The following is a 1,153,433-nucleotide window of genomic DNA, read 5'->3' as shown; positions in this document are numbered from 1 at the left end:
ACTTTCTGTTCAGTTTCTTACAGTTTCACATTTATCTCCCTTATGCTTATAATGATTTTTTTGCCATTTTTAAAAGACAACCATTCTGAATTTTGAAGAATATGTTTGGCAGTTGTTGTTTCACAATTCTTCCACTGGTGAAAAATATAAAGACAAGGACTAACTGCTGGCTGAAAACCAGCAGGTTATATGGTAATTGTGACAGATGTTCTGTTTGTAAACACTGGGGGAAAATAGCCTGACAACATACCAGATCCAAACACTAATGTACACTCAGGCTCTACCATACATGGAACCTTTCCATTTTCCAAAAAGCCACAACTTTTAACTAAAAGAACTTGCAGTTGACAATAAATTAAGATGAAATTCTATTTATATTTACGGAATAAAAATATTTTCATATACTGCACCATGATTGGCACAATATTACCACATTGATCAGATCACATCAGTAATAGCGACTATTTTTCTGCTTTATTTAATTGTATTACCTGCAGCTATTAACCATCTGAACAGACTTTTAGGAAATTGCATGGCATTCTTCAGAATGCCAAAGTTGTTTGTGGCGAAGAGCAACTCAGATGTGTGCTCTGATTCTTAACCTAACGGTGAAGATACCATCAAAAGTTAGACGAAATGGTGAAGTGTACCAGGCACTTCAGCATTCTTTGGCTAAACATACCAGGCGCAGATTCATGAAAGGTGGAAGGACTGAAAGTCTTTCACTCTGGCAGCTTCCAGCCAGAATTGCCAGAACTTGGTCCACATGTAGTGCCGCATGACTTATCTTTGGAATCTATCAGCTTGGTCAAAAATTACTGCTGGCCAACTCCATATTGGGTGCCATGAGCATTGTTTCCAACTAAGTGGAGAATTTACAGCATTTCTCCTTTGCTGCTTGCATGGATTAAACTTCTTAATAACAGTTTCTTAAATTCCATCAGAAATATGGTTACAGGCATGGCCTGATAGAACTCAATGGTATGTGCACCTTGTCATACAGCATGGAAACAGATCTTTGTCCCTTGCAACCACCTCCCCCCCACCCATGTCTGCACCAACAACAAACCACCTATTATATTAGCTTATATTACAGATGTGCGATTTCATTTTCCCCTTGTTACCACCAACTTCCCACAGAATCTACTCATCTACTCACCAGGAGCAATTTACTGTACCAACTAGTTTTCCAACTAAAGTGTCTTTAGAATGTGTAATAGTAATTCAGAGGAAACGCATGTGGTCAAATCACAAACAAGAGGAAATCTGAGCAACACACACAAAATGCTGGAGGAACTCAGCAAGCCAGGCAGCATCTATGGGAAAGAGTACAGTTGACATTTCAGGCCGGAACCCTTCGGCAATCCTGCCCAAACACCAGCTGTACTTTATTCCATAGATGCTGCCTGGCCTGCAGAGTTCCTCCAGCATTTTGTGTGTGAAACACACATAGTCATAGAGGAGGCCATGTTGGTACCAGAAGCATAGAGACACTTGCAGACTACACCCTGCTCATCCTTAGACTGTACTCATCATTGATGTATTTCAGTGTATGATTGGATGTACATTTGACAAATAAACCTAATCTTTCTCTATTAGTAAATGAGAACCTCACATTAAATGTGTATAACTTAATGGTAAGTTCAATATTTTCTATTAATGGGAATAAAATGGAGTAACTGCAGTTAATTATTCTATCATTACAGCTACAATTATTGGCACAGCTATCACAATCAAGTCATGTTTCAGCACAGTAGTTTACGATTTCTAATATAAAAATAAAAAATAAAAGAATAGTATGCATCAAGACTTAAGGCACCTGAAATTTAGTAGCCAACGATTTCTAAACCAATTTCAAATGATCTCTTCATAACTGGCTGCTGCAAGAAGAATTTATTCATCTTCATATTCCTTTTTCATACTTACTGTCCGGTAAAAACATCAAAAAAGTCTAAAACCAAGAAGAAATGTCATATTAAATAACATGCATGTGCTATTAATAGAATTTCATTTTATTCTTAAATTTGCCTCAAAGCATGTGCCACCAGGCTCAAGGACAGCTTCTACTCCACTATTATATGGCTATTAAATAGTTCCCCAGTATGATAGGATGACCTAACAATATGCCTCATTATAATCTTGCACCTTGCACTGCACCTGAACTGCACTTTCTCTGTAGCTCACTTCACACCCTGCTGAGTATCCCCAGCACTTTCTGTTTTACTTCATATGTCCAGTATCTCTAATTTTTAAATTTTCAATAGAAGCTTCGTCTGTCCATACTGTATACATTATAATCGCCTGTAAACTCTGCAAGAGTACTTATGTAGAATAGAAAGATCAGGAGTGCTTTGTCAAATAAAGTGTTATGTAAATGCAATACTAAATTGAATATGAAAAATTCCACGTATAAATCAGTATATTCAGTTTATTTTCTTATGTTTCTCCAAAAGATTGGAAAAAAATCAAATAAACACTAAAAATATTGGCATACATCTTGTTGTAAATTGAAAATACCAAATGTAAATTATAAGGTGACAGACTCTTAACACGGTAATGTAAAACAGCAAAATTTCCAATTCTATTTCACCCAGTAAAATCTATTTTATTTTGTAAAAATGCCCCGTGTTCCTCTTTAAAGACACAACTCATTCAACCAAAGCAATTTCGTTGATACAAATTCATTGTGTACCTTTTAAAAATTGGAATTTAAAAGGTAATATTTTGCAGATATACATGGTAGCAAATCCCTGTAAAATACTATGTATTCAAAAAAAACATAGAAATCATTTGCTTTTTGATTTTATAAAACAAATAAAGAAACCCAAAAGTACACAGATTTTCAACTATATAGACCTATTCCTCCTACCACAATTGTTTAGTTATGCACAGATCAATAAAATGCTTCCTAGAATTATATTCAATGAATCATTAAAATTAAAAAGAGTGCAACTTGTAAGCATTCAAAAGTGTAATTGAATTTGACAAATAATCGGAATGGTAAAATTATATTCCCATTCTAAAATATAAAAGTATTTTTGATTTGCACTGGTAGATCAGAATTTTTGCTGCATGGTATAAAAATAATTTTATTAATTGCAAGAAATGGCATGAAATCACATTAATTGCTTAATAAACATACATTTAAAGTATGATAATGTACCTGAAACAACATGGAATTTTGTTTTTTGAGTCTTGATAATGCTCAATATGCAATGACTGTATACAATGAACTGTAGAGGAGCATTTGTTGAAATACATTTTCGTATATAATCACACAGATGAACAATTTTGGCCACTGTATAAATGAGTTCTAAATACAAGTCAAGACTGCTTCATGCATAACCTATATAAATGTATATGGGCATCATGTAAAAATGCTTTTGATTGATAGTTGTTGCAGCTACCGTACGGATCACCAATTATCACTAATTTGTGAATTCTAGCAAAAACCAGAATTCCGATAACAAGTCAGTGTAACTGGAAATACAGTTACTATCAATGACTCATCTTTTAAAAGTGAACAGCAAGAAAATGACAGAAAAGGAAATTCTATAGCTTTTTGTTGGTTAATGTTATTACACAAATTTGAAATTTAAAAAAATATGTACTTAATAAATGCTATTGAACAGTAAATGGCACAGTAAAGCATATGAAATACACGTGTAACAGATCCCCTCCCAACCAGAAAAATAATCAAGAATATTCAACTTGTGTACAATAAAAAGATTAGAAAGATCAGGCTGGGTTAAATTTAGCCAGTATCTATTTTTTAGACCCCCTTAATATGGTGCCTCTCCAATAAAACATTGAGGTACACAGACAAAATCATTTTTTAATATTAGCATAGAACATATTTTACTGACATTAGCAGAAGATGGCAGTAGTCACAACAAAATACAAATGTCAATATACATATTATACCAATTGGAAGAAAAAGGATCATGTTGATTTGCATTGTTTAAGAAAGTCTTGATAATATTAGATGATCATTAAATAATCTGAATGTATATTAAGCAAAAATAATTTGACAGCATACATCAAAACAGAATTCTTTCAACAAAGCCACACAAACAATTTAAAAACTTAAGTTCAATTTCATGAAGATTTTCTTAATATAAATTCTCAAAACAAAGAATGTGATCGAGTCAGTAATGATATTTTAATATACTCTATTATGTTAGGTCAGTACATTCAAAAGGTCATCAAATAATGGAAAATAAAAAATGAAAAGTTTCATGCAGAGAGGAACCAGAAAATGATCCCTGGATCAGAAGGCTGAGTAACATAGAAAGATCAGATATTCTAAAATTCATTATACTTTTTCTTGAAGACAGAGAGGACAGTTTACAGTAGTATAAAGATATTAGATGATAAGGAAAAAGATAAACTCATTTGGGTAAAAACAAACATTTGAATTTTTAATGAGTTGAAAAGAACTATGTTTTTGTAATTTGTGTGTTCATGAAATTCAAACTTTAAAATATAAATGTTTTGAGACAGGATTATAAAACACAGGCAAAGAGAACAGTACAGCAAATCATAATCCATTGTGTAATTGTAAGGCACATAATCACAGTGGCAACTTTAGATTAGAAAAACAGCTATTCTAATATATTAATAGCAGAAAATGTATATTTTACATATTTTGTTAACTCTTGGTATACAACTAGATGTCATTAGAACTGACCTGTGGAAACATTGCACTTATCCCATCTAATCAAGTAATGAGACAGTATTCTGCAGAAATCATTAATTCTGCAGCATACAGTAGTCCAGTGTTTTTACTAAAATCTTAAAGTTTTCATCTTGGGCTCTTAACCCTAATTTATTCATGATAAATTTCAGAATTTCTTGCACTCATAAGATAATATTTTCTCTATAAAGTTATACCTTGTGTGAACAGATGTAACTAAATTTTTGGCAGCACATTTTTCTTAATGATATGGACCAGGTGTTCAATGCAATAACTAAACTGTCCTTAATAATGCCAAAGTTAAATGATAAAATTTTAAACTTGTATAGATTCTCCCTGGGGTTCTTTACTTCACTGAAATACGGACAATATTTTATTGAATTAGGCATGAAATAGATAATTTAACCTGAGAAGTACATTACTGTAAGGAAGCATTTTTTTTGGTCCCAATTATTTTAGTTTTTTTGTTATACGAGATGGACTTTTAAGCTTTAAAAATTTCATAATTTTTTCCACAAAATTAAATTAAATATATTTTTACCATTGGTCTTTGTTGAATCAGTAGGTTTGACATATTTACTTAACTTTTAATGTGCTTGTAAATATTGCAACTCAATAATGTGCACAGTATATTCTTCAACATAGATCATGCAGCAATCAGACTGTTACATAATCATCTTAATTGAATTCTGATTGTTCTTATCTCCATTGGGTTCAGTTCTATTTTGCTAGTATTATATGGATCTTGTGGCGTATGCATCAAAGTCAAGGTCGATGGAGTCAGGCGTTGAATGTTAACTTCTCTAAAGAGATTGTGCAAGAGAATCTGAAAAACAATGTTTTAGATTTAATTGAGTAGAAATGGAGTTTTATATCATTGTAGTCTTTTAACACACCTCCCTCAGAAACAGGAATTCTACATAGAAGATATTTTCGATATTTATGTATTCCAATTCTTTAACCATCAGAGGAATGATAATCTTCAAAAATTCATTTCTGTACGGAAGTTGCTTTCAATAAAGAACTCAACCATTCTAAGTGTAGAAAATTAACTCACTTCATTATACCTCCTACTCAATTACAGGCCGAAACTCTCTGGTCTGGCATTCCTTCCCTATCAACCCTGCAGCATGTTTTTAATCTGTAGTACAGATCTGTGCTAATTAATTCTGACTAAGAATTAACTGAAATCTAAAATGAACTATGATTTGTTTTAATCTATAAATAATTAACATATCAGTACAACATAAGCAATCTCAATTGACAGAGATCTCGACTTGTACAGAAATTTTGGGTTACGGGTGGTTCTCAGAACCCGTATGTAACCTGGCACAGGAAATAATCAAGGGGCAATTTCACTGGTCTGGAATTTTCTGTGATCTGGTACCAGTGAATTTCCACCTGTGATTGATACACACATGTTCAAAACAAGATCACCTACCTTGCCTTTTGAAGTAGAACAAAACAGTCCAGTGTTTTGGTTTAAAAATCTACAATCAAAACCCTTTCTGTGAATGATCAGGGCTACTTCATCTGATGGGCTCCACTCATCCTGAAATGAAAAAAATAATTTTTAAATGATTCAATTTACACATTTTATGTGATAACATGAATATTTTATAGGCAGTACAAACTTCAAATGAAGAAATCAACAGAATTTCTATTTCTAGAGTATACTTGGAAATTGCAGCTCAGTTAGTCTAACACAGTGGTTCCCAACGTGGGGCGTACGCCCCACAGGGGGGTAATTTGATTTTTAAGGGGGGCAATTCGAGAATGAGTTATTAACAGTGAATTTTTTCTAGTAAGTCTGTGTGAGTATGAGTGTGTGTGCGAGTTAATACATATGTGTATATACAGTATGCATACATAAAAACACTTGTGTATGTACATGTGTAATTGCGTATGTACTGTATACATAGTGTATCACCATCATTACAACCTTCAAATGGCTTTCATAATTAAATTAATGAATTGACTGATGTAGGAAGGAACGAATGAACAAGTCCAAATGCGTAAGAAACTCATACGAGGTCGCGCCAAAGCTGCTTTTTGCAGTAGCTTTCGGTTCTTGGTGGTGTGAAGGTGTGTACATTGCGTCATCTCTTTTAAACGGTGTATCTGTCTTTGTATGCTGTAGAAACGAATCGGCATCGCTTTATTTATTTATCTATCTATCTATCTATCTATCTATCTATTTATTTATTAATTATTATTATTATTATTATTATTTTAATATCACTTAATGTTCTTTTTTTTACAATTTCTTAGTAATTTCTTCCTCAGTACTTTAACAGTCCTTTGGTTCTTTTATTTTTCTCTTTCATGAATGCCATGTTCTTTGGAAGCTTGTTTAAACCAAGTTAATGGTCTTTTAGGCTTCCTCCAGGTGAATAGGAGTTCATTTTTTGAATAATAAGAATTATATATCACCACAGGGGGCATCAGGATTTTAGAGGTGATTAGGTGGGGCATGGCCAAAAAAAGGTTGAGAACCACTGGTCTAACATAAGCTTTTCGGAAAATGTTTGAGTTCATTATTATGGAAGTAATAATAAAGCAGGGAAAAATATAATCAACACGTCTTAAGAGCTTTTTGAAGATATTATAAGCAAGTACGAAGAACAGGACCCAATCGATGTAATACATTTGGAATTTGATATAGTTGTATGATGTGACATAAAAGCTTGAAACTGGTATGGACATAAGAATAATCAAGATAGAGCAAATAAGGGATAGCAATAAAAAGGTCAGCAAATTGGAAAGCTGTAACCATAGAGGTGGACATCAGAAGGTGCTGGTTAGTTGATACTTCTTAGGATATTATTGCCACGTTTATACTTATTTAAATAGTCAAAGACTGAAATGTTATGCTCCTTCAAGATCTGCGTACTTAAAAATGAAAAACCACGTGAGCAGTGTTAAAAGCATATACAATGTTGACCTAAATGGCAAGAGTAAGGAAGTGTTGTCATTATTTTCCTGAACTTTTGAGAGACAGACCACATCTAAAGCAGTAAATTGAGATTTTGGTCTCCATACTTGAAGAAGGATACACATTCTTTCAAGGGAGGTAACTGAAGTTCACAAGATTAATCTCTGGGAAGAAGAAAGATCCTCTGGAAGTTAGATGGATGAGATGTCATCTCAGTGTAATAGACAAGATTCTCTGCAGACGTGGGCCTCCGTACCTCCCTCTGCAAATGGATTCTTGACTTCCTCATTGGGAGGCCATAGTCAGTGCAGATCAGAAAATACACTTCCTCCTCACTGAAATCAAAATTGGCGCACCTCAAGGAAATATGCTTAGCCGGGTTCTCTACTCTCTCTACACCCATGACTCTCTGGCTAGGCGCAGCTCAAATGCCATCTATAAATTTGCTGATGACACAACTGGTGGCATACAGGAATGAGATCAACTGTTTGAGTGGTATTGCAACAACAACCCTGCACTCAATGTCGGTAACACCAAGGAATTGATCGAGAACTTCAGGAAGGGGAAGTTGAGGAAACACAGACCAGTCTTCATCGAGGGATCAGCAGCTGAAAGGATGAGCACTGAGTTTCAAATTCTTGGCAGTCAACATCTCTGAAGATCTACCCTGGGACCAACATAATGATGCAATTACAAAGAAGGCATGGCACTGGCTATATTTCATTAGGAGTTTGAGAAGATCTGGTACAGCATGTCATCAAAGACTTTAGTGAGGCTCTAAAGATGTACCATTCTAACTGGTTGCATCACCATCTAGCATGCAAGGGCCACCACACAGGATTGGAAAAAGCTGTAGAGTAAGCTCATTCAACTCCATCATGGGCACTTGCTTCACCAGCATTGAAGACTTCTTCAAAAGATGGTGCCTCAAAAAGGCAACATTGATCATTAAGGACCACCATCAATCAGGATGTGTTCTCTTCTTATTACTATCATCAAGGAGGAAGTACAGGAGTTTGAAGCCACACACTCAACATTTTAGGAACATTTCTACCCCTCCACCAACAGATTATATATAAATTTATTATTGGGGGACTTCTGGTAAGATGGCGACTGCTTAGCTGCTTCGAACTTTTGCTCCGTCATTCTTCCTATCTTTGCACTACATGACTCCATTCTTAAACCTTAGTTAGGTATTTTATTGGGTTTCTTTTACTTGCCTGCAAACACATCTATCTTATAATGTCTAGCAAAAGTGCTAAAACCGGGAAAAAAGAAATTTCTACGACTTTGCCGGTTGACATTCTCGCTGCGTTGGAACAGCATCGACAAGATATTTTAAAGGAATTTAGAACTTATTTCAACCAGCTGGATGCCAAATTGGATCGGATCAACGCGAGAGTGGACGAACATGCTGAACATTTATCTCGCATCGACTCAACTTCTGAAGATTTAAAACGCCATGTTCTTTATCTCGAGACTCTATGCTCCAGCCTAGAGGAAAAGAATTGTAAACTTTTTTCCAAAATGCTGGATCTTGAAAACCGTAGCAGACGTTGTAATCTACGAATTTTTGGTTTGCCAGAGGCCACCGAACAGGGCTCTCCCGTGGAATTTTTTTCTGATTTTCTCTGTGAGATTTTTGGGAAAGAATTTCTTCCAACTCCACCTGAGCTTGAAAGGGCACACAGGATCTACGTTCCCCGTGCAAATCTGGGTTCCCGCCCATGGCCGGTAATTTTGTGCTTTCATCAATACCAGGTGAAAAACCGTTTGATGATGGAGGCACGCCGCAGAGGTACTTTTGCGTTTCAAAATACAGTCATTCGTTTTGTGGAGGATTTTGCCCCCCAGGTTCTGAAGATGCGTGCTGAGTTTAAAAGTGTAATGAAAGTGCTTTTTGATCGTGGTCTTAGACCCTCCCTTCGAAACCCAGCCGATCTTCGAATTACGCTTGCTACTGGAGAATATAAGTGGTTTAAATCAGTGAAGGATGTTGAGGCATTTGTTGGAAGTCTTCCGGCCAGCTCGTCTCCTTAGGAATCCGGTCTGACCTTCTAAAATGGTGGATAAGTACTTCTCATAGTAAAGCTATTTTTTTCCGGACTCAGACTTTTCTTGAATAATTCAGACATTATTTATTGAAATTCTAAGGGCTGTAGACAATCTCTCCCTGGACTTGGTGCGTTTTTTCTAAATAGATAATCCGAGCTTAATGTTCCCCTGCGGACGTTTAGATTGTACGTGTGTAATCCATTTTATTCTTGTATAACTTTATCTATAGAGATCTACAAGCGACTTTAACTTGTTTTGGAGGTTTGGAGTTTTTATTGAAGGCCTCCCTGTTGGTTGATTTATAGTTTAAGTTTTGCTCCTTTTTTTTCTGTAAATGGTTGATAAGTACTCTCTTCGAATCTACAATTTCCCCCTTTTCTCCCTCCCCTTTTTTTTTTCTTTTAATCTTTTATAATTTTTCGCGGGTAGGTTAGTTTTGGTTTTCTTTTGATTTTCTTTGTATTAAGTCTTATACTTCTGTTGAAGTTGTTCCTATTTGTAATTATGTTTTCTAGTGCATAAACTAGCTACCATTTGCTATAGTATTTATACGGAACTGTTGTTAACGAAACAGAACTGGAAGTCATACTTGGGTTAATTTTTTTGGTAGAGCTAGCTGCTTTTTTTGGTAGCCGTCTAGTTTTGGGTTGCGAGGGTGGAGCGGATTCTCCAGTTCCAACACTACTCACTGTTTCTTTTGCTTTCCTTTGTTACTCAGGACATGCTTCTGTTTTGATTCTACGAATCTATGTTTACATTTTTGTTCCCAGACTGTTATTGTACTGCTTGACTTTTTATATGCCTGCTGCCTTCTACACACTAACAATTGATTATGGTTAACACACTTAAATTTGTGAGCTGGAATGTAAAGGGATTGAATCACCCTGTTAAAAGAAGGAAGGTCTTCTCACATATTAAACAACTCAAAGCTGACATTGCTTTCCTTCAAGAAACTCATATTCGTTGTTTTGATAACTCCCGGCTTTTGTCAAAGTGAGCGGGTCAGCATTTTCATTCATCCTTTGCCGCCAAAGCTAGGGGGGTCTCCATCCTTATTAATTCAAATATTCCTTTTGAACTCCATAATAAGATATCTGATACAAATGGCCATTTTATTATTGTTTCTGGTAAACTATATAATACTAAAGTTGTACTAGCAAACCTGTATGCCCCCAATTTCGATGATGTTAATTTTTTTGAACGTTTTTTCTCCTCACTACCAGACTTAAACTCATACTCTCTTATACTGGGTGGTGATTTCAATTGTTGGTTAGATCCCAATTTGGATCGATCGTCCTCTGTTACTAGACCACCTACTAAATCTGCCTTAGCTATTCAATCGTTTCTCTCTAATTATGGTATCTCTGATATATGGCGTTTCCTTCATCCTACTGAGAGAGATTATTCTTTTTTTTCACATGTTCACCATACCTTTACTAGAATTGACTACTTCTTACTCGATAATCAACTCATTCCATTTGTCTATTCTTGTGATTATCAGAGTATACTGATTTCTGACCATGCCCCAATTACTCTGTCTTTAAATTTTCCTGGTCTCCCTCAGAGGAATAAACACTGGCGGTTTGATTCGACTTTATTATCGGATGATGATTTTCTAAAATTTATTAAGGATCAGATAACCTTTTATTTTAACACCAATACATCACCTGAAGTGTCATCCCAGATTGTCTGGGATGCCATGAAAGCATACTTGAGGGGCCAAATAATCTCCTATACAGCAAATCTTAATAGAAAGTCCCGTGCAGATCGATTAGACCTCATTAATCAGATTAAAGATTTGGATCAACTGTATGCTCAAACTAAGAACCCTGAACTATACAAGAAGCGTGTAGAACTTCAAGCTAAATTTAACCTCCTGTCTACTCAACCTGTCGAACGCCAACTTCTTGAAAGTAAGAGTCGCTTTTATATCCATGGCGACAAATCTGGTAAATTTCTAGCCAATCAGTTGAGGCGTTCCAAAACCAAACAACATATTACAAAGATCCGGAAGGAGAATGGTGACCTTACATCGGATCACCTAGAAATCAATGACGCATTTAAAAATTTCTACTCTCGACTTTATTCCTCTGAATCTTTGAATGACAATATCTCTGTTGACCATTTTTTAAATAATCTGAATATTCCTTCGCTTTCATCTGATTTTAAAACCAAACTTAATGCGCCTATATCATCAGAAGAAATATCTTTTGCAATTTCTGCATTGTCTTCAGGGAAATCTCCTGGACCTGATGGGTTCCCCGTAGAATTTTATAAATCATTCTCTTCGCTTCTCTCTCCTCAGTTACTCTCAGTATTATCTGACTCGTTTAGGTGTGGCCAATTGCCACCCTCCTTTAATGAGGCATCTATTATTCTTTTATTAAAAAAGGGTAAAGACCCAACAGAGTGTTCCTCGTATAGGCCGATTTCTTTGCTTAATGTTGATGTTAAAATCTTGGCCAAAGCCTTGGCTTATAGATTAGAAACTGTTATTCCCTCTATTATTTCCGATGATCAAACTGGTTTTATTAAAAACCGTCTCCCTTTTTTTAACATGCGACACCTATTTACCATTTTATATTCACCTCCAACTGGGATTCCTGAATGTGTTATTTCCCGCGATGCGGAGAAAGCATTTGATCGTATAGAGTGGAACTACCTTTTTGCAGTCTTAGAAAAATTTGACTTCGGTCAAAGTTTTATCTCTTGGATCAAATTGCTGTATTTGTGTCCTACTACCTCCGTTTTAACTAATTTTCAGAAATCCCAGTTATTTAACCTCAAATGTGGCACCCGTCAGGGATGCCCTTTAAGTCCCTTTCTCTTTGATTTGGCTATAGAACCCTTGGCGATAGCATTTCGGTATTGTCCTGAACTGACCGGGATTTGGAGAGGGGGTGTTGAGCATAAAGTTTCTCTTTATGCCAATGACTTATTACTTTTTCTTTCAAATCCGTCTACATCCCTACCTCCAATGTTTTCACTTCTTGACCAGTTTAGCCAGCTCTCTGGATATAAACTTAATTTACATAAGAGCGAACTTTTCCCAATTAATAAAGAAGCACAAGAATTAACATTTCGTGATCTCCCTTTTACAGTAGTTCATAATCAATTTACTTATCTTGGGATTACAGTCACAAAGAAGTTTAAAGATCTCTTTCGTGAAAATTTTGCCAATCTTTCATATGCTATAAAACAGAGTCTGGTACAATGGTCACCTCTTTCTATGTCTTTGGTAGGTCGTATTAATGTTGTTAAAATGTATGTTCTCCCTAAACTTTTATATTTATTTCAATCAATCCCAATTTTTATTCCTAAATCTTTTTTTGATTCCTTAGACTCTATTATTTTGTCATAAGAATAAGCGCTCTAGAATTAATAAAGGTTATCTCCAAAAATCTAAAAAGGAGGGTGGCATGGCTTTACCTAACTTTCGTTTATATTATTGGGCAGCCAATATACGTTGTGCTACCTTTTGGTCTTTTTTTCATGGCCAACCTGAGTGCCCTAATTGGGTGGCAATGGAGTTGAGCTCACTAAAGAATTATCTATCTCTGCACTTCTTGGCTCTGTACTCCCTAGTAGTTTGTCCAGATTAATAGTTAATCCCCTTGTTAGACACACTCTGCATATATGGGCTCAGTTTAGGAAATTTTATGGTTTCCATGGTTTTTCCTTTTCTAGCCCTATCTTACATAATCACCTTTTTTTTACCTACTACGTATGACTCAGCATTCCATGATTGGTATAGGAAGGGCATTAGACATTTTGAAGATCTTTTTATTGATAATCGCTTCACTTCTTTTCAACAGCTCTCTGCTAAGTTCAATCTGCCCAATGCTCATTTTTTTAGATATCTCCAAATTAGACACTTTATTACTCCTTTAATTCCTAACTTCCCTGAAATGCCTGAGAAAAATGTTATGGACTTATTTCTTTCTATTAATCCACTAGGTAAAGGTTTAATATCATTTATTCGTGATAAATTAGCAGCCTTACGACGTGCCCCTGTGGATAAAATTAAAATGGCATGGGAGCATGATTTAAATACCTCCTTATCTGATGAGACTTGGGACTCGATTCTCAAATCGGTTAATTCAACCTCTCTTTGTGCTCGCCATTGCCTTTTACAGCTTAAGATTGTTCATAGAGCCCATATGTCTAAATCTAAACTATCTCGATTTTACCCTAACATCAGTCCACTTTGTGATAAATGCAAAAGGGGCGAGGCCTCTCTCATTCATATGTACTGGCTTTGTCCTAGCTTGGAGAAATTTTGGAAAGATGTCTTCATAACGTTATCGCATATTCTGAATCACCACCTAGAACCTAGCCCTTTAATTGCTTTGTTCGGTTTCTGGGGTGAGACAGATTTACGTCTGAGTTTGACTAAGTGTCGAATATTATCTTTTGCCTCTCTCCTGGCTAGACGTTTAATCCTCCTTAGATGGAGAGATGTTGCCCCGCCCATGCATGCTCAATGGCTTAACGATATTATGGCCTGCTTGGACCTCGAAAAAATTAATTATTCAGTTCTTAATTCGGATTTAAAGTTCCATAAGGTCTGGGGACCTTTTATTGAGTACTTTCATAACCTTCCTCTTGACTAAGGTTTTTTTTCGGTCCCTTGCTTTCAGCTCCTTTTTTTTGTTGGTAGTAGGCATTAATATCTTCTGTTGCTAAGTGTATTTACAGTTTTGGGGGTTTGATTGTCCTGATTTATATTCTCTATATTGTGTTGTGGTTGGTCTGGAGTTTTTTTTTTGTTGCGGGGCTTGGGGAGGATACCAATTTTACATGTCTTCAATTTGGGTGCTTTCTCAATTATCTTTCTCTGTATCATATTATTATTGTATGTTTATTTTTGCACTGTATTAATGTTCATTTTGATCTGGGTTTTTTATCTGTAGCTATGTAGAAGATGTATTAAAAAAACTAATTAAAAAAAATTATTGTTGTAATTTATAGTATTTTTTATGTATTGCACTGCAATGCTGTCACACAACAAATGGCATATTTCAGTGATATTAAACCTGATTCTATTTTGTCTTAACAATGTAGATCCTGCAAGAGTATATTTCCAGGAGGTGGACTACAGAACTAGTAATCTCAAGAAACAAAAAGGAATTTTTTTGCAGATTGTGCATCTTCCAAATTCTCTACTCCAGAGAGCTGTTTATCCCAATTATTCTGTTATACCAACGGACCCTAAGTGTAAATTTCTATGATTTCTACTCATTCCCAACTGTCTAACCTAGTCGCCATGGTATTTCTGCAGCTTTCTAACAGGTCTATTATTCTTGCATTTCTGATTTTACTGTTCTTGCCGGAGGAAACACCCACACATTCTGATCCTTCCTTAGGGTATGGTTTTCATCTCATCTCAGTTTAAGGATCATAATGTATGTTGTACCACAGATATAAACATTATCAAAATCAACCAAGCAATAGATTCATAGGTTCATAGAGTTTTGCTGCACAGGAGTAGGCCTTTCAGCCCAAATCGACAATGCTGACCAAATACTTATCTATCCCAATTCCAATTTGCCAGGTTTGGTCCATATCCCCCTCATACTTTTCCTACTCTAGCTATGTTTCTTTGAATTTTATATGATCTCTGTGCACACCATTGGTTATAGGTCTCCAATCTGAAAAGCAACCCTCCACTACTACTCTCTCTCTGCTATCACCAAGTCAACTTTGTATCCAAATTGCTATCTCTCTCTGAATCTTGCATATTCTAACCTTCTGGACCAGCCTACCATGTGACTTGTCAAAGGTCTTGCTAAAGTCTATCTTGATAATACTCATTGTCCTGTTTTGATCAATCTTCTTGATTGCCCGCTTAAAAAAAGTTACTAGATTAATACCCAACAATATTACGTTCTGCTCTGCCTCAACAAAATTCTTCATTTCCTTTGGACCTTTGAATAAAAATATTTTCCTGGGATTCTTTTCTCCATGACCAATTGTCTTTTTAAACCTCTCCACACTTGTAGTGCTACTATGACACTATAATTTCCTTTAGGATCAAAAAAGTACCTATCTATACCTTACCCTCAACATGATTAAGAATTACAATCAGAAGATCATTAAGATCACTTTGATTATTCATTTAGCTGGCATTGCCTTATCTATCTCTGCTCTTTACCACCAAGCCAGAACTTCCCAAAAGCTTTACTCTGTAATACCCTTACAAAGTAGATTTTACAGATTTCATCCTTATTTTGCCATTTGCCATTCTTGAGATACTCTTTTCCATATGACTTACCCCCTTCTCCCAAATGCTAACCCTGGCTTCAATGCCAGCTGGTAACGTAAATGATTCTCTCTCCTATAGTATTGGCTTCTCTTTAAATTTGTAATCATAATCTCCTTCCTCATGAATCACTCAATCTATTTCTGTGTTGTTGCAGATTACTACTCAGTCTCCTTTTCCTCTCCAAAATCTTTGAATGCATTTGTCTCCTAAATTAGCACCTGACTTTCCTACAAATTAATTCTTAAACCTCTTTACCTGATTCCCATTGCTATCAGAAAATAAGTAACTAGAGAATTCTATTTTCACTTTGCTATATTGAAGGTGCTATAAAAATCCAAGTTGTTAACAATTTCTACAATAAGTTTTTATGAAGTATACAGTACTGTGCAAAATTCTTAGGCATATATACAGTATATACCTTGGGTGCCTAAGACTTTTGCACAATACTGTATATTACGTCTTACCAGTCATCAAATAACACTTAATATTACTGAGCTAATACAAAGCTAAGTGCTCTTATTTCTGTTTCCCAACCATCTTCCTATTTTAATCAATATACAGTACTATGCAAAAGTCTTAGGTACCCTAGCTATATATATATGTGCTTAAGGCTTTTGCATAGAACTTAATGCCATGTACAACAGAATCTTGAAACTTATTAATGCTTGGAATAACATCAAACATCAAGGTCTTACCTTTCCCTGTATTGTTCTAAGGTTAACTATTTGCATATCACATGGCATGGATGAAGAAAGAGGATTGAATAAGTTCAAGAGTGGAGGGATTCCATCAACCTTTAGGTTCACAGCCATTGGAATGACTGGTTGATTCAGGAAAGATGATGTCTTGTGGCTCAACAAAGAGGGATAACTCATTGCCTTATTAGCTTCATCCTGGTTAAAAAAAAGATCCACAATTCAGAAAAAAAGGTACGTCTCTCACTATATTCGCAGCAAGAAGAGTAAAACCTAAGTAATTAAAAATATCTAAAGAACATTTATCTGGAATTTTATGGGGAGTTATTTGGTGGGACAGTAGCAGAATACCCAGTGAAATTGTGTAAACATCTAGAAAGCTGATTACTCAATTTTTCATCAAAGGATTTATCAGTTTCAGTATCAGTCAGCAAAAAGCACCACTACTGACCCAACAGGTCAAATTTGAAAAACACTACCACCAGAATGGTAGGAAATGAAAAAGAGAGATTAAAAGATATTTGATCTCTGTCCTGCAAAAATTAAAAATTTAACTTTCGTAGCTCTAGAGTCTTTCGTAGATACCCTTCACACATTATACAGTGTTACCAATGTGTTAATGGAACAGATTGACCAGCTGAAAATCGGGCAAACATGAGGTCAGCGGCAGGTAAAAATTAAGATGAGGTGCCATGAACATTTTCATCTGTGTAATGATACAGACTGCAAAAGGTGTAGAGGTGTTTGAAGTCATTTTCATACAGAAGTGACAAGTGGATGATTCTATTGCACTCTCTATTAGCCGGTCTTTGGTCAATTCAATTCATTCTCTACAAAATACAGAAAGGGCTGAGTCAATGAGTCCAGAGAGAAAAGTCCTTTAAGTGCCATTAAGATGAATGTATCGGTGGATGCCCCTGCATTTGTCTGGATTCTTCTATGCATTAGCATTTCAGACACAGGGAGGATGCAAAAGAAATAATCACATGATGTTAAGAAGTATGGCACTGTGAGATTCAATTTCACTTTCCCCTTTCCCCCTCTTCCTGAACATTACAGCCTGCAACATTCACCTCCAAATCTTTTCTACGGTGCTCAATTCTTGCTGCTGCCTGTAAGGAGTTTGTACATTCTCCCAGTGATAGCTGGGAGTTCTGGTTTCCTCCTACATTCTAAAGAAGTACAGGTTAGTAGGTTATTTGGTCATGTGTGTAATTGGGCAGTGCAAGCTTGTTGGGCCGGTAGGGCCTGTTAACGCGTTGTATCTCTAAATCTAAACCAAAATCTGTGGAGCTTCCCAACTCTTGAATGTACTGAGTGTAGCAAAAGCAGCTCTATGAATAGTTTATCCTTCCAGACCTGCAGTAACCCATCCATGGAAATACCTAATAACCCATCTTGGGCCTTTTCCTCTCTGTACAATTATTCATCACCAGTGCTCATAGTCAAAAAAGAAAATAATTTACATTTATATACCGCATTTCACAACACCAGAATATTTCAGGAAAACCTAAAATCAGTGAATTCATCCTGAAGTGCAGTCACTGTTTTAAAGATCATACATTGCAAATCCCAACAGCTTTAAGATATAGTGGCTCTGGTTCTTCTACTTTTCAGATAAACATCCGCTAGTGCACTGGAAAAATTCTAATGTACCTTTTCAAGTAGTAAAATTTGTTTTTTTAAAAATTCACCACCCTATCCAACGACAGCCTTGAATTACTACCTATACTGCAGCACTCCCTCAATACTTCATTCAAGTAGTCTGAATCACTTGCTTAAGTCTCCAGAGAGGGATACGAATCGATAGCTTTCTAACAAGTTTTATCACAATTGTCAAATGACAAATTGTGGGCCTAAAATTACAGTTGTCAAATTGTGGGATTGGAACGTAGCTCTAACCTGCTTTCAATTAACATCCCAACACTGTTAACTATTTTGAATGTTTCAGACAAAGGTTTGTTTCATTCCTGGCACCCTGAGTGACTATGATCTTGCAATGGAAGTAAAGAATTACAGATCCGGTTTAAAGACATCATACTGATATTTTCTAAAATACATAGTTCTGAGGAAGGGTTGCTGACCCAAAAGATTGATTGTTTTCTCTTTCTACAGATGCTGCTTGACTATCTGAATTCTTCCATTTCTATGTTTATTTCAAATTCTAGCAACTGTAGTTTTGTTTGTTCCCATTCAAAGGTTGGCAGTGTGCTCTTCCTGGTTAGACAATTCAATTGTTTTCTCCTTTCTATGGCCTTCACAGCACTGGGTTCAGGTCGCTCACAACCATAACTGATACTAGCACTGATTAAAACAAAAATAAAAATGTCCTATATGTTTTCAATTCACACACATCTTATGATTACCAAAAAAATTATAAAGAAAAATTAACTTAAAATTTATGCTTTAAAACATTCCATTAGAATTCTTTTTAAGTTTCAATTAGAAAGTACTTTGTATAATGTACATCTTTTAAATAATCAGGAAAACAATATGGAGGTTGCATATCTAATCTTACCGAATTTGTTTCAATTCTTTTTTCCAATAAAAGTCTGAATAGATTGGCTGTAACTTTATTATCCTTAAGACCTTGTCCTAGGCCTCGATTGTCATCTTGCATCAGTCTGCGATCCATTATGACTTCCAGCTGACCTATTACAGTAACATACAGATCTGACTATTCTCTAATTACACTTGCACGTTGGGTGTAATTGGAATCACTGAACTTAGAGAACACCAGAAATATATTAAGCAGCTTAGCAAAACTATCTGGCAGCATCACCATAAATTAAATATAAAATTAGACAAAAATTATGCATTTTTAATGGATTATATATAGGATTCCTACAAAAGAATGCAATCTACATTACATTTCAAAGTGGACTATTTATATATTTAAACAGCATTAATTATTTACAGCATTTTTTTACAAGTCTCTTTAGACCCCCGTTTAAATTTGTCAGTACCCTCTGATGAGCAAAAAAACACACAAAAGAGGATTTTGGAGAGAATGACCCAGGGTCACAAAAGGGTCAAGAAATTAAGGTCCTCAAATAGGAGAAAGTTGATTTCAGTATCATTTGATCTGGTAAAGGTAGACTGGGAGCAGCTACTTGCCAGTAAGTCTGCATCCAACAAGTGAGAGACATTGAACAGTAAATAATGAATGTTCCCTTTATGATTAAAGGTAAGGTTAGCAACTCCAAGGATGCCTAGATGTAAGTGATACTAAGGATTGGTCAAAGAAGAAAAAAATGGAAGCATATGGCATGTATAGAGTGATCAAAGTGAAGAAGATTCTCAGGAGAATAGAAAATACAGGGGAATACTTTAAAAAAAAAAGAAAATAGGAGGGTAAAGCAGGAACACAAAATAGACTAGATTAGGAAAAACCCCAAAGCATTTTATTACAGATAAACCCTATTATCGTGGTGGTTGTGGCCTTATAAAATGCTCTGTATTGCGATTCTGTGTAATGTGAAGCTGCACTATCTGTGCATACTTCAAGAACCAAAATAAAATTACCTAGTTTTATTTTTTAATTTAACTGCTCTGGGAGGCAAAAGAGGAGATTGCTGGGGGCATTGACAGAGTTCTTTTAATTCTTCACTGGACAGAGGTGAGGTGCCAGATCACTGGAGGGGAGGAGAGGAAATATAGTAGCTTTATTCAAGAAAGGCAGCAGGGATAAGCCACATGAGTAAAGTGATAGGGAAGTTATTGAGGAAAAAAATCTGAGAGACAGAATTTATCTACACTTAAAAAAGCAGGAGATTAATCAAAGACGGGCAGCATTGTTGGGAAATGCTGTCTGACCAATATTTGAATGTACTGATGAGAGCAGTACTGTTGACATAGTCTACATGGAATTTAGTAAGGCCTTTAACAGTGCTCCATTTGAAAACAGACCCAAAATCTTAAAACCTATAGAACACAAAGTAAGTTGGCAAACTGGATCCAAAATTGGCTTGGTATTACGCTGCAGAGAGCGATGGTGAAGTGTTGTTTTTATGATTGGAAGTTGTGACCTGTCATCTTTTGTAAGGAATAATATGGGATGCTTACATTTTGTTAAATAGGACCCAAGAGATATTGAGGGACAGTGATTTTGGTGTACTGGATGAGAGTTCCCTGAAAGGAACAGGAAAAATGGCAGCAAAAGTGAAAAAGCATAGGGGATGCCTGCTTCCATTAGCTGGGGTTGAAATATAGAGCAGGGAAGTATTACATTAGGGAGTAGAATTGTTACTTTTCTTGTAATTTAACTTTCCTATAACTTGATTGTATTTTATATAATCAGCTATATTGGTATAATTGTTCAGTAATTGTGGTATAACTGCTTCTGTATTTTTCTAGAACCTTCTTGGTTTTTCTGCAACAAATGCCATGCCACTGGAACCTAGTTATTTTATAGAGTAATTGCTATCACTGAAATGTTGTTATTTCTTTTAGTCGGAGCTGGTTTTTGTAGAGGATGTCCCTCATCTTCGTTTGTTCTTTGCTCTTGTAACAATTGATAAAATGGCCATAAACAACAAGTTTTATGCCTCATTGTTGATTTCAGAAAAATCTCTGGAGTGCAAAAACACCAGGATCTGTCAGGGGTTATGGTAAAAGTTTATAAAACTCTGCTTAGATCACATTTAGAGAGATGTGAACAATTCTGGTCAGTGGACAATTAAAAGCACATAACTGCAATAGAAAGGATGCAAAGCAGGTTGATCAGGATGTTATCTGGGATAGAGCATTTTAGTTATGAAGAGAGACTAAATAGGCTGTGATTGTTGAAGCAGAGAAAGGTGAGAGAGGTAGACAAAATTATGATACGTATAGATACTATACATAGTAGGAAACTTTTGCCACTGTTGAAATAAGAGGACATGAGTTGAGAGTCAGGGGGCAAAAGTTTAGGGGTAACACGAGGGGGAACTTTACTCAGATAGTGGTAGCTGTGTGGAACGAGCTTCCAGTAGAAGTGGTAGAGGTAGGTTTGATATTGTCATTTAAAGTAAAATTGGGTAGATATATGGACAGGAAAGGAATGGAGGGTTATAGGCTGAGTGCAGGTCGGTGGGACTAGGTGAGAGTAAGTGTTCGGCATGGACTAGAAGGGCCGAGATGGCCTGTTTCCGTGCTGTAATTGTTATATGGTTATATAACGCATATTTTTCACAATAAAATATCTAAAATTAGGGGCAGTAGATTTAGAGAAGGCAGTAAAAGGTATGAAGGGATTTGAAGAAGAAATCTCAAATCCAGAGGGTGCTATGACTCTCAAGCATTTTGCTTGAGTAGGTCGTGAAGACGGGTACTTTCACAACATTTAGAAGGTATCCCTCTGAGGCACAGAAGGCTACACGTTGGTAAATGGTAATGGAATGGATGGATTCTTCATGGTCAGCAAAAACATTGTGGGCTGGAGAGCCTTTCCGGTGCTATATAACTCCATTTCTGTATCTCATTTACTGAACTCTCTGATTAATATCCAGATACTCAAACTTCCTCATGACTATTAACTTCTGTTTATTTAGTTATTTCCCAATGTGTCTTCAAATTTCTCCTTTCACTTCCTATCCATTACAGGATCTTCTCTTGATGGATCCTGTTAAGATGGTTAATCATTTATTATTTTTCATCTCTCTCCATAATGATTCTATCTTTGTCTTCTCTATAAACGCATCACTTTCTTTTATTAGAAATGACGCAATTTAAATTAAGTACTACTACTCCATCTTTTCTACAATTAATTCAATGTTTATTTCTCATTCTAAATTTATGTGTCTCAGAAATTATTTTAATTCTTCCTCTCTCTCTAAAATCTCTCGTTTGCTTTTTATATCACACTTAATTTTCTTCATAGAAGAACTTTAAGGGTTTGAAAGTTATACAATTGGGCTCAAAAAGGGGTAAGGGTATGGGACAAAAGTGGAAGGAAGTGCAGTTAGCATCTGTTATTTGTACTGAGCATCTTGCCTTCTATGCTGTAAGTATCAATTCACATGCAACACTCTGCTCCAAACTCTTCCTTGTTTGGCTCTTCATTTAGAGGTAAAAATATGTAAATAATACAAACCACTCTTCAGACTAGCGACTCCCAAGGACTGAGCAGAAAGCAGGGTCAACCGAACATCACTGTCCTGTATGTACGCGGTTGTTGTAAGAGGGTAAAAATTTGCTTGAAGAGGCAGTTTGCTCAAAGTCTGCCTAGCCTGCATCTGAGGTAGAAAATTAAACAGTCAGTTTTGATAGCCTATTCATTTCAGTTCACACCTTTCACTAATAATATATTAAAAACAATATGAAAAAGTAATTCCTTCATGTGTATTTTTGGCATGTGCATCTAGAAGAAGTGGCCAGTTCATAGATAATGCATCAAAGGTTTATTTAACTGACCACTGAAAACCTACAATTTTTCACAAAATAAAAACTGAATTTCTATTGCAGCTGAAGCAAAATGAGGTTTTGTTTGTTTTTATTGATTATGTATGCAGTCTAGGAAAATGGAAACAAGAGAGCATTCCTGGAGTTAAAGAAAATAATCCAGCCTATTATCAGCATTTCAATCATCAGAAAAGTAATGAAAGGTATTGCTGACAGTTCCCTCCATTGGGTATACCATCCAATGCATTGATTTTGCCAGGATCAACCTACTCATGATGCTTCTACATCCCTGTTTAAAAATGGACAAAATAATTAAATTCCTGCGGTCGATTGAATATGATTGCCTTTGATAATAACACAAAATTTGTTCATATGTGGAATCAAAGGAGTTTCTGCAAATTTGAAGTTAGTGAGAATCGAGGCAATAATACGCCATTGAATGGAGTAAAACCTAGAATGAAGGAAGATGGTTCTGATCGCTTGCAGCTCCAGAACACTGCTGAATGGATTCTACAAAATCACATCCTACATTCAAACATCATGGGCTGCAGCATCAATAATCTTCTGACTACTTTATTCTCATAAATAATGCGTTCAGAATTCATTCAGAACTACCCGGAGCATGCCCAGATACAACAAGGTTGGCTAATATTCAGGCACGGGCTAAGTAAACTTCAACCTACACAGTGCAATGCAATGGCAAAAACCCACAAGGGTGAGCTTGGCCAAGACCATTTCAGATTCAGAATCAAGTTTATTATCCCTGACATACAAGATGTCGTGACATTTGTTGTTTTTTGTGGCAGGAGTACGGTTCAATAGATAAAATACACCATAAATTACAATATTAACTATGTATAAAAATTAAATCATGTAAAAATAGAGAAAAGATAGTGAGGTAGTGTTCATGGATTCATTATCCATTCAGAAAGCTGATGGCAGAGCGGATAAAGCTGTTCCTAGAATGTTCAGCGTGACTTTTGACTTCCAGCTGTCTCAAATGTCTCAAATTCCCCATCAAATTGACTTTTGACTTCCAGCTGTCTCACATGTCTCAAATTCCCCATTAGACAAAATTTATGCTATAAACTTAACTGGATCGCCTTCGAAAATAATGCATGACAAAATATTAGGTGATTCTCTATCCTCTTGGCAGATACCTTCAAGAAGAAGTGATATAAACTCCTGATTGGGTAGAATATTGTTAATTTTAGTCAATCTATTTTACTATTTTTAGTCAATCTGCTACAATTCACTATGGGCCAAAGGAATTTTTAAACTAACAGGTTGCATAGAATCTGTACAAAAATTATATTCTTTTGCAAATAATGCTAACCAAAGGACATACTTTGCATTACCCGTTTCCTTAATGGGGCCTTTACAGTCTGATAGTCTACTAAGTTTCTGCAAAGTTAGAAATAACTTACAGATTCTGATATACACAAGACACTTCCACATCAAAACTAACTTTGGCACAGCTTTTATTTAAGAAAAGACATAGGAGCAATATCAGGCTATTTGGCCCATTGAGTCTGCTTCCATCATGGCTGATTTATTTTCCCTTTCAACCCCATTCTCCTGCCTTCTCCCCATAACCTTTGACACCTTTACTAAACAAGAACCTACCTACCTCTGCTTTAAATATATCTAATGACTTGGTCTCCACAACCCTCTCAGGCAACAAATTTCACAGATTCACCATCTTCTGCTGAAAGAAATTCCTCCTCATTTCTGTTCTAAAGGGATAGCCTTCTATTCTAAGGCTGTGCTATCTTGTCCCAGACTCTCCCACTATTGAAAACATCCTCTCCAAGTGCAGTCTATCTAGGCCTCTGGAGGGCTGTGGAGGCCAGGTTATTAGGTGTATTTGAAAAGGTGGAAGATAAATACTTGTAAGAATAGGAAATTTAGAGCCATGGAGAAATGGCACAGAAGAGAAGAAAATTTATCTTAAAAATATTAAAAGCAGAGCAGGCTTAAGGGGCCAATTGACCTACTCTCGTTCTTATTTTCTTCTGTCATTATGTTTCATGCGCCTAGCTTCAGAAATATTTGGAAAGTTAGAATTCAGTCATATTTCCTGTCTTTTTTTTTTACAAATTAATATATGGAGTTCACTCAAGAATTTATCAACCAAGAATCAAATTTGTTTTTATTCTGTGACAATCTGCAGCATAAACCACTTTCCCCAATTTTAGACCATAACACCATAAGATATAGAAGCAGAAGTAGGCCATTCGGCCCATCGAGTCTACTCTGCCATTCAATCATGGGCTGATCCAATTCTTCCAGTCATCCCCACTCCCCTGCTTTCACCCCATACCCCTTGATGCCCTGGCTAATCTATCTATCTCTGCCTTAAATACACCCAATGACTTAGCCACCATAGCCGCTTGTGGCAACAAATTCCACAGATTTACCACCCTCTGACTAAAATAATTTCTCCACATCTCAGTTCTAAATGGACATCCTTTCATCCTGAAGTCGTGCCCTCTTATCCTAGAATCCCCTACAATGGGAAATAACTTTGCCTTTTAACATTCGGAATGTTTCTATGAGATCCCCTCATTCTCGTGAACTCCAGGGAATACAGCCCAAGAGCTGCCAGATGTTCCTCATACAGTAACCCTTGCATTCCTGGAACCATTCTTGTGAATCTTCTCTGAACCCTCCCCAACGTCAGTATATCATTTCTAAAATAAGGAGACCAAAACTGCACAATAATACTCCAAGTGTGGTCTCACAAGTGCCTTATGGAGCCTCAACATCACATCCCTGCTCTTATATTCTATACCTCTAAAAATGAATGCCAACATTGCATTCACCTTCTTCACCACCTATGACAATTAAAGAGGTGGAAGTACTGGCGCTTTTAAGAAATTTAAAAGTGGATAAATCTCCGGGTCCTGACCGGATATTCCCCAGGACCTTGAGGGAAGTTTGTGTAGAGATAGCAGGAGCTCTGACGGAGATCTTTCAGATGTCATTAGAAACAGGGATTGTGCCGGAGGATTGGCGTATTGCTCATGTGGTTCCATTGTTTAAAAAGGGTTCTAGAAGTAAGCCTGGCAATTATAGACCTGTCAGTTTGACATCAGTGGTGGGTAAATTAATGGAAAGTATTCTTAGAGATAGTATTTATAATTATCTGGATAGACAGGATCTGATTAGGAGTAGCCAGCATGGATTTGTGCGTGGAAGGTCATGTTTGACAAACCTTATTGAATTTTTTGAAGTAGTTACGAGGAATGTTGACGAGGGTAAGGCAGTGGATGTAGTCTATATGGACTTCAGCAAGGCCTTTGACAAAGTTCCACATGGAAGGTTAGTTAAGAAGGTTCAGTCGTTAGGTATTAATGCTGGAGTAATAAAATGGATTCAACAGTGGCTAGATGGGAGATGCCAGAGAGTAGTGGTGGATAATTGTTTATCGGGATGGAGGCCGGTGACTAGCGGGGTGCCTCAGGGATCTGTTTTGGGCCCAATGTTGTTTGTAATATACATAAATGATCTGGATGATGGGGTGGTAAATTGGATTAGTAAGTATGCTGATGATACTAAGGTAGGAGGTGTTGTGGATAATGAGGTGGGTTTTCAAAGCTTGCAGGGAGATTTATGCCGGTTAGAAGAATGGGCTGAACGTTGGCAGATGGAGTTTAATGCTGAGAAGTGTGAGGTTCTACATTTTGGCAGGAATAATCCAAATAGAACATACAGGGTAAATGGTAGGGCATTGAGGAATGCAGTGGAACAGAGAGATCTAGGAATAACAGTGCATAGTTCCCTGAAGGTGGAGTCTCATGTAGATAGGGTGGTGAAGAAGGCTTTTGGAACGCTGGCCTTTATAAATCAGAGCATTGAGTACAGAAGTTGGGATGTAATGTTAAAATTGTACAAGGCATTGGTAAGGCCAAATTTGGAATATTGTGTACAGTTCTGGTCACCGAATTATAGGAAAGATATCAATAAATTAGAGAGAGTGCAGAGACGATTTACTAGGATGTTACCTGGGTTTCAGCACTTAAGTTACAGAGAAAGGTTGAACAAGTTAGGTCTCTATTCATTGGAGCGTAGAAGGTTGAGGGGGGATTTGATCGAGGTATTTAAAATGTTGAGAGGGATAGATAGAGTTGACGTGAATAGGCTGTTTCCATTGAGAGTAGGGGAGATTCAAACGAGAGGACATGATTTGAGAGTTAGGGGGCAAAAGTTTAAGGGAAACACGAGGGGGTATTTCTTTACTCAGAGAGTGATAGCTGTGTGGAATGAGCTTCCTGTAGAAGTAGTAGAGGCCAGTTCAGTTGTGTCATTTAAGGTAAAATTGGATAGGTATATGGATAGGAAAGGAGTGGAGGGTTATGGGCTGAGTGCGGGTAGGTGGGACTAGGTGAGATTAAGAGTTCGGCACGGACTAGGAGGGCCGGAATGGCCTGTTTCCGTGCTGTGATTGTTATATGTTATATGGTTATGGACTCAATCTGGAGGTTAACCTTTAGGATATCTTGCACAAGGACTCCCAAGTCCCTCTGCATCTCTGCATTTTGAATTCTCTCCCTATCTAAATAATAGTCTGCCCGTTTATTTCTTCCACCAAAGTGCATGACCTTATACTTTCCAATTTGTATTTCATTTGCCACTTCTTTGCCCATTCCCCTAAACTATCTAAGTCTCTCTGCAGGCTCTCTGTTTCCTCAACACTACCCACTCCTCCACCTATCTTTATATATCATTTCGAAAAAGTTAGTTTGTTTTCCATTCAATCTAATACAGACAAAAAGACTCCATTATTGCCTCAGTTTACTATATGTTTCTTCTCCTTCTAATAGAATGGGATTCATATATTTTAGTATGGATCCAAATATACTTAATAATGCAGTGCAAAGTGTAATAATCCATCTCTTGAGTGCCTAATCTTGTATGTACAACTGGGGGGGGGGGGGGTGGAAAAGAACAGAAAGAAAAATTCAGGTTAATTCCCACAAGAAAAAAGAAAATTGAAGCCAAAAACTGAGTGGTGATCATCTAAGTGATAATTAAGAGTTTATCAAGCAATTGGCACAGTGCAGAAAGATTTAAAAGAGACAGAAAAAAAGGATTAATTGAATGACTTAAAGAATAAAAAAAAGTGCATGGAAGGAACAACCAAAGTAGGGAGGAGGGGCTGCAGTGATGACAATGATCATGCATGTGATTCTTCTGTATTTTAGATGGGGACTAATGAGAACAATCCTTGGCAACTTGCAAAAAAAATCTGTAAACTAGTCCAAATAAACTGTACAAATCAGGGTCAACTGCATTGTGCAGACTAAGTTGCACCCAGAATTAAAATTAGAGCAATTTATATGGGGATTTAAGTTACAATTAGGGTTAACAAGTGAAAAGAAGGAGCACAAAAGCTACAACTATCACCAACTACCGTGCCCTTTTGGACTATCATATACTCTAACTTACATAACCTTACATCATTTCATTCTTTTACAATTTCTTATGTGTGATATTTCTATAGTGTTTCATATGGCAACAGTTGTATTACTTAGTTTCAATAGAAAGTTTGAGATCTACCTAGTTTTACCCAACCCAGACCATTTCAAGTTGGACACAATGCAGAAATCGTTTCTAACTCTTAGAACACACATCAGGATTCTGACAGAATTCTCCCCACTTGCCTGAAAGACCAAAAACACTCAAGAACCACAACACCATACAAGAAAAGCCGTCCACTTGATGAATGCTTCACCCTAAATATTCATTTTATCATTGACACACCATGAGTGCAGGCTGTACTATCTACAGGTAAAAATACCATTACTTCCAAACCATCTCTAATTCGTCCTTCAAGCTTTGCAAACTCTATCAACAGAATGGCAAATAAATATTTAGGAATACCATGAGGTAATTCACAGCTATATTGCTCTCCCTAGAGGGTAATGCCATGCAGCAGAGCTCCTCTGCTCAGTTGCTGCTGTTGCTGGTTATGTGCTAATGTTGCACTGCAGAGAAGGGAGTATTTTCACTACATAGCTGTCTTGGTTGTGTATTTGGCAGAGTGTACTAATTGTGAGACCTTAGTGTTAACTTGGAATAGTGTTAAGTGTAACATGTGAAGTGATAGATATGATTGTTACCTATGAATTCCATTTGGCTAGTGTGTCTGGCTGTGTAATGCTTTCAGCAATGTCCGAAACTAGTAGTGCAATTGGTGGGACATGATATTTGAAAACACAATTTGTTTGAGGTCCTTTCCTTGCAGCACTTTGTTGTTTTTTGTGTAAGCTATTGGGGCTTGATTCCTGGCACTACGTACAACAGTTATGTCGCCTCACTGCTTAGAAGACCTCAGAATATCATTTGCACAGAGAGCAACTCTTCTCTACTTCCTTCATTAATACTTTTGACTGTAGCTTTGTAAAAAACATTCAAGCTCTCTTGTTCCTACATCTTTGATCAGAATAAGTTTCAAGCATGTGCTCTGCTCTTATGCAGGATATAGGTCAAAGGGTCAATACCTGAGTTGTATTACTCTGTGAATCGGCAGGTATTAAATGGGCAACAGTCATAGAACAATGCAACATCAATACAGGCCCTTTGGCCCAACAAGTCCTTTCTAAGCAAGCTAGCCCAAATTTCCTGTGTTTGACCTGTATATCTCTAAGCCCCACCCTTCCATGTCCCTACCTAAATGCTTCTTAAATGACACTACTGTAACTACCTCAATCATTTCTTCTGGCAGTTTGATCCATGTACTCACCACCCTCTGCATGAAAAAAAGTTGCCTAACAGATTTCTCCTAACTTTATGTGTGAAATACAATGCAAATTCCAGTAGCTCCAGATCTGATTCCTGTACAATGGCAATGACCACTTCAAACTTGTTAAAGGCAAGTTGGGCAGCATGGTAGTATCGCAATCAGTGTAATGCTATTACAGCACCAGCGATCAGGGTTCAATTCTTGTCACTGCTGTAAGGAGTTTGCATGTTTCCCTCAAGAGAGCATGGACTTCCTCCCATGTTCCAAAGATGTATGGGTTAGTAGGTTAATTAGTTACATGGGTATAATTAGGTGGCATACACCTGTTGGGCCGGAAGGCTCTGTTACCATCTTTAAAAAATCCTAAGCACATACAATACTCTTTTTTTTCTATCTGTTTGCTAGGCTTTGCTCTCCATATGCTTGCATTTTATCTATAAACAGAAAAAAGTTGGAACTACAATAAAGTTCTGGTATCATCTATAGAAAAAGGAAGTGAGATTAATGCTTCAAGTTCATTAATAGGAAAACTTGTTTATACTTAAATGCAAATTCATAGTAGATGGAAATCTAATCTACTTCCCACACTTCTGATGAAGGATCCCGGACATGAAACGTTAACTGCTTCTCCTTCCACAGATGCTGCCCCACTGGCTGAAGCTTTCCAGCACTTTCTGCTCTTTTTTCAAAAACCCATTGTCCTATTTCTTTTTAAAGTGATATTTTAGGTAGAGAGATAAGTAAAGTTGTTTTTTTTTCCTGGCATTTGTCAACAGGTCCAGCGCAATACAAGAATGAATTGGCTCTCAATCCCTGGAGTCAGATTTGCAATCAGTTGATGTGTTACAAAAAACAATGCAGGCAAAGCTCAGCAGGTGAAGCAGCATTTGTGAGGCAGAAGGTGTAAGTCAACATTTTCAGTCTAAACCCTGCATCTAGACTTAGAGGGAAGGGAAAATATTATCAGTATGTAGCACTACAAGGGTGGTAGTGAGATACAGGCAGGTAGGGACCAGGTGAGGAGGGGATGAAGGCTGGATGGAACCAGTTGTGGGGAGGAGATGGCAAAGGTGAACAAAGGGAGAAGGAAACTAAGTAGACAGGTGAGTGCGTGTGGGAGAACACCCGGGGTGTGGGTTACCTGAAATTGGAAAAGTCAGTGTTCATATCTTTGGATTGTAAGCTACCCAAGCAGAATCTGAGATGATGTTCTTCCTCTGAGCTCCTCCAGAGTTCTGTTTTTTTTTGCTCAAGATTCCAGCATCTGCAGTCTCTTTTGTCTTCAGGCTGATGTGTACCTTAACTTCTCATCCCAAGGTCCCAACAGAAAAATTATGAATCTTAACTCTTGGATCAATTAATCAACACCTTTGACATCTCCAAACAATCCGTGCAATATCTTGGTCCCAATAACTTAAATGTGCATTCTGGTTTCAGTTCAAACTAATCTACATATTATGGCTATTGAGTTGCCAGGGAGGTGGCCAAATATGAAAGCAGTGCTATTCCATGGACCACCATACTACTCACAGTAGGTCCAGGTAATACTTCTACTTTCCACAGTGTGTATTCATGATCTGAAAGACTGGTAAACCCAGACTCAAAAGAAAATTTCATAAAGGATATGGGAAAGGAAAAATAAAATAGCAGAATCAAATAATTTATACTCTTTATTCAAAGAGTTACTGCAGGTGAGATGATTTATAGCAATCTGCGATTCTTCTAAATTGTGATTTAGCTTACAACAAATTAAATTCTTGTTGTAATTAATTATTTTCCAGTATAGGACAATAGGCTCAGACTAGAATCAAGCTCAACAAAAATAAAAATTTGCCTTATTTTTTACCTTGGTCATTGGCCTTATCCAATGTTATTTGTTTAGCCATGTGCTACTTCTTCAGTTGTCAGTTTATTTACAGTTGAGTTTTTGCTTTTCAAACCATTATCTGGTGTTCCAGATTTTCTAAGTTATCAGGCATGGGCCAAAAGAATGTAAAAGAAAACCAGGATACCACACTTGCATTATATGATAAATTGCCTTATTTGCTGAAAATTAAATAATTCAACAATGTGTTGCACTGTTGTCTTTCTATCATTGTTGCATATGGAAATATTATTCATGACTTACATCATTCATCAGCATTTTCTAAATCTACACAAACTCCAAGTGAAAACTAAAGTGGGTAAAAACAATTGCTCATTTCAATGACATTAGACCACAAGTTCCACCAACAGTTTACACTTATAAAGAAATTGAAAGACAGGCAGAAGAAAACGTAAATAAATTCCACCATGTCAATTCCAGAATCAGACCAAGTGATATTTAAGGTTAACTATTACAATAATGCCCTTAAAAACTGGTTCAGTTTTGCATATATTTCAAATAAAATAAGTACCTGGAAATCATTCAGGTCAGTGTAGAATTCATTGTTGCTTTTGACATCTGTAGTCAGCCTCATAGCAATTTCTTGATTCATTTCATGCCTGATATCAACAATATTAGAGATTTCCAGTGATAGCCCTTCAACCCCTGTGTTCAAAAAAAGTAAGCAGAATTAAATATATTTCTTTTCCAGAAAACTGTGTTTGTGACTTTCTATTGCTTGACTGTAGTTTATTCATTATAGACACAAAATTGTTCCTTATAGATGCAATCTTACATGCATACATACTTGCTATATTACCCTTTAGAAGACATTGTTATTTTTAGCATTTAATGAAAAGCTTAATAATTATGAAGACAATTTTTTCCAAGAGTTACAGAAACATATATGCAGAGTTTTACTCTCTATGTAAATATACAAGTGCACTTTCAAAGCATCTGGGACAAGTGGCTTTTCAGTTCATCATGTACACTATGATTTATCCAGTAATTCCTAATTTTCAAGAGGCACAAGTCTGTAGATGCTGGAATTTTGACAATAAACAATCTGCATGAAGAACTCATTGAGTCCAAATGTAGGTTTTCAACCTGAAACATCAGCAATTTCTTTCTTCCCATAGATGCTGCTTGATTTGTTGAGCTCTTCCAGCATATTGTGTTACTTCCACTCTTCATTTCTTTTTTTCAAAGCATTTTACAATAATAGGGATAACTGGATGTCACAGTAGTGTAGTGGTTAGCATAACACTTTACAGTGCAGGTGAACTAGGTTCAATTCACACTGCTACCTGTAAGGAGTTTGTACGCTCTCCCCATGACCATGTGGGCATCCTCCAGACACTCTGGCTTCCTCCCACAGTCCAAAGACATACCAGTTGGTAGGTTAATTGGTCATTGTAAATTGTCCTGGATTGGGCTAGGATTAAATCAGGGGATTCCTGGGTAGCATGGCTCAAAGGGCCAGAAAACCTATTCCTCTCTGTACTGTATCTCAATTAATATAAAATAAATTATGCTTTACTGTATACATAATCATTTTATATTTGCACTGGTTGCAAAAATTAGAAAATCTATATAGGAGAAGATCTTGGGATTTGGCATCAAGGCATTTCCAATCAACCCAATGCAGACTAATCAAAGCCTGCTTGACTCTTTCTGAGTAAAGGACAATGTGCAAAACCTCAGTTGCACCACACTTAAGAGCATGGTTTACAGTTCTGGTCACCACTCTACAGGAGCATGCAGTAAGTAATAGAGAGAATGCAGAAGAGATTTCCCAGGATGTTGCTGGATTGAAGAAAGATTAGATAGGTTGGCTTTATTCTCACTGCAATGTAGAAGGTAGAGGAGTGACCTTATGGAGATTTATAGAATTTTAATTGACTCAGGCAGGATAAATAGTCAGAATCTTTTTCCCAGGGCAGGAGAGTCCAGAAGTGGACTGAGGAGAAATTTAAGAGACATCTTCAAGGAGCAGTGCCTTAGGAAGGCAGCATCCATCATTAAGGAACCCACCACCCTGGACATGCCCTTTTTACACTGTTACTATTGGGAAGGAGATATAAAAGCCAAAAAGCATACACTTAGCGATTCAGTTTTTTTCCTCTATGTTTATTTATCATGTAGTTCATTGTACTGCTGCCATAAGGTTAAGAAATTTCATGACATATGCCGGTGATAATAAATCTGATTCTGATTCTGAGATCTCAAGGTTAAGTTCTTTCACAAAGATGATAGTGAATATCTGGAATGAGGTACTGGAGGAGGCAGTGGAAGCAGATACAATTACAGCATTTAGAAGGCATTTAGTCGGGTACTTGGAAAGAAATAGCATGGAAGAATCCAGGCCTCATGCAGCCACATGGGATTAGTGTAGATAAGCAATGTGGTAGGCATGAATAAGTTGGATTGACGAGACCCATTTCTGTGCTGTATTTTTCTACGATTCTATAAGGTTATGAAAACAAACATCCCGGGAAATACCTGAAGAGAAAAAGCAGGATTCAGCAACAAGAGACAATATTAAGGAATTAAGAATTTTTAAATGCAAGTTTGTTAGGTTGCACAGATCAGGTGGATGATTGCCAAGACAAATAATTGCCAAATGCATCTGAGATCCAACTGGTTTTCTGCATCAAGGCAGCAGCTGTTGGTGGGATTTTTGGCAAAGAGAAGCCATTTGAAAGGGTGGAATATCCAGATGGCCTGCAAAATTTAAAAGGAGCTCTGGGATTTAATATGATGGTCAGTGGAAAGCGCATTACTGAGACAGAAAGGGGGAAAGACACGCTCATTTTCAGATACTGTGTCAGAGTTACTCATGAAAAAAGTTATAATTAATACCAAGGTCCAGTTTTCTTCAGATGGTTGATAGTGCTGCAAGAAATTATTTAGTTGGTGCCTGGGGATTCAATCGTAGTAGCATAGTGTTGATTTGGTATGATTTAGTGTAGCGTGTGAAGAAATATAATATTTTTATCATATTGCAGACAAGATTATCTACCACATTTTCTATTTCTAAACAGCTGTGCAACGGTCTGTATTTCTCATTACTAGTGTTTTTCCTAATGCATTTTTTCATTTATTTGCTTATGTGATGTGAAAGTTGCTGGCAATGCCAGCAATTATTCATTCATGTTCGATGATGAACCGAGGAGCAGTTTGCATTGACAGATCAGGATAAAGAACTATAGATTTGCTTCCCTGAGGAATAAGGGGGAGCCCATGGGGTAGTTTCATAGTTGTCTAAACTCATGCAACCTATTGTTTTTAAATTTCAGATTGATTTAATTATTATAATCTAAATTCCTTGGCTGTCAGAACACGCAAACTCACGTCTCTGGATTATGTTCTGCAAGTATAATGATTCCAATTCAGTAATTTTATTATATGGTACTGGGCCTAATTGTGATTTTTTTTTTGAGGACAAGAGAATGCTTTGTTTCCTTTGGGTGGAACTCAAGCTCCTTCACAGATTTTCAAGAGGGCATGAAGTACTCCTATTGCACTATTTTAAAAGAAGAAGCTTAAATGGAGAGAGAGCTCATCAACAGGAGATGCTGCTATCACAGTGGAGTGTATACACTGGAAGAATGATCATATAGTGGAGTTCAGAATAGAATGTCTCTTCTGGGAATTTTACTTAGGCTCTGCCCAATGAAACCAAATGAATACTAAGAGCTATAATTCTAGGAATGCTGGCCTGGGACTTTAGTTTGCTCTTTTTTCCAGTGAATCTGGAAGACGATACACAGCCTGCTTTGGTAATATCTTTCAGTTCCTTAAGGGACCTGTTATAGGTTGTGTAGGTGTCGGATGAATAAAGGAGGGCAGAGATAACTGTTGCTCAGTAGCCAATGAGCCATGTGCCAAGTCTGAGATCTTTATCTTCAAATATCCTCAATTCAGTCAAAGTAAGGCTGTACTGGCACAATGAAGACGATTGAGAATTTCATAAAACCTTAAGAATTGGGAACAGACTTAGACTATTCAGCTCATTGAGTCTTCTCCACCATTCCATCATGCCTGATTCACTATCCCTCTTAACACCATTCTCTTCCCTTCTCCCTGTGAGCTTTGATGCTCTTACTAATCAAGAACCTATCCCGAATCAACACCGTATACTGGGAAAAGAAGAAGAATTCTTCGTTTAGATATTGAATTCTAATTACCAGTGAGAAAGTATTTTCTAATTTTAAGTAACAATTCTCGGAAAACATGCAAGTTACCTTTCTGTAATTATGCATTCAAAATCTGCTTCAAATTAGCCCGTGTCATTTTCAATAAAATTACATTACAACTTTTTAACCTAAAAGATTCTTTGTTACTGTAATTATAATGAAGAATGTATAGCATGTCAGATTATCCTGCTTTTGCTGAAAATAATTTAATTCATCTTTCTGACACAAGACAATAAAGAATTTGCAAGACATCACAAGTCACTTAACTTAATCTGAGTATTTTTAGAAAATATATTTATCAATACAAGTATAAATATAACAAAATTATGTTTGTTCCTACCATACACATTGCTAAGCCGCACAGAATGTGTGAAGTGCTGGTAGATGCACATGACCTCTGAGAAAAGTGGACCACGCAATATTCTCAAAATAGGAGGCTCTGAAGAAGTATATGGCTATAAGAGGAAGTTCAAGTAATTCCTGTTAGTAAATTCCAAGGTGTTTCTAAAATATAGTCCAAAACATATCAGAATTTTGAAAAAAACATTTTATTTAATGCTATCCAAACATATTTATTCTACACTGGAACTTAATGGAGGACTGTAAAATAATAGTAACAGAATAGCATGAAAAATACTTGGAAGAATTATTCAAAGACAGGAGGAATCAATACTGATAATATTTATTTTCCAGCAGCTATCATCTTCTAACTTGACATCCAATACGTTAATAAAATTAGAGCATGCAAATAAAATAAGTGATTAAGACTCTTGAATTCAAGACACAACTTTTAAACTATTTATTATAAATGCATACAACATTTAGACTTTTCATTAGTATGGGTATGGAAGGTTTTTTTTTGCCTGGGAGGCTTATTCAACCAAAGAAAAATAACAATCAAATCCTGAACAGGCAGATCTTTTAACCCCAGATAGCCCTTCTGAATATTTAAAAGGTCGCCGATGCCATGGATCTTTGAGCTACTTTTAAATGATCAGAGACATATAAACCAATACAAAAGGCATATGTTCAAAGTAGCAAAGTGAGTTAAGTTACCTCAGAGAAATAATTCAAAACCTTTATAAACTAATATTGCATAAATCATACATGGATTATTACCAGTAAACATTAACTCTGAATACAAGACATGGATTTGTAAAAATGCTTAATTGGTCAGGCAGCATCTTTGAAGAGAAATGTATTTAATGTGTGAGTTGGATAAGCAGAAATTAAGAACAAGCAGCGTCAGAGATGGAATAAGCGGGAAAGTCAACTGGAAGTAGCAATATAAGAAAATACCAAATAGAAATCTAGAAACACATCTTTGTAGAAGGCATTTCTAGTTTTGATAATAAAATTAATAGCTTTGGATCTGAAAGAACTCTTTATTTTTAATCTTTCTGTAGTCATTGACACTTAAACTAAATCCCTTACCAATTATATGTTTAGCTCATTATTGCCTTTTTACTTTTTATACAATCACACTTTTTCTTACTTATTCTCTTTCTTCTCTCCCTGTCTGATAGGATACCAAAGTCATCCAAAAGACAAATTAGCAATCCTGTATTTCATTGATATGGTATGTGGGTGTTCCCATTAAACAAAGTTTTTGGAGCAATATTACTGCCAGCTCGTTTGCAATTTTTTAAAGAAAAAACACCCGGTGGTATCACATACATTGAGCATTATGTTGGGATCAGGAGGATTGCAGAGCCAAGGTGAGACTAAACCTCTTTGGTGTTCATCAGATTCTGGGTGAATCAATACCAATATCAATACCAATCCAGATCACAGCAACTGTCACTGTTCAGAATGGATACAGAACCAGGATGCAACATCTGTAAGTATGCCAGGGGCTAAACCAGTCTAACCATGGCAGATTCTAGTCTATATCCAGCTGCCATCCAGGGATAATGTATAGCATTTAAACAAAGGACTGCAATGATGGCTACATCTTTCATTTTAGACTAGGGTACAGCTATGCAAGATAGTGGTCTATTGCTACACTAGCTACAATCTCAAAAAGCTCTTTTAAAGAACTGGTGCACACAAAATAGGCTACATGGTTCACTGAATCACCAAGCCTACAATGTAAATTTCCAGACAAAGCTGATGCTAGAAGATACAATGGTTGTTCAGAGTATTCATGGAGTATCTATGTTTGGATTCCTGATGTGGGGGACAAAGTATTTTCCTGCTGAAGGGAAGATATGACCAGTAGCTTCTTAAAAGGAATGATTTTTTTGCTGAGTGGCTGGAGTATTGCCTTCAGAGCTCACCTCTTAAAAAGAAAGAATATATTTTGCCAGCTGAACTGCCTACAAGTGTGTTGTCACGTGTCGGAATTAGTAACTAACAGATCTAGTATCATATTTTCTTTTACCAGTTATATCATCCCATAAGACCATAAGACATATGAGCAGAATTAGTCCATTCGGCCCATCGAGTCTGCTCTACTATTCTATCATAGCTGATTTATTATCCATCTCAATCACATTCTGCTGCCTTCTCCTCATAACGTTTGATGCCCTGACTAATCAAGAACCTATCAACCTCCACTTTAAATATACTCAATGACTTGACCTCCACAGCCATCAGTGGCAATGAATTACACAGATTCACCACCTTCTAGCTAAAGAAATTCCTCCCCATTTCTGTTCTAAATCGATATCCTCTATTCTGAGGCTGTGCCTTATGGTCCTAGACTCACCCACAATAGGAAACATCCTCCACACATACATTCTGTCTAAGCCATTCAATATTCACTAAGTTTCAGTGAGATTCCTCCCCCCCACCAATTCTTCTAAACTCCAGCAAGTACAGGCCAAGACCCACCAAATGTCCCTCATATGTTAACACTTTCATTCCCAGAATCATTCTTGTGAAGCTCCTCTGGAGCCTCTCCAATGCCTGCATATCTTTTCTTATATAAGGGGCCCCCAAAATTGTTCACAATACTCCAAATGCAGCCTGACCAATGTCTTATAAAGTCTCCACATTGCATTCTTGCTTTTATATTCGAGTCCTTTCAAAATTAAGTTAACATTGCATTTGCCCTACAAGTTAACCATTAGGGAAGCTGCATGCTCCCAAGTCCCTTTGCACCTCTGATTTTTGAATTTCCTCCCCATTTACAAAATAGTCTATGCTTTTATTTCTTCTATCAAAGTGCATGACCATACATTTCCCAACACAATATTCCATCTGCCACTTCTTTCCCCATTCTCCCAATCTGTCTCAGTCCTTCTGCAGACTCTCTGTTTCTTCAGCACCACCTGCTCCCCCATCTATCTTCTTATCATCCACAAACTTGGTCATAAGACCATCAATTCCATCATTCAAAACATTGACATACAGTATAACATGAAAATAAGGGATCCCAACATCAACCCCTGCAGAACACCACTAGTCACTGCTATGCAACCAAAAAAGGCCCATATATTTCCACTCTTTGCTTCCTGCCAGTCAGCCAGTCCAGTATCCATTATATTTTTTGTAATACCTTGGGCTCTCATCTTGTTCAGCAGCCTCATGAGTGGCGTCTTGTCAAAGGCCTTCTGAAAATCCAAGTAAACAACATCCACTGACCCTCCTTCGTCTGTCCTGTTTGTTATTTCCTCAAAGAATTACAACCAATTTGTCAGAATAGATTTCCCCTTACCAAACCATGCTGTCTTTGGCTTATTTTATCATGTGCCTCCAAGTACCCCAAAATCTCATCCTTAATAATGGACTTCAACATCTTTCCAAACACTGAAATCAGACCAGCTAGCCTATAATTTATTTTTTCTCTGCCTCCCTCCCTTCTTAAAGAGTGGGGTGACATTTACAATTTTCCAGTCCTCCAGAATCATTGCAGCATCTAGTGATACTTGAAGGATCATAACTAATGCCTCACAATCTCTTCAGATACCTTTTTCAGAACCCTGGGATACAGTCCATCTGGTCCAAGTGACTCATCTACCTTCAGACCTTTCAGCTTCCCAGGCACCTTCTCCTTTGTAATTGCAACTACACTCACTCCTACACTGACACTCTTGAATTTCTGGCATACTGCTAGGCATTTCCACAGTAAAAACTGATGCAAAGTACCTATTAAGTTCATCTGCCATTCTTTTGTCCCCATTACAACCTCCAGCATCATTTTCCAGCAGTCTGATATCCACTCTCTTTTGCTCTTTATATACAGTATATGAAAAAACTTCTTGTATCCTCTCTTATATTATTGTCTATCTTACCTTCACATTTCATCTTTTCTCCTCTTACGGCTTTTTAAAAAATTTCCAAAAGTACTCGCAAATTTTTACAGATGTACTGTGGAGAGCATTCTAACTGTTTGCATCACTGACTGGGATGAAGGGCCACTGTGCAGGATCAGAAAAAGCTGCAGGAAGTTGTAAACCCAGCCAGCTCCATTATGGGCAGCAGCCTCCCCAGCATCTAGGATGCCTTCAAAAGGTGATGCCTCACAAAGACAACATCCATCATTAAGTACCCCCATCATTGAGGACATGCCCTCTTCTCATTGTTACTATTGAGGAGATGGTACAGGAGCTTGAAGACACACACTCAATGTTTCAGTAACAGCTTCTTCCTGTCCACCATCAGATTTCTGAATGGACAATGAACCCATGAACTTTATATTCATGTATTTTTTCTTTGTTTCCCTTTCTTTTTGCACTACTTATTTAATTTACTTTTTATATAAATTATTGTCACTAATAATTTTTATTACTATGTATTTCAATGTACTGCTGCTGCAAAACAACAAATTTTGTCATGACATACAGTATGCTGGTGATATTAAATCTGATTCTGGTTTTTAAAAGCTTCCCAATCCTCTAACTTGCCACTAATTTTTGCTATAATATATGCCCTCTGTTTTGCTTTTATGCTGTATTTGACTTCCCGTCAGCCACGGTTGCCTCATCCTCCCCTTTAGGATACTTCTCCATCTTTGGGATGTATCTATCCTGTGCCTTATGAATTTTCTCAAGAAGCACCAGCCATTGCTATTCTGCCGTATAGTGTCCCTTTTTAATCAACTTTAGCTAACTCCTCTCTCATGCCTCTGTAACTCCCTTTTCTCCACTGGAATACTAATACATCTGACTTCGGCTTCTCCCTTTCAAACTGCAGGGTGAATTCCATTATATTATGATCATTGCCTCCTAAGGGTTCCCTTACCTTAAACACCCTAATCAGATCTGGTTCATTGTACACCACCCAAACCAGAATTGCCTTTCTTCTGGTGGTCTCAACCACAAGCTGCTCTAAAAAGCCCTAACAGAGGCATTCTACAAACTCCCCCTCTTGGTATCTAGCACCAACCTGATTTTCCCAATCTACCTGCATATTGAAATCCTTCATGACATTGCCCTTTTTACATCTCCTGTTATAATCTGTATCTCATATCCTGCCTACTATTCAGAGGCCTGTATATAACTCCCATCAGGGTCTTTATACCCATGCATTTTCTTAACTCTACCCACAAGAATTCTACATCTTCTAACCCTGTGCCACTTCAAACCGTCTTTTCAACAGCATGGGTATCCTTAGATATGAAGCTCACAACTATGATCTTCTTTCAGCCACAACTCAGAGAGGCCCACAATGTCATACCCGCCTGTCTCTAACTGCACTACAAGATCATCTACCCTATCCCATATACTACCTGTATTCAAATATAACATATTCAGTCCTGTATTCATCACCCTTTTGATTTTGCTCCCATGTTACACATCAACTCATCCCACTGACTGCCAGTTTGCCTATCATCTGCCTATCCTTCCTCAAAATTTCATCACACTCTGCAACAGCTTGTATACCAATTGCCCCATGCTCAGCCCTATCACGCAGGTTCCTATCATCCTGCCAAATTAGTTTAAGCCCTCCCCAACAGCTCTAGCAAACCTGCCTGCAAGGATACTGGTCGCCCTCAGGTTCAAGTGTAACCCGTCTTTTTTGTGCAGGTCATACATTCACGAGAAGAAATCCCAAAGATCCAGAAATTTGAAACCCAGCCCACTGCACCAATTCCTCAGCCATGCATTCATCTGTAAAATTATCCTAATCTTACTCTCACTAATGCATGGCAGAGGAAACAATTAATTGATTACTATACAATGGATTCCAGTTAATTAGACCATTGGATTACTATCTCTTACTATCTTTCCCTTCAATTAGTCCTGACGAAGGGTCTCGGCCCAAAATGTTGACAGCGCTTCTCCCTATAGATGCTGCCTGGCCTGCTGCGTTCCACCAGCATTTTGTGTGTGTTGCTTGAATTCCCAGCATCTGCAGATTTCCTCGTGTTTGCCTTTCAAATTCACTACTGCGAAGCCTCTGCCAGTGATGCCTACACTGAAGAAGTTTAAATCTTCTCTTCGATGGGAGTTCAGTGAAACTCTCTCTCGCTGCTCCCCATCTATAATTTATTCGGCCCTTCAACTTTTCAATCATATTTTGACCCAGACCCTCTTACTATCTTTCCTTTCAGTTAGTCCTGACGAAGGGTCTCGGCCCGAAACATCGACAGCGCTTCTCCCTATAGATGCTGCCTGGCCAGCTGCGTACCACCAGCATTTTGTGTGTGTTGCTTGAATTCCCAGCATCTGCAGACTTCCTCGTGTAGACCATTGGATTATTGGGGCAGCTGCTTATTTGGGACAACTTTTAAAGAACGAAAACTAATTGAGAAAATAGCCTGGACTCCTTTAGCTTATTTGGGACATTATGTCACTTAATTGCGACAAGAGACTGGTGTCAAACAATTTCTAACTAACATCAGCTGTGTGTACACCGTTTGGCCATTAGACACTACACTTGCGAGAACAGTTTTTAAATAATGTCACTTGCATATGTTTCTGCTCAAAAATTAGGAGTGATAGTTGGTGAGTATTGAACAGTAAGATAATTCAGAACTGTTTTGCTCACTGCGGTTTCAAGCATTCAGGCTTGGAGTTGCCAGAAATGGCTCAGCTGAGGTAATGGTGCAGAAGTGAAACGATTTTACTATTTCAACAAGTTAGGAACTACGAAGAATTTGGAGGTGTCTACAATTGTCTTGAATGTTACAATGAAAACAAAAATTTGGAGCATGCAATTATCAAAAGCGTTGTTTGAAAGCAAACTATTATCTGCACTAGGAGTCCACATTGATTATGTTCACTTACAGCCAATCATAAGAATACGGCTTGAGTTCCTCTGTCGATATCTATTAGGAACTAATAGTTTTGATAGTGTTCTAATTTGTTCTGTATATCACTTAAGTACATAACTTTTACTCAGTTAAACAATAGTGTTGTGATGTGTATGGGCAATGTCGGAACCCAAGTGTGGACAAAAGACATACTCCAGTGTAGAGAAGGCGGCCAGAATTTGTTCGGAAGAATTCCAACAGATCATCATTGGCTCAGCTGAGTGACACAGTGCTCAAAACCGGCACCCTGCGATTAGTGTTAATCAGGCGTCAGCTTAAGTTATACAAGTAACATGGAATCCCTGAGCTCATCAAAATAAACGTCACAAGTTTAAATAGAAGGCACCAGGAGACTGTGTTACAAAGATCGAGTCACTGCAGAAAAACACAAGGAACTCTAAACAATTAATGACTCTCCAGCTCCCCAAACAGGCCTGAAGAGCTCATTACAGATAGTTTCCCTTTTTTTTCCTTTTTAACTATTTCTATTTCCAACTATTAACTATTGGCTAATTAGGGTAGCCGCTTATTGGGCCAAAATGTACTGGTCCTGATGTGTCGCAATTAACTAAAATCCATTGCATTTGATAATATTATAAATTATGTGCTTAAAAGAGACAGTTTGATGTATTAAGTCTGTGCTGACTCCCAGGATCCTCTCACATCATCATGTGTCATGATTATTGATTGACTGATTGTCATGTCTATGGCCACTGTTGTTCCTTCTTGTTGGGATATATCAGTTGGAAACCCTACCCCCTTTTAAAGACTTTACCCTTTTGTACTTTCCTTGACACCTTCTGTATGTCCATTGACATAAGCCCTATACTGTATATCTGACATGATGATTTCTCAAACCAACTACATTTCAGATATTCAAAGATTCACATTGAAAAAAGTATTCACATTCAATAAAGTATTTTTGTTTTACCTGAGCTTCTCCATTCGGCAAGAAGAGATAGGCTCCACTTTTATCTTGATTATTTGTGGTGCCATACCACCAGAACTGGATACTTATATGATGCTCTCTCTTTTCTTCCTTGGTGATTACTTTCTAATATGAAGAATGGAATTTGGATATATTATCTGTATAAATATTTCTAAAATATGATTGCTTTTTCTTTATTCCATTAGGAGTTTCAAGTACATATAACTATTTAAAACAGGCTTTGGAGCTAAAAGGGAAATATTCACAACTGAACCAGCAGCTGCTGAAATTCAGCATCTTAATAGTACGTGGGTTAATGTCTTAACAATTAAGAAAAATTACAGGGTGAATGCTCATTTCTAATTGCATTTTAGAAGGTGGAAGTATGACAACTTGTTGATTTGTTGTAATTCAACAAAGGAAGATACCCCCTAGGTACTGAGAACTAGACAGCTCCAAGTTCTTTTCCTTGTATGTTGCCAAGTAAGGAGATTAAACAAGTGTGCAAAGGAAGCATCCAGACAGTGGCATTAGTAAAGGTCTGCTTTCCTTAAGGTAACAGAAATATTGGTGGCATCAATAAATAAACCTTAAGAGATTAATTGCAGTTTACTCTCATTAATTGCAGTTGCACCATCACTGAGGTGAGTGCTACAAGAACACCAGTGAAGTGAGTTAATTTATCCTGGATAGTATCAAACAATTTGAGTGTATTTGGAGCTGCAATGATTTAGATAAATGAAGAGCACTCCACAAAAATTCCAGTGAGGCTTTTATCTAGTGGAAAGGCTTTGGGTGTAGGAGATTATGCAGGAGTTAAGCACTTGCTGTATAATACCTTGCATCTAAAGTACTCTTGTAGGCACTGCATTTATGTAGCTGGACAAGGGAAGTTTTGATAAACCACATTTTTCAGGATGCTGCAAGAGCCAATTTTAGCAATGGAAATGCCATTAAATAGCTAAAGAAGGTGATTAGAGATGGTTATTGTATGGTTGATCTGCAGCATGAGTATAGCCTGGTATCTATCAAACCATGCCTAAATGAGGTTTTAGAGCAGATATTGACTTAGATACCAATCAAAGTATAAAGAATTCTTTACTCTGTTAAATGACTTGAGTACCACGATACGAACTTGCTCTGAGAATAGCATTTCAGTAAAATCCATTGTACAGTTTTTAACTGGATTTCAACATATCTTTTGGTCAAAGCAGTAAATTTGTGACTGTAAGTACACAAGTGAAAAAATGTTAGTTAAGCTGTCCTGTTTTTAATGGGGCTAGACCACGTACACAGTACATAGTAAAACACGGTAAGTCCTAGGACATACAGCAAAGACTGGCTTGCAAAGCTTCCACGTGTTTGTCAGCCATGGTTCTTCCGGTATAACCTCTGCCTCTAGGTCTATTAGTGGTTAGTAGGTTCAAGAGCCAATTTAATACATTCAGTACAAAAGTCTAGACTGTCGAATCAATGTGCTACTTCCATATACTATACTTTATTAAGAACAGAATTATCCATGGGATCCTGGCTAATATTTATCTGTCAACCAGCCTTCTTACAATATATGAAATTCAGAATACTGCAGATTCCAGAAATATGAAAGAAGAAGATTGCTGACTGAAATATTAAGTCTGTTTAATTCAGCACAAATCCTGCCTAACCTGCCATTTATTTCCAGCACATACTGCTCTTATTTTAATATTATATAAATCTGGTAGTTATTACAATGCGGTTTGTGGAATTTTGCTCTCTGCAAATTGGCTGCTATATAGATTCCATCACTACATAACTATGCCAAAAACCATACTGGTATATCATCACTAGAAAAAAACCCAGCTTCATCAAAGTGGTGGGAATAAAAATTGCTGGGCACGTTCTGTAGGTCAGGCAGTAAGCGCTCTGACAAATGGTCACCCTGATCAGAGATGTTAATTATGTTTCTCACTCCATGAGTGTTACCAGCCTTACTGAGTATCACTAGCATACTTATTTTTTTATATTTCAGTTGCCCGGCATTTATATATTTTGTTTATCTTGTTTGACTTCTGTTTGAAAATCTGATTGACATAAAAGTTAATGAAGTAACATTTAACCATTATTGGGTAACTAATTCATTTGGCTGTCATTTAATGAATTATAGACGAGACAAAAGAAACAGTTTAAGAACCTTTACCTCCAAAAATCCTTTTGTCCCTGAAAACCAAGCTTTCAAATTTGCATTTTCAATAGTGATGTCACCAGCAGAGCTTTCCAACACACTGATCTTGAAGGGATCAAAGGTTATTGTATCTCTTCTATTTGTGTATATGGTATAATCTGCTAGTTTGGTTTTGATATCTTGAGTTTTCACTAACTGGTAGACTCCCAATCCTAGAGCTGATATCTTTGCCATAAAGGAAACCTGTTGGTTGAATAAAAAGAAAATATATCAATAAGAAGCCTAAAGTTTTGCTTCATTTTATCAATGCACTTTAATATAAATTACACTAATGTAATCGTTAAGGTATTTAACAAGCAGACAGAATAGATGAACTTGAAATTACTGAAGCATAACCTGCTTCAATAATGTCCATCAGAATCAACCATCTTTACTTGGTCTGGCCCTTAATGTGATTTCAAGACCTACCATGTGAGTGACTTTTAACAAGAAAACAATGAGGCCTTCTTGGCAGCAGTAAACAACAAATCTTGCTTGCTGATGATAGTCACATGTCGTGAACAAATACATTTAAAAAGAAACAACAACCAGTACTTTACCTCTATTTCTTTCCTAGTATTTTCTACTTTGCTTCAGATTTCCATCACTCATAAAACACTTACTAGCAGCGTAAGATAATCTACCTACTAAGAACAACTCCAGACACCTCCTTGAAAGATTGCAGACTGTTTTTAAGAAGTGTAGACTATATTGAGCATTGCTAGTTAATCATATTATTAGTCCTGTTTTAGGGCCTGTGATCAATGAATAGTGCAACCAGTGCTGTTTGCCAAAGTTTAGCATTGTGATAATTCTATGCTGTCTGCATCAACAGCAACATCGCAAGTAATTGCATTGCCAGCTCCAGGAAACAGTGGAGAATGGTAGTGCATGGGGAAAAAAAGGAGTCTTTAAATTTTTCCACTTACAATTTGCGGTTTTGGCAGAGGAAATAATATTAGATGTAGTCTAGCCAAAAAGACTACAAAGCCTTCTGGACAAACTCTTTGGAACTAACTGTTTTCTCTCTTTCCTACTTTTGACAAATGGCATTTAGTCTTAAATATTAACTCTGTTTCTCAGGATGCCATTTGACCAGCTGAGTGTTATCAACATATTCTGTTTCTCTGTCAGATTTCCAGCATGTGACTTTTGTTGTTGATTTTGAAGGGTGTTTTGGTTAAGCTCCAAAAGCGTGGATACAGTATCACAAGAAGTTAATGATTTTAATGAATAGTCAAGGGATCATGAGCACATCTTCATATTTCACATCCCACCAGGTGCACGTCTTCAATATTGCTCCAACATGAGGAAATCTGCAGATGCTGGAAATTCAAGCAACACACACAAAATGCTGGTGGAACGCAGCAGGCCAGGCAGCATTTATAGGAAGAAGCACTGTCGACGTTTCGGGCCAGTCCTGATGAAGGGTCTCGGCCCGAAATGTCGACAGTGCTTCTTCCTATAGATGCTGCCTGGCCTGCTGCGTTCAATATTGCTTAATGTTTTGTATTTCTTTTGTGTACTGACCTTCACAATCAATCAGGAGCACTGATCTAACATCCAAAATCTTGTAGCCTACGGATCAAGACCATGCCAGATTACAGCTTCAGACATATAGCAAGGAAACACACCCTTCAGCTCACCTCATCTATGCCAACCTAGGGACTCTCTGGTCTAGCTGCATTTGCCTGCATTTGAACCATCTCCCTCTAAATCTTTCCTATCCATGTAGCTGTCGAAATGCTGTTTAAACATTGTAATTGTACCTGCCCCTACTACTTCCTCTGGCAGCTTGTTCCACATACCCAAACTCTGTGAGAAAATCTTTCTCCTACCATTACAATCTTACAGCACCATTAAATTTGGTGTTAATCCAAAATTTACTAATCATAAACACATGATGAAGGGTCTCAGCCCGAAATGTTGGGTCTTTGTTCCTCTCAACAGAAGCTGCCTGACCTGCTGTGTTCCTCCACCTTTTTGTGTGTGGTACAACTTATTAATCAAGCCATCTACATATGACAGATAACAGGGGACTGCTTTTTGTGGCACACCATTGGTAACAGGCTTTCAATTTTAAAACACTGTACCATCATTCTGATTCCTTCAAATTTGCTAGACTATCTGGATCAAATGAATCTCACCTTTCAGATTAGCCTACAATGCAGAACCTTGTCAAAAACAGAAACCTTGCCAAAGTCCACATGGACCACATCTACCACCCTGTTGTCAAAATTAGTCTTGGTCAACTCTTCAAAATAAAAAACTCTAACAAATTCATGTGACACAATTCCCATGCACAAAGTCCTACTGACTCTCCCTAATCAGTCCGTCTTTCCAAATGCACATAGATCCTGTCTTTTAGAATCCCATGAGTAACTTAAGCGTGATCCAGTATTGATGGCCAATGTCTCAGTTTCCATTGGAAAATGGAAACTTTCATGCAAAATGTCATGGAAATTCAGACAGTTATCATTATGGCACAGGACACTAAACAAGTTTACTTGTGTCACAGCAGTGAAGCAATTCATCTTCTAACAGACTATTAGGATTACTGAAGCAATGCCCTGCAAAAGCAATATCCCTTACAGGATAGAACACGATAATCAAAGGCAATAGCAGCTAACTGGGGACAGCCTTGACTGCATCAGCTTGCCCACTTGAAGATAACAGCATTTGTCATCAGTGGCACAGCCACTGCCAAGGTATGAACAGCTGTAGAGCTGAAAAAGTAGAAGACAACAATGCTCTTATCCCTAATCCATCTTATAAAATTTGCACACATTCTACAATATATTCTGATAATAGGAAGCAGGCAATGAAAGCATACATCTCTTTTTTCCCTCACATCTTCTTAACACAATCTTATAGGCTTCAAAAATATAAAATGGGTTGGAATAGGATGAAAAACATCAGTATTAGACTAAGAACAGCCTGTATAAATGCAAGAAGTTTTAAGAATTAAATAAACAAGCTGGAATTATATGCAAGTGCGTGTAAGTATAATATAATGGTGATAACTGAAACCTGGCTGACCTCAAATGATGGCGATGAATACAGTATTAAAGGATATACTTTACTTAAGAAAGATAAGCAAGATCATAAAAGTGGAGGAGTAGCCATATACATAAGAGAGAATTTAAACGTGAGGCTGCTTACAATAGGGGATGAATCGAGACATAGTGAAGATATCTGGGTGAGAACTGAAAGCTATAAGAATAAAGGAATAACATTGGGTGTACATTGTAGACCCCCTAGTGCTGAGAGTTATCTTAATAAACAACTCTATCAGAATATTAAAAATGTAAGTTCAGAGGGTGATTTTAGAGTTATGAGTGACTTTAATTTCCCAAATATTGAGTGGGAGAACCCAGTGACTAATGGATTACAGGAAACTGAATTCATTGAGTTATTGAATGATTGTTTTTTGACACAGTATGCTATTGCACCAACAAGAGAGGAGGCCTGTCTAGATTTGATATTCCATAACAATCAGGATAGAATTTTGAGTATGGAAGTTGTTGAGCCTTTAGCAACAAATGATCATAACAATGTTAGTCCCAAAGTTTTTCAGGAGAGTATATCATTAAAAATCAAAGCCATTAATTGAATTTCAGAAAGGCAAAGTTTGTGTAGATGTGGCAAAGTCTTCAGAAGGTTAAACTGAAAGGAACTGCTTGATATTGAATCAGCTGAGGAACAATGGGGTCGATTTAAGGAGGTAATATACAGAGTGCAAGAAATGTTCATTCTCAAGGTCAGGAGAAACAATAAAAACAATAAATCAACTTAATGGATGAATAAAGATATACATAAAAATTACAGAAGAAAAGACACTTATATAAGGAATACAGAAAAAAATAGTAATGATGTTAACCGTAGGGCAGGGGTGTCAAACTCATTTTAGGTCACGGGCCGGATTGAGCAAAATGCAGCTTCATGCGGGCCGGATCAGTCGGACGCGTGCGAACGCAGCTTTCGTTGCCTCCGTTTTTTCAGCCTGCTCTCATGTGTCTCAGTCTCTGCTATAACTACAAAGTGTTTCACTTTACAAATTCTGTTTCTTATGAAGAAGACTGCCGAGCAAGACTGCCGAATAAACACTAAAAACCCTGAAAACCTGGTACCTGAATAAACTCAGCATTAGCCATATCATACGCCATAGGCGCTTCGATTACTGGGGCCAGCTTTAATAGTAATTAGATATTATCTCGCAGGCTAAAGATAATTCCACCGCAGGCCTTGAGTTTGACATATATGCCGTAGGGCATTTGAAAATATGAAAGCAATAGTCAAGAAGGAAATTTGGATTGCCAAAAGACAGGGTGAGAAGGATACTGCTGACAATGCTAAGATTGACCCTAAGAGATTTTTTTAATACTTTAGAAGTAAAAGAAAAGTCAAGGAGGAAGTTAAGTATATTAGGAATAATAGTGGGGTGTTAAATCATGCAGAGAAGGACATAATGCATACTCTTAACTCATATTTTGCTGAAGTATTCACTTAAAAAAGATGTTAGCATTTTGCCAGTACCTGTAGAGAAAAATAAGGTTATTTTAAGTGACTTTGAGATCTTACAAAGTGAGGTCCTGCTTCAGACGAAATGGTTCAAAGTTAATAAATCGCCAGGGTCAGGCAACATATATCCAAGTGTACTTAAAGAGATCTGTGATTATATATACAAACCCCTAGCGGGTATTTTTCAAAAGTTGTTGAAGAGTGGTAAAATCCCCAAGGACTGGAAATGGACTAATGTTGTCCCAGCATATAAGGAGGTTGACTGCACTGACCCTGGTAACTATAAACCAGTAAGCCTAACGTGTATCGCAGGCAAGATAATGGAAACAATAATAAAGAATGAGGTGGAGAAAAAGCTGTTAAGAACAGGCATGTGAGCAGAAAGCCAGCATGAGTTCAGAAAGGAGAAATCACATTTTACTAATTTGCTGGAGTTCTATAAAGAAGCAACTAACATTTATGATAACAATAGAGTGATTGATATCCTTTACTTGGACTTTCATAAAACTTTTAACAAGGTACCCCATGAGAGGTTAATAACTAAATTACAGGAGATAGGAATTCAGGGTAAAGTGTGCAAATGGCCGTAGAATTGGTTCAAAAACAGAAAACAACGAGTTTATGGTGAGAGGATCATTCTCACACATAGAAGATGTTAAAAGTGAGGTTCCATAGGAATCAGCTTTGGGGCTGCTGCTGTTTTCAATTTACACGAATGATTTGGATAAGCAAATAACAAATAAACTAGTTTGCCAATGGCACAAGATTAGGGATGGGCTGATAACATTCAGGTAGCAGAATCAATAGAATTAGATCTAAACAAAATCCAGATGTGGGCAGATAAATGGCAGATGAAACTTAATGTAAGTAACTGTAAAGTATTACATATAGGAAGTCAAAATATTAGATATAAATATACACTGTGGGGGTGGGTCTCGAGTTAGAAAGTGCACTGTATGAGAAGGATTTGGGAATCCTGGTAGACTCATCACTACCAACATCTAAACAATGCACAGAAACAATTAGGAAGACTAACAGAATGCTAGGCTATACAATGCACTATGTGGAGTTCATGTCAAGCAACGTTCTTCTTAAGCAGTATAATGCACTTGTAAAGCCCTGAATACTGCACACCACTTTGGTCTCCATATTATGTGAGGGATGCGAAGGCACTGGAGAGAGTTCAGAGAAGGGCAACTAGACTCATTCATGGTTTGTAGGCTGTGAGCTATGAAGAAAGATTAAAAGAATTAAATCTTTATAGCCTAGTAGACATAGAATGAGAGGAGACATGATAGAGGTGTTCAAAATCACTAAGGGCATAATAAAGTGGATGGCAGCTGCTACTTCAAAATTAATCCATCAACAAGGATATAGGGCCATAGGCGGAGACTGGTTAAGGGGAGATTTCAGACTAACAACAGGAAGCATTTCTTTACACAGTGAGCTGTGGACACATGGAACAAACTACCTAGTTGTGTAGCTGAGAGTAGTACTACCTTAGAGATTTTCAATTCTAAACTCGGTAGTTATTTCAAAACACCATGTCAATAGGAATTTGGCAAGCTTTGTTGGACTGAATGGCCTGTTCTTCTCAATAACTTTCTACTGTTCTAATTTTACTCTTGTGCCTTTCAGATACCAGAAAACAAACTGCAAAGACTTAGAAACTATAGAACAGCAATATAAACCTGAAGGCATTCTTTCACACTCACAGCCAGAATCCAGGATACGTACAGCACTTTGTGTTAAGGAAAGACATGCATGAGGTGAGACTAACTGCCTAAGCAACCCAAAAGACAAGTGAAAATGAATAGCTTAAATTCTAGCTCCTTGAACAGCTGGCATTCTATCGGAATATCTTCAAATAAGGACTGTGATGGTGCAGTCTACAATAAGACATCTATAGGTAAGTACACCAAAAAGCTTGCTTTATTAGCAAGTCTCAAATCCCATATGCCAGGTCAGAATGCCTTGTGCAGTCCAGCCCCAGCAGCACCAACAGGTCTGGGCAGATTTAGGAGCGTGTGCATGCTAGCAAAGAAGTAGTAGTCTACTCCATTAGCCCACTTATGGACTTAAGCATGATCAGTACAGTGATCAGAACAGATATTGACTTGGAAGAGCAAGATGTAGAATCAGTCTTAACTGAAGATAAGAAATAGCAAGGGAAAGAAGTCACTGGTGGAAGAAGTCTTTAGGCCCTGTAACAGTAGAAACACAATGGGACAGAGATTAAATCAGGTCATGATTTGAGGCATATGAGAATGATCTTCCAATAATGACAGTTTATTTTAATCTTCAAAGAGACTTTATAATTCAAAAGGTCAAAAGTAACCTTGGGGACAAAAAGACTACCTTACAGTAAAAATTTGCAGATCCAATCTTGAAACAAGCTACTTTAGATCTGGTCATATATTCGCTCTGATGATGGGAAGGAAAAAATAAGTCTTCTCTCAGAGGCATGAATTTTTGAAATTCTCTCCCCAGAGAAGCATCATTTAACTTATAAACAGCTTTTTTGATCCATAGGAGAGACGACTGTGAAAGAAAATGCCAAGATCAGATCTGCCATGATCTTAATGAATGTCAGAGTGAGCTATAGGGAATATATAGCCCTCTACACCGACATCGCAAGCACATGAAAAGGATGCTTGAATAAGGTACTACAAAGGGCCCAGCACAAAAGAAAACAATAAACTGAGAAAATGTACGTCAGCTGTAGATTATTGAAGCAGTGGAAATATAGCCCACCTGAAATACATCTTTGGAAATTCTGTTGGATTTCTCCCAAACTGCAGTAATCTGAGCATCCACTTGTTGCCCTGAAGCAGTTAGCACATTTACTTTATATGAATTTACTTGCACTGTTACAACGGATACACGATCTTGATCTGCTGGATTATATACCACAAGATATCTGAAACAGAAATGTTCCCATCTCTTGAAATTCTGCTACTATACATGACATGTTGCCAAATTAATAAAATACATAAGAAACATAATACTGTTGTTTCAGGAAACAGACACTAGGAAATAATTACTCAGATTTAATTATTGTAAAATAAGAATATCAAAATCTTAAATAATTATATCTTCCCTGCTTAAAAAGTAAGATTTTCTATCAAAGACACAACATAGAAAGCAGCTAGTTCATCACAGTGTCAGGTGAAACTTCATCCTTTTAAACATTTTTGAAATCAAGTATGTAATCTCTGACTTTTGCAGGTATATAAGCATTAGCTCCTTTGATAGTATCTCAACTCAGAGTCAGAAGTTTGTTCATAAGTCTAACTCCAGAAAAATGCTTCCATCATCAGTGATGCCTTCTTAATATTGGTACACAAAAACAAGTCCCTATTCACACTGTCAGGATGGCAAAAGAAAACCTGGCAATATTACAAAGAAGAATGTAGGCTAAAGAGAGTGCTGCTTCAACAGAATATCAAAGCTGATGCATAGAGATTGATGATATATTTTCATTTTAAAATTTGCTCTCAGTTTTAGAATTTAACTGAATAAAAGCTCAAGATAACTGAAGATTACCTTGTAATTAACTTTAAAATATTTCCCCCACCACAAAATGTGAATCAATTGGAAACCGTTGCCTACCTATTAATTAGGTAGTCAGTTTTACCCGTGTACTTGAAAAGAAGATAATACTATTAACCAGCATGGAGTCAATACCTGAGGAATTTGGCTGCAACTCGCTTCCAACTAAACTTATTTTGCTGATTTAAAAACTTCTCATTCAGGGCATTTTCATTCAATGGGAAGCATTTGAATGGAGTAGAAAGTTTGGGAATTTATAACCATGGAAATTTGGTGTTGATGCTGTGAAAACATGTATTAAAAATTTTAATTTAATGAGCCAATAATTTCACCCTAGAGGGCAAATGGCTCTGCAAATATTACACATCCAGTGCAATTGGTGAAATTCAAGAAACATCCTGAATCCTGGGCAACCATACACATCAAAGGTGTTGTCAACTGAAATATGACAAGATGCAGATTCAGAATTTCAGAAGAACCTGGATGGTATATCTATGAGGCTGAGTATTAAGTGGACAGCTCATTTCAAAAGATGGTCACCTTACATGTGCGTTTGCAGGCAGAAAGGGAATAGGTAAATACGCGAGCAGACCAGGAGGACCAGACAAGCAGTTTAGGTGTCCCTTGAACTTACCACATTCTCAGGATGTTCTATCCAAATCAACAAAATCCTTTGCTTAAAATTAAACATTTACAAATATCCTTTAGCCATTTCTAATCCAGGGGAATGGTTGCATTACATTATAATCATTGTAACTACAACTACAAAAGCACAGTCTCAAAAATTGATAGGTCAGAAACAAAGCAAAAATCTCTACAAGGGCCTTCACAATTTCTTCTCTAGCTTTCCACAAGATCTGAGAATGCACCAGGTCAGGGCATATAGATTTATCCACCTTAATTAACTTTAAGGCTTTCAATGTCTCTTCCCTGCTAATTTGTATGAGTTCCAATCCCTGATTTCCTTAGCTTTCATCATTTTCCCCACAGTAAAAATGAAGAAAAATATTCATTAAAATTTTCACCCATTTTCTATGGTTTCACACAAAGACAGCCATATTGATCTTTAAGGGGGCTTATTCTGTCCATTCTTTTGCTCTTAATACACCCATAAAATCTCTTGGGATTTTGTTTCACCTTGTCTGTCAGATCCTTCTCATATCTTCTTTTTGCCCTCCTAACTTCTCAAGTACACTAATTGTAGTCATCAAAGATTCACTCATGCCCAATTGCTTATGCACAGTATATGCTTCCCTCTTTTCCTTAACAGAGCTTCAATATATTTTGTCAACCAGGTTTCCTAAATCTGCTCGTCTTGCCCATCACCCTAAAGGAACATGCAAGCCCTGAGCTCTTTACATTATTCTTTTAATGTGGTAAATTGGATCAGCAAGTTTGCTGATGACACTAAGATTGGAGGTGCTGTGGACAGTGAGGAAGGCTTTCAAAGCTTGCAGAAGGATCTGGACCAAATGGAAAAATGGGCCAGAAGATGGCAGGTGGAATTTAATGCAGACAAGTGTGAGGTGTTGCATTTTAGAAGGACAATTCAAGGTAGGACATACACAGTAAATGGTAGGGCACTGAGGAGTGTGGAGGAACAAAGGGATCTGGGAGTTCAGATACATAATTCCCTGAAGGTAACGTCACAGGTAGACAGGGTTGTTAAAGAAGGCTTTTGGCATCCTGGCATTGGTCACCTAACTATAGGAAATATATTAGTAAGATTGAAAGGGTGCAGAGAAGATTTACTAGGATATTGCTGGGTCTTCAGGAGTTGACTTACAGGGAAAGATTGAACAGGTTAGGACTTTATTTCTTGGAGCATAGAAGAATGAGGGGGGATTTGATAGAGGTTTACAAAACTATGAGGGGTATAGACAGAGTTAATGCGAGTAGACTCTTTCCACTTAATTAGGAGAGATAAATATGAGAGGACATGGCTTTAGGGTGAAAGGGGAAAGGTTTAGGGGGAACATTAGGGGGAACTTCTTCACTCAGAGAGTGGTGGGAGTGTGGAACGAGCTGCCATCTGAAGTGGTAAATGAGGGCTCACTCTTAAGTTTTAAGAATAAATTGGATAGATACATGAATGGGAGAGTTATGGACTGGGTGCAGGTCAATGGGACTAGTGGGATAAAGTTTTGGCACAGACTAGAAGGGCCTATTTTCTGTGCTGTAGTGTTCTATGGTTTAAAGGGCCCCCGCTCGACAGTTGTTCTTTTCTCTGCAAACACTTTCGCCCAATTAACCATGGAAAGATTCTGTCTAATGGCTCCTAAATTTGCTCAGCCCAAATTAAGGACCTTAACCTGTGATTCAACTGTATCTTTTCCCATAAGAAAAGATTTGCTGATATATTGCACAAATTCCACTCCATCCAAATATTTCACACTACGGTTGACTATGTCAATATTAAGGAAGTGAAAATCTCACACTAATACTAACCTATTATGTTTACAACTGATTGTAATCTCTATACAAATCTACTCTTCCGATTCTCACTGACCACAGGAGATATATAATAGTAGTAGCTCGATCACTTGAGTTGAGTGAGATGTTCTCCTAAGGAGATGTCTATTGGTGGGTCCTCAAATGGCTGTAGATGCCAATCTGTGAGCCACATACTCTGGTGCCATGTGGACATGAATAAGTGGTGGCTGTAGTTAGTGGCTGGGTCTTTTGCTTGTTTAGTCTCTCCTTTCTCTTCTGCCACTTGTTCTCTGCAGCATAGCAGAGGTCACTCTCATGTATCACAGCTCCTTTGTGAACAGATTTCCTTCAGGAATAGTGTCTTCCTAATTTTTAGATATAATGTTGAATTTCTTCAAGATGATTTTGATGTTATCTTTGAAGCATTTCCTTTGCCACCAGAGGCTCATTGACCTTACAGGCATCTTTACAAGATGCATCGCTGCTTGGTAGAGAATCTGCGCTGGTACCTGCCTACCCACCATCAAGGACAAGTATACAGAAAGGTGCCAGTAATATCACCCACAGTTAGGGAAACAGTTACTTTCCCTAAACAGTAAGGCTGCTTACCTTCACCCAACTCCACTGCTATTTGATTACTTCCTGTCAGTCACCTTATGTACAGCCTGGCATTAATTCATGGACATACAATCAATCCATGTACATTCATTGTGTGTTTTATTATTATTATTGTGTTCTTTATCTTTCATGGGTTTTTTGTGTGTGGCATCAGATCCAGAGTAACAAATATTTTATTCTTCTTACACCTGTGTGCAGGAAATTACATTAAACAATCTCCAATCTTGAAATGGTTGAGGTTGAAAAGCATGTTGTCCATTCTATAAACGATTGGGATTCCCTTTGGCAGGTCTTGTCCAACGAGGTGAAGGATGGTAACAATAAAGATTGTAAATCGAGTAAATCCAGTATGGATTTGCAACTCCGCCATGTACTGCAGATTTATGCTTGTCACATATTGTTTTAGTGGTTTTCTGTCAAACTTATTAATTCAAAGCCTGATTGATGTGGAAGCTCATCCCAAGTAATATAGACATGAGAGCTAAAATAACTGTACAGGAATATTAACTAATTTAAAATACATGGAATAACAGGAAGTCGCCCAATTAATTGTATCATATTCACAGTGAAGCACAGGTGTAACTTCGGCAACATTCTCTTCTAGCAGAATGGTGCACAGTAAGCTCAACTATAGTTAATCAATTATTCAATGGCTGAAAGATTTTTGAAATCCAGGGAAATCAAGATATGGGGTTTGATCAGGAAAGTAGATCAACTGCATCTTGCTGAATGATCGAACAAACTCAAAGGGCTTACCACTGCTTGTGTTTCTAAGGTTCTGCAGTGAACAATCATACATTTTGTTGAAATGCCTGAACTCCTAAACTCACCCTGCATATCAGGAAGTTAAACAATTCTGCAACTTCTGTACAATCACTCTTCAACAATCTTTCAAGAAAGCTTAAGCCACTTAAATGTAAATCACAAACCTGGGTATTAAGCTCAATTCAATAGTTGTCCTTTCAGGTAAAAAGTCTTGTGCAGCTTGGATATCATCCTGAAAGAAACCAAACCATTCAACAAAAACTTGTTTGCTTGTCGTCTACAAATGAAATTACCGGTATTTGAAACAACATCTTAACTATGTGTTAGTCACTGTCAGCAAGTACTAAACATTCTCCTGGCATAATATTCTTAAGAGCATCCAATTTCTGCACTTATACCTCCTTCAGGGTCTAGTTCTGGAAATCAAATGGAACCAAGGCTAAATACATACAAGCCTTGCATTTCCTGTTTTTCACAACAGATTTTTCAAAATATCATTTGTTATCCCTGTCAAGAAATTGTGAAACTTTAAATTATCTAAGATCAGCCTGTGGTCAATAGTCAAACAACATATTGTACAGGCTAAAAACATCACTTCTGATAAACCTGTTTAAGGAAATAAGAAGAGTCAAGATTAGTATACAATGACCTAAGAATAACTTTATTAACTTTATTAACCTCCTGAGTAAAAACCTTAATTTTAATCAGTGATTCCATAAAATGCAATCTAAAACCAATACCCTATAATAATGCAGAGACAAGAATACTTGTGCACATCCAGGCGAAATGTATATAAATTTTATATTTTTGGTATATAGCCATTACTGATGTCTGTTGTTAAGTGCAAGGAGTGTAGGGCCACTTTAGTAATAATAGCTCTTTTTTCTTTAAAATCAAAGCAACAAACTTTTTTGGTGACTCACAATAATGTCTTTCTATATAACGTGAACAGAAAATAGTTTTATATAGTTAACGTGATGGGTTTCTTTTCCCAACGAATCAAGATGACAAGAAATCTGTGATTTTCAGGGTTTCTTAAAAAAAAAACTTGCACCAACCCAGAATTTATTCTTCAGGTGTCAAAATAGTTATATGCTCACTGAAATGTAAGAAGACTTACCATTTGAAGAAAGGGTGTTGAAGGGTTGTATTTGTAATTTTCCTTGTCTTTTAATATTAAAAAATGTGCTGAGTCACCAATCACTCTTTTCAAGGTTATTATTGAGTGAAATAGTCTGTAAAATAAAGCATTTAAGAACATTACAATATTGTAGTTTTATTTATGCAACTAGATACCAACAAAACTTGTTATCTCCTTTCTCAGGCCATGAATTTTCATTAGGCACACACTCAAGACATGTTCAACCATGGATTATAATCTACTAATTCTTATGGTTCTTCATGGTTGATGCTGCAATTAGCATATTATGAGACTTAAGTGTTCAAGATACACTTCATTTTTGATTTTCAGAACCCATATCATATCTAATGAACCATTATGAGTTGTCATTGCAAATACATTACTGTTTCAATGACGCAGATAGATAAATCACTTGATACAAAAGCAATTTAACCTTTACTTGCTTCCTGGAAAGAGGAAGGACAGAATCGGAATCAAGTTTAATATCACAGGCATATGTCATGAAATTTATTGTATTGCGGCAGCAGTACACTGCAATATGTAGCAATGAAAACTATAAATTGCAATAAAAAGTATATATAAAAATAAATTAATTAGTGCAAAAGAGAGGGGGAAAATACTGAGGAAGTGTTCATAGGTTCATTGTTCATTCAGAAATCTGACAGTGGAGGGGAAGAAGCTGTTCCTGAAACATTGAGTGTGTCTTCAGACTCTAGTGCCTCCTCTCTGATGGTAACAATGAGAAGAGGGCATGCCCTGGGTGATGGAGGTCCTTAATGAAGGATACTGCCTTTTAAAGGTGTCTTGGATGCTGGGAGGCTAGTGACTGTGACAGAACTGGCTGTGTTTACAATTTTTCCTGATCCTGTCCAGTGGTCCTTCCATACCAGGTGGTGTTGCAACCATTTAGAAAGTTCTCAATGGTACAACTGTAGATATTTGCTAGTGTCTTTGGTGACATATCAATTCTTCTGAAACTCCTAATGAAATATAGCCACTATTGTGCCTTCTTTGTAATTGCATCAACATGTTCGGCCTCAGATAGATCCTCAGAGATGCTGACCCCCAGGAATTTGAAACTGCTCATCCTTTCCACTTCTGATCCCTCGATGAGGACTGGTCTGTGTTCCCTCAACTTACACTCTGTCAAGTCCACAATCAATTCCTTGATCTTACTTACCTTGAGTACAAGGTTGTTGCTGTGACACCACTCATCCAGCTGATCTGTCTCACTCCTATACGCCTCCTCATCACCATCTGAAATTCTGCCAACAATAGTTGTGTTGTCTGCAAATTTATAGATGGTGTTTGAGCTGTGACTAGCCACACAGTTATGGGTGTAGAAAGAGTAGAGCAGTGGGCTAAGCACACACCTTTGAGGCGCACCCTGCTGTCAGTGATCGAGAGTTGATTGTGTACTTGCACTTACAAAGCACCCTGCACATCCCTTTCAGTACAACTCCAAAGCACTTTATAACCATTAAACTGCTCTTGAAAATTAAATAAGCGTTGTAAAGTCAGACACACAGCAGCCAAATAGTGCACACCAAGCTCTCAGAAAGACATAAGTGATAAAAATGAAAAACTGATAATCAATTTTTAGAGATTCAGGCTGAGAGATAAACATTGGCCCAGACACTTGGGATAACATGCTAGTACCACAGCAAATGAGGCCTTGGAGTTTAATGGAAAATTAAAAACTGCTCCAGATGGATGTTTGACTGATGGTGTTTATATCAGATTGACAGCATTCATGCTATTAGCGAATTTTAGAAACCTGTGAGTTTATTAATTATATGAAAGTTTACCAATAAGATTAATTGCAGCAATTAAAAGACACAATCTGTCTTAGTAATAGTAAATACAAAATTACCAGGTCATTGTGAAAGCCTATCTGATACACAAATATTCTTAGCCATTCTTATTCAATCTGCAGCATCTTCGTTGATTCTTAACTGCCCTATAAAATGGATGAAGTCACTTAATTGTGACATGCTACTATTTTGTCACGCCAAACTCCTTCATAACAATTTTAAACCACCAGGAGGTAGAAGGTTTCGGACCTGGTAGTCCTCAACATTGATCTAGGCTACGAAGTTATATGCCATGAGTTGAAACATGGGCAACCCTCCTTGCGAGTATCACTTACTGTCCTCCATGTTGAGAGAAGCACTGGCTTTAGTACAGTGACAGAATGTTACCTTCAGTGTTCCTCTATAAAAGTTGTTCCTCACCTTCAATGTTCCTCTCTAAAAGTTGTTCAATTGTTCAGTAGACTGTGAATGCAGCAACCAGGGAGTTAGCCAACTCAAAGGAGAAACCTGTTCAGCCTCATCCTTACTGACCTATCTGTGGCAGTCTGAAATTTTCAAGACAATAATGATGAAAACAAAATCTTCACGTCAAGGACACTCTTGGTCATGTTATGTGGCACCATCTGTGCACTAAATGGGATACGTCTGGAACTGATCTGGTAACTTGAAACTATGCACCTATGAGGCACTGTATACCGTCACAGCAGTGAAAGTGTATTCCACCACAATTGGTACCGATGCCTCAATATACCCCTCACTCTACCATTATGATTAACCCTGAAGAGTGCAGATGAGCACAACAAGAGCAGAGGCAGACATAGCTAAAAATGAGGCACTAATCTGGTGAAAATACAGCACAAGAAACATTCTGTCTCATTGTATTTTACAGCAATGCGGACCAACTATTGCTCTGAGCAGGAAGTTTTTAAACGGCCTGAAAACTGACGGCATGTTAACAAAACATTATATAATATCAAATTCCAGCTCCGCGGCTATGTGTGCAGGAGCATTTCAGTTATTGTGCGAACATGCACCTGCGCAGCTTAGACGGAACGGTGAATGCAAGTATGCTAAACAACAGTCTGTAATAGATTGCCCTAAATGAATCCACAATCAAGTAATCACATCAAAGCTCTGCAGACCTGCTATATTTAGTTGTAATAATTAGGTAGACAATTAAACCAATAAATGGAAGGAGGTCTCACTAGCTCTCCATTTTCCTTTAGAGTATCTAGACAACCACAAAACATATATCAGGTTGCTGTTTAGCAATTACAGTTCATTATTCAACACCATCATATAATCAGTATCAAGCTTCAAAACCTCCATCTCCACCTCTCTCTCATATTGGATCCTCAACTTCTTTTTTAGAGTCTACAGTCAGTGTGAATGGAAATTAACATCTCCTCCTTGCTGACAGTCAATACACGTGTACCTCAAGAATACATGCTTTGCCCACTGCTCTGAATACATGACTGTGTGGCTAAGTACAACTCAAACACCATCTATATATTCACCAATTAAACCACTGTTGTCAGTAGAAACTCAGATAGCAACAAGAAAACGTACATGAGTGAGATAGATCAGCTGGCAGGGTGGTGCGTGCAAAAATAACCTCACATTCAATGCTAGCAAGACCAAAAAATTGATTGCAGACTTCAGGAAGGGGAAATTGGGAGAACACATAGTCTCATTGAGGAGTCAACAGCAGAAAGGGCAAGCAGCTTCAAGTTTCTAGGTGTCAGTATCTCCAAAGATATATCCTGGACCCATTATTGATGCAATCACATAGAGGGCAGCTGCTCTGCTTTGTTAGGTGTTTGAGGAGATTCAGTATATCACCAAAGACTCATAGAAATTGCTATAGACAGACGGTGGAGAGTACATAATTATTTGGCTATAAGAACAGGTCAAAGGCTGACTATCATGCAGTGAGTGGCTCAAGTCCCTAAGGCCTTTTCATGATCTACTAGGAGCAAGTCAGGAATATGTTGGAATATACTCCATTTCCAATAGCATTCAGTCATCTCAACCCCATCCAAGAAAAGAGCAATCCATTTGACATAAAACAAAATTAGAGCAGGAGTAGGTAACTTGGCCTCTCAAGCCTGCTCCACGATTTAATATTATCTGAGCTGATCAGTCTCGCACGTTAATTCTTCTTTTATGTCACAGCCCTCAATTCCTCAATCTTTCAAACACTGATTTACTTCCTCTTTAAAGATCTCCAATTACTTAGCTTCCACAACAACCCAAGGTAGAGAATTACAGAGATTCACCATCCTCCAATCCAGTTCCGTGTTAAATTATTGCCTCCACACCAACCTCCACCTTCATTTCATAAGTCCTTTGGCCCAATATAGCCAACAAAATCACCTATTTACACTTAATCGCTTTTTATTCTCTCATTATTGCCATCAATGTCTCAATGTCCTTTTCTTAACTATCCCATTGTGCTTCTGTCAAGGCGTAATTTCTTTAACTGCTTATAATAGGATGTGAAAGGTCATGAAACTGAAAATAATAACTTTTCTTCTCTCTCCGCAGATGCTTCCTGACTAGCTAAGTATTTCCAGCACTTCATGTTTGAATTTCATTCTTCAGCTGTCTGCAGATTTTACATTCCAAGTTCTGAAAAAAACTGGCATGATTTGTTTAAATCAGTTGAGAAACAGGTTCACAACAGGTTTCTGGGTCTTCATTAGAAAGATTAATATGGGTAACATATTCACCTTGATCAAGTTACAGGCTACTCAAGTTTCATGTACCTGCTGCAATAATGCAGGTTTAAAAAAACAAAGCATACACAGACACTAATGTCTCTTTCTTCAGCAAGCTTTAAAATGTGAGCAGCAATTATAATAATGAAATGTGAAAATACTTCTGATCAAGACAACAGAGAAACCTAGAATGTTTCGACGCTCCTTTCCTCTCCCTCTCCCCATCCCTAATACAAAAACAGAAAATGCTAGGTACATGTATAGCAAGTTTATCAGGCAGACATCAAATTTATCAGATAAAATTATTGTATGAATAAAAATTAAAAATAATTGAATGTAGATGAAAGCAACATCTAAAAATGAATGCTACAAACTAACATTTACCTGGTACCATAATCCACAACGACCCACTCTTTAGCTGTTCCAGTGATTGCATCATGATGTTGGAATAGACCAAGATTGCGCCGTGCTTCTACCAGCAACTTATAATCTTCAGCTGAAGGGAACACTGTCATTTTATTAGACTTCTTAGCACTTGTCAGCGCTAAAGAATAAAGGATTTCTGCAGCTCTATATAGGAAATACAAAATATACTTTGTAAACACAAGAGTTTCTGATGATGCTGGAAATCCAAAGTAACAAACACAAAATGCTGGAGGAACACAGCATGTCAGGCAGCATCCATGGAAAGGAATAAACAGTTGATATTTCAGGGAGAGACTCTTCATCAGAACTTGACGAAGAATCTTGGCCGAAAACATCGACTGCTTATTCCCATAAAGAGAAATCCTCATTCATAATTAGCTTATATAATTAGCAACTTGGTGGTGTTGGACTGGCAGATTTTCTGAATTATTAGATGTAATTCTACTAATACCCTAATACACTTCTAACTTAACTAGTTTACAATATATTACAATCAATTTTGTCCTGTGAACCTGAGAGGTTAAAAGGCAGTTGCAATTGGGCCCCAGTGAGTTGAAAAGGAGCATTGTAACTGGGATCCTGGAGAGTTTAAAAGGAAAATTGAAATTGAGCCCTGATTAATTTGAAGGGAATGCATGAACCACAAGTCCCAATGAATTGAAAGGGAATGCAGAAAACGGGTCCTGGTAACTTGAAGGGAACACCGTAACATGTGAGTTGAAAAGGAGTGTGGTACACATCATCTGGTGAGCCACACGCCAAATGACTGGATTTCTGTATAGCTGGATAGCAGGTTAGCAGAGTTTTATGGGTACAGTGGAAAGGTAGATCCTGCTGATATCCATAATCTAACCAATACTAACAGAGTTTAAGGCTCTGACTGAACTAATCTACAAATAAATAAAACCATATTGATGGCACACGTCCAATATACTTTAATTAAAATAGTTTACAATGACGGTGTTCACATTTGTCATTTATTTCTTTGTATAAGAGAGACTGTAAATATATTGAATAGAATTACATTCAACCACAAAACTCTTTTAGGTCTGTACTGAAATTAAATGGTTGAGGAATTGGTATGGGAACTACCTTTTGCAATATTAAAAAAATTCATTTATTAAGCACATTGCTGAAAAGCCAACATTGATTGCCCAAATTAGCAACTGAATGGTTTGCAAGGCCATTTCAAAGGACATTTAGGTGTCAACCATATCAATGAATCCAGTCACGAGGCCAGATTGAGTAAGAATGGCAAATTTCCTCCCTCAGATGAGATTTCACAACAATTTTTGGGGTGCCACAGTAGCACAACAGTTAGCATAACAGTTAGCATGACGCTATTATAGATCGGGGCTGGAGTTCTGAGTTCAATTCCACCGTCTTCTGTAAAAAGATTGTTTTCCCTTCCTGTGAAGCGCATGGGTTTCCTCTGGCATCTTCCCGTAATCCAAAGCCATACTGGTTAGAAGGTTAATTGGTCATTGTAAATTGCCCTGTGATTAGGCGTGGATTAAATCTGTGGGTTCCTGGGCAGCATGGCTTGGTGGGCCGCAAGGGCTGTATCTCAGTATAAAATAAATAAACAACAGTAACTATAGTGGAGATTTTGTGGTCATCATTATTGATAAAAATTATGAGAGCGCATGTATTTCAACCAAAGGGTGTAGTGATTTTTTTGTTTGTTAATCTTGCCTCTCTCTTGTTAAATCTCCACCCTTAAAGTTCAAACATTAATGTTATTTAATGAGATGGGATTACAAATAGCCATTTGTTCAAACTCTATAAATGAAGATGACATCTCTAGAAAGTAGATCAATCTTGTTTTGATCAGCTATTGGTTTATTATGCGTTGAAATATTCACATCAGCAAATATAAAGCAAGCTGTTTGGAAAGTTCCTTCCTCAGGTAGTAATTTGTTTTGTCCAATATGTAATGTGTGTTCTCTTTTCTTAAAAGTGTATTTCACTCATCTTGGTTGAGAGAACTTAGATGACAGATAAAAGAACATGGCTTTGAAATATAAATATGGAACAGAGGAAACAAAGTTAAAACTGGCCCTTTATGAAATTGAGAAAGTAATCATGGGAAAGAGAGAAATTGCAAGAATTTTAAGTATTTTTTGGATCGGTCTTTAAGACATAAAAATAGATAATCATGGGGCAATAGGAAGAGAGGAATTTCAACCTACATTCCTTGGATTCTGGAAAGATTTCAGAGAATTGGAAAACCTCAAATTTAATATTGTTATTCAAGAAAAGAGGGAGACACCAAGTAGAAACTTGGGCCAATTTAGTCAATCTTATGCTATTGGGAAAATGCATTATTGAGGAGGTAATAGCACATCATTTAGAAAATTATGAGACAATCAAGCAGTATTCGCATACATTTATGAAAGGAAATTTATGTTTGACAAAATTGCTAGATGTCCTTGAGGATGTAACTGAACTGGATAGATGCAAGGAAATCAATGGATGCAGTACAGTGGATTCTTTTCATAGAAAATTGGTAGTAATATACTGGCTTGGATAAGGAACATCCTTTGACATCGAGGTGGTTGGGGTTGCACTTCTAATAACAGTCCATATTGCAACTTTGTGTTACCAATTGAAACAAATAAAAATGTTGTGATGAACTTACACTTTCCCCAATTATACTCCTGCCAATTTCTTGGCCACTTACTTGACTATCTATACATTTACTCTTCTAATTCCCACTGACTATTGGAGGCCTATATAATGGAGCTTACCCTAATATTTAAGCCATCTCCTATCGTAGTTGGCTAGACATGAATCCAATTACAAATATATGCTGACCATCCCGAATTAATGTCTCTCTGATGGCTGATTAGTGCACCACTGTCATCAAGATGTCTGCCCTACAGTTAGATGAGTATATCCCTTTCTGCATCTTTAAACAATTGTATATAAGCAGACTTCCAGTGCTCCAACATCAAGCATAGAGCAAACAGCATGGAAAATTCGTCAAACTGGATGTACTACTTTTCTTGCTTCACTGGGACGTATTTTATTCCAGAGGATTTATTCACGAATAAACTTTTACTGTTAGTATGCATTTTTTCTTTTTAATGATCATTTCTAATAATGCCACCTTTTTCCTCAAGATCAGTGCTGATATCATGTGGATTTCAACTAAAATTCCAGTTTCACAATTCAGACACACCCAGCTTCTGACATGTTTAAACTATCCAGTGTAACACAAAGTATTATTTGTGTCTCATCTTGAGATCCATGCCTAACTACATGTATTGGCATATGGATCTCTCTCTTTCTTTGTCAGAAAATAACTAATCACTCTCATTTTATAGCTGTCAAGGTCTCTATACAACCATTTTCCTTTCCTTTTCCCTCAACTGTTTTACATGTCCAGGGATAACTCCAAACTATCCATCGCATGCCTCTTTAATTATCCATCTTGCTTCCATTCTGACCAATCTGTCTGTGACCTTCTAGTACACTAAGCTCAACATATTTCTTACAAAATAACAGCTAAAAGTATAGAAAATTGCAAAGAATATAAAGCAATATAATCACAACAAAAGGTGGTGATTCAAAGAGAGAAAATTAGCTAAGGATAAAGAGCTAAAACATTAATCATATCACTCTAATCAGTCCCTGTATAGCATCTGCATACTCACAAAACATTTAATGATCGCCTAAACAGTTAAGGGAAGAACCAGTCATGTTGTTGTCAATTCCAGAGAGAAAAGCAAAATCAAAGTTAACTGCATATATACACAATTCATAACTTCTTAACAAATTTTGGATTAATTTACCTCAAATGCGATTCTAAAACTCTGTCCAGTCGCTTATAGAAAGGTCGGGAGGTAAAATATCCACTCCAATAATGATCATCTCTGTCAGCATAGGTAAAAAAGTCCCCACTCAATACAGGAAATGGTGATGGTGAATTTCCCGAACCAGCAGCTTTATTGAGAGCATCAAAGTAGTCTGATAATGTTCCAAATTGAGCCTAGAAACAATGATCAAAATCAAGTTAGCAAATTCAAGAAACATCTTTAATATATATTTATATACATGGGTCAAAAATGCTTTTTCTGAGCTTCAAATGATCACTTGAGTTAATCTTAGTATACAAGTATACAGAACTACTGATTATATCGTGGTGCACTCAGATGTAGCACCTTCTACAGGTTCTACAAAGGTGTAATTGTCTTTTTTCAAAATATTTGTTTGTGATTGCAAGATCCAGCTGAATATTAAGAACTTAAAATATAGCATATCTAACCCATCAGTGAGTTGCTCATTGGTGAAGAACCTGAAGGCACTGGACTTGGTGTGGACCGTGATGCTGCCTACAATAGAGAGGTGTCAGTGCGCAAAGGAGGTGTGCAGTCTAACAGCAAGTAATTGTCTTAGTCTCTTTTCTTGAGACCACAAGACCCTGTTGGACATTGGTGTGTGGAACACTGCAAGTCCAATACATTGGTTTAATGGTGAACGGTGGAGCTGGATGGTTTTGGTCATAACAAAGACCCAGCCTCAAATCGCAGTATTGTCTATTTGCAGCTGCCCGGGGGGGGGGGGGGGGGGGGGAGGAGGGGGGGCTAGCACTGGAGTTGGGCGCTCCACCAGACTGCCAGAGGTGGTGGGGCATGGTGTCCATGTTCGAGTCGGTGCTGCCCCCAGTGTTCACTTCACAGAAGACAAGCTATAATGTGTTTGACTGCAGACTGCTGCAACATTCATGGACTCAGGGACTTGAACTTTTTTTTGTGTGACTGTATTTTACTGCCATCTTATCTGTGCTTGCTATCTTATATGAACGATATGTGCCTTGTGCTGTATAGAAACAGAATAAGGTTAAAAATCACCAAATATGTCATAAACTTTACTAACGCTGGCAGGGGAATGGGAACAGTGATAGGGCTGAAGATGGGGCAATTGGGAAACAAGTCAATTCAATATGTCGTGAGACTATGAGGAAGGACAGGCAGATTATAGGGCAAAATGGTAGTCAGTGGAATGAATTGAAATGTAACATGGGGCAAAATCAAAAAGGGTGATGAATACAGGACTGCAAGTATTATATTTGAATGCATACAGTATATGGAATAAAATAGATGATCTTGCAGCGTAGTTAGAGATTAACAGACATGATGTTGCGGGCATTACTAAGTCATGGCTGAAAGAAGATCATAGTTGAGAGCTTAACATCCAAGGGTACATCTTGTATTGAAAGGACAGGCAGGCAGGCAGAGTATTGGGGTGGCTATGTTGGTAAAAAAAAACAAAATCAAATCCTTAGAAACAAATAACATAGGATTAGAATGTATAAAATCTTGGGGGTAGAGTTAAGAAACTGCAAGAGTAAAAAGGCCCTGATGAGAGTCATATACAGACCCACACACACTTGCCAGGATATGGAATATAAATTTCAATGGGAAATAAATAAGGGCTTTTACAATAGTAAATTTGGGATTCTAATAAGCAGGTAGAGTGAGAAAATCAGTCTGTGCATTTTTTTAGAGCAGCTTGTGGTTCAGTCCACTAGGGGAAAGGAAATTATGGATTGGGAATTGTATAATGAACCAGATTTGATTTGGGAGCTTTAGGTGAAGGAACACTTAGGAGACAGTGATCATAATATTATGAAATTCACCCTGCAGTTTGAAAGGGAGATGATAAAGTCAGATGTATCAGTATTCCACTGGAGTAAAGGAAATTACAGCGGCATGAGCGAGGAGCTGGTCAAAGTTGATTAGAAAGGGACACTAGCAGGGATGACGACAGAAGTGTCTGGAGTTTCTGGGAGCAATTCAGAAGGATAGATACATTCCAACAATAAAGAAGAATCCTAAAGGGAGGATGAGGCAACCATGGGTGACAAGGGAAGTCAAAGAAAGCATAAAAGCAAAAGAGAGAGCAAATAATACAGCAAAATTAGAAAGTTAGAGGATTGGATGACTTTTAAAAAGCAACAGAAGACAACTATAAAAACAAAAAGATGACAAAAGATGAAATAATGGTAAGCTAGCCAATAATATCAAAGAGAATACCATAAGTTTTTTCAGATATATAAAGAGTAAAAGAGAGGCGAGAGTGAATATTGGGCTGCTGGAAAATAACACTGTAGAGGTAGTAATGGGGTCAAAGAAATTGCAGATGAACTTAACAAGTATTTTGCGTCAGTCTTCATTGTGGAAGACTCTAGCAGTATGCCAGAAATTCAATAGTGACAAGGGCAAAAATGAGTCTATTACTATGAGAAAGTGTTTGGAAAGCTGAAAGGTCTGAAGGTAGATAAATCACTTGGACCAGATGGACTACACCCCAGATTTCCAAAAGAGGTAGCTGAAGAGACTGTGGAGGCATAAGTAATTATCTTTCAATAATCACTAGATTCTGCAATGGTTCCGATGGACAGGAAAATTGCAAAAGTCCTTAAACGGAAATATTACTTGACAAATCTGTTGGAAATCTTTGAGGAAATAACAAGCAGGATAGACAAGGAAAGTCAATAGATGTTGCCTACTTGGATTTTCAGAAGGTCCTAGGCAAGTTGCCACACCATGAGGCTGCTTACATGACATTACAGGAAAAGACACTAGTGTGGATAGAAGATTAGCTGACTGACATGAGGCAAAGAGTTGGAATAAAGGGGCCTATTCTAGTTGGCTGCCAGTGACTTGTGGTGTTCCACAGTAGTTGGCATCCATTTTGCTTCTTCTCACATTATATGTCAATGATTTGGTTGACAGAATTGATAGCTTTGGGCAAAGTTTGCAGACGATGCAAAGATAGCTGGAGAGGCAGGTAGTGTTAAGAAAGCAGGGAGTCTGCAGAAGGACGGACAGATTGATAGAATGGGCAAAGAAGTGGCATATGAGATATATTGTGGGGAAGTGTATGGTCATGCACTTTGGAAGAAGGAATAAAGGCAAAGACTATTGTCTGAATGGGGAGAAAATTACAAAAATCAGAGGTGCAAAGGGACTTGGGAGTCCTTGTGCGGGATTCCCTAAAGGTTAACTCTCAGGTTGAGTCAGTGGTAAGGAAGGCAAATGCAATGTTAACATTTTTTTCAGGAGGACTAGAATATAAGGATGTGATTCTGATGTTTTGTAAGGCATTTGGTCAGACCGCACATAATAAAAGATATTTTGGTATTGGTGAGGGTCCAGAAAAGGTTCACAAGAATGATTCCAGAAATGAAAGGGTTAATATATGAGGGCCTGTACTCACTGGAGTTTAGAAGAATGCAGGGGCATCTCATTGAAACCTAATGAATATTAAAAGGTCTAGAGTGGCTATAGAGAGGATCTTTCCTTCTGTGGGTTTGTCTAGGACCAGAGGGGCGTCCATTTAGAACAGAGGTAAAAAGGACTTTCTCTAGCCAGTGTGTGATGAACTAATTGTCACGGATGGCCACATTATTGAGTTTATTTAGAGTGGAGGTTGATAGGGTCTTGGTTCATCAGGTTGTCAAAGGTTACGAGAAGAAGGCAGGATAATGGGCTTGCGAGGGACAATAAATCATTCATGATGGGATGGCAGAGCAGACTCGATGGACCAAGTGGCCTAATTCTGCTCCTATGTATAATGGACTTATGATCTTAAAAGTTTCAATTCACAAATTAAATGAACAATTAGAAAAAACTGATGTCATGCTGGTGTTGGAAAATCTGATAGGGACCAGAGAAAGTGCCATTGCCTGGGATGAAGACTAAGACAAAGCAAAGACACAGAGGCACAGTTAATAGAAGAAAGGCTCAATACCTTGTTGAGCTTTAAATTAATTGAGATACCAACATAAGGATATAAAGTGAAAGACTATGAGGATTAATCATTCAGGATCAAACAGAAAAAGAAACAAGAAAAAACATTGTACAACTGCCTTCAGCAGAGATGGCAGTGTGTGCTTTTTTAAAGTAGCTCACCAACTCCCTTTAGGGGAAATTATGGATGAATAATAAATCTTTCTGGCCAGTAAAATGCACAGAAATTTAAAACATAAGGAGTTATAGTGTCTTAGCTAGAAAATAGTTCTCTCTGCACTAACTATCAACTCCTCATGTACACTAATCCTTTGGACAATTAACTTACCAACCTGCATATCTTTGGAATGTGGAAAGAAACTGCAGTATTCAGAGAAAAGCCATGTGGTAACAGAGAGAGTGTGCAAACTCCACATGGACAAAGTCCGGATTGAACCTAGATGTCCAGTGCTGTGAGACGGAGCTCATCACTGAACCACACAAAGGGAATCTTAATATTTCAAAGAAATAATTTTAAGACATGGTGATATTTCAGTTTGCATGTAATTATTTGTGTGTTTTTAAACTGGGAATTAAAAAGTGAAACAATGGAAGGTGGAAAAATTTGTCCTTTAATTAAAAAAGAACTGCAAGGACAAGCTAGCGAACAACAGATTGGTCAGCATGATATTAGTAGTGATAAAGTTACTGGAGGGTATTCTTAGCAACAGGGTCTACCAACATGAGAATTAATTAGGGATAATCAGCATGGATTTGTGCATGGGAAATCATATCTCATGAATTTCATTGATTTTTTTAAAACAGATAAAGAAGAGGATTGATGAAGGCAGGCTAATGGCATTATCCACGTGACTTTTAAAAGGCGCTGCATGCTATGATAGTTTTGAAGATTAGATCACACAGGATCAAGGCTGAGCTGGACAATTGGATACAAAATTACAAACATGAGGAAGTCTGCAGATGCTGAAAATCCAAAGCAACACACAAAATGCTGGAGGAACTCAACAGGTCAGCCAGTATCTATGGAAAAGAGTAAACAGTTGACGTTTCAGGCACAGACCCCTCTTCAGGATACAAAATTAGCATGGTGGAAGAAGTCGGAGGGTGTTAAGGGAGGGTTGCTTTCCAATTTGGAAGCCTGTAACCAGTGGTGTGCTTTAAGGGTTGGGGCTGGAACCTTGTTGTTTGTCATCTATGTCAATGATTTGAATAAGAATGCGGTTGGTATGTTTAGTAAATCTGCAACTGACATCAGTGGTAAGAATACAATGGACATGAGAGATCATCTAAGACAGGGGTGTCAAACTCATTTTAGGTCACGGGCCGGATTGAGCAAAATGCAGCTTCATGCGGGCCGGATCAGTCGGACGCGTGCGAACGCAGCTTTGGTTGCCTCTGTTTTTTCAGCCTGCTCTCATGTGTCTCAGTCTCTGCTATAACTACAAAGTGTTTCACTTTACAAATTCCGTTTCTTATGAAGAAGACTGCAGAGCAAGACTGCCGAATAAACACTAAAAACCCTGAAAACCTGGTACCTGAATAAACTCAGCATTAGCCATATCATACGCCATAGGCGCTTCGATTACTGGGGCCAGCTTTAATAGTAATTAGATATTATCTCGCGGGCCAAAGATAATTCCACCGGGGGCCGGATTTGGCCCGCGGGCCTTGAGTTTGACATATATGATCTAAGATAACAATGGAATCTAGATCAATTGGGGAAGTGGGCCAAAGAATATCAGACAGAATTAACTCAGGCAAGTGCAAGGTGGTGTACTTTGGTACAAAGTATAGGGAGGAGGACCCTGGAGATGCTGCAGACCAGAGAGGCCCAAGAGTACAGGTACATAGTTCACTGAAAGTGGAGCCGCAGGTAGACAGGGTTTTGGCACATTTGCATTCATTAGTCAGTATGCTGAGTAAGGAGTTTGGGTGTCATTTTACAACTGTACAAGTCTTTGGTGCACAACACAGAGTATTGTGTGCAATCCTGGTCGCCTAGCTATAGGAAGGATGTTAATAAACTGAAAATGATGCAGGATAGATTTACAGAATGCTATTGGACTGAAGAGCTTATTAGAAGGAGAGGGCGAATAGTCTGGAATTTCTTCCCTTGGAGAGTAAGAGGCTGAAGATGATCTCATAGACATAAATAAAATCTTGAGGGGCATATATAAGGTGAACGATTACAGTATTTTTCCCAGGGTAGGGAAATGTAAAACTAGAGAGCTTAGGTTTAATGTAAGACGGGAAAAACTTAGAAGGGACCTGAGAGTAACTTTTTCACTCAGAGAGTGGTGGGCATATGGAACGTTGCCAGAGGCAGATATAGTTATAATGTTTAAAAGATACTTAGATAGGAAAGGTTTACAGAGTTGATATGAGACAAATACAGGAAAATTGAATTAACTCAGTTCGAGAACTTGGTCTGCATAGATGAGTTGGGCTGAATGGCCTGTTTCTTTACTCTGTCACCCAATGACTCCAAAACTGAAAAACCTGAAGATGCTGGAAATCTAAAATTTAAAAAAATGCTGTAAGTATTCTGTAAGTTATACTACATCTTTGGAAAAAGAAACAGAATCAATGTTTCTGGTTGAAGACCCTTCATTGGAACTTGGAAGGAGATAAAAGTTTATTCAGCTGCAGGACGGATGGGAGAAGGGTGAATTTTCTGATGGGGTGAAACTGAATGACCATGGGAATAAGCTGCAAATAAGGTTATCTGGTAAATAGGTGAATGGGAAGATACATCAAAGAACATGAACAAAATAATTAATATGAAATATAAACTTCAGGTGCTAGAAATCTAAAAGAAAACATAAAATTCTGGAAATATTCAACACATCAGGCTGCATCCCATGGCCTAAAGTAATGAATATTTCCAATAGTATGGTTTTTAAATCATAGACAAAAGGCAGTAAGAATTGCAAAATGTAGAGCAGGAAGACATGCCAGAGAGATCAGGCTGCCCCATCTTCCATTCTTGGAGGGGATAAAAAGAGGAAAAAACAAATAAATTGAGCCAATATCATAGATGGGTAGTTAATACAGATAGGTAAGTTACATGAACCCAGAAGGCTACAACGTGCCCAGATGGAAGATGAAGTGCTGTTCCCCAGCTTGCCTTGGCCCTCAATGTATCAATGCAGGCAGCCTCAGAGCTGTAGGTCAGAGTGGGAGCTTGATGAAGAATTAAAGTGGTAAGCAATGGGAAGCTCAGTGTCGTTATTGTGAACTGAATACATGTACTCTGCAAAGATCTCACCCAATCTGTGTATAGTTCTCCAACGTAGCAAAGACTACATTGCCAACAGTGAATGCAGTGCCTTAGATTGGAAAAAGTACACGCTGTTTCACCTTCCAGCCCAGCAACCTGCACCACCCAGACCCACCTATTTAACACTAGCTTAATCACAGGACATTTTGTAATGACCAATTAGCCTACTAACCATTATGTATTTGGACCTGGAGGAAACCCACACATTCACAGGGAGAATGTATAAACTTCTTACAGACAGCACCAGAATTGAACTCCCAACCCAGAACACCTGAGCTGTAATAGTGTTGTGCTAGCCACTATACTAATGGATAATCTACAAACAAATTAACATTTTCAAATTTCAGGTACCTGCTCCCTCCCATCCCTTTTCCACACTCTTTCTGATATACCTAGTTCCTCCTACACTAATATCCCCTCCCCCCAACCTGTACACTCACTTTCTTCCCCTCTCCACCACTTCATCTGCCTATCACCCACACTCTCCTTCCAATGGGCCACATCTTCAGCGCTCCCTTCTGCCATCCTGGCTGCACTTCCTTTCCTATCAGATTCCAACATCTGCAACCCTTTGTTGTTTTCACTCATCATCTCCCAGCCTCTGTCACTATTTCTGCCCCTCTACCAACTGCCAATCGCCTGTCCTTGCCAGCATTTGACCCACCTCTTCCCCCCCCCCACCCATTAATAACGACATCTTTCCTTTACTCTTTTAGACCATATGAAGGGTCTGAGCTCTTGACTGTCTATTTCTTCCTACCGATGCTGCTGGACCTGCTGGATTCCTCCAGCAATTTGTTTTTTAGCACCTTGCTCAATTAAAATTCTAAATTTGTTTTTGCTTCCTGGCTTCCTCCTCATTATGTATTTGACTGCTCAGCTTATTTGAATACACCATAAACCCCGATTACTTGTGGTCCACTTAAACTAATACTTAGTCTCAAAGCGAGTCAAGAAAGACACAGGAAGGCGTCCGCTCCTGCACCAACAGGCGGTGCTCCTTGCACCATCTGCAACCGTATCTGCGCTTCGGACTCCGGCCTCAGAAATCATATGCGTGCCCACAGACATTGACTACGCAACACATTCATCTTCCTCGGACTTCGAGAGACTACTACTTAACTTAGTCTCGATCAACAGAAACTCAACATAACATCGCAATAACAAAGGTTTTGAAATTGTCATATGATACAGAAAATGCTGTAAGTACTTAGCCATCCTCTCTGATCAGAAAAACAAAGTTAACATTTCAGAAAATTTATTTCTATTTTCCCTTATGCCCCTTCTAAATTCATCTCATCTATCAAACTCTAGTTCTGCATCACCAGGTATATCAAATTGGTAACTGCCCCTCTTCCTTTTGTGATTCTTATGCCAGCTGATGTTGTTGGATGATCCCCTCTCACTGGAAACTATACAATAAATTTCAACAACTATTATTAACATTCCTTAACCTCATTTCTACACTTCCGTTCTGGGGATAAACAAAGCTGCCTTACATCCAGTTTCACTTTTGGCACAAAATTTATGAACATGTTTTCCATCTCACAAATGATAATTTGCATAACTTTTTTCAAAAGTAAATACAGTAGAAACAAAAAATCATATTACAACTCCTAGAACCTGCAATAGTTTATTCAATAAGCATATATTTTGCAACACACATTTTTAAAAGGATTTTAAAAATGCACTATGGCCATAGATGTTCCCTGGCCTGCTGAGTTCCTTCAACATTTTGTGTGCTGTTGCTTGGATGCAGATTTTCTTTTGTTTAGAGAGCTAAATCTATTTACCTCAGAGATCCATGCAACCCATGGAAATTTAATTAAGGTATTTTAAAAGCAAAGAATAAAATTATGAATATAAAACAGTTAATTAGAGGATTTAATTACTGACCTGATTGCTGAATAAAGTTAAGCATAAAAAGGCTTTTCTTTTTCACAGGTACACATTCACTTTTGGAAGCCCAGTTCAGGCAGTAGGATGGATTCACTAAAAGTGCTGATAAGGGAACTTGGGTATTACCCTACCAATGGCTGATACAACTCCTTAAAAATGTAAATAATAGTCTGCCTCAGCAGTCATTGAAGCTGCCTCATTATGATAGTGGAAGAAAAGGAATAGATCTCACTGTTTGAAACTCCTTAACGAGCAGCCAAAAACAGAAAATGCCAGGCTTCAAATTATTATCCCATTTCTTGTGCAAGCAGGTTCTTAGATCTGGGGCCATAAAGATAAGAAGAAAATAACTGTCAAGTGAGCTGTTTTATGCCTTGATGTGTTGATTCCACATATCCACTTCATACCAGGACGACTTTGAAAATGTTAAACTGAAGTCTAAAGAATTAATGGTAACAACCAATTTCTGACGTATTCACATTTTCTAATTAGAGTTTATCTCTCAACTTTGTATCATGGCTTTTTATAAACATTGTTTAAGATTCTCCTTGAGCATATTGTGGTGAACTACATATACCTGTCTGGACACGCCCCCCCGCTGACTGCTCCTGTGGCTCCTCCCACTGACCGTGGCTCCTCCCACAGACCCCGGTATAAAGGCGATTGGAGCCATAGACCCTTCCTCAGTCTCCAGGATGTCGTGTGGTGGTCACTTGCTGCTTGTTCTTTCTTCCAGCCAATAAAAGCCTATATCTCGCCTCACGTCTCCGAGAGTTATTGATGGTGCATCACATATATAGTTACTATTTCAGCTATCTGGGCTAACAAAGTCATCTTAGTCTTAGAACAATGTTCAAAGTAAATTTATTATCAAAATACATATGTGTACAACCCTGAGATTAGTTTTCTTGTAGGCAATCACAGCAAATACAAAAAACAATTGAGTAAATGAAAGACTACATCCAGGACAGACAAATAACCAAAGTGCAAACAACAACTGTGCATGTTGCATAACTGTAGTTAATATGCACTGCTTTCTAGGATTTACCATACCTTAACATGGAGCTCTGGATGAGAATTCATATAATCAAACAGCTTCTGATAATTTTGAAACTGTTGGTCCCATTCTGACAATTGATCATAGCGAAAATCATCCCCCAGAGGAGCCAAGAGCACTTTGGTTCTGAAAAGTTTGGACTTTTTTCTATATTGATCTAAGAGGAGTTTGGCTCTTCAAAAACAAAATTAAAACATTTGATATATTAATCATTAAAGCAATAGAATTATATTTAGTTTTGCAGCAAAAATACAAAGGAAGCAACCACTGAACACTTAGCACCTTATCATTTACAATGAATTTCTTTTTACGGTACAGAGCATCATTGCATAGATGAGTACTCAAACAGGAAAAGACCACAAACAAAAATGAGCTGAATAATCACCTGTTTTTGATGAAGAATAGGATTGAAGGGAGATATCAGAAAGTGGAAGGGATGGAAAAGTGATAGGAGAGCAGAGTGGTGGGTGGCTGGCAGGGAGGGAGAGAGAGGCAGTGAGAGAGAGACAGACAAACAGAGACAGAGAGAGAGAATAAGGGGGGAGGGAGAGAGGTGGGGGTTTGAGGGGGAGAGAGAGGTGGGGTTTGAGGGGGAGAGAGGTGGGGTTTGAGGGGGAGAGAGGTGGGGTTTGAGGGGGAGAGAGGTGGGGGTTTGAGGGGGAGAGAGGTGGGGGTTTGAGGGGGAAAGAGGTGGGGGTTTGAGAGGGAGAGAGGTGGGGGTTTGAGGGGGAGAGAGGTGGGGGTTTGAGGGGGAGAGAGGTGGGGGTTTGAGGGGGAGAGAGGTGGGGAGGGTGAGAGGTGGGAGAGAGAGAGGGGTGTACAGGGGGGTTGGGGGGGAGACAGAGAGCAAGTCAGACTAAAGAGAAAAGTGAGTTAGAAACAGGACAATTGAAGAGGGACTGGAGTCATTTGAGAGGGAGAGAGGATGGTCAAAAGAAAGAGATGATCGAGAGGTGGGCAGAGAAGAGAAAGAGGGGTGCTGATGAGAAAGAGCAAGAGATGGTGAAGAGACAAAGAGACAAGACAGTTGAAAGTGAGAGAAAGACAGGAGATTTGAGCTGAGAGAGATGGCAATAGAAAGAAGGACCTCGAGACTGTAATATGTGGGCAATGAGAAGGAGATGCAAGGGAGAAAGAAGTAAAAGAGAGAGAGAGAGAGAGAGAGAGAGAGAGAGAAAATATAGAGAAGGAGAGAGAGCACAGGGGAAAGATGCAGAGAGGTGTAAAGGAACAGATAATGAAAGGAGAAACTGAGAAAGAGGAGAGAGAAAGGTAGGTGAAGAATCACAGGATCAGAGTACAGCATGGAAACAGGCCCTTTGGCCTACCAAGCCTCCGCAGACCATCAAACACCCACTTACACTAATCAGGTTTCATATGAGAGCTGGGGACATGAAAGTGAAGAGTTTGAGGGGATAGAATGAGTGAAAATATGATGAGGGAGGGTGGATTAAGGGAGGGCACAAAAGTTAGTTCATGTTGGGTTTTCTTCACTCCCATGTGGGATCCAAATCGGAAGTGAAGCAGATTGGAGGCTAGAAATTGAAACAGAAATGAATGTCAGCAAGGTCAGTAGGCAAGACAGACAGTAACATGGCAGGGAGTGAAGAAAGACCATTAGATTAAATTGCATTTATTTCAATGGAAGAGGCCTGGCAGGTAAGGCAGATGAACTTAGCACATGGATAGCTACATTGGACTGGAATATTACAGCCATTACAAACACATAGCCAAGAGAGGGGCAGGACTGGCAGCTAAATGTTACAGGGTATTGGTGCTGTAAGTGGAAATGAGGAGGAGGAAGATTTGGAAGGTGTGGGTCAAGAAGTTACATTTTTTCTTTAATGAGAAATTCATGGCATTAATTCAAGAGGAATTAGATACGCAAAGGGACTGATCTGGCCCACAAGTTGTACTTCCAAATGGGTGCAAGCAAATTTTGATTGTATTAGAAAGGAACTTGCAAGGGTTGATTAAAATAGGTTGTTTGCAGGCAATGGGCTGTCTGGCAAGTGGGAAGCTCTTAAAAGTGAGATGCTGATCATTCAAGATATGAATGTTTCTGTTGGATCCACATGTTCCTCTCCCTTCTTCAGCCTGTGCTTCCCTTCTGCTTTAAGAAGATCATTATCATCCCAGTACCCAAGAAAAATTGCTACTACCCAGTGGCTCTGGCATCTACCACCACGAAGTGCTTTGGGTGGCCTGTCATGACGCACATCAACTCCAACTTTCCAGACAATCTCGGCCTACAGCAATTTGCCTCCTGCCGAACAGGTGGATGGCAGACGCCACCTCCCTAGTCCTACATTCATCCCCAAGCATCTAGACATAAAGACACTTACATCAGACTATTCGTTATTGACTACAATTCCACCTTCAATACTATTATTCAACAAACTTGTCCTCAGTCTCTGAATCCTTGACCTCCTGACCAACAAACTGCAATCAATAAGGATAGGTAGCAACACTTACACCATGATTATTTGCTTCACAAAGTTGTGCCCTCAACCCCCTACACTCAGTACACTCAGGACTGAGTGGCCAATTTCTGCTCTTACTCCACCACAAGTTTGCAGATAATACCACTTCCTCCTTCCTGTAAGCTTTCTAACTCATTCCGATAAGCTCTCTATTTAATTCCTGTACTCCAATTCAAATATCAATGAATCAGTGCACAGGAAGGAGGTAAAAGAGCTTAGTGACATGGTTTCATAACAACCACCTTTTCCTCAGTGTCAAAAATAGAGCTGGTCATTGACTTCAGAAAGGGGGGCAGCACACAGGCACACATCTGCATCAATGGTGTGTGATTGAGAAGTTGAGAGCTTCAAGTTCCTAGGTGTGAACATCACTAATAGCCTGTCCTGATCCAACCACATAGATGCCGTGATCAAATAAGCTCACCAGTGCCTTTATTTCCCTTGCAAACTAAAGGAATTTGTAATGTCCCTACAGACCAGTCATATTTTCAACAATATACTACAGAAAACATCTGGATGAATAATGGCTTGGTGTGGCAACTGCTCTGCATGTGACCTCAACAAACTGCAGTGGATACAATTCAGCACTTCACGGTAACCAAGCTCCCCTCTCTGGACCCCATCTATATTATCACTGCTTCAGTAAAGCAGCCAGCATATTCAAAGATCCCACCCATACTGGGCAACCTCTCTTCTCCCCTCTTCCATCTGGAAAAAATACAAAAGCCTGAAAGTACATAACACCAGGCTCAAGGACAGGTTCTATCGCACTGTTATCAGAGCCTTGAACAGACCTCTTGTATGATAAAGCGGACTTTTGACCACACAATCAACCTTGTTATGATCTTGTACTTTACTGTTTAATTGCACTGCACTTTGGCTGTAGCTTTTACACTTTACATTGTTACTTTTTAACCTTGTTCTACCTCAATGCACTGTGGTTTGATTTGATCTGTATGAACAGTATGCAAGACAAGCTTTTCACTGTATCTTGGTACACGTGGCAATAATAACACAATATCAGTACTATGAGAGTAAAAGGCAATGGTAGCAGAAGGAGGAAACCCTAGATGAGGAGGGATATTGAGGTTCTGGTCAGGAAAAAGGAGGTGGCATGGGTCAAGTACTGGTAACTGTAATCAACTGAAGAGAGTATAGGGGATACAGAAGTATACTCAAGAAAGAAATCAGAAGGGCAAAATGGGGGCATGAAGTACCTTTGGGAAAGGTGGTTAAGCAGAATCCAAAGAGATTTTTATACACTCTTTATTAAAGGATAAAAAATAACTAGAGAGAGAATAGGCACTTTCAAAGACCAAGGTTGACATCATTGTGTGGAACCACTGGAAATAGGTGAAACCCTCAATATTTTTTTTTATTTTCTCCTATTTTTATCAAACCATGGAGAACAAGATAAAGACTTCAGAACTTGAGATAGTTTATGGGGTTGTCTTGGGGATAGTCCACTTTACAGCAGAGGATGTACTGTTTGTCTTAAAGCATATGAAGGTAGATGACTCTCCAGGGCCTGATAAGGTAATCCAACAAAATCGTGGGAATCGAGAGAAAAATTGTTGAAGCCCTGGATGAGATATATAATTCATCCGAACTGACAGGAAAAGTGACATATGACTGAAAGGTGGTTATTGTTACGGCTTTATTTAAGAAGGGCTGCAAAGAAAAAAACTTGGCAATTATAGACCAGTGAGCCTAACGTCTATGGCAGACGATTAACAGAAGGGCTTCTGGGAACAAGATATACAAGCATTTGGAAAGGCAAGAAATAATCAGCAAAGTTTGTGCGTGCAAGACCGTATCTTACAAAATTGAGTTTTCTGAATAAGTAACCAAGAAGGTCAATGAAAGCAGGGTAGTAAATACAGTCTATGTTGACTTTAGTAAGATATTTGATAAAGTTCAACATGGTAAACTGCTGTGGAAGGTTAGATCGCTTGAGATCCAGGGAGAACTAGCTAATTGTATGTACAACCAAAACACACAAAATACTGCAGGAAGTCAACGGTCATTGGAGAATGTGGTTTTATATGCCATGTCACGAAGGTCAATTTGTGCATTAAGTCATTCTGTCAAAACACTGATACATAAATTTAGATTGTTTAATTTGTGTATGTAAATCCAGTTGTTGGCCATATTTTTTTCATTTCTTCCTCAAATGTCATTTATAAGAAAACATCCCAAAGCACCTTTATTGGCCAACATCTCAGATAGCTGGTGGGATCATAGATACATATAGTAGGTGCAGTAATTAATTCAAAATATCACAGATAAGCCACTCTATACTCCCCAAAGCCGAATTCCTCTTTTGCAGATAATGAAAAAAATTCTATTTTCTATTTCTCACTGTATCTGAGATGTTACATATAAATGCATTTTCTGTAATTACTTAATACAGATTTGAATTAATTTTAGAACTTAATTGAAGATTTTTAGATGTTACCTTTCTTGAACATTGCCATTGTGTATTTCAACTGGAGGTATCCTCCAAGGACAGCTAATTCTGCCTCCAGGAAGGCGTTTGAAATCAAATTGGCAGCAGATTTTAGGATCAGGGCCACAAGTATGAGGAACATCATAACTATAAAATGGCATCATATGACAAAGGATGTCAGTGTTGCCACTTCGATCTGAAATCATAGTAACAGTAGAGAATGCATGAGAGAATTAATATAACTAATTTTTTAAAATAATATTCCATTAATTAACAGCAAACAAGTTTATGAATGATAAAACTTACAAGAGAATCAGGCTTGATAAGAGCTCATGGTTATGAGCAGAGCAGGTTGGCTTGACACATTTCAACACAATGGGTAACGATCTGAGTTGTCAAGCCACATTAATTGTGTCAGCATGACTTTGGAAAGTACAATATAAATTCAATGGACTGTGAATGAAAGCAGAATACAGGTCTTTGTGCAGCAGCATGGAGCTGACAAAGTTGGTAACTGATAATGAATTAACAAATGATCTCCCATCTTCAAACTCTGGAGATTTCCCGTATGTGTTTTGCAGATGTGGTAGCTCAAAGTTAGACATCCACATGGTCAGTATCATCATATTCAGGAATAAAAAAAGTCTAAACACTGAAGCTACAACAAAAGTGCAAACTAAACAGGAAAAAAACAAGCAACAGATACCAAGTGATCATACAACCAACGAGTCAAATCAAAGCTCTGCTATCCTGCTGCATCCTAATGTGGGTGGATATCATTTATTAAATAGCTAAGTGGAGGGAAAAGTTCCAGGAACATCTCTATCATCAACAATAGCTATATTTAACTCAACCGCCAAAGACAAGGCTGAGGTTGCTACAAAATTCAGACAGTGTTTACGTTTTGACACAACTAGATAGACTGGATATGGAAGGATGATTCCCTTGAATGAGGGGCAGCAATGTGAGGTAAGACACTTTAGACTGAAATAAGAGGCTATTTATACACTCAGAGGTTGCTAAATATGTGGAACTCTCTATAACGGAAGGCAGTGAATATACAAAAGGAATCAAGGGTTTTGAGGGAGAAAAGAAATTTGGTACTGAGACATGGAATCAATCAGCCATGATTGTACTGTATACACGTGCAGGCTTGAAGGACTGAATCATTAATTCCTGTTCTTATTTACTATGAAACCATCTTCAGCTGAGAGTCAAATTCAATGTTAAGAGCCAATTTCAATATTAGGTCCCTAAGTTCCATGTGTTCAGATGGAAGTATGTGCTGATCCTTGGGTTAATGTTAGACATCATTGGATCAATGCAGGAAATCAAAGCTAAAGATCAGAGTGGGAAGGAGATGGAGAACTAAAGTGATAGGCATCTATAGGTAACCCACAAAGCGGCACCTACCATATTTCTGGCTCTCCCAGTGTTTGGGGAGGTGAAATGAATCTCTGTATGGTGGTGGAATCTTTTTGCAACTGGTGAAAGAAGATCTGTTGAATATGGAGGTTGGTGGGATGCAAGGTGACAAAGAAGAGAAATGTTTTCTTGCTTTATCCAGGAGTAAAAGCAGTGAGAGCAAAGATGAAAGAAACTAAGAAGATAAAATCAAGAGCTCTGTCCATTACAGAGAAATGGATGCCATGGTTCAGGAAGAACCAAGACGCTTCAGATTTTCCTTTGCTGAACATTTCATCACTGAAGCAAATTTAATAGAGAAGAAACTGAAGATTTATCCTTCTCTTCCAGCTAGGAGGACATAAGAATAGAAGTGCAAGAAATATTGGAGATGCAGGCCAACATATCTGTAGCCTGTGATGACAGTCCTTGACAAGGAATGTTTGGACCCAAATGCTGGAGTATCCAAAGCAAGGATCGAGACACAGTATCAAACTGGATCGAGAGCTGAACACAAAACAAATGCTAAATGTTATCACTAGTAGAGCTTACAAATGAGCTCTTTAAATACCCAATTCTTGGTGCCCAAAACATGATTGCCAATTAGCAGGGCTGTCCTGAACCCTTAAAGGGGCCGTGCCAGATATTCATACACCGGAGAGTTTGAGCATCTAAATCCTGGAAACTGGCTTGGTTGAGAGCATCTTGTAATATAGCCATGGAAGATAGGAAGCCAAGATAAATGAAACAGAATATACCTTAATAGTCTATTATGTAGAAAATAGCCACCCTATTTGTGCTGTCTCAGTCATCAAAGTAAAGGGAGTTGTCATCAATTCTTAATTTCTATTAGACAACATTTAACAATAAACCTTCTCACCAGTATTATGCTTGGACCTTACCAAGATCAACAAGCTCCAAGTATCAATGCTCCAAACAAGAACCCTTAATTATTAAACGAAAATGACAAAAACTGGTGCACTATTCAATCAATATACTACTGAATTTTTAAAAATTGTCAAAAAATGAATAGTTTGTTGTTAATTGGTACCTTTGCTCCAGGTGAAAAGTTACACTTGCCCTCTCATTATTTCCTGACCACAGCCCCTACCTTTGCAGTTTTGCCATTCATCGGTGAATCTAAATCTGCTGGAAGAACTCAGTGGATCAAGCAGCATCTGTGAGTGGAAATGAATTGACAGGTCCTGATGCAAGGTTTGTCAACAATTCTTTTCATCCCACAGATGCTACACGACCTGCTGAATTCTTCCAGCAGATTGTTTAACACTCCTGATTCCAGCATCTGTAGTCTTGTGTCTCAACATGTACATAGATTCTTTTGTCACAGAGTAGTGCACCTCTGTTCCCCTCCCTGCTTCAAAAAAAAATTACTCTCACACTTGTCATTCTATTAGAGCTAAGGAATGGTTAGCAGTAGTTAACGAATACAGTGCAACTTGGACAGCGACATAATCCTGGATCTCCAAGCTTAACTATGCAATTGCTCTTGACATAAATTACATCAAGAGGTAGATCTGTTATTGTCCTGAAGTAGCCAGCAATGGCCAATAGCTATTCAGTGCGGTGTCTGACAATTTACTGTATAACAATAGGAATATGATGAATAAAGTCGGGGTAAAGATTTGGTATAATTTTTAAGTTAAGTACAACATTTATTAAACATACTCTGTCTGATAGAATTCCATGACTGTCTCATTATTATTTGAAATAGCATACAGTATATTGATCACTAGTGGGGTTCTGAACAGTGAGCTCTTGTATCTATTCATATTCAGCCTTTTGTGTAACACTGTACATTTGGGACTGTGCAAGATAAAACTTAAACACCAAATTAATTGATGTTTAAATTTACACCAATAATGACAGTTATTACAAATGTCCTAAATAAATGAGAAGAATTACAATTTTAATCTCAGCATTGCACAGTAAATTAGAATGTTATTAGATATATTCTACTATTTTCACCTACCCCAGTTCTGACGCCAGTAGAATTCCAGGTTCTTTTGAGTTGCAAAATGTTTCTTGACAGAATAGTGAACTCTCTGAATTAGCATATTTGACATACCAGTCTGTTTTAAAAGATATGCCATTGTAGATGTGTGACCAAATGGATCGATCGCCCATCCTGTCCTCGGTTTTACTCCTGTCATAATGAAGAAAAGTAGATTAACCGGGTAATTACTAACTTGCTTGTACTAGGGAAGGAAAAAGGGTTAGCCATTTTATTTAATGAACAACAAAAACAAATCAGCACCATCAGAAACAAGTTCCACAGAAGTACTTTTTTCAAGCAGAAAGATAGAACAACTGAGTTTGCTTTTCCAAGTCTGGGAATTGACAAAATTTGAGAAGATGCAGTAAATTACTGGTTATACACTAGACATAATATTAGTAATTTTTTATCTCATTGTGACACATCAGCTAACATGAATGGAAATATTTCAAAAACAGATAAGGAAATTATCAAGATATAAACTATAAGGATAGTTATTCTCCATGAACTGGCAAGTTTGAAAATTAAAATCACATTTCTCTTCTGAAAATTATTCCTATGGTAATTTTACTACAGGAGGGTTCCTTATGCCTTTTCACTATCCTAGAAGTCATCAGTAATTGTATTGGTCACATAATATTTTGGAAAATGAAATGACATATTGACCTTTACCATAAGAGGGTTTGAAGGTCAACAGTAAAGCTATCTTACTGTAACTATAGGATTCTGCTGATATCACACTTGGAATATTTTGTTCAGATTTGATCTTCATACCAAGAGACAAAGGTATTGGCCAATGAAGAGAGGTTGAGCAGACTATATCCAAGAGTGTGTCAATTCAGAAAAGAGCTAATAAGATACAATTTCACTCAAAGGATGGTAAATGTTTGGAATTTGCTACTAAAGGGAACTGTGGTGGTTCAGTTGCTGAGTACTTTTAAAAGAAAGGTCATACTTCCAGTCAAGATTGTGCCTCTGTACAATGCTCCTTCAGTCGATATCATCTGGATCAATCATGAAACCATGTATTTCAATTCTTTTAAGTTGCTTTTCATCTTGAATGTGATCCTGGAACTTCTGGAGCCTGTGATTTGCAGTTTAGAGATTATTTGGGTGTTTCAGCGCTCTGCAGTTTCCAAGGGGATTCCGGGAGCAGCCTGTGGGAACTTGTGGCAAGAAGGCTGCAGGCCAATATTTGACTCCATTTCACCAATTAAAGCTTCCATTTTTCACTAATTTAAGCAATCTGCTGATGGACAGGAGTGACATCCTTTTTATCATTGGGGGATCGCTCTGCTACAGAGAGGGGAAACTGCCTTTTTAAATCGCTGAGATCACTCTGTTATGGACAGGGAGAACATTGCCCACGTTGCCTGTGTTTTGGATGTGGACTTGGACAGTGGACTTTTTTTTCAGTCTTATGGGTTTTTTATATTCTGTGTTTTTTGCCTGATATTTCCTTTTTTTTTGCGTGTGCAAGGGAGAGGGATTTGGGGGTTGATGTTCCTGTTCCATTTTTGTGTTTTTTTTTGTGCAGGGAGGAGGGATTTGGGGGTGTTGATCATGCTACCATTTGTTTCTTTCTTGGTTTCATGGCTATCTGGAGAAGAAAGTTTTCAGAATTGCATACTTTGATAATAAATGAATCTTTGAAAATTTTTGGGTAGCAAAGGAATCAAGGGAAATGGCAACATATCAGCATGCAGAGACATGGGTTTGCGTACAGGGATCAAGGATCAGGCATGAAGAGGAGGAGGGGAGGAGGGGAATAGCAGAAGATGAGCTGTCATCATCAAGAAATCCCTGGGCTGGGACAACTATGCAGCCAAAAAAGTGAAAACATAACAGTTTTCATCACATCCGACAATTTGTGGTGAAAGAAACCACTGGGTCTGGACAGGCCTGTCAACACGTGGAGTAGGTGCTGCCATTCTCAGCAATGAGCCAGCGTAAAGAGCTGGCCAGGGTGCAACCTGAACCCAACATCTCAAAGCTGAGAGGCTGTACTCCTTAGCCTACTCAACATCAACCCTCAATGGCAATCTGTTCATACTGAGCCCAGGGTGATTAACTGATTGTTTCAGGCCAAGGTCATGCCACAGCAATGAGACGGATAAGGGCTTATGCTAGGTGCTCAGTGGCTTGGCAGAATAACTCCTGGCCTGTTTTAAAGTAGGTTTGCCGGCACTAAAACGTCCTATAAATGCCTGTGAGTGTTCCAATGGAGGACTAAGAGAACTAAAATGAAACAGTACTCTCCAGAGCAGCACTAATTGGGTACCAGTGGAGAGGATGTAGATGCAAATTAACAAGTAGAAAGATTAGTGTGTTTTGAATGACATCCTTTTCCTTCACAACTTGATGGGGGTTGGAACTTACTGCCTTAAAGGTTAGTAGATGCAGAATTGATCACATTAGCTGGATGAACATCTGAAATGAGCTGTTATGTACAAGGCTACCGAGTGAGAGCTGTAATGCAAGAGTAACGAAGCAGTTGCATTATTGATTGAACAATATGGCACCTTCCTATGCTATAACCTTTGATGATGGCAGCAGTTATAAAAAAGTAATAAGCCAGTATCCAAGGAGAGGGAACAATTTAAAACGTTAGCTAATCCTGGACCTGAGAAGAGATACATTCTGTGGACAAAACAAGTTCCAAGGGGATTTGAAGAAAAATAGGAAAGGATTTCAGGAAATTCAGGTTGAGGGAAAGAGAGCAGTGAAAACATTGAGTTTGCAGGGAAAAGGTAGTGTTTCCAAATTCATGGATAAAGTTTTCTTAACTTTTCTACTATTAATTTAGTAAATATTTTAGAAATTTTACACAAAGTCTCTTAATTGGAGAAAAATATAAGTAAACAAGAATTGAGAAACTTATACATCTATATCAACAATAACTTTATTGATGATTGAACCTTTGATGTGGTTGACAAACAGAAGCACAGAATTAATAGTCAATTTCTACAAAACTCCATGACAAATTGTTAATATATTCAGAAATGGTGGTTAGTAATTGAAAGAAAAGATGCAAGAATAATCTCTGAATAATTCTCACCCAAGTTCTTCTCAAGCCACTGATGTCCTTCAATCAGCTGGTCAATCATTGCAAAATAATGTGTACTGGCCTCATCAGTCATGACCCAACCTCCTGTTGTTATTTCAAACTGACCCTGTTCACAAAGCCTAGAAAAGAAAAGTAGCACCAAATTTTAGAAATTCATATCAAGATAGCAAAATGCTATATTTCAATATTCCTTTAAAAGTTTCCTTTAATATTCATGGTTTAGAAAACAATAAAATTCAGAATTAAGTAGTACTTGGAAGAAAAACTATTTGAACAAAAATATAATCCAAAAGCAAAATACTGTAATTGCTGGGGAATTCATAATTAATCAGAAAATGCTGGAAATACAGTCAGATAGGTAGCAACTGTGGAAGAACTTTCTTATTGATGAACTTTTATTAGAACCACTGAACTGGTAAGTATTTTTCTGGCATCGTCAATTTTATTTTGAAAAACACGTAGAGTATAATATAGTCTCACTTAAACTACCTGCAAATTAAATTCTTTTTTTGAAGCCACTTAAAAATAAAATCTCTGAAAATATTCTTTAAGTTCTTTAAGTACTTCCACATCTTAGAGCAAAAACTAATCTACACAGATGTTCCTGTTTTTAAAATGCAAATATTTTCCTTTTTCTTTAGGACATTCAGAAATTATTGAAAGGGAACGGTAGGGTTTTGATAAATCCTCAGTCTCAAATGACTTCCTATCATTTAAATAAAAAACATAAAATGCCCAACATGGAGAATTTGTAGAACATTTTTAAATAGATGTTAGATTCAACTAGAATTTCAATGAATATTCTTGATTTTGCTGGCCACTAACTGACCATAAATGATCCACAAAGTGCAAACAGTGAGTTATAAAAAGTTGTTTTGTGTACTAAACAACCTAAAATCTAAATTCTTATATACTTAAGTGCAGTTAAAATTGATGACGAAAACTTATTGACCCAGTCTTGATTCTATTTCTTTCTCTACAGATACTGCCTTACCTGCTCACCATTCAAACATTTTCTGCTTCTGCTACAAATTTTTAACATCTACAGCATTTTTTTTACTTACTAAATAATCAGTATTTGGCTGTATTATCAAAATATTCTGGCAGACCAGAGATGGTATGTAACATTGTGTTGTTAGAACTAAAGGACAGCCACTTAAAAACTTCCATACACCAAAATCTGCAAATCATATCGCTGATCAACTTGTGAGATGAAGACTGTAAAATGTTTTGCTTGCACACTTTCAACTGAATTATCCTATTAATACAAGTCATATAGTACAAAAAGAGACCCTTTTGTGCTCATATCAACCAAAATATCCATCTATGCATCCCATTTGCCCACATTTGGCTCATATCCCTCCAAACTAGGGACCCCTTGGTTAATGGTAGGGGTCCAAGGTGTTAAATAGGTTGGGAATCCCTGCTCAAAACCTTTCCCATCCATGTACCTGTCCAAATGACTTCCAAATGCTGTTACTTTACCTGCTCAGCCATTTCCTTAGCTCAAATCATATATAGACCACCTTGGTGAGAAAGTTGCCCCTCTGGCTTGCATTAAGTCTCTCTCATCTCCTTTAAATCTCCGCTTTTTAGTTCTTGATTCCTAATCCATAGGAAAGAGACTTTCTGAATTTCCCCTATCTACATCTCTCATAATTTTATACATCCCTATAAGATCACCCCTCACTCTCCTATGCTCCAATGAATAAAGTCTACCTTGTTCAATCGCTCTTGATAATTTAATCCCTAGAGTCCCGGCAACGTCCTTGTAAATCTTTTCTTAACGCTTCCCAACTTAACATCTTTCCTTTAGCAGTGTGACCAAAACTGAACACAATATTGCAAATGTGGCCTCACCAACATCTTGTACAACTACAACATGACATCCCATCTTCTATACTCAATGTCCTATCTGAAGCCAAAAGTTTCTTCCCATTCTGTATACCCATGAAATTACTTTCAGGGAACCATGTACTTGGACTCCCTAACTGTCTATTCCACAATATAGAAGAATGAAAGGCAATTTCACAGAAGTTTATAAAATCATGAATGGGATGGATAAAATGGATAGTCATAGTCTTTTCTCCAAAGATAGGGAATCTAAAACTAGAGTGCACAGATATAAGAGGGGAGCAATAAAAAATACCTGAGAGGGAACTTCTTTACACAAAGGGCAGTAAGAATCTGGAATGAGCTGCCAGAGGAAGTGGTCAAGACAAGTACAAATGCAATATTTAAAAGGCATGGAGGAGAAGGGCTTGAAGAATTCTGGGCTGAAAGTGGACAACTGGGACTAGCAGGGAGGATGCTATGGTCAGCATGGACCAGTTGGGCTGAAGTGCCTGTTTCCAAGCTGTATGTCTTTGATTCTATGACTTCCTGTCTAGTATACTGAAATGCTTACTATCCAAGATGAGTGCCGTATAAGCTGCAGATACATGAGTCTTGCCCCCAGAGTTGACTTCACATTTAAACTGTTAAACAATCATTTATATTCTCAGGTGATTTATTTTAATATTAGTTTTAAAATTTCAATTGGACATGCAATATGTAAAATCCATCCAAATACTATTTTGACATAAATGTTCCCATCTATACTAGCCCCATTTGGTCCATGCCAAATGAGCTCCTGCCGGTGTTATTGTTGTGGCCATGAGTGGTAACCAGGCCACAGAACTCAGAAAGCAACTACACTATTAGGACTTTTCTTTGATTCCAGTGACCTGAGCCAGTTAAAACATTTGGTAAAAAATAGTTCTAAACAAACTACAAGTTATTACAGAATTTCAAAATTATACTTTTATTTAAAACACACAAATTACCATCAACTAACTAAAAAAAAACAGTATTTAGGCACCACATCATCACTACAAACCTTTGCAACTAAAGGCAACTGGCATTTTTGTAGCTAGGACCTGCAGGCATATGGACGTTTGAACCAGCAATACAGAGAGAGATCATGAATACGTCAAGGTCCTAGTCAAGTATAACCTTAGGCTAACACAGAACTTGCCACATCAAAAAGAACCTTGGATGGATATTATTATGCCCCACTGGTAGATCTATCTTTGTTATCTTAATTCTGCTTTAAACAATGTACATTTGTTTATTAGTTATAAATTTATTATTAAAATCTTTCGGTTTTGATGCTAGGTGAGATGAAACATTCACATGCCTAAATAAATGTATTTCCAGTCAAGAAATATGACAACATCCAGGGCAATGAAGCATATAAATAAGATATTAGGGCAGTATGGTAGTGTAGTGATTATCACAACACTTTACAGTACGGGCAACCTGAGTTCAACGCCCGCCACTGCCTGTAAGGAGTATGTATGTTTTCCCCTGTGACCGCGTAGGTTTCCTCCAGGTGCTCCAGTTTCCTCCCACAGTCCAAAGACAGACTAGCTGGTAGTTAATTATCCCAAGATTAGGCCAAGATTAAATCTGGGGATTGCTGGGGGCATGGCTTGAAGGGCCTATTTCGCGCTGTCTCAATAAATAAATAAATATTTATAGAAGTGACCCCTAGTATCAGATCAACAAAATAGAGAGAGTACAGAGGAGATTTACTAGAATGTTACCTGGGTTTCAGCACCTAAGTTACAGAGAAAGGTTGAACAAGTTAGGTCTTTATTCTTTGGAGCGTAGAAGGTTGAGGGGTGACTTGATAGAGGTATAATTATGAGGGGGATAGATAGAGTTGATGTGGATAGGCTTTTTCCATTGAGAGTAGGGGAGATTCAAACAAGAGGACATGAGTTGAGAGTTAAGGGGCAAAAGTTTAGGGGTAACACGAGCGGGAACTTCTTTACTCAGAGAGTGGTAGCTGTGTGGAACGAGCTTCCAGTAGAAGTGGTAGAGGCAGGTTTGATTTTGTCATTTAAAAAAAATTGGATAGGTATATGGACAGGAAAGGAATAGAGGGTTATGGGCTGAGTGCAGGTAGGTGGGACTAGGTGAGAGTAGGTGTTCGGCACTGACCAGAAGGGCCGAGATGGCCTGTTTCCGTGCTGTAATTGGTATATGGTTATATGGTTATACATTAATTGATTTTATATTTTTAATAGTGGGCTGTCTGCGTATAGTAATTCAATCTATAAAAATGGTGCAAGGTTTTGTTATCAGTAATAGAAAAAGTCTTAAAACTGTACACCTCTGTAATCGTATTATACCGCAGAACATTTTTTGACAGCTACAAACCTTTTGACAGCATCTTTCTTCTGCCCATCAATACTGTTCCACCATTTTGAGAAGTACGAAATCTCAGACCAAATAAATTTCCTACGAGCATCTTCTTGTAGTTTAATCACCATGTTGTTCAGGATATGCTGAGTCTGATCTCTGTAGTAGTCATCAAATGTTTTCAGCCAACCTAAAAATAATTTTAACAATACAAATAAATTAAAATATTAAGTTCTACTCAATACCCTTCCAAGCATTTATAGAAACATAGAAAACCAACAGCAAAATACAGGCCCTTTGGCCCATAATGGTGTGCTGAACATGTACTTACTTTAGAAATTACCTAGGGTTACCCATAGCCCTCTATTTTTCTAAGCTCCATGTATCTATTCAGGAGTCTCTTAAAATACCCTATCATATCCATGTACTTTTATTTTTTGCAGTTGATAACCTACACAGATGGATTCACATTAGTTAGTCTTCCATGCCTTATTGCATATGAAACATTGTTTTTTGCACTGTATCAAAAGCAAGTTATTTTATTCCAGGTTAAATATAATCTTTTCCTACTGCATATTTTAGTCTCCTAAAGTAGGTACTTACTTTTCAAAGACTCTAAAAGGGTGAGGAAATTAATTTAACCCCACCTTCTAGGACACATGGAGGCTGATGAATGCATAATTGGGAGATTAAAAATCTAAAACCTGCAACTTGATGAACTTCCATCAAGTAACCTCCTCCACTGTTCCTATACAACCACATTGCGTTCCTGCTTTCATTTTAAGCAGAGCATGAGCTGCAGGAGCAGGTACAAATGTACTCTGAACAGGAAGAACACTACTTAAGGATTAAGCATCAACTTTATTCACCATATATATTTACATGTATCAGGAATTTACTGTGGTGTGTTGGTGCAACATGCAACAAAAAACAACATTCAACAATTATGAAGAATAAAGAATTATATAAAAGTGAAGTTAGAAGCACAAGTATGGAATAATATATGCATAAATACGAGCAAGTATTTACAATATAAACTGTATTATAAAAAGTGGTCCAAGGTTTTTACAGTGTAATGCAGTAATAAACAGAGGGAGGTGGGTGGGGGGAGGGACTAACAAGAATGGTTGATCAGATTAACTGTTGGAGAAAATAAACTTTTAAGATGGAGCGAAGTTTTAATAGCCCAATAGTGCTTTCCAGAAGGGAGCTTTAGGAAAAGTTAGTATACAGGGTGGATGGTGTCCGTAATGGATTTCCTTCCTGCTTCTTTGTCCTGGACACATACAAGTCCTGCAGTGATGGTAGACTGCAGCCAATGGCATCGTTTGCTGTCCTGACAGTTCACCGTAGTTTTCGTATACTGTGAGAGGATGCTGCTCCAAACCAGAGAGTAGTGGCTGATTTGAGAATGCTCCTATATTTAGCTACATCACATCAAATACCCACCTAATACAGATATTTCATGGCTTGGAAAAGCCCACGACTGGCCATACACAAGATAGTCAGATCTATCAGTTAAGAGGCTTTAAGTTAATCAAACTGATTGAGGACCAAGAGATAATAAGGCAGTTCCCTTCAACCCTTCAAGGAATGAGTTTCCTACCACTCATGATTAGTGCACCCATCTCCCACTCACTCCCCTGATGCAGAAATATACTTAAGATATCTATAGTTAAGATTTTGTCCTAGAAGCAAATACAGTATGCCGTCATTTGTACATGATGTATGCATTTGGAAATCTCATGCAATCTGCAAATATGTCCAAGAATATGCTTAAAAGTAAGCAAACCTACGTAAAATTTATTATTTTATATATCTTGAAACAAAAGGAAGTGTTTTGTTTCTAACATTTAAATATAACAGCAGTGCAGTTGTAAACTGAAAGATTTATGCATTTTTATATGAATGTATGCTGTACAATTTTTTTGAGCAATAGTCAGAGAATTGGCATATTCATTCACCATGGATGCCAGATGGGTGAGAAGTACACTGTACTTGAATTTCTACATTGCTCAACTACTAGGGCACATCACAATCATCCAGTATACTTAAACCCCATTTGCTACCATAATGGCAAACACACAGAAGACAATTTAAGCAATTCCTGGACACAACTACCTTACACTCTTGTCTTGTAAATTAACAATCTTCTCTCTCTTGCCCATTGCGCCTCAAACATCACACATCATCTGGGCCATGCCATCAATCACACTCACATAAGTCTCACATAGGCTGCTGGAAGTAAGTTTTTCATTAGCAGACTGATCAGAGATGTCCTTCAAAATGTTCATCCAATCCACGTTTAATTTATTCACTGCAGAGAAGACTATATTGTAACACTACTTAATTTCTTTTCATGGGACAAATGTGCAAACCCAGGAATCATTCTTGTGATCCTTTTTGCACTCCCTGTGTGCCAAATTAGAAGGTATATAATTAACTGGTGTGTTTCTTTTTCCCCTGAAAGGAGTGTTTGAGTGTTTGGAAAGGAAGAGATAAACAAAGATTTTGCATCTCCTGCAGCTACATGAGATGATAACATGAAAAGGGAACTAAGCATTAGTCACAATTAAAGAGTATAAAAGTCAGTCAGGGAACAGTCCCTTTAGAATGCTGAAAGGGGAAATGAATAGAAGATTTGTCTGATGGATGCATCATCTTGAAAGTGACAGTAATTAATGGAGGATGATCTGTTGAATAAGACAAGGAGGAGGTGAAGACAAAGGGACCTTTATGTGCTCAGAAGATTTCTTTCTAAATGAATAATTAAAAGCTAACACAAGTACAACAAAAGGCTAGGAAGTCAAACAATGTGTTGGCCTTTATTCCACAATGTTTTGAGTACAAGAGTAGAGACATTTTCTCAAGTTATAGGACCCCTTCTAGGACTGCATTTGCAACATTAGGTAGGGAAACCTGATTCCTGCACAAAGGGGGGCATTTTGGGAATGGCACAAGCATTCACCACATTGATTACTGAAATGGCATATTTGTTCTATGGGGAGAAATTAAGCAGGCTAGTTTCTATAATCTCTTGAACTTAGAATCTGATGCCAAATTTAGAATTATTGAGTGTGTGTCTTCAGGCTTCTGTACTTCTTCCTTGATGATAGCAATGAGAAGAGGGCATGTCCTGGGTGTGGCGAGGGTCCTTAATGATGGATGTTGCCTTTCTGAGGCATCGCCTTTTAAAGCTGTTCTGAATGCTGGGGAGGCTAGTGCCCATGGCGGAGCTGGCTGAGTTTTCAACTTTCTGCAGCTGTTTCCAATCCTGTGTAGTGGCCCCTCCATACCAGACAGTGATGCAGCCAGTTAGAATGCTCTGCACGATGCGTCTGAAGAAATTTACAACTGTGTTTGGTGACATACTAAATCTCCTCAAACTCCTAATGAAATATAGCTGCTGTCGTGCCTGCTTTGTAATTGCATCAATAAGTTGGGCTCAGAATAGATCTTCAGTGTTGTTGATACCCAAGAATTTGAAACTGCTCACCATTTCCACTTCTGTTTCTTCAATGAGGACTGATGTATGTTGGCTCAACACCTCCTTCCTGAAGTCCATAATTCTTTGGTCTTACTCATGTTGAATGCAAGGTTGTTGTTGTGACACCACTGAACCAACTGATTTATCACACTTCTGTACGCCTCCTTGTCACCATCAGAAGTTCTGCTAACAATAATTGTGTCTTTGGCAAATTTATAGATGGCACTTGAGCTGTGCCTAACCACACGGCTGTGGATGTAGAAAGAGTAGAGCAGTGGGCTAAGCATGTACCCTTGAGTTGCACCAGTGTTTATTGTCAGCAAGGAGATGTTATTTCTGATCCGCACAGCCTGTGGTCTCCTGGTGAGGAAGTTAAGAATCCAGTTGCAGAGGGAGGTACAGAGGCCCAGGTTTTGGAGCCTGTTAATTAGAACTGAGGGTATGATTGTGTTAAATGCCAAGCAGTAATCAATAAACAGCAGCCAGATGAAGGTCATCCTATTGTCCAGTTGGTCCAAGGCCAAGTGGCGAGTCAGTGAGATAGTAGATGAGTGGCACTGGATGATTTTTGTCAACGCAGCTCACCCTGCTCTTTTTGGGTACTGCTATGATTGTCGCTCTTTTGAAGCAGGTGGGAACCTCCGAATTCAGCAGAGTTTGAAGATATGCTTGAATATTCACGCCAGTTGGTTGGCACAGATTTTCAGAGCACTACCAGGTACACCATCAGGACTTGATGCCTTGCAAAGGTTCACTCTCTTGAAAGATGCTTTGAAACTGACTTCTGAGATAGAGGTCACAAGGTCACCAGATGCTGCAGGGTTTAGCACAGGTGTAGTTTTATTCTCATATTCAAAACATGCATAAAATGGTGTTGAGTTCATCTAGAAGTGAAACATCACAGCTATTCATGATATTAGGTTTTGCTTTGTAGAAATTAATGGTCTCCAAACCTTGCCAGAGCTCATGTGCATCCAATCCTGTCTCTAACCTCAATTGGAATTGTTTTTTCACTCTTAAGACAGCCTTCTGTACATTGTACCTGACTTCTTGTATAGTTCTGGATCACTGGTCTTGAACGCAACAGATATAGTCTTCAGCAGACAATGAACCTCCTGGTTCATCTGTGACTTTTGGTTTGGGTACATCTGGGATGTTCTCCAAGACACAAGTCTTGATGAAGTTGGTGACAACTGTGGTGCATTCATTCAGATTCGAAAATGAATTCCTGAATGTTATCCAGTTCACCAACTCAAAGCAGTCTTGCAAGTGTTCCTCTGCCTCCTTCGTGGTCCTCATCACTGAAGCTGTGGTCTTTAGACTCTGCCTATACGCTGGGATTAAAAATATAACCAGGTGATCAGACCTTTCAAATTGTTGATGTGTATTGGCATGAAAGCAATCTTGATGGTGGTGTAACAGTGGTCAAGTATGTTGGCTTCTCTAGTTCCACAGGTGATATGTTGGTGGTAGTTGCTCAGAGATTACCTCAAGCTGAGCCAGTTGAAATTCCCTGCAATTATAGGGAGGGTATCAGGATGCGCAGTTTCGTGCCTGCTGATCATGGAACTCAGCTCCTCCAGTACCTGCCTGAACACTGGCCTGAGGTGAAATGTACACCATTACCACAGTGATGGCAGAAAACTCCCTCAGCAGTTAAAAAAGACAACAAATGGCCGCTAGATGTTCTGGGTTGGGTGAGCAGGACTGAAATAGAACCACCACATACGTGCACAACAATGAGTTAATCATAAAGCATACACCACTTCCTCTGTCTTTAGAAGACTGAGTTGTCCTGCCTTTCTAGAGAATGGTAAAGCAATCGAGCTGCTGAACCTCGCCCGAAATGACAGGTGATAGCCATGTTTCTGTGAAGCAAAGTACACAGCAGTCCCTGATACCCCTGACGTACAGCTATCTAATTATCTTTTATTTACTTATTTGTGAATATTTTGTTTTATGTGTTGTGTATGATATATGTTTTGTGGGTGCAACATGGTCCAGAAGGACATGGTTTCATTTGGTTGTATACTGTATATGTACAGTCAGGTGACAATAAACTTGAACTTGTGACTCGAATAGTTCAATACTATCCAAAACAATGCAACCCACTAGTTTAGGACCCATCCACACCTTAACATTCTAAAGCTAAACTAATTGCTAATCAAACAAACAGTTTATCTTCTATGCAAACGTAATGAACTTATATTAGTGGGCATATTCTGAAAATCTACTGGAAATCATTACTTCATTTAAATTACTGAAGAATTCCAATAGCATCTATGCTAGGTCATCTTGTTCTAAAATCACTCTAATTATGCACTTTGACATTTACACTTTTCAGATAAGATTGCATAAAAATTATTCTTCCACAAGAAATCACAAAATCGTCATTATTTATAAAAGACTATTAAGAAACAATTGTTCCACAACACCACTGTGGTCTGAAGAAAAACTATAGTACCAGCAAATTTCACGCTTACCTCCAGCATTTGGTCCTGAACATTTAACATTATTTAAAATATAAATAAATGATAATTAACTTTGTGAAATGAACATTCTAGAAATCATTCAATAGCTTTACAAGTGCATGTCCATTAAAATGCCTGTTCCTCACCAGGATCATTGTGCGAATGGGGCACAACAAAGATCTGTAATGGCTCATCATTCCATTCGTGTTCATTGTATGTGATGTCAAAGCCCTGTTTCCAAACTCCTCCATCTGGGTTGTCAAAGGGTAGAATTTTATAGATATCCAGCATCTATGAGAGATCAGAAGTAATTAGATGCTGCTTAGAAAACCCAAATTACTCTACAATCCACAGGACTCACGATATAAAAACAATTTAACTTTACAAAGTAGATCTTACAAAACAAATTATATTAGAATAATTACAGCTGTCAGAAATATTAAAGAATATATACACTACTCTACAAAATGCAAACACACATATTGGAGAGATCACAGTATTTTTCATTTGCAACACATATAAAGATAAAATAGAGAAAATGGAGAAGGCAGAATAAATTTCAGTTTTATAAATCAAGAAACTGCGCATGCTGGGAATCTGAAACAACAATAAAATTGCAGCAACACTCAGCAGGTCAGGCAACAAATGTAGCATGAGAAATAGAGTTAATGTTTCTTGTCAGAGACCTTCAGCAGAAATGGGCAAGTTAACTCTTCTCTCTTTTCCACAGATGCTACCTTATCTCATGTTTCCAGATATTTGGTGTTTGTTTGAAATGTTAATTTTTTAGCACTTTTTTAAGAAACAATCTGCTATTTTCCCAACAAAACAGGGGAGTATGAAAAATACATAATTAATAACAAAATGAGAAGAATGTATAAAAATTCAAGGCCATCAGTTCCACTTTTAATCAGAAATTGCCTGATAAGCTTGGAACAATTAGATAACTTGCTAGTTTTTTTTTCTTATTGATTTTTGGGGAATGGTCATCATTGCAAGGCCAGCATTTATCACTCTTATAATCTTGAGAAAGTGGCAATCTTGAACGAACCAGAACTACTGAGGAATGTTGGTGGACAATTAGGCAAATGTTTGGAGTCTACATGTACAAAGGAAGGTGGCTACAGTTACTGGAGTGACTATACAGTATTCAGCTGGTCAATTAATTTTTAAATTGGAGTAAAACTACATTCAGCATGGTTGATAAATTGTACACTTCTACAAATCAAGGGAAAAATTATTTAAATTATTTTGGCTTTAAAGCTTACAAGGACACCAATGAGTCACAATGAAGAGACTTTGTAACATAATAAGCCTTCCTTATCAAAACAGTAAGTTAGTAGGTGTGATAAGCATAGTATAGCTATGGTCACATGGTTTAGATCCTTGCTGTTATCCTCAAGTTATTCTCTTTAATCAGCATACAAAATTCTCCTTCACTCCTCTTTGAAGTTGCCATTATTTAAAAGCTCTGAAGCCATTTTTATAAGTTAATGTATTGAGCAGTAAAGCCTTTCTAAAGCTGCAGCAAATTTTACCCTCAATTGCTACTTGATTTTATTTACCGTAGATTCCGGACTACAAAGCGCACCTGATTAAAAGCCGCTGGCACTAATTTTAGAAATAAAATCTGTTTTTTAAATGTACAGGCCGCACCGGATTTTAGGCCGCACCGAATTTCCGGCGGAACGGATTTTCGGCGCACTGGATTTCCGGCGGACCGGATTTTCGGCGGACTGGATTTTCGGCGGACCGGATTTTCGGCGGACCGGATTTTCGGCCGCTTGTAATATGAGATATTTACACAGAAAGATATTACACGTGTTGGGCTTCAAATTCTGCCCTGTGTTCGTTTTGGAAGAGAGACAACCAACACCGGATTACAGTGCAGCGTGGCTTTATTGCAGAACGCGTTTTGCCTTCCCCTTACATTCTGCTCTTATTTATACTCCTTTTTCCCCCAAACCAAACCCTCGCTACACATATTTGGTAAGGCTAAACTTTGTTATACCTACCGGTATTTGGTAACATCGGACACTTGTGTCCTTATTGGCCCGATACCATTCACACACGAGTTTTACTGTTTTTTTGTTTACTGAATCGCTAGCAGTTTCGGTGCAGCGGAATCCTCAGTTTCGCTCCCTCCCTCCCTCGTACTGCTGTCTAATATCACGTGAGCCATTCCTGACCTGAAGCGGCAGTCCCAAATTAAATCCTAACACACGTGAGGATTTTTTAAACTTTTAATTAAATCCGTATGGTAACATAAACAAATACATATTGCAAATGCTTTTTTTCAAACCGTGCCTGTAACACGGCTACTTTTAAAATACATACCTATCGGTAACACACAAATTACGTTGGGTATACTTTTTTACTGAACAGTGCATGAACAACATTCCAACATCTCCTAACGACTGGTTAAAAAATATATATATTCTGCAGCCTACCAGGAAAAGTTATTGATCGCCTTCTTCATCTTCCTCCTGCGCACTAAAACCATCAAAGTCCTCTTCTTCAGTGTCTGAATTGAACAACCTCAGGATCTCGTCACTCACTTCAGTCTCTTCGTTGTCGCTCTCACTTGAGCGCACGCGATCCTCTTCATCACGCAGCAGTCCAGCCTTTCGAAACCCGTTGGTGATGGTGGATGTTGTGACATGGCTCCAAGCATTTAGGATCCACTGGCAGACTTGAGTTAAAGATGCTCTTCGCATGTGGCCTGTTTTGGTAAAGGATTTCTCGCCGCTCGTCATCCAAGTCTCCCACTCAATGCGCAGTGCCACTTTAAATGCCCGGTTCACGCTGATGTCCAGTGGCTGCAAATACTTCGTGGTGCCCCCAGGAATCACAGCTGGAATTGAGTTTGTACTCTTGATGGCAGCTTTCACTGAATCTGTTATATGAGCCCTCATGCTGTCCATAACGAGCAACGCTTTTTTTATGTGAAAAAATCCCCCCGGTCGCTTGGCGTAGCACTCTCTGAGCCAATCCTTCATTAGACTCTCCATCATCCAACCTTTCTTATTGACTTTCACCATGATTTCTTTTGGGAATTTTTCCTTTGGCATTGTCAGCCGCTTAAAAATCACCATCGGTGGAAGCTTTAGTCCGGATGCTGTGCAGCTCAGAACACAAGTAAAATGCGTTCTCTCATGGCCACTTGTTTTCAGTATGATGGACGAGTCACCTTTTTTATTAACAGTCCGAGTGAGAGGCAGGTCAAACGTCAAAGGTACTTCATCCATATTTATGATTTCATCTGGCCCGATGGAATTCTCCGCTATCTTTGTTTGAGTGAATGTGCGGAAGTTAGCAAGTTTTTCCTCATGGTCGGGAGGGAGCTGCTGACAGAGAGTCGTGCGTACCCTGATGGACAGGCCTTTTCGTCTCATAAATCTAAAACACCACGATGGCCCACCTCTAAAATCTTCGATTTTCATTTTGGTGGCGATTGCTTTAGCCTTCAGTCTGATCTGTACGGTGGAAACACCGCGGCCGCCTGCTCTCTGTGTGTTAACCCAGTCTTCAAGAAAGTTTTCAAGTTCGGGCCATCTGCTGTGATTACCTCTGAAAGCTTTTGTCGTCTTTTTGCATTGATTCAGTTCTTCGCGCTGGCGTCTCCACCTTCTCACCATCGATTCATGTATGCCAAGATTACGCGCAGCAGCTCGATTTCCTTCTTCAACCGCCAGATTGATTGCCTTTAACTTAAAAGCTGCATCATATGCTTTTCTTCGAGTGTTTTCCATGTTGATGAGGGTGAGTACAAATGGCTGATTTACAATAATTTGTGAAGTGCGCGTGATTTATCGTACAATTTCATTGGACCTCTGTGAACTACTCATCAATTTTATTGGTCTACTGTTACGAGGCAAAATGTTTTGGCGGCATGGGAAAAAACCTTCTATTAGCCGCACCTTATTATTAGCCGCTATGTTCAATGCTGTTCAAAGCATGGGAAAAAAGTAGCGGCTTATAATCCGACATCTACGGTATGTTTGTATCTCCTACACATTTTCCCTGCAGAGGCTTTCCTTTAAAGAGAAACATTAAAATGATGAAATCCCAGCATTAATAAAATCTTTGAATGTTTTTGCCTTTATCTAATCAGCTTGCTGGGTTTAGCACACACATAATTCTTTTGCAGTCAGTCAAGGCAGATACATATTTGGCTCTGAAGTACTTGAAATATTTCATTTCTGGTTCAGTCAAGCAGAATGTTACTTACTTGTATGTTTGATGCTTCTGTGTAAACCTTTGAGGCAAACTGGCAATCTTCTGGTTCAATGGGAATAACAACGGGTACCCCAAAGAATTCAGAGGCTAATCTTTGACTTGAATTTGAGGCTGCAATGCTCACTGGACCATCTTTCACAGATTTACTCAAATTAATAACCGAATCTCTGATATTTGAAATTATTTCATTGTTTTCAGCTAACAGCTGTTCTAGGTGGTCAATTTTTTCATGTAAAATTGAAAGCTGTCCCTGCAACAGATAAATGTTGTCAATAAGTACATTCCTCACAATGTAACAGTAGACAGTATCACTTGAAACAAGTCAGAGCAACACAAATTATTTTATTTCTCTCTGTTTCCTCATTTCTTAATAATCACTTATTTTACATTCTGCCTATTGTTTCATGAACATCAATAAATTTCTGCCAATCTCCTGTATGGTGTTAAGGTTCTTGGCTTTGAAGATGGGACAATTATTTAATTTAAATATTAGATTAATTGTTACCTTAATACTCTCTCCTATTAATATTGTGTAATTATAACCAGAAAAAGCAGCTGACTTACTATTTGTAATTGATTTTAACCTGTTTCTATTCTCCAAAAAGATTTCAAATATTTTTTTACCTTCAGTGCTAGCCTATTAAACATGGGTCTTGCTGCATTGCAACCAACCAGTAAGACAATATCTATGGCATAGGAAACAAAATTGATAATTGACATTTCAAAATGAAAATTCTCATTAGGATGAGCTAAACCATTCCATCAGTTTCTTCCGCCATAAATGCTACATAACTAGCTTAAAATTCTCAGTATATTTGGCACTTTAAAAAAAATTCTGATATCAAGCTCTCCACTTCTCAATTTCAAGCAGAAATGAAAGTAACTTCTCTTATTCAAATTATTTTGTCTTTATACATTTGCAGTTTTATAAAATAATTTCAATTATTAATGTTTTTTGTTATCTTCTGACAATCAAGCCCTCATAGAACATAGAATAGTACAGCACATTACAGGCCCTTCGGCCCACAATGTTGTGCTGACCCTCAAACCCTGCCTCCCATATAACCCCCCACCTTAAGCCCTCACATCTCTCAACCCATTTAGATCATTGTGTGAACTTGTGTTCAGGTTTTCTTCTTCAGATGAAAAAACATTATAACAACATTCACTGGCTCTTAATTCCTCTTAAACATAAGCAAACAAAACATTCATAGACTGTTAGCCATGTTTAAAATTATGATTAGGTTAGGCCACAAAATGGTAATCCACTTGGGGAAGCAAGTACCTCAGCCAACATCCTAAATTAGTACTTAACATCTTTCTTTTTTAAGGAAGAAAATGTTGCACAGCAAGATATGGAGGATGCTCTAAATGCACTAAAAATTGTTGGAGGAGACCTAAAAAAGACTGACAGATCTTAAAATAGATATTATCACCTGGTCCAGAACAGATACATTATAATTTGATGAGAGAAGGGAGGAAATTCAGAGTTCCTAGCTATATCCCAAGCATATAAATATTCAGTGGTGGTACCCAGGAACTAAAAGATTAGAAATATTACTCTCTTATTCAAAAAGGTCAATCAACTTATCCTCACTGGTGGGCTAAGTTTTAGAAACTATAATCAAGAACAGAATTAGCAATCACTGGGATAAGTATGGATTAATCTGTAAAAACTAACATGGTTTGTTAAAGGCAAACAATTCCAACTAACTTCCCTAGGTTTCTTAGTGAAGCGGCAAGGCACAGAATATATCATCAGAAAAACTTGGCTTAGTTGCACAGTTAACAACTAAATATCCTAAATCCTGAAGGACAGTTTCCCTAAACTGGACCTGTGTTCAATGGCAAAAATTATCAACAAAAGGGAGAGAAACATCTTGACCACTTGAATTGTTTTGATTTAAAATACAGAAATGCCCACTGCACAGCCCATGTCAATACTGTTCGTCAACACAAAAGATATTGTCCATCATGTTGTCTCAAACCCATGCCATGTTAACAGATCTAAGCAATTCAAAACTAGGCATTCATAAGGTACAGGGTAGCATCTGTAAGTAAACTGTATTCAACCTAAATCTGTAACTTTATGGTCCTATTTTTTATATTCTTGCCTCTGACTGTTATTAATCCAGGGAATCAACCTTGACTCAATTTCACAGGTTAATCAAGATGCTCCGATCAGCACCAGACATACTAAAACTGGATGCCAACTTGATTAAACCACATGATGAACTCCCTTCATGCTATGCAAGAAAAGCAGCTTACAAAGCAGTTCCACAACAAACTGAAATCAAAGAGGTCCCGTGGGATCCAGTTGTAATAGCATTCAACCATTAAACAGATTAGGCAGCTCAATAAACATCCGCATCCTCAGTGATAAATCCAGAAAACACATTCAACATATTAGAAGAAACAAATCATCTTCAGGCAGCTGAGTACATAAACTATTTCAACTTCTGTCCAAGTTCCTCATTATCACAGAACCTATTCTTCAGCCACATGGTGTCTAGAAATAGCTATACCACAATAACAATGAACCCTGACAACTCCGCAGTTGTAATACTGGACTCTTTAAGATTCAGAAGCTAGTCATGCTAAAACCCTAACAGGAAACAGACATTACTGCGTTTTCCTAGTTGGCAGTTCGCTACAAGCAGTGTGATATGAGGACCAGTGCTAGAAGCTCTTTTATAGCTTGTTTAAATGAGTTAGATTAAGGCAGTGAAGATATGGTTGCTAAATTTACCGAGGTAAAAAGTAAGATATGCAAAGGACATCAGGAGATTACATAAGGATATGTAGACCGGTCTAGTGAGTTGGCAAAGATCTTGGAAATGTTGTATAATGGAGGAAGATGTGGAATGGCCCACTTTAGCAGCAAACATTTTATAAAACATATTATTTAAATCAAGAATCTAAGGAGTTTATACATTCTCTCTGGATGGTCCCATTTCCTCCCACAGTCTAAAGACATAATGGTTGGTAGGTTAATCGGTCATTGTAAATTGTCCCATGATTAGGCTAGGGTTAAATCAAGGGTTGCTGGGCGACGCAGTTTGAAGGGCTTAGTCCACGCTATATCTCAATAAATAAATAAATGCTGGAAGTGCCTAGTGTCAGAATATACGAGTGCCCATATATAATGGGATGAGAAAGAATATCTTCTCTTGATGAGTTGTTGGTCTTTGAATATCCATGCCCCAAAAAGCTGTAGAGACTGAAACTTCAGGTATATTCAAAGCTAAGACAGACTTGTAATCAATAAGGCTACTGGAGACATTGTGGCGAGAAGACTGGGGGAATGAGGCTTGAGCCGATGATTGACTTCCTTTGTTCACCAATTAAAGCGAAGAGGAAGTTTGAAACATTGAGGCGAATGTGGAAGGTGAGCATTGGCTGCCTGTCCTTTGGTCACTGGTGGGATTGTTCTGCTGCCAGAAAGGGAAGAACCTGCCGCTGTGCCTGGAGAATGTTACCCAGGTTTTCTGCGCTTGGATATGGACTTGGACTAAGGACTCTTTTTTCCCCAGTCTTATGTTCTGTGTTTTTCATCTGATTTTTTTCATATTTTTGTGCGGGGGAAGGGGATTTGGTGGTTGATGTGCTGGTTCCATTTTTGTTCATTTTTTTGTGCGGGGCAAGGGGATTTGGCGGTCGATGTGCCTTTTTTGTGCGGGGAGGGGAGATTTGGTGGTTGACGATCATGCTGTCTTTCTTTACTTTCTTGATTCATGGATATGTGGAGAAGAATTTCAGAGCTGTATATTTTGATAATAAATTAACCCTTGAGCCTTTGGAGAGAGTGGAAAAGTCGACACGAGGAAATGGGGCTGGCACTGGGCTGCAAAGCTTGGTCCCATGCTGCATGACTGTATGATAAATTTACTGATGATTACCAAAAATTGTGGTATGATCATAAGGCCGGAATTTATTGTCTATTCCATTCCAACAGGGCCACATTTGAGAAGGCAGTTCAGAGTCAAACATATTTGTGGGTCTAGAGTTATATATAGACAGACAAGGATGGGAATTTTTCTTCCCTTAAAGTTAATTAATGAACCAGATGCGTTTTCTCTTAATGACTATCGAGTAGTTTTATCATCACCATTATTGATAGTGACATTTCATTTGAAACTTATTAAAATGGTTGAATTTAAATTCTGTTGCCTTGACGTCGCACGTGATGAAGACCATGGAGCGGCTGATAATACAGAATCTGAGGCCACAAACCAGGCACGCCCAGGATCCTCTTCAGTTTGCGTATAAGGAGAAGGTGGGAGTGGAGGATGTTATCACGTATTTGCTGCACAAATCACTCTCTCACCTAGATGGGGTCAGTTGTGCTGTGAGGATTACATTCCTTGACTTCTCTAGTGCCTTTAACACCATCCAGCCCAAGATCTTAAGGCACAAACTAACGGAGATGGGAGTAGACTCTCACATGGTGGATTGGATAGTGGACTACTTGACAGATAGACCGCAATACGTGCGGTTGGGAGACTGTAGGTCTGACACGGTGGTCAGCAGCACAGGAGCGCCGCAGGGAACCATACTCTCTCCGGTCCTGTTCACCCTGTACACATCAGACTTCCAATATAACTCGGAGTCCTGCCATGTGCAGAAGTTCGCTGATGACACGGCCATAGTGGGGTGTGTCAGGAATGGACAGGAGGAGGAGTATAGGAAACTGATACAGGACTTTGTGATATGGTGCAACTCAAACTACCTGCGTCTCAATATCACCAAGACCAAGGAGATGGTGGTGGACTTTAGGAGATCTAGGCCTCATATGGAGCCAGTGATCATTAATGGAGAATGTGTGGAGCAGGTTAAGACCTACAAGTATCTGGGAGTACAGTTAGACGAGAAGCTAGACTGGACTGCCTACACAGATGCCTTGTGCAGGAAGGCACAGAGTCGACTGTACTTCCTTAGAAGGTTGGCGTCATTCAATGTCTGTAGTGAGATGCTGAAGATGTTCTATAGGTCTGTTGTGGAGAGCGCCCTCTTCTTTGTGGTGGCGTGTTGGGGAGGAAGCATTAAGAAGAGGGACGCCTCACGTCTTAATAAGCTGGTAAGGAAGGCGGGCTCTGTCGTGGGCAAAGTACTGGAGAGTTTAACATCGGTAGCTGAGCGAAGGGCGCTGAGTAGGCTACGGTCATTTATGGAAAACTCTGAACATCCTCTACATAGCACCATCCAGAGACAGAGAAGCAGTTTCAGCGACAGGTTACTATCGATGCAATGCTCCTCAGACAGGATGAAGAGGTCAATACTCCCCAATGCCATTAGGCTTTACAATTCAACCGACAGGACTTAAGAACTTTTTAAAAGCTATTATTAATGCTTTTTGAGATAGTGATTTAGATGCATATCATATTTTTTACTGAGTTAAGTATTGTATGTAATTAGTTTTGCTACAACAAGTGTATGGGACATTGGAAAAAAGTTGAATTTCCCCATGGGGATGAATAAAGTATCTATCTATCTATCTATCTATCTATCTATCCATCTATCTTTTCTCTTAATGACTATCGAGTAGTTTTATCATCACCATTATTGATAGTGACATTTCATTTGAAACTTATTTAAATGGTTGAATTTAAATTCTCCAGCTGTAATGGCAAATTTTGAAATTATATCTCTAAATTAATTTAATAGTCCTTACCTTTTTAAACACAGAGCAACTAACTTCGGATCAGCCTACATGCTTTTTGATTGCTACTTCAGGGAACAAAAAAAATCTCTGCTCTCCCATCCCTCTCCCCCACAAACACACAAGTACTTATTTTCACAAAGCTAGAGGAGGAGTGGGAAAGCTTAAATGGTAAATTCAGTACTGTAATTTAGCTGTGTATCTGCTACTCCTCTGGGCTATTTTGTCTAAGTGATGATGAGCCATCAGCCTCATTGTTAGTTTGAAAACAAAATCAGACCCAATAGCCTGTCTTTTTTTTAATATACAGTCATTAATGATCTACAAGTTCCAATAAGTTCTTATATCGAAGATTTTCAGCACTGGTCAGGAGACTGCAGTCTTCGATTTTTAAAATTAGATCATGCCCTTTTCTCAGTGCTGCCATCAGGTTGAAGGTACCCATCAGGTTCAAGAGCCGTTACTACCCCTCAACCATCAGGCTCTTGAAGAAAAAAGGATAACTACACTGATTCTATTTCTGGTGTTCCCACAACCGATGATCTCACTTTAAGGACTCATTTCATGCTCTTGTTACTTATTGCTATTTACGTATATTTGCATTTGCACAGTTTGTTGTCTTCTATGCTCTAGCTCTTTCATTGATCCTATTTAAGTTACTGTTCTATAGATTTGCTGAGTACACCCACAGGAAAAGAATCTCAGGATGCATTTGGTGACATGTATGTATTCTGGTAATACTTTATACTTTGAATTTTTAGGTGCAGTTTGAGCAACTGACAGACATATTTACAATTTAAGTTTAAATGACACAACACTAACTTGGTCTCTTAAAAGAATACAGAAGTCTCTCTTGCACTTCTGTCCTACAAATCTGCAGGGAAAAGGGGGACAAATATACCCAACATAACCCTCATCTTGATGACTACCTTTGAGTGTGTTGTCTAAAATTATGCACAGATCTTGGTGATGGAAACCACAAAAGAGGGCACTAGCTAAAATTCTATTTGTTCCTTGGAGTTACAAAAAAAGACCTGGTTATACTGTCACAGAACACTGCTTTGGAATTGGAATTTTGTAGCTTGCAATGAGTCACCACAATCCAACACCATCTCTTGCATAACTTTCATCTGTGCCCTGAAGAACACTTTGTACAGAAGAACCTGTTTGGGCAGATTATTGAATAAATGACCTGAGATCTGAGATCAAAATGTCCTAAAAGCCTTACAGGAAAATGGAACAGTTTTAGTTGACCTTTTGGTTGGCTGCCTATGCTAAGGACCAATTCTCGGCAAAATTCCTCATCACTAGTGATGCACCATCAATAACTCTCTCTGAGACGTAAAGGCGAGATTTCGGCTTTTATTGACTGGAAGAAGGAATAAGCAGTGGCTGACCACCATACTACATCCTGGAGAATGAGGGCCGGGCTCAGGCCTCAATCGCCTTTATACCAGGGTCTGTGGGAGGAGCCACAGGAGCAGTCAGCAGGGGGCGTGTCCAGACAGGTATATGTACGTAGTTCACCACAACTAGAAATCTCTAACAATCATCAGGAGATTTTTTGGCAGCTACTGAGAAAGAGTCACTCTATCAGTTCTGTAGTTATTGCTCAGTGCCACTACACACTGGCCTGCACTGGAGATATGATCCTCATCCATTTCCTTCACTCAACTGGAAAATTTGGAACTGCCATTCAACTTTGTATTTACTCCTCCTCTGTGTCTTTTTCTCTAAATAAAGGTGGTCTCAAAAAAGAGATGAGTGGTCTTCATCCCAAACAGATACATAAAACTGGACTTGGGGCTTGTAAATACAAACATATGGTGATATAAATGTCACCTCCAGCAGAAGGATCTGAAACTTGGTGAAAGATTACCAAGATTTTTGTCTGCCTGAAACCCAGTGAAGACAGCACCAATAACCAAAGGCTGCAAACTGACATCCTCCAGCATCAAAGACTGTGCTGATGAATACCCTGAAATTTGGTGCAGCCACTTACAAATGTCCCACGGGGGAAAGTTCACCGTTTAAGACCCTCCCACCCTTATATACTAAAAAAGTACAAATCTACATTTTTTTTAAAAAGCATGCATTTCAAGAAATGTAAAGGTTAAATGGTCATGCTAGCAAAATGGTGTTTTTATTTTAAAAAACTAATTAAATATTGTGTATTTACATATTTGCAAAATTTATGAAGGTATATTTGAATAAAAGCAAAGTCTGGACAGAAGAAACACTCCATTTGTCCTGTGAGCCATTCCTGTTGCTATCTACGGGCTCTTCTGGAAAGTTCATGTTAGAAAGAGTTTTGGAAAAGTATTACTTTTACTGTTGACATTCATGTTCTTGTCGTACAGTTACATTCAGGTATTTAATTAGGAATGTATAATGAACAAGTTTATATCACAAGCAACATACACAAAATGCTGGGAGGAACTCACAGAGTTTACAATGTAACTTTACAAGTGCCACAAACGCTTTGGGGGATTTTGATTTTTCAAACATCAATAATAAAAGTACGGTTAAGATTTTTTGGGCTTGAGAAAATCTCGTCTGAAAATTGAGGCTGAACCTCACAAAATGATTAAAACTAGGAGCCATTGGCATTAAGTAAAAGAAAGTAGACTTAATTTCTACTCGTGAGTTAACTTATGCGAGATCAATTGAAGTCATCGTAAAGGGCGAGTGTACGCCGCGGCCTGCCGCAGTCTTAGATCATAGTGAAAGCATTCGATAGTTAAGTCTCGCTAGAGATTTAACAACACTTACCTTGGGAAATGTCACCCCTTTCTTTAGGCTCTTTGGGCGATCGAACTGAACATGGTCGAGCATTAAGTACAAGGAAAAGATCACCACGCAGAAGATGGCACTTCCAAATATAGTGAATTGCCTACTGAGTTTCATTTCTACCTTTTTTTTCACATTAAAAAGCAAAATCGCGCTTGGAATCTGCTCAATATTTTAAAGGTTCCAAAAAAACCCGTTAAAAGTTCGTTCTGAAAACGTAGGGAGTTGGACCATTAGACAAAACAGAATTAAACGTTTTCCTCTCGCATGCATCGAGTGGCAGAACAGAGCGGAAATCCCAAATTGTTTTTTTTCAAACACGTCCCCTCATTTAAATGAAAAGTCACGAGATAAAACTATTGCCAAAATCTTCCTCAACTAGTCGTAGGGTCAGTGGTATCAGTCCTTCTACATATCCCGGTAAAATAAAATTTCTTCGACAGGAAAAAGGGGTCCAGGAGCTAAACAAGTTGTGTTGTCGTTAGAAACCAGGCGAAGAACAACCCGTATTTCCCAACTCAGCGCAGTCGAAGTAGGCGGTATAAACACAGGATGATCACAAGTTATTATTGTTTATTTATTTACTCGTCTTTGTGCAGCTCTCCTCTACAGTAGTTAACATTCAAAACTGCCAAACCATAAACCGCTGGTGTGAAATCTCCGTAAATTAAGTATCAGTTGTCTGGTTCTGCCATTCCGAAAACAACAGAGTAATCTCGCCGAACTATGCTCCACAAGTATTTTTTTGTTATAGATCCTTTTACCTAAACTCTCGAGAGTTATCGGTTAAACTGCATCTACTGGTTGCTGTGGGAAAATTAACAATAATGTGTAGGACTGTTTGATCGGGCGACCTTTTTGCTTACGTTCTGTCCCTCAAATAAATTCAACACAGGAGAACAGTCCTTTACCCTAGAAATCTTCTTCCTTTATCAATGGAAGGTCACATTCAATCCCATGCAGAACACATCCGACTTCCTGATGCATTAAGTATTCACAATTTTACAAAAATCAATACACACTGGATGCATAGCTGTGTATGTATAGCTTTATTTATTCAATGTGAGTTCCCTTGCTGGTGAGCGTATACAAAACATCCACGCCTTCGGCCGATTCTGGTGAGCACGGAGACGTCAAGCACAGTAGCTTCCGCCATTCGGAACCAGGGTTTTCATGTTGCCCTTCTCTCCCTCCGTCGAAACTGGCTCGACCTCAACCGTCAGCTGCTCGCCAACATTTTTCCCCCAAAAAGGTCCTCGATGGATAACGTCAATTACACATAAGGACACCTTTTAACATGATATCCTCCGCACAGCGCTCCAGTCAACCAGAAACGCCACCTGTTTTTTTTTCTCACAGATATGATAAAATAACGCCCGCTTCCATCGGAGTCGGCCGCACGCCGCCGGCGGAAGCGCGCGCTGCTGACGTGGCCTCGCGCGCGGCGGCCGTTCGCTTCCCTCCGTGTGGCGGGGTCGGGGTGAGCCGGAGCGGGAGGGTGGCGGCGGCGGCGGCGGCGGCGGCGGATTGAGCCTGCTGTTAGACCGAGGGGGAGGTGGTGGTATTGGCTGATAGATGTTGTCCAGAGGGAGGCGAACGGCAGGTTTCTGGGGAAACTGCAAAGCAAGCAGCCGATTGAGCTGCAGCAGCTTATAGTCCGGTGATGCAGACCCTAGACATGGTTTAAATAGAAGAAGGAAGGAAGAGTTTAAGGTTTTGTTGAGTGTTGAATGTGCACCTCTTTCCGATATCAATCTAATTGGGCCAGGGATTTGGAAAAAAAGGGCATTAGGAGATAATGGTGCAAGACCTTTAAGTGATGGGCAATCTATGTAAAGATAGTAAGCAATGTGAGAATGTTTTGGGGCTGAGAGAATGAAGAACAAGAACACCAAGGAAGTAACATCACTATTTGAACAATAGCTTTGGGGAGTAAACTCTGGGGATGTATCCATAGATCAAGTTAAAAATAATTTAGTTGTGGTAAAAGTTCTGGGCACTAAATGTTTAAAATGTTTTGTGATGCGTGGAGAGCACATAGCTTATCTGTGTTGGTTAATTTTAATCAAAACATTTTATTTGAAAATTAATAAAAAGATTTAGAAAGAAAAATTTAATCAAAACATGTTGCAGGATAGGGTTAATTTAGGTTATATGTTACAAGGCTTGAGACTATGTTCTGCCCCCTCTGAGATGTTTTCACTACCAGAAGTTTGTTCACTTAGTTGTGTGTAAGGGTAAAAAGTGGTGTGGTAGAAGAGCATGATTATGGCAATTGTGGAGAAGGTGTTAGGCTAAATTGTAACAACTGTGGAGGAGAACATAGCTTTGCTTATGCAGGGTGTCCTGTACATAAAAAAGCTGTGGAAGTGTAATGTGTTTGGATGGAAATAGGCATATCATGTCCAGAGGCTCTGCAGAAAGTACAAAAGACTGTGTCAATGGGTCCTATTAACATCCATAATATGGATAATTTAAAGAATGTATGATTATATAAGAAAGGATTCTGTGATTGTTGATAACTAAAGTTTGTCATGTTTTTGGCAGATGTGTGTATTCTACAGCACAAACTAAAAGGACATTAAAAAATTATATTAAAAGCTGCAGAAGAACATCTTGAGATAAAAGACTTAACTCTAGAAGTTACAAGGAGTAAATAATGTTCCAACTTCAAAGGAGGATTGTTAATAGTTTGTCTATTCTTACAATGGAGTAGTAGAAGCCTGTAAACTAATGATCAAGAGTTTAAGAAACATTGAAGATTTACCAAATAAACCTGAACTTATATGCATACAAGAAACCTGGTTGAAATCTTGTCTAAATTTTAAGGTACAAGGTTATGTTGATATAATATGCAATTGGAAAATGGGTAATGGAGAAGGAGTGGCCACTTTTGTCAAAAATGGGATAGCACTGGGGAAAAGCAGTTCTTTGATCTTCTCATTACTTTTCTAACTATAGCTTGAGCTCTTTTATATTGTATGAATGATGGACTGTTTAACTTTCCTAGAAGCTTTACTATGAACCTTCACAGCTCTTTTACAGTCATCTATCAACCAGGAAACAGCTTTCCTTTTATTATTTCCCAATGATATGGAAGTTGATTCCTTAGCTATTGAGTTAAATACAGAATACAAGATATTATTATTCAGCTCAATATCCTCCAAAACAAAATGGTCAGGAAATCTACTTTTCACAAAAAAATCATCAGGTATTTCCCAATCTGCCTTTTTAAAATTCATCTGGGAATATGAGAACCTCTCCTCTGGTACACATAGCATTGATATTCTTAAGGCCCAATTTGATAAAGCATCAGTGGTTTTCAGTTTTCTTTGAGAGAAAGCTTATGATATGAAATGGACACAAAAATTGCTGATTAAAGTGGAAAAGGGGAGAATGTTCAGTTGGATTCAAGATTTTTTGTGATAGAAAGATACAGATTAAGGTGGGTAACAACGTTCTCTAAGGATTATGAGATAGATAATTGAACTCCACAGGGGAATGTGCGTAGCCCACTCCTTTTTAATATTATGATTAATTATATTTTCTTAAGTGTTAGCTCAGACATTTCCTGAGCTCTTGATGGCATAGTGTAGAAGACAGGCAAGAATATAAATTATACAGTTGGGAAAATGCAGGCAGGCTATTAATGAAGTAGAGTAGTGTGGATGTCAGTGAGAATTTACATTTCTGTTGCAAAGATTCAAATTACTTGGTTTTCTAAAAGAAACATTACACAGACAATTGATCTCAAGTTGTATGGTAAATCTCTTAAACAAGAGTCAGTAGTAAAGTTTCTAAGATGGACACAAGGCTGACATGGAAGGTGCACGTGAATAAAATTTTAGAGAAATGTTTAAAAATAAACCCTAATGTGCTCTGGTGCTTAGTTGGGTGTGATTGGGCTGTGAGTAGGAGGTTACTTAAGCAAATGTATATTGCTTTAATCAGATCTGTCTTTGCTTATGGGTCAGACGCAGCAGTGCTCCTCGAGCCCCAAAATAAAGTTCAAGCTCAAGCATTGATAGATTATGTTGTAGTGCTGTTAGATCATCTCCAATTTTGGCATTACTAGTAAAAATGGGTAAAGTACTTTCACATCTACGTAGATTACAATTAGCAATGATTTATTGGGTTAACATATGAGGGTATACAGTTGGTCATCCAATATTAGCAACATTAATAGGAGCACTGTTTTCATAAACATGGATGGGAAATGATTTGGCACAAAATCTTGGGTTATTTAATGTACATTATGGTCTCAGTGTCTGCTTTTCTGTCACTCCTCCATGGTTCTTCCCTTTGCCTGTGACCTTCAAGAAAAGATCAAGATGAGGAATGATAGCTTATCAGTGGCACAGGATGTTCAGCAGTACATGCAAGGCAGACATTATGGATTCTTACATATTTACACAGATGGTTCAAACTATCCATCTGGTCCTTCAGGTGCTTCTATTTATGTTCCAAAGTTTCTTAATAGTTACCTGAAATGACTATCCAGCAAAGTATTTGCATCTGAGATGGTGGCTATCATTTTAGCCTTGGAATGCATTGAAGAAGTATACCCTGATTATGTACTTCTGTGCTCTGATTTGTTCTTGGTCTTGACATCTATTAGAGCAGGTATTGCAGTTAAAACTGTAGACCCAGACGTTCTTCTGGCTGAATTTCTCATTGTGAAATGCCGGCCGTTCTATCTGCCAAGGGAATTCACCATCATGCTTGTGGCAGCTGTTTACGTAGCTCCCAGTGCCAATGCTGAGGCTAATGCTAACGAAGCACTGGGAGGCCTACATGAAGCCATCAGTGAGCTACTGACTACACATCCTGACAGCTTTGTGGTGATTGCTGGGGACTTTAACCACACCAGCTTAAAGACTGTGTTCCCCAAATTCCTGCAATATGTGGATTTCAAAACCAGGGGAGACAACACTGGACTTGGTTTATACAAACACCCCACAGGCATACAAAGCAGCCCCCTGCCCCCAACTTGGCCACTCTGACCACATATCTATCATGTTAACTCCAGCATTTAAACCACTGCTTAAACGTATGAGAGCATAGAAAAGACAGATAAGGATCTGGCCAAAAGGAGCAGCCTCAGCACTACAAGACTGTTTTTTGCACACAGACTGGGACATATTCAAAACAGCAGCCTCCTATGATGACCATTTAGACATTGAGGAGTATGCAGAGGCAGTAATCAGTTACACAGCCAAAAGCACAGAGGATGTCACTGTGATGAAAATCTTCACTGCACATGGTTATAAAAAGCCATGGATGACAACAGAGGTGCATTCACTACTGAAGGCCCGTGACACAGCCTACAGATCGGGGGGCAGGAGTACGCTTCGCTCAGCCAGGTCTGCGCTTTCACTAGGGATCAGGAAAGCGAAAAGGGCCTACGCGGACAAAATACATGGATACTTCTGTGACACAGGTGACACCAGACGGATGTGGCAGGGAATTAAAACTCTGACAGACTACAAGATCAGGCAGAAGACTGATGACAGCGACGCCTCTCTTACTAAAAGGCCTAACAAATTCTTTGCACGCTTCAAAGCATCAAACACTACAGAAAGGGGGAGAGCCAGTCGCTTCTTACCATCTGACCAGCCGGCTCCAATCATTGATTCAAAGCAAACACGGAGGACCCTTGCCAGGGTTAACCCATGAAAAGCGGGAGGTCCCGACAACATCCCTGGACGTGTGCTCAAGGAATGTGCTGATGTATTAGCAAATGTCCTGACAGACATTTTCAACATCTCCCTTAGTCAAGCCACTGTCCCCAGATGCTTCAAAACCTCCACAATCATCCCTGTAGCAAAGATATCAGTTGTAGCCTGTCTGAATGATTACCGTCCCGTTGCCCTGACCCCCATAGTGATGAAATGTTTTGAACGGCTTGTCAAGCCTCATATCACAGCCAGCCTCCCCTCATCGCTGGATCCTCTACAGTTTGCTTATCGTCCAAATCGCTCTACGGAGGATCTATCTATCTATCTCTATCCACCACACTGCACACAGTTCTCTCGCACTTGGACAACAAAGACACTTATGCCAGAATCCTGTACATTGATTTCAGTTCAGCGTTCAATACCATCATCCCGCAGAGACTAGTGGAGAAACTGTTGCTGCTTGGCCTTAACACTGCCATGTGTCGCTGGATTCTGGATTTCTTGACAGAGAGACCACAGTCAGTCCGTGTTGGCAGGAACATCTCTGACTCCATCACACTGAGCACTGGATCCCCACAAGGCTGTGTGCTTAGCCACTTGCTGTTTACACTGCTAACAAATGACTGTGCAGCCAGATTCAAGGAGAACCTGATCATTAAATTTGCTGATGATACCACAGTGGTGGGGCTCATCAGCAAAAATGATGAAACAATGTACATGGAGGAGGTCAAACACCTAGAGAGCTGGTGCAGTGACAACAACTTGATGCTTAATATCACCAAAACCAAGGAGGTGATTGTCGATTTCAGACAGTCTCAGCCTGAGCACACACCCCTCAGCATCAGTGGCTCCACAGTGGAGAGAGTGGAAAACATCAAGTTCCTTGGGGTGCAGATCTCGGACAATCTCACCTGGTCCAGGAACACCACTGGGATTGTGAAATGAGCCCAGCAGAGATTGCACTTTCTGAGGAAGCTTAAACAAGCATCACTCCCCACTAACATCTTAACTACATTCTGCAGAGGTGTGGTTAAGAGTGTGCTGAACTTTTGCATCACAACCTGGTACTCCAGCTGCAGTGCTGCCAACAAAAAAGCCTTGCAGAGGGTGGCTAGGGGAGCAGAGAAGGTTATTGGGGTCTCTCTACCTTCTGTCCAAGACTTATTTCAGAGTCGATGCCTCCAGAAGACACGGTACATCATTAAAGACCCGTCACACCCTCTCCATGAACTGTTTGTTCTTCTGCCATCAGGAAAAGGTTACAGGAGCATCAAAACTAAAACCACAAGGCTACTAAATAGTTTCCTCCCACAGGCAGTCAGACTGCTAAATAGCTGCTCTACCTGACTCTGCTTTGGACATTTTTAACTTGCACTGGACACTTATAACTTGTTTTTAACTGACATGTGGCTGTTGTGTTTTACTATTTATTGTTATGTTTATTATTTAGTGTTGCGTTTGTTATGTTATCATTGCACTGCTCCTGAGAAACGCTGTCTCATTCTGCCCTGCAGAGCTGATGTACAGTTAGAACGACAATAAAGTTTTTGAATCTTGAATCTTGAGATTGGACAACATCTGTTGAGGCTTCAGAGTCTAGGTCTATGTATACGTTTCATATGGGTTCCTGCCCATGTTGGGATTGAAGGAAATAAGGTGGCAGATATTCTTTTGAAGTAATCACTTAAAAATAAGGATATACATGTAGTGGTGCCTTTGCATTAGGGGGAAATGAAAGTCATTTAAAAAAAAGTATTCAATCACAAAGTTGGTGTCAGGAAAAGAATGAATGGCACTTATATAAAATCCAAAATTCCATAAGGCACAGGAGCAGAATTAGGCCTTTCAGCCCAGAGAGTCTGCTCTGCCATTCCATCGTGGCTGATCCAGGATCCCACTCAAATTCGTACACCTGCCTTCTCACCATATCCTTTGATGCCCTGACCAATCAGGAAACTATCAACTTCTACCTTAAATATATGCACAGACTTGGCTTCCACCGCAGTCTGGCAGAGCATTTCACAGGATTACTAACCTCTGGCTAAAAAAAAATTCCTCCTTACCTCTGCTCTAAAATTCCTCCTTTTCCTCAATTTTGAGGCTGTGCCCTCTTGTTCTGGATACCCCCACCATAGGAAACATCCTTTCCACATCTACCTTATCTAATTCTTTCAACATTCAGTAGGTTTCAATGAAATTCCTCCCACCCCTGCATTCGTCTAAATTCCAGTGAGTACAGGCCCAAAGCTGCCAAATACTCCTCATATGTAAACACCTTCATTCCCAGAATCATCCTCATGAACCTCCTTTGTACTCTCTCCAAGGACAACACATCCTTTCTGAGACAGGGGCCGAAAACTGTTGAGAGTACTCCAACTATGGCCTGACTAGTGTCTTATGAAGGCTCAGTATTATCTCCTTGCTTTTATATTCTATTCATATGAAATAAATGCTAACATTGCATTTGCCTCCTTTACCACAGACTCAACCTGTAAAGTAACCTTCTGGAGTCTTGCACAAGGATTCCTAAGTCCCTCTGCACCTCTGATGTTTGAACTTTCTCCCCATTTAGATAATAATCTGCACTATTGTTCCTTTTACCAAAATGCATTATCATACATGTCCCAACACTATATTCCATCTTCCACTTTTTTGCCCATTCTTCCAATTTGTTTGTCCTGCTGCAATCGCATTGCTTCCTCAGCACTACCTACCCATCAACCTATCTTCGAATCATTGGCTAACTTTGCCACAAAGCCATCAATTCCATTATCTAAATCATTGACAAGCAATGTGAAAAGTGCTGGTCCCGATACTGACCCCTGAGGAACACCACTAGTCACTGGCAGCCAATCAGAAAAGGCCCCTATTATTCCCACTCTCTGCCTCCTGCTTGTCAGCCTTTCCACATGCCAGTATCGTTCCTGCAATGTCACAGGATTTTACCTTGTTAAGTAGCCTCGTGTGGCACCGTATCAAATGCTTTCTGAAAATCCAAGTAAGTGACATGCACTGCCTCTCCTTTGTCCACCCTGCTTGTTACTTCCTTGAAGAACTCTTGACAGATTTGTCAGGCCAGATTTCCCTTTACAGAAACTATGCTGGCTTTGACTTATTTTATCATTAGTCTCCATGTACTGTGAATCCTCATCTGTAATAGTAGGCTCCAACACTTTCCCAACCACTGAGGTTAGGTTAACTGGCCTGTAATTTCCTTTCTTTTGCCTCTCTCACTTCTTAAGAGTGGATTGACATTTGCAATCTTCCAGTTCTCCGGGACCATGCCAGAATCAAGTGATTCTTGAAAGATCAAAAATTCTATACGATAGGGTCTTTTACGAGACTTTTGGATAGGTACATGGAGCTTAGAAAAATAGAGGGCTATGGTAATCGTAGTAATTTCTAAGGTAGGGACATGTTTGGCACAACTTTGTGAGCCAAAGGTTCTGTACTGTGCTATAGGTTTTCTGTGTTTCTAGATCATGACCAATGCATTTGTTATCTATTCAGCAACCTCCCTCAGGGCTCTGGATGCAGTCCATTTGGCCCAGGTGACTTTTTCACTTTTAAGACCTTTGAGTTCACCCAGCACTTCTTCCTTTATAATAGCATTGGCTCTCACTCCTGCTCCCTGACACTCATGGACCTCTGGCACACTGCTAGTGTCTTCCAAAGTGAAGACAGATGCAAAGTACCCATCAAATTCATCTGCCATGGGCAGCTACATTTGTTGTCCCATCTTTTGGTCTCATTTTCATAATCAATCCAACTGCCCAATATGGGTGACAATGGAGCTGAACTCTACTAAAAATGTTTCCACTTCCCCAGTTCTTGGATCCACACTCCCTTTTTGTACATCTAAACTAATTGCTAATCCTGTCATCAGGCACACCTTAACAGTGTGGGCCCAGTTCAGCAAGCATAGTGGTCTCCATAGCTTCTCTCTTTCAAGTCCTATTCTACATAATCATCTCTTCCAGCCTTCTATACACGATTCAACATTTCAAGACTGGTACAGAAAGGGCATGAGATGCTTTAAAGATCTTTTTTTAGACAACTGTTTTGCATCATTTGAACAACTGCCTGCAAAGTTTAATCTACCCAACACTCATTTCTTTAGATATTAGCAAATTAGACATTTTATCCGCCCTCTGATAGCAAACTTCCCTGAGACCCCTAACACAAACATCATTGATATGTTTCTCTGTATGAATCCATTGCGCAAAGGTCTAATATCTTTTATCTGTGACAAGCGGCAGCTCTGAGGCAAGCCTCTCTTGACAAAATTAAAACTGCCTCGGAGCAAGATTTAAATTTTTCAATGTCAGATGATGTATGGGATGAAGTCTTCAAATTAGTTAACTCAACCTCTTTATGTGCCCGCCACTGCCTGTTACAGTTCAAGGTTGTACACAAGGCCCATATGTCTAAATTATCTCGCATTTATCCAGATGTTAATCCCTGTTGCGACCAATGCAAAAGGGGTGAGGCTTCCCTTATCCATATGTACTAGACATGCCCTAGTTTGGGAAAATACTGGAAAGGTGTCTTCCAAACTTTATCCCATATACTTAATTACAATTTGGAACCCAACCCTTTGATTGCTCTTTTCGGCACCTTTGAAGAGGGGGACGTACACCTAAGTCCGACTAAATGTCGCACACCGTCATTTGCTTCTCTGTTGGCCAGGCACGCAGTTTTGCTCAGGTGGAGGGATGCTGCCCCACCCACCCACGCTCAGTGGCTCAGGGACATCATGTCCAGTCTACACCTTGAGAGGGTCCACTGTTCAATTGTCAATTTGGACATGAAGTTCCAAAAGATGTGGGGACCCTTGAATATTTTCAAAATTCCCAGCCAGACTAAAGGTCCATTCTCTCTCCCTTTCCTCAGTACATAAATCCCTGACCTCCAGCATTTTCCAGTAAAACTCTTTGAACTCAAATTTGTTATCATACAACAGCCTATGTATTAGAAAAATACACCTTCTCTATACCAATGCAGCTCTGTGGAGACAAAGGTTCTGTTTTTCCCCTTTTTGCCAATGCATTTGATGGCATGGAATTGGGGACTGGGAGGGGTGGGGCGATAATCAAAGCATGTTTGTACTATGGGTGCATCTCTTTCATAAATGTGAATTGTATATTTGATACATTTGTTATGCACTGCATAATTCTCCTTTATACTATGTCCTCTTTATTTAAAAATTAATAAAAATATTGTTGGAAAAAATTCATCTGCTATTTCTTTGTCCCCCGTTACTACCTCATCAGCAACATTTTCCAGTGGTCCAATATTAACTCTCACCTCCCTTTTTATATAATTGAAAAAACTTTTGGTGTCTTGCTTTATATTTTTGGCTAGTCTGTCCTCATATTTAATCTTTTGGCTTCTCATGGCTTCTTAGTTGCCTTTTGTTGGATTTTAAAAGCTTCCCAATAATCCAAGTTCTCACTCACTTTTGCTACCTAATATGCCCTTTTCTTGGCTTTTATGCAGTCCTTAACTTCCTTTGTCAGCCACAGTTGCCTACCCCTGCCATTTGAGAACTTCTTCCTCTGTAGGACGTATCTATCCTGCACCTTGTGAACTATTCGCAGAAACTTCAGCCATCTCTGCTCTTTTGTCATCTGCATTAGCGTCCTCCTCCAATCCATGTAAGCAAGCTCCCCTCTCATGCCTCTGTAATCTCCTTTATTCCATTGCGATACTGATATGTGTGAGTTATACTTCTCCCTCTCAAATTGCAGCATGAGTTCAATAATATTATGATGACTGCCTCCTAAGGTTCCTTTATGTTAAGCTTCCCAATAAGATCTGGGTTATTGCATAACACTCGGTCTAAGATAGCCTTTCCTTAAGTGGGTTCAAGTACAAGATGCTCTAAAAAGCCATCACATAGGCATTCAACAAATTCCCTTTCTTATGATTTGACATAATTGTTTTTCTACTTTTGCAATTCAACATTCTCTGACCCTATTCAAAGGATGGTAGGAACTCAACTGGGAAATGGGTATAAAAAGATAGAAGAAGTTATACTCATTTACATATTGGACATACAAGGTTGAATAAGACCTTGTTCAGAATTAGTATGCATGATACAGGCATCTACAGAGTGGACTTGTCAAGAACCGATGCAGCATTTGAATGCAGTACTATGAGGTGCGAAAGAAACATCTAGTGGCTAAATTGAGAGCTTTGGAACAGATCCAGTTTAACATGGAAAGTTTTTTGGGATATCACTGTCATTGTAATGTACATTTGATTTGTACAAGTGTATATTTGACTTTCTGAATAGATTTTTCGATTTTATTTGAGTTTGAGATGTTGTTGAGGGGTAGAGTTTCGTGGGTATACTTCCTGTCTCTTTGCTGCACACTCCAACTCAGTAGGTGGTGGTAATGCACCTTATTTGGCCTGCCAACTGCTATTAAACTTTACAAGATGTTCAACTCTTGGGATAGGATCATTATGGGTAGCAGAGTAAGTAGCTCGATGCTGGCTAAATAATTGACAGGAAGTACCATCACTGTCAGTTTAAGTGAACAATGGAGTGAGGGGGAAGAACAGTATCCATGTCTGCAGTGCCTGTCAAAGGATAGGAAATGTAGGAAGTAGAAATATTAGATACAAATATACAATGGGTGGTCAGAAAGTGCATTGTATGAGAAATATTTGGACATGCTGATAGACTCATCAGTATCAACATCTAAACAATGCACAAAAGCGATCAAGAAGGCTAATAGAATCTTGGGCTATATAAAGTGTTCAAAATCATTAAGGGTATGAGTTAGGTGGATGCCAGCTGCTACTTTAAAATTAATGCATCAACAGTGACGTGGGGCCATAAGTGGAGACTGGTTAAAGGGAGATTTCAGACTAACATCAAGAAACATTTCTTTACACAGCAAGTTGTGGGCATATGGAACAAACTACCTAGTTGTGTGGTTGACAGTAGTACCTTAGAGACTTTCGATTCTAAGCACAATAGTTATTTCAACACACTATGTGAATCAGAATTTGGCAAGCTTTTTTGGGCTGAATGGCCTGTTCTTCTCAAAAGCTTTCTAATGTTAAAATTGCTGTAGGTTTTGGTAGCAACAGTGGTGGGATTAGAGAAGTTAGCGGTTCAGTCAGCTATGGAAGTCAGAGTTATTATTGCCCCCTTCATTGTGCCCTATGGTACTATTATCTACTGAGAACATGTAATTCAATCTGCCTGCCACCCTTCTAGACCTCTCTATTTTCTGTGCTTTTCTGACATCCAGTTTTAGATAAACTGCAATTTTGTGCAGCTGTACGTCAAGATTAAGTAATTGCCCTCTACTGTTTTAATAAACATCTTCGATTTATTATCAGCTCCAACCCTTCAAGTATTATGGGCTATTCATAGCATTAAATAAAATACGTAATTGCTGGAAGTTTAACAGGTCATGAAACAAAATAAACGTAACGTTGCAGCTATTGTAGTTATCAATGTAAATTCTGTCCCTCTCCACCCAAAACAAACAACCAAACAACACTCCCACACCTACCCAGATTGTGGCTGGTCATTTCCAGAGTTTCCTCCTTGTATTTTGTATTTATGATTTACCTAATTCATGTTACAATTTATTTTGCAACTACATTATTTTGGATAGACTAGAGATGGTTTAACAACTTTAACTATTCGGCTTTCCCTGTTGAATTTCCTTGGTTCCAAGTTCCCTTGCTCATTCTTTCACCCTTCCTATCACTACCAATCTCTCTGCTGATATACCAAACACGTTTTCCTTAGGCCTCTTGATTATTTTTCTCTCTTTTGCACCTGTAGTTCTGCAAAAATGTCAAAACAAAATTTCTTTCTGAAATCCTTTCCCTTTCTTTTCCACGTTCTTGACAGCTAATCTTTGTAACTCCTCCAATCCTTCAAGATACCTGCATCCTGTGAATCTGATCTTTTAGGTGTTGATATTTTAAATATTTCCATTAGTGATGGTTGCCTTTTATGAAAATCCATACCCCGGATTTCACTCCAAAATACTTTGCCTTTCCACTTCTGTTCTTCTGAGATGCTTAAAACAAATGAGATCATTTGTTCTCATTAATTATTTGATAATGTTCTACTACATTAAACATGTTATAAATGTTAGTTTTCTTTACTAAAGCCAGCCTCCTATCACAAGTTTTAGGTCATTGTTCTGAATATCTACTGCTGAGACTGAACAATGCTTAATAGATGTATATGAAATAATGTAGTTTTTCCCATATTGTAATTTGTGAAAAGGACTTTCTGTTTCCTGTCCCTTTTACAATACAAAGGATTCATACATAAAAGTTGAAGCCAACTCCCAGCAGGGCAATCATATTTTGCCATCTCTGTTTCCTTGTACCAGTCCGCCTGTTTTCTCTCACATGGTCACCAACTCCCTGTTGATTCTTTTGCCACTTGGATCACAAAACAGGCGATTTGCAAATAGCCCCTCAACATACCAACACTGGAAGTTGGTAGGCCTAAAAGAAACCTGAGCAAGCTCTGAACAGACAGCACGAGGTAAGGGTCAAACCTGAGTTTCTAGAGCTGAAATGTAGTAGAACTTAGAAGTATTTTAAATAAACTGAATGAAGAGTAACTGGCTAAGGCAGAACAGAAACATCAAGGTCAGGAGATGCAGCGTTTCCACATATTATAGCCTTATTTAAAAACTCAAAAACACTTAAGAATTTTTTTGTTTTATAAAGAATTTGGTTCATTGATGGGAAAAAAACCTATATTAATTTAGTAAATTAGACGGGCATTTTGACATTGTGAATTAAACTGCTCAATTTTCCTCCTTGCACTGGATCCAGGCAATTTATTATATTACATAAGGTGCAATACTGGACAACAAAGATTTTGCTTCCTGAAGACTTTTGGGTGTATCTTACGGGTTTTGGGCAGCTGATTATGAAAACCGCCATGAAATTTCCCTATCACACATCTTTTTAAAAAATGTCTTTATTTGTTATTTCAATTCATAGTTCAAGTCAATTAAAATGTTGCCCACAATGTAAGCTGAAAAGCTTCCCACCTTGTCCTGTCATGGAGCATTTGCCCTGCCTGAGCATGCCTGGATAAATTTTAGGAAAACAGAATATGGAGCATAGAAGAAGCAGACAAAGCTGCATGAGCCAGGAATGGAAAACAACCGCAGAGCGGGGAAAACCCAGAAGTTCTCTCTCCAGCACTCATTGTTTGAACATTGTTCGCCTCACGTCTTGTTCGGTCACTACTTTGTTTCTGTGAAAAAATGGCTCCTAAAAAGCAATTACAGTAAGTGGTCAAAGCAATTCCGCAAAGGCTAAGGGGGAGCGTAAAGTGCTATCTCTCGCCAAGAAAGTAGAAATCTTAGATCTTGAAAAGTGGCATGTCGCTTGCCGAAGTGGTCCTCAGCCCTCAACCACCACAGATCCTGACTTTAGTATTATTGAGCCTCCTCCACAGCATCCTCATTCCCTAAACAAGACAGTGTAGCAACTATTTACATAGCATTTCCGCTCTATTAGGTATTATAAGTACTGTAACCTAAAGATGATTAGAAGTATTACTCGTTGTTTGAGCATTGTTTGCCTCACAACTCGTTCGTTCACTACTTGTGAACAAGAGGAAGCTACTAAGGGATGGCTGGCTAGCTATGTAAAACACTACAGCCTCAAGAACTTAATCATGGGAGAATTAGGATCGGCTGATGCCAAGGTGGCATCAGTGTTCCCAGTAGAGCTACGATGGTTGCGTCTGTACTGAACATGTACAGACTCTTTTTCCTTGCCATTATTCCCTAAATAATATAACAACTATTTACATAGTGTTTACATTGTATTAGGTATTATAAGTAATCTAGAGATGATTCAAAGTATATGGGAGGATGTGTTATATGCAAATACTACGCCATTTTATATGAGGGACTTGAGCATCCACATTTTTTGGTATCTGTGGGGGGTCCCAGAACCAATCCCCCGTGGATAAGGAGGGCCAACTGTATACAAAACTATGAAGCACACCATATCACTGAAAATACATCTTCTGCATTCCCATTTAGATTTCTTCCCTGCAAATCTTGGCGCGGTCTGTAACGAGCGTGGTGAAAGGTTTCACCAGGACATCGTGGTCATAGAGAAACGGTACCAGGCAACTGGAATCCATCAATGCTGGCTGATTAATGTTGGACACTTAAGCGAGAAGCCTCAGAATTGAGTACAAACAAAAATCATCAATGAAACATTTTTATCTTAATTGAACTATTGCAAAGTGTCAGCACCGTTATGCAATTAAATGCATTATATTCAATAAAAGTTAATTTACTATTTCTCTGAATTCCTATATGATATTAGTAATCTGAAATTATATTTGTGTTCAGCATCAAGGAGTCTAAATTCTTAGGAAGCAACACTTCCATAAAGATTTGTTGTGCAATGTAATTGAAGAAACAAGTGGAAATAAAGATGGTGTGCATAAACTTCTCAGATCAATGTCCAGTCCACTTAAACATGAGACTCATTTGTTTAGGCTAGTAAAGGCTATGCTATGGGAAAATTGGACCAGCAGTTGCTGACAATTTCATTCCCATTTGAAAATATATATTCCATTCATATTTTTATCTAAGTAATCTTCTAGAAATTTACAGAATGATTCTGATCGCTTGGTAAGATAGGTATAACAAAGACTAATGGAAATTAATCCAGATAAATGAGAAATAATTCTCTTTTCAAGGACAAATAAAGGTAGAAAGATGAACCCCTAAGGAAAAGAGGGTGTACAAGGATCCCCAAAAATGGAAGTTTAAGTAAATAAAGGGATGAAGAACAATGCCTGCTTTAATTAGCTTGGACATAGAATACACAATGAGAGGTTATGCTTTATTTGTCTTTATTGTGCGGGAGAGAATTACACAGCTTGTTCTAGTTTGAAAAAAATCTAGCACATTAGGTGGAGTCTGTGGTGTGGAGGAGGATGAAAAAAATTGCAAAAAAGATGCTGTGTTGCTGAAAGAAACATGCTTTCCATTCCACGAAAGTAGATTGAATTATTCCATTGTTGATATCATCTATCAGCTGAGTTGAGCTGAGTTTGCTTTCTGTCCAGCTCTTATTAGTGTGTTAAAATTTCTCAGTCTACAAAATGTGCTTTTATTGCATATTGGTAGCTTTTAATAACTTATCTCATTTATAAAATGAAGCAAACCGTTGTATTCTCGTATTTTTAGAAAACATATAACATTTGTGTTTAGTTTACATCAGTTGCTTTTATTTAAAAAATATAATGAAATAGATACAGAGTAACTTTGTCCTTCAATAAATGAAATTTCAGACCAATTTGACAGAAAACAGTAAATGCCAGGAATTTATTCCCACGTGTAGCTTTTATCTTGATTGTATCAAAGTTCAATTTTCTGTTTACTAGAGTCGTGATATCATTTTACACAACAATCACTTGCATTTTTACTCATTTTAAAACTTTTGCACCTGTGAAGTAACATTGGAATCAGGTTTATTAACATTAGTGGCATGTTGTGAAATTTGTTTTGTGGCAGCAACAAGACATACAGTACTGTGCAAATGTCTTGTCAGCAAATTTATAGTTGGCAATTGAGCAGGACAGTCATGTGTGTAGAGAGGGTAGAGCAGCGGGCTAAGCACACATCCCTAAGGTGCACCAGTATTAATTGCAGTGGGTCCAGGTCCTTGCTGAGACAGGAGTTAATTCTAGACATAACCATCCTTTCAAAGCACTTCATCACCATAGATGTACATGTAAATGCTACTGGACAACAGTCATTAAGACAGCTCATCCTGCTCTTCTTGGGTACAGGTATAATTGTTGCTCTTTTGAAGCAGGTGGGAACTTCTGACTGTAGCAATGTGAGATTGAAAATGTCTTGCAACACCACTGCCAGTTAGTTGGCGCAGGTTTTTAGAACCTACCAGGTACTCCATTGGGACCTGTTACCTTGCGAGGATTCACCCTCTTGAAAGACAGCCTGACATCAGCCTCTGAGCCAGAGATCACAGGGTCACTGGGTACTGTAGGGACCCACACAGCTGATTTTGAGGTCTATCAATGAGGAAGTTGAGTATGCAGTTACAGATGGGGGTACAGAGGCCCAGGTCTTGAAGCTTGATGATGAGTTTGATGTGTTTCTATCTCCAATTCAAGTATGTTGTTCCTTTAAATCCTGTCTACATCAGTGGTGTTAAGGTTGAAAGCTTGAAGTTTCTAGGTGTGAACATTATCAGTAGCCTGTCCTGATCCAACCACATTAATGTCATGGTCAAGAAAGCTCACCAATGCCCGTACTTCCTCAAGAGGCTAAAGAAATTCAGCATGTCCCCATCGACTCTTACCTATTTTTATCAAATAACCATGGAAAACGTTCTGTCTGATATATAACAGCTTCATATGGCAAATCTTCTGCATGTGGCCTCAAGACACATCACAGGAACTAGCCTCCTCTCTATGGACTCTGTCTATACTTTTTGCTGCCTCAGTAAAGCAGCCAGCAGAATCGAAGTCCCTACCCACCCTGAATATTCTCTTTTCTCCCCTCTCTCATCAGGCAGAAGATACAAAAGTCTGAGAGGACATACTACTAGGCTTAAGTATAGATTCTATCCTACTCTGAATGGATCTCCTGTACAATAGGATGAAGTCTACCTCATTGTGATATGCACTTTATTGTTTACCCGCACTGTACTCTTTTGGTAGCATTTACACTTTATTCTGCATTGCTATTGTTTTACCTTATTCTAGCTCAACACACTGTGGAATGATTTGATCTGTATAAATAGCACACAAAACAAGCTTTTCTGTGTCTCTTGGTATATGTGACAATGATAAATCAACAGCAGTACCAAATAATGGGATCAAAACTGTACACAGTACTCCAGCATATCAAAGTCCTATACAGTTGTATATTCTACACCACTTATAGTAAAAGGCATTATCTCAATTCTTCTACTTAGGCTGGGTGACCACTTTGCATGCTACCTGTGCTCTTTCCACATTGGCTACCATAGCTGCCAATCTAGTTGCATATTATTTGCACTCTCCTCCCTATTTCCACATCGACCTATCTTTCTTATGTCTTTTCTGCTGCCACAGTGAGGATAATGCAAACTAGAAGAACAACAACTCTTATTCCATTTTGGTATTGTCGTGGTTTCTCGTGCCCCACAAATGACCAGGAGACGCAGAAGATTCTTCAAGAAGGGTTAAACTTTAATTTGCAAATCAAAGCTGAGACAGTCATTGAGCTAGTCGCTGATTGCCCCCCGACCTCCGGACACCACAGTTTTTATAGCAATCTCCTGGTCCAGTTGCATTAGCAAATGTAATCGATCTATAGTTGCATATTACACGTACTGCACGTACATCATGTCCCTTTTGTTCCTATCAATTGGCTTGATCATGTTCTAATCTACATCTCTTAGCTACCTCTGAAAAAAGTCTTCTACATTTTTAAGACTTCAGTCTCCTACCAAATTGGATACATGCATAGCAAATAATAGTCCTAGGATTATGTGACTTAATTATGTTCTAATCTATATCTCTTAGCTACTTCTCATTAACGCATCATTGTCTTCTACATTTTTAGGATATATGCATAGCAAATAGCAAGCTCTTTCTGTAGCTACCTCTCATTAACACACCATTGTCATCTTAAGACTTCAGTCTCCTACCAAATTGGGTACATGCATAGCAAATAGGAAGCTCAGAACTGCAAATAGCAAGCTCAGAACTGACTTCATAGTTTTGGTAAATTTATACTTTTATACTCCAATATATCATCCCCTTTGAGACCCAGAGGGATCTCACACTCACACAGAGAAAGAAGACTAAGAGTCTGCGCACAAAAGCCCCAATAAACTCAAGCACTTATTCCCAAATCTCGGGTTAAACTAAAATTTTCTGTGCCAAGACCTCAAAGTATTCTCTCCCTGTTACCCTGGGCCGCTGAGCCAAAAACCTGTCCCTTTGTACCTGGGACAGGGAAAAAGACTCACCAGCCCTTACAATCTACTCCCACACTGTCATTTTGCTCCTGTTCATCCTGCAGGTGTTGTAGGCTATAAAGATACATTTTCGGTGTTTCTTTCTCCACTAAGCTTGCTTCAGTAATTGCCACGAGCATTGGAAATTGTTTGGTTGCAGCACGCACTATAAGAGATTTGAGACAAGGAAGAAAACAGCACAGCACAAACGCACAGCTCAACAATATAATACTGCCAGTTATTGCTACTTTAGTCACCCATGCTCCCCATCCTCCGAGTCTACTTTCTAACCAATCAAAAAACTGATGTCCAAATCCTGCATTCTGTTTGACCTCCGTCCGCAGATTCTTTAATTTATTCATTGCTCTGGTGAAAGACCCTTCTGGGCTAGTATTGTTCGGTATGAAAGTGCAGCATTGTTCCCCAAACATTACACACACTCCCCCTTTCTCTGCCAAAAGCCAATCCAGTACCTGTCTGTTTTGCCACGCCACCCTGCTAGTTGCATCCAGCTGTTGCCCTAAGGCCTCCAGTGCATCATCGGTGTAGTTGATGAACCTCTGTTGATTGTAGTATATATAGTTTATCCATTCAACATTTTTGCTTACCCCTATCACAGGTATGATAGCTTCCCAGCCTGCCGCAATCTCATTTCGTGCCTTGAATTCATTAGGTATACCTCTTGGCTGCCCTATACTGTCAATCCGGATTGTCGGATCCGGGTCATATTTTCTCTTCTGCCGTAGCAGAGTCCGCTGCTCAGGGAAGTTAGCATTGGACTGTACTTCAGGGGACATTATAACTTCCTGAAGCAGCATGACACGCGTACATGTTCCTGCCCACCTGAGGGGGAGCATAGATCTCAGACCTCCTTCCTGTCCACACAGCCACCAAGTGTCTGCTAATGGGATAGTCTGAGAATCCACTGCACCCTCAGGAGGAGGGGAACCCGTCAAGTGTCTTTTACCTGGGGTTACATCCCATGTCTGAGTGCAGTTGCCTCGGAAATGGCCAACCGGGTGAGTGCCCACCCGCATGAAACATTCATAATTCAGATGGTCCTGCATTATAAGCTGTTGCAGTGTAGGTGTCTGGCTTCTTTTATTTATAGCCCAGGTTCTGCTGTAATTACAGTGATAGGCAAGCTTGTTTTGGTCAAACTGTGAGGAAGCTTGATATAGCATACACCAATAGGGGCACATTGGTGCATTGTTCATACAGTTTTGATAGCAGGAATCTGCTTTAACGCAAATCCTCATGAAACAAGCCCTAACCGGACCTGGACACCGTCGTTCGCATTGTTCCCTGTGCTCTCTTCGCCACCGCGTGCAAGTGGAGGAATTATAAGGCATGGGAACTACATGCTGAGTGGGGCTTTCCCTTGAGCACAGGTAACAATTCTGTCTCTCCATCATTCCTGCCGTGTAAGTTGCCCATTGATACCACTGATTAGTACGTGTCTTTAACCATGGCAAGGAGGTAAGTGTTGTGCTCCTCTTACTTCTTTTCTGCAGGTTACCAGTCCCATTCCATATCTGCCCCACTAATGGTACCCAAGTCTACACTAGAGTATATGGGTGCTTTGTCCCCAGGGGCACAACTGGTCATTCCCAGCTCATCCCCATTATCTGAAGAAGCCCTATTATCCACCACCACATCCTGAGGGTCTTGAGGTCCATCCTCAGAATCAAAAATTTCCCTTACTAATTGATCAAACTCCTACAGTGCAGTGTCAGCTTCTTGTTCCCCCTGTCTGTCTCCTGCTAATTGCTCTTCCGCATCACTGACCTCGGACACTTCACCTGATTGCCCTTGCAGGACTGCCCTCGTGCAATGGTTCAGGTGGTACCAGGTGGAGCGTCCTTCTACCTGAACTGCGGTGGGTGATGCCTTAGTCACCGTAAAGGGTCCCTCCCTTCTTGGCTCGTTCCACTTTCTCCGAAAAACTCGCAGGTAAACCTGGTCTCCTGGTTTAATCGCTCCTTCCCCTTGTACGGTCTCCGGCTCTTTCTGTTTTTCCTGGGCATAAATGGACCTATGTATCATAGTTAGCTGCTGCATGTATTGTTTCAATTCTATTTCCAATTGTTCCAAGCTAGGTCCCTTATACGGCCCTCTCCACTGGGGCACTGGCATGGGCCTCCCAGTGAGCATCTCATGCGGTGTCAGGCATGTCATTCAATTAGTTTGCATGCAGTAACTCATCAATGCTAACGGTAAAGCATCGACCCAATTAAGTTTAGTGTCTGCACAAATTCTGTTTAGTTTGGCTTTCAGGGTTCCATTAATTCTCTCTACCATGCCCTGCGACTGAGGGTGGTATACACATCCAAATCTTTGCTTTATCCTCAGCGCCTGTAGTACCAGTTTGACCACTTTCTGGATAAAAGCTGAAGCATTGTCTGAGCTAACTTTTGTAGGTATTCCAAACCTTGGGATCACTTCATTTGTCAGGAATTTTACCACTGTCTTTGCCCCTTGATCTCTTGAAGGTACCACCTCCACCCATCTGCTAAATCGATCAATTACTACCAGCATGTATCTTTTCCCTCTCACTGTCTTTATCATGTCTACGTAATCGATCACTAAATGTTTAAATGGTCCTTCAGGTACAGGAATGTGACCTATTGGGGTTGTAATTCCCTTCCGAACATTATTTTGTGCACATACCTCGCACTGTGACAAAACAAAGTCCACTGAAGCCTGTAAATAAGGTGACCAAAAACCATCCTTCTTTATTTTCCTTATCACTTCCCCCCTTGCACAATGGTCCATCCCATGCGCTTCTGAAATCAGAATCGTCAGTAGAGGGGTGAGCGGTACCAACAAACCGTCTTCCATGCTCCACAAGCCTTCCGGGTTCTGCTTGGCCCCCCTTTGTCTCCACATTGTCTGTTCTGCCAAAGTTGCCTTACCTTGTATTTCAATTAGGTCCTCTACCACAGGTTCTGGAGTTAGGCTTACCTGGGGGGCAATGACAGCTGATGTACATCCAGACGCTTTTCTGGCTGCCTCGTACGCAGCTTGATTTCCCTTTGTTATTACATCCTTTCCCTTTTTATGTGCCTGGCATTTTACTATAGCCAATGCTTTAGGTTTCATTATGGCTTTTATTAAGTCTAGAATTTGCTGACAATGTTGTATGGGATCTCCGCTACTTTTTTTAAAACCTCTCTGCTTCCACACTGCCCCGAACAAATGGCATACTCCATGAGCATATGCCGAATCAGTATAGATGTCTACTTTCTCACCTTCCATCATTTCACACGCAGCTGTCAGGGCTTTGATTTCCGCTAGTTGGGCAGAACACGGTTGGGGACAGGACTCCATCCTAATTATCTTATAGCTCGACTGATCCTGCTGCACTACTGAGAACCCTGCATGATTTCCATCACAGTCCCTATAACAAGAGCCATCTACGAACAGAACCTTTTTATCTGCATCCTCTAATGGTTTTGACCGTAAATCTGCTCTCAATTTGGCAAATGCCATCGTCTTCCCTACACAATCATGGGGTTCTCCTTCATAGCCCAAAGGGACAAAATTGGCTATATTACTGGTAGTGCATCTCTGTATAGTTATGTCTGGAAATGTCAATAGCATCTGATACGCTGCTATCCTGGCTGGCATCAGCACAAATTTCCCTCTTTCCAGCAATTCTGCTACTTTGTGGTGTGTGTACAGAGTCACAGGATAGCCCAGGGTTACAGATGATGCCTTTCCATATGCATAGTACAGCGCCGCCAATCCCTGATAACAGGGTGGATACCCCTGAGCCACCTCATCTAGTCTCGTACTGTAGTATGCTATCGGCTGCTTTGCTTTTCCTGTGCCTGTCTCCTGTGTTAGAACCGCTGTGACATAACCCTCCTGTCGGTTGGATACATACAAATGAAAAACCTTCTCGTAGTCAGGCAAAGCTAATGCTGGTGCTGACTGCAATTCCTGCTTAATAGTATTGAAAGCTATCTCCGCCTCTCCATTCCACTGTAAGCCGTTCTTCAAATTTGTATGTCCTACTTCTTTCATTATCTTTCTCAAAGGTGCCACAATCTCAGCATATTCTCCTTTCCAATCTGAGCTGTACCCTGCCATTTCCAAAAATGTCATCATCTGCCCTACAGTCTGGGGTTATGGGGCCTTAGTTATTGCCTCAATCTGATCTGGTGCTATCGCCTTTACTCCCTTGGATATTACCCTGCCTAAGTATTCCACTTGCTGCATGCAAAATTGCAGTTTCTTTTTGGATACTTTATGTCCTCCGCGCGCTAGCTTCTCTAACAGAGTTATAGTGTCCTGCTCACACTGTTCCTTATTGTGGGAGCAAATCAACAGGTCATCCACATACAGTAACAATGTACTTTCCAATGGTATGCCCTCTAGGTCTGCCTTCAATTCCTGATTAAAAATGTGTGGTGAATGTTTAAATCCTTGCGGCATTCTGGTATAGGTATACTGAGCACCTCTGTAAGTAAATGCAAACAGATAATGACACTGGTCAGCTAGAGGAATGCTGAAGAAAGCCGAACACAAATCAATCACTGAAAAGTAACTTGCTTCTGGTGGAACATTAGTCAAAAGCGTGTGTGGGTTGGGGACTACCGCTGGCCAGTCCTCTACCACATCATTTACCGCTCGCAAATCATGCACCAATCTCCACTTAGATTTATCTGCTTTTAAGACCGGCAGCAACGGGGTATTGCATGGACTGTTTGTTCTTTTAAGCACTCCTATTTCAAGCAACCCCTGCACTGTCGACGCTATTCCCTCTTCTGCTTCTGGTCTTAGTGGGTATTGTGGTCTCCTGGGTGGAATTGCTCCTTTCTTCAGCCTTATTTCCACCGGACTAGCTGTTTTTATTTTCCCTACGTCTGTGTCATGCTGTGACCGCAGAATAGACGGCAACTCATCTAACCTTTTATCTTTCTGCTGGCCTCTTTCCTTTCCCAGCACGGGCATGTGTGGTTGGGGAGTTATTTCAACCTCTCTCACTGTCCCTACCATATCTACACTTACCATTATTTTAATACAATTGTTGTCTTCTGATATCCACACCTCTGGCGTAATTTTCCTCCACACTGTTACGGTTTCAGCACTCTTAACTAAAGGTCCTAAGTCTTTAGACTGATATCCCTTATTTATCAACAACGTTACGTGTGGCACAGCCTCCGGTATCCTGTACCATTTTTCTAAAAAGGTGTTCCACTTAACTTGTAAAGCTGCCCCTTGCTTTCCAATTATCACAGCCTCCCCTTCCAGGTGCTGTTGGGTACATGCCTCCAGGTGCCACTTCTCCTCTAACTCCCTGTTCTGTGTCTCGTCAAAAATCACTGTACAATGTAGCTCAGATTTGGGCATTACAGCCCTGGGTAATATAGCCTGCATGCCCTTTTTCCATTTTTCCCAGGTTTCCTGAATCTGGTCTGCGATGTCTCCTATCCAAAAGACATTAGCCTTCTTGTCTTCTTGCACTATCAATTGAGCCCCTGCTCTTTTCACACTCAGCCCATTTCTGGTGCATTTTAATTTTAATTCCAGTTTCAACAAGGCATCTCTGCCTAACAAATTAATCGGAGTTCCTTTAAATACTAGCACCGGCAAAACAATTTCTTTATTTCCCATTCTCAACCGCACTGGAGCCATGCACTGTGTCAACTGTGCTTTCCCCGAGAACCCTACCGTCTTAATAACCTTTCCTGACATGGGAAGGTGAAGGGCATACTGTGGCTGTACGCAAGTGTACGTGGCTCCAGTATCTATCATCATTGGTGTCAGTTGCCCTTCTAACATAACCTGAACAATGGGTTCCTCATCTGCCTCCCTTGTTATCATTGGGTAATGTCCCTTCCCACTCAAGTTCTCGGGGCACCCCTAATACCTCGCATAGGGGTTCACAGGTCCGCTTAGGCCTGTGGGGGCTGGTCCTTGGCTAAACTTTAGTTCCCTTCTTATCGGTTCCTGCTGGTGTGTGACAGGCCATAGTATAAACGGACAATCTCTTCTCATGTGACCTGGCTGATTACATTCCCAGCACAGTCTCTCTACCTCTCTTTCCCACTGTTTTCTCACTGGTCTCCTTTGCCCATAGCTCCTCTGTCCCCCTCCTTGGGACTTCCAGTCCTGTCTGGGCTGTTTGAATTTAGTCTTTTCCTGATAGAGCATTTGTGGGAATGCTCCCTCAAAGTCAATTATTGGCATGGGGTTTTCCAGCCCTTGTCTTACAGTATGATCGGTCCCTCCATATAGCAGTGCTTTGTCCAGTTCGATGGCTGTACTCGAACCGGTGGCTGCTGGCAGCATCTTTTTGTTTTTCTCTTTTTCCTTCTTTTTGAGTTCTTCGAGCTGCATTTGTATTAACTTTCTTTGCACCTCTTCCTGCTGCTCAGCCAACCTTTGTTTGTCTTTCCGGTATTTCTCAACCGCATGGACTACGTGGTCTCTAAATTCTTATGGGGTCTTTGACGTTAGCCCAACCACCTCCTCCAGTTTGGATTTTACTTGTGGTGGCATTGCATCCAAAATGCTATGTCGGAACAGTGAGGTCATAAATAAGCTATTCTACACCTCTTGCTCAGTCTCCAGTCTCCACCTTTTCAACTGGTTTTCTACGTAGGCTGCTGGGTTTTCAGTGTCTCCCAGTGGATCCCCTTTTTAAGGCTTTGGGGTCCACTTTGGGTGGATAAAGCTTTCTGAGGGCCTGCCATACCCTCTGCCTCACTCTGTCAAACCCATCTCCATCAGTTCTTGGGTCATTCGAGTTTACTATGCCAGCCATTTCCATTAGTTCGTTAAATTTGGAGGTTCCCATCAACCTTATCAACAGTGCCTTCAAATCTCCCATAGCCAATAATCGTCCCGCTGTTTCTTCTTCAAAGGCTCTAATCCATTTCCCTGCTCCTTCATGTAGATTGGGCAGAGTGTTTTTCAGCCCTTCTAGGTCCTGGGATCCTCAAGGGATGTACTGCACTTGTCCTGATCCTTTTACTAACAATGGCATCATTCTTCCTCCTTATTCCCACCTGCCCTGGCTCTCCTCCTCACCTGACTCCCCATCTGTCTCAGGGTATGTCTTTACTGCCTCCCACACAAATGTCTCCGGGGTCCTCTTCTTCCCTCGGTCTCCCTGTGGAGTCCTTCCTTTCTGTCTTGATTCTGTACTTGGTTGGCCCCTAGAGTATTTTTCGCATCTCTCCTGGCAATCCCCTTTCAGTAACTTATCTGGCTCTCTCTCTACTTCCGCAAGTCGCTCCCCTACTGCCTCCTTCTGTCCTTCTAGGCTTCTGCCTCCTACCTCTTCCCCACAAATTCTCACATCCTCTCTCTCTCCACTTAACTCTTGCTCCTCCAATGAGTCACCTTCTTTTCTAGTCTGTTTATTTCTATAGTATAACCGATACTCCTCATACTCCTTTTCCTCTCTCAAGTATTTCATCCGTTCAATCTCTTCTCCCATTTCTCTCTGTACCTGTTCTATCTTTATCCTTTCTGCCTGTTATCTCCTTCCATATCGCCGCTTTTTCCTTCTCGTATTGTTTTTTCTCCTCCTCATTATCCCAAACCTGTACTTCTCCCTGCATGTTCACAGTTCCCGTCAGCAGGGGGCACTGCTTAGGGGTTCCTTCCTCATTATAGGGAGGGGGTTTTTCTGTTTCTTTCGCATCCGGGTACGGAGCCGAAGCCAGCTTCTCACCGTACCCTTCTCTCTCTCTAACAGGCTTGGTTTCTCCAGCACCTTAGTGTTTTCCTCGCTGGTAATCAATATTTTACTTGTCCTCCTCAGCCTTTCTCCCTCCGTTCTGAAGAGTTTTAGCACTTCCACTTCTCGTTCTCTTTTTTGCCCTCTTCTTAGATTTATCTTTTGGTTTGGAATTTTTAATTAGTCCCTCCATTTCTTCGCACAAACTTACATCAAACGTTCCTTCTCTTGGCCACTTTGTGACCAGGTTTTTGGTTCTTTTTTCCCATTTTTCTGAAGTTTTTGTGATCTCATTTTGAATTAATGGGAATTTTTTGCTCAGAATCTCTACTGCTGTTCCTTTACCTGTCATGTTATTCTCTCTTTTAAGGTATTTCAGAGATTCAGTTTGTTTACTGGATATTATTTACTCTAATTCTACACCTAGTCCTAGTCTAACACCACGTGGACTTTTTCTTCCTAGTCTAACACCACGTGGACTTTTTAACTAAACTTACTCTAATTCTACGCCTAGTCTATTTTCCTTTCCCTGCCTGTTCAGCCCTTCGTTTCATACGAAGCGATACCCACAGGGATTTACCAACACCTCGCCCGTTCAGACCCTTATCTCTTAAGGCGGTATCCTCGAGGGTTTTTAATTCTATTCTAACACCTCGCCCGTTCAGACCCTTATCTCTTAAGGCGGTATCCACGAGGATTTTCTACTCTAATTCTATTCTACTTTCCCTGCCAGTTCAGCCCTTCGTTTCATACGAAGCAGTACCCACAGGGATTTACCAACACCACGTGGACTTTTTCTTAACGTCTTATTAACTTATTTGTACTTACCCTCACTGCAGTGTTCCTGAGCAATCCTCTGAGCCTCCTCTGTTAACCCCCAATTCTACCAGATTCTTTGGACCGGAGAGACCCTTTGGCAGCGGTTCCACACTTCTGAGACTCCAAGACCTCCCCAAAACCAACAGAATTCTTAGTCTAAATTGTCTCAAAAAGCGCTTACCTTTTGTTTGGGTGCACCCTTAATTCTGTTAGCCTTGTGGGGGTCCCTAGAGGACTGGGAAGCGTTCCCAATCTGCCATTTCCCTTCCACGGGTCTCTATCCAGTCCTGCCGCGGTCGCCAATTTTGTCGTGGTTTCTCGTGCCCCACAAATGACCAGGAGACGCAGAAGATTCTTCAAGAAGGGTTAAACTTTAATTTGCAAATCAAAGCTGAGACAGTCATTGAGCTAGTCGCTGATTGCGCCCCGACCTCCGGACCCCGCAGTTTTTATAGCAATCTCCTGGTCCAGTTGCATTAGCAAATGTAATCGATCTATAGTTGCATATTACACATACTGCACGTACATCATGTCCCTTTTGTTCCTATCAATTGGCTTGATCATGTTCTAATCTACATCTCTTAGCTACCTCTGAAAAAAGTCTTCTACATTTTTAAGACTTCAGTCTCCTACCAAATTGGATACATGCATAGCAAATAATAGTCCTAGGATTATGTGACTTAATTATGTTCTAATCTATATCTCTTCGCTACTTCTCATTAACGCATCATTGTCTTCTACATTTTTAGGATATATGCATAGTAAATAGCAAGTTCTTTCGGTAGCAACCTCTCATTAACACACCATTGTCAGCTTAAGACTTCAGTCTCCTACCAAATTGGGTACATGCATAGCAAATAGGAAGCTCAGAACTGCAAATAGCAAGCTCAGAACTGACTTCATAGTTTTGGTAAATTTATACTTTTATACTCCAATAGTATCCAGTTCCAGTTTCTGGTAACCCACACTCCCCCTCACCCACTTTGCTCAATCTTCAATAATTCCTCCCTTATCTAGTCCTTTCAGCTATCTCTAATTTCCCCTCCCTTTGCACCTCCAACTGCTTCATTGGCTACAAAAAAAATATTTTCCCCTATCTGCTACAATCCACCAGTCTTCTAACTAACCCCTCCACACCATGGCTCCATCTGTGTATAGTACCCCATCTCACCTGATTACACCTATCATCTACCAGCCCCTGTCTCGACCTTAAAGGTTAATCATCCTATTGCCTTTCCCCCAGTTTTTTTTTGCATCCCATTTTCCTTCCTCATTATTTCTTCAGCCTGCAAGTCTAACTTGTGTTTCTTGCATGAGAACACATGAATCTTGCTGAAAACCACGAAGGTAGTATTGTGCTTGAAATGAGTGAACTAAGTACATCAAGAATTTTCCCAAAAAATGGTACTTAAAGCAAATCTTTCCTTTTCTTGGGGCAATCCCTTGGGATCAAGACGTGTTTTCTTACAGTTTTATGGGTTTTAACTGATAAGACAGATTAGCAGACTTTGTCACAGGTGAGGTAACAGGTGGGTAGTTTAAGAGATAGTGTTCTGTTTCTTCGTTTGGACATAGCTGCGTGAGTGTGCTGCTTTTGGTTTACTTATTTTGCCAATGCATTTCAAGGATTTTGTGGTAGATAGTCCAATTCTCCAAAATGCTAGTAAAACATGAGCTATGTGCAGGTTTAAGATCTTCATGTTAGCTCTTTTCTTCCTATGAATAAATCCTATGTTGTCACTTTAAAGGTGATAGTGAATGTCATCATCTCCATCTACATTTCATGAAAGCTGGATCTCACAATTTGAGATATTACTCAAGTTTTCAGTTTCACAATGAACCTTCATTGACAAAGCTTTGTGTTATACAATGGGAGCATAGGCTGGTAGAGTATGCTTTGTTTTGCAGATGTTTAGTATATGGCCCATTCTCTTGATGCTTCAGTGAATAAGTCGACAATGACTTGGCTCTCGGCCTCAAAGTGTACATAAGTGCAGTTCTGTGACTTAGATCAGAGTGACCTTTGTTCTGGGGTAGAGGTGGCATAAAATGAAGTTTCCTCTTTGTTTCATAAATTAACCCTACTCCAATGGGAATCCTGCTGAAAGTGAGGTACGGCATTGCAGTGAGGAAAATTGAGATGGATGTTGGTATAATTACATAGCTTTGCTTGACAGCAGTCCAGTGAATTTGAGTCTGTTGTAGACCTATTGCTTTGCATTCTAGTTTGCCTAGCATTCTGAAACAGATTATAAGATAAAACAGCTAGACTTGAGAAGGAAGTTTCAGAATCCCTTTCAACTGATGGTGTTAAAGGTCTAATAAGATGAAAAAAGGTCATGTACATTGATGTTACTCCATGTATTTCTTTAGTAGTTTTCATTAGTGATGGTCTCTTGTTCTGCTAAATGGATGGAATCCCCACTGACAGATGGAAGCAGTTCTTCATCAGCTTCATCAAGAAGTTAAGGAAACATCAATTTCCTTGTCTCAGACAACCAGAGTCTACTGTAAAGTTGAGCCATTAGATTTGTCACCTTGAAGATGGTCATGATTAGTATCTCCTGAGGACTTCTAATAGGCCCTCCTCCTCCCAGGTGTGCGAAGTGACAATGTAAGTTTGTGACTGATGCCCATCCAAACCAAGTTTTACATTTTAGCAATTCCAGTAAAGTTTCAAGGAATTTGGCATTTTTGTTCTGTGTTTGACTTTATCTGAGAAATTAGATAGTCATATTTGATCTAATGGCCTATCCAAGGGAAAAAAAACAAAAAAGAAATGAGATTGTGTTGCTAGAATTTCACTCAAAAGATTTGACAGGGGAGTGTCCTTGCTTTATTCGTGAAGTAGAACAGAGTTTTAAAATATACTATTACACAGGTTATGGTTCATTTCTCAAGTAACTTAAATGCCTCAGTCTACCTGTTGGAGATAGAAAATTAATATGATGCTTTTGTAAGCTGCTTTTCAGTGGCAGGATTTTCTAATAAGTAAATATTGATTTTGTACGTACATACTTGGGGTTTACATTGACAACATCTAAATTTTATAGGATGTAGAGTCTACATATGGAGCAGAGATTGGTCAAATTATACCCAAGTATAATATCTAGCATGGTTCTTTCTTTATTCAACGCTCTTCACAATTTCATTGTTGATTTAGCAAAACATTGGGCAGATGGAAGTATGAGGGAGAGGAAACCAGTAACAGTGGGAACGGGTGGGGGAAGGAAAAACAATGAAGAAAAGCTGATTTTTTTTTGTTGTTGACATGCCCTTGAACAATGTAATATTTGCTTTTGGCTAGTTCAATAGCGCATATTTACACAGTGATAAACTGAGTTAATAAGGATTGCATTGTGAAGCAATGATTTGTTGTGAAGCAATCCTGTAAAAGCATCAAGTTCAATAATGCAGCAAAGCATAAAACATCTAATGATGATATTGAAGTTCTTATGTAGATATGCATCAACTTCATGAAAATTTCCATATTTACCAACAATGTTCAGATTTCAGTTCAATTTTATTTTAGGTATGTTAACCTCAGTATAAATATGGTCAAACACTGGAAAGAACTGGTCCAATTTCCTGCTTTTCGCAAGATTCAAGATTGTTTAATGGCATTTTCAGTACACAATTGTAAATGAGAATGAAATAATTGGTCGAGGCAGACTTGAGCAGGACTTCATAGAATGCATCCGTGATGGCTTTCTTGAAGAGCATGTTGCCAAACCTACAAGGGAACGCGTTATCTTAGATCTGACCCTGTGCAATGAGGCAGGTAAAGTTAGTGATCTTGAAGTTAGGGATACTCTTGAAAAGAGTGATCACAGTATGATTGAATTTTTCATACAAAAGGAGGGTGCAATAGTTCGATTGAAAACCTATGTATTTTACCTCAGCAATGGAGACGACAATGGGATGAAGGAGGATTGGCTAGCGTAGACTGGGAACACAGGCGATATGTGGGACAGCTGAGGAACAGTGGAAGACTTCCAAAGAGATTATTCACAGTGCTCAACAAAAGTATATTCCAGTTAAAAGCAAGGACAGTAAGGGTGGGGAGAGTCAGCTTTGGATAACTAAGGCATCAAACTAAAAGCTCGTGCATACAAAGTTGCCAAGAGTAGTGGGAAACAGGAAGATTGGGAAGACTTTAAAAAGCAACACAGAACTACAAAGCAAGCAATAAAGAAAGAGAAGATAGATTATGAAAATAAAGTAACACAGAAAATAAAAATGGATAAGACAGAAGAGGGTGGCTAAAGTCAACATAGGTCTGTTGGAGAGGACAAGAAGGGGGAATTGATATTGGGTATTGAGAAAATGACAGAGGCTTTGAATGACTATTTTGTGCCGGTCTTCATGGCGGAGGACACGTCTAACATGCCAAAGAGAGATGTCATGGATGCAATTGGAGGTGATACAATAACTATCACTAAAGAGATAGTGCTGAGCAAACTTGTGGGCCTGAAGATAGATAAGTCCCCTGGTCCTGATGGAATGCATCCCAGGGTATTGAAAGAAATGGCATAAGTTATAGTAGAGGATTTGGTGATAATTTACCAAAATTCGCTGGACTCTGGGCATGTCCCGGCAGATTGGAAGATGGCGAATGTCACACCACTGTTCGAAAAAGGGTGTAGGCAAAAGGCAGGTAACTATAGGCCAGATAGTTTAACATCTGTAGTTGGGGAAATGCTTGAAGCTATCTTTAAAGGAGAAATAGTGAGGCATCTGAAAAGAAATGGATCCATCAGGCAGATGCAGCATGGATTCAGGAAAGGCAGGTCCTGTTTGACAGACTTAACTGGAGTTCTTTGAGGATATATTAGGCACAGTAGATAGAGGGAAACAGATGGATGTTATTTACTTGGATTTCTAGAAGGCGCTTGATAAGGTGCCGCATAAAAGACTCATCCATAAGATAAGGATGCATAGAGTTAGGGGTGATGTATTAGCATAGATAGAGGATTGGTTAACTAATAGAGAGCAGAAAGCTGGGATACATGGGTGTTACTCTGGTTGGCAGTGAGTGGTGTGCCACAGGGGTCTGTGCTGGACCTACAAATGTTCACGATATACATTAACAATCTGGAAGAGGGGACCAAGTGTATGTATGTAAGGTTGCTGATGATACTAAATTGAGTGGAAAACCAATTTGTGCAGCAGTGAGTCTGCAGAGAGATATAGAGAGGTGAAGTGAGAGGGCAAGAGTCTGGTAGATGGAATACAATGTTGGTAAATGCGAGGTCATCCACTTTGGAAGGAAAAATGGAAAAGCAAATTATTCTTTGAATGGTAAAAAGAAAATGCAGCATGCTGCTGTGCAGAGGGACTTGGGAGTGTTTGTGCATGAATCACAAAAGGTTGGTTTGCAGGTACAGCAGGCTATCAAGGAAGCAAATGGGATGTTGGTCTTCGTTGCTAGAGGGATTGAATTTAAGAGCAGGGAGGTTATGCTGCAACTGGAGTACTGTGTGCAGTTCTGGTCTCCTTACTTGAGGAAGGATATACTGGCTTTGGAGGCGGTGCAGAGGAGGTTCACCAGGGTGATTCCAGAGATGAGGGGGTTAGACTACGAGTTGTCTGGGACTGAATTCATTGGAATTCAGAAGAATGAGAGGAGGTCTTATAAAAACGTATAAAATTATGTGAGGGATAGATAGATAGAGGCAGGAAAGTTGTTTCCACTGATAGTTGAGACTAGAACTAGGGGACATAGCCTCAAGATTCAGGGGAGTAGATTTAGGGCAGAGATGAGAAGGATCTGCTTTTTCCAGAGAGTGGGTGAATTTGTGGAATTTTCTACCCAATGAAGCAGGGGAGGCTACCTCAGTAGATATATTTAAGACAAGATTGGATAGATTTTTGCATAGTAGGGGAATTAAGAGTTAAGGGGAAAAGGCAGGTAGATGGAAATGGGTCCATGGCCAGATCAACCATGATCTTATTGAATGGCGGAGCAGGCCCAATGGGCCGGATAGCCTACTCCTGCTCCTAGTTCTCATGTTACGTTCTTATAATTATTACTCTGGATCCGATGCAGCATATAAACACAGTAAGATAAAGAACACAATAATAATAAAAACATAATAAATATAAATACATAAGATAGTTTATATACATTGATAGTATGCCCATAAAGTGACACTAGGCACAGGAGTCTTGGTCATAAGGTGACTAACGCGAAATGATAAAGTAGTGGTGGTGGGTTAGTGGATGAAAGTGTTGATCAGTCTTCCTGCTTGGTGAAAGTACCATTGTTGAGTCTGATGGTCTTGGCTTGGATGCTATGTAGGAACATAATGTAGGACAACAATGAGCAGGGTGTGTGGGATCCTTCATGATGTTACTGGCCCTTTTCTGGCACCTTTTTGTATTTATGTTCTTGAAAACAAATAGGCTGGTGCTAGTGCTGCATTAGGCAGTTTTGACTACCCTTTGTAAAGCCTTCCTGTCCACCGCCGTGTAGTTTCTGTACTACATAGTGATGCAGCTGGTTAGAATGCTCTCCAATACACGTCTGTAGAATGATGTGAGTATAGATGTGCAATCTGGCTCGCTGAGCCTCATCAGAAAGTGGAGGTTTTGGTGAGCTTTCCTGATTGTGTAGAATGTGTTCTGGGTCCATGAGAGGTTGCACGAGAACTTCTGGAAGTTTGAAACTGCTCGCATGGTGGTCTGCATGTTGTGAGTTCTCCTGAAGTCAATAACCATCTGCTTTGTCTTGTTGTCTTTAAGTAAGAGGTTATTTGCCTGGTGCCAGGCCTCAAGCTCTTCCATATCCTCTCTGAAGGTTGTTTCAACATTATTGGTGATGAGCCCCACAACTGTCAAGTCATCGGCCACTTGACAATGTGATTGCTTGGTGTTTGGCCGTGCAATCATGTGTGAGCAGAATGTACAGCAATAGGCTCAGTGGCTCAGCACACAGCCCTCGGGTGGGGGGGGGGGGTGGTATCTGGGTTGAGGATGATGGGGAGGGAGGAGCAGTTGTGCATCCTGACTCTGAGGTCTTTTGGTTAGGATGTCCAACAAATAAAATACAAAGCTCAACTTCTATTTAATAGAGGAAATTTGTTCTTTTTGACAGCTATAGTGGTTTTAAGGGACAAATAGCAATGCTTGATGTGCAAAAACTGGGTTAACCCTGTCTGTATACAATATTACATCTGTAAACAAAGTAAAAACAATTGGGAATTCAAATTCTTTTTTGTAGAATCATAGAACTTTATAGCACATATTGATGCTATTTCACACTGTGCCTTTGTCAACACAAAAAAAAAGTTATATACTAATCTCACTTCACAGCTCTTTGTCTCTAGTCTTAAGGGTTACAACTCTTCAATGGCTCAACTTGGTGCTTAAGTATGCAACAAGCAAAAGAGAGGTTTTCTATCTCCAATACCTAAAAGGTAGTAAGTTCCTTTCCTTTACCATTTAGAATCAACCTTTTTTTTACTTCTTCAACTCCTCTCTATTCCTAACAATTCCCTGTAACTTATCTGTCGTTATAGTTGAACTGTTTCACTGACCAAGTAGTGCCTGAAGCTTTATAGCATCAGTCACGAGACTATGTGATGCACCATCAATAACTCTCTCTGAGACGAAAAGCGAGATTTCGGCTTTTATTGACTGGAAGAAGGAACAAGCAGTGGTTGACCACCATACTACATCCTGGAGACTGAGAGGCCGGGCTCAGACCTCCATCACCTTTATACTGGGGTCTGTGGGAGGAGCCACAGGAGCAGTCATCAGGGGGCGTGTCCAGACAGGTATATGTAGTTCACCACATTCACCCCCCCCCCCCCCTTTGTTTTAAAAGAGAGTCCCAATGTGGCGAAGTTTCTTACAAGTATATTTACAGGTTAAGTCTATCAGGTGGTCGAATCTGTCGCTGCGATCTACATAGCACCGGCTGTGATTGCACAGGTGCCGGTGGTGGTGATTGCACAGGTGCCGGTGGTGATTGCACAGGTGCCGGTAGTGATTGCACAGGTGCCGGTGGTGGTGATTGCACAGGTGCCAGTGGTGGTGATTGCACAGGTGCTGGTGGTGATTGCACAGATGCCGGTGGTGATTGCACAGATGCCAGTGGTGGTGATTGCACAGGTGCTGGTGGTGATTGCACAGATGCCGGTGGTGATTGCACAGATGCCAGTGGTGGTGATTGCACAGATGCCGGTGGTGATTGCACAGGTGCCGGTGGTGATTGCACAGGTGCTGGTGGTGATTGCACCGGAGACGGAGGTTGTGCTGGTTCCGGCCTAACTGGAGGTGTCAGCCCACTAGGCGTCAGTGATCCCTCACGCGTGTGCGAGGCGCCTGGTATATACGCGTACGAGATGCCCGGTATAGAAGTGTCGTGAGGAGTCTGTGTAGGGCTTGGTGTGCGCGGTGTCACCTCGGGTACAGGGTTCATAGTTACCGTGGAGTGTTCGGGGTAGTGGTCTGCTGCTCCTGCGGGCGCCAGGTCGCGGAAGGAGACCGTGTCCTCCCGCCCATCAGGTAAGACCACGTAGGCATACTGGGGGTTCGCATGTAGAAGGTGAACCCTCTCGACCAGCGGGGAGTATTTATTGCTCCTTGCATGTTTCTGGAGCAGCACTGGCCCTGGGGACGTCAGCCAGGGTGCTTTTCGAGTCCGCGGAAGTAACACTGCGCGGGCTTTTGACTGGCCGCAGCTGTGGTTGGGTTCAGGGAGTTCGTGGAATCGCGACTGGCAGCGACGTTGGCGAATTCGCTCGCGGGAACCGGCGGCGGCGGGGTCTGAGGTGTCCACGGAACCGGCGGGGGATTGCGCGGCTGGACAGCGTCAGCGTTGTGCAGAGCAGCCTCCAGCGTGTCGGCCGTCTCAATCGCCGAGCGTAAGGTAAGATCGGCATTTTCCAGCAGCCGCTGGCGTACGTACACTGACCTGATTCCTGTAACAAAGGCGTCTTGTACAAGGAGCTCCGCATGCTGTTCCGCCGTGAGTGTTTTGCAGTCGCAAGTCCGCACGAGTGTCTGTAGGGCTCGGAGAAATTGGGCGCTCGATTCTCCAGGCCGCTGTCGTCGCGTTGCTAAGCGATGTCTTGCATAGACGGTGTTCACCGGCCGCAGGTACTGTCTTTTGAGGGCGTCCAGTGCCCCTTCGTAGGTCGGCAGGCCTCTGATAAGTGAGTAAACTTTTGGGGTGAACCTCGAGAGGAGAATTCGGTGCATAACAGCGGGTTCAGTTGCACGAACCTCCTCCAAGTATGAGTGGAAGCATGCAAGCCCAGAGTTCAAAGGTAAGAGCTGCTTCAGGGTCTTGGGGGTCCAAATCCAATCTTTCCGGACGTAAAACGCTTTCCATGTTTTAAAACTTCCAGTCAATAAAATTGATGCACCATCAATAACTCTCTCTGAGACGTAAAGGCGAGATAACGGCTTTTATTGACTGGAAGAAGGAACAAGCAGTGGTTGACCACCATACTACATCCTGGAGAATGAGGGCCGGGCTCAGGCCTCAATCGCCTTTATACTGGGGTCTGTGGGAGGAGCCACAGGAGCAGTCAGCAGGGGGCGTGTCCAGACAGGTATATGTAGTTCACCACACTATGTAATATGTAATATTTGACATATTTGGTTGTTTGCCCGTTCTCCATCTCCCTCTGGTGCTCCCCCCCCCCTTTCTTTCTCCTGAGGCTTCCCGTCCCATGATCCTTTCCCTTCTCCAGCTCTGTATCACTTTCGCCAATCACCTTTCCAGCTCTTAGCTTCATCCCACCCCCTCCGGTCTTCTCCTATCATTTCGCATTTCCCCCTCCCCCCACTACTTTCAAATCTCTTACTATCTTTCCTTTCGGTTAGTCCTGACGAAGGGTCTCGGCCCGAAACGTCGATGACGCTTCTCCCTATAGATGCTGCCTGGCCTGCTCTGTTCCACCAGCATTTTTTGTGTGTTGTTGTTTGAATTTCCAGCATCTGCAGATTTCCTCGTGTTTGCTCTTTATAGCATCTCCCCTGGTCCTGGGGCTTGCAATAGCATGTGGTCCAGTTGGGATCAAAGACAGATTTTTACACATGTGTAGACAACGAATATGAACAATGTTGTCAAGTTTGGAAAGATACTGCACATTTTTCTCAGAAGATTGTGAATTCACAGTTAACTTCAAGTATTAGTGTCAGCTCTAGTAGTTGTCTGGCATCTAAATGAGATTTAAGATTTTAATTCCAGGATACTGAGGCATCAGTAGAGATTGCTGTTCTAAGAAGAACTAAAAGAACTCTATCTTTTTGATGAAATGTGAAATCAGGGCCAAATTCACACACTTACGGTTGCTTAAAAAAATCGGGGAGGATAGAAACATAGAAACATGGAAAACCTACAGCACAGTACAGGCCCTTAGGCCCACAATACTGTGCCAAACATGTACTGACTTTAGAAATTACATAAGGTGACCCATAGCCCTCTGTTTTTCTAAGCTTCATGTACCTATCTAGGAGTCCCTTAAAAGACCCTATCCTATCCACCTCCATCACCGTCACCGGCAGCTCATTCCTTGCACTCACCAGACTCTGCAAAAAAAATGTACCTCTGACATCTCCCTGTTCCTACTTCCGAGTACCTTAAAACTGTGCCCTCTTGTGCTAGCCATTTCAGCCCTGGGAAAAAGCTAAACGATCAATGTCTCTCATCATCTCTATCAGGTCACCTCTCATTCTCTGTCGCTCCAAGGAGAAAAGGCCGAGTTCACTCAACCTATTCTCATAAGGCATGCTCCCCAATCCAGGCAACATCCTTGTAAATCTCCTTTTCACCCTTTCTATCGTTTCTCACAGGAGACCTTGCCCACGCCCAGGATTACGGCTGCACAGGTGGAAGGTCAACTGAGGAAGATCTGTACCAGCAAGGCGGCTGGACCGGATGGACTCTGAACATCCTCTACATAGCACCATCCAGAGACAGAGAAGCAGTTTCAGCGACAGGTTACTATCGATGCAATGCTCCTCAGACAGGATGAAGAGGTCAGTACTCCCCAATGCCATTAGGCTTTACAATTCAACCGCCAGGACTTAAGAACTTTTTAAAAGCTATTATTAATGCTTTTTGAGATAGTGATCTAGATGCATATCATATTTTTTACTGAGTTAAGTATTGTATGTAATTAGTTTTGCTACAACAAGTGTATGGGACATTGGAAAAAAAGTTGAATTTCCCCATGGGGATGAATAAAGTATCTATCTATCTATCTATCTATCTATCTATCACATCCTTCCTGTAGTGAGGTGACCAGAACTGAGCACAGTACTCCAAGTGGGGTCTGACCAGGGTCCTATATAGCTGTAACATTACCTCTCGTCTCTTAAACTCAATCCCACAGTTGATGAAGGCCAATGCACCGTATGCCTTCTTAGCCTTAGTCAACCTGCGCAGCAGCTTTGAGAGTCCTATGGACTCGGGCCCTAAGATCCCTCTGATCTACACTGCCAAGAGTTTTAACATTAATACTATATTCTGCCATCATATTTGACCTACCAAAATGAACCACCTCACACTTATCTGGGTTGAACTCCACCTGCCACTTCTCAGCCCAGTTTTGCATCCCATCAATGTTCTGCTGTGACCTCTGACAGTCCTCCACACTACCCACAACACCCCCAACCTTTATGTCATCAGCAAATTTACTAACCCATCCCTCCACTTCCTCATCCAGGTCTTTATGAAAATCTCACGAAGAGAAGGGGTCCCAGACCAGACCCCTGAGGCATGCCACTGGTCACTGACCTCCATGCAGAATATGACCCGTCTACAACCACTTTTTGCCTTCTGTGGGCAAGCCAATTCTGGATCCACAAAGCAAGGTCCCCTTGAATCCCATGCCTCCTTACTTTCTCAATAAGGCTTGCATGGGGTACCTTATCAAATGCCTTGCTGAAATCCATACACATCTACTACTCTACCTTCATCAATGTGTTTAGTCAAATCCTCAAAAAATTCAATCAGGCTCGTAAGACATGACCTACCTTTGACAAAACCATGCTGACTATTTCTAATCATATTATGCCTCTCCAAATGTTCATAAATCCTGCCTCTCAGGATCTTTTCCATCAACTTACCACCAGCTGAAGTAAGACTCACTGGTCTATAATTTCCTGGGCTATCTCTACTCCCTTTCTTGAATAAGGGAACAACATCTGCAACCCCCCAATCCTCCGGAACCTCTCCTGTCCCCATTGATGATGCAAAGATCATTGCCAGAGGCTCAGCAATCTCCTCCCTTGTCTCCCACAGTAGCCTGGGGTACATCTCACCTGGTCTTGGAGACTTATCCAACTTGATGCTTTCCAAAAACTCCAGCACATCTCTTTTCTTAATGTCTATATGCTCAAGCTTTTTAATCCACTGTAAGTCATCCCTACAATCGCCAAAATCCTTATCCATAGAGAATACTGAAGCAAAGTGCTGTATTCATTAAGTACCTCTGCTATCTCCTCTGGTTCCATACACACTTGTTCACTGTCACACTTGATTGGTCCTATTCTCTCACGTCTTAATCTTTTGTTCTTCACATATTTGTAGAATGCCTTGAGGTTTTCTTTAATCCTGCCTGCCAAGGCCTTCTCATGGCCCCTTCTGGCTCTCCTAATTTCTTTCTTAAGCCCCTCCCTGCTAGCCTTATAATCTTCTAGATCTCTATCATTACCTAGTTTTTTGAACCTTTTGTAAGCTTTTCCTCTTGACCAGATTTTCAACAGGCTTTGTACACCACGGTTCCTGTACCCTACCATCCTTTCCCTGTCTCAATGGAACGTACCTCTGCAGAACACCACACAAATACCCCCTGAACATTTGCCACATGTCTGCTGTACAAATGTACAGCATTTACAGAGAACATCTGTTCCCAATTTATGCTTCCAGACTGGTAGTCTGGCCAATATTTGACCCACAGGTAATCTGAGCAAAATACAGGTTTCCTTATCATTGACATATTGTGTTAATGCAAGTGAGAATGAGTAAGTGAAGAAAACTAGCACTGGTAAATAGAAAGTACAAGGGAGGTCTGTGAGACTGAAAGCCACTAAAACTCAAGGACTCCCAGGTTTTTTTGAAAGAAATAGCTATAGTGATAGAAGAGGCCTTAGTTATTATTATTCAAAATAATATTGATTCTTGAATAATCATTGCAAATTGAAAGGTGGTATATTTGACCTCACTATTTAAGAAATCAGGAAGGAATAGTAAGGAAAATACAGGAAGATGCAATGAAAGACGCACAAAGAACATACTTATAAAATAACAAAGCAGAATTGACATGAAACTGTAAACTGAAATTCGTTTGTCTGATCTATTGGAGCACGTTGTGTAGAAAAGAAAACAGAGTCAGTGGATATGATGTACAGGTTGAGTACCCCTGATCCAAAACGTTTGGGGCCAGAAGTGTTTTGTATTTTGGAAGATACACATAATGGGATTTAATAATAGCTGGTGATTGCCATCATTTCCAACTCTGAATTTATGTGCTACCGGTAAGTAGTCTTTGTCTTACTCATGTTCATCATGCATCTGTACTGATGCTGCAAACAAGTGTGTTAGATCTTCATCAGCGACAATCTTGGCAAACTCATCAATGAATTTCGCTGCTGCTTCGTATTCAGCAGACACTTTATCACCGGAAATCTTTAAAAATTTAATGCCATGTCGTTTGTTAAATTTCTGCAACCAGCCTGCTGAATATTCACAAATACCTTCAATTTTCAGTTTGTCATGATAGATATTTACTTGTTTCATGATCAGCATACAATTAATTGGTATATGTTCACTCCAATGCTGACAAATCCACTCTTTCAGAATACAATCAAGATCTTCATTTTTCATTTTATGCAGTGACTTTCTATTTTTCATTAATTTCTGTTCATTACATATGTGAGGCCACTTTTCAGAACTGCCTGTGGTGTGCAGACCCCTTGGCATTGTCTGGGAACTTTCCCAGCACCTTGTAGAATTTTCTATTTGTGACATAATGACAATGCTTAAAAACTTTGGTGTTTCAGAGGTTCTTAGATATTAGAATTTTGGATAATACGTGCATAACCTGTACTTGGATTTTCAGAAGGCTTTTGATATGGTCAGCAACACCTTAGCACCTGGACTTGTGGGTAATATATTAATTACAAATTGTTTAACAGACTAAAAGCAAGGAATGGGGAATAAGAATACTCTGGTTGGCATGCTGTGACAAATGAGATGCCCCTGGCACCATTTCTTGGGCTCTAGCTATTCACAATCTATATATACTATTTGGATGAAGAGACCACATGTCATACAGTACTTCCAAATTTGCTGATGATACAAAACTAGGTGGAGTCGAGGAGCAAAGAGGAAGTGTAAAGGGACTATGGTAGGAAATAAGCCTGCTAACTAAATTGGCAAAAACGTGCAGATGTAGTATACTGAAATCTGACTCATCCACAAAATGGGAGAAACAAGGAGGAAGAGTAATAAAGGAAGAAGTTACAAAAAAATTAAAGGTCATAGGAAAGATAGAATAATGATAAGAGGAGAGCAAGGTTTGGAGAGGAAGTTGATAATCCCATCAGCAGGGAATACGCAAATTGCTGTTGGAACTCAACAGTTCAGGCAACGTCCATGGAAATGAACAATTGACATTTAAGGCCAGACCCTTCTTCATGACAACGGCTGTAGAGTGCGAGAACTCATTTGAGGTACTTAGTGCCTTCTGTGCGAAGACGTTACCTCTCAGATCTTTTAAATCTCCCCTCGTCTCATGTATCTATCCTTCTAATTTTCAACAGCTCACTCAACTCTGAGGAAAAGACTGTGGCTATCCACCTCATCCATACTCCTCCGTGCTCTACTTTCTTGTGTTGTGACATTCCCTCTTGAAATCGATATTTACCCTAACTTCTATTAGTTGCTCTCTCCCCATTTCCATGCTTTTTTAAATTATCCTCTTCATTTGACTTTCCTCTCCCCCTGTTAGTCAATCTCTCCCAGCCACAATTCATTACCATGCCTACTGCAACCAAACTATTTCCCTTCACCCCCACCTCCCTCTCCGGGTCCGTTGCGGTGTGGGCGCTGATTGGCTGGTGTTTCCTCAGTGACGTGATTATTTATTGCGGGTCTCGCGCAGTGTTTTGCCTCCCTGCTGGAAGAGTGACGCCACTTGGATATCCAGGAAGAGCAGACAGGGACGGGGAGAGTAACTGGTTGTCCGCTCTGGTTACCATTTGAATGCTTGCTCCAAGTAGCTAAAGGAGCCGCAACAACTGCAACAATGATCCACTGTAACATGCTCAGAATTCCAGAAATCTGACTTATCCCTAGTCTATTCTCAGCCTCTGGACCCCTACCAGCGGAGCCTAAGGAATGTGTCGCACAACATAAAACTTCAGTGGTGGAAAAATACAGGTTTCTATTTCTGTACGTATTTTAGATGAGCGACTGCACCGAATTGTGTCGCTTTGAAAATCTGGGCAGTGATGGGATAGCTGTTGAATTTGATCATGGCCGCCGTGTCTCAATGGCGATTCCAATTGAGTTTTGCGTGACCCGGATACGCTAAGGCGATGTTACCCGTAAAAAGCAAATAGAACTTTGGAACTTTTCTGTTGAAATTCATTTTATATTTTTATTTAGCTTGTTATGAGGTTGGTTATATCTATCGATTAAGGTTCACGGCATTACATAGGACACAAAACATCGGGGACGCGTTGATCGCCAGCCAAAACCAATGTGCAGTTATCTTGTAATAAATTTGTTACATAATTTGGTTCTTGAAAGCAAACCTTGAAGTCAGGTGGTACCTTGGATGCGTTGTCTGGCTTTGTTTTAATTTCCCCCAACTAGGGATCTCTGGCTGTCGTATTTTAAATGTTTTAGTACATAAGTATTTTTGAATGTTCTCAACGTATTTAAATAAGCTTTCTTATGAGAAAAATGTTTAAAAGGTAAATGAGGTTTTGTAAGGGTAAACTGTGCCTCGGTGAGGTAATGTGCTGTGTGGCCATTGGTGTCTTGTCTGTCAATTTAAAAGAGGCAGAGCTTCAAAAATTATTTAATTACGTAAATCATTTAGGGATGTTATGTTTTGCCATATTTACCTTTATTGTAAGCTGTTCCTTTCCAAGGGCAGTAATGCAATTAGGTCTCTGCTCTGCTCCATCAAGCTTTGTGTTTTTAAAAGGACAGATTTGAGTTCAATGTCAAATCACCTTAGGAGGAGCCAGCATTCCTAGACGCCTAAGAAGACTGAAATAATTCCTCTATTTATAATGTATAGTGCTTGTTATCTGATAGTATTGTATTTTTGTGAGGGGAAAGTTTAAGGAGAAAGATTTATATATAAATCAAAAAGAACAGCAAATGCTGGAAATATTCAAGTCAGGTCACATCTGTTCCTCTTCACATAAATAACATGACCTGCCAAGTGCTTCCAGCATTTTCTGTTGTTTTAGATCTCCAGTTAATTTTTTTTTAAGGTTGATGTTTCAATAAATGCTTTGCTTCAAACCTAAGAGCATACAAAAGGCAAAAATAGGGCACTCAGCTGCTTGTTCCTGACCCACTATTCAAGCAGGTTTACTCTATTTCCCTGCACTAACCTCACTCAAGAAAAAATCTGCCTCCCAGTCTAGATGAAGTAGTATTTTCTCATCTCTGTTTTGAATAGCCAAATCTTATTTGAGACTCTAAATTTCTGGTTGTAGATACACTTTCCATGGGCAAACTCCACTCCACCATTTTATTCTTAAACTTTTGGCAAGTTTTCCTTTATTGTGAATTAAGGAATGTCTTGTTTTATTGTTCCTTTTCACTGGGGGTGGGGGAAGATTAATCTCTTGGTTGTCGACGTATGGGAAATAGCATATACCTTTCTGCCTTTCTGTGACTTACCTTCCAAAAAGTTTACGCATATGCGAATGATGCCAATGTAAAACTGAAATTGGTAGTACAGTAAAGGTTGGAGTGATGTTGGCATCAAAATGAGTGGTGTTTTTACTTGACATTACTCTTGATGATTAAAATGCCAAATCCTGACATGTCTTCATAAGTTTGGAAGAAGATATAATAAAAATATTACATTTGGAAATAAATACCATTAAGGTCAATAGGCTACAATGTCATTTTGACTTTAGTAATTCTTGTCCAGATAGAATTCTTAGTATGCAAAATATCATTGTTATTTACCATCATGCTAATTCCACAATACTGCTCTTATGTCTGCTCTGAACATAGGGAAAAAAAATCTAATTTTTAATTTATAAAAATAAAGTAAGGAAATCACTTGTTTACCTCATCATTAAATCGCTAACCTGAAATACACTTACAATTTTGTTGGAACCTATATTTCTGAATATATAGGTTAAAAATTTCATAAGATGATGGTTAAGATGTGAAAAGTATTAGCAATGTCAATTTGCCGTTATAAATGATGGAAATCAATCTGGAGTAATTAATTATGAATGATTCAATAAATGCTTCAGGACAGTTTTGAGGTTATTTGGTTGTAATTGATGATGATCATAGTGCTATATTTGGAGTACCATGTAGATTTAGTAGGCATTAATGTATTGAAGACTGGTGAAGTGAGTTACATCTAATTGATAAGGCAACTTACTAATATTAATGTAGAGTTGTTTTTGATTCGATAATGTGATTCATGTTAATGTTTTGAAATTAAACTGATGTTCTTCACTAGTCACTTGAGGCATATGATACAACTCTTGTGTGCAGCATTTCAAAGCTTGCAGATGACACAGAATGTTTGTAGTTAAATATGAAAACAAACTGAAAGCCTCAGGAGCTTTTTTAAAAAAGAACATAGGAACATTAAATGTTGGGAAATCATCTTAAATCTTTTCAAATGCAGACTCCCTGCTTGGCTATATCAAAGATCCAAAGAACCTATTTTCCAATGACTGCATCTCTTGTGTCTCCGAATAATTATTCTGTTCATTTGGGCAGCTGTTTTACGAGTAACACCAAGGACGTACAAAGATTGTCATAACTCTTAGTTCTGAAGTACAGTTAGACAAGTTATCTTTTGTATAAGGTTAGAGAAGGTTAAGAAGAATTTGGTTAAGGGGAACAAAAAAAATAGAGCAAACTGTTTCAGATAACTGTTTAAAGTACTGTACAATTAGCTGAAAAGCATTCTTTGTAGCAAGGCTTTCGTGAAACACAGAGTTAGGTGACGAGACTCAAAGTTGAATTTATTGGAGTTGCAGAAGAAAGAGGAAGGAAAGGTTGTTACTTAGACGAGATGTGATTGATTTGAACTACTAAGAGGCATTGTGAAAAAGTTTATTGGTTTGAACTGTGAGATTCCTATTTTCAAATAGATAGGCTAAGGAATAGAAAGTGACAAAGTAGATCTAAAATTATTGGGAACATCTGAAGGAAATCTATCTCGGTTTGCAAAATGGGTTCCGAGTAATTGATTGGATCACTTCCACTCCTGCTTTCTCTTTGTACTGTATATCTCTCCTGTGTTTTCAGTCTGCATGTAGGGTCTTGGCGTAAAATGCCAGTTGTACATTTCCCTGTATAGATTGTACTTGACATACTGATTTCCCCAGCAGCCCATTTCTTCCTCTGGAAGCACTGAGAATGTTGGGCAGCGTTTGTGGAAAGAGTAACAATTGCTAGTTTTATTTTATATTTCCAATATATTACCAATTTTTCATTTAGAAGATGGTAATATAGGTTCACTTATCCTGCCACTGGATTTGGAGGAATCTGCTGAAATGACGTTGGCTGTAGTTTGAGGTACCTGCCATAGTTAGTTCATGCTTTTTCTAGAAAGTAAGTTAATCTGACTGATTGTGGTTGTTCGTACTGTCTGCCACAAGTCCTACATAATTACCTCAATGGCCAGAGAGCTCATCTGTTGATTGCAGTTTGAATTCCATCCAGCTAGAAGGACAGTAGGCACTGTCCAGCAACTTGTAAGAGCCTGGGAGTAGCATCAATAACTATATGTGGACTTTTTTGACATTGAGAACCGAATGTCAGGGATAACGACTTAGGATAGAGCTTTGCAGCCTGTCGGATGAAAGAACTCTTAAACTTGATTGCCCTCAGAAATTCTTATCTTCTATTACATCTCAATATAGGGGTGCAAGCTAATACTTTGAACAATCTACCTCAGATCCAGTATAATCTGGGTAAAGCAAAGTGTGTCATTACTTTGTTTTACTCAGTCTTTCTCATAGCAGTTTTATACTGAGCCTCCACCATATTTCCCACTTTCCCAGTGGAGTGAAGTTGATCTTCAGGATGATTGGGAATGTATTCATCTGATATCAATTTCAATCTAGATTCAAACTTCGTCATCTGTGATAGACAAGGTTTTGGTTAATTTATGCACTTGAAGTGTGCAGGGGATTGGATCATACATTAACTATGCATTAAAAAAAAATTACCTTCCAATCCATCCCCATAGCACAGCTGTGTTTCCTGATGGTAACGGTCCATCCTGAGATTCTGGAAAATATGGATCGCTTTCCCATCCAGTGGATTAGTTAAAATGTGAGCTACACAAAGCTAATGATCTACTACTCATCCTTGCAGAAAAATGTGTCATTGTACTAGATGGTTCTAAATATAGCAATGAATGCTATCACAATAGAAGTCAAACCACAGTAAATCTCCAGTAATTCATTAGCTGCCTGTGAAGATATCTCAACAGTTTGGCAACTAATTCACCAGGTACTATATGCTCTGCTCTCTTCAGACTCAGTAAGTTCCGAGTTCCTATACTCCCTCTTCCTGCATGGGTACTGCAGTTTCCAGGCTCTTCCGTGCTTTTAAACGCATTTGATTAACTAAAAAATTTATGTTTTACAATGTGCTTGGGTATTAAAGGAAATAAATGCAGAAAATCTTATAGTCCTGGAGCACTTAAATGCAGAAGGTAATGGGTTATTGATTTTACTGTATGGATGTGTAGGACTGATGAGCAAGTTTAGTTACTTGTACCTGGAGAGCGAACAAAAAGCAGTTGTTCATGTTATCACAAATAAACTTTCTTTCAACATAAATGCAGAATTTACACTCAATGATGAGTGTGATTGGCACCAGCTTGATCCACTGCAACAAGGCCTGTACGTCAGCGGACTCTTACTCACTTTTAACGATGGATGACTTTTTTAGGCAGGAGATTGAGACTCAACCATCAAAAAGTTAAGTGCTTTATTAAACTGTTTTTGAGATCAAATTTATCAAAAGCTCTGAATTTCTTTTAGTAACATATATTAAAAAAAAACTCCTTTGCTTACACCTTGTTAAAAGAAGTGTAGTAACTTGTATCCATTTGTGTTCATTCACTGAAATCAATAGAGAGGAATCAACTAGGTACAGGAAGTTTGTGGGGATTCTCCATTAAGTTGGGTTCCTTTACCAAATTTCATGAAAGGTGTCAAATTGCATCTTGCAAAATAGCTGTGAGCATAGCTTTGGGCTCTCCTGACTATTCTGACTCTTGTGTAGACAATACCGTATTGTCAATTGCACATGTAATTTTTGCTTTTATGTAGTACTTTCTGCATTACTTTTTATGGAAGCTACTTTCTGAATCCACATGTTACCCATTAGATGATGCAATATGTTTCGAGTTTGTTATGTTGATTGTAACCTGCCTTAATTCAGCTACATTTAATAAGATTTTGTGGAGATCTTTAACATTGTACTGCATGCAAGCTGTTACTCATTGTGTTCTTATTTTATCAGGGGTATTGAACTTTATAGCTGTTTCAGAAAGAGATGAATAGTTTTTAAATACAGCAATGGCAGATTGATCTAACTGGAAAAGTGCATGTATGCATTTTGTTCCACAAACCTGAGAACTTCAGTGGCTCTTAACTGAAGCTGGTCAGAAACTCCATAGCAGTACTCGGATTGTTATAAATGGAAGTCATTCCATCTGAGAAATTCTTTGGCATCATTTTTCAGGGTAAAGTGGTATGTGTGACTTCCAGACACTCTTGATAGTATATAGTGAGTGTAGTGTTTTTTTTTAAAATGAAGCATTGTTTGATTTCCTAGTGCAATGTTGCACAGTTTCAGAAATAGAATTATACTAATTTAGGCCCTCCATTTGCAATATTGGGCCAAAGGTGACTGGTCTCAGAAGCAGCATTCTTAGCATTATTGGTTAGTATTACAAAAATAATATCATAACATTTTCACCAGGTGAGCCCTGGCAACTGAGAATTCCTCCCATCTATTGTCTTTACCTCCACACATATCCTGACACCCTTCCTTTCAAATTGTTATCTCTTATATATGGTCTCATATATCTGCTCTCACCTGTATTATTTCAGTCCTGGCACCTTTCCCCTTTGTTATCCCATGTTTCTGCTACTGTGTCTGTATTTCTCTCTCTCACTGCCATTTCCCTATCTCCACTGCTCTTCCTCCCATTTTCATTGTATGCCTGTGTCGCTCTAGCTGTCTGACATCCATTGACCTGCCTCTCCTACACATGCAGTCTGTGCTCCATTTCTTCTTTTGCTGTTGGACTTGATGGTAACTGTGATCTTGAATGCTAACACCCATTACACACAATCATCCGAGAAGACCACAGTATGTTATTTCTATTCAAATACTCCTTGCAATATTCTCTATTACAGGTAAAGGTCACAAAAAAAAGATGGCTGACTCAGCAGACCAAAGACTCCAACTTTGAGATGCCTCTGGAGGAGAGAAAAATGGAGTAGTGATTTCCTCAAGCACCAGAAGTGGAGCATTACCAGGGTCAGCTGGGTATGAGCTAATTGCACCTTATTGCAGCCTGCTCATCAGTATTGGTGTTTTGAATTACAAATAGCATATCTGTCGTTATAAGGGCCCATTTTCAAGCAAAGTCATAGAGAATTTATTTATTTATTGAGCAATACATAGCTGAGTATGGCCGTTTGAGCCATACTGCCCCAACAACCCCACAACCCTGATTAACCTAATCTAATCATGGGACAATTTATGATGACCAATTAACCTACCCGGTACATCTTTGGATTGTGGGAAGGAGCCAGAGCACTTGTGGGGTCGGGGGGAGAACCCATGCATTCTGGAAAGCCCCTAGCTGTAATAGTGTCGTGCTGACTGCTGTGCCCCCCAAGATGTTATTAATTATTGCAATTAACCAGGTGCAAGCATTGGCCAAAGTATATATCGCAAAGTTGAACTTGAAAAGGGACTCACCACCTTTAAATTAGAAGTAAATGCATGTACCACCCATACATCAATGCTTTCCTTGCAGTATACATTGACAGATCAATAGTCCTTTATCAGCACTTTTGTTTATGTATGTAATCCAATATACGTAAACTTGCTTATGATAGACAACCAAACTAAAGATCTAATGAGATATCAATTCCATACAACTATCACAAAGAGATCAATAATTAAAGATGTTTGTGAAGTGTAATGCAGAATTCTGAGCATAAGGATCCTAAATCCTGTGAAGTTCTTTGCTGCGACTTGGATATCTTCATGAGTCATTACAGCTTTCATTGAAAACTTCTGTCTTGTGCAAATGTCTAGTTGTGGCATCTTCAGTTCCAGCATAAGCTCAAGAACCTAGAAAATGCAAGTCAGTGCTCACAAGAAAATGAAGGTTGCAGAAGAGCATACATTCGCATTTGCAGATAAGAGGCAGGCTTAGTGCTGAGAATAAATATTTCCTGGTAATTATTGCTGCAAGACAATCTAATGTTCTCCATTTCTTTTCAGGGTTTCTTTCCTGTGGTGAGAAAGGAAGCCTTAGACTGCATCCTGTTGCAGAAGAGCACTCCGCTGCACTTCTTCCTGCACAGCACCGGTCCAGTTACTGGAACAACAAGGGAATGGATTGAAGGGAATTGGTTTGTGGCATCAGTGGCTTATAGTTGGGTAGGAGGAGAATCAGACCTACCATCTCAGCTTCACAAAGTCGAGCCCTGTCAGTAGTGCTGAGTCAAGGATCGAATGAAGTCCATGAAAAGGAAGCATTTCGACGAAAGTCTTTGGTAGGCATTCTCAATTTTTGAAGCAGTATCTGTTATGCCAAGTTAGCTCCATGAGATGAATGGAAACATGGGCTAATCTATGCTCATGTTTTCTCTAGAGCTAGTGCAGAGCCAGAAGAACCTTGCTTGTACCCTAAGAGTAATCTGTTCTTCTGTGCCAGGCAATGCCAGTGCCAAGGAAATTCCATGGCTGAGAGAACAGGTTCTTTTGGGGCATAATCCTAGACCTTCAGTGCTCTGCTAACCATGAGCAAGCAGATTTCCTGGTACTGCAGCTTGCTTCTCTGCAAGACGTTAGTACTGCTGTAATGAAGAGGACAGCCTTGTTCCGTTGGCCCATTTGCCGGTTTCTAGATGGTTTAAAGACAGCCAGGTGCCATGAAGTCCTGTAGCAAGGCAGAAACTGAAAACTATGTCCTTTCAGAAGTCGAGATCCCTCCTGCAGCCTTCAACTGTCAGGTACTATTCTTGCCAGGGCACATAAGCCTGCAGACTGCAGGTGCACCATTTGCTATCTCTTAGTCTGGAGCTGGTCCATCAATGGTACAAGCTCATCATTGATGTTCTGACAGAACCATCTGCATTTGAATCAAGAAGGAAGCCAAGCATCAGACATGGGAAACACCATGGTAGGGATTCTAAACCTAACTAGAAAATCACTGCAACCAAAGTACAATTTGTGGTGAGTAGATTTTTAATCATTCTTATGTTAGTTTCCTTTGCAACAAATATTTTGTTTAATTTTTAAGTCTACACGTGCAGCACAAGCTGATTGGTGTCATCAAATTTATCTGACCAGATTCTGCTCATTGTTTTCATCAGTCAAACTGCACTACAGAACAAGATAACTACTAGGCCTCTGTTAGTCTCCTTTTTTTCAAATCTTTTAATTATTATTATTCAAAAATAACACAGGTATATCGAAGTAACAACTCTTACAATGCCATAAAAAAAGAAATTATCTTAAAGATTGAAAATTTTTGTGAATAAAAAAAACCCTACTAAGCAAGAAAAGTGAGAGGAAAAAAAAAGAAACCCATTGGGGGTACAACCCCAGAGCCATGCGTCATACAAAAACCTTCTAAAAATAAACATCAAGCCGCCAACAAGAAAGTAAGATATATCAAGAAAAAAAAATTGCACTGAGATAGAAGAAATCTATCAGTTAACTGAAATGATAATAACGAGCAAATGAGCCCCATCTCTTCTCAAAATCAAATAAAGGTTCAAAGATTCGACTTCTAATTTTCTCCAAGCTAAGACACAGCATCACTTGAGAGAACCATTGTGACAAGGTAGGTGCTGATATTTCCGATGGCCTTCCTAGCTATCAATGTAACAAACGCAATAACATGTTGGTCAGACACAGAAATAACATGGATATTTTGAGGAATTATTCCAAAAAGCACAGTCAATTTATTAGGTTGTAAGTTGATTCTGAATGCTTTAGAAATTGTTGAAAAGACTGACTTCCAGAACTGTTTTAATATAGAACATGACCAGAACATATGTGTCAGTGTAGCTATCTCAGTTTTACATCTATCACAATACTTGTCAACATTGGGAAATATTTTAGAAAGTCTCTCCTTCATCAAATGGTAATAATGTACAATTTTAAATTGAATCAGTGAATGACTAGCGCAGATTGAAGAAGAGTTAACCAGCTTCAGAATCTGCGTCCAATCCTTACATATAAAAGTCAAATTGAGTTCCTACTCCCAATCCTGTTTAATCTTAAGTAAAGGACACTTATCCCATTGTAATAATTATAAATTCTTCCAGTAGAACCTTTTATCAAAGGGTTCATATTCATAATAGTATCTAACAAGCCAGCCTCCAATATGTAAGGAAAATTACTTAAATATTTTTGTAAAAAATGTCTAAGATGATATTGTAAGAAGTGTGAATACGAGAGAATATTTATCAACTAATTGTTCAAAGGACATCAATCTGCCTTCTTTAAATAAATCCAAAAAAAATTTATACCTTTATTTTATCAAAGTAAAAAAAATTGGATCACTCTAGGAAGGTTTAAAAAAGTAATTATGATAATTTATACTACAAAGTTTAAATTTTTTAAGATTAAACAAATTTGTGGAACTGGAGCCAAATTTGTAAAGAGTGCTTAACCACAGGATATAGGTTTAAATTAGCAACTTTAGCTAATTGTATAGGTAGAGCAACTCCTAATAACGAAGTTAAATAAAACTGTTTCACAGCTCTCAGTTCCAGGTCTACCCAAATTGGCCGATCATTCCTATCACCCCAATATAACCAAAAGGACATATATCACAAATTAACTGCCCAATAATACATTCTTAGATTAGGCAAAGCGAGACCTCCATCCTTTTTCAACTTTTGTAAATGACATTTACAAATTCTTGGTCTTTTATTATCCCAAATAAAAGATAGAATAATAGAATCAATCCGATCAAAAAAACTTCTTAGTCAAGAAAACAGGAATATTCTGAAATAAGTATAAAAATTTTGGTAAAATCATCATTTTAACTACATGAATATGACCAACAAATGAAAATGTAAGTGTGCTTTATTAAATGAGTACTTCACAGAGTCCACTAAAGGAGGAAAATTGGCTTTATAAAGATCCTTATATTTTTTAGTAATTATGACACCTAAATATCTAAAAGAATCCATAACTTTAAAGGGAATATTATCACATATAGGGATAGATTCATTTAAAGGAAGTAATTCACTTTTACTAAAATTTATTTTATATCCTGAAAAATCTCTAAATTTGTCAAATAATTTTAGCAAAGCAGGAATAGATTCTTCAGGCTTAGATATATATACCAATAAATCATCAGGATAAAGAGAGATCTTGTGCATGGTCTCATTCACAAAAATCCCATGAATATTTTTGGCTTCACGAAGAGCAATAGCTGGGGGTTCTGATATTAATTTAAATAACAAAGGACTTAATGGACAACCTTGTCGTCCCCCGTGATAGCTGAAAAAAAGGAGACCTACAGTTATTAGTGACAACAGTAGCAATAGGAGCTTTATATATCATTTTAATCCAATTATTATAATTAATACCAAAACCAAATTTTTCTAAAACATTAAATAAATATTTCCATTCGACTCGATCAAATGCTTTTTCAGCATCCAAAGACACAACGCATTGTGGAGTTTTAGAAGAGCACGAATATATAATGTTAAATAGTTTCCAAACATTTGAAAAAGAATAACGACCCTTTATAAAGCCTGTTTGATCTTTAAAAATGATTTTACCCAAAATACTCTCCAACCGATTGGCCGTTATCTTTGAGAGAATCTTAACATCAACATTCAATAATGAAATAGGTCTGTATGAGGCACAATCAATAGGATCTTTATCCTTTTTGAGAATTAAAGAAATAGAAGCCTTATAAAAAGTAGAGGGTAAATCACTTTTCACAAAAGAATCTTTAAACATCTCGAACATATATGGAGAAAGCAATTTTCCAAATTTTTAATAAAATTCTACAGGGTAACCATCAAGTCCTGGGGCCTTACCAGATTGCATTGAAAAAATAGCTTTATGAATTTCGGATTCAGTAATTTAGGCATCAAGAGTTTTTTGATCCTCAGCAGAAATTTTAGGAAAATCAATCTTTCATTAAAAAAAAAGCGCATTCATTTCAGAAGAATCTACTGGACATTGAGATTTGTAAAGTTCAGTATAAAAATCTTGAAAAATCTTATTAATTTCTTCATATTCCTGAGCCAGGGTACCATCCTTTCTACGAATTTTCAAAATTTGCCTTTTGGCTCCAGTCGATTTTAATTGGGATGCAAGTAGTTTATTAGTTTTATCTCCAAACATATAAAATTGTCTCTTTACCGTAAGTAGATAACCTTCAATTGGATGAGTTAATAGTAGGTTATATTGTGATTGAAGTTCCACCCTTTTTATAAATAAGTCAATATTAGGGGAAGTCGCATAGATATTATCTAAATCTTTAATTTGCTTTGAAATTTTATCTAATTCTGCTTTAGTCTGTTTTTTAAATTTAGCTGAATAAGAAATAATCTGACCACGTAAAAATGCTTTGAATGTATCCCATATAATTAATTTGGACATGCATCCTATATCATCAAAAAGAAAAAATTCTTTTATCTGGCTTTCAATAAAACTGATAAAATCAGAGTTTTGCGATTAAAATCTGAGACATGCACCATGGTGGATGGGCAAAAATGACATCATCAAATTCAAAGGCAAACTCAAAGGCGCATGATCAGATATAGCAATAGTGTCATACTCACAGTTTTTAAAATTAGGCAAAAGGCGGGGATCGACTATAATATAATCAATCCTCGAATATTTTTTTATAGACATGCAAAAAAAGGAATATTCTCTGTTATCAGGGTGCAAATGCCTCCATAATTCGATCAAACCAAAATCAGTCAAAAAGGAGTTAATAAATGACGCAGAACGATTTGGAAGTCGCTGATTAGTTGAGCTCTTGTCAATCATAGGATTTAAACAACAGTTAAAATCCCCACCCATTATCAACATATTGTGGCGACCCACTTTCTGCGCAGGCGAACCGGCTCACAAATAGCCAGCGCGCGGGGGGAGACTTTGGTAATGCACCTCTGATGTCGTTTCCGCCCGGAGAGGGCGGGCACTAGGGATTAAATGCCAGTGCCGCGAAGTTTGAATAAACTAGTCTCGAAATGACTTACCGACTGTGTGTTGTTATTTTAGCGCTGTGTGTAGCACATTGCTACATTGGTGACCCCGACGGTCCAAACGGGATTTGGACCAAAGATGACTGACTCTTCATCTGTTCACGCAGTTTTGCTAAAACTGCTGACTTTCTGGATGCTGCGACCACGCGTGTGGTTTAGCCAAGCAGAAGCCCAGTTCCAGATTCGGCAGATATCCTCTGATTCCATGCGTTACTATCATGTGGTGAGCGCCCTTGACCAGGAGACGGCCGCCCAGGTTGCTGATTTCATACAGTCACCCCCGGAAGGAGGCAAATATGAAGCATTCAAAGCACTGCTCATTGGGACCTTTGGCCTCTCACAGTGTGAGCGGGGTGCCCGCCTGCTTCACCTGGACGGTTTGGGAGACAGACTGCCGTCAGCATTGATGAACGAGATGCTGGCCCTGGCTGACGGACACAAGCCCTGCCTCATGTTCGAGCAAGCGTGCCTGGAGCAACTGCCCGGGGACATACATCTGCTGCTGGCCGACGCAGATTTCAGCGACCCCCGGAAGGTGGCGGCCCAGGCAGACGTGTTGTGGAAAGCCAAAAGGGAGAGCGTGGCGTCCCTCGGTCAGATTACCAGGCCACACGCCCAACAGCGGACCAGACCAGGCCCAGCAGGGGGGCGCACACGACACAGAGGCAGGAGTGAGGACGACAGTGAACAGTGGTGTTTCTACCATCAGCGGTGGAAACCAGCCCCAAGAGGAAGAACCCGCAGCAGTCCTGGACAGACTACGTGAAAGGCTCGGCAACTTGGCCCCCGTACCGACTTCACAGCACGGTCGGACCCTGACCCATGTACCCAAAGACCTGCAGGACTGTAAGTTTGTGTTTGTATGAAGGAGCGGACACTGGGCACCGCTACAGCGGCCGTACAAGGGGCCATTCAAGGTGATCAACAACAACGGGTCCACGTACGTTCTGGACATTGGGGGGAGAGAGGAGGTTTTCACGGTGGACCGACCCAAACCAGCCCATGTGGACTTGGCGCAGCCGGTGGAGGTTCAGGCACCGTGGCGCAGAGACAGACCTCCCAAACAGAGGCTGATCCAGACTGTGGACATTGGGGGGTGTATTGCTGGTTCTGGGGGAGGGGGGGGGTTCTGTGGCGACCCACTTTCTGCGCAGGCGAACAGGCTCACAAATAGCCAGCGCGCGGGGGGAGACTTTGGTAATTCACCTCTGACATTTCCGCCTGGAGAGGGCGGGCGCTAGGGATTAAATGCCAGCGCCGCGATGTTTGAATAAACTAGTCTCAAAACGACTTACTGACTGCCTGTCGTTATTTCAGCGCTGTGTGTAGCACATCGCTACAATATATTTATTTAAATCGGGCAATAAAGCAAATACTTTTTTACAAGAAGGATCATCTAAATTAGGACCATAGAAATTGATCAAAACAACCTTTCTATTACAAATCACTCCTTTAACAATTAAACATCTACCATTAGAATCTGATTCAATATCCTCTTGAGTAAATATATTAGATTTAATAAAGATAGATACGCCTTTAGTTTTACTTTGAGAAGTAGCATGGAGCTGTAAGCCATTCTACCATCTTAAAAAAAACTATTTTGATCTCCCGTCCTATGTGTCTCCTGAGCAAAAATTATATCAGGTTGGAATCGGTTAATTATTTTAGAAGTCTTTTTTCATTTAATAGGATGATTCCAACCACGTACATTCCAACTTATTACATTAATCTGTTTAACTGCCATACTATAATTTTATTCTAATTTACTTTATATATGCGCAGAACACATACCAATACGGGATTATCAAAGATGTTGGTGATGAAGAATACAACCATATAGAAAACACGCATGTTCTGGAACCACCCAATGGGAAAAAACTCCTAACTCCAGACCCACCCACCCTCCCAAAAGCCCAAAAAAAGGCAAGTGAACTAAGAATACAAAGCCATGGCCACTCTGTCGGTCTCATCTCTCCCTCCTCCCAGCCAGTATACAAAAAAATAAAATGACCTTGCAAGAAAGACAGTAGTGTTTCAACAAAGGAAAGTGTTTACATTCCATCATATATTAAACCAAAAATGAAGCAAAATAATATAATCTCTTAGAGAGAAAAACCATCGCCATCTTAAGTTTAGTTTTAAATCTCTAAGAAAACTTTAAATTCGGTTATAGAACGCTATAATAAAACAGATAAAAATAGGTTAATAGTATATTTAACTGAACTAAATTTACAAAAATATTAATTAGTAATACCATAAGTAACTATACCTTATATATAAAAAGAAACCCTATTAGTAGGAAAAAAAACTACCAATTAGTAAATTAAGAAACAACAAAAAGAACATCAAACCAAATATTAGATAAAAGGAACAAATCCTTTTATCCTCTTTTCTCAGTCAAATATCTAATTAGCCATTTAAACAGTCAAACTTGAACCGTAAATCTTCTTTCCAAAAAAAAATCCAATAGGATGTAATGATGAACAGGTTTTCTTATCTTTTATTAATCTCTCAATGAAATACCCAAATAGCCTTCATATATCTTCTTTTCGAAATGTGAATAATATACAGATAATCCAACAGCTTTTCAGACAGTTCATTTGTTAGTAATGTCAGTAACGGTGACAGGAATAGCCTGAACAAAATCCAGTGCAGCTTTTGGGTCAAAGAAAGTACATGGAGAAGAATTAGGAGGAAAAACTTTTATTCTTGTCGAGTAACTCAAAGAGGGAAATAGTTTCTTATCATATGCTTGTTTCATTACCAAAGCAAATCTTGATCTTTGTTCCCTTACTTCTTTTGGATAATCGTCATAAAAACGGAGCTCAGACTCGTTGAATTTGAAAACTCTGTTTTCTTGCCTGTCGCATTATTTGATCTTTAATTTTAAAGTGATGAAAACAAACCAAAATAAATCTTGGTCTGCTTGAATCTTTAAATTTCGAAGTAGACGGTCTATGTGCTCTTTCAATAGCAGGCAGCTTTGATAAAATAGTTGGAAATAGAGTATGAAAGAGCTTACCAAAGTACACCGTTAAGTCTCCATTTTCAGCTCCTTCTTGCAATCCAACGATTTGTATATTGTTTCGACGAGACCTAGTTTCCAGGTCTATAATCTTATCTTGATATTTTTCCAAACGGATGTAGTTTCAGACAATTTTTGCTTAGTTAACTTCAATTCCTCTTCATGTTTCGTAACTTGAGTTTCCACATCTTTAAGTTTTCCAAGAAATAACTTCATTTCATTATTATTCTTTTCCAGTTGGTCCTTAATTGCCCTATTCTGATCTTGAATTGAATTCAGTGTCCGAACGATATCTTCAGCCCATGATGGCATTTCATCAGATCTTTCCTTCGGCATCTTTCCTTTTCCATTACCTTTGTCAATAGGTTTATGTGGATTCTTCCCACTTCTCATAGACATATTACTCCCCTTCAAGAATCAGCAATTAAAAACTTTAAATTCAAAATTTAAACTGGGGGGAGAGAGAGAAAACTAAGAGCAGCACAAAATTACTGCTACTCCATCAACAGACAGAGGCGGTCTCCCTCCGTTAGTTTCATGAGACCATGGATTTGCGCCTTTGGAAAGTTTCCAGGGCGCAAGCCTGGGCAAGGTTGTATGGAAGACCGGCAGTGGCCATGCTTCAAGTCTCCCCTCTCCACACCATCGATGTTGTCTAAGGGAAGGACAATAGGACCCATACAGCTTGGCACCGGTGCCATCGTAGAACAATGTGTGGTTAAGTGCCTTGCTCAAGGACACACACACAGCCTCAGCCAAGGCTTGAACTAGCGACCTTCAGATCACTAGATGAACGCCTTAACCACTTGGCCATGCGCCAACACAAAAGATGATTATCAATTTAAAGAATGCACTTTACACTCTGTCGGTCTATACTGCAAGGACATAACTTTCCGTACTTGGGCGATGCTCTTCCATTTCTTGGATAACTGTCATCTGTTCATTCAAAGTAAAGTACAAATTAACCTAACTCTAAATATGAATTCAGGATGCCATTTCATGAGGCCATGTGGGCTTACTCAGGCTACTTCACCAAGTGAAATACAATGTCTTTTTGCAGCTTTTGGAGTCCCTGTCATCTTTATACTTATTAGTAATAGCTAAATGGTCCAAAGGCAAATAATCATGATTTATTGTAGAGGTAAAGCTTCCACAAAAACTGGCAGTGACTCTGACATTCTACTCCCTGGGCTGACCCAGTAGCCCATGAGATCCCTTTGAAAACGTGATGATGATCCTGGTTTATTTCACTATGGGATGCCAACATCAGCAGTTCATGCCATTTTCCATGGCTTGCTGTTTGAGAAATGATTTAATAATTCAAGTCATTATTGGGAGAGAATTCAGAAGAGGAAAAATAGACCTTTGTTTGAAACACATCTTTCAATAGCACCAATATCACATTCCTTTTATAGGGCCTGCGTGTGCCTCTCAGAATGCGATGTTGTGTTTCTAATTGTGTAGCTTAATATGTCAAATTGGTTGCAGTTACCATTGCAGTTTCAAATGAGACCACAAGTAGTTTGATCAAGAGAAATTTTGACTGTAAACCAAGAACTATGAGTCTTGGGAGATAGATACACAGCATTGAAAACAGGTCCTTCAGCCCACTGACTCTGTACTGGCCATCAACTGCATAGTTATATTAATCCTACTTTAATCCTGTTTTCCATTTTCTCCACGTTCTTGTCATTTCAAAAGATTCTGTCACCCACCTACACAAGGACGATTTATAGTGTCTAATTGCCTTCCCAATGCATGTCTTTGGGATAGCAGAAGTAACAGGAACACCCAGAGGAAGTCCATGCAAATCACAGGGAGAATGTGCAAACTCCACAAGGGCAGCAGCTGAGTCTGGTTTCGACTCTGGTCTCTGGCTGTGAGGCTGCACCTTTGGTTCTGGCACAATGTTGCCTTTATTAATCAAGAGGAAGTTAAATACCATCCTGACCTCACTGCAGATCCTTAATACTTTGTAAGTGTTCTGACCTTAACATCGACTGCTGAACTAGACAGTCCAAACATCTCTGAAGTTTGTAGTTGGGAAGCTGTTTATCATGATAGGAATTGACACAAAGATAGAGCAGACGCTTATTGTGAAAAGTAGAGGTAGTCACCAGATAATGTTGAGTAACATATTTATCCATTTCAATTATGATAATGATTTTCTCTCAAATATTTTCCATTTGAAGATGGTTTATTTAATGTTTTAGAGCAACTGGAAGCTGAATCAGAAATTTAGACTGAGAGAAAATCTGTCCACTTTAAGCAGAGTAACTTTCTGGAAGACAATAGTTGTAGCACTGTGAAAATGGCAGTAAATGATAAACTTACTGAAGATCATAATCAGGGTATTAAATACCCCCGCAAGTCTCTGTGATGTGATAATGAGCAAGGATGGATATTGTGGATGTGAAAATATTTCTGAGTGTTTTGAAATTGCAGAACTTATTAATTTTAGCCAGTCACAGCTGTTATATATGTCCCAAAATTGATCCTTTAGGAATAAGACCCAACCCCTGCTCAATCTATTTAGAAATCCAGCAAATCTGCACTCATAATCACAGTCCCATCAGCAGTTAATGAAGAGCAGTTGGGCTGCACTCTGCTGTGTTTAGCAGCCCAGGTGATCTACTGTTGGTATATCCTGAAAGGTTGAAACATGGCATGGAATTCCTGATGCTGACAGTGTGGACTATGTGACTCCTCAGCCTTGTCATCTTCCCCTTAATTAGCAGCTTGTAATTGTCATGGTGCAGCTTTTACCCTGTTGTTCCTGTTCTCGGTTGTGGTCCTCACTTTTTATAGGCAGTGACTGAGCATGTCTAATAGCAAAATTATGTTTTATGCAGCAGATTACATTGTGGAATAAAGCATCATCTTTGTTTGATCATTCATAAATTGAACATCACTTCCCTGCACAAGCTCCAAATTTCTTGATTCCCTTAGATAAGTATAATTATCTTGAATGTATTAAGGGACTAAGTATCCTTATCTGTCTTGTATAGAGAATTTGAAAAAAAAAGCACCACCCACTGAATGAAGAAATTCTCTCACTTTTGTCCTGGATGCTATCACCTTAATTTGAGATTGTGACCACTGAAGAACGTCATTCTTGCACCTGTGTTGTTAAGCTCCAAAAGAATTTTGAATTAAAACAAGAAATGCTGAACATGCTCACCAGGTCAGGCAGCAATTGTGTTGAGTGAGACAAAAGTAACATTTTAGCTCAAATTTTTCCATTGGAACTGCAAAAGGGAGAAAAAAGTTAGTAAAGAAAATTGGGGAAGTGGATGATGGAAGTCTGTGTCAAGGATTGCCATCGTGATAAACTTCTGAAACCATCAAATAGGGTTGTTAGTGTGAAAACAAACCAAGGGCATATGAAATCAAATCAGACAGGAGAGGAGAAAACAAAGAGATCTTCAATTCTCTTTAGAATCTCATTTTTCAATGGGATTACCTCTCACTCTCAAGAGTACAAGGCTAAGTTGTTTAATCTATCCTTGTACAATAAACTTCCCATCTCAGGTATCTGACTAGTGAACCTCTCTTATACTAGGAAAGGAGACCAATTTAGTGCTCATTTTGCAGTTGCTCTCTCACTAGGTGCTAAACATCTTAGACTCAGATCTCTTGCTATAATGGCCAGCATGCTAATTGTGTTCATAACTACAGTCTGGAACTTGATGTTAACTTGGACTGTGTGCATGGGTAGCTCCCTTTGAACATCAACATATTTCACTCCTCCAGATATAGCATTTGTCAGTAGTTGTGGGCTAGAATAATCTTCAGGTGATAAGGTGTTAGAATGAGCTTGACTTTGTCTGTAAAACCAGTATGAGACTTCATTTGAGACTGATAACAATAAAAATTATTTTATGGGAGTGTAGTAATGTTTATCACTCATGTTTATCCACTGTTCTTTAAGGACCAAAGCATGGCTTCCTACAAAGTGTTGGAGAATTAATTCATATGTACTGAGCTTTGCGTTGCCTCCTCTGACCTGTGCCCAAACAGATCTAGGTTTATCAAGTTGAAGTTTAATTGTAATTCAACCATATACATGAATACAGCCAAACTAAAAGGCGTTCCTCCAAGGCAAAGGTGTAAACCACAGTATCAACCGTCACATACAGCACATCTAATTAACAGAAAAACAGTCTCAAAAGAATAGCCCCGTCACTAAGTGCTGTGGCATGCAGATTGATAATGCATGGGGTGTTGACCTGGAGACACATTTCTGCAAGGGCAAGCACGCAACAGTCCTAATCACACACTAGTGCTGCCACAGATGAATGCAATCCAGCTTGTCTTCTACTGAGCAAGCTCTGGAGGGCAGCACTCAATCCAGCACAGACTTGAGCTCTCTCTCACACCGCCTCCGGCATCTTCCTCCATAGGCACCTGCAATAGGCAACCCTGTAGCACAAGGGTCTGGTCTGCGCAACTGATGCCATGCAGCACTCCTACTGTGAGTTTCACCAGTGAACTGGACTTGCAGTATTCTATATTACTGATATCCAGCAGGGTCTTGTGATCACAAGAAAAGTGTCCAGGAAATTCATTTGCTCTATCCATTTTACTGTACACTGCCTCCAAGCACCACCTCTGAAGCCTTCCTCCTTGGGTAGACGTAGCAGGCAGTGCGAAACAAGTCCAGCTGCACTGCCATTGGCTTACAGCTCTTGATGTTCTCAGTATCCAGCATTGTCTTGCACTTGCCGATCAAAGCAATGAGGGAGATTGAAACATCGAGACAAATGTAGAAGTTTGGAGATCGTTTGGGTGTTCCAGTGCTCTGCAGTCTCCGAGAGGATTCGGGGAGGCAGAGGCAGAGTGTGTGATCCTCGTAGTGGGCAGGCTGCAGGACAAGCACAAGCCACTGATTAAAGCAAAATGGGAGATTGTAACACCGAGGTGAATGTGAATAGTGAACATCAGCTGGCTGTCCTTGACTCTATCAGAAAGGGGAGAGCCTGCCACTGTGTTTTGGATATGGACTTAGACTATAAACATTTTTTCAGTCTTGTAGTTCTTCTTATGTTCTGTGTTTTTCACCTGATCTTGTTTATTTTATTGTGTACAGGAAGGGGGACTTGGGGGTTGATGCGCTTAATCCGTTTTGTTTGTTCTTTTGCATAGGAGGAGGGATTTGGGGGTTGATGTATCTGTTCGTTTTGTTCATTTTTTTGTGCGGGAGGAGAATTTCACGGTTGATATGCCTGTTCCATTTTCATTCGTTTTTTTTTTGAGTGGGGAGGGGGGATTTGGCGGGTTGCTGATCGTGCTGCCTTTCTTTCTTGTTTTCATGGCTACCTGGAGAAGAAGAATTTCAGAGTTGTATACTTTGATAATAAACGAACCGTTGAACCTTTGCGATGCAAAGGATGAATAATTAAACCTTTGGTCCTGGAGAAGCCTCTGCGACTGAGCGTGCTGCCATCTTATCTTTGCTAGTTCTAGGCAGGTGTTCATTATTCATTAGTTTTGAATGCCGCATTATTTTCCAGGATGCAAGGGAAGAGTCAAACTACAGTGTGAGTGTGCACGAAGTGAGCTGACAGTCTTCAGATTATAACAGCCTGGCCATAAATGCAGATAAGGGGTTAATGTTTTTTAAAATTTAAATACTTTACCAATATAGGTGTCACTGATAGGGCTGGCATTAATAGCCCATCCTCATTTGCTTTTGAAATGTTGAGGCATAGCCATCAGTGCAGAAGTTCTTTTGACAGTGCACCCACAGTGCTGTTGGATTAGAAAATTTGAGATTGTATCTGCATAAAAGTGAAGGTACTGCAATAGATTTCCAAGAAGGAATGGTGTTTAACGGAGGAGAAATAGCCAGAAACTTGGTGCCTTTGTCATCCTTGATTGCAGCAGTCACAGTTTAAGGAGGTACCGTTATAGTAGGCTGATGTGTAACTAGCAAATTTTGTGATGGGAGACATTCTAGCCGTGATTGTGGATGGGATGCTAGTCAGCTGCATTGCTTTACCAGAATGGATTTGGACTGGGTGAGTGTTGTTGGAGATGCACTCATCCAAAAAGATATAGTTGCCTTGAACATGGTGGAAAGACTTTTGGTGTCAGCAGGAGAGCGGAGACTTGGCACAGGAGAGCGAAACTCTGAATTGCGTATGAACCACAATATTTATGTGCTGCCCAGTTTTGTAATTATTAGTGATGATCTCCAGGATGTTATAGCCATAGTCATCCCATTGAATACTGGGCCAGATGGTTGTGCACTTGTAATAACAATACCCATTTATCAACCAATGCCTGGAGTTTTTCTTGGGTAATTTTGCATACAGGTGTGGTCAGTTTCTCTTAGGAGTTGCAAACAGAATTGGAATTAATCAGTGAACATCTCCACTTCTGATGTAATGATCATTTGAAGCTGTTGAATGTGGTTTGGCCAAGGAAGCTGTGCTGAGGAACTTCTGCAGGGGTGGGATGTTTGGCCTCCTGTGGCCGGCCACAGCCATTTTCCTGTGTGAGACATGATTATAGCCAATTGAGTACTTTCCCCTTGAAGACTTTTGACTTTAGTTTTGCCAGAGCCTCTCAATACCAGTGAGTTAAATGCTGACTTGGTGTCAAGGGAGATCATTCCCAACTCAGTTCACCATTTGTAAAAGTAGAAAGTTCTGTGACTGAACTCATTATCCAAGACCATTGCAATGAAAAATTTCATTATTTTTTTCGTTACTCTTTTTTTGATTACAAGGTGAATTGATATCATCAGTGGATGCATAAATATGTGAAAATTAGTTCCACTCTGCATTAACAACATGTTTGACAACCTAGTAGTTGTAATTTTTGAAATGTGCAAATAGGTTTTCCTCCCAAGATTTGTCTGTATTTCTCTTGAAAACTAATTGCATATTTCTACCATTCCCTCTGTGGATGAGAGCAATATGGACATGGTGCTACTTTTCTGGAGCAGATAGGCTGCCTCAACTGGTCTAGTATGTCCAGCTCTCCACTCTTTCATGCATGGTTCTACTTGTCAATATGAAACAAAATGTGGTTCACCCAGATAGGATGAAGTAAGTGAAACATGAGCACGTTACATAGATTGATTAGGTATTTCAAAAAGGAGGTGGAAGTTAGATGTTCACATTTAGCATTCACTAGCTAATGAAGTATCTTAAAACTACATAAGCCATGACCATACTTGTGATCATGACTTCATGAGGGCATGGAGCAACCACTCCCCGCTGAACATCGATGGCTCCTCGGTAGAGATCGTTAAGAGCACCAAATTTCTTGGTGTTCACCTGGTGGAGAATCTCACCTGGTCCCTCAACACCAGCTCCATAGCAAAGTCTCTACTTTCTGCAAAGGCTGAGGAAAATCCATCTCCCACCCCCATCCTCATCACATTCTACAGGGGTTGTATTGAGAGCATCCTGAGCAGCTGCATCACTGCCTGGTTTGGAAATTGCACCATCTCGGATCGCAAGACCCTGCAACGGATAGTGAGGTCAACTGAGAAGGTCATCGGGGTCTCTCTTCCCGCAATCGTGGACATTTACACTACATGCTGCATCTGCAAAGCAAACAGCATTATGAAGGATCCCACGCACCCCTCATACAAACACTTCTCCCTCCTGCGATCTGGGAAAAGGCACTGAAGCATTCGGGCTCTCACAACCAGACTATGTAACAGTTTCTTCCCTGAAGCTATCAGAATACCCAGAGCCTGGACTGACACCTTACTGCCCTATTGTCCTGTTTATTGTAATGCCTGCACTGTTTTGTGCACTTTATGCAGTCCTGGGTAGGTCTGTAGTCTAGTGTTTTTTTTTTGCTCAGTGTTTTTTTTTTACGTAGTTCAGTCTAGTTTTAGTACTGTGTCATGTAACACCATGGTCCTGAAAAACGTCTCATTTTTACTGTGTACGCTGCATAGCAGTTATGGTTGAAATGACAATAGAAGTGATGACTTGAACTTTGTAATCTGATGCTTCAGTAAAATTACTTGGTTATTGTTTGATAATCATTTTCCTGCAGTAAAAAACCTGTTAGTTTAACAAATTTTAATACTATTTATGATTGAATTACGTTTTGTGATGCTGACTGATTCTGACTGAATCTGACTGATGCTGACTGATGCTGACTGATTCTGACTGATGCTGACAGAAGTGATGCTGACTGATTCTAGTCTATGCTAATCCCTTTCCCCTGGAACTACCGTAGATTCCGGATTTTAAGCCGCTACTTTTTTCCCACATTTTGAACAGCTTTGAACTTTGCGGCCAATAATCCAGAGCGGCTAATACATTATTTTTTTCATGCCGCCTCGTAAACATTTTGCCTCGTAACAGTAGACCAATAAAATTGATGAGTAGTTCACAGAGGTCCAATGAAATTGTACGATAAATCAAGCGCACTTTCACAATTAAATTATTGTAAATCAGTCATTTGTACTCACCCTCATCAACATGGAAAACACTCGAAGCATTGTGCTACCTACCCTACTTAGTTTAAACTATATTTGTTTTCTGTACTACATCGCGGGATGCTATGACGTCACACCCGGTTTCACGGCGTCTTGTGGGAAAATGCCGTTTGCGATGAAACGGAAAGGAGGGGGGAGCGGATTACGCGAGCGGCTTTGGATCCGAGCGAAATCTGCTTTTAAATGCCGTTTGCGATGAAACGGAAAGGAGGGGGGAGCGGATTACGCGAGCGGCTTTGGATCCGAGCGAAATCTGCTTTTAAATGCCGTTTGCGATGAAACGGAAAGGAGGGGGGGAGCGGATTACGCGAGCGGCTTTGGATCTGAGCGAACTCTGCTTTTAAGTTAAAGGTATCAATAACTTTTCCTGGTAGGCTGCAGTATATATATTTTTTACCAGTCGTTAGGAGATATTGGAATGTTGTTCAGTAAAGAAGTATACGCAACGTATATTTAAAAGTAGCCGCGTACGGGCACGGTTCGAAAAAAAGCATTTGCAATATGTATTTGTTTTTGTTACCATATGGATTTAATTAAAAGTTAAAAAAATCCTCACGTGTAATATCTTTCTGTGTAAATATCTCATATTACAACGTGGGACACCTGCGGCCGAAAATCCGGTGCGGCCTAAAATCCGGTGCGGCCTTTACATTTAAAAAAATGATTTTATTTCTAAAATTAGTGCCAGCGGCTTAAAATCAGGTGCGCTCTGTAGTCCGGAATCTACGGTAGTCCATATCCCTCTGACTCTCCTATCCAAGTACCTGTCCAAATGCTTTTCAAACATATAATTGTATCTGCCTCTACCAAGTCCTCAGGCGGCTTATTCCAGATGGCCACCATCCACTGTGTGGGAAAACTACCCCTTCAGATTTCTTTTGAGCTTCTGCCCTCCCACCTTCAACCTGTGCCCTCTAGTTCTACACCTGCCCGAGAAAGAAGTCTACCCATTTGTGCTATCTTTGCCTCTTACAATTTTCTATTTATCTATGAAATCACCCTTCAATCTTAATATTCATTGAGAATAGACCCAGCCTATCTAATCCCTAAGAAAGTACAACTTACATAAACAGCTTCATCCATTTTGTGTATGTGTAATTCCAGGACTTCATGTTTCTTTAAGTTTCACTGTTGTTTCCCCTTCATAACATTAAACTCTAGATTCAGAAACAATGCCTTTTTTGCAAATGTCACCACTGTTAGTTAATATAGGCTTATTAGTTTCAGTAATGGGGAAGTTGTTTGAATCTATGATCAAGTTGGAATGATTTTAAACAGTGAGTTCTTGTGAACGTTGGAGTTATGGACCTGTAAATTCATGGCAGATTAATCAGATTACTTCTGTGTTTGAGGAGGCCATCAAAATGACATTGGATAATGTCTAATCACAGACAAGAAAAGAAGTCTTTGGTGTAGACTTTCAGGTGTCCAGCTAGCCTGCAGCCCATGTGGCAAGTTATAACCAGAACTCTGTATTTCAGATTTAAAACTGCTCATAAAGGTATCGAACTGTGTAACTTATTTTCTAAACAGAAGTCACTGTTTTGATTGACACTGTAAAATAAAGCTCTCAGACATGTGATGCAGTTAAAATAAAAATATGGTAAACTTGCTGTTTAAAAATAATCGTTTTGGTCTTTTGTTAATTACTTTAAACCTACATGTAAAAAATAACACACCCTCTCTTTGTTCTGCTTCAACTTTGTGCATACTTCATTTCTGTAATTTAAGATGTGCTGAGAATTTGTATCTAATTATTAATTTTCAGTGTAGACGATGGAAAGTTGTTGAAATTTTTTTAAAATAATTTTTTTTGCAGCGGTATTAGCTAATTTTTTTGTTTGTTTTTGTTTGTAGTGATGGGTCAAGAATCTGGGAAGGCAGCTTGGTCCAGACCAGCAGGAGGTTATCAGACTCTCACTGGAAGAAGATATGGGAGAAGGCATGCTTATGTTAGCTTTCGGCCCTCCATTGGCAAGCCATGGAAACATGATGAGCACCAGTGGGAAAGAATGGAGCCAAACACTGTTGCGAAAGATAATGGTTTATGTGTGTTGTATTTTAAGTATAATACGTGCCGTCTCAGAAGAATTAAGTAGATTTGTGCTTTCAAAAATATGAGAAAATAATAAGATGCTGAAATGTTTGGAGCCATCAGATTTAAACCACAATTCTGTCAACCACATCTCATAATGATAGATTAATACAAACAATTTATGAAAGTCATTGATACATGTATTCATTGAGTAGAGTAACTTGTCATATTTGATTTTACCTTTAGCTAGCAGTTCAAATCTGTGACTATTAGAATCAGCCTTTCAACTTTCGCCGGTACTGTTACAGATATTAATTTTGACATGTTTTTAAAGAAATCTTTTATTCAGATGTGATAGAAAAGTTGTCAAAGTGAATTCTCTGCTAGGTTCAGTGTTTGATTCGTATCCTAGGTTCATTCTTTCCTGAGATTGGGAAATATTTTTGGCCTCCTACCCCATAGAAAATAGTTGAAACTAATATTGAATTAAACTAACAATGCATTGAATATTTTTTGTTCCCTTTCTCATTCTCACTTCTCTCTTACTGGGAAGAGAATTTTAGAAGTAATTGCTGACCTGCAGTAACAATGGCATCTATGCTTTTGTGGTTAGAGCTATAAAAATATAAGCACTGTTTTAGCCTAATTCATTTTCTAGTAAGATAAAAGGATATTTTGGAGGATTTCTGATGTAATGTCAGTGAGGTTTCTAAGAACTTACTGACTTCTCTAAAGTGGTCTTTGCACTACTTCTCCAGGGCAATATCAACACCATCATGAGTGATGAAAATTGTACAGTATGTCATTGGCACATATTATCCCATGATATCCTTGGCTAGGTTTTCAGCAACATGAAGGAGATTGCTACCCAGTCAAATGTTCTTTCACCCCTTTGAGAATTACAGTATTCTCTTCAACTGCTTCAGAACTATCTTGATTTTGACCTTTTTCAGAGGAGAAATCAATTAATGCAACTTGGGGTTGATTTGTTTTGTGTAGTAAAAGAAAATTACATTTAGGGTGTAAGAAGGAAGCTCTTTATGTTGGTTTCACTGGGCAAATTTGAATAAAATTTCCATGATATGTCTTAAGACAGGGTAGATGGAATAGGGTTTGAATAATGCCGATAAGAAGAAATAGGTTTGTCAAGTTTATGACAACATAAGAAAATAGATGCCAGATGGGGCCACTCAGCCCCTCAAGTGTCCCTGCCATTCACAAGATGCTGGAGGATCTCAGCAGACCAGGCAGCATCTATGGAAGAAAGTACACTGGACATTTTGGGCTGAAACTGAAACATTGACTGTACTCTTTTTACATAGATGATGCCTGGCCTGCTGCGTTCCTCCAGCATTTTGTGGGTGTGGCTCGGATTTCCAGCACCTGCAGATTTTCTCTGGTTTGTCCCTGACAATCAGTATGCTTATGGCTAATATGTGACACATCTTCTCTGTGCCAATTCCCCATAGCCTTCAATTCCCTGATGTTGCAAAAAATCTACTTGTATTCTCTATAGGTACCCCAAATGATCTAGCCTCCACAATTCTGTGCTTGAGAATTTTAAAGGTTGACCATTAATTCCACGCATGTCAGTTTTGCATAACTGCCCCCTAATCTTTTTGATATGCCTGCATGTTTGAGTTGTTCTCAATAGAGATGTTTTCAATTTATGTCTCCTAAGGATCTGTTATGCCTGGATTTTGTTACCCAGATACTACTAAGTGCCAAGGAATATAGATCTAAATTTTTGAGCTACTCACGACAAGGAAACACTCTCATCCCATGATTTGACCTGGTGCTTTTACTTGAATTCTACCAATTACCAGATCTCAGATTCTCTTGATTGAATTAACAAGAGATTAGTGATCGTGGGAATCAAAGGTGGGAACTTGAAGTGAAAATTGATAGCCAGTGTTATGATGAATAATCACAGCAACTTTTTGAAGTTCAATCTTCACATTTAAACTTGGATGTATAGAAAACATGCAGCACAATACAGGCCCTTTGGCCTACAAAGCTGTGCCGAACATCTCCTTATCTTACCTAGGCTTACCCATAGCCTTCTATTTTTCTGAGCTCCACGTACCTGTTCAGGAGTCTCTTAAAGAAAGACCCTATCGTTTCTGCCTCCACCACTGCCCCCGGCAGCCCATTCCACGCACTCACCACTCTCTGCATTAAAAGAAACTTGCGCCTGGCACCTCCTCTGTACCTGCTTCCACGCACCTTAAACCTGTGTCCTCTCGTGCTAGCCATTTCAGCCCTGGGAAAAAGCCTCTGCCTATCCAGTAGTTTTATGTGGCTGCATTGTGTTGCAGCCACCCTGACAACAATCTCCTGAGATTAGTGAACTCAGAATCAGGTATATTATACTTGCATAGGTCATACATTTTGTTGTTTTGTGGCAGCAGTACAGTGCAATACACAAAAGTTACCACAAATTACAGTATACATTAAAAAATACTTTTTAAAAAACAAATGGAGCAGAAAGAGCATAATAGTGTGGGTTCATGAACCATTCAGAAATCTGATGGTAGGGGGGAGGAAGCTATTTCTAAATTACTGAATGTACATCTTCGGGCTCCTAGAAGAACATAGAACAAAACAGGCCCTTCGGCCCACAATGTTGTGCCGACCCTTAAACCCTGCCTCCCATATAACCCCCCACCTTAAATTCCTCCATATACCTGTCCAGTAGTCTCTTAAATTTCGCTAGTGTATCTACCTCCACCACTGACTCAGGCAGTGCATTCCACACATTCCACTCCTCTGTCACTTAATTGATGTTAGGAATGAGAAATGGACATGTCCTGGATGGTGTCCTTCATTATGGATACTGCATTCTTGAGGCATCATGATGGTGGGGAGGCTAATGCCCATGACAGAACTGGCTGAGTTCATGACCTGCAGCCTTTTATGATCCTGTGCATTCACGCCTCCGTGCCAGAGTGTGATGCAACCTGTCAGAATGCTCTCCACGGTACATCTGTAGAAATCTGCTCAAGTCTTTGGTGGGATTTGGTATGTCAAACTCCTAATGGGATATAGCCTCTGGCATCCCTTGTTCATAGACTGGGGTCTTCTCTCTCTGTGACACTAGGGCTATGAGACTACTGTTGTGTTTCGTGTCTGCCAACTTTACAGTGATTTGGCCCGCTAATATGAATTGATACAGAGGCTTTGGGCCTGCTCCAAACTGCCGCAGTGATTTGGACCAAGGATTCGGTTTGGTTCGGAGTGCTTTTGTTTTTGCTGTTCACAGCTATTTGCTTGATTTGATTTGTGTTTTTTTTTCTCTTTCTCTGTGGGCAGTGGGGGTCGGTCATAGTTTGTAAAATTGGGTGCTTTCAGGTACCCTGCTTTGTAACTGCCTGAAAGCAAACAAATCTCACGGTTGTATAATTTATACATTCTTTGATAATAAATATACTTAAAATAATGCTGGGCCCAGGACAGATCTCTAGAGGTAGCGACACCCAAGATAAGCTGCTCACCCTGTCTGTCCACTGCTTGATGAGAACTGCTGTGTGTTCTCCTGATTTCCCTTTCCTGAAGTCCACTACCAGTTCCTTGGTCTTACTGCAACACCACTCAACCAGCAGATCTACCTCACTCCTGCACACATCTTCATCACCATCTGAGATTCATTCAGATCACATTAGCATTAAATATTTGCAAGCTATTCTTACTGTTTTGCAAAATGCTATGAAGACATATAGCATTGTCATTTGAGTTATAATATTTTAATAGTTTAATTAAGATATAGTTACTAATTAACACTTTCTCCAGTCCTTAAGCAGTTATTCAAGTGCGTTGTCATCTCAGATTTATTTCAGATTTCTCAACCTTTTAAAATAAATACTTAGTATTAAAAGGCAATCTTGTGTATGTTGTAATCTTCATTTTGATTTTTAAAATGTTTGTAGGGTAGTTGAAAAATCAGTGGCCTTACAATCTGGCTTGCTGCCTGCTTTGCCTACTTGATGATGTCATTATTACTAAAATCTCAGGATTCCCTGCTATCATTTCACCATTTCCAGCAAAATTCAAGTTAGTCTTTGAGGCAGTGAAGAGAGCAAGAAGTCATTAAAAATTCTAGTTTGATAATCTGTTCTGTACATTGCAAAATTGATACTCTTGAAGGTTGATTTGTACATTGGTACTGAATAACTAATTGTTTAGTATTTGAAAACTTACAGAAAAGTCATTTGTAGTTTAATTAAAGCCGGATACACAACTTTATGGGTTATGTTTAAAAAAACCCTTATTGCCTGAATTTTCAGAGTGCATTGTTATGGATGTTAAATATGAATTTAGTAGACACTGAGAAATAAGTTTAGATGCCGGATTGTAATCTGGCTCATACTTGAGACTTGTCCTGGATACTACATAATAAATGCAAGTTGATGCTTCAGATAAAATTTTAAATTTATTACTTTGTATACATAAATTACAATTTTTAGTTTTCATTTTTGCTGGTAGCTTCAGCAGCAGCTTCTGGTTCCCCAGACTAAGTGACGCATAACTGTTGGGCCGCACATCCTCATCCGTGTGGCTTACTGATTGGGGGGGTGGGGGGTGGGAATGCTCTTCCTGTATCTTCCCTGTTTACCGATCATCCAGAGCCTTTCGGTTGTTTAGTGGAGTCAGACTCTTCATGACCTGATGAACGTAGTGTCCATAGGGTTTTCATGGCAAAATATGGATGTAGATTGCCAAGCATTTCTTGTGTGCAGATTGGACTCAGCACCATCTACCTTGAAGTCCAGTGCTGCTGCCACTACACCATCAGCTGGCCCAGAACCTTTCTGTTATTTAAAGATTTGAGTTCATTTTGTATATTCATGTCAATGCTGCTGATTTATTGACCATCTTTGGAAAGATTGAGGAATGAGGAACTTGTCTAAGTAAAGAAGCTTTTCTCGAGCTCCTATCATCACGTAATAACACAAAGCCTAAATCTTCCAAATATTTACAACAGTATTTAACAATGTGTAACCAAGGATTTTGCAAGACCAGTTTAAAGTGATATGCTGTTAATTTTCCATCTTGCCCAATGAAGTTTGAGGTGACAGAGGTTTAAAATTCATATTATGTTGGACATCACCAAATAGCCTAATGAGGAATATAATTAATGGGAATGATAAGGATTGTTCTGGACTTGCATCTAGCTGGTCAAAGTTTAGAAGACGCCAAGCTTATTTATCTCAAGCTAAGCTTTTTCTATTAAAATTCTATACAGTTCCTCATTGCAATACAGTTCTTGCAAAATTATACCATGAAGTAACAAGTCTGTGCAATGCAATTGACCTTATATTTGTTTTCTAAGTTTAAGCCTATGAGTTTAAAAAGAACATGAAAATGAAGGCCTATATGATTCTAATGCCAAACCATTAGATTTTGAGGTAACTTAGATGGCAGATTAACCAAGTTTTACCATTTAATATTTTGATTTCTGATTTTACCTCATTGCTAGATTTACTAAATCAGTTTTTAGTTACAGCATTGTACTGATGATGTCTGGGCTGACTCCAGTAACATGAGTATAATGCTCTTGTACTTCTTGCCGATATGCATATAGTTTAGAAATTAATAATTATTAAGCGTGTAATTGAGTACTTGAAATTAGTGCAAAGCGTGTACAATTGTAAACATTTTTCATGTACCAAAACCCAGATTTATAAGTGTGTGCTGCCATATGTGGTATGGATGTCAAATTGCTAAACTTTATTCTCCGAGTTGAAGTAGACTGATTGAAAGTGAGTGAGTTTTGAAATGTAGGCAAGAAGTGATCTGGATGGTCTATATAGGAATGCGGTGTGTGGACAATGGTCAAGTGAGTTTTGGAATCACTTGTATGTTTTACTACTAGAATATGAGTATTAAATGTATTGAAATACCTACGGAGTGAAAGTGGCAGGTAGTCAGTTATATTAGGGCAGTAGATCTCCAGTATACAGCAGAACTCTGATAACTTGCTACCCCTTTGATCCAGAATTCCGACGCATCAGCATCTGGCTCACGGGCCTTGATTCCTTAAACTCACTACGTTCAGTGGAAACTTCATTATACTACTTTTAATATTTATTTATATTTCTGTGTATTGTCTGAATCAATGTTGAATTAAAATTATGTTGGGATATAAATAGGAGTATTATCCAGTGATGCAAAAGGCTGGAAGGTCTATAGTCCAGCACCAACAAATTCCTGAGGATGGTTTCAAAGTTTTACTGTAAATTATCTAACTGATGTAAAATGACAATATGTAAACCTGTTTATTCTTAAACTATTTTATCTTCTGTAAGCTGAACTATTACCCCGGTATTTAGTTTGCCCTTAATTTTTATTACAGCCGTTTGTGAAGCAGCTAAACAAGTGTCTTTGAAACTCCAGATGTACTCAGTTTTTGTTCCTGTAAATTGACCGTACTTGTTACATCCACAGAAAACCATGTGAACTCCTAGCTATTCATTATGGTTTTCAATCTGCCATCTTTCCATGTCAAGTACCCAGTATGTGAATGAAGTACTTCAAAGGAAGTATAGCATAGTCAGACATAGTTAGTCACTCCTACCCTGCCCCAAATGACTTCTATCCTCAAATCATCATTTCCTTTAGCTTGATTTTACAACCAGTGGCAAAAATATAGGTATGCAAAAGAAAATGCTGGAAATGGCCACCACAAGGGATAGCATTTGGGTCAGGAGGGGCTTAAACAGAAAAGTATTAGGCACTTAATATTTAATTCAAATTTTATATCTCCACAATATTTTGACTACTTGGAACTGATTTGAAATCACTAAAACTAATGTCAGGTTGATATCAGGTTAGGATGTAGAGAGCAAGTAGTCATTATGATATTTATAAACTTCATACCTTTTATGGAACAGGCTGATTCCCCCCCCCCCCCCCCCAACCAAATTGTACAGAAATAAGCATGGCTAGTGATGGCAGTTTGCAGGCCAGGAGTTTTCCTGTCTTGAGAAAAACATTGGCTTGTTGATACACAGTAGATGCAAGCACTTAACTACATTTTATTGCCTCCATAGGCAAAAACACACCCCTCGGTATTTGTGGTGTGGAATCCATCGATTTAAATTTAAGCTAAAGCTGAAAGTGTGTCCTATGCCAAAGAGGAAGGGCAAAGGTTATTTAATGTTTGTACTGTGATTATTTTGAGTCAGCATTCTGTCGAAACAACTGCCTGTGAATATACAGAATGTACTTGTAGTGGCTTATTTAAAGTACTTGTGATTTATTTTTTTTCTCTCTGGTTTCTTCATAGCTGCCAGTGGACTCTTATCAACAAATGAATTGCTTTCACAACGCACTGGATATGACCAAACTATGGATCCCAAAAAAGATGAGGATTTTGACCCTCAAAGGGAGAATGCATTTTTGTCATCGCCTTTGAATCAAAGACTTGCTCAATGTGAGTCCAATGAATTTGTTTCACCCAGTGCTACAGAACCATCAGGAGGTTACTTGGATAGCCGAAATGCAGAACCCTCCAAGTGGTCAATACCTAGTGATATTTTTGAGACTACCTCCGAAAATCAGGTTGGCATTGGTCTTGTAAGCATGGATTCATATGAATCAGAAAGTAGTGAAGGAGAGGATGAAGATTCAGCTACTCATTCCTGCTTACAGAAAGAAGGAAAACTTCAGAAAAGGTTGGACACAATGCTTTCAGAGTTAGAAAAAGGTGTTGACTATCTTAATGGGCTACAGTCCTATCTCTCCGCTGTAATCCATGATGGTAGCAACCAGCAAGTTGAGCCACCGTGTTCTGTGGCAATGGATAATTTACCTGATATGAACTTTGCCTTTAAAGAACATCAAAGTGAGTTGAAAGAGCACCAAAAACCTTTACCAGCATTAGAAAATGTGGAAGAAATGAATGGGTATGTCAAAATGGAGGAGATTAAGGAGAAAACAGAAAGGAATCTCGACAAGAACTCTCTGGGAGTTCAAACTGAAGGAAACATATTCTGTTGTATGTTAGAACAACCAAGCTCCTCAGAAATGGTAGTAAGACCGAAAGTTAGAAAGCAGAGAACTGACACCAATTCACTAAGAGATCTGCACTCACCTGATGATACTTACAGCCATTGTACAAAAGAAATGAAAAGTAACACGGGATGTTGTGGATCAAATATTGCCCTTTGGAATTGCATGGATAAAATCCATAATGATTTAAAACTTGGATCTGGATCTAACGTCAAGGGAACAACTGGTATTCACATAGAACAGGCTACCAACCAACAGGAAGACCCTGATGATGCCACAGATAACAGCTTCTGGGATGACTTTGAAAATGATTGTACTATAGGAGAAGAGAGGTAAGGAAAGCGTTTAATGGTTTACTGAAGGTATAAAAGATGATTTATTACTGCTCTTAATTTCAAATTTGGTGGCTTATAGTCCCCTTATCCTTCTGTTGATGAACTTTGTAATATTGTCCTTCAACTGGATTTATAGTTTTGCTTTTGTCATCTGAAAATTCTAAGTATTGTGAGTTAACTGATCTCATTGAAGCGTAGTGAAAGGAAACAAACTTTGGTCATTGTTAACCACATTTAAAAAATGGCAATATTTAGCTGGCTTGTATTTCAAGGCACTAATTTAGCTCTTTCCATCTGTCTTCTTCCCACTCACCCACCTTGAAAAGCAGCTCATTAAGCAGTGGTGAGGAGTGGTCAGCGTTATGGACCTCTGATTTTGTCTTAGAAAAAATGCACTCTAGTGATGAAAGCTGGGAAACTTTATCAGGAGCTGATGAACAGACAACTGAACCAAACAGCATGAGTAGCAGCCTGGATGAAGATGCCTTTGAACACTGTTTTACTATAGGGTATGTAGCCAACTTCAGTTATGTTCACTTCTCTTCAATCCTGTCACTTCAGTGTTAAATTTTGATATTGTTGTTTTCTGCATTCAGCAGTCAGCCCCTTGTAGAATAGGCATAATGAACTAGATTTTGCCTTTGTAAAATAATAAAAGTCCTTGGTGAGAGAACAACTCTTGTATGTAGCTTACTTAAAAAATATTGTCATTGGAGTACAACAAAGGCTTATGTGACTGATATCTATGATGGAAGTGCAGTTGAATAAATGGTCTAGCCCATAATCACAATAAAATTCCCTCATCACTGGAATCATAGTATTAAAGTTATTCTGCACTCTTCTGAAGTGTAGCACTGAAAACTGACCCAAAACCCAAGATGCAGTTTAACTAGTACTTTAGGGCATCCATTGTGATTTTCTTGTTCTTTTGATTTGGTATATTCTACGCTGTTGCCAGCAGTAGGTTATGCAACTCCAGTCTCAGTTTCTGTACTACTAAGAATTGCATTCTCTAATTCATACTGCCTCTCCTTATTCATTCTACTGATGTGTAACATTCTATTTTTCTATATTAGCTTGAGGATGCAACTAACAAAACAGATGAAGGGGAAATCAGATGTCACAATTAGAATCAGTTTTATCATCACCAGCATGTGATGGAAAATTTGTTAACAAAGCAGCAGCAGTTCAATGCAATATATAATATAAAAGAAAAATAATAATAAATAAGTAAATCTTATTCAGTATATTTTGTACAGTATACATATATAAAATAGATTAAAATTGAGCAAAAATCAAATACTGTATATTTTTTTAAAAGTGAGGTAGTGTCCAAGGGTTCAATGTCCATTTAGGAATTGGATGGCAGAGGGGAAGAGGCTGTTCCTGAATCGCTGAGTGTGTGCCTTCAGGTTTCTGTATCTCCTACCTGATGGTAACAGTGAGAAAAGGGCATGCCCTGGGTGCTGGAGGTCCTTAATAATGAACGCTACCTTTCTGAGACACTGCTTCCTAAGGATGTCCTGGGTACTTTGTAAGCTAGTACCCAAGATGGAGCTGACTAAATTTACAAACCTCTGCAGCTTCTTTTGGTCCTGTGCAGTAGCCCCTTCATACCAGAAGGGGCTGTCAGAAGCAGCCTGTCAGAATCTCCACAGTACATCTATAGAAGTTTTTGAGTGTATTTGTTGACATGCCAAATCTCTTCAAACTCCTAATAAAGTATAGCCGCTGTCTTGCCTTCTTTATAACTGCATCAGTATGTTGGGACCAGATTAGATCCTCAGAGATATTGACACCCAGGAACTTGAAACTGCTCACTCTCTCCACTTCTGATCCTTCTATAAGGATTGGTATGTGTTCCTTCATCTTGCCCTTCCTGAAGTCCAGTCAGCTCTTTCATCTTACTGATGTTGAGTGCCAGGTTGTTGCTGCAGCACCACTCCACTAGTTGGCATATCTCACTCCTGTACGCCTTCTCGTCGCCACCTGAGATTCTACCCACAATGGTTGTATCGTCAGTAAATTTATAGATGATATTTGAGCTATGCCCTGCCACACAGTTATGTGTATATAGAGAGTAGAGCAGTGGGCTAAGCACACACCCCTGAGGTGCACCAGTGTTGATTGTCAGGAGGAGATGTTATCACCAATCCACAGATTGTGGTCTTCCAGTTAAGAAGTCAAGGATCCAGTTGCAGAGGGAGGTACAGAGGCCCAGATTCTGCAACTTCCCAGTCAGGTTTGTGGGAATGATGGTACTAAATGCTGTGCTATAGTCAATAAACAGCATCCTGGTATAGGTGTTTGTGTTCTCCAGGTGGTCTAAGCCACGTGGAGAGCCATTGAGATTGCATCTGCTGTCGACCTATTGTGGTGCAAGAGAAATTGCAACATTCCCAGGTCCTTGCTGAGGCGGGAGTTCAGTCTAGTCATGACCAGCCTCTCAAAGCATTTCATCACTGTAGATATGAGTGCTACTGGGCGATAGTCATTAAGGCAGCTCATGTTATTCTTCTTAGGCACTGGTATAATTGTTGCCTTTTTGAAGCAAGTGGGAACTTACGCCTGTGGCAGTGAGAGGTTGAAAATGTCCTTGAGTACTCCCGCCAGTTGGTTGGCACAGGTTTTCAGAGCCTTACCAGGTACTCCATCGGGACTTTCTGCCTTGTGAGGGTTCACTCTCTTTAAACATCGGCCTCTGAGACAGATCACAGGGTCATCAGGAGCAGCAGGGATCTTCACAGCTGTAGTTGTGTTCTCCCTTTCAAAGTGAGCATAGAAGACGTTGAGTCCATCTGATAGTGAAGCATCACTGCCATTCATGCTATTGGGTTTTGCTTTGTAGGAAGTAATGTCTTGAAATAGCCCTCTGTAGATCATACCTGGTTTTCTGGTACAGGCCTGGGTTGCCAGACTTGAATGCCACAGATATAGCCTTCAGCAGCCAACATACCTCCTGCTTCATCCACAGCTTTTGGTTTGGGAATGTGGAGTAAATCTTTGTAGGCACACACTCATCCACACAGGTTTTAATGAAGTCAGTAACAACTGCAGCATACTCATCCGGGTTCAAAGATGAATCCCTGAGTACAGTCCAGTCCACTGATTCAAAGCAGTCCTGTAGGCGCTCCTGTGCTTCCCTTGTCCATGCCTTCTTGGTTCTCACTACTGGTGCTGCGGTCTTCAGTCTCTGCCTATACTCCGGGAGTAGAAGTACAGCCAGGTGATCAGACTTTCCGAAGTGAGGGTGTGGAAAAGCATGGTAGACATCCTTGATGGTGGTGTAGCAATAGTCCAGTGTGTTGTTTCCTCTGGTATTGCAAGTGATCTGTTGATGCTAATTGCTTAGTGACTTTTTTCAGACTGGCCTGGTTAAAATCTCCCAAAACAATGGTGAACAATGGTTATGTAAATACACCATTTACATCAGAAGGCCTTAAATAACGTAGAACTGTTTTGTAACTTATAAGATAATCAGAGAATATACTATGGTGTTGGTTGAATATTGATAATGGAAGAGCAAGCAATAGGAATAAAGGAGTCATTTCTGGACTGAGAGGCTGTGACTCAGCCTCTATTGGGATAGGAGTCCCAGCTGATTATAAACAAACTCTTTGGTGGTGGGGGTGGAAATATTCAGAATCTGAAAGGGTTTGGTTTTGAGGTATACAGTCAGTAGAAAGGTATTAGGCTGGCTTTTACTGTAAAAGAGTTAAGTCTCCCTCTGATTATGTAGGACTGTGGTATGGCTGTGCCTGGCATATTTTGAACGCGTCTGGTCTCCTTTTGTAAGGAAAGATATACAACCATTAACAGTCTACTTACAGTCACATTAAACCTCCCAAACTGCGACACCTCAGACTTGGTTCGATTAACTCCATCTACCATTTCCCCTCCTGAAACTGATTTATCCTTTGACAGCCCTCCACACTGTCCAGAACTCCATCAGTCTTTGTCTGCAAACTTACTACTATCTGTTTTCATCCAAGTCATTTATACCACAAACATCAACGGCTCCAGCACCAATCCCTGTGGAACACCACTCTCACAGAAACCTGCAGCCACAAAAACACCACTCCACCACTATACTGACTTGTATAAGCAGGCCAATTCTGAATCCAAACCGCCAAGGATCCTATGCTTCTTAACCTTCTGAATTGGCCCACTGCGAAGGATCTTGTCAAGGGCCTTAACTAAAATGCATGTAGATAACATCCACTGTCCTACCTTCATCGCCCTCAAAGAAACAATCAAATTTGTAAAATGTGACCTGTCCCTAATCAGGCCATATTTTCCAAAAGGTCTGAATCCTTTCCTTAAGAATCCTCTCCATTAGCTTCCTTACCACTGATGGGCAGCTCATTAGTTTTTAATTTCCTGTATTATCCATATTTTCCTTCTTGAAATAAGGAATAACATTGGTTACTCTCTGGTACTCCAGGATCTCAGCTGTTGCCACTGAGGATACAAAAATCTTTGTCAAGGCTCCATTAATGAATCACCTCTCTTGCCTCTTTCAGAAATCTGGGATATATCCCATCAGGCCCTTGGGATTTATCCACTATGCTTTTTTAAAAGAACCAGCACTACCACCTTTGTGATCTCAAAATGCACCTGTATATTAGCATACCTCACACTGCTTTCACTGTCCTGGAAATCTTTCTCTTTGGTGAATAGCAATGCAAAGTACCCATCTCATGCCTCGTCCATAAAGATGAGATGATATCAATGAAACACGAAGTTCTAACATTGAACATTGATAGTTCCCCTATGTCTTTGGTATTTAGAACCAGGGCTAACCATTGGGAAGTGAGATGAGGAGATATTTCTTTACACGGAGGCTAGTGATTACTTGGCATTCTTCAACTAAAAGATATGTAGAGATTCAGTTATTGAGTATACTCTAGACCAGGGCCTCCTGACCTTTTTTATGCCATGGGCTCCTACTATTAACCAAGGTGTCTGTCGATCCCAGGTTGGGAACCTGTGCTCTAAACAAACTTTGTTACATTTTTGGATATTAAGAGAATCAGAAATAGTGGGGCATGAATGGAAAATGGTGCTGAAGTAAAAGATAAGCAGTGGTCTTATTGAATGGCCAGTCATGTACAAGTGGCCCACTCCATTTGTTTTAACTGTTCTTATAACTATATTTTTTCTAGAGAACCAACCTCCTTAGAAGAAGGAGAGATTCCCTGGGTGGCATTTAATGAAGAAAGTGATAGCACTAGTACCAGCAGCAGCAGCACTGATGAGACTGAAGGGCTTGATCAACTTGGGCAATCAGGGCTTTTAATTCTAAATGACGGCAACAACTTTGAAGATTATTCCAGCATCAGTGAAGACTTGGATATGGAATGGAGGTTTGTAAGACTTTAATTTCTTCATTGGTATCCAGGTGTCTGTTGCAGTTGGTATGATAATCCCCAGTTACTTGACTAAAATTTAAGTTAGATTCTAGAAAAGCAGAAGAACCAAATTTTGAACTGTATTTGCAAACAGTTAAGTTACTGATAACTAGCTGGTGATGTGATGGCACCTGTACCAAACTTCAAGGCGAGTGGTCCTGGGTTCGAATCCGGCTGGCTCCTTGCATGCTTTCCATCCGCACTGGGTTGAGTGTCTAGGTAGTAACTTGGCCTTGTAAAAAAAAAGTGCTAAAGAAACGGCAAGGTTGCTGCCCAAAACACCACAAGGCGCGGAGAAGACCAGCTTAAAATTACTGATGCATATTCTGCTTTTCAGAGGCAAGTTAAAAACAGCCATTGGTTTCAGTATAGCTTCTGCATATATATTTTAATTGCCATGAATATTTGAGTGAATATTTTTTTTAAAAACTTGCTGGAGGATAACTTTAAAGCAGGAAAAAGTAGCAATTAAAGTTTATGGTACAGGGGTCTCAAAGTTAATAGTTTAATTTTTTTAGGAAGTGTTTGACAAACACTTTCATATTGTTTATTTCAGACTGCTGGATGAACTTGGTGAAGGACTTACTGCTCAAGCTATATCATCTGTGAATCCACAGCTCCTTTCCTTCATGGCTCTAGAAGAGCGACTGGCTCAAGCAATGGAGGTGGTAAACCTTCACGGATTTATGAAATCCAGGCATTTGTATTTGGATAAACTATGATCTTACAGACAGACATACTTTATTGATCCCAGGGAAATTGGGTTTCGTTACAGTCGCACCAACCAAGAATAGTGTAGAAATATAGCAATATAAAACCATAAATAATTAAATAATAATAAGTAAATTATTCCAAGTGGAAATAAGTCCAGGACCAGCCTATTGGCTCAGGGTGTGTGACACTCTGAGGGAGGAGTTGTATATATTATAGTTGTACTATTAGAACCCTAGCTTTAGAGCACTTGTTTCAATACTTGATTGAAAAGTTCACAATTTAACTATTCTAGCCATTCTTGTTAATGGATTAATAATTGCGTTTAAGCAGAAGGAATGAGTAACAATGTCTTAGCCTTTCAATTCTAGGTATTGGGTTCCAGTCTAGTTTCAAACCATTAACAATTGTCCTTCTAAAATAATGACTGGTATTCTGAAGGTGTTCTGTAAAATGTATATGTGAGGAAAACATTTTAATATCCTGGAATTTTCAGTTTTAAATTTTTTTTATTTGAAGGCTGCTTTAGCACATCTAGAATCTTTGGCCATAGATGGGGAGCAGGCTCCACCTCCAGCATCCAATGAAACAATTGAATGCTTACCACAAGTTCCAATCACCGAGGAGCATAATGGTAAGCCGTTTACTCATTAGTTTTTGTTTCTTAGTCTAATATAATTTTGAAAAAAGCCATTGAAAACATTCAATGGAAATTTCCTTCAAGCCTTTGCTCATCTTCAGAAATATGACAGATCTTTTGAACTGTTGTTTCTTATTTTGATGCTGCAAATGTTTACCTTCCCTCCAGAAAAGTTTGTACGTTCTCCCCATGACCATGTGGGTTTCGTTTCACAGTCCAAAGATGTACCGGTTAGTAGGTTAACTGGTCATTTTAAATTGACCTGTGGTTAGGTTAGTTAAGGTGGATTCCTTGTCGGTGTGGCTTGTTGGGCCAGATGGAGTCAACAAAAAGTCCGAAATCAGATTCCATTTAGGAGACTGGATTTGTTGAACCAAAAAGGTGGTATGATATTTGTCTTTTGTTCATTCAAATAATGGTAAGTACATTCAGGATTTAAGATTGCTTATTATCATTCTTCAGTACGCAAGTATAAAGAAGAATGATATAATTGTTTTCTCCAAATCCAATGCAGCATCAACAAAACAGAATAAGCATAAAATACAAAACAAAATTCAATATTAAAGCAGTCTTATAAAACACAACGGGTGCTGGGGGGAGTTACTGGGTATTTTTTCAGCCTGATGGCTTTGTGTATGTGACTGGGACTATAAACTGGTAGTAAATGAGTTCATTTACTACTTGTCTAATGGGAAGATCTTGTTTGAAGCCCTGATCACACCATTGTGCTTTCATTATTGAACTGCATTCAAAAAGGCGAGACTGAAACACTTGATATTTCAATTTGTTGCATGCCAGTAACAACAGTGTTACTGTAATGTCATGTTTGTAGTGTAATCTTTGATGTGATGACTTTTAATATTTTAATGTTCTTCCAAAATTCTCACTAGTTTTGATGGAAATGGCAGTTTTTATGCCAGATACATGCCTTCCATAAAACTTGAGATACTGGTGATGATGATTCCATAGCAATGCTGCTCTTCTACATACCGGTCCTCATAGAGGGATCAGAAGTGGAGAGAGTGAGCCATTTCAAGTTCCTGGGTGTCAAGATCTCTGAGGACCTAACCTGGTCTCAACATGTTGATGTAGTTACAAAAAAGGCAAGACAGCGTCTATACTTCATTAGGAGTTTGAAGAGATTTGGTATGTCAACAAATACACTCAAAAACTTCTATAGATGTACCATGAAGAGCATTCTGACAGGCTGCATCACTGTCTGGTATGGGGGAGAACACTTCACAGGACCGAAAGAAGCTGCAGAAGGTTGTAAATTTAGTCGGCTCCATCTTGGGTACAGGCCTACAAAATACCCAGGACATCTTCCAAGGAGTGGTGTCGCAGAAAGGCAGCGTCTATTATTAAGGACCTCCAGCACCCAGGGCATGCCCTTTTCACACTGTTGCCATTAGGTAGGAGATACAGAAGCCTGAAGGCACAAACTCAGCGATTCAGGAACAGTTTCTTCCCCTCTGCCATCTGATTCCTAAATGGACATTGAACCCATGAACATTACCTAGTGAGGTAGTGTCTTCGTAGTGAAGAAGTGTCTTTAATATATCTGGTTTTTTTGCATGATTTTTAATCTATTCAATATACGTATACTGTAATTTATTTATTATCTTCTATATTATGCATTGCATTGAACTGCTGCTGCTAAGTTAACAAATTTCATGATACATGCTGGTGATAATAAACCTGATTCTGATTCTGAACCATCAAGCGTTCTTCATATGAACAAGCCATTCAATCCTGGAATCATTGTCATGAAGCTCCTTTGAACCCACTCCAATTTCAGCACATCCTTTCTAAGATAAGGAGCCTAAAACTGCTCACAATACTCCAAGTGAGGCCTCACCAGTGCTTTGTAAAGTCTCAATGTTACATCCTTGCTCTTATATTCTGGTCCTCTTGAAATGAATGCTAATATTGCCTTTGTCTTCCTCACCACAGACTCAACCTGCAAATTAACTTTTTGGGACTCCTGCACAAGAACTCCCAAGTCCCTCTGAACTTCAGTTTTTTGTATTTCCTTTCCATTTAGAAAATATTCAACCCTTTCATTTCTTCTACCCAAGTGCATGACCGTACACTTCCCAGCACAATATTATATCTGCCATTTCTTTGCTCATTCTCCTAATCTGTCTGTCCTTTTTTAGTGTCTCTCTCAAAACTGCCTACCCCTCCAGCTATCTTCATATCGTCTGCAAACTTTTCAACAAAGCCATCAGTTCCATCATCCAAATCATTGACCTATAACTTAAAAAGGCTCGGTCCCAACACAGGACCCTATGGAGCAGGACTAGTCATTGGCAGTCAGCCAGAAAAGGCTCCTTTCATTTTCACTCTTTGCTTCCTGCCAGTCAGTCACTGCTTTATCCGTGCTACAATCTTTGCTGTAATGTCATGGGTTCAAAGCTTGTTAAGCAGCCTCATGTGACACCTTGTCAAAGGTCTTCTGAAAATCCAAGAAACCACCTTCATCGGATTCTCCTTTGTCTATCCTGCTTGTTACTTGTTCAAATAATTCCAGCAGATTTGTCAGGTAATATTTTCCCTAAAGGAAGCCATGCTGACTACAGCCTATTTTATTAAGTGCCTCCAAGTACCCCGAGACCTTAATAATTGACTACAACATTTTCCCAACCACTGAGGTCAGACTAACTGGCCTATAGTTTTCCTTTCTTCTGCTTCTTTCCCTTCCTGAAGAGTAGAATAACATTTGCAATTTTCCAGTTTTCTGAACCATTCCTGAATCTAATGATATTTGAAAAATCATTACAAATGCCTCCACAATCTCTTCAACCACCTCTTTCAGAATTCTGGGTTGTACACCGTGTGGTCCAGCTGACTTATCTACCTTCAGACCTTTCAGTTTCTCAAGAACCTTCAGTCTAGTTATTTCAAACAGTTCATGCCCCCTGACACCTGGAATTTCCACTATACTGCTCGTGTCTTCCACAGTGAAGCCTGAAGCAAAATACTTATTCAATTAATCTGCCATTTTGTTATCCCCTATTACTACCTCTTCAGCATCATTTTCCAGCAGTCCAATATACACTCTCACCTCACTTTTGCTCTTTATCTGAAGAAACTTCTGGTATCCTTTTTTTAATATTGGCTAGCTTACTTTTGTAATCTATCTTTACTTGATACATTTTTTAATTGTCTCCTATTGGTTTTTAAAAGCTTCCCAATCCATTAACTTCCCACTGATTTTGCTCTGTTATATGCCCTTTTTTGGCTTTTATGTTGTCTTTGTCTTCTCTTGTTAGCCATGGTTGTGTCAACTTCCTCTTTGGGGTGTATATATGCTGTGCCTTCTGAATTGCTCCCAGAAATTCCAGCCATTGCTGCTCTGCCATCATCCCTGCCAGTGTTCTTTTCCAATCAATTCTGGCCAACTCCTCTCCCATGCCTCTGTAATTCTCTTTACTCCACTGTAATACTGATACATCTGATTTTAGCTTCTCCTTCTGAAATTTCATGGTGAATTCGATCATGTTTTGATCAATTCCCCTAAGGGTTCTTTTACCTTAAGCTCTCGAATCAATTCTGGTTCATTGCACAACGCCCGAATCCAGAGTAGCTGATCCTCTTGTGGGCTCAACCATGAGCTGCTCTAAAAAGCCATCTTGTAGGAGCTCTAGAAATTATCCCTCCTACAATCTAGTACTAACATGATTTTCCCAATCTACCTGCAGATTGAAGACCCCATGACTATTGTAATATTGTCCTTTTTGCAAGCATTTTCTATCACCCTTTGTAATTTGTAGATTTGGTGGTCTGAATAATACTCCCATTAGGGTCTTTTTATCATTTCAATTCCTTAGCTCTATCCACAGTAATTCAACACTTTCCAATCCTATGTCACCTCTTTCTAGTGATTTGATTTTATTATTACCAACACCATTGCCACACCCTCTGCCTTCCTGCCTATCCTTTTGATACAATGTGTATCCTTGGACGTTAAACTCCCAGCTATAATCTTCCAGCCATGATTCAGTGATGGCTACAACATCATACCTGCCAATCTGCAACTGTTCTGGAAGTTCTTCTACCTTATTCCATATACTGCACACATTCAGATACAACACCTTCAGTCCTGTATTCATCTTTTCGATTTTGTTGCACCGTGCTCAATCCTTTGATTTCTAATTTTGTCTGAGGCCTCCACAGTCTCCACATCTGCCTCCACAGTCTCTCCACTAACTGGTCTGGCACTCTGGTTCCCATCCCCCTGTAACTCTAGTTAAACGCCACTGTGCAGCATTAAGAAACATTCCTGCTGGGATATTAGTCCCCCCTCCAGCTCAGGTGCAAACTGTCCCTTTTGTACAGGTCCCACCTTCCGTTGAAGAGAGCCCAATGATCCAAAAATCTTGTGCCCTCCCTCCTATACCAACTCCTTAGCCCCATATTAAACTGTATAATTGTCCTAGCTCTGTAGCCTCACTAGCACATGGCATTGGTAGCAATCCTGAGATCACAACCCTGGAGGTCCTGCCCTTTCACTTGCCACCTAACTCCCTATGCAGCACCTTGTCACTCGTTCTACCCACGTCGTTGGTACCTACGTGGACCATGACTTCTGGTTGTTCATCCTCCCACTTAAGAATGCTGAGGACTCAGTCCAAGATATCCTGGACCCTGGCACCCGGGAGGCAACATTCCACAGGACCTCCTGTCTGTTCCCCTAACTTATGGATCCCCTATCGCCACTGTATGCCTCTTCTTCCCCCTTCCCTTCTGAGTCACAGAGGAAGACTCAATGCCAGAGACCCGGCCTACTGTGACTTCATTCTGTTGGGTCATCCTGCCCCCCCCCCCCCCCCCCCGACAGTACCCTGTTGTTGAGGGGAGTGGTCACTGGCTCCTTAACTCCTTTCCCCTTCATGGACTGTCACCCAGTTTCTTGTGTCCTGCAGCTTCAGTGTAACTACATGTCTATATGTCCTTATCTCTCACCCCCTCAGCCTCCCAAATGATCCAGAGTTCATCCAGTTCCAGCTCCAGCTCCTCAGCGCGTTTTTTTAGAAGGTGCAGCTGGATGCACTTCTCGCGGTTGTAGTGGTCAGGAACACTGGAGGTCTCCCTGCCTTCCCACGTCCATCAAGAGGAAAATGATGCTATCTTGCCCTGACCTCTCTGTTGTCCTAGCTGAGCAGATATAAAGAAGAGAAGGAAAAAAACTTGAGCTTTTCTTTCCTCTGCTTTCTCTGAGTGAAGCCTCTCTTCACTGCTAAAGCCTTAAGATTACCACTTTACTTCCATTCCAGCTGCTGCACTTGCCCCTGCCTTCCTTTAATTTGCTCTTAACTAATCAATCCCAAACACAGATTGACCTTTAGTCAAGGCTCTATGGAGAGCTTTTAATATAGAGCCTGTTTGTTTCAGTTGCGCTGTCGTGGATCTGTGCTGTAATGAATGAATGGTTTACCTTTGATCCTCCAGGCCTGGAACAGTCCTGTGCTATCTGTTGCAGTGAATATGTAAAAGAAGATTTGGTTACAGAATTGCCCTGTCATCATATATTTCATAGACCATGTGTGACCCTCTGGTTGCAGAAGGTATGTTTCTTCAAATTTTGTTTTAGAAATCTTTCTTGAACATGATATGTCATTGTTCAGGATAGTTGGGACAACCTAATTTGCGCAAACAACCATTTTTTGAATCTGAAGGCTTTATTTGTCAATCCTGTCCATCACAGGTAAGAGTAGCAGTTGATGCCTGTCCTTGTTTGCCCTGAAGCTGGTGGTTGAACCATTGAAGATCTTGTGCTTTGGGTGGGAGGTGGGAGGAATTCCAGAATTTCATGATGGTGAAGGAATGACAATATAATTCCCAGTTGATAGCATGACATATGGAGAAGTTTGTGAGGTTGATCTGTTAACATGCATCAACAGTACAGCTGCCACCGTCCTCCTCCAAGGTGGAAGGGTCCGTGACTCTCAAGCTGTTGTCAAGGGTTGGCAAGCCAAGTATAAACCAACAAGCTGAATTCCAGTGAGGTGGGAAAGACTTCTCCCACTATCAAGGCAGCATTTGTAAGAATATTGCATCAAAAATCTTGTTTAAAATTGCAATCAGTGGCTTTTCAGAAGAACATACTCCACTAAATGGAACACAGAGGCAGCTGCTTGTCATTATTGGAGGACAATCATCCCAGTTCCAGGATGTTACTGCAAGCGTGCCTCAACATGATTTTCCTTCCATGATATGATCAGAAGTGTTGATGTCCACTATTAATTTAAAGGGAAATATATAGCAGCACTTGGGTGATATTTATAGATTCATTGAGTTGTACAACTTCTAAGCATGTCCTCCAGCTCAATTCATCTATGCCCATCAAGATGCTCATCTATGCTAATTCCATTTGCCTACATTTGGCTCATATTGCTCTACACTCTTCCAATCCATGTATCTATTCAAAAGTCTTCTTGTAAATGTTGTACCTGCCTGAACAGTCTCCTGGAAGCTCATTCTATATACTCACCACGCTTTATATACAAAACTTTTTCAGATCCCTTGTAAACCCTTACCCTCGCACCTTAAACCTATGCCCTACCTAGGGAAAAAGGTGTGACTATCGTGTCTGTGAACCTCGTAATTTTATAAAACTCTTAAGTTCGCCTTTCACACTCTTTGAATCCACGGAAAGCAGACTGAGCCTAACCAGTCTCTTAAGCCCTCCAGACCAAGCAACATTTCTGTGAATTTTTCTGCATCCATACTTGCACACATTACTCCAAGTAAAGCCTAACAAAATACATCCCACCTCCAACACACTGTAGCCTTTGACAAGTCATCTTCAGCACTGAATTTGTGTTGCCAGTTTCCGGGAACTGGGTACTTGTACCCCATGCCGATTGTTCACTGATGTTACCATTGTTAAGTCCACCACTGGTAGAGCAAAGGAGCAAAATGATTGCAAGGGACAAAATTGGTCCTCTGGAAAATCAGAGTGGTCAGCTATGCATGGAGCTAGATGAGATGGGTGAGATCTTAAAGCGATACTTTTGCAGCTGTGTTTACTTGGGAGATAGGCACAGTCTATAGAAGTGAGGCGAAGCAGCAATGAGGTCACGGTCCATAAACAGATTTCAGAGGAGGAGGTGTTTGCTGTCTTGTGGATAAATCCCCAGGGCCTGAGGAGCTATTCCCTCGGACCTTGTGGAAGGCTGGTGCAGAAATTGCAGGGGCCCTAGCAAAAATATTTAAAACGTCCTTAGCCATGTGTGAGGTGCAGGAGGATTGGAGGATAGCTAATATTTTTCTGTTGTTTAAGAAAAGCTCTAAAGATAAAACAGGAAATTATAGGCTGGTGAGCCTAACATCAGTAGTGGATAAGTTATTGGGAAGTATTGTAAGGAACCAGATGTGTAAGTATTTGGATAGACAGACTGAATAGGGATAGTCAACATGGCTTTATACATGGAGCTCATGTCTAACCAAGATTTTCAGGGAAGTTGCCAAGATAGTTGATGAAGGCAAGGCGGTGAATGTAGTCTACGTAGGCTTTAACAAAGCCTTTGACAAGGTCCCACATGGGAGGTTAGTCAGTAAGATTCAGTTGCTTGGCATTCAAGATGAGGTTGTAAATTGGATTAGACATTAGGTTCAGGGTAGCAGATGTTTGCCTCTCTGGAGGCCTGTGACTAGTGATGTGGTACAGGGATCGGTGCTGGCTCTGTTATTGTTTGTCATCTATTATCAACAATCTGAATGATGATGTAAACTCGATCAGCAAATTTGCAGATAACACTAAGGTTGATGGTGCAGTGGACAGTGATGAAGCTTGCAGCAGGATCTGTATCAGCCTTAAAATAGACTGTAAAATGGCAGATGGAGGGTAGGACTTAGACTGTTGGTGGTAGGGCACGGAGGAGCGCAGTAGAACAAATGGATCTGGGAAAACTGATACATAATTCCTTGAAAGTGGCATCACAGGTAGATAGGGTCGTAAAGAAAGCTTTTGCTACATTGGCCTTCATATTGACTACAGGAGTTGCGATGTTGTGTTGAAGTTGTATAAGACATTGGAAAGGACCAATTTGGAGTGCTATTTGCGGTTCTGGTCACTTACCTACATGAAAGATGTCAATAGGATTGAAAGAGTGCAGAGAAAATTTATAAGGATTTTGCCAGGATTTAAGAACCTGAGTTACAAGGAAAGGCTGAATAGGCTAGGATTTTATTCCCTAGAACATACAAGGTTGAGGGGAGATTTGATAAAGGTATACAAAATTATAAGGGGTATAGCAGGGTAAATGCAAACAGGCTTTTTCTACTGAGATCGGGTGAAACTAAAAGTTGAGGTCATGGGTTAAAGGTGAAAGCAATGGAGGCTACGTCTGTAAATATATTTAAGACAAGGTTGAATAGATTTTTACGTAGTAGGGGAATTAAGGGTTATGGGGAAAAGACAGGTAGGTGGAGATGAGTCCGTGGCCAGATCATCCATGATCTTGTTGAATGGCGGAGCAGGATCGACAAACCAGATAATCTACTCCTGCTCCTGTTTGTTGTGTTCTTATGTTAAAGGTGGAATGCTTGGGGGGAGCGATTTTACTCAGTTTGGTGAGAGTATGGATGAGCTGCCAAAGGAAGTGATGGATGGGGGTTTGATTACAACATTTAAGAGAAATTTGGACAGGTACATAGAGCAAAGGGGTATGGAGGGCTATGGTCCAGATGCAGGTCAAGGGGTCTAGGCAGAATAAGAGAGCAGCATGGATTAGATGGTTCAATGGGCCTGTTTCTTTGCTGTAGTGTTCTATGACTCTGTGGTAATATCATAAGATGTCCATTAACAAGAAACTGAACTGGACCAACCATATTAATACATAACAGGAGTGAATCTGGGGCTATATATCCTCTGGTCAGTAACTCACCAACTCACATCCCAAAATATTTTCACTGTCTGTGATGATGCATCATCCCTCACCATTGAGCACTGTAGTTGCCTTGGAGACCATAAGCAAATGCACTGTTACTTGTTGGGATTGCAATGATAATACCTTCCAGACCTTTGACTTCTGCCTAAGAACAGTGACTTTGACTGGAGCAGAACACCACAAGTTACAGGCTCCCTCCTCAAAGGTGTTTACCATTCTGAATCAGAATACTGGTGCATTGTCACTGTGTCAAAATACTAGAACTTCACATTTAGAAGCATTGTGGGAGAAACTTCAGCAAAAGGTAGTTCAGAAATAGCAGATGGGTCACCAGCAGGTACTCTTTGTAAGTTAGATACGGGCAGCAACTATCCCATAAATTCAAGATTGTTTGTTGTCATTCTTTTCTACAAGAGTATAAAGGAGAACAGAATGATTGTTACTCCAGATCAGATGCAGCATAAACATATCTAAACATAAAGAACACAAAAAAAATATAAAAAGCCCTACAATAAATATAAAAGCAAACCTTTAAAACACTATGTAACTGAGTGTGACGGTATATATACAGATTGGCTTGCTTACATGAGAAAACCTGCAGATGCTGGAAATCCAAAGCAACACAAACAAAATGCTGAAGGAACTCAGCAGGTCAGGCAGCATCTATTGAAAAGAGTATGCAGTCGATGTTTTGGGCTGAGACCTTTCATCAGGACTGGAGAAAAAGACATGAGGAGTCAAAGTAGGAATGTGGGGGGAGGGGAGGAAGAAACACAAGGTGATGGGTGAAACTGGGAGGGTTGGGGTGGGGAGAGGTGTGGAGATGTAGCCATGGACTCTTGCATGGGTCCTAGCTATGCCTGCCTTTTTGGCAGCTAAGTCTATATTCCAAGCCTTCACTGGTATCGCTTCCCAGCATTTCTTACCCTACGTCGACAACTGCTTTGGTGTTGCTTCCTACACAATGCAGAGCTCGTTGACTTCATCAGTCTTGCCTCCAGCTTCCACCCTGCCCTCAAATTGACCTGGTCCATTTCCAACACCTCCCTCCCTTTCCTCAGTACAGGAGGCCGTGGACTGACATGTCAGGAAGGGAATGGGAAGTGGAATTAAAATGGGTGGGAGATCCCATTTCTTCTGGTAAGCAGAGCGTAGGTGCTCGGTGCAGTGGTCTCCCAATCTATGTTGGGTCTCATCGATATACAGGGGGCCACACCAGGAGTACGAGATACAGAAGATGACCCCAGCAGACTCACAGGTGAAGTGTCACCTCACCTGTCAACTGTACTCTTTTCCGTAGATGCTGCCGAGCTTTCATATGTGGACTGTTTGTATATGCATAAAGTGACACTGGGTGCAGGAGTATCTGTACATAAGGTGACTAACAAGGAAATGCTGAGGTGAAAGTAATTCTTTTAGGTAGCAGCAGAGCATATGAAAGCAGACTAGGACAGTGACTGTAGGTATGAGGGTGAAGTGGCAGTGGATCATGGGGATGAAGTGTGCTCAGGGCCTGTGGAGAGGAGTGGCTGATCAGTTCTCAGACTGACTAGCATCTGCAACCAGTTTGAGCTGGCGTCAGGGGCCAGGGTCAACCACGTGAAGAGCGAAGCCTTGCTCTTTGGTAACCGGCCTGACCGATCCGGTGTCCCCTTCACCATCAGGTCTGATTACGTGAAGGTGTTGGGGATCTGGTTGGGTGGGGGGGGGGGTGCAGAGTTGAGTAATAAGAACTGGCTGGAGTGGACTGTCAAGGTAAAGCAGGAACTGGGACTGTGGGGAGGGTGCTCCCTACTGATAACGGGGTAGAACCTGGTCATCAGGTGTGAGGTACTCTCAGAGCTGCTGTACTTGGCGCAAGTGTGGCCTGTCCCCCTCTCCTGCAGCTCGGAAATCACCGGAGCTGTCTTCAGATTCGCCTGGGGATCGAAGATGGAGCAGGTCAGATGGGTCACCGTGCTGAAGTCCCTGGACAATGGGGGTAAAAACATTCCCAATGTTGCCTTCATCCCGATGACCAGCTTCGTGTGTGGCTGCTTCAGGTTGTGTGTGGAACCCAAATATGTGGGCACCAAGTACTTGTCGCCCTGGCTACGAAGGATGGGTCTGGCCCCTTTCCCGCCCAACGCCCCAGTCAGCTGGATGTTGCCGCACTACTTGTCCTACATGGAGAAGTTCTTGCAGAACAACGCCTTTGACCACAGGGCCATCAGGCAGTGGTCGACACGGAATATCCTGCGGACACTGCAGGAGAAGGACTGGATGGACACAGTGGGGTGTTTCCCTGAGCAGACTGTCCAGATCATCTGGCAAAATGCCTCATCGCCAGACTTCACCAACAGGCACCAAGACCTCGCCCTGGCTGGTGGTGAGAGGGACCCTCCCAGTCAGATCCTTCCTGTACGCCCGGAACGTCGTCTCCACATCTCGCTGCCCACGGGAGGACTGCAGTGCGGAGGAATCAGTGACCCACCTCTTTGCGCATTGTGAGTTCGCGGAGAAGGTGTGGAGGAGGATGGAAGGGCTGGTGTCACAGGACTCTCTGATCTACGGGCTGTTCCCAGGGACGCACACGGAGACCAACATCTGATGCTGCTGGCAGATCATCAACTCGGTGAAAGACGCTCTTTGGTAGGCCCGAAACTTGGTCTACCAGCACATGGAGATGTCCGTGGGAGAAAGCTGCCGACTGGTCAATTCTCGGCTGCAGGAGTACGTGCTGAGGGACGCACTCAAACTTGGTGCAGCCACCGCAAGGGTCTGGTGGGGAAGGAACACGGTTGTCCCGTGGGAGTGGGAGGGGTTGGGTGGTGGGGAGTATACCCCTCGACAGTGGTTGTACAATATGAACCAGCAGAGTGCCACATGAGTGGCTGAAATTGGTAAACTGTATAGAATAGAATGTAATGGTAATGTCTGCAAAGTATTCAGAGCTATTGAATGGTTTATTGTCAATAATTTTATTGTGAATAAAAATATTTTGTTTAAAAAAATGTGGTGGTGGTAGGGCGGGGTTGATGATCAGACTGACGGCCTGGGGAAAGTAACTGGTTTTGAACCTAGTAGTCTTCAGCTGGATGCTACGTAATCTCTTCCCTGATGGGAGTGAGACAGACAGAACATAAGCAGGATATTGCTGACCTTTTCCGGCACTTTCCTGTATGTATGTCCTTGATGGCAGGTAGGGTAGTGCTGCTGATGAAATGTATTTCCAAAGTCTGATTGATATTCATTCAGAAATTAGTTTCTTTTAAATTTAATGTATTTCTAAAGTTTGATTGATACACTTTTATTTATACAAATGAACTTTTATTCTTCATGTTTATGCCTCAGCATGTCAAATAGCATCTAAGGAGGGCTATGAACATGTTAAGGATACTAACAAGCTGAAGTCAATGCCATCTAACCTGTTGATGCAGCAGTGTCTGTTGCACTTGGGGCTTGAATGCTCCAAAGAGGTAACAAAATAATTGTGACTTTGCAAGAAAATAGGGTCATTGGTGATGTAATGAAATTGACACGAAGGTTCAAACATGCTTGGAAGAAGGGGCGCATAATCATAATAAGGGAGAATTGACTGAAAGTTTCTTTGAGAAAATGGGAACCTTCTAGTTATGCTTCTTCAAAAAATGTGTGAAAGGGACTCATGTCTACATTTGTTTATAGTTGATGCAACGCCTGGAATTGCTGCTTTTAGAAACATAGAAAACCTACAGCACAATACAGGCCCTTCAGCCCACAATGCTGAGCTGAATTTGTACTTGGTTTAGAGATTACCTAGGGTTACCCATAGCCCTCTATTTTTCTAAGCTTCATGTACCTATCCAGGAGTCTCTTAAAAGACCCTATCGTATCTGCCTCCACCACTGTCACTGGCAGCCCATTCCATGCACTCACTACTCTCTGCATAATAAAAACCTACCCTTGACATCTCCTCTGTACCTACTTCCAAGCATCTTAAAACTGTACCCTTTTAGCCATTTCAGCCCTGGGAAAAAGCCTCTGACTATCCACATGATCAATACCCCTCATCATCTTATACACCTCTATCAGGTGACCAGAATTAAGCAGAGTACTCCAAGTGGGGTCCTATACAGCTGTAACATTACCTCTCGACTCTTGAACTCAATCCTATGGTTGATAAGGCCAATACACTGTGTTAAGAAGGCATAGTCAACCTGCACAGCAGCTTTGAGTGTCCTGTGGACAAGGACCCCAAGATCCCTCTGATCCTCCCCACTGCCAAGAGTCTTACCATTAATATTATATTGTGCCATCATATTTGATCTACCAAAATGACCCACCTCATACTTATCTGGGTTGAACATCTGCCTCTTCTCAGCCCAGTTTTGCATCCTATCAATGTCCTGTTATAACCTCTGACAGCCCTCCACACTATCCACAACAGCCCCGACCTTTGTGTCATCAGCAAATGTACTAACCTATCCCTCCGCTTCCTCATCCAGGTCTTTTATAAATATCACGAAGAGAAGGGGTCCCAGTACAGATCCCTGAGGCACACCACTGGTCACCAACCTCCATGCAGATAATGACCTGTCTACAACCACTCTTTGCCTTCAGTGAGCAAACAAATTCTGGATCCACAAATCGAGGTTCCCTTGGATTCCATGCCTCCTTACTTTCTCAATAAGGCTTGCATATGAGGCTACCTTATCAAATGCCTTGCTGAAATCCATATACACTACATCTACTGCTCTTCCTTCATGAATGTGTTTAGTCACATCCTCAAAAAATTCAATCAGGCTTGTAAGGCACAACCTGCCTTTGACAAAGCCATGCTGACTATTCCTAATCATATTATGCCTCCCCAAATATTCATAAATCCTGCCTCTCAGCATCTTCTCTATCAACTTAACCAACCACTGAAGTAAGACTCACTGGTCTATAATTTTCTGTGCTATCTCTACTCCCTTTCTTGAATAAGGGAACCAACATCTGCAACCCTCCAATCCTCCGGAACCTCTCCCATCCCCATTGATGTTGCGAAGATCCTTGCCAGAGACTCGCCTCCCACAGTAGCCTGGAGTACATCTTGTCCAGTCCTGGTGACATATAACCATATAACAATTACAGCATGGAAACAGGCCATCTTGGCCCTTCTAGACCATGCCGAACACTTACTCTCACCTAGTTCCCCCGACCTGCACTTCGCCCATAACCCTCCATTCCTTTCCTGTCCATATACCTATCCAATTTTTTTTTAAAATGACAATATCGAACCTGCCTTTACCACTTCTACTAGAAGCTCGTTCCACACAGCTATCACTCTGAGTAAAGAAGTTCCCCCTTGTGTTACCCCTAAACTTTTGTCCCCTAACTCTCAACTCTCTTGTTTGAATCTCCCCTACTCTCAATGGAAAAAGCCTATCCACATCAACTCTGTCTATCCCCCTCATAATTATACCTCTATCAAGTCACCCCTCAACCTTCTACGCTCCAAAGAATAAAGACCTAACTTGTTCAACCTTTCTCTGTAACTTAGGTGCTGAAACCCAGGTAACATTCTAGTAAATCTCCTCTGTACTCTCTCTATTTTGTTGACATCTTTCCTATAATTCAGTGACCAGAACTGTACACAATACTCCAAATTTGGCCTCACCAATGCCTTGTACAATTTTAAAATTACATCCCAACTCCTATACTCAGTGCTCTGATTTATAAAGGCCAGCATACTAAAAGCTTTTTTCACCACCCTATCCACATGAGATTCCATCTTCAGGGAACTATGCACCATTATTCCTAGATCACTCTGTTCTACTGCATTCCTCAATGCCCTATCATTCACCATGTATGTCCTATTTTGATTAGTCCTGCCAAAATGTAGCACCTCACACTTATCAGCATTAAACTCCGTCTGCCATCTTTCAGCCCACTCTTCTAACTGGCCTAAATCTCTCTGCAAGCTTTGAAAACCTACTTCATTATCCACAACGCCACCTATCTTAGTATCATCTGCATACTTACTAATCCAATTTACCACCCCATCATCCAGATCATTAATGTATATGACAAACAACATTGGACCCAGTACAGATCCTTGAGGCACACCACTAGTCACCGGCCACCAACCTGAGTTTTCCACCACTACTCTCTGGCAACTCCCATCCAGCCACTGTTGAATCCATTTTACTACTTCCAATTTGATGCTTTCCAAAAGCTCCAGCACAACCTCCTTCTTCATGTCTATATGCGCAGTCTTTTCAGTCCGCTGTAAGTCATCCCTAAAATCACCAAGATCCTTTTCCATAGTGAATACTGAAGCTAAGTACCTCTGCTATCTCCTGCGGTTCCATACACACTTTTCCACTGTCACACTTGATTGGTCCTATTCTCTCACTTCTTATCCTCTTGCTCTTCACATACTTGTAGAATGCCTTAGGGTTTTCCTTAATTCTGCTCGCCAAAGCCTTCTCGTGGTCTGGCTCTCATAATTTCATTCTTAAGCTCCTTCCTGCTAGCCTTATAATTTTCTAGATCTCTATCATTACCTAGTTTTTTCAGCCTTTCGTCAGCTCTTCTTCTTGACTAGATTTCCAACAGTCTTTGTACACCACAGTTCCTGTACCCTACCATCCTTTCCCTGTCTCATTGGAACATACCTAAGATGAAAACTACGCAAATACCCCCTGAACATTTGCCACATCTCTGCTGTACATTTCCCTGAGAACATCTGTTCCCAATTTTGAATTATTTTTCAGGATAACTCTTGGTCCATTTGCCTGCACATCCCCATAATCATGTATAGGCCAACACTCTTGGAAAAACTCACTGAAATTTTAAATAATCATGCTGAAATAAAGCAGGTCACTTTTTAAAATTTGCGTTGTGTACAAATGTTGAAAGGAAAATCTAGTTGATGCTGCAAATAAGGTTTTCATTACCCTGTCCATACACGTTGCTTATGCATATGATGATCGACTTTTGGACTACTTTAGGTACAAGGCCAGTAAACATATTGTAAATGGAAATGTGTTGTGATCCACTGACTTTGTCAGAATGATGAAGTATGTATATTAACAGCTGTTGCAAGAATTTCTAGATTCTTCATTGCACCATGGCTGTTAAGGTGACAATTTTAAATTTCTGTAGTCTTGCCATTTTTCAGTATTTGGTCATTCCTTAATAAATATTGACTAGAGCGAAGTGGAAGGAGGAATGGAATTGTTGGAATTACATTGACTTTATTGTTATTGCTTTTTTTCTCAGTCTGGTACGTGCCCTGTTTGTCGTCACATTCTCACATCGACACTTCCAGAAGCCGCTGCTGAAGCTGCTACATTTTTGCCTGAACCAGCAACCCCTCCACCTACGCGTGATGGTCCAACAATACGATGAAGTCTGATTGTACTCAGTGAATGTAAAAGGAAACTGCACTGTTTAAATAGGATCAGAAAGTATGAATCATATGTTTGTGATTTTTGCTGTAGGCTTATTTTGTTTAAAGGCTGACAAAACTGTCTTACTACTAGTGAGGAGTTTAATTCTGCATTATAATTTTATGTAAAAAATCTTCAATTAAGGGTTGTTTCTTTTGTGACAGAAAATTAGATCTTGTAAATATTTTTGTGGGGGCTAGATTTATGATGTACTTGATTTGTTTCTCTAAGTGTAATTCTGATTAAGTATTTTATTTTAAATAATCGTGTATTTTGATGCTGATAATTGTATTTGCAAGGAGCTTTTGGGCACAAATGTACTGTGAGATTTATTTTGAAATTTAATTCTAAGGTTTTGTTTAACGCAGTAACACACTTACTTTACACTGGGTGATGGAGCACGAGGAAGTTGTCTTAATTCCATTGGATAATATTGTTTAGTTTCTTACAATGTGACCAGCATAATGACCCATAAATGAAGACAACATCTGAACTCACAACAGCTTTGAATATTGTTTCACCTCCAATAAAGTGCATCATTAAAACTGTAACCACTGCCATACTCTCTAAATGGAATGTTATCACAAATCAAAATTCTGGAAAGAATTTATTTCAGCATTTAAAACTAAAGCACATGTAGCAAAATTTTATATTTAGCAGCTAGCAACATTGAAATTTTGATAGATTTTTACATAGAGAATCCCTTCCATATTTTTCAAGCAAGACAGTGTGAGTTCTTAAAATGAATCTGACTTACTGTATTTGTCCATAATACAAGCAGTGAGAATTGGCCGGGGGCCATGTATAATAGTAGAAAATGTGGAGTACACATTTTGATCAAAATGTCTCACTTTTATGTCAGAAGGGTGACAGTCCAATGAAATTACTATATATTAAAAATGACAGTACCTTTGAAACCCTCAAATTTCAATTCACAGGATACAGCTTTCATTTTTTGTTGTTGTGTATTCTTGGGATGGGGGGGGGTATTGTTAAGGAAGAACACTATTTCTGCCTTGGCCCACATTAAACACTGAAGAAAACAGCTGAGAGTCATATCATCTTTATGTAGCATTGCTCCATGAATTCTGAATCAAGCAAGAACAGCTTTCCTTCCCCAAGAGATGATTGTAAACCATTTGAATCCTACAGCCGTCCAACAACTTCAAAGTGGCTTGCAAATCCAAGTTGGTTACTTGAAATCTTTTCTGGACTTTTATTTAATTCTCAAACTGTGAAGGATTTGACCATGCAGTGAAAAGTAATGGGGAGGGCAAGAAGGGCAATGAGATAACAATGGCATGTAAAATAAAGGAGAAAGCTGCCAGACTCTATTAGTAAAACCATTGTTAGGGAGAGTGAGTAGGTCTCCTTAAGGATGATCGTAGTAACCTATATGTGGAGGAACTGTAAAAAGAGACATCTGGGCGGGTATTTGACCGAGTAAGGCATGATGATCAGCATAATCATGGTGGTGTGATGTTCATGAACTTTAAAATTCCATTAATCTGATGCACCTGGGTATTTGGTGATATTAGACTGCCATATTTAAAGGGAGTGCAGAGAACAAGGTTCCACTGAATTTAATGGGAATGCAAAACAAAAAGAGGCCCTGATGAGTTTCGAGGGAGCACAGTAATAAATGCTCACGCGTGCTTACAGGGAGAACAAGAAACTGGCCCCAGTGAGTTTAAAGAGCTTCGCCAGTCGTCCCCAACCACCGGGCCACGAGGAAACGGTATGAGCCAGCTGCACCGTTCCTCATTCCCCGTCACGCCCACTGTTGAATGCACCCGAGGTCATTACCCACGCGTCATCCATGTCAGCACAGGAAGATCAACTCCTCGAGCTTGCAAATGACGATGGGCTGAGAGGTATGTTTGACATAACATCTCTGCCGGCTTCTGGATCAAAGTCAAGGCTGAATATCCTGAGATAGCCACGAAAGCACTGAAAACGTTGCTTCCATTTCCAACATCGTATCTCTGTGAAGCGGGCTTTTCTGCAACGGAAACTAAATTGCGGAATGGACTGGACAGAAGGAACCCCCTTCGAGTATCGCTGTCTCTCTTCACCCCTCGAGGGGACCGTCTTGTTGCAGGGAAACAAGCCCAGGGCTCCCACTGATTCAGCGATATGTTGCAATGATTTTATATGTTCCTACGGGGAAAATATGCGCTGTGTGTTTAATATTAAATTCGTTAGATAAACCGTCTTAGAAATGAAATTGAGTGTATTAGCCACTTACAAGTGACTTAGTTGCCTTATCACCTATATTCCGGTCGTGATTAACACCCGGCCGGTCCGCAAGAATATTGTCAATATTAAACGGGTCCACGGTGCAAAAAAGTTGGGGACCCCTGAGCTTAGCTATCGGGCCCCTGTTGGGAGTGTGGGAACAGAGCACTGCTGTGTTAAGGGGAATGTGGATATTAGATGAGTCATTTGTTGAACCATTAGGATTTCTGAAAAAATAGAAGAGTTTCAATATATTTTTCAGAGCATTTATAATAATTTCGTTGTCTTAAGGGCCAAGCAATAAATCTGACTTTTCTCTTTTCAGATCCCTTCACGTAAAGAATGATGAAAATTAAATTTACTATGTAGTTCAGAAATTTAATAGACTTAACAATAAAAATGCATATCCTAGTTTACACAGTATTGTGTGAAATATGAAGAAAGCCATTGAGAAACAGCTTTGCAATTTTTGCTGATTTATTCCATTATGAATTTATATGTTGGAAAGATATTGAAATTTAGTTTGTAGCTGGGCCATTTTGGTTTTTAGTACAGTAATTATTTGAATTTTTGCTATTATGACATTTACTGTTTGTAATACATATCTTCAATTCATGAAACTTTATTAACAAATAATAAATTACACTGGTCATAAGACACTTCACCAAAATGCATTTTGCCCAACATTTCAATTTATGAAAATCAGAATCAGGTTTAATATCACTGATATATGCCATGAAGTTTGTTGTTTTGCAGCAGCGGTACCTTACACGTTTAAAAGCCCATAAATTACAATAAGAAATGTATATTGGGTTCTGGGTAATTGGACCATAGGTTAATCAGGCAGCTGTTTATTTGGGGCAACTCTTAATGAACAAAAGCTAATCAAGAAAATTGCTGAGATCTACTTCATATATTTGGAACACTGTGGCGCTTAATTGGGGCAAAAGGCTGTCGACATTTCGGGCCGAGACCCTTTGTCAGGACGAAGAATGCCTGTCGTGCCGGCTGAGGTTACAACTTCCTGTAACTTCTTTCCAATCCCGTGCAGTCGCCTTCCATGCCAGGTAGTGATGCACCAGTTAGAATGCTTTCCGTGCTACATCCGTAAAAATTTGTGAGTCTTTGGTGACATTCCAAGTTTCCTCAAATTCCTAATGAAATATAGCTGCTGTCATGCCTTCTTTGTAATTGCATCAATGCGTTGGCCCCAGGATAGATCTTCAGAGGTGTTGACACCAGGAACTTGAAACTATTCACCCTTTCCACTGCTGATTACTCGATGAGGACTGGTGTGTGTTCCCTCATAACTTATAGGTGGCATTTGAGCTGTGCCTAGCCGCACAGTTGTGGATGAAGAGAGAATAGAGCAGAGGTCTAAGGTTACACCCTTGAGGTACACTAGTGTTGATAGACAGTGAGGAGGAGGTGTTACTTCTGACCCACACTGGCTGGTATCCTGGTGAGGAAGTCAAGGATCCAGTTGCAGAAGGAAGTACAGAAGCTCAGGTTTTGGAGCTTGTTGATTAGAATTGAGGGTATGATTGCATTGAACACTGAGCTGTAATCGGTCAGCAGCCTGACACAGGTAATATCCTAACCAAGGGTCTTGGCCTGAAACGTCAACAGTACTTCTCCCTATAGATGCTGCCTGGCCTGCTGCATTCCACCAGCATTTTGTGTGTGTTGCTTGAATTTCCAGCATCTGCAGATTCCTCGTGTTTGCAGGTAATGCTGCTGTCCAGGTGATCAAAGCCAAGTGGAGATTGACTGAAGTTGCATCCACTGTAGACCTATTGTGGTGATAAGCAAATTGCAGTGGGTCCAGGTCCTTGCTGCAACGGGAAATGATTCTGGTCATGACCAACCTCAAATCATTTCATTACAGCATGTGTGAGTACAACTGGACGATAGTCGTTAAGGTAGCTCACCCTAATTTTCTTGTTTGCTGGAATGATTGTCACCCAGTTGAAGCAGGTGGGAACCTCCAACTGCAGCAGTGAGAGACTGAAGATGCCCTCAAACACTCCTGCCAGTTGGTTGGCACAAGTTTTCAGTGTCCTACCGGAAACATCATCAGAGCCTAGCGCCTTGCGAGGTTTTACCCTCTTGAAACTTTGCTTAATACATTTTTGGAACCTGTTAAGTATCCCTCCCTGATTTCATCTTACTGATGTTGAGTGCAAGGTTGTTGCTGTGACACCACTCCACTAGCCGGTATATCTCACTCCTGTACCCCCTTTCGTCTCCATCTGAGATTCTCCCAATCATCAGCAAATTTATATTTGGTATTTGAGCTATGCTTCGCCACAGTCGTGGGTATAGAGAGCAGAGTCTATAGAAGTGAGGAAAAGCAGCAGGGAGGTCAATTGTATACAGATTACAGAGGAGGAGGTGTTGGCAGTCTTGAGGCAAATTAGGGTGGATAAATCCCCAAAGCCTGGCAAGATATTTCCTCAGACCCTGTGGGAGTCTAGTGTAGGAATTGCATGGTTCCTGGCAGAGGTATTTAAAACATCCTTAGCCACAGATGCGGTGATGGAGGATTAGAGGATAGCTGATGTTCCATTGTTTAAGAAAGGCTCTAAGAATAAGCCAAGAACTTATAGGCCGGTGAGCCTGACATCAGTACCATGTAAGTTATTGGAAGGTATTCTAAGGAACTGGATATATAATTAGACAGGGACTGAACTGGGATATTCAACATGGCTTTGTGTGTGGTAAGTCATGTCTAACCAATCCTATAGAGTTTTTAAGGAAGTTATCAGGAAGGTTGATGAGAGTAAGGCAGTGGATGTTGTTTATATGGACTTTAGCAAGGTCTTTAACATGGTTCTGCATGGGAGTTTGATATTCAAAATGAGGTAGTAAATTGAATTAAACATTGTATTTGTGGGAGAAGCCAAAGTGGTAGTTGCCTCTCTGATTGGAAGCCTGTGATTAGTGATGTGTTGCAGGGATTAGTGCTGGGTCTGTTGTTGTTTGTCATCTATACCAATGATCTGGATGATGATGTGGGGAACTGGATCAGAAAATTTGTGGATGGCACCAGGACTGGGATATAGAGGACATGAGGAAGGTTACCGAAGGTTGCAGCAGGATCTGGATCAGCTGGGAAAAAATGAAATGAAGAGCAGTGCAAGGAATTTAATGCAGACAAGTGTAAGGTGTTGCTCTTTGGGAGGATACGCCAGGGCAGGTTTTGCATAGTGAGCAGTAGGGCTCTGAGGAGTGCGGTAGAACAGGGGTATCTGGAAATACAGATCCATAATTCCTCGAAAGTGGTGTCACCAGAAGATAGGGTTGTAAAGGCCTTTGGCACATTGGCTTTCATAAATCAAAGTATTGCATACATGAGTTGGGATGTTAAAGTTGTATAAGCTTAATTTGAAGTGTTATGTGAAGTTTTAGTCACCTACTTACAGGAAATTTCGAGTGCAGAGAAAATTTACAAGGATGTTGCCAGGACTCGAGGGCCCGAGTTATAGGGAAAGGTTAAAAGGGTTAGGACTTTATTCCCTAGAGCATGGAAGAGTGGGTGGAGATTTGATAGGGATATACAAAATTATAAGGAACTTTAGAGAGGATAAATGCAAGCAGGCTTTTTCCACTGAGGTTGGGCGAGACTAGAACTAGAGGTCATGGGTTAAGGGTGAAAGGTGAAATGCTTAAGGGGAACATGAGGAGGAACTTCCTCACTCAGAGGGTGGTGAGAGTGTGGAATGAACTACCTGTGGAAGTAGAGGATATGAGTTTGATTTTAACATTTGAGAGATTTGGGTAAGTACATGGATCGGAGGGAAATGCAAGGCTATATGTTCTGAGTGCCGTTCGATAAGATTAGGCAGATTAATGGTTCAGCAAAAACTAGATGGCCGAAGAGCTGTTTCTATGAGTGTGCTATGACTCTAAGACTCTAGATTGACTGAGTTGAAATGATATGTTAGTCGCTTGCAATTTCATAGGGAAGTGTCAGTGTTTAGCTTCTTCCAGTTAAATCCTAACTGTGTGATAGCATTCCTCAGAAACCAACCTGACCATACTGGAATTTCCCACAATTAACCTTGGGAAAAACAGCTTTCTTAAAAAGTGCTCGCCCCATGTAGCATTTGAATGAGGTCTCTGGCCCTGTTGACTAGGTGGGCAAAGGTATGGAGTTCTGTTTTTTTAATGGATTCCTAAGAAATAATTTAAAAACAATATTTGAAGCAATCATGATGTATTACTAAATGTCTCTGAATATCTGTAAACTGTTATAAAGCTTTAAAGAAAGTAAAGCTCCAGCCCAACCTTGCCTTCTGTCAAAAGGCAATGAAGCTGGTTGTGGACTACAGGAGGAACAGAGACAGGCTCACCCCTATTGACATCAATGGATCTGGGGTTGAGAGGATGAACAGCTTCAAGTTCCTCGGCATAAACATCACCGAAGCTCTCATGTGGTCTGTGCATACCACATGACCACATGTGGTCAGTCCAACCCAACTCCAGCTCCAGCCCCAGCCCAACCTTGCCTTCTGTCAAAAGCTTTCATGGTGTTCTGAGGTAAACTCTCAGGGCTAGTTTGCTGTAGTTCACTTCACCGTTGAGATCTCACTGATTATCTTTCAGAGGCAGCGGGTCAGCTTGTTCAGCCTTCCAGATTTCATCAGGTAAGTATGCCAGTAATATTTTGAATGGCAGACCAAGCCATCTTCATTTGGTCTAATATATATGCTGCTCATATCCCCCTTTACAAATGAAAAGTAATCATGATTAAACTTTCCATGTGGGTCTTATTGAGAGCCTGTTTCAGGTGAAATCCTAGTACAGTTGCTGTCTCAGTACTAATGCTTATGTTTGCATAAAATGGCACTCCAAACACTACTGTTTAAGCCAGCCATTTGCCTCTTCAGTCTCTTTAACCTTGCATCATTCTCTATGTGGCTCAGGTAATAACACAGAGATTATAGCTCTTGTCATCTTTGGGAACTTAAGACAAACCTCATTCATAGGAGTCAAAATAGACCTTAACAATATGATACTTTCTAATATATCTTCAAGTCAGTTCGAGGTGTTACTCATTCTGTGATGAAATATACCAATGTATGGCACTCTTAATTTTGTTACAAAGGCCAATCTACGATCCTTATTGATTGATTCTCAGCAAGTATACGAATACATTTTGCATCTTCCTGACTGCTTGCGCTTGGGTGCAATAACCATTATTTGGACCTACTTCCTGATAGCATCTATCCTTGTGCTCAGATAGCAAACTGTCTGTTGTATAGTATCTGTTTCTATGGTTCCTTTCTTCATCCCATTGAGGTTCCCACTACTCTGTGCGGATGCAAAATACATGTGCTCTCACATCTGCCAGCTGATGGCGGATATCCATGGTAAGATCAGGTAACATCTTTTATTAATAAATCACTGAAAGATAATGTCAAGTTAACCATTACCGATTCTTTGCAATATTCCCCTTGGTTATTTGGCATACTTATGTTACAAAATGACAAGGAAGCATTACACTTCAGTGCATTCTAATATAGCATCTATTCTTCTACATTAGACTATAAGAGAAGTACAGGTACTGGATTTTGACTAACAGTTTCAGTACATTAGGAGAACTGCCTTGATGTAGTCTCCTGCAGCCATGACATTCTCTAATGTATGTGTGTGTGTATATACACACACACACTCACATACACATACTGTAAGTTAATTTTTACATATAGTTAAATAAGTAGTGCAAAATAGAAACAAAAAAAGTGGTGAGGTAGAGTTCATTGGTTCAGTGTCCATTCAGAAACCTTTTGCCAAGCTGGGATAAGTGTCACCCAGGCCTGATGATTTCTCCACTTTAAAGTGTGCTAACTCCTTAATTCTCCCTCTTTTACTGTATCTATCTCATCTCATATTTCACAATTCCACAAGTTTTGCCCCCACTTCTTTGAAGACAACTGTAGGTATCCATTATAAACCTCCCATACATCCTTTATCTCCAGTTGTACGTTACCTCTTGGGTGTTTAATAAGTCTTCTTCCTTTGTTTTTCTTTTGCTCATATATTTATGGAGCGTATGTGTATTTCTGTACATTTTTCTTGTCAATGATTTTCATTCTCTCTCTTTGTTTTATTCATTTCTCTTTAAGTGTCCCCTCCCCCATTCCTGCATTTTTCTGAACTTCCGGCACTGTTAAATTCTTGGTGTTTGATGTAAGCTCTTACTGCTTTATCATACTCTCCATCATCTTATTTACAGAGGAATTCTAAATTTGACTGTCACATCCTTTCTCTTGTGACAACATGTTTACCAATTGGCCAAGAAACACCTCACTCTTCCTGTAATAGAACAGTAAACAGGAATTCAGTGAAGTGCATATTAACAGGAAAGAGGTTAGATTTATTTTGAAAACAAAACTTAACAGGTGCTTTGCATCAGTCTTCAGTGTGCCAAAGATCCATGAGCGTCAGAGAGCAGGAGTGAGTTCCTTTGCTATTACAAAGGTAAAAGTGCGAGGCAAACTCAAAGGTCTTAAGGTGGATAAGTCACCTGGACCAGATGGACTACATCTCAGAGCCCTGAGAGAAGTTGATGAACAGATAAAAGATACATTGGCTATGATCTTTCGAGAATCATCTGATTCTGGCATGGTCCCAGAGGACTGGAAGATTTCAGATGTCACTCCTCTCTTTAAGAAGGGAGGTAGGCAAAAGGAAGGAAATCATAGGCCAGTTAGCCTAACCTCAGTGGTTGGAAAAGTGCTGGAATCCATTATTACGGATGAGGTTTCGGGGTACTTGGGCACTAATGATAAAATAAATCAAAGTCAGCATGGTTTCTGTAAAGGGAAATCTTGCCTGACAGATCTTTTAGAGTTCTTCGAGGAAGTAACAAGCAGGGTGGACAAAGGAGAGGCAGTGGATGTCATTTACTTGGATTTCCAGAAGGCATTTGATAAGGTGCCACACATCCTATGGCGTTACAGGAAATACACTGGTATGGATAGAGGAATGGCTGACAGGCAGGAGGCAGCGAGTGGGAATAAAGGGGACCTTTTCTGGTTGGCTGCCAGTGACTAGTGGTGTTCCTCAGGGGTCAGTATGGGGACCGCTACTTTTCACATTGTTTGTCAATGATTTGTATAATGGATTTGATGACTTTTTGGCAAAGTTTGCAGATGATATGAAGATAGGTGGAGGGGTAGGTTGTGCTGAGGAAGCAATGCAAATTGGAAGAATGGGCAAAAGGGATAATGCTGAGGCATTATAAGACACTAGCAAGGTCTTACTTGGAGTATTAGCAACAGTTTTGACCCTATATCTCAGCTGTCATTGAAGAGAATCCAGAGCAGGTTCACAAGGATGATTCCAGCAATGAAGGAGTTAACATATAAGGAGTGTTTGGCAGCTTTGGCTCTGTACTTGCTGGAATTTAGAAGAATTTGGAGGGATCTCATTGAAACCTACCAAATGTTGAAAGGACTAGATAGAGTGGATGTGGAGAGGATGACTCTTATGCTGGGTGTACCCAGAACCAGAGGGCACAATCTCAAAATTGAGGGGCAATCTTTTAGAATGGAGGTAAGGAGGGTTTTTTTTGGCAGAGATGGTGAATCTGTGGAATTCTCTGCCACAGATTGCAGTGAAGACCAAGTCCATGGGTACATTTAAGGTGGAAGTTGTTAGTTTCCTGATCAGTTGGCATCAAAGGATATGGTGAGAAGGTAGGTGTATGGAGTTGAGCGGGATCTGGGATCAACCATGATGGAATGGTGGAGCAGACTCGATGGGCTGAATGGCCTAATGCTGCTCCTATGTCTGATGGTCTTAAGGTCTAAAACTTGAGGCCATGTTTGGATGATTAATCTCAATAGGACTAGGTACAGATTTTGTTGGGAACAGGTCAATTAAATGTGGAAGTGAGGAGATGTGGGTGAAACCCAACAAACATACCTGTTTTTTTAACTGTATAACGTTACATTTGGCTGTGCTGTGAGCACTAGTTCACATATACAACCCAACACTTCAAATTTCCTTTTCTAAGATTCTGTCAAATGCTATATTAAAGACAAAGGTAGACACTTATCCCTTGTATTATACATTCAGTAGCCTGTGTTTTACATAGATAACCAGCATTATTTCACCTTTTCTTTGCTTGTCAGAATTTTTCATTCAAACCCATTAAGGTAGATAGCCTTTATGTTAACCTTGCAGGGTCATTTTCAGCTTTGAGTACAAGATTGGATTGGGGTTAGCACTTAATATGCTTTCACTCTTGTGTAAAGAGGCCACTAGGTAGCACAGTGATATCTTTAAGGATTTTATATTTGTTTAATGTCATTTGCATAAATTGAACTCCATGTACAAAATCATGTAATGTATTCATACTTTGGTCACTGAAGCTAGTCATGAGCAGAGGGTTAAAATGAGCTTATTCATTATTTAAATTGCCTGGATTGCCACTAGAGAGAGAGAGAGAGAAATCTACCTTTCTTCAGATCAATGTCTTTAACATTTTCAGAAGACCTATCCGTCTAACCCTTATTCCTCACTCCACTCTTCCCTGACATTCGTGATTTAAGCCCCAGCAGTTGCTTCATGATACCATAACAATAATAGATCATAGAACTAGGTCTAAACATTGTATATCTCCAATGTTCGATGGAGGAAACATTCCTGATGAAGCAGTGTAACTGACGAAGGAGCCTCAGATAGCTGAGCACAGTAAAGTGCTGTGGTAGGGGTGGTCATTACTCATCTGTGTTTATTCTGGTTGACCCAATTGAGGAATGAGAAAGGTATGATCATGTACAGGAGCTATATTTGTAAACCTCCCAACAGTCCACAGGATTTAGAGGAATAAATTTGTAGAGAGATCACAGATTGTTCCAAGAAACATAAGGCTGTGGTAGTAGGTGATTTTAACTTTCCACATATTCACTGGGACTCCCATAGTGTAAGTGGACTAGACGGGATAGTTTGTCAAATGTTTTCAAGAAAGTTTCCTCAATCATGTTTCCTTAATTGTGTGGCGTGTGACAGGCTGTTTTCTGGCCTTCAAAAGTGAAATTTTGAGAGTACAAAGCTTGTATGTGCCTGTCAGAATAAAAGGCAAGGATAATAGGTTTATAGAACCTTGGTTTTCAAGAGATATTGATGCCCTATTAAGAAAAAAAAAAAAGGTGCTTTGCAGGTGTGGGCAGGTAGGAACAAATGAGGTGCTTGTGGAGTATAAGAAATTCAAGAGAACACTTAGAAAGGAAATTAGAAGGGCTAAAAGAAGGCATAAGGACGCTCTAGCAGACAAGCTGAAGGAGAATCCTAAGGACTTCTACAGATATATTAATAGCAAGTGGGTTGAAAGAGATATAATTGGTCCCCTGGAAAATCAAAATGGTCATCTATGTGTGGAGACAAAAGAGATAGGGGAGATCGTTGCATCTGTATTTACTTACTCAGCAGATGATCACAGTCTGTGGAAGTGAGGCAAAGCACTAGCAAGGTCCAAAGGAGGAGGTGTTTGCTGTCTATAGGCAAATTAAGGTCCCCAGGGCCTGACATGGTACCTGGGACCCTGTGGGAGGCAAGTGAAGAAATTGCAGGGGGCCCATCAGAGATACTTAAATCATCCTTAGCAACAGGCAAGATACTGGAGGATTAGAGGATAGCTAATCTTGTTCCACTGTTTAAGAAAGGCTCTCATAGTAATAGGCTGGTGAGCCTGACAGTAGTGGGAAAGCTATTGGAGGGTATTCTAAGAGTATGAGTACTCTTACTCATGCAAGAGTATGAGTGTTCTAAGAGTATTATATGAGTATTTGGATAAACAGGGACTGATTAGGGATAGTCAGCATGGCTTTGTGCATGGTAAGTTGTGTTTAACCAATCTTGGAGTTTTTTGAGTAAGTTACTAGGAAAATTGATGAAGGAAAGGCAATGGATGTTGTCTACATGGACTTTAGCAAGGCATTTGACAAAGTCCTGCATGGGCAGGGTTGGTCAAGAAGGTTCAGTCACTTGGCATTCAAGATGAGTTAGACATCGGTTTTGCGGGAGAAGCCAGAGAGTGGTAGTAGCTGGTTGCCTCTCTGACTGGAGGCCTGTGATTAGTGATGTGCCGCAGGGATCAGTGCTGGGTCTGTTGTTGTTTGTTATCCATATCAATGATCTGGATGATAATGTGGCTAACTGGATCAGCAAATTTGCAGATGACTCTAAAATTGGGGGTGTAGTGAAGAAGACTTTCAACGTTTGCAGCAGGGGGTCTTGACCAGCTGGAAAAATGGCAGATGGAGTTTATTGCAGACAAGTGTGAGGTGTTGCACTTTGTGAGGACCAACCGGGGTAGGTCTTACACAGAGAGCAATAGGACACTGAGGAGTGTGGTAGAACAAAGGGATCTGGGAATATTTTGATATCATTCTTTTGAAGACCCTGACCTAGAGTTCCACTCTGATTTTGGCTTTTTGCGTGAATGGGCCTCATGACCGGCTGCAGCCTGGAAGACTAGTGCAGGGCTCGGAAAAAGAAACGCAACAGACTTTTAACACCATAAATCAGTGAGTTGATTGTTGTCTCCCCTCTCACTGTGAAACAGGGACACCTTTTTCCCTTTTGAGGGAGAGAGAGCGCCTGCAGTATGTCGAATTACCGGGCGAACGAGTAGTCTTTGGGGTACCGCAAGTCTGTATCTTTATTGATGCTTTGCCGCAGCGTGAGTGCTCGGTGGGGGGGGGGGGGGGATCATCGCCTTGCTGCTGCTTGTGCGTGGGGGGGGAGCTGGGGGGGCTTTGGGTTCTAATGTTTAACTGTCATTCATTCTTTGGGCACTCCTCTGTTTTGTGGATGTTTGCAAAGAAAAAGAATTTCAGGATGTATATTGTATACATTTCTCTGACATTAAATGTACCTATTGAATGAATACAAGTCCATAATTCATAGAAAGTAGCATCACAAGTAGATAGGGTCGTAAAGAAAGCTTTTGGTACATTGGCCTTCATAGATCAAAGTAGTGAGTACAAGAGTTGGGATGATATCTTGAAGTTGTATAAGAGATTAGTGAGGCCTAATTTGGAGTGTTGTGTACAGGTTTAGTTACCTACCTACCACAATGATGTTTTAGCATGTACAGACTATTTTTCTTGTCATTATTCCCTAAACTATACAGTATAACAACTATTTACATAGCATTTACATTGTATTAGGTATTATAAGTAATCTAGAGATGATTTAAAAGTACAAGCAGTCCCCAGGTTATGAAGGAGTTCCGTTCCTGTGTCCGTCTTTAAAACGGATTTGAAGTCGGAACAGGTACATCTGGTATTATTTAGCGTCAGTTAGTCAAACGTGTGTCTTAGTATATAGTATATATTTTACCTTTCTATGCATATAAAACACTTAAGAAACGTATGTATTTCAATAATCAAACCACTACATTGCTTAGTAATAATTGTAGCTTTCATTGGGCCAGGGCCTTTCACATTATCCATTAAAATTGTTCAGATTGTTGACCGACCGTAGCCCAACGCTTTTACAATGACCGATGGCGTTTCACCTCTTTCCGATCGCTTTATTACTTCCACTTTATTTTCAATCATGATCATGATTATTTTCATGAACAGAAACACTGCGGATTCAGAGCTGCGCCGGGTCCTAAAGACCACCGTACTAAGCCAGGTTAAATAAGGTCTGGGGTTCCGCTGGGTCCTAAACACCACTGCACTCAGACAGTTTGAATAAGGGACTTGAGCATCCGCTTTTTTTGGTATCTGTGGGGGGTTCCGGAACCAATCCCCCGCGGATAAGGAGGGCCTTCATGTATATAAAATTATGAGGGCTATAGATGGGGTAAATGCAATCAGGCTATTTTTCCACTGAGATTGGGTGAGATCAGACTAGAGGTCATGGGTTAAGGGTGAAAGGTGAAATGTTTAAGGAGAACACGAGGGAGAACTGCTTCACACAGAGGGTGGTGAGATTGTGAAATGAACTGCCAGTGCAAGTTGTGGATGCAATTTTGATTTCATCATTTAAAAGAAGTTGGAAAGGTACATGAATGGGATGGGTATGGAGGGCGATGATGCGGATTCTGGTCAACAGGACTAGGCATATTAAGTGGTTTGGCACAGACTAGATGGGCCAAAAAGCCTGTTTCTGTGCTGTTGTTTTCTATGACTCTATGATTCCCCAAAACTACATTTGCCCAGATGCTCCGCATGAGTCTCATCTCTGAAAAGTTCTGCTGCTAATTTCAATTGTCTTCATTCTTATTTTACTTCCTGCTGCTAGACTTGGTCAAATGTTGCTTTGATGTCACTTGAGAGATTTTTCTGGCCTCTGAAATTTAGATTTGTCTCAGTTTGTCTGGAACCAAGTGGTCCTGGTGAAACTGTTAGAGATAGCTGGCCTGGGATTAGGCTCACCATCCTGCAGAAACACAGGTAAGGGTTTGTATTTACTTTTAAAGGATTTTGAGGAACTTTTAATTGTAACTATAAATATTTTAATCTATTTGAATGTTTTTTAAATATCTCTGGCAGCAAATTGTTTAAAGCATGTGGCGTGTTCTGAGGGTGGAGCTGAGGCTTCAAGAATCGAGGCCTGTATGCGGCTTGAAACCTGACATAGCTCTTAGGTGTGGAAGGTCAGTTTAGTCAATGATTTGGATTCAGATGAGTAAATCCTAGGAAGCACTGGGGCCAGGAGTCAGAGCAGTAGACAAGATCTTGCATAATCCTTTTCAGTAAGCAGTGCAACATAAACAAAAGACAAGCTAGTGTTTGTAGTGTGTTGAATTACAAAACAAAACAGGCTCTGGGGTTGTGTAAGACCAGACTTATGAACATCTGACTTTAGTTCACCCATAAAATTTGTAAAGATTTTTTTAAAAAGATGGCAGAGTTAGTTACAGAAATGCAAACATCTTCAGGAGTTACGGAACAGTAGTACCAGCAAGCAGAAGCAGCAGATAGTCAATAGGCAAATGACATACTATTCTTTACAGTGAAACTCCCTAGTTTCCTTGGCTGTTTAAGTGTAGGGAAGACCAGTTCTCCCCAGTGTCTTCTCTCTTTATCCCCTGCCGCATCAGAAAAAACCCCAAGACCAACCTTAGTGTCCCTCACCAGAGAAACCTCTTGCTAATTGGATGGCACACATTCCACATCTCTTATCTTCAACAATAACCCAAACAGGCTGAAAGCAGAGCAGACTACTCTTACAAAACTGCTAAATGAAATACCTACAGCATAACAGTAAAGATGTGAACCAGGGCTTTACAACAGTAAAGGGATTGGAGTTTAGGAACAAGGAAGCTTTGTTACAATTTTATGTGGTGTTGGTGAGGCACACCTAGAATACTGTATTCAAAGAGCAATAGGACAACTAGAGAGAAAGTTGGTCTCCTGAAGGATCAGTGTGCTTAGCTTTTTAACCATATAACCATATACAATTACAGCACGGAAACAGGCCATCTCGGCCCTTCTAGTCTGTACTGAACACTTAGTCCTACTGACCCGCACTCAGCCCATAACCCTCCATTCCTTTCCTGTCCATATTTTACTTTAAATGATAATACTTAACCTGTCTCTACCACTTCTACTGGAAGCTCGTTCCACACAGCTACCACTCTCTGAGTAAAGAAATTCCCCCTCGTGTTACCCTTCATCTTTTGCCCCCTAACTCTCAACTCATGTCCTCTTGTTTGAATCTCCCCTACTCTCAATAGAAAAAGCCTACTCACGTCAACTCTATCTATCCCCCTCATAATTTTAAATACCTCTATCAAGTCCCCCCTCAACCTTCTATGCTCCAAAGAATAAAGACCTAACTTGTTCAACCTTTCCCTGTAACTTAGGTGCTGAAACCCAAGTAACATTCTAGTAAATCTGTACTCTCTCTATTTTGTTAGACATCTTTCCTATAATTCGGTGACCAGAACTGTACACAATACTCCAAATTTGGCCTTACCAATGCCTTGTACAATTTTAACATTACATCCCAACTTCTATACTCAATGCTCTGATTTATAAAGGCCAACATACCAAAAGCTTTCTTCACCACCCTATCCACATGAGATTCCACCTTCAGGGAACTATGCACCATTATTCCTAGATCACTCTGCTCTACTGTATTCTTCAATGCCCTGCCATTTACCATGTATGTCCTATTTGGATTATTCCTACCAAAATGTAGCACCTCACACTTATCAGCATTAAACTCCATCTGCCATCATTCAGCCCACTCTTCTAACTGGCCTAAATCTCTCTGCAATCTTTGAAAACCTACTTCATTATCCACAACACCACCCGCCTTAGTATCATCTGCATACTTACTAATCCAATTTACCACCCCATCATCCAGATCATTAATGTATATGACAAACAACATTGGACCCAGTTCAGATCTCTGAGGCACACCACTAGTCACCGGCCTCCAACCTGACAAACAGTTATCCACCACTACTCTCTGGCATCTCCCATCCAGCCACTGTTGAATCCATTTTACTACTTCAACATTAATACCTAACGATTGAACCTTCCTAACTAACCTTCTGTGTGGAACCTTGTCAAAGGCCTTACTGAAGTCCATATAGATAGATAGATAGATAGATACTTTATTCATCCCCATGGGGAAATTCAACTTTTTTTCCAATGTCCCATACACTTGTTGTAGCAAAACTAATTACATACAATACTTAACTCAGTAAAAAAAATATGATATGCATCTAAATCACTATCTCAAAAAGCATTAATAATAGCTTTTAAAAAGTTCTTAAGTCCTGGCGGTAGAATTGTAAAGCCTAATGGCATTGGGGAGTATTGACCTCTTCATCCTGTCTGAGGAGCATTGCATCGATAGTAACCTGTCGCTGAAACTGCTTCTCTGTCTCTGGATGGTGCTATGTAGAGGATGTTCAGAGTTATCCATAATTGACCGTAGCCTACTCAGCGCCCTTCGCTCAGCTACCGATGTTAAACCCTCCAGTACTTTGCCCACGACAGAGCCCGCCTTCCTTACCAGCTTATTAAGACGTGAGGCGTCCCTCTTCTTAATGCTTCCTCCCCAACACGCCACCACAAAGAAGAGGGCGCTCTCCACAACTGACCTATAGAACATCTTCAGCATCTCACTACAGACATTGAATGGCGCCAACCTTCTTAGGAAGTACAGTCAACTCTGTGCCTTCCTGCACAAGGCATCTGTGTTGGCAGTCCAGTCTAGCTTCTCGTCTAACTGTACTCCCAGATACTTGTAGGTCTTAACCTGCTCCACACATTCTCCATTAATGATCACTGGCTCCATATGAGGCCTAGATCTCCTAAAGTCCACCACCATCTCCTTGGTCTTGGTGATATTGAGACGCAGGTAGTTTGAGTTGCACCATATCACAAAGTCCTGTATCAGTTTCCTATACTCCTCCTCCTGTCCATTCCTGTCACACCCCACTATAGCCGTGTCATCAGCGAACTTCTGCACATGGCAGGACTCCGAGTTATATTGGAAGTCTGATGTGTACAGGGTGAACAGGACCGGAGAGAGTACGGTTCCCTGCGGCGCCCCTGTGCTGCTGACCACCGTGTCAGACCTACAGTCTCCCTATGTTGTCCTATAGACAACATCCACTGCTTTACCCTTGTCAACTTTCCTCGTAACCTCTTCAAAGAATTCAATAAGATTTGTCAAACATGACCTCCCATGTACAAATCCATATTGACTGTTCCTAATCAGACCCTGTCTATCCAGATTATATATACCATCTCTAAGAATACTTTCCATAAATTTACCCACCACTGACGTCAAACTGACAGGCCTATAATTGCTAGGTTTACTCTTAGAACCCTTTTTAAACAATGGAACCACGTGAGCAATATGCCAATCCTCCGGCACCATCCCCTTTTCTAATGACATTTGAAATATTTTTGTCAGAGCCCCTGCTATTTCTACACTAACTTCCCTCAAGGTCCTAGGGAGTTGTGGAGTTGCAGGAGTTGGATGAGGTTGTGAGTGAAAGCTTATCTGTATTTATTATGAAGAAGGACATGGAGGCTAGTGAGTTCAGGAAAAAGAAAAGTGATAACCTGAAACATGTTGATACTATGAAGGAAGTGGTGTCTGGTACTCCTGAAGCACATAAAATTGGATAAATGTGCATCTTTGATGTAGTAAGCAAAGAAGGAGATTGCCAGGGCCTTAAGGTACTAGAAGACTGGAGGATGGCTAAAATAGTGCATTTACTTTTGAACGGCTGCAGACATAACCCAGGAACTATAGGCCAGGTAGTGTTGTGTCAGTAGTTGGAACATTACTGGAAGGAATTTAGAGGGACAGGATGTATTTATATTTGGAAAGACAAGGACTAATCAGAATAGTCAGCTTGGCTTTGTTCATAGGAGATCACATCCTTCAAATTCCATTGAGGTTTTTGAGATAGTGATCACGAGGATTGATGAGGTTAGGGAGATGGATGCCGTTCATGTGGGCTTTAGCAAGGCTTTGTCAAGATCCCAAATGGTTGGCAGGCCCAGAAGATTAGATTAACAAATTGGATACAAAATTGGCTTGGTGATCAGAGTCATAGTGGAGGGTCCTTTACTAATTGGAGACCTGTAACCAGTGGGCTTTGTGCTGGGGTATTTACCATTGGTCATATAAGTGACATAGAAGAGAAAGTTAACGGCATAATTAATAAATCTGCAGATGATACCAACATTGGTCATATAGTGGACAGTGAAGAAAGTTGTCTAATGATCTGAATACAACTGAAAAAGTGCGCAAGGCTATACCTTTTGGAATTTAACTCAAACAATTATGAAGTGAGGCATCTGGGAAGTTAAACAAGACCAGGACAAAAACCATGAAAGGCAAGGCCCTGAAGAGTGTTCATGAACAACAAAAACTTGGGGTACAAGTACAAACAATACTATGAGAAGGTCTAAGGCACCCTGGATTCTTAACATAAATTTTGTTTTAAATGTTCATTTTTTTTGTCTTCTGCATTAGTGTGTCAGTAGAAAAGAGATTTTAGATTTCCAAACATTCATTTTCCAAAAAAAGTTATAGAAGTTTCTGTATTTTGTTAAAGAAAGTAACATATTGAGTAATAGACCACTTTTCAAATAAAAACTTGATAACATTGTAGGTACTTAGACAAGTGCATGATTAAACAGGCTTGCAGTTTTGGGGCTGAATTGAGTTGGTGATCTGGTCAGAATTAATGATATCCTCAAAGCAGAGAAGTACAAGCAGATTCTCATCCATTTCTCAGTACTATCAGGGAACTTCATTCTACAGCAGGACAATGACCCCAAACACTTGACCAAGGCCATAAAGAACTATCTTTGGTGAAAAGAACAGAGTTCTGCAATAGATAGTATGGCCTTCACAGAGCCCTGATTTCAACATCATTAAGGCTCTCTGGGATTACCTGGAGACAGAAGCAAGCAAGACAGCCAAAGTCTGCAGAAGGCCTATGGCAAGTTTGCCTACATGCTCAGAAACTACCAGCTGATTTTCTTATATAACTGTAGGACAGTGTACCTAAGAGAATTGATGCAGTCTTAAAGGCAAAGGGTAGTCACACCAAATCTGGATTTCATTTATTGTTTTACTGATTACTTATTTTTATAGTTTTTTGATATTTAGAAACTTTGATTTCATTATTTTTGAAAGCATTTCACTTTACAGAAAATTTTTACATGTGCCTCAGACTTTTGCACAGTACGGCAGTCCTGACAGTGACGCAGGTAGATGGTGCACTGAGAAAGGCATACGCCATACTTTCATTCATCAGCTGAGGCAATGAGTACCTAAGTTGGGACATTATGTTACAGTAGTATAAATAGCTTGTACTTGGAGTATTATGCACAATTACTTCAGCATGCCGTAGGAAGGATATGATAAAGCTAGGGAGAGTGCTGGAGGGCTTACCTTATAAGGAGAAATTAGATAGTCACACTTTTTCCCCGCAAGGTCAGTGTGTTTAGAACAAGAAGGCATAGGCTTAAGGTAAAGATCTGATCTGAACCAAGTTTTTCTAGCAAGAATGGTGCTATGTGGAATGAGCTGCCAGAGGAGGTGTAAGAGGCAGATACTATTATGATTAAAGGCGTTTTGACAGCTATACGGATAGGCAGAAGGAAAATGCTGTTATAAGACTATTGAATGATTTCCCTAGATCAAAAAGATAACTCTTGACTTTACTATCTCATTGTGGCCTTGCACCTTACTGTCTACACATAGCATTTTCTCTGTACTGTAACACTTCATTCTGTCATGTTATTGTTTTACCTTGTACGACCTCAATGCACTTAAAAAAAATTATCTGTATGGACAGTATGTAAGATAGATTTTTCATTGTACCTCTGTGCATGTGACAATAATAAATCAATTCACATTGGGATAATTGTAGTTCCCCATCAGTACTAACTTTTTTTTTTGTAATATCTTCACTTATTCTTTTTGTATCTATCCTACTTGTTAGAGTACATTTGTGTGTAGTGTTCCTTCTCTTGTTTCTTAGCTCCAACTAGATTTTGCCTTTGATCGTTCTACACCTAGATTATAATATCCGTTCTAATCATTGTTACACCTTTTTCCATTTCCTTATCCTTCCTGAGCACTTTCTATCCAGGAACCTTTAACACCTAGTTCTTCACTTTTCTCATCAAGTTTTATTTGTCACCTACATATCATATTCCAATGTGGCTATCTGAACCTGTAGTTCACAAACTTAATTTAACACATTGAATATTCAACTACATTTAGTTATATCATTTCCATTCACCTGTTCTAGTACTCATCTCATGTGAAGCGTCTTTCTCCATTTCTCTCTCATTCCCTTAATTTTATTTTATCACTAACTAGAATCAGAGAGAAGTCCAGCACCAACAGGCCGTTTGGCTCATCTTGCCCTTGTGGAGCCATTTTGACTGCCTATTCCCATTGACCTGCCCTCCATACCTCTATCATCCATATACCCATTGAAACTTATCTTAAATGTTGAAATCAAGCTCACGTGCAACACTTGTGCTAGTTCATTCCACACTCTCATGACCCTCTGAGTGAAGAAATTTCTCCATGTTCTCCTTAAACTTCTCACCTTTCACCCTTAAGCCATGATTTCTGTTTGTAGGCCTACCCAACCTCCATGGAAAAAGCCTGCTTGCATTTACCCTATCTATACCCCTCAATTTTATATACCTGTATCAAATCTCCTCTCAATCTTCTACGTTCTAAAGAATACAGTCCTAACCGATTTAATCTTTCCTTATAACTCAGGTTCTCCAGACCTGGCAACACCCTTGTAAGTTTTCTCTGTACTCTTTCAATCTTATTTACATCTTTCCTGTAGGTAGGTGACCAAAACTGCACACAACACTCCAAATTAGGTCTTACCAATCTCTTATACAACTTCAACATAACATCCCATCTCCTGTACTCAATACATTGATTTATGAAGACCAGAAGCTCCAGTAATCTTAAGTATTTACCTGTAGTTGTTTTCACTTTGCCTTTTCTCTGATTTCTTAATAAAACTGGCCATTCATCAACAGAGAACTTTTATTCCCAATTAATCCTTATCTTAGACCTCACTGCTTAAGGTCTAACACCAACATTATATTTCAACAGAACCTCTACCATGCCCAGATTTATTTCCTAAACAGTTATGTTGGATATATTGCATACCAGCTAAAATAACTCATGAATATAGAATTATATACCTTCTATTATCAATTCTATCAAGATAATACGACTCGTTGACATAGGTCAGAAATGTGCCTGAATATTTTTCTCTTCTCCGTCAAACTCTTTACGCACTCAGTAGTGATTTTTATCCTTAAGTTCAATTCAAAGATTTCATATGATTATTCTCCAAACATAGTGTCTGTGCTAACAGTGGACATTGTTTTTTATTTAAAAAAAACATTGTAAGCCCAATCCCTTCTGTTTTGAATCCTTTCTCTTCTCAAACCATTAAACAGAAAAAAAATGGGTAACTTCACCCACCAGGAACAAGAAGTAGTGAAGCAGTCCTCAAACCATCTTGCACTTCAGCTGGCATTCGGTTCTAAATACAGGTAAAAGCAATAGTTCCTTGACATACACAGTCAATAACATTAAAATTGTCATTTTAATGCTGCTGATACTATATTTAGAGATTTTTATACTTTAGAATACAGCTGCAATAACCAACACAATAAATCCTAAATTAAGGTGGATGACTCCTTATGGGTTTTCACACAAAAAAAATCTATTCTGACTCATTTCTGACATTAGATCAGCAGTAAAACTAAGCAGTAAAATAATTAGTGTGAAATAAACAGTAATGTCCAAGAGCTGGGCCTAAAAGTGTACTTTACAATTTTCCAGTATTGATTAAAAACAACAACAATAGAGTCTCCATTCTTTTTATTAAAGGATTACATAAATATCAACAGACTTATTAGTGGTATTTGGTTTAAAATGACACAGAAGCAGTTCAGGAACAAGTCTGCAATTCACAATAGCACAGAATTCAGAGAATATAACATGTCATTTCAAAATCCCTGTAAATTCACTGTAAAAACAAAAGTACAAAATAAATAAATGTTAACACAGGATTGTTTAAAAAAAGTACAAAAGACAAGTTTCTGTTTGGTATTTTGAACATGATTTCCCCAATGGACATAGCAAAAATTTCATTTATTTTGGGGTAGAAATATTATACTGTACATCATTAAAAATAAGACTTTAAATTTAAGCAAACATTGACAGAAAGATTGAAACATTTTTATGAATTACATAGTTCCAGTGTTGAAAGTTTGTTTTACTTTCTTTGAAAAAGATAGAAGCTTAATATTAGTAAAAGAAAAGGTGCATTAAAAAAAATAGAATTCCGGTCTTAATTATGGCACCAAATAACACTGCAATGGAGCTTTTGAAAAGTAAAATATGACTTGCTATTTGTTATTATTAGTGGCAGCAATTATATTAAGTGGCAGCAAAATATAATTTGGTTAGTAGAAAGGTAATACACGTATATGGCACACAGCAGGAAAGTGAAGGGTTATAGCCACTGGGCTGTGGCAGCGTGAAAGGCATCAACCATGGGACATGAGGCAAGGTAGACCTTTACCTTAAATCACTGATTTTAAAGTAACTAGACATTCTGCATTCTGATATAGTCACGGTAATATAACAGCAATGGGCCAAGTATAGATCGGTTAGAAAGGATGCAATTAAGATGATTAAAAATTGTGGGGCAACTGAAAATGAAAACAGAAAATTCAGGAGCTACTCAACACGGAAGGCCACATTTTTGCAGAAAGCAACAAAGTTAAAGTTTTCAGGTGAACGTTTCTTTCTCTGCAGGTGCTGAGCATTCCTGTATTTTCTTATTATAAACATTATGGGCCTGTGCCAACTTAAAAAAGGGTCAAACTATCAAAACCATGCACTGAGAGGTGTTAAATCCCATTAATTGAAGGTAATTTAAATTTTTGACATTGCTGCAAGACCAATTGTTAATTCTTATATCACTTGAAAAAAATGGCTACAATATTTACTGGGGTCTGGCAGAATACAAACCATCTCCCATATTTTTCTTCAGTTTACATTTACCAATTGAATGTAAAATCTCATCTGACGTCAGAGATTAAACCAAACTTCTGTTGGTATCTCTGTTAGGAGTTCCCTTCACAGGTACGTTGGTATTGCAAGTCTCCTCTAGTGTGAAACATCTTTCCTAGGATTCTAATCTATAGGCAGTGAGAAAAAGCTTTTAGTGGCAATGTAAAAGCCATGTGAATTTCAAAATACACCACTGATTCCATAATGCACATTATAATAAATTTAAATGCATTTAGATTAGGATTATTTTTGTGATCTTCACTCATGGCTGGATAATGTGGCTATGTGATATTATGTCATAGGCGAATGTGTAGTCATGACTGTGGACAGTACACACTATCAATAATTCCATAATAAAGTCAAAGTAATCACCTTTTTTTTGCAGGCAAAAACACGTTTTATCCACCCAGTTTAAGGGAATTTATTGATCTTACTGTGACCAGCTTCAGTTTACAAAATTGATAACAGAAGTGTGAAATTGATGGGGTAAAAAAAAGAAAAAAATCCATTGAGCAACCAAGAATACCTGCTTAAAAATACTGAGAATTCTGTAAATACATTACTGCACCAAAACTTGCTTTTTTTCTGTGGAACTTGCCAAGCATTCATTTTTCATGTGCAAAGCTAAGTTTGCCTTGGAAACAGTGCAATGAAAGCAATTAAATATTTACCAAGTGGAAAACTGGGTTACAAATGTAAACTTCATTCTTTTTAAAACAAAAGCCCTTATATTGGATTAGTTATATAAAAAAAATCAATAAGATCAGTAGCTGTTAAATAATAATGTTACAAAATTTTTTGTAAACGCTGCACAAAGTACTCAAAATATACTTAGCACAGCTTAGTTTCTATTAACAATAATTCTCTAGAATCTGAATTCATAAAATTCCTATATATGGTACTGATGTTTACAAGATAGGTTTAGATTTAAAACAATTGTAAATTACTTTATTTATGTAAATTCCAAAATTGTCAAAGACCAATATTGCCTAAACATACTAAGCAAACTGATGTGTGACACATCAGCTCATGCTTGTAAACATTTGAAAAGTAGAACAATGGAGATTTTAGACCTGAATATTTATAAGTATCACCAATGGTACCATCATTTACAGTACAGTACTTCAAATTGTTTTATTATTTTATCTATATAATTGCAGGTACTGAGTTCAGTATTACAAATCATTAAGTGAAAGTAGGTAAACGTGCTGTTCTCATATTCAAATACCACAAGGGACAAAATAATTATAGCAAAAAAATTCTGGTGTGAAACAACATGTAATTAGCAAAGCATGCAGGAGCTCAGTTATTCAGCAATGCTTGCTTTATGCATCTTTATTTCAGTAATAATTTTCTGAAACAAAGATTCTTTCAGACTGTGTCCTGAAACTTATCACAACTTTCAATTTAGTTTAAGCAAGATACAACAGATAAATATACAGACATCCCACCTCTCCCGGAAGTTCCAGGAGTCTCCTGCATATTGATAGCGGCTCCCTGACGCACGCAAATTATATATATCCTAGAAATCGATATTTTGAGAGCAAGCGAGAGGGGTGGAGAGAGGAAGAGGGAGCGAGAGAGAGACAGAGAGAGAGAGCATCCTGATTGGTCTCTCTTTGCGCTAAGTAGACCTATCAGTTTTCTCTGTGGGCGGGCTTTACAGTCAATCTCTCTCTCTCTTTCATTGTCCATCAGTTCAGTTTAGTGTCCTGCAGCGCCATGGCAGAGTGTTCCAAAAAAAGAAAATATAAAACGTACTTCACCCCACAGAAGTTTGCCAGTTGATGAGTTCTGGGGGAAGCTGTCCAAAGTAAAATCTGTGAGCACAGAGCAGTTGAGATTCAAAGAGCTCTGCCAGTTGATGAAGCTGCTTTTGGTGCTGCCAAATTCTAACTGTGATGTAGAAAGGGCATTTGGCATGGTGTGTCACATTAAGACAGAATTCAGAAGTCAGCTGTCTCACAAAACACTTGTAAATCTGATGTCTTGCAAAAATAACAAATTCATTGACACAGACTGCTATGAGATTGAGACTTCTGGTAAAATGCTCAAATCTGTCAAGCAAGCCACATCACAGTACAAGGAAAGTTTGCAAAAGAAATAGAAAAGCTATTTGCATGAGCATTTAGCTATTGGCATTGAGACTGCCAACAAAATACTATATATGTGAGTGTGTATGTGTGCGTGTGTAAATAGTTTCAATATGTGATCAAATAAATTGTTGTGTTCTTTCATAATCAAATGTCCACCGACTCCATGGAGGTCGACTGGGGGTGGGGGGGGGGGATATGGGGTTGCGGGGGGCAGGGGTGGTGGTGCTATCTTCCTGAAATGAGTTTTTGCAGGGTGGGATGTCTGAATATAGTAAACTGAAATTGGAGTGAACCTTAAAAGATCTGTGGCAGGTATCCAAGCAATAAAAACTTGGCACATGCATAATACTTTGAAACATCACAGCTTCCTTATAAACCATAACCGGATCAGATGCCGGTATGAAATAATGAAATAAAACTTCTGCACAGCATTAAGAAAACAATGTTTTTTTAACAGTGATCTCCAGCTGACTTACTCTTCTCAAGCCATACTGAAGTCTGTGCTGTCTTAATAACAAATGGTGCTTTTGGAAATTCTGTGTATATTAAAGCAGGAGAATCATACAGTACATCTCTCCTGCAATAATATGGTAAATCCAAATTAAGAATTTTTTTTTTTAAAAAATGTGTATAAGGGTAAAAGACATACAGCTTTTTAGCCACTGGTCTTTCTACCTCAAATGACAGTTCTCCAAAGTCGTAACTACAGTTTTAATATGGATTATTTTTGAATGGCTACAGATTAGGAAATGCTGCATTGCGTCTGCAAGCTTTCTCTAATCTTTTTAAATAGTTAATTCACTGTGAGAAATCATTAATTCAGATTCTTGGAAAATAGGAAAGGCAGTTTATATTCAAAGAGTTAACATTCAGCAGTGAATATTTAAATGGCAAAACAATATTGTCCCTGTTAAAGATTGGCCAAATGCCCAGTTTTGTTTAGAAAATACTCAAACATTTTAAGAATAGCTGCAAAGTACATTTGTAAGCATAATGATCAAAGGTCTCAAAATTGAAATAAATGGAAGAACAATTTTAACATTTGATTCAAAGAGAGAGGGACTTTGCACAGTTTAGATTACTGGAATGTCAGGTACATTATGGAATTATTTTCCCTAATATCTGCAACAACTTGCAACACCAAAAATTATAAGTACTGGCAATCAATTACAGCATGAGATAAATCAATGTTCTTTTGCTTGTGTTCGTTTCAGTGCTTTTTATAACATCAATATTCCCCCGTCAGGTTATTTTTTTTCCCCTTTGGAATGTTGTGAATCTGATTTCTACAATACTAAATTTAAAATACACCAGCTTTAAATCAATTCCACTGAAATTCTTGGTATTGCATTTCAATAACATCCCAAGTAAATGCACCAAATCTCCTTGTTTTACTTACATTTTAGAACATGATTACCACAGAATTTTACTAGGAGTTGCAAGTTAGTTGTGAAAATAATTTGCAATTAGTCTTTTTTTATAAAACATTGGAAAGGCCTTTCCCCATAATGTACCTTATCATTATTTACAGGCCAGAATAACAACAGGAAATAAACAATTATAAACTGTAAATAAAATATATGCTAACGTGTTTACATAATTTTAATTACAATGTGGAAGGAAAATTGTAATTTCCTGATTTTTTTTTTTGTTTCAGTACTTGAATACTGAATTTCCTACAATCAGCATTTGCTCTGTTCCACTATATTACCTTTTTCTTGATACCCAAGAGTTCTTTGTGTACATCACTGAAATTTGGTCTGTTTTCTGGTTTGTACTCCCAACATTTCAGCATTAAGTTGTAGATATCCTCTGGACATTTCTGCGGTGCAGACATCCTGTAACCTGAGAAAGCATTAAGGTATATTTTAAAATTTGCAATGCTCCCCTCTCTCTCTAATAAGAACAATGCTGATGGATCTTGGCATCAGCTTTTACTCTTCTTCCTAAAGAACAAAATTCTGTTTACTCCAGCTTTCAAATGATTCAACCTCCTGCACTCTCCCACTTTGAGAACTCATTTTTATTACTAAATGGCAACATGTTCTGAAATTAATGTTAGATTTGTTCACTTTCTTAATGTAAGAAAATCTATTTGCAATGATGACTTTGAGGCAGTCTAATCAATACAAGGACCAATTCATTTTTGTGCACCGTAGATGCCCACAATATTTCCAGATACTTATTTTTGAATTACTATTCTTGTACAGGATCTTTAGATGCATCATTCTTCCACTAAATAATATGTCTGGTTTCATAAATACCTTTGAAAGTCATCAGCAGTTATAATAATAATGCTAAGTAATTATAATTTTCAAACATTCCAAGTTAATTTAATATTTACAGGAAATATTATAAATAAAACTACAAAGTCAGATTCAGTCTCAAGTAAAACGTCATATGAAATTATTAGAGCAGGGTTTCTCAAAGTGGGATCCGTGAGAAGTGGCTAGGGGTTCTGCGAGTAAACATGATTTAAAAAAAACATCATTTTTTGAACTTGGTGCAATGCATAATGCTAGTGCTCGCAGTGTTGGGCAGTGACCAATCAGCCCTGTTAGTGATCTCATTAGTGGTCTCTCAGACCAGTATGGCAGTGTGCAGTAGGACCACTTTTATCTGGTTGAGTCCATTCTCAGTTTTTGATGCAAGATAGGGGAAGCAATTGATAATTAATGAGCACTGTACTGCACAGAGGGGTGGACGGTAGGCTGATGATGAGTGCTGTATTGCACGGAGGAGAGGACAGTTGGCTGATGAGGAACATGAGGTGCATTTTCCGAGCACTGAATAGACGCGCCCAACTGGGCTGTGACATCAACCTCTCCCTCCCGCATTACCTCCCCCAACTCCCCCTTACACACTGCTGACTGGCTTATGGGAATGAACAAACTACCAGTGTAGTAGAAAATTGGAGGGAAATTTTCATTCTGAAGATGGTCCAGTGTGGCGATTATTGGAGAGGAAGTGTGAGATGGAAAAGGAGGATTCTAGACCTGCAGACAGTTCTAAGTTAATGACAAAGGTACAACCTTCTGAGTCATTTCACTGCACTAGTTCAAGAACTGACACAAAAAAAAGTCTGTCTTTACAATGAAAGCTACTTATCAATGCGTTTCAATGGACTGGTGATCCAAGTTGTCTATTCCATTTTGCCATGTTTATGGCAAACAACTTACACATGTAGCAATGGCTCCAGCAAAATTGAAAAGGCACTTGACTACAAATCACAGCCAAACAATGCATAAAAGTGCTGCTTATTTTAGATAGATAGATAGATAGATAGATACTTTATTCATCCCCATGGGGAAATTCAACTATTTTTCCAATATCCCATACACTTGTTGTAGCAAAACTAATTACATACAATACTTAACTCAGTTAAAAAAAAGACTATTGGAACCTTAAAACAAACAGATTAAAGCTTTTGAAAATAAAATCTTACAATCTGTAAAACGGTTCAGGAAGCAAGTTATTTAGTAGCTTTACGACAAGCTCACTCGAGAATGTTTAAAAAAACTGAGTGAAAACCTGGAAAAGGGCATACACACAGAAATCCTGTGGCTTAGCAGAGGAAGAGTTCTCAACAGGGTGTTTGAGCTAAAAGGTGAATTGCAGGAGTACTTTCAAGAAAATAGTAGACCAGATTTTGGTGAGTGCTGTGAAGATGAAGAAGAGTTGCAGAAACAAGCTTACTGAGCTGACATCTTTCATCTTATGAACCAGCTGAACAAGTTTCTGTAAGGTCCTGGAGAAAACGTTTTAACTTCCAGTGACGAGATTCTTGGATTTAAAAGGAAACTGAATTTTTGGAAAAAAAAATCATATTGCAAAAGGAAATTCTGAACAGTTTACACTGCTGCTTGGGCTTGAGAGTGAGCAAGGTTGTCAGAAAGTCTTGAGTCTTATAGAAAACCACCTGGAAGGACTGCAAACAAAATTGAATAGTAGTTTTCCTCCCTTTCAACACAAATGCATGAAAGTGAGGAACACTTTCTTTGAATCTTCTGCTTAGCCTGAGAACTTGACCTTGAGAGAAGAGGAAGAACTTTGTGAGCTGCACCCTGATCATGTACTCAAGAAGAGATTTACTGACCAGTCCCTGGACAAGTTCTGGATTTCTGTGAAAGAAGAGTATCCTGCCATTCATAGGAAAGTAATGAATACTTTGCAGCAGTTTTCAACTTCTTCCATGTGTGAGCAAGCTTTTTCTTGTAGAACAAGCATCAACAGCAAGGATAGAAAGTGTCTCATTTCAATTAAAAGTGAAATCTGTGTGTGCTCATCTCAAGTTCGACCCAGAATTGAGAAATTTATTATGTTTACCTTATGAGTTTTTAAAATTTATGAAAAGGAAAGAAAGACATTAATTTCAAGAAAGCTAAAAAAAATTCTCTACTCAAAAGAGCATTGACAATTATTTTTGTATTATTATATCTACAACTTATTGATCACACTAACATACCATGAGGTGTAGATATAATTTTTTGCAAGGGTTCCCTGAGACCTGAAAATGAGTTCAAGGGTTCCTCGAGGGCAAAAAGGTTGAGAAAGGCTGGTTTAGAGTAAAAATTTAATGGATTTTGGTTGGATACGATCTTTTATAACTCCTGTATTAATGAGAACACAATGGAGTAGAAGACATTACACTTGCCTTTAGCTTCACGTAATTGTGTTTGATTCTGACCTTGGATCATGACGGGGCAGAGCTTGGACATTCTCTTCCAGACCATGGGTTTCCTTTGACATCCCAAAGATGTGCTGGTACGTTAATTGGCTATTTTAATTGACTTTATGACTTTTATTGTAGGTTAATGGCAAAAGTAACATTGGGTATATGTGAGAGAGAATAATAGGTGTAAGGAAATAAGAGGAATGAGTCTGATGGGATTGATTCCGTGGGAATTGACATGGCCTCAACTGGTAAATTATGTTCTTTTAAGTATAAGGAAGACATGAGACTTTGGAAAGACTTATACACAGCCAATATTCCAAGAAACATGGCAAAGTTAATATATAGCTTGCCAGAGATTTCACATAGGCCTGTTCCCTTTTAATAAACTCTTGATTTGATGTTCATAACTTTACCTTTTTCAACCTGTTCTCGTGCCTGCTGATTGGTCATTCCAGGATAAGGACATACTCCTAAACTAAATGTTTCCCATAGAAGTATCCCAAAGCTCCAGACATCACTCTCTGAACTGTATCGTCCTGCAACAGAACAACATATCAAGTGTCTCTTCATCTATTTTGTACATTGGAAATATGTTTGTAGTATTTTAACATAAACATTAATAGAAAATTAATCTCAGGATTATATATGGTGACATAAACATACTTTGATAATAAATTTACTTTGAACTTTGAATAGAAGTAGATAAACCTGAGTTTATTGTGCAGCTCTAGCAAAGCCTACATTTGCTTTTTTTTTGCAGAGAAAGGATGAAAGTGTGGCATGATGTATCTCTTTTCTCAAAGATGCTCTATCCTTTCACGCTGATTATACTTCTCCCTCTAGTAATTTGTACAGGTAGCTCTTCTTTGTCTAATTGTAGACATCAGTATTGACATGTCCATTACCTGTTATTGAGTTTAACCAAACATGGCTGCTAATGGAGAACAGGAATACTGGGTGTTATTTTCTACCCTTAGCTTCAGGTGCTGAGGTCAGTTGAGCTAACTCAGATGATGATAAAGGTATAGATTAGTGGTCGCCAACCAGTCGATCGCGATCGACCGGTCGATCTTTGAGACTTTCACAGTAGATCCCGAAAACCCCCCCCAAAAAATAAATACACAAATATATTATGCCTGATAAACCTTTTGATGCAAATATGTCGTAACTTCTACTTTGAAAAAGGACCACTTGACAACTTCATGCCCAAAAGGAACAACTTTATCTAGGACGGTAAAACGATATTCGCATACTGAAGTTTTCACTAATGCGCACCGCAGAAACATCGGAAGGAAAACCCCGCAACCCCGGAAACAATCTCTCTTTACAAACACTTTCCATAGTGGGAGTATTGCTATATTACCATGATCCTAATTGGTATTAACTTATCTTTATAATGCTCACATTACAACCCTTCTCCCCCTTTAAATTCCAACATTCCCCAAATGTACAAGAAATGGGAAACAAAAACAGTGGTGTCATTAGCTTGCATACCCCTGAAACTAATACTAGTATCTCCCTAAATTTACCAATACCAGGAAAGTTGAGGAGCTGAAATTGGGGTTGAAAGCCAAGCAAACATGTTGCTTAGAGGATGTGGATCGACAAGTGTTAAAGGACTTGTCACTCAGTGAATATTTTTCACTACAGTTTGATGAATCCCTGGATGTAATGCAAACAGCTCAGCTTGTTGTATTTGTCAGAATGGCTTTCCAGGATTTTACAACAAAGGAGGACTTCCTCACTCTTTTGCACTTAAGAGAACAAAAGGTGAGGATACTTACAATGAGTTTTAAAAAAATGTCCGTGAAAATTACATCCCCATTCATAAACTGGTGGCAATTTGGTTTTATAGCACTCTGCCGTAATGACCCTGATTTTCCCAACTTCCTGGATTATCACTGTGTGATTCATCAGCTGGGAAGGTCGTGGACTTTTTTCACGTTCTGACACTGGTGGTCAAACTGATAAACTTGATTAGAGCAAAAGCGCTTCAGCACCGCTTATTCAAGGCGTTATTGGATGAGCTCGATACCGTTATGCCTGTTTGATATGCTAGTTAGTGTTTTCTTGGTTAGATTACCGTAGATGTCGGATTATAAGCCGCTACTTTTTTCCCACATTTTGAACAGCTTTGAACACTGCGGCCTTTACTATGGTGCGGCTAATGCATGATTTTTTTTCATGCCGCCAAAAACATTTTGCCTCGTAACAGTAGACCAATAAAATTGATGAGTAGTTCACAGAGGTCCAATGAAATTGTACGATAAATCAAGCGCACTTTCACAATTAAATTATTGTAAATCAGTCATTTGTACTCACCCTCATCAACATGGAAAACACTCGAAGAAAAGCATTGTGCTGCCTTTATGGCAGTTATTTAGTTTATAATATTTTCGCTTAGTAATTCATTTGTTAGTAATTTCTAATTAAAGTTAGAAGTGTTTTAACTATATTTGTTTTCTGTACTACATTGCGGGATGCTATGACGTCACACCCGGTCTCGCCGCGTCTTGTGGGAAATACCGGTTTGCGATAAACGGGAAGGCGGGGGGCGAGCGGCATTAGATCTGAGCGAACGCTGCTTTTAAGTTAAAGGCGATCAATAACTTTTCCTGGTAGGCTGCAGTATATATATTTTTTACCAGTCGTTAGGAGATATTGGAATGTTGTTCAGTAAAAAAGTATATTTAAAAGTAGCCGCGTTACAGGCACGGTTCGAAAAAAAGCATTTGCAATATGTATTTGTTTATGTTACCATATGGATTTAATTAAAAGTTAAAAAATCCTCACGTGTAATATCTTTCTGTGTAAATATCTCATATTACAACGTGGGACACCTACGGCCGAAAATCCGGCGCGGCCTAAAATCCGGTGCAGCTTGTACAAGTACAAAATTGATTTTCTTTCTAAAATTAGAGCCAGCGGCTTTTAATCAGGTGCGCTCTGTAGTGCGAAATCTACGGTAATTTGAAAGTTTGACAAAAGCATTTTATGTAATTAAAATACAATTAGCCCAAATAAAGGGCCTCAAGTTGGAAGTACAATCTGAGCTGTTTTTTCTCTAAACGGTTTAGTAGATCGATCTTGCCTTTCACTAAGGCTAAGGTAGGGGATCTTGGGCTTAAAAAGGTTGGTGACCACTAATATAGATTATATCAATGTCTCTGCTGAGTTTACTTATCTCAATGAAGAACTAAGACCACAGACACAAGTTCATCTGTGATTCAGTTCCACTCTGAAAAATATACCTACCAATTAGCCATTGTAGCTTTATTTGGAATCTCTTTTTTGAAGCTGAACTAATTTATAGAAATGACAAACTTGTTGCAAATACAGAGGAGATACTTACCTAGAGTAAAATGAGCAAAACAAAGATTACATGCTGCATGACGTAGCCTACTAATTTGAATCTCAACAGTTTCTTGTAAATACACAAAGGAACCTAGAGGAACTGAGTGGGTCAGGCAATATCTATGGAGGAAAATGGGCAACTGAAGTTTTGGGTCAAAACCTTTCATTAGGACTAGCAACATAAGTACAAGGAGCATAAATCTTTGAAAGAATTCAAGAAGGAGATGAGTTCCTGTCCCTTTAACAAGACAAAGAGTACAAAAACGGAGGCTACTGGAACATCTATTTAAAAGTAAGGTCAATAATGCATCCAGTTCTGGTCTAGATTTTCTAGAAGGGCTCCACCCATAAGGACTGGAATCTGGTAAGTTAGACTGGTGTAACTGGGTTGGTCCAAGGAGGCGGAAAGGAGATTTGAAAAATGCAAGAAGCTAATGGTAGATTTTGATTTAGCAAACAGGTGCTATGAATTACTGTCTGAAACTGCTTCAAAGGCCGTAAGAAAATTATCACAGCCTTCAAAGGATTTGGAGAGGCCCTTGGGGGTAAATCAATTTGCAGGATGGAGAAAGAGCCTGGGAAAAGGAAGATATGATTAAACAACAAGAAGGCAATGCAAACTTCATGGATTGAGTAGTTTCTTTCACTGCTCACACTCACATGTAAACATTTCCAAACACACCACATAAAAACCTTTACCATAATTTAAAGCCTCGGGGGCTGTCCACTTGATTGGAATCTGCTTCAAACCAGATGATGAGTAAATTCCATCATCTTCCTGTCTTGACATGCCAAAATCACTGATTTTTAGTATATTGCCATCAGCAACAAGACAGTTTCTGGCAGCAAGGTCTCTGTTAAAGATAAAAAGGTCAATTAACTCTGACAGATCTAATAATCTTATATAAAATGATAGATAAAATGATTACCTGTAGAAATGATCTAATTCCTGTTTTAACTGGTCAGTATAGCTCTCTCGCCTTTTTATCTGATTCAAATGCAACCCTCATAAAAAGTCCAAGTCTATGGCACTTACCAACACCAGGTGCAAGTTAGACATAGTAGTTGTTCCTAGGTAGATTTGTTTCCATGGAACTATTCAATTATTTAGACTTCCTCCTTCCATCTGTGTAAAATTCACCTTTCTTTTTCCTCACTCTAATAATAATACTTGATCTTCCTCTTGCCCACTTCCATGCTCCATAAGTGACACTACATGCATTAGATGTTCACATCCAACATCAAGGAGAACTGCTTCCACCTCTATAACATTAGGCAACTCCACTCCTGCCATAGCTCATCTGCTGTTGAAATCCTATCAATAGTTTTCTTTAGGAATAATTATTCAAACACAACTTAGCCAGCTTCCATGACTTACACTCCATAAATCTGAAGTCATTCCTAAACTCTGTTGCCCATATCCTAATTCACATCAGGTCCTGTTGACTTATTGAGTCAATGATGGCAGATATATGCTTATTATTCATTAAGCAACATCTCAATTTAAAAATTTAATCATTTTTTAAATCCTTCCATGACCAAACATAATCTCTCTACCCCTGAATTTTTTCCACCCTCCTCCCAAGACTTTCCTTAAACAGCCTAAATATCTCCTGTGGCCAAATGGTAGTCAAATTTTGCTTGATAATACTCCTTTGCAAAACCTCGCCAATATTTAGCTTTGTAATAATTTCTGAAACAGTGCTTTCACAGAGCTACAATGCACTGGTGAATAATGACTAATCCTAAGTGGCACTAATGTAAAACTACAACAAGTACACTTTTTCTGGGGTTAACTGACCTTATGAAGAATGAACATGGCATGGAAGGAATAATTAAGGGGAAGAGATGACATCAACCAATTGCCACGGCATGATTGTTTTGTGTTACAAAAATGGGAAGGTTGGGGATAAACCTGGGTAATTTGCAAAGAAACAGTGTGCAGGTGTGAACAATCAGTAAAATCAAGAGGGCCAATTACCTCATTTGATTAGTGGAATGAGCTGTCCACAGAATCATGAAGTTAGAGTTAATTACACAGAAATTGAAGTTATAGTTTAAGAATTATAAATAGCATGAGGACAGTTTAAATACAGAAATCGCAACACTGTTTAGTTCATTATAGTTTATGGCATTTTTATCATCAAAATCCTACATTATAATTAATTTTAGTTTCTTGTAATATGCTATATTTTTTGTATTATTTTATGAGTTGTGTTACTTAGTTTCAATAAAAATTAAAAGAAAGTTGTGCTGCTCTGTAGGTGGTGACTTGTTTCAGCTCACTTGGATGGGTTCAAGCTGGAGAAAGACAACTGGAATGAGGAAAGGCCACTGATAACTCAAATCATTATGAAAGAGGAATCAATTCTTAATATATAGTACATAATTCATCAGTTTCATGGCATGTGTTTTAAATTGTTTCATTTCTTCAGCAAACCTCTATGGAGTACCAGAATAGTTACTGATGCAAAATTCATTGCAGCTGGTGACCTCCTTAAAAGGCACAAATAGATAATACCATGAGGATATGTCAGATTTAAAAATTTCTGGATAAATTGCAGGAAATGGTAATTTACATGTAGGTCAACCAGCCTGTGGCTGCTGAATGAACTAGAATCTTCCATCATAAGAAAACTTAAAATTTTTTCTAAAGCTGAAATTCATTTAAAATATTTTAATATTGACTATTAGGTTAAGACATAATCCACTGAATATTCCTAACACCATAAAGATGCATCAAGAGAATGAAATTTAGCATTTTGCACCAGAAAGAACAGGAAAGACTAATTTTCATAACTTTTTAAAAACAATTTACAGATACTGAAAAGCTGGGGAATCCCAGTAAAGGTCAAGTTCCACAGAGTAGACTCACCTTTAGTCAGAATTGCAAATTCAATTTATTCTAATCTTGGAATAATGCAGTTGAATGTTAGAATATGATAAAAGATTTAAGTTTGTATACAATAAAACAGAAAATAGAAATTACGAATTAAAATGGAGTAATGCTAACAGTTGCTGTAAAATAAAATAATATCCTGTACTGCAGTCAATTCAAGCAAGAGCCACACTGAAAATGAGCTCTGGAAACAGACAATGAAAGTGACTGCTTAGGTCAATAGTGCTGGCAAATGTATATCATGAGAATGAAGATAAGCATAAGCCTTTCTTTTCTTCATCTGCTGAAATGACTTTTCCTTTTTAATCCACATGGAGCTAACTTTATGGACAAAATGGCTTATCATTAAATTGATACCAAAGAAGCATATAATATCAGATTATAGGATGGATTATCCATTGCTGCAATATATTAACTACATTTTAAAACAACTCACCAATAATTAACTCTAACACTTTAACCTGATCAAATTTATTATTTTTGACTTGTGACCTGCTTATTCACCAACGGAGTTCAGAAGGATAGATATGTTGCTATGTTGCTTAAGTGAGATTGCAAGGTATTTCCAAAGTACAGCATCCTGAAAGCTAACAATTCACTGAAGTTTAAAGATGGCATAACATTTTTGCTTTTTTTCCCAATATATATGCATATTTGGAACTGTCTCTACATTTCATTTGTCTTTATTTGATTCATAGTCCATGAATAAAACCCTAAAAGTCGAGGAAAACAATGTGTAGAAAAAAAGCATCCAAATGAGAAAGTGCCTTACATACATTATCCCTTTCATTTGATACCTTCTCACGCCTACAGACAAGTCAAGTTTGCTCCTTGTTGGCATGCAGTCTGATTAACACAAAAAGATGATTTGAAGATCACATGATAAGTCACTGGAGAGGACCCACTTTACAGATAATGTAATTTTAAAAAAATGTTGATGTGAAAAGCAAAATTTTGATATTGCTAAATTATTTGTGGGAACAAAATTATGAAAAATTATAAAGCCTTTTCCTCACCTGTGAATGCAGTTTTTCCCTTCAAGGTAAGCCATGCCAGCAGCCGCATCCAAAGACATCTTCACAAGTTGTTTCATTTTCAGATCATCTTTCTTTTTCCTTAAAAAAGTAAGGAAATCACCTCCTGCACAGAAAATAAGATACAATTGAGTAGTAACATTCAGTTAACTTAAGTTTTTAGAAAGGAAAATGCAAGTTTTGAACTGAAATCACAAATATAGCTGTGATCATAAACAGCAAATCTTAAAATATTAAATAACTGAAACTGGTTATCCATTCATTTTATCAAGGAAATATATACTGTTCTGTTCTCCAAAGTATCTTTAATTTTCTAATTATTTGCTCTGTTTCAGCCTTCTTGATCATACATTGATAGAAGCAGCAAGTGTCTGCCTGTTAAGTCATATTTGGTAAAGTTACTACATAATTATAACAGCAGGTTGTACTCCATACCTGAGATTATCTTCCACAGAAGTTACTGGAATGGAATTTTGGCAGCAGAATACAAATGCTGTCTCTATTGTGCAGCAAGTTTAGTGCTACAACTATAGAAATGTCATTTTTTGTAGTAACAAAAAAGCATTTTTGTCCGTTACAAAATGGAACCTGTATTGTACCAGAGTGCTTTGCTAATAGTGTTTGTGTAACATTACGCCAATGGAACTTGAGTCCTTGACAAACTGCAGACCCAGCAGATTCAATTACTGGAAGAATGCCAAGTACACTGATTAAGCAGATACAGTCGGCCCTCCTTATCCGCGGGTTCCGAACGCGCAGATTCAACCAACCGCGGATTGGGAAAACATGGAAGATCTCTCTCCAGCACTTGTTGTTTGAGCATGTACAGACTTTTTTTCTTGTCATTATTCCCTAAACAATACAGTATAACAACTATTTACATAGCATTTACATTGTATTAGGTATTATAAGCAAGTCTGAACAGGTACATTCGGTATTATTTAGTGTCAGTTAGTCAAACGTTTGCATTAGTATATAGTATATATTCTACCTTTCTATGCATATAAAACATTTAAGAAACGTATGTATTTCAATAATGAAACCACTGTGTTGCTTAGTAATAATTGTATCTTTCATCGGTGCAGAGCCTTTCACATGCTCCATTATTCTCACTTTATCCTTTAAAATTGTTCCAATCGTTGACTACCGTAGCCTAACGCTTTTCCAATGACTGATGGCGTTTCACCTCTTTCCGATCACTGTTATTTCCACTTTATTTTCAATTGTGATTGTTTTCCATCAACAGAACAGAAACACTGCCGGTGGCAGGCCCTGAGCTCTGTCGGGTCCTAAATTCTGCCACACTGAGACAGGTTAAATAAGGGACTTGAGCATCCGTGTTTTTTGGTATCTGCGGGGGGGTCCTGGAACCAATCCCCGGCAGATAAGGAGGGCCGACTGTATACAGAATGTCCTTGAACTGAAACTGTACTTGGGTATAAAGGAGTAACTATGCTGTCTGGTTTTTTGAAGCTATCACCAGCTCTTGTGCAGAGCTTGTCTTCCCTTGCAGCAAGTAAAATAAACAAGCTTATGATTGATCCACTCTGAGTTAATTGTTGTTTGTTATAAGATGTAGCAAAAAGGTGCTCGACAGAAGCTAGGCATGAATTTCAAAGCAATGAGACTTTCAAGAGTGTCTCCCTGTGTAATAATAGAATAGCCCAGTCTTTCCATTGCAGGCAGTAGCCTTATTCAGTACTGAATAATGGGAAATAATTAGGTGGTCATTATGACATTGAACAAAAAATCAAGTTGCTAAATCTACAATTAAAGGTGGTGAGAAAAATGTGCAAATCATTTAAAAGAACAACAACTCAGGATAGTGGATGTTCTGATAAACTCAAAGGCAAAACCTCATTAATATTTTAAATATATTTTCGTACAATGGACTGATGGAGAGATATCTAATAATTGTATTTTACATATACTGGAATGTTTATAGAAAGCAAGCAGTTCAAAAAACAAGCACAGCACTTTGTAGACATTACATTAAAAATGCTAAATGGAAGGGAAGCATTTCAATAAACTGCTGTAAGGACATCTATTTAACACATTAGCCATGTAAAAGGATCTTACCTTGTATAAGCTCCATAACAATGTAAATGGGCTGCCTCTGGGTACAGACACCAATCAATTTGACAATGTTTGGATGATCATACTGTTTGAGTATCCTGTTTAAAATTGAGATATTCATGCACAGAGAACTTGTAAAGTCAGCTTTGCAATTATTAGTATTTAATGCAAATTTGACAAATAACATAAGTTCTATCCAATAAAAGAAATAACATCCCAAATGAAGTTTACACCAAAAACATAGTCATTTTTTACAATCTGACATTTTAGCAATACAAGATATTAGTTTCACACATCTGTAGTTAACATAGAACAGTACAGTAATGCACCCTATGGCCCATGATGTCTGTACTGACCATGATGTCACAAGATCACAAGACAAAGGAGCAGAAGTAGGCCATTCGGCCCATCGAGTCTGCTCTGCCACTCCACCATGAGCTAAACTATTCTCCCGTCTAGTTCCAATTTCCCACTTTTTTCCTATATCCCTTGATACCCTAATTAGATACCAGTCAATTTCCTCCTTAAAAACCCTCAATGATTGGGCCTCCACAGCTGTATGTGGCAATGAATTCCATAAATCCATGACCCTCTGGCTAAAAAAATTTCTCATCTCTGTTTTAAATGGGGATCCTCTAATTCTAAGACTGTGACCTCTTGTCCTGGACTCACCCATCAAGGGAAACAGCCTTCCCACATCTACTCTGTCCAACCCTTTCAACATTCGGAATGTTTCTATGAGATCCCCTCTCATTCTTCTATACTCTAATGAATACAATCCAAGAGCCGACAAATGCTCTTCATATGTTAGTCCCTGCATTCCAGGAATCATCCTCATGAATCTTCTCTGAACTCTCTCCAACATCAGCACATTCTTTCTAAGATAGGGGGCCCAAAACTGCACACAGTATTCCAAATGGGGTCTCACCAGTGCCCCATGGAGCCTCATCAACACCTCCTTACTCTTATGCACTATTCCTCTTGAAATGAATGCTAACATAGCATTCGCTTTCCTTACTGCCGATCCAACCTGGTGGTTAACCTTTAGGGTATCCTGCACGAGGACCCCCAAGTCCCTTTGCACTTCAGATTTTTGAATTTTCTCCCCATCTAAATAATAATCTGCCCGATTGTTTCTTCTTCCAAAATGTACAACCGTACATTTCTCATTAAATGTCAATTTAAACTAATCCTACCTGCCTGCACATAATCTATATTCCTCCATTCCCAGCCTGTTGAAGTGCTGTCTAAAGATCTCTTAAATCATATATGTCAAACTCAAGGCCCGCGAGATAATATCTAATTACTATTAAAGCTGGCCCCAGTAATCGAAGCGCCTATGGCGTATGATATGGCTAATGCTGAGTTTATTCAGGTACCAGGTTTTTAGTGTTTATTCGGCAGTCTTCTTCATAAGAAACGAAATTTGTGAAGTGAAACACTTTGTAGTTATAGCAGCGACTGAGACACATGAGAGCAGGCTGAAAAAACGGAGGCAACGAAAGCTGCGTTCGCACGCATCCGACTGATCCGGCCCGCATGAAGCTGCATTTTGCTCAATCCGGCTCGTGACCTAAAATGAGTTTGACACCCCTGTCTTAAATGTTCCTATCACATCTGCTTCCACCACATCCCCTGGCAGTCACCTACCTAATGCTGTTTAAAAAAGCTTGACTTGTAAATCTCCTTTAGCTTTCCTCCATTACCTTAAGATACTGATCATCTATCTTATCTATGTCTCTCATAATTTTATAAACTTCTATCACGTTGTCCCTCAGCCTCCAATGTTCTAGAGGAAACAATCCAAGTTTGTCCAGCCTACTCTCTAGTTCAGGCAACATCCTGGTGAACCCTTTCTACACCATCTCCAAAACCAGCACATCCTTCTAGTAATGTGGCAACCAGAACCACACACAATACTCCAAATGTGGTCTTACCAAAGTTTTATATAGTTGCCCTTCATCTTTGATTCCCATTGCAAGCTACCTTTCAGATTAATGTGAGTCACATAAAATGAACAGAGCTGGAAGAAGGTCATGCATATTCAGAGAATGTAATCCGCACATTGTCTGTCTTCTAACACAACAGATCACTATAGATTTGTATCCCATTCATAGAAAATTAACAATAACTGGAGAAAAAACAGATTCCAAATTTGTAATCTGATCCATCACAATCAACAGATATATCAATCTATTTTAAACAAAACCAAAACTAATAAAGCAGTAATTTTATTCCATAGACATAGGAAGACACATGAAAATAAAATATTTATCTAACCATCTTTGCTGCAATTCATGATTTGGAAGTAGAACATAATCAGAGTAAAGGAAGGCAAGAATCATTTCCTTTTCTCTTCTATACAATCATTTCGACTTTGGAGAAATTTACATGACCTTTTTTCAACAGTTCATTAAATTGTTCATTCAGACCTATTTGTCAGCATAAATGGAATGAAAATGAAAATAAACAAATTTCAAAGAATTAAATGCAATACACATTTCTGTGTCTCTCAGTATTTAACATTTACCTTGCTTCTGATAAAAATTTTATTTTCAGCTCCTGTGGCAAGTCTTCTTTGCATGTTTTTACAGCTACTTGAGTTTTATCTTTTAATGTTCCCTTGAAAACTTCTCCAAAGTTTCCCTGAAATATGTAACATCAAATTTAATTATAATCATACTAAATTAAATCAAGTCATCATGACGAGGCATGCACAGTTTCTTTCTGATTTTTCTTTTCCCTGTTTAATAGATTTGTAAATTTCTCTGCATGCTCATTATCTACATTTAAAATGCTCAGAGGAAATTTTATTTGCATATAAAGTATCTTCACTGAAATTATCTACAGTATTTTTCCTGATATTACAGGTGAACCAAACTGTCTGAGATTTAAAAAAATCAGAATCTTGAATATGTCTTCCAAATGTGTATTTCTTGAATATTTTTAGATAATTCTTAAGTATTTTTAAACATTATACAATTTAAGGGCACAGCAAGTACAGCATTCCATGTATTTCTAATAATCTTTGCAATGTAAACATAAATAGCGGGACAGTTCCAGGTTTGGCTTAAGACTGCTCACAGGAACAAACATTAAAACAAGATCTGTAATGTTGAAACAGGTTCCCTCAGCATTTCTATTATCTGATTTCCAGTATTTTCCATTTATCTGCACTGTGGAGATTCTTTACTAATTAAAGCTTTTAACCATGTTTTTTAAAATGAAAATTTCAAAAAAAAGTTTAAATTGTATGTACTCTAAACATATTATTACTTTATAAAATACTCTGTATATGGAAGCCAGCATCTAGATTTACTATTTCTTGCATTGCCCATTACTGACTTAGGTCTTAATAGGGATTTATATCAGTTTCTACAATTCTGGCATTTAGGTGAAGTCATTCCAGCATTTGCTCATGTGAAGAACAGCAGCAGGGACTGAGGGCTGGAATCAAATTGCCTATTACTCATTGAGCTCAATTCCAAACCTGCTTCTTTGATTTGAGAATTGAGCTCAACTAGCCAGAAGAATGAATTAAGAACCCAAGAGATTCTGCAAATGCTGGAAAACCAGAGCACACACATAAGATGCATCAGATGAGTTAATTAAGAATTAAAAAAACAACTTTTATTAATCAAAATAAGACAAAAATGTTGATCAACTGAACACATTTATACTGTTCAGTTGAAGTAATAAGTACCAGTAACATTTGTAAATACAACAGATGAACATATGGAATTATACATTTTAATAAGATCAATCAGTGAAAGTTATCTTTTCCACTTACTTTGCCAAGCAATTCTCCAAGAGTGACATCATCATGATTGAGAACCCACTTCTTGTCCTGTGCCAAAGTAAAAAAACATGTTTTAATAAGCCACGTTTTGCTTTAGGCAAATTGAATGTTATGTACATAAAAGTAGCAAAGATATCAATGAATAATTCAAATGTTATGAGACTGATTCTAAAATTTTGGATGCAACATGATTTAAATCAGGCTGCATATTTCAGAAAAATTGGCACATGGTGGCACAATTACGTGAAATATTTTGTTTAATTGCCAATTATATAAACAGCAGGCAATTCTAATCAACAAAATGCAATTCTAATGATCAACCATGATGCAGCAACAACATAGAAAGAAATGGATAATTACTCTAGGGATACAGTGCTCTATTAAACTCATCTTCTACAAAGTTCATTCTTAATGTATATCAAGGAAAGGAGTATATTAGAAATTCCCATATTATTTACACACAATTTATGCACAGGCATTTTGGAATTTTATTTCTTCAAGTGGTCAGATTACCATTTTTACCATAAATATCATGGGCACATCATGTAGATAAATGCTTGTATTCATCATTTTCATTACAATGCTGTTCTTAGTCATAAACTACTGACCTTTGAAACACACAGATAGCTTGAAACATACAATATCAACGCATTCAGTTAGAATTTGGTAGCAGTATTCTGCAAAGTTCAAATATTTTTGCTAGATTTACTGCGAACATTTAATCTGGATATAGATTTAAATCAGTCAGTGGCTGAACTTCCGCATTATATTAAAACAGGAAGTGTCATAAACAATGAGTGTCACAAAAGAAGCTGCAAAGAAAATGTGATAAATTGATGGAAAGGACAAAAAATTGAAAGACAGAACTAAGGTAGTCGCACAAGGAAGTACTGAGGCCTGGGTCTTGAAGCATATTGATTAGTTTTGAGGGCATCTTAGTATTGAATGCCAAACTGTTGTTAATGAAGAGCATCCTGATATGCATCTTTGCTGTCCAGGAGTTCCAAGACTAAGCCTGTTATTGACCTTTTGTGACAGTAAGCAAACTGGAGTGGATCTAAGCAGGAATTTATATTTTTCATCAACAACCTCTCAAAGCACTTCATCACAGTGTGTTCAAGTGCTACTGGATGACAGTCATTGAGGCAGATTCCCACATTCTTCTTAGGCACCAGTATAATTGAAGCCTGCTTGAAGCAGGTAGGCGGATGTATGGGGGATCTTAACGGGAACTTAACATTTAAAATGTGGGATCTGCTTTTGGTCCATTGCCATTAAATGAGGCAGTTTATAGAACCATCTAAGTTTATAACAAGACCATAAAACCATAAGATATAGGAGCAGAAGTTGACCATTCGGCCCATCGAATCTGCTCCACCATTCTATCATGGCTGATCCCAATTCTTCCAGTCATCCCAACTCTCCTGCTTTCTCCCCATACCTTTTGATGCCCTGGCTAATCAGAACCTAAGTAAGACTGTAGATCAAGAACAAAGACCATTAAGACTGTAAAGTTGGTGCTAATCAAACTAAACGTTCTTAAAATACATGTGGAAATTTTGATCTTTTAGCAACTGCTCCATCTCCTTACTAATCACAGCTCTTCAAGTAAACATCTAAGCACTGATTAAATTTGGTGAGAGCTTCTGCCACCGCCTCACTTTCTGACAGTGAGTTCTAAGCCCTTACCATTGTCTGGTCAAGAGAATCTGCATTTTCCTTCAACTTCTTCTACCAGTGAAAATAAAATTATGCCTCACAGCTTTTGACCTCATTTAATTAATTTACGTAATTAAATTCAGGCACTCTGGTCACCCATTTTTGTGTCTTGTAGGTACCGGCACATAATGAATAAAAACTGAAGTAGTTTAAGTGGTTACATTACTCTGTGGAATTTTTGATTTTTTTTTATAGAAGAATCTGGAAATAATAATGTGCTGGTTTTAAATTAAAATTTAAAATTCACCCCAAATGCAGGAGCCACTGGGTCAAAAAAAAAATGCTCATGAGAAACCCTTGAAATGTTGGTCATGGTAGTCCACAACAAGAGGGATTATTGGCCAAAATGATGGTGGGTTTTGTCAGCATTCACTAGTATAAATTGCCAGTATGTTCTAGAATTGAGGGCCAGAACTACTGACTGATTCCAGCTGATAAATCATCACCAATCCCCATCAATGGATTGTGTATGAGGTCTGGCAACAGAACAGGACCTTAATATTTAAACCATGGGAACTGCTTTTGGAGCCTGGTTTAGAATCCTGTCATCCAATTATTTGAATAGGGGTTTTATAGTTGAATAAAGAAAAGAGCAAAGTTAGTTAAATTCATTTCATCATTTGAGTTTACAATAATAATGTCAATTATCTTTATTTTTGACATTTTTTAAAATGTGAAATAATTTAACAGTTTAAAAATCAATTGTTTATTTGATTCTTACTATTTTCGAAAGGCCTTTGAACCTCAGGGATATTTAGAAGCATTAAAAAATGAGAGGTTCAAATCACAAACATGAGAAAGTCTGCAGATACTGGAAATCCAAAACAACACAAACAAAGTGCTGGAGGAACTCAGCAGGTCAGGTTGCATCCATGGAAAAGAATAAACATTTGACGTTTCAGCTGAGACCATTCTTCAGGACTGAGAAGGAAGGGTAGGGGAAAAGATGCCTGAATAAAAAGGTGGGAGCCTTTGAATCCATGAACACTACATCCCTATTTTGCTCTCTTTTGGGACAACTTATTTACTTTATTATTTCTTATTGTAACTTGCTGTATTTTTTAATGTATTGCTGCTTCAAAACAACAAATTTCAAGCCATACCATAAATTCCAGTGTATAAACCGACCCGGAGTAAAGCCAACTACCCATTTTCAAGTCACCTTTGTATAAGCCGACCCCCTTTGTAGAGGTTTTTGATTTAACCAGAAAAGATCACAAGATCTCACATGCCGGTACTCAGCTTTGCCGGATCCGGACCCCGGAAATTTTGTGAACCTGTACCTACTAAGAAAACAGGCCTACACATTGTAGAGCGTTATAGGCGAATTCTTAATAAATAAATCAGGGAGAGGAATTTTGGATCAGGTTTCCAATGGAAAAGAATCCTCTGAAACATACCCCCGTGAAACCATTTAGCGCCCATCGTAATCTCGTTAAAACATAACACAGGGTGGCGGGATCAGGCCTTGTACTCAGTATTGAGTTTGCAACCACCATGTACAAAAGATTAAAACAAATGCGTTATGATGTTGGCTTCAAGCTGTTGATTTTGCTAAAGGAACGAATAATTCTGCAGCTGCTAAGAAGTTTAGTGTAAACGAGAAACAAGTGAGAGAGTGGAGAAAGGTAGAGGACACGCTGAGGGAAATGTCAAAGACGAATGTGCAAACTGCGAGAAAACATGCCAGTGGCCAGAACTGGAAGAAAAAGCGTTAGAGTGGGTGAATCACCAGTGATCGTCTGGATACATAGTTACCAGAGAAATGATTGAAGTTCAAGCGTTGAAATGGGATGAAAAACACCGTGAGGTCAGCAAAAATTTCAAAGCTATGCAAAGTTGGTGCACCCCATTTATGAATAAATGTGATCTTGTGTTGAGACAAAAAACAAAGATTGCTCAGAAAATTCCCGTGGGGTGTTATTGTTTACGTTCAAGAACGCTGCTGGATGGACAAAGCAGGTTGCTTAAAGTAGGTTAAAGAGGTGTGGCGTTGACGTCCCAAAGGTTTCAGGAAGGAAAAGTCGCTACTTGTCTGGGACATGTTCAAAGCGCACTTGTCAGGTGAGACAAAAGCAGCATTGAAAGCTGAAAATAAGGACATTGCAGACATCCCCGGTGGTTTGATGTCCGTGCTCCAGCCACGAGATGTGACTTTAAACAAGCCATTCAAAGAATTCATGCGTCGACAGTGGAACGAATTTGACTCAAAAACAGCCAACAAAGACGACCCGTCTTCCATGTATTTGTTTTTCCAAAGTTGGCATCCTCTGTATAAGCCGACCCCCTAATTTTAGGACCAAAATGTAGGGCCAAATTCTCAGCTTATACACTGGAATTTACGGTATGTCAGTGATAATAAACCTGATTCAGATTCAGATCTTTACTAGAGATTATCCACTTCACAGCGATCCTACTATCTGCCAGCTTAATATTCTATTTACTATTTTAGACTATTAGTACAAAACTAATCAGATAATTTGGATTTAATATTTTAATCATGAAAGAGTTAAATGAAGAAGTTTTACTGTTTTATTATTTGTATTACATAGTGTGAAAGACTTGAATAAAGTAACCATTTTAGCAGCAGGCTTCAGAAGGGAAAGCTACAAAATACTGACTGAATTACTCAATGCTTGCTTAACAGTGCTGCTCAGATCAACTAATTTCAACTTGTGTTAAAGTAAAATTCTCTAATCTAGTTGCCCGAGTACACTTACTTTAACAACAGGATTTAAGAGGACCACTCCTGATTTTTTTGTGATTACTTGCTTTGTGCTGTAGTGGTATTCTACAAGCTGAGGTATCGTGGGAAATCCAGTTCCTTCAAATCGATATTGATTCTGCGTAAAAGATTGAAAAGTACATAGAATTATAGATAAACTTAAAAGGTTTTGCAAACCAAATAGCAACAGTCCAGCAATTTATAGTATTACAAATAATAAATAAACCTGTGGATCCTGGATATCTGAAATAAAAACAGAGAACACTCAGCCATCATATGGCCATAAGGCACAGAAGCAGAATTAGACCATTCAGCCATTGAGTCTGCTCCACTATTTAATTGATTAGGGCTGAATTTTTTTTCCTCTCTTCACTACAATCTCCTGCCTTTTCCCTGTAACCATTAATGTCGTTTTTTTAATCAAGTAACTATCAACTTTTGCTTTAAATACACCCAATGACGAGGACTTCACAGCTGTCTGTGACAATGAATTCTACAGATTCACCACCCTCTGCCTTGAGAAATCTCTCCTCATCTATTTTCTAAAGGGACATCTTTATATTCTGAGACTGAGCCCTCTGGTTCTAAACTCTCCCACTACTGAAAACACCTCTCCATGTCCACTCTATATTCAGGCCTTTTAATATTCAGTAGGTTTTCAATGAGATTCCCCACTCACTCTTCTAAACTCCAGAGCTTTCGAACGCTCAAGTTAACCCTTTCATTCCTGTGATCATTCTCCTAAACTTCCTCCGGACCCTCTCCAAATCATCACATACTTTCTTAAATATGGGGTCCAAATTCCCTTTCATCTTTGGAAAGCGAAACAGTTAATGAAGGACCTAATGAAGTCCTCAATCTGAAATGTTAACTTTATTTCTCTTTCCATATATGTTACCTGACCTTCTGAATGTTTGCTGCATTTTCTTTTTGATGTACTTTAGCAATGATCATTAGCACAGAGATAACAAGCATATGAAACAAAAGAAACTTAGTGGCAGATGGCTTCTTGTTTATAACTGGACATCCTGCAGTTAAGCCCCAGGTTGAGGGATAGGGTGATGTGAGTTGGAGAAGAGGCACTGGAAAGACACAGAGCTTCTGGAAGCTTTCTGCAGTCCCTTGAGCAGTTATTTCCTTTTTAAAGACCGGCATGCCAAATAAGATGACAGGCCTACTTTAAGAACAGATTCAGCAGGACAAATTGAGGTGTAAGCATATCTTAGAAGGTGAATCAAAATAAACTGCACCTACAGAAGAGTAGAGAAAGCTTAACACACTCAAACTGGAACATAAATAGAGTTCTGCACAGGTTGAACTGCTTCTACTTGTGTTGCAAAATTCTGCACTTATAATACTTGTGGAGCATATATGTTTACACGGGACAAACATTGGAAAGAAATCCTCCAGGAGTAAGCAAGGAACTGAAGAGGTGCTGGGGGAATTTCATATGTTTAGAGAAATAACAAGGCAAATCAATTACTTTGGTTAACTGGAAACTAGAGACTGTTATTTCAAAATAAGCACCTCACAATGAGAGAATATCAAGAGGTTTTATGTAAAGGGGTGTTAGAGGTGGTGGTATGGGAGTGGGGTGGGCGTGCATGTTCAATCTTCGACATGCCAATTAAGTAATTTACACAGAGAAAATAAACTAACTGTTTACTTCAAGTCACAATTCCTAAATGCAAGAAAACATTAGATAAGTGATCCTGACCCCACCACCCCACTGTATAATTCTGAGGCATGGACTACTGATGGGAGGCACCTCAATGCAGTAGAGAAATATTGTCAACACTGACACTGCAGAATCCTTCAAATCCACTTGCAGGTTATATAAATCAACATCGGAATTCAGTTCCACGTCAACCAGTCCAGAATCAAGACTGTAATCATATTTGGGTCTGATTGGTACATCATGACACTAGAATCATGACACTACTTTGAAATCTGTCATGGTAAGTAATTATCAGACAGACAGTGGAACTGACTCAAGGAGATTTTCAAAGCTTCCTGAGAAAGTGTAATACCTTCACAGGCTCAAGGGATCTCTTACTTATTCTGCTCAAAATGAATATTTGGGAAGGCACTTCATTAGAGGTACTTGAAAGTCCAGTGAATTCAGTGGTAAGAGAGCTTCAGCTCCCAAATAAACTAACCCCTCATTGTCAAACATCTCTAAAGCCAGAATCTGCAGAGTCCACATTGGTCTCCTCAGCTCTTTCAAATGCTCAGAACTGAAGTGGAAGAGAATAATCCTTGATCCCTCAGGAGTGACGTTGCAGCACAGCAAGGATGAAATGTTCACATTTTCAACTTAAACTTGCACAAAAATTTATCAGTGGAAGAACAAAGCTTTTTTACCCCCACAACTACTTACATCTGTATATTGGATGATAAAGTGTCTGCGCTGCCCATCTGAGTAAACAGAAAGGACGTATTCACCAGGTTTGCCATGACTTTCTCGGACTAGGAAGTCCCCTTGCTGTTTCAGCAGCTCCTGGGCTTCTATCCGAGGAATTGCTCCATGATACCAGTCCTGTTCAGATAATGGTTTCTCACTGGAAGGCATCACATCAAAGAACTAAAAGAAATAAAATGTTCTTAATTTTGAAAAATGTCCAAGCAATCTGTAATACTACATTAAAACAATTATATTTGAAATTCCACATGTAAAAAAACCAGGCAGTTAATAGGAAAATTGAGTATTCTAAATAATAATAGTAGCTTAGAAAGTATTAAATTTTGATGGAATGCTGTAACATTTCCAAGATATTTTATAATTAGAAGCTTGTTAACACAGGAAACTTTCATCATGTCAATAATTTCCATTAATTATGGTAGAAATGATTCCTTAGTAAGACCCGCTAAATAATAATGAATTCCTGCTGAACCTTTAAAATTTCAGTACACATACATTAATACAAAAGCCATATCACTGTACAAGACTGGCAAATAATGATAGGACAGTTACCACTACAACAGAAAATGTTATGCTATATTTAGTTAAAATATGAAGACAACAGACCAACAGAAACAAGATGTGCCTCTGGTCTATGACCAAAAGCTGATTTTTGCAATCTCTCTTTAATAAATACAGTTGTCCAAACAAAATCTAAGTTATATGAAATTAAAAATTGTTTCTTTGGTTTAGCCTGCTGCCATCTTGTATACGTACAAGAAAGAATGAGAGATCAAGAAAGAAACAGAAAGCAAAAACTGATAATGAACTATTTCAAATTACAAAGGAATTGGATCACACACTTGATTCATTCCTGTAATTATTACTCAATATCTAGATAAAATGTCAATCACATTCAATTCCTTAATTATAAAAAAGTTAAAATATTTGTTTTAACTATTTAAGAAGAATGATTATGCAGAAAATAACAAAGCATTGATTTTAATACATTGCCAAATTTTCCCCATTATGAGCACGTGAATAAATGTTTCTTTTTAAAAAATTACATTTGCAAAATCAAAATCAAAACAGCCCTTCAGCTCAGCATGTCAATGCTAACCACCATATACTCATGTATACAAAAACAATTTGCTGCAGCTTGCAGTAGATGTACAGAACGCAGGAAGTTGGGGAGAGTAGCAGAGCCTGCCCAGTGCATCACAGATACATCCCTCCCCACCATCATTACTACCTTTCTGAGCTGCTGCCTCAAAAAGGCTCTATCTGTCGTTACTAATCACCACCATCTGGGCCATGCCATCTTCTTGCACCTACCACTGGACAAGGGATACAGAGCCTAAAATCCCACACCACCAGATTCAAGAACAGCTACTTCCCTTCAACCATCAGCTCTGCACAACCCTAATCACTATCTCAGTCTAGCAACATTATGACCACTTTGCACTACAATGGACTTTCTTTTTGTTCTAATTGTGCTTTCTTGTAAAAGTGTATAACTTATGTTTATTTTTGTGTGAGAGGCTATCTGAAGCTATGTGCCTGTGACGCTGTTGCAAATAAATGTTCATTACCACTGTGTAAGTATGTACTTGTGCATATGACAAACTTGACTTTGAGCTTTCAATGTCCTGGCAATTCAAGTTCACGCGCACATACTTCTAAAACATTGTGAGAGTACCAGCCTCCCCCACCTTTGCAGGCATTATATTCTAGATTGTAACCACATTCTGTGTGAAAAATTTTGCTTAAACTGGTCTTGCGACTCTCTGTTAAGGGGAAAAGTTGAGTAATGGTTGGTTTAAGGAGTTTATATATTCTCCCCAGGACTGAGTGGGTTTCCACTGGTTTCCATTCACATTCTAAATGCATACTGGTTAGCAGGCTAATGGGTATAATTGGGCGATGTGGGCTTGTTGAGTAGGAAGGGTCTGTTACCGTACTGTATCTCTAATAATTATAACAAAATAATAATATTCACTCTACACCCCTTATAATTAAAAAAGAGGCAACTTATTTATTCAATGCATTCCAATAAAGGAACTGGAACACGACTGACTTCAAAATGATTAATTGTTACTTGCCCCGGAAACAAAATGCACCAGATTATCATAGGAATCACATATGAAAGCAGCAATACAAATTGTCTACCTCCATCTTTTCTGGGTAACTAGGCAGAAGACACAAATTCCATACTTTGCAGAAACATTTAGGATTGTTCTGAAAATTAATGGTTAAAAAAAGGCAAGGTATTTGCCTGAATTACCTGTCAAATAATGCATATGAAAATACAGTTACTTACAGATGAGCTCAAATAATTCTTTGGTGATCGCATGATCCCAGCAATGGAATGTCGAATGGAGTCAAATTTTGAAACCCTATCTTTTCCTCTATCCTGAAAAAAGAATACAAATTATTTACAATAAAGCACACATTCTTTTGTATTCTAGATTTTAGATTTGTGGCCTAATCAAGATTTAATCAGGTTACCCTTATTCAATTCATATACTAATGTTTAAATACTTCAATATAGCCTGAGATCAAACTTGGGATGTTGTACACTGGGGAGTGACGGGGATGGGTTCCCCACATATCTGTGTGGAACTTGAGTTGGGCTACATATCCTGGAGCAGAGTAAAAGGTGATTTTGACAGAGGCATATAAGATCATGAGGGCTAGAGTGAGGTGCTAAAAACAAGGGGGCATAGGTTTAAGATCTGAAGCAAGAGAACTAAAAGGTCATCAGGGGCATCATCTTCATGCAAAGGGTAATGCATATTTGGAACGAGCTGCCAGAAATAGCGGTTAAGGCAGGCACATTTGTGACATTTAAAAGACAAAAAGTTAAGTACACAGATAGCTTTAGAGTGCTACGTGCCAAACATGGGCAGTTAGGACTAGCATACTGGGCAACACAGTCAGCACGGAGGAGATGGGCTGAAGGGCCCGTTTTATACTATAAGGCTTAAAAATTGATATATGCAGTGTTGTGTGCAGTTCTGGTTGCTGCATTGCAGGAGGAATGTGGGGACTAGAGAGGTTTGCCAGGACACTGTCTGGACAGTGTTGGCTATGGGGAAAGGTTAGACTGTTTTCTCTGAAGCTTCAGGGACTGTGGCTTAACTGACCGAGATAGATAGGGTAGATGGCAGAATTGTCAAATATTAGAGGGTGCAGATTTAAAATGAGAGGGGGAAAGTTTAAAGGAACTTTATGAGGCAGGTTTATTTTAAGTATATTTTACATGGAGGGCAGCAGATGCCTGGAACAGACAGGGAGAAGTGGTGCAAGTAGATATGGCACCAAAATTTATGAGACATTTAGATAGGAAGAACAGGCCATATAATAGAGGGGTGTAGACCATGTGCAAACAGATGGGATTAGCTTGCAATGGCATCATAGCTGCTACAGACATGGTAGGCTACGGGGACTGTTCTACATTCCATATAGAATACATTATATTAAGCAACACAACATTTACAGAAGCCACAGTATCAAATGACATGATTTACTATTTTATTAAATTAGTACAGTGCAGTGGCACAGTTGGCAGAACTGCTGACATACACCACCAATGAACTTGGTTTGATCCTGACTCCTGTTCTGGTCTATGCAGAGCTGCACATTGTCCCTGTGACTGTGTGCTTTTCTACCTGGGTACTGTTTGTTCTCCCACATCCTCAAAATGTGCAAGTTGGTAATTTATAAAAACACAAAATGCTGGCAGAACTCAGCAGGCCAGACAGTATCTATGGGAGGAGGTAGTGACGATGTTTCGGGCCGAAACCAGTTTAGTTGGCCACTGTAAATTGACCCTGGTATGTTGATGAGAGGTAGAATTTGGGACTGTCGATCACAATGTGAGAAAAAAAAATGGGATTAGTGTAAATGTGTGTTTGATGGTCAGTACTGTTTCATAGCTTTATTACCTCATGAGTTTACATTAAATAGAGTTTCCAAAGACTTGTAATTGATTGTAATATTTTAATTTTTCAAGAATTCACAAAAACAATCAATTCTATGCATAAAATAATTTTTAAAATATGCACTGGGAAACACTGTGAATTATCTCCGCCAATTAGAAAAAATGCATACCTAATCACATCAGGGTTAATTGCAAGAAATTAAAATTTCAGAACATTTAAAGATAAACCACTATGTATTATTAATTATAAAGCAAACAAAAACTGCAAATCTGAAACAGAAATTGCTAGAAGTAAATGTTTAGTTCATTATTGTCAACAAATACATTAACAATTTTGGCATAAAGCACTTCTTCCAATTAAAATAATTTCAAGGAATCTGATCAGTGGCAAGGGGAAGTACAGAAACAAAACTGGAAATCCTCAGAAACTGTAGAGAGCAGACATTGGATAGAAGATTGAAGTAGTGGATATGGTCCAGTCCACTACAACCCTAATCCACTAGTGGGGAGTGTAGTGCCTCCCTACTATTGAGCTACATCTACATGGAGCACAATTGAGGAAAGCAGCATTCATCATCAAGGACCCCCACCATCCAGGCAATGCTGACGTCTCACTGCTGCCAACAGAAAGGTGGTACAAGAGCCTCAAGACCCACACCGCCAGGTTCAGAAACAGTTATTATCCCGCAACCATCAGGCTCTTAATCCAAAAGGGATAACTCTTTTATGGTCATGGAAAAATAGTGGTAAAAACATCAAGAGGGGAATGAAAGGTAATGAAATGAAGAATGAAAAAAAATTGTCTTAAAGTCTCCAGATCAGGTATGAAATTTAACCAGAACTAGAGGCCAAAATTGGAAATTGTCTGCTCCCTTGATAGAAAAACAGCAACCCCAATTCATGGGTACCATATCTCTCCCCAGTGCACCCACTTATTCCAAGTCTTGTGAAGAAAACTGAAATATTAACACATTAAGTTACTGAAATCAATTTTAACAGCAAAAATAGGGTGTTTGAGTGGAAGGCAGTTTTGCAGCTTTTGGAACTTGAGCTTTTTGAAGATTTCATCTCAAACAGGGGTTCCCAACCTGGAGTCCATGGACCTCTCGGTTAACAGCAAGACTTAATGGCATTAAAAAAAAAGGTTGGGAACTGCTTATCTCAAACAGCAAAGCAGGAATAAAAAGATAGGGATGAAAACAGAATGAAAAATTTCAGCAGCAAGCTAAAAGTTGCTGACATCATACTTTTGATTAACTCATCTGCATTAGTGCAAAGAAATAAGGAGAAAAAGTCCACATGAATTGTTTCCTCATGAGGAAGGCGTGCATTGTGATCTCCAGTCAACACAAGAGTTGTGAAGGAGTGTAGTGCCTGTTCTGCAGAGGGGAATCATCCTTCAGAAAAGATACGTTGTCAAACTTATGATCCAGATTTGTCAGCAAATTAATTGTGAGATCATCAGTGGCTCTCATAACCACACAAGTAGAGTTCAATGCATAAATCACCAACTTGCTTGTGCAGCTTTTCTGAATATCATGCTCAACTAGTATTTATAGATGGACTCAGATGTAAACATAAAGCAAAATGCAAAAAGCTTCACATAAATCATTAATATTTTCTAAACTCACCAAACAAAAACTTAGGCATGTCTAATATATTAGAAAAAGTAAGTGTTTACTAATGAGGGAAAGCAGGAGCTGTACTGGAACCTCTGAGTCACACTGGAACCTGTATTTTAACCAGCCATTTAACTAGTATTCTAACCAGTCATATAAGAGTTGTGCGGAGTGTAAATCCAAGAGTGGGAAGAAGGGATGAAGTTCCAAGAATGACATAAATCACAGGGATTTATCAGACACTAATACTACAGGGAAAGGTACAAATGTGGGAAATGATAAAGAAACGGTGACAGAAAAAGCAAAAAGAGCACAAACCAGAGAGCAAAACAGATAAAGCAAGAGGTTCAGAAATAATAAAAAGATAAATGCAAAGGCTTTGAACACGAATGCAGAGTGCTCAAACAAATGAATTGATGGCACAAACAAAAATAAATAAGCAACACACACAAAATGCTGGAGAAACTCACCAGGTCAGGCAGCACCTATGAAAAAAAGTACAGTCGGACGTTTCAGGCAGAGACCTTTCGGCAGGGTATGATCTGATAACATTTCAGAAAGATATTGATTGGGATCTGCATATTTAAGGATATATACAGAATGGGGAGCAGAATAATGAGTGTAATCCCTTCTGTCAGGGAAAAGGTCCCTCCATATATCAATTAAACCATACATCCTCAAAAAGTGTATTAACTTTCTTATGTAAAGATTTTGTTTCATAGGTTTTTCTATTGGAAGAGTCTAAGTTTGGTTGTAATTGTAAATTTAAGTCTCCCCCACCACATATTAAGAGACCTTCTGCTTCCGTTACCATAATATCAGTAATTTTCTGAAAGAAACCAATATCACTTCCCAGGGGTGCGTATATATTCAATAGAGTAACTGAATTGCCCTCTATATTCCCCTTTACCAGAATATATCTGCCCTCTTTATCTCCCATTTTGAATACTTTTTCAAAATTTAGCTTACTTGAGATAAGAATAGCAACTCCTCTCCCATGTCCTGATTTATATGAGGAGAAAAACAGATTAGTGAAGCCCATTCTCTTTAGTTTTTTTATGCTCATTATCCCTTAAATGAGTTTCCTGTAAATATATTACATGGGCTTGTTCTTTTTTCATTTTGGATAAAATTCTCTTACGTTTGATTGGATTTAATAACCCATTGACATTAAAAGAAATGAATTTTACCTTGTCCTTAGCCATCTGTATTTATCTGTTAATGTATCATTGAAATTAGAGTAAAGCTTAATCAATCTACTCCCAGAACAAATAAGAACCAAGAAACGCAAATAATAACAAAAATGGCAACAAACTTGTGATTCCAAGGCTGAGGTCTCTAGTAGATGACCCTGCGTTGAGCTAGAGGAAATGTCTAGCTGTGGGGGATAACCCCTCCTACTTGTGAGTTGAGGGCCCCCATTGCCATATTCATAAAAGTCAGTGAACAAATCCATTACACAGAAAAGATTTCCCTGTGTACTCCTCCTATAAATATATACACATATATACACACACACACACACACACATATATATAAACATTTTTACATACATACACATATACATACACATATATGCACACATACATATATTCTCATTCTGGTGGGGAAAAGGAGTAAGTGAGTGAATAATGAATAACAACTAAGTAATATAAAATCCACATTATAATAAGTATTTCTCGAGATAGGTATATCACCGTGTACTTTTGCTTCCATTTAGCTTCTCAACTTTTTAAAAGTTAGCCAAACCTTATGGCTCTTCTGAAGGGGGTGAGGACTGTCTTTGGAAAACTCCCGGTCTCTTCCTGATATATTTCTCTCGGCTTCCTCCCGTCTCCTGCCTTCTCGATTCTCGCACTATTTCCCAAGTGGAGCGGGATAATTCCTCAGTCAGGCTTTCCCTCGTTTTGGTCATCCTGACGGGCAACCCTCTGGCCTTCATGTCTGTAGTCGCCTCTTCCACTGTCTGGTACAACCGCGTCCCGTTGTCATAAAAGACTCGAAGTTTAGCAGGGTATGGAGTTTGAAATCTAATCTTATTTTGCTTTAGTACTCGCTTTACTTCAGAGTATTCTTTGCGTTTCTGGAGGACCGCGGGGGGGGGGGGGGGGGATAATCTTGGTCGAAATATATTAATTTATCCTCTAAAAACACTCTTTTCTTACCCCAGGCCCTTCGTAGAATCTCCGCCTTGGTGCTGTACCGAAGGAATTTAATTATTATTGAGCGTGACTTTCTATCCTGGGTAGGTTTCAGGACGAGCGCGCGGTGGGCTCTTTCGACTTCCAGCTCCATAGCCGAGGGAAGATCCAGTGCGTCCCGCAGTAACTTTCTGACAAACTCCATCATAGACGAGCCCTCCGCTCCTTTGGGAATGTTGTAGATTCTGATATTTTTCCGCCGTGATCTTCCCTCCAGGTCAAGCAGTTTATGTATGATTTTTATTGTCTTACTCAGTATCCGTTCCACGTTTTGAACGTGATCTTCCACCTTCTCAATTCGAGTCTCTGCCACTGCTATTTTTTGATTGACGCTGGTGAGCTCTGACTTGATATCATGGAGCTGCTGCTTTATTTCTTTCTGAAATTCCATTATTTCTTTCAGGATTTCAAAGATACTTGCCACTTCGCCTGAACAAGGCCCAGCGTCCGCCTCGCTAGCACGCGGTCAGGTCGGAGAGCCACTCGCTGCACTCCTCTCGGACGCAGGCTCTGCAGTGTCGCTTTTTTTATTTCTATTCTTTTTCCCCATTCTTGCCCCTCTTTCCAGTTCAAATATTTTTCAAAAAATACTATATTTGATGGGTTATCGGGGCTTAAAACGTGTTTTTCCGGAGGAGCTAGTGACTTAAGCTGCCATTCTCGACGATGATGTCACCGGAAACCCCGAATATTTAAGGGTATATGACATTAAGGAAAGAGAGAAATGTAGCAAATAGTTGAGCAGTGTTTATGAAAATTAGTTATGACTTAGTCCAGCAGACAGGGATTGCATAAATTCAAAAAAGCAAAATGTGGGAGTGGTTTGGGTGAAAATCAGATATAAAAAGGCCAGGCTGCGGTGGGAGAGCTGTCCGCTAACCGTAATCTCATGATTTGACAGAGTGGTAGAGTTCTGAACATGGGAGGCTTTAACTTACATGGAGATTGTGGAAAGTAGATGGCCAAGGGTAGCTAAGATGATGAATTTATAGAGTGTTTTCGGATAGATTCACAGAACAGTAATCTGGAACCCACCAGAGAACAAGCTGTGCAAGATCTGGTACTGTAAATTATGACTGGAAGAATTAATTAAGTCATGGTGAAGATGCCCCTGGGTAGTAAAGATGATAAATATGAATAAGTGTTATATCTGACTTGGATGAAATCTAAGGTTCATAATTTGAATTTGTAAAAAGAGAATTATAAGAGTACAGAGGAGGAAATGTCAAAAGGGAATTAGCAAATTAGATTAAGGAATTGGTTAATCAAAATGCTAAGACAGGCAAAATATGGGAGTAGAGACAGACACAAAGATTGGATTGATCTGAGGCAGACATAAATGTTTTGGTTTGTGGGGTTGAGACACGTAAAGTTGTTAAAGGCAGAAGCAAATTTGGAGAGGATGGGGAGAGAAACAAAAGTCAGAAAAGAGACAAAAAAGTGTGGGGTGGAGCAAAAAGAGAGAGAAAAACAAAGAGGGACAGATAGGCTGCATGGTATGACTGAAAATGGTGTTGAATAAACCTATATATAGCAATGCTTCTAGTTTTCTTTCATACATCTTATCACTTTCAGCTTCAATTACAGGATTGTATTGTGCAGCACTAAGCGCAATGCCAGCAAGCGTCAGCAATAAAGATAAGACTAAATTAAACCATACAATGCAAATTAAATCTCATATCACAACTCTCCCCAAAAGGGGAAAAGCTGCTTTAGCTGACGATAGCAAAATCGTGCCAAAATAAATACATTCCAAGCAACTGTTTTCAATTTAGTTCAACTATCATGCTGAATATTCATAATCAGATGATTTTTAAAAACATATTAACAATAATCCATATTATTCTATGCAGTTAGTATTTTAATCCATAAATTAAACTGCTTAATAAAACAGCTCATGTTACCATAGTAACTAGTTTCACTTTCACATGAAACAAAGACTAAAAAAAGGTTCAATTCATCAATCCTAGTGAATTACAACAACAATCATGAGGGACATAAATAAGGTGGATGGCAGCAATCTTTTCCCCAGGTTAGGGAAATCCAAAACTAGGGGGCATAGACTTACAGTAGATAATGTAGGTGATCAGAATATAAACATCAACAAACTACAGATGCTAGAACTCTGAAATAAAGACAGAAAATGATATAGTCACTCAGCAGACCTGCAACAGCAGTCCTTACACATCTTCCCTTCTCATTATGCAGGGACCCAAGCAGTCCTTCCTTCAGAAGCAGTGATTCACTTGCACTTCTTCCCACGTAGTGTACTGAAAAGATTTGTGAAGAAGTTGTCAGGACCAGACAGTCTGAGTTATAGAGAGGGGTAGGCTGGGCTAGGTCTATATTCCTTGGAGCATAGGAGAATAAGGGGTGCTCTTATAGAGGTTAATACAATCATGAGGGACATAAATAAAGAGTATGGTAGCAGCCTTTTCTCCAGGGTAGCTAGGGGGAATAGATACACGGTGAGGGGGAAAGGTTTAAAAGGGACTTGAGGGACAACTTCTTCAATTGTCACTTAAAATCCCCAACTCACTCCTACACATCTCTCTCTGTCTATGGCCTACTGCACAGTTATAATGAGGCCCAATGGCTGCCTGAGGAACAACAACTCATCTTCTGCCTGGATATGTTGCAGCCCATTGGACCCAACATTGAAACCTCCAACATTAGGCAACTTGTTCTTTCTGTCTGTCTACTGTCTTTTATGCTCATTTTCCCTTTCCTATTAGCTTAGTGTGGCTTGCTGGGCATCCCCCACTCCACCACTGAGCTCAGCTGCAGAACACCCATGTGCTGGAGAAAAGGGCTGGATTTCTTTTGCTGACATTTGGATGGGATCAGGGACCTTTTAGGAAAAAGGAAGTGGAGGTGAGTTTAAATTATTTTACTTTATGTTCATGCTTTAATTCTTAGCATTTTATGGTACTTTATTTACTTATATACATGATCCATTATTTTAAAAAAATAATTAATCCCTCTACATTTAAATAATTTTAATATCTCTATCAAAGTATTCCTAAATCTTGGATGCAACAGAATATCATAAGTTCCATGAGCCTTTGGAAATACAATCCATATACCAGGATGATCTGAGGGTAGAGGGTCAGGTTGGCTCTATCCAGATGAGTTCAGTGTGGCTGGCAGATATTGTGGGAGGGGACTGCAGCACAATCTGGCCCAACTTTCAGTTTTACCTAAGCTACAGAAAGAATTAATGCATTCTGCTTTTCTCTGCAAACTACAAGTAATAGCTTCTGTTAATTGGAATCATCTCTGTTCAAATCCCTTAGAAAGATGAATGAATTATATGCATGTTGAATTAATTAAAATTTAAATATATACCTGAAAGCTACAGTAAAAACTACATATATTTTTGTGAGAGCAATCAAAAGGCAAATGTCATTAGTTAAACTTATCCCTATATGCACCAACTCAAAATACTACTGAACATCAAAATGCCAGCTGATAATGGTACAGCAAACAAGACGTTTGAGTCAGCAGGTCAAAGGACAGCATAATAGAATTGTTACAGCCCAAAAGACAGTAATTTGGTTTCTTTCAACCAGAGCAATTCACTAGTTCCAACACTTCTTGCCCTCTCTATGTAGTATTGAAATTTTACTTCCACCATATACAGTACTTATCCAGTTTCCCCCTTAAGGCCAAAATGAAACTTGCCTTCACCGTATATGTAGGCAATGAAGCCCAGATTGCAACCAAAAAGGGCATTAAAACATTTTACTTTATATCACACCAAATTCTTTTCCCTGGTCCTCAACTGCCTCAGCAAAAAAAACGGCCTTTCTTGATTCATTCTGTCCAAAACCTTAATCACTTATTATATTTCTATCAAGACTCCCTTAAATATGTTCTTATCTGAAGAAAATAGTCTCAAACTCTCTAAGATATCTTTATGACTTCAGTACCTAATCCCAAGGACATGTTAATCAGTTATGCATTATGTGGCACTTTACCATAAACCTCCTGGAAACCTTGATTTCCTTCATTACCTTCATCAACTCTACCAATCCCCTCAACAAAAATTTTCATCAAGCCATTTAAACATAATTTGCCCTTAACAAATTCTGTGTTGGCTTGCCTTAATTAATTTCTATTATTCCTGTCCTAGATCCGTATTTTAAAGTATGTTGCCTTTAAGAGGCCCCATTTTTTTTTTCCCATTTTCAGCCTTTTTATATTTATAGCTTGCAGAACACTTCAGGCTTCTTGTTTATGTCAGCAGATATCTTTTTCACATACTCAACTCTTTCCTTCAATTTAATTTTTACTTCTCCTCTGCTTCTTCTATAAACAATATGTTTTTGTCATAAACATCATTTTTCACTTTATCTTCCTCTGCATCTCTTTCATCATTCATTGAGTTCTGAATTTGTTTGTTTTCCCTTTGACCCTTAAGGGAACACGTTTTCTCTGCATCTGAACTCTCCCTTCCTTAAAGACTTACCATAGTTCAGCTACAATTTTGTCTGTCAATTTTTACTTTGAATTTACCTAGGTCAGATACACTCCCATCCCAATGAAATTGTCCTTCCTGAAAATTAATTACATTTAATTTGGATTGCCTTTTCTCATTTTTAATAGTTAACTTAAATTTTAGTGATATTATAATCACTGTCTTTCCTCTTAAATGTGGTCTTCTTGACCCACCCCATTCCCTGGGAAGAGTTCCAACAATGCCACTTTCCTTCATGTGCAAGTAACCAGAAAATTATCCTGGACATATTGCAGAAAATTGTCACACTCTCCATTCTTAACACTAGCAAAATTAGGCAAAATTAAAGGCACCGAACTTAACTATCCAAGACTACATCTAGCAGTTTAGTGTTCTCTCTATAGTTTCTAAGCTTGAACAAAACAGATTGATTCTTTGACCTTCTGTCACATCCTCTCTCTACAGAACTGTTATATTCTCTTCAAGCAATACTGCTACCTTCCCCCTTTCTTGGCTTCCCCTTCTTTAAAAGTGGAACTTGAGTTTAACGGACTACCTTTGGCTGTTAAGATAAGCTGAATACTACTGCTGCTTATCATTATTTCTGTGCAAGTGTAATAGCAACTTTAGGAGACTTGAGGTGCAGATGTGCACTTAAATGCTGATAAGCAATATTGCTGTTCAGATGTCTACAGCATTGGACATTGTAAAATTGCTTTATTTCTGTGTTGAATACAAGGCAAATAATCTATATTCCATATTGTATTTCCCCACAATGTAGGACATTCAGCCTATTATTTCCATGCCAGCTCTCTGATGAATCCCATCAATTCTGCTCCCCCAATCATCCATCTATAAATCCACTTTCATATACGCATATATTAATATCCTGATTCTCCCACCAGCCAACTACACTGAGGGAATTTACAGCAGCCTATTAACCTAACAATAAGATTTTTTGGATTGTGAGGGATAACCAGTGGCTTCAATATTCAATTTTGTTTAATGACATTTCCAGTACACAAGTGTACATGAGAACAAAATAATTGTTCTCCGGATCTGATGCAGCCCAAAAAACACAATTAAGATAAAGAACACAATAATTTTAAAAAACATAATTAATATAAGTACATAAGACAGCTTATATAATGCATTTTGAATTTCAGAAAGCTTTTTATAACAGATTAGCGTGCAAAATTAAAATGTATGGGATGGGGGTTAGATACTGTGCCATTATGGATACAGAGGACATTTAGTAACATTCAACGAAAGTGAAAAAGAGTTAACATTTCAGTCAAACACTGTCAGAACTAGAAAAGAGAGAGAGAAAAAGATACTTGTTTTCGAAGAGAAGGATAGTTTTGCATAGTTTTGATCTCCTGATGTGAGGAAGAATGTTCTTCCTGTGGAGAGAGCACAATTAACAGTTTGCTAGATCTAGGGATGATAGGACTTACATATGAAATATGGATACATGACATATGAAGTGCTGGCAGAGATGGTAACGCAGCTGTCTCACAGCTCTGGTAACCTGCATTCAACTATGACCCCTGATGATATCAATGTGGAGCTTGTATGCTCTCCGTGTGATCGTGCAGGTTTTCTCTGGATACTAATTTTCACAGATGCTGAGTCCAGTAGGTTATTTCGCCACTGTAACGTGTCTCCAGATTGCAGGTGGATGTAGGAAATTAGATAGTTATGGGAATGTGGAGATATTAAAATTAGTGTAAAAATTACTTGATGGTTAGCACAGATTTGTTGGGCTGAAGAGACTATTCTGTGCTGTATGACTGAAGGATTGGGATAACTGGATTTGCGTTCATTAGAGTTAAGAAAAGCAGCACCTTATTAAAGTCCTGATGACATTTGGACAAACAAGATGCAGGAAATGGTGCTCAATGGTGTGAAATCCAGAAGCAAGGGTCACAGCCATTCAGGACTAAGATAAAGAGAAATTTCTTCACTTACAAAGGGGGAACCTCTGGATTCTCTATTCCAGAAGGTTGTTGAGTCCAAATTATTAATTTCATTTCAGGAATTCAATATTGAATAGACTATTTCTTACATTCTTCACATACATGAGGAGAATTTCTTTACATTGCATCTCCGTCTAAATGGGCAATGTGCAATCATAGTAATTTATAATAAACAGAATAGTTAATATAACATAGAAATACACACAAATCAGTGCGAGTTAATCAGTCTGATGGCCTGGTGGAAGAAACTGTCCCAGAGCCTGTTGGTCTTGGCTTTTATGCTGTGGTACTGTTTCCCAGATGGTAGCAGCTGGAATATTTGTGGTTGGGGTGACTCGGGTCCCCAATGATCCTACACACCTGCCTTTGTAAATGTCCTGAATCATGGGAAGTTCACAAGATGCACTAGGCTGTCCGCACCACTTTTTGCAGAATCCTGCGATTAAGGGAGGTACAGCTCCCATACCAGGTAGTGATGCAGCCAGTCAGGATGCTCTCAATTGTGCCGCTGTAGAAAATTCTTAGGATTTGGGGGCCCATACCAAACTTCCTCAACCATCTGAGGTGAAAGAGGCACTGTTGTACCTTTTTCACCACACAGCTGGTGTGTACAGATCACATGAGGTCCTTGGTGATGTGGATGCCGAGGAACTTGAAACTTTTTACCCTCTCAACCCCAAATCCATTGATATCAATAGGGGTTAACCCATCTCTGTTCCTTCTATAATCCACAACCAACTCCTTTGTTTTTGTGACTTTGAGGGAGAGGTTGTTTTCTTGACACCACTGTGTCAGAGAGATGACTTCTTCCCTATAGGCCACCTCATTATTGTTTGAGATTAGTCCAATCAATGCAGTGTCATCAGCAAACTTAATTAGCAGATTAGAGCTGTGGGTGGCGATACAATCATGGGTAAACAGGGAGTAAAGGAGGGGACAGTACGCAGCCCTGAGGGGCTCCTGTATTGACAGTGAGAGGGGTGGACGTGAGGGAGCCCACTCTTACCACTTGCCAGTGATCTGTCAGGAAGTCCAGGATCCATCTGCATAAGGCAGGGTCAAGGCCAAGGTCTCTGAGCTTCCTGCCGAGCCTGGATGGAATTATGGTGTTGGATGCTGAACTGTAGTCCAAGCATCCTTCTTCTCCAGATGTGTAAGGACAGTATGTAGAGCAGTGGTTATTGCATCGAATTTGACCAGTTGTGTCAGTAGGTGAATTGTAAGGGATCCAGTTTGGGTAGTAGCATGCTGCAGATGTAGTCCCTGACCAGCCTCTCGAAGCTTACTATTGAGGTGAGTGCGCCAAGATGCCAATCGTTCAGGCATGTTACCTTGTACTATTTTGATACAGGGACAATAGTGGATATTTTCAAGCAGGAGGGCACTCTACACTGGGAGAGATTAAAAATGTCTGGAAACACACCTACCAGTTGTGCTGCACACATCCTGAGTACTCTCCCTGGGATGTGACTGTCCACTCATTGGAAACATCTGCGTACCTCAGCCTCAGAGAAGACCAGGTTGCAGGTTGTAGCGGTGGCTTTCCTTGGAGGCTCAGAGTTAGTGACATTAAAACAAGTGTAAAAGCAATTGAGCTCATCTGGGAGAGAGGCCGCGATGTTGGCGGCACCACTATGTTTAGCTTTGAAGTCTGTGATGGTATGCAACCCTTGCCACAAGTCATGTGTGCTGAATCTTGACTCAATCTTGCCCCTGTATTGTTGTTTTGCAGCCTTGATAGCTTTGCACAGATCATAGCTGCTTTTCTTGAGCTCCTGCTGATTGCTGGCAATGTAAGCTCTATGTCACACAGTAAGTGCTGCTCACACGGGACTAGTGATCCAGGGTTTCTGGTTCAGGAAGACCCTCACTGACTTCTGGGGGACAACGTCGTCGATGCACTTCCAGATGAAGCATGTGACTGCATCCATGAACTCGGAGACATCCTCATCATGAAAGACATTCCAGTTGATGTCATTGAAGCAGTCCTGCAACATGGAGGCTGATTGGTCGGACCAACACTGGACAGTTTTAACTATGGCCATCTCTTGTTTCAGCTTCTGTCTGTATGTTGGCAAAAGCAGGATCGAAGATGATTTTGCCGATGATCAAAAGGAGAGCTTTGTAAGTGTTGCAGAAGGGAGTGTAAGTGGTCAAGTGTCTGATCTCCACGAGTGCTCACCTAGATGTGCTGACAAAACTTCGGAGAGACTTTCGTCAGCGATGCTCGATTAAAGTCACCAGGTGATGAAGGCAGCCTCTGGGTGTGCAATCTCCAGCGTGTTGATGGTCTTGTACAGTTCCTTGATGGCCAGGTCAGTTATCAGCCTGCAGCGGATTATACACAACTGTGATGATAACAGCCGTGAACTCCCTAGGCAGCCAGTAGGATCTGCACAGAAGCATCAGGTATTTCAGATCTGGGGAACAAAAACATACGAGGGCAAGCACATTCTAGGGATCACACCAAACATTGTTGACCATGAAGCATAACCCTCCTCCTTTACTCTTCCCAGTGAGGTTTTTTGACCTGCCTACCCTGAACAGGGAGAACGCAGAGGGCTTGTTAGTGTAGTCCGGTATCTCCTCAGTCAGCCAAGTCTCCACGAAGCACAAAACATTAGATTCCTTTGTTTCCTGCTGGTAGGAGATTATGGCTCTCAGTTTGCACAGCTTGTTGTCCAGGGACTGAATGTTAGCCAGGAGTATGCTAGGGAGCGGTGGCCGATTTGCACGCCGTTTCAGCCTCACCAGGACGCCAGCACTTCTCCCTCGCCTCCGAGGGTGTTTCTTCCAAGGGTGGTGATGTAAGAGATGAGTCTCCTTTGGATCACATAAGCAGAGGTTCCCAGTATCGGAAAGGCAGCACATAATGCCAATTTTCAGAAGAGTCAGCCTATCGTATCTATTGTGATATCAGCTACTAGAACAGAAAATGCTAAGAAAATTGTAGAAATTTGTAGTATACTGTAGATTTGGAATGGAGCTCGCAACACGGCCACCGTACACGGCACCATCTTGTGAAAAAATATAGTTCTAAAGGCTAAAGAGAGCAAGTGATTTTTGGGAGAAAGCATGAATTGAGAATTGCATTTGAATAATCAACCATAATTATACTGAATAGCTGACTGAAAGAGCCAAATAGCCTTCTCCCGTTCATACACCTGTTTATAATTTCTCTGGGGAAATTAGTACCAACAGGTGGCAGCAAAATAATTTGCTTTGCTTTTGACCTTTTGCAAATTTGCTCCAAGCCACATTTCAAAGATTGTGCTTTTCTAGCTTCCCCAGAAAATGGGGAAACTCATAGGGTTAAAGCTCCACACAGTCAGCAATGGAAGTCAAAATTGAACATTGAATCTGAGAATGCTGCACTACCTGTAACCCTGGTTTCCATACTTGCGCACTTAAATCACCTTCTAAGCACACAAGAGCACGAGACAGAATTTGACACGAGAGCAAGCAGAAACAAGACAGAGCAACAAGTAGGAAATAGGAATGATTGAGGATTTGCATGAGCACACAAAGATGGCTACACAGCAGCTGGTGAGAGTTGGGCCAGGGTACAAGACTGCACGGGGGTGGGGGGGGGGGGGGGGAGAGAGGGGCGGAAGAGGGAGAGCAGGAGAGAGGGAGTGAAAAATATATATGCAGTGAAAGGCTAACATCACTGTAGCAAACATCACTGTTCCTTCAAATTGTAAGTTTCATACTCAGAAGCCTATCTGTTTCCCGGCCTATTCCCTTCACACCCAATCTATTCAAAATTACTCTTATATTTCTGATGGTGGGCTACTCTAGGACCAGAGAGGTCACACAAGGGAACCACTTCCGACTGAGACATATTTGTCATGAATTGCATCTAAAACTATTTTTTGTATATAAATTACACAATTAATCAGTCATTTTTAAAAAATTGCTGGATAATCCTTAAGAAAAATTCTCATTTTCAGCCATTTTGCTGGGGAAGCTAGAAAAGCATAATCTTTAAAATGTGGTTTGGTGCAAATGTACAAAAAGCCAAAAGTAAAGCAAATTATTTTGCTGCCATCTATTGATACTAATTCAGCAGTACAAAATGAAAATTACTATCAACGATGCATTTCACAGCAATTATTCTGATCCACAGTTCCACTTTATCCTTGGACACACTAAATACTGCAAAACAAGAAGCTTTGTCTTTCTTTTAGATATTAAAACTTACAACCTTCAACGGCTCATGCGTTTAAGACTTCTCAGTCTTCCTTCCCCTTCACATTGCTCTGAACATATTGCACTCAGTTCCACTCCCTGCCATGTTTTCCATAAACCCTTCTGATCTTCCCGCTCTAATTCTAAACAATCAGCTCTGAACAGATATCTCAATTTCAGAGTCCAGCATGACATTTAAGCTCTTTTTTTCTGCCAATTGCCATCATAACGTTGGCTCTTTTTTTCTCCCCCAATCTCTCTAACTCACTTCAACAAAACTCTCTTGCAACTTGCAGCATTCTGCTCCCTAACTCTGATGAAGCCTTGAAAACTTCTAACAAGGGTAGTACTGTTGTAGTTTGCTGAATTGACCTCTATCTCCCATAGGTCATATATCAGCTTTCTGACATATGAACGATCCCATCATTGAAAATGAGGGCACTGTCTTCTAGAGAGTGATTCATTTTCTTTGGAGATCATCCCTCCCAAATGTCCAGTTTTAGAATAGCTACAAGAACTCTCCCCACTCTCTGCCAAGTTCCCTATCAAGCATCGCCTCCTGAAGGCTTAAGATTTGCTTTCCCAATCAGCGTAAATTCATCCATCAATAAGCACAGTGGAAGTGTTCTTCATTGCATGACAACTGCAAGAGAAATACAGTCAGCAGCACCAGCAACTATATAAGCTCACAGATACTTTTTCCTCCATCAATTAGGAGGAACTGTGTAAATATCCCCTTCAAATTCCATTACCCACAGAAATTTGATTTATCTTACATCTGGTTCATGATGGCATACAAACCATGTTCCTAATGAATGGATCCAGAGATCTCTCAATGCCTTTTATTTGCTAATTTTCTCATTACAACGGTGCACTTCACCTCCAACAAGCTTAACATAGAAGTGGAATTAATCTGTAGGACAAATGGGAAACTCTTCATCCTACATTGCCTCTAATTTGAAACCAAGGTTCCATCCCCTCTGCACTTCTCAATCTCAAAAGATAGGCTTTACACAATAGCTGCAAAAGGAAGATCCTCAACGAAAAGGCTCCCAGCTGTACAACATCGTTTCACAACAAGACCCTGAATAATACACAATATCTCTCATCTTAGGAGATAACACTCAGTGAAGGTAGATATCTATAATAAATTTCCTCATCTTCTCCAGTGTTCCAGTAATGCCTTTGGGCCAAAGTGTGTTTGAAGATCAAGACCTCAAACCGAACAAAGCCCACAATTAGCAAACACAAAGAAATCTGCAGATGCTGGAAATTCAAACAACACCACACACAAAATGCTGGTGGAACACAGCAGGCCAGGCAGCATCTATAGGAGAAGCGCTGTCGACGTTTCGGGCCGAGACCCTTCGTCAGGACTAACCGAAAGGAAAGATAGTAAGAGATTTGAAAGTATTGGGGGGAGGGGGAAATGCAAAATGATAGGAGAAGACCGGAGGGGGTGGGATGAAGCTAAGAGCTGGAAAGGTGATTGGTGAAAGTGATACCGAGCTGGAAAAGGGAAAGGATCATGGGACGGGAGGCCACGGGAGAAAGAAAGGGGGGGGGGGGGGAAAGAAAGCACCAGAGGGAGATGGAGAACAGGCAAACAACTGAATATGTCAGGGATGGGCTAAGAAGGGGAGGAGGGGCATTAACGGAAGTTAGAGAAGTCAATGTTCATGCCATCAGGTTGGAGGCTACCCAGCCGGTATATAAGGTGCTGTTCCTCCAACCTGAGTTTGGATTCATTTTGACAGTGGCCTCCTCTACCCCTTCTTACCCCATCCCTGACATATTTAGTTGTTTGCCTGTTCTCCATCTCCCTCTGGTGCTTCCCCCCCCCCCCCCCTTCCTTTCTCCTGAGGCCTCCCGTCCCATGATCCTTTCCCTTCTCCAGCTCGGTATCACTTTCACCAATCACCTTTCCAGCTCTTAGCTTCATCCCACCCCCTCCAGTCTTCTCCTATCATTTTGCATTTCCCCCTCCCCCCACTACTTTCAAATCTCTTACTATCTTTTCTTTCAGTTAGGCCTGACGAAGGGTCTCGGCCCGAAACGTCGACAGCGCTTCTCCTATAGATGCTGCCTGGTCTGCTGTGTTCCACCAGCATTTTGTGTGTGTTGTTGTTTGAAAGCCCACAATTAACATGGCCTCTAAATGCTTCAGAGAGTTTGAAATCTACCACCAGGTACTTCAAAGTACTAGAGTATTACTATTACCTGCATTGTTGCCTCTACAAAATCTTTCAAATCCATTAGCAGGATAAGGAAACTAACATCAGTCTCTTCTCCCAAGTCAACTTATCTAGGACTGAGATCCTAATTATACTCATTTTGCTCCATTGGAAAGACCATATCATTTGTATGCTTCACAGAAAACTTTTATTCCAAACTCTGCAAATGACAAGAGATTACCTGGTTAACAGCATATATATTTCAAGGATAGAACTCAAAGCCTTCTTTAAAAAAAGTTCACCAACCCACCAATTCCTAGGAATCCTTACCAACTACTTCAAGTGGAGAAAGAATATTTAGAAAGACACTGCTAACCCCTCATATGCCAGCAGTCCAGTGTTAGCAGGAGTATAGCATCTCACAAATTATTCGCACACCTGCAGAGTCCAGCACTCCTGCTAAAACTGTTACAAAGTCTTTAAGTGCCACATTGGCCTCAATCACTTCAGAATCTGCAGAGCAGGAATGGAAAGCATGTTATCTTTGATCCTAAGAGATAGCTTAAAAGAAAAGTAGGTGTTATTTACCTTACAGAATGCGGTACTCCAGCACTATTAGTATATGATGTTGACTCTAAGTGAACCTCTGCCTCTCAGTCAGTCATAGATGTTGCAAAGGTATTGCTAAATGTAGGAATGGACTGCATCATCTACAGAGATGTTGTTATGCATTGAACACTGTGCAATAATCTATTTTATTTATCTACTGTGAGGCTACTGATTATAGCCAATTCTTTCAAAATTTTGTTTGTGGTTTTCCTCCTTCACCAGCTGGCTTCCTAGATCTGTCAGAGTTGCATCTGAACTATACGAGAACTTAAAATTGAGACACCATGCTAGTAATTTCATTGTGACTGAAAGGCAAGCAAAAAATAATTAGAACAGAGCTGCACAAAAAAGTGAAAATAATCTTAGCTAGAAACAGAACAGGACTGAACTTTTTAACATAAAGCAAAGAGTGGCACTTTATATGAAGGATTACAGTAAGATGTTAAATGGTTCAAAAGCCAAATGACAATTCTTCTTCCAACTGCTAACAGTGGGAAATATTTTTTTAAAACTGAGTTTCCACTTGTGTTCTGGGTTGTTCACTACATTGAAAGCAGATTCAATTTAGGTGGTTTAGTGATTACAGCTACAAAAGTATGACAATTTGCTGATAACATTTATGATCACAACCACCAAATCATGTGATCCCCTGAGCAGTAAGAGGAAATTACATACAATATTGTGAATGGTCCACTACTTTAAAAAAACAAAGAACTATCCACATGCAAAGCTCATGATGGTTAGATATTTGGCTGAAAGACTAAAAGCAGAGTATACCAATGTGCTTTCACTTTAGGTTGTTTGTCTTACGAATGATGTGATAAGACAGTCAGTCTGGCATAACGTACAATCTTGTGAGTACAACTATGTCAGGTTGTTGCAAACACTACTAGAGGAATTCAACAAGTCAAGCAGCATCTGTTGAGGGAAAGGAATTGTCAACTTTTCAGCTCGAAACTCTACATCAGATTATTGCCTACCAATTGTACAACTGCTTTGCAATTTAGCCACCAGTTCCCAAGATATTTGTGAGAAGGAATTTTAGAAGTGTAGTTGGGCTAGGTGTGACTGTTCTATCCAGATTCAATGTCCAAGTCACTGAAGTGCTCTAAATTGTTTTATTCTTATTCAGCATAAACACTTGAAATCAGGATTCACTGTTTATTGTGAGAGTTGAACTTAGATCTCTGATTTGTTAATCCATGTCTTTGGATTGCTGAACCAATAACTACTGAGCAGCTACTGCATTTCCTTTACCATTTGCCTTGTTATACTTAATGGCCCATTTCTGATAAATTCTAAGTATATTTTGAAATGTTGTAGTTAAAGAGGAAAATGAAGAAATCTGACATTTTTGAAATGAGTAATAGAATTAACAGAAAATAACTTCACAACTATAATTTATGGCAAATAGTAATCAAACAGAGAAAGGCTATTGATGCAGTATACTGGAAAGGGATTCAATACCTAGTACATAGGGGATGTTGAAGAGCAGATAGATGGACTGTTCTCACACACTTACTGCTGACATTTCAACAGGAACTTGGTCAGTGGCTTCTTTTTAAACAGAAAAGAGTACAAAAAGGAAGTGTCAGAAATTGACATTAGGTTGATAAATTATAGGCCACAGTTCATGGTAGTTCAAGTTATTTGCTCCTTCTCAAATGCTCTTACAGATAGGATCATGATTTCATCACTCTTCATCTGACCACCAATCACTGACTCCAGTTGCACTTGAAACATCCAAACTGTTACCCAACCATGCAGTGTTTCATCTCATCAAAATCCACAGGTACTAGTAGATCCCTTATTTCAACTTGTTCACAGAGCTCACTTAGAACACAGAACAGGAAAAAGGCCATTTTGGCCACAATATTTGTGTGAAAAACAAATCCAAATTAAACTAAATTGTTTCTGCAGATACTTGATCCACATCACTCAATTCCCTACAGATTTTTCTGTCGTTCTAACAATCTCTTAAACACCACAGCCACTATCTGCTTCTACCACTACCCTTGGAAGGCAATTCCAGGCACCTACCACTCACTACGTGGAAAAAAAATTTGCATGCTGTGACAGAAAGCACTTGGTAAACACGTTCCTTACACACACGAACATTGCCTTGTCATTCTGATGTCATTGCATATTCTCATAATATTCTCTAAGCTGAGCTGAAGCGCTTGGGCTGGCTGTATGGTGCCTTTACCACCATACATGGTGGAATATTCTGTTTCTTTAGTAATGGAGATGTATAAATGTGTATATCTTGTTTGTATTCTATATTTAAGGGAGATACTTCTGCTTATTTTGTAATAAGATTGCAATTACATTGTTGGATGCATCATATTTTAATTCATGTATAGTCATAAGTTATCTTTCTGAGTAATTAAAGATGGTATGTCCTGGTGCCTAATAAAATGGAGCTTGTAACCTTCAGAAGAAGAGAGAGATAGAAGCTGCCAGGAGTTCACGCTGGACTAGAATATAAGTATGCAGCTATTTTGTGTTTTCTGGTAGACATATTTTAGCAAATATTTTGTTTTCTATTTACGCTATTTTTTATAAGTTTGACTGTTGATGCCTCTAATAAATACCCTTGCACTGAAGTACTAGACAACTTCAGCCATTCTTCCTTTGGTCATATCCCATGTATCTAACACTTGCACATCAGCATTAAATCGTTTCTCTTCACATTAAATGCATGCCTTGTAGTGTCAACATATCTACCCTGTGGTAAGATTCTGATTGCTCACTCTATATATGGCTCTCATAAATTCATAAAATTCTATCAGGTCTCCCCTCAACTTCTCATGCTACAGAGAAAATAAGTTTGGCCAACCTCTCTTTTTAAGTCATCCTTTCTAATCCAGTCAGCAACCTGATAAAGCTCCATAGCGCGCGCGCGCATTCACACGCACACACACACATGCATCTCTGAACGTATAACACATCGAACCTTGAAGTCAATGGGCTACAGCAGGAGAACACCATGAACGTGCACTCAGTGCCAGGTTATTAAGTGTGCTTAGTAAAGTAGCTACTGAGTGTATGTCATGAAAATTGTTGTTTTCTGATAGCAGCACAGTGCTAGACATGAAAATTACTATAAATTACAAAATAAATAGTGTAAAAGAGGAATAACAAGAGTTCATTGATGAATCAGAAATCTGATGCCAGAGGGGAGTGATGAACGCTGCCTTCTTGAGGCACTGCCTCTTGCAGATGTCCTTAATGGCAGGCAGGGTTTTGCCCGTGACAGAGTGGAGTCTACAACCCTCTGCAGCCTCTCGCTATCCTGTACATTAGAAGTTTCATATCAAACTGTGATGAAATCAGTCAGAATAGTCTCCATTGTATATCTATAGAAATTTGCTAGAGTATTTGGTGACATATTGTTTCTCCTCAAACTCCTAAAGAAGTCAAGCTTCAGGCTTCTTGGTCATTGCATCAATGTATTGGACCCTGGACAGGTCCTCTGAGATGCTGACACTCAGGACCTTGAAGCTGCCAACCCCTCAATGAGGACTGGTCTGTGTTCTCCCAACTTCCCCTTCCTAAAGTCCACGATCAATTCCTTGGCCTTGCTGCTATTAGTTGATTTGTCAACATCACTTAACCAGCCATCTATCTCACTCCTATATGCCTCTTCATTGTTATTTGAAATTTTGCCAACAGCAGTGGTGTCATCAGCAAATTTATAGATGGTGTTTGAGCTGTGCTGAGCCACACATTCAAGAACATAGAGACAGTAAAGTAGTGGTCTAAGCACACATCCTGTGGTATGCCTGTGTTGACTGTCAGTGAGAAGTTGATGTTACTACCAATCCGCACTGACTGTGGTCTCCTGAGAAGTAAGTCGTGAATCCAGTTGCAGTGAGAGGTGCAGAGGTGCAAGTTATTGATAGTACTGAGGGGACAATAGCATTGAATATGCTGTAATTGATGAACAGCAGCCCAACTAGGATGTCATCTAATTGTTCCGAAGCCAAGCCGAGAACCAGTGAGATTACATCCACTGTAAACCTGTTGTGGCAGTAGGCAAATTGCAGCAGGCCCAGGCCATTAATCGGACGGAATCAGACATACACACCCCCCCCACCCCCAATATACAATCTGTTTCAACTGCATCTCTGTCCATGATAGCCCTGGTTTCACCTATCAGGAAAAATTATTTTGTCCAACCATCCACTTTCTGAAACTTAAAAGTTACTTTCTCTCCTTCCCAGTTCTGACAAAACATTTTCAACCTTAACGTTTAGCTCTTTTTCAGATTCCACAGGTGCAATATGACCTGCTCAGTGTACTGATCTTTGAATGATGAGTTATAATTGTTTTTTCACTTCTTTTTAAATTTATTGTCCAAATAATAGCCTTTAGCACCTTATATTCCTTATATTCATAGTACTTTTCATGCTCAGTAAAAATGTATTGACATAACCTAGCTCCCAAATACATCTGAAATATCAGACAAACATGTGATATTTTCTCATATTTTTCTTTTAGCTTACTTTTGTTACAGTTATTAAATATGAATATCTGAAGGACATAATATGTATATTTAAATGTACCATTGAAGTAACAGATCTTGCATCATCTTCATAGGCCAACACTGGAGGTGGTTCCTTCCCATCATTTTCTTTGACCTTTCGATCCAATAAATCTTTCTGTGCCAAGAGTTTAGCTTCAGTACACTTCATCTGCTGAACATTTTGCCGCAGCTCCTCCAACGCCTGCTTCTGACTCAGCAGTGGCACAATGCTGGTAGAAAGAAATTTTGAATTAATTATATGTTCTCCATCTTCATTATGAAATGGCACGCCAGTATGCAAGAAAAATAACCTTTTCTGAAAACAACTCATTAGAGTTAACATTCTCCAAAAAATAAAACTAGTGGTTTGTTTTCATTATTTGTGTTCAAGCCAAAACTAGAGATGCCAAGAAAGCAATTGGGGGCATTTCAGTTATATGAAGAAACCAGTGAAGCTACAGCCATTGGAGCAGAAAAGGAACAGTTGCTTGAATAGAGCTTTTTCCAAACTCACTAAAGATTTGGTGCAAGTGTGTAAGGAATTTTCAATAGCAAATGGTTCAAAAATTAGAAAATGCAGATAAATGGAATTTGATCAAAAAAAAATCTTTATTTTTAAACACAGCTAATCATGATTTGGGATTTATGGCCTAACAGATTTAATAATAATGTAACATGCTGTAAGGTTTCACTGCTAATGTAATGGCCTCTCTGTAATGTTTCACTGCTCAGGCTAAGGTAACTGTTCTCTGTAACAGCAATATTTGGGTTATGACGAGAGGTAACGGCATGTTAGCCAATGAGCGGTATGTTGTTCTTTCTTGTGTGTTTGGGAGCAGGGGTTTTGTGGCCTTTAGTTGCAGAGCAATGAGAGAGAGAACGCAAATGCAGAGAGCTGGTAGACTGCCGGACGGAGTGGACTGAGGAGTGAGGGGTCAAGGGTCGGCTACGCTCTGAGGAGAACAATGGGAACAAATGGACGACATTGTGAGCTCCAATGTTTGCGCATTAGACTGTTTTATGAGAATGGGCCCTTTTTTTTGTTTCTTTACTAACCATATAGTCTAATTAAGAATTATAAAGCTCAATCATTTAGTCACATATTGTGTACTGTTTGTTATTTCGGGGTACTGATTTGTAACAGGGGACACATCGCACAGCATCCGCCCAAACAAGATTTCTTAAGTTTGGCCGGGCCGGGGGGGCTATCATCCCCTAGATCAGGGGTGTCAAACTCATTTTAGGTCACGGGCCAGATTGAGCAAAATGCAGCTTCATGCGGGCCGGATAAGTCGGACGCGTGCGAATGCAGCTTTCGTTGCCTCCGTTTTTTCAGCCTGCTCTCATGTGTCTCAGTCTCTGCTATAACTACAAAGTGTTTCACTTTACAAATTCCGTTTCTTATGAAGAAGACTGCCGAGCAAGACTGCCGAATAAACACTAAAAACCCTGAAAACCTTGGACCTGAATAAACTCAGCATTAGCCATATCATACGCCATAGGCGCTTCGATTACTGGGGCCAGCTTTAATAGTAATTAGATATTATCTCACGGGCCAAAGATAATTCCATCGCGGGCCTTGAGTTTGACATATATGCCCTAGATTAAGTCGCTAGCTAAACCGAGGGTTACAATAAGAAGGAATTGCAAGAGAAATAATATGCAACCAAAATCTGTTTTGCTGTATATTTTAAAAGATGATAGCAATTTGGAATATTAGTTTTACAAAGATATCTGTGATCAGTCTGCAAAGAATACTTTAAATGACAGCGTAGTTCTCAGTTGGAAATACAAATACTTTGCCTATAAAAAGCATTTATTCCCTTTAATATGACACACCAAATCATCACTACTGTTTGGTTTTACAAGTCACATAATTAGTTAAATGCAGATCGCAGTGTGCAGTCAAGGTGTTTAAACTGACTGTAGTAAAAATACACCTGTATCTGGAAGGTCCAACTGCTGGTGAGTCAATACCCTGGCAAAAACTACACCATGAAGTCTAAGAACACTCCAAGCAACTCCGCGAAAAGGTTATTGAAAGCACGTCAGGAGATGGATACAAGAAAATTTCCAAGTCACTGAATACCCTTTGGGGTACAGTTAAGCCAATCATCAAAAAAATGAAAAGAATATGGCACAGCTGTAAATCTGTCTGGGGCAGGCTGCCCTCAAAAACTGAGGGACTGTGCAAGAAGGGACTAGTGAGGGAGGCCATTAAGACATTTATTACAACTCTGGAAGAGATGGGAGAGACTTCGCAGACCACAACTGTTGCCTGGGTGCATCACCAGTCACAGCTTTATGGCAGAATGGCAAAGTGAAAGCCACTGATGAAAAAAAAAATTCTCATGAAATCTCAGCTAGTTTGCCAGGAGACTCTGAAGTCAGCTGGAAGAAAGTTCTATGGTCTGATAAAATCAAAATTGAGCTTTTTGGCCATCAGACCAAAAACTGGCCGACACCAAACACCCCATATCATCAAAAACACACCACCCTAACTTGAAGCATGGTGGTAGCTGCATCATGCTGTGGGGATGCTTCACTGCAGGAGGCCCTGGAAGGCTTATGACGTTAGAGGGTAAAATGAATGAAACAAAATGCAGGGAAATCCTGGAAGAAAACCTCGGCAGTTTGCAAGAGAACTGTGACTTGGGAGAAGATTTGTATTTTCAAGCAAGACAATGACTCCAAAGCTACACAGGAATGGCTTAAAAAGAACAAAATTAATGTCCTGGAGTGGCAAAGCCAGAATCCAGACCTCAATCCAATTAAGAATTTGTGGCTGGACTTGAAAAGCTTTGTTCACTCACGATACCCATGTAATCTCTCAGAGCTTGAGCAGTTTTGTAGAGAAAAATGGAGAAAAATTGCAGTGTCTAGATGTCCAAAACTGATAGAGACCTATTCATACAGACTCAGTCAAGGCTGTAATTGCTGCCAAAGGTGCATTTACTAAACACTTTGAAGGGGGTGAATAATTAATCAATTATTTTGTGCTCTATGTTTGTAATTAATTTAGATCACTTTATAGATAGCTGTTTTCACCTTGACACCAAAGTTTTTTTCCTGTTGATCAGCATCAAAAAAGCCAAATTAAATCCACTGTGATTCAATGTTGTAAAACAATAAAACAAGAAGACTTCCAGGAGGCTGGGGCGGGGGGGGGGGGGGGGGGTGTGAACATTTTTTATAGGCACTGTAAATATGCATTGCAATTCAAAAACAACACAGGACCTTTTAAGAGGTATAGCTCTAGTTGTTGTCTTCCTGTAATAGGATCTGGAATTTAAATCACTGCTTTGAGTTTTTCCAAAAAAGGTTTATCAAAATAGTAACTTGAAGTTCGCGTATTGATACTTACTCAGATTTCTTTTCACATGCCATTGTGGTTTCCTGAATTTTTTTCTCAAGTTCTATCATGATTTCTTCTTTGTTGGTAATGGTTTGTTGAGTCTGGATTAAATCTTCAGTTGTTGTTTTTAGCCTGTTATTGAAAGAGCAGAAGATAATCTAAGAATTTCAAGAAGTGATTGACCTAAGCTGCAATAGAAAAGCTATACAAATTATCTGCAAAGGTATCAAAAATGTCACAGTCAGATATTTTAAATGTCTGAGATCAACAATAAGCCTTGCCACACTAAATAGAAAATTCATGATTCAGGTTCCCATCACTATCCAACTGAATCATATTCTGAGAAATATGAACAGCACACGTCTGTGCTCTAGAATCTTAAGTTATGAATGGAAAGTCAGAAAAGATTCCTGTCCTCAAATAGCATTAAAACATACCCCACATGGTCCCGAGTCCATATAGGGTGCAGGTGGAGGCTTAAATATGATACCACCATATTTAAGACACATTAACAATCACCTGGAAGGTCTACAGTTGAACAATGAACATGGGTAGAAAATAAACCTCAAACACTGGAAATTAATCTTCTTCTCTGAATTTCAAAATTTACTTTGCAATTATTGTTAATAATAATTGACAAAATCTGCTATTTGCACCCAAGGCTCAATGATTTCTTTCAGTTTAACATTCTCAATTTCAGCAAACTTTAATAATTTAACATCCTTTCAGGTATCTGTTATAAACAAAATGTGCCCTGATTTTAGTAACTGTTCTCAGAACTCAAAGCAAATACCGGTACTTTCCTTGCAGCTGCTGTTAAATATTGAAGGCCCAAATGATTATTGTTTAAAATGTTGAGAAACCACATAGCAAAGGCATAAGAACTATTACTGAAACTTACGTTGTTTGTAAACTTTCTGCTGTTAAGTTGTTCCACAAGATATCACTGGACTGAACATTTTCTATTTCTTCTAATAATAGAACATCAAATTCAATACACGCTTCCCTAATTGGCTGTGACCTACAAAAAAGAAGTCATGTATTGAAAACAATATGCAAGCATCTGTTAAACTACCCTTGACTGATGCTTTTCTAAAAAAAACATTAAATTAAATTGACCATGGAGTTGTATTACATATAAAAATGTAAAAAAATTACTATCAGAAAAACAATATACCGGTAGTTACAAATGTAAATTTATTACCAATGAGGAGAATTTACAAACACACCCCAAAGCAATATTTACATTTTCAAAAATTTGTTTTGTAAACAGCATTCCTTAGTTTTTCAGTTTTTCTTTCCATCTCAGAATCATAAGATTTTGGAACCAACTCCTAAAGCTAGCACTTAAAATCTAGGCTAACACTTCAGGACAGTACAATCTTCAAATTTGTCTATTCAATGTTACTCAACCTTTCAACGTTGATCAAACAAGAGCAACTAAGTATCTGGAACAATGATTCATCCACAGTTACGGTCAGGGAATCTTGGCTACCCTGTAAATTTGCATTACAAATATTTTGTTACTCCGTCCGTCGTGGTTGACCATGGGTACTGCACCCTCTGGTACAGTAGTCACTGTTAGTGTTTTAGTTTTTAGTACTGGATTGAATAATAAATACATTACCTGTGATTTTCAATGAAGTGGCTATACTCTGAAGTGGGGTCGATTTGTTCCACAGAATTTTGGACATCCTTGTGGATAGTTACTATCTGTTCTGTCACAAGGCTAGTTATGTTTACATATTCTTCTAGAATTCCCTTTCTATTGAGGAAAGTGAAAACAAAAGATAGATATTGTCAGGTACAACATATTTTCACAAATCTTCTAATTTACTATACAAATACATTAAAACCCCTTTGTGGAAGATAGCCTACTGTTAATATCCCTCATAAGAAAACTGCCATCTTTGTAGTCAGTGTGAGTTCCTTCATATCCTTCACATATTTCAAATCTTACCACTGACAGCATTAAGGCAAGTTAAATAACAACTTCCAACAAACACACAAGAGAATCATGGAGTAACAGGACTTGGGAGCGTGAGCATAGCTGAATTTTAATTCTTAGCGTCCAGTGTCACAAACCACTGCATTTCCAAGCATGCAGACAAATGCAGTCTGACCTGCAATTCACAAAGTGATATGAAGCTGGCTTTAATATAATATATTCTAATATGTGATAGGTTGTAATAAATGTGTTGCTCATTCATTGGTTCACACATCATCAACAAACAATATCAATCCAAATGTGAAGTGTGGTGAGAGATTGCCCTCAGCATAATACTTGATCCAGTGTTACAGCAAGAAGCCATGATTAACTTGAAATAAATGCAAGCCAGAGGGAAAATCTTCTTAGCCAGAATGACATCTCCCACAAAGAGAAGATGACTGTACTTCCTGGAGGCTGATCATCTCAGCCCTTTGTCATCACAGAAACGAGTTCATGCTTGTGTTTCCCAAACATGTTGAGCTGCTCCTGGAATCCACTGTATTGACACTCCATCAGTTTATTGGCAGAAACATGAAAATAAAGAGGATTCTGTTTTATTGGGCCATCAGTTAATCAGGACAGCCACTTATTTGGGACAACTCTTAAAGAACAAAATCTAATTGAGAAAATAGCTAGGATTTCCTTTCATTTGTTAGGACACTATGCTGCATAATTGGGGCAGGCAGCATAATTGCTGTATGATTGAAACTGTTGCCAAACAGTTTCTCACTAGCGTCAATTGAGTGAGCTTGTATGGCTGTTACCACTATGCTGTGCTTAGAGTGAACAATTTTTTTAAATAGTTAAGTGTGTTTGTGTTCAAAAGCAAGTGATTTTTGTCATTGATAGTTGGTGAGAAATAAGCAATAAGACAATTTGGAACTGTTTTGCTCACTGTGTTTTCAAGCTTTCAGGCTTGGAGATACCAGAAATGGCCAGGAGTGAAAATGAAGAAATTTCACTACCTCAACAAGTTCAAAGGCAGTCCTAGGAGTCTGTGCTGAGTTTGTTCGTTTACAGTCAATCAGAAGAACAGGGCACCGTACAGTGGTTGAATTCCTTCGTTGATAACTATTAGAAAGTTTTATGGTACTGTAGTAATATTGGTAAATTTGTTCTGTATTTCTTTTAAATACTTGTTACCTAGTTTGTCTTTTTTTTAATCCCTTTCTAACTATTTCCATGAAATTTTGGGTAATTGTGGCAGCTGCTTAAATGGACCAAAATATACTGGTCCCAATATGCCCCAATTAACCAAAATCTACTGTATAAGTTTCGAAGTTATGAAAGGAAAGTCTTATTTGACTGCTGGAGTTCTTTGAGCAGTTGATAAGTAGAAGAGATATCAGACACCAGTGAATGAGTTGTACTTGGGTTTTTCAGAAGGCTTTTGATAAGGTCGTATACAGGTGTCTGGAGTCCATTATTTGTCCTGGAACTAACAGTAAACAACTTCTGATTTGATAGCAAAAATTGCTTGTTACAGTTTTTTCAGTCTGTAAGAATCTTATGAAATATATTGTATTTCAACTGTATTTCCTGCTCATTAAGGGTATGGGGGCAATTTTTAGTACATGCCTGCAACAAGGAACCATTTTTAAAAATCACATTAAAAGGAAAATCAGAATTAATGTGCATCAAGCCTATAATGCTAATGGCCTCTGTTCAGGTGGCAACCAGATTTCTATCTCTGTGTTTTTGTGAATCACGAATCATCTTCTAGGAGCATTTGAACACAAACAAAAGCTTGTCATATATAGAAATAAGTAATTTGCTGGAGAAGCTTAGCGGATTGAAATTGTCGATGTTTTGGATCAAAACCTTGCAAATGGACAGCATAGGTAGATTGTATTTGCTTAACTCTGGTTCTGCTGTGATAAGAACAAAGTAGTAAACTCCATACTGTAACAGTGAGAGATTACATTTGTCTGGCACTGAAACCGGTATTGATACAAGAGAACCCCTGCAAAAATATAGTTTGGAAGAGGTGGTGGACATCAGGCAGGTAGGACATAGTGAATTTTATGTTGGAAGTTTTGCAATGGCAAGGAAAGGTTTGCATGAAAGAATATTAATTTAATGCTTCATAGTTCTGGAACCACCACTGGGAATTAATCTTTCAGATGACCATCTTATCCATTCCTTCTTGATCTTATTTTTCTATTTCTTCCTGTGTGGCCTGCAGAATTTTGCAATATGCAAAAACACCACAAAAAACTAAATCCAAGCTCAGGCAAATCCAACCATACCAGAGCTGTCAAGCACCAGAAATGCACACCTATGGTAAGTCCAATTTCATTATATTGTGGCTTGGTTTCTGAACGGTCAGTGTCCACAAGAGTCACAAGGCTAGATCAAGAAAAGACAATTATGTCAAGAAACTACACACAAACTAGCTTTATACCATGACTGTGATCACTTGCCATTCAAGAACTGGAAACTTTCCTTGTTACAGGGTATGACTGGTTTTGGAACTACGACACAACCAGTCCTTTGCTCTGGATATAATATTATAAAAGATACAAGAGCCTAACTGTTAATCAGGAGCCAGCATCAGAAAATTAATGTATTGGTCTATTTCTGCAAAAAGAGGATCCAGCTGTTGCTGGAATACTGAGTGGGTTGTTCCAAAAGGAACCAATTTTCAGTATCATATTATAGACATACCTTAACCAGATATACAGTGGATTCCACTTAATTGGGGCACATCAGAACCAATACATTTTGGCCCAATTAAGAGGCTGCCCCAATTAGTTGAAGTTTCATGGAAATACTTATAAAAAAAGACAAACTGCAGTTTAACTGAGTAACAAGTTAGGTATTTAAAAGAAATACAGAACGAATTAGAGCATTACTAATACTACTAAGTATTATAAAACTACATTAGTTTTCAAGTTATCAATGGACGAATTCATCCCATTGATAACTTGCTTTCAAAGGATTTGAAATTAGCCAAAAAATTACCCATGTTCTTTAGAAATGAATAAAATCTGCTCAGACACCTAGGGTAATATTTTGGCTATTCAAATCCCTTCATGCCATCTCGGCAAGGGTCTGACATTTTTAAAATCACAATAATGATCAACATTATTAAATATCACTGCTTTATGAATTAGTGTCCGTCGGCCCAAATGGATAATATAACACAAGCACACACAACTGATGTTATTTAAAATCTGCTTGCTCCAAGTCACAAGTGCATATGACTGACACTACTTAGAAACTGTTCAGCAACAGCTTCCTGGTCAAATTTAGCAGCAAAAGTTCCCCAAATAAATTAAGGAAACTCTGGTTATTTTCTTAGTCAGTTTTTCTTCTTTAAGAGTTGTTGCAAATAAGCAGCTGCATTGATGAATCCGATGGCCCAATTAACTGGAATCCACTTGTCTTTGAAAGCATATTTAAATGATCCCATTGGAAACCAGCACTTAGAGCATAGAACAGTACAGCACTGGAACAGGACCATTGGTCCACAATGTTGTGCCAAACCAGCTAAAAACAAAAACTAATCCCTCCCACCTACACCAAGTCCATATCCCAGGCATCTACCACTTCCTGAGCAAAAAAACACCCCCATTGAACCTACCCCCCTCTCACATTCAATGCATGCCCTCTGGTATGAGGCATATCTACCCTAGGAAAAAGATATTCCTGTCTTCTTTATCTATGTCTCTCATAATCTTATAAGCCTCTATCAGATCTCCCCTCAGCCTCCACCATTCCAGAGAAAACAACCCAAGTTTGTCCAGCATCTCATAACAGCACATCCTCTAAACCAGGCAACATCCTGGTAAACCTTGTCTGCAAGCTGTTCAAATCCTCAACATCTTTCCTTTAGTGGGATGACTACAAATGTATGCAATACTCTAGGTGTGGCCTAACCAGAGTTCTATAAAGTTGCAATATAACCTCTTGACTTTTGAACTTAATGCCTCAACTAATAAAAGCAAGTATTTGAACTTGGACCCCAAGATCACTCTGCTCAGTGTACCAGCTCTTTGCATTTTCCCTACCAAGGTGTATCACCTCACATTTATCTGGGTTAAACGCCATCTGCTATTTCTCTGCCCATGTCTACAATGATCTATAACACCCTGTATTCTTTGCTAGTCTCCTACATTATCCACAACTCCATCAATCTTGGTACCATCCACAAACTTATTAACCCACCATTTACATTTTCATCCAGGTCATTAATGTACACACAAACAGCAGGAGTCCCAGCACAGATACCTGTGGTACACCACTAATTACAGACCTCCATCTCGAATAAATCCCTTAGACCACTTGTGATAGTATTAATAGTGTTAGAAATAAATCCTGAGCATTTTCTAAACTACTATTCCATCTGCAAATAGGCATAAAAGGGCTGCATAAATGTAAGTTATTTGTGGCCAAGTGAGAAAATCAATTTTTTTTTTTAGTTCTTTTACTTCTAGTTATGTTAAGTGTTAAAATTTAATATTTGGTGATCTTTAGTCAGAGTAACAGCATGGACGTAGGTCCTCAGGTCGAACTCATCCATGTCAACAAAGATGCCCATCTAAGCTAGTCCCATTTGCCAATGTTTGGCCCATATCTCTCTACATTTATTTGTCCAAGTTGCCTTTTAAATGTTGTCTTCATCCAGTTGTAGGAGAGATCTGAATTGACTGTTTCCAGTCTAAGTGTTGCTCTTTTTTCCCACTGATGACACAGACCTCCCATGTTACTTGTGTATTAAATCATTTCGTATATCAGTGAACTTGCTTTGCATTAGCACTAGAATCATTGGACTATTTTCTGTCCTGATCCCTTAAACCACTGAGGAGCTAATATAATTGAATAGATACATGTGAATCAGACAAGTGTTAAAATCTACCACATGCGTAAGGTTTTAAAAAATGCATTATTACAGTGTTTTTGGCCACTGAATTCCCATTATTTTCATGCCATTTTCCATTTCTCTGGTGTATTTGATATAGCTGTTACTCCCAACAAAACCGCAACATCTGTTCTGATGTGGAAGATGAATTAGCAGAAGAAATTCATCTGAATATTAGGTAAGTAACTGAATATTTCAAATATTAGCATAGTAACTGAGTATTTCACATATCAGTATAGAAACTGGACATTTCAAATATTAGCACAGACAATTCTGAAACATTTTAACCCCACAAAGTTCAAAGGGAGAATCAGCATCTACACAAATGGACAAAACAAAAGGCCTCATAAAAAGCCTCCTCCCTTAGACTATAATTTAGGCCTGCTTGGAAGCAGTCAATTGATTTCATACAAATATGCTTGGCAAAAAATGCATTTTGTTCTGTTAATTCCCCCCCTCCACTTTTTCATACAAGCTACTGCAAAGTTCACAACAAACTGAACTCACATTAGTGGAAGAGCAGTAATGTGATCAACCAACACATTGTGGTCCTAGGGAGAAAATTTAAAGTAGCACAACAAAGACTATCGTCTTAGCTAAATTTGAAGTATATGAATAAAATTTATAGTTGCACATTTAAGGGAAATTAATCTTAGAGCACATCAAGTTTTCTGTTATAAACTGATTGAAAGGGATTTAATTTTAAATTATCAGTAAGGAATTCTTTATAGACTGGTGACCAAGGAGATCAGATAGTTTGCCAGTGAAATCTTCACAGCAGAAAACAATTCAGTGGCCAAGATCAGTTTCACTTTGTGCGCAATGTAGTAATAAATTCAAAATTAAAAGGAGAGTTCAGCATGCTTAGAATTAGTTTTACGCCAATACTAACCACAGATAATTAAAAACATCCTGCTCCAGTTCCAAAGAATACATTCTTGTTAGCCACTCAGAATTCTAAATTTCAAAGTCTAAATTTGTAAGGCCTTATTATCTTGGTTGCTCTAAAGGTAATGAATTTGGTCTTTAAATATAACAACCATCCTTTGGCCGGAACATTAGTCAAGTCACTTTTATTGTCATTTCAACCATAACTGCTGGTACGGTACATAGTAAAAATGAGACTGTGGCGACCCACTTCCCAGCGCATGAACCGGCTCACAAAGCAGCGCGCGCTGGCATTGAGGCAGATCCCAAAGAGGGCACCAAGCCTGCTTCACCAGCAAGGGGAAAAGCCCGCGCGCGGGACGGGACTGTGAATACGCGCCCCCTACAGCATTCCCACCTGGGGAGGGCGGGATCAGGAAGGCTTTAAAGCGAGGGCGCGAAGTTTGAATAAACCTCTTTTGCAACTGCAGCTCACCGACTGCGTGTCGTTATTTCAGCGCTGCGTGTAGCACACCTCTACAAGACAATGTTTTTTCAGGACCATGGTGTTACATGACACAGTACAAAAACTAGACCGAACTATATAAAAAACAACACAGAAAAAAACACTAGACAACAGACCTACCCAAGACCGCATAAAGTGCACAAATCAGTGCAGGCATTACAATAAATAATAAACAAGACAAGAGGGCAGTAAGGTGTCAGTCCAGGATCTGGGTATTGAGGAGTCTGATAGCTTGGAGGAAGAAACTGTTACATAGTCTGGTTGTGACAGCCCGAATGCTTCAGTGCCTTTTCCCAGACAGCAGGAGGGAGAAGAGTTTATATTAAAGGTGCGTGGGGTCCTTCATAATGTTGTTTGCTTTGCGGATGCAGCGTGTAGTGTAAATGTCCGCAATGGCGGGAAGAGAGACCCCGATGATCTTCACAGCTGACTTCACTATCCACTGCAGGGTCTTGCGATCCGTGATGGTGCAATTTCCGAACCAGGCAGTGATGCAGCTGCTCATGATGCTCTCAATACAACCCCTGTAGAATGTGATGAGGATGGGGGATGGGAGATGAACTTTCCTCAGCCTTCGCAGAAAGTAGAGACGCTGCTGGACTTTCTTTGCTATGGAGCTGGTGTTGAGAGACCAGGTGAGATTCTACGCCAGGTGAACACCAAGAAATTTGGTGCTCTTAACAATCTCTACCGAGGAGCCGTCGATGTTCAGCGGGGACTGGTCGCTCCGTGCCCTCCTGAAGTCAACAACCATTTTGTTCACATTCAGAGGCAGGTTGCTGGCTCTGCACCAGTCCGTTAGCCGCTGCACCTCCTCTCTGTAAGCTGACTCGTCATTCTTGCTGATGAGACCCACCACGGTCGTGTCATCGGCAAACTTGATGATGTGGTTCGAGCTGTGTGTTGCAGCAGTCATGGGTCAGCAGAGTGAACAGCAGTGGACTGAGCACACACCCCTGGGGGGCCCCCGTGCTCAGTGTGATGGTGTTGGAGATGCTGCTCCGGATCCGGACTGACTGAGGTCTCCCAGTCAGGAAGTCTAGGATCCAGGATTACATCAAGAGATCTTAGACATTGACCCATACTTGATGAAGCAATAATGTTCAATTTAGTATCATCTAAGACTTTAAAGTAATGAAGAAGCTTTCGCTGCTTCTTAGCTTAGCAAAGTACTGCAATTTTGGTTTGCCAAATGACTACAATGTAACCATCTACTATATATATCATGGCTATTATATGTAGATAATACATATGGGTGGGAGTTGAAGTAGATGAGCTTCTACGTGACTGCTTTGAGTTAGTAGACAGATCCATGCTCTAAGACTCAGATGAGTATGTCATCATTATCACAGACTTTGGCAGCAAGTGTGTCAAGGACCGTGTACTACAGAGGACAATCCTGATAGTTGCAGGCCAGAAACCATGGATGAACCAGGAGATCCACTCCCTACTGAAGTCTAGTTGTGTAGCATTCAAACCCTAACCTTTACAAGAAACTGAGTTATTATTTCCATAAAGTTATCAGGGACGCCAAGACACTAAACTATTCCAAAACTGAGTCCCAGACCAGCCTTCGGTTGTGGTGGGGATTATGTGCAATAACAGACTACAAAACAAATCAGACAACATAACCAACAACAGCACATATCTTCCTGATGAGGTTAAAACATTCTACATTCATCCACCCCGACGGCGTCCAATGCACCGAAACCCACAATCATCGTTGCGGACCTGACATCAGTTTTCCGCAGAGCGAACCTGTGAAAAGCATCTGGCCCAGATGTGTCTTGTGTGATCCTGTGCAGATCAACTGGCGAGTATTTGATATTTTTAACCTCTCTCTGCCTCAGTCTGAGATTCACACTTCTTTTAAGAAGATCACTTTCATCCTGGTACCTAGAAAAGCAAGTAACCTGCCTTAATGACCATCGTCCAGTGACTCTAACAACTACCATGATGAAATACTTTAAGAGGCAGTCATGGCATTGATGAACTCTAGCCTCTCAGTCAACCTTAAACCATTGCAATTTGTCTACAGATCTATGGATGTCATCCTCTCTCTGGCCCTACACTCATCTCTGGAACACTTGGACAGTAAAACTAGTGATAGGCTATTGTTTATTGACTACAGCTCCACCTTCAATATTACAATTCCAAGCAAACTCATCACCAAACTCTGAGATCTGGGAGGCAACAACTCAGTCTACAATGGACTTTTGACTTCGTGACCCACAGACTACAATCAGTCAGGATAGGAAGGAACACCTCTGCCACAATTATTCTAAACACTGGTGCTCTACAAGGTTGCTTCCTCAGCTCTCTACTCTACTCTCTGTACATTCATTAAATTCCGGTAATGCCCCCAACCCCCCCCCCCTCCTCCATTTCCCATCCCCTTTTTCCTCTCTCACCTCATCTCACCAACCAATTTCCCAGCTCTTTACTTTATCCCTCCCCCTCCAAGTTTCACCTTTCACCTGGTGGTTCTCTGTTGCCTCCCCTCACCTTTTAAATCTACTTCTCAGTTCTTTTTCTCCAGTCCTGCCGAAGGGTTTCGGTCCGAAATGTCAACTTAACTTTTTCCCATTGATGCTGCCCAGTCTGCTGAGTTCCTCCTGCATTTTGAGTGTGTTGCTCGGATTTCCAGCATCTGCAAATGTTCTATTGTTTGTGGTTTCCAATAATCTCTTATTTGAATTATAGACTTGTTGCATATCAGATCTACCCCTTATTTTAAACAATAAACTCCACTAAGCAGGTCCCAAGTCCAGTTGTGAAAGGAGGATGGTTGGGCATGAGGTTAGCAACCCCATCCCAAAAAAAGAGCTAGAAAAATGCCAACAGAAACTCCAAAGACCTCATCCCTAAGAGAGGAACGGTCTGACACCAAGATGGGCGACACCCGAGGACATCTTAAAAGCCTGGCTCAGGCGAGATGCAATCGATTGCATATGCCTCAGTAGAGGTAATGGGCTTAATTAAGTACTTAGCTTAGATTGCATAAATGTATCGTCCAAAGTTTGAAGGAAATTTCACAAGGAATAATTGACAAATAGAAAATATGGAATGTTACATAGAAATAAAACAATAAATTAATGGGGTAAATGATCATGAATCCACACCCTTCTTAAGCGATGCCAACAACACAGCTTCAACTATTCTCTCAAGTAGTGTACTGCAGGTACTTGCCTCTCTAGGTGAAGCAGGTTCCACTCATTTACTCTAAACCCATGTTCTCCAATCTTTACTACCTCTGATATGTTTCCTGCAATTAATCTGCGATCCCTGCGTAAAGCAAAAAATGGTGGGGGGGGGGGGGGGAGGGAAAGGTGTGCTTGGTGGTGGGATCTCATTGGAGATGGCAGAAATTACGGAGAATTATATGTTGGACCTGGAGGCTGGTGGGGTGGTAGGTGAGGAAAAGAGGAACCCTATCCCTATTGGGGTGGTGGGAGGATGGGATGAGAGCAGATGTGCGTGAAATGGGAGAGATGTGTTTGAGGGCAGAATTGATGGTGGAGGAAGGGAAGCCCCTTTTTTTTTTAAAAAAAAAAGGAAAACATCTCCTTCATCCTGGAATGAAAAGCCTCATTCTGAGAGCAGATGTGGCGGAGACAGAGGAATTGAGAGAAGGGGATGGCATTTTTACAAGTATCATATCAGAAGCAGTGATTCTGGGCAATCAACTGCAAAGGTCTAATGCACCATGATACAACATATTTTCCTTCAACTTTTGTCATTGCAGCTGGTCTTAATGTGTCTATCACCTCCTATAAAGTGAAATCAAGCGACATAAGTGACAACAAGCTTTGCTTCCTGCTGAGCTCAATGCCTTTTATGCTCACTTTACCATCAAATCACGGAGGCACCTTCACAAACTCCCACAGTCCCAGATGACCCTGTGAATTGAGTCCCTGAGGCTGAAGGAGAGCATCCTTCAGGAGGGCGAACGCATGGCAAGTAACCAGCCCAGACAAGGTACTTGGCCGAGCACTAAAGATCTGTGCTGAGTGTTCTCTCACTTTACCAGTCTGAGATACCCACCAGATTCAAGCAAGCTTCAACTATACTGGTGCCTAACAACGTGGTAACCTGCCTTAATGACTATCATCCAGTAGCAGTTACATACACTGTGATGAAGTGCTTTGAGGGGTTGGTGATAAAACATATCAACTATTGCCTGAGGAGTGACTTGGGTCTACTCCAATTTGCTTACCGGCACAACAGATGATACCATTTCATTGGCTCTTCACTCAAATACAGAACTTCTGGAGAGCGAAGATGCATACATCAGGAAGTTCTTCATTGACTACAACTCAGAATTTAGTACTACTAATTCCTCAAAACTAATCAATAAAGCTTCATGGCTTGGCCTTAATACTTCTTTGTGCAACTGGATCCTCGATTTCCTCACTTATAGACCCCAAGACAGTTTGGATTGGCAACAATATTTCCTCCACGATCTCTATTGGTGCATCACAAGACTGTGTGCTTGGCCCTCTGCTTTACTCACTTCACACTTATGTCTGTGAGGCTAAGCACAGCTCCAATACCATATTCAAATTTGCTGGTGGCACCACTGCCATTAGCTGAATCAAAGGTGGTGATGGATCAACATACAGGAAGGAGAGTGCAATCTAGCTGAGTGGTGCCATAACAACAACCACTCACTCAATGTCAGCAAGATCAAAGAGCTATAACGGACTTCAGGAGGAGGAAACCGGAGGTCCATAAGTCGTTCTCATAGCGGATCAGAGTTGGAGAGGGTCAGCAACTTTAAATTCCTCGGTGTTATCACTTCAGAGAATCTGTCCTGAGTCCAGCACGTAAGTGAATTTATGAAGAAAGCATGGTAGAAGTGTGCAAAGATTTGGCATGTCATCTAAAGCTCTGACAAACTTCTACAGATGTATGGTGGATTGACTGGTTGCATCACAGCCGGGTATGGGAACACCCATGCCCTCAAACAGAAAAGCTTACAAAAAGTCTTGGATACGGCTCAGTCCATCACGAGTAAAGCCCTTCCCACCACGAGGCAACGTCACAGTAACGTATCATCCATCATCAAGGACCTCCACCATCCAGGCTGTGCCCTCCTCTCATGGCTGCCATCAGGAATGTAGTACAGGAGCCTCAGGTCTCACATCATCAAGTTCAGTAACAGTTATACCCCTCAACCTTCAGGCTCTTGAACCAGAGGGAATAATTTCACCTGCCCAATTACTGAACTGCTTCCACAACCCATGTTCACTTCCAAGGATTCTTCTCATGTCTGCGATATCTATTGCTTATTTTTTTATCTATCTATTTATTTTCATGTTTGCAGTTTGTTCTCTTTGGCACACTGGTTGTTTGTCCTGTTGGGGGCAGTCTTTCATTTATTCTCTTTGTTCCTTGTATTTACTGTGAATGCCTACGAGAAAATAAATCTCAGGGTTGTGCATGGTAACAATCGGTACTTCGATAATAAATTGGTTTTAAACTTTTAACATTGAAAAATAAATTGGTTGTTTTACTTTGAGGGTTTTTTCTATCAGACTAAATAAGATATTCTAGCAATATATCAACATGCAATTACACTATCAATGCCAATTTTTTAAAAAACAAAGCAAATGTAAAGAAAAATTACCCGTAGAGCCAAATGCTATTTAAGACAGCTATGCATGTTTTGTTTATGTCTAGTCAAAATAACAGGATCTTTTAGCCAGTCATGTAAAACTCATGGTTTTTTCTCACAGAAAATTCCGATATACACTCAACAACACGAGGTTTAAGAAAATGTAACCTAACAAAAAAAAAGCTACTAACTAGCCGTATCCTGATTTAAAGGGATCCAACCCTGATTGAGGTTGCTTGTGTTTTTATTCTGCTTCTTCACTTATTCTAACATCCCAGAAGTCAAACAGGTTTTATAAATTCAGCAGTAAGTCAGTGACAGGAGTATAACCAAATCTTAACTTTCTTCCAAGTTCCCTTTAAAACCATCCAATTTCAAACTTGTTATTTTCAACCTAGAAGGCTACATAATCTGGTGCTCTTGCAATCAGCATAGCTGATGGTTTATGGATTTTGAGCATGAGTTTTGAAAAAGCAAGTGAGCCAGTTGTAACATTTGGTGCCCTTGCTATCAGCAGAGCTGTTGGTTTGTGGATTTTGAGTGCAAGTTTTGAAAAAACAAGTAGGTCCAGTCAGGTCATTGATGGGCTTGAGATCATTGAGTATTTAGGCACTTGACAAAGGCCAATAAAAGGAGGTTAGGCGTAGTGGCCCAGGCAAAAATGGTTAATACCGAAAGTATGGGGGGGGGGAGAGTCAGCGATATTTTTTTAAAACACAGAGAGTGTTAAGTGTGTGGAACACCCTTCCATGGGTGGTGGTAAGGGAAGATACATTAGGGGCATTTAAGTAACTCTTAGATGGACACATGGATGATACAAAAATAAATCCTCCTATGCAGGAAGGAAGGAAGGAGTTTGATCTTAGTGTAGTTTAGTGGGCCGAAGAGCTTGTATGTGTTGTAGTATTCTATATTCTACAACTCCATTTTACCTAAATAACACAAAAACTAATGCAACTGAAAGAACCTTGCCTCTATCATTATCTTGAATGGCAGCAGAGCCATAAAATTTAATTTTCACACGCAGAGCAGCATAAGTGAAAAAGGAAAATTCAATACTATTTAAAAATTAATATAAAACCATCATAAATGACTGGAATTTCAGCACACCCAAAGGAGATTACTGTATATGATCCATTACTGTATTCCAACTATTCAAGAAATTCCAGTTTATTTTTCTAATTCAGCTCTTCTCTTCATTGCCAGTAGTGGCAGGAATAAATGCTTAGATTTATCTATGCATTCATACTCAGATAAATCTAAGCTGAAATTAAAGTATCCATTAAGTTACCTCTTTGTTCTCATACCTCTTCCCTTACAAATATCACTGTTAAATTAATCAATGTCTCTAACTTCAGGGTCAATTTCTTTCATTGTCTAAAATTGACAACAGCTTTAGGGATGGGGGGGGGGACTTCATCTTGGGTAGAAGGAAATAAATTTGCATTGCATTGTAACATTTTTTCACCATAATTGTGAAGAGAGAAGATCTTATTAAGCTACAGAGAGTGGGGGGAGGGGGTGGTTATGGTGATGGAGCATTTGCTGATAGCAGAAAATCAGAGTGACCATAGGGATGAGCTGCAACAAGATTTTTTTTGGTTAATAAGTGACTGGGATCAGTGACAGAGCTAGAGCATAGTCAAAATAGTATAGGTTTTAGTTTTGAGAAATGCAAGGAAGGGACACATACCCACTCCTCTAGCATCCCTGCAGCTTAACAAACCCCTTTTGTCTGTTCCCAGTTCTGACAGTGCTTGACCCAAAACATTAACTCAGTTTCTCTTCCACAGTTATGGCCTGACCTGCTCAGTATTTCCAGCACTTTCTGTTTTTATTTCAGAAATCCAGAATCTGCATTTTGTTTTTTTTTACTTTTAATAACAGTACTTATAGCATGCCTACATTGCACATAAAAATGCTGAACAACTTTTATTAAAATATCAGTCCCTAAATTAAAATATGTGCATTATTTGACCACTTACATTGCCAAAATAATATAATGCTCAAAAACTTTTAAATTAACAAAATCTTCTATAAAAGTGGTAGATGAATTATCTAGAATATGCCTTACAATGCAAGAATCATTTCCTCTTGCATCTTCTGAAGAGAATCGAGGAGTAGAGGAAGAACTTTATCATAATATTGTTCCTGATGTAACTGGGCGCCCTTCACTGCAAGCACATACTGGTTGTGTAGATTATGGAGTTTCATCGTAGCCTTGTCAAATCTGTCTTTAGCTTTTTCAGTCTCTTTACCTGAAGGAGGACAGAAAACACAAGTACAAACCTCAGAAACTCAATTGTTTTCTAAGATAAACAGGAAATTCTTCAAATATTCACTCTTTATTCATACCTGCAAAAGCTATGGATTCTCGGAACAAAGTGGGGAGATGTAATTTTTTAAAACAATTTACTTTCTGCTTAGTGAAGATTTTTAACAATAATCTCAACAAAATGTGTTCTGTGATTTGTCAGTAATGGTAAAGTTTACTTATTTTCATCTTGGACACTTAAGATTGCTGTTCTATGGGAATCCTGATTCAAGGACTTAAAGCATTGGGTAGAAATTGATGGCAATGGAAGAGAATTAAAGTTAATTTTCCTTCCTAGATTAGATTCCACATGTTGGCAGTTAATTAAAAACAAAATGGAATATAATGCAAACCACTAACATAAATCTGTGCTCTGCAGCATGTTTTAAAGGAGTATATCAATTTCACTTCCCACTATTTATTTATGGTCAACCTGTACTTGGGAGATCTGAGCAAGAACTTTTTTGGAAAAGGTAAATTATCAATCTATACTACTACAGGGATAGCTGAGAGTTACAGGGAACAGAGAGCAGTGTGCAGTTGAGGCCAAAATCAGATCAGGCTGAATTCTGATGAACATTAAGGCAGATTTGAGATGCAGAGTTATACTTTATTTTATTTAGATAATAATAGGAATAGGCCTTTCTGGCCCTTTGAGCCATGCTGCCCAGCAACCCTGATTCAATCCTAACCTAATCAAGGGCCAATTTGCAATGCCAATTAACTTACCTTGTTCATTTCTGGACTGGGGGAAGAAAGTGGAGCACCAAGATAAAACCTATGCATTCCATGGGGAGGAAGTACAGAGACTGGGTTTGAACTCCAAACTCCAATGTCCTGAGCTGTAACAGTATCGTGCTAACTACTACATCACCGTGGCACCTATTACGTTAGTAATAGCTTATGCCTGCTTCCACTTCTTATTTCCAAATGGTACCAGTGTTGAATTTTATTTGGGCAAAGTCTTAGCACAAGTAGGTAGCTGGCACTATAAAGATCTTTTTTTTGCTGATCAATTACATAATGTAATGCAAGGTTTGCCTGTTCTACTGAATGAAAAATTTCTTGTTTACTGATATTGCCAAAAATAAGAAATATTAGATGGAACATAGTAGGATTAAATATTTCTTGAAGTAATAACATCAAATTTCATTTCACATGCCTCACAGGTTGTGTAGCAAGGACAATTCCAATACATCACTGCAATATGTACAGTTGTCTTTAACAGCTTTTTTTGGCTTGAATATCTTGCTGTAGTACTCTCAACAAGTACAAAGTCTTGCAAACCAAAGATAACATCCACAACTTCAACAAACTTAAAAGGCTCATATTTATGTAACCAGGCTGGCTGCCATCATTAATTTTATCCTTTACAGCCTGAAGCAACTCAAAACATAAGAAAATATTTCTGCAAGTCTGGGATTGTGATGAAAATGAAGCAAGTTATTCATGTACCTGCCACAACTTGGGAGTGCTTTTATAGAACTGATTCATTCATATCACATTGGAAACCCACAATTACATGAAATGTATATTTATAGATGTTTTACTTCAGTCTCATGGTAAGAGTCATCAGTTTTGTACTTTATTAACTAAATTCATAAAAACTCTCCTATAGTGTACATTCAGTAAATCTGAAATCATATTCCCTTTAAAGCAGATGTACAAGGCATGATATTTTTATTACAGAGAGTGGTGGATGCTTGGAATTTACTGCCAGGGGCAGATATGTTAGAGGCATTTAAGAGACTCTTACATAGGCACACGAATATGCAGAGAATGGAGTGTTATAGACCTTATGCAGACAGAAGGGATTAGTGAATTAGGCATCACTTGCTTTATTATTTTCTGCACAATTCTGTCGTCTTAAGGACTTTTGTGCTGTACTGTTTTATGTTCTATATTCTACTGATTTTATTTCTCTGGGCAAAACATCACATTCTTACCTGGCAATTATAAAACATTAATTTCAAAGGTTAAAGTAAATTGATACTTATATTTTAGTCCTTCAGAGTGAATGATAAGAAGTGTTCTGTGTTTCCCTTTACTGCATATTTAATTGCCAGTCCTGCAGTAATTGCAAGGAAAATTACCCTACTAGTTCGTTATAAATTAATTTAAGACTTAAAACTGTTCAATTATTTCTTCCTGACGGTGTAACTATGAATCAGATTTGGAATTTATAACTGTGATGGTGTAAGCAGGTATAGCTCAGAAGCAATAATCTACCATTTGAACTTTATACAGCAGAAGTAGAACTTACGGATCAATTAAATGAACTACTATATGCTTATGCTTACTACTTATTAGTGCAAATTTTACAGCAGATTTTAATGCAGTTAGTTAATACAATGCTTATTTTGTAAGTGTGCATCATAACTCATATTTTCATAAAATATACTAAATTATACTCATTTACAACACTGCGTGCTCAGAAGAATACTTGGTTTACTTTGAAGTAAGACCAATAACTTTCAAAACAATGAAAATTACTTGCACGATCCTGTGCCATAATATAACGTATATCATTCTTAAATAATCATTTTATTTTCTTGTGCAAATTCAATGTTTTCTCACTTTCAACATATCATAAAAGGATCAAAACATAAATGTATTTTTAGCAGTTTTGCAAGTTTTAATTTAAGTTACCTTTTAAAAGGGCATCTTTATATTTTTCCTTAGCTGCTGTGGCTTCCTTTGCCAGGTGTCTGTAGGCAGATTTCAACTTTTCTAGTTCAGTCTTTGTCACCTTAATATAATTAACAAAAAGTTCAGCTAAGAAGTTGTACGATAATGTATACAAAATTCTAAATGGTGAGTCAGCTAAAGATACTTAGATTAAGTCAAAGTCTTACATACAATATTTTACAAAACATTAAAATATTTAAACTGTGGGATATATATTTTTCCATGAATTAGTTGAGAATTTACCCTTCTGTTAATTTGTGAGAAATGATCTACTTTGGATTCTCAAACAAATTTAATAGGACACTCTTTAAATGAGGTTTTGCATAGTTATAAATATACAACTCCGATATTCACCCATTCAGAAATCTCAATTGTTCAGGATCTGCTTTACCATTTAATGTTTATCATGTTCCCTTCCCTCTCACTGGGGCCCTGGTACTCTTGTTCCTTTCTGACTCCGGGGGGTGGGGGGGGGCCTAGTTCCCACACTCCCATTCAACTCACTTGAAATTTTCCCTCATCTCGTTAAACAGTCTAGTGTCCAGCTTCCTAGTGTTCTTTTAAATTTATCAGGTTTATTGCGATATTTATTATAATCTGCAATATACAAAAAGAACAAATTTAAAATTTATTGGGATATTAATAAAGAATAACTTTCAATAGTCTGCAAAATCTGCATGGCTGGCAGAACACTGAATAGTTGAAGTTTTACTATAAATATCTGAATTCTAAGTGTGCTGGGCATAGCTTTATACAACTGGTTTCATTTGTTAATACTAAATTTAATACCTTTCTTACAATGGACAATATCAAATTATAGGGTGTAGTTTTAAGAACTTTAATCTGTCAAAATAAAAATAGGAAGCAATCACTTTGGAGATTTCCATATATTTTTCTTATATATAGGACTTACTTCCATATTTCCTTGCAAAATAGAAGACCATTTCAGATGATTAAGATTATACTGACTCACAAAGGAATTTCATTCCCCAACTAATTTTCCCTGGAACATGTTCATCAACTCCTTCCCAGAACCTATCACTCAAAAACATATCAGGCACAAAGTACAGTGGACAATATGCACAATTTTAGGATGTGAGATGACAAAGGAGTCTGGACCACTAATAGCTACAGGGAGAATGTCAAACTCTGCAATGACAATACTCAGATTTAGATTTTAACCAGAGTTGCTGGAGCAGTGAGGCAGTGACTCTACTTACCGTGCCATTTTATCGTGACAGATGCAGAAACTTTTGTTCACAGTACTCTTAGCATAACAAAGCTGCTTTCCTGAGACCATGGTCAACATTAGATTGATAAAGAATATTTGGGTTCAGGAAGGGAAATGGAGATATACAGTACATAATGTTTTGCATCTCATAAGGGTGGGGTGCTCAGGTTAATTTACGAAAATGGAACTATTACAGCTTAGCTGAGATTCTTGTTATTATTGGGAGTTGTTATGTAGTTGAAGCACAGGTCTTCTCCAATCCTTCCTCGATCTGACTCCATCATCACCAGAAAAATAATTCCTTTCTAAATAGTGGAAAACAGTTAGAATGCCAAAATCACAGTGCAAAAATTGTCTAAAGAGCTCAAACGTGTCAAAAAAAGTCACCAAATTTTGTAGACAAATTCAAAAGGGACTTTCACAAAACAACAAATTTTGTGATAATCTAACTGGTTCTAGCTTGACTGATACTGGCATTTACCTGACAATGTAAAAGACTGCCCAGCCGCAACTTCTGTACAGAAAAAATCTGAATCTTGTCCAATTACAGTTTGCAAGGAAGTATTAACATAGAGCCTGACATGAATGAGAAATAAATGCCAAAGGGTAAGAAATAGATATGAAAATATTAGACATTCTGGTCCTCCAAGGAACATATTTTTAACCAAATTTAGGGATGAAACTTTTTTTTTTACATAGCTTGGCTCTGCAAAGTCTTGACAAATAGCCAAAATTATTTTTGCCTGACAGTCATACTCTATATTTTTACTGACTGAAACAAAATTAACTGTTACAGACAAGGATCTGATGCATTTTCCCATCACTCCTATTCACCAAGTGTTGCGAATCACAGAGAAACACACTTTAATTTTACAGTAGCTGAAATGTTTTGTACATTGCTTGAAGATGAAACTTAGAAATGCTTCAGACAAACTTATTGTTCAACAGTTGGGAAGAATGTGAAACCACATCCTTCCTGATTAATTCAAATATAACTACAAGCTTGAAAGATATGGGTCTCAGATCACTGACTACTCGTTAAGCAGAATGAAAAAAGGCATGCTGGTCTTTACTAAAAGAGAATTTGACTGCAAGAGATAAAGTTTCTTGCAGGGCCTTGGTAAAATCACAGCTGGAGTATGATGCACAGTTTTGATCATTTAATTCAAGAAAGGACGCACGTGCCAAAGAAGGAATGCAACAACGATTCACGAGACTGTTTCCCAGGATGGCAGGTGTCATGCACAATGAAAGATTGAAGTTACGTCTGTTACTAGCAAAGTACCCCAACTCAACTGCTAAATGGAAAATGGCCTAATAATACTGGGAATATAAGAACAAAATGAAAAAAAAATCACATATACATCAAAATATGGGCTAGGATAGGGAAACTTCAGATGAATCTAATGATATCCTTTAATTTCACTCTTCATTATCGTCGGTAGTTCCTCAATAACAAGCCACCAGAATCAAAAAGCAACCTGCTCCTGTATGTGTTATAATACTGCACTAAACCACTCTCTAAAGGCATAACATAAGTCCCACTGTCAATTAGAAAGAAGTAACTTAACAGTGGCACATGATAAAATGAATGCAAAGACTAAATATACATCTGAGAACAAACTCATATCTGCACTTTGAATTACCTTGCACATTTCAGCTTCTAAGTGCTGCTGCATACTCTGATAATTCTTTCTCACTTGCTGCTTATCTTTGATCATCATGGTCAATCTGTACAACGGTCCTACATTTAGGTCTTCTGCATGTGCCTTCATTATTTTGCTCAACTGTTCTGTTTGATGTACCACACAGGACCAAGACTATAAAGAAATAAAAAAAAATACAGTCTCTCAAAAATGGCAGAGATGTGAGTAAAATATAATCAAAACACCTTATATTCCTTTGATTCCTTACCATTATGAAAAGTAAAATTACATTATGCACTTGCAGATCAAATATGAATACAATTTGTAACCAAAGAATTCAAGATATTTTTTAAATCATTAACATAATCTATTTTGAAGCCTAACAATTAGCTAAAAACAAGCAGAAATATTAACTTAAAATCACTGATGGATTTCCGGAGGATGTGTGGTTAAGGGTTTGTGGCAGAGGATGGGAGGAAAAAATATCCATTGCCAATTCACCTTTGAGATATTGCTAACAAAATCCACTGGGGATGATGCTTCATGCTTTTCCACTTGCTGGCAAATGTTCTGTAGGAAGGATGCATACTCTTTGTCACTTTTAACTCTCAGAGACATCAGCCTTTTTAGTGTCTCCATTAACTTAAGCTCAGATTCTTGCAATTTTAGCAAAGCCTCATGAGAATTCTGAAGGTCACTTCCAAAGCCCATGTTGAATAAGGCACGACGATATCCAGCGTTTAGAGCGACTTTAACTTCTGTTGTTCAAAGCATATCCCCTCTCCTGAATAGCAAGAGAAAGAGTACAAGTTATTATTTTTGCTCCATTAAATTGCAAATGTTTGCTTACATTGAACAATGTGGATTGAACAAGGCATGCTTGATTGAATTCTATATAGTTAATAATTAAAAGACAGGAGGCTATTTACTCCTGGATGGCTCTCAGCAAAGTAACCGTATCAACCCCATTTGCTCCATCATTATTTCCCTGTACACTTGCACTTTGTTTTGTGGCAGCAGTACATTACAATATATAATATTTAAAAAAATATATATAGTATGAGAGAGAGAGAGAGAGAGAGAGAGAGAGAGAGAGAGAGAGAGAGAAAATAAATTAAATAAATAGTGCAAAAAGAGAGCAAAAGAAAATAGTGTTCATGGGTTCAACGTCCATTCAGAAATCCGACGGTGGAGGGGAAGAAACCCTGAAACATTGAGTGTGTGTCTTAAGCCTCCTGTACCTCCTCCTTGATGGTAGCAATGAGAAGAGGGCATGTCCTGGATGATGGGGGTTCCTTAATGGTGTATGCCACTTGTGGCACCAACTTTTCAAAGTGTCCTCAATGTTGAGTAGGCTAGCACCCATGATGGAGTTGGATGAGTTTAAGACCTTCTGCAGCAGTTTTTGATCCTATGCAATGACCCCTCCATACCAGATGGTGATGCAACCAATTAGAAGTTTGTGAGAAATCTTTGATAACATACCAATTTTCCTCAAATTCCTAATGAAATATAGCCGCTGTCATGCCTTTTTTATAAATGCATCAATGTTGGGCCCAGGATAGATCTTCAGAGATGGTCATACACAGGAATTTGAAGCTGCTCACCCTTTCCACTTCTGATCCTTTGATGAAGACTGGCATGTGTTCCCTTGACTTCCCCTTCCTCAAGTCAACTTCTTGCTTGTATTGATGTTGAGTTCAAGGTTGTTGTTGCCACACCACTCAACACCACTATCTCGTTCTTGAAAGCTTAAGCAGTCCATTAACCTATCAACACATCTTTGAAATTAAGGTGACAACTGATCACCCATTGGAAATCCAAATGTTACACAGTGAATGTGCAAACTCCACATAGGGAGCACCCAAGGTCTGGATTAAGTTCTGGTTACTAGAGTTGCAATGTATTTGCATCAACTTTGCTCTGCCATGCCTTGCTCTCATTGAAAAAATTGTTAACACTCTTTACATCTGATCCTAAAATGAGGACTGGCTCATGGACCTCTGGTTTCCCTCTCCTGAAATCTATAATTAGTCATTTGGTCTTGTTGACATTGAGTGAGAGGTTGTTGTTGCTGTGACATCACTGAACCACATTTTCAATTTCCCTCCTATATGCTGGTTCATCACTACCTGAGATTTGGCCATGACAGTGGTGTCATCAGCAAACTTGAATATGGCATTGGAGTCGTGCTTAAGTGAGTAGAGCATGGTGCTAAGGACACAGCCTTGATGGAGATCTTTGAACTTTGACAGAAGCAGCTATAATAGCAATATTTTGGACAAACTGTACAAATACAAAAAGAAAAAATATCTAGTAACAATAATAAACTAAATTCGACGCACCAAAATGTCACCAACCCCAGCACAGAATTAGCAACAAACACAGAGATAATGAACTTCTAGTCTAATATCTTGTCAAACAGGGTGATACACAATCAAGAAGCAAGCTGGATTATGGAGGAAAAAGAACACACTCACACAATTGAAGACATGCAAACACCTGAAGTTACAATGGATATGCTAAAAGCAGTTATAAAAAAATACTAACACCTGGAGAAGTACCAGCAATTATATTATTCATAATTATTGTTATAAAGAATTTACTCGTCTTCATCTGTACCTATTAATACACATGAACAATTTTCTTTTAAGTCCTGAAGATGTGCCTAAATTTTTGACAGAAGGTAAAACATATCTCTTACCTTAAGGAGAAAACACAAATGACCCATCAAAATATCGTCTTCTAACTTATTCACAAACTATATATGAAATTTTAACATCTTGCATTTTGTAACTAATCACCAGTCATTTAGATATTCACAATATACTTACACAAGAGCAGAAAGGATGCTGAAAGTGTATGAACAGATGTAAAGAACAACTGATAACAGATTCTATAGTTCTAAATCAACTCCACAGCAAAAGCAAAAATACTTCATGCTGCTACACTGACTACCCATTATATATACTGTATGTATAAAATATTAATATAGATATGTATATATACTGCACCCAATACTTGTGAAATTCCTATAACATCTGATGAAGCATTGGCATACTATAATCACCTTATCCATTAACAACCAAAAAAAACATCATTATCAAAATAAACAGAAGCATTTTTCAGGGCAACTCCCTAAGGCAAATAGTTTTGTCTAGATTTAAACCTGCTCTCTAATTTACTGAATCAGTCAAAAATAGGGTATCAAATCAGAAACAACCAAATGAACTTTACCTTGACATTTCTTCTATACATGGATGATTTGAAATTATACATCAGTCAAGCTAAAGCAATTAATTCAAATAGTAGAACTATTTTCCAAAAGATATAAACATAAACTTTGGACTAAATAAGTACAGAACATTAACTATAAAGAACAGTGCAACAGAGCAAGTAGAATATAAAACAAAGCAGCAGGATACAATTGATGGATGAATATGAAACATATTTGGGATATCAACAAGCAAAGAAAAAAATATACTTCGATAAAAGGACATTTTTCAACAGAATTTACTTTAAGGCTTAAGAAAATCTGCCAAATGGAGCTCAATAGTAAAAACATACAAATACCATAAGCATTTTCTCTCTACCCATATTAATGTATTTTTTTGGCATAATATCTTAGTCTTTAACTGATCTGGAAAACTTACTAAGAAAAATAAGAACTGAAATAACATATTTTTGAAAGAACTATGTATAGTCAAACACACTTAGATTAACACTACCTAGGACAGAAGGAAAGAAGGATATACTTTCATCAACAAAAACAAGATTCAGCACTCCATATGAGCATATGCAATTCTGATCAGAAATACACACCACTGAACTTAGCACACACAGAAAAATGAAGAAATTATCACTATAGCAGAGAAAGTTACCCAATGGAAGAGCACGACCCTCCAGAGATGGCATCCATATGATCTGAGCAGACAAGATGTCGACAAAGACGTGTCGAACGCCTGTCTCAGAGTTGGAGACCTTTTCCCAGAAACAGAGGGGGTTCCTTGTGGCAATACAGGTGTTTAACACAAAAAAAAATCAAAAAATGCATAATAGAAGGCCAACAAATTCAAGATGTATGTAGAAAATGCCAAGGGAAACTCAAAACAATCCAACATGTTACAGGATCCTGTCACAGTTTAACTCAATCTGATTACTCACATATGCATAATCAAGTGGCAAACATTATTCACCAAAATCTTGCTTCAAAACACAAAACTCATAAAAGATACCCTACCTTACCATAAATACAACTCTGATTCTGTTTTAGAGTCAGAGACCTACAAATTATACCACGACCGATTCATTATTACAGATAGGACAATCCATAATAACCCAATGGATATAATATTACAAGATAAACAAGCAAGAACAACTTGCTTAATAGATATAGCCATTCCAAATGCACATACCATACAGAAAAAGATAAGCGAAAAACACCATAAACATGCTGAATAAAAGAGGAAATCAAAAGACTATGGAACATGTACAGGGTATACACTGTCCCAACAGTAATATCTCCAACTGGTATTACCCCAAAGTCACTACACATTAGCATTAAACAATTAGGCCTACACACAGTATTTATGTAAATCTCCAGAAAACCACAATACTGAAAACCACAAGAATAGTCCAAAAGTTCCTAGCAACTGAAAGATCAGTGTTTGGCTATGCCCATAGCTCAGGTTTTACCAGTTTGAGCTGAAGTAAAAATAAAGATACAACAACAACAACAATAATAATAATAATAATATTAATAACAAAAAATAAATAAATAAATAAATAAATAAATAAGCAACAACTATCAAGAGCATGAGATGAAGAATCCTTGAAAGCGAGTCCTTAAGTTGTGGGAACAGTTCAGTGATGTGGCAAGTGAAGTTGAGTGAAGTTATCCCCTCTGGTTCAAGAGTCTGAAGGTTGAAGAGTAATAACTGTTCCTGACCCTGAGGTTCCTGTAGCTTCTTCCTCATGACAGCAGCAAGAAGAGAGCATTAACTCCATGATGATGGACGCTGCTTTCCTGCAGCAACACTTTGTGTAGATGTACTCAATGGTAGGGCAGGCTTTACCCATGATAGACTGGCTCGTATCCACTACTATTTGTAGAATTTTCTGTTCAAGGTCATTGATGTTTCCCTACCAGTCAATATACTCTTCACTACACACCTATAGAAGCTTGTCAAAGTTTTAGAGGTCATGTCGAACCTTCGCAAACTTCTAAGAAAATAGAGGCGCCACTGTGCTTTCTTCATAATTGTACTTATGCACTGGGCCCAGGACAGGTCTCACAACATGATGACACCAAGAAATTTAAAACTTGCTGACCCTTTCCACCTCTGATCCTCTGATGAGAACTGGCTCATGGACCTTCAGTATACTCTTCTTAAAGCAGTGGTCCTCAACCACCATTGTCTTTATTGTCAGTAGCAAAGCATGTGCTACCGGGCCACAAGGAAATTATATGATTTGGCGATATGAAACGATATGAGTCAGCTGCACCTTTCCTCATTCCCTATCACGCCCACTGTTGAACTTGAACGCATGCGAGGTCATCAGTTGGTCATTAACCTACAACTATTCGGTGAGTAAAAAAAACAACATTGCTTGAGAGTTTCTTTGGAAGAGGTAGTAGGGGACATAAAAGGCCTAACAATGATGATAATGCAGAGACAGCTGAGGCCGAGACTGCAAAAAAGAAAGCTTCCTTCAATGGAAAATACAATGAGTTGTACATAAAATATGGCTTTAATGTGACCGGTGACTCGCATGCTCCAAGCCCACTGTGTGTGATCTGTGGAGACAAGCTGTCTAAATGAGGCAATGAAGCCCTCAAAACTGCTTTGGCACCTTGAGCCCAAGCACCCTGCACTTAAAGACAAACCCATTGAGTTTTTTGAGCAGAAAAAAATGTAAGCAAGCGAGACAGAAGCAAGTGCTGAGAGCCACCGCCTCCACAAATGCTGCTGCTCTGAGAGCGTCGTACTTAGTGGCTAGCCGTATTCTTACGGTTAAGAAGCCTTTCACTGTTGGTGAAGAATTGATTCTGCCTGCTGCCAAGGACATGTGCCATGAACTGTTGGGAGAAGCTGCAGCTAACAAGATGGCACAGGTTTCTCTTTCAGCTACCACAGTTTCAGGGAGAATCGATGACATAGCGGAGGACACAGCTGTTGAAATGGATTAACGCGTCACCATGGTATGCTATCCAGGTTGACAAGTCTACCGATGTCAACAACAAGGCAACACTGTTAGTTTATGCACGATATATATTTCAAGACGATGTGCACGAGCTTATGTTGTGTGCACTGCCGCTGCCAACTGACACAACCGGGGCAGAACTCTTCAAGTCTTTGAATGACTACATGTCAGGTAAACTGGACTGGTCATTCTGTGTTGGAATATGCACAGACGGGGCTGCAGCTATGACTGGACGGCTGTCTGGTTTCACTACCCGAGTCAAAGAGGTTGCTCCTGAATGCCAGTCTACACACTGTGTCATACACAGGGAAATGCTGGCTAGCCGAAAAATGTCGCCTGATCTTAACAGCGTATTGAGTGACGTTGTTGAAGTTATCAATCACATCAAAGCAAAAGCCCTTAACTCAGGTCTGTTCGAGCAGCTTTGCGAGGAAATGGATACAGAGCACAAACGCCTTCTCTTACACACTAAAGTCAAGTGGCTATCAAAGGGGAGAGTCCTGGCCAGGGTTTTTGAGTTAAGAGAGCCACTACAGAGATTTCTTTCAGGAAAACAGTCACCACTGGCAGCACACTTCAGTAATGAGGAGTGGATAGCAAAACTCGCTTATCTGTGTGACATCTTCAACCTGCTCAAGGAACTCAATTTGTCACTTCAGGTGAGAATGACAACGGTCTTCAAGTTCGCAGATAAAGTGTCTGCTTTCAAAGCCAAACTGTAACTGTGGGGATAGCTCTCGTGACTACACCTCTCCCACACCTGAAACCACCATGGTGGGCTTCACAGCTGAACAGGTGAGAAGACAGCTGAAACGGCTCCACTCAAGCAAGGCTGCAGGCCCGGATGGTGTCAGCCCCAGGGTGCTCAAAGCCTGTACCCCCCACCTATGTGGAGTATACTTCACCATGTCTTCAACCTGAGCCTGAGTCTCCAGAGGGGTCCTGTGCTGTGGAAGACGTCCTGCCTCGTTCCTGTACTGAAGACACCGCGCCCCAGTGGCTCCAATGACCATAGACCAATGGCATTGACTTCCCACATCATGAAGACCCTGGAGAGACTTGTTCTAGAGCAGCTCCGGCCTACAGTTAGGCCACACTTAGACCCCCTCCAGTTCGCCTATCAGCCCCGACTAGGAGTTGAGGATGCCATCATCTACCTGCTGAACCGTGTCTATGTCCACCTGGACAAGCCGGCGAGCACCGTGAGGGTCATGTCCTTTGACTTCTCCAGTGTGTTCAACACCATCCGCCCTGCTCTGCTGGGTGAGAAGCTGACAGAGATGCAGGTGGATGCTTCCCTGGTGTCATGGATTATTGATTACCTGACCGGCAGACCACAGTACGTGCGCTTGCAACACTGTGTGTCAGACAGAATGGTCAGCAGCACTGGGGCTCCACAGGGGACTGTTCTGTCTCCCTTTCTCTTCACCATCTACACCTCGGACTTCAGCTACAACACAGAGTCTTGCCATCTTCAGAAGTTTTCTGATGACTCTGCCATAGTTGGATGCATCAGCAAGGGAGATGAGGCTGAGTACAGGGGGATGGTGGGAAACTTTGTCACATGGTGCGAGCAGAATCATCTGCAGCTTAATGTGAAAAAGACTAAAGAGCTGGTGGTGGACCTGAGGAGGGCTAAGGCACCGGTGACCCCTGTTTCCATCCAAGGGGTCAGTGTGGACATGATGGAGGATTACAAATACCTGGGGATACGAATGGACAATAAATTTTCTTTTTCAATCTCTTTATTAGTATTAATAATATTATGAACAAAATACAATTGATATATTAATAAAGGGATTACACACATACAAATTCCCATTACACATGAAAGAATACATAAGCAATGATTACAGTATAAATGAGTTTTCCCAAAACATGAACCATACAGTATATGTATGAACAAAGTAAATCTAGATAGTTCATAATATATGATATTAAAAAAACAGAAAAAAGAAAAAAAAATTTGCAAAATTGACTAAACTACTAATCTAATATCTAATGAAGAAGAAAAAAGAAGCAAAAAAAAAGAAAAACTAAAAAAGAGAGAAAAAAAAGGGCTGTTTATAATATCTCACAAGAATACATAATCATCAGTGTCGTCAACTCCGATCCTCTCAACATAAATAAGATTAAAGCTGGAAAATCCAATAAGCTTGGAACAGGGTCATATTACATCATATGAAAATAATGAATAAATGGTCTCCATATCTTTTCAAATTTAATAGAAGTATCGAATACACCACTTCTAATTTTTTCTAAATTTAAACATAACATAGTTTGAGAAAGCCAATGAAATACAGTGGGAGGATTAATTTCCTTCCAATTCAACAAAATAGATCTTCTAGCCATCAAAGTGAGAAATGCAATCATTCAACAGGCGGAAGAAGATAAATGAAGTGAGTCCATCATTGGTAAACCAAAAATTGCGGTAATAGGATGGGGTTGTAAATCGATGTTCAATACCGCAGAGATAATATCAAAAATATCTTTCCAATATTTTTTCAAAAGCGGACATGACCAAAACATATGAGTTAAAGATGCGATTTCAAATTGACATCTATCATAAATAGGCTTTATATAAGAATAAAAATGAGCTAATTTATCCTTGGACATATGGGCCCTATGTACGACCTTAAATTGTATTAATGAATGTTTGGCACATATAGATGATGTATTAACTAATTGAAGAATTCTATCCCAATTCTCAATAGGAATAATAAGATTAAGCTCTCTTTCCCAATCATTTTTTGTCTTATAAAGGGGCTCTGAACGTATCTTCATAATTATATTATAAAGTTTTGATATAAGCCCTTTTTGAAAAGGGTTTAATTCAAACAAACTCTCCAAAATATCTGAAGACACAAAATTTGGAAACGTAGGAAGTACCGTACTTAAAAAATGCCTAAACTGTAAATATCTAAAAAAATGAAATCTAGGCAAATTATATTTATTAGATAATTGCTCAAAAGACATAAAACAATTGTCCGAAAATAAATCAGAAAATCTTAATAAACCCTTAGTTTTCCAAGCCAAAAAAGCTTGATCTATAATTGAAGGGTGGAAAAAACAATTAGATACAATAGGAATATTTAAAACGAATTGAGTCAACCTGAAAAATTTCCGAAATTGAAACTATATACGTAAGGTATATTTAACTATCGGGTTGTCAATTCGTTTTGGCAATTTAGAAAGAGCAAAAGGGAGAGAAGTCCCTAAAATAGAACCCAGAGCATAATCTGGTACCGATTTAATTTCCAAACTCACCCAATGAGGGCCAAAAGAACCATCCCAGTCTTTCAACCAACATAACAAATATCTAATATTAACTACCCAATAATAAAATCTGAAATTAGGTAATGCCAACCCACCTTCCTTCTTTGTCTTCTGTAAGTATATTTTACCTAACCTGGGATTTTTATTCTGCCATATATATGAGGAAATTTTTGAATCAACATTAGTAAAAAAGGATTTCGGAATAAAAATTGGTACCGCTTGAAAAATATATAAAAACTTAGGTAAAATAACCATCTTAATAGCATTAATCCTACCTATCAGAGATAAAGATAGTGGTGACCACTTAGTAAACAAGCCTTTAATCTGATCAATTAAGGGTAGACAATAAACTGGACTGGTCAAAGAACACTGAGGCTGTCTACAAGAAGGGTCAGAGCCATCTCTATTTCCTGAGGAGACCGAGGTCCTTTAACATCTGCCGGACGATGCTGAGGATGTTCTACGAGGCCGTAGTGGCCAGTGCTATCATGTTTGCTGTTGTGTGCTGGGGCAGCAAGCTGAGGGTAGCAGACACCAACAGAATCCACAAACTTATTCGTAAGGCCAGTGATGTTGTGGGGGTAGAACTGGACTCTCTGACGGTGGTGTCTGAAAAGAGGATGCTGTTCAAGTTGCATGCCATCTTGGACAATGACTCTCATCCACTCCATAATGTACTGGTTAGGCACAGGAGTACATTCAGCCAGAGACTCATTCCACCGAGATGTAACACTGAGCGTCATAGGAAGTCATTCCTACCCGTGGCCATCAAACTTTACAACTCCTTCCTCGGAGTGTCAGATACCCTGTGCCAATAGGCTGGTCCTGGACTTATTTCCACTTGGCATGACTAACTTATTATTTAATTATTTATGGGTTTTATATTGCTGTATTTCTTCACTATTCTTGGTTGGTGCAGCTGTAACAAAACCTTATTTCCCTCGGGATCAATAAAGTATGTCTGTCTGTCTGTCAGCGAGTGGACAGGGGCATATTTGACATGTTCCCAACATTAGCTGAGACTTTGGGAGAGACTGAGGCTGCACTGTCATTCTCACAGTTGGTGCGTGATCACCTATATTCGCTGTCGACAGAATTCGAGCGTTACTTCCCAACCGCAAATGACCCAAGATGTGCAAAGGAATGGGTCCGTGACCCATTTGTGAATGTCCCCAGTGAATCATCCATGTCAGCAAGGAAAGAAGATCAACTCCTCAATCTTGCAAATGACGGTGGGCTGAAAAGAATGTTTGACATAACATCTCTGCTGGCATTCTGGATCAAAGTCGAGGCTGAATATCCTGAGATAGCCATGAAAGCACTGAAAATATTGCTTCCATTTCCAACATCATATCTCTGTGAAGAGGGGTTTTCTGCAATGAAACAAACCTAGGGCTCCCACTGATTCAGCGATTTTGGTGTGTTGCAATAATTTTATATGTTCATACAAGGAAAATATGCACTGTGTTTAATATTAAATTTGTTAGATAAACCCATTTAGAAATGAAATTGAGTGTATTAGCCACTTATAAGTGACTTATTTTATCACCTATATTCCGGTCATGATGAACACCCCTCTCCACCGTTGGCCGGCCCACAAGAATATTGTCAAAATTAAACCGGTCCGCGGTGCAAAAAAGGATGGTGACCCCTGTCCCAAAGTCAATAATCAACTCCTTAGTCTTGCTGATATTGAGTAACAGGTTGTTGTTACTGTGATGCCACTCAGCCAGATATTCAATCTCTCTCCTATATACTGATTTGTCACATCTTTTGATATGGCCAATGACAGTGATGTCCTCAGCAAGCTTTAAATTGGCATTGGAGCTGTGCTTAGCCACACAGTCATAAGTATAAAGTGATTAAAGAAGGGGGCTAAGCTCACAGCCTTGGGTGCATCTGTGCTGATGGAGACTGTGGAGGAGATATTGTTGGCAATCTGAACTGACTGGGTTCTGCAAGTGAGGGAATCTGGGATCCAAATGCACAAGGAGGTATTGCAGCCAAGGTCTTGTTTTGTTCTTGAAATGCTTAATAAGTGATTGCAAGCAATAGGTTTTATACCTCAATCTTGACTTCTGAAGAACCTCAGATCAAAAACTTCAGTATCCAACAAATTTTTATCATAGCCAACAGGATGGCTGCGAAGATCTAAGGCAGTGGTTCCCAACCTTTTTTTGGCCATGCCCCACCTAATCACCTCTAAAATCCTGATGCCCCCTGTGGTGATATATAATTCTTATTATTCAAAAAGTGAACTCCTATTCACCTGGAGGAAGCCTAAAAGACCATTAACTTGGTTTAAACAAGCTTCCAAAGAACATGGCATTCATGAAAGAGAAAAATAAAAGAACCAAAGGACTGTTAAAGTTCTGAGGAAGAATTTAATAAGAAATTGTAAAAAAATAACATTAAGTGATATTAAAATAATAATAATAATAATAATAAATAAAACAATGCCGGTTCGTTTCTACAGCAAAGACAGATACACCATTTAAAAGAGATGACGCAATGTACACACCTTCACACCACCAAGAACCGAAAGCTACTGTAAAAAGCAGCATTGGCGCGACCTCATACGAGTTTCTTACGTGTTTGGACTTGTTCATTCGTTCCTTCCTACATCAGTCAATTCATTAATTTAATTATGAAAGCCATTTGAAGGTTGTAATGATGGTGATACACTATATATATAGTACATACGCAATTACACATGTACATACACACAAGTATTTTTATGTATGCATACTGTATATACACATATGTATTAACTCGCACACACACTCATACTCACACAGACTTACTAGAAAAAATTCACTGTTAATAACTCATTCTCGAATTGCCCCCCTTAAAAATCAAATTACGCCCCACGTTGGGAACCACTGATCTAAGGTCTCAAAAGAATATGAAATAGTATGAAAACTTTGGGCACACATTATTTCAATAAGTGGTATGCGCTTCATGCTTAGTTTTTAAAATCACCTGAATGAGAGCCAGTTCTTGTTTTAATACCACATCTAATGGAAGTTTAAGGGTGAAGGAGAACTCTATTGTACGTTTTAAGCTGGAAAAGTTAGTTTGGCACTAAATTAACATTCGTACCTAAATTGAAATTGTGCTAAGTGGCAGAGTATCTAAGAAAACATCTGATTGTAATCTAATGCTTTAAAAATATTTAGATTGCAATCAATCAAGAAAAAATATGCCAATTACAATCCAGAGATAATTGCAATTGCAATCCTATGATATTTCAATTGCAATCCAATTATATTTTAATGCAACCCAATCCTATATTGATCATAGTCCAAGTGATAAAAAGTAAATACAAATTAAGCGTTCTGCGATGGCCATAGTCATGAAACCTTCTACAGAATCTCCATTTATGTGAACAGATGACTGAGGGTTTGAATTTTTACCTAAAAAAAAATTCAATTTGGAAAGCTTAATAGAAAAATCTAGATGAAATATACCATCAATGTTGAATCTAATGATCCATATAGTTAGCTAGTGCAGGCCGCCAAACAAGTGGAAGGAGATGTCGGACATCCAAATAAAATCATTAAGGGTGGCCAGTTACCTGCTGATTAACAGCTACTGACCATGGGTCAACAGTCATCGCTCATTACTCAACAGCCAGTGTTGCTGCAGGTGAGACAACAGCTATTAACAAACAGAAGAAGCTGGACTGGAATTTACCATGTGTATCACAGTAATCTTAGTCTGAGCCACACCTCTGAAGCCAATCCCTCTAAACAAAATTTCACTTTTTTGTTAGAAAGGACACTTGGCTAGCAGTTGTTAGTATAGGAAACAAGGTGAACAACAGAAACGAGCTCAATAGCAAGTTCAATTCCCTGCATCACAAAAGACGGAAGATTCTAATTTGATGTGTTGGTTTCAACAAGCAATGTTGGATGTAATGGACATAATGTTGCAGGCAAAAAAAAACATGATTAAGCCCTTCCTTGCAGCCACTGCTTGCCTTGATAGGATAAAAACTGGATAGCTTATCTGTTAACTTACTGATTGGGAATGAATGTTCTGAATTTTTTTTAGACTATGATGATCATGACCGTGCAAGAATAAATAGATGCCATGAAGATGTAAATCATTATAAGAAAATGACTCTATTGAACCCAGATCAAATTTTGGACACAAATGACTCAACGATTGAGAGAGGAATTTGAATGGCTGGATGGTTTGTTGCTTCTGAAACTGAAGTGCTGGCATCAGTAAGTATAGCTGTTGGTACCTCGGTTGGGAGACCGCTTCGCCGAGTACCTATGCTCCATCCACCAGAAGAAGCAGGATCGCCCAGTGGCCATCCATTTTAATTCCACTTCCCATTTTCATTCTGATATATCAATCCATGGCCTCTTATACTGTTGTGATGAGGCCACACTCAGGTTGGAGGTTGGGTAGCCTCCAACCCGATGGCATGAACATCGATTTCTTGAACTTCCAGAGATGCCCCCCAGCCCCTTCACCATTACCCATCTCCTTTACCCCCTCACCTTATCTCCTTGCCTGCCTATCACTTCTCTCTGGTGCTGCTCCCCACTTTTCTTTTGTCCATGGCCTTCTGTTTTCTCCTGTTAAGATTTCCCCTTCATCAGCCCTGTATCTCTTTCACCAATCAACTTCCCAGCTCTATTTCATCCCTCCCCTCCCAGTTTCACCTCTCAACTTGTGCTTCTCTCTCCCCTCCCCCCCAACTTTTAAATCTACTCCTCATCTTTCTTTCTCCAGTCCTGCTGAAGGGTCTCAGCCCAAAATGTCGACTGTTCTCTTTTCCACAGATGCTACCTGGCCTGCTGAGTTCCTCCAGCATTTTGTGCACGTTGCTTAGATTTCCAGCATCTGCAGAGCTTCTCTTGTTTATGATACATATATATTTGTCTGGTTGTGTTTTTAACTAATGTTCTATATGCACACATATGTGAGGACTGTGCCTCAAAGCCATGCATTTGTCTATAGGAAGTCAGATGTCGGGGCAATGACTGGACCTCAGAGTCACAATGTCGCCTAGCAGATGTTGGAGGCCAGTCAACAGATGATCTCAGTAGGCTGGGTGGTCTGGGCCATTGTATTTATACTGATATTCTACATGGATTTGTTGACTTGTATACATCAAGTCGCGGTGCCACAGGTGGGTGAAGGTGGGGGGATGAGGTAGGCCTAGGGATTCTTATTATGTGCCTGTGATCTTGTGTGTGCTTACTGTGAGTGACTGTTGGTAATGTGTTTGAGCTCCTTGACCCTGTGGTAATGCAGTCTCCTTGGTTGTATTCATGTATGGTTAAATGACAATTAAACTTGAATTGAGTTAAATTGAAAAACGTTAAGAAGATTTAATCCTCCCTTTGGTTTACTACCTACCATCCCAATTCAGACACTGCTTCATCACATGCTAGCCAGACACTGGTGATGCTGCCAAATCAGAATACATTGCTACTTTCACTGTCTCGTCCAATACAGAGAATTCACAAATCAAGGGAGGACAAGAGTTAGCAATGAGGACGAAGTTTCCTTGTCTATGCTGGACTCATTGGAAAGAGGCTTTCATGCAATGGCAGATTTTCCCAAAGCAACTTGCAAACTAGCTGGATATCAATTTACTGTCCCTCTCGTCCTGATGTCACAGTAAGGCATGACATAGTCCGCCATTACAGACATTTACACTACACGCTGCATCCACAAAGCAAACAGCATTATGAAGGACCCTATGCACCCCTCATTCAAACTCTTCTCCCTCCTGCCGTCTGGGAAAAGGCACCGAAGCATTCAGGCTCTCACGACCAGACTATGTAACAGTTTCTTCCCCCAAGCTATCAGACTCCTCAATACTCAGAGCCTGGACTGACACTTTACTGCCCTATTGTCTTGTTTATTATTTATTGTAATGCCTGCATTGTTTTGTGCACTTTATGCAGTCCTGGGTAGGACTATATTCTAGCGTAGTTTTTTTTCCTATTTTTTTTTACGTAGCTCAGTCTAGTTTTTGTACCGCGTCCTGTAACACAATGGTCCTGAAAAAACGTTCTCATTTTTACTATGTACTGTACTAGCAGTTATGGTCGAAATGACAATAAAAAGTGACTTGACTTGACTATGAATATAACTGTTTCAGACTGTTCCTCAACTAATCTGCAAGGCAGCTGTTCATCAGTATTTACATTTCATTGTTAGGAAATCTTCATTCGGTCAAATGCGCTGAGAGCCACATTGCCACATCTGAACTTGATGCCTAGACTGATGTTGGTGGCCCAATTAGAGTTTGTATTTTTCATGATTTAACAGTGGATGTTAAAACTGAACGGCTGTCTTCTTTTTTTGTCCATAGGGCATTTAACTGTCAATCAAGTTGGTAGAGATGTGGAAACAGACTAGGTAAGGATGCCAGAATTCAGTGGCTGGAGGACACAATGAGATTTAACATCAATCCTAATGACAGTCATTACTATTCACTTTTACCCCTATTAAATAAACTCCAGAATTACAAATTTAAACTGTACAACCATCATGACAGAATTTAAACTCGAGTCTCTGGATGGTCAATCCAGAACTACCACTGCACCTTGCTGACTTTATACTTACAATTGTGTGGCTAAATACAGCTCCACTGTGTATTTAAGTTTGCTGATGACATTACTGTTATTGACCAAATCAAAGGTGGTAATGAGTTGGCATACAAGAGGGAGATTGAAGATCTGGTTGATTGGTCTAACAACAACCTTTCACTCAATGTAAGCAAATCCAAACAGCTGAGTATCAATTACAGGAGGAAGAAACCAGAAGTCCATGAACCAGTCCTCATCAAGGCAATGGAGATGGAAAGAGTCATTAGCTTTAATTTCCTTGGCATCAACATAACAGAGGATCTGTATGGGACTAGCATGCAAGTGTCAACACAAAAGCAGCTTGACAGCTTGCACAGACTTGGTGCGTCATCAAAAATGTTGACAAACTTTATAGAAGCACAGTGGAGAGTATCCTAACTGGTTGCCTCACAGCTTGGTATGGAAATACCAATACCCAGACCCGAAAAGGCAACAGAAAGTGGTGAATACACCCAGTCCATCACAGGCAAAGCACGCCACCACCGAGTACATTTACATGGAGCACTGCCACAGGAACACAGCATCCATCATCAAAGTGAAAATCTCAGAGAAAGATTGCAGTATCAGAGAGACATCAGAGACTGCTATACACTTTGCTTCATGGGAGCATATAGTTGCAAGAAGAAGTTTGTGAACCCTTTGCAATTACCTGGCTTTCTGCATTAATTACTCATAAAATGTGGTCTGATCTTCATCTAAGTCACAATTTGCTTAAACTAATAACACACAAACAAGTGAACTTCTTCTCATCAATACTGAGGATACCATTTGAACAATTACAGCCTAATTTCAAAAAAGTATGTGAACCTCCATGATAATGCCGTCTACAGATGTTATTTGGAGTCAGGTGTTCCAATTAATGAGATGAGATTGGAGGAGTGGGCTGTAGAGAGGTGCCCTGGCCTACAAAAAAGGCACACAAAGTCAGGCCACTGACAGTGCCTGCTCTTATCAAGAAAGGCATGTTTATGTGAACCATGCCTTGGTCAAAACAACTTTTCAGAGGACTTTAGAAGAAGAATTGTACAGATGCAAGAAGAGCAAAAAAAATACAAAAGCATTTCCAAAGACCTGAGTGATCATCAGTCCACAGTAAGAGAAATTGTCCACAAATGGAGGAAATTCAGTAATGTTGCTTCTCTCCCTAGGAGTGGGTACCCTGCCAAGATCACAGCAAGAGAACAATGTGCAATAATGAAGGAGGTGAAAAAGAACCCAAGAGTAACAGCTAAAGACCTGTAGAAATCTCAAGAACTTGCTGAACTTTCTATTCATGGAAGGACATCAAGGAAGAAAGCACTGCTCTCCAAAAATAACACTGATTTGCAAAACACCACCTGCATGCTCCACAACACTTCTGGGACAATGTTCTGTGGACAGATGAAACAAAAGTTGAACTCTTCGGCAGAAATGCATAGCGCTATATATGGAGGAAAAAAGGGCATTGCACACCAACACCAAAACCTCATTCCAACTGTGAAGCATGGTGGAAGGAGCATCATGGTTTGGGGCAGCTTTGCTGCCTCAGGGCCTGGACAGCTTCCAATGAATTCCTGGACAGACTGCAAAGAGGGAACAATGAACTCAACATTGTATCGAGACATTTTACAGGAGAATGTCAGGGTAATGTCTGGAGAATGTCTGGTCGCCTCACTGTGGGAAGGACATGGAAACCATAGAAAGGGTACAGAGAAGATTTACAAGGATGTTGCCTGGATTGGGGAGCATATCTTATGAGAATAGGTTGAGTGAACTCGGCCTTTTCTCCTTGGAACGATGGAGGATGAGAGGTGACTTGATAGAGGTGTACAAGATAATGAGAGGCACTGATCATGTGGATAGTCAGAGGCTTTTCCCCAGGGCTGAAAAGGCTAGCACGAGAGGGCATAGTTTTAAGGTGCTTGGAAGTAGGTACAGAGGAGATGTCGGGGTAAGTTTTTTTTACGTAGAGAGTGATGAGTGCATGGAATGGGCTGCCAACAGCAGTGGTGGAGGCGGAAACTATAGGATCTTTTAAGAGACTCCTGGATGGTTACATGGAGCTTAGAAAAATAGAGGGCTATGGGTAAAGCCTAGATAGTTCTAAGGTAGGGACATGTTCAGCACAGCTTTGTGGGCCGAAGGGCCTGTATTGTGCTGTATGTTTTTCTATGTTTCTATGGTAGCGGTCCGTCACCTGAAGCTTAAAAGAAATCAGATGATGCAAAAAGACAATGATCCAAAACACAAGAGTAAATCAACAACAGAATGGTTTAAAAAGAAGAAAATTCATGTTTTGGAATGGCTAATTTAGAGTCCAGCCCGTAATCCAATTGAGATACTGTGACATGACCTGAAGAGGGTTGTTCATACAATATATCCCAGAAATATTGATGAACTGAAAGTTTTGTATGGCGGAATGGTCTAAAATTCTCCCCTGCCATTGTACAAGTCGGATCAGCAGCTACAGGAAACATTTGGTGGAGGTTGTTGATACTAAAGGAGGCTCTACCAATTATCAAATACAAGGGTTCACATACTTTTTCCACCCTGGACTGTGAATGATTAACTAATGTTCAATAAAGACATAAAAAATACAAACACAAGGAAATCTGCAGATGCTGGAAATTCAAGCAACACACACAAAATACTGGTGGAACACAGCAGGCCAGGCAGCATCTATAAAAAAATAAAATTACTTGTTGATATTAGTTCAGGCAGACTGTGTTTGTCTACTATTGTAAAATAGATTAAGATCAGACTACTTTTTTATGAGCAATTAATACAAAAAATTAGGTAATTGCAAAGGGTTCACAAACGTTTTCTTGCAACTGCAGCACACCCCTGCTATTTTGGATGCAGTGCTGCAGTCCAATGCTTTCACTATTTTGCACAAAGACAGGACAGCTCAGTATTTTAAAGTTGGAGGAGATGGAGTATGCTTTATGATTAACTCATTACAGTGGACAGACTTGGTGGTCGTGGCTCAGTCCTGCTCACCTGACCTGGGACATCTAGCAGTCAAATGTCATCCATTTTATCTGCCGAGGAAGTTTTCTGCCATCACCCAGGTAACGGTGTACATTCCGCCTCAGGCAAATGTCAGGCAGGCGCTGGAGGAGCTGAAAACTGAACAGCAGTAACAAAACAGCGCACCCTGATACCTTCCCTATCATTGCAGGAGATTTCAACCAGGCCAGTTCAAAAGAAGTCTCTGAACAACTACCACCAACATATCACCTGTGGAACCAAAGGAACCAACATACTTAACCACTGTTATACCACCATCAAGAACATTTACCATGCCACCCCACGTTCATACCTTGGAGAATCCAATCACTTAGCTACACTTCTACTCCGAGCGTATAGGCAAAGACTAAAGACTGCAGCAACAGTGGTGAGGACCAAGGTGGTGTGATCAAGTAAGGAGGAGGAGTACTCAGAGGACTACTTTTGAGTCAGTGGACTGGACGATGTTCAGGGTTTCAACTTCAAATCTGAATGAACATCCCATAGTTGTCACTGATTTTATCAAGACCTATGTCAATAAGTGCGTGCCTTCGAGAACATATTGGACATACCCAAACCAAAAGCAATGGATGAGATCTGAGGGCTAGATCTGTGGCATTAAAGACTGGTCATCAAGAACTGTACAAGAATTCCAGGTACAACTTACAGAAGGCTATTTTAAGAGCAAATAAACCCCAATTCTGATTGAAGTTAGAGGCTGAATTGGACGTGTGTGAGCTCTAATTCCTGCAAGGCAAAATCTAACATCATGAATGGAAAAATGCTTCACTCCTAGATGAGCTCAACACCTTTTATACATGCCTTGAAAGGGAGAATTAAACTACACAAGTGCAAATCCCCACAGCATCTGGTGACCCTGTGATCTATGTGTTGGAGCTCAATATCAGAACATCTTTCAAGACAGTGTACCCTCGCAAGAAATCAGGCCCTGATGGTATACCTGCTGAGGCATTGAAAACCTGTGCTAAGCATCTGGCGGGAGTGTTCAAGGACATCTTCAATCTCTCACTGCTGTAGTCAGAGGTTCCCATTTGTTTCAAAAGGGCAACAATCATACCATTGCCTGAGGACAGGGTGAGCTGCCTCAACAACTACTGTGAAGTGCTTTAAGAAGTTGGTCATGGCCAGAATAAACTCTAGCCTAAACAAGGACCTGGACCGGCTGCAATTTGCCTATTGCCACAATAGGTCTACAGCTGATGCAAACTCATTGGCTCTCCACTCGCCTTGGATCACCTGGGCAATAGCAATAAACAATATACATTCCTCATATGTGTATGTATATACACATACACACATATATAATATTTCTTACTATGATTTATTTTATACTATGTATCACAAAGTTCTGTTGCTGCGAAAGAAATTTCACAACATATGCCAGTGATATTAAACCTGATTCTGATTATTCTGATATTAAGATTGAGTTGTCTTAAGTTCACTAGAAAATTAAGCTAAGTGGGTGAACAGAGGCAGGCATTCAAACAGATGGTTTATAAGACTCAGTAGGAATTTGACCCAATTAGAAAGAGGGGAATTCCATGAGAATGAGGTACAAACTGTGGTTAATAAAGGAGATCAAGAATTAGTTAAATTGAGAAAAGAAGCACAAAAAGTGGCAAGATATGGTTGACTTGGATGTTTCTTGGTCCAACGGAGAACAGAAAGTTCGTAAGAACAAGGAAAACTGATTTTGAAGTAAAACTTGAACATAATATCAAAACAAACGGCATGAATTTTTATGGATATAAAAATAAAACGGCAATTTAAGTAGGTGTGGGATCTCTAGTTGAATTAATAATAGGAAACAAAGAAACAGCATTTTGTTAAACGAATACTTTGTATCAGTCTTTACCATGGAGGACATTGCAAACATCCCTAAAATAACAAATAGGCTAATTTCACACAACTGAGAGGAACTTATAAAAATCACAGTCACAAGGAATAGAATATTATAGAGAAACTCACAGGACCAAAGTCTAGGACAAATTATACTCAAGGATTTTAAAGGAAGTGACTGCAGAGACAATTAATCTATCATTTGAAAGTTTTCAAAACTGACTAAATTTTAGGAGAGTACAAGATTGGAAAAAAGCCAATAGTCTTAGAGAAAGACAATAGGCAGGGAACTATTGTCCAGCTAGTTTAACATCGATATTTGGAAAAAACCTAGAGTCAATAATTAAACAGGAAATAAGTCATCATTTACTAAAGCTGAATATAACCAAGTCTGGCCAACATGGTTTTATGGAAGATAAATCACTACTGACAAATTTTGTGATTTCTTTAATGATGTAACCAGGAGAATTAATAGAGGAAAACTGGTGGATATTGTACTTACATTTCTAAAAGACATTTAACATTATGCCACATAAGAGGCTAGCATATAAATTAAGAGCCAAAGTACTAGAGGAAGTAAATTAGCATGGATTGAAAACTAGCTCTGACTGAGAAACTAAAGTTTGAAACAAAATATTCTGCAGGGACTTAACTAGTGGAGTACTCCAGAGATCAGTTCTTGGCTTTCAATTGTTTACTATTCACATTAAATCATCTGGAGCGGACAAAATACAAGGCTTCCAAGGTTGCCAGATATGAAAATAGGTGGAAAGCAGGGTAAAAGAAACAAAGTTTTAGAATTAAAAGCAATTAGGAATAACTTTCAGCCTTCAGTAATGAGAAACTAATGCTATAATTGCTCCCTTATTTGGGTGAGAATACTTAAGTCCCATTGCCAGAAAACATAATTCATTATTAACAACACACACAAAAGGCTGGAAGAACTCAGCAGGGCAGGCAGCACCTATGGAAAAGTGTACACAGTCGATGTTTCAGGCCAAAACCCTTCTTCAGGTCCTGGTAAACTAGGCACAAGTTCCTTACAGTTCCATGAAATAACCTTTAAATTTATTGGGAAGTTGTTGATGAGTTCCTGTTTTAATAAAACCAGAGCTACTTTCAGGGCTTGCCCAATGTTAGGTGAACTTTGGCCTAGTATAGTATCAGTTGAATAGATAACGCAGAACTGTAAATGAACAAAGTCAATTAATAGACTTTAAAAGAGATAATCTGCAAACAGATTTTAATAAACATGCCTCACACAACATTAAGATATTTCACCAAGCGAATGTTCTTGGAACATGCTCAGTAAGCTGGTTAAACAAGGACCATGGCTGTGATTTGGACTAGTTTCTAATTGAGTTACCAGGGCTGTGAACACCGTCAGGCTATTTGAAATATCAAGCAGCATAACTAAATTTGCTCCTGTCTACAAGTCAGTCATACATAATCTTTCTATTAGTTTAAATGGATAGCTTTCAGAGGCAAGAAATGTGGTAGATTTGTGTTTCTTTTATTACAATTTGGTCATGGAAATTATGAATACAATATCCTTACTTGAAAATACAGTGGATTCTGGTTAATTGGGACACACTGGGACCAGTACATCTTGGCTGAATTAAGTGGCTGCCGCAATTAGCCGAGGTATCATGGAAATAGTTAAAAATGTAAAAAAAATTAAAACCACCAATTATCTGAGTAACATGCATTTAAGTGAAATCCAGAACAAATTAGAACATTACCAATACTACTATAATACTATAAAACTGTGTATTCATTCTTAGCTATCAGTGTAATTCATCCAGTGTACACTGACCTGTTCTTTTGATTGGCTGTACATGAATAAAATCAGTGCAGACATCTACTGCAGATGTCTACAATGCTATCGACAACTACATCCTCCAAATCCTCATTTTTATTGTAACATTCAATATTATTGTTGATACCTTGAAATTCTTCATGGTTCCTAACTTGTTGAAGTAGTGAGATCGTTTCATTTTCACTGTCAAGCATTTCTGGCATCTCCAAGCCTCAGTGCTTGAAACTGCAGTAAGCAAAACAATTCTGAATTGTCTTACTGCTATCAGCATCAAAAATCATTGCTTTTTGAACAGACATATATGCAATTGACACTATTAAAATTTGTTCACTCTTAGCATGGTGTAGTGTCTAACAGACACATAAGTGCATATGAACTAATGCTGGTCAGAAACTGTTCAGCAATTGAAGGAACTCTCAGCTATTTTCTCAATTAATTATTGTTCTTTAAAAGTTATTCCGAATAAACAGCCGATTAACCAATGGCAAAATTAACCTGAATCCACTGTATTTAGATTTATCTTCTTTACCTTACCCAAAAAGCTTCCTATAAACTGTGAAAATTATATGGCCCTTTCATTTCCCACAGAATTTTCTAAGGAATCTGTAACACTGCCCAAAATAACTTTGGTTCTATTGCGAGACATCCTTCCAGTAATCTATAAACAATGACCTACAACTGTTAATGCATCAATGTTTGATTTTCAGAACTTTAAAATCAACCAGATGAACATGTTTTGGAATTATTACATGAATTATTTTTCCAGAAACAAGACACTACTAGCATAGCAAAATGCAATACAATTAATTGTGGTTTTGTGTTTGTTTTTTTAGAAAATGAACTCTATGTATTATATACAGTTGCAAGAAAAAGTTTGTAAACCCTTTGCAATTACCTGATTTTCTGCATTAATTACTCATAAAATGTGGTCTGATTTTCATCCACGTCACAATAATAGACAAACACAATCTGCCTAAACTAATAACACACACACACACACACACATCTCATCAATACTGAGTACACCATTTGAACAATAACAGTCTAGGTTCAGAAGAGTATGTAATGCCTTTTACAAAAGCTATTTGGATTCAGTTGTTCCAATTAATGAGATGAGATTGGAGATGTGGGTTGCAGAGGTGCCCTGCCCTATAAAAAAAGACAAAAGAAAGTCAAGTTACTGACACAGCCTGCTCTTCTCAAGGAAGATCTGTTTATGTGAACCATGCCTCAAAAATAACTTTCAGATGACCTTAGAAGAATTGTAGAGATGCAAGAAACTGTAAACGGCTACAAAAGCATTTCCAAAGACCTGAGTGTTCATCAGTATACAGTAAGAGAAATTGTCTACAAATGGAGGAAATTCAATACTGTTGCTACTCTCCCCAGGAGTAGGCATCCTGCAAAGATCACAACAAGAGCACAACGTACAATACTGAAGGAGTGAAAAAGAACCCCAAGGAGAACAGCAAAAGACTTGCAGAAATCTCAAGAAGTTGCTGAAGTCTCTGTTCATGGAAGGACACCAAGGAGGAAACCACTACTCTCCAAAAATAACACTGATTTGCAAAAGACCACCTGGATATTCCACAACACTTCCGGGACAATGCTCTGTGGACAGATGAGACAGAAGTTGAATTTTTTAAGCATAAATCTACTCCACTATACATGGAGGAAAAAAGGCAAGGCACACCAACACCAAAACATCACCCCAGCTGTGAAGCATGGTTTAAGGAGCAACATGGGTTGGGGTTTGCTTTGCTGCCTCAGGGCCTGGACAGCTTGTAATTGTTGAGGGAACAATGAATTCAATCGTGTATCAAGATATTTTACAGGAAAATGTCAGGATAGCAGTCCATCACCTGAAGCTTAATAGCAATTGGATGATACAATAAGACAATAATCTGAAAGACAAGAATAAATCAACAATTGAATCGTTTAATAAGAATAAAATTCATTTCTTGGAATGGTCAAGACAGAGTCCAGACCTTAACCTAATTGGGATGCTGTGACATGACCTGAAGAGGGCTGTTCATGGAATGTATCCCAGAAGTACTGATGAACTGAAACAGTTCTATATGGCAGAATGGTCTAAAATTCCTCTCGCCATTGTGCAAGTCTGATCAACAGCAACAGGAAACGTTTGGTAGAGGTTATTGTTGCTAAAGGAGGTTCTACCAGTTATTAAATACAAGGGTTCTCATATGTTTTTCTGTCTGGACTGTGAATGATAAAACGATGTTTTCAATAATGAGATGAAAAGTAAAATTGTTTGTGTGTTATTAGTTTATACAGATTGTGCTTGTCTATTATTGTGACTTAGATGACAATCAGACCACATTTTGAGTAATTGGTACAGAAAACCAGCTAAGTACAAAGGGTTTAGAACCCTTTTCTTGCAACTGTACTATACTGTACACCTCATTTTGAAGAAACCACTGTTTATCATTATTAAATATCCATACTTCACTTTCCTCCTCACTGTGAGCCATTCCCTGTAAGTTTTAATGAAAAACATCTGAGAGGCTAGGCTAGCTGGATCCTTTTTCTTTATTTAAAAGGACATTCAAATTTTACTTTTGCCTAAAGATTTTTCAAAACAAGTTCCTCAAACACTCTCCCTGATTTATAAACAAAATAGTGTCAATACACATCTGATTACAAATACATAGATTATTTATGAACACCTTTAGGTCCAAAGAATTGACTCAGGGACAATTGATTAAAGATAGAGCGTAATAGTGCTACATAATAGTGTTATCCCATGTTTGGAATTTTGTAGAGTAAAGAAAGCTGGTCAAATCTGTTACTTGAACTGGCTTCCACTTAAGTAGCTATTCCTGCATAAACTAGGGCGGTAAATATTGTTGCTGCCTTGCCACTTTACCTACACAAGTGAAATTAGAGGCTTCCTCCCATGTAAAGTCAGGAGCTATGAAATAGGTCTCTGGCAGATTGAAGGAAATAGCTTTGGACTTATCAATATTTAACTGGCGAGGTGAGAGTTGGGGGATCTTGGTTAACCAAGATGACAACAAAAATGAACTATGCTTATGTTCTGAGGAAAAGGCCAAGCCATGGATGTCCTGATTGGCAAGACCATTCTTATATGAACAAAATTAGGCCAATCGGTCCATTGAGTCCACCAATCACTTAAACATGGCCAATTTTTTTTTCTTCAACTCCATTGTCCCACCATCTCCCTGGAACCCCTAAACCATTTACAAATCAATAACATACCAGTTTCTACCTTAAATTCACCTCCACTTGGCCTCCATAGCCCTCTATGGCAATAAATTTGATAAATTCACCACCCTCTTGCTGAAGAAATTTCTCTGCATTTCAGTTACAAAGGGAGATCCCTTTTGCCTGAGTAAGTGCCCAAGAATCCTAGATTCTCCTGCTAATGGAAACCACCTTTCCACATCCGTTTCATCCACGCCTTTCTGTAAATAATGGTTTCAATGAGATCCTTCCTCCAATCCTGAATTAAAGTATAGGTCCAGAAACAGCAAATGCCTCAATATTTTAATGAAATATTGGAATCATTGCCAAGAAGTTGTCTTACCTAGCCTTCCAAGTTATACTCTGGAATAAAATCCCAAACTCAAAATGTTAACGATTTCCTTGGTAATTAGGAGAAGCTAATTAAATTTCAAGAACTAGCAGGAGGCCTATGATTAACATTTTGAACTCGGCAATGATACCATTTTCCAATTTCTCTAGATCCTTAAATTGTTCCTGTGGATTTGGGGATTATAAAGGTGTCCACATTATTTGAACAAGAAGGGAGAGAGAAAAAAATTACTAACCTATTGACCGAATGTCATTGGTTGGGAAAATATTGGCATCTATCAAGAGGAATACCACATACCACAAAATAATAACAGGACTAAACAAAGTCAATATATTTGTATGGAGGGGGAAAATCATATCCAACTAATCTTCTGGAGCTCTTTGACTGCCACAAATAGAAAAGGGGAAAAACAGTAGAAGTGCCATACTTGGATTTTTGGAAGTACTTTGGTGAGGCCCTGTAGGGGAGTAGCAAAGTTAGGGCTTATGGAATTGAGGGCAACATAGTGACATAGACTGAGGATTAGTTATTGGACAGAATGCAAAGAGTCACAACAAACAGTTCCTTTTCAGATTGGCAGGGTGCAATGAATAAGTACCACAAGGATTGGTGCTCAAACACCAGCAATTCACAATCTACATCAATGCTTCGGCTGTAGCTACACAATGTAATATTTTCAAGTTCACAATGATTAAAAACAAAATTAATTGTGATTATAATTACAAAGTTGGGTATGATAAAGAAGCTTGAAGGTGATATATACTAAGAGTGAGTAGGAGAGAGATTGGTGGATGGAACATGGAAAAATATGATGTCATTCACTTCAGTTCACATAAAAGCAGAATCTTTATAAAATGGCAAGAGACTGAATAGTGTTGCTATTCAAAGGAATCTTTGTGTGTTTGTTCTAAAGCCCAATATTCAACAAGTGATTGGGAAAGCAAATGGTTTACTGGCCTTTCTTATTAGCGATTTAATTATAAGACTAAGGAAGTCATTGCAATTGTACAGAGTCTTGATGTTACCACATCTGGAGAATTATGCAGAGTTTTTGCTTCCTTATGTAAGAATGGATACAGTATGTTTGTCACAGAGGAACTGCCGTGAAGATTCACTCTATTGGTTCCATATATGGGAAACTTGGCATACAAGGAGAGGTCATGTAAACAGTGATTGTACTCTCCAAAGTTAAAAGAATGAGGGGAAATCTCATTGAAATTTACAATTTTTATTTTAAAAGATCTTGACAGTCCTGCATTGAAAATTGTTCTACCAATTGGGAGAAGACATTGCAAGGAGATGACAAATAAAAGTACTTTACTAAGAGGGCAGCAAACATTAGCAATTCTCTGGCCTGGACCAGTGTGGAAAGCAAGTCATTACTTTAATTCAAAAAAGAGATCAATTGATTTTTGGGGATTAAAGGAACCAACAGATCTGGGGATAATGGTAGAAAAATGGTTCAGAAGGAGTAATTCAGCTGTGATCTTGATGAAATGCAATATAGTCTCAAAAAACTGCATGATCAATGCCTGCTCCTACTTCACAGGCTGTGTTGGAAAACCTGGTGGGAACCTCAGGACTCACACTACTAGGTTCAGGAACAGTTGTTATCTCTCAACCATCAGGCTCCTGAGCCAAAGGGGATAACTTCAATTGCCCCACCATTGAAATGTTCCCACAACCAATAGACTCACTTTCAAGGACTGATCAACTCATATTCTCAATACTTATTATTTATTTATTTATTTATTATTACTTTTTTCTTTTGCTCAATTTGTTTTCTTTTACGCACTGATTGAATGCCCAAGTTGATGCAGTCCTTCACTGATGGTGTGATGGTTATTATTCTATTTTTTTCAAGATTCAAAAACTTTATTGTCATTCTAACCGTACATCAGTTCTGCAGGGCAGAATGAGACAGCATTTCCCAAGAGCAGTGCAATCATAACATAACAAACGCAACACTAAATAATAAACGCAACAATAAATAAAAAAACACAACAGCCACATGTCAGTTAAAAACAACTTATAAGTGTCCAGTGCAAGTTAAAAGTGTCCAAAGCAGAGTCAGGTAGAGCAGCTATTTAGCAGTGTGACTGCCTGTGGGAGGAAGCTGGTTAGTAGCCTTGTGGTTTTAGTTTTGATGCTCCTGTAATGTTTATCTGATGGCAGAAGAACAAACAGTTCACAGAGAGGGTGTGAGGGGTCTTTAATGATGTACCGTGTCTTCCGGAGGCATCGACTCTGAAAGAGGTCTTGGACAGAAGGTAGAGATACCCCAATAACCTTCTCTGCTCCCCTAGCCACCCTCTGCAAGGCTTTTTTGTTGGCAGCACTGCAGCTGGAGTACCAGGTTGTGAAGCAAAAGTTCAGCACACTCTCAACCACGCCTCTGCAGAATGTAGTTAAGATGTTAGTGGGGAGTGATGCTTGTTTAAGCTTCCTCAGAAAGTGCAATCTCTGCTGGGCTCGTTTCACAATCCCAGTGGTGTTCCTGGACCAGGTGAGATTGTCCAAGATCTGCACCCCAAGGAATTTGATGTTTTCCACTCTCTCCACTATGGAGCCGCTGATGCTGAGGGGTGTGTGCTCAGGCTGAGACTGTCTGAAATCGACAATCACCTCCTTGGTTTTGGTGATATTAAGCATCAAGTTGTTGTCACTGCACCAGCTCTCTAGGTGTTTGACCTCCTCCATGTACATTGTTTCATCATTTTTGCTGATGAGCCCCACCACTGTGGTATCATCAGCAAATTTAATGATCAGGTTCTCCTTGACTCTGGCTGCTCAGTCATGTGTTAGCAGTGTAAACAGCAATGGGCAAAGCATACAGCCTTGTGGGGATCCAGTGCTCAGTGTGATGGAGTCAGAGATGTTCCTGCCAACACGGACTGACTGTGGTCTCTCTGTCAAGAAATCCAGAATCCAGCGACACATGGCAGTGTTAAGGCCAAGCAGCGACAGTTTCTCCACTAGTCTCTGTGGGATGATGGTATTGAATGCTGAACTGAAATCAAATGTACAGGATTCTGGGATAAGTGTCTTTGTTGTCCAAGTGAGAGAGAACTGTGTGCAGTGTGGTGGATATTGTGTCCTCCGTAGAGTGATTTGGCCGATAAGCAAACTGTAGAGGATCCAGCGATGAGGGGAGGCTGGCTGTGATATGAGGCTTGACAAGCCGTTCAAAACATTTCATCACTATGGGGTCAGGGCAACGGGACGGAAATCATTCAGTCAGGCTACAACTGATTTCTTTGCTACAGGGATGATTGTGGAGGTTTTGAAGCATCTGGGGACTAAGGGAGATGTTGAAAATGTCTGTCAGGACATCTGCTAATACATCAGCACATTCCTTGAGCACACGTCCAGGGATGTTGTCAGGACCTCCCACTTTTCCTGGGTTAACCCTGGCAAGGGTCCTCCGTGTTTGCTCTGAATCAATGATTGGGGCCAGCTGGTCAGATGGTAAGAAGGGACTGGCTCTCCCCCTTGCTGTAGTGTTTGATGCTTCGAAGCATGCAAAGAATTTGTTAAGCCTGTTAGGAAGAGAGGCATCGCTGTCATCAGTTTTCTGCCTGATCTTGTAGTCTGTCAGAGCTTTAATTCCCTGCCACATCCGTCTGGTATCACCTGTGTCACAGAAGTCTCCGTGTATTTTGTCCGCGTAGGCCCTTTTCGCTTTCCTGATCCCTAGTGAAAGCGCAGACCTGGCTGAGCGAAGCGCACTCCTGTCCCCCGATCTGTAGGCTGTGTCACGGGCCTTCAGTAGTGAATGCACCTCTGTTGTCATCCATGGCTTTTTGCAGTGAAAGTTTTCATCACAGTGACATCCTCCGTGCATTTGGCTATGTAGCTGATTACTGCCTCCGCATACTCCTTAATGTCTAAATGGTCATCATAGGAGGCTGTTGTTTTGAATATGTCCCAGTCTGTGTGCAAAAAACAGTCTTGTAGTGCTGATGCTGCTCCTTTTGGCCAGACCCTTATCTGTCTTTTCTCTGCTCTCACACATTTAAGCAGTTTAAGCAGTAGTTTATATGCTGGTGTTAACATGACAGATATGTGGTGTTATGAATGTACCACAGCTCTGAGGGGCCGAAGGGTGCGGGATCAGCCCTCTCCTTCCGGAGAATCGCAAGATCGCTATTAATTCGGGTCTTGGACCCAGGAAATGAGAGACAATGCAATGGATTTGACCATTGTTCTTAGAGACACCTGTGTGAATTGCAACTCTATAGTACGTGCCAGCTATCAGGGACATGTACACCCTCGGGCAATGTGGGGTGGGGATTGTATCACCCTACCTTGAGTGACATCTACAAATCTGCCAGTCACGATAAAAGGGGACAGCAGGAGGCAGTAAGCCAGCGACGCACCAGACGGAGACACCATCGCTCATCGCTCCCGTAAGGACGGGAAGCTGTTCGGGAGCCACGTGTGATTCGGTTCCCCTAGCTAGGGAATCGAGTGGCTGATAACCCCGAAAAGGATTCCGAACTGACAACGGGGAACTCATGTTCCCGATTCAACGATTTGAGTCCAACAGGCTGGCAAGTTTATTTTCTCTCTCCAACACGTGAGCCCCAGCGGTCTCCGAAAGGCTAAAAGCCTGCATGAACTTCAGAGACTTCGGACAATAGTTTTACCCCTAGACAAACGATAGAGCTACTTCGTATTGTTGATTATTACTATACCCGTGCTTTAGATTGAGTATTGACGACGTATATTATCTGAATGTTTGTATTAACCTTACTTTTGTGCCCCTTTATAAATAAAAACGTTTAAAAATAGTACCATCAGATTTCAGCGGACCTCTCTATCTTTGCTGGTAAGTGACCCAGTTATGGGGTTCATAACAGTGGTCAGAGTGGCCAAGATGGGGGCGGAGGACTGCTTTGTATGCCTGTGGGATGTTTGTATAAACCAAGTCCAGTGTTGTCTCCCCTGGTTTTGGTTTTGGTTTGGCGTGTTGGATTTCCTGTTAGGGAATGCGATAGGTCAGCTGACAGATGTATGTGTTGGGGAGCACTTCGGGTCCAGTGATCACAATAGCATTAGCTTCAATATAATTATGGAGAAGGACAGGACTGGACCTAGAGTTGAGATTTTTGATTGGAGAAAGGCTAACTTTGAGGAGATGCGCAGGGATTTAGAGAGAGTGGATTGGGTCAAGTTGTTTTAAGGGTGAAATTATGAGGGTACAGAATCTTTATGTTCCTGTTCGGTTGAAAGGAAAGGTTAAAGGTTTGAAAGCGCCATGGTTTTCAAGGGATATTAGAAACTTGGTTTGAAAAAAGAGGGATGTCTACAATAGATATAGGCAGCATGGAGTAAAGGAATTGCTCGAGGAATATAAAGAATGTAAAAGGAAACTTAAGAAAGAGATTAGAAAAGCTAAAAGAAGTTACGAGTTTGGTTTGGCAAATAAGGTGGAAGTAAATCCGAAAGGCTTCTACAGTTATATTAAAAGCAAGAGGATAGTGAGGGATAAAATTGGTCCCTTAGAGAATCAGGGTGGTCAGCTATGTGTGGAGCCGAGGGAGATGGGAGAGATTTTGAACGATTTCTTCTCTTCGGTATTCACTAAGGAGAAGGATATTGAATGGTGTAAGGTGTGGGAAACAAGTAAGGAAGTTATGGAACCTATGACAATTAAAGAGGTGGAAGTACTGGCGCTTTTAAGAAATTTAAAAGTGGATAAATCTCCGGGTCCTGACCGGATATTCCCCAGGACCTTGAGGGAAGTTTGTGTAGAGATAGCAGGAGCTCTGACGGAGATCTTTCAGATGTCATTAGAAATGGGGATTGTGCCGGAGGATTGGCGTATTGCTCATGTGGTTCCATTGTTTAAAAAGGGTTCTAGAAGTAAGCCTGGCAATTATAGACCTGTCAGTTTGACATCAGTGGTGGGTAAATTAATGGAATGTATTCTTAGAGATAGTATTTATAATTATCTGGATAGACAGGATCTGATTAGGAGTAGCCAGCATGGATTTGTGCGTGGAAGGTCATGTTTGACAAACCTTATTGAATTTTTTGAAGTAGTTACGAGGAATGTTGACAAGGGTAAGGCAGTGGATGTAGTCTATATGGACTTCAGCAAGGCCTTTGACAAAGTTCCACATGGAAGGTTAGTTAAGAAGGTTCAGTCGTTAGGTATTAATGCTGGAGTAATAAAATGGATTCAACAGTGGCTAGATGGGAGATGCCAGAGAGTAGTGGTGGATAATTGTTTATCGGGATGGAGGCCGGTGACTAGCGGGGTGCCTCAGGGATCTGTTTTGGGCCCAATGTTGTTTGTAATATACATAAATGATCTGGATGATGGGGTGGTAAATTGGATTAGTAAGTATGCTGATGATACTAAGGTAGGAGGTGTTGTGGATAATGAGGTGGGTTTTCAAAGCTTGCAGGGAGATTTATGCCGGTTAGAAGAATGGGCTGAATGTTGGCAGATGGAGTTTAATGCTGAGAAGTGTGAGGTTCTACATTTTGGCAGGAATAATCCAAATAGAACATACAGGGTAAATGGCAGGGCATTGAGGAATGCAGTGGAACAGAGAGATCTAGGAATAACAGTACATAGTTCCCTGAAGGTGGAGTCTCATGTAGATAGGGTGGTGAAGAAGGCTTTTGGAACGCTGGCCTTTATAAATCAGAGCATTGAGTACAGAAGTTGGGATGTAATGTTAAAATTGTACAAGGCATTGGTAAGGCCAAATTTGGAATATTGTGTACAGTTCTGGTCACCGAATTATAGGAAAGATATCAATAAATTAGAGAGAGTGCAGAGACGATTTACTAGGATGTTACCTGGGTTTCAGCACTTAAGTTACAGAGAAAGGTTGAACAAGTTAGGTCTCTATTCATTGGAGCGTAGAAGGTTGAGGGGGGATTTGATCGAGGTATTTAAAATGTTGAGAGGGATAGATAGAGTTGACGTGAATAGGCTGTTTCCATTGAGAGTAGGGGAGATTCAAACGAGAGGACATGATTTGAGAGTTAGGGGGCAAAAGTTTAAGGGAAACACGAGGGGGTATTTCTTTACTCAGAGAGTGATAGCTGTGTGGAATGAGCTTCCTGTAGAAGTAGTAGAGGCCAGTTCAGTTGTGTCATTTAAGGTAAAATTGGATAGGTATATGGACAGGAAAGGAGTGGAGGGTTATGGGCTGAGTGCGGGTAGGTGGGACTAGGTGAGATTAAGAGTTCGGCACGGACTAGGAGGGCCGGAATGGCCTGTTTCCGTGCTGTGATTGTTATATGGTTATATGGTTTTGAAATCCACATATTGCGGGAATTTCGGGAACACAGTCTTTAAGCTGGTGTGGTTAAAGTCCCCAGCAATCACCACAAAGCTGTCAGGATGTGTAGTCAGTAGCTCACTGATGGCTTCATGTAGGCCTCCCAGTGCTTCGTTAGCATTAGCCTCAGCATTGGCACTGGGAGCTACGTAAACAGCTGCCACAAGCATGATGGTGAATTCCCTCGGCAGATAGAACGGCCGGCATTTCACAATGAGAAATTCAGCCAGCGGTGAGCAGTGTTTAGCAGCTACTGTAGCGTTCACACACCAGTCTTTGTTTATATAAATACACAGACCTCCTCCTCGGCTCTTGCCGGAGCTAGCTGCCTCTCTGTCCGCACGAAACGATGTCATTCCCTCTAGCTGTATCGCCGCATCCAGTATGTTGTCATGGAGCCAGGATTCCGTTAAGACATACCCACAGCAGTCTTTAAATTTCTTGTGTGTTTCTCTCAGCAGACGCAGCTCATCCAGCTTGTTGTCGATGGAGCGGACATTTGAAAGCAGGAGGGATGGTACCACTGGCCTGGTGGGGTTAGCTTTTAGCCTAGCATGAATGCCGGCCCTCTTACCCCTCCTCTGTCTTCTCTCACAGCGCTTTTGCTTCCTCCTCCCTCGGGAAGCAACTGACTTGGTAGCGGATAGTAGTCCGTAACGGTGTAAACTGTCCATGTCACACCAGAACTCGTCAGTTTTTCCAACATTGTATGCCCTGATGTTAACGAGCATATTCCGACTGTATGTTATGCGTCTAGAACAAACAGAACATGTATTTGGGTCATATATGTACCTGGATAATAAATTTACTTTGAAATTTGAGAGATACATCAAACTGATGTCTCTTTTTAATCGGAAGAAATCCAGCATCGTTATCAGCTCTGAGCTCACAGAAACTACTTGAACACTTCTAAAGTCCAGAGAAGTCTCATCAGAAGTGGTCTTTGTGGAAGAGTTGCTGCCAAAAAGCTATTCCTCTGAAGTGGAAACAAAGCCAAGAGACTCATCTATGCACAAAAACACAAGGACTGGTGTACCAAGTGCTCTGGACTGACGAGTCAAAATTTGATATTTTTGGCTCAAATGGGAGGCAGTTTGTCTGTAGAAGAACTGGAGAGTGCTTACACGGATGAATGTCTGCAGTCAACAGTTAAGAACCGCAGAGGTTCCCTGTAAGTTTGGGGCTGCATTTCTGCAAAATGGAGTTGGTGATCTGGTCAGAATTAATAGAAACCTCAATGCTGAGAAGTACATGTAGATTCCCATCCATCACTCAATACCATCATGGTACTGAGTGATCAGTCCCAACTTCATTCTGCAGCAGGACAATGACTCCAAACACATGGCCAAGGTCATAAAGAACTATCTTCAGTAAAAAGATTAACAGATGGTATGGCCTCCACAGAGCCGTGATTTCAACATCATCGAGACTGTCTGGGATTACCTGGAGAGACAGAAACAAGCGAGACAGCCAAAGCCTGCAGAAGAACTGTGGCAAGTTCTCCAAGATGCTTGGAACAAGCTACCAATCGATTTTCTTATAAAACTGTATGACAGTATACTAAGAGAATTGATGCCATCTTAAAGGCAAAGGATGGTCACACCAAATAATGATGTGATTTAGTGTTTTTTTTTACTGTTTACTGCTATTTATAGTAACATTTCGATATTTTAAAACTTTTCTTTATTCTGAAACCATCTTTGCTTTATAGAATTTTTTTTACATGTGCCTTAGGCTTTTACATAATACTGGAAATGCTATCACAAGGTAGGCACATCAGCACCACTGCTTCTTTGAAGTTTGCAATGATTTAGCATATCATCTAAAACTCTGACAAACTTCTGTAGATTCACATTGGCGAGTACCCGTTACTGGTAACATCATGGACCAGTATGGAAATGACAATGCCCAGGAATAGAAACGTTTACAAAACGTGGTGGAAACATTCCAGTCCATCACAAGCAAATCCTCAGCAACATTGAGCACACTTACAAGGAGCGCTGACACAAGGAAGCAGCGTTCATCATCAAGGATCCCCATCATCCAAGCCATGTTCTCTTCTCACTACCACCATCAGGCAAGAGGTATGGGAGCCTTTAGTCCCATAAAACCAGGTTTAGGAACAGTTATTACCCTATAACCATAAGATTTCTGAAGCAGCATGGTTCACTCACTTCAATGCTGAACTGACTCCACAACTATAGACTGACTTTCAAGGACTCTACAATTCATGTTCTCAGTATTATTTACTTTCTTTATTATTTGCATGATTTGTCTCTTTTACACATTGGTTTGTTTGTAAGTCTTAATGTATCTATTTTCCATAAGGTCTATTGTACTCCTTTATTTCCCTCTTTAGGCCAACAAGAAAATGAATCTCAGTATATGGTGACATATGCGTACTTAGATAATATATTTACTTTGAACTTTGAACCTCAAATCTGCATTTCAGAAAACATGCAGTAACCTTTCACCCTTTGCAGTTGTATTCTGTAACTGCAAATTGTCCAAATGTGGGTTTTCTCTGGGTGTTCCAGTTCCCTCTCACATTCTAAAGACACACGGTTGAGATTTTTGAGTTGTGGACAAGCTATGTTGGTGCCAGAAGCACGGGAACACTTGTGGGCTTCCCAGCACAATCCTCGCTGATTTGATAGAAATGACACATTTCACTGTAAGCTTCAATATACATGTGACAAATAAAGCTAATCTCTTTAAGACTTTATATTCAGTAACAGGTTACAAGATGACCCATTTTAACTAGCCTCAAACTAATCTTTCTCTATCTTCAGTTTTCTGTTATCTGAGTGTACCCTTTTTTTAAAAAAAAGTTTATGTACACACATAGATTACTGCTTTCCTGTTCAGTAGTTCCTTAGTTTTTAGTTTAAAAGCCATTGTTCAACACACCCTGATCCAATCTTCCATCTCCAAAAACAACTCCCAGATTTCATTATACAATTTCAATGCAAAAGGTGCAAAGCTTCTTCTTTCACTTCACTTCCTGTCACCCAGTGAGCTAAATTATCCAAGTGAAACAGTGATAAACTTGCTCTTAATTGAGTGTGCTGCACTGGTATTCACAGACATGGTCTTCTTTACACCGGATCCAACAAATCACAAATTGGGTGAATTCATCTACAGTACATTCAGTCCTCAGGAATGACCCTGAGATTCTGCTTACCTTCCCTTTAAAATTCCCCTTCCTACTCTGACCAATTTATCGGTGGCCTCCTTATCTGTTATAAGAAATGTTTCCTATCAGAATCAGGTTTCTTATCACCAGCACGTGACGTGAAATTTGTTAACTTAGCAGCAGCAGTTCAATGCAATACATAATCTAGCATAGAGAAAGAGAAAAAAATAATAAATAAAATAAAACATAATAATATAGCAAATCAATTACATATATTGAATAGATTTTTTAAAATGTGCAATAAATAATAACATTGTTAGCTTTCTTAATAACCTGCCATATATGAAAATGAGTTTATACACAACACCCACAAAATAGTGGTCTTGTAATAGCCTGATTCCACTGAACAAACTACATTCTGACCATCAAGTTTCATAGCGAGATCCTGGAAAATGTGAACCAGTTTCCACATCTCAGAAACTGCCTTTCAGTGAACATAAAAAGTACTGTTAAAATTTACCATCATCTTCTACGCCGTATCACTAAGGAAAAGGGTGTGCAAGGATCAAGACTTCAAACAGCTACAAGATTTATTCCCACTAGGATGCTGACCTTATACTTACAGTATATCATTTAGACTACCTACACCAGATCCCTCATGCTACTGGGAAGATGCAACTACTGTCTCTACAAAGCCCTCCAACATCCATTGTTAGGATAAACAGAGCAATGCCAGTGTCTTCTTCCAGGCTAATATCCTGAATATTGAGACTATTTATGTAGAATCCTTTGCCACGCCAATTAAATGCATGAAAAAAACCTCCCAAGGTGGGACAGTTTCTTCTGAGCTCAGACATGGGAAGAAATCATGAGAGGAACATGTATATTTCAAAAAAAAGGATAAGAACTAATGTAAAAAATAATTGTATTTCAGTCAGAGGGATGAATCTATGGAACAGTTGTAGTAGGAATTTAAAAACATGCACTACACTTAAGTTCAAAAATTATTTAAAAATTATTTAATGAACAAATATAAAGTACATGATTTAAAATTAATGGGTAATGTAAATAAATGATATTTGGAATTAGATTTTGTGTTAAAAGATTATGAATTTTTTTGTTTTTGATGTGATGTTTGACACCAAGTATGGTGTTGTCTAAGTAAGAGGGGTAGGCTTAATATGCTGTAGCTTCAGCCTACACCCTTTCGGTCTGTTTTAAAGAATATCTATGTTTTTTGTTGTAGTTTTGTCCAATTAAATCATCGTTGTAAATGATGCTTTTTGTTATGTTCGCACTGACAGAAATAAATTAATTTCATTCATTCATGCAAACACAGTACTGTAAATAATTCAAGAATATTTTCAAAGCCTCCTTGGAAAAATAAACATACAGTCAAGGACTCCTGAAGTCCTTGGTCTATTTTTGCTCCAAGTGGATGAAAAACATTTGGAGAGGTGTTGTGAACCTTGGTCCATACTGGTCCATGGACTGAAAAGGGAGAGGTTAAAGAGCAGAAAGCCACTTGGAGCTTCTAAAAAGAATTCATAACCTTCTTTAATAACAGGTTACTGGCAGAATAAAAATACAATGCAGATAAATGTAAATTTCACTGGAAATGCTTGCAAACACGTTTACATTCAGGATTGACTGACATGCTCTAGGCAACAGAGACAGCAAAGAAAGGCTGGCACACATAGTGTAAATGCAACCTGCTCAAATTCTGCAATCACTAAATTAAAGAGAATAAAGTAAACTCTCCAATGCATCAAAGTATTATTTCAACCAGAAGTTATTACACAGATCACAACTCTTTGACAAGAAGCTTTTTCCTCACATTCAGGTGAGGAAAGGGCTTGCCAGAAAAGCCTATCTTATTAGCCCTTTCCACTTTTATTCAAGTCTTCTCTCATCAAATGTAACATTATTGATAACTCTTTACTATTGAACTCATCTCCTGAAATCAGAAATATGAATCATAAATAAAAGGAATTAATGACATGGACTGCTGCAAAAGGTTTATTAAGGGAGTCAATTTCAACTTTTGAAATGGTGGAAAAGTGGAGAACAGCAAACCCAAATATGTGAAACCTTTTGAAAGGCAAGCAGTAAAAACAACTTTGACAAGGAAGAAATTTCAAAAAAATACAGCAAAAATTGTGTAGTAAATGAAGATTAAAATACTGACAGACAAAATATCAAAACTGACTCCAGAAAAGCTAAACGAGCTTTGAAATTGTGTAAAAGGTATGCAGACAGATAACAGAATCAGAGAAAATGAAGAAACACACAAGACCAGGCTAGACACTGAAGGTTGGAGGCCTGTATTCTGAGGGTGGTTGAGAGATAAACACAAGATATTCTGTAGTTGCTGGAAATCTTGAGCAACATACACAAAATGCTGGCGGAACTTAGCAAGTCAAGCAGCATCAGTAAATATGAAAGTGTGAGGTCCACCCTGAAGTGGTACAAGTAATAGAATTGAAAATTTTAACATCAATCCTTCAAAATTACAATCAATCAAAATTCAGATTGTAACCTCCTTTCCTCAGTTATCCCTCTTAAATAAAGTATACTATTTATTAAATTCAGGTTTTAAATTTGGTTTTGGTTAAAATGATAATGCTGATGATAATGATCGGTGCAACTGACGGTTTCCTCTGTCAAAACATTATCAGAAACACAAACACATTGACACGAGATCACAATGGATCTATTTTTTCTTGATCTAAAACTGATAAACAAATATTCAGAACTGCAAATCCAATTGGAATATTATAAAAATATTTAAAATGTCCAAATTCAGTGAGTTTAAATGTAACAGAAGGTGGCACACATTGTCAGACATATAACAAGATAACCAATTCACAATTAGTAAAATACAGAATTTATTCCTCCTCAGTAATGTTGCTACAAATAGTTCAGCTAAGATAGGAAAATAAAATCTCTTCTAATGAGACCATATTCTGAACTAGCAAAGCATGTAGACAGGAACTGATAGAAGAAATATGAAACAAAAATGTGAAAATTGCATTCCAGTGAAACTGCTTTGCTGTGCATTAGGATCATTGCTATATATGTTCATCTGTTCCATTTTATCCATGCTAGCCACCAAAAAGATCATTCTTTTGAAACACAGAAAACCTACAGCACAATAAAGGCCCTTCAGCCCACAAAGTTGTGCCGAACATGTCCCTACCTTAGAAACTACTCGGCTTACCTATATAGCCCTCTATTTTTCTAAGCTCCATGTACCAATCCAAAAGTATCTTAAAAGGCCCTATTGTATCCGCCTCCACCACTGTTGCCGGCAGCCCATTCCACGCACTCACCACTGAGTAAAAAACATACCCCTGACATCTCCTCTGTACCTACTTCCAAGCACCTTAAATCTGTGTCCTCTTGTGGCAACCATTTCAGCCCTTGGAAAAAAGCCTCTGACTATCCACACGATCAATGCCTCTCATCATTTTATATACCTCTATCAGGTCACCTCTCATCCTCCTTCGCTCCAGGAAAAAGAAGCTGAGTTATTCAACCTATTCTCATAAGGCACACTCCCCAATCCAGTCAACATCCTCGTAAATCTCCTCTGCACCCTTTCTATGGCTGCCACATCCTTTCTGTAGTGAGGCGACCAGAACTGAGCACAGTACTCCAAGTGTGGTCTGACCAGGGTCCTATATAGCTGCAACATTACCTCTCAGCTCCTAAATTCAATACCACAATTGATGAAGGCCAATACACCGTATGCCTTCTTAACCACAGAGTCAATCTGCGCAGCTGCTTTGAGCGTCCTATGGACTTGAACCCCAAGATCCCTCTGATCCTCCACACTGCCAACAGTCTTACCATTAATACTATATTCTGCCATCAGTTTTGAACTACCAAAATGAACCACTTCACACACTGCGTTGAAGTCCATCTGCCACTTCTTAGCCCAGTTTGCATCCTATCAAAGTCCCACTGTAACCTCTGACAGCCCTCCACACTATCCACACCTCCTCCAACCTTTGTGTCATCAGCAAACTTACTAACCCATCTCTCCACTTCCTCATCCAGGTCATTTATAAAAATCACGAAGAGTAAGGGTCCCAGAACAGATCCCTGAGGCGCTCCACTGGTGACCGACCTCCATGCAGAATATGACCTGTCTACAACCACTCTTTGCCTTCTGTGGGCAAGCCAGTTCTGGATCCACAAAGCAATGTCCCCTTGGATCCCATGCCTCCTTACTTTCTCAATAAGCCTTGCATGGGGTACCTTATCAAATGCCTTGCTGAAATCTATATACACTACATCTACAGCTCTATCTTCATCAATGTGTTTAGTCACATCCTCAAAAAATTCAATCAGGCTCATAAGGCATGACCCCCTTGACAAAGTCATTCCTAATCATATTATAGCTCTCCAAATGTTCATAAATCCTGACTCTCAGGATCTTCTCCTTCAACTTTCTAACCAGAGGTAAGACTCATTGGTCTATAATTTCCTGGGCTATCTCTTCTCCCTTTCTTGAATAAAGGAACAACATCCGCAACCTTCCAATCCTCCGGAACCTCTCCCATCCCCATTGATAATGCAAAGATCATCGCCAGAGGCTCAGCAATCTCCTCCCTCGCATCCCACGGCACCCTGGGGTACATCTCATCCGGTCCTGGCAACTTATCCAACTTGATGCTTTCCAAAGCTCCAGTACATCCTCTTTCTTAATATCTACATGCTCAAACTTTTCATTCTGCCTCAAGTCACCACTACAATCACCAAGATCCTTTTCCATAGTGAATACTTAAGTATACATTAAGTACCTCTGCTATTTCCTCCGCTTCCATACATACTTTCCCACTGTCACACTTGACAGGTCCTAATCTTTCACATCTTATCCTCTTGTTCTTCACATACTTGTAGAATGCCTTGGGGTTTTCCTTAATCCTGCCCACCAAGGCCTTTGCATGGCCCCTTCTGGCTCTCCTAATTTCCTTCTTAAGTTTCTTCTTGGTAGCCTTATAATTTTCTAGATCTCTAACATTACCTAGCTCTCTGAACCTTTTGTAAGCTTTTCTTGTCTTCTTGACTAGATTTATTACAGCCTTTGTACACCACGGTTCCTGTACCCTACCATAACTTCCCTGTCTCATTGGAACGTACTTATGCAGAACTCCACACAAATATCCCTTGAACATTTGCCACATTTCTTCCATACTTTTCCCTGAGAACAAGTTTCCAATTTAAGCTTCCAATTTCCTGCCTGATAACCTCATAATTCCCCTTACTCCAATTAAACACTTTTCTAACTTGTCTGTTCCTATCTCTCTCCAATGTTATTGTAAAGGAGATAGAATTGTGATCACTATCTCCAAAATGCTCTCCCACTGAGAGATCTGACACCTGACCAGGTTCATTTCCCAATACCAAATCAAGTACAGCCTCTCCTCTTGTAGGCTTATCTACATATTGTGTCAAGGAACCTTCCTGCACACACCTAACAAACTCCACCCCATCTAAACTCTTTGCTCTAGGGAGATGCCAATCGAGATTTGGGAAATTAAAATCTCCCGTCATGACAACTCTGTTATTATTACACCTTTCCAGGATCTGTTACCCTATCTACTCCTCGATATCCCTGTTACTATTGGGTGGCCTATAAAAAACACCCAGTACAGTAATTGACTCCTTCCTGTTCCTAACCTCCACCCACAGAGACTTCGTAGACAATCCCTCCATGGCATTCACCTTTTCTGCAGCTGTGACACTATTTCTGATCAACAGTGCTACGCCCCCACCTCTTTTGCCTCCCTCCCTGTCTTTTTGGAAACATCTAAAACCCGGCACCTGAAGTAACCATTCCTGTCCCCGAGCCATCCAAGACTCTGTAATGGTCACCACATCATAGCTCCAAGTACTGATCCAGGCTCTAAGCTCATCCACTTTGTTCACAATACTCCTTATGTTAAAGTAGACACATCTCAAACTGTCCGTCTGAGCGCGTCCCTTCTCTATCGCCTGCCTATCTTCCCTCTTGCACTGTCTACAAGCTTTTTCTATTTGTGAGGCAACCTCCTCTTTCCCAGTCTCTTCAGTTCGGTTCCCACCCCCCAACAATTCTAGTTTAAACTCTCCCCAGAAGCCTTAGCAAACCTCCCCGCCAGGATATTGGTCCCCCTGAACATACAGGTGGCGCCTCCATTTTCCGAACATTTGCTTTACGACACATTGCTTTTACGAAAGACCTACATTAGTTACCTGTTTTCGCTACCTGAAGAGTGCTTTCACTTTGACAAAAAAAGGCAGCGCATGCCCCAAGCAGCCAAGCTCCTCCCCCAGAACTGCATTCTGGCCGTCATAGCTTAAATAATACAGACATTTTTGCGAAAGTGGAATTTAAAGGTAGTCATGGGTGGTTTGATCAGTTCTTGAGGTGACGGCAGCTTCATAGCTTAAAGGTTACTGCACAGCGTGCTTCTGCTGTGAGTGCTTCCATCCACAGCGCTTGTGTGAGATTTTCGCTACGCTTGACAGTGCTGCAATGATTGCAGAAAAGTATTTCTACTTTATACAGGCTGTGTAGGTTTTATATGTTATTTGGTATGATTTGGTAGGTTATTTTTTAGGTCTGGGAACGCTCACAAATTTTTCCCATATAAATTAATGGTAATTGCTTCTTCACTTTACGCCATTCCGGCTTACGAACCATTTCATAGGAACGTTCTACCTTTGGATAATGGGGGAAACCTGTAATAATCAAATCTGCATTCATCACCTATCCAGGTAGAAAACTGAAAATATATTCTCCTGACTGAAGATATTTCCTCCCACGTTAATGCAAAATGGTTGCATCGTCATCCTGAGGCTACGATCTCCAGTTCTCAAATGCCTTGCCAAGGAAAGCAGATTCTCAGCATGTTATCAAGCACTCTAAGAATTTCATTTTCAATGTGATTACCTCACAATCTTCAACACTAGAGTATTTAGATCCATTCTTCTAATTTCATAACCCAAAACATCTTTAGCTGCTGTGCTGGCTGCTACTATAAGGAGTGATAAGAAAATGAAATGACAAACATGAAGATGAGCATTTCATACTGGATGAGTTGGTGGCAAAGGATCAGGAATGACAATGAGGCAAGGTTCTGTGGATCCGCAATGGGCTAGCAAAAAATTATGGCAAAAGCAGCACTATGGGCCAAAAGTCAAACATTGTGATGGGTCAAGTTGAAGCGTGTGATGAGGGTAGATAATGTTGGTCTTTATGATGGATTTAATATAAGTTTGGAAGTTCAGGGTCCAACAGTGACCGAGAAAAAGACATCTTATGCTCTAAATAAGTTGAAGGATGATCCTGAACTACTGAACAATTCTTGATAAGCACACACATCAAGATCTTGCCTCAACCTCTTAGTCCCTGAAAACATGCACCATTTCCAACCTTCTTTTCCTTTTTGGTCTTGTCACCTCACCAAATCTACCTTCCACCAGTTTGCTGTCCTCTTCTGACATACCTACTGTTGAAATTTCCAACAGAGTTTCTCTCCCATCCTATAAATAATGCCTTGAAAGAGTATTCAGCCCCCACAACTACTTTCATATTGTACTGTATCATTTTTAAAATTTGAAACATACTGAAGTAGAATTTTTGACCTAATCTACTGTGTGCATACATCTACTGATGCTTCCAGACACATCATCAGTAATGTTCCTGGAATCATTGGGTGTTTCGGGTCTTTCAACATCATACATCCTTCTCCAGGTGACCCAGCCGGGGCTGATCAGACCCCAGCTTGTGTCCAGATGGCTAGCTACACATGACTCCATGGCTCCCCTCTCTTGAGCCACAGCCACCTTGAGGCCCTCACTGCCGCATCGGTGGTACTGCGGATGGCTCTCCTCTTCCTCTCTCCCTCAAAGCCCAAATTGCTGCAGGCTCTGGCTAAGGAACGGGCTGCGAATCCCCTACAACCAACTTACACTGGGAGACACCTCGCTCTCCATCCAGCCCGCTGGCAGTTGCTGACCAGTCCTGCATACTTAGATAGCTTCCTTTCAAAGGCCTCTTCCAAGTGATCTTCCCATGGGACTGTCAGCTTCAGCATCACCACCTGCTTCATAGACTCAGACACAAGGACAATGTCTGGTCGCAGGATGGTGGCTGTGATACAAAAAAATTGTGCATGTCAAATCAAAAGAAAAATTCCAAAACCTGTCAACAATTTACTAAAAGTAATTAAAATTGTGAGTCTGAAAAAATATACATCCCCTTTGTAATTACTATACTAAATTTCATCAGGTGCATTTATTAACTCACCCAATTTGTTGATGTAGAAAATAAGAGGATCGCCTGAATAAATACCCCCTCCCTCTGTAAGAATCAACAGTATAGTTGATTTTCAAGAGACCAAGCAAAAATGAAGACAAAAAGCATTCAAGGAAAGACAGGGAAATGATAAGAGAAGCACAAATCTGGGGAAGGGTACAAAACCAACTCAAAGGCAGTGAGCATACCTCAGAGCTCAGTGGCAGTCCATTGTGAAAAAGTGGAAAAAATTATGAAATCATAGCCACACTGCTTAGGTCAAGCTGTCCCTTTAAACTTAATCACTGGAGAAGAATAGTACTTGTAAGAGAAGCTACTGTGATGCTAACAGCCACTGAATGAGCTATAGAAGTCAGTGAGTGCAAAGGAGATGAAGTTCATGGCTCCACAATCTCTAAGGCCTTGCATATAAAGGGTAACGTAAATTCCGGTGTATAAGCCGAGAAATTGGCACTAAATTTTGGTCCTAAAATTAGGGGGTCGTCTTATACACAGGGTGTCAACTTTGGAAAAACAAATACATGGAAGACAGGTCGTAGTTATTGGCTGTTTTTGAGTCAATTTTGTTCCACTGTTGTTGCATGAATTCTTAGAATGATTTGTTTAAACTCACATCTGGTGGCTGGAGCATGGAGATCAAACCACCGGGGATGTCTGCAATGTCCATATTTTCAGCTTTCAATGCTGCTTTTGTCTCATCTGACAAGTGCGCTTTGAACACATCCCAGACAGGTAGCGACTTTTCTTTCCCAAAACCTACAGGACATCGACGCCACACCTCTTTAACCCACTTCAAGCAACCGGCTTCGTTCATCCAGCAGCATTCTTGAACGTAAACAACAACACCTCATGCGAATTTTCTGAGCAATCTTTGTTTTTTGTCTCAACACAAGATCTTGTCTATTCATAAATCGGGTGCACCAACTTTGCATAGCTTTGAAATTTTCGCTGACCTCACAGTGTTTTTCGGCCCATTTCAACGCTTGAACAATCATTTCTCTGGTAACAATGTATCCAGACGATCGCTGGTGATTCACGCACTCCAAAACTTTTTCTTCCAGTTCTGGCCACTGGCATGTTTTCCCACGGTTTGCACATTTCATCTCTGGCATTTCCCTCAGTGTGTCCTCTGCCTTTCTCCACTCTCTCACTTGTTTCTCGTTTACACTGAACTTCTTAACAGCTGCAGAATTATTCGTACCTTTAGCAAAATCAACAACCTTCAGCTTGAAGCCAGCATCATTTCGCATTTGTTTTAATCTTTTGTGCCTGGCGGTCGCAATCTCAATACTGAGTAGACATACCGATCCCGCCACCCCGTGTTATGTTTTAACGAGATTATGATGGGTACTAAATAGTTTCGCGGTGGTTACAATTCTGAGCATTCTTTACCATTGGAGACCTAATCCAAAATTTCCCTCCCTGATTTATTTATTAAGAATTCGCTTATAACGCTCTACAATGTGTAGGCCTGTTTTTTTAGCAGGTACTGGTTCACAAAATTTCCCAGTTCCGGATCTGGCAAAGCTGAGTACCGGCATGTGAGATCTTGTGATCTTTTTCTGGTCAAATCAAAAACCTCTACAAAAGGGGTCGGCTTATACAAAGGTTACATGAAAATGTCATTTTTTTAACCTTGAAAATGGGGGGTCGGCTTATACCCCGAAATATATGGTATTTGTGAAGAAGTGGCAAGGAAGAAGCCTTAGCTTAAAAAAACCATAGCCTTACCATTAAGATTTAGCAAAGTGTCACTTAGAAGATACTGTAAAGATGTGGAAGAGTGTCTTGTGATTGGATGAGGCTAAAATGGAACTTTTTGGCCCCAACACTAAATGGTACATGTGACATCAATCTAATACTACGCATCAGCCAGGTAACACCATCCCTACTGTGAAATGTGGTGAAGAATGCATCATGCTATAGAGATGCCTTTTAACAGCAGGAACTGAAAATATGGTTAGGATCAACTGGAAGATGAACGCAGCTAAATATAGACAGAAGCTGGATAAAAACATGCTAGCTTCAGCCAGAAAGCTTAAACTAGCGAGGAAAATCTTCTTTCAGCAGGACAACAACCCAAAGCACACTGCTAGAGCAACCATGGAGTGGGTTCAAATGAGGAAAATCGATGCCCTTGAGTGGTCCTGTCACAGTCCTGACTTAATGCGATTGAATATCTCTGGTACGAGCACAAGTTAGCAGTCCACTGATGTTCTCCAACTAACCTAGTATGGCTTGAGCAATTTTGTAAGGAGGAATGGGCAAATCTTGCTTTATATAGATTTTTGGATGTCTCTTATGAGCTTTGCACATTCTTCATGTGCAAAGCTCATAGAGATTTATCCAAAAAGATCACTGGCTGTAATAGCTGTGAGAGGTGGTTTAGCTAACTCTTTGAGCAAAGGAAGATGAATACTCTTTCACTGCTGACATTTCAGTTTCCGAATTTTTAGTTTTTCATGCTCTACCATTTTCCCTGTTTTCTTTTAGACTTACTGTGAAAAAAAGAAACATGTAAATCACAGATAAAAAAAGCTCAGTTAAATTGATTAAAATCCCTGGTTGTAGTACTTATTTATGTGAACAAAGAGTTGGGGGCTGAATACTTTTACAAGTACTTTATCTTTACCATTGGAATCTTGCAAGAATCTATCTTAGCAAATTTATACATCCTGATTCACATTTCCTTTGGTACTATCAAAGACAAAGGACAAGCTTTTAACAATAACTAGCTGTAATTTTTCCACACCTATTTGGAACCCACATCTATTTCTAATGTTAAACAGTTTGTGGAAATATCCAGTCATGAATGAGTCACCATTTCATTCTGTTAAACACCACCATCAAAGCTACCAGCTTTATGCCTTAAATTAACTTCTATAGTTGTCACCCTATTTTGTTTCCATTCATTGCAACATTGAGACATGATGGATAGCTCAGTTGACAGTTTGGAAATAGCAATGTCCCATTTGATCAGAAGTTGAGATTCCAACTACAAATTCTGATATACTTACAAGTTCAAAAGCTCAAAGTACAGGTGGCCCCCATTTTTCGAACGTTCACTTTATGACAGCTTGCTGTTACGAAAGACCTGTTTTCGCTAAGCAAAGTGGATTTTCGCTTTTACGAAAAAAAGACGCCCGCTTTATACGTGTTTACTCCGAGAAAGACTACCATGATTGTGAAGCCTTGTGCGGACAGTTGTGTGCGCAAGCGTGTACGTGCGTAGGCGTGTACGTGCCGATTTTTTTTCTCCAAATCGGTTTTGGCTAAATCTTCCCAATTCTGATAAGTGAAACTACACCACACATACAATATTTTTACTTTATACAGGCTGTATATTTATGATATCATTCCTGCTTTTACTATATGTTGGTGTTATTTTAGGTTTTATGTGCTATTTGGTATGATTTGGTAGGTTATTTTTTGGGTCTGGGAACGCTCAAAAATTTTTTCCATATAAATTAATGCTAATTGCTTCTTCACTTTACGACATTTCAGCTTACAAACGGTTTCATAGGAACACTCTACCTTTGGATAGCAGGAGAAACCTGTACATTTATTATCAAAGTATGTATACCACATACAACCTTTAGATTCACCTTTTTTACAGGCAACCCCAAAACAAAGAAACCCAATAGAACCTATTACAAAGACCGTCAAACACCTAACGTGCAAAAAAAGAAATAAATCATGCAAACAATAAAAAGAAAGCAAATAACATTCAGAACATTTATAACACAAGTACTCAACCAATATTTGTTGAAATCAGTGAGAATGCTTTTGCCACCACCAGAACTGACTGGCTGGACTCAGCAAATTTCAAAATTTTTCACCAACTCTACATGAATATTTCCTTACTCATTACCACTTTCCTTGCAGACATACACTATTTCTTTAAATAAATTCAGCTAATCAAACTCTCACTCTTAACAAATTTAGAAAACAAAACAAATTCTTCTGTCCCTCTTTCTTCAATCTTTCCTCTGTACTCTACTCCACTCGGTTAGCATCCTCAGATGGTTGGTAACACTGACTGTCCATTTCCCTCCACCAATACTGCCTGAGTCACTGAGTTCTTTCAGCAGTTTGTTTGCTGCTCCATTTCCCTGTATTTGCAGTCTCTTTTGTCTCCCTGGATGTTCTTCTACATGATGACACAATACAAATTCTCTGGAGCGTCACAGGGAAATTTTGAGAGGCAGAAATAAGATAGGTGGTCTGAGTTTTTCCCTCCCTGAGTGGAAATGTCAAATGTTAGTTTTAAAGTGAGAGGGGGCAAGTTTAAAGGAGATGTAAAAGGTAAGATGCTTTTATTTCCAAAGCAGAGAGAGTGGTAGGTTCCTGAAAGTGGTAGAGGCAAATATACTAATTTTTAAAATATAATGGGAAACTTTTGCACACTTGTTGAACACCCAAGTTGGTGTGGTCTTTCAATGATTCTATTACAGTCATAATTCTATTACGGATTTATTGAGTATGCCCACAAAATAATGAATCTCAGGGTTGTATATGGTGACGTGGATGTATTCTGCTAATAAATTTATTCGGAACTTTGAAAGGCACAAGAACAGGCAGGGAACAGAGGAACAGAGAATTTGTGCAGGCAGATGGGATTAGTTATGATTTTTATGGCAAGCAGAGATAGTGTTCCTGTGTATTCCCATACTGTTCTAGGTTCCAAAAGCAGTTTGTTGAGGGAGGCGAGCGGTACCTTTTCCACACACCATAAAATCAGTGAAGGCCTGACAATTATCAAATAAATCTCCCTACAGTTCTCAAATATTTCCCAAGGCATCTATTTACATTTTCCCTAGTCACTGGATCTTGCTGTCAAAACCAGTATTTATGACTAGCTCCAAATTCCTTTCAACTGAGTTGGTTGCAGTAATGTGTCAATCACACTGCTGTGGGTCCTACGTGAACTAGACTCAACAAAGATGGCAGCTTTCCTTACCCAAGGTTATCAGCAATCCTGATGGATTTTTATGACAATCCAGAAATGAAATGGTTTACATCACAGATAGTAGTCTTTTACTACAAATACACACATATGTATTTGGGTAGTTGAAGATATGGTGAAAGCTCTCTTTGTGTCTCTGGATTATTTGTCAATGCTTATGGTTTATTGCTCCATTATTCTAATTACCAGGCTACACAACTGCATTCTGGCAAAGAAGGTTTGGTTTGCATTTTCAAACCAGAGAATATTTTTTAAAAACTGAAAAACTGAATTTCAGTGCATATCTTCAACTGAAATTTAAGATTAATATAGACTCTAAAACCAAAAGTGAAATATTGCACATTGGAAATCAGAAATAAAAAAGTCAATGCTAGGCTGTGACCGTGCTGGAGAGAGTGCAGAGAAGATTCACCAGCAAGTTTCCTAAATTGGCGCACTTCAGTTATGGAGAGAGAGTCAATAAGCTTGACTTGTTTTCCATGCAATGGAGGTAGCTGAAGTGACCAGATAGAAATATACAAAATCATGACAGGCATACATATAGATTATAGTTAAAATCATTTCTCATGAAGACATGTCAAAAGCAAGAGGGCATATGTTTAAAGAAGAATTTTAAAGAGGATTCAAGGTTCTTTCTTAAACTCAAGAGTGGTGTTAGCTGGAAAGTGCTGACAGAGGAGGTAGCGAAATCAGAAACATGTACTATGCTAAAGAGGCATTTTCACCCACAGTTTAATAGGCAAGGCACAGAGGGATACAGTCCTAATATAGGCAAATAGGATGAGGTCAGCATGGATGTGGTGAGCTGAGAGGCCATCTTCTGTGCTGTACATTTCTATGAAAAGCAACATTTTAAAGTGGCAAAGACTGAGACAGTATATTTTATTCTATTAATAGTTAAACTACAGAACTTAGAGCAGTATGAGAATTGGCTTAGTGCAAGGGTTAAGAAATATCAGAAAAAAGCACTACTTCACCACCACAGTGAGGTATGCATAATTTTAAAAAGTCATACAAACACTGTAATTTAGAATAAAAATGCTGGCAACATGTGATTTTGTTAAGGTATGTTATCTTAAAATAATACATAAAATCCATTTGAAATCTACAAATTTTCTTTCAAATGCTGCAGATTACATCTGCTTTCAATTACTGTTATCAAAGCGGTTTGAATAAGAGAAAAGGAGAATTGGAAATATCTTAAAGTTACAGGTACAAATAATATTACTCTAGTTATTTTAAAATAAAATAAGCCTGATCCATTTAAAAAATATTCTATCAGTTGCTATTGTAGATAAAAGCAATACGACTTTTGCAATAGTTCCCTTGGGGCAAAATGGCATTTCTTTTTCAATAAAATTTTTAAAAAGCAGCAAAATTAAAGTCCATTATTAAGGATAAAGGTTTCAGGATACTTGGAGGTACATGATGAAATAAGTAGGCCAAAGTCAGCGTGGTTTCCTTAGGGGAAAATCTTGACTAACAAATCTACTAGAATTCTTTGAGGAAATAACAGGCAGGATAGACAAAAGAGAGTCAGTGGCTATTGTTTACTTGGATTTTCAGAAGGCCTTTGTCAAGGTGCTGCACATAAGGCTGCTTAACAAGATAAGAGCCCATGATATTACAGGAAATATACTAGCATGGATAGAAGATTGGCTGACTGGCAGCAGGCAAAGTGTGGGAATAAAGGGGGCCTTTTTCTGGCTGACTGCGGTGACTAGTGGTGTTCCACAGGGGTTAATGGTAGGTCCGCTGCTTTTTTGCATTATTTGTTATAGTGATAGAGCTAATGGGTTTGTGACCAAATTTGCAGGTGATACAAAGATAGGTGGAGAGGCAGGCAGTGTTAAGGAAGTAGTTAGTTTGCAGAAGGATTTGGACAGATTTGGATAATGGGCAGAGAAGTGACAGTGTAGGGAAGTATATGGGTTGAAGAAGTAAGGCACAGACTTTTCTAAACATGAACAAATTTTCAGAAATTGGAGGTGCAAAGGGACGTAGGAGTCATCGTGGAGGATTCCCCAAGGGTTAACTTGCAGGTTAAGTCAGTTTTGATTCTTATGGCAAGCACATAGTGATAGATTACAGGTTGAAGGCAAGCAATATTAGCAATCATTCCAAGAGTATTACAACATAAAAGCTGGGATATAAGGTTCAGGCTTTATAAGGATTGATCGGACCACATTTAGAGTACTGGAACCCAAAACTGCTCACATATCTCAGGAAGGAATTCTCTTTGGCTGTCCATTGATTTTTGATGACAACTGAGGCCTGGGCAAGGTTGTATGGAAGACCTGCAAGTTGCCCATGTTGCAAGTCTCCCATTCTGCAAGTCTCCCCTCTCCACGCCACAGATGTTGTCCAAGGGAAGGGCATTAGGGCCCATACAACTTGGCACCAGTGTCGTCACAGAGCAATGTGTGATTAAGTGCCTTGCTCAAAAACACAACACGCTGCCTCAGCTAAGGCTTGAACTAGCAACCTTCAAATCACAAGACCGATGCCTTAACCACTTGGCCACGCGCCTCAGGAAGGAATTGGACAGAGTCCAGATGAGGTTTATGAGAATGATCCCGGGAATGAAAGAGTTAATGTGTGAGGACTGTTTGATGACACTGGGCTTGTGTTCACTGGTTTAGAAGAAAGGTAGAAGGGTGGGTGGGAGAGGTCTCATTGAAACTTACTGAACATTGAAAGGCCTGGATAGAGTGAACATGTACAATTACAGAATTGATGGGCATCCCCTTTGAACAGAACTGAAGAGAAATTTATCTAGCAAAAGGATGGTTTATCTGTGGAATTCATTGTCACAGCTGTGGAGGCCAAGAAATTTGGTATATTTAAAATGGAGGTTCAAAGTAAACTTATTATCAAAGTATTTATCACCATATACAACCATTAGATTCATTTCCTTGCAGGCATTTACAGGAAAATAAAATATTATACAATTTATGAAAAAACAAATAACAAAGACTGACAAACAACCAATATGCAGAAGAGGTCAAATCATGCAAATAATAAAAATGTGAATAATATTGAACTGTAGAGTTCTTGAAAGTGAGTTTGTATGCTATGTAATCAGTTCAGCATTGAGGTGAGTGAAATTATTTACGGTGGTTCAAGGGGTCTGATGGTTGCAGTTACACGATTCTTGATTCGCAAAAGGTTACCAGACAGAATAGCGTTAAGGAGGGAAATAAATGAGCCATGATTGAATAGCGTAACAGACTCTCCTTGGGCCGAATAGCCTAATTCTGCTCCTATATCTGATGGTCTCATGGTCTAAAATAAAACAGTTAGTATATCATCATTTATCTTAGGTAAACTAAGCTACTTCATTTATGTTTTTATAAGAGCAATCACATACTGCAAACAACTATTAAGAACTCTTCATTTGCAGTAATGTTCTAAATATATCAATATGATAAACTGATTCTCTGCCTATCTGCTCCAATAATGAACTAATAACCTACAGTTGAAGACGATTTGCGTCTTAACAAAATTGTTCAAGTTATTCGAGTGAAAACAGATGCATGCTATGATTACGAATAAACAAGCAGAAATCATTTGCTGTCATGACAAATAACCGATATATTACAGTACGCGATATTTTAACGAAAATTAAAAGAACTGAAACGCCGTTTCGCCCTCCTCATATGTTGCCTATCCCGAATTGTTCCATTATTTCCTGTTTTGATTTCAGAGGATACAATGCCGGGCTGGATAAAGCGGGCGAGAGGTATGGGGCGTGCAGACGTCGCCGTGAAACCCAGATCTGGGGTTGTCGGGGGTCGCGCCGCTGGGCTCGGGGGCTGCGATAACCAGAGATGGCATTAATCAGCCGGGGTCTTGTCATTCTACACACACTCTCTCACTCCAAGATTCGCCTACCTCATCAGCAACAACGCGAAGGGGAGTAATCGCCCGCTGGAGTACGGAGTCACCATGGGTTAGACTCTGAACCGGAAACATTGATTGATGTTCAAACCGATCTACTTTTTTTTTAAACTTTTAATAATCGCCCGTCGAGGTCCAACCGTTCCCAGGCAGCGCGCATGCGCGGTGCTGTGCGATTGCCTGCTGGGGAAGAGGGCAGAGTTCCAGCGGGATAATTTTCCGGAGTGAGCAGGCGCCGAGGGTCCCGGCCAGCGTTACTGCGCATGTTCCATTGGGCGTCAAGTTTCGTTGGACAGCTCGAGCTTGCTTTGCAGTATTCCCTTGCTTCAGATGACCTATCCTCCTTTTTATCTTGCTATTTTTGGTGTGGTATTAACATCTCCTTGTAAAACTGCGTTACTTATCGTATAACGCACACCAGAGAGCATTGCATTGTAAACTGTCCTTGCCACTCCCTATAAAACATTGGTCGTGGGCACGGCTGTCAGGGGCTTCTGAATAGAACATGCGCGTTAGGAAAAAGAATTCCTCATTGGAATTAAAACATGAGAATAGGAGCGACATACCATACATCCTTAAGGAAAACTGATCATTTGTCGGCTCGTGAATGATCGGTTAAAAAAAAGTCTTTAAATATGCCTGCATAAAACTCATCTGCGAAATGAAGATTGATTTTGAGATTATGTTGTTGCCCTCAGGTGGTTTGATGAAGTGATATTCCAAGTGATACAAAATATGTTGAAAGCTTTCTATAGATGTCCTTAGAAAATCTCCCAACCCTTGTACTGTCAGGAGTAGAGGGATTAGATAAGTCTTGTGAAGAAGTTTTGAGTCTGCAACACAATACACAGAGGACTGAAAAGATTAAAAGTGAGTCAAAAACAGGCTGAAAAAAGCCAGGAACTGGATAGAGGAAAAGGAATTGAATGATGAGAGAAAACTGTTAGACCAATGACAAATGGGAGACAGGATCAAAAATATTGCTAGAATCAGAATGAGGTTTATTATCACTGATGTGTGTCGTGAAATTTGTTAACTTAGCAACAGTTCAATACATAATATAGAAGAAAAAAAACAAAATATAATAATAAATAAGTAAATCAATTACAGTATACATATACTGAACAGATTAAAAATCATGCAAAAAATCAAATAATATATACTTAAAAAGTGAAGTAGTGTCCAAGGGTTCAATGTCCATTTAGGAATCAGATGGCAGAGGAGAAGAAGTTGTTCCTGAATCGCTGATTGTGTGCCTTCAGGCTTGTGTACCTCCTACCTGATGGTACAGGAGCAGTCAGCAGGGGGGGGGGGGGGGGTGTCCAGACAGGTATATGTAGTTCACCACAGGTAACAGTGAGAAAAGGGCATGTCCTAGGTGCTGGAGGTCCTTAATAATGGAAACTGTCTTTGTGAGATACCACTCCTTGAAGATGCTCTGGGTACTTTGTAGGCTAGTACCCAAGATGGAGCTGACTAAATTTACAACCCTCTGCAGCTTCTTTTGGTCCTGTGCAGTAGCATCCCCCCAATACCAGACAGTAATGCAGCCTGTCAGAATGCTCTCCACAGTACATCTATAGAAGTTTTTGAGTGTATTTGTTGACATACCAAATCTCTTCAGACTCCCAATGAAGTATAGCCACTGTCTTGCCTTCTTTATAACTGCATCAATATGTTGGGACCAGGTTAGATCCTCAGAGATCTTGACACCCAGGAACTTGAAGCTGCTCACTCTCTCCACTTCTGATCCCCCTATGAGGATTGGTATGTGTTCCTTCGTCTTACCCTTCCTGAAGTCCACAATCAGCTCTTTCGTCTTACTGACGTTGAATGCAAGGTTGTTGCTGCAACACTACTCCACTAATTGGCATATCTCACTCCTGTACACCCTCTCGTCACCATCTGAGTTTCTACCAACAACGGTTGAATCATCAGCAAATTTATAGATGGTATTTGAGCTATTCCTAGCCACGCAGTCATAGGTATATAGAGAGTAGAGCAGTGGGCTAAGCATACACCCCTGAGATGTAAGTGAGGAGGAGGTGTTTTCACCAATCCACACAAATTTTGGTCTTCCAGTTAGGAAGTTGAGGATTCAATTGCAGAGGGAGGTACAGAGGCCCAGGTTCTGCAACTTCTCAATCAGGATTGTGGGAATGATGGTGTTAAATGCTGAGTTATAGTCAATGAACAGCATCCTGACATAGGTGTTTGTGTTGTCCAAGTAGCCTAAAGTCTTGTGAAAAGTCATTGAGATTTTATCGACCATTGGCAAATTGCAAGGGTCCAGGTCCTTGCTGAGGCAGGAGTTCAGTCTAAGAGCATGCAGTGGTAATAGAAATGGATAAAAGAATCAAGCCAATCAATATAGTAAGTATTGTGGAAAAGTTGCTACTGGAAAATTTTTATGAATCATATTAAACTAAAAGGTGCTGGTCTTTGACTTCAGGAAAGGGAACAGTGGATATGTTACAGTTTACATCAACGGTGTTGAGGTTGAGAGTTTCAAGTTCCAAGAAGTGAACATCACCAATAGCCTGTCCTGATTCAACAATATAGGTGCCACCACCAAGAAAGCTCAGCAATACTCAAGTTCATCAGGAGGCTAAAAAATTCGGCAAGTCCCCATTACGCTTAACCAATTTTTATCAATTTACCACAGAAAGCATCTTATCTGGATGCATCATAGCATTGTAAGCCAACAGATCTATTAATGACCACAAGAAACTGCTCAGTATTGAGCATAGCTCAGCACATCATTAAGCCTAGCTTCTCCTCTATGGACTCTCTATAATTTTCACTGCCTCAGTATATCAGCCATCATCATCAAAGACCCCAACCATGCTGGACATTCTTTTTTGTCCCCTTTCCTGTGAAATAGAAGATTTAAAAACATAAAGCACATATACTACCAGGCTAACGGGCAGCTTCTATCCCACTGGTGTAAGACTTTTGAATAATTTCCTAGTACAATAAGATAGACTCTTAACCTTGCAATCTACCTCATTCTGGCCTTGCCCCTTTTTGTTTACCTAAACTGCACTTCCTCTGTAGCTGTTGTACTTTATTGTGCATTCTACTATTGGTTTATCATGTACTATCTTAATGCACTGTGTAACAATCTGATCTACATGGACAGGTTGCAAGACATGCTTTTCACTGTATCTCAGTATGTGTAACAATAATAAACCAATTGCACTACCAGTGTCAATGTGGTTAAGTTATCTCTTGTGCTGCTGTTTCAGCCTAACTGCCAACAGAGCATTTTTTAAGTTAACTATATTTATCAGCACATTGAGATTATGAAATTACAGGCAAAGCCAATGTAGAAAGAAAGATAAAATATCCTTTCATGTCATTGTAACATTCAGTCAGAAACAACCTTTCATCAAGCTTATTGGGATTTTATCAAATGGGAGGAGTAAAGTGCAGAGGCTATGGATTGATATGAATGATAAGCAAAGTGGAAAGGATCCAATATAGCATGAAGATGGTCTTCATAACCATAGCCAGCCACTCAAAGCTGTTAAAGTCATTGTCACTGGACAATAGTCCTTGAGGTAGGTTACTGCTAAGCCCTTGGGCACTGGGATGATGGTGGCCACCTTGAAGCCTGCATCAGCGGTGAACTTTTCCAGAGAGATGCTGAGGATATCTGTTAGAACCTCAATTAGCTAGGCTACACAGTCCCTCAGCACCCAACCAGGTCTGCTATCAGGCTCCGCAGCTTTATGTGGGTCAATTAGCTACAGCTAAACAGAGTGACTGCTCCTCAAGGGGAAGAAGTACATTCTCTGCCGGCACATTGTTAATGTGCATCAAACTGACTATAAAAGTCACTCAGTCTATCAGGAAGAGAGCCGTCACTGTCGTTGTAGTCCATCCTGGTCTGAATGCCCTGCCATATGTCTCTGGTGTCACAGAAATGGCTGTAAATTCTCTGTGAATAATCACATTATGCTTTTCTGATGGCGTGGAAAGTTGAGCTCTTGCAGACCTGACAGTCTTCTTATGCCCCCAATATAAAGGCAGCATCCTGATCTCTCAGCCATTCCCAGACCTCTGCTGTCAACCATGTCTTCTAATTTGCCCTCACAGAGATATGTTTAATAATGGTGATGTCTTTGATGCTCTTCTCTATATAAATGGATCTGATTGGCAATGATCGACTGACCAAAGGGAATCAGAATCAGGACAACTGTCATTTATTATTCAGTTGATCCAGATATAGATGTTGCCAGTGTTAAGGATTATCAACTTCAGTACAAGGGGGCCATGACGAGAAAATTGCACCGACTGCAGAAGAAATAATGTCATTGTGCAAGAGGGCGCTTTAAATCCTGAATGGGCACACAAACAACTACCTTAGAGAGGATATATATTGAACGGTTAAGAGACTTGAGCATTTCATTTCATAGATAGTGTTACGTACCCGTGGGTATCTTGTACTTGTCACGTGACAGTGGTGTTGAAGAGATGCTGGACCTAAGGTAGTGGTCTTGTGATGGTGGAGTGACGTCATTTTCCCGCCGGTAGAGGTCATGTGACAGGTTTTTTTTACAGGGTATAAAAGGAGGACCCCTCCCTGTGAGGAGGGGCAGTTCATGGCTGGATTTGCCATTTTGACTCCATGCCACTGCGTGGTCCAATATTATGACACAGTTTGGTTGAAAGGTGGAGTTTTATTTAATGCCTAAAGTTTAAAAGGTCATTGTTGGCAGTTTCTTAATGGAGAGTGAAGATCGGAGTTCAGGAGCTAAAAGATCGAGGAAAATCAATTTCGACGGTGAAACAGGTTCAACCTTGTTTGATCCTCATTCAGAAGGAATTTGTTGGCTGTGCCCATGTTAACCCCTGCAAATAATAGCAGAAAGGGTTGGGTACTGTTTTGTAAAGGAAAGGTCAGTGCCTTTAAGCCGTTTCATTTTCATCTTCGTAAATTCTCCGGGAAAAGTATAGTTTGACTGGGAACTGCAACAACATGACGTGAAAGAGAATTTAAATCGTCTAAAAAGTCTCTCCTTTAATGGACTGTAAGCATTTTGAACTTTTGCAGTACTACTTTGAAGAACTGTTTTTGCAACATCGCTTTAAGAACTGTCTTCACTTTATTCCTTTAAGAATGTTTAAGCTGCCACATAGCAGCTGATTTCCGGTTACGTTAGTTGTTTGTTTTACTTTTGGGGGTTTGTTTTTCAGTGTTTAATAAATGTTTTATTTGTTATAAAAAAACCCTGCTTCACTTATATATTTATTGTTGCTGAATCCGTAACAATAGATTTATTGTTGTCAGAGGTACCGAAGTACAGTGAAAAATTTATTTTGCATGCCATCTACATCAATTATTTATCACATCAGTACATTAAGGTAGTAAAAGGGAAAAGCAAAACAGGGAGCAGAATATAGTGTTACAGACAAGCAGAGTAAGTAGACAATAAGGTGTGAGGCCATGACAAGGTAGGCTGTGAGATCAAGAGCCTGCTTTATTGTACAAGATGTCCATTAAATAGTCTTATAACAGTGAGATGTAAGGTATCCTTGAGCGTGGTGGTGTAATCTTTGTATCTTCTGCCAATGGGAGAAGAGAAAAGGGAGAATGTGCAGGTTGGTTGGTGGGATCTTTGATTTAATTGGCTGCTTTACAGAGGCAGCGAGAATCATAATAAGAATCTATGGATAGGAGGCCATTTTTTATGATTTTCTGGGCAGTGCCCACAACTCTCTACTGTTTCTTGTAGTCTCAGGCAGTGATACACCTGGATAGGATGCTTTCTAACTCAAGTTCAAGTTTAATTATCATTCAGCCATACATAAATGCCCATGAATCCAGCCAAACAAAACAGTATTACTTCAGAGTCAAGGTGTAAATCACACATAGACAGCAAGCAAATATAAGATATCAGTAAAATACAGTCAGACAAAAGAATATAGTTCAAGACCCTGAGTCCATGAATGTTACAGAAGTCTGCAGTCAACCACAATATAGCTTGTCTTCGGCCGAGCTGGGGGGAGGGCAGCACCAACTCCAGCTTGAATCCGCACCACACCATCTCTGGCACTCTAGTGGAGTGCAACGACTCCCAACGCCTCAATTCTCGGCGGCTGTAAACAGTCAACACTGTGGCTTAGGGCCTAGTCTTTCCTAATACTGGCAATAGCACGATCTGCACCGTCCAACTCCTGCAGTTTTTTCACCAACAAGGAACTCGCTGATGGGATAGATCTGCACTAATTTAAGTTCTTAATTTCCAGCAGGATCTTGTAATCGTAAAAAAATTTTTATAAAGGACAATAACACCTTTGCTTGACCCCATAGAAGCCAATGCAATGGAACATGCTGCCATCTTACCATCACGGTGCTTCTATAAAAACTGGTGAATGTCAATGGAAACAAACCAAAGATCCTTAGCATCTTGAGGAAGTAAACTAGTCACCTCTGGATTGCTGCCTGGGCCATGCACCAGTGAGGGTAAGAGTACGATGATTTGGAAAATGAATGTACAGCTGAGGGGGGTGAGAACCAGAGTGATAGGGCTGAAGATGGAGCAGTTGGTATACAAGTAGATGTGATATACAGTGAGACTTCAAGGAAGAACAGGCAGATGATGAGGCAAAATTGCAGTCAATGAGATGTGTTGAAACGTAACGTGGGGCAAAAAGCGAAAAACGTTGATGAATACAGGACCTTATATATGAATGCATGCAGTCTATGGAATAAGCTAGATGATCTTGTAATGCAGTTAGACATTGGGAGGTATGGCATTGCGAGCATCAGTGAGTCGTGGCTGAAAGAATTTCACAGATAGGAGCTTAGCATTCAAGGATAGACATTATATCGAAAGGACGGACAGGTAAGCAGAGGGGTGGAGTGGCTTTGTTGGTTAAAGAATTAAATCAAATCCTTAGAAAGAGGTGATATAGGATCAGAAGATGTAGAATCCTTGTGGGTAGGGTTAAGAAACTGCAAGTGTAAAAAGACCTTGATGGGAGTTATATCAGGCCTCTGAACAGTAGCCAGGAGGTGAAATACAAATTATAGCAGGAGATAGAAAAGGCATGTAAAAAGGGCAATGTTATGATATTGATGGGGGGGTGGGGTAGATTGTAATATGCAGGTAGATTGGGAAAATCAGATTGGTGCTGGATCGCAAGAGAGGGAGTTTGTAGAATGCCTGCAACATGGCTTTTTAGAGCAGCTTGTGGTTGAGCCCACGAGAGGAAAGGTAATTCTGAATTGGGTGTTGTGTAATGAAACAGATACGATGAGGGAGTAGATGGTAAAGGAACCCTTAGGAGGTCGTAGTATAATTAAATTTACCCTGTAGTTTGAGAGAGAGAAGATAAGTCAGAGATATCAGTATTCCAGTGGAGTAAAGGGAATTACAGAGGCACGAGAGAGGAGCTGGCCAAAGTTGATGGGAAGGAAACATTAGCAGGAATGATGACAGAACAGCTAGAATTTCTGGGAGCAATTCAGAAGGGGCAGGATAGATGCATCTAAAGGGAGGAAAACACAAGCGTAGTTGACAAGGGAAGTCAGCATAAAAGAAAATGAGAGGGCATATAATATAGGAAAAATTAGTGGAAAGTTAGAGAATTGGGAAGCTTTTAAAAACCAACAGAAGGCAAAAAAAGTCATAAGGAGAGAAAAGATGAAATATGAAGATAAACTAGTCAATAATATACAAAAGGATAACATTAGCTTTTTTCAGATATATAAACAGTAAAAGAGCGATGAGAGTGGATATGGGACTACTGGAAAAAGATATTGGAGAAGTAGTAATATGGGATAAGGAAATGGGGGGGGTCAAAATTAATAAGTGTTTTGCATCATTCTTCACTGTGGAAGACACCAACAGTATGTCAGAAATTTGAGAGTGTCAGTGGGCAGATGTGAGTGCAGTTGCTTTTAGTAAGGCGAAGGTGCTTGGGAAGCTGAAAGATCTTAAGATAGTAAGTCACCTGGACCAGATAGACTACACCTCAGGGTTCTGAAAGAGGTAGCTGAAGAGATGATGTTACAAGAATCACTAGATTCTGGAGTGGTTCTGGAGGACTGGAAAATTGTAAGTGTTACTCCACTCTTTAAGAAGGAGGAAAGCAGAAGAAAGGAAATTATAGGCCAGTTAATCTGATTTTAGTGGTTGGGAAAATGTTGGAGTCGTTATTAAGAATGAGGATTCTGGGTACTTGGAGGCACATGATAATCTAGGCCACAGTAATCATGGTCTCCTTAAAAATAAATTTTGCTGGACAAATCTGTTGGAATTCCGAAAGGAAATAGCAAACAGGATAGGCAAAGGAGAGTCAGAAACTGTTGTTTACTTAGATTTTCACAAGTCGTTTGACAAGGTGCCACACATGAGACTGCTTAACCATGATATTACAGGAAGGATAGATGGATAGCAAGGATAAAAGATTGGCTAACTGGCCGAGGCGAATCATGGGAATAAAGTGAGCCTTTCTGGTTGGCTGCCAGCAGTTAGTGTTGTTCCACAGGGATCGATGTGGGAACAGCTTCTGTTCACATTATATATCAATGATTTGGACGATGGTAGTATTGAAGAATCAGGGAGTCTGCAGAAGGATTTAGACCAATTGGAGGAATGGGCAATGTCGGGAAATGTACGATCATATACCTTGGTAGAAGGAATAAAGGCATAGGCTATTTTCTAAATGGGAAGAAAATTCAAAAATCAGTGGAGGGCAAATGTGATGTTAGCATTCATGTCGCGATGATTAGAATATAAAAGCGAAGATGTAATGCTGAGGCTTCATAGGGCAAAAAAACACATTTGGAGCATTGTAAGTAGATTTGGGGCCCTTACTTAAAAAAAAAATGTGCTGGCATTGGAGTGGGTCCAGAGGAAGTTCACAAAAATGATTCTGGGATGAAAGGTTCAACACATGAGCAGTGTTTGATGTACTCACTGGATTTTAGAAAAATGAGGGAAGATCTCATTGAAATCTGTCAAATATTGAAATGTGTTGACAGAGTTGATTCCCAAAGGATGTTTCCTACAGTGGGGGAGTCTTAGGCTAAAGGGTACAGCATCAAAATAGAGGAACATACATTTAGAACAGAGATATGGAGGAATTTCTTTAGTCAGAGTGTAGCAAATCTGCGGAATTCATTGCTACAGATGGCTGTGGATAAGTTCTAGTCAAGAACCTATCAAGCAGACTTTAAAGTTGAGTTTGATAAGTTATTGATTAGTAAGGGTATCAAGAGTTATAGGGAAAAGGCATGAGAATGGGTTTGAGAAGGATAATAAATCAGCTATGATGGAATGATGGAGCAGACCCAATGGCCAAATGGCCTAATTCTGCTCCTATGTCTTATGATCTCACTTGGTCAAGGCATCTACAGTAATGTTGGACCAGGACAAACTATTGGTGAGGTTTACATGTAGGAATGTGAAGCTCTCAACCATCATCACCTCAACACCATGGATATAAACAGGAGCATGTGCATCACCCTGTTCCCTGAAGTCATTGACCAGCTCCTTGCTTTTGCTGACATTGAGGAGACATTATGTCACTTGACACTCTATCACCTTCCAATACTTCGACTCATTGTTTGACAGGTTTGGCCCGCTACAGTGGTATCATCTGCAAACACATAGGTGAAGTTATTGCAGAATCTGGCCACACAGAGATGAGTGTACAGGGATCAAAATAGGGGGCTGAGGCTACAACCTCATGGGGTACCAGCACCGATGATGATCGTGGCAGAGGTGTTGCTGCCTGTTCTTACTGACTGTAATCGGTTGGTCAGAAAGTAAAGGACCCACTTGCAAAGGGAGGTGTTCAGTCACAATTCTAGGCATTTGGGGATGAGTTTGCTTGGAATTATGGAACTGAAAGCAGAGTGTAGTCAATAAATAATATTGTGACATAGGTGTTTTTATTATCCAGATGCTGCAGCGATGAGTGTAGTGCCAGGGAGATGGTAACTGCAGGGAGAGGTTATATCACATCATAGATCTCTGAAATTCATCACTGATACTCTGAAATTTTTACTCCAGTGAACTAGGTGCAGTACAATCATGCATTATTAAATAATTTTGCTATTTTGTTGAACAAGGTATTTGTTAGATTTGTATCGCGTATTGTATCCAGTTTTATTCTCCTTAAGCAATGAATAACATTGAGCCAATTGGAAAGGGCGTAGAGAAAAAGCATAACATAACTTCATATTCATATTATATATACATCTACATTGACATCAATGACTACATTGGTGCTGCGTCCTGCACCCATGCAGAGCTCATTGACTTCATTAACTTTGCCTCCAACATCCAACTTGCCCTCAAATTTACCTAGTTCATTTCCGACACCGCCCTCCCCTTTCTCAATCTCTTTGTCTCCATCTCTCAATACAGATGTCTATTATAAACCGACTGACTCTCACAGCTACCTGGACTATACCTTTTTCCACCCTGTTACTTGTAAAAATGCCACCCCTTCACTCAATTCCTCTGTCTCTGTTGCATCTGCTCTTACGATGAGGCTTTTCATTCCAGAACAAAGAAGATGTCCTCCTTCTTCAAAGAAAGGGGGTTCCCTTCCTCCACCATCAATGCTGCCTTCAATCACATCTCTTCCATTTCGCACACATCTGCCTTCACACCATCCTCCCACCACCCCACCAGGGATAGGGTTCCTCTTGTTCTCACCTACCACACTACCAGCCTCTGTGCCTAGCACATAATTCTCTGTAACTTCCACCATCTCCAATGGGATCCCACCACCAAGCACATCTTCCCCCACTTTCTGTTTTCCACAAGGATCACTCCCTATGTGATCCCCTTGTCCATTTCCGCTGATCTTCCTCCTGGCACTTACCCATGCAAGCAGAACAAGTGCTACACCTGCCCTTACACCTTCGCCCTCACTACCATTCAGAGCTGCAAGCAACCCTTCCAGGTGAGGTGAAACTTCACCTGTGAGTCTGTTGAGGTGTTCTATGGTATCAGGTGCTCCCGGTATGCCCTCATGTTTATTGGTGAGACCAAGTATAGATTGGGAGAGAGATCACTTCACTGAGCACCTACGCTTCATCTGCCAGAAAAAGCAGGATCTCCCAGTGGCCACCTATTTTAATTCCACTTCCCATTCCCATTCTGACATGTCAATCCATGGCCTCCTCTACTGTCAAGATGAGGCCACACTCATGTTGGAGGAGCAACACCTTATGTTCTGGCTGGGTAGCCTCCAACCTGATGGCATGAACGTCAATTTCTCAAACTTCTGATAATGCCCGCACTCCTCTCTTTCACCATTCCCATTCCCTTTTTCCTGTCTCACTTTATCTCCTTACTTGCCCATCACCTCCCTCAGGTGCTCCTTCCCCTTTTCTTTCTTCTATGGCCTTCTGTTCTCTCCTATCAGATTTCCCCTTCTCCAGCCCTGTATCTCTTTTACCAATCAACTTCCCAGCTCTTTACTTCAGCCTCCTCCTGCCCAGTTTCACCTAGCAACATGTGTTTCTTCCTCCCCTCCACCCACCTTCTGACCTGCTCATCTTTTTTCTTCGCCAGTCCTAATGAAGGCTTGGCCTGAACCATCGACTCTACTCTTTTCTATAGATGCTGCCTGGCCTGCTCAGTTCCTCCAGCATTTTGTGTGTGTTGCTTGAATTTCCAGCATCTGCAGATTTTCTCTTGTTTATTTATATTATCATTGTTATTCTGACATATTTGCATAGATGGATTTCTGAACGTCAGAGAAACATAGATTTGCAGTTGATTTGGACTGAGTTCTACAAAATGCCAAAGAGATTAGATCATGTTTCTTTGACAATTCCTTCTATAACTTCATCTGGACTCTTGTAATCTCCAGATTTACTCATTCCAGCACTGGCAGCTGCGTCTTCTGCTGATAAGGCTGTGAACTCTGGTATTATTACTCAAAACTTCTTTGTCAACAATCTTAAAGCCTATCTCTTTGACCAAGTATTTGACCAGTCGTGTGGTGAAAAAGGCACAATAGTGCCTCTTTCACCTCAGACGGTTGAGGAAGTTTGGTATGGGCCTCCAGATCATAATAACTTTCTACAAGGGCACAATTGAGAGCAACCTGACTGGCTGCATCACTATCTGGTATGGGAATTGTATCCCCTTAATCGCAGGACTCTGCAGAGAGTGGTGCGGACAGCCCAGCGCATCTGCAGTTGTGAACTTCCCATGATTCAGGACGTTTACAAGGACAGGTATGTAAAAAGGGCCCATAGGATCATTATGGACCCGAGTCACCCCAGCCACAATCTATTCCAGCTGCTTCCATCCAGGAAACAGTACCACAGCACAAAAGCCAGGACCAACAGGCTCTGGGACAGCTTCTTCCACCAGGCCATCAGACTGATGAACTCACGCTGATCTGAGTGTACTTTATGTTACATTGACTGTTCTATTTATTATAAACTATTATGATTACATACTGCACATTTAGATGGAGACATAAAGTAAGGATTTTTACTCCTCGTGTATATGAAGGATGTAAGAAATAAAGTCAATTCAATTCATCTGATATAATCCCTATTTTGGGGGCTCTGTGCCCCTTTTTATTCCATCATTTTTGTTCCAAATAAGTGCTTCAGAAGATTTTCACTAAAACTAATGCAACAGTGATGTGTCAGGTTGTGCATTTGCCAGACAGCTGCAGTGAGCTGGAGAATATCCTGACGTCAGGTGCTGTGCATGTGATTTTCCATGTCCTCCCCGTGATCATGTTGGTTTCCCCCAAGATGCTCTGCTATCCTTCCACATCCCAAAGTAGATTAATTGATTAAATTACACCTAGTGTAGTTGGGTATAAGGAAAATCAAGGAAGATTTGATGGGCATGCAGAAGACAATACATGGGATAGTTGGGTTGATAGCTTTGCTCTGACAACACAATCATAGACTCAGCATTGTCTCCTATGGTGTAAGGAGATTTGCTGTATAGATGGTGGTGGTTGTCATTCTTGTTGCTGTTTCAGCTATATGGTAAAGAAGGACCAGAGGTCAGATGCACTGTCAGAATTAGATTTGATGAAAATAATTAATTTTCTGAGAGTGTAATGGGCTGTGTTAAGTGTACTGAATTACTTCAAGTTACTCTGGAAATCTGTTTCTGTTTGAAGCCACGATAATGTACCTGGTTATTGCTCAGGGCTAAGGTGGTTTCCTGTTTATATTTTGTTTCCTGGTAGAGAGAAACTCTAAGAATCTTCCTCCAACCCCATCAATTGGCCTAAAGGTTTATCTTTTTTCCCTCATATACCGTCTGGGTAGTCTCCAGCCCCTTGGCATGAACATTGAATTCTCCAACTTCCGGTAATTCCCTCCCTCACTCTTCCCCTATCCCATTTTCACTCTGCCTCCTCCTCCAGCTGCCTATCACCTCTCTCATGATTCTGCCTTCTTCTACTACCCATAGTGCTTTCCCCTTACATTCCTTCTTCACCTTTCCTGCCTATCCCCTCCCTGCTTCCCCCCCCCCCCCCACTCCTTGATCTTTTTTCACCTGGCACCTACCAGCCTTCTCCTTCCCACCCCTCCTCCCCTCTTCTTTATAGGGCCCCTGCCCCCTCCCTCTTCAGTCCTGACAAAGAGTCTCGGCCCGAAACGTTGACTGTTCGTTTCCACGGATGCTGCCTGACCTTCTGAGTTCCTCCAGCTTGTTGTATGTGTTGCTTTGACCACAGCATCTGCAGTGCACTTCATCTTTTTTCCCTTTCCCAAGTAATTTCATGACTTAAGGTAGGACACAGAGTTGCCATGTTATGTTGCATAATGCAGCAAATCTTTTCCTTTCTAACATTTTCCATATGCAAGTGCATCATTTTACAGTTCTGTGGCAGAATTATGAAGACATTTAGAGGTTCTTTTCTCAATTAAATATTGTATATTTGATTTCCTCCTGAGAGAAATAAATTGTACCGCCACCCAATGGCAAGATCGAGATACTACATTTTCACTGTGTTTAGGTGGTTCGTTTTTCATGAAAGTGTTTAAAAGGAAAGTTTATTACAGTCAATCATGTTTGGTTTCTCCCCATACAAAAATTCAAATTGCTATTGGGTTCTACCTGATTGTTATTTTTTAAACAATTTGTTTAGATAATGTAACCATATTTGACAAAGTAGCATTGGGATAAGGAAAAGTGAAGATAAAGCAGAGGAAGTTCAGTGGAAAATAAATGAAAAGGAGAAAAGAAAATAGCACTCAAAAACAGGAATAGTAATAAAAGTAATGATTTGAATTTAAGAAAAAAACATTTTTGTCTGTTAAAGTTAATTTCAAACCATAAAGGTCACCTTTAATATTAACTTCATATCAATATTAGTAAAAACTTTTATTTTGGTGTGAGTTCTTTAACAAATTGGCACTAGAAGTAAATATTGGACTAGTGAATATTTTTTGGTCATGCTAATTGGGATAACGTCAGGATACAATGAGAATTACTGTGTCAAGAAGAGCTGCTTCAATAGATTTGAACCTGGTGATTACTAAATAGTCAAAAATCAGACATTTCTTTTACTGAAGTCCCCTTAACAATTGTTGGCATGAGTGCTTGCTGTAGATTTGCTTTGGGGTTTCTGCTTTATCTGCAAGACATGTAGGAACCAACAGCACTAAAATAACACATGCCAATGTAAAACGTAGCATCAGTTTTAATAGGGAAGTTGACAATTTTCCGTAGACATATGCAAAATGCAAATCTTCTTGCAAATGATAGCATTTCCTCTGCAGACAAATTTAAACATGCTGTGTTGAAGAGGGAAGTGCAGAGGAAGGATAAGACTGTTAGAAGCTTCCCTTTTGGTGTCATGCAAAGGTTTAACACCAGTCCCAACTGATAGCATTTCTTTATGCAAAGAAAAGAGTGGCAAGAAGTTGTAGAACTCTCCCTGTGTATCTTGAAAATGTAAATAAAGAATTTTGCCAGGCCAACTAAATTTCAAATTATTAACTGAATCTAAATTCCACAGCTGTTATGACACCATTTGAACTGAACTTACTGAAGTACAATTCCAGTAATTTAACCATTGTGCTACTGCTGTACTATAGTTGGAGAAGTTGGAGCAGTTATTGTTTGAAGAGATTTGAACTTAATAAAACAAATGGCTCAAGAATAGAAAATAAAAGTAGTACATTTCTCTGCTCCTGTATCTTATAGTCTTATAGAGGTCGATAGATTCTTGATTGGTCAGGACATGAATGTGTAAAGGGGGAAGGCAGGAGATTGGGGCTGAGAGGAAAAATCGATCAGCCATGATGAAATGGTGGAGCAGACTCAATGGACCAAATGGTCTAATTCTACTCCCATATCTTATGGTCTTATGGTTTTAAGCATATAAGAGACAACAAATAAAAAGAACAACCTTGTTTAAATGATCATTATATCGAGGTCTGGTGTTGAAAAGTCAGTATGATCAAAGCTTAAGGATTAAAAATAATCTTGCGCTATTTAGACTGTGTTAAGCATTTAAAAGTTGCTGGAAGAAAATTAAGAAATCTACATTCAGATTAGTGGGATAAGAAGAAACAACAAATTCATTGTTTTGAAACTTACAATTGATAATTTATTGAGTAGGATACAAAATAAATTGAGAAAAAAAGAGCTAAGATTTGTTCTCTAGCTTATCTTAAAAGGCTTACAAGATCCTTCAAGAGAGCAGTTATAATGCACCTGCATTTATTGTCAGGTATCCTCAAGCACTGTGATATTGCTTGATTTGACAAATGCTCTGGGAAGCTTGAGTTGAGTTCCAAATGTTCAATACTGTTGTTCATAATCAGCAGATTAACATACCTAAACAGGCAACCACCTTTCCTTATATGAGATTCCATGTTGCAGCTTCACTTGTTTGTGTAAAATCTGGACATTGACATGCTTGTGTCAGGTTTCTGACATGCCATCAGATTTGATAGTTTAACTCCTTCCCTACCCCACCCTTTCCAAAATACACAGTTATATTCTTCTCCGCATGTGTGCAGTCCCCAAGGAGGACACACAAGCTACAATCAGGAAGAAGCAATTTAATTTTCTGGCAGTCTCTGGCTGCCACTTGAAGGAGGCACAGAAAAATTAAGTGGAAACAATTGCTGGAAATTGGACAAACCAAACCCACCCTGGAATTCTGAATCTTCTTGAAATTTTAACATTGTGGCTTCAAGTTATGAGGAATCTCAAGTACAAAATGTGAAGTTCTGAAAATCTGAGGAAGTACTTGGCCAAAATCTGTTTCCGATACACCAGGTGTTAGGGAGACCTCACTTGGAGTTCTGTGTGCAGTTCAGGTCATCATGCCATTGGTAGGATGTGATTAGATTATATTAAGCTTCCAACAATACACTTGGTTTGGACCCTGGGTATTTATCTACCTTTATGCACTTCAAGGCCACTTGTTGCACGGAGCGACTGAGGAGAACCCAAGTGCAGGACACAGGCTGGAGATGGAGTTGGGATGCTTGCGCAGATTTGAACGTTGAACAGCAAACAGGGGGAATCTTGACGTGGAGCTCTGATATGGAGTCTTGACACGGAGATGGGGTTTTCAGGGAATATCTTGAAACTGGAGCGGAAGCTAGAACTAACAGTTCTAAGTGGTCGGGAAACTAAGTTATCACATGGGAATAGACCAACGAACTGGCAACCAGTGGTTATGATGCCATGGTTCTTATACTGCAGTTCTTGATGGAGATCAGGTGTGCTGTCATCAAGCGAATTAGCAGTAAATGGGAAATTAACGATTGGAATCAAGGCATAATCGAAGAAGATTAGGGGAAAACTAGGGGAGTGACAATTGGGACCATGACAGTACCCTCCCCCCCAACGGGAACCTCCAGGCAACCCACCAGGCTTGTCCGGATGGTCCCGATGGAAATCACGTATGAGGAGCAGGGAATCCAGGAGCATTCCTCTGGGCCGTATTCTTCCCAGTCGACCAGGTATTGAAGGCCCCTGCCTCAGTGCTGAACATCCAGTAATCACCAGACGGTGTACGCCGAGTGGTTGTCAATGATCTGGGCGAGTGGAGGGGGTTTGGCCGGAGGGCACAAAGGGCTGACAGATACCGGTTTCAATTGGGAAATGTGGAATGTAGGATGGATGTGCATAGATCTAGGCAGTTTGAGTCAGACTGCCGTGGGGTTGATAATGCTCTCAATCTTGAAAGGTCCCAGGAAGGGAGGGGCAAGTTTCTTTGGCTCGTTCTTGAGGGGGATGTCTTTGGAAGAGAGCCAAACCTTTTGCCCAGGTCGATAATCAGGTGCAGGAAACCGATGGCGACTGGCGACCAGTTGTGGTCGGCTGAGTGGAGCAGGGCTGCGCGTGTCTTCCCAGATCTTGTGGCACCGGCAGAGATGAGCCTGAACAGAAGGCACAGCAATGTCCTCTTCGTGAGTGGAGAACAGAGGGAATTGATAACCGAGGGAGCATTCAAAGGGGAACATTCCGGTGGCAGTGCTGACTAGGAAGTTGTGGGTGTACTCTAACCAAGCAAGATGGGTGCTCCAGGCAGATGGGTTGTTGGCCATTATGTGGCGCAGTGCTGCTTCCAAATCCTGGTTAGCCCATTCTGTTTGACTGTTCATCTGCAGATGAAAGCTGGATGACAGACTTACTGAGGCACCAAGGGCTTGACAAAAAGATCTCCAGACTTGAGAAATGAATTGGTGACCCCAGTCAGAAATAATATTCTAGGAGCAGGAGAAGGAGAGAGGCTAGGGCTGGGAGAAGAAGGTAAAGCATGCTGTGGGGTGACTCAGGTATACAAAGGTATACCTTTGTATAGGATGACCAGTCCTCTCCTTCTGATGTTCTCGGAGTCAGTTATCCAGCCTGGTGGCTAGGGAGATCAATGAATCCAGGCTGTTAGTGTCATCCCTTGCCGCCAACTCGTCCTTTACCATATCACAGAGGCCTTGCTGAAATATCGCCTGGAGTGCCTCATCATTCCATCCCGAGTCGACCACTAGCATCCGGAACTCCACGGAGTATTCAGCAACACTGAGTCCTGATGGAGGGTGAGTAGACGCTTAGCAGCATCTTTACCACAGACAGGATGGTCAAAAATCTTCCTTATTTCTGAGATGAAGGTGGGGAATGAAAAGCAGGTCTCTGGCTGATTATCCCAAATCGTGGTGGCCCGCACTAAGGCACTTCCTCGCAACAACCCCATGATGTAAGCTATCTTTGATCTGTCTGTGGCGTTTGTAGATGACTGCTGCTCGAACACCAAGGAGCAATGTGGCAGGAAGGCCCGGCCCTTGCCCAGATCCCCAGTGTAGGGTTCTGGTTCAGGTACGTGCAGTTCTCTGAGTGGTCGTGTTGTCAACACATAGGGCGTTGCCACTTACAGGGTGTCTGGGCTGGTCAAACAGAGTTCCCGGAATGGACGGGGTAAGATGAGCGGATACTCGGTTGACCTGCTCACTGACCTTTTTCACTGACAGGGAACAAAGGTTCTCCATGACATCCCAGAGCAGCTGATCGTGCAGGCCCAGTAGGGAGCCCTGGCTGGCAAGGGCTTGTTGCAGAGGATTCATGTCCGCCGGGTTCATTATGATCCAGTTCGTCTGTTGCACGGAGCGACTGAGGAGAACCCAAGTGCAGGTCACATGCCAGAGATGGAGTTGGGATGCTTGCGCAGATGTGAACGTTGAACAGCAAACAGGAGGAATCTTGACATGGAGCTCTGATATGGAGTCTTGACACGGAGATGGGGTTTTCAGGGAATATCTTGAAACTGGAGCTGAACCTAGAACTAACGGTTCTAAGCGGTCAGGAGACAAAGTTATCACACAGGAATAGACCAACGAACTGGCAACCAGTGGTTGTGATGCCAGGGTTCTTATACTGCAGTTCTTGATGGAGACCAGGTGTGCTATCATCAAGCGAATACCAGTAAATGGGAAATTAATGATTGGAATCAAGGAATAATCGAAGGAGATTAGGGGCAAGCTGGGGGATTGACAGTCGGGACCATAATGCTACTAGCATCTTCTTGCATCATGGCAATATGTTTCAGGTCATCATTCTCTTCCCTGAACTCACAAGCTTCCATGGCCTTCTTTACAATAAATAGACATGAGAAGTATTCATATTGGATCTTGCCCATCTCCTGTGGCTCCACACAGCCATGGAAGTTAGTTCTTTCTTTGAGCTAACAAGTTCTCATAAGGACATTTGAGAAACTTCTTCCTTTCTTCAGTCTTTACTCTTAACATTGACATTATCAGACTCAGGTATATTGTCACTGATGTATACTATATGTCATGAAATTAATTGTTTTGCAGCAGCAATACAGTGCATTTACATAAAGCTAATATGAATGTCAAAATAAGTAGTGCAAAAAGGGAATAACAGTAAGGATCAACATTAAAATTCTACAAGGCATCCTGCAGTTGCTGAATATTTCTGTAATTTTACTGCACATCTGCTCTTCTATCTTCCTCCTTACACTTTTCTTGCCAGTAATAGACAGCTTCCTCTTTGCTTCTTACCACTAACTAATTGGATTCAGCCTTTGACCTCGCAAGAACTTCCTTTCTCTTCAGCACCATAATAATTAATGGACTGCCACCCCAGTTCTATTTCCTTGCCAGTCTTTCCTGAAGAACTGGTGTGCAGTTATATTCATCGTGTAATCCTGTATTTTTGTGCTATTTCATACTATCAAGCAATTATTTCGTAATCAGAATCAGGTTCATTATCACTTCTTTATAAGACGTGAAATTTGTTGTTTTGCAATAGCATTACGGTGCAAATAAATAAAATTGCTATAAATTACAAAATATATAAATCATGCAAAAGAAAGTAATAATGAAGTAATGTTTGTTCATGGTCTGATCCGTGTACTTTATCAAACATGTGTTACATATTTAACAAATGCATTCTAAGCCTGGCTTTGTCTTCCTCATCGACTCCAAAATGTTCTGCACCCATGCTGCAATACCCTTTATTGTTCTACTAGGGAGGCAACAGAGCACATGAGGCAAAGCTTTTCTCATTTCTGTGTTGGACCCATGCTACCAAATACTAGACTACATTCCTCAAGGTCTTGCCCACCAGTCTGTAAGGCCAATTTTGGTTTGAGAAAAGCACTTGGAAGGAAGATCATTGTATGTTCTCTTCTTACCCATTTGGATGACCATTCATTTAATGTCCTGAATGCTGTGGTGGGGTGACCGCTTCCTGAAAAGAAGATTTCAGGAAGCTTGGCTTTCCTATTGCTCCACGGTAACTTCAGCTGTCCTTCAAGCTCAGAAATTCTGCATTTGAAATTAAACAACTGAAGACATTTTTTAAGCACCTCATCTCTAGATCGTATTAAGAATCATGAAATTCCTGGAAATTGCAAGTAGGTCTCAACTTCATGTATAATAATAACAAAAATCATTAATTTATTCCCTTTTTGTCTGTTTTTATCAACTGATTGTATTAATTATTATTTTGGAATGTAATTTAATTGAAAGGAATGGCAGATTACCTAAAAGTTCAATAGATGAAATGTAAGCTTCCCAGTTTAAGTTAAAAGTTTAAGTTAGGGACCTCGCTTTTCCTCCTACACCAGGTTCCAATACCGTCTGAATCCAATTTGGAATCTTCATTCTCTGATTTCATATTTCCCATGCCAGCAAGCCCTTTATATGCATATACATTATTTTAGTCTCATTCATAGCACCTAAGTATTGATTCAGCCCTTGATGGCAGTAATTGCTATTTATAGTAAAAGCTTGGTTATCCAGAACATAGACTTGAAAGCTGCCAGTTTGTGGCATATAATAGTTAGACAGGGAGTCAACTTAACTGCCCTGACAATGCAGTCCTTCCTTCAGCCCAGCTTCTCCTTTGACATTAGCCCAATGTTAACCCGGGTGTTCCCTCAGAACTGCCCCAGGCACTGCCCCAGTGTTGCCCCTGACATTTCCTCAGCTGATTACTGAAGTGTATTTGATTCTACAGTACATGATAATCTTTTACTGAATTCAGTTTTGAGTTCTAATTTTGCACTTAATTTAGTACCATTGGCAGGTATTTTGTTTACCATTAAGAAAAACAAAGAGAAATTACCAGTGAGGTTTGAAGTTAATACAAAATCAAATTAAATTAAATGAATAGAATATCAGAAACAGATTATTTAGTACTCACCAACACACACACTGAACGATTTGCCAAGATTTACATATTCAATTGTAGTTCGTGATCTGTACTTCCCCACGTGATATCTTTTAAGCATAAAGGCATCATACAATGTTTCAGAGGATAGCGTGATAATATGCTATTTCATGGAAACGGCAACATCAGGTTCCACACGTACATTCACACCACCCAAATTTACCTCATGACCTTAGCTTTTAACCATTCCACAAGTTCCTTCCTTAACCATCAACTTTTGAGGCTAGAGCAGATTGTTTCCAACCTTCATATTGTATGACATTATCTTCCAACCACATATGCAGAACACTTACAAAAAAAATTGCTCAACTTATTCATTGCTGAAATTCTCACCAGTGAATTTGCGCCACTTTGCCTAATGAATTAACCAGTGGTCACCACTTCATGCTTTACTCACCGTAAATTTAAGGTCATCCAAAGTTTTGATATCCTGTTATAAATTCCTTCATGGTCTCAGGTTTTCCATCTCAGTAATACTCCAGTCCTCCTCCTCTACCAGGCTCACCATCATCCCTGATTTTAATCATTCACTCATTGGTGGTTACGCCTTCAACTGCCAAGTTTCAAAGCTCTAGAATTCCCTTCCCAAATTTCTTTCCTCCGAGATGCACCTTAAAACTAGCCTAAGGCTAATTGCTTATCTTAATGTGTTTTGGTGTTGAACTTTGTTTGATAATGTTCCTGTAATTAGTGTTAGCAAGCTTTAATATATTAAAGACAATGTTGTATCTTTGAAAGTAATAACATTGAAACATATGAATATATTAAGTTTTCCATATATGGTGAAAATGATATTTATAAATGTATGTATAAAAGAGTGTAAATGACTAATCCCAAAGCAAATACAAAACAAAAGAAAATCAAGATTTTTTCAAAACTAATATGGTGTGTTTTGATACAATTCATAAGTTTTAAATCCCCAAATAGTTCACAGTTGTCACTGAGAATTCATTGTAAAGGATACATGTGTTTTACCTTACTAATGTCTAAGTGATCTGAAATTCCTTTGGCTCATCTACAGTACTAAATTTGAGTCCCACACTGGTTTCCCATTTATAAGAAACAAAAAGATTGTGTGTCTTTAAAATCAAGTGCTTAAAAAGATTTAGCCCAAATTCTTTTCTCTTGCACTAAAATACACACTTTAATATAGGTAAGGATTCTTTGGACATTTTCAACTTGTACTGCCATCTTCAGAGATTATACACTTCAACCTCTCTTTATTCCTGTCTCTTTGATACTGTACTGTTTAGTTATTATTAACTGATATTGATTCTTATTCTTACCAAAATACACTAACTTTGTTCAGAAATATTATTATGTGCTGCTCTATGAAACTGATTATTAAATTCCACATACACATCCACCCCCTCTATTTCATTACCAAAGAATCCCAAGTTTTGTTATTTTTGTTTTATATAGTGATTTTTGATCATATCATCAAGAAAATTAAATGGAACCAGCTATTGTGAGTTGAAGGGTTGATGAATGATCAGGAAAAAAGTTGCCACAGGACACCATTATAATTTTCTACTCAAATTCCATTCAATGATGGATTGAACAGTTTTGTTTTATTCTGCAGCAGAATGAATTAATTTATTTCAGAAAACATCTGGACATATGCACTATGAAGTATCTCAAATTTTCTTATTTTCAAGTACTTGGAACTATTAATAATGAAGTTTATTTTTAAAACTGTCAGATTTGCAGAGGTCATCAAGCTCATTATTCCTTTTGTTTTGACCTATTCAATCATTCATCTATTTATTTATATATTTAGAGTAATTTCATGACTGTGCAGTACTACTGACACAAAACAAATTTCATATCATCTATGACAATGAAAGACGATGATAATAAACCTGGTTCTGATTCTGAAGCTATACTTTTTTACAATTCACCTACTTTTCCTTTGCCTGCACATTTATTTTAAATTTACGCTTCCAATAAGTGGAAGCAGAAATAATTTTTGGGCTGAATTATAAGAACAGAAAATAATTACAAGTGGGACAAACTGGATGAAGCTGTACTCTAGGAAATTCTGAGCCAAATTCTAAAATATTGTTCTAATCAGGTTAAGCACTGCAAACTTGATTTCCAGAAAAAGTACATTTGGTATTTGTTATCAATTCTAAACTTAATTATTTTACAAGGTACGCCACAAAACTGTTTTAAGTTTGAATGCTAGTTTTTATGTGTACCTCATGGATTTTCATTTCTACATGCATGTTTTGAGCTGAGGTTTTCCTGTATAATGGTGGTCAGATATAATTGTTACTATTTTTGCAAGAGTGCTGTCAAAAATGAATTCCGTTAAACCTGAATGATAAAACAATTGTCTATTGCTGCAAAGGAACATGATTGCAATATATTTGAAGACATTTTTCAAAGAAACAAAAACAGAAAGTTGTACAACCTTAAAGCTTGTCAAACTTCAGATTGGAAATCCAGTCTTTGCTTCTGCTGCTGCTTAGAAATTGGAGCTAGCTCATGAGTTTTAACAGGTTGACAAATATCCAGCTTGAAAACTGTGTTTCACTTCTGAATTTTATGACATTCTTGGCAAATACAAAGTTCAAAAGGAAGTGGATCATCGTCTCATTTGCACTGTAGCCACCTCGAGGTGGCTCTTCTGATCATCAGCCAAGCAAATTCTTCATGTTTAGCTGGGAGTTCTAGTGAGGATGCCTTCTGCCGAATGATTTTATCAGTTGGCGAAATGTAACCTTCCAACAGAATCCCTTGTCTCATTTTTCTGCAGAGCTTTGAGAACATTCCTTGCTGACTGCTGCCTGATGGACTTGTTTCTGCAGAAATGTTTCTAATGAGGGATAATGGTAGTACACATTCCAGCTGAATGGAATTTTCCACAGCAAGAAGGAGTAGGGCATGGCTCACACCTGTGCCATGTATAGTGAAACTGGGATCACCTTGCATCTTATGTCCAGATTCTTTCCCACAATCAGTAGGAAGAGCCATTCCCTCAAGCCTAGCTTCTGTTTCATCTTAACTATTCACTCCAGCCAGTTCTTGTTTGCGTGCTTTGTCTCGGGGCCATATTCCCAACACCTTCATGAAAATTCAGTGAAGAGGCAAAAGGATTGGTTGTCCCATTCTCTACAAACATGTCCTGACTTTTGGCCTTGAAGGCCAGTTCAAACTGATCGCACATATTCATCAATCTCTCAACAGATGTGATTCTGGGCAGAAGATAATGACAACATCAATGTAGAATACTGATTTCCCCTGAGTGCCTCTTCTGCTGTCTGTGTGCACTTCCTGATGGATTTAGCAAAAATTCAATTCAACACAACACTCAAAAAGAGAGGAGAGAGGATAGTCTTGACAACAAATTTGATAGGAAAGATTTCAATTTCTCACCGTTAATTTGGACCATACTACTGATGATTCTATAGAAGTATCATTGATCATCATCCAAAAGTCCATTTTAGAATCATACCCATCCTGTACACGTGCTAAATTCTATTAAACTTGCTCTTCTGGTCTGAGCAGACTAGGCAATCATCTGTTTCACTGTCTACATGTGGGCAATCACACTCATGAGCAGTGCAAAGCTATCAAGAGGTTTTTCTGCCTGCTACAGTGCAGGTCTGATCCTGGTGAAGCACGTGCCTCAGAACAGGATTGATTTGACTGGTATTATATCTTGTAAGGCTCATTTAATGATATGACTGGTATTCAATTTCTGAATCCTGTCTGACAATTTAGATTTTGTTGAAGAAGTGTCAATTAATTTAACTGTACATTTGGATTTATCTAAAAAGCATTTAATGAACATCCATCCATATCATGTCAAATTGGGTGTGCCTAATGTTACATAGATTCAGAAAAAAAATTGGGTTGGGAGATGAAGGAGTCAGAAAAACTGAAAGCAAAATATATTGTTAGGATTGAAAAGGGAAGGAATGAGTTTACAGAGAATGGTGTGAAAATAAAATAAAAGATCCAGTTAGGCAGTTCTGTGGGAGAAAATGCCTTGATAATGAGAGAGATCAGAGGAGAATGGCCAGACAGATTCAAGCTGACAGGAAGGTGACAGTAACTCAAAGAATCATGTGTTACAACAGTGGTGTGCAGAAGGGCATCTCTGAATGCAGAATACATCGAACCTTTAAGTGGATGGACTACAGCAGCTGAAGACCACAAGCATACATCAGTGGTCAATTTATTAGGTAAAGGAGGAACCTAATAAAGTAGCTACTGACTGTATATTAAGAACACAGGAATATCAAGTGACTAAAGAGCAGTAAGTGCATGGAGCCAGGGAACATAGGTGAAATCTTAAACGAATGCTTCTCATCTGTTTTCACGAAGGACGACATTGTGGTGGAGAATTTAGCAAGGAACACAGTGCAAATCTAATGCAAATTACCAACATCTTATTAGATTTTAAAAGGAGGGTAAGTTGCCAGGACCTGTTTGATGTATCCCAAGTTACAATGCAAGGTTCGGCCAAATATTGCTGGGACTCTGACTCAGTCTTTTAAATTTTTTCTAACTGTGGGTAAAGTACCAGCTGGAAGAAGCAGGGTCAGTCAGATTTGTGAGTCTAATGTCCGTAGCAGAGCAGTTATTAGAAAAGATCGTGGAACCGGATTTTATGACAATCAAATACATTGAGAATAGTTTTATTAGGCAGATCCTGTCTGATCAGCTGAATTAATTTTTGATGAAGTAACAAAGTGTATTAATGACACCTAGGCACAAGGTTTATTGATTCCAGCATCTATAGTCCCTTGTGTCCATATTGATGATGTATTATACAAGGCTTTTGCAAGGCCTTTGACAATGGGAGACTGGTACAAAAGGTTGAAGCCCATGGTATCCAGCCAAGTTGGCAAATCGGATCTAAAATTTGCTTGGTATACAAGGCAGGTAGTGGACTGTTGGAAGCATATGACAGTGCTTGTTACATCATTAGTAAGTTTGCAGATGACATGAACATTCTAAATACAAGAGGTTCTCCGGATGCTGGAAATCCAGAGCAACACACACAAAATGCTGGAGGAACTCAGCAAATCAGGAAGCTTCTATGCAAATGAATAAACAGTCAATGTCAATGGGCAGAGACCATTCTCCAGGGGAAGCACACCAGAATAAAAAGGTGGGAGGAGGGGAAGGATGATGAGCTGGAAGATGATTGGTGAAGTCAGGTGGGTGGGAAGGGTAAAGGATTAGAGAAGAAGCAATCTGATATGAGAGGAGAGTGGACCATGAGCAAAAGGGAAGTGGGTGGGTATCAGAAGGAGGTGATAGGCAGGTGAGGAGAAGAGGTAAGAGGTCAGATTGGGGAATGAAGAAGAGGGAAGGGGAAGGGAAGTTTGATTCACCAGAAGGAGAAATCGATGTTCATGACATCAGGTTGGAGGCAAACCAGACGGAATACAAGGTGTTGCTCCTCCACCCTCAGAATGGCCTCATCGTGGCAAAAGAGGAGGTCATGGACCAACATGTCGAAATGAAAATGTGGATAGGAATTGAAATGGCTGGCCACTGGGAAATTCCATTATTGGCAGATGGAGTGGAGGTACTCAACAAAACAATCCCCCAATTTACCTCCAGTTTCACCAATGTAGAGGAGGCTGCATCAGGAGCACTAGATACAGTAGAGGACCCCAACAGATTTGCAGGTGAAGTATTGCCTCACCTGGAAGGACTGTTAGGGGGCCTGAATGGAGATAATTGGGCAGGAGCAGCATTTTAGTCACATGCAAGCATATGTATCAAAAGGAAGATTGGTAGGGAGGGATAAATGGACAAGGTGGAGGGATGGAAAGTAGAGTGAAGAGGGAGATAAAGATGTGTTTGATAGTAGGATCCCATTAAAGATGGCAGAAGTTGCAGAGAATGATGTGTTGAATGTGGGGGTACATGGTGAGGACAAAAGGATCTCTATAACTGTTAAGGAAATGGGAAGGTAGGGTGAGCGCAGATGTCCAGGAAATGGACGAGATGTGAGTGGGGGCAGCATTAAACAGAGAAACCCCATTTTCCTTTCCTCCATCATGATGCTGCCCTCACCAGCATCTCCTCCAGTTCCTGAACATCTGCGCTCACTCTATCTTCCCACAGGGAGCCATACAGGCTAAGTCATTGGGCATACTTAAGGCAGAAATTGATAGAATCTTAGTTAATCAGAGCATCAAGGGTTATGGGGAGAAGGCAGGAGTATGGGGTTGAGAGGAATAATGAATCAGCCATGATGGAATGGGGGAGCAGATTTGATGGGCCAAGTGGCTAAGTTTTGCTCCTATGTCTTATGGTTTTAATAAACATAGGACACACTCTAAGAGAGTATAAAGTAACAGAGAGACTTCGGTGTGCATTGGAGCAGAAGTAGAGTTCTTGGCCCACTAGGATACACTTAATTCTTTAATAACCTGGTCTTGGTGTGGTGTACAAGCCAAAGGTCTCTGAAGGTGACTCTACAGGGAAATAAAGTGGTGAGGAAGTCATACAGGTTACAGCTTTATTAGCTGGGGCACGTGCTATCAGAGGAAGGAAGTTAATATGCAATGTTATAAAATACTGTTAGGTTCGAGCTGGAGGACTGTGTAGAGTTCTGGTCACCATATACCCAGGGTGCAGCTCCTTTGCACCCTTTCCAGTACAATCCTGCTGGAAGGATTGCAGTAGTGAGGGTTCAATGGAGAGGCACCTGCATATGTTTCAGTTATGAGACTGGATTGGCTAGGTTCATTTCTCTTGGAGCAAAGGAGGCTGAGAGAAGAACTGATTCAAATATTAAAAGATTTGGAGGGATTATGGATAGGAAAAAAAATTTTCCCCATCCTCCGGAGTGTGAAATTAGAGAATATAGCTCTAATTCTCTAGAGCTATAGTCTCTAGAGAAGGGATAAGAGGTTTAGACAGAATCAATTTCTTCACCCATTGTTTGGAACCTGGAATGTGCTGTTTGAGTAGGTGGTAGAGGCAGAGATAGTTAAGAAGCTTCCAGACAAGCACTTGAATTACCAAACCACAGAAGGGCATGGTTCAAGTGCTGGAAAATGTCCCAAAGCTCTGCTTTCTGTGTGGCATGACTCTGTGACTCATTGCTCTAAAGCAGAAAATACAGAAAATTAGCACAGCAATCTCCAAGCACCAACTAAGAAATGATAACTGTAAATTGTAATGGTGAATACTACAATTTGATGAGGATACTGGGACACAACTCTTTTTCAAAAGTGGCATAAAATCTTTCACTTCCATCTAGGAGAGTGGATGGGCTCTTGACTTAACATCTGATCTGAAAAACTGTCTAATTTAGTCAATTTTCAAATCAGATTATGGACTAAAATTAGTCTAGTGAATACATGACTTTCTAACTTAGCAGCAAGTATGTTCACACTGAACCAAATTTAATATCAAGAAAGCCAAATAGGTAGGTTCATGTCTAGATAATGGTTAAAATACAGGTTCTGACGAAGGGTCTCGGCCCGAAACGTCGACTGTGCTTCTCCCTATAGATGCTGCCTGGCCTGCTGCATTCCACCAGCATTTTGTGTGTGTTGCTGGTATGATCTTTAACTTATCTTTGGTTTAGTGACCTAATTCAAGTGGTCAGAAAAGTCATGGTGATATAGAGACAGAAAAAATATTACCAATACTTTACACAACCGATTGACAGTCAGTGACCTTGATGGAAAATTAATTAAAATAGATATTGAGTAAAAAGGGATCGGGTTTACTTACAAAGTTAAAAGTTTAAGATTACAACTGAATAAAGGACTATGGTGAGTTATAAGAAGGCTGCACATTTTAATTTATCACACACAGTAAAACCTTTTAGTGACAGAAACAACTTTTGCAGGAACTAACACAACAAGGATTTGGCAGCTTCTAATGGTTAGGAAGAGGGGTACCAACCTAGCAAAACAATTCAACCTGAAAAATCTTCATATTCAGTATGGATTATTTCGACATTAGCATTTTCTTGAACCTCTCAGTAAAACTACTTTCTTCTTAAGACTTCAGTTTTAATCATGCCAAATATCATTTCCCTGAAGATGGAAGGGATAGGGTGGGGGTGGTGGGATAAGAAGGTATTTGTAATGGAAATAGAGGGGTCCAAAATCTGTAAATTAGAATTTCAGCTACAATGTGAGCATGTGCCAGTCTTATATTTATTGCAGATGCATTCTGATGCCTGCCAACAGGAAGGTTATGTGGTTAATTTTTTGCTGCAAAATAAGAAATGTATTATTTGTCCCATATTTTTTTATCTGGTTGCCAATCAATTCATGCAAGTTCCACTTAAGTATTCAATTGCGAAAATAGGTTGCACATAGAGAATTCTTTGGGATATTAATATTGGAGTAGAAATCTCTGCTTTTAATTTGTTAGTTAATTTAATCTATATTGGAGCATGTGATGTTCCAACAAATTAACTGACCAACAGTAATCATGTGGTCTTCACAAATAAGTGAAACATTTTCTTTTTTTCTGATTTTCTACTGGAATTTACAGTATGTCTTTCTCATTTTTTCATTTGTACAAGCAATTCTCTTGTGCATTTTGAATTTTCTGTATGTAGACTCTCACACATTAGAAACAGAAAGGCTGTGAATAGTAAACACAAAATACTCTGCAGATGCTGGGGTCAAAGCAACACACACAACACGCTAGAGAAACTCAGCAGGTTGGGCAGCATCCGTGGAAATGAACAGTCAACGTTTCGGCAAGGGTCTCGGCCCGAAACGTTGACTGTCTGTTTCCACGGATGCTGCCCAACCTGCTGAGTTCCTCCAGCGTGTTGTGTAAGGTCATGAATAGTACAGGTCAACTGTTGGAAACAAGCCAGGGTCACAACAAACCTCAGGGTGTTACAGAAGATATTAAAGGATGCAGGTCGGTAAGCTAAATAGTATCTCACAATTGTGCACATGGCGGGAAAAGAAAGAACATATACAAACTGAATTGGTAAATTGGTTTATTATTGTCACATGCATCATGTTACAGTGAAAAACTTGTCTTGCACACCAGTTATATGGATCAATTAATTACAACAGTGCATTGAGGAAGTACAAGGCAAAACAGTAACAGAATGCAGAATAAAGTTCTGCAGTACAAGGGAAGTACAGTGCAAGTAAGCAATAAAGCACAGAATCATAACAAGATAGATTGCAAGGTTAGGAGTCCATCTTACCATATTAGGGAACTATTTGTCTTATAACAGTGGCATAGTTATCCTTGAGCCTGGTGGTATGTGCTTTCAGACTTGTGTATCTTCTGCCTGATGCGAGGGGGGAGAAGGAGAAGAAAGGATATCTGACATGGGTAGGGTTTTTGATTATGCTGATTGCTTTGCTGAGCTAGTAAGAAGTGTACATAGAATCTGTGGAGAGGAGGTTGTTTTTTGTGATGAACTGAGCAGTTCAGTTGCCATACCAAGCAGTGACTTATCCAGATAGGATATTTTCTATGGTGCATTGATAAAAAAAATAGAGGGTCAAAGCAACATACTATATTTCTTCAGGCTCCTCAGAAAGTAGAGGCATTGGTGGGCTTTTTTGTCTACGGCATCAATGTGGTTCCACAACAGGCGACTGGTGATGTTCCTCTAAGAAACTTGAAGCCCTTAACCCTCTCGACCTCAGCACCTTTGATAAATACAGGAACATACACACCACTCTCCTTACTGACATTTTGCTGACATTCAGAGAAAGGTTGGTGCCATGGCACAATGTCAACAGGATCTGTATCTTCTTCTTGCACTCTGACTCATCATTATTTGAGATGCAGCCCACTATAGTGGTATGATATGTAAACTTGTAGACAGAGTCAATGTGGTTGGGCCAGGAACATTTCACTTTGAGGAACTTGAAACTTGCAAGTTGTGAGCACACAGGGAGCAGAGTAGAGGGCCGAGGGTGCATTGTTGTGGGGTGCCAGTGTTGAAAATAATTGTGACAGAGCTGTTGCTTGCTAGCTTCACTGATTGCAGTCTGTTGGTCAGGACGTCAAGTATTCAGTTGCAAAGGGAGAAGTTGAATCTCAGGTCTAGGAATTTGGAGTCAAGTTTGCTTGGAAATATAGCATTGAAGGCCGAGCTGTAATCAGTAAACAATATTCTAATGTAATGTCTTTACTGACTAGATGCTCCAGAGATGAGAGTAGGGCCAAGAAGACATAAAGGCTTTGTACAGAAAATATTTACAAAGATGTTGCCTGTACTAGACAGCCTGAGTTAAAGGAAAAGGATGGCCAGCGTAACTCTAACTCTGTATCTTTTTTACTTCAGTCTTGATGAAGGGTCTTGGCCTGAAATGTCAACTATACTCTTTTCCACAGACGCTGCCTAGCCTGCTGGGTTCCTCCAGCATTTTGTGTGTGTTGCAAGGAAGCTTTAAGCCCATTCTGTCTATCAGCTCCTGCGAAAACTTACCTACATTATTGTATCCAATTGCTGTAAATGGACATAGTTGACCACACTACTCTGCCCAGTGTTATACTGTGGCAGACATATGCCAACCAGTACTCTAACCCAGTATCCTACTTTACAAATCTGTATCTGCCAGCAATATACCTGTATTGTACCCTTGGATCTACAGCTGGATAAGGACCAGGACAGCCATACTGTATATCTCAGGTTATTGCACCACTAGTCCCTTGGACTTACTGCATGAGTCTCGCATCCCACAGATCAGGCACAAAGCAGGGACAGTTGAATCCAATTGTGGCGGAACATTTCCTCAAGTTGCCACGCAAGTTGATAGGTTGGCTAAGAAGGCACATGGTGTGTTGGCCTTCATTAGTCAGGGGATTAGTTCAAGAACCACGAGGTAATGTTGCAGTTCTATAGAACTCTGGTTAGACCACACTTGGAGTATTGTGTTCAGTTCTGGTCACATTATGGGAAGGATGTGAAAGCTTTGTGGGGGCTGGGGGGTGCAGAGGAGATTTACCAGGAATGCTGCTTGCATTAGAGAGCATATGTTATGAGGAAAGGTTGACTGAGCTTGGGCTTTTCTCTTTTGAGCAAAGGATGAGGAGAGATGATTTGACAGAGATATATAAGATGTTAAGAGACATTGATAAAGTGGACAGCCAGTGTCTTTTTCCCCAGACCAGAAATGGCTAATAAGAGAGGGCATAATTCTAAGGTGATTGGAGCACACCTTAGGGGAGGGGATGTCTGAGGTAGGTTTTTGTACAGACAGTGGTGAGTACATGGAGTTATGGCAGATGCAGATACATTAGGAACATTAACTATATTAAAGGAAATAAATTTTCTGAAATCTCTCAGCTTTGTCATTTGAAGACCCATATCTCTCATCCATGAATGTAGTAGTTTTAGATGCTATTTTTATATTATTGGCAATGTAAATTGAGAGTGCATTCATTACAATGGTATTCTGTGGCAATCTCAAAAGCAACAGGAAATATACAAAAAACTGTCAACATTTGAACAGGGAACAGAAATTAATACTTTTTCATTAGATCCTCTTTCCAAACTGAAAACAGAATGCAAATGAGATTCTTTTAGAAATTACAAGAGGCAAGAACAAATTCAGGATATTAACTGTAAATGTGGAGTTAATTTGATTAACAGTATGTGTGACTGTAAGATCATAAGTCATAGGAACATAATTATAGGCCATTTGGTCCATCAAGTCTGCTCTATCATTTAATAGTATGGTTTATTATCCTTCTCAGCACCATTCTCATGCTGTAACCTTTGGCACCCTGACAAATTAAGAACCTATACTCAATGACTTGGCCTCCTCAGCCAACTGTGGCAATAAAGTCCAGAGATTTACTACCCTCTGGCTAAAGAAATTCCTCCTTATCACTGTTGTAAATAATGTCCCTCTATTCTGAGGCTGTGCCCTCTGGTTCTAGATTCTCCCATTATAGGAAACAACCTCTACACATTAACTCTATCTAGGCTTTTCAATATTCAATAGGCTTTGATGGGATCCCCTTCATTCTTCTAAATCCAGTGATGATGGGAACAAAAGAGATCAAAGAGCAGCTGCCAGATTCCTGGGATAGGAAGGCATGGAAAGGGGATTAGATTTTTGAACAGGCAGTGGATCAGCATGCCATGAAGGGAATTGGTTCTTTGAAATCCTAAATGAGATGGAAATCAAATTTAGTTGTGGCATGCTACTACAGATAGAGCAATGGCAAGGAACATCTGCTGAATGCACGTTACATAAGTGAATCCTGTCATGACTCTGGGAGTGAGTAAAGGAATGGTACCGGGGGGGGGGGGGGGGGGGGGTGGTGTTGGGAGAGTAATTCCTAGAAGCCTGAGAAATCAATGTTCATGCCATCAGTTTGGAGGGTACCTAGACAGAAAATAAGGTGGTGCTCCTCCAACCTGAGTGTGGCCTCATCGTGGCAGAAGAGGAGGCCATGAACTGACATGTAGGAATGGGACTTCTGGTAATTCCCCCCCCCCCCCCTTCACCATTCCCCATTCCCATTTCCCTCTCTCACCTTATCTCCTTACCTGCCCATCACCTCCCTCTGGTGCTCCTCCTCTTCTCTTTCTTCCCTGGCCTTCTGTCCTTTCCTATCAGATTCCCCCTTTTCCAGCCCTTTATCTCTTTCACCAATTGACTTCCCAGCTCTTTACTTCACCCCTCCCCCTGTCCCAGTTTCACCTATCACCTATTTTTACCTTCAACTTCCTCCCCTCCCCTCACCACTTTCTTACTCTTGACTTCTCATCATTTTTCTCCAATCTCGATGAAGGGTCTCAGCCCGAAACATCGACTGTTTACTCTTTTTAATAGACACTGCCTGGCCTGCTGAGTTCCTCCAGCATTTTGTGTGTGTTACTTGGATTTCCAGCATCTGCAGATTTTCTCTTGTTTACGATTTGATTGCTGTTTTGTGGATGTTTTAAACATTTCCCTGTTTTTACAGTATTTCTATTTACGAAGCAGGGGATGCCATTTATTTTCTAAACCACTTTCTCAGTTCACTTTGCCACTTTAAACACACTCCGCGTAATTATCTTCCTGTTCTTGTGCCTTCTAGTTTATAGTTCCTCTTCTTGTTTTCCCTATGAAAATGATTTATCAGTAATAAATTTTGGCTTTCACCAATTTGCCACCCCATGTATATCTATCTGAAGTCTTCCTTAGAGTCAGTACTCATCCAAGTGTTGCCCTCTTGCAGATATGAAAATTATGTCCTGTCCACTCAAGTCTAAATAATATATTAATATAAGGTGTCAGCAGGGATGGATGCTGCATTTCTTTATAGAGGCTTAACACGTGCTTTAACTACTTCCTCTTTCTGGTGATCTTTTTCAGTGAGGCTCATACCAGAGTCTGTTTCAGGAGTCTGGTATTTGCCATGCAAATGATATGGCATTCCCAGCTTCTCTGATTTTACACAATTAGGACTTCATGGCTAGGGAGGTTGGCCTGGAGTAGATCATTGTCATCAGAAGGATTGTCATAGCTGGTGGTTTGCAGGTTTCTTGAGATGCCTACTGTTAGTGGTCCATGTTTCAGAAGCATGGACTAGGAGGGCCGGAATGGCCTGTTTCCGTGCTGTGATTGTTATATGGTTATTATATAGAAAGCCAGGAATTATAGTTGTTTGATATGTTATGTGTCAGTTCTAATGTATTGATCTTCAAAATACCATTTTCCTCAATTGGCCAAAAACTGTGTCGGTGCATTGAACATAATGGTTCACTGTACCATTCTCGATGTGTAAATAATATAGATCAAATGGAAAAGCTGGTGTTAATCTCCTTGGAATAGAGGAGGCACCAGAAATATCTGTTGTTAGAGGCAGTGTAGTGTGGCAGAATAAGGTTCCTTCTGGTCAGGATAGTGCCAGTGAACAACAGTTCCTCAGGCAATGTCTTCCAGATTGTCCACAAAACTGTTTCTTTCACTCCTTGTATGACTTCTCTTTTATCTTAAAAGTGTTTCCGGAACTGTTAGAGCCTGCGATTTACATTTTGGAGATTGACTGAGTGACCTAGCGCTCTGCTGTCTCCAGGATTCGTGGTGAAGCTCAGAGACATGGCGTGAGCCCATGATCAACTTCATTTCGCTGATTAAAGTGCCCATTAATCTCCGGTTAAAGCATTGAGGAAGATTGAAACATCAAGGTGAAGACGGAAGTCAAGTGAGTGTTCAGCGCCGACTACCTGCTCTCGTTGGGCTGTGACGGATTTCTGCCCAATAAGGAGTCTGTGGGTGACGGCCCATTGCCCGCTGTTGCTGGATAAGGTGTCTGTGTGTGACCACTTATCGCTTGCTGTTGCCAGATAAGGTCTCTGTAGGTAACAGCCTTTTGCTTGATCCTGCTGGATAAGACTATCTCCTCGCTGCTCTGCCTCTGCGTTTGAGTGGTCTCCCTCTCGCCTGAGGATGTTGCAGGATGTTACCGAAGTTCTGCGATTTAGGATTGGACAGGACTCTTTTTAGTTTTATGTCTTTTCTATTCTGAGTTTTCACCCATTCTTCCTGTTGCTGTCTGACCAATTTAATTTTGCCACAATTTGTAAGTTTTTTTGTACGTGGGGGGGGGGGGTGCAATTGGGGTTTGTAGTTCTCGCAGTTCAATTTATTTTTGTCATTCTGCGTGGGGGTGGTTTGATGCTCCTGTTACTATTGCAATTTAAATTTGGGGTGATTTGTAAGTTCTTTTTGTGTGGGGGGAGGTGATGCTTTCTCTTTGAAAGACTTTCATTCTTTTCTTTGTTTCACGGCTATCCGGAGAAGATGAATCTTAGAGTTGTATACTGATACATACTTTGATAATAAATAAACCTTGGAACTTTTAAGGTTGGTGGAAACTTTTCTTTTGTAGATGCTGAGTTTCAGACCATCTTCCTGCACTCCTCAATGAAAACATCAAAGGAAGCTTGTAGCTTGGCCTCTGAGCATGCACAAACACAACACCAGCTACACCCAGCTTGACTAGTGAGATTCTGGTGACTTTGACTAAAGAGGATTGAATGACTCTTCATCAGTTCTGAAAATTGGCTCCCTTCCTGAATGAAATTTGTTGGAGATAAGATGTAATATTGTTGCAACAAAGACAGAAAAATGGTGACAGAGCCTTGTTCGATATCAGTCCTCACTGAGAATGGTTCTGTTGAAGACCCACTGAGTAATATTATGGCTTGTATGCTGTCGAGGAGCAAGTGTATAATAGAGAGAAATATCTCTGGGTCTCACATTTGAATAAGGTGTTATACACTCCCACCTGATTGAAGGAATCAAAGGCTTAAGTGAGGTTAAAAGAAAGGCCATGCATAGTTTTTAAATGATTGGAAGAAAGCACAGAGGTGGAATGTCAGAGGTAGGTTTTTTTTTCTCCACAGAGTGTGATAGGTTCAAGGAATGCATTGTGGAGGGTGGTGGAAGAGGCAGATACATTGGGGGGAGATTTAAGACATTCTTTGACTGGCACATTGCTGAAAGAAAACTGGAGGGCTATGTGGGAGGATAGAGTTAGATTGATCTTGTAGTACAGTGAAAGGTTGGCACAGCATGATGGGCTGAAGAGCCTGTACTGTGTTGTACTGCTCTGTGGACAAAATCCATACCATGACTTGCTCGCTGCAAAGTGGCAGATGTGTCACACAGCAGGGAGAAACGTTTGTAGTTCCTGTGATTGGATGAAACTTTTTTTTGAAGATGGCCACAGATGTAGATCTGTATGAGTTCTCTGGATTATACTTCCTAGGTGTGGGCATTGAAGCTGTCCATGCATTGAATGTTAACTGAAGGCATCTATAATAGATACTTAGGGATGCCAAAACAAATAGGTAGTTGAAATCTCACAGATCAAGTAAATGTATACCAAGTTGAATTCATTACCATCTTTTCACAGTATAATATTTAATCCTGTGTAAATAATTATAATTAGTTGAGCAACACCTACAAAATGCTGAGCAATTGAACAAGTTAGACAACATCCATGGAAGGAAACTAACAGGACAGGAGGGTCTTGGCCCTAAACATCAGCTGTTTATTTCCAAAGCAAGACACATAAAATGCTGGAGGAACAAAAGAACATAAGAAATAGGAGCAGGAATAGGCCCTCTGGCACATTGGATCTGCTCTGCCATTCAATATAGGAACAAAATCCAGGCACAACTCACCACCAACAATATACACAGCTTATGGCAAGGTCTGCACACCATTGCAGACTTCAAAGATAAATGTAGTGAAGTTTCCACCATTGATGACTCTCTCCTTGATGAGCTAAATCTTTTTAATGCTTGATTTGATGCCCCTGAGGACAGCCACCGAAGTTACCTGCACCTTGGCCATCTGTAGGCAGTTGTAAGGCTGCGGGACCAGATGACATCCCAGGGTGGGTACTCAGAGTGTGCACGGCACACCTGGTAGGTGTGTTTACAGACATTTTTAATCTCTCCCTCTCCCAGTGTAGAGTGCCCTCCTGTTTAAAAATATCCACCACTGTTCCTGTACCTAAAAAGACCAAGGTAACATGTCTGAACAACTGGCGTCCTGTCACACTCACCTCAACAATAAGTAAATGCTTTTAGAGGCTGGTCAAGGACTACATCTGCAGCATGCTACCTCCCAAAATGGACCTCCTACAATTCACCTATCGACACAACCAATAAACAAATGACACAATAGCCGCAGCTCTACACGCCATCCTTACACATCTGGAGAAGAAGGATGCTTATGTGAGAACGCTGTTCTTGGACTACAGTTCAGCACTCAACGCCATAATTCCAATCAGGCTCGACAGGACGCTCAGAGACCTCAGCCTTCACCCTGCCTTGTGCAGCTGGATCCTGGACTTACTGTCAGATCACCGGCAGGTGGTATGAGTGAGCTCCCTTACCTCTGTCCCTCTGACCCTCAACACAGGGGCCCCCAGGGCTGTGTACTGAGCCCCCTCTTTTACTCTCTGTATACCCATGACTGTGTCGCCACCCACAGCTCCAATTTGTTAATTAAATTTGCTCAGAATACTACACTGATTGATCTAATCTCAAATTATAACAAAGCAGCCGACAGAGACAAGGTCATCACCCTGACACGGTGGTGTCAAGAAAACAACCGCTTCCTCAATGTCACAAAACAAAGGAACTGGTTGTGGACTACAGGAAGAATGGAGACAGGCTAACCCCTACTGACATCAGTGGATCTGGGGACGAGTGGGTGAACAGCTTTAAGTTCCTTGGCATAAACATCACCGAGGATCTCACGTGGTCTGTACATACTGGCTGTGTGGTGAAAAAAGCACCACGGTGCCTCTTTCACCTCAGATGGTTGAGGAAGTTTGGTATAGGCTCCAAAGTCCTAAGAACTTTTTACAGGGCCACAACTGAGAACATCCTGACTGGCTGCATCACTGCCTGGTATGGGAACTATACCTCCCTCAGTTGCAGGAGTCTGCAGAGAGTGGTGTGGACTGCCCAGCACATCCGTAGGTGTGAACTTCCCACTATTCAGGACATTTACAAAGACCGGTGTAAAAAATGATCATTGGGGACTTGAGTCACCCCAACCACAAACTGTTTCAGCTGCTACCATCTGGGAAATAGTACTGCAGCATAAAAGCCAGGACCAACATGCTCTGGGACAGCTTCTTCTACCAGGCCATCAGACCGCTGAATTCATGCTGATACAACTGTATTTCTATGTTATATTCATTGTCCTGTTGTACATACTATTACAAATTACTATAAATTGCACATTGCAAATTTAGATGAGGATGTAACCTAACAATTTTTACTCCTCTTGTATATGAAGGATGTAAGTAATAAAGTCAATTCAATTGAATAAGATCATGACCGATTTGGTCTCATTTCCACCTACCTGCCTTTTCCCCATAACCTTTAATTCCCCTACTATGCAAAAATCTATGCAACCTTGTCTTAAATATATTTACTGAGGTAGTCTCCACTGCTTCACTGGGCAGGGAATTCCACAGATTCACCACTCTTTGGGAGAAGCAGTTCCTCCTCATCTCCATCCTAAATCTACTCCCCAATATTCTGAGGCTATGTCCTCTAGTTCTAGTCGCACCTACCAGTGGAAACAACTTTTCTGTCTCTATCGTATCCATCACCAGTCCTGAAGAAGTGTCTTGGGCTGAAACACTGACTGTTCACTATTTTTCATAGATGCTGATCAGTATGCTGAGTTCCTCCAGCATTTTGTGTGTGTTGTTTTGAGTTTCCAGCACCTGTAGATTTTCTCTTGTTTGTGTTTGTGACTGTTTATTTCCTCTCACAGTTGCTGCCTGACTTGCTGAGTTCCTCCAGCATTTTGCATATGTTGCTCACGATTATTAGCATCAAAAGAATCTCTTGTGTATGTAACTAGTTGAAGGTTTCCATGGTTTGTTTGCTTTCTAAAAGAGAAGCAGTGTTGTATGTCTTTTATATATTGCTTATTAGCCCCTTCTGTTCAATTGGGAAATTAGGAGTGTTTAATTTCCTATTTCTCCATTTTCCCTTCTACAAGCTGCTGTGGGTGACATAATCCAAAACACAGCTTCTGTTTTCACAGGTAAAACAACACCCTGGTCAACAAGACCACAACCTCTCTTACTCTTGAACTCTCTCTAAATTATTTAGCTACTTGTACAACATTGAGGATTGCATAGGAAACTATTTGCTCCAATTTAAATATTTAACCTTCAGTCACAAATTTCATTCATCTCCCAAACAATTGTATAAGGCTACACAATTTATGACTATGGTGTTAATTTTTTTTTACAAAACTACAAAAGTACTTACAAGACAGCGAACAAATTCAAATTAAAATATGATCATTATTTTCTATAAAACACTCAATCCCTTGTGGGGCCCACCATTCCCGGAAATTCCCCTCTGTACCCATTGTGACTACATGCTCCCTCTCTAAGGACACCCTGGACACGCAAGTATCCTGGAAGAGGGGCAGGCAGTCAGCCGTGTCAGAGCCCTCAACTGTCTGCTGCCCGGACCTGTAAGTGGCCATCTTGGCCAAGCCCAAGCCCAGCCTACTGGTAAATCCTCTGAGCAACACGCCCCCTTCTGTACTGGGTGTCCATATATTAGGAGCACAGGGCTGAAGTGTAACCAGAACCTGAGGAGCAGTCCCTTCAGATATTCAAACGGGGGCTGCAACCTCTCACATTCCATAGACACTGACTCCTCCTGGTCACAGAATGGACAAGTGGGTGGGATGTCTGTGAACCTACTTAAGAACTTGTTGCACGGTACTGCCCTATGCAACACTTTCCACCCCAAGTCCCCAATGTACAGGGGAAGGATCCCTGAATAAAGAGATTTCCACTGGGGACCTCCCCATTGTATTGTATTTGAGTCAAGGTGACCTTTCTATCAATTTTTCCCATACCATTATTAAGATTGTATACTTCCAGATTTCTAACATTCAATTCATTATCAGTTATGAATTATATTTTTCAACTGCAAGTCTGTCTGAACAATTAATGCTTCGCAATCAATACTGAGCTGAATTACAATTTGTATTTTATAAATGTTGGAGCAGCCTTGTTCTGCTCCTATGTCTAATGGTCTTGGTGAAAACATCCAGAATGAGAACTGGGTGTACTATTCAGCGATTGCGGTAAAACAAAAGACAGTATAACGTAGCTGAACTGTTCACTTTCTGTGTGGAGAGTAAACCAGACAATTGGTCCCTCAGGTAGTGACCCAGATCATCTGAGGGGTGCTGCTACAGCTGTGGAAGAAGGTAAATACAGATCAGTGTATGATGTATTTCGAAGTACATTTATTATTGAGGTATACAACTCTGAACTTCGTCTTCCCAACAGACTTTATTTTACTTTGACGTTTAAACCTATTTAATCTCTATGAATGCTGTTTTAAATGTTTTGGCTATCTGCTCATCAGCTTTTGGCAATACCAAGCTGTCAGGCACACTTCTGTAGATCTTGTATTTTTATATATCTGGGAGCACTTCAGGGATGGCTTTCAGGTGTGGGAAGTCAGGACATTCTGCTCTCTGCGTCTGGGAAAAGGATGGGGGGGGGGGGGGTGAATACAGTGAATCTGGTTAAGTGGGTGGAGCCCAGCACAATCCGGACCAATATTTTACAAATGAAGGTTGTTGCAAACAAGAGAACCACAAACTATCAAGTTTAGAATAATGCATGACCCAAAACTAGGTGAATAATTTTGTAAGTGATAAGTCATTGTAATCATTGAATGGTTATGCAGACAAGGGGGCCATTCAGTGCATCTTGTCTACGCCAGCTCTTTGACCAGAGTAGCTCTCTACTTCCACCCACTGGCCTTCTCTTTGTAGCCTTACAATTTTTCACCATATGTTTATCCAATTTCCTCTTGAATCATGATGGAACTTGCCTCCACCACATCTTAGCCTGTGCATTCTGGATTCTGACCACAGGAAGTGTGAGAAAACTTTCTTGTCATGTCATTCTTAATTCTCTTCCCTTTATTTAGTACCTGTGACCTTCAGTCCTCAACCTTTCACCAAAGAGAACCATCTCCCACTATCTATTCTTTCCAAACCCCTCATCATTTTAAAACCATAAGGTATAGGAGCAGAAATAGGCCATTTGGCCCGTTGAGTCTGCTCCACCATTTCATCATGGTCCATGATCCATTTTTCCTCTCAGCCCCAATCTCCTGGCTGCCCCCGTATCTGTTCATGCCCTGAACAAGCAAGAATCTATCAATCTCTGCAAGCAAAGCAAGCAAGTTTATTTGTCTAGCACTTTTCAAACACAAGGGAATTCAAAGTGTCTTACATAGAACAAGATATAAAAATCAAACATCAAATTTCAGACAATATATGAGTATAAAATCACACAAAAATTAGATATGATAAATAGAAGTTACAGCGCAGGAGATTCTAATTAAAAGCTTCAGCGGAAAATTTTAAGCCTTGATTTAAAAGAGCTTAAAGTTGGGGCAGACTTCAGGTTCTCTGGAAGGTTATTCCAGATACGTGGAGCATAGTAACTAAAAGCTGCTTCACCGCGTTTAGCTTTGACCCTGGGGACAGAAAGCAGACCTGCCCCAGACGACCTGGGAGCTCAGGAAGGTTCATAACGCAGCAAGAGATTGATGATGTATTTTGCCCACTCAGTGCTTTATGATCTAGTAGTAATATTTTAAAGTCAATTTTATGATGGACTGAAAGCCAGTGTAGCGATCTGAGAACTGGAGTGAGATGTTCTACTTCCTTGATCCTAGTGAGGACTCTAGCAGGAGTGTTCTGAATGAGCTGCAGTTGTCTGAGGAATTTTTTACAGAGACCTGTGAAAACACCATTACAGTAGTCAAGCCAACTAAAAATAAATGCATGGATGAATTTTTCTGGATCTTGCTGAGACATGAGCCCGCTAACTCTCGTTATATTTTTAAGATGGTCGTAGGCTGACTTTGTAATTGTCTTAATGTGGTTGTTAAAATTTAAGTTGGAGTCCATCATAACACCAAGGTTTTTGGCTTGGTTTGTGATCTGTAATGGAAGGGATTCTAAGTGAGCACTGACTTTTAATCATTCCTTTTTGGCATCTAAAACAATTTTTAAATTCTGCCTTAAATAAACATAAAGACTTGGCCTTCACAGCTGACTGTGGCAGTGAATTCCACAGATTCACCAGTCTTCTGGCTAAAGAAATTCCTCCTCATCTCCATTTTAAAAGGACACCCTCTATTCTGAAGCTGTATACTCTGGTTTAGACTCTCCCACCATAGGAAAGATCTTCTCCACATCCTCTGTATCGAGGCCTTTCACCATTTGATAGATCTAAATACTTCTATCAAACCTCCCTTCAGCAGTTTTCTTCAAAGAAAGCAAGAGCCTGCGCAACCATTTTTCAAGCCTCAGCTGTATTTCCCTGCACCGTCCCTTATCTTAATGTTCAGAAATCTTCAGATCTCAGTTTTAACTGAACTCGATGACTAAACCTCCACTGTCCTGATACTGCATCCCCTGGGTTTAGACTCCTTGTGTCCAGCCTGTTGGACACTGGGACAATTTTCTACGTTTCAATGTGAACCGCTTTCACTTTTATAAATGACTGAGATTGTAGGCCTGGTCAACTGAATACAGTGAAATCCACCATTGCTGGAACCTGTCTAATGAATTTTATTTGCAAGTACTGTATGTTATTTTGAAGGTAAGGAGGCTAAAGGTGAATTCCAGTAATACAGATGTGGTATCAACAAACTCTAACACAATTGCAATAAAACTTACTTACTCCAGCAAAGACTTTTGAATTAAAGGCAGGATGTTATTTACTCTTCACATGGCCTGCAGCATCTCTACATTGGCTTTCAATGACTTGTGTGCAAGATACTTAGATCCCTTTGAACATCAAGATTAGCCAGTCTCCCACCATTTTACAAATACTATTTTGATTTGTGAATCAAAGTGGATAATTTCATATTCTTTCATACTAATTTAGTTTAGTCTATGGCCTTTGAAATTTCTTTTTACCCTCTTCCTTGCTCAGAAGCTCCCCCTGGTTTTGTATCACCAGCAGAATTGGAAATGTGACATTTTGCCCCTTTGTCAAATAATTGATATAGATATTGCACAGATCTCTGTGAAACACCAATAGACACAGCTGCCAACTCAACCTGTTTGTTCATTGCTAATCTTGGTCTATTCTCAATCCAGGTCAGTATACTTGAAGCACTATCAATAACTCCAAAAGACTGGAAATACTGAAAGGCTTTTATTAGCAGTAAAACGGAGCACATCCATGCTGGATGACTGCTCTGGACTGTGGGAGGAGCAGTGACACAATCACCTTTATCCAGGGGTCTGTGGGAGGAGCCACAGGAGCAGTCAGCAGAGGGGCGTGTCCAGACAGATATACATGGTTTACCACAATACTACTCAAATTCTGCATGCTCTGACCAACCTTCTATGTGTGAGGTTATTGAAATCCAAGTGTATCACACCCACTGATTCCATATTGAGCATAGGTAAGTTACAATAAGAATGTACAAATTACCCTGTGCATGTATATGACCAATGATTGTTTCTGTCATGAAATGCCATGGCTGACAAATATATCTAGAAAGAAAGAGCAAACATAATCCCTTTGCAACTGGATCCTCGATTTGTTTTTCATCGGGAGACCACAGTCAGTATGGATTGGTGATAACATCTCCTCCTTGCTGGCAGTCAACACAGGGGCACCTCACGATGCATGCTTATTTAGCTGACGGCTCTACCCTCTCCATACTCATGACTATTTGGCTTAGCACAGCTCAAATGCCATTTTAAAATTTGCAGATGATGTGGCAGTTGTTGGTAAAATCCCATCTTTCACTGAGGAGTCATCCACGGATGAGGTAGAACAGTTTGTTGGTGTGGTGTTGCAACAACAACTTAACATTCAACGTCAGCGAGATCAATGAATTTTGGAAGGGGAAGTTGGCAGAACATGCACCAGTTGTCGATGATGGGATAATGGTGGAAAGGATGAGCAGCTTGAAGTGCATGGGCGTTAACATCTCTGAGGATCTGCCCTGAACTCAACACATTGATGCAATGACAAAGAATTCCATCCCGGGTAAAGCCTTGCCCACCATTGAGCACACTTACGTGGGGCACTGTTGCAGGAAAGAAGCATCTATCATTGGGACCCTCACCATCCAGGACATGCTGTCTTCTCACTGCTGCCATCAGGAAGAAGGTACAGGTGCCTCAGGACTCATAACACCAGGTTCAGGAGCAGTTATTATCCCTCAACCATCAGGTATTGAACCAGAGGGGATAACTTAACTCAACTTCAATTGCCCCATCACTGAATTGTTCACACAACCTATGGACTCACTTTCAAGGACTCTTCATCTCATGTTCTTGATATTTATTTATTGCTTATTTATTTATTATTATTCTTTTTTTTCTTTTGTATTTGCACAGTGTGTTGTCTTTTGCACACTGGTTGTCTGCCCTGTTGGGTGTGGTCTTTCATTGATTCTGTTATGGTTATTAGATTTAATATGCCCACAAGAAAATGAATCTTGGGGTTTTATATGGTGACTTATACTGTATGTACTTTGATAATAAATTTACTTTGAACTTGAAAATTCTCAAATCCAGAAGACAAATTATCAAGAAACCTAGAAAAATCATTAAAAATACAGTAAGGTCAAATGTGGCTTTTATGAAGGGCAAATCATATTTACCAAATCAAATTGAATATATTAAGAACTTAACCAAAAACATGAAGACATCATTTGCACCATTCCACCCTCCCTCAAGGGCATATAGAAAAATGTGGGAAAAGGGCCAGTAACATCATGAAGGATCCATCCAGCCCTGCTCATGGACTGTTTGTCCCATTCCCATCAGGGAGGAGCATCTAATCCTGGACCTCCAGATTCAAAAACAGTTACTTCCCCAAGCAGTAAAGCTGATCAATACCTCCACCCATTAATCCACCCCTCCATATCCCCCACCACTACTTTATCACTTTCTGTCAGTCACCTTATGTATAGACACTCCTGTGGCTGGCGTCACTTTATGGACATACAATCAATCTATGTATATAAGCTATCTTATGTATTTATATTTGTTGTTATTTTTATTATTGTGTTTTTTGTGCTGTGTTGGATCTGGAGTAACAATTATTTTGTTCACCTTTGTACTTGTGTACTGGAAATGACATTAAACAATCTTGAATCTTGAACAGCGATGAACCAGTGATAATTTAGATTAAAAGACAATGTATAACAGTCAAGTTTATTGATGTTACAAAGATAGTTAGGAAAGTAAATTTTGAGAAAGACATAGAGTTTGCAAACGGATGAAGGAAGTGGAATAGGGAAATGACAGGTGGAGTATAAAGGTGGCATACTTAGACAGGAAGAATAGAAAAACAGAGCATCTTCAGATGGTGAGAAATCAGTAAATGTTAGTGCATAGAAACATCTTGGTTTGTTGATTCACACAATACAAAGTGAACCTGAAAATTCAAGAGCGATTGAGATGTTGCTTAACATGGATGGCACAGTTAGCACAAATCCTATTACAATGCCAGCTATCACTGATCATGGTTCGATTTTTGCTGCCTTCTGTAATCATGACTGTGTGGGTTTCCTCTCATATTCCAAAGATGTATGTGGGCATGCTACGTTGGCACTAGAAGCGTGCCAACACTTGTAGGCTGCCCCAGCACAATCCTCGCTGATTTGATTTGATGCAAATGATGCATTTTACTGCATATTTTGATATACGTGTGACAAATAAAGCTAATCATTTTTAGATCCTTAATCCTTGGAGCCAATGTTGGTCAACAAACAAGGTATTCTCAACTGTAGTTTTCCCGACATGAATAAGAAGTATGGCTTTGGTTGAAACAAACACATTGAATGATGTGAAGATTACAGTTGAAAGTATCCAAGCTGTAGTTTGAATTGGGCATTCTAATCTTGGGCAGGTTCATTAACTTCCCTAAGTTGTGGGCTGCTGTGGGGAAGCACGAGATGTTGATTGTTTGATTCTTGAATAGCTTGCATCATTTATTGAAGGCTCATGAATTCTGAAGTATTAACCATAGTTTTGACAGTGATTCTTTTTGGAGAAGTAGACATTGCTTATGGGGCCTATGGGAAGTGTATGCAGAATTTCCTCTTGAGGGCCAGTTTTTATGTCTAAGTGATTTGTTTCAAAACAGTTTGCTGCCAGAGTGTGTGGTATAATAAAAACACTAATATTGTTTTTAATATTTTGATAATGTAAAATGATCCTGCCATGTTAAAGTGCAGTTGCAAATTAAGAACACAAATGCTTCTCATTAACTTCAGTTAGAAACTAATCTCTATTGATTCCATACTTTTTGGCTGGTACAATCATGTAATCCAGATGACTTCAGTTCCAAACAGAATTTAACGTTGAGAATTTGGATACAATATCCACTAACATAGCTTCCCATTCTTTATGGGAAACTTTATAATGCAAAACAGTAAGAAGCCTCAAATACCAAGGAATTTATCTGAGGGTTAAAGAAGACATAGGCAAGATTCCCAATTTCCTTTTTTTCTCTTAACTTGTGTCTGCCTCATTTTCCTATGTGGATCACAAGGGGTAACATTTATTCCCTAAATGTGACAGACAAAAGATCAACACTTGTACAGTTAGTAGATTTAACTTTTCAGATAAACTTCCCAGCAAATTGAAGAAATTTGTTGTGCAAAATCAGGTCAGCCATTTGACTACTGGTGTTGCTACTTTGAAAGTTAACTCTAGCCTTGGCCCTACTTCTTTAGATATTGGTGCTCTTTCTTGGAAAGACTTGATCCTTTGCTTTGCTTGTGTAGCTTTCTGCAGGTGGGAGCAAGCTGAAAACTGATGGTAAGCTGAATGCTGGAGTTGATCACAAAGAAGGCATCACTGCTAAGTTCTCAAAAACTTAGGATATGGCCTCCCACTGATTTCTCTAACAAATCTCAGCAGATGCACTATTGTAGGTATCCTGGTAGCATCTTTGTCTGGTGTGGCAATTCCAATGGACAGGAACACAAAGGGCTGCAAAGTTGTGGACACAGCCTGGTTTATCATGGGCACAACCTTCACCCACTACTGGCAACACCTACAGTACATGAGGTAGTGCCTTAAGAAGGTAGCATTTATCATCAAGAATCCCCACTATCTAGCCATGCACTTTACTTGCTGCTATCATCAGGCAGGAAGTATAGATACCTTAGGTCCCACACCAGCAAGTTCAGAAAGTTACTTTTCTTCAACCATCAGGTTCTGGGATGTCTTCAGGGCAAACTTGGTGCGGTGCAGCTCAACAGATGTGATTAAATGTTCATGTTTCAGCCTGCTATAGCTGAGAAACACAACTGTGCCCAAGGTCTGTGCAGTTAATCAAGATGTTTTAATGTAATTGAATAATCTATTTCTGTTTAAAATCGACAGAAATAATGCCCATTGTGGCTGCATTTTTCAATGGACTTCTTGTAGGAAACATGGCTGTTGCTCAGGGCTGCTAGTGCATTTAAGAAAACAAGGTTTTCGAGTCCCAATACCGACTATCTCTGGCAAACGTACAGTAAATAAAATAGTCGATCTCAGAGCTGGAGTGTTGTATCAGAGGGACATTAGGACAGCGTGTGTCCTCTTCTTCATGGAATCTTAGTTAACCCCTTCTGTACGGGGTGCAGCGATTCAGATTGACGGGTTCACTACACACTGTCAGGATAGGACTGATGACTGATAGGTTCAATTGCATTAAAACATCTTTATCAACTGGGCAGACCTTTGATGCAGTTGTGATTCTCAGCTGTAGCAGGCTGAAACGGGGACCCCATGCAAGGCTTATTGAGAAAGTTAGGAGGCATGGGATCCAAGGGAACCTCGATCTGTGGATCCAGAATTGGCTTGCCCACAGAAGGCAAAGAGTGGTTGTGGATGGGTCATATTCTGCATGGAGGTCGGTGACCAGTGGTGAGCCTCAGGGATCTGTTTTGGGACCCCTACTCTTTGTGATTTTTATAAATGACCTGGATGAAGAAGTGGAGGGATGGGTTAGTAAATTTGCTGATGACACAAAGTTTGGGAGTGTTGTGAATAGTGTGGAGGGCTGTCAGAGGATACAGTGGGACATTGATAGGATGCAAAACTGGGTTGAGAAGTGGCAGGTGGAGTTCAACCCAGATAAGTGTGAGGTGGTTCATTTTGGTAGGTCAAGTATGATGGCAGAATATAGCATTAATGCAAGACTCTTGGCAGTGTGGAGGATCAGAGGAATCTTGAGGTCTGAGTCCACAGGACACTCAAAGCTACTACGCAGGTTGACTCTGTGGTGAAGAATGCATACGGTGGATTGTCCTTCATCAACCTTGGGATTGAACTTAAGAACCAAGAGGTAATGTTGCTGCTTTATAGGACCCTGGTCAGACCCCACTTGGAGTACTGTGCTCAATTCTGGTCGCCTCACTATAGGAAGGATATGGAAACCATAGAAAGGGTGTAGAGGAGATTTACAAGGATGTTGCCTGGATTGGGGAGCATGCCTTATGAGAATAGGTTGAGTGAACTCGGCCTTTTCTCCTTGGAGCAATGGAGGATGAGAGGTGACCTGATAGAAGTGTATAAGATAATGAGAGGCATTGATTGTGTGGATAGTCAGAGGCTTTTTCCCCATGGCTGAAATAGCTAGCATGAGAGGGCATAGTTTTAAGGTGCTTGGAAGTAGGTACAGAGGAGATGACAAGGGTAAGTTTTTTATGCAGTGAGTGGTGAGTGCGTGGAATGGGCTGCCAGTAGCGGTGGTGGAGTCGGATATGATAGGGTCTTTTAAGAGACCCCTGGATAGGTACATGGAGCTTGGAAAAATAGAGGGCTATTAATAATCTTAGGTAGTTCTACGGTAAGGACATGTTCGGCACAGCTTTGAGGGCTGAAGGGCCTGTATTGTGCTGTAGGTTTTCTAAGTTTCTATGTTTCTATATTGTACTTACTGTAATTGATTTATTTTTATCTATATTATCATGTATTGCATTGTACTGTTGCTGCTAAGTTAACAAATTTTATGACACAAGCCGGTGATATTAAACTTGATTCTGATTCTTAAACCTGCACAACCCTTAACACTGCCTCAGCAATGGAACACTACAGACTGCAAGCATGATTTTTGGGTTTAGGACATAAATATTTAGCAACTGACTTTGGCTACTAGTCTTCTCAGCTGAAAATGTACTGTGCATTTAATTGGGAGTGCAGCTCTGAACAATGGGTTCCTAAAAGGTGTAAATCCCCGTCCAGACAATGCTGATTAAAATTCATTTGGATATCTGTGGTGTGGATGTTTAATACACTTTGTTTAATACATGCCCATGGTGATAGCTCATTTTCTATCCTTGCTGCCGCTTTCTGATTCCAGTACAAGTTCCTCATTATCTGCACATTCTCCAATCCCAGATCGTACTTGTTCAGCACCTCTATTACTTTCTCGTGTCTTACTTTATCAAAAGCCTTTTCATAGTCAATAAAGCATAAGTAGATGGTCTTTTGTGCCTCAGTGCATCTCTCCATGATGTTTCTAATCGCAAATATTCCTTCCCTTGTTCCTAAGCCTTTATGAAAACCAAATTGCGTTTCTCCAATTTCATCGCTGATTGTACCTTCCATTCTGCCGAACACTATTTTCAACAGTAGCTTGATGCAGTGAGACATAATGCTTATGTTCATTACATTTTATCGTTTGTGGCATTTTTGGTAAGGTGATAAATACCAATTTGAGAAAGTCCTCCGGAAGATTTCCTGTCATACAAATGTTGTTTAATATTGCTAAAAGGTTCATTTTTCCTTTGGACCTAGTGATTTCAGAATTTTAGTGGAAATCTTATCTTCACCAACCACCTTTCTGACTTTTAGACTCCGAATTGCACTTTCCATCTTTGACATCAATATTTTATCAATATTTATTCATTTGATTTAATTCTGGTAAATCTTCAATCCTGCTATCTTCAAGTAATTCCGAGATGTACTCAACCCATCTGTCCATGATCTCTTCTTTTTCATAGCATGGATTACTACTACCATCTTCGAAACACCTAGTTGATGGCACGGTCCTCCTTAATTTCATCATATCCTTTCCCTTTTGGTGAAGGCCTCTATAATCATGACTTCGTTCATACTGCTCAATTTCTTCACACTGTCCATTCATCCAATTCTCTTTTGCTTCTTTGCATTTTCTTTGAATCAGGCTCGCCAAATTTGTTCAACCTCTATGGAGAATGGATTTTTCAGGAATGCGACCATCAGGAGACAGGTATTCCAATCGGAGGCCGCAAGGTGGATAACATCAGGTATGTGGACGACACCACATTGTTAGCTGACAGCGAAAGAAAACTGCAAATTATGCTGAATAAAGTGAATGAGAAAAGCCTTGACCACAGACTTAAAATCAACCCTAAGAAAACAAAATCGATGGTGGTAAAAACAAACACTAAAGACTCATTCATGATGTTATCATTACAAGTGAATGGACAAGACATTGAACAGATGCGAAAGTTTGAATATCTTGGCAGTTGTCTGACAGATGATGGGTGATGCAAAGTTGAGATCAGAAGGAGAATAGGTATGGCTAAGACCCAGTTCATGAAGCTAAAAGATCTACTATGCAATCGGAAGGTAGATATCCAAAGTAGAATCCGCTTCCTTGAGTGTTACGTATGGTCAGTGCTGAGGTATGGATCAGAAACATGGACCCTGAAGAAGGATAACATGAAACAAATTAATGCTTTTGAAATGTGGTCGACGAATGTTGAAGATTAGTTGAGTAGAGAAAGTTTCAAATGAAAGGGTTTTGTCCGAAGTTGACAGACCATGGACATTGCTGGAGAAGATTATGAAGTTAAAAGTTGCTTATTGTGGACATGGTACGCGGAGAGATAACATGTTGTCAGACTTACTATATGGAAAGGTGGAGGGAAAGAAGGGAAGAGGAAGGCAAAGAACAACATGGGTGGATAACGTCAAGGATTGGACCAAGCTGGACAAGACGAGGGATATTGTGGACAAGTGTCGGGACAGAGCGGCGTGGAGGGAAATCATCTGCCAACTGGAAATTTTAGATGCAACCTAACGACGATGCAGTGTGTATGTGAATCAGGAGGTGTGAAAATTGTATGTAATTTCAAAGAAAGCATTGTCCATACATTGTAAATATGGAGTTGTCCTTTGATGTTTGGTACATCAAGCCCGCATTGGCCTTTTGATCAAAAGTGTCTCCATATGATTCATGCTGTACCTTGTTTTGTCGAATGAAGAAGCTGTATCTACCGGTAATTTTCTCCAGTGGCTTCATTCATGCAATAACACAGACCACCTCTTGTATTACCAAGAACTGTATGAATTTGTCTTCTTTTTTTACATTCAGGTCTTCACTTTTTCCCCTCTCTCTTAGTCATAGAAAAGTACAGCACAGGAACAGGCCATTCTGCCCTTCTAGTTAATGCTGAACCATATAAACTGCCTAGTCTCATTGACCTGCACCTGGACCATAGCTCTCCAAATCCCTACTATCCATGTACCTATCCAAACTTCTCTTAAACATTGAAATTGAGCTGGCATGCTCCATTTGTGCTGGCAGCTCATTCCACACTCTCAGAACCCTCTGAGTGAAGAAGTTTCCCCTCATGTTCCCCTTAAACTTTTCACCTTTCACCCTTAACCTATGACATCTTGTTGTACTCCCACCTAATCTCAGAGCAAAAAGCCTGCTTGCATTTACCCCAGTGATTCCCAATGAGGGCGGTAACACCCCCCGTTACATGTCCTAAGGGGGTGGTAGGGGAAATAGAAGTTGCAGGGTGCATTCAAGATTCTTGGGGGGGGGGGGGGGGGGTGTCAGCGACACGCTAACTTGAGGCACGAGACCTGACCAACCATTAGTAGAGCAGGCACTTACAGTAAAAAAGGATGAGGCTCTGGAATGTAGGAAGAGCCATAGCTTTGCAGGCAGTGAGCACTCGTCGTCACAACATGTTGGAAACTTGACAATCTCATCTGACTTTTCCAACCAAACAGAAGTTATTGGGGATGCATAGATTAGCAACCAGGGTGCCCAACAGTTCCCCTTGATTCACAGCATGGAATGAGTTCATGCAATTTAACAGTTGGTAAGTCAAGAAATCCCTCTCTACATATCTATGGAAAACAGTTCGCGCAACAATACAGCGCTGGTTGGAACCAAACTGTGAAATAGAGCCAATCAGTGAAGCTGCTGACCCCAAGGATTCCTCGCGGTATTCAAAGCAGCCTCAGCTTCATATGTGTGGTGAAGAACCATCTTTGGGATTATGAGGCCTTACGTGATTGGTTAATTGCACTAACTAATTTAGCCCCGTAAATGATGGATAAATATGTATGAATCTGAAGGCAGTGAAGCCTTGAATTCTAATCCTGCTATGAAACGGAAACTACAGATCAACGATGCCCCAGGTGTCTTATTTGTAATACTGTACTGTATAATGAAGCCATGAAACTATCCAGATTGCAGGAATACTTCTGTAAAATACACCCTGAAAGGGCTACTTATGGTATTACTCAGTTCCAGTAGGTGAAAGAAGCATTTGAAAAGCGTTGCACACTTGAGTCATTTGCCAAGAAAGCTAAAAATGACCATAATCTTGGTCTCATTGCTTCTTACAACATTTCCAAAATGATAGCAAAGTGTGGAAAATAGCATATAATTGGTGAAAGATTAATAATGCGTGCTCTATCAGAAGTGCTCACCATTGTTCTCAAAATGGATACCAGTATTTTAAAATCAATTCCTCTGGGTAATAACTCTGTAGCTCGACATATTGATGAAATCAGTGAAGACGTCAACTATGTACAGAGCTACAAAAATCAGAATTTGGGATACAACTGGATGAGTCAACTGTGCGAGACAATGAGACATTACTAAAGGCATTTGCACAGTTTATCAAAAATGGAAAAGTTTATGAAGATATTTTCTTTTGCAAAAGTTAAAAACAAATATCAATGGAGAATCAATCTACAAGCAGCTTTAAAAGTATATTGAGGATAAAAGTATTGTGATTAGGAACATGATTTCTTGTGCAACAGATGGAGCACTATATATGGCAGCTCGCCATGCTGGTTTAGTGGAATATATGAAAAACAAAATTCTAAGCTTGTTGGCAATCCATTGTGTAATACATTGTTAACAGCTGGCAGCCAAAAACCTCAGCCAGTGACTTTTTTCAACCATGACATTTTTCTATCTGCTATCAACAAAATTAAATAGCAGAATATTTCACTACCGTAGATTCCGGACTACAGAGCGCACCTGATTAAAAGCCGCTGGCTCTAATTTTAGAAATAAAATCAATTTTTTAATTGTAAAGGCCGCACCGGATTTTAGGCCGCGCCGCTACTTTTAAATATACATACGTATCGGTAACACAAATTACGTTGCATATACTTTTTTACTGAACAGCACGAACAACATTCCAATATCTCCTAGCGACTGGTAAAAATATATATACTGCAGCCTACCAGGAAAAGTTATTGATCGCCTTTAACTTAAAAGCAGCGTTTTCGCTCGGGTCTGACGCGCTTGCGTAACGCGATCGGGTCTAATCGGGTCTGACGCGCTTGCGTAACGCGATTGGGTCTAATCGGGTCTGACGCGCTTGCGTAACGCGATCGGGTCTAATCGGGTCTGATGCGCTCGGGTCTTGCTTTTCTTCGAGTATTTTCCATGTTGACGAGGGTGAGTACAAATGACTGATTTACAATAATTTAATTGTGAAAGTGCGCTTGATTTATCGTACAATTTTATTGGACCTCTGTGAACTATTCATCAATTTTATTGGTCTACTGTTACGAGGCAAAATGTTTACGAGGCGGCATGAAAAAAAACCATGTATTAGCCGCTCTGGATTAAAGGCCGCAGAGTTCAAAGCTGTTCAAAATGTGGGAAAAAAGTAGCGGCTTATAATCCGGAATCTACGGTAGTTATGCCAAGATAATGATGAAGAGTTTGAACGCTTACTTCTTCACAGTGAAGTACATTGGTTGTCAAAAGGCTGCTGCTTTAAATGTTTCTTTGATCTTTCTGACACTATGGTTGAATTTTTGCTTGAAGTTGACAAGAACTTGGGAAACAAGACTGAACTTCTCCGTGGAGATGTGGCATACCCAGCCAATCTGTATGACAAAATGAACATTCTAAATATGAAACTGCAGGGTGAGAATTTCAATTTAATCCACAAAAAAAAGTGCAGTGGTCCACTTATATCGGAAAATTGGAAATATATAAGCAAAACATTAGGAATGTTTTCACTGTTTCCCTGTATCGAAAGTATGGCACTCTCTTTTGCAGACGGTGGTCTGCAAGAGTACCACTTGCACCTGCAGTTACTGAAGAAGGATTTTCAGAATCAATTCAAGGATTTGAATGATCTGGAAATTCTGGACTGAGTAATTAACCCATTTCTTTGCAAGGTGGAAGAACAGGAAGAAAGCTTGCAAGAAGAGATTATTGAAATTCAGAATGACAAAGAAGCAAAAATGCTTTACAAAAATGTCAGCTTTTGTAGAATGTGTCTGCACTGTCATATGAAATTTCCTGGTCTTTGGAGAAGAGACAAACTGCTCTTCATTGCATTTCTAAACCTTACTGGAAGAGGCTTTAGTGCAGTGAACCACATACTCACAGAAAACAGAAATCACATGGACATTGTTACACATGGGAACTTAAGGCTTTGGCTGTCACAACTTGAATCAGATATTTCAACTCTTGCTAAAAACCATCAAGCTCAAGAATCACATTGATATCAAAGCTGCTGAAAAGAGCACAGGTATTGTGTAAGCTAGGTTTAAAGACAAATAAAAATTTAAAGCAGGATCTTATGTCTCATGTAGCATATGGTAGACAAGTTTTTACACTATGGGGGTGCCGGAAAGTATATTGTGCCTAAGAGGGGTATTGGCAAGAATGAAGGTGCTTTATGTGGGTGTTTGGCTAAAAAAGGTTGGGAAACATTGATTTACTCTATCTATATCCCTTATATGGGTGGTGGGATGGAGGTACATCTCTACCAAAGGAAGTGTAAGGCAGTCCTTTTCTCTGCTAGCCCTCAGGTCACCCTTAGGCAAGGTGTACAGCGCTTAGCACCCCCGATTATGGTTACATGAAGCCATAGGAGCAGCTGGTGAATGACTGTATGAGCACATATGTTTATCACAAGTCCTGCTTATGCGACCACTGATGCCAGGCAGACAATCTCTGAAGAGCATTGATAATGGCTGGGATCATTCGTCTTTTAAAGATACTGTCCAGAAGAAGGCAATGGCAAAATACTACTGTAGAAAGATTTCCCAAGAATTTTCCATGGTCATGGGGGGGGAGAGCGAGGAGAATGAGGGTGCCAGTGGTGTGGGTGGGGGTCTTCCCCAGGGGCAACAATCCCTTGCTACTTCTTAGATCATGGACAGATGGTCGCCCATGTCATACAACACAGCGCATAATGATGATAATGAAACCCCTCATACTTTTGTATACCTCCATCAAATCTCCCCTCAATCTTCTATGTTCAAAGGAATAAAGTCCTAACCTACTCAGTCTTTCTTTATAATTCAGTTCCTCTAGTCTTGGCAACATCCTTGTAAATTTCCTCTATACTCTTTCAACCTTATTTATACTTTTCTGTAGGTAAGTGACCCAAAATGCACACAATACTCCAAATTAGGCCTAACCAATGTCTTATACAACTTCAACATAACATCCCATCTCCTGTACTTAATACTTTGATTAATGAAGGCCAATGTGACAGTTAGAATGGTCTCCATGGTACATCTGTAGAAATTTTCAAGTGATTTTGGTGACATACCAAATCTCCCCAAACTCCTAATGAAATATACTGCTGTCATGCTTCTTTGTAGCTGCATTGATATGTTGGGACCAGGTTAGATCCTCAGATATTGTCACCCAGGAACATGAAATTGCACACTCTTTCCACTTCTGATTCCTCTATGAGGACTGGTGTGTGTTCCCTCATTTTACCCTTTCTGAAGTCCACAATCTGTTCTTTAGTCTCACTGACATTGAATGCAAGGTTGTTACTGTGACACCATTCAACTTACTGATACATCTCATTCTTGTACACCATCTTGTTTCCATCTGAAATTCTGCCAATAATGGTTGTATCGTTAGCAAATTTATAAATGCCTTTTCAGCCGTGTCTTGCCACACAGTCACGTGTGTAGAGAGAGTAGAGCAGTGGGCTAAGCTCACTGTTTGAGGTGCACCAGTGTTGATTCTCAGCGAGGTGGAAATTTTGTTACTGATACACATTCTTTTTTTTTCTTAACCAGGGCCTCAATATTTCTTGAAAACCAAGGTTCCCTACACCTGTTATCTTTACCTTTTATTTTGACAGGCACATACAAGCTTTGTGCTCACAAAATTTCACTTTTGCAAGTCTCCTACTGACCAAGTACACCTTTGCCAGTAAATAGCCTAACAAAACAAAAGAGATGGTTGTTGACTTCAGGAGGGCACGGAGTGACCACTCCCCGCTGAACATCGACGACTCCTCGGTAGAGATCATTCAGAGCACCAGATTTCTTGGTGTTCACCTGGTGGAGAATATCACCTGGTCCCTCAACACCAGCTCCATAGCAAAGAAAGCCCAGCAGCGTCTCTACTTTCTGTGAAGGCTGAGGAAAGTCCATCTCCCACCCCCCATCCTCATCACATTCTACAGGGGTTGTATTGAGAGCATCCTGAGCAGCTGCACCACTGCCTTGTTCAGAAATTGCACCATCTCAGATCGCAAGACCCTGCAGCAGATAGGGAGGTCAGCTGAGAAGATCATCAGGTTCTCTCTTCCCACCATCACGGACATTTACACTACACGCTGCATCCACAAAGCAAACAGCATTGTGAAGGACCCCATGCACCCCTCATACAAACTCTTCTCCCTCCTGCCGTCTGGGAAAAGGCACTGAAGCATTCGAGCTCTCACGACCAGACTACTTAACAGTTTCTTCCCCCAAGCTATCAAACTCGTGAATACCCAGAGCCTGGACTGACACCTTACTGCCCTATTGTCCTGTTTATTATTTATTGTAATGCCTACACTGTTTTGTGCACGTTATGCAGTCCTGGGTAGGTCTGTAGTCTAGTGTGGTTGTTGTTTTTTTTCTCTGTGTTGTTTTTTATGCAGTTCAGTCTAGTTTTTGTACTGTGTCATGTAACACTATGGTCCTGAAAAACATTGTCTCATTTTTACTGTGTACTGTACATAGCAGTTATGGTCAAAATGACAATAAAAGTGGCTTGACTTGACTTGACTTGACAATCCACCCTTAGACTATAAGACATAAGAGCAGAATTAGGCCATTCAGCCACTGACTCAGATCCTTTCTGATACCACCAAAATTGGCCTTTCTCCAATTTAGAAACTCAACCCGTGGGCCAGACCTATCCTTTTCTATATTTACTTTGAAACTAATGACATTATGATCACTAAATGCAAAGTGTCTCCTACACAAACTTTTGTCACCTGCCCTGTTTCATTCTTTAATAGCAGATCAAATATCACACACTCTCTCATTGGCACCTCTATGTACTGATTAAGGAAACTTTCCCGAACACATTTGACAAATCGTGTCCTATTACAGTAAGGGAGTCCCAGTTAATACGTGGAAAGTTTGTTTCTTACAACAATCTGCAATTTCTCTGTAAATGTGTTCCTCTTAATGTAGGAGTCCAATCCTCAGACTGTTGGGTGGTCTATAACAGTGGTCCCCAACGTCCAGGCCAAAGCAAGCAGCGGTGCAGCGGTAGCCAGGACGCACCCAGCACATCAGAGGATCTGGGCTGACATTTACATGCCAGGCAGCACCTAATTGATTAGCTTGTTTATTTGGGCTTTTTTCTTAAAGAGGTGCTGGGTGCGTCCTGGCTACCACTGCACCGCTGCATGCTTCGCGGCCTGGTATCAGTTCGTGGCCCGGAGGTTGGGGACCGCTGGTCTATAATATATCCCCATTAACTTGGTCATACCTTTTTTATTCTGCAGTTTCTAAATAAAGCCTCCGAGTTCTCCAGTCTGTCCTGACTGAACACTGTAGTGATATTTTCTCTGAGTAGTAATGCCTCCCCTCCCCCTTTAATCCTTTCCGCTTTATCACATCTAAAACTATGGAACCTTGGAATATTGAGCTGCTAGTCCTGTCCTTCCTGCAACCAAGTCTCATGAATTGCTACAATATAATAATTCCATGTGTTGATCCATGCCCTGAGCTTATATGCCTTTTCACTGTAACACCCTGGGAAAGGTTTCTTTCCGTTGAAGCAGTGTTTGGGTTATGGTTAGAGATAATGGGTGCTTTGGAATGAGGGGAGAGTGTTTTTGTGCTGTGTGCCTGACACTGGTATGAGCTGGGTTTTTTGTTCAGTGGGAGATGTAGAGGGAAGACACTGGAGAAGACTGGTTGTAGGATTTGACCCGTTGGGGGACCATGATTTGATGGATCAAGGTGCAGGGGTCTACTGAGGATCAGTGAATATGTATAACTTTTGGAAGAGTTGAGCACATTTGACTGTTTAATTATTATTGACCCTTTTTGTTTTTTTTTTCTTTATTTTCTGTACTAAACCTTTAGTTAAGATTCATCAATATAATTCCTTTAATCGTATGCAGTGTTCTGCCTGTCATTTCTTGGCACTGAGTTGTAACAAGGAGGCAAATTATACAGCATCCACACAAACCAGGGTTTGGGGTGGGAGGGCCATCTCAATCTCCAATGAATCCCCTATCACCACTGTTTGCATCTTCTCCCCTCTTCCCATCTGAGTCACAGAGCCAGACTGAGTGCCAGAGACCCCACCACTGCAACTTCCCTTTGTTACGTCATTCCCTCCCCCCCAACAGAGTGGTGTATCCTGTTGTTGAGTGGGTTGTCCACAAGGGTACACTGCACCGGCTGTTTAACCCTTTTCCGCCTTCCTGTCACCCAGTCTCCTGTATCCTGAACCTTGCATGTACCTACCTCTTTGAATCCTGTATGTTCTATATATCACCCCTTTAGCCTGCCAAAATGATCTACAGTTCATTCATTTCCAGCTCCAACTCCTTAATGTGGAGTGTTAGAAGATACAGCTGGATGCACTTCTTGCAGGTGAAATTGACAGGGACACTGAAAGTCTCCCACATCCTGCAAGAGGAGCTTTCAACGATTCTATCTGGCATCCCTATTGTTCTAACTGTGCAACTATAAAGAAGGAAACAATAAAGAAACTGGAAAAATAATTACCTTCAGCTTTTTCACCTTCTCTTACTTAAGCCTCTCCTCACTGAAGCCTTGAAGAGCTAAAGACCATAAGATATAGGAGCAGAATTAGGTCAATTGGCCCATTGAGTCTGCTCCATCATTCAATCATGGCTGATCCTTTTTTCCCCTCCTTAACCCCATTCCCAGCCTTCTCCCCATAACCTTTGATGCCGTGTCCAGTCATGAACCTATCAATCTCAGCCTTGGATACACCCAACCATCAGGCCTCCAAAGCCTTAAATATCCATTCTAAAACTTTCCACTCCAGCTATGGCCACTCTGTTTGCACCTGCCTTATTTTAATTTGTTCTTGCCAAACACTTCTGATCACCGATTGGCTGCTGCTCAAACACCAAACTGCCATGAATTGGCTTATTTCCTCACTCAGCGAACCTAAGTAAGCTCCATCTTTCCACACTTCCAATCGCTGATTCTTCACGATGGAATTTATACTCTATGATGTTGTCTGCACCTATGTACCTGTGATGCTGCTGCAAGCAAATTTTCATTATAGTTATGTTCATGACAATAAACTTGCCTTGACCTGATTGTGATTGGAAGATGTGTGAGAGCAGGCTAGTGAGCTAGCTGACGGTGATCAGGATGGTTTCCAAAGTATAATTAATAATTAATTAAAAAAAAAGAAAAACACTAGAAACTCTCAGCTGGTCAAGCAGCATCTGATCAGAGAAAGATAGAAACAGGGACCAAGGTCTTGAAACATAAATTCTCTTTCACTTTCCATGGATGTTACCTGTCTTACAGAGTATTTCCAAAATTTTCTGATTTAACTTCAGATTTTCAGTACCTGGATTTATTTTTTGCTTTTCCTAAGGTTTGTTACTCATTTTGGATAGGAGGCTGCAGGAAGTTACTGGCTTTTTATCAACTGATGGGTGTGACTTTAGGTTGGTTATAAACTGGCTGAAATTTGAGAAGGGTTAATTCTGATGATTTCCCCTTTTCGATCCCTGATAGCTTAATTGCTTGTGGCAGGTTACAATGTGTTTGAACACAGAAGAACATTTATCGGAGCATTACGTTGTGAAGTATTCTTGATTATATTTATAGATTCATGAATATTACAAAATGCAGTGTGCAATTCACCCTTGGGAATGGCTCTATACTAAAATTATTGCTGCAAATCCCCACTCACCTCACGCCTTCACGTGAGACAAAAGTCCAGCCTCTCCAAACTTCGACTGAACACTCGCAAAGTTTGCTTCAGGAAAAAAAATATCAACTTTAAAAAAAAACTACCTAGCCTTCAACAAATGTTCTTACTTCGCGATACGTCGTCTGAGGTTACTTCAAACCCTGGGCAGAGAAACCCGCAAGAGAACGGGTGACCCCGGCCGGCGCCGGCACTGAGAGCCCACAAACGGCGACTAGAGGGCGGCCCCAGCCGTCAAGTGACGCTCCATCAGTGGCGCCAATGAACTGCGGCGGTCGTCACTGCCGTGCTCAGTAGAAGAAGTAGGCCCTGCAGTATAGGAAGCTCCCAAGCAGTTTATGTTCGCTGTTTCTTTCAAACTGGCAACAGCCTTTTTTTTTGTAAATATAGAAATTATGACACCTCCCTGTACAAGGTTGCAAATGCATGAAAGCTAGGGAGGAATAGTCGCCGGTAGGTAGCACGTACTTTATGCTAACTTACTTACGGTTTCAGACATGCACTGGGCAGCTGAGGCCTTGTTTTAAACGAGTGTCAGTAGCAGCTTTGCAGCTGTAATTTTAGATCTACGAATATCTCCACTGTGTGAGGGGAAACAAGGGGTGATACAGGCAGGGGGTTCGAGATTGATGGTTCTGGTGTTGAAATTCTTGGGGATTTAAATATTGATAACAGAGGCTGCTGTTTTTAAAACATCACATTCAGTTCACAGCCTGAAAGAAAAGGTTGATTGTAAAGCCTTATAATAACGTATAATTAGAAGTGATTTTTAAACTAAAATATTTTCTGATATTAAGGAATATATTGCAGATGTAAACAGTGCAAACTATAGGAAAACATTAGCCTCAAATATAGGATTATAAATACTTTTTGGGTTTATAGATTTAGTGGCTGATGGTGCAGTTTCTATCACTTGTAATTCACCTAGATTAGTCATTTGAAATGGTGGTGTTTACATGTTTTTGTACAGTATTTACATTTAAAATGATAGATTATATTACACATTAAACTCTGACATTGTATTTGAAAGCACTTTTGGTTTGAGATATTTTTGCAGGCCATGTTTTTGTTTCAAAATGATGCCCAAATCCCTACCCTTTTCTTTATTTCATATACCGTACATGTGTTAGGGTTGAACACAGTGCAATATTAACTGGGGTGTAATGGTTTTGTACTTGGTTAGTGAGAGTTATTCTTTAAAATAAAAGATCAAGCTGATGTGTTTCAACAATGATTTTTCAGTCTGAAACTTATTTTGTACATAAATGAAAAACATTCAAATAATATATGTATTTTGCATATTGGAAGATATGTGCGTACACAGAGTGTCTTGTTAATCAGAATTTATGATAAAATGACAATTGCATTTAAAGCTGATATTTCAAAGTATGTTTACCAAAGTCACAAAGTATCACAATATAGCAAGGATATTTTGATCCTTGTTTTGCGATCTGGGCAACACTTGTAAGATGTACCTGAGTCTATTGGGATCATGTACTCTGTCTGGGGCTCGCGGTGTGGCATCCTGTGTATCGGTGAGACCCGACGTAGATTGGGAGACTGCGTCACCGAGTGCTTACACTCCATCCACCAGAAAAAGCGGGATCTCCCAGTTTAATTCCACTTCCCACTCCCATTGTGATCTGTTGTGGTGAGGCCACACTCCGGTTGGAGGAACAACATCTTGTCTTCTGTCTGGGTAGCCTCCAACCTGATGGCATGAATATCGATTTCTGGAACTTCTGGTAATGCCTCTCCCCCTTTACCATTCCCCATCCCCTTATCCCCCTCTCACCTTATCTCCTTGCGACCCATCGCCTCCCTCTGGTGCTCCTTTTCTTTCTTCCATGGCCTTCTGTCCTCTTCTATCAGTTCTAACAGACTCCCCCCTTCTCCAGCCCTGTATCTCTTTCACCAATCAGCTCCCCAGCTCTTTACTTCATCCCTTCCCCTTCAGGTTTCACCTATCATCTTGTATTTCTCCCTCCTCTCCCCCACCTTTAAAACGCTACTCCTCATCTTTTTATTCTCCACTCCTGCTGAAGGGTCTTGGCCTGAAATGTCGACTGTACTCTTTTCCATAAATGCTGCGTGGTCTGCTGAGTTCCTCCAGCATTTTGTGTGTGTTGCTTGGATTTCCAGCATCTGCAGATTTTCTCTTGTTTGTGATAAGATCAGTGTTTGCTCATTTTTCATTACCCTTAAGAAGGTGGTGAAGCCCTTCTGCCCTTCATCGTGAAGGTACTCTCACTGGGCTAATGGGGAGGCGATTCAGGATTTAGAAAAGTAAGTAACGACAGAATGGACCAAGAATTCATGGTGTCCAAGTATGAGGGAAGCCAACACAGGTAGTATTCCTTGGTGGTAAGAGATAAAAGACTTGTGAGGTGGTGAGTAATTGCAATGCATTTTGTAGCTGTTATACACTGCAGTCACGCTGTGCTGCTGATGGGAGGAATGGATGTTTGGGCTGGTGGATGTGATGCCATCAGCAGGGTTGCTTTGTTTTAGCTGCGTTGAGCTTCTTCAGAGCTATTGGATGTGCAGTAATCCAGATGTATAAAAGGGTGTTCTGTAGCTTCACCTGACTCTGCCATGGAAATGCTGGGTTACCACACAATAGTAAAGCCATTGAATGTCCAGGGTATGTTGCTGAATCCTCTCAGTTTGGAGAGATGATAATTGTATGGTATTTGTGGCATAAATGTTACCTACTGTTTATCATGTATAAATGTTGTCTCGATACTGCTGCATGCAGGCAAGGATTGGTTCATCTGTTCAGGAATTGTGAATGGAAGTAACCATTGTGCGCTACTTGGATTATCAGAAGGCCTCTGACAAGGTGCCACGCATGAGGCTGCTTAACAAATTAAGAGCCCATGGTATTACAGAAAAGATTCTAGCATGGATAGAGCATTGTCTGGTTGGCAGGAGGCAAAGAGTGGGAATAAAGGGAGCCTTTTCTGGTTGGCTGCTAGTGACTAGTGGTGTTCCGCAAGGCTCTGTGTCGGGACCAGTTATTTTTATGTTGGATGTCAATGATTTGGATGTTGGAATTGATCGCTTTGTTTCCAAGTTTGCAGATGATAATGAAGATAGGTGGAGGAGCAGGTTGTTTTGAGGAAGCAGAGAGGCTCCAGAACTACTTAGATTAGGAGAATGGGCAAAAAAGTGGTAGATGGAATATAGTGTCGCGAAGTGTATGTTCATGCACTTTGGTAGAAGAAGTAACAGTGTAGACTATTTCTAAGTGCAGAGAAAATTTAAGAGTCTGAGGTGCAAAATGGCTTGGGCTCCTCGTGCAGGATTCCTTAAAGGATAATTTGCAGGTTGAATCACTGGTACAGAGGGCAAATGCGATGTTAACATTCATTTTGAGAAGACTAGAATATAACAGCAAGGATGAAATGTTGAGGCTTTATAAAATGGTGAGACCTCACTTGGAGTATTGTGAGTAGTTTTGGGCCTCTTATCTAAGAAAGGATGGGCTGATATGGGAGAGGATACAAAGGGGTTCACAAAAAATGGTTCTAGGATTGAATGCTTATCATATGAGGAGCAATTGATGGCTCTGGGCCTGTACTCACTGGAATTTAGAAGAATGAGAGATGACCTAATTGAAACCTGTCTGATCAGCAAACATCACTTCCGGTCTTGTCATTGAAGGAAGGATATTATTCCATCATTAGTTCCTTCATCAGTTTTTTAGATCCACTAGAAAAAGTTGTGCAGTGATGCCAAGTACATTGACTTCAGTTTTCCCACGCCTTCTTGATACCGTAGAAATATATGGAGTATTTCTTTTTCACTTTGGTATCAAGATCAGTCACTCTTGCTGGAATTCAGCTCTTTGGTTTGTGTTTGGAGCAAGTCTATGATGAGATCCAATTTGGAATGCTCCAAGTGAAATCTAAGCAAGTCACATTGAGTGAGCTATTGATGAGCAAGTACTACTGATAGCAATGGAAAGCTTTAACTACATTGCTTTGATTGAGAGGTAGTTACCAGGATTGGATTTTTCCTGCTTTTTTTTGTCTACGTAATGTACGTCGGTAATTTTTCGCCTTGCCAGATATCCACTGTTATAACTACTAAGGCATCATTGCCATGGGTATAGCTTGTTCTGACGTGCAGGTCTTCAGTGCTGCATCGGGTGTGATGTTCAGTTCCATAACATTTGCTGTATGCAGTGTTCTTAGATGTATCTTTATGGTATGGGATACAGTGCCTTATAAAAGTATTTAGCTCCCAACCCTTTGTTCACTTAAGTGAGTATTACAGCCAGGGATTTTGATAAATTTAATTGAGAATTTTTATTTGTGAATCACATGCTGCTGTTTTTTAACAGCAGAGCTCAAAAAACAGGGAAAATTATAAAGCATAAAAAGCTAAAAATTCACGAATTGAAATGTCAGTATTTCAAAAGTATTCATACCCCTTTACTCAGTACTTAGCTGAACCACCTCTTGCAGTTATTACAGTCAGTAGTCTTTTTGTACAAGTCTCTATTAGCTTTGCACAACGTGATGGAGCAAGATTTGCCCATACTTCCTTGCAGAATTGCTCAAGCTGTGCCAGGTTAGTTGTGGAGTGGTGGAAGACGGCAATTTTGAGGTCTTGTTCGATTGGGTTAAGGTCAGGACCCTGACTGACCCACTCAAGGACATCAACTTTCTTTATTTGAAGCCATTCCATGGTTGCTTTGGCAGTATGCTTTGGGTTATCATCCTGCTGGAAGACAAACTTCCTCCCCAGTGTAAGCTTTCTGGCAGAGGCTAGCAGGTTTTTATCCAGGATCTCTCTGTATTTAGCAGCATTGATCTTCCCATTAATCCTGACCAGATTTCCAGTCCCTGCTACTGAAAAGCATCCTCATAGCATGATGCCTTCTCCACCATACTTTATAGTAAGGATGGTGTTACCTGGCTGATGCGCAGTATTATATTTACGCCGCATATACCGTTTAGTGTTGAGGCCAAAAAATATTACTTTAGTCTCATCTGACCACAAGACCTTCTTCCACATCTTCACAGTATCTTGTCAATGACACTTTGCAAAGTCTTTATAGGCAAGGATATGTTTTTTTTTTTGTTAACCAGAGCTTCTTCCTTGTCACTTTTCCATAAATATCCTTTTTTGTGCAAGGTCTTAGAGATAGTGCAGCCATGAACTTAATCTCCATTTGCAGCCACTGACTTCCGCAGCTCACTCAGAGTGACTGTTGGCGTCACAGTAGCCTGTCTTACAAGTTCTTCTCGGGTGACTAAGTTTAGAGGTCCAGCCTGACCTAGGCGGTGTGGCAGTGGTTTTATATTTTTTCCACTTTTTTTGATGGACTGCTCTGAGCTCCGAGTTACATTCAGTTCCTTTGAGATGGTCTTGTACCCTTCCCCAGATGTGTGCTTCCCTATTACCATTTCCCTGACTTGCTTTGAATGCTCTTGTTTTGGTTTCGCCTGTTGAAAATCTACCATACTGTTGGACCTTGTGGAGAGAGAGGATATTTATTTTGGTGATCCTCCAATTTTCTACATTAACAAATTGGGTGAGTTGGGACCACATCTGGTGAGACTGAATCATTCTGCAATGGGAAAGGAGTCTGTCAAGGCTGCATCCTTTCTCCACACCTTTTTAACATCTACACTGAGATGATCATGAGACTGGCAATTCCAGACAACACTGGCATTAAAATAGAGGGAAGAACCATCAGTAACTTGAGATATGCAGATGACACAGCCCTGCTAGCCACAACAGAAGAAGACCCACATACACTACTCAATAATGTTGCAAAAGTCTCTGCTGAATTTGGATTGCTGATAAATGGCAAAAAGACTAAAGCTATGGTGATAAGCAAAACTGCAATTCAAGCTCACATCTACATTGGAAACTACAAGATCGAACAAGTGTCCTGTTTTATATACCTTGGTGCAGAACTAAATGACACAAATGCAGCAAGGAAGTAAAGCGAAGGCTAGCAATGGCACGCACAAGCACTACCAGACTCTGGAACATCTGGAAAGACAGATCTGTGAGCACTGACACCAAGATACGCCTCCTCTGGAGTCTCATCTGGCCAGTAGCCCTACATGGCTGTGAAACATGGGCCCTAAAAGCAGCTGATGAAAAGAAGTTAACAGCATTTGAGATGTGGACATACAGACGGATCCTCAGGGTGTCATACATTGAAAGGAGATCCAACAATTTCATCCTGGAAAAGATTGGCATGAAACCAATACTTCTGGAAACCGTTATCCAAAGGAAACTTCACTATTTTGGACACATCTCAAGAACTGATGACACACTGGAACGCACTGTGCTTGAAGGCAGAGTAGAAGGAAGCCGCTCCGGAGGCAGACAGAGGACAACCTGGATCGACAACATCAAGAAGTGGACCAGCCTCACCGCCAGAGGTGCAAAAGGTTTGACTGCAGACAGATCGTAGTGGAAGAAAGTGGTCGCTGAGGCTCTGGCAGAGTATGGCACACGATGATGATGATGGTAATATACAGAAATGCACCTGAGGAAAGTTAAACTAGTCATTACAAATGGGATGAATACTTTTTCAGCCTCAGTTTTGGTTTTTAATTTTAGTAAATTGTTGACAGGGTTTGGAATTTTTCTTTGTATTTGACATGCACAATATTTTATAGATTAGCTCAAAAATCCTACTTTAATATACAGTCGGCCCTCCTTATTCGCGGGGGATTGTTTCTGAGAACCCTCACGGATGCTCAAGTCCCTTATTTAGCGGACCAGTGAGGTGGTCTTTAGGACCCAGCGGAACCCCGGACCTTATTTAACTTGTCTCAGTGTGGTGGTCTTTAGGACCCAGCGCAGCTCTGAATCCGCAGTGTTTCTGTTCACGAAAATGATCACGATTGAAAATAAAGTGGAAGTAATAAAGTGATCGGAAAGAGGTGAAACACCATTGGTCATCGGAAAGGCGTTAGGCTCCAGTCGGACAACGATCGGAACAATTTTAAAAGATAAAGTGAGAATAATGGAGCATGTGAAAGGCCCTGCCCCGGTGAAAGCTACAATTATTACTAAGCAACGCGGTGGTTTAATTATTGAAATACATGCGTTTTTTAAGTGTTTTATATAGGAAGGTAAAATGTATACTATATACAAAGACAAACGTTTGAGTAACTGATGCTAAATAATACCGGATGTACCTGTTAAGACTTCAAATCTGACTTAAAGATGGACTCAGAAACAGAACTCATTCATAACCCGGGGACTGCCTGTACTTTTAAATTATCTCTAGATTACTTATAGTACCTAATACAATGTAAGTGCTATGTAAATAGTTGTTATACTGTATTGTTTAGGGAATAATGACAAGAAAAAATAGTCTGTACATGCTTAAATAATGAATGCTGGAGAGAGAACTTCTGGGTTTTCCCGATCCACGCATGCGGAACCCGCGAACAAGGAGGGCCGACTGTATTTTAAATTTAGAATGTGAAACAGTAAAATGTGAAAATAATTGTGGTGGCTGAATATTTTTTAAAGGCACTCGGTACAGATAGTAGACTTTTGGATCTGTAATTTGCAAGGGAATGCAGGGAAGTTGAGCTTCATTCTTCCACAATAAATATCTAACAATTTAGAGGTTATAGAGGAATTAAGAGGCGTGGCTTGGAGTCAGCAGCTTTTTACATATAATTATTGTCACCTTGAGAGGATCTAAGTGAGAGCCAAGAGCAAAACCTTAGATCATTGTCTGTTTTTAGCATTAATATATTGAAAGAGTTTCCTCAAGGTTGTCATAGCTGGGATTGGTATTGAGGATAAGCTGTTACTACCTATTAAATGTTATAAATGGCGTGCATCTCAAATAGCCTCTGACAACCAAGTCCCGCTCTTGATCTTCACGTGTGGCTTAGCTACTAGGCCCTGCAGAAACATTTCTACTGACATGAGAAGGAGTAAAGGCAGGTTACTGGTGCCTTTAAACCAGTCACTTTGGGCAGATGGAGCTCATTAGTTGTAGTTGGCAGCCCATCTAAGAGAAGGAAAACTGATCTCAAACCTCTGCTGCCTTGCAGCTGTAGCCACTCATGGGGAAGGCTTCAGGAGTAAATCCTGAGGAATTATTTGGAGCTGGAGTCCCTAAGGCACTCCTACATTGAGTTCAACACTGACTGGCAACTCCTGCGACACTGCTGGTGCCACATTATATTGGTCTCTGCCATTCCTTTGGATTCATCAGCTGTGCGGAGAGGGATGTCTGCTACACGGGCACCAGCTTAGTCTCCATATCTTAGTGCCCTGGCTTGCGTATCACGTAGATAGATGGGACAAACATTTGACAATGGAGGGCCTCAGCAATAATGAAATACCATCATAGTCAAAATAAATGTCTTAGTTACTTATGGGCAACCTTTTTTGAGTGGGAGTGGCCAAAACTAGAGATGTGTTAGGGATAGATACAAGTACCTGTGACAGAACTTGTTTGAAAATTCGGTTTTAATTACAAGAGTCATGGCTTTGTTGTGCACCTTCATTCCACCTGCAACAGGCAGAATTTCCCAATGGCCAACCATTTTAATTCCACTTCCCAGTCCCGTTCTGAGATGTTGGTCCATGTTCTCCTCTACCACCATGATGAGACCACTCTCAGGTTGGAGGAGCAGATTCTGTCTGGGTAACCTCCAACCTACTAGCTTGAACATCAGTTTCTCTAACTTATGGTAATTTCTTCCCCCTCCCCTTTTTCCATTCCCCATTCTTGCTCCCCTCTGAGACATTGATATTTGATGCCCATATAATGAGCCAATAGGCCTGTTTCTGTACTGTATCTCTCCATGACCATATCTGGATGAAAGAGTATACATATGACATACTAAATTTTATCATGCATATATTTCCTTTGTTCTTATGTTCTGTGTATGCTTCTTCAACAGATTTGGCTCTGCTTAAATATTGGTTAAAACTTTTTAAACAATGAAATTCATCTAACAATAAGCCTTGCAAAAATATCTAGTATTTGGATTGTTTCAAAGTTATTTTTGATGGCAATATGCAATACTTGGTGTAAGTTTCAGATTTCCATTCAGCAATAGATAACATTCTATTCACCTGTCCTGAATATCAGGCAAGCAGTCTGGACCAGATGACTGTAGAGGGGAGTGAGAGATGGTGATGACATGTCGTTATTGTATACATACTGATGAGTATTCAGTTGTTGAGGGGAGGAGCATTTAACTAAAAGTTTAACTAGTTAAACTAAAACTATTTGAGATGCATTGCATCTGCTGTTCCAAAATGCAGTTGAAATAAATTGTTTCTCTTTTGTATAAAGGCAAGTTGTGAGGCTTTATGGATGCAATTAAATATTGATAATGTAGCTTGTTTTTAGTCTTGAACTACAGGTTGCCCAATTTCAATGAAGTTTGTTCTGACTCAGTTTTGTATCTCTGGAAATATTTTCAGACTATTAAACAAAAGTTCAGCATAGAAGATTTGATCTTGAATAAAATAGTCGTGCTGAGACTGTGAAAAATTGATGTTAACAAACATTTGATTATACAAAATAGAATTTTGAACCAATTTATAAAATAAAACTTAATCCTATGACTTCATTTTCTATAATTTACAATTAAAGTTAGCTGTAAATCAAGCCTTTCCTTCAATTTTTAGATAGCTGTCAACTTCTGTGCAACAGAAATTTTGCAGTATCAGTGAACTTCAAAATGTTTGAGTTACCTATCCTTTATGTAATAGGGTTACATAGGGTGATTTTAAATTATGCTATAAATTTATGCTGGAATTAAGTGAATTATAAATGTACTTGTATTATTATTATTAAAGTGCATTGCAGTCTGTGTTTTTCATTACACTAGCAGAATGCTAATCCATACAATTCACTAAAGAGGAATGTACAACATTCTTTCACCCATGAATCACTTGTCACTTTCAAAATGGTGATTTGAAGTTAAATGTACAGTTGAATTATCTCTATAGATCTGTTCACATAATATTTTGCTTTACACTTATTTTCTTTTCTTTTATAGAAGCTTCATATTGGAGAACGTTCTGAGTCTTCTATATGGGCCATTTTCTTTCAAAAAATGGTAAACGTATGAAGAAACGAAGACGGAAAGTCAGGAAGAACTGCTTTCTTCGTGGGCCTTGTATGCTGTGTTTCATTGTTCACAATACTTCTGCTATTGATGAGGATCAGCTTGAAAGTGCATCCAAACTAGCAGAAAGATACACTGCATTGACTACTACAGAAGAGTGTGCTAAATTTCTTCTCTCTCCAAAAGAACTTAGTATCTGGGAAGAACAGGGTAAAAGTTTACTTTCCAGTGTTCCAGCAAAACTTATTGGGCCACCTCTTTTTAGGACAGTCTGTTCAGACTATTCCGAGATGCCTGTTTGCAAACGTAAATGTGCTGGGGTACAAGCTTGTACACCTTGCAAACTACCTCGTTCTGCAGTTGGAAGAATTCCAGAGACTGGTTTAAAGAATGACATAGCACAGTGTCCTGTGTCTGTATGTACTTTGCCTTCATCCACAGCAGAATGCGCAAACATGGGACGTGATGGGAACATAGGTGACAGTTCATCTCTTCTCCAGCATCCATTATCCCCATTGGGATCTGAAGACAGTGAAATAATTCCTCAAGAAAATCTTAAAGATTTAAGAATGGAATCTGAACCACCGAATATTAATGAGCTTCCGTCCTCTATACTACTTAAGGTGAGGCTAATAAGCATACAGGATATTACTTATGACATGAAATAATATAGTATCATTTACACAGAAACAAATTTGAATTGTTAGCAAGTTTAAAAAGTTGTCTACTAGCCATTTACAAAGAATTATGTGGGGGTGGGGAAATGGTTAAATTCCTTGACCAGCTTCATCTTTGTTTCTGACCTTGTGTTTACTTGGCTACAAAGCTATGATTTCTATCCAAGTCAGTGGAAAAACTTTTACTTGATATTAATATTGTTCCTATATTACTGCACTTGTTCTATCAATATTGCTTGCAGATTACCAAAGCCATTCTGAGCATTGTAAACTCTAGAATATTGTAATCTGCCTTGTTCAGTAGATATACTAAGATTAATATTCAAATAGTTTTAACATACCTTGGCAATATTTTGCTTTTATTCTTGGTCAGCAGAAACTATTTGCCTAAAGAGTACAATTTGCTTTTGAGAAGTAAATTTGATAACTATAACTTTGGAATTGTTAACCAGTATCTTTGTTATGTATGGTATATGCATTTTTGAGAAAACCTTTCAACAACATGAAACCCATACTTGTATTTCAACTATCACTTCATTTCAAAAAAACAAGGCAAATTGATTCAATTTCTTTTTTCCTTCTTCTTTTGTGTGTTTGCATTTCCCCCAGCAGATTGTTTTAAGACTTGGGTTGATCTCTTCTGAATTATTTAAAGAAAATGCATTAACCGAGACAAAAGCCTTTGAAGTGATTGGACAGGAAGTAGCTGTGGGGTGATGGTTGCCATCTACCAAAGTTAGGAGGAGGAGATGGAGAATATGAAAAGGGGTACAAATGGGTCAAGAAAGTGGTAGATGAATTGTGACTACAAAATATGGTTGTGCAGGATGATTTGGGAATTCAAGTGTCCTCATGAGAATATTTCAAGCTACAGGTCATGGTTTCAGATTAAGGTATCACCTATTTCAGGCAGATAAGAATTTTTTTTCTGAAAATCATGAATCTCAGATTTCTCTAAGGTAGAGAGACATTTAAATTACACTGTATCTGAGCATAAGGAAAGAGTTGAAAAAACGACGGTGAAGTCAAGACTGGGTCAGTCTGCTTCCATTTCTTATTAATTTGGAGCCTCTGCTCCAAAATTCAAAGTTTTGATATTATTGCAATCATTCTGATTTGCTTAACAATCCTTCAGTAGTAATAGATTAATGTTGAAAATATGTTCTAGATATAGAAGTTGTAGTTTTGTATAGCCCAAGTACAAACCTGTTTTGCGTAAAAATCATCAAGAAGCACAGACTAAAGTTGTCATTTTGTGAACCGTTTTGTTAACTGTGTGATCATCTTTGGTTTGCTGTGTGATCAACTTGCTGCTTCATGACTGACTTAATGTACCATCCAACAGTGCCTTTACTTCATTTGATTTTTTGCTAAAACCCAAATCCATGCCTTTTGTATCTTATTATTCTAATACGCTCTGCTTGCTTTTTCCTTTCTCTGTTATGAAATACATGGGAATATCCAGTAGGTGAAGCAGCATTTGTGGAGAGAAAAATAAGAGTTGACTTTTCAGTTTGATTGCTTTTAGCAAAGCATTTTTGTGTGAACTTGATCATCCAAAACATGGCTGCCAGTTTTCTAATTGTATGAAGTCATGTTTACTTAAACCCACAATACTTGCTGACCATTGGTGGCTTACAGTTAAGCAATCCATTGATATATTTATCATATTTATTTGATCTCTTCTGTGGTCTTGTCCATTCGTAAGTCTTTACTTTTCTCCAGAGCTACTAAGACCTCTTCACACTCCAGCAATTTTAACTCCTTGATTACCTTTGAATTAAATTGCTTCACTTTTGGCAGATATAACTTCACATTCAAAGGCCTGAAGCTTTGGAATTTGTTTCTGAAATCTCTCTGGCTCTCTTTTCTTGCTTAATATACTTTGTCCAAGTTTTTGGTTCTATGTCCTAATTTCCCCTTGCGGCACAGTAACAGACATCATGTGATAATACACCATGAATCACCTTGTGCTTCTGCGTCAGATGTTCTATATAAAACTCAGTTGCTGAAGTTTGAAGTATTGCACTTAAGGCATTATTGGAATTACAGATTTTCTTTCTCTTTGCATCATGGATCTCAGGATAGTGTTCGATTTGAGAAAAAAAATCATTTATGTGTAATTGCTCACCTGAGTTATAGTACTGTACCTGTGAAAGCTAATAGGGATTTCAGTAGTTTTTCAGAGGCTGTTAATAACTGTTGTTGTTCCTTTCTGCGTCTCGTGGTACATTGGCAGAAATCTTGCTGTTTCTTTAGCTTTTGTTTGTTTTTAACAAGGCCGAGTTGCTAGCTCAACACTCAACCCAGCATGGATGGAAAGCGTGCAAGGAACTGGCTAAATTCACATCCAAAGTCTGCTGCAGATAGCACTACACCACCGGTCAGCTATTCAATAACTGTAACATATGCAAAATGCTGGAGGAATTCAGTAGGCCTAGCAGTATCTATGAAAGGAATAAAGAATTGATGTTTCCAGTCTTGTCCCAAAACATCAATCAGTACTTCTTTCCATAGATGCTGCCTGACTTGCTACGTTCCTCCAGCAATTTGTGTGGTACTCTAGATTTATCGCATCTGCAGAATCTCTTCTGTTTAGCATTTAATAGCTGTTAACAATTAACATTTAATGTTACTTATTTTAAAAATGTTTAAGATAGATAAAATTTTCATAAACATTTAAATAATTTGAAACTAAACGCATAATCTTAGTACAATAATTTTGCCTTTTGCTTGATGGCTCTAGCTCAAAAATGTGGCTTGAAGCTAGTATGTGATGCAAGTCCAGATTTCAGTAGCATAGCACAACAGATGCCATTTGTTTGGGTTATTTAGAACATCCACATGTGTGGAGCTCTGAGACTTGCTACCATTTTAAAGGCTAAAGGTCATCTTTTCCAGCTCAATGCATGGTGTGAATTAAGCTTGATTGAGAAAGCAAACAAATTTAAGAGTTGTCAGTTGTTCTGTGAATGCTATTGTACAAAACATCCATTTATGTGATCAGATAGATTTCTATCAAAGTTAAGAAAACTTTATTTTCCCAAGGTCTCACATTCTGTCTGGCTTTCTTTTGAGTGGTTTTTTCAGCTTAGAAGAATTGACTGAAGCATAAATGGATAATTATTGTAATGCGCCTAAGGTGAAGAGGCTGAAATGTTTAGGGGAAAAAAAAATCAGTACTTCTGCTCTCGATTGACACACGTATTTCCGATTATGAAGTCAATGTCCTAAAATGCAGAGATGTAGAGAGGCTGGGCATGGTGTGTTGAAAGGAATTGTGTCATGTCTCTTTTGTTACCATTCCTATATGCTTCTGAAACACTCATCCATGCCTTTTATTAGATTCATTACTGTTCCATCTGTTTTGGTGACCTAATCTGGCACTAAATCTGCCTACAAATATTCATTAAATTCCAAGTTGGTCTTGTTGAGTTCTCTGCTCTTCCAGTTCTGGCCTTTTGCAGCATGATTTCATTTGGTCCATTATTAGCAGAAATTTGAGTCTCATTTGAGAAATTGATGTAATTTTCAGCTGACCTTTCCTCTGAGTTAAATCGGAGGCCTGAGATTTTTGTGAAGAATTTCCTTTGATATATTGTACTAAAGCACAATGCAATTTGAAAAAAACTAATCTTGCTTTCTGCATTTATAGAGCACTTGATGAGATAACACTTAGAATGACTATTGTATGCAGATTTTGACTTCCTGTCCAAGGAAAGCTCTACTTGCAACAGAGGAAATGCAATGAAGATTCAGCAGGTTGAGACCTTAGACTGGGGTGAGGGGATACATTGTCTGATGAGGAGTGATTGGATAAAGGAGGGTTATACTCTGTGTTTAGAAGAATGAGGAATGATTCTAATGAAAAATGAAGAATTCCTACAGGCCTTGAGGGTTTGATGTCATGATGATGTTTCACCTAGGTGGCATGTCCCAGAGACATAATCTCAAAGTTCAGGACTGTGGGAAGAAGTTTTATTTTCGGAAGGCTAGTGAATCTTTGGGTTTCTCCACTCAAAAGCTTTGGAGGCTGAGTTGCAGAGTATAAACAAGAAATCAAAAGACACTTAGTATTAAAGAAAGCAAGGGATACAGGGTTAGAACAGAAAAAGTCAGCCATGATCCTGTATTGAGCTTGGCATGAGGGTCAAATGTTTTATTCCTTATGTTAAAATGCCATGGGTATAATGATAGCTTTTCATTTGTACGTTTTATGTGCTAACACTTTGGAATTTTCTTTTCAAGAAATTGAATAGTATTATACCGGTAGTTGGTTTAGAAGATTCTATAGTTTATAATGAGGTGGTATACGTGCTAGATTTTCCATGATTGATCTGATTGTAACAGCTTAATTCTGCTGGGATCTCCAGGTAACTTGAGGCATAAGTGAGTTTGCAACAATCTTAGAAGAAAAATCTAGCTTTAGAAGTGTTGCATGGTCGAGTATTGTGCATAGGGCATGAATTCCCTTCTGAAGAATGCTGAGCTATTTGAATATATAAAACAGAATGGCAGAAAAGGTATTAAGTTATGGTGGGCACTTATTTTTTTTAAAATATTGATTCCATCCTTGCTTGTGAAGATTGACAAAAGGTTAAGTGTAGTAGTACTAAAACATTATTAATATGTTCATTTAAAAATAACTTTTTTCTGCCTTGACTGCAGGACCTTATTTAAAATAAAAAAATTTATGTTGCGTATGTTTAGATATATGGTGGATTCTGGTTAATTTGGATTAATTGGAACCAGTACATTTTGGCTCAGTTGAGCAGCTATCTCAATTAACTGAAGCTTCGTGGAAGTAGTTAAAAAGGTATAAAAAGACAAACTTGTTGTTTCAACTGAGTAATAATTTATATATTTAAATGACGTACAGAACAAATTAGAACATTTTACCAGTACTACCACAATGCTATGAAACTGCTTATTTCTTCCTATTAGTAATGGACAGATGAATTCATCCAGTGCCGTGTTCTTTTGATTGGCTGTAAGTGAACAAAATCAGTGCAGACACCTAGTGCAGATAATGGACGGCCTTCATACAATGCTCTTGACAATTGCATCTTCCAAATCTTTATTTACATTTAACATTCAAGATGATTGTTGATCCTTTCAAGTTCTTCGTAGTTCCTAACTTGAAGTAATGAAATTGTTTTGTTTTACTCTTTGCTATTTGTGGCATCTCCAAGTCTACTTGCTTGAATTTGCAGTGAGCAATCAATTCTGAATTGTCTTACTGCTTATTGCTCACCAACTGTCAGTGACAAAGATCACATATAATGCTGGAGGAACTCAGCAGGTCAGGCAGCATTTATGGAAATAAATACATTTTGATTTCTATGGGTGCCGCCTGACCTGCTGAGTTTCTCTAGCAATTTTCATGTGTTGCTTTGGATTTCCAGCATCTGTAGGCTTTCTTGTGTTAGTGACAAAATATCACTGCTTTTTGAACAGAAACACATGAAATTGATGCTATTTAAAAACTGTTCACCCTAATCACGGTGTAGTGGCTAATGGCCACTCAAGTGCACACAACTGACTCCAGTTAGAAACTGCTCGGCAACAGTCTCCTGTCGCAATTATGAGGCATAGAGTCCCAAATAAATGAAGGGAATTGGGACCCGTATCTCAGAAAGGATGTGTTGTCATTGGAGAGAGTCCAGAGGAGGTTCACAAGGATGATTCTGGTAATGAAGGAGTTAACATATGAGGAGCATTTTGCAGCTTTGGGCCTGTACTCACTCAAACTTAGAAGAATGCGGGGTGGGGGGAGGCATGGGGAGATCTCATTGACACCTTCCGAATGTTGAAAGGACTAGATAAAGTTGATGTGGAGAGGATGTTTCCTCTGGTGGGGGATATCCAGAACTAGAGGGCACAGCCTCAAAATTGACTGATGACATTTTAGAACAGAGGTAAGGAGGAATTTTTTTAGCCAGCGTGTAGTGAATCTGTGGAATGCTCTGCCACAGACTGTGGTGGAGGCCAAGTCGATGAATATTAAAAGCGGAAACTGATAGTTTCCTGATTGGTCAGGGTATCAAAGGATATGCGAGAAGGCAGGTGTTATGGTATTGAGGGGGATCTGGGATCAGCCATGATGGAATTGCCTAATTCTGATTCTACGTCTTAAGGTCTTATGGTCAAATGGAATCTCAGCTATTTTGTCCATTAGTTTTTGTTCTTTAGAGTTGTCTCAAATAAATGGCGACCCTGATTAACTGATGGCCCAGTTAACCAGAATCGACTATATTTCTGCTGATGTTGTAAATGTTCAGAAATATCAGATTGTAATGCAGAAAAATAGGAGGTGCAGCTAACTTGGGTTTCAAAATTCATGTATGTAACTCTTGCTTCGGCTCGCGGCTTAATGTAGGGGTGATAACCATGGCCTGGCCAAACTTAAGAAATCTCGTTTGGGTGGATACTATGCGATATGTCCCCTGTTAGAAATTAGTACCCCAAAATAACAAACAATAAACCATCTGCGAATAAACAATTAAGCTTTATAATTCTTACTTTGACTATATGGTTAGTAAAGAAATGAAAAAAGAAAAGGGCCCAGTCTTATTAAACAGTCTGTGGCGCAAAGTTGGAGTTCACTGATAAGTCGATCGTTCGCCATCGACCTCCTCCGATTGTCGCTGCCCTTCAGACCCTCGCACCGAGTCCACCCTGTCAGGCGGTCTACCAAATCACTCAATTCGCATCTTCTCTCCTCATCTCTCCCTGGCAAAAGCCCGTGAAAAACCTCCTTGCAGATTCACAAGACAGAGCAACAAAATCCTGATTGGCTAACATGCATACCACAGTCCTGTTATCTCCGGCCATAACCCAAACATTGCTGCTACAGAGAAACTGTTACCTTAGCAGTGAACATTACAGAGAAGTCAGTACAGCGCATGACACTCTTCCCCCCCCCCCCCCCCACCAAATTTAGTCATGTCCTCATGACATTGAGATAATTCGCCAACCCTTCCTGCAAAACACAAAGCCCAATCCAGGTGCAAAAGGCAATGACATAACTCCCCAAAACAGTAGAGATCACGCCCTGTTCCCCAGGTGCTACATAGGCCAACCTATGCGGTGGTTTCCTAATTCTCTGAGACCTCCATACCTTCTCACCTAACCTGGCGAGTCCTCCCCTGACCTGTCACTCATGCCACCCTGCAACTCGGAGCCCTCTGTCCCATGTCCAGGTCCTGCTGTAACTCAGGTTGCCCATAGATAGGGCCCCCCCCCCCATTTCACCTGACTCAGCGGGAGAAGGGTTGGGAGTCTCTTCCTCAATCCCTGAGGAGTTAGCGAAAGGCAGCATGTACCACACATCCAGGTCCTCATCCTCCGAATCAGTATCCCTCTCGGGTGAGGGCTAGCCTAAACTCAACTGGTGGGGGTCTGGTAGTCCCCCCGTGTTTCCGAAGAGTCCTTTTACTAGGTGTAGGCTCCAAGTCAGGCTCTGGATCTACCTGCACCTCTTGACCCGGGGGCAACAGCTGGTTCCAATGGAGAATCTTGACAGGTTCATTCCCATCCTCTGATTTCACCTGGAAAACTGGTAGGTTTGGCATCTGACGCTCTACTACATAGGGCGTAGCTGCCCAGCAGTCAGCCAACTTATGCTTTCCAGGTAGCCCCAAAATTCCTTATGAGGACTCTATCTCCCACAAGGAGTTGGGAGAGCCTCACCTTTTGATCATACCTTCTCTTATTCCCTTGATTCTGATGGGCAGCCGTGACCCCAGCTAATTCATAAGCTCTTTTTTAACTCTCTTCTCATGTCAGACACATACTTCAAATAAGTCTTTGGTGGTAAGTCACCCTCGTCAGTCCCAAACCAAAGGACAGTGGGCAACCTTGCCTTACACCCAAACATCAGATAATATGGCGAGTACCCAGTAGCTTCATTTCGCGTACAATTATAACTGTGAACCAGATGCCCAATATGTTGACTCCACCTGCTCTTCTTGCTGATCTCCAGGGTCCCGAGCATGTCCAGCAAGGTCCGGGGGGTTAAACCTCCGGCTGGGGATCACCCTGTGGATGATAGGTTGTGGTCCTCAACTTCTCGCCTCCCAGCATGCCCAGTAACTCACAGATGAATCTGCTCTCAAAATCCTGTCCCTGATCACTATGTATTCACCTGGGAAGGCTATAATAAATGAAATACTTATCCCAAAACACCTTTGCCGCCATAGTCACCCTCTCGTTCCTGGTAGGAAAAGCCTGATGTAGTGGTCCGTGATGACTAAGACATTCACTGTGTTGCTGGCATCAAGTTCTATTGACAAGAAATCCATACACACCAGGTCCAGAGGCCTTGCACTCTGAAGGTGGGACAAGGGAGCTGCCTGCGGAGACAGTGTCATCCACTGTATGCATCGAATGCATGACTTGCAGTGTTCTTCGACCAACGACTTCATTTGGGGCCAGTAAAACTGGTCTCTGAGCAATCCATAGGTCTTTTCCACCCCCAAATGTCCAGAATCATCATGAAGTGATTTCAGCGCAATCCTCCGATACTTCTCTGGCAGAACCAGCTGGCAACGCTGGGGTCCGGTGTGAGATCTGGTTCTTCAACTCCAACCGAGGCCATTCTCGTAGTAATTGAGGCTCCAATGTGTGTTTCGTCTCCCTGCCTGAGTCATGTCTCCCTTTTCGACCGCTGACCAAATGGTACCAATGCCTGGGTCATATCGCTGAGCAACAGCCACTTCCCCAGAACTCAATTCTGGCAGTTGATTTGTCTTCAGAGCAGTCAGGTTACAGTAAACTTGAGGGATGGCATCATCAGAAGCCCCCAATTGATCCACTGCTCGCTCCTTCCCCTCCTTTCCCTCTGCCTTCATGGTGATGGCAAACTGACACATGGCCTTCACCCCAGGGGCAGGAATGCTCTCCCACTCCTTGTCCCTAACCATTCCCTCATGTACCCTTCGGGACAAAGCATCAGCATCAACGTTCCTGCTTCCTGGCTGGTACTTTAGACTGAAATCATAGGCAGACAACGCTGCCAACCACCGATGGCCTGTGGCATCCAGTTTCGCTGAAGGCAGGATATAAGTTAGGGGGTTGTTGTCAAACTTGGCCCGTAGAGGTAGTCACTCAGCTTATCCACTGCCGTCCATTTCAACACTAGAAATTCCAACTTGCGTGGGAGATAGTTTTTCTCGGAGAGTGACAGACTCCGGCTGACAAATGCAACGGGTTTCAACCCGGAGCCCTGATCCTGATACAGGATGCCCCCTAAACCCTCTTGGCTGGCATCTGTGTGCAGTGCATATGGTAATCAGGGGTCTGCAAAAGCCAGCACCGGTGCCTGGGTCAGCAGCTCCTTCAACGACTGAAAGGTCTCCTCACATTTTGCATCCCATCTTGGTCCAAAGGGCTCTGATGGGCTAAGATACTCTCCTGTCCTTTCTCCCCCCTCCCTTTCTTCCCTGAGGGAGCGTAACTGCACAGAAGCTGATTCAAAGGGTGACTCACTTTCGCGTAGCCTTTCACAAACCTCCGATTGTAACCACAGAACCTGAGGAACAAGCGCAGAGCGCTCACAGTCTGGGGTCTTGGCCAGGTGGTAACTGCCTCGATCTCAGCTGGGTCTGTATCTACCCCCCGTGAGACTATGTGCCCAATATAGCTAACAGACGTTTGGCAGAACTGGCACTTGTCCAGGGGAAGTTTTAACCCTTCAGCTATCAGGCAGCCCAGCACCTTCAGCAGCTTCGCTTCATGTTCTTCCAAGGTGGATCCAAATACTATGTGGTCATCCAGGTACACCAATACCTCAAGCAAGTTCATATCCCCCACCGTCTTCTCCATGACCCGCTGGAAGTTTGCAGGAGCTCCCAAGATGCCCTTTGGCATCCTTTCGAACTAGAAAAATCCCAGGGGACATATAAATGCTATTTTCTCTTTATCGGGCTCACTCATGGGGATCTGTTAATATCCACTCCTCAAGTCCAGCACACTGAACCACTTCACACCACACAGGCAGGCCAGTGCGTCTTCAATCCTGGGGACAGTATACTGGTCAGGGATGGTGTGCCTGATCAGAGTCCTACAGTCCACACACATCTGTACCTTCCCATTCTTCTTTGGGACCACTACTATTGGGAACGCATAGGGGCTTCGGGTCTTGGTGATGATCCCAGCTTCCTTCAACTTACACAAATGCTGCTGAACATCCTCCACCTCTGCAGGGGCCAGTCGCCGCTACCTTTCTCTGAACAGAATATTCTTAGTCACTGGGATAGTGTGACAGGTGCTCTTGGAACAACCCACATCAAACTTGTCAATGGAAAAGACACCTTCCAGCTTCAGCATCTTCTCTACCAGCCTCCTCTTCTAACCCGCAGGAACCGAGGAGTCCCCAAAGTTGAATGACTCAGCAGTCAACTTTCCCCCTTTTTCCAATAGTTTCTCCCCGGTGTGTTTCACAGGGGCACTACACATCACTGTCACCAGTAACAAATGCGCCAGGGGTATCCCCTGCTTGAAGGTGACCTCCCACTTCGTAGTGTTCTGGACAATCACTGCCATCCTGCGTTCCTGTACAACCAAGGGCTTCTGCAACTCATGCCTCACCAGTACTGGAAGAAGTCACCTGGGTCTGCAAAATCTACTGGTGCAACCTTTCCTTGCTCCTCCCTCTTAATGAGGTGTTTTGCCCACAGAACCACTACTTGATGTTTCTGTATTTTGCACCAGTCTCTGTAAACTGCAGGGACTGTTGTGCAAGAAAATCCCAGGAGATCAGCAGTTTCTGAGATACTTAACCCAGACTGTCCAGCACCAACAATCGTTCCACAGTCAAAGTCATTTAGACCACGTTTCTTCCCCATTCTGATGTTTGGTCGAAACATTGTGACGTTAACTGCATGTTTTTATGCATTGAGATGCTGCTACGTGATTGGCTGATTAGGTATTTGCATTAACAAGCAGATGCAATGAATAAAGTCACTACTGCGTGTGTGTATATATACTTCCCCTCATATGTATCAATTGTGCTGAATTGGTGATGGTTGAAAGCTTCAGGTAGCTAGATGTAAACATCACCAACAGTTAGTTGTGGTTCAACCACATAGATGCTATGAAGAAGGATAGATTTTATCCTTCTATTAGAAGCTATTTAGTGGACCTCTTGTACAATAAAGATGTATTAGAAACATAGAAAATAGGTGCAGGAGTAGGCCATTCGGCCCTTCGAGCCTGCATCGCCATTCAACTTTACAATCTACTGCAGCGTTGTCCTTGCACTTATTGTCTACCTGCACTGCATTTTCTCTAACTGTAACACCATAATCTGTATTTGGTTACTGCTTTTTCCTTGTACTGCTCCATTTACTTGTGCTTTGAAATGATCAGTATGGATGTTTATGCAAATCAAAGTTTTTTCACTATCTTTGTGCACTCGACAAAAATAAGCTGATTACCAATTATAGGAAGTACAGTTGACGTTTCAGGCCAAGACCCTTTGTCAGGACTAACTGAAAGAAAAGATAGTAAGAGATTTGGAAAGTGGAAGGGGGAGGGGGAAATCCGAAATGATAGGAGAAGACAAGAGGTGGAGGGATAAAGCTAAGAGCTGGAAAGTTGATTGGCAAAAGGGATACAGAGCTGGAGAAGGGAAAGGATCATGGAATGGGAGGCCTAGGGAGAAAGAAAGGGGGAGGGGAGCACCAGAGGGAGATGGAGAACAGGCAGAGTGATGGGCAGAAAGAGAGAAAGAAAAGGAGGGGGAAAAAAGACTAAATATATCAGGGATGGGGTAAGAAGGGGAGTAAGGGCATTAACGGAAGTTAGAGAAGTCAATGTTCATGCCATCATGTTGGAGGCTACCCAGCCGGTATATAAGGTGTTGTTCCTCCAACTTGAGTGTGGCTTCATCTTGTCTCCCGATGTGGCCTTTTATATATTGGTGAGACCCAATGCAGACTGGGAGACCGTTTCGCTGAACACCTACGCTCTGTCCGCCAGAGAAAGCAGGATCTCCCAGTGGCCACACATTTTAATTCCACGTCCCATTCCCATTCTGATATGTCTATCCATGGCCTCCTCTACTGTCAAGATGAAGCCACACTCAGGCTGGAGGAACAACAGCTGATATTCCGTTTGGGTAGCCTCCAACCTGATGGCATGAACATTGATTTCTCTAACTTCCGTTAATGCCCCTCCTCCTCTTCTTACCCCATCCCTTATTTTTCTATTTATTTATTATTCCACCTCCCTTCCCCCCCTTTTTTCTCTCTCTGCCCCTCTCACAATCACTCCTTGCCTGTTCTCAAACACCCTCTGGTGCTCCCCTCCCCCTTTTTTTCTCGTGTTTGTGTAATTACCAATTACTCTTCTTTCTAATCCTTTAACTCAGAAACATGTAATTTGAGTGGCAGTGTGCTCGGATATTGACTTTGACTTAGTTTTGTACTCTGCAAAGATTTGTTTCTGCAATTTGTGGTGCTTTTTTGTTTTTTTTTAAGAATAACTCCCTACACATGTATTGGAAGAAGACAATGCTCTTTTTAAACATGTTACACTGTTATTTCACAAACCGCCCACTGGGTGTAGCTGAAAATCCATTCAAATCGTTCATTTCTTCAGAATTGTGCAGTTATAATTTTTAACTTTCATATCTAACATTTTTTTATAATCAGATCTATTGTGTAAAAATTCATCTTAGTGCCTTTCAGTCATCCAACTTCTCTAATATAACCTTTGAGCATTGTTTTAGTTTGCCCCTTCTGACTGTGTTGGACAGTCATTTGGGTCTTTCCAGGAATTTGATATTGGTGGTCTGTATTTTGAATTCAATTGAAGAATATTTTTAAAGTGCATATTAAATTATTGCTTTTAATGCTAGCAGCTGTGGCACTAATCATGTGGGACCATTCATGGTTTTTTTTCTTTTTGTTTTTCTTGCAGTTCTAAATTTCTCTCTGTGCATCTTGATGTTTAGGAGCCATATGCTTCATGTGAACACCAGTCTGCTAAGGGAGGAAAAAACTGATTGTAACCTTTTAGAAAAGTACACAAGAAGTTGAAAAATCTAGAAAATGTGTTTGTTTACTTGAACTTTGAATGAAAGCATTGATTATCATCCAGAAATTTTAGAACACATGTTGGAAGCTTCACCCAACATTCTAAATATTAACTGATCAGTGCCTATTTTTTTTTAAATTTCAGGTCTTTGCTCACTTATCTTTGAAGGAAAGATGTCTTTCAGCATCGTTGGTTTGCAAGTACTGGCGTGACCTTGGTCTAGATTTCCAGTTTTGGAAGCAGCTAGATCTCAGTGGACGACAGCAGGTATGGACTTGGTTGTCTTATTTATATAGATAATCCTGGAGGCCACGTGAATGTGACATATGAAAAACATTTACTAAATTTGCAGGTTGTATATAACAAGCTTTTACATCAAGAAGGGCTGTGTAAATTTCTATACAAAGATGTGCTCTTCACGTACCAATGACATTTGTAATAAATAATAGGTAGACTTTTTTGCTTGCAAGGTATTTTCAGTGCATCTTGGAAAATAATTTAAAAAATGATAGTATTTCAATTGTTCCTACTAAATATTCGATCATCCTTTTCTTTTGGAAAAGTGAACTGTCTGGGGTAAGGTAGTATGTGTTCAACTCCACAGCTACTGAGTGCTCCCATCAGTAAATGCTGGCTTGGCAATGGTACTCATCCTTGAGAATAAATTAATATCTTTTTAAAATCAACTTGTATAATCAAGTTATGCTTGAAGTTTTGATGAAGGGTCTCGGCCCGATACATTGACTGTTTACTCTTTTCCATAGATGCTGTCTTGCATGCTGAGTTCCTATGGCATTTTGTATGTGCTACCCTAGTAGTTCTATTAGGCTATCATTGTGAACTATTGCACAGGAAAATACCTGCAGTCCTGCTGGATGGAGATGTGCAGGTTTTTGGCTACACATCTCCTGTGCTGTTTTGGCTGTTTGGATGATAAAATTTGTTTAATATGCAGATCAGACTGTCCTTCTCAGGTACCTTCTGTCCTTGTTTATCTGATTGGCGGAGCACAGGATACCCTGGTGTTTAGCTATAGTGTATCACATGGACTATGGTCATGATGCATTTTTTGAAAAAAGAATTGTGGAATCCTTAAAAACAAGAAGGGCATAAGGTTAATTTGGCCCATTGGGGCTCTCTGTAGAAGAGTCCATTGAGAGCCCTTCGCTCAGTCATCATCTTATTGTCCTACCTATTTCCCTGTAACCTGTTCCCTCACATGTGCCCATTAACATTCCTTTGATTCTCACACCCACCACCCATACTAGGGGTAATTCACAGTTGCCAACTAACTTATCTTTAGGAAGAAATGGGAAACCAGAGAAAACTTCTACCATCCCAGAGAATATGTGCAGACCCTGCACAGATAGGACTGGAGGCCAGATTTGAATTCTGTTCACTGTTGTTATGAGATTCCTGATTTGAAACAACTTGATTGTAAAAAAAAATGCTTTCACTGTTCTATTGAATTCGAATAAAATATGCTAGTGAAATGCAGAAAAAATATTCTGACCACTTACACTCAATATACATGAAAGCGACAAAAGAATTTTTTGTCAAGGATCTGTCTTAAGGAAATTAATAATTAAACTGACAGCTGAATGAAATAGTTTGTGACATACTGAATTAAGTGGAAATTCTCAAATATTTGTTTACAAAATGCTGAAAGGTACTGTAGAGTTGATTTATAAGACATTCAAAATTAGGGTGGTGGAAGCTTTGTGAATTCTGTTTTGACTTGTGGTTTGAGATGTAGGTTTCCAAGACTTCCCATAAGTGAGAGTATGATGTGCTTCCTTTAAATGGTTTATGTTGCCTTCACACAAGAAATGAAAATATTCATTTGTGGCTTTCCTGTTCTCTCTATTGTGTTGGAAAATATTTGTGGCTTTTCTACTCCATGTTCATGTTGTGAAATTCAATAAACAAACTCTTTCAGCCATTCCAGAGTTGAGTTAATTTTATTCCATTCCAAATTGGATTTAAAATACTTTTGTACTGTTCGTTTTGTTAGAGAGCGAGAAGAAACTAGAACATTATATAGGGGTGGGTGGTGAGGGTTGGGGAGCTAGTTTTCTAGTGCTAATGGGGAAGGTCAAGTGAGGCAATAGGATGAGTGCCTCAGTGGGAATTTAGGAAGGAGAGTAAGAAAATTGGAAGGGCAACCGAGGAATGTGTATCCAAGATAAATGGCAAAGTAAAGCACTGAAGAGGGGCAAGAAAAGAAATATGTTAATGACGACATCAGTGACACAGTCAGTTATAGAACCATGCAATGCTGAAGCTAGCATTTCAGCCCACCATGATCATAATGACCATCAAGTAGTTATCTTGATTTGTCCCATTTTCCATCACTTTATGCTTACCCTTCTATGCCATAGAGCTTCATAGACATGCACAAGTCAGAAATGGATCCTTGACTCAACTTTTCCATTAATGTGTTTTACTGAGCTAGTCCTATTTTCATGCATTTGGCCCACATCCCCCTAAATGTTTTCTGTCCACATACCTGTCCAAATGTCTTTAAAATGTTGTAATTGTACCTACCTCTGTATCTTACTCTGAAAGCTTGTTCTAGCTACACATTACCCTGTGTGTGTGTGTGTGGGGGGCAGGGGGAATTAAGATTAGCTTTATTTAATACACGTACAGTGAAATGCATCACTTACGCTGAATCAAATTAGCGAGGACTGTGCTGAGCAGCCTGAAGGAGTTGCCATGTTTCCAATGGCAATACAGTATAGCAAGCCCACAGCTCACTAACCCTAATTGTACATCTTTGGAATGTGGGGAGAAACTGGAGAAAACCCCTGCCTTACAAACAGCAGTGGGAACCAACAGCATTATGCTAACCACTGCACTACTGTGCCATTCAGATCCCCTGTAAATCTTTTCTGTCTCACCTTTAAACTTGTGCACTCTAATTTTAGACTCCCCTAAAATGGGAGAAAGTGACTCACCTACCCTTTCTATACCATATGCCCTCCATGATTTTATTGATTTCTCAGGTGTGCCCTGAGCCTCCTTTATTTACTCTAGAGAAAACAATCCTAGCCTATCCAGTCGAATAACTTGTCCTCCAGTTTCAGCAACTTCATTGTGAATCTTCTTTGCCCCCTCTGACCAAAGCTATACATAATATTCCAGACGCAGTCTCACCAGTATATTGTACAGCTGTAACTTGATATCCTAATTCTTGTACATGATATCCCATCTGATGAAGGCAATTGTGCCATGTTCTCTACACTGCCTTCACTTTGTCTCATTTTAAGGGAATTATGTACTTGTATATTTGGTCTTTCTGTTCCACAATTCTTCCTGGTGTACAGTGCCTATAAAAAGTATTCATCCCCTCCTCCCAGAAGTTTTCATGTTTTATTGTTTTACAACATTGAATCACAGTGGATTTAATTTGGCTTTTTTGACACTGATCAACAGAAAAAGGCTCTTTCATGTTAACGTGAAAACAGATCTCTACAACGTGATCTTAGTTAACAACAAGTATAAAACACTAAATAATTGATTGCATAAGTATTCACCCCCTTCAAGACAGTATTTAGTAGATGCACCTTTGGTAGAAATTGCAGCCTTGAGTGTGTGGATAGATCTCTATCAGCTTTGCACATCTGGACATTGCAATTTCTCCCCATTCTTCTTTACAAGACTGCTCAAGCTATGTCAGATTGCGTGGGGGTGATAAGTGAATAGCCCTTTTCAAGTCTAGCTTCATATTCTCAATTGGATTGAGGTCTGGACTCGGACTTGGCCACTTCAGGACATGAACCTCATTGTTTTTAAGCCATTGCTGTGTAGCATTGGTTTTATACTTGAGGTCATTGTCTTGCTGGAAAACAAATCTTCTCACATGTCGCAGTTCTTTTGCAGACTGCGTCATGTTTTCCTCCAGGATTTTTCTGTATTTTGCTGCATTCATTTTACCCTCTACCTTCACGCACCTTCCAGGACCTGCTGCAGTGAAGCATCACCACCCTGCTTCATGGTAGGGATGGTGTGTTTTTTGATGATGTGCAGTGTTTGGCTAATGCCAAACATAGCGTTTAGTCTGAGGGCTAAAAAGCTCAATTTTGATTTTATCAGATCACAGAACATTCTTCCAGCTAACTTCAGGGTCTCCCACATGCCTTCTGGAAAACTCTAGCATTTCATGTTTTTTTTTCAACAGTGGCTTTCTCTTTGCCACTTTCCCAGAAAGCTGCGACTGGTGAAGTATCCAGGCAACAGTTATTGTACGATACACACAATCACTCTCATCTCAGCCACTGAAGCTTGTAACTCCTCCAGAGTTATCATAGGTCTCTTGATGGCCTCCCTCACTAGTCCCCTTCTTGCATGGTCACCCAGTTTTAGAGGATGACCTGCTGTAGGTAGGTTTACTGTTGTGCTATATTCTTTCCATTTCTTGATGATTTTTAACTGGGATATTCAGTGACTTGGAAATTTTCTTGCATCCATCCTCTGACTTGAGCATTTCAATAACCTTTTCGTGGAGTTACTTGGAGTGTTCTTTTGTCTTGATGTCTGGTTTTTGTCAGTATACTGATTCACCAGCAGTGGACCTTCCAGATACAGGTGTATTTTTACTACAATCAATTGAAACACCTTACCTGCACACAGTGATCTCCATTTAACTAATTATGTGACTTCTAAAGCCAATTGGCTGCACCAGTGATAATTTGGTATGTCATATTAAATGGAGTGAATACTTTTGCAATCAACTATTTTGTGTTTTAGTTGTAATTTAGATCACTTTGTAGAGATCTGTTTTCACTTTGACACAAGAAGGTCTTTTTCTGTTGATTAGTGTCAAGAGAGCCAAATTAAATCCACTGTGATTCAATGTTGTAAAACAATAGAACATGAAAGGGGGAATGAATGCTTTTTATAGGCACTCTGTGACTGTTTGTACTGTGTTTTGTACCTTGTCCCTGGAGTAATGCTGTTTTGTTTAGCGGTATTCATATATGGTTGAGTAACAATTAAACATGAACTTCCCAGAGACCAATTTTCCCCACTTTCTCAGTTGATCTAGATCCAGCTGTTACCTTAAGCAACCTCATCACTGTCCACTGCACCATAACATTTGCAGACTTTTTAATCATGGAAACCTTTGATGGGGGGGGTGGGGAACGATGAGCTTGTTCGAATCTAGACTTATCCAAATCATTAATGTATATGACAGACTTCAGTGGATCCAGCACCACTCTCTGCAGCATGCTACTAAGTACAGGCCTCCTATCTGAAAAGCAACTCTGCACTAAAGTCCATGTAGACAAAGTGTACCGCCCTACCCTGGTTGATCCTCTTGGTTACGTTTTGGGAAAAAAATACTCAATCCATTTGAATTCTAGACACTTGTGAGAGTGCTCTACCACTCTCTCAGACATGCTTTCTAGATTCTGACCACCTTTGGATGAAGACCTTGAACCCGTTCCTTTACCCTAAACCTATGTCCTCTGGTCATCTACTGTGAAGAAAATTATCTTAATATGTACTCCATCTGCGCTCCTCATAAATTAATAAACCTCTATTATGTTCTGCTACTTTCTCCTCTATTTCAAAGAAACAAACCCAGCCTATTCAGTCTCTCAAACATTCCATTTTAGGCATTATCACCTCCACAACCCCTCTAGTGTATTTGTATCCTTCCTATAGTGCCGTAATGACAGTACTCTATCAGTGGCCAAATGAAAGTTTCACTTAATCCCTGCTTTTATATGCTGTGCCCTGTCTAATGAAGGCATGCCTTCCTTATCTACCTTTACTGCTTTCAGGTACCTTGTACATCAGTAACTCTCTGTTTCTCAATGCCTTGAGGCTCTGTCATTGATTGGGTTAGCCTGTCCTTGTTAATCCTCTTTAAATGCATGACCGAGCATTTATCAGGGTTAATTTCCAGCTCTCATTGCTCTGGCTGCTGTATTGCTCTCCTCATATAACCAGTGATGCACATTTTTGTTTTATGTGCATGGTGACTGACCACACCTCTTATATTTGCATCTTAACGTATACAATGTAGGGTTACACTACTGATCATTATGCTACACCATTAGTCAAAGCCTTCCAGTCACAAGAACAATCCTCTATTACCATTCCTGGCCTCCTTGTTGTGCCAGTTTTATATCCAATTTGCTGACTTGTTCTGAATCCTATGTACTCATTTAGTACTTTGTTGAAGTTCTTCATATATAGCCCTACTTAAATCAATACATTGAAGATTTATTTTTGATTGGTCGGACAAAATCTTTTTATAATAAAAAAATTATGCTGGCTATGATTAATCCCTGTCTTTCAATGTATAGATCAATCTTGTCTGTGAGGAAAATTTTCCTATAATCTTCTTAACACGGAAGTAGACATACTTATTTATCCCAGCTCTCTGTGAATAAAACACCTCTATTACTCTCCTGCAGTTTGGACCTCACCTAAGACCAGTGAAGGCTTAAAATTCTTTGTCAAAATGACTGCAATTTCCTCCCAAAAACAGAAACAGAATCCTTGTCTAGCAGATTCAGATGCAACTGAACTAGCCCTGAGGATTTATCCACAAAGCCACCTCTTCCATTTTAATGGTAACTTGTTCTAGAATTTTACTTTCTGACTTCACCCACAACATGAACTTTCAGGAAATAATGTTATTTTAAAAAATATATAGCTCTGTAATATATTGTATGTTCACTTGATAGCAGTTGTTCTTATTTTGCTATGGGTTCTTTTGTCCTTGAAGGTGTTTTCTTTAAGCTCTGGGAAAGAAAAGTTCCAAAATGAAATTAAACAGATTGTATTTGTTCTTAAACTTGTATTGAAAAGATAATAACTGTACTCTACTTTGATTGCTTATGGTTAAAATAAGTTATATTTTTCTTGTTTCTTGACAGATCACTGATGATGTACTCAAGCGAATTGCATCCAAAAACAGGAACCGAATCCAAATTAATATATCTGATTGTCGAAATATCTCTGACACTGGAGTGAGTTCCATAGCTATGCAGAGCCCAGGTCTGCAGAAATATATAGCATATCGATGCAAGCAACTTAGTGACATTTCCCTCATTGCAATAGCATGCCATTGCCCTTTTTTGCAGAAAGTGCATGTTGGAAACCAGGACAAGCTTACAGATGAATCTTTAAAACAGGTATTAATTTTATTATTATTAAATGTTCAATTTGAAACCTTTTTTTATGAATTTCGTTAATCTATTATATGCTTTAATTATATCTTAATCCTTGCCAGGCATTTTAGAACCATGGTATTAGGTGAACATGTTCACAGTATAGTAGTAGTTTGATTGGCAATAAAAGGGTATTTCATTCACTTGGTACTACATTAGCTTAATTAAATTAAATATTATTGTTTGATATAATTACTGGGCACAAGGAATGTTTCTAGTGTGCTGTTTCATGAAATGAAAGAATAGATTAGGTTGTATCTGCAAACTAATGTGTTGCTGTGATTGAGTTCTTTGGTTGACAACCACTTTCTCCACAGTTCCCACGTACTCTAACTTCCTTGTTGATCAAATATCGGTCAATCTGTCACATTTCAATAAACATTTCAATAAATAGCTCTTTAGGAAAGCAAATTCCAGCCTCCTGAAAGAAGAAGTGCACTACTCACACCTGGAAACTGTAGTCTTATTAGGGATAGTCAGAATGTCTTTGTGGAAGTGTGATTGTGCATTACAAACTTGACTGAGTTATTTGAGGAGATAATAAAGATTATTTACGAGGGCAGGCCAGTGTAGGTCATTTCAAAGTTCAAAGTAAATTTTATTATCAGAGTACATATGTGTCACCAAAAAAAACTGTGAAATTATTTTCCTGTGGGCATACACAGCAAATTTTCGCTATAACGTGATCAATGAAAGATCAAGTAGAGTGTAGAAGTCATCATACTGTGCAAAAACAAATATAAATAAATAAAAAGAGCATGAAATAATAAGGTAAAGTGACCTTAAAGTGAGATCACTGGTTGTGAGAACATCTCAATGGATAGGCGTAACTCCTTTGTTCTAGAGCCTGATGGTTATGGAGTGGTAACTGTTAATGAACCTGGTGGTGCGAGTCCTGAGGCTCTTGTACCTTCACCCTGATGGCAGCTGTGAGTAAAGAGCATGCCCTGAGTGGTGAGGATCTCTGATGATAGATTCTGCTCTCCTATGACAGCATTTCCTACAATGTGGACTTTAGTAAAACTTTTGATAAGGTTCATTATGGCAACCTGATCTGCAGGTAACGGTGCATGAGATCCATGGAGTCTTGGTAGAATGGATTCAAAATTGGTTTAGCCCGAGAAGACAATGACCAGTGTAGTTCCACAAGTATCAGTGCTAGGATCTCTGTTGTTTGTGATATACGCATGTACTTGGACAGAAAATGCTCTGTGGGATGATTAGTAAGTTTGCAGATGACACAAAAAATGGTGGAGCTGTATGTAGTGAGCAAGATTGTCAAAGGATCCAGCAGAATGCAGACTAGTTAGAAATGTGGGCAAAGACATTGCAGATGAAATTTAAACCAGTTAAGTATGCGGTGTTGAACTTTCGGAGGTCCAATATAAGGTGAGAGGGGGTAGTTTAAAAGAGATTTACAAGGCAAATATTTGCTCAGTGGCAGGTACCTGCATGTATTGCTAGGGGAGATGGTGGAAGAAACTAGATTATGGACTTTCAAGTGGCATTTAGATAGACACAATGAACCTGAAGGGAATGCAAGGATATCCAGTAGATCACATGCAGACTGATGTGATTAGTTAAAATTGGTATGGTCAGCACAGATAGTGTGGGCTGAGGAGCTTGTTTCTTTGCTGTACAGTCCAATGTTTTAATTTTAATCTCCATTTTAAATAGGTAATCTCATATTCTGAAATTCTGTTTTCTGTATCTCAAATGGGGAAAGGAATCTCTCAGTAACCACTGTAAATTCTCCTGTATTATTTCAGTAAGATCGCCTCTAATTTTTCTAAACTCCAAAAAATATAAACCTAAGCTATTCAGCTGTTCTTCACATACCAAACACTTCGTCACTAGGAATCAACTTTAGATGCAAATGCATCCTTCTTTTAAATGTAGAGACCATAATTATTTTTTCACCAGTGTAGTGTAAAGTTGGATCAAAACTTTTCAACTTTTCTGTTCTAAGTCTCTTGGTGTTAAAGGACTGCTCCCCATTGGCCTTCCTAATTACATGCAGTAACTGCATCAAACCCTTTATGCTTCAAGCAGCTGGACCCCTAAGATCCCTTTGTACCGCAAGAATTTGTATCTCTTGTGGTCTTGTGACATAGAAGGAGGTCAAATGAGACATTGAGTTTATGTCAGTTCATGGAACAATTGAAATACCTTATTTTTCTTACTTGCATCTAAATTCCACCCTTATTCTCTCATCAATCACCCACATGAGGGATAAATTACAGTAGCCAATTAACATCAACCAGTACGTAACTGATGTGGAAGCAAACTGGAACATCTGGAGAAAACATATTGAATTGAATTGACTTTATTACTTACATCCTTCATATACATGAGTAAAAATTTTTACGTTATGTCTCCATCAAAATGTGCAGCGTGCAATTTATAGTAATTTATATTATGTACAACAGGATAGTCAGTATAACATAGAAATACAATTGCATAAGCATGAATTAAGCAGTCTGATGCAATAATTAGAATGTGCAAACTTCTTACAGATAGCATTAGAGGTCAGGGTCATACCTGGGTCATCAGAACCAGAAAACAGCAGCCTATTGTGTCACTGTGCAACCAAAAATAGTAATAATTGATATTTAATACTGTAAAAGTGGATAATCTTCAATGTTCCATTTTGTACTTCACCTGCTAATTTCTTAACCATCTGCTGAGCCTTTGTCTTTTGTAAGTTCTTTGTGTCCTCTTCACAACTACCTAACCCATCTGTCAAGTCAAGTTGCTTTTATTGTCATTTCAACCATAACTGCTGGTACAATACACAGTAAAAACGAAACAATGTTTCTCCAGGACCATGGTGCTACATGAAACAACACAAAACTACACTAGACTACCTGAAACAGCATGGGACTAGACTACATGAAACAACACAAAACTACATCAGACTTCAGACCTACATGGGACTACATAAAGTACACAAAACAGTGCAAGACAGTACAATAATTAATAAACAAGACAATAGGCACAGTAAAGGTTAAATTACAATATAATAATAAATGATGTAAATGTAAATGATACAAGTGTCTTTGTATCATTTAGCGGCAACGCATTCGGACCTAAATTATAAATCGTTACATCCCCAGCATTGATCCCCGTGACATTCTACTAGTCATTGCTGACTGATCTAAGGATTTGACCTGAAACTGTTTTCTGTTTTTCCACTATTCTAACCATGCTAATACAGTGGATTCCGGTAAATTGGGGCACATTGGGACCAGTACATTTTGGCCCTGTTAAATGGCTGCCTCAATTAGCTGAAGCTTCATGGAAATAGTTAACAAAGTATTTAAAAAACAGACAAACTACTATTTAACCGAGAAACAAATTATGTATTTATATGAAATACAGACAAATTAGAACATGACTAATAGTACTACAGTACTATAAAACTGTGTATTAGTTTCTAATAGCTACTGACAGAGGAATACATCCGGGGACAACTCATTAACCAGCTCTGTAACTGCCTGTACAGAAATTGCATGAGTTAAGTTGGCAACGTGCCGGCCGAAGCTCCTGCTGAGCTCGTCACACCCTGGGCCTGCCTGATAGGGCAAATCCGACCTTCATTGACTTCCAGTGGCAATTTGTTAACTGGCTACTGTGTTCCTTTGACTGTAAATGATCAAAATCAGTGCAGACATCTCCTGCTGATATGGACTACCTTCATACAGTACTCTCAATGATTGCATTCTCCAAATCTTCTTTTTCATAGTAACATTCAAACCTTCAAATTTCGAAATAGTGAAATCATTTTATTTTCACTTCCAGCTGTTTCAGGCGTCTTCAAGCCTGAATGTTTGAAACTGCATGGAGCAAATCAGTCCTGAATTGTCTCATTGTTTATTTCTCGCCAACTATCAGTGACAAAAATAACTTTTTTTGAACACAAACACACACAACTGATGTTATTCAGAAACTGTTTGCTCTAAGCACAGTATAGTATCTAATGGCACACAAGTGCATGTGACTAATGTTGGTTAGAAACTGTTTGCCAACTTTCTCCTGTCCCAATTAATCGCATAGTGTCCCAAAAAAATGAGGGAAATCCTGACTCTTGTCTTGATTAGTCTTTGTTCTTCAAGAGTTATCCCAAACAAGTGACTGCCCTGATTAACTGATGGTCTAGCTCACCAGAATCCTCTGTATATTATCTCTAATGGTAATATTTTGGGAAGTAACCTTTCAATCAACACTTTTATCAAACACCATCTGGAAATCAAGGTACACTATACCTACTTGTTTCCATTTGTTTTGTCTTCAAATTTTTTTTTGCAGATTTGTCAAATACAATTTTCCTTTCATACAACAATGACTCTGCTTGTTTGTGATTTGTTAACTAGTTTGCCATTTGCTCTTTTTTTGCTGCCTCCTGTTCTTGACAAGCAATTTTACACATATGATTCTTCTATTCTCTGGGATCTCCGCAGAATACAAGGAAATTTTGTAGTTGAAAAACTTGATGTCTACTATCTCCACGGTCACTTCCTTTAAGATTCAAGCATGCAGACCATTAGGTGTCTCGGCTTAGTTGGCATTTGGCCCCTTTAGTTAGCTTATCAAAGGATAATAAAAAAAATTCCAGAGGCTGAAAATCTGAAACAAAATCTTGCTGAGGTTTTGCAGCATTTTCTGGTTTTTTTGCTTCAGTTCATATGGTAATTTTTCCTTTTAAATCACTCTTGTTATCTTCCTTCCAAACCACTATTTCTTGATATCATTGTTATTAGCGTCTTCCCTCTGGGTCTAGTAGGAAATAATAATTTAGAATCTGTCTTTTCTCTGCTTTCCAAGATCTTTTTCTGTCTCATCCTGTTAACAAATTGGCTTTATTTGTCACATGTACATCGACACAGCAAAACATGCAATGGAATGTGCTGTTTTCATTCAAATCAAATTGGCGAGGATTATGCTGGTGTCAGCAAACAAATATTGCTTCTGGCGGAAACATAACACGCCCACTACATACTAACCCCCAACTACCCATCTTTGGAATTTGGAAGGAAGTCGGAGCACCTGGTTGGAAACCCATGTGGTCATAGGGAGAATGTTTAAAATCTTCATATACAGGGGTGGGAATTGAACCCCAGTCGGTGATTGCTGGCGCTGTTAATGTATTGCATTAACTACTACGCTACCATTTAAGGAACCAGCATTTATTTTATCCATTCTTCTTCTTTAAAAATCACAGAAGCTCTTTATATCCAGTTTGCCTTCTTTTGCAAACTTATCCCGCTAATATTTATTTGTCCAGATGAATGCTCGGTCTGGGTTGTTTCCATGAGAGCTCGTGTGCGAAAGTGACCCATATTTTTGGTCTCCCTGAAACAACAAGTTTTAAGTACAAAAGCATCTAAGAATTGGTGCCAGTAAATCAAAAGGAATTCTGTACATTGGTTAGAAGGAAAGCCGATTTTACAAAGCATGGTACACTATGTAGCCAAAGAAATGTTTTTCCGGATATCAAGAGTTTTTTTTAACACCTAAGACAATGTAGCTTATTTCACCTTTGTTCTTAAGGAAATGCACTCATTATAAATATTTTGGAAAATGTTCAAAAACTTTCATCATGTTTGCAAACTAAATTTTCTTATTAAAGAACTTCACTTTTCAAATTCTAGACTTGATATTTTATTGTTTTATGATTTAAAAACTTGTAAATAAAAGGCTGAACTTCTTGTGTCTTGTTTTGTAAATGAATATTAGCTCATATTTTTCTTAAATTTGTAGATTGTACAAATTTATGAGTGTTCAAATTTTGTACAAATTTATGGGTGTTGAAATTTTGTGAGTTGTGTGTCCTCATTTAGTGAATACTAGATATAGTATGGGAAACCTAGGTTTGATGTTTAAGCTGTATTCAGTTTGTAAGTTAAACGTGGGATAATGTCTGTATGTGTTTCAGAGGTTGGAAGGAAATTAATGCAGAAATAAGATTTTTGGGTGCGTGATGGAATACAACATCTGACCAAAGAAAATTTATTGCCCTTCTAAATCTGGGTTTACAAATAATCAATATTAATTTGATGCTGTTGGGAATTATTTAGAGACAGTACCTACCATAATTCAGCATGCACAGTGACATTATTGACAGTGTTGACATTGTTTAGAGTCATTACCATAAGTCAGCATGCACAGAGACATTACAGACAGTGTTATAATTAATTGGCAAGTGCAGAAGGCACTTGAAGTGAAAGAGATGTTTGTCCACATGTTTTATAAAGCACATTATGGCTACTGTATGCATAAGAGATTTTAATTTAAAGAGATAAAGAGATTATTTAGATGTAAAGATCTTCTGATAAGTTTAGTAAATCATGGCTATGATTTTTGATATAACATTTAATTCAAATGGCAGTCTAAACTTCCTGTAGGCAAGATTGAGAACAGTGATGGCAAATTGACATTCCTTTATGAGAAACGGTTAATAGTTAAAGTAATTCTACAACAGAATAGTGAGAACATGCTCTCTTATGAAAAGCAAATATACCTCTCCCGAATTCAAAGGATCGTTTTAGATTTCCCCTTTCCTTAATGCTGTTAGGTGCCATGATCCATGTTTAATTCTGACGCTGGATGCTGTCGTGTGTAATGTAATAGATCTTGTCATACTGTATAGCCTTCCTCTCAATGTTATGGTTTCTTCCCACATCCCAACTATATGCTAGTATGTTCCAAATATCATCTTCCAAAAATTGTAAGAAATACGAGAAATGCAAATTCAGAAGAATAGATGTATAGTTATGACAAGAAAACTGGCAGATGTTGGAAATTCAAGCAACACATACAAAATGCTGGAGGAACTCAGCAGGCCAGGAAGCATCTATGGAAAAGAGTAAACAGGATACAGTATTTTGGGCTGAGATCCTTCATCAAGACTGGGAAAAAAAGGTGAGAAGTTAGATCAAGAAGGTGATGGGTGAAATTGGGAGTTGGAGAGGTGTAAAGTTAAAGGGCTGGGCAGCTGATACATAAAAGAGATAAAGAGCTGGAGAAGGGGGAATCTGATTGGAGAGTGTTGAAGACAATGGAAGAGAGGGAAGGGGGAGGAACACCAAAAGGAGGTAGTAGAGGAAGTCATGGACTGGCATATCATAATGGGAAGTAGAATTGAAGTGGGACGCCACCGGGAGATCCAGCTTTTTCTGGTGGACAGAGCGTAGGTGTTTTGCAAAGTAGTCTCCTAATCTACATTGGGTCTCACCGATATGCAGGAGGCTACACTGGGAGCATAGAATACGGTAGATGGCCCTAACAGACCCTTAGGTGAAGTGTCACCTTACCTGGAAGGACTATTTGGGGACATGAATGGTAGTGAGGGAGGAGGTGTAGAAGCAGTTATGGTACTTGTTCCACTTGCAGGGCTAAGTACCAGGAGGGAGATCAGTGGTGGAAGGCTGAATGGACAAGGGACTCATGTAGGGAGTGATCCCTGTAGAAAGCGGAAAGTGGGGGGAGGGGTGGGAGGAAAAATGTGCTTGGTGGTGGGATCCCTTTGGAGATGGCGGAAGTTGTGGAAATGTGTAGATGTTGTATTTTAATCGGGCACTATAGCACAATAGCAGGCTATTTAGACCTGTGAGCCTTTTCCAGATTTTTGTAGATAAATCAAGTTGAACTCAAATTATACTCTTCCTCCACCCCCCCCCATCCTCCTGCTCTCCACCCCCGCCATTCACTGTCAGATATTTAATCTACATTTTTTTGTGAATATGCAAGAACACAAGAAAATAGGAACAGGAGTTGGCCACCCAGCCTCTTGAGCCTATGCCATCATTCAGTATGCATTCAGTAGGGTGGCACGTTAGCATAATGCTATTACAGTGCCAGCTACCCAGGTTCAATTTTGCTGCTGCCTGTAAGGAGTTTGTACACTCTCCCCTTGGTCACGGGTGTAATTGGATGGTGTGGGCTGGAAGGACATTTTACCATGCTGTATCTCTAAATAAATAAATAAATGAAATACTATGATCATGGTTGATTTATGCTAGTTAACTCCACTTACTGCAGTTTTTCATATTCTCAATTCCTTGTTCTATCCAATAGTTATCTACGGCACCATAAACATGTACTTCTAACGTTCTAAGCAGTATTGAATTTTCTCCACCAAGCTAACATGTGAACTGTTTCAAATTCTTACTAATAATTTTGTAAACAATAACTTTTATCCCTCTTTACCTCTGATCTCTTAAATCTGAATTCTGTTCTTGGTAACCTAACCGCCAGCCAGAACATTTTAAAATAATCATGATAGTTAGAACATTTATGCCAAGGTGCTGCAAGAAGTTCTTGTACAGTGTAGAAATGTAAAAGCTGTTAAGTTTGATTGTTGTTAGTTTATAGAAGTAGCATCTTGCCACTGCTTATTGTTGAGATGGCTTGAATGGCTTGAAGTTGCTGCATATGCAGGAAATGTGATCTAAATATCTGATTCAAAGTTGCGTCAAGTCTGAATACATTTTTAACAACCTCAGAGTAGCAAATCATTCTATGTAGATGCTTGGGTTTTGAAAGTTAATTATGACAAGCATGAACACTTGATGAGTTTCTCAAGATAGTGCCAGCATACCTCAGCGACTTTCTGCAGGCTGCAGAAAATTGTACCAATTTTCCTCTTAAATATATTCTCTTTGAATTACTTTTGCTGCATTCTGCAGCATGTAAATTTTCTCTTAACAATGGACTATAAAATTACATCAATGATCTTCAGATCTCATATTCAACAGTTAAATGTGGAGCAGAAGTTATGAGCTCCAGCGAAGCAGTTATGCATGGCACCTTTTAAGGGTCAACACCATGGCCAAAATGCACTAGAGAGGTGGAATTTGAACCAGGGTGAAGTGCAGAGGGATGGGGCCTCCTCTACCCAGCATCTTGTTGGCTAATGTGCAGTCACTGGAAAATGAGATTGATGATCTCAGGGCAAGGCTACTGTATCAGAGGCAGATGAGGCAGATCTCAATTGCTGTTGCACTGAAACCTGGTTAACTGTGAATACTCTGGATGTCACTATATAATCGGAAGGTTTTATGATTTTCAGAATGGGTTGAACCACTGCCTCTGGAAAGGTAAAAGGTGAAGATGTGTGCTTTTTAGTCAATTCTTGTTGGGGTTATGTTGACTTCTTGTTCCTCTGACTTAGAACACCAAACAATTAAATGTAGACCATTCTTTTGCTGCGCGAGTTCTCGTCCGTGACCCTGGCTGCAGTTTACGTATCACCAGCGGCCGATTGTAAGCAAGCACTCATGAAACTACACAATGTTGTCTTCAAACAAGAAACAGCCCATCCCGATGCATTTCAAATTATTGTTTAAATTATACTTTAACCTGGCCTGTTTGAAGAAAACCCTGCCCAATTATCACCAGCATGTAACCTATTACACCAGAGGTCCCAACACACTAGACAACTGCTACACTATGGTAAGGAATGCCCATTATTCCTTTCTGTGATCACATTTCGGCAAATTGAATCATTTGGCTGTACTACTACTATCAGCAGACAGACAGAGCCTAAAAAACAAGGCTCCAGAGATCAAGACAACTAAGAGGTGGATGTATGAGGCAGAGGAATGGTTATAGGATTACCTTGAGTCAGTGGACTGAGCTGTGTTCAGGAACTCATCTAAAGACCTGAATGTCTACACCAGGGTCATAACAGACTTCATTAAAACAGCTGTGGATGAGTGTGCCCCATGAAATCGTTTAGGGTTTCCCCCAATCCAAAACCCTGGATGAAACTTGAAATCCGGAATTTGCTGAGAGCTATTCTCTGATCAGAGGCGCTCAATCCTGGAGATCAAAAATGCTGTGTGAGGTACAGGTATGATCTCTGGAAATCCATCTCATGGCAGTGAAGATTCTGGACTGGACTGGAATCAACATGGGATGCTTGACAGCTGTAGCAGGCTTTGAATGTCATAACCTCCTACAAAGTTAAATCTTGTGACATTGGGGACAGCAGAGCTTTGCTTCCAGATGAGCTCAATGCCTTCTATGCTTGCTTTGACCACCAGAACAAGGAAAAACCATCACACATCCCCATGTCTCCCGATGATCCTTTGGTTTCAATATCTGAAGGTGACCCATGGGCTGCCTTCAAGAGAATGAATCCAAGGAAAGTATCTTGTCCAGACGGATTGCCTGGCTGAGTACTGAAGACCTATGCTGACCAACTGGCTGGTGTGCTCACGGATGTCTTCAACCTCTCGCTCAGGCAGTAGGTTGTACCCACCTGCTTCAAGCAGGCTTCAATCATACCAATGCCCAATATCTGCCTCAATGACTATCACCCAGTGCCACTTATATCCACAGTGATAAATGTTTTGAGAGGCTGGTGTTGAAGCATATCAGCTCCTGCCTGAGTGGTGATGGATCAGCTCCAGTTTCCTTCCGAAGCAACAGATCCACAGCAGATGCCATCTCATTGGCTTTTCACACAACCCTGTAACATCTGGACAACAAAGATGCATACACCAGAATGGTCTTTATCAATTAAGCTCAACATTTAACACCATCATCCCCTCAAAACTAATCAGTAAGCTCCAAGACCTGAGCTTCAATGCCCCCTTGTGTAATTGGATCCTGAATCTCCTCACTTGTAGACCCTACCAGTTCAGAATGGCAAAAACAACTCCTCCACAGTCTGTACTAGTACAGGAGCACCACAGGGATGTGTGCTTAGCCCCCTGCTCTACTCGCTTTACACCTATGACTGTGTGGCTCAGTACAGTTCCAACACCATATACAAGTTCATTGATGACACCACTGTTGTGGGCAGTATCAAAGGTGGTGATGAATCAGCATACAGGGGAGAGATTGAAAATTTGGTTCAATAAGACCAAGGAACTGGTAGTAGACTTCAAGAGAGGGAAACCAGAGGGCCATGAGCCAGTAATCATCAGAGGAGGAGAGGGTCAGTAACTTTAAATTCCTAGGTGTCACTATCTCAGAAGGCCTGTCCTGGACCCAGCATATAAATATAATTGCAAAGAAAGCACAGCAGCGCCTCTCCTTCCTTATGAGACTGCGGAGATTCAGAATGTCATCAAAAACCTTAGCGAACTTCTTGCTGTCTGGCTACATTACAGCCTGGTATGGAAGCACCAATGCCTTTGAGTGGAAAATCCTACAAAAGGTAATGGATTCAGCCCAATACATCACAGGCAAAATCCTCCGTACCATTGAGCACATCTACATGAAATGTTGCCGTAGCAAAGCAGCATCCGTCATCAAAGATCCTCACCACCCAGGCCATGCTCCTTTTTCACTGTTGCCATCAGATAGAAGGTAAAGCACCTTAGGACTCACCACCAGGTTCATGAACTACCCCTGAACCATCAGGCTCTTGAACAAAAGAGGATAACTGCACTCATTCTATTTCTGGTGTTCCCGCAACAGATAGTCTCACTTTAAGGACTCTTTATCTTGATATTTCATGCTTGTTATTTATTACTAGTTCTTTATATTTGCATTTGTACAGTTTGTTGTTCATTGATCCTGTTTACAGTTACTGTTTTATAGATTTGCTAAGTATGCCTGCAGGAAAAAGAATCTTGGTTGTATGTGGTGACATGTATGTACTCTGATAATAAATCTTACTTTGAGCTTTAAGTCATTTTTTTTAGTGATAGGTGTGCAACAATAGTAATTAATTGAGCAACTGAACACATAGAATTCTTAGAGACCTCAATTAGTGAATTTAAAAAAACAGGATTTTTGTAACCTGACTGTTTGCATTAAGGCTTGGTATGGAAACACCAATGCCCAAGAATGGAAAAGCCCACAAAAAGTAGTGGATACAGCCCATCATGGAAAGGCCCTCTCTACCATCGAGCACCATACAAGGAGCGCTGCCAAGAGGAAAGAACATCCATAGTTAAGGACCTCCACCATCCATGCCATGCTCTCTTCTCACTGCTGCCATTGGGAAGGAAAAACAAAAGTCTTCAGTTCCATATTACCAGGTTCAGGAACAGTTATTATCCTACAGCCATCACGCTCTGGACCAGTGTGGATAACTTTACTCACCTCAACATTGAACTGATTCCACAACCTATGAACTCATTTTCAAGGACTCTACAGCTTATTTCTCAGTCTTATTTATTTACTATTATCTTTTTTTATTTGTTCAGTCTGTCATTGATTGTTGGTCAGTTTTTATGTGTAATTTTTCCATTAATTTTGTTACATTTCTTTGTTCTACTGTGAATGCCAACAAGTAAATGAATCTCAGGGTAGTATGTGGTGATGTGCACTTTGATAATAAATTTACTTTGAACTTAAAAACTGTTAGCTCATAGAAACATAAAAAACCTACAGCACAATATAGGCCCTTCGGCCCACACAGCTGCGCCGAACATGTCCCTACCTCAGAAATTACCTAGGGTTACCCATAGCCCTCTATTTTTCTGAGCTCCATATACCTGTCCAGGAGTCTCTTAAAAGACCCTATTGTATCCGCCTCACCACCATTGCCGGCAGCCCATTCCACGCACTCACCACTCTGCGTAAAAAGGACTTACCCCTGACATCTCCTCTGTACCTGCTTCTAAGCACCTTAAAGCTGTGCCCTCTCGTGTTAGCCATTTCAGCCCTGGGAAAAAGCCTCTGACTATCCGCACAATCAATGCCTCTCATCCTCTTGTACACCTCTATCAGGTCACCTCTCATCCTCTGTCACTCCAAGGAGAAAAGGCTGAGTTCACTCAACCTGTTCTCATAAAGCATGCTCCCCAATCCAGGCAGCATCCTTGTAAATCTCCTTTGCACCTTTGCTATCGTTTCCACATCCTTCCTATAGTGAGGGAACCAGAACTGAGCACAGTACTCCAAGTGGGGACTGACCAGGGTCCTATATAGCTGCAATATTACCTTCGGCTCCTGAACTTAAATCCACGATTGATGAAGGCCAATGCACCGTATGGTTTCTTAACCACAGAGCTTTGAGTGAAGTCCATAGGAACTACTTTGTAGATGGTGGTGAATATCTGGTATATCTCTGCCTGAAACATCAACTGTACTCTTTTCCATAGATGCTGCCTGGCCTGCCGAGTTCCTCCAGAATTTTGTGTGTGTTGCTTGGATTTCCAGCATCTGCTGATTTTTTTTTCTTGGTTGTTGTATCTTTATTCTTAGTTTTTATTATGATATAATGACTTGTCTTCTGACCTCATTACACTCAGTCCAACACAATAAAAAAAAGTTAAGTTTTCAAGGTTAGGTTAAAATAACATTGCACAATCTGAGATTTCTTGTGACATAATGGCAAAGCTCTTAAACTCACTGAATTCATGACAGTGCTTTGAACAAACTTTAAAAAACTGTAATTTTTTTTAACCAACTGTAAATTTTCTCAGGAAAAATTTCTTTTGAAACTGGTGATCAGTTCTTTTCCTGCCACCCTTATAATCAGTGTTCTGTGTCATTTCACTGAATGTAGCGTCAAAGAGACTTCATAATTCAATGGGAAATGAATACAAGGCACAAGTCAGGAATGTGAAGGAATACCTTGTACTTGTCTGGATGAGTTCAACTACAACATGTTTCAGAAGCTGCAAAGCATTCAGTGCAAAACTCCTCATTCAGCATACTAAATGGTCACTGCCTCTGGATTGTGAATGATCTATTAAATGCACTGCATTGCAACAGTTAACCAGGACATAATAGGACCAACAGTGGACCATAGATAAATACTTTATTGATCCCAAAGGAAATTACAGTGTCACAGTATTACAAGTGCACAGATATAAATATTAGAAGAGAAGTAGAAAGAATAAAAAAGTAAGTGGTCACAACAGTCACTTCCCTAGCTATAGGTTGATTCATTGTAGAGCCTCCTATGAGCCTCATATAAGCTCCTGCTGCTATTTCATAGTGAAGTAATAGATCCAGCATGCAAACAGGCCCTTTAGCCCACTGTGTCTGTGTGAATCATCTACTCCTATTTTACACTGAGCCTACACAATCACATTTTATTTTTTATCAACATCTTCCCGTCAGTGTGCCCGTTAACCTCTTCCTCTACACTCCTGAAGATTCTATTACTCATCTGCTCAATAGGGTCAATTTACAGTGGCTAAATAAACTACCTTCCCACATCTTTGAATTGTGAAAGGAACCTCCATGTACCATCAGCTCAAGTATTGTTGCTGTCCCATTGATGTAAGACTATTGAATGGTCCCTTGGTATGATAAGATGGAGTCTTAACTTCACAGCCTTGGATTTTATTGTCAGTCTGCATTGCACTTTTTCTGTGACTGTATTGCTTTATTTTGCACTCTGCTGTTGTTTTTCCTTTTACTTCTTCAGAAACTTGTTACAATGAAATGATTTGTAACGATGGCATGTGAAATAGTTTTTCACTGTACCTCAGTCCACATGGCAATAATAAACCAATTTGCCAACTGGATCACTGAAGGAAACACACTCATTCCTGGGAGAACGTGCAAGCACACACTGACAACCCCGTAGTTTAGGGTCAAACGCCTGCGCTGGAGCTCTGAGGAAGCACAAACTGCATCACTGTGTCACTTTCTCGTGAGTGATCCCTCATTGCCTGTATTTCCAGTTACCCCTATCAGAAGAAACATCCTCTCAGCATTTATGGTATTCAGCCTTCCCAGGATCTTTTGTGTTTCAGATTGAGATTCACTTATTTACCACAGTTAATTGTTGAACACCATAATTCCCTCCAGGCTTGACAAAAAGCTCAGAGACCTCTGCCTTCACCCTGCCTTGAGTAGCAGGATCCAGGACTTCCTGTCAGATCACTGGCAGATGGTAAGAGTGGGCTGCCTTACCTCTACCCCTCTGACCCTCAACATAGGTGCCACTCAGGGTTAAGCCCCCTCCAATGCTCTCTGTATACCCATGACTGTGTCGCCATTCATAGTTCCAATCTGCTAATTAAATTTGCTGACGACACTACATTGATTTGCCTTATCTCAAATAATAACGAGGCAGCCAACAGAGAAGAAGTCTCCCTCAATGTTGCGAAAACAAAGGAGCTGGTTGTGGACTACAGGAGGAATGGAGACAGGCTAACTCGTATAGACATCAATGGATCTGGGGTTGAGAGGGCGAACAGTTTTAAGTTCCTCAGCGTACACATCATTGGACAAAGTCAGCATGGATTTGTGAAAGGAAAATCATGTCTGACGAATCCTAAAGACTTTTTTGAAGATGTAACTAGTAGAGTGGATAGGGGAGAGCCAGTGGATGTGGTATATTTAGATTTTCAAAAGGCTTTTGACAAGGTCCCACACAGGAGATTAGTGTGCAAACTTAAAGCACACGGTATTGGGGGTATGGTATTGATGTGGATAGAGAATTGGTTGGCAAACAGGAAGCAAAGAGTGGGAGTAAACGGGACCTTTTCAGAATTGCAGGCAGTGACTAGTGGGGTACCACAAGGCTCAGTGCTGGGACCCCAGTTGTTTACAATATATATTGATGATTTAGACAAGGGAATTAAATGCAGCATCTCCAAGTTTGCGGATGACACGAAGCTGGGCGGCAGTGTTAGCTGTGAGGAGGATGCTAAGAGAATGCAGGGTGACTTGGATAGGTTAGGTGAGTGGGCAAATTCATGGCAGATGCAATTTAATGTGGATAAATGTGAGGTTATCCACTTTGGTTGCAAGAACAGGAAAACAGATTATTATCTGAACGGTGGCCGATTAGGAAAAGGGGAGATGCAACGAGACCTGGGTGTCATTGTACACCAGTCTTTGAAGGTGGGCATGCAGGTACAGCAGGCAGTGAAAAAGGCAAATGGTATGTTGGCATTCATAGCAAAAGGATTTGAGTACAGGAGCAGGGAGGTTCTACTGCAGTTGTACAAGGCCTTGGTGAGACTGCACCTAGAATATTGTGTGCAGTTTTGGTCCCCTAATCTGAGGAAAGACATTCTTGCCATAGAGGGAGTACAGAGAAGGTTCACCAGATTGATTCCTGGGATGGCAGGACTTTCATATGAAGAAAGACTGGATCGACTAGGCTTATACTCACTGGAAGATTGAAGATTGAGGGGGGATCTTATTGAAACGTATAAAATTCTAAAGGGATTGGACAGGTTAGATGCAGGAAGATTGTTTTCGATGTTGGGGAAGTCCAGAACGAGGGGTCACAGTTTAAGGATAAAGGGGGAGCCTTTTAGGACCGAGATGAGGAAAAACTTCTTCACACAGAGAGTGGTGAATCTGTGAAATTCTCTGCCACAGGAAACAGTTGAGGCCAGTTCATTGGCTATATTTAAGAGGAAGTTAGATATGGCCCTTGTGGCTATAGGGATCAGGGGGTATGGAGAGAAAGCAGGTGCAGGGTTCTGAGTTGGATGATCAGCCATGATCATACTGAATGGCATTGCAGGCTCGAAGGGCCGAATGGCCTAATGGCCTACTCCTGCACCTATTTTCTATGTTTCTACATCATCAAGGATCTCATGTGGTCTGTACATACAGCCATGTGGTGAAAAAGGCACAACAGCAGCTCTTTCACCTCAGATGGTTGAAGAAGTTTGGTATGGGCTCCCAGATCCTACGAACTTTCTACAGCGGCACAATTGAGAGCATCCTGACTGGCTGCATCACTGCCTGTTATGGGAAATGTACTTCTCTGAATCGCAGGACTCTGCAGATCGTGGAGTGGATAGCCCAGCACATCAGTAGATGTAGACTTCTCACTATTCAGGACATTTACAAAGACCAGTGTGAAAAAAGGGCCTGTAGAATCATTGCGGACCCCAACCACAATCTATTACAGCTGCAACCATCCAGGAAACGTTACCTCAGCATAAAAGCCAGGACCAATGGGCTCCGGGACATCTTCTTCCACCAGGCCATCAGACTGATTAATTCACGCTGATACAAATGTATTTCCATGTTATATTGACTGTCCTGTTGTACATACTATTTATTAAAGATTACTATAAATTGCACATTTAGACAGAAACGTAAAGATTTTTACTCATATGTGAAGGATGTAAGTAAAGTCAATTTAATTCAATTCAACATGTACAGTGAAACATGCAATGGACTGCTTCATTTTTGTTAACAGTCAACACAAACTAAGGATGAGCTGGGGGCAGCTGCAAGTGTTGCCACACAATCCAGCACCAACATAGCGATGCCGGGGTTAGCTGGTTGTAGGATCCTGAACACTAGGCCTCAATCTTCGGATTAACAGATTTGCATGCCTCGATGGTCCCTGGCTTTGAACTCTAGACCCGCCTACTTGCGTGTCTAGGGAGTTGTACCCTCATACCTCCTGTGTGTACAGACATCCAATCCCAAGAGCCACCAGCTTTCGGCCTTGCTGGCTCTCGTCCACAGCACTTGCTAGCTCAACATCCGCAGATGTCCTTTGTTACATTTCAATGTTGCTGGCCTTTGAAAACAGAGTAAAGGCCTAGATTTTGGCTTGATCTCTGCCTCCTCCCCATCCCTAAACCCTACTCTTATACCTAACTGCCTCACATAATCCCCCTCAGTTCCCAAAGACATTGCAAAGAATGTAATTACAACTGCAGCTCGGCACCTTAATGTTGCATTCCTTTCTTCAAAATTTCAGTTTGTATGGCTGATGTTTTCCTGGTTCTTCTCATAAATTAACCCCTTTAGAATCTGTTATTGTCTATGTCAAGTATATAATTCCTCAAGTAAGGACACCAAAATAGTATACTATACTGCAAGTCTAACTTCAGTATTCTTACCCTTAAAGTGAAGGCCAGAATTGATTCAGCTTTCTGAATACTGGCTGTACTTGCTAACTTTCTACTTTTTGATATATCAGACACAAAGTTCTCTGAATGCTAGTATTCAATTGTCTCAGACCATTTAATTTATCTGTTTTTCTAGTCTTCTTCCCAAAGTATATGAACTGGCATTTCTTATGTGACCTTACGTTTTTTGTTGTCTTCTGAGATTACCAATTCTAATTGTAATATCACAAGGTGGTGACTTTTTCTAAGGTATTGTCTTGCAGGTGACAGCATCATCAAGAATAAATTTCTTGGTAGTATTTGTCTTGTTACTTTCAACTGGATATAAAGTATTTTTGGATATGTTTGACTGGAAATGTATAGTGTAACCTGAGTTTTCATACTCCATTTTGTTAAGATGTGAATCCAAGGACTTTGGGTTCTTGTGCTTTATTTTTGTTTCTCTGGAATACTGTTTGTTTTTATTTGCACAGTCAATTTGTAGAAAACATTCTAAAATAAGTTGATACATTGTGTTTTGATTTGCTTCAGAAGTCACAATAAAGAACTGAAAAAATGGTAAATGAGCCTGGCTGTTTCTGAATTAAGGCTGCGTTAATTTTCAAATAAATAAAGAATATAATTCAAAATTATTAACATTTATGCACTTGCTTGAAATGTTACTTTTAACGATTGTATTGGCTGTATAGTTAAAGGACATGATTTTCAATGAATAAATCTGATATATATATATAACAAATACCAATTAAAACGGGAAATAAATCTTTCTTTTGAAACAGCAAGAATTCAGTTGCATTCTAATTGTGTTTCTGTTAATCTTCAAGCCCTTATAATCAGTATCCATCAATAAATTAATTAGAAAGCAATATAGCATGGATATAGGCCCTTTGACCCAATAAGTACATGTCAACCAATTTCCTTCATTTGGCCCATATCTCCCTATGTTTTGTTCATGCATATACCTATCTAAATACTTCTTAAATCATACAATGTTTTCTTGCCTCAACCACTTCCTCTGACAACTTATTCTATGTACTTACCTGCTTCTAAGTGGGAACTGTGACCCTCAGGTCCCTTTAAAGTTTTTTCCCCCCTCACCCTAAATCTGTGCTGCTTCATTTGAACTACCTTGTCCTGGGGAAAAGATAGATACCATCCACCTTCTCTGTGCCACTCATAATTTTAAACACTTTTATAAGGTTGTTCTGTGTCTGAAGGAATAAAGAATTAGCCTGGCCAGCCTCTCGCTGTAACTCAGGCCTTCTCATCCTGGGAACATCTCAGAAATCTTCTCTGCACTCTTTCTAGTTTAACCATGTCTTTCCTATAGTAGGGTGACAAAAAATGTACGCAGTAGCTGAAATGCAACTTTACTAACGACTTACAGAACTGCAGCATAATGTCCCATGTCCTATATTCACTGCCCTGACTGATGAAACCTGTGTGCAAAATGCTTTTTTTCTCATCACTGTCCACCTGTGAAGCTACATTCAATGAACTTGTACTCCTAAGGCCTGGGATTCCATTACATTTTCTAGTGACCCACCATTGATAGTATAAGTTTGACTTTGTAAAATGCATCATCTTACACTTATCTGTATTTAAATACATTTGCTGCTCCTCAGCCTGCTTACCTAACTGATCGAGTTTGGCCCATAATCTATAACTCCTTAAGAGGAGTTAATTTCATGTCAGCCACAAGCTGATTGCATTTGTAACCAAATCATTTTGATAACTAACAAATTACAAAGGTCCCAACTTCGACCCCTGAGGCACTAGTCACTGGCCTCTATTCTGAGAAATAACCCCCAAATACCATCCTCTGCTTCCTCCCTCAAGGCTAATTTTGAATCTACCTAACCAGCTATCCCTGGATTCTATAGGACATAACCAGCCTTCCATGTAGGACCTTGTTTCAGGACTTGCTCAAGATCAAATATACTGTACCCTCATCTACCCTTTTTGTTACCTCTTTAAAATTAATTCCTGACGAAGGGTCTCAATCCGAAATGTTGACTGCATCTTTCAACGGATGCTGCCCGACCTGCTGAGTTCATCCAGATTGTTTGTACGTCTTGATTTGACCACAGCATCTGCAGTGCACTTTGTGTTTAAAATTAATAAAGTTTGTTAATTTGTTAAAGTTAGCGTTTTTCATGACACATGCTTCTGATAATGAACCTGATTCTGAATCTCTAAGAAGATTTGTCAAACACAACTTTCCATACGCAATGCTGTACTGTCTCCTCCTAATTAGACTTTGTCTGTCCAAGTGCCTGCAGATCCTGTCCCTCAGAATTCCCTCCAGTACCCTCCCCACCACTGATGTTAGGCTGACTTGCCTGTAGCTCTCTGAGTTATCCTTGCTACCCTTAAACAATGGAACAACATTAGCAACTAGTGAAGTTCCTGAAGAGTGGTAAGTGTTGTATCTATGAAGCAAATATCTCTGCAAGGCCTTTTTCAACTTCTTCTCCAGCCTCCCACAAAGTCTGAGGATGTGCTCGGTCAGGCCCAGGGTTGGGTCACCTTTTTATCTTAATTTATCCAGCTGTACGGCTGCAAATACCTTCTCCTTGGTAATATGAATGTCATTCACTCCATTTTTGCTTGTTTTCCCTCATCTGTTGAACAACCATGATCTTTTCAGTAAACATCAAGGAGAAACATTCGTTAAAAACTTCACTCATCCCCAATGGCTTGAGATGCTGGTTTCTAAGGGGATCTCTCCCGAGCCATTCTGTTACCTTTAATATAGTTAAAGAACCTCTAAGGATCTTCATTAACCTTACCTGACAGATCCATTTCATACCATCTCTTTGCCCTCCTGATTTCCCTGTTAAATGTATACTTGATCTTTTTTTCTGCCATTGAGGGAGCGTTATTCTATGACCACTGAAACCTAATGTAGGTTTTCTCCTTTTTCCTGTCCAGAGCTCAATATCTCTTGTCAGCCAGAATTCCCTGAACTTGGCAGCTTTTCCTTTCAACCTAACAGGAACAGCTGTCCCGAACTCTGAATATCTCACTCTAATCTGAAAACTATTAGAGTTATGGTCACGAGAACCAAGATGGTGCTCCCTGACTGCCACTTCAGTTACCTGCCCAGCCTCGTTCCCTAGGAGGAAGTCCAGTATTGCACTCTCTATATTATTGACTCAGGCAACTTTCCTGCATACTTTTCGGAAATTCCACCTCATCCAGGCCCTTACCTCTCTGGGTGGCCCAGTTAATGCTAGGGAAATTAAAATCTCCCACTAATACCACCTGATTATTTTTACAACTTTGAGCAAATTATATAGGCACCTGCTCCAAGTTCCCACTGTCTATGCTGGGGTGGGGGGGGGGGGGGAATCTGTAATACAGCCCCACCAGAGTGATCCTTCCGTGTAGAGGTGCTGTATTATAGACCCCCTTGTAATCAGTGGGAACAGTGGGAATTTCATTACATCTCATCTTTAAGCAAGCACTGGATGCAAGGTTTGATTGTTATCTTTTTTGCTAATGATGTTGAAGTTTGATCGTATACTGCTTATAAATGTTTTAAAAATTCCTAAAAAGTTGATCAAATAAACTATACATCATACCATTATTTTAGTTTCAATAAACTGCTGATGTTGGTTTTCCAAGCTTGGTGTATGAGGCTCTCTGTTAGTGGGGGTTGACAATGTATATTGGGTCCTAGCTGTATATGTGATATGCAAGCTAGGGCAATACGAAATGAAAAGCAAACATTTGCCTGTACGGCAGCTCCCCTTCTCCACGCAGATGATGAATCCAAAGGAACGACAGAGACCTTTACAGTTTGAACCAGTGGTGTTGCAGTAGTTGCCAGTCAGTGTTGAACTCAATGTAGGACTGCCTTAGGATCTCCAGCTCAATGGTTTTCCTTTGGGTTTACTCCTGAAGCCTTCTCCATGAGTGGTTATAGCTGCAAGGCAGCGGAGGTTTGAGATCAGAGTTCTCCTTCTAGGTGAACAACTAACCACATCTAGCGAACCCTATTTGCCCAAATCATCTGGTTTTAAGGTGCCAATGACCTACTTCTGTCAGTTCCGCTGGACATAGTAGTGAAGCCACATGTGAAGGCCAGGAGCTGGACTTGGTTGTCAGAGGCTATTTGAGATGTACACCATTGGGAGCATTTAGTAGGTAGTGGGAGCTTATCCTCACAGCTTGCCCTGACTGTGGTAACCTTAAACCACCATAGCTTGATACCATACCCATTACTGAGAAGTGAAATTTACATGCCAGTTTAACCACTACACAAGATGTAGTGACCATTTCAGAAGTTGAGTCTTGTATGATAAAGCTAAAAGTCATGAGAATTTTCTTCACCAGATATAATTAACTTTATGTGGATCTGATGCAATAGACCACTTGGTATGAAGACAAACTAAAGTGCTCTGATAGGTCTAATGCTGAAGTATTCTTTCTTGTGTATTATTTACACAAACTCTTGGAGCATAAGATAACAATGTGATAAACACAGAGATTGTGATTAGTGGGTTAGTATTGGAACTGCTACTTTTCACTTTGTCAGTGATTTAGATAATGGAATTGATGGCTTTATGGCAAAGTTTGCAGATGATAAGATAGATGGAGAGATAGGGACAGTTGAGGAAGCAATGCGATTGCAGCAGGACTTAAACAAATTGGAAAAATGGGCAAAAAAGTGACAGATAGAATACAGTGTTGGGAAATGTATGATAATGCATTTTGGTAAAAGGAACAATAGTGCAGAATATTCTCTAAGTGGTAAGAAAATACAAACATCAGAGGTGCAGAGGGACTTGGGAGTCCTCATGCACGACTCTCAGAAGGTTAATTTACAGGTTGAGTCTGTGGTAAAGATAGCAGATGCAATGTTGGCATTTATTTCAAAGGGAATAGAATATGAAAGCAAGGAGATAATTCTGAGGCTTTATAAGACACCAGTCAGGCCGCACTTGGAGTATTGTCAACGGTTTTGGGCCCCATATCTCAAAAAAGATGTGTTGTCTTTGGAGAGAGTCCAGAGGAGGTTCATGAGGATGAATCTGGGCACAAATGGGTTGACATATGAGGAATGTTTGGCAGCCTTGGGCCTGTACTCACTGGAATTTAGAAGAATGTGGGGGTGGGTAAGAATCTCATTAAAACCTACCTAATGCTGAAAGGCCTAGATAGGGTGGATGTGGAGAAGATATTTCCTGTGGTGGGGATATCCAGAACTAGAGGGCACAATGTCAAGATTAAGAGTTGACCTTTTAGAACAGAGGTAAGAAGGAATTTTTTTAGCCACCGAGTGGTGAATCTGTGGAATGCTGTGCCATAGACTGTGGTGGAGGCCAAGTCCGTGAGTATGTTTAAAGCAGAGTTTCATGGTTGGTCAGGGCATCAAAGGATATGTCGAGAAGGCAGGTGTATGAGGTTGAGTGGGATCCTGGATCAGTCATGATGGAATAACAGAGCAGACTCGATGGGTTGAATGGCCTAATTCTGCTCCTATGTCTTATGGTCTAATGAAGAATTGTTAATGAATATGGTGTCTTTGAGAGTGGATAATTTACCAGGCCCAGCTGAAATACACAATAGCACATTAAAAGGAGCATAGAGGAAATTATGAAGGCCTGACCATCATTTTTCAATCCTCACTTGTCATTGGAGTGCAGCCAGAGGTTTTGAAGAACCTGTGAACGCCACACTATTGTTTAATGATGGCAAAAAGGATCCGTTAATTAATTGCAGGTCAGTTAGTTTGTTGAGCAGGTTATTGGGATCTATTCTAAAGGGGAGAAGAAATCTTCAAAAATGTACAGATTTATATTTTGTGACTAGAAACTTGTGATCAAAGGGGTTTTGCAGAACCTGGAACTCACCATACTTTTTTCCCCCCAATATGACAGAGTGTGGTTTGGAGTGTAAGGGAAGGTTAAGCCTGATTAACTTACCGTAATTCAGTTTCTGAGGTGTGTTTCTGAGTTCAGTAAAGCTGTTCACAATGCCCCACTAAGCAATAAAATCCAAGAGGATCTAAGGTACAAATTGGAGCCAAAGTAATCCGATTTGCAGGAAACAAAGGGTGATGTTTATTTTGCATAAGAGCTTGGAACTCGCCTTACTTTTTTTGAATCATTGTAGGGGCAAAACAAAGATGTTGGTAGATAATGCAAAAATTGGTAAAATTTATTTTTTTCACTTAGTTGTCTGTAAGTTGTGCTGGTGTACCAGGGGTTATTCCTAATTGTTCTTTCAGTGTGTTTGTTGTATAAAGTTAGATCCAGTTGTTTATAGAGGGATATAGAGATATGTTCAAGCCCATTAGATTGGCGTCAATAAGCATAGCATAGTGAGCTGAAGAGTCTTTCTGTGCTATGGTATCATAACTTAAAATGACACAGATAAATGATACTTGTCAAGTTACCATGTTTATGTTATCATTAAAATCTACTTAATAAAATTCTCATTTGATCTGAAAAAAATAACATAGAAGGAAAAGTGAGCCAGGCATTGTGATTTGAGTATTTCCAAAATCACCATGGTGATATTCCTTAACATTGGTTAAATACAGTCATGGAAGTGATTACTTTGACATAAAATATTATTTTGGCTTATGGTTATGTGATCTTTTTAAAGTTGTGGATTTATTGTATTATTATTTACATGCAGTTAAATAACCACATAGGTTAACTGAAAAGTGTGAACTACAAAGAAAAATATATAGTATTCATATGTCATTAGGTAAAAATTTGTAATATTAAAAATAAATTTTCTAACTTCTTGTAGCTGGGAGAGAAATGTCCTGAAGTCTTGGATATTCATTTTGGTCAATGTTACAAGATCACAGATGAAGGCATGATGGCATTGGCACGTGGCTGTCCCAGATTGCAGAAAATCTACATGCAGGAAAACAAACTGGTATGTTCAGATTTCTGGGGTGGCTGAGGATAATATCAGAGCATCCACTTCTAAACCTTCAGGAGAATTGTTTTTAGGTTTAGTGTGGTAGCTGTTAGCCAACATATAGAGTTGGCATTTTTGATTCAGAAATAACCTTCACTTAGGTAAGAATGGTTGTAGTTAAAGACTGTTTTTACTCACTGATGTCCCAATTCTAGTTTTAGAAATGGAAGCTCTGACAATTGATAGAAAAGTCATATTTTAGGAAATATTGTAATGTTCCATACAGGACAGTTCCTTTTTCATTTCTGTTTATGTTGTGGTTGACCATCACTTAATCATATTTTGTGAATTTAAAATCAGTAAACTAACAGTAATAAAAATGAGTGTCCATAGAATTAAAAGTGAAACCTCTGTCATATACACATGTCTGGTTCATGAATGGTTTTCAAGGTCAACATTCCTAGCCTCACTTTATTGATAATGAATCACCTTCCTCATCATCTGTATCCTGAGCACTCAGCAGGCTAAGCAGCATCTGTGGAAAGAGAAACAAAATTAATGGAGTGGTTGCTGACCCTGGGCCAGATAAATTATCATGTTGTCATCGATGTCTTTGGCTGATTTCCAAAAACTGTTCTCTTTAATAATCACTATTCCTTCATGCAAAGCACCTTCAGACCCTCCTAGATTAACACAAAACTACATTCTCTGTGTTGTGACTTCTATCACCAATACCATTACCAAAACTGATCCTTGAAGACATAGTGGTTGGACTGGTCATGAAGCAGTGTTGCAAATATCAACACAAGGATGTCTAATACTTCACATTGTTCTTACAATTATAATTGATTCTTGCACAATTGCCCATGATGGCAGAGGCCACTACCATTGATTGTAGAAATGAAGTTCTGTCATCATGTTATGTGTGGATCATTTTGTGAAGTGGACGTTGAAATGATCAGAACTGAAAGCAATGGATGATATGTCAGAGCAAGTGGGAAAGTGTTCTTGATTTGTGTTGGAAACCTGAATGTTTCAATTGATCAAACCTGTTCAATTGTCCAGTGAAATTTTGTGAAATAAACTGCAGGGATGGAAGTGCTATCCAAGTACAAACTGGTTTGGTTTTGGAATTAGAATTGTGAAAAAAAATCTCAGTTTTATCTTAAATGTAAAATTGAATTCCCTTATCTGATTTAGATTGAATAACTTTTTGTCTTTGTTGATGTTTCATTAAGTTAGCCTGTTCAATAACTATTCATCAATCTTTGCAATTTAAATTTCCCTTTTAAGCACTGACTAGTTTCAGTGGAAGTGAGTGGAAGGTGAGGTACTGTTAAGTTAAACTTGAAATAAATCCTCAAGAAAATAAGAACAGGGATAGGTGATCAACTTGCCCACTGTTCGATGTAATTATGGCTTATGTCAAATGCTCTTCAAATATCTTGATCTTGCAAATATTTATCGGTCTTGACCTTGGGTATATCTATAGATCTGTCCTCTACTGTATTTGGTGTAGGAAGCGGGAGATACTCAGTACTGGTCAAATAAATTTCACATTTGTCATCTTTAAATAATTGGCCCCATATTTTGTAGCTATGTCCCCTTACCATTGTCTGTCCCACTGATGAAAATATCTCAACATCTACCTTGCCATCTCCATTGGAAACTTGAGTAGGATCACCCCTCATTCTTCTAAGCTCCAAGGAATGCAGCCCCAAGCTGTCAGGCTTCTCTTGATAGGACAGCTCTTTTATCCCTGGCATAGCCTTGTATCTCCTTTGGACTTGATCCTTTTTTAAGGTGAGGAGAAGCAAACTGTGAACGTTTTTTTTCCAGGTGCGGCTTTGCCAAGCCCCTGTACAGCCAATAAAATGTCTGCTTTCTTAAATCCAACTCCCTTTCCAATAAAGGCCAACATACTATTTATCTTAATTAACAAATGGATCTGCCTGCTAATTTTTTTGTGATCACGGAACTTTAATTGTTTGCAATCTCTTTTCCGTTTAGATAGTAATCTGCTTTACGATTCCTCCCACTCAAGTGCATGGTCTCACACCTCCCCACTTTAAACATTGTTTAGCAGACATTCACTTAATACCTTACTTTATCTATACCTTGATTTAGAATGACAATGTTCTTATCACAACATGAACTTCCATTTTTGTATCATTGGTAAACTTGGAAACCTCACATTTTGTTCCTTCCTCTGGGTCATTTATGTAAATAGTAGATAAATAAGGGCCAAGAACCGATGTTGGAAATTATTAGAATCATAGAGCACTACAACACAGAAACAGGCCATTTGGCCCATCTAGTTCATGTTGAACTATTATTTTGCCTAGTCTTTGGACAATACCCCTCCAAACCCCTGCTCTTGCATCTAGTTACAACTCCCCAGCCTGAAAAGGATCCAACACATTGTGATGGCTAGTTTTCAATACATGGTAACATATTTCTTCTAATGTCTAGGGCTTTTAACATAAATATTATGATTAATACTGTTTAAAAATATCAAACCATGGGATGAATAGTATATGTCTCTGTTGGTAATCATGATACGTCAGAGCAAGTGGGGAAAATCTTCCTGATTTATGTTGGAAACATGAATATTTTCTGAAGGCTGTCTTGGACAGAATAAATTTTGGATATTTTGGAGTCTTACAACGATTTTTACCTCAGAATTATGTTATGTAAGTTTTTCCTTTATGGATAATAAACAAGTATATCACGCCATGCTTTTATTTGTGTTACACTGGGAAAATCATGTTTTAATTGTTTTGTGCTGTAGAGTATGATTACTTTAACAATTGTGAAGATTTGTTTCTATGAATGATGTTTTAAGAAAAATACCTTGTTGCAAACATATGAACCTGATCAAATCCTTTTGTGCACTTTGAATATTTGTCATTTCAGAACAAAATTAGAGTTAACATTTATAAATTAATTATTTGGTTAGAGTTGATAAGGATTGCCCATTTTTCTCTAAAGATCGCTTTGAGAAGTGGGGAACTGAAATTTAATTGCCATTCTTCAAAATTCAAAGTAAATTTATTATCAAAATAGATAGATGTCACCATATACAATCATGATATTCATTTTCTTGTGGGCATACTCAATAAATCCCCAATAGAATAATAACCATAATAGAATCAATGAAAGACCAAAACAACTTGCACATTCAACCATTGTGCAAAAGACAACAAACTGCCAATACAAAAAGAAGAAATACTAATAATAACTATTGAGAACATGAGATGAAAAGTCCTTGAAAGTGAATCCATGGGTTGTGGGAATATTTTAATGATGGAGCAAATCATGTTGAGTTAAATTATCCCCTTTAGTTCAAGAGCTTGATGGTTGAGGACTCCTGAACTTGGTGGTGTGAGTCCTGAGGTTCCTGTATCTTCTTCCCAATGGCAGCAGCGAGAAGAGAGTGTGATGTGGGTGGTGGGGATAGCTGATGATGATGCTGCTTTCCTATGCCAATGCTTCGTGTAGATATGCTTAATTCTGGGGAGGACTTTACCTGTGATGGATTGGGCCATATCGTCTACTTTTGTAGGATTTTCCCTTCAAGGGATTTGGTGTTTTCATACCAGGCTGTGATGCAGTTAGTCAATATACTCACCACTCAACATCTATAGAAGTTGGTCAAAGTTTTAGATTTCATGCTGAACTTTCACAAACTCCGAAAGAAGTAGAGGTGCTGCCGTCCTTTCTTCATAGTTGCACTTATGTGCTGGGCCCAGGACAGGTCCTCTGAAATAATAACACTGTGGAATTTAAAGTTGCTGACCCTCTCCACGTCTGATCCTCTGATAATGACTGGCTCATGAACCTCTGGTTTCTTCCTTCTGAAGTCAATAATTATCTCCTTGGTCTTACTGATGTTGAGTGAGAGGTGGTTGTTACGGCCCTCAGTGAGATTTTCAATCTCCACCCTATATGCTGAGTCGTCACCACCTTTGATTCGGCCTACAACAGTGCTTAAAATGCTGTTGGATCTTCTTTAATCATGAGTTGCACACCAAATTTCACCAGATTTGGATACATCGATTTCAATTAATCTTTAAAGAAACTAGAAGTGGGATTTTTGTGTACTTAGGTAGTGATTGATTATTTAAGTTATGATAATTCATTAGATGAAAGGAGATCATAGTAAAATCAATTTTAATCTTGGAAGAATTTTAGTAAGGACCACTGAATGCTGAGGCTTCTAATTTTAAGATTCTAATTGATTTAATTATGAGAGCTGTCCATGAAAAATTAAGAAGTGTTAAACCTGATTTTAATCTTTGAAGTATCTGTGTTGGCAAACTGCATTAATGATATGACATAAGCAATCACTTTTCTTAGAGGCAGTACTTCAATATTTTGCTGCCCCAAAAGAAAACATTCATGTTGTGTAACGTCTCAAGTTTCCTGCATCACACATAACTTCATCAAGAAGCTAGTGTTGTAGCCAACAATAAACGCTTATTTATTTAGCTATACAGTATAGTTTGTAAAACCACTTTCAAATCTTTTCTCAAATATTTGATCTGTATCTTAAAAACCATATTGTTAATTTACTGCTGATGTTTTCTGATTCTTAAGGTTTAGATTATGTTTTGATCTGAGGAGAATTATTTTACTAAAATGAATAAATTCAAGAACTACAAAATGCCTTGCAACACACACAAAATGTTGGAGGAACTTAGCAGGCCAGGCAGCATCTATGGAAAAGAGTAAATAGTCAACATTCAGGGCCAAGACCTGATGAAGATTCTTGGCCCGAAATGTTGACTGTTTACTCTTTCTATAGATGCTGTCTGATCTGCTGAGTTCCTCCAGCATTTAGTGTGTGTTGCTCTGGATTTCTGACATCTGTAGATTTTGTCATGTTTATGATTTACTCCAACATGCTTTGTGATATTTCAACAAACTTTTAAATCACAGGCAGAAAGATAAACATTTCAAACCTACTTACAAATGAGTGAGAGAAATACATTTATATCATTTAGTGCCAAATGATTCATCAAATATGAGATTTGGTATTGGGAAAAAAAGGCTCTTAGCCATTTAAAATTTAAACCATTTTTGATATCTTTATCATAAAAGCAATTATTTTACAACAGTTGTGTTACTGCCACCTCGTGTTGTCACTAGAGATTTGTAATTAGGTTTGAGAATGAGTAACTGCCTTATAATGTAAGCTTCAGGAATAAAATGTACGGTACAAAAACAAGTGTTTCTTTGCATTTTGTATACTCTATCAGTGTGTTTTGTAAGTACATTATGCAACACTACAACTTTACTAATTTCATCATTGAATTGGTTCTGTAATGGAAAAAAAATGATGTATTATGTTTAAAATAATGCTGACTAAAAGCTTTTCTATGGGATAGTAAGCATTACATGGAAAAGTAGTGAATTTGTTGGCCACAGCAGAAAAGAAGATAAGAAAATAGGAGTTAGCTGTTTGGCCCCAAAAACCTGCATGACAGTTCAATGTGATTATACAACCTGCATGTGATTAATGTGAACAGTACAGTGCAGAACCAGCTCTTCTGCCCATGATGTTGTCCCAACCTTTTAACCTACTCTAAGGTCAATCTAATTAATGCACATAAAAGGAGCTCAGCAGGCCAGGCAGCATCTATGAAAAAGAGTAAACAGTTGACGTTTCGGGCCAAGACCCTTCATCAGGAAAAAAGAAATGAGAAGTCAGTGTAAGTAGGTGGGGGGAGGTGAAGAAGAAGTACAGGGTAGAAGGTGATAAATTGGGGGAGGAGGGAGGGGTGAAGAAAAGAGCTGGAAGTTGATTGGTGAAAGAGATAAAGGGCTTTCAAAAAATTACCTGCTTCCTCTTCATTCACCTCCAATGACCTAGCCTCCTGGTAGTGGAAATTTCAAAGATTCACATTCGTCTGTAAAATGAATCCTTAGGCACCTTAGTTTTAATTGAACATCCCCTGATCTCATAAGCATGTTGTCTTATACAAGTTTCTTCCACAAGTGGAAACATCTTGCTTGGATTAGAGGACATTAGCTACAAACAGCGATTGGATAGGCTGGGTTTATTTTCCTTGGAATGAAGGAGACCAAGGTTTGGTCTCTTAAGAGATAAATAAAAATATAAGAGGATTTGAACAGAGTAAATAATCAGAATCTTTCTTCCCCCATGGTAGAGGTATCAAAAACAAGTGGTCTTAGGTTTAAGGTGAAAGGAAGAGTTTTAAAGGGTATTTAAGGGGAAAGATGTTACATAGAGAGTGTTCAGTATTTGAAACTTGATGTCAGAGAATGAAGCAGACAGATAGCATGTTTAAGATTCATTTATATTGGCACTTAAATAGCAAGTAAGAGAAGGATATAGATGTAATGGAGACAAATGGGATTGGTGGAGATGGGCAAAAGTGTTTGTATCGACATAATGGGTCGAAGAACCGTTTCTGTACTGTAGAACTCTACTCCTCTATGTAGTTAATTATTAGAAAACAAGTTAGATGTTGGAGCTCCATGGAACTCCTCATGCAGTCAGATTCAAGCACTTTTCAGTTGACTGCTTGGCTGAAAATGTGTCCCACAAGCTGTCTTACATTTTTTTTTACCATAACTGTATCTGATGTTATGTGAAACGTATGTTGGTTTCTTCAGGAGTTCAACCCTTATTGTAGCTACCAAGATTTTTAAATATTGTTACGTACCCCGTAACTGGGTCACTTACCAGCAAAGATAGAGAGGTCCGTTGAAGTCTGATGGTACTATTTTTAACAGTATTTATTGATAGAAATACACAAAAATAATATCAATGCAAACACACAGATAATATACGTCGTCAATACTAAATCTAAAAGCGCGGGTATAATAATAATCAATAAGAAATAAGCTGTATCGTTGTCTAGGGGATAATGAATTGTCCGATGGAAATATATAGTTCGTTCAGTTCATACAGGCTGCCGCCATTGGGGACCCTGTGTGGCAATTGTTGGAGAGAGAGAGACGGGTTAAAACTTGCCCATTCTGTTTATGATGTCAATCCTTCGAGAGTTGTTGAGAGTTGAGTTCCCTGTTGTTAGCTAAAAACCGTTTTTTCCGTGGCAAAGGTCACCGATTCCGGGCAAATGGAAGCGGACGCATGTGGCCTTCCACCGGCTTTCGCTATTATGGGATCGCTAGTGTTTCTTCTGGTGCGTCTGAGGGGCTGTTCCCACAGACCCTCTTTTTATCCTGACTCACAGGGTCTCAGGTGTCAATCAGGTTGGGGATGATGCAATCCCTCCACCAACCTCCTCCTTGGTTCATTGCCTGGGGCTTTGATTGCATCGTCCAGGATGCAATACACAAGTCCGTCTCCAAGAGACAATAGCCGGTATCAGTGGGTCCGCCTTTCGGAGGCCAGGACACATTCTAATCCTTTTGTGGATTCTGCATGTCTTTCTCTCATTTCCTGTGTCTCCTGAATTGACTCAATAGTGATCTTGTGATTCTCACAAAGGAGGGGGCTACCCCGCACCCTTCGGCCCCTCAGAGCTGTGGTACATTCATAACAATATATCCATGGAAGCCTATATTGTTTGCTTTGATATTGCTTGCCATTTTTCTCTCAGAATCAATCTTCCTCCTCCTATTAACAATTTTAGACTCTCACTGCAAGTTCTGTAAGATTCTCAGTCTTTGATCTCCCACTAACCTTTACCACTTTCTATATTCCAGTCTTTAATATTGTCCTTGGCTTCTGTTAACCATAGATGGCTCACTTTTCTCCTGCGATCCACCTTTCTAATTAGGTTAAGATTCTGCTGAGTATTAAGAACTAGCTATTTAAATATCTGCATTGCTGATCCACTGATCATCCAGCCTATTTACTCAGTCCACCTCAGATAACTGTACCTTCATACCACTGTAATTGAACCTATTTAAGATGAGGATCTTGGTCATGGGCCCTAGGTATTCACATGCAAACTTTATCCAAAACTTTATCACATAAATTAAGATGTATTAATTTCCTTAGGGGATCCTGAACCATTTTTTGTTATCATTGCTTGTTAATTATCAGAATTAGGATGTAAATGGAATGAAATTTATTTATATAGGAGTGCAGACAGTAACAGGGGTTTCTGGCCAATGAGCCAGTGCCACCCAGTTACACCCATGTGGCCAATTAACCTCCTAACCCTTTTGTCTGTTGGAATGTGGGAGGAGCCCGGAGCACCTGAAGGAACCCACATGGTCATGGAGAGAATGTACAAACTCCTCATAGGCAGCTGTGGGAATTGAACTCAGGTTTCTGGTGCTGTAATAGTATTTTGCTAACTGCTGATTGTGTGGCTGGGAGATAGAAATGGGGGATCAGCTGAAATCCAGTAGACTGAAGACAATTATTAGCCTAGGATTAAAAATAACATAAGAACATAAGACAGAGAAGCAGATTTAAGCCATTTCGCCTATTGAGACTGTTCCGTCATTCAATCGTGGCTTATTTATTTCCCCCCCCGAACCCATTCTCCTGCCTTCTCCCTTTAACCTTTGACACCCTTACTAGAGAGGAGGAGAATGCAATGGAGGAGCAGGAGCAGGAGGCCTCTGTCAGTAGTAGCCTCTGTTGCTAAAGTGATCCCTGATGCCACACAAGCAGGGGTTTTGCAGGATGTTGTGAAAGATCTGAGGATCAAGGTATTTCGGATGATATTGGTTGGTGCTTCCACCAGGCATGACAATGCTGACAATGCTGATAAGAAGCCAGGCCCACTGGTGGGACGTACTGAGGCAAAGGACAACTGAATGGGGGGTCCCTTGACCAGGGAAGCGACTGGTATTTTCTGTTACAACTGTGGAGAAGGTGGACATTTCAAGTGGGAGTGTGAAGGACAGAAATCTTCGGAAAGTAAATCAGCAGTTAATCAGAGAAGAAAAGAAGTAAAACTACGGAGGGATCCAGTAAAGGAAAAGCCTGGTGTTTTGGAAAGGATATGTTCCTATACGCTCGGCAGAGGATGGTGCTCGGAGAAGCTGTGCCAGAGGGGATGGTCGGAGGTTCGATGGACTCGGAATCCGCTGAGGTCAGGTCGCTTTCACTGTGTGCTGCGTCTGCGAGGCTGGGTTCGACGGAGCTTTCATTGTGTGCTGCGTCTGCCAGGCTGAGTTGGGCGGTGCCGTGGAAGTGGGGGTATTCCCTTTTGCTGCCGGCGTGGGATGATGAGTCAATCGGGATCCTGAGGACTTGTGAAAACTGTGTGATGGTTTCTTTCAAACTTATAGTCTTTTAACATCTTTGGACTATTTTTACTGTGCCCATGGTCTTTTTTTTTGGATCAATTATGCTATTGTTTGCACTGTTGTAACTATGTGGTTTTGTGTAGGTCTTGTAGCTTTAGTTTTTGGTCTTGTTTTGTCTGGTAGGTTTGGAGCTCCTTTCCGGGGAACACGCTAAGATGGTAGCGCGATATTAATATGCAGCAGCCTCTCCAGACTCTGGATTGGGGATTGCCAAATGTTATGTGGATTTTCTGGTGTAGTCTGTTTTGTCATATGCTTTTGTGATATCATTCTGGAGGAACGTTGTCTCATTTTTTAACTGCATTGCATTTGTGGTTTCTAAATGACAATAAACTGAAATCTGAATCTGAATCTATCACTGTATGAAGGCAAATACTAAAGTACAAAACATGATTCCTGAAGGTTTAGATCTCTGATGTATTCATACGAATTGAAGGTGTTTATGCTAGAGCCATGCTAGACACAGTTTCTCAAGTTACTTTGCTTTATAGATCCTTTTACAGCTGGTATTTGATGCATTTACAATGGACACCAAGCGATATCCTTGAGATTCGGGGCCTCAGTACTGATGAGTATCCATACGATGGTGACTTGTCGTTGAAACTGGAGTTTTCAGAAGCAGATGTTGGAGTAACTGAGACGATTGACACACCACTGTTGATCTGCCCAGATGCAGTTGAAAAGGGTGTTGCTTCTATTCTTGTGGGAACGAATACTCCAGTTGTGAGAAGACGTGGGAGCCCAGAAGGAGAGAAATGGAGATAACTTTTTGAAAACTTTGTCCATTTACCCTGTGTTCAGAGCTGCTTTTGAGAAGGTGCAAGTTCCTCCTAAGCAGGATGATGAGCAGAAACAGGGAACAGTGTGGTACACCCAGTCTAAACCTGTCATGTTACATCCGGGAGGAGTAGCTAGAGTGACAGGAACCCCTAAATTTGCCAAAATGCCTAAGGAATGGAAAAGGAAATGAACTGAGAAGCTGTTGGTAGGCAAAGTTGCCTTTTCTAGTGATGAGTCTGATGCTGGCATCAGCGGAGGTTGAAGATGTTTGGCAGCACCTGCTTTAACTGAAGGAAGTTCATTTCAGTCATGGAGCAGGAGGACCATTGCCACTGGAAGACACGAGTGGGGAGTCACCCTCTAGTAGACAGGAAGGGTCACAAGTGGTGGTTGAACCTGGAGGAGCCAAAAATGGGATAAGGAGGTCTCAAAGAGTCAGGAAACCCCACAAATATGCTGGCCTATGATGCACTGGGGCAACAGAGTGTTGGGTGTATACTCCTAGTGAAATATGTCATTACCTTTTACAAATGGATTGGAGGTCCTGACATTACAAAATTCTTTTCAAAAGTGTGCTATAAATGATGGCTTGATAAATTTCAAAGTCATGAGGACATGACTATTTTTGGTGGGGAGAGAGTATGATGCCCTGGTTAACATTTTTACTGCAATGCTGTAGGTACTTTATTTGAGCAGTCTCAAAGGGTGTCTGTTCTGCTTTCAGGATGTTTGAGCTATAGATAAGGGGTTGTGATGTTCATGTTTAGGAATGTAGTGTCATCCAATCAGGGTGGTGGAATTGGGAGAAGGCTCTGGAGAACGCTAGGCAGAGAGGATTTTGGTAATGGACTCTTGTGTGGGTTGAGGTCTCTTTGACAGGAGCTGGGAGAAGACAGGAGGGAAGATGGCTGAAGATCCCATCCCAATTGCAGCAGCTGCTTTCTGTAGATGAATGGCTTGAAGAAGGATGGACTGATATTCCCATTGGGGAGCTCATTTGTTTGAAATGGATTTCGAGCAATAGTTGAAAGGTGGTCTGTGCTTTTACACAGACCGTGTCCAGTGCATGAGTTAAAGACAACTTTAAGATGAGCTCCAACTTATGTACACATTTGACTGGGTTAACTGTAATGGACCCTTTTTATTATTTTTTTCGTTTTCTTTCCTACCAACTGTTCGATAAAGCTGAAATTTGAAAATATACTTTCATTATAATTGTATGCAGTGTACAATCTATTATTTCTTGTTGATGGGTAATTGCAAGTGGCCAGCATTAACAAAGTATTCGCTCAGATCGGGGTCCGGGTTGGTGAGATATCCCAACCTCCTGGTTTTGGTGGGACCTAAGTCATATTGACCCTAGACGTACAGAGTCTGTGAAAGGTGGTTTTCTCACCGCTGAGGCCAGTGCCGTTTTGCGAGTGACTAATGAGCTGCAAATCTAGAAACGTCCAATAAAAAGGAGTTTCATATAAAATAAGTAGATAAAAGGAGCAAAGTAAGACAGGTTTTCATGGGTTTAGAAATCTGATGGTGGAGGGGAAGAAGCTATTGCTTAAATGTTGAGTGTGTGTCTTTGGGTTCCTGTACCTCCTCTCCGATGGTAATGAAAAGAGGGCACGTCATGTGTGGTGCGAGTCCTTGATGACTGATGCCCCCTTTTGAGACATTGCCTTTTGAAGATATCCTTGATGGTGGGGAGGCTAGTGCCCATGTTGGAGCTGGCTGAGTTACAACCCTTCGCAGTTTTTCCCGATCCTGTGCAGTGGCCCCTCCATTCCAGACAGTGATGTAACAATTTAAAATATTCTCCACAGTACATCAGTAGAAATTTGCTAGAATCTTTGGTGACATACCAAATTTTTAAATGAAATATAGCTGCTGGCATGCCTTCTTTGTAATTGCATCAATATGTTGGGTCCAGGATAGATCTTCAGAGATGTTGACACACTCAAATCAGCTCATCCTTTCCACTATTGACCCCTTGATGAGGACTGACATGTGTTCTTTTACCTTTCCCTTTACTGAAGTCCACAATCAGTTCCTTGGTTGTACTGATGTTGAGTATCACTCAACCAACCAATCTATTGCACTCCCAAATGCCTTTTCATCACCATCTGAAAACAATTGTTTGAACAATTGAATCCTATAGATATATTAAAAGAACTAAAACCCCAAATATTTTGCATGTGCACTGTTGCTTTTAGCTCTGAAGCAAATACATTATTTTTAATAGCATTTGTTACTTGTTAAGAGAGAGACTGGCTGTTCTGCAGACATATTACTTAGAAGAAACATTTCTTGGGTGATATCTTTGATCTTGTGGAGGGAATATCATGAAAAGAAATTGTACAGAGTTCTCACCATTTTAGACTACCCTTACCCTTACATTTTCACTACCATTATGATCTAATATTAAGTTGTCATTTAAAGTGCTGTTTCGGGCAGAGAGAAAAACAGTCAGTGTGCATTAAAGAGGTTAAGTTACATCCAAACCAGTCAATTGAGGTTCAGCTAATGATACTATATAGCAAACAATTTTTGCATTTCATTTGTCATCAATCTCTGCCAAGCTTCACTTAAGTTCCTAGTCTTCTTCCTCTGTGTTGTGCAGGCTATCATGCAGCGAAGTAATTTAAGGCAAACAAGAAATAGAAGATCAGAATCTGCAAACTACAGTGAAATCACATATTTTCTCATGAAAGTTCTTTTTCCCATTTTAAGTTGTTTGCAGATGAACATATGGAAACAGAAGTTCCTAAATCTTCATTGCTGGGCCCCTCTCCCACTTTCCACTCTGATTATAAACAATTAATTAAAACAACCTGTTTCTCAAATTTCCAGTCTCTTCTAACTTTATTGCACAAATTGCCATGAAGCAGGGAGGGAGTATAAGATTTTCTGAAAGGAGATAGAATTGTATGGAAATAATCTCCTCCAGACAAGTCCCATTTACAGGGACAGTGTTGGAAAATGTGTCATAATTTCACAGGCCTACTCCAGTTGATAAGTACAAAAGAGTTACTATATTACACTAGACTCACATTTCTTCTTGAATATGCACTAAACCAGATTATCTCAAAGTGTGTTTCTGCCCTGAATCAAAAAGTGGTAAGTTTATTTCAGTGACTTGCTATTTTATTGAACTTTTGACAGAAACTACTGTACTATTAAAGGTTAATTTATGGAAGAATGTGTTAAAATGAACATGGTTTCTCATGACACATGTAGGTAAAATATTTCATGCTCTGTATAAAGAATGGCTGAATGTGGTCTTCCAATGTTCTGGTGAAAATGCACGCATCAATAACATCACTAAAGCATATCAAGGGGACATTTTCTTATTACTGCCTGTTGGCCTTGGTTTGCATTTCAGCTGCAGTGTTTTTCTGTATTGCAATATTAGCTTCAAATGTACTTGATTGTCATTAAAGTATTAATGGATGTTCTGATGTTTTAAGAGACACAAGTAAGCTATTTTTTAAATGAGCATCGCTTGACATTTATATAACAAATGCTGTTTTAATTGTTATGTCTGTATTAAGATAGTACGGTAGTTAAGGAAAGGTGGATGGTGTGAGAGAATGCAACAATTGAATGATGCCCTGTTCTCATGAGTAAAAACATAGCGATTGGAAAATATTTAGGTTGATTGGTAATTTTTGAAGTGGCTGTGGTATTTTGATCTCTGTAAAGTATTGCATTTTGTAGATGGTATCATCTGTGCTTTTTAAAAATTCTCATAGTAGAACAGAGAAATGCATAGGCCAGAAGAGGGAGTGTATGTATCAGCAAAGTTCAACAATCAGCAGTGTTGGTCTTGAGAAGCCAAGGAAGCATTAGCTTTATACTTTGAGCTTTGCTGCTAGTGAATTGTTAATGCGTTTTATATTCTTGGAGATATCTTATTATTCATAATCTTAACTAGGTTAGCCATTTAATTATAAAGATAAGTGTAAAATGTGATTCCTGGTGAAGGATCTCGGCGCAAAACGTCGACAGTTTACTCTTTTCCATAGATGCTGCCTGGCCTGCTGAGTTACTCCAGCATTCTGTGTGTGTTGCTTTGGATTTACAGCATCTGTAGCATCTAACTACATTGTGTTCATGTAAAATATGAATTTGTTTTTCTATCACTAGTTGGCACAATTAAAAGATGCACAGATTAAACCTTGGCTTCTTTTAGTATAGTGTGATCACCTTCACCTTCTGACCAATGTTGGAAAAATATCCAAAATGGAAAAAAATACTTCGCATTTCTCTTCTCGGGCTTATTTTTCATCTGTTTGATTTATTTACCTCCAGATGGAAATTTTAAAAAAGGATTATTATAATCTTCTGTATGACCATTTGTACTATCTCCCAAGTTTCCTGATGATACAAAAGCTGGGTAGTAGTGTGAGAGGTGAAGAGGATGCAGATAGACCTAAGAGAGATAGAGACAGGCAAAGTGAATTCCAGAGAAAAATATGAGGTTATCTGTTTGGACTTAAGATAAATCAAAATAGTTGTGTTTTGTTTTCAAATAGTGGAAAGTTGATTTTTTTTTGGCATTCTATTAGATTTGGGTGTACTTGCACATAAATTGCTGACATTTATCACGTGAATGTACCTAGCAGTTAGCAACACAACAGTACATTGACCATTACTGTAATAGAATTTGAGTGTAAGGGGATGGATATCCTACTGAAATTACATAGGTTCTTGGGGGAACGCCTGGAGTATTGTGTATTGGTCTGGTCACTCTAATTCAGGAAGGTTGCACTAGCAATAGAGGGAGGCAGATTTACCTGATTAATTCCTGGAAAGAATATTTTATCATGTGAGAAACGATCAAGCAGACTGGCCAATGAATAATAAGTGATTTCATTGAATGATACAAAACCCTTGAAAGGTAGATAACTCTTCACTCAACCCTGGAACATCTGGACAGCAAAGAAACATATGTTAGGATGCTCTTTATCAACCACAGCTTGGGATTCAATGCTATCACCCCCTCAAAAACTAATCAATAAGCTTGTAGACCTTGGCTTCCTTGAGCAATTGGTTCATCGATTTCCTTACTGCAGGCCTTAGACAGCTTGGATTGACAGCGGCATCTCCTCCACAAACCCCATCAGCACAGGTGCACCACAAGGCTGCATGCTCAGCCCCCTGCTCTATTTGTTTTACACTTATGCCTGTGTGGCACAACTCTAATGCCATATTTAAGTTTGCTGATGACACCACTGTCGTAGGCTGAATCAAAGGTAGTAATGAATCAGCATGTAGGATGGAAATTGAAAATCCAACTGCGTGGTGCCACAGCAACAATCTCCTACTCTGTCAACAAGACCAAGGAGTTAATCATTGGCTTAAGGAGGAAACTGGAGGTCCATGAGCTGTTGCTCATCAGATGATCAGAGGTGGAGAGGATCAGCAACTTTAAAATCCTTGGTGTTATCAATTCAGAGGATCTATCCTGGGCCCAGCATGCAAGTGCAATTATGAAGAAAGCTCAGCAGCGCCTCTAGTTTACTAGCAGTTTGTGAGGATTTGGCATGGCATCTAAAACTTTGAGCTTATATGGTGGAGCATGTATTGACTGGTTACATCACAGGAGTCAAACTGGACATACTGGAGACAGACAGACATACTTTATTGATCCCGAGGGAAATTGGGTTTCGTTCCAGCTGCACCAACCAAGAATAGTGTAGAAATATAGCAATATAAAGCCATAAACAATTAAATAATAATAAGTTAATCATGCCAAGTGGAAATAAGTCCAGGACCAGACTATTGGCTCAGGGTGTCTGACACTCCGAGGGAGGAGTTGTAAAGTTTGATGGCCACAGGCAGGAATGACTTCCTTTGACGCTCAGTGTTACATCTCAGTGGAATGAGTCTCTGGCTGAATGTATTCCTGTGCCTAACCAGAACATTATGGAGTGGATGGGAGTCATTGTCCAATATGGCATGCAACTTGTACAGCATCCTCTTTTCAGACACCACCGTCAGAGAGTCCAGTTCCACTCCAACAACATCACTGGCCTTACGAATGAGTTTGTTGATTCTGTTGGTGTCTGCTACCCTTAGCCTGCTGCCCCAGCACACAACAGCAAACATGATAGCACTGGCCACCACAGACTCGTAGAACATCCTCAGCATCGTCTGGCAGATGTTAAAGGACCTCCATCTCCTCAGGAAATAGAGGGAGCTCTGACCCTTCTTGTAGACAGCCTCAGTGTTCTTTGACCAGTTCAGTTCATTGTCAATTCGTATCCCCAGGTATTTGTAATCCTCCACCATGTCCACACTGACCCCTTGGATGGAAATGGGTCACTGGTGCCTTAACCCTCCTCAGGTCCACCACCAGCTCCTTAGTCTTTTTCACGTTAAGCTGCAGATGATTCTGCTCACACCATGTGACAAAGTTTCCCACCGTAGCCCTGTACTCAGCCTCATCTCCCTTGCTGATGCATCCAACTATGGCAGAGTCATCAGAAAACTTCTGAAGATGTTGTAGGAGGTTGTAGAACAAAGGATCCTCCAGAAAATCCTGGCAGTTCTGGATAATGTTTCTCACCCCATGAGCAGAGGAGCACATTAGTATAAATCTAAGACAACTGTGTTGCTCCAAAAGTGCTATATGAGATCATTCTTACTCTTGGCTATCAGGCTCTGTAATGAATTAACCTATAGCTTGGGAAGTGATCTTGTAATCTTTGACTTGTAAACCTTGTACATCTTATTTTTAAGGTAACTTATATTTATTCTTTCTTACTTTTTTAATACTTGTATATCTCTGCACTTGTAATGCTATTGTGACACCGTGATTTCCTTTGGGATCAATAAAGTATCTATCTATCAGTTTTGGAACACTGCAGAGAGGTGAAGATCAGCTATGAGCTACTGATTGCTGGACTAGACATGAGGGTTCAAATGGCATGGTTCTATTTCTAATTCTTAAGTTCTTAGGTATTTTGTGATGCATTTGGCATTGAGAGATGGGATTAAGAAATTTGAGATTACATCAGGGTTGCATATAGAAGATGCTTGGAGAACTCTGTGATACAAGAAGTGAAGAGTTGCCATTGGCAATATATTTTGAATTGCAGCTTTGATACTGAATAGTTAGTCACCGGAGAGCACCTGTTTACTAGCAATAAAACTGGTTGGAATGATATTTGTCTTTCTATTTGAATGATTTTGATATTCAGTTGTTCTGAAGTATGTTGAGCAGCTCTTTGTATGTAAATGTTCTCAGCATGCCAGTACATATGTTATTTCATATCTATCACATAATTTTCTGCATGTTAAAATATATTCAGAAACTGTAGAATTAGGTGTAGTTCTAATAATTAAAAATCAAGATCAAAGCATAAAAAATAAACTATTTCAATGGTGCTGTTTCTAACAGTTGCTAATAGGTGCGTTCAAAAATTAGCCGCATAGTTAAGCATGAATTATTAATTATGGATTTGCATTTGTTAATGAAGTGTGTAAGCGTGATTGTATACGAACAAGTCCTTTTGTAAAATGAAAGTTGCTAGCAGTTTCTTTCAAAATGAAGGTCAAAGGCTATTGCTCCATTGAGGAAACACTTGAGAGGAGACAGCAGGTGGCTGTTTGGTAACTCACATAGATAATAAGCATCGATGCAGTTGCTCCTTTGATTTAGCCATGGACCTTGCTTGGCTTTAGACATGGTCCTTTGAAGAGGAAATTGTCTTTCTATTTATGATGAATTCTCAAAAAGGGGGATGTCAGGTCTATTTCCGAGGTGCTTTTCGGATAGAGATTATTGTTTTCTAGATTTGGAGGAGCTGACAAGTGATACAATTATGTTCTATAGTTTAGAATCTAATTCTTGAAATCATCTTTGAAAGTTAAAAATAAAAACTTCCATTAGTTTGTCGTGGATTTGCTACTAGTTGCTGTGTATTTTAGTATATTTTTCTACTGATTAGCGCAGATAGTTCAAATAGAAATATTAATGTAATTTATATGAATTAAACATTATGTCTATTCACCTAGATGCATTCATTGTTTGAAATGTTGTGATTTGAGTTGTTAATCCGATGAAAATAGTTAGTTGAGAATGCGAGTCAAAGTTACTCTGCATATTTTTACAACACCAGTTTTGTGTTCAAGTTTTTGACTACCACAGTTTTCTTTGTTTTACTGAATTGAGGTGTTAAATATTTGAATTTCTGCTTTATATATTGGATCATCCCACACTTTGAATAGGTATTTTTCTCTCTCAGAATTGTAACTGCACAGCAAATTCCCAGTATGAAACACAGGGTGCAGTTACAGCAAATGGCTTTAGGACATACCGTAATAATCAACTCTGAAGAAGGTTTTAAAATCAGCAAATATTTATCATGGGAATTAATTCATTATCAGCGTTTTGCGAATCATTGTATTTTTAAAATGTGTTAGTACAGATTGGCTAGTAATGCCCTGTGTAATACTGGATCAACCAGCATTGTGGTGCACTTACTAGAGTTTGTAACAAAAATAAAACAGCTTAACTTTTTGGATGTTGCATCTTCCTTGAATCAATATTGGGGATGGGTCTTAATTACTTACATGTTTGCAGATGCTGACATATTACTGCATATTTCTGCATTATGGATTTTTCAGATTTCCAGCACTGGCCATGTTTTTATCTGTTTCAGCAATTACTAAAAGAAATTTGACTAAAAGGATTATATAGGACCATAAAAATTTGACGTTAATATCCTTATTTTTAATTTCAGAAGCATTGATCTTGTCTGAATGATTTATAGTTCTATCTTATGTTGTAATGAACAAAATAAAATGGATAGCATTTTATCATACAAGAGAATTATCTGGGCCCCTCAAACACATTTAGGAGTTAGTTGTGATGTAAATTAGCTCAAGTTATGTAAGCATATCCATACATTATACAATTTTAACACATTTTTATTGTTCTCAAATAGGCTTAAACAATGATGATGATCTATATCATATGGGATGAATTTCTTTCCTATTTGTTCTCCAAATGCTGTAAAAGGTCAAAAAATCAAATGGGTAAATAAAAAAAAGGTTTCTCTTTTTCAGACTTTCCATTCGTTTTCTGTCTGACTGTTTTCATTTTTTTAGATAAATAAATTCTTGTAGCATTGTGTCTCATTGCTATCCACAATGGTTGCTAGGATACCAGTGCTTTCCTTTATCCACCATGTCTTCCTTTCTCATTGCAATAACTGCTTGTGTGAACATGGTGGAGCACCATTCAGCTTTATCCCACGATGCAGTGGTAAAGGAATCATTGTTCTGGAAAATTTAACAACGCATCTATGCCTTCCTTTAGGCACTGTCCAACAGAGCTTCAAAAAATCATGTATTATGTTACAAGAAGTTGGTGCAGGTGTATGCCATTCAGCTCTTCTAACCTGTGCCACAACTCAAAACTATAGCTGAATTTTCATTTTACACTTCCCCAGTATCTATGATTATCATTAATGCTTATAATTGTCTTGATGTTTGTCTTGAATTTACTCAGTACTGTACCTAGGTTGAAAATTATTACTAATTCCCAGTAAGTTACTTTATTTTGAACGATGCACTTTCATTGACGAGTCCTGACGAAGGGTTTCGGCCCGAAACGTAGACAGCGCTTCTCCCTATAGATGCTGCCTGACCTGCTGTGTTCCACCAGCATTTTGTGTGTGTTGCTTGAATTTCCAGCATCTGCAGATTTCCTCGTGAATGCATTTTCATTGTTGCTTTGCATTTGGAAGCATCCTTGATCCAATTAATAAGATTTAAGCCAATTTAAGACTACAAATCATGAATGAAAAATCTGCTGCCTTTGACATTTCTCTATCTGCAGCCAAACTCAACAGGTTAACTCAGCGTAACACAGGGTTCCATTGCTTAGAATCATTCATAAGTCGGGAATGAGCAGATGGAAGAGTGAGCAGGCACAGGAAGTAAGCTGCCAGCTAGCCTCACTGACTCAGTAAGTGAGTGAGTCTGCTGAGCATTCCAGCTCTTCTTGGATCGACCCAGCCTCCTATCTATTAGTTGGTGGTGGGAATGAGAGAGAAGGCATGTGGAAATGCCTCATTTGCACCTGGCAGAAGATGCCTGCAGCCCCATCCATTCTGCTGTCTTTCAAATGCTTGTTCATATGTTTGGGGTGTCCATAAGTCAGGCATTCATAAGCTGTGCAGGATCTGTATCCTCACTTTAAGGATTTTATTTGATGGGAATTTATTCAGTGGTAGACAGAGAAGGATAAATCAACAAGTAGCATTACTGACCATCAGTAAATTGGTTCTCAGCCTTGAAATCAGCATTTTTTCCTGCACATCTGATTATCTGAAAGCTTCCAATCAGTACGTTGAATTAAAGTGTACATTTACCCCTGAATTTATCTTGCGCAATTGCTATTTTGTGTTACAATAAAATAACTTAATTACACAATTTTCATCTTGCCAAAATTAATGACAGTGGGAAAGCAGTTGTATTGACTGATAAGGTCAGTTTTAACCTATTAGACAAGTTTAAGATGAAGCTTTAAGGCTAGCAGAATAATAAAAGCAATAAGTGCTAATCCTCAACAAAAAGTTATTAAAATTTTCAGTCCATATATTAATGTATTACATTGAAGGACATAGATTAAGTTGCATGTGCTGGACATCATGGGCTATTTCTGCCAACAGGCTGTCCACTAATTTGCAAACTACCTGGAGTAGCCTGATGCAATTTTTGATATGTTGAAATAAAAAAGCAACTTCAAAAGGAGTAGAGATGGTACGAAACAAAAGCATTGATGCATTACCTGAAAGACGGGAAAAATTCAAATAAGTTTCAGACATTATATCCAAATCATGATTGGGTTGTCAGAAATTTTATTAATGTTCTTGGCTTCCTATGCATAATGCCACTGGAAACATGTTGAAGAAAATCACGGCCGCGAGCGTGATTTCTGGAGTCCAACCAGGCAGTGCAAAATTCAACGTTTTTACCTATTTATGAAACAGAACTCTTGCTCTGAGAACAGACTGAGAGTTCAGTCTGTTTCATAAACAGGTATATGTAGTTCATATATATGTAGTTTCATAAGTACAGTGAAATTATTTAAAAAAGGTAAGCAACAATTTATTATGAAAGTTTAAGTTATTTAACGTATTATCAGTGTGTTAACAATTTTAACTTTATGATTTCTTTTTTAATATTAAATTTCGTTCATGTCAAAAACATTCAATTTAAAGTTTTGAATTTAAAGGCTGCTTTACAAGATAAGAGCCCATGGTATTAATGGAAAGATACTAGTGATAGAATATTATTAAGGTACAGCACAGAAACAGGCCATTCGGCCCATCTAATGTGCGGAACCATTTAAACGGCTTAAACTAGCATGGATAGAAGATTGGCTGACTGGCAGGAAGCAGTGAGTGGGAATAAAGGTGGCTGGTTGGCTGCCAGTCACTTGTGGTGTTCCGTAGGATCAGTGTTGGAGCGGCTTCTTTTCACATTATATGTCAATGATTTAGATGATGGAATTGGTGCAAGTTTGCAGATGATGCGTAAATAGGTGGAGGAGCAGGTGTTGTTGATGAAGCAGGGAGTTTGCAGAAGGACTTAGATTGAGAGCATGGGTAAAGAAATTAGCAGTTGGAATATAGTGTAGGGAACTGTATGGCTATGTACTTTGGTAGGAATAAAGGGGAAAAATTGAAAATGGGGAGAAAATTCAAAAATCAGAGGTGTAAAGGGACTTGGCAGTCCTTGTGCAGGATCCCCTTAAGGTTAAATTATATTTTGAGTTAGTGCTTTACATCCATCAGGTCCAACCTTGTGCAACACCTTATTGGTAATAATAACCCAGACCTTCTGGTTCTGCTAATAAGTCTCATATTTCTACATTGGATGGTGCAGGGAAAGAAATCCAGGCGCTAGGACTGAAAGTTAGTGGTTTTAATTGGAATTTCTACACTGGCAGAATTCTTCAGGATTCAATCCATTGACATTGATTATTCAAGCAGAAATAAACATGCATGCACTAAGAAAGTGAATTTTGCTTCTATTGTATCAAAGCATTTTGAAGTTTTAATAATGACAACTGTGGAGATAAAAAGGGAAAGTCGCAAAGAATGTCAAAACTTGTAAAGCAGCTTTAAATCAATTTTAGATGTAACTGCATAAGAGTGATCTATTCATTGATTTTAAGATGCAGTGTGTGGTTACCATTTAGGTCTGTCATTTACAGATTCTGTTACCTTTTGATGCAAGGTCATTGATGCCAATAATTGTCCTGGTCAAAGAATAATCTTGTTAGTTATTGTATCAGGAATTTATTTGAAAATTTATGGAACTATGGAAATGTAATAAGCATGTTGTATTATCCTTGTGGCTAGGTGCTCATTTAATGTTTTGACTATTTTATCTCTAATTTCACTGTCACTTAAAATTAAGTTTTTAACATGTTTGACCTTTTATGCTCTTTAACTTATTGAATTTAATGTTAGCTGCACTAATATTGAATGTACCTTTTGACATTCTTCATCAGATTCTGGTATTCCCCTGAGTCTTTCTCTTTTTATTTCTCCTGTAATCTTTTCAGTAGTTTGTTTCCTTTGGTCTCTTTGATCTCCTTCAGCTATGCAGTCCTCTCAACTCTTCCAATCCTGGAAATTATTAAATTACCTTATCATTGTCAATCACATTCTGAAGTTCACCATCTTTCTTTTTACTCTTTATTTCTTTGAAGACACTCCTTAAACCAATTTCTTCATCTATGTTTTAGTCATGCACTGTAATATCTCCTGAAGCAGCTTGATGTCAAAATCTATTTAATAATATTTCCATGAGGGGCCTTAATATGTTTTGCAAACTAGAAGTTTCAAGTAATTTAACAAATATTATTATATTGAAAATCATAGCACTACAATTCTGTGTTCATGTTTACACCAGGCAAATTAATGAGCTTGACAATAACTCTGGGCTTTCTGAGATGGTTAACTTTTTAACTGCTCCATATCTTAATTTTCTTGCTCTCTGTAATGAGAGGTCATGAGCTGTGATTAAAACTGAACAAGCTGGTCCAGACCTCTGCAATTCCTGATACAATATCTAACAACTGCACCCTCAATAGTGAGGTTAATTATAAACTGCTTTCTTCTTGGCCTTTTAGGTAAGGTGGCAATTTAGCATAATTAACACAGTTTTGGCAAAGCTCACAAATTGTAATAAATACCTCTGTCATTTGCTTGTGTTATTGTTTATTAACTTGGACAATCATAATTTGTAATCTTTAAATAGGCCAAGGTTGACTGGAAAGGGACACTAGCGGGAAGGACGGCAGAGCAGCAGTGGCTGGAGTCTATGCAAGAAGTGAGGAAGGTGCAAGACAGATATATTCCAAAGAAGAAGAGATTTTCGAATGGAAAAAGGATGCAGCTGTGGCTGACAAAAGAAGTCAAAGCCAAAGTAAAAGCAAAGCAGAGGACATACAAGGAAGCAAAAATTAGTGGGAAAACAGAGGATTGGGAAGTTTTTAAAAGCTTACAAAAGGAAACTGGTAGTAGTCTCTCGAAGTCCGAGGAAGACGAATGTATTGCGCAGTTAACGTCTGTGGGCATGCATATGACTTCTGAGGCCGAAGTCCGAAGCACAGATACGGTTGCAGATGGGGCAAGGAACACCGCCTGTTGGGGCAGGAGCATAGATTGCGCTACTTGGACCGATCAGCAGCAGTGTGTTCGAGATCGCAGGGCTGAAGGTTGTTGAGCTGCTCATGGACTGGGCTCTGGGGAATCTGGTCGAGTACTGACTGGTTGACAGTAGAGGGGCGGTTCAGGAGCTGACTGAAGTGTTCCTTCCATCTGATGTTGATGCCCTCTTTGTCCTTGATAAGCGAGGATCCATCTGCAGAAAGCAGAGGAGCTATGCTTGACTTTGAGGGACCAAAGACAGACTTGATGGCGTTGAAGAACTGCTTGGTGTTGTTTGTGTCAGCATAGTGCTGAACCTCATCCGCCTTCTTATTCCACCATGTGTCACGCATTATACGGATTTCCCTTTGAGCGAGTGCCTGATAGGACTTGAATCTGTCCTTTTTGCAGGTAGAGCTCGGGTCATCCTGCCATTCTTTGAATGCCTTGTTCTTCTTGGTGAGTAAGTCATCGATGGTGGTACTATTCTCATTGAACCAATCTTGGTGGGTGCGCTTTCTGCGGCCTAGGGTTGATTTTGCCATTTCAGTTATGGCATTTTTGAAGTGGCTCCATTTCTGGATTGGGTTACCCGTGAGTGGCTGGTTTGTTGATAGTTTCTGTTTAAGAGTATTTTGAAATTTGCGTAGACACGAAGGATGCTGAAGTTTGGAGGTGTTAAAGGATGGCCGTACTGCCTTTGGACTCTTTTTGTGAGATTGAACGATGTGTAGCTTGAGGGTGGTGCAGAGGAGTCTGTGGTCCGTCCAACACTCTGCTCCTCGCATGGCTCGTGTAACGACTACGTCTCGGATGTCACGTTGATGCACAATGACATAATCGATCAGATGCCATTGTTTTGATCTAGGGTGCATCCATGTTGTCTTGAATTTGTTGGCCATTCTGAACACTGTGTTCGTGATAATGAGATCATGCTCTTCACATTTGCTGAGAAGCAGAAGGCCATTGCTGTTCATCTTCCCAACTCCGTGTCTGCCAAGCACTCCACTCCACTGATCATGGTCTTGGCCGACTTGGGCATTGAAGTCTCCCAGCAAGATCAGCTTATCACTGGCCGGCACTGAGCGCAGGATGGAGTCAAGGTCGGCGTAAGACTGCTCTGTGGTTTCAGTAGGGCTGGTCAGGGTGGGGGTATAGGCACTAATGATAGTTGCATGTCGGTTTTGGCTGAGGGGCAGACGTAGCTTCATCAGTCTTTCGCTGATGCCAACAGGCAGGTCGGGGAGCTGTTTCATCAGGGTACTCCTTATGGCGAAGCCCACTCCGTGGATCCTGTCTTCGTTCTGTGCCCTTCCTCTCCAGAAGAAGTCGCAGCAGCTGGCAAGCTCAGTGATGGATCCCTCATCTGCAAACCTGGTTTCACTCAGCGCTGCGATGTCAATGTTGTAGCGAGCAAGTTCTTTACCAATGAGAGCTGTTCTCCTCTCAGGTCTTGCAGTGTTTTCCTTATCCATTTAAGGTGCGAATGTTCCATGCTCCTATACAGAGAATCTTTTTCTTTTGATTTTGATTTCGACCGCAATGATTGGGTGATCCGTCAGTCGCGGTTAACTGGCCCGATGATCTAGGGCAGGTGATGTTTAGGCCACCTTTTCTAGGCCCCTCCCTGATTACAAGGTGGACAGCGTTGTCCTAAAAAGGGCTGCCCAGTCACCCTGGATGCTGCCGGACTCCCCTACTGCCCTGGGTTCAGAGGAGAACGACCATCTGTCCAAGGGCCGCCTACGTGCAGGTTTGCAACTGCAACTCAGTGGTCACCTCCACCTGTTGGTTCACTGCTCTCCCATCGCCGTAGGGATTTTTTGAAGAGAGAAAGAAGACGAAGATGCACAACACAAGGACCTGTGCATGAAAGATATTATAGTGAAAAAGCCTTAGCACGGAGACAGTCCTACTCTCTCGGCCTCGGAGGTCAGGATCCACTGGCACGAAGATCGTCACACATGGTGGCCTCTTCGGCTGCAGGAGTTGCTGGATAATAGATTGATGAAGTCCTCCCTATTGACCACCTACGGGACTCTGGCTCCGGATTTCTTCTCAGGGTTTACTCCCATACTCCCATAGCCTTTTTCATGATTGGGCATGGCCGCAAGGCAGCGGAGGTTTTAAAATCAGAGTCTCCCTTCTCCTAGGTGGGCAGTCAACCAGGACTAACGAGCCCCACCTGCCCGAAGGAAGGAAACAAAAGGAAACTAAGAAGGTCATTAAGAAGGAAAAGATGAACTATGAAAGGAAGCTAGCAAATAATATCAAAGAGGATACTAAAAGTTTTTTCAAGTATATAACGAGTAAAAGACAGATGAGAGTAGATATAGGACCGATAGAAAATGATGTTGGAGAAATTGTAATGGGAGATAAGGAGATGGCGGAGGAACTGAACGAGTATTTTGCATCAGTCTTCACTGAGGAAGACATCAGCAATATACCGGACATTCAAGGGTGTCAGGGAAGAGAAATATGCGCAGTCACAATTACGACAGAGAAAGTACTCAGGAAACTGAATAGTCTAAGGGTAGATAAATCTCCTGGACCAGATGGAATGCACCCTCATGTTCTGAAGGAAGTAGCAGTGGAGATTGCGGAGGCATTAGCAATGATCTTTCAAAAGTCGATAGCTTCTGGCCTGGTTCCGGAGGACTGGAAGATTTCAAATGTCACTCCGCTATTTAAAAAGGGGACAAGGAAGCAAAAAGGAAATTATAGACCTGTTAGCTTGACATCGGTGGTTGTGAAGTTGTTGGAGTCGATTGTCAAGGATGAGGTTATGCAGCACCTGGAGGCATATGACAAGATATGCAGAACTCAGCATGGTTTCCTTAAAGGAAAATCCTGCCTGACAAACCTAGTGCAATTTTTTGAGGAAATTACAAGTAGGCTAGATAAGGGAGATGCAGTGGGTGTTGTGTATCTGAATTTTCAGAAGGCCTTTGACAAGTTGCTGCACATGAGGCTGTTAAACAAGATAAGAGCCCATGGAATTACAGGAAAGTTACATACATAGATACAGCATTGGTTGATTTGCAGGAAACAGAGTGGGAATAAAGGGATCCCATTCTGGTTGGCTGCCGGTTACCAGTGGTGTTCCACAGGGGTCTGTGTTGGGGCCGCTTCTTTTTACGTTGTATATCAATGATTTGGATTATGGAATAGATGGCTTTGTGGCTAAGTTTGCAGATGATGCAAAGATAGGTGGAGGGACTGGTAGTGCTGAGGAAACAGAGAGTCTGCAGAGAGACTTGGATAGATTGGGGGAATGGGCAAAGAAGTTGCAAGTGAATTACAGTGTCGGAAAGTGTACGGTCATGCACTTTGGTAGACGAAATAAACGGGCAGACTATTATTTAAATAGGGAGAGAATTCAAAGTTCTGAGATGCAATGGGTCTTGGGAGTCCTCGAGCAGGATATCCTTAAGGTTAACCTCCAGGTTGAGTCAGTGGTGAAGAAGGCGAATGCAATATTGACATTCATTTCTAGAGGAATAGAGTATAGGAGCAGGGATGTGATGTTGAGGCTCTATAAGGCACTGGTAAGACCTCACTTGGAATACTGTGTGCAGTTTTGGGCTCCTTATTTAAGAAAGGATGTGCTGACATTGGAGAGGGTTCAGAGAAGATTCACTAGAATGTTTCCGGGAATGAAAGGGTTAACATATGAGGAACGTTTGACCGCTCTTGGACTGTACTCCTTGGAGTTTAGAAGAATGAGGGGGGACCTCATAGAAACATTTCAAATGTTGAAAGGCATGGAGAGTGGATGTGGCAAAGTTGTTTCCCATGGTGGGGGAGTCTAGTATGAGAGGACATGACTTGAGGATTGCAAGGCGCCCATTCAGAACAGAGATGTGAAAATTTTTTTTTTAGCCAGAAGGTGGTGAATCTATGGAATTTGTTGCCACGGGCGGCCGTGGAGGCCAAGTCATTGGGTGTATTTAAGGCAGAGGTTGATAGGTATCTGAGTAGTCAAGGCATTAAAGGTTATGGTGAGAAGGCGGGGGAATGGGACTAAAGGGGAGATTGGATCAGCTCATGATGAAATGGCGGAGCAGACTCGATGGGCTGAATGGCCAACCTGCTCCTTTGTCTTATGGTCTTAATTAGCAGAATGATAGAATATAAGAGCAGAGCTACAATGGATGTTTCAGTGATTCCCCAACTTTTAAAAAAGATTGGGGAAGATGAGAAAGACATTAATGGCAGGAATACAAAAAGATTGAGCTGAAATTATTTTCTTTGGAAAAGTGACTGAAAGGAGCCTCAATTACGGTATATTTATTAGTAGAAGGATTGGCAGTAAGAATGGGAAATTGTTTTCACCCAAATGGAGTTAGGAAATGCAGGTCAATGCCTGACAAGGTGGTAGAGCTGAAACCCTCTACAGTTAAAAAGATTTTAAGTGAATACTTTTAATCAAGTGCAAGAGGCTGGGCATAAGTCTGGGAGCTCTTCTTTTGGACAAGCAGGGGCATAATGTGCTTAATACCCACCTCCCTCGATGTGATAAGAAACTGGAGTTGGTATTGAGTTATTATTGTCACATATACCAAAATGCAGTGAAAGGTTTGTCTTGCGTACTGTCATACCGATCAAATCATTGCACAGTGCATTGAGCTGGAATGAGGTAAAACAATTACAATGAAGAATAAAGTTCAAAAGCTATCGAAATAGTGCAGTGCAAGAAAAGTGTGAGATCTAGACTGAGGCCAAGAGTCCATCTTCTTAAACAAGAGGTTCGTTCAAGAGAGTGATAACCGTGGGATAGAAGCTGTACTTGAGCCTACGTGCTTTCAGGATTTTGCATCATCTGCCAAATGGGAGAAGGTAAGAGGAAAGATTGTATAGTCACGAACAAGAGAAAATCTGCAGATGCTGGAAATCCAAGCAACATACACAAGATGCTGGAGGAAACCAGGAGGCCAGGCAACATCTATGGAAAAGAGTACAGTTGACATTTCGAGTTGAGACCCTTTAGCCGGACTGGAGAAAAAAAGATGAGCAGGCAGAGTTAGAAGGTGGGGGAAGGGGAGTGGTGAAGTAAAGAGCTGGGAAGTTGATTGGTGAGAGATATATACAGGGCTGGAGAGGGGGATATCTAATAGGAGAGGACAGAAAGCTATGGAAGAAAGAAAAGTGGAACACCAGAGGGAGGTGATGGGCAGGCAAGGAGATAAAGTGACAGAGGGAAAAGGGGATGGGGTATGGTGGGGAGAGGTGGGAATTCCCAGAAGTTTGAGAAATTGATGTTCACGCCATTAGGTTGGAGGTTACCCAGTCAGAATATAAGTTGTTGCTCCTCCAACCTGAGTGTGACCTTATCATGACAGTAAAGGAGGCAGGCGATTGACATATTGGAAAGGAACACCGTATATTCTGTCTAGATAGCCCCCAACCTGCTGGCAAGTTTTTGAACTTCCGGTAATGCCTGCCCCTCTTCACCATTTCCCATCCCACTTTCACCTATCATCTTGGGTTTCTCCCTCTCCTCCCCCCACCTTCTATCTCCACTTGCTCATCTTTTTTCTCCAGTCCAGCTTAAGAATCTTGACCCGAAAGATTGACTGTACTCTTTTCCATGTATGCTGCCTGGCCTGCTGAGTTCCTCCAGCATTTTGCATGTGTTGCAAAGATTGCCTTGGGTGGGTTGGGTCTTTGATTGTGCTGGCTGCTTTATTGAAGAAGCGTGAAGTAGAGACAGAATCCAGAGATGGGAGGCTGGTTGCTTTGATGTGCTGAACTGTGTCCATAACTCTGCAGCTTTTGCAGTCACATGTAGAACAGTTGCCATACCAAGTTGTTATGCATCCAGATACAATGGTTTCTATGGTACATTGATTAAAAATCAGTACAAATTGTTGGAGAGTTGATAACAATGATAAAGTGAAGGCTACACTGAGGCAGGAGGTTAAATATTGTGGTAGTGTGCATTGTGTTGCTTTGAAAATCCAAAGTGCCTCCAGCTTTAAGCTGCTGGAGCTATTTTGAATCTATACAATTTTGCATGATTACAGTACTGTACAACATCATTGTACAACACCACTGAGGGTTTCCTTGATGTGAAGTTAGAACTTTGTCACCTTAAGGACTGTGCACTGATCACTTCTATCATGAGCAAACAAATCTGTCACAGGTAGATTGTTACAGATGATGTAATTTTTTCTCTCATATAGGTGCACTGATTACCTACTGTAATTGTTTTTTTATCCCCTTCAGAATTCAGACAGCTTGGTCATTGGTATTTTGTCCAGCCACTCCTGGTGATGGACAGTTTTGTCCCTTACCCTGAGTACATTCTGTGTCTTTGCTGCTTTCAGTGCTTTTTTCAAGTATTGTATAACATGGAGGAGCTCTCATTCATCAGCTGAGGTATAATGGCAGGTTGTATTCAGGTGGTGTTATCATTGCTCTTCTGAGATCTGATGTCAAGAATCTTAATGCATGTTTTGGTGACATTGTATGTCTCACTAAGGTGAGTCTGTGATACCATATCATGGGACAGGTGTGATTCTGTGACAGTTATCCCAATTTAGACATCATTTCCCTTATGTTGCACTGGGCTAGGAGCAGCATCGTCATTTCTGAATTTGGTGTTGAGGTGGTCAAACCAAACTTAGCGATAGTGTATGATTTGCATGGGCTTTTCAGAGGCAACCAAGGTGAAGTATGGAGTTACATAATGGCCAAACTCGTAGGAATATAGGTTTCCTCTCATTAAGGATATAAGTGAACTTGCGACCACTTTTGAGACGATTCCTGAGACGATTGTGATTTTCAAACTTCAGTTCACTAACTGAATTGAAATTCCAGCTGCTGTGATTGTATTTGAACCAGACTTTGGATTGATCTTTCAAGTGACTGAATTACAGGCCTGGTAACCAAACCTCTGTACCTCTCAGTTGGAGTAGGATGGAGGTTTAAAGTCACAAACAGCTGAAAGCTCTCAGTCACCTTTGCAGACTACTTGTGGGATTTTAGTGTGTGAGAAGTGGTAACTATATTTGCCTTAATTACAGGAAGTTCACTTAGAAAATGACTCACTAGCTAACAATTAACTTGGGATATTTTCAGAATGTCAAATATAGATTGCCAATTATTTGTTATTACAATGAAATCTGTCTCTACCCTTTGAATTTCTGCATTACCTTGCAATTCGATAACATCAAATCATAAAGTACAATTAACTCCCACATCAGTAGTGACAGAGTTGTCATAATTAGTATGTCATTCTTGTGCAGTATGTGTTCTGTTGACAAAATGCTAGACTAAAAGGGCAAAATTGTTCTTTTTGTTAAGGTGCCTTAGTGGCCATAAAGTCACCATAAGCTTTGTGGTAATCTGAAAAATGAAAATGTCAGGTCATTCTACATAAACTAAGCTAATGAAGTTGACTGATATTATATATTGAAAAATCTCAAGCACATTTTACTCAGGTGCCCATATTCTTTTCACAGGAATTCTTAATCCATCAGAAGCATTTTTTACAAGCCCTAGTACAGGGCAATGTCTAAAACACAATTGTCCTGCATTACCTGTTTGATTGATAAATGACAAGTACTGCCTTGCTTTCAAGAAAATCAATTTGTCATATAATAGTACAAGCTTGAGGAAAATCAATGTCTCTTATGAGTGAGAAGATAATGTTAGACAGAACCACTTTCAGTTTGTTATTATAGCCTTGACCTTAATTCTACAGCTACTTAGTTAAATGTTTTGTAATGCTTCTTTTAGAAATATAATCCATCAATCACTTTGTGCAAGTTTTATTCCAATTGTCATATATAGTTCCTGTTTGCATGGAATGGATCAAAATAGATCTTGATCACAAATATAAACTTTTAGAGTTTAGAATTTCTTAAAAGTATGCTCCAGTCAAGGGGCTTGCTATAACCTAAGTAAATTTGCCCATTTACCACCATGAGATTGTCTAATTTTAAATCAGATCATAGGTAATTTGTGCCTCAGTGCCATTTACTTCATAACTAAAATAAAACTAAACCTTGAAGTTTCAGGTCGATTCTATTTCCACAAGTATTTTTGGAAGTGAATTCCAGATTTCACCCTTTTATGGATAGAGAACAGTGTTCTTAATTTGATGATTGAAAGTTCCTTCTCTGATTTTCAGATTATGCTGCTAAAAGATGGATTTCCACACTAGAGGAAATATTTTATTTTTTCATCTATTTTATTGAATCCTTGATTCATTATAATTAATGCAAGTAGATTACTCAATCTTCTACACTCAGGATATTTAAGTCAGATTCATAGACAATGCTCTCAAAATTCACATATTCCATGGCATGATTTAAAACATTAAAACATTGTACTGTTTTCTTATGGTGCTTAGTAGGGTAAATGTTTCCTCTGTGTGGCATATCTAGAATGGGGTTGTGTGAAAATTAAGGTAATCCAGGAAGAAATTTCTTTATTCACGTAAAAGTGATTCTTTAGAATTATTTACCCAACAGGGCTGTGGAGGCTATGTTGTTGAATATATTCAAAGCGGAGTTTTAGACATTATTGGAATAAGCCAATTTATAGGATCACACAAAATGCAGGACTGCTGAAGGGTCTCGGCCAGAAACATCAACTGTACTCTTTTCCAGAGATGTTGCCTGGTCTGCTGAGTTCCTCCAGCATTTTGTGTGTTGCTTGGATTTCCAGTATCTGCAGATTTTCTCTTGTTTGTGATAGGATATATAGGATTTGGACAGGAAAGTGCCATTAAGGTAAAAAAAAGAACCATAATCTTACTAAATGGCAGAGTAAGCAGCAGGTGCTGAATGGTGTAATGAATTTTTAATTTTTTCCCGATATCAGTGTCTTGAAATCCATTTCATGAGAAAAAAGATGTGCTGATTATGATCACACTCCTATTGGTTATGTTTGCTTAGCATATATTGATTGCTATGTCTTCTATGACAGAACCTGGACTACATTTTAAAAGTCGATAATTGGTTGCATTGAGCCTATGAAAGACATTAGAAGAATGTAAGCTTTCCGTACACTTGATGCTAAACTGAGTTTGAGAGTCTTTTGTTTCTGCAGTCACACGTGGCTTTTGAATGTGAAGGTATATTGAAGTTTAAAGAGCTTCAGAAATTATGATCAATGTATCTACAATTTCCTTACCTGTGATAGAACAGTTTGTAGAGATTGGCTTTTTTTCCAATAATTTTTTTTTGAATTAACTGAAACATGCACTGTGTTAGGACTGTCACTGCAAACTTTCACTGAAGCAAAAATAGTTTTGAGTTTTATTTGACATTTCTAATACTGAGATACTAATAGATTTCAAATGATATAGTTTTCATATTTCTACATATTGTCAAATTGATTTTTGGAATATTGAAATTATTGAAAATCTCTATATCAAGCGTTGCTATTTTTTAATGTAGCTAAGTCTTTTGTTTCTTAATCTTTCAAGTTCATGTCTAATTAACATTATGGTACATTGCACTCACCGGGAAAGCTGCTCTTTTAATCTTCTTTTTGAATTGGTGGAAGATAATGTAATTTCAGTTCTATACAGTGAAAAAAAAGTGTGGTGATTTAAATGTTTGTGAATAAAATGAAAATAGTTAAAGTTGAAGATGAAAGAGTCCTTGGAATCTTCACAGACTTGTGGCTTACCAATGCTCATTAATACTCAAAGAAATTATTGAATGTTGAAATCACTGCCAAGCAGAATGTATGGGATTAAATTACAGTGCCCTTGTGAAACTGTTAGGTTCAGATTGCTTGACAAAAAAAAGGAGATATTCAAATACTAGTGGCAGCGACAATGAGACAGTCTTGGAAATGATTGAGAGTCATTTAAGCTCAGTTTCTTACTTTTTTCCATAGATTAAACTTAGTTTGTTAAACTGGAACATCTTATGAGCACCAGGGTTCCAACTTTTATGATTGAAATTTTATAGTTCAGCCACAGTTTATAATTGAAAGTAAAAATTAATGCAAAATAACTGCTATTATAACAATCAAAATATTACATTGTTTAATTGCCAAATTATTAGAGTAGAATTTATACAGAATTGTTGCTTGATTCAGGATGCAATTTCTATGTTTTGCACCTGAAGCACAAAAAAAGGAATCATGGTAGCTTTTGATATCCTTATTCCTTATATTCCAAGTAAACGAAATTGAAAATAATGTCCACTTTGCTGGAACTTCAATGTGTATTATTATTATTATTATTATTTTCATTATTATTTATGAATATCACCTTTTTAAAAAATAGTTTCTGAAAAATCTTGTGAGGAAAATTATATGTCAGTTTTTTTTTGTAATATTAAAACCTGCTTTTGTAGAATGCTGGTAATCTTAACTTTTGAAAAAAGGGAATATAACAAAGGGATGTCCAGAACAATGCAGGCAGAGGTTCTTCAACAGTTGTGTAAGTTACAGAGTTTTACTTCAATTAATTTCGTATCTACTGTTAAATCATTTGCATAAGATAGATCATAAACAGTCCTAATTATATCCATTATGACTATTCCAGGTAAATGGCTCTCTCTTCATAATAATTAGGGTTCAACGCACCTGGGAAGTAGAACTTCAACATTCACTTCCAGATAATCAATGGAGTAAAATTTATTATTTAGTCAATAATTCATCTGTCTGCACACGCCATATCTTAATTCAGTTTAAGATAGTACACAGGGCCCATATGTCCAAAGATTAATTGGCACATATTTTTCCTAATATAAGACCTATTTGTGACAGATGTAACGCAGAAGTGGCTACTCTAACTCATATGTTTTGGTCATGTATAAGTTTAAATAATTTTTGGAGGGATGTGTTTGGAATATTATCTAAAGTTATAGATATGGATGTTCAACCTAATCCACTTACAGCAATCTTTGGTATTATTCCAGAGGAAGCAAGCAAAGTGTCTGCTTCCGCCCAACATGTGATAGCTTTTTCAACTTTATTGGCTGGAAGAGCTATTTTGCTACACTGGAAAGAATCTAACCCACCTACTGTTTTCTATTGGCTCTCCTCCATTATGCCATGTCTAAGCTTGGAGAAAATTAGAAGCTGGACATTTGATACATCCTTTAATTTTGAACAAGTCTGGCGACCCTTTATTCAATATTTTCATATGATTTAATTTATTTTTCTTTATTCTCTTTGGGGAAAATCCTTGTCCATGAAGGCTCGGAGATGACTGGAAGGATGTGTTTTTTTCTCTCTCTTTTTTCTAATTTTATCCTCAATTGGACTGCCCAATCTTTCTTTTTCTTTCCTTTTCTTTCTCTTTTTTTTGGTTTCAGTTTAGTTAGTGGGTTTTTTTTCTTTATCAATAAAATTTCCAATCTTTTTTTTTATGATTGCTATGAGGAGTTGCAGTTTTTTTTTACCATTATATACGGTATATAACAGCATAATATTTTACCTATTTGATTTTGACATTATATACTTTCTGTTTTTATTATTGCTGTTTATATGTCTTTTATATTATTTATTTGCTAAACTCCTCCGATTTGTATATTCATTTGAAAATCAATAGAAAGATTGAAAAATGAAATGAATAAATTGCAATTCTGTATTTTGAAATTTACAAGAAATAAATATATACTGTTAGCCAGTAATGAAGTTTGTATTCACTGTGATCATGAATGCTGACTCAGTTAGAATTAAGAGGCCGTTGCAAAAATAATTCACTATGCAGCTGTAATTCAAAGCAATCAAAGGTGTTCCTCATTTAAATTTTGAGTTCAAGGCAAGGATACTCAGGCTTTCATTCAAAAAAACATACAAAAAGAAAAGCTTCATAAGTTCAAAAACTTATCATCTGATCGCCCCAATCAAACCACTCAAAAATGGCAAAAATAAATGCAACCATAATCCAGAAACGTATGAAGCATGAACCTCAAAGATCCCAAAATGAGTCCATAGTTTGCTGATCAATCCTTGCAACATGGATCTCAAGATTCTTCGCACATTCTTACAACAGCAGCTAGAGAGAGGGAGAGGAAGAATGGTCAAATGCGGGCAGACAGTGCTGAACACCAGCCTGTCCTCTGCTCTCACCCTCATCAAATTCAACCTTCCTTGCTGCCTGAATCAGCGAGAAGCAATGGAGTCAAGCACATGCTCACTCCCCTTCTTGAGGCGTCCAAGCAAGCCTCCAGGCCACATACTCCGCTCCAAGCCTCACTGAAGTCCCTTGGGGATAGCAAAGTGCCAAATCACTCAATTGGCCCAAAAACACACTATCAAAATGTAAATCACAGGTTCCAATCGCACACAGCTTAATAATAGAATCATAGATAAATTAAGTTAAATGAATAGTGCAGGATGAGTGGGAAGAAATATTGAGGTAGTGTTTATGGATTCATTGTCCATTCAGAAATGTGATGGTGAAGGGGAAGAAGCTGTTCATGTAAGGTTGAGCCTGAAGACTTCTGTACTTCCTGCTTGATGGCAGAAGAGGGCACGTCCTGGGTGGTGGGGGTCATTAATGATGGATGCTCCTTTTTAAGGCATCGCTTTTTAAAGGTGTCCTGGATGCTCTCCACGGTACATCTGAAGAAATTTGTGAGTTTCTTTGGTGATATACCAATTCTCTTTAAACTCCTAATGAAATATAGCCACTATTATGCCTTCTTTGTAATTGCATCAATATGTTGGGCGCAGAATAAATTCTCAGAGATGTTGACTCCCAGGAACTTGAAACTGCTCACCCTTCCCATCTTCTGATTCCTCACTGAGGACTGGTGTGTGTTCTTTTGTCTATATATGCTGCTTTGATGAGCAAGTCAAATTTATGTAGAGATCGTAAACTGTGAAAAGTTGGATGCTTAGTAATTTGTCTCACACTGCAGACAAATCTTTCAAGTTTTAAAAAGGTTTTGACAAGCTGTTAGAAATTTGGGAGAGCCTGGCATTTTGGTGAAAGCTATCCATGGTTTATTCTCATTAATCTATTGAATTTAAACGTTTGTGTCTGCCTGATGATGCCTGCCAGAAAACCTCTCTGAAAACCTTTTGTTCCAAGTCTACAATAGTTCAGAAAGGGTTTGCTGTTGTATTATAAATTTTCTAATAACCTTTGTCCAACTGATTAGATTTCTTTTTCAAAAATTAGCCAATGCAGATAGCAGTTAATCATCTAGTAGTAGTTATAACTAAGTTAACAAGATTTTTAAGAACTGCTTATATTGAAAAGAGCTAAATACAATGAGAATAAAGGTGACTTGGTCCACTAGCCACAATAATTCTTTTCTTCTACTGTATGTTCTTAGGCCCAACATCTCATAACAAAAGAAATTGAATTGGAAATAATGAGAGCTAGGGCTGTTATTCTGATTTCATGTCATGGCCCACAGGCTGTATTGGAGGTCTGTTTGATGGCCTTTATTCTATCTGCCACATGAGGGAAATGTTTGGAAAAGCAAAGGAATTACTAAAACTTGCCCAGCATCAGATCAAAAGTTCCCAATGATCAAACGAGGCAAAGGGTTTATGTGAGAAGCTTTTCTTTCTGTCCTCAACACTGGTCATGAACGGGAAAATGCATCAGTCATTAGATTGCATTGATGTACTTTGATGTATAGTCCACTTCAAGTGGCCAAGAGTAAAAACTAGGTCTTTGCTAAACTCACTAACTCAGCAGGAAGATGCATTCAAGTATTTGTGATTTAAAATACTTTGTTTCTCCTTTTACAAGAAAACCTTAACTCTTATAGCTAAATATGGAAGCATTTTTAAGTCTTATTTGCTCTTCTTTCAAAAAAGCCACAGTTTTGGAGTTTCTATTTGCACAAGAAAGGTCGGTGATAACTTAAGTTTTTTATTCTCAGGTTGATATGAAATGGATTAATATTGACGTTTTGCAAAAGTGGTCTGTTTGAAAGCTTTGCTGGAGTAAAACAGGATTTTACAATACAGGACTGAATCTGGGTATAGCATATGGATGTGCAAAAGAGAAGCATGCTAATTTATTTGCAAAAGGCTTTGGAAATGTTCTCCTTCAGTAATTAATTGTGGTTTGTAAGAACCATACTGATAGCATGATTAATAAGAAAAACAGTTGTGAAATAGAATACAGTTTAAGTTCACAGAAGGATGAGCATGGGAATAATATATTAACAGCTGAATTGTTAAATAAAATTGTTGCAATATATTATTAATATTTCTAACAGATCTGATTCAGATTTCAGATTCAGAGTACCACCAGTATGAATATGTTACTTTGGTTGATCTTTACCAGCAGAAAATCAAATTCCATTTAAGACATCACACTATTATGTTTCTGTAAGAATGCCCAATGTTTTAAACTATAATTCCACCAAGTGATGCTTCATCTTCAATGGAGAAGTTGGAAAATTTGAGGGTATAATGGTATTGCATTATGCTGAAATGTATTGTTTAATAATTGTAGCATTTGTCATTCACTGATGTCAGGTATAGGTTTCAACAAAGAATAATCAATAATTGTTACTCTGCTTAACACAAATATCGGTCAAAGATAAATGCCCTTACACTTGGTGCAAGGGGTGCAGATGTGGTTTAAACTAAATAGAAACGAAAACATACACCTTCCACGTAAAGTTAATAAGTATACTATACATAACAACTTATTCTGGGTTCCAGTACTCGCTTGTTTTAATTTCAAAGTGAAATATAAGCTACTTCATTCAGACTACTGTCTTATGATCACATCCTTTTAACTGTTTATTGCATAATTATAGAGACCTTACTTGAGAAACTAACTCAGATTAAGAAATGTACTTGTGTACATGACAATAAAATTGACTTTTAATTTGTATTGTAACAAATGACAGTACAAAAAGCAATGCTGTTGCCTTCAAACTGCTGAGTACCTCTGACTGCCAGATGTTTGTTGATCTTTTTTTCAGAAATCCAGTAATTGTCATTTGTTGCACCTATTAGCAGATTTTTGGCAATTGCTGAGTACAATCAGTTTTCTTTTAAGGAATAGAAAGTTTTGAGATCCCTTTGATAGCTTCTTATCTGAAATTTCTCAAAAATCTTATATAATTAAGCCAATGGAACAATTAAATGTTAACTATTTGAAATATGCTGAAAGTTTACAACCCAGTAATGATTAATGTATACATGTCCCTAGGAGTACAACGTTTATGATTTTAAATAGTTAAATGCTTTAACAAAATATTTATAGTTATATATTCTGACAGTAACAATTCTTAAATCAGTTAGAACTGTGGTTAATAATACCAGAACATTTGATCTTGTTTCTTAGATAGTGAAGTAATGTAAATTAATCCAATTTGCATCTTCACTTCTGTAGCGGATTACAGATGGTACTCATGAATATCTGTCTGTTTTGGTCAGCAATGTTTTAAAGTAAGGTTAATCATTCATAATTTACTATTCCAACAATTGTTGTAAAACAATAAATTTCTCATCACGTACACTCAGTGGCCACTTAATTAGGTTGCACCTGATTTTATGTTCGTGGTCTTCTGCATTCTTTGTAAACTCCAGAGACTATTGTGTGTGAAAATCCCAGGAGATCAACACTTTCTGAGATACCCAATGCACTCCATCCGGCACTAACAATCATTCCACGGTCAAAGTCACTTAGATCACATTTCTTTCCCATTCTGATGTTTGGTCTGAACAACAACTGAACCTCTTGGAACACGTCTGCATACAATTATGTATTGAGTTTCTGCAGTAAACTGGTGAAGCTGAAGTAATCCCCAGTTTGGTCTGAAAATTATGGCATTATAAAGCAATTTGTTTGTGAAACTGATATGTTCACCAAAAGAGCTGTATCACTGATTTGACAGTATTATTAAATGAGATGAAGTCATATTTACAGTGTTAGTTTAGAGCCTATTAGTAGTTTCAAATTCAGATTCATCCATTTATCATATGTATATTGAAACATATAGTGAAATGTATTGTTTGTGTTAACAACCAACACAGCCTAAGGATGTGATGGGGGAAGCCAACAAGTGCTGCCGTAGATTCCAACACCAACATAGCATGCCAACAATATTTAGCAGAACAACACAAGCAACAACAACAGAACAGCAGCAAAGCAACAGTAAAACAAGCACCCCTCTTCCATCCTACCTACTCATCCATCACACACACACAAACTGTCCTCCAACCCCATTCAGGCTGTTTATGGGCCTCCAGCCTCCAGTAGACTTGCAGACTCACAGACATTGGGCTCCGACTTCCCCAGTGGACTCACAGATTCACAGACCAGATTTTCGACCATAGGCCTTGACTTCCAAGTTTCCCCATCGACCTTCAAACTTTGATATTCGGTATTGACCCCTGGACTCTTTGATGACAGGACCCTGAACTCCAGGCCTTAAACTCTGGGCTCACCGAATTGCATACCTAGAGGCAGCACCAGATTGCAAAGTAATCAATCAGTTTCTACCTCTGTTGTAGCAATAGGCTACTACCTAAACAGATGAACAGATTTAAGGATATCCTTCAAACCTCCTCTGAAAGCTGTTGTAGCTCCACTGATTTCATGACCCATGGTCAATTAAAATTGAGAAGGAAAGTTTTGTATGGAATATAAAATCGTCATTATGCATTTGTTAGTTTGCTCAGCATAAAGGGCTGAAGGAGTGTGTCATCATCCAGACAACTCCCTTCATTATCCACCTCCTGCACTACTTGCAGCATAGTCTACAGACTAACAAATGTCTCCTCATTCTACTCAGAACCCAGAGAACAGGAATAGAACCAGGTCCTCCTCAGTCCCAAGGGTTAGTCAAGGAGAACATTAGAGTACTCCAGAATTTTTATTTGAAAGGATCTCAATCACCTTAAAATATCAACACTTCAAAATATCAACATTTCTCGGACTCTGTAAATATGCCAGATTATTTTGCTCATCACCTTTAGCAGCATCAGAATTTCAAATGTATAAATTGTGTTTAAGGAGCCCAATATATCTAAATAAAATTGTTAAAACTGATTAGAGTTTAATGTATTACCACTGATGTATGTAATGAAATTTGATATTTTGTAGCAGCAGTAAAGTGTAAGACATAAAAACTATTGTAAGTTACAAAAACAAATAAATTGTGCAAAAGAGGAATAATGAGATAGTGCTCTTGGGTTCATGGACCATTCAGAAATCTGATGGTAGTGAGGAAGGTTCCTAAAATATGTGAAGAGGGAATAGCCCAGATGTTGAGGGTCTTTAATGATGGATACTGCCTTCCACAGGCACCGCCACTTGGAGATGTCCTCAATGATGGAGAGGGCTGTGTCTCTGATGGAGCTGGCTGAGAGTACAACTCACTGCAGCCTTTTTTGATCCTGCACATTGTGCAACCAGCTCTTCACTGTACATCTGCAGAAGGTTGCAGGAACCTTCTCATTCTCTTAAATTTATGAAAACATTTAAATCCAATTGCAGTATTCGTGGTCATCAAAGTGGCATTGCCTTTTTAAAAAGTATTTCTTAAATTTTTCCTGTTGACATGTTTTCTTAATGTAGTCCATTTACAAAAGAAAATTGTCTAGTGGCAATTCCATTCTTCAATTTTTTTATGTGCACTAGTCAGGGATTATGTACATTAATCAAAATGAAAAAAGAATAGTCATGAGTAATATTGACCCACTCTGCTTGTTAAGAATATGCTGAATACCTTCAGGCATTTAGGCTTCAACAAGAAGACAAAAATTCTCAGCCTGAAGATAAAGAGACACCTGTTGTTTACACTTAAAACTTTATTGTCTATTTCCTTTCCCTACACCAAGTAATTACAAATGCTTGTCAAAGAAAAGATCAATAATAATTACCATTCCATCAAGAAACAAATAGAAAAGATCTGATAAGAGGTTGAAACCAGAATCAAAAGTTATATAAGCGTAGTAACATCTTGAGGTTTGGGATTGTAAAACTGCTGACTATTAGGATATCAGAGGTTTGTTTAGACTTCTCAGAGAAGTTGTTTGCAGAGCTCTAAGAAATGCTGGAATGTCATGCTAAGTGTTAAAGTCAGCAGTAAATGCCCAAACAGTGTCTTTAAGTCAACAGCGAAACAGCTAATTCATCCAGGGCATAGCTAGTTCTTATATTGTGCTAACTATGCTAAATTATCGGGCAATAGGAAAGCAAAGAGACTTCCAAAATTATTACGATAAATATGATATAGGCAAGCTGTCTGTCATGAAACAAAGTGTACAGAGTAATTTGAAGATAGTTGAAGGTACAGACAGTAGGCAAGGATTGGCCCAGTTTGAGTTTCACCTTAACATTCTAACACTTTCAGATCTGATCTGGAATACTTAAATTCATTGCTTATTGTTCCATTTCTTTACAATTCGTAAGTATTATTATTACCGTAATTGTTAAATAAAGTAAGTCTTCAGAAACTTACTGTAAGATATAGGAGCAGAATTAGATCATTTGGCCCATTGAGCCTGCTCTGCTATTTCATTGTGGCTGATCCAATTTTCCTCTCAGCCCCAATCTCCTGCTCCCCCCCCCCCCCCCCGCATCCCTTCATACCCTGACCCATCAAGAATCTTATCAGCCTCTGCCTTAAATATGCTTACAGATTTGGCCTCCACAGCCTATGGTAAACAATTCCACTGATTCACTACTCTCTGGCTAAAAGAAATTCTCCTCATCTGTGTTCTAAAAGGATGCTCCTCTATTCTGAGGCCAAGATCTAACGAGCGCTCTTCATATGACAAGCCATTCAATCCTTTTGCGTTCATGGGTTCATTGTTCATTCAGAAATCTGATGACTATGTTTAAAGCCGAATAAAGACTACTATGTTTTAACCCTTAATTTTTTGGATGGATTACTGAACATTTCAGTCCAAGCCAGTTGAATAACTTAAAGGATTTGAAACTCTTCAGTAATTTTAGAACTCAGTATTCATCTTGAAGATATGGAGAATGCACTATGGTAAATATAGAAGAAATTACTCAAAAGCCATTAAATAAAATGAAGCATTTTTATGTTAAAAGTCATCAATTAGGATTTTTTTTAATAGAGCTACAGGGTGGTAATCTAGATCATTGCTTTAGAGGCATCACAGCCTGTATAGTGAAATATGAACATTATAGAACAAGGATACTAGACCCTTGTTGCAAAACTATTTGTAAATGACTGAAGTAGCAGAAATCTGTTTCAAGCTGTTTGCCTCTATAGGTGAAATGATCATGGCAAAAACTGGCTAAGTATTTGGATAAATTAAGGAGAATTTTACATTATTCCATTGATTATATTGTCTCCGATGTCTTTGTTCTTTGAAGGGATGCTGAGCTACCAGATTACAAAAAAAAACATTAGAAATGGGAGCAGGTAGGGTCATTTGGCCCTTCAAGCTGTTCTGCTATCCATTGAGATTATGGCTGATGTTTTATCTCAAAGCTATTTTCCATCACTATGTCCATATCCCCCGTTTTCCTTAATATCCAGAAATCTTTTGTTTTTTGTTTTGAATGAATGTATGAATGAGCTTGCTGCTGAACATTTCAATCTTTGCTTACAAAATTATTTGTTGTCTTGTAGCGATGTGCTACACACAGCGCTGAAATAACGACACGCAGTCGGTAAGTCGTTTTGAGACTAGTTTATTCAAACTTCGCGGTGCTGGTATTTAAATCCCTAGCGCCCGCCCTCTCCGGGGGGAAATGACATCAGAGGTGCATTACCAAAGTCTCCCCCCACGCGCTGGCTATTTGTGAGCCGGTTCGCCTGCGCAGAAAGTGGGTCGCCACATAACCCCCCCCCCCAGAACCGGCGATACACCCCCCAATGTCCACAGTCTGGATCAGCCTCTGTTTGGGAGGTCTGCCTCTGCGCCGCGGTGCCTGAACCTCGACCGGCTGTACCAAGTCCGCATGGGCTGGTTTGAGTCGGTCCACCATGAAAATCTCCTCTTTCCCCCCAATGTCCAGAACGTACATGGACCCGTTGTTGTTGATCACCCTGAACGGCCCCTCGTACGGCCGCTGTAGCGGCGCCCGGTGTCCGCCCCTTCGTACAAACACAAACCTACAGTTTTGCAGTTCTTTGTGTACATAGGTCGGGGTCAGTCTGTGCTGTGAAGTCGGCACGGGGGCCAGGTTGCCGAGCCTTTCGCGTAGCCTGTCCAGGACTGCTGTGGGTTCTTCCTCTTGCCCCCTTGGGGCTGGTATGAACTCTCCCGGGATGGCCAGGGGTGCGCCGTACACCAACTCGGCCGACGAGGCATGCAGATCCGCTTTGGGCGCTGTACGAATTCCACGCAGGACCCAGGGAAGCTCGTCCACCCAGTTAGGTCCTCTCAAGCGGGCCATGAGAGCCGACTTCAAGTGACGGTGGAAGCGTTCCACCAGTCCGTTCGACTGTGGGTGGTAGGCAGTTGTGTGGTGCAGCTGCGTTCCAACAGGCTGGTCACAGCCAGCCACAGGCTGGAGGTGAACTGGGCGCCTCTGTCAGAGGTAATGTGTGCCGGTACCCCGAAGCGTGCTACCCAGGTTGCGATCAGTGCTCGGGCGCAGGAATCAGCAGATGTGTCGGTGAGCGGGACCGCCTCTGGCCACCTCGTGAACTGGTCTACCATAGTTAGGAGGTACCGCGCTCCTCGGGACACCGGTAGGGGGCCCACAACATCCACATGAATGTGGTCGAACCTCCGGTGGGTGGGTTCGAACTGCTGCGGCTGGGCTTTAGTGTGCTGCTACACCTTGGCTGTTTGGCACTGCGCGCACGTTCTGACCCATTCACTGACCTGCTTGCGAAGTCCGTGCCACGCGAACTTGCTGGAGACCAGCCGGACGGTTGTCCTGATAGATGGGTGTGCCAAACCGTGTATGGAGTCAAAAACTGTCCGCCTCCAGGCTGCCGGGACGATGGGGCGAGGTTGGCCGGTAGCCACATTGCACAAAAGGGTCCTATCACCTGGGCCTATGAGAAAGTCCTGCAGCTGCAAACCCGAGACTGCGGTCCTGTAGCTGGGCATCTCGTCGTCTGCCTGCTGCGCCTCCGCCAGTGCTGCATAGTCCACCCCCAGGGACAGGGCCTGGACAGCTGGTCTGCAGAGTGAGTCCGCCACGACGTTGTCCTTTCCCGAGACATGCTGGATGTCCGTTGTGTATTCGGAGATGTAAGACAGATATCGCTGCTGGTGAGCTGACCAGGGATCGGACACCTTCGTGAATGCGAAGGTCAATGGTTTGTGGTCCGTGAACGCGGCGAATGGCCTGCCTTCCAAGAAGTACCTGAAATGCCGGATTGCCAGCTACAGTGCCAACAGCTCCCGGTTGAAACTTCAGTTTGGGTGGTCGTAGGTGCTTGCTGAAGAATGCCAGGGGTTGCCAGCGCCCCTCGATGAGCTGCTCCAGCACCCCACCTACTGCTGTGTCGGATGCGTCCACCATGAGGGCGGTCGGAACGTCCATTCTGGGGTGCACCAGCATCGTGGCATCTGCCAAGGCTTCCTTGGCTTTAACAAAAGCGGCCGCGGCCTCCTCGTCCCAAGTAATGTCCTTGCCTTTACCCAACATCAGGGTGTACAAAGGGTGCATGATACGGGCTGCTGAGGGGAGGAAACGGAGGTAGAAGTTCACCATACCAACAAACTCCTGCAGGCCTTTGACCGTGTTGGGCTGGGCAAAGTGGCGGATCTCATCTACCTTGGCGGGCAGAGGTGTTGCCCAGTCTTTGGTAATCCCATGGCCCAGGAAGTCGATGGTATCAAGACCGAACTGGCATTTGGCCGGGTTGATTGTGAGGCCGAAATCACTCAGGCGGGAGTAGAGCTGGCGGAGGTGGGACAGATACTGCTGACGACTACTGCTGGCTATAAGGATGTCGTCCAAATAGATGAGCGCAAAGTCCAGGTCGTGTCCCACTGCATCCATTAGCCGCTGGAACGTCTGTGCAGCATTCTTCAGACCGAACGGCATTCGGAGGAACTCGAACAGGCCGAACGGGGTGATGAGTGCTGTTTTGGGGATGTCTTCAGGGTGCACCGGGATTTGATGGTATCCCCGGACGAGGTCTACTTTGGAAAAGATTCTTGCCCCGTGCAGGTTTGCTGCAAAGTCCTGCATGTGCGGCATGGGGTAGCGGTCTGGAGTGGTAGCCTCGTTCAGTCTGCGGTAGTCACCGCATGGTCTCCAACCCCCAGCTGCTTTGGGCACCATGTGCAGGGGGGAGGCCCATGGGCTGTTGGACCTCCGTGTGATCCCCAATTCCTCCATCCTCTTGAACTCCTCCTTCACCAGTCGGAGCTTTTCCGGGGAAGCCTTCGTACGTGGGCGTGTAGGGGTGGTCCCTGGGTCGGAATGTGGTGCTGTACCCTGTGTCTGGGCATGGCTGCCGTGAACTGCGGTGCCAGAATCGATGGGAAGTCCGCCAGGATTCTGGTGAATTCGTTGTCCGACAGCGTGATGGAGTCCAGTTGTGGGGCCGGCAACTTGGCTTCACCCAGGGAGAATGTCTGGAAAGTCTCGGCATGTACCAGTCTTTTCCCTTACAAGTCGACCAGCAGGCTGTGAGCTTGCAAGAAGTCCGCCCCCAGGAGTGGTTGGGCCACGGCGGCAAGTGTGAAGACCCACGTGAACCGGCTGGCGCCGAACTGCAGCTGCACTGTGCGGGTGCCGTAGGTCCGTATCGTGCTGCCGTTTGCGGCCCTCAGGGTGGGTCCTGGCTTCCTGTTGCGGGTGTCGTACCCCGTCGGGGGCAAAACACTGATCTCCACTCTGGTGTTGACCAAGAAGCAGCGTCCCGACTGTTTGTCCCAGACGTACAAGAGACTGTCCTGGTGGCCTGCCGCCATAGTCATTAGCGGCAGCTGGCCCTGGCCCTTGCAGGGCGGGCGACAACGGCGGGCTTTTGTGCCCCACCGCTGGTGGTAGAAACACCACTGTTCACTGTCCTCCTCACTCCTGCCTCTGTGTTGTGTGCGCTCCCTTGCCGGGCCTGGTCTGGTCTGTTGGGCGTGTGGCCTGGTAATCTGACTGACGGACGCCACGCTCTCCCTCTTGGCTTTCCACAGCACGTCTGCCCGGGCCGCCACTTTCCGAGGGTCGCTGAAATCTGCGTTGGCCAGCAGCAGATGTATGTTCCCAGGCAGTTGCTCCAGGAACGCTTGCTCGAACATGAGGCAGGGCTTGTGTCCATCAGCCAGGGACAGCATCTCGTTCATCAGTGCTGATGGCAGTCTCTCTCCCAAACCATCCAGGTGAAGCAGGCGGGCACCCCGCTCACACCGTGAGAGGCCAAAGGTCCCAATGAGCAGCGCTTTGAATGCTTCATATTTGCCTTCTTCCAGGGGCGACTGTATGAAATCCGCAACCTGGGCGGCCGTCTCCTGGTCAAGTGCGCTCACCACGTGATAGTAACGCGTGGAATCAGAGGATATCTGCTGAATCTGGAACTGGGCTTCTGCTTGGCTAAACCACACGTGTGGTCGCAGCGTCCAGAAAGTGGGCAGTTTGAGCAAAACTGCGTGAACAGATGAAGAGTCAGTCATCTTTGGTCCAAATCCCGTTTGGACCGTCGGGGTCACCAATGTAGTGATGTGCTACACACAGTGCTGAAATAACGACACGCAGTCGGTAAGTCGTTTCGAGACTAGTTTATTCAAACTTCGCGGTGCTGGTATTTAAATCCCTAGCGCCCGCCCTCTCCGGGCGGAAATGACGTCAGAGGTGCATTACCAAAGTCTCCCCCCGCGCGCTGGCTATTTGTGAGCCGGTTCGCCTGCGCAGAAAGTGGGTTGCCACAGTCTTTTGTAAAATTTCAGCCACCATCTGTATATGGTTTTATCTTTGCATTCACAAGTATAATTTATTCAACTGAGTCATCCAGAAGGAATTTAATGCAAGGTATTAAGATGATTATTGTACAAAAGAGCTTTGCATTGCACCAACACTGACAGTGGATAAAATAATTAATCCTGCTTCTTAAGTTTGTACTCAATTGAAGAAATTACCCATAATAATCAATTAAACAGCTTTTTTTTTGTAGATTGTCAAGGACTATAGAAACGTGATCTCATGTTCCAATATCTTCAGCCTATTTTGTTTAAAATCAAAATATTGTGGATGCTTGAAATCTGAGCGACAACCCAAAAATTTTGTAAAGTTAGATCAGAGCGATCAGGGCATTTACAAGTGTACTTCCAACAGGTGCCCGGGTTTCCTTCTGTGTCCCAGTCAACTGAAATTCTATCAGCAATAATTGTGTTGTCAGCAAATTTATGGATGGAGTTTGAGCTATGCCTAACCACACAATCATGGGAAGGGTCAAGCAGTGGGCTAAGCATGCATCCATGAGGTGCACCAATGTTGATTGTCAGTGAGGAGATTTTATTTCCAATTTGCACAGACTGTGGTCTCCCAGTGAGGAAATAAACTATCCAGTTACAGATGGAGGTACAGAGGCCCAGGTTTTGGAACATGTTGATTAGAACTGAGGTTATGATTGTGTTGAAGAGCATCGTGATGTAGGTACTTCTATTGTCCAGGTTATCCAAGACAAGTGGAGAGCCAGTGAGATTGCATCATCGATTGCAGACCTATTTTGACGATAGGCAAATTGCAGCTGATCCAGGTCTTTGCTTAGGCAGGACTTGATTCTACCCATGATTAACTTCTCAAAGAATTTTATTCCAATAAATGTGAGTGCCACAGGATGATTGTCATTGAGGCAGCTCATGCTGCTCCTCTTGGGCACTGGTATAACTGGTGATCTTTTGAATCAGGTGGGAAACTCCAGCTGCAGTAGTGAGAGATTGAACATTCCCACCAGCTGATTAGCACAAATTTTCAGAGCCATACTAGGTACAACATCAGGGCTGACTCCTTGTGAGGGTTCACCCTCTACATAGATGTTCTGACGTTGGCCTCTAAGACATAGATCACAGGGTTACAAGTTGTTGCAGGGATTTGCACAGGTGTAGTTTTATTCTTCCTTTCAAAGTGTGCTCAAAAGGCATTGAGCTCATCTGGGAATGAAACATCACAGCCATTCCTGATGTAAGATTTTCCTTTGTAGAAAGTAAAGGCTGCAAATCCTGCCAGTGCTGACACGCAGTTGGTTTCATCTCTAACCTCACAGAATGTTTTTTTTTGCTCTTAAAATAACCTTTCATAGGTTGTACCTGGACCTCTTATATAGCTCTGGATCACTGGTGTTGAATGCCACAGATCTAGCCCTCAGCAGACTTGTGTATCTCTTGGTTGATCCATGGCTTTTGGCTTGGGCTTGTCCGGTATGTTCTCGAAGGCACACATTCATCCACACTGGTCTTGATGAAGTCGGTGACAACTATGACGTATTCATTCAGACTCAAAGATGAACCCATGCATATTGTGCGGACCACTGACTCAAGCAGATCTGTAAGTGCCTTTGAGCATACCTCCTTGGTCTTCACCACTGGTGTGCGGTCTTTAGTCTCTGCCTGTGCACTAGTTGTAGAAATACAGCCAGCTGATCTGACTTTCAAAGTGTGGGTGTGGGATGGCGTGGAAAGCATACTTGGTAGTGGTATAATAATGGTCAAGTGTGTTGGCTCTTCTGATTCCATAGGTGATATGTTGGTGGTGGTTCACAGACTTCTTGAAGCTGGCCTGGTTGAAATCTCCTGCAGTGATAGGGAAGGTATCAGGGTGATCAGTTTTGTACCAGCTGATAACAGTGCTCAGCTCCTCCAGTGCCTACTTAAGGTCGAAAGTACACTGCTACCTGGATGGTGGTGGAAAGCTCCCTCGGCAGATAAAATGGATGACATCTGACCACTGGATTTTCCAGGTCAGGTGAGTAGGACTGAGACAGACATTTGTGCACCATGAAGAGTTGACCATAAAGCATACTCAACCTCCTCTACCTTTAAAAGACTGAGCGGTTCTGTCTTTGTGGAGAATGATGAATCCATTGGGCTGCAACACTGTGTCTGAAATTGCCAGAGCTTACTTACCAAGGAATCTTGATGTATGTCACTTTCCTACACTATTCCATGTCTCTTAATTTGCTTTAACATCTAGAAATCTATCAGTATCTATTTTGATAAACTCAATTACGGAAATTTTGTTGCCTGCTATGGTAGAGAACTTAATAGATTCTCTAATTTAAATGGTATGAAGCATGGACAAATTTCTCCTCACCTTTGCCTTACCCCTTATTCTGAGACCATGATTTCCTAGTTAGGGGATACAATCACTTTTCTCCAGCATGAAAGAATTTTGTAAGTTGCAATGAAATCTATTTTCATTCATGTAAACTAGACAGAATGCCTCAATCTTTCCTCACAGAACAGTCTTGCATTCTCACCAATCATTTAAGTGGATCTTCATGGCATCCCTCTCTGACAAGAATATATCTTAAACTTTTTTTTTTAATGGCAAGATGTGTGTGAAGATATTCCCCTCATGAAGATATCTCTCCATTTATTCTGTTAAAATACTGTACATGTAAATGCATGTTCAGCACAACATTGTGGGCTGAAGGGCTGTATTCTGTTGTAGGTTTTCTATGTTTCTAAAATGTTATTTCACCAGGGTCCGCTATTTTTTCTTACCATGAAGTTAGTTCAGGAAAGAACTGAGTAGTGTTTACAGAATCCAATTTATTTGTGACTGATGGAGTAAGTTTATTAAAACTTTAAATTTTAATTGCAGACAATCTTATTTCAGAGCAGAGTAGCTACCACTTCTGTTTGTAAATTACCACTGCTTTGTTATCACTTAATTAGTGTGTAACATAGTATTACACCAGAGATTGGATTGTCATGTATTTTATAACTAGATGATGTGTTTTATAAAACCTTTACTTACCAAGGGATTATGTGGATGTTAGTATCGTTTTCATTAAGACATGTAATATTCATGATCTAACTGTCTTTGCCAGCTGTTTGCTGCTTTCTGCTGTAGTTCTAATAGTTTTAGATGTTTGACCTTGTATATTTTTGCTGGATTAAATTAGTTCTTGCACAGTTGACGAGTCAGGTGCCTGGGTGTCAGCATCTCAGAGGATATGTCCTGGAGCCCATGATTCCTTATTGTAGTTAGAGGATACAATCACTTTTCTCCAGCCCTGAAAGAATTTTGGAAGTTGGGCCAGCATACTGATGCAGTCACGAAAAAGGCATTATCAATGGCTGTACTTCATTAGCATTTTGAGGAAATTTGGTATGTCACTGTATTTCTGTATCTGTATGATGTTGAGCATTCTGACTGTTTGCATCAGTGCTATGGAGGCTCCAATGTGCAGGACCAAAACAGGCTGCAGAGGGTTGTAGGCTCAGTCACAATTATCCCCACCATTGAGGACGTCTTCAGGGGATGGTGAATCAAGAAAATGGCATCCATCAGTAAAGATCCTCACCATTCAGAACATGTCCTATTCTCCGTACTACCATCGAGCAGGAGGTACAGGAGCGAAGACTCACGTTCAGTGTTCAAGTAATGGCTTCTTCCCCTCCACCATCAGATTTCTGAATGATCTGTGAACCTCTGAACACTACCTTGCTTTTCCTCTTTTGCGCTAGTTGTCTGTCTAGCTGTATATCTATCTATTTAAAGTAATTTATGTCTTGTACTGTATTACTACCGCAAAACAAGACATTTCACGACATAGTCAGCTTAAGTGGTGGTTGTGGTTTTGATTTCAACCTTCAGGAGAAATTTGGATAGGTCCATAGATGGGAGGGGTATGGAGGGCTGTGGTCCAGGTGCAGATCATTGGGATTAGGCAGATTAATAGTTCGTCAACACAAAGTACACTGCAGATGCTGTGGTCCTGATGAAGGGTCTCAGCCCAAAACGGTGACTGCTCGTTTCCACGGATGCTGCCCGACCTGCTGAGTTCCTCCAGCTTGTTTGTTCGTGTTAATAGTTCGTCATGCCTAGGTGGGCCAAAGGCCTGTTTCTGTGCTGTAATGTTCTATGACTCTATATTCAGTGATAATAAACCTAATTCTGATTAGTGTTTGGAATATTCTCATAATCTTTCATTTTTCTACATTTGTGTTACATGAGGAAAATCTCTGTTAATAAATTCATTAACAAATTCAGTTTGAGCAGGGGTTTGGAAAGTACCTTTGAGAGGAACTGGTAGCAAGTTGTTTGAAGGTTTTTTGAGCCCCAGTGCTCGAATATTTTAATATAACACTTCACTTAAATATGTGTTGAAAATGAAGATGACTTTCGGGCATTCCTAAAGGAGACGTTAAAGTTGGTAAATGGAAATGTAAAGGAACTTTTGTAAAAGCTTAGGAAAGAAAATTAAAATTGGAGTTTTCTATTAAGACATTTGGAAAAAATAAGCCTGTTCTAAAAGAAGGATCTGAAATATCAAATCTATTTTTCTCATTTGCTCCTGTGCTTCAATTGTCATACCAGAGCTGGTAAACTAAGTTTGAAAATTGTTGGTAGTGGTGGTGAAGAGGAGAAATTCATTGAAGCCTGCCTACTTTGATTTCTTTGTTTATGCCACATATGAACTTGTAGAGTCTATTGATGTATTTGGTTAATTTGTTGGTAATTTTAATATGTGTAGATAATAATTTTAATTGCCCCAATTTGGCGATATCTTAAAAGTACATTTTACAAAGTTATTTTGAAGAGCTGAAACTTGTATGTAGATGCAGCAAGATTGAATGAATTCTTCTTTTGATTATTTTCTAGTCAGCAGTATGCGTTTTCTTGTTTACTATATTCTATTGTCTGTAGCGATTGGAAAATGACTGTGGATTGTCTCATAAATGCATTCATGGTAATAATCAACGGCAAGTTGGTATGAAAATCAGAATGCTTGAATTATAACTGTCAAAGCACAAATATACTTTGAAATTAGTTGTGCTCATTACAAGTAGGAATTTGTAATGTAGGAATATTTTCTGCACTAGATCTTTGGTGTTCTTTGAAATGCTGGATAAATTCAAATTTGAGTGAAGTCATTTTGACCACCACTGTAAGATGTAAATCTGAATTCTTAATGTATTAGTTTATCTGTCTCATGGATTGATAGGGAATTAGGTCTAGCCTTAGTGATTCAAGATGAATTCAGCTCAAAAATATGAAAATATAAGAAGATAAATGCTGGTAATGGAGGTGAATGAACTTCAATAGACACACCGACAGAAGACAAAACACAGGTGAGTATATAAATACAGAGATTGAACAGGCATGTAGAGAAGGCAGAAGGACTTTAACAAAGTATTTTAACTTTCATATAACTTAAGATAAATGGATTGGTTCATATTTGAGTAATTCTGTTCAGCGTGGCTTTCTGTGATGTTATGCCCCAGGACAGGCAGTTGTGAGTAATAAGCAAGATTTCACTAAAAATCTAGCAACGTCCTGAGCCTTTATTGAATATCAGTCACATGAAAGGGAAAAATGATACAGGGTTTTTCACCTGATACATCAGCAATTCCTTTGCTCTTGTGGGGACAGTTTGGCTTGGTATGTTCCTTTTGCAGCTTGTTTCTTTCTCCATATTCCATCACTGCAGTCTCTTGTGTCTCCATTTTACAATGATTCTAGTTTTAAGTAAGTCTAATTTCAATGCAGTAGTACAGAGAAAATGTACATCATTAACTAAGCAAAGTTGTTAATGATAAAAATAACAAAATTGAGTGGGAGGTACATTTCAAACAAATTTTATCTCTTCAGGGGCAAGGGTACACTTAACCAAAAGCACACTTGCAGGAAACTAAAGGACAGAAACAGAATATGAAAGATAATCTGGAAGGGATATGACCATGTTTCTTTTGCAACTACATTCACAAAAAGGTCAATGCAATTAACAATAAAGAAATACTGATATACTGAATGTTTACTTTCGAGTTGATATTCTAAGTATATCAGACCGCCTAGGCGAAGGAAAACTCTGATTTTAAACCTCCGTGGCCTTGCAGCCATACCACCCATGGGAAAGGCTTCGGGAGTAAAACCTGAGGAAGAAATTCAGAGCTGGGGTCTCTAAGGCAGTTTGATGTTTTTTTACAACTTCATTCTGGCAACCTCTGCAACGACACTGTATCGGCGCTTGCCCTTCCCTTGGACTACATCAGTGACATAGAGAGGGGGAACCTGCTGCATGGGCAACAGCTGCTTCTTCAAGTCTTCACCCCCAGGCTTGCACCCTGGAGAGGACACAGTCCATAACAGACACAAACCCATGATTCCCTGGGATCGATGGCTGCCTACTAGTATACTAGACCAGTAAGGAAGCTGGTACTGAGATAGGAATGTGATCTCACCAGAAGTAATACAGGAAAATAATAGTAAAAAGTAAATAATTGGACCGAATAATGATAGACTTCAAGATCAAATTGTATCCTTCATAGGATTTTTAAAATAATATTGTAGATAACTGATAAAAAATTCTCTATTTGGGAATATTTTCTTTATATTGCAAAACTGCACATGCCATTGAAATATTTGCAAAGTTTGAAAATAATAGCTTTAATTTTTTAATTATTTGAGTAACTTCTCACTTTTTGCTTATGTCAGAAATAAGCATTCATTAAAAGCACTTTGACAGTTATTATGCCATCAGAGAAATACTGGGGCAGAGACTGCATTTCTGGTGGAAGGCCCTATGACTATTTATAAACTAGTTTCAGGTCTCTACTGGTAAATGTAGGTAAGGAAGTTATAAGCAAGCAGGTTCACTCCTCATTGAGATCAAATGTATCATGTGGGCCATATGTTGTGTAATGTGTTCTGTGCACTGCAAAGTAAAGTAAATGTTACTATCGAAGTACTCGTATGCCACTGAATACTACTATTAAATTCATTTTCTTGCAGCCATTCATAGTAGAACAAAGAAGTACAATAGGTCAATTAAAATCACACAAAGACTGAAAATTTGTGTAAATGCAAAAATAAAACAAGTATTAATAATAAATGAGTAAATAACTTATTCTGAGAACACGAGTTGCAAAGTCCTTGAAAATGAGTCAATACAATTATCATTTCAGAGTTGTGTTGAGTGAAGATGTCCACACTGATTCAGGAGCCTGATGGCTGAAGGGTAATAACTGTTCCTGAACCAGGAACCCTTAGGTCCCATACCTCCTTCCTGATGGTAGCAACGAGAAGAGATGGTGGGGTCCTTGATGATGGATACTGCTTTCTTGTGTCAGCACCTTCTGTAGATGTGCTCAATGGTAGGGAGATTTTTCCTGTAACAAATTGGATTGTGTCCACTACTTTTTGTAGGCTTTTCTGTTCTTAGGCACTGGTGTTTCCATACCAGACTGTTATGCAGCCAGTCAGGATACTCTCCACAATATGTCTATAGAAGTATGCCAGAATTTTAGATGAAATGTTGAATCTATGCAAACTTCTAATAAAGTAAAGGTGCTGCTGTACTTTCTTAGAAATGGCATTTACGCACTGGTCACTGGACAGATCCTCAGATGTGATAACAACCAGGAATTTAAAGTTACTGACCTTCTCCACCTCCAATCCCCTAATGAACACTTGCTCTTGGACCTCCAATTTCTTTCTCCTGCAGTTAATAATCAGCTTTTTGGTTGTGCTAAAATTAAGTGAGAGGTTGTTGTTCAATCTCCGTATACAAATTTGTCAGCACCTTTGATTTAGCCATCAACAGTGGTGTCTTTAACAAACTTGAATATTCCATTGGAGCTGTACTTAGCCTCTCAGTCATAAGTATAAAACTATTAGATTAGAATGCTAAGCACCTGTACTGATGATGATTTTGAAGATGTTGTACCCCCCCCCCGATATCCAAAGTTCAATCAAGTTAAATATCTGCCTTCTAATACATGATATTTAGTTACTATTTGTGAAACCATTGCTAGAATGTGAGAGAATCAAAATAGTAAAGAATTTTGGAAATTTTTCTTGTCTAAATTTGGAAAATGCCATCTGCCTCCTCTTGGGAAAAAAATTATCTTTGATCCTGTCTTCTTCTACTTTACATTTGAGATGACTATTTTAACTCTGGGGAGAATATAAATCCCGAATAATTAATTCCCTTTGGTTTCTGAATCCTGAGTACAAAATATGTGCAGTGTTAACACTTCGGATTATACCCAATTAACCTTTATACTCAGAAAGGACAAAAATAAATTGGAGCTTTAAGGATCCCTCCAGCCATTATATCTGGAATCTTGAAGATCAAAAAGAATACCGTGTACATATTAATGTCTGTGATGTTCTGTACAAGTCACTGTCAATCACCAGATCTGCCACATATTGCCTTCAAGTGCCAAAATCAGAGATGGAAGGCAATTTTGTCTTGCTATTTTGTGAATGTATAATAAATAATGCAAAATGTGTTAAATTCTGTTCATATAAGTGTCCTTTTTTAAAAAAGAATCCCTGATCGTTACTTTAAAGATAACATATATTTATCATGGTTTGTTTATGCATGGTCCACCAACCTATTTGCTTATATTTTTATAAAATTATGTGCAGTACTGTTCATAATTAACCAGCTCTGCACTTGAGCTGATTTATACTTCCCTTGTACATTCTAGTCCAGGTGTTTTATATTGAATAGACCAATTTTCATAAAGTTGATTAAAGAAAACTCTTTAATTAGTGCTTTTGTCAATGTGCTTATTGAACTTTTGTTGTAGTTATTGGCAGATGTAATTGTTGTAATGTGAACAAAGTCACTGAAGAGATACTGATGCTGAGATTAGTTGATACAGAATCAACAAAATGAGGCACTCTTGGAAGAAAAGGCCTGTTTGACCCAATGCTCTGTGACATTTTATTTACTGAAGATTAAGGCTAGCGATAGGACAATTCTGTTGTTATAATATATCTACAATGCTTCCTTTGAATTACATAAAATTTTTCACAACTCCTCCTTCACACCTACACTCTAGACACCCAGAAGGAATGTTAATCAGCATTGTTTGCTTTTTCAATTAACTGATGTTCACAGCTCCAGGAAATTATGGTCCAAGGCTGGATTTTAAATTTAATCTACAATCCAAGTTCAGGTCTAAAGCTTGGTTGCTGAAGTTTATATTTACTATGTACTGTAACTCCAGAATATTCCCTAACAGTAATCTGCTCTACAATCCTGTGTATACATTTATCTGTCCTTGATTCACCAACCTTGCCAGAGGTTTTGGAGTTTTTTTCTGGTGACAACATCTGTGGGACCTCTCAAGTGTGAGGATATGTTGGTCAATGGAGTTTATTTAGCAATGTTTTAGTATAATTTCTATTCTTTTCTATGCTTGATAAAGTCAGTTGATAACTCAGAGCTTGTCCAAACATGCACATTCAAATGTCATCTGTGTCTGGCAGCTCAGTGACTGAGCTTGCTGTGTTTAGTTCAGGAATGGATCTGACATGGGTTGAACAGTAGGTTAATCCCACTCCAGAGTACGGTTTGTTGGAGGTGAGATGTAGTATTGTGTTGAAAAAGATGAAGAACATGTTGGGGCATTGATATAGCCTTGCTTTAAATCAGTTGGGCCAGAAGCTGGTTCTGATGTGGAACAGTTGGTTAAGATCACAGCTTGCATGTGGTCTATATGTGAGATATAGATGGTACTTTGAAATCAGCTGAACTTGAAAAGGATACTTCACAGTTCCTCTTGATTGATGGGAAAGGGATTTTGAGAGGTCAAAAGTTGATGCTACAGTAAAGGTCATATTACTGGACACAGTTTGCTCAATGATTTGTCAAGACCCAGGGCAGTTTACAGTGGCCAATTAATCTACCAACCCACACATCTTTGACATGTGGAAGGAATCTGGAACACCCAGAGGAGACCACAGAGAAAAAATGAAACTAGACAGACAGCAGGAGAGATCAGGGATACCGGGAAATGTAAGACAGCAGAACCTCCAGCTGTGCCATGCTGCTGCCCACAAATCACATTGTGATGTTAAGTTCAGGATTATGTAATGACTCTAGTTTCCATTGTACTGAAATACATGTATATGAACTGCCTGATCAACATATGCCATGCATTTTCATGGGTTGCTGCTTAGATTTAACTGTTGTATCAATAGGCTGGCAGACTAGTAATTGACTATCATATTAAAAAAACGATTGCTTGCTATTTCAAGGTACCATTTGTGTTCTCACTCCCCAGATACCCTTTTCTGTGCTCTCAATATCTTCCTCTTTTCCCCATCCCATTAGTTTTTCATTTAACCATCTCTACTTCTCTGCCCAATTACTTTCTCTTAATGCGGTTCATTTTCTCACACCTCATGTATCTCTGCAATTAGCAGAATAGATGCTTTAGTGAAAATAATGCCCAGGTAACTGCCAAAACAAAATATTAATAACAGAAGCTAGTGTAGGGTTAGGAAACCAGTTCATTGTGCAAAACAAAATTAAATGCTTATTTCAAAGGTAACACCATGCATGAGTGTAGGTTCAAACCAACTTTGGATTCTGGAAGTTGGATTTGAAATTTTGCCAGTTCCCACAACTATTATGCCAATGTTGTTGCTAATCTTTTCAGCCCCTGCCAGAATTTTTAGTAATTGTAAATCATGATTGTCTGGCAAGGTTTAATTGTGGTTAAAAGGGCGGGTGAAAGACTGCAGAGTTGGGGAGAAAATTTCTTTGAGTGAGGCCAAATAACACATGACTGAATTGATGCCCTCCTTCTAAGCTGCAAGCAATGTGCAGTCACCCATTGGGGCTTCTCTCAATTATTTGTCAAGGCCCATGGACTTCCTGTGCTTGTTTCTGATGTCATCAGTGATGCTTTACTCTCTAGACCTCCTGTCTTAGATTTTTTTTCCCTTTGCTTCCATTCAAACAACAAGCAGGAGTATAATGAATAAAGTCTTTCATTTTATATTCTGAAAAGAATTGAAAATGATTGTCCACAGTTATAACTTAATTGTGTCAATGAGATTTTTATGCTTCCTTGAATATTGGATTGCACCTTTGATGAAAGCTCTGAGCTAGGTCATCTGGAGAAACCATATAGCCTTTAGGGCACTTTGAATATTGTGAGTTTAGGTGGATCTGTAGACAGTTGTAAAGTATCAGGAAGATTTGATGTTATTGTAGATGTATAGCAAATTCATTTCTATCTGACCTTTCACAATTTTTCAAGTTTTTGTTCTGTGCTCGTACAAATTTACTGAAATATTAATAATGTTATATTCTTGACCAATATTCCAGTGCAGTAGAGTGAATTTTCACTTGAGGTATAAGACCCCTTCAACTTTTTAAGGTAAGTTCATTGTCAATGATTCCATACCGGACAGTTGATTCTTCAGGTTTAATGCCCAATATTTACTCTTTATCTATCAATTTAGATTGATTTTTAATCAGGAAGGGAATCATGTATTTTGGAGAAAGGGCAGGAAAGTGGTCAAGGAATGTTGCAATCACTATGAAGCTGTTGAATGAAATAGTAGGCTTGAGGGGCTGAGTGGCCTTTTGTTCTTACTTATGCTCTTAATTAAACTGAAGTATTGGTCGCTAATATGGTATTATTTGTAATTAGAAAGTCATGCAGATATTCTTTTCAGGTTTTGACTTTAATTCTTGCATAGATGTGTAACTTTTGAATAAAATGTTGAATAAAGTTAAAGGAGATGGTAATGGCCTTCAGGAAGACTAAGCCTGCACTGCACCCAGTTATTATTGATGGTGAGGACATGGATTTGGTGAGGACCTACAATACCTGGGGGTGCACCTGGATGACAGACTTGAGTGGAGCACCAACACAAGAGGTTGTGTACAAGAAGGGCCAGAGTCGCCTCTACTTCCTGAGGAGATCCTTTGGAGAATGCAGACCTGTCCTTCACATGTTCCACCAGTCTGCTGTTGCCAGTACAATCTGTTATTCAGTGGTGTGCTGGGACAATAGCATCAACACAGGTGATACCAACAGGCTCAATAAACTGATTAGAAAGGCTGTTATAGGAGTCAAACTGGACACACGGAGGCTGTGGTAGAACAAAGGACCTATTGATAACCTAGCAATTCTCAACAATGTTTTTCACCCTCTGCATGCTACCTTGGCTGACCAGAGGAGCACTTTCAGTGATAGACTAAGACAACTGCGCTGCTTCGAAGAGCGCTATATGAGGTCATTCTTACCCTTGACCATTAGGTTCTATAATGAGTCAACCTATAGTTAGGGAAGTGGTAACCCCCCACCCGCATTAGACTGTTTTTATTCATTCTTGGTCTCTTCTAATAATTGTATATCTGTGCGCTCGTAATGCTACTGCGACACTGTAATTTTCTTTGTGATCAATAAAGTGTCTGTCTATCTATCTATCTATCTATCTATCTATCTATCTATCTATCTATCATCTATCTATCTATCTATCTATCTATCTATCTATCTATCTATCTATCTATCTATCTATCTGTCTATCTAAAGCATTCTCTCTAAAGGCCTGTCAAGGTAATGGCAAAAGGCACCAACAGATTTCTCTTTTGGTAAGGTAGGTAAATATGAAAATAGGGTCAGGCACTTACTTGTGTCAGGAGGTCCTCCTACAAGTGGACTGTCTTGAATATGATAACTTGTTTACATAGCAGCCTAATTTTAAGATTACCTCTAATAGAATGTTATTCCCTTTACCATGTAAATTTTAAAGCGGGTTGCTGGACCTGTTTGTACCCATTTTTCCTCACTTTTCACCTCCAATTTCACCTGACAACCACAACAACCAGTAGAGACTTTGATGCTTGAACATGCATTGATGTTAGCACTTACCTAATTTAAATGAAACCTAGTGTCTAGTGTGTTTTGATCTCACCCTCGTAGATTGCATCTTAGCACTTTCCCTGAATGGAACGATTGCCATTTACCTACTGTCTAGTAATGAAGTTTTGTACATAATTGCTGGTTCAAACAAGAGCATAAGAAATTACAGGATTAATATTGACCAGAAATGCAACCGAAGAGTGAAAAAAGGAATTTAAAATATTCTGTATTTTGAATATTTGTTCATAATAGCACATCACAGAAAATGTCATTCAATGTCATTCCTTAGCCAGAACTGGCAGCTTTACCTGAATTAAAACATATATGATATATATATATATTATTTTAATTTAATCCATGCTTTCCATTAAAAAGTGTATATAACTGGATGCCTGAAAAGTCAAAGTTAAATTTATTGTCATATTATCAATATTGATATATTACCACTTATCAGTAATAGTTATAGATTTAAGCATATGCCACGACTCAGTTCTTCTGAAATCAAACACCATAAAACTTTTAGTGAAGTGAAAAAGATTTTTAAAGCAAGTTGGTACGGCACTGCAAATAAATGGCATATTTCTCCATTTTCTCATACTGTCAGGCTAATAAAATTTGGAGAGGAGCAAATTAAAGGGGCGGCATGGTAGCATAGTGGTTAGCACAATACTTTACAGTACAGGTGACCTTGGTTCAATTACCACTGCTGCCTGTAAAGGGTTTGTACATTTTCCCTGTGACTGCGTAGATTTCCTCCTGGTGCTCCGGTTCCCTCCCACAGTCCCAATCCAACCACCCCCCCACCACCAAACCAAACTATAAGAGGTTTTTTTTCTTTTTGTGTGTTTCATATCTTGAGTTTTGTGAAGCAGGATATAAAATGTGTTATAAAATATTGGGAATATGCATCAACAGTTCATGAAGGAGAATTATGTCTGGTGTAGCAATTATCAAAGCAGCAACCAAGAGAGCATATAGAACAAGGTTATGTGCTAGAGTTACTGGTGAGTGTTGAACCATCTAACAGACAGGAGGAAAGATTAGGCAAACTCATGGGTATCATTTTCAAAGGAGGATATAAGTATATAATATAACAAAAAATATAAATATATTTAAGACAAGGTTGGATAGATTTTTGCATAGTAGGGGAATTAAGGGTTATGAGGAAAAGGCAGGTAGGTGGAGATGAGTCTATGGCCCGATCAGCCATGATCTTATTGAATGGCGAAACAGGCTCGACAGTCCAGATGGCCTACTCCTGCTCCTACTTCTTATGTTCGTATGTAGGAGAAATTGAAAAGAAAATGGTATGTGTGGAGTTGGCATTTGATCATGTAGCCACTGCAGAAATAGGAGGCTTTGAAAAATAGTTGGGAGGATAGGAATTGTCTGTACAGAACAGAAGAAACACTGGAGAAACTAGGGACTGTTATGTGATGGCTAAGCACTCCTGCTTCTCCTGGCCCACCAGTAGAGCTTTAAAGGGCAGTTACCTGCCGCAATTATCTGCTCCTCCCTTAATTGTCAAATTCACAGAGTTCAGGAAGATCTCCATTAGTGGTTAAAATTTGAGTTGCTGCCAAATCTCAGGAAAAATGTATGGAGACTGGTTTATTACCTGTGAACCTGATTACCAACGTGTAAAGATTGGTATTCTGATCTTGTACCTATTTTACACTTTGCAAAGTGTTCATGAAGTCAAAGGTTGACTCCCTTCACCCCCCCCCCCCCCATCTGCGTTAATCTAATTCCTTGGGCACATTGATTCTTTATGTTAAGTTCTCAAGAATTTCCCTCTTAAATTATTCTCATATCTTCATATTTTTATCCTAACTATAATTCCTAGATATCCTTAAGCTCTCTATAATCCATTAAGCACTTTCCATAGATTCTGAAATGTCTATTTAAATGCTTCAGGCAAAATGCCTGAACAAATGTGTTGCAGTTCCATTGTCTGTTTCCTCCATTTGATCTGTATTTAAAATTGCTGGGAGCAGATACTGCCAAGGGTCAGCAAGAGCTTTTCTCATACCTTTTCATTCTGTTCTGATCAGCACCAATTTACAACCTGCAGAAATATATCTTCTAATTTTCACTGGATAATTTGGTATTGGACTGAGTTTAACAAAATGTTCCTGTTTCATTTTAGTTGAGATGGACTGTATCCTTTACAAGATGTTTGCTAATGATCCTATAAAACATTAGAACATTACTACACAGGAACAGGCCCTTTGGCCCACGAAGCCTGTACCAACATGATGCTGATTTTAACTAATCCAAACTGTGTGTATTAACTATATCCTTCCATCCCCTATCTTTTCAGGTACCTGACTAAATGCCTCTTAAACATTGCTGCATATCTGCTTCTGTCACCTGCTCTGGCAGTAAATTCAAGACACTTATCACTCTACTGTCTCGCAAATCTTCCATAAACATTCCCCCATCACTTTAAATTTGCGCCTTCTAGTATTCGACACTTTCACCCCGGGAAAATGACCCTTATATAATCCATCAATGCCTCTCATAATTTTATATATTTCCATCATATTCACTCACAATTTATAATGCTATAAAGAACAACTCTGAAAACAATCCAAGTTAGTTTGACCTCTCTGCAGAGCCAATACTCTTTAATCCAAGCAACCTTGTGGTGAATCTCTTTTGCACTCTCCCCAACGCCTTATAATAATTCCATCCTTCTTAGTGAGTATCATGAATTACTCATTTCATATTTCACCCATTTCATCTGGCTCCAAGCATCAATTTCCTCCTTTGTCCTTGAGTGGACCTACCCTCTCCCAAGACACTCTTTTATTTTTAATATATGCATAATATGCCTTTGGATTCTCCCTAATGTGACTTGTTAAGGTCATTTCATGACCCTTTCAGCTCTATTGATTCCCTATATAACCTGTATGGTGCTTTCTTCATATTCTTCAAGGGCTCTGAACAATTTTACCTTCCTAATCCGTAGAGTCTTAGAAAAGTACAACACAGAACCAGGCCCTTTGACTCATCTAGTCTGTGTCAGACCATTTAAACTGCCTAGTCCTATTGCACCTGGACCATAACCCTCCATATCACTCCCTTCCATGTACCTAATAGAGGTATGCTTCCTCTTTGTGATAAAATTTATAACATCTCTTGTCATTAAAAGTTTCCAAATCTTCCTATCCTTGTTTGTTTTCTTCACAGGAAATGTAGGCACTAAATTCTGATGAGTGGGCCTTTAAATGAATCGTACGTGTCAGATGTGGATTTAACCAATAACAGTCTCTCCTAATCGACTTTCCCCTGCTCCTGCCTGATAATGGTGTAATTACCCTTCCCCTAATTTAGTACTTTACTCTGTTGTCCAGTGTGATCCTTTAAAAATAGATTGCCATTGGTGTTTCTTCTTTTTGTGGCTCTTGGATTTTTGTAATTGCCTCTTATCGTGGTGTGAGTCCTGAGACTCCTGTACCACCTCCTTGAGAACAGCAGAGAGAAGAGAGCATGACCTAGGTGGCAGCGTCCCTGATGATGGATATTGCTTTCCTGTGACAACGCTCCGTGTAGATCTGCTCAATGGTGCGGAGGGCTTTATGTAAGATTGTTTCATGTCATTTCTAGTACACGGGTAAAGAAGAAATAAGTAAGTGTTACTCTGGATCTGCTTCAGCACAAAAACACATTAAGATAAAGAACATGATAATAACAAACACAATAAATACAAATAAACAAGACAGCTTTTATACTTAGATTGATTTATGTGCATAAGTGATTCCAGGTGTAAGATTGTCTGTACACAAGGTGACTCCGACGGGTAGAAGGTGATGTGGTGGAATGGGTTAGTGGGTTGAGATGTTGATCTGCCTTACCACATGAGGAAATGTAATTGCTTTTTAGTCTGATGGTCCTGGCATGGATGTGGTGTAGTCTCCTCCCTGATGGGAGTAGAACAAACAGTCCATGAGTAGGGTGGGTGGGATCCTTTATGATGTTGTTAGCCTTTTACTGGCACCTTTCTGTATATATGTCCTTGAAGGCAGGTGCCAGTGATGCCTAGGGCAATGTTCACTACACGTTGTATAGTCTTCCTGATGACTGCAGTGCAGTGTCCGTATCATGCAGTGATGCAGCTTGTTTGGATGCTTTCTACCGTGTATTTAGAGAATGATGTGAGTGTGGATGCGCATAGTCCAGCTCTCTTCAGCCTCCTTAAAAAGCAGAGGTGTTGGCAAGCTTTCCTGATTGTGCAGAATGTGTTTGAGACCACCAGAGGCTGTGTGAGATGTGCACTCCCAGGAATTTGAAACTGCTTGTAGTTTTCATTGTTGTGCCGCTAATGTAAAGAGTGGTGTGAGTTCCCCTGAAGTTGATAGCCATCTCTTTTGTCTTATTGAGCATGTTGACTCCTTATTCTTGTAGTTCTGAGTATTCTTGAGTTGTTAGTTTTTAATAATAATGCTATTGACCTTATTTAGTATTTAGGTCTTCATAGAATATACCTTTATTCTTTAAACTGTTAGGTTTTCCTGAATTTTGTAGTCAATAATTTATTTGCGTTCTCTGCCACGTCCACTGTAGTTGGTAACCAAAGTTCACCTCCAGTGGTATGATTTCTCTGATTTTGGGTAATTACCCCCACCTTCCTTTCCACCTATTCAATTCCCCATTCTGATTCCCTTCTTACCTCTCCTTTTTTCTTCACCCAGCTATCTCCTCTCCATGGGAGCTCTCCTCCTTCCCTTTCACCAATGGTCTACTTCCCTCTCCTGTCTGAATCCTCCTTCTCCGGCCCTTTACCTTTTCTTCTTATCACCTCCCAACTTCTTATGTCATTGTGCTTCCTCCACCTACTTAGGTTCACCTGTCACCTCATTAACAAGAGAAAATCTGCAGATGCTGGAAATCCAAGCAACACACACAAAATACTGGAGGAAATCAGCAGGCCAGGCAGAATCTATGGAAAAGAGTACGTTCGACATGGCCTCCTCTACTGTTCCGATGAGGGCACACTCAGGTTGGAGGAGCAACACCTTATATTCCGCCTGGGTAGCCTCCAACCTTTGATTTCTCAAACTTCTGGTAATGGTCCCCCCCCCTAACATTCCACACCCCTTTTTCCCTCTTTCACCTTATCCCCCTGCCTGTCATTACCTCCCCCTGGTGCTCCTTCCTCTTTTTCTTCCATAGCCTTCTGTCCTCTCCTATTAGATACCTACTTCTCCAGCCCTGTATCACTTACACCAGCCAACTTCCCTACTCTTTACTTCCCCCTCCCCCTTCCAGGTTCACCTGTTACCTCGTGTTTCTTCCTCCCCTCCCCCCACTTCTAACTCTGACTCCTCATCTCTTTTTCTCCAGTTCTGCTGAAGGGTCTTGGTCCAAAATGCTGACTGCACTCTCCACCATTTTGTGTGTGTTGCTTGTCACCTTCTAGTTTGAGTCCTCCACTTCTCCTCCCCTCCCATCCGCCACCCTATTCTGACCTTTTCCCCCTTCCTTTCCAGTCTTGATGAAGGGTCTCGGCCTGAAATGTCGACTGTGTATTCATATCCATAGATACTGCCTGACCTGCTGAGCATTTTGTGTATTGATGCTTCATTTCCTTTATATTAATTCAGTGATCTCAAAGTTCAACAGTGAGCACTGAGAGTTAACTTATTTATTAGAAGGCTTCACATTGTGTTATGTGCTTGTTCTTTTTGGCAGTTACAAACCAGAATATAATATAATTAAATCGATCAGATAAATATGTTGTAACTATTAATTTGTATATTGCAAACTCCTCTCATTTAATAAAAATATCATTATTTTTTGTCACAGACAAGAATATTATACTTTTTCAACTATTGAGAATGGCAGCTTTCAACAGTGGAAATCCTCTGATTTAGTTGGAACGTCATGCATATCAGGCTTACTTGTAGAACAAGCCAGGAAGTCACAAGACTATAAGATATAGGAGCAGAATTAGGCCATTTGACCCAGCAAGTCTGCTCTGCCATTTCATCATGGTTGATCTAATTTTCCCCTCAACCCCAATCTCTAGGCTTCTCCCCATAGCCCTTCGACCAATCAAGAATCTATCAACCTCTGCCTTGAATATACATAAAGACTTGGCCTCGATAGTTGCCTGTGGCAAACAATTCCACAGATTCACCACTTTCTTGCTAAAGAAATTCCTCATCGCTGTTCTAAAAGGATACCCCTCTGTTCTAAGACTGTGTCCTCTGGTCTTAGGCTCTCCCACCATAGGAAACGTTCTCTGCAGTTTCAACACATCCTTTCTAAGATAAGGAGCACAAACTTGCTCACAATACTCCAAGTGAGGCCTCACCAATGCTTTATAAAATTTCAACATTACACCCTTGCTTTTATATTCTAGTCCTCTTGAAATGAATGGTAACGTTGCATTTACCTTCCTCACCACGGACTCAACCTGCAAATCAACCTTTCGAGAATCCTGCACAAGGACTACCATGTCCCTTTGGACCTCAGTTTTTTTTTGTATTTTCTTTCCATTTAGAAAATATTCAACCCTTTCATTTCTTCTACCAAAGTGCATGAACATAATCTTTCCAACACTTTATTCCGTCTCCCATTTCTTTGCCCATTCTCCTAATCTGTTTAAAGTCCTTTTGTAGCCTCTTCCTCAAATATACCTGCCATTTCACCTATCTTCATATCGTTTGCAAGCTTTTCAACAAAGCCATCAATTCCATCATCCAAATCATTGACATATAATGTAAAAAGAATTGGTCTCAACAAATAGCATTGTGGAACACCAGCAGTCACTGGCAACTGGCCAGAAAAGACTCCCTTTATTCCCAACATTTGCTTCTTGCCAATCATCCACTGCATTATCTATGCTAGAATCTTTCCTGTAATACCAAGGGCTCATAGCTTGTTAAGCAGCCTCATGTGTGGCACCTTGTCAAAAGCCTTCTGAAAATTTAAGGACACAATATCAATCGATTCTCCTTTGTCTATCTTGCTTTAATTTCTTAAAAGAATTCCAACAGATATGTCAAAGAACATCTGTCTTTGAGGAAACCATGCTGACTATGGGCTATTTTACCATGTGCCTCCTTGTACCCTGAGACCTTATCCTTAATAATCGACTGCAACATCTTCCCAACCACTGAGGTAAGGCTAACTGGTCTACAGTTTCCTTTCTTCTGCCTCTCTCCCTTCTTGAAGAATGGAGTGACATTTGCAATTTTCCAGTCTTCAGGAACCATTCCAGAATCTAGTGATTCTTGAAAGATCATTACTTATGCCTCCATGATCTCTTGAGCCACCTCTTTCAGAACTCTGGGGTGTTCGCCATCTGCTCCAGGTGACTTATCTACATTCAGACCTTTCAGTTTCCCAAAAACTTTCTCTCTAACTTTACACACTTCATATCCCCTGACACCTGGAACTTCCACCATACTGCTAATGTCTTCCACAGTGAAGACTGATGCAAAATACTTACTCAGTTCGTCCGACATTTTGTTGTCTCCCATTACTAGCAATATCGATTCTCACTTCTCTTTTACACTTGAGTGAAATTATCAGTTTTATCACACAAAATACATATAAATAGAGAAATTTTATTGTTAACGCCAAATATATGCAGAAACAAACATAAATATAGACACATATGCTGCCCCTTTATTATACTCAATCTGCTTATTGCTTTTCCATGCAGTTATTGATGTAGCTGTGCATGATAATTGAGATTGAAGTACATTGGCTTACGGTTTCATTCAGCTAGAAGAAATGAAAGGTATTGACACTCTAAAGAGCTTAATTTGGTGTTCCATTTGTTAGAAAAATCAGCTCTTGTAGCTGCTACATTTTCAATTGTTCTTTAACCTGTATTTCCATTTTTGATGATTTACTGGAATCTCTTACTTTTGTTTCCTGTTTAGACTGTTACGATTCAAACACAATTTGGCCTCCTTTTACTTCCCATTTCACAATTATCTAAATTCTAATTTATTTATTAATTAGATGTTAATTTTATAATTTATTATGTATTCTTATAATGTCACATTTTTCCTTTGATTGAATTACAGTGCTAGTTTTGTCTTCAAATTTAGAAATGATATTTCTGGTTCTTCAGTCGAAATTGTTGATATAAGTTGTCCTGGAACTGTGGAACACTGTTTTCAATTTTTAGCCTTTTGACATCCACTTTCTATTTTGTAGCCCACTATTTGTTCATATTGCTACTTGTTCCCTACATCACATGTTTCAAGGTTAATCACAAGTGCATTATGTAATCTCCAATTGGAAACCTGGTAATCCACAAATATTATGCATGAACAAACAAATGTTGGAATTATGAGCAGGAACTTAGTTTGTCAAGTCTGCTCCGCTATTTAATAATAATAGGCTGCTTTGATTTTATTCTCAGCTGCTCATTTCTATCTACACAAAGTAATCTTGCATCTCCTTGCTTATCAAACAAATATCAATCTCTTCTTTAAAGTTATTCAGAAGCTATATTTTCACCATCCTCTGAGGAAATAAGAACTTTTGTCCCCCAAATCAATCATGCAAAAAATAATCTGTATCTTATGTGGGCGATCCCTTAGTTTTAAACAATGAGCCCTAGCTCTAGATACTGCCACAAGAGGGAACATCCTCTCCATGCTCACTTTGTCAAGATCCCTCAGGATTTTGTCTTAACTAAGTTCTCTTGTTATGACTCTTCTAAACTTCACTGGATACAACGGAGCATAAGAAACTGTACTCTGCAAGTCAAGCAGCGTCTGTCAGAGGAAAGGAATTGTTGATGTTTCGGGTTGAAACTGTAACAGGACTCGAGTGGGGGGGGGAATAAAGTGGTAAGACAATCAGAAAAGCAACTACTCCTCCTCTCTCACTTCCATCTCTATCACACCTGTACCATTTGTATCCCATCCAGAAATATTGAGTTGTCAGTCTTATCCATCCCTCACTAACGTCTGCCTTTTTATCTGTTATATTTTCAAATAATTTTGTTTAGCCACAACTGTCCCTTTTGAAATCCATGCTGATCAATCTTATATTTTTGATTACAAGGTGGAATAAGTGCTATTTTCCAAGTATGGAACAATTGTTTCATCATTTTTACTAGAATGGATGTTAATTTGTTAAACGTAGAAAATATTAATATATGAATAGATATTTCTATTTATTCTTGGATTTCTTAATGGAAGGTAGTTGGCATGCTTGTTATGGGAAAAATATAAGCAACTTCATTTTAATTTGTAACCTCATTACTTTGTAATCAATTACCAAAATGGCAATAGGTTAAAAAAATTGCTTAATAGTCTTAATTTCTTTTGACATACATTAAAATGAGGCTGGTGGGGTGGTAGGTGAGGACAAGAGGCCCCCTTCCTCTTCGGTCCTGATGAAGGGTCTCAGCCTGAAATGTTGACTGTGTTACGAACCCCGTAACTGGGTCACTTACCAGCAAAGATAGAGAGGTCCGTTGAAGTCTGATGGTACTATTTTTAACAGTATTTATTAGTAAAAATACACAAAAATAATGTCAATGCAAACATACAGATAATATACGTCGTCAATACTAAATCTAAAAGTGCGGGTATAATAATAATCAATAAGAAATAAGCTCTGTCGTTGTCTGGGGGATAATGTATTGTCCGATGGAAATATAAAAGTCACTCAGTTCATTCAGGCTGCAGCCTTTTGGTTGGAGAGAGACAGATTTTAGAAACTTGCCGGCTTTCCTTTATCCGATCTTGATCCGTATTCGTCCGTTAGCGAGGCCGTTCTGTGGAAGACTTGTCATCCGGGCAAGGATGGACACACACACAAGTCCGCACCGGTCTCATACGTTTCTCCTGGTGCGTCTGAAGGGGTTGTTCCCCAGACCCTCTTTTATCCTTACTCACGGGGTCTCAGATGTCAATCAGTTTGGATGATGCAATCCCTCAACCAGCCCACTCTGGTCACCCCCTGAGGGCTTCAATGAATAGTACAGTACTCAATACACAATTCCGTCTCCAAGAGACAATGACCATTATCCGTGGCTTTGTCTTGCTGAGGCCAGGACACATTCCAAAGCCTGTGTATTCTGGATGTCTCTCTCTCATTTCCTGGGTCCGAGACCCGAATTAATAGCGATCTTGCGATTCTCAAAAAGGAGGGGGCTACTTTGTACCCTTCGGCCCCTCAGAGTTGTGGCACATTCATAACAACTGTTCGTTTCCATGGATGCTGCCCGACCTGCTGAGTTCCTCCAGCGTGTTGTGCGTGTTGCTTTGACCCCAGCATCTACAGTGTATTTTGTGTTATCACAGGGTACCTTACCATCACAACTTGTTACTACCTTGTCTTAACTGGAAGTGAAAAAATGATAAAGTCAAGCTGGTTAAAATGTTATGTTGAATGCATGACAAACCTCAAGAGCAGGCTGAGATGTGCAAGGTATATGTTTGAGCTCAAAATGGAAATAAGCCCTGCCTTTGTTTTATCAAATCTGATTTGATTTAAGCACTTAGCACTTGAAAAATATTTTTGCAATTAAGTGTTATTTTCTTTTTTTATGAAAGATAAAAATTGAGAATTTGAACTAACTACTAAATTACAGATTTAGTAGTTGCTTGTAAAGTAGAATATTCTTCATTCTGTCATTGTTTCTATCTATAACCTATAATTATATGTGGGTGACAGAATATATAACTGGATTTATTTTCAGTCTTTTTTTATATTAGTGATATTACTGTTTGTAACAGAAGTACTTAAATTCTTTTGTTACCTCGATTAAATCTCTGTTGATTTTCATTGTCTTATAATGAATAATGAAATATCTTTTATCACCATGTAGAATAATCCATTCCGATTTCTTGAAAGCTGATGTATAATTATGATCAGAAATTAAATTAAAGTCAAATTGCTTTGTACCAATTGTGATCACTTAAGTGTTAATACATTTCAATTCTATCCTTGTATTTTGCCTACCTGTAATCTGGATAAAATTGGCAATAAAAATTTTAAACACAAGAAATTCTGCAGATGTTGGAAATCCAGAGCACCTCACACAAAAGGTTAGGTAGGTTAGAGTAAATTGTATGGCCATCCATTTTAAAGTTCCATCTGTGACTTATAGTGATACTCAGGATTTTTAATTTTGGAAGGTGACCAGTCAAAGAAATGCTAATTTGGGTAGTTTACATCTGTGTCATTCATTGAATATTATTATGAATGGAGTCTGACTTTTTGTGGAATCAAACTTGTTATTTTCGATAATGCTTCCTTATGAAATGCCTTGTGTACTAGAGCAGATTTATCTTTGACATTGATTTATGCTTTCCAACTAGCAGCAATTGTCTTCTAGTTTGGATATCGCAAAGAAGGTAGCATCTGTCATTATGGGTCCTCACCATCCAGGACATGCCTTCTGGAACCTGAGGATGCACATTCAATCTTATAGGAACAGCTTCTTCCCCTCGGCCCTTGGCTTTCTGAATGGTCCATGACCCATGAACAATACCTCACTTTTTTGCTTTCTTTTTACAAGTTTATTTTTAAAAATGTATTTCTTATTGTAACTTTTGTGTAATTTTAAAGTATTGCACAGTACTGCTGCTGCAAAACAACAAATTTCACAACCTATTCGGTGATAATCAACTTAATTCTGATTTTAACTGAGATCTGGGAAGTGTAATAACCTAAATAGTTCCCTTTTTAACTGCCATGGATGTGAAAGGGCAGTAGTTGGCTTCCTGTCCTGTAACAATGATTCTATTATACAGAATAAATCATGTTCCAAATTCGAAACCAGGATCTATCTGCCTTCAGTCTTTCCTTGAGGCAGGAACATAACTCTATTCATCATTTTGGGTTTTAACTTCCGCTATCACATATTGTCGAAATGTCTTTGATTATTACAGTAGTTAATCTTTTATAGTTCAGTGATTGACTCAATGGCTACTTGCCTGTGTCGTCTTCTGTGCGCTCAAGGATCAGATGCACAATTGTTGTTACTTTGCTCAGCTACTGATCTTGTCTGATTTTGCTTGAATTTCGAAGATGACAGATAAATTTTCACCTAGAGAAGATTATGCCCCAAATAGCTCTTTAAACATGAACAGGAATGTGATGGGAGATGCACACTTAAACCTACCTTAGATAAAGGGGAATAAAAAGTGCTGTGCTTGCTTGCTACAATGACCTGGAATTTTGATTGCAAAGCACCCATTTCTCAGGTGAAAAATTGACCCTGAAGTTTCTTGTGTGGCATGCAACATGCATGGTCCACTTAAGCTCTCACAGCATGTCAAAGTGGTTGAGATACCCTGTCATTGTTCATTATGGTGTTTAAAATAACTATCAAGAAATTGGGCCTTGAACCTTTTTCATGCGTCGTCATTTTTGATGCAGTTTTCTCATGCATACAACAACTACACCATGTCAGCTAGTACTTATGTAGCAGGCGAATTACCAAATTCAGCAACTTGTGACTGTCAGGTGCTTCCTCAGGAATGGTTAATAAAGAAAACTGTGTTTGACTAACAGCACTTGTTCTTATTGCACATTAAAACTGGTATAATCAGCGAAACTGATGATAGAGGAAAAACTGTCAGTGTTCCAGTCATACCTCACACATATTCTGTGGTTAATGGAGGGAGTTCATCCCAGCCCCAGGACATTACTGCTTGCATGCACCCAGTTGCTACTTTATTAGGTACATCTATACACCTTGTGAATGCAAATATCTCATTAGATAATTTGTGGTAACAACTCAATGCATAAAAACATGCAGGCATGGTCAAGAGGATCAGTTGTTGTTCAGATCAAACATCAGAATGGGGAAGAAATGTAATCTAAGTGACTTTGAATGATTGTTGGTGCTAGATGGGGTGGTTTGAAAATCTCAGAAACTGCTGATCTCTTGAGATTTTCATGCACAACTGTCTAGAGTTTACAGAGAATGTTGCGTTAAAAACATCCAATGAGCAGCAGCTCTGTGGATGAAAATGCCTTGTTAATGAAAGAGACAGAGGAGAACGGTTAGACGGGTTCAAGTGACAGGAAGGCAACAGTAACTTAAATAACCACACATTACAACAGTGGTGTGCAGAAGAGCATCTCTAAACACATGATACATCGGACCTTGAAGTGGATGAGCTACAGCAGCAGAAGGTCATGAGCATATACTAAGTGGCCACTTTATTAGTTACAGGAGGGATGCACTAGTTAAGGATCCAGACAAGGGGCTGTGAAGTGGGTTTGGGTAGGAAAGTTTTTTTTTGAGTGGATTGCTTATTCAAAGTTCAAGTAAAATGTATCATCAGACTGCATACATATCACCAGATACAATCCTGAGATTCTTTTTCTGCAGACATATTTAGCAAATCTATGGAACAGTAACTGTAAACAGGATCAATGGACTGTGCACATGCAAATATAAAAAGATTGTAATAAGTAGCAAGCATTAAATAACAAGCTAAAGTGTCCTTAAAGTGAGACCATCGGTTGTGGGGAACACCAGAATGAGTGTGTTTATCCCCTTTTGTTCAAGAGCCTGATTGTTGATGGGTAGTAACTGTTCTTGAACCTGGTGCGAGCCCTGAGGCTCTTGTACCTTCTATCTGATGGTACCAGTGAGAAAAGTGTATGGCCTAGGTGGTATGAATCTTTGATGATGGATGCTGCTTTTCTATGGCAACATTTTATGTAGATATACTCAATGGTTGGGAGTGTTTTACACGTGATGTACTGGGCCGAGTACACTACCTTTTGTAGGATTTTCCGCTCTAAGGCATTGGTGTTCCCATACCAGGCTGTACTGCAGCCAGTAAGCACACTTTCCACCACGCATCTATAGAAGTTTGCCAAGGTGTTTGATAACATGCCAAATCTCTGCAGTCCCTGAGGAAGTAGAGGCACTGTGCTTTGTTTGTAATTATATTTATATGATGGGCCCAGGACAGGTCCTCTGAGATAGTAAACACAAAGTACACTGCAGATGCTGTGGTCAAGTCAAGATGTACAAAAAAGCTGGATGAACTCAGCAGGTCGGGCAGCATCCGTTGAAATGAGCAGTCAATGTTTCGGGTCGAGACCTGGATCATTTTGGTCCTGACGAAGGGTCTTGACCAGAAATGTTGACTGCTCATTTCAACAGATGCTGCCCGACCTGCTGAGTTCATCCAGCTTTTTTGTACGTCCTCTAAGATAGTGACACTCAGGAGTTTAAAGTTACTGACCCTCTCCACCTCTGAGCCGCCAGTGATTACTGGTCATGGACCTCTGGTTTCCCTCTCTTGGTCCACGATCAGTCCCTTGGTATTATTGATTTTAGACCGTAAGGCCATAAGATATAGGAGCAAAATTAAGCCATTTGGCCCATCAAGTCTGCACCGCCATTTCATCATGGCTAAATAGGATTTTCCTCTCAACCCCAATCTCCTGCCTTCTCCCAGTATCCCTTCATGCCCTAACACTTTTGAGTGAGAGGCTGTTGTTTTTACACCACTCAGCCAAATTTCCAGACTCCCTCGTGTATGCTGATTCATTGCCACCTTTGATACAGCCCACAACAGTGGTGTCATCAGTAAACTTGTATATGGTGTTAGAGCTGTAGTTAGCCACACAGTCGTGGGTGTAACGAAAGTAGAGCAGGGGGCTAAGCACACATCCCTGTGGTGCTCCTGTGCTTATGGAGATCGTGGAGGAGATGTTTTTGCCAATCTGAACTGACCATGGTCTACAAGTGAAGAAATCCAGGATCCAGTTGCACAAGCGTGTATTGAGGCCCAGGTCTTGGAATTTACTGATTAGTTTTGAGGTGATGATGGTATTGAATACTGAGCTGTAATCAATAAAGAGCATCCTGATGTGAGCATCCTGATGTGAGCATCTTTGATGTCCAGATATTCTACAGTTGTGTGAGGAGCCAATGAGATGGTATCTGCTATAGATCTGTTGCTTCGGTAGCAAATTGGAGCAGATCCAAGTTGCCACTCAGACAGGAGCTGATGCATTTCAACACCAACCTCTCCAAATACTTTATCACTATGGATGTAAGTGGCACTGGGTGATAGTCATTGAGACAGGTTACCACACTCTTCTTGGGGACTGGTATGATTGAAGCCTGCTTGAAGCAGGTGGTACCACACACTGCCAAATACCCCAGCCAGCTGGTCAACAGTACTTGGCCAGGTTCCCCGTGTGGACTAGATGCTTTCCTTGGGTTTGCTGTCTTAAAGGTAGCCTGCAAGTCATCTTAAGATACTGAGGCCAAAGGATCATCTGGAGACATAGGGGTGCACAATGGTTCCTCCCTGTTCTGGTGGTCAAAGCAAGCATAGAAGGCATTGAGCTCATGTAGAAGTGAAACTCTGCTGTCCCTAAGTCACAAGATTTATCTTTGTAGGAGGTTAGGGGATTCATACCCTGCCACAGCTGTGAAGCATACCTTGTTGATTCCAGTCTTATCTGTAATCTCTACTTCACCCTAGAGATGGAGACTTCACCCTGTACTGCATATAGCATTCTTGATCTCCAGACTTGAATGCCTCTGATCTGGCTCTCAGCAAATTTTGGATTTCATGGTTCATCCAAGGTTTTGGATTGGGATAAACCATGAATGATTTCATGGGGCACACTCATCTGCAGCTGTTTTTATTAAAGTTTGATATGACTCTGGTGTAGACATTCAGGTCTTCAGGTGAGTTCTTGAATATAACCCAAGGCAATCCTGTAACTGTTCCTCTGCCTCCTGCGACCACCTCTTAGTTGACTTGATCTTGCACTTTAGGCTCTGTCGATATGCAGGTAGTAGGAGTACAGCTAAATGATCTGACTTACCAAAATGGGGTCTAGGAAAGGAACAATAGGCATTACTTATCATAGTGTAGCAGTGGTCTAGTGTGTTGCAAACTCTGGTGCAACAGGTTACATACTGGTGCTAATTGGGCAGGGTTTTCTTCAAACAGGGCTGGTTAAAGTCATTGACTATAATTTGAAATGCATCGGATAGGCTGTTTCTTGCTTGCAGACAACATTGTGTAAGTTGCATGAAAGCTTGCTTATAATTGGCCGCTGGTGATATGTGAACTGCAGTCAGGATCAAAGATAAGAACTCCCAAGGCAAATAGAATGGTCTACATTTAATTGTTAGGTGTTCTAAGTCAGGGACACAAGAGGTTGACATAACCTCAACATATGTGCACCAACAAGAATTGACTAAAAAGCACACGCCACCACCATTTTCCTTACAAGAGTTCACGGTTGGACACATTCTGAAGATCGTAAAACCTTCTGGTCATATCACTGCATCCAGGTTGTTCACCTTTAACCAAATTTCAGTGTAACAAACAGTTGAGATCTGCCTCAACTGCCTCTGATGCAACAGCCTTACCCTGAGATCGTCAACCTTATCGAGTCAAGTCAAGTCAAGTCGCTTTTTATTGTCATTTCAACCATAACTGCTGGTACAGTACACAGTAAAAACGAGACAACGTTTTTCAGGACCATGGTGCTACATGAAACAATACAAAAACTACACTGAACTATGTAAAAACAACACAGAAAAGACTACGCTAGACTACAGACCTACGCAGGACTGCATAAAGTGCACAAAACAGTGCAGGCATTACAATAAATAATGAACAAGACAATAGGCACAATAGAGGGCAGTAAGTTGGTGTCAGTCCAGACTCTGGGTATTGAGGAGTCTGATGGCTTGGGGGAAGAAACTGTTACATAGTCTGGTCTTGAGAGCCCGAATGCTTTGGTGCACATTTTCCAGCGACTGTACATTTGCCAACAAGATGCTCAGTAAAGGAGGCCTCAACCCTCTGCTCTTCATCAGCCTGGTTTGAATTCCACCTCTCCTGCGTTTTCAGCCATGGCGTTGACCTTTAAAGATGCAGCGTGTAACTGCTCAGCAGCTCTTGACTTCTCTTCATTTAACCATTGAACATGAGAACTGAAAATCATTGATGTAGTTGATGTTATGAAGATCTGAATAGACTCTTGTCCCATAAATTTCTGTACTTTTATGCTTAGGCACAGATTAATCTTTGCAGATGTTTAAAGTGTGAATCATTATGGTGCTCTTTTCTTCTTCTGAATTCTGTGGTTAAGTCATGCTTATTGTTGCCTCATTCAATTATTATTTTTGATAATAAGCATTATCTATTTTTATTACTCAAACCCAATTTCAAGGTTATTTTATTTGCATTCTATCAGACTGATATATTGCTGATTACTTTTATTTTTGAGCAGAGTACATTGTTTCATAATTGCTATTAACAATTAATATTTTCAGGGATTTTATTGAGGAAAGTCATTAAACATCATGAATTGTTAATATGCTTTAAATACTTGTACCCTGCACTAAGTATAGCACCTTGAGCTTTCTGGTTTCAAATTTCTTAATTTTGTTTCCACTTGATAAATTATGTAAATATTCCTATTTTGTTCAGCCATGAGAAATTGTTCTCGGAGCGTACATTTATTTTTGAAACCTGGTGTATTTTAAAACATAACCATTCCAATGAAGATTCTGGATTCAGCTCTGCTGAAATCTTGATACATTCTCTCTCTCTCTCTCTCTCTCTCTCTCTCTCTCTCTCTCTCTCTCTCTCTCTCTCTCTATATATATATATATATATATATATATATGTAGCGGTGTGCTACACGCAGTGCTGAAATAACGACACATAGTTGGTGAGCTGCAGTTGCAAAAGAGGTTTATTCAAACTTCACGGCCTTGCTTTAAAGCCTTCCTGTTCCCCCTGTTCCCACCCTCCCCGGGCGGGAATGCTGTAGGGGGCGCGTATTCACAGTCTCGTCCCGCGCGCGGGCTTTTCCCCTTGCTGGTGAAGCAGGCTTGGCGTCCTCTTTGGGACCTGCCTCAATGCTGGCACGAGCCACTTTGTGAGCCGGTTTGAGTGCGCTGGGAAGTGGGTCGCCACATAACACCCCCCCCCCCCCCAGAACCGGCGATACACCCCCCAATGTCCTCAGTCTGGGTTGGACTATGTTTGGGAGGTCTGCCTCTGCGCCGCGGTGCCTGAATCTCGACCGGCTGTGCCAAGTCCACATGGGCCGGTTTGAGTCGGTCCACTGTGAAAACCTCCTCTTTCCCCCCAAAGTCTAGCACGAATGTGGACCCGTTGTTTCTGATCACGGTAAACGGCCCCTCGTAGGGCCGCTGTAGTGGTGCCCGATGTCCACCCCATCGTACAAAAACGAACTTACAGTTTTGCAGGTCTTTGGGTACGCAGGTCGGGTTCTGCCCATGCTGTGAAGTGGGTATGGGGGCCAGGTTACCGAGCCTCTCGTGTAGTCTGCCCAGGACTGCTGCGGGTTCTTCCTCTTGCCCCCTTGGGGCTGGTATGAACTCCCCTGGGACGACCAGGGGTGCACCGTACACCAACTCGGCCGATGAGGTGTGCAGATCCTCTTTGGGCGCCGTGCGGATTCCGAGCAGGACCCAGGGAAGCTCGTCCACCCAGTTAGCTCCTCTCAGGCGGGCCATGAGAGCCGACTTCAGGTGACGGTGGAAACGCTCCACTAGTTCATTCGACTGTGGGTGGTAGGCAGTTGTGTGGTGCAGCTGTGTTCCCAAAAGGCTGGCCATCGCTGACCACAGGCTGGAGGTGAACTGGGCGCCTCTGTCGGAGGTAATGTGGGCCGGTACACCAAAGCGAGATACCCAGGTTGCAATCAGTGCTCGGGCGCAAGATTCGGAGCAGGTGTCAGTGAGCGGGACCGCCTCTGGCCACCTTGTGAACCGGTCCACGATAGTCAGGAGGTGCCGCGCTCCTCGCGACACTGGCAGGGGGCCCACGATGTCCACATGAATGTGGTCGAAACGCCGGCAGGTGGGGTGGAACTGCTGAGGCAGAGCTTTGGTGTGCCGCTGCAACTTGGCTGTTTGGTAGTGCATGCACGTTTTGGCCCATTCACTGACCTGCTTGTGGAGTCCGTGCCAAACGAACCTGTTGGCTACCATCTGGACGGTTGACCTGATGGAGGGGTGCGCTAAGTTGTGAATGGAGTTGAAAACGCGCTGCCGCCAGCCTGCCAGGACGACGGGGCGGGGTTGGCCGGTGGTGACGTCACAGAGTAGGGTCATCTCACCTGGGCCTACGGGGAGGTCCTGGAGCTGCAAACCGGAGACTGCAGTTCTGTAACTAGGGATTTCCTCGTCTGCCTGCTGTGCTTCCGCCAGTGCTTCATAGTCTACCCCCTGGGACAGGGCTTGGATGTTAGGCCTGGAGAGAGCATCCGCCACGACGTTGTCCTTTCCTGAGACATGCCGGACATCCGTTGTGTATTCGGAGATGTAGGACAGATGTTGCTGCTGGTGGGACGACCAGGGGTCGGATGCTTTCGTGAACGCAAAGGTAAGAGGTTTGTGGTCCGTGAACGCGGTGAAAGGCCTACCTTCTAAGAAGTACCTGAAATGTCGGATTGCCAGGTATAGCGCCAACAGTTCCCGGTCGAAAGCACTGTATTTGAGCTCGGGTGGTTGTAGGTGTTTGCTGCAAAACGCCAGGGGTTGCCAGCGACCCTCGATGAGTTGATCCAGCACTCCACCGACTGCCATGTTAGATGCGTCCACTGTGAGAGCGGTAGGGACGTCCGTTCTGGGGTGCACTAGCATCGTGGCGTTTGCCAAGGCTTCTTTGGTTTTAATGAAAGCGGCAGCATACTCCTCGTCCCAGGTAATGTACTTGCCCTTACCCGACATCAGGACGAAACAGCTGCATGATTCAGGCAGCTGAAGGGAGGAAGCGGTGGTAGAAATTGACCATACCCACGAATTCCTGAAGGCCTTTGATTGTGTTGGGTCGGGGGAAATGGCGGACCACGTCTACCTTGGCGGGCAGAGGGGCTGCCCCATCTTTAGTAATCCTGTGGCCCAGGAAGTCGATGGTGTCGAGCGCGAACTGGCATTTGGCCGGGTTGATTGTCAAGCCGTATTCACTCAGTCGGGCGTAGAGTTGACGGAGGTGGGACAGATGCTCCTGACGACTGCTGCTGGCTATGAGGATGTCGTCCAAATAGATGAAAGCGAAGTCCAGGTTGCATCCCACCACATCCATTAACCGCTGAAACGTCTGTGTGGCATTCTTTAGGCCGAACGGCATGCGGAAGAACTCGAAAAGGCCAAACGGGGTGATGAGTGCCGTTTTGGGGACGTTGTCTGGATGCATCGGGATTTGGTGGTATCCCCGGACGAGGTCTACCTTGGTGAAGATCTGTGTGCCGTGCAGGTTTGCTGCAAAGTCCTGAATGTGCAGCACAGGGTAGTGGTCCGGTGTTGTAGCCTCGTTCAGCCTGCGGTAGTCGCCGCATGGTCTCCAGCCCCCTGTTGCTTTGGGCACCATGTGCAGGGGGGAGGCCCATGGGCTGTCGGACCGCTGTATGATCCCCAATTCCTCCATCCTCTTGAACTCCTCCTTCACCAGTTGGAACTTGCCTGGGGGAAGCCTTCAAGCATGGGCGTAGAGGGGTGGTCCTTGTGTCGGGATGTGGTGCTGTACGCCGTGTCTGGGCATGGCTGCCGTGAACTGCGGTGCCAGAACCAATGGGAAATCCGCCAGGACTCTGGTGAAGTCGTTGTTGGACAGCGTGATGGAGTCTAGGTGTGGGGCCGGCAACTGGGCTTCACCCAGGGAGAATGTTTGAAAGGTCTCGGCGTGGACCAGTCTCTTCCTGGGCAGGTCGACCAGTAGGCTGTGAGCTTGCAAAAAATCCGCTCCCTCAAGCGGTTGGGCTACGGCGGCCAGTGTGAAATCCCACGTGAACCGGCTGGAGCCAAACTGTAGCCGCACCGTACGGGTGCCATATGTCCTTACTGTGCTGCTGTTCGCGGCCCTCAGGGTGGGACCTGGTTCTCTGTTGTGGGTGTCGTAACTCGTCGGAGGTAAGACGCTGATCTCGGCTCCGGTGTCGACCAAAAAGTGGCGTCCTGACTGCTTGTCCCAGACATACTGGAGGCTATCCCGATGGCCAGCCGCCGTAGCCATCAGTGGTGGCTGGCCCTAGCGGTCCCGGGAACTTGCAGGGCGGGCTATAGCGGCGGGCTTCTGTGCCCCACCGCTGATGGTAGAAGCACCATTGTTCGTTGGTCTCCTCACCCCTGCCTCTGCGGTTAGCAGGCTCTGCGGCCGGGCCTGGTCTGGTTTGTTGCTGGGAGCGTGACCTGGTGATCTGTGCGACGGATGCCCCACTCTCCTTCTTGGCTTTCCACAGTACGTCCGCCTGGGCCGCCACCCTCCGGGGGTCGCTGAAATCCGCATCGGACAGCAGCAGGTGTATGTCCTTGGGCAGCTGCTCCAGGAACGCCTGCTCAAACATGAGGCAGGGCTTGTGACCTCCGGCCAGGGACAGCATCTTGTTCATCAAAGCCGACGGTGGCCTGTCCCCCAAACCATCCAGGTGCAGTAAGCGGGCAGCCCGCTCGTGCCGTGAGAGTCCGAAAGTCCTTATGAGCAGGGCTTTGAATTCTGTGTATTTGCCGTCCTCCGGGGGCGACTGTATGAACCCCTCAACCTGGACGGCTGTCTCCTGGTCGAGGGAGCTCACCACATAGTAGTAACGTGTGGCATCTGAGGTCATCTGCTGAATGTGGAATTGGGCTTCTGCTTGCTGGAACCATAGGTGAGGTCGCAGCGTCTAGAAGCTTGGCAGTTTTAACGAAACTGCATGAACAGATGCGGCATCGTTCATCTGCGGTCCAAGTATCGTTTGGGCCGTTGGGGTCACCAATTGTAGCGGTGTGCTACACGTAGCACTGAAATAACGACACAGAGTCGGTGAGCTGCAGTTGCAAAAGAGGTTTATTCAAACTTCGTGGCCTCACTTTAAAACCTTCCTGTTCCCGCCTTCTCCGGGCGGGAATGCGTATTCACAGTCCCGTTCCGCGCGCGGGCTTTTCCTCTTGCTGGTGAAGCAGGCTTGGCGCCCTCTTTGGGCCCTGCCTCAATGCCAGCACACGCCACTTTGTGAGCCGGTTCGAGTGCGCTGGGAAGTGGGCCGCCACATGTATATATATAGTTATTTGATCTAGATAGGGGCCAAAGTCTACAAATATTTATTTTTAGGATCATATTTCATCTAAAAGCTACAGTATTCTGTCTTCCATTTCTAAAAATTCTGGTGCAAGTTAATTGTCTTTAGTAGGATTGATTTGATATGCGTTTCTGTTTTGAGAAGTAAATAGATAAGTCATCAATTGTTTAAAGTGATTTTGCAGAATATAAAATGAGATTTTAACTTCTGGGACATGTATTGAATGCGAACTATATAATGGAAGTTAATGTTAGTTAGGGAAATGTTGCTATATTTTGCCTATCCATTCTTTAAACTGTAAATGGGGCTCTTTATAGATTTAGATGGCTAGCTTAAAGTTTGTTGCTAATGACCATGGTATCATTAAAGTGCTAACCACAATTGATCCAGTGGGAAACTGGATGGTTTATTCAGAAATGTAGCATGGGTAGTGTATGAAAAATAGAAATAGGAATACTAGTGTGGTATCAGAATTAGGTTTATTGTCACTAGCATGAGTCATGAAATTGGTTGTGTTTTGCAACAGCACAGTGCAGGCATAACAATTTACCCCAAGTTACAATAAAAATAAATAAATAATGCAGAAGAGGAATAGTGAGGTAGTATGCATGGGCTCATAGACTGTCCAGAAATCCTGTGGCAGAGGGGAAATTATGTTCCTAAAACTTTGAGTGTGGGACATTAGATTCTTTTACCTCCTCCATGATAGTAGAAATGAAAAAAGGCATGTCCCATGTGGTGAGTCTCCTGAATGATGGATGCTGCCTTCTTAAGGCATCACCTTTAGAATATTACCTCAATGGAAGGAAGGCTTATACCCGTGACTGAGCTGGTCAAGTCTATAATCCTCAGAGATGACTCTTACAGTCCTGTGTATTGTCGTCTTCTTACCAGACGGTTATGTAACCAGTGGGAATTCTATCCACTGTACATTTAAAGAAATTTGCTTGTCTTTGTTGAAATACCAAAGTATAGTTTTCAATTTGAGGTGAATATGATAGGACAAAGTTAAGGAGATTCTTATTAACTCTGGTGACAGTTTTGGTAAAAATTGGAACACCAATTTCAAGTATATCAATTACATAAGTACATATCTTAATTGATTAAAATAGAGCATGCAAACCATATTTTGCTTTACTGCTCAACTTATTCTCTTTTAGATTTTTTTGACAATATTATGTTCAGTAAAATTAATACCATTGAAATTTTAAGCTGCTTTAGTATTGTCAATCAAAAATGCTGCTGATAGTCAGAACTTATGATTAAATAAGATATAATTGAAAATTCTAAGGCATGGCTGATGTAAGAAAATTATTAGGCAGGTAGCTAATTACAAAGGTCTAAATCATCCTCATTGCTCTTTCTTTAATTTTCGTGAAAGCTGAACACAATGTCTGCCAGCTTCATTGATAAAGTCTATTTGTATTTAAATGAAATGTATTAAGGCTGCTCATCTCACTCTGGGTTTATGATTGAAACTCTATGACAGTCCTAAGACTAATGATGGCATGAGATCATTTTCTGGTGACTATTTTCATGATTGATTTTAATCAAAAACTTCTAAGTTTTTAGATTTCACATTATGGCCTCCACAACCATTCTGTGGTCATTTGCAAGTTTTAATTTTCCTAATCTATTTTATCTTTAAACAGCAGGTAAAAATCTTCTCTTACGAGGGGTGATTGATAAGTTCGTGGCCTAATGTGGAAGGAGTCAATTTTAGAAAACCTAGCACATCTATTTTTCAACATAGTCCCCTCCTACATGTACACACTTAGTCCAGTGGTTGTGGAGCATACGGATCCCTTCTTTGTAGAAGTGGTCCACAGCATGTAACAAGAGCATCTTGGACCTCCAGGTGGTCCACAGTAGGGGTGATTGATAAGTTTGTGGCCTAAGGTAGAAGGAGATGAGTTATACAGATTTCGTCACATGCACGTGCAGTTCAACTCTTTGAGTGAAAATGCAGGAAGTTTGAAGTTAATAACTCCTCTCCTTCTACCGTAGGCCACAAACCTATCAATCACCCCATGCTGTGGACCACTTCTGGAGGTCCAAGATGCCAATTTCTACAAAGAAGGGATCCATATGCTCCACAACAGCTGGACTAAGTGGACTAAATGTAGGAGAAATAAATGTGCTAGGTTTTCTAAAATTTACTCCTTCTACCTTAAGCCACGAACTTATCAATCACACCTTGTATTATCAATTCTATATTCATCATACTCCTTTTTGCAGGGTCATTTAAATTTCTCTTTTGATCTTCATAAAGATAAAGTATTCAGATGGCCATTAGGAAATTACCATACTCCTTTGTGCAAAAGGAGTCAATCCGCGACTTGGTTCAACCTGGTTTTTATTCATTAGTTTGTTACAATGGTGTATGTTATTGGCAGAAGGCAAAAACTGCTATCTAATTGTAGGGATCATAAATGTATAATGAAGAGTAGTATGGAAAATTGCAATGCAGAGGAGGTCATTCAGTCCATCATATCAGAGCCAGGGGTCAATATGCTATGTGGTGTAATTCTACATTATTTTCCTGCACAAGATCTGCACCCTGTAGATTAAAACTCTTCTAGTTTCAGGTAGTCATTTTCAGACCCAGATCATCTTGAGTGAAAATATTTTTTCTTTTCTCAGTTCAATCCTTCCACCAATTGCTTTATTCACCTCACCTCATAATCTTTGTCGCCTCACTGAAATCTGCCCTCAGCCTTCTCTGCTTAAACAATGCAAGCCTATCCTATTGTAGCTACAATTTTCCAGTTCAACAATATTCTCCAGAATCTCTTGTGTAATCACAGCTCTTTTGCAATGTATTGAGAACTCTGCAAATTATAAACGGTGTAGCTTCTAGGAGATAGAGATCTGTCTACCAGGCCACAACTGCTCCACCTGTGTTACAGGTATGGTGACAATATAAAAGTTGATTCTTGGGAAACAAAGTGCCACAGATTCACAGGGATACACATTAGAATGATTGTGTCAAGAAAAATGTTGCCAGAGAAAGATGTTTTACTTAAGCAGCCTGAAAATTATGGCCTCCAGCCTGATCCCCCAATTGTTACACTGCACCAAATATCAGTCTGGAGACACAGGATAGTGCATCATATCCCCGAAGATCTTTTGGCCTTGAGAAATGCACCTCAGGGGTTCAGTTATCTGAATGATTAGCTTCAATGCCTGTGTGTTTTCTGATGATTGGCATCAAAAAATTTCAATATAATTATGGAGAAGGATAGGACTGGACCCAGGGTTGAGATTTTTGATTGGAGATGCGAAAGGATTTAGACGGAGTGTATTAGGACAATTTGTTTTATGGGAAGGATGTAATAGAGAAATGGAGGTCATTTAAAGGTGAAATTTTGAGGGTACAGAATCTTTATGTTCCTGTTAGGTTGAAAGGAAAGGTTAAAAGTTTGAGAGAGCCATGGTTTTCAAGGGATATTGGAAACTTGGTTCGGAAAAAGAGGGAGATCTACAACAAATATAGGCAGCATGGAGTAAATGAGGTGCTCGAGGAATATAAAGAATGTAAAAAGAATCTTAAGAAAGAAATTAGAAAAGCTAAAAGAAGATATGAGGTTGCTTTGGCAAGTAAGGTGAAAATAAATCCAAAGGGTTTCTACAGTTATATTAATAGCAAAAGGATAGTGAGGGATAAAATTGGCCCCTTAGAGAATCAGAGTGGACAGCTATGTGCAGAGCCAAAAGAGATGGGGGAAATTTTGAACAATTTCTTTTCTTTGGTATTCACTAAGGAGAAGGATATTGAATTGTGTAAGGTAAGGGAAACAAGTAGGGTAGTTATGGAAACTATGATGATTAAAGAAGAGGAAGTACTGGCGCTTTTAAAGAATATAAAGGTGGATAAATCTCCGGATCCTGACAGGATATTCCCTAGGACCTTGAGGGAAGTTAGTGTAAAAATAGCAGGGGCTCTGACAGAAATATTTCAAATATCATTAGAGATGGGGATGGTGCAGGAGGATTGGTGTATTGCTCATGTGGTTCCATTGTTTAAAAAGGGTTCTAAGAGTAAACGTTGCAATTATAGGCCTGTAAGTTTGACGTCAGTGGTGGGTAAATTAATGGAAAGTATTCTTAGAGATGGTATATATAATTATCTGGATAGACAGGGTCTGATTAAGAACAGTCAACATGGATTTGTGCATGGAAGGCCATGTTTGACAAATCTTATTGAATTTTTTGAAGAGGTTACTAGGAAAGTTGATGAGGGTAAAACAGTGGAATTTGTCCATATGGACTTCAGTAAGGCCTTTGACAATGTTCCACACGGATGGTTAGGAAGGTTCAATCGATTCAACAGTGGCTGTATGGGAGATGCCAGAGAGTAGTGCTGGATAACTGTTTGTCAGTTTGGAGGCCGGTGACTAGTGGTGTGCCTCAGGGATCTGTACTAGGTCCAATGTTGTTTGTCATATACATTAATGATCTGGATGATGGGGTGGTAAATTGGATTAGTAAGTATGCAGATGATACTAAGATAGGTGGGTTGTGGATAATGAAGTAGTGTTTCAAAGCTTGCAGAGAGATTTATGCCAGTTAGAAGAGTGGGCTGAAAGATAGCAGATGGAGTTTAATGCTGATAAGTGTGAGGTGCTGCATTTTGGTAGGACTAATCAAAATAGGATATTCATGGTAAATGGTAGGGCATTGAGGAATGCAGTAGAACAGAGTGATCTAGGAATAATGGTGCATAATTCCCTGAAGGTGGAATCTCATGTGGATAGAGTGGTGAAGAAAGCTTTTGGTATGCTGGTATGCTATAAATCAGAGTATTGAGTTTAGGAGTTGGGATGTAATGTTAAAATTGTACAAGACATTGGTGAGGCCAAATCTGGAGTATTGTGTATAGTTCTGGTCACCGAATTATAGGAAAGATGTCAACAAAATAGAGAGAGTACAGAGGAGATTTACTAGAATGTTACCTTGGTTTCAGCATCTAAGTTACAGAGAAAGGTTGAACAAGTTAGGTCTTTATTCTTTGGAGCGTAGAAGGTTGAGGGGGGACTTGATAGAGGTGTTTAAAATTAAGAGGGGGATAGATAGAGTTGATGTGGATAGGCTTTTTCCATTAAAAATAGGGGAGATTCAAACAAGAGGACACGAGTTGAGAGTTAAGGGGCAAAAGTTTAGGGGTAACACGAAGGGGAACTTCTTTACTCAGAGAGTGGTAGCTGTGTGGAACGAGCTTCCAGTAGAAGTAGTAGAGGCAGGTTCGATTTTGTCATTTAAAAAAAAATTGCATAGGTATATGGACAGGGAAGGAATGGAGGGTTATGGGCTGAATGCAGGTAGGTGGGACTAAATGAGTGTAAGCGTTCGGCATGGACTAGAAAGGCCAAGATGGCCTGTTTCTGTGCTGCAATTGTTATTTGGTTATATGGTTAAAAAACTTGGAGTAATTTCACTCCATAGGTGTAAAGATTGGTGCAACACTTGAATGCTTTTGGCATTGATAGAGGCTGTTCAGATTAGTAGCCAAGGCAGTGCAGGGTAATGAATACTACAAAATATTGATGCATGTACCATGCATTCAGTAGAGAAATATTGAGGGGCTTATGTTTTGTGAAGGGAAATTTTTGAATGAGCTTCAAATGAAATTCATATTCAGCCATTATACTCCCTGACCATTTCCAGATAAACAATGGAGTAGAACTCATCAAGTTTCAGCATTGTAAAACTATTGGAAATGATCACTATAGGATCATACTATATTCCCTTAATGTTTAACCTGAAATCTGGTATAAAAACCCAATTTTCTTCTATAATTCATTTCATCCCTTGTATAATTTAGATCATCCAATAGAACTGGAAGATAGTTGATAAAAGTTTTCGAAGCTACGATTCAGATTCATATTACTCTTTTGTCTTAAGCACTGTTTGAGTAGTCACTAAAATCTGGCATGTACATCTTTTAAACTTCGCTAATGTTGCAGATAGCTTGTATCCTGATGAATTTCAATTATATTTAAGGTTAACTATTTTACTGTAGACATTATTATGCTTTGTGAAGTTATTTTACACAGAGGAACTTAAAACAAAATTACCTTCTCTGATTGTGTAAAAATGATTATTTTCTTACATTTGGTTTTAAAATAATATGGTGTGAAATGGAAAGCAAAATAGTTAGCAGATTTTCCTTCTACAACTTCAATTTAGCTTTGAATTGAGACCATAATCTTTACAGATGCCCCCAACACCTGTGGCAATTTATGAATATAATGGCTAAGTTATCAATTGGTACAATAGGTACATTAAAATTAAATGCTTGTGTTCTGTATGAAAAGGGAGAAAATGGATTTTATATTGGATGAAGCTCAGAATTAGAGTAATAGTGCTTTGAACAGCGGCCAGTCCAGACACTGGAAGTTTGGAGAGGAGGGGACTTTGATCAGACCCGCTGCCCGAGCATAAAAGACAGCAGCAACAGCAGTAGCAGCGACCAATTGGCATCTAAGATTGATTATTAAGAGCAAATTAAAGGAAGGTGAGGCAAGTGCAGCGGCCATTGTCTGAGCGGACATGGTCATGGTGGTGATCTTGAGACTTTAGTTCTTCGAAGCTTCACTCAGAGAAAGCAAAGAAAAGCTCAAGTTTTTTCATTCTCTTTATATCTGCTCAGATAGGGACAGCAGGGATGACAGGCAGGATAGTGAAATGCTCCTCTTGCAGGATGTGGGAAGGCAGGGAGACTTCCTGCGTCTCTGATGACTACAACTGTGAGAAGCACATCCAACTGCATTTTCTGACAAACTGAATTAAGGAGATGGAACTGGATCTGATGAGCTCTAGATCATTCGGGAGGCTGAAGGGGTGATAGATAGGATATATACAGAGGTAGTTACACCCACGGTGCAGGACACAGGAAACTGGTGACAGTCAGAAAGGGGAAAGGGGTTAAAGAGCCAGTGCAGAATACCCCTGTGACCGCCCCCCTCAACAACAGGTTGATTATTTTGGATACTGTTGGGGGTTGATTTAACAGAGAAGAGTTAAACCAGATCTCTGGTATTGAGTCTGGCTGTGAGACTCAGAAGTGAAGTGGGGAGAAGAGGCATGCTGTGGTGATAGGGGATTCGTTAGATAGGGGTACAGACAGAGGTTCTGTTGGCGAAAACAGGATTGTCAGATGGTATGTTGTCTTCTGGGTGTCAGGGTCCAGGATATCTCAAATTGAGTCCTCAGCATTCTTAAGTGGGAGGGTTAATAGCCAGAAATTGTGTAGGTACCAATGACATGGGTAGGATGAGTGATGAGGTTCTGCATAGGGAGTTCAGGTTTGAACTGAACTGAAGGGGGACTAATATTCTATCAGGAAGATTTTTTAATGCTTCGTGGTGCAGTTTACACCAGAGTTGCAGGTGAATGGGAACCAGAGTGCCAGAAGAGTTAGTGGAGAGGTTGTGGAAACAGATGTTGGTAGGATCTCAGAAATCAGGAATCAGAAGGTTGAGCATGGTGCGATGAGTGTTCTAAGCTGCCTAGATTTCAATGCAAGGAGTATTGTAGGACAGGTGGATAATAGTGGTGAAGATGAAGCAGCTGGTTTGCAGAGGCAATGTATAGGAGGAGAAGCTGTTAATAGGGCAAACTTGCAGTCAACAGGATGAGCTGCAATGTAAAAGATGGACAAAATTGAAAAGGGGAATACAGGACTGAAGGTGTTGTATCTGAATGCATGCTGTATATGGAATAAGGTAGATGAATTTTCAGCACAATAGCAGGTTGATAGGTATGATGTTGTAGATATCACTGAATCATGGTTGAAAGATTATATTTGAGAACTTAATGTCCATGGATACACATTGTATTGAAAGGAAAGGCAGGAAGGCAGAGGGGGCAGTGTTGCTCTGTCAGTAAAAAATGAAATAAAATCATTAGAAAGACGTGACAAAGAGTCAGAAAGTGTTGAATCATTGAGCTAAGGAACTGCAAAGATTAAAAAAAACCCTGATGGGAGTTGTATACAGACCCCCAAGCAATAGTAAGGATCTGGTCTACAAATTACAACGGGAGATAGAAAATGCATGCCAAAAGGGCAGTGTTGCAATAATTATGGGGGACTTCAATATGCAGGTAGAAAATCAGGTTGGTGCTGGATTACAAGAGGGGGAATTTTTAGAGTGCCTACCAGATGGCTTATTAGAGCAGCTAGTTCTTGAGCCCATGAGAGGATCAGCTATTCTGGATTTGGTGTCATGCAATGAACTAGAATTGATTTGAGAGCTTAAGTTAAAATAACCCTTAGGGGAAATGATCATAATATGATTGAATTAACCCTGAAATTTGAGAAGGCGAAACTTAAGACAGATGCATCAATATTACAGTGGCTTAGAGGGAATTACAAGGCATAAGAGAGGCATTGGCCAGAATTGATTGGAAAAGAACACTGGCAGGGATAATGGCAGAGCAGCAATAGCTGGAATTTCTGGAAGCAATTCAGAAGGCACAGGATATATACATTACCAAGCGGAAGAAGTATTCTAAAGGAAAGATGACCCAACCGTGGCTAACAAAGCCAATAAAAAAGCCAGAGAGGGGAAAAATTAGTGGGAACTGAGAGGATTGAGAAGCTTTCAAATACTAACAGAAGACAACTAAAGAAGTCATTAAGAAGGTAAAAATGGAATATTTAAGCTAGATAATAATAATGTAAGCTAGATAATAGTATTAAAGAGGATACCTAATGTGTCTTCAGATACATCAAGTGTAAAAGAGAGGCATATGCTGGTGATAGTAAACCTGATTCTGATTCTGAAATTAAGAAATTAAGTGAAAATTACCAGTTTTGTAAATTATATGACAAGGCTATTCTCACAGACGTGTGAGTTCAAGACCTTCACCATGAATGATGTGAAGGCAGTAGGTGTGTGGGAACACTACTGTAATATTCATTTTGAGTTGCATGCCATGTTGATTTAGAAGTTTTTCCATAGGGTTTAAAACTTGAATTCCTCAATATTTCTGTGGGACAATCTTCATCAAAGGAACCTCAGCATTCTAGAATCTTCACGTTCTTAAAGGCAATAAGGGATGGGCAATAAATGCTGAATTTAGAATGAACTCCATGATCTAGATTTTTAAAAAACTGGGATTTCTTTGTAAACCAGTGTTAACAATTTCATTCATCACACTGTTGATATAGTTAAAGTAATTAGGAATGTGATCTAACAGAAGTAATAAGTTAGCTTGCACATTAATTGATATGAGCAGATGTGGAACATGACACTTGGAATGATCCTAGCAAACTCTCCTTTGTGTTCTATGACATTGCGGACTTTCTAGAGCAGTTCTAGATCTTGTGTTGGATTGTTAAAGTAGAGGGCATCTTGAAGGTGAAGTCTAAATCATAAGAAGGTGAAATCAGATTGGGTGACTAAATACTGAGATGTTTATAAGGCACCCCATTAGTAGAAAAACATTGAATACAGCTGTACAGTAAAAGGTTCAGAAGGGACTAGAACAGAGACTGTTAACAAAACTTGAAACGTTAGAGCAGATTGACAGCAGCCAAAGCTTACATCTGATATTATTGAACAATGTAATCTGGATTGCAATAAAGAATCCCCAAACAAAATAATAGTGTTTGAATAAAATGCAGTTGAAATCCATGAGAAGTTAGGGGTGGATAGTGAGATCTGAAATCTGTTGAGTTGCAAATGAGCTGAATCCAATCAGGTCAGATCAGTGGAATGGCAGATAGATAGTGGATTTAACTGAATGTGGTCATATTAGGTAAATTAAGTAAACAGAGAACAGAATATACAATACAGTGCTGGTCTTTCAGCCAATAATGTGCAGACCTTTTGACCACCTCTAAGAAACCTTCTCATCCCCATAGTCCTCCATTTTTCTTTCATGCATGTGTTTATCTATGAGTCACTTAAATATCCTCAATGTATATGCCTCTGCCCCCATCCTGGCAGAGTATTCCATGTACCAACCACTCTCTGTGTAAAAGACTTGATATCACTCCTATACTTTCCAAAATTCATCTTAAAATTATGCTTTATCCTATTCATTGTGGAGTTATCAAAGAGATTAAGAGATGAAATAAGTAATTCCTTGAAAATAGAACATAATGCTATTCAAAACAAATCCATTAGAAGTAGAGATGTGATGTATGAGAATGAAAAAGTAATAATGATTTTATACAAAAAAGCAAGGCCATGATTACAGGGTAATGTACATTTTTTGGTGTCCTTGCACAGAAATACTATTAAATCACTAACAAACAGCCACTGTAGGTTGACAAATTGATGGTGTTTGGAAATTAGTTTTAAGAGACAGGAAAAAATTTAGTCCATTCCTCCAAGGCTATGCACAGGTTTAATTCAAGATTCAAGATTGTTTAATATCATTTCCAGTACACAAGTGCAAAGGAGAACAAAATAATTGTTACCCTAGATTCAATGCAGCACAAAAAACACAAGAAGATAACACAATAATTAAAAAAATACGATAAATATAAATACATAGATAGTTTTTATACATTGATTGTACTATGTGTGCATAAATGATTCCAGGTACAAGATTGTCTACAGAAGGTGACTGACACATGCTGGGTGATGTGATGGGGTGGGTTAGTGGACGGAGGTGTTGATCAGTGTTACTGCTTGGGGAAAAATAGCTATCATCGAGGTTTAAATGGGGGTTTAAAGAGATTTTCTATTGAGGGGAAAAAAAGTAAACAGGGTGGAAATAAGATGCCTCAGAGACCAATGAGGACATCAATATGTGGAGCTATACAATGTGTGTGTAATATATGGATCTGTTTTTTTTAGAGCATGGACACAAAGGCGTGAATACAGCATAGCACACAATGAAAGATGTGGTGACTTTAAAGTGAAAATAACGTTGTGGTGGCTTTATTTGGGAAAGCTGATAAATTTGATAGTGCTAGTGAAGGCTGGGAATCATATATCAAGAGGGTGGAACAGTATTGCAATGTGGAGGAGCAAAAGAAAACCCCTACACTTCTTAGCTTAATGTGCCCAAGAATGTACAGTCTCTTAAGCAATCTAGTAACCCTTGCAGAGACAGCAAGCAAGACAGTCAATGAAATTGATACAATTTTACAAAATCACAGAGCCCTAAACTGCTGGTAATAGCTAAGATTTAGATTTACAAAAGGAACCAGTCAAAAGATGAAAGCATTTCTGAATATATTGCAGAACTGTGCAAACTTTCCCAGTATTGTGACTTTAGACTTTAGAGATGAACTTTCAGATGCATTAAGGGACAGTCTTGTATGTGGCATGCACAGTCAAAGCATTCAAAAGAGGCTACTGTCCAAAAGAGACCTAACCTTAGAATGGGCATTGATCATTGCAATATCATTAGAGACTGCAGCAAAGGATGCAGCAGAACTACAGAAAAGGTGGTGAGAAAATGCAATACACAAAATGTCCCTGAATGGTACAAAAAGCCAAAGATGTTATCGATGTGGCAAATCCTCCTGTGATGCAAATGACTGTTGGTTCAAAGAAAAAATCTGCCGGAAGTGTCACAGACAAGATCACATAGACAGGATGTGTGAGGCAGACAAAAAGCACAACCGAGTGAAGAGTCTCAAACACAAAACTAAGCAAATGCATAAAGTTACCGAACGTAAAACAGAATTAGACAACATAGAGTCTGACAAAGGTGAACCGTCATGTCTAGAACTGCACAGTATAATTGAAGCAGATCATAAGATCATTTGGATCACAGTAGATGTGTCTGGTGGAAAGCTGAAAATGGAGCTGAATACAGGGTCAGCTTTGTCCATAATTCCAGAGGCTAACTACACCAGACTGTTTTCGAAGGTAGCATTAGAGAAGACTTCAGTGATGCTAAAGACCTACACAGGCAAAAAATAGTGTCCCCCAAAGGCAAACTGAAAGTAAATGTGATGTGTGGAGGCCAAACACAACAGTTAGATCTTTATGTATTAAAAAGTGTAGGGCCAGCACTTTTCAGACCTGAATGGTTGAGAAAAATCTAACTAGACTAGCAGTCAATCAAAGCTGTCAGGGTAACATCAACAGGAAAGGCAGTCATTGTGGTAGCACTAACCAGAGACTGGCACAATTGCTTAATGCTAATGAGAAGGTGTTTAAGAAGGGGTTTAGTAAACTCAAAGGTATGAAGATCAGAATTAATCTGCATGAAACAGCAACATCAAGATTCCATAAAGCGCGTACAGTGCCTTACACATTACATCTTAAAATGGATGTTGAACTGCAGATTTTGGAGGCATCTGGATTCTATACAAGGTTGAGTGGAGTGATTAGGCCATGCCCATTATCCTGGTGATCAAGAAAGGGAAGGCTAGAGCCGTTTGCATATGAGGGGAGTTCAAGGTGAGCATCGACCTGGTGCTGAGTACTGTGCAGTATCCCTGCCTCAAGTAGAAGATATTATTGCATCTTTGGCAGGTGGGGAGAGGTTTTCAATGATTGACTTGTCCCAAGCCTATTTGCAAATGGAGACTGAGGAGTCAAGTGAGAAGTTCCTCACAATCAACACTCAGAAGGGACTGTTCCTCTATAATTGTCTGGTCTTTAGTGATGTATCAGCTCCAGGAATTTGCCAAAGAGCGATGGACCATATGCTCCAAGATATCCCAGGAGCACAATGTTACCTTGATGACAACATTGTTACTGGCAAAAATGATGAAGAGCACCTCTATATAACCTTGGTAAAGTGCGTACGAGGCTGAGTGGATATGGTTTGCCTGCAAAAAGAGAGAAATGTGAGTTTTTCAAGAATGAAATCTCATATTGTGGATATGTCGTTAACAAGCATGTTTTACATAAGTCACAGGAGAAGACTGAAATAGTGCTACAGGCACCCAAACTGGAAAATGTGTCATAACTCAGGTCATACTTGAGCCTTTTAAACTAATACCACCGGTTTCTTAAAAAAATACCTACAGAGCTGCATCCATTGAATGCACTGTTACAGAGCAAAGTGGGAATGGTCAGAAAGATGTCAAAAAGAAGCATTCAAGGAAACAAAGAGACTAATCACATCCAATGAACCGCTCACCCATTATGATCCATCACTGCCCATCAGACTGGCGTGTGTTTTGTCCCCTTATGGCATTGGAGCTGTTTTGTCACATGTTATGAAAGATGGCTCTGAATACCTGATTGTGTTTGCTTCAAGATCACTGAGAAGCGCAGAACGCAGCTATGCACAAATTGACTGAGGGGCCATTGTCTAGTATAGGGGGAGAAAGGAAGTTCCAGCGCTTCCTCTATGGACAAAAGTTTATGCTAGTGACAGATCACCAGCCTTTGTATCCATTTTCAATCCCAAGAAGGCAATTCCACTGATGACTGCTACCAGATTGCAACTTTTGGCACCATTCCTAGAAGCCCACTCTTATGACATAGAGTTCAAGGGTACCAAGCAACACGGCAATGCTGATGACTTATCTCGTCTTCCACTACTGACAGCTGAAGAAGGAAAGTCTTCATACTGTGACACAGCAGAAGTGTTCCGCACAGCATTGGTGGGCCAGTTGCAGGTACAAATTTTGAAATACAAAGGGAAACAAGGAATGACCCAAAGTTGTCAGAAGTCCATAAATCACCATGAATGGATGGCCAGCTCATGGTAACCCTACATTTCCAGGGTTCTCTGCGAGATGAGACCAACTGTCGGTATGTCAAATAATGCTGATCTAGTGTTGTGGTTCCCTCTAAACTGCACACCAGACTGGTAGAAAATCTGCATGAAGGTCACCTGGGTAGAGTCTAGGTGAAGAGTCTTGTCTGCAGCTACATGTGGTGGCCGAGAATAGATAAGTAGATTGAAGACTGGCCAAAAGCTGTTTGGGATGCCAAGAAGTTCTAAAAGCACTTCTGCAGGCACTGTTACACCCATGGGAGTGGCTGTCATCACCATGGCAAAATATTGACTTTGCTGGGCCATTCATGGACTCCATGTTTCTGATTGCTGTGGATGCTCATTTGAAGTGGCTCTAAGTTATACCAACAAAGTCAACCACCTTGGATAAGACTGTCTCTGCTCTGAGGACTATCTTTGCCAGAAATGGCTTATCAGAACAAATTGTGTGTGACAAAGGTCCAAAATATACGTCAGAAGAATTCTGACCGTTTAGGAAGAAGAATGGTATCAGACATTTTAAGTCAGCTCCTTGCCACCCAGCAAAGAATGGGTTAACTGAAAGGTTTATCCAAACCTTCAAGAAGTCCATTAAAGCGATGGACAAGGAGGATATTTCTCTACAGCACAAGGTGGACAACTTCCTTTTTGTGTATCAGAACTTTGTTCATGCGATGACAGATCAAACATTTACAGTGCTGTTCATTAACAGGGATCTGAGATCTTGCATTGAACTCCTGAAATCAGACCTCCAGAGGGAAATACAGAATAAACAGTTCAACTATTTGCCAAGTGAATCAGCAAGGAGCTTCGAGGTTGGGCAGGAAGTCCTAGTGTGTGATTACCAAGAAGACAAGTGGACACCTGGAAGGATAGCTATAAGAACTGGACCACTGATGTACACAATGGGTGTTGGAGATTAGGCATGAATACGTCATGTGGATGCTCCACTGAAGAACACACCTGAGCCAATTGCATCCAACAAGGTGGACGCATAACAGTCACCAGACTTGCCTCTCAGTGATGATTATGTCACTGACATCAACGTGACACTGGAAACTGAGAACGTTGTCTTAGACAAACACCTACCAAACCTGATGCCACTTCACGGGTCCAGAGGTGTTATTCTGAAAGAACCAGAGTGCTACCCAAAAGACTAAACCTTTAGAACTGTGAAGTTAGTTATGGACTGTTATTGTGAAAGCATGTTTATTTGGAATATGGGTTTATGAAAGGGAAGTTGAATGTTTTGAACATATACAGTTTTATGTTACATTAATCTAAAAGTGGGTGGAAGTGTAATGTATAGACCTATTTCTTTTAGAGCAATGACCCCCCCCCCCCCCAGCACTACGTATTGATCTGTTGTGTGCACATGCACATTGCATGCTTTCTCTCTCTTGCTGTAATGTGAATACACCAGTAAAAGCTATCTTCGTGTGTGTACTTTTATTTAGTCAATACATAGTTGTGCACAGGCACAACAGTGTGCATGATCCTCAGTGACTAGTTTTCCTTTTTTCAGTTTTGAGAAAGACATGAAGTCTAGGAACTCAGGAAAGTTAATGGGGATGTCTTTGGATATAGACCATATTAAATTAGAGGTGGTGATGGATCTCTTAAAATATACTAAGGTAGATAAATTTCTGGGACCTGATCGGATATATCAAAAAATTCTGTGGGAAGTTGGAGAAGAAATTCTGGAATACTAGATCAGGGTAGTAATTTCTGGATTGCTACTTGTGCCACATGCCAATGATGGTAAGAACAGGATGATTAGGCAAATTAATGAGTGGTTGAGAAACTGGTGCAGGCTCTTGGATCATTAGGATATCTACTGGGGTAGGTAGGACCTATATTAAAAGGGACGGGTTGCACCTGAAACTGAGGGGACCAATATTCTCGGCAGCAGGTTTGTTAGAGCTATTGGGGAAGGTTTAAACTAATTTGGCAGGGATTGGAACTGGAGTGAAGGGACTCAGGGGTAGGATGGATGGTAAAAAAAGCAAAGATAATGTGCAGTCAGACCATCAGGAAGGGCTGGCAGATGATAGGACAAAATTGCAGCCAGTAGGGTGAGTATCAGTGCATGACGAATGCAGAATCTAAATGGATAGCAAATACAGTACTCAAAGTGTTATGTCTTAATGTGCTGAGTATAAGAAATGAGGTGGATGATCTTGTTGCACTGTTACAGGTGGTCAGGTATTTCGTTGTGACCATCGCTGAATTGTGGCTGAAAGATGGTGAGCTGAATGTCCACGGTTACACATTGTATAGGAGGGATAGGAAGGTAGGCAGAGAGGGTGGCATGGCTCTGCTGGTAAAGAATGGAATTAAATAATTAGAACGATGTTACATAGGATCAGAAGATGCTGAATCCTTGTGGGTTGAAACTGAAAGGGTAAGTGGACCCTGATGGCAGTTACATACAGACCTCCAAACAGTAGCTGGGCTGTGGACGACAGATTACGACTGGAAATAGAAAAGACATGTCAAAAGGGCAGTGTTATTATAGTCATGGGAGATTTTAATATGTAGGTAGATTGGGAAAATCAGGTTGGTAATGTATCTAAAGAGAGTGAATTTGTGAATGCCTACAAGATGGCTTTTTTGAGCAGTTTGTCATTGAGCTTACAAGGGGACCAGCTATACTGGATTGGGTGTTATGTAATGATTCAGTGACAATTGCAGAGACTTCAGAGACAGTGATCAGAATATGATTGAGTTCAACTTGAAATTTGATAGGGAAAAAGTAAAGTTTGACATAGCAGTATTTCAGTGGAGTAAGAGAAATTATAGTGGTATGAGAGAGGAGTTGGCCAAAGTAAATTGGAAGGGAATGCTGGCAGGGATGATAGCAAAGCAGCAGTGGCGTGAGTTTCTGGGAAAAATGAGGAAGGTGCAGGATAGATGTATCCAAAAACAAAGAATTACTCAGATGACAAAATAGTACCACTGTGGCTGATAAGGGAGATAAGAGAGGACATACAACAAAGCAAAAATTAGCAGGGAGATACAGGATTGGGAAGCTTTTAAAACCTACAGAAAGTAGCTAAAAATAATCGTTAGGAGGGAGCAGATGAAACATGAAAGCAAGCTAGCAAACATTAACAAGGTGAAGAGCGATGAGAGTGGATTAGAACCGCTAGAAAATGAGGCTGGAGAAATAATAACAAGGGACAAAGAGATGGCAGATGAACTCAATTTTGCATCAGCCTTCACTTTGGAAGGCACTAGCAGTGTGCCAGGTATTGAAGGGTGTGAGGGAAAAGAAGTGAGTACAGTTATTATTATAAGGGAGAAGGTGCTCAAAAAGCTGAAAGACTTAAAGGTGCATAAGTCACCTGGCCTAGATGAACTGCAGCTTAGGGCTCTTAAGGAAATAGCGGTAGAGATTGTGGAGGCATTCATAAGATCTTTACAAGAATCGTTGAACTCTGGCATGGTTCCAGAGGACTGGAAAATTGCAAATGTCACTCCATTCTTTCAGAAAGGAGGGAGGCAGCAGAAGGGAAGTTATAGACCAGTTAGCCTGACCTCAGTGGTTGAGAAAATGTTGGAGTCAATTGTTAAGGATGAGGTTATGGAGTACTTGGTGATACAGGATAAGATAGAACAAAGTCAGCATTGTTTCCTTAAGGGAAAGTCTTGCCTGACAAACCTGTTGGAATTCTTTGAGGTGATTACACATAGGATAGGTAAAGGGGATGGAGTGGATGTTGTATATTTGGATTTTCAGAAGACTTTTGACAAGTTGCCACCAAGTTAAGAACCCATGGTATTACAGGAAGGTTACTGGCATGGTTAGAGCATTGACTGATTGGTAGAAGGTAGCGAGTGGGAATAAAAGGATTCTTTACTGGTTGGCTGCCAGTGACCAGTGGTTCTCTGCAAGGGTTAGTATTAGGACAGCTTTTTATGCTGTATGCCAATAATTTAGAAGATTGAACAGATGGCTTTGTTGCCAAATTTTCAGATGATATGAAGATTGGTGGAGGGGCAGGTAGTGCAGGCAGGCAAGTCCAAAAACAGAAGACTGCAGAAGAACTTTGATTAGGAGAATAGGCAAGAAAGTGGCAAATGAAATACAATGTTGGAAAATTCATGGTCATGCACTTTGGTAGAAGAAATAAACGTGCAGACTATTTTCTAAATGGGGGGAAAATCCAAAAATCTGAGATGCAAAGGGATTTGGGAGTCCTTGTGCAGAACACCCTAAAGGTTAACTTGCAGGTAGAATTGGTGGTGAGAAAGGCAACTTTAGCATTACTTTCAAGAAGTCTAGAACTCAAGAGCTGGGATGTAATGCTGAGGTTTTATAAGGCACCAGTGAGGCTTCACCTTGAGTACTATGAGCTGGCATTGGAGAGGGTTCAGAAGAGGTTCACAAGGATGATTCTTGGGAATGAAATGGTTATCATATGAGGAACGTTTGATCGCTCTGGGCATGTACTTGCTGGAATTTAGAAGGATTGGGGGGGGGGGGGGGGAGGATTCTAGTGAAATCTTTTGAACGTTGTAAGTCCTGGACAGAATAGATGTGGAAAGGATGTTTCCCAAGGTGGAGGAGTCTATGACAAGAGGGCACTGCCTCAGGATAGATGAACGTCCATTTAAAACAGAGATGCTGAGAAATTTCTTTAGCCAGAGGGTGGTGAGTTTGTGGAATTTGTTACCACAGGCAGCTGTGGAGACCAGGTCATTGGGTATATTTAAGCCAGAGATTGATAGGTTCTTGATTGGCCATGGCATCAAAAGTTACGGGGAGAAGGCCGGAGAGTGGGTCTGAGGAGGGGAGAAAACTACCAGTCATGACTGAATGGTGGAGCATACTTGATGGGCTAAATGGCCTAATTCTGCTCCTTATGGTCTTATGATATTGCAACATCATTAGAAATGGGTGAGGTGGCAGTATATTGGAGGATGGCTGATATTGTACTTTTATTTAAAAAAGGTTGCAAAGGTTGCACGTGGGAGCTATAGACCAGCAAGCCTAACATCGTTGCTAGGTACATTATTGGAGGGAATTCTGAGAGATAAGGAATACATGCATTTGAAAAACCAAGGTTGACTTGGGATAGACAGCATGCTTTGTGTATAGGAGATGTCTCAAGAATTTGATTGAGGGCAAGGCTGTATATATGGTTTATATGGACTTTAGTAAAGCTTTTGATGAGGTTCTGCATGGTAGACTGGGAGGTTAGGTCGCATGGGATCCAGGGAGATCTAGTTAACTGGATACAGAATTTGCTTAATGGAAGAAAGCAAAGTGTGATATATTTTGGACTGGATACCCTTGATTATTGGTGTGCCTCAGGATTTGCTGTTTGGCTAATTGTTTGTCATCAATATCAATGATTTGGGTGATAATCTTCGTGGGTTTGCAGATAACATTAAAATTGTTGGTAGTTAGACTATGAAGAAGGTAATCAAGAATTACAATGAGATGTTAATCAGCTAGATATGTGGACCAAGGAATGGCAAATGTTGTTTAATTAAGATAAGTGAGAGATGTTGTCTTTTGGGAAGTCAAAGCAGGGTGTGACTTTCACAGTGAATAGGAGGATGAATCTAACTGTACATCTGTACAGAAACTATAGAATGTTTTAGAATAGAGTGACCTAGCTATACCATATAACTATATAACAAATACAACACGGAAACACGGAGTGACCTAGCTATACCATATAACTATATAACAAATACAAGCCTTCTTACTCTTACCTAGTCCCACCTACCTGCACTCAGCCGATAACCCTACATTCCTTTCCTGTCCATATACCTGTCCAAATTTTTTTTAAATGACAAAACCGAACCTGCCTCTACTACTTCTACTGGAAGCTTGTTCGACACAGCTACCATTCTCTGAGTAAAGAAGTTCCCCCTCCTATTACCCCTAAACTTTTGCCCCTTAACTCTCAACTCATGTCCTCTTGTTTGAATCTCCCCTACTCTCAATGGGAAAAGCCTATCCACGTCAACTCTATCCCCCTCATAATTTTAAATACCTCTATCAAGTCCCCCCTCAACCTTCTACACTCTAAAGAATAAAGACCTAACTTGTTCAACCTTTCTCTGTAACTTAGGTGCTGAAACCCAGGTAACATTCTAGTAAATCTCCTCTGTACTCTCTCTATTTTGTTGACATCTTTCCTATAATTCGGTGACCAGAACTGTACACAATACTCCAAATTTGGCCTCATAAATGTCTTGTACAATTTTAACATTACATCCCAACTCCTAAACTCAATACTCTGATTTATAGCATACCAGCATACCAAAAGCTTTCTTCACCACTGTATCCACATGAGATTCCACCTTCAGGGAATTATGCACCATTATTCCTTGATCACTCTGTTCTACTGCATTCTTCAATGCCCTACCATTTACCATATATGTCCTATTTTGATTAGTCCTACCAAAATGTAGCACCTCACACTTATCAGCATTAAACTCCATCTGCTATCTTTCAGCCCACTCTTCTAACTGGCCTAAATCTCTCTGCAAGTTTTGAAAACGTACTTCATTATCCACAATGCCACCTATCTTAGTATCATCAGCATACTTACTAATCCAATTTACCACCCCATCATCCAGATCATTAATGTATATGACAAACAACATTGGACCCAGTACAGATCCCTGAGGCACACCACCACTACTCTCTGGCATCTCCCATCCAACCACTGTTGAATCCATTTTACTACTTCAATATTAATACCTAACGATTGAACCTTCCTAACTAACCTTCCATGTGGAATGTTGTCAAAGGCCTTACTGAAGTCCATATAGACAACATCCACTGCTTTACCCTCGTCAACTTTCCTAGTAACCTCTTCAAAAAATTCAGTAAGATTTGTCAAATATGACCTTCCACACACAAATCCATGTTGACTGTTCCTAATCAGACCCTGCCTATCCAGGTAATTACGGTATATATACCATCTCTAAGAACACTTTCCATTAATTTACCCACCACTGACGTCAATCTTACAGGCTGATAATTGCTAGGTTTACTCTTCGAACCCTTTTTAAACAATGGAACCAATTAATAACTCCCTGAAAGTGGGACATAGGGGTGGATAAAGCTTTTAGCATGCTGGCCTTCATGCATGAAATTTAGTGTAGAATGTGGCATGTTAAAAGTTCAAAGCAAATTCTATTATCAGAGTACATACATGTCACCACATACAACCCTGAGATTATTTTTCCTGCGGGCTTAATCAGCAAACCTATAAAATAGTAACTATAACAAGATCCAATGAAAGATCAAGAAGAGTGCAAATGCAAATATAAATAAATAGCAATAAATAATGAGGACATGAAATAACACAATAAAGAGTCCTTGAAGTGAGATCATTGGTTTTGGGAACATCTGAATAGGTGGACAGGTGAGTGTAGTTACCTGCTTTTGTTCAAGAGTGTGATGGTTGAGGGGCAGTAACTGTTCTTGAACCTGGTGATTCAATTCCTGAGGCTCTTGTCTTTTCTACCTAGCAAGTAAAGTGTATGGCCTGGGTGGTGAGGATCTTTGATAATGGATGCTGCTTTCCTTTGACAGCGTTTCATGTAGATGTGTTCAATTGTTGGGATAGGTTTACCCATGATGTACAGGGCCGAATCCACATTTCCATGCCAGACCGTGATGCAGCCAGTCAATACACTTTCCACTACACATCTATAGAAGTTTGTCAAAGGTTTTAATGATGTGCCTGATCTCTGCAGACTCTTAAGGAAGTAAAGAAAGTTGCACATGCTCAAAAACCTTTTGTCTCCAGAAAATTGTTTAATAATCAACACTCTGTTACCAGCATTATATCTTACATCTTGGTTGCCCATCACATATTTGCTTGCATTGGTTTCAGGTCCAACAGTACCATACTTAAAAAAAATTAATTCTTATCTTGAAATTTCAGCATTTCATGAACACTCCCTCTCTGTAATCCCACCACCTTCAGAGCATTCTTCTCTCTATGTACTCTTCCATTTTATTATTTCTCAAGCTGATCAGTTTTCAATCATTTCATTACTATTTGTGGGGGTTTCAGGCCAGGCTCTCTGCTGTTGTCATCAGGCAGGTGGTACAGGAATGTAAGGACCTGCACCACCAAGTTCAGGAACAACTATTACCCCTCAATCATCAGGCTCTTGAATTGTCATCAGTTAATTTTACTCCACTCACCCTAACACCAACCTATTGACTCATTTTAAAGGTCTCTTCATCTCATGTTCTTGACATTTATTTCTTTTTATTTATTCTTATTATTTTGTTTGTGTTTTTCTTTTTGTATATGCAGTTTGTTGTCTCTTGCATATCAGTTGTTTGCCCATCTTGTGTATATTATTTCCATTGATTCTCTTCTGCTTCTTTGTGATTACTGTGAATGGCCACAAGAAAATGAATCTCAGCTGACATATATGTACTTTGATAATAAATTTGAACTTGGAACTTTAAACTTCTATCTCCATTGCCTAGTTTTTTCTCCTCTTTGAAAGTGATTTTAATTTTTACCTTTACGATTGAGTTTCTGTTGTCTTGCTGTAATAATATTCTCAAATGGTTTAATGTTATTTTTTTGTTTTTTTTCACTGCTTCCATGAGTCACCTTGTGCTATTTTATTGTAGTAGGGATGCTTTGCAAAAAACAAATTATTGTTCTGTGAATATCAGGATAGACAATTGATTTGAACATGTCTCTTTTCTGTACTATTCTACACCAGTTAGAAGCCCCAATAAGTAGTAATTAATTACATTGTTTAGTTTACAGATGAACATAATTGTGGATTCATCCTTTAACCTTACTGATGTTGGTGCTGTTATGCCCAATTTATTGCTGAAATTGAACCAGTTTCCTTTGCAACATTTTAATTGACTCTGAGATCAGCTTACAACTGAACGCATATCCATTTCATCATCAAATCCATTTGCTTGTTGAGAAAAATAGACATTGCTGGTTGTTTCGTGGAATAATTGCATTTTTAATAAGGATTTCATTAGCTTTAGCGGAATAGGATTGACTGCCCTCCACAATTAAAATGTGACTTGTTTCTGTATTAACTTGAGTTATACAGGGATGAGCACACAACAGTTAAAAAAATCTTTGATAGAGACAGCGATCAACATGGAACATCCTGCAGATTCTGTGGGACAAGGTTTATGAATAATGTGGGGAAGTTCTCTGAGTGAACACAAAGTACACTGCAAATGCTGTGGTCAAATCAACATGTACAAATCAACAAGGAGAAGGCTGGTAGGAACCAGGTGAAAAACCAGTAACCTCTTGATCTTTCCTTTTACTGGTTTTTCACCTGGCATCTACTAGCCTTCTCCTTCTCATCCTTCCCCCACCTTCTATATAGGGCCCCTGTCCCCTTCCTCTTCAGTCCTGACGAAGGGTCTCGGCCCGAAACGTTGGCTGTTCGTTTCCACGGATGCTGCCCGACCTGGTTCTCTGAGTGAACTGTTCGAATCATCTGGCAGAATTCCTCATCACCAGATCTCACCAATGATTGTTGGCTGGTGGTAAGGGAGACTCTCCTAGTCAGATCCTTCTTGATCAGGTGAAACATCATCCTCAATGTACACTGACCTCGGGACAGTTTCAGTGGGAAAGCCAGCGACCCACCTTGTTACAGAATGTGGATTTGCCAAGAAGTGTGGAGGAAGATGCAAGGGTACATGTCCAAACAGCTACGTTTCAGAGGACTCACTGATTTACAGGATGTGCAGCATCTCACACAAAATGCTGCTGTACTTCATCAGCTCAGTGAAAGACCCTCTGGTCTGCCTGATACATTTGGCTTCTCGCACAGTGAGGTATCTGTCAGGGAATGCAGCTGACAGGCACGTTTCAGGTTGCAGAACTATATATGAGGGATGAACTGAAGCTGTGTGTAGCCAATTCAAAGGCTCTCTGGGGAAGGACCACAGTTTAGGCTTCTTCCACTAAGACACAAGGAGGGTCAAAGTCAGGATGCCCATCAAACAATGAAATAGTGCATCACCTCATTTGTCTTATTCTATTCACTTTAGTTTAGTGGATCCAGTTAATTGGGCCATTTTGTTAACCAGGGCAGCCACTTACTTGGGACAACTCTTAAAGACCAAAAACTAATCGAGAAAATAGCTGGGATTCCCTTTGTTTACTTGGGACACCATGCCATTTAATTGGGACAGGAGACTGATAGCGAATCGTTTCTAACTGGTGTCAGTTGCATGCACTTGTGCGGCCTTTAAGAGACCACACCCTGCTTAGAATGAACTGTTTTTAAATAGCGTCAGTTGCATGTGCTTGTATTATGTTATCCTTTTGGGTCGATGGAGGCCGATTCTAAAAGCAGTGATTTTTGATAATTTTGTTTATTTTGACATTAACAATTTTCAAAATGCTACAAAAAGCTTTGCTACTAGCCGAGAAAAGTATCCTTCTGGATCAAACTGTGGTGAACTACATATACCTGTCTGGACACGCCCCTCTGCTGACTGCTCCTATGGCTCCTCCCACAGACCCCTGTATAAAGGCGGTTGGAGGCACTGCTCCTCCCTCAGTCTTCAGGATGTTGTGTGGTGGTCTGTTGCTATTAATCGTGGTCTCTTGCAGCTAATAAAAGCCTATCGTTCGCTTCCCGTCTGCGAGAGTTATATATGCTACATCACTAACTAAAAGCTATCTGCTTATTACCACTCATAGTCAGCTGGCAGAGATAACTGCAGTGCTGAAACCTACAATTGCATGCTTGATAAATCTGCAGGATAAGCTGTGAGAACAATGGGCATTACACGAGGGTCAACAGGAACAGCACAAAAATGAAAGGTAAGGATTCAGATGTTGGAGGACCTCAGTCAATAGTTTTTTGTTGTTATTGGACGAGATGTGCACGTCAGTGAATCAATGTTTAAAAGAAACAAGGCAGAGGAACGACCTGAGAAGCTGGTCACAAACAATTTGAAGCATTGGTTGTCTCGATGGAACTGTTGGCACCACATTAAATTCAAGAAATCACATGGTGAGAACTGATGCTGTAAGTGCAGAAACATGGAGATCTACAAAACTCCAGAACTTACCTCAAAAATTTTGTGCAGCTGATATCTACAATGCCGATGAAACAGGCCTTTTTTAATCCTGTCACGCTGAAAGGTTCCATTAGCTACAAACATGCACCACTATTAGGTTCAAAGAAAACAATGAATCACTTAATGGATCACATAATAGATCGATTATCTGCATTGGTTATCTGCACTGATTTTGTTCATTTATAATCAAAAGAACATGGCAGCGCAAACTGGATGAATTCAATTTTAGGAACTAATACACAGTTCAGAATCAGAATCAGGTTTATTATTACTGGCATGTGACGTGAAAATTCAATACAATACATAATCTAGCAGAGAGAGAGAAAATAATAAAAATAATAAGATAAAAAATAATAAATAAGTAAATCAATTACATATATTGAATAGATTAAAAAATGTGCAAAAACAGAAAGACTGTATATTAAAAAAAATGTGAGGTAGTTTCCAAAGATTCAATGCCCATTTAGGAATTGGATGGTAGAGGGGAAGAAGCTGTTCCTGAATTGCTGAGTGTGTGCCTTCAGGTTTCTGTACCTCCTACCTGATGGTAACAGTGAGAAAAGGGCATGCCCTGTGTGCTGGAGGTCCTTAATAATGGACGCTGCCTTTCTGAGACACCGCTCCCTAAAGTTTACTTTGTAAACTAGTACCCAAGATAGAGCTGACTGGATTTACAACCTTCTGCATCTTCTTTTGGTTCTGTGCAGTAGCCCCTCTATACCAGCCAGTGATGTGGCCTGTCAGAATGCTCTCCACAATACAATTATAGAAATTTTTGAGTGTATTTGTTGATATGACAAATCTCTTCAAACTCCTAATAAAGTATACCCACTGGCTTGCCTTCTTTATAACTATATTGATAAATTGGGACCAGGTTAGATCCTCAGAGATCTTGACACCCAGGAGCTTGAAGCTGCTCACTCTCTTCACTTCTGATCTGTCTATGAGGACTGGCATGTGTTCCTTTGTCTTATACTTCCTGAAGTCTACAATCAGCTCTTTCGTCTTACTGACATTGAGTGCCAGGTTGTTGCCATATCTAACTCCTGTACGCTCTCTCGTCACCACCTGAGATTCTACCAACAATGGTTGTATCGTCAGCAAATTTATAGATGGTATTTGAGTTATGCCTAGCCACACAGTCACGTGTATATTGAGAGTAGAGCAGTCACACACTCCTGAGGTACACCAGTGTTGATTGTCAGCGAGGGGGATATGTTATCGCCAATCTGCAGAGACTGTGGTCTTCTGGTTAGGAAGTTTTATAGCACTGTAATAGTATTGCTATTTTTCTTTCATTTAAGTACTTAATTTGTTATTCAGTTAAACAGTAGTTGCCATTTTTATACCTATTTAACTATTTCCATTAAACTTTGGTGAATTGGGAGAGCTGGTTAATTGGGCCGAAATGTATTGGTCTCGGTGTGTCCCAATTTACTGGCATCCCCTGTATTTGGTAGCATGAGTTGTATTTATTTCATGGGTTTGTATATTTTAATTTTGTATTAATTGCATATACATTTTAATTTTCAAATTCGCTAATGGATTATTATATGGATTAGTGAGAACTGCATTGATTTCATGTATTTAGTAGTCCAATGGAATGGCAGCGTGTATTTTACTTAATGAGGCAGTAGTATTGTATATTATGTCAGCTACACCCAGTATATTTGAATTATAGAATACTGTAGTTAATTATAGAAACTTTGTAGGGAAGAAGTTGTGAAAATAGCTCTACATTCATAATTGACTGTTATTCTATGCACAGTTTTAATCCAATTTGAATATGATGTTTTGAGGAAAGAAGACATAAGGGATCCTACAGATTAAGACAAAATAACTGCAAAATATTTTATTTCCTTATCATAATTTTACCCTTTTTAATTTGCAAAATACAAAATATCCTATAATATGCAAAAGACCACATAGATGCTGCAGTTGGAAGAAGGCAGGAAAGTTTTGACCCATTAAAGTGAATTATGTTGGTTGCATTGCATTCCTAGCCCTTTGGTCAGCAATTAGAGGAAATTAATACAGATTGAAGACAATGTGGCTGGTTTATTTTATTTCAACTGGATGAGCACAGTTGGAATGAACATTCTCATTTTTTATAACCATTTATCATTAACATGCACAGAAAGCTGGAAGTTATCATTATGAGCTTTTAAGCTTTTATCTTCCCTCAAAGACATTATGTCCGAAGTAAAATATTATGCAGATCTTCAGTCCATTTGAAAATGCTTATTAGACTGTTAAGTATAGTGTTCATAATACATTCAAAGCTTGGTTTATAGAGCATTATGAAATCTGAGATGTTGGGTTAAATGTTGCTAGCTGGGAACCAGTGGCATTTCGCCGGTAAAACTAATTTCCAGGCATATATATATATGTTCTCAATCTGCATTTTTCACAGCCTGGTCAATGACCTTCCACGAGATTCAATTGAAGTGTTTACCCTACTTCACTTTCCTCAAAAGCATTGTAACTTACTGAGTATTTCCAGCACTTTTCTGTTGCTGCCATTCATGAAAACTTATTACTGTTGTCACAGGACTGTCAGGTGTTTTCATCAATGCTCTATTCTACTGTAGAAATACTTCTTTTTATATTCCAACCTTCAGCAGTAAAAGTGAGCACACTGTTTTCCTGCTTTCTTGGGAAGATCAATAGTGAATGTACATCCAGAGAGTAGTGAATCTGTGGAATGCTCTGTCACAGACTGCGGTGGAAGCCAAATCCGTGGGGATATTTAAAATGAAAGTTGAGAGTTTCCTGATGGGTCAGGACATCAAAAGATATGGCAAGAAGGCAGGTGTATGGGGTTGAGTGGGATCCAGAATCAGCCACGATGGAATGGCAGAGCAGACTTGATGGACTGACTGGCCTAATTCAGTTCCCATGTCTTATGGTCTTATCCCAAATAGTATGCTTGAGTTTATGGCAGATATAAAAAGCTTATGCTATTCCAGTCAAAATACAAGATGCAGCTGAAGTCAATAGTTTTTGTTGTCTTTTCTAACAAATTTGTGATTGGTCATTGAATAGAGACCATGATAGACAATGTGTCTGTAGGCATTTTAAGAAGGTTTCACCTGTATGCAGTTAATATTGAGAAGCTCTATGGGGAAATATGTTAGCCATATACATCTGTCAGAATGTTTCAAATTTGGTCTGGTTGAATATCATAAAGTATTTAGTGTGCTTGACAATTCATATAAATCAAATGAAAGAAAACTTTTTTCCTGTTTTAAGAGTGTAACTCTCGTCAACCCATCCCCACATGCATGCATCCCTCTCCTTAAAATACAAGTTAAATGCTAAGAAATTCCATTTGTCAGCCACAATGAGCAACCTTTAGGGAGCATGTACAACAATACTTTATAAATGAATGGCATAAATCTTCCTATTTATATAAAGCAGTAATTTGACTTGAAGCCTTTTCTCGTTAGTGTTGTAGCATTGCTGAATCGCAGTTCTTAAGTTTGGATTTGTATTATAAATTGACAACATACAGGATGCAATTATTCCATGGAAATAATCTATAATTCTCTGATATTATGGCGTATCTGTTTATAGCAGTTCTTGAGATATATGTATCATGACCATTTCAACATTGTTTCCAAGCCCAGGTCCTAAAAATGACCAGAAGACCAGAAGACATGAGAGCACAATTAGGCCCTCTGGTCCATCAAGACTGCTTTGCCATTTCATCATGGCTGATTTATTAACCTTTTAAACCCCATTCTCTTGTTTTCTCCCCATAATAATTGAAATCCTTACTCATCAGAACCTATCAATCTCTGTTATAAATATCTACCCAATGACAAGGCCTTCACAACCGTCAGTGGCAATAAATTCCACAGATTTATCACACAGTGGCTAAAGTAATTCCTCCTTATCTCTGTTCTAAAGGGATGCCCTTTCATTCTGAGGCTGCCCTTTAGTCCTAGGCTCTCCCGCTGAAGGAAATATCCTCCCCATGTCTGCTCCATCTGGGCCTTTTATTGAAGGAGACAACCATTTCTGTTAGTTAATTTACAGGTCATTTAAATTTAGGAGTGGCTTTGGTATTGTTTATTCTCAATGGGTTAAAAGGTTGAATAATTAAAGCAGATTTCCATTAGATGTGAAACCATCTTAAATTTTGCGAGTTACACTCACATTTTAGCATTTTCAAGAAAATCCTAATGATTAGAATTTCATATAAAAGGCAGTTTCTCACCTCTTATTACTCTCACTGCACTATGGTACATTTCCCCAAAATACCACTCAGTTTATTGAAATCCTTAAAAACAAGATAAATGGAAGGCCATTTATATTGGTGTTGTACTTCATCTGAATTGACGGGAGATATTGTATGTGCTTGATATGTGTTCCTCCTGGTAATGATACATTTGTTGTTGATGAGGAATCTTAGCAATCTTGCATGGTGTCTTTTATCAGAAAAAATGAGTTTTGTTGAAAATTTATCTGAAAATGTTCTGTGGCATGTCTAATCATATTTGGTTAAAATAGAATATCATCTGAACACTCAAATGCTGATTTTATTGGTGAAGTTATTGTTTTCATTGGGTGTTCTGATTTATGAGTAACTATATTCTTGTAACTGATATTGTTCACTGAATTTCACACAAATCAAGTCACAATGAACTATGGGGACTGGGGAATGCTGTAGAATCAAGGGACTTTGGCATTCAAGTACATGGTTTCCTGAAAGTGGCATCACAGGGAAGTGAGGAAGGTTTTTGGCATGCTGCCATTGAATATAAACATTTAGTGGCCATGGTGTGATTATACATGATCCTGCTGAAGCCAAACGTGGGAGTATTGTGTCCAGTTTCGGCCACCCTGTTACAGGAAAGACATTATTAAACTAGAAAGGGTTCTGAAAAGATTTACTAGGATGTTGCCAGGACCTGAGGGACTTAGTTATAGGGAGAGGTTGGATAGGCTAGAACTTTATACCTTGGAGCATATGCGATGCGATCTTATAGAGGTGTATAAAACCAGCAAGGGTATAGTTGGGGTTAACATGATCAGTCTTTTTCCCAGCATCTGGAATCAGGAATTAGAGGGCATAGGTGTAAGTCAAGAGGAGACAAATGTAATAGGAACTTCAGGGGCAACTTGTCTTACACAGAAGGTGAAAACATCTGTAATGAGCTGGCAGAGGAAGTATTTGACTGAGGTAACAACTTATTAAAGACAATTGGACAGGTACATAGATAAGAAAGGTTTTGAGGGATTTGGACCAAACTCTGGCAAATGGGACTACCTTGAATGGGCACCTTGATCAGCATGGACCATTTGTGCCTTAGGGCTTGTTTCCGTGCTGATGACTTGATGAACTTATGATGAAGTGCACAACTTCATGGATGAGTCCAATCACAAACAAGAGAAAATCTGCAGATGTTAGAAATCCAAGCAACACACACAAATGCTGCAGGAGCTCAGCAGGGCAGCAACATCTATGGAAAGGAGTAATTTTATCAGGCAAATGAAGGAGCTTGGCCTGAAACGTCAACTGTTTACTCTTTTCCATAGATGCTGCTTGGCCTGCTGAGTTCCTCCAGCATTTGTGTGTGTTCCATGGATGGGTCACCTGCTCAGCCTGTTTAGATACATTAGTCTTTCATTTAGGCTAAATGAAAGACTGATGTAATTAATATCAATGACAAGAAAACTTAAGAGAAGAACAATGATTATTAAATAAAAACAAGGCAACAATGTAGCAAGCAGCAGAGCAAGTGTGAAAAACTTGCAACTAATTTGAATTTTGAACTCATTTTGGATTACAGTGATCTATTTTATATTTGGATCACAATCCCTCTTCATTCTATAATGATGTTTGGTTGGTTCAGCTGAGCTCAAAACCAAGCTCTTGCAAATTAAGCAAATGTATCAGAATAAGAACATGTGAATAACTCCCTCATGGGAGCTGCAATTACTAAGTAGATACCAATTTAGTATCCTGCCTGTATCTTCCAATACTTGCAGTGAATTCTTAAGATAGACCTAATTCAAAGTATTGACAAGCCATTCTATTCCTTTGTGGGATAGTAATTTAATTATTCTGATCTCTAATTCAGTATTCACCGTACTTCATTTTGTTTCTTGAAAACTGCAATCTGTTTTTCTTTATTTGGTCCAAGATCCTGCTAAAATTGGCTGCTAATGGTTTCTTCCCCAAGATGAAAATCTCTTCTTTTGATGTGTGGATAAGAAAATTTACCAAAACTAAAATCACCACAAATATTGCTGGCTTGATTGACTTTATAAACAAAAAAAAGTGTGGTGTGATTGCTTGTGTGGCTGCGCTTTTTTGCTTTTGTCTAAATCTGCTCTAAATCTTTCTCCTTCTCCCAGCCTTTTACAGAGTCTACATCCCCCTTTGGGAACATTGAATGGCTGGTAGTATTGCTACAAGTGCAAAATTTTGGCTGTGTTTTGTTAAATTTAAGCCAATTTTCTTTCAGAAAACACCAGACAAGCATATTCAGCATATAAAGATACATAATCTATATCTTTATTTTTTTTTTGCAATTAAGAAGCATGAACAGTCAGCTTTGCAATCACTTAGTGTTTGTAATAAATTAATTAATATGTTGTAATTATGTTTCATGTTAGTAAAACTTATTTCAGTGCTTTCAGTTCTGTAAACTGTCAAACGAGACAATGTTTCTCCAGACCAGGGTGAAAAGCACAGTAGTACACATAACACACAGATAACGCACAATATCTTAGGAAAGTAAGAATAAAATGTACAAATTAATTACAGGTAGATAAACAAAGTAAAATGCATAAATTAAATATTGTCAGGTACAAAACAAAATAACTGGTGACACTTGGAATGCATTGTGGCAGGGAATTCAGAAGCCCAGTGGAAGAAATTGTTCCCCATCCTGACCGTCTTGTCTTTAAGTATCGGAGTCATGCATGTTAGAAAGTCAAAGAGGATGCTGGATGGGTGGGAGGGGGATCCTTGATAATTCTTAGGGCCTTGCGTGAGTAGTACTCCTGATAAAAGTCTCCGATGGATGGTAGGGAACTGCTATGATCCTCTCAGCCATTCTCACAGTCCTTTGTAGGGATATATGGTCTGATGGTCTGCTGTTTCCATTCTAGATGGAGTTACAGCTTATCAGGATGCTCTCAATGGTGCTCCTGTAAAATTCAGTTAAGATGGTGGGGTTGTGGGGGGACGGCCCTTGCGTGTGTTGTTTACAAACCTAAAGCTTGGCTACCATTTAACTAATCAGACAGAAAATACCTTCCAATCACAGAAAAATATACAAAACCTGCTTCAGGAGGGTGATGGATGATTTTAATTTCTCCAGAATGCTGGCACAAAATTCAAAAATTATGGTAGTGCAGGTGATGATTTGTATAGATATAACATGAAATCTGGTGGACGAAGTTTTGAGACTTATCTGTTATATTCAGAATAGCACTAATAATCTGTTGCACTGTTTGAACAACATTGTGCTTTTGGTAGCAATGGCAGCCTTGGCTCTGAGCTAGAAGGTTATGGGTTCAAATCCCATTTCAAAGACTTTGGTGTAAAAAAGTCAAGACTTCAGTGCAGTACCAAGAGCTTGTTCCCTATTGCAGGTTAAGTCTTCAGATGTTGTTACGAAAACCCCGTAACCAGGTAACTTACCAGCAAAGATAGATGGATCAGCTGAGTCGGATGCTACTATTTTCAAACGTTTTATTCAATAAGGGCACAAACGTATGGTTAATACAAACATTCAAATCGTCAAAACTCAATCTAAAACACCGGTGTAACCATAATCAATCAGAAATAAGCTCTTTCGTTGTCTAGGGTATATAATACTGAGTCCAATTGGAAATATAAAGAGTCACTCTGAAGTCTGCAGGCTTTTCTCTTTTGGTTTCACGTGTTGGAGAGAGAGAGAGATAAAACGGAAAAACTTGCCGTTTACATCCGTGGAATCAGGGGAGCGATCTTCCCCGTTGTTAGTTAAAAGCGATCTTCCGTTGGTTCCAGCCACAAACCCCGCATTCGGAATTTAACGCACGTGGCTTATTTCAAAATGGCTTCCCGTTCCCACGGGAAGCGTTATCGTGCTTCTTGGTGTCTCCTTGGTGCGTCTGAGGGTCGTCCTCTTTCAGACCCTTCTTTATACTGCCTCACGGGACCTCAGGTGTCAATCAGGTTGCAGGTGATGCAACCTCTCTCTCTCAACCAGCCCACTTTGCCCGAGGGCTTTACAATGTCCCTGCGAGTTGGCACGTCTGCAGTTCCCAGGTGTCTCCTGAGAACAATGCCACAGTCACCAGCTTTTGTCCCAGTGGAATGTCTTTCCATTTCCTGTGTCCATTCAGCCTGTCTCTCTCTCTCTCTTTTGGGTCATTGACCCCCCCTTTTCTAGGGCTCTTGCAATTCTCACAAAGGAGGGGGCTGGTATCATAACACCTCCCCTCTTAAAAAGGTTTTTACCAGCGGTTAAAACCCAGAGTGGTACAGTCTTACAGAAATTTTGAATCTAATACAGAGTAATACAGTTATACATTCAAGTCAGCATCTAAACAGTTAACAAGTACAGTGCCCCTTTCCTTTAATACCTTAACTTCATGTGCCCTACTAACGCCTGGTAGCATCAAACTTCAGCTCAATAACCACCTTATTTATTTGCTTTCTTCGGCAACATAACTAAGGAGGTGTGATCTTAGCTTACATACATCTACAAAGGTTCATGCAAAAGACAAATTTTTATGCTACTTTCAAACTTAACAGTCAAGCTTCCATGGGTGTTGTCTTTATTATTCACATACTTTGTCAAAATCCCTTAAAACCGGCTTCTGCTATTTTAAAAAATCGCGCCCCCATTAACCCTCGCCTTTTTTCCGGTTAATTCCCTCGTGGCGATCTTGGGCACCCTGGCGAAATAAGCTTTCGCCCGCTCCTTTCATAGGAGTTATTTTATCAGCGTGTTCCAAACTTAGACCACCCAATTCCTTAATTTTAGGCCATTTGTCGTTTTTCTCTTCAGGACCCGTCATGCTATTAGTTTCCAATTTAAGATCCGCAAGCGATCTCGCTTTGTTCAGACAGCATTTCAAATTCTGCCTTTTCACAGCACCCTCTTGAATAACAATAGCGTGTGGGGCACCTTTACATTCCAAATCAACCTGTAATTGATTCGCAGGCACCGTGTTACCAAGCCATTGTCTCTGCAGCCTGGTTGCTGCTTCTGACATCAATCCAGACATTAAATTTTCTTCCTTTGATTTGGGAATTACAGATTTCCCGTCTCCCTCCACAACAACAGTTATCTCCCCATTCGTAAACTCCACATTAACTCTGAAGACCCCCTTCTGTACAACCCTCTGGGAACTCACACTTCCCAAGGTTAACCCCTTTTTCCCCGAACCAGGTCTATCTGACTCACGAGGACGGCCGCCCCGTCCCCCTGAATCAAACACCTCAGACTTCCCCTGAGCTCTGTTACCAGGTTCAGCACCACGTGCGCCCCCATCTTGGACACACTCAAACGGGACATTGGCCCCTTCCAGGCTTTCAATACCCGTACCTTTTTCAAATTCTAACGTCCCCCGATCCTTCCAGTTACTCTCTAGGCAGCCCCCCGTTGGGGAAGGCGCAACCCTGCGAGCTGAAACAACCTCCTCGGCCATTTCAGCTGACTTCTCCACGGCAAGGGTACCCTTCTCCTCTAAGACTGCCCTCATTTCACTCTCGGGACCATCGAGAACATCTTTAGGACTCTCAACTTCTCCAAACAATTCTGCCAAACCAGACAGATCAACCACGTCCAACTCTGGACGTTTTAACAGCTTTATCCGTTTCTCATCTTTATTTCCTACCTCTAGGACCTTTCTCTTCACTAAGGGGAGGGCTATCTCCTTACCCTTACCCCATTTTACTTTACTACCTTCCGTTTTACCACCCTCTGAACCCTCGTGGTGTAGGGTCGGTAAAAACGTCTGGGCCAATTTCAAACTGCGCGCGGTCCCAGTCGCCGCTCTCGACAGGCTGCGAGTGACCGCGCATGCGCGATAGCTCGGGGACTCCATGGGCGGGGCCTCAACTATCAGGGCGGTTCCCATCTTCCCACCCGCGAGGTCATTACCCAACAGGAGGTCCACGCCCTCCCCCGGCAACTCCGGCAGGACTCCTAGCTCCACAGGTCCCGACACCAACTCGCAATCGAGAAAGACCCTATGCAAAGGCACGACCGTGATCTGGTTCCCGATTCCTCTCAGGGCAACCTCCCCCGTCCGAGGGCCGAAATTTAACACATTACGGCTAATTAACGATAGTTCCGCCCCCGTGTCTCTCCAAATTCGTACAGGGATGGGGGGGTCCCCTTCCCTCAAAGACACGGTTCCTTCGGAACTAAATGTCTCCCGCCCCTCCGGTACTCCATCTACCTGGGGCCCTCTTGTCAACGTCCTGATTACCACTGCACGCCCGATAGGGATCGCTGCTCTCTCCCTCTCTGGCTCCTTTCTCAGAGCAAAGCACTTTGATGCAATATGTCCCACCTTTCCACAATTAAAACAGTTTAAACCAGGAGATCTCCAGGTTTCCTGTCTGTTATCCTCACTTTTTGTGCTAGCTCCCGGTGGAGTCTCTCCCTTAGCCGGCGGACTGTCCCTACCATTCCGACGGTCTCTCGGGTAACTTTGTGGCGAGGAAAACTTTGTCTTGTGGGTTAGGGCATATTCATCTGCGAGCCTAGCCATCTCTGAGATGGACTGATTCGTCCTCTCACTTAAATACATTCGGATCTCTTCCGGAACGCAACTTTTAAATTCCTCAATCAAAACTAGCTCCCTGAGACGCCCATAGTCCTCGGCCACCTTTTCAGCTGTGCACCAACGATTCAAGAGCACACCCTTCTCATGGGCTAGCTCGGTATACGTTTGATTCCACCCTCTTTTTAAATTTCGGAACCTTTGTCTATACGCCTCAGGTACTAACTCGTAACCTCGGAGAATGGCCTCCTTTACTTGATCATAATTCCCGTCCCTTTCTGTGGGCAGCGCGGCATATACCCGCTGTGCTTTTCCTCGTAACACACTTTGTAACAACGCCACCCATTGCTCTCTGGGCCACTGCTGATTCTCTGCCACCTTTTCAAAGAGCAAGAAATAACTATCAACATCCGTCTCCTCGAACGGGGGGACCAACCTCAACGCCCGACTTCAGATGTCATATCAAACTAAAACCTCATCTACATCTTAGGCACTACTTTGAGGAAGTATTTGGGGTTTTGTATGTTGTCAAGGCCAATGTTTACGTCTTAACAGGAAAAACAAAAACAAATTCTTAATTTTTGCTCTAATGAGACCTCACTACGCTTACAAATTGAGCGCAGTGTTTCCCACATATTTCAGAAAGAGCTGTTTTGAACTCCAGCTGACAGTTGAAATGCTCTTGCAATTGTACATTGAGACCACAGGATGTCATTGCAGCCATGAATATTTAGAGGCATATTTTACAGAAATCACCCCATGAAAAACTAAAAATACGAAATAAATCAGAAGCAAAATGTTGTTCAAAGATTCAGAGTACATTTATGTACTTTGTTAGGCATTAGGTGATAAAATTGCTATGAAAAATAAATCACTTTTGAATATTGGCAACTTACAAGTTGATTTGCAGTCCACTATTGTTGATTTCTCAGTGTCTCTGCCATATATTATGTGAGTTCTCTCAAAGACAAGGACTTGTCTGGAAGGTGAGATTACATGGGAGCCCATGTTGACTAGCCAGATGCAGGCCATTTTTTGGTGTTGTACTTCACAGTGCTTGTGAAGCCTGTTTTTCCTAGTGCTGGTTTGTAGCCTTAAAGTTATTTATTTCCATGCTTGGGCAAATGGTAATGGCCCCAAGCATCCATTCAGACTCACAGACCCTTATAACTTGAATCCCTCTCTCCAATCATTGAAATAATGCACACAAAATGCTGGAGGAACTCAGCAGGCCAGGCAGCATCTATGGAAGAGTAAACAGCCGACGTTTCAGGCCAAGACCCTTCATCAGGATCACTTGATGAAGGGTGTCGGCCTGAAAGGTTGAGTGTTTTCTTGTTGCGAAAGATGCTGCCTGGCCTGCTGAGTTCCTCTAACAGTTTATGTGTATTACTTTGATTTCCAGCATCTGCAATTTTCCCCTGTCCCCAATCATCCATCATGTACCTGAATAAATCCACCAGAGATACCAGGTTACCCACCTGGAAAATTTTCAGATTTTCAATTCTAAAAATCTACAGTACTTTGCAAAAGTCTTAGGCACATATATATAGCTAGAGTGCCTAAGATTTTGCACAATAATTATATGTATTGCACTGTACCACTGCTATAAAAACAGTTTTCATGTCATACGTGAATGATGATAAACCTAATTCTGATATGGGTCTCTATTGTGGACTGAGAGTGAGAACGTTACAGGGAGAGGGGAATTATGATTGCCAGAAGGAGAGCGGAGGGAGCAGGAAGCACAGAGGAACATTCTGCAATGATCAATAAACCAATTGTTTGGAATCAAATGTCCTTGCTAGAGTCTCAGGGCTGGGGGTGTCTGCACCTGTGCCAACCCCTGCCCTGGCACTCCTTCTCTGCCACCTGTCCCCACACTTCTCCTGCAGTGCTTCACCCTCGACATTCCCAACATCCTTTGCTCTCACCAGATTTACAAACTTGTTCTCCGCTCCACGTTGACAAATATAGTACTCTGCAAAAGTCTTAGGTACCCTGACTATATACTGTAATGTGGCTGAGCTTTGGCACAGGACTGTTGGCATTTGTCACCCCCATATCCTGCTTCCCCTCACCTCTTTGCAGATTCACTGTCTGTCTAGACCAGTGGTTCCCAACATGGGGCATACGCCCCACAGGGGGGTAATTTGATTTTTAAGGGGGGCAATTCGAGAATGAGTTATTAACAGTGAATTTTTTCTAGTAAGTCTGTGTGAGTATGAGTGTGTGTGCGAGTTAATACATATGTGTATATACAGTATGCATACATAAAAATACTTGTGTGTATGTACATGTGTAATTGCGTATGTACTGTATATACAGTGTATCACCATCATTACAACCATCAAATGGCTTTCATAATTAAATTAATGAATTGACTGATGTAGGAAGGAACGAATGAACAAGTCCAAACGCGTAAGAAACTCGTACGAGGTCGCGCCAATGCTGCTTTTTGCAGTAGCTTTCGGTTCTTGGTGGTGTGAAGGTGTGTACATTGCGTCATCTCTTTTAAACGGTGTATCTGTCTTTGTATGCTGTAGAAACGAATCGGCATTGTTTTATTTATTTATTATTATTATTACTTTAATATCACTTAATGTTCTTTTTTTTACAATTTCTTAGTAATTTCTTCCTCAGAACTTTAACAGTCCTTTGGTTCTTTTATTTTTCTCTTTCATGAATGCCATGTTCTTTGGAAGCTTGTTTAAACCAAGTTAATGGTCTTTTAGGCTTCCTCCAGGTGAATAGGAGTTCACTTTTTGAATAATAAGAATTATATATCACCACAGGGGGCATCAGGATTTTAGAGGTGATTAGGTGGGGCATGGCCAAAAAAAGGTTGGGAACCACTGGTCTAGACCAAGGTGGCCAACCTTTTAAATTCGATGCATCAATTTTTTCACGCACAAGTTCAGATGCGCCATACAACTCTTGTACCCCCATTCAATTCTTGTAAAAATATGTTAATATAGACATATTTAGCATTTTTACATGATATATTGATTTAATATAAAAACCAGATAAACATTACTTACTTTAATGAGACTTTTAACAAATATATTTTGTCTTCTTTTGATTTCTTCCTTTTTCTTAATCACATATTCTTTCCGTAACTCAGACCCAAGCACTAGCTTCAGTTTTCCTTCTATTTCAGTCTGATGTTGTGTTTTATAGTATCTATTAAGATCATGTCTTCTATTAGATGAGAAAGTGTTTTCACAAACAATGCACAACGGTTTTTCCGACGGACCCACTATAAATAAGAACTCATTTTCCCACTGTTCATTGAATTCATGCTTACTACCTTTCTGCTTTTCTTATGCTCATTTTCTTTTGCACTGTGACGGGTAACTGAATGTAAAAACAAGGCTTAATTTTCGAAGAAGTACAAAACTGCAAATGTTCACAAAGGACGAACAAAGCACAAGTCCGTAGCGCATGAGTGTCAGTTGTAAACTGACTGGCAAAAACCTGCGACGCACCGCTGGTGCAGATGCCTGGGAGCTATGAGGGAGGAGCTGGCCAAAGTTCAATGGAACAATACCCTAGCAGGGAAGACAGTGGAACAAAAATGGCAGGTATTTCTGGGAATAATGCAGAAGGTGCAGGATTGGTTCATTCCAAAGAGGAAGAAAGATCCTAAGGGGAGTAAGGGGCGGCCGTGGCTGACGAGGGAAGTAAAGGGCAGTATGAAAATAAAAGAGAAGTATAACATAGCAAAGATGAGCAGGAAACCGGAGGACTGGGAAGCTTTTAAAGAGCAACAGAAGATAACAAAAAAGGCAATACGCCAAGAAAAAATGAGGTACGAAGGTAAACTAGCCAAGAATATAAAGGAGGATAGTAAAAGCTTCTTTAGGTATGTGAATAGCAAAAAATCCCTAGTGCCTTCACTAGGGAAGACACAAACAATTTCCCAGATGTAATAGTGGCCAAAGGAACTAGGGTAAAGGACGAACTGAAGGAAATTTATATTAGGCAAGAAACGGTGTTGGATAGACTGTTGAGTCTGAAGGCTGATAAGTCCCCGGGACCTGATGGTATGCATCCCAGGGTACTTAAAGAGGTGGCTCTAGAAATCGTGGACGCATTGGTAATCATTTTCCAATGTTCTATAGATTCAGGAACAGTTCCTGCTGATTGGAGGGTGGCTAATGTCCCACTTTTCAAGAAAGGAGGGAGAGAGAAAACAGGGAATTATAGACCGGTTAGCCTGATGTCAGTGGTGGGAAAGATGCTGGAGTCAATTATAAAAGAGGAAATTACGACACGTTTGGATAGCAGTAGAAGGATCAGTCCGAGTCAGCATGGATTTATGAAGGGAAAATCATGCTTGACTAATCTTCTGGAGTTTTTTGAGGATGTAACTATGAAAATGGACAAGGGAGAGCCAGTGGATGTAGTGTACCTGGACTTACAGAAAGCTTTTGATAAAGTCCCACATAGGAGATTAGTGGGCAAAATTAGGGCACATGGTATTGGGGGCAGAGTACTGACATGGATTGAAAATTGGCTGGCTGACAGGAAACAAAGAGTAGTGATTAATGGGTCCCTTTCGGAATGGCAGGCTGTGACCAGTGGGGTACCGCAAGGTTCGGTGCTGGGACCGCAGCTGTTTACGATATACGTTAATGATTTAGATGAAGGGATTAAAAGTAACATTAGCAAATTTGCTAATGACACAAAGCTGGGTGGCAGTGTGAGATGACAGGAGGATGTTATGAGAATGCAGGGTGGCTTGAACAGGTTGGGTGAGTGGGCAAATGTATGGCAGATGCAGTTTAATGTGGATAAATGTGAGGTTATCCACTTTGGTGGCAAGAACAGGAAGGCAGGTCACTATCTAAATGCAATCAAGTTAGGAAAAGGGGAAGTACAACGAGATCTAGGTGTTCTTGTACATCAGTCAATGAACGCAAGCATGCAGGTACAGCAGACAGTGAAGAAAGCTAATGGCATGCTGGCTTTTATAACAAGAGGAATTGAGTATAGGAGTAAAGAGGTCCTTCTGCAGCTGTACAGGGCCCTGGTGAGACCCCACCTAGAGTATTGTGTTCAGTTTTGGTCTCCAAATTTGAGGAAGGACATTCTTGCTATTGAGCGAGTGCAGCGTAGGTTCACAAGGTTAATTCCCGGAATGGTGGGACTGTCATATGTTGAAAGATTGGAGCGACTGGGCTTGTATACACTGGAATTTAGAAGGATGAGAGGGGATCTGATTGAAACATATAAGATTATTAAGGGATTGGACACACTGGAGGCAGGAAGCATGTTCCCGCTGATGGGTGAGTCCAGAACTAGAGGCCACAGTTTAAGAATAAGGGGTAGGCCATTTAGAACAGAGATGCGGAAAAACTTTTTCACTCAGAGAGTGGTGGATATGTGGAATGCTCTGCCCCAGAAGGCAGTGGAGGCCAAGTCTCTGGATGCATTCAAGGGAGAGTTAGATAGAGCTCTTATAGATAGCGGGGTCAAGGGAAATGGGGAGAAGGGAGGAACGGGGTACTGATTGTGTATGATCAGCCATGATCACAGTGAATGGCAGTGCTGGCTAGAAGGGCCGAATGGCCTACTCCTGCACCTACTGTCTATTGTCTATTGCCCCTCAGGATCAAACAAGTATCAAACGTGTATTGAACGGTTATGGAACGACTGCAGAACAAAAGTCCTTCTTTCCTAGTTTGACTCATTGAACATTTTTTTAATTGAAAACAGATTAATGTGAAAGAAGATAACATTCGCCAAAAGATGTGCACGAAATAATAAAATCGCTAAAAATCATTGCTATGTTTTAGATTTATTCTCAGTAAAACCCATTTCTAGCTCTAAGCTACTTAAATTCCTGTTATAGATTTTTTTTCTATAAATCGGTTTTTGGTTAATACTTTGTGCATGAGTAGGCTTACACTTTTATTATTATCACTGGGTGCAATGTGCCACTTCTAATCATCCAGTGCGCCACTTATGGCGCGTGCACCATAAGTTGGCCATCCCTGCTGTAGACTTTCTGAATCTCTCTGGTACAGAAGCTTTTTTCATGCTTATTGACTACTCCAGCACCTCACAATCTACAAACCCCATTTCCAGAAAAGTTGGGATATTTTCCAAAATGCAAAAAAAAACAAAAATCTGTGATATGTTAATTCACGTGAATTTTTATTTAACTGACAAAAGTACAAAGAAAACATTTTCAATAGTTTTACTGACCAACTTAATTGTATTTTGTAAATATACACAAATTTAGAATTTGATGGCTGCAACACACTCAACAAAAGTTGGGACAGAGGCATGTTTACCATTGTGTTACATCACCTTTCCTTTTAATAACATTTTTTAATCGTTTTGGAACTGAGGATACTAATTGTAGTAGATTTGCATTTGGAAATTTTGTCCATTCTTGCTTGATATAAGACTTCAGCTGCTCAACAGTCTGTGGTCTCCGTTGTCTGATTCCCCTCTTCATGATGCGCCATACATTTTCAATAGGAGATAGATCTGGACTGGCAGCAGGCCAGTCAAGAACACGCACTCTGTGTCTACAAAGCCACGCTGTTGTAGCCCGTGCAGAATGTGGTCTGGTATTGTCCTGCTGAAATAAGCATGGATGTCCCGGGAAGAGATGTCGCCTTGATGGCAACATATGTCTCTCTAAAATCCTAATATACGCCTCAGAGTCAATGGTACCTTCACATACATGCAACTCACCCATGCCGTGGGCACTGATGCACCCCCATACCATCACAGATGCTGGCTTTTGCACCTTTCGCTGATAACAATAAGGATGGTCGTTTTCATCTTTTGCACAGAGAACTGGACGCCCGTTTTTTCTGAAAACTAGCTGAAATGTGGACTCATCTTTTGGTCCATCTGAGATGAGCTTGGGCCCAGAGAACTCGCTGGCGTTTCTGCATAGAGTTGATGTATGGCTTCCTCCTTGCGTAATACAGTTTCAAGTTGCATTTCTGGATGCAGCGACGGACTGTGTTAAGTGACAATGGTTTTCCGAAGTACTCCTGAGCCCAGGTGGCTATAATTGTCACAGTAGCATGACGGTTTCTTAGGCAGTGCTGCCTGAGGGCTCGAAGATCACGTGCATTCAACAGTGGTTTCCGATCTTGCACTTTACGCACTGAGATGTCTCTGAATTCTCTGAATCTTTTCACAATATTATGTACTGTAGATGTTGAAAGACCTAAATTCTCTGCAATCTTGCATTGGGAAATGTTCCTTTTGAACTGACTAACAATTCTCTCACGAATTTTGGCACAAAGGGGTGAGCCACGAGCCATCCGTGCTTGCAAAGACTGAGCCTTTGATGGACGCTACTTTTATACCCAGTCATGATACCTCACCTGCTACCAATTAGCCTGCTTAATGTGGAGTCTTCCAAACCGGTGTTACTTGAATATTCTGTGCACTTTTCAATCTTATTTTAACTCTGTCCCAACTTTTGTTGAGTGTGTTGCAACTATCAAATTCTAAATTTGTGTATATTTACAAAATACAATTAAGTTGGTCAGTAAAACTATTGAAAATCTTTGTAGTTTTGTCAGTTAAATATAGGTTCACGTGAATTAACATATCACAGATTTTTGTTTTTATTGCATTTTGGAAAATATCCCAATTTTTCTGGAAATGGGGTTTGTAAAAGCATCTGAAATCTCTGATTATGTTTAACGTAACATTCAGACAACAACTAACCCTAATGATCTTCAGAGCACATTGTCCCTATGGTATTACCCCTGTGATCCTCATCTTTCATTAGCCTTATCTGCTTCTTTTCATTCCATTTCTTCTACCTCAGTCATTCCTTCACTCCTTCTGATTTTGATCTTCTCTCCTTCATTCTTTCCGCCCTGTAGATCTTCAGCTCTTTTGATGCTAATCTCTTTTGTTAACTTTTTTTCTAGCACTTAAAATCAGTTTCAGGAATCCTCTTAACTGATTTTTTTCCACTTATGAATATCTTCCTGCCTGTCTTGATGCTTGTTTTTCTGTTCATCCTGTGATGCACCTTAATTTGGGTATCTAGTACTGATCCCTGTGGAACACCACTGGTCACCATCCTCCATGCAGAATATGAACCATCTACAACTACCCTCTGCCTTCTGTGGGCAAGCCAATTCTGGATCCACAAAACAAGGTTTCCTTGGATCCCATGCCTCCTTACTTTCTGAAGGAGCCTTGCATGGGGAACCTTATCGAATGCCTTACTGAAATTCCTATAACTACATCCACTATTCTACCTTCATCAATGTGTTTTATTACATCCTCAAAGAATTCAATCAGGTTCGTAAGGCACGACCTACCCTTGACAAACCCATGCTGACTATCCCTAATCAGATTATGTCTCTCCAAATGCTCATAAATCCTGTCTCTCAGGATCTTCTCCAGCAGTTTTCCCACCACTGAAGTCAGACTCACTGGTCTGTAATTTCCTGGGTTATCTTTATTCCCTTTCTTGTACAAGGGAACAACGTTTGCAACCCTCCAATCCTCCGGCACTTCTCCCGTCCCTATTGATGATGCAAAGATCATCGCAAGAGGCTCAGCAATCTCCTCCCTCACTTCCCACAGTAGCCTGGGGTATATCTCATCTAGTCCAACTTATCTAACTTAATGCTTTTCAAAAGCTCCAGCATATCTTCTTTCTTAATGTCTGTATGCTCAAGTGTTTCAGTCCACTGTAAGTCATCCCCACAATTGCCAAGTTCTTTTTCCCTGGTGAATACTGAAGCAAAGTATACATTATACCTCTGCTACCTCCTCCAACTCCAAGCACATGTTTCCACTATCACACCTGATCGGTCTTATTGGTCCTATGTGTTGCTCAAGATTTTCAGCATGTGGAGAATCTCTTGTGTTCATGATGTTAGACCCTTTGTATTTGAAAGTATATGTCTATATTATCTACACATGTGAAAATGAGGTTAACAATCAGGCTCTTGAATCAGTGTGGATAACTTCGCTCACCCCCAACACTGAACTGATTGCAGACCTATGGACTTAATTTCTAGGACACTGCAACTCATTTTCTCAAGATTTATTAATTATTTTTTATTATTAGTATTTTGTTTTTATTTTCTTCATTGTATGAGTTACAAGGCAATAGAAGCGTGGTACAATTAAAACAGATAGCACCAAATATTGGACTGAAATTGTGTTATATTTGAATCCATGCAGCATCAGAAATAAAATGGATGATCTTGAAATTCAGCTACAGATTGGCAAGTATGACGTTGTGGCCATCTCTGAAACTTGGCTAAAGGATGGCTGCTATTGGGATCTGATCACCCAAGAATATATGGTGTATTGGAAAGATAGGTTAGTAGGCAGAAGGGGTGGTGTGGCCCTGTGTATAAGAAATAATATTAAATCATTAGAAAGGGATGACATAGGGTGGGAAGGTGTAGAGTCTCTATGGGTTGAGTTAAGAAATAGCAAGGATAAAAGGACCATAATGGCAGTTGCATACAGGCCTCCAAACAGCAGGAGATAGAAAAGGCATGTCAGAAGGGCAATGTCATAATAATTGTTGGGGATTTTAACATGAAAGTGGATTGGGAAAACCAGGCCAGTACTGGACCTTGAGAGAGAGAATTTGTCGAATGTCTAAGGGATGGCTTTTTAGAACAGCTTGTTGCTGAGCCCACTAGGGGGATCAGCTGTGCTGGATTGGGTGTTGTGCAATGATCCAGAGTTGATAAGAGAGCTTAAGGTTAAGGAACTCTAAGGAAACAGTGATCACAATATGATCGAGTTGACTTTGAAACTTGAGACGGAGAAACTGAATTCCAGTGCCTCAGTATTTCAGTGGAATAAAGAAAATTTCAATGGCATGAAAGGGGAACTGGCCAAGGTTGACTGGAAAGTGACACTAGCAGGAAGGACAGCAGAGCAGCAATGGCTGGAGTTTCTGCGAAAAATGAGGCAAGTGCAAGCCAGATATATTCCAAATAAGAAGAAATTTTTAAATTGAAGTAGGACATGTGGCTGACAAGTGAAGTCAGAGCCAAAGTAGAAGCAAAAGAGAGGGCATAAAAGGAAGCCAAAGCTAGTGGGAAGATGGAGGGTTGGGAAGCTTTTAAAAACTTGCAACAGGAAACTAAGAAGGTCATTCGGAAGGAAAAGATGAATTATGAAAGGAACCTGGTGACTAATATCAAAGAAGATACTAAAAGCTTTTTTAAGTATATAATATATAAAAAGCAAAAGAGAGTTTAGGGTAGATATAGGACCAATAGAAAATGATGCTGGAGATACTGTAATAAGAGACACAGAGACGGCAAAGGAACTGAATGCATATTTTGCATCAGTCTTCAAAGTGGAAGACATCTGCAGTATACCTAATATTCAAGAGTGTCAGGGAAGTGAAGTATGTGCATTGAAAATTACGACTGAGAAAGTGCTCAGGAAGCTGAATGGTCTGAAGGTGGTTAAATCTCCCGGCCCTATGTGGAAAAATGCACCCTTAGGTTCTGAAGGAAATAGCTGGAGAGATTGCAGAGGCATTAACAATGATCTTTCAAGAATCAATAGATTCTGGCATTGTACTGGATGACCGGAAAATTGCAAATGTTACTCCGCTATTTAAGAAGAGTGGAAGGCAGCAGAGAGGAAACTATAGACCTATTAGTCTGATATCAGAGGTTGGGAAGTTGTTGGAATCAATTTTTAGGAATGAGATTATGGAATAGCTGAAAGCACATGAAAAGATAGGCCAAAGCTAGCATAGTTTCCTGAAAGGACAATCCTGTGTGACTAACCTACTGCAATTTTTTGAGGAAATTACAAGCAGAATAGACAAAGGAGATGCAGTAGATAGACAAGAAAGCCTTTGATAAGGTCCCACATAGGAGATTAGTGGGCAAAATTAGAGCACATGGTATTGGGGGTAGGGTACTAATATGGATAAAAAATTGGTTGGCAGACAGGAAACAAAGAGTAGGGATTAACGGGTCCTTTTCAGAATGGTGGACAGTGACTAGTGGGGTATCGCAAGGCTCAGTGTTGGGACCGCAGCTATTTACAATATACATTAGTCAAGTCAAGTCAAGTCAACTTTTATTGTTATTTCGACCATAACTGCTGGTACAGTGCATAGTAAAAATGAGACAACGTTTTTCAGGACCATGGTGTTGCATGACAAGGTACAAAAAACTAGACTGAACTACGTAATTAAAAAAAAAACACAGAGGAAGCTACACTAGACTACAGACCTACACTGGACTGCATAAAGTGCACAAAAACAGTGCAGGCATTACAATAAATGATAAACAGGACAGTAGGGCAAGGTGTCAGTCCAGGTTCCGGGTATTGAGAAGTCTGATAGCTTGGGGGAAGTAACTGTTATATAGTCTGGTCGTGAGAGTCCGAGTGCTTTGGAGCCTTTTCCCAGATGACAGGAGGGAGAAGAGATTGTATGAGGGGTGCATGGGGTCCTTCATAATGCAGTTTCCTTTGCGGATGCAGCGTGTAGTGTAAATGTCCGTGATGACGGGAAGAGAGACCCCGATGATCTTCTCAGCTGACCTCACTATCCGCTGCAGGGTCTTGCGATCCGAGGTGGTGCAATTTCCGAACCAGGCAGTGATGCAGCTGCTCAGGATGCTCTCAATACAGCCCCTGTAGAATGTGATGAGGATGGGGGGTGGGAGATGGACTTTCCTCAGCCTTCGAAAAAAGTAGAGACACTGCTGGGCTTTCTTTGCTATGGAGCTGATGTTGAGGGACCAGGTGAGATTCTCCGTCAGGTGAACACCAAGAAATTTGGTGCTGTTATGATCTCTACCGAGGAGCCGTCGTTGTTCAGCGGGGAGTGGTTACTCCGTGCCCTCCTGAAGTCAACAACCATCTCTTTTGTTCACCTTAAGAGATAGGTTGTTGGCTCTGCACCAGTCCATTAGCTGCTGCACCTCCTCTCTGTAAGCTGACTCGTCGTTCTTGCTGATGAGACCCACCACGGTCGTGTCATCGGCGAACTTGATGATATGGTTCGAGCTGTGTGTTGCAGCACAGTTGTGGGTCAGCAGAGTGAACAGTTTTGATTTAGATTAAGGGATTAAAAGTAACATTAGCAAATTTGCAGATGACACAAAGCTGTGTGGCAGTGTGAAATATGAAGAGGATGTTAGGAGAATGCTGGGTGACTTGGACAGATTGGGTGAGTGGGCAGATGCATGCCAGATGCAGTTTAATCTGGATAAATGTGAAGTTATCCATTTTGGTGGCAGAAACAGGAAGGCAGATTACTATCTGAATGGTGTCAAGTTGGGAAAAGGGGAAGTACAACGAGATCTAGGTGTCCTTGTTCATCAGTCACTAAAAGTAAGTATGCAGGTACAGCAGGCAGTGAAGAAAGCTAATGGCATGTTGGCCTTCATAACAAGAGGAGTTGAATATAGGAGCAAAGAGGTCCTTCTGCAGCTGTACAGGGCCCTGGTGAGACCACACCTGGAGTATTGTGTTCAGTTTGGTCTCCAAATTTGAGAAAGGACATTCTTGCCATTGAGAGAGTGCAGCATAGGTTCATGAGGTTGATTTACGGGATGGCAGGACTGTCATATGTTGAAAGATTGGAGTGACTGGGCTTGTATACACTGGAATTTAGAAGGATGAGAAGGGATCTGATTGAGACATATAAGATTATTAAGGGATTGGGCACGCTAGGGGCAGGAAACATATTCCCGATGTTGGGGGAGTCCAGAACCAGAGGCCACAGTTTAAGAATAAGGGGTAGGCCATTTAGAACGGAGTTTGGGAAAAACTTTTTCACCCAGAGAGTTGTGGATCTATGGAATGCTCTGCCTCAGAAGGCAGTGGAGGCCAATTCTCTGGATGCTTTCAAGAAAGAGTTAGATAGAGCTCTTAAAGATAGTGGAGTCAAGGGATATGGGCAGAAGGCAGGAACGGGGTACTGATTGTGTATGATCAGCCATGATCACATTGAATGGCGGTGCTGGCTCAAAGGGCCGAATGGTCTACTCCTGCACCTATTGTCTATTGTCTATGTATTTGGATTTTTAGAAGACCTTTGACAAAGTGTTGTTCATGAGGCTGCTTAGCAAGATGAGAGCTCATGGAATCACAGGGGAGTTACTAGCATGAGTGGAGCTTTGGCTGATCAGCAGAAAACAGAGAGTGGGAATAAAGGGATCCTATTCTGGCTGGCTGATGTTTACCAGTGGAGTTCCACAGAGGTCGGTGTTGGGACCGCTGCTTTTTACGATGTATGTCAATGATTTGGACTACAGGATTAATGGATTTGTGGCTAAATTTGTTGATAATACAAAGATAGGTGGGGGAGTGGGTAGTGTTGAGGAAACAGAGAGCCTGCAGAGAGACTTAGATAGTTTAGGGGAATGGGCAAAGAAGTGGTAAATGAAATACAATGTTGGAAAGTGTATGGTCATACACTTTGGTGGAAGAAATAAACGGGCAGACTATTATTTAGATGGGGAGAGAATTCAAAATGCAGAATAACAAAGGGACTTGAGAGTCCTTGTACAAGGTACTGTAAAGGTTAACCTCCAGGTTGAGTTGATTGTGAAGAAGGCAAATGCAGTGTTGGCATTCATTTCTAGAGGTGTAGAATATAAGAGCCGGGATGTGATGTTGAGGCTCTATAAGGCACTCGTGAGACCACACTTGGAGTATCATGTGCAGTTTTGGGCTCCTTATTTTAGAAAGGATATACTGACATTGGAGAGGATTCAGAGAAGATTTGCAAGAATGATTCCGGGAATGAAAGGGTTACCATATGAGGAACATCAGGCAGCTCTTTGGCTGTATTCCCTGGAGTTCAGGAGAATGTAGGTGTGGAATCTCATAGAAGCATTCCGAATGTTAAAAGGCCTGAACAGATTAGGTACGACATAGTTATTTCCCATGGTAGGGGATTCTAGGACAAGAGTGTATGACTTCAGGATTGAAGAACATCCATTTAGAACAGAGATACGGAGAAATTACTGTAGCCAGAGGGTGGTAAATCTGTGGAATTTGTTGCCGTGAGCGGCTGTGGAGGCCATGTCATTTAAGGCAGAGGTAGATAGGTTCTTCATTAGGCAGGGCATCAAAGAGTTGGGGAGAAGGCAGGGGAGTGGGGATGACTGGAAGAATTGAATCAGTCCATGGTTGGCAGAGCAGACTCCATGGGCTGAATGGCCTACTCCTGCTCCTATATCTTAAGGTCTTAAATATCTAATCGGCCCATCATGTGGTAGCAACTCGATGCATAAAAGCATGTAGACATGGTCAGGAGGTTTGGTGGTTGTTCAGACCAAACATCAGAATGGGGAAGAAATGTGAATTAGGTGACTTTGACTGTGGAATAATTATTGGGGCCAGATGAAGTGGTTTACGGATTTCTTGGGCTTTTCACACACAACAGTGTCTGGAGTTCATGAAAAGCAAAAGAAAAACATCCAGTAAGCTGCAATTCTGTAGGTGAAAATGCCTTATTATTAAGAGAGGTTGGAGAAGAATGGTCAGCTGACAAGAAGGAAATTAACTCAAATAACCATGGTTTAGAACAGTGGTGTGTAGAAGAACAGCTCTGAATGCACAAGTCAAGCCTTGAAGTGGATGAACTGCAGGAGCAGAAGGCCACCAAAGTTCCATTACTGTACCGAATAAGGTGGCCACTGAATGTATATTTTCTTTTATTTCAATTGGCTACATAAATATGAAGTTTCGTATTGCTTTTTGTTTCAGTTAAGCTGACCAATGAGTTTTGATTTCCTAACATGAGCTGCAGTGTTTCCTATTTGCAGCCACCCAGGAGAGTGGCATTGAGTTGGTCTGCTCCACCGGAATGCTGGGCGTGTTGTGGCGCAGTGTCCAAGCTGGAGTTGGTGGTGTCCTCTAGTGTTCGTTCAATGGTAGACAAATTGTATTGTGTTTAACTCTATACTGCTGTAACATTCATGGACTCAGGGTCTTGCACTATATATTTTTTGTGTCACTGTATTTTACTGATATCTCATATGTGCTATTTGTACTTTGTGTTATTGGTAATGTATTTTGCACCTTGGCCCGGAGTAATGCTGTTTTGTTTGATGTATTCAGGGGTATTTATGTATGGCTGAATGAAAATTAAACTTGAATTGACCTTCGTTAGTGATTTGACCAATGAATGACTGTTTTCATGTGCCAACAAAGTTGTGTACTGCAAGTATGTGTTTGCTTTTAAAGAATATAAAATTTTTCAAGATGACTGATACATAATCTGATGTTTTGAAATTTGAAAGTGAAATCTGTTTAATTGGTTGTTGGACATTTATTTGTTATACTAGATAGCATCAGAGTTTATGGAAAATAGAAAATGAATGTGACAATTGAATATGTTGGCCTGAAACAAGTCAGAGCATTTGCAATTGTTATTTTTATTTTCAAACTGTATAATCTCAGAAAAAGCAGAGACAAACATAGATATTTATATTCCTTGGTTTATGTAATCTCATATTTTTATTGTTTTATGCTGGAGACTTAATCATGTTAGGCTTCTCTATTTCCACCTTTTAAAGTTTACGTAGTTTGCACAAATGTAGGTTGAGGGAGCAAATTGCTTTTGGACCAATTTCCAGGTTGTCTGAAAAGTTTGCAGGAATTGTTCATCAGAGAAAAAGAAAATGAACAAATTGATACAATAATGTACGTTATTCTGATCTGGAGGATTCAATCAGATAATGGTGTTGAAATAGGGAGTAGTTGTTGTTCTTACTGGATGATAGAGGAGGATGTATCCATTTTTAGACTACACTAACCCTTACTCATTAGTACAAAAATGATTATACATATTCAGTTAAAATACTATGATGCACTTTTAAAAGTATTTTAGATCATCATATGCCTCCCTCCCAATTTATTGTTAATGGTTAGGAATGTTGTCTTTGAATGAGCCATTGCGTCATGGCTGAATTGTTCATTAAATTTGTCCTTATCATTTAGTAAGCCTGCTACCATGCAAAATGAATTTCACCCTATCATCCTTATTTGAACTCTTTCATAATGCTTTTCTAGTTCTTCCTCCCTCTATAATCATCCTGATCCTTTAAATGGATTTCTGTTGTAATAGAGTGGGACACTTCAAATACCAAGACATCAACTGTTATGTTGCACAGCAGAACTTTCTGGTGAAAATCAACTGGCAGTTTTTTATTTGCATTTCAATGTCCCAAGTGTATCGTCCCAAATCTTCATTTCTTAGTCCAATAAATGCACATATTAAAATTTTGATAATTCAGTTGAGCTCCAAATATTTATAAACGAGATTTATGGTGAAAAAGGAATAATTGGGTTGAAAAGTATGGAGTGGAGAATGACAAAAACCATTGAAGGAGAAATAAAATTTTCTGAACAGTCCATAAAAATCAGTCATGAGTGTAATTCTCCTTATGTCAACAGTTTCTTGGACAGAGAAAACTAGTCTTTAACATTGTCAGTTTGCCGGAGGAAATTAATTATGTGTATCCTTGTATAGATACTGTGATATTAAGTGTGAGGAAGGAATGGGTTCTTCAGATTGAGCTAACTATTACTGTTTAACTTTTATCATTGTTTGCGAAAGTATTTTCATTGTACATAGACGATTCCAGTTACCGTAATTGGTCTATCAGTTAATTGGAACAACCACTTATTTGGGGACAATGCTTAAAGAACAACTTCTGTACCAGATACAGCAATTCAGATCGACGGGTTTACGTCCATCAGGATATGTCTATAGAGTCTCTCAAAAGCAGAGGTGAAGGAGTATACCTCATGATCAACTGTGAATGAGGCACAAATATATCAATGCTGTACCAATTCTGCTCAGCAGACTTTGTTAAGTGCCATCAATTTTACCTACCACAGCAGATTTCCAGGATCATTTTGGTAGCAGCATATATTCCATCTCAGGCCAATGTCAATCAGGCTTTAGTTGATCTAAGCAATGGATGGCATGAAACAGCGCACCCTAACACATTCACTTTGGGAAGGCTCATCACCCGGCTGTACTTCTGCTCCCTGGGTATAGGCAGAGACTGCAGCACCAGTAGTGAGGATCAAGAAGGTATGGACAAGGGAAGCACAGGAGCACTTACAGGACTGCTTTGAATTGGTGATCTAGACTGTATTCAGGGATTGATCTTTGACTCAGGATGAGTATGCTGCAGTTGTTAACAACTTTATTAAAAGCTGTGTGGATGAGTATGTGCCTACAAAGATTTGCTGTACATTCCCAAATCAAAAGCCATGGGTGAACCAGGAGGTATGTTGTCTGCTGAAGGCTAGATCTGCGGCATTTCAAGGCTGGTGACCCAGGTCTGTACCAGTAAACCAGGTAGGATTTGTGGAGGGCTATTTCAAGGGTAAAGGGAAATTTTCAAACAGTTTGGAGGTGACATCAGATGTACGACAACTCTGGCAGGGTCTGCAAGACATTACTTCCAACAAAGCGAAACCCAGTACATGAATGGTAGCGATGCTTCACTACCAGGTGAACTCAATGCCTTCAATGCCCACTTTGAAAGGGAGAATATAACTACTGCTGTGAAGATCTCTGCTGCAACCTGTGATCTCTGTCTCGGAGGCCAATGTTAGGCTGTCTTTAAGGAGGGCAAGGCCTTGCAAGTCAACCGGCCCCGATGGAATACCTAGTAAGGCTCTGAAAACTTGTGCCAACCAACTAGTTGGAGTATTCAAGGACATTTTCAACCTCTCACTGCTACAGGCAGAAGTTCCCACTTGCTTCAAAAAGACAGCAATTATACCAGTACCTAAGAAAGAATAATGTAAGCTGCCTTAATGACTATTGCCTGGTAGCACTCACATCTACAGTGACAAAGTGCTTTGAGAGGTTGGTCATGGCTAAACTGAACTCCTGCCTCAGCAAGGACCTGGACCCACTGCAATTTGCCTGTTGCCACAATAGGTCAATGGCAGATGCAATCTCAGTGGCTCTTTAACATGGCTTTAGACCACTTGGACAACACACACACCTACATCAGGATGCTGTTCATCCACTACAGCTCAGCATTGAGCACCATCATTCCCACAATCCTGATTGATAAGTTACAGAACCTGGGCCTCTGTACCTCCCTCTGCAATTGGATCCTTGACTTCTTCACCAGAAGTTCATAATCTCTGCGGATTGGTGAAAATACCTCCTCCTCACTGATGATCAACACTGGTGCACGTCAGGGATGTGTGCTTAGCCCACTGCTCTACTCTCTCTATACCCATGACTGTGTGGCTAGGCATAGCTCAAATGCCATCTATAAATTTGCTGATGATACAGCCATTGTATTCCGTCTGCCACTTCTTTGCCCATTCTCCAAATTGTCAAGTCCTTCTGTAGTCTCTCTACTTCCTCAAAACTTCCTGCCCCTCCACTTATCTCTGAATCGTCTGCAAACTTTGCAACGCTATGACAACAACCTTTCACTCAATGTCACCAAGACCAAGTAATTGATTGTGGACTTCAGGAAAGGAACCAAGAGGTTCATGACCCTGAACTCATCAACATATAAGAGAAGGAGATGGTCAGTATCTTTAAATTCCTGTGTGTCACTATCTCAGAGGACCTGTCTTGGACCCATCATACAAATGTAATTGCAAAGAAAGCATAGCAGTATCTCTACTTACTTAGGAGTCTGTGGAGATCTGGCACATCATCAAAAACCTACAAATTTTGATAGATGTGTAGTGGAAAGCATGTTGACTGACTGCATTATGTCCTGGTATAGCAGGGGTCTCCAACCTTTTTTGCACTGAGGACCGGTTTAATATTGACAATATTCCTGCGGACCGGCCAACAGTGGGGTGGTGGTGGTGTTAATCACGACCGGAATACAGGTGATGTCACTTATAGGTGGCTAATACACTCAATTTTGTTTCTAAAAGGGTTTATCTAATACATTTAATATTAAACATACAGCGCATATTTTCCTCACATGAATATAGTGATAAGTCAATTATAACTCACTTATAAGTCAATATCATCATAACATTTTAAGTAACGTTTGGATATTAAACACACAGCGCAGATTTTCCTCGTATGAACATATAAAATCATTGCAACACACCAGTGAGAGGACAAGGTAAGGGCCAGAGGTCCCTGTGCTGGGGCTGCAGCGGTTGCAGTCCAGAGAGAGTGACCGACCGAGCGAGGAGTGTGACAGGGCACGCCCCCCCCCCCCCCGTAGGTAGGTAGGTAGGTAGGATCTATCGGCCGATAAAAGTTTGGCTTGAGGGATGACTTTCAGTAGATCACAGCGAGGTAGCTGCTCTGCTACTTATGAAACCCTGAGCCCAAATTAGGTCGTCTGCGAATATTTTAGCACCGGGTTCCCCACATCATTTGGTGTGCTAAACAGGTTTAAGGGCAGTGCCCATCTGTCCGCGCTCCAGGCCAGTAGCAATGGCACTTCTCGCCGGCCACGCGAGGTGGCCGGTTACCCGAGGCCAATCAGTGATCCCTGGCGCTAGGGTATCACTGCATTTAGGCGACTGATGACCTCGTGTGCGTTCAAGTTCAACAGTGGGCGTGACAGGAATGAGGAAAGGTGCAGCTGACTCATATCGTTTCATATCGCCAAATCATATCGTTTCCTTGCAGCCCGGTGGTTGGGGACCACTGTGGTATAGGAACACAAATGCCTTTAAGTGGAAAATGCTACAAAAGGTAGTGGATTTGACCCAGTACATCACAGGTAAATCCTTCCCAACCATTGAGCACGTGTATATGAAATGCTGTTGTGGAAAAGCAGCATCCATCATCAAAGTTCCTCACCACCCAGGCCACGCACTTTTCTCACTTCTGCCATCAGGTAGAAGGTACAAATGCCTCAGGATTGGCACCACCAGATTCAAGAACAGTTGTTACATCTCAACCATCAGGCTCTTGAACAAAAACAGATAACCACACTCATCTATTGAGATGTTCCCACAACCACTGGTCTCACTTTAAGGACTCTTTACCTTGTTATTTCATTCTCTTGATATTTATTGCTATTTATTTATATTTGTATTTGCACATTGTAGTCTTCTATGCTGTTGCTCTTTCATTGATCCTGTTTACAGTTACAGTTCTATAGATTTGCTAAGTATGCCTGCAGGATAAAGAATCTCCAGGTTGTATGTGGTGAGGTGTACATACTCTGATAATACATTTTACTTTGACTTTGACAAAACCATCATTTCCATCATTTGTCAAATGAAAGTCTTTTCCAACTGCACTTCAGTTTTTCAGAGGAAATTAAAAGCTGTGATTAGGAGATCATGACAGAAGTATATTTCTTTCAGTTGCTAAGTTGCTAATTTAAAATAATGGCTACTTTAGTTGGAATACAATGCAAAAATGCAAATTTAAACCTTGGGATCATTGGCCTTTCTTCCCTGGAGCTTTGTGTTTCCCTTCATCATGAAGGAACTAGGAGTCAGAGAAATCAAATAGTTCTCATGGGAATAAAGAAAAAAAAGATTATCTCATAGTCATGGTTGCCTTCTTTTAATAAGAAAATTAATTATAGTATTGTAAATTTGTACCCAGAAATAAATTTTAGTAGAGTATTTGCTAAATTTCATGAGGTGTGGTTGACCCTTGTAATGAGACAGTGTGAGTCCAGTTATTTATGCTGTTTTGATCGCTAACAGTAATGCAAATAGTTCGGATGTTGAAAAATTTTTGTTCCTTCTGAAGCCTTCTTGATGGTGCTTGATAGGAGAGAGAACCATAACTGAGGAAAAAAATAATGACATGTCCACCTTGCTGACAATCAACACAGGCACACCTCAAATTTGTGTGCTTAGCCCACTGCTGTACTCTCTCTACAGATTGTGTGGCTAGGCACAGTTCAAGTGCCATCTATAAATTTGCTGACAATATCACCATTGTTGGAAGAATCTCAGATGGTGACCAGAGGGTGTACAGGAGAGATATTCCAGCTAGTTGAGCAGCAACAGCCTCACACTCAACGTCAGTAAGATCAAAGAACTGATTGTGTATTTCAGAAAGTGTAAGACGGGGAACACACACCAGTCCTCACTGAGGGATCAGAGGTGGAGAGAGTGAGTAATTTCAAGTTCCTGAGTGTCAGTATCTTTGAGGACCTAACCTGGACCCAACATATCGATGCAGCTACAAAGAAGGCACAACAGCGGCTATATTTTCATTAAGAGTTTGAGGAAATTTGGTATGTTAACCAAAACACTCGCAAATTTCTGCAGATGTGCCATGGAGGCATTCCAATTGGCTGTATCTCCATCTGGTATGGGGGGGTGGGAGGAGGGGAGATGCTAATGTTCAGGATCAAAGTAAGCTGCAGAGAGATGTAAACTTAGTCAGCTCCACCATGGGTTCTAGGCTCCATAGTATTCAGGACATTTTCAAAGTGTGGCCTCAAAAAGGAGGTATCCATTATTAAGGACCCCCATCATCCAGGTCATGCCTTGTTCTCATTGTTGCCATCAGGAAGCCTGAAGACACACACACTATGATTCAGGAACAGCTTCTTTCCCTCTGGGATCCGGTCTCTGATGGACATTGAACCCATGAACCCTCACTACTTCTTTAATTTCTATTTTTTGCACTACTTATTCAATTTAACTATTGAATAAATATGTATGTATCAATATATATATTTACTGTAATTTACAGCTTTTTTCTCTATTGTTATGTATTGCATTGTACTGCTACCGCAAAAACAAACAAATTTCACAACATGTACCAGTGATATTAAACTTGATTCTGATTACCTTGAGATAGTTACTTCGGCCTGTAGTTTTCTTCCTATCAACAATCACTGCTAACAGCGATTGTCTTGGATGTTTCTCCTGCGATTGCAAGAACTTACTGGACATTGGCAATGTAAAATGCTGCAAGTCTGCTTCCCTAGACAGAAGGTTGGGGAGCTGTATGGCTTTATTTGCGGCGAGGACTTGGGCCTCAAGGCACAGGCTTGCCTTTTGTAGCTGTCCTAGAGAGGAGACATAGGAGGTGGTGTAGTGCGGCATCCATGCTGGGTTGGAGGCTGGTTCCTCCCATTGGTGCTGTCCTCCAGTGTTTGATCTTTGAATTGCCAAGCTGGATTGCATGCATGCATTTGTCTCCAGACTGCTGATAACTGCTTGTTCTTGCTGATAACATCCATGCACCATCAATTTACAGAACATGTCACTCTGGGACTTGATCTACAAAACTTTTTGTATGACTGTATGTTTACTTGCTATCTTATATGTGCTATAGGTGCCTATGGATGTATCATTGTTGGTACTGGGTCTCGGAAAATTGCTGTCTCGTATGGCTGTATTCATGGGTATTCATGTATGGTTGAATTATAATCAACTTGAACTTGGAGCTATTCATTCAATTTTTTTTATTCCTTCTACCTTCTGTGGTTCAGCTAACATTGGTACTTAGTACCTGTTGAATATTGGTATTTTGTTCAAGAATGAATTATTTCTTTGTTAACAGATAGCAATTATTAATAACTAGGTAGGTGCGGCTGAATATGACTTTCTCCACTTTCTTCACTTCTACAAACTCTGCAGATATTTCCACTGGAGGGCACTGTATAGTGATTAGAAGTGAGAACTCAACATGATAAAGTGAATTGTGCAGGTTTAACTCAACACAGATGAATCTAAAACTTTATGGTTTGATCAGAGGCTTGGCAGTTTCACATACATCACAATTACAAAATGAATTTCACTCTTGCATTAATTTATTATTTTACTGTTGATTTTTTCCTGTGAACCATTTCAACTAACAATTCTTCCAAGTTTGTTACTTTTCACAATTTATAAACTCTTGTTTCAACAAGTTATCAGTATGATTTGCCCTAAAAAAATTGAAAGCTAAAAATATCAAACAAAATACTTAAATTTTATTGAGTATGCACGTAGCTTAAAGAGGTGGCTTTTGTGTCATTTTGCACTCCTGGTGTCTTTATCATACATTTTGTCCAGTTGCAGTTTAAAGTGAAATTATTTCAAATATCATCAGTTAGGTATTGCTGAAGTAGATATGAAAACATAATTTTTGCATTATAAGTTTTAGTGTAGTTTGTTATTTAATCGGCACACTGATATAACTTAGAAAATACATTTGATTCTAGCATTTTTTATCACAATGATTCAATCAGAAATTCTATTTATTTGTGTGATGCGTTGTAAAAATAGATTGCATATCTAAAGCCATTTACTTTTAATTGTGGGCGAGGGAAAGAAACATTAAATCTCAAATAAAAATAAAACTTATGCTCATGATACAAGACAGTAATTTGTCATTGTGTCCTGGTGTATTGAATAGGGATAATATATTAACCAAGGCCCATCATAGATCTTTTTAATGGGTAGAAAAGTATCAGTGCCATTAGTTCCAGGCCAGTCCCTTCTCCTTTTCTTTAAGCTTTAGTGCATAGCTTATAATTCTACTTTCATCAGCTATAAGACTTGCTTCAAGCAAACCCAATGTGAAACCATGCCCAAAGAGTGAATGTCATTGAAGGTGGAATAGGTAATCAAATTATTGCGAATTCCTGGGTGGAAGCTAATGGACTTAGATAATGTGATAGTTGTGATTTTCTGTGTCCTTGTCATTGGATACAATTAATGTGCCTGCAGGAACTTATTTTGCTATTAACTTTTATTTTGCTATTAAATTTGCAACTGACCTTATCATTATTACATTAATTGTGTATTTTACCAGGTCATTTTGCGTATCTTTGGGAATTCAACTGAGCAATTCCCAGGATGAGTCACACTTCTGTGGGGGATCCAATGTGCCTTTAATAAATTCAGTTAATCTAAACTACTTTTCAGTGTCGTTGGGTGAAATTCACTGATTTTTTTCTCAGACTTTCCCTTCTATTTATTACATTCAGACCAATTTTATCGCTGTTTGCTTGGCAGCAATGCTGAAAAGCAAATAAATTACGTACTCAGGAAGTTATATCAGGTACAGTATATTTTTTGTTTTGATTAATTAAATTGGCTTCTTATTGTCACATGCACTGAGATACAGTGAAGAACTTGTCTTGTGTACCATCCAAACAATTTGGGTAGAAATAAGAAATAGTAAAGGGAAAAAAGCAGTGGTGGGAGTAGTCTATAGGCCTCCAAACAGCTGTAACTCAGTTGGTCGGAGCAGAAATAGTTGGGGCTTGTAATAAGGGAACAGCTATAATTATGGGGGATTTTAACTTTCATATTGACTGGACTAATCAAGTCGGACACGGCAGCCTTGAAGAAGAGTTTATTGAGTGTATTCGGGATGGGTTCCTTGAACAATACGTTACTGAGCCGACAAGGGGGCAAGCAGTCTTAGATTTGGTCCTGTGTAATGAGACAGGACTAATAAAAAATGTCCTAGTAAAGGATCCCCTTGGAATGAGTGACCATAACATGGTCGAATTCCATATTCAATTAGAGGATGAGAGGGTTGGATCTCAAACAAGCGTACTGAGCTTAAATAAAGGAGACTATGATGGTATGAGAGCGGAATTGCTTAAGATGGATTGGGAAAATAGATTAAAGGGTAGATCGGTACTTGATCAGTGGTGTATATTTAAGGAGTTATTTTACAACTATCAAGAAAAATATATTCCACTGAAGAAAAAGGGTGTAAAAGAAAAAATAGTTATCTGTGGCTAAGTAAAGAAATAAAGCAAAGTATACGACTAAAAAGAAAGTTATATAAGGTAGCTAAATCTAGTGGGAAGATTGAAGATCGAGAAGCTTTTAAAGATCAGCAGCAAATAACAAAAAGATTGATTAAGAAGGGGAAGATAGATTATGAAAGTAAATTGGCGAAAAACATAAAAGCGGATAGTAAGAGTTTTTATAGTTACATTAAAAAAAAGGGTGGCTAAAGTAAATGTTGGTCCCCTAGAAGATGAGACTGGGAAATTAATGGTAGGGGACATGGAGATGGCGGAAACTCTTAACAAATACTTTGTATCAGTTTTTACAGTAGAGGACACTCAAAATATCCCTACACTGGATAAACAGGGGGCTCCAGCGGGAGAGAAGCTAACTACGATTCAAATCACCAAGGAAATGGTACTTGATAAATTAATGGGACTGAAGGTGGATAAATCCCCTGGCTTGCATCCTAGGGTCTTAAGGGAAGTGGCGGTCGGGATTGTGGATGCATTAGTGATAATTTTTCAAAACTTGCTGGACTCGGCAATGGTCCCGGCAGATTGGAAAAATGCTAATGTAACTCCTTTATTTAAAAAGGGCAATAGACAGAAGGCTGGGAATTATAGGCCAGTTAGCCTAACATCTGTGGTTGGCAAAATGTTGGAATCGATAATTAAGGAAACAGTAACAGGGCATTTGGATAAACATAGCTTAATAGGACAAAGTCAGCATGGCTTTACAAAAGGGAAGTCATGTTTGACAAATTTGTTGGAGTTCTTTGAGGACATATAGGGTAGATAAAGGGAAACCAGTGGATGTGGTGTATTTGGACTTCCAAAAGGCATTTGACATGGTGCCACACCAAAGATTATTACTTAAAGTAAAAAATCATGGGATTGGGAATAATATTCTGGCATGGGTGGAGGATTGGCTTTCTAACAGAAAACAGAGAGTTGGGATAAATGGTTTATTCTCAGACTGGCAGTTGGTGACTAGTGGTGTTCTGCAGGGGTTGGTGTTGGGACCCCAACTCTTTACAATCTATATTAATGATTTGGAGAAAGGGACTAAGTGCAACATATTGAAGTTTGCTGATGACACAAAGATGGGAGGGAGTGTAATGAGTGCAGAGGACATTGAAACCCTGCAGGGGGACATAGATAGGCTGAGTGATTGGGCAGACATTTGGCAGATGAAATATAATACTGACAAGTGTGAGGTCTTGCACTTTGGCAGGAAAAATAATAGAGCAAGTTAGTATCTAAATGGAGAGAAACTGGAAAGTGCTTCTGTGCAAAGGGATCTGGGGGTCCTGGTGCAGGAAACACAAAAAGTTAGTATGCAAGTGCAGCAGGTGGTCAAGAAGGCCAATGGAATGCTGGCTTTTATTGCTAGGGGGATGGAGTATAAGAACAGGGAGGTCTTACTGCAGTTGTACCAGGTATTGGTGAGACCACACCTGGAGTACTGCGTGCAGTTCTGGTGTCCATATTTAAGAAAGGACATACTGGCTCTCGAGGCAGTGCAGAGAAGGTTCACTAGGTTAATTCCGGGGATGGGTGGGTTGATGTATGATGAGAGGTTGAGTAGATTGGGACTCTACTCATTGGAGTTCCGAAGAATGAGAGGCGATCTTATTGAAACATATAAGATTGTGAAGGGGCTTGATCGGGTGGATGCGGGGAGAATGTTCCCAATGATGGGTGAAACTAGGACTGGGGGCATAATCTTAAAATAAGGGGATGCTGTTCCAGGACTGAGATGCGGAGAAATTTCTTCACTCAGAGGGTAGTGGGGCTGTGGAATTTACTGCCCCAGAGAGCTGTGGAAGCTACTACACTCAATAAATTCAAAACGGAGATAGACATTTTCCTGGATAAAAATGGCATTAGGGGATACGGTGAGCGAGCAGGTAAGTGGACATGAGGCTAGGTTTAGATCAGCCATGTGATCTCCTGGACCAGTTTTCGATAGCCTGGATGGGTCGGAGAGGAATTTTCCAGATTTTTTCTCCTCAATTGGCAAATTGGTTTTTTTTCCCCGGGTGATCACATGGGTTTGGGCGGTGTTACGTATTCAGGCAACAATAAATATAGATGAGATAGGCAAGGGTTTTTATAACAAATAACACGTTTATTAAACACTGAAACAAACCCCCCTCAAAAGTAAACAAACCCAAACGTAATCGGAACTCAGCTGCTGTGCGACACATTCACAGTTCTTAATAGCACTGCATTTTCAAACAGTCTTTAAAGCGGTATTGAAAAAAAACAGTTCTTTAAAGCGGTATGCCGAAAGTAAACAGTTCTTTACAGCGGTATGCCGAAAGTAAACAGTTCTTTAAATCGGTATGCCGAAAGTTCAAAAGCTCACAGTCCTTTTAAAAGGAGAGACTTTTTAAGGCGATTTAAATTCTCTTCCACGTCGATGTCCTTCGATTCCCCGGCGTCGAACTTTCCCACGAAGAATTTTATAAAATATAACGGCTTAAAGGAACTGACCTTCTTTCCACACTATTCTCAATCCTTTCTGGTCATCCCAGGGATTAACAGCGAGAATAGTCAACGAAATCCTTCCGAATGAGGATCAAATAAGGTCGAACTTTTCCACCTTCGAAAATCGGTTCCCCTCGATTTTTACCTTCCAAACTTTTCTTCACTCTCCACCAGCAAAGAAACCGTTGGCAATGACCTTTTAAACTTTAGGCATTATATAGAACTTCATTTTTAACTAAACTGCGTCATCACATTAAATCACGCAGGGACATGAAGTCATCTTGGCAAATTCCGCCACGAACTGCCCCACCTGACAGGGTGGGTCTTCCTTTTATACCCTGTAGAAAAAACCTGTCACATGACCTCTACTGGCGGGAAAATGACATCACTCCACCATCACAAGACCATTACCTCAAGTCCAGTATAACTTCAACCCCAGTCACGTGACAAGGGTACCACTGTCACGTGTCACGGGTACGTAACAGCGGGATGAATAATAAAATAAAATGGGCGGCATGGTGCCCTGTTGGTTGGCACTGTTGCCTTGTGGGATTCGGTGAAAACTAGAGTTAAGATTGGATCAGCCATGATCTTGTTGAATGGTGGAGCAGGCTTGAGGGGCCGATTGGCCTACTCCTGCTCCTATCTCTTATGTTCATACAGATTACTTCATTACAATGGTGCATTGAGGTAGTAAAAGGTAAAACAATAACAGAGTGTAGAGTAAAGTGCTACAGTAACAGAGAAAGTAGTGCAGGTAGACAGTAAGGTGCAAGGTCAGAACAAGGCAGATTGCGAAGTCAACAGTCCATCTCATCATAATAGAAGATAGAAGCTGTCCTTGAGCCAGGTGGCAAATGCTTTAAGGCTTTTGAATCTCCTACATAATTGGAGGGGGAGAAGAGAGAATGTCTGCAGAGGGTAGGATCTTTGATTATGTTGGCTGCTTGAGTGTTGACAGAGTCTACAGAAGGGAGGCTGGTTTCCATGAAGCACTGAGCTGTGTCTCCAACAGCCTGCAGGTTTTTGTGATCACATGTAGAGCAGTAGCCATACCAAACTGATGTATCTGGATAGGATGCTTTCTATGGTGCACTAATAAAAATTGGCAATAAGCCTTCTGAACAAGTAGAGATACTTGAAATATCTTTACCATATGTCTTCAACATATTTGGACCAGGACAAGCTATGGGTCATGTTCACTGCAAGGAACTGGAAACTCTCAACCCTTGGACCTCAGCACTGTTGTTGTAAATAGGAGCATGTGCACTACCCCCCACCCCTTTCTTGAAGTCTTTGAGCAGCTCTTTTTATTTTGCTGACGTTGAGGGAAAGGTTGTTGTCATGACACCACATCAGTAGGCTCTCTATCTTCCTATAATCGTGGTCTTTATAAGAGATGCAGACCACAACGGTGGTATCATCTGCAAACTTGTAGATGGACAGAGCACTAGTAAGCATATAGGGAGCAGAGTAGGAGGGCGAGGATGTAGCCTTGTGGAGTGCTAATTTTGAGAGTTGCTGATCCTTACAGATTACGGTCTGTTGGTCAGGAAGGTGAGGATTTGGTTCCAAAGGAAAGTATTTGGTCGCAGGTCTGGAAGCTTGTAAATGAGTTTCCTTGGAATTGTACTGTTGAAAACGGAGCTGCAGTCAGTAGTCTAACACAGGGGTCACCAACCTTTTTTGCACCACGGACCGATTTAATATTGACAATATTCTTGCAGACCGTCCGACGGGGCGGGGAGGTAGTGTTAATCAGGACCGGAATACAGTGATACTCGAAGGGGGTTCCTTATGTCCAGTCTATTCTGCAATTTAGTTTTCATGGCTCTCAGGACTTGCTTCTGTCCCCGCTTGATCACGTTTTTTTTGCTCAAAAACCTCAATGGGTTTGTCTTTAAGTGCAGGGTGCTTGGACTCAAGGTGGGAAAGCAGTTTTGAGGGCTTCATTGCCTCATTAGACAGCCTCCGGGCCTGAACTTCAGCTTCCCGCCCGCCACCAGACACTGTGGCTAGGTGCGGCTGGTCGTGGGTGGGGTGAGAGGACAAGGTAAGGGCCGGAGGTCCCTGTGCTGGGGCTGCAGTGGTCGCAGTCTGGAGAGAGCGACCCACAGAGCGAGGAGTGCGACAGGGCGCGTGCCCGTCTCCCCCCCCCCCCCCCCCCCCCCGTAGGTAAGTATGATCTATCGGCTGACAAAGTTTGGCTTGAGGAATGACTTTCAGTAGATCGTAGCGAGGTAGCTGCGCTGCTACTTATGAAACCCTGAGCCCGAATTAGGTCGTCTGCGAATATTTTAGCACCGGGTTCCCCATGAACATTCGGTGTGCTAAACAGGTTTAGAGGCGGCGCCCATCTGTCCGCGCGCCAGGGCAGTAGCAACAGCACTTCTCACTGGCTGCGCAAGGCGGCCGGTTACCCGAGGCCAACCAGTGATCCCTGGCGCGAGGGTATCACTGCGTTTGGGCGACTGATGACCTTGCGTGCGTTCAAGATCAACAGTGGGCGTGACAGGGAATGAGGAAAGGTGCAGCTGACTCATATCGTTTCATATAGACAAATCATATAGTTTCTTTGCGGCCTGGTAGCACATGCTTTGTGGCCCGGTACCAGTCTGCGGCCTGGTGGTTGGGGACCACTGGTCTAACATAGGTGTCTTTACTGTCAAGATACTCCAGAGATGAGTGTAGGGCCAGGAAGGTGGTATCCGCCTTAGACCTATTTCGAGAGTAGGTGGATTGCAGAGGGTCAAGGTTGCCTGGGAGGCTGGAATTAATGTGTACCATGACCAACTTCTTGAAACATTCCATGATGGTGTATGTTAGAGGCACTGGGCAGCAGTCATTCGTGCATTGTACCTTGTTCCCTTGAATTGCGATTTTCCGCCATGGAAAGAACAACCAGCTGCTCAATAGCTTCAGAAACTTTTTCTTAGACTGCTCGTTCAGAGCTTTGTGCTGTGTAGCTTAATTTTGATGCTCACTTAATAATGGATTCATTGTTTCTTGATGTATATTGTTTTGTCAGATTCAAAGACATGTCATTATAAATGTCATGGGAGTTTGGTATGTTTGCTGTTTACTTCATAGTTTGAGGAAGCATTTAATGTTTTATATTGGACATACTGGAAGATATTTTTCAATATATTAGTGAAGTACTTATTCGTGAGAAAAGGAACAGCTATATGTCTCCTGGCCCCTGAAACCTTGCCCTGTCTTTTTAAATTATTGTGGCTGATCTACCACAGGTTGCTGGGGCAGAGAATTCCACAGATTCGGCATTCTCTGCATGAGTGGATTTCTTAGTACTTCGGTGTTAAATGATCATCTCCTTTTCTTGAAACTATGTTCCCTCAGCCTAGATTCTCCCAGTAATGAAAAATGTTGCCATGCCTCCTTCAGATCAACTCTCATTCTCTTAAACTCAAAAGACAGATTTAACATTCTTAGCCTCTCACTCCAGTAATTTGCCTGGTGATTCTCTTTAGGTCTGCCTCCACTGCTGCTGTATCCTTTCTTGGGTAAGAGGATGATAGCTGTATACAGTATGCTTAGTGTGATCTCACACAAATATAGCAACTCTACTGATTAGAACTATAAGGCACTAAGATGGACTTCCTTTGGAAGCCTACACATTGTGTTTTACATTTTTTAATTTAATTTTTTGATGAAATACCATTATGTGCTAATTTCAAAATGGACTCTATATGATGCAAAATAATATTTCTCGTCAGATCTGGTTGCCTTATGGGCAATGACTGTTATACCATTCTTCTGATTTGATACGAGTCAAATATACTGTAAATGTGGAAAACTCCAAATAGGAGATTGATATAAAATTTCATGATGAGAAATTGAAAGCAGTTTGCAACATTCTTCCCTCATGGAATTTCCCAGTGCTCAATGTGTATGAGTTGTCCCCTTCTCTAATACATCCTTAATGCAGAAGTATTCAGGAATGAGAGCCTAATGCCTTCTTTAAAAGGGAAAAGATTTACTGTCTGTTCAGATTCTGACAGCTGTGTTTTTGCTCTCAATGCTTAACACATTTTTGCATGAAAGTAGAAACATGATTGAGCTGCCAGATGTACGTTGCTGAAAGAAGGCTTTGATATTTGCATTGCATTGAATTTTAATCATGATGTGCAAGTAGTTTTAAAAGAACCATAAATATAAATGTCTGTTTAAATTTCAAACTTACACTTGTTCTTTAATATAACTTGTTTCCAAATATGTCCATTACAGTGGAAGTCCACAAGTAGTGATAATTGAAAGTATTCACCATTAGTTCAAGCCATAGCTTTGTAATAAAAAGGTCTGTACTTTATAATGCTACTATTTATGGTTTTTCATTCAAGATCTAAAATGTGAACATGTTAAACATTTTGAGTGATTTTGATGGGGTAAATAAGTAATAACCATTTCCACTACGCATTACACAATGACAAGAGGGCTTAGATTTAAAACTATCAAACAAATTTAGAGAAAACATCTGTTTATTTTTCTATGCATAAGATCAGATGTGGAATATTTCAGCATAAACAGCTGATGCCTGATCGGAAAGGCAGAGGTATTTTTCAATAAAAGGACTGCACAAAGTAGTTTAAAGAATATGCAAAAGAATGAATTATATCATTTGGAAATGTAATTTAATTTTGCACTTTGCATTGAAATTAAGCTTTTAAATTTTAACAAATGTTAACCATAGTAAATAAGATAGTGAAAATTAAAATTAAAATTTAACACTTAATTAATGATAACCTGTAATGGGTGATAATTATTGTGAGCTGAGGTCAAGTAAGTACCTGAAGACCTTGGTCTTAAGTAAATTAATTTTACTAGCACACGTTGAATTTGATGCAGAGGGGTAGGAGGTGACTCTGTGTGTCTCCATCGGTGCTTCTCGTGCTTGGAATAAAATTGGGTAATTTGGCCTTTTCTGCATGATAAGTGCGATGGAAGGACAGGGTTGTACTCATTGGTATTTAGAAGAATGTGAGGTGGTCTTATTGAAACATATAAAATTCTGAGGAAGGGGATTGTAGAACTAGGAGACACAGTTTTAGATCAAGATATTGTCTGTTGAAGATGGGGGTGAAGAGAATTTTTTTGCTTGCAGAGGCATATGAGGCTTTGGTTGAGCCATTGAAGATATTCAAGGCTGAGACAGATTTTTGGACTGCAAGGTAATCTTTGGTTCAGACAAGAATATGGAAATAAGGAACAGGTTGGATTATCTATAATCTAATTGAATAACAGAACAGGCTCAGAGGGATATATGGCCCATTCAGGGACTTATGTTCCTAGTTGTTTTGCTTAAAGACTAATAGGTAGATCAAAATAGAGAGAGCTATTTAACTTTCAATAAATAAATTAGTTAAAATAGATGAAAATTTGAAAAATACTTTAGATAAATAGCTCTTTATTTCTGTTTGTATCAGGGCTGGCCATTTTTGCTTGCCTTTTTCCTTCTACTTGTATATTTTGTATGTTTGGTCTGTGCCTTTAGGGCTGACCATACAACAGTAAATAGCCTTCACATTATCGGTAACATATTGCAAAGACCTTAACTGCCCATATGATGGCAACTTTATTTCACCCTATTATAGATGTCAAGTTGAGTTTATTGTTATATGCACAAGTATGGTGAGGAGTGGACTCAGTCATCAATTTGCTTGTATACAGGCTGAGGTAAGAAAGGATTTTTGCAGAGAATATTAGAATATAGTCAGGGATGAACAGGTGTGTTTCTTTTAATTATTTCGGGATCTGAATGTCACTGCAAGGCCTGAATTTATTGCCATCCTAAATTGCCTTAAGAAGGGTAATCCCTCTGGTGAAGTTACTCCTACAATGTTGTTAAGTAAGGACTTTCATGATTTAAGCAGAACAGCAATGAAGACCTGACAATATATTTCCATGTCAGAACACTACCACACTATTTTGATCTCTTTTTGCACTATTCTTTTTATATTTCTTATTGTAACCTGTGGTTTTTTTTATGAATTGCACAGCACTGCTGCCCCAGAACTAAATTTCACAACACATGTCAGTGCTAATAAACCTGATTCTGATTCCTGTTCCTAATTAGTGTTTGCTTTGGAGGTTAGCCTTCTCGCTCTTGAAGACAGAGATTGTAGCTTTGAGATGCTACATTATATTGTGAATGCTTCACATTGAAACTACAGTCAGCCCTCCTTATCCATGGAGGATTGCTTCCGGGACCCCCTGCGAATACCAAAAAATGCAGATACTCAAGTCCCTTATTTAACATGGCTCAGTGCAGTGGACTTTAGGACCCAGCGGAGCTCAGAACCAGCTGCCCACGGCTGCTGCTGAATCCGCAGTGTTTCTGTTCCATTGACGGAAAATGATCACGATTGAAAATAAAGTAGAAATAATAAAGCGATTGGAAAGAGGTGAAACACCATTGGTCATTTGAAAAGTGTTAGGCTACAGTTGGTTAACGATCGGAGCAATTTTAAAGGATAAAGTGAGAATAATGGAGCATGCCCCGATGAAAGCTACAATTATTACTAAGCAACACAGTGGTTTAATTATTGAAATACATACGTTTCTTAGGTGTTTTATATGTATAGAAAGGTAAAATATATACTATATACTAAGACAAACATTTGACTAACTGACGCTAAATAATACTGGATGTACCTGTTCCAGCTTATGTACAAATCCAACTTAAAGATTGCCTGTACTTTAAATCATCTCTAGATTACTTATACAGTAATACCTAATACAATGTAAATGCTATTTAAATAGTTGTTATACTGTATTGTTTAGGGAATAATGACAAGGAAAATAGTTTGTATGTGCTCAAACAACAAGTACTGGAGGGAGAACTTCTGGGTTTTCCCGATTTGTGGTTGGTTGAATCCGCGCATGTGGAACCCGCCGATATGGAGGGCCGACTGTACTGTAAGTAGTTGGTGGAGGAAATGAATATTCGGGTAGTGGACTGTATTCTCCATTTTGATGTCAATCATCTTGAAAACTGCTGGAGCAACACTCTTTAAACCAAGTGGATGTTTTCTATCATGCCTTGTGAATGGTGGAAAAGCTTTGGGGCATCAGGAAGTAAATTATATCCTAAAGAAAATATTAGTATTTATGTCTCTGGTTCAGGTGAATTTCTGGTCAATGTAATGTTCAAGATATTGGTGGTGCACTGGATATGGTATTGCCATTAAGTGAAAGTAAAGAAAATCAAGTGTTATAAAACATCTGCTTGTGTCATAAAGGATTTTGGACAAAATGTCGACTGATGATTTCCCCCATTCAAGTCAAGTCACGTTTACTGTTATTTAATTATATACAAGTAGGTAACATAAATAACCATATAATGAATATAGAAACCAGATAATGTTTCTTCAAACCAGAGTGTAAAGAATAGTAGTACACATAAAACATGATAAATTATGAAGGTAAAGATAAAATATACAGATGAACCACACATATACAACAAACTAAAGTGCTTTAATATTAAATATTGTAAGGTCCAGAACAGATTAACCAGTGACACTTCAAAATACAATGCGGCAGGGAGTTCAGAAGCCTGATGTCCCGGGGGAAGGAACTTTTCTCATCCTGACTGTTCTTGTTTTTATGCATCATAGATTCCTGCTGGATGGTAGAAAGTCAAAGAGGATACTGGATGGATAGGCAGGATCCTAAATAATACAAGGGCCCTGCGTACATTGTACCCCTGATAAATGTCCCTGATGGATGGTAGGGAGATTCCTATAATCCTCTCAGTTGTTCTCAGAGTCCCTTGTTCGGATTTCCGGTCCGATGCTCAACTGCTCCCTTACTAGATGGGACTTGTCAAGACACAGTTAAGATGGGGGAGGGAGAGCCTTGCTTGCCTCAATCTTCTCATGAAGTGGAGGCTCCTTCATATTCAGAGAGGTTATATTAAGGGACCAGGTGAGGTCATCTGTGATGTGAACTCCCAGGAACCTGGTGCACTTCACTCTCTGTACAGAGGAGCCATGTTATTTTCAGAGGGGATGGTTCTTCTGCACCTTCCTGAAGTCCCCAATGATTTCCTTCGTCTTCTCCACGTTCATGCATAGGCTCGTCTTCTCACACAAATCCACTTCCTCTCTATACATCATTTTGTTATCATTTTTTATAAGGTGTAACAATGTTGTGTCATCCGCAAATTTGATGACACGGTTTGAGCTGGATCCTGTGACACAGTCACGCGTCAACAGTGTGAGCAGCAGCGGGCTGAGCACACAGCGTTGGGGAGCGCCACTGCTCAGTGTAGTAGGACAAGAGACATTGCTGCCCACACAGATTGACTGTGGCCGTACTGTTAAGATGTCCAGTATTAAATTGCAGAGGGAGGTGTTGAGATTCCGCAAGACAGTTTCCCCCCAGTTTCTGGGGTATGATGGTGTTGAATGCTGAACTGAAGTCTATAAACAGCATTCTGGCATATGAGACCCCATTTTCCAGGTGGAACAGGACAGAGTGGAGGACAGAGGCTATTGTATCGCAGTGGATCGATTTGAGCGATAAAGCGAACTGGAAAGGGTCCATTAATGTCTGACCCACTGAGTTCCCTTAGCATATTGTGTGTTGAATTGCTTAAGTTGGCTGTGGTCTTGCTTCAAGAAGAGTTGTAGTTGTACTTCAAGAAGTACTGCAATAATGATGGACCTGAATCTTCAATGTAATTGACAGAAGAAATCTTGAAAATGAGTTTATGGCATGTATTCAAGATAATTTTCTAAAATCATACTTTGTTAATTAAACAGGTAATAAGCTATTTAGAATCAGTGATGTATAATGAAATAGGACTAATTTGTAATTTCCTAACTGTGGAATAGTGATCATAATGTGACAGAAGTTTAGATTTTGTTTGAGGGCAAAAAACTGAAATCTGAAACGAGAACCTTATTAACAATCAATATATTGAAAATCTGTTTTATCCTAAACTATGCATTGACACATAGAGGGCTGAGTTGGTAAAGACAATTTCTATAGGTTCTGATCATGTAATGGTACTTCAGTTCTGCAGGATAATTTAGAAAGAAGCCAACGTACATTACAGATTTTATGTCACATTCTGAAATTGTCCCCTGCTCTGGCAGTAATGATGCCATTATCCACAATTTGGTGTCTTTCACAATTTTATATAGCTCCCAATTTTATTTTACGTAATTCAGAGACTCCCCCCCCCCCAAGAATAAGCATCATATATGCATCTGTCCCAGAACATCCAATGTTAATTAGGTTCTAACTTTGATATCTCATACTCACCTACTTCACAGTGGGTGTCAGGAAAATAAATCTTCACAGCCACTTGTCATAGATTTCTGCTTGAATTGACTGGATTAGGAAGGCTATTGAGAAAAGTTAACTTGTGTACTTGTTGAAAAGTTTAAATGATCAAGAATAAAATAAGTAACAAGAATAACTTTTACTGTCATGATAGGGTATAAGTAATATAAAGCCTGCCAAAAAGTATTTTAACTACTGGATCATGTAGCTCCGCCAGCCTAATTATCCAAGCATAGAACCTGGTTGTTTAGCTTATGTCTTCTAAGATGTGCTTTAAGTATTCCTTTCATGAGAGTTGACCTATTAGAATAAAAGTTTCAACTTCAGCTCAAGTTGAAAGCCAACATCGGCACATTCTTAAGTTTCATTGCATTATGTAATGTATTCCATTTGGAGTGAAGAGAATTTTTATGATTTAGCTTCAGATTTTTTAATTGAAGGTTTGTAAGGAACAAGCACAAGTAATTTTCATTGATTGAAAGAATTAGAAATAAGAAGATTGGAAAGCCAATTGAATGTTGCTGAAAAGGAATTAAGAACATGAAGAGAAAATTGGAAAAGAAAATTACTAATGACTGAAGAGAATGCAAAGTGTTTTGGCATTTGGAGTATTTGTAGTTTGACATTAAGATTTGAAACACAAAATCTTTTGTCCAGAAGAAGATGAATGCTGCTAAAGGTATGAATGATTTTTATGCTTTAGTGTAGTGGATTCAGATGTTGAAAGCCTTGAATTACAAACTCAGAAATACATGCATTGTATTAAATATTTCAGAAATGCACATCAGCCCATTAAACTGATTTCAACAAGCAATTTGAAACGTACTGCTTGAAAATAAGGAAAATGCTGCTTCCTGTGGTTAGCAAAAACACAGAGGAAAGTTTATCTATAAAAAGGAAGTGTACAATTTATCCATATGTTTCTAATTAATTGCAGTCTTTTATTTACAGGATCTAACTTAATTACATGAACTAACATTTGAATTTTAACTGTGTGGTCCTCAAATTTCCTGAATGAGTTGGTAGACAAAAAACACTACCATAAGGATGATAAGTTTTGATATCTGGTTACTGTTGAACGTAGTTTGAGAGTAAGTCAAAGTACACTATACTGGTCCTCAGTCATTCTTGGCCATGTTTCCCACTTATGCAGTGTTCAGTGCATATCATAACTGTGAATATACCCGGTGCCAATGTTCGCCAAGTAGTCTGGTGATATCCATTATTTGAATACATTCATGATGTTTGGTTGTTTTGGCAAATTGCATTGAAAATTGACCTTTTTTCTGAGTGACCAATTGATAGGAGTATGGTGAGGGGTTTTGTTCTTCATCTGAGGTGCAAAAACGATGTTGAAATGATTAATTAAAGTAAGTTTTTAGAACATAAAACATAGAAAATCTACAGCACATTACAGGCCCTTCAGCCCACAATGTTGTGCCTTCCATGTAATCTACTCTGGAAGCTGTGTAGAATTTCCCTACTGCATAGCCCTCTGTTTTTCTACTTTTCTAAAGTTAAGCCTGTAAATACATTTCTTTACACAGAGGGTGGGGATGAATCTAGTATTCTCAACCCCATCTACCTTGTCCTACAGACTCTATAATGCACAGAAGGAAAGATTTGGTGAGGTGAAGTGAGGCAAAGAGCCAAAATGTAAAGAAAATGAAGGCTACATAGGAAAGTAAAATTCAACCATTAAAATGTATTTACTGTGTTAAGTTTCAGTGCTAAAGTGGTGGTATGGCAGTAATACTTGCATTCAAAAGCAGAGACTGATATATTTCTGGATTGGTGAAGAATCAATGGATGTTAGGAGTTGCCAGGAAAATGGTTTGTCTGGAATGGACTGATCCTTTTCCTGTCCCTTATGCACTAATTTCAATTAATTGAACATTAGTTAAGAGTAGCCAATAAGTCACTCTAACACCCAACTACTTACTCCCCACTCACCCTCTAGACTAGGTAGTTCTTTTTTATGTTGATGACGATTTTTTTCTATAAGCTACAGGGAGTGTTCAGTGAATATTGTAGTGCATCTTGCAAGGCAGCTAAGATCTTTTGCACCAGGTATCTCCTTAAACAGACTGTATAATGAAAAATGTGGAGATATGAATAGTTTTGTTAATTTGATTGGCCAGATTTAATGTCAAATGAAAGCACAAAAGAAAAGACTGGATTACAAAAAAAGAGATGGAAGCCAAAGTGAAAGCAACATTAATTTTATTATATTAAAAAGCCTTCAACCATTAAAATGTAAAACGAACTCCAAACTTGTCATTGTTAAAGTTTGGTGCTGAAGAGGTGGAATGGCAATAAGTAATACTTAGTATATAATTAAATGATCAATTATTCATTTCAGCTTTAACCTGACTACACTATATTTTGCTCACAAAATAGTGAAGAACAACATTTCAATTAAACGGGAATTTATATGATTTTTGTTGAGACTTAACATATCCCAACAACTGAATCATCTGTTCAATAATTTAGAGGATAGTTGATTCCAAAATAATCCAGATAGCACTGTGTTAATCCCATCTGAATACTTATGAACAGTACAGTATCAACTTTATTGGATTTTTGTCAGTCTCAATTAGTAATCTTCTTTCGTCAGCCAGTTTTTTGAAAATAGACAATTTGTTATTCAGTGATTTAAAAATAAAATATAAGATTTCATTAAACTTGTTTTTTTTTCAGATATCTGGTTCTTTTCATGATGATATTTACAGAACCCACTTCCTTATATCCCATGTAAAATCTGAGACAAAAGGCATTACTGTATTTTTTTCCCATTTTGAAATTGTCAGAACAAAAATAAAAAGCATTGACTGTTGTGTATACTTATTGGAATAAGGTTCAGATTACAGTATACTGATCTAATTGAATGGGCTGAAAAATCCTGAATTAAATGATCATCTTTCATTCTTATGCTTATAATTCACATCTTCCTTTTGCATTACTGCAAGGACAATACCATAGGTCAGATGCCCCAATTAAGATCCTTGCCTTCTTAAATTTATTTGTGTATTTCCTGTTGATTGATTGCTTCCAACAAAAATCTTTGTTTTAAAAGTTCAACTTTAACACAATAACTGAAGAATATACCTGCCTGGATTTTGCTGACATTTCTGTGTGTATCTACTTTTTCTTTCAGTCTGCCTCTTTCACTCACCCTCTCTCTTTATCTTTCACATCTATACAGATGTTACGAATCAGAGTTTTTGTTTGGTAACTCAGGTTTTTACATGTAAAAAAAACGCAGAAGGGGTATAGCAAGCCTCGCATTACAGCTGCTGAAGTAATCAAAATTTGTCTTTAAAGAATCCCCAAACCATTCAACAAAAATTTGAGATGCAGAATAAAATTCATAGGAACACAAACCCCAGGTAGAGGGTTTCTGTTCTATTTCTGTTCTATATTTCCTACCAAATCCTATGCCCTTGAAGGGAAGCAGACAAGTTAAAATAATTTCTTGAAATAATAGATGCAGTTACAATTTTTTTCCATGTGTTCTCTACTACTGGAACATCAAATACCAGTACTGACGATTTGCCATGAGAACTGTGAGCATTTTCTGAGCTCAGCATTAAATTAATGGCCAGCTATAACTGATAGTGCAGAGCAATAATATGCCTTATTTTTCTTGTCTTTGCAAGCACAAAGCACTTAATCTATAAATCAATAATGCAGTTTGCTGTCTGGCCAGTATCAGCAAATATTCACAAGGCACTTGACTGGTTAACTCCTTATCAGATGCCACTGATTTCTTGAGGGTGAAGTTAATCAGGTTGGATAGCTGTTCCGTCAGGATTGAGTTCCATCCTTGATGAACATAAACATATCAAAGCCACAAGTACTTTTATTTGAAAATGTATCAGGGTTTGAAAAGCAGATGGTAGAAGTTTAAAGCATAAGCATTAAACACTGTAAACACTCAGCAAGTCAGGCAGCTTCAATGGAGAAAGCAACAATTATAATTTCTGGTTGATAGCCTTTTGCCAAGTTCAGTCATTCATTACCTTTCTGCTTTCTGAAGTACATTTAGGTTCAGTCTAGGAATGTCTTAATTGCAAAGTTTTCATCCCTTTATTGCAAGCCCTCCATGGCCTTGCTGTCTACTGCCTTTATAATATTCACCATGCTTTTGAGATCTCTGCACTCTGACCTGTTCTTCATTCCCAGTATTAATTCGTCCATCTTTAGCAACCATGACTTCAGCAGTCCTGACCTCAAACTCTGGAAAATCCTCCTTTAGTCTCTCTGCATTTATACTTCACTTTTTAATCCTTAATGATGATGCAATAAAACTGTATGTAACTTGGAACAGGTACATCCGGTATTATTTAGCGTCAGTTAGTCAAACGTTGGTTTTAGTTTATATTATATATTTTACCTTTCTATGCATATAAAACACTTAAGAAATGTATGTATTTCAATAATTAAACCATTGCATTGCTTAGTAATAATTGTAGCTTTCATCAGGGCAGGGCCTTTCGCATGCTCCATTATTCTCACTTTATCCTTTAAAATTGTTCCGATCATTGACCAACTGTGGCCTAATACTTTTCCAATGACTGATGGCATTTCACCTCTTTCCAATCGCTTTATTATTTCTATTTTATTTTCAATTGTGATCGTTTTCCGTCAACGGAACAGAAACATTGCGGATTCAGCAGCAGCTGCAGGTGGCGGGTCCTGAGCTCCCTCGGGCCTTAAAGTCCACCCGCACTGAGACAGGTTAAATGGGACAAGTGGGGGTGGTGCTGACTGGAGAAGGGGGGGTCAGGGTGAATCTTGCTAAGAAAAATTTAAGACAAATACAAAGTTACACACTCAACACAGTGTTAATGGCAACATGATCTAACTTAAAATGGCAGACAGTGTTCTTCTTCGAGCGGACAAATTTTTAATATATGTAATAGGCTTTATGGTAGGCCGTTCGTAAATATGAGTTGTTCGTAAATTGAACGTTTGTAACTCAGGGACAAGCTGTACTGTGGTCCTTCAGCTAGGTCTATGAATATTCAATGTTATATTTGAGTATAATTTGCTTATGGATTGTGATGATATATATTCAGGCCGAGCTACTTTATTGTGCATAATCATTGACTATTACAGGAGGATATTGTTTATTGGAGAAGATTTCCATTATTTACTGCTATTAAGTCTGTTCATCCATGTCATTCACAAAATATCATTGTGCTAATAAGAAAAGGATTGCAAAGTAAAAGCCTTCCTCTGAGACTCGATAGGATTACGTGTGCGCATCAGGTTTATAAATATTAGATCAAATGCAAGTTTTTTGCAATTAACACTGCTGCTGGTGCAAAATGTGACTATGGTTTAGGATTGCCTTATTTGATATCCTTCCATTCCCTGTAAGTTCAAATAAGCACCCCAGGAGTTTGCTGGAGGAAAGTTGTAAAATTTTCAGAAAAATTAAGGAGTTCATTAAAGTTCACTCGGCAGTTTTTTGTCAGGGCCAATGAGAATTATCTACAGCTCAAGGAGTATCCTTCAGCATTCTGTTTCAAACTCTCTCTGGCATATTGGACAAGATCAAGCTCAACAAAGCCCATGCCTCCTTCTTGCCCCATGTGCAATGCCCTCTAATGAACTAAACATCTGCTGCCTCAGTTAGTCTCGCTGAGCTGGAGGCTTTTCTGGCGTGGCCACTAATCTCAAAGATATTGATGTTGTTTCAGATAATTAAAAATAAAGCAATTATACATATATTTGAAAAAGTGTTTAACAGATATTAATTAATAAAAATAAAAAATACACTTCCCTTTCTGGCCCACATTAGAGGAACTTTAGACAGTTTAATGTATCAGTTTAGTGCTAGGTCCTGCCCAATGCTCAGCCAAGAAGGGAAACTCAGAAGGAATAGCATACGACTACAAGGGCATTCCTTACGACAGTGGGGAATGTTGTAAGCTTGTGTTTGTTTTTGCAACTGGCTGCAGCAGGGTAACATGATACAGGCTTATTACAATCTATGTATGATGTGTTGCTCTGCATAACATCAGTGCATTGCTCTTCAGCTTTTTTAATTTCTGTGTGTTTAAATGACTGTATCCCCTATTTTGCTATTCCTTTTGTACGCGTTAACATGAAGCATAGGGAATCTTTGGCAGCTGCCAGATGTTGGGTTCCAGATTGCATTTCTTTTTATCACTCTCTATCAAATCTGAACCTCTTAAGGCCAGATTCAACCTTCTGTTCGTCGTGTGCACTTTTCCCTTGGAAAATTATTTTTTGCATGAACTAATGGTTGATAATGGAAAGGATTACTTCTCTGAAATACCTCATTTATATTTTTTAATTAATTTTTTATGAGTTTCTACAATACAACAAAAATATCAACAAAATAGAAATTTATACGGTGCAAAACAAACGTGTCTAATATATAATTCATAGCAATAAGGAAAAAGCACCCAAAATAGAATCATATAAAGTTAGTGTCCTCCCCACCCTCCCACTACAAAACTCTAGGCCTGTAGCGATGTACTACACACAGCGCTGAAATAACAACACGCAGTCGGTAAGTTGCTTTGAGACTAGTTTATTCAAACTTCGTGGCGCTGGCATTTAATCCCTAGTGCCCGCCCTCTCCAGGCGGAAATGACATCAGCGGTGCATTACCAAAGTCTCCCCCCGCGCGCTGGCTATTTGTGAGCCGGTTCGCCTGCGCAGAAAGTGGGTCGCCACATAACCCCCCCCCCCCCCCCCCAGAACCGGCGATACACCCCCCAATGTCCACAGTCTGGATCAGCCTCTGTGCCGCGGTGCCTGAACCTCAACCGGCTGCACCAAGTCCACATGGGCTGGTTTGAGTCGGTCCACTATGAAAACCTCCTCTCTCCCCCCAATGTCCAGAACGTATGTGGACCCGTTGTTGTTGATCACCTTCAATGGCTGCTGTAGCGGTGCCCGGTGTCCGCTACTTCGTACAAACACAAACTTACAGTACCTTTGGGTACATGGGTCGGGGTCCGTCCGTGCTGTGAAGTCGGCACGGGGGCCAGGTTGCCGAGCCTTTCGAGTAGTCTGTCCAGGACTACTGCGGGTTTTTCCTCTTGCCCCCTTGGGGCTGGTATGAACTCTCCCGGGACGGTCAGGGGTGCACCATACACCAATTTGGCCGACGAGGCGTGCAGATCCTCTTTGGGCGCTGTGCGAATTCCAAGCAGGACCCAGGGAAGCTCGTCCACCCAGTTAGGTCCTCTCAGGCGGACCCTGAGAGACGACTTCAAGTGACGGTGGAAGCGTTCCACTAGTCCGTTCGACTGTGGGTGGTAGGCAGTAGTGTGGTGTAGCTGCGTTCCCAACAGGCTGGCCACAGCCGACCACAGGTGGGAGGTGAACTGGGCGCCTCTGTCGGAGGTAATGTGGGCCGGTACCCCAAAGCGTGCTACCCAGGTTGCAATCAGTGCTCGGGCGCAGAAATCGGCAGATGTGTCGGTGAGCGGGACCGCCTCTGGCCACCTCGTGAACCGGTCTACCATAGTTAGGAGGTACCGCGCTCCTCGGGACACCGGTAGGGGGCCCACGATATCCACATGAATGTGGGCGAACCTCCGGTGGGTGGGTTCGAACTGCTGCGGCAGGGCTTTAGTGTGCCACTGCACCTTGCCTGTTTGGCACTGCGCGCATGTTCTGGCCCATTCACTGACCTGCTTGCGAAGTCCGTGCCACACGAACTTGCTTGAGACCAGCTAGACGGTTGTCCTGATAGATGGGTGCGCCAAACCATGTATGGAATCGAAAACTTGCTGCCTCCAGGCTGCCGGGACGATGGGGCGAGGTTGGCCGGTAGCCAAGTCGCACAGGAGGGTCCTCTCACCTGGGCCTACGAGAAAGTCCTGCAGCTGCAAACCCGAGACTGCGGTCCTGTAGCTGGGCATCTCGTCGTCTGCCTGCTGCGCCTCCGCCAGTGCTGCATAGTCCACCCCCAGGGACAGGGCCTGGACAGCTGGTCTAGAGAGTGTGTCCGCCACGATGTTGTCCTTTCCCGAGACATGCTGGATGTCCGTCGTGTACTCGGAGATGTAGGACAGATGGCGCTGCTAGCGAGCCGACCAGGGATTGGACACCTTCGTGAACGCGAAGGTCAATGGTTTGTGGTCCGTGAACGCGGTGAACGGCCTGCCTTCTAAGAAGTACCTGAAATGCCGGATTGCCAGATACAGTGCCAACAGCTCCCGGTCGAAAGCACTGTACTTGAGTTTGGGTGGTCGTAGGTGCTTGCTGAAGAACGCCAAGGGTTGCCAGCGCCCCTCGATGAGCTGCTCCAGCACCCCACCGACTGGTGTGTCGGATGCGTCCACCATGAGGGCGGTCGGAACATCTGTTCTGGGGTGCACCAGCATCACAGCATCTGCCAAGGTTTCCTTGGCTTCAATGAAAGGAGCCGTGGCCTCCTCGTCCCAAGTAATGTCCTTGCCTTTACCCGACATCAGGGTGTACAAAGGGCGCATGATACGGGCTGCTGAGGGTAGGAAACAGTGGTAGAAGTTCACCATACCAACGAACTCCTGTAGGCCTTTGACCATGTTGGGCCGGGCAAAGTGGCGGATCGCGTCTACCTTGGCGGGCAGAGGTGTTGCCCCGCCTTTGGTAATCCTGTGGCCCAGGAAGTCGATGGTATCGAGACCGAACTGGCATTTGGCCAGGTTGATCGTGAGGCCGAAATCACTCAGGCGGGAGTAGAGCTGGCGGAGGTGGCGACTACTGCTGGCTATAAGGATGTCGTCCAAATAGATGAATGCAAAGTCCAGGTCGCGTCCCACCGCATCCATTAGCCGCTGGAATGTCTGTGCGGCATTCTTCAGGCCGAATGGCATTCGGAGGAACTCGAACAGGCCGAACGGGGTGATAAGTGCTGTTTTGGGGATGTCGTCAGGGTGCACCTCTGATGGTATTCCTGGACGAGGTCTACGTTGGAAAAGATTCTTGCCCCATGCAGGTTTGCTGCAAAGTCCTGCATGTGCGGCACGGGGTAGCGGTCTGGAGTGGTAGCCTCGTTCAGTCTGCGGTAGTCGCCGCATGGTCTCCAACCCCCAGCTGCTTTGGGCACCATGTGCAGGGGGGAGGCCCGTGGGCTGTCAGACCTCCGTACGATCCCCAATTCCTCCATCCTCTTGAACTCCTCCTTCGCCAGGCGGAGCTTTTCCGGGGAAGCCTTCGTACGTGGGCGTGGAGGGGTGGTCCCTTGGTCGGGATGTGGTGCTGAACCCCGTGTCTGGGCATGGCTGCCATGAACTGCGGTGCCAGAATCGATGGAAAGTCCGCCAGGATTCTGGTGAATTCGTATTCCGACAGCGTGATGGAGTCCAGGTGTGGGGCCGGCAACTTGGCTTCACCCAGGGAGAACGTCTGGAAAGTCTCGGCATGTACCAGTCTTTTCGCTTGCAAGTCGACCAGCAGGCTGTGAGCTCAGAAGAAGTCCACCCCCAGGAGTGGTTGGGCCACCGCGGCCAGTGTGAAGTCCCACGTGAACCGGCTGGCGCTGAAATGCAGCTGCACTGTGCAGGTGCCGTAGTTCCGTATCGTGCTGCCGTTTGCGGCCCTCAGGGTGGGTCCTGGCTTCCTGTTGCGGGTGTCCTAACCCGTCGGGGGCAAAATGCTGATCTCCACTCTGGTGTCGACCAGGAAGCAGCGTCCCGACTGTTTGTCCCAGATGTACAAGAGGCTGTCCTGGTGGCCTGCCGCCATAGTCATTAGCGGCAGCTGGCCCTGGCCCTTGCAGGGCGGGTGACAACGGCGGACTTCTATGCCCCACCGCTGGTGGTAGAAACACCACTGATCCCTGTCCTCCTCACTCTTGCCTCTGTGTTGTGTGCCACCCCCTGCCGGGCCTGGTCTGGTCTGCTCTTGGGCGCATGGCTTGGTAATCTGACCGACGGACACCACGCTGTCCCTCTTGGCTTTCCACAGCATGTCTGCCTGGGCTGCCACCTTCCAGGGGTCGCTGAAATCTGCGTTGGCCAGCAGCAGATGTATGTCCCCGGGCAGTTGCTCTAGGAACGCTTGCTCGAACATGAGGCAGGGCTTGTGTCCGTCAGCCAGGGCCAGCATCTCATTCATAAATGCTGACGGCAGTCTGCCTACCAAACCGTCCAGGTGAAGCAGGCGGTCACCCCGCTCACGCCGTGAGAGGCCAAAGGTCCCAATGAGCAGCACTTTGAATGCTTCATATTTGCCTTCTTCCGGGGGCGACTGTATGAAATCCGCAACCTGGGCGGCCGTCTCTTGGTCAAGGGCGCTCACCACGTGATAGTAACACGTGGAATCAGAGGATATCTGCTGAATCTGGAACTGGGCTTCTGCTTGGCTAAACCACACGCATAGTCGCAGTGTCCAGAAAGTGGGCAGTTTTAGCGAAACTGCGTGAACAGATGAAGAGTCTGTCATCTTTGGTCCAAATCCCGTTTGGACCGTCAGGGTCACCAATGTAGCAATGTGCTACACACAGCGCTGAAATAACGACACGCAGTCGGTAAGTCGCTTCGAGACTAGTTTATTCAAACTTTGTGGTGCTGGCATTTAATCCCTAGCGCCCGCCCTCTCCGGGCGGAAATGACGTTAGCGGTGCATTACCAAAGTCTCCCCCCGCGCTCTGGCTATTTGTGAGCCGGTTCGCCTGCGCAGAAAGTGGGTCGCCACAGGCCAACCATTCCAATGTGTAAAAGAGAAATTTAATTGGAACGTTCGACCCCACAGAGCTGTAAATATATATTAAAAAATATAGTGCCTACTACCAAAACTATAATGTAATTCACATAAAAAAAACGTAAAACTTATAGAAAAAAAGCTGAAAGTAAGAGATTATAGCACAAAAAAAGGATAAACTTAATCTAAAGAGGAGTTACAAAATTATTCAAGAAAACGTCCCCACACCTTATGAAACTTTATGTCCGAATGAGAGGTGAATAATGAATCTTTTTTTGATTCGTTAGATTCTATTATTTCATTCTATCTATGGAAGGGCAAACATTTCAGACTTAACAAAGCTCACCTTCAAAAATCTAAAAAGCAAGGTGGTATGGCCTTGCCTAATTTTCATTTATATTATTGAGCAGCCAATATTCATTGTCTTACTTTTTGGTCCTTATTTCATAATCAGCCTGACTGCCCAAATGCGTGGCAGTGGAGTTGAACTCTAGTAAGGATCTCTCCATTTCTGCACTTCTTGAATCCGCACTTCCTTGTCACTTGCCTAGACTAAATGTTAATCCTCTTTTTAGACACACTCTGAGAATGTGGGCTCAGTTCAGAAAATGTAATGGCCTTCATGGTTTCTCTCTCTCTAGTCCTATTTTACACAATCATCTTTTCCTACCTTCTATGCAAGACTCAACATCCCATGATTGGTATGGAAATGGCATTTGGTGCTTTGAAGATCTTTTCACAGATAATCGTTTTGCAACTTTTCAACAACTGTCTGCAAAGTTTAACCTACCTAATACTCATTTCTTTAGATATCTTCAAATTAGACATTTCATTAACCCTCTAATATCAAACTTTCCTGAGATGCCTGAGAAAAACGTTGTAGGCCTGTTTCTTTGTATTAATACATTGGGCAAAGGTTTAATATCTATTATTCATGATAAGTTAGTGATCTTGAGGCATGCCCTGTTCGATAAAATTAGAACTGCTTGGGAGCATGATTTAAATATTCCTTTATCTGATGAGGTTTGGGATTCAATTCTTAAGTCAGTTAACTCAACCTCTTTATGTGCTCACCACTGCCTTTTGCAGTTTAAGGTTGTACATAAGGCTCATATGTCTGAAACTAAATTATCGCAGTTTTATCCTGACATTAGTCCCGTTTGTGACAAATGTAAAGGGGGCGAGGCTTCTCTTATTCATATGTACCGGGGTTGTCCTAGTCTAGAGAAATTCTGGAGAGAAGTTTTTTTTAACTTTATCCCATATTCTTAATTGCCACTTAGAACCTAACCCTATGATTGCTCTTTTTGGCACCTTCGGTGAAGTAGACATGCATTTGAGTCCAATTAAACGTAGAACATTATCTTTTGCCTCTCTTTTGGCTAGATGGTTAGTTTTCATAGGTGGAGAGATGCTGCCCCACCCACTCATGCTCAATGGCTTAGTGATATTATGTCCTGCTTCGACCTTGAAAATACCTAATTTATAAGATAGATAGATAGATAGATACTTTATTCATCCCCATGGGGAAATTCAACTTTTTTTCCAATGTCCCATACACTTGTTGTAGCAAAACTAATTACATACAATACTTAACTCAGTAAAAAATATGATATGCATCTAAATCACTATCTCAAAAAGCATTAATAATAGCTTTTAAAAAGTTCTTAAGTCCTGGCGGTAGAATTGTAAAGCCTAATGGCATTGGGGAGTATTGACCTCTTCATCCTGTCTGAGGAGCATTGCATCGTTGCATCGATAGTAACCTGTCGCTGAAACTGCTTCTCTGTCTCTGGATGGTGCTATGTAGAGGATGTTCAGAGTTTTCCATAATTGACCGTAGCCTACTCAGCGCCCCTCGCTCAGCTACCGATGTTAAACTCTCCAGTACTTTGCCCACGACAGAGCCCGCCTTCCTTACCAGCTTATTAAGACGTGAGGCGTCCCTCTTCTTAATGCTTCCTCCCCAACACGCCACCACAAAGAAGAGGGCGCTCTCCACAACTGACCTATAGAACATCTTCAGCATCTCACTACAGACATTGAATGACGCCAACCTTCTTAGGAAGTACAGTCGACTCTGTGCCTTCCTGCACAAGGCATCTGTGTTGGCAGTCCAGTCTGGCTTCTCGTCTAACTGTACTCCCAGATACTTGTAGGTCTTAACCTGCTCCACACATTCTCCATTAATGATCACTGGCTCCATATGAGGCCTAGATCTCCTAAAGTCCACCACCATCTCCTTGGTCTTGGTGATATTGAGACGCAGGTAGTTTGAGCTGCACAATGCCCAACAGCAGGTGCAGCCACCAAAAGCAAACAATAAGGGATTCTTATAAGGGTGATCCTGGTAAGGTCATAGTTCCTGACCATCCCATGTTGTCCTGTTGATCAATTGAGCAATGACAAATCTACCTGTTGGCTAGAAGTTCTGTGGCTGAACACAGATTTTTATGACAATCCTGCAACTTTCCTGATCATTTTGTTTTAACCTGGTGACCATTGCCAGCTCAAACTTTACTGTATTCAGTTTTACTACTTGCTGTGCTATAAATTGAACAGAAAGCCCTTGCATTAATGTTGAATACCAGAAAGATTTATCTTTTTCATTAATGCCATTTTATTTTACTAAGTTCTATTTTTAATAATGAGATTTTTGCACAAATGAAATGTTGTTTCATGCTGCTTCATGTACAAATGCAAAAACTATGAGACAAATTTCAGGAAGTTTCAAGCTCCCGTTGTTTTTCCTTCTGGAAGGAAGCCAGAAACTATATTCTGTTGTCTATGATACTGAATTCAGAAGCTCAGCTTTCCAGGATGTTGATAATTTTCACTTTGTTTGGGTCAACCAGTCTGTCATTGCGGTATGTGGGCCCAGGTTTATAGTATCAACTATTAGTTTTGGTTCAAGATTACCTGTTTCCTCAGATTTAAGCGAAACTTTTCTCTTTAACAATGGGCTGTAATTCCCACACTGTTTAGTGGCCAATACCAAAGACGATTTACTTACAGTTTTGTAATCTTGTCATCATGTGACCTTTTCTCAGTTTGCTTTTGGAAAAACCTTAATCTTAGTTTGTTAAGCGCAAGACTCGAGGATGCTGTCCATGTTCTGTGAGCTTCCAAATCTCTGCTGAGTATATCTGTCTTGCCCAGTCTGTCATTGTTAATTTATTTTGGCTCCCCATTGCTGAACACATAGAATGAGTCCCCCGTTTGTGTTTAAATTCCATCACTGTTTCATCCCTCTAATTGAGGCCCTCAAGAAATCCAGCAGCTCATTTTTGTATGATTGGCCACTCCTCAAACTCTGATTTTCAAAGCAAACCCCCCCCCCCCCCTATTTTCACCCTTCTACTGGCAGCAATGCCTTCAGCTTCCATGCACTGGGTTTCTTGAGGTAATTTTGTCCTTTTTTCATCTTCCATTTCCAGCTTGCACTCCTTTAAGACCCTTCTTTAGATCTATTCCTTTAACCAAGTTTTTGATCTTTCTTCCATCAGCATTCAACTTGGGGGTCCGTATTTTGATTACACCTTTATTATGTGCCTTGGGATATTTTTCTGTTCAAAGAAGAATAAAAGTTCAAGTTGTTTCTTGCCAGCTATTGACTGTCAGAATGCAGTCAATGAAATAATCCAGTCAACACACACAGAATGCTGGTGGAACACAGCAGGCCAGGCAGCATCTATAGGGAGAAGCACTGTTGAAGGGTCTCAGCCCGAAACTTCGACAGTGCTTCTTCCTATAGATGCTGCCTGGCCTGCTGCATTCCACCAGCATTTTGTGTGTGTTGCTTGAATTTCCAGCATCTGCAGATTTCCTCGTGTTTGCGAAATAATCCAGTAGTGTATTTTGATTGTCAGCTATTAAAAGTACTTGGATGACAATATGTAGAAAATATATACCTTTTATATATTTGAAAGAATTGCCTTATCAATGTTGATAGAACTTTCTAAAATGAGTGACACTGTGATCATGTAACATTGTGCTATTAGTAATGTGTGCTTTAAACATTAGTTTGCCCAGGATGAACATCCCTGTACTTTTCATCATTTTCCTAATTTGTGCTTTCCTAAATGTCTCTTAAATGTAAAGATTGTATCTGACTCTAGCACCACCTCTGTCAGCTATTTCCAGATATCAACCACTCTATGTAAAACAAACTTTACCCTATTACCTTAAACCTACAGCTGAAGTCAGAAGTTTACATACACTTAGGTTAAAGTCATTAAAACTCATTGTTTAACCATGCCACAGATTTCGTATTAGCAAACTATAGTTTTGGCAAGACGCTGAGGACATTTACTTTGTGCATGACATGAGTAATTTTTCCAACAATTGTTTACAGACAGATTATTTCACTTTTAATTGACTATATCACAATTCCAGTGGGTCAGTAGTTTACAAACAAAATCAAAAGAAATCAGAAATCAGACCTCAGAAAAAAAATTGTCGACCTCCACAAGTCTGGTTCATCCTTGGAAGCAATTTCCGAATGCCTGAAGGTACCACGTTCATCTGTACAAATAATAGTACGCAAGTATAAACACCATGGGACCACGCAGCTGTCATACCGCTCAGGAAGGAGATATATTTTGTCTCCTAGAGATGAACGTACTTTGGCGCGAAAAGTGCAAATCAATCCCAGAACAACAGCAAGGGACCTTGTGAAGATGCTGGAGGAAGCAGGTTGACAAGTATTTATATCCACAGTAAAACAAGTCCTATATTGCCATAACCTGAAAGGCTGCTCAGCAAGGAAGAAGCCACTGCTTCAGAACCGCCATAAAAAAGCCAGACTACAGTTTGCAAGTGCACATGGGGACAAAGATCTTACTTTTTGGAGAAATGTTCTCTGGTCTGAAGAAACAAAAATTGAACTGTTTAGCCATAATGACCATTGTTATGTTTGGAGGAAAAAGGGTGAGGCTTGCAAGTCGAAGAACACCATCCCAACCATGAAGCATGGGGGTGGCAGCATCATGTTGTGGGGGTGCTTTGCTGCAGGAGGGACTGGTGCACATCACAAAATAGATGGCATCATGAGGAAGAAAAACTATGTGGATATATTGAAGCAACATCTTGTTATGCCGTTGGCCCCCTCCTTTGTGAAAATCGCAAGAACCCTAGTTAAGGGGGGTCAACTGACCCAAAAAGAGAGAGAGACCATGTTCTCCCAAGAAGCAGAATGAAGGTGACCTTGACTATTGTCTCGTGGAGACCACGTGAAAAGCCCTCGGGCAAAGTGGGCTGGTTGAGAGAGAGATCGCATTACCTGCAACTTGATTGACACCTGCGATCCCGTGAAGAAGTATAAAGGCGGGTCTGAGGGGGGGGAAACCCTCAGACGCACCCAGCAGACACCAAGGAAACACAATATCGATTCCCGTGGGAGCGGGACGCCATGTTGAAGGAAGCCACGTGCGTTAGATTCCGAATTTGAATCTGTGGTTAGAACCAACGAAAGACTGCTTTAAAATAACAACGGGGAAGTCTGCTCCCCTGATTCCAAGGATTTGCTCTGCCAAGACGACGGCAAGTGTTTATCTTTTCTAAATCACCTCTTTCTCTCTACAACGTGAAAACCCCAGCGGTTCCCAAAAAGGAAAAGCCTGCAAACTTCTGAGTGACTCTTTATATTTCCGTTGGACTCAGTATTAACCCCTAGACAACTGTAGAGCTTATTTCTGATTGATTATGGTTACACCGGTGTTTTAGATTGAGTTTTGATGATGTATATGATCTGAATGTTTTGTATTAACCATACATGTGCCCTTTTTGAATAAAACGCTTGAAAATAGTAGCATCCGACTCAGCTGATCCATCTATCTTTGCTGGTAAGTTACCTGGTTACGGGGTTTCGTAACAATCTCAAGACATCAGCCAGGAGGTTAAAGTTCGGTCGCAAATGGGTTTTCCAACTGGACAATGACCCTAAGCATACCTCCAAAGTTGTGGCAAAATTGCTTAAGGACAACAAAGTCAAGGTATTGGAGTGGCCACCACAAAGCCCTGACCTCAGTCCAATAGAAAATTTGTGGGCAGAACTGAAAAAGCGTTTGCGAGCAAGGAGGCCTACAAACCTGACTCAGTTACACGAGTTCTGTCTGGAGGAATGGAACAAAATTTTAGCAACTTATTGTGAGAAGCTTGTGGAAGGCGGCCCAAAACGTTTGACCCAAGTTAAACAATTTAAACGCAATGCTACCAAATACTAACAAAGTGTATGTAAACTTCTAACCCACTGGGAATGTGATGAAAGAAATAAAAACTGAAATGCTCCTCAGACAGGATGAAGAGGTCAATACTCCCCAATGCCATTAGGCTTTACAATTCAACCGCCAGGACTTAAGAACTTTTTAAAAGCTATTATTAATGCTTTTTGAGATAGTGATTTAGATGCATATCATATTTTTTACTGAGTTAAGTATTGTATGTAATTAGTTTTGCTACAACAAGTGTATGGGACATTGGAAAAAAGTTGAATTTCCCCATGGGGATGAATAAAGTATCTATCTATCTATCTATCTATCTATCTATCTATCTATCTATCTATCTATCTATCTATCTATCTAATTCATTCTCTCTACTATTATTCTGACATTTCACATTCTTAAAGTAGTGATCCTAACTGACCTAAGACAGGAAATGTTTTCTAGGATTAAATATCAGGAATTGTGAAAAACCGAGTTTAAATGTATTTGGCTAAGGTGTATGTGAACTTCTGACTTCAACTGTATGCCTCTTGTTTATCCAATTTCTCCCCCTAACTAAAGTCCCCCAACTGATGGACATCCTGCACTCTCTCCAACACAACCATATTCTGCCTATAGTTTGGAGACCTGAACTGCACACCCAGTGTGTTCTAATAATTTTTTACATTGCAACTTTTTAATCTATGGCCCAACCTATGAAGGCAAGGATGCTGTAACATTATCTACTTTCGGTTTTCAAGGAACTATAAACTTGAAACTCAAGGTTCTTTTCATCAACATCCCTCAGCACCTTAGCATTTACCGCATATGCCCTACCCCTTATTTTGGATCCAGTTAGTCAGTGCACCTTGAATTCCATGTGTCTTAATCTTGTGCCCAGTCTACCACATGGATCTTGGCAAACACTTTACAAAAATTCATATAGAGACTGCATCTACTGCCATGCCTTCATCAACCTTCTTCGTTATCTCCTCAGAAACACAATTAAATTAGTGAGCAAGGATTTTCTCAAGTATTTCCCCATTTTAAATAAAGAAACCATATTAGATATCCCCCAGTCTCCCAGCACCTCAGCATCTTAACGAAGAAGCAGAAATTTTCCCAATGTCCAACCTATTTCCTCCATTGCTTCCCAACCAAACTGGGCAAGAGCTCATCCAGTTCTGTCCATCTTGTGCATCTACTTACTTTTAACTATTCCATGATGTCTAACAAATCCGCAGTAAGGCATACTCTTGAATATCCATGTACCCTTCCCTGAACTTACCATCTTTTAGGGATATAGCAGTGAAAACAGCACTGTGCAAAAGTCTTAGGTGCACTAGCTGTATATATGTACCTAAGACTTTTGCACAGTACTCTATTTGTCAATGTGGAGTGGAAAGCAAGTTTGTAATTCTGGCGGGAGTAAAGGATATTGAGAATGGTGAGTGTGGAGCATTGCTAGATGGGTGTGGGACAGGTGGCAGAGAAGGAGTGCCAGAGGCGGGTTAGTGTTGATACAGACACACCCAGCCCTGAGACACCAGACAAGGTAATTTGATTTCAAACAATCGGTTTATTGAGAATGTGTCTCTGTTGCTTCCCACTCCCTCCTCTCTCCCTTCCCCTTTTCCCAACCATGGTACACCTCTCCCTGCCCCTTTCCCACTATCAATCCACAATTTAAAAACATCATATCAGAATCAGGTTTATCATTACTCACAAATGTCATGAATTTTTTTTTGTGGCAGTAGTACAGTGCAATGCATAAAATTTCTACAGTACTGTGCAAAAGTGTAAGGGCTTGCACTCAGTGTCAGCAAGATGGGTGTATTGATAGTGGACTTCAGGAAGGAGAAGTCAGGCGAACTTCTCCCTGTCTTCATCGAGAGTCAGCAGTGAAAAGGGTGAGCAGCATCAAGTTCCTGGCTGTCAATATCTCAGAGGATCCATTTTGGGTTCAACATGTTAATGCAATTCCAAAGAAAGCATGTCAGCAGCTATTTGTTATTATGAGTTTGAGGAGGTTTGGTATGTCACCAAAGACTCTGGCAAGTTTCTACAGATTTACCGTGGAAAACATTCTGACTGGTTGCATCATTGTCTGATATGGAGGCTCCAACGCACAAGTCTGAAAAAGGCTGTGGAGGGTTGTAGACTTAGCCAACTCCATCACAGGTACAAGCCAACCCACCATCAAGAAAATCTTCAGAAGGCAGTACATCAAGAAGGAAGCATTCATTATTAAGGAATCTCACCATCCAGGATATGATGTCTTCTCATTACTATCATCAGACAGGAGGTACAGGAGCCTGAAGACACGTTCAATATTTTAGGAACAGCTTCTTCCCCTCTGCTATCAGATTTCTGAATGGTTCATGACCTATTTGTCTTTTGCATTTTTTTTATTTTAGATGTCATAAATTCTTTTTATGTCTTGAATTGCACTGCTGCCACAAAATAAATTTCACAACATATGTCTGTGATAATAAACATGATTCTGATTCCTTTATGTCCTTCTCCAAGGGTGAATGCAGATTAAAAGTATTAATTTAGGATCTCGCTCACATTGCTCACCATTTTAGTGGCTTAACCCCTCCTTCCCTGGCTGTCCTCTCATTTGTGGTATACTTATACAACACCTGTCATTGATTCTGTCAATGGAATCTTCAGGGAAGCTCATTTCATAACCTTCTAATATAAGTATAGGCTGTTAAATGGCTGTTAAATATATCTATTTGCTGCTATATTTTATTGATTTAAAAGCATTGTTTATCTTGATGTGTGAAGAATACAAGACAGGATAATTAAGATGGACTAAAATTCAACAAAGCAAACAATAAAGAGATAAGGGGTAAGGTGTAAGAGAGGCATTTAGTGGAATAAGAATGGTGGCTGTCTATTTTTTTTGGATCGAGAGATTGATTTTTAAAAAATTAGCATCTTTTTATAAAATTTTGGAAGCTTGGCTGAATATAATATTAGTATTTTTAGCAAATGTTTGTCCATATTTGCAAATTATTTTGTTCTTTTCTCATGGCTCCTTTGCATTTAAGTACTTCATTTATTTGTTAATGTGAACTTTTTTTGCTCAGGGTGTCATTGGCAAAACAAAAGCTTTTAGAAGCAGTTAAAATGAAGCGATTGTGAGCAGTTTTACGGTTTATTTCAACGTAATGCCCTTTAAGCAAAATGTTCTTTCAAATTAACTTGAACTATAAAGTTGGTTAAAACTTTTTTCTGTTGATGAATGTATTGTTCAGCTGCTGGATAAATGTCACATTAATTTGTTTTTTTTTTCATTCTTCCTGCAGGTGACAGATAAATCGGTGAAAACATTTGCAGAACATTGTCCTCTGCTGCAGTATGTGGGTTTTATGGGCTGCTCTGTCACATCCCAAGGGGTCATTCACCTCACTAGGGTAAGTGGTGGGATAACAACCATTTATTATAAATCTCTATAATTACTGCTAAATCTGTAACCATATTTCTGAATAAACATGAAGTTAGACATGAGGACAGAAATAACATTTCTCTTGCACTCCACTTTTCTAAGGTGTGTTTGGACTACTATAAAATGAAAACTTGATGAAATATCTTTGAAGGATTTACGTCTGGATTATGCATGCAATAGGGTACATAAATGATATCCTGAAATATTTCAAAATTATTGTGGAGAATGCATCCAAGTTCTCCACTTCTATACTTATTTAAATGTGAAGTTTCTATCTATTGAAAAAAAATGGAAAGGAAGGTTTTTAAGGGAAAAAAAGCATGAACTGAATTCTGAATGATTAATTTTAATTAACTGAATAACACTGCAATGCAGTGCTAAATAAGGACTAAATAAGAAAAAGCCTAGTCGAGAGTCATAGTGTTGAGGCTCTTTGGCCTCCCCATGTCCATTGTACTATCTGCTTTGATCCCATTTACCTGCATGATATCCATAGCCTTTTAAACCTGGTGATATTCTTTTTGCATGCTCTTAAAGTATCTGTCTCTAGCACCTCTTCAAGCACACATTCCAGACTCTTGCTTTCCCCATTGTGGAACAAAAATCTACTCCCTAGAGTCCCTCTAATCCTCTTACTTTTCATCTTAAATCTAAACCCGCTTGCTCTAGACATTCCCACTGTAGGACAAAGGTTTTAAGTATTTTCCCCATCTATACTTCTGTCAGAGTCCCCCTCAATTTCTGGCTTCAGGGAAAGCAAATCCAGCCTGTTCGGTCACTCTTTTTGAAAATGCTCCAGTCCAGGCGATGTCCTTGTGGATCTCCCCTATACTCTGTCCAGCACAATCACATTCATTCTATGGTGTGGCAACCAGAAATGCATTCCATACTCCAGCTGTAGCCAAACCAACATGTGGAACAGAACATCCAGGCTCTCATTCTGTGCCACCTTCATTCATATGGAATCTTTCATGGCTGCTGGATGTCCTAACACATTTCAGAACTGATAACATATTTTTGAAATTGAAGATGGAACCAACTTCCACCCAGTTTGTTTCAAATGCTTAGGAAAAAAGCACTCTCAGTAGATTAATGAGGAAAGAGACAAAATAAAACTTGATTGAAAATCATAACAAAAGAAAAATCTTGCAGTATTCCTGGTGAAGGGAGAAAATAGAAAGAATTTTAAATGATATTACTACAAAGAGGAGTATGGAAAAATGCTACAAAGATTATCAAAATCAAATAGCAGTAATTTTACAATTTTATTAGAAGATAAATGATGGAAAGGAGGTCTGTGAACTCTTCCTAAACTGGTAACAGGTAAATTTTAAACAAAAATGAGGAAATGGCAGGTATATTTTAATTATTTTATTATTTATATGGAAGGAACAGTGATAGCAGGTTTGATATACTAACCAGCGAATTATCAATCAGATAGCTTACAGTGAATGAATTTTATAAAGATTTTAATAGATCCAAAAAGGGTGGTTTTAATTTTGCTTGATCAACTGATTTTTTCAAAAATGGATGGATTTTTTGTACTGTGGTTTAAGAAAGTACTTAATTTAAGAAACCATCAATTGAAACTATAGACGAGTTGTTGGCATGGATGAGAAACTTATATGTATGACAGAAGACAAAGACCATAGGTTAAGTGATTGAGGAGCCTGTAAGGATTCATTTAAGTACTTAAAATATTCATTTATGAACAGCTTAGATAATAGAGATCTATAAATGGTCAAAGTAGGAAGCCATGTGTAGACAAGTTTTGATTGGCATTATAGTACTCAGAGACATTGTGGTCCAGAGGGCTTATTCCCATACTGTACTTTTGCATGCTGTACTGTTTATTTTTTAATAACATAGAAATCTTCCATTGAAAGTTCAGATTAAAATACAGCTATGAGAATTTAACATGGCCAAACGAATGTTACTATATGCAGGAGTTACTAGAACAGCATGAGAAATCTAAAATAAGTCATTTCACTAACACCAGAGATTCTGCAAATGCTGGGAATCCAGAGCAACACTTCTTCAGTACTGCAGTGGAATGTCAGCATAGATTTTTAAACTCAAATCCCTGGAGTGGGAATTGAACATGGAATCTAAGAGGCTCAAGTTCAACATTTGAACCGACATTTCTTTTGTCATCCACAGCTTTGTTACAGAGGAAAAGATATTCTATTTTGGCCTTATAAGATCTAAAAGTCCACTGGCACTTCTCACATTAAACTTCACTTTTATTTTCTCACTTGATTGTTATTTATTACTGATGTTGCAAAGCATCAATATGTCTTTAGTTCAGTTGCAAAAGAACCAACTAATTAAAAGTAAATATATTTACCATCTCTGTTCCATGGTAAAACTTTCTTTCCTGTTAGTGGCAGTCTTCGAAGAATCAAGGTAATCCTCACATTCTGAAAATAGCAAAGAGGAGACTGTCAGTTCTACAATGGTGTGAGTCCATTGTGTCTTGGTTCTAATGGGACTTGTGTCTAATTCATAATAACTTGATTGCAGATCAGTTATCTGGATTCAGCAGGCAGTGGGATATTGCTTCTTTAGGACATCTTACATTAAGCTCTGCAGATTACCTCCTCCAGGCTATTTATTATAAATGTATTGTGTGCTCTGCTTTTTATTCCCCCAGTTGTTTTAAAAACTAATAATTTTTCTTCTTCTTTCTTCCTGTCATTGCATGACACTGAGTGCCACTTAAGAATTCACAAAGGCAGCCTTAGGTTGTTGAAGAAATAAAATCTATCCTGTTTCATCAACACACTATACTGTGTATCCACATGGTCTGGTAAAGTGGCTTGCTAGGGATAAATTTCACAAAATGGGTTTGTTCCTTTTATTAAGTGTTTTCCTCAGTCTGTGATTTGTTAAAGTTGCTGCAAAAAGTCCCTATGATTCTAACAAGTAGAGCAAGCTAGATGGGGGGAGGGGGTGAAAAATGATCAATTGTCTATAATTGAAAACGTACATGCAATGTGTATTTCTTGATCAATGGCTTTTTTTTTACAAGACAAATTCTTTATAGCCTTCAGCTTCAAATAATTAGTTTTGGATTTATCATTATCACTTTTAGATATAAGCTGTTAACATTCCATTTTCTCACAAATTATTATGCTGTAGAGTGGTATAAAATCAATGATTGCAACTGTAATTTTATATAACTTTGTTGTGAGTATCCAAAGTGTTGTATATTGTACAATACTGTGGGAAGTTAGAGAAGAAATTACAGGAGTCCTGGCTAAGATACACTCAGTGGCCATTATTTTAGGTACAGGAATGGAACCGGATGTGGTTTTCTGCTGCTGTAGTCCATACACTTCAAGGTTTGCGTATTCAAAGATACCCTTCTGCAACACCACTGTTGTAACATTTGGTTATTTGAGTTATTGTTGTCTTGCTTTCAGCTAGAACCAGTCTAGCCATTCTCCTCTGATCTAGAGTCATAGGGGTCATGCAATACTCACGCAGAAATCGGCCCTTTGACCTATCAAATCTATGCATAACCATTAATTTGCTTAGTCCCACTGAACCGCAATCAGACCGTAGCTCTGCATACCCCTCCCATCCATGTACCTATCCAAATTTCAATTATATGTTGCAAATGATCCCACATCCATCACTTGCACTGGCAGCTCATTACACACCTTCACCACAACATGAGTGAAAAAGTTCTCTGTTATGTTCCCCTTAAATATTTCACCTTTCACCCTTAGCCCATGTCCTCTAGTTTATTCTCACACATTCTCAGTGGAAATTGCCTGCTTGCATTTATACTCTCTATAGCCCTCATATTTTGAATACTGTACCTCTACCAAATTTCCCCTCAATCTCCTGTGTTTTAGGGAATAAAATCCTAAACTATTCAGCCTTTCCCTATAAATCCGGTCCTCAAGTCACAGCAACATCCTTGTAAATTTTCTCTGCACTCTTTCTTTAAAACCAACAGAAGGCAACTAAGAAAGTCATTCAGAAGCTAAAGATGGAACACAAAAGCAAGCTAGCCAATAATATTAAAGAGGATACCAAAAGTTTTTTTAGATACATAAAGTTTTAAAAAAGAGGCAGAAGTGGATATCAGACCGCTGGAAAACAATGCTGGAGAGCTAGTAAAGGGGGACAACAAAATGGCTGACGAACTGAATAAGTATTTTGCATCAGCTTCACTGTGGAAGACACTAGCAGTGGTGGTGGAAGTTCCAGGTTAGGGGGCATGAAGTATGTGAAGTTACCATAATTAGAGAGAAGGTGCTTGAAAGGACTGAAGGCAGGTAAGTCATCTGGACCAGATGGTATACACCCAAGAGTTCTGAAAGAGCTGGCTGAATGAGATCATAGAAGCATTAGTAATGATCTTTCAAGAATTACTGGTTTCTGGAATGGTTCCGGAAGACTAGAAAATTGTAAATGTCAATCCACTCTTCAAGAAGGGAGAGAGGTAGTAGAAAGGAAACTATAGGCCAGTCGGTCTGAACTCAGTAGTTGGAAAAATGTTGGAGTCGATTATTAGGGATGAGGACTCAGGTTACTAGGAAGCACTTGATAAAATAGGTCGTAGTCAGTATTTTTCCTCAAGGGAAAATGTTGCCTGACAAATCTGTTGGAATTCTTTGAAGAAATAAAGAAGGATAGACGAAGGAGAATCGGTTGATGTTGTGTACTTGAATTTTCAGAAGGTCATTGACAGGGTGGCACACATGAAGCTGCTTAACAAGCTGCAAGTCCAGGGTATTACAGGAAAGATTCAAGCATGGATAAAGCAGTGGCTGATTGGAAGAGGCAAAGAGTGGGAATAAAGGGAGCCTTTTCTGGCTGGCTGCTAGTGACTACTGGTGTTCCACAGGGTTCTCTGTTGGGACTGATTCCTTTTACGCTATATGTCAATGATTTGGATAATGGAATTGATGGTTTTGTTGAAAAGTTTGCAGACGATATGAAAGTAGGTGGAGGTGCAGGTAGTTTTGAGGAAGTAAAGCCACTAGAAGGGCAAATAAATGGCAGATGAAATACAGTATTGGGAAGTGTATGGTCATACACATTGGTAGAGGAAATGAAAGTGTTGACTAATTTCTAAATAGAGAGAAAATACAAAAAACTGAGGTGCAAAGGGACATGGGAGTCCTTGTGTAGGATTCTCAAAAGGTTAACTTTCAGGTTGAGTCTGTGGTGAGGAAAGGCAAATGCAATGTTAGCATTAATTTCAAGATGACTAGAATATAAAAGCAAGGATGCAATGTTGATCAGTCTTGGCCTAAATGGTGAGGCCTCACTTGTAGTATTGTGAGCAGTTTTGGGCTCCTTATTGTAGAAACTGGAGAAGGTTCAAAGGAGATTCACGAAAATGATTCCAGGATTGAGTGGCTTGTCATATGAAGAACATTTGCTCCCCTTGGGCTTGTATTTACTGGAATTCAAAAGAATGATGGGTGACCTAATAGAAACTATCGACTAGTGAAAGGTCTTGATAAAGTGGGTGTGGAGAGCATGTTTCCTATGGTGAGATAGTTTAAGACCAGAGAATATAGCCTCAGAAAATAGGGGCGTCCTTTTAGAATGGAGATGAGGAGAAAATTCTTTAGCCAGAGGGTGGTGATTGTGTGGAATTCCTTGCCGCAGACGGCTGTGGAAGCCAAGTCTTTATGCATACTTAAGGCAGAGGTTGATAGATTCTTGATTGGTCAGGGCATGAAAGGATACAGGGAGAAAACAGGAGATTGGGGCTGAGAGGAAAATTGGGTCAGCCATGATGAAATGGCAGAGCAGACTTGATGAACTAAATGGCCTAATTCTGCTCCTATATCTTATGGTCTTTCAATCTTATTTCCATCTTTCCTGTAGGAAGGTGACCAAAACTTCACACAGTACTCCAAATTAGGTCTCACTAATGTCTTATATAATTTCAACATATTATCCCAACTTCTGTACGCAGTTCATTAACTTATGAAGACCAATGTGCCAAAAGCTTTCTTTACCATCCTATCTACCTGTGATGCCACTTTAAAAAAATTATGGATCTTTATTTCCAGATCAAACTGTTCTACTGCACTCCTCAGTGCCCTACTGCTCATACTGTAAGACCTACCCCGATTGGTGCTCAAGTTTGGCTGCATTAAATTCCATCTGCCATTTTTAGCTCATATTTCCAGATCCAGATCCCATTTCAGGCTTTCATAGTCCTCTTCGCTGTCTACTACAACAGTTTACTACTACAGTTTAGCACATTATCATCCAGATTGTTGATATATAGTGACAAACAACAACGGACTCAGCACTGATCTCTGTGACACACTATTAGTTACCAGCTTCGAGTCAGAGAGGCAACCATCTGCAACCCTCTCTGGCTTCCCTTGTGAAGCCAATGGTACATAGAAACATATAAAACCTACAGCACAATACAGGCCCTTTGGCCCACAATGCTGTGCCGAACATGTACTTATTTTAGAAATTACCCAGGTTACCCATAGCCCTCTTTTTTTTTCTAAGCTTCATGTACCTATCCAGGAGTCTCTTAAAGGACCCTGTCATATCCGCCTCCACCATCGTTGCCGGCAGTCCATTCCATGCATTCACCACCCTCTGTGTAAAAAACTTGCCCCAATATCTCCTCTGTACCTACTTTCAAGCACCTTAAAGCTGTGCCCTCTCATGTTAGTCATTTCAGCCCTGGGAAAAAGCTTCTGACTATCCACACAACCAATGACTCTCATAATCTTATACATGTCTATCAGGTCACCCCTCATCCTCCATTGCTCCAAGGAGGAAAGGCTAAGTTTACTCAACCTATTCTCATTAGGCATGCATCTCAATCCAGACAACAACCTTGTAAATCTCCTCTGCACCCTTTCTATAGTGTCCATATCCTTCCTGTAGTGAGGTGACCAGAACTGAGCACAGTACTCCAAGTCGGGTCTGACCAGGGTCCTATTAAGTTGTAACATTACCTCTGGGCTCTTAAACTCAATCCTGCGGTTGATGAAGCCCAATAAACTGTATGTCTTCTTAACCACAGAGTCAACCTGTGTAGCAGCTTTGAGTGTCCTATGGACTCGGACCCCAAGATCCCTCTGATCCTCCACACTGCCAAGAGTCTTACCATTAATACTATATTCTGCCATCATATTTGACCTACCAAAATGAACCACCTCACACTTTTCCGGGTTGAACTTCATCTGACCCTTCTCAGCCCAGTTTTGAAACCTATCGATGTCCTTTGTCTAACCCGGTTTACTGTCACATCTTGAATGCCAAATAACTGAACCTTCTTGACCAACCTCCCATGCGTGACCTTGTCAACGGCCTTGCTAAAGCCCATGTAGACATCCATTGCCTTACCTTCATCACCTATCCTGGTAACTTTCTTGAAAAACTCTACAAGATTGGTTAGACACAACTTACTACACTCAAAGCCATATTGACTATCCCTATCAATCCATGTATTACAAATATTTATATGTCTATTACCTTAGAATACCTTTCAATAACTTCCCTACTATTGATGTCAAGCTCACTGGGCCTAAAATTATCTGGTCTGTTCTTACTGGATGGAGGGTAGAGAGGTTAGTACAGTTGGTATGGGTAAATAAAGGCTTTTGATAAGGTTCTGCATGGTAAGCTGGTTTGGAAAGTTAGATCACATGAGATACAAGGAGAACTAGCTGATTAGATACACAGTTAGCCTGATGTTGTTGGCCATGGCCGATTTAAAATATGGAAGAAAACATTGAACTCAAATGGGTCAAGGACAATAGAAGCAGGAGGTTATGAATCAGTGAGTCATAAGTGGTTGGTAAGTTGATGGAGAAAATCCTGAGAGGCAGGATTTATGAACATTTGGAGAGGCATAATATGATTAGGAATAGTCAGCATGGCTATGTCCAAGGCAGATCATGCCTTATGAACCTGATTGAATTTTTTGAGGATGTGACTAAACACATTGAAGGTAGAGCTGTAGATGTAGTGTATATGGATTTCAGCAAAGCATTTGGTAAGATACCCATGCAAGGCTTATTGAGAAAGTAAGGAGGCATAGGATCCAAGGGGACATTGCTTTGTGGATCCAGAATTCGCTTGCCCACAGAAGGTAAAGTATGGTGTAGACGGGTCATATTCTGCATGGAGGTTGGTCACCAATGGTGTGCCTCAGGGATCTGTTCTGGGGCCTATGCTCCCTTTAAGCTGTGCGTGTGTGAGTGCACACCCAAGTTTTCCAACCAGTGCACAAAGGAAATTAATGTGTGCACAAAAGGTTAGTTACCTAAAATAATGTAGTAATTAATAATTATACTTACTGAAAATAATTTGTTAGCCAATTGTTTCTGATAACTAGTTAGTTGGTTTTTCAAATACCACAATGCACGTCACTAATTTACGTCACCTCACCTTTCCTGTTCTGATTTGTACAGCTGCATCACAGCGGCTGCCATCTTTGGCAGACAGTGTTCATATCGTAAAGTTTACAAAGATCTGTTTCAAATCCTGTAGATAGCTTACTAATTTTTTATTGAAAAAATGTTTCGTGGAGTGACAAAGTTAAAGTTTTGGTAAGCCAACAATGTGAAGAAAACGTCACAGTAGATACAAGTTTGCTGCTGACTTTTATAAATAGTCTTTGTGTTCATTTAGAAGAAAGTTTTCCTGAAGATGAGGTACAAGAATGGTCAGCTTTTGATTTCTCCACAATTGCAGATTGTGACTTTACATTTGGTGATGAACAAGTTAATGCCTTATGTCTAAAATATCATGATTTTCTAGCTGAAAATCATGTAATAGTTAGACAGTTTAATGATTTCAGATTTTCCGTACAAGAAAAAAATAAATCTAAACTGATTTCAAACTTTGCTCAAATGGTGGCATTTGTACTTCAAAATGAACAGTTTTGCAACGTTGCTCAGTTGATGGACATATGGGGAACATTTCTTTCATCTAGTGCGGACTGTGAGCGAGGTTTTAGCCTAATGAATCAACTCAAAAACAAGCTGAGAAACTGTTTAGGTGAATGCCATTTGGATATGTTAATGAGTATCAAAAGCTATCAATTGGATGGAAGTTCTATTAGTCGAGATAGAGTTTGCAAAGAATGGGTAAATGCCAAAGACAGTAGAGAGTAAAAGTAAAATATGTATGTTATTTTGTTGTTATTCTGTGCAGTTTTATGTCAAATATTTTGTAAACCTACGTAAACTGTGCCATGTGTGCATTCAGTGCACACATACTTTTGTCACAGGAAAAAAATTTGCGCAACGTAAGATTTTTGCACATACTGACTACTAAAAATTAGAGGGAACATTGTCTGGGACCCCTTCTCTTTGTGATTTTTATAAATTACCTGGATGAGGAAGTGGAAGGATGGGTTAGTAAAGTTGCTATGGACACAAAGGTTTGGATGTTGTGGATATTGTGGAGGGCTGTCAAAGGTTACAGCTGGACATCGATAGGATGCAAAACTGGGCTGAGAAGTGGCAGATGTAGTTCAACACAGATAAGTGTGAGGTGATTCATTTTAGTAAGTCAAATATGATGGCAGAATATAGCATTAATGGCAAGACTCTTGGCAGTGTGGAGGATCAGAGGGATCTTGGGGTCTGAATCCATAGGATGCTCAAAGCTGCTGCACAGGTTGACTGTGTGGTTAAGAAGGCATATGGTGCATTGGCCTTCATCAACCATGGGATTGAGTTCAAGAGCCAAGAGATTATGTTACAGCTGTATAGGACCCCCACATTGGATTACTGTGCTCCGTTCTGGTCATCTCACTACAGGAAGGATGTGGAAGCCATAGAAAGAGTGCAGAGGAGATTTACAAGGATGTTGCCTGGATTAGGGAGCATGCCTAATGAGAATAAGTTGAGTGAACTTGGCCTTTCCTCCTTAGAGCAACAGAGGATGAAGGGTGACCTGATAGAGGTGTATAAGATGATGAGATGCATTGTTCGTGTGGATAGTCAGAGGTTTTTTCCCAGGGTTGAAATGGCTAACACGTGAGGGCACAGTTTTAAGGTGCTTGGAGGTAGGTACAGAGGAGATGTCAGGGGTAAGTTTTTTATGCTGAGGGTGGTGAGTGTGCTGGCGACGGTGCTGGAGGCAGATACAATAGGGTCTTTTAAGAGACTCCTGGATAGGTACATGGAGCTTAGAAAAATAGAGGGCTATGGATAACCTTAGCTAATTTCTGAAGTAAGTACATGTTCGGCACAGCACTGTGGGCCGAAGGGCTTGTATTGGGCTCTAGGTTTTCTATGTTTCTGGACAGCTCAATTGTCTCTGGTCCTGCCATGTGCTTGGAGATGGAGAATACCATTTTGTGGAACTGTTTTACACTGCTTTCTGTGTTTTAAGGTAGACACAATGATGTTTCAGGTAATCTACTGGATTGGAGATCATATCCAAATAAGAAGTTATTTGTGAGTTTTTCTTTGATATAACATAACATGCAGGTTTGTGAATTTTGGGGTTGATGCCTTCCTGGAGTGATTTGAGCTGGTTACTGAAGAGAACAAATAGCCATGAATTACTGACTGCCACTTGTTGGGAAGAGAGCAATAAATGGATGCTGAGCTAGAGCAGAGCCAATGAAAGGTGTTAAAGGTCAATCAGATGACCTGTGGCCAATGACACTGGAATGCAATATTTGAATTGGGAAAGAACGACTATAAAAGTGGACACTTCGAGTGTGCTGTCAGCGATAACTTTCTCAAGAGATTCACCATCTAAAGGAAGAACTCCCATGCCAGGGGCTGGTCGAAAAAAGGATTGATCATCTGACCAATGAACATTCCTCTATTTCGGTGTTATAAATTTGACAAGTGGTCTGAGTTAGTATTGGTAAAGAGGGAACAGTAGAATTCATGTTCTAAGCTGTTGGCTTGGGGTCAACATAGTTATGTTGTTGCTTGTACAGAGACGATAAAGTGTGAGCTTCGATTAATTACAAGTTCCGTAGTTAATTTCCTAACGTGGTTCCATTGACATACGGTCTACACTGCTTGAAAGGAAATGTGCCTGAGCTCATTGTTGCTTGTCATCTATATCAGTGGTGTGGAAGAGAATGTGCAAGATATGGCTTGTAAATTTATAGATGACAGTAATATAGGTAGTGTCATAGACAACAGAGTTGCATAACAGATGTTCAGAGGAATTTTGTTCTGATGGGTTATGGGCCGAGAAATTGCAAATGAAGTGGACAGTATTTCATTGTGGAAAAACAGATCAGGAGAGGCCTTTCATAATGAATGATGGTGCTCTGGGGAGTGTTGTTAGAACAGAGGGATCTTGGAGTACAAGTAGATGTACTTTGAAAGTGACGTCACAGATAGAATGCTGGTGGGGAAGACAGAATTGGAAATGTTACGTTGCAATTTTATGAGACCTTGTGAAGCTGTATTTATAAGATTGGGTTCAGTTTTGTTGTACTACTACATTAAGCCGAAAAGAGTGCAAAGAAAATTTACAAGGGTGTTGCCATAGCTTGAGGGTCTGAGGGAGCGTAGTTTACCAAATGGTAATTTAATCCTTACAATGTAGGAGAAGGAGGGGTGATCTTACAGACATCGCTAATTTGATTTTTTTCAGTCTGCATATCAATTCAAGCTTGCATTATTATTGTGTTAACTTTACTGTAAACGTGTAGTTTCTTGGTATATGGGAGGGCATACATTACAAAGACTGATTGGGAGCAAGAGACAACTCCTACCAGCGCTGTTGCTGTTTCTTAGCTCCCTTCAAATCAATTCTAGTTTTGATTTCCGATTAAGATCCAGTGTGTTAACAGCTTTTATCATATCCTTTGTTATCAGGACTACTTTTTTTTTAGTGCATCATGCAATAGAAACATATAACAATTATAAATAATAAAGAATTACATAAAATAATATTAGAATATTACGTACATATTAGAATGAAGCTTTAATTTTTATCTTGTTGTTTTATTGTACCTTATAGAAAAATGATATCTTTACAACTATCATAGTAAATAAATGTTTCTATTCAGTCCTTCCTTTTGTAACCTAGTTTGAATTTTCTTTCCTTACTGATATTTGATACCTGTATATTTATGATTTGGGCAACAGGGTTCACTCTGGTCTCTATTATAGTATTTTCTTAAGTGGACAAATAATATCAGAACCTGAAAACTCAGTTGATCCCAAGTATTTTGATTGTGTGCTATTGAGCTTCTGTTGTAAATGCCTTTGGATAAAATCCAAAGCAAATTTGTGCTGATTAAATTCGTTTGTGTTTAGCCAGGTTAAAATGTAATCTTCAGCAGCCTTCTGTCAAATATGCTCAATCTCACGCAGAATAAATGCCTTCATTGTCAACTATAATTAGAATGCCCTGAAATTAAATGTGTTTTAAATCTTGAGAAAGCAATAATGTGTGTAATTACCTTTAATCACGTGGAGTGATATATAAACCCGGAAAAATTATTTCCTTGGTTGCAGCTCTGTCTGTGCAAGGTGCTTAAGAGTGCAATATCTGTTATTCAAAAAATTGGTTAAAGTGATGAGGAAGAACATTTAGATCTAGAATATTGAGTGTGGGAGGTGGCATCCCAATTGTCAAGAAATAATGTAACTGGGCCACATGCGCAGGAAGAATAACTTGAACCTCCTATCTTGCATCTTTGAAACATTTTAATGTTTTCAATTTGAATTATATTGAAGTTTATTGATTATTGATTTGGTGATTAGAACAGCCAAATTACCATCATACAAAGAAGTTGAATGGTTTGTCATTGTTTTGAGATTGGTTTGCCATTGGATTACATTGGAATTAATCGAAGATCCAGGCATGTTCTTAAATTAATATCTGTTTAGTAATTGCAGCTCCTATTAGGACATTTTTCTCATGCCATTTTCCTGCTTACATTGGTACATTGCCTGAGTTTGCAAGAAAGTTGATTTTGGATCATCTTAGCTAACTTAACTCCTTCATAGAATGGAGTACAATTAATGAACCCATAATCATGCCTTATGTTGCCTTATAATCATGATTTAGATTACTGTGAACAGCAGATTCAAAATATGTTAGATTATCAGTACAGGGGAGGAGAAACAGGGAATGAGTGACTTCTTCCAGAAACAATGAAATTCTGATTGTTGAATAAAAGCAATATAAAGAAATGTTTGTACAGTGAAGAGCTGCTTAGTGCTTGAAATGAAGTTGGAACTATCAGAATTTTGACAAGCTTTGCAGGGGTTCCCAAACTCGTGCCACTGACCCCTTGGTTAATGGGGTCCATGCATAAAATGTTGGGAACTCAAGATACGTATGTTATTTGACTGACGTCCACCAGCATCATTGATAGTGGAAGTCCGAACATTTTCAGTAGTAAATTATTGACCTAGACTGACTACTACTTTGACACTACCCAGCTCATTAAAATTTCTCAGCCTCTGTCTGATTTCCTGTAATTGAATGACTCTGATCAGTATGTTTTTGCTTCTGATTGTTTCTTGTGCAACTGCTGGTGCACTTCATCAGTGGCTAGTGAATGGTTTAGCAAGGAAGATGGTCAAATTTGTGTATCTCCACTGTGACAGACTTTTAATTTTTCTGAAAAATTCTAAAAACTTTTTTCATTTGGCTTCGCAAATGTTAGAGAATTCTGAACAGATGTTGCTCAGCGTGGGCTTTTCCTCATTTTTCATCAGTCACATCAGCTTGTACCTTCTTCTGACATGTATAACTGATAGTAAGAAAATTTGAAATCAAATCTAAGATTTTTAAAAGAAAGAAACTACTTGAAGCATATGTCATTTACTTTTCTGCTTTACAGTCCCAAGGTCTCTATTAGAAATCCGAAATCCTTTCTCAAATAAATATTGTATTGAATATGTATGTAAGGCAACATAAATGTCATTGTATAAAAACATAAGCATTATGGTTTTTGATGTTATAACTTCCAGAATTGTCAGTTATAGCATTTTAAACTGGTAATGAAAGTTTTTTGATGTTCTTTGTACATCTTGTGAGTTTTGTTGTCAATTTATTTGAGTCCTTGTGTATTTATTTGATCAGTCAATCTTCCAAGGAATCTTATTTTACAGATGGAGCTGTTTTTGTATTAGATTTCTGTGAACTGGATTTTTTATAGTTCTTTTATGCTTGGACGCCATTTCAACAATGTAAGTTTTTATGTGTTTCGTTAGCATATTTACAACGAATTATGGAATTGCTGAATAACAATAGGAGTTCATTCAGCTTAGGCCTGTACAAGCTTCTTATAAAGTAGTCTGCACATTTCTTTTATCCAATTCTTTTCTTTCCCTGTAGCCTGCAGTTTTTAAACCTTCATGTATTTATACAATTCAAATTTGAAAACCATAATTGAATCAGAAACCAGAGTAATCCACATCATTGTTACTTGCTGTAGAATGATTTTCCTCATGTCACCTTTAGATCTTCAGCTTTCATTTTAAATTTGTGTCCTCTGTTCCTTGACCTTTCCTTGAATGGGAACTATTTTTCTTTGGGACATTACTTAAATGTGTCATAATTTTGTATACATATATCAAATCTCCTCTCAACTTTATGAGAGTAACCCAAATTCCAAAGGCTGTTTTTGAAATTAAAGTTATTTTTCTCCCAGAATAGTCCCTTGGAATCTCAAATGAACCATCTGAAGAGCTTTGACATCCCTCCCAAATTTGTGATCAGCAAACTGCTCTATAAAGGCTCAAAACGACCTCTTTGTTTTCTGTATTGCATTTCTGTTTTATAAATAATGGCATCCCATATTCTGCAGTAATTCCATGGTCAACTTGCATTCTTTGCTTCGAGAATTTAATGTACAATTCATTTATGTCCCTCTTCTCATTCACCAAATTTAGAAATATTTAGTCCATGCTGTTTCTTTTACAAGCTATATTGACATTTCATTTAACACTTATTTTCTGATCTTTTTTTTTGCCTCTGCTGTTCAAATCACTTTACCAGAATCTCTCGTCTGAATCTTGATTGAGCCATACGTTCTTCTTAGAGTGTGACTTGGCATTCAGGATCATTTGCTTCCACTTGGAATTGTGAGTTTTGAGGTGATTAATGAATCTAGTGTGGGAACCACAGACTCTTCCACAGAGGTCAGAATGGAGCTAGCCCAGGTAGAATAGGTACATAGTTTGTAAGCTAGGACATTTCTTTCACTACTTACACAGGTCTTCTTAATGTTCTTGCTGCATGACTTTGAGGTTAGAATCAGAATGTTTTATAAGCACTGACAAATGTCGTGATTTGTTGTTTTGTGGAGGTAGTACAGTGCAAGACATTAAAATCATTCTAAGGTATAAAAATAAATAGCGCAAAAGACAAATAATAAGGTGGTGTTCATGAGTTCACACAGCATTCAGAAATCTGATGGTGGAGGGGAAGAAGCTATTCTTAAAATGTTGAGTGTGGGTCTTCAGGCTTCTGTACCTCCTCCCTGATAAGGGCATGACCTGGATGGTGACAGTCTTTAGTGATGAATGCTGTCTTCCTGAGGCATCACCTTTTGAAAATGTCCTTATTGATGGTATTGAATACCATCAATATTCTCAATACCAGTTTGAGTGCTGCTTTTTCAGTGGCCATGGGCATCACCTTCTTGGGGATTGGTGGGGGTCATTCTAATTTTTTTGAAGAAACTTTGAGCAGAACTTTGAAATATTTTCCCTGTCTATTCTTTATTCTCCTCTCACAGGAGCTCAGCATATAGTCTCTATTTTGGGAATCTGTAGTGGGGCAGGGATATAACATAGCCTCCTTAGACATAGTCAACTGAGTATAACTGGGGCCTCTGTGCTAGGAATGGGCTGGAAAAAGATTCTGATGTTGGTTTACTGAAAAGAGTGAAGTTGGAAGATTTTTTATACTTACCTGCCTTTGCTGAGAGCGGTTCCTTTGATATGAGACAGGTACAGAGGGAGCAGTTTAGTAGAGGATATTGGTCTAATAGATGTGTTTAAGGCCCATTTTGTCATATAGTTTAGTAAACAAATTGATGATGCCATGGAGCTTGGAATTCCAAGACTATGCAATCACTAGAATTGTCAGTATTTTTCAGTTCTTAAGAGATTCAGGTGACCTTGGTTCTAATTGATCATTTTCCCTTTAGTTCTCAGGATTAGTTTCAGTTCCATAACAAGTTTGTTGGAGGCATGTTAAAACATAACAGTGAGAAAAATTAGGGAAAATGTTGGTCGGGTAAGGCTGATGCCATGCTGTACCACTGACATTACCACATCCCTTCTCTACTGCAAGGTTTGAGTGGCATATTATGACAATCATAAAGCTGCTATATCATTCATTGCCAAACATTTACTAAATGGTATCAACAAAATGCTATAAGCAAAACTTCAGATCTTTTTGTTTTCAGTTCTGGCATTCTTGCTTTTAATATTAAAGGAACAACTCCCAAAAGAAAGTCAAGTTAATGGTTCTGATGAAACAGATACTTTGTTAGTTTAATAGAGAAGGTACCCTTATGTTTTATCTCTCAAGCTTGTGAAAGAACAATAGAATCTTTTTCAGGTCTTTTTGCAAGATGATTTGCTAATTTAATCTTCCAATTTTATATTAATTTAAGTGAGGTAAAGTTCTTTTTCCAGAAACAAACTGAAAATGACTAAAGTTCAAGTTTAATGGTCATTTAACCATGCATGAACATCCATGAATAGAGCCAAACTCAACAGTCTTCATCCAGGGCCAAGGTATAAAACACAATGCCAACAGTCATACACATCACAAGGCACATGTAGCACATATAACTTACAGTCAGCCAGTAAAATACAGACACACAAAAAATAGCCCAAGTCCCTGAGTGTCATATCCTCTAAATTGATGGTGCATGTGTATTGTCAGCAAGAACAAGCCTGCAGCACTCTAATCATCATCATGCACGAGTGTAGCTGCAGACAAAATGCAACCCAGCTGGTCGTCCATCGAGCAAACACTGGAGGGCAGCACTGATGGGAAGGGCCTGCCCCCAATGAGGTATGGACTCCAGTGCATCCACAGTGCCTCTGCTCTCTCCCATACCACCTTCAGCAACTCTGTCCTAAGATGGCTGCAACAGGTGAACTTCCGAACGAGGCCTTTGTCCACACTCTGACTGACACCACGTAACTCCCCACTGTTGGTCTCGCCAATGAACCAGTGAACCAGACTTGCAGTATTCTACGTTATCAATGTCCAACAGCATCTTGCGATTACAAGAACAAAGTCCAAGACAATCACTCGCTCTATTTGTTAGAATGCACATAGCCTTCGTGCACTGACTCCAATGCTTTTCAGTAGCAGGCAGCACCACGGTTTTCCTCAAGTCCAGCTCCTCTGCCGTTGAGCGACTCACTGATGGAGTAGACCTGCAGTAGTTAACATTCTTAGTATCCAGCAGTGTCTGGTGTTGTAAAAATGACATAAAGGATGAACAATTACACCTTTGGTTGGGTCTGGATGGTTTGCCATGCGCACCACCATCTTACCAGAAGCTTGTTTCAGTCAGTTTACGTACTTCATTATTCTCCTATTGCGTATGGGGGTATCGACTATAATTTGGCAATGTGGTCGCAAATTGAGGGTTCTGTTTGAATTTGGTTCTTACTTACCTATTTGCAAAATCTACCTTAAACTAGTGCTGCAGTCAGTGTTTTCAAATATACTTGCCTGAATATTCATCCCCCGTCAGCAAAGAAAGTAAAAAAGTATTATTTGTAATGTGTACATTGAAACATGCAGTGAAATGCGTCTTTTGTGTCAAAACAAATTAGTGTTGATTGTGCTGGGCAGCCTGCAATTGTTGACATTCTTCTAGAACAAAGTCTATAAGTTTGCAGTTGAATGAGTTTTGGAGGTAAAGGGTAACATGTTGACACCATTGTATGGCAGCTTCTGCTCAACCTATTGAAGCTGAAGTTCACAGCAAGTTCTCTGGTGCATTTTGTTTAATGCACATGAGAAAGTGTCACAAAGAAATAAACGGTTGTGATTAATCATAATGAATTGCTGAAAATGGTTTTAAAAATACATACAATGTCACATTTAAAAACAGTTACTAATATAATTTGGGATTAGCCATTAATTTTTGAATTAATTTACAGAAAATAATTCAAAACCTTTCACAGCATGCCTAACTAATATCTTGGTAATTTTGGTCTTAACATTAAGCCATATAAAACCATAAAAGATAGAGCAGAATTAGGCCATTTGGCCCATTGAATCTGCTCCTGTGTTTAAGCACAATTATTGAAGATTTCTAACCACAGATTTCTGGCATGTTGATTTTTCAAATAGTACAAAGGTCATAAAAAACTCGAATTGTTCAAAATGTAATTTGAGCCCAAAGTTCTGTGGACTTTTGTTGTGCCCATGACAGCCATTGCCAAATTACACCAAAAACCTCTGCAGGTGAATGGAAATTCCAGTCAATCCACCTTTCTTGAGTTTGTTCTGCATTTCCTGACAATAAATTTTTCCCACAGCACATTCTGGGCTGGACAAGGCTGTGGTGGTATGTTTCATATTGAGGACCATTAATTGAAGTTTTATGTTTGGCATTGACATCATACTTCCTTCAAGGATGTTTAAGATCATTTCCAGTACACAAGTGTAAAGGAGAACAAAATAATTGTTACTCCAGATCGGATGCAGCACAAAAAATCACTGTAAGATAAAGAACACAATAATAATAAAAAAGTCAATAAATATAAATACACAAGGTAGTTTGTATACATAGGTTGATCAAGTCAAGTCACTTTTTATTGTCATTTCAACCATAACTGCTGATACAGTACATAGTAAAAATGAGACAACGTTTTTCAGGACAATGGTGTTACATGACACAATACAAAAACTACACTGAACTATGTTAAAACAACACAGAGAAAAAAAAACACACAACAACTACACTAGACTACAGACCTACCCAGGACTGCATAAAGTGCACAAAACAGTGCAGGCATTACAATAAGTAATAAACAGGACAATAGGGCAGTAAGGTGTCAGTCCAGGCTCTGGGTATTCGGGAGTCTGATAGCTTGGGGGAAGTAACTGTTACATAGTCTGGTTGTGAGAGTGATGGTACTGTATGTCCATAAAGTGACACTAAGCATGGGAATATCTGTACATAAGGTGACTGACAGGAATTGATAATGGTTGGGGGCGTGGAAGAGTGGGTTAGTTGGTGGAGGTGTTGATTAACTTTATTGCTTGGGGAAGATAGCTGTTTTTGAGTCCTGTGATCTTGGCCTAGGTGCTACCTAGCCTCCTCCTTGATGGGAGTGGGACAAACAATCCATGAGTGGGGTGGGTGGGATCCTTCATGATGTTACTGGCCCTTTTTTGGCACCTTTTTTAATATATATTCTTGATGGCACGTAGGTGTCAATGATGTGGTGGGCAGCTTTGACTACCTGTTGTGGAGCCTTCCTGTCTGCTGCATGCAGTTTCCATACCATGCAGTGATGTGACCTGTTAAGATGCTCTTTACTACACACCTGTAGAATGACATGAATATAGATATGCATAATCCTGTTTTCTTCAGTCTCTTCAGAAGGTAGAGGTGTTGGTGAGCTTTCCTGATTGTGTAAAACGTGTTCTGGGACCATACGAGATGGCATGAGATGTGTACTCCCAGGAGTTTGAAACTGCTTGCAGTTTCCACTGCTGTGTTGCTGTAGTAAGGAGGGTTATGAATGGTGTGAGTTCTCCTGAAGTCGATAACCATCTGCATTGTCTTGGTGACTTTGAGGAAGAGGTTATTTGCATGACACCAGGCCTTGAGCTCCTTCACCTCCTCTCTGTAGGCTGTCTCATCATTGTTGGTGATGAGCCCTACCAGTGTTGTGTCATCGGTGAACTTGACAATGTGATTACTCGGGTGTTTGGCTGTGCAGTCATTTATGAACAGAATGTACAGCAGTGGGCTCAGCACACATCCCTGGGGAGCACCAGTGTTGAGGATCATGAGGAGGAAGGAGCGATTGTGCATCCTGACTAACTGAGGTCTGTTGGTTCAGAAGTCCAACAGTCAGTTAAACAGTGGCGTATTTAGATTGAAGAGTAGGAGCTCTTCAATGTTGCAACTTGATGGAACATTGATCTTAAAATGTAATTAGTAGAAACTAGAATGTTATGCTAAGTGGTATCCATCTGAAGCAACACAAAGCGATAAAGAACCACTCCAACAGAGAACGCAGTTGAGAAGGAAAAGAATAGTAGGAGAGGAATAGGGGATAAAAAGAAAATGAAAATAAGAATATGAGGAGAAGCATATTTTCCTTTAATAACTAGTCTCATAGTATAATACCATATTCAAAAATTGTACATTTCCAAAATCCACTCGTTTTATAATCATGTTATAATTTTTGAAGTTCCCATTAATGGAAGGAGGTTTTGGGTCTAAAACACTCATGTCTGGGAACATGTGTACTTGCATATTCTTTTTGATCTCGTAAACCTACTATACAATTGATAATTTTTCCAACTTACATACAGTGAGCCCAATCTTTTTCAGATGCTTACCAAACAGAATGCAGCTTTCCTTTCATAGTAACCTTGAAGTTAGAAGTGGGTAGTTTAATGGAATACTTATAAACCAAAAACAAGAAGTTGAATGCAAACTGTGAAATGTCTGTGACTAATTAAGTATCAGACAACTGATTTTTTTTTTCTCATAGTCCTTAGTTCTACTGCCTTTTATCAGTTGCCAGAATTTGATCACTGAATTTATTGTTTAAACATTTCAGCCAGAGTATTGTGGTATTCTCTTCCTTTGATAATTTCTCATGTGCAGGTGTGTTTTCTTGCTGAATTGGATTGATCATAGAGAGAAAATGAAACCTATAAAATAAGATTTGACAGTTTTCTTTTCTAAAATGAGCACAACTGCTCTGAACATTTTGGACTGATTTTACTAAACACAATGGAAACACTCAGCAAATCACTCAGCATCCTGCAGAAAGAAAACCTGTTAATGTTTTGGTCCAGACCTGAAATGTTAGTGCTTTTTGAACATTTTCTGTTTTTATGTCAGATTTCTGGAATCATTTCTGGACACACTGCAATGATATAGAAATTTGAATTAAGTTTTTCATCTCTCCGTGTACTGTTAGCATAATCTTGTGGATATCAGCTTTTGTTATAAATGGGTGGGCACCCATTTCAATTCTACTTCCCATTCCCATTCCCCCAGTAGTATATCAACTACTCAAACTTCCGATAATTGTCCCCCCCACCTCTCCTTCACCATTCCCCGTTCTAATTTTGCCTCTCACACCTTCTTACCTGCCCATCACCTCCATCTGGTGCTTCTCCCCCTTCCCTTTCTTCCATAGTGTTCCATCCTCTATCAGATTACCCATTCTCGAGCCCTTTATCTCTCTCACCAATAAACGTCCCAGCTCTTTACTCCACCCCTCTTCCTCCCAATTTCACCTATCAGCTACTACCTTGTACTACTTCCTCCCCTTCCCCCACCTTCTTAATCTGACTCATCCCCTTCCTTTCCAATCCTGACGAAGGGTCTTGGCCCAAAATGTTGACTGTTTATACTTTTCCATAAATGCTGCCTGGTGTGTTGAGTTCTTCCAGCATTTTGTGTGCATTGCTTTGGTTATAAGTGAACCTTAGTCATGTGGCATCACGTAAGTGGAGAATGAGAAAACACAAATATATGAAAGTAAAGGTTATGTCAATATTAAATTCTGTGACTGCCCCATAGATGTCCAGTTTATACATTTTGATCTATTCTTATTCTCTTAAAATCACAATAGCGATGACAAGCAATATGACAGAGGATGTTCTTATTTTAAAGGTGGTGCTTTGTCTCTGAAAGGAACTGTGAATAGCTGTTCTGCCAGTGCTGTTGAAGGAAGATCAATCATCAATGAGCAGATAATATAATTATCTTTGCAATTGTAGACTACAAATAAGACAACTTAAGCTTCAGCTTTTGTATCTGTAAATAGAGTGATTAATCAATATTGATGCAATTGTTTACAAAGTGCTACTATCCATAAACACTGCAGACAGAATGAGGAATAATTTTAATAACTTTCAATATAAAGGTAAAATGAATCAAGATGGTGAAAGGAAATAGAGAGAAAAGAAAATGAAAATCTCAGTGCTCTGTAGCTTTTTCTGTTCTAGATTAAAAAAAGCACGCCAAGAACATCGACAATTTATGGATGCTAGCCTCATAAAATTACAGCACTGGTAAAATGTATTCTAAATGGAATTCCACAGCAAAACCAGACAACCTTGTCAAATTCAGTCATTAATATCTTACAATCAAGAAATGGGCAGAGATAGATAGTGTTTGATTTGACCTGCTGCTCATATTTCATATAGCTGAACTTAATATTTATGGTTCTGTGGTTCAAATTGACCCCAGGGACCTTATAAATCTGGCCCTGATGGTGGATCCTGAGCCCCTGCGCTCACAACACCTCAATAATTTTTTGCTGGTTTGTTGCTGTTGGTTTTTTTACAAGTATTAAACAGAGACCTCCATGATTTTTCCCACCTCCTTCCCTCTCAACTCAATAGCCACTGAAATGGTCATTCAACTTCTGATACATTTACATTTTGAATAGTCTAATAATCTCACAAATTAACCAGCTGCTCTTCTTCCATTTGATAAAAAAAATTATCCAAATTGATGTCCTTACATTGTCCTGTTCCTAGTTTGTCTCATTAACTCCACATATTCATACCTTGCATGGGCCACATGTTCCCAAAATCTTTAATTAAAAACCTGTAAAGTTCTTAAATACTTTGTGAACAGGTCCCCTCCCTATTTCTGTGATCTCTTCTAACCCTGTATTTTTATTCTCTCAAGTTTTCTCTTCCTCGAGTTCTTGGCTGGGTCTAAGTATCTGTAGATTTTTCTGCCCATTGTCTTTCCTTCACGATTGGCAGCACTATTTCCAGATACTTAGACCCTTTATTTTGTTATTCCTGCACTTTGTCTTGTCTTCCACCTTCAAGAATTTTGTCTTTGACGCAGTTTTTGTTTCCTCATGTGTTCATTCCAAAGTTTTGGCTCAACAGTGCGTTTTCCCTTCATGCTTCAAAGCTGCTCATTGTAGTTTCAAGAATGTTAAATCCACCCCTTCTCTTCTCACCTGCCTGTCACCTGCCAGCTTGTACTCTGTCCTTTCCCCCTCCTCCTTATTCTGACTTCCAGACCCTTCCTTTGCATTCCTAATGAAGGATCTCAGTCCAAAATGTCAACTGTTTATTTCCCTTGTTACGTATCCCGTAACTGGATCACTTACCAGCAAAGATAGAGAGGTCCGCTGAAGTCTGATGGTACCATTTTTAAACGTTTTATTTTATAAAGGGGCACAAAAGTAAGGTTAATACAAACATTCAGATAACATACGTCATCAATACTCAATCTAAAGCGCAGGTATAGTAATATTCAATAAGAAATAAACTCTATCGTTGTCTAGGGGTAATGTATATATTGTCCGCTGTATATCTGAAAGTCTCTTGCGGTCACTGCAGTTCCACCAGCTGCCGTCTTTTGTGGTGTCGCCTTGGTGCACTTTGTTAGAGAGAGAGAGAGATAGAGATTGAATGAAACAGTTACCCGGCGGGTTACTTCCAACCTTTAGGAGTTCGATTCATCGGAGTCTCGTTGGGGAATGGACGCTCACTTGTGGCCTCTCCTGTAGCTAAGCCGTTCTTTCGTGGTGAGGTCACCAATCCCAGGCAAGGAAAAGACGCACACGAACCCCACCACCGGCTGTCACTATTAAACGCTGTCGCAGGATTTCTAGCGTGTCTTCTGGTGCGTCTGGGGGGCCGTCTTTACAACCCCTCTTTTATCTGAACTCACGGGGTCTCAGATGTCAATCAGGTTGGGATGATGCAATCTCTCTCCGTCTCTCCACCCACGTTGCCTTGAGGGTACACACGTAGTACAGTTCCCAATTCACAAAGGTGTCTCCACGAGACAATGACCACAGTCGCCAGCTTTGCCTCGCCGTGAAACGAGGGACACCGCACGTATCTTTCTCTTCTCTTGGGTCATTGACCCCCCCTTCACTAGGGCTCTTGCGATTCTCACAAAGGAGGGGGCTGGGATCATAACACCCTCCATAGATGTTGTCTGACCTGCTTCTTCCTCATTTTGTGCATGTTGCTCAAGATTTCTGGCATGTATAGAATTGCTTGCATCTATTCAAAAGGAAGTTGATATTGGCCAGTTAAAAGGAAATCAAAGTTAGTTGTTTCTCAGGGGTAGAACCAAATACATGAGTGGGAAAAGTACGTTCATTGTACCCTGCATTTTTCCAATTGACTTTTACCACAGAATTAGTAGAAAAGAAGATCATTCATCCGATCATAATTTGATGCCTCTTTGAAAGTTATCCAATTACTTTGCTCTTTCCCCATATCCCAGAAAATTATTCCTTTTCAGCATTTTTTCCTTTGAAGATGCTTCAAGAATCATAAAAAAATAATTTCTCAGTCTTCTCATTAAACATCATTGTGCTCTGGGGGTCCAGATATAGTTGACTCAAAGACTTCAGAGTGGATTTCTTCTGAGTGCTTTCCTTTGCAGTAAAACAAAATTCCACAAATTAAAGCTGGTCTGGTGTGAATGTGAAATAAGATTGCCAAATCTTTCCTGAATGTATTTATAGATTTATTTTATTCAATTGTTTCACAATTGATAATTAACATTTTCCAGACCAGCCTCCATCAACCTGTAAGTAGTCCTAATGTCATCTAAATGGATTTAATATTAAATAAAAAGTTTTGAAGACTCTGGGAAATAAAAAAAAGCTGCATTTATGCATTAAAGACATCTGTCACAGCAGTAAATCACATTTAACACAAATGGGCTTACAATTCCAAATGAAACAATGAATGAGCAATGTTCTAAAGCCTTTAAGAGATTGATGGTGAAAAGGTGACTGTTAATGAAGCCTAAGAGGAAAATAAGTTTCTAACTTTATTTGGTATCTTGCAATTATACACTCTGGGTGGCTATCGATACCATTGAACTATAAATTACGGGGACAGACATTAAAGCTCTTGTGGAGGACAGAATGGCCTCATGAGGCAAAAACGAGCCATTTGGTTAGTTAACACTATTTATTTAATGGAATGTGTATTACTCATTCGACTTCAGACAATAGAAGCTATTGTGAACGATCTGATCCAGCAGGAAAGTGCTGGCCAATCCTGTGAAAGAAATGTGATTTTCACAAACCACCTATGTAAATATTAATGTCAGACAACGAGCATCATTGTGATCTGTCTGTTGATGACATGTTGTTGCACTTTGTTTCAATCACCCACTAGTTTATATACATACTTATCAAAAATATTAGTATTGCCATATGTTATATTTCCATAAGACCAAAAGACAGGAGCAGAATTAGGCCATCTGCCCATTGAGTCGGCTCTGCCATTCAATCATGGCTGATTCTTTTTTTCTCCTCCTCAATCCCAGTTCCCAGCCTTCTCCCCGTAACCTTTGATGCCATGTCCAATCAAGAACCTGTAATAAAACAATTACCATTGCGTAATCATTTCCTTAGAGCTTTTTTGAAATGTTAACCTAATGACACTTAATACATTTGTTTTATTGAGCCAAATATTCTTATCTCTGCTACCTCTGCTTCCATTTCAGTATATTTTTTATTTATCTGCATTCTCTCCCTACAGTAGGCTGTTGTTCTGCACCTGTAAACCCATGCTTGAATGGAATTAATATCAGGAATGTGAGTTACCTGTAATTTAGCTTTTCTTTTGAGCTGAATATAGTCAAAAATATCTTATGCTGATTTTATATAATGATGGTATTGACCATAACTTTCTTAATGTCTAAGAGTAATGAGATTAATGGCAGGAGAACAAAAAAGTTTCAGCAACAGCAAACAAATTATTCAGGCTATGCTTTCTTCTTGCTGCTACCATTAGGCAGGAGGTACAGGAACCTTAAATCCCACACCACCAGGTCAGGAACAGTTATTACCCTTCTCCCATCAAGGTCCTGAACTAGCGTGGGTAATTTCAGTCACCTCAATTCTGAACTGATACCTCAACCAACAGACTCACTTTCAAGGATTCTGCAATTAATGTTCTCAGCATTATTTATTTATTTTTTATTTGCACAAATTGTCTTCTGCACATTGGTTGGTTGTTAGACTTTGTTTATGTATAATTTTCCATAAATTCTATTGCATTTCTTTATTTTCCTGTAAATGCCCGCAAGCAAATAAGTCTCAAGATAGCATATGGTAACATATACTTACTTTGCTAATATATTTCCTTTGACTTTAACTTTGAAGTGGCACATGTGAGGTTACCAGGGACCACCTGGCCTGATACCTCATGTTTTCTGGATTTTGATTTGAAGTAGCAGCACATGGATCATAAGGTAATGAACTGAAGTTAGTGATGCAAAAGGCCAATTCTGTCAATCAGTTAGCTAAAAATGAGAAAAATTTATTTCAGTGCAGAATGATGTGAGGGAAACGAGTCACCTCACAGCATTGAAGAAGTATTGAGATGGGCTCTTGAATCACCAAGACATAGAGAGCTACAGACAATGTGTCAGTAAATGAGAGTAGTGTAGTCGGGTGCTTGATCGTTGGCATGGATGTAATGAGCAAAAGAGTCTTTTTCTGTCCTGAATGATTCTCTTACAAATGATAGTGTGGTATGGGTGGTGACTAAAACGTTAAGAATTGTAGATGTTACACATGCAAAGTTAGCATATGTTACAATCACAAGTCAACAACTAAAGTTTTACCTCAGTGGTGGAGTTATCAGAAACAGAATTAGCTGTCACTTGAGCAAGTGTAGATCATTAAGGGAAGCCAGCATGGGTTTGTTAAGGTCAGAACATATGTAATTAATTTGATAGAGATATTTGCTGGAGGTTCATGGTTGATGAAATGAAGTTGATATTGTGTATATGGGATTTCAAAAGCTTTTTGAAAAGCTGCCTCCTAATAAGCATGGCATAAAAATCAATGGCTTTGGAATGATTTATGAATACACTTTTATCTGATTGACTATCTGACTGTACATACATGTATACAAAACTATTTTGTATATAATCTTAGTGTTTGGGCAATATCCTCCCACATTTCCCTTCCGTATTGTTTGTACATAGCAATGGTGAAGCAACATAAAGATTTTTACTCCCTTAGGTTGGGAGGTGGTTGCAAGAAATAAAATTCTAATTCTAATTATGGTGTACTGGCATACAAGGGGAGTTGAGCCATGATCATATTGAATGGTGGCATATTAAGGGGCATGATTGCCTAATCCTGCTCCAAATTTATTGTGTTCCTGAAAAAAAATCTTAGTCCACTCCCAGTGAGAGGTAGACCAATACTCCTGGGTGACTTCAACAGCATGGTGGGAAGATGCACAAAAAGCAACAAGGTGTGATTGCCGAAAAAGTAATCAGAATTAGATTTATTATCACTGATTTACGTGATGCGAAATTTGTTGCTTTGTGGCAGCAGTACAGTGCAGAGACATAAAATTACTATAAATTACAAATATAAATAAAATGTACAAATCAAAAAGGAATAATGAGGTAGTGTTCATGGACCAGTCAGAAATTTGATGATGGAGGGAAAGAAGTTGTTTCTGAATTGTTGAGGATAGGCTAACTTCATTGGGGTCCATGTCCTGAAAACCTGCTTGGAACATAACCTTGTCATCATGAATACCTCAATTTTAGTCAGAGGGACAAGCTCAAAATTGCAGACTGATCATGCCATGCATAATTACTGCAAGGTAGTAAAAAGAAAACAGAATGCAGAACCCAGTGTTGCAGTAAAAGAGAGAATGCAGTGTAAGTAGGTAAAAGAAGTGCAAGGGCCCAGATGAGGTAAATTGGGAGATCAAGTTCAAGAACTCACCTTTCAGAGCATGAAAGGTTTGTTCAAGAGCCTGAAAACAGTGCAGTAGAAGTTGTCCTTGAGTCTTGTCGTAAGTGTTCTCAAGCTTTTGTATCTTCTGTCTGATGGAAGAGGAAAGAAGAGAGAACGACCAGGGTAGGAATGGTCCATGATGATGACCTCTGCTTTTCTGAGGCAGTGGGCAGTGTAGGTAGAGTCGATGGGTGGGAGGCCAGTCTGCATGATGGATTGGGCTGTGTTCTGCAATTTGTTGTTCTTGAACAGAACAGTCACCATACCAAGCTATGATGCATCCAGATAGGATGTTTTCATAATGCATCAATAAGAGAGAGATCAAAGATATGTTCTGTAATGACCATGGGACAGCCAGTGGTCATATATTGAAAATCAGTGGGAAAACTGTTTAAGTTATTCCCATAAAGCAATCAGATTTTTAGAATGCAGTGAAACCAACAGGTCACTTGGTTGTCAGAAGGACATTCATTTAATTTCCTGAATAACTTATTAAGTATAATGAAGGGAGATTCTGTTAATATGCTGACCTTTTTTAATCTTCCCTGCTGGAATGGTATTCACACATGGATCACCAGTGATGTTCCCATGATTGATACAGGTGGAATTAATGATAATGATGAATGTTTGCTAACTATATGACAGATCATCTGTACAGAATTGTAAAATGTTATGGTGCAGAACCTGCCCATCTGGTTCATCAAATACGTGCAGCTGTTTTTGTTTTATTTCACCTACTATTCTCTATACCTCATCTTTGACACAATTGTGTTCTATTTGAAATAAATGTATGAAGTTGATGAGGCATAACTCTTAAAAGATGTGCTGATTCTAAATAATAATCTCTTTTTATGAATGCCCATAAAATAGTTTAGCCAGTATTCTCTCTAGAAGCCTTGTAGTTCCTAAAATATCAGAAAACCTCTGAGCCCATTCATAAACTGTCTGGACCACCTGAATTTCTTTAAGCATGAAGCTCCCCCAGACTAACGTTGGGGGAAGTTTCCATGGCTATCATCTGCAATAAATAGTTATGAAGATACCATTCAATTCATTGGATAAATGCTGAGAGTTATTTTCCACCCTCCAACTTGTAGTCAGTTCATTCTTATTGTAACCTCCATTTTAGAGGCTTTCACACAAAATGGTGCTTGCCATTTTGATTTCGTTTCTGCTCTCTTATCAAGCTTGAAAGCAGGAACATGTACTCAGTATCCACTTTATTAGGTATCTCCTTTATCTAATAAAGTATCATAAGCAAGGCGGATGAACAGAGCGTGGATCATTGCGTGGAACTGTGACATTGGTCATTAGAGAGACTTGTATATCTCAGGAGCAGGAATGGCTGCTGAGTGTGCTGGGCTTTAGATGTTTCAAAAAGAACAGAGGGAGGCAAAAGAGGTAGGGGCATGGCATTGCTAATTAGGGATAGGGTCATGGCTGCAGAAAAGGAGGTAGTCATGGAGGGCTGGTCTACTGAGTCAATGTGGGTAGAAGTCAGAAACAGGAAAGGGGCAATAACACTGCTGGGTGTTTTTTATAGACACCCCAATAGTAACAGGAAAATCAAGGAGCAGATACGGAGGCAGATTCTGGAATGGTACAATAATAATAGGGTTGTTGTGATGGGAGATTTTAACTTTCCTAGTATTGATTGGCATCTCCTTAGCGCAAGGGGGTTAGATGGGGTGGAGTTTGTTCGGTGTGTTTAGGAAGGTTTCCTGATTCAATATGTTGATAAGCCAGCGAGAGGAGAGGCTGTACTTGATCTGGTATTGGGAAATGAACCTGGTCAGGTGTCAGTGGGAGAGCATTTTGGAGGTAGAGACCACAACTCTTATCTTCTTCACCATGGTGCTGGAGAGTGATAGGAGTAGAAAATTTGGGAAAACATTTAATTGTGGTAGGGGAAATATGATGCTAACAGGCAGGAACTTGGGAGCAGAAATTCTCAGTAAATGCACGGCAGAAATGTGGCAAATGATCAGGGAGTTCTGCATAGGTATGTTCCATTGAGGCAGGGAAAGAATGTTAGGGCTATAGAACCATGGTGTACAAAGTATGTAGAAAATCTAGTCAAGAGGAAAAGAAAAGCATACAAAAGGTTCAAGAAACTAGCTTCATCTGTGGAAAAAAATGTTTTTTTAATATCAACAGCATGGCGGCATTGGGGGCCTCATGAAGGAAAGCAAAAAGTGGCTCATAAGTGATCCCAGGCCATTTTCCTTGCACAACAGGTCATGGTCTCTGTGGATGCATAGGAGCATTTTTCCTGCCAGAATGATCATCTGGATTCCACTACAGAAATTTTAAAAATACAAAAGAAACTGCAGCCGACAGTTGGCAGTTTGAGTAATTTGTCTGATCTTTGATCATCATCACATGTATAACGCCTCACAATGGTACATCAGGAATAGGTTGAAAGAGATTCATGCAGGCGAGATTCATGACATGCCCTTCTGTTTTAACCTTCACTGTGTAGTGATGCTCGTAACTTGGTAATTTTTGCAGCTGAAATTTCAAGTTCTCCAGGTGGGAGAATTTTTGGCAGTGAACTCCCATTGCCGAACTGATTCAGAAACAGGTGTAACTTTTTAGCTGCTTCCAAGTCTTAAAACAAAAGACACCAATGCTACTGTAGGCTATTATTTGACCTCTCATTAGTCCTCAGGAGGAATGAGTCATGTTGCCAGCAAAATCTATCACCATTTTTCTTATTATTGTGTATCGACATTTAATTTAAAGGAAGGAATTTGGAAAAAAATTGTTTAAAAGAGACGCAAGGAGGATTTTAAGAGACCTCTGTGTTTTCGCCACAGAACTGCTGCTCACATGATGTTTTTTGTTTTTTGCACCATACTCTGTCAACTCTATAAATAAAGATACATGTTCATAACATTGTGTTTCAATTTATGATTTCTTTTTTCACTACACAAGCTTTTCCTTCTACCAACCCATGAAGTTTAGTTAGTTGCAGATTCCTCTGAAAAACTGTACATTGGAATTCACTTGAATTCATTATTTGGTAAAAATTTTGTTCCAATGCAAAATGCCTCCAATTTTTAAAAAGAAATGTTTGTGTCATTTTGGCAGAAGCCGAGAGAGGAAGTACTGAGAGTTTTATGAGTTATTCCTTGGGATCTGAAACCATGAAGAGTTTGAGAAAAGAAATGCTTTTGATGCTGAACATGTGGAATAAAACATAAATACTGAAAATACTCAGCAAATCAGGCAGAATCTGTGGAAAAGGAAACAAGAATTAATGTTTTGCGACATTCTTTAATTAGATATGTTAGCTCTGTTTCTATTTACAGATATACAACTTTTTCGAGCAATTTTTAGTCTTATGATGATTTTGATTGGAAATAAATGTTAACATGTGCAACAATGTTATAAAACAGAGAAAGCAATGGCTAAAGATAACTGAATTGAAGAAGGAAAAAGATGAATTCTGGAGATACGAAGTATAAACTATAACATAAATTTTTTTTGCCATCATTTTCCTTTTTTCTTGACTGCAAAGGTTTTGTACAATGCTTGGAACCTAAAAGAAGTTGAATTGCTTGTACTAGTGTAGTCATTGATATTCTTCCCTTTATAAAAATTTTGCAAGGTAATGTTTTGTACTGACAAACTGGAGACTGTGGAGAAGGAAGAATGGCTAAAGCAGATTTTTTTTTGAAACTGTGATGTGTGATGTAGGGAATGTGGGAATATAGCTTTGCATGATAGCCAAGACATAAAGAAATGTTTTCACAGCCACAGGCAAAGCTGCATAACTCAATATGTTGCTAGAGTGACTATGCCTCAAAAGATCATCTGATGGGAAAACATCAAACACCTGTAGCAGTCAAAGTGTCTGTCTGCCTGTCTGTCTCTCTCCCCTCTCCTTCCCCCCACCTCTCCCTCTCCCTCCCCCTCTCTCCCTATCCCCCTCCTCACACTCTCACTCTCTCTCTCTCATATCTGGTCAGAGAAAGTTTCAGGATTGTACACAAAGCACCCCTGGAAAAAGTGCAAGATCTCCACCACTGTTGGGAACTCCTGTCCAGGGCTGCACAAAGTGGAGAAGCGACACTTGGAATGATGTTGAGAATCTTGAGGTCACGCATCAAGAGCACACAGAAGCCTTGTGTAAGCAGCAGAGTGAACACTTCATTTGCAAACTCACTGGCCTCATCAGACACCTGCTTCATCCCATAAAGCTTGCAATTCTCAAACAATATCTCTGCTCCACTTTATTTTGCTTTCCTCCTTTCAGATTTTGGTAATTAGTTTCATTGGTTTCCTAATTTTTGGTTATAGCCCTGTCCTGCACCTTAGAAAGGAGCAGACTCAATGGCTTAATTCTGTTATTAAGTCTTATGGTATTGTAGTCTAAGAATGTTCGAGCTACAGCAAAGTTGCTCTGTAAATGAAGTTGTTGTTAAAAAGTTATCGCTACAACACCACTATTGTAGGCTGAATTAAAGGTGGTGATAAATCAGCAAATAGGAGGTGAATGGTGCCAAAACAACAACCTTTGTCAGCATGACCAAGGAGCTGATAATTGACTTCAGGAAAAGGAAACCAGAGGTCCATAAGCCAGTTTTCACTGAAAGATCAGAGTTGGAGACACCAACTTTAAATTTCTCATTGCTGTTATTTTAGAGGACCTGCCAAGTATGTAAGTGCAATTATGAAGAAAGCACGGCAGCACTTCTACTTCCTTATGAGTTGGTGAAGATTTGGCATGACATCTAAAACTTTGATGAACTTCTCTAGATGTGTAGTGGTGAGTATATTGACTGGCTGCATGACATTAGTACGGAAACGCTAATGCCCTTGAACGGAAAATCCTGTAAGAAGTTGTGAATACAATCCAGTCCGTAACAGGTAAAGCCTTCTTCACCATTGTGTACATCTATATGAAACGCTGTTGCAAGAAAGCAGCATCCATCATCAGGGTCCCTCACCACCCAGGCCATGCTCTCTTCTCGCTGCTGCCATCAGGAAGAAGGTAGAAGAACTTCAGTACTCACACCATCAGCTTCAGGAACAGTTATTACCCCTCAATCATCAGGCTGTTAAACCAAATGAGATAACCAGTCAACTTTACTTGCCCGATTATTGAATGTTCCCACAACCTATGGACTCATTTTCAAGGACTTCTCAACTCATGTTCTTGATATTTATTGCTGATTTGTTTTGTGCTATTATTCCTTTTTTGTGTTTGCACCATTTGTAGTCTTTTGCACACTTGTTGAACACCCAAGTTGGTGCGAATCTTTCATTGATTCTGTTATGGTTATTGTACTATAGATTTATTAAGTATGCCCACAAGTAAATGAATCTTAGTGTATAGTGACATCTATGAACTTTGAAAATAAATTTACTTTAAGATTTGAAAATACACATTAAATTAGTTTGTTTATGGGAGATGATTGATGTTGATAATTTGATTGTGACTAACAAGTATCAAAGAAAAGTTATAGAAAATTCATTAATTTGTCTCCTTCTGCCTGAAGCTGGTTGGTCCACTGTAAATTTCTACCATTATTGGCCTTGGAGTTTTTAGTTTCTCTTTGAACATCAGTTTCAAAGTTCTTTAATTACTTATTTAATTCTTCAACACAACATTGTGAGTCAAAAGACCCATTCATGTGTGTACTGTTCTATGTTTTTTTAATATAGTAATGGACCTAAAATTGATTCTTGGGTAACACACTTAAAAATTTTCCCAGGCTGAAAAACAGTCATTCATCACAACCCTTTGCTTCTGGTTACTTCACCATTCCTACATCCATACAGACCAATGGGATTCCATCTTCGTTACAAGCTTTCTGGTTGGCATTGGATTATAAACAGTCTGCAACATGCCGCTGTGGTTCACCAGCACCATCTTGGAAGAAAAAATACCCTCTGAAGGCCCATTTGCACAACCCATCATGATCAATAGTTTTTATTATTTTATCAAAGAAATGTTTGAAGTTGTAGGGTCAAAGAACATAGAAGAAGGCGCTTTGGACCTTGTCCATGTCATCTATGATGCCTCCCTGTTAATTCCAGATTCCTGCCCTTAGCCTTTATCTCTGTATTCCTATCCAGCTACCTGTCCAAATGCTGTCCAAGTGCTGTGACTGTGGTTGCCACTGCTCTGGCAGCTTGTTCCATATGCCCACCATCCACTGTGTGGAAAAGTGTGGCCCTCAGATCTCCTTTTGTCTTTCCCTTCAAGGTTTTAAGCTGAGGCTTTATAAGGCAGCCTTTGGAGTGTTATGAGCAGTTTTGGAACTCATATCTAACATAGGGTGTTCTGGCGCTGTAGAGAATCGAGAGGTCCAGAGAGTGATCCTGGAAATGACAGAATTAAAGTATGTTGAGCGTTTGATAGCTCTCGGCCTGTACAAGCTAGAGTTTAGAAGAATAAGTAGAGATCTCATTGAAACCTACCAAATATTGAAAACGAGAGAGAGTGGATGTCCAGAGGATCTTTTCAATAGTGGGAGGATCTAGGACCAGAGGGTACAGCCTCAATAGAAGGACGCTTTCTCAGAACAGATCAGGAGGAATTTCTTTAGCTGGATGGTGGCGACCCTGTGGAATTTATTGCCACAAATGGTAGTGCAGGCCAAGCCATTGCGTATATTTAAAGCGAAGGCTAGTATGGGTGTCAAGGACAAAAAGAAGACAGGAGAGTGAGGCTGCAAAGGAATATAAATGGAGTGGTAGTACAGACTTGATGGGGCTAAATGGCTGAGCTCTGTTTCTATGCCTGTAGTTACTCAGGGATTATTTTCCTGACTCCATTCTGACTCTCCGTGATTTAATGCCTTGCCTTTTGAAATTAAGATTTACTCTTTCTCTGATTATTGCTTTCAGTAATTTCCCCACCACTGATAATAAATTGCCTGCCCTTTTGTTTGTTGGTGTGTCCTTCATCTGTATACAAAACAACACTCTATCGTGATCAATCTCCCCAGTCCACCAGCAGCATTTCTGGAACTGATACTATTTGAAAAACTTCAGTAAAGCTTGTCCTGCTTTAGCCTTTGTTCCTTTAAACAGCTGTGTTGCATTGGGGTTGAGTATTGCTGGGGAAGGTGCCTGTCCTTTCCAAGGTTTTCCCATAGAGATCCTATTTTCCAGTGGTGATGTTTCATCTTCCTGCAGTTGCAGCTGCTGGCATGCTACTCTGGTGGGCTTCTCATGGAATGTAATGGTGAAGAGTGAACCTCTGTAGGCATCTCAGCTCTTTGTGTGGGAAATCTGCCTGCTGAACCGGCTGTTGAAATGATTATATGAGTCCAATATGTGCAGATGTAGTATCCTCTTTCTTATAATTCCCCACTCCCATTGATATACTTGGGCCCGTGGAATTAAACTACCAGCAGAAATAGTAGTGTGATCACTTGAGTTGAGTATGATGTTCTTCTAAGGCGGTTATTCGTGGGGAGGCTGATTCAAGGGCAGCCACCACATGGTATTTGATAGATTGGGGTCAGGGTCTAGTGGCATGAAATGCAAGATGACTTGGGGACCCTTGATGCTGTAGCTCTTTCTCTGCCTTCACTGCCGTTATGATGTGTCATCGTCTTCCACCAGTTCCACCATTGAGGTTTTGATTTGATCACTCTTTGTCCGGAACCTCCCCCTTGACATTACCGTCATGGGTGACTCTGCCAAGAGATAATCTCCAGGCAACATTACTCTTGGGATCTCAGGATCTCATAAGCCTCTCCATCTCAACAAGGTGACAATCCTCAGACTGGAAACAATGCTACATCTATGCTAGTGTAGGCACATGGTTGGAGATATTGGGATAACAGGAGTCCCCCATGGTTCATTCAATCTTTTTGACAAAACTTGGTCATTGGTTGTGCAGTACTTTAGTAGCTACCTGCTCACTTCTGAAATTCAGTTCCTTTGGCAACAGTGTAATTTGGAAATAAGATGCCACATTGTTACCTTGCAGGTTTAGTGTTGGTGATGGAGGCCAATTTTATATCTGTCTTTTTAAGGAACCTTTTATTTGAAGTTATTGCTGCACTTAGAAGTTACAAAGAAAGTCTTTAACTATAGTTGTGGTTACCATGTATTTGAAAACTTACTTCTGAACCATTTTATTTGAATAAGCTTTGTAGCTCTGTAGTTGCAAAGCTTCAAAATGATTTAGCAAACTATTTTTCATGGGTAATTTTCTTCATATATAAGAGGATAAATTATATGTTGTCAAGTACAAAATACCAGTTTTAACAGTTTTTGCAATGTGAAGCACTAGAGCTTTTCTTGTCTTTGAAAAAAGGCGTACAATATTAGACTGTCCAACTGTGCGTATTTAAATATAGTTTGGCAGAGAACAGTTTTCGTCAGTTGGAATCCTCTCGTAACATGCTGTGCATTGCAATTTCCTTAAATGCTAAGTAAATTGCTGCGTTCTGCACCAAGGGATCAATATGAAATGTTCATGTAAGTTGTTTTTAATGGAGACTTAAGGGAATAAAGATATTTATTCTTGGTTCAGAGAGTTATTAATGTGGTTCAGATAGGATTTAGTATCATTGATTGGGTTTAATAAATATGAAAGACTTATGCTCAACTTGCTCTAATTCAGCATTTTGTTTATCTATAAACTTGAAATCTCACTGAGGTAAAAGGTTAACTAGAGTAGTATGTACAAGGAAAAATATATATTACTTACTAAAAGTTCAAAGCTTGATCAGAGAAGAGCCTGCTTTGGTTACGATTATTAATATTTATAATGGCAATCATTTGTGTGAGAATGCCCAGTATTCCTGTCTACACTAGAAAGGGATGATGGTGATTTATTGGCTGTCCTGCATGGAAAGATCATGCCTATCTCACATAACTCTCCCTACAGGAAATAGCTGAAAGAAACCAGCTCCATCTTTTGCAGTGAGGTTTGTTTATTGATAGGCCCAGTAAACCTCCCTGAAATTATGAGATTGTCTAGAGAGAAGGAGGAACTCAAATACTGTATGTCAGTATAGTAAATAATAACTATTATATAAATTATTGGGACTGGAAGGCACTGAACTCCCAGAACCTGACAAGCTGCATCTTTGGATTTTGTTGATGTTAGTCATTTTCATCATTACATGGACCCACAGATTGGAAGGTTAAAAATGTAATCCCACTATTTAAGAAAAGAGGGAGAGAGAAAACTAGGAACAGTAGACCAGTTATCTTGACTTTGTTAGTGGGGAAATTACAAGAAACTATGAGTGGAGAAATGATAACAGGACCCTTAAAAATCTAATATTCTGATTAGATAGAATCAACATGGGTCTATAAAAGATAAATGACTAACACAAAACACTGCGAGTTTTTTGTGGTTTTTTAGCAGGCAGAGAAGAGCAAACAAGCTTGTGTGGAATAATTAGGACCGCTAGAGACCTTTGGTAAGATGCCATACAACAGATTAATAAACATGGCACTGGAGGTAATACAGTGGTATGCAAAAGTTTAGGCACCCCTGGTCAAAATTTCTGCTACTGTGAATAGTTAAGTGAGTAGAAGGTGAACTGATCTCCAAAAGTCATAAAGTTAAAGATGAAACATTCTTTTCAATGTTTTAAGCAAGATTCATGTATTATTTTTGTTTTGTACAATTTTAGAGTGAAAAAAAGGAAAGGAGCACCTTGCAAAAGTTAGGGCACCCCAAGAGATTTAAGCTCTCAGATAACTTTTACCAAGGTCTGAGACCTTAATCAGCTTGTTAGGGCTATGGCTTGTTCACAGTCATCGTTAGGAAAGGCTAGGTGATGCAAACTTCAAAGCTTTATAAATACCCTGACTCCTCAAACCTTGTCCCAACAATCAGCAGCCATGGGCTCCTCTAAGCAGCTGCCTAGCACTCTGAAAATTAAAAATAAATGATGCCCACAAAGCAGAAGAAGGCTATAAGAAGATAGCAAAGCGTTTTCAGGTAGCCGTTTCCTCAGTTCGTAATGTAATTAAGAAATGGCAGTTAACAGGAACGGTGGAGGTCAAGTTGAGTTCTGGTAGATCAAGAAAACTTTCCGAGATAACTGCTTATAGGATTGCTAGAAAGGCAAATCAAAACCCCCGTTTGACTGCAAAAGACCTTCAGGAAGATTTATCAGACACTGGAGTGATGGTGCACTGTTCTACTATGCAGTGACACCTGCACAAATATGACCTTCATAGAAGAGTCATCAGAAGGAAACCTTTCCTGTGTCTTCACCACAAAATTCAGCATCAGAAGTTTGCAAAGGAACATCTAAACAAGCCTGATGCATTTTGGAAACAAGTCCTGTGGACTGATGAAGATAAAATAGAACTTTTTGGCCACAATGAGCAAAGGTATATTTGGAGAAAAAAGGGTGCAGAATTTCATGAAAAGAACACCTCCCCATCTGTTAAGCATGAGGGGTGAATCGATCATGCTTTGGGCTTGTGTTGCAGCCAGTGGCACGGGGAACATTTTGCTGGTAGAGGGAAGAATGAATTCAATTAAATACCAGCAAATTCTGGAAGCAAACATCACACCACCTGCAAAAAAAATGAGGATGAAAAGAGGATGGCTTCTACAACAGGATAATGACCCTAAACACACCTCAAAATCCACAATGGACTACCTCAAGAGGCGCAAGCTGAAGGTTTTGCCATGGCCCTCACAGTCCCCCGACCTAAACGTCATCAAAAATCTGCGGATAGATCTCAGAAGAGCAGTGCCTGCAAGACGGCCCAAGAATCTCACAGAACTAGAAGCCTTGTGCAAGGAAGAATGGGCAAAAATCCCCCAAATAAGAATTGAAAGATTCTTAGCTGGCTACAGAAAGTGTTTACAAGCTGATTCTTGCCAAAGGTGGTGTTACTAAGTAGTGATCATGTAGGGTGCCCAAACTTTTGCTTTGGGCCCTTTTTCTTTTTTGTTATTTTGAAACTGTAAAAGATGGAAGTAAAAAAGTAATCTTGCTTAAAATATTAAAGAAATGTGTCATCTTTAACTTTATGCCTTTTGGAAATCAGGTCATTTTTTACTTGCTTAGCTATTCTTTTGCATGCCATTGTATGCTGGAATAGGTTTTGGATTGGTTAGTAGACAAAGTGTAGGAACAAACAGGTAATTTTCAGGAGAAAGGTTGTGATTAATGAGGTGCTGTAGGGCTGAGTGCTGGAGGTTTCTCTGGAGACAGTTGCTGAATGTATTTACATCGGAGGTAGATAGATTTACAGATATAAAGGAAATCAAGAGTGAGATGAGTGCAGGGAAGTGGCATTAACATAAATGATCAACCATTCTTTTATTGTGTGGTGGAAATATCACAAGGAACATATATCCTACACCTCTTCATTTTCTTAAATTCTTCCACCTCTGCTTGGTTTAAGATGGTGCTGATGAGACACAGCAACACTTTACTGGCAGTAACCAAATCTACTAACTGCTCTATTAATCATACTTTTTATGGACAATGACCACGGCAATCAATATCCTGTAACTTCCCTTTCAGAGTTGTGCTTTTGAACCACCTGTATGACCTGGTATTTTTGCAGTGTTCTAGGGGATTCGGTGACCTGGGGTCTTGGAAGGTGAAGTGCGGGTGTGGTGGTGCCATGGGGCCCGGACCTGGAAGTAAGGAACCAGCCGATGTTTGGCCATTGCTGAAGTGGATTTGAGGCACAATTGAAACTGCAGGCCCGGGTCCAAGAGCAAGGAATGAGCCTGCGTTTTGGCTGATTTAAGTGCAGGGCCAAGTTAAAAAGGTCAAGGTTTTGGGGGAAGGGAAGGACCAGTGTTCAGCGTGCTGCTCCATAAAGTTTACTCACATCTGTGCTGAACTGAGGCTGTGGCATGAAAGCAATGAGTGCCTGGAAAGGCTGCAGTGATGAACTAGCTTTATGGCTGTGGACTCACTTTTGTGAACTTCAGTTCTGAGTGTTATTTGTTTACTTTTTACAGTTTGTATGATATGTTCTTTTTTCAAATTGGGTGTTTGATGGCCTTTTTTAACATGTTGGGTTCTATTGGGTTTCTCTATTTTAGTGGCTGTTTGTAAGAAGATGAATTTCAAGGTTGTACATAGTAAACTGTACATACTTTGATAGTAAATGTACTTTGAATTAAAGAACAAAGAACAATACAGCACAGCCCCCAATGTTGTGCACACCCTTAAACCCTGCCCCCCATATAACCCTCCACCTAAAATTCCTCCATATACCTGTCTGGTAGTCTCTTAATCCATTCCTGTTTTGATATACCTGCCATGGGACATAGATCCTTTCTTTCCACCCTGTGAAGAGATCTCCTAATTGGCTGCCAATTCAGGTTTTCACCAATATCCTTTGGTATTTTTCAAGTATGCCATTTTATGTTCAATCTCTAATTGTTAAAAATCTATTTTGTAATTAATATTCTGACTTCTGTCTTAATAAATTAATTCTAAAAATTTTAATGGGTGCAGAAGATGAGCAGCGTAATAGAACAATTATCCACCCTGCTGCAAGCCTCAACTGCAGTGGGTGATCCATTCATAGACTGTGTGGCAGAATTAAAGTATATTGCAACCTGGTGCTGATGATTATGATGGGATAAATTGTTAGAGTAATGGGTAATGGAATAAAGGCAAATTGACTTATGGTGGGTGGGGCAGAATAGGGATGTCATTTGTAGAATAGTGTGGCAACTTATGCAGTGGTATCTTTCACTTGAAACATTATGGCAGGTGAGCCAGTTTATGTGGTTAGTACTTTGGACAGGGCATTGCAACCTGGTAGGTCAGGAGTCAGAGCCTTTGAAGAAAGATCATAGGGCGCCAGATTGGATAGGATTCTGGCATGACTGGGATGGCAAATTTGGAATCATAGGGTCTCTTATGAGTTTGGAAAGGTTGGAGCTGTCGGTGGTGAATGATCTGTATTTGGTGCTGTTTGAGCAGTGAGAGTACCTTAGGACATTCCTGGGATAAAATCCATCTCATTACAAAAGGAACATTACATTGGAAATGTTATCTGATGTAGAAGTGCAAGGGTGTTGCAGATGCCATTCCCTGATTAAATTTATTGAATGACACAAGGCAACACTAAAGTAGTTGCTCTTGTGTTTCACTACAAAAAAAACATTATTTTTTCAGGGGTAGGACAATGGAAGAAAAAATGCAATTGTGTACCTTGGCACACCTTTGTTCTAATTGGAGCCAGCAGTGAACACATTTTCTTTTTGTTGAGTTTCTTATGATCTTTGATAACTTTACAAACCTTCACGAGATCGACATCACCATTTCCCCCACTGACACTTCCTACCTCTCTGTATGGCTCACTAATATGATCTCTATTGTTTTAGCAAAGTGAAAGTAATGTTTCACAATTTCTTTACCGGTAATTTCTTTTCTCTGCTGTTATGGTCTCCTGGCCAGTTGTTTGCCTTGCATAGTGTAAAAGTACATCCTTTTTCCAATTGTTTTGCTCCTTAAGTAGAATAATGTTCTTGAAAAATGCATAGATTAAGTAGAATTTCTGTTCCATATATTACATTTTAAAATTCTTCAGGATGATTCTACATGCAGCATATTCACATAAACCCTTTATTCACATAAATGAGTATTAAAACCAGGGATTTTGATCAATTTATCTCCAGTTGCAGCCACTGACTTCTGCAGCTCACTCAGAGTGACTGTTGGTGTCACAGTAGCCTGTCTTACAAGTGTCATTCTCCGGCAGCTCAGATTAGATGGGCTTTCACGGTGGACTGTACTGAGCTCTGAGGTTTGTTCAGTGAGTTTGAGATGATCTTGTACTCTTCCCCAGATTTGTGCTTTTGTATTATCGTTTCCCTGACTCGGCTTGAATGCTCTTTTGTCTTCATTTTGAAAACCTTGCAGAGTGAGGGACTATTTATTTTGGTGATCTCCCAATTTTCTGCATAAACAAATTGGGTGAATTGGTAAGGCAATATACAGTATTGCATGTGAGAAAAGTTAGCATAGCAATTACAAAAGGGATGAATACTTTTTCAGTCTCACATTTTCAACTTTTAGTAAAGTGTGACAGGTTTTGGAATTTTTCTTTTGATTTGACATGATGCACAATGTTTTGTAGATTAGCTCAAAAAATTGTACTTAAACATATTTTAAATTTTGAAAATGAAATAGTAAATGTGAAAATAGGTGTGGGGGCTGAATACTTTTTCAGTGCTCTGTATACTGTACCTGACGAATTACTATTCATCAAAGGAAATCTGCTGTTAAAAACTTCAAGCAAAATGAAAGACAGGACAAAGCACTCTTCGTTTAATTTCATTGTCCAAGGATTGTGTTTGTCTATTTTTTAAGGGAAAGGATGCTAAAGCAGTAAAGCTTTCTCTGTTGTGACAACTTCCAGTTTGCTGAATTGTGACCGAAGCTCATGGTGTGACAATCTAATCTGCATGACAAGACATAAGTGTAGTAAATCCTAAAAAGGTGCATTTCCCTGACCATTGTTTATCCATATGCAATATAAAGTTAGATGTGAAAATATAAATTATTTGATCAATAGGATTAAATTTTCTTGGGGTTTTCCCAAATTTATGCCCCAGTTTCAATAGAAGATTCACAAAATCCATGTAGAAGCAGCATCAAGGCAATTGATGCTATTTTCCAAGCCTGTCTGAATCTTCCTGGAAAGATGGGTATTGATGGAACACCCACAGACCACTGAACAAGTTTCCTGAAAAGACACTAATTAGATGTGATATCCTATGTATTACTTATTGCTGCAAGCATAAATAAGCTTCTGTTTATTATATATAAAGAAAAATCAACATCCTCAATAAAACATGTCTACAAACTATATCTAAACTCCATGTGTGCAATTAAACAGATAGACTTAAAGCAAGTTCTGTTGCAATCAATGTGCTTTAAATTACAGTGAATAATGATCAGAATTCAACACTTTTTTTAGTCAATGCATGTATGCAGTGTGTCTTAGCTGTTGGTTCTTTATTCAACACCTATACATTGTGTTAGTAAATGGAAGATTAACATTTCTTTTAGAATATCTTAGCAATAGAGCAAGCCATTCAGCCTGCCCAATCTATGCTCTTCCCTATCCTTCATTTGAGTCCCTGTGCACTTGAGTAAATACAGCATCAATTTGTATTTTCAGTTTACTTTGCCCTCATCTATTTATTTAGCTTCCCCTTGAATGTATTGTGTAATTTGCCTTGGTTAGTCCATAGAGTAACAATAAATATATATTGGAAACAATTCAATCATGATTTTGCTGTAAGAAGAAATTGGCTTGAAGAATTAGAGAGGCTGTAGATGATCATTTTGTATGATCCCTATTGCAGTTTGTTATTGTGATTTACAACATGAATCGTAGTGCAACAATGACCCATTTCAACTTTTATTTTTCTTTTCATTCTAAGCTGAAGGACCTCATCAGTCTTGATCTACGTCACATAACGGAGTTGAATAATGAAACAGTAATAGAGGTGGTGAAGAGGTGCAAGAAGTTAAGCGCTCTGAATCTATGCCTGAACTGGAGCATTAATGACAGGTACAATTCACCTTCCTGAGTACGTGCAATAACTTATAAACAGTGCAAACACCAACACAACAATCCTTTCCTCCATTGCTATATATTGTGGCATCACAGGCAAAATTGATACATCCTGTATGTCTTTGCACAATGTTAACAGTATAATTCAGAGTATGTGTAGTAAAAATATATATAATTGGCAACTCTTATTGAAAGTAAAACATGAAGCAAGCTCAAGAAGCGTGAGGAAAAGCAGCTATTTTATAACAATTATGTGAAGGTTCTACCCAGTGACTAAGATTGTCTGAATTTTGAATTAATCAGTATGTTTGTAAATTTACTCCAAACTATTTCTTTATAATTAAATAACAGCATTGTAAGTTATTTTGCAAAATAATAGAAAGCAACATTGATTATATCATAAATAGAGTGAGAGTGAAATTGGCTGCTTCCCTTTCCAGTTAAGTCAGTAAAAAGAATGGCTGAAGTTTAAAATGGACTGGTAAATCATTGATACATTTTTAATGTTCATTCTCAAGGCTGATGTTGCTGATTATTATGCCAAATACTGTAGTACAGATTTTAATATGAAACCAGAAAAGGTTGTACTGCAGAAAATATCAAAAACAGAGAAAATAGCTGATTGCTGATGTCCAGTTATTATATATACAGAATGTAGTTTGTGAAATTGTATCTCAATAGTTACGGAGGGAAACTAGATACTACCACCTTTCCGTTTCTGACTTGGTGAACTTACTGAATTGTTGATAGTAAAGTTGCTTATTTCATGTCAAAAGAATTTATTCAGTTATGATCTCGGACTAAACACTGATGTTTTTTTTAAAAAATAATTTGTCATTTACTTGAGATGTGAAAGTGAGTTGTGGTGAAATCATGCTTGAAAAATTTGTATCTTTTGAAAAATTTTCTCACACAGATGATATGTTGAACACTAACATTTCATACTTCCATTTTAGTGATGCAATTTTTTTGTAGAATTTTGATGCATGTCTAGTGAAGATAGCTGACTTTTAAAATACTTCAATTTTCTGAAATATTGATCATGAGCACATGAAAGACAACTATTCCATGGTTCCCTGTTTACATTACATGCTGAAATTACAAGAATATCCTTTTGAAAGAGCAAAGTTCAATGAATTTCTTTCTTGACATTGAGGCAGAAATGGGACATAATGTTTTTGTTTAACATAAACAACACTTTAACAGCTTGACATTCTTGTAATTGTGAAGAAGCTATTATTTGCATAAAATTGAACAAAATTGTTTTTGTTATTTCTACAATATATCTCAATTAGCCAGCTAGGCAGAAATAACTTTACAGCTGAAAATCTTTCATGCTTGTCTCTTTCTTTGGCTTTATTCTGTGTGATTTTTTTTCTGACCTGTTACTCTTGAAAGGTTGGCAAAATAATGCAGAGCAATGCATCCATTTCTGGAACTACTTTCGAACAAAAGAATGACAAAACCATCGATGGCTTCTTCAATACTTCCACGTCATTCCTTGTGGGTGATGGTTATTGGTAACTTTAAAGAACTGTTGAAGGCCATCTTTCTATTCAGCTTCTCCACCACAATCTACACCAGCACAGGTGCACCACAAGGCTGAGTGCTTACAACTCTGCTTTACTCGCTTTATACTTAAGATTGTGAGGGTAAGCACAGTTCCAATGCCATATTTAAGTTTGCTGATGACACCACTGTCATTGGTCAAATAAATGTGGTGACAAATGAGCATATAGGAGGGAGGCTGAAAATCTGGCTGAGTGGTGCCACAACAACAACCTCTCACTCAATATCAGCAAGGCCAAGGAGATGATTATTGACTTCAAGAGGAGGAAACTGGAGGTCCATAAGCCAGTCCATGAGGTAAAGAGGGTCAGCAAATTTAAATTCTTTAGTGTTATCAATTCAGAAGATCTTTCTGGACGCGGCATATCAATGTAATTACAAAGAAAGCAAAGCACTGCCTCTCCTTCCTCAGTAGTTTGAGAAGATTCAGCAGGACATCTAAAACTTAAACAAACTTCTATATTGACTGGTTGCATCAAAGCCTGCAGTGGAAACACCCACAAAAAGTAGTTGATAATAGACAATAGGTGCAGGAGTAGGCCATTCAGCCCTTTGAGCCAGCACCACCATTCAATGTGATCATGGCTGATCATCCACAATCAGTACCCCGTTCCTGCCTTCTCCCCATATCCCTTGACTCTGCTATCTTTAAGAGCTCTACCTAACTCTTTCTTGAAAGCATCCAGAGAATTGGCCTCCACGGCCTTCTGAGACAGAGCATTCCATAGATCCACAACTCTCTGGGTGAAAAAGTTTTTCCTCAACTCTGTTCTAAATGGCCTACCCCTTATTCTTAAACTGTGGCCTCTGGTTCTGGACTCCCCCAACATCGGGAACGTGTTTCCTGCCTCTAGCGTGTCCAATCCCTTAAATAATCTTGTATGTTTCAATCAGATCCCCTCTCATCCTTCTAAATTCCAGTGTATACAAGCCCAGTCTCTCCAATCTTTCAATGTATGACAGTCACGCCATCCCGGGAATTAGCCTCGCGAACCTATGCTGCACTCCTTCAGTAGCAAGAATGTCCTTCCTCAAATTTGGAGACCAAAACTGAACACAAAACTGATATGGCCCAGACCATCTTAGGTAAAGCCTTATCACAAACCAGAGAAAATCTGCAGATGCTGGCAATCTGAGCAACGCACACAAAATGCTGAAGGAACTCAGCAGGCCAGGCAACATCTAGAAAAAGAGTACAGTCAGCCCTCCTTATCCGCGAGGGATTGGTTCCGGGACCTCCCGCAGATACCAAAAAACGCGGATGTTCAAGTCCCTTCTTTAAAATGGCATAGTACTGTATAACCTATGCACATCTTCCCATATGCTTTAAATCATCTCTAGATTACTTATAATACCTAATACAATGTAAATGCTATGTAAATAGTTGTTATACTGTAATGTTTAAGGAATATTGACAAGAAAAAAAACTGTGCATGTTCCTCTCGCTCACAACACAAGCAGCGAACGAACGAGACGTGAGGCGAACAATTATTAAACAATGAGTAAAACTTTTAATCATCTCTAGATTACAGAACTTATAACACCTAATACAATGGAAATGCTATGTAATTAATTGCTACACTGTCTTGTTTAGGGAATATTGACAGGAAAAACAAGCTGTACATGTTCCTCTTGCTCACAATACAAGCAGCGACTGAACGAGATGCAAGGCGAACAAGTAAAGCTTGTAATATCTGTACAGTAGTTGTTACACTGTATTGTTTAGGGAATAAGGACACTTTGGAGGAGGCTCAATAATACTAAAGTCAGGAACTGTGGAGGTTAAGGGCTGAGGATCTTCAAGTGTTGAACGTCAAGACTTCAGAATTGCAGATGCTTTAGTTAGAAACATTGTTATAGGAAGCTGTGTCTTTTTCTTTGCATCATCAAACAATATGCTTCTGTGACATGTCCTCTAGCCACACACTTAATGCTTTCTCGGTCTTTGCAAGCACTTTATCACGAACCAAGGAGACCATTTTTGCCATTGTAGGGGCAGCACTAACACTTACACGAATTTCAGCTTCTTTCTGCTTTATTGTGTGAATGTTCAATTCGTTCTTACCAACCTTACGGCCCACTTCGGAATGTGACATGCCACTTTTCAAAAGATCTAATACTTCTACTTTCTCAGCGAGAGATGGCACTTTATGCTTCCTCTTAGCCTTTGAGGAACTGCTTTGACCACCTAATTGCTTTTTAGGAGCTATTTTTTCACAGGAACAAAGTAGCGAATGAATGAGATGCGAGATGATCAATGCTCGAACAACAATTGCTGGAAGAGCACTTCCGGGTTTTCTCGATTCACGGTTGATTGAATTCGTGCATGAGGAACTCATGGATAAGGAGGACCGACTGTACAGTCAATGTTTCGTCCCGAAATGTCAACTGTACTCTTTTCCTAGATGCTGCCTGGCCTGCCGAGTTCCTCCAGCATTTTGTGTGTGTTGATAGGTAAAACCCTCCTCACCACTGACTGCATCTACACAGGGCATTGTCACAGGAAAGCAGCGTCCATTATCAAGGTCACCCAGCACCCAGGCCATGCTTGCTTCTCACTGCTGCTATCAGAAAGAAGGTACAGGAGGCTCAGGATTCACACCACCAGATTCAGGCCAAGTTATTACCCTCATGAACCAGTGGGTGAACTTCACTCAAGCACTCACCCCATTGTTAAACTGTTCCCACAACCAGTAGCCTCACTTCATCACATTTTCTTGATACTTTTTGCTTATTTATTTAGTCTTTCATCGATTCTATTATGGATCTTGGACTTCCTGTATACGCCTGCAGGAAAATGAATCTCAGGGTTATATATGGTGACATATATGTACTTTGATAATAAATTTACTTTGAACTTTGAAAACATCAAACCTTCATGTAATTGTATCCATAGCTAGTTAGTTTCAGCAACAAACCTGGATGCAATTGATAGTTTAATTGACTCTGTTAGGTCGAAATGGTAGGTGGATGTGTGATATGAATGGTGACAATTGTAAATTGAAATACACTCAGTGACCATTTTATTAGGTATACCTTTACACCTGTCCGTTAATGCAAATATCTAATCAGCCAATGATGTGGCAGTAATTCAAAGCATAAAAGCATGCAGATATGGTCAAGAGGTTCAGTTGTTGCTCAGACTAAACATAAAAATGAGGAAGAAATGTGATCTAAGTGACTTTGAATGTGGGGTGATTGTTGATGATTTGAGTGGTCTGATCTCCTAGCATTTTCGCACACAGCAATTTCTGGAATTTACAGAGAATGGTGAGGAAAATGAGAATCATTCAGGGAGTGGCAGTAGTCTGGGCAACAATGCCTTGTTAATGAGAGAGGTCGGAGGAGAATGACCAGACTGGTTCAAACTGACAGAATTGGCAGGTACGCAAGTAACCATGCATTACAACAGTAGAGTGCATAAGAGCATTTCTAAACGCACAACAGATCAAACCTTGTAGTGGATGGACTACAACAGCAGAAGGCATGAACATGCACTCAGTAGCCACTTCATTAGGTACAGGAGGTACCTAATAAAGTGACCACTGAATGTACTGTGTATACTTAAGGATCATTTGTGATATTGGAACTAATATAGTTCCTGTATTTCCACTAACTGAGCTGAAATTTGCATCCATATTTATTGCAGTGAAGCAAGAATATTGTTTCCGGTTTAAAAATTTTGGAGGGAAGATTAAAGATTTAAGAAATCATAATGTAGTGAAGTGCATTTGTTCTTATAGCCATTTTCAATGCCAGGCAAAAATTGGTCATTTTTAGAAAGCTTTATACGATTTTAGCTGAGATTTTTACAAGTGCAAATGAAAAGTACCAACAATCTAGTTATATTTTGATTCACGAGAGAAAAACCTTCTCCATGTTATGCATTCTAGCAGAATATCGCAGTATTTCTTTTGTAATATACCTTTTTCGCAGTAACTGAATTAGATTATTTATTTGGCTGCTGATATGTACTGCAAGGAAACTTTCAGAGCCACAGAAATGGTAGTTATAAAGTGCTTTACATGCTATGACACTTGTTTACAAAATTCATTTGTGGTCCCACCTAGCACTTCATGGCTTCAGACAGGATTGGATAGGAATTGTCGTCTATTTATTGCATCCAACTTCAGGAGGAGAATAAAACTACTAGTTGAATAGTTGGGTCAATTGTGGCAAGAGGAATGTCGAGATTGGGATATGTAGATAAAACTGTACATGAATTGATGAAAGGAAAATAATCTACTCCAAGATATAATGGAATTAAAAACAGAAGATGTTATGAGTCTCTGAAACTGACATACAATCAACCTTCAGGGAGGTGAGCCCACAAAAAGCATCCGGCCTAGACAGGGTACCTGGCTAAGTACTAAAGACTTGTGCAGATCAACTGGCTGTAGTGTTTACTTAGATCTTTAACCTCTCGCTTCAGCAGTCTGAGATACCCAGCTGCTTCAAACAGTCTTCAATTATATAGGTGCCTAAGAAGAACATGGTGACCTACCTCAATGACTTTCATCAAGTAACTGTTACATCCACAGTGCTGCAATTATTTGAGAGGTTGGTGATGAAACTCCTGCTTGAGAAATGACTTGGTTCTGTTCCACTTTGCCTATTGGAACAACAGATCCACAGCAGATGTCATCTCATTGGCTCTTCACTTAATCCTGGAGCATCTGGACAGCAAAGATGCAAACATCAGGATGTTCTTTAAAGAGTACAGCTCAGCATTCAATTGGATCTTCGATTTCCCCACTTACAGTCCCCATTCAATTTGGATTGGCAACGCATCTCCTCCAAGATCTCCATTAGCACAGGTGCACCACAAGACTGTGAGCTTAGCCCACTGCTCTACTCACTTTACACTTAGGATTGTGAGTCTTAAGCATTGCTCCATGCCATATTCAAGTTTGCCACCAACGTTACTGTCGTAGGCTGAATCAAAGGAGGTGATAAATCAACATTTAGCAGGGAAATTGAAAATCTAGCTGAGTGGTGTCATAACAACAACCTCTTACTCAATGTCAGCAAGACCAAGGAGATGATTATTGACTTCAGAAGAAGGAAACCAGAGATCCATGAACCAATCCTCATTGGGGGATCAGAGGTGGAGAGGGTCAGCAACTTTAAATTCCTCAAATGTTATTATTTCAGAGGACCTGTCCTGAGCCCGGTACATAAGTGCAATTAGGAAGAAAACACGGCACCCCCTCTACTTCCTTAGGAGTTTGCGAAGATTCGGTATGACGTCAAAAACTTTGACAAACTTCTTTAGATCTGTAATGGAGAATATATTGACTGTTTGCGTCACAGCCTGATATGGAAACACCAGTGCCCTTGAACGGAAAATCCTAGAAAATGTAGTGATATGGCCCAGTTCATCATGGGTAAAGCTCTTTCCACCATTGAGCATATCTACATAAATCGCTGTCACAGAAAAGCAGAATTCATGAGCAGGAGCCCACGACACCCAGGACATGCTCTCTTGTCACTGCTGCCATCAGGAGGGAGGGTACAGGAGCCTCAGGATGCACACCACCAGGTTCAGGAACTATTATTATTCCTCACCCATTAGGGTCTTGAACCAAAGGGGGTAACTTCACTCAATTGCACTTGCCCAATCATTGAAATGTTCCCTCAACTTATGGATGCACTTTCAAGAACCCTTCATCTTATGTTCCCAATATTTATTACTAATATATTTTTATTATTATTTATTTCTTTTTGTATTTGCACATTTTGTTGTCTTTTGCACACTGGTTGAACGTTCACTGATTCTTTTATGGTTATTCTATGGAGTATGCTTGCAAGAAAGTGAATACACACACACACACACATCCCCCCCCCCCCCCCCCCACCAAGTTTGGGCACCCCTGGTCAAAATTTCTGTTACTGTGAATAGTTAAGTGAGTAGAAGGTGAACTGATCTCCAAAAGTCATAAAGTTAAAGATGAAACATTCTTTTCAACATTTTAAGCAAGATTCATGTATTATTTTTGTTTTGTACAATTCTAGAGTGAAAAAAAGGAAAGGAGCACCATGCAAAAGTTAGGGCACCCCAAGAGATTTGAGCTCTCAGATAATGTTTATCAAGGTCTGAGACCTTAATCAGTTTGTTAGGGCTATGGCTTGTTCACAGTCATTGTTAGGAAAGGCTAGGTGATACAAATTTCAAAGCTTTATAAATACCCTGACTCCTCAAACCTTGTCCCAACAATCAGCAGCCATGGGCTCCTCTAAGCAGCTGCCTAGCACTCTGAAAATTAAAATAAATGATGCCCACAAAGCAGAAGAAGGCTATAAGAAGATAACAAAGCGTTTTCAGGTAGCCGTTTCCTCAGTTCGTAATGTAATTAAGAAATGGCAGTTAACAGGAACGGTGGAGGTCAAGTTGAGTTCTGGTAGATCAAGAAAACTTTCCGAGAGAACTGCTCATAGGATTGCTAGAAAGGCAAATCAAAACCCCCGTTTGACTGCAAAAGACCTTCAGGAAGATTTATCTGACTCTGGAGTGTTGGTGCACTGTTCTACTGTTCAGTGACACCTGCACAAATATGACCTTCATAGAAGAGTCATCAGAAGGAAACCTTTCACCACAAAATTCAGCATCAGAAGTTTGCAAAGGAACATCTAAACAAGCCTGATGCATTTTGGAAACAAGTCCTGTGGACCGATGAAGTTAAAATAGAACTTTTTGGCCACAATGAGCAAAGGTATATTTGGAGAAAAAAGGGTGCAGAATTTCATGAAAAGAACACCTCTCCATCTGTTAAGCATGAGGGGTGGATCGAACATGCTTTGGGCTTGTGTTGCAGCCAGTGGCACGGGGAACATTTTGCTGGTAGAGGGAAGAATGAATTCAATTAAATACCAGCAAATTCTGGAAGCAAACATCACACCACCTGCAAAAAAAATGAGGATGAAAAGAGGTTGGCTTCTACAACAGGATAGTGACCCTAAACACACCTCAAAATCCACAATGGACTACCTCAAGAGGCGCAAGCTGAAGGTTTTGCCATGGCCCTCACAGTCCCCCGACCTAAACATCATTGAAAATCTGTGGATGGACCGCAAAAGAGCAGTGAATGCAAGACGGCCCAAGAATCTCACAGAACTAGAAACCTTTTGTGAGGAAAAATAGGTGAAAATTCCCCCAAACAAGAACTGAAAGACTCTTAGCTGGCTACAGAAAGTGTTGACAAGCTGTGATACTTGCTAAAAGGGGTGTTACTAAGTACTGACCATGTAGGGTGCCCAAACTTTTTGCTTTGGGCCCTTTTCCCTTTTTTGTTATTTTGAAACCGTAAAAGATGGAAATGAAAAAGTAATTTTGCTTAAAAAATTAAAGAAATGCGTCATCTTTAACTTTATGCCTTTTGGAAATCAGGTCAACTTTTTCCCGCCTAGCTATTTTTAGTAACAGAAATTTTGACCGGGGTGCCCAAACTTTTGCATCAACACCTGGAAAATTTCTTTTGTTTTTTCCCATTACCCTGAAAACATCCAGGGTAATTGAAAAAAAACATCAACAAGACCTATTACAGTAATAGCAATCAACACTGATAACTAATGACAGATTGAATATATATTATGTCCTTTAGTGGTTTAAATATCCTGATTTTGAATTCATCAATTATATCCTTGCAGACGCTCTCCAGCAGCAATTCTGGAACATGAAAAATCTGCATAATGCTTACTGTTTCCATTATGGATAGAGCAATTTGTTTTTCATTATCAGCATTTTCTGGCAGCAATTGATTGGTTTATATCACTCAAACATTGTTATGATATACTTGTACGTGCGCTCGTGAGCAGATGATTAAAGTTGGTGCATATGCGCTGTTGTTTTTAACTGAAATATCTGTCTCGAAACATGGTGGCAGTGGTGGTGCTCAGAAAATCGATTTTTTCAACTTGCAGTTGGCAGCATAATAATATCGCAACTCTGAAACATCGGAGTGTGAGTGTAAGAGTAGAAAAATGTCAACTGAGACGAGCAACTAGCCACAAGTAGAGACGGGTACAGTAGCAATGTCTGGAGGTGAGACAGCAGAATCTCAGCGGCACCCAGCACCCACGGGCGACCCCGTGCCAGGGAACCAAAGTTGAGCCAGAAGTCCTCCCCCAGTCAGCGGCATATGCCCGCCACCGGCTGTGATGGTCAACCGCGGACTGATAGATGGATGGAAGACATGGTGGTAGATGTGGACTAACTAAAGGATTGTAGCACAACTGCACAAACAAGTTCCAGCATATTAGACGACATTATTTTTGCATACACTTGGACCGTCAGGACTTGAGGTCGACAACAGTTTTGTGTTTGCAGATGAGGCTGAAAGCCAAGACCTCACAAAGGTTTTAGCTGCATTTGACAGATATGCTATCGGTGAGAAAAATGAGACATATGAACGGTACTTGTTCAACAAGCGGCAACAAGAACAAGGTGAGACCTTTGAATCGTTTCTTGCCAGCCCTAGACCCTCTGCAAAGACATGTAATTTTTGCTCATGTCTTTGAGAGACAGTCTGCTGAGAGACAAGATCGTACTGGGCATTAACTACTCCCAAACCAGAAAACGTCTGTTACAAGAGAGAAGGCTAACGCTCAATAACTGCATTGACATCTGTAAAAGCTCAGAAATGGCTGAACCACACCTACAAGCATTCAGTACAGCTGCAGATAGCAGGTCTGCTACTGTCCATGAGATTAAACCTCGCGCTAACAAGAAAGGTTCAAAGCATCCTGGACAGAAGGCTAGTGCTAGTGGTGGAGCCAGAGCAAAAGGCATCTTGAACAGCCACAGAAGCAAAGTGAACCCTTGCAAGTACTGTGGCACGAAACATGCAAAAGACAAGCACCAGTGCCCAGCAGATGGCAGGTGTGCAAGGTGTGTGGCATTCAAAATCACTCTGCAAAGGTATGCAAGCAGAAGCCTGTGCACGGGGTGGCAGCACAAAGTGATGACCAAACCGACAGTGACAGCAGCACCGAGTTTATCGACAATGTCATACTGGTGGTCAACAGCTTGACGACAAAGGATGACGTATTTGCACAGATCCTCATCAATGGAAAGCCAATAGACTTCCAAGTCAACAGCCGGGCGAGCATTAACATTTTACCCCGCAAATATTTGGAGGGAGTAGATCACACACTAAGACAATGCACAAAAAAGCTGATGATGTGGAACAAGACCACCATGGATGCAGAAGGGACGTGCAGAGTAAAATTGTGTAACCCCATGATGAACCGCAAGTATTCTGTTGAATTTGTCGTGGTCACTGACGACTTTACACCATTGCTGGGAAGCAGGGCCAGCCAACAAATGAAGCTGATTACGGTCAACGATGACAACTTTCGCAGGGTGCATGCATCTACACTCAAAGAAAAATAGTGCACACCAGAGGAACACTATGCAGAGGTGTTTGATGATGGTCTCAGGGAGCTTCCAGGTGCAGCCCACTTGCAGATTGATGAGGAAGTTCAACCTACAGTGTTACCCCCACGATGAAGAAGAAGGACGCCTCACGTCTTAATAAGCTGGTAAGGAAGGCGGGCTCTGTCGTGGGCAAAGTACTGGAGAGTTTAACATTGGTAGCTGAGCGAAGGACGCTGAGTAGGCTACGGTCAATTATGGAAAACCCTGAACATCCTCTACATAGCACCATCCAGAGACAGAGAAGCAGTTTCAGCGACAGGTTATAATCGATGCAATGCTCCTCAGACAGGATGAAGAGGTCAATACTCCCCAATGCCATTAGGCTTTACAATTCAACTGCCAGGACTTAAGAACTTTTTTAAAGCTATTATTAATGCTTTCTGAGTTAGTGATTAGATGCATATCATATTATTACTGAGTTAAGTATTGTATGTAATGAGTTTTTGCTACAACAAGTGTATGGGACATTGGAAAAAAATGTTGAATTTCCCCATGGGGATGAATAAAGTATCTATCTATCTATCTATCTACCTCACGCTATGAAGCGGAAAGTGAAAGCTGAGCTTGATTAATTGGTAGACCGCAAGGTGATAGCTCCAGTCCATGAACCTACAAGGTGGGGTAGCCAGCTAGTGGTCACAAAGAAGAATGGCAATCTTCGTATATGCATTGACCCTTGGCCATTGAACAAAGCGCTGAGGAGAGAACACTACCCCCTTCCGGTGATGGAGGATATTTTGCCAGATCTTGACCAGGCTGAAGTTTTCAGCAATCTTGATACGAGTTCTGCGTTCTGGCAAGTGAAATTGCACAATGAATTAGGTGTGCTCACCATCTTCAACACACCTTTCAGGTGGTATAGATGGCTCAGACTTCCGTTTGGAAGCAGCGTTTCATCAGAGATCTTCTAGTGCGAACTGCATCAGGCGCTGGAAGGACTACTGGGAGTGATCTGCATCACAGATGACATCCTGGTGTACGGAAAAGGGGAAACGCAGGGAAAGGCAATCGCCGATCATGATGTGAAACTTGAGTAGCTATTACAGCATTGTGCAGAGCAGCATATCGGGCTCAACAAGAACAAATCTGTCTTCAGAGCGACAGAGATACCCTTTTTGGGGCATCTCATCACAAGTGAAGGGCTTCAGCCTGATCCTAAAAATGTAGCTGACGTTCTCAACATGCCAGCACCCACAGATGTGCAGGGAGTGCAGCGATTGATCAGATTTGTCAACTACCTGAGCCATTTTCTACCAAGTCTCTCAGATGCCCTTGAGCCAATAAGACAGCTGACAAAGCCAGATGTAGCATGGGAGTGGTCAGCTGAGCAGCAAAACGCTCTCTCCAAGATCAAGCGGATGTTATCCGAAGCACCGGTGTTGGCGTACTACAATTCTAAGGAAGAGCTAACCATCCAATGTGATGCCAGCAACAAAGGCCTAGGGGCAGCACTCCTCCAGAAAGGGCGGCCAATCGCATATGTAAGCAGAGCGCTAACAGACACAGAAACGCGTTACGCAGCAATCGAAAAGGAAATGCTCGCAATTGTTTTTGCACTTGAGCGTTTTCATTAATACACTTTTGGCCGCTTCACAAGAGTACTCTGCGATCATAAGCCGCTCGAAATGATAGCTAAGAAGCCGTTGGTGAAAGCACCAAGGCGTCTACTGGGAATGCTTCTTCGCCTGCAGAGCTATGATTTCGATATCACTTACTGTCAAGGAAAGCTCATGCACCTCGTGGATATGCTATCGCAACCAGTTAGCCAAGTGGTACTCTAGGCCAGGAGAGCAGCTCCAATGAAGTCAACATGCTATCTCACCTGCCAATCCGCGATGAGCGTCTAGAGCAGATTCGCATAGAAACAGCGAAAGATGACACACTACAGATGCTAAAACGTGTAATCATCAGCAGATGGCCGAGTGAACGTGATGCATTACCAGAGCAACTGACACTTTATTATAGCTATAGGGATGAGCTCGCAGTCCAAGACGGCTTAATCTTCAAAGGTGAGCGTGTCATCATACCGCAAAGTGAGCTAAAGCAAATGAAAGAAAGAATTCATTCGTCACACTTGGGCGTAGAAGGATGCCTCAGATGCGCACGCGAATGTCTTTTTTAGTCGGGCATGAGCAGCGACATCAAGCAATATATTGCTACGTGTGATGTTTGTCGCACATATGAAATGAGTCAGTAGAAAGAATCGCTTATGAGTCAGTAGAAAGAATCGCTTATGAGTCATGAGGTACCTGCTCAGCCGTGGGAAAAGATAGGTACTGACCTATTTACATTCGAAGGAAAAGAATACCTCATCACCGTTGATTACTACAACAATTTCTTCGAGGTAGATCTTCTCTGCGATACAACCAGCGCAGCCATTATTCGCAAATTGAAGGCTCATTTTGCGAGATATGGTAGCCCGACACAAGTGGTTAGTGATAATGGACCACCATACACGTCAGTGGAGTTTCACAGATTTGCACGAAAATGGGATTTTGAGCACTTGTGTGGCAGTCCCGGAAATAGCAAAGCGAATGGAAAAACTGAATCAGCAGTTAAAACAGCTAAGCGGATCCTCACAAAGAGCAACAAATTGCAAGCAGATCCCTACCTCGGACTTCTAGACCATCGCAACACACCTTCGCAAGCACTCAGCACGAGTCCTGCCCATACAAATGGAGATAATGAGTAGTATCTATTTGTGACAGGCATAAGAGACATATGACATGATTAATGAATTCTTTGAAAGTTGATACCATGAAAATATACTGGAAAGCAGATAAAAAGGGGGATGTTTATGATATACTTGTACATGCACTCTTGAGCAGATGATTAAAGTTAGTGCACATGCGCCATTGTTTTTATCTGAAATATGTCTTGAAACAAACATATTTGATAGAAATACAATATATTACAAATTCTGTAGCTATACTGGGGCAAATGCCAACTTTTTATGTGCATAGTATTTGTTTGTCAGAATGCTGTCATTTCTAAGTGCTTTCATAAGACAATCATATTTCCAAGTAATGTACATTCAAGGACCAGAGAATGGTTATGCCAGAATATAATTGGCTTTACATTTGGAATGTCACATCATACATGAGTGTAAGAGGTGTGACACTACTGCTGTAAATAATTTCACATGGGAATTCAATTCATAAGATTATCTGTAATAGCAAAGGTGCATACTGCAGGTTTTCCTCTTTCTGCCAACTGTTCAGATATATGGAATAGGAGTTGTCATTCCTTTGAAGACCATTAAAGCATTCATTTTTTTAGTTACTACACTCACCATTGTAAACATTACCCATATATCCTACCAAGCGTGCAGATGTACACAGCTAACAGCACAAATCCATTGTGGTTATTGATGTGGCTTTTATTATTATTCTGTAGTGACAGTGTAAGTTTCCAGTTTTCATTTGAAATTGGGATACGGTATTTAACATTTTTCAAAAACATACCTGCCGTTCTACAGATTCTAGTATTTTAATCTAAAACAATTATAAACGTAGAATTAAATTGGATTTTTTTGAATGTATATTACCACTTTTAAATCTATTGATTTCATTATACACTCCTTTTTGAGGTGAATTGATGTGTGAACTTATTGAGTTACATCACTGAACATTTTGACAAACTTCTCTGCAATAATTCATTGTAACACTGTTGTTGTGTGAATGAGATCACTGGAGAAAAGTACTGGTAGCTATGAAGCAGCCTCAACATTCAACGTTCGGCAGGCATCACATTGAGGCACTTCTAGTGGAAAGGTCTGGCTAGCCTAAGTTACTCGATATTTTACGTGCTAAACATCAAAGGACAATTCCATATGTACAATGCATCCCCAATGGTTTCTTTGACACTACACACAAACATCATAACTTCTGATTCACACCCACACCATAGACATCTAAATGAATTTTAATCAGCATTGTAATTCAAAGTTGTTGGGAACCTATTGTTCAGAGCTGCATTTTAAATTAAATCTACAATCTATGTTCGGATTCTAAGGTTGGTGGCTGAAGTTATTTGCTAGATGTGCTGAACCCTGAAATCGCTCTAACAAACACAGTTTCATATTTTGACATTATAGAGACCTACTGGTCAGTATGTTTCTTTTATCTTCCTTGGAATTTATAACTTTTTAATCATGTAATTTACCTTATAAGTTCATGATCAAGCTAAGTCGTAATTACAGTATCTTAGGCAGTTCAGTACAGTAGAATATTTCAATACTGCCAGGGAAGATCCATTACTGTTCAAGATGCTTGTTATTGTTACTGAGAAGGGTGGCAAAATAGATTTTAAAAAGTTTATTTCAAAGCTAAATATTGCTTAGCTTGAAAGTAAAATTAGTATGAAGTTTAATCATATTGGGATTATATTATGCAAAGTAATTGGTTCAACTTAACTTTCTCATCATGTGGTTCAACAAATTAACATGTTTTCTGTTCACTTAGTTTTCCATAGAGAAGTTCTGATGGGAATGGTAGTTGGTTTGAAGAATGTCTACATATTACTTCTGAACACTAATAGCTGAGAAATAGATATGTGAAGGAAGGAATCGGAATCCAGGTGATTCCGATTTGGAAATCTTATAATGCTGAGTTTCTGAACATAGAAGCGAACCTGAGGAGTTTGCAGGTTATTTTGACTTTAAAAGCAAAGCATAATCCATGGCACCAAAATCATGAAAACAGTAATGAAAAGCGAAACCACTGGATGAACAAACAAAAGAAAACACGCTGAGATCTGGAATGAAGAAAATATACCTGAATAGAAATAACATTAAATTAAAAAGAAAACATGGAAGAAAGCAACACACACAAAATGCTGGAGGAACTCAGCAAGTCCAGCAGTATCTATGGAAAGGAATAAACAGTTGGTAATTTGGGCCCAGACCCTTCATAAGGATAGATGCTCACCTGCAGAATCTCTTATAGTTATAATTTGGAAGAAAGACTTAGAAGGAAAACAGCAAAATTCTCATAGAAACAAAGAAAATTTGGAAGAGAGGTCAGACTCCTGTCAAGTTCAATGATCTTTAGGCTTTGTCAATTCCCCAATCACCTCCTAGCTTTTGGCACCATTCCCACTCTATCCTCACCTATTTGCCTATCACCCCTCCTCCAACCTGGATCCATCCACCTATCACCTGCCAGCTCTTGTTCCATTCCTTTGGGTGAAGGATGTTGACAATCAAAGCATCAACTGTCTATTTTCCTCCATGAATGCTGCCTGACCCCCTGTGTTCCTCTAGCATCTCATGTGTTGCCCCTGATTCTAGCATTTGCAGTCTCTTGGGTCTTTGTTATCTGAGGAATTGTGAATGGCATTGAATGGCCGTAGGATATATAGGCAACATCCTGATATTGAGTTCTATTAGCATAATCACATGTTAATTTGTTGTTATCAGTTAAAACCATGGTTATCATGCTTATTGGAATACAATATAAAAGTTGCCATATCTCATTTAGAAACACGTATGAAAAATGTCAGTGTTCAGAAATAATCAAATTACTTTCTATCACATAATTTTATCAACATTCATTAGTTCGTTATGTGATGTGTTGTATGATGTTCTTGACTGTTTTTGGCAATTTTTCCTACAGAAGTGGTTTGCTATTGCCTGCTTCTGGGCAGTATCTTTACAAGACAGGTGACCCCAGCCATTATCAATGCTCTTCAGAGTTTGTCTGCCTGGCATCAGTGGTTGCATAACCAAGACTTGTGATATATTCATATGACATCCACCTCCTGCTCTCATGGCTTCACGTGACTCTGGGGGGGCTAAGTAGATGCTACACCTTCCCCAAGGGTGTCCTACAGGCTAGCGGAGGGTGGGAGCGCCTTACATCTCCTTTGGTAGAGATGTATCTCTACCCCGTCACCCAATATCATGATTAAACTTCATATTTTTTTTATTTTCAAGTTAAGCAGAGTATTGGCAGATGGAATTTAATCTGGTTCAAGAACCTAATGGTTGAGGAGCAATCATTTTTCCTGAACCTGCTGGTGTGGGTACTGAGGCTCCTGTACCTTCTTCCTGACAGCAGCAGCAGGAAGAGAGTGTAATCTCTTAATAATAAGAGAACAAGATAGGATAATCTGTCCTGTCCTTCTGCAAACTACCTGCCCCCTCAACCTATCTTTGTATCATCTGCATACTTGGTTGTAAAGCCATTAGTTCTGTCATCCAGATTATTACCATATTATGTGAAATGTATTGGACCCAGCACCAACCCCAGCAGAATGCCATTTGTCACCTGCAGCCAACCTGAAAAGTCTCCCTCTATTCTACTTTCTGTCTTCTGCCAGTCAGTCAATCTTCTGCCCAAGCTAGTATCTTTCCTGTAATACCAGGGCCTCTGTTTAGCAGCCTCTTTGTGTGGTACCTTGTGAAAGGCTTTCTGAAAATCCAAATAAACAACATCCACTGACTCTCCTTTGTCTGTTATTTCCTCAAAGAATTATAACAGATTTGACAGGCAAGATTTCCCCTTAAGGAAAGCATGCTGACTTGAACCTATTTTACCATGGGCCTCCAAGTACTCTGAAACCTAATGGTCTCAAATATCTTGCCAACCACTAAAGTCAGCCTAACTGGCCGATAATTTCCTGTCTTTTCTCTCCCTCTCTTAAGAAGTGGAGTGACGTCTGCAGTTTTCTAGTTCTCTAGAGCCATTCTTGAATCAAATGATTTTGGAGCGATCACTACTAATGCCTCCACAATCTCTTCAGCTACCTCTTTCAGAACCCTGGAGTGTAGTCCATCTGGTCCAGGTGCTTTATCTACCTTCAGATCTTTCTGTTTCAACTGCACTCATTTTTTCTTCCCTGACACTCTCGAATTTCTGGCACGTTGCTCATACCTTTCACATTCGAGACTGATGCAAAATATTTACTTAGTTTGTTCATCATTTCTTTGTTCCCTATTACTACCTTGCCAGCATCATTTTCCAGCAGTCCAATATCCACTCTTGTGTCTATTACTTGTTTTTGGTCAATGAAGAATTTTAAACCTGAGTCAGTGCTTTTTTTATACTAGCTATTGCCCTTCTTATCTTTGCATTTGTATTGCAGTCCTGAAGAACACACAGAAACACATATATAAATTCATACAGCAACAAGAAAAAAACACAGGTTATAAGTGGCCAAGGGAATTGGGTTGAATTGTGTCTAAAAAAATTATTCTTATTCACATATCTTTCTAGAACTCGTGTCAAAACTACACAAACCAGACTATTCTATGGAAGGCCATATGCTCACTGTGTGCATGTCAAAAGAAATACAAAAGGATGTAAAACATGGCCTCTATGTATTTCATAGTTTTAAAACATTCTAGGAGTGCATGAATTTTTTATTAGGATGAAATGCATTTATTTTTGGCATTCAGATAAGGTCAATAACCTGACCAATATTGCTCCTTTATTGCAGTAATCCCTCCCAAAAAAGACAGTTTTAGCTTTTCCCGTTCAGTACATCAAGAACGATTTAAGTATAACCTTGTAGCACCAGACACATTGAGTAACTCTGCTTAAAGCTGAAGAACTGTTATCACATTGGGAATACACTAGTCGCAACTTAAGCTTTGAAAATACTATTTTTTCTATGCTAACTAGGTACTATGATCCATATGGATGGCATGCAAACCAGGGATTTTTCACTGAGCCTTGATACACGTGACAAAAATAAACCAATTATCAATTGTACTTGCATTGAATATTTTGCATCTGTTTCATAATGCCTTGCTATTTTCATATAAAGCAAAATACTATATACTGATTTGGTTCATATTTCTTAAATGTCATTTAATAATCCTTTAGGAAAGCATTGTGCAATAATTGATGAAAGTTCTCCTGTTACCCAATTAAAGGTACAATCGTGCTTGAAAATATATAGTTGAACACCCTCACGCTCGCTCCCTACTGTACTTGTGATGTTTACTTCTTCATCTCTTCCAATCATTTCCTGCTTGCTTACTTTTGTGAATCCTGACTAGTGATCCTATTATGCCGTATAAGTATTCTTTTATTCAATGTCACTGTTTCTCCCTTTTCCATCAAGGTCCTGAGGATTACTATTCTGTGCATTTTTTGAGTATTTGGAATAATAGATCATATTGATTTGGGACTCTCATTTTTGGACTTGGAGATTCCTACGATGTGCTTGAAAATCATGTCAAGTCTATTGCCACACACACATGCATGTGAACAATGATAAACTTCAGAAATAAAAACAAAATTAGGCAGTGTTAAAAAGGTTGAGAGTGTTACGTTGTAGAAATAAACATGGAACTGTGCCGTTGTCTGTCTGTAGCACTAGAATTTTGAGTATACAATGAAATGAAAACATCAGATTTATTCAGCAGTCAGTCCCCATTCCAGTTCCAGAATACAATTTAGCTAATGGAGAGGAAAACTTATAGTAGACTCTACCTCATGCCACTATAGAGCATGGTTGCAACATTATCTATTGTGAAAAGTTGTCAGTTTGGTTTGATGCTCTTTTCTTTCCAAACAGTAAATTTGCTGCTGCAAGCTAAGGTAATTATTAAGATTTGACAGATTTTGAACTGCTTGTGAATAATAAAAAAAAGATGAAACATTGATGATTTTATTCTTTATCCTTGATTTTCCTATTTTTAATAAAGAAAGGTAAGAATGATGTTGAAGTTGTCTAACACAAAAATAAGTCATGGTATCCAAAAATGTTTTTACAGTCACAGAAGTAATTCTGAAGTTACTGAAACAGGTTCTTTGGGCCCATCAAGTCTGTGCTGATCATCAATCATTCATTTACACTCATTTCACATTAATCCCATTTTGTATTTTCCTCATATTCTTATCAACACCACACAGACTCTACTATTCACTACATAATAGATATTTTACAGTGGCCTATTAAAGTACCAACCAGCTTGAGGGCGGAAACGGAGGAAGCTCCCGACATCAGGATTGAATCTGAGTTTCTGGTGCTGTGAGTGAATGGCTCAATCAGCTATATTACAGTGTGTCACACTGAGGACACTGTTATGGAATAGGGAAGTATAATGTATAATTTTCACACAATAAGTTCATCGAACACTAGGAAAAAAAGTTTGCTTATCTTCTTTAAAGAGTAGAAAACACTAGAAATGAACAACAGGAGCAAGAAGCAAGGTTAACATCTCAGATGGGTGACTGGATTTGCCCAAGTTGCAGAATATTTCCAGCATTCATTCTTTTTATTTCAGATATCCATCATCTGTGGTTATTTTTGCTTTTCCACAACTGTTTTAACCTTGGTTGATAAATGTTACCTTGGCCATAAGGAGATGTTCTCTTTGAATAGTGGCATGTTATCTTAATGCCTTCTCAGAAGGCAGATGGCCCTTGGTTCAACAGCTCTTCAAACATGGAACATTAATGTGACAGTCTAAACTATATGTTGTTGTCTGTGAGGTGGGCTTTGATCCCACAACTGCCAGTATACAGAAAAAACTGCTTGTAATGAATCGAGGGTAATACTTGCCTGTGTTAAATACTAGGTGCAGTTTTAATGCTCCATGAACTGGGTTACTTTATATTTTAATAAATTAGGTCTAGATCTTCAGCATTTGAAGGTGAATTTTGTAACAACAAAAAAGAAAGGAATTGAGCTTATGCTGCTCATTCTGTTCCTTGTCAGTGGATAGTCACATTTTTCCATCTTGCTCATTCTGTGGGATTGTAATTTACAGTTTTGTGGTCCAATTTATTTTGCTTTGACAATAAAACTTGCTTGTTAAACAAAATAGAATTTGTCTTCATTCCATGAATCAAAATCCTAAAATAGTTGCTGTTGAATAATTGTGCACAGTGAGCTTTTCCTATTTATTTAATATTGTCTGCAGTTCTATTACAGTGATAGATGTAATCGTGAGTTTATTATACCTATACTCGGAAATGGGGTCAAACAGCATGTCTGTGGATCTTGCAGCTTCTCTGACCTACATTATACTTGTCTCCAGCAGGGTTCAAAGTCAGCTTAAGTAACAGAATCATATCAACTTGTTCCAGTACTGCAGAAACTCAACAAAATTTAAGGCCCAAATGCTAACCATATGAGATTAAAGCTATCGAACAGGGGTGTAGGTGTGGTTTTGAATGTCCACTTTGAAATACTGTGAAAATGTTCTCTAATGTTGGAATGTGCCATTTATCAGTGGTACAATTAAGCCCAAATTCAAGTTTAATTGCTGTTCAACCGCACATGAATACAGCTAAACAGAACAGTGTCACTCTGGGGCCAAGGTACAAAACACAGTATCAAAGTCATGCACAGCACAAGGCGTACGGACCACATACAAGACAGCAGTAAAATACAGTCACACACAAAAAGACATAGTCCAAGTCCCTGAGTCCTTGATTGTTGCAGCAGTGCTCAGTGAAACACGGTACATCTTGTCTTCTGCTGAGGGAACACTGGAGAGCAGCACTGACTTCTGCATGGACATCACGCCGCACAGCCTCCAGTGGAGCATACTGACTGCGACGCCTCTGACCAGGGTGGCTGCAAAGAGGCAACACCGCGGTTTAAGGGCTAATCCTCATTATGACTGAGTCTACGCAGCTCCTCCGCTGTTCACTAATGAAACGATGAATCGAACCTGCAGTAAAGAACCTGCAACATTACCAATGTCCAATACAGCAATAAAGAAGGCAGAGAGTTATGTCATGTTTTGAATTTACTTTGTCAATTGTATATCCTGGTGGTGACAGTAGCAAATTAATGTACAACTCTATGTACTAATGAATAGTCTTGGTCATTGCTTAATAATGCAGTCTTGAAGAAATAAAGGAAGAAAGGAGAGCCAAGAGATTCGATTAAGGCATATTCACCGTTGTTAACTTTGAAAAGCTCAATTAAATGTATGATGCCTTGGGCCCTGTGCAATAAAATTTGTTGTGATGGTCCCTCAATTAAAAATGTTTAATAGCTCACCAGCATTTGAATGAAACCTTCCAGGTGTTCAAGAATTCCCATGCTGATAGTTCATTGTAGCAGGAAGTTAAATTTATAAGAGGGTTAGAAGGACAATTTGTGTCTTTGTTTTGACATATTCTTGGCTAAAATTTGTATTAGAATTGAACCAAAAACAGTTGCTTTCTATTATTCTTGCTGTTGGAATGTGTTGGATAGAAGTTAGGGATGGTGTGAAATTGTACACTCAAACAAAAAATGCAGATATTCCTGAATACATTTGTTGGCTTTTTACAGTTTTTGAACATGATCAGATTAACTGAAGTCAGTAACTTTAATTTGCAAATTCATTTGCTCTGCACTCGATGGATTTTTGAATTGACTCCGAATGAATGGAAACTCTATTTGTAACTTTAAAATAATTGTGGCCTGCTTGAACCTATTTTGTGCATAACCTGTACATTTTAAAGTCTCAATTTAATGCAGGCATGTTCTTTTGTGGACTGAAAAATGAACTATGTGATGAAATAAGTCACTGCATCTAGCCCACGCTGTAGTAATGTGGTTGGTCTCAGTTATTGTGTGTTAAGTTGTTACAATTAACTTCAAGTCTTGTGGGGTCAGGCAAGTAATACAGCCATGGTTCCTGCTTCTTTTGCAGAGTAATAATCCCTCAACCACAAAATAGCTATTCTTTATAAGAAACTGGTTTTGTTTAGATGTTGACAAGCAGCAACTCTCAGTATCTACATTATCACATGAAAGTAACAACTAGAGCTATTGGCATATTTGAAATTGCACAATCTGTACCTTGAGGAGAGAAGTTAAAACAAAAAGGAGAAAATTCTTATGCAGAAAGCACATAATGTTCATTGCCCTACTTCTCTGTTAGCCTCAAACCCTTTCTGTAAACTGCTTTAGCCATTTTGTCTTGTTAAGCTACACCATTTGTAATGTTTTGTCCCGTGCCGAGTTTTGACTTCAACTGTCTCTCCAGCAAAAGATAATTTATTTCACTTGTGCACTGTTCCAAAGATCTGACCTTTTCTCCATCCATTTTCTGCTGAATTTCTTGTGTGAACTTTTGTCATTTCAAATTTGATTATTATAACACGTATTAACCCCATTCTCACCACTAATTACCACTTACCCAAAATCATGCAGTAAATATTCAATGAAGTCTACCATTAACCAGAAATTGCCTTTCTGACATGCTTGTCAGCTGTGATACAGTGACCGTACTATAGCTTCTAGGTCAAAAGTTTGTGGTTACTCGTCCCATCTATATTACTTCAGTACTTAGGGAATGCTCAACAGTTAGTGGTATCTTCTTTTAGATTAGACCTTAATTCAAATCTCCATTTTCTTTCTTAGATTCCCTGAAAAAAATTAATCTTTCTCTCAACCTGTAATCCCTCAAAACCTTTGTTTGAAATAGGTCTTTGTGGCTATTTGTTATAAACGATTGCATACACTGCTTCTATAGTACAATATTAACTAAATTTAAGAAGGAATTATCTATCTGTAGATTATTTTAAATTAAGAGATTCAAGATACGTGGGATTTTTGGAAGAAAGTGGAGTCAAAGTAGTAGATATGTCATGATTTTATGGAATGGGGAAGCAGCAACAAGGGCCTGGAAGGCCTACTCCTGCTTCCATTTCTTTTGTTTAGGACGTCTTGAAGATTTTAAAGAGATTATATAATTTCTTTATTTTTTGACTGCTTGTTATTGATGCAGTGATTTAAAATGTGTGCTCTCTGCAGTTAATTCCAGTGTTTGCCCTAACCTTCTCTGGATGTTGGTCTAGATTTGGTTCTTCTCCCATGCACCTGACTCTGGCACCTGTCCTTTTCCTTTTCCCTTTCCATTGTTCTACCGTCAGTGTCAGAGCCTTCAGTTGATTCAATATATTTGTGTAAAGTTCCTTTCTTAATCTGTGAACCTCTTTTTCTACATTTGAAATTATCTCTTCATTCCTTTCCTAGTTTACTCCTTTGTAGTCAGTGGCTTGTATCTGCATATGAAACACCTAGGTTTATTATCTAAGTGATGCAGGTTATTGACCAGTTGAAGGATATTGTAAGAAATCGGCAAATAATTTTATAAAAATAACGTATCTGTAGAACTCGGCCCTGTCCATTGCATAATGCTTCTTGTGTGATATTTTGACATCATGTTTTGGCATCATATATGTGAAATATTCTTGACCTATTTTTGCACTTGCATGATTATGAAATAACTTTCTTAATACTCCTTTTTACAAATTTCTTAAAGCGCTAATCTGAAAATTTATTTTAAAGAAAAGACTAACCCATCTAAATAATTCAAAATGTTTTATTTTCTAAATGTTATGCTATCTTTCATTTACTTTTTCAGAACAGGCGATGAATGCTTCAACAAAACAGGCTTCATCCAACCCACTGCTGAGATTTAACATGGGCATTTGAACTTTTCTTAGATGTTTCTAGTCATCAGAAAATTTAGATACTGTAAACTTGTATTATAAAACTGCTATCTTGGAATGGAAGGTTAGGTACATTGGTATCTCCCACCACCAGCACCCTGCTAGTCTGAAACAAATTGCAGATTGAATGCTTGACTGTTGGCACTTCTCCTTGGAAGAGCTAGATTGATTCAACTCAGGAAGCTTGTCAATCAGATATGTAATAATAATATGAATAATATGGATAGGGCTTTGTTCTGCAGATACGTTATTTTTATAAAATTATTTCCACTACAGGAAGGACATGGAAAACCATAGAAAAGGTGCAGAGGAGATTTACAAGGATGTTGTCTGAATTGGGGAGCATGCCTTATGAGAATAGGTTGAGTGAACTCGGCCTTTTCTCCTTGGTGTGACAGAGGATGAGTGGTGACCTGATAGAGGTGTGTAAGATGATGAGAGGCATTGATTGTGTTAATAATCAGAGGCTTTTACCCAGGGCTGAAATGGCTAGCACAAGAGGGTAGAGTTTTAAGGTGCTTGGAAGCAGGTATAGAGGAGATGTCAGGGGTAAGTTTTTTATGTAGAGAGTAGTGAGTGCGTTGAATGGGCTGCCGGCAGTGGTGGTGGAGGTGGAAACAATAGGGTCTTTTAAGAGACTCCTGGATGGCTGCATGGAGCTTAGAAAAGTAGAGGGCTATGGTAAAACCTAGGTAGTTCTAAGGTAGGGATATGTTTGGCACAGCTTTTGTGGGCCGAAGGGCCTGTATTGTATGTTTTCTATGTTTCTAAGTAGAACTCTTGTCTTCTCTGTTATTTTCGGATACTTTCATAACATACTTTACACTAACTCTAAGATCACAATATAGTAAATGTGATTTATATTGAGCAGACAGAAATTCTCCTTGTGCAGATTTCTCAATAGGTTTTCTGATTATTGATCTTAAGGATAAGAGAGATGCTGGTATTAACTGCTGATCTCTGGTAGGTCATAAGCTGAAATGCGCCTATTTTTAAAATCATAAATAAAAGTAAAAGTAATGGTAATGCAGGTCAACCAGAGTCTATTGAGAAGGAGAAGCTGATTAAAAGTTTCAGATCAGTGACCAAAGTTGATTTTCAATTGATACTTTTGAACTCAATTCTTGGTTATAGATGTTGAAAGGAAAGACAGTTTTAAATAGCTATTCCTAGTTTTTAAGATACTGACAGAAAATGTAGTGAAGATATTATAGGGAAGTAATTTTATGAGTTTAACACAATAATACGAAGGAGATCACATTCAAACCTGGCTGGTGTGTGGCTTACAGTGTGCTGGTATTCTTGCACCTGCTGTCCTTGTACTAAGAAGGTGGCAGCGCAAGTTGTTGTAGTAGGTACAATGAAAGTTTTCCCACTGAACTTACAGGTCAGTGAAACACTTGGGTTAAATGTCCCAATCACTACTTGTAATGTTTGCCTTATTTCTCTGGTAGTTCAGCTGAAGTTAATGGTGGGTGGATTAAGTACATCCTAATTTTAAATCTCTTCATCTGTGGCCACCACCTATGGCTTAAGGCCACTCCCCTCCTCAGCCTCCAGTGTGTGACTTGGACACACACACACACACACACACACACACACACACACACACACACACACACACACACACACACACGCACACACGCACACACGCACACACGCACACACACACACACACACACACACACACACACCCCCCCCCCCTTGATCATTGGAAACCATAGATGCAGGCCTCGCATTATCATTGCATTTTTGTGGCCACTATGTGACTTGGTTTCTGAAAATGTTACTGAACTCATGGGATATGCACCTAGACCTGGTTTAATATGTAGCTTTTCTTTCGTGGTCACAGGGTCAATCAGCATAGAAACAGACCGTTCAACCCACTATATGCATGCCAGTCACCACAGTGTTATGTTTTATATATATTATGTTGCATAAACCCATCCATACTAATCCCATTCATCAACTTTTCTATGCCATCGTGATTCGTATGCTCACCCATATAGTTATTAAACATCACAAGAGTAACTCCCTCAGGTACCGCATTCCAGATTCCAGCTGCCACAGAATTCACTCAGCTCTGTTTGTGATCTTATAGGGAATACGCTGAAAGTTCTGTTGTGGGCTTATCATGTCTGAAGTTGACCTGAACCAGGAAAATGCAAAGTGGGAGCCAGAATGAGGGTGCAGCAGGTGGGAAGACGGAATCATATGTAGAAAATGGAGTTGTAGGTTGTTTAGCCACACAGTCATAATTGCAAAGCGATTAGAACAGGGGGCTAAGCACCTGTACTGATGGAGATTGTGGAGGAGATGCTGTTGCCAATCTGAACTGAATGGGGTCTGCAAGTGAAATCAAGGATCCAATTGCACAAGGGGGCATTGAAGCCAAGGTTTTGAAACTTATTGATTAGTTTTGAGGGGATGATAGTGTTGAATACTGAGCTATGCTCCATAAAGAGCATCCTGATGTACGCTTCTTTGCTGTCCAAATGTTCCAGGGTTGAGTGAAAGGCCAATGAGATAGCATCTGCTGGGGACTCGTTTCATGGTAAGCAAATTGGAGTGGATCCACGTCACTTCTGAGGCAGGAGTTGATATATTTCATCATCAATCTCTCAAAACACTGGATTTGAGTGTTTTAAGACTCAAATCCTTCACTGTGGATGTAAGTGTTACTGGATGATAGTCATTGAGGCAGTTACAATGTTCTTCATAGGTCCTGGTGTAATTGAAGCCTGCTTGAAGTAGATGGCTACCTCAGGCTCCTGAAATGAGAGGTTAAAGATCTCAGAAATCACTCCAGCCAGTTGATCAGTGTAGGACTTTAGTATTTGGCCAGTTACCCCTTCTGAGCTGGATTCTTTTCGTGAGTTCATCCTCCTAAAGGATGCTCACACATTGACCTCAGAGATTGAAATCACAAGATCATCGGGGCTTTTGGGAATTTATGATGGTTCCTCCATGGTTTTGATAGTCACAGCGAGTACAGAAGGCGTTAAGCTCATCTGGAAGTGAAGCCCTATTGTTGCCTATGTCACTTGATTTTACTTTATAAGAGATGATAGTATTCAAGCCCTGCCACAACAGTTGAGCATCCTTTGTTGATTCTAGTTTAGTCTGGAATTGCCACTTCGCCCATGAGATCGTTTTCTGGAGATTATACCTAGACCTCTGGTATCTCTCTTGGCTGCCAGACTTGAATACCTCTGGCTCTCAGCAGATTGTGGATCTCAGGGCTTCTGGTTGGGGAAGACTGAATGATTTTCTAGGGACACAGTCATCTACAATTACTTTAAAGTAAGGTCTCCCAAGAGTTAATACGAATACAACAGATATGTAGACAAACTGCTGTAGGGTGCAATATTCCTGGTGTAATAGTAATAGCAGATTAGTATTAGTGTTAATATACAATGAGATCTTAGAGTACAATGTTGATTGTTCCCTGAAAATGGTGACATATTTTAGGGTGGTGGAGAAGGTATTTGCTTTTCATAAGCCAAGGTGTTGTGTGTAATAATTGAGAGATCAGGTTCAGAATTCAGAATCAGGTTTATTATCACCAGCCTGTGTCGTGAAATTTATTAACTTAGCAGTAGCAGTACAATGCAATACATGATACTATAGAAAGAAAGAAAGAAAGAATAAATAAATCAGTCAATCAATTACTATAAGTATGTGTGTGTGTGTGTATGTGTATGCATATTAAATAGATTAAAATAGTGCAAAAACAGAAGCAATGTATATTTTTAAAAAAGTGAAGTAGTGTTCATGTGTTCAATGTCCATTTAAGAATCTTGGCAGAGGAGAAGAAGCTGTTCCTGAATCGCTGAGTGTGTGCCTGCTGGCTTCTGTACCCTCTTCCTAATGGTAACAATGAGAAGAGGGAGTGGCCTGGATGATGTGTGTCCTTAATAATGGACGCCGCCTTTATGAGACACCACTTCTTGAAGATGTCTTGGATACTACAGAGGCTAGTACTCAAGATGGAGCTAACTAATTTTACAACCTTCTGTAGCTTCTTTCAGTCTTGTGTAGTAGCCCCCCCCCCCCACCACCATACCAGACAGTGATGCAGCCTGTCAGAATGCTCTCCATGGGACATCTACAGAAGTTTTCGAGAGTTTTAGGTGACAAACCAAATCTCTTCAAAACTCCTTTTTTTTTAATTGAATTTTCAAATGGTTACACAAGGAAAAAAAATTGTCAACCCTTCCCCCCTCTCCTTAACCCCTCCCCCTAACATATCACTGTAAAAAGAGAAAAAAAAGAGAAAAAGGAAGAAAGAAGAAAGAAAGAATGCCTGTATATTGGAAGATCCCTACATGCTCCATGGAGTTCATAATAGCTTTAGTATATATATTTATTTCTTTCCCCAAATAACCAATAATTTTATCTTCGGAGCACCTATATATTTAATCCTATCTTTTGTAAATAAGGGTGCCAAATTTTCAGAAATATTTCGTATTTATCTCTTAAATTATAAGTAATTTTTTCAAATGGAATGCAGCTAAAAGCTATATCTATTTTCATTTTCTTAATGTATGTTAAAATTCTTTTTCTTTTCACCGGTCCATTAAGCCCATTAACATTAAAACTTTAAAAATTCAGTAAATTAGTCATTATTTTTAACAGGGTTACTCCAGTCTATAGTAATACCTAACTTTTCATCTTTCGTAGTACCTTGGGGAATCTTTTTAAAATTCTCCGTGTTGCTATGTGTCTCTCCCCCCCCCCCCGATTGTCCAGGCAAAGAAAAAAAGATTAAAGAACAATAGATTGTAAAGAAAAAAGATAACAAGATACCCCCCTACTAATGTTGTGAATAAAGAAAAAACACAACATTACCCCCCCTCCGTTGTACGGGTCATGGCAATCGCCATGATTACACACGTGAATCCTGTAGAAATCGATCCGAAGTTCCCCCAGCTCCCCCGTAACATAAAAAAGTATATATAAGAGAAGAAAAAAATAATATCACTACTCTTGATTAATATTTCTCAAATTTTTACCTTTCTCCCCCTGTATCATATAATTAAGAATATATTTAAATATTCTTCTGTCCTTAAACATCCATCAACTCCATTCACTGTCCCTGTCTTCATCTTTAATTCGTTACACTTTTAAATCTTTGGCTGTGGTTAGCGAATATTTGGGAGTTCTTGTGCAAATTCTTCCGCATCCCGATAATCAGTAAAAGATCTTCTTTTTCCGTCATCCAAAAAAATTATCAGGGTTGCCAGGTGGCGCAATATAAATTTATAACCCTTTTCCCATAAAACTTTTTTCGCTGGGTTAAATTCCTTCTTTCTCTTCAAAAGGTCATAACTTATATCAGGATAGGAAAGAACCGTTTTCCCTTCTATCATCAATGGCCCGTTTCTCTTTCTGGCACGTTGGGCAGCTGCCTTCAGGATCTTTTCTTTATCTTGATATCTTAAGCATTTTATCAAGATTGATCGTGAGTTTTGATCAACTTGAGGTCTTGATCTTAAGGCTCTGTGAGCCCTTTCAATTTCAATTAACTGGGTTCTTTCTTCCATTTCCAAAATTTCCGGAATCCATTTTTGAAAAAAATTTATTGGATCCTGTCCCTCTATACCTTCTTTAAGTCCAACAATCTTAATATTATTTTGTCTGTTAAAATTTTCAAGTACATCCACTTTTTCCAACAACTGTTTTCTTTCTGATGTCCAGGCAGAAATATTATCTTCCATTTTATTCACTCTATCAATGGTGTCTCCCATTATTTCTTCCAAGTTTTTAATTTTCTTGTCCATTTTGTCCTGTCTTTTCATCATTTTATCAAACATAATCTTCATATTTTTAATGTCTTTTTTTATTACTTTTAGTGCTTTTAATTCATGCACTATTTGCACCAAAGATTTTTTTATGTCTCCAATATCACCTCCAACCTCTTCCTGTTGCTCTTCTTCGTTTGTCTCTTCGTCTTCGTCTGATTTATCCAGAGAATCTGATTCCACCTCATATTCACTTTCACTTTCAGTTCCAATCATAGCTGGGATTTGTAGTTTGGGTTGCTCGTGTTTGCGCATGCCCCTTCCTTCATGCATGCGCAATTCCTGTTGCTCTTTTTTTTGTGGAAACGGTTGATGTTGCCGCAGTTTCTTGTTCTGTATCACCAGAGGTAAAATGCACTTGAGCCCGAGGCTCTTTCATGGCTGCTGGCCTTGATTCTTTTCCAACTTGTGTTATCTTCAAAGTAGTAGTTTTCTTCTGCTTCTGTTTAGGAGACATATCTTAAGACAATCCTGAGTAGTTTATAAGTAATTTTTAAAAAGTATTTACTAACTTTTCTTCACTTAAACATTATTTTACTGATTTTTTACGGGAGAGCTGGATTTCCACGTCTCGATCCTACGTCATCACGTGACGTCCTCCTCTTCAAAACTCCTAATGAAATATAGCCACTGTCTTGCCTTATATATAGCTATATCAATATGTAGGCACCAGGTTAGATCCTCAGAAATCTTTACTTATTGAAGTTGTAGGAAACAATGGTTAGGCTGCTTGTGGAGTATTGTGTCTAATTCCAGTTTCCACACAACAGGTAATGCTAGAAAGAGTGCAGATATAGTTCACAAGGATGTTGTCTAGAACGGAAGGCTTAGTTACAAGGAGAGACTGGATTCACTTGGTTGGGGGTGGGGGTTGAACTTAAAGAGGTTTGTAAAATTATAAGGGGCATAGATAGGATAGAGATTCTTTTACTTAGGGTAGGAGAATCCAAAACTAGAGGACATCAATTTAAAATAAGAAGAGAGAATATGTAAAGGAGATCCAAGAGGGATGTTTTTTGCATGGATGGTGATAGTTCTATGGAGCGAGCTGCTAGAAGAAGTGGTGGAGGCAGGAGGCATTACAACTTTTAAAAGGCATTTGGACAGGTACTTGCATAGGGAAGGAATAGAGGGGTGTGGGAAGATGCTATCAGTATAGGTTTGCAATGTGGTTGACATGGATGTATCATCCAAAGAGCTAGCTTCTGTGCTCTACACCTCTTATAACTATGTTTTATAACCTGCAAATCTCAGTTATTAATAGGTAAAATTTTTTAGCTATTATAATTAGTTTGCTTGTGATCTTCAACATATTTTGTAAAAAAACTTTAATAGACTCATTAATTTCAAAAAGGTAGAGAAATTAATAAGATTATTGAGGCTAAATATGGCTTACACTTGGGCTGCAATATGATATGTGTATATCACACAACTGTTTTTTTTTAAAAAACAAGCTATCTTAGCCAGCATTCTGCCTGATCTATCTATCAATGTGTACTTGTTCATAATGACTTGCCACTTTCTGAAATGGTGCTAAAGAATTCTTATGTTTGGAAAGAAAGCAGAACTTAAGTTTTGCAAGATTTTTACATTCACTGGTTTACAACTTACCACAGGAGAAAATAAAGTATTTGCATTTCTCATTTTAATGTTCATCATTAATTATTTATGATGATTAATAAAACTGAAATCTAATTGGTAGAAGATGCTCTAATCCAGACTTTCTCATTGTCATATGCATCTAGTGCATTCTTAAAATTGATGGTCAGATAAATTACAAATGCATTAAGCATTCATTTAAAAATTGATTTTTGTACTTTATGTAAAGCTCATAGCTTCTTAGCTTCTTTATCTATTTCCCCCTTACATTAGCCAAATGGACAAAACTGATTAATGAACGTTAACTGCAGAATTAACTGGTAACAGAGCTTGGTTATTTATTTGACTTGAACGTATGAAGTGGCGGCTTTATCTAATTACTGTGTCCAAGTTACAATTACACCAGAAAGGTCAATCTGGTTGTCACCAATTAGAGAAGGAAAGGCTACATTTATGGGTCTGCAAAACAATTAAGTACATTTTTATGCTGTTCTCGTCAGTCTTAAACAATTTTCCAAGAGAAGTAAGTCCAATCTGCCTTCTTATTGCACCATGCTCAATAGTTGCTGCAAAACAGATGTAACCATAAGTACTTTTTGTTAATTGATGAAGCGACCATCATATTTAATCACATTGTTAAAAGTTCATGTTGAACTGGATGCACCTCTGTATCATCACAATGTTTTCAATGGTACGAGATTATTAACGGTAGTTGAATTTAATCGGCATTCAGACTTCATGTGAATGTGACCCTCAAAATTGAATCTACCAGTCTCTTAATTACTGAATAAAGGGAAAGTGATACTGGACCTAAATTTCAGACAGGTTAAGATTGTAAATTTAAGTCCTTACCATCTGTTAAATTTAGTACCATTCATTTTGTAATACGCACTTGTAATACTTCAGTTCTTCACTATTAAAAAGGAGTCTTGACTGACTGATATCTTAAAAAGCTTGCAGACGATACAAAGATAAGTGGAGGTGCAGGTAGTGTTGAGGAAATGGAACTTACATAAGAATTCAGACAGATTTTGAGAATGGGCAAAGAAATGGCAAATAGAAAACAGTGTATGGAAGTGTATGGTCATGCACATTGGCAGAAGGAAAAAAGGTGTAGACAATTCTAAATGAGAAGCGAATTCGGAAATCAGAGGTGCAAAGGCACTTGGGAGGCCTTGTGCAGGATTCTCTAAACGTTAACTTGCAGATTGAGTTGGTAGTAATGAAGGCAAATGCAATGTTAGCATTCATTTCAGAAGTACTTGAGTATAAGAGCAAGGATGTAATACTGAAGCTGTATAAGGGCTGTTGAGGCCTCATTTGGAGTATTGCGAGTAGTTTTGTGCCCCTTATCAGGATGTGCTGGCATTGGAGAGGGTCCAGAAAAGGTTCACGAGAATAATCCTGGGAATGAAAGGGTTAACATGGTGTATGAGGAGCTATTGATGGCTCTGGGCCTGTACTCACTAGAGTTTAGAAGAATGACGGGGAGGTCTCATTAAAAGATACTGAATATTGAAAGGCCTCGATAGAATCCAGTATGTGGGAGTCTCGGACTGGGACACAGCCTCAAAGTAGAAGGACATCCCTTTAAAACAGAAATGAAGAGGAATGGTGAGGAACAAAGGGTGGTGAAACTGTGGAATTCATTGCCACAGGCAGCTGTGGGGGCTAAGTTATTGGTATATCTAAAGTGGAGTTTGATAGGTTCTTGGTTAATAAGGGTATCAAAGGTTACAGGGAAAAGATAGGAAAATTGGGTTGGGAGGGTTAATAAATCAGCCATGGTAGAATGGTTGAGAAGAATTGATGGGCTGAATGGCCTAATTCCATTCTTATGACTTGTGGTCTTAATTGGGCTTATAGTTAATAGTGTTAATGCAGGAATTGTAATTTACTTACTTTGCTGGGGTGTTGTGGAATATCTTCATTCTGCATGTACTGCCACAAGCATTGCATTGTTGTACGTATTGATTGTATGTCAACAAACCTGTCCTTGGTCAGCAGTATTTATTTCTTTATTGGAGTCTGTATATGTTCCCAGTTCTACAAGGTGTGTTTGTTTAGAAACCTTGAGCGAGATTCCAATCATAATGGATGTAATAAATGTTCTAAAATGCTTTGCATGTCTCTGGGAGTTGTCACTTTTGCTAAATGCATCTGACCTTGTATTAATTCTTATTATCATCTGTTTCTGTACAGTAAGATGGATATGTGTGGACAGGGTAACAACTAGTGTTTCAAGTCATCAGAAACCTTTCTGTCTTCATAGATGCTGCCTGACTTGTGGAATACTTTTCAAACATTTTTATTTCAGATGCACAATATCTACGTATTTTTTGCTTTCCCATTAATTGCAGGTGTTCACTTTATTCACCAGATATTTCTGTCCTATATGCAACTGAACAAAAATCATGCCGTTTTAAATAAAAGTTACTCTTGGGCAAATTGCACAGAACAAAGTTCTTGAAAACTGCAATAAATTATGTGTAATTTGTTGTACTGGTGTTAGCTGAGGAATGGATATTAACCAGGACACAGAGAATTTCCTTGCTCCTCAAATGTGCCTTTGTCAGTGCTACAGTGAGGTGTCAATCTTGGTCAGATCTCTATTATCTGGAACGAGGCTTGAACATATTATCTTCTCAGCTACAGACATTAGTGTTAATCCATTAAAGCTTAATGAGCACTTCTTTGATATATTGGCTTAGAAATTCTTCTATGTGCTAAAATATATTAAAGTAACGGTGTGTTAAAGACCTGAGCCTGTGTCATTTGAGACTGTGGGGAATGATATTAATAAGTAATAATGTGCCATGTGTGATATGTATTAGAACAGAGAATACTAGGCCTTCTGAATGTAATCATGGAGAAACTGTACATTAGTTCCAAGTCATATAAGAAACACAAACCTTGGTGTGCAGTTTCCTGCACTAGCACAATTATTTCAAATTGAGCCACTTGGGGAAGGCTTGTCCCTTGATTTGTGGATGGATGATAGTAACAGATATGCATTGGTGTCATCAGCACTTTCCACCAAGAAAGAGGCAAATTTAACTGAAGATGAAAAACATCTGAGCCATCAGTGAAGACTGCAAGTGTGACTTCACTGCCTAACTCCTTGTAAGCAAAATTTGGGCAGAAACGAGATCTAAAAAAGTTGTTACTTGATTCTCTCCCATCGTCTCTCAACCTTTCAGAGCAGCAGAATTCACTTTATCAACAATTTTATCAATGATTTGTTTTTATACTAATGTTGAGTTACATCGTGCAGTAGATAAAGTGTTGGGAGTTCCCTTTCAAATCAGATCACTAATGGTAGTTAATTTTGAGTAGGTTAGCAATTCCATAAGGAAAACAAGTACTGCAAGTAAAAATGTTTGTAGCTGAAATTATAATAGTAAAGTTGCTTAATTACATGTGTTCTTCTCTTGCCCATAGGTTAATTGGTCACTAGATTTTGCTTTCTTTCTCTCTCTCTGCCTATCGCTATCTCTCTTTATCTCTATCTCTATCTCTGTCTATCTCTTTCCTGCTTATTATCATTGCTGTATTGTATCTTTGTCCAAACATTTAAAATCAGGATGACCATTGGGATAAGATGTGCACAAGGTTATCTTATTAATCTTATAAATAGGAGTATTTAGAGGGTGAGAATATAGAATGTGAGGCTGCAAAATGCAAAGCCAAAAGGCATGCCGAGTAGCTGAGGCTCGATTTGGAGCACTTTCACTCCAAGAGCTAAAGCTGATCCAATGTGACAAATATTGATATAGATAAGGATGACTGATCACGTTAGTGAAATTCAAGAGTACAATACTATGAGCTCCACAGAAGATGAGAACAAATTCCTCAACCTTGTTTTGACAGGAGTTAGAATATATCAGAAAAGGAGTGGGAAGAAGAATTAAAGTAGCAGGTGACTGGAAGCTCAGGGCTCCCCCTGTGGAATGAACGCAAGTGTTTCACAAAGTGATTACCTAATCTGTATTAGATTTCTCCACATGCAGTTCTTGAATGCAGTACACAAGACTGAAATCATTGCTTCACCTGGAAAAACTGTGGCGAGAGGGAAGCAAATATGTAGGGAAATTGAAGATTTGTGTTGGAATAATAAGATTGTAACAATCAGTAATTTTAATTGCCCAAATAGTGCCAGAGAATGCCATAGTGCAAAGGGATTAGGTGGGGCAGAATTCATTATGTGTGCCCAGGAAGGTTTTCAAAAGCAATATATGTTGATATATTGCTTTTGAAAAATGAGAGAATGGGCAACACTTGACCTTCTATTGTGAAATGAGGCCGGACAAGTGAGCTTGTTGGAACTAGTGACCATAATTCACTTGGATTTAAAATAGTTTTGGAAAGAAATAGAACTGGCCCACAAAGTTAAAGTTCTAAATCAAGACAGGACTAATTTTGAGGGCTATGGACAGGAACTTACAATTCATTCCTAGGTCTAATGAGGGGTCTTCAACGTGAAACATTAACCAGTCCCACAGATGCTGCCTGTCGTGCTGTGTATTCACAACATTTTTAAAATCTGTTATCAGAATCTTAGCTGGACTTACGTTGAAAATATTTGGGCCAATTTGTTTAGTTTCTTTGCTCATAACTTCCTCCCTGGATTTTAATTCTATGGTTGCTTTTCCTAACCCATATCTTTGCACAGCTTATCATCATACCTCCCGTGGTCCCCTTCCTAGCCTCCCTTTATGCTAGCAGCCTCTTTCTGCAGATCATTGTACAGTTAGCTGCTTCAAGCTCCATGCCAATTTTCTTGTCATGGTCATTACACTCAGTTTCAATGTTGTGTGACAAATTTCCTCCATGATGAAAACTTAGTTCACTTCTCCGAGACTGATTTGTGACATGCTCATTTAATTTCGCTCTTCGAACATCCTTTATGGTCCTCAGTAATGACCCTGCCTCATTTTGGAGGTGATTATTGACTTTTCAGTGTAATTATCAACAATGTGAAGCTGTTATCAGGAAGATCAATCAATTGAATTATTCTTAAGGGTGAGTAGCAGACATTGATGACACATGAAAATCAAATGTTCTTACCAGTACCAGTCTGATATTATGCTACCAGTCTTCTGAACAGACCTTTTGTGCAGAGCACGGCAATTGTGGTGCAAACTTCTGGGTAAAAAAAACCCACTAGTTATCCCTGATTATTTCAGTGTAAAGATTGTATGATAACATTATAAAAGAAATAAAATGATACTTTCTGTTACTATGTTCCCATACATCCAATTCTAATCATTGCTTCTCAATCTACAACCAGCCTAAATTTACAGCCTGAGCTAATGTGGTTTTGTTTTAAAGATCTTCTCTCTATTAATTGCCAGCACCTACTTTTATGGTCTCATCTAAATACTTTTGTCTTTTAGACAAAATGACTTCACTGTCTAACCTAATCTTCAGTTGGTATTCATTGGGCATACTGCATAACTTTTGGAGATAATTAATATGAGTGATGACTGTAGGAAATGTAATGTTTCATCCTCCTTCCGCTTGAATTTGATTACCGTTGCTTATCCTGTGTCAGCTGTAATTCTCTGTACATTTCAGAGCACTTTTAACAGTCTATTAGAACAATTGAAAAACATCAGGTTTCCTGCTGCAGCTAACTTGCCAAGAGAGAATATGAATAAGATTCTCCAGCCAGTGAACTCTGCTAATGATGGGGCATCCTACTTCAGAGACGAGAAATAAATTGTTAGGATTCTGCTTCCAATCAAATCTTAAGACCTTGGATTCAGAGAAACCTTGGTTAGCGAACTCGATGGGGTGGCAGTCTCCTCCCTGCACCAGTGCACTTATTTATGATTGATTGTTGTCCTAGAGACAACTTGCTGCTGTTCTTTCAATAAAGTGATGAAACTGACTCAAGGACTATGGTTTGCTCTATAAATTCTGGAAAAATAATGCCCGTCTACAGCTATATTCCAAATGTTACTTGCCCCTTTGTACTTTCCTTTCACACTCCCTTTGTCCAAAAGTCAGTAGATAGAGACATTTTCTTTTTATGACTGCCCTCTGCTGAATGGATTAACCATACTGTATTGAATTGGGGTGAATGGAGAGTGAGCATGAAACAATCTGTGCAAATGTGCCTTTGGACAAATTTGAATTGCATTTATCTTAATACACCCTTCTAGTTGCATGGTCTAATGAATTAATATTGTTTCATAAGATGGTATGGTTACAATGTTTTTATTAAATATATTTATGGAGAAAACATTACCTATTGTTTGGAACTTTATGCTTTTAGCTATGCAGAATTCACATTTTGGTATGGATGACAGGATCTGTCTGAAACCAACCCTTAGTGGTCAGTGCAGAATGAGTTAAATGGACTACCCAGTCCGTAAGTTTAATTTTGATTTTTAGTGCAACATAAATCTTCCAATGTATAACTCAAAAAGACTTAGGAATACGAGTGGAAATCTTCATTTTTTTTCTCACTCAAATCCATTCACAGGAAATACTCTCTTCGTTCCTCCATGCCAGTTACAACAGCTGTGCTGCAATTTTTTTTCAAATTTTAACATTCAACAAAACCAGAATATACAGGATGCAATATTTGTTTTAATGCTGTTTGCTTTACTACAGTAATAAAACATTTCTGTTGAGGAACAGTTCATTCTGTATGTGCTTGTTTACTTGTTTTTCGATCTCTTTACCTCAAACAATTGTATACATTTATGTGTTAGGATTAATTTGTAACATGATGTGAAGCTGACCTTGCAAAAGCAGTGTACAGAAATTCTTATTATTACCAAGAAAATATATATAACTCCAGCAGTAAAAAAAACTTAAAGAAGATAAGAGGACCTATTCGTCTTATTGTATCTATCCAGAATGAACTGCTGCTGCATTTAATTTTTCACCTACATCAGTTACTATAGATTTGATTTTTTTGTTTGAAAATAAAAAGTGTGGAGATTATTTGAAGATGTTGGGTAAAGTTGATAGTCATGTAGAAGGCATTTATAATGTCACTGAATTTGTGTAGCTCACATTTACTTCTGTAATAACTAAGAGCCTAAATTAGATGATCTGTACAGTTGTGACTTTGAATGTCAACTCTGTTTATTGGTATTGGTTATTATTGTCATATACAATGAAAAGATTTTGTTTTCCATGCTATCCTGACAGATCATGCCATACATCAAGACAGTGATAAGAAAACAGAATGCAGAATATAGTGTTGCAGTTACACCAAAAATACAAAGCAGCTAGACAAATAAAGTGCAAAGGCCACAACAATGAGGATTGGGAAAACAAGAATTCATCTTATAATGTATGAGAGGTCCATTCAAGAGTCTAATAATGATACAGTAGGTAGCTGTACTTGATCTAGTGTAAGTGCTTTTGTATCTTCTGGGAGAGAGGAGAAGAGAAAATGACCAGATTGGGAGAGGTCCTCAATTACATGAGCTGCGTTCTCAAAGCAGCAGGAAATGTAGACAGAGACAATAGAGTTTGCCCGATGAACTAAGTAACGTTCACAACGCTGCAATTTTTTGTGGTCTTGGGGAGAGCAGTTGCTGTTCCTGGCAGTGGGAGAGTCCTCTGCAATGTACAGTAGTTGGTTGGTGTGGAGGGCAGGTGGTGAGGGGTGAGGCAGATACCTAGAACCAAAAGGAAATGTAGCACAAAAACTGTCAACTGGTTAAAATATGCTCCTGATTTAGCCAAAACTGCTGATGACTAAGTGTTTCTGCATATTTCATATGGAATAGGGTGGTATTGCTACAGCAACAGTTTTTCTTTATGTGATGTACTTAAAGTAGAAAAAAATACCTACATTTGCAGGCATAATCATAGCAAAGTCAAAGCAAAACTTAAAACATGGAGGAGAGTGATAAATTTGAAGAAGGTGTAGGCTGGCTGGTGGAATTTTTGATAGAATAATGAGGGGCAACAGAGTATAATACCCGGCTGCTGGTGTAATGGCCTCCATACTGGACTTAGAGGCAAGTGGTCTTGGGTTTGAATCCAGCTGGCTTCTTGTACACTTTCCATCCATGCTGGGTTGGGTGTTGAGCTAGCAACTCAGCCTTGTAAAAGAAAAAGACAAGTGCTAAAGAAACAGCAAGGCTGCCTCCCGATGCGCCACAAGGTGTGGAAAGGGATAACAATAAAGAGGTAAATTTCAAAGGAATTGCAGGAACAAGTACATCTTTGAAGTTGACATGTTAGATGGAAAAATCAATGGGAGATAGGCTTTCAGTAACAAGGGTATAGAGTTCAAAATAAAGGAAGATAGGTGAACTCTAATTCAGCCATAACTGCAATCTTGCATCCATTTCTGGTCTTTTAGCAGCGCTTTAGGATAGGAAGAGTGTGAAAGCCTTGGAGAGGGTGTGGAAGATATTCACTGGAATGGTCCCAGGGTTGTTGCACCTGTTATGGAGAAAGGCCGGGGAAGCTCAGATTGTCTTCAGAGCAGAGAATGTTGCAAGGAGATGTTGCAGTAACTAGGAGGAATCTATGCACAGAGAACAGAACTGTTCTCTTTAGTGGAATGGTCAAGAACCTGAGGACACAGATTGGTGGTTGGCAAAAGAATCTTAAGGTGTTTGAGGAAAAATTTAAAATGCACAAGTGCAAGTGCCTGGAATATATGGCTTAAGGGGACAGTGGCTGATTTACTCATGGCTTTCAAAAGGGCAATTGGATCATTTTAGTAGGTAAAGGGCATGGGTTTGAGCCTTATTAGTTTGTAGTTGCAGAGGAGCAGCACGGGATCAAATGGGCACCTCCTGTAATAAAGCTATTCTTTCATTATATGAAAGACATTACACCAAAGAAGGTGATATCACCTGGTATTAGGAAGAATGTACAAAAATTTGATCAAGTAGATAAGTTTAAGTGTCTTAGAAAGAAATGAAGGGCTTTAAGGTAGGAATTTTGGAATATGGAGCATAACAACTTAATATATTAAAGAAGGATAAGGTTTAGTGGAGTTGTGTACATAAAGGTCATTATGGAGATGAGGAATGAAGCAATTTAAATATGAACCTACACCATTCAAATGTTGGGACACTCAGCATCAACATAGATCAGCAAGCATAAGGATTATGGATAAGTGGAACAAACTTCAGTAGAATAATTGCAACATGGCTTTGGATGGGTTTAAGTTTATGGAGGGAAGAAGGTGAGAGGTCAGCAAGATCAGCACTGCAGTAGCTGAACCTGAAGAGTTACAGAGACGTCTGGAAACAGAGAGATTTAATGATCATTTGAGTATAGGAATGGAACCTGTCAAATAGTACCAGTTGCCCCATCTAACATAATGCTTTGCACTCCATTAGAACATTCCAGAAATATAGTCACAGAGCTTTCCAGTCACATAATTGGTTCTTTACATTTATGAGACCTAAGTTACCTAAGTCTGATCAGATAGCAGATTGAAGGATCTTTAACATCACTGTTAAAGTTCCTAAAGCCTATTTCATTTATACTTGAAAGAGTTGCTGATAGTGATGGGGCCATTCCTGTGCCATTGAAAGCACTTTATCAACTAAAAAAAGTCTTGAAAATCTCCTGTATTTTAAGACAACATGCTTATCTCTCCCCAACTGCTGTACTTGGTATCTGTAGCACTTGAGAAACAAATCACTGTATTTCATGGAGGCAATGTCAAAAGCATAGGATTGTGAAGCTATAAAGGTGCTGTGTGAGTGCCATTAGATTCTTTGTATTGGTTTATCACTTATTAAAGCATATCCCATAATTCTTCTAATACTTTAATGTTCTGCCTTCGAGATATAGACTGTTTATTCTGGGTCCTGGCGGATCTCTGACCTCTAACCCAACTAAACAAGCTTTGTGTAGAAGCCTTGATGTTAAAGGTGGGCTTTTAGAATGTAGTAACTGTATTTCCAGGGAGATGATTGAGTATGCTTTGGTTGACACAAGAAGTAGGAATTTAAGTTTGTTTTGCTCACCCTTAGCAAGAAGTATGGAAGTTAATTGCACATTATCTAGAGACATTCTCATTGAGGTCTTTTAGGTCAGATACATCTGTGATGTATAGAATAGTCTTCTACACAATGTCAGTTCTTTCCTATCTGCTCTAGGTCCTGTCAGGCAGCTTAATCCTTCAAAACTTTTGTGCTAGTGCCATCATTGACAATGAATGTTAAAGATCTCAACCAGCACAAATTTTGTTTATCTGTGCGTATTTCAAGGTGTTCAACATTGTGCATTTGAGGGAGGAAATGACCTTTTCTAATGCCATTAGGCTTCATTGGTTCTGTAGTTTCTATGTTAAGAACCTGTTCATCTGTTTTCTCCCACTGTAGCAGCCCTCTGATGCCTCCATGCCACAAATGGGCAGGTTGTATATCTAGGGATCAGGATGAAAGAATTTGGAGCATGTATTTGTTGAAATATGAGATTCTGTGTGTTTTCTAGTCCTTTATATCTGTGGAATTGATTTTGACAGTTTAGGAATCTCTAAATCTTTGTGGGTTGGAATTTGCAGGCACAACTTGGTTGAGTGTGTTTTTCTCATGTCCACTTTAGTGCACATGTCATTGCCATATGGTCAGTCAAGGTTGTTATAGTTAAATGGCTTGTTGGACATATGGAAGGTATTTCTGTATTAAGCACATTGTACTGGGTCATATGTACCCATATCAGGTTAGGACATATTTCTTTCTATTTGGAAACAAAACAAAATTGAATTTTTATGACAATTCCATGATCATTGGTTCTGTTTTCTTATTTTTAGACTTCATAATTATGTTTATATTCTCCCATTGCCATGCTGAGATCTAAGCTCAGACCTTGGATTCTGACTTAGGAGTGATTTAGCCATAAGGTTTTTGTTTCTGCTATGATGAGCATTGAAGCCAGCAGTCTAGTAACTCAATTCTTGCTGCTTACTGTTTACAAATGAAGATATGAAAGCAGTTCAAACTGGCTTAAACTAATTTGTAGAAAATATTTTAGGAAAAGCCTATGCTTTCAAAAGCCTATTACTGGTAGTCAATTAGAGAGTGGCGAAATACAGTAGCATGCACATGTATACAGCTAGGGTGTTGAAGGTACAGTACTGTATTTGTCAATGTGAATCAGAGAGCAAGTTTGTAAACCTGACGGGAGCAAAGGATGTTGGGAATGGCAAGGGTGGAGCACCGCAGGAGGAGAGTGCCAACCTGCAGACACACCCAGCCCTGAGACACCAGGCAAGGTCATTTGATTCCAAACAACTGCATTATTGATTATTTTGGAATCTCTCTCTGGTGCTTCCCCCTCCCCCTCCTCACCCTTCCACTTTTCCCAACCATGATTCCCCTCTCCCTGTGTCCTCCCACTCTCAATCTGCAATAGAGACCCATATTAGAATCAGCTTTATCATCACTCACATATGTCATGAAATATGTTTTTCTGCAGCAGAACAGTGCAATGTATAAAATTACTACAGTATTGTGAAAAAGTTTAATGGGACCTAGCTATGTATCTGTGCTAGCTCAACATGCAAGAGTTAATCTTACCATAATGTGATTTGCATTAACTTCATGGATATTAGATGGCTATTTCAAGCTACATCACATTGTAATAGTTAAGCAACTGATTAATTTTGCATTCCATTTCATCATAACTACCCTGTCTGTTTATGTTCCCTGATTCTGTGAAATTCTCATAATATTGGGATGAAGGGAGTAATTTCATTAGATGGTTCAAAAAGGCTACTCAGATTCTAGTTTTCCAAAGGACATTCATGTCCTACAGATGAATAATTTATAAAATATGGTAAATCTGCTACAGTGTTTTTTTACCATGTGTTGCATTTGCATTTTTAGTTTTATGCCATCTGAAAATTTTGAATATTGTATTAGAAAACTTGGATCATTGATACGCATCAAGAAAAAGGATTGGATGTTAAATGCTGTTCTTTTGCTAGTGGTGTTGGCATTCGATGATGAAAAATAATAAAATCATTCAAATTGTGTTTTCTGGTGCTTGTTTTGATCTGGATCTTCCTAATGCAAAGAACAAGTGAATGTGAAGGAGATGTGGGATCAAACTTATTAATTTTTAAAAAGCTTTTGAAATCTTAAACAACACACACAAAATGCATGAGGAACTCAGCAGGCCAGGCACCATCTATGGAAAAGAGTATAGTTGATGTTTTGGGCTGAGACTTTTCAACAGGGTTAGAGAAAAAATGATGAGGAGTCAGATTTTAGAAGCTGGGGGGAAGGGAGGAAGAAACACAAGATGATAGGTGAAACTGGGAGGGGTGAAATAAAGAGCTAGAAAGTTGATTGGTGAAAGAGATGCAGGGCTGGAGAAGTGGGAATCTGATAGGAGAGGACAGAAGAACATGGAAGAAAGGGAAGGGGGAGTAGCACCAGAGGGAGGTGATGGGCAGGTAAGGAAATAAGGTGAGAGAGGGAAGAGGGAATGGTGAGGTGAGGAGTGCATTATGGGAAGTTTGAGAAATCGATATTCATGCCTTCGGTTTGGTGGCTATCCGGATGGAGTATAAGGTGTTGCTCCTCTGACCTGATGGTGGCCTCATCATGACAGTAGAGGAAGCCATGGACTGACATGTCGGAATGGGAAGTGGAATTAAAATGGGTGGCCATTTGGCAACTGGGAGATCCTGCTTTTTTTGGTGGACAGAGCGTAGATATTTGGCAAAACGGTCTCTCAATCTACATTGGGTCTCACTGATGTACAGGAGGCCATACTGGGAGCACCAGATACAGTAGATGACCCCAACAGACTTAACAGGTGAAGTGTCACCTCACCTGGAAGGACTGTCTGTGGCCCTGAATGGTAGTGAAAGAGAAGGTGTAAGGGCAGGTGTAGCATATGTTCCGCTTGTAAGAATAAGTGCCAGGAGGGATGAATGGACAAGGTACTTGCATAGGGAGTGATCCTTGCAGAAAACAGAAAGTGAGGGGTGGAGTGGAGAGATACGCTTGGTGGTGGGATCCCGTTGGAGATGAAGGAAGTTAACTCTAACTCTGACTTCTCATCTTTGTTTCTCCAGGCCTGATGAAGGGTCTCGGCCCGAAATGTCAACTATCCTCTTTTCCATAGATGCTGCCTGGCCTGCTGAGTTCCTCCAGCAGTTTCTGTGTGTTGCTTGGATTTCCGGCATCTGCAGGGCTTCTCTTGTTTGTGATTGAAATCTTAAAATCCACTTTTTAAACTGGTGCCAAGAAAGGACCATTTTCAGTGGGTCTCTCCAGTTATTAGAAGACACTAGACACTAGAATTCTACAGCACAGTACAGGCCCTTCAGCCCTCGATATTGTGCCAACTCATATATTCCTTAAAAAAAAGTACAAACCCCACACTACTCCGTAACCCTCTATTTTTCTTTCATCCATGTGCCTGTCCAAGAGGCTCTTAAATGCCCCTAATGTTTTAGCCTCCACCACCATCCCTGGCAAGTCATTCTAGGCACCCACAACCCTCTGTGTAAAAAACTTACCCCTGATGTCTCCCCTAAACTTCCCTCCCTTAACTTTGTATATATGCCCTCTGGTGTTTGCTATTCATGCCCCGGGAAACAGGTACTGGCTATCCACCCTATCTATGCCTCTCATAACCTTATAGACCTCTATCAAGTCCCCTCTCATTCTTCTATGCTCCAAAGAGAAAAGTCCCAGCTCTGCTAACCTTGCCTCATGAGACTTGTTTTCCAATCCAGGCAACATCTTGGTAAATCACCCCTGCACCCTCTTCATAGCTTCCACATCCTTCCTGTAATGAGGTGACCAGAACTGAACACAATACTCGTAAGTGTGGCTTCACCAGAAATTTGTAGAGTTGCAACATGACCTCTCTACTCTTGAACTCAATCCCCCTATTAACGAAGCCTAGCATACCATAGGCCTTCTTAACTATCCTATCAACCAGTGCAGTGACCTTGGGGGTCTGGTTTGTCCTTCCAAAATGCATCACCTCACACTTATCTGGATTGAACTCCATCCGCCACTTTTCTGCCCAACTCTGCATCCTGGCTATATCCTCTTGTAACCTTTGACAACTTACAGCTCTATCCACAACTCCTCCAATCTTTGTGTCATCCGCAAACTTACTCACCCATCCTTCCGCCTTTTCATTCAGGTCATTTATAAAAGTCACAAGTAGCAGGGGTCCCAGGACAGATACTTGTGGCACTCCACTAGTCACCGACCTCCAGGCAGGATACTTTCCTTCCACTACCACCCTCTGCTTTCTTCCTGTAAGCCAATTTTTTATCCAAACAGCCAAGGTTCCACTGATCCCATGCCTCATGACTTTCTGGATGAGTCTCTTGTGGGGGACCTTGTCAAATGCCTTGCTAAAATCCATGTAGACCACATCTACCACCCTACTCTCATCTATTTCTTCTGTTACCTCTTCAAAAAACTCAATTAGGCTCGTGAGGCACGACCTTTCCTTCACAAAGCCATGTTGACTATCCTTGAGTAGACTGTACTTTTCCAAATGCTTGTGGATCCTATCCTTAAGAATCTTTTGCAATAGTTTGCAGACCACTGATGTAAGACTCACCAGTCTATAGTTCCCAGGCTTCTCCCTATTACTTTTTAATAGGGTTTATAATCTGCTTTTGGATTTATAAAAGTATGACTGAAAAGCAGTTTGGAACTGTATTATGATGTTACCGATTGCCAGAAATGGGTCACTGTAGGCTTGTTGGTGCATACATGGCATACTCTTTACACCCCCCAGTTTATTTAGGTCACTGGTTTTCTGCTTTATTCTTGCTTAAAAGTGCATGCAGTGCTTTTTTTTCCCTTTGAGGAAGTTAACTATTTTCTCAGTGTTATAGTTATTCTCATCAAATCATTCTAACCTCTTTGGTTGCTATTGATTTTGAATCATGTACATTAATGGGGAAAACTTTCAAATAGTAGTGGTAATTTTGTAGTGCATTTGGAATTTATCTTTTTTGATATTTTATAAGCAGATCCATCTACTCAGAGTAACATGCTACTGCCTCATTGATTTACTTTTATTTATACTGTATACCTCTAAAAGGAAAATGAAAACAAATGTGATTTGGACCATTCACAAATCAGAAACCATTTTATAGTGGTTATATCTCCCATTGGTCCTAATACAACTAATATTTGAATAACTACAGTGTAGAAGACAAATTCTAAGCATTGACAGCAGCGTTGTGAGATTTTAATTCATGTTTCTCTGTTGGAACATCATGCAATAGTATTAACTTTCCTCAGTACTGTTCTGTTATCTAAAATATCAAGTATCAAAGTTTACGTCACATGCTGGTGATAATAAACCTGATTCTGATTCTGAGCTCTTTATCTGAAATTAGAAATGGAACTTCCTTATTTACTTAAATGTGGAATACTACAATTCTACTAACTTAGTTTTGAAAAGTATTCTATCCAAAGTTTAAGAGGATGTTTTAATATTAAAAAAATCATGGGATTTTCTATGAAAAATGCACAAAGGTCACATTGCTGCAAAATGTGAGCGATTTATCCTTTACTAATTCAGATGTTAATTAGTGATTCTATAATTAGCTGTACCTTCCTGATTTAAAGTTTGAAGTTAGATACACACTACCTTAAGCAGATCTCTGTTTTGTTGATACTGATTGTATGCAGAATGCCTTGGTTCTTTCCTTTTGGGATTATGATGGATTTGGATCAGTAAATCAGATAATTTGGACATTGTCATGTGTCTCAATCTAATAATATTTTCTTGGAAGCACTTAATAGGGCACAAATTTGGGGTGACCCTTGCTTGATGGTGATTTTTCGAAGAAGGTGTCACCTTTTGTGGACTGCATGAGGCCAACGCTGAGAACTAGACAGTGCTAACCTCAAAAACACACCCTTTATCATGGTGGTTACATCCAGATGGAAATCTTGTCAGAAGGTGAAAGGGGCAGAAGAAACTCAATCCAGAAATTACTACAAAATACTGACAACCAGCTAGATCACATCCCTGGCATTTGGCAGCTGTCAACTCACTCTGAATGCTTTTGAAATAAAAACAGAAAATGCTGATGTTATATGGATATCATAAACAGAAGCGATTCTACAGATGCAACAAACACAAAATGCTGGAGAAACTCAGCAGGTCATTCAGCATATATGGAGAGGATTAGCAGACGACATTTTGGGCCAAGACCCTTCACGTATTCTACAATAGCTACACAGTGAAAAGCAGGTCTAATGGTTCAAGTTAAAAACCTTTTATCAGAATTGGTAAAATATTTTTGATGCAGCATATGTTGGAGGAAAGGGAAATACTGTTGGGAGTCAAATGTTACACTGTTCACTTTGAGTGTAAGTTCAGCAGGCTACAGTGGAAATGTTGGTGAATTATTTTGTTCTCAGTTCAAGATTTAAGACTTGAGTTCTGAGAATGTATTTCATCAGGTTGAACTTTGTATTTACCTATGACAAGGAAATACATGAGCTAAAATATAAAATTTCTAAGATTTTAATTTATTAATGTTGGTCCTGAGCATTGTATTGCAGTATTTATATTGAAGACCTTAGGAACAGTTTGCAAAATGAGAGTGATGGTGAGAAAGTGAAGTTTGATTATGATTAGCATATATCTTGTTTAGCTGCAGGGTGAGTTGTGTTGACAGCTTCCACTGGTGATTTTACAATTGCTCACGGAAGTTGGTAATTATTCTCCTCTACTGTGACCTGCTGCAGTTACTTTGTGTTTGTATGAAATTTGACACCACACAGATAATTTTGAAATTAAATTAGAGTGATGAGGAGAGGAGAGACTAAAGATGTAACCCAAGACCATAATAACGTTATGGGCACTAATCTTTGCCTTGGAATTGAATATCCAAACTGTGGCCCACAGCATTTCTTGGGAATATTCTTGAGAAAAGCTATAAACTAAAAATTACTGTTGGTTCCCATTGAAGGTTTAATTTAAATATGACAATTTTTCAGTACTTGTTGCTAAAAACAAGCAAATTTACAGCAAATTCATCACACAAGCATCCAGTCAAAATTTTAAAAAATCTAATTCTGAGCATGTAGGGAATGTGTGAAGCACAGAATGCTGGAATAATACTTGTACATCTGGGGCCAGGCGGAAAATAGAAAATGGGCACACAAGAATGTTAACTTCAAAAAAAATGGATTGAAACTATGTTGTTCCAGATGGAAAATACAAAATAATATATCTTAACTGCAAAGAATGTTGCTAATGAAGTGTAACATAAGATATGAAATGAAACATTATACTGCATATTCATAGGAGGTGCAAGGAAAACAAAGGTTAAACTCAAAGCTTGAACAAGTCAAATATGGAAAGCTCACTGGATCACAGGAGTATCCATATCAGTAAGCTTCAACATTGTGCAGCTAATTTGCAAATGAATACTTTAAATTTGTGGAAGATAGTTTGACAACAGATAGACTAAATTGGCCAAAGGGCTTGTTTCTATGCTGTACTATTCTATAACTCTATCATCTTAACGTGTTGTATTTAAACCTGTTTCAGTAACTTCTTAAGATAATGAAAAGATAAGTTAGCTGCTAGAAAATTGACTGTGGAGTTTAGTTCTGGCCCCAGATACTCTGATCCAAAAATGGTTCTCCAAGTGCAAACATTTGGACTAGGTTTATTATTTTGCTTCATGGTTTCAAGTTCATCTCTCTCTGATGCCATTCTGATTTCACACAAATGTGCATCATTATTTACAAAGTGAAAGAAATAATAAACTATTTTGATTAAAGTTGATAAATCCTGTATGAGGTGGCATAGGACCATAATTGTTAGTTACTAGTTGTGCTCTTTTTGAAGAAGAGAAGTTATTTTATGGCATGGTAATTTTTGATAGTATTCGTTTATTATGATCATCTCTGTCTGTGGTTGTACATACATACTCTCATATGATTAATTAGTGACGGACAATATCCGACTATCAGAATCAGAATCAGGTTTATTATCACCGGCATGTGACATGAAATTTGTTAAACTTAGCAGCAGCTTTTCAATGCAATACATAATCTAGCAGAGAGAAAAAAATAAATAAAATAAAACGTAATAATAAATAAACAAGTAAATCAATTACGTGTATTGGATAGATTTACAAAAAATGTGCAAAAACAGGAATACTGTATGTTTTTTAAAAAAGTGAGTTAGTGTCCAAAGCTTCAAAGTCCATTCAGGAATCAGATGGCAGAGGGGAAGAAGCTGTTCCTGAATCACTGAGTGTGTGCCTTCAGGCTTCTGTATCTCCTACCTGATGGTAACAGTGAGAAAAGGGCATGTCCTGGGTGCTGGACATCCTTAATAATGGATGCTGCCTTTCTGAGACACGACTCACTAAAGATGTCCTGGGTACATTGTAGACTGGTACACAAGATGGAGATGACTAGACTTACAACCTTCTGCAGCTTCTTTTGGTGCTGTACAGTAGCCCCTCCATACCAGACAGTGATGCAGCCTGTCAGAATGCTTTCCACGGTACAGCTGTAGAAATTTTTGAGTGTATTTGTTGACATGCCAAATCTCTTCAAGCTCCTAATAAAGTATAGCCACTGTCTTGCCGCCTTTATAACTGCATCGATATGTTGGGACCAGATTAGATCCTCAAAGATCTTGACACACAGGAACTTGAAGCTGCTCACTCTCTCAACTTCTGATCCCTCTATGAGGATTGGTATGTGTTCCTTCGTCTTACCCCTCCTGAAGTCCTCAATCAGCTCTTTTGTCTTACTGACGTTGACTGCCAGGTTGTTGCTGCAGCACCATTCTACTAGTTGGTATATCTCACTCCTTTATGCCCTCTCGTCACCACCTGAAATTCTACCAACAATGGTTGTATTGTCAGCAAATTTGTAAATGGTATTTTACATGGTGAGCCACATGGTATTGTATTTTACATGGTATTTTACATGCTGAGCCCCACGTTCATGTGTATAAAGAGAGTAGAACAACGGGCTAAGCACACACACCTGAGGTGCGCCAGTGTTGATCGTCAGCGAGGAGGATATGTTAACATCAATCCGCACAGACTGTGATCTTCTGGTTTGGAAGTCGAGGATCCAATTGCAGAGGGAGGTACAGAGGCCCAGGTTCTGCAACTTCTCAATCAGGATTGTGGGAATGATGGTATGCAATGATCAGCCCTCTTTGTTATTCATTCCATTATCTTTACCCATTTCATTTGGTGTAAATGTTGGAGAGAATGACATGGTAGAAGAAGGTGATACACAGAGAAATATTAAGCATTCTGAATGAATCCTTTGAGTATTTGGAACACAAAGTACCAAAGAAAGATATAATCTTTCCACCAACAAATATTTTGCCAACACTTGAACTGTTGTTAGGGCTAGTAGTACTGAGAAGTGGAATGCTTTCTTTAGCCTTCTGAAATCCAATTTAACATACAATATTTATTGGTGCAACATTACTGATTATTACACCAACAGTAGTTTTCAGGCAACTTCTTCAAAATGAATGTTTCAATTTTCCAATTTAATTGCTGAAGTTGAGTTTCTAAAACTGTTAATATGAGAGTACCATTGGCAATGCTGCATTTATTGTGTATTGTCACAGACTTTATTAAAAGATGTTTATTTGTAGAGCAAAGTGTCCGTGAGGCAATTCCAGAGAATGTTAAGAATGAGTTATGTGATGAGTTTTCAGCACACATTGGTGAGACTGGTGAGGGTCTCAGCTCACAAATGATTAGATTTATTGAACTTATTTTCAGTTTTCCATTTGACATATGAACGCACAATGTCTGATTTGCTGCACTACTGTGCCTTTACAAAATCAAAATCAATAAACATGAAAGTAAAAATATATGGAAGTTGATTCTACTTGTGTTTTTGTCAGGCAGTGCCTGCTAATAATTACAGGCCTGCAATTGTTCATTAAAGTGGTCTAAAAACCACAGGCTACAAGCTCTTGATTTCTAACCTGAGTCTTCCACAAGTGCACGGCTGACTGAAGCAGCCCGAAAATTTCAAACGCAAGGGAGTATTCTGCCTGACCAAGTGACTATATTGACACATTTGGTGAAGTAAACGTCAGTCCATTTTATTCTGTAATATATTTCACTTATTACATAGAACAAAAACCAAATTAAACTAATTGTATCAACTGCTTCTTGTGTTTCCAGATGGAATCTAACCCTGTTTTTATTAATTATCATTTAATTCATATGTAGATTTTTGTCACCACATGAGAAGAAAATACAGGAACCCATGCAATTTTCTTTTGCTGTGAGGCAGAACATTATCAAAGCAACATTCTTAATACAGCTGGAATTTTATTTCATTCAGAATAAAATGAATTGCTTTACACTGATTGAGGTTCAATTCCCACCATTGTCTATAAGGAGTTTGAACATTATCCCCACGACCACATGGGTTTCCTCTGGATGCTCTGCTTTCCTCCCACATTCATGAAGACGTCTGGTTAGTGAGTTGTGGTCATGCTATGTTGGCGCGTAAAAATGGCGGCACTTCTGAAGGCAATCCTTAAACTGTGTTAGTCCCTCCCCTTATTCCGGCTTCTTCCCCCTTTTCTTCTAGTCCCGATGAAGGATTTGGTTTTGGCCTGAAATGATGACTCTTTATTCCTTACTATAGACGCTGCCTAATCTGCTGAGTTCCTCCAGTGTTTTGTGTGTGTTACTCAAAGTTTAGTTTATTTTTGAAATAATCTTTTAAGAATTATGATGCAAATGTTGTTTCATTAGGATAAAAGGCAAATTTGTATTTGTGAAATATAACTCCTACTATGGAGTTATATGGACCATGACTACACACAAGCATGGTCATTTCTGTGCCCCTGTTGTTTTTGAAACAATTTTCAGGACATCCTGAAAATAGAGGTCAGAGGTTATGTAATTTAAAGCTGTCTTCTATTGCTGCTATTAATCTTTACGCAAAGAGACCTAATAATGAAGGCGTGTAAATAATCACTCAATTTAGTCAGCTCTGTGCATTTCTTTAAATCTGTTCAAAGACAGAATAGCTGTATTTAAGGAGGAGAGAGTCACTCACCGCATTCCTTTTTAAAAAGAACCTGAAGCAAGTGCGTCTGTGAAGTTAAGTGTTACAGAGAAAATTTAGAGGATCAATAAATTAAATTGAAATATTGTAAAAAGAGAATGCACATGGATATTAAGAGTGACCAAATTATAAAAATGGAACTTAATTATCAAAGCTGGAGTAGATATGGATGGAGACTGAATTATTAAAGAAAAACTTAAAAACTGTAATGTCGCACAGAATCAATAGGTGCATTTTAAAGCCAGGAAATAAATCTTGGTGAAGGAAGATATTGAAACGTTTACAGAAAGAGAAGAATAATTGTACTGCAAAGGCTTTCAGACTGTGTTCTTTCCCATCAAGCCATAACCCATTAAATTGTTGACAAATTTACTATCTTGGCTTTTGTATGCCTTAGAGTAACCAAGATTCTTACACTTAAGAGCAGTTCCCATAGTTGTAGCTCTAGAGAAGGAAAAAAATTGGCACAAAGTCACTGACAGAATTTTATTTGCAAGTTCATTATTTAAGTGTTATAATTGGTAAATTGGTTTATTATTGTAACGTGCCGAGGTATGGTGAAAAACCTTTTTTGGATGCTATCCGTTCATTCATTACAACAGTACTTTGATGTTGTATAAAGGAAAACTGTAATAGAACGCAAAGTATTACAGTTACAGAGAAAATGCAGTGCAGGATATCAGTAATTTACAAGACCAAAATGAGGTAGATTGTGAGGACAAGAGTTTGTCTTAGCATACTAATTATTCAGTGGTCTTGTAACAGCTGCTAGTACTTGTTTTCAAGTCTTTGTATCTTCTGCCTGATTGGGGAGGAGAGAAAAGAGAATGTAGGGGGTGGGGTCTTTGATTATGTTAACTGCTTTACTGAGGCAGAGAAACATGTAAGCTGTGTCCATGGGTTTTCCATGATGTACTGAGTTATGTCTATAACTTTCTATAGTTTCTTGCAGATTCAGACAAAGCACTTGCTATGCCGATCTGTGATGCATCTGGATAGGATGTTTCCTTGGTGCATCAATAAATATTGGTAAGAGTCAACAAGGACATGCCACATTCCCTTAGCCTCTTGAGGAAGTAGAGGCATAGTTGAGCTTTCTAGACCTTAGCACGTACTTGGTTGGACCAAGATAGGCTATTGATAATGTTTACACCTATGAACTTGAAGCTCTAACACTGTTGACCTCAACATCATTGATGTACTAAGGAACATTTGCATCACTGCACTTCTTGAAGTTAATGACCAGCCCTTTGGTTCTGTTGGCATTGAGGGAAAGGGCGTTGTTCTGACACCACGCCGCTAGGCTTTCTATTTCTTTATTGCATTCTGTTTCATCATGATTTGAGATTCAACCCTCTAAAGTGGTGTCATCTGCAAACATATGGATGGAGTTAGAGCAGAATCTAGTCACACAGTTGTGAGTGTATAGGGAATAAAATAGTGGGCTTGGGAACCATGCTGAGGATAAGTATGACAGATGGGCTGCTGCCTATCCTTAAGTCAGGAAGTCAAGGATCCATGTGCAATAGGGGGTGTTGCGTCCCAGGTCTAGGAGTTTAGAGATGAGTTTGCTTGGAATTATAGTACTGAAGACAGAGCTTTAGTAAATGAACAATAGTTTCACGAAGGTGTCTTTACTGTCCAGATGCTCTCAAGATAAGTATGGGGCCCAGGGCTGGCAACTGCCATGAACCTGTTTTGGCAGTAGTTGAATTGCAATTGGTCGAAGTTGTCTGTGAGGCTGAATTTGCTCTGTGCCACGACCAGCCTCTTGAAACACCTTATAATGGTGGATGTCAAAGCCACTGGGCAGTAATCGTAAATAATAAAGCCAAAATGTTGTTTTGATAACATGTAGAAGTAGTGTTATCCTGAATTTTTAAAAATGGGTAGTGCATTAAGAAAACATGGCAAAGAAACCTCCAGATTACTTTTGCATCCTCATTATTTCTTCATCTGTGACCAGCTTCTCATTGACCTCCCTGTTCAGCTTGCCCCCAAGGCCTAATCTTGCCAATTGCATTCCTGTGCAGTTTACTCCCCCCGGTATTTATGCAGCGGATTAGTTGACCTTTTCCTCATCTAGTACAGAATACCATTTCACTTATGCATGGGGCATTTTCTGTGATGTAGCATTATGCATAAACTGGTAAGTTAAAATTATTAAAATGCTTTATCACTGAAGTACAGTGAAGGACTTGTTTAGCATATTGTTCATTCAGATCAATTCAGTACCATAAGGCACAAGAGCAGAATTAGGCCATTCAGTCCATCGAATTTTCTCCATTCCATCATGGTTGATTTATTTCCCCATAACTTTTGACATCTTTACTAATCAAGAACCTGTCAACTTCTGCTTTAAATATACCCAATGACTTAACCTCCAGAGCCAAATGTGGCAATGAATTCCACAGATTCAGCACCTTCTGGCTACAGGGATTTCACCTCATCTCTATTTTAAAGGGATATCCTTCTATTCTGAGGATGTGCTTCTGGTCCTAGACTCCTAGTATTTTGGACAGAATCTTTCCATGTCCACTCTATCAATTACAATATTGCACTGAGGTAGTACAAGGTAAAACAATAACAGAATGCCAAATAAAGTGCTACCCTCACAAAGAAAGTACAGTGCAGGTAGACAATAAGTTGCAAGCTGAGGATGCATTGTTGTGGATCACCAGTGTTAAGGATAAGTAAGATAGATATGTTGCTGCCTATTCTTACTGTCTGTGGTTTGTTGGTCATGTAGTCAAGAATCCAGCTGTAAAGGGAGGTGCTGAGTCCCAGGTCTAGGAGTATGAGGGTGAGTTTGTTTGGAATTGTAGCATTAGAGCACAATAGCTTGTTGTTCTCAGGTACTGGAATGATAATGGTCTTTTTAAAGCAAATGGAACCTTCAGATGGAAGCCCAGGAATTTACAAAATGTCTGCAAATACTCACACTGGCTGATCTGTGGAGGGTCTAAGGACATAGTGAGGAACACAGTCTGGGCCAGATGTTTCTGCAGTCTCCAGAAGACTGATCTTACATCCACGACGTGCAGTGGAGGCTGTTGGGGTGGGTGGTGACATTCCCTTCCCCTTCTGTTCAAAACTTTCATGGAATGCATTAAACTCATCAGGAAAGGCTGTGCTGTTGGCTGTTCCTGTTTACTTTGTCTTGTAGCCTGTTGTAACATGTAAACTATGGCACATCTTACAGCTTCTCTGGGACTCAATTTCAGACTTAATCTCTTGCCATTCCTGATAGCTTTATGGAGGTGATACCTTGATTTCACGTAAAGGTCATTATCACCTGATTTGAACACTGCAGTTCCAGACTTCAGTATGGAGCAGATCCACGATTTCTCACTTGGGAATACCTGGATTGTCCTCTTTGTACATGGTCCTTGACACACTTGCTGATAACATCTGAGACAGAAGTGATATATGTATCTAGGCTGGCTGCTGAGTCTTTGAATGTAGACCAGTCTACTGACCCAAAGCAGTCACATAGAAGTTTATTCATTATCTCAGACAAGTGCTGTATGACTTTCTGTACTGAATTGTCTTGTTTCAGCTTCTGTTTGTCTACAGGGAAAAGGAATACAGTCTGGTAGTCCGATTTGCTAAAACATGAGCTGGTGTGGCTCTTAGGAGGGTGTTGTGGGGAAATGGTTTCATAGGCATCTTTGATAGTTATGTTGATTCATAATCTGTAATAGAATTATGATTTGGGTAATGAGAGTTTCCTCTCAAGCACAGCCTTGCCCATCCCCACCCATTCTTCCCTTCCTTCTTTGAGCTCCTCTGGCAAGAAGCTCATACTGTCAGTCTTCCTTCATTTTTTCCTGTTTGTGTTGCAGTTCATTAAAAGACCTATTATAAACAACAAAAAAGTGGCAAACTTCAGCTTGTTACTCACCCAGACTCCGCACATTTCATATATATATTCCAAAAATTAGCTTTATGCATAAAATGAAAGAAACCTAATTGCTTTTCTTTACATTTGGAGAGTTATTCAGTCAATTCTCCATAGTGTTATCAGTTCTACACATTGCCACTCTTGTGGCCTCCTTGAATGTTGCAAACTTGAGAGGCTTCTACATGATGTCTCATGGCGGTAGGACTTTAGATTGGTGAGATCTTGCAGCAGCAGTTAATGTTACTTTGGGAATCTCCTGTAGATCAGAGTGTCCTTTGTTATGCAGCTGCTGGAATGAGCATTAGCAAGAACCTTCCTATACATTTACAGAATAATTTTTGCAAATGTGCAATCCACAAAGAGGTTGGCAATCACGTTGTCCTCATTACAGCCATCCCAAGGGCAATATGCACTGAATCAGAATCAGGTTTATTATCATCGACATGAAATTTGTTTTATGACATTAGTACAGTGCAAAACATTTAAAAATTACTTTGTTACAATAAAAATAAATAAATAGTGCAAAAGAGGGACAGTGAGGTAGGGTTCATGTGTTCATGGACTGTTTAGAAATGTGATGTTCCTAAAATGTTGAGTATGGGTCACACTTCAGACACCAGGACCTCCTCCACAAAGGTCGTAGTGAGAAGAAGGCATGCCCTTAATAGTTGATGCTGCCTTCTTTAGGGATCGCTTTTTGAAGATGTCATCGATGGTGGAGAGTCTAGTGCCCATGATGGAACTGGCTGAGAAGGCAACATTCTGCTGCCTTTTCAGTCCTGTGCAGTGGAGTGAGATTCTAGTTGTATGGGAAGGGCTCTGTTATTGCCAGTCAAGTGAGGTCTTGGTGTTAGTTGGTGAATTGTAGTGACAAGCCATTCTGCCAAATGGTGCTGACGTCCTGCTTGGGAAACCATCCTCCAGGATCCATCGTGTCCTTCTGCATTGCCTGCAGAACTTCCATGCTGATCACTATCTGATGGATTTGTGATCGAAAGTATTTTTCTGAAATACCTACCTGTAGAAGAGGGATCATGTGCAAGTTTTCTAACCGAATGTTTGATGGTGCTTGCAAATGCAGTATTATGTGGTAGAATTTCTAGATCAATCCTACTAAAAAAGAATTAATGCCATCTGGAATATGAAGCTAGATCCATTCAGAAGCTGGATTAACGGCATTAGATAAGTAATTAACCTTAATTGCTTCAGTGAAAAGTTCTATTAAATTTTTGCTCAGATAATTCTACTCACTGGGTATAATAACTCTTCCCCTGCCAGCTCTGACCCTTCTCCAAAAAATCAATGTAAAAATCTTTCAATGTTTTTGCTTAAGAAATAAAGATTTCTTTGGAGAGAGTCTCTTGGAGAAGAACAACTTGTTCAGTTTTTACCCCATTTAAATTCAAACATGCACGTACGGATTTTCTTTCCTGTCATTTAAAAAGTGAGAGTACTGGAGATATTCAGTAGGTTAGGCGGGGGCTGTGGAAAGAGAATTAGAGTTGATCAGTTCATATCACTTCCCTTTCCACAGGTGCTACCTGGCCTGGTTATTCCCGTTTTCCATTGCCATCTGTCTTCATCCGCCTGTCATCTCCTCAGTATGGTTGCATTTGTCTCACCACACCCTAAGTATTGACTGCCTTCACTCTACACTTTCAGTTCTGATGCAGTGTTCCCCTCCATAAATGTTATCCAATAAGACTTGGGAGCTGAATTAGGCCAGCTGGCCCATCAAGTCTACTCCACCATTCCGTCCTTTTTTGTTTCTCTCAACTTCCCTACCATCTTCTCCATGTAACCTTTGACACCCTTACTGTTCAAGAACCTATCAACCTCTGTTTTAAGTATACCCAATGACTTGCCCTCCACAGCTGTCTGTGGCAATGAATTCCACAGATTCACCACCGTTTGGCTAATTCCTGAGTTGAACTCCTGAGTTTGGGTTTTTACTACCTGACCTTTTGAGAATTTACAACATTTTCTGCTTTTATTTCACATATCCAGAATCTGCAATTTTTGTTTTGTTTCCTTTTCAATTACATTTGCTCCCATGTCATTATTTCTGATCTCAGTCCGTCAAAAATTGGAGTAATATCTGCACAGGCGAGACACATAAGGACTTTATTGTTTTCTTTTCTCGATGGTGTAAGTACACACGTTTGGAGCTTGAACCAAGCAATGGCTGAGAAAGTGTAGTTCCATTAGCCATTTATGTTCAATGCTGCAGGCACTTTGTCTACAGTGTGATGGGAAGAAATGATCTCATGCGGTGAATCCTTTATTTGTCTCATAATTCTGCTGCTGCTGGAGGCAGAGCCAACTTTAATACTGATGGTTGTAAATCTTTTATTCGCCATTTGTTTTAAATGGTTTTCTGCAAAGCTGTAGTATACACAGCACCACGAATGTGCCACTGCAACATTATAAAGTAATAAGTGAATTCCCACAATGGCTAATTGGTAACTATGGACATGGGTCAAGCCTCCAGCTAAAGCTATTATGAAGTTCATTCTAAGTGTTTGTAAATGCAATGACAAGTCAAAACTGCAGACAGTATATCAGGGCAACATGAAATAACTTTGTCAAAAAACACTGATGAAGTGAGTAATCTTATTTTTATACCTGTGTATGCCCCTAAAGCAACATCTTGAGTATTAAAGTTACAACTTGCAAATGTATCAAAAACAGAGTTGTCTGTGACCAAGAGCATAAGGTAATGAATGCTGCTAGAGTACAAATATGTAAAATATTCATGCTATGAACATTTTTTGCAAATTTCTGATATTAACATTCTTATTCATGGTTATATTAATTCAGCAATCACTTTTTTAATCTTTCAGTTAACTCATTGTTTTCCACTTTGGTATATTACCCCATTGTAAGGTTGTAAGATCTGATATCATTTTCTTTGAAATACTTTAATATATGTAAAATCTCCTCTGTTGCAAACAGAAGTTTTCTTTCAATTAGCAGTGATTAGAGAGTTAAACTTTAAAAGAGAGATTAGCTTTATTTGTCAGATGACAGCGAAACATCAAAACATTCAGTGAAATGTGCCATTTTGCCCCGACAACCGGCACAGTCCAATGACTTTGCTGAGCAGCCCGCAAATGTTGCCACACTTCCGGCATCAACATAGAATCCCAAAACTTAATAACCCTAACTCTAACTATACGTATTTGAACTGTGGGAGGAAACCAGTGCACCCAGAGGAAATTCATGCAGTCATGGCGAAAACGTACAAACTCCCTACAGCCAGTGGTGGGAATAGAACCCCAATTGGTGATCACTGGCACTACCGTGCTGCTCTACCTATAGATATCCAGGCAACCATGTTAATGGTTTTGGATAACAGAAATTTGTCCTCACAGAATTCACAAATCAGCACCATTTTTTAGTTACAGAATAAAAGTTGTTCAAATTGAATTTATGTGTAAAAATACACACAAGATTTGTCTCTTGACCCAGCTGTGTGTTATAGAAAATCACAATATTGGGATATGGGCTGGTTCTTAGGAATGCAATCCCTGTCCCAGCCATAATGTGGTGGTCACCTCCACATCAACAAATCCAAATGAGTGAGCAATGTTAACTTTAACCGAAGATTAATGGAAGTGATTGCAATATCTCTCTCATTCACATTACCCCCATTCACAGAACATGATGAATACTTTCATATGCAAGGGATCAGGAAACTCAATTTGAAATAATAGCGATGGGGTGAGGTGCATTTGCCTACAAGTGATGTAGTAATTACATTGAAATGATGCATTAGAAGCTGCAGTCTCATTTGCAATGTTTATTTAAGTTTGGTGTTCTGAAATGCTTCCCCTGTATATTGGGTGTTTGCGGTTATGACTTGCCTCTAGAATTGTTGCTTTTGGTGACACATAATTTTCAACCATTTTTCTACATCAAGTAGATGAGAGTAAATTTGCGAAAGAATGAGGGAGTAAATGTTTTGAACTCCTGCTGAGCCCCTTTGCTTAACAGCTATCCACTTTGGAATATATTTGCTACTTGCAGGATGTAAATGCCAGTGAAGTATTGCTTGGAAATATATCTTGCCTACTATTGCAAGGTGTAAAATATATATGCTCAGTGGGCCCTTAACCTTTGCAGAATATGCAGACTTACACATATGAAACATTAAGAACTCAAACGAAGCATGTGTAATTTATTTAAGAGCTCTTCACAAACTGTCATTGGAACATTCTACAAATGTTATTGCAACCCAGAGAGCAGTTAGTCATGTAACAGAATCCTTTAAGGGGTGATGGCCTTAAAGTAACAATCACTGTTCATAAAGAATATTACAATGCAAAGATGTAAACCAGTCACAGTGGAATAACCATCGTACTCTGTCCATGGAACAGTAAATTAGAGTTATACGGAATGAAATCAGACATTTTGACCCAACACGTACATCCTGACCAAACTTTCTGCCACTGATGTATGTTTACCCGCCTGCAACTCCTTTACTTAATTTTGCAGACCTTCTAATATTGAGACAACATTAGTCACCTTTCATCCTTTAGTACCTTAAATTGTGACAAAGGAAAATCTTTACCAAACCCCTGGCAATTTCTTCTTTTGCTTCCCATATGTCCTGGAGTATGCTTGGTCAGATCTTGGAGATGTATGCACCTGTATGTGCCTCAGGACCGCCATCAGCTCCCCTTTCATAATACCAAAATGTTTCAGAGCATACTGATCCTTTTCCCTAAGCTCCATAGCTTCCACGGCCTTCTTCACAATAAATATAGGTGAGAAATATTCATTGAAGATCTTGCCCATTTCATGTAGCTCCACACATAGATGACCAGACTGATCATTAAGGGGACCTTTGCATTTCTTATTTACCATTTTGTTCTTAATATACTGATAGAAGCTCTTAAGATTGTCCTTTACCCTAAATGCCCAGTATATCCTGTGTCCCCTTTATGCCCTCTTGAATTTTTTCTTATTTGTGCTCCTATAGCTTTTACTCCTCAAGAGCCTCCATTTGGCCCAGCACCCTATATCTGACATATGCCACCTTTTCCATGGCTAAGGGCTCAATATCCTCTATCACACTGGGTTCCCTAATCCTGCCAGCACTGCTTTCTACAGGAACATACTGACTCTGAACTCTCCCCATTTCACCTTAAAAAGCCTCCCACTTGCCAGATATCCCTTTGCCTGCATGTATAATCCTTAAGATTGTAGCAGCTTGACATTTTATTTTAGATTTTCCCAAGTTACAGAGGGAACATTGGTTAATGTTGCTAATTTATTGTTCACTGATGTATAAGTAGATAACTGCTATTTTTTAAGTTTATAAAATGAGTGATTTCATCACTTATCACATTGGCAAGAAAGTGCTGCTGCAGTTCTTACAAATGATAAAATTTCCTACAGTGTAAGGTATTACTATTGATGTACATTTTTCGTGACAAATATTTTACGTTGCCATATAGACGAATTGTTTACAAATCCGGTCCTGGCATCTCTATCACATAACATTTGTTGTATCTTTGAATGCTGGGCTTGCAAACAAGATTTTCCTTAATCGTGTTACAATATAAAATGTTTTAGCAAGTTATTATTATTTCCTTGTTTTGTTTTGAAGACAGAGGGAAACTGAAGCCTGGTTGTTTCTTGGCTTTTACCTTTTGCAAAATACTCTTTATACAAAAGCAGAGGTGTGTATGAGAATATTGAAGGTCTCGCAAACATAAAAAGAAGTCAATCAGCAATATTTTATGCACATTCATCCTCCCCTATAATCTGTAAACAATCCTTCTGCTAACCTGACAGCAATATTGTAAGGGTGGGGTGGAAAGGTTAAGTAAAACTTAACCAGTTGTATTTTTGTTTAACACATCCATTCCTGCTACTGCTTTGACTACTGTCCATTGACATGTACCATGTGTGATGAAAGAATGTCAGAAAACAATGTCCATGAGTACATTTTGATAGGCATAGTCCTGTTGAGTTTTGTAGCTATCTAGTGCTCAAACACTGTGTTGGAATCAGACAAACCTTAAGAGCAGCAGCACTTCCACTGCTGTACTTTTGTGGGATAACTATTTGGCCATAAAATCTTTGAACTTGTCGAAAGAAGGTCTATCTGTAGTTCATTGAGTCAGTACCATTTCTTTGTTGAGTAACTCATTCACACACTACTTTTGCCCTGTGACTTACAACAGCTGAGTAACCATCGGCCAGCATGTCTTTGGCATGTAAATGGATTCTGAAGTAACTCAAGGAAACCCATGATATCACAGGGCCAATGTGCAAATTCCAGACATTCAACTTACTGATCAAATCCAAGTCTCAGGAAAATATTTTTATTTGCAAGACTAAATTAGCATTTTATAGAATTTAAATTTGTGAGCCACATCAAAGCCTAGCATTAACACTCAAAAGCGGTTCTTACACTGTAAAATTGTTCAGTGCGCAAGAAGTAAAAAGCAGAAATAAAAGAGGTGGAATTATGTTACCTGTCCTTTGGATTGATGTTGTATCATGGGAAGAGTTAGACTTTTTTCAAAATGTGTTGGATTTAAAGGTTTTGTCTTGCTGTCAAAAAGTTGACCTGTCCCTGCTAGTACCAGATTATTTTTCACACAGTGTTTGGGGCTGAGCTGGTGCTGAGGATATGTACAATGTGACCAGTTTTATACGTTACTTTTTCTGCCATACACAGTTGCAGGCACTAGTCTCTAGAGAGACATTTCATGCATTATCTTCTCCAAACAACATCAGAGTCAAAGTCCCAGAGCTAGCATATATTACAAATATGCAGTTGAATTTGTCCATTGTTTCAGAATTAAAGGATTAGAACTGATCTGCTCGTGCTTGTTGCTGACATGTATGGTAAGTACGGACTTAACTTTTTGGAAGATCTTCACTTGCTTCTTGAAGCAATTTTGATCCCAGCTGGCATGGGTTGCACATTAACACATCACATAGGAGAGAGAAGAAAGCTTTGGACTCTGAATGCTTGTAAAAGCATTCAAAAATAATTCAGAATCAAGGGCAGATTCTCCAGTATAGCTACTGGGGATTGCAGCTTATTCATGTTCTGTTAGGAGAAGTGCAATGTCAGATTCTAATCAAGGAATTGTTGGTGAAGAGCAGCCAACAAGTGTGAGGCTTCTGCATTCATGGGTGAATCATGAACTTAATGGATTTTTGACTGAGTCTTCGGTCTTCCATTAAGATGATGGTGCGCTGAGACACAGTGGCTTCTATGGGACAAGCCAAAGGTGTTACTGTCCTTTTTAAATGTATTTTTTACAGTTGCAAGACCCTGCTGGACATTAAGAACTTAAAGTACTGCAGGTCTACCCCATCAGTGAATTGCTGGTTGGCGGAGAAATCGAAGAAGCTGGACTTGGTGCGGATCATGCTGCTGCTTGTGTCAGACAGACGTCGGAGCGGGGGCGCACAAAGGATCTGTGCAGTCTAACAGCGAGTGATCATCTTAGTTGCTTTTCTTGTGATAGCAAGACCCCATTGAACATAGTTAATGTAGAATGCTGCAAGTCCAATTCACTCGTTTATTTTTAAGGAGCAGGGGAGCTGCGTGGTCTTGGTCACATTGAGGTCGAGGCCTCGAGCCGTGGTGTCACCTGTTTGCAGCCGTCCAGGAGAGAGGTGTCGGAGTCAGTGCTCTCCTCTAGTGTATGCTTGGCAGAAGACAAGATGTATAGTGTTTCACTGCAGACTTGCAACATTTATGGACTCAGGGACTTGGACTATGTATTTTTTGTGTGACTATATTTTACTGTTGCCTTATATGTGCTATGTGTGCCTTGTGCTGAGTGTGACCATAGTTATTGTGTTTTGCACCTTGGCCCCAGAGTAACAGTGTTTCGTTTGACTGTATTCATGGGTATTTATTATGGTTGAATGACAATTAACCATACTGCTGAACTGCTGGCTCTCCTCAGTATACGCTGGTCTATTATTTAAATATTACATCTGCCTCACTGACAAGCATAGCAGAGGAAGGTTCATTTACTTTTCCTTCAGCTGATTGTGTTGCACAAAGTAGGCATGAGAGATTGTCAGTGCTTGCAAGTATAGGGCTTAACAGATATTAGCTGCAGCATATGGGATGCTTAGATCTCCAATGTCATTGTTATCTAGAAGAGATGGGAATTGAAATAATAAACACACAAGATTTTGCTGAAATCCAAAGCAATACACACAAAATACTGGAGGAACTCAACAGGTCAGGCAGCTTCAAAATAAATGAATACACAGTCAACGTTTCGGGTTGAGACCCTTCATCAGAACTGGAAAGGAAGGAGAAGAATCCAAAATAAGAAAATGGCGGAGGGGAAGGAGTACATAGATGAGTCTGGGGGGTGATAGATGAATCCAGGGGGGTGGGGGAGGAGGAATGAGTAAGAAGCTAAGGGGTGATAACAGGCAGGTGAGGAGAAGAGAAGAGGTAAGGGGGAGCCAGAGTGGGGTATTGTTTACTTCCCCTACCTTATTCTGGTTTCTTCCCCCTTCCTTTCCGGTCCTGATGAAGGGGCTTCGGATCAAAGCGTTGACTGTTCATTCAGTTCCATAGATGCTACCTGACCTGCTGAATTCCTCCAGCATTTTGTGTGGGATTTGAAATGCTATGTTTGCCACAGGGAAAGAAGACAGCTTTGCATTTTCGGAGTACTGTCAGGTGTGCAACATAAGACTCGTTTTGAGAGAAGACCTTTGTAGCAAATACATAAGGTTGACCTATATCTACTATCCCTTTGGGAAACAAATGGTTGAATGTGCCCCACTGACATGGTGGTACATGTACAGATGCTGGTTTGTGGCTGACCTTGAAATAGCACCGGACGTTTGAATTTCTATTGCTTTCAGACAGCAACTTCAGAAAGCATGCATTCTAAATTGAAATACTGGCTGTCCTCACAAAACACAAATAGTTGATGATTATGTATGCTAGCAGTTTTCTTTTTCTAATGTAAATTGGCCATTCACTTCAAGCAGTGAGAACACCATGTTCTTCCTGGTGGAGCTGTATTATTTCCAAGGAAACCACACTAAGGACAAAGCAATGTGAATGCAACACCACTGTAGTGTAAATGATTTCCCTTCATTACACTAATTAATTCTATAGAAAATAATAAATGTAATGTGTATTAGATCTCCTAAGTTTATACATGTGACAATTTATTTTTAAAGTTGTTTCATTTGAAATAAACACAGCTTCATATCTATGAAGATCTTTGTCATACTGATTGCAAAATGTCAGCGTTATATGATGCAGCACTCTGATTTACACCATTATGGAAGTAATCAATTGTGAAGATGTATAAAAACAGCAAGACACAACAAAAACAAAGCCACACTGAAGAGTACAGCAAATATTATTTAATCCATGACAATTTGCAAATGCAATGCAGTGAACTTGAGTTTTTTTCCCTCAGTTGGAACTCTCTGAACCTAGTTCTGGTTTTTCTCTTGTTTGATGACATACCATTACCATTCCTCTTCAGCTTCTCAGAGTGAGAGATAAAAGAGAAGGGAAAAAAGAGAAATGGAGCTAATAGAAATTAACTCAAATAAATTATTTTATTCCACTTGTAGAAGGACTGTGGAATAAATGTCAAAACTTGAGGAGAGCAATGAAGAGTAAATGGTAAAGAGCTTAAAAATTTTGTGCAGGAATGCAAATCCATTCGAAGCTAAAGTTCAAAGTAAATTTATTATCAATCTACATGCAATATGTGTCACCATATAAAAGTTATAAGTTCAATTTTCTGTACATACAACCACCATAAAACATAGGAAGAGAATTACGCTGTTCGACCCATTGAGTCTTCTCCACCATTCAATCATGGCTGATTTATTTTGTTTGTTGTATTTTGAAATACAACACGGAACAGTCCCTTCTGGCCATTCGAGCCATGCTGCTCAGCAATACCCTCAGTTTAATCCTAGCCCAATCATGGAACAATTTACAATGATCAATGAATCTACCAATTGGTATGTCTTTGAACTGTGGTAGGAAACTGGAGTACCCCGAGGAAACACACAGGGTCACAGGGAGAACATACAAACTCCTTACAGGCTGTGGCAGGAATTGATCCTGGGTCATCTGTACTGTAAAATGTTGTGCTAACCATTACACTACTGTGCTGTCTCTCTGTTAAAAATATTTAAAATGAATATTAATTAGCCCTCTCAATTTCATTCTCCTATTTTCTCCGCTTAACCTTTAATACCCTTACTAATCATAAACCTATTGACCTCTGCCTTAAGTATACCCAATGACTTGGCCTTTGTGGCAATGAATTCCACAGGTTCACCACCCTCTGGCTAAAGAAATTTCTCCTCAGCTCTGTTCTAAAGAAAAGTCTTTCTATTCTGATTCAGGACATTTTACCCTTGTTCTTAACCTAGATAATTGAAATTTTAGTTTTATTCACTTTTATAGATTTATTTGAATATAACAAGAAAACAGAGAAACATTCCAAGCTAAATATTTTTTGATCCACATAAAATACAGAGTATAATTTTATCACAGACCCATAGGAAGCATTGTAAAGTCATCAGAACAGTTATCCAGAAGAGGGGGAAAAGTTTCTTTTTTTTCCCCAGTCTTTCCTGTAGTTGTCAGGTTTTGGGTCCAGCAGAAAACCTAGGACCTGACAAGTAGTGAGCACAGCAGGCTCAGCCACTTGCTATGGTGTGCAAGTTCATCATTGCTGTCAGACCAAAACATCCAAACGCCCCACTCCTTGGAGAGTCAGAAATGAGAACGAATTCATCAGGGACAGAGAGGTAGTTGAAGCTCACTGTGATGCAAGATATATTTTGAAGCCCTCACTGACATGAGAATCCTTCACCACATCCCACAGCAGCTCATTTGAGCCAGCCTTGCTGCCACTCCTGACTGAACAGATAAAATTACAAGGCACCTGTATCTCCTCTGGCATCCTAAAACTTGCAGTGAATAGCTTTGCTCTCAACTCCACAGTCTGTAACCCACATTGGGAAGTTAGGGTTAGGGTTGGATTGGAAGTGAATGGCTGGAGGAAAGAGGGATGTGGCAGTTAGGGTTCTGGGATGGAGGTGAGGGGCTGGTGAGGAGAGGGGTGTTGAAGTTAGGGTTGGGGGTTGCAGATGAGGGGCTAGTGAAGAGAAGGGTGTGGAGGTTAGGGTTGGAGTTTGGAGGTGAAGGGGGGCCTAGCGAGGAGAGAGAAAGGAGGTCCTGGTAGGGAGAGAAATGGGGCCTGACAGGGTATTCAGGATTATTCAGATTATCAAGTATTCAGAAGAAAAGATTTAGCGATGCTCAAAAAGCTTCTCTGAAGTCGTACAGCATCCTCTGTAATTCCTGGGAATCTCTGGGTCAAGACTATTCAAAGTAGAGAAGGAAAATTTGGTATGATATTGGGAATTTTGAGGTTGTGCGTAGGCAGCATACAGAGGCCCTGGATAAGACGTGGTAGGATCACACCTCGCAATCCACCCTTCCTTGTCTGTGGAACAGTCTGTGCGTCCCACAACTATTTTCTTAGCCTCCTAAGAACCCACCAAATGGAAGTAGAAGCAAGTCAACATATTAATACAGCAACTCTATCAATGGCAATGGATATAGCTTCTGATTCCAGCTCTAGCATTTGGGCTCAATCCTGACCTCTATTACTCAATGGATTTCCTCTGTGTGCTCTGATTTCCTTGTATCTCTTAAAGATGTTGGTAGCTTAATTGACTGCTTTTAATCACCCCAAGTGTAGGTGGGTGGGAAGTTGATGGCCACGTGAAAGAAAATGGTTTACAGAAAATGGGGGAATAGGATTAATGGAAATGCTAAAAGAGGCAAGCAAGGTGTCTATGGACCAAATATGGACTTATGTTGTAAGCCAATGTATGAAATGCTAAAAGGTAAATTTTAATATTCATTTGCTTCTTTGCACATTTTTCTTTCTGTCTATATTCATCAGTTCCTTTTGCTTACCTCCTTTGGGATCATCAGTCTCAATTGCTAAACCCTACTGGACTGAGAAATGTATAATGATGTGGGAAGATTGCATAAATCGAAAACAAATCCTTGAGTTTTTACACATCAGAAGACTTGTAAAAAACCAACCAGAAAGGCTATGGTTGAAATCTGGGGATTTCTTAACTTTTTTTGCATAAAAATTCAGATTGTTGCAGCCTCTCTATTAGCATGTCTTGTACTAATGGATAATGTGACTATAATTTTTGATCACCTATCCAACACGATCCATATTGTACTAGGTTTTTTTCTACATTAGGGTTTTAAATCATATTTGTACAAACAATTTTTTTTCTCTATGTAGAATGTAACTATGTCCATTTATTGAAAGTTTATGGGTCATCATGTGTAATTTCTTATTAATAAAGTGGCATCATCTTCAGACTCTGATATGTTTGAAGCAGTCAGTTGTACTTGGGAAGAAGTCAAGGTGCAATAATGTACCTTCCAGAAACTATACAATAATAATTGAAGCATTTCTTTGCATTCATTTTGCAGAAGAGTTGAAGAATTAATGGCCTGCAAACAAATTGAAGAATAAATGATCAAATGTTATTAGAAACAGATGAGAGGTAGTCCGAAAATGCAATGTCATTATCTGGCTAATTTCAGACAGGGAAGGTATTTAGTTTTTCATGGCTTCTGAATCTATAATGACCCAAGGTATTCCATCATTATATTCCGTTATTTCTGTAGTTTTTTTCTCCACTATTCTGGGAAGGGGTGGTGGGGTGGAGATACGTCTCTGCCAAAGGAGTTGTAAGGTGCTCCTTCCCACTGCTAGCCTGCAGGTCACCCTTGAGCAAGGTATTGCACTTGCTTAGTCCACCAGTCAGGGTCACATGAAGCCGTGGAAGCAGATGGTGGATGATTTTATGAGCAGTGGGTGTATATTACAAATCTGGTTATGCGGCCACCAATGCCAGGCAGACAATCTCTGAAGAGTACTGATAATGGCTGAGGTCACCTGTCTTGTAAAGATACTGTCCAGAAGAAGTCAATAGCAAGCTACTTATGTAGAAAAATTTGCCAAGAACAGTAAAGGTCATGGAAAGACCATTATCACCTATGTCATACGACATGGCACATAATGAACAAATGATTCTGGGATGTCTATTCTCAGTGTCAGACAGCAGTCCTAACTTGTACCTTATTAATCTGCCATTTTGGTTGCTTATAATCTGACAGATTCTACTTTCCCATTTTGTGTTTGGATCTCTAAAGCAGTCTTTCTCAATCTTTTTACCCTGGAAGAACTCTTGAAATAATTTTCAGGTCTCAGGGAACCCCTGCATAAAAATTATATCTACAGCTCACAGTACATTAGTGTGATCAATAAATTGTAGATATAATAATCCAAAAATAATTGTCAATGCTCTTTTGAAGACAGGATGAGTTTTTAGCTTACCTTTCTTGAAATTAATCTCTTTCTTTCCCTTTCATAAATTTTAAGCACTCGTAAGACAAACATAACAAATTTCTCAATTCTGGGTTGAACTTAAGATAAGCACACATGGATTTCACTTTTCAGCTAAAATGAGATGATATCTATCCTTGCTCTTGATGCTTGTAAAACAAGAAAAAGCTTGCTCACATATGAAAGAAGTTGAAAACTGCAGCAAAATGTTCATTGCTTTCCTATGAATGGCTACTCTTCTTAAACAAAAATCCAGAGCTTGTCCAGGGGCAGGTCAGTAAACCTCATCTTGTGTGCATGAGTGCAGCTCACGAAGTTTTTCCTCTTCTCTCAAAGTCAAGTTCTCAGACTGAGCAGAAGATTCAGAGAAAGGGTCCCTCACCCAGTCATACACTGTGTTGAAAGGAAGGAAAAATACTGTTCAGTTTTGTTCTGCAGTTCTTCCAGGTGGTTTTCAATAAGATTCGAGACTTTCTGATATCCTTCCTCATGCTTAAACACAAGCAGCAATGGAAACATTTCAAGATTTCCTTTTGCAACATGATTTTATCAAAAATTCAATTTCCTTTTAAATCCAAGAAACTTGTCACTTAAAGTCACAACATTTTCTCCAGGGCCTTGCAGATACACCCTACAAGGCCCTGGAGAAAATGTTGTTCCCCATTGAACTCCCCCCTGGCACTTATATTTGCAAGCAAAACAAGAGCTTCTCCTACCCCTACACCTCCTCACTACCATTCAGGGCTCCAAACAGTCCTTCTAGATGAGGCGACACTTCACCTGGGAGTCTGTTGGGATCGTCTTCTGTATCTGGTGCTTCTGATGTGGCCTTCTGTATATTGGGAGACAGCTACACCGAGTGCCTGCACTCCATCCACCAGTAAAAGCAGGATCTCCCAGTAGCCACCCATTGTATTTCCACTTCCCATTCCCATTTCGATATGTCAGTCCACGGCCTCTGTAGCCTCCAACTGATGGCATGAACATCGGTTTCTGAAATGTCCAGTAATGCAACCCCCTGCACCATTCCCCATTTCCTTTTCCTTCTCTTACTTTATCTCCTTTCCTGGCCGTCACCTCCCTCTGGTGCTCCTCCTCCTTTCTTCTGTGGCCTTCTGTCTTCTCCTATCAGATTCCCCCTTCAGCAGCCCTGTATCCTTTTCACCAGTCTATTTCCCAGCACTTTGCTTTACCTCCCCCCCCCCCACTTTCTGGTTTCACCCATTACCTTGTTGCTTCCTCCCTTCCCCCCACATTCTAATTTTGACGCCTTGTCATTTTATTTTCTCCAGTCCTGATGAAGGGTATTGGCCCAAAATGTTGACTGTACTCTTTTTCATAGATGGTGTCTGGCCTGCTGAGTTCCTCCAACAATCTGTGTGCGTTGGTTGGATTTCCAGCATCTGCAGATTTTCTCTTGTCTGTCCTTGCAGAGACTTTTTCCAACTGGTTCACATGATGAAAAAGGTCTGCTAACTAGGCTCATTTCTGCAGCCATTCTTCATCTTCAAAGCACTCAGCAAAATCTGGCCTACTGTTTTCTTGAAAGTACTCCCGCAATTCACTTCTCAGCTCAAGTACCCTGTTGAGAACTCTTCCTCTGCTAAGCCACCGGATTTCCGTATGTAGCAGGAGACCGTATGTAGCTCTTTGCCCAGGTTTTCTCACAGTTTTTTTTAAAACATTCTTGAGTGAACTGGTCTTAAAGCTACTAAATAACTTGCTTCCTGAAACCTTTTACTGGCTGTGACTTTATTTTCAAAAACTTTTATCTGTTTGCTTTGAGATTCCAATAGTCATTTAAAATAATTATCACCTTTATGTGTCGTATGACTGTGATTTGTAGTCAAGTGCCTTTTCAACTTTGCTGGAGCCATTGCTACATCTGTAAGTTGTTTGCTACAGACATGGCACAATGGAATAGACAACTTGGATCACCAGTCCATGTAAAATCCATTGATAAGTAGTTTTCATTGTCAACTTGGACTTTTTTGTGTCTGTTGTTGCACTAGTGAAGTGAAATGACTCAGAAGATTGTAATTCTTCATCATCAACCTTATCAGCATTGTCCATAGGCCTAAGCCTAGAATCCTCCTCTTCCATCTCGCCTCCTCTTCAAAAATCTGGACTGTCTTTAAAATGAAAATTTCTTTCCAATTTTCTACTACACTGGTAGTTTGTTCATTCCTGTAAGTCAATAGCAGTGCATAAGGGCAAGTTGGGGGAGGTAATTCGGGAGGGAGAGGTTGACATCACAGCCCAAGTTGGGCAAGTCTATTCAATGCTCAGAAAACACACTTCACTCTCTTCATCACCCATTCATCCTCTCCTCTGTGCAATACAGCGCTCATCAATTATTAGTTTACCGTCCTACCCCATGCAATACAGAGCTCACCAATTATCAGTCTAGCATCCTCCCCTCCTTGCAATACAGCACTCACCAGTTATTAATAGCCTCTCCTATCTTGTATCAAAAACTGAGAATGGACTAAACCAAATAAACACAGTCCTACTGCACACTGTCAGACTGGGCTAAGAACCTCTATTGAGATTGTAAATGGGGCTGCTCGGTCACTGCCCACCACTGCAAGCGCTAGCATTGTGCTTTGCACAAGTTCAAAAAACAATGTTTTTTTTTAATCACGACCCCCTACAGAACCCCTCACGACCTCTCATGGAACCCCAGTTGAGAAACCCCGCTTTAAAGGATCACCACATTTTTATTCATTTTTCGTGTATGAAGAGCTCAATCTATTATTTTCTTTCTCATTATACCAGAAGTAGAATGAGCAAAGATCCTTAGATTTTTCTGAATTGCCGGTGGGATTTGACTATTTTCCATTCCAGTTTTTGGAATTATTTGTGTTTTAATTAAGATGATTTTTTGTCATATCATTGCACTCTATTCAACTTTTATAAATTGAATAAATTACATACGCTGTACCCTACGCTGTAGGGTGATGTGCACCTCTCCAGAAAAGTTACTCATGCATCGCGATGATGCAGACCGCAGCAACTGTGATTGGTCTGCTTGGTAGCATCGCATTTCCTCCTACGCATTTCCGGTTGCTTCTTCTCCGCCATGTCTGTAGGCTGTGTATACACCGATGCGAAATAGATGAACCAAATCATCAAATCTACCTGCCGACATGCGAAAATGTTTGAAATGCATTTCCTCGTCCATGTCTGTCATGAAGGAACTCAACACAGCGGCATAGAAACCCCACTGCCAACTAACGTTTTGGCGCACACCAACGCATGCTTGCTATAGCGTAGAGCGACGCAGAAATGAAAATCAGGGTTACGGCGCAGGCTGCGGCATAGCCCGTACGCACAAGTATAAATAAGCCTTGTCTTTAGTTTGGGAATTCTGTGTCTCTGCATTCAGATCATGCTCTCAAAATTATTTTCATATGTTTTAACACATTTAATAAAAGACATTCAAAATTAGGTAAGGTTGATTTAAACAAAATTTAACTAATTAGAATGGGCTGCACAATGGAAATCAGTCACAACTAGCTAAGGAGCTTAAGGTGACTGTGTCCAGTCCCTCAGCCTATGATTTCTATGCACTTTATCTTATATTCACTGGTGACTTGGGTTCAGTTCTACATTGTGCTGAAATGAAATGAATAACCACCTACTTCTTCCATGTTCACTCCTGCCATTCATTACCTATTACTCACTTAACCCCTTTCTCTCAGCTTATTTGTGTTTTCCAGCTTATTGACTAGTATAATATAATGGGTCAAATTATCACCTTCTGTATCATAAATATTCTGTAATTTTAAGTTTGCTGATGAGGAAAAAGAAACTTTTCCAACAGTTTTCTCATAAGCAAACTTAGAATTACAGAATATTTATGATACAGAAGGAGACAAATTGGCCCATCATATTATATTGTTCAATAAAGAGGTTGACTCTAGCCTAATTCCAATTTTTAATACAATGCAGTCAGGGCTCTTCAAGTATACATGCTACAAGAAATACATCATTCCTATTAATTCTATCTGAGCATTCTTAATTTTATACACCTAAACTAATTATTTTTTCAAACTCCTCTATCCCAAAGAGCACAAGTTCAGCTTTCAAACTATGTAGGGTTTTATAATCTCGCTAACATGGTCATTAATCTCCTTTGCATTTTTTTCAAGTTCAGTTGTATCTCTTCAGTAAAGTCACAACAGGTATGACCTAACTAAAGCTTGAACATAACTTTCCCTGCATTCATATTCTATGTATTGGCTCATAAAGGATAGACCATGTAAGTATCATTAAACAGCTTATCAATCTGACCTTCTAACTTTTAACGATCATATATAAACTTAAAGGCCCCCGTGTTCTTTATACTTCTCAATATACTCTTGTTGTGCTTCAACTCTGCAATGCATCTCCTTGCAGTTTAAATTTCATTTGCCATTTTTCATTTTAGCTGATCAGACCATCTACATCTTTATGCCATCTAAAATTTTCTCCTTGCTATCTTTTATTTCATCCAAGTCATTATCGTAGATGGCAAACAGCTGAAGGTGTAGTTCTGATCCCTGTCGTAGCTTAGTTAGACTTGCATCCTAAAGAACGGTTTATTCCCAATTCTCCATTCAGGTTAATGTATTACCCCATAACCAGTGACCCTTAATTTGGTGCACCTTTAATGTCATTTTTAATCTTATGCCTTTTGAAAACACAGATACACTATATTTACTAGTTTCCCTTATCTGCAAAAGTTATCAGAAATCTATTTTATTTGTCAAACACTATTTCAGTTTTATAAATTGATGTTGACTCTGCCTACTGACATTCCAATTTTCTATGTGTCCTTCTACCAAGTCTTTAATAAAAGCATCTAGCAAGTTTCCAGTGTGCATTAGGCCCTTGAGTATGGTTATGTATTTGGTTGTTAAAAGAATTGAATGGTCTGTCGTGTGGGCTTTGCTATTGCTTGTTTGGTGGGTGGAGGGCGCTGATGGTTTTTTGCTGAAGTAAGTGGGGGAGGGGAGGGTCATTGCTTTGCTGCTACTTGTGCATGTGTGGGAAGGGGGGGGGGGGGGTTACTCTCTTACACGTTCCCTGATATTAAATGGAACTATTGAACTGTTTAGAGAAATAAATCAAACAACAGGGAAGTTATTTAAGATTTGCAATGGTCACACTCTGCACACTGCTGCTCTGTGTTATGAAAATGATTTGGAAGTCATGAAGAAAGTACAAGCATGCCAAAACGTGTAGGTGTAGGCCACTTGATAATGCGAACCTATGCAATGGGCCTCATTTCTGTTTCTTATTTCTCAAAAATGTATTTCCTTTTTAAATACCCCAATGAATAAACCACCTGAGATAGAGAATTGCAGTAAGTCACTACCCTCTTAAAGGAGGTCCTAAACACTCCATTTTTAGACAATAGACAACGAGACCTAGGAACAGAATGAAGCCATTCAGCTTATTGAGTCTGCTCCGCCATTCCATCATGGCTGATTTGTTATCCCTCTCAACCTCATTATCCTGCCTTCTCCTGTAACCTTTAATGCCCTTACTAATCAAGAACCTATCAATCTCTGCTTTAAATATACACAGTGACTTAGCCTCCAAGGCTGTCTGTGGTGATGAATTCTACAGATTCACCACCTTCTGACTAAAGAAGTCCCTTCTCATCTCTGTTCTAAAGTGTTGTCCCAAGAGCAGGTTTAATATATGCTTCCTATGATGCGTGTAAATATTTTCAGTTTTGAAATTAAGAAAATTTGTAAGGTTCCATCATGGAAATTAGGAAATCAATATGTCCATAATTACTATAAGGTGTTAGTAACTTCAGAAAAAGCAACACAACAAAATGCTGGAGGAACTCAGCAGGCCAGTCAGCATCTTTGGAAAAGAGTAAGAGGGAGCAGAGATCACAGAGAGAGCAATTAGAGAGGGTTTCACTGAACTCCCATCAAAGAGAAGATTTAAAGTTCTGTAGGGGAGGCATCAGTGGAAGAGACTTTGCAGTGTAGTAGTCCAATCACAAATGAGAAAAGCTGCAGAAGATGCTTTCCTTAAAGTGCTGATAAAAATAGCTTCCAGTGATTGACTGCATTGCTCTTGTTTACAAAAGGATTCCATCTTGTTTACAAGATTCCAAATAAAGCAACTGATTTAATTACTATTTTATTGTTTTTTCTTGAAAGAAATATGGTAATTTCAATCATTGCCCAGTGCTGTCAATTTCTCTGCCACATTTTACACTGTAGGTTACTAGTTTTTGAAGTATGAATTATAATTCAGGAATAAATATTGCCGTTTGATTTTCCATTTTCCCTTCAATCTTTCGAACGCTCTTGTTCCAATATCTTCCTGCAAAGAAATAGCAAGGGGAACATTCAATGCCCAGATGAACACTCCTGTCTTAATTCAGTGCCTATACAACATAATGAGAATCAAAATATATATTTTTTCAGTTAATAGTTATCCCTTAGCATTGTGTTCAAGAAAAATTATGTTTTAGTTACACTATTAATATGCTATTGAATTATGTCCAATACTTTGTTAAATAACAAGTTCCTTCAGAGGAGTGTGGTTTGAGACGGTAATTCAATTTGGCTGCTCTATTCATTTGGGCTGTTTTTCATAGTTTGTCCAAATGGATGCTGAAGTCAAATAGTGGTGTTGTTGAATGAGAAATGGCAAAGCAGAACCTTCCAGCAAATGTGCACATTTTCTTATTTCTCCCTTGCATTTGGTTTTCTGAATTCTAGAATGAGCAACATGCATTTTGTGTATTTTCTGTTAGGAGGAATTCTGTAAAGAGTAATATTTCACTTATGTGGAAACGTTATATACTTGTATATTTTCTACTACTGCACTTGGCTAACAATACCAATTATTGAATTTCATATTGATTGATGGTTAGGCAAGAGGTACAAAGCTGATCTGAGAAAGGTTATCCATCTATCCACTATGGTACTAATGAATGTTTCACTACCATGTTTTAATGCTAGAAGGGTCATAGAGCTGAATTAATCATGAGGCACAGTGAAGCATGTTAATCACCTCCAGTTCCTCATTACTACTAGCAGTCAAGAAAAGCTTACCGGTACTTTAGAATATCTATATCCTGAGCCTGTGCCATTGATGCTCCTTTTAGGAACACAGGCTTTGAGTTTATCCTGGTGAATTGGCCCACATTTGAGATTCCATTGGAGGAATTTGCACCATGTGGGATTGATATTACAACATAAGGTAACATTTATTGCCTCTGGTATTTTTCACTGACAGGGCTATTCTCATTTGGCAGTCTCTTAGATATTGAAAACTATGTATCCCCTTCTCTTAGATCTTCACACTTCAGAGCAGCTGATTATAAGTTATTTGGGTTTCCTCAGCAGTGAGTTAAGAATCTTTAGTTTAGAATGATGGATTAACTTAGGTCATTTTGTCCACTGCCATTGTACTGGCTTTTGGAAGGAGATGTCTAATTAGACCTAGTCTCTGCTCTATCTTCTGATCATGAAAATGAAGCACTCCTGTTCAAGTTTATATGCAATTCTCTTTTGAATGTCACAATTTCTCCAGCTTCCACCTCTTATAAGGTGGCTTTCCAAATCACTGACAACCTTATGTAAATCAAGTCTCTTGTTTTGTTGATTTATAGAAGGAACATAGCACGAGACAGTGCAGGATGAAGGCACTTGGCCCACTACAGTTTTGCAGAATAAATTGGAATTATATTGGTAACTTTTACTTCCTGGCTGTTGCTGTTTGCTCTTTAGTTCCTTATCCAGGTATATATTAAATTTGATGAATGTTTTTCATTCCACCACCCTTTCGTTCAGGGAATTCCAAAAACCCCACAACTTTTGGTTTCAGATTTTATCCTCAACTTCCTCTAATACTATTACCAATTAACTTAAATCTATGTTCTCTTGTCATTGGCCTCTTTGCCAAGGGAATTAAGTCCCTCTTGTTCACCTTTTCTTGACCTCTCATAATTTTATTCACCTTAATTAAATCTTCACTCCTGTGTCTACATAAAATCTATCCAACTCAGTCAGACTCTGCACAACAATAATTCTCCAGCCCTGAAAAATATCCTCATAATTCTCCTCTGTATTCTATCCTGTACTTTTGGCATTCTACCTGCAGTGTAATGACTACACTGTACACAATTATCCAGCTGTGACTAAATTAGTGTTTTATGTATTTGTAGCATGACCTTGTTCTTATTTTCAAAGGCTAAGCTATCAAAACTAAGTGCCTTAGACAGAGGAGATTTTGCAGATACTGAAAATCTTGAGCCACGCATACAAAATGCTGGAAGAACTCAGAGAATCAGGCATCATCTAGGTAGTGAATAAATAGTTGACTTTTCAGTCCGAACCCTTCATCAGGACTGGAAAGGAAGGGGAAGGAAGTATCGTATGTGTTTTTTTGACTTCCTTATCCTTGTCCCACATGATTTTGAGGTTCAGACTTGAGTTTTTATGTCTGAACTAAATAGACATACATGAGTTTGCAGATATGACTTGTTCAACTTAACATGTTTGCATGACTCTGTCCAGTTTGAACTTCAGTCCTTGTTTGAACCTTACACCTAACATGAACAGGTTTCTTTTTGCTGTTTTGCCATAACTTTTGATTTCATTCTGTTAATCAGTTTTTGCCTTAATTTAGAAAGAATTTTTAATCTAATCAAATGGTTTACTTCAAACTTTTTGGCAATGAGTTCTCTTTGACATAGTTCTGCCCACTGACCAATTGATTGGTATCTTCCTGCAGCATAGGCATTGCACTATCAACAACGTGGCCAATTTAAGTATTAATTATTAACATGAAAAGCAAGGGTCGTGATACTGAAAGCATGGTATCAATTACTAGAAGTGTAAAACATTACAGAAACTGCTAAAATTTTTCAGATGATTAGGTACCAGTGATGGACTGAGAAATGGAGTCAATGCTTTACTTACTGGAAAACTACACTGGGGATTGCAGAGCTCACTTTCTGGCGTCATCCATGGAGAGAGAAGGGGAACCAACTTGAGGATGGTATTTTTTCGTACCTTCTGCCCATGCTGACACCACTGGGGATGATTGTGGGACTAGCATAAAATGATTAAACTACAAGCGATGTCCACGCCTCTTGACTTCAGACACCAAAGTCCCTCCCCTTTACACCACACCCCCTGCTCCCAAACACACTTGCTGTCATTGATGAATATAAAGTTAATAGCATGTGACTTTGTTAGATGCCTTGCTAAAATTTATGTAGATTGTATCATACGTAGGAACATAAGAATGAAGACCAAGATGAAAACATGAAATCCCTGATCCTGTTCCATCATTCATTAACATTGTGGCTGATGGAATCTTTGATTTTTATTCTCCTTGATTCCTTTGTAGTCCTTAAAATATTGATCGGTGTTGGTCTATACTATCAAACTACCTCAGAATCATTTATATTTCAATGAAATTTCTTTGTATTCTCAACACAAAATGATAGACCCATTCTCTCAGTCTTTACTTGTAAATAATACAAGAAATTAATCCATTTGATGCCTCTCTGCACTGTCACAAAGGGAAGTTTATATCAATCTTTAAATAAGGAATACTCTGCACGTTGCTTAAGGTATGTTGTCATCAAAGACACGTACAGTTACGTATAATCTCATTTTCAATCATGGCTAATATGCTATTTTCCCTTTCAATTTTCTGCTCTGCTTTCACGAACACTTTGTGTTTCTTGACCAAACTCACTCTGATCTTGCCAAACAGCAGTGTTTAATGGTCTTACATGATTTAAATAATATTGTTCTGTGGTAATTTTTCTACTAAAGTGAATTTCTTCTCTGTATACTCTGTCTTCCCTCACTTTACTCATTTACTTGATCTCACTGAATTCCTTTGCACAGAGATTATGTCCTCACACTTTATTTTCCTGGCTGTATTTGTATCATCAGCGAACTTGGACATGTCATACTTGGTCTCTTCATGTCAGTCATTTAAATGGATCATTTATCGGTTGGGTCCTGGCACTGATCCCAGAGATGTTCCACTAGATTCAGCTTGAAAATTATTCAGTTAGCCTTACTTTCTGTTAGCCAGTCCTCAATCTATACTGATATGTTACCCTCAAGCCCAGCTACTAAGCAATAACCTTTTATGTGGTACCTTTTTGATTGTCATTTTGAAATCTAAAACTACAATGTCTGGCTACCCTTTATTCATGCTGCATGGCACTTCCTCATTGTTTCAATACATTTGTCAATGTCCCTCTCATAACGATATTGTCTCTGCCTGATCTTATCAAGCTTTCCTATGTGTTTTGTTATTGGCTGTTTGATAATGGTTTCCAGTCACCACCCACATCAACTCTCACTTTTACTTCCTCCAGTCAGATTAACCTTGAGGTGATTTTCCCTTGTGAAATTCAAATGGTCGGGCTAAGCATATTCTTTCAAGTGCCAAACAAAGGGCAGCTCTAGGGCAGTGTGGTTGAAGTCCTCATTTGATTCTGCAGAGTGAATGGTGCATGCACAATGATGACAACCTATGTGCAGAAATTGCATGAGGAAATGCCTAATATAATTTCCACAATGATATGAAACCACCTGAAAAGTCTTATGTAATGTTAAGTTGCTAAGAGATGAAAAACATATTTGCAATTCAATTTGTTTTGCTTATTCACGGAAAGCTGATGCTGCAGGTGCAGTAAATGATGATAAAGGCAAATGGTATGTTGGCCTTTATTATGAAAGAGCTTGAGAATAGAAATAAAGATGTCTTACTGCAGTTATACAACCTTGGTGAGGCTGCACCTGGAGTAGGATCACAGAGGTATAGAAATGGGTCTTTCAGTCCACATGACCATGCCAACCATTTTCCTGTGTTAGGCAAATTCCCTATGTGTCTGCCTAAACGTTTCTTAAATATAATTACTGCATCTGATTCCGCCTTCTCCTCTGGAAGCGAATTCCAAATACCTAACTCTTAAATATCATTTAAAACTTCTTTAGCTTAATTTTAAGCCTATTCTATATTCTTTCTGATACCTCTATCATAAGGGGGGGAAAAAAAGATTCTGGCTATATACCCTATTTATTCCTCTTCTAATGTTGTTCAAGACTCCTTGGATTATGAATGACCTGACCTATGGAAATCCAACTTGAAACAAATTATCCCGTACATTTTTAAAGCATTTTTTAAGCTAGTAATAAGAATAGTAAAATGCTTCATGGTATTCATTAATGACTGTATGCTGTATATTTGTTTAACTATGTGTGTAGTTTTAGGGTGATTATTCAATGAAATGAAAAATTATAGCAAGTATGAAGAGTGGTGTGATATATAGGCAGTTACAGAAAAAAGGATGTTTCTGATTCATGGAAAAATTAGTTTTCAGATAGTTCCTAAGAATGGAAGCCTTATGTACCTGGGGGCTGACCATTTATCTCTATCAGGTGACCCCTTAGCAACCTTAACGCCAAAGAAATCAGGCTCAGCCTATCCAGCCCCTCCACATATTTAAAGACCTCCTTTCCAGGTAACATCCTAGAGAATCTCTTCTGTACTCTCACCAGTACAACCATATTCTTCCTACAGTGTGCTAACCAGAATAGCACACACTACTCCAAGTGCAGTCCAACTGGTGTTTTGTAACGATGCAACGTAACGTCCAACTTTTCTATTCTTTGTTGTGACCTATGGAGAAAAGCATGTTATTTACCTTTTTCAGTACCCCATTGACCTATATTGCCACTTTCATGGAATCGATGTTCCTTAGCGTTGTACCATATACTGCGTATACGTGTCCTGCCTGTCTGTGATTTACCTAAATAGAAGATACTTAACGTCATACTTGTCAGTATTTCACCAAACTTTTCGTCTGATCTATACCTTGCAATTGCCTTAGAACATCTTCTTTTGCCATCTACAATAATGTTAATTTTTGTATTTTACACAAACTTGCTAATTGTCCCTCTTGCATTCATATTCAGTTTGTTAATATATATCACAAATAACAAGTGCCCCAGAAGCAATCACAATGGTGCACAATTGATCACAGAATTCTAATCTGGACAGGATCCTTCGACCAGCACCTTGTCAAATGACTTGGTGTAGTCCATGCAAACAACATCTTCCACTCTCCCTTTATCAATCTTCTGAGATGCCTCTTCAAAAGCTTCAATCAATTTAATAACAACACGAGTGAATCTGCAGATGCTGGAAATAAATAAAAACACAAAATGCTGGCAGAACTCAGCAGGCCAAACAGCATCTATGGGAGGAGGTAGTGACAACGTTTTGGGCCGAAACCCTTCATCAGGAGTGAAGTAACATGGGATGGTCGAGGGGGGATAAGAAGTGGGGGGAGGGATAAAGTAGAGAGCTGGGAAGTGATAGGCTGGAGGGAAATGGGCTAGGGGGAAGGTGGAGAATTATGGGAAATAAAAGAGAAAGAAGGGTAGGGCTGTGGGGAGATTATAGTGAGGGGGGAAAAAGAGAGAGAAAGAGAACCAGACTAAAATAATAGATAGGGATGGGGGTAAGGCGGGGGCAGGGGTATCAACGGAAGTCTGTGAGTTGGATGTTCATGCTGGCAGGTAGGAATCTGTGAGTTGGGATTTACCCTGCACAAAGCCATGCTGACTATTCCTGACTAAAAAAGATGAAAGTATCTCAGTTAGGGGTCCAGCTATTTTCTCTGATGCTTTGCATATCTGAGGTAGTTCCAGTCTGGTCCCGGGGATTTATCAAGCCTTGCACATTCCCCCTTCTTGATACAGACATGCTTCAGACTTTCTGAATACCCTTCCCTGAACATATTGTCTTTTATGTCCTTCTCCTTAGTGAATACAGATGAGAAGTGTTCATTCAGGACCTTGCCTGCACCTGCAACTCCTCACATAGTTTACTCCATTAGTCCTTAAGGGGCCCACTCTTTTCCTATCACATTTCCCTGTCACTACCTTCTTGCTCCTGACGTCCTTAATAGAATGTCTTGGGATTCTCCTTAACTTTATTTAAAAAGGATATTTCATTGCTCCTTTCTGTCCTTATTTGTTTCTTAATTTCTCTCCTACACCCACTCAATTTAATTAAATCAAAATGTAATAAAATATTGACACAGTTCTTATTTATTAAAATATAATAAAGTATTGACACAAATGTGTGATTGTTTTGGTGACAGAAACCAGAGAACAGGAATAAATGGGTTACTTTTAGGCTGCAAGGCTGTGATGCATGGGATCTCAGCGACTGACAGACTATATTGTGGATTTAGATGAGGGAATCATCCATGTCTGCTGTGCGGCAGTGTGTGTAGTGAGAGGAATGCAACAAGATTTAAAGGAGATATAAATAGGTTCTATGTATGTACAAGTACATCTTCTTAAGCCATCATCCCTACTGAGGCATAGGCCACTGACAGCAACTTAAAGGAGTACCCTGTCCTTGGCCAGTATTTCAACTATTCCCCAGATGCAGTCCATCTTCTTGGTGTATCCTTCCACTCCCAGTGATGAGGTCTTTGGAGCTTCTGTTTTTGTTTCTGTAGCGCTGGAATTTTACATGTTGGGGTTGGTAGTCCCATGCCCAACCCTCTCCTTTAGCAGCTGGGCTTGGAACCATCCATGGCGAGATGTATAAGTACATGCTTTACGTTCCTGGGTGTCAAATCTCTGAGGATCTAACCTGCTCCCAACATATTGATGCAGCTATAAACAAGGCAGGACTGTGGCCTATGTTTGAAAAGATTCAGGTTGTCATCTAAAACACTCTAAAGTTTCTATAGATGTACCATGGAGAGCATTTTTGACTGGCTGTTTCATTGTCTGGTATGGGGGTGAGGTGGAACTACACAGGACCATAAAAGCTACAGAAAGTTGCAAAATGAGTCAGTTCCATCTTGGGTACTAGACTCCATTGTATCCAAGACATCTTCAAGGAGAGATACCTCAGAAAGGCAATGTCCATTATTAAGGATGCCCATCACTCAGGGAATGCCCTCTTTTCATTGTTACCATCAGGAAGAAGGTACAGAAGCCTGAAGGCAAACACTCACACACTCAGCGATTCAGGAACAGATGCTTCCCCTCTGCCATATGTTTCCTAAGTGGACATTGAATTCATGAACACCACCTCACTTATTTATTTATTTTAAATGCATATTATTTATGTTTTCCACTATTTTTAATCTATTTAATATACATACATATACTTACTGTAATTGATTAACTTGGCTATTTATTTATTTTCTTTCTATATTATCAATTATTGTATTGTACTGTTGCTGCCAATTTAACAAATTTCATGACACATGTGGTGATAATAAACCCAATTCCGATTCTGAATATTATGTGGAAAAATGTGAGATCATTAGTGGAAGCTGAAGAAAGACGGAACACTAAAAGAGAGTGAAAGGTATTGACAATCAGAGAGTCCTGGGTGTGCTGGAACATGAATCACTAGAATTTAACGTGCAGGTTTAGCATTCAGTTAGTCATTTTTTATAACTAATGCTTCATTGTCAGTTTTGATTATTCTTCTTGAACCACATATTATCATTTAATGCAGCATCTAAAGCCTTTGTCACTTACAGTGATCCACATTAGGATGAGATATATGTTCCGTATGCACTTCGCATTAGTAACATTTTCCTGCTTTTGTGAGAGTACCTTAGCAGTTTTATGTCTGAATTTATGTGAATGTTGTTGAACAGAATTTCTGTAGCATTGTAGTCTTTTGAAAAAAGGTGCAATTAGTGTTCTTTGATTAGCTCTACTTGACTTCATCTCCAATGGGCATTACTTATATCATTATTCAGTGCTTCTAAGCTTGCATTGTCAAAAGAATGGGAAAAAATCACACTCATAAATTGGATCTGTAGTTTGCACTTCTAGTATACTTTTTGATAAGAGCATAATGTTCATTATTTACGAGTTTATTGTTCAAAATCAGAAGCCTTGCCACCTTTCTTAGACAACATAAATCATATTACTAAACTTCTAAATCATTGTGAATAACAATGTATTCATTATTAATTCCAACTAGTGCTGTTATATTGAAGAAAAATGCATTTTGTAAAACAGTAAACCTCGTAGGGAATAAAAAAATTTGCATTCAAAATTTGTTATTTGGTGAAGGAATAATATTGATTGTTCATTGAGCTTTTGGTATCCCAATACTTCCTAGAATAGAATTTCCATTTTCTAATGCAAGGTTTTTTTTGAGTGTCACTGAGAAACACATCACATTTTGAGTTGCCACTTTGTCTCTGAAGTGTTGCAGAGCCTTCTCAAAGATGGGGGACCGGCAGATGTTAATCTAACAGGCAAACTCACAGATTTGCCACAATGTCTTGTGATAATGGAGGGAATGGAAACCAGCACAATTCTGTGCTAACTTACCATGTTGTTTTCTTCTGTTTTCACAACTTTAAGTTGACTAATGTTCACATAGAGTTTTAAATGAAATTATTACTTTACTTACAGACCTTGGCCAAGAATCCTTGGATGAAGGGTGTGGGTGGATGGAGGCTTACACTGCTGTTATATTCTACATAGGTGCTTGAATCCTGTATGTTTACGTGTAAGATGCACCTTAGATCCACAACCAAAGAAAATTCAGAAAACTAGTGATTTATGTTCGAAAAATATGCAATACAAAGCACAGAAATTACCTTGATTTAGTGGCTTCTTGTTACCTTGGAGATGGTAGAACACCCTGTTGGAAAAACACTTGTTATGAAAGAAATCGTTCAACTTCCCTTTGTGTGCTTTTATAATGTAGAAAAATCAACAAAATGAGTTTTATAGCTACCATTAAGGAGTAGATTCTGAGCCAAAGGAGGTGTGACCAAAAGCCAAGTCAAAGAGATTGGTTTTAATGAGGAACAGGAGTTAGAGGAGACTTTTCAGAAATATGTAATCAATATAATTGAAGTCTCAGCTGCCAATAAAAATAAATTTGATTTCTGCTTCATTAAGTAAAGTGTGATCCATGTTAGCATTTACCCTTCTGACCTCTTTTTCTAATTTTGCCTTATACTTTAGATTTTACTTTTAAATCAGATAAAATAGATTTAAAATATAGTTTTTATTTCCTGTGTTTTGAGACATAGCAAGCAAGTATTTGATTCTTCCTCATCTGAGCCATAGCAAGATACTGTACTCTTTTTGTTTCACATTGATTGTTATAGTCTTGTCCTAATGCTATTTCTGTAAAGTTTGTCCATGTGATTGAAAGTTGGCCCTTTTATGTAACAACTAGTAATATATGCAGTTTTGTAGATTGAAGTCTTCTTCTTCAGTTGAATCTGTATTCATTAATTCTTCATTTAGTTATCTTGTGACTCAGAACACTTGAATATTAATGTCGGCTGTAAAAAAATATTTTTGTCACCAGCATTGTAACAGTAACATCTGTAAGAACCTCAATTTGTTTTATTTTTAGATTCTGATTACTGGATTGTCATTTTAGCTGGTCTGTGGCTGCCAAACTAAATAACAAAACGTTGGCATTTAGACTAAGGCCTTTCTAATATGAATGCACAACATTAAATGCCAAATCAATCTGTATGTGTACATATTTCCTATGCTGAAAGTATAGAGCTGATTTTGTGCTTATGTTGTAGAATGCTCCTGATACTTATCTGGCTATTTAATTCAAATTATAGGGTGTGATTTCTCACAATAATTCTTCACTGTATTTTATTTATGTTCCAGATGTTCATGTATTTGATACGACTGGTATTGGAGAATTGGTTTCATTTGGTTTCTTTAGAACAATTTTTGCGAAATGTTTTTTTCAGAGAAAGGAATGTTGCAAGCATTATCAGCATTTTCTGATGAAACTAGTGATACACTCTCTCAAATTACATTACCTTGGCTCATTGACTATCAAAGCCCTTTGTTTCCCACAAATATACTGCTTTCAACTTTCTTCGTACAACCTAACACAGCTGTAAGTAGAAAAGGTATGATCAGGGTCTCATCTAAGAAGCTAACCTGTACTGACCCTTGGTTACCTGGCTGAGAATTTCAGTGGCTGAATAATTGCAATATCGGGATGTGAAAGCAACCATTTTGACACACGATGATTCTCAAATAACCTATCATTTATTGGAACATTTGGAAATAGGTCACTAGGTGGTGCTCAGTGCTGCAACCTTGTAAGTGTAGCTATACTTTTTGAATAATCATTTTAGCGATAATGAAGTTGAAAAATTGAAGAACTGTTGTCATATCAAACTGCCATTACACAACTTGGCTTTACTAGGCTTAAAGGCAATTTGATGTCTGTAAAGGATTTTTGTTTCAGTTTACGATTAAGTAAATTAACAAGTCTTTTGAATTGCAAGTCATGAATGTAGTGCTCCCAGTAGTAAAAATAAACAATGCAACTATCTAATTATAATTAGTCTTCTCAAAAGAAGATTAAAAAAAGTCTTCTCCAGTGACTTGATGTTGTCTATAATTTCAACAGCTGCATAAAGGATGTAATTCAGGAGCACATCTTTGTTCTGCATGCATTTTATTATTGGTACTAATCTCATGTTTCTTGTCAGATAGTACTGAAAATAATTAACAATTGAAAATACTAAGCAAGAAAATGCTGATATATCCTGCATGTTTGCATAAAAATGAAGGTTGCATGACTATTAATATTGCCAAGGGTGGCTTAAAATCAAGACTCTTACTTTTATGGAAGGCATATAATAATTCAAATGTTTTGTTGATATCTGATAGAAAAGCTAATTATTTTGTCATTTTTTTTATCCTGAAGGTACTGAATAAGTCTGGGGATAAAGACATGCCAAGTGGTTGACTTGAATGAGCTGACCATTTTTCATACATAAGCCTATCTGATTGACTGCGTTAATCATCATAAATCTATCACTCTTTCTGGTCTTGTTGTTTTTTAATAATTGCAAATGCCTTTACAGAAATTGTAATCAGGTGTGTAAGGAGGTGGGGGAAGGGGATCCCTGGGAAAGAGCTCATTCTGTTGCTTGGGAGTGTTGAGTTTAGCAATTGCACCCCAGTTCCACCCATGCTGAGATTGGGGTTGGCAGAGAGGGGGGTGTGAGGTAGAGAACAAGTAACTCATTTTTTGAGAGATTGGGCCATAACTGGCAAGGCCAATATCCCTAATTAATTGCGAGAAGAGAGTTGAGGGTCACCAATTTGAATTGCTGCTTTCATTCTGATGACGCTTCTGTTTGGTATGATGTTCCAGGATTTTGATTCAATGGTGATGAAAAAACAGTGATGTATTATCTGATACTTAAAAACAACCTGCATACTGCCATGTACACAATGCCCTTGTTCATGTCATCTTAGTGAATAACTGATAGGATAGATAAGGGAGATAGGCTATGTTTGTATTTTAAGAACATCATTGTGTCAAATTGTACTGCTGCAGTGTATTGCTGCAAAAAATACATATCACGTCATATAAGACTGTGATACTAAATCTGAATCATGTACAAATTAATACACGTGGACAAAAAATGGAAAGTGCCTGAAGTACACAGAAGATCAGACCTGAACTGTTAGCTCTCTTTCTCTTCCCACAGGTGAAATCGCACCTGCCGAGGATGTCAAGCAATTTTGTTTTTATTTCAGAGTTCTAGCATCTGCAGTTTATTTAACAAAAAGCACACGGAATTTGGGGTAATATACTGAGAAGGAAGAAATGTTGCTTGTCTGACAGAGAATGGGGAATAGGAATAAATGAGTTTTTGAAGTGGTTAATGGAGAATTGCAGGAATCATTGGCCAGATTTTGGTATTAACAACATATAATCAAAGATTGGGTGAGGGAACTGAATGAAATATTTACTTTTTGCCTATGACAGAACACTGGATAGTTGTGAGAAAGATCCAAAGAGACTTCATGGCAATTTAGCCTATTTGAGTGGGTATACATTATAGTGTGGATAAATGTGGTTATTTGCAGATTCACCATAATCAGATTGGTGGAGCAGTACATAACTGGTGATAGAAAGGGAACTATTGATGTATGAAGAATGTGTGTGGTTCACCATTCAGTGAAAGCAAGCATGCAATTAAGAAAGCAAATAGTGCAGTGCCTTAATGAGACCAAATCTGGAATACAGTGTGTACTTTTGGTCTTCTCGCTAAGAAAGGATGTATTTATTGTAGAGAAAGTGCAATATTTATATCGTAACAGAAAAGTGCTAGTTTGTTCACTGGTTCGTACTGATAGAGAAAATGAAATATTTATATTATAACAGAAAAAATGCTATTTTGTTGACTGGTTCATACTGATTCCTGGGGAAACAAATCCAGTCATCCTGCTCCGCATTATCAGATACACTAGCAGATTGTCTTCTCTCACACTCTACACAGAGCACACCCAAAGTCAGGATTGAACCCAGGTTGCTGGAATTGTGAGGCAGCAGGGCTTACTGCTGGGTCTATAAATGTATTTAGGGAGAGAGTGTAAACCTCCTACTATCTTTGAGGAGTTAGTATGCTCTCCCTGTGACCGTGTGGGTTTCCTACGGGTGCTCTGGTTTCCTCCCACATTCCAAAGACATATGGGTTAGGGTTAATAAGTTGTGGACATGCTACGTTGGCGACACTTGCAGGCTGCCCCAGCACATCCTCGGACTGTGTCAGTCATTGACACAAACAATGAATTTCACTATTTGTTTCGATGTTCAGATGTACACGTGACAATTAAAGCTAATCTTTTTCTTTAATTTTTTTTGGTTTTGAAACTGAGGATCAGCCTTGATTATTTTCAGTTGTGCAGCATATTCAAATAGACTGCTATTCTTCTGGATTTCCATCTAAACATTTTATAAGTGATAATCATGGTAAGATTATTAATGATACCTTTGACTGAGTCCTGCCAGAGGGTCTCGGTTTGAGCCATCAACTATACATTTTTCCATTGATGCTGCTTGGCCTGCTGCGTTTCTCCAGGATTTTGCATATGTTGCATTGATAGCTTTAACTATTGCATCTACATTGCTCAGCTATACTCTCTTAAGAGTTATTTTAGAAGACCAGGAGCAGCTTTTAGTTTTTCATTTCTTTCTAGCTTCGTGTTTATTTGTTAAGTGCAGAATTTCTCATGCTTCTGAATGAACGGTAATGAACACACCAAGACCAAATGCAAAACATCCACTTGCATAGAAGAGCTCAGTATATTTTAGATTCTGCCCTCTTTGTGAAGCTTTTAATATCCACTTCATCCATCATGTGGTTTCTCTGAGACACAATGCCAGTTTATTGCCAATTAGTATTGAATTATGGTTGGCTTGGTGTTTTAAGACTGTTGCTAAAAATTGTCTGGGTTGCCAAGTACGTTCCAATTGGGATCCTTTGAAGTCCAGAGCAGAGAGAGAATTTAATTTTATCAGCTGAGGCTAGTTTTGTGCCAGGTACCAGAAGCTAAAGCAAAATGAGCTCAGTGCTTCATTTGGAAAACTTCTAAAAACATTAGCTCTGAAAGAAAATATATTGTATTGCATATTACTTCTTTTCCTAAATGGATTTAATTCACAATTGTTCGTTTGTACTAATGATGTATTTTCAAGAAGACATCATAGTTGTTGTAAAGAGGAACCAAAAAAAATAAATCCTAAAAATCAAGAGGTTCTGCAGATGCTGGAAATCCAGAACAACACCCACAAAATGTTTGATGAACTCAGCAGGTTAGGCATTGAGAAGAATAAAGAGCCAACATTTCAGGCCGAGACCTTTCATCAGGACTGAAAGGGGAAAGAAGTCAGAACAATACTTTAAATCCTAAACTGCAAGCTACTTTTAAAAGATATTTTTCTATTCAGTGAAACATCAATCATTATTGAGGAATGCATTTCAGTAAAGTGGTTATATTTAATACCTGTCAAATAAATTGACTGATTCACTGCCTCAACAATACATTCATTGTCTATCAAATGTGATTAACTATAGAAAGACTCTTGTGATGCAGAAACAAATTGATTAAAACTTTTATGATCAGCCTGTTCACTGGACCCCAACATACCTGCCAGATATTATGATGATGATTCTGGTGCATAGGTCTACCAGTGAAGTAAAATCGATTATAAAGATTAAAATCAATAAACAGATATGGATTCAGGGGATGTAATACTTAAGTATGTCAGTCACTGTAGGGAGCATTAGATTAATGTGATTCAACCATCCACATCATCTTTTCTTTTGATCTTTTTGATGTTAATGTTGAATCTGAGTAAATATCATTCGGCCATTTCTAAGGCAGGGATTACGTAGAATCTTGCCATGATTGCAGACAAATGCCAACTGTGATCTAAATTGAGCATCAAACTTTCTTTTCAAGATTCAAGATTGTTCAATGTTATTTACAGTACACAAGTGTAATGGAGAACAAAATAATTGTTACTCTGGATCCAATGCAGTGCAAAAAAACACAACAAGTTAAGGAACACAATAATAAAAAAATGCTTAATAAATATAAATACATAAGATAGCTTATATACATAGATTGATTGTATGTCCATAAAGTGACGCCAGGCACAGGAATGTCTGTCAATAAAGTGATTCTGACAGGAAATGATAAAGTAGTGGTGATGGGGTAGGTTAGTAGGTGGAGGTGTTGATCAGCTTTACTACTTAGGAAAAGTAACTGTTTTTGAGTCTGGTGGTCCTGGCGTGGTTACTATGTAGCCTGCTCCCTGATGGGAAAGTGAATGACTTAAATGTTCAGGTGATGAAGAGAAATAATGACTATATCTTCATATATTTTGCTTAAACACAGGATTGTAACAAAATGCTGCCCAGTGTTTGTAAAGATCATGAATGTTATTTTATTAATTCATAGATAAAACCACAATAAGCACATTAAATGTGTTGTCTACATTAGACAAGTGAATATATATTATATAGCAAATTGCTTTTGAAATGCTGCTTTTCATACTTTGGAGAAGTGGCTTTCAGTATCCATTTGGCAGCTTAATTTGGATATACGTTTGCAGACAATTGTATTCAGATAAAATAATAGCTTGCTGGTTGTGAGATAGAATGTGGTAGTTGAATAAAAAGCTGCAAGTGAAACACGAATCAAGCCCCTGAGATTTAACACTGCTTTTTTAGACTATGCAAAGTCATCGGTTCTTGAAGTCCAGATCAGACAACATGAATAGGTCTTTCTTTACAAAACAATAGTGAAAAATGTGTTTGAAATTATTTTGGCTCATCATAGCTGTATTACTATGAGTATTAAGCAAGCCATCCCAGGATATTGATTTTAATCCTGGTTGGGAATACCCAGCTGATACTAGATCAAGGTAGATGGTAACCGGCCGAGGCTGATTTATTGCTGTCTGTATAGGTTTTCATTTCCTCAGCAGGATATCTCCCAGTTTAATGAAGATGTCATCCAATACACTGATTTTCCTTCAGCTACTGTATTTATTCCAAATTAAAATATAATCTAAAACTATAACATTCATTAGGTAAAAATGCAAGATGGTCTTGCACATAAATAACAATGATTTACTCACAAAGGGTAAGGTCGAAAGTTTAAAAAAGAACTTGCCTAATTTTTGTCTTTTCTTATTCTTGAGAATGTATCAGTTTAACTATTTCTATTTACCAGTAAAGCTTGGCAAATTTATTTTCTGGTTCTGTGGTTCTCTGGTTTCAACATATCAATGAAATATGACTGAGGTGCTCATTGAATTCAGTCTGCCAATTGCATCATTTTCTTGGCAACAAACCTGCAGTATTCCAGGCATCTTCTATCCTAGTACAGACCAAGTCTGAGTCAGTTTACTCAGATGATGGGAAAGTTGTCTCTTTGCTACCTTGTGCAAGGCAGGATGTGCTGGCATTGGAGGGGTGCAGTCTGAATGATCCTGGGAACACATGAGGAGCATTTGATGGCTCGGAGCCTGTACTCACTGTAGCTTAGAAGAATGAGGGATGAAGCTTCCTACAGTGGGGGGAGTCTAGGACCAGAGCGCACAACCTCAGAATATGAGGATATCCCTTTGGAACAGAGATGGGGAGGACTGTCTTTAGTTAGAGGGTGGTCAGTCTGTAGAATTCAAATTCTGTGAAGGCAGTGGGGACCAAATCATTGGGTATATTTAAAGCGGAGGTTGATAGGTTCTTGATTAGTAAGGGCCTCTAAGGTTATGGAAGAAGGCAAGAGAAATGGTGTTAAGAAGGATAAGAAATCAGTCTTGATGGAATGGTGGAGCAGACTCAGTGGACTGAACGGCCTAATTCTGCCCCTATATCTTATGGTCTTATGGTAATATAGCTGATACAAAGTGAAATGTCATTTAAATATGCTGCATCTCTTGGTTGGAACTATAATGATGGTTATCACGTCACTGATATTTGTAATGTGCTCAAAGTTATCATAGATGCCAAATATACATAGTAATTTTGCCTTTTGATGGTCTCTGTATGATGTTGACCCTGTATGGGAGATTTTGTTTTCAGTTGCTACCAAGTTTTGGGACTCACATGTAAACATGAAAGATTCGGACTTAATGGCTAAGAAGTGGCAGCCATTTCCTGACTGCCTTCCACCCCTGGACACTGTATGGACCTCAGCAATAGAGCAGAGACTTTCCAGCATTTAGATTAGTAAACTGCTGTCAGTTCTTGTGGCAGTTTAGAAAAAGCAGGGAATTCTTGAGCCCCTTTTGCTCCAGTGGGGATTGTAGTGTTATGAGGAAGAAAAGTAAGAATTACGTAAGATATATTTTTTAATTGTTTGTACATTATTTTGTGTTTTAGTTGCAGTTATTTTAACAGCTAAATAACTGAATTATTTTAATTTTAATGCTTAGAATGTTTATTAACTTATGAAATATTCAAATGCATGGAACAACCTTATCAGCTTATGCAAAGCTAGATGCAGGAGCCTTGTCATCTGTCAAGGGTTTCCGGAAGAGTTTTTGGAAGAGCCTTTGGGTACATTAGTTGAGGCAAGGCCTCTGATCAGGCTCTGGCTGAGATCTGCTTTCCAGTTGCAGAGAAATTACGGAAATGGAGTGAGCAACAGCCGTGACTTCAGCAAATTCATATCACTTTATTTTTGTGATCACTGGGAGAGTTGTACACATGTTTAGATCTGTTCTCAATAGTGAAGTTTATTGTTAATGTTTCTCTAATTTACTCTTATTGGTTGATTGATCAACAATATGATCAGTTATATGATGTAATATGGAATGCAGTTGAAGAGTAAGTTAATTTATTCCCTTGCTGCCAGGTGTTTTCAGGAAGACCACTACCATATTTCTTAAGTTTTATTCATATCCTTGTTACTCACGTAGGTGGGTATGTCTTTCTCATATTACAGTCTTAGCAGAACTTGAATTGAAATAGCATCATTCAAGATCTCAAGATATTCTAAAGAAGTATTTTGAGTTATTACCACCATCGTAATGTAGTTTGTCAAAAGGACTGATTCCCAAATTGTGTCAGCAACATTGGGCTAGGCATATACAGGTATATTCCATATTATTGTAGCTGTGGCCTCCATTCCACTTCAGAATTGGAAATGAGTTTCATAAACAGAGTAGATTGTTCAACCACTGCTGCATAATGCATTTGTTCCTAGGAAACAAATAACAACAGATTGGAAATCAACAGGTTAGGCAGCATCTGCAGGAAGATAAGCAAAGCAAATGTTTTGGATCAATAACTTTTCCTCAAAACTGAGAGAAGTTATTATTTAATTTGCTTTTTGAAGCTGCAGTGAAGAGGAGTGCCGGTGAGCACAGAGAGAATGTCTGTGATAGGACGAAGATGTAATGGAGTTTCGGCCGAGAACGGTAGTGACAGTTTGATAAATGCAGATGATCTATCTGGGGGAAATGTAAATAGAAGGAAATAAATTAAAAATAAATGGGAGAAAAAAAAACAATCTTCAGATTCTGCACTGAACTGGTACCGAGAAGGATAATCAGGGACCAGTTCTGATGGAAACTCATTGACATAGGACATCAGATATCCTCTCCCTACTGATGCAGCCTGACTTACTGAGCTTCCAGCATTTTCTCTTCTCTGTCTAGAGGGTGAAACAATATTCTCACTGACAGCATAATCTCCCCAGTCCCGCGAGAGCTAAAATTTTACCCCACCCCTTGGTAGGGCATCATGTCACCTCTTAGTATAGCTTCTCAGATCTCACACTTGCCTTTAGCCAGCACCAGGATGGGTCCCTACACAGCCCTCTACAGTTGGCCATCGCAGGCAAGAACTAAGTTGTTACCATCAAGGACATCTGTGTGGGTTCAAAAGGAAGTGAGCTAATACGCAGACACAGAAAGGACACCAGGATTTCAAAGCCTGTATCTAAAATATTGAAATGGGAAGGAGTCTGGGCTGCTGAAATTTGAACCAATATATTATGATTTATTTTAGTTTTGAATCATTCACTCTTTTAGTGTTATAAGTGATTCTGAACTAACCCAATAGAACTGTGACCGTCATTGTGCAGGGCTAAGTGACACTGCTCAGGTGTTTGCAGGTGTTGCTATAGAGCCTACCAGGCTTCCTCCAGAAAGGTTGCCAATTTGTGAAGTCTGCTGGGATGAAAGGTGATTTGCTGACACTCTGACTTTCTGATTTCTAACGTAGCTAATGAAACTGGCTAAAATGGTAATGAAGAGTGGAACAGATTGTCTCAGAAGCAGCCCTGACAGCAAGAAAGCTATGGGCAGTGTTTTATATGCTTTGAAACTCAGATATTAACTCACATTCTTTAAACAGAAGTTAATAAAATACATAATTAGTTAAAACATTAAATTAACTAATACTTTACAGCGCCAGTGATCAGAATTCCATTCCCACTGCTGTCTGTAAGGAGTTTGTACGATGTCCCTGTGACTGCCTACGTTTCTTCCAGGTGCTCCCGTTCCAAAGACAAGTAGTCACTCGAGCCCTGTCATTTATCTCTGCACAATAGTGGATACATTTGAACTGGATTAGTAAATTGTGGGCACGCTATATTGGCAGTGCAAGAAAGTAACACTTGCGGACTGCCGCGCCTATATTCGGACTCTTGTCAGTCATTGGCAAAAACAACACATTTCACTGTACCTTTCAATGTACATGTGACAAATAAAACTAATATTTAATCTCTAAATTTTTAATTCAAAATACATTTAAAAAAAGTAATTTGCTTATTCTTTGCATCTGAAACCTTTGTTTAGAACTGGAATTCTTGTGGTTCCCATTGGAATTGCTCCACAACTCAGTGTGATCTGGTTCATAATGTTTCTAAGTAAATAATTTTAATTGGACAGAAAAGTGAAAGTACACAGATTTAAATTTTCTTCAACTGATAAGTAATCAGGATTTAGTACATATGAAGTGTTTTATAAAGATAGGAATAATGTGAATTAACTCTTTGAACTGAGGGAGGATCAGAAAGAGATTTGATTTGCTCTACAGATCTTTATTGTTCTTTACTTTCAATGAGAGAAGACTGCATGAACCATTACTGAAAATTCAAAAAGCTGCGTTCAGAGCATTTCAATCTGTTGAAAATGGAAATACATTTTGATGAAGGTCAGACTTGGGTCTCCATAAACCTAATAAAGCTAGACGCTAATCCCTTTAGTGTGTCTGTGTCTGAGAATATTCTGAGCTGTAAGCAGAATTTTCATGGCACACCTCATCTGCTTTCTCTTCCTTCGTTTACCACTCTATTGTTTGCTTTCTTTAAGTGTAATCTCCTGCACCACACTGTTACACCACCATTTCTGCATCCGAAAAAAGCAGAATGCGTTGCAAACTCACTGTCCTCTTTTTGTACTTTTTCGTAGTCTTCATCCTATTCAGTCATTCCCAGAATAAAACTAAATTAACACTGACCATTCATAAATGAACAATGACAAAACTTCTTTTCCACGTACCTGAGCACAGAGAATATTTCTAGCAAAAGGTATTGATGCGTTTGAGGACAGGCTCAAATAATTTATTTTCTAAATTAATGTAGTTTAACAAAGTTTGCTTCATGCTTTGGTGATTTATTGATTTTCCTTTTTGAGCAGGGTAATGGTAAAACTTAAAGATGAAAAGATAACATCATTAAGGTGAAGTGTATTACGATCTCACAGCCAGTCTGTCAAGGGCATATGTTCAATGAGAGTATTCACAATCGGAACACACACAAAATGCTGGAAGAACTCAGCAGCATCAATGGAGAGGAATAAACATTTCATGGTTTGGGCCAAGGCCGTTCATCAGGACTGGCAAGGAAGGGGGCAGAAGCCATAATAATCTTTCCTTTCCAATCCAAGGAATAGTCTCAGCCCGAAACATCAACTGTTTATTCCTCTCCATAGATGCTGCCTGACCTGCTTGGCTCCTCCAATGTTTTGTGTATGTTGCTTTGGATTTTCAGCATCTGCAGAATTTTGTGTGTTTATGATTCACAATAGGAAGTCTAGTCTAGTGCAAAGAGAGGCAACGATCACCTTCCAAATTTTTAAGCCTGAAGAACCAGAAGCTACTGCAATAATCCAGCATGCATTTGTGTGCAAATCCTGACACCCTAGCATCTCTCCCACTCATTAGTCTTGAATGTAAGCCAGGGGTACAGAGTTCAAATTAGGGTGTGCGACCAGAGCCGGAAACCTGGAATGTAATTGGGATCGATGGTGAGCATGTTGTGCCATCAAGTTTGGGTTTAAGGTTGGAAGCATCAGGGGTCAGGAACGTGGGTAGCTTCGCAGCAGGAGCTGGGACCCAGAGTACTTGCATATTTCCTGCTCGATTTAAGCTCAGTGAGTCAATAAACTCAATAAGTCAAAAAATTTGAGATGCTAATAGGAGTAACATTCAATCGTCTAAAAAATCTGCTTGTCCAGCAGTACCTAAATCCCAGGGGTACATAATTAGAGTTTTATTGTACACAGAACATTGACAAGGTTGGCCCCAGGCAGGCATGTCTTTTGGGAAAGCAGCCTTTGTACATTTAGCTCCGTCAATTCCGAAAAGGGCAACTAGTGCTGAGCTCTTCCTGTGTAGCCATCTTGTTACTGTTTTAACACTTACTGCTTTGTTTTCATATAAACATTGAGCCCTGATATTTCCATTGAGGAAACTATTGGAGGGAATAACATTCTGGTGTTGAGTTGGACTTCAATTTACACCAATGGTAGAATTTAATAAGCTACAGTACACCATCATTACAGCTGTGTGTGTTTATTCAAAATCTTTCAAACAACTCTGCATATTTATTCAGTGGTTTACTGTGACATTGTTAGTTTGAATAAAGCCCCTGTGGAAGTATGTTACAGAATATGCCATAGTCTTCAGAAGGGTAGTGAGATCTGCAGTAGAATTTTTGCTTCACAAATTAACTTATTCCTTTTAATCCTTTCAGCTAAATATGCTCAATATCCTGAAAGGATCAAATACATTACATCTGTGCAATATGTGAGAGAATGGCTTCTTTTTAATAATTCTTCTGTCTAAGGTGCTAAGATAAAAGGCTTAGCATGATCTTTTGGTGTGCGGATCAAGTAAATGGTGATGATTTTCGGTAGAATTCCCAATTATCAGTCTTTGACATCCACACAGTGCTGCAGACTGTCCTTGAATAAAAACAAAGCTCTGTAAAAACTAACATATTTCTCCAATATTAAATCCTATCTGTTCAAGCTATGGAAAGGATGTATTCAGTTTAAGAAAAGCTGTTGTCTGCATGAGAACTGTTTTATATAGATAACTGAGAGTACAATAATTCCACAAGTGACTGGAATTTTAAGTTATTTCTACCTTCATGTAAGGAGGACATAGATGCTTGTCAGTTTTTTCTGCATGCTGCCAGCACTTGTTCCTTTGTGTGTGCATATTGTATTTTGAGGCTCTCTATTAAGATTAGTTTTTGAATAAGAGGTTTGATTTTGCTTAATTGCTGTATTCCAATGTGTTACCTTTGATCTTGTTATTTTAAATGGAAGGTAAGAAAAGGAAGAAATATTTTTAGTTGTAAAACACTCAGTTGTATGAGTGGAAGGTTTAGTCATCAAGGACCCCCACCATCCAGGCCATGCTCTCTTCTCGCTGCTGCCATTAGGAAAAAGAGACAGAAGCCTCAGGAGCTTAAAAACCAGGTTCATGTATAGTTATTATCCGTCAGCCATTAGGCTCTTGAAAAGAAGGGATAACTTCACTCAACACTTTACCCTAACAGGGAACTATTCCCTCAACCTATGGACTCACCTCAAGACTTGTTGATGGAAATATATCCTTAGAAGTTTTATCTGACTGCTGTGTAAATTTTTTATGTCTGTTATTCCTCTTCCTCCTTCTAGGTAGTATTAATCTAAGTATGTTCAAGTGTACAGTACATAGTGTTTTCTAGAATTTGTCATTTCAGTTCTTACTTTTATTTGTAAATTTTCCAGATCAGTTTCGGACCAAGATATTATGACAAAAAGAATATGTTAATATGGGTTAATAAGGGTTTGTTGCCTTTGGTATGTTTAGCAGATTTCTGAAGTCTTGAGGCAAATTTTATTTACTTTGCTTGGCAATATCTTAGATACTTACATGTTTCATATTCATCAGTCATTTGTATTGTACCCCAGCTGCTCTGTTTTATATTCTACTAGTTCTATTGCACCTTTCTCTATGTTTAATGTTCTGCACTTATCTTGTCCAAAGTTCATGTTTATGTATTTTGAAAATAGTTCTACTATTTGAATTAATTGCTATATCTTTACTGATGAAGAAGCATAAAATTTAATATCGTACATGTATAGAAGGTGTGTTAAGGTATAATTCATTCATTTGTTTCTGATTTAATACCCTATTTTCGACTGATTCAGTGAATTAGAGAGTGGGTTTAAAGCTAGATAAAACCATTGTTGGCTTAAGAGAGTTGTTCTGGAAAATGCCTTGGTTTATTTTGATAACAGTGGTTGTTCTTTTTTGGTTGTTAATGGATGCTATTATTATTATTATTATTATTATTTGAATACCCACAAGAAAAGGAATCTTAGGGTTGTATATCATGACATATATGTATCGTAGATTCCGTACTACAGAGCGCACCTGATTAAAAAGCCACAGGCTCTAATTTTAGAAAGAAAATCAATTTTGTACTTGTACAAGCCGCACCGGATTTTAAGCCGCAGGTGTCCCACGTTGTAATATGAGATATTTACACAGAAAGATATTACACGTGAGGATTTTTTAACTTTTAATTAAATCCGTATGGTAACATAAACAAATACATATTGCAAATGCTTTTTTTCGAACCGTGCCTGTAACACGGCTACTTTTAAATATACATAGGTATCGGTAACACACAAATTACGTTGCGTATACTTTTTTACTGAACAGTGCACGAACAACATTCCAATATCTCCTAACGACTGGTGAAAAAATATATACTGCAGCCTACCAGGAAAAGTTATTGATCGCCTTTAACTTAAAAGCAGCGTTTTCGCTCGGGTCTAATGCGCTCGCCTATTGCGCTCGCCCCCACCTTTCCGTTTATCGCAAACCGGTATTTTCCCCACAAGACGTGGCGAAACCGGATGTGACGTCATAGCATCCCGGGATGTAGTACAGAAAACAAATATACTTAAAACACTTCTAACTTTAACTAGAAAATACTAACAAATGAATTACTAAGCGAAAATATTATAAACTAAATAACTGCCATAAAGGCAGCACAATGCTTTTCTTCGAGTGTTTTCCATGTTGATGAGGGTGAGTACAAATGACTGATTTACAATAATTTAATTGTGAAAGTGCGCTTGATTTATCGTACAATTTCATTGGACCTCTGTGAACTACTCATCAATTTTATTGGTCTACTGTTACGAGGCAAAATGTTTTTGGCGGCATGAAAAAAAACCATGCATTAGCCGCACCGTAGTAAAAGCCGCAGTGTTCAAAGCTGTTCAAAGCGTGGGAAAAAAGTAGCGGCTTATAATCCGGTATCTACGGTACTTTGATAATAAATTTACTATGGACTTTTGAAATTTCAACTTGAATATTCACATGCCTATCTAAGAGTCATTTGACTCTATCACATTTGTCTCCACCCCCATTCCAGGACTCACCACTCTCTGTGTAGAAAAACCTAACCCCACACAGATCCTTTGAATTTACCCCTTCGCACCTTAAATTCATGGCGTCTGGTGTCAAACACTCCAATCATGTCTATTAAACCATAAGATCATAAGATCTATGAGCAGAATTAGGTTATTTGGCCCATTGAGTTTGCTCCTCCTTTTCATCATTGCTGATCCATTTCCTTCTCAGCCTCAAATCTCCTGCATTCTCCCTGTAACCCTTCATGCCCTGACTAATCTAACTGTCTATGCCCCTCAAAATTTTATAAACTTCTATGAGATCTCTTCTGTTGCTCTGTTGTTGGAGGTGTTACCTGTGAGTTAGGAGGTCAAACAAAAGCCTTATCTTATTCAGAGATGAATCTGAAAGAGAACATTTGGGAGCAGGACAAGACACTCTCTCTTCTATTTGGGCTGCATTCATTCAAGTTTATCAATATTTATAATCATTATTTATTTTGTGCAAATTAATCTGATATACAAGGAGACATTGATGGTTTCAGGAATAGAAATCCTAAACATTTCTGGTTAGTTAAAGACTGACTTTGAAGTGGAAGGTGAACGACGTCAGAAAATGTGAGGTGGGAGATTGATAGAGGATCTAAATTTAGATAATAGCAGACACAGATTACATATGGCTTCCAACATAAGGGACTGCATGGTAGCATTGTGGTTATTATAGTACCAATGACCCGGGTTCAATTCCACCACCGTCTCTAAGGAATGTGTACATTTTTCCTGTGTTTTTTCATGGGTTTTCTCCCACATTCCAAAGGCAGTCATTAGGTTAATTGGTCACTGTATGTAATCAGGGTGGCATGAGCTCGTTCAGTTGGTAGGGTCCATTACCAAGCTATATCTTTAAATAAAATAGATACAGGTTTCCCCCGCAATCCAAAGGTAGAGCATTCCTATGAAACCGTTTGTAAACTGAAATGTCGTAAAGCAAAGAAGCAATTACCATTAATTTATATGGAAAAAATTTTTCAGCGTTCCCAGACCCAAAAAATAACCTACCAAATCATGCCAGATAACACATAAAACCTAAAATAACACTAACATATAGTAAAAGCAAGAATAATGTGATAAATATACACCCTATATCAAGTAGAAATATTGTAGGTATGGTGTAGTTTCACTTATCAATATCGGGAAAACAGCAAGTCAAAATCGATTTGGAGAAAAAAATTGGCACGTACACACATGTGCATGTACACGCCTATGTACACATGTACACGCATATGTATGCATATGCGTACACACATACACGCATATGCACGTACATGCATGCGCAAACAACTGCCTGTACAAGGCTTCACGGTCAGTGTAGTCTTTCTCGGGGTAAACACACGTATAAAGCAGGCGTCTTTTTTTCGTAAAAGCAAAAATCCTTTTGGGTTAGCAAAAACAGGTACTAATGTAGGTCTTTTGTAACAGCGAGTTGTCATAAAGCGAACGTTCGAAAAATGGGGGACACCTGTATGTGACCACAGGTAGTTATGGAAGCTAGCACAAATAAATAGCATCACCACATCATGGTGTTCACCAGTGAAATTGCCGAACAGATTTAATAGACAAGAAAGAATGAAGATCACCCAGCCCACCACTGAGGTGTTGAGCCCTTGGGGCAAGAATATCAAGGAGATGCAGCAGGTTTATAACACTACGAATAAGGTCAGCAAAATATCAAGTACTTAATCTGAGGGCTTTCTTCTCCCTGTTGCTGCTTAAGCCACTCCCAACAGGACAAGATTGACATATCTACAAGTAGGCATAAAGGCAGCTGGCCCTACCAGCTGCTCACCCACACTCTTCAGAAACCAGCAGATTTGTTTTGGCATATCTGGTTAGACTTTAAGCTGCTCACCCACACTCTTCAGAAACCAGCAGATTTGTTTTGGCATATCTGGTTAGACTTTAATGGAATCACTCTCTCTCAATCTTAGTCAAAGCACAATGCACTGATCTTCATTGGAGTTTAAGAGGAAATAAATCTCTCCCACAGGATATTATACTCTGCTCCTTCTTCCCTTCCTCTTCCAGCTCCCACCACTTAGCAGTTCAGTTTTGTGTAGAGACGTTGGCATTCACTGGAGTAATGGTGGAGGAGGCTGCCAGCTGATGGAGTGACTGGGGAATCTCTGAAGCCTGGCAGTGGCTAATGGGATTGCACCTCCACTGAAGAGCCCATCCTCTGAACCAAGAAATTCAGTCATGACCTTTGGTCAATGGGATAGATATTTCTTCTTTCTATGATTTTTAAAATCAGAATATTTAACGATGTATTGTTTTAATGCAGCAGAAATAATTATTTCAGAAATAAGTATAATAAACTTCCAGGACTTTAAGATATCAGTCCCAGAGATCTGGAGAATACTAGAATCTGGCTGGTCCTAAGCCCAGTAGGGCACATTGATATATGTCAGATTGATGTCCCATTCAGAGTATGCCCAGGCAAAAAACAGTAGGATTGGATCATTCCGGGCTATATCTGTGGCTCAGTATTTGTAGAGCTCAGGATGACTTGCTTAGAATTATATTATGTATTGGTCAGTATTTGGAGATCGAACCTCAAGCAGATCAATAGCTTGCTTAAGTTTAAGTGGTGCATTCAGACCCAGTGCCCTTCAGTGGCAAAACAAAGGTGTTTTTCTGTTTCTTAAATATCCTTTTTATGATCGCGAGGCAATGCTGGACATTAAGAACTTCAGGTACTGTAGGTCTACTCCATCAGTGAGCTGCTCGTTAGAGTCAATGCACGAAGGCTATGTGCAGTCTAGCAGCAGGTGATTGTCTTGTAGTTGTAAGACCCGAATGTAAAATGCTACAAATCCCTTGTGTGTTGGAGAGACAGATGGCGGAGGAGTGGTTGTATTGAGAACTAGACTGTTGCAGTAATCCAGGAGGGGAGAGGTGGTGTAACGCGCCATCCAAGCTGGCCACGCCCATGAATGCTGCCCTCCAGTGTTCAATCAGTGGAATGACAAGCTGGATTGCCTGCAATGCTTGATCTTGCCAGTAATACCCACGCACCATCAACTTACAGGACATGTCGCTCAGGGACTTGGGCTATAATATATTTTTTAGTGACTGTATGTGTTATTGATATCTATATGTGCCATACTCTTGATTGCCTTGTGCTGTGTATGACTTTTGGTATTGTGTTTTGCATTTTAGTCCTTGAGGAATGCTGTTTTATTTGGCTGTATTCATGGGTATTCATATATGATTGAATGAAAATTAAACTTCAACTTGAACTTGAACAACAGCAAAACTTAAGACAGCTTAGGTTGAGTTCAGACTGGCCACAGTAGCAACTGGAGCAGACCTTGACTTCAAACCAACTAAATGGATCAAGAAATTAATTCAGTACTAAGGAGAGAGTCAGAACTGCTGTAGACGTATAGTAAATTAAAATTGACTACAATTATTAGTGCATGAAAACAGCAATTTGTGATGAGAGATATCCATTAGTTACAAATGGGCACAGATTGCTAGAGAATTGCAAACTCCACCATTGGTTTTAAAGAAAATAAAAGGCTGCTGTTGATCTCACCATTAACATTCTAGACATTTCTGGACTTGCACCATAAATACAAATTAATCTTGGCACCGCCATATATAACTGGTAAATCATGTTGTAGCCCTGTTAGGAAAAATAATATTTACCCTAACATACCACATAATCTTGGAGGCCTTGAAAATGAATTGTAAACTCTCATATTGAGCAATGTTTCAAGAGGTTTTCCAAAATGTAATTTTAAAAAATATTTTTATTTTCCTTCTGCTTCTTTGCCTCTCAGTTTTATATTTCTCTTTGACTGTCATTCATTTCCTTTCTTTCTGCAATGTTTGGGATCTTTCTTAATCCTTAAATTCCACTGACTTAATGTCTATCAATTTCTAAATGCCCCTACTGACATTCTTGACATCTTATCAATCTGTAGTTCCAGCAGTTGTGAAGCTGAAATAATGCAATCTGAATGATGAGGTTAATGTCCAGCATGTGACACTTGCTGCGTTATGTTGGGGCAGTAGTTAAATATCACTTGAACATAGACTATACAGTAGAAGCAAGAACACTACACCACAGTACAGGCCTTTTGGCGCACAATATTGTGCTGACCTTTTAACCTACTTCAAGAATAATCTAACCCTTCCATCCCACTCTCACACTTCAAACTCCATTTTTCTTTCATCCATGTCTCTATCTAAGAGTCTCTTAAGTGCCCTTCCTGTATCTGCAATTGCCACTCTTTGTGTGAAAAAAACCTACCTCTGACATTCCTCCCCTGATACTTCCCTCTGATCAATTTCCTCTCATTGTTGCTGTGGTAAAACACATGATCTCTCTCAAGTGGTTCAGTTGGCAAATGTACAAGCTCAAGTGATGCCAAGCCTGTTGACTGCCATTTCTAATACTTCTGCAAATCTCATCTGGGTTGATGGTTGATGTGCTTCAATCAGCCGCAGCACCCACATTGGAAAATTTCCTCCAGGTCTTATTCTTGGGTGTGTGCAAATCATCACCAATCAGCATCTGAGAAGTATTTGTTATCATTATCTCTAGTTTTCTTTGCACATATGTTACCTTATCTATTGAGGATTTGTAGTATTTTCTACTCTTGCTTCAGATTTTCAGTATCTGCAGTTGTTTTTAATTTTCACCTACCTCATACAAACTCATGGCATTAGGACTTGTACAGACATGTAACTAGTTTGTTGTATCTTTATGGCTGTGTGGAGCTGTTGATAGTGATGTTGAATAACTTGAAGTTCCCTGGTCACTGGTGCAATGCTGGAGCCACGTGATGGTAGTGATAAATCCAATAATAGTCAAATAAGTGGTAACAATCAGCATTTTATAATGGGACATGTTTTATTGACCAAGGGGTATGTGATGGGAAATTACTTACTGTATCTGATCTGAATCTCAATTTGATCTGTTGCCTGACATAGAGATAAAGCTTTTCTTGCTGGCTGATTGCATCCCTCTTTGAGGTTGGTCACTTAGTCTTTTTTAAATGTAAGCCCAACAAGATGAAAAATGCTAATGCAAGTGATTTATGGCTGTTTTATTTCAGGCACACAAACATTGGCGTAGAGCAGTCCAGAGTCAACATTAGTACAGTTAAGTGCAGAACAATTTTCCCTTCACTTTGCTCAGCACTGTACTTCAGTCCTTTCCAGTACACATTTGTGTCAGTGTGTAGGCGCATCAGTAAAGTAATTCAGATGAGACAACAATAATGGGAATAAAGGAAAAATCCAATCAAAGTGTACCATGTGTTTGTTATTTTCCTTTTGTCTTTCAGCCGCATGCAAGCTGTTGATGGGTAGGTCATTTCAAACTAACCTGCCCAATAACATCTTGAAATTATAATGAGTGAATAATTTTATCTATGACATGGACACAAGTTACTTAAGTTTTCCCCCATACTCTAATTAAGCTAATGTGATCTACTGTAAAGTTGAGGTGAGTGCTTTTGATTTCACAGTAAGATGTATTTTCAGCCCACATCAAGATATTGGTACCTGATTTATTTTGCTATTTCTCTTGATAACCACATTTCATAGCTGCTAACTACTGTGTCTGAGAATAATACTGCATACGTGTGGCTTTCCCTGGCGGTGAAAGCTGCCACTATCCAATTAGTCTTTTAAAAATAGCAAGAAATAAAATTTAAATTGCTCTGTGCAACCTGAGCTCTTCTGTGCTATACTTTAAAGTGCTGCATAACATTTAAAAGCCGAGCAGAATAGCTGACAGCTATCTGGGATTTATATCCTGCAGCATTACTACCCTTAGGGCAATTTATAATAAGGTGGCATGCTTCAACCACGGAATGTTAACCCTTTCACTTGCAATTCATTACGTTATGCTGTGGCACTTGTAGTACATACAGAATTCTGTCTTTGAATTGTCGCACAACTAGCAAGGTTAGAACTCAGCCTCCCAGAGTGATGGTGCTGTTTCAGATACGACGACAATGTCAATTTGCAGTTTCAGAATGATGGGAGCTGCTTTGTGAAAGGGAAGACGAGAGAAAATTCGGAGAATTTTTTTCCTGCAAAGGCATTGGAATTAACTAGGAGGCACTCCTTAAAAATGTCTCTGGATTCCATTGATTCATAGAAAACAACAGTATTATGAGTGGAACCGTGCTAAGTTGGCTGGGTTAGCATGTTTTATTTGCCAGGCAATGCGATATTAAGGAGAATCTTTACAAAAGGAAGAAAATATAGAATTGGGTTTCCTGACAGTTGTGATTCCGACAGGGCAGTGTTTGTTTAATGTGGGCAAGGAGAAGATCAAGTTGGACAAGATTGCCCCTTTATGCTGGCCCACTCCACATTATCAAATAGTCATCTACAGCCCAAGGACTGTGTTTTGCATGAACAAGCAAGTTAGAAGAAAGTACAAACAAACAGTTTGCCACAGCTTGTGCCAGTATTGTAAGGACAAGAAAAAAGTCCATTTTTGTTTATCTGTAAGTGAAATTCCACTGATAAAAGATGCATGAATTCAGTCCGCAATGAATTATGCCTTTCTTGGAAACGTGAGTATTTACCTGACAGTTTGTCAGCACACTGGCAGCTAATCGAGAGAGATGGGTTTTTTTTTGTCCAGGGTGATATTATTGATTGCTAAGCAATTTGCTCAAAGCTAAGAAGCTGCTTACCATTATGAGACGACCGTTACCAATGACTGAGTGAAGACTGGCATGAACATAGTCTTATCTGAGAGCTGTCATAACTTGAATCTCTACAATTTGAAAATCATTTGATTGTACTTACCCAGAGCTGCTGGAAAATGATCTAATAGCCAGGAAGGCTTCAGAGCATCAGATTACGTTAGTTACTTCATATTCATGAATAGTACAAAAACACATGTTTTGGGTTATGTTATTTTTTTAAAGCATTTATGGCTGAGGTATGAGCTATAGCAAATGAAGAAAATGTCGAGGCAGAAACTTTCAATTGGAATTACTGGAATTTATTTATTTATGTTTTCAATATTTTTTCCACTCCTGTGCTCTTTGAATATTGTCTTTGCTGAGTTGCTGTTCCAGCTGAGCCTTGACACTAGTTTGTTCAAACTGAATAATTCATGTATGAGCCATAATAAAGGTCCCCTCCAACATATAGAATGTTTCTTATTATTTAATCTTACCACTTGAAAAATAAAGTTCTTCAACATTTAAATTGAGATAACTAACACAACAGGCACCGTTAATGGCACAGCTAATAGAGCCACTGCCTCATATGATCGAGACCTGAGTTCCATCCTGATCTCAGGTGCTGGCTGAGTGGAGTTAGCAAATTCAGCCAATGATGGCATGGATTTCCTCTGGATACCCTGGTTTCTACCCAAATCCCAAAGATATGTGGGTTGGTAGGTCAGCTGGCCACAATAAATTGCATCTAGTGTGTACATGAATAGTTAAATCTATGGTAGCAGTTGGGAATGTGGGGAGAATAAAATGGGATTGTGTAAAATATAATGATTGGTGAGGACTTGATGGGCTGAATAGCATGTTTTCATGTATCTCTCTCTCAATCTCTCTATTCTAATCAAGTCAAGTCAAGTCGCTTTTTATTGTTATTTCGACCATAACTCCTGGTACAGTACACGGTAAAAACGAGACAACGTTTTTCAGGACCGTGGTGCTACATGAAACAGTACAAAAACTACACTGAACTATGTCAAAAACAACACAGGAAAAAAAACACTACACTAGACTACAGACCTACCCAGGACCGCATAAAGTGCACAAAACAGTGCAGGCATTACAGTGTGTTGTGAGAAATTACACAAGTTTGCCAGTTACATGGGGCACTGCCAATATCCTGTACAGAGCAGATATCTCAACTAGATACTTCTTCCTAGAATGATTGGATAGTGATTTGAAGCAGAAACGTGGGACATTTATCCCTCTCCAATCCTGGAATGTTTTAGCTGTTCGAAGTGGCCTCTCCTTCTGCCTCGCCCGAGAATAACATACAACTGACTGAGATGATTGTGACTATAGTATAAACCTGCTGATGTGTCAAGAGTGGAAGAATTATGCTTTTGATCTCAAAGAGTGATGAAATGCTAAAATAGACTTTAATTATTTAATAGAAATACAAAATGATTACTGAATGCTGGAATTTAAAGAATGAGAAAATGATAAAATGAAATTTAAAGCAGAAATTTTGTCAATGCAAAATGATATATAGCAGTAGATATTTTGGTTGTAGAAAACTGATTGTGGTATTAGAAATGCATTATTAAAGCAGTGAAGTACATTAACTATTAACTACTATTAGAAATAGTTAGCTTTTGGGCATCTTAAAATGTTTGATTGCAACCAGGAGTCAAATGTTAAACTTTTATCTGAAGTAAAACATGAGAAACAACCAACAGATCAAGCAGAGCATAGTTCCAGAAAAATAGCACTCAAGTTTCTGATTAATGCCCTTTTCACCAGAACTAAGAAAAGCTGGCAATCGAATATGTTTTGCAGAAGGTGGAAGAGTGGAGAGTACAAAGAGAATGCCTATGATAGAGTGCAGAACAAGAAAGACAGATTTGACACAGATGGTGTCAGTGCCGAAGTGGCGAAGGTTTGTTAATCATCTTTGATCTACTTAGAGATGCAGTAGAAGCAGAAGTAGAAGTAGAAGTAGAAGTAGAAGCAGTTGAATGAAAATAGCGGAGAAACAGAAAAATATAATGCTGGGATGGCAGAGAACAGAAACTCAACAAGTATCCAACACATGATGCAGCATCTGTGAGGAGAGAACTGTGTTAGTGTTACAGACCGATGACCTTTGATCAAGATAATGCTGCGCCATGAGTTTACATTACGGGGGGGGGGGGGGGGGGAGGTGTAGAGCGGTAATCCATTCTGTATTTGGTTTCTTCAGTGCAAAAACATCAATACGCACCATTAACTCAGTTTTTTCCCTCTCCGCATTGATTCTATTTAAAAATAAAGAGATTCCCTTTTAAGAAGTTACCAGCCTGATCTTATTTCCAAAGATCCTGCAACAGAAGGATGAGATTACTTGACAGCAAAAACAAAGAATCAAATGATACAATAACACCTTGCTGGCTTTAGAACAGAATATGGAAATGAACTTTTCATAACCAAACCACACAAAATAATGATAAAAATATGAAATAGTCAAACTTTTGACTTTACATTGTAGGCTGTAACTGAGTGAAAAATAATTCAGCAAGGTGGTGATTACTTACAGTCACCTTGGCTCAGCATGCAACTCTGACATCATTGTTTCCCCATCTCTCAACTGTCATGTGTATTTGACATTTGCGAAGCATGCCAGAGAGGAGACTTCAACTGGAGAATCTTCTGAACATAATTAAGGCTGTGGAATTCATTTTCAGGACCAATGCTCAAGATAAGATTGGGTATAAAGATGAAAGAAAAAGTGTTGAAAGAATGTTGGAACGTGATGAATAAATACAATAGGATTACTTGGTTAAGTGGAGGCTAAAGGTCAAGGTAAATGGATTGGAGAATTGCCTAGTTTTGTAGTCCAGCCTCTGAATAATTTCTCTGCATAATTCAAATCCAAAAGTGAGGTTTCTACCTTTTTATATGATGCATATGATATTTAGTTGGAACATAAATTAAAAAGACTTGAACTTGTATGCACGTCCCCACAATGCCAATGGGTGTATTGCATGCTAACAGAAACAAGAAGACATTTATGTTGCCCACATGCAGAGTTAAAGTTTGAAGATCGTGATTGCATTAGAAGCTATGTTATTTCCACATCTGAAGGCAGATTCCCAAAACAGACCTTCATTTAAATAATCAACCAAACCAAACCATTTACCATCTGTCTCATGGGAAGAGGGGACAAAGGGATATTCACAATTATCCTCAATACCTCCTTGAAAAAAAATTCTCATTCCTGGGAAACCCTATTTGATAATCATCCAAAGTGTAGAAGTGTAGAATCATCCAAAGTGAAGCCTCAAGTCCACGAGCTAGGAGGGTGGAAGAATTTCAAAACCTCTGAAATTAGCAACCTCTCCACCCATCAGCATTTCCTACCTCAACTGTGAAGGAGCTTGTGGCTCTCAAATGGCCATCATTTGCCATTTCAGAGACTATGAAGTGGGAATGGAAACACATTGGTCTTGACACTGAGAGATCACTTAAGGGGAGAAGGAGATAAGAAATCCTATTTTGAATTCATTTGACTGCGTCATACCCTGGAAACTGAATTTATAAACATTTCACATTAAGCTTTGGCTCTGACTTTTTAGTGATAGTTGACCAGTAGACTGGTCAGGATTCAATAAACAATGAATACCAAAAAGATTTAGAAGGAAGGAAAAATTAAATTACGGAGCACTGAGATACTATCTTGATGTCCTTGTGGATGACTTGCAAAAGAGGGGTATGCCAATACAGCAAGTAATTTGGAAAGCTAACAGATGTTATTGTTTATTGCTGCAGAATTGAAAACAAAAGTAAGGAAGATGTGCTTCAATTAAATAGGGAACTGATGGGACACGACACTTAGTGGCCACTTTATTGGGTACACCTGTACTCACTAAGGCAAATATTTAGCAGCCAATCATGTGGCAGCAACTTAGTGCATGAAAGCATGCAGACATTTTCAAGAGCTTCAGTTGTTGTTCAGACCAAACATCAGAATGGGGAAGAAATGTGATCCAAGTGACTTTGATTGTGGAATGATTATGGGCGCCAGGCAGAGTGGTTTGAGTATCTTGGAAGCTGCTGATCTCTAATGCACTATAGTCTCTATAATTTACAGAGAATGGTGCGTAAAACAAAAAAGAAAACATCCAGCAAGTGGCACTTCTGTGTGCAGAGATGTTTTGTTAATGTGAGATTTCAGAGAAGAATGGCCAGATTAGTTCAAGCTTGCAAGAAAATGATAGTAACTTAAATAACCACATATTGCAACAGTGGTATGCAAAAGAGCAACTTTGAATGCAGAGCACATTTAAGGGCTACAGCAGCAGCAGACTATGAACATACATTCAGTACTTGCAACACCAAAGTAGAAACAATTCATCCTTGATCCCAAAGGATTGCTTTAGATTTTTTTTTAACCTTTAAAGTTATAGTTCCTATTGAACTAGCAATTCCTCATTCAAAAAGAGAAAGTATCCTTTTTGTGGAGTAATAACATACTATATCTTGGTGCAGCTCTCCTCCGTGCTCTAACCTGAATTAGTGCATCAGCAAGCAGTGAATGGAGCATCACTCCCCCTAAAGTGCATCATCTATTTAAATATGTCATCAGTTGCCAAAGCCCTAAGCTCTTGAATTTGCTACATGAATCGTTTTTTGCATCTCTTTCTCTACACCAGTAGTTCCCAACCTGGGGTCCACAGACCCTTGCTTAATGATATTGGTTCATGGCATAAAAAAGGTTGGAAACCCCTGCTCTACACTTTAATCCACTCCTTGCAATCTGTTTGTTCAGTGTAAGATTGTGGTCACCTGCCTCAGTGTCTCATTTTGTCACACTGCTCTTTCTTTTATTTAATAAAGCTCATAAAGCATCTTAGACATTTGTTTTGTTGTGATTGTTGTATGAGTGGGATTTTGGGGAGACAATGCAGAACAATTTAGGGGAGAGGTTGGGAAGAGATTTGGGTGTGAGGGTGCAGGTCAGTACAGAGGTGATGGCGTGGAGTATGCAGAAAGATCAGGGAGAGAGGAGTAAGGCGAAGAAAGAGGGAGATAGAGGGTGGGAAGTTGAGTCTGGGAGAGCAGAGGGAGGTGCCTTACAGTTTAGCACAGGGATTTTGCTTCTTTGGTATGGTTCTTTATTTGCTGACCAAAGTGTGGGTTGGGGTAGCAAATGGACCCTGATTGTATCCTACCTTGAAGCTGACTCCTGACGGTTTACAAGCATGCAGAACATATGAAGAATGGGGTTAGTCTGTCTACAACTGAGCTTGTTGATAATGGACTATAATGATGGGTCGGAGAGAATCAGCCCTATGCAAGAAGCTTGAAATGGATGATTGCAGAGACTTAAGTGCCATTGCATTGGAGGAGGTTACACAGAAAGGAAAGGGAAAACCCATACAGGGACATAGACATGATGAGAATTCTAAATTATGTTATTGGAGCTAATGAGTAGAAGTCATTTTCCTAATGGCCTCCCTAAATCATTACTTTTGGCAATTCTGTTTTTTTTTAGCATTCTATTATTTTTAGCCAATTAAACTATAATTTATTTGTGATTATTTTCTTTAATTGTCCAACATGGTATTAATTATTTTGTAGTCCTAAACCAAGAAGTGAATACTTTTGATCTTTGTTTAAATCTTTTAATAAGAGCTTAGCTGATGCCTTTAGTCTCAATAATTTTATGGAATTAAACTAAAAATGTGGTATTCTGCTCACACTTTTCCACTTTGTGCAGTTGAAACTATTCATTTTAACTTTAATTGACACATTAAGTTCACTTGCAGCAAATAATTATTTATACATAGAAAATTTACTTCTATGCTTGCATTCCTTTTCCGTAAAAGTACCAAGCATAAATTTGCAGTCCATTTGGAATTGTGGTCATTGACGTTTATATTATTCTATATTTGTTTTGAGTAATTGTGTTGCCGCTTTAAAAGGGAATACTGCAGCAGTTAGTTAGTATCAATACAGAGAGACTGACTTGTAGATGGGTAATATTTTTATCACAGTTAGGAAAACTTAGAAATCCGACATTTTTAAGTTGCAGAAAACGTTGTGGCAGAGGGCAAGGATGGAATATCTAAGCTGGAGAGATGGAATGGAATGTCTTCAATGGAAAGGACAAGGACCAAACGAGTTGAAGTAGCACAGGGTGTTGGTGCTGCTGCTGGGTGTGAGAGTGTGGTAAAGGTCTCCTCCAGCTCAGTTTAGGTATTCCCATTTTTCTTTCCAACCCTCCCCTATCTCTATTTTTCTGTCCACAGATGCTGCTTGACCCCCTAACATTTCTGGCATTTTCTGTTTTTATTTCAGATACCTATCATCTGATTCTGTTTCACTTTTTATCTTCTTTGGCCTATATTTTAGATCTGGTAATGTATCAAAAATGGTGAAGCTTAATTTTCTGACATAAAAATACACCATTTTTGGACAAGTCCTCCTTATTAAAACCTAAGCTTAGGGATAACTTTTGGCCATTGTCAAAATTACTCAGATGTCAGGAAGTTCTGTTATTTGTTATTTAGTTAAATAAGTTAATGTTTAGCCTTTTTACTTCCCAGCATTAAATTACGTATCAAGATACAAAATGATGTAAATATTCTAATGAGTGCATCTGCCACACTAAAAATGATGGAGGAACTCAGCAGGCCAGGCAACATATATGGAGTGGATTAAACAGTCAATGTTTCAGGCTGAGATCTGTCATCAGGATTTCCACCATCTGCAGAGTGTCTTGTGTTTATGATTTGCCACACCATATATCCTTGTATATTTAATGAAGGCCTTAAGAATTGCAGGGAATTTTGTACTGTGACCTCAGCTTAATGAGCCAGACTTTGGATTATTTCAAGAAGAATTACATGTGTATGATGGAAAATCAATATAGTTTATTAGGTAAATGCCAATTATCTGTGAGTTGAGTACTGTGGCACAGTGGCTAGCATGATCGCTCTACAGCACCGGTGATCACCAATTGGTGTTCAATTCCCTTCACAGCCCAAACATGAGATATTTGGGGCGGCACAGTAGATTAGTGGTTAGCACAATACCTTATAGTATCAGTGACCTGGAATTAATTTCCACTGCGGTCTGTAGAGTTTGTATGTTCTCCCCGTGACCACATCGGTTTCCTCCAAGTACTCCGGTTTCCTCTCACAGTCCATAGGTGTATCAGTTGGTAGGTTAATTGGTCATTGTAAATTGTCCCGTGGTTAGGCCAGGGTTAAATCAGTGGTTGCTAGGCAGCGCGGCTTACTCCTTGCTGTATCTCAATTTTCAAAAATTTATAAAACTTAAGACGAACCAAATGAATAAATATTCAAATGCATTATGCAGTTTATTTAGTTCTTCAAATTAAGTATTTGTGCTTTTGACCAGTGACATAAATAATAACAATAATAATTATTGCTGAAAAGAAATATAGAAAATCCAAGCAATATCAGAATCAGATTTTTTATAAAACCATAGACATAGTAGCAGAATTCTGCTTCTTTATTCAATCATGGCTGATTAATTTTCCCTCTCTACCCCATTCTCTTATCTTCTTCCTATAACCTTTGACATCGTTACTAATAAAGAACCTATTAACTTCCACTTTTAATATATGTAGTGACTTGGCATCCCCAGCCATCTATGACAATGAATTCCACAGATTCACCACTCTTTTGTCAAAAGGAATTCTTCCTCTTCTGTATTCCAAAGGAACATCCTTCTATTCTAAGGCCGTTCCTTCCAATTTGCAAATTAACCTAAGAGTAAAAGGTAAAAAATTTCAGGGGAACATGAGGGGGATCTTTTTCACTCAGAAGGTAGTGAGAGTTTGGATTGAGCTGCCAGCACAAATGGTGGATGTGGGATCAATTTGAACATTTAATAGAAATTTGGATAGGGACATAGATGGGAGGGATATTGACGGCTATGGTCCGAGTGCAGGTTGATAGAACTATGCAGATTAATGATTCAGCACAGATATAGATGGGCAGAAAAGTCAATTTTGGGCTGTAGTGTTCTATGACTCCAATAATAGTAAATACAAAAGCAACAAATATCGACAAGATGAAGTGTTCTTGAAAATGAGTCCATAGGTTGTAGGAACAATTCATTGTTGGGGTGGGTGAAATTATCCCTTCTGGTTCAAGAGCCTGATGGGTGAGGGTTAATAACTGTTCTTGAACCTGATTGCGTGGGTCCTGAGTCTCCTGTACCTTCTTCCTGATGGCAGCAGCGAGAAGAAAACATGGCCTGGATGGTGGGGGTTCTTGATGATGGATGCTGCTTTCCTGTGACAGCACTCCTTGAAGATTTGTTCAGTGGGGGGAGGGATTTACCTGTGATGGCCTGAGCTGTATTCACTTCTATATGTTGGATGATGTGAGATTGTTGGTGTTGCTGCGGCTGTACAGTGTCATACTTTAAATTATCATAAATTACAAAAATAAATAAATGGTGCATTAAAAATAGGAATAAGGGGTTAGTATTCATGGCTTCATGGACCATTAATAAATCTCATGGCAAAGGGGACAAAGCTCTGTTTTTGAATTGTTGCCTGTGCATCATCAAGCTCCTGTCCCTCCTACCTGATTCTAATCATGAGAGGAGTGGATGTCCTGGATGGTGAAGGTCCTTGGTGATGGATACTGTCTTATTGATGCATCACCTCTTCTCTTAAATTTGTCCTAAATGGCTGATGAAGTTGTTTGAGTCTACAACCCTCTGCAGCCTCTTTCTGTGTGCATTGGAACCTTCATACCAGATTGTGATCTGGTAGGGAAAAAAAGACTACTTTTCCTTGACTTCATAATAATTTCTGGAAATATTTACCAATTAAGTTGACAGTTACCTGAATTCCACACAAATTTCATTAACAGATGATACTTGTGTCACTTTAGGATACAGCGGGGGTATTAACTTTAATTTGATATTAGTACTGCTTTTCTAACATTGGATCATACGAAACCAAGCTGTTGGAAGGAAAAATCCAGAGATTGGTATAAAATTCACGTGGATATTTAACAATGCTTTCCGTCAATAAGATGATTGGAACAGCCAAAGTGTGATAATGACCCAATTTAGGAGATCTGTACCTTGAACTAAAACTACTAATCTATCAAGGAGACTTTAGCTTTGTCCATCAGACCATAAGACAGAGAAGCTGAATTAGGTCAATTTGCCCATTGAGTCTGCTCCACCATTCAATCATGGCTGATTTATTTTCCCTCTCCATCTCATTCTCCTGCCTTCTTCCTGTAACTTTTGATCTCCTTACTAATCAAGAACCTTCCAATCTCTGCTTTAAGTATTTACTCAGTGACTTTGCCTCTGCTGCCGTCTGTGGCAATGAATTTCATTGATACGCCACTCTGGCTAAAGAAATTAATTCTTATCTCTTTTCTAAAGGGATGTCCTTCTACCCTGAGGCTGTGCCCTCTGGTTCGGGACTCTCCCACTATGTCTGTTATTGTCTGATATGAAGGTCTTCGAAGGAGAAACATTTTTCTCCATTATCTTATTACTGTTTCTTAATCATATGTGATGGGTGAAGTTCTTGAAATATTATGCAATAGTTGCATTTCTTCTGCTGTTTTTGTGTTGTGTGGGATGTTATGTTTTGCATGACTGTACATAACTGTTTTTGCTGAAATGATTAATTAGCAATCTATAAACTTAAATGGACTATTTTATGCATTAAGAGAAAACAAGTAAGAATTCCTTATTTTATCTCTATGCATGTAAATTATCTTCACAATTGCCAATGAAATAATGACTGGTCGTTAAGAAATTAATCAATGTGAAGCAGTTATGGCATCCTCGTTGCATTTAAGGTGACATTTAAATACAGATTCTTTCTTTAGTTCTTGAAAACTTTGAAGTACTTTTGCAACCAGTTATTTTGGCAGATAATCACTTTTGGGGAAGAAAAAATAAACAGTCAACTTATGACCATGTAAACAAACAGCAAATGAGCTGTGAAATGAATCATTCTGTTGCTCTAGATTTAACTGTGGGTGGTTGAATTTTGATCAGAGTACTAGGAAAACTCCTTACCTGAAAATCTGCAGCAGCACCTGAACCATACCTAGTTTAATGACATTCATGTTGTCTATCTCTGCATTTGCAACTTTCCACCGCTACATCAAGTGTGTTTTTGTGGTGAAGTCCTGAGATTGGCTTGAATTTGCATCCTGTAGCTAGGATGTCTATTATTGAACCAAGGCCAAAGCATAATAGAAATACTATCTTAGTTACTGCCTACTGGAAAATGGCTGTCATATTTTCCTGTCACTTTTCTTCAACCAGCTACCAAGGGATCCGGGGAGTTCATGGGTTCGTGTAGCTTGAGCAGGATGGTTTTCTGATTAACATTTTGCCAGTTTTCTACTGATAGTATTAAGTCTTGTTCCAGTTGGGATATCATCTGAGATGCCAGGACTTGTGTGAACCCCAAATAGGGGCTGCTGGCTGACTGTTATAGCTGAGAATTGTATCCATTACTGTCTCATGCAGGCATTTACAAAAGCACACTTGCATAAAATATCCCCAAATAATCATTGTAACTTGAACTCTCCTTATACAGCGTCTATGAGGGCAGATGACATCCTGGCAAGATTTACTAACTCAGCAAAGAATAACATTTAATCATAGCGTACCCTGCTTCATTTAGTATTAAGTCAGGCAGCATTTTAGCTACTATCTTTAAACTGACTGTAACGATGTAGCCACTCCATCTGCCTCTTGCATTCAGCAAGAGTTTTAAAAGGTTAAGTCTGAAAACAAGTGATTTAAATTAGTGCAAATCAGATTAGCACGGTGAGTGAAGGACGGCACCCAGATTTAGAGCGATTCATCTTGCTCAGCTGGATTCACTGAATAAGCAACAAATCAAGCAGTAGCAGGTCGCATTGTTTCTGTCACCTGTATTGCAGTAAAAAAGATGGAGTGCCAGAATTAATACTCTTCAGTGCAGTGCACACCGGTGGCTGTTTAACAACCATGCTAGACAGTGCCAAGAGCTAGTGGCACACTGAAGCTCAAAGCTGTCATTCCGAATGACTTGAGATCTCTATGGCAGAAGCAAGTGTTGAAAAAAGTGCTTACACTTCCTTGATATGTGGAACTTATTCAGTTGCTCTTCATCAAATAACTGATGAGCAGATTGCAAAGAATGTGGAGCACTGTTCAAGATTTTGATGCTTAATTGCAATATAGAACACCACAGCATAGGAGCAGGCCTTTCAGCCCATGATGACTGTGCTGACCATGATGCCAATCTGAACTAATCCCATCTGTCTGCATAAGATCAAAGTCCCTCTGTATAAGGCGGTTCTCAACCTGGGGGCCCATAGACACCTTGCTTACTGGTAATGGTCCATGGCATAAAAATGATTGGGAGTCCTTGTGCTATATGCTGTCTATTTGTGTGCTGTCTAAATGTTTCTTAAAATATCATTATTGTACCTTTTCTACCACTTCTCCTGGCAGCACATTCCTGGAAGCTACCACCCTCTGCAGAAAAAGAACATGCTTTATAAATCTTTATACTCCCTTACCCACACCATCCCCCCAACACCTAACACCTTAAACCTATGCTTTTACATTTCCATCCTGCAGAAAAGACTGACCATTTACACTATTTATGCCTCTTATAATTTTACATACTTCTCCAATGTCTCTCTTCAGTCTCTTATGCTCCAGCAATAACAGTCAGTAATGGAGGCAACCAAGAAAGAATGAGGAAATTCACTCCATCCACCGTAAATCCGGATCTCCATGTGGCCATCTATTTTAATTCCACTTCCCATTCCAACAGTGTGTTGGGCTTGAAATTCTGCCCTGTGTTCGTTTAGGAAGAGAGACAACCAACACCGGAATATTACAAAACTTAGGTTTATTGCAGAATTCGTAACTGGTACAGCGAATCGACGGAATCGCTGGAGAAGGCGCGTTCCGACCTCCCCTTACAATCTGCTCTTATTTATATCCCTTTTCCCCCCAGCACAACCCCCCGCTACATATTAGGTAATATCGGGCACTTGTGTCCATCTTATTGGCCCGCAGCCATATGCTCACGAGTTACCTGTTTCTTTTGTTTACTGAATCGCGTGACACTGTTAGTTTCGGTGTAGCGGGGTCCCCAGTTTCGCTCCCCCCACCCTCTCATTACGTGAGCCACTCCTGACCTGTAATGGCAGTCTCGAATTAACCCTAACATTAACCCTAACAAGTGACATACATGTCCATGGCCTCCTTTACTACCAAGTTGTACAACGTAGAGGAACATCTCATGTTTCATCTAGGCCATCTCCAGCCTGATGGCATCAACATCAATTTCTGTAATTTCCAGTAAACACACCCCTCTGTCTTCACGCCCCCCCCCAATTGTTTTCCCTTATCCCTCAGGCCTCTTTATCCCTTCTCCTTCTTCCCTGCCTTCATGACCTGCCATCACTCCCATCTTCCTTCCCTGGTTGCCCACTTCCTTCCCTTTATTCCATAGTTTACTGTTGACTCCTATCAGATTCCATTTTCTTCAGCTCTTTGCCTCATCCACCCTTCACATGCCAGCTTCTCATATTATTCCCATTCTCCCCTAACCTATGGACATAGCCTCTCCCACTCACCTGGTGCAGCCACCCTCCCTCCCTTTTATTTTGGCTTCTGAAGAAGGGTCTCAGTTCAAAACATTGACTGCTCATGTCTCTTCAGAGATGCTGCTGTGATTCCTGATTGTGTTGCTCTGAACTGAAATTGTAAATTGTAGTGAGTGCACTATCCTCCAAACACTTCACAGTACCTGTGCAGAGAAACATTCCCTCTCTTTTTAAAGTGGGTGAGTTCATTGAACCTCAGTTTAGTAATCAGAACCAAATGAGCAACTTCACTTTGAAAATCCTGATGATGGGCTATGAAGGGAATAATACACTGCTATGATTAAGGAAAATAAAGAAAGTCATTGGACCTCTATTTACCTTGATACTCCCAGGTACAAATAAAGTAGGATAATGTATGGAAGTTGTTTAATCTACCAGCATTCCTCCCCATTCTAATCAGAGGATCAAAATATAAGAGTAATTAAACAGCAATGTCATTTTAATCTACATGGGATTTCATTAACTTCCTTTGTCACTTGCTGATAGCAGATACCGAAAGGGATTCACTTGGCTATTTCCTAGGGTGAGGGTTCAAAGTTAAAAGTTCAAAGTAAAAATTTATTATCAAAGTCCATTTATGGAATTCATCTTCATGTGGGCATAGTCAACAAATCTTTACAGTAGTAGCTATAACAGGAGCAATGAAAGATCAACCAGAGTGCAGAAGACAATGAATGTGCAAATGCAAATATAAATAAATAGCAATAAATAACGAGAACATGAGATAAAGAGCCCTTGAAAGTGAGTTCATGAGTTGTGGGAACATTTTAGTGATGGGTTGAGTGATGTTGAGTGTAGTTATCCCCTTTCATTCATGAACCAGATGGTTAAGGGGTAGTTATGAACCAGTTATTCTTGCTCAGTTAAGAGAGATTGGGTAGTCTGCAACTTGATGGCATGAACATCGATTTCTTGAACTTCCAGTAATGCCCCCAAACCCCCACCCCATACCTCCTTCCCATCCCCTTTTCTGTCTATCACCTTATTTCCTTGCCTGCCCATCACCTCCCTCTGGTGCTCCTCCCCCTTTACTTTCTTCCATGGCCTTTTGTCTCTTTTACCAATCGACTTCCCAGCTCTTTACCTCGTCCCTCCCCTTAAAGGTTTCACCTAACACAATGTGCCTTTCTCTCTCTCCTCCCTCCACCTTTTAAATCAACTCCTCAGCTGTTTTTCTGCAGTCCTGCTGAAGGGTCTCGGCCTGAAACGTCGACTGTGCTCTTTTCCATAAATGCTGCCTGTTCTGCAGAGTTCCTCCAACATTTTCTGTGTGTTGCAGAGATTGGGTCTGTATTCCTTGTAATTTAGATGAATGAGGGGTGACATTATTGCACCATAAAGGATCCTGAGAAGGCATGACAGGATAGATGTTGAGGTATTGTCACTAGTGTGAAAGTCTTGAACAAGGAGATATAGTGTTTAGGGGCAGGTCATTTAAACAGGTGTGTTTAATCTTCCATTTGCAGAGTGTGCTGAATCCCTGGCCCAGGAGGTTGTGTGCACTAGCTCATTAGAAATATGTAAGGTGGAAGTAGATAAATGTTTGAAAGATCAGGGCAATTAATTGGCAAGGTAGAGGAGATGAGGCCAGTGTAGATCAACCATGATCATATTGAGTTGCAGAGCAGTCTTGAGGGGCCAGGTGGCCTATTTCTGCTCCCAATTTCTTGTGCTTTATACATTTGTTCTGGTCTGATAATGGAAGATTTTAAAAATATTCTGCCACATTCCCATTATTACTATCTCTACAAAAGTGTTGAGTACTCATAACCACACAATAAAATATACATATGTTAATGGAAGAGTGTTTTAAAATTTATTATCAACCCCAATTTATAAATATTCTGCTTATCAGCATGTTGTATTCAATAAAAGCAATAGAAAAAAGTCTGACCTATTATAATTTCATAATTACTGCAGTAATTTGTATTCTTACCTTACTGCTACAGTCATTTGTATTCTTACCTTATTAACTCAGTATTCAGAAGGGCTTGGCTTTTGCCCTTGGCTGAATATTGAAAATGACTTTGCTGATGCTGCTTCTGACCTGGCCACTTGAGGGGATGTAAATGCAACCAGGCAGCAGTTACTGTGCGATGTTAAATTACACCAGAAAGTGCTGAAAGTGCACAGCAGTTCAGTCAATGTCAGAAGAAGAAAGTAAATGTTCCTTTTTCAATTTTTCTACTCATTTACAGTCTGTGTTTCTCTGCACTTCCTTTTCTTTCTCTTCATGGATAAGTTATATCCTTCCCTACAAATGAAGATGATTGAAGAAAGACCTTGCATTAAGTATAAGACTGCAGCTTGAAATTCCTTCCTAACGTAAGAAGAGATTCCAGAGTTCTGAGATGCATAGAATCTGGATGTTCTTGGGAATGGTCTGTAGAAGATGAGTAGTCAGGTACAGCAAGTAATTAGGAAAACTAATGAAAAGTTTTCATTTATTGTTAGGGGAACTGAATGTACAAATTCGGATGGTATGCTTCAGTGATTTGCGGGATTAATTAGACGATCTTTGGAGTACTGTGTATATTATTGGTCTCCTTATTTAACATAGATTGTTAATGCATTGGAAATAGCTGAATAGCTTAAAGAAAGTTTACCAAATGAATAACTGGAATGGGTTGGAACATTCATGCTTATAGTCACTGGAGGTTGAGAGAAGTGAGCAATGACTTGCTTGGAACATGTGGGTTAAGAGTTCTGTGGGCTCTTGACAAGGTGGATATAGAAAGTTTGTGTTCTGGGAGAATCTGAAACTAGGGGGCTGCCTTTTAAAGTAGAGGGTCATGAATTTAAGATGGAGATGAAACTAAGTATTTTCTTTCAGAGAATCATGAGTCTTTGGAACTCTCTTCCTTGAAGGCAGTGGAAGCAATCTTTAAACATTTTCAAGGCAGAGATAAATAAGTCATTGGAAAGCAAATGGTAAAAAGTTAGTTGAAGTTTAGGAATGCATAGTTGAAGTTACAATCAAATCAGCCATGATCTTTTTAAATAATGGAGCAGGCACAAGGGGCTTCTTTCTTTGCTTCATGGAGAACAGGACAATCCAAATTCTGCCCAGCTGAAATATTCACATTGATTGTCATCTGACTGCGCATATATATTACCAAATGAAACAACGTTCCTCTGGACCACAGTATAACCTCAAAACATATATTAGACAGTACATAAATCAAAGTTTTACCATAAATAATTTAATAAAGTGTAATTCAAAATGCATGTGAAGTGCGCAGCACAGCTAAATAATACAATAACCAGTAAACAGCTCACTGTCCTCATGATGAGACCTGAATGGTGGCAGGGTATTCACTAGTCTCACAGCCTGAAGGAAAAAGCAGTTACCCAGTCCTAGTTCTCATGCTTCTACACCTCATTCCTGATGGTAGTGGGATGCATGATAGGAATCCTCAACAATGCTTCAGGCCCTTCGTCTGCAATGCTCCCAGTAAATGTCATGAATAGCAGGGAGGGAGACCCTAGTGATCCTCTAGGCCATTTTTACTATCCTCTGTGGGGTCTTGCAGCTTCCCTATCACATAATAATGCAGCCAGTCAGGGCACTCTTGATGGAGCTCCTGTGGAAAGTCATTAGAATGGGGGACAGGATGGAGTGCAGAGCTGAAGCTATGGAATGATCAGTGGACTGGTTTGAACAGTAGGTAAACTGGCAAGGGTCCAATGTAGTTGGAAGGTGGGATTTTATATGATCCATAACAGCTGCTCAAAGCACCTCATGATTGTTGACACGAGGAAATCTGCAGATGCTGGAATTCAAGCAACACGCACAAAATGCTGGTGGAATGCAGCAGGCCAGGCAGCATCTTCAGATAGTCATGATTGTTGAAGTCAAGTGCCACTGGACAGTAATCGTTTTGGCCAGTTAACATTGCTATTTTGGGCACCAGAAAAATGGTGGTTGCCTTGAAGCCTGCAGGCACAGTGGAGATACTTCAAAGTGACATTAAAGATGTCCATTAAATCTCTGTTAGCTAGGCTGTACAGTCCCTCAGCAGCTGACCAGGCATGTTACCCCACAATTTTGCATGGGTTTACCCTGGCTAGAATATTCCTCACCTAAGCTGTGGCAAAATGATTTCCTCAATGGGAGGGGACTTGCCTCGATGTCACATTATTCAAAGCATCAAATCATGCATCAAAGACATTCAGCCTATCAGGACCAGAAGTGTTGTTGTTGTTGAAGCACAGGTGAACTTATAACCGGTTATGGTTGCATACTTTGCCACATATGCCTTGTGTCCTGGTGTCACAAAGGTGTTTGTGAATTACCTGTGAGTCTTAATGCTTTTCCTACCTGATGGCATGGGAGCGCATGGCATTTGCTGACCTTAGAGTTGCTCTGTTTCCCCAATCTGAAGGCAGGCTTCCAATCTCTGCAGTCAGCCATGGTTTCTGGTTTACGCTGGCGGTGTAGTGTTTAATCACGGTAACATCTTCAATGCGTTTTCCTACATAGTTAGTCACCGATCCTGCATATTCATCCATGTTGACGTGATGATTGTAGGTAGCCGCTTCCCTCAATATGTTCCAGTCTGCACTTCTGAAGCAATCCTGCAGCACTGAGGTTACACCTTCTAGCGCCGTCTTGGTCTCCCTGTAAACTGTTATGACTCGTTTAACCAGTGGTCTGTATGTAGGGATTAGCAAAATGGATGTGTGGTCTGAGAATCCGAGGTGAGAGGTTGCAGCCTTGTAGGCTCCACTAACGTTGGTGTAAAGCAGGTCTAATATATTCTCTCCTCTGGTCGTGAAGTTGACATGCTGGTAGAACTTTGCCAGGCCTGTTTTTAGTTGGCATGATTGAAGTCACCAGCAACAATGAAGACACCATCAGGGTGAGTGGCTTTGAGGTTGTAGGTAGTCCTGTAGAGCTCCTTCAGAGCTCCCCAACATTAGAACAGAGAGAGATGTGAACAGCAGTAATCACAATGGCAGTGAACTCCCTTGCTAAGTAGAAGAGCCTCCACTGTGCCATTAAAAACTCTCTGTAGTGAGTAGCGGGTTGTTACTATCAAGGTGTTCACACACTAGTTCTTATTGACGATGACACACAGACCTCCTCCGCAAGTCTTGCCAGAGATTATAACATTTCTGTCCACCCAAATGAGGTGAGGCTCTTGAGCTGGATGGCTGAGTCTGGAGTCATGTCCTGGAGCCACGTTTCTGTCAGGATGAGTGCAGTCCCTCATCTCCCACTGGGTCAGATGCAGACAAAGGTAATCCAGTTTATTTTCTAGCAATCAAACGTTAGCGAGTAGAATCGTCTGGAACGTGGGCCGGCAGGGATCTGCTTCAAGTCTCAATCAAATACTGCAGTGCTTAATGTGCTTTTGTGTTTTCATGCACCACTTCTGACGTCTGCTCCCCTGACTGGCTGTGGCAGGCCGTGGCACCGAGTGAGGCCCCACTCCCTGCATTAGTCTGTAACTGCTCAGCACCTTGTTATTCTGCTTGCTAGTGAGGTAGACTTGCAGATTTTAGGGTTCTTTATGATCAGTAGTGTTTTTTAAGTCATAGAAAAGATGAACAGGACAAGAAATGTCACAGTTGATTGTAGCCGGCGAGGCTGCTGAGACTGCGCACTGCCATCTTCTGACGCACAAATAAAAAGGAAGTCTTTAAACATGCCAGTGATTTTCTGAACAAGGTTTTTATTGGAGCATTGCATAAGTTTCACTACTCCTGCAACTGATTGCTTGGGTACTTCTTTGCATACATCATCTATTATGTGGTTTCCATTTGTTTCTGAGCCGTCAGTCAGTAAGATAGTAAGGAAGCGTAACGAAGTGAGGGAATATGAAGTGCCACAAGATGAAAGTATCATGGAAGCTGAGAATCTTCAGAATCAGAACCAGGTTTATTTTCACTAATATATGTCATGAAATTTGTTTTGTAGTAGCAATACAGTATAAAAACATAAAAGTGCTATGTTACAAAAATAGTAAGTAGTTAAAAGACGAATAATAAGGTAGTATTTATTGGTTTATGGACTGTTCAAAACTCTGATAGCAGAGGAGTAAAATCTGGTCTTAAAATGTTAAGTGTGGGATTTCCAGAAACCTATAGAAATAACTTACTGTGGTTTTCAAGTTCAAATTTAATTGCAAGTTCAGCTGCAGACAAATTCAGTCTACTATGTCTTCCACTGAGCGAATGCTGGAGATCGGCAGTGACGGGAGGGGCCAGCCCTCAACCCAGCATGGACTCCAGCACGCCTACCATGCCTACACCACCTCTGGTATCGGCTACCCTGGGTGGCTGCACCAGGTGACACCGTGGCATGAGGGCCTAATCAGCGCAACACCCGAGGCCAAGACAGTTCCTGCGCCATTGGTTACGCGAATGTGCTAGTGACCCAGACTTGCAGTATTAGTATTCTATATTACCAATGTCCAAAAGGAGCTTGTAAATACAAGAAAAATGTCCAAGACAATCATTTGCACCATTTGTTGGACTGCACACTGCCTCTGTGCAACAACAGAACGCACCAAGTCCAGGCAACGACATGGTACACAAGTTCAGCTCCATTACTATAGAGCAACTTGTGGTACTTGAAGTACTTAATATCCAACAGTGTCTTGCGATTGTAATAAATACGTTAAAATGAACAATTTCACCATTGGTTGGACCCTGAGAGGCTGCTGTGACCAAGCACGCCACTTTCTTACCAGAAGACCAAGTACATTGAGATGGAATGGAAGTCCCTCTGATCGATGGATATACCTGTGTGATCAGCAGTTTCCTTGATTGCCGCAAGTTTTCAGTCAATTGTTCTTGACTCTTGTGGGAAGCCAGCTTGGTGACAAACCAAAAATTTTGATCATTTAAACTGCTTTGTTACAAATTAAGTTGATTAAATGTATAACAATTATAAGTGACCCATTGATGAATCCTGCATTTGTGTGTGGCAGAAGGTCAAGGTCAAGAAGTTGATGATACTGGTAAAAAGAGTGCAGCTAATTAGATCCAGCAGTCAGTATTATGAGTCACCCTTTTGTGAAATTTCCAAAGCTGCCTCAGCTTCTGTGGTTCAAACATGTCAAAAAACAATGTAGACCTGTGCAACACATCTGGTCTCCTATGAACATTAATTCTTTGGTGGCGTATTCTTTATTGTACAGCTGTCAACAAATGAAGACGAGTTTTAGGGTTTTCAGAAGCTCCTCCTTAGTCCCACATTCAAAACATAGACCCAAATCCCATGATGAAGTGGCACTGGAGAACTGCAAGATGCACTTACCAAGTCTGCATCTCTAAATTTTGTCAATTTAACACAAAAGCCCACCAACTTCAAATTCTCACAAAATTTTGTTTAAAGCTTTTTTAAAATAATTCCCATCTTGAATGCAGTATTTTTTCAGGGCTTCACTTAGAGACCAACAGCAAATCTGCATTCATCATGTCCAGATTTGCCTTTTAACTCTGACCTCCCACCAAATTTTACAGTTCTCCCGTTTTGTTTTCCGTGATGTTTTACAGAAAGTTTGAGAAACTCATAATCATTATTGACCTCACAATCTACCTCATTATGACTTTACACCTTATTGTCTACCTGCATTGAACTTTCTCCGTCACTGTAAAACTTAATTCTGCATTCTGTTGTTGTATTTCTTTGTACTACCTCAATTCAGTATTGTAATAAATTGATCAGTAGAAACAATATGCAAGCCAATTTTTTTTACTGTACCTTGTACAGGTGACAATATGTACCAATTTACTAGTTGAAATATCAGCTTATCTTAATAAATTATTTTTATTTTGAAATTGATGACATCCTTCTTCAGTACGTCCTCCCCATGAACTCATGGATTTCCTCCAGGTACACTGGTTTCCTCCCACAGTCAAGATAGATAGATAGATAGATAGATACTTTATTCATCCCCATGGGGAAATTCAACTTTTTTCCAATGTCCCATACACTTGTTGTAGCAAAACTAATTACATACAATACTTAACTCAGTAAAAAATATGATATGCATCTAAATCACTATCTCAAAAAGCATTAATAATAGCTTTTAAAAAGTTCTTAAGTCCTGGCGGTAGAATTGTAAAGCCTAATGGCATTGGGGAGTATTGACCTCTTCATCCTGTCTGAGGAGCATTGCATCGATAGTAACCTGTCGCTGAAACTGCTTCTCTGTCTCTGGATGGTGCTATGTAGAGGATGTTCAGAGTTATCCATAATTGACCGTAGCCTACTCAGCGCCCTTCGCTCAGCTACCGATGTTAAACTCTCCAGTACTTTGCCCACGACAGAGCCCGCCTTCCTTACCAGCTTATTAAGACGTGAGGCGTCCCTCTTCTTAATGCTTCCTCCCCAACACGCCACCACAAAGAAGAGGGCGCTCTCCACAACTGACCTATAGAACATCTTCAGCATCTCACTACAGACATTGAATGACGCCAACCTTCTAAGGAAGTACAGTCGACTCTGTGCCTTCCTGCACAAGGCATCTGTGTTGGCAGTCCAGTCTAGCTTCTCGTCTAACTGTACTCCCAGATACTTGTAGGTCTTAACCTGCTCCACACATTCTCCATTAATGATCACTGGCTCCATATGAGGCCTAGATCTCCTAAAGTCCACCACCATCTCCTTGGTCTTGGTGATATTGAGACGCAGGTAGTTTGAGTTGCACCATATCACAAAGTCCTGTATCAGTTTCCTATACTCCTCCTCCTGTCCATTCCTGACACACCCCACTATGGCCGTGTCATCAGCGAACTTCTGCACATGGCAGGACTCCGAGTTATATTGGAAGTCTGATGTGTACAGGGTGAACAGGACCGGAGAGAGTACGGTTCCCTGCGGCGCCCCTGTGCTGCTTACCACCGTGTCAGACCTACAGTCTCCCAACCGCACATACTGAGGCCTATCTGTCAAGTAGTCCACTATCCAATCCACCATGTGAGAGTCTACTCCCATCTCCGTTAGTTTGTGCCTTAAGATCTTGGGCTGGATGGTGTTAAAGGCACTAGAGAAGTCAAGGAATGTAATCCTCACAGCACAACTGGCCCCATCTAGGTGAGAGAGTGATTTGTGCAGCAAATACATGATAGCATCCTCCACTCCCACCTTCTCCTTATACGCAAACTGAAGAGGATCCTGGGCGTGCCTGGTTTGTGGCCTCAGATTCTGTATTATCAGCCGCTCCATGGTCTTCATCACGTGTGACGTCAAGGCAACAGGTCTGAAGTCATTCAACTCCTTTGGTTGTGGTTTCTTCGGTACCGGGACAATACAGGATGTTTTCCACTGTCTGGGTACTCTTCTCTGCTCCAGGCTCACGTTGAAGATGCGCTGTAGTGGTTCTCCCAGCTCAGTCGCACAGGCCCTCAGTAATCGTGGGGAAACTCCATCCGGTCCAGCCGCCTTGCTGGTACAGATCTTCCTCAGTTGACCTTCCACCTGTGCAGCCGTAATCCTGGCACAGTATGTCAAAAGACATACTGGTTAGAAGCTTAATTGGTCAGTGCAAATTGCCCTGTGAATAGGCTATGGTTAAATAGATAGGTTGCTGGGTGGTGGACTTGTTGGGCCAAAAACGTCTGTTCTGCACTGTACTCTAAATAAGTAAATAAGCAGGAAATTTCATCACATATCCCTGTCAGTTCAAAGTAAATGTGGATTTTGGAAGGTGACATTGTGTTTCCAATATGTCATAACTTGTAGTGGAATTAATTATCTATTCCTGTAAGCCTATCTATAGACAGAATCATCCCTCATTTTTCCCAGAAAGATATTTTACCCTGATTATGTAAATACTGAAAAGGCTAACAACCCTCTGGCTGATTTATTAATGTCAACAAGCATTGGAGTGGATATCCATGTAGTTTGCATTTAATTTTTACTTCAAAGACAGATCAAGGTTAACTAGGTGTGACAAAGTTTTTATGAACTTATTTTTCAAAATTAAATTACCATGAAAATATAAACATAAGGCAGAAACCACAGCCAGTGGCACTCCAATCAAAGGTTTTCTGGTCATGTACAATATAAACCAGTTTAAATAGCACAATGAAACAGAAGGCAACCTCAAAGATGTGACAAAATAATGATCCAGTGTAGCTTTTCATGATAGCCTTTCCTCATATGTCCATTTTAAGCATTGAAAGACTGATCTGATTTGGTATTGGCTTTTGGCAAAGTATGTTAACAGTGGAACTAATCAGTAGAGACCATGATCTAACTGTATGGTATGAGGAGAACTTTTCTTTCCCCTTGAAATCTCTGATGAAACCCCTGAGGTCGAGATGGGTTAACAGTCATCCAATCAGTCTGGAACATTCATTATTCAGACTGTTTGGAGACAGACGCAATAGTACCCTTCATAGTTCAGCCTTGATAGTACAGCATTTCTCCTAGAGATAAACACTGAGATGCCTGTCATCTATTGAAGGATGACTATCAACTATTGAAAGGAGCTCAGTGTTCTGTCCAAAGCCTTCTACTCTTCCAGATTAAAGACCTACCTGTGACCAAGTGTTAACAAGTAGCATATTGTAAAGTCCATAAAGCTCGATTTTGATCCTTTAAACTGTTCTTTAACTGCTGCGCTGCAGGATGGAAACTAGCTTACCGACTTGACATTCTTCATGTGTGCTTACTGCCCACACACATAGGGTAATTTGCCAATGCTGCAGAGAGATTTTAAAAGTTAAATAATGCTCTTTATGTAGTTTTCTTCCTTTCACTTTGAAGTTTTGATATTTCCTTTCTTCCATTGGTTCTGTCTATGTCACTTACGGAGAGAAAATGTGCCACTTTTTTACCTCTGTGGATGAAGTGCAGAATGTAGAGAATGAGGAAACTTGCCAACATTGATAGGCTTAAAGCTTTCTCTCTCTGCTGTCTTCAGGCTAAGTTAGGCTATTTCACTGCACAAGGTGGCACTATTTTGTGTTAACCTAATTTAGTTTTTAGATGAGATTACAGAGAGGTGATGTGAGGGTAATTCAGCAGATGTTATATGTATGGGTTTTTCAAAAGTGATTTTCAGGTTGGAGGGAGATAAAAAAAGAACACAAGAAAGTAGGAGAATGATTAGGCCATCTGATCTTCTTAGCCGATTTGACTAGGACTCCTCTTCTGCGTCAGATCTCAGTATCCCAGTCTTGCAAAATCTCTTCAGTGTCAGCTTATACGAATTTTTAGAGCAAAGCAGGTAATCTGTTAAAAAAAAGTCCTACCCAACATTGTTTTAAGTAAATACCCTTAGTGTAGGGATTCCAACCGTGAGGTCCACTGACCCCTTGGTTAATGGTAGGGGTCCGTGGCATAAAAAAAATGGTTGGAAGCCCCTGCTGTAGTCAGTTCTCACCCACTCACTTTTGAAAAAATGCCTCCCCAACTCTCCCACAGGTGGAAACAGCTCAACATCTATCTTATGCTGCCCTCTAGGATTGTAAATGTTTCAATAAGATCACCCCTCAATGGAAACCTGTCCTTTTATCTCATCTCTTTTCACCATCCAAGTAGTCTTTCCAGGTCAAACAATGATTCATTTGCACTTCTCACAGTGGCATGTACTTCGTACAAAATTCACAATGTGGCCCATTTCTACATTGGAAGAACTTTTGATTTCTTTATGGTGCATTCATATTCAGTCTGCAAGAGTGACCTTGAGCCTGTCACTTTAACTCAATATCCCATTCCCATTTTGTCTGTCTGTGACTTCCTGCACTAATACAGACCTGAGAAACAGCACATCCTCTACTTAATGTATGAGGAGCATTTGATAGCTCTGGCCCTGTGCTTACTGGAATTTAGAAGAATAAGAGGGGATCTAATTGAAACTTATTGAATACTGAAAGGCCTAAATAGAGTGGACATGAAGAGGACGTTTCCTAAAGTGAAGGAGTCTAGGGCCAGAGTGTACAGCCTCAGAGTAGAAGGACAGCTCTTTAAAACAGAAATGAGGAATTTCTTTCGAGGCTGATGAATCTGTGGAATTCATTGCCACAGACTGATGTGATGGTCAAGTCATTGGGTATATTTAAAGCAGAGGTTGATAGGTTCTCGATTAGTAAGGGCATCAAGGGTTATAGGGAGAGGTCAGGAGAATGGGGTTGAGAGGAAAATAGATCTGCCATGATGAAATGGTGGAGCAGACTCGATGGACCAAATGGCCTGATTCTGCTCCTACATCTTATGGTGTACTGTTTGGTCACATTGCAGACTTGGTATTGAATTGTTTGACATTTAAATAACTTTCTTTTGTATCATAACTGCCCATTTGTGCCTGTCACCTTCCTGGCTCCACTTTGTTTTGCATACTTGGCCACTGGACATGTTCCACAATCAACTGTTAGCAATACAGTACACAAATGAAGAAAATAAATCTGATCTGAACTTTAGGTGACAATTAAATAGCAATGATGAAGTGAAGTTCATGGGTAGAAATGCCTGGTTGAGTTTCTGGAGTGGTCAGTTTGACCTGAAATTTGTAACAATTTCATTCTCTCCAGAAATAATTTTCATTACAAAGCAAAGAAATAGAAATGCTCTGCATGTCAGCTTCCTGATCAAGTTATTCTTTCATGATCCTTGTAAAAAATAATTACTAGTGTAGTTCATTTTAAATTAAGCACAGAAGAAGAGAAAATATTAGATATATCCAAACATTAGTGGACATAAGATAATCTGTCAGGTGTTTAAGTTGCAACAAACTCCGGATAAACAGAATCGGAGATGGTAAAAGGTAATTGTGCTATTAACGTAAGGCATAACATAAGGAAGAAACTTAATAAAAGAAGTTGGTAACTTTAACATGGGAATGTCTAAGGCAGGATGGGATGAGAGATGTAACAGTAAAGCATGTCTAAAATGCCTTTAGTTGTCTTGGATTAAAGGTGATCTACTGTAACTGACATGATATGCAAATTATTGTTTCATTTGAGAGGACAGCTTGGGGCTTGAGATATTGATGTCAGGGAAAGAGAGACAATAGATTTGCTTTAAATAGCATGTGTCATAACCTCAGAACATCCATAAACACTAGGTAGCTAATGAAATAGTAGTGGGTGGCCTGGGTTTGCATTGCAAGTACTTTTGTGATAAGAGCAGATAGTGAGGAAAGTGAAAGATTAAGCATGGGAATCATTGGATAGGTGAATTAAGGTTGCCAGAATCATCTTGTATTTTTATTCACTATCTTGCGATATATGTATGTTCTTCTCTGTTTTATTTTTTTCCAAGTTGAGAAGAGAAACTAGCTTTACAGAATTTTTTTAAAATAACAATTAGGATAAATAGCATGCATAATAATCTGATTGTGCATATTTTTTGTTCAATAAAAGAGAAGGTGATGCCTCAAAAATATGGCATTCATCATTAAGGACCCAAGACATGCCCTCTCCTCATTGCTACCATTAAGGAGGAGATGCAGAAGCCTGAGGACACACACTCAACATTTTAAGAGCAGCTTCTTCCCCTCTGCCATTAGATTTCTGAATGGACAATTAACCCATGTATGCTACCTCACTATTTTCTTTCTATTTTGCTCTCTTCTTGCATAACTTACTTAATTTAAAATATATATTTCTTATTGTAATTTATAATTTTTATTATTATGTTCTGCAATATATTACTGCTGCAAAACAATAAATTTCATGACAAATGCCAGTGATATTAAACCTGATTCTGATTCTGGTTCTGCCTATTAGTCCGTGTTTCAAGGGAAGATGCCATCCATCCTCCAAGAGTTCCCAGAAGGATTGCAGGGAAAATCTATGTTATGAGTTTCTTTGTGCTGACTTAGAAAATAAATCACTATGATCCAAAGAAGATAGTTTTTATCTTGAATTGATCTTTGCTTGGAGAATACATCAAATGGTGACTCGGGTGTAGGGTGGGGTTTGGTGGATATCAACTTCTGATTGCAATTGTAGCAACCCTTGTAGTCAAAGTCAAAGCACAATAATCTGTTGAGGTGATGCAAATAGAATTAGACACATGAGGTTGTGCAGATGCTGGAACTCTAGAGCAATAAACAAAATGTGCTGGAGGAGCTCAGCAGGTCAGGCACCATCAACAGATGGGAATAAACAGTCGCCGTTTCAGGTGGGGACCCTTCATCAGGACACATTTCAAGTGTTGCCTACGCCTTTCCCTGCTTCGCTGATCACCGCCACTGCCTTTGCATTAGATGCTGAAATGAAAGCATCATTGTCTTAATTATTCATTGATAATGTCTCTTAGTTGAACAGAATTATCTTCCAAGGCATGGAAGATTTAGGAACTGGGATGAATTGTCTTCTAAGTTGTGGATCTAAAGATAACCAGCGAATACAGTTTAGGCACCAGATCGTGACTTGAGTGATGATGGGTCCACAAGATGATGCTTCTGCAGGAGTGGTGGGGGAGGGGTGTGGTGCAGATTTCAAAGGAGATTAAACCTATGCCAAGTGAAGCTCGAAAACTGGCACATACAGACTGATAATTTCAGAAAATTGACAGACCAAAAACAGTCATGTCCAATAAAGCCAGTATTCCAAACTGTTGTGGTCTGTCAGTTTTTTGAAGTGGTGAAGGGTATATCATGGTCACACAACTGCCATCCTTTATTTCACAGAAATTCAAAAAAACTGCTCATCTCAATCATTTTCAATTATGGTGATTATTTTTGTGTATAAAGTTTAAAGGAATTACATAAACATTGTATTTACTTTATGGATGTTTTTAATTACAGTTGTGTAATTTAGCACATTAAGCGCATTGCATTTTTTATTGCTATCCTAGTGCAGCACATGTTTATTGGAACTGTGGAAAATTTAATCACAGGTCATTTGTTTGCATTAGCAGAGGGTTAAAAGTCTATGAGGCAGCAATATACAGTGCCATTTAAAAGTATTCACTGCCCTTGGAAGTTTTAATCTTTTATTGTTTTACAATTTTGTGTCAAAAGTGAAAATGAATTTCTACAAATTGGTCTAAATTTATTACAGTTATTAAACACACGATAATTGATTGCGTAATTAGTCATCCCCTTCAAGTCAGTATTTAGTAGATGCACCTTTGGTAGCAATTACAACCTTGAGTCTGTTTGGAGATCTCTATCAGCTTTGCACATTTGGACACTGCAACTTCTCCCCATTCTTCTTTGCAAAACTGCTCAAGGTCTGTCAGATTGCATGGGGATCATGACCAAACAGCCCTTGTCAAGTCCAGCCACAAATTCTCAATTGGATTGAGGTCTGGACTCTTGACTTGGCCAATCCAGGACATGAACTTTGTTGTTTCTAAGTCAATCCTGGATAGCTTTGGCTTTATACTTGGGGTCATTGTCTTGCTGGAAAACATCTTCTCCCAAGTCGCAGATCTCTTGCAGACTGCATTAGGTTTTCCTCCAGGATTTCCCTGCATTTTGCTGCATTAACTTCACCCTCTAACTTCACAAGCCTTCCAGAACCTGCTGCAGTGAAGTATCCCCACAACATGATGTAGCCACCACTATGCTTCACAGTAGAGATGGTGTGTTTTTGATGATGTATGCTGTTTGGTTTATGCCAAATATAATGTTTAGTCTGCTGGCCAAAAAGCTCAATTTTGGTTTCATCAGACCATAGAACCTTCTCCCAGCAAACTCTAGCCAAGATTTCATGTGAGGCTTTTTCAACAGTGGCTTTCTCTTTGCCACTCTCCCATAAAGCTGTGACTGGTGAAGCACCCAGACAACAGTTGTTGTATGTGCAGTCTCTCCCATCTCAGCCACTGAAGCTTGTAACTCCTCCAGAGTTGTCATAGATCTCTTGGTGACCTCCCTCATTAGTTCCTTTCTTACACGGTCACTCAGTTTTTGAGGACAGCCTGCTCTAGGCAGATTTACAACTTTGCCATGTTCTTTCCACTTCATGATGATTGACTGAACTGTACTCCAAGGGATATTCAGTGAAAATAGAACACAGAAATCTAGAGCACATTACAGGCCCTTCAGCCTACAATGTTGTGCCAACCGTGTAAGCTACTCTAGAAGCTGCCCAGAATTTCCCTACTGCAGAACTAAGAGTCTCTTAAACGACCCTATTGTATCTGCCTGTACCCCTGTCACTGGCAGTGCATTCCACGCACACACATTCTCCGTGTGAAAAACTTACCTCTGGCGTCCCCCCTGCACCTACTTCCAAGCACCTTAAAACTATGCCCCCTCATGTTCGCCATTTCAGCCCCGGGAAGAAGCCTCTGAACTATCCACACAATCAATGCCTCTCATCATCTTATACACCTCTATCAGGTGACCTCTCATCCTCCGTTGCTCCAAGGAGAAAAGACCAAAATACTCAACCTATTCTCATAAGGTACAATCTCCAATCCAGGCAACATCCTTGTAAATCTCCTCTGCGCGCTCTCTGTTGTATCCACATCCTTACTGTGACTTGGACATTTTCTTTTGTCCATCTCCTGACTAATGCTTTTCAGTAACCTTTTCGCTGAGTTGCTTGGAGTGTTCTTTTCTCTTTGGTGTTGTTTTTGCCAGGATACCAGTAGTTGGACCTTCCAGATAGAGGTGTATTTTTACTACAATCAACTGATACACCTTAACTGCACACGTTTATATATAGCTAGGGCACCTTAATTAATTATGTGACTTCTAAAGCCAATTGGCTGCACCAGTGTTGATTTGGTGTGTCATATTAAAGTGGGTGAATACTTAAGCAATCAATTATTTGTGTTTTATATTTATAATTAATTTAGAACCCTTTGTAGAGATTTGTTTTCACTTTGACATGAAAGGGTCTTTTTCTGTTGATCAGATTCAAAAAAAGTCAAATTAAATGTACTGTGATTCAGTGTTGTAAAACAATAAAATATGAAAACTTGCTGGGGAGTGGGGAGTGATTACTTTTTTATAGGCACTGTAAATTGCTGACTGATTCATGTAGATGCAAAAAATTTTTTTTTGTAATGTTGAATCTGGAACTCACTTGTAATAAACATAGATTTAATGTAATGTAATGTGCTGTAGAAATCTACAGCACATTACGCACCCTTCAGCCCACAATGTTGCGCCGACCACATAACCTACTTTAGAAGCAGCCTAGAATTTCCCTAGCACATCACCCTCTAGTTTTCTAAGCTCCATGTACTATCTAAGAGGCTCTTAAAAGAACCTATTATATCCACTTCCACCATCACTGCTGGCAGTGCATTCCACGCACCCACCACTCATTGTGTGAAAAACTTAACCCTGACATTCCCTCGGTACCTATTTCCAAGCACCTTAAAAGGTCCCCTCATGTTAGCCATTTCAGCCCTGGGAAAAAGCCTCTGGCTAACCACACAATCCATGCCCCTTATCATCTTATACACCTCTATTAGGTCACCTCTCATCCTCCATCACTCCAAGGAGAAAAGGCCAAGTACACTCAACCTTTTCTCATAAGGTACTCCCTCCAATCCAGGCAACATCCTTGTAAATCTCCTCTGTACTTTCTCTATGGTAACCACATCCTTCCTGTAGTGAGGTGATGTGATCAGAACTGAACACAGTACTCCAAGTGGGCTCTTATTTAGCTGTAACATTACCTCACAGCTCTTGAACTCAGTCCCACGGTTGATGAATGCCAACACACCATACACCTTCCTAACAACATTGTCAACCTGCACAGCAACTTTGAGTGTCCTATCGACACAGACCCCAAAATTTCTCAGATCCTCCACACTGCCAAGAGTCTTATAATAGGAGTAATCATGGGGGTAATGGGTAATCAAGAATTTCACAATTAAATAGCCATAAAAAATCATTTGTAAAGATGTTGGAAAAGAATGAAAGAATAAGATCAACTAGAGAAATTTGACTGTGCTATAACAGCTCTTTCGTTCTAGATTCGGGATGATCTCCAGAAGACTTAAAGGAGAAAATATCTTTTCCCCATTCCATAATGTTCATAAACCCTGAAATGCTTTACCAAAGGAGTCCGTTGAAGTGGACCTTATGTGAACTCCTGATGACTTGATAATTCAAAAGCAGCTAAATTTTTCAGTGGTATAAGCCACACAATAATAAGGAATGTCATTATCAACTGGTTTGAATTAAGCTGTTAATTAGAATGTATTTACTGAATAATTACCTTTTAATGAGAAATGGATGAGTACTTAGGGAAGAAAAAAAAGGGTTACAGTAAAGGACTGAGAAGCTGAAAAAGTAGTTACCGGTATGAATGGCCTTCTTCTAGCTCAGTTGTAGCTTTCGTGCTTCAGAGACACAAGTGGGATTATATACCATTCCAGAGACTCCAGCATAGAAATCTAGGGCAAATCCAGTCCTATCCAGTCCTAAAAAAATGGTGCTCTGTCTAGGATGAGAGGTTAAACATAGGCTCTTTCTATTCTCTGTAGTAGATGTGTACAATCCTATTTTAAAGAAAAGGATGAGAGTTACCTGCAGCCTCTTGGCTCCTATTTGTCTCTGAAACAGCATGACACAAACAGATTATCTGTTCATTACCTTGAAGCTGTTTATGTGAGCATGCTGTACACTAATTGCTTGTTGTGTTTCCTATTGTACAACAGTTCTGACAGTTCAAAAGCTGTTTAATATATTGTAAAATGCATTGGGATTTTATTAAAGAGAAAAATAATTGTTTTGCCTTTTTTTCTTAGCATTATTTTCTCATCTGTGCTGTAATTCCTACCATGTGCTGGTCATTTAGACACTTTACAACTGTGTAGGAACTGCGAACTGTGTGTTCACAGTTCAGAAATAAAACAGCATTTGGGATTACACTGTTGGATTAAGCAACAGCACAAACCCAATGAAGCTCATATTGCTGTCGTTATTACTAACCTCATTGAAAGTTTTGTGTATTTGGACTTAGAGTGAGAACAAAATAGGATGCCACCTGCATTGGTGCACATGGGAAATGGGACCAGGCCATTTGTGTTCACATACCTTGTGCTTTCCTGGCATCGTACCTGCATCTGATGACTGTGGTGTTCATGTTTTTCCCATTTTTGCTTCTACAAACACATATTGTAGCTTTGAGGTGCAACCTATGACGTCCATTGCACAGTCATGAAAACAAGGAGCACACCATATTGAAATCCCCAATGAGATTCTAATCAACTGATCTCTTGTCTGACAGCGATTAATGACCAAAGCACCCACCAGGGCCATATATAGTACAGTGCCCAAAACATTTTCCCAATCATTTTCCACAATCTTTGCCTCTTTGATCATTTCGCAACTCCCTTGATAGTGGTTTATAGGTGGCAGAAGACTTCATGGAGTATAGCCACATAGATTGACAGTTACTAAGTCCTGCCCTCCTCTGTATTTTCCCTCAATTCTGTGGCAGAGTTTCACATAAATTATATGTGGAAATTGGCCTGCTAAAGTCTGCCAATCATTTTTTTGTTTGCAAATTGGCAGAAATGTAACTAACAGTATCAAATGAGGGATCTGCAAATTCCATCTTGCCTTTGGGATAAGATTCAAAATTCATGCCCAATTTCACAATTATTTTGAAGGGCAAGCAATGAGGCATTAATGCTAAGTACCTCACTATCCTGACGCACCAAAAATAGGTTAAAACAACTTCTGGTTAAGGATTACCACCAGTTTTGCAGTTCACTGGATTATTTTATCTAATCCATGTCAATGTCAGCTTTCTTTAATCAAATGAAAAGATCCCCTGCAAAGGGAAACTCAGAGAAAAAAAAATCTTCATTTGTTCTAATAGTTAGCTGTTTTATGTTCCATTTTATGGAATTCATCTGTTAGGGATTCTGGTGTTACAGTATATCTGATATCTTAGTTAGCTCTATATAATAAGACAGCTCCACATTATATTAAAGTCCTTTGGCATCTATGATGCATTTTATTGCGAAAGATTTTATGAGTATATTAAAGGCCTGGAGAGGAAGGGGTCAGAGAAATATTGTTCTCTGATGGTACAGTGTATCTGTACCATTGTTAATGCATACAATGGAAAAAGGAGATAGAGTACCATGACAAAATTGCTGCTAACAAAATTGTGGTCTTCACCTTAGAGTACATCCTTTATTTTGCAAGAGAATGTTTTCTGTTCAGTACTGCTCTTAAAAAATGTTTCACTTCAAACAGCAGTTTCTCTGTTCATTATCCTTTTTGTCAATGCAAATATTTTACTGCATATTGCAAAGTATAATGTTATCGCAAAGACATCTGAATTATATTTATGCAAGTGAATCACCTCCTGGAGCTTGCTTCACGTTACAGTTGCTTCTACAACTGCTGCAGTGTATCTAGAAAAATGTTGAAATTTATATTCACCCAAATAGAACTAACTATGGTTGGAGGTTTCAAAAGCTTCTCCAAGATAAATAAGTCTCAGATTTGTGTAGAACTGCTTCAATATTAGGGACATGTGGCATGTGCATCTGTCACTGCACTCCAATATTAAACTTCCCATTGAGTTCACAGCACAGCCACATCACAGCCACATGAGATTGTGCTGGGAATTCCACCTCTCTGATCCAGTGCCAGTTAGAACTGGCAAAGGAGTCGGTCGCAAGATCATTGACATGAATGGCCATTTCTAGTCAAGTAGTAGGGCAGGAAAAGATAATTCAATACAGTATTAAATTTTATTTGTCTTACTGTATTTTAAATTTAGTAATTATTTCCTAGTGTTTAATGTGTTTCTTGTTTATTTAACCTTGTAATGTTTTAAAACTGTTTTAAGGAATGTTAAGAGTTTAGTCAAGTCTCTGTTACTCGGAGTCTTTCAGCTGCTGCAAAATTCTGATAGCTTTGACAGAAGGAGACACTGTACCCTTCGCCATGCCATCTGTCAAAAGCTGTCAGGGATTTCTTGGGTGATGTCTTGTCATGAGGCCTATTCATTTTACTAGAACCCCTCACTACTTCTTATTGGAAGCCTCCAGGATACAAAGGAGAAGCACTCCATATTTTGATTGTTAATTATGGCTGTGCAGGCACCATGAGCAGTGGATCTCGATGGTGGACTATGTGCGGCTCAAGTTAGCCCATCATTTGTAACCTTAAGGGTTTCTAGTAGTAAAGATTTACCCATAGATTCAGACTGGGCATAAAAATGTCTGTGTCCCCGTGAGTAAAATAGAAGAGTATAATTTGAATCTTCCATTCCATTGTAGCTGCAGACATATAAATAAATATAGATCTGATAGATATGATTGTGTATACAGGGATCTTTGAATTTATGCCTCCTAATCTGTCAATAACTCTGGGTTGTTGCAGATTCACAGGTAGAGATTAGTCATCACCCTCATTGTCATTGTATCCTGCAATTACTAGAAATATAGGAGTCAAGTTTGATGTTTACTTTTGTCTCACAATTCCTCTTTCTAAAATGTACCATTGTTCAGCCTGCCCTATAGTCCACATTCCATGAACGGTCTAGGTTCTAGTCTCAGCCCTGATGAAGGGTCATGGCTTGAAACGTCAACTGTTTATTCCCCTCTATAGATACCACCTGACTTGCTGAGTTCCACCAGCAGTTTGTGGGTGTTGCTCCCATTTAAAGTTTATTAAATGGCATTAGTTGTACTAATAAAAAGACCCAAGCAGTCAACGGTGATTTAACATTATAGTATTCTAATATTACCACCTATTATCTTACCGATATTTTTGATAGCATTTGAACATTAACCAATCATGCCACAATTCCTCTAATATTTGAGATCTACTTATGTATTAACACAATCAAAAATCACAGGCTGGTTGATCAGATTAGTACTGGGGTAAATAGTAAAGATGAATAAGTACATACACACATGAAAAATATGTATATAACAATTGTTTTATGTACGCTTCTATTTCTGCTGTTTGCATTCAGATATCTTTACATTCAATTTATTTTAATGATCTTTTTCCAGTAGTGCTAATTCACTTTTTAATGGCAGCAATTGAAATACTTTGTTATTTTTTGATGTACAGTGGATTCTGGTTTAATGGGATCGGTACACTTTGGCCCAATTAAGTGGCTGCCCCAATTAGTTAAAGTTTCATGGAAATAGATAAAAGGTATAAAAAAGACAAACCGAGTAACAAGTTATGTGTTTAAATGAAATGGAGAACACATTAGAACACTACCAATGGTAAAACTAAATTTGTTACTAATAGTTATCGATATAGGAATTCATCCAGTGTATGGAATGAGCAAAATTAGCGCGGGCACCTAGTGCAGATAATAGACTGCCTTCTTCCAATGCTTTAGACAAATGTGTCCTCCAAATCTTCATTTTCATTGTAACATTCAAGATGGTTGTCAATACCTGTAGATTCTCCATAGTTCCTAACTTGATAAAGTTGTGAAATCGTTTCATTTTTGGATGCTTTTGGCATTTCCAAGCCTGAATGTTTGAAACTGCAGAGAGGAAAGCAGTTTGGAATTGTCTTCCTGCTTGTTTCTCGACAACTGTCAATGACAAAAATCACTGCTTTTTGAAAACAAACACACACAATTAATGCTATTTATAAACTCTTTGTTGTAAGCATGGTGTGGCATCTAACAGCCACCCAAGTGTGCATGAATGGCACTAGTTAGAGCCTGTTTGGTATCAGTCCCCTGCCCCAATTAAGCAGTATAGGGTACAAAGTAAACAAAGGGAATTCTGGCCATTTTCTCAATTAGGCTTTCTTCTTCAAGTATTGCCCCAAATAGGTGGCTGCCCCCAATTAACCATTGGCCTAATTAACCTGAATCCACTATATTATGCAATCAAGATTACTCTGAGCATGCAACTTCTGAGTTTAGGTATCATCAAAAGTAGTTTAGAGAATAGCAAGGCATATATAGCCTTCAAATGTACAGTGATTTTTGTTGCAATATGTTTTTTTAATATTCTGTTACGTTGTATTAGTAGCAAATTTGAAAAATCTAGCAATTACACTTTGCTATCTATAGTGAGGCTGTGTAGCCTTTATGAAAAGTTAGTTGAATATGGTAAAATTTGAGCTTTGAAGTAAACTTTGAACTTTTACCTTTGTGGTAAAATTTGGGGCCTGCGCTCCTGTTAGCACCATAATCATGGAAACTGGGTGAGATGTAAATATTCTTTAGTTACGTTTGTTGCCGTTCGTTTGCAGAACATATAGGGCTCATGGGACACATGTTCTCCTGAATATTGGATGATCTGAAGTTAAGTATTGCTGCCATCTGGCTTTATGCTATGCTGTAAAGATAGTAACTCTCTTTGTTTTCTATGGTTAAGTAAAGGTAACCAAGCTGAATGAATTGAGCAACACGCACAAAATGCTGGAGGAACTCAGCAGGCCAGGTGGCATCTATGGCAAGAAGTACAGTTGATGTTTTGGTCGGAAATGTTTCTTCCGTAAATGCTGCCTGGCCTGCTGAGTTTCGCCAGCATTTTGTGTGTGTTGCTCCAGCATCTGCAGATTTTCTCTTGTTTGTGAATGAATTGAGCTTTGTCTTGCAAATGTTTGAAATAATGGAATACACATCTAAGATGCTTTCTTGAGTGACATTCTTCCATATCTTGGCATCATTCAGAAAGTGTTGCTCAACGCTAGTAATTTGATAGTGATTTAGACTCATAATGAGTATCCCTGTAGGTCCTCTGGCAGCGTGATCGGCCATCTTCAACGTTTGTCCAATCTGATAGAGTATGGCTCTCTTCTGCCTCCTTGTTTTAGGTTTTAAATCAGAGGGAAGGGGACATTCATCTGGCCTTTTATTCTTGTGCTGAAACTGAACAATGTAACCAGTTTGCCATGGTCCCTTGTTCTTTTCCCTCTTACTCCATTTTTTTCCTCTTTGTGCAAATATAAAATTCCATTTTGCAAATTACTACTGTATGTATTTATACCACTCATCCATGGAGCGCATTCCTTGACCAAAGTAGCTAGCTGCATTAAATAAGATTCTTTTCGGCTCCCTTCTGGTTGATAATATGTCAAATATCTTCAATTAGTCTTCACTGATGATTGGTCCTCTTACCACTGGGAGCAGTTGCTCTCTGGGGAGGTCGTAACTTAAGTTCAGTTGAAATGTGCCATCACCCGGCAGAACAGGATATACTGCTATATCCCCTTCCTCTCCGTGGTCGAGTGAAATCAGTTGAATTGATGAGAACCTCATCATTAAGGCACAAGAGGCTGCAAATGCTGGAAATCTGGAGCAATACACAAAGGGGTGTTTTGATGGGGGGGGGGGGTTGATGTTCCTGTTCCGTTTTGTGCGGGGGAGGGGGTTTTGGGGTTGATTATCGGAATGTTGTTCTTTTTTGTACGGGGGGTTGGATTTGATGTTTTCCTCTGAACAACTTTCATGTTCTTTCTTTATTTCATGGCTATCTGGAGAAGACAAATTTCAGAGTTGTATATGGGTATTTGCTTTGATAATAAATGAACCTTTGATTTTAAAATAACAAGTTTGTGAGATTTCAGCATCCATCTTAATATTTTTTTGATATTTTCATTCTTATTGATGTCACAATAAATAGATTAAAACTTCCATTATCCTTGCTGTTTGCTGTCTAATAATTCTTCAGTAATGTTGTCTGATATGAGAACATAATGATGCTAGTATTACTGGAACTGATTGTAAATTGACACATGAAAAGCAGTCATCAATATTATTTGGATAACTCTATGGATATGTATTGTATTAAGGTCAGAAGCAGAAGCTGTGAATTTGCTGCTGATGGCAAAATTTGGACCATGGTCTTTGATGAACTTTGTTCTATAAATCTCTCCACACAAGGTAGTGACATCAGACAATTAAAGACTTGGTGAAAAGAAACAGCATCCTCTTCAAAAATTCACTTGAGAAAAGAAGTAATTCATTTACATCTGAAGCATTTGTAAATTTTCAGTCACATCCCATTAGTTCTTGCTTGTTATAGTCGTAGATACTATATGTTTACACATGTTGTGCATAGTTATTTAAATTAACATTGTATTATGGTTAACGGGTGTTTTCTAATGTGATTAGTTCAAAAATCAGGATTAAATTAATTTTGATAGAATGCAGTACAGTGGTGAATATGTAAACATTTATTAAAAATTACCTCATGAGACACCAATGTAGAACCGTTTTAAATAATATCTGTAAATATGTAACAGACGGCAGAGCTAACATTTTAAATTGCTAACCTTTTAATACACTGATAAAAGCTTATTCATCTGATATCTTAACAATAGTTCTCTATTCACAGACTGACTTTTGTGTCCGTGTCCTGTGATGTTCCTGGGTACAAAGTGCAGTGATCAGCAAATACAGCTGATTTTATCTCCTGTACCTAATAAAGTGGCTGCTGAGTGTAGTTGGGGGTCGTCTTCTGCTGAGCCTATCCACTTCAAGGTTTGACGTGTTGTGCATTCGGAGATGCTTTTCTCTTATAATAGGTGGTTATTTGAGTTACTGTCACCTTCCTGGCAGCTAGAACTTGGCCATTCTCCTCTGACCTCTCTCATTAACAAGGCATTTTTGTCCACAGAACTGCCACTCACTGGATGCTTTAAGTTTTTCGCACTATTCCTTGTAAATTCTAGAGACTGTTGTATGTGAAAATCCAGGAGATCAGCAGTTTCTGAGGTACTCAAACTACCCTGTCTAGTGCCAGTATTCCACGGTAAAAGTCACTTAGATCATCTTTGTTCCCCATTCTGATGTTTGATTTGAACAACAACTGAACCTCTTGTCCATGTTTGCGTACTTTTGTGCATTGAGTTGCTGCCACGGGATTGTCTGATTAGATATTCACATTAACAAGGAGGTGTACAGGTTTACCAGTAAACTGACCGCTAGGTGTAAATGAGCAGTGAATACTGGATGAAACAAAGGCTATGGGAAGGAATGTGTCTCAGCTGCAGTGCTGAATATGCAGTCCAGAACTAAACACTCTACTGCCTATGAAAAGGATTTCTCTCAGTCCATTTTGTTTTCTAACAAATTCCCTTCTGGACTCTTGGTTTCAAGAACAAGCCCATCCAAATATACATGTCCAAAACCATGATTTATGTAGGTTCTATGACTCTCCATCAAGCCCAGACCTCTGTATGCTTTTTAACTACTTTCTCAAGCTGCCCTGCCACAGAATGAATGTACCCATCTCTGACCTTATATTCCTTTTAGAGTTGTTTCCTTTATTTTATCTTGCAAGGAAAGTTGATTAAGGAAAGGCTATGGATATTGTTTACGTGGACTTCAGCAAGGCTTTTGTCAAAGTCCTACTGTGAGGTTGGTTAAAGAAAGTTCAGTCACTTGGCATTCAGGATGAGGTAGTAAATTGGATTCAACATTTGGCTTTGTGGGAGAAGCCAAAGAGTGGTCATAGATGGTTTCTTCTCTGACGGAGGCCTCTGACTAGTGGTGTGCCCCAAGGATTGGTGCTGAGTCAGTTGTTGTTTGTCATCTGTATCAACAAACTGGATGATAATGCGGTAAACTGGATCAGCAAATTTGTAGATGACACAAAGATTGGGGGCATTGTGGAGTACGAAGAAGGCTATCAAAGATTGCAGCTGGATCCGGAGCAGCTAGAAAAATGAGCTGGAAAAATAGTAGATGGAATTTAATGTAGGCAGCTGTGAGGTTTTGCTCTGTGGGAGGACAAACCAGGGCCGAGTGGTGTGGTAGAACAGAGGGATCTGGAAATACAGATCCGTAATTCATTGAAAGTGGTGTCACAAATATATGGGGATATACAGGGCTTTTTTTGCCCGTTGGCCTTCATAACTCAAAGTATTGAGTACAGGAGTTGCGATGTCATATTGAAGTTGTATAAGATGTTAGTAAGACCTAATTTGGAGTATTGTGTGCAGTTCTGGTCACCTACTTACAGGAAAGATATCAATAAGATTGAAAGGGTACAGGGAAAATTTACAAGGATGCTGCCGAAAGTTGAGGAACTCAGTTATCGGGAAGGGTTGAACAGGTTAGGACTCTATTCCCCAGAGTGTAGGAGGAAGAGGGGAGACTTAATAGGCATATACAAAATGGTGACAGGTACAGAAAGGGTAAATGCAAGCAGGCTTTTTTCACTGAAGTTGTTTGAGACTGGAACTAGAGATCATGTGTCAAGGGTGAAAGGTGAAATGTTTAAGGGGAATATATGGTTGAACCTCTTCACTTAAAGGGTGGTGAGAGTGTAGAATGAGCTTCCAGTGGATGTGGGTTTGATTTCAACATTTTAGAGAAATTTGGATAAGTACATCGATGGGAACATTATAGAGAGCTGTGGTCTAGGTGCAGGTTGATAGGATTAGACAGAATAATAGTTCGGCAAGGACTGGATGGGCCAAAGGGTCCGTTTGTGTTCTGTAGTGCTCTATGACTCTACAATATGGGAATTTAAAGCTGAAATTGGTATTTTATTCATCTGTTTTAATTTATTGAAGAACAATTTCAGACTTATTCATTTGTGCAGTTCCAGATGTATCTATGTGGCTCATTTATTACAACCATTCAAACAAAGAGGCTTTATGTGGATTACCAGTCTGTGTGGAAGCTAGATAGCCTTTTTTTGACAGGAGCAAATCAGGCAAAGATCATTCTTCAGATCATTATCCTATTATTCTGTTAGCTAAGTAATATTTGCATTGCTCAGTGATGCTATTGTTTCTGTGGTTTAGTTTTTATTAGATATTGCTTGCAATTTTTTCCAAGATAAAATACTACAGATTCTGAAAATCTGAAATAAATATAGAAAGTATTTGGAATGCTTAGCAGTTCAGCCAACATCTGTGGAGAAAGAAAAAGAGTTAATGTGTTGGACCTTGGTGGCCCGGGTCAACTGCCCAGAATCACTCCAGCACATCTGCACATACCTGGACTGGATGCAGAGGGTGTTGTGCACTGTTCCCTCTAAGTTGCACGGGTGTGCAGCTGTGCGGTCACTGAAATGCTCCTGCACAAATGTCAGCTGGAATTTTCTTTTATATAATGTTTTATGAATGTGCTGTGCAGTTTTCAGGCCATGTAAAAATGTTTTGCTCCGAGCAATAGCTGATCTGCGCAGTTGTGAAAAGTATTAGAAGGAACATTGGTCCTGGGTCTATCACAGTGGCACGCTGTATGCTTGATTAGAGTGGTGAGTTTCAATTGAGACTGGACCTGGGAGGTGAGAGAGATAACCTACCCCCAGAATACTCCTTGACAAGATATGTTTCGATTGCAGAGCTGGTTGCGGGTCCAGAACTGTCTTTGAATTAAATGTTTTTGAAATGTCTAACATTTTAAATTTTTTAAATCATTTACATATTAAAAACATAATGAGTAGCACATATAATGCTAAGAAATAATTCAAAACATTAAAGTAAAACAAAATGATTTCTCTAATCTTTATAGCTTGCAGATGTATTATGCTGATGGATTGAAAATAATAGGCATGATTGCAATAATCTGAAAGCTCCACAGCTGAACTGAGCACTTAGCTATGAAAACAGTTGTAAGAAGACATGGTCTTGCCAGTCACGTTATGACTTAGTATGGTTGACTCAGAGCATTGAAATTGCATTTTAACTAGCTAATAGGCTATAAGCTGTATTGTACTTTGGGCTTTTATACCATGATTTGTCTTGCCACATCTGGCAAATTGAAGAACAAAATAACATTAAAGAGTAGTAGCTGTTGTTAAATTTAATTTGGCCATGAAAAAATTGGCAAACTAATAAGGCCACGGTGTTATTCGGTGCTTTGCTAAACTAATTGTTTTCCAGTTAATCGTCTAAAAAAAAACCACGTAAAATAGTAAAAAACAATTTATTTGGGCTGATGTCTTCAAAAATGACTAAAACTCCTCTAGTGAATCCAGTGTTGTAATCTGTGTCGATTTTCCTATATGATACAAAGAAAGCAGTTACTTCTTGAAGTGCATTGATTATATAATTTAAAATGATAAATTATTTTAAAACATCATTCTTTTCTTCACCACTAATCAATGCTTTTGATCCCATTAAATGTCAAAAGATATTGCTTCACCATTTACAAATCAAGAATACCAACTATCACCAATGGGCCCTCTGAGTTCTTCTAGCATTTCATTTTTTTTAATCAAAGTCTTCACACACAAAATGCTGGAGGAACTCAGCAGGTCAGGCAGCGTCTATTGAAATGAATAAAGAGTAGACGTTTCAGACCGAGCCCCTTCTTCAGAAGTGCCGGAATGAAGAGGGGGGAGGGGTGGGTGAGGAAGGAGGCTAGCTGGAAAGTGATAGCTATAGCCAGGTGGATGAGAAACGACAAGTGCTTGAGAAGTAGCAATCTGTTAGGAGAGGAGAGTGGACCATAGAAGAAAGGAAAAGAAGAGGGGATCCAAGGGGAAGTAATAGACAGATGAAAAGAAATAAAAAGTCTGAGTGGGGAATAGAGGTGGGGGGTAAACTTAGGTTACCCGAAGGAGATTCATACCATCAGGTTGGTGGGTACCAAGGTGGAATATTAAGTGTTACTCCTCCACCTGAGGGTGGCCACAAGAGGAGGCTGTGAACCGACATGTCAAAATGGGAATAGGAATCGGAATTAAAATGTTTGGCCACCCGGAAGTCCTGCTTGGTGGCGGATGGTACAGAGTTACAAAGTTTGTATACAAAGTAAATAACCTTTCTAAGAAATATAGATTGGTGTCTGATTTTAAAATGTTTTCAGTTATTAACAGAGGATTTAATTGTAAGAGGCAATTGTCTTTCTGCCTGCAAATATTTTCTAAAATTGCAGCCCTAAACCCTTCTCCCTGGTTACTATCTCCATAATTCTCCCTGACAACTATTTGAAGCTGAACTTGTCTGCTGGTAATCATGCTGTTATATTTGGCATCAAGCTACACAGCTATGCTCTGCTTTGGATCACCTGCTTTCTCCTGAAAAATGTCACTTAATTCTATCTCTGCTTCTGGTCACCTGATTTGAACTGGCTTTGTTACCACTATATTCAATTATTCTGCCTCTGTTAAACACCCCATCTTCCATCAACTTAAGTTCATCTAAAACTCTGCTGCTGTTTGCTAACTTAAACCAAGTTCCTTTCAGCCATCACCCTTGTGCTGACTATATTGGTTTCTAGGTGAACTCAGATCTAATTTTAAAGTGTGTGCTTTTCTTTTCAAAGTACTCTGGATTTACCTATCCTTTATAACACTTCCAATATACATACTTCTCCATTTCTGATTTCTGGAATAAGTCTGATTTTAATTACTCCACTTTTTAAAACCATTCCTTCAGCTGCCAGTTCTCAGAGCTTTGGAATTCTCTTGCCTCCTCTCTATGTCTCTTTTCTTCTTTAGAGATTTTCCATCCACCTGCCATCTTTGGTCTCACCTCATCTGAAAATTTGAGTCAAGTAGTGCTTGGTATCACTCTCTTGAGGTGCATAACGTGTTTTATTATATTAAAGGCACAATATTATAAAAGTTGTTGTGTTTAGAATAGAGAGCAGGAAAAATGTAGAAATAGCTGTTAAATATGAACGAGGACAATGTCAACCTGACTCATGAAACGGATTCCCCAGCACAAAGGGATGCAGTTTGGGTTTTATATTTAAATTATCCCATCCTCCGCATGTAAAGTTTTTTTTTATTAATTATACCTTCATAATTGATGCAGAGTTGAGTCAAAGTACTTCTCCTCCGAGAGTGAAAAAAAATTCTGATCCAATTATTTCTAAAGTGGCATTTCTTGGTCCCTGCCATGACATTTGTTCCCTAGCCATTGACTCAATCCATCTCCTTGGCAACTGTCAGAGACTGAATTTAAGCAATCACAATCTTGGTAGCATATTTGACTTCAAGGGGAGCTTTAAACCCCTATGGCCCCTAATTCAACCTTGAATATGACCTGACTGTGTCCTTAACTCTTTCGTAACTTTCTTGCTACCAGACTGGAATGCTCCAGCAACTTCTTGGCAACTTCCCACTTTCATAAATTTGAAGGTTTTCAAAATTCTACAGTTTGTACGTTACCTTCACCCCAATTCTATTGTGCTTGCTGATCAACATTGATTTGAAGCTGTATATTTAAAATACTCATCTTTGTTTCCAAATCCTTCTATGACCTCACACTTTCCTATCCTTGGGTTAAGGTGATATATAAGTGTAACTTATTGTTGACAGATGTGCCTTTCAGTGGGCCGTCTGTTTGGCTAAAGTCAGGACATATCCAGCAATAATTCAAGTAAAATATATATGGAGGATCAATTCTGAAAAAAAAAGATGTAAAGATAATTGCTCAGTGCTTAGCAGGCACAAGATATATGACATGTGCAGTAGTCTGGAAGATTAAGCCGTAAGGTATCAGATCTAATTAACTCTCAAATGTTATAGTAGTAAGGGTGCTGGGCCTGATTTTCTTGTTACCTCATGCTAAGGTACAGTAAGTATTTTTCCATCCATAACTTCTTTTAATAAAATAGATATCAATAAGGAGTAGTTTGAGCTCTTGCCAACGGCTGTTGGTGTGTCCTGATTTTTTTTTTGTCTCTGTTCATACATTGGATGTGCAATTGTTGAGGTTGATATTACAAATTGTAATTTGGTGGAAGCAGGTGTCACGACGTATTGTCAGGAGTACCATTAGCTTGCCAAAAGTGGAAACAAAATAATTGTCATTTTTACTCTGAATATGGAACAGAAGGGAATATATTTCAAAATTAATTCATGAGAAGTACTTTGAAATGTCCTTGACATAATTCAAAGGCCTACAAACATCTTAATTTTTGGCAGGAGATACACAAAGGCAGTGGTACTGCTGTTCAGTTGGATTGTGTGTGTGTAATAAACCTTCCCTGGTGGCAGTTGCTGGAGTGCTCACCAGATAGAGATTAGGACATCCTTTATATCCTGGCTTGCCTAGAGGCCTCAGTCCAGACTCCCTAGTGGATTTCTTGGTGACGATATTAACTTTAAATTAGCTTTCCTAGCTAGATCTGTTGTGGTAATGATCATATGAGTTGTCAGAGAGAGCTCCAAATTTCCTGAGAACTTTCTAAAACATGTTGCTGAACTGGATTTCTCATCTCTTTTTGCTTTTCCATTTGTATTTGAATTGGCTAGAGAGCATTGCTTTCAGAAGACAAACTGGCAGTAACCTCCACATATCCTACTGAGTGAAGCATACAAACATAATCTAGTTGGCATAGAAGGTTTCTTCTCTTAAATGCCTTCAAAGAATTTCCTGTGATTTCACAGGAGGAAGAGATTCAGCCTCTGCGACTTGTTGGATGACATGACCCAGTGACATTTGTCATAAAGATGATGCTTAAAAGTATAAGATCTGTTTATTTTAGCTGTGTATTTAAAATAGTGACCCATAAAAAGATCTGATAAATAATTGTAGCTTTGTAGAAGCACAATTGTACTTGTATTTTGGATGGACATGAACATGAATGAAGACAAGAAGAACTTTAGTTCAGGTGCAGCTTGATGCTTGTTGTTTGAGTATGAAATGCAAGAATGAACTGGTCTTGCAGTCATTGAGGTTTCCATTCAGATTATTGGAACAAATATTTTCTTGTATTTAGATTGAAGTTTCCTATTTTATCTTTTACAGAGTTGTTCATAATTAAGTGAATATTAAAATTGATTATAATAAAACTGATGAAAAGGCTTATAATTAGCCCATATTGAATTGAGCTTTTGTTGTAAGGCTTTAATTCTCTTATTGTTTTGATGGATGTTGTTTTTCCTTGAAAACTCTTAAGAATTGGAGATGTCATAGTATTGCCTCTTTCATGACATTGTTTCTTATTGTATTGTTTCATCCATGTCTACACTATATTTCCTTCAAACTTTCCTCAGATTCTGTTGCATGTCTGCTCCAAATCCCACAGTATTATTCATTTCCTCATGGAACATTGCTCCTACCCTTTTTAGCTTCACTTTCTGTTACATCCAAATTCTTTTGAAAAGCAATTAGATCAAAACCTGAGTGACATATATCCCTCAACCACACTTTGAATGTTTAGGTTATCTTTAATGAAAATAAAATAACATGAAATTGTAGTAGAAAGTGCTACTAAAACTTAGCAAGTCAGGCATCATCAATGGAAGGGGAACAACCATTAACAATTTGGGGCAATTGTTCAGACTCTACATTCATTTTGTATATCTGGTTCCTAACCTAGCTGTTGTATTTGATGCTGTACACATTGTCTGCTGTATTTCTCTCCATTATACATGTGACTGCATTTAATGACGTGAGCTATATAGAGTCATATATATAAACTGAGGAAAATAAGAACTGGGAATGAGAAAGAAGAAAGGCCATTTTCACAGAAAATTTAAGAGTAATTCTGTCTGAGGAATTTAGATAAGGAGCTATGGGACCTATGCTGTTTAAACGGAAATTTGTGTTCAACTAATGTACTCTTATTTGTTTCATAGGAAGTGTGTTGTACAAATATAATGAATTTAGTGATCAAAGGGAGAGCAAGAAGTTTAATGCTTTATTCAGTGATTGCATCAGATTCACAAATAATAGAGCTTATGACAGTCAGCACATTGGTTGAATATCTGTGGTTATGATAGGAAGATTTGGCAAATTTTGTAAGTTGGCTCACTGAGCTGTTAATCATTTTTTTCAGCCTCTTAATCTGTTCCAGGGGATATAAATCATTTATTTTCAAGGTCTACTTGGGACATGATTCACATCAGTGATATTAAATGCAACAATTTTTTTTTCTCTGGTTTATGCTCTACTAAAACAGTTAATGCTCTGGATTACTCATGCTTTGAAATGAAATCAAATTGATCTGACTATGTTTTCCCTATAAACTTTCCAGAGCAGAGATAATTTCAGACATATACATTCAAAGCAAAATCTCAAGGTGTTCACAAAAACAGCAGATAGGATTAAAATCTGAAGCAGAATATGTACAGGGAATCTGTATTTACACAGCTAGTTTGGAATTGAAATTATTTAAATTAAACAGGCATGCACTGATGTGAATTTAATTGTTTTTCCTAATAGTAGAAAATATTTGTTAATTGAAAATTGAATGGTTTCCTGAACAAATTTGTAAAGTAATTAATTTAGATTTTTTTAATAAGAAGCAAATATCCAATCATTATTGACTGTGTTTAACATAAGAATACTTATGAATGCAGAGAATTGTAGATGCATTAACATTTTTCTCTGATTATTATTTAAGATTTAGATCCTTCAATTTGGGAGGCATCTTCTTGATTATGTGGGGTACCACAGTAGTATAACGGTTAGCTTGGCACTATTACAGCTCAGGGCATTGAAGTTCGGAATTCAATTCTGACGTCACCTGTAAATAGTCTGTACATCCTCCTCGTTAACACATGGGTTTCCTTTGGGTGCCCTGCTTTCCTCCCACAGTCCAAAGACATACCAGTTTGTAGGTTAATTGTTTGTTGTAAAATATCCAGTGATTAGGCTAGGGTTAAATCTGGGGTTGCTGGGAGCATGGCTTGGAAGGCTGCAAGGGCCTATTCTGCTCTGTGTCCGTAAATAAAAATTTAAAAATATATTCATGATCATTGGTATCACAATTTCCTGTATGTGAGGACAGTAGGAAATGTGTAGGGCATTGCAGTCACACAAAGCAATTCCTAATCTATTTTCTCCTTTCTTCTGCTTCTATCTTTTGTATTTCATCATATACTGTGCCTATAAAAAGTGTACATCCCCTTGGAAGTTTTCAGGTTTTATTGTTTTACAGCATTGAATGACAGTGGATTCAACTTGTTTTTTTTGACACTGATCAGCAGAAAAAGGCTCTTTAATATCCAAGTGAAAATAGATCTCTACAAAGTGATCTAAACGAATTACAAATATAAAACACAAAATATTTGATTGATTAAGTATTCATCCCCTTCAAGTCAGTATTTAGTAGGTATACCTTTGACAGTAATTACAGTCTCTTTCAGCTTTGCACATCTGGACACTGCAATTTTTCCATATTCTTCTTTACAAAACTGCTCAAGTTCGCTGAGATTGCATGGGGATCGTGAGTGAACAGCCCTTTTGAAGTCCAGCCACAAATTCTCAATTGGATTGCGGTCTGGACTCTGACTTTGCCACTCTAGGACATTAACTTTGTGTTTTTTTTAAAGCCATCCTGTGTAGCTTTGGCTTTATGTTTGGGGTCATTGTCTTGCTGGAAAATACAAATCTTCTCCCAAGTCACAGTTCTCTTGCAGACTGCATCAGGTTTTCCTCCAGGATTTCCCTGTATTTTGATGCATTCATTTTACCCTCTACCTTCACAAGCCTTCCAGTGAAGCATCCCCACAGCATGATGCAGCCACCACTATGCTTCACGGCAGGGATGGTGTATTTTTGATGATGTGTGGTGTTTAGCTTACACCAAACGTAGCATTTAGTCTGATGGCCACAAGCTCAATTTTGGCTTCTTTGGACCATAGAACCTTTTTCCAGGTGACTTCAGAGTCTCCCACATGCCTTCTGGCAAACTCTAGCTGAGATTTCATGTGAGTTTTCTTTCAACAGTGGCTTTCTTTGTTTCAGTCTCCTATAAAGCTGCAACTGGTGAAGCACCTGGGTGACAGTTGTTGTTTGTGCAGTTTCTCCCATCTCAGCCACTGAAGCTTGTAACTCCTTCAGAATTGTCATAGGTCTCTTGGTGACCTCCCTCGCTAGTTCCCTTCTTGCACACTCACTCAGTTTTTGAGGACCACCTGCTCTAGCAGATTTACAGCTGTGCCATATTATTTCCATTTCTTGATGATTGACTTGACTGTACTCCAAAGGATGTTCAGTGACTTGGAAATTTTCTTGTATCCATCTCCTGACTTGTTCTTTTCTATAGCTTTTTTTGCAGAGTTGCTTGGAGTGTTCTTTTGTCTTTATAGTGTCGTTTTTGTGAGGATACTGACTCACCAGCAGTTAGATCTTCCAGATGCAGATGTATTTTTACTACAATCAATTGAAACACCTTAAATGCACACAGGTCTCCAAATCAGATCTCCTTTTAACTAATTATGTGACTTCTAAAACCAATTGATTGCACCAGTGATGATTCTGTGTGTCATATTAAAGGAGAAACTCATAAAGAAAGAAGGAAAACCCTGATCTCAATCCTCTGTTGCCTTGTGGCTATTCCCACTCAAGGGGAAAGCTTTGGGAGTAAACCCCGAGGGAAAAGTTGGGAGCTGGAATCCCTAAGGCAGTTCTACATTGAGTTCAATGCTGACTGGCAACTCTTGTGACGTTGTTGGTACTGAACTGTATTGGTCTCTGCCATTCCTTTGGGTTCATCAGATCCATCGAGAGAGGGAGCTTGCTCACCTTATCGTACTGCCCAAACTAGCGTATCTAGTCAGCTAGGACGCAATATCCGTGGTCAACTCTGACTGATGGTGGCCTCACATTCACATGGGGCTGGGGAGTGAATACTTATGCAATCGATTATTTTGTATTTGTAATTAATTTAGATCACTTTGTAGAGATCTGTTTTCACTTTGAGACAAAAAGAGTCTTTTTCTGGTGATCAGTGTCAAAAAAGCCAAATTAAATCCACTGTGATTCAATGTTGTTAAACAATAAAACATGAAAACTTACAAAGGGCGGTGAATACTTTTAAAAGGCACTGTATCTTTGTGCGAGAACTCCTCGGAATCTGCCCCAGCTCTTCAGCAAAAAGCCAAGTGCTGAAAATACTCATTAAATCAGGGAGAAATTTTGGAGAGAGCAGTGTGCAATACTTCAGAGTGATGACTTTTCGTCAGAATTGAAAATGTCACAGATATAATGGTTTTAATCCAATAATAAGCTAATAAAGAGGAAAAAGGGTAGGTCTTAATAAGTTCAGGAACAAAAAAGATGATGCATGGTAACAGAGAGGCAGAAGGGATAAAAAAGCAAAAAAAATTATAAACCAAATGATTTATGAATAAGACATGCTTTCTACAAAGGGAATAGTGATTATGACCAAAAACTAATGTTTTGTGCAGGGGGCGGGGGATTTGGGGTCAATGTTCTTGTTCCATTTTAATTGTTTTTTTGTGTGGGGGTGGGGAGTTTATGATCGTGTTGCTGCTTTTTTTCATGCATGGGGGTGGGTGGGTTTGATGGTTCTCTTTGAATGACTCCATGGTTTTTCTTTGTTTCATGGCTAACTGGAGAAGATGAATCTCTTGTATGCCACAAACATACTTTGATAAGAAATGACCTTTGATGTCAAGAAGGTGGTGAATATCTTCATATCATCATAAGATGAGGGGCAGTCCTTGAAAATCAGAATCAGATTTAATATCACCAGCATATGTTGTGAAATTTGTTACCTATAGCAGCGGTGCAGTGAAATACATGATCAATAAGCATATAGAGAAAAAATCTGAGATACATTAAATATATATATGTGTATAAATAGTTAAGTTAAAATAAGTACATGTAGTGCAAAATAACAGAAACAAGAAAATAGTGGGGTAGTGTTTGTGGGTTCAGTATCCATTTAGAAGTCAGATGACAGAGGAATTTCATGGCTACATTGACATTCATGGAAACTAGTTTGGAGACTGAGAACCAAGAGGTCAATGTGAAAGTGCAGTAAAGGACTGAAATAACAAATAGCCAGCATCTTAGGGAAAATATTCATGGATAGAGGAACAAACACCCATTTTTTATTCTGCATTTCTCTCCAATTCAGCAAGAGATGCATCTTGAGTAATGAATATATTACAACTGTTTCAATTTGATGTGTAGGTAAATTGCTGACTTATCTAGATGCATTGTTTGGGCGGATTGGACAATTTGGAGAGGAGTAACTGAAAAAGTTGATATTGTATCCACTGTAAATGTTGATGGTAGTTGAGGTATATAGTTCAAAGTGTCACAATCCTGTGTTTGTTGTAACATCACTCTGATTGTACCGGAAAGATGACCTGTTGAATGTGGAGGCTAGTGAACAGTTCAAAGGCATCTTTGTGATCCTACGAATAAGGGGAGGGGGCAAGTGAAACATGAGCAACAAGGCCACCCACAGTCAAAGAGAATTGTTGGTTGAGAGAAAAGAAAGCTAAACCGAAGTATTGATGTGGAAGATAATATCACCAGAACAGTTGCAACAGAGACTGAGAAGCTGAAAAAGTTAATTAAATCCTAACAAAAATAAAAGGTTGTGGATAAATATGGTGGGATGAGCAGTGGGCTTGTAATTAATAACTGTTGTCATCCTATCCCAAGAATGGAGATGAGGAGGAATTTCTTTAGCCGGGGGGGGGGTGAAACTGTGAAATTCATTGCCACAGACATCTTTGAAGATCAAGTCATTAAATATATTTAAGGCAGATGTTGATAAGTTCTTGATTAGTGAGGGCGCCAAAGGTTATGGGATGATAGGAGAATGGGGTTGAGAGGAATAACGAATCAGCCATGATGGGATGTGGAGCAGAGTCAATGGGCCAAATGGCTCAGTTCTGCTCCTAGGTCTTATAATCTTATGGAGACAGGGAAGTTGAGAAGAAGAGAGGTAGCTTTGGAACTGGACTGTGGAAAGGAGGAGGGTTGGAACTGTGAGGCTCAGCTGATGGGCAAGAGCAGTAACTGACATCAGTGCAATCATTCATGTAATCATTTCCTTCAGAAATCAAATGTTTCATCACTTTTGCTGACAATTTCCAGCCTGCTTCACTTTCAGATAACCCACCTTTGATTTTTGCTTTCCCTTTCTTATTTTTTCTGTCTCCGTCAGTAAGAGCTAGGTAAATGATCAATATCTGCTTCAAGACCGCAGACTCCTGCAGCTACCTTGACTACACTGTCTACAACCCTGCTTTCTGTAAAGACTTCGCTCCATTCTCCAAGATTCTCCTGCTCAGCTGCATTTGCTTTGATGATGACATTTTTCCTCCAAGCCCGTTTTTACATAAATTCCCTCTCACTATAGCTGATAGGGCTCTCAAATATGTTTGTTCCAATTCCTAGACTAACACTTTAATCTCCTTTTAGTCTCACCTAGACCGAGGATAAGGTTTATTTTAATTCTTGTGTATAAGAAAAACAATTTTTTTTAAAAAAATCTTATAAAGGTTTATTTTGATCATATCTTCCATTCTATAAGCCTCCACATTTAGTAGATTGTCCTCCATTACTTCTACCAAATTGAACCAAATTATATCACCAAACACATCTTCCTCTCCCCACCCCTTTCAGAATTCTGAAGTGAACATATTCCCTCTGTAGTTCCTTAGTTCTTGTGTAAATGCAGGAGATGCATCACCTCTCCTTTTACCTCTTTCCTCACCCTTTGCAGTAGATGAGGTTGGTAGAAGGGCATATCAATCCTTGTCTCACCATGAAGGGCTGTTTAGGTCTCTGGATGGTTGTGAAGGAGAGGTGTACGGAAATTCTTCAGATGCAGAAAGAAGTGTCAGGGAACAGCGAGGGATGGGATAAGTGAACCAGGGAAGTAATGGAGAGACTGAACCAAGGAAGTCATGGGTAGAAACAGCTTTCTAGTCCCCTCAGGAAGCAGAAAGCTGTTGGTGGGGATCATGTTATAGCTACTGGAAGTTCAAAGAATGATGTGCTGCTGAGGTTAAAGATGAGGACCAAAGGGGATGGGGGGGGGGGGGGGGGCAGTGGAGGGTTAGACCAGGTGTCCGGGAAATGGAAAAGATGTGAGTGAAGGCTGCATTAGGTACGTTTCCTGATAAAGGAGGATATTTCAGATAGCTTCATTGTGAGAACAGATGCAGCAGAAATGGAAAATCTGAGAGTATCTGAAGAATCTTTTGGCTTTCTACCAATGTTGACACCTTGTTACTGCACTGAGCTTTTTTTAACTAAGTGACATGAGGTATAGGAGAAAAATGTTTAATTTTGGTAGTAGATTTTACGAACTCAAGACTTCCCAAATTATTTCACCAATAATAAAATACGAATTTGATGCAGTAAGTACCCATAAATATCAGTGTGTACTGAGCAGGTAATCCTTTTTAATAACAATGATCACAGTGACAGGGGTCAGAACACAGTAATTCAGCACTGGGGACGTATCAGTGGAAACATCTGTTGCCACAGGCAGGTGTGCAGAAGAGAGCAGCTCAAATCTATAATAAACAGTTGAGCAAACAGTATGCAACCAAATTCTACAAAACTTAGGTACATTTCGAGGTGAAATTTTAACATCGTATTAAGTGACTCATCATTCTCAGCGATTACTCTGATGATGTTAACATACAACTTCAATTACTGAAAACTATCCTAGAAGCTACACAACTTTGATGGAACATAGATTCCAAAGTATCTATTTTATAAATAAGCTTGAAGTTCATTTTAACTAAAATGCGTGCATGTGCTTAAAATTATATCATCGTTGTAATTTCTACTGGCTAATAAAGGCTTTCTATCTAACAAATAGCTTCTTAATCTCATTTCTCAAATGAATATAGCCACAATTTGCAAGACTTCCTATTGAGAAAGATTTTGTAGTCTACTTTGTAACTTGAACACTATTATTTATTCAATTACTTTTACTCAACTTATATCTCATGTCCTGCAAAACAGTTGTTATTTGTATTAACAGCAGGGCAAAGTGGAGCTGCTACCTCATCTTCCAGCTTCAGTCCTGACCTTCATTGCTGTCTGAATTTTGGACTTAGCCATTTTGTCACGTGGGTTTCCTCCTTTAGTATTCTCCACGTTGCAAAGACTTGCTAGTTGGTAGGTTTTATCAATGAAGTAAGGGCAAATACTTTTGCATCTTCTTTTTGCACAACCATTTGAATCATTCCAACTGCAAATAATATTTCCTCAGAGTAAAATAGAATATTGCATATTCGTGCAACAATATTAAGATGATTAGCTATTCTACCAGCCCAACAGAAACTCCAGCACAATGCTTCAATCCTGTATTCAGAGGAAGATGCCTAATGTATATGCATAAGATTTGCATCCCCTAGTCAATTTCCTGACATCTTACATTAAGATTACCCATTTAAAGTCAATTATTATTGACCACGAACAATTTACAGAGTGAAGTCAAGCCCCCTAGACTGAGTTTACGCTTTCATTTGGGACTTTGGAAAACAAAAGGGACTGGAAGTATTTTTATTCACAGATGGAACTTTTATTCAAATTACTTATCACTTGGTGGGTACATTTTGGTTCCTAAAAGTTCACTTTATCCTGCCAAAAACTATATTACCAAAAATAGATGAAATAAATCACAAAAGGAAACTGAAGTGGTAAGTACCGCAGTTTGCCGCAAAGAATAAAATAAACACACAATGTGGTTGATAGTTGCTGTGTGCTAACATTCCACAGATAGTCAGTCCGTACCAAATACGTATTCTTGAGTTAATTGACGAGTTTGCCTACTCCTCTGTCTGCAGCTTGCTGCCCCTGACTGCGACAGAACCATTATTCATATCTCCTCTTTGTTCAGACTTTCCAGTGGACCGAATGATTTGTTTCTGTCTGGTCACTTAACCTCTGATTTGTTTCTGATTGGTCACCTGACCTGTGTGCTTCTACTGGCTGGTCATCTGTGCCATTTTGTACCTAACTTCTCATGTAGATCTATTGATTCCATGAGAATTGTAAATTGTTCTTTTATCAAGTCAAGTCACTTTTATTGTCATTTCGACCATAACTACTATGTACAGTACATAGTAAAAATGAGACAACATTTTTCAGGACCATGGTGTTACATGACACAGTACAAAAAGTAGACTGAACTACGTAAAAAACAACACAGAGAGAAAAAAAACCAACTACACTAGACTACAGACGTACCCAGGACTGCATAAAGTGCACAAAACAGTGCAGGCATTACAATAAATAATAAACAAGACAATAGGGCAGTAAGGTGTCAGTCCAGGCTCTGGGTATTGAGGAGTCTGATAGCTTGGGGGAAGAAACTGTTACATAGTCTGGTCGTAAGAGCCCAAATGCTTCGGTGCCTTTTCCCAAAGCCAAGAGAACTTGGCATCAGCCAAGCGATGCAAAGTTGATATATAATACAAAACAAAGCTATCCATGGTTCTTGCTTATTTGTTTCCCACAAGTGTGCTTGTACTCAGATAATTTCTCTTTCCATTTAACCATTTGAATCTTGGGGGATAAATCCACAGTCCCACTGCAAATTCCTTATTGTTTGGAACTTAAGTCATTTCAAGCATTCTGTCCTAGTAACCTCTTGTACATAACCCTATAATATCAACTACAATGATTAGTTTAGTAAAGGAGTACAAAAAATAATATGAAAGAAAAATTTGTAAATAGAAACCTAGAAGATTATTGAGATGTATACAAATGAAAATATTTGCAAAATTTAATGTGAGCTCCTTTCTTCCAATGACATATATATGTACTTTGATAATAAATTTACTCTGAACTTTGAACATAAGTCCATTCAACCCATTGGGTCCATGCTTGCTTAGAGGGGCAATCCCATTCTCCCTTTCATTATTTCTGTGCGACTTTGCAAATTGCTGTCGCTCTTACATGCAGGTCAACTCTCCTAGATAATAATTTTTGCTTTTAACCTACACTATGGGGTTATTTACAGTGGCCACCTGATCCATTAGCACATCTTTGGGATGTGGGAGAAATCCTGAGCACCCAGGAGAAGCCAGCACTGTCATGGGAAAACATGCAAGCTCCACACAGACAACAAAAACATTTGGTTGAAGCCCAGTCACTGGAACTATGAGGCAGCAAAGTCAACAACTATGTTTGAAACAGGAAAATTTATGTTGTGAAGTAAGGAAATACCAGTGAAATTAAACACAGAACATGGAACTCTACAGTATAGGCCCTTTGGCCCATGATGTTGTGCTGACCTTTTAACCCACTCCAAGATCAACCTGACTTTTCCCTCCCATGTAATCTTCGATTTTTCTTTTATTCACGTGCTATCCAAAAAGTCTCTTGAATGTCCATCCTTGGCTGAGTGTGTTCCACACACCTACCAATCTCTTTGTAAAAAAAAACCTACCTCTGGCATCTCCTCTATTCTTTACTCCAATCACCTTAAAATTATGCCCTCGAGTATTAGCCATTTTCACCTTGGGGAAAAAGGCACTGGCTATCCACTCTATCTATGCTTTACATAATCTTATACACCCAAATACTTTATATTGATCTAGAAGATCTCAGGGAAATAGTGAAGACCAACAGGTGTAAAGTGAACAGGGTGCTGAATGGTATGAGTATTTGCAAAGACTAAAGGAATGGAAGAAACACTGGGATAGTATTTGCTGGCAGGTCGGCAGTTCCATACAGAAATGCTGACTTACAATCTTTGAAACGTTGTCTCAGACTTGCATCCTTTTGCTATTGAATGCAGAGGCCCTGGATTTACTGAGTGACTGATGCCACCATACCTGGCATTGTGCATTTCCATGTAGTTCCACCTGGCATTGCATACATGACCCCATTGTTTTCAATAGGGTTGTGATCCTGTTAATCAGGTGACAGGGAAGGGAAGTCTTATCTTTAAATTATTTTAATTTAGTTTAATCTTTGTGAACTATTGTTCTAATTTTATTTTTAATAAGTTTATTTTTAAAACTTACTGAAATACTATTTTAATAGTTTGTAAATGTCTCTGAAAGTCAGACATTTTTTTCAGCTTTGACAAAATCTTCCCTCAATCACCTTCTCCCTATTCAGTTGCCAAAAAAATCTTTGCTTTCTGTCAATTTTTTTTTGCACGAGGCTCTCACCGTAAACTGCCTGAGTTCTACTTATTAGTAAATCCTTACTGCCTGACTGGAGGTTGCCCTCTGCCTCTGGCTCTTGTGAGTGTTAGTGTCTGGTGACTGGATGGCAGGCCGACAGGCACAATCTGGTCCCATAGAGCACTGATAAAAATGAAATTTTCTTGGATGTATGCATTTGGTCAACACTGGAGCTGTCTTGTATAAAAAATAATATTTGTCTAAGTATTCTTTTACCCATATTCCCTCTGGGAAAAGGCATTGAAGCTATAATAGATTTTAAAAAATGATAATGTTAATTCTGTACCTTTAATAGCAATTACCTTTTTCTCATGTTTTCATTATTGACCATTTATACATGCTGAGATGCACCCTATGAATCATAAATACAACATTTTCTTGATATAACAAAGAAAATCTATGCACAAATACCAGACCAATTTGACTTCTACTGGCATTTAGCAGAACGCTAATCACTTTGCTTCTTTAGTTTTATATGTACATAAATAACTCAGTGCTTCACATGATTTAATAAAGTACATAAGCAAAATAAAAAGTGAAGCTGCCATAATATCTTCATAATATTTGATTAGTTAAAGTGTAAATAATGCCGGAAGAGCTAGATACAGATAGAGCGAAGTTGTACTCACATAAAATATTGATGTATGGTACATACATGAGGATAATTTTGTATATCCATACTCTTGGTGAGTTACTTTTCCCAGTGGGATTGCTTATTGGTCATTTAAAAAAGGTCAGCACTCTCTCTTTGGAATGCTGTCTGCTAATTGTCATTTTTATTTCACCCATACTGTATATTTGAATTATAATTGATTAAAACATCAAATGCAAAATGCATAAATAGCAGAGCAGCTTAGTGTAAAGTGTCTTATAAATTTATTTTGTTCTTGTGCTTTGTTGTGCAGTAAGTGTTTTTGCAAGTTATTCAGAGGTGGATGCAATGAGTAAACCAGAGTTGAACACAGATTAGTCGTAATAGGATAAGCTGTGAACAGAGATAATTATACTTTTATAACCAGGCAGTATGTTCTCAATCATGTTACATCCCCAGTGTAATGTTCAGCTTTCATATTTTTCTGTGATCACAAGTCCCTGGATAAGATTTTAGTTCTGTAAAATTGTCTTTCTTGTTTCTTTGTCTCTATTGATTTACAGCTATTAATGGAAAGTTGTACAAATCGAAAACTCACCTGTGGTTCCTTGGTTAATCACATAAAGGAAAATCCAAAATAATGTCTCATTACATGGCCTATTTAATCATTGCTGAACACCGTGCATCAGTAATTGTGAAATTATTTTACACACACACACACACGCACACGCACACGCACACGCACACGCACACACACACACATGCACACACACACCAGTACCAAAGAGGCATTTCAGGCACTTTGGCAGCAAAGGTGGAAGTGACAATTTAGTTAATGATAACAAGAAGTCAGGACAAGTACAAATAAAAAATCTTGCTTTGTACAGAAGCTAACATTTTAATGCTAATTTTGAATTGTCAAACCAAACAGCTGCCTACCAATTCCAACTGTTTATGTTTCATAGAATAGAACATACCTTGTTAAGCAGTTCCCTTTTACCAACATTGTCAATACTATGCCAACAACAACAACTTGTATTTATGCAGTGTATTTAAAAATCCTAAGTCTGTTATTTCATTCAAATTATATATTTTTTTCCAGTCTTCAGGGATTTTATGCTATCAGACTTTCTATGGGATTCAAATCTATGACAACTTAATTAAAAGAGTGATATATTTTTATGGTTCCAAATTATAGACTTGCTGCTTTAACCATAAAAATATTTTTTCAGATTTACTTAATGCCACAGATTTATTTTGTGACATGTCTGGAACTTTGATTCTGCTAACAGATCTTACTTGAAGTAGACCTGGTTCAGGAGGTTTTTCAAATGGCATAGTGGTTAGCACAATGCTTTACAGTACAGGCGACCCAGGTTCAATTCTTGCCACTGCCTGTAAGGAGTTTGTACGTTCTGCCTGTGACCATGAAAATTTCCTCCAGGTGCTCCAGTTTCCTCCCACAGTCCAGTGACGTACAGGTTAGTAGGATAAGTAACAAGTGGCCACCATGGTCACTTTTCTTGTGTTCACAGGACTTCTTTGGACATTGTTAATCTGGTGTGCCGCAAGTTCGATTTGCTGATTTATTTGGATCCAAGCAGGGGTGAGTGGAGGGGGACTAGTACCTGGTCACCTGTTTACAGCTGCCTGGAATGAAGGGATGAAGCCATTGCGCTTCACCAGGGGCGGTGTGGCATAGTGTCCAGAACGGAGTCGGAGCTAAACTCCCAGGGTTACGCTCGGCAGAGGACAAGCTTTGTTGTAGTCGACTGCGGGGTTTTTAGTGGCACTCTATGGACTCTGGCCTCAAGCTGTGGGGTCGCTTACTTTTCAGCAGCCGCGGAGAGAGGACTCTTATTACATGATTGTGATCTTGTGTGTGCCTAATGTGTGTGTCTCTTGGCAATGTGTCTTTGCACCTTAATCCCGTAGTAATGTTGTCTTGTTTGGCTGTATTCATGAGTATTCACATACAGTTAAATGACAATTAAACTTGGAATTGAATTAACTGGTCATTGTAAATTATTCCATGATTAGGCTAGGGTGAAATCGGAGGACTGCTGAATGGTGTGGCTGAAAGGTCCGGAAGGACCTATTCCACGCTCTATCTCAATAGAAAAATAAATATAATTATTACTTAATAATGGGAATGTTAAGTACTTTTTGACAGTACTCTTTTGTGCCTCTCTTTTGATCTATATGTCTTATCTCTGATCAGAAAGCGGCTTTCAGCCCATTGAGTTCATGCCAGCTCCCATAGCCTGGCTAATTTATTATTCCTAATGCCCATCAAACTTCCCCTTGACTCTTTTTCCAGCAGCAAGTTAACCTATCAGCTCATTTAGGAGGAAGATAGAGTACCTGCTGGAAGCCCATACAGTCACTAGAATAATATATAAATTCCAGCTTGGACTGAAAACCCAAATTGAATCTGAATCTTTGTATCTGACATTACAGCACTATATAGGCATCTGTTAGTCTCGAGAGACCATGGATCTGCGCCTGGAGTTTCCAGGGTGCAGGCCTGGGCAGGGTTGTATGGGAGACCGGCAGTTGCCCAAGCTGCAAGGCTTCCCCGCTCCACGCCACCGATGTTGTCCAAGGGAGGGGCACTAGGACCCAAGCAGCTTGGCACTGGTGTCATCGCAGAGCAGTGTGTTGTTAAGTGCCTTGCTCAAGGACACAACACGCTGCCTCAGCTGAGGCTCGAACCAGTGACCTTCAGATCACTAGACCGATGCCTTATTCACTAGGCCACACGCCAACACTTGCAGCACTAACTACCATGCTAAACTGTTTTTTCTTGGTGTCGTGCATCTGCAGCTCCTGGTTGGAGATTTGCTCCTCACCTAATTTGAAATGCCCTCTAAAATGGTGGTGAAATACCTTCTTGAACTGCTGTAGTCCTGGTTACTGGCTCAGAAGTGATGATCTTTTTAGAGGCAGAATACTGTGTGACACAAAAAGGAACTTGAAGTGATGGCATTCCCATTGGTCTCCTGCCCTTGTGCGAGGTGCAGATTGTGGGTTTGCAGATGCTGTTGAATCAGTCTTGCTATTTTGCTACAGTAAATTTTGTAAATGGTTCATACTGAAGCCACTATGCCCCAGGGTAGAGGAAAAAAAATTTGATTTGAGTCGGATTTGTCCCAGATGGTAGGACCTTCTTGAGTGTAATTGGATCTGTATTCGTCCAGGCAAATGAGGGTGTTTATCACACTCCTGACCTGTAACCTTGTAACTTGCAGAAAATAGCAAGGCCTCGGGGAATTAGGAGGAACTTGGCCTTTACTATTGTAAACACAGCATTTATTGGCCCAGTTGAATCACGCGTCAATGATGACTATCTTGGATGCTAATAGTGAGAAACTTGGAATTCCAAGTGCATCTGGCTAGATATGGTATTGTGGCAGATGGTCATGTATTATGAAAGTTAGTGTCACATGGAGTACTCAGCACTGATTATTGTTTATCTGCAAACTGACAAGGTAGTTGGTAAGGCAATCTTAATTGTTTCCATGGATCTGAATCTACGCCATTCTGAGTTAAATTGATTGGATTTGACTTTCACCATTGATTTGAAGCACACATAGGGACTGATCTGTGCATTTGCAATGAAAAAGAGAGCCAAGCGTGGTTTGATGGACTCTCAATTCAATATCTCCGGCTGGTGGCGTGGTGGCATCAGTGCTGGAGCGAAGGCTCCTGAGTTCGAATCCAGTCGGCTCCAAAACACCTGGAGAGGGATGGGCTCTGCCAGGTTTCAGATGCCCGAGGCACACTGTATGATGAGCAATCACCAAAAAGATCAATGCAAAAAGCTTGTCATGACAGCGCCCTGACAACTCCATCATATATAGGGCTGCAAGAGACTGTAGAAGTTGGAATCTGGAGTAACACAGAAGCGGGTAGAGGAACTCAGTGGGTCAGGCTGCATCAGTGGAAATAGTCGATGTTTCTGTTTGAGAACCTTCATCTGGACTGATAAAGAAATAAAATAAAAACTGATGATTTTCAAAGAGGGTCGTCTATAGGATATAGATGGAGCACCATTGGTAAAGCAGTGAATGGAGTGAGATCCTGGCTGAGCTAAACTGGGATGAGATAGTGGTGGAGTCAAGTATCAAGGAAGGACATTTGGCTGCAGTCTGGATGACAGGTGTTGACCCAAAACCTCAATTGTCCATTTGCCTATTCAGGTCCCGCAAGTCTTGCTGAGATCCTTTAGCATCTTGTGAGTGTGACTGCAAATTATTTCACAAGCAGAGACAAACTAAAATATCACACATTATTTGAAAGTTACTGAATGAAATTGAAAATGAGGACTAGCTTCAGTTAAATATTTATCTTTTTTGAAGTATAGGTGCTTTAAGCATTCCAGTCCTCCTAATTTCCATTCTGGATTTCTATGTAGTATCATTAAAATCAGACAGCATCTGTAGAGAGGGAAAAGCAGTTAACATTTCAGTTCATTGATTCTCATTTGGTTGTGGTTGGTAGCTCTCTACAGTATCTGTTCTGGTTGAAGCATATTGTATCTTGCCTCCTTTGGACAGAGAGTATAACATGCTGACATTTCTTTATAGCATGATTAGTTTGAGAAGAATTCCTATGCATTAACTTTGTTTTTTTTCTCTTGAACATTTCAGACTCCTCCTCCTTTCCCCAACTCCCACCCCTTTGCCACAATGCCCTGATGAGTTACAAACATCAGTGTGGTACTTAGTGAGACTCAAGTCTTGATTGTAAAATATTGGTAAATTGGTTTATTATTGTTATATGTTCCAAGGAACAGTGAAAAACTTTGTTTTGCATGCCATCCATATCTACGCTCAGTGACCACCTTATTAGGTTCATCTGTAAAATTGCTCATTAATGCAAATATCTAATCAGCCAATTGTGTGGCAGCAACTCAATTCATAAAAGCGTGCAGATATGGTCAAGAGCTTCAGTTGTTGTTCAAACCAAACATCAGAATGGAATAGAAATGTGATCTAAGTGACTTTGACCATGGAATAATAGTTGGTGGAAGATGGGGTAATTTGAGTATCTCAGAAACTGCTGATCTCCTGGGCTTTTCACACACAATAGTCTCTAGAGTTTACAGAGAATGGAGTGAAGAACAAAAATCATCCAGTGAATGGCAGTTCTGTGGTTGAAAACACCTTGTTCATGAGAGAGGTCAGAGAAGAATGGCCGGACTGATTCAAGCTGTCCGGAAGGTGACAGTAACTCAAATGACCACAACAGTGGTGTGTAGAAGAGCATCTCTGAATTCACAGCACATCGAACTTTGAAGTGGACAGACTACAGCAGCAGAAGACCATGAATATACATTCAATAGCCACACTATTAGGTACAGAATATACCTAATAAATTTAGCACTGAGTATATTTCATCACATTAGTAAATTGAGGTGGTACTAGGAAAAATCAATAGCAGGATGCAAAATATATAGTGTTATTGTTACAGAGAAAGTACTCTGAGGCCAGACAACACCATAACAACTTGGACAAGGTGTGAGGTGGTTTGCACTAGCTTAGTTAATCACAGTAGTATGTGGCTTACATTTTTCTCTAACATTTGGCAGTACAGGAAAAATGAATTACTGCCTTACAGGTTTTTGAGACATTCAGTTACTTAAGTGGACAAATTGTACATTAAAAGAACAAAGATCTGACTTCAGATTGTTTCAACTTCTGCTTCAACAATGAATATTGAGTGTTTGTTTGAGATATTGGATGGCTGACATCACCTATGGATCTATGCCCCTGCCTTCAGTAAACTCCTCTGGGAGAAGATATGTGAAATGAACAGATTTCTCTTTACCAATGTCTTATTCAAAGGAAGAAAAAGCTTGCCACTTGGTGGCAGTGTGAGAGGGTGCAGATAAAAATCTTCGAAGGAAACATAATGCTTTCTTATTTCCTGCTAAAGGTAATTTCAGTTAAAATGAGGAATATAGCAACAGAATGTCTTAATTTCATCAATATTTAAAACTGGCAAAAGAAGATGATTAGTAGTCCGAAGTATTCTGTCAAGTACTTTCAGCATTTCATAAATTATAGATCTTTCAAAATTTAGTGGTTTAGAAAATTGACTGTTCCTTTTTGTTATTCCTTTCAACATACAGATATTTAAAGTGTTTCCAAAGAAACATGTCAGTGTAGAAAGATTTCTTAAGAATCCTCCCTGCAATTTAACCACCAGTTATAGTTTCATTTGCTGTGACAAATAAATTTGCTTTCAGGCTCTGAGCAATCTATGGATATTGGAATTATTGTTGAGCAATACTTCATACAGCCATGCAAATGCTGTAATGATCTTCACAGTATACTGAAGCATCTGTTACACACATTTTTCAGAAAAGCATTTTGCAAGCTGATAGCATAAAACCAAAGGTGTTGCTTTATGTTCTACAAATAAAATCCCTGAATTTTCTTAACCATTTCATTCTGATTTTATTTTATTTATCCTCTGAAATTTGTGACTGTTGCCTGAATTTAGTTCCTTATATAATAGCTCATGGTGCTTTATTACATCTGATTGGACAGTTTGTATCTCTGGACAACTTGACCAGATGAGTCATTGCAATCGAGCTATATCATTTATTTTGTCAAATATGTTAGCACAGGTTGTTTTTTCTCATTGCATCTAAAGTTTGCACAGAGAAGTTTACTGCCATGGCGGTAAGGTTGACTCCACACAAGCCAGGATTTGAAACTGAAGCCACCTTGCTCTGTTTCATCGTGTGATGAGTATACAGTTCGTAAAGACACAGGGAGAATAATTTCCATATTTGCATGGTCTCAATTTGTGTATCAATGTCACTTATAAACCGGATTACTTTTCTCCTGGTGACCCAACAGTTTTCGTAAGTGGTACGTTCTGTCTCCCTTCCTACCTTTTCCCTTCTCCTTACCTGCCTATCACCTCCCTCTTGTATCCCTCCTCCTTCCCATCTTACGTGGTCTACTCTCCTCTCTTCTCAAATTCCTTCTTCTGCAGCATTTCACTCCTTCCATCGATCACCTCCCAGCATCTCACTTTATCACCCCTCGCCCATCCCCCTACCTTCCCTCTCAACTGGTTTCAAAGTTCAAAGTAAATTTATTATCAAAATACATATCCAACCCTGAGAATCATTTTCTTGTGAACATTCGCAGTGAAACATAATTAGGCAGTACAAGCTGGCAAGTGATTTGTTTCACCTTTCACCTGTCAGCTTGTACTTCTTCCCCTCTCCACATCTTTTTCTGGCTTCTTCCACTTTCGTTTCCAGTTCTTAGAAATGGTCTCAGCCTGAAACTTCGACTTTTCATTCTTTTCCATAGATGCTGCCTGACCTGCTGAGTTCCTCCAGCATCTTGTGTGTGTTACACTGGATTTCTAACATCTGCAGAATCTCTTGTGTTTATCATAAGTAGTACACTCGTCTTTGGGGAAAACTCTTAAACAAAGACCAAAATATTTGATAATGAATTCCAGTTCTTCCACCTCAGGGAGTAAGTTTCTTCGTAGTTTGTCTTTGTCATGCATCAATGTCTACTTTAATAATACTGATCTATCTATTTAACGTGTGTGCAATGGTGTATGGTTTTCAGTTTTCCCTAAAACAAGGTCAAGTACACTGTTGGTGACAAATACATATTTGCCTGGATGAGATAAATAAAAATGCTGAGCAAACAAATTAGAAATAAAGATATTTTATATTGTATTAGAACTTCCTAATAGTTCTGGATACCCACAATATATTTTAACCAATTGATTTGGCTAAGTCTGACTAAGAGTAACCTTGAAACTATGTATTATTGTGGAAAATGAGGCAAAATCATCTGCTTGTAATAAAACTAAATTACATTCAGTCATTTGAGGTTGATGGTGTTGCTTCAGCTTGGTTTTATGTTGTGCCACAAATAATGGTTAAAGACAAGCCTTTCGGTTTGGCATTAGATCTAACTTATCTTGACAAGGATTTAGATCACAGTTTAAGACTTTATTCATTTGATTTATATAAGATATTAAGAAGAGGAATGTACAAGTTCCAAGATTATTCAGGTGAAATTTATAACTGACATTTTTGCTCTTTCAAAATGGATCCATGAGTTGGATGAAATTTATGCAGTAGATTAAGAAGCAGTTGGAGTATACAATACTTCTAAGCATGGTTGAATATTTGCAACTAAACATCCTGTTAAAGGAAGAAATCTTTTGCATTTATAAAGTGTCTTTCACAACTATAACAGATCCAACATGTTTGTAATTGACAAATTATATTTTAAGTACAGTACCTTTTTTAATTGTAAGAAATGCAATAGCTAATTTGCATACAAGAAGATACAGATGACAATGTGCTAATGCCAGGTAATAATGAAATGCTGATGCGTACTGTAAAGTTTACTATTCTACTTCAACATGCTTACTGTTGTTAACTTGGCTCGCTATTGAAGTTTCTCCTGATATAATAGACAAGTGTGTCAAATACTGTATTCGACACCAACTTGATGCCCGTTCACCACTGGCAGCTGCTGGTGTATTTCAATCATTGAACTGTAGCTTGGTACATAAACTTTAACTCTTGGTGCAATGCCCCTTTCTTGATGGCCAGATTTCTGGCAATTTTAAATTAAAACAGAAGATGCTAGGAACACTCACAAGTTGGGCAGCAGCTATGGAGCAGAATTAACTTTCAGAATTGGGAAACAGAAAGGAAATTAGTTTTAGTTGCAGAGAGGGAAGGGGAAGTATGGAGGCAATTTTTGCAGTTTGCATCACCCTTCATAATTTCCTGGGGTAGGGTTGGAGTTGCCAATGCCACCCCAAGTAATAATGAAAATAAGTTGAAAACTGACAAATGTATTTCTTATTGCATTTTATAGTTTTTTATGTATTGCATTGTACTGCTGCCACAAAACAACAAATTTCACAACTTATGTCAGTGATATTAAGCCTGATTCTGACACTGATTCTGCTTTAGTGATAAGCTATGAATGGATTGTTTGCTAGACTGAGTGCAGATAGAGAAAGAAAGCAAAAGGAACTTAACTACAATATGAGGATGAATAAAAAGAGAGAATACATTAAAAGGATGCCAGTCTGCATGAACTATGTAGCAAGGTAGGCTGTGCTAATGGAGAGATGGGTGACCTGCAGCAGAACTGTGATAATAGTGTAATATAAACTGAGGAAGCAAGTTACCTGAAGGATTGTAGAATTTGATATAGGAAGACTTCTCTTCCAGAAAGCCAACTATTGCGATGGATATTCACTTTTTGGTCTTTTGCAAAGTTTGCTTTCTAAACACAGAAATCCTTGTAAGATCACAAACAGATGTAAGTAAACTTCCCACTAATATTGCTTTGTTTAGATTCTGGTCATAAATGGGAGTTGGTCTTCAGTTCTTAAAATATAAATGGCAAGCAGTAATCAGTTTGAAGTTAAAACAAAGTATTGTCTGTAGAGCAGCTTTGAAGGCCCTCTGTCTGTAGTAAGTAACTGCACCTGGTTTATTACTGCTCAGAGATGCATTATCAGCCAAGGATTATTTGTGTTGTTTCAAACATACAAGCGGATTAAGTTGCTTAGTTGAAGAAAGCTTACAGACCAGGTGGAAACAAACGCTTAGCATATTAAGTAACTGATATATTAAAGTTGAATTTTTGGTACTCAAGGAAGTTAGCTTTACAGCATTTGCTGAGATCTATGTCTCCAAACTGCTTTTAGACCATTTGCGTTAAAAGGATATCTGAGGAAATATCAAATGTATAAGTCACCCAAGTGGAGCAAAAGGGTGTAAATGTAGAGAGCAGTTCAGATTTGTTAGGAATGGGGAAAGGAACATTAAGAAGTTATGAAAGAAACATGGATTGAACTAGAATCTATTCCTCTGGCTTCAGTTTCTGCAATGGATGACTCGTTCATCTGTACCTTTGGTTTGTCTTTATTTTTAAGGAATTTTACCTGTTATTTGGCAACCCTCTGTCCTTTGTGTTTTAAAAATGGTGTGAAATTTGGAAATGTTTAAGATAGAAATCCTATGTGAGTTTTAAATGTATTTTGCGAATGTTGTTTGTGATTTTAATATGTATTGCTGAAAATAAATGAAATTCATTTTAAATTACTTTGTTAGCTGGAAGTATCGTCTCCTTGGTAGGGAGAGGGAACAAAACACTTGAATAGTGGGTAGTGGCAGGTAAACAGTGAAGTAAATTAAGTCTTTGAAGATTCGGTAGTTACATATTATCTCCCTTTAGTGAGAGTACTCGTGGCTACTTATATCCAATAGGGTTTAATGTCTTCATTTAAGTTTCAAACTTTGCAGTCAGCAAACCCAATATCATTACACTATGAAAAAGCTCTGTTCCACACATGGATAAACCAACCATCAGGCCCTGAAGCATGGATAACTTCACTCACCTCAACACTGATCACTAAACACAACCTATAGACTCACTTTAAAGGGCTATACAACTCATGCTCTCGGTTTTATTTAGTGTTTTATTCATTTGTTTGGTTTGTATTTGCACATTTGTTGCTTCTCAATCGTTGTGTGTAGTTTTTCATTTGGTCTATTGTTTTTCTTTGTTCTACTGTGAATCCCTGCCAGAAAATGAATCTCAGGGTAGTATATGGTGACATATATAGTCCGTACTTCGATAATGAGTTTACTTTGAACTTTGATGGGGTTTCATTCTGTCTCCTTTTTCTCATTTGTCTTCCTGTCAATTTTACTGCTGCACATTAACTCAAAAACATCTTATATATTAATAATTTAGGAATAAAATTAATATTTTCTAAATTATGGGATCATAAAATCAGTGTGGTGACTTTGAATAGGGGTATTACTGAAAAGTCTAATTATGTTAGATTAAGTCTAAAAATTACCAAACTTTGCTAACAATTTTTCAGTACGGTATCAGTTGTGATCATTAGGCAAATTAGTACTATAAGAAGAAAATACTTAAGTTTTTTAATGGAACATGTAGAGTAGGAAAGCAGAAAAGGAATTATTTACATTCTGCAAATTATCTCATCAGTTGAGATGGAATATTTTACACAGGTAATGCTGAAGTGCAGGATATGCATAAATTGCCATCCTAGTTAATCATTGCAGAAGTAAATTTTAATATGAAATTTTAATGTGGAATAAATCACTCATTACCAATTTAGTTTGTATATTTTTGTGTTTTTATTTATAACATTAAATTTAAACTAGAAGTAGTCAGGTTAGTATTGTTGAAGGGAAGGAAGCTTTGGATGCTGGAAGATGCTAAACAAATGTGATTATTACTCCCACATCTTGGGTGGCTCTTAGATTGCTTGGGCCGAAAACAACTTCAAGTATGATATGGATAGATGAATGCCTTCATATTCTGGCTGCCATTTGTTCTCCAAATCAAAGAGTTTTATCCTTTGTTTTGTTTCAAAGCTCAAACTCTTACAGTTGTTCCTGAAACTGTCAATGTCTTGATCATACTTCCATGCTGTGATGGTTGCTTCCCAAAGTAATTTACTTATAAAGGAAAAACAGAAATTTATCATTGCTGCTATTTGATTTATGTTATATCTGTTTTATAATAATATTGCATATCTGTGTTATGATCTATTTAATATGAGTAAGATTGGTTAACATATTTTTTCAGATCCACTGGATGCTTTAAATGCTTAACAGTCTCTCTATTCATCACTGTGATTTCCATTTCAATAATGCTATATTTCAGTTTGATTCATTTTGTTTTAAATTGCAATTGTATAAGAATTAGAAATTTGACTTACTCATTATCGTATTGATGTAAGTGAATAACATAGCACTCTGCTACAGAAATTTCAGTTATGTTCCAGGGAAGAAATAAATAACTTGAAAGTTGTTCTGAAAATAAGCTATCACTACTCAGTTTAAAAAGTACCTACCAATGACCATAGGTTTATTCCCTGAAGATATATGACCCCACATCCATGATTTTACAGTTGCAGTAAATTAGGAAACCAAGCTAGCATGGATTAAAGAGGAAAGCCCTTTTCTCATCCGGCAATGCACTGGAAATTCTAAGAGTGGTTTATTTATTAACGAGTGTTTTTGATATGTGACACTGATCTACTTGACTGTTAAAGTTGCATTGATATTAGTTAGTTTTGATATACCTTTTGATTCCTACAATTCGTAGATGTGGATTGCTGGTATGCAAATACAATCCTGGAACATAAAATTCTGCACATTATTTCTACGTTTTAACATTTATTCAGACTCGTAATTTGAACATTTTTCAATAAGAAGAACACCAAGTTTATTGTGTACATTTTATCCAGGTATAGCACCAATTAAGAAGAAATTGCAGAAAAGAAACAGCTGTGTTTGGGGGTCTTAATCTCTGCTTTGTCTAAGCAATGTTCCATTTCTTTTTAATCTCTGAATTCTTTCAAGAGTGTCACAGAACTTGAGTGTATTGCTGGGTGAAAATATTGATTAAGTTGCACTCATCACTGTCACAGCAATGATCAAAATAATTCAGTATGTTTGTTGACTGACAGTGTGTCTGTTCTTTTGAAAAAAGATCTTGTGTGAGGTCATGGCACTGACCTTTATGATTCTTGTTTACCAAACTGAAGATTATTTGTGTTATAAACCTCAGAGAACTAAATTTTAATTTGAATTAAACAGTCCAGGTGGAACCTGAAGAAGGGTGTTTAATCTGAAACATGGACTTTGAACATTATTACCATTTTTCTGATTTTGCATGGGAAAACAAGTTGCGAGGAGTAAAAGACTATAAGATTGACAGGTTCAAGATGAGGAGATAGAGTGTAAATTGTTTAACTGTGAGATTATCCATGTTGTTAGAAAAAAACATAAATACTATTATTTAAATTACGAGCAAATGTTGAATGTTGGTGTTCAGAGAAATCTTGGTGCCCTTGTGTAAGAAACACGAGTGTAGCATAAAGATGCAGCAAATAATTAGGAAGGCATGTGTGATGTTGCCTCTTATTGAATGTTGGATAGGGTACAAATATAGGAGTTCTGCTTCAACTACTTAGGATTTGAGCGTGATCACATTAAAAGTCTACATACAGTATTTAAAGGTATACTTGCCTGGGAGACAGTGTAGAAAAGGTTCACTGGTTTTGAGAAACAAAGGGTTATTTTCTGAAGACAGATTAAAAGGTTAGGGCTTATACTTAAACAGACAAGGATTAACCATTTAGGATTGAGTTGAAGAGGAATTTCTTCTCTCAGAGGAATGTGAGAGTTTTTTTTTCAAATTCTTTACCCCTAAGAACTGTAGGGGCTGAGTCATTAAGTATTTTCAAGGATAAGATTGGATGGTTTTTGGAGTTCAGAGGAATCAGTGGTTATGGTGAGCAGGCAGACTTGTGTTGAGACCACATGCACATCAGCCATGAGCAGGCACAGAGTGTTGGGTGGTTTTATTCTGCTCCTATTTCTTGCAGCATGTTTTCTTAAATGCCATGACACAAAAAAAGGCGATATAACTATATTTTTTGAAGAATTAGTTGAATGGAAAGAGCATTTGTGTTTATGAGACAGCCACTGAATACGTCTACTTTGGATGAAGAATAGAAGGAATAGAAGTGAAAACTACAATGTTGTTTTATTTATTATTCATATGGCACAGTTCTGATTTATTGCATTGTATTTGCAAAGGATGTCATGATATGTTAAATATTAATGCAAATATAAATATATGTTTAAACATCTTGACTCATCAGTCCAAAACTGTGTCCAGCTGCCAACTCCTCCTCCCCTGCCCTTTCCACCTGCCTATTTCATCCTCTGTTTTTCGGTTTCTAAACACCTTTCTCATTCTCTCATCAAAAGTTGGGTTCATGTCCAACTGTAGACGTACTACATTGGTGACTACCAGGAGAAGTAACAGAAGCAGGCAGACAGTGCAGGGTTCATTCCACCGTGCCATTCCCTTCACTAACTCTCTAATTTGCACTCAATCCTACATTCATATAGGGCCTATGCCATAGACCCCTGTAATTAACTGAGGGATCCGTTGACCCCAATTTTAGAATCAGTGATATAGGGCAACGTCTCAGTTGCCTTTTTAATTACTTGCTCCATTTTTGTTTCTTGGACAAGGGCATCTCTACTTTTCTGAACACCAACATTCAACATTTGCACCTAATTTAAGTCATATTATTGATATGTTTTTTTTAACAGCCTGGTTAACTTTACATTTCTACAATTTATACACCACCTCTCCATCTTGTATCCTCACAACTTTACTGAGGCTGAGGGGTAGACAGGATAGAGATTTTTTAAAATCAGATTTGAAGGTTAGAGGGGGTTGATTAAATATGGCGTGAGCGTCAAGTTTTTTATGCAGAAAATGGTAGATGCTTGGATGGTTACCGGGGGCAGTAGTGAAAGTAGTGGAAGTTTGGTGAAGATTAAAAGGCTTTTAGATAGGTACATGATTATGAGGGAAATGGGGAGATATAGATGATACACAGGAGGACATTTAGTATCCACTGGCGTCAAGATCAACACAATGTCATGGGCTGAATTGCCTGTCCATTGCTGTATTGTTCTATGACTATTATTTATGTTGATATATGCAGAACTGAGCAATGACTGCTGGCATTGTCAGAATTGTAGTGTTTTGGGTTAAACCAAAACTCCTTGTGCCTTGTCAATTGATTTTAAAAGATGCCACCTGATAAATTGAACTGATATGAGTTTTTTAAATTGTCCTGACCATTATCATGAAAGTAGATCACCCTTTCACCCTAGATCAGGGGTTCCCGACCTTTTTAATGCCATGGACCCCTACCTTTAACTGAGGGGTTCACTGGGAATAAATATGGCCCAGATTATTTATTTTCTAGTTTAGGGTTCTTGTACACACAGCATTACCACAAAATGTAAACTACGGAATTACAAGATCATTTTTGCACATCCGACCAATGTGGGCACATGCTTTAAGTGCAGGCCTTGTTATTTCTTATATATATTCTATAAGATATATGCTGCAGGTTTGGCGCGTGTCAGCAGCTTTTTCAAGCAACTATTGTGCAAGGGATTTGGAGTCTGATGTTCTTGTTGGTGTTTCTCTGCCTGGACGATCTGTTAGTTTGCGTATGTGACAGAGGGGGTTGGGGGTTTGATGCTATTGTCCCTGTTGTTTTTTGCGAGTGAGGGTTTTGGGGTTTGCTGTTATTGTTACTGGGTTTTTTTGCGAGGGAGGGGGTTCGGAGCTTAGGGTTTTAGATATTCTAGCTGCCGTTTTCCAGGTGGGCGATCTGTTATCTTTTGTGCGAGGGAGGGGGTGGGGTGTTTGGGGCTTGTGAGTTTTGTTTCTTTTTCTTTTTCATGTGGGGGCTGTTGATGTCTGTATTTCATGGCTAACTGGAAAAGACGAATATCAGAGTTGTATTGTACATGCATACTTTGACAGTAAAGTGAACCTTTGAACTATTGATTATCTGTAAGTCTAGGTAATGTGTCTGGTTTGGTTATTTAAAAGCTTTGCGTAGGTGGGTTGGAAGTGTGTATAGTTGTGACATTTTCCACAGGTTTCCTGACCAATAGCCAATAAAAATTCTGATTATCTCTTCCACAAAGCACACATGTACGGACGCAAATGTCTGTGCTGTACTTCTCTATGTCTCTATACCAGCGGTCTGACTGACATAACCCAAACTGGGATTGAAATGAAAACACAGGTTTTACCTCAAGTTTTTCTACTGCTTGCAGTTCACATTTAGCATGTGGTTTGTTTACATTGTAATGGGTAGTTACAATATCCAAAGTACCTTTACCATGGGGTGTATTGAATGTCATATCCTTCTAGGAATGAATGGAGGGTTGTAGTTATAAGGAGAGATCAAATGAACAAGGTTTATTCTCACTGGAACTGAGGAGGGCTGAGGAGTGCCCTTAGATTTTCTAAGATGGGAGAGTCTAAAAATGTTTGACATAGATTTAAGATGAAAAGGGAATAAAATCAAAGGAGATCTAAGATGTAGGTTTTTCACACTAAGGACAGTGGCTATGTGGAATGATCTGCCAGATACAATTACAAGATTTACAAGGCAGTTGGACAGGTAATTGTATAGGAAAGCAATAGAGGGCTTCAGACCCAATGCAGGCAAATAGTATTAATATGGATAGGTATCACAGTCCGCATTAAAGAATTAGGCCAAAGGGCCTGTTTTTGTGCTCTACGACTTTGACAGCGAAATGTTGAATAGGTTCTTGTTTTGGGAAACAATTTTACCACATGATTAAATTAGTGTTTGACCAGAAGGATGTTTTCTTTTTTTGTAATTTTATCCTCAAATGGACTGCCCAGTCTTCTTTTTCTTGTTTTAGGTTAGTTTAGTGGGGGGTTTTTTCCTCTGTTAATTATAAAAATTTCCAGTCTTTTTTTCCTGTATGAACTGCCAAGAGGAGTTGTGGTTCTTTGTTTACATGTAATAGTTCAATACAGCATTTATATGACTTTGACAGCATACGTATCCCTTTCGTTGTTTTGTACGCTTATGTATTTGATATAACTTCTCCTCTGATTTGTATTTATTCATTTTTTTAAAAAACAATAAAAAAAGATTGAAAATGAAAAATGAAAAAATTAGTGTTTGATGTGATAAAGCACTTTAGTTGAACTCACAGAAGTGTTATCAGAACAATTCTCCATTTGTATTTCCTTGACATGGAAAATATGGAAAAAGACAGGAAAATTAGTTAACAATACTGTGTGATAGACTTTGTTCTGGTTTTTTTCACTGTGATAGAAGTGAGAGCTTCATACTACAATGTGAACTCCTATTTCTTGGAAGAATATTTAGTTTTCTCTCAAATTTAAGGGGCAGGATGGAAGCATAATGTTATTACAGCACTGGTGACTCAGGTTCAATCCTGTCGCTGTATTTAAGGAGTTTGTACTTTATCCTCATGACTGTGTGGGTCTCCTGTTGCCTTCCACATTCCAATGATGTAGCGGTTAGTAGGTTAATTAGTCCCGTGGGTGTAATTGGGCATCGTGGACTCGCTGGGCCATAAGGGCCTGTTACCGTGTTGTATCTCTGAAATAAAAATAAAAAAATTATTTTACTCAATGGTGACCAGAAACTTAATTTTGACTATAACAAAGGATCAACAGTTTAATTTTTTTCTTTTGAGAAAATATAGTCAGGAGTGAATATGGAATTACATGAATGAGAACGCTTTAATCAGTTAAATAAATGGATGTTAAAATGGTGAAAGATGGCGGTCATTTTGGATGGAGAATAAGTTTTATCTTCATCCCTAACCATCTTCAAATTTTGAGATGGAAGGAGGCATTGCACCACTTTACATCACCTCCTGATTAGCACTTGAATAGCTGCTGAGGGAATTGGTGCATTTAACACTCCTTTTAAGTAAATAGTTGTGTTGTTGAATTCTGCAACTTGAAATGTACATCACAATTCCCATGATAAATACATTAAGTGAATATGGAATCATTACTCGTATGGAAAGGAGCTAATGCATAGCTGTTAAACTAGGAAATATTGACAGCTGACATAAAATTTAGCTCTCACTCATTGTTAATGTACATCTGTTAAAATTTCTAGTGATCATCATAGTGATTATTTCCTTTTAAATCATATTCTTAGATTATGCTGCAGATTTAAGACAGCTGTTGTGTCAGGTGGAGCCATCCAATGAAAGTCTGAAACGTGGTATCGAATTCACCAGCATTTTATTTTGAGTTGTTGCACCTTGAGCTATATATACACTCAGTGGCCACTGTTAAATAGAGTGTAGCCTTATTATGTGTATTTATGTTCAGTGGCCACTTTATTAGGTACAGGAGTGGAACCCAGCGTGGTCTTCTCTTCCTGTAGCCCATTCTCTTCAAGGCGTGACATGATGTGAGATTAGAGATGCTCTTCTGCACAACATTGTTGCAACACAATCACCCTCTTCCTTATGGCAATCAAGTGAGTTACAATCACCTTCCTGTCAGCTTGAATCAAGCTGGCCGTTCTCCTCTCACCTTTCTCATTAACAAGATGTATTTGCCCACAGAACTATTAATCACTGGATGTATTTCTTGTTTCTTGCACCATTCTTTGTAAACTCTAGAGACTGTTGTGCATGAAAATCCAGGAGATAGACAGTTTCTGAGATACTCAAACCACCCTGTCTAGCACCAGCAGTCATCCCACTGTCAAAGTCACTTACATCATATTTCATCTCCATTGGTCTGAATAATAACTGATCCTCTTGACCATGTCTACATGAGTGGTTGGTTGATTAGATGTTTGTATTAATAAGGAGGTATACAGGTGTACCTCATAAAGTGGTCACTGAGCGCAGCTGCATCATACATAGTGAAAGCTTTTAAAACAGTTAATTGATACTACTTTCTGTTTATGAACTGGAGAAAAGAAACATGACAACCACGGTACTACTAAATACCCCCCATGGCCCTGGTTCAGACCCACTTGGAGTACTGTGCTCAGTTCTGGTCACCTCACTACACTACACGAAAGATGGTGAAACTATAGAAAGGGTGCAGAGGAGATTTACAAGGATGTTGCCTGGATTGGGGAGCATGCTTTATGAGAATAGGTTGAGTGAACTTGGCCTTTTCTCCTTGGAGCGACAGAGGATGAGAGGTGACCTGATAGAGGTGTATAAGATGATGAGCGGCATTGATCGTGCGGATAGTCAGAGGCTTTTCCCCGGGGCTGAAATGGCTAGCATGAGAGGGTATAGTTTTAAGGTGCTTAGAAGTAGGTACAGAGGTGATGTCAGGGGTAAGTTTTTTATGCAGAGAGTGGTCAGTGCATGGAATAGGCTGTCAGCAATGGTGGTGGAGGTGAATATGGTCGGGTCTTTTAAGAGACTCCTGGGCAGGTACATGGAGCTCAGAAAAAGAGGGCTATGGATAACCCTAGGTAATTTCTAAAGTAAGTACATGTTTGGCACAGCATAGTGGGCCAAAGGGCCTGTATTGTGCTGTAGGTTTTCTACTTTTAAGCTTCTATGGCCATCATCTGCAAACACATTGCAGGTTAAATCATTTCTACATGTTACAGAAAGTTCAACCTGAAACATTCACCAGAAAACAGTGTATAATGCATATATGTCTGGTACAGCTTTTGTTCATTAGCCCACCATCTTCTTGTCATCTGATTAGGTTATGAGTAAGAGTAAAGAACAGTACTTACTTCCAGGTATCTATTTGAAGAGTCATCATCGGTAAAGTCATTGAGCACAGGAAAGCAGCATCCATTATCTGGGACCTCCACCACCCAGGACATGCTCTTTTCTTGTTGCTGCCATCAGGAACAGGGTATAGGACTTACATGACCAGGTTCAGGAACAGTTATTACCCCTCAACCATCAGGCTCTTGAACCAGATGGGATCACTTCACTCAACTTCATTTGCCCTATCATTGAGCTATGGATTCACTTTCAAGGGCACTTCCTGTCATGTTCTAGATATTTATTGCTTATTTATTTATTCACTTGTTTGTTTGTTTGTTTATTATTTTTCTTTCTTTCTTTTTCAGTTTGTTGTCTTTTGCACCCTGGTTGATTGCCAAAGTTGGCACAGTCTTTCATTGACTCTATTAAGGATTTAATAAGTATGCTCACAAGAAAATGAATTTCATAGTTGTATATAGTGACATATGTACTTCGATAATAAATTACTTTGAACTTTGAAAATCACCTGTCTCCTGTACCATAATTCTATCTGAGCATCTTAAGAGCTTTGCTTCAGAAAATCACGATGGCTGCTACACCATAAAACAAATACACAAAGATATACTTAAGTAACAGCAGTATACTGATCAAGGTTTCAGAAATGTGCTTCGCTTCATCTGCAGATTATCCCTGGTACAGAAAACTACAATAAATGCAACCTTTTTCCCTTTGGCATTGTCTCTCTAATTACGGATGCAGCATTTTACTCGGAGATTTAATAATGACGAAGCCGCAGGCTGCCTGCTCCCATGCTGATCTCTAAATCATCGCAGCTGGCTCCACAATTTATTTAGTAATTCCAGGGAATAAATGGCTACGATTGGAGTAGGGGACATAAAATGATCATAAATTCAGCTTAACCTTGACTGAGCTTCAGTTTAGTGTTATTGTGAAGTAGAATTTTTGGTGAGAACCTAGCCATAAATACATTGGCTCTGTGGAAATAAGCTAAAGGTTGGTTGTGCAATATGCAGCTGTCGGCCTCCAAATTAAAATGTAATAGTGGTCAAGGCCAGTGCACTACTAAGTTCCTAGTACATACTTGTGGAGGCAAAGGGATAGTTGGTGTTTTGGGCTGAACCCCTTCACCAAGACAGAGAGCTTAGAGACAGCCAGAACACGGAAGTGAGAGGGAGGAATGAGATGGAGGCTGGGGCTGATAAATGATGGGTGGAACCAGATGGGAGGTGAAGGGGGAGAAAGGTGGGATGATGATAGGCAAAGAGAGCCAGGTGGAAAAGGGTAAGGGATAGTATTAACTCAGAGGCTGGAACGTGATAGGTGGTTTTGTATATGAGAGGAGGGGTTGGAATTAGGCACTTGAGATCTAATGAGCCATGATGGAGACAAAGACTATTAGAAAACCATAAACACGAGATTCTGCAGATTCTTGAAACCTTGAGTAAAATACACAAAATGCTGCAGAAACTTAACAAATCAGGAGGGGAATATTGGTCAGGTCTTGATGAAAGCCTTTGGCTTGAAAGCAGCCTTCCTTTCTGAGCTTTATTTTAACTCCTGTTCCCACTCCCACAGCCACCCCAGCCTTCTCCATCGTCACAGTGAAGCCAAATGCAAACCAGAAGAAAAGCTGAGTGCAGTTTCATGATGCTGTTACAGACAGAGCATTATCCTAGACATTTGTTCTCACCCCTCCCTCTCTCCCCAAACAGAACTGGAATTAGATTCCACTGGTTCTTACCTTTTACCAAATCAGCTTCCACATCTAACATATTATCACTTCTGTCAGCTCTAATGGGATCCCACCAAGCAGTCAAATCCTCCCCTCTCCCCACCTCCCCCCTCCCCAAACTTGTGGACAATCTACAGTACAGTGCCCATTTCTCCCAGGTCCATTTATTTCCTGTTCAGGTTGGAAGAGGTGCACATGAATTTCTGTCTCACCTGGAAGGGTTGTTCACAACTTCCAATACTTCTTCTCCACATTACCAAGACTCATTACTCTTCCCACCATGATCCTTTCGCCCATCACCGACATGTGACCTTATTTTCCAAGTAACATCCTAAACTTGGGAAAGTTGCACAAGAAGTTGTAACAATCCGTGCACCTGACTGGCATAGAAATCGCGTGATAGTCATGATTTATAACTTGAAGTACAAGGTTGAATTTCTGCACTGGCACTATTTGACCTGGAAATCATCACAATTAGATGCCACTCTGGAAATAGCCTACTTTCATAATTAGAGAGCTAAGGGGGAAAAAAAACACAAGGTGAAAGAATTTTTAGATCTTGGTGTTTAACTTTATGCTAATTGGATTGTAGCAGCATTTCAACAGAGAGATGAATTTAAATAGTTGGAATCAATAGTGGTGGCTTAATTGCTTTAATGTTGATATACAGGTAGTTTATGTGTAAAAGATATCCGGATGATATAAGCGGGAGGTAAGTTGATTACGGTAGAGGTCTTCTGTAGCATCTGTGGGCAGGAATCACGAGGGCAGGGACTACCAACCCCGAGTCACCAGGGTCAGTGGTCTGTGTGAGCCTGGAAGCCCTAAGGTTAATGCTGGATGGAAGGAAGAGTGAGAAAGGGGGAGGTTTTGCTGTTGCTGTTTTGGTCTGTTGTTGTTGTTGCTGCTTCTGTTCTCTTGAACATCATGGGCACACTATGTTGATGCTGGAATGTGAGGTGACATTTGCAAGCTGCTTCCATCACATCCTTATTTGGGTTGGTTGACACATTCACTGTATGTTTCGATCTATGTGTGATAAGTTAGTCTGAATCTGAACATGCCTGCTGTTGAGTACAAATGTGATATGATGGAAATGCCCAGGCTATTCATAGATGTGGCCACGTATAAGCTGCTCTTTCAGTATGCATCCATGAGAAGGAATTGCTGGCAATTTTTACCTATAACTATATACTGGAGGAACACAGTGGGCAATGTTCCATCTAACTTTTCTTACAGCTGTACAGACCAACTGTTATTCTGAGCAGAAATGTTTACACGGTCTGAAAACTGCGCACTATTTTATAAAACATTATATAATTGTAGCGCGATATTAATACGCAACAGCCTCTCCGGACTCTGGATTGGGGTTTGCCAAACATTATGTGGATTTTCTGGTGTAGTCTGTTTTGTCATGTGCTTTTGTGATATCATTCTGGGGGAACGTTGTCTCATTTTTTAACTGCATTGCATTTGTGGTTTCTAAATGACAATAATCTGAATCTGAATCTGAAAAGATGCTGCAATTATACAGTTGGTTAAGTAGCATTAGTTGAGAGACAAACAACTTTAGTGTTTCAGAACAGATGATCTTTCATCAGAATTGAACAGTTAAGTGTTTCACTCATCACAGGAGCTGCTTGACACAGTGAATATTTCCTGCATTACATGTCTAATTGTGGACTACCAGCATCAATAGTATTTTGGTTTTGGTTCTTCACATTAAATTTTTTTTTTCTTTTGATGTAATGGAGATTTATAATCCTTTAAATTAATAAATAGCATGGACAAGTGAAACTTTGGTGGTGAAAAGTACAAACTTATCAAGAAATGTGAATTGAGCAACTTTTAATTCACAGTAATTAGCTTTATACTGCTACCATGGAAACAGGCTCAGGATGAAGTGCAGGGAAGTATGGCTAAAGGATTAAAATCTCAAGGAAGCCTATGAGTCATAAAAGCTTAAATGATCTTCCCTTATTACTTTAATGAAAAGTACATGTTATAAGGGGATAAAATCGGTGTGAAAGCAAGAACCACCTTGCAACTGTTTTCCTTGAATACTTTTCTAGATTTTTAAGCTTCTATGATGCCTAAGGAGAGACACGTTTATCATCAAATGTGACTTTGGACTGAACAACCTAACATTATGCATCATCTTTTGTATGCCCATCATCTGTTCCTCTCCAGAAGTCATACTGGGATATGCTTTAAGTCAGTGGTTCCCAATTGGGTAATAAGGATAAAGGTGGTAGTGGTGGGCGGCACTTGGTAGCAAGAGAGGTAGCTGAGGGATTATAGGCTTCATTTAAGAAATGTATTACTTAATATAAGCATCTGATCCTCAGTGCTTCAAAATTGATTACAATGATCACATCATCACCTTGTTTGTTGCTAACCTACCATTGTCAGACTTTGCTCAAAGCACTTCATAATTGTTAAAAAGCAATGTGAAGGTTCTTTATTTGGCATATCATGAGAAATCTGGACTGAAGAAATCGTGTTATTCCAGGCCTGGCCTGCACATTATTCCTGTTCACTACTGTAGTATAGTGTTAGCTAGTACGATTCCCATTTTCTTGTCCTGCAGTGACACAGTTCCTGTGAATTAGGATATGGTGTTCAATGGGGTAAAGTTCAGAATCTGTCCTCTCAATTAGTATTGACCACATTTCTCTAGCCCACTGCCTATCAGATATCACTGCCCCACTTTATGTACCTTCAGGCAGAGAGTCAGGTTTTCTCTGAGCTATGATGACATCATAACTTTCTCCTTTATTGATCACAGCACTTGAGGTTGGACTTAAACAATAGGGAATTGACCGTGGTCGTTAATCCATTAACAAAAATGCCAGAAACAGACCAAATGAAAAAGAAGTATAGACAGTACAATGTGGAGTATCTGAAATATGAATTCATACCAGCACCAAGCAACCAATAGCAGCCAATATATTTTTTGTGTGAAAAAGTTGTTTTTCAAATGAAGCAATGAAACTGACTAGACCCCTTTAACATTTGCAGAGGATACACTCTGATAAAGCAAACAAGACTTATTTTCAGTCACTTTGTGAAAACTTTCAGAAACGGAAAACACTTCAAAACTTGTTTGCCAGCACTTCGTGACAAAACAGTGTTGGTTTGCGTGCTCCATACAACATTTTATTTGCTCATTGCTAAATCTGGAAATCCCCATACAATTGCTGAAGAACTGATTCTGCCATTTGTAAGGGAGAATTATGAGTACAGTTTTGTTTTAGTCATCTTACCAAATAATTGCAGCGATTCCACTAAGCAACAACTATGTTCAAAGACAAATCGATAAAAATGTCTGAGAATGTGGAAGACTCATTGTGCAACATACTTATGAAACAGAATTTATTTTGCAGTTGGATGCGTCAACTTTGCCAGGCAACAAATCTTTGCTCCTTTGTTATGTTCACTTCATAAAAGATGAAAGCATGGTTCAAAAGTTGTTATTTGCAAGGGGTCTAGAAACAGATATGAAGGGGGAGTCAATATATTGGGAGCGATTTTTCAAAGAGAAGGACATTCCAAACACAAATGTTCTTGCTTATGCAACAGATCAATCACCATCAATGACAGGACACCACTGTGGGGTTACGACTTTCTTGTAAAAGCTGTACCTAACATTTTTACCATTCACTATGTAATTCTCTGACAACATTCTGTCACAAAAAACCTAAGTGATTGGCTGCACAAATCATTAAATACTGTTTTCACAGCAGTAAATAAAATCAAGTCATGATCTCTGTTCTTGAGAAGGATGAACAGTTTGAATGCTTGCTGTTGCATACAGAAGTCAGAGTGCCCTCAAAAGGAAACTGAGATATTTTTATGAGCTTTTTGAAACTGATAAAATTATTTAAAGACTCAAATGCTTCATTCAGTAATCAACTAAAGAATATTAGGCATGTTATTAAAAACAAAAACAGAAAATGCTGGCAGAACTCAGCAGGCCAGACAGCATCTATGGGAGGAGGTAGTGACGACGTTTCGGGCCGAAACCCTTCATCAGGAGTGAAGTAACATGGGATAGTCGAGGGGGGGATAAGAAGTGGGGGGGGAGGGATGAAGTAGAGAGCTGGGAAGTGATAGGCTGAAGGGAAATGGGCTGGGGGAAGGTGGAGAATTGTGGGAAATAGAAGAGAAAGAAAGGTAGGGCTGGGGGGGAGATTATAGTGATGGGGGGAAAAAGAGAGAGAAAGAGAACCAGACTAAAATTATAGATAGGGATGGGGTAAGGGGGGGTGTGTATGGTAAACTATGTATACCTGTCTGGGCACGCCCCTCTGCTGACTGCTCCTGTGGCTCCTCCCACAGACCCCTGTATAAAGGCGATTGGAGGTGCTGCTCCTCCCTCAGTCTCCAAGATGTCGTGGTCCCTTTTGCTGCTAATAAAAGCCTATCGTTCACCTCCCGTCTCCGAGAGTTATTGATGGTGCATCAGGGGGCAGGGGTATCAATGGAGGTCTGTGAGTTGAATGTTCATGCCGGCAGGTAGGAGGCTACCTAGGCGGGAGATAAGATATTGCTCCATCAACCTGCGTGTGGCCTCATCTTGACAGCAGAGGAGGCTGTGGACAGACATATCGTAGTGGGAGTGGTCTGTGGAATTGAAGTGTGTGGCCACAGGGAGATCCCGCCACTGCTGGAGGACTGAGCGCCGGTGTTCAGCGAAATGGTCTCCCAGTCTGCGACGGGTCTCCCCAATGTATAAATGGCCACATCGGGAGCACCGGATACAGTATATCACCCCAGTTGACTCGCAGGTGAAGTGGTGCCTCACCTGAAAGGACTGTCTGGGGCCTAGGATGGTGGTGAGGGAAGAAGTGTGGGGGCAGGTGTAGCACTTCTTCCGTTTGCAGGGATAAGTGCCTGGAGGGAGGTCGGTGGGGAGGGATGGGGGGGATGAATGGACAAGGGAGTCGCGTAGGGAGCAATCCCTGTGGAAAGCCAAGAGTGGGGGGCGGGAGGGGAAGATTGCTTAGGCATGTTATTACTTATTTGTTAGAATTATTCACAAAATTTAATGAAATCAATCTTCAATTGCAAGGAAATTATGTCAATCTTATCAAAGACAGATCTATCATCTCCAATTTTCTGTCCATGTTAACATTGTTTAAGTGCAACATTGGCCTTGAGACATTTTCCAATTTCCTAGTCTCTCTGAGTTGGAAGAGAAAGGAAGAATACCAAATGATGATTTTCAGTTTACCTTGGTGAGCTGCATAAAGACACATGCGAGAGATTTCTGGATCTTTTCTCGATCCAAGTTCCAGAATGGATAATAAATCAATATCTGAACCCTTGTAATGAGGAATTAAGAAACAGGATGGGGGAAGAACTGTCCTTGCTACAAAATGACTTTGAACTGAAGTCAAGGTTCAAAAAATCTTATCAAGGCTTTTGGTTGTAGGAAGAAATCTCTATTCTCTATCCTGCACCGTGGAAAAAGGTCAAAATATTCTTTATTGCCTTTCCAACATCATATTTAGAGGAGTGCGGTTTCAGTGCAGTCATCCAACTTCTTTCAAAGCAACAAAGCAGACTGCAAATTACTGAACGTGGGGATCTGAGACTCCTTCTGAGTGACATTCAGTATGATGTTGAGGAACTAATATCATTGCACCAAGCCCACCCGTCTCATTGAAAGATGAAAAACCACTGAAGAAGTGAATAGTTGGACTACTAATGTATGCTCAAAAATTGTTGATGGAAATAGTTTTTACTGTAATTAAAGAAATAATTTTATTTGTAGCTTTAAATGGATTTGAATAATTTTTGCAATTATTTGTCACTGTTTTGAATTTGCAATTCCTATTTTTCCTTAACTGTGCATCGTAAATCAATATTCTTTATAGTTTTTATGTAATGACTGGAAAGGGAGAGAAGGCACTGAGGATGTGGTTTAGAAGCCAAGGGGGCAGTAACCCAAAAATGTTTGGGAACCACTAGTTTAAGTTTTTTCCTTTCCAGCACATAAGAAAACAATTCATTCAACGAACCTTTCGCTGATGAGAGAAGAAAAAAACAGCCTGCCTTATCAAGCTTAGTTTTGAAAAAACGAGTTTGGAAGATATGAAAGAAATTGTTTCTGGCTTCCAAATCTGAAGAGGATTCAGTATTCTTCACGGGACTCTGGCACTATGGATCTGTGATAGTGATTGATAGTTTAGTCTCTAAGAAGTACTTCTTTTGTTCAATTTGTGCTACAAGGCTGTTCTTTCTCTTCTAAAATGTTTTTATTACAATTTGTGAATATGGGAGCCACGTCAATGGTCATCATTTTCTTTGCTTTCTGAAAGCTGCAAATCATTTGCAAGTGGCAAGTCTCTTGCTCGTGCCATGTGTTCTTGTCTGTGCATTTGCTTTCTACTTGACCTAAAACTGAATTAACAAATATTCAGTCCACCAATGCCTAATGTTGCATTAGCTTATCTGCTGCTGAAATGCTCATCTATGCCTTCATTACTTTTTGAAAATTAAGGTAATTTTTATTATTTTTATCAAATCTTTTAAGTCAGGCAGCATCTATGAAAAAGCAATATTGGGTCTTTGACCTGTGACATTAATTTTGTCTTTCATTCCACAGGTGCTGCCTGATGGAGTGTTTCTAAAATTTTGTGTGTTTATTCAAATATTCTCTTGGCTAGCTTGCCATCCTACACTCAGACTGAGTTCAGTTAACTTGAGCATACAGGAAGTCCTAATTGTCTTCCTATCTAGAGATGTCCATTGGGTGTCTATCCTTTAATTCTCAGTTTTCACAATGTTTTTGCATTCTATTGTGATCTCATTCATTCTTTTTTTGATCACCTAATCTGACCAATCTCTGTATTCCAGTTCTGGTGTTTTGCTGATCTCCAATTACGTCTAATTTTAACATCAATGTTTTTATTTGCTTAATAGTAATGCACTCAGTTCTTGAATTGCCTTCATAAGCTGCTCAGCCAGTTTCTCCTACTTTCAGAAAACACCCACTAATTGTGTGTTTTGACCCTAATGACATTATCTTCTTGGTAGCATTGTAGTTAATACAAAGCTCACTTCTTGGTCTCAATTTTTGCCTGATATTATGCATGGAGGTTGGACAAGAAGTTTCAGTTGCTTGGCATTAGAGATTAGGTAGTAAGTTACATTAGACATTGGCTTCGTGGGAGAAGCCAGAGAGTTGTAGTAGATGGTTGCCTCTCTGACTGGAGGCCTGTGACTAGTGGTGTCCTGCAAGGATTGGTGCTGGCTCCATTGTTGTTTCTCATCCATATCAATGATACAGATGATAATGTGGTTAATTGGATAAGCAAATTTGTGGATGGCACCAAGATTGTGAGTGTGGTGGACAGTGAAGAAGACTATCAAAGCTTGCAGTGGGATCTGGACCAGCTGGAAAAATAGGCTGAAAAATGGCAGATGGAGTTTAAAACAGACTAGTATATGATGTGGGACTTTGAGAGGACAAACCAGGGTAGGTCTTAAATGGGGAGCGGTAGAGCACTGAGTAGTGTATACAAAGTCAGTAATTCCTTGAAAGTGGTATCACAGGTAGACAGGGCCATATCTTTTAGCACATTGGCCTTCCATGATCAAAGTACTGAGTACAGGAGTTGGGATGTTATCTTGAAGTTGAATAACAGTTTGTTGAGGCCTAATTTGGGGTATTGTGTGCAGTTTTGGTTATCGACCTACAGGAAAGATGTAAACAAGACTGAAAGCATGCAGAGAAAATTTACAAGGATGTTGGCAGGAATTGAGGACCTGAGTTATAGAGAAAGGTTGAATAGGTTAGGACTTCATTCCCTAGAACATCGAAGAATGAGAGGAGATTTGATAGGAGTATACAAAATTGTGAAGGGTATAGATAGGGTAAATTCAAGCAGGCTTTTTCCACTGAAATTGGGTGAGACTACCGCTAGAGGTCATGGGTTAAAGGTGAAAGGTGAAATGTTTAAGAGGAACATGAAGAGAAACTTCTTCACTCAGAAAGTGGTAAGAGCGTGAAAAGCTGCCAGCAGAAGTGGTGGATCTGGGTTCGATTTCAACATTTAAGAGAAATTTGGATGGATTGGAGACGTATAGAGGGCTGTGGTGCAGGTGGATGGGACAAGTCAGATTAGTAGTTCAGCACGGACTAGATGGGCTGAAGAGCCTGTTCCTGTGCTGTAGTACTCTATTAGTACTCTGTAGTACTCTAAATTCTAGTGCTATGAATTTGAAGCAGCTCGGGCAGTTCATCTTTGTTCGAAGTGTGATCTAGTTGTGAAAGTCAGACGAGAGATTTTGAAACCAAATCTAATTTGGTTGAAGATGCTTCCAGTGGTTGTTGCCATGTCCAAAAGGCTACTATTTGTGCAACTTGTCTGGAAATTCCATGTGGTCAAGTTTATGCTATTCTATGACATTCCTGGACAAGTTTGGCTGAATTTTCTCAATATGTTTTGTTCAAATTAAATATAAATTTCTATGGGTCTTTTTTATTTATTACCTCTAACTGAAGAGTATAATTTTGAATTGTAATGATTAGATAAAATCAAGTGGTCAGTTGTATGGATTGCATCTCATATGTAACATTGAATGGAAATTACAATACTTGAATTTGAGAAAAGATCTTGTACAGTGAATTAGAAGCTGAGTTTTAACCTGTTTGATTTTATATTGCGTCATGTCAAGCAATGTAAAGTTTTAGTTTCCTCACACATTTCATTCTTTCATCAATGCTGGCCTGATCAGACCTTGAAAATGATATTTACCTTTCTTGATCCTAATTTAGATTAAGCTCCTTGAGCTACAATTCAATGTCTAGTAGTTTTAGTTGGAGCCAGATAATGGGATGTTGTGTTTGAAATGATGCCCTTGAATCTGCTTTCTCAGGAGTTCCTGTTCCCCTCTCCCCCTCCCGAAGCCAAATCCCTATTTCACTTTCCCTTTAGTCCACCAAAGGCATATTTACTCTTTACTGATTGGTGTAAGATGGTACCTGTGATGCTTCTGAGAAAAGTGAATTCTGACAAGGAAGTAGATGAAAATGGCATTGTTATCTTGAAGTCTGTTAGTCTGACTTGTGGACTTTACTGACACAGATATACATTCATAACAAAATCTGGACGGGGCAGTTAAAACCTGGTTATTTTACTATTTCTTAACGTACAATTTGCTTTAAATTGAGTAATCTGAGATCACTCAACGTGGAAAGTAAAAGATAACCAATATGCAACCCTTCTAATTAGCTTTCTCTTGGTTGTGAGTACATCGTAAACTGTAACAAGGTCTCTTAGGACTGCTTCTGCTGCCAAGAACTTCAGCGGTTCATTCTAATTAACTACATTCAGTCGTCAAATTTTAGATTTATTATCACAAGTCTATCTATTATCCATAGATATACTTGTAACTGATTGCTGGTCTAGCATTTCAAATGATCAGGTTCTAACTACATTTTTCAAAGTCCATCCTGTAATGACCTTTTACTACGTACCCTGCCCCCCCCCCCCCCGCCCGGTTAACCCCTCTCATTCCTCTTCCTCTCCCATTTGTATCTGGGGTTGCTGCCTCCAGTTCAGGACATTGTTACAAACAGCACAGAAACATAGAAAACCTACAGCACAATACAGGCCCTTCGGCCCACAAAGTTGTGCCAAACATGTCCTTACCTCAGAAATTACTAGGCTTACCAGTTCTGGATCCACAAAGCAATGTCCCCTTGGATCCCATGCCTCCTTACTTTCTCAATAAACCTTGCATGGGGTACCTTATCAAATGCCTTGCTGAAATCCACATCCACTACATCTACTGCTCTTCCTTCATCAATGTGTTTAGTCACATCCTCAAAAAATTCAATCAGGCTCGTAAGGCATGACCTGCCTTTGACAAAGCCATGCTGACTATTCCTAATTATATTATGCCTCTCCAAATGTTCATAAATCCTGCCTCTCAGGATCTTCTCCATCAACTTACCAACTACTGAGGTAAGACTCACTGGTCTATAATTTCCTGGGCTATCTCTACTTCCTTTCTTGAATAAAGGAACAACATCCACAACCCTCCTGTCCTCCAGAACCTCTCCCGTCCCCATTGATGATGCAAAGATCATCACCAGAGGCTCAGCAATCTCCTCCCTCGCCTCCCACAGTAGCCTGGGGTACATTTCATCCCGTCCCCATGACTTATCCAACTTGATGCTTTCCAAAAGCTCCAGCACATCCTCTTTCTTAATATCTACCTGCTCAAGCTTTTCAGACTGCTGCAAGTCATCACTACAATCATTAAGATCCTTTTCCAGCAATGACACTTTAAGTGTAAATAATGAGTTTTCACTTCAAAGCTAATTGGTAACATAGTTGTACTGTTGTATTGCTGAAGTCATTTGGAAAGCCAGTAATCAGGAATTTTTCTAATGAGTATTGGAAAAATACATATAAATAAACTAACAGTGAGCAGACATATTTCTTTCCAAGTCTTCATGGGATCTGTCTGCTCCATATTAATGCATTTTTCCACTTATATCAGTACACCTACTTGTTTTTCAAATGTTCACAGGGCTTTTGGCTCCTCTAATATGTATGGAAGTCTATCAGTTGCAACCTGTCAAAAATCTTACTGAACTCCATGTATACTGATCTGCTTTAATCAATTTTCTTAGTTGTATCCTCCAAAAACTCAGGTCAAATTTGTGAGATTTGATCTTCTCACCATAAGACCATACTGACCTCGCAATCAGTCCTTACGAACCTGTCCTCTCCTTTAGAATCTCCTCCAACACTGATGTTAAGGCTCACTGACCTGTAGTTTCCAGGTCTTTCTCTATCGTCCGTTTTGAACAATAGTATAACACTTACTGTGCTTCAGCCCTCTGATGGCTTACTCTGGCAAATAAAGATGCAAAAATCTCTGGCTCAGCCTCAGCAATCTCAGCCCTTGCTTTCCTTAGAAACCTGGGATGAAACCCAATTGACCTTGAGGATTAATCCCTTCTAATAGACACTCATATTTCTAACTCTTTCTCTTTCCTGTTTCAAATATACTCCAGAATGTTAGTTTGCCTCTTTTGTAACTCTTCAGCCTTTGCTTCCTTCTGTCTGCTAAGTACCATTGGAAAGTATTCATTTCTGACCTCCTGGCTCCACACCTGGGTTAACTCCTTTGGTCCTTGAAGATATCTTTCCTTAGCTATCTTCAAAGATTTTAGGATTCCTTTTAATCCCACTTGTCACTATCTTTTTCATGGTCCCCTTTTCCCATTCTAATTTCTTTCTTTAGTTCTCTCCCATATTCCTCCTTTTTCTTGATCAAACCTTCAACACCTTCAATTTCCTTTGTTACCAATATTCCCTTGTTATCCTAGTTTCTTATTCATGTGGGGACATGCTAGCTCTAAACTCTTACCGTCACATTTTAACCTTCTGCTATTTATTATTTGTGGCTTCCCTTCAAGTAGCTGCTCCCAATCTACTTCTGCTACATCCTGTTTTACACTATTGAAATATGCCTTCCCCAATCTAGGCATTTTATGTTCAGGATTAGCATTTTCCTTGAAGCTTATCAGGCTATAGTTACTGCCCCAAAGGGTTCCTCCACAGCTATGTCTATCACTTGCCCAATCTCATTCTTTCAGATAAAATCTGTACAGCACCTTCCCTAATATCTATATAATCTCTACATACTGCTTCAGAAAGCCCTTCCAGATGCATTTCATGAATTCCATCCCAACCAAGCCATATTCTCTAAGGCAATCCCTGTCAAGTTTGGGAAATTTTAAATCCTCCACTACTACAACCCTCTTGCTTTTCTTCTTTAGGAAGTTAAGCCAAACAACACCTTACCCTTTGCTGACATTGATGTATTGTTGCCTTGGTACTTGGGGTTGGAAGAATGTGTAATGATGGGGAAAAGTTAACATTTTGCCTTATTTCATCAGTTTCCTCCAGATACTATGTTAGGAATTCCTGTTTGCTTAATCGTTCAAACTGTTTCTCCAATTTGTATTAACGTGGGTGCCTTATTTTGTTTTTTTTTTAGCTGTGTGGAATTTATAGCTAAGGAAGGAAAGAGCCTGAAGGAGCTGTACCTGGTATCCTGTAAGATCACTGATTACGGTGCGTATGCTGCTGTTTATCACTTCTGCCTTTGAGATATGCCTGTGTCTGCAAACCTGAGATTATAAGGTCATCTAATATGTACAGGGCATTGAGGCCTCTCAAGTGTATTCATAAAAAGCTGATGCATACTGTACTGTGCAAAAATCTTAGGTGCATGTGAAAAATTCTGTAAAGTAAAGATGCTTTTAAAAATGATGAAATGAAAAGTTTCTAAATATCAAAAAAATTATAATAGAGTATTATACAGTAAAAAAACTAAATCAAGTCAATATTTGGTGTGACCACCCTCTGCCTTTAAAACGGCATCAATTTTCTTGTGTACACTGCCAAGCAGTTTTATAAGAAATTTGCCTGGTAGGTTGTTCCAAGCATCTTGGAGAAGTTACCAGAGTTCTTTTGCTGACTTTGGACCTATCGTTTGCTTCTGTCTCTCCAGGTAATCTCACACAAACTTGCTGATGTTGAGATCAGAGCTCAGTGGAAGCCATACCATCTGAAACCATATAAAAAATCTAGGGTGCCTCAGTCTTTTGTACAGTATTTTGTTGAAGTAATAGTTTTTAAATCTTCACAATGGTCAATCATTTTAGGTTCAATTGTGAATCCGTGGAAACTTTTACATAGTTACCAAAAGTTAGACCATTGAAGTATTGAAAGTAAGCAATTTTAAATGATAGCAACAGATTTAGCAAGTTGTTTTTGAAATATTCCCTTCATATTCAAAATCGGAACAGGTATTTTTGTATATGAATCTCTTTTTTATTACAGTACTGCATTTTTGCAAACATTTAAATATTATAATCAGTGTTGCCATGATAAAAAAAGGTTTAAGTTAGTTCAGTATTAATATTTGAAATACAGAAGTTACCAGGAGCCAATATGTATGAGAGATTTTTCTACTCTGATCAGTTCTACTGGCTTGTAAAGTTGTCATGAAAGTGTGTACTTTAACGCTAGGTTATTTACGATGTAAAACGTATTGGGGGTACTTTGGCTTCATTTTGCCCCAACCTTGTCATCTCAGATTGGAGTTGGAACAAATCATTCCCAACCCCCTAGCTCTATCTACGACAAGGAATTTATTAGTGCTATAAAAATATTTGCTTTTTTTCATCTTATTTTCCTTTTTATACGATCGTTGTTTATAATGTTCATAATTTTTTAGTGAAGTTTATATGACTTTATTGATGATGAATCCTTGGGTATTCTGCTTATTTAAATTAGATTTTATTTATTTTGTGCATTTTTCATAGTTTGTTCTGTTATAGTCTGTAACTGCTCACTCACTGGTTGCTCAGTTACGTTGGATTAGACTCCACAAAACTTGAAGTAAGGAAGAAAGGGTGATGCGTCATGTCTCGGTCTGCAGCGGAGATTCATATAACCGATGACAGGATGTGTATTAGATGATCCAAGGCAGAATGGCTCACTGAACAATTTAGGTAACGACTGACAAGGTGCTTCCTGGCAGTGGCTGCTTTTATGAAGGACAAAGAGGCCTGGGTTTCAAGGGCAGTCTTGCTGTCTGTTTAGAAGGCTTCTGTAACTGTATATAGTTAAACCAATGTAAATGTGAATGTTATACTCATACTTACTGTATCACTGTCTGCTGCAATCATAAGAGAAATATAATATATTGTCATCATCAATCTAGTTCCAAGAGAGTCAAATGTTGAGCAATTGAGTAGTTTTTTATTGATGGAATAATGAGGCTTAAGACATTCAGGACCTCCGCACAGGTACTTCAGACTTCAGGCTAGACATTACCACCTCCTGCATTCCGATGTTTGATGAATGTTCTTTGTGACACGTTGCCTTGAAATTGGATTATATTGCATTCATTCTGGTATGTTGTGATAAGTAAAAATCTGTTTGCAAAGAAAAACTGCGGATTTACAGCAAGCTGCACAAAGTCTGCACTTTTTCCATACATCTAAAAAGCTAAAATATGGATGGATGCTCATTCAGGTAGGTGTGCCCTGTGGATCATGCAGGCCGGTTGTCCAGCAGCATTGTTGTGGGGCCTCCTTCACCATTACTCAGTGCAGACTTGCCCAAGGAGGCCACAGGCTTGGCAGTCTTTCCACTGGGTAGGATGTCTGTCCTTGGCTTTCCCTTCTCTCTGTGGCCCACTTCCTCCTTTGGTCATGGCTCTTCAATACACTTCCCCCTTCCCTGTTTGCAATCCTATCACCACTTCAATAAATTGCCATCTTACTTACCTCCACCCCACACTTATATTCCACCCCCTTCCTTCTATTTAGATACCATCCAATCTAGTCCCCTTCAGCTGAGCACCACAAACCTCCCCCCCCCCCACCCTCTCACTGTCTCCTGATGCTAATGTCCTGACCCTACCCTTTACCTCTCAAATCTGGTTGCAGACCTTGTGTATGATGTATGACAGAGAACCTGAAAGACAGATCTTTCACCTTTTAGTGAGCCTCTTCAGGGATAGTAATTCACAGGCCATTCTGCATGATGTATTTTGTGGTAGTGAGCCCTCAGAAAAAGATCATTTATTGCTCCACTGCTTACTTCCCCATTAATACACTGTATAATTTCTAGGTGCATAACTCCTGCAGTAGTAGTATTTCTCTAATTTGCTTTTTAACAGAGATGCCCATCATATTAATTTATCTTATCCACTTGTTTTCCAGTTTAGAAAATAAATGATGGCTCTGAGCCTATTAATTGTGAGTCATTGCAACTATTTCATGTTTTCTCCAACAGCATTTACATAATTTTGATTAACATAAAGTAGACTCATTCATGTTCCCTGGTTCACTTGGTCCAAACATGTCGTCATCTAAACAAGTCATTATTCAAAATCTAGTAATCTGTCTATCTGTTGTTAATCTGCTATTAATAATTTCAAATAACTATACTGTAAATAATTTGATCCAGGGCCTCATTAAGTGGTAGATTTTGAACAAAGACAATGTTATTCTAGTTAACTTTATAACTAGCAACACATAAAATGCTGGAGGAACACAAGTCAAAATGCTGGAGGGATTTGCTGAGTTCCTCCAGCATTTTGTGTACTTTGCTCAGATTACCAGCATCTGCACAATCTCTTGAGTTTGTAATTTTATAACCAATTTTGTTTAACTCTTGTGTGTGTTGCTTTGTTTAGCACGTGAATTGCTTTGTGTAATGTGTGTTCCTTTGTTTAATGTGTGTGTGTTGCTTTGTGTAATGTGTGTGTGTTGCTTTGTTTTACGTGTGTATTCCTTTGTTTAACAAGTTTGTGTTGCTTTGTTCAGTGTGTGTGTTACTTTGTTCAGTGTGTGTGTTACTTTGTTTAATGTGTGTGTTGCTTTGTTTAATGTGTGTGTTGCTTTGTTTAATGTTTGTGTTACTTTGTTTAACTTGTGTGTGTGTTGTGTGTGGCTTTGATTAACATATGTGTTGCATTGTTTAACACTTGTTGAGAATGCATCATTGGTTGTAACAACATTTGGTGTGCAATTGCAGTGGAGAGGGAGTTTACAACTATTTCACTGAAAAGGTTTGGAAAATATAGTCCAAAGAGATTATGGTTGTTTTAATTTTTATTCCTTGGACTAATATGCAAAGTAAGGACATAAAAATGAGGCAGGGAAAATGTCCCTCAGGCTTGCTGCAGCATTTAAGAAGATTGGGGCGGATTTTATCTTGGTCTTAACTGTAACGTTCTATGTTCAATGCTCTATGTTAACTCCAATTTCCTGCCTGTTCATTAGGGCTTTTTACTCCCCTATAGACCAGAAGTCTGTCTATCTCAGCCATGAATCCTCATCTCTCTGGAGTCAAACATTTCAACAATTAAGAATCCTCTGAGAGAGCATTACAGAGTTGAATTTGGCAATGTCACTGATTAAGTACAGCGACAAGATTAAATTATTTTTAGTTTCTCATTTCCACAATGTTAAAAATGAGACACTGACAAAGGGAAAATAATCTTTATGGTCAGCAAATTTAACCATTATTCAACTTAATTTAATACAGTGAAGTTCATAATTATTATAACATTCTCTTATATATCTGCTCCCCATCAAATCAGAATTTATCATTTTGTGATAGTAATGTTGAGTGTTCAGTTGAAACTATCATTCATTATTTATTAGTTTTATAAATCACATTTTGCATCTTCCCCAGCCTTGTGTTTAAGAATTACAATTTTATGGAGAAGAACAAGAAACACTGCTTCTTCTTCATGCCTAGCATAAAATCAGGATTTAACAAATTTGACCTTTCCATATCCAATGGGCATGTTCAAGGACTTTTTTCTTTAAAGTCTTTGTACATACCCAAAACCAATCCCACCTTTCCAAAGTGACAGTTGTTTCTAAACAACTTATTACATTCATGGATGATTCTCTTTGTGATCATAACCTTCTCAAGTTGTGCACAGATTTTGATAGGATTTTTTGTGTCATCTTCCTCCAAATATTTTAGAATCAGGTTTATCACCACCGGCATTTGTCGTGAAATTTAATTTAGTGGCAGCAGTTCAATGCAATACATAATTAGAGAAGAAAAAAATAATAAATGAACAAGTAAATCAATTACAGTATATATGTATATTGAATAGATTAAAAATCATGCAAAAACAGAAATGATACATATTTAAAAAGTGAGGTAGCATTCACAGGCTCAATGCCTATTTAGGAATCGATGGCGAGGGGGAGAGGCTGTTCCTGAATCGCTGAGTGTGTGCCTTCAGGCTTCTGTACCTCCAAACTGATGGTAACAGTGAGAAAAAGGCATGCCCTGGGTGCTGGGGGTCCTTAATAATGGACGCTGACTTTCTGAGATACTGCTCCTTGAAGATGTCCTGGGTAATTTATAGGCTAGTACCCAAGATGGAGCTGACTAGATTTACAACCCTCTGCAGCTTCTTTCGGTCCTGTGCATTAGCTCCACACACCCCCCTCCCCCCCCCCCCCACCTCCATTCCATATAGTGATGCAGCCTGTCAGAGGTATATTTGTGTAGTGTTTTTGAGTGTTTTTCTTGACATACCAAATCTCCTCAAACTCCTAATGAAGTATAGTTGCTGTCTTGCCTTCTTTATATGTTGGGACCAGGTTAGGTCCTCAGAGATCTTGACACCCAGGGACTTGAAGCTGCTCACTCTCTCCACTTCTGATCCCTCTATGAGGATTGGCATGTGTTCCTTTGTCTTACCCTTCCTGAAGTCCACAGTAAGCTCTTTCGTCTTACTGACGTTGAGTGCAAGGTTGTTGCTGCAATACCATTCCACTGGTTGGTATATCTCAGTCCTGTACCCCCTCTTGTCTCCATTGGAGATTCTCTCAACAATGGATGTATCATCAGCAAATTTATAGATGGTATTTGAGCTATGCTTTGCCACACAGTCGTGGGTATAGAGAGAGTAGAGCAGTGGGCTAAGCACACACCCATGAGGTGCACCAGTGTTGATTGTCAGCGAGGAGGATATATTATCACCATTCCGCACAGATTGTGGTCTTCCAGTTAGGAAGTCAAGGATCCATTTGCAGAAGGAGGTACAGAGGCCCAGGTTCTGTAACTTATCAATCAGGATTTTGGGAATGATGGTGTTAACTGCTGAGCTATAGTTGGTGAACAGCATCCTGACAAAGGTGTTTGTATTGTCCGGGTGGTCTAAGACCAATTACCAAATACAGGATCTACAGTTTTTCCTGATGTTGTCATGAGTGAATTAAGCTAATAGACTCTTATAGAGTGAGAGAGAAGCTGCCAAGGGAACTTTCTAACGATAACTAAATAAATAAGGATGCAACCAGAATATTTCTCATTTTATCCAGCAAGATCCTAGTCTGGTTCCATCCTTGGTCACATGTACCAAGATACAGTCAAAAGCTGATTTGTATGCCATCCATATAGATAATTTCAAAACATAAGTACACCAACGTAGTACAATAGCAGACTGCAGAATGTCGTGTGACATTATATTCTGTAAGATGGTGGCGTGTTCAGACACAGTGGCCTCTCAGGGGCCAACCAAAGGAGTTTTTTTTGTTAAATGTCCTCTTTACAATCGCAAGACAATGCTGGACTGTATGAACTTTGGATACTGCTGGTCTACCCAATCAGCGAGCTACTCGCTGATTGGAGTAATTGGACTGGGTGTTGGAGGAGATATACTAGGCTTGGAGGAGCTGGAGTGCATACAGACTATATTGCTGCCTACTACAGGAATGCATCGAAGGCATTGGAGTTGGTGCACAAAGGCGGCATGCTGCGTAACCCTGGGTGATTGTCCTTTTGCGATCGCAAGTCCCTGTTAGATTTTGTTAATGTAAGATGCCGCAGGCTTTTTTCCTTTGTTTGGTGATGTGACAGAAAGCAGGGGAGCTGCATGGCCTTGGTTGTGGTGAGGACAAGGCCTCGAGCCGTGGGTTTTCCTGCTGCTGCATTGCAGGAGGGGAGATATCAGACGGGGTCTAATGTGGCATTTGTGCTCAGTAGGTGGCTGGCCTCTCCTGCCAGTGCTGCCCTCCAGTGTTCGATCAGTGGAATGTCAGTCTGGATTGCGTACTGCCAGGAACTGCACCATCAATTTGTGGAACATGTCATTTAGAGACTTGGGCTACATGTATGCTTTTTTGTGTGATTTTGTGGGTGCTCATTATTTTGAATGTGTTGTGTATGTTTTTACACCTTGGCCCCAGTGGAACGTTGTCTCATTCAGCTGTATTCATGTATGGTATGATAATTAAACTTGAATAAACACCAGAAATTCTGCAGATGCTGGAAATCCAAAGTTACGCACACTAAATGTGGAGGAGCTCAGCAGGTCAGACAGCATCTATGAAATGAATGGGTATTAATGTTTTGGACCAAGCCCCACCTTCTAGAGAAGGAACAGGGAAGACCCCAGATTAAAAAGATGAGGGGAGGGGAAGGAGGCAAACCGGAAGATGCTAGGTAGGATGGGAAGGTACAGAGCTGGAGAAGAAAGAATTTGATAGGAGAGAAGAGTGGTCCATAGGAGAAAGGAAAGGAGGTGAGGACCCGAGAGAAGAGATAGGTGGGTGAGAAGAGGTAAGAGGCTGGAGTGGGGAATAGAAGAAGAGGGGAGGGACACTGGACACAATAGACGACCCCAGCAGTTTCGCAGGTGAAGTGTTGCCTCAAGTGGAAGGTCTGTTTGGGGCCCTGCATGGAGGTGAGGGAGGAGGTGTATAAGCTGGTGTAGCACTTACGCAGGTAGGAATAAGTGCGGGGAGAGAGATTAGTGGAGAGGGACGAATAGCCAAGGGAATCGCAGAGGGAACGATCCCTGCAGAAAGCAGAATGACATTTACAGAGAAGGTGCAGTACAGGTTCACAAGAAAGGTGCAAGGGCCACAATGAGGTAGATGGAGATCTAGAGTTTATATTTAGCATACAGAAGGTGGGAAGAAGCTGTCCTTGAGCCTTGTGGTATGTGTTTTTCTTCTGCCCAATAGAAAAGGGAAGAAGCCAGAATGACCTGAGTGAGAGGAGTCTTTGATTTTGTTGGCTGATTTCCCAAGGCAGTGAGAAGTGTCAATAGAGGGCAGGCTGATTCTTGTGATGCACTGCGCTGAGTCCACAAGTCTCTGCAATTTCTTGCAGCCTTGGGCAGAGCAATTGCCATACTATGAGTCATCTGGATTAGATGATTTCTAAAACCCATCTCTGAAAGTAGGTGAGGGTCAATGGGAACAAGCTCAATTTCCTTAACCTTCTGAGGGAGAAGCAGCACTGGTGTGCTTTCAGGGCTATAGCATCTACATGTTTAAACCAGGACAAGCTATTTACATCTAGGAATTTGTGGCTCACAACTATCTCAGAATCAGGTTTATTATCACCGGCATGTGTCGTGAAATTTGTTAACTTAGCAGCAGCAGTTCAATGCAATACATAATACAGAAGAAAAAAACAAAATTAAATAATAATAAATACATAAATAAATCAATTACAGTATACATATATTGAATAGATTAAAAATTGTGCAAAAACCGGAAATAATATATACTAAAAAAGTGAGGTAGTGTCCAAGGGTTCAATGTCCATTTAGGAATCAGATGGCAGAGGGGAAGAAGCTGTTTCTGAATCGCTGAGTGTGTGCCTTCAGGCCTGATGGTAACAGTGAGAAAAGGGCATGCCTTGGGTGCTGTAGGTCCTTATGAATGGACACTGCCTTTCTGAGACACTGTTCCTTGAAGATGTCCTGAGGACTTTGTAGGCTAGTACCCAAGCTGGAGCTGACTAAACTTACATCTCTTTGCAGCTTCTTTTGGTCCTCGTACCAGAGAGTGATGCAACTTGTCAGAATGCTCTGCATGGTTTTTGAGTGTATTTGTTGACATACTAAATCACTTCAAACTCCCAATGAAATATAGCTGCTGTCTTGCCTTCTTTATAACTGCATTGATATGTTGGGACCGGGTTAGATTCTCAGAGATCTTGACACCCAGGAACTTGAAACTGCTCACTCTCTCCACTTCTGATCCCTCTATGAGGATTGGTATGTGTTCCGTCATTCTACCCTTCCTGAAGTCCACAATCAGCTCTTACTGACGTTGAGTGCCACGTTGTTGCTGTGGCACCAGTCCACTAGTTGGCATATCTCGCTCCTGTACGCCCTCTCATCACCATCTGAGATTCTACCAAGAATGGTTGTATCGTCAGCAAATTTTAAGATGGTATTTGAGCTATGCCTAACCACACAGTAATGTGTATATAGAGAGTAGAGCAGTGGGCTAAGCACACACACCTGAGGTGCACTAGTGTTGATTGTCAACAAGGAGAAGATGTTATCACCAATCCACAGAGATTATGCTCTTCTGGTTAGTAAGTCGAGGATCCAGTTGCAGAGGGAGGTACAGAGGCCCAGGTTCTGCAACTTCTCAATCAGGAATGACTGCATTGCCATAGATATGTATCAGGGGAGGGAACTCAGCACCACTTCCTGAAGTCAGTAAGCTCTTTAGCTGATATTGAGGGAAAGGTTGTTGTTTTCACAAGATGCCACAAGGTTTTCCATTTCCTTCTTGTACTCTTTCTCATTGTTATTTGAGATTTGGCCCGTCGTGCTGGTGTCACCTACAAACTTGCAGATGGATTTGTGCAGAATCTGGACACAGAGTTACGGTGTATTTAATGATACACCTCAACCTCTGCCTCACTCAACCCCTATGATTTCAGTGCAGTTTCAATTGTTTGACTGACAATCAGTGACATGTAAGCAAAAATTTAATCCAACTAATTGTTGGGAAGTCCTACCCCATTGTTTGTGGATCCAGTCATAAATTTGTCCTATAGCTTATGGCTTCTTTGGCAACAGAGGATAAATACAGCTATTTACACCTTTGGTGTCAGTGGTGACCCTGAGATACCTTTCACTGTACAAGTCCAACTATCCTGAATCAGAAACCCAACATTGCTGTCTTGTGATCTTGATCCAGATCTAATATCAACAACTATGACCTTTATGTTACATCAATGATGAACATCAGGACATTGATGTTGTAATGAAGGATCTCAGCCTAAAACGTCAGCTCTTTATTCTTCCCTTTAAATGCTGCCTGACCTGTTGAGTTGCTCCAGCATTTTGTGTGTGTTGTTCTGGATTTCCAACGTTCTTGTATTTATGTTATATCACTTAGAGGTGCATTATAAATAGAAGGAGGGAGACAGTAAAATGAGAGACGTACAGTCGATAGGTAGAGCAAGTAAGCAAACATAAGGGAGTGAAAATACAATAAAGTAAAAGAGTTAGAATTAGAAGTCTGTGCAATGGAAAAAATGAGACGTTTCATTAGAGAGGTAGTATTGTTGTGTGGTTACCCACCATTTGGAATCTGTGATAAGAATAATAAAAATGTGTGATGTAGAAAATAGGCATTTATACATACAGTCGACACTGTTGTGTATTTAATATTTAAGTAATGTTTGAGTAATCTTGTGTATGTTCATTTATATAGGTTCATTTAGCATTCCTGTTTGCTTAAATAATTCATTATGTGTTTTTATATATATATATACATAAATTGCATACATCATCATATATCATATGTGGGTGCTTCATTTAATGTATACACAAAGTTAGACCCACATTTCAGACTACTATGTCTTCCTTTGATTTAGTTTAATGTTTTGAAGGTACTAAACATAACAGATACCATGTGATACAACAGGTAATGGTCATTGGAAAGAGTGAAAGGAATAAGACAAGAGGAGTCAAAGATGAAGGGAGATTTGCATAATGAAAGCAATTAAACACAAGGATAAATTAAGTTACTCATAAATTTTCAATTGAATTACAGTGATAATCTGAAACCCAGTAGTAAGTTCACTGGACACTTTCAGTGCCATATTGCAAATATTTTAAATGCTCCAGGCACATAATTTTTTTAATATATGTTGGTGTTGCTGTTGTGTTTGTATGGAGAGGCAGAGGTCCGTGAGAAAAATTGGTATATGAATCCTGCTGTCTTTCTGGGTTACTTTTATTAATTGCAGAAATACTGTCTGCAGTCAAAGTAGAAAAATTGCAAATGCTGGTGGAATAAAATAAAATACTAGGAATACAATCAGTTTGCCATCTTCTGATTGGAGCAAAGCCAGGAGGAGACCTGTGGAGATGACCTTTTGGCAATGAATTCTAATGAGAGTCTTCATCCACAATAGTAACTGCCCATGCTCAGTATGGTTGTTGAGAGACCGACATTTAATTCCATTTCCAAATATTACATCGTGGGACTCATAGTCCCATGGGAGGAGTCCGTGGCTGAAGCATATGAGCACAAGATGCTATACTATGCAGATCCAGCAGATGAAGTGTAGCGACAGGGCTGGAAAACCACAGTTTGTCCTGTGGAAGTGGGTTGTAGGTCATTTATAGCCACATCCACCATCAAATTGCTGAAGGAGCTAGGAATCCATGGTCAGACTCCACGGCAAACCATCAGAGCCACATCAGAGGGAATGGAAAGAAGCAGTCAGTAGCTTTGGATCAGGCAAAAAGAACTCTCCTGGGCTCCAAGAGATTGGAAAGACACAATGGGCGTGACTCTGAGACATCAGAGGTCATTGTTGAGCTCTCCAGAGATGTATTGGGCTAATCGATGAAACATCAAGGAAGGAGGGTGCCCACCTGAAAACCACTGCATGTCAACCCTGTGCCGCTCCCAACATCAAGGCAGTCTCGAGCAAGTGCTCACGGCCCATTGGCATGAGGGATATTAACGTCTTATCCTGTGATTTTTATTTTATTTTGATTAACTGGACTTCTCCAGTGACTGCTGTGAAAGGGCAGCTGAGGACAAGGAAAATACCTTATGACAGTGTGGAAAGAAAGCTGACAGGAGGGAATCGACTCCACTGGGGCTGCCATGGGCTAGCTTCCCATGGCGGCAGTCCTCAATGCTGCTTCAGCAGTTTGGAGACACCCATTAACGCTATGAAAAGGAAACAAAGGAAGATACCCCTAGAGCCTGTGAAAGCGGAGGTGCAAGATGGCTCAATGACTGATAACATGGTCAGTTTGACTCTTGGCAGTGTGGAGGATCAGAGGGATCTTGGGGTCTGAGGCCATAGGACACTCAAAGCTGCTGCGCAAGTTGACTCTGTGATCAAGAAGGCTTATGGTGCATTGGCCTTCATCAATCGTGGGATTGAGTTTAGGAACCGAGAGGTAATGTTGCAGCTACATAGGACCCTGGTCAGACCCCATTTGGAGTACTGTGCTCAGTTCTGGTCAAGGATGTGGAAACTATAGAAAGGGTGCAGAGGAGCTTTACAAGGATGTTCCCTGGATTGGGGAGCATGCCTTACGAGAATAGGTTGAGTGAACTCGGCCTTTTCTCCTTGGAGCAATGGAGGATGAGAGGTGACCTGATAGAGGTGTATAAGATGATGAGAGGCATTGATCATGTGGATAGTCAGGGGCTTTTTCCCAGGACTGAAATGGCTAGCATGAGAGGGCACAGTTTTCCACAGTGGTGAGTGTGTGGAATTTGGTGCCAGTGACAGTGGTGGAGGCGGATACAATAGGGTCTTTTAAGAGACTCCTGTATAGGTACGTGGAGCTTAGAAAAATAGAAGGCTACGGGTAACCCTAGGTAATTTATTAGGTAAGGACATGTTCAGCACAGCTTTGTGTGCCAAAGGGTCTGTATTGTGCTATAGGCTTTCTGTGTTTCTGTGCCTACGGACCTAGGAACGGAATCTACCATGAATAAGGAGAGTACTGCACAAGAGACCACCAAAACACCAACAGAAGTAGTGGGTCACAAGTGTCAGGTGTGCATCTGTGGGTGGGAGAAAGTAACATCAGGAAAAGGGTTAAAGAGCCATCAAGGAAGGAAAAGGCGCTTGGGGGAGCAGGGACAGGGGTCTCGCAGTGACCAATACTTTTTATGAAGTCATTCAACTAAGTTGCGTGAAGCACAGCTACCGGACACAAGCCAAAATTGGCAGAGCAACAGCACCCCTGTCACTGAGGAGGTTAGCACAGAAATCCCAGCTGAGGGACACACCCAACCACCAACACGTCCCAAGGAGAGAAAGATCAAAGGGCACAGTCCACTCGTGAAGTGATGTAAAACTGCTGATAAGAAAGCGTAGGAAATCATCAACAATGACTTGATGAAAACTTTGGAGCAATTTAAAGGTACAGCAGAAAAGAAGTTAGATGCAATAGGAGACATCATCTACTGCTACAGAGAAGAGTGGTTTGGAGTCAGTGCAAGGATGGGTGGAAAGACATTATCACCACCTATAAAGTCCAGGAGGCAGCAGGAGATTGAGCAACTGGTTTGAGAAAGGAGACAGCTAAGGAAACAATGGAAGAAAGCCCCAGATAGTGAGAGGGAAGTCCTCAAGCAACTTCAAGTGGACATCAAGAGCTGGCTGACAAAGTTGTGAAGAGCTGAGAATGTAAGGAAACTGCGCAGAAAGAAAGAACAAATGAACACAGTTCTACAAAGACCCTTTTAAGTTCATTAAAGGGTTCAAAAAACGGGTCCTTTTCAGAGTGGCAGGCAGTGACTAGTGGGGTACTGCAAGGCTCGGTGCTAGGACCACAGCTATTTACGATATACATTAATGATTTTGATGAACGGATTAAAAGTAACATTAGCAAATTTGCAAATGACACAAAGCTGGGTGGCAGTGCGAAATATGAGGAGGATGTTAGGAGAATGCAGGGTAACTTGGACAGGTTGGGTGAGTGGGCAGATGCATGGCAGATGCAGTTTAATGTGGATAAATGTGAGGTTATCCGCTTTGGTGGCAAGAACAGGAAGGCAGATTACTATCTGAATGGTGTCAAGTTAGGAAAAGGAGTAGTACAGCGAGATCTAGGTCTCCTTGTTCATCAGTCACTGAAAGTAAGCATGCAGGTATAGCAGGCAGTGAGAAAGCTAATGGCATGCTGGCCTTCATAACAAGAGGAATTGAGTATAGGAGCAAAGAGATCCTTCTGCAGTTGTACAGGGCCCTGGTAAGACCACACCTGGAGTATTGTGTTCAGTTTTGGTCTCCAAATTTGAGGAAGGACATTCTTGCTATTGAGGGAGTACAGCGTAGGTTCACGAGGTTAATTCCCGGGATGGCGGGACAATCATAGTTGAAAGATTGGAGTGACTGGGCTTGTATACACTGGAATTTAGAAGGATGAGAGGGGATCTGATTGAAACATATAAGATTATTAAGGGATTGGACACGCTAGAGGCAGGAAACATGTTTGCAATGTTGGGGAAGTCCAGAACCAGAGGCCACAGTTTAAGAATAAGGGGTAGGCCATTTAGAACAGAGTTGAGGAAAGACTTTTTCACCCAGAGAGCTGTGGATCTATGGAATGCTCTGCCTCAGAAGGCAGTGGAGGTCAATTCTCTGGATGCTTTCAAGAAAGAGTTAGATAGAGCTCTTAAAGATAGTGGAGTCCAAGGATATGGGGAGAAGGCAGGAACAGGGTACTGATTGTGGATGATCAGCCATGATCACATTGAATGACGGTGTTGGATCGAAGGGCCAAATGGCCTGCTCCTGCACCTATGTCTATTGTCTATAAAGATCTCTTCACAGCAGAAAAAAGTGGAACTTTGAAAACAGCAAAGCACAAATTGGAAAAAGACCTGGAAAAAATTCACACCAACTTGAAAAGGCGGGATCATATGATCATTCCATCTGACATCCCGCCAATTCACCCCCCCCCCCCCCCCACCTACCACCTGGATTTTGACCCTCCAAAATGGAGAGAAGTGGAGAAGGCTGTCCGACAGGCAAGTTCGGCCCCTGCTCCCAGGCCTAATTGTGTACCATATATGGCTTTATAAGAATGCACTGGGCATCTTGTGGTTTCTCTGGAGCCTCATGAGAGTAGTATGGCAGAGGTGAATAATACCCAAAGCTTGGTGAAGGGCTGGTTGTGTCCTAGTTCCAGAAGAAAAGGATGCACATATCATCAGTCAGTTTCGACCAATCTGCCTTCTGAATGTTGAGGGGAAAATCTTCTTCTTCACTGTAATAGCATAGAGGCTGGCCAGCCACCTGGAGAGAAACAAGTACATTGATATATCTGTACAGAAAGCAGGAATTCCAGGGTTGTCCCGGTGTTTGGAATTTACAACCATGATATGGCACCAGATCCAATAAGAAGGATAAAAGATCTTCCTGGACCTTGCCAATGCATTTGGCTCAATTCCCTGTGCACTCCTCTGAAAAGCATTTGACTTCGTCCAGATACCAGAGCTCATCACAACGCTGGTGAAGTTGTGCTTTCAAGACCTGCAGTTGTGCTTTACAACAGCAGATTTTACCACAACATGGTACAGACTGGAAGTAGGCATTATGGCAGGTTGCTGTATATCACCCCTGGCCTTCACAATGGCCATGGCCATGGATGTCATTATCAGGGCTTCAAGATGGTGGTAGGCAGTGAAAGAACAAGTGCTGGACTTGGTCTCACCCCCCCCCCCCCCGCCATTAGGGCATATATGGATGATATAACAACACTGACCACCACTGCAGCATGCACCGAATGACTGTTTGGAAAAATACAGGGAAACATTAAGTGGGCTAGAATGAAAATCAAACCCAGCAAGTCACAGAACATCTCCATAGTCGAGGGAATGCTGAAGGACAAAGTTCTTCATCACTGATGATCTAATTCCAACAGTGTCTGAACAGCCTGTTAAAAACCTGGGTAGATGGTACAACACCAGCCTCACGGACAAAGAGCAGGTGCAGCAACTAAAGCAGCACATTGCCAGTGGCCTGGATAACATCGGCAAGACCATACTGCCTGGAAAACTGAAGCTCTGATGCTTACAGATTGGACTCCTACCCCAGGTGATGTGGCCACTCACTGTCTATGAGGTTCCACCAACAACCGTGTAGAAGCTCAAGAGAACCATCATGTAATTTGTAAAGAAGTGGCTCAGTATCCTAAGGTGTATCTATACGATTAGTCTCTATGGTAAAGGAGTCGTTGAACTGTCTTTCACTGTCCTTACAGAGGAATTCAAGTGTTCTAAGGTGCATCTACAGATAACACTCATGGTAAGACAATCAGTAACAGTGCATGGACCTTATTAACTGGGTGGAAATGGACTCTAGCTGATGTGGTTCAGCAAGCAACAGCAGCCCTTAGGCATAGAGACATTGTGGGGCAAGTCTGACAGGGCAGGGGTGGCTTTGGTCTAGCAGCAAGTGTACCCACAATTCCAGAATGAAGGAAGTTGGTTGTACTGGAAGTACGACGACAAGAACAGTTAGGCAGAAGTGCAAAGGCTGTCACTCTGGCTAAGCAGGGGCAATGGATGTGGTGGGAAAGCATTGAGAGGAGGAAAATAAGCTGGAAGGACATATGGGAGATGGAAGCAGACTTAGCTTTCTCATCAGAGCTACATATGATGTGCTTCCCTCACAAAAACCTCCACCAGTGGTTCAGTGGGGACCCAACTTGTGCCCTGTGTCTGATTCCAGCAACCCTCAAGCATATCCTGGCAAACTTCAAAACCACCCTCGTACAAGGCAGATACACATGGTGTCATAACCAGGTCTTGAAGGGTCTGGCAGCAGCAATCAGTACTAAGAAGAAAGCAACCAACTCTTGGGCCCCTAGAACGAGTAACGCTCTGACACCAGCAGCATTCGTCCAGGAGGGAGGGAAAAGACCAACTATTCTCCCTCCTAAGCCAAAAGCAGGGCAGATGAACATGGCCCGTGATTGGAAAATGCTGGTGGATGTCAATAAGTGACTCGCCTTTCCACCAGAAATTGATACCACCAGCTTCAGGGTAGACTTGGTTCTCTGGTCCAATTTATTACAGATCGTCTACATTGCAGAACTCACAGTCCAGTGGGAGGATTCAGTGGCTGAAACATATAAGCACAAGAGGCTATGGTATGTAGATCTAGAAACAGAAACTCAGCGACGGGGCTGGAAAACCGAAGATTGTCCTGTGGAAGTGGGTTGTAGGGTATTTATAGCCACATCCACTGTCAGGTTGCTGAAGGAGCTAGGGGTCCATGGTCAGACTCTACAGCAAACCACCAGAGCCACATCAGAGGGAGTGCAAAGAAGTAGTCAGTGGCTATGGATCAAGCAAAATGTCCTCTCATGGGCTCCAAGATAGTATTAAGAAAGTGGGAGGACACAATGAGGGGAAGTCATTGCCGAGCCCTCCGGAGATGTAGTGGGCTAATTGATAAAACATCGAGGAAAGAGGGTGTTCATTTGAAAATCCCTGCATGTCAACCCTGTGCCACTCCCAACGTCATGGCAATCTCGAGCAAGTGCTCACGGCCCATTGGCGTGAGAGATATTAACATCTTATCCCGTGTTTTTTGTTTTTTTTTTAAAAATTAGGATAAATATATATTGGGTGGATCAAGTGCTGGTCCATATGCCCATTGAACTGCATAAAGTTTGCATATTTAACTTCAGCTATTATTGCATATAGTCAAAAGACATAATAGCCCTACTATATTGTGAATTCAGTTAAATGTTCAAATCTTGCATTAAATTTTCAATGAGGCAAACCATCAAGTGACTTTTTTTTCAAAGAGCTTAACCATGGACACAAGTACTTTAATAAGAGGTAATTTAATAATTTTAAGTAATTGATCATGTATAAAAGCCTTAAACCTGTTGATCTAATGTGCATAATATTATTCATTGATTAAAGAGTACTTCCAAATAGTTTTTCAAGCCATCAGGAAATAATTTTAACGAAATGGCTTTGGGCCTGAAAGTAGGAAGATTCTCTTGAGATATGGATAAGCAGATTAATTCTTTTTTTTATTGATTTCATTAAAGAAAATAGGTAGTTGAGAAATAATTTAGAATAAAAGGAAAGAGAAGGAAAGTTACTGATGAAAATATAGATTTTGTACAAATATTATGTAGGATATTTAATTGGCTGCTTTACAAATATTACTGTAATCAACTGTTAACATCCCAGTAGTAACATTGTGATAATTGAGTCTCAGTGTGAGGTGAAGCATTTACAAGTGACTGCCAACTAGAATGTACTAAGCATGCTGTTTGCAGATGAGTATGATTGATAGCCAGTTTATCAGCATAAGTCATTAACTGAATAAATCATTTCTCATTTAGAAACAAAGTTTTAATTTTAATGAGGACTTCAGTTTGATTTCCCAATTAAATTTGCTGATTTTATTTACATTCAGAAAATGTGTATTAAATATGAAATGATTTGTTTTGCACAATAACATGACTTGTGTTGAGGTTAAGTCCTTGAAAATGAGTTTGAATGATGCTGCACTGTTTTCTGACAGAGTGACAAATTGGGTATCGGTTTTCCTTTTAATTTGGTTCATAATATGCAGGGAACAGTGGCAATGCCACAACTTGCTGTGTCTTAGTTGTTGGAAAGCCTACTTCTTGCATCCGCTTTAGTCAAAATTTAATACAGATGTGACATTCCCTACAACTCAGAGATTGGCATGGCAGCTCAATGTTATCCCTGTTTGCTGTTTAGATAAAATTTGATGACCCATTGTTGGCATCTTCATACATAGACATCAGTTGTAGACTTCCAGGATTCCGGTCTGGTAACGATGAAGGAAGTCTCGAGATTGTTTATAATTCAGGGTGGCATCAGACTTGGAGGAAAGCTGAAGGATTTTGAATCAAAATTGGTTTATTATTGTCACATGTACCAAGCAGCAGTGAAAAACTTGTCTTGCATACTGTTCATACAGATCTATTCAATACACCAGTGCATTGAGGTAGAATGAGATAAAACAATAACAAAATGCAGAAAAGTGTAACATTTACAGAAAAAGTACCGTGCAGGTAGACAGTAAGGTAAAAAGTCAAAACAAGATTTATAGTGAAGATATAGATACACGTCCCATTCCCATTCTGATATGTCTATTCATGGCCTCCTGTACTGTCAAGATGAAGCCACACTCAGGTTGGAGGGACAACACCTTATGTACCGGCTGGGTAGCCTCCAACCTGATGGCATGAACATTGACTTCTCTAACTTCCGTTAATGCCCCTCCTCCCCTTCTTACCCTATCCCTGATATATTTAGTTTTTTCCCCCCTCCCCTTTTTTTCTTTCTCTTTCTGCCCATCACTCTGCCTGTTCTCCATCTCCCTCTGGTGCTCCCCTCCCCCTTTCTTTCCCCTAGGCCTCCCGTCCTATGATCCTTTCCCTTCTCTAGCTCTATATCCCTTTTGCCAATCACCTTTCTGGCTCTCAGCTTTACTCCACCCCCTCCGGTCTTGGCCTATCATTTCGCATTTCCCCTCCCCCTCCTACTTTCTCTCTTACTATCTTTCCTTTTAGTTAGTCCTGATGAAGGGTCTCAGCCCGAAACGTTGACAGCGCTTCTTCCTATAGATGCTGCCTGGCCTGCTGTGTTCCACCAGCATTTTGTGTGTGTTGCTTGAATTTCCAGCATCTGCAGATTTCCTCATATATAGTGAAATCAAAAGTCAATAAGAATCAGAATCTAGTTTATTATCACAAACATGTCTGTGCACTTCACATACTTTTTGAATTACATTTTATTAACTTATTTGTGTTAATATTTTGTATTATATGCTGCAAGTGATGTATATATTGTGGGTACACTGTGGTTATACTGCCTTCACAATGTGTCATGCACAAACTGGGCAGGGAGTTAAACACCTTCTCAGTAGTCACCTAAGCTGGAAACTTTTTTCAGGGTTTTTAATGAGAAAACTTTGTGAAACTGCTCAGTAAAACACACACTTGATTAAATACAGAATTACTGTGTGCCTGAATATACCAGTGTTATTGGTTATTCTCGCAATCAGCATTAAACAAGGTAATACACACATGCAACTTACTAGTTATGCCATGGATTAGAGCAAACTCGTGACGCGATAATAGCGATGAGCGATAAATATAATACTTCCTTCAAAGTACATCTGCTAAATGTTTACCAATATTAAGAAAGCTTAAGACTCACAGATATTGCTGTTTCAAGAGCAAATGAAGATTAATGGAGATGGATGACCTTCTACCATGTTTGCTCCTGGTCGAAATCCAATTTAATCCGTGCAGGAAATGATGTAAAAAAACAGCTTATGGACAGGAAGTGATGTTTATACAAAACGACAGTCCCTCTAGAGGACGTTGTTTCATTAGGTTATAAATATGTACTGTAAGATGACAAAAAAACTTGAACTTAACCACATCAGCCTATTCCTGTTGCAGAGAGAATGATTTCTGAGTCCAGTGTAGTGGCATTGTGGGGACACATTTGAACATTGAATGTTGGGGACAAAACTAAAACCTTTGTTCAAAAAGGTGCTGATCTTCCTGAGAGTATTGGTGTAATCATCAGAGCAAGTGATTAGTATTCCATCATAACCTCTGATCCAATTGTAACATGAACAAGAGAAATTTCAGATTATTTGAAAATTGAAGAACTGCACAAACTGGAAATCAATAAAAAACAGAAAACATTGGAAACACCCAGAAGGGTTGATGTTTCAGTACAAAGAATCTTCATCAAAATTTTAAGGATCCTATATTCACTTTAATAATAGCTTCTCTTAATACTTCTATTGAATTTTGACTTTTCATTTCAGCTCTTGGTATTGGATTGGATTTCAGTTCAAATTAATGGAATACAAGTACCAGAGCATGCCAATCACCTTCTTGTGTGTATTTTACCTTTCTGAACCATGGTTGACATGTAGCTCAAATAACAAATCTCAAGGTTGTATAATAGATACTTACTTTGATGATAAATGTACTTTAAACTTTGAACAAATTTATTTAGCTTCTTTAGCTCCACTTCCCTTGAAGTCCTAATGTAATAGGCATCAAATATTTTCTGTTTTGAAAGCTGGCTATTTGGATCCTGTTCTTACTGGGGATAAAATCTAAATGTATACCAGCTTTTCCATGACAAAGTGCTTCTTAATTGTCTCTATTGTAATTTTAAGATCACATCCATGATATCACATTCATGTTTTGATTCCCTTATCAAAGAATAACTATTTTAAAATGTAATTGCATGGTGCTATTTTTCATCCTTCATGCATTTCACATTAGAAAAAGTTAATCAATTCCAGCTCATTTTACAGCACTTTAGGAACGTGAAATTCTGAGTATGAGATACCCATGCATGATTGACACATGTTCCTATGTCAATATAAAATGAGATGACGTGTTTACCTGACCCCACTTACAACTTGGGCTCCAATCTCAGCTCGGTACCCTGAGAGCTCTGTGGAGGTTCCAGGTATGCATAGTCAATTGTTTCCCACAATTCCAGGCATTGATTTTTATAAAATCCTCTCTTCCTCCTGAACGTAGGCCCACGTTGGTCTAATGACATCTTCATGTTCCCACCTAACCTTTCATGACCAAAGGATTTGATTGTTCATTCCCAAAATCGGAACCGTGTTTAATATCACTGGCATAAGTCATGAAATTTTTGTTGTTTTGCTCTCCATGTTACATCTGTAGAAACCTACAAGCGTCTTTTATGACATACCAATTCTCCTCAACTACTCATGAAACATAGCTACTGTAGTATCTTCTTTGTAGTTATATCAATATGTTGGGCCCAGGATAGATCTTTAGAGATGTTGACCCCCAGGAACTTGAAACTGTTCGCATTTTCCACTTGATCCCTTGATGAGGACTAGTACATGTTCCCTCTATTACCCCTTCCTGAAGTCCACAATCAATTCCTTGATCTTACTAAAACTGAGTGCAAGGTATCTCACTCTTGTATGCCTTCTCATCACCATTTGAAGTTCTGTCAACAATAGTTGTGTCATCGGCAAATTTACAGATGACATCAGAGCTGTGCTAACCACAGTGCCAGAGATGTAGAGAGAGTATAGCAGTGGGCTAAACTCGCATCCTTGAGCCAGTGTTGACTGTCAGTAAGGAGGAAATGCTGTATGCCCATTCAGTTGCTCCAACATCAACTGCAATTTGCAGCAGGAAGTTCACAATTAAATGAAATATAGCACTTCATTGCCAGTTTACCTCACCTTATTTGGACGTATCAGAATTTATAAGTAGGATTCTCTTTGAATCTGACATATATTCAATCCAAATATCTTTCATGTGGTACTTGAACATGGTTTGACCAAGGCTCTTCCTATATGACTGCCGTGCCTTTATAATCCAGCCCCTGTGGATAAATATCTTCTCTGTTTTATTTTGGTCACAAGTCTAAAGAAATACATAAATTGTACATTACCTACCTTTTAAGCAATTAACATCTTGACCATTTTTGTTCCCTTCGTTGAAAGCTTTTAAATAAGATGGAAATGTTTTTGGGAAGTGTGTGTCATGTAGTACAAAAGTAGTTACAAGGTGCCCTGTGGCTTCAACCTGAGCCCTTCTTGCTCATGCCATACTGGTAGGATAGAGACCTCAATTTTTAGCAGTGAAGGACAAAAGCAAAATGCAATGCACAGAATTAAATTACAAAGAAAATAACAGGTGATGATGTCTTGTTATATCCTTTAGAGAGGGTGCGTTATTATTTACACAGTCCTAGAAGAAAATGAAATTTTCTTCAGCTATAAGGAGATTGTGTGTCAAATGAATTAGTATGAAACAATTGTGTGCGGCTGACAAAGCAGATAGCAGTCGCTCATGTAATTGTTTCACTGTCTTTTTGATTTTCCGCTTTAATTCATTTTACTAATTTCTGTGGAATCGCAGGATTGTTTTGTTCTGAAGTATTTTGGAAAAGATTTGATTTTTTTTGTATTGCCTTAAAAAGCACGAGTCTGACATTATCATACTTTGTTTGAAAGTGGAGAGTTGTTGGGTAACTTTGGCTTTATCAAACTTTAGAAACAGAAAACTCACAGCACAATACTGGCCCTTCAGCTCACAATGCTGTGCCAAACATGTACTTATTTTAGAAATTACCGAGAGTTGTCCATAGCCCTCTATTTTTCTAAGCTCCATGTACCTATCCAGGAGACTCTTAAAAGACCCTATTGTCTCCGCCTCCACCACCGTTGCCGGCAGCCCATTCCACGCACTCACCGCTCTCTGCGTAGAAAATGTACCCCTAACATCTCCTCTGTACCTACTCCCCAGCACCATAAACCTGTGTCCTCTTGTGGCAGCCATTTCAGCCCTGGGAAAAAGTCTCTGACTATCCACATGATCAATGCTTCTTATCATCTTATACACCTCTATCAGGTCACCTCTCATTCTCCGTCGCTCCAAGGAATAAAGGCTGAGTTCACTCAACCTATTCTCATAAGGCATGCTCCCCAATCCTGACAACATTCTTGTAAATCTCCTCTGCACCCTGTCTATAGTTTCCACATCCTTCCTGTAGTGAGGCGACCAGAACTGAGCACAGTATTCCAAGTGGGGTCTGACCAGGGTCCTATAAAGTTATAACATTACCTCTCGGCTCTTAAACTCAATCCTGCAGTTGATGAAGGCAAATGCACAGTATACCTTCTTAACCACACAGTCAACCTGCACAGCAGCTTTGAGTGTCCTATGGACTCGGACCCCAAAATCCCTCTAATCCTCCACACTGTCAAGAGACTTACCAGTAATACTATATTCTGCCATCATATTTGACCTACCAAAATGAACCACCTCACACTTATCTGGGTTGAACTCCATCTGCCACTTCTCAGCTCAATTTTGCATCCTATCGATGTCCCGCTGTAACCTCTGACAGCCCTTCACACTATCCACAACACCCCGAACTTTTCTGCTTTTCAGCCTGACATGAACTGAAACAGATTTTATTATTTGATTTAATGAATGAATATTAATAACAAAAATTGTGAGATCCGATTATCGAGATAAGTATGATATATTCACACTACAGGACAATTGTTTGTAATATTTAGTGAACTAATACTGTAATCAAGCCTTTGTGTCATGCCACCAGACAGCTGTAGTGAATATCATAGCATTAGTTTCACACAATTAGTAAGTGTTGATTTGTAAGTGGCTTCAACCTCTTTGGTTTTCACATTCTGATAATTAACTCCTTATAGGATATGGGGATACAAGACACTGCAGATGCTGGTATCTGGAGCAGAAAAGTAAACAAACTGCTAGAAAAAAACTGAGCAGGTCAAACAGCATTTTTGAAAAAAAAGCGGTAGTCAATGTTTTGGGTTTCGATCCTGCATCAGAACTCACTTAAGGGCATTCACAATTAAATCCTATCACTTGCTGAAGCCAAAATCTTGGCCGCAAGTCTTTGTCATTGAAAAACAAAGTGATCTTATCAAATGACTAAATGGTTTCAAAATGAATTCATGGCTAAATATTTTTAAATAGATATTGAAAATAGCTAAAACAATCAGAAACATTGGAGCAACTTCAGAGTGGACATAGAGAGGATGTTTCCAGTAGTTGGGGAGTCTATCACCAGAAAGCACAGCTTCAGAATACAAGGACGTCCCTTTAGAACAGGAATGAGGAGGAAATTCTTTAGCCAGAGGGTGGTGAATATGTGGAATTTATTACCACAAATGGCTGTAAAGACCAAATCATTGTGTATATTTAAAACGGATATTGGTAGGTTCTTGATTAGTCAGGGTGCCAAAGGTTATGGGGAGAAGGTAGAAGCATGGGTTTGAATGGGTTAACAAATCAGCCCTGATGAAATAAATGTCAGAGCAGACTTGATGGGCATAATTCTGCTCCGATGTCTCGTAGTCTTAAATGTGAATCACTTAAATTTAGATTAATGTTGTGCTTGTAAAAATTCTACTGAAGCAACTTTTGGATGTGCTTTGGACTTCATGGCCAAAAGCAAGTGGACAGCAAGAGAATAATTTCTGTTTTTTGGCTCTTTAATCTGTTAACATTTATTTCCTCAGTGGAGCTGCAGTCCTATTGTCCTGTGTTCCTTTGCAGAATGAGAGCTGTACCTTTGTATCTGGTGTCATTGATCAGTGAACGAATGACTTCGCCCATTATGGGTTAACAGATCATATCGGCATGTCCCTCCTGAACACGGCCCCAAAGTTTGCTTCTGGTCATGGCAGATGGATTTCTGTGACAGCCATGTAATTCAAACTGCAGCCATTTGCCTGGAAGTGAAGGATTTGTTATGCTGTTTTATCAAATGAGCAAGTAAATCCCTGCTTGGTTGCAATTATTGGATTGCATTCAAGGATTGTTAACCCCTTTTCCTGCTTTAGTGAGCCATTACTGAAATTTCTGGATATAACAGCACTGTCTGAAATATAATCCATTCTGTCACCCGGCTGCCAAAACTCCCCATCTTGCAGATCTTGTAAATAGCTACCTATGTTTATTGCAGCTGGTAAACCAGCGCTCACTGTCACAGCTGGGATTTTGGGGGAGTAATAACTTTTCTGTTTTATTATCTATGCTATAACTCAGCTCTATTGTACAGAAGAAATGAGTGGTAAAATGAAAAAAAGGAAATTAACATTCCTCTTAAAGTGTTTTATACTAACAGATAAGTGCAAGTATGTTATTCTGGTGTATAAATTGATCGTAATTGTGGTTGGAACACGATACAATCTATTTTTAGAACAAGAAAGAAATACAAAAAGTGGGGAAATATGCACCTCTTGAGAAATAGAGAATCTGAATTGTAAATGAAAGTAAAATGGTTTAAAACTGCTTTTAATCCTTTCAGACTTTATTTTAGCATGTGCTGTTGGCAGTCACAAAATAAAATCACTATTTTCCCTACCTGCAGAGACAACCAGTTAGAACACAAAAAGGTTGCAGCAGCCTCCAAAACAAACCAGAGTTTTCATGTAAACAAGTGGAGGTTTATTTAAATGCACATCATCTATTAACAAAGGGCCCTCACTCCCAGGCCTTAGTCTGAATTTTAGTGCTGCTATTAAAGTCGTTCTGCCATGATCATTTTTTTTGTGTGCCATACTCTGCCAGAGCCTCGATGACCACTTTTTTCAAAGTGGTTGTCTTGGAGGAAAGATTCTGTGAGTGGTCCCCCACGTCCTTCTCACAGCGCAGTTTCTTTTTTTTACAAGGCTGAGTTGTGAGCTTGACACTCAATCCGGCACGGATGGAGAGCGGCCCGACTGGATTTGAACTTGGGAACCTTCACTCCAGAGTCAGGCTCTGATATCACTGCGCCACCTGCCAGCCTGCATTGATCATCAGGACAATTGTTTTTTAAGTGCATCTATGCCATGATCATAGATGCACTTAAAAAATTGTCCTGGTAAAGGATCTTGCCCTGAAACTTTTACCACTCCTGACCTCCTGATCCTGCCTGACCTGCTAAATTCATCCAGCATTTTGTGTGTTGCTCTGGATTTCCAGCATCTGCAGAACCTTTTGTGTTTAAAAAAATCCCTACAAATTTGCGTCTGCACTGTACATACTATCGTATCGATATAAAGCATTGTATTTGGTCTCCTAAATTCATTTCGTTGTATTCAGTTCATGAATTTCTTGGCAAGATTTTCTTAGCTGGGTGAAAAATTAGGGCCAAGTACATGGATATGTTGCTCATACAAATTTCTCCAAGAACTGAAAAAGTAAAGTTTACCTTTACCTGAATACAATAGCAATAAGGTTGATTTTGACACAGTAAGCATGGTGACACCTGCAGGCTGCCCCAGCACATCTTCAGACTGTGCTGGTCATTAATGCCAATGGTGCATTTCACTGTATGTTTCAATAATTCCATGCAAATGCGACAAATTAAAGCTGATCTTTAAAATACCTAAAAGATAGGAAATAAAAAGCAACATAAAAATGTTTTTACAGACAGATCAGGTGGGATTCTCAGGGATTGGTTGTTATATATTTTTGTGTATATTTAAAAGGACAGCTGAGTACATTTCTGAAGTTTGCAGATGATACAGCATTGATCTGTGCAACGAACGGTATCAATGATAGAAAGAGACTACAGAAGATCATAGACAGATGACAGAGTTGATTTATTCCATTCGAACTGAAGTACTCTCTTTGGAAAAAACAAGAGCATCACTCTAGAGGTCATTTACTGTACAGGGTACTTTCTGCATAGGTGGCAATGGGCTGGGGATTGCCAGATCATACAGGCCTTATCTACAAATCCTTGAAAGTGACAGAGAAAATTGATAATATAATGAAGAAAGCTTTTGATGTCTGACTTCGTCAATCAGAACAGGAAACCATGCTCAAGCTTGAAAACTCCTTTGCTGGGCTTACGTTTGAATTTTTTTCCAGGATCTGGAGAGCACATAGAAGAGATTAACCAGGCTGAGAAAATATGGTACATGTGGAGAAATCATAGAAGGTAGATGAAAGTGTTCTCCTTGCAGGTTACGTAGAGACTTTATTTGAAGTAATTAAAATAACGAGGGGTTTTGTAGAGCAATAGAGAGAAACTGTTCACTAGCAGATAGTGAAGAAGCCAGAGGTCAAGGAACTAAACTAATCTGTAAAAGAACAGGAGAAATCAGAATAAAGTCAATGCAAAGTTAGTCATTACAAGTGCCCTACTGAAAGACTGTTGGATCAGATTCCATAGAACTTACAGTGACTGTTAGGAATATATTAAGAGAATTAATTTCCAGGTTTATTTGAAAATTTGAGTTATGAGATCAAAAGGGATCCGACTCTTCAAAGAGCCAATACATGACAAGTTGAATAGCTTTTTATTTTTCTGTATGATTCTCAGTGCTTTTGTTGGAATCCTGAATAAGTACTAGTATTTTTCTGATTTATTTCCGTTTCCAGCATTTGGTTTTTTGTTTTCTCTCTGTATATTTTCTTCCTCATTACATTGGAAATGATTGATTTTTGTTCACCAATCATTTTTGGCATGATGAAATGTTTTAATTTAGACTGGCTTGCAGAATGAATGATAAAGTTGACCAAGTTACAAGTTTTATGCATCAGTTATTTCTATCAGCAATCTGAAAATATTTTAAAGCAGACTTAAACATGCAGTTTTCTAGTACAAATGCCTTCATCCATACTGTATGTTATTTCTAATTCTTTCTGTTAAAGAAATAAAATAAACATAACTTTCAAACCTTGTGTCTGTCCTGAGGTCCAATTAGTGGCACTCCTAACCATCAGTGACATACCTGCTATTCTTCTTCTTCAGTCATCAGCTCTAGGCCACCAATAGTAACATGCTAGAGTCCTCTGTCCTGGGCCAGTGTTTCATTCTTCCCTCAGGGGTGAGGTCCTTGGAGCTTCTGTTGATGTTTCTGTAACATTGGGTTAGGGACTGTCTCTGAAACCCGCCACCCTCATCTGCAATACCATAGAAGATGGACTAGCCTTAGTTTTGTGCAATATTGTAGTTAAATGACAAGAGCATTTGTTGTTCTTATGTAAGGAAGTTGAACATTGAAATTATAAAAATTATGTTAGAGGCTGGGGAACTACATAGTATATACTCTGCTTTACTAGGTACCTGTATTTCTCTATGTTCATGGTCTTTTGCTGATTTTGCCCATCCTCTTCAAGGTTTTTTTATGTTGTGTGTTTAAGATGCTCTTCTACACACCACCTTTGTTCAAGTTCAAGTTTATTGCCATTCAACCATGTATGTGTATAGGCCAAACAAAACAATGTTCCTCCAGAACAAGGTGCACAATAGGGTACGTATTACACATACACAGAACATATAAAGTAATAATACCACAAAAAACTTAACAAATAATCTGCATTTACAATATACATTAAAATATAGAAATATAACATTACTGGCGCTTCAAGTGTGATGAGACCTGGGTGATGGTCTGGGAAAAGAAGCTGTTTCCTATTCTAACTGTCCTTGTCCTAATGCTACAGTACCTCCTGTCTGATGGTAGGGAGTCAAAGAGATTGTTGGATTGATGAGAGGGATCATCGACAATACTAAGGACCCTGCACTATGCACTGTTCCTGATAAATATCTCAGATAGGTGGCAGAGAGATCCTCTCAGCAGTCCTTGCAATCCGTTGTAGGGTCTTGCATTCAGATGCCTTGCAATTTCTGTACCAGATGGTGATGCAGCTGGTCACAATGCTTTCACTGGTGCCCCTGTAAAAATTGGTTAGAATTGACAGGGTGGGGGGTGTTGTTTGATCATCTCTATCTTCTCAAGAAGTAGAGACACTGCTGTGCTTTCTTAACTAAAAAAGTGGTGTTGAGGAACCAGGTAATATTATCCATTATGTGCACTCCTAGAAAACTGGTGCTCCTCACTCTGTCCACAGAGGAGCCATTATGTGCAGTGAGTAGTAATCAGCTTCACCTTCCTCAAGTCCACAATCATCTCTGTAATCTTGTCCATGTTGAGACTCAAGTTGTTGTGCTTACACCTTTCTATGAGCCACTCCACCTCCTCTCTGTAGGCCATCTTGTCATCATTGATGAGGCCAACTGCTGTGTGTTATCAGAGAACTTGATTCGGTTGGAAATGGATTAGCAGTGCAGTCATGCGTCAGCAGTGTGAACACATTGGATCAGCCACGATGAAATGAAATGGCAAAGCAGACTCGATGGGCTAATTGGCTTAATTCTGCTCCTATTGTCAGCCATTTTCCTTTGACCCCTCTCATTCACAAGGCATTTTCACCCACAGGACTGTCGCTCACTGATTGTTTTTATTGTTTTTCGCACCATTCTCTGTATTTCTAGAGACTGTTGTGCATGAAAATCCGAGAGAGACTAGGAGATCAGCAATTTCTGAGATACTCAAACCACCCCGCCTGGCACCAACAATCATTCTACAGTCAAAGTCACTCTGATGACATTTCTTCCCTATTCTCATGTTTGGTCTAAGAACAATTGAACCTCTTGACTATATCTGCATGGTTTTATGCCTTGAGTTGCTGTCACATGATTGGCTGATTAGATATTTGCATTAACAAGCAGGTGTACAGGTGTAGCTAATAAAGTGCCCCTGAGTGTAAGCTTGTTTAATTTGTAAATTATATCTGAAATAATAATAGAAGTATCTGTTATATTAATAAATGGTAGGTTAAGCAGCATTTCTGTTGAAAATAACAGAGTTAATCTATTCAAGTTGATGACTTTCATCAGGACCTGCTAATTTGTTGATACAAGGCAAGGTGAGCTAAGAGAGGGACAGACAGTCTACAAAGGGAAATTGATGGATTAGGTAAGTTGGAAAATTAGTCGATTGAGTATGATGTGAAAAGGTTACCCATGTTGATAGCAAGAATAAAATAATAGAACTTTTTTAAAACAATGAGGAATTTGTGAAGGTGAATTTAAAAGAGACTTACCGAGTGTTGATTCATGCAGTACAGAGAGTAAATACACAAGTACAGAAAGTAATAAAAAGGGCAGATAGTATATTGACTTTATTTTGAAGGGGTTGAAATACAAAAATAAGTAAGTCAGGCTATACTTTATATGACTTCAGTAGAACACTCTGGTGAGACCGCACTTAGAGTATTGTGTTCAATTCTGGTCACCTCATTATAGGAAGGATGTGGAAGCTATGGAGAGGGTGCAGAGACTTACCAGGATGTTGCCTGGTTTGGAGAACAAGTCATATGAAGCAAGGTTAGCAGAGCTGGGACTTTTCTCTTTGGAGCGTAGAAGAATGAGAGGGGACTTGATAGAGGTCTACAAGATTATGAGAGGCATAGATAGGGTGGATAGTCAGTACCTGTTTCCCAGGGCACCAATAGCAAACACTAGAGGGCAAATGTACAAAATTAAGGGAGGGAAGTTTAGGGGAGACATCAGGGGTAAGTTTTTTACACAGAGGGTTGTGAGTGCCTGGAATGACTTGCTAGGGATGGTGGTGGAGGCTAAAACATTAGGGGTATTTAAGAGCCTCTTGGACAGGCACATGGATGAAAGAAAAATGGAGAATGATGGGGTAGTGTGGGTTTAGTACTTTTTTTAAAGGATTATATGGATCAGCACTACATGGAGGGCTGAAGGGCCTGTACTGTGCTGTAGTGTTCTATGGTTCTATGGTTAGCACACCTGAACTAAGGAGAGAAATTAAAGGATACTTGTCTCGGGGTCAGTGGAGTATATATTCACTAAATTGGGAAATGGGAGGAAATTGGTTTTCTTAGAAGAAATTGAGGAAGTTTAAAAAGTATTCAGCAGAGTTTTGAAGAATACGTGATCTTATTGATTCATTAAAGATTCAGAGGGGTTATCACCCCAGGCTGGAGAATTAGGAGCAGGGATACAGAAACAGATTTTTTCATTTAGATTGGTGATATTTATTTAGTTGGAAAATTATAAATCATTGCAATTCTTCATTGAAGAGAAAGGTAGATGCTTAGTCACTGAGTGTATTTAAGGCTGAGATCTATAAAGCTTTTGACAACAAAGGAATTGACAGGTATGACGATTGGTGGACAAAGTGAGCTTGAGGTATAGGTTCAGCCACAATCTTTCTGAGAGGTGTGTAGACTTGAGTGTCTTTATTGTTTCTTCTTGCTTCAGTGCTGATACATGATGTAATTTTAGCATTTTCAGTTTTACAAATAAGTCAGTGGAATATGAATCTGAAATGTGCATATAAAACCTTGATTTATAAACCATAGATTATAGTTATAGTCTGATGAGTGATCCATCATACCCTACCATCAATGATTGTCTGTGATCGATAAAGAATCCACTAGCAATTACTAATTAATAAGAATGTGCAGCACAGGAATGACCCCTTTTGACCCATTTGATCCATGCTGACCATGATGCCTTGCATGAATCCAATTTACCTACATTAGGCTTATATCCATCCATGTACTGGTCCAAAAGATTTTAAATGTAATTGTATCTGCCTCCATCACCTCCTCTGGCAATTCATTCTAGGTATTCACCATCCTCTTACATGAAAAACTTAGGCCTCGGATTTCTTTTCAATTTCCTCACTCGCATCTTAAACCTATACCTTGTGCTTCTTTATTCTGTGACAGTCTGAACAGGATTCTATCTATCCTATCTTTGACCCTCATAATTTTATAGACTTCCTTAAGGTCACGGCTCAGACTCCTACATTCCAGTGAAAATAAACCCAACCTATACAATCTCTCATCATCTCTACAACCTTCCATTCCATCCTAGTGAACCTTTCTATACTCTGTCCATTACTACCATATCCATCATGTTGTAATGACCAGAACTTTACAAAGTTATTTAAGTGTAGTCTAACCAATGCCTAATACATGTGCAATATGACATCACAATTCGTACACTCATTGCCAATGAAGACAAGCATACCAAATGCTTTCCACTTTCACTGAGCTACGAACTTGCACCCCAAGGTCTGTATATTAATGCTCCTACAGTCCTCGTTAAATACTTCATATGCCCCACCAGCAATTGGCACACATTTGTGTGGATTAAATTCCATCTACTACCAATTCACCCATCTTTTCAGCTGATCAAAATCCCAGTAACCTTCTTTGCTGTCTTATCTCAGAAAGACACTCTGAGATGTGAGTGAATAAAATTAACTCAAAAAGTTAGGGAGAAGTTTTGATTTTGTGGGATGAAGTAATGTTTTGGCTTCAAAATGATCATGGATCTGAAAATGTGCTGCGTAACGGCGTTAATGTACGGTCCAGGATCTTGAATGCCAATTGTGCTGTGCAATTGAAGTGTACCTGGGAGCTGCAGCAGTGGGTGAGTGCAGAGGTTGGAATAATAAGTTAGCAATAAGCCTTTGTCTCCAAGAAAAATAAACAGCACATTTTATTTTTAAGGCTCAAGGCGTGCGCCCCTTATTGCACCATAAGAAATGTGTACCTACAATGTTTTTAGTTCCATCTGTCTTGGTGAAATATTTTGGCATTATCTGACTTTAAAATCTCCAAAAATAATTCATCATTGTTTTTGCTGCAAACATGAATACATAAGATAAAAATGTTAACATCTCTGCTTCAGTAGCAGATGGATTAATTTAATATTATCTCTGGAATCATTTGATAACCATCAACTATAATTTCTGCCCTGCAGTCACAGAATACATACTTCTGCAAGTGCAGTGTGTTTTGGCTACATTAAATCTTATCACTTATATTCTTAGTCTAAGCTAAAAAAATGTGCTAGGTATACCAGTGCCAGTTTTGTTTCATTACTGTCTCCTTCAGCACAGGCATGTGTTTTTGTGAGTTATTGTGACTGTAAAGTATTGATAGCGAATTTGGTTGAATTTTTCCTTATACCTAGTGAGCTGCCTCCAACCACACACCAAGTCATGCAGCCTATCTTTCTCAATTTACAACAATTTATAACCAAATAAATAAGGTATTCAATTAACTGAAAGTGAAGCTCTTTCTTTCTTAATGTCACACGATTATTTTCCCATAGAATTTATCACGACAGTGTCAAGAAGATTCTCCTTTAATACCTGGAGCCTTCAGAATAAATCTAGGGAGATGTCAATCTTTTCTGAAGACGATTACTAATTAGACAGCTGCAGATTACTTGTAGATATGAACTATGAAGGACACAACCATGAATAAGCACAATAGGAGAATTTCAGGGGCAGAGTGGAATGGATAATTACCACTCTCACTGGTTTTGTGGACTTCTGAATCTACATAAGCGACGCAAAACTTAAATCTCTTGGCTGCATTATGTACTTGCTCAGGTTAGCCCATTTTTGAAGAAGCTGTGAGGAGGAATTTTGTGTGGACTGCAGAAACAGAGGCACAAGGTTTACAGACAGCAGTATGTGATGATTCAAGAACAAATGAGGCTATTGAAAGAAAAAGCAGATGGGTATAGAGTTTAAAAATGAGGAAATTATGCAAATACCTTTGAGCTGCAGCTGAAGTGTTATGGCCAATTCTGGGCATGACATTTTATGAAGGATGTCAGGCTCTTGGAAATTAAAGAAACTGGTATTGTTCTCTGTAGAGCAGAGAACGTTAATGGCCGATTTAATAGAAATATTCAAATTTATGAGAGTTTTTTTACAGAATTAAAAAGGAAGAAAACATTTTCACTGCAAAGAATGTTGGTAATGAGAGTATACAGAGGGAAGATAAAGATAAAATTATGTCTACGCAGCAATTTATAACTTTGACTCACTGAAATGGTGGTGAAAGCATACTCAGTAAAATCTTTGAAAGAGCATTTGTTTTGATATTTGAAGCAGAAAACTCTGCTGGGTTTGGATAAAATATGAGTAATTTGGAGCAATTGGAAAACTATCAAAGATCTGGTACTGTCTTGATGGGACAAATGGCCTTCTTCACAATGACAAAGTAGGACTTGTGTACAAATAGTATTCCAGTGGAAATCTGAGTGCAAGCCATGCCTAGATCCTTTGAAGGAACCATAATTAGACCATTATGAGATGCTAAGAACATTGTTATCATGATTGGATTACCAGATGGAGATACTTTTTGAGTTCAAAATGCTTTCAGTTCAGTACATTGAGTCTGCATTCTTAGGAAACGTCTGTTTTAAGATAACTGTATGTCTATGCACCATTATGGAAATTTTTATTTGTCTATAATGTTTGAACCTTCTGTAAGAAGTCAATTGTATTTACTTTCCTGTTGATGCACACAATAGTATCTCATTTTTCAGTGGTGGTAGCAGGTTTCATTGTACAATGGCAATACCGTTGTTTATTTGAGGAAAAATTATTTGAAGAGCTTTGGGAAAAGAGATGGAAAATGGAGCTTGAGATTGTTAGACAAGCTCAGTGGGTTAAATAGCTTTCAGTGTTGTAATGATTATATAATTCCCTTGAAAGCGTCAGCAGATTAATCACTATAAGACCCTCTAAGCAAATCATAAGCTAAGTTAAATAAGGTTGCTTGACAGTACGTGCCAATTTTTAAGATCTGCATGTTAGAAGTTTCAGTGATCTTAACGTAGGTCTCAAAGCATCAAAGAGCAATGGAAGAAATCTACTGGGACTTTACCACAAATAGAACATAGAAGATAGAATAGTAAAGCACCATTGGTCCAAAATAACTGCACTGTCCAACTATATGTACAATTTCCTGTTACAGTAACTTCCAGGCACCTACCACTGTCAGGGTAAAGAAAACCTTGCATGCAAATCTCCTTAAAGCATTCCATCTCCCATCTTAAAAACCCATATTCTCCCGTATTTGACATTTACATCATAGGAAAAGGCTCCTTATCTATACACTTCATAATTTTATTTACTTCTGTCTTGTTTACCTCTGACATTCCAGAAAAAAAACAATCCAAGTTTCTCCTACCTCTTTTTATAGTTCTTAGATACAAAGTCAGGCAGCATCTTATTCACCTTCTCCAAAGTCTCCACATCCCTCCTACATTGCGGCGACCAGAACTATACATAGTACTCGAAATATGGCCAATCCAAGGATTTGTACAGTTGCAACATGACTTCCCAACTATCATCCTCAGTGCCCAAACTGATGATGACAAGCCTGGTGGACACTTTCTTAATCATCCTGTCCATTTGTATTGCCATCTTCAGGGAGCTATGGGTTAACACCCCCCAAGATATATCTGTACATCAGTGCTCCTAAGAATAATGCTATTTACTATATACTTTCCACTTGCATTTATTTCTCTATCCATGTCTGACTTCACAAACCTTACATGTGCTTCCTTTTTCTTTTTAATTAAACTTGTAGTATCTCGTGTCATCCAAGCTACTGAACCTTGTAATTCTTATCTTTCATCCTTGTAGGATCATGCTGGTCCTGAACCCTAACTGGATGGCTTTTATAACCATATAACAATTACAGCACGGAAACAGGCCATCTCGGCCCTTCTAGTCCTTCCTGAACTTTAAATGACTTTCATCTGTCAGATGTGGATTTACCCCCATCTAGGTGTTCCCAATTTACTCATGCCAGTTCGTGCCTAACTTAGTTGTAATTAGCCTTCTTCCATTTTAGTACTTTAAACAGAGGACCAGTCTTATCCTGAACATTCAGAAAAGTTATGAATTTATGATCGCTGTTTCCAAAATGCTTCCCAACTGAAACTTCTGTCACTTGGTTAGACACACTTCCCAGGGAAAGATCTAGTATGACCTCTTCCCTACATTGATAATTTACATATTATTCCAAGGAACCCTCCTGGATCCTGAAGTTGAATTCACCTATATAACAAGCTGATTATTTTTGTCTTTCCATGATCAGCCTGCATACCTGAACCTATGAAACCTACCTCGCTGTTCCTCTTCTGCACTATTTATTTAATTTTATTGTAACTTATAGTAGTTTGGTGTGCCTGCACTGTACTGCTGTCACAAATCAACAACTTTAACAAATTATGTCAGTGACAATAATCCTTACTCTGATTCTGTTCCTCTAGCTCCCACTGGCTCTTGGGAGGCCGATCATACAACCACATCAAAGTGATATCACCTTTCTTATTCCTGAGTTTTACTCATATGGCCTTGCTGGATAAGCTTTCCAAGATATTCTCTTTAAGTGCAACTGGAGTATTGTCCCTGATCAGTAATGCAACTGCACCACCTATTTTACATCCCTTTCTACCTCAGCTGAGACATCTAAACCCTGGAGCTACCATTCCTGCCCTTCTTCCAACCAAGCTCCTGTGTAATGATCCATGCTCTAAATTCACCTGCCTTCCCATTATATTCCTTGCAATGAAATATATCAACTTCAGAATGTCAGTCCCACAGTATTCATTCACCTGGCTCTACCTGTTCTTCCTTTGAGACTTAATTCAGCTAACCTCTATCTTCTCCTTCACCTCTCCAAGTACTGCTGCTGTGGTTTCCACTTCACTGCCCACAAGTTTTTTAACCTCCTGCGTAGCACAGGCAAACCTCTCTGCAAGGATATTCGTGCCCCTCTAGTATTGAATCCCTCTTGAATGTGTCTCACAAGTACTAGAAGAGAGCCTTCAGCCCTCCCTGCTGAACAACAGAGCCAGACATGAAGCACTGACGTGGCAACTGCTAGCCCTCCCCCCAACCCCCCGGAGATGCCTTCTCACCCAGCAGTATCTAAAGCAGCATGTTTGTGCAAGAGGGGGGACAGCCACAGGAGACTCCGGTGTACTACTTGCCTGCCCCTCTTATCAATTTGGCTGAAGCCTTAGTGTGACCATATCCATGAAGCACCTACCTACGGCAATTTTGTGTCCCTCATACTTCCTAGAAATGTAGTCAGCAGGAACACTTGATTTCTCCGTAATCCTCCACATTTGATGAGGAATAAATACAGGATATTCTGAAGGTGCTGGAAATCCAGAGTAACACACAGACAAAATGCAGGTCAGGCAGCATCTATGGAGATGAATAAACTTTCATCAGAACTGGAAAGCAAGGGTAAAGAAACCAGGATAAGATGATGGGGGACAGAGCCTAAGCGGGCAGGTGACGAGTGAAGCCTGGTGCAGGGGAAGGTAGCTGAGCTGAGAAACTGGGAAGTCAAGGGTGAAAAAGGTCACAGGCTAAAGAAGGAGGCATCTGACTGGAGAGGAGAGTGGACCGTTGGAGAAAGAGGAGGAGGAGGAGGGACACCAGAGGGAGATAATGGGCAGATGAAGACAAGAGAAAGGGTGAGGGGGAGTCATAGGAATGGAAGAAAAGAAGGGGAAGAAATTACCAGAAGTAATTTCATGTTCACTCTGTCAGGGTGGAGGCTTCTGCAGTCTGAGAATGGACTCATTGTGGCAGTAGAGGAAGACTGCCATTACTGCCCCTTTGATAACTAATGAATGAAAAAAAAACATGAAGACCTTACCTTCCCTTTCTTTAATGCTGATTGACCCCTTACTGTAGCCTACCATTCACAAAGCTGGCACCGTGACCACCGCAGCAATGCTTCAAACTCAGAACTGCTCTTTTAAAAATGGCTGCACCTTCTGGAGTTTCCTTCCTTTTCATATGCTACAGTAGGAAAGGGAAACTCTCTCTGTTTTCTGCCTTTTTATACAGTCACTGCTGCTCCTCCTCCTCTGCAGCTTACACTGAAACTAAAACCTCTAGGAATCATGGCCTTTAGCTGGACCCAAAGCAGCCAACAAATGCTTTTTATTAACTATTGACAGATCTGCATAAGGATCCATATCAAATATAGCAACAACATATCCTTTCCATGGGGTGGCATTCATATTCCCTGTCAAATACAATCCCTGATTAAGTATTCCTGGACATTGATATTGTTTATAATAATCTTAGACCACAATTCGCAAGCTTACAAATGATGGATTTGTTTCATAAGCTCTGCTAAATGAACTTTGAAAAAGACATCGCTGACTTCCTGAGCCTTCCTGAAAAGCATTCAACTTTTCCAGTTTAATTGATGTATCCTGATAGTGGTAGTAAATATGATGGGGAACAAAAGATACTAATCATCAAAGGATCAAGTGTAGGTTTATTTTAGTCATAACAATATTAAAAATCCTGTAATGACCATCTCTGGTGAAGATTTTGTAACATGCATGCACGGTTTAAAAACTGCATTTTTGAGTAGCAAATCAGGCTTTGGCCTGTTGTGTAAATACTCTCTAAGATTTAGCTTCCAAGCCAATCACATAAGCTGCCTACAATCCAGACTATACCTTACATCATGATATACAGTTAACAAGAGCAAGGCCAGTGATCAGAATAGAGAATCCTTGCTTTATCTGCTTCATTGGAGTATACCACACATACTCTCCCACCTCATAACAAGTGGGCTTGATATTGAGTATACTTGTATTAGATTGAGACTCAGAATTTAGACCAGCAGCAGATGATATATTTATATTCAAGGTTTAACGACATAAAAATTAACCAAGCACCCAGTATTAAGCTGTCAGTCACTTATTGACACACATCCCGCCAGATTTTGACTCTTGAGATCCATTCACTAACGACTCATCTGATGACACAATGCAACTAATGTGTATAGTGATTAGAATTCTGTAAAGACCTGTCTTCATTGCAGAGAGTTACAGCTGCTAAAAGATGTTTTCCTTGGTTGTATTGAATAAAACCATACTCCTGCAATATCCTAAAACGACTTCACTCCTGATGAAGGGTTTCGGCCCGAAACGTCGTCACTACCTCCTCCCATAGATGCTGTCTGGCCTGCTGAGTTCTGCCAGCATTTTGTGTTTTTATAATATTGACTAACCACTCTTTTGCATTGTCCTTCTGAATTTACTTTTTTCTGTTATCATTATAGAGTGCATAACATTCAGCATTTTCAGCTGACATGTTTTCTTGGAAATGCACTCTGGTTTAAACCCTTATTTGGTGCAGATATTCAGATTTATGATCAGCATGATCTAAGTTTAAATGTTTGTTTGGTCCACGAGTAGAAATTTAAATGCAGTGCTCATTGCCAAACATGGTCTTCATTTCATGCTGTGCAAAGAGATGAGGACATGACAGCCTAATATTACTCATTTGCACTGCCCATTGTGGCCCAGCTACAGCTTTAATAGTACATTCAGGCTTAAACCAGGTCATAGGTATTTAAGACTTGAGTATTGCAGAGTTCAGTGAGATGTAAGTCAGTCCCCCTTTAGCTGTTTGGTTTCATTTTGCAGTCAGTGCCAATTCCAGCAACCCCTGTCACTGGCAGTGACTGTTTTACGAGCACTTCACAAGATCTCCCAAAACGGAGAAGAGGTCGGGCAAGTGACTCAAAACTTAGTGAAAACATCGGAAATTGCAAGGGGCGGTTGCAGAAATTAATGTTTAAAAAAAGAACTACTGGAGGAACTTAACATCTGTGAAAGCATGGTGGTGATTGGCACCTTTGGTCGTAACCCTGCATTGGGGCTGATCCTTGTGCAGAAGTTTGACTGTCAACCATCTCCCTGTAACCACAGGTGCTGTCTGACCCTCTGAGTTTACTACAAATGAGTAAACTACATTTATAAAGAAGATTTATTCATTAGTCAGCTTGAAATTCAAAAAAAAAATTACAGTTTTTAAAACAGAGCCCCATTTTATCAAAATTGTTCATTCAGTAGCCCTTTGCTGTGTGGTGCAACTTGTTTAATTTTTGCTGGCAGGAATTATCCGTGAGTTACTCCGTTACTCCACAAAATTAGAGTGGGCATACTGTAGATCTGTAATTGGACTACTAATGAACAATCTCCTTGTCAACCCTTGTGGGTGTTCCTTACCAGGATGTATCACAGGCGGTAATGCAATCCTGGCGCCATTGTGTACCATTGGGATCAGATGTAACTGTTCACATATCATAAATTCGAATAAACAGAAATGTTGATGTGTACATTCCACTGTTCTGAATTATTAATTACTTTGATCACAGTAATTGCACTGTACAGGCCATATCTCAACTCCGTAATTACTGTAAAGCTGTCTCAAAATTATAAAATGGGGAAATGGGGTAAGGCTCACTTGAGACACTCAGTGGATTCTTCACAATATTCCATCAGTCTAAAAGAATGTATTCCAGGTCCAAAAAACACTGGAATGCTCTCCTCCTCAGATACAAAAAAAAATTCTGCCAACTCTTGCATGTCAACTGAAGAACCTAACAAATATGCAAAAGGGGAAAAGCAATTCTAAACAGAATAATCAACAGAATTATTTTAAAGTGCACTCCTGCTCAGAATTTCAAGCAAAAATTAATTTATACTGGAATTATTAATAACATACAAATAAAATTTAAATGAAATATTTATTAGTAAATGTTTGCATCATTGGCAGGTTTTATTTGACATGTCTGACATCGAAAGCAAGATGTGATTTACTTTTCAGCATTATCTTCATGGGGATATTATCTGCAAGTTAATATGGCATCACTGTCAGGAATAGATACAGAACAACTGGCATGCAGCTATCACAAAGTTATGTAAAAGAGGTACATAAAACTAAATGAGGTTCAGTCGTCTGCTGATTTTTACTCCTTGAAGAAAAACTGATTCATCTGCTGTTACTTTCATCCTACTGCCATAACATGGCCGTGAATGCAAATGACCTTTACATCTATTAGACAGCATGATTGGCTCTTGAATGCTCTCTGATATATCCGAGCAAACCAATTAATTGTTATGAAAGGGCTCAAGAAAACAATATTAATGAAATGGACTGCAGACATCAACTAAAGCACCAGACACAATGAATGCACACTAAGCCCAATTAGCTCTTCAAAATCTTCCTTTCTTAATGACAGAAGCTGTGTCACAAATTGGGTAAGCATTCCTCATGCTATCCCCATGCAGCTTCAATCCCTCACATCAACATTTTGTTTCCCCCCACAGATGCTGTCTACTTGCTGCATTCCTCCAGTAGATTGATTGTTGTTCCAGATACCCGTATCTGCTGTCATTTGTATCTCTACCCACACGTGCTAATAGTTTCAGAAACATCTCGGGTCCAGATGCAGGATCATGAATCATTGATCTGTTTGCCTCCACTGATGATGCTTCACCTGATGAGTTCCTCTGGCAGTTTGTTCTTTTTTTTTGCTCTAGATTCCAGCATCTTCAGTCTTTTGTGCTTCCTTCATGGGTGTGTTCATTCTCACAAATAGGACACCACACATGGTCATACAGTGGTTTACAGCTGGGATGGAATGACCCTACAACACCTCAGTGTTGAACAAGGAGTCCATGAAGTCTCCTAGATGATACAATTTATGAACAAGGAAACTTGTATTTCTCACTCCACAGATGCTAACTTACCTGCTGAATATTTCCTCTATTTCATTTTATTAAAATTTCAGTATTTGCTTTTTCTTGGTATTTCCATATACTGTACTCTCTCAGGTTACCATTTTTATTGAAAACCATTTAGAAAAATGCTGAGGAATTCAATGTGACAGAACATGTGTATTCTTGAGGGGGGACATCAATGTTCATGCACCTTGTTGAATCCTGATGGGTAACGACTAAACATGATAGTGAAGGAACCAGTGTTGTGGGAGAAATCTGCTGAATTGGAATTGGAATTGATTTATTATTGTCACGTGTACTGAGGGACAGTAAAAATCTTAACTTGCATGTTGTTCTTACAGATCAATTCATTGTATGATGTATTACAAACTAAAATAATAACAGAATGCAGATTAGCTACAGATAAAGTACAGTACAAGTAGTCAACAAGGTGCAAGATCACAATGAGATAGATAGTGTTATTACCATTCTCCCTATCAAATTCCCATCTGACTCAGGCTGTATCAGGGGTATCCATTGCATAAGATTAAATCTAACAGCTCAGACTGGACATCTCTGCTGCCATCAGCAACAGCCAAATTGTACTCCACATTAATCTATAATTTATGTAGTTTAAGTAGAAGCGGCGCTGTGGCATAGTGGTTAGTGCAGTGCTTTACAGCATCAACTGTAAGATCGGAGTTCAATTCCCACTGCTGTCTGTAAGGAGTTTGTGCGTTCTTCCCAGCATTACATGGGTTTCCTTCCACAGTCCAAAGACATACTGGTTAGGTTTAGTGAGTTGGCACCAGAAGCTTGGTAACACTTGCAGGTTGCCCAGCACAATCCTCGCTGATTCAATTTAACACAAATGAACTATTTTACTGGATATTTTGATATATATGTGACAAATAAAACTCATGTATCAATCTATTTATCTAACCAATATATACCCCATTCTACTTGTTTCTTAAAACCATTAGCCAACTATGATCCAATGAGGACAGCAGAAGTGTATGCTTGGAGCACTGCAAGGAATACCTAAAAATGTCCAAAAAAGAACATATGTATAAAAATAAATATTTCATGAAATTACAGTATGTGCATGCTAAATAATGGAAGCAGCAAGCAATAGACAGAACTTAATTCCACATTAATTGAATCATATTTCACCAGTTCATTCGGGAATGATGGTGGACAATTAAACAGCTAACTAGAGGATTAAGGTTCACCATAAGACCATAAGATATAGGAGCAGAAATAGGCCATTTGGCCCATTGAATCTGCTCCACCATTTTATCATGGCTGATCCAGTTTTCCTCTCAGCACCAATCTCCTGTCTTCTCCCTGTATCCCTTCATGTCCTGACCAAACAAGAATCTGTGAACCTCTGCCTTAAATATACTTAAGAACTTGGCCTCCACAGTTGCCTGTGGTAAAGAATTCCAGAGATTCACCACTCTCTGACTAAAGAAATTTCTCCTCATCTCCATTCTAAAAGGAAACCCCTGTAATCTGAGGCTGTGTCCCGTGGTCTTAGTCTATCCCACCATAGGAAACATCCTCCCTATCGAGGCTTTTCATCAGTCGACAGGTTTCATTGAGGTCATGCCTCTTCTGAATTCTAGTGAATACAGACCCAGAGCTATCAAACTTTCTTCATATGACAATCCATTCAATCTTGAAATAATTTTAATGAAATCCTTTGAAACCTTTCTAGTTTCAGCTCATCCTTTCTGAGACAAGGGCCCAAAACTGATCACAGTACTCCAAGTGACGCCTCACCAGTGCTTTACAAAGTCTCAACATTGCATTCTTGCTTTTATATTCTGTTCCTCTTGAAATGAATGTTAACATTACATTTGCCTTCCTCACCACAGACTCAACCCACAAGTTAACCTTTCAGGTTATCCTGCACAAGGACTCTCAAGCCCCTTTGCGCCTCAGCTTTATGTATTTTCTCTCCATGTATAAAATAGTCAACACTTACATTTCTTCTGCTATGTGCATGACCTTACACTTCCTGACACTGTATTCCATCTGCCACTTTTTTGCCCATTCTCCTAATAGGTTCAAGTCCTTCTGTAGACTCTCTACTTCCTCAAAACTACCTGCCCCTCACCTATCTTCAAATTGTCTGCAAACTTTGCAGCGAAGCCATCAATTCCATCATTCAAATCATTGACCTATAATGTAAAAAGAATTGGTCCCAGTACAGAACCCTGTGGAACACTACTAGTCACCGGCAGCCAACCAGAAAAGGCTCCTTCTGTTCCCACTCTTTGCCACCTGCCAATCAGCCACTGCTTTATCCATGCTAAAAGCTTTGGTGTAATACCATTGGCTCATAGCTTGATAAGCAGTCTCATATGTGGCACTTGTCAAAGGCCTTCTGAAAAACCAAGAACACAACATCAACCAACTCTCCTTTGTCTATTCTACTTGTTATTTCATCAAAGAATTCTAACAGATTTGTCAGGCAAGATTTTCCCTTGAGGAAACCATGCTGACTACGGCCTATTTTATCATATGCCTCCAAGTACTCTGAGAACTCATCTTTAATAATTGACTCCCAACATCTTCCCAACCACTGAGATCAGACTAACTGGCCTATAGTTTCTTTTTTTCTGGTTCTCTCCCTCCTTGAAGAGTGGAGTGACATCAACAATTTTCCAGTCAACGTACTGGATGAGTTTTCACATACAAACTCATCCTTAATTATAATGGAACCCTGTGCATAACTTCAGTCGAATAATCCACCTTGACCACCTAAACAGTGCTCCCTTTTAGGGAGACTGATTGAAATTGAAATAATGGGAAAATTATTAAATAAAACAATAACTGTAACCATGCCTGCCTGTATTTATAGAGTACCTTTTTAACACCGCAGGGCATCTTAGAGCACTCCAAACAAGTGTTAGCAAACAACAGTTGTCAGCAAGCCAAATAAGAAGACACTGACTAAAACTTGATCAAATAAATTAGTTTTAAGGAGCATCATAAAAGAAAAGAAAAAGACAGAATAATCTTTTGGAACAAAAAGTGGCACAAAGTAAGATGGTACTTGTTGAAGGCCAGTCATCTTAGTATTTTGACGTAACTATATGTTTCTCAGGTCACCTCATTAGCTTAGCCACATTTGATAGATCTAATAAAAAGTCATCAACCTGAAGTGTTATCTCTGCTTCTCCCTCCACAGATGCAGTTTAAGCTGTTAGATATTTTACATTTCATTCTATTATTTCAGTTTGCACCTTACAGCACCAGCACTCTGTGACTGCAATGTGTATGATCTACAGGATGCAATGAGTCTTCTTATTGTGAAACCTTCAATAACATCTCCCAAAACAGCCACAGTCTGTCAACAGCATGACTGAGCATGTGGTAGATGGAAACACACCACATACAACATTGTTTGGAAATATTTCACCATTCCTTCATCAGTAAATCTCAAAATCCTGGAATACTTACCTAACAGCAATGTTGGTAGTACCTTAAATTCATGTGTTGCAGCCCTTCACTGCCATCTTATCAAAGACAGACAGGAATGGGTAATAAAAGAATGCCCTTGTTCATGAAATACAGTGTATTTGTTACTGGCTTCATTTTAGCTAATGGTGTTTGCCTGCAGAATGCACTATTGATGAAAAAAAGTTGGAACATTTAATGTTGTATGTATATAATATTTTGGCCCAAAGAAGATCTTGGAGCACATCACATCAACCTAAACATAAAGAATATTACCTTCATAGGAAATGCTGTGCAATAACTGTGTCCATATTTCTTAACAGAGAGGCAAGGCAGCATGGGGATGTGAAGGAGTAATTTATTTTACCATTCAATACATGTATTCTTCAGAGCAGTACTATTCTTCAGTGGTCTTATCTGCTTTAATGTGACAGCTGAACTAATACAGATGTACTTGCAAGCTCTGGTACTTCAAAGATTTAAATCTCTTTATTGCCACAGCAGATTTTCCTTTTTGCCCATAAATTTATTGTTTATCAAAGACATTCAAAGGCTACTAAGTCAAGGAAAAGTTCCCTGGGTCTGGACCTGCCAAACATTGCTCCAAAGCCAGTTTGATGAAATCATAGTTGCTTTGCGCTAGGAATCTCTAGGGCTAAAGACAAGAGGAAGTACTTGCCCAGAAATTGCTAGATATTCTTAAAGATTAACAGCAAGTGCCGTTGCTTTCCTGCTGGTCTCAAGTTTTGGTCAATACTATGAAAATACAGAATACTTGTGCAGAAAGGGCAGAGCCTGTTAATATTAATTGGAACTGCACTGTGCTTGATCCAGTTGCAAGTCACTATTGATTTCTTGAATTAGTCCCTGGCACATTTTTCCTTTAGGAAGAAGATAGTGAAAATATTTTAGAACTAATAAAGGTATACAGGTCTAGATTAACCGAGGAACTTGGAGAAATTAGCATTAATGAAAACTGGGAACTAGATAAATTAATGGGATTTAAAGTTGATAAATTTCCAGGACCTAATGACCTGAATATTGGGGTTTTGAGAGAGAAAGCTCTGGGGGTATTGGTGCTCTAGTTATTGACTTTTAAAGTTACTTTGATTCTGTAATAGTTCCCACAAACTGGAAGGTAGCAGATAAAATCTCCCTATTTAAGAAAGGAGGGAGAGAGAAGACAGAGCTGCAGACCAATTATCCTTATATTAGCAATAGAGAAAATACTGGAATGTATTATGAAGGGTGTGATTACTGGGTACTTGAAATATAGTAGAGTCAACATAAATTTATGAAAGGAAAAGAATATTTGATAAATCCATTGTTTTGTAATTATATTTTGCAGAATAGTTAAGGACTGATCGTTTGATATTGTGTTTTACATTTGATGTACGGAAAACTTTTTGATGAGGTGCCACACAATTTTTGAACGAAAGTAGAGCACACAGTATTGAGAGTAGGATGGTAAGTGTGGATGTATATACATAAGTTTAGCTTATATACATAGACTGGTTGTATGTACATAAAGTGATGCTAAGTGCAGGACTATCTGACAAAGTGATTTTTGGCAAGGGGAATTCTTATAGGTAGCAATAGAATATATGAAAACACCACGAGGACCATGACTGTATCAGTATAGGTATGAGGTGTAGAGTTGTAAGCGTAAAGTGGCAGTAGATGGGGGAATGAAGGGTGGAGAGGGAGTGTGGAAAGGAGTGGCTGATGAGGATGTAGTGCTAGGGAGGTGGGTTAACTAATGAGTGACGCAGTCCTTGGAGGTCTTATGGGCTTTGAGAAGGATGCAGAGTCTCTGTAGGGAAATATTAACAGTCTGAGTGAATGCACCAGAACATGAGTGATAAAGTATAAAATGGAAAGATCTGAAGTCAGTGATTTATATTAAAAAAATTAAAAAGGTGAACTGTATTGTAACTGGTGAATGATTCACTATTTTTATGTTCAGAAGGAAGGGTAAGACAAAGGAACACATACCAATCCTCATAGAGGGATCAGAAGTGGAGAGAGTGAGCAGTTTCAAGTTCCTGGGTGTCAAGATCTCTGAGGATCTAACCTGGTCCCAACATATCGATGCAGTTATAAAGAAGGCAAGACAGCAGCTATATTTCATTAGAAATTTGAAGAGATTTGGTCTGTCAACAAACACACTCAAAAACTTCTATAGATTTACCGTGGAGAGCATTCTGACAGGCTGTATCACCCTCTGGTATGAGTGGGGGGAGGGGGGCGCTACTGCACAGAACCAAAAGAAGCTGCAGAGGGTTGTAAAGCTAGTCAGCTCCATCTTGGGCACTAGACTACAAAGTACCCAGGGCATCTTCAGGAAGCGGTGTCTCAGAAAGGCAGCTTCCATTATTAAGGACCTACAGCACCCAGGGCATGTCCTTTTCTCACTGTTACCATCAGGTAGGAGATACAGAAGCCTGAAGGCACACACTCAGCAATTCAGGAACAGCTTCTTCCCCTCTGCCATCCGATTCCTAAATGGACATTGAATCCTTGGACACTACCTCACATTTTTAAATACGGTATTTCTGTGTTTTGCACAATTTTAATCTATTCAATATACATATACTATAATTGATTTACTTGTTTATTTCTTTTTCTCTGCTATTTTGTGTATTGCATTGAACTGCTGCTGCTAAGTTAACAAATTTCACGTCACATGCCGGTGATAATAAACCTGATTCTGAGAAGGACCTATCTTTGTGCACGAACCATTGAAATTCATATGCATCTACAGCAAGAAAATAGTAAAGCAAATAATGTGTTGGCCTTCATTGCAGGAGAATTTAAGTACACGTAGAAACTTCTTTCACCAATGATGCAGAGCACTGGAGTGTCCCTATCTGGAATATTACGGTTAAGGAACAATATACTTGCGATAGAAGGGATATCGCGGTTCACCAGGCTAAATCCTGAGATGTGAAGTCTGCCGTATGAGAGAAAATTGAGCAGTTTAAATCTGTGCTCCGCTGTGGAAGAATAAGGGATGATCTCATTGCAAATTGGAGGTGACAAAGAGTCTATGACTAAGTTCAAAAATTGTTTCCCTTGTCACTTAATTTTGCTGGTGAGAGTGCAAGATGACTTCTCCCTCTAATGCAGAAGTTCTCAACCTTTTTAATGCCATAGACCCCAACCATTAACCACGGGGCCTGTGGACCCCAAGCTGGGAACTCTTACTCTAATGGATCAAAAAAAAGCCAGAATGCCAGAATGAAATGAATAAACCAATTGGCTAACAGCAGGTCCCACAATGTAGACCAAGAAATTAACTATTGTTTATAATTCTCAGAAGTGGTCTGGGAGATATCAACCAGGTTCAAAGAGGGATACGTATGAAGGAATATAATGAGATGGTGAGGAATTTAGCAGTCCATGCAATCTGCTTCTGAGCATTTTGCAGAGCCTGATGAAAAGGACTGTGAATGGAGGAAATTAGTATTTGCCATACACATTAACTTTGCTGAAGTTGGAATTGGAACAAGGTATTACAATCAGGTTAGAATTTGTATTTGTTCTATTAATTGAGAAATGGTGGAGCTTGCTAGACAATATTGTAGCAGCTTCAGTAAATGAACTTCCTTTCATTTGGTATTCATGGCAGAGTCTTGTCATTCTGTAGATTTTAATTATTATGCAAAGTAGTTTCAGAGGCAAAATGTGAACTATCTTTAATGCATTAAATATTGTTTATGGACAAGAGTAGCCTTACTACTACTACTACGACGTCAACTCAGGCCTAGGGGGCCGGCGTCGGGCATGATGACAGAGTAGCTTTGCTTTATTACTACACTAGGTGCTGCTGTCATCAATATTTTGTTTTGATAAAGTTGTTGAACAATCAGATGCACAATGGCAACACGCACAAAATGCTGGAGGAACTCAGCAGGCCAGGCAGCATCTGTGGAAAAAAGTACAGTCAACGTTTCAAGCTGTGACCCTTCGGCAGGACTTCTCCATCTAATGGCAGTCCTGCCAAGGGGTTACAACCCAAAACGTCAACTGTACTTTTTTCCATAGATGCTGCCTGTGTTGAGGTCCTCCAGCATTTTGTGTGTGTTGCTCAGATTTCCGGCATCTGGAGATCATCTCCTGTTTGTAATGTGCAATGACCTCTACTTTGTAATGAATCTGAGTGTGATCCACCCAATCTTCTTATCACTTGTTTTTTTAATCTTCCCTCATTTGTTCTTGTTAATGGAAATTTTAATGCCTAAACAATAGTGTTGAAAGAAAAGAAAGCCAATTTTAGCAAATTGCTGTTTAATCTATTGGATTATCTTAATGCCTTCTAAAATTTCTGCTGCATGCCAAGGTATTTTAATCTGTTAGAATTAAGATTGTAATGGTATCATTCACCCCCTAAGGAACTTGTGTCCTTTATTTTTAAGGGGAAATGACTCTCCCTACTCTATCTCAGTTTGTATAGGGGAGTAAAACAGGGATAACGATATAACAATTGAAATCTGTGGTAATCCATGCCACATAATTATGTGCATCACTCTTGATGAAACAAAGTGAATGTCTGTGATCAAAAGGCAAAATGCTGCATTTACCAGAGATCTGGAATAGAAACAGAGAAGGCTGGGTGTATTCAGCATGTCGGGTAGTTTCTCTGGAAGGGAAAAAGAGCTAATAAAATGTGTTGGTGAGACGTGATGAGATATCATCCACCTGAAATGTTGGCCGTATGTCTCTTTCCGTTGATGTTGTCTGGCTTTCTCAGCATTTCAAGCTGTCTCTGGTTTTATTAGATTTCTGTAGCGATTTATCCCAGGGTCAGTACTTTGCTAAATAAATGGAGCGACGGTCACTAGTTGGTGTCTCCACAGCTCTGATGGGCAGCACAGTGATGTAGCAGCCAGTACAATGGCTGGAAATCTTAAATAAAATCAGAAAACATTCAGCGGGTCAGGCAGCAACTGTAGAAAGAGAAACAGTTAACATTTTTAGGTCCAGGTCCTGGAAGGAGAAAAAAATAAATTGGCTCTCAAGAAGGTAGGAAAAGGATGGATAAAGACAAAGAAGCTATCTCTGGTTGGGTGAGTCCAAATGAGTTCATGTAGCAGTTCATGTTTAATTTACCCGCTATCATTTTCCTATATCTACAGCAGTCACCTGACCTGCTGAGTATTTTTACCATTCTGATCATATTGGGGTTATTTGTTGTTTTTTTTGTGTTCCTGATAGCAAGATTATGGGACATGCCCAGAAGGTAAACCATACAGATAAAACTGAGCCAGATGGTAGTTGGGAGAAGTGGCTAGTTCTGCTACTGACAGACAAGAAAGCATAAGATAACTTCAAAAACTGGCGAATTTGATATTGAATTTGGTAAGAGTGCAATATGACCAGCGAGTGCATCAGCTTGCATTGGGCAGTATTGTAACAGTTCAGGAGGCTGCAGCCAGATTGTTCAGACCGGGTTGGTGAACTAAAGTGGCAAGCAACCAGAAGCTCGGTTCTGTGGACTGAATGCCTATCTGATCCTGAGCTTAGATGCTGTCTGCGTGTCCTTCCTGTTATTAAACGGATTTGCTCTGGGCACTTCTGGTTTTGGTTTCCTTCCACATCTCAAAGATGAACCGTTAGGTTAATTGTCTAGTGTAAATTATCCCCATTGAAGGTGAGTGACAGAAAAATCGCGGTGTTTTGATGGGCATGTGAGAAAGAATAGGCGATAGGGTAACAGAACTGATGGGATTGCATTTGAGAGCTGAGATAGACTCAAGGGCTATCTAACATTCTTTGTTATAGGAAGACACGTTGGTTGTGAGCGATAACTGAACTGAGTTCTTTAATTTGGAAGAAATGTTAAGGACTGGATTCCAATCATCTTAATTCTCTGTTCCACACATGTATTAACCACTTCTATCCCTGCACTCTGCCTTTACCCATTTACAAAATTCCAACAAAGAGAAAGTAAGTAACATCTCAACTTCCCATTTGGCACTCAGCAGGGCTCAACATCGAATTCACCAATTTCCAATTTCTCCTACTTCTCCAGTTTGTTTCAAGTCTGCCCAGAATGGCCACTTTCCTCTATCATTTTCCTATAGCCACAGCAGTCACCTGACCTGCTGAGTATTTTTACCGTTCTCTGCTTTTAGTAATAGACTAAGACAACAGTGCTGTATAAGGTCATTCTTAAATCAACCTATAGCCGGTGAAGAGATGACCCTCTCCTGTTGGTCTGTTTGAGGTAATTTATTTTTTATACTTTCCTGCTTCTCTCCTTACATTTGTGCATTTGTAATGCTCCTGTGACACTGTAAATTCCTTTGGGATCAATAAAGTATCTATCTATTTATCTTTTTGTTCGGATTCCCAGCACAAACAGTGTTTTGTCTATCACAGTTGCAGCGTTGTTTTGTTTTCTCTCTCTCTCCTCGTATTTGTCTCCTTCTATTTACACTTATTCCAGACAAGTCACCTACATTCAACGTGCTTTCTTCACCACAACTTCTGCATTCAGGCTCCAGCTCTGCTGTAAGACCATAGGACATAGGAGCAGAATTAGGCCATTCATCCCATCAAGTCCACTCTGTTATTTCACCATGGCTGATCCCATTCAACCCCAGGCACCTGCCTCTCACCATATCCCTTGATGCCCCAACAAATCTATCAACTTCTGCTTTAAATATACCCATGGACTTGGCCTCCACCACAGGCTGTGACAGATCATTCCACAGATTTACTACTCCCTGGCTAAAAAAAATTCCGCCTTACTTCTGTTTCAAAAGGTTGCCCCTTAATTTTGAGGCTGTGCCCTCTAGTTCTGGATACCCTCACCATAAGAAACATCCTCTCCACATCCACCCTATCTAGTCCTTTCATATATGGTAGATTTCAACGAGATCCCCACGCATTCTTCTAAATTCCAGTTAGTATAGGCCCAAAACTGCCAAATGCTCCTCATATGTTAACCCTTTCATTCCTGGAATAATCCTTGTGATCCTCCTCTGGACTCTCTCCAATGACAATACATCCTTTCTGAGATAAAGGGCCCTAAACTGTTTAACAAAAGTCCCAAGTGTGGCCTGACTAGTGTCTTATAAAGCTTCAGCATTATCTCCTTGTTTTTATATTCTATTCCCCTTGAAATAAATGCCAACATTGCATTTGCCTTCTTTACCACAGACTCAACCTGTGAATTAAGCTTCTGGGAGACTTGCATGAGGACTCCTAAATCCCTCTGCACCTCTGATCTTTAAATTTTTTTCCCCATTTAAATAAGTCTGCACTATTGTTCCTTTTACCAAAATTCATTATATTTCCCAACACTGTATTCCACCTGCCACTTTTTTGTCCATTCTTCCAATTTGTCTAAGTCCTGCTGCAATCGCATTGCTTCCTCAGCACTACCTACCCCTCCACCCTCTTCGTATCATCCGCAAACTTTGCCACAAAGCCATCAATTCTACTATCTAAATCACTGACAAACAATGTGAAAGGTAGCAGTCCAATTAGTGACCCCTGAGGAACACCAGTAGTCACTGGCAGCCAACCAGAAAAGGCTCCCTTTATTCATACTCGCTGCCTCCTACCTGTCATCCATTCCTCCATCCATGCCAGTATATTTCCTGTAACACCATAGGATTTTATCTTGTTAAGCAGCCTCATGTGTGATGCACCTTATCAAATGCCCTCTCAAAATTTAATTAAATGACATCCACTGCCTCTCCTTTGTCCACCCTGCTTGTTACTTCTTTGAAGAATTCTAGCAGGTTTGTCAGGCAAGATTTCCCTTTACCGAAACCATGCTGGCTTTGACTTATTTTATCATTAGTCTCCAAATACTCCGAAACCTCGCCATCACAGACGTTCATTTTGTTCTCCCCCTTCTCAGCAACTTAAAAATGTTGGATTTCTAACTTTTCACACTTCTTATGATAGGTCATCAATCTTGAACATTACTTTTTTTTCTCGGTTGCTGCCCAACCTGCTGAGTGTTTCCAGCTTTATCTGTTTTTATTTCGATTTCCAGCTTCGCTTTCCAGTGAAGAGAGCCTGAGAACAAAAATCAAAAGGATACAGTTTCTGTCAAAGGATCCTCAACTTGAAAAGTTAATTCTGTTTGTCTTCATACAGATGGTGCTTGAGCTATGACTTTTTCCAGCATCTTACTGTTTCAGATTTCCATCTGCAGTTTTTGTTCTTCAATTAAACATTGTAGTCTTGATATTATAGCTTCTGTTTAATGACTTTATTCTTCATTTCCAAATTAGAAACCTGGTTGCATGATTCTGTCACATGGCAAAGAGATTTTATATTTATTTGCATTCTACTAAGATCAAACAAGAGCTTGAACTATTCAGAACTGTTGTCATAATCATACTCTAGTGAAGAAAGAGACCCCTGTTAGTGAAAGATTTTAAAATGTAAATCTCTTTGGGCATATGTCCAAGATAAGAAGCTGATCTCTTTTTGTATATTTTAACTGCAGCATTTAGAAGTGGGACAGTATTTTTTTGTAAGAGTGTCATTTTAAAGTTTATTGCATCATAATTCTGAGAAGGCTAAACAGAATTTATTTGACTTGTGAATATCTTTAGAAATATGCATGGTTATTAAAAATGACTTTGCCCATATTTTAGATGTGTATCATATAACTTCCCTTTAGATCGTCTGCAAAGGCCATCCTTTAGAACAGAGATGAGGAGGATCCACCAGATGATGGGGGATCTGTGGAATTCATTGCCTCAGATGATATGGAAGCCAAGTCATTGTGTAAATTTAAAATGGAGATTTATAGGTTCTTGATTGGTAAGAATGTCAAAGGTTATGTGGAGAAAGCAGGAGAATGAGTTTGAGAGGGAAAATAAATCAGCTGTGATCGATTGGTGGAGCAGATTCAATGGCCCAAATAACCAAATTCTGTTCCTGTGTTTTTTGGTCTTATGGGCTTGGTATAACTGTATCCAACCAGCAAGTGTAAGCATTTGTGTGGTAGAAAAAGATGCTTTGTGTGCTATATTACAACTGTCACAAATCTATAAAACCACACAGATATACACTGAAAAGAGTTTAGAACCCCAGATATCAAATGAGTCAGTCAACATGTAGAAATTCAGTATATGTATATGAAGGTTGTGTAGCATACTTCTGAAAATTGTCTGCAGGTATTGCATTTTCTGTTTCTATTAAAGAAACAAAATGAATTTGGCTGCTGTTGGTGCTTTATGTCCTTGAGTATCTACGTGACTAGAATTACCAATTTTATGATTTCTATAGACCTGTAAATGACGGACAAAAAAATCGCCTGATTTATTAGACACAAAATACTGTGTTAAGAGAAATTTAAATAGGAGCGGTGAAAAGCTTTGATGGAGTGGATCTCTAAACTGAATAGATACTTTAAAAGTTTGTTGCTATGTCAGAAAAGTAATTGTGAACCTTGAAACTTTTTTTAAAACTCTTTTTTCAGAAAACAATGTGTTATTTTTCTTGCCTCCTTGCAATTTTGGTTGTCATCTTCTGAAGTGATTCTTTCACTTTGGTAATCTCGATCATTGGACTCTTGTGCCACTCTCTTGTTTCATGTTGGATAGTGAGATTGTAAGAATGTTGGATTAAAAGCTTTGATTAAAACTAAACTGATCTCAGTTTTTACCTCATGCATGCAACTCCTATCATTAGTGATTGATTAATAAGAACAGTGAAATCCTTAACGGCCCCTCCCATAACTGAATTTCTACTTGTTGACTGACCCATTTGATGTCTATGTTTCCAATTTCTTGACAGTGCGTATCTGTGTGGATTTGTAGATTTGGGAGAGTTGTAAGACAGCATGTAAATGATTTCTTTTCTGTCACACAAATGAGTGCTTTGGTTCAGCTATTCATTGAATTCGGATGTGCAGTTTTTACCTCCAGTTTTCCTGTGGATCATTCCCCTTTACTCCTCCGCTCAAGTCATCAGGGATCAAAGGATTGTCTCTGGCAGGATCATATCAGATTTATCTTCGGCAAATATCTATAAAGGCAGTTCCCAGAGTGGTTGGCAGAGATCAGGAGCTACCCGACAAGTGGCACTAGCCACTAGACAAGACATCTTCAAGGCGCGATGCCTCCAAAAGGTGGCATCCATCATTAACAACACCCATAGTTTAATTTAAGTATTTTATATATATATATATATATATATATATATATATATTCATACAGTAATTCACATTTTTTCTGTCTTTTATTAAGTATTGCATTACACTGTTATCACAAAGTTAATAAATTTCACAACATATGCCGATGATATTAAACCTGATTCTGTTATTACTTGGGTGTGTATTGAGTTATTGAGAAGACATGCCCACGTTTAAAGTGCTTCCAGAAGGAAAGGTTAAACAGAGTTAATTCCTGTCATTTCCAAACTTGAATCTAAAGACAACAAATGTCAGACTTATTACAGATGATACTCTTTTCTCATGCTGCTGCCTATCAGTCAATAATTTGAAAATCATTATCCGAATACTTTTTTATTTCACTTTAGAAATAATTTTCTTGAAGGCCAACAAAAACTCTAGCTCAGAATCAGAATCAGGTTTAATATCACTGGCATACGTCATGAAATTTATTGTTCTGCAGCAACAGTACATTGCAATGCATGGTAATAGATCTATATATTACAATAAAAATACATATATAAATAATAAATAGTGCTAAAAGAGAGGGAAAAATACCGAGGAAGTGTACATGTGTTCATTGTCCATTCAGAAATTCAATGGCAGAGGGGAAGAAGTTGTTTCTGAAATTGTGAGTGTGTGTCTTCAGCCTCCTACACCTTCTCCTTGAAGGTAACAATGAGAAGAGGGCATGTCCTGGGTGATGGGGGTATGGGGGTCCTCAATGACTGTTGTTTTCTCTTGATTGATTGTAAATTAACAAAATCAGCAGACACCTGTTGCGGATAATGTACTGCCTTCATACAATGTTTTAGACAATTGCATTCTCCAAATCTTCATTGTTACTGTGAAATTCAAAGTGATTGTGGATATCCTAGTAATTTTAACCTGTTGAAGTAATGAAATCATTTTGGTTTCATTCCTGGCTGTTTCTGGCTCCAAGGCTGAGTGTTTGAAACCATGGCAAACAATATAGTTCTGCTTATATCTCACCAACTATCAGTGACAAAAATCTCTGCTCTTTGAACACAAAACACTCAACTGACATTATTTAAAAATGATCCCTCTAAGCATGAATTAGTGACTGATGGCCACGCGTGCACACAAATGACGCTAGTCTGAAATTGTTCTGCAACAGTCTCCTGCCACAATTAAACTGCACTGTCCCAGATAAACAAAAGGAATTCTGGCTATTTTGTGGATTTAATTTTTGTCTTTAAGTGTTGTCCTCGATTAACCAATTGCCTAATTAACTGAAATCCATTGTATTCCATTTTGAAGCCTGAATACCATGAAGAAAGGATGGCTTGATAAAATCAGATTACGTTTCTACACATTAGATTTAGATGGAAAGTTTTCTGATTCAGATTAAAACCTGCTGATAACTATCCTTCTAAATTTGAAACATATAAACTATTCATTTGAAAGTGAATATTATAGTCTTAGAGCTCTACAACACAGAAATGGGCTCTTCGGCCCATCTAGTCCATGCTGAGCTATTTAGTCCCATCGACCCACACCTGGACCAGAGCCCTCTATACCACTCCCATCCCTACACATCCGAATTTCCCCTAAATATTGAAATCAAGCCCGCATCCACCACTTCCAGTGGTAGCTCGCTCCACACTCTCATTTCTCACTAGACGAGGTTCCCCCTTACTTTTCACCTTTGCAGTTATGTATTATGTCACATTATCTCCTTTAGTTATTCAAATGTATGGAGACTCTCCCACTTCCTGGAACCAATTTATATTTCACATTTTTGATGCTGGCAATGCCAACGTTTGCTATCCATTCTTAATTGTCCTTGAGAAGGTGATGGAGAGCCACCTTAATATTCTTAGAAAACTGTTGCTAAAGCATTTCCAATAATTAGGCCCAATTATAAAGATGAAAAGTCAGTGTATTATCAGATTTGGAGGGAATGGAAGATGATGTTTCCCTTGTGTCTACAGCCCTTGCCCACCTTGCAGATTCGGGAATTGGCCCGGCCAAGTAGCTACAGTGCACCATTGGTGGAGGGAAAGAATTTTTAGAGTCACTGATAGGATGACATTCAAGTTTTGATCCACATTATGCTGGACTGCCTGCATGTTCTTAGATCTGCACCATTCCAGGCAAGCAAAAAGTATCCTGTGTCATGTGCCTTTGGGATGTCAGGTGAATACAGCAGGATAACCAGCCCCTGACCTGCTTTTATACCATTGTATTTATGTTGTTGGTCCAGATTACCTACTTTTGTGACTAGACCAGTTGAGTTTCTCGTTTAGAATGACCTCTGCCCAACCTCTGCTCTCTCCTCCTGACCTCCACCAGAGTTGATAAGGTCATTGACTTTTAGGGATGCGTGATTAGTAACCATAAAAAGTCTAGCTGCAAGAAGGCCTGTGAAAATCTGACCTGTTGTCTGAAAGATGCTAATCCATGATAGTAACTTAAGAGTTATTGCTGATTCCAAAATAGTGATGTTGAACACATTGCTATTACATCTTTCTGCAAGGAAGGGAAAGGAAATTGACGATATCCATACATTTCAGCAAGAGCTCCTGTAATAAATGAAAGTCAAGTAAATGGCATGAGAGAACAGTAAAACAGAATCAGATTGACTGCTTTTAACATGATTGCATGAAAGTAGTTTTCATTTGCTTTGTCAGTTCACGGTATACATTTACTTATTTGGTTAGCAATGCTTCTGGCCTTTAGAGTCACCCCAGCAACCACCAAGAAACCCAATTAACCCTAACCGAATCATGGGACAATTTACAATGACCGATTAAGCTACCCGGTACGACTTTGGACTGTGGGATGACATCAGAGGACCTGGAGAAAACTCATACATTGCATGGGGAGGATGTCCAGAGGCTCCTTACAAGAATTGAACTCTAAACTCCAGGATTCTCCAAGCTGTAATAGCTTTGCCCTATCCAAGACACTACCCTGGCAACCAAATTTGGCCCATATCTCTCTAAATCTCTCCAATTAATGTGCTTATTCAAATGTCTTTTGATTGCTGTTATTGTACCTACGCAAGAGATTCTGCAAATGTTAGAAAGCCAGAGTAACGCACACAATATGCTGAAAGAACTCAGCAGGTCAGGCAGCATCTATGGAGAGGAATAAAGAGTTGGGGTTTCATATGTTACAGTATACAAATTCTTGTTAACACTTTAGACTGCCTTCTTTGTTTCCCTAACTTCTCATTTCTAAAAGAAGGAGCAACTTGGAGCAATGCAAATGAAAGCAGAAAACATGATGAAGAAAATGTGAATAGACTGTTATTCTTTGACAAAATTCCTTTTGGTGGCCTAGAAACAGGTACATCTTGGATTTTGATTTTCCTTGTAGGAGATGAAATCTTGTGTGACTTTGCCTGTATGGGTCAAGGACTTGTTCACGTTTGTGATATCTGAGGATGTTTGCCCGTTACTTAGTAACCACAATAATACTGAGGAATCTATTGATTATTTTTAAACTTCTGGTTTAAAATGGTGGTGGTGAAGCTCAGTGACTGTTTGCTAGTGGCAAATAAAACAAAAAAAAACAACTTAATACTTCGTTAAGACACTTTTTCTGCTAAACAATCACTGCAAACAATAGACTGTAACTTCGCTGTCGGAATTGAGTTTTGGAACCGCCTGCATGGCCTGGCATTTTTGATGTGGGAACTGAAATCTTGAAGGCGCAGGAGGGCTGTGGTGTGGTGTGTATGGGCCGAATCGAGATCATAGGGTCCTAGCTGGAGAGTGGGGAATGAGTCAATGTTTGGCCATTCCTGAAGTGAACTTGGAGGTAATTGAATTCAACAGAACTGAGACAAGGTGGGCGGAGACGATGCAGAGTCGAGGCAGCGGGGCCTGGACCTGAGTCAAAGAGCGAGGAAAGAAAGACCCAAGGTTTGATTGATTTAAGTGCCAAGCTGAATTGGAAAAGTTAGGCACGGGCCAAATAGAGGTGGCAGAGCACAAGCCCGAGAGCATATCGAAGCAGCAGGGACCAGGTCAATGAGCAAGGCTTGGATGATTTAAGCACCAGGCCAGATTGAAAAGGATAGGGTGTCGGAGCCAGAGGTGAGGCATGGGCCAGTTCAAATTGTTGCTCCATGAGGTTTACTTGTTTCCACACTGAACTTCAACTCATTATTCTGTGAGGTTTACTCATCTCTGCACTGAACTGTGGCTGTAGCCTGCAATTATCACAGGGTGAATTCACTGTTGTGAACTTCCATTCTAAACACTATTTGCTTACTTTTATTGTTTGCATGTTTTTTCCTGTATATTTTTCTCTGCACATTGGTGTTCAATGGCCTTCTTTTGTTTTAATGGGATCTATTGGGTTTCTTTGTTTTGTGCTGCCTGTAAGAAGACATATCTGAAGATTGTATAAAGTATACATATTTGGTAATAACTACTTTGACTTTTGACTTACTGATAACTGCCTTAATTTTCTATGTTTAAAAAAAATCTGGAGTGTGCCTTGGGTAACCTGATGAAGTTGTCATGGAGAAATTCAAGTTGATCTTTTGAAGATTTCTCTTCTGACATTCATGTATAGAAAAAAACTGAAAATGTTTGATTCAGTAATAATCTTACTATATACAGCATGTTACTTTTAATATATCATTTTAAGTGTCATGTTCCTCATTCGAGTTTTACTTTTTAAATATAGATGATAGCTTTACTCAAGCATGCATGTACAATGATACCAGTGTATCCAGTACATCAAAGTATATAAACAGGGACTTGAGATTGTAGTTTAGTCCCTCCTGTTTCTAAGTTGTTTTCAGTTTTTCTGTCAATTTTGGCGATGTGCATTAACTTCCAAACTTTTTCATCAAACAGAAGATACTGCATCTAATCCAATTCCAGGTCTTCACCATTGTGCTACAGAAGAGCAGTCTTGGAATAACACTACCTCAGTTCTTTAGGAAAACACATGGTCTCCATTGGACACCATAGAATGAGTTAGAAAAAGATGAAAAATTACAGGATCTCATGCAACATACACAAAGTACTGGAAGAACTCACCAAGTCAGGCAGCAAATATGGGTGGGGGAATAAACTGCTCTTGTTTTGGGCAGAGACCTTTCATCAGGACCTAGTCCCCCCCAAAACATCAACTGTTTAATTCACTCCATAGATGCTGCCTGACTAGCTGAATTCCTCCATCATTTTGTGTGTGTTGCTCAAGATTAACAGCATCTGCAAGATCTATTTTTATTTAATCTCTTGTGTTCATGAACGGGATTTTATTCTAAGCTAATTGCAGAAATAAAGAAGGGAAGAAGAATAGAGGTAGGCTGAAATGAGAATAAATGGAACAAGACAGGATATAACAATGGGTTTTCTGGAGCAGCCTGTTTGTAGCATGTAAAGTCATTAAACATTAAATGACCCTGCTGTCTTTAAAGGGTCCTGCTTTGAAATCCAAGCCGTAAGTGAGCAGAATAAATAACTTTTATGTACTCCTAGGAAGATGGAATAACTCTCTTTTTAACTCGAATGCATCACTGGTCAGTACTGCTAAATGCTTTACAGTGTAGCGGCTATGCATTCCCATGCAATTCCAGCCCATGGTGTCATTGAAGCCAGCAAAAATGAATTTCAGAAATCCAGAAAAATGCTCCGATGTAGTGTTTATTATTACCAACTGTGGATGAATTTATTGGCATTTCTGTCTGTCTCTCTGTATTTATTTGTGAGCAAATTCATACATACAACATAACTGCAGTACCTTGTTTTACATGAGCAACGATAAGGCTAAAACAGTCCTTATCCTAACTTGAGTGATTCAGTTCACTTTGCTTGCGAATCATTGTGGACCCTAGTTTCTGATTTAGACTCCACAGATTTATCATCGGTAGAAGCCCAAACTGTTTGATTCTTCTGTAGAATTTGCTGTGGTGAATGTTATATCAGACATGATGAACATTGTGTACATCAGTGGATAACTGATTTAGAGGTGTCCATTTTGAGGCTGAGCTCATTAACAATGCATCGCCTTCTGATTTATTTTATCCTGATTAAGTATTTTTTATTTTGTACAGCAGTGATTTACTTTTTTGTATTTCAGTTCTGACTTCTCGTGAAGTTAAATGGCACAAACATAAAGTGCAAAACACAGGTAGATTAATGAGTAGTTTAGTTGCTTTTCACTCCATGTAAAAATCCTTTGTAATTACATGTCAGTATTTCTTATTCGTTTAACATATCCAAGTTTTTTTAAAAATCTCATGCTGTTGGGTTCACTTAGTCCAAATAAACAATATTCTCTTTAATAGCAAGCTTTGGGTAAAGGCATTGTGAAAAGTATTTCAACCTGCTATTTGTTTTTTTAATCTGTAATTGCAAAGCATACAGTGCTGTTTGAAAATGACTTCAGACTGTGAGCATAAATTAAATGTGGCACTGCAGCTGAATATCACGTTAGTGTAGAACAAAGCCACAGTGCCCGTGGAACATTAGAATGCAGAAAGTCAGGTAAAACTGAATCGACATGTAATTACTGCAGGGTCAAGAGGTTGCCAATATGCAAACTGAATTATCTTGTTCTGGTTAGCATGCCAATATTTGGATGTGACAACAATAAAGCTAAGTATTGCCTGCACATTTTAATAAGAGCATCGCTGTGGAATTTGGCTATACTGTGGTACAATGGCACCCTCATCAATGCTGGAGCAAAGAATTAAAGGATGAAATTTACTTGCTACACTCTTCCATCAATGTGCTCAAAGCACCAGATAAACAGGACTGTGATAATGTTTGAAGTGTGGCTTTTTATATTGGAATAGTGACTGAGTTTTGACACTTACTCCTGATTTGTTTTCCTATTTATTCATAGGTGGTTTGTGTCACTTTGCTCAATGTGAATTCTGACTGAATGCAAGTACTATGGTACAACTCTACATTAAAGTAACATTAGGGGAAAATCGAACACACAAACATCTGCATGTACTAATGTACACAGACCTATTAGGCTTCAACACAGACATAAATACAAATATAGCTGACCACATCATCAAGTTTTCTGCTGGTATGAGAAAGCAAAGAATTGTATTTTTTCTGCAGTTTGGCAATGGCTTATTTGAATACACTGACATAGAGTCAGTGGTCACTTTATTAGGTATACTTGTGCACCTATTTGTTAATGCAAATATCTAATCAGCTAATCATGTGGCAGCAACTCAATGCATAAAAGCATGCAGACATGGTCAAGAGGTTCAGTTGTTGTTCAGACAAACATCAGAATGGAGAAGAAATTTGATCTAAGTGACAATGACCATGGAATGATTGTTGGTGCCAGACAGAGTGGTTTGAGGATCTCAGAAGTTGCTGATCTCCTGGTATTTTCACACACAGCAGTCTCTAGTGCAGGAATTCCCAAGCTCTTTATGCCATGGAGCCTTACCATTAACCGAGCAGTCCATAGACCCCAGGTTGGGAATCCCTGCTCTAGAGTTTACAAAGAATTGAATTGAATGATCTTTATTGTTATTATACATAGGTACAATGAAACTCTGTTTGGCTTCCTCTCAGGCAATCAAACAAAGCGGTAGATAAAAACAAGACAGTAATTGAAAAGCAGTATTAAATAGATAAGTAGCAGAAAATAAGTTGCAGCAGCACCAGAATATCACAGTAATGCACAAAGTGCTGTTAGTGCAAGTATTTGAGTCCTTGTGTGTGCATGTGTGTGCTCACAGTTTCAGTCATTGTTCTGTGGGAGTGGTGTGATGGAGGCCACAGCTCTGGGGTAGAAGCTGTTCCTCAGTCTATTTGTTCTGGCTTTTAGTGTCCTGAACCTTTTGCTGGACGGCAGTGGGTCAAACAGGGAGTGGTCGGGGTGTGTGGTGTCTCTGGTTATGCTGATTGCTTTCCTCCTGAGTCTGCTGGAATAGATAGTGTCCAGTCCTGGGAGCTCCATCCTGACAACTGAATGGTGTGAAAAACAAAAAGCATCCAGTGACCAACAGTCCTGTGAGCAAAAACCTCTTATTAGTGTAAGAGGTCAGAAGAGGATCATTAGAAAGAGGTGACAAAGAGTCGAAAGGTGTTGAATCATTGTGGATAGAGCTAAGGAGCTACAAGGGTAAAATGGTGATTATACATTAGCGGGAAGTTAGAGGATTGGGAAGCTTTTAAGTACCAACAGAAGGCAACTAAAAAGTGATTAAGAAGGTAAAGAAGGAATATGAAAGTGTGTGTGCGCACCCTTAACTCCTGGTGGAGTCATTGGGACGCTGTCATGACGTCTTTTGCACCGATCTTTTTGGTGATTGCTCATTATACGGCGTGTCTTGGACATCTGAAACCTGGTGGAGCCCATCCCTCTCCAGGTGTTTTGGAACCGGCTGGATTTGAACTCAGGAGCCTTCGCTCCGAAGTTCGGTGCTGATGCCACTACGCCACCAGCCGGCTTATGAAAGCTGGCCATAATATTAAAGATGATACCAAAAGTTTTTTGAGATATATGAAGTGTAAAAAACAGGCAAGAGTGGATATCGGACCACTAGAAAACAATGCTAGAAAGGTATTAGTGGGGGACAAGGAAATGGTGGATGAACTGAATAAGTATTTTGCATCAGTCTTCACTGCGGAAAACACTAGCAGTATGGTGGAAGTTCCAGGTTTCAGGGGTCATGAAGTGTGTGAAGTTACCATTACTAAAGAAAATGTTTTTGAGAAACTGAAAGGTCTGAAGGTAAATAGTCACCTGGGCCAGATGGTCTATACCCCAGGGTTTACAAAGAGGTGGCTGAAGTGATTGTGGAGGCATTAGTAATGATCTTAAGAGAATCACTAGATACTGAATGGTTCCAGAAGAATGGAAAATCGCAAATGTCACTCCACTGTTCAAGAAGGGAGTGAGGCAGATGAAAGGAAATTATAGGCCAGTCACAAACAAGAGAAGATCTGCAGATGCTGGACATCTAAACAACACATGCAAAATGCTGGAGGAGCTCAGCAGGCCAGGCAGCATCTATGGAAAAGAGTAGACAGTCGATGTTTCAGGCTAAGACCCTTCATCAGAACTGGGGGCAAAAAGTTGAGAAATCAGAGTAAGAAGGTGGAGGGGGGGAAGAAGGAAGAAATATGAGGTTGTAGGTGATAGGTGAAACTGGGGGGAAGGAGTCAAGAAAAGAGATGGGAAGTCAGCTGGTGAAAGAGATACAGGGCTGGAGAAGGGGAATCTGATAGGAGAGGACATATGGCCATGGAAGAAAGGAAAGGGGGAGGAGCACTGTGGGAGGTGATGGGAAGGTAAGGAAATAAAGTGAGAGAGGGAAATGGGAATGGGGAATGGTGAAGGGGGGATGACATTACCAAAAGTTTGAGAAATCGATGTTCCTGTCATCAGGTTGGAGACTACCTAGATGGAATATAAGGTGTTGCTCCTCCAACTTGCGTGTGGCCTCATTGTGGCAGTAGAGGAGGCCATGGACTAACATGCTGGAATGGGAATGGGAAGTAGAATTAAAATGCTTGGTCACTGGAAGATCTCACTTTTTCTGGCAAATGGAGCAGAGGTGCTTGGCAAAGCAGTATCCCAGCCTACATCGGGTCTCACCGATATACAATAGGCCACATTGGGAGCACTGGATACAGTAGATGACCCCAACAGGTGAAGTGGCATTGGGAGCAATCCCTACAGAAAGCAGACTGTGGGGGTGGGAATGATGTGCTTGGTGGTGGGATCCTGTTAGAGATGATTGAAGTTACAGAGAATTACGTACTGGATGCAGAGGCTGTTGTGATGGTAAGTGAGGACAAGAGGAACTCTATCCCTGGTAGGGTGGCAGTAGGATGGGGTGAGGGCAGACGTGCGTGAAATAGAAAAGATGCGTGTGAGGGCTGTGTTAATGGTGGAGGAAGGGAAGCCCCTTTTTTTGAAAAAGGAGGACACCTCCTCAGTTCTGAAATGAAAAGCCTCATCCTAAGAGCTGATGCAGTGGAGGCAGAGGAATTGGGAGAAGGGGATGGCAGTTTTACAAGTAAAAGGGTGGGAAGAGGTATAGTCCCGGTAGCTGTGAGAATCAAGGGGAAATTATTAGCCATTTAGTCTGACCTCAGTGTTTGGGAATACATTGGAGTCAATTGTTAAGGATGTGGTTTCAGCATACTTGGAGGCACACGATATAATAGGCTGTATTCAGCAGGATTTCTACAAGGGTTTTGTTGCAAAGTTTGTAGACAATATGAAGGTAAGTGGAGGGGTAGGTAGATTAGAGGAAATAGAGAGGCTACAGAAGGACTTAGACAGATTAGGAGAATGGGCAAAGAAGTGCCAGATAGAATACAGTGTCAGGAAGTATATGGTCATGCACTTAGGTAGAAGAAATGAAAGGGTTGACTATTTTCTACATGGAGAGAAATACAGAGGGATTTGGGAGTCCTTGTGCAAGATTCCCTAAAGGTCATTTTGCAGGTTGAGTCTGTGGTAAAGAAGGTAAGTGCAAAGTTAGTATTCATCTCAAGAGGAGGGAATATAAAATCAAGGATGTAATGTTGAGACTTTATAAAGCACTGGCGAAACCTCATTTGGAGTATTGTGAGCAGTTTTGGGCACCTTATCTTAAAAAGGATGTGCTGAAACTGGAGAGGGTTCAAAGGGGGTTCACGAAAATGATTCCAGGATTAAACGGCTTGTCATATGAAGAGCGTTTGGTGGCTGTATTCACTGGAATTCAGGAGAATGAAGGATGACCTAATTGAAACCTATTGAATGGTGAAAGGCCTTAATAGAGTGGATGAAGAGAGGATGTTTCCTATGGTGGGAGTGCCAAAGACCAGAGTTCACAGCCTCAGCATAGAGGGGCATCCTTTTAGAATGGAAATGAGGAGGAATTTCTTTAGCCACGGTGCTGAATCTGTGGAATTTGTTGCCATAGGCAGCTGTGTAAGCCAAGTCTTTATGCATATTTAAGACAGAGGTTGATAGATTCTTGATTGGTCAGGGCATGAAGGGATACGGAAAGAAGGCAGGAGATTGGGGCTGAGAGGAAAATTGGATCAGCCATGATGAAATGGCAGAGCAAACTCAATGGGTCAAATGAACTAATTCTGCTCCTATATCTCCTGGTCTTATGGTCTTAATGGCCAGGCTAACTCAAGCTGACAGGAAAGCAACAGTAACTCAAATGACCACATTTTTCAACAGTTGGATGCAGGAGCATCTCTGAATGCACCACATCTCAAACCTTGAAGTATATAGGCTATAGCAGCAGTAGACCATGAATGTCCACTCAGTGGTCACCTTATTAGGTACAGAAGGTACCTAGTAAAGTGCTTATAGGTGCTCTACAACATTTGAATGATTTTAGGTAAGCCCAGTTTGGTACACATAATTATTACAGAGGCATATTATCTAAATTTGTGAAGTGTGAAAAGTCAGAATTAAATGTAAGCCATTCCCCTCCATTAGACTGTGTTTTTATAGTACACATACTTCCTGTTGAATTGACCTTTGGAGATCTTTCTAAGCATAAGTCCACATTATAAAAGTGTAGAAAATTATATACACATGATGTCAAGTGACTCAGAACTTATATTGCTTCTTAGTAGTAATTAATGAAAGTAACAATTTAATCAATAACATGAAAATATACTCTTAATGACAAATTTGCATTTTGTGGTCCCATCATTTCTGAACAAACGTACTTTTTAAAAATACAAATAAAAATATTGGGAACATTTTCCTGGCCAGGGACGGCCACTGGTTGGTACCTCATGGGCATGCTTATCTCATTTGCTTGTTGGGTGCCTTTCTTGCTGGCACAAATTGTCTTATACCACAACAAATTACACAAGATATTCTGCTGATGCTGGAAACCTTGAGCAATGCACGCAGCATACTGGAGGAGCTCGGCAGAAGGCAGAATGAGAAGGGTGGAACCGAAAGGAGGAGAAGCTGGCAGGTGATGGGTGTGACCAGGTGAGGCGAATATCCTACCAGATTGTATTCCTTCCCCTTCCACCCCCCACCCCACATTTGTATTCTGTCTTCCACCTCCTTCCTTTCCAGTCCTGATGAATTATCTCAGCCTGAAATGTCAACTGTTTATCCCCTCCATAGATGCTGCCTGACTTGCTGAGTTCCTCCTGTTTGTTGTGTGTGTTTTACCTCATCAGCTTAGTCTGACTGATGGCAGGGACTCCCATGTTGCACCTCCTCTCCAAAGTGCATCTACCCTCACCTTTTCAGGAGCTATTTCATAGTTTTTAAATATCTTTAAAAATAAAACACACAGTATAAATGATGACAAGCAATAAAATAAAGATTTTTTAATTCTCGTTGCTGTATCTCGACAACCCACTATTCCCATTGAAGTGAATAGTGTCTTGAATCGTGATCCAGGATCTGACAGACAATTTCCCAGTGTAAGTGCTGACATTCAGGCGAGATGGAGCTCTGCTGAAGGATTCCACGTTGCACTCCTGCAACAGAACAAACTGACAGATTTGGCATTCCAATCCGACACAGAAGTTCGTGACTCCCAAGATTTACAATGCAAAGAGCAGAGGTTCTGACTTTCTTCTATTTAAACAGATAACTGCTGGTGGTTCTGAGGTTTATGAATGTTTGAAGTATAACTAACATAGAGTAACTTGTAAGTTGATGCAAGGAATATGCTACATAATTTAAAACCAGTGTTTAGGAATTACATTAAATATCACAATTTGGCAATCAATTGACTCATACAGACAGACCTCTAAGTGCATTATGCTCCCGGATGCACATATGCTAGGTGGATTAGAGGTCAGCCAGAAAAGTGAATTGCACAGTTTGATTTGAAGCTTTGAGGCAATGGTGCATTCATCAATCACACTTTCTCACAGAGGACAATGATTTACAATTTCAGGATCAGAAGAATTGGGATCAGGTTTATATGTCACACATTATGTTGCTTTGCAGCAACAGTACGGTGTAATACATTAAAAAATGCTATAAGTTACAATAAGAATATGTAAAATATAAGTAGTGCAAAACAGCAAAATACTGAGTTAGTGTTGATGTGTGCATAGATTGTTCATAAATCTGATGGTGGAGGGGAAGAAGCTGTTTCTAAACTGTTGGGCGTGTGTCTTCAGGCTCCACCACCTTCTCCCTGTTGGTAGTAATGAGAAGAGGGCATATCCTGATGGTGAGTGCAATGTTTTGTAACTTAAGAAACTAATTGAAAGAAAAACCCAAGAGCCAGGATGTGTTTTGTCTACTAAGTATATTTTTCATTGAGGCGCTCAAAGATGACATGATGGTGTAATGACTTATGCCATTCAAGTACTTCTTACATATAACCCTATTACTCAAATATTGTAAGCATTGCCTTTTGACTGTGTCATCAATGATGAAAAGGCTCGTGCCTATGATGGAGCTGGCTCTGCAGCTTCTTCTGATCCTGTGCAGTGGTCCCTCCATACCAGCAGTGATGTAATCAGAATGCTCTCTACCGTGCATCTGTAAAAACTTACTAGAATCTTTGGTAACATACTAAATCCCAAATAAGCTCTTCTTGGGCTTCCGGCTGGGCACGGATATCAATGTTAACCGACATTTAGATGGCAAACTCTGCCACTTTCATCAGGAATAATGCTTAGGCATGTCTAGTCCAGTGGTATTTATAGCCCCATTGTGCGTTCTTCCTGATTGGTCCTCATCCAATCAGGTTGCCACTGTCCCACCTAGTTTACAATCAAATTCCAGTACTTAATTAGAGCAAGATCTTTGTCTTTGTTAGAATTCTTTTCCTCGAGTTTTACTTCAATGGCTTCCTTCACCAGGCAGTCCCAAAGGCCACAGAAGTTTTGTGCCGTCAAAGTCAATCCTATGACCATTGAGAATGCAATGTTCTGCTGCAGCTGATTTCTCAGGGTAACTCAAACAGATGCTCCTCCTGTGCTCCTTGATGCAGGTTTCCACCATGCCTCCCGTCTTGCCAATATACACTGCTCTGCAATCATAGGGAATCCTGTAAACACTAGCCGTCCTGAGTCCCAGGTTGTTTTTCAAATATAGTCATTAGTAGGTTTTCTTCTTATTTGTAACAATATGTTGGGCCCAGGATAGATCCTCTGAGATGTTGATGCCCAGGAGCTTGAAACTGTTCATCGCTTTTACTGTTGACCTCCATCCCTGCCTACAGTCCACAGTCATTTCCTGGGTCTTACAGATGATGAATATAAGGTTATTGTTGCGACAGCACTCAAAAGGCCAGTCTGTCTCCCTCCTGTGCATGTCCTTGTCACCATCTGAGATTCTGCCGTCGGTTTTGTCATCAGCTAATTTATCGATGGCATTTGAGCTGTGCCTAGCCACAGTCATGAGTGTAGAGAGAGTAGAGCAGTGGGCTAAGCATGCTGCTATGTACCTGAGTTGATCATCAGCAGGGAGGGAGGTTATATTATTTCTGATCCACACTAAAGGAGTGAGCATCTCAGGGATCCAGTTTCAGAGGGAGGTACAGGGGCCCAAGTTTTGAAGCTTGTTGATTAGTATGAGGGGATGATGGAGTTAAACAGCAGCTTGACATAGGTATTGTTGTTGTCTAGGTGGTCCACGGCTGAGTGGAGAGCCATTGAGGCTACATTCACTGTAAACTTACTATGGCAGAAGGCAAATTACAGTAGGTCCTGATCACTGCTCAGGCTGGAGTTAATTTTTGCCTTTAATTTGTTGCCATCCTAACTGAGTGGGGAGTAGAATTTGCCATTAATCTACTCAAATGCTGCCATCAATGTTATTTGTTATATTTACACTGAAATAAGCTGAACTTAAATTAAGGAATGCCAACATTTTTGCAAAAAAACACCCAACGTACATTAATGAAAAAGATAGCCTGAGCCGACATTCATGCCATAGTAGAAGTAAAATCTTTGCAAGTATGAACATTGGATCTTAAGACCAAGGCTGCAGTTAATTTACTGACTAGGACCCCCATGCCTTCCTTAAGCTGTCACTGAATTTCCTGGATAAGCATTTTCATAGGGAACATACAGTGTTAAGAAGCAATGAAGATGAAATAAAATGACTTATTGGCAAATTAAGATGTCTTGTTATCCTTCTAACATGCAATCTGGGGAGAAGTGAAGCAGCACTTTCTGGGTTTTGAATTACAACTCTGTCAATGTGGCATTTTTTTACATCCATTATTGAATTATTTCAGCTGTGGCATTTGATAAGTATTAGTTTATATTCTAGGATTGACTGCAATTATTTATATGTGTTGCACCTGATAGATCTCTTATACTATTACTAACTGCCTGGACACTTTGAACTGGGCATTGAATAAGGCTTAATGTTTCAAGAGTATTTAACCAAAATAGAAAGTACACTACACTGCTGGAATGACTATTTAATATAAGAGATTGAAACATTACTGACTGCATTAATAAACTATAAATGTACATAAAGTGAATGAAGTTACTGCATTGTGACAATAGACAATGGTGACTGGATTAATTGTACTGAAGATGTCTAAATTTCTAAACTGCTCTTTCAAACCTCACAGACAATATAAGCATGAATGTCCTGCTGAAGGGTCTCGGCCTGAAACATCGACTGTACTTTTTCCATAGATACTGCCTGGCCTGCTGAGTTTCTTCAGCATCTTGTGTGTGTTGCTTGGATTTCCAGCATCTGCAGATTCTCTCATTTGTAAGCATGAATGCTGGTATTTTGTAGGCAGTGGAGCACTTACTTGCACACACTAAGATCTGACAGAAGGACAATAATCAAATTGATAGATAATCTATTCTTGGCCTTGAATTAAGGATACATACACATTGACTTGTATGCTAGGAAGATTCTTCTGTACTTTGAATGATGCCTATCAATTTTCATCATCACAGAGGTAAGATGTGACCTTGGTTCAATGTCACATCTGAAAAACATATAGAACAATGCTGAGTTCAAGTGAAAATGTTGCCAGTAAGCTGTAGTTGACCAAAAGCCCATGTAACAGTATGTTGTATTGCTGTTAGTAATCTACTTGTAAACAAACTGTTTATTAAAAAATGTTGAAAATACTGCAGTGTGAACTGGAGCAAAATTTAAATCAAAGTGCTGAATTAATCATGGAGCATTGGAATAATTTTGTTTTCAGTTGCTGGACGTCTCATCAGCTTAATTTTCCATCTGTGCATTTGAATTTTCAACATCTTTGTTTTAACAGTAAAAATCTTTGTGAACTAATATTTGCAGAGAAATTACTTTTGATGCATTGTTAATTTACTTCAGCTTTTTTCTGCTATTCAGCTCAGTCCCCCTAACTAAGCGAGCATTATTCAAATGTTTCCTGTGCTTATATAGGTTAAAAATCATTTATAATGGATGTAGCATAGCAAATAAATATTGGAGTCGTAATCTTGTTTGTTAAACTTAAGTGTCTGAGAATTATTGTTATCCCATCAGAAACGATAAAGTAAAGTGGACTCTGGCTTAGAACCTCAAACCATTATACTCCTTTTTCTATTGATGTAGCTTCCCCTTATGGGATATGTAGGACACTGTGTTGCATTATATCCATTATTCTTTTCTCCAGTAGGTTATCTTCTGCACTATAAATTGTTGCAGATTTACTATAGTCTGGAGATTGTTCCAAGAAAGGCTTTTGATGCTTTCAACAGTTTTTAGTCTTTTGTAAAGATTTTTGCAAGTTTCTAGTTTTGCCAGTGCTATTTTGTTCAGGTGATGCATACTACACCTGAGTATGAAGTTAATTTGATTCCAGTCTTTTGCTTTCAGTTATTCATCAATGCTGCCTCTCGCATTCAAACTGTAAATTGATTATTAATCAAACTCAGAGATCTTTTATTATTATAAAGGAAATTCTGAAGATATTTAGCCAGTTAGGAACCAGCAGTGTTCCCAACAAAGCTGATGTTTCAAATTGATGTCCTTTCAGCAGAATCAACCTGTAGCATTAACACTGCATCTCTCTTTACAACTGCTACCTGACCTGGTGATTGTTTACAAAATGTTCCATAGTAACTTCCAGTTCTTGCTGTATTTTGCTTTTGTATCATAATCTAAAAGATGCAAAGAGACTTGAGAGTCCTCATGCAGGATTCCCTAACTTGCTGGTTCAGTCGGTGGTGAGGAAGGCAAATTCAATGTTAGCATTCATTTCAAGAGGGTTGGAATATAAAAACAAGGCTGTAATGCTGAGGCTTTATAACAAACTGGTGAGGCCTCACTTGGAGTACTCTAAGCACATTTGAGCTTCTGATCTAAAGGATGTGCTGACATTGGAGGGGGTTCAAAAGAGCTACACAAACATGATTCCAGGAATAGAAACATAGAAAATAGGTGCAGGAGTAGGCCATTCGGCCTTTCGAGCCTGCACCGCCATTCTGTATGATCATGGCTGATCATCCAACTCAGAACTCTGTACCTGCTTTCTCTCCATACCCCCTGATCCCTTTAGCCACAAGGGCCATATCTAACTTCCTCTTAAATATAGCCAATGAACCGGCCTCAACTGTTTCCTGTGGCAGAGAATTCCACAGATTCTGTGTGAAGAAGTTTTTCCTCATCTCGGTCCTAAAAGGCTTCCCCTTTATCCTTAAGCTGTGCCCCTCGTTCTGGACCTCCCCAACATCGGAAACAATCTTCCTGCATCTAGCCTGTCCAATCCCTTTAGAATTTTATACGTTTCAATAAGATTCCCCCCTCAATCTTCTAAATTCCAGTCAGTATAAGCCTAGTTGATCCAGTCTTTCATCATATGAAAGTCCTGCCATCCCAGGAATCAATCTGGTGAACCTTCTTTGTACTCCCTCAGTGGATCATACAAGAAAGGGAAGAAGGAGGAGAACCAGAGGAAGGTGATAGGCAGGCAAAGAGAAGAGAAGGGGTGAGAGGGGAACTAGAATGAGATAGGAAAAGAGAGGAGCAACGTCGGGGAGAGGGAGAAATTAGCAGAATTTAGAGAAATTGATGTTCATGCCAACAGGCTACACAGATGGAATGTAAGGTATTTTGGTATCCAACCTGTTTGGCCTCATCATGACCGTATAGGAGGCTATGGACAGACAAGTCAGAATGGAAATGGGAGGTCGAATTGAAATGTGTAGAGGTTGATTAATGCAGAAAACTTGTGCAGCTTGAACCTCTTGAGCCTCTTCTTTTTGGTTTAAAGAAGGAAGATAAATGATTTATTGAAATAAGTTTCTGAAGGGGTTTAAATAACAGAGGCTGGAAGGATGTTTCCTAGAGTGGAGTATTTACTCTGACGTTTTCTGCCAACATGGAAAGGGACAATGTGGCCTATGCTTTTTCTCAATGTGGTCCCATGAATTCTGTTCCCCAATTTATTTCCTTATAGCCTATTTTCTAGCAGATGATCATTAACTTCCCTTTGACACTCCTACCACCCACCTGCACTAATGGTAGCTTACAAAGGCCAGTTAATATGCCAGCATAGCTTTAGATGTGAGTGAAAACTGGAGCATCCAGGATAAACCAATGTGGTCTTAGGTAGAATGTGCAAAACTCCATGCACATAGCACCAGAGGTTAGGATCGAACAAGAGTTGCTGCATTTGTGAGGGAGCAGCACTACCCGCCACCCCATTGTGTCACCTGTCTGAATAATTCTGGCAAGCTATTCAGGGAACTGCGAGGAAATCGGAATGGGGAAGATGATTGTGGAGTCCGGCAAAAAAATTGATGTCAAAAGTGAATAAGGAGCTTAGGGAGAGAGATTGGGCTGGGGCTCTGTAATGAAACCTTTGTGCTGAAATATAAACAAGTATATTGGAAGGAAATTGGTAACAGGGAGATAAAGGAGGATCCTTGAGAGGAGGTAAAAGAGGATTCTATAGAGGGGATTGGTTATAGAGAGATGATAATGGGGCTTGGGAAAGATGTTAGTATTATTAAAATTATAGAGGGTATTGTTGATAGGGAGGTGATCATGAAGCCTGGGAAGGAGGCGAGTGTGATGAGGTGCTCTGCAGAAAAGTGATGAATCAGCAGGTGGAGATGATCGGGAATTGTAGAGATAACAGGAGTAAAGCCAAGGAGAAATCCAGAGTGGCGTTTGGAGTAAGGTTGTGAGATCAGTAAAAAAAAATTCTGGGGTATATTGGAGAGAGGATTGGTATGTGGACTCAGATCTAGGGTCTCTGGTGTTCATGTGAAGTAAATGGAGATGAACAGGAGTTGTTGTGGGATTGGATGGCATTCAGAGTAAAAATGTATCCTAAAGGAGATTGGTGCAAAATTGGAGCTTTTTCACTTCCTGGCAGTACAGTGGCCTGGATTGTGTTGGTTTTGAACTTTACCCTTCCTTGTAATAAAATTTCTTGAAGTGTTAACACTTAGAGATGGTCTTAGGCAATTACAAATATGGCGTAGCTGCTGAACACTTTGAAAGAAACTACATCTTTTTGGTTTTTTTAGTTAATACCACAGTCGACATAAGCCATTCATCGATTGTTTATTCAGTGTAAAAAAATGCACAATTGATGTCAATCATATGCCATAAGTTGTTTTCTGTTTCTGTCCATGTTATGTCTCCATTCATGGCAAGATTGGGGTTGAATTTCCAGTGGAGCTATTCCCACTGGGATGTTATTTCATCTCCATTGGTTTGGCTGTAGGCCTGCTAATACCCTGGAGTTGCAACTTGAACAATTTCGAGTTATTACACCAAGGGTTGCATCAATGGTATGCAAATGTTAATGAGATGCCAAGGATCCCCCATGAAAATGAATGAAAACTCGTATTTAGCTGATCTTGACACTGTTTGCATGTTTACTTTTAGACTTAAGTGGATATACAAAATGGAAATACTTGCTAATAGCAGGCAAGTTGCACATCTTAATGCAGCAGGACTAGTGAAGAAAGATGAATGATCAAAACAGCCATATTACTCTTCTTGAAAAAATCTCCATCTACCTATGCGTGACCAACCAAATGGGAATATCTGACTTGTTTCTTCTATATATATTGTAAATTTGAGAAGAAGTAGATACCAATTAAGATTAGAAGGAAGATAGTCTGAGTAATGTGCAGATAAAAGTACAGCGTTATGAAATGACAGAAACCATTAGGAGGGAAAGAGCTGAAAACAATGTGCAGTTGTTTGTTAGTATGACAAGGTACAAACTTTAGAAGTGATAAAATTGGAGCGTTCACAGAAAACACAAGAGCCAGAAAGAATTGATGATCTTAGATTCTTTTTTCTTAATGCCAGTGCGCTAGTCACATATCATTAGTTCTGGGATTGAATCTGATATTTGTCTGTATTTCATGTCAACATTGGAAGACTTTTAATTTCAGTAAAATTGAAAAACCTTTGCTATTTATTTCAGATACTTGCAGTGCGATCAGTTGATATGACAGTCTGAAATCAGATTTTGTTTTTGTAGACTTAGCAAAGTTAAAACAGGAGCAGACTCTTCTGCCTGTTTATGCCACTCATGAATCATTTGTAACACGTTGCCTTTTTTCTTGCTGTAGTATTTTTTGCCCAATAAAATCTTACAACACAATGTCCTGATGAAGGGTCTCAGCCCAAAACATTGACCGCTTATTCCTTTCCATAGATGCTATCTGACCCAGCATTTTGTGTGTGTTGCTCTGGATTTTCAGCATCTGCAGATTTTCTCATGTTTGGAAATCTTACTGAACTCAGTTTTAGAAGCATCAATGTTTACAGCAGTCATAACCATTTGGAAAGGCAAAGTTGAATTTCTATTACCCTCACACTTATTAAGTGCTTCCTGATCTCTCTTAAGTCAAACCATAATTTTAAATTATGCCCTTCATTATGGGCAGCTCTATCTGAAGGAATAGTTTCTGAGTGAATCTTATCTACCCATTCAAACACTTCACAATTAGAACTACGCATGAGAATACATTACAAATGTGTGCAACTTGACCTCATAATTTGGATCTCTAAACTCTGGTAACAATTAAATGAAATGAATCTGCTTCCCCTTCCAGACAGATCAATCCTTTTAGATATAAGTAAATACTGTATATCTTTCCTGTACAACTTACTCACAACTTATTTAAATGTAATTTCCCACAGAGGTCTTGCACTTTGTGTTTGCCCTTACAGGTCATGAGTAGCTTTTTATGTCTGGTTTTCAGAGGTAATTATATTAAAAATTTTCAGAATACATTTTGGAAGGAGAGTAAACACTTAACACCATATTTGAATAAAAGAATGCCCATATCTGGCTTCCTGTCTTTTACCTCATTATACTTAATTTCCTTCTTTTTTTTGCTCTCCTAATGTACTGTCCCATTTTACTGTTGAGGAACTCAGCAGGTCAGGCAGCATTTGTGGAGGAAATAAATGGTCAATGTTTCGACAGGTCTGGAAAGGAAGGATGAAGAAACCAGAATAAGAAGGCTTTCCCTTCCTCCCATCTTCTGGCTTCTTCCCCTTTTCTTTCCAATCCTGATGAAGGGTCTTGGCAAAAAGCGTCAACTGTTCCTTCCATGGATATTCCCTGACCTGCTGAGTTCCTCCAGCACTTTGTGTGTATTACACTGTATTTCTAGCATCTGCAGAGTCTCTGTGTTCCCATTTTACTGTTCATCCTTTGCTTGCTGGTTACATTGGTTTATATGTAAGAATGCCTCGGTTTAAAATTCCTATCCTTATATTCAAGTGCTTTCATGATGTTACTTATATACATTTACACTATGATCTCCTACATCCCTCAACCCCCTTGAGCTTGCTGTTACTAATTCTCTGAGTTGAGAGGAATAGTAAGAGCATACTGGAAAGGTTTGACAGGGAGGATGTTTCCCGTGACTGAGGGGTTTAAGACTAGGGAGAAAAGGTTCAGAATAAGAAGTAGGCAGTGTAGGATAGAGATGAAAAATTTCCACCCCTGGAAAGGTGAACTTTTGGAAAACAACACTGTATAAGGCTGTGGAGGTTCAGTCGTGTTCATTCAAAATAGAGATTGAAAAAATTTGGGTATTAAGGGAACTGAGGGATATGGGAATAATGCAGGGAAATGATACCCAGGTAGAAGATTAGCAATGATCCCAATGAAAACTGAACAGGCCCATAGTGCCAAAAAGCATACTTTTTGTTTCTAATTCTTACGAATTCTGTAACTGCTTACATCATTATAAACTGACTATTGGCCATGGATCAACTTTGACAAGGGATTGACAGTCTATCCAGTCTTGGTCCAATGTATTTACAGACAGGAAAGTTTCAGGAGCATCTGAGGACTGGAATTATGCACTGAATGAAAGAGAACTGTCAAAATAGCTTTCCCAGTTCATTTGAAGTTTAAAGATAATTTTCATTACCACATCCAACTTTTGCCTGTTTGCTAATGTGTATTGTTACTTAATGTCCAATATATTATTGCTATAAATGCTTTTTACTGTTTTAAAAGTAACTGAATAGAAGTTAAATTGCATTATTTCTATAATTCATTACAACACAGAGAGTGACAGCAGTTTACCATTTACTGGGAACTTATTGAATATGACGAGATGATGGATTGACACCATTCCTGGAAGGAAGATGATAATCAGTAGATTTGTTAAATTAAATTGGACTGCAAAAGCATTGGCTGTCTCAAAGGGCAATCAATTAGAAAAATATATCAAGTCAGACATACTAAAGAAAAACCAACATTTTAGTTGATCTGATTATTTTACTGTCTCTGTGGATCACTGAACACAGAGAGGTTATTATCCAAAGCATGCTTACCTTTAGCTGACAGATCAATTTGACTTTTGTCACTGTTTTACAATGTGAAAACCAGAGACAAGTTCGAAGTGCAATACCATCACATCTGACCTCCCACTCTTTAGCTGGAGCAGTACCTCACTTTTCCAACCATGTTCAAAATAAATATATTTCTAAATTCTCTGTTGGATTTATTGATATTCAAGTTCAAAGACCCAGATAAGTAAAGCAAGCCTCTTTCTTGTGACATGCATATTTTAAGAGCAAATAATTTATTGAAATCTTCAGGTAGAAATCTTTGGAAGAATCGAACGGCAGTATATATTATAAATGTAATTTGTGGCAAAGAATTTGCAGACAGCTTTTAAGCTGTGATGCTTCCTGCTAATACCCTTTTTCTGCCACCTCCTGGTTCAAAGAAATCTCGCTCGCTCTTTTGCCTCTGATGGAAGATGAGAGTTTAAAGAGATTGCTGGATCCAACAGTTATGATGCAATCACTAAAAAATTCTCACAGGAAACCAGAAGAAATAGAAACAGGAGCAGGCCCCTTCATATGCTCACCATGGCTGATCATGTGTCTCAACACTTTCTGATTTGATTCTCAAATTTCCTGGTTCCTAAGATCCATACTTCTATCACTTGAATATCATGGGTTTTCTTTGTAGTCAGTATTTTAGGGCCAGGGATGACTTGTTTTGAAGGTAGAAAATGAGGCTAATGTGAGACCTATAATGTTGGTAGTTCAGAAGGTAGTACACTTTTTCCTTTATTTTCTCTTGGCTTCAAAATATCCTGATGAAGAAACCTGAGGTTCTCAGTGTCTTCCAGGATGCTTCCTGTGGAAGAAAAATAGTAAGACGTTGTGACGAACGTTAAGGGGTTAATGACCTTCATCTAGTATGTGAGTTCAAAGTCTTAATCACTTATCTACGACTAATGTACACTGTGTGACTGAAATGTGCTTTGTAGATGGGAATGGAAAATAACTATGTCTGTGCTTCCTTGTTCTAAGAATCATCACATGTCTGCGCTTGGGAAAGCCTGATATACTGTCCTGAGAACTAACACTTAGGAAAATGTATAACCACTCAAGGACATATAGTGCAACTTCATTATTCTAACGAGTTTTAGTTGAAGTTCCCTCCTTTTCTGGATTTCAGTGCTTCTTGTCATGGACGCCTGGGGTATAAATAAGAGTATAATCCATTGTTGAGCAGAGTCTCAGTACTCCGCTTTAGGAGTCTGGGCTCTCCATGATATCATGTAATAAAACCCTTTAGTCTGAAACAATTCTCTGAGTTGACTGATCTATTCTGTCTGCTGCTCCTGAGATTTTTTTTCCACAACACTTCCCCTGATGTAATTAGATTCTCAATTCTAAGGATGTTTGTCTGAGAGTGAACATTAATCTTAGTTCACTTATTACCAAATATCATGTCATTACAATGTATACGTGGTTAGGTATACCTGTACACCTGCTTGTTAATATAAATATCTAATCAGCCAATCATTTGGCAGCAACTCAACGCATAAAAGCATGCAGACATGGTCAAGAGGTTCAGTTGTTGTTCAGACCAAATATCAGAATGGAGAGGAAACGTTCTAAGGCCAAGACCTCAAACCTAGCACTTCGCTCATGCCCTGCTGGGCAGCTTTGAAACCATGAGTCGTGAGGTTGAGAAGTTGACAGGAAAATGGGAAAACATAATTTGGGAAAAAGTAGTGGGGAATGGGATTGCTCTGCTATTCAGTATGGATTTGGTGAGCTGAAATAGCTGCCTTCTACACTCAGCAGCCACTTCATAAGGTACCTCCTGTATCTCAGAAACTGCTGATCTCCTGAGATTGTCACATGCAGCAGTCTCTGTAGTTTACAAAACTGCGAAAAGCAAAAAAAATCCAGTGAGTGACAGTAAGTGACACCTTGTTAATGATGGAGATCGGAAGACAATGGCTAGACTTGTTCAAGCTGGCAGGAAGGCAAAATTAACTCAAGTAACCACGTGTTACAATAGTGGTGTGCAGAAGAGCATCTCTGAACACACAGCACATCGAACCTTGGAAGTGAATGGGCGAACACAGCAGAGACCACAAACATACACTCAGTGGCCATTTTATTAGGTATAGAAGGAAGTTCAGAGGAACACACACAAATGCTGGTGGAACTCAGCAGATCAGGCAGTATCTATGGAAAGGAATAAAAGTCCATGTTAAGGGCAGAGACCCTTCATCAGGACTCGAAACATCAACTTTTTATCCCTGCTGCCTCATCTGCTGAGCGCCCCTAGTATTTTATTAATCGATGAAACTATTTGAATTGTCAAGTAATGGATGAAATGTTGAATATAGATTAAAGTAGAAATTGAAATTAAATAACATTTTTATTCTATAACTTTTACATGGTGGAATATTCATCTGAGGAAATTCTAGTGCATCTAAATGAAGTTAGTTATTTTGGAGCCAGGTAATCGTGGCTTAGTATACATAAAAACCAACAGATCTCAAGTAACTAAACCAAGGATTTACAGAGTATTTTCCATTGGGGAGAGTCCATAAAAAGCTTAAATATCTGTCAGTTCAGGTAATTACAGTTGTATTATGTTGGAGATGGCCGCTGACAAACCAGCATATGGAGAGTTGATGGATCATTAACAGAATTTTTCAGATTTTTATTTTAAAACTATGCATGTATGAAAATCCAAATGCTGCTGAGAGTTGAACTGAGCAACAATGGTGAACATGAGTATTTTATCATTTCTGCCATGTAACTCTCAAATTCTTCCAGACTTTGACATATTTGATATCCACTCAGTGGCCACGTTATTAGGTACAGGAGTGGGGCCCAATGTGGTCTTCCATTGCTGTAGCCCATTCACCACAAGTTCAACATGTTGTGCATTAAGATACGTTCTTCTACACAACCACTGCTGTAACACATGGTTATTTGAGTTCCTGTCACCTTCCTGCCCAGCCATTCTCCTCTGACCTATCTCATTGACAAGGTGTTTTTGCCCATAGAATCAGCATTCACTGGATGTATTTTGGTTCTCGTACCATTCTCTGCAAACTCTGGAGATTGTTGTGCACAAAAATCCCAGGAGATAAGTTTCTGAGATTTTTAAACCACTCCATCTGGCTGCAACGATCAGTCTACAGTCAAAGTCACTTAGATCACATTTCTGCCCCATTCTAATGTTTAGTCTGAACAACTGAATCTGTTGACCATGCCTAAATGTTTTTATGCACTGAGTTGTTGCTGCATAATTGCCTGATTAGATATCTGCGTTATCGAGCAAGTTCACAGGTATACATAATAAAGTGGCCACTGAATGTATATCCACCTACATTGGCAAATAAGATTATGTAAATGATTGTACTATCCTCCAACCAATTACATTTCATATCTCCAGTCACGAGATTTAAGAAGCTATTGTCCTTTCACAACTTAGTAATATTTATTTATTTATTGAGATACAGCGCAGAATAGGCCCTTGTGGTCCATCGAGCAGTGCTTCCCAGCAATCTCTCAATTTAACCCTAGCATAATCACAGCACCATTTACGATGACCAATTAACCAACCAACTGGTACATCTCTGGACTGAGGGGGAAACTGGAGCACCTGGAAGAAATACACACGGTCATGGAGAGAATGTACAAATTCCTTACAGACAGGGGCAGGATTTGGACCCAGGTTGCTGGTACTGTAAAGCATTCTGCGAACCACTATGTTACCATGCCATTCATAATATTCAAAAAATATATCCATTGTGTCATTAAAATTGCAATTAATTTCTCCCTGCAATTAACTCTGTAAAATGCAGCCAGTATAATAGTTTCCCATTGTCTCCAGTTTTTGCTAATTGACTGTACTATCTACCTGTTACTATCCACCATGATCTGACGCTGTTCTCTACCACACTTCACAACTGCAGAAAAGTGAGCAATGAATGGGAACACAGCAGTTCATGCATAATTGAAAAAGTGAACTATTAAAAAAGAAACACTACAGTGAAATAATGAGAAGAATCACAGCAGAAAATACAAGACTGATAAAAGCTGTGTCTATACAGTGGTAACAGGAATAAGAAAAATACTTCAAGGTAAAATTCAGGAGCAAGATAAAGGATTAGAAAAGATAGCATGTTTTTTTCAGTGTGACATCATCATGAAATAAATTATATTAACAATCATTCCAGGGTGAAATCATGTAACTTATAAAATTATATTGGGCTCTTTCTGTTTCCCTTTCTCATTTCTTTTTATGACAGTAAGAGGCTAATCTGCCCTTTGAGTCTGTGCTGGCTCTCAGAGCAATACCGGCAACTTCTTTTCTCCACTACTTCCCTCACAAATGTCCAGCAATTCCAGATTTATTCTCCTCCCACCCACTGGCCACATTACCTTCCGATCAGCTGATGCATCTAGAGAACGCTACCTGGTCACAGGAGGGCGCGCATTCGCCATTCAGAGAACACACGAACTTAGGACTGAAATTGAATCACTGGAGTTATGAGGCAGCAGCACTACCTGACCTGCTGCACAATTACCAATTTTAATCTGCCTGACTGTTTCCTGACATTAGTCAGGCACTATGTTGTCACCATCCATGCGATGCCCAGTCGTCCTGCTCTGATATAAATGAGACCTTAAAGGCCTGTGCTAAGACAGTTGTGAACCCCCTTCTGCTCATTGCCTTTCTAACTATTTAATGAGACTTTTTGCTGACATTTGGAGATTTGATATGACAGTTCTGATTTGGTCCCAAATTTAGGATTCTGCAGACACACAACATACTGGAAGAACTCAGTAGGTTAGACAGCATCAATGGAGGGGAGCAAACAGTCAACGTTTTGGTCCAGGATCCTTCAGCAGTACTGTCCAAACAGAATTTGCTGTCTACCCTTGCACTGTCTTTCTGAAGAACTGATTGATCTACTTTGATTTCATTAGTAAACAGGCCGCATTTTGTGCAGTGAGATTTCCCAGCGTTGTTGACAACCAATGAAACTGTCATGTTTCCCTAAGAAGCTTGGCCCTTTTATTAAACAGGAAAGGTTTCCACTCCCAAGATATGCTGAATGTTGCGGATCACAAGAAGTATTTCCTGATAAACAACTGACTTCTTCATTCAGAGTAAAATTACATGGCCAAACTTTTTCAGCAACCAGATCTGGCCAGGAGGATGTATCCTAGGGATGAAGACCACCTTCTGACACCCTGGTTCATCACACGAGTGCATTCCCCAAATAAGTCAGATATAGTGCCATACAAGTACCAGAATTATAGCAGAAAATGTTGTGGGGTTTTTCAGGAATGACAATCCATATTCTGGGTTTTCCTTGCAACATATGTTCAGCAAATGAATGGATTTCATTATTATCTGCTACATGCTACACAGCCTTGCCAATAAAGGTATTAGCTGATGCTGAAGCGGGGGGGGGGGGGGGCGGCAGGGGCGGGGGGAAGGAGACATGAAGACGGCCTGGGGACCATGAGGTGGAGCCTGTAGAGTAGCAGAAGGAAGATGGCAGTTAACAAAAGGAAATCATTTGTCCGCATCCTCTTACCCAATGCTCAGCCGAGCAGAGGAAGCAAGCATTGGTTGCATGAAATATAATGTCTCCCTGATAGAGTATTTGCATAAGGAGCTAGCAAAATCCTGGTGTCTAGTGCATTCCAAAGGGAGGCTTCTTGCTATAATCCTTAAGATTGTTACTCTAAAATTGATGAGGAGAGCCCAGATAATGTAAGTAATCCCCTTACATCCTGCTTGCAGTGAATATAACACATCAATGAATGATTTGTACGCACGATAACTTGAATGGCTTGGCACATGGGATGAGTGGAACCTTGCTCAAGAACTATGACTTCTGCACAGAATATACTTTCCAAGAAGAATCTTAACTCAATCTCAGTGGTGGATATTTAGTATCGAGCAACGATACTAAATAGATTGGCATTCAATGTGTCAGGAAATGCATGGAGGAACTAACATTTCAAGCCAGTGGTCCGCAGTCATTCAACAATAAGAAATCTCTCAGGAGACTCGAGTGAGATTCACCTTAAATCATTGTATTTGTCATCAGTACACAATGTAACAACTGGAGTATCAACGCTAGAAGCATCAAATTTCACTCAGCATGTAACAGCTGAATTGTTGAATGTAGTTTCACTTATAGCTGTTGCTTTCCATTAGTAGGATATGGGGAACTCCCTGAGAAGGGGTAATGTGGAGAAGGTATTTTATTTTATTGGGATAACATTCATTTTCCCGGCCTTTCTCCCCTTCCTTGTAGATTGTGTCTCGGCTATCAGGCTGCCATATGGATTGTGCTTTTAAGAATAGATGCCTTTCTCAGTTTAGAGTAACTGTCAAGCAAAGTGTTGGCAGTTACATTGAATTGAGTGTGATCTTGTATTGTTGATCCATTTCCCAATTTCTTTGAGGAATGCAATTTAGTGCAGCACTCAACGTAATGATGGTTTAGCTTGACAAAAATAGGTGAAATCCAATTTCTAGGTATTACTTTTCTTATTATTGTATTTTAAGACGTGCTTTAGGAGATCAACTGCTGCATAAATACATAAACCATAACTCACTTCACTCCTTCTTCATTTACCTCGTCATTTCTCTCAGTCATTACATCTTGTTGATTTCCTGCACATTGGCATTTGAATCCCTTTTTCATTTATTGAACAGTAAAACAAAAATTGCAATGGGCTTGCTGCCAGTACTTCATTTTTTTTTTGTTGCTGTCAATGACAATTTGATGAATATAATAGGTAACAGGGCTTTATGAAGGCTGGACTAAATTCTCTGTGATAGATCGGGGAAGAAAATGAGGAGCTGGCAGACTGCAAGAAAACAATTGAATTCAAGATTCTTTATTAGAATCATTTGTAAACTGCAATGGATTTAATTGGCCTGATTTAGTAAATATTTAATAAGGACACATACGTTTCAAAGTGGAATTTCTTATTTACAATTTACTCTTAAAAAGGACTTAAAATAAAAATCTGCACTAAAAATGAAGGTAAGCATGTTTTAACAATGTTCTTGATTAATAATCCAATTCGTGTCTGCTTGTTTCCAGTGACATTATTAAGCCAAGCTGCTACATTTTGTTAACAAAGCGCAGTGAGTTCTCCCAGGGTTAACTCAATTTTACTTTGGGGAATTCAAGTATGGAGCTCAAATCATTTAGGTGTATAGCCTTTGAAGGTGTGATTTTACTGTAATTAACATTTTTAATGACCAGCTATGGATCATGTCAGTCCTGTCTCCATGTATTGGGAATAGAACAAATTGATAAGTAGTGAGAAGCCCCAATTGTGCATGACTTTGTTGTAGGCAGATTGGAATTCTGTACAATTCAAGATCAAACATTTCATTTGGTTTAAAAAGATGGTATGAACTAATTTTATTGCAGCATAGAAATTTTGTTTACTTGTTTCATTATTAGAAGCACTTATTAATATTTATGCTGTGCACCTCCTTTGGCCCCTTTTCATTCTCTTGGCAAGATTTGGCATCTGACACTGAATTTTATTTGGGTTTTTGTGAAAACCTTGGTGTATCTATTTATATGAAACACTATTAATTTTCAAATAGCAAAAAATGGAAGAATGGGATTATAACATGCAAACAAACTAATGTTAATGTTTGTATATTTTCTATAAGTTTGTTATGCCCATGAAGATAGAAAACCACACTTCTTTGATTCAATACATTGGCAAGTCATTTCACGTGCCATAAGACCTCAGGTTGCCTCATGCTGAACAATTTACAGATTATTAGCTTCATCTTTTTCTCCAGTTCATTAAGGTTTGACTTTACAAACCCAGCTCCAAGGACTTCTTGCTATCTACTTCTCTCTCACAATATTATTTTTCTGCATATTTCTTTGTATCCATTTCTTCCTAAATAAAACATAGCAGCAATGTTTTCTTTGACAAAAAGAAACTACATTGACAACATTAAATCAATAAATAACATTTGAAAAAATTATAAAATATCATCTTTAGATTCACGCCCAAGATTTTCCACAGGATGAGTTGGCAGAAGGATCAATACACTCATAGTTTAGCTTAACATGAGCATCCGGCAACTCCTTATCCCTTATTTTAACTTTCTGTCACTAAATATTGAGAGTTTACCACCCAATAAAATGCCAAGGAATTAGTAATAATCGGACCATAATATATAGGAGCCATTTCATCATAGCTGATCCATTTCCCTTTCAGCCCCATTCTCCTGTCTTCTCCCCATATCCCTTCATGCCCCGAATAAGAAATAATTAAATGAGGCTCCTTTGACTGTCTTTATATGATAGTTCAGGTTTTGTTGATATTTATATGACCAAATCCTCAGGAAATCCAGATCATTTGCCTATTTCATTAATTATATTGCTAAATACCAGCAATTTCAGATAGATGAAAGGTGCAATGTTTAAGGAGAACATAAGCGGAAGCTTCTTCACTCAGTGGGTGGTGAGAGTGTGGAATGAACTGCTAGTGGAAGTGATGAATGTGGATTTGACTTCAATACTTCAGAGAAATTTGGATGGGTAGATAGATGGGAGAGATATGGAGGGCTCAGGTCTGAGTGCGGGTCATTGGGACGAGGCAGAATAATATTTTGGCATGAGTAGATGGGTACACCTTTTCTGTGCTGTAGTGTTCCATGACATAATGCATAAATTAGCAATCTCTTCTTAGTTTTTTAATCATAGTTGAAGGTAACAGTTAAGTAAGCTTTTAATGTTAATTATTTAAGTAAAGGAAAGTTACGAAGGCAGTTTAATAATGTGTGGTGATTACCATTACCTGCTTCCACAAATGTCATTTAGATCATTAGTGATTACCTGGTAAGATTAATTAAGAATTAGACTCCTTAGCTGTATTTTAACAACATTGCGCTGTCAGTCTGCTGACAAGATATCCCCATAAACTAGAGATTGTATGTCACTTTAAAATGCACTTTACGTAGTGATGCTGAGCTAAACCACATTTGTTTCAATCAGGAGAGTAATTTTTATGTATGCAAATATTGTGCATTTAGGTGGAATGAGTCTTGGGTTGCTGTATAAATTCAGGAAACATGCACTAAGTATAAATTTAATTTGCATGCCTTTCCATTGCACTGAAATTCTTAAGGTAGTGGTTTTCAAATGAAACAATTGGGAATGACCGTTGGACTGGCTCAATATGAAGTTTGCCATACTGATCATAGGAGCAACCATTCCAATTCTTCACAAAATGTACAGATTACAACAGTAATTGTTCCTCTTCATGTATAAATCACTACATCATGGTATGGTTCCATAAAAAGATGGGAAACTTTATGGAATTTGTAAAACTATTTAATTATTTGCCAGAAGTTTTTTCTAAGCAATTTATCATCAGAATCTTCAATTTAAGCCATCATCATCAATTTAAGACTGAAGATAGTTGAAGGAAAATGTAAAAACAAAGAAGTGATAATCCAAGTAAGGGCATCAAAGGATATGGTGAGAAGGCAGGTGTATGGGGTTGAGTGGGATCCAGAATCAGCCATGATGGAATAGTGAGCAGATTCGGTGGGCTGAATAGCCTAATTCTGCTTCTATGTCTTATGGTCTGTTGGTCTAAAAGTTAAAAATGGGAGACTCTGGGACATGGGAAATGTTCAAATGTTCAAGAGAACTCTGTGATGGCTGCTGTGAAGTGTGAACAAGTAGTGCCGTGGAGTGAGAATCTGAAGCTTTCATTTTCCACTATTTTATCTCTGCGGTTCTAAGCTGTGGTTACCATTTTGGTTGAGCAGTTGAGAGGGAAGCTCAAGTAGCTGAATACCGTCACTCCTAGCTAGTCCTCATCAACTTTCTGCGGGCAAACCTGTTTCCTCAGCAGGGTACATGACACTGAATTCTTAACTACTCCACTTTTTTTATATCTATCAATGGAACCTATGGTCGATGATACTATCCATTTAGCAAGTACGTAAAATAAACTGCTTACTGGTTTAAATTCATAAATAGCCTGTTTTTGTGACTAAGGAAACTTCTTTATTTGAATGGGTAGGTTGGGTTTAAAAATAATCACTATTCATAGCAGGGGGAAAATTTAAAGAAAATAATCAAATGAGACTTTTTTTTGTATCGTGTCAGTAAGGTGGAAGGAGACTTTGCCTCTTAATAATGGACCTGCCAAGAATGTTACGATTAGATTCCTGATTAGCTTAGATTCTGAAGTGAAAGACCAATTTCTTTTGTTTTGGGAATTACAAGATTACACAAAAGGTTACTGTCACCTTTGTTTTCACAATTTGATTTAGTTTAGCTGATGTCGTTCTTTAAAGATAAAAACACAGTAGCCGGCATGACTGATTCTGAAAGAGAATCACCAAAAAGGCAAAGGGGTTGTATGTACCAAGTCAGGTGGACGTTTATAACGAACTGTGCTAATTATAGACAGAACTCAAAATGGTCGATTTAAGATCGGTCAATTTGAAAAAATCTGATCAAAGAGAAGTCTCTTCGGAACAATAAGACCTTTGCTTTTCATTCCATCTGAAGTGCTAATTGGATTGCAAGCCATTTCACATTTTTTTCCAATTAGTCCATCACTGGCTAAATTTCTCATCAAAAATGATTAGGGATTCCGAATTCCAAAGTTTTCTGCTTTCATGTTCTTAAGTATGATGTACTCAATGTAGAATAAAACAGATGATCTAGTTTTGCAGCTGGATTACTTACATAATTAGCTGTCATTAGGAGCCAAGCTAAGGTATTGTCATTTAGCAAGTTGATTGTGTGTGTGTGTGTTTATTCATGTTCTGTACAAAAATGTTACCAATCTTTCACAACATAGTTACATTGAAGATTATGTGTTATTTCTAATTTTTTTTAAAAAATGTAGCTGTGTATATAAAAATCCCTAAAATCTCTTTTACAATAATTATGATACACAGAATTATGTACCTAAGTATCCTCGGTGTTATGTCCAATTAATCATTATTAGCAGGGATAAAAGCATTGAAATTACCCTGTCTAATTTTATGATAGCTATAATTTTGTCACTTCGTAAAAAGGTGCAAGCTGAATCATCTGCAGCACAGCATTAGTAAGACAAAGGAGATGATGATGGACTTTAGGAAGACTTAGCCTGCATTGCTCCCTGTTATTGTTTTGGTTCAAAACGTCGACAGTACTCTTTTCCATTGATGCTGACTGGCCTGCTGAGTTTCTCCAGCATTTTGTGTGTGTTACTCAGAGAGATCATAATCTTGCTAAACTGTAGTGATCATTAGGGTATGGCCGTTTGGTTCAAAACCTGAATGGTTAAAGAGAATGGTTGAATGGTTCATGAACCTGGTGCTATGTTACTTCAGGCTTCTGTACCTCCTGCTCATTGGTAGCAGCAAAAAGATAGCATGGCATTGAACACATTGATCTGAAGTGCATGAACGTTAACTTCCTTACTAAATGAGCCATCACAAGATTTGCTGCAAAGTCTGACTAATATGACTTTTTTCTGTATGTTGAATGATGATGTATGCCCAAAGTGAGAATGCAATAGAAAATTGCTTGTGTCTTGAAAATAATTTACAACAAAATGAAATAAAAACTCCACATTTGTCTGTCAAGTTGAGCACCTTTGTGCTGTTCTCTTCTTATGCTGGATTTCATGGTCCATCACTATATTACTTGCTTCCCCCCTCTGTGTCTGCAGTCTGGCTGCTACAGCCACACATTTTTTCTTTCAATCCCTCGTTTTCCTTGACATCTCACAAGGAGCTCTGCCTTAGATCGGCCAGGTTCATACTGTGAGTCCCAGCCCTCTGAAAGAAAAGTCTGGGTTGGTTGGTGGAGGGGAATGCTATAAGAAAGGCTGTGGTGAGAGGGCACTTGATGATTTCAAGTTACACTACCTCATTGCACTTTTGTAATGAATTAATCTATATGAATGATATGCAAGACAAGCTTTTTACTGCACCTCAGTACATAAACCAATCCACATGAGAGCATTGTTGCTGAAATCTTTATAGAGAAATGCACATCTTCTCCATGTTCTCATCTGCTGTTTCTCCTGCTGCTCCTCCTTATCCCATCCCCTTTGGCAATTGTCTGGATCGCCAAGTGAGGGAGCAGCTGCACCCAGTGTTCATTTCCTGCAAAAACAAATCACATTATCACTGTACCAATGTACTACATTTGGATTTGTGACAAGGTTGGAGAGGGGGTAAAATGTCATTGGTAGAATTGAGAGTAAAGGTGTAGTAAGCAAAGGTAGAGTGTGTGGAGTTTGTAGATTTATTAACAGCTTGTGTCTAACCATCTGGGTAAATGTGAGCAGTATTCATGATATATTTCATTAGGACATGACTGCTCTGCTGTGTGAGGATTCTCATTCCTGGAAGAAACAATTGTTGGCCACTCCTGCCTGGTTCTAATTTGGTCTCCTACCTGGTCTTGGTCTGGGTTCAATCCATCAGCGTCAGTAAGGACTTGTACTTCTCCCCGGACCGCGTGGGTTTCCTCTGAGTGCTCTGGTTTCCTCCCACATTCCAAAGACATATATGGGTTAGGGTTAGTAAGTTGTGAGCAAGCTAATTTGGTGCTAGAATCCTGATGACATTTGCGGGCTGCCCCCAGCACATCCTTAAACTATGTGTTGTTGACACAAATGATGCATTTCACTGTATGTTTCAATGTTTCAATGGACATGTGACAAATAAAGCTAATCTAACGTATGGTATGTCTCATGGCTATTTGTGCCATTTCAAATGTCCCTCCTGGCACACTGATGAGAACTTTTGTGCCTCTCTCTAAATTTTGAAGTTCTCTATCATTTTCCTGCAACCTCTGTCTCCTCTGTGGCATCTTCCTTGTGTTACTGCTGGTTGATTGCCAAGGAGAGTCTGATCTTAATAGCAGTTTTCTAGTAATCTGTCAGGAATTGCACTTAGGTGAATGTTATCTGATTAGAAACCATGCAAGTCTTGTTACCTATAACTTTCTGGGTGAAAATCATGCTAATACTATCACACCCCTTTTTTGACCCTTTTCATGAACTTTTCAGGAGATAAGAATTATAATACACTGAAAAACCCACAGTCGAATTTTTAAATGTTTTACTTTTCAAATTTGATTATGCTTTTTTAAATATATTTTTTATTAAATTTTAAGAGAATTACATAAAATGAATAGAATAATAGAATAGTGAAAAATTGATATTAGCCCTCCCCCAACCCTTCCCCCCTTAAGATCCCTATCTAAAAAAAAAGAGAAAGAAAGAAAGAAAGATTGATTGAATCTCGGAGGATCCCCACATGCTCCATGGAGTTCAAATTAACTTTAGTATATATCTTTATTTTTTTTCCCAAATAACTAATAATTTTATCTTCAAAAGACCTATATATTTAATCCTATCTTTTGTAGATAGGGGTGCCAAATTTTCAAAAATATATCATATTCATTTCTTAAATTATAAGTAATTTTTTCAAGTGGGATGCAGCTATATATTTCATTATTCCAACGGTCCATAGTTAAATATGAATCTGATTTCCAAGTAACTGCAATAGCTTTTTTGGCTACTGCCAATGCAATTTTTATAAATTTTTTCTGATAGTTATTCAATTTAGGTTTCGGTATTATCCCTTCAATATCGCCTAATAAAAATAATGTTGGGCTATGTGGAAGTTGTATTCCAATAATTTGTTCCAGTAAAGGTCTTAGATTTATCCAAAAAGGTTGAATTTTAAAACAAGACCAAGTAGAGTGTAAAAAAGTATCGATTTCTTGATTACATCGGAAACATTGGTCAGATAAATTTGGATTTAATCTATTTATTTTTTGTGGTGTAATATATAATTGATGTAAAAAATTGTATTGTACTGATCTAAGTCGGACATTTATTGTATTTGTCATACTATCAAGACATAGTCTTGACCAATTTTTTCCATCAATTTCAATATTCAAATCAGTTTCCCATTTTTGTCTTGACTTATGAATTCCTGGTTTAATTGTCTGTTTTTGAATCAAATTATACATACAAGATGTAAATTTTTTAATTTCTCCTTTTTGAATTAAAGTTTTTTATTTCATTAGGTTTTGGCATTAACATTGTTTGACCCAGTTTATCTCTTAAATAGACCTTTAATTGAAAATAACAGAAAAGAGTGTTATTTGATATTTTATATTTATTCTTTAATTGATCAAACGACATCAATATACCTCCTTCGAAACAGTCACCTATATATCTGATCCCTTTTTGAAACCAGTTATATAAAAGTTGATTATCCATTGTAAAAGGAATAAGTCTATTTTGAATTAGGGTTCTCTTTGCTAATAAAGATTTCTTTATCTCATCATCCATAGTTACCTTATTCCATAAATCAATCAAATGTTTTAATATAAGAGATTCTTTCTTTTCCTGTATCCATTTGGATTCTCATTTATATATAAAATCTTCTGGTATATTTTATCCTATCTTATCTAATTCTATTCTAATCCATGCCGGTTTTTCTTCATCAAAAAAAGATACAATAAATCTAAGTTGATTTGCTTTATAATAATTCTTAAAATTTGGGAGTTGTAACCCTCCTAGGTCAAATTTACATGTCAATTTTTCCAACGATATTCCTGACATCTTACCTTTCCAAAGAAACTTCCTCACACATTTATTCAACTCTTGAAAAAACTTCTGGGGCAGTTGTATTGGTAATGTTTGGAATAAATATTGTAATCTAGGAAATATATTTATTTTTATAGCATTAACTCTACCTACTAATGTTATTGGTTACATTTTCCATTTATCAAGATCTTCTTGTATTTTTTTCAATAATGGCAAATAATTTAATTTATATAAATTCTTTGTATCATTATCGACTCTTATACCTAAATATTTTATACCATTTGTCGGCCATCTAAATTGAGTTACTAATCGACATTGACTATAATCTCCTTTAGTAAGGGGTAAAATTTCACTTTTATCCCAGTTTACTTTATACCCTGATATTTTCCCATATTCTTCCAATCTAAAAGATAATTTATGCAACGAATGCAATGGATTTGTTAAATAAATCAGAACATCATCAGCAAATAAATTAATCTTATATTCCTCCTGGTTAACTCTAAAGTCCACAATGTCTGGATCCATTCTAATTAATTCAGCTAATGGTTCTATCGCCAATACAAATAGGGCAGGTGATAATGGACAGCCTTGTCTAGTTGACCTTGTTAAGTGGAATGATGTTGAAATTTGACCATTTGTCACTACTTTAGCTTTGGGACTAGTATTTAAGGTTTTAATCCATTTTATAAAAGATTTTCCTAACCCATATTTTTCCAATACCTTAAATAAAAAGTCCCATTCCAATCTATCAAATGCTTTTTCTGCATCCAAAGCAACTGCCACACTCATTTCCTCCTTCTTTTGTGCCAGATGAACTATGCTAAGTAACCGAGTTACATTATCCGCTGATAGTCTATTTTTAATAAAGCCTGTTTGATCCATATGTATTAGTTTTGGTAAGTATTTAGATAATCTATTAGATAAAATTTTTGCTATTATTTTATAATCCGTATTCAACAAAGAGATAGGCCTATATGATGTTGGTTTTAAAGGATCTCTATCTTTTTTTGGCAATACTGTTAGGATCGCTGTCGAAAAAGATTGTGGAAGTTTATGTGTTCTTTCCGCTTGATATATTAACTCCATAAAAGGAGGGATTAATAAATCTTTAAATTTTTTATAAAATTCAGGCGGAAAACCGTCTTCTCCTGGAGATTTGTTACTCTGGAGTGATCCTAAAGCTTCTTCAACCTCTTTTAATGTAAAGGGCATATCTAATCCTTTCTGTTCTTCTGAATTCAATTTTGGAAGAGTTATTTGTGATAAAAAAAAATTCTATCTCAGCAACCTCATTTTGTGATTCTGATTGATATAATTCGGAGTAAAATTTTTTTAAAGTTTCATTAATTTCTAAAGGTTTATAAGTAATTTTATTTGCACTTGTTCTAATTGCATTTATTGTTTTGGAAGCCTGCTCTGTTTTCAACTGCCAAGCAAGAATCTTGTGTGATCTTTCACCTAATTCATAATATCTCTGTTTAGTTCTCATAATTACTTTTTCTGTTCGATATGTCTGGAGTGTATTATATTGTAACTTCTTATTGACAAGTTGTCTTCGTTTTTCTTCTGTCATATATCTTTGGGATTCTTTTTCTAATTTTGTAATCTCTTTTTTCTAATTGATCTATTTCTACCATATATTCCTTCTTAATTTCAGAAGTATAACTTATTATCTGACCCCTCAAATATGTTTTCATCACTTCCCATAATATAAATTTATCATCAACTGAATATGAGTTTGTATCCAAAAAGAATTGGATCTGTTTTTTTATAAAATCACAAAAATCTTGACGTTTTAATAAAATTGAATTAAATCTCCATCTGTAAATCAATTCCTCCTTATCCGTCATTATCAAGGGGGCATGATCTGACAGTATTCTCGCTTTATATTCCACACTTTTCACTCTATCCTGAATATTCATTGATAATAGGAAAAAATCAATCCTTGAATAAGTTTTATGTCTATTTGAATAAAATAAATAATCTCTTTCTCTTGGATTAATTCTTCTCCATATATCAATCAAATTTAAGTCTTTCATCAATGATAAAGTTAACTTTATTACTTTTGATTTTGTAACAGCCTTAGTTGACCTATTTAGAACTGGGTCTAAACAAAAGTTAAAATCTCCACCTACTAATATTTTATCATGTGCGTCGGCCAAATTCAAAAAAACTTCTTGTATGAATTTTGCATCATTTTCATTTGGTGCATAAATGTTCATAAGAGTCCATAATTCCGAAAAGATTTGACAATGTATCATCACATATCTCCCCACAGAATCAATTAGTACATTTTGTATTTTAATTGGTAAGGTTTTATTAACCAAAATTGCAACTCCCCTCGACTTTGAATTAAATGAAGCTGCAATAACGCTTCCAACCCAGTCTCTCTTTAATTTCTGATGTTCTGTCTCTGTTAAATGTGTTTCCTGCAAAAAAGCTATATCTCCTTTCATTTTCTTAATATATGTTAAAACTCTTTTTCTTTTCACAGGTCCATTAAGCCCATTAACATTAAAACTTTAAAAATTAAGTAAATTAGTCATTCATAATACCTTGGGGAATCTCTTTAAAATTCTCCGTGTTGCTATGTGTCTCCCCCCCAATCATCCAGGCAAAAAAAAGAAAAATAGAAGAAAGATAGTAAAGAAAAAAAATAACAAAATACCCCCCCCCCACTAATGTTGTGCATGAATAGAAACACAACATTACCTCCCTCTGTTTTACGGGTCATGGCAATCGCCATGATTACACATGTGAATCCTGCAGCAATCGATCAGAAGCTCCTCCAGCTCCCCCATAACAAAAAAAAGATATATATATGTGAAGAAGAAGAAAAAATTAATATCTCTACTCCCAATTAATATTCCTCAATTATTTTTTCTTGTTCCCCTTCTATCATATAAAGTATATTTGTATATTCTTCTACTCATAAATGTCCATCAGATCCGATCCCTATCTCAATCTTCATCTTTAATCCATTTCATTTCCATAATTCTTTACCACATCTTGCGAATATTAGGAAGTTCTTGTACAAACTCCTCCGCTTTTTGGTGATCAATAAAAAATCTTCTTTCTTCGTCATCCAAAAAAATTATCAGTGTTGCTGGGTAGCTCAATATAAATTTATAACCCTTTTCCCATAAGATTTTTTTCACTGAATTAAATTCCTTCCGCCTCTTCAAAAGGTCGTAACTTATATCAGGATAAAAAAGAACTCTTTTCCCTTCTATCATCAATGGCCCATTTCTCTTTCTGGCACCTTGAGCAGCTGCCTTCAAGATCTTTTCTTTATCTTGATATCTTAAACATTTTATCAAGATTGATCGTGGATTTTGATCTTGTTGGGACTTTGGTCTTAAAGCTCTATGAGCTCTTTCGATTTCAATTAACTGACTTCCCTCTTCCATTTCCAAGATTTCTGGAATCCATTTTTGAAAGAATTTTATTGAATCTTCTCCCTCTATACCTTCTTTAAGACCAACAATCTTAATATTGTTTCGTCTGCTGAAATTTTCGAGCACATCTACTTTTTCCAACAACCGTTTTCTTTCTGATGTCCAGGCAAGGATATTATTATTCCATCTTGTCCATTCTTTCAGTGTTGTCTCCCATTTTTTCTTCCAACTTTTTAACTTTCTTGTCCATCTTCTTTTGTTTTTCCACCATCTTATCAAGCGTAATCTTCACATTTCTAATATCTGTTTTTATTACTTTTAATTCATGCATTATTTGTATCAGTGCTTTTCTTATGTCTCCAGAAAGTTTTCCACCTTTAATTTCCTCCTGTTCTTCTTCTTCTTCTTCTTCTTCATCTATTTCTTCATCTGTGTTTTCCAGAGAGTCTGATTCTACTTCCGGTTCACTTTCATTTTCACTTCCAGTCGCAGTTGGAACTTGTTGTTTTGTTTGCACCTGTTTGTGCATACTCATTTCTTCACGCTACCGCAGCCTCCTGCCCTGCACCATCTGAGGCGACATGTACTTCGCCAGGAAGCGATCCAACTTGAGTACGAGGCTCCGCCAAAACGGCCGGGCCTCTTTCCCTGCCAACTCGCGCTGTCTTCAAAATAGTAATTCTCTTCTGTTTCTGTTTAGGAGGCATATCTAAAGATAGTCCTGAGTTGTTTATAAGTAGTTTCTAGAAGGTATTTATTAACTCTTCTTCACTTAAACTTTGTTTTATTGGTTTTTACGGGAGAGCTGGATTTCCACATCTCGATCCTACATCATCACGTGACGTCCCCCCAATTATGCTTTTTTTAAGCTGATGTTTCCATTTATAAATCTGAATTCCACCAACATTATTATTGGCGTTATTCAGCTGGACTTTGTGGAATATAATAGCTTCCACTTTTTAATTCCACTTTCCATTCTCATTCTGATATGTCAATCCATGGCCTCATCTACAGTCACGATGAGGCCAAACTCAGGTTGCAGAAACAACACCTTACATTCCGTCTGGGTAACCTCCAATCTGATGGGATGAACATTGATTTCTCGAACTTCTGGTAATCCACACCCCCCCTTCACCATTCCCCATTCCCTCTTCCCTCTCTCACCTTATCTCCTTACCTGTCCATCACCTCCCTCTGGTGTTCCTCCCGCTTTTCTTTCTTCCATGGCCTTCTGTCCCCTCCTATAAGACTCCCCCTTCTCCAACCCTGTATCTCTTTCACTAATCAACTTCCCAGCTCTTTACTTCTTCCCTCCCCCTCCCGGTTTCACCTATCACCTTGTGTTTCTCCCCGACCCCGACTTTTAAATCTACTCTTCCCTTTTTTCCTCTAGTCCTGCCGAAGGATGTCAGCCCGAAATGTCAACTGTACTTTTCTCCATAGATACTGCCTGTCCTGCTGAGTCCCTCCAGCATTTTCTGTGTATTGCTTGGATTTCCAGCATTTCTTGTTTTTTTTACACTTGTCTATATTACCTTGCTAATGTATCTCTCTTGACTCATGAGCATTTGCCAAACCACATGTGTGTCATCAAAGAAGTCTCAAATTCACATTGTCTTTTAAACAATAAGGAAAAATGAACCACTTGGAAGGTGAATGGGAACGGGGGTTGTGGTGATGGGGTTGGTGGAATGTTGGAAGTTATAAAATAGCAATGATGAAATATTTTAACGTGAATTCAGATTAAATTATCATCACAGAATGATGAGTCAATTGATGTTTCTGCACTGTATGTAATAGATTTACTTCAGGAAGCTTTCTGGTTGTCCATGTTGCTACCCTTTGTAGTGCCTTTGTTTACTGGAATGTCATAGAGAAGCCAAGTGGCAAAGAGATAATTTGCCTTAAGTAATTCACCACTGGGGGAAAGAGTGGGTAATTCTTCAAAAAAATGTGTTGAAAAATTAAACAGATTTGGAGACCAGCTCAACGTGGTTGTTTACAGATTTAGGAAATAGAATTGTAAAACATTCAGTGATTTGATATTTGGGTATTACATTTCTCAAATGCTTTCATTATTAGCACTTTATATCACTGAACAATAAATTACTTGATAAAGAGATTTCTTTGAAGTAATTTCCAAAGAATTTTTGTTATGGCAATAGGGTTCAATTATGTATTCCTTTAACAACTGAATTTAAGAAAGAAACCCATTTCTGACTAAAAATAAAGTTACTTGTAATGAAACATCAGTCATAGGCCATTTTGTAAGTGTTTTGTTATGCATGTGCATTGGCATGTAAATAACAAAGTACATTCTGTTTACAAAGCACTGAGCATTTTTGTTCTTAATGTCTCTTGATCTGGATAAAGAGTACCATCCATGTTTTGAGAACATGGTTGAATCAATGTTTCTTTCCCTTCTTATCTGTTTTCTCTATTTCATAAAGCATCATTTGAATGCAGGCTGCATTACAGAAAGCAAAGGCAATTTTTACTGAGCTAAATAGTTGCCCAAATGAACTACCACTCATATTTATTCATAGAGTTCTACAGCATTGAAATAGGGCATTCAGCCTGACTCAGCCTTTCCAACCAAGGTGCCATTCTGAGCTGGTGTCATTTCCCAGTATTTGGCCAAATCCCTCTAAACCAGGAGTTTCCAACATTGGGTCAACGGTAAGGGTCCATGGCATAAAAAGTTTGGGAACCCCCTGCTCTAAACATTTTTTATCCATGCATTTGTCCAAATGTATTATAAACATTCTCATTGTCTCTCCCACCTCCTCTGCCAGCTCCTATCCTATACCCAGCAACCACTATTTGATAAACTTGTCCCTCAGGTCCTCTTTCCCTTTTCATGTAAACCTATTCTCTATAGTTTTATACTCCCCTATTCTAGGGGAAAGATTGTTACCATCCACTTTATTTATGCCCACCCCCCACCCCCCCATGATTTTATAAACCTCTATAATGGTTTCTGCCAGCTTCCTTCACTTCCGGGAGTAACAGTCTCAGCCAATCCAGTCTCTCTTCATGACTCAAGGACTCTGGTACCAGTAACCTCCTTTTGAATCTTTCTGCACCATCTCTAGATTCATTATAGCAGAACCAGAACAGCGGCCTCATCAGCTTCCTATACAGCTGTATCATAATGTATCAACTCTTATAATCAGTGTCTCCTTTGATGAAGTGAAGCATTTCATACACCTTCTTCATCATTTTGTCTATCTGTGTTGCTACTCTTAGGAAATGTGTGCTTGTACCCTTGAGTCCCTAAACACTCCCAATGGCCACATCGTTTACTGTATAATTCCTGCCTTGGTTTAACTTCTTAAAACACATTACGTAACACTATTTAAAGTTAAATTCCATTTATCATTCCTTTGCCCACTTTCCCAGTTGATCTAGATTGTGCTCTAATTTTAGGAAGCATTCTTCACTGGCTTTTTGGTTATAGTATACATTAAATTGGATCATTCTAAGAAGATTCAGTGATGCTGCTTAATTCTCCATTTTGGACATATCTAATGGCCTGGAACTCCATAGCAATTGACACAATTGACCTTACATTGTCGTCTTTTTCCACCACCCTCACCATTAGCTCATTCAAGCCCCCACCTCCAACTTAGCCCTGTATTACTTTTATCAAAATGCTCCATGATATGTAAATTTTATTAATATATGTATTACCTGTGTTACATGTCATAATTTCTCTTTGAGGTTTATAATGAAGCCAATCCTGTCTGACTACGCTGAAGTTATTATGTGTTACATATAACCTTCTGTGGGTTTGACATTAACAGAACCTTATTTTAAATTACACAGCATTTACAATATTGCATTTTATTCATATTACTGAAGACACCTTTTTTACCTCAATCGGTGATCTTCTACAGAATAGATATATAATCGAATACTAACAAAGATAAGGATACAAATTATACAACTGCAGGTGATACTTCTCCAATATTTCTTTAATACAGTACACAAATGGAAAAAGAAAAAGTTCCCATTAAGTCTTGCTTTCATGGCTTAAGGTCATTCTTAAGTGCCTGTGGCTGATGAAATATTTCTGAAGTGTACCTACTGATGCATTTGGACACAAATTACTCCGAGCGCTGATAAAGAAACGCATGAACTTGTTAGGAGAAGTTTAGCCTTGACTAGCATTAAATTCCGTAATTGAGATTTTGATGACCTAACAAAGAAGGTTGATACATGTAGGCAGTTGAAGGAGTAGTATGTACAGAACTTCAGAAGAACTTAAACTATTAGGAAAATTGATGCTTAGAGATAAAAGAGGCAGGTAGCAGTAAAATTAGCTATTGCACAGAAAGTTGAGAATCCTAAATGGCTGCTTCTTGTAATGATTGTGCATGTCATTAACAGGCTCATAAATCATTGCCCACTCCTAATTGGCTTTCATTTGACTGCCTTGCTCAATCATATTAAGGGGTATATATAGATCATATAGAGAAGGATGTTGCTATAAGTCAGATGCTATATATAGGCCTCTCCAAACAAAAACTTCATGCCATCTTAAAGTTTCTTCCACCAGGCATTTTTAATCTGATCAACAATTCTAATTAGCCCCCAGAGACCTTTGTGGATTGATAGGAATATAACAGCCAGTAGAATCCTTAATAGTGAGTATAGGTTGTAGAGTCATTCATCTTTGAGGTGTGTAAATTTATCCGGATTGATTCAGGATCCTGATGGTTGTAGGGTAATAACTGTTCCTGAACCTAGTGGTATAGGACCAAGCACTCTTTTCACTACTACCTCCTGCTGGATGATTGGATGATGGGGGTCCTTGAAGATGGATGCTGTTTTCTTGTAGCAGCACTTATTGTAAATGTTCTCAATTATGAAAAAAAATTTGAATAAAGTTAGAGACAGAATTGGATGCATTTCAACTCTGGCAGGGTTTGCAGGCCATTACTTCCTTCAAAGTGAAACCTAACACCATGGATGGTTGTGATGCTTCACTCCCAGATGAGCTCAATGCCTTTATGCACTCTTTGAAAGGGAGAACTAAACTACACCTGTGCAAATTCCTGCAACTTCTGGTGACCTTGTGATCTTTGTCTTGGAAGCTAATATCAGTACATTTTTTGAGAGGTTGAACCCTCATGTGGCATCAGGACTTGATGATGTACCTGGTAGGGTCCTGAAGACCTGTGCCAAACAACTGGCTTCAGTCTCTCACTACTGCAGTCTTAGGTTCCCACCTGCTTCAAAAGTACCTAAGAAGAGCAGGTGAGCTGCCTCAACAACTATTGGCTAGTTCCACTCATATCTACTGTGATGATTTGCTCTAGAGGTTGGTCATGGCCAGAATCAACTCCTGCCTAAGCAAGGACCTGGACCTACTGCAATTTACCTGTTCAACACAATCATAATTTCAGTTCTAATCAACAAGATGCAAAACTCGGCAATTTGATCCTTGAATTCTTTGCTGGGAAACCATAGTCAGTGCACATTGGAAATAACACCTCCTCCTCGCTGACAGTCAACATGGCACACCTCAAGGATGCATGCTTAACTCACTGCTCTACCCTTTCTACACCCACGACTGTGGGCCTAGGCACAGCTCAAATGCCATCTATAAATTTGGCAATAGCACTATTATTGGCAGAAATTCAGGTGTTCAGGCATACAGGAAGGAGGTAGATCAGCTGGTTGTGTGGTGTGGCAACAACAACCTCGCATTCAATGTCAGAAAGACCAAAGAATTGGTTGTGACTTCAGGAAGGGGAAGTCAATAGAACATACACACAAGTCATTATCAAATGAGTGAGCAGTTTCAAATTCCTGGATGCCAACATCTCTTAAGACCTATGCTTGACCCAACATATTGATGCAATTACAAAGAAGGCAAGACAGTGGTTACAAGTCTTTAAGGAGACTTGGTATTAATACTCACAAATTTCTACAGATGTATTGTGGGGAGCATTTGACTGGTTGCATCACCATCTGGTATGAAGGGGCCACAGCAATGTATCGGAAAAAGTTACACTAAGTTGTAAACTCAGCCAGGTGCATCATGGGCACTAGCCTCCCCAGAATCAAGGGCACCTTAAAAAGCAATGCCTTAAAAAGGTGTCATCCATCAGCAAGGAGCCCCATCATGTAAGACAAACCATCTTCTCATTGGTACCATCAAGGAGGAGGTCCAGGAGCCTGAAGACATGCACTCAATGTTTCAAGAACAGCTTCATTCTCTCCACCATCAGATTTCTGAATGGATAATGAACCCTTGAACATTACCTCACTTTTTTGCTCTCTTTTTGCACTTATTATTTAATTAATTTTATAGATAATTCTTGCTGTAGTATATAGTTATTTTTATTATTATGTATTACAATGTACTGCTACTACAAAACAACAAATTCCATGGCATTGCAATGACATTAAACCTGATTCTGATTCTGATCATGGGGACTGCTTGCCTGTGATGACAAAAGCTGGAGTTCCTTTTAAAACCATGAAGGTTTAAGATAGGTAAATGGTTAGAAGTGCTTCCATTAGTGGAGAAAAGAGATTTAATCTAATAGATATAATATTCAGGGTAACAGGGGAAGAATATATTTCTGCAGTGAGCAATTATGAATTGCAATGTAAATGTGGTAGCTGCCATCTCATTTGAGGCATTCAAAATACTTGTCGTATCAGTTGAGACTAACAGATCTACCACTGACTCCATGGGCTGAATAGTAACTTGGCAAATTTGTGTAAGAACCTGTCTTGCACACTGTCGATACAATTGGCCAGTGAGGCAGTACAAGGAAAAACAACAGAATGCAGAATAAAGTGTCACAGCTACAGAGGAAGTGCAGTGCAGATAGACAATAAAGTGGAAGACCATAATGAAGTAGATTATAAGGTCAAGAATCTATCTTATCGTACTAGGCAACCACTTAATAGTCTTGTAACAGAGGGATAGAGTCTGCCCTTGAGCCTGGTGGTACATGGTTTCAGACTTCTGTATCTTTTGCCCAGTGGGAGGGGAGGGGAAGAGAGAATGGACAGGGTGGGTGGGATCTTTGATTATCTTGACTGCTTTACCAAAGTACTGAGACATATACACAGTCCATAGAGGGATGGCTGATTTCTCTGAAGTGTCAAGCCGTGTCCATAGCTCTCTGCAGTCTCCTGCAGGCATGAGCAGAGCAATTGTCATGCCATGCTATGTTGCATATGGGTTGGATGCTTTCTATGTTGCATTGATAAAAATTGGTGAGCCTCAGAGGGGACATGTCAAATTTGTTTAATCTCCTGAGCAAGTAGAGGCACTGTGAAATTTCTTGGCCATGGTGTCCATGTGGATGGAACAGCACAAGCTATTCATGATGTTCATTTCTAGGAAATTAAAGCTCTGTCAACCCTCTTGAGCACAACACTATTGATGCTCTGCTCACAAACCCTACCTGAAGTCAGTGATTGGCTCTTTTGTTTTGCTGGTATTGGGAGAAGGCTTGTTGTCTTGACACCATGTCACCCAGCTCTCTGCCTCCTTCCTATAATCTGATTTATTATTATCTGAAATTCTGTACACTATAGTGGTATCATTTTCAAACTTGTCGATGGAGTTAGACCAGAAGGTGGCTGCACAATCATGGATGTAGAGCAGTGGAGGAGGGCACCGAGGATGCAGCCTTGAGGGCACCAGTGTTGTGAAGAATCGTGGTAGAGGTGTTGCTGCCTGTCCTTACAGATTGCAGGCCTTCTGCCACTGTGAGGGAGGCCCTCCGTTGGTTCAGGTCGACCATCGATGTTGCATCCCATTGGTCTATGTAATATGCAAGCTAGTACACAAGACAAGATAATACGATATGGAGAGCAAGCTGTTGCCCATGTAGCAGGCTCCCCCTCTCCATGCAGCTGATGAATCGACAGGAACGGCAGAGAACGATACAGTTTGGCACCAGTTGAGTCACTGGAGTTGCTAGTTGGCATTGAACTCAATGTAGGACTGCCTTAGGGACACCAACTCTGGAGTTTTTCCTCAGGGTTTAATCCCAAGCCTATCCCATGAGTGGGTATACCGCAAGGCAGCAATCGTTTGAGGTCAGAGTTTTCCTTCTCCTCGATGAGCTGCCAACCATGGCTGATACCCCATCTGCCTGAAGCCACTGGTTTTAAGGTGCCAGTAACCCGCCTTTGCCCCTTCTCTTGTCAGTAGAAACAGTTCCGCTGTTTAGTAGCTAAGCCACACATGAAGAAGGCCTGTAGTTGGACTTGGTTGTCAGAGATTATTTGAGGTGTATGGCATTAGGAGCATTTAATAGGTAGTGGGAGTTTATCGCCACTGCCACACCCACTATAACAACTTTAATGAACCTGCTGCTGTTGTTTATGGTTATATATCAGCATTTATTTCAGCTTACATGTTCTCCTCTCTCTGCTAAAAATTTAGCTGCTTTCTTCTGTCTCACTGTCAACGTAGATCAACTTGACTTCAAAATGAAACTACTGACACTGCCTGGTATAATATCAAGGTATTTCAGCCAATGTGGAGAAATACTAGAACACCTAATGTCATTGAAATGAAATAAAATTCAATCATTAGTTTACAAAATCTTGCCTACCCATCACAGTAACTTGCTTGATGTGGCTTTAGGTGCAGATTTTCTCTGCTTTAGGATAATTTGAGGTGACAATATATGTTGCAAAAAAACAATTTAAAGACTGCAAGGCTTAGACTTAGCACTAACTATGGAAGTTTTATTTTGCTCTAGTAACATTAGTAAATGTTCCAACATTTTATCACATAAAACTTCAGCTGCATTTATGACAGGTTTATTTTGACACCGCTTGAATAAATGGAAATCATTAGATGGTTCACTTTTGTATTTATGAAACTCAAGGGTCAAATTTAATATTTTTCTCATAGGCAGTAAGCATTTGCTGGTGGCTATAATCTGTCAGTTGCACATTGTCTTTTCTACCAGTGAAACCAAATTAAAGCAAGACTGATGAGCAATGTGACAAAATGGGCATTTGTACTCGAAAGCTGAGGCACTGAGTTGGGAGCACAGCTCACAGAATGTTGTTACTATTTGGGAAATTGATGGGCAGAACTAGAGACAGGCGGAGAGTGCTTTCATTTTATCTGTCAAATAGCATTAGATCTGAGATCTGTGAAATTGATGGCAAAATTGTTGGCGAAGTGATATTAAAGTTTTCTGTAAATGTTTCTGGGCACTGTTGTCCTGTTTATCGTACTCCTGCTAGTTTAACAATGAAACTATAAGACATAGGAGCAGAATTAGGCCATTCAGTCCATGGAACCTTTTTATAATTCTATCGTAGCTGATTTATCATCCCACTCTACCCCACTCTCTTGCCTTCTGCCTGTGACCTTTGATGCCCTTACTAATCAAGCACATATCAACCTCTATTTTAAATATCCTCAATGACTTGGCCTCCACTGTCATCTGTAGTAATGAATTCCACATCATCACCACCCTCTGGATAAAGAAACCCTTCTCATCTCTTTTCCAAAGGGATGTTCATAACTCGCACATATTCACCTTTTTATATAGAATCAGCTGGGCTCCATATTCTTCCTATATAACTATATTCTAAAATGTCACCGTGAATTTAATTTTACTAAAATAATGATGGTGTGGAGCAGCTCAATTCTGAACAATTCTTTTCTCATCCTGCGTTGTTTCCTATACCAAGAAGACTATTTGTTAATCAGGTGTACAGCTTTAATGTACTTCACGGCCCGTATTCAAAATGACTGATGATCATAAACAAGAGAAAATCTGCAGATGCTGGAAATCCAAGCAACACACACAAAATGCTGGAGGAACTCAGCAGGCCAGGCAGCATCTATGGAAACGAGTACAGTTGACATTTCACGCCGAAACCCTTCAGCAGGACAGTTTTGAGGGGTTTCGGCCCGAAACGTCATCACTACCTCCTCCCATAGATGCTGTCTGGCCTGCTGAGTTCTGCCAGCATTTTGTGTTTTTATTTATTTCCAGCGTCTGCAGATTCACTCGTGTTGCCTTCAGATAATCACACATCGATTTAAGCACAGAAAAGTCCAAAATGCTGTTTAGGACATTCTGTTCCTTCACTTAGCAGTAATCGTATTTTGTCAGCTAAATCAACATATAAATACATAGAGTAGCATGTAGTTAATGCACTTTTAAATATGGACCACTCTCACTAAATAAGTTAATATAATGTTATATTAAAGAGAGCCTTTAAATAAGCTCTCTGGAAATAAATATTAACTCTTAAAAATTTTGGAATATCAAAGCCTCAGCTTCTCATTATTGTTTGCTTAAAGACAAAATAAAATCAATTTTTCTGTATCCTTTCTCTCTGTTTCTCCCTCTTGTCTGTCTATTTCTCTCAGATCCATCTTAAGAAATGTACGTCCAGAAGTAAGAGAGAATTCAAAACTGTAGGACAGAGTAGCAAATGTGATATAAGAAAAATAAGCAATGTGTCTCACAAAGCAATTGGCTAACTCTTAGTCTTAATGCTATTACTGGCCAACACTTGGTAAAGTCTTACCCCAACATTGAAGATCCTAAAGTGAGTGTTGATAGTTTTTATATCTTTATGGGTGGCACAGTGATGTAATGGTTAGCACAGCTCTCTACAGTATCAGAAACCCAGGTTCAATTCCTGCTGCTACCTGTGAGGAGCTTGTACATTCTCACCGTGACCACGTGGGTTTCCTCCATGTGCTCCAGTTTCCTCCCACAGTCCAAGATGTACCGGTGGGTAGGTTATTGAAAATTGTCCCATGATTAGGATAGGATTAGATTGGGGAATAACTGGGCAGCATAGCTTGAAGGGCCTATCCTGCCCTGTATCTCAATAAGTAAAATAATATAAATAAACATTAATAACATAAATAATTAAAATATTAAATTGAACAGAGAAGACTTTAAAAATTATTTACTTTCATTTTGCTTAGTGTCTGCACTTCTGTCATCCCCATTGATATAAGATGCTCCTACGAACATTTAATATAGCGTATAATCTGAAAGGAAATTTACTAAATGTAGATGATACCCAGTATTTTTTCAGAATGCCAAGGAATATGGAAATAATTTTGAGGGGAGGAGTCAAGTTGGATCAACATAATGAATGATGAAGCAGGGTCAATGGGCAGAATGGTTTATTCCAGTCTGTTTCTAATCTTATTTTCTTTTTTACTACTGTAATATAAAACTCAGATAAGATTCAGATATTTTCTAATGCCCAAATGTATACTTGCAGTTATCAAGCTGTTACAGATATATGTAACACACACAAAATGCTGGAGGAACTCAGCAGGCTAGGTAGCATCTATTGAAAAGAGTATAGTCAACATTTTGGGCTGAGATCCGTCAGGACCGGAGGAAAAAAGATGAGGAGTCAAGATTAGAAAGTGGTGGGGGAGGGGTGAAGTAAAGACCTGGGAAGTTGTTGAAAAAGATACAGGGCTGGAAAAGGAGGAATCTGATAGGAGGGGACAGATGGCGAAGGAAGAAAGAAAAGGGTGAGGAGCACCAGAGAGAGGTGATGGGCAGGTAAGGAGATGAGGTGAGAAAGAGGGAAATGGAATGAGGAATGATGAAGGGGAGGGGCATTACCGGAAGTTTTAACAAACCAATGTTCATGCCATCAGGTTGGAGGCTTTCCCAGATGGAATATAAGGCATTGCTCCTCCAACCTGAGTGTGGCCTCATTGCGACAGTAGAGGAGACCATGGACTGACATGTCGGAATGAGAATAGGAAGTGGAATTCAAATGGGTGGCCACTGACAAATCCCTCTTTTTCTGGTGAACGGAGCATAGGTGCTCGACGAAGTGGTCTCCCAATCTATGTTGGGTTTCTCCAATATACAGGAGGCCACACCAGGAGCACCGGATATGAAGATGACCCCAACAGACTCACAGGTGAAGTGTCGCCTCTCCTGGAAGGACTGTTTGGAGCCCTGAATGATAGTGAGGGAGGAGGTGTAGATGCAGGTGTAGCACTTGTTCCACTTGCATGGATAAGTGCCAGGAGGGAGATCAGTGGGAAGGGATGAATGGATAAGGGCATCACATAGGGACTGATCCCTTCGGAAAGCAAAAAGTTGGGGGGGGAGGAAAAGATGTGCTTGGTGGTGGCAGAAGTTACAGAGAATTATATGCTGGACATGGAGATTGGTGGGGACAAGGGAACCCTATCCTTGGTGGGGTGAGGGGTGGATGGGGTGAGAGCAGACAAGTGCAAAATGGAAAAGATGCAGCTGGGGGCAGTGTTGATGGTGGAGGAAGTAAAGCCCTTTTCTTTGAAGAAGGAGAACATCTCTTTTGTTTTGGAATGAAAAGCCTCATCCTGAGAGCAGATGCGGTGGAGAAGGAGAAGTTAAGAGAATGGGATGCCATTTTTACAAGTAACAGAGGTGGAAGAGGTATAGTCCAGGTAGCTGTGAGAGTCCACGGGTTTATAATAGACCAATAGACAAGCTGTCTCCAGAGATGCACAGAGAGGTTGAGAAAGGGGAGGGAGGTGTCGGAAATAGACTGAGTAAATTTGTGGGGAGGGTGGAATGTATGCATCTCTGTGTATTTTATGAAGATAGTATTTGTAGAGCTATGATTTATTTGTTTGTAAAAATGTGCATAGAACTTGTGCATGTGATTTAATAGCTAATTATGCATGTGACATAAACATGCAGTCAGTAGCCCCTTTATTTGGTACCTCCAGTGCAACTGTATGTTCGTGGTCTTCCGCTGCCGTATGCTACCTCCCATTCCCATCAAGATTCGACATGTTGTGTATTTATAGATGCTCTTCTGCTTACCACTGTTGTACTGAGTGGTTATTTGAGTTCCTGTCAGCTTGAACCAGTTTGGTTCATTCTCCTCTGATTTCTCTCATTAACAGGGCATTCTTCACCCACAGAACTGCCGCTCACTGGACGTTTTTTGAATTGTTGCACCATCCTCTGTAAACTCTAGAGACCGCTGTGCATGAGAATCCCAGGAGATGAGCAGCTTCTGAGATTGTCAAGTCACCCCATCTGGCACCAACAATCATTCCACAGTTAAAGTCACTTAGATCACATTTCTTCCCCATTCTGGTGTTTGGTCTGAATAACAGCTGAACCTCTTGACCATGTCTGCATGCTTTTAGGCATTGAGTTGCAGCCAGAAGATTGACTGATTAGATATTTGATTTAACGAGCAGGAGTACCTAATAAAGTGTGCGTGTAGTTATTACTTGAGTAGAAGTAACACATGTTCAGCACTACTCATGTCTCCTAGTGCTTCTCTAATTCTGTACTAAGCTCCCAATTAACACAACCACTGGCGACAAGGATGGTCAAGGGAAGTAATTGATGTGTCTGCAAATGACGAATTGTTTTCAAGAAACTTTTCAAAGCACATGTCAAGGATCAATGGTTGATAGCATTTAACACTGAAGGTGAGATTGTTGCAATTAGTGAAGAGAAAATGGCTGGAATTTCAAAGTTTTGAAGACCATTGGTGCACATTGAGTCAGTAAATGTGCATCTTGAGTTCAGATAATTGCAGTTAAAAAGATAGCTATAGTTAGTAGTATCGTGAGAGAGAAAAGCAGGAGAATTAAACATGGGCATTTAACATTGTGCAGAGAAATCTTGAATGTGTGTCGCTCTTTAAGGAATTGAGGAAAATTGTCAGTTCACACACAGAAACTCGAGAGGTAAAAAAATAAGCAATTAAGTCCTTTGTGGCACATATAGACAAAATTAACATTTTCTTTACTCCAATTGATATTGTGGGAGTAGAGGTTATATCAAAAATGTTCAAGCATAGAGTACTGCCATTAGAGAGAATCTGAGGCCAAGCTCGTAGTTAATACTGTGGTAGATCCATGGAAAGCCAAAATAATACAGAAATCAGAGGAATATTTTAATCCTCAATTTGAAATAGTAGAAAGTAACAAATTTGGCATGAGGAATCAAAAAAGTATGAGCAAAGGTCTGTGACAGTGTTGTTACATTGAAGGAATTTTAATCCGTGCTCTGCAGATAGATTTCTGTCTGGCTAAAATGATGAATAGATTCAGTCTAAGTTGTTAAACGCACAGAATCTTTTATTTGATCTGGTTTGCAGAAAAGTGACCTTGATGGAAGTAACATTGAAAATGTCAATAAATTGTGTTGTTTCTGAAATCTGAAGTGAAAACAATCAACGTGAAAATGCTGGAAGCATTCAGCACATCAGGTAGAGTCTATGGAAAGGAAAGCAGTTCACATTTCCAGTTGAAGACTGCTGGTCATAACTGCAAAAGAAAGAAAACAAGTTAGTTTCAGGTTTCAGTGGAGAGAGGGAAGGGATAAAGAGAATATCTCTCAGGCCAGAGTTGCTGAGGTGGTAAACCGTTAGTGAAGCTATCTGGTTGATAGATTGATGATGGCTGTTAGAGATGTCGGTCAAGGACAAAGACAAATCCATTTTTGAGGCGAAGAAACCGATTTTTACAAAAGTTGGCGTAGTGTGGCTGCATGATATGCATTATTTTATTTATATGAACAGTACTGTTCCAAACCAAAGAGCCTGTACTGCCCAATTACATCCTTGTGACCAATTAACTTCCTAACCTGTACGTCTTTGGAATTTGGGAAGAAACTGGAGGAACCGGTGGAATCGAACCTGGGTCGCTGGCGATGGCATAGCGTTACACCAACCACTACACTCCCATGCCACCACATTATGTCTGTATCCTTTTATTAAAGTGCCTGTCTAATTGTATCATGAAATTAGTGATTGAATCTGATTCCACAACCTCCCAAGGCAATGAGTTCCAGATATCAACTGCTTTCTGTGTAAAAACTTTCTCTTCAGATCTCCTTTAAAACTCCTTCCTCTGATCTTAAACATGTGCCCTCCTGCTTTTGATACCTCTTGTCATGAGAAAAAGATCCTGACGTAATTTTGGGTTGGAATTGGAATTGGTTTATTACCATTTATTGCATGCTCTGAGATACAATGAAAACCTTGTCTTGCATGCTGTTCATACAGATCTGATGTTTACACAATACATTGAGGTAGAACAAGGAAAGCAATAACATCACAGAATAAAGTGTAACAGCAACAAACAAAGTGCAATGTGGGTAAACAATAAAGTCCAAAGTAATAATGAGGAAGGTTATGAAGTCAAGAGTCCAAATTAATCATACTAGGGAACTATTTAATAGTCTTTAATCCTTCATTCTTTGTGGATCAAAGTCCTCAGGTTCACTTCCTGAATGCACAGTTGGAATATATTCAAATTGCCATTAGTATTCCAACTGATACAGATTGGAGCAGTTGCTTTGTGGTGCACCTTGTCACTTATTGAAACAATAAAGAATGTATTGTATACAGCCATCATCATTGATTTATTTAATTAAGCTTTGTGTGCTCAGGTGTACATCATATAAACATTATGAGTTTATGTTTGATTATGTATGTGTTTGTACAGCTATCTGATAGATTTGCTGATTATCCACAATTATAATGACATCTGATTTGTCAGCATATACCCTGCAAGATGTGGTAATGGAGTAGCTATGGCTCATGACTTTATAGTTATTACGGGAATATGCCAGCACATCTAGAGCAATGTTGAATCGATAACTTATTTACTCTGCGATCTTTTTGAACGTGGACTCCAGATATTGTTCACATAGAATGTGGTTATTATTCTTCCAGATGGTGGGGTGGTTTCTGTCCTGAAGGTGTATCTTTGCAACATAGACAAGAAAACTGGAGTTTCATTTACTTGGGCTGAGAGAGAACCAAAACGTGTAGAAGCTTCTCATTCTCACCCAAGGATGGATAGCTGCAACTCGTGGTGCTGTATCCTCTGATTTTAAATGTTTTTGTAATATTCTTCTGCCCTCGCTGGTGTTCAAGAACTAGTCTGGTATTGGCATTGGTTTATTGTTGTCACACGTACCAAGATAAGTGAAAAGCTTGCCTTGCATATTGTTCATACAGATCAAATCAAGACACAGTGTATTGAGGAAAAAAGCAGGTAAAACAATAACGATGCAGAATAAGGTGTAACAGCTACGGAGAAGGTGCAGTCAAGGTAAACAATAAGGTGCAAGGTCATACTGAGGTAGGGTGTGAGATCAAGAATCCACCTTATCATACGAGAGGTCGGTTCAAGAGATTGATACAGTGGAATAGAAGCTTTCTTGAGCCTGGTGGTAAGCGCTTTCAGGCTTTTTTATCTTCTTCCTGATGGGAGAAGGAAAAAGGGAGAATATTCGGGGTGGATGGGTCTTTGATTATGCTGGCTGCTTTACTGAGGCAGGAAGAAGCACGGATAGAGGAGAAGCTGGTTCCCATGATGTGCTGAGGTATTTTCACAACTCTGCTGTTTCTTGAGGTCACATGCAATTCACGTCCTTGCCATTGATGTTAAGAAAGCATTCAAGCACTTTGAATCATCACTAGTTTTTCTGTGTTATTGTTGCTGATGGAAGCAGATATTACATACAGAGCTCTCTGACACATATGTCTGGACCATCCTCAGGGATTGGTCATGTTGGTTGAGATAAAAATTCTTAGCTACTTGTTGAAGGGTGGTCTTGGTGCCTTTAGGGAGTTGCTGGATTGTGATGCCTGGCTGCTACCAAACTAAAATAGCATCTCTCAGAATCTATCCCACAAGACACAGACACAGGAGAGACAGATAATAAAATAATTTGGATTATTGGAAAGATAAGGAACCTGAGTCCAAACTAAAGGAATTACAGCAATTGTAAAGTGCTTCTGGTTCTCATGATCTCTTCCAGGGTTTTAGGATTGTGAACTGTGGATTAGGTGGGGGAATGTTGGCTTCTAATTCCCAGGCTTAGGTGAAATTGAGGGATCAGGCATCAATCTGTGATCCTTCAAACCTGTAGTGCCCAGTACTTTTCTCTGGTTCTGCCATTTTAATTGGAATTTAATGTCCCTGCAATGAAGCCATTACGTTTAAATAGACATGACTGAATGGCGTGGAATGGTAGTTCACTCTGGATAACTAAATCACACCTTGTTAGGCTGTCTTGTGATCTCTCTTAAGAATTTAAATTCTATGAAATATAGGCACTTAAACCTCAATATCTGTGCTCTTAGATAATTATATCAAGCAGCCAAAATGCCTCATTGTCTGACTGCCCAGTGAATTCTCTGAAATAACTACTTCCTGTGCACTTCCACAGCGGAGTCATTGATTTCAAACAAGTGAATGTGGCTTCTAACAAATAGCTTTGGTGTCCAGGTGACATCAAGCATAAAAGGAAAAGAAATAAACTGACAGCAGTGTCAAGTTAATAAAGTCGTGGAGTGCTAGCTGAGAATTTACAGCAACAAGAGCAGAGAGTTATTTGTGCATCCTTGCTAGATTTTAAAGTAAGTATAACATGGTTTGATTTTATCTTAAATAGCATCTATTGTCAGAGCCTGTTCCAGGCAACCTATCCCTTTATTATAAACTAACTCCTCTGTTTAAGTTCACCTCGGCACAGCAACCCACCCATTTATTATACTAACAAATTAAAATAAGTCTGGCACAGATGACTTGTCCCTTTTCCAATGGAAGCTTAAGGATTATAATCAGTGGAAACATTGCATTACATATTTGTTGCAATGATAATTTCATTATTTATGTTAGAGTTATACTTTCAAAAGTGATTCTGCAGCAACCATACATCTGAGCTCTTTTTCTTCACAGTAACTGCATTGCAATCTTTGTGATACATGGAAAGTTTTATCACATACTTTTTCTGTTATTCTTGATGATAATTTTCAAGTGATATATCAGTGTTATACTTTCAAAACTGATTCTGGTACAACCATTTTTCTGATCAGTATGATCAGTGGTTTCTCTAACTTCTGGTAATTTCTCCCTCCCCCCACACCCTCTCTTGCATTTTCCATTCCCCATTCTGGCTTCCCTCATATTTCTTCTTTTCTCCTAACCTGCCTATCACCTCCCTTTAGTGTCCCTCTTCCTTCCCTTTCTCCCTTGGCCCTCTCTCCTCTTCTATCAGATTCCTTCCTTCAGCTCTTTACTTTCCCCCCTCCCCCAACTTCCTAACTTCCCCCTCTCTTAGCTTCTCCTATCACCTTCTAGCTTGTACTCCTTCCCCTCCCCACACCTTATTTTGGCTTCTTCCTGCTTCCTTTTGGCCCGAAATGTCGATTGTTTATTACTCTCCGTAGATGCTGCCTTACCTGCTGAGTTCCTCCAGCATTTTGTGTGTGTGTGTGTGTGTGTGTGTGTGTGTGTGTGTGTGTGTGTGTGTGTGTGTGTGTGTGTGTTACTAACCATATTTCTGAGCTCGTTTTACTCCCAGTAACTGCATTGCAATCTTCTGATACATGGAAAATGAATTCACATTCTTTTTCTGTGCAAACGCGTGATTTACAGGTTTATATTTTCAAGCATAAGTTTGAGATCAGAACCATTTCCATAGATGGCAGGCTTAAACTTGCAAAAAAAAAAGGTGTCACATAAAGAAACAAACCAATGTGTATTGCCTGCAACTGTTGAATGCATTGCAGAATACTGATGACCATAAAAAGAACTGCTATCAATTTGGTATCATTTTTATATTTTCAAATGCAATATTTGAAACAGAGGATGCTACTACTATAGGATGCTTTTGCTTTAATATCACTGTAGGACCAGTGAGTGGTTCCTGACTACAACAGAATCAGAGTCAAGTTCATTATCATGGACGTATGTTATGAAATTTATTGTTTTATGACAGCAGTACAGTGCAATACTTAAGTTACAAGAAAAAATGAATAGTTCAAAAAGAGAGCTAAGTAAGTGAGGCAGTAGTATTCATGGACCATTCAGACAGTGAAAGTACTTTCATAAGCTGTGTTTCATATTTAAGCCTTTGCTAGCTTTTTGAGGTATGAATAATATGTTTTTTTGTCTGTTTGCCCCGTACATTTTTATAAGCAATTTACTTGATTAGAATTTTCATTTGTTGCCCTTATTTTTTCCTTTGCTGTGCACACACTGTAGGTATGTTATTAAGTCAGTGCCTCATTGCTGGGCTTGACAGTTATTGCAAGCCAAGTTCCCCAACTTGTCATTCATTTTAGAAGTGGTACATCGGATGAAGCTGAATGAAAAAACTTCTTTTAATTTGCCATTCTCTTGTAACACAGACGGAAAAAGTTTTATAGTACTGCATTGGTAGTCTTCTAATTTGTTCTGTATTTCAGTTAGATACATAATTTGTTCCGCACTTAAATGGTAGTTTGACTTTTTTAATATGTTTTTAACTAATCCCATGAATCGTCGGCTAATTGGGTAGCCGTTTAAATGGGCCAAAATGTACTGGTCCTGATAAGTCCCATTTAACCTGAATTTGCTGCATTTGAAAAAATTCTCTCTGATCCTTCCTCCTCTTTCAGCTTAACCAAGTTTATTTTTATTCAATATGTAGCCATTCCTAACACCACAGTCTTTTTAGGATCATCATCATGTTATTCTTAATGCTCATTTCTGAAACTTTCCTCCTTGAACAGTCTCTAATGATCACGGATGGATCACTTCCACTCTAGTTCTCTGGGTTCTGAGGTAGCTAATGAAGTCAAAATGAGAATCATAGGCACTTTCACATATGGACTAGGAAGTGGTCGTCTCAGTAGTTTGTTCTTTCTGCTGCTTATATGGGGCCTTTGTGTACTCCTGACATATGGCCTTGGGATTCTCCATAACAGGAAATTATAGACCAGTGAGTCTTACTTCAGTCGTTGGTAAGTTGATGAAGAAGATCCTGAGAGGCAGGATTTATGAACATTTGGAGAGGCATAATATGATTAGGAATAGTCAGCATGGCTTTGTCACAGGCAGGTCGTGCCTTATGAGTCTGATTGAATTTTTTGAGGATGTGACTAAAGACGTTGATGAAGGTAGAGCCATAGATGTAGTGTATATGGATTTCAGCAAAGCATTTGATAAGGTACCCCATGCAAAGCTTATTGAGAAAGTAAGGAGGCAGGGGATCCAAGGGACCTTGCTCTGTGGATCCAGAGCTGGCTTACCCACAGAAGGCAAAGAGTGGTTGTAGACGGGTCGTATTCTGCATGGAAGTCGGTGACCAGCGATGTGCCTCAGGGATCTGTGCTGGGACTCTTACTCATCGTGATTTTTATTAATGACCTAGATGAGGAAGTGGAGGGATGGGTTAGTAAGTTTGCTGATGGCACAAAGGTTGGAGGTGTTGTGGATAGTGTGAAGGGCTGTCAGAGGTTACAGCGGGACATTGATAGGATGCAAAACTGGGCTGAAAAGTGGCAGATGGAGCTCAACCCAGATAAGTGTGAAGTGGTTTATTTTGGTATGTCAAATAAGATGGCAGAATACAGTATAAATGGTAAGACTCTTGGCAGTGTGGAGGATCAGAGGGATCTTGGGGTCCGAGTCCGTAGGACACTGAAAGCTGCTGCACAGGTTGACTCTATGGTTAAGAAGACATACGGTGTGTTGGCCTTCATTAATCTTGGAATTGAATTTATGAGCTGAGAGGTAATGTTGCAGCTATATAGGACCCTGGTCAGACCCCACTTGGAGTACTGTGTTCAGTTTCGGTCGCCTCACTACAAGAAGGATGTAGAAGCCATAGAACGGGTGCAGAGGAGATTTACAAGGAAGTTGTCTGGATGGCCTTATGAAAACAGGTTGAGTAAACTCCTTGGAGTTACGGAGGATGAGAGGTGACCTGATAGAGGTGTATAAGATGATGAGAGGCATTGATCATGTGGATAGTCAGAGGCTTTTTCCCAGGGCTGAAATGGTTGCCACAAGAGGGCACTGGTTTAAGGTGCTGGGGAGTAGGTACAGAGGAGATGTCAAGGGTAAGTTTTTTACTCAGAGAGGAGTGAGTGTGTGGAATGGGCTGCTGGCAATGGTGGTGGAGGCGAATATAATAGGGTCTTTTAAGAGACTTTTGGATAGGTACATGCAGCTTAGAAAAATAGAGGGCTGTGGGTAAGCCTAGTAGTTTCTAAGGTAGGGACATGTTCGGCACAACTTTGTGGGCTGAAGGGCCTGTATTGTGCTATAGGTTTTCTATGTTTCTAACATCCCTAATGTCGCTTTTCACTTTGAGCAATCATAGACCAGTGGTTCCCAGAAGTCGGTGGGAATGTTGCAATTCTTCGTGAAACCTTTGAACATGTCCTTCATTCTTTTTTCCTTTGTCTACTTGGTAATCTCTTCTCATAACATGTAATATCTGTTTTGAGTGACCTGTGTTGGGTATATAAATGAAGTGGTCTGCCCAATATAACCATTTAAGAGTTTCTAGGGTGTCAGTGCAGGGATGTTGGTCTGGGAAAGGGCCCTGATGTTGATTTGCGTATAGAGTCATAGATAAAGGCTCTTTGGTTCTCAAGTCCATGCTGACCATTTTTTAGCACCACTTGGTCCATAGCCTTGTACATTCAAGTTCAAATTCAAGTTTAATTGACATTAAACCATACAGCCAAATGAAACAGCATTCTTCCGGGATCAAGGTGCAGAACACAGTACCGACAGTCATATACAGCACAAAACACATATAGTACATATTACGATCGCAATAAAACATACGGTCACAAAAAAATAATATAACCCAAGTCTCTGAGTGTCAAGGCCTCTAGATTGATGGTGCATGGGATATGGTCCTGGAGCCACGTTTCTGCAAGAGCAAGCATATAGCAGTTCCTCATTATGCGGTGGAGCAGCCACAGACAAATGCAATCCAGCTTGTCTTCCACTGAGTGAACACTGGAAGTTAGCAACAATGGGAGAGGCTAGCCCCCAACTCAAGCATGCCACCACTGCCTCCGGCATCTCCTTTCCTGGGTGGCTGCAACAGGCAGCCCCACAGTGTGTAGTCCTGTTCTGCACTACAACAGAGGTCACCCAGCTCCCTGTCCGTCGGTCTTTCCAATGAACCAGTAATCCAGATTTGCAGTATTCTACATTACCGATGTCCAACCTGGTTTTGCGATCACAAGAAAATTGTCCAAGACAATCAATCTTGCCGTTTGTTGGACCACGCACTGCCTCTGATGCCTTCCTTCTTGGTTGGCTGTATCAGGCAACACGGCACACAAGTTCACCCCCACTACTATTAAATAACTCACTGACGGGGTAAGCCCACAGTACTTGATATTATTAATATCGAGCAGTGTCTTGCAATTGCAAAAAAGACATAAAGGACGAACAATTACACCCTTGTTTGGACCCAGAGGCCACTGTGATTGAGCATGCCGCCATATAACCTGAAGTTTCTGCCATCTTACAATTCAAGAGCATATCTAAGTACTTCTTAAATGTTGTGCAAATACCCACTTCCACCACCATCATAGGGATTGTGTCCCAGACTACACGTAATTGTGGCCTAAACAATGCTGTAGGACCTCCCTGCTCTTCCAGCGGATGAAAGCATATATCTCATACACCTTCTTCACCACCTTGCACATTAATGCCAAGGTCCTCAAAACCCCCTTGGACCCTACTATTCATTATATAGACATATTTTACATTTATAGTCCTCACAGAATGTTTTGCCTCATGCTGATTAGGATTAAATTGTGTTTCATTGTTCTGTCTACCTTAGCAACTAATCAATATTTTTCTGAAGTCGGACTGTCCTCTTTAATATTACAGTACCATCAATTTTCATTTCATCTTCAGAGTTGGTAGTTGTGCCTCATACTTTGCTCTGATTAATGTATATGGCAAATAAAAAAGCTCCCAGCACTATTCCTGTCGAATATCACTAGTCACAGGCTTCCACTCACAAAAAAAAACCTTTAACCATCTGAAACACACACAAAGTGCTGGAGGAACTTTGCAAGCCAAGCAGTGTCTATGGAAAAGAGTAAACAGTCAATGTTTTGGGCCGAGACCCTTGTGCGTGCGTGTGTTGCATTGCTTTGGAGTTCCAGCATCTGGAAATTTTTTCATGTGTGTGAGCCCTTAACCATCTGCATCTTTTCAGCAAGCCAATCTTGCATCCATTGTGTCAACATACCTTGCATCCCATGTGCTCCAACATTTTGGGCTCATACCCAATTTATGGCCCTGTCAAAGGACTTATTGAAGTCTAGTAGACTGCATCAACCCTCACCCTTTTATGATTTTGCTGAAACAACGTTGATGATATTTTATCAGTGCTTTGAAATGCCTGCTGTAATCCGCAACTAGGCTTTTATGAGCAGTGAAGGTGCTGTAGGGTATAATGAAAGTACTCTTCTACGGTGACCAAATTTTGGTTTGCCTGCAATGCTTTATTGCAAAGAAATTGATGAAATGTTTAAGTATCACCTGGTGGGAAAACTGTATACTTTAAAAATGAAGTAGTTTTATCCCTCAGTACTGAAGTCAAAACAGTCTTAGTCTCAGTGTCTGGCATTCTTAGGCTCTGCACATAATTATTGGATTAACTTGCTGTCTAAAAATAAGTGCAGAGCCCTCTTCTGATTGTAAGAATGATTCAACTATTTGTAGAATTTTAAAAAAGAAGCTTGAGGAATACATATTTTGTGAAACACAGAAACTTGGGGAATTTTCACAGCTCCGAGGGTCCCTGGAGCATTTCTTAATTTAGTATGATTGACCTTCAATTTGACACATTGTTTTCAATTAAATTGACTTTGGGAAAATATCCTGCACTTCTCCTCATTGAAAGGTATCAAGTATCTGTTCTCCTGTCAGAAAATACAACTTTACAAGTTTGTACAAGCATGGTGCAAGCTCTGTTTCAATTGGCAATACATCAAAAAGCTGAATGAGACTTGCCAGTTAACCCAGACTGATTGTTATTTGCAGTTTGTTAGTACTGAAGTATAGAGACTGTTTTGGTCCCTTTTGGGTTCATTTGTCATACTGGCATGAACATTAAGTGGAACTAAAGGTAAAAACATTCATTTTGCTGAAAATATAATCTCTTCAGAGAGAAAAAAAAGGCATTTAAAACCGGCAAATCACTAGGTTTCAAAAAGCCTACCAAATGTCAACTCTAACATCTTGTATCTTATTTAGAGGTTTGAAAAGTCAAAAAAGGCCATTGAAGTCAAGTGGATTTAAATTTTATCTTCGTTTGAATTGCTGAAATAAATGTTTCTAGTTTTTCTTTCAATTTAACTCTCTAAACATTTCATGACTGTCAAAAGGTTTGTGAATTCTGAGTTTATTTCCTGTACGCTGAGTTCAGCATAACTGCTTGATGGTTACAACCCAGTCTGATGAGAAGTGTTGTTACAATCCAATGTGACAAGGAATTAGTACGTGCTGAATATATGAGTATGGATGTACCTTTAAGAACATAGTGTACCATGTACTATGACCTTCGTACATTATTATTGTGCCAGATACTGCTGGGCGGTTTTAGAATGTTTTCTGTTAGCTGTTTGGCTTGAAAAATACTACTTGCAACAACACTTAAGAAACCCCCAGACAATTATTTTCTGTGAAGATGGTACATTGCGTTATTTTACCTGTGGAAGAGACTGCTCCCACCCACCTTATCTATGCTTCTTGTGATTTTAAAAGCCTCTGTAAGGTCACCTCACATTCTCTTCCTACATGCCTTTATGTCTTGGAAATGGAGTGGAGCTGCTGGAATACGTTACATTTGGTGGAGTCAGAAAGTAAAGAAATGAAAATAAGAATGCCTAAAGATATTTATTAAAAGGAATGATAAATACAATTCATGCAAAGCAATGGCAATTGAAGGAACAATTATACACATGTAAATAGATATCATATCAAGCCATTCAGCAACAGAACAAATGGAATATATATTAATATTATAATATAATGTGTGTGTATATATTCATCAGTGCTTTTCAAGACGGACCAAAGCAACTTTCATATAGCAGCCTTCAAAATATATATAAGTGTGAGTGCATCTTTATGACTTTATCAGTTAAGGCTGAGACTTTATAAGGTATTGGTCAGACCACATTTGGAAAAAAATGAGCAAATTTGGGCTTTATATCTAAAAAAAAAAGGATGTGCCGGCATTGGAAAAGGTCCAGAGGAGGTTTACAAGAATGATCCCAGAAACGAAAAGTTTCAAAGTACATTTAATATTAGAGTATGTATCCAGTATACAACCCGAAATTCTCCTCTTCACAGACATCCACGAAACAAAGAATCCCCATCCACCCTTCACGCAAGCGGCAGCTAAAACCATTGACGCTCCCCTCCACCCCCACCCATGCCAGCAGAAGCATCAACCCCACCCTCCACCAACCATGCAAGTAACATCCTTTTCCTTGATTATAAGATGTGTTTGATGGGCCCTGGGCCTATGCTCACCGGAGTTTAGAAGAATAGGAGGCTGTCGTTGAAACCTACCAAATATTGAGGCCGAAATAGAGTTTATGTGGAGAGGATGTTTCCAATAGTGGAGAGCCTTAGAATAGGAGAACATCCCTTTAGAATAGAGATCATTCTGGAGGAACGTTGTTTCATTTTTTAACTGCATTGTAGTTGTGATTTCTAAATGACAATAAACCGAGATTCAGATTCACTGGGAATTTCTTTAGCCAGAGGGTGGTGAATCTGTGAAATTCATTACCGCAGATGACTGTGGAAGTTGTTATGTTCTTGATTTAGAAGGGCATCAAAGGTTACAGGGAAAAGGCAAGAGAATGGGTTTGAGAGACAAAATAAATCAGCCATGATGGAATGGCAGAGCGGACTCGATGGGCCACATAGCCTAACCATGCTCTTCTGTCTTATGGCCTTTAAAGGCTGAGTACATCATGTGACATGACGTGAAATTTTATTGCAATACTAACTGGAATATAGCTTTACAATGGCTGTCAGCAAAACAGAATATTCTGTTATTTGTTCCATTCATCTGAGTGAGAGGGTTTGCAGGATTCTGAAGAAACTGTAGCAAACTTTACCACCTGTCTAGATGGTCATCTACAATTTTGCTAGCTGCATGGTAAAATTATAACTGAGTCTTTAAATAATCATAACTCTGAATCTCTTTTAATCAGCTTTAAACTCCAAAACAAGGAAAAAGAGTGGGTCAATGAGCTTTTTGAGATTTCTCTGCCATTCAAAGCAAACATGGCAATACATTTTCAGTGGCAGACTTGACAACATAGCTCTCCATCTTGATACCACAGTTTCACGTTCTCCCATTCTCTTGATGGTTTTACTGCCTAGAAATTTATCTTCATCTTCTTTAATATTTTAATGATGGAGCTGCCACCTTGAATGAAAGAAAATTTTCTTCTTATCGTAGTTTTAAAGGCTTACCCCGTACCTTGAGATTGTACCTCCTCATTCTAGATTCTCTAGCCAGAGGCACAGGAATATCCAGCCTTAGAATGCCCATTCTCCTCCCCTAAACATAGCCCTAGAATTTTGTACATTTCCATGAGAGTTCCTTCTTTTCTCCTGAACTCTTGTGAATTTGCACCTAATCAACCCAATAGTTCTGCACTTACAGGAATGAGTGTGTGGTGTTTTGCTATAATCTTGTCTCCGCTAAGATGAACAAAACTGCTTACAGGAATCCAGGTGTGGCTTCACCAAAGCCCTACTTAATTGTAAACTTCCTCGCCCAGAATCTCTTATAGTGAAGGTCAACATACAATTTGCCCTCTGTACAAGGATATTCAGGCACCTTTGTACATTAACATTTCCCAATCCCCCAACATTTGAATAGTGTTCTGCCCTGGGAAGGCCCTGTAGTGGAGCAGTTAGCATTCCACTTTACCGTGCCAGCTGTCAAATCGGGGTTCATTTCCCATTGTGGTTTGTAAGGAGTTTATACAATCTCCCAGTGACTGTGTGAGTTCCTCCAGATGCTCTAGTTTCGTCCCACGGTCCAAAGGCGTACAAGTTAGCATTAGTAAGTTTTGAGCATGCTATGTGGGCACCCAAAATATAATGACACTTGTGGGCTGCTCCCAGCACATCTCAGACTGTGGTTGGTCATTGATGCAAAACAAATTGTTTCACAATATGCTTTGAGGTTTTGATTTTTCATGTGACAAATAAAGCTAGTCATTAAAAAAATCTTTATCTTTAATTTTTACACCACTTATCTCATTGAAACCTCCTCACAACTCGCACTGCACCCATCTTTGTGATGTTGGCAGCCCTACCAGCCACATCTTCTCCTCCTAACCCCTTACTGCCTTCTACAGTGACCATTCCCTCCATGACTCTCTGGTCTGCTCAGCCCTCTCCGACCTGCAACCACAGGAGGTGCCACACTTGTTCTTACACCTTCTCTCAGCACCATGCTGACTTCTTTCAGCATTTGTTTGTGTTGCGCAAGACTCCCAACATCTTCAGAGTGTCTCAAGCTTAATATCTGATTCCAGCACTGGTAACCTTTGTCTTCTACTTCTGGCAGCCTTCATCTCGCTTTCCCTCCCCCTCCCCCTCCCCCTCCTTACTCTCTCACCTTTTTATCTCTGCTGGTTCAGCTGCTCCCTCCTCAACCTGGCTCAACGTGCTCATTTTCCTTCTCCCCTTCTTCAGTCCACCAGTTACCTCAGACTCCTGTCTCACCACTCCCCTTCTCTTCGTTTGGCTATTTCCATTCTCGACCCTTAATGCAGGGTTTCAACCTGAGACATCAACATTAATGCTGCTTGACTCACTGAGATCTTCCACCAATTTGTTTGTTGCATCAGACTCAAGCATACAGTCTGTTGTGTCTCTGTTGTCTTTATTAATTTTCTTATTTTTGCATATATTTTTAGAAGCTTGTACAGTTGACATTTACATTCTTTTCAGGTTTACTCTTTATTTACTCTAAATTTACTCTTTATTTTGCCTTTCCAGATGAAGCTCCTGGTCCTTTTTAGCTGAACTCTAAACTGCTTACGTTGTTCAGGTCTGCTACTTTTTCTGGCAGCGTTATATACCCATTCTTTGTCTCTTCTCCTTGGAAGGTCAGCATTTCGGTTGAGACCCTCCATCTGTTCATATGGACAAATGATGTTTCAAGAAGAGACCCCTCACCTGTATAAAAACACCGACTGCCCATTTCCTTCCTCAGATGCTGCCTGACCTGCTGAGTTCCATTAACAATTTAATTGCTGTTCATGATTCCAACAACGTATCGAAGTTTGCTGATGACACAAAGATGGGAGGGAGTGTAATGAGTGCGGAGGACATTGAAACCCTGCAGGGGGACATAGATAGGCTGAGTGATTGGGCAGACATTTGGCAGATGAAATATAATACTGACAAGTGTGAGGTCTTGCACTTTGGCAGGAAAAATAATAGAGCAAGTTATTATCTAAATGGAGAGAAACTGGAAAGTGCTTCTGTGCAAAGGGATCTGGGGGTCCTGGTGCAGGAAACACAAAAAGTTAGTATGCAAGTGCAGCAGGTGGTCAAGAAGGCCAATGGAATGCTGGCTTTTATTGCTAGGGGGATGGAGTATAAGAACAGGGAGGTCTTACTGCAGTTGTACCGGGTATTGGTGAGACCACACCTGGAGTACTGCGTGCAGTTCTGGTGTCCATATTTAAGAAAGGACATACTGGCTCTCGAGGCAGTGCAGAGAAGGTTCACTAGGTTAATTCCGGGGATGGGTGGGTTGATGTATGATGAGAGGTTGAGTAGATTGGGACTCTACTCATTGGAGTTCCGAAGAATGAGAGGCGATCTTATTGAAACATATAAGATTGTGAAGGGGCTTGATCAGGTGGATGCGGGGAGAATGTTCCCAATGATGGGTGAAACTGGGACTAGGGGGCATTATCTTAAAATAAGGGGATGCCGTTCCAGGACTGAGATGCGGAGAAATTTCTTCACTCAGAGGGTAGTGGGGCTGTGGAATTTACTGCCCCAGAGAGCTGTGGAAGCTACTACACACAATAAATTCAAAACGGAGATAGACATTTTCCTGGATAAAAATGGCATTAGGGGATACGGTGAGCGAGCAGGTAAGTGGACATGAGGCTAGGTTTAGATCAGCCATGTGATCTCCTGGACCAGTTTTCGATAGCCTGGATGGGTCGGAGAGGAATTTTCCAGATTTTTTCTCCTCAATTGGCAACTCGGTTTTTTTCCCCCGGGTGATCACATGGGTTTGGGCGGGATGAATAATAAAATAAAATGGGCGGCATGGTGCCCTGTTGGTTGGCACTGTTGCCTTGTAGGATTCGGTGAAAACTAGAGTTAAGATTGGATCAGCCATGATCTTGTTGAATGGCGGAGCAGGCTTGAGGGGCCGATTGGCCTACTCCTGCTCCTATCTCTTATGTTCTTATATTATGTTCTTATCTGTAGTCTCTCTATCTCTATATCACCTCTCTTTCTGGATTTTGCTCCGGAAAGAAATGTCTAACTATTGCAATTCCTGCCCTCATTTTATCCTTCGTGGGATTATGCCATCAATGTATGAAGTGGCAGAATTATCTTACTATTTCAGCTCAGTATTCACCTTCTAAGATTCTAAACACTGGTGCTCCACAAGGTTGTGACCTTAACCCCCTACTTTATTCCCTACTCTATACTCGTGATTGCCTGGACAGATTCTGCTCTATCTCCATCTACAAGTTTGCAGATGACACACCACATCTCAGTACAAGAGGTCTTTGCGATCTTCAGACACAGAGCTCGAAAAAGCGATGCAATGGACTTTTAATATCGTACACCAGCGGGTTGTTTGTATATCTCCTGCTCACTATGAAAATGGGGGACACCTCCCTCTCCCTTGCCAGGGAGAGAGAGAACCTTTGGTTTGTCAAATGTCGGATGAAATGCGAGGCCTTTGGGGTAACTTTAGTCTGTGTCTTTGCTATTGCTTAGCACACGCTTGTGCTTGGTGATGGTACCAATGAGCATTTTTTTGCTGGTGGGGGTAGGGGGATCGCTGCTCGCTGCCGCTTATGCATGGGAGGGAGGAGCTGGGGTGTACCTTGGGGTTCTCACGTTAAACTGTCGTTCATTCTTTGGGGCACTTCTCTGTTTTTGTGGATGTTTGCGAAGAAAAAGCATTTCAGGATGTACAGTGACATGCAAAAGTTTGGGCACCCCTGGTCAAAATTTCCGTTACCGTGAATAGCTAAGCGAGTAAAAGATGACCTGATTTCCAAAAGGCATAATGTTAAAGATGACACATTTCTTTAATATTTTAAGCAAGATTATTTTTTTATTTCCATCTTTTACAGTTTCAAAATAACAAAAAAGGAAAAGGGCCTGAAGCAAAAGTTTGGGCACCCTGCATGGTCAGTACTTAGTAACACCCCCCTTGGCAAGTATCACAGCTTGTAAACACTTTCTGTAGCCAGCTTAGTCTTTCAGTTCTTGTCTGGGGGATTTTCGCCCATTCTTCCTTGCAAAAGGCTTCTAGTTCTGTGAGATTCTTGGGCCATCTTGCATACACTGCTCTTTTGAGGTCTATCCACAGATTTTCGAAGATGTTTAGGTCAGGAGACTGTGAGAGCCATGGCAAAACCTTCTGCTTGCGCCTCTTGAGGCTTTCCTTTGTGGATTTTGAGGTGCATTTAGGATCATTATCCTGTTGTAGAAGCCATTCTCTTTTCATCTTCAGCTTTTTTACAGATGGTGTGATGTTTGCTTCCAGAATTTGCTGGTATTTAATTAAATTCATTCTTCCCTCTACCTATTCCCTGTGCCACTGACTACAAGGCAAGCCCAAAGCATGATCGGTCTACCCCCAAGCTTAACAGTTGGAGAGGTGTTCTTTTCATGAAATTCTGCACCCTTTTTTCTCCAAACATACCTTTACTCATTGTGGCCAAAAAGTTCTATTTTAACTTCATCAGTCCACAGGACTTGTTTCCAAAATGCATCAGGCTTGTTTAGATTTTCCTTTGCAAATTTCTGAAGCTGAATTTTGTGGTGAGGACACAGAAAAGGTTTTCTTCTGATGACTTTTCCATGAAGGTCATATTTGTGCAGGTGTTGCTGCACAGTAGAACAGTGCACCACCACTCCAGAGTCTGATAAATCTTCCTGAAGGTCTTTTGCAGTCAGATGGGGGTTTTGATTTGCCTTTCCAGCAATCCTACAAGCAGTTCTCTCAGAAAGTTTTCTTGGTCTTCCAGACCTCAACTTGACCTCCACCGTTCCTGTTAACTGTCATTTCTTAATTACATTATGAACTGAGGAAATGGCTACCTGAAAACTGCTATATTCTTATAGCCTTCTCCTGCTTTGTGAGCATCATTTATTTTAATTTTCAGAGTGCTAGGCAGCTGCTTAGAGGAGCCCATGGCTGCTGATTGTTGGGACAAGGTTTGAGGAGTCAGGGTATTTATAAAGCTTTGAAGTTTGCATCACCTGGCCTTTCCTAACAATGCCTGTGAACAAGCCATAGCCCTTACAAGCTAATTAAGGTCTGAGACCTTGGTAAAAGTTATCTGAGAGCTCAAATCTCTTGGGGTGCCCAAACTTTTGCATGGTGCTCCTTTCCTTTTTCTCACTCTAAAGTTGTACAAAACAAAAATAATACACCAATCTTGCTTAAAATGTTGAAAAGAATGATTCATCTTTAACTTTATCTTTAATTTCTGCCCCAGAAGGCAATGGAGGCCAAGTCTCTGAATGCATTCAAGAGAGAGTTAGATAGAGCTCTTATAGATAGCGGGGTCAAGGGATATGGGGAGAGGGCAGGAATGGGGTACTGATTGTGTATGATCAGCCATGATCACAGTGAATGGCGGTGCTGGCTAGAAGGGCCGAATGGCCTACTCCTGCACCTACTGTCTATTGTCTATTTAGGACTCTTGGAGATAAGTTCATCTTCTACTCACCGAACATTTGCATGCCACTGTATATTGTATACATTTCTCTGATAGTAAATTTGACGTTTGAACCTTTGAAGAAGGAGATATAAAACTTAGAAAGGTTATTGGTGTCATGACAGCAACCTATCCCTCCATGTTAACAAAATTAAAGAGCTGGTCATTGACTTAGAAAAGGGAGTGTTGCACATCAGCGGTATTGAGGTTAAAAGGCAAACACAAGAAAATCTGCAGATACAGAAATCCAAGGCAACACACACAAGATGCTGGAGGAACTCAGCGGGTCAGGCAGCATTTATGGAAAGAAAGAAATTATTTCTTTTGTGTGCATTGCCTTGAGGTTGAAAGGATTAAGAACTTCAAGATCCTAGGTGTGAACATCAGCAATAGCCTGCCCTGGTCCAACGACATTGATGTCACAGCCAAGAAAGCTCGCAACGTCTCTACTTCCTCGGGAGTCTAAGGAAATTCAGCATTTCCTCATAGACTCTTACCTATTTTTGTTGATGTATTGCAAAAAGTATTCTGTCAGGTTGGTATTGTTTTGATATGGCAACTGTTCTGCATATCACTGCACTGCAAGAAATTGCAGAACTGTGGACACAGCTCAGCACATCACAGCCTCCCCTCTAAGGACTCTGGGTATATTTCTTACTGCTTCAGCAAACAGCCAGCATAATTAAAGACCTGACTCACCCCAGACATCCTCTCTTCTCCCCTCTTCCATTGGGCAGAAGATATGAAAGCCTGAAAATACATACCATCAGACTCAAGGGCAGCTTCTATTGCACTGCTATCAGGCTCTTGTAAAATAAGATGGACTCTTGGTCTTACCATCTAGCTGGTTATGATCTTGCACTTTATTTTTTACCTGCACTGTACTTTTCCGGAAGCTTTTACACTTTATTCAATGCTATAGTTTCACTTTATTCTAGCTCAATGCATGGTGTAATGATTTGATCTGTGTAAATAGTATGCAGGACAAGCCTTTCACTGTATCTTAGTACATGTGACAATAATAAACCAATACCAATACCAATCTCAGCATCAGATTTGCTTTGTAGACTGCCACCGTGCATGATTGCGATCACTTCAGTGATGATATGGATTATCACAAGTTCCAATGAAGTGATGACAGTCATGCTTGATAGCTGTCAGCAAGGTAAATCAGCTGTTGAGGTCTTTAAAACTGAATAATATACTGAAATAGTAAGATAATTCTGACACTCTTTACATCATTGGTGCAATCCTATTTAAAATATGGTTCCTGTTTGTCAACAGCTTTTGATTCCAGGAGCCAACATCCTTGCTAATATGCTGTCGCTGCAAGTGCTATTTGATGTATTTGTATTAGTCCTACTCAGCAGTGTCTACTCACACACTCTTGTTAGTGCTACATTACTGGAGCTATTTTCATCTATTATATGTTTCTTACTGCCTTTGTGTTTACTTGATTTGAACAAATTGCCTTGTCTACTTTTCAGTGATGAGCAGTCCTTGCACTTTTTTATTCCTTACATGTATTTCAAAGTAAACTTAACTTCTTGCTTCTATTCCACCTCAACTTGGCAGATACTGCTTGTTGGCCAACTTGAGTTATCTATGGAGCTGATATCATTTTAAAAGTATACTTCTGTCAAGAAGCATGCCTGAAAGTGCATACACTTGGAGGAAACTTTCAATTTTTCCCACATATTACCTAATCTATCCATCTATCTACCTATTAATTCGTTTGTTTATTTATTTATTTTAGAGGTACAGCACAATAACAGCCCTTTCTACTCGATGCTGCCCAATTATATCCTTGTTGACCAATTAACCTACTACCCCACACATCTTTGGAATGTGGGAGGAAACCAGAGCACCTGGAGGAGACCCACGTGGTCAGAGGGAGAATGTACAATCTCCTTATATACAATGGCAGAATTGAACCTGGATCGGTGTCGCTAAAATAGCATTATGCTAAACACTAGCTATCTTGCTGCCCTTTTGAAACATACATTGCATTATTGAAAACCAGAACTTTTCAAATTTTGCAGCACTGCCTTCTGATTGCATTCTGCCAACCTGACTGTGCAGAGCATAAAAGAGTTGCTGTAACGTGAAAGCAGTTTCATCTTAAGCTTTCAAAACTGGAATGTTTGTTGAGAAAGTTCCTCAAGAAGTGTCTAACCAGCATCTGAATCATTGAATTCAAATATAGTAATTCCCATGAGGTGATTCCCTGTTAATAATATAAAACTCCTGGCCCAATATAACTCAACTGAGAACAGGCTGGTAGATATTTCAGTTTGTTTGAGCTGTTTGATAGTATGTACTGTCATGGGTGAAGCGTGACCTCCAGACTGGCTCATGTGGATGAGAACTTGTGCACTTACCAGAAAATCAGAATCAGAAGCACTTTATTGCCAGTATGTGGAACATACCAGAATTGATTGTGGTTCGATGGCGCACATAAAACACAGCACAATACTGTAACAAGACAACACAATAGCAACCAACAATTTACAAGACAATAGTGCAAACAACTATGAACAATCAACAGTTAGCAGAATGCTCACATGTGCAATCAAACTTAAATGTGAACATATGAACAGATTAAATAATTATCAACAGAGCAAGGAGAGCAGAAAAGGCTTTTTAATGGATGTTGTGCAGGGACAGTTGAGAGTAATACACCTGAATGAGTTTCGATAAGAAGCTGGTTAGCTACAGGAAAGTAGCTTTGGAGCTTGTTTCCTACGGTGGGAGTGTCTAAGACCAAAGGACGCAGACTCAGAGTAGAGGGGTGTCCTTTTAGAACGGAGGTGAGGAGGGATTTCTTTAAGCAGAGAGTAGTGAATTTGTGGAATTTGTTGCCACAAGTAGCTGTGGAGGCCAAGTTTTTATGTATATTTAAGGCAGAGGTTGATAGATTCTCAATTGGTCAAGGCACGAAGGGATACTGGGGGTGGTAGGGGCGGGGAGATTGGGGCTGAGAGGAAAAATGCATCAACCATGATGAAATGGCACAGCAGCCTTGATGGGCCAAATGGCCTAATTCTGCTCCTACGTGTTATGGTCTTTTGACGTGTAGTCCTGGTGGTGTAGCATCTCTCTGATGGCAATTTGGTAAATAGTTGACTGCTAGTGTGGGTGGAGTCTGCAGTAATTTTTTCAGCTCTTTGCTCTGGCAATCAACAGGACTTTTAATGTCAGTAGCTGTCAGCCAATGATCTTCTCCACTGACTGGACCACTTGCTGCAGTCTGGACCTGGAGAGAGAGGAGGCAATGGGGGAACCAAATGGTGATAGAGAAGGTCATAACATTTGAGTAAAAAATCATCAGAATATGCCCTGGGATATTTAGTTTCTTCAACTGGTGTAGGAAGAACAACCTCTGCTGAGCTTTCCAATTTGAGTGTAACATGTTTGTTTGACATCAATGTATTGGTAATGATAATTACATATATATAGTTTATAAAGATCTTCTGGTTAATGGTTGGGGAAAATAATGACAGGGATTCGATAATAAACAGTGAGAGAGGATTGGCCATTGTCAGAGGAAAGTGGCTTAGTGTAGTGAGGATTTGTCCTTTGCCAAAATTTGCTGCAATTAAGTGGCATCCGCAGCGAAATTATTCAAAATCAATAATGTCATCGAATTGGTATCTGAATAAACCTGTGTTTTAGACCATGAGATAGGAGGCCATTCAGCCCATTGGGGCTGCTCTGCCATTTCACCTGAACCTCGATCCTGTTTAACCCCATAAGCCTGCCTTCTCAATATATCCCTTGATGCCCCAACCAATCAGGAATCTATCAACATACCCATGGACTTGGCCTCCACTGCAGTCTGTGGCAGAACATTCCACAGATTCAGCACTCTTTGGCTAAAAATACCCCACCAGGTGAAACATCTTCCCCACATCTACTCTATCTAGTCCTTTCAACATTCGGTAGGCTTCACTGAGATCCCTCTGCATTCTTCTAAATTCCAGTGAGTACAGGCCCAAAACTGCCAAATGGTCCTCACATGTTCATCCCTGCATTCTGAGAATCATCCTCATGAACCTCCTCAGGACCCTCTTCAGTGACAATGCATCCTTTCAAGATAAGGGGCCCAAAACTTTTGACAACACTCCAAGTGCGGCCTAACTAGTGTCCTATAAAGCTTCAGCATTATCTCTTTTTTTATATTCTAGTCCCCTTGAAATAAATACCAACATTGCAATTGCCTTCTTTACCACAGACTGACCCTGTGAATTAACCTTCTGGGAGTTTTGCACGAGGACACCTAAGTCCCTCTGCACCTCTAATGTTTAAATTTCCCCCCCCCCCCCCCATTGAGATAATAGTTTGCACTATTGTTCTTTAACCAAAATGCATTATCATACATTTCCCAACACTGTATGCCATCTGCCACATTTTTGCCAATTCTTACAATTTGTCTGTCCTGCTGCAATTGCATTGCTTTCTCAGCACTACCTACCCCTCCACCCTCTTCGTGTCATCCGCAAACTTTCCCAATACTGACCCCTGAGGAACACCAGTAGTCACTGGCAGCCAACCAGAAAAGGTCCCCTTTACTCCCACTCTAACAGATAATGTACTGGGAGAAAAACATTAAAAGTTATAATCAGTCAGTCAGTCAGCAATGCTAGTCAGTGGTGTTGTGGATTGGTTCCAAGTAGATAGGGAGGTGGGTTGGCTGGAGAGACCACCTTAAACAAAATATAAAGCTTCTTCCTACTTGGAATTTGGGAGAACCGATCATTGGGGCAGAACTAGCCAAGTGGTGCAAAATACTCAGCAAGACTTGAGGATGACTATAGCAATGGTGCCCAGACTTCAGACAGGCTGACAGATGCAATCCCACTGGCTCATCGCCAAATGTCTTGAGAAAGATTTGATGGCTTGCCGTATTAAACTGTTGCAGTTCCCCTAATGCTCCCACTGTGTTATTAGGAAAGGTGTTCCCTGATTTCATCTTTGAAGTCCAACTTGGAGTCCTGATGAAGCATCTCTGCCCCAAAATGTCGTTTGTTTATTCCTCTCCACAGATGCTGCCTGACTTGCTGAATTCCTCCAGCATTTTGTGTGTGTAACTCTGGATTTCCAGCATCTATAGAGTCTATAAAAACACAAAATGCTGGCAGAACTCAGCAGGCCAGACAGCATCTATGGGAGAAGATAGTGACGACGTTTCAGGCCGAAACCCTTCATCAGGACCCTTCATCTATAGAATCTCTTGTGTTAGTGTCCTCAGTTTAGAGTCAGCAATTATGATAGAAAGGCTGGTCATCTCTTCAGCACCTCTGATCATATTTCACTTTGTTCCCTTCCACTGCTACCTCTTACATATTCCTGCAATCCTCTGTCCGATCATCTCCCTGTTCCACTTTCCCAATCAAGTGCCAATGTATTTCCTTAAAAATCTCTATAACAATGGCAAATTATATCACTGTACACAATTCCACAAATAAGCTTGTTCTCTAGTGCTAGATGCTTTGCTCTGTAGAGAGCTCCTCCTAATGTGAATACACACATTGATAAATGTCTAGTTTGCAGAATATTAAATTATCAAAGTTCACATTATATCTTAATCAACAAAACATAACACGTTTTGTATGACTGACAGTAATTTCTGATGACCCAAAACATCAATAGTTTTTCTCTCACAGATGCTGCTTGGCCCGCTGAATTCCCACAGTAGATTGTTTGTTACTCCAGATTCCAGTATCTGCAGTCTCTTGTGCCTCCATCAAAAAATGCCATGGTTTGCTACGGATTAAAGCAATAATTTTATTATTAGAAAATTCATTGCTGCAAGTTAACACCAAAAGCGTATATGTAGAATGTATGAACTCTTGCAACCAAAAGTTTGGACAGTTTCTTTGTATTGAAGAACGTTCCCATATTTCAAGGATTGATTCATATGCATTACAGTCTCCTTTTCAGAGCATTGCAGGAAAGGCTTTGAAACTAAATAAAGAGTTTCACCATATGTTTGCTCCAGCACCACTAAGCTGCAAGAGTTCCAGCAGTTTACATTGAATTAAAAACATTTATATACCCCTTCACCACAAAAGTTTCCACTAATTTCCTCATTTTTGGCACTTGCTTCTTTTCTTCCTTAATCCACTCTCTACTGAATATTTGTGCCTTGTGCTTATACTATTTAAGATTCCAGAAGTGTCAGGAACTGTCTCTTTCTTTTGATGTAAATCCACAGTCCATAGTGAGGGAGAAAAAAGGAAAGGTCTTAAAATGAAAACTCGGTAATCTTGGAGGGAAGTCAGGAAACCAGGTCTCACACAAAGCACAGTGGAAATTAGGAACTGAGGCCCTGACTCCCATCCCAACCCCCCCACCTCATCCAATTTGAAAAAGTATGGATGCTGACTCAATGAAACATTAAAGACAGAGGTTCTTAAAGTATTACAATAAAAGACAAAGAAGCAGAGCTGAATCCAGGATCAGCTACATCTAATTAAATTGAAAAACAAACTTGTGGAGTTAAAGGAACCCTCTCTTGCTCCTTTGTTCCATTTTGCCCCGAAGCCCCCCAGTCCAGCTGCAGAGCAGCATTAGGGCTCTGAGGCTGATCTTTTATTCAGGCTTGATTGAGATGTGCACTCAGTGGCCATTTTATTCGGTACGCTCGTACATCTTGTTGATATGTATATCTAATGAGCCAGCACGCAGAAAATGCTGGAGGAACTCAGCAGGCCAGGCAGCACCTATGGAAAAAAGTACAGTCGATGTTTCGAGCCGGAATCCTTCGGCAGGACTGGAGAAAAAAAAGCTGACGAGCAGATTTAAAAGGTGGGAGGATGGGAGAGAGAACCACCGGGGGATAGGTGAAACCTGGGAGGGGGAGGGATGAAGTAAAGAGTTGGGAAGCTGATTAGTGAGATGAGGTGAGAGAGGGAAAAGGGAGAGGAAATGCAGAAGGAGGGGGCATTACCGGAAGTTGGAGAAATCAGTGTTCATGCTATCAGGTTGGAGGCTACCCAAATGGAATATAAGGTGTTGTTCCTCCAACCTAGGTACGGCCTCAGCATAACAGTGGAGGAGGCCATGGATGGACATATTAGAATGGGAAGGGGAAGCGGAATTAAAATGTGTGGCCACTGAGAGATCTCACCTGATCTGGCAGACGGAGCTTAGGTGCTCGGCGAAGTGGTCTCCCAATCTACATTGGGTCTCACTGAAGTACAGGAAGCCACACCCAGAGCACTGAACACTGTAAATGACCCCAACAAACTCACTAGTGAAGTGTCGCCTCTCCTGGAAGGACTGAATGGTAGTGAGGGAGGAGGTGTAGGGGCGGGTGTAGCACTTGTTCCACTTGCAAGAATAAGTGCCAAGAGGGAGATCAGTGGGGAGGGATGAATGGACAAGGGGGGTCACATAAGGGGCGATCCCTGCGGAAAGCAGAAAGTGGGGGTGAGGGAAAGATGTGATTGGTGGTGGGATCCCATTGGAGATGGCAGAAGTTTCAGATGAGGCCACACTTAGGTTGGAGGAACAACACCTTGTATTCTGTTTGTGTAGCCTCCAACCTGATGGCATGAACATCAATTTCTCCAACTTCCAGTAATGGCCCCCATTATTGTTTGTTATCTAATCAGCTAATTATGGCAGCAACTTTATGCATAAATGCATGCAGACATGGTCAAGAGCTTCAGTTATTGTTCAGACCAAACATTAGAATGGGGAAGAAACTTGATCTAGGTGACTTTGACCGCGTAATGATTGTTGGTGCCAGACAGGGTGGTTTGAATATCTCAGAAATTATTAATTTCCTTGGATATTCACGCACAACAGTCTTTACAGGGAATGGTGCAAAAAAAAACAAAATGCATTCAGTGAGTGGCAGCTCCGTGGGCAAAAACACTTTGTTAATGAATGTGTCAGAGGAGCAGTGCCAGACATGGCCATGCTGTCTTCTCACTGCTGCCATCCAGAAGGAGGTACAGGAGCCTCAGGACTCACACCACCAGCTTCAGGGACAGTTATTACTCCTCATCCATCAGGCTCTTAAAGCAGAGGGGATAACTCTGTTTATTTTCACTCGCCCCGTCACTGAACTGTTCCTGCAACCTATGGACTCACTTTCAAGGCCTTTTCCTCTCATGTTCTTGATACATATTGCCCATTTATTTATCTTTTATTCTGTATTTGCATAGTTTGTTGTCTTTTACACATCAATCCATCCTGTTGGGTGTGGTCTTTCATTGATTCTATTGGATTTACTGTGTATGCCCGCAAGAAAACAGATCTCAGGGTTATGTGGTGATATATATGTACCTTGATAAAAAATTTACTTTGAACCTTGAGACTGGTTCAAGTTGACAGGAAGGTAACAGTATCTCAAATAATTACACTTACTAATAGTGGTGTGCTGAATGCAAACACGTCAAACCTTGAAGTGGTTGACTTCAACAGCAGAAGACCACGAACCTATACTTAGAGGCCTCTTTATTAGGTACTTCCTGGTTTGTTTTAAAAAATGAAAAAAAGATCAATTCAAATACAAAGAAATTTATGTATGCATATTATGAAGTTTTACATGGATTTATGGTACTGAGACTAATGCTGAGCATATTCTAAATTAGACCTGGTATGCAACAATATGTATAAACATTAATTTCATGCTGAAAATCCAATCTTGTGTGACATTTTCTCAGGAAACAGTTATTGCAGTATTTTAACAATCTTGTCATAAAAGGGCAGAAAAAGCACATTTTTATGGTTGCATTTGCATCTGTGAGCTGATTTTTAACGGATTTTAATGCCTTGTGCACCTCAACGTACAAATCATTTTGTTCTGTGTTTCTGCTTGTTGAGAAAGCATTACAATGGGATACAGCCTCATGAATCTTAAAGCACTCAAAGACCAGGCAAACTCCATGAAGGTTGCAAGAAAGAAAGGAAATTGCCACAACCAAATGAAAACTTATTCTTGCCCAATATTCCCTTGCTCAGTGCTAGGAGTGTAGGAAGATGATAGGAATCATTACTGCGCACAGGCTAGGCAAGTGTTTTGATCAGATTTTATCTCAGATCAGAAGATCTCCGGCTTCCTATTGATCAACAGCTGAGATTGTCTAATTCACAGTCCAGAGAATGAGCTCAAAGAAGCTTGATTAATGGTACAATTCTACAAAATGGTTATGAGCCTTTCAGTAGTCCAATGAGTTTATCCAGTATGTAGGTAAGTCAATGAGAGTTTCGGAAGAAGAAAGCTGTCTGCTGTCTTTATTCATGATCATTACACAGTATCCTGTGCTGAAACTCAAACTGTAAACACATGACTAGGAATAGTCTTAGCTGAATAGGAAGAGGTACTTTCAATCAAACTCATATTCACAGCCTCACTGGATATCAGCAAGTGATATACATAGAAACAGAAAAGCAAGATCCCCAATCTGCCCAGCTGCAGCCCAACAGTTAAGGATCCAGTCTTCACTTCTGCATCTTGAGGCCCCTTACCCTCTCTGTCCCACTCTCTGCCCTAACTTCAGATGGCTGACATCATTATCTAGTTGCCAGCCTCACCCAATCCGTACTGGCCCTAATCATGCCTTCCATCCGCGTCCCTTTTCCAACAAGGCTGCATTAAGGCCTTTCGTCCAGGCTGTCTCCTTCCCACCTCCCAATGGGCATGGTATTTCTGTTTGTGGGGAAAATGCCAAGCCCATTTAGCTGTACCAGAGACATGAAAAAAGTTTGCAGTGGCAGACCCAAGCAGAATGGATGTTGTTGGCATGGAGTTTCTGGACCTCTGATTTCCTCTCTAATTTCATCTATTTCTTCCTGCACAAACTGCTGAAACTGCTTTTTTTTTATATTGTAAGTGTGTATTCATAATGTAATTAATTTTAGTTTTATGTGTTCTAAGGTTATAATGTAATGACAGAGCATCTTGTTCGTTAGCAGATCATATGTATGTTGTCATTCACACAAAGAAAAGGTTTTTAACTGCCTTTGTGAATGATAGCTAGTTTTAGTATCCTCGTTATGGCCTAAGTGTACCATAATGGGTGGTTTATCCATATTATGGAGTGTTTTGTTTACTTGCAATGCAGTCATGATTTATTAGAGGATGTGGTTTATGTGCTCACAGTTTGTGGTATATCTTGTTTTTTGTTGTGTTGGATTTATATGACTAATTGAGTACATTTAGACTGGCAGTGCAGCCCCATTAAGGCTGTTAGATTTTAGGCTGAGCTTTCCAATGGCCAGATTACTGCCTTTTACACATGTAAGTTTGTACTCTTAGTGGCCAGAAATGTTGATTTTATTATGAGGAAAGTTTTTTCTCAAATAGGTAACAGAGTAAGCTTACAACTTTACAAACTCTACAGCTTGTAGAAGAGAAGCTGACCTTTCTTTGTACCTCTCTCTTTTCTCCCTTCCATGTTTTTCTTTCTGTTTACATTTGAATCCACACAGCTTTGCCTCTCTTTACCTTTTTTTCTTTCAATGCTATCTTTCTCCTTATTTTCCTTATTTATTTTTCTGTTTCCAACCTCTTGTCTCTCACTGACTTATTCTGTACTTCCCCATCTTTTTTTTCCCCTCTCCTTTCTGTCAGGCCAACTGATCAGCGCATTCCCATGTTAGTGGTTTCTGGCGCTCTGTTTCAATATTTAAAATCTCTAGAAGCCCTAGTTTTATTTTGACCTCCATTTTAATTGAATTTCCTCCTCTTGTCCATTCCATGGCAGAGATTCCTTCAGCCAATAGGCACTTGTTCTCTCTGTATTGCATTATTTTGTTATCTCTTTTAATACTGTCATTAAATTTAATTAATGGCAGCCCAACCCCTGATCCCACATCCCTCCACCACCTCATGTCCACACTTCATAGCCATCCTCGAATTGAGAACCAACAAAGAATTTTAAGCTACGTAAAGATGAAGAGGTGTTTTCTTAATTTTTAAGTAATAACAAATCCAATAAATGTGGAGGTTGGGCACTGTTCAATTGAAACAGTTGTTCTATGCAAAGAAATATTGTCTTACTGGGAAGCCCAGGTTGAAGACTTGAATCATATCTGCAGGCCATTCACATGAATTTATGTGCCTTGAAGTTCTCGATAGAGCTGTTCACCTGTCATTTTAATTGCATCTGACCTTAAATTCCTCGTGGTCTTGTGAGGACCTGTGAGCAAATCTCTGCTGCTTCCCAACAGATGAGGTGAGATATATAAGCTCTGAACTAATGTCAGTTTAACCCAGACAGGAGTTTAGAAACATTTCTGTGCAGGTACAGTACTATGCAAGTATCTTGGACATATATATATATATATAGCTAGGGTGCCTAAGATTTTTAAGAGTGTGTATTTGTCAACTTGAAGTGGACAGTGAGTTTGTAAATCTATTGGGAGCAGAAGATATTGAGAATTGCAAGGGTGGGAGCACCGCAGGGCGGGTGTGGGACAGGTGACAGAGGAGGAGTGCCAGGGGCACGTGCTGGCGTAGAGGCAGACACACTCAGTCCTGAGTCACCAGGCAAGGTCAGTTGATTCCAAACAATTGGTTTATTGATCATTACAGAATGTGTCTCTGGCACTTCCCGCTCCCTTCTCCTTTTCCCAACCATGATTCCACTCTCCCTGTCCCATTCCCACTCTCAGTCCACAATAAAGACCCATATTAGAATCACGTTTACCATCATTCACATGTCATAAAATTTGTTCCTTATTTTGCACCAGTTCAGTGCAATACATAAACTTACTAAAATACTGTGCAAAAATCTTAGATATCCTATATATATATATGTGTGCCTAAGACCCTTGCACAGTCCCGTACATTTCAAGTAATATACAGTATGTTTAAGGGTAGTTAATTGTGTTCAGTGGATTCCAATATTCGTTTTCCAATTTTGTACATTACTACTTTAATTATTTTGAATTCCTTTAGTAATTGATTAGTAGCATGATCAGTTAGTTTTCAGTGTTTGAATATCAGAGACATTCAAATGTTTTATGGTTTTAACAGCAAGTTCAGCCTGAGCTTGTGGGTTGTAGCTGTGGAGCAAGCATTCTTTGACGTGAAGCCCACATTTCCTAGTGTGGAAAGTTCTCATTTTAACCCCTTAACTGTCAGGATTGGTTATTTCTGGAGCTCTGATATCTTCAAATCTTCACTCATTTCCTTCATTGAGCTTATGTTTAAAGTGTGCTTGAAGTTTGCTTGTATCAATTATGTGAGGGCAAAAGAAAAAATGAATTGTATCATTAATAATTATCTGAAGTAGTTACTTTGAAAGCAGATAGTTTGTTCCTGAGGGATATTAGAGGGTTTCTCACACCCTTATATTTCCAGTATTAAATTTGGGTAGGAATGAGTGATCCCAAGAAGAAGGCCTCTCATGTAGCAGATCACCCCTCACTGTGGTGAGCTCTACAGAACCACAGAAGGTACAATACTGTGCAAAGGCACATATATATACTAGGGTGCATAAGACTTTTGCACAGTATTACAGTAATTTTAAGTATTGGACTGTACTGCTGCTGGAAAAAAAAAGCTAATTTTATGACATATGTGAGTCATGATAGATCTGATTCTGATATGGGTTTCTATTGTGGATTGAGAGTGGGAAGGGGCAGGGAGGGGGAAATCATGGTTGGGAAAATGGGAAGGGAGAGAGGAAGCAACGGGAAGCACCAGAAAGACATTCTGTAATGATTAGCAAACCAATTGTTTTAAATCAAATGACCTTGCCTGAAGTCTCAGGGCTGTGGTCCCTACCCCAGCACACCTTTTTCTGCCACCTGTCCAATACCTCTCCTGCAGTATTCACCTTTGCAATTTCCAACATCGTTTGCTTCCGTCAAATTTACAACCACGCTCTCCACTCCATGTTGACAAATACAGTACTGTGCAAAAGTCTTAAGCACCCTAGCTACATATATGTGTCCAAGACTATTACACAGTCCTGTGTGTTTTATTTACTCGGAAACACATTTTTTTTAATTCAGAGACACATTATTTTGTTCCATTTCATATTTCTGTCAATTGTGACAAAAGACATGTTTTTACATGTATTATCCTTTCCACAGTACTACAAAATGCATGCATAATCAAGGCACGTGATGAAAATGTCTTTGACTCTCCCGCTCTCCTGCTTTAACAGAAGATTATGCTTCCATTAGCATTGTAAAAGTAACTGTGTGGTACTAGTATATTTATAATTGTCTTTCTTATTCAATCATAGAGTGAGGCATTATGAATAGAATTTGGAGTTCTGGATTCCAGCACCTGCCCAGCCTTAATCATCATTAGTTCTTTTCCAGCTTTTAATGAACTGAGAAACTTGACCATCAGTTCTTGTGATCAGCAACAGTTAGTGTTGCCATCAATGAAAAAAGAAAACAATTGCAAAATAAAAATTCTGATTTAGCAATCATTTTTTAATCAGTAAGTGAAAGATTGCTGAAATTAAAATGTTTCACTTACTGATTTTTTAAAAGAGGATTAGTGTTGTATTTTTTTAGTCCTTGTCCATTTCCCCAAAGATTCTCTGGGCTGTCTTCTCAAGTGATAGTGAACAATTGAAAACCTCCCCCACCAAAATTAAGCCTCACTACTGCCAAAGTTATGAGGTCATTAATGTGAGGAATCTGATGTACGAGGTGGAATTAAAGTTATATTCACATTAATGTCTCCTCTTGCTATTAATACACATTGAGCTCTTGACAGCTCAGTAACTCCTCCATGCCTGGAGGATGTTATCCTCATTATTGATGAAAATTTTTACTTATTTTAATAATTAAAGGCAAACAAAAGGATGGAAAATTAATGAGAATTCTCTACACTCATTTGCTTTTTAGGACTTATGTTATTGATTCTGTTTGCTCCTTGAATGTGTCTGGATGATTGGAATCAAGTTTGTTGTTCTTTGTCATCTTTCTAACTTTTTCTTTCGAGGAAAGAACTTTGAATTGCTTTCTTGATTATTCAGTTTGACCTGTGATCCTTTTAGCTTAAGGCCAACATATGAGTCAAAGAAAGAATACAAATGGTGGGTTGAGGAATGAGAATCCATTACCAGCACCCTCCTCTCTCCACGTACTCAAACACACATACCATAGGTCCTTAGCTCCCTGCTTGTATTCATCCACTTGCTGATCCTTGTCAATGAACTGAAGACACGGAGGTCAGTGTCCAGGTAACAGTCAGTTGTGTACCTTTGCAGCAGTTTTCACTGTCAGCTGTTTTTTTGCTTGTTCAGCTAGCAATAGGAAAACTGATGCTATTGATTTTATCTGCACCCTTGCCAAATATTCCTTCCACTTCCACAGCTGCTATTTGAAGATGGCAGCTTCATATTTTGTTTTTGTCTTGTTTTAAGACTTCCTGTTTGGTCCTGAATTAGTTTCCATATATGTATCCTCTTAACCCATTAATAAACTCCTTTCGACTCCATAAATTCACCACTCACCTGCTCCTTTTCAGCCCATCTGCTCCTGAAGCTCTCGCCAGTGCATTGGCTGCTTCGAGATTTAACAAACCCAAGAAGTTCTTGTTCATGCTCCTGATCTTCTCTCCTAGATTAAATGTAACATGCTTATTTCCTGTATTTATGCTGGTTGAAATTGACAACCCATCTCTTCACAACTACAACTGAAAATCCTCCTTTTGTCTTTAAAATCTTTTCATGGTTTTGTGGCTGTTCTTTTACATTCCTGCAATTTTTGCTTTCTACCTGAACCTCCATCCCTCTTTCCACATTGTTGATTGTTTTCTCAGATAACTCAACTAAGCCTGGGGTTTCCTTTCAAATCCCCACTTCCTCCTTTCTCAAAACCCATTTCTTTGATAGAACCTTTGGTCAACCTCCTAATATCTTGCTTATTTCTACAGTCACAAGTCTGCACTTCTGTGATAATGCATATTGTTGCTGACATCATCCATTTGACTGAGAGTCTTGACTATAACCCTGAGACACCTATTCCATCATGGCATATCACTGTCAGTTCCTGTCTGCCTTTTATCTGACAGTAAGTGGCGTGTTTTATTGTGAATAGGCAGTGGAATCTGGAATGATTTCCCTCTCCCTTACACAGAGGAGCTGAGGCTATTTGTGGTTTCCTTGCTGGTATCTTTACTTGTATCCAGATATTGGGTCTAAACCTTCCTGTTCTGTCTGGGCTAGCCTCCCACTCCCCCTAAGCACCATTGTTAGAAGCTGCAATATTTTCTGTTATGCAACAGGACTGGGGCTCAGTTCACAACTTATTTATTCTATTGATGTAGGAACTTCAGAAACTGCTAAAACTAAAGTTGCTGGAAATCTGAAATTGAAGCAGAAAATGCTGGAAATGTTCAGCAGGTCAGACAGCAACTAGAGATGAAAAGTCTTAAATGTGAGACACTAACACTGTTTCTCAGATGCCCAGGTGCAACCTAACTTGGTGGAGTTTACAGCATTTTTCTCTTTTGTTGCAAGAGCTTTATTTGTTAGCTATGGGGAAAATGTTTAGCACTCGTCTGAAACAAAATGATACAAGCTCCTGGGAATTAAATAGCAATTAGCCTAACGTTAGCTGAAGAAAGTGCTGGCAGGCATTGAATGAGGTTTAGAGATGAGTCATTAAAATAGTTCAGACACCACATTACAAAAGGAAAAACTCAGACAACTACACCTGTTTTCTCTGGAGAAAAAGGATGAAGGATCAGAAAAAAATGCTGCAGAAATTATCATAAATGAAAGGTTTAATCTCTTTTCAAGTTCTGACAGAAGGTTATTAACCTGAAACGTTAAGTCTGCTTCCCTTTGCACAGATTTTTTTCTTCAGGAGTTACTGAGGGTTTCCACAATTTCTGTTTTTAGATCAGATTTAAGTTATCTGTTATCAGTTATCAGTTTTTTTTTGTAACTGTTAATGCTTAAATCTCATGGGAAAATTGCTTGAGAGATCAGAATCAGAATCTGGATTAATATCGTAATATCACTGGCGTATGTCATGAAATTTATTGTTATGCGCCAGCAGTACATTGCAATACAGAATAATAAAAATTGTAAGTTACAGTAAGAAGTATATATGTGTGTGTGTGTGTGTGTGTGTGTGTGTGTGTGTGTGTATAATGTGTGTTAAATAAGTAGTGCAAGAAGAGAGAAGAAAAGTAGTGAGGTAGTGCTCATGGGCTCAATGTCCATTCAGAAATCTGATGGCAAAGAGGAAGAAGCTGTTCCTGAATAGTTAGTGTGTGCCTTAAGGTTTCTGTACCTCCTTCCTGATGGATGGTAGATTTGAACTTCGTACAATTTTCTGAGCCACTAAAATAATAATAACATTACAATGGAAATTAAGTGAATCCGTTGCATTTCCTAAATTGGTCAGAATAGAAATTGAAATATGTTGTTTTCATTGTCTTCATCGTCTTCAAACCAAGGATGACTTGATTCCAGTCCCCCTTCCTGCATTCTCAAATGGCTGAAGAGGGCAGAGTCATACCCACAAACTCTGTCACAGGTGAAGCAGATGGTGTTTGATATGGGAAATATTTAGACGTTTGGAAGGTGTGTTCTCCACTGTTTATATGAGCATCTGTAAGCTCTTGATGCATGGCCTCTGAATTCTCAGTCCCCATGCCATATATTCCATCTCCATTTTGAGGAGTCATGGGCCAGGGATTCCCGTGAGTTAATGGGAATGTCTCTATTTTCAAGGAGGCTTTGAGAACATCTTTGAACCTTTTCCTCTGCTCAGCTGATTACCTCTTGCCATTACACAATTCTGAATGGAGTATCTGTTTCATGTGTGTGATAGGATCATAGAATCATACAACACTGCACAGGTACATATCCTTCCAGCCCACCTTCTCTATGCTGACTATTATGTTAATCTAGACTAATCCCATATGTCCAAATTAGGCCCATATCCTTCAATGCTGATTAAATATTGTAATTTTCTATGCTCCCATCACCTTGCTCCAGATATTCACCATCCTCGGTGTTAAACACTTGCCCCTCAGTTCAGCTTTACACTCTTGCCTTCTCACCCTAAACCTGTATCCTCTAGCCGTAGACAGCTCTGTCTCGAGAAAAAGGGTCTGACTGTGTATCCTATCTGTGCCCCTCATAGAATATAGGACATAGAACTGTGCTGCACAGGAACTGATGAACAGCACAGGTATGTGAAGGGTGTGTTTCAGCCATCAAAGCCAACACAGTGTTATTGGAGCCTTAGTAATGAGAATGTTGGCTTGGAGAACCTCCCTGCTGTAGGTTCACTTATTCTGCCATGTTTTTCTCAGAGGCAGCATTGTTAGTACTTTTCTGTAATGCTTCAAGACTTTGTTCTGTCGGTTGTAGTAGGCACACTGAAGGTGACATTGAATGTCATCTTCCAATACATATCTTTGGTGAAAGGTGAGGTACGTAAAGTGCACAATGCTTTACAGAATTTTATTGTGGACAATGTACAGCAGGGACCATTTGTTAGAGGAAGTTTGTAGAGCAGGAGCAGAGGTCAAGGGTAGATCATTGGGAAACTCTGGAGTTAATCCACCCAGAGAGAAAGGAACCACCTCAGGAGAGGACATGTATTCTTCTCATTCAGGTTGCTGCTTCAAATTTATAAAAGCCCAATGTTAAGAAAACTACATATGAATGCACGTTAAATATGCATGTCAATGTGTCTTTGCGGTCAGGGAGCCACTTACAATAATGTCATCAGTAAATGCTGGGTTTGGTATTGTAACTGTCAGTTGGACCTCTGCATTGCTGAGCAGATTTATGCAAGTCCAGACCCTCAACGACCACCAATCGTCAGGTGGGGAAATTTTACATTTGATACCTTTTGAAGTAAGCATGTTACCCACGTGCAAAATGTGCATCTGAGTGAATCCTCGATGTGGCAATTGATTACTGTGGCAGTCTGTGTCCGAATGACACCCCTGCCTATGGACCCAGAGTGGAGTTTAAATTTTCAAATGCAATTAAAGAATATAGACCATGTACCAGTCATGCTGCAAAGCAACACTGATGTAGTATATGTGCATGGATCAAGCAGCACAATTAACTGGCTATTTTCTACATAAACGCAAGAAAATCTGCAGATGCTGAAAATCCAAAGCAACACACACAAAATGCTGGAGGAATTCAGCAGGTCAGGCAGCATCTATGGAAATGAATAAACAGTTGACATTTCAGGCCAAGACCCTTCTTCAGGACTGAAATGGAAGAGGGGAATTGCCAGAATAAAAGGGTGGGGGGAGGGGAAGGAGACTTGGTAAAAGGTGATAGGTGAAGCCTTATTTTAAGGTTCATGACTAGTATGATTGCATCATCCTTCAGACTGTTTTTATCCTGTCAGTTAAACAGTAGTGATTTGGTTGTGATCCAGCAACAGTATTAAGTCTCAATGCCAGATATGTACCAATTGTTTTTATATTATTCATCAGTCACAGTAATGTGCAAATAATAAGAAGACAAAATGGAAAATTTTGTGACTTTAAGTAGATGCTTATTGAAAAGCAAAGAATGCCTATAACTTACTGGGCATTTTATGTTATGTGGTTTAAATGTGAATTGAAGTTGTCTGCACATTATCTGTCGTGATTGTGATTGAATGTATGAATTAATGTATAGTTCACAGTTCCATGGTGATACTGTGGAGCCAATAATAAAGTGAGATTCACAAAGATCATGTGGTTGAGGGAGGAAAGAGTAAAGAAATAAAAACAGAAAATACTGTAATCATTTAGCACCTTTCATAGAATCTGTGAACAACAGTTAAGTTCAAAGACCTTTCATCAGAACTAGGAAGGAATGAAAGCAAGTTAGTTTTAAAGAAGGAGAGAGATGGGTGGCACATAAGAAACATCTCTGAAAGAATGGGAAAGTGTTGTCTTGGTGGTAAACTATTTCTAAAGCCATTTTTGTAGATTAATGAAGAAGGTTAGAGAGTGATAAAATAAATGCAGAAATATGTTCCATCACAGGCAATAGCCTCTGTTGTATCCAGGACCCCCTACAATTTGCTTATCGACACAATCGATTGACAGATGACACAATAACCACTGCTCTACATACCGTCTTTACACATCTGGAGAAGAAGGATGCTTATGTGAGAATGCTGTTCTTGGACTACAGTTCAGCATTCAATACCATAATCCCATTCAGGCTCGACAAGAGACTTCTGCCTTGACCCTGCTTGTGCAGTGGATCCTGGACTTCCTGTCAGAGCACCATCAGGTGGTAAGAGTGGGCTCCCTCACCTCCATCCACCTCTCTGACCCTCAACACAGGAACCCCTCAGGGCTGTGTACTAAGTCCCCTCCTTTACTCCCTGTATACCAATGACTGTGTTGCCACCCACATCTCTAATCTGTTAATTAAATTGGCCTTATCTCAAACAATAACAAGGTGGCCTACAGGGAAGAAGTCATCTCTCTGACACAGTGGTATCAAGAAAACAACCTCTCCCTCAATGTCGCAAAAACAAACGAGCTGGTTGTGGACTACAGGAGGAATGGAGACTGGCTAACCCCTATTGACATCAATGGATCTGGGTTTGAGAGGGTAAACAGCTTTAAGTTCCTCGGCATCCACATCACTGAGGACCTCACGTGGTCTGTACACATCAGCTGTGTGGTGAGAAAGGCACAACAGTGCCTCTTTCACCTCAGATGGTTGAGGAAGTTTGGTATGGACCCCCAAATCCTAAGAACTTTCTACAGGGGCACAGTTGAGAGCATCCTGACTGGCTGCATCACAGCCTGGTATAGGAACTGTACCTCCCTTAATTGCAGGACTACAGAGAGTGGTGCGGACAGCCCAGCGCATCTGTAATTTGATTCAGGACATTTACAAGGACAGGTGTGTAAAAATGGCCCTTTTGGTCATTGAGGACCCGAATCACCCCAACTACAATCTATTCCAGCTGCTACCATCTGGGAAACAGTACGGCAGCATAAAAGCCAGGACCAACAGGCTCCGGGAGAGCTTCTTCCACCAGGCCATCAGACTGTTGAACTCACACTGATTTGAGTGTATTCTATGTTACATTGACTGTTTTATTTATTATAAATTACTATGATTGCACATTACACATTTAGACAGAGATGTAATCTTAAGATTTGTACTCCTCATGTATGTGAAGGATGTAGGAAATAAAGTCAATTCAATTCACTCAAGGAATCAGGAGCAGCTTCTTGCCTGTCATCCAATTTAGGATGGACATTGAACCCATGAACACCACCTCACCACTTTTAAAATTTTTTTATTTTTGCACTACCTTTTTAATTTAACCACTTATATGTACTTACTGTAATTCACATTTTTTCTCTATTATCTATTGCATTGTACTGCTGCTGCAAAACAACAAATTTCACGACATATGCTGGTGATATTAAACCTGATAGTTAAAGTTAGAAAATGCAGGTCAAAGCTGTAAAAATTGCCCAGCAAGTCAGGCAGAGTCAGTGGAGAGAGAAAACTGTCAGATTACAGCCTGCACCAGTTTGAGTACAAGTGTATAAGATGATGAGAGGCATTGATCGTTGGATAGTCAGAGGCTTTTTCCCAGGGCTGAAATGGCTAACACGAGAGGGCACAGTTTTAAGGTGCTTGGAAGTAGGTACGGAGGAGATGACAGGGGTAAGTTTTTTATGCAGAGAGTGGTGAGTGCGTGGAATGGGCTGCTGGTGACGGTGGTGGAGGTGGATACAATAGGATCTTTTAAGAGACTCCTGGATAGGTATATGGAGCTTAGAAAAATAGAGGGCCATGGGTAACCCTAGGTAATTTCTAAACTAAGTACATGTTTGTATTGCATTGTGGGCTGAAGGGCCTATATTGTGCTGTAGGTTTTTCTATGTTTCTAAATTTTACAGACAGATTTCAGATTCCCAGCAACAGCTTTTGGGTTTGCAAAAAGTAACAGAAACCAGGATGGCTTCCATTCAATAAAATTACTTTTTCAGATTCATTTTTATGTGTGCCAAATGATCATTTACTTAAGATGCAATCCTTTAAAACTAAATTTTAGAAACCAACACCTGAGAAAGGATGCTGTTAATTGATTACCACCAAAATGTCTATGGATCAGGAGCTGCTCATCGAAAGTCTGACTGACATCTCAGGTTCTGATGTAGTCTTGAAATAATGCTTGGAATATATTAACAAACTCTTTTGTTTATCCATCAAATATTAACCCTGGGGGCATTGGTTTAATTGTCATTTAGCCTGAAGTTAGCAGCAGTCTCTAAACTATTTTCAGGATCTTAGCCAGTGCCTGGGATTGGTAAATATTAGGAATGTGTCATTTCTGATGGTTTCAGCCAATCTTTGGTGACGACCATAGAAACAGATTAACAGCAGCATCTCACCGATGGAGATGATTGCATACAAAAATACTGGTTCCTCCTCTTCATTAACTGGTTATTCTATCCATGTGTCACCCTGTACTGCCAGAAAACTAGAAAAATGTGAGTATAGAGGCCCTCTGTTGGTTAGGGTTGACCACGGATATTGTAACCTCGCTGTCGACATGATACACAAGCCAGAGCAGTACATTATGGAGAGCAAGCAGCAGGCTCCCCCTCTCCAAACAGCTGATGAATCCTAAGGAACAGCAGAGACCAATACAGTTTGGTACCAGTGGCGTCGCAGGAGTTGCCAGTCAGCATTGAGCTCAACGTAGGACCACCTTAGTGACTCCAGCTCTGGATTTTACCTCAGGGTTAACTCCCAAAGCCTTCTCTGTGAGTGGGTATAGCTGTAAGGCTGAAGAGGTTTGAGATCAGATTTTTCTTCTAGATAAGCTACCAATCACAGCTGATGTGCCCCATCTTCCGAAGCAACTAGTTATAAGGTGCCAGTAACTTACATTTGCTCTTTCTCCTGCCAGTAGAAATGGTTCTGCTGGGCTTAGTAGCTAAGCCACACGTGAAGGCCAAGAGTTGGATTTGGTTATCAGAGGCTATTTGAGATGCACACCATTTTAGGAGCAGTTAATAGGTAGCGGGAGCTTATTCCCACTACCTCCCCCAGCTTAACCTTCAGGAACCAAAGTGTAAGTTAATGTTATGTATTTTGTCCAGATGATCTGGTTATTAAAGTTGAGTAATTGTCAGTGTGTGTGAAATGTGAAATATGAGCTTGCGGCTTTCAGCAGTGCTTTGTGTTTGGAGGTGTAATGAAGTAACTCCTGAGTCTTGACTGATGGAGATTGTTGATGGGACTCTGATGAATTGAGCTGAATTGTCTCGTGTTGTAATCGATAATGTACGACTGTGTTGCCTTTATGGCATTTGTTTAGTTTATAATATTTTCACTTTAGTAATTCGTTTGTTAGCATTTTTTAGTTAAAGTTAGGATTGTTTAAAGTAAATTCATTGTCTGTGATATATCGCGGCATGCGATGACGTCACATCCGGTTTTGCCGCGTCTTGTGGGAAAATACCGGTTTGGAGAAACGGGAAGGAGGGGGCTCACATGTGCAAGATCAGTGCAAGAAAAGTTGTCTTTCTACGCATTAGAAACATAGTGAAGCAACGCCGTAAGTTCATGAGATAATCGATGTGGTGAATTAAAATGTTAACGCTGATTCTGTTAAAAGTAATGACGGTTGATAAGGTTTATGTTTTCGTTAGTTAAAGAGTTGCGGATAGTTTGTGTTGAAGTGTATTTAAAGCAGTCAAGGGCGTAGGTAGATTCTGACTATATGCTGCATTTTAATGTAATGTAGTTGTTGTAGTTTACTCTTGCAAGTATTTACGATGTAAATGTGATATCAAGAAGGAAACAAATACTGTACAAATCTTGTATTGTTTTATCAACAGTTTTCACCATACGTTAATGTGGAAGAGTGAACAGTAAACAGTTAATCTTACTGCGATCCTGTTTTCATTGACTACGGTTTACCTCGGTGTTTAGCTCAGCGTTCTCTTACACCTGAGCGAGAACACTACAATGACATTTGAAGATGCATTCAGTGACCTTGACCACTTGTATGAGTTCTTCATAATAATTTTGGAACTTTAGCCATGTCTTCAGGACTTGATTCCTGATGGCTACAGGATCCTCTATTATGTGAGCTTATTTCTACTGGGGATCTAACACCTGACAGATATAAGACAGCTAGGAACCTTCTCCACCACGACATCTAACATGGTGCCAGAAAACTGAAAATCTGCTTCCAGTGTTGCATCTTCCTGTCCTGTTTCTAGTCAGAGAACACACACCAGCATTTCCAGGCACAATAAACTTCACATTTTAAAAGTTTACACCACCTTAAAGTAATGCTTCTATCACTGAGAGCTCTGACCTTGCTCTGAAGTGTGAAACCAGTGAAGAATATCATTAGAGCTAGCTGGATACCACAACAATTATAATTAGCAGACACTATAATTACAGTGGGATATTTGAATTCACAGTCCTCATGTTTGTTGGGCTGTCGAATTTAGCCCCATATAGCTCAGGAAGGAAAATTACTTCAAACTCCATTCCTGAAGTCATGTGTTTGCAAATTATGTCTTTTTGGGCAAATTGAAATCAAATTAAATCTGTATTAAATTGGCTTAGAAAACATAAGGAATTTTCTGTTGTTAGATGTTGTGATGTAATCTTCCCATTATAGGTCATGCATTTAAATGCTGGTAGTTATAAGAAAACATTATGGCATTTAACTGCATTAATTTAAGCTGTGCTGTGTGAAAATGCGAACAAAGATTTTGCAGCCTATGTCCAGACATGATTACTTTTCCATTCTCCCACTTTGAAAATGCTGTCGGTGGAGCTGATTTTGCTCTATTAGCATCTCCCACACAATCTTTCTCCTGCCTCAAGCAGCTCTTCCAAAGTGCTATTCAGTAAGCTTTTGTTTAGATGTCCAGGGTGCATCTGTGTTCTAAATCACAGAAATATAGTGAATCTTACCCAAAGCTCACTCAACTCAAATCTATTAATTCATACCAGAACTGCTAAGTGGAAGACTAAAGGTTCAATCTGTGCATCACAAAACTTCTGGAACATGAGGCTTATTATCTTGAATGATGGACTGTAATTAGAAACAGTTTTATAATAGCAATTACCTGGTGTAGATTAAACCTGCTCTTAGCCTTGCACACAACAGAAGCATAACACTGCAGTAATAGTGAAGCAGCAATATGGTGCTGCCTGAAATAGTTTGCAGTAAAGGTTTCTACACTGGTAATATTGATTACTATAATTTATTGTTTTGTATTTGCATAAATTTAAATAGGGGCAGCATGAATGCAAACCTGTCTCATGTCTGTACTTGTATTTCATCACCTACTTTAGCATTTCAGATTTGGTTGGAAGGGGAACGAAGTCTGTGTGCTGAGAATCAGTGAATCTGAACATGAAAATATTGACTGAGCTTTTACTCTGCAGCCAGGCAGTAAATTCCGTCTAAAGCAATTTACACTTGTTTATTCTCAGTTTGTGGCTGGCCTTCAGAAGAGCTTTGACAAAATCTTGTGTTAATTTTTCTCAGCTGCACTTATTGAAAGGCATCACTTCGCCATTCCATTAGTTTCTTTGTTAAAGACCCACTCTCCAAATATTCATGCACTCTATAGGTAGCTTTCCTTTCTGTTAATTTACTTGCCATTTTCTCTTTGTTGTGCTATCATTTTAGAATGGGGACCTTGACAGAGCCTTATAGGGAGTCTTTAGTCAAATAAATGAATTCTCAGGCAGAAAGGACTTTGATTTCTACTGGAGTTTGATCAGTCACTGGGATTGGGGTTTTTTCATCAGGCCAAGAAAAGAAAACATTTTCAGGGCAAGGCTGCCCTTTTAAAAACTGCTTAAAAAGCCCAGCAGTGGGTCTGCAGTGTCAGAGGGTCCTGCATTTATATTGGTGAAGCTGTTTTCAGAACTGTTGCCAATGTCATTAAATCTTGGTGGAAATTGTGACTTAATTCATAAAGCCAAAGGTCAGTCCTAAAGAATGGTTTAAAACTCCAATGCGGGAAGTGAAAGGTAACAGGTTGAATGCAACTTAAGTGATGCTTAAGAGCAGCAGTACCATCCTTACAGTAACTTTGCTCATTTTCTTAAGGTTTCATTTATTGTTACGCAAAGCAATAACTTAAAATTATTACAGTGGGAGTCAATGTCATTTCAGATTTCTGTTGTTCACATAAAATTGGCACCGGTATAGTTCTCATTATGGATATATTGCAATCTATACATCAAGCCTCATTACAGCTGTATTAGATAACACTGGAAAATGGGAACCAGAACTGTGATGCATGGGATATCAGAACATAGAACTGTACAGCACAGGAACAGTTCAACCCATGATGCTTGTCTAACCAGTTTAAACTGCATATCTGCCTGCACATTGTCTATATCTCCCCATTCTCTGCCTTTTCATGCTTCTGTCAAAATGCTTCTCAAATGTTGCTGTCATATTTGTTGCCACTTCCTTTGGCAGCATGTTCCTGGCATGCACAACATTGTTTTTAAAAAAAAACTGGCCTCATTAATCTCCCTTAAATTTTCTACCCTCACTCTAAAGCAATGCCCTCTAGTATTTGATATTTCCACCCTCTGGTGAAAGAGACTCTGACTGTCTACCCTAACTTATTTTATATCACCCCTAGGATTCCAACACCCCAGAGAAAAGAGTCTTTTTGGCTTAGGGAAACATCCATGAGGTCAATTGTTGTGAACTGTTAAGATCAATTACCTTGCATTGATGAAAGCCATACCTCCCTCTCTTAAAAGGGAGATGCCTTGTGGCTGCAACTGGTAATGGAAGTCATTCTGTAAATCTTTGAAGCTTGTTGAAAGACAATACTGATTGCAGGCAAGATTGGCCATGCCATTTTACCAAGACATCCCTGGCTTCCATGGTCAACAAGGTGGGGAAGAGGGGAGAGATGCTCTTTATAAAGGGGATTGTGAAATTTCACAGAGAGGTGATTGAGTGGGATTGGGGTGAGGTGGGATCTGAGACCAACAAAAGTACAATAACATGTGGTAACAAAAGGCCAGATATTGTGAGTAAGTCAATGTACATATGATTAAATCCCATCTTCTAGCACTACCCCATTGTTCAGAAACCCCTTTCAGTCAGAAGTCCTATTTAACAATGGTGTGCCATCTAGATAAATTCAATACGTAAATAAGAAAGATTAAAGAGCTAAGGCCAAACAAGGACAGATGGGGCTAGCTTGCTAGGCAACTCATTTGGCATGGACGAGTTGGGCCCAAGGGCCTGTTTCCATAGTATATAACTCTATGTACCTTAAAGTGCGAAAGTCCTTGGTAAGTTTCACATCCATACATCTCTACTTCCATGTTAGCTTTCAGTCGCGGCAATTAAGAAACGCAAGAGTCAAGCAGCATCTGTAGATGGAGAAACCAATTAACATTTTGAGTTAGGGACCCTTCTTCAGAACTGGGGGAAGAATGAGGTGTAATTCAATTAACTAAATGGAGATAGGTTAAGACATATCAGGTGATATGGAGCATGAGTACAGACTGTTAGCAAGACATTTTCCAGAAGTAGGCTGAGAAAGCAACATAATGTAAATATGATTATGGGAAATGGTGATAGAACAGTTTGCCTGAAGTGGGAAAATTCATTGTTCATTCTAAAAGGTTGGAAAGTGCTGAAGTGGAAGATAAGATATTTTTGCTATTGGATATGTTGATAGAGGAGGGTGCAGACTGACAGATCAGAAACAGATTGAGATCAAGAATGAAATTAACAGGAAACTTGGGGTCACCTTGATGGACTGAGTATAGGTGCTCCACAGAACAATCTCCCATTGCCAGATACTTTGTTCAACATTCTTCCCTGTTTCTTACAGGAGAAAGTAATACACAATTGGTGATAGCAGCATCAAGCTAGCACGGCCTAAGTAAGGCTTTAGTGGTTCACTTCAACTTGGAGAAGATAATGTTGGCAATAACTGGAGAGGCATCACAGTGCTAAAGAGAGCATGACTGTGATTTCTGATGTAATCCTCACCATTTCTTCCCCCTTATCTTGCATTATCTTCTGATTTACCAGCTACAACCCCCAACTTGCCCCTTTTCCTTACTTTTATCCTGTCCTTTTGAAGACAGGAAACTGGATTCAGCCTGGCATAGCACAATCAAAATCATACTCAGAATCAGAATCAGAGTTATTTTCACTAACATACTGTATGACATTAAAATCTGTCGTTTTGTGGCAGCTATACAGTGCAAAGGCACAAACTTATTGTAAATTATAAATATAAATAGTGCAAAAAAAGATAACAAGGTAGTGTTCGTGGGGTTATGGATCATTTAGGAAATTGATGGCAGTGGGGAAGAAGCTGTTTCTGAAATGCTGAGTGTGAGTCTTCAAGCTCCTGCAACTCCTTCCTGATGATAGCAATGAGAAGAAGGCATATTTTGGATGGAGAGTCTTCTTAGCGATGGATGCTGCCTTCATGAAGCATCTCCTCTTGAAGAGGTCCTCAATGGTGGGGTAGATTGTACCCTGACATTGACCATTTTGAAGCATTCTGAAAATTTGGATGGGTATTTCTGGATCTGAGTCACCGTTGTGTATTGCCTATAAACACTGGGGGAGAACCTAGGCTCTGTTGTCCTGGGACAACTGCATTTAGTAATGCAGTGCTGATGAGATAATTATAAGGTAAAGACATCACCCATACCAAACATTCACTCTTTTCCCCCTCCCATTGTTTAACAGATAGAAAGCCTGACTTCCACCGGACTCAAGGCAACTTCAGTGCCACTGTTGTAAGACTATGGTGCAGATCCCTAGTACATCCCTAGATGGATTCCTAACCTCACAATCTACCTTGTTATGACCTTGCATCGTATTGTTTACCTGCGCTGCACTTTCTCTGTAACTGTAATAGTTGATTCTGTACTCTGTTATTGTTTTACCTTGTACTACCTCAATGCACTGTGTAATGACTTGATCTGTATGAACAGTATGCAAGAGAAGCTTCTCACTAGATGGGACAATGATAATTCAATCCCAAGTCCAAACAGAAGGATAAGTGGGGTAAGATAATGAAAGCAGCATAGAACATGACACCATGGGTTGTTTACAGTTGCTAATTATCCTATCAGTAAATCCTTCATATGTGCCAGGAAACTTGGCTAGTTGGAGGACAACCATACCATTATGGAAAACTGTATAGTCTCCACCCTGATGGCATCTGAGGTTAGATTCACCCTCATGTCCCTCAAGCTGTGCTGTTCTACTAGCTGTTGTATTACCATGCCACACACAGTAGTTGAATTACTCTGTAGAACATAGAACAGTACAGCATAATACAGGCCCTTTAATCTACTTCAAAAGCAATCTAACTCTTTCCTCCCACGTAGCCCTCCATTTTTCTTTCATCTCTGTGCCTGTGTAAGAGTCTCTTAAATGTCCCTTATATACTCCCAGCAGTGTGTTCCATGCACCTACCACTTTTTGTGTTTAAAAAAAACCTACCTCTGGCATCCCCACTATACTTTCTTCCAAATAAAGTTATGTTCCCTTGTATTAGCTATTTCCACGGTGGGGAAAGAAAAAGCAATGACTGTCCACGTATCATTTCGTACTACTCTATAAGGTCACCTCTCATCCTCCTCTGCAAAGAGAAAAGCCCTAGATCACTCAAACTATCCTCATAAGACATAAGAACATTCAACTTCTGACATGCTGGGAGTCATAATATTTATATTGCCGCTCTGCTTAAGTTTCTAATCAGTGCTAACTCCCGTATGTTCATGCGAAATTTAGAAAGGGTCTGTAGGAGATGTTTGGATTCACTCTTGTTGGGGATTCAAAGACCCAAAGTACAGTTATTATCAAGTTATGTATGCAGTATACAACCTTGAGATTTGTCTACCCACAGACAGCCACGAAACAAAGAAAACGTCAAACACCTGTTCAAAGGAAATCATCGTACACCCACCCATGAGCTTTAAAAAAAACCAAATCATGCAAACAGCAAATAAAAAAAGAGTGAGAAACGCATAATATAAAGCACAAAAACGAAGGAGTCCAGGCATATTCAGATCAGCTCTGTCCTGTTCAACCTAGTGCTGTTGTTCATTATCTGCAATCTGCCCTGATCAAAATTGCCCAAAATAGCAACAAAAAAAGGAGCAACCAGGAACCAATAACACATTGTAACATGAACTGCAGAATCCAATCCACAAACCACGTCGATTAAACCTTTCCCAGGATACAGGATTCCAGCCCAATCCTGCATCATCGAGTGAGAGGGAGAGAGAGAGAGACCATTCGAACACGGAGACCTTCCCCCGGGAGTAGCAAGCGGGAGGGAGAGAGCGAGACCATCGCACACAGACACCTTTCTCTGGCAGCAGCGAGTGAGAGACTAGTAGACAGCGCTGAAAGATCTTTATCTGGGATGTTTAACATCATTGCTCATTGTCACTTAGCATGGTTGAAAGTTAGCTGGTTCTTCCTTGCATGCAGGCACACTCTGCTCCATTCTTTAAAAAACAGCGATTTGATTAAGCACGGTAGTTTCAAGTTCTGATGAAAGTCAAAGGACTTTCTGAGATTGCCTGCTTCCTTCCTCGGGTTTATTTCTTATTCCTTGTTTCATTGTCCTCTTTCCTCAGCATCTCCTTCCCACAGCTTGAGGTAAGGGCTGATCTCCTTTAATTGCCAGTTATGTGGAGGATGCAACAGAGGATTTTTTTGCAATATGATTCCACTGTGCTCCAGGCAGAGGAAGTGTTGCTAAAAGAACCATGCTTGTCTGCTTTATACTGTTCTTATAGAAGTGAGCCTTGTGTTGTATAATATGTGACACTGGCTTTTAGCAGGCTTAAGAAGGGTGTGAATAGCCATATGTTTAGCAGATGTCTCTTGAATCAAGTCAGGCTGCTGCTTGATAAAGAAGTCATAGCTTATTCTAAGATAAAGGCTTTCACTTTTATTATGTTTACCCAAGATAAGTTTGCAATATGTAAGAAAATGGCGCCAGTGAACAATGCAAGCATGAGTGACATCCTTCAGACGGTTCACAAAACTACTTTTTTTCTCTTCATTTACTTCATCTTTTAATTTCAGATGTAGTTCTGCTATTGCTGGAGTCTGTGGTCTACATTTTGGTATGTGTTTTGGGGCTGTTCTGGCCTTTGCTGTCTCCAAGGGAATTTGGAGAGGTTTTGAGTGAAGCATGCAGCCTGGAAGCCAAGAAATCTGGAGTTGGGGTGCATGCCCATGATCAACTCCATTTCTAGCTGAACCCGCTGATTGAAGCGTCAAGGAAGATTGAAATCAATGAGGACAAGAGCGGAAGGTGGGCAGGAGTTCAGCATGTGACTGCTGTCTCTCTTCCTTTTGCTCGATGCTGCCAGAGAATGGTGCAGAATCCATGGGTCTTGGGCAAGGTTTAATCAATGCGGTTTGTGGGTTGGAGTCTGCAGTTCATGTTTTTGGTTTCTGGTTGCTCAGTTTTTACATTGTGCTTTGTGCGATTTTGATCGGGGCAGACTAACGCTGCAGTCTACAGATAGCGAGCAGGTCTGGATTGAACTGAATTGATCCGCACTAAATATGCCTCAACCCTTTTGATGCTTTGTGATTTTGTGTTTTGCATTCTGTGTTCTTCCCTCTTTTTTTGCAGTTTGCGCGATTTTTTACCTTTTCTTGTGCATTGAGAGTTTGATGTTTTTCTTGAAACAGGTTCTATGGTGTTCTTTGTTTCATGGTTGTCTGTGGGAAGATGAATCTCAGGATTATATACTACATGCATACTTTGATAATAAAAGTACTTTAAATCTTTGAAAATATGGAGATTGAGTCCATCATATTTCAAGATTTCAACATATTGCTCTCACATTAATGTGGTTGCAACAAAAATACGATGGCACCACCAGGAAGACTGCAGTCCTCAAACAGAACATTGCTTGATTTGTTTGCCCAAGGAGAAGGAAATAAATTCAGTTCTTTCAGCCCTCCCTCAACCTCCCTCCTGCAAGTAGTCACTGATGTGTCCAGCACCAACCTGGAAAGGGCCAGAGGAAGTGAAACTCAGTGCCACAAGGGTTTTAACTGCCGTGATCAGGCTGGTTTTATGTGAGAGCCAGCCTAGAAAAGTAGAAACTCTTCAAGAATTGAGGTTCAGTCACTTTGATGGCACAGAACCCCTAGTAAAGTAATTCTGGACGTAATCACCTCCTCAGAGCTCGTTTTCTGCCATGTTGTTCCTCTTCTGGAAGGAGTTATTGGGTTCCCTTCATCTCCATCCTGTCATACTGTGAGAAAGAAGGAACAAATATCAATTCCCTTTCTATTTTGTTATTCTGGATAGCTCAGTCAATAGAGTTATCAGTCATTTGATATTAGTCTGAGGGTCCAGGGTTCAAGTCCATGTACAGGTGCTGAATTTGGGGTGGCACAGTAGCCTTGCAGTGAACATATTGCTTTACAGTGCCAGTGATCACTGATTGGGGTACAATTCCTGCTGCTTTCTGTGAAGAGTTTGCATGTTTTCTCCATGACCATGTGGGTTTCCTCCAACATTGCATCAACAGATGTACAGGTTAGGTTTGTAAATTGTGGGCATGTTATTTTGGCGGGGGAAGCATGGTGACAGTTGCAGGCTGCCCCCAGCATTTCACCGTATGTTTCGATGTATATGTGATGAATAAAGCTAATCTCTCTGGGTTACAATTAGTCTGAGTTCAAATTAAATTTAAAGCCACAACACTTACTCAAGGTCTCTCAAATCTAGTGAACTCCAACAACCATCGGCTGACAAATCAGCACATCCAATTTTCCATCTAATCAAACATCCACAAGCCTGTGCGTAATTGAGGAACTCTATAATTGGACCAAGGTGTGGTGCCGAGTGGTGGAGGATAAATGGTGCAGGAATTTCTTTCTCTTGCAAGTACTGATTTCACATACTTAAAAGATGACTTTAACTGTATCATCCTGTTTCATCTGGCAGCATTGCATGAGGATTGATGTTATGATCAGTCTACCCTGTGTTCTTCTGGCATATGGGAGAGAGATATCCTTATCAACTTTGCCAAGTTAATGGATGACAGAATTTGCGAAAAAAAATGTGTATGAAAGTTTAATGTTAGAAGCTTGAGTCAGATAGGCAAACAAATAATGAATCCTAAAGAGGAGAAAAGCTGCAGATGCCTGAAATCAAAGCAATACACACAAAATGATGGAGGAACTCAACAGGCCAGGTAGCGTCTATGGAAAAGACAGTTGACGTTTTGGGCCAAGACCCAGTTCTGTAAAAGAATCTCAGCCTGAAATGTTGACTCTTTACTCTTTTCTGTAGATACTAGCTGAGTTCCTCCAGCATTTTGTCTGTGTTGCATGGATCCTAAAGAGCCCAATTTCAGCCAAGTGCCGTTTGTGAAATTGCAGACTGGTGCAGGCACCATTCTCAGATTATGCTTATTTCCTCAAAGTGAGATTGGCTAAGGGCTTTAAAAAAGACTTATTATAATGATTTAGATGTCACTTGCTCGTACATATGTTTTTTTGGCGTAATTCATTATGCTCAGATATTGCATTTGATTTAACAGTACAGAAAAAGCTGTCCATTGTCCTCCAGAGTTTATGGATCACCATGACATTGGAGAAGATTACATAAATAGGGAATAACACTCTTTCAAAACAACCCACTTTCTGTCTCCCTACCTCCAAACTTTCATCTTTAGGTACCATTCATTCACTAGCTTGCTTGCCATGCTGATTTCTGTCCGTGAATGTAAGCAAAGATGTATTTACGCAGAAGAAATATTCATTAATGACAAGTAGATAAGGTTTGAATCATTTTAACTATTAGAGTTTAAATTTCAACAAATCTTCTCTTTTTCTTTCTTCTAAAGTTCTGTTTGAATATCCTCCACAATAAGTGTTGTGGAACTGAAGTTCTTTTTGAATGCCTGTTGTCCCATTGTGCCTTTCCCATGTAGCCATTTTCCACCATTGATTCAGGACTAGGTTTATTATCACTGATATATATTACTTCTTTTTTTGTTTTGTGGCAGCAGTACAGTGGAATTCATAAAACATTGCTAAAGGTTACATAAAGAAACACAAAAATAAACAGTGTGAAAATAGAGAGCTAATGTTCATAAATTCAGTCAGTAGTTGCAGATTATTCACCCAGAGTTATTGCAACCAAGCAGTATCAATGCTAACCTGGTGGATTCTTGCTCTTTCCCATGTGAGAAGACCTTGCTGATCACGGAGTACAGATTGAACTTTACACTATCCTATTCTACACATTTTTGTTGCAATCGTCATCAGCTGTTCTCCTAAAACATTGAATACAGGAATAATTTTGAAGGCTGTTTCTTTACTGTCAAATTGTATAAATATACTGTTAACCATTCAGGCCAGAAAGACCTCAGAATTATTGTATGATTTATGTCGAAGAAAAAGAGGAGAAAAAAATCCAAACATTCGGGAAAACACCAGGAGTTCGTAGAGGAATTTTGTTTTCAGAACATCATTTGAGTTTAGTTGGTAGGTTATGCATTTTTAGTCAGTAATATAAACAGGACACATTTTATCAATAACATGGTAACAGACTAATAAGATTTTTCTTAACTTTTAAGATGAACAAGGGAAAAGTAAACAAGCGCACTAACCTTTGACATTTTGGACTGGGGTTGATTCCGCCCCAGACTGATGGAAAGAATGTCGCCTTTCTCAGACAGCTGTTAATGATCAGCCTGTCTTAACACACTTCCAGTAGACTGCATTTATGGCATAAATAGTGATGATATCATAAAATTGATTTGTTTGCAGCCTTGGATTTAGTTATTCCTAGATGATGAGCTGAGGATTCAAAACGCTGAGGATTCAGTATCAGCACCAAGGAAGCATTGACTGGAGGTTCACACTGACAATCCTATGCAGTTAATTCTCTATTATCAACCAATTCACTAGCATAAAATGAGATCTAGTACTTTCCAGTGAAGTTGATTAATTAAAGAGATGTGTCAGTAACAGTGTCACAAATTCTATGAACTGGTAAGCTCCTGGTCTGGAGTGTGTGCCCAGTGGGTCAGCACACTTGGCTAAGTTATGATGGAGTTCTGAAATGATTAATACAAAAAAAGTTTGAGTTATGATGTAAATCTGAGGACATTCTTAATTTTTCATTATTTCTGTCATAAAATGGTAGCTTTTTGATAAACTGTCTCTATAATTAGCTTTTTTAAAGCACATGAAATTCAGTAGTATAAAATTGGAAGCAATCGTTGGGCTTAACCCTACAGGAGAGGTGAGGCAAGAATGACTGTCAGTTTTCTTTTGGATTTGTGCCTAACATAAAATTTAAGCTCTGAATGTTGATTGTCTAAAATACACATCACTGGGGATTGTAAGAGCACTTTGAATGTGAAAAATACTAAGCAACTTGAGGAAAAGCAAAAAGTTGTTCCAGTGTTTCCATTCTTTTCTTAATCAATTCCTTCTGCAAAATAACTGATCATCATTAAATTTGTAAGGTTTATCTTATTTAAAAATCATAACTATACAATAACACAGTTACTGCAACTTCAAAATGAATTTCAAAAGCAAGATTTAAGATTGTTTAATATTATTCCCAGTACACAAGTGTAAAGGAGAACAAAATAATTGTTACCCCGAATCCGATGCAGCACAAAAAAGCACAATATGACAAAGAACACAACAATAAAGAACGATAAATATAAATACATTTAGATAGATTATATGCATAGATTATTTGTCCATAAAGGGACGCTAACCACAGGAATGTGTGTACATAAGGTGATTCTGACAGGAAATGATAAAGTACCGGTAATGTTTGTGGGGGTTGTGGAGAGGTGGGTTAGTGGGTGGAGATGTTGATCAGCCTTACTGCTTGGGGAAAGTAACAGTTTTTGAGTTTTTGAACAGTTTTGGCGAGACCTGACGCAGATTGGGGGACCGCTTCGTCCGTCACAGTAGACAGGACCTCCCTGTTGCCATCCACTTCAACTCTGCCTCTCATTCCCATCTGGATATGTCCATACATGGCCTCCTCTACTGCCATGATGAGGCCAAACTCAGGTTGGAGGAGCAACACCTCATCTACCCTCTGGGTAGCCTCCAGCCTGGTGATATGAACATTGAATTCTCCAATTTCTGGTAATTCCCTCCCCCTCCCCCTTCCCCTATCCCAGGTCCCTCTCCGCCTCTCTCCCCTTTCAACTTTCTGCTTCTTTATCTCTACAGTTCTTTCATGCTTATCCCCTCCCCCTCCCCCCTTTATCTTTCCTCTGATCGGTTTTCCACCTGGCGCCTCTAGGCCCTACCCCCCCCCCCCCCCATCTCTATTACTGGGCTTCGGTCCTCTCTTCCCCTTCCTGATGAAGGGTCTCGGCCCGAAAAGTTGGCTACTCTTTTCTCACGGATGCTGCCTGACCGGCTGAGTTCTTCCAGCATTGTGTACGTAGTTTTTGAGCCTGGTGGTCCTGTTGTGTATTCTATGTAGCCTCCTCCCTGATAGGTGTGGGATAAACAGTCCATGAGCAGGGTGGCTGGGATCCTTCATGATGTCACTAGTACTTTTTTGGCATTTTCCTATTTATGTCCTTGATGCTGGGTAGGCTGGTGCTGGTGATGCATTGAACAGTTTTGACTACCCATTGTAGGGCCTTACTGTCTGCCGCAGTGCAGTTTTCATGATATGTACTGATGCAATATGTTAGGATGCTCTCTATCATGCACCTGTAGAAGGATGTGCATAGTTCAGCTCTCTTCAGCCTCTCCAGAAAGCAGAGGTGTTGGTGAGCATTCTTTATTCTGTAGGATGTGTTTTAGGGGGTTGTGTGAGATGTGCATTCCAAGGTATTTGAAACCACTTGCAGTTTCCAGTGCTGAGCTGCCTATGAGTGGCAAAGCCTTGGGCTCATATATAGAGCCGGGATGCCTGACATTTGCACAGTTCTGTATCGGTCAACATGGAGTGGAGAGTGAGCTTGTTGATCTGGAAGGAGCAAAGAATGTTGCGAATAACAAGGGTGGAGTGCTGCGGAAGGGGTGTGGGACAGGCAACAGAGAAACGCCAGGGATGGGGGTGGTGCGGGTCCAGACACACTCAGCCCTGAGACACCAGGCAAGGTCATTTGATTCCAAACAATTGGTTTATTGATCATTACAAAATGTCTCTGTGGTGCTTCCTGCTCCCTCCCCCTTTTCCCAGTGATGATTCACCTCTCTCTGCCCCCTTCCCACTCTCAGAGCACAATAGTGACCCATATCTTTTATCATCACTCACATACTGCATCTCATGATTGTTTTGCAGCAGCAGTACAGTGCAATACATAAAACGACTACAGTACAGTGCCTAAAGTCTTAGGCACCCTAGATATATATAGTAAAGAATTGTCTGAGTTTTCCTGAGGTCAATACTGTCTGCTTTGTCATGTTGACATTGAGAAAGTGATTATTTGCCTGGCACCCGGCCTCGAGCTCCTCCACCTCCTCTCTGTAGGATGTCTCATCATTGCTGGTGATGAGCCGCATCACAGCCATGTCATCGGCGATCTTGACAGTGTGCTTACTTGGCTGTGCAGTCATGCGTGAGCAGAGTGTGTAGCAGTAGGTTCAGCACACAACCCTGCGGGGCACCCGTGTCCAGGATGATGGGGAGGGAGGAGTCTAGTGCATTCTGACTGTCTGAGGTCTGTTGGTTAGGAAGTCCAGCACCCAACTGTACAGTGATGTATTTAGACCAAGGAGTAGGAGTTTGTTCACCAAAAGTGTTGAATACCGAACTGAGATCCAGGAACAGCATTCTGACGTAAGTGTCCTTGTTTTCTAGTTCTGTCAGGGCCAGATGCATGACAGATGCTATAACATATGTTGTAGAATGGTAAGCATATTGGTGAGTGCCTAATGTGGCAGGAATGGAGCTTTAGATTTGAGCAGAGTGCGAGTTGCTGCCACTGAGATCTTCCCACCATCCAATCCCAATCTCTAGATGCTCATGATATCCAGGGACACCAGCCTCCTCATTTCTGCAAACCCCAGCTCTCTTCTCTTAGCTCTGATGCTCTAGCATGGATCTTAGTCTCTTCCAGGCCCCAAATGAGCATCCAATCATTAGCCCTCTCCTCACTAACTTGCTTTTCTCTAAACTGATTCCACAACCTAGGACTCATTTTCAAGGACTCCACACCTCATGTTCTCAGTATTATTTATTTACATTGTTAATTTGTATTTTATTTAATCAGTTTGTCTTCTTTTCCAATTGAATGTCTCTGAGTGAGGGTTTTTCATTGATTCTATTGTATTGCTTTGTTCTACTGGTGTGGAGATACATCTCTATCAAAGGAGGTGTAAGGCGCTTCTTCCATCTCTTGGGTCACCCTTGAGCAAGGTGTAGCTCTTGTTTATCCCTCCAATCGGGGTCACTTGAAGCCATGAGAGAAGGTGGTAGATAGTCGTATGAGCACCTGCTGCAGATCACAAGTCTGCTTATGTGATCAATGATGCCAGGTAGACAGTCTTTGAGGAGTATAGGTAATGGATGGGGTTACCCATCTTGTGAAAGCACAGCCTAGAAGAAGGCAATGGCAAACCACATGGCACATAATGAATGAATGAACTGTGAATGTCTGCAAGAAAATGAATTTCAAGTTAGTATATTATGACTTAGATACTTAGATAATAAATTTATTTCACCGTCTGAGCCCAAGCCACAGACTTGAACTTGGCACAAAGAAAAGTGGCATTTGGCTTTGTTTATTGTGCCCTAAAGACCTCTCAACCAAACTGCCAGACGTTTGTATAAAACATGGAAGGTGCAAACAAAACTAGGACACCGTGTTATCTTTAGGTCATTTTTCAAGGAAACACTCAGCTGAGGCATAGAACAAAGTCCACCTTCTGATCATGCTGCACATACCTTTTTAATAGAACTGAAAGATTTAGAATGCTTTATGAGTTGCATGATTGTCTTTGGCATCAGGAACTCAGCTTTGAATCCAGATCAGCCTGATAATAACAATGTGTCATCATTCTAAAATCTATTTCAATCTGCTTGCAATAGAACCAAAACCACATTATAGATTTGCTCAAGACACTTATAAATGTAAGAGAGTAAAATATTTGGCCTGTTATTGTAGAATCTGTGACAGAACATTTGGTTATTTTTGTCCTGTTTTCATCAATGCCTTTTAATTCAGGGAGTCCTGTAATACCAGAATTGGATTTTCTAAAACCTCTTGATTTATTGTGGAAAAGGAAATGCAGGAGTTTCACAGTTTTGTGGTTTAAATCAGTAATCTGCTGTAATGTGGAGCGACGAGACTCTGCAGTTCTCTCCACAGATAAGGAGAGAAAATTGAGGAGTGAGGCATTTCCAGAGACCTCCTGCTTGCCAGTTCATAATGAGTCCTCTTTCAGGGACAGATTGCTTTTCAACCCCATTTTTTTCACCACTGAAGATATGTAATTCAGCATGGCATTTATAAAAATACAAAGAAATTGCCGTCTATCCCATTATTGCTGGAAGGTGCACTGCTGAGAATTAATGTTAGGTTTCTATGACCACAATATTAATCTGGCAGAAATGAAAACATTTTTCACTCTGATAGTGTCTGCATAGTAGTCCTGCCTTTTAAAAGAGTAAACTGTTGAATCAGGCTTTACAACGTGATGCCACGTCTGCACATTGTTCACTTTATTAGGACATCTGCTCATTAACGCAAATATCTAATCAGCCAATCATGTGGCAGCAGCTGAAAGCATAAGCGTATGGCCAAACCATTAAGACCAAGCATCAGAATGGGGAAGAAATGTGATCTAAGTGACTTTGACCATGGAATGATCGTTGGTGCCAGATGGGGTGATTTGATTATCTCAGAAACTGCTAATCTGTGATTTTCACACACAGCAGACTCCAGTTACAGAGAATGGTGTGAAAAACTTTTTAAAAATCCAAGGCTCACTGTGGCAAAAATGCCTTGCTAATGAGAGAGGTCATAGTAGAATTGCGGACTGATTCAGGATAACAGTAAGGCAACAGCAACTCAGATGAGCACACATTACAACAGTGGTGTGCAGAAGAGCATCCCTGAATGTGCAACACCTCAAACATTGAAGTGGATGTCTATAGAAGTAACAAGCAACCAACATACACTCAATTGCAACTTTATTAGGTATGGGAGATACCTAATAGAATGCCCTCTGAGTGTACGTAAGCAATACACGCTGCCATAATGTGAATATTTTATATGCTCTTTGCTTAGTGTGGTCAATTTCAAATTATTTCTCAAGCCAGGTTGAAAGGTCATGGTGGTATTGTAATAGCATTTCCAACTACAGCCAGCAGTAAACCCCAGGTAATCTCATAAGGACTGAGTGGATTAAGTAAACATACAAGGTAGAAATCATAAACACAAGGGATTCTGCAGATGATTGAAATTTTGAACACATACAAAGTAAACAACGTTTCGGGCCGAGATCCTTCATCAGGACTGGAAAGGAAGGGGGTCGATGCCAGAATAAGAAGGTGGGGGGGTGTAAGATGATAAGATGAGGGAGAAGGTGGGTTGGTGGAGGAGTGGATTGAAGTAAGAAGTTGGGGGGAGAAAGGTGGAAGATGTAAAGGGCTGATGAAATAGGACTTTCTCCTTCCCCTCCCTCCTTCTCTCTTTTTCCATTCCCATTTTGGTTGCCCTGTGACCCTTTCTCTTCTCCTAACCTGCCTATTACCTCCATGTGGTTCCCCTCTTCCTTCCATTTCATCCATGGTCCACTGTCCTCTCCTATTAGACTTCTTCTTCAGGTCTTTACCCCTTCTGTATATCACCTCCCAGCTTCTTACTTCATCTCAAACACCTCAAACACCTCAAACCTCAAACCTTCCCCCTCAAACACCTATCTTCCCCCTCATCTGGTCTAACTATGACCTGCCAGCTTGTACCTCTCCCTCCCCTCACCCTCTTCTTATTCAGGCTTCTACCCTCGTCCTTTCCAGTCTGGATGAAGAGTCGCAGCCCGAAATGTCAACTGTTTATTTCCCCCCAGTAACTGGTGCCTGGCATGCTGAGGATTTTGTGTGTTTTGCACAAGATGGAAATGTACTGTTAAAACAACTAAATGTAATGATTGTATTTGAAATTCAAAGAATAAACATTAAATTCTATTGTTTTAATTCATCAGTAAGGAGTGTTTTGAAGCTGCAGTGAGCAATGATTTTTGGACATGAATGCCTAATCTATCGTTTATGGTAGCTGCCATAAATCTGATAGGATGATGCCTGCTGCATTTTTTTAAGTTATGAGAAAATATTCAGTTTATTTAACTGCTTCTTGTGTAGTATTGATATCAATTACAGCCAAAAGGGGAGGAAAATGACTTGTTTCAAATATCCGAATCAATTCCTCCTTTTGTTGTAATGCAGCGAGGTACATGAGGAGTTAGGAGTTTGCCTGTGAATGCTTTTCACTTGCCAGTTTGTTCCCCATGTAAAAGAAATGCTTGGCCTCTTCTCTTGAAGTGACAAGGCTGGGATTAACAGCGCAGCTGGCTTGTGGGAAGTGGGAGAGAAGAACAGATGTTAATGTGTATTAAAGGACTCTGTAATGTTATACATTGAAACATAAATCTACTATAATAACAAACCACTCTGTAGCCTTCCAATATGAAAATAATAGATGAATCAAAAGCACCACCGTGGTCAGATTTGTATCCATTTTCATTATAAAACCTACTTTCTAACAAAATATTTATTTCAGATAAACATTGCCTGTCTTTTTGAAATTAAATTTGAGATATGTGAAAGAAGACATGTATATCTGAGTCACCTCTACAGTTGATAGGATTATTTTATCTGTGATCATTTCCATTGTAACCTGCAGGGTGCAGTTTACCAGCAGTGTGGGCAGTGAGTCTGAAAGTTGGAGCTATTTATCCACTGTATTGGCTCTTTTTGTAATGCCCAATTAGCATTTGTACATGATGCTCATAAGAGTCCCAGTGTGATACTTAATGTTAATTAGAGAGGAAAGAAATCACTTGTGCATTTCCTTCACACCATAGCACTCAAAGCTGCACACCTGTGGTTAAGCACACCTGTGAGGTTCACTAACAATATAAAATGCACTGGCAAATATGACCTTATGCCTCACAATATCCTTCCAAAATAATTCATAAAGATAGTGAATATTACATTTTTAAGTAACGCATAGACAGAGACAGGCCCATCTGATGAGGCCTTTATACATGTTTATTTATGCATATTAAAGCATCTTTACATATGTATGCTATTTTCTGGCCAGGTTTGATATAATCAGTTGTTACATCTTCCCAGCTAAACTACTAACAATACATTTTTCTTTCCTTAATTTCAGTAATTCAGCAATTCTGGATATATTCAAAATGTGAACACCGTTTTAGTTGATCACATATGCGTTATCAAGTTCGCTTGATAAATACTCTTTATGCCTTCACTGATAGTAACATCCACGTCAGCTATCACAAAGTGTTGGGAAATGGTTGAATGCATTTGATTGAGCTGACCTGACTTTCTGCTCCATCGGTTTCAACTGCACTTGCCCACTTCTCCTCATTCTCCTACATCCTGTGACGGCCTTTTAATAAAGTTGGCTGTGGAAAAGGATTCAGCATTTCCTCACCGTGAATTTCTTTCCACAATAAACTTCAATGCAGTGCTCTCACCTGGTGTTGTTTCAGTGTGGATGCCTCGCTACTGTTATCAGATCCTTCATGTTTATTGCCTCTTATGACCTTGCAACAGTTAGTCGAAGTCAAAGTAAGTTTATATCAAAGTACATATATGTCACCATATGTTACCCAGAGAGTCATTTTCTTGCAGGCATTCACAGTAAAACAGAGAGCTCCTATAGTATCAATGAAAAACTACACGCAAAGAATGACATATAACCATTCATTGTGCAAAAGAAGACAAACTGCAAATGCAAAAAAAACTAATAGTAATAGAACATAGAACAGTACAGCACATTACAGGCCCTTCGGCCCACAATGTTGTGCCGACCCTCAAACCCTGCCTCCCATATAACCCCCCACTTTAAATTCCTCCATATACCTGTCTAGTAATTTCTTAAACTTCACTAGTGTATCTGCCATCACCATTGACTCAGGCAGTGCATTCCACGCACCAACCACTCTCTGAGTGAAAAACCTTCCTCTAATATCCCCCTTGAACTTCCCTCCCCTTACCTTAAAGCCATGTCCTCTTGTACTGAGCAGTGGTGCCCTGGGGAAGAGGCACTGGCTGTCCACTCTGTCTATTCCTCTTAATATCTTGTATACCTCTATCATGTCTCCTCTCATCCTCCTTCTCTCCAAAGAGTAAAGCCCTAGCTCCCTTAATCTCTGATCATAATCCATACTCTCTAAACCAGGCAGCATCCTGGTAAATCTCCTCTTTACCCTTTCCAATAATAAATAAGTAGACAAATAATACCGAGAACATGAGTTGTAGTGTACATAAGTTGTGGAAACAGTTCAGTGTTGAGGTGAGTGAAGTTGCCCATGCTGGTTCAGGAGCCTGGCGGTTGAAGGGTAATATCTGTTCCTGAATGTGGTGCTGTGGGACCTAAGGCTCCTGTACCTCCTTCCTGATGGCAGCAGTAAGAAGAGAACATGGCCTGGATGGTGGGGGTCCTTGACATTAGATACTGCTTTCATGTGGCAGTGCTCCTTGTAGATGTGCTCAATGAGGGGGAGGGATTTTTTGTGTGATGGGAGCATTTGTAAGACTTTTAATCAACCAGTACTTCCATGAGGATCCTTAGTGTTCCCAGGTAACCATGTAAATATGAGACTGGAAGCACACCAGATTATTGCTCTGGAGCTCTTCTCCTGCTTCCTCCACCCATTTGCAACTTTGATCATGCCCATTAAAACATAATCAGATGCTTTCCACAGAAGTGTTGATCAAACTCCGTCATGAAGGGCAAACAACCTAAGAGGTGGTTTTCAGAGAACTTCAGAAGAGAGACAGGAAGGGAGAAAGCTTTAGGGAGACAATTCCAGAGCGTTTAGGTTCCTTGTACCCAAAGCCACATGCCCTGTTGTTGGAGCTAGTAAGAGAGGAGAAGGTCAAGAAGCCAGAATTGAAGCAAAGATAAACTGAAGAACTGTAGTATAGAAATGTGTGTAGAGATATGCATAGGTGAGATCAGAGAAGGAGATAGAACTCAACTGAAAATTGAAAAATCAAAACATTGGTTAAGCAGGAGGTGGTGTATGTCTGTGACCAGAGAATGGTGCAAGTATATACTCAGGGAGGGAAGGCAGAATATTAGAACACTCTGTATTTACAGAGGTTGCTGAGAGGTAAATCAAGCAGAGGTATGTTGGAATAGTTAGGTAGAAAGATAACAACAGTATAGGTGGATGTACTTTACTTAAATAATTTTCATTATATGTTCATGAAACATATAATAGACTAGTTCATGAAACATAAACTAGACTAGTTTAAAGTCTAGTGATTGACCTCACCATTTCTGCATCACTTTCATCCAAATAACAAGAGCACCTGCTGCAAAATCAACACAATTCAATGTTCAATGTTCAGGGTAAATTTATTATCAAAGTACATATATGTCACCATATACAACCCTGATTCATTTTCTTGTGGGAATACTCAATAAATCCATAATAGATTAATAACCTCAAAAGAATCAATGAAGGATCGCACCAACTTGGGCGTTCAACCAGTGTGCAAAATACAACAAATAATGCAAATACAAAAAGAAATAAATAATAATAATAAATAAGCAATAAATATCGAGAATATGAGATGAAGAGTCTTTGAAAGTGAGTCCATAGGTTGTGGGAACAGTTCAGTGATGGGGCAGGTAAAGTTATCCCCTTTGGTTCAATAGCTTGATGGTTGAGGAGTAATTATTGTTCCTGAACCTGGAGGCTACAATTGATCTATCCCTCAGGTAAAGACTTTGTGCAGAATTATGTTGGAAGCTTGCTTGCATCTGAGTCAATAAGTGATTTTAACTTGCTAAACCTCTGAGCCTGAACAAGCTGTTTGATCTTGGGTGGTTATTGTCTATTCCTACAAAGAAGTCCATTTCAGAGAAGTAGAAACTCCAGTCATCTACAAAACCATGGTTATTTAAAACAACAAGTTATAATGTGGAGCTATGTCTTTGTAAATATCTGACTAGGTGCACTATTTGGTAAATCACAGAATTTGGATAATCTCTCAGCAATCATAGGTATCAGACACAAGACTGATGGAATGTGGAGAAAGAAACAAAACAGTGGTGGAACTCAGCAGGCTGAGCAGCAGCCCTGGTGCAGGGTTTTCACCCAAAACATCAACAGTTCATTCCCCACCACCACAGGTTGTTCTCAGCATATTGAACTCCTCCAGCATTATAAACAACAGAACTGTATTAAGCTAACTGATGCTTCAAATGATCCTTGTGGACATGTAATAGATGTCTGCCTTTCACATGAATTCATAGAAAGCATAGAAAATGTGTGATGCAGGAGGAAACTTTGCCGCTCATCATTATCTATGCAAATCAACAGAAAGAACTACCCAACCAAATCCTAATGCCTGCATTAAGTCCATAGGCCCTCAAATACGTTCACAAATACTGTTTAAATGTGCAGGGGATCCCTGCCTCTTTCTCTATCTCAGGCAATAAGTTCCAGATTCCAACCAATTTTTGTATAAAATCAAAGGTCTCTCTTCTCCCATCTAAACCTTTTGTCGATTTCTTTAAATCTACGCCACTGTTTTATTGAACCATTTTCCAAGAGAAGTAGGTTGTCTTCTCTCAGTCCCTCCTCTCCAAAAAAAACTCAGTTTATTTAGTCTTTTCTCATTGCTGCAGTTTTCCAGTCCTGGCAACATCTCCATAACTCTTCCTTTATACCGTCTCTAGTGCAATTGCATCTTTACTGTGATGTAGTGCTCAAATCTGTGTACAGTACTCGAGCTGTGATCTAAGTACTGTTAGATTTGTAGCAAGCCTCTCTGTTCTTACATTTTATACCTTGGCTAATGAATTCAACTCTTCTTAGCTGACTAACCCATCTCTACTTTACAGTCTAAATCTTTCCACCACACACTCAACCACTTGGAAAATATTTGCATCATTGTGTCTCTTCTATCCAGGTCTAGATATACTGTATATATTTTAAAACATAAGGGACTATGTACTGATCCCTGTGGATCCTCACAAGTCACAGACATCTTGTCACTATAGCATCATTAGCTGTTACCTGCTACTTTCTGCCACTGAGCCAAGTTTGGATCCAATTCACAAACACAAGAAAATCTGCAGGTGCTGGAAATCCAAAGCAACACACACGGAATGTCTTGATGAAGGGTCTTGGTCTGAAACATCAACTCTTTACTTTTCTCCATAGATGCTGCCTAGTCTGCAGAATTCCTCCAGCATTTTGTGTATGTTGCTTTGAATCCAATTGGTCACTCTGCCAATGATCATAGGTTTTAATTGTTGTGACCAGATGGCTAGATTTATCCTTGTCAACTGCTTCAAACTGTGGTCTTTCTTAACCCTCCCTGTTAACTCCTCAGAAACGCGATTAGTTAAGCATGTATTCCCTTAACAAATATGGCTGCTCACTTGCAAACGGTTATTGTGTGGACAAGCATTTGTGGAAACAAAGAGATGGACAACATTTGGGGTTGAGGCTCTGCATCAAGACTGAATTTTATTTTGTGATTAGATGAGAAGTCAGTTGGGTGTCAAGGTACAGACAGAGAGACAAACATACTTTATTGATCCCGAGGGAAATTGGGTTTTGTTACAGCCGCACCAACCAAGAATAGTGAAGAAATATAGCAATATAAAACCATAAATAATTAAATAATAATAAGTTAATCATGCCAGGTGGAAATAAGTCCAGGACCAGCCTATTGGCTAAGGGTGTCTGACACTCCGCTCCGAGGGAGGAGTTGTAAAGTTTGGTGGCCACAGGTAGGAATGACTTCCTATGATGCTTAGTGTTACAATGACTTCCTATGACGCTCAGTGTTATAGGTAGCATAGCGGTTAGCACAACACTATTGCAGCTGGAGTGTTGGAGTTCGGGAGTTCAGTTCCAGTGCTGTCTGAAAGCAGGTTTGTACTTCCCATGTGAGCATGACTTTTCTCCTGTTGCTCCGGTTTTCTCCTACAGTCCAAAGACATTCCAGTTAGTAGGTTAATTGGTCATTGTAAATTGTCCCCCGATTAGGCTAGGATTAAATCGGTGGGTTGCTGGGTAGTGCAGCTCGAAGGGCCAGAATGGCCTGCTCTGCACTGTACCTCTAAATAAAAATAAATAAATAAATTGTGTGCCTACTTGCAAAAGATAAAGCTGTAAAATAGACAAACTAAGCCACTTTTCCCTTTAAATATTGTGTATGTCCTTTCTGCTACTTTGACTCCCCTTTTTGTAATGAAGGAGGATGAGAGGTAACTTTACAAAGGTGCATAAGATGATAAGAGGAATTGATAGAGTAGACAGTCAACATGATTTATCAGGACAGAAATGGCTAATATGAGAAAGCATTATTTTAAGGTAATTGGAAAGTATAGAGGGGATGTCAAAGATTTTTTTTTACACAGAGAGTGTTGGTTGCACTGAACACAATGCTAGGGGAGGTGGTAGAGGCTGATCATGGGAGACATTTAAGAGACTCTTGGATAGGCACATGGATGAAAGAAGAATGTTGGAGCTGTGTGAGAGACAAGTGTTAGATTGATCTGGAGTAGGTTAAGGGTCAGCACAACATTGTGGGCAGAAAGGCTTGTCCTGCGCTGTACTGTTCTGTGTTCATATTCATTCAGTGACCAGATAACCTTGCTTACAGTTTACCCCTATGGTCACCACAGATGGTGGAGGACAAAGATGCCTCTGATCTCTATCAGATTCATCTCCACCCCCACCCTCCCTGCAGCTTAACAAACTCCTTTTATCCCCTTCACAGTTCTGAGAAAGGGTCTTTGACCTGAAATGTTTATTCTGTTTTTCTTCCCACAGAAGGTGCCTTACCAGCTGAGTATTTCCAACATTTTCTGTTTTTATTTTAGATTTCCAGGATTTGGTAGTGTTATAGATCATAGGTGACTCATTTCAGTCCAGAATTTTCTTGGATTTAAATAACAACAATATGTTAATTCAATTTAGCATAGCTGGAAGTTTGGGATCTTGTTAAAGGGATATACAAATCGTCTATAAAATATATATTTTAATTAATTGTATGCTTTCTTAAACAGAACTAGGAGCCTGAAGCTTTTACATTTTCATTGAAATAATGTTGTACGATATTAAATGACTTTGAGTCATGTATTTAAGTGAACCTAAAGCATATTCGTCTGTCCACAGATGAGTTTCTTTCACATAAATATTGCAGTAGCTTCACTTAACCCAGCTAGCCTTTCCTGCCTTCTCCAAGCCTGGAATGGTGACAGATGTGCTAGTGAGCTTAATGTGTCTGGTCACTCTATTACGTACAGTACAGGAAAGGAGATAAAATGTAAGAGGTTCAACTTTGTTGCTGCAATCACCTCATCCTTCAAAATGCCAGCATTGCTGAGTAGCATGAACACTACCTATAATTAACTGTTTGGGAAAAAAAAGCTGTTTCTCTGACAGTTTTCCCAGCATGATCCAGCTAAGGGACGCAAGAATAATAGATTCATTGACATTATTTATGTAGCCTATTTCTGCCAATCAACTTACTCATGTCTAAAGAATTTACATGTGTTAATACTTTAGAAGCACTGACTGCAGATGTGCCTTCTTTTGCCTGTCTGTCCAGCAACAAGCCTCGTCTCTATTAAACTGTTGTAAAGCTATCTGGAATCAGTGGGAGAAATCAAAGATTCAATGACAAGTGTGGCTTTCTAGGAAATTCAATATGTTAGTTAATCATCTCAAGAGATAAGTAAACATGAATTCTAGTTCTGTCATTGAAGATCAGTTTAGCTTCAGTCATCAGACATGGCTTTTTAGATGCATTTACGCCTCAGCTAACATATCCAAAAGATAGCCACAAGTGTTTAAAAGATAACTGACTAAGTAAATAGCAGACACAGGAACCTTGCATAAAGCAAATGGTGAAAACCAGACTCATTGGCATATGGGGTATCCCAGCAATGGAATTTCCTTTTATCTGCCTTCTGAAGAGTCATCAAACTGTATATTTAAAAAAAATGCTGCTGTGAAACACAAGGAGAATTAAATGGAATCATGTGACAGGATCCAAGGCAGCTAATCTGGACCTGGTAAAGGTACTCATAGCCAACTCAGCATTGTAAAGTCCTCCTGATGAATATATTGAGACTGCTGTCTCATTTCAGAGACAGTCATAAAGACAAGACAACCAGCAATTCTGTATGCTCAGAATTGAACCTTGCAGCCAAAGATTACGTGTTACTCTGTGCTATCCTGGGGAGGCACGATAGTATAGTAGTTAGTGTAACTGTTAGAACAATGGCACCCTGGGTTCAGTTCCCACTGCTGTGTGTGAGGAGTTTGTCATTCTTTGTGTAACCCTCATGGGTTTCCTCTGGGTGATCCAGTTTCCTCCCACTTTCCAAAGACATACGAGTTAGCAGGTTAATTGGTCGCATGGGTGTAATTGGCCAGCGTGGGCTTGTTGGGCCAGAAAGGCCTGTTACCAAGCTGCATCTCTAAATAAAATAAATAAATAAATCACAATCCCTGGGTGTGTCCTGTCCCTCTGCTTGAACAGACCCATTTGAGAACACAGCACACCGTACAAGAGGTACAGGGTGACCCTCTCAGATCTGAACTTTGACTCGAGACTGCTTGAAATTTCATGGCTTTCAATCAAACATCATCATGGAAACCTTCTTATTACACTCTTCCATTCTCCCTCATGAATCCCTGATGAATCTACGCTCTTCCATTTTAACGATGTGGAATAAGCAATGAAAATAGCAAAGACGTGAATGTACTCAGGGTGAGAGACTTTTATGACTATCTCTAAGAGCATCATTGACTGGATGAGCCATGTCCTGTCAGACTGAGAGTGCATGCTTATAGAAGGGATAAAGTTAGATATTGAACTGTCTGTTGGTAGCAGTCGCAGTGACCACAGAGACCCTACAAAGAAAAGTCCAGTGTTCTATACACTGTCCATCGAGATGTATGGCTCTGAATGGAACAGACCTAGAATATGACGGGGTGTTCTAAACTGTGCATCTATGAAGTGCTGTGAGCCATCATCAGTGGAAGAAATACTCCATAGCAACCTATAATATCATTTCACCAAACTCTCATACCAGTGGTTCAATGAGAAGTACTTTAGAGCATACAGAAAAATAAGGTATCAATCTGAGAGCTGAAACATAGGTGTGCTAGACAGGAAAATCAGGAGTAAGTATACCCAAATGATCCCAGAGTCAATGGATTATATCAAAGCTTTGAACACACCATCACATCTGTTGTGATAAACAAGAGATCCTGCAGATGCTGGAAATCCAGAGCAACACAAACAAAATGCTGGAGGAACTCAGCAGCTCGTGTAGTATCTATAGAGAGGAATAAACAGTTGACACTTTGGTTCAGATCTGAAACATCAGCTGTTTATTCCTCTCTACAGATGCAACCTGACCTGCTGATTTCATCCAGCATTTTGAGTATGTGCCTCGTATTGTGAATATTGGAATGTGAAATTATGAATTGGATAATCAATAACTTATCAATACAGACATTTATTTTCTGCCCATCTGGTTTTTGAATTTTAAGACTGCAGGAAATGTACTCTTTTCATATGTGAGTCTCCAAAACATTCACTGTATTGCTTCTGAAATGCAAGCCTTCTCTGCAATCACTAATGAAACAGAGCACATCTTAACATTAAGGCTACTCAGAGAAAATATTTGCGTCATTCATGAAAACCTTAGTTTCACAATGGAGCTTCTTTCATGTACAAATAGTAAAATTTTGTCTTATGTTTTGTCTTTTAAAATGGCATTCTTCAATGTAGTGCCTTTTCTCAGAAATATCTTAAAATGTAACCAGCAAGGAAATGTCATGACTGATTAGTGGGCAAACATCACAGCCATTTAGCACCTAGGAACATCATTAACAAATATCACTTTAACACAATCTGTCTTTGGTGTATTGAGGAAGAAATATTGGCTCATACAAAAAGAATGCATTTTGTTCTTCATGAACAAGCACTTAGATCTGAATTTGACATCTTTAGAAGGAATATTCTTACAGTGATACTTTAGAACTATCTTGGGATATCAATTCAATTGAAGTCATGAAGTACCACATCTGAAGAGGGTCTTAAGAACATTATTGTGTAAAACTGAACTGATTAAATAAAGCAACAAAATGTTCATTGCCATGGACCTTTCTGGTGTCCAGTTGTCGATTAAAAGCACTGAAAACAGAGTTTGATTTATAAATTTTATGATACAGATTTACAGCTTCTACCCCAACCTGGAGTCCATGGACCCCTTGCTTAATGGTATTGATCCATGGCATAAAAAAGGTTGGGAACCCCTTCTCTAAAGGGATAGACTCATGATGAGCTCATTAGTATCCTGATTTAAACTGTTCGTGAAACCAGCAACAACTGAGGAGACAGAGGGGTTTTTTTTGGTGTTGAGCATTAGAATACTAGGTAAAATAAATTTGCCACAAGGAGACAATCCTTTCTAGTTATCTGCTAGGGTAGCCACACGGTAGTGTAGCAGTTAACGGGACGTTATTACTGCTCAGGATACCGGAGTTCCGCGTTCAATCCTGGTGTGCTCTGTAAGGAGTTTGTACGTCCTCCCTATGGAATGTGTGGGTTTCCTCCAGGTTCTCCCAAAGGCATACAGGTGAGCAGGTTAATTGGTCATTATAAACTGACCCAGGATAGGTGGGTTGCTGGGCAGCGTGGCTTGAAGGGCCAGAAGGACCTGTTATGTGCTGATTCTGTAAATAAATAAATAAAGTGAGTTGACATTTGTCTGTTAGCTGACATTTCTAATGAACTCAGGGTTTATACCATCCCTGGATTACTGCAAATATAGACTTAAGAAAATCTTACGTTTATTCAATTACTTTCTTAGTATATTGAATGTAAATTCTGTTTCTCCTACTGATCACTCGTCTCTTTCCTGAGGTTTTATAAGGCATTGGTCAGACACATTTGGAGTATTGTAATCAGTTTTGGGTACCACATCTAAGAAAGCACATGCTGGCATTTGAGAAGGTCCAACAGATGTTTACAAGAATGATCCTTGAAATTAACAGGTTAACATGGAGGAGTGTTTGATGGTTCTGAGCCTGTACGCACTGGAGTTTAGAAGAAAGAAGAGAGATCTCATTGAAACTTACTGAATATTGAAAGGCATAGATAGACTGGATGTGGAGAAGATTTTTTCAATATTAGATGAGTCCAAGACCAGAGGGCACATCCTCAGAATAGAAAGGTGCCCCTTTAGAACAGAGATAAGGAAGAATTTTATTTCGCCAGAAGATGGTGAACCGGTGGAATCAAATGCCACAGTTGACTGTGGAGGCTAAGTCCTAGGGTATATTTTCAGTGGATGTTAATAGTAATCTTGATTAGTAAAGGTGTTGAAGGTTATGTGGAGAAGGCAAGAGAATGGGGTTGAGAGGGAAAATAAATCAGCCCTGATGGGATGGAAGAACAGAATTGATGGGTCAGATAGCCTAATTCGAATCCTATGCCTTTTGGTCTCATGGTCTCATTCTCATACTACCTCCAAACATGCACGATTTTGGTTTCTTCTGATAATAAACCCAATCTCTCTTTTTTCTTGGTCACTAGACAATATACAAAATGGGTCTGAGATATCAGGCTTTTGCTATTTCTTGGCTGTGTTACCAGTGACCTAGAAGCTCCATATCTTATGTTGGCACTTGAATTACTCTGCCAAACCTCATCAGAACCTTTTTCAACAATGGCCGGAAAATATTTTGCCTTTAGGGTGTTTGCATGCTATATCAAAGGGTCAAATATATATCTAAATTACACAGTTAATTGATCTTATTTTGGCACTAAGGATATGTAATTACTATGTATTAGATCTGGAATGTTTATCTTGATACATCAGGCTGGCATCCAACAGAAAAATTCTTTTCGTTATGGCCATCAAGAGTAAAGAATTTTTCTAAAGGCCATTAACTATGTCTTGAACAAACAAAAATAATGGTTTTTCATTCAACCGTAAACTCTCAGAATCAGAACATCATGGGTAAAGGACTGATTCCACACACTTTATTTGATTAGACATTTGTATAAGAGAGAAAAAATACATTGTAAACTCAATTGTTTTGAAACCCTTGCAGAACATTGAGTCCAATTGTGGTTCCTTATGAAAAACTCAGATTAAAGCTCATTTCTATTTATGGAATTTTTTTTTTAGTTGCTGGTATATGTACCAACATGACAGGAATTTCACAATGTGATTTCTTTAAACGGACTTCTACCTGATGTGGTTAGCTGGTATAGAAATGCAAATTATTTCTTTGCTTTCATCTGTTTTTAGTTTGATAACCAAATCTTTTAAGGCATAGCTGAATTTTTTCTTTCTGTTTTTCCTACATGTAATTCAAGCATTTTACACTTCATCCTTCCCTTAATCCCTCCTATCTATTTGGTGGAAGGTTAGTCAAACAATTCAGAATAATTCAGTTATATATGAAATCAATTATAATGTAAGGTGAGCCTGCTGCTCATTATGCTGCCTTATGCCATTCCCTTCATGGTCTTAAACTGAGCTGTGTTGTTCTTTTGAGAAAAGGGAAGAAATAATTGACCATGTCATCCCCAACTATGCGCACACCCATCTCAGAAGTCAGGAGTAGTAAATGTCAGCAGTTGGCTGAATTTAGGCCAAGGTAATTATCACCTTAAGTAAATGACAATAATGGTTGTCTACACAGAACTAATTGACTACGTCCTTATTTGTTGCAGCTTTGATTGCGATTGGCCAATATAGTGCAACCATAGAGACTGTGGACGTAGGCTGGTGTAAAGAAATCACAGATAAAGGAGCAACCCAAATTTCACAGACCAGCAAGTCCCTCAGGTATTTGGGGCTTATGAGGTGTGATAAGGTAAGAGGCTTCATTGAAGATGCTAAGATTAATGAAACCTTACCATGTTAATACTTCATTCATTACTTCAGACTCATCGGGTATGTTCGGTTTTGTTATGATGTTATGCAAACTGATAAAAATACCAGAGTTTATAATAATATTTGATACTGTATTGAGGAAATTAAAAGACATTTTAAAAAGTATTTTATTATCAAATCAAATTGCAGTGTGCTTAAAAGGAAATACCCACTGATTACTCCCAGCTTTTCTCAGAAACGTGGCTAAAAAAATGATGCTAATTCTCTGTGGTGATTCCTTGTAACATTTTTTTAAGATTAGTGGGATCATATTTGAGCTGTTTGGTTTTGCAGTGTGGAGAAGGATAAACACGTAATGCTGATATGTGTACCATATCACCCTAAAGAAAACGGTTCTGAAGGTAGATTACTGTGGCACAGTTATTAGTTCTCCATTGTTTTCTGTTTGGTGAGCTTTTATAGTCGTCAAGGTGAAGTTTGACCATGCTGAGGACTAGAATAGTGACCAGAAGCAACATTGAGGAGTTGTGGAATAGGTCGATAACACCTGCAGAGTGTAGGGCTATGATGCAGTTTCTCTGCAAACTTTCCATTTTGTTGGGCCAGGTGATTTGTAATTCACATTATTTTGCCTACTGCAAAGTGACTTCTATGCCACAGATGAGAGGTACTGCTTTACTACAAAGCTTTGGGCAAATACTGAGAAGACTGTTCATGCACTGTTGGAATATGCTGCAGGAACTCAGTGGGTCAAATAGGATTCTCTTCCCACACAGATGCTGCTAGACCCATTCAGTTCCTCTAACAGGTTGCTTGTTGCTCATGTGCAATCTTGGAGATTCCAAAGGATGGAAAGATACACAGATACAAGCATAGGACAAAAATATACCACATATAATCCACAATTCTATGTCAATATTACAGAATGTTTTTTCCCCAAAAACAAAGTCAAAACTAAAAACAGAATGTGTAAGACACCTTGTTGGAATGGAAGGTAGGTGAAGCGAATGAAATTGGAATTGAACTGCAGATAAATGTGTTGCAATGCTCTATGTTAGCAACTGAGTCTTGTAATTTCTGTCCTTCCATGACTTTTTCCAGATTCTTTAAATGTAGTCTTTGTAATGTGAACTCTCCTGCTCTATCAAATCCCTCACAATGTTTCAACATAGATAAAAGCAGATAAGCTGGGAATGGGGCAACGGAGAACATCAGAGTATTTATTCCAAGGAGTCTGTGATACTTCACAGCAAAGTACTTGTTTTCCATTAGATGGGAAACTATGATATTAATCAGTTTTAACTTTCAGGTAGGCCTGAGGCTCCTGCACTTTCAAGTGAATTGATTGCCTTTGATGCCAACCTTACAGATCAAATAACTTGTTTCCAGGAACAAATTCAACACAGATTTAAATCTTAAAAAGTCATGATGTGAAATTTGATGCAATTAACTTATTCTGACTTCATCTGGGAAAGTTGTCAAACTAAAAAGCTGCACAAAGTATTATGTATTTTGGGGTTTTTTTAAATTCTTTTTCTTAAAAGTCTACAAAAGGAATCCACTGCAAGTGATTTGTATGATAAAATTTTGTTTCTAATTATCATCATCTTAAAGTACGACAGTGGAAGGAATTCAGATGTTGAATTTCATGTCTTGGAACCAGGCATCTCATATCACTGCTTGATGTTGGCCACATGCCCTGGAAAAAATCAAGGGGGCAAGACTTTGATAAAATGTTCCATTGTTTGATTTGTTGTTGCTGCCAATATATCTGGTTTAGAGTTTCCATAATGCAAAAGTTGGCCATTTCTTCCTCAGTTTTTTTATACCCAGCTCAAGGGCGCCAGTGCACAATGCCCCTTCGGTCAACATCTTCCTGATAGCAAACGAAAATAGCTGTTTTACTTCTTTTATATCTGTTTTTCACCTTAAATGTGTTTCTGGGACTGTTGGACCTTGCGATTTACAGTTTGGAGATCATTTAAGTGATCCAGCTCTTTCCTGGTTCTGAGAAGATTTCGGGAAGCAAGCGCATACTCAGGCAGCCTCATGCAAAGAAACATCGAAACAAGGTGCAAGGCGATGTTCGACTCCATTTTGCCGTTTAAAGCATCCATTAATTGTCAATTAAAGCATTGAGGAAGACTGAGACATTGAGGCAAATGCAGAAGGCGAGTGAGAATTTCAGTGTCGACTGCCTGTCTTTTGTTCACTGCCAGAAAAGGAGTCTATCAGCGGCCTATCGCTGTGTGGCTCACTGTGGCGGGGGTAGGCCTCTCTGACTCGTGTGGTGCACCTCTTTTTTGATGAACGTCGGTGATATCATAGGATGGTGTCGTGGTTCTATGTTTATGGATTGTGGACTTCTTCAGTCTTATGGTTTTTATATTCTGTGTTATTTTATTGCCAGTTCCTTTTCCATTTTTGTTGTGCGAGAGAATGGTGCTTGGGGTTGATGTTATGTTAGTTTTTTGTGCGGGGGAGTGGATGTTTTTTTGGGGGGGATCAATGTCCATTTTGTGAGGGAGGGGGGTTTGGGGGGGGGTTGATGATCGGGATGCCGTTCTGTTTTGTACAGGGGTGTGGTGGTTTTAATATTTCTCTCTGAACAACTTTCATGTTCTTTCTTTGTTTCGTGGCTAGCTGGAGAAGACAAATTTCTGAGTTGTGCATGGATACAGGCTTTGATAACAAATGAACCTTTGACGGTCTAGTCCAGGTATTGATTCAAAAAGGTTTGGTAATAAGGTCTTTCTTCCTTTGAGAACTCCATTATTCCTTGCTATTGAACAAGGTGATTGATTGGAACTTTTCTCCTGGTCTGAGATTTTTGGCATGCCTTCCATCCTGTGGTGGATCACATTGGGTTTGCAGAAAATCATTTAGCAAAGTAATGGTGGATCTTCCTGCTCTTATATCTGGGAAAAGATGTGTCCTAGCATCAGTTGACAGCCATTAACATTGGTGTCCTGCTGACAATAGATGCAGCTGTGTTTTATTCCACACCCAGTATTCAGGTTTGGCCGCTATCTATCCACAAAAGAGCATAACACGTGACAGTAGAATATTCCAGGACATGTCTTCTCTTCTGTATCCTAGTGGCTTTTAAGAGTTTTTGCAGAAGATTTGTTCACCTTTTATTTGGCCTTCAGCAAATATTAAAGGTGAAGGACTGGTCCAGCCATACATTTAGGAAGCTCACAGAATCTCTATGATTCACTTACTCGCCCCCAAATTTTGTGTCCAACTTTACTGTTGAGATTGAGTTTCAATGGATAGTGATTTACTTTCTAGTAGAAGAAATTTCAAACCAATCTTTTTTTAATTTTTTTTAGTGTTCAGCTGGCTAAGGTGGAGTAGTGGTGACTTATGTAATTAATCCTGTATCATCATCATCATATGTGATTTGGCTGATGCCGACTCAGACATGTAACGTCAATACTGCAGAGTGTTAAAGCAAAGACCAGTCCTTGTAGGTGTCTAGCAACCTGTACTCCATGGTAATGTATTGTTGAGGCAAAGCAATGACAACTCTACGTAGACATGTCTATTTTGTAAGTCTGGTATTAGGCATGTATGATCCACACAGGGGTCTGCTTGATGTGTTTCGAACATTGATGTAATGGAAGTTGGCTAACGAGAGAAAGCTAGCAAAGGCTTGCAAATGCTGCCAGTGGTCTAGGAAAGTTACTACAAAAAATAGGTTAAGCGGTACCCCGACAGTGCTTGCAGATATCTATTCTGCAAAGAGGCCACCTTCACCTCAGCAAGCAATTATGGTCAAGTTTCATGACAGTGATATTAAACCTGATTCTGATTCTGGATTATGGTCACCAAGTCAGTGCACACCTTGGAGAAGAATAAATAAGTGAATTCCTCTAATTATTGATGAGCTCCTGTAAAGATGATCTTCGTTGCATCAGCCAAATCCACACACAATTATGATGTTGGGTTACCTGTGTAAGTACAAATTATGGGTAACTGGAAACAATAAGTCATTGTAACAACACAAAAAAAATGAAACATTTGTCATAATATTGAATGAAGGAATCAAGTTCAATGTTTGACTCAGCTGAATATATCTCTTTCTAGAGTAAGTCTGAAATCTCTATTCCCATGAATTACTGGATAAAGCAGTGAATATGTCATGAGAAATGACTCTGGACCTCTGTCCTTATTTCATGTACTCTGTATTTTCAAAACCTTCAATGTGGTTCATTATGTTCCATTCAGTGCTGTGACACGCTAGTTGGCTGATGTCCAATTCGTGTATTATAGCAAGAGTTTGTGTAGAAAGTTTTAAAGAAATGAAGTTTTTTCCCTTAGTTAAAGCAAGTGAGAAGGGAATTGTTCAGAAACAGGTGGGTAAATAAAAAAGGAATTAAGTTTGCCAGCTTTCACTTTTTGATTGGTGCCTGTACTCAGACATTAGCTGCATTATGATTCAGATTTGGCAGCTCAACGAATCTTGATTTAATTTAAGTACAGTTGCATCAAAATTTAGATTTAGAGATATAGTATGGTAACAGGTCCTCCTGGCTGGATGAGCCCGCACTTCAGGCTGACTGTAACATCGGAACAGCGACTGTTTGTCTCCCCTCTCGCTGTGGAAGGAGCAGTATCTGTCTCTCCTTTGTAACTGAGAGAGCGAGCTGAGGGATCTTGAAATGTTGGAGTGAACAGTTAGTTTTCGATGTGCTGTATTTTTGCTGTTGCTCGCATGGTGGGTGGTGGGAACGCTGATGCTAGAATAAGGAGGGGGAGGGTTGATGCTGCTTGCTGTTGCTTGCGTATTAAAGGGGGTTAGGGGGCTTTTGGGCTTTTACGGGTTCTTTTCTATCATTCATTCTTTAGGGGTTTTTTTTCCTGTTTCGGGGATGTCTGCAGAAAGCGAGAATCTTAGGTTGTATATGTTATACGTTCTCTGATAATAAGTGGAACCATTGAACCAAGTGTCCAATTAACCTAATTTCCAGTCCATCTTTGGAATGTGGGAGGACAAACTAGACCCCCAGAGGAAACCCACATGGTCACAAGGAGAAACCCCTTACAGACAGTGGCGGGAATTGTACCCAGTTGCTTGTGCTGTAAAGCGATGGACTAACTGTTATGCTACCACACCGCCCATAAAGAAAACTAAGTATCTGGTTATTCAAGTACTTGAATGAAACATACCAAATAGAGAACAGGATTATGATGAACAGCTTCCACCAAATTATTTTTGTTCATAATGCCATAATTTAATGTAATAGAAGTATTTAACTGAAATCCTCGAACACCATTTCCAGCCTAAATGGCATTATATGTTCTCACAAGATGTGAGAATGTGAATTCATTTTAATGCTAATGAAATGAGCTGTTTCAATGCTCTAGCACCCTTATCCCAATGACTTATGGTCTTATATATTTTTCTTGAACCTTTCTTTGTTTATGAAGAGAGAAGATTTTCAAGTTAGTGCTAGTTTAAAGTTAGTGCCATAGCTATTTTCCATATTATTCTTATCATCAGGAATCCATCACATGGACTTGCTCTGGGAAAATAACTTGAAAACGAAGCTATAATATGTTGTGTCATTCAGTCCCCTTTAATTCCAGTTACTGGCATTTTGGATATGTACCAGAAATGTCAGTTATTCATTTTTCTTGTAAAATGTGTCCTTTCTGTTGCAAAACCTAATAAATATTTTTAGAAGAAACCTTAGATTTGGTGGTAATTTGTTTCTTTAAACCTTAGTTCTATATTTTGGGGGTTAAAGTTTAAAAAGCAAATTAACACCAATATATTATATAAAGCACACTATTATACTTTTGTCCCGAAATTCCTTTTCCTCCACAATTGCTTTATTCATGAATCCCAATGCTTTTTAAGTGTCTTTTGAAACCTGACTTTTAAAATCCAGTTTCATATTTGGTTTAGTCTATTTAGACAATGAAGCATAACTATAGATATTATCTGTACTAGGGCAAAGCCATGAGCAAATTATACACGTAAATAGAGGATTGTACTGTCCGTACTTGTCATCTAATCTCAAATCCCCCTCCACATCGCCTCCAAATCAGACAGAATACCTACCATTGCAAGTCTAAATACAATGCATGTAACATAAATATCAGACCAATACAGAATCAAAATCTCAGTATCAGAAAAATATTTTTGCGTCTGATGAGGGAAGTTTAGACTTAATAATCTTGAGTACTGCACCTGTTTAATTTCAGTGTCTACTTTGAAGATTGCCAAGCATCAGTACATGTGCCTACGTCCTTGGCAAGAGAGCTCTGCCTTTTCTTTGACGTCTGATTCATTATCATTTGGGTACAACGTGATTTGTGTTCAGAGAAAAGAGGATAGCTTTAATGCTTATATGTAAGGATTTGGTGCTATTCCTACTGCATTTTGTTGAGAAACTTTTTTTCTCTTTTCTCTTTTTGGGAATTTGCACGATAGATATTTATTGCTTTTTAGAACAGCAGGTGCGATATTCTCGAGCTTTAAAAGAATGAGAGACATTGAGACAAATATTCAAAGATTCAAACTACATTTATTAGCGAAGTACATACAGTATGCAGTATACAACCCAGAGATTCATCTTTCCAAAGACAGCCACAGAACAAAGAAACCATGGAACCCATTCAAAACCCTTATCAAACCCCTCCCCCAACATGCAAAACAAAGAACAAATCATGCAAACAGCAAAACAGCTAGCAAAAAGCACAATATAACATCAAACCACAAAGTCATCAAACAAGTCCAGGAATATTCAGTTCAGTTCAATCAAGCACTGTGTCATTTGTTGACTACAGGTCACAGAACCAGTCCGCCCTGTTCAGGATCGCACAAATCAGCAACCAGAAACTAGAAACATAATAGCATGAACGACAAAGTCCGATCCACAAACCGTGTTGATTAAACCTTGCCTAAGACCCAGGACTCCAGCAGCATCGAGCAAAAGGGAGAGCGAGAGAGATAGATTGAATGCAGGTGTATTCCTCCAGGAGCAGAGAGTGGGTGAGAGTCCGAACACTCACAGGTAGGTGGTGCTGATCACCAGCTCACCTTTCACTTTTCCTCAACACTTTGATCGGTGAGATCATATACAGTTCCTAAGAGATTGAATACAGGTTGAAGGGATTAACCATTCCGAACTGAGGTGAGAAGAAATTTCTTCATGCATCTTGGAATTCACCGTATTTGAGGGCTGTGAAGGATCAGTCGTTGGGTATGTTCAAGACAGAGATCAATAATTTTTTCCAAAGCGTTTGGGATTGGAACAGCAAAGTAGCACTGAAGTAAAAGAGAAGCCGTGATCTTATTGAATGAGCAAGCCGGAGGGACTAAGTAGCTTATTTCATATACAAGAGAAAATCTGCAGAGGCTGGAAATCCAAGCAACACACACAAAATGCTGGAGGAACTCAGCCGGTCAGGCAGCGTATATGGAAAAGTGTATAGTCCGCATTTGGGCCAAGACGTTTCAGTCCTACCGAAGGGTCTTTGCCTGAAACTTCGCCTGTTTACTCTTTTCCATAGATGCTGCCTGGCCTGCTGAGTTCCTCCAGCATTTTGTGTGTGTGGCTTATTTTATATACTGTTTCCTGTGCTCCTATGCTTTAAAAACTTGGTTTATTTCAGCTACCGGCTCCTCAAATTATCATTATCATTCTGCAGTAAACATAGAATAGCATGTTCATCCAAACTAATTAAACTAGTAATTAAACTAATCCCTACTGCCTGCACAGTGTCCATTCTCCATTCACTACACATTCACATGTCTACGGAAGAGCCTCTTAATTGCCTCTATTGTATCTGCCTCCACTACCATACCTGCTAGCACATTCCAGGCAACCACTACTCTCTGTGTATAAAAACTTACCCCTCTCACTTTAAACATGTACCCTTTTGTATTAGACATTTTGACTCTGGGAAACATATACTGGTTGTTTATCTATGTCTGTCATAATCCTATATGACAAGCATCGATATAAAGCTGCATCTTTTTCCTGCTTCTATCAGATCTCCCCTCAGCCTCCACCGTTCCAGAGAAAACAAGCCAGATTTTTCTAACCTCTCCTTCCAGCACATGCCTTCTAATCCAAGCACCATCCTGGTGACTGCACCACGTATGACTCTATATGAGAAGAGGCAATTTAAGTGGTTTTGGGATGGAGTGGATAGGCCAAAGAGCCTGTTTGACTTCTCTATGACTCTATGACTCTATCCTCCACATCTTTCCTGTAACATGCCAACAAGAACTGAATGCAATATTTGAGATATGGCCCAGCCAGAGTCCAATAAAGCTGCAATGTGACTGACTCTTCATCTTGACTAACAAAGGCATGCACGCCATATGATCTTCTTATAGCCCTTTCAAATTGTCCAGGCACATTCAGGCAGCTATGGGCATGGACCTCAGGATCCCTCTGTGCAATAATTAGCTTTCAAAGCCATTGAGATGCATTTGGTGCAGTGACCATTGTAATGGATTAAAGATAGGAGTCAAGTTGTACATTACTAAGTCCCACAAACTAGTGACTGATGATGTTGATTTACAACTAAGTATCAGCTAAGATGGGATGGGAACCCTGTGCACTGGTTGAAAATGGTGTTGTGAGATCTACGTCCATCTGGCAGCAAGTTACAAAACCTTTGTTCGACGTCTCATCTGAAAGATGACACTTTCAGCAGGCACCATTCAATTAACTTTGCACACTAGAGTACAGCCTAAATTTTGATCTTCTCTTGGAGTAAACTTTCAATAACAGGGCACAAATGAAATTCTTTAATCTGTTGTACCCATGCTGGAACTTTGAAAGAATTGATTGGTTTGTTGCTCCTTCTCCATTGTAGAATTTTGTTCTCTTCAAATACATATAAAGTTTGTATGATAAGATTATAAGTTATAGGAGCAGAATTGAGCCATTTGGCACATTGATTATGTTCCTCCAATCAACCATGACTATTCTCCCACTTTTTCATAACCTTTAACCTCCTTAATAGTCAAGAACCTATCAATTTCTGCCTTAAATAAATGCAATGACTTGACCTCCACAACCCATTGTGGCAACGAATTCCACAGAGTCACCACCCTCTGGCTGAAGAAATTCTTGCTCATAACAATTTAAAAGGACATCCCTTTATTCTGAGGCTGTGCTCTCAGATTCTAGACTCTCCTACTAATAGAAATGTCCTCTCCAGATCCATTCTATCCAGGCCTGGATAGAGTGGGCACAGAGCAGAAGTATCTGGTAGATTTTAATGCGATTCCCCCCTCACACCTGATTCCCAATCCTTTTAGATACTGCATATCATAATAGCTCATCTTCAACCCGTTTGTCATTCTCAAATCCATAATCTTTGTTTATTGACTTCATATCTGGGAAAAGTTTCTTCATATTTACAGACAGACAGACATACTTTATTGACCCCGAGGGAAATTGGGTTTCGTTACAGTCGCACCAACCAAGAATAGTGTAGAAATATAGCAATATAAAACCATAAATAATTAAATAATAATAAGTAGATAATGCCAAGTGGAAATTAGTCCAGGACCAGCCTATTGGCTCAGGGTGTCTGACACTCCGAGGGAGGAGTTGTAAAGTTGATGGCCTCAGGTAGGAATGACTTCCTATGACGCTCAGGGTTGCATCTCGGTGGAATGAGTCTCTGGCTGAATGTACTCCTGTGCCTAACCAGTACATCATGGAGTGGATGGGAAACATTGTCCAAGATGGCTTGCAACTTGGACAGCATCCTCTTTTCACACACCACCATCAGAGAGTCCAGTTCCACCCCCCACAACATCACTGGCCTTACGAATGAGTTTGTTGATTCTGTTGGTGTCTGCTACCCTCAGCCTACTGCCCCAGCACACAACAGCAAACATGATAGCACTGGCCACCACAGACTCGTAGAACATCCTCAGCATCGTCCGGCAGATGTTAAAGGACCTCAATCTCCTCAGGAAATAGAGACGGCTCTGACCCTTCTTGTAGACAGCCTCAGTGTTCTTTGACCAGTCCAGTTTATTGTCAATTCGTATCCCCAGTTATTTGTAATCCTCAAACTTGAACATTGTTACTCAGTGAGTATCTCTGTCTCCAGTGTGAAGAAAACTCTTGGTGATAACAGCACATTAACCCTCTCATAAACAATACATGAAAGAATTGCTGCATTGTCTTCCATCAAACCTGTCATAAAATTGAAAATTAAAGTGGAAGATTGAGGATGTTTGAAGGAATAATTATTTAAATGCTATATTAGTTTGCCCATGAAATGGGAAAACTAAGATTTTTCTATGTGGTTTCTTTTCCAGGCCTAATATGCTGCAGTGTTGTTCTTCCTTAATCAGTATATCCATCTGTCATCAGCAACTTGATTGCATGGAGACATTATGTATTAAGTTGGCATTTTTCCAATTATTCTGGAAAAAGTATCTAGATAATTGTGGTAAAAACTGCCTTAAAGTTAAATATACCTATCATATTTAAGATTTAATACCACTCTTCTCCATAATACAGTTCAAAAATCCAAAAATCTGTACTGTAGTCGTCCATCATAAAGCTTGCTCATCCTTTTGATCATGATGTGAAGACAATGAAAGAATTAAACTGAATGTTCCTTGGCATATTATTTTAAATCAGAATTGCTTATTCATGTAATTATTGTATCTGCTATATACATAAGGCATGAGTAATGTCTTGTTTTACAGACCAAAATAATTAATTTGGAGTAAAATTAAAACCAGTTGCACCAACCATGTTTATTAACTTAATGCAAATCTATGACAGGAGCAAAAGGCCCCAGAATGCCAACATGTTCAGCTGAAAAATATATGGAATGTTTTCCCAATTTTCAGTTAATTCATATGTGATTTTTAAGAAAACCTTCTGATGATTTTAGTACTGATCAATAGTTTGCCATCGACCTCAACCTTCTAGTTTGTTTCACTAGCACACATTATCCGCATTTTGTAATCCAAATTGCGTTAGTTATTAGGAACAGCTTCTTCCCCTCGTCCATATGATTCATAAATGGGCATTGAACCCATGAACACTACCTCACTTTTTAAATATATATTATTTCTGCTTTTGCACTATTTTACTCTGTTTAGTATATACATATATGTACTTAATGTAATTGATTTACTTTTTTCTATATTATGTATTGTGCTGCTGCTGCTAAGTTAACAAATTTCACGACACGTGCCAATGATAATAAACCTGATTCTGATTCTATGCAAGGTAAATTTAAATTTACAATCAAAGTAATAAAATAATCACAGGCACCAACTGGCTTGGTTTAATTGTGGCAATGTGCAGATATTTAGAAACTAGGAATTTTGCTTGATTACCTTTGAGAATCAGAACTTTGCTGTCAGTGATCAGAAACGTTGGCATTCATCAGTTCACTCTGACAGGATCCCAGACTTGCATGAAATGTACAGGATTTTCCATCACTGAATCTGCCCATACATCCTGACGCAAGCTGCACTCACGTTTATATTGGAGACTAGTGGCCAGCGCAACAGAAAACAATCAGAACAAGTCTGACCAATGTAAACGCGAGCACTCAGCAGGAACAACACTCACTTGCATGCTAATGATGTCACCTCGACTGGCGATAAAACGTTTGTGACCTAACCACCAGGCTCAGTGAACAACCTTACAAACATGTGTAAGATATTTATATGATGTTAAAGGACCACAGCAGATCAAATGATCTTGACTTTGAAAGGCAATGACTGAACATTATACTTTCAACCGTCAGGCTCTTGTGTGCTATCAGGAGTGATAGCTTCACCCACCTCAACACTGAACTGATTCCACAACCTGTGGAATCACTTTCAAGGACTTTACATCTCATGTTCTCAATATTATTTTATTTGTTTATTTACTTACTTATTCATTATTAGTTTTTCTTTGCATTTTCACTGTTTCTTTTCTTTTTCCCATTGGTTTTTTTGTCAGTCTTCATGTCTCATTTTTGTTGATTCAATTGTATTTCTTTGTTCTGCTATGAATGCCCGCAACAAAATGAATCTCAGGATAGTCTATGATTACGTAAATTTACTTTTAGACTTTGAACTTTGAACTCCCCCAGTCAGCTAATCAGGAGAAGAGGTACATTCTGAAATAAAGCATGAGTCAATGAAGGGATCCATGGAAATTAAATAAGAGTTAATATTTAATTTTTCAAGCTTGTGGCTTTTGTATGTGGCTTGGGCTTCATTTTTTTCCATTTTGTAAAGTCAGAGCCTCTTCTCATTCTGTGTCATTTGCTGTTCAGCCCAATCAGAATTGCAAAGTTGTTAACTATTCGGACTATAAAAGATCAGAGCACTTTCAAGGCTAGGCGAAGCCACGCACTTGTATATGACTCTATTGATTATCACTCGCTCCAGGCAAGGCCGCCACAGTGGAAGAAGAATGGACTGATCAGAGCCATACAAAATCATCAAAAGAATTCATTGTTAATCAAATTAGTGTCGGCAAGGCCTCTTTTCCCATTTGCAATCATCAGAGTAACCATTATAGAGAAAAATACGTTAACAGCAAATGTCACTTTTTCACATCCTGGAGAGTAAATGTCAGAAAGGAAGAATGAAGTCTTTTTAGATTCACTAACAATTATATAGAAATGATTGCAGTCCCCTTATCAGGCTGTATTATATATCCCACTATCAATGTCTTTTTTGATCTTTCTGTTTAGTATAAGTTTAGAGAGAATTTTTTCCTGACTGTATCGAGGGAGGCTACTGTCAGAGCATCTATCACCATCTGCAGTGGAAAGCCCATCCACAGATTAACAACAGACATTACTTTCTTTCTATCTCTCACTTATTTATCCTTGGTAGTTTAATCCAACATAGTAAAGTAGAAATATTCATCAAATGTGTTCAAACTATCTTGTGAATGCGTACCCTCTGAGCGAAAATGAATATCTGTTGGCAACACACACAAAAATGTTGGAGGAACTCAGCAGGCCAGGCAGCATCAATGGAAATGAATAAACAGTTGACAGTTTGAGCCGAGACCCTTCATCAGAACTCCTCTCTCTAGAAGCATGTACAGAAGTTAATCTCGGTTCAGATTAGGGACAGGTCATTTAAAAAATTGCTAATTTGATGGCTTTGGGTGAAAAATGTATGGTGTGTTCTGCTTCAAGCACTACCTTTTCTTCCAACTTTAAATTTATTATGGTTTACTTGTAGGAGTCTATGTTTTCTACTTATGTTTCTCATAAGTTTATTTCAATATTTTTTTGAAGTATTTTCTCAAGGCTCTCTTTTAGGACTAACCACCCTCATCTACTTCTTTAATTACCTTCATTCCATTCATTATAAGATCAGAAAAGACAATGTTCATTTATAGTTGCACAATGTTCAATTCTATTCAGAGTCTTATTTAATTTTGCAGTCCACACCTGTATGCAGCAAGTCTAAAACAATATCCAGGCATGCATTGATAAGTGGAAAGAAAATTTCTATAACATTAATTTCAATTACTCACCTAGACTACAGCCTTCTACGAAGCTCTGACCTTTACCATCAAAAAAGGCAGAAGGCCTTCAAAGTTAAGAGTAAATTTATTATCGAAGTACATATTTGTCATCAGATACTACCGTGAGATTCATTTTCTTGTGGGCGTTCACAGTAATTACAAAGCAACACAATAGAATCAATGAAAAATCGCACACGCCAAAGACAGGCTAACAACCAATATACAAATGACAACAAACTATGCAAACATAAAATGAGAAAAAATATATAAATAAGCAACAAATATCGAGAACGTGTTGTAGAATTCTTGAAAGTGAGTCTATAGGTTGCAGAATCACTTCAGTGTGGGGTGGGTGGTTAAGCCAGGTGGTTGAAAGTAAATATTTGTCCTCGAACCTGGTGGTGTGGGACCTGAGGCTCCTGTACCTCCTTCCTGATGGCAGCAGTGAGAAGAGAGCATGGCAGGCAAATAGGGGCCTTGGTGATGGAAACTTTACTTCCTGCGGGCCCCCTTCCAAGATGAGCACAATGTTGACTAGTGATTATATCAACAGTCTTTTATTGTCGAAATCTTGGAGCTCTCTTTCCAACAGTACCTTCACGAGAACTCAGTAAATAGGAGCAGGAGTAGGTTGTTCAATCTTATTTTGAGACAGTAACTTCTAGTTCTAAACTTCTCAGCCTGTGTCAACCCTGCTGAGATCTTCAAGAATGTTGTACATTTCACTGAAATCAGCTCTCATTCTTATAAACTCTAGAGGTCAAGGGCTCTGCCCACTCAATCTCTCCTTCAAAGACAGGAACCAGTCTGGCTGTTTTTTTTCTGTGATATTTTAATAGCAGGGACTTAATTTTTTTAGATGAAGGAGCAAACTGTATATTATATTCCAATTGTGGTTTCATTAAAAAATAAAATATCTGTTCTGTTGAACTCAAATCCTCTAGTACTGAAAGCTAACTTTCCTGACTGCCTGCTGTGTTTGCACGTTTGCTTTCAGTGATCCGTGTACAAAGACTCCCCCTCTACCACCCACTCCAGCTGCCTTTGAGCATCAACATTTACTGATTGCTCACAATTTTAAAAAAATCAGCATTTCTATTTTTACTACCAAAATGGTTAATCTCACATTTTTCCGCATTATACTCCACCTGCCATATTGTTGCCCACTCACTCAGCTTTGACTTGTTAGAAATACTGGTTTATTTTTATTCTTTGTTTTCTATCTGCGAATCAATTTCAATCCACACTGGTATATTATCCTCAGTTATATGTGCCCCAAATTGGCTCAGCAAGTCTGGGCCCTGCTAAAAAGCTGCCAAAAATCAAAAACACCACATGAACTCTACCAGACACACACTCTAGATTCAAGATTATTTAATGCCATTTCCAGCATTAACGGAGTGTAACGGAGAGTGAAATAATTGTTACTCCAGATCCGATGCAGCACAGAAAACACAATTACAAGAAACACAGCAAATATAAATACATAAGAGAACTTATATACTAAGATTGATGTTAAGTCCATAAAGTGATGCTGTGCACAGCAGTGTCTGTATATAGGATGACTCTGACTGGAAATGATGAAGTAGTGGTAGAGGGGTTGTGGAGGAGTGGGTTAGTGGGTGGAGGTGTTGCTCAGCCTTACTGAACATAATGGTTTTTGAGTCTGGCACGTGCAGCATGGATGCCACATGGCCTCCTCCCTGATGTGAGTAGAAAAACAGCCCATGAGCATACGGGTAAGACCCTTCATAATATGGCTGGGCCTTTTCCTGGCACCTTTCTGTATATATGTCCTCGATGGCAGGTAGGCTGATGCCGGTGATGTGTTGAACAGTTTTGACTATCTTTTGTAGAACCTGTCTGTCCGCCACAGTGCAGTTTCCGTACCGTGCAGTCATGCCGCGTGCCAGGATGCTCTGCACTGCGCACGTGTAGAAGGCCATGAGTATCGATGTGCATAGTCCAGCTCTCTTCAGGCTCCTCAGCAATTAGGTGCATTGGTGTGCTTTCTTGATTAGAAGAGAATGCCAATAGATTTTTTAAAAATCCTTTTCAATTAAGCACGTGGTTCTGTTCTGCCATGTTATTATCCAGTAATTATCTTGATGTTACATCCATTTTGTGGATTCAAGCATTTTGCCAACTGCAGATTGGTGATTTTGTTTACTCTCTCCCTCCATTCTTAAATGGTGAGATAACATTTGCTACACTGTAATCTGCAGGAATCTTCCCAGCAGCTCCTGAATTTTGGAAAGTGATAACCATAATCAAAGATTCCACCCACTCCAGACATTCTCTCTTCTCCCTGCTTCCATTGTATAGAAGAAAAAGTCTGAAGGCATATACAGCCAGGCTCATTGACAGCTTCTGTCCTGCTGTTAAAAGACTATTGCACAGGCTCCTATAACAATAAGATGGACTCTTGACTTCACAGTCTACCTCTTTAAGGTCTTGCAAATTATTGTCTTTCTTTCTCAGTACTTTCTCTGTAGCTGTAGTACTTTCTGTTGCATTCTATTATTTTACCGTATACTACCTCAATGTACTGTTGAAATGAAATGATCTGCTTGGACGGTGTGCGAGACAGGTTTTTCACTGTACCTGAGTCTATGTGGCAATAATTACTAATTTATCAGAAAATCTGCAATTATCTCTGCTGACAGCTCTTTCAAAACTATAGGATAATGTAGATCCCCTGGTTCTGGGGATTTATCATTTGGCTTATTACTTTATCCAGTGGTACTTCTGCACTAATACAGTGGATTCCAGTTAAGACCATAAGATATAGGAGCAGAAATAGGTCATTGGGTCTATCGAGTCTGCTCTGCCATTTCATCATGGCTGATCCAATTTTCCTCTCAGCCCCAATCTCCTGCCTTCTTTCCGTATCCCTTCATGCCCTGACCAGTCAAGAATCTAACAGCCTCTGCTTTAAAGACTTGGTCTTTACAGCTGCTTGTGGCAACAAATTCCACAGATTCACCACACTATGGCTAAAGAAATTCCTCCTCATCTCCATTCTAAAAAGACACCTCTCTATTCTGAGGCCTTGTCCTCTGGTCTTAGACTCTCCCACCATAGGAAATATCCTCTCTGCATCCACTCTATCAAAGCTTTTCACCATTTGGTAGGTTTCAATGAAGTCACCCCTCGTTCTGATGAATTCCAGTGAATACAGGGCCAGAGCCATCAAATGCTCTTCATATGACAAGCCATTCAATCCTGGAATCATTTCGTGAACTCCCTTTGAACCTCTCCAGTTTCAGCACATCCTTTCGAAGATAAGGGGCCCAAAATTGCTCATAATAATCCAAATGAGGTCTCTCCCGTGCTTTATAAAGTCTCAGCATTACATCCTTGCTTTTATGTTCTGGTCCTCTTGAAATGAAAGTTAACATTAAATTTGCCTCCTCGCCATGACTCAACCTCCCTGCACAAAGATTCCCAAGTCCCTTTGCACCTCAGATTTTTGTATTTTCTCTCCATTTAGAAAATAGTCAACCCTTTCATTTTTTCTAGCATAGTGCATGACCATACACTTCCCGACACTGTATTCCATCTGCAGTTTATCTGCCCTTTCTCCTAATCTGTCCAAGTTCTTCTGTAGCCTCTCTACTTCCTCAAAACTGCCTGCCCCTCCACCTTTCTTCATATTGTCTGCAAACTTTGCAACAAAACCAACAATTCCATCATTCCAAATCTTTGACATATAACATAAAAAGAGTAGGTCCCAACACAGACCCCTGTGGAACACTACTAGTCACTGGCAGCCAGCCAGAAAAGGCTCCCAGTATTCCCTTTCTTTGCCTCCTGTCAATCAGTGACTGCTTTATTCATGCTAGAATCTTTCCTGTAACAGCAGAGGCTCATAGCTTGTTAAACAGCCTCATGTGCGGCACCTTGTCAAAGGCCTTCTGAAAATCCAAGTACACAACATCAACCGTTCTCCTTTGTCTAACCTGCTTGTTATATTGGGACACATTGAGACCAGTACATTTTGGCCTAACTAAGTGGCCAAATTTCATGGAAATAGTTAAAAAGGTGTAAAAAAAAAGACCAACTACTGTTTAACTGTGTAACAAATAGTGTATTTAAGTGAAATAAAGATCAAATTAAACATTACCAATACTACTACAGTACTATAAAACAGTATTGGTTCTGAGTAGTTATTGACAGGATTCATCCAGTGTACGCTGCCGTGTTCTTGTGATTGACTGTAAATGAACAATATTAGCACAGATGGCTTGGGTAATTTTTTCAGCTAGTGTCAAATCTTTTTGTGACATCTTGGCAAGAGTCAAGTTTTCAAAAGTAGAAAATATTAAACAAAGTGATCAAAAATCACTGCTTCTTGAATCAGCGTCCAATCGGCCCAAATGGGTGACATAACAGAAGCATATGCACCTCATGCTACTTAAGAGCTGTTTGTTCTAAGCATGGGTCATCAACCACACAAGTGCAAGTGACTGATGCTAGTTAGAAACTGTTTGACAATAGTCTTTTGTACCAATGAAGCAGCAAACAAACAAAGGGAATCCTGGCTATTTTCTCAATTAGCTTTTGTTCTTTAAGAGTTGTCCCCAATAAGCTGCTGTCCTGATTAACTGATGGCCCAATTAACCAGAATCCACTTACTCTGCTTCTTTATCTGCACTGTATCCTAGCCAAGTATCTCCACCAGAAGGACCACAACAATTTACCACCATCTAGTCAAGGGGAATTAAAAAAAGCATGTTGATACTGGTCTTGCCAGTAACATCCACATTCTTTTAAGACAATTTTTTAAAAGGCATAAATAGAACAAGAATAGTGGCAAAGTCAGATGTGAAAGATAAGGATTATTTTTGTTTGTCACATGTGTATTGAAACATACAGCAAAATGAGACATTCCTGTCATAGTTCGCGACGTGCTGTGGGCAGCTCACAAGTGTCATCATACTTCCAATATAGCGTGCGCACAACTCATTAAACCTAATCGTACATTTTCAGAACGTGGGAGGAAACTCATGCAGTTACAGGGAGAACATACAAACTCCTTACAAATAGCATGAGAATTGAACCCCGACCAGTGTTTAACAATGGTGTGAAGTTATGGCTCAAGTACAGAGAGAGAGACACACAAAAATGCAAGAACAGTTCACTGACTTTTAATAAGAACTATGCAGAATTAAAGGAAAAGCAATAAATGCTAGGCCACCAGGGCCATTAACTAAAACCCTTAAACTGAAAGCTAATGCCGACACTGTGGCTTGGAAGCGGTAACTTAACACTAAATAAATACCACTCCAGCATCAATTTAAATGGTCGTCTTCTTTCCCGGAACAAGGACAAAAGTAAGCAGGGAGAATTAATGTTGCTGTACTTTTGGTCAAGACTCAACGAGAGTGAAATGAGAAGAAGGGAGTTAAATGCCGTCACAATGAAACACTAATTAGAACATGATTAGAACATAGAATTGATCTGGATTTGGGATACAGGGGCCAAATGGCCCAGATAGCCATAACTTTAAACTGCCGTGTTCCAATAATCAGCTACTAGGAAAAGATCACTTTTTTAATGTAATCGTCACAAGCATGATTATTGACCCTGTTCCGCAGCCTGCCTGCAAGGGTGCTTAGGTCCTGTGACGGAGTCCATGGTTGTGACAGGAATCGCTGGGCTTTAAAGCAATTGCACTCACCACTAAACAATGGTGCCGCCGCACTGATACTGATCTAACCAATAATGCTGGTATAAAATAATACCAATATTCTTAAAAATATAGCAAACATCTATACATTGAAAGTAGGAAATAAACATTCACTACAACCAAAGTAAGAATGAGCTTGGTGTTTGTTTTTTTCATTTGTTTGGCTATTAGAACTGAAGTCTATATTGTTAGAAGAGTGAAGTTCAAAGTAAGTTTGTTGTCAAAGTACATATATGTCGCCATATACAATCCAAAGACTCATTTTCTTGTGGGCATACTAAATAAATCTGTAACAGCATATTAACCATAATGGAATCAATGAAAGGCCACACCAACATGGGCATTCAACTAGTGTTCAAAAGACGAAAAAACTGTGCAAATACGAAAGGAATGAAATGATAATGTAAATAAATAAGCAATAAATATGGAGACCCTGAGATGAAGTGTCCTTGAAAGTGAGTCCATTGGTTGAGAGAACATTTCGATGATGGGGCAAGTGAAGTTGAGTGAAGTAGTCTTCTTTGGTTCAAGAACCTGATGGTTGAGGGATAAGATGTAGCTGAACTTGATCAGCAGGGGTCAAGTATCTGCTGCTTTACTTCTTAACCCAATTGAATTTGTTGAAGTAATAACAAAGGAAGATATAAAAGGATATATTTAAACTATATTTACATTTTCAAAACAACCCCATTATAATATTGCAGACAGACCCATTGTTAAGGTCGGGAATTAGGGAACAGGATTACATACCAAACCAATTCTGAAAAGATGAACAGACAAGGTAGTTAAAGAAATGAGCAACTCTGATTGGCAAAATGTTGACTGTTGGTCACCTTACATAGAATTGATCTGGATTTGGGATACAGGGGCCAAATGGCCCATGGTACCTCTTCCTTTTGTGCATGGAAGAGCTTGAAACTCAGATAGCCATAACTTTAAACTGCCGTGTTCCAATAATCAGCTACAAGGAAAAGATCACTTTTTTAATGTAAACACTGTCTTGCAATGTCAAATATGTCATTATCTATTTTCAATGTTTTTAGTGAATTTTGAAGAGTAAGCAGTTTTGTTAATGGAAAGAATGCTATCTTTACAGCATGCAGACACTAACACTACCACAGATTAGGTATAGAGAAGTAAAATCATGTTATGTCTAGCAATGTGCCTTTTCTGCAGAGATGCCGAATTCATTGCACCATATTATGCATGTTATCGTCACAAGTTTTCATGAGTAAATGGAAGTCCAATTTTGTGGTCTGTTTTGTGTTCACTCATTTTATCTAGTGGTCTTTCTCCTCACACAGTTACAGAGAAATGAGAAGCCTTCGTTCTTCATCAGGCATTCAGGGTAAACACACATTAACTGGGCCACTCTAAGTCTTTTGAAAATCTTTTAAAATCATAAATATCGGTCTAGTGTTTGGTACTAATTGACAACTGGAACTTTATCCAGTATATCTGTGACATATTTGAACTGTTACCTTGTATACAGTTATCTGACAGTAAATTCAGAGGTAAATCCACTTAAGATGGGAGAAGGGGCAGCTGATCTAATTTGAATTGATGAGTTGGACTAAGTTAAATGTCATTTGTCATCTTTGCCAATCTTAGATTGTGAGAGGAAGTGTGAGAACTGAGAATGATTCACCTCCAGATCTGCATTACATATGGAAAAACAGAAAAATTATAGCACAGAGAGAGGCCATTGAGTTTATATTGTCTGTATGCAACAATAATCCACTAATCCCACTTGCCTACCTTCTCCTAATGGCCCTGCAAACTCTTCCCTTTCTTATCCAGCTGGAGCTCGCTCTGCCACAATTGAATGTGTCCTTGCTATTGTCCCTGGCAGTGCCTTCCAGACCCTAATCACAATGAGTAATAAAGATCTCTGTTACATTACTTCAGGTTTTCTTCCCCCTAATCTATCTCCTTTATTCTTCATCCTTTAAATGGTATTCTGTTGTTACGCAAAGATAAATTTGCATTGATCTTCTCAGCAGCCACATAACGGAGTACATATATTCATCCATTTCAGGACTCTGTTTTCTTATTTGGGCTTTTTATACATCAAATATTTTGACATAAGATAAGTGAAGAAAATAAAAATCCCGCAATTACATATAAGAATGCTCTTCAGTTGTCTGATTTGGATAATTCTTGTACTGCCACTGAAGATGGGAGTGGGAGGGAAGGGGTTGGTGAGGTTGTGGGCTGGGTGTGTTTTTTGTGTGTGATGTTCATCTTAATGTTTTACCAGTGATATTACATTTCCATTTTTCACAGCATGTATTTTGTATCCAATTTCTTTCTAACAGTTAAGAAATTGAAATCTTGCATCTAATGAGTCACAGGTATTGATATGTTAAGCAGTTTCTTTTCTGAGTTCTCGGAACATCTTCATTTGCATCTTTAGAGGCTTGTATCCGTACCTACTGACATATTCTGAAGTATCTTTGCTCTTGATGTGATTTGTAGTTTGCCTTGAAGTTGCATTGTATCATTGTTCTATATCATGTATATAATTCAGCATTTCTGATCGGTTCAATCCATGATTTTTGTGTCCGTTCAACCTTGTGCATTTAGAAAAAAAAATTAAAAACATAATTCAGCTTCTTAAAAATAAATGAGTTAAAATTACCCCAAGCCAGTAGTGAGAGAGCTGCCCATTTTATAGGTTTTCTGATTTTCATCTACATTTTATGATGGTCTAATTTCACTCCGAAGTACAAGCACAATTGAAAATTGAATTTGAAACACAAAGGAACTTAAAAATTGATTATACAATTGTTTAAAATCGACATTGAAACCCTCAGTTTTGATCCATCTGTGCTTTCTGAATATCAGTCGCTTTCTGTTTGAACGTCCTCGAACGTGAAGATACGCTTAATCCCAATCAATAGATTCTCTTTCTTTGCTCCCTACAGCACCACCTCCTGATTTTTGATCCATGTGGGCCCTTCACCTTCTCACCTATGCTATGTCCCTCAGTTACAGCATTAACTGGTGTATTGATATGGCAACTTGTCTTTCCTGTCTATGTTCTGCTGTCCCATCATCAGTCTGCTTCAGTCTCACATCATTTTTTAATGAGTAGCAAATACTTTACACCATAAATCAGGAAGAGTACATTTGCAAGGAGCTCTGCCGCAAGAAAGAAGCATCCATCATCGGTGACACCTCCCCCTCCACCCCCACCCCCACCCCCCCATCCTGGCCAGCCTCTCTTCTTGTTGCTACCATAGGGAAGGAGGTATGGGAGCCTTGGGTCCCACACCACCAGGTTCAGGAACAGTTATTACCTTTCAACCATCAGTCTCCTGAACCATTGTGGATAACATCACTCACCTCAATACTGATACTACAAACTACAGACTCACTTTCAAGGACTCTACATATTTTTAAATATATTTGCACAATTTGTCTTCTTTTGAGAAATTGGTTGTTAATCAGTTTCAATGTATAGTTTTTCATAAATTCTATTGTTTTACTTTATTTTCCTATAAATGCCCTCAAGAAAATAAATTTGAAGGTAGTAATATGATGATATATACATACTTTGATAATAAACTTAGTTGACTTTGACCAGTGTTATGTTTCATTTGGACCATCTTTGATCAGATCTGATTAGGAGTACATTGTTTTGCTTGGGGCACCGTGACTCGGGGAGGATTTGTTCGCCTTGGAGGGAACATGAGATAGATTCATCAAAGCGATGCCAGATCTTAAAATGATCATGACAGGACAGGCTACCTAAACTTGGCTTCTATTTCCTGGAGCTCAGATTGTTCAGAGGTACTCTGATTAATATATTTGAAATGATAAATAGGTACAGACAAGTTAATTCTTCTAATGGGAAAATGGTTAATTCTTCTTCTGGAGCAAGTAACTCAGGCATGATTTTAACATCAGAGAAGGCTGTTCAAACAAGGATTGGGAAACATATTGACGTTATAGAGGCTGGTGCACTTGAAGTGTTCAAGACTTAGAATGATAGATTGTTCAGTAACAATTCAAAGGATATGAATCACAGTTGAGGCACACATCACACTTAATATAACTGACTGTTAGATCAGACTTAATGGGTTAAATTGTCTACTCCTGTTTCTAAGGCCTAAGTCATTTTGCCATCAAACCTTACAATTAACTCTGAGCTTCACAGCTGATTAGTCAGTTTTCTTGGCCACTCTGTCAGTGTGAGCCATACCAAACTTTTGTTCCATTTGACTCTGCTTTGACCCCCACATTCCATTGAACAGTACAACTACGTATGTACTTTGTTGTCTCTAGATCCTTTATCATTGAAATAGTTATCCACATTTTTGTCGTCTCTAACAATTACTTACACACCAACTATGTTAGTCTTCTATTTTGCAGCTTCCAGAAATTCCAGCTTACCTCACAGTTCCTCACACAGATGCAACAGCACCTTAAACTCCAATTTAGTCTGAGTTCATCATTCCTTTTAAATGCCTTTGTGGCATTGTTTCTCCCTGTCCATGTTCCTCCATTGCTGTAGCCTTAGCCCCTCTAATTCTGAATGTTAAATATCAGCTTTCTTTTGCCCTATCTTGGGTGTTAAAGAATTTGGGTGCTATTTCTGAAGCAGTCTAAAATAGATGAGTAAATCCACCTTTTTGTCTTGTTTTGATTCAGACTTTATAATCTTCCCTATCAATGTCATTTTTCTCCTTGTAATTACCTCTATTGTGAAGCACCTTACTCATTATTATTGTTAGATTTCTGTGGGCTGTTGACACCTGATCTCAATGCAGACACATCCAAGCTGCTTCACTTGCTCCTATGTCAAACCTTGTGTCTGTTCTCGAAACTGCCTCAAGTGCTCTCCACTCTGATTTGTGTTTGAGTAACTGGACATAATATATTTAAGCTGCAGTCCCATCATTAGCATAATTACTGCCATATTTCCATGTGATAGAGAAGAATTTTACCTCAAGCCATCAAGTCTGTGCTGGCTGACATAACAATCACATTCCAATACAAACGACTGCAGTGTGGTCATCAGCCCTCAACTTGTGGACTTCCGATCAACAGCTGGGTTTCCATCTTTGGTCTTGATCCCTGGACTAGGCTGATGACGGCCCTGAACCAACTCATGGGCCCTCATGCCTCCTGCTTGTACAGACATCTGATCTTGAGGCCCACTGAATTGGTACAACCTGAATCTATGGATGTCCTTTGTCACCCATCCACGTCACTGGCCTTCAAGCATGAGTGGGGACCCAGACTGCGGATGTCCTTGTCATGACCAGTTCTACAATCTCTTGCATATATGCCACTTTGCTCCCACCTTTGTGGGCCTCTTGCATTTTGTCTGTAATGTGTGATTCTGTGAGTGAGACTGTGTCAGAGTTAGTAAAGGTAGTAAAGGTGTAAAGCCATTTGGTCTGGGATTTGGAGAATGATTTAAGAGCACCTTTAAACAGGCTTGATTTAAAATATATTATCATATATTACAGGTATGAGCCCATTCAGTTCAGGCAAATCCATATGTGGTATAATTTTGTCAAAGTTTAATTTTTAAAATGTTAAGAACTCTGCTTTAGTGACATTAGTAAAACTATTTTAGACTTTGTAAATTGAGTTGTTAAAATGGATTAATTATAGTGAACAATTAATTGTTTGGTATGATCGGGGTATAGGGTACAAATTATGCATCAACATTAATAATTGTAAATTATTTAAAATACTGTAAATAGGTTGATGACTTGACTATAAATTATACCTTAATATGCAAGCAAATACTTAATGTCATAAAAAAATGCATGGGTAACTGTTGAATTGTCTAAAACCCAGTGCTCAAGCCTAAGTCATTGGACAACTTCACTACTGTCTAGAATTCAGACAACTCCTATTCTAAAGATGTAAGTGTGAAGGAACAGAGAAATCTTGGGGTTCACATACTTTGATCTTTCATTGTTGTGTCACAGGTTAATAAGATTGTTAAGAAAGCATATGGTGTGTTGGCTTTCATTCGTGGGGGGAATTGAGTTCCAGAGTCATGAGTTAGTGTTAGACCATAAGACACAGGAGCAGAATTAGGTCACTCGTCCCATTGAGTCTGCTCTGTCACTCCATCATGGCTGATTTACTATCCCTCTGAACCCCATTCTCTTGCCTTCTCCCCATAACCTTTGACAACCTGACTAATCAAGGACCTCTGTTTTAAATATACTCAATGGCTCGGAATTGACATCTGTTTGTGGCGAACAATTCCACAGATTCACCACCCTCTGGCTAAAGAAATTCCTCCTCATCTCTGTTCTAAATGGACATGCCTGTATTCTGATAGGCTTCAATGAGACCACCCCCTGCCCCCATTCTTCTAAACTCCAGTGATTACAGGCCCAGAGTTATGAAACGCTCCTCATATGTTAACCTTTACACTCCTGAAATCATTCTTGTGAACTTCCCCTGGCCCTCTCCAATGTCAGCACATCTTTTCTTAGATAAGAAGTCCAAAACTGTTCCGAATACTCCCAAGTGGTGTCTGATATGGCCTCAGCATCACATCTTTGCTTTTATAGTTTAGTCTTGTCGAAATGAATGCTTACATTGCATTTGTCTTCCTTATCACCAGCTCAACTTGTAAGTTAACCTCTCAGGAATCCTGCATAAGGACTCCCAGGTTCATTTACACCTCTGATTTTTGAATTTTCTCCCCATTTAAAAAATAGAATATGCTTTTATTCCTTCTACCAAAGTCCATGACGATTTATTTCCCATGGTAGTGGAGTCCAAGACAAGAGGGCATGACATTAAGATTGAAGAATGCCCATTTAGAACAGAGATGCAAAAGAAATTACTTTAGTCAGAAGGTGGTAAATCTGTGGAATATGTTGCCACGAGTAGCTGTGGAGACCAAGTCAATGGGTGCATTTAAGACAAAGATAGATAGGTTCTTGATTAGCCAGGGGAAATGGGAAGAAGACAGGGGAGTGGGGCTGACTGGAAGAATTGGATCAGCCCATGATTGAATGGCAGAGCAGCCTCGATGGGCAGAATGGCCTACTTCTGCTCCTATATCTTATGGTCTGAATGCATTTACCTACATTATATTCCATCTGCCACTTCTTTGCCTATTCTCCAAATCGGTCTAAGCCCTTCTACAGGCTCCCTGCTTCTTCAATAGTGTCTGCCCCTCCAGCTATTGTTATATCGTATGCAAATTTGACTACAAAGCCATCAATTCCACCATCCAAATTGTTGACATATAATGTGAAAAGAAGCGCTTCCACTACCGACCCCTGCGGAACACCACTAGTCACCAGCAGTCAACCGGAATAGACTTAATTTATTCCCACACTTTGCTTCCTGCCACTCAGCAAATCTTCAATCCTTGCTAGTATTTTTCCTGTAATACTTGAGCAATCTAGGGCTTTTCTCTTTGGATCGAAGAAGGATAAGAGATGACTTGATAGAGATATACTAGATGATAAGAGGCATAGATAGAGTGAATAGCAAGATACTGTTTTTTTTTCCTGGAACAGAAAAACCTTATATCAGGGAGCATAATGTTAAGGTGATTGGAGGGATGTCTTCGCACAGAAAGTAGTGGGGTGGAACACCCTGCCAGGGATGGTGGTAGAGGCAGATACATTATGGACATTTAAGAAAGTCTTAAATAGGCACATGGATGATTGAAAAATAGAGGTTTCAAAAGGAGGGAAAGGTTTGGTTGATCTTAGTGTAGGTTAAAAGGTCAGCCCAACATTGTGGGCCGAAGGGCCTGTACTGCACTGTAATGTTCTATGTTGTAAGTGCTCCAATCCCACATTAAATTCTGCTGATGTGAATTCAGTGAATAACTACATGACAGAAGTAAAAATGGACAATAAGCTGTGATTTTCAATATCTTGCAAAATTCTTATTAATTTGAAAGTCGCAACAAGCTTCTCGTCACTGAAATTTAAGTTTTCTCTGTTTGGCTGCATGGAATTAATGAACTGTTTAAGCTGCTTTTGTCCCTCCTTACAGGCTTGTCAGAATTGTAAATTTTTATCACATTGGTTGAAATAGCAAGGTGACATTGAGCAGAGTTGCAGCAGAGATATGAGTTTTAATGCTCACATGTTTCAAGAGTTAATCAACCAGTGACCCCAGAGGAAAACATGCACGTGCAAATATTTGATGTGGGTAAGAGCAGATTGGGATTTTTTCTTTCACTAAAGTAGTTCCAAATCGTCAGTGTCTGGCTTATAACTGAGGAGTGATCACCTGGAAGACGTTCATCGTGATCATCTCTTTCAAGCTACCATTACCTGCACATCAGTGTAACAGCAAAAGTAGAAGTAAAACATCAGAGAAAAGCAATTCTTTTAATATTTTTCTCTCTCCAAATCTGTTTTCAAGGTGAATGAAGATACGGTAGAACGACTAGTTCAAGAATACCCACATATCACCTTTAGCACGGTAATGCAAGACTGCAAGCGGACACTGGAACGAGCCTATCAGATGGGATGGATTCCTAATACATCAACAGCATCATAATGCTGTTAAAAATTTTGTGTAAACTTATTATGTGGTTACTATAAGTCTCAAATTCTTAAATACAGTAAAGGGTGATTGCAAGAGACTGTCACTAATAATGAACTGTATTGAACAAAAACTGATAACCACAAAAAGACAATACATTGCCATTTTCTGTTCCTGTTTTGACAATCTTTAGCATTTGAAGATTGAAATTGTGGATTTTTAGCTATCCATGGAAGGAGTTTATTTTTAAAGATAAGTAATAATTAGGAGCAGGTATTGTTTCTAGCTCCAGTGGTTTTATTTTATGAATTATTTGATGCCTATTGTCTTTTTGTCCTTGAAACAGCTGTAATCAAATCTATTGAAGTATATATGCAGCGAGTTCAAAGTAATGTCTCTTCTACAACATCCTTTCTGCTCATTGCTACATCTGAGCCCCAAATGGATATAATGGGAATTTTCAAATATGACAATAATCTGCTAATTTCATCTGGTTATGGTCTTGTTTAACAATTCCTCCCTTAGTTCATCTTGGTTAAGATTACATCTCATTTATTAAGAAGCTTGGTTAAAATCTGAATTCCATTTTATTAAGCTTCCTTCATCCTTGAAATAATCAATTACTACTGATGTAAAAGAACAGCAATGATTTCACTCTAGGCAGAAGAACCAATGGAGTATTTTCCCCCTAAATCCAGACTTAACTACAGCAAGCAGGTACAATAATGTTTGATGTATTTTGTTACTGTTTTTCTGTTCTATTTCATCTTTACAGTTGATCAGACTAGCCTATGTAGGACATAATTTTTATAACACAAAAATTTAAATAAAACTAATTTTTGTCAGTTGTAAATATCATGCCTGAACACTTTATTGATTAATATGAGAAAATGTCCTGAAAAGTAATAATTAAAAGTGAAAAAACAACATATATTACTGTGTTATTTAAGACCTGGCATTAACTGAATATATCCAGTGGAAAAAGACTACATGTTGTGTTGCATCAGAAATTCAAAGAACGATAAGATATATTTTGTCCAACTTTAACCAAAGAGATCCAGAATATGGAATAAGTACACAATTCTGGTTTGCTTTGATTGATGATTAATTATCTTAACAGATTCTGAATTATTTTTTTTAATCAGATGTTAAGAGGTAGTATGCAGTGTGTAAATCTATGTTTGTTTAAATGTAAAATGTTCAATGGGCACATAAACAGTTTTACAGGAGAACATAGGAACCTAAAAAAGAATGTGTATATTAATGTATGTGTGTTTTAAATATATGCAATTGTTATGAAATTTAAATTGAACATACCAGTTTAGATGATCTGCTTCAAAGTTCTTAGTCTGAGCTAAAAGTGAGCAGGAGGTATCAGGGAGAAAGAAAAGACAGCTTAAGTGATGCTTGGTAAATGCAGCCTTTGAGAGTCCATACAGAAACTGAACAATTTAAGATACTGACAATAGCTGCATGGTGTATCTAAATGGAAGTCTGTTTGAGTCATGCCTCAGATCCTCAGCATTCATGCAAAATACATTTGTCAATTTTTGATTAGATCGATTTTCTCAGGTCTTGCAGTGTTGTTATTTCTGTAAGATTCAGCTATTTCCTAGTATTGTATCTTTCTATTTCTTTCTTTACACATATCTGAGAGTTTTGGAGTTCACAGTTAATGTGCATGATTTAATGTGTGGATTGTACCAACAAGAAGTATTTTCTATGGAAGAAGTTTTAACATTGGCTAACGTTTTGCCTAGATTACACAGCAATTGACTTTACATATATTCAGTCCCATTGGCAAAGGATTCTGTTTCAGAGACAAGAATGTCAGGGAATCCTTTCTCATCAGATACTGTCTAGCATCCTTCCATTGTGAACTGTTATACAGTAAAATAGCCTAGCATTTGCATTAAACTTTTTTACTTGTAGGGAATCTCACTAGGAAGGTTGTCCTCAGTGTACTGCTGTTCCTGTTCTTCCCGGTTGAGTGAGAGGCCTCACGCATCATCAAATAATCAACTCATTTTGTTGGTAGGAAAATGGGACTGATGGCAGTTTGGAGACACCTGGACCTACTAAAATCTCTCACAAAAAAATCTTAAAGCCATTGGGCTCAACTATTACTCCTACAAGCATACCTTCACTCTTGTCCATCCATCACATGTTTTAAACACATATTATCTTTCTTCTCACGCACCAAGCATCCTTCTAAAAACATCTAACCTACTTATTTCATCTACTTCCTGGCTTAGCTTATTCGCATCCTACAAATTATGTGATCAGCAAATATCTCCTTGTACCCCTGTAGGTTTATTGGTAACTATCTTGTACTTATGGTCCCATATTTGCTTTTCCCCACTTAGAAACATTATTTCCATCTTACCTGCCCAATTCACTCATAATTTTAAAGAGCTTAAATTCTAATTGAAATAAAATTAGAAAAATAAACAGATCAGGTAGTATCTGTGGAGAAAAAAGCAGAGATCTCATTCATAATGATCTTCCATCATCATCGTTATGTGCTATGTCGTATGACATGGCTGATCATAGTCTTAGACCATGATTGTTCTTGGCAAATTTTTCTACAAAAGTGGTTTGCCGTTGCCTTCTTCTGGGCAGTGTCTTTTACAAGACAGATGACCCCAGCTATTATCAATATGCTTCACAGATTGTCTGCCTGGCATCAGTGATTGCATAACCAGGACTTGTGATATGCACCAGCTGCTCATATGACCATCCACCACCTGCTCCCATTGGCTTCATGTGACCCTGATTGGAGGGCCAAGCAGTTGCTCACCTTGCCCAAGGGTGACCTGCAGGCTAGTGGAGGTAGGGACGTAGCTCCACCTCATCACACATCAGTACTAGAAATTGTAAAAAAAAGTTTCAAGATGTAGAGAAGCAGTGGAGGGTTAGAGAAGAAAAGACTTAATGACATGACGCAATGACATATTCATTGAGAGACTCAATGACACAAGATGTGGTAATACTGGTTGCCAGAAGTTAGTGAAGGGTTTTAAAATCAGGAGTGATCTACATAGGGATCTAGAGGTTTTTAGCACAGAGAGTGAAGTATGTGAGTAGGGAGAGAGAGCAAAGGAAACATGGAGGCATGAAATACAAATCACTGCAGATGCTGGAAATCTGAAATGAAACTTCTTGAAAAAATATCCAAGTGATCAACAGAACAGCTGTAGAGAGAGGAGGGAAGTAAACATATTTTAAGCATATAGAACTGACCAAATATGTATGATGCAACTGGAAGTGCAAATATCTGAATTTGTTGAATTGTAAGGTGAATCTTGAGGAGTGTATGGTGTCTAGTTGCAAAATGAGATGCTGTTCCATTGTGCTTTGCTCAAATAATGTAGGAGGAAAAAGGCAAAGTTTTGGAAGTGGATTCAAGAATGTAAATTAGAGTCAATTAGAGTGGCTCATGCAGATGGAGTTGGTGTTCTGCAAGGTGGTCACCCAATTTATGCTGGGTTTCCCCAATCAAGTTAGATTGGGTGACCACCTTGTAGAATACACTATTTTGTCTGCAAGAGTCACTCCAGGCTTCCAACGGACCCTCATTTCCATTCTTGAATCCATTTCCACTTTCACCACTCTGTCTTTGACCTCCTACATTGTATCAGCAAAGCACAATGGGAGAGCATCTCATCTTGTAACTTGGCACCATACAGTCCTCAGGATTTGAGGAGAAATCACATTGTAACAACTAAATATAATATCCTAAATTGAAAGAGGCAAAGACAATCAATACTTCACTTGGAATTAGTGTTGGATCCCAAATGGTGGAAGAGGTCCACAAACTGGGGACTCAAGCATTTGTTCTACGCATAATAGAGATTGATTTTGCTGAACATTTCTGTTAAGCACACAAAGGTGGCCCTGAGCTTCCAGCTGCTTGTCATTTTAAATCATTCCACTCCCACTGTGAATTTTCTATTTTTGCCCTCAATCATTGCTCTAACAAGACCCAATATAAGCTCAAAAACAATATTTCATTTTTGGATTAGACACATTACAGTTCTCAGAACTCATGACTGAATCAACAATTTCAATGAGCAGTATTTCAGATGTGTATCAGAATTGGCTGTTCTGACATCAGGTCACCATTGTGTAACCTTTACTCCATTTTGTCTCTCCAAAGATGCTGCCAGACCAGCTGAGTACTTCCAGCATTCTCTTTTATTTCAATTTTCCAGCCACTTAAGCTCTGTATTTTACATTTCCTTGTTCTCTTTTCTCTCATTCATCTCCACACAGATCATCTGTGATCAATAGGAAAGCACCAGCTTCTTTCAGCACCACATCCTTTTGTAGAAATTCCTTTTGTTAGCTCCACCCCACCCTCTTTTTCTTCAAATTAAAATGTGTTTGATTTCTAACTTTTTCTCCTTATGATAAAAATTTAATTCTATTTTTTTAACATATACGCTGCCTGCTGTAAGAATTTTAATGATTTTCTGGCTTTACTTCATATTTTTGCAGACCTCTATAGTCGCCACTTTCTTTAATCTTTCCCTGTATGTACAATTTCTTGGTTTTGTGAGACTGCAACCATTCAACCAGTGAGCTTTTAACCTTGGGTTGATTGGCTCAGGTCACACTGAAATACCAACAGTATAGGAAATAAGTGGCCTTCTCCTATAGCTGAAGTAACCAGAGCTCAGGGGAAACAATGACAATAATTAACGGATCTCTGTGAGGCAGTATATATGTAAGTCCATAAGATCGAAAGTGTAGAAAGCTCTCGTCTCTCACACACACACACACACACACACACACACTTGAATGCACATGCGCGCGCACACACACGCACACACACACACACATATTCTCAATACCTTTTGTGAGTTTGAAAATGCCATATTGCATACATTATTTGAATAGTAATAAAACAAATTCCAGTTTCTGAACAATTCTGTAGATAACCTTAAATCTGCATATTTCAAAGGGTGTAAAAAGAAGTGTGGTTAAAGAAAAATGTATGTTGAAAAGAAACATCCATTTAAACATTCAAAGTGGTTATGCTTGCAGAGAAAATACTCTACGTGCATTTTCTGCTGTCCTCTCAGAAATTACAAATCTGTGAGTGCTGAAAAGGTACAGTTTTTTTATTATGGTTTGTGTTATTATTTCTTCTGCCACTGTATTACTTCTGTTGACATTTGCAGGGTTATGGTTGTGTCTTGAATAAAAAGGGAAACTGATAAAGAGCTTTTCCCTAATCTTCAACACACATACACAATATCCAAGTGATTCAATAGAAATCACTATGTTGCATGGATAATAGATATCGCTTATTGAGACACTTAATTTAGTTTATGAGAAATTTTATTCACATCCAAATTGTTTTAACTATGCCTTCAGCAGGATTTGAAACTAGAAGGATTTCCTATCCAATTAGTGGGATATCTGAACCAGGTTCCCAAAGATGAAGTATTATTCTGCATTTTATTTAAAAGAAAAATACTGCTTAAGTATCCGGTTTGGAATGAGATTGAGAATTACAATGATGAGTATTGTCAATGAAGATTAATGGGATGAGTCCTGTGACAACTGAATGCCCTGACAACTGGATGAGAATAATTAATGTAGAGTGCAATGGCACATACTCCAAACTTTCATTTAGCTTATTCTTTTTAGGGAAGGGAAAATTTACAAATTGTAATTCACGGGGCTAATAAGGTTCGGTATTATTTATAATGGAATCTGTTGTACTTGGTTGATTAGCCATCTCACATTTTATTTCATGTTTGCTTTGGTTCTTGGAAAAAGCTGAATTTCCAAATGACTTTGGGACATTTTCTTATATTTGGATTTTTTCCTATAGTTTATAAATTTGATTTATTTTGCTAGAGAGATGGCCAATGAATATAAACTATATCTTGTAAATTCAGATGAGAAAAGAAATGTTGCTAATTACTTATCAATTTGTAACATGAGAACTGTCCAATAAATAGCATTTCCAAAAACATCTTCTGTACAATATTATTTCAGTTTGTCTATTCACATATTTATTTCACTTAATAAGCATGGGGCCGTAATCATCAGATTTGCTGACGTTTTCTGTATCAAAAATGTGTGTTATTAGGGGTAATCTTTGGATCTCCTATTCATCCAAGTACTTGCATTTATAGAGTACCTGCAATAAGTTCAGTCTTAGAAGAGTTTGTGGAATCCAGTGAAGTAGTTTGCAGCATATTAACTGTATTATTGCAGACAGCAACCAAAATTGGGCTCAATAAACTTCTGAAAACAGCTGAGTATAATGGAAAGATCATCTGTTATGGTGATGTTGTTGAGGGGTAAGTATTGGCGAAAACATTTTTTGAAACTGTGCCTTAGGTGGGAGAGTGGAAGGAGTACAAGCTAGAAGGTGATAAGTGTAGCCAGGTGGGTGGGGATGAAGGTGATAGGTGAAAAAGGTGAAGGGCTGGAGGAGAAGAAATCTGATAGGAGAGAAGAGTGGACCATGAAAGAAAAGGAAGGAGGAGAGGCACCACGGGGAGGTGATAGACAGATGAGGAGAAGAGACGAGGTAAGAGTGGAGCCAAAGTGGGTAATGAAAGATGGGAGGAGAGGGGAAAATACTGTAAGTTAGAGAAATCAATGTGCAGACCACCAGGTTGGGGGCTAACCAATTTGGAGGCTCCTGCAAATTTAGAGTGACCTCATTTTAGCAGTAGAGGAGGTCATGGATCAACATGTTGGAATGGGAATGGGGGTTGGAATTAAAATGTTTGGCCATGGGGAAATCCTACTTCTTGTAGACGGAGTGAAAGTGCTCAACAAAGCAGTCTATCTTGGGCCTCGCCAATGTAGAGGAGGCCGTATCAAGAACATTAGACAACCTCAACAAATGGTATGAAAAAGAGCTGAAGATGCAAGAACCTGAAATCAAAACGGACAATATGGAAACAGCAGGTTAAGCAGCATCTGTAGAAAGATAATTGGTAGATGTTTCAAGTTGATCTGAAACGTGAACTCTGCTCGTCTTTCAACAGATGCTGCCTAACCTGCTGAGTGTTTTCAACAGTTTAATGTTTTTTTTAGATCTGCAGGGATCAGTGCTGGGGCCTCAGCCATTCACAGTACATATCAATGATCTGGATGAGGAATTGGAGTGTAATGTTTCTAAGTTCGCCAATGATAAGAAATGGACTGAGGATGCAAAGAAGCTTCAGGGCAAGTACAGTATATGACAGAAGCAGTTTAATGTCGATAAATGTGAAATTTTCCACATAGGTAGGGGAGAAAAAGGAAAGGTAAGCATTATTCATGATGATTGATTTGGCGATACGGCTATTCAATTGGACCTGGGTATCCAAGTTACTGAAAGTAAGCTTGGAACTACAGCAAGTAGTTAGGAAGGCAAATGATACATTGTTTTTCATAGCCAGAAGAACATTATTGCCATGATACTGGACCATGGTAACACCACACTTGAAGTACTAAGAGTACTGATGAAGGGTCTTGGCCCAAAGTGTTGACTGTTTACTCTTTTCCATAGATGCTGCCTAGCCTACTGAGTTCCTCCAGCATTTTGTGTGTGTTGCTTGAACTACTAAGTGTAAATTTGATCTCCTTACCTAATAAAAGATATACTTGCCTTTGAAACAGAGCAGCAGAAGCTCTACAACTGATTCATGGGTTGGCTGGACTGTTGTGTGAGGCAAGAATAGGTCAACCAGGCATGCTTTCAGGATGAGAGGAGATCATGTTGAAAAGTGCAAAATTCTAACACAGTACCAGAGAATATTTTCCTGACGGGCTGTCAAAGTCATAGGATATTGAGAAGATGCTTAGGACTGAGAAGAGGAGAAATCCCTCACTTGGGATGGTTACACTGTAAGATTTTCTGTCACAGATGGTAGAGGTCAAGTTATGGAATGTGTTTAAGGAGGAGGTGGATCAATCTCTGAACATGAAGCATCAATGGATGTTTGAAGAGGCCATGATTATGGTAGTGACCTGGGGGAATTTCAATGAAGTAGAAGGGCTGAAAGTCCTGCTCCTCCCCCATTTTCAGTGCTTCCATGTTTCCTTCCCTCCTGATTCAGGTACCAAAAATGATGATGGAAATTTTGCTAAGAACTGATCAGTGTTACAGGAATGAATGTGATGCAAGAAAATCCATCAGGCCAGAGCTGTGAGTCACTGATGGGCATCCTGTCCCACACGGTTCCTGTGAGTTTCCAAAAGAGAAGAAAAATGTGATCGGTTTGTGTTTCTGTGCAATATTTTGCATTTTTAGAGGTAATCGTTTTGGTTGTTTTGGTAGCCATGTAAGAAAATGGACCACTTCCAACCTTTAGGACAGCTTGCCATTTATATGCCTTGATGCTATAAACAATAATTTTTCTCTGTTGCCTGATCATGTGGCTCATTTGCGACCTTGCAATGCAATTAAACGTTTTGTGCTTCCCACACCAACCAGTTATGATCTGCCTGAATGAATTATACAACCAGTTTAATGACAATTTGTACGGTTAATGATATTACTTTGCATTTACCGTAAAAAAAAAAGCTGTTGAAATGTTCCAAGCTCATTGCTTAAAGGACAGAAATGGTCAGCAGAGAGAGCCAAGTCTATGGCCTAATGCAGTTCGGCTGCAATCATGCTTGTAGATGAAGGCTGAATGCATTAACTCACTGTGCACCTATACCTCTTGCTGCTCTGGATGCATTGGCTCGGTGACAGGGAGTGCATTGCAGTAAGATGCTACTCAAACTGAGGGACATGTCTTGTAGAAACCTCAGTTGTGCTGAAGGGTTGACGGGGCAACAGACATTTTGGGGAACGAAGGTATGCCAACCAGGATAACATACACATGCAATATGATTGAGGAACTCGGCAGGTCAGGCAGCATCTGTAGAAAGGAATAAACAATCAACGTTTCAGGCTGAGACCCTTCATCAGGACTGGAAACAAAAGGGGAAGAAGCCAGTAGTACATTCATATACTGGAAATCACACTAAACTTGAATCTTGAGAAGTCTCTTCGCTCAGGATGGTTACACTGCAAGATTTTCTACCACAGGAGAGAGTAGAGGTCAACGTACTGGATGTGTTTAAGGAGGAGGTGGATCAATCTCTGGACACAAGAAGCATCAAGGGATGTGATGCTTCCATAAAGGTGAGGAGCAGAGGAGTACAAAATGACAGCTAATAGGTGAGAGGGAAGGTGGGAACGTGGGTGAGAAAGTTGAAGAAGCTGGGAGTTGCTAGGTGGAAGAGGTGAAGTGCTGAATAGGAGAGGACAGCTGATTATGGGAGAAAGGGAAGGAGAAGAAGAACCAGAGGGAATTGATAGGCAGGTGAGGAGAAGGGGCAAGAGGTGAGCCAGAATGTGGAATGGAAAAATAGAGAAGGAGGAAGGGGGAGAAATTAACACTTGGAGAAATCAATGTCACTGGAAATAGGTTGGTGGCTGCCCTGATGGAATAATGAATTTGGCCTCATCGCAGCAGTAGAGGAGGCCGTGGACCATGTCCGAATGAGAATGAGAAGATGAATTGAAATGGATAGCCAGCTGTTAATCCTGCCAACCAGTCGCCAGGTTCAAGGCTAGTGCAGGGTGCTTGGAACAACCAGAGGTCTCAGCTCCCCTTAGTCCATTGCTGCAGTCAGCGAGGCATAGAGAGGGGATCTAGTGGTTGACACTAGATAAAGGATCAGGTTTGTGGTATGGCTTCACATGAGGTGTGTGACTGAAAAGGATAGGACCTGTGTTGTGAATTGGAAGGTTGGGGGTAAGGAGAATCAGGCCTGTACTTAGTCCATGCCAGGGTGGGAGAGCTCCTGGCTATTTTGTGGTGGGAGATGGAATGAGAGGGATTGGGCCTGTGTTTGGAGAGGTTGGGGCGGGTGGTAAGGATTGGCAGACATCCCACCTCTCCTGGAAGTTTTGGGAGTCTCCTGCATATTGATGGCGGCTCCCTGATGCCTGCAAATTATATACAATATCCCGGAAACCGATTTTTCCAGAGTGAGTGAGAGCAAGAGAGCGAGAGAGCGCACCATGGCAGTGTTCCAAAAAAAAAGAAAATATAAAACGTACTTCACCCTAGACTACATTAAAGTGTACTCCTGCCTAATAGGGGTCAAAAATAATGACAGTGTTGCTCGCTACACTGTTTGCAACAGTGACTTTTCTATTGCCCTTGGTGGGTTAAAATGTAAAAGACATGTTGAGGTGAGTTTAATAGGTGTTATTCGTTCATTAGCATAGCTAACGTTACTTAAACTAGCTGGCTAGCTGCTAAGGAGCTACTCTGTTACAGACATCCCACCTCTCCCGGAAATTAGAGTTCCGGGAGTCTCCCACAAATCGATGGTGCTACCTCCCTTAAATGAGTTTTGCAGGGTGAGATGTCTGGGCTGGGGTGAAGAGGGACCAGGTGTGTGCAGTAGTTGTGATGGCAGGGAAAGAGATCAGACCTCTGGCTGGGAAGGGGATGAGAAGGATCAGACCTGCGTTGTGGCTCGGGGCGGATAAAGCGAGGAGTATTGTGGCAGCAGCACGTACACAGTGCTGGAGGAGCTCAGCAGGCCAGGCAGCATCTACGGAAAGAAGTACAGTCAACCTTTCGGGCTGAGACCCGCGACTGGACTTTTTTCCAAAGATGCGGAGTTCCTCCAGAAGTTTGTGTGTGTGTTCCTCTGATTTCCAGCATCTGCAGATTCTCTCTTGTTTGTGCCGTGGAGGAGACTAGGTGGGGTAGAAGAAGCGGGTCAAGTGCTTCAGATCAAGCTGGGGGGAGAAATGTGGCAGCTGGTGATAGTAGAAGTTTCCATGATCAGTGGCGGTAAAGGATTTGCAGTTCAAGGCCTCCAGAGTTAGGCCTGGTACAAATAAAGTGGGGGAGGGCGAGGGGACGGGAGGGCGAGGGGACAGGAGGGATAGAGTCTGGGTTTCAGAGTACTAGCAGTGAGTATGGTGGTTGGAGGGTAGAATAATGAAAAATAAGTCAAAGACTTATCTCCCAAGGACCCTAATTTAAAGAAACACTAGTTGTCTGGGAAGCATTCACTAATGGTCACTGTCTGGCCAAAGTAATGTATTGCCCTGCACAATGCCACAAAGGCTTGGTGCACAGAAAATAATGGCATCCTGTAAATCTGTGGCAATGTGATCCCATCAGGAATACAAGGATTACTCCTGCCCAAAATTGCCCTGTTGAATGGTCAGTGTAATATGAAATAACCTGAACTTGATTATAATTGAGTTTTGCTCTGTGATAAATTATTAGTTCTGTTGCAAAATAGTTAAAAATAATGTGATTGAAATTCTAGGTCCTGTGTCTTAAAATACTGTTTAATGCTTATTAAAAGTCAGGTTGTGGCAAGCAGAAAGATTGCTGATTTAATGCAGATGACTTAGAAAGTCTTAAAAAAGGTTAATATCACAGTGTGCCACGGAGATTGCCATGATGAGTGGAGCTATTCAAAAGCAGGTCCCTGCTGGCACCATCTTAATGCTCCACTTCCTCCAGCTCATCCGACTAAAGGAGCACCACCAGAAAATTGATGAGGCTTTCCCAGACTGATATAGTTAAACAATTTATGTTAAAAGAATGAATTGCACGTTGAGTCAGTAATGAGGAAGACAAATGGAATGTTAGCATTCGTTTCGAGAGGGTTAGAATATAGCAGCAAGGATATAATGTTGAGGCTTTATAAAAGATGCCCCACTTGGAGTATTGTGAGCAGTCTGTGGGCCCCTTTTCTCAGAAAAGTGTTGACTTTGGAGAGGGTTCAAAGGAGGTTCACAAAAATGATTTCAGGATTGAATGGTGTGTCGTATGAGGAGTATTTGATGGCTCTGGGCCTCTACTCACTGGAATTCAGAAGAATGGGGGGTGACCTCATTGAAACCTATCGAATGTTGAAAGGCCTCAATAGAGTGGATGTGGAGAGCATGTTTCCTGTGGTGGAGGAAGTCTAAGAACAGAGAATCCAACCTCAGGATAGAGGGGTGTCCTTTTAGAATCAAGATGAGGAGGAATTTCTATAGCCAGAGAGTGGTGAATCTGTGGAACTTGTTGCTGTGGAGGCCAGGTTATTGGGAATAGTTAAGTCAGAGGTTGATAGGTTCTTGATTAGTCACGGCATAAGGGGAGAAGGCAGAAGATGGGGCTGAGAGGGAAGCTGGACCAGCCACGATGAAATGGCGGAGCAGACTCAATGGTCCAAATGGCCTAGTTGGCTCCTATATCTTATGGTCTTAATTATGAAGAAAAAATCAAAAAAATGTGTCTTTGAAAGAAAACCGTAATATCTGTGTGTATTTCCTCTAGTTATTATTATCAGCAAGTAAACTGCTTTAAGAAACCCTTTACATTCAAGTGAAGGGTCTCGTCCCAAAATGTTGATTCCTTATTCCTTTCCACAGATGCTGCCTGACCGTCAGCATTTAGTCTGTGTTGCTTTCCATTCAAGTGGATGTTCTTACACTTCAGTTATAAAGGGAAAGAATGCAGTCCCATTTTAATTGTCACATGTGGTGTAGGAATAATAACATAGTTTATGGCTCTTCTTTAAACAAATGATTCAAAATCCAGAGTTTAGCTACAAACAATATCCTTTTCAAAGATTTACTGTACATGCATGTTGTTAACTTTCACTATTTTGTTGATTTTTTTTGCTGACATGTTGTACATCACTATCTCCATTCACTTGTTATTGTTGACAGATGACTTGCAGAGAATTAACCAAGTCTTTCTTTCCTTTGTGTTCATAATACTCCTAAAATTGGCAGTCATCTCTTAATAGTTTATTTTTTGGGCTCCAACCTTTCAGCACAGCTCTCATGACACAGGTTTTCATCAGGAAACATATTGTCTGAAGCAGTATTTTAACAGGATATTGAAGCAGCATGCAGAAAATATCCTGTCAATACAAGACAGATGCCACTGACAATGATTTACTTTATATAGCAGCTTAAACATAGCAAAATATCACAAGAAGCTTCACAGGTATGCAAATCACACAAATATTGACATTGATTCAAAGGAGGGAAATTAGAACAGGTGACTAAACATTTGTTTTTTTTTAGTTAGATTCCAAGGAGCATCATTAATGAGAAGCAAAGGAGTAATTTCTTTAGCAATAGGACCATGAGTCTATGGAAGCAGCTGTGGTGGCCAAGTCAGAGGGTTTACTTAAAGTCGAGGTTCAAAAGTGCGTGAATAATAAGAGTGTCAAAGGTTACAGGAAGAAGGCAGGAGAATGGGGTTGAGAGAGATAATAAATTAGCCATGATGGAATGGCGGAGCAGACTCAAAGGCCCGAATGGCCTAATTCTGTTCCTATGTCTTATGGCCAAAGGCAGGAGAACTTCCAGGATGTAATCTAAGAATTTTGACCTTGGCCTCTGAAGTCAGTCAATACTGTCAGGGATGGGGAAAGGAGAGCCGAGGATTCTGGAGGGCCCAGAGACAAGTCACAAAAGGATTTGAAAATGGCAAAGAGAATTTTAAAATTTGAAAGTTTACTGATGGAGCTGGGACTACCGTATTCTTTAAGACCATAAAGAAATTCCTTGTCATCTGAGTTCTAAAGGGATGTCCTTCTTTTCTGAGGCTGTGCCCTCTGGTCCTAGACTGCTCCACTATAGGAAACATTCTCTCCACATCGACTCCAATTAGCTCTTTTCTTAGATAAGGGGCCCAGCATTACACCCTTGCTTCAATATTGTAGTCTTCTCAAACTCACGGGAATTCAGGGTGAATGGAGCAGAGCTTACAAATGGACTGCTGACTTATGGATGCTCATTTTCTGATAGCAGGAAGATCGTTGGCCAGATTTGGGACTACTGAGATGGTCAAAACAATGGATGAAACAAAAGTTTTGATAACATTTTTACCTGAGGAAGGTGCAGGGACAGGTGATACCACAGAGGCAGAAGCCTATGCAGTGGGGATGATATGGGATCACAGCTCTGCCTGGGTTCATACAGGATGGGAACCAACAGGCTGAGGTTGAGACGTCATCATTGCTGGTGGGATGAAGTCTGGTGTCTACGACGTGACAGCTAACGATGATGCTGAAGAGCAGAATGCAAATGAGAAATAATGCCAAACCCGATTAAGCAAATCTAAAATGCATCTCAAGAATGTCTGGCTATAACTTGAAATGAATTATTTTCCTCAGGCTACATATTTGACACATTCCATGCCTCATCTTCTAATCAATATTGATACATTGAATAGTATTTGTGGGCAATTATGATTTTCAAAGCTTGAACCTATTCTGTGAAAAGAACTTTATATTTATTTTCTTTGATGAACTTAGGTTTGAAAGAAATCTTATTGTGCTTTTTAAAACGTTGAAGCTGTAGATAATGCCATGTCTGTAGATGTTTTAAAACTGTGATCACAGAACTGGAGGGGACAAGTTCAAATCCGCTAGGCCCCAAGCTAAATGGAGTTCAGAAGAGATTTTCTTCTTCAATTAGAACTCTATAGCATCAAAATAGCTTCATGCTGTCAATTAACTCCTTCAGAAAAGAACTGGATGAATACTATCTCATTGAGAACAGGATTGAAAGTTGCACTGGCAAGTACAGACAGAAGTGATTAAATGCTCCCTGGAATAATAGAGATTCCTGTTGTGTTGCAAGCATGAAAATTTAAGGAACAATGCTTTGAAATTTAAAATTCACAGCTGACTCTTCTCGAACAACTTGAAATATATGAACCTTTTAGAATGTAATGATGGTATCTATTATCACCTATCAATTTGATCAGCAATTTGAAGAAGGGCACCTCTTATATTTATTTTCTGAATCACCTGCAAACAGTTTAAAGTTTATTTGGTATATTGGTGCTGCATCAGTGCCTTGAGCTTTAATGCAAACATGAAGCAGAAGATCTCTGTTGCTTGTATTCTAATACCAGTTTCCATAGAAGCCCCAATTCAATCACTGACAACATCCTCCATGATGCCCTAGTACACTCATCCCTCCACACCCACCCTCCCTTCCATACCCATCCCCCTCCAGCACTATCCCCTGCCCTCGCAGCAGACGTAACGTGTCCTTACACCTCCTCCTTCCCACCATCCAAGGACCTTAACAGCCCTTCCAGGTGAGGCAAAGATTCACATACATCTTCTCCAAGCTTGTCTGCTGCACTTGCTGTTCTCTGTGTCAGTGAGACCAAGTGCAGACTCAACGATCATTTCACCAAACATCTACGCGCGGTCTGCACTGCCCATCCTAAGCTCCCAGTTGCCCCTTATTTCAACACCCCTTCCCATTTACCATCCTTGGGGTTCTCCACTGCCAGGATGAAACCCAACACAAGCAGGAAGAGCAACTCCAGGTGAGTTGCCTACAAGTCAATTTCATGAATATTGAGGTTTCAAGTTTTAGGCAACCCCCACCCTTTTTGTTTTTTACTTATTTTTCCCTCTCCTCTCCCCGTTCCACCCACCCCCACTCCCTCTTCCTCTGGTCTTCTCATTTTTGTCCCCGTCCAAGCCCATCTCACCTGTCTCTGAATCCTCATTCTTCTCGTTCTATCTACCCATATCACACACAGGTTCTTCCTTCCCCACCACCACCACTTGTCTGGTTCCAGCTATTGCTCATCTCCCTTCTCTAATGGTTCCCATTCTCAGCTCCTTCTCGAATTCCAGCTCTGGGAGCACTTTGTATTCCTGCCTCCATCAGCTGTCTCCCATCTTCGTAGTCCCCTCCTTGCATCTTGCTCCATTTTTTTGTTTTTCTCTCTCTTCCCCCCGCCCCCATTTCCTTCTATCAGTCACCTACCAATGTCTTCCAACTCCACTCGTGCTCACTTCCCCTACCTGGCACTGCCCACCTCAGTCCACCAATCACTTCAGAAACCTTTCTCACCTCTCTCCTTCTCCTCTCTGTGCTGGCAATCTCCACTCTCCACCCTAAATTCTGATAAAGGGTTTTGACACTGATACTGCTTGATCCCCTGAGTTCCTGCTGCAGATTGTTTGTTGTCCTAGATTCCAGCATCTCTTCTGTCTACATATAAGATCCTGGTGGGTTTGATAGAGTAGAGTGGAGTAGCTGTTTCCTCTTGGAGGCGAGTCTAAGTCTGGGGTCCACTGTTTAAAAATAAAGGATTGCCCTATTAAAATAGAGATGAGACAAAATTATTCACCAGAAGGCCCTGAGTTTTGGAACTGACTTCCTTAAAAGGCAATGGAAGGAAAGCCTTTGAATAATTTTAGGGCAGATGTTGATAGCTAATTGATAAACAAAGTAAGAAAGATTACCAAGAGTAGAGGGGAATGCAGAATTGATGTTAGAATCAGGTCTGTCCTGATTTTAGTAAATGGCAGAGCAATTTGAGAGGCCAAATTCAGCTTGTTTGTATATTCATGTGCACAGAAGATAGGAATACTATTGAGTTCTTATAAGATATTGAATACATGTTGATGTCAATAACAACTAAGTATTTTTAAGTGAATGGAAATTTTAGTTTGGAGGGATATTGATTTCCTACTTTTGAGAGAAACATGAAGGATCAATGAATATTTCAAATTTTGGTAACACTCAACCAGTCATTCAGCAAAATCCTGATTAAAGGTCTTCAACGTGAAGTAGTGAATCTGGGTTTTTTTTCCCCACAGATGTTCTCTGACCTGCTGAGTGAATCCAGCAATTTTTTTTTTGCTTTTAATTCAGATTTCCAGCAATCTGCTATTTTTTTTATTTTCATGAAGGTGTCATGAAAGGACCCTGGTCAGACCCCACTTGGTCAGTTCTGGTTGCTTCACCACAGGAAGGATGTGGAAGCCATAGAAAGGGTGCAGAGGAGATTTACAAGGATGTTGCCTGGATTGGGGAGCATGCCTTATGAGAATAGGTTGAGTGAACTCGGCCTTTTCTCCTTGGAGCGACGGAGGATGAGAGGTGACCTGATAGAGGTGTATAAGATGATGAGAGGCATTGATCGTGTGGATAGTCAGAGGCTTTTTCCCAGGGCTGAAATGGTTGTCACAAGAGGACACAGACTTAATGTGCTGGGGAGCAGGTACCGGGGAGATGTCAGGGGTAAGTCTTTTGCTCAGAGAGTGGTGAGCGCGTGGAATGGGCTGCCAGCAAAGTGGTGGAGGCGGATACGATAGGGTCTTTTAAGAGACTTGTGGATAAGTACATGGAGCTTAGAAAAATAAAAGGCTATTGGTGATCCTAGTAATTTCTAAGGTAGGGACGTGTTCAGCACAACTTTGTGGGCCGAAGAGCCTGTATTGTGCTGTAGGTTTTCTATTTTTCTATGTCATCACTTATTTAATGGCATTGCCAATTGTATCTCAGGCCAAGGATAAAGTAAATGCAGCAGAGAAGATATAGCCAAGATGGAACTGTGGCTCTTAGTGTCTTGACCAAGCATGAAATAGTGTAAAGCATTATACAGATACAAGATTCCTTGTTATTCCAACATTTTGTGTATATATTCAGGATGAACAGTGAATTATTAACCACAAATGTACATTAGTTTTGTGGTCAAAATGTTTGTGCTAATTAGGTTTAGGGATATAGACCTTTGTAAATACAAAATCTTGTAAACCAATTAGAAGAAGATCAATACACTTCAGGGCACAACAGTTTAAATTCATTCTGACAGGTTTAAGTGGAGATTTCGCTTTACTATTAAAAGAGATATCTGGACTGAATAAGTAAATAATACTGCTAAAGCCATTCTTTTTGGTTGATTATTGGCTGACAATGAGGAAAAGAAAAGTCCCAAATCTTAATGTAGGGAATATTAAGTTCCATTTTTTAAAATCTGTAATCCCTATTTTCTATTTTTTTTCACGAAGCCAGTGCATGTGGTACCTCTCCCGGCTGGAAGTTAGTGTTGGTTGAGATTTTTTAATTTGAACTTAATAATATAATTCATGGAGAAGTAAAACACTTACAATGTGACAACCTTGGCAAGCATCAACATGACTTCATGTAGATAAAACAGCCTCCCACTTGTCTGAACGAAACACTTTATCTGTAGCCTCGGAAGAACATCTGCTACAATGCCAGTGTGGCAGTTTTATTTCTCACATCAAACAGCCCGAAGACCTTGAAATGCGTGCAGTATTGTGATTGCATTGTGCTGTGCACTTGCACCCACCGAGTCCTCGATTGAGGGTGTCCAAATCAATCCTTGTCTGGCCTACATTTGGGAGAGGAGATTCACAAACTTTCAGTCTAGAGCTGCACTTGAGTCCTTCAGATCAAAAACAATAATGTTCCACACTTTATCAGCCACTTTCAACTTTTATCTTGTTACCACACTTGAAATACTTCAGCGATTTTAAGCCGTTATCACAATCACAAAGATGAGTTGTTTGACACGTTGATTTATATTCCCAGTAAGTTCCCATCAGCAAATAAAACAATGAAAATGTTAAGACACAGAAGCAGGGAATTTGGCCCATTGAGCCCATACCAGCTCTTTATTGGGCAATCCAGTCAGCCCTGTTCCCACACTCTTTCCTTGCAGCTCTTCAAATCATTCACTCTCAAGTGCCTATATGATTCCCTTTCAAAATAAAAATGCCCTGTAGATCAGTCAGCCTCAGTGGAGAGAGAGAGATATGGTTAATTTCTCAACATAACTTTCCATCATCTTTTTTGAAACACCAAATTAACTCTTTACACCAACACTTTAAACTGCAAAGTCTAGATTAAAAAACACACACTCTATGTAAGATTTTTCCTCCCCCACACATCTCCAATGTGTCTGCTGTTCATCATCCATCACTCTAATGCTATCAAAACTATAAGAAAGTTATACATAAACAAGAAATTCTACAGATGCTGGAAATCCAGAGAGACGCACACAAAATGCTAGAAGAACTCAGCAGGTCAGGCAGCATCTATGGAAAAGAATAGATTTGACGTTTTGGGCCGAGACCCTTCATCAGGATGGGAGAGGAAGGGGGAAGAAGGTGGGAGGAGAGAAAGGATTACAGGCTGGCAGTTGATGAAGAAGCTCAGTGAGGGGGGGAGGGAATGAAGTAGGAAACTGGGAGGTGATAGATAGAAAAGGTAAAAGACTGCTGAAGAAAGAATCTGATAGGAGTGAGGAATCTGACCTGCTGAGGTGATAACAAAGTTATGCACCTCTCTTAATTAGATCGCCCTTTAATCTGAGCTCTGATGGGAATGGACCGGGAAAACATTTGCAGTAACCCAGGCCCTGGCACACAACCGCGACAGATGGAACAGACCGGTGCAAAGATTGTCATGATGGCGCCTCGACGACTGCACCAGGAGTGAAGGGCACAAGAAGAAGATGAACATGATATGCACATGGTAAAAGAAGAAATACATGATATGCACCATTAAGATGTAAGTTCATGAAGTTTTAAATATTTATGGTGGACTAGCACAAATAAATCATCAAAATTGTAAGCTTTGCTGCAAGTCATTTTATAGTGTACAATGTCGAAAATTTCAGCTTTGCTTTGACATTGATTTTGGGGGTTGGCATCAGGTAAATTCTTACCACTGATGTCTGTTGCTGAAAGGTATCAACGTCTTGCTTGTCTTCCAATACATTTAACTACTGATTGATTGTTGATTTCAGTTAATACTATTAAAGACATGTCATGCCACTTGCCACACTGATTCAACACAGCCTTTGCAAGATAGGTGAGCAATCAATATTAAATCCATCCTCTTTTTCCTCGCCCAGTCTATTTTCTCAGCATTTCAAAGTTGTATTGATCTCGAGTTTCATTATAATCACCACCAAAGAATCATTGCCCTATCAGGATACACAATGCCTAAGATTTACAACTCTCTGAGTGAAGATTTCTCTTTTCTCTTAGGGACGGCACAGCGGCACAGCGGTTAGCGTAATGCTAATACAGCACCAGACTCAATTCCACCACCACCTGCAAGGAGTTTGTACGTACACCCCGTGACTGTGTAGGTTTCCTCCCACCTTCAATTCCATCTCCACCTCAGTTCATCTTCTGCAGCAATCCTCATCCAGCCTCTTTTAAGTTTAAAACTTGTCTCTTCAGATAGATTCCTGGTCAATAGAATCACTCAATTCTCTGCGACCTTCAAGCTGTCCGAAGTGGTGCCGACTCTTCCCAAGTTCCAAGTCTCACTGATGCCCCAGTTCACACTGACCCACCTTAGTTCCCAGTTAAGCAGCACCTTAATATTAAATTCTGCACCTCCCTTTCTCATCCCGTTTTGCTCTTCCCCCCACTGTCTTTCACATCTCCTTGCGCACTACATGCCTCTAAAATACAGCGGTTGTGTTTCTCCGATTGTGGTGTCATGCACATTGTGAACTTTGTTGCTAAAAGCCCTGAGCTCTGGAATTCCTTCTCTAAACCCATGGATTGTTTGGTTATCCTCCTTTCAGGTATTCTTTGAAACCTACCTTTTACCAAATTTCTGGTTGACTGCCCTTAAACCCTCATATTGCTTGAAGGGAAAGTTTGCCTTTAACAATAAATGATGCTACGTTTATACTGCTGCACAAAGAGAGGCTGTTCTTGCAATGGCGTTCAATAAGCTGGACTCTGCAAAGTACACAGAGAGTCAACAATACAGCAACCATGGCAACGTTTTCACACCTAAATAGTAAAATTTAATTCTAATAATGGACCCATCTTCTTTGTAATGGAGAATTGAAGACACTGATTGAAGGATTTGACCTGTCTGTCCTCAATTCTCCAGAGCTGTGCAAATGGTCATCCATTATAATGTAAATGATTACAGATGATAGTACTACCTATTTGAGTGTCTATTTGTTACACTCATAATATTACTGCATTTATTACCTCATCTATCACCTAGGCAGTTTGTGCGGCATCTGAAGCATGTTGCCAGGATCCTGCTTTATTGATTCAAACTGTATTTAGTATTAGATAATAATGGATCCTGTCTACTCAGTTTATAATCACGTTCATCAAAAAAGGGTTAGCTCTCTTAGATAAGCGGTGCATAAATTTTTAAATGGTGGTGGAATGATGTTTTAAAATGATTAAGGAATTGTTGATTCTAGAAGAGGCATATTTGATCCCTCAGTATTGTGCCTTCTCCCCATACAATCAGAAAGTGTATGCTGCTTCAGTTTGGTGAGATGAAATATTGTGATCACTCTCATTGTAAGGGGAAGGTTCAAAGGAAGGTTTTTTTAAAATATATTATTAATGAAAGTGTAGAAATGTGTGATGGTTGTGTGGTCAAACTATTTTTATTCTTCTACTAGAAAACATCCAAATAAACAAACTCCCTCTGATCTAAGTCACCAGTTATTGATTTCATCCACTAGATAAGATTGCCATGGATATAAAGGGATTTTCATGCTTTGAAAATATGCCAAATAATATGAGAAAGCACCAGAGTGTATTGAAAATGTCTTACTTTGTCTATTTTGTTTTAATTTTCGACTACATTTTTCATAAAAAAGTGTTTTTCTTCCCATTTCTTCTGGGAGTGTATAGTCATATTGAAACCGTACCAGCAGTCGTCCCTCAGAGAAACCAAACAGAGCGTGTCACTCACTAAGCTTGACCACGAGGGTCCCATCTCCTCTCGCCTTCAAGGCATGCGCCATTTTGTCCGCACGTGTAGCTGAACATCTAGGCTTACATCCTTCCATCATATACCACAATAAATAAAACACTATGTAATAGTAACTTTCTCAAGACACCCAGCTAAAATCCGTCAAGCAATGAAAATTAAAATGGTTTGTGATCACCACAGACAAATGGCCTCTATTTGAGACTGTACAGTGATTCCATCATCAAAGATGTCATTATAAGATCAAAAGAACTCTACTTAAGAGCTGTAGAGTACAATTACTGTACAAATAATTAAAATTAACTTGTCTATTTAGAATCATAGTCATACAGCATAGAAACAGGCCCTACAGCCTAATAGGTCCAAGGTAAGTGCAACACCTTGCACCTATATGAGATAATTCCAAAAACTTAATTTTACATAAAATTCAGTGGCTATATTCCTCCCACTGAGAGAGGAAATATTATTGCTTATAGTAATCAGATAAAGCATTCACATAATATCCATGTACCTTTCTCCGAAGATTCTCACATGTAGTGTCATTGGATTCAGCGAGTGTCAGTAAAAGAGTCATTTATTCGGTATATCCAGGTGGTGACATTTGATGAAATGTTCAAGATGTTATTGGGAGGCTCTTTAGCCAATTGCTATTTTCCTATAACTGGTGCCAGCAGCACTAAGACCAACTGTAGCACCATTGCTTCAGCTGAGGTCAGTTAACTTAGTGCCAACTGGGAATTAAAACTCCTGCATGCGACTGGGACAGTAGCATATTTAGGATTATAAATATGTTATCTAAATGTTAGACTATCTTCAATGGATTAGACTGTCTGTTGTTCCTGTGCGTTTTTTTTTAATGGGATTTTTATTTATTCATTGCCAAATTGTCAGGAAAGGAAACCTTCTAGGATTCTAATATTTTGGAAGTAGAGTAACTGGGATTCTTTCTCTGTAAACATTACCCCATGAACATTTCACCCTGCCTGTATATTTCTTACTTGGCACTTAACCTGCTCAACCAAACCCCTGTCCTCATTGATTGCCATAGGTTTCCTTATCTCCCAGTGCAATAATTTCAAACTCCTTGTCTGATTTACAACTCTCTGAAACCTCAACCATCCCTGTGATCAAGTCTTGTTCTCTGATCTTTCACCTCTGATCTTCATCACATTTGGCAGCAAGGCCTTCCAGCTATCTTGCCTGTGCACAGATCTCTTCCTAAATCTTTCCACAGTCAAACACTTCCCTGAGATCAATATTTCAACCAATTCCTCCTTCTCGTTGCCACGGCATTCCTTTCATTCTCAAGATCAGTATCTGATGATTCCCTGGAAATCATTATCATATTAAAGTTACATATGGTTATTGTTGAGGTTTTTGTTCTGCTTTGTACAAGACATTAATATTTTTTAGTCTGCTCTGCTCCAGTATTCATGCTGCTGTTTGGATTTCATAGGATCTATCAGTCCATACAATGAATTTTATATCACCATTCATCTACATATTAAGAGTGTTGGCAGAGTTTTTCACAGTCTATGAGCTGGTGCCTCACAGGGAGTGCTGGGTTTAGCTGCTGTTCTTGGAAAGTAGTGATGAAACTTCAGAGCCATTGCGATAATACTCAGAAATCTGAGAACATTAAGATACACATAACTTGCTAACCCTCCACCTCATAGAAGCACACACACTTCCTGCTTCATGACTAAGTACCACTGGAGCTGGATATGTTCCCATCCCAGATGATGCGGTGTCAAGGTGATGTGGAGGAGCTTGTACAGTGTTTCAATGTTTCAAATTTCTCCACAGAATACAAAATTTTACAGGAACGTGCCATTGGAAAATCGAAACAAACCATGCACTGGTGGTCTTGAGTTAGGGAAACTTTGTTTCTGGCACTTACAGAATTTCATTTTATACATTTTACCTTATATAAATGAAATGGATAGCAATGTCTTATTGTTTGCACGATTTGTTTTTTTTCTATCTCTCTGCACATTCTGTGTTTGATGGTCTTTTGTTTTTTATGGGTTCTATTGGGGTTCTTTGTTTTGTGCCCGCCTGGAAGGAGACAAATCTCAAGGCTGTATAAAGTATACATACTTTAATGATACATGTACCTTGAACTTTGAACGGGTACATTGGCTTGGAGTCATAGAATCAAGGAACACTATAGAACAGAAAGGATTCCCTCAGCCCATCTATTTCTTGCCAAATTATTAATCTGTCTAATCCCTTCGATCTACACTTCGACCAAAGCTGCCCATACCCTCCCATCCATATACCTATCCAAATTTCTCTTAAATGTTGAAATCAAACCTGCATCCACCAGTTCTGCTGGCAGTTTGTTCCACGCTCTCACCATCCTCTGAGTGAAACAGTTCTCCCTCATGTTCCCCTTAAACATTTCACCTTTCACCCTTAACCCATGACCTCCAGTTCTTATCTCACATGACCTTGGTGGAAAAAGCCTGCTTGCACTTACCCTATCTATATGCCTCATGCCCCTCATAAAAGTTTGTGTGGACTGGAGTACGATCTGACTGGAGTTTATGCAACCTGTACAATTGAATCTCCTATCAAACTCCTCAGAATACTAACACCATTACTAACTTTAAGCTGAGGATACGTCTTTTCCAGTTCTTCAAGAAAAACATTAATAATTTCCAACTACCTATTTAGGGCATTGCTGGCAGATAGCAATCTCAAAGTAGATTTGTCTGAAAATTCCAGATTTTTTTATAACTTTATTTCATTGTTGATAGTTCTTCAAATCTGATTAGATAAACTGACAATTTTACAACTATTTACCATAACACTTTTGTATTTCAGGTACTGCTTGCAAGATATCCTTTTTGGATGATGCAAAGAATATTGTGCTTCAGAAGTCCAATAAATTCTATGTTTTTTCAATGATGACAGTCACCTCATCAGGTGCAGGACAGAGATGTTTATACACTAGTACCTCAGAGATGCCAAGCATAATTGTTATGGTAACACAATGGTTTTGTTTTAGTGCAACCTAGTCCAATATTTCTTCTTTTAAAATTTCAGCCATGGAAAGAAAATACATGAATATTGCTCATTGTCAATTGTCTCCTTGGAGCAATGGAGGATGAGAGGTGACCTGATAGAGGTGTATAAGATGATGAGAGGCATTGACCGTGTGGATAGTCAGAGGCTTTTTCTCAGGGCTGAAATGTCTAACATGAGAGGGCACAGTTTTAAGGTGCTTGGAAGCAGGTACAGAGGAGATGTCAGGGGTAGGTTTTTTACGCAGAGTGTGGTGAGTGTGTGGAATGGACTGCCGGGAATGGTGGTGGAGGCGGATACAATAGGGTCTTTTAAGAGGCTTCTGGATAGGTACATGGAGCATAGAAAAATAGAGGGCTATGGGTAACCCTAGGTAAATTCTAAGGTAAGGACATGTTCGGCACAGCATTGTGGGCTGGAGGGCCTGTATTGTGCTGTAGGTTTTCTATGTTTCTATGTTTTATATGTCATCAGATTTGCCAAGTATGATGTTGAATGCCAGCACTGATTAGGATTTCACCTTCTTGTAGTACAGTACAGAAATGGAAGTTGCTTTATTATTTGATCTGAAATGTTAACCCAGTTTCTCTTTCCATGGCGAATATTTAATTTGTGCATGTTTCCATTTTTACTTTGGATTTCAGTAAAAAGGGCAGTGTTACAATAGTCATGGGGGATTTCAATATGCAGGTAGGTTGGGGAAATTAGGTTGGTGCTGAATCCCAAGACAGGGAACTTGTAGAATGCCTCAGACATGACTTTCTAGAGCAGCTTGTGGTTAAGCCCATGAGTGGAAATGCAATTCTGGATTGGACGTTGCGAGGGAGCTTAAGGTAAAGGAACCCTTCGGAGGAAGTGGTCATAATGTGATGGAATTCACCCTACAGTTTGAGAGGGAAAAGATAAAGTCATAAGTACAAGTATTATAATGCAGTAAAGGCAATTAAAGAGGCAAGAGAGAGAAGCTGACCAATGTTGATTAGAAGGGGACACTTTCAGGCATGACAGCAGAACAGCAATGGTTGGAGTTTCTGGGGGAAATTTGGAAGGTGGAGATAGGTACATTCCAAAGATGAAATATTCTAAAGGGAGGGTGAGGCAACCTTGCCTTATATTGGAAGTCAAAGACAGCATGAAAGCAAAACAGAGGGCATATAATACAGCAAAAATTATAATTATAATTCAAAGTTAGAGTATTTAAAAACCAACAGAAGGCAACTAAAAAACCATAAAGAAAGGAATTATAAAATATAAATGTAAGCTAGCCAGAACATCAAGGAGGATGCTAAATGTTTTGTTTAGATGTATAACGAGTAAAAGAGAGGCAAAAGTGGATATTGGACCACTGGAAAGGTAGTAATGGGGACAAAGAATTGGTGGATGAGCTTAATAAGTATTTTGCATTAGTCTTCACTGTAGAAGACGTTAGCAGTATGCCAGGAGTTTGAGAGTGTCAATGGGCAGAAGTGAGTGTAGCTGCTAGTATTAGGGAGAAGATAATTGGGAAGTTGAAAAATCTGAAGGTAGATAAGTCACCTTGACCAGATGGACTACACCCTAGAGCTCTGAAAGAGGTAGCTGAAGAGATTGTGGAGTCATGAGTAATGATCTTTCAAGAATCACTAGATTCAGGAATGATTTTGGAAGACTGGAAAATTGCAAATGTCACTCCCCTCTTTAAAAAGGGAGTGAATCAGAAGAAAGGAAATTATAGGCCAGTTAGCCTGACTTCAGTGGCTGGGAAGATGCTGGAGTCCATTACTAAGCACCTGATAAAGTAGGTCAAAGCCAGCATGGTTTCCTGAAGGGAAAATCTTGCCTGACAAATCTGTTGGAATTCTTTGAAGAAATACCAGGCAGGATAGACAAAGGAGTGTCAGAGGATGTTGTTTACTTGGATTTTCAGAAGGCCTTTAACAAGATGCCGCATATGAGGCTGCTTAACAAGATAAGTGCCAATGGTATTACAGAAAAGATAGTAGCATGGATAGAAGATTGGCTGACTGGCAGGAGGCAAAGAGCGGGAACAAAAGGGGCCTTTTCTGGTTGGCTGCAGGTAGCTAGTGATGCTCTGCAGGTTTCAGTATTGGGATGGCCTCTTTTCATGTTATTTGTCAGCGATTTAGATGATGGAATTGATGGCTTTGTTGCCAAGTTTGCAGAAGATGTAAAGATAGGTGAAGGGACAGGTGGCATTGAGAAAGAAGGCAGTCTACAGAAGGGTTTAGACATATTAGGAGAATGGGCAAAGAAATGGCAGATAGAATACAGTGTAGGGAAGTGTATGGACATGCACTTTGGTAGAAGGAATGAAGGCATAGACTATTTTCTAAATGGGAAGAAAATTCAAAAATCTGAGGTGCAAATGGACTTGGGAGTCTTTGTGCAGGCTTCCCTAAAGGTTAACTTGCAGACTGAGTTTGTGGTAAGGAAGTTAAATGCACTGTTAGCATTCATTTTGAAACGACTAGAATATAAGTGTAAGGATATGTTACTGAGACTTTATGAGGCATTGGTCAGTTGTGAACCTTTGATCTAAATAAAAGCTGTGCTGGAATTGGAGAGGATCCAGAAGATTTTCATGAAAATTATTCAGGGAATTGAAGGGTTAATGTAAGCTGAACATTTGATGGCTATGGGCCTGTTTTCACCAGAGTTTAGAAAAAATGAGTGGGTGGGGGGAATCTCATTGAAACCTATAACATATTGAAAGGCCTAGACAGAGTGGATGTGGAGAGTGTCATGGTCCCTTCTGGCACCTGGCTATCTTACTCAGGAATTGGGCCTTTAATACCTCGTTAGTTCCCAATCTATTCCCAGGTTCCAATAATTACAAACACCTGCATTCCATCAAACAGAGTCCTGTGACCACTACTAGAAGGTGCCAGTTTGTTGGTCAACTCGTGTACCATGTTGTTTAGAACTATCAGTTCTAAGTCTTGCCTTGTTCTGGAATTATCTACCAAGACCAAGACTGGGAAAAAGCCCCTTGGAACCCTTCCCATGCTCGCTACAACAGCAGCGTCTCCCTCCTTGGCCTCCACGCCCGTGTTCATTACTTGGGTTCGATCCACCGCCACATCCTTGCAACAGAGAGGATGTTTCCTATAGCAGGTGGAGTCTAGGTCCAAAGGGAACAGCCTCCGAATAGAGGGATGTCCAGTTAGAACAGAGTTGTGGAAGAATTTCTTTAGCCAGATGGTGGTGAATCTGTGGAATTCATTGCCATGGATGCCAAGTCATTGAATATATTTAAGGCAGAGGTTGATAGGTTCTTAGTCAGTCAGGGCATCAAAGGCAATGGGGAGGAGGCAGGAGAATGAAGTTGAGAGGAATAATAAGACCATAAGATATTGGAGTGAAATTAGGCCATTTGGCCCTTCAAGTCTGCTCTGCCAATTCATCATGGCTGATCCAATTTTCCTCTCAGCCTCAATCTCCTGTCTCCTCCCCCCCCCCCCCCCACCCGTGTATCCCTTCATGCCCTGACACATCAAGAATCTATCAACCTCTGTCTTAAATATACATGAAGACTTGGTCTCCACTTCTGTCTGTGGCAATGAATTCCACAGATTCACTACTCTCTGGCTTTAGAAATTCCTCCTCATCTTCAGTCTAAAACAGTGGTTCCCAACCTTTTTTTGGCCATGCCCCACCTAATCACCTCTAAAATCCTGATGCCCCCTGTGGTGATATATAATTCTTATTATTCAAAAAGTGAACTCCTATTCACCTGGAGGAAGCCTAAAAGACCATTAACTTGGTTTAAACAAGCTTCCAAAGAACATGGCATTCATGAAAGAGAAAAATAAAAGAACCAAAGGACTGTTAAAGTTCTGAGGAAGAAATTACTAAGAAATTGTTAAAAAAAAAGAACATTAAATGATATTAAAATAATAATAATAATAAATAAATAAAACAATGCCGATTCGTTTCCACATCATACAAAGACAGATACACCGTTTAAAAGAGATGACGCAATGTACACACCTTCACAACACCAAGAACCGAAAGCTACTGCAAAAAGCAGCATTGGCGCGACCTCGTACGAGTTTCTTACGCGTTTGGACTTGTTCATTCATTCCTTCCTACATCAGTCAATTCATTAATTTAATTATGAAAGCCATTTGATGGTTGTAATGATGGTGATACACTATATATACAGTACATACACAATTACACATGTACATACACACAAGTATTTTTATGTATGCATACTGTATATACACATATGTATTAACTCGCACACACACTCATACTCACACAGACTTACTAGAAAAAATTCACTGTTAATAGCTCATTCTCAAATTGCCCCCCTTAAAAATCAAATTACCCCCCTGTGGGGCGTACGCCCCATGTTGGGAACCACTGGTCTAAAAGGACACCCCTCTATTCTGAGGATGTGTCCTCTGGTCTTAGACTCTCCCACCACAGGAAATATCCTCTCCACATCCATTCTATCAAGGCCTTACACTATTCAATAGGTTTTAATTAATTCCAGTGAATACAAGCCCAGAGCCATCAAATGCTCTCCATATGACAAGCCATTTAATCCTGGGATCATTTTCATAAACCTCCTTTGAACCTCCTCCAGTTTCAGCACATCCTTTTTAAGGTAAGGGGCCCAAACCTGCTCACAATACTCTACGTGAGGCCTCACCAGTGCTTTATAAAGCCTCAACATTGCATCCCTGCTTTTATGTTCTAGTCTTCTCGAAGTGAATGCTAACATTGCATTTGCCTTCCTCACCACAGACTCAACCTGCTAATTAACCTTTAGGGGATCCTGCATAAGGACTCCCAAGTCCCTTTGTGAATCAGTTTTTTGTATTTTGTCTCTGATGCACCATCAATAACTGACTCTGAGACGCAAAGGCGAGATATCGGCTTTTATTGACTGGAAGAAGGAACAAGCAGTGAGTGACCACTATACTACATCCTGGAGACTGAGAGGCCGGGCTCAGACCTCCATCACCTTTATACCAGGGTCTGTGGGAGGAGCCACAGGAGCAGTCATCGGGGGCGTGTCCAGACAGGTATATGTAGTTCACCACATTCACCACCCCTTTGTTTTAAAAAGAGTCCCCATGTGGTGAAGTTTCTTACAAGTATATTTACAGGTTAAGTCTATCAGGTGGTCGAATCTGTCACTGCGATCTACGTAGCACCGGCTGTGATTGCACAGGTGCCGGTGGTGGTGATTGCACAGGTGCCGGTGGTGGTGATTGCACAGATGCCGGTGGTGGTGATTGCACAGGTGCCGGTGGTGGTGATTGCACAGGTGCCGGTGGTGGTGATTGTACAGGTGCCGGTGGTGGCGATTGCACAGATGCCGGTGGTGGTGATTGCACAGGTGCCGGTGGTGGTGATTGCACAGGTGCCGGTGGTGGTGATTGTACAGGTGCCGGTGGTGGCGATTGCACAGATGCCGGTGGTGGTGATTGTACAGGTGCCGGTGGTGGCGATTGCACAGATGCCGGTGGTGGTGATTGCACAGATGCCGGTGGTGGTGATTGCACAGGTGCCGGTGGTGCTTGCACAGGTGCCGGTGGTGGTGATTGCACAGGTGCCGGTGGTGCTTGCACAGGTGCCGGTGGTGGTGATTGCACAGATGCCGGTGGTGGTGATTACACAGATGTCGGTGGTGATTGCACAGGTGCCGGTGGTGGTGATTGCACAGGTGCTGGTGGTGGTGATTGCACAGGTGGTGGTGATTGCACAGGTGCCGGTGGTGCTTGCACCGGAGACGGAGGTTGTGCTGGTTTCGGCCTAACTGGAGGTGTCAGCTCACTAGGCGTCAGTGATCCCTCACGCGTGTGCGAGGTGCCTGGTATATACGCGTACGAAACGCCCGGTATATGAGTGTCGTGAGGGGTCAGTGTAGGGCTTGGTGTGCGCGGTGTCACCTCGGGTACAGGGTTCTTAGTTACCGTGGAGTGTTCGGGGTAGTTGTCTGCTGTTCCTGCGGGCGCCAGGTCGCGGACGGAGACCGTGTCCTCCCGCCCATCAGGTAAGACCACGTAGGCATACTGGGGGTTCGCATGTAGAAGGTGAACCCTCTCGACCAGCGGGGAGTATTTATTACTCCTCACATGTTTCCGGAGCAGCACTGGCCCTGGGGACGTCAGCCAAACTGGTAGGGTGGTCCCAGTGACAGACTTCCTGGGAAAAGAGAATAGGCATTCGTCAGGGGTGGCATTGGTGGACGTACATAACAGGGAGCGGATAGAGTGGAGTGCCTCAGGGAGGACCTCCTGCCATCGAGAGACTGGCAACCCTTTTGACTTAAGGGCTAAAAGTGTGGCCTTCCACACTGTGGCATTCTCCCTCTCCACTTGTCCATTTCCCCGGGGATTATAACTCATGGTCTGACTAGTAGCAATGCCCCTAGCTAGCAGGTACCGGCGCAGCTCGTCACTCATAAAGGAGGACCCTCTATCACTGTGGATATAGCAGGGATATCCGAACAGAGTGAAGAGCTGGTGCAGGGCTTTTATGACGGACGTGGTAGTGGTGTCGGAGCAGGGAATGGCAAAGGGGAACCGCGAGTACTCGTCGATACTATTGAGAAAATAGACATTGCGGTCGATGGAGGGAAGGGGGCCCTTAAAGTCAACACTCAGTCGCTCAAAAGGGCGGGTGGCCTTGACAAGTTGCGCCGTTTCAGGACGGTAGAAGTGCGGTTTGCACTCAGCGCAGATTTGGCAGTCCCTGGTCATCGTCCTGATGTCCTCCAGGGAGTACGGCAGGTTCCGGGCTTTCACGAAATGGTAAAATCAGGTGACCCCCGGATGGCAAAGATGTGCATGAAGGGTGTATAGCTGGTCGAGCTGTGCGCTAGCACACGTTCCCCGGGATAGGGCATCAGGGGGCTCATTCAGTCTGCCAGGCCGGTACAGGATATCATAGTTGTAGGTGGAGAGTTCTATTCTCCACCGCAAAATTTTATCATTTTTGATCTTGTCCCGCTGTTGGTTGCTGAACATGAACACAACCGAGCGCTGGTCGATCAGCAAGGTGAACCTTTTGCTGGCGAGATAGTGCCTCCAGTGCCTAATAGCTTCCACTATGGCCTGGGCTTCTTTCTCCACCGCTGAGTGCCGAATTTCAGAGCCTTGAAGGGTACGAGAAAAGAATGCTACTGGCCTGCCTGTCTGATTGAGGGTAGCGGCAAGCGCGAAATCGGAGGCGTCACTCTCTACTTGGAAGGGAATGGTCTCGTCCACCGTGCGGGTAGTTCACCACAGTCTCCATTTCAAAAATAGTCTACCCTTTCATTTCTTCTAACAAAGTGCATGACCGTACATTTCCCGACACTATATTCCATCTGCCAATTCTTTGCCAATTCTCCTAACCTGTCTAAGTCCTTCTGTAGTCTCTCTACTTCCTCAAAACTACCTGTCCCTCCACCTATCTTCATAGTCCGCAAACTTTGCAACAAAGCCATCAATTCCATCATCCAAATCACAGACATAATGTAAAAAGAATCGGTCCCAACATAGACCCCTGTGAAACATCACGGGTCACCTTCATTCCCACTCTTTGCCTCCTGCCAGTCAGCCACTGCTTTATCCATAAGAGAATCTTTCCTGTAATACCATGGGCACATAGCTTGTTAAGCACCCGCATGTGTGGCACCTCGTCAAAGGCCTTCTGAAAATACAAGCACAAATCCAAGAAAATCCAAGAAAAAAAGTAATAAATCAGCCTTGATGGAATGTTGGAGCAAACTCGACGGGCCGAGTGGCCTAATTCTGCTTCCATGTCTTATAGTCTTACAGAGTGTGCAGTTTTAAAATTTCCTTTAATGTAGTCCTTATCTTTTTGACTCGGTCTTCTAAGGGAAGTTGGTGCTACCTATTTAATCTAACTAGATTCATAGTTCAATGTACCCCAATTGGGATTCTCTTCAGCACTGAAGGAAACAACCCAGGCTTACACAGTCTTTCCTCATCTAAACCCGGTAATATCCCTGTAAATCCCTGTCGTGGCATCTCTGGTGCAGGCAACCTTCTGAAAGGTGTGTTCCTAAAAATATGGTCCTTATTAAAATTTTCCTTAACATGAATCCACATCTTCAGGGCACGCTCCAAGAAATGCTAGTTGAAAAATATAAATTCTATACTTACTTATTTTCACTTTCTTTCAATAAATTCAGTGTGAGCTTAATTTATTTATTTTTTTAATTTTTTTATTAGTTTTCAAAACATTTTACAAATTAAAAACCCCAAATCCCAATGAGGAGCATTAATACAGTGCAAAATTAAGCATACAATAACAATATGCTACAAAGGAAGAGAATTTAACAAAAAAGCACCTAAATTAAAGACAAGTAAGCTTAGTGTCCTCCCCAAGCCCCACAACACAAGAAAAAAACAACAACTCCAGACCGACCACAACACAATATAGAGAGTATAAGTCAGGACAGTCAAACTCCCAGACTGTGAATACACTTAGCAACAGAGGATAATAATGCCTACTACCAGAAAAAAAAGGGAGCTGAAAGCAAGGGACCGAAAAGAAGAAAAAAAAAGAAAAAAAAACCCTAGTCAAGAGGAAGGTTATGAAAGTACTCGATAAAAGGTCCCCAGACCTTATGGAACTTTAGATCCGAATTAAGAACTGAATAATGAATTTTTTCGAGGTCCAAGCAGGCCATAATGTCGTTAAGCCATTGAGCATGAGTGAGCGGGGCAACATCTCTCCATCTAAGGAGGATCAAGCGTCTAGCCAGGAGAGAGGCAAAGGATAGTATTCGGCATTTGGTCGGACCCAGACATAAATCTGTCTCGCCCCAAAAACCGAACAGAGCAATTAAGGGGTTTGGTTCTAGGTGCTGATTCAGAATACCCGATAATGTAGTGAAGACATCTTTCCAGAATTTCTCCAAGCTAGGTCAGAACCAGTACATATGGATGAGGGAGGCCACGCCCCTCTTGCATTTATCACAGAGCGGACTAATGCCAGGGTAGAATCGAGATAGTTTAGATTTAGACATATGGGCTCTATGAACAATCTTAAACTGTAAAAGGCAATGGCGAGCACAAAAAGAGGTTGAGTTACCCGATTTGAGAACTGAGTCCCAGCTCTCCTCGGATAAGGAGATATTTAAATCCTGCTCCCAGGCCATTTTAATTTTATCCACAGGGGCCCGTCGTAAGGCTGCTAGTTTATCTCGGATAATTGATATTAAACCTTTACCTAGTGGATTAATGGAAAGAAATAGGTCCATAGCATTTTTTCGCAGGCATTTCAGGAAAGTTAGGAATTAAAGGAGCAATAAAGTGTCGGATTTGGAGATATCTGAAAAAATGAGCGTTAGGCAGGTTGAACTTAACAGAGAGCTGCTGAAAAGAAGCGAAACGATTATCAATGAAAAGATCTTCAAAATGTCTAATGCCCTTCCTATACCAAACATGGAATGCTGAATCGTATGTAGTAGGTAAAAAAAGGTGATTATGTGCGACAGGGCTAGAAACAGAAAACCCCTGGAAACCATAGCATTTCCTGAACTGAGCCCATATATGCAAAGTGTGTCTAACAAGAGGATTAACTATTGATCTGGGCAGACTACTAGGGAGTGCAGAGCCAAGAAGTGCAGAGATAGATAATTCTTTAGTGGAGCTCAACTCCATTGCCACCCAGTTAGGGCACTCGGGTTGGCCGTGGAAGAAAGACCAGAAGGTAGCACAACGTATATTAGCTGCCCAATAATATAAGCGAAAGTTAGGTAAAGCCATGCCACCCTCTTTTTTAGATTTTTGGAGGTGGATTTTATTAATTCTAGAGCGCTTATTCTGCCACAGATATGACAAAATAATAGAGTCTAAGGAATCAAAAAAAGATTTAGGAATAAAAATTGGGATAGATTGAAATAAGTATAAAAATTTGGGGAGAACATACATTTTAACAACATTAATACGACCTACCAAAGGCATAGATAGAGGTGACCATTGTACCAGACTCTGTTTTATAGCATATGAAAGATTGACAAAGTTTTCACGAAAGAGATCTTTAAACTTCCTTGTGACTGTAATTCCAAGATAAGTAAATTGATTATGGACTACTTTAAAAGGGAGATCACAAAATATTAGTTCTTGTGCTTCTTTATTAATTGGGAAAAGTTCACTCTTATGTAAATTAAGTTTATAGCCAGAGATCTAGCTAAACTGGTCAAGAAGTGAAAACATTAGAGGTAAGGATGTAGACGGATTTGAGAGAAAGAGTAATAAGTCATCAGCATAGAGAGAAACTTTATGCTCAACACCCCCTCTCCAAATCCCGGTCAATTCAGGACAGTTTCGAAATGCTATCGCCAGAGGTTCTATAGCCAAATCAAAGAGAAAGGGACTTAAGGGGCATCCCTGACGGGTGCCACGTTTGAGATTAAATACTTGGGATTTCTGAAAATTAGTTAAAACAGAAGCAGTAGGACACAGGTACAGCAATTGGATCCAAGAGATGAAACTTTGGCCGAGGTCAAATTTTTCTAAGACTGCAAAAAGGTAGTTCCACTCTATACGATCAAATGCTTTCTCCGCATCGAGGGAAATAACACATTCAGGAGTCCCAGTTGGAGCTGAGTATAAGATATTAAATAGACGCCGAATGTTAAAAAAAGGGAGACGGTTTTTAATAAAGTCTGTTTGGTCATCAGAGATAATGGAGGGAATAACGGTTTCTAATCTATGAGCCAACACTTTAGCTAAGATCTTTACATCAACATTGAGCAGAGAGATCGGCCTGTACGAGGAACACTCTGTTGGGTCTTTGCCCTTTTTTAAAAGACGAATAATAGATGTGTCATTGAAAGAGGGTGGCAATTTGCCTTAATTAAACGAGTCAGATAATACTGAAAGTAACCGAGGAGAAAGAAGTGAAGAGAATGATTTATAAAATTCTACAGGGAACCCATCAGGTCCAGGAGATTTCCCTGAGGACAGTGCAGAAATTGCAAAAGATATTTCTTCTGATGATATAGGCGCATTGAGTTTGGCTTTGAAATCAGATGAAAGTGAGGGGATATTCAGATTCTGTAAAAATTGATCAACAGAGATATTGTCATTCAGAGATTCAGAGGAATAAAGCCGAGAATAAAAATTTTTAAATGCGTCATTAATTTCTAAATGATCCGATGTAAAGTCTCTGTTCTCCTTCCGGATCTTTGTAATATGTTGTTTGACTTTGGAACGCCTCAGCTGATTGGCTAGGAATTTACCAGACTTATCCCCATGAATGTAAAAGCGACTCTTGCTTTCGAGAAGTTGGCGTTCGACAGGTTGAGTGGACAGAAGGTTAAATTAAGTTTGGAGTTCAATGCGCTTCTTGTATAATTCAGGGTTCTTAGTTTGGGCATATATTTGATCCAAATCTTTAATCTGGTTAATGAGGTCTGATCGATCTGCATGGGATCTTCTGTTGAGATTTGCTGTGTAAGAGATTATTTGACCCCTCAGATATGCTTTCATGGCATCCCAGACAATCTGGGATGGCACTTCAGGTGATGTATTAGTGTTAAAATAAAAGGTTATCTGATCCTTAATAAATTTTATAAAATCATCATCCGATAATAAAGTTGAATCAAACCGCCAGTGTTTATTCCTCTGAGGGAGACCAGGAAAGTTCAGAGAGAGGGTAATTGGGGCATGGTCAGAAATCAGTATATCTGATAGTCACAAGAGTGGGCAAATGGAATAAGTTGGTTATCGAGTAAGAAATAGTCAATTCTAGTGAAGGTATAGTGAACATGTGAGAAAAAAGAATAATCTCTCTCCATAGGATGGAGGAAACGCCATATATCAGAGATACCAAAATTAGAGAGAAACGATTGGATAGCTAAGGCAGATTTAGTAGGTGATCTGGTAACAGAGGATGATCGATCCAGTTTAGGATCCAACCAACAGTTGAAGTCACCACCCAGTATAAGAGAGTATGAGTTTAAGTCTGATAGTGAGGAAAAAAACCGTTCAAAAAAGTTAACATCATCAAAGTTGGGGGCATACAGGTTTGCTAGTGCAACTTTAGTATTATATAGTTTACCAGAAACAATAATAAAATGGCCATTTGTATCAGATATTTTATTATGGAGTTCAAAAGGAATATTTGAGTTAATAAGAATGGAGACTCCCCTAGCTTTAGTGGCAAAGGATGAATGAAAATGCTGACCCGCCCACTTTGACAGAAGCCGGGAGTTATCAAAACAACGAATATGAGTTTCTTGAAGGAAAGCAATGTCAGCTTTGAGTTGTTTGATATGTGAGAATACCTTCCTCCTTTTAACAGGGTGATTCAATCCCTTTACATTCCAGCTCACGAATTTAAGTGCACTAGCCATTATCAATTACTAATGCATAAAAGGCAGCAGGCATATAAAATGTCAAGCAGTACAATAGCAGTCTGGGAGCAGAGATGTAAACATAGATTCGTAAAATCAAAACATATACATGTCCTGAGCAATAAAGAGAAACAATAAATACAGTGAGTGCTGTTGGAACTGGAAAACTCACCCCACCCACACAACCCAAAACTAGACAGCTACCAAAACAAGTAGCTAGCTCTACCAAAAAAATTAACCCAAATACAACTTCCAGACCTGTGTCATTAACAACAGTTCCGTATAAATACTATAGCAAATAGTAACTAGTTTATGCACTAGAAAACATAACTACAGATTAGAACACCTTCTGCAGAAATATAAAACTTAATACAGAGAAAATCGGAAGAAAACCAAAATTAACCTACCCGCGAAAAATTATAGAAGAATAAAGTAAGAGAAAGGGGGAAAAAAAGGTAAAAAAAAAAGGAGAGGAAGGGGAAAATTATAAATTCAAGACGAGTATTTATCAACCATTTACAGAGAGGATAGAAAAAAATTCAGAGATTAGAAAAAAGGGGTGAAGAAAAGAAAAAAAATAAAATAAGTAAATATTTTAAAAAGGGAAAAATAAATCAGCAATTAAACTGTGAACCAACAAACAGGGAGGCCTTCACTAAAGACTTCGAACCTCCAAAACAAGTTAGAGTCAGTTGTAGAACTCTGTAGATAAAGTTATACAAGAATAAAAATAGATTACACACACACCAAATCCCGGGAGAGATTGTCAACAGCCCTTAGAGTTTCAATGAATAATGTCTGAGTGATTCAAGTAAAGTCTGAGTTCAGAAAAAGTAATTTTACTACGAGGAGTACTTATCCACCATTTTAGGAGGTCCGATCAGATTCCAAAGATGACTGGATAGCCGGAAGACTTGCCACAAATGCTTCAGCTTCCTTCACTGATTTGAACCACTTGTATTTTCCAGTATTAAGCTTGATTCGTAGATCGGCAGGAGTACGAAGAGAGGGTTTGAAACCACATTCAAAAAGCACTTTCATTGCACCTTTAAACTCAGCGCGCATCTTTAAGGTCTGGGGTGCAAAATCTTCCACAAAGCGAATGGTTGTATCCTGGAAAGTAAAAGACCCCCTGCGATGTGCCTCTACAATCAGACTGTGTTTTACCTGGTATTGATGGAAGCACAAGATTACTGGTCGCGGACGGGAGCCCAGAATTCCGGTGGGAACGTAGACTCTGTGTGCCCGTTCAAGCTCAGGCGGGTTCGGAAGCAAATCTTTCCCGAATATCTCACAGAGAAACTTGCCGAAAAACTTCACGGTTGGTCCATGTTTGGTCGCCTCTGGCAATCCAAGAATTCTAAGATTGCAGCGTCTGCTGCGATTTTCGAGATCCACCATTTTGGAAAGGAGTTTGTTACATTTTTCCTCTAAGCTGGAACAGAGAGTCTCCAAGTATCGAACACGACTTTCTAAATCTTCAGAAGTCGAATCGATGCGAGATAGGTGTTCGGCATGCTTGTCCACTTTATCGTTGATCCGATCCAGTTTGTCTTCCAACTGTTTGAAAGCGGTTTTAAATTCCTTTAAAATTTTGTCTCGGAGCTTTCCGAGCGCAGCCCGGGTCTCGTCTGAAAGAGCCGGAACTTCCTTTCTCCCAGATTTAGAACTCTTGCTAGACATTGTAAGTTAGATATGTTCACAGGCAAGTAAGAGATACCGAAAAAATTCCTAACTAAGGTTTAAAAAATGGAGACATTTAGTGCAAAGATAGCGACAGTAACGGAACAAAAGTTCGGAGCAGCTAAACAATCACCATCTTACCGGAAGTCCCCTTAATTTATTTTTTACCTCAGATTTTTGTGTCATGATTTGTGAATTCTGTAGGAGTGAATGTCTGTTACCTGAATGGCTGTAATTCAGGGGTTCCCTGTACTATCAGATCTGTAAGTCTGGCCTAACAAGCAATAGATACAGTTCTAGAATAACCTTCCTGCTGTTATCTTTCTGTCGTTTTTGAGAATTCAGGCACTACTGGCAAGGCCAGCATTCATTGACCATCCTGAGTTGTCTTTGAGAACGTGATAGGGAGCCACCAGTATAAACTGCTGTAGATTTGAACACAGCAAGTCAGGCACCATCTATGGAAATAAATCGATGTTTCAGGCTAAGACCCTGAAAATGACTCTCAAGGTACTATATGGTAGTACACTTATAGTAAATTTACTTTGACTCTGAACTAACCTGTAAGTATTATGTTTTAGCTAACAAAAGAAAACATTTCATATACCATATGCAGGTAGCTTCTGTTCAGTCACATCTGACTCTGAGTGTCTGTTGGTTGCTCAGGCATGATCCTAATGCAACTACTTTATTTTTTTAACTTTATTTTTTGATCTATGAGGATGTTCAACATAATTATACCCTTAAATCTAAGCAAAAATCTTCAAAACCTAACCCTCTCTACCTCCCTCTGCAACTGGACCTTTGACCTCCTCACTGAGAGACCACAGTCTGTCAAATGATAAATTTGCCACTGACACAACTATAATGGCAGAATTTCAGATGGTGACGAGGAGGTGTACAGGAGTGAGACAGATCAGCTGGTTGAGTGGAGTCGCAGCAACAACCTCGCACTCAATGTCACGAAGACGTAGAAATTGATTGTGGACTTCAGGAAGGAGAACTCAACACAACACTAATCATTGAGGGATCAAAAGTGAAAATTGTTAGCAGTTTCAAGTTCCGGAGTGTCAACATTTCTAAGGATCTTTCCTGGGCCCAACATATTGACACAATTACAAAGAAGGTATGACAGCAGCTATATTTCATTAGAAGTCTGTGGAGAATTAGTATGTCACAAATTTCTACAGATATATTGTCGAGAGCATTCTAACTGGTTGGATCACTGTCCGGAATGCAGAGACCACTGCACAGGATTGGAAAAAGCTGCAGAATGTCCTAAACTCAGCCAGCACCATCATGGACACTAGCCTCCCCAGCACCAAGGGCACCTTCAAAAGACGATGCCTCAAAAAGGCAGCATCCATCATGAAAATCCCCCTTCATCCAGCCTGAAGACGCATACTCAATGTCTCAGGAACAGCTTCTCCACTCTGCCATCAGATTTCTGAATGGACAATGAGCCCATGAACACTTCCTCAGCATCTTCCCCTCTCTTTTTACACTACCTATTTAATTTTTTAAACATATATGTATTGTAATTCATAATTGTTTTATTATTATATATTGCAACATACTGCTGCAGCAACAACCAATTTCACAAGATATGCCAGTGATAAGTAAAATCTGGTTCTGATTCTGATTCTAATTCAGATGAAAACTGTGGTGCAAGAAGTGGTTTACAGAAAAGCACATAAGAATGCAACATTTTTTCCTATTCTAGTTTTAAATTGTTTTTCTTTTCTTCAAACTTGCTTTTCTTTTTTTTTGTAATTCATTTTTTTATTGAAGTTCATCAAACAAACATTTCCATAAGATGTGTTTCAGACCAAACTTGCTTTTCTTATAATTCAATTCTGCTGTTGTCACCCACAACATTTAAGTTGGATGACCAAATGATAGATCGTATGAGTACTGAGCACAACATGCTACACAATTTATTCCACCATAGTGAATAATTGCAGTTTTTCCACCAAAAAAACGATAGGACTATGTTGAAGAGGGCAGCATGGGGGTCCAGCAGCTAACAAACACAGTTTTATACCAGCTGACGGCCAAAACAATGGTGCTTTTGCCATCCTGAGCATATTGAACAGCAGTGATTCCCAGCTGGGGCGGTTACGCGTCCTAAGGGGGTGTTAGGGGAAATTGAAGTAATTGGGGGACATTCAAGATTCTTGGGGGGGGACAATAAGTGGCACCCTAACTTGAAGCACGAGACCTGACCGACTGTTAGTAGAGCAGGCACTTCAAACAAAAAGGATGAGGCTCTGGAACATTGGAAGAACCATAGCTCTGCAGGCGGCGAGCACTCATCATCACAAAGTATCTGAAACTTTGCAATCTCATCCCACCTAGTCAACCAAACAGACATTATTGGGGATGGATAAATTAGCAACCAGGGTCCCACCAGTTCCCCTTGTCTTGCGGCACAGAACAAGTTCATGCTGGTAAATCAAGTACATCCTCTCAACTTTCTCTACAGAACTATGGAAAACAGGTCACGCAACAGTACGGCGCTGGCCGGAACCAAATAGTCAAACAGAGCCAGTGAACCTGCCAACCCTGAAGATTCCTCAAGGTGTTCAAAGCAGCGTCGGCTTCATATATCTTTGGGTATTATGAGACCTTAAGTGATTCATCAATCGCGCTAACTGGAATAGCTTGCCGAACACCAGCTCTATTCCGACTAACATTCAGATTCCAATCTGAATCCTTGTCAATGTAATTTTTGCTGTTTAATTGTCTTCATCTTCACCTCACCATTACTTTGTGTGCTGCTGCCATCATCGATGTCCGATTGGCATTCCCAGTTTGTGTTAGTCTTTTATTTTAATTTAGCCCCATTAATGATGGACAAATACGTATGGTGCGATCTCTATGAATCTGAAGGCAGTGAAGCCTTGACTTCTGATCCTGCTAAGAAAGAGAAACTGTGTCAATACAATGTTACATACCTGGGAAATGGTTTTATTCTCTTCCCGTCAGATCAGCGATGCCTCATGTGTCTTATTTGTAATACTGTACTGTCTAATGAAGCCATGAAACCATCAAGGTTGCTGGAACACTTCTATAAAAGACACCCTGAGAAGGCTACTTATGGTATTACTCAGTTCCAGAAGATGAAAGAAGCATCTGAAAAGCCTTGCATACTTGAGTCATTTTCCAAGCAAGTTAAAAACGACCTTGATAGTGGTCTCATTGCTTCTTATAACATTTCCAAAATGATAGCAAAGTGTGGAAAATCTCATACAGTTGGTGAAAGATTCATAATGCCTGCTGCATCATAAGTGCTCGCCACTGTTCTTAAAATGGATCCCAATATCTTAAAATCAATTCCTCTGAGTAATAACTCTGTAGCTCATCGCATTCGTGAGAAGAGTGAAGACATTGAGTATCAACTATGCACAGAGCTACAAAAGACAGTATTTGGGATACAACTGGATGAGTCAACTGTGCGAGACAACCGGTCATTGCTAATGGCATATGTAAAGTTTATCAAAAATAAAAATAGAAAAGTTTATGAAGAGATTCTCTTTTGTAAAGAGTTAAAAACAAATATCAAATGAGAATCAATCTATAACGAGCTCAAAATGTATATTGAGGATAAATGTATTCCGATTAGAGACTTGATTTCTTGTGCAACAGATGGAGCACCATATATGACAGATCGCCATGCTGGTTTAGTGACATTTATGAAAAAAGAAATTCCAAGTCTGTTTGCAATCTATTGTGTAATTCATCATCAACATCTCACAGCCAAAAACCTCAGCCAGTGACTTTTTCCAAGCATGATTCTTGTAGTATCTGCTATCAACAAGATTAAAGCTCATCCATTAAATAGCAGAATATTTCAGTAGTTATGAATGAATTTGAACCCTTGCTTCTTCACACTGAAGTGTCAAAAGACTGCTGCTTAAAATGTTTCTTTGATTTTTTTGACATTGTGGTTTATTTTTTGTTCTAAGTCCACAAGAGCTTGGCAATCAAGATTGAACTTCTACGTGGAGATGTGGCATATGTGTGACAAAATGAATATTCTAAATATCAAACTGCAGGGTGAAAATTTCGATTTAATCCAGGCAAAAAGTACAGTGTCCACTTTTATTGGAAAATTGGAAATATATAAGCAAAACATTGGGAGAAAAATGTTCGCACAGTTTCCCTGCATGTGTGGGACTCTCTTTCACAGATGGTGGTTTGCAAGAGTACTGCTTACATCTGCAGTCACTGAAGAAGGATTTTCAGAATTGAATCAAGGATTTGAATGATCTAGAAATTCTGGACTCAGTAATTAACCCATTTCTTTGCAAGGTAGAAAACGAGGAAGAGAGCTTGCAAGAAGGAACTATTGAAATTCAAATGATGAAGAAGCAAAAGTGCTTTTCAAAAATGTTGATTTTTGTGGTATGTGGCTACACTGTGTTATGAAATTTCCCGGTCTTTGGAGAAGAGCAAAACTGCTGTTCATTGCATTTTCATCCTCCTGCCTTGTTGAAAGAGGCTTCAGTGCAGTACTTACAAAACCAGAAACTGCTTGGACATTGTTATGCATGGGGACTTCAGGCTTTTGCTGTCACTAGAACCAGATATTTCAACTCTTGCTAAAAACCATCAAGCTCAAGGATCACATTGATATTAAAGCTGCTGTACAGCACACAGGCACTGTGTAAGGTAGGTTTAAAGACAAATAAAAATTTAAAGCAGAATCATTTTTTTTAATGTTAGCATATGGTAGACAGGTTTTTACACTCAGGGGGTGACAGAAAGTATTTTGTGCCTAAGTGGGGTGTTGGCAAATATGAAGCTTAAGGGGTCTCCGGGCTAAGGAAGGTGGGGCAACACTGTTGTAGAGCAACAGCTGTACAACAAAAACAAAAAGTTCCACAATTAGACCCTGGTAAACTTGGACCACTTTTGTGACTTAGAGCCACTTCTCGGCCAAGACAGTCATTGATGAGGAAATTCGTTATTTCTTTTGGTGAAATAATGAAGCCTTTCTCCAACTGCGTAAAATGAATTCAGATAATCATGAACTCAAACCTTACACCAAGTTCTGATCTATCAGGCAAAATTGATGCCAATACTTTTGAGACATGGAATTCTTATAATAACACAACTCAAAGCACTGCAGAAGTCCCAACATCATTGTCTCAGCAGATGCCACCTGCTCAATCCATTGGCAGTATAAGAAATCGTCAGCATCATCCTGCAGCCTACATTCTCCAAAACTGAGTTTACAACCACACCTAGCTGGCTATTGTGGATAATTCGTATTGTTCAAATGCCTGAGGTCAGACTCCTGAAACAGGCACTCTATCTTGTCAAGAGATTATTGAAAGGACAGAGAAAACACATAAACAAGCATGTTCTGAAAGCCCTCTTCAAAAAGTGCTTGAAAAAATAGCTGGTGTATGAATGTGTGTCTGTAGTCACCCAGTCCACGGGAATCCCTGCTCAATGACCAATGGAAATGGAGAAGGAACATCTTAGGATAGTTTTGAGAATTTTGATTTTTTGGTTGGGAGTACACAAAAGCCTTGCAAAAATTGTGGAAGTGAGATACCATCTCCCAAGCTACCTGGCTGACCGATATAGCAAACTTGACCTGTCCCATCTATGGTAGAGGACGCAGATTCCCTTTTGATACATAGAACTAGAGTAGAAGCAGATAACTTCACTCACTCCCCAGAGAGTGTCTCAATGAGAAGATGATACTGCAGAAATATTCTCTACCAAGTGCTGGAAAGTCCCAGCAGGGTCAGATAAATCTATAGGAAGAGGAACTGTTAATGTTTAGTGTCCATTTGTCGTAACTG

The 1,153,433-nt window shown here is 39.6% G+C and overlaps 5 protein-coding genes across 11 annotated transcripts; 3 read left to right on the top strand and 2 right to left on the bottom strand.

Moving 5' to 3' along the window:
- Positions 1–2,414: 2,414 nt before the first annotated feature.
- On the bottom strand, positions 2,415–113,963 carry man2a1 (mannosidase, alpha, class 2A, member 1). The gene is made up of 22 exons (XM_073068199.1): positions 112,387–113,963; positions 103,948–104,205; positions 99,863–100,007; positions 93,777–93,948; positions 89,562–89,689; positions 86,480–86,653; positions 83,095–83,281; positions 78,150–78,327; positions 67,955–68,151; positions 64,116–64,301; positions 59,177–59,291; positions 58,221–58,288; positions 53,443–53,608; positions 46,144–46,371; positions 43,971–44,093; positions 36,179–36,293; positions 32,172–32,305; positions 22,720–22,861; positions 19,165–19,298; positions 16,647–16,844; positions 6,138–6,248; positions 2,415–5,522 (listed from the first exon to the last, which is right to left on the bottom strand). Exons 1-22 carry the CDS (start codon positions 112,519–112,521, stop codon positions 5,370–5,372), a joined length of 3,447 nt encoding a protein of 1,148 aa, XP_072924300.1. The 5' UTR covers positions 112,522–113,963; the 3' UTR covers positions 2,415–5,369.
- A 41,765-nt stretch (positions 113,964–155,728) lies between these two features.
- pja2 (praja ring finger ubiquitin ligase 2) lies at positions 155,729–214,165 on the top strand. Of its 3 annotated transcripts, none has more exons than XM_073068163.1 (11): positions 155,729–156,019; positions 162,232–162,364; positions 163,334–163,608; positions 181,656–181,847; positions 189,119–190,175; positions 190,508–190,687; positions 195,344–195,544; positions 196,146–196,254; positions 196,820–196,934; positions 202,395–202,510; positions 213,065–214,165. In XM_073068163.1, exons 4-11 carry the CDS (start codon positions 181,658–181,660, stop codon positions 213,191–213,193), a joined length of 2,097 nt encoding a protein of 698 aa, XP_072924264.1. In that variant the 5' UTR covers positions 155,729–156,019; positions 162,232–162,364; positions 163,334–163,608; positions 181,656–181,657; the 3' UTR covers positions 213,194–214,165. The 3 variants fall into 3 exon arrangements, with proteins under 3 accessions (XP_072924264.1, XP_072924255.1, XP_072924275.1); XM_073068154.1 differs by having other exon boundaries at positions 190,505–190,687; XM_073068174.1 differs by lacking the exons at positions 162,232–162,364; positions 163,334–163,608; positions 181,656–181,847 and having other exon boundaries at positions 190,505–190,687.
- On the top strand, positions 163,642–169,392 carry LOC140739724 (uncharacterized). The gene is made up of 2 exons (XM_073068186.1): positions 163,642–164,290; positions 168,320–169,392. Exon 2 carries the CDS (start codon positions 168,383–168,385, stop codon positions 169,067–169,069), a length of 687 nt encoding a protein of 228 aa, XP_072924287.1. The 5' UTR covers positions 163,642–164,290; positions 168,320–168,382; the 3' UTR covers positions 169,070–169,392.
- A 21,683-nt stretch (positions 214,166–235,848) lies between the features above and the next one.
- fer (fer (fps/fes related) tyrosine kinase) lies at positions 235,849–392,288 on the bottom strand. Of its 4 annotated transcripts, none has more exons than XM_073068125.1 (21): positions 392,196–392,288; positions 315,144–315,426; positions 314,643–314,816; positions 311,727–311,826; positions 308,838–309,021; positions 294,527–294,664; positions 293,801–293,920; positions 292,909–293,031; positions 289,585–289,774; positions 277,401–277,466; positions 266,162–266,254; positions 263,821–264,024; positions 261,436–261,558; positions 256,988–257,044; positions 255,728–255,843; positions 253,201–253,295; positions 251,104–251,227; positions 247,888–248,042; positions 244,248–244,370; positions 240,871–241,004; positions 235,849–237,191 (listed from the first exon to the last, which is right to left on the bottom strand). In XM_073068125.1, the coding sequence occupies exons 2-21, from the start codon at positions 315,351–315,353 to the stop codon at positions 237,117–237,119; spliced, it is 2,604 nt and encodes an 867-aa protein (XP_072924226.1). In that variant the 5' UTR covers positions 315,354–315,426; positions 392,196–392,288; the 3' UTR covers positions 235,849–237,116. The 4 variants fall into 4 exon arrangements, with proteins under 4 accessions (XP_072924226.1, XP_072924218.1, XP_072924235.1 ...); XM_073068117.1 differs by lacking the exon at positions 392,196–392,288 and adding an exon at positions 368,598–368,764; XM_073068134.1 differs by lacking the exons at positions 277,401–277,466; positions 392,196–392,288 and adding an exon at positions 368,598–368,764.
- A 37,727-nt stretch (positions 392,289–430,015) lies between these two features.
- Positions 430,016–1,115,006, top strand: fbxl17 (F-box and leucine-rich repeat protein 17). 2 transcript variants are annotated; one of them, XM_073068092.1, is made up of 10 exons: positions 430,016–430,171; positions 439,738–440,429; positions 453,669–453,791; positions 460,421–460,678; positions 485,236–485,367; positions 659,824–659,931; positions 703,242–703,372; positions 901,133–901,209; positions 1,081,171–1,081,313; positions 1,108,895–1,115,006. In XM_073068092.1, the coding sequence occupies exons 2-10, from the start codon at positions 439,773–439,775 to the stop codon at positions 1,109,030–1,109,032; spliced, it is 1,767 nt and encodes a 588-aa protein (XP_072924193.1). In that variant the 5' UTR covers positions 430,016–430,171; positions 439,738–439,772; the 3' UTR covers positions 1,109,033–1,115,006. The 2 variants fall into 2 exon arrangements, with proteins under 2 accessions (XP_072924193.1, XP_072924202.1); XM_073068101.1 differs by lacking the exons at positions 901,133–901,209; positions 1,081,171–1,081,313; positions 1,108,895–1,115,006 and adding an exon at positions 841,814–842,279.
- Positions 1,115,007–1,153,433: the final 38,427 nt, after the last annotated feature.

Source organism: Hemitrygon akajei, chromosome 2, assembly GCF_048418815.1.
Source record: "Hemitrygon akajei chromosome 2, sHemAka1.3, whole genome shotgun sequence".
Lineage (NCBI taxonomy): Eukaryota > Metazoa > Chordata > Chondrichthyes > Myliobatiformes > Dasyatidae > Hemitrygon > Hemitrygon akajei.
The sequence above is the reverse complement of the archived record's forward strand: the minus strand, read 5'-3'. Positions and strand labels throughout refer to the sequence as shown.

What these genes read in the sequence shown, in the direction of transcription:
- pja2 (XM_073068154.1), top strand. Translation starts at nt 181,658, where the DNA reads ATGGGTCAAGAATCTGGGAAGGCAGCTTGGTCCAGACCAGCAGGAGGT. An exon ending in TGCGAAAGATAATGGTTTAT is followed by an intron (nt 181,848 to 189,118) that starts GTGTGTTGTATT and finishes GTTTCTTCATAG; the next exon opens with CTGCCAGTGGACTCTTATCA. An exon ending in TGTACTATAGGAGAAGAGAG is followed by an intron (nt 190,176 to 190,504) that starts GTAAGGAAAGCG and finishes CACCTTGAAAAG; the next exon opens with CAGCTCATTAAGCAGTGGTG.
- fbxl17 (XM_073068092.1), top strand. Translation starts at nt 439,773, where the DNA reads ATGGGCCATTTTCTTTCAAAAAATGGTAAACGTATGAAGAAACGAAGA. An exon ending in CAGATGAATCTTTAAAACAG is followed by an intron (nt 460,679 to 485,235) that starts GTATTAATTTTA and finishes AACTTCTTGTAG; the next exon opens with CTGGGAGAGAAATGTCCTGA. An exon ending in CTGTAAGATCACTGATTACG is followed by an intron (nt 901,210 to 1,081,170) that starts GTGCGTATGCTG and finishes TATTTGTTGCAG; the next exon opens with CTTTGATTGCGATTGGCCAA.
- LOC140739724 (XM_073068186.1), top strand. Translation starts at nt 168,383, where the DNA reads ATGACTGACTCTTCATCTGTTCACGCAGTTTTGCTAAAACTGCTGACT.
- fer (XM_073068125.1), bottom strand. Translation starts at nt 315,353, where the DNA reads ATGGGCTTTGGAAGTGACCTTCAGAATTCTCATGAGGCTTTGCTAAAA. An exon ending in AGAATTATTTGAGCTCATCT is followed by an intron (nt 264,025 to 266,161) that starts GTAAGTAACTGT and finishes TATTTCTTTTAG; the next exon opens with TTCTTTGATGTGATGCCTTC. An exon ending in GGGAAAAACTGCATTCACAG is followed by an intron (nt 248,043 to 251,103) that starts GTGAGGAAAAGG and finishes TATCTTTAACAG; the next exon opens with AGACCTTGCTGCCAGAAACT.
- man2a1 (XM_073068199.1), bottom strand. Translation starts at nt 112,521, where the DNA reads ATGAAACTCAGTAGGCAATTCACTATATTTGGAAGTGCCATCTTCTGC. An exon ending in GAATTGAGCTTAATACCCAG is followed by an intron (nt 53,609 to 58,220) that starts GTTTGTGATTTA and finishes TTTCTGTTTCAG; the next exon opens with ATATCTTGTGGTATATAATC. An exon ending in TGCCGAATGGAGAAGCTCAG is followed by an intron (nt 36,294 to 43,970) that starts GTAAAACAAAAA and finishes TTCCTCTTATAG; the next exon opens with CCATATACTTCTTCAGAGCC.